This window comes from Spodoptera frugiperda, chromosome 28 (genome assembly GCF_023101765.2).
Source record: "Spodoptera frugiperda isolate SF20-4 chromosome 28, AGI-APGP_CSIRO_Sfru_2.0, whole genome shotgun sequence".
In the NCBI taxonomy this organism is placed as follows: domain Eukaryota; kingdom Metazoa; phylum Arthropoda; class Insecta; order Lepidoptera; family Noctuidae; genus Spodoptera; species Spodoptera frugiperda.
The window spans coordinates 1,048,977-1,931,233 of NC_064239.1; the positions used below are offsets into that span (position 1 = coordinate 1,048,977).

The 882,257-nt window shown below is 35.4% G+C and overlaps 21 protein-coding genes and 1 long non-coding RNA gene across 54 annotated transcripts; 9 read left to right on the forward strand and 13 right to left on the reverse strand.

Moving 5' to 3' along the window:
• Positions 1–3,604: 3,604 nt before the first annotated feature.
• On the reverse strand, positions 3,605–4,504 carry LOC126912643 (uncharacterized). The gene has a single exon (XM_050705695.1). It carries the CDS (start codon positions 4,502–4,504, stop codon positions 3,605–3,607), a length of 900 nt encoding a protein of 299 aa, XP_050561652.1.
• Positions 4,505–44,505: 40,001 nt separating this feature from the next.
• Positions 44,506–49,213, reverse strand: LOC118282039 (uncharacterized). The gene is made up of 2 exons (XM_050705696.1): positions 47,659–49,213; positions 44,506–44,513 (listed from the first exon to the last, which is right to left on the reverse strand). The coding sequence occupies exons 1-2, from the start codon at positions 49,211–49,213 to the stop codon at positions 44,506–44,508; spliced, it is 1,563 nt and encodes a 520-aa protein (XP_050561653.1).
• Positions 49,214–58,643: 9,430 nt separating this feature from the next.
• On the forward strand, positions 58,644–687,039 carry LOC118264903 (CUGBP Elav-like family member 3-B). Of its 21 annotated transcripts, XM_050705738.1 has the most exons (15): positions 119,487–120,024; positions 122,882–122,938; positions 164,061–164,143; positions 524,311–524,359; positions 545,426–545,551; positions 637,679–637,758; positions 666,642–666,800; positions 667,840–667,954; positions 668,108–668,284; positions 668,475–668,567; positions 669,416–669,493; positions 670,223–670,399; positions 670,511–670,677; positions 670,764–671,306; positions 681,046–687,039. In XM_050705738.1, the coding sequence occupies exons 1-13, from the start codon at positions 120,006–120,008 to the stop codon at positions 670,636–670,638; spliced, it is 1,341 nt and encodes a 446-aa protein (XP_050561695.1). In that variant the 5' UTR covers positions 119,487–120,005; the 3' UTR covers positions 670,639–670,677; positions 670,764–671,306; positions 681,046–687,039. The 21 variants fall into 21 exon arrangements, with proteins under 21 accessions (XP_050561696.1, XP_050561680.1, XP_050561676.1 ...); XM_050705739.1 differs by lacking the exons at positions 119,487–120,024; positions 122,882–122,938 and adding an exon at positions 58,644–58,728; XM_050705723.1 differs by lacking the exons at positions 119,487–120,024; positions 122,882–122,938 and adding an exon at positions 104,665–105,966 and having other exon boundaries at positions 670,764–676,349; positions 686,098–687,039.
• LOC126912655 (uncharacterized) lies at positions 308,906–309,525 on the reverse strand. The gene has a single exon (XM_050705743.1). The coding sequence runs from the start codon at positions 309,474–309,476 to the stop codon at positions 308,997–308,999; it is 480 nt and encodes a 159-aa protein (XP_050561700.1). The 5' UTR covers positions 309,477–309,525; the 3' UTR covers positions 308,906–308,996.
• Positions 325,211–333,125, reverse strand: LOC118264905 (parkin coregulated gene protein homolog). Its single transcript, XM_035577563.2, has 5 exons — positions 332,818–333,125; positions 332,171–332,325; positions 330,252–330,423; positions 329,018–329,167; positions 325,211–326,016 (listed from the first exon to the last, which is right to left on the reverse strand). The coding sequence occupies exons 1-5, from the start codon at positions 332,951–332,953 to the stop codon at positions 325,856–325,858; spliced, it is 774 nt and encodes a 257-aa protein (XP_035433456.1). The 5' UTR covers positions 332,954–333,125; the 3' UTR covers positions 325,211–325,855.
• Positions 513,358–514,061, forward strand: LOC126912656 (uncharacterized). The gene is made up of 2 exons (XR_007707321.1): positions 513,358–513,761; positions 513,862–514,061. It is a non-coding gene; the product is annotated as an uncharacterized LOC126912656 (long non-coding RNA).
• Positions 546,890–553,421, reverse strand: LOC126910588 (uncharacterized). Of its 2 annotated transcripts, none has more exons than XM_050705742.1 (2): positions 550,880–553,421; positions 546,890–547,181 (listed from the first exon to the last, which is right to left on the reverse strand). In XM_050705742.1, the coding sequence occupies exons 1-2, from the start codon at positions 552,270–552,272 to the stop codon at positions 547,141–547,143; spliced, it is 1,434 nt and encodes a 477-aa protein (XP_050561699.1). In that variant the 5' UTR covers positions 552,273–553,421; the 3' UTR covers positions 546,890–547,140. The 2 variants fall into 2 exon arrangements, with proteins under 2 accessions (XP_050561699.1, XP_050561698.1); XM_050705741.1 differs by having other exon boundaries at positions 546,890–547,494.
• A 1,814-nt stretch (positions 687,040–688,853) lies between the features above and the next one.
• Positions 688,854–697,094, reverse strand: LOC118265627 (poly(ADP-ribose) glycohydrolase). 2 transcript variants are annotated; one of them, XM_050705715.1, is made up of 12 exons: positions 696,912–697,094; positions 696,544–696,842; positions 694,931–695,092; positions 694,446–694,555; positions 694,025–694,168; positions 693,571–693,659; positions 693,011–693,173; positions 692,535–692,665; positions 691,523–691,710; positions 690,419–690,662; positions 689,598–689,734; positions 688,854–689,415 (listed from the first exon to the last, which is right to left on the reverse strand). In XM_050705715.1, the coding sequence occupies exons 1-12, from the start codon at positions 696,958–696,960 to the stop codon at positions 688,873–688,875; spliced, it is 2,259 nt and encodes a 752-aa protein (XP_050561672.1). In that variant the 5' UTR covers positions 696,961–697,094; the 3' UTR covers positions 688,854–688,872. The 2 variants fall into 2 exon arrangements, with proteins under 2 accessions (XP_050561672.1, XP_050561673.1); XM_050705716.1 differs by having other exon boundaries at positions 696,544–697,094.
• Positions 697,095–697,374: 280 nt separating this feature from the next.
• On the forward strand, positions 697,375–702,582 carry LOC118265628 (retinoblastoma-binding protein 5 homolog). 2 transcript variants are annotated; one of them, XM_035578640.2, is made up of 11 exons: positions 697,375–697,544; positions 697,644–697,669; positions 697,908–698,102; positions 698,452–698,658; positions 699,073–699,254; positions 699,485–699,604; positions 700,377–700,570; positions 700,999–701,174; positions 701,492–701,623; positions 701,914–702,034; positions 702,232–702,582. In XM_035578640.2, the coding sequence occupies exons 1-11, from the start codon at positions 697,526–697,528 to the stop codon at positions 702,306–702,308; spliced, it is 1,449 nt and encodes a 482-aa protein (XP_035434533.1). In that variant the 5' UTR covers positions 697,375–697,525; the 3' UTR covers positions 702,309–702,582. The 2 variants fall into 2 exon arrangements, with proteins under 2 accessions (XP_035434533.1, XP_035434534.1); XM_035578641.2 differs by having other exon boundaries at positions 697,376–697,544; positions 701,492–701,605.
• Positions 702,570–720,117, reverse strand: LOC118265625 (remodeling and spacing factor 1). 6 transcript variants are annotated; one of them, XM_035578637.2, is made up of 25 exons: positions 719,759–720,117; positions 719,503–719,690; positions 718,932–719,128; positions 718,523–718,649; positions 716,469–718,189; positions 716,309–716,382; positions 715,840–716,075; positions 715,081–715,249; positions 714,339–714,437; positions 713,676–713,839; positions 712,724–712,898; positions 712,096–712,226; positions 711,668–711,787; positions 711,299–711,417; positions 710,870–710,988; positions 710,041–710,155; positions 708,318–708,546; positions 707,710–707,962; positions 706,974–707,040; positions 706,572–706,693; positions 706,293–706,330; positions 705,798–706,178; positions 705,454–705,535; positions 704,745–704,844; positions 702,570–704,600 (listed from the first exon to the last, which is right to left on the reverse strand). In XM_035578637.2, the coding sequence occupies exons 1-25, from the start codon at positions 719,901–719,903 to the stop codon at positions 702,869–702,871; spliced, it is 6,903 nt and encodes a 2,300-aa protein (XP_035434530.2). In that variant the 5' UTR covers positions 719,904–720,117; the 3' UTR covers positions 702,570–702,868. The 6 variants fall into 6 exon arrangements, with proteins under 6 accessions (XP_035434530.2, XP_035434526.2, XP_035434528.2 ...); XM_035578633.2 differs by having other exon boundaries at positions 706,572–706,708; XM_035578635.2 differs by having other exon boundaries at positions 707,701–707,962.
• Positions 720,118–721,339: 1,222 nt separating this feature from the next.
• On the forward strand, positions 721,340–728,131 carry LOC118265013 (uncharacterized protein CG5902). The gene is made up of 4 exons (XM_035577697.2): positions 721,340–721,660; positions 722,222–722,307; positions 723,072–723,302; positions 723,663–728,131. The coding sequence occupies exons 1-4, from the start codon at positions 721,467–721,469 to the stop codon at positions 723,815–723,817; spliced, it is 666 nt and encodes a 221-aa protein (XP_035433590.1). The 5' UTR covers positions 721,340–721,466; the 3' UTR covers positions 723,818–728,131.
• A 103-nt stretch (positions 728,132–728,234) lies between these two features.
• Positions 728,235–730,086, reverse strand: LOC118265015 (uncharacterized). Its single transcript, XM_035577698.2, has 4 exons — positions 729,827–730,086; positions 729,408–729,579; positions 728,776–728,907; positions 728,235–728,531 (listed from the first exon to the last, which is right to left on the reverse strand). The coding sequence occupies exons 1-4, from the start codon at positions 729,937–729,939 to the stop codon at positions 728,301–728,303; spliced, it is 648 nt and encodes a 215-aa protein (XP_035433591.2). The 5' UTR covers positions 729,940–730,086; the 3' UTR covers positions 728,235–728,300.
• Positions 730,087–730,389: 303 nt separating this feature from the next.
• On the forward strand, positions 730,390–734,024 carry LOC118265012 (longitudinals lacking protein, isoforms H/M/V). Its single transcript, XM_035577696.2, has 7 exons — positions 730,390–730,587; positions 730,661–730,801; positions 730,944–731,075; positions 731,865–732,019; positions 732,436–732,572; positions 733,087–733,270; positions 733,868–734,024. The coding sequence occupies exons 1-7, from the start codon at positions 730,510–730,512 to the stop codon at positions 734,001–734,003; spliced, it is 963 nt and encodes a 320-aa protein (XP_035433589.2). The 5' UTR covers positions 730,390–730,509; the 3' UTR covers positions 734,004–734,024.
• A 1,272-nt stretch (positions 734,025–735,296) lies between these two features.
• On the forward strand, positions 735,297–739,375 carry LOC118265260 (UDP-glycosyltransferase UGT5). 2 transcript variants are annotated; one of them, XM_050705777.1, is made up of 5 exons: positions 735,297–735,627; positions 736,338–736,539; positions 737,002–737,224; positions 738,143–738,359; positions 738,987–739,375. In XM_050705777.1, exons 1-5 carry the CDS (start codon positions 735,599–735,601, stop codon positions 739,249–739,251), a joined length of 936 nt encoding a protein of 311 aa, XP_050561734.1. In that variant the 5' UTR covers positions 735,297–735,598; the 3' UTR covers positions 739,252–739,375. The 2 variants fall into 2 exon arrangements, with proteins under 2 accessions (XP_050561734.1, XP_050561733.1); XM_050705776.1 differs by lacking the exon at positions 735,297–735,627 and having other exon boundaries at positions 735,634–736,539.
• Positions 739,351–743,584, reverse strand: LOC118265262 (spermidine synthase). 2 transcript variants are annotated; one of them, XM_035578069.2, is made up of 4 exons: positions 743,428–743,584; positions 742,609–742,825; positions 742,348–742,473; positions 739,351–740,991 (listed from the first exon to the last, which is right to left on the reverse strand). In XM_035578069.2, exons 2-4 carry the CDS (start codon positions 742,810–742,812, stop codon positions 740,446–740,448), a joined length of 876 nt encoding a protein of 291 aa, XP_035433962.2. In that variant the 5' UTR covers positions 742,813–742,825; positions 743,428–743,584; the 3' UTR covers positions 739,351–740,445. The 2 variants fall into 2 exon arrangements, with proteins under 2 accessions (XP_035433962.2, XP_035433961.2); XM_035578068.2 differs by having other exon boundaries at positions 743,336–743,572.
• Positions 743,585–746,525: 2,941 nt separating this feature from the next.
• On the forward strand, positions 746,526–785,318 carry LOC118265307 (phospholipid-transporting ATPase IF). Its single transcript, XM_035578118.2, has 17 exons — positions 746,526–746,762; positions 754,465–754,663; positions 760,924–761,049; positions 764,522–764,743; positions 772,018–772,197; positions 772,768–773,073; positions 773,349–773,596; positions 775,421–775,840; positions 777,019–777,190; positions 777,599–777,789; positions 778,533–778,814; positions 779,192–779,328; positions 779,688–779,823; positions 780,467–780,612; positions 781,326–781,493; positions 782,115–782,270; positions 782,758–785,318. The coding sequence occupies exons 1-17, from the start codon at positions 746,667–746,669 to the stop codon at positions 782,948–782,950; spliced, it is 3,378 nt and encodes a 1,125-aa protein (XP_035434011.2). The 5' UTR covers positions 746,526–746,666; the 3' UTR covers positions 782,951–785,318.
• A 451-nt stretch (positions 785,319–785,769) lies between these two features.
• Positions 785,770–790,718, reverse strand: LOC118265306 (modifier of mdg4). Its single transcript, XM_050706190.1, has 7 exons — positions 790,503–790,718; positions 789,879–790,004; positions 789,308–789,469; positions 788,486–788,628; positions 787,581–787,750; positions 786,852–787,041; positions 785,770–785,953 (listed from the first exon to the last, which is right to left on the reverse strand). The coding sequence occupies exons 1-7, from the start codon at positions 790,581–790,583 to the stop codon at positions 785,788–785,790; spliced, it is 1,038 nt and encodes a 345-aa protein (XP_050562147.1). The 5' UTR covers positions 790,584–790,718; the 3' UTR covers positions 785,770–785,787.
• Positions 790,719–791,275: 557 nt separating this feature from the next.
• Positions 791,276–793,509, reverse strand: LOC118265221 (transcription initiation factor IIE subunit beta). The gene is made up of 6 exons (XM_035578020.2): positions 793,360–793,509; positions 792,892–793,005; positions 792,637–792,799; positions 792,089–792,198; positions 791,668–791,845; positions 791,276–791,551 (listed from the first exon to the last, which is right to left on the reverse strand). The coding sequence occupies exons 1-6, from the start codon at positions 793,419–793,421 to the stop codon at positions 791,291–791,293; spliced, it is 888 nt and encodes a 295-aa protein (XP_035433913.1). The 5' UTR covers positions 793,422–793,509; the 3' UTR covers positions 791,276–791,290.
• On the forward strand, positions 793,312–826,519 carry LOC118265219 (chitooligosaccharidolytic beta-N-acetylglucosaminidase). 3 transcript variants are annotated; one of them, XM_050706184.1, is made up of 16 exons: positions 793,312–793,459; positions 799,970–800,019; positions 802,161–802,291; positions 808,461–808,591; positions 809,542–809,647; positions 812,197–812,357; positions 817,934–818,042; positions 820,292–820,413; positions 821,347–821,481; positions 821,668–821,773; positions 822,289–822,464; positions 822,884–822,982; positions 823,505–823,625; positions 824,139–824,231; positions 824,989–825,136; positions 825,674–826,519. In XM_050706184.1, the coding sequence occupies exons 2-16, from the start codon at positions 799,976–799,978 to the stop codon at positions 825,750–825,752; spliced, it is 1,761 nt and encodes a 586-aa protein (XP_050562141.1). In that variant the 5' UTR covers positions 793,312–793,459; positions 799,970–799,975; the 3' UTR covers positions 825,753–826,519. The 3 variants fall into 3 exon arrangements, with proteins under 3 accessions (XP_050562141.1, XP_050562140.1, XP_050562142.1); XM_050706183.1 differs by lacking the exon at positions 793,312–793,459 and adding an exon at positions 794,125–794,240; XM_050706185.1 differs by lacking the exon at positions 793,312–793,459 and adding an exon at positions 794,159–794,236.
• A 728-nt stretch (positions 826,520–827,247) lies between these two features.
• LOC118265448 (chorion class B protein PC10-like) lies at positions 827,248–828,234 on the reverse strand. The gene is made up of 2 exons (XM_035578323.2): positions 827,804–828,234; positions 827,248–827,734 (listed from the first exon to the last, which is right to left on the reverse strand). Exons 1-2 carry the CDS (start codon positions 827,861–827,863, stop codon positions 827,291–827,293), a joined length of 504 nt encoding a protein of 167 aa, XP_035434216.2. The 5' UTR covers positions 827,864–828,234; the 3' UTR covers positions 827,248–827,290.
• Positions 828,235–828,378: 144 nt separating this feature from the next.
• On the forward strand, positions 828,379–830,833 carry LOC118265118 (transmembrane protein 50A). The gene is made up of 4 exons (XM_035577835.2): positions 828,379–828,608; positions 828,875–829,006; positions 829,842–829,977; positions 830,267–830,833. The coding sequence occupies exons 1-4, from the start codon at positions 828,513–828,515 to the stop codon at positions 830,374–830,376; spliced, it is 474 nt and encodes a 157-aa protein (XP_035433728.1). The 5' UTR covers positions 828,379–828,512; the 3' UTR covers positions 830,377–830,833.
• Positions 830,753–840,193, reverse strand: LOC118265117 (nidogen). The gene is made up of 7 exons (XM_035577834.2): positions 839,978–840,193; positions 836,094–836,587; positions 834,113–836,013; positions 833,038–834,033; positions 832,771–832,945; positions 832,139–832,423; positions 830,753–831,883 (listed from the first exon to the last, which is right to left on the reverse strand). Exons 1-7 carry the CDS (start codon positions 840,158–840,160, stop codon positions 831,655–831,657), a joined length of 4,263 nt encoding a protein of 1,420 aa, XP_035433727.2. The 5' UTR covers positions 840,161–840,193; the 3' UTR covers positions 830,753–831,654.
• Positions 840,194–882,257: the final 42,064 nt, after the last annotated feature.

Below are 882,257 nucleotides of genomic sequence, written 5' to 3' on the forward strand. Positions count from 1 at the left end.
TACTTAATATTACAATTCTGTTTTAATTTTAGTGAACATTCATTATTTTTGGGTTAAAAGTTAAGTATTTAGATAAATTTTACTTAGATAGAATAGCGAAAAATGTTGGCTACAAATCTACATTAAAATCAAAATGTGGGCTTATTATGGTGAATATTTAGGTATTATTTAAAATTACTGTACTTAGTGGTAAGTTAAATTAAACATAGGTAAGCCAAAGTTTAATGACACATTGACATTATTCACATTGTTGAGAGGAACTTTGAATGCTTTTTTCTTGGATACATCTCTTAAATTTTGCAAGTGACAAGACAAATAAGTCGATATCAGAGAAATTGTCGTTATAGCTTTTCATAATACGCCGTAAAGGAGCTCGCTTGCCCGCATTAGTCCTGCATGGCTTGAGAGCAAATAGGCTGTGAGCATAAGTATTACGAATACGTTGGGAATGACTCGGTATACGAATATAAATTTGATTTATAAGGTTAGTGCAATCTATTTGATTTCGACATATTTTATATAAGAATGATTGGTCAAGATACAATCTCCTTAATTTAAGAGTTGACAATGAGAACTTTTCCAGAAGGGTATGATACGAAGACCGTTTTCTAAAGATTATATAGTTAACATAACGAAGACATTTACGTTGTACTGATTCCAGTTGGTCACTGTATTTATCATAGAGTGGATTCCAGACACATGTGGCATATTCAAGTTGAGATCTAATTAGTGACTTGTATAGTAGCAAAAATGTCGAGGGCTTTTTGAACAAGTTGCAGGTCCGCTTTATAAAACCGTAAAGTTGATAGACCTTTAGTTGTGATGTGATCAACATGAGCATCAAAGTGCAATTTTGAGTCAAAGAGTACACCCAAGTCTTTAATTAAGGAAACCCTTTCTAAAGGGGTCTGACAAAGTGAATATGTAAAATGAACGACATTAATTTTTTTTGTGAAAGAGATAGATTTACATTTGGGGAGACTTAGTTGCAATTTATTTGCTACACAGTATGCCGAGAATCGATCCAGGTCCTCCTGCAATTTTACACAGTCATCAGTAGAACTTATTTTACGAAAAACTTTAAGGTCGTCGGCATACAACAGAAAATTGCAATTTTTAAAGCATGTATTTATGTCATTTACGAATAATACGAAAAGCAGTGGTCCCAAAATAGAGCCCTGCGGCACACCAGATGTCACGCTGACCACGTCAGAGGAAAACCCCTGTACTACAACCCTCTGACTTCTATTTCTAACGTACGATGCAAACCAGCGAAGCAGACTCCCACGAATACCGTTAAATTCGATTTTTTGCAAAAGCATAGTGTGGTCCACCTTGTCAAAAGCCTTGCAGAAGTCTGTATAAATTGAATCAACCTGCAATTGATTGTCCATATTTTCGAATAAAATATTTGAGTACAAGACTAAGTTGCTTACAGTGGACCGTCCAAGAACAAAACCATGCTGTTCTGGTATGATAATATTATGTAAGATAGGATAGATTGCGTTATGGACTAGCCGCTCCAAAACTTTTGACAAGGTGGGCAGCAACGATATTGGACGATAGTTAGTAACGTCGTTTTTGGTGCCACTTTTAAATACCGGCGTTATATGAGCAACTTTCCATGCCTGAGGAACAATGCCCTCTTTAAGGCTTCGGTTAAATAAATTAAGTAACGGCACACCTATTGACTCAGCAGAGTATTTCAAAAAGAAAGGAGGAATACCGTCGGGCCCGCAGCTTTTGGTTACATCTAGCGATTTGAGAGATTTAACTATCGTATCCCTAGAGAATGTCAGATCCGTTATAAGTACTTGGCTGTCTGACGGTGTAATTGAATCACTACTATTATTGGATGTAGGTTCATAAACAGAGCTAAAAAACTTTGAAAATAATTTGCAAACGTCCACCGGCCCGCTGCACTCCTCATTGTTATAAGACATAGTGTTTGGTATACCTGTGTTCCTTTTATGGCTTTTAATAAATGACCAAAATTGTTTTACATCTTTCTGTATATTGCTTTCAACAGCGTGCAGATACCTATTAAAACAATCAGCAGAAAGCAGCTTAAATCTCCTGCGATATAAAGAAAATTGCTCGTAATCCATACAATTTTTATATTTTTTCCACTTACACCAGGCCTTTTCTTTGTTTTTAAAAATGTGTATCAAGGGACGAGAGAACCAAATCGGATATTCGTTACATTTAACCGGCCGCATTGGTACATGAGATTTAATAATTTTGTAAATAGTTTCATAAAAACAATGAGTAGCAGAGTCTAAAGATGAATTATCTAAAACTGACAGCCAGTCAATTTCGTTTATCTCATTATTAATAGCAGTGTAGTTAGCCTCAATAAAACGATACCTCGGCGCCGAGCATCGAGCCATAGGTGCCTGATTTAATTCAAAGGAGATAATTGTCATAAAAGGCGGATGAAATACGTCCACAGGTATTATGGGAGTTGGTGCGGGCTCACATGCACAAACATCATTAGAAATTAATAAATCTAACGTGCGGTTTAACAGATTTTTTGTATTATTATATTGTTTACAATTTAATGTCGATAAAAAATTAAGAAGTAGGATTTCCAATGGGCTATTGTTATTGTGTATGCAGGGCATAAGAGCAGGTGAGTTATACGCAACCCATTCGATGTGTGGTAGGTTAAAATCTCCAAAAATATAAATATTACTTATAGTAATGCTAGACATTTCCTTTTCAAGCAAATAAAATAACGATTGGTAGGTACTTAGCGTTTGGTTTGGTGGAATGTATATGCCGCATACAGTATGGTACATATTCACAGTCTTAGAATAAAATTTTAAAAGAACGTAGTCTATATTATGAGGCATCGTGTGATAACAATCGTCCTGACAAAGCGTCGTCATTAGTTCGCAACGCGTTGCGTTTAGACCGCGGCGAACGGCTATCAAAACGCCCCCACCGTCAGACTTACCGCTCAACACACGGTTTCTATCACAACGATAAACAATATATCTTGAGTCAATGAATTCGGCATCGTCAATATCGGGTACTAACCAGGTCTCCGATAAAATAATGATATCGTGGGAGTCCGCCAGAATATTATTGTACAAAGTATTTAGTTTGGTTCTTAACCCTCGGCAGTTTTGATAATATATCGAGATTTTACTGGTCATTATTCTGAATAAAAATGTAAATAAATGTTACTGGTAGAAGAGAAAACAAGTGACTCACCGTCTGACATAATAATTTACCTAATCCGCAGCGACCACAATTGAGGTACATACCGATTTCTGATACTATACTATAATCAAAAGCACTACACAACATGTAATTCGTGTTGCCAATCACCTCAACATCACATTTATATGAATGTACAACGATTAATTTCAACTTTAAAGCGAATAAATAGTCATTAAAATATCTTATAACAAAAGTACACATGACGGTGGAAGTAAAAACGAAAATATAAGCATTCGCAAGCTCCGTCAACCCACAGAGTAATGCATGATCCAGAGGTCGCACGCTTATCATTTTACAAATAACACCAATTATAGCAAGTTTTACACTACATATGATATTTGTGGCAAAGTAAGAAATAATAAACAGTGCCAAGTATTTAATTTCCCGGTACTTGACGAGTAAGTTTCGAAATATCCTTTTCCGAGCGAATGGCGATGGCAGCGGCGTTGACATCGGCCCTGGCAAGTATAACTCCGTGTTTGATCCAGACAAACTTGTAACCAATTTCCTTGGCGATGTCTCTGACTTGACGAAATAACTTTTTATTCAGCAGTGTTAAGTGTTCATTCAAATATATTTTCTGTGAGGGACCTTGTATTTTTATTTGCTCAGATGTAATTCCTTTGTTGAGGCGTGCAGCTGAGATGAAGTTATCCCGAATAATTTGACTGGAAAGTTTTACTATAACGTTCTTCGGCCGTGAGTTATTTGGGTTGGACTGGGGTACACGGTGGATGGTGATCACATCACGGGGAGATATAGGTTGTTTTAGAACGGTAGCGATGTTTTCAATGATAGTCATTAAATTTTCTCCGCGTTTTTCAGGTAAGTTACTTATTTCAAGATTGCAGTTACGAGCTCTTTGTTCCATGGATTCCAGTTTCGCTTCCAGGTCGGCAATCCGTGGTTCATTTGATTGGATGTTTTGTTCTATAATCTGAACACGTTTGTTAATTGCCTTTGTACTTTCTTCGAGGGCATCATATTTATCGCTAATGTATTGAATAGATTTCTTCACACACTCGAATTCCCCAAGCAATGCCGAAAACTTGTCATCTTGTTTCCTAAACCAGGTCTCCAGGGTGGATAGTATACACTCTCGAAATAACTTAAACTCTTGACGGAATTCAGTCTCACAACCTTGTGACATTCCTTTCCGGAACGTGATGTAGGGTGGCGGCGATTCCTTGTCGATGAGCGATCCGTCCACGCTCATTTCTCCAGGTCTAGGAACCTCTTCAGAGTCATGATTGAAAGTGCTATTTATTGTAGTCATCTTTATAATTGCAACCTCTGACTCGCAGGCTACTCTGTGCAGATATTTTGTGTTATGCGGGTAGACGCACAATAGTTGCTCGGTGTTGTAGGAGCGCGAACGCAGAGTCACTGTGTGAGCGAGTCGAAATATAGCGTCTGTACTTGTCCCGCACTCGCACTAGTTAGTAAGGTCACAAGTCACATACAAATGTTCACACAAAAATAGTTCTTGTTTTCACTGAGAGAGATATAATAATTACGGAGCACTAATTACAAGAATTCTGTGTTAATCGAGTACACGTCTGCTCTGTACGACGGTCAGGAGACCAAAAAAAGATCCATCCATTTCCAAATAGATAACAGTTATCCCACAACCCTTTCTTAAAAGGCGCCGAGATTACACCGATAACTTCAACCTTGGTCTTGAAAATTAAAGACAGGGCCTAAGGGCATGTCCACAGCTCCACGTCACAACGTCATCAACGTGGAACGGTACGTTGACGTGACGTGAATTTACGTTGACGTCACGTAAAAATGAACGTTACGACGCAGAAATGTTACAGGTCGCTGTGTCTTGTAAAATTCTGGTACATTCTTCACTATCATGTCTTCTCAAGATATGGACCGCACATTGTTCACACAATACAATATTCTTCTTCTGCTATAGTTAAAAAGACATTGAAGCATTAACTTTACTGAGCGAGAGTATCGAGCTTTTTTTTTTGAAGGCGGAAAGTCATCTAATCACTTCTCCCGGTTTGGGCGAGGCGAGAGGGAGTGTCAGACTCTTACTGACTAAAAACCACACCGTTCCTTCTCCTGCTTTTCGAGCCGGAGCCGCGGTAAACCCGCTAGGTAGTCCGTAGCTCCGGATCAGAAGAGTATCGAGCTACATCGGCTTACGACGACGTGACGCGCCGTCTCACGGCGACGTTGCCGTACCGTGCACTAGAACGACGCGGCAACGTAACGTGCCGCGTTACCGCACCGTTCCACGTTGACGACGTCGTGACGTGGAGATGTGGACACGCCCTAACTCTAACTTATTATAAAAAGTTATATTCAAAAAAAGTTAAAGTAGCTGTTAAGATAATAATTTTTAATTAAGTCACTTTCCGTCCTGATTATAATATCGCAGGTGTTCAGAAAAAAGTTTTGATTTTTCTTCAAAAGTTTAATGGACGCGACCTCGTTCTTGAACTTCACAACTTTAATTAGGTACGTCGTTCCTAGAACTATGTGACGGGCGTTTTTTATCTGGTATCTTCGTTTTGCATCGATAATTTTGTTTAATAAAGTCAGTCAGTCGCAAGTGCGACTGCTGGGTAAGGAACCTCGGGTTCGATCCTAGGGTTTGATACCCAGTATACGGCAATAGGCTCACCCCTTATTACATGGGACTTATAACACAAATAGTGAAAAGTGGGTGTACTTTATACAGTGGCCGTAATGTGTGGCACCTCTGCCTACTCTTTCAGGGATAAAAGGCGTGACGATACCTGTGAATGGAAAACTACTAACCATGAGAATCTTACTCTAGTTTTAGTTTGAAACTAAATTATTAATGTAACACACAACTTAATACTTAATCTTCCCAAAAATTGTACCCAATACAGGAATTAAAACTGAAAGTCGGCTGGCGATTGCAACTACTCGAACAGTAGTCTAAATACTAAAGCAAGACTACGAAATGAAAGACTGGAAATAAAAGTCACGAAAGAACCAGCAACAGTTTGCACGTAACAATAATATTATAGAATTAACTACACAGGGGAGGAACGCAGGAATTTATCACAATAGTTCGCACATTATCCGCTGAAGCACTCAATTTCTTTGAAGGCTCCATTCCATCAGATTTGCATAAACGTTGGAGGCTTAAACAATTAACGGGTACTACATGTCGCTGACGTCACTCTCGCGTCATCGGCGCCACACGCACGCTCGTCTCCACAATAAAGAACCTTGGCGCCTGAACGCCAATACTATTAACGGTAACCACATATGTTGATCCCTAAACCTTCTCCTATTTTCTCCCGTGACACCTTGATTTGGTTCACGGCGGAAGGTGGGGGAGGTCTTCGTAGAGTGGTGAAGTAAAAATGTTTACGCCTCTGAGCGCATTCTCTTAGTGTGCTTGAGTACAATGATGCTTCACGTCAAGTGTGTGTCGTGTAGGTGAGAATGTATGGAGATTTGAATTAGAAATAGATTTTAGGGTTTATTAGGTTGCTTAGTGATGGAGTATTTTGTGAGCATATATAAAAGTACACTGCAATGTGTTACTTCAATACAGTACAATGTATGTCACACAGAATTTGAGTAAACTTGAGGTCCCTTGAGGCGTTCGGTTGTCTTCATGTCATGGTAGTTCTTTATTAATTTTTTTGCATTGCAATTTGCATTAGTTTTGAGGGGGGAATATCATCCAGTAACTTCTCCTCTCTTGGGCGAGTAGAGAGCGAGTATCAGCCCCTCACTGACTAAAAACCACCCCGTTCCTACTTCTGCTTTCGAGCCGGAACCCCGGTAAACTTACTAGGTAGTTCACAGCGTTGGGCTTATGTCATACTGCAACTGGTTACTCAATCTAGCATTACCGATTCATGGCCAACTGTTACTGTGGAAACATTTCTATCTCACAACAAGAACAAATTATTAACAAAAATATAATAAAACAATTGAAGGTCACTCCTCCCTACTTCTAAACCCATTAGCAAAATAAAAAAAAACAAAACTAATTTCCATTTGAACTCGAAAACGTTATTATTGTAAGTCTTCCAATATTATTCTGGGCTACCGTTGCCGTTGGTAAAAAGCAAATACATTTTAGCCGTTAGAAATACATATTATCGGACCGATCCGTGGCTCACTATTACAGTTTACATTCACTGATTTGGTGCAAGTTGTAAGAGTTGTATTTTTACGTATTGTAATTTTAAAGTTACGCTTTGCGTAGCTATGTGTTTCAATATATGTTTTGCAAAATCAGTTTTAGACATCGCACGGGTATTAGTGTCTCGTTTCGTTTTGTCAACAATAATGGACTAATACAATTATTTATTATGGTCCTTGTAAGATATAGAAATATATACCACAAGAAAATCCAATATTACACAACAAAAGTTATAAACATAAATAAAATAAAAATTGTTCTTGACCTTAATAATTTCTATAATTTTGTTGGACGTGAATCTACAATAATTAAGGGCCACGATGTGGATTGAAACCAATCGCGTAGTTCCCTTAAATAGTATGCTATAATTTAGCTAATTTCACTATACGCATAAGCATGAATATAACTGGTAAAAATATCTTTCGTAAAATACTCAAAATAATCAAAATCGCTTCCCATTCCCAACTTGGACCACACACCAGCATCTATCGCGGAGATTGTCCTGGGACGTATTCAATTTTGCACGGTGCCCTATCTGCAGCCTTTATTAGCTGACTTTGATGTTCCAGATTGCACGTTCCTACTTGTTTGAATAACCGTATGGAGATCGGTAATTAGGGAACTGTGATTGGATGGGTGCTTCGTTAGACTGCACGATATTGCGTATTAGTTTTTAAATGTTTTGAAATGGAATGTTATGGGGGTGTTTGGAATTATGTTTTGATTTTGGATATTAAAGAAACTAAGTTCTAGTTGGTCTGATGAGTGTCATGTTTTAGACTTAATTTTATGGTGTTTTATTTGGAAAATATAGTTTTGAATGATCTTGTGTTTAGTAATTGGTCTGAGAAAATGTCCTTTATAATATTGCGACTGATAGACTGGCTTTAGTTGTGACATTATAAATGTGTGAACTGTCATAAGTAATTTTTATCGGATCTCTCGCTCATACTTATGCCAGTTGTACAAGATAGTCACATTCTGTTGACGTGACAGTTCACACAGTTCGTTTGTAATGGCCTAAATATTGTAAGAAGTGTATTTACGAATATATATAATGCACTCCTTTTTACAGAAGTGTGTGTTTCTACAATAATGATAATTAATATTTGTCGATGACGAGTCAGTTAATACGGCCAGTTAATATATTTGATATTAATACCATTGTTTGTCGATCACGGTGGCACTGATTGTGTGTCAATAACGAAATTAAAAGTGTCAATCATATTGCTTGCAGGTTTAATGTACTGGAAAATTGATTGTTAATTGCTTTTCCATCAACTAGTGATACCATTGTTATAAACTAGAGATATGGGGAAACTATGGATAGAAAATGAAAACCTATTAGTAATTATACATAAGTAATCTTAGTACAATTAACTCATGTAATTGTTTGAAGAACTCGACTAGTTTCAAACCATGCTAGAGGCTCATGTTCATGAGCAGTATTCCACGACACGATGCGTCAACTGGTTTACTGGTTAGGTATTTTTCTTTTAAAACGAAAAATTAACGGATTTTTTGCGAATCCAAAAGTTTTTTTTTTTTAAGTTTCACAGGGTTTTTTAAAATAAAAAAGAATGCTAGTGGTTCCATTTCGAGAATAAGCGACCAGATATGTCACGTATAGAAGTTTCCAAAGAAATTGGGATCCCATTGGAAATCTGGATTCTATTGGACAAATGGATCCCGGAACAAAATGTTCGAGAATCTACCTATGTCCTTGCAATCTACGAAATGGCTATTAACAGGATTGATTTTTCGCTTCACCTGTTGTTTATAGTTTCAATTTTGCTGAGAGGCTGCTATGGTTCTTTTTTATGATACCAAGCCACGGTCCTACTAGAGAATGGGCAGAATGTGGCCACATGTGAAAAAATTGCCAAAGTGTCGCTTTTTATGGAGGGTGTTCATCTAGAGATGGGCTGTATATCTTCATAGGGTATCGGTGAAAAATGGGGTGAGAATATTTTTACAGTTTTTTTTATTTATGTGTTCTGTGTGTATGACGTTTGAAGCAGATCATGGAGCTTTTTATGGTTTATATAAGGTAAGTTACTGTTACGTAGGGAATACTAGATTTGCTATAAAGTAAATTTTACTAAATGTTCTCTTACGATCTTGCTAAATGTTCTCTTACGATGTAGAATTTTGAGATGAAAAAATACAATTATTTTCATACTAAATATCGTGAGATATGCTAGATATACTAAAAATAACGGTTTATTTACGTAGATATATTAAGAGAAGTTACTAGTTTCGAGTAACAGAGGGACTCTTCTTCAAGAGCAGTATGCGTAAACGTAACGACGTCACGCAGCCTTCAATTATTATTTATCCACACTATTTTTTAAATCTATCATTTATTCACGCTACAGCGCTATCAAAACTGCCGAATACTCAAAGTATTATTAATTGCAACTCTTTCATTAACTTAATTATTTTAATTTAATTTCTGAAAGGAGCCTTCTCCCGCACTTCCATCTAAATATTGAGAATATTGAATAATAAAAGACTTTGAAAAGTAAGTCTTGGTGAGGCGTTATGAATAATTCAAGCTAAATGACTGCTTGTGATTTGCAACCGAAAGGAAAGGAGTATTTATTTAAACTAATATATTATAATTTTCCAGACTTTGTTTGTTCACAATGCGGGTTTATTAATGTTTGTGGTTGGTGAATTTGGAAAGAGGCAAGTTTGTTTTTAAATACAATAGCTTAATACTGTTTTTTTTTGTCTACTATGGAGTTAAGGGTTACTCATATGATATTAATAATGACTGCACGATTGACGTGGTTTAGCAACTGCCTCTTTGTGATTCACAAATCGTTGTTTCGGGTCTGGGTGTCAGGTGCGTATGTGAACTTGTATGCTTGTAAACATACCCACAACACAGGAAATATTCCTAGTATGGGGCAAGGATGAAAAAGAATTACTTAATTACACATGTTTTATTTGCATCTCTGCCTACCCCTTCGGGGATTAAAGGCATGACGTTGCTTTTTTATTTTACTTATCTCTAGTTTGTTGCTAACGTGATTATGGGATACGGTTTATTTGGAATTCAGTGTTCTGTAATTCTTAGTAAGACGAAAATAAATATAGAAACATCGTTCCTGGAAAAGAGCCTCGACGTTTATTTGTATAAACGATCCTGTTGCCAGGTAGACCGATCATGTTGCCTCCATCGTAGGCCGCATCATCACTTACCATCAGGCGAGATAGCGGCCAAACGTTGACCCATCAAACGTAAAAAAGATACATTATATGACAGTATGTACATATATACATTAAATAACTTGCCACCAGATTTTTACACATTTTCATCCAGTATATATTTACATTTCGTCGCTACAAAATAAGCTTTTTCATAACTTTACTCGGATATCTATTTTTTACGATCCAATTTGTTTCAATATCCCGGCTTTAATATCAATTATTTATTTTGGCGATGAAAATCACAGCGCAAAATATTACGCGAGCCGTAGATCAAGTTTCAATCAGCGTCCGAACTTGTGTCGTATACATTTATTTATTCTGTGTCCAAACGTAATGTGACATGCTTGCTCACATTTTTATTTTATTTTTTGCTATAGTCAGCTATATGAGTTACATAATATTTTTATTTTTACGCTGTGTTGATATTTGCTGTGTTTTTTTGAACAGGATTTCTTGTGTAACGGCCGATTGACGGATTTTTCCGTTTACTTTAATATTGTTTTTCGTATTGACTTGTTTTATATTTACAATTCATGGAGGATGTTTCAGAATCTCTTGCTAGCCACTATCTATTGGATCCATTTAAACATTTAATGACATTTGGATGAACTATCTGCCATTTAAAATTGGATACTTAAATGAAACAGATCTTTAAAGTCGTAAAGACTTTTAACCGACTTAAAAGTGTATGAGGAGAAAGGAAAAGGAAGGTCACATAGGCCTGTATGTATGTATGTTTGTGCGTAATTGTCTCACGTTTGACTAAACTGATTTTAATGCAGTCTTCAGCACAGTAGTTCTCAGACTCAAAAGAACGTTTTAGAGATCTAGCTTAAACAAAATGAAGGCGGTAAAGAAAATAGAAGTTCCGTTTTTTCAAGAAAAGTATATTTACATAAAATTTACCTATATGTGTATATCTAGGTATGTATATCTTAACACCACAGTCTAATAAAACACCAAACAAACAACTAAAACACCTCACAGTCCAGCAAAGCACTGAAGCGTTCGTCATACAGCATGTAACGGCTAAATAGTGCCTTGTGCCGGGTAGTTGCTGTCGGATCTGTATAGATAATTCAAAGCATTGTCCGTCTGTTGCGTTGCGGTGTTATCACTGTTTCGGGCTGCCCGGGTTAACACCCGGTCTTTGGTCACGTCGTATTTGTTCGTGTGAATAGCTAAGGTCTTCAAAGGTTATTTGTGGTTTGTGGTGTGGAATTGTGGTTTTATTTTTGTGAGGTGTGGTCGCTTGATGGTCTTCCTCCACTTGTATTGGTTGCTATAATCTCTCCAAACCTGGTAGATGGGTAAGGGAGTTTAATTGTAAATAGAAGAAAAATGAAAATGTCGCATGGAGTCTCTGGATGCAGATCGCTTCGAACCGGGCTATTTGGAAATCATTGGGAAGGTCTACGTTCAGCAGTGGACGTCCTATGGCTGATATGATGATGTTGATGATCAGAATTTAATAAAAGGGTTTTATAGTCAGTTCTTATTATACCCGATGGAAAAGAAGAGGCGTCACCACAAGACGTCGCGTCAGACTGTCCACTATCTACCTATATGTAGTGGCTAACAGTTAAGTACAGCAAGTCGTACGCAACGTATCAGTGACTCATTTGGTATTGCGAGTGTCCATGGGCGGCGCTGATCGCTTACCATCAGGCGATCCATCTACTCGTTTGTTGCCTATTCCATAAAAAATGCCGTATAACCACAAATTAACCCCTTTCCCATAAAAATCTTAGTCTCAATAAACTTAGAGAACAGTTACAAAAGGTGATCATGTTATAAGCGCCGAGACTTAAAGGTCCCGGTCGTTTGAAAATGAGTCATCTAAATTCTGTAGAGGGACCAAGGTGTCAGGCTTCATACCTTCAATTTGAGAGCTCTTCTAAATTACAAAGGTCTTCTCATAAATTGTTCCAATATTCTACGACGCCAACGGCATGTTAAGCTTAAGTAGGATTTGTGTTACACAGATACGAATGTTTTAAGTTGTATACAACTTTATGATGATGTTGGTGATACGATTTATTTTTAATCGACTTTAAAAATGGAGGTGCTCGGTTTGACCTGTATGTACGTATGTTTGTTTGTGCACCATTATTTCGTGTTTGGCTGAACCGATTTTCAGCATAGTAATTTTCAGACTTAGGAGAAGGTTTTAGGTATATTACCTGACTTAAAAAAGCTGAAGTTAGCACTTTAATGTTTGAAGGCGGTTCCATTTTTGTTTTAAGTTTTATTTTTAATTTGATTAGATATTAATTAAAGGTTACATGTTAATCAGGAACTAGATATATAAAATCTAGGAAACGTATACATAGTTATTACAGTACGCAATTATCACTGTGATAATGCCAGGTGAACGGTTTCGTAATAGGGTCTTAGGTTCGATTTTATCATGATTTTTTATAATAATATGTTCACCAAATTATTGATCCAGGTTTAGGTACGAGGCATATTATGCATATGAATTTTGTAGTTTCCATGATAAATAAGTACTTCCATATTCGTTTTATCTAAATAAACATTAATTACACTTCGGTGTGACAAACAGCGATGTAGTCACGTAACATCGAACGCGTCGACGGATCGATGTGGAATGCCGAAGCGTGCGTATTTTTCATTAACGCCACTTGCCAATTAGATATACAGTCCGACTATTGTGATAGAATAATAATTGGACCAATGGCGCCACACATATTACAGCGGTAATGATTCTAATATTATTTTAGTCATGATCTAGTAGAGGTAGTATTCTGAACTTAATTACTTTTTATTTTTTGAACTTTGCTCCAGGGTTTTCTCCTGTATCGTGTGACCGTTTACTAACATACAATTCCACATACACATATATGACACTCAGACCTGAAACTACATTTTGTGGATTACACACTTATACGATTTCACTAAATAATAAATGATTTCCGTGACTCTTCATAAATTCTAAAATTTTTAGCTCAGCAGTTATGTTTACGTCCACTCAACCAACGAACCGAAAAGCGAAAAACTACTAACATTTTTAAAGAAAGCAGGAGTAAGACCGCTCAAATCTTCATCAAAATAATACACTCGGAGTATTTAAAAACATTTTACATTTTCCAACAAAATCTCAAGACTCAAGAATACGGAAAAATAGCAGCTTTTAATAAAGCGGCAAGAATAATCTTCTTCAGCTTAGACAGTCGAGACAAAGGGACAAAGAGTTTATTTTAAAACATGGAAATAATCAATGAGGAGACGAGGTATCTACGTGATATTTTTGAGATGAAATACCAAAAAGAAAAATGTATTTTTAGACGTGTCACGAGAGTTTATTTTTGATTGAGTGTAGGTAAGTATATTATTTTTAGATCTTTGTTTTAGTATAATTGCTCCTATTATTTTTGTAAATATGAGTAACAATTAAGGATCGCCTTATAAAGAATTTAATTGAATTTAAACGACTCTGACTAAAGTTAACTTTTAACACCAATTAGTAGGCTACGGAAAACAGATTTGCAACTTACTAAACGTCTTGTAGGTAATCATAATAATTTTCAAAACTTAAGAAGAATATTAGAAGTTACGCCTAAGATGACCATCCCAAATCAAACAAACTCTTCAGTTTCTCGTACACAAACTACAAAAGAATAAATAACACATAAACCAAAACAGACAGACGAAACGCTTACAAATTCACACAACAGCACTAGTCACTCATCTCAGTATAAAGAGGCAAGCAAGAAAACGTATACATTTACTTTGTACGAAATCTGCAACAAAATACTGAGCACACATTGCACATTGCGCATTGCACATTCCCTACAAATTGCTCAGGAACAATAAATGAAAGTTACACATTATTACGGCGAGCCTGTAATAAATATATCTAAAACAAAAGGTTCCGTATATTTCAAACTACTCGCTTTTACAACTGCATTCAATCATTTTGAGTCCAATTTCGTCTCGGTTGTTGTTGTAAGTTATAGGAGGTCGCGGTTTTTGTGGTTCGATGGTGCGGTGGCTTGTTGGTGCAGGGATGTAAATAGAAAATTCAGGTTGTGTTAATTTTCAGATCTTAATATCATAATATCTTACTAATATTATGAATGCTAATGTTTGTGGAGTTTGTGTGTTGCTGTGTGTTTGTTACTCAATTACGTCAAAATGGCTGAAGGAATCGGGATAAAATTTGGAACAGGGATAGATTATGGTCTGGAATAACACATATAACACTTCTATTTCACGGGGCCACGGGTGAAGCCGCTGGCAGAAGCTAGTTGTAAATAAAAATAGTGTCAGTGCTTTTTCATAATATTACCATCTCAGTGTAAATATTCTTTGTATTGATGACTTAAACTTTGAATATTTAATAACATTTTGATGGTTTTGTCATCAGTTAAAGTGGTCACGTGCTTACTAATCTACGGGCACGAAAAAAAATCATTTACACGAAAAAAAGATATTCTATACTCACGATAGAATAAACATGTTCATGCTGACATCAGGACTATGACAATCGCTGCCGCCTACACCTTGCACCCAAGCACTAGACGCAACCGTTCTCTCCCGGTCCCTATGGACTCCTATCGCTGAGAACCGGGCGAGGCTTAATCTAACGAATGTAACCCTAACACAAGTTACTACAAATGGAATTCGATTCAGGATTTAACTAAGAGCTTTTATATAAAATGATATTCGCTGTACGTTTGCCAGTAAACACTTTATTTCTTTGTTATTATATCGCGGTATGTATGTGGGTAATGAATTTTAGCTTAAACGGCTCGCGTAGTTTAAGCTTTTTGTTTTTGTGTGGGAAACTGTTGGAAATATAAGAATGATGTGTATATTCATATCTTTCAAGTATTTTCTGACAGTAAACATTGTGGAAGGAGCGAACAATTAAAGTAGAACCCTGATAATCAAGCTTGATGCCTTGCATATACATGAAGACGTTGTAGGTATAATTAAAGTAGTAGGATTTAGAACTATTACATCCATTGGCTACATAAGGTCTCTTTGTAATTGCTAAATAAGTAATAGTCTTTATTATTATAAAAAATAATAAATAATTATTATAATAATTATAAAAAATAATAAGGACTCTTTGTGCAGGAAGAGATTTATACTGGAATATGCAGTACGTATGTACCTACCTCTGATCTGTTTATATGTTCTCCTATATGTGCATTGTACAAAAATAAATAAATACATAGGTAATGTAACTGCTTATAACTAGTTACATTTCTAGTCAAGGAGAGGAACCTATAAGCAATTACCAGCTCAACCAACAAGGCTATCTGCCACCTCATATAGACATTATCACCACGATAGCTTATAGCCCGTGACGTAGCTGACGAGCGTCGTGTGAAGCCAATGAACAGACATAATGAGCCTAATTGTTGAGCTAAGATAATGAGCTACTGTCTCCTAATTAGTGCCGTAATTGAGTACGTGTTATGTACAGCTTTGTTGAAGGTGCTTGAGAGATACTTTATGTATACTGGATTCTTCTTATGTGTAGTTTCAATAATATGATTAAGTTTTATAAGACTTTGAGATGAAAGAATAGAGAAAGATATATTTCTGGTGTTGAGCGTGTTATCATTATTATCATACACTGCTTTTTTAAGGGAGAAATATCATTCTATGACATCTCCCGCTTTGGCCGAGGCCTGAGGGAGTGTCAGGCTCTTACTGACTTAAAACCAACCCGTTTCTACTTCTTCCCATCGAGCCGGATCTCTGATAAACCCCTGCTGGACATAATAGTATGATACTAAGCTCGATCTTTAGCCTTTCGCAATCGAAGGACTATAAAAACGCCACATGTTATAATTCTTGTTGTGCAATGTATGAGCGAGGTCACTAGAGGCCCCAACAACCCTTAAATTCCTAACCTCCCGGTGTTTTAGGTGTCCATAGGCGGCGGCGATTGCTTACCATCAGGTGACCCGTCTGTTCGTTTACCAGCTTCTACCATAAAAAAATTTTTGTGTGATTCATAAATATGGTATTTGTTCTGTATGTCTAGGTGTATGTAAAATTGTACGTGTCTTAACGCACTGGCGACACAGAAGGAAATATTTAAAACGCGTTATCTACTTAATTAAAAACCTAAATAATACATTCCATCCATCCAGAATCACATATACACTTAACATAATGGAAATTCGTTTCAGAAATAAAATCCAGAACTCCGTATATTCGTATTAATGAATAATTTGTGACTTCACCGCGGTAGGTGGAGCCACTGTCAGTGTTTGATTCGACGTTATCAGTCGTGACGAGGGTCGACCTGCTACTGTCAATGTATTGTATACCGATGGGGTAGGCAGAGATAGCTCGTTGGTAAATATTCGCCCGATGGTGTATTTTTAAATGTGCTTTTAACACATTGAGGTTTGGTTTTTGGTGTTTGAATAAATGTTATGTAGAGTTGTAAGTTGAGGAGATTTAAGTGTTTCTGACAAAACCATAAATATGATATCCGAAATCATGCTTGATTTTTTGGATTGTAACTAGTTCACTTATTTTTACAAGACAAATGCAAGGACGGAGTGTATTTATGTAAAAGAAAGTCAAATTAGGTCTGCTACTAATACGATGACCTTACATTCAATCGACGTTCAAGAAAAGAGCGAATTTATTTTTTTAAAAGCAAGCATCTGTGTCTTTTCTGGTGTTGCAGGCGTCCTTGGGCGGCTCTGATCGTTTACCATAAGTTGATACGTCTGCTTGTTTGCCTCTTATTCCATAAAAAAACAAACAAAATCAGTTAAAACATAATCGTGATTTTCATTATTAGAAATTCCTCCTAATCATCCTGAACCGTCGAATAGATCACTATCAAAGTGATACCTCAAACATTCACATAAAAGTATTGAAATAAAAATTCCAGGTAAACCTAGGTATTCCAAGCAACTGAGCTAACTTTCTATCAAACTTTGAACGCCAACTTTTATTCAGTAAAAGATCCCCAAAGAGGCTATTTACGCCTGTCTCCCATGGGGATAGACAGACTATGGAACGCCAATTGCTATGAATCTTACATACCTCTTTCGCTTCATCAACAGCCATCAGTCTTTTCATGCATGTTCGTCGGTTAAGGGTACTTTAAGTTGGCCATTATTTATCATTATTTAATATATCGCTCTTCTGGTTATTGATTCTGGATATTTGTTTCCATTCATGTCTGCTCAAAATCAAAATTTTCTTTGAAGGTTCAATCTGAAAATCAAAACCGAGGCTTCTTTGGCAGCAGTCACACTAGCGATCATTTGACCAAGAAAGCTGTCTACGAATCCCTGAATTAAAAAAGACGAAATGAAAACTGCTTTTTACTCTAACAAATTAAACTAAACTAATAATGGACGCGTATTTACAAACATCGCTTGATCCAGTTCAAAGTTGTATCCACAGACCGACATAACTCGGCTGTTGTATGCTATTGAAAATAATTTAATACTATTAAATTCTGAGCGTACTGCGTTCCAAAAACCGCAAGCCTTACCATTTGCTTGCGTGATATTGATATTTTGTATTTACGCGTCTTATTCTCTGAAGCGATGGAATCATGAAATGCTTGGTTTTTGAGTGTACGGTTTGTGAGCTATTTAAGTTTCGTTTAAATGAGAAATACAAATATTTTACGAAAAGAAAAATATGTTTAAACTATCTCAGTTTTTAATTTTTCTTGTTTCGAAAAGTTTGTGTTCCTTTTTTCAGTTATTTAGTTAGTACATATATTAACTGTAGGGCGAACTCGTCACTTAAACAGTAATTGCTCAACAAGCATTTTATAAACTTAATCATATTAAAATAATCATCATTACGAGTCATATCAACACACAATAAATCCCATCATCAACTCAAAAAGTCACAATTCCCTCGCTTTCATTAACATCTGTACTCTTAGTAAGTAGAGGAGCATCGCCAAGTCCAACTTAGAACAAGTTGACCTAAAGTTAGGTATTTGTAAGACGCAGAACTAGACTAGCCACCGCTAACCGAGCGCGTGATGCTAATTGTAGCATTGTTTTTGTCTAAACTTCTTGTCCTATTTGTATAGTTTACCATTAAGTAATTCGAGTTATATTGTAAAGGGTTTTTATATTTTCTGTTATTGTATAAGCCGGCAAACGAGCAGACGGGCCACCTGATGGTATGCAATCGCTGCCGCCCATGGACACCCGTAGCACCCAGTTAGGAATATAAGGGTTGTTGGGCAATCATGGATTGGGATGGGGGCAATTGGGCCTCTGGTAACTATACTCACACAACGAAACACAATGCAAGCTTTGTTTCTTGGTCTTGGTATTGTGAATATTCATGAAGCCTTTACTAGTTTTTCATTATCAGTATCAAATAATGAGAATTCATTTCTCTTTGTCTTTTATTCAACGAAAATATCTGAGACAAGTTCAAAACACTGAATGACACAAAGCAAATGATTCAAAACTTTAATTCCCATTCAAATTAAACTCCGAAGTCGTTTATCCATTGAGCTAATTTATCATAATGTGAAACTTATACAATTGTATTGTGCCCAGACTTAGTCCTTAAGCTTTGACGTCGACAATTCATTGTAATAAAGCGAAGGCGTTTCGTCTTTCTGCCGACGTAATCCGTACTTACCCATATTATATCTGAGAGTCGTTTGCTTTAGGTAAACATTAATAATTCAGCCGTGGTTGCGGGCCGCGACAAACACCACCCCTGCATATTCATAGGACGAGCGAAATATATTTTTTGTGCGCTTCCACAGTCGGCTAATTACAAAAGTCTTCACCGTTTTCCACTTTTTTCCGATTCCCATCTGCCTTTGATTGGGTATCGGGACAGGGGAATATGAATCGACGATTTAATTAAGGCTTGCCTTCTATTCAAAGTTTGTTATGAATGAGATCGTTAGCGACTGTTGAAACTCGCTTCAGATTGATTACAAAAGTTGACAAAGATTTTATTCATATATTCATTCGTTGGACGCTACTTATTGTTTCTATTCGTTCTTTTATATTCTCTCTAATAAGTTTGGAAGTGGCGGACGCTTGGGAACGGTCCCTAGGGGACGAATGATTAATTGAAATGAAACCAACGTTTTTACTTCTACCAAAGATGAATTAGAGAAATAAGGTGAAAGTAACAGATTACTTTACTGATTGTGCTTGATGACCATCCGACGGAGATCTTTTTGCTTTTAGTATTTTCTCGCTATTTCCGAACACCATTTCCTATCAACTCTGTGTTGTAGCTTCAGCTTTTGTGGTTTAACCATATGAATAAATAATGGTAACAATAAAATCGTCCATTATTTTGAAATTATTAACAAATTGATTACTTTTCACAATACATTGTTTTCTTTAATTAACACTACTTTACACTAGGATTTTCTACTATGCGGTGGGTGCGTTTACAAACATACAATTTCACATAGACCTTAGTAACGATACTTGAACACCTCATACTTCATCGACTATTGAACTAACATATACGTATATAGCTTCTAAGCCCTCGACAGTCCATAGTTCCTCTTGATAAAATAACTTGGTTAACAACACTTTCATACATAATTGGTTCGCGGAAGCACTTGTTTAGCGAACGAATCGATGGAAAGTTTTCTTTTGTCTGAACTTGTGGTGTACTTCAATGTTCTGCTAGTTGCACGCTCTCTGCTCAACGAGTGTTGCGCGTTCTATTTTATTTGTTAGTTACGTATTTGGTTTTGTTTAGTTTCATATTTTGTGCTGTGAGATTGGTGTTAATGTGATTACATAGATTATTATCTTAATATACAGAAAACCGACGTGAAACAACGCTTGCTTTGTGTTTCGTTGTGTGAGTGAGGTTATCGGAGGCCCAATTAACCTTCCCAATCCCTAATTCCCCAACAACTCTTAAAGTCCTAACCCCCAAAAGGCCGACAACACACTTGTAATGCCTCTGGTGTTTCGGGTATCCATGAGCTACGGCGATTGCTTACCATCAGGTTTCTAACATAAAAAAATAATGTTAAACATACCACTAGCAAAATACTGCAGAACATTGCTATGAAAATTATCATCACATTTTCACAAAAGAACCTAAAATTTTCAACAAAATATTACATTTTCACCCTCAAAAATTCATAGGATTCGTTCTGCTAGGGAAAATACAATGATTTCGAGTGAAATCCGCGCGGCTTGGGATGTGTTAAATTCCATAATAGAATTCCCAAGCGTGGAAATTTTAATTATGTCCGAAAATGCAAGTTATGTAAACGCCTAGTCAGCTGCCGCAAGTTGGCGAGTGCAGACGAGTGGCGACTGGATAATTGTACTAGTATGTATGTATGTATGTTTAGGCTTGTATCTATAACGCTTTGGTGTTGATTATTTGTGATGTTTTTTATGGAGTACAAACAAGCAGACGGGTCACTCGATGGTAAGCAATCAGTGCCACCCATGGACACCCGCAACACCAGAGGAGTCATAGTTGCGTTGCCGGCCTTTTCAAAAAGAGTATGCTCTTTTCTTAAAGGTTAGAAGGTCGTTTCGGTTAAAAAAAAGCGGCTGACGACAGCTCATAATAATGTTTTATTTTTCTTCTCTACAGTGTATCTTTCTATCAAATTGAAAATCCCTAACCCTAATTTGATGAAATTAATATTCAACACAATGAATGAAACTCTTACGTCTTATGTACAAGGACAAATGGACTCCATGTATGCCATTTTTATTGACATCATCGTGATCATAGCAGGCTGTGAGATACGTATACAGAAGTCCAATCGATCCAAACAATATTATGCCTGTTTTGCAGATCGAATCTCGAACTTCATAATCAACAGTCGACTGAACAAGTAAAAGAGAAACATACATTATGAAATTATGTTCAGAACTCAACGGTGTTATGCCAGAGCGTTGGCATGCCACTAATTGAATGAAATGGCACTAGGCACGCTGTTTGGCAATTAAAAACTGGCGTTCTGTCTCTGACGTGCAGTTTTTCGTAACGTGCACTTTTGTTAGAATGACAAATTATTGTTTTTATTTTTTTGTTTTTGGATTTGTGGTAGTTGGGAAAATGTATGGTATTATTAGAGAGAGAGGCAAAAAAATCTGATTCAAGTTATAATATGTGAATAGAAGAAATGAAATCTGTTTTCAATATTTTGCTTCAGCAATGTCCTCCGAAGCTAAGTTGATTAAAATATTTGTGGAATAAAAAAGTTATATCGTTCTATTTCTTTTAGTAAAAAATAGATAGTCAGACAAAAGAGTCTAGGCTCAAGGAAAAATTTGGGCCTTTATTTTGAAGGGGAAAGTTATCTAGTGTCTTCTCCCGTCTAGCGAGAGTGTCAGACTATTATTGACTAAAATCCACTCCGTTCTTACTCCTGCTTTGAGCCGGATCCTCGTAACTCCTTAGTTTTGTCCGCAGCTTCGGATCGGGCATCAGCCCTACCGGGAAAAAATTTTGGCTGTATTATTGGTCTACATATTGCTTGACATATTAATCTTATGAACAGGATGTACATAAAATTTGAATTCCCATATCATGTTCTATTTAGCAAAATCCTGTGGGCTTTGCATTTTCAATATGCCTAAAATTATTTTAATAAAATTAACATCAAAGTAAGCGGTCTTTCAATTTTGCCGAGTTAATTTACTCTTCCACCGTGAGCTTATACGGGACAGGGAATCAGTGTCACCTGTCGTCATTATCGCAGAATTACTACATTTAAGAATGAAAAATGAATTTCTTCGTCAAATTCCACTGATGTTATTTTGAACACGCTGTGTATTGTATTTTGGTTTTATTGTCTTAATTTGTTGTAAATGTGTGCGTAAAAAAGGCTTTTGAATAATTGCAATCTACTTTTAAGATTATTTTGTACTGAAATTGTATTATTCAGCTTTCAACTACTTTTTTTTTAAAGGAAGAAATTCATCCAATGACTTCTCCCGCCTTGGGTGAGGCGGGAGGTAGTGTCAGACTCTTACTGACTAAAAATCACCACGTTCCTTCTACTGCTTTGAGCTGAAGCCCGAGTAAGTTGTCGGCAGCTCCAGAGCTTTCAACTACTAAGAATTATACGTGTGTTTGGCATATGTTTGTTAGAAAAATGATTGTAATAAAACGTTTCTGGACTTTTTTTCATCTTTTTAATAATATTATGTCATTCTTTCCAAATTCCAGACACAACTTTTTACAAAACCTAACCCAAAAAAACACTTTCATACACAGACACTACCAGGTCATTAGTTAAGGAGCACGATGCACTAACTCTTACACGTATTATGTCACCTCCTAAACCTATTAGTTCACCCGTTTAAGATTGATTACGGTTAAGCTCTTGGTGCGTCGCTTTAAACCTCAAGTTGGTGGCTGAAATCGATTCGATCAATCAAAATTATATTACCAATAAATCTACCGGCGACTCACGGTTGCTGAACATGGCCGTTTATGCATCACGATGTTGCTGTGTCTGTAGTTTCTCTTGCTTGGTTGTTGAGGCTTATACTATGGTTTTTTGTTAAGGGTAGCTCTTCGAAAACTTTACTTGTTGAAATTAATAAATATGGTACTTATCCCATTTCAAGTTCAACGACAAGTGACCATGTCAGTTTAAAAATGTATATTGTGTATTTACTACCTAATATTATCTTTTGGCTGACTTCTTCTCCAATAGGTTGAGTATGGTACATTTTTATTATTTACAGTTTTTATTTCATAACTTTTAGGGTTATTATCTGTGTTGTCATTAATTTATAGCTTAACAGAATATATGTTATTGGAATAAAATATGATCAAAATATTGATTTATGAACAGTATTGTACTGGAGTCTCTTTCTCTCCTTAATAAATTTAAAATATATTGAAAAACATACTCTAAAATGAATGTTTTAGAGTTCTACATTCACACACTGAATAACTACTACACAACACAGAACCGACCTCGTATCGCTCTCGTCTCGCTACCACAAAACAGGAGCCAAACTTTTGCTATACACTGATTGCTTCATAATAATTTATAGTCGGTAATCTGCAACCCATCGAGCGTGGTATATTACTCACTCATAGCCGGTAGACTCGGTTACGGCTGATGTGTTCGATTCCCGTTTTAATTTGGATTAATATTTTTCATTTATATGTAGGTACGTAACGAAATTTTGCGACTTAAATACTACCGATCGGTTTGTTATGAGTTTTTTTAATTATTGCGGTGATTGGGTTTTTTAACCTGCAATAAGTGCTTGCTGCAAAAGTAATTTAATTCGGAAAAAAAAACATAAAATCTCTCTCGTTTAGAGAGAAAACTATTGAGCTGCCATGTGCTTACAACATAGTTCTTTAGATTCCATCGTATTCATTAATCTGGTTATTGAGTTAGTGATTGACTGCTGATAAAAACTATTTCAGCAAATCAAAAGTGTTAAAGACAAATAATTAAGTGTCACAGTATCTAATAAAGACTAAACTAACGTTTCGGCATTTCTTCTCAGAGTAGTCCAATAAGAAATGCCGGCCTCATCTAGTTATTTTAAAGATTGACGTATAAAAGAGTTGCATTGTAACCTACATGCAAAAATAAATATCATTTATCATTTAAACGATTTCTATTCACTTGCGTAAAATTCTCACATTCTCAAGAACAAACAAAAAAAAAAAAAAACTATAAAATGATAATAATGCATAAAATTGAAACGTATTAAGTTTCTTGGCTGGTTTTCAAACGTCACTCTGCTGGTGCTGGTGTCTCGGATCCATGCATTTATCCTCGGCTGACGACTCCGAAACTGTTTAAATTCAAATAAAGTTTCATTGTGAATTGTCACTGCTCACAATCGTGTTAAAATTCTCATTCTTACTTTTAATGTGTAAGACTAGGTATTATTTTGAAATGTTCCTAATTTTAAAGAAATATTTTATACTCAAATAAATAATTAAAATTATCTTTAAACGCGACCAACTTTCAACTATATTTTGCCCAATATTATTACATCAGGTATATTCCAAGTCTTAAACATAAATCTAAATTAATTATTATGTTATCGGCTTACTCACGTAACTGTTTGACGAGAAACGAAACTAGTTTCTAGTCATGCCAGGGGCTCATATTCATAAGCAGTGTGTTGCGGAATGCTGAATTTAGTATGTCTCACGAAAGTTATAATAAAACTAAACATCTAAATTGTATTACATTTTACAGTTAATACAAATTAAACCAGTAACTAAACTGCTATTTAATGACACGACTTTAAACGCAGTTAACAAAAAGCAGTTAGTTTCAGTTTAAATGCAGTTTCCATTCACAATACTGTCAGCATTTACAGCACAGGTTCACAAGTCACTACAAGAGTACTTGCAAATTGCAATACAAAAGTATAAAAACCAATTTACCCCTGTTTTACACTCGTGACAAAACATTTAAATCACTACTCGCTACCGAAAATACGGTTTAATGAAAAATGTTTTACACTCGATAATAACAAAACATTCATCGAAATACTTCGCGTGATGCCTGAACATATATAGACAGACAGACAAAAAAATTATAATTACAATGTAACACCCTGCTATTTATTTTTTCTATATTTTCAATGAACAGAATGTAATAATTAGTGAAATTGCTTGCGGACCGTACGGGTATACCGTCCGGATAATTAGTACAAACCTGTGAAGTACACGTTGCGCTGCGTCTAGGTAAGATTTCAAAAAAAAGAAACGTTGCCTAACATTAGGGATTTCTCCTGTGTCGTAGGTGTGTTTCCAAACATACAAATTCATATACACTTTTTTTTTTGAGGCGGGAAAATCATCCAATGAATTCTCCCGCTTTGGGCGAGGTGAGAGGGAGTGTCAGACTCTTACTGACTACTCCTACCTGTCGAGTCGGAGCCCCGGTAAGTCCGCTAGGTAGTTAGCAACTCCGGATCAGGCATCAGCCCTACTGGGCCCCATCTGTGGTGGTCTGATGGATCTATGAGGAGCGCACGGAACGCGACGCGCCGTACGCTATTTTTTTTATTTTTATTTTTGGGTCTTTCTGGTCGGGCGGTGAGCTACCCTTGCACACCGTCCGCAGACCCGCACTTACGGTGGCCAGAGATCGTCCCGCAATCCCTGACGCCCAGACCAGAAACCACAATTCGTAGATCACACAAAGAGTTACTCCGTGTGGGAATCGAAACCGCTACCCGTTGTACGGCAACCGGTTGCCCGGCCACCTCACTAACCGTGCAGTCAAATGGCACTTGAGTTGCGTTTTTCGTCAATTTTTTCTCCTTTTTTTACCCATCTCCACGTTACAATGTAAAATTCTAATTCACTCGTTAAGTCCGTACCTTTTCTGGCCACTTTTACAGAATATAAAGCAGGTTAAATGAATCTGTCTCTATATAGGTAGGTCGGAAATTATGGAAATGTACGCTTGCTTGTTAGTGAATATGGATGGTCGTCTGTATTTTATATTTTGTTCTATACTCTTATGTATTTTTCCATGGCTGTTGTTATTCTATGTTAATTTGTTTCGTAATGAATTAATGTTGTTCTTTGCTCGTAAATTATGTGGGCCACTACATCTGCATGTAAATAGAAAGTTTTATAATAATGTAAGTAGTTGCGTGTTTGTTGTGCTGTTATGAATTTTCTATGATTATGTTTATTAATTCTTTGTGATTTGATTTATTTCTTTTTAATTTTGTATCTTAGATTAAAGTTAACAGTTGATTACATTTTACTATCTTATCTTTATATTTTATATTATTTACCTGATTCTGACTGTATACCTGATATTGATCCATAAATTGTTGCTTCGGGTCTAAGTCACGTGCATGCTCGACTGGAGTGATACCACGGCCTCACAGAAAACCGACGTGAAACAACGCTTGCGTTGTTTCACGTCGTGTTTGAGGTGACCGGTGGCCCAATTACTCCCCTTACCAATCCCAAATTCTCTAGCAACCCTTAAATTTCCTAATCTTCAACAGGCCGGCAACGCACTTTTAACGCCTCTGGTGTTTCGGGTGTCCATGGGCGGTGGCGATTGCCTACCATCAGGTGAACCGTCTGCTCGTTTACCGGCTTATACCATAAAAGAGCAACTCTTTTACAACCACAATCTCAAAACAAACTTCATCACCAACAAAACAAAATAAGATCTATCTTCATAAGCTACGTGTTAAAATCAAACCATTTATAATCCGCACTACACAGAGTATTGTTATTTCCCTATATATAGCTAAGTAGGTATGTCGGTCTGTGCGTCGGCTCACATCGCCCTGTCACTCTTGTTAATTAAACGTGCTATCTGCTGGCATAAAGTCTATGGATGGGCTAGTGATGATATTCATTTTATTGGTTGTGTAAGAAAATTATCTGTATGGAAATAGATTTAGAGTCTATTTTACAATGTCTGATTAGGTTGAGTGACATAGTTTTTGTGAAAATTATGCGCCAGATATATTAACAGAAACTTAATGAGAGATTATGAACATAGTCTTAATTGAACATTATAGTTTTAGATCGCCAAAGAAGTTTTTACGAGAGTCATATGGTTTTGTTTGAGGGGAAAATCATCCAATGACTTCTGTCGCCTTGTGGGAGGGATTATCAGAATCTTACTGAATAACTCCTTACTCCTTACTGCTGCTTTTGGAGCCGGAGCTTCGGTAACCCGCTAGGCAGTCCGCAGCTCCGGGAGAGTCATGTGACTTAGAGTTCAAAATTAACGCCTCAAAATTCGATGTTGAATTGGTGTGTTCAGTCAATATACGAGCTTGGGTAACGCTACGTTCTTTTGTAGCTTTCAGACGGCTCCACCTAACGGCTAACCGATTGGACGTTTGACTAAAGTCTAGATCTCGACTGCACCGTCATCATCCATAGAATGATACACGATTCTTTATTTGTTGACATTTCAAAAGAACTTGTTTATGGTTTAGTTGAAATAAATGCTTTGACTTTGACTGAACTAATTTTCATAATTACAACAAGTAAATACTCAATATTCCAAGCCTCTTCCATTAAACCGAGCTCCCTGTTGTCGCGTTTACCGGTCCTACATGCGTACTTGCCCGGACAATACTCGTCTGTATTTATATGTACATATGTACAGTTTTTCCGTAATTGGTTTTCGATTTAAAGGCAAGGGGTGGCTATATAGGGCTTTATGCAGAATAATGTTTTTACAGGTGTATCCTGAGTTGAGTACAGTTTTAATTGAGTGTATGGTAATGTTATTTGTTATGTAGTTGCGTTTGGTATAATGTGTTAGAGGAGATTGGAGTGTAGGTTAAGAGTGATGTGAAAGTTATTCAAGGAGTAAAAGAATTTTGGAAATATTTGAATTCAATGTCTTTGTTTGTTTCATGATTGTGTTTGCATTTGGAGGTAGACACAGGGCTTGTAATGTAATTAATAAATAAGAATTTAAATAGCTATGAACAGGGCATACATGTAAAAAGGTATTAAAATAAACGTAAGCACTAGACGTTAGTAGCGGTAACTCCACAGACAGGCTAGAAAACCTTCTACGAGTATAAACTTACCTTTTCTAGCGGAAAAATCCGAGCGTACAATCACCATATTTCCCCCCAAACTAAAACTCCAACCCTTTATCCAAGCCAACACTTTTCCCATTCTAAAAAACTCGAGCCGCGCGAACTATTTCTTACAGTTTCAAAAACCAAAAAAGTTTTCGACTAAAATTTGTTACCATCCTTGCAACTCGAAGTCAAATGCTATTAAAACTTTTAATGACTTGAAGCATTCTTTTGGTGCTCTGTTCGAAGTGGTATTAATTAAAAAAGAGAGGCTGGATCAAGCACCAGTTGGTTTGAAGTTCGCCTTGCAGTGATCCACGGTTGCATCGCCCGTCGAACTTCGAAACGAGAACGTCTGCTTGCCAAAAACAAAGTTTCGTAGAAAAGTTTTGTATAAAAATGTTGTGTTTTAAATCGAGTGTTTTATTGACTGCTGTTTGGCTCTGCTTTGGTTTACCTGCGAGTTATGGTAATATTAAACTCGTCTGTTGTACGGTGAAAATAGGAAAGTAGTTTGGAAGCGATTTTAAAATAGTTGTAGTCTTTCTTTTTTTGGAAATAAATATACCTCTTCCTAATGGTTTATAGTTAGTAGGAAGATTTATTCTATATTTTATGATTTTACAGGTTACTTAATCCAGGTAAAATAGAGGTCAGAGGCTCACACTAAAAATAAAAAGACGTCGTCACACGACCGCACAAGACTGCAAGAAAATAAGACTGTAATCGCAATTTGATTCCACCATTACTGAGCTTGCTAGCGATTCTCCTGATTCACTGAACAAGAAAATTCCTAAGTCACGACAAAGCGTTCAAAGATAATTTAAAAACGAATCATATTCGAAAATGGAACGCTGCCAGCAATCTGTATGATCTGTGACGCACGGACGCGTTTACAAGCTCATCGCTGGCTCGACAAACTACGTGACCGTGTGTAGCTCCAGTTCTTACTTCACTCGTTCGCGAATGAATCAGGTTTCGTTCACTCATATTCAATGCATTGAATCCAGCCACTTACTATGCAGCTATTAAGTTGTGAAAAGATATTTTTTTTAGGTGTTTGATTTTTTCTGGGGCTTTTTGAAAGCATCGCATGGTGGTCATTCCAGCCTTGTTTTATTTAAGTAATGTATTTAATCAATGTTAAAATAACAATTATCCTAGGTATTCAATGCTCCAGCTGCAATTATGAACAGTTTCCTTAAGAGACTTCGAGAGTCTTTCAACATCATCATAAGCCGAGAGATGTTTAGTGTTGAACAAACGATTCCTTTAGACCTCGACATACACGCATAGAGACGGTCTTTACCTACATTTAATATAAAGGTTCAGGATAATAATTCCAAAATTGTATCTTTAAAAACATCTTTCTTGTAATTTATTTACTTAAAAGTCTTATACAGCATCAGAACAGCAATTTTCCATCCAATAGAAAAATCTCAAACATAACTCATTTCACTGCCGATGCATCATAATCTCATTTGATGCAACCTCCAGCAAGAAACACGACAAACTAGTAGCTATTGTATTAGCAGAGGCACGTTTTTCAAAAGGACATTGCATAAATAAAAACTACAGCGTGGACGTTCCACGGTAATTGAGTTTGGCTGTCCAATTCCGCGCTTCACCCGCCGACGTTGAATAGCCTCGGTACAAAAGCGGAGATAGTGACTGACATCTGAGAAAAGATCGCTTTAAAATGGGCTTCGAGAACAGCGATTAACTTTTGTTAGGATTGCTTTACATGTGAAGATTTTTGTTTAGTGCGTTATGGAGCGCAGTTGTGCTTTCGTGGTTAAGTGGAGTACCTATTACTTTGTTTAGCATTTTTTTACTGAGGCAATTTTCTATAAGTTGAAAATAAAATCAAAAATCGTCATAATCAGCTGGAAGATGTCCACTGCTGAAAAAAAAACAACTAAAACTTAGTATAATATACAAACATACGATATCTCAGTAATCATTATTATGTGTTTGAACTACAGATGTTACACATAGAAATGTATCATATCATTTGTTTAATGATTTCATATGGTTGTCCAATAATATTCCAGATTTAGAAGATGATGACGAAATGTATTAACTTAAGGGGTTTTATATTTTATAGCAGTTTGCTATTAAACTCTAATTTAATGGCCACAGTAGTGTAAAAGAAAACGCGACGGATTGGACGCGGCGAGTGGATTCTGTTTATTCTCTTAAGATGTAAAAAATTGCAAGCTCCATCGTAATCCACTTGCATTGTTAACAGGATTGAGGAATATTGCAACTTGTATTGAAACTGAGGAACGGTGTTTGTAAGAAATAGATTTTGGGATGTAAAATAAAGGTATTATACTTATATAGACTTAAAGAGTTCACAAAAAGTTGAAAAAGTGTGTGACTTTAAGAATAAGGAGAGAGAGAACCACTCAGAAACATTTAATGATTACTTAAACGATTCCTTAATAACGATTTTGTATCGAAAACATTTCCTAAAGGTTGGATTAAGTAACCATTAAAAGACTACTGAGACATGACATCTGAGTACTGCAGTAATAATAGCAGATTTTATTCTATGTATTTAAAAATATTTGTATAACCGAAAAATCTCAATCTTAACGATTTCTAATCACATTATTCACAGTCAATGGGCCCAGTAATTTATTAACACATGCACATAAATAATGACCCATATAATGTAGGCAAAAACAATGGCTTCACGAATTGAATCGAATTTGAAAAATAGGCCGCGCCAACGCTCCGTGGGAGGAGATTCGGTTCCACACATTGATCGAAGCGACTCGGGGTAATCGAATATGAATAATTTATATTTCCACAAAAGTCTTGAGACACGATTGAAAGAAAGGGGTTATTGTAATATTGGAACGTGACTTTTACAATATTTGCGAAGTGATTTCTTGCGGACTTGTGTTCGGTTGGGAGTGGTTCGAAATTTTATACTATCATTTGGGGTTACTATAAAATGTTTTGCTAGAGTATTTTTTCTTAAAAACAAATTTGCCCCGCATTAAGATTTTCTTCTGTGTCGTGTGTGCGTTTACAAACATATACACATAACATCCAAACCCGATACAGCAATTAATGGTTCACACAAACAGTTGCTCCGTGCGGGAATCTAACCCGCTACACGTTGCACGGCATCAAACATGCATTTAAGGTAATAGTCAAGGTGTATGGCATCGCGTACCTATTTTATGTTGTAAATGTGTAAGTATGCTCATTTTTGCTTGAATTATTGGGTTAATATATAGAAAGTCCCTTAAAATAGAGAAAGCAATACACAAGTCAAGGCAATCTTGTGTTATTTATTTAATGAATTAAACAGGCACAAATAATTTCTTTTTTTACTTTTAAAGACACAAAATTCTTCTGTAATTTCAAGTAATATATATTTTTGAAATAAAAATATCCGGGCTATGGTGAAGTTTAATAGAGTGCGCTACATAAGTTGTGTAGTGTGTGGCACAAAGGGGCATGTTGCCCGTCAGCGAGTTTCCGAGCTATAAGCGGGGACATACAACTACGGAGGATTGGGAACAAAAGATATGAAAAAAATAGTCCATTCTTTTGAATCTTTAATTATTATGTTATCGGCTTACTCGCTGCTACGTAGCAGCGCGGCAATCGCCACGTCGTGTGTCGCGAAATGCTGCTAATGAATATGAGCCTCTGGCATGGCTTGAAAGCTGCGGGCTACCTAGTGGACTTACCGTGTCTCCGGCTCAAAGAGCAGGAGAAGGATCGGGGTGGTTTTAATCAGTAAGAGTATGACACTCGCGTCGCCCAAAGCGGATGATTTTCCCCCTCCAAAAAAAGGATGGCTTGAAACTAGCCGAGTTTCTCGTTAGTTACGCGAGAAAGCCGATAACACAATAATTAATTTAGTATATCTCACGAAAGTTATAATAAAATTATAGGTACACTGTTGGAGACTAGCACAAATAAAAAACTACTCATTCTTAGCCCCCGTATGTCCAACAACACAAGACTTGTACCGCCGGCGGCGCCGCGCGCTACACTAAGCCCCGTTTAATAATGTGGACACTGGAGTCTCATAAGTCGGTAACTCTGCCATCTGATCTAGACAATCGTAATTAGTTGTCCGATTTATGTCATTGTTATGTTTCCTACATTTGCTGTAAGAAAAGGTACTGCTGTATTTTCTGCTGTTATATTTCTTCTAAACAAACATGGTTGTGCTGTTTATACCAACACAGCTAGGCGCTCTGTAATTGTCAATTAGAAATGAGCTCGATTGCGGTCCGTCATGTCATTGGTTGTAAGAATAATATCGACCAATGACGGGCGAGAATTGACAATTACAGAATAGTCTAACAGTATTGAATCTTAATCTTACATGATGGGTGATCTCGATCGTCGTTATAGTTTTCACACTTGATGCTGATTGTACCATTTTTAAAGGTGTGGTCTAAAACCAAAGGGTATGCAGCAGGTCTGCTAAGAGGACCAGGGTGGTTTTAGTGAGGTATCTTGAATGCATTTACATACATGCACAAGCACTCGGCTCATATAGCTCACGTGAGGCCTAACCTTAAAACATCACACAAATATAGCTATTTTCTATGCAGGAATACAATTAAACGACACAACACAAGACGAACAGTAACTATTCATGTAAAATTGATACGAAACTAATTGATAAAATTGATACGAAAATTATCTACCCTTAATTATAGTCAAAGCCTTAACATAACTTATCATTAACCATCCCACATAGAAGTCGTATCAGTACTATCAGGTACAAGAATCCCTTCAAACAAAATCTCGAACAACAAGACTCAAGTTTCTCAGTTCCCATCCATGTAAAGTGTAAAGTTAGTACAAATTCCGTAAAGCTACGTTGTCATTGTTAATTGGAGATGTATTCAAGTTGGAATAGTTTTGGACTTAGATACTTAGTAGTTAAGTTCGAATGTTGCTTAAAGAGTAATCAAAGAAGTTTGTAGTCGAGAGTTGCGCTGAATGTATAACAAATGGAAACCACTTTGAATAAGTTTGTACTTTAATTTGAGTTTTATTATGATCTAATGTGGGTTTTGTTTTGTTAGTTGTCTAGTCTTACGGTCATGTAGGAGGTTCGGATATTGTATGGGGCTTGGTTGGATCTGTGATTTGATTACTTTTATCACAAATACAAAAGTGAGTTTGTGTTATCCTTTTACATCTATAATGCTAAAAGAAATTTAAGTGTCGGAGAGCCATGCTTCGGCACGAATGGACCGGCTTGACCGGAGTGATATCACAAAAAACCGACGTGAAACAACGGTTGCGTTTTGTGAGTGAGGTTATCGGAGGCCCAATTACCCCTCTTTCCAATCTTCCCAAACCCCGATTCCCTAAAAATCCTTAAATACTTAACCCCCAAAAGAATAAAGTGTTGAACACAGTTGTAACGCCTCTCGTGTTTTGGGTGTCCATTGGCAGCGGCGATTGCTCACCATCAGATGATTGTTATAAATTAATTGGTGTGAAAAAAGATACAATCAAAATCTAACGACTCTTATAATTATCATCTAATCTATGAAACTTCAATACCAATACGGACAGGCCTGCTAAAGGGATCATATGAAACGGTTTCCAGTCTATCCCATCGTAGTGCGGGACACAGTCCAATAAAAAGTAATTAAAGTCACCGGCTGGCTTCAGGGAGATTTGTCTCTGCGTTTTACATGGACATGTGAAGGGAGGAAATATGTTGATATATTCTGGTATACTTTTAATTTCTGCATCGTTGGTCGAGTGATCGCAAGTGCGACTGCTGAGCAAGGAGTTTCGAGTTCCATTCCCGGGTCGGGCAAAGTATTACTAGACTTTATTCGGTTTTTTGAAAATTTCTCTTTAGTAGCACGGAGTCTGGAATGTCCGGTATATGGCAAGGGACTTATAACTTAAATGGTGAAATGTGTGTGCACATTGTTCAATGGCATTACGCGTGCAATAATGTGTGCAACTGCTGGAAATCCAATGATATTGACAATATTCTGACTTCGAAACTAACAAAAGTATATTTTTTTTAGATTTTAGACGAACAATTAAAGTTGCTTAAGTTGCCTTAGTGGAAGCCAATAACTAATTATATTTATAAAGCCCATCAGAGACGACGAGCCGAGACACGAGACACTAAAAAGGTTTTACTATCTGACCTCTGAGTAACCATCTAACCTCTGAGTGACAGCCAGTCAGGTCAGTTCTCAATGAATCCAATAACAAATCTAAATAAACAATAACGAATGGCCGTAGAAATACCGTATCTATCGGTTCTCGCTCGGTGCGGCGCCGGATTTGGCCGGACGGCGCGAAGTTGGTCAAATCTGCCGATGTTCCGGGAATACTATTCAACCGGATTGAATTCAGCCAAATTTATTCGGAAGTGGATGCTATGCCCATTCATTTTTATTTGCCGTTTTCTCTTTTATTTATTTTTTTTGGTTTAATTTCGTTTTCGCTTTTATTAATTGTTGTGGTTCGATTTTAGTGGGCGTTCGGGCTGTAGTGTTATTTTGTTTGTGGTTTTATTGAGAATTTAACTTGAAGTTTTGTTTAAAATAGGGCTTATAGGTCTGGTGTAGTGCCAATACGATCCTACGGGCGTAAAAAGATATAATATTTATATGTTGTGCCTCGTCACTTCTTGAATATCTAACAAACTGAATGTGATAGGTTTTTTTTTACTTACCCAGAAGTATACAAAACTAATAAAAATAGAATTTGCAACCAAACCAAACAAAACCAAAACGACTAATGTGGTTAAAAGTCCCGCTTAACACCGCTAAGTAAAAGAAATGCTGTAATTTCTGATATAGTACATTGTTGGAAGTTAATTACTACAATAAAGTATAACCGTTCTAACCTTGGCCTACTATTTGATCATTTTTATAGTTTACTTCATGACAATGAAGCCTTTTTCTATAAGACATTGACCTACACTAATATTTTCACCTGTGTCGTGGGTGCGTTTACAAACACACAAGTTCACATACACATGACACCCAGTCCCGAAACAACAATTTATGGATCACACAAAGAGTTGCTTCGTACGATATTTGTTCGTCACGTCTAGGAGGATGAATGATACCGCAGCGACCACAGATAATTAAGATAACCTGTCGTAATACGATTGTGGTTTGACCCACGATGTGTGAATACTAAGGAACGAAATTTCTAAGTAATAATATTTGTGACAAAATAATGCTATTTACCGTTAATGCTATTTAAAATGTTGTAAGTGAATATTTACATTATAATTACATAATTGATTTTTTTCCCGTTTTATTGTTACAGGTTCCAGCCAGCAAAAATTATCTACAATGACTGAGATGCAAATAAGGTAGGCAAAAATTTAATGTCTTAAAAAATGGTGTTCTCAAAATAAGCCTGTAAGCCTTCTGGTAGCTGATCTGTAGGTCTTCCGAAAATGAAATAAATAAATAATAACTCTTTTTGAGTTTCTTTTTTTATTTCTAAGAAGACTGTACACAACTGAACACGCCTAATGACCATACAGTGCAATTCTTCCTTGTATAGACCGAGATAGTAATTTGATTCTATCATTGGAGTTTATAGAGAAGTTCATATTTTAATTACTAAGTAACAACTGCTGCGACTTCCCAAACACATCTTATTCTACATTTTAGTTTATATTAGGTACCTCAATATGAAAACTCGGAGCGGTGTGCCTACCCAAAGTCAAGAACAATACTTCTTTGAGCACCTGCCAAACACAGGCGTCGCTCGCAAGCGGTGGACTCAAAACAAAAAAAGTCAAAAAAACTTCAGAAGCCGCAGGTCTGTGCATACTTTGGGAAATATTCTCGGGTTGGTTTTTTTTTTTTCGAAACCACCCAAAAAGTCGAGCAACTCATTAGCCGAATGAACGAAGGTTTCCGTTTTTCGTAACTTTGAGCAGGTTTCGGTTAGGGAAGTTACTTTTAGTTCTCGGTTTGTTTAGTTTCCAGAGTGATAATTAGACGAGTTGCGCTGTGAAATTTTCTTGTGGTATGTTATGAGTTATGAAGCTCGTTTTTTTGTTATTGTTATACATTTTGTGTATATTGTTGACTAGTTATGATCAAATCAAGTAGGTAAACTGTTTCACATAAAATTAAGTAACGTAAAACAATATTCATTCATTCAATGTTCTATTGTCTCTGCCTACCTCCATGGGAGATAGGCGTGAGGTTATGTATGTATGTAGTATTTAGGGATTTACAAAATGCAGAGTATTTTCTGGATCCACGTATGTCTTGAAACTGCGATTAGTCAGGGAGCGACGACCAGTACCATAACTTTTTTTATCAAATTGCGATTACTGACTCGTTTCCCATGCGTAGAGATTATGACAAACCATTAACAATCCTTTGCTCTGCGGTGGACGTATACTAACTGATGACTTCTTAATAATCGTATTCCCAAAGGTACGCTACAAAGCTCGATTCGCTATATTACACTAAAGACTTCATTCGAGAACAACTAGTAGCAAACGTCAGTTGTGCCCTTCGCGGAGTTCTCCCCCAAAAGACCACAAGTGTACCCCAAATATAGGCGCTCCTTTAAATTATTCATACACACAGTTACGTGGCCCGCGTACTAATGCCTTGGAAATTACAAACTTTTTCACTAAAACCTTTTGTTTCACAACGATTCCTATTATTGCTAAGTGGTTTTGTTTTATGATAAAACAGATTATTATATAACTTGTTACACCTCTGAGACTTGATTAATGGGCTCGCTTTATTAAATATTACATTGAACTGAAGGGGCTATAAATAAGGTTGTAATGCTTCTCTGAAATATGTTGGGAAACGATTTACTGGCGCTGTTACCATTATTGGTGATGGTTCGGTTTTGTTGGAACGGATAATTACAATAATGTTTTAATTGTTAAATTACATTATCAATTATTGATTTGATTTTCTTTTAAAATTTTAATGCAAGTAAGGCGAGCTAAGGTGGAATTGCACTACATGGCAAATAAATTTATTGTTACTACATTGTACATACGATATAATTTCTATATCTACCACTAAGAAACAATAGGCGGTCTACTTTGTAGGAACAAATGTTTGTATCTTACTTAGAACCAATGAAAAATATCAACGAAGTGGCAACGTTAAACCCGAAAATGGTTTGTGAAGGATGCATTCATTCGCCAAATGACTCAACTTGGGTGACGTTTCTTGGATATCTCATCACTCATTAGTAATATAAAGGTGAAAGTTTATTTGGATGTTTGTCTGTCAATCACACTGAAACTACTGAACGGATTTTGATGAAATTTAGTGTACAGACAGGGTATTAGCAGACTTAGGTGATAGGATTTTTAACACACGGGAATGCAAGTGAAGCCGCTGACAGAACCTAGTGCATAATAAAGTCTGCCCATATTTTTTTAGACATCAATGTTGTAACTACAAGATTAAAACCCACCCATACAGATTGTATCACCTGTTTATCTGAGAGAATAAAATTTTTACTCGCTCATATACTTAGTCTGTGGTTCGTTTTGCGGCGACACACTCGTAAAGTGCAGTTTTATGGCGCCCAGCAGTAAAGTTGAACCTTTGCGTTAAGTGCAACTTGCGTAGTTAACGACCGCACATATTTTGATACATAGTCCAGGTAAATTATGTACTTTGTGTACTAACATTTTGTTTAAGTAATAACTTTCATGGTATGGTCTTTTATTCTTTTAAGGGATAGGTTTTTTACTGGTTATGAGGCCCATGCACAGACAAATAGCTCTGCCCAAAATAACTCAAATAAGTTTTGAGTTGTTAAGGTTGATTCGATTTTAGGTGAATTCTCTTGTATGATTAACCTGATCTATGATAAATCTGATGTATGATAAATCTTAAAAACCTTAAAAACCTGATGTATGATAAATCTTAACTGATGATTAACCTGAATTACATTAATTTAAGAGTATAATGATTATGTTTATTAATAAAACTTCAAATTGAAGACTTGTTAATTTATAATCTAATTGACTTTAAGGTCGTTTAATCAGATTTTTACTTAATATCAACAAAATATTTATTAAAGAAAAAATATTTCTTAAATGAATATTTCTTTCACTCCAGTAACTATTGAATGCATTTTTATTTCCAAGACATAAAAAGAGTTGAAATAGATAAGAGTAAAATTTTGTCAAGTTTTCTGCAGTCACAACATGCCTGGTCGGGCCATTAAACTAGCGAGCCTCTCAGGAGAGCTTTATGCGCCGTTTATGTGGCCGCGGCGAGCTAGCCTCTTTTATTTACACTTAGCAACTGTCACAGTTGGTATACTTTTTGGCAGGAACCAGTTGGTGAGGCTCGTCAGCAAAATATGGCCGGCCAACAACTGCTTCAACACAAAATTTTGATTATATCATAACTTACTTAGATAACATAGGAAAGGTTTGTCGCCATATTATCAGCCTACTAGGAAGTTTTCGTCATTATATTTTGCTCCGTGTAAAAATAGATAGCGTATATTTTCGGTATTTCCGAACCGATACGACCTTCAAACCTTCAAGAAAAGAACGTATTTTTTTTAAAAGGCCTGCAATGCACCTGTTTCTCCTCTAGTGTTGCGGGTGTCCATGGGCGGCGCTAATAGTTTACCATCAACTGACCCATTTGCTAGTTAGCCTCTTATTTAATTAAAAAAATAATTCACCTAACAAAAAGTGACCCGACCTGGCTATATGCAATCCTGAATTTTAGCCAAATACTTAATTTAATTCGCATTGTCCATAGATACTACAATTCCCAGTCCATAAATCATGGAAGGAGATAGTAGCAACAAATTCTCCCATAAGAATTATTGGACTGCACTGGCTGATAAGAAAGTTTTATTTAGTCGATCGGTTTTCTAGAGGCATTATATTCAGGTGCACCTAGTGCATACTAAATCTTATGAATCAAATTGGGCTTCTGCCAAATCTGTCCAAATTACATCTCTGGAACGCCTCTAGGCAATGACAAACTTGGTCGCGGGTCTCGAACTTTCTAGAAGGGTTTGGCTTTATGTTTCATGAACGGATAATGCTGAAATGCAGGCTCTATAATAATCATTGAAAAGAGAATTTGGCAGGACTTGGGAACGGTTTAATTTAGTTTCTGTTGAAATGCTATCTGGGTTTTGTGTTTCATAGTTACGTCTTATGTACCTTAATGTATTGTGTTTTGTTAAATGTTTTTAATACCTGATTGTTTGTTTGGCTCAAGTAATGATCTTATTGTTTGTTTAGGTCAATGAAATTTTACCTTCCAGAAGATAGATCAATCAAAATTTTGGTACACACTCATAATCTTGATGACCATACAATTTATCGATTTTTTTCACAACTGCCTCCGTTATTTAGATATATATAGAGTACGTTTAAACAGTTTAATATATTATTTTTTATGTGTCAAGTGATCAAACAATCGGACACTCGTAAATCATAGGAGCGGTCAGTCAATTTGAAAAAAACATTTTCTCAAATATTAAGTCAAGTTTACGTACCATCATGAATTCCATAACAAGAAAGAGCTACTACTTAGACATATTGTGGGGAAGTACATAGTTACCTTTCCACATAACACTGTCACACAACCAAATCCCACTGACTTTACCTCCTTTGGGAAAACGCAAAGGGAAAGAACATACATGTGTCATGAAGATGCTGTACTCAACGTGCAGATCATGTAATAACGCGGTAACACTATAAAAGAAAGCTGCTTTTTACTCTCTCTTAGTGGTTGTCAAATGCTTTTTTTTCTTGACGTTTTTCTGTACTTACGTGGCAGTGTGATTTTTACGAGTTTCGGTGGTACCAATGGTTTTCGATGGTTTTTTTTTTTAGCGTTGATAAGTCTGCGTTTGGCCACCAACCCGCTTTCTGCCAGAACGGCGAAGCGAAGATGTGGCCGAATGTTTTATTATAACTTTCGTGAGACATACTAAATTAATTATTATGTTATCGGTTTACTCACGTAACTATTTGACGAGAAACTCGACTAGTTTCAAGCTATACTAGAGGCTCATATTCAGCATTCCGTGACATGCGATGCTTTTTATTATTAAGTATGAGTGTGCCATTTAAAGATTTTACAATTACACGATTGCGTGTCTCATTTAACTAGATTTTTACAATTATGAAAAGGACTTCATCTTCAGTAATTAATAATACCACAGGTAGATGAAACTGGCATGTATAAAAACTTGACAGACCATAGTATATGCACATATGTATAATACTATCAAGCCGTGTTATTTATTTTAAACTTTAGCAACTGTGTTAGTAAATTATGACACAAGTTTGAAGAAAAAGAAGCAGTGAATCAATTCCTATCAAATACTTACTAGACAAATTCAAGTGACTTCGTATCTAGAACCAATCGTACTTTTTCTATGGTGACAGAGACCAGAGTCATACGGCGACTTTACGAGCGCTGGCAGTGATAAGAATTGTTAATTTTATAGAGTAAGGGACGTGTGCATTACATTCAATGTCTGTCGCTCAACTCTGTCTTTAATGCACGAGAGATGGAGGGTGAATCTCTGAGTGATGTCAGCGGGATTGACTGGTAGTAAGTTTTAAGAGTTTTTGGTTGGTTATATGTGGTTTTAGGTTTATAGAGTTCATTCTTCTTTGAAAGTATGTTTTGAATTGATTAATTTATTTATTTCTATTATTAACACAAACCAAAGAGATATTAAATGCATTTATGAAAAACTTGAATGTATTTTGATTTAAGTACAGTTTTTTTTTGAATTTGCTGTTGTAGTGGGGTAAGATTATTGTGGTCTCCTTATGGTTGTTTTAAAACAGGAGGAAATCCTAGTGGGTCTACTACTTTGGGATTTCCTCTTGTGGGCATTATGGATCACATAAAGAGTTGCTCCACTACACGTTGTGTGCCACGTTGCCCAGTCATATAAACAACGGAGAAAAAAAATAGAAGTGGTAACGATCAATTAATATTAACGTTGAAAATAAGGTAATTGAAAACTAGATCTATTACACTTGCAAACTGGCAAATTACGTCTGAAATGAATTAGTAAGATGTTCCACAGCATGTAATGCCAGGAATCCTACACAGTGCCTTGTTGTGGCGTGCTGCCGTGCTCAACCAGAGGACGCACTCAACGGATTAAGTGTTCATCGTGTGCTCTTAATCGATCGTATGTCTCAGCTCGCGGCTTGACTGACAAATATGTCGTCGATATACCAAATTGGACATGTAGATTTATGTTGATGTGGAAACCTTACATATGCGGTGGTGCTTTTTCATTTGGTAGATGTAGAATTGTAAATATATGGATCCTAATGTTTATGCCAGATGATAAAGATAGCAATTTAACTCGCTCCAAAATGAAGAAACAATGTCATCCTATTCAGTACACTTATCGAAAGGCGAGAATCTTTTGAAAATTTATTTTATATTATGCAATTTTAAAGACCACCACCCGTATATGGTTGGTATTCCACTGTTTGCTTCGAATTCCCTTGTGCAAACCGCTAAAAAAAGGAACTCCTTGCCGGAGTCTGCTTTTTCTGGGTACAATTGGGTGTCTTCAAGTCCCGAGTGAACAGGTTACTCATAGGTAGGCGTGTTGTGTGTCCATCCAAAATCCAAAAAATCCATCACCGTGTTCTACTAAAACAAGAAAACTTACTTTATTTAAATAACCACTTTAAATAGACAAACTCCATTAATTTGAACGGTCCCAATAAAATCATCAGCAGCCAGTATTGATGTCACAGTGCACAAACATTGCGACCGGCGCAGAATACCGAGAACACCTCAAAACTTTCCGACGCTCCGCTTCGGCAATAATCGCTAGTTCCTAGGGTTGACAGAACTGACGTGTTATATTTTTAGACATTTTTTGAAATCTTGAGATTGATTTTCTGTAAGTGTGTGACTGAACTCTGCAATCAACTTACTGACTGTATTTTTTTTTTTTTTTTTTTTATATTGAATGGGCCGACGTTGACAGCGAGGCAAAAGGCGTTACGGTGACGATCCCTTTCCGATCCCATATGTGCTGAGACCTTTAGTCGACTAAGCTACAACTGGATTAGTAGGAAATGCATCTAATGTATAGCAGTAGACAGTCTTATAACTAATGAGCAATGAGACAGTATTATAACATTGTTAAATGTTGGTATAGACATGTACCTACCGGAGATGCAGACTACTTATAGGGGTTACCGGGGTTCCAGATCGAAAAGCAGGAGTAAGAACGTCACAAGTCATTGGATGATTTTCCCCCTCTCAATAAAAGAGGGATGTACGTCTTTACGTACATTCAGTGTGCTTTTTTAAGATCTTTTTTCTTTTTTTCGTAGTCAGATCCGGTTCGAAGTAAACTTGTATATGAGTCATATTTTTTATCTTCATTAGACTAATGTCACAATAATTTAACTGTGTAACCAACACTAACCTTGAAGTGATTTACGTTTTAAACAGAGTCAACCCTACAACGCTCTGGGACAAAACAATTGACACTACCTACAAAACTGTCGCTATTGGCGGCAAAAATTTATGACTTTTGTTCTTTCAATAGTTTCCCTGTTACCTACTGTTATACAGGGTGTTAGACTTCGTTATTTAAACTTACACCAAGTTTCCTGCATCGAATGATTGCAGGCTATTGGAAGCTAGACGTATGTGTTTTTTCGTGTATTTTTTTATTTTTTAAGAGTTTTGAGTTCGGCTTGTAGTTAGATTTGATTCATAATAACAATTACATAACATCGTTTATTAAATGATGATTTTGCTGTCACTGTTTATTGTTTATATTTAATTTAACATTTTATTTCTATTTTTTTACTTATCTTATCATTAGTTATGTTTAATTATAAATCAATTCTACAACATAATATTTACAACTAAACTACAATATAAAAGATAAATAAAAATAATTTACTATTTAATTAAACTAAAACATTTAAATTTCCCTTCATTGGAATACTCATTACAGGTAATGTGTGTATATCGAGATGTACGTTTTCTCCAATTAAAAAAGTTATAAAATCTTTAAGTGTAAATAAAAATCCTTGATTCCACACACACGTCTCTTCTATTGAGACCCCTCAAACGTACCTACTATAATATATTATTATATCACATTCAACACATAACCTCACTTATATTTCTCAATGTGTACCCAACGTAACTCACACCTTTTGTATTTCCCACCAAACGTAGAGACGTGACTTTAAATCCAAAGTTTAAAGAAAGCTATAACTGTAATGGTTGATAGTGATACTTTTGAGTAATCGCAGCCATGTTGCAGGTCCGTGTTCGATGTTATTGTGAGCAATTAATTGTATTGTGAGCTGTTAGCGTTTGGTATTGAAGTTTTATTGATTTTTCTATTGAGTTGGCTATTTATTTAATTTTTTACCAGGTTCTGTCAGCGGCTTCGCATGCATTCCCGTCGGATAAAAAGTATCTTATCACTAGTGTCAGCTGCTACCCTGTTTGTATAGCGAATTTCATGAATATCCGTTGAGTAGTTTCAGCGTGATTGATGGACAAACATCCAAATAAACAAATAAACAAGCTTTGAAACATTCTTGTGATAATTGTTGATGTTTAATGTTGCGTGTTGATTGAATATATTTCTTACCATTTTTATTTTTCTTTCGAGTGTCGTGAGAGTCAATTAAAAGATATGATACACTAGTATTTTCTGATACATTGTGAGCTAAAACTGTGTGTCAAGTGTGGAGATTATCTTAATCACTTATTCAAAGAAACAAGCGGCCTGTTATACTTACCTATGTTTTGTTTTTTTTTTTTTTACAAGCGGACTTTTCTCTAAGTTTAATAATTATGATGATCACCTCAATCATTGACAATCTCCAATAAAAAATATACAAAAAACAAGATAATTTAAAAGGAAGTTTCCACGCTAGTGCACAGTCCGATATACACCTGAAAATTTAATCACACGTCCGTACGTACGCGGCGTCCGTGCGCGGATCCCGGGCCCAAGCGACGTCGGAATCCGCGTCGACTTTTTTGAATACATGCGGATTTCCGCGTGAATTAAAATCTGCACCGCTTAAAATGTTGCAAGAATTCTTGTCGGTGAAACGCGGATATTCCAGTATTTTTTTTATTCATTCTTCGTTTTTTTTAGGGTTGACGATTTTATCAAAATATTTAGGGATTTTTGTGGGAAACTTGGATTTGATGTGAATGAAAGTTGTTTGGTTATGAAAGCTATGGTAGAGTAATGTCAAGTTACGAATTTCAATTTAATGTTTTGTTTTATGTGACTTAAACATTTTTTGAGTAAGTTTCTGAATTTTAAATTTGAGTATCAAATAATGATGTTCTTATCAGTCACTCTGAGAATCAGATTACAAACGACTCATCCTTATTTCCCTGTAATACATTTAAAACATGAAAAGAAAATACAAAGAAAAGTACCTAATTTTTTCTTCGGGAAAAAATATCCGACTAATGCTTGCATTGTGTAAACAACATTGCTCGAGGCGCTAACATCGCATGGAACTAATTAAAGACTCTTATTAAGATTTAATAGGGTATTCTTTGCGCCGTAAATAATGAGCAGAATGAGGCAATATTCTCTACGGAAGATAAATGTTTTATTTATATTTTATAGCTTAATTAGCATGGAAATATGGATGCTGGAATAATATTTCAATGTTTCTATTTTTCCTTCAATTCTCTTAAGGGAGAACAACCTTGAATTTCTGAAAAAGTGTTTGTTGTTTATTCTTTTGCGAAATCTACCACCTTTATCTTCAGAATTTATAACCTGTTAGTACTAAAAGTCATTGGGAGGCCCATGTTTAGCAGTGGACGTCTTGTGGCTGATATGATGATGAATAATACAAAAATATAGAAAACCAAACTAAAGGGTCTGTATGTGAGGCTGACAAATAAATTCCACCCAAAAAAATCACCATAAATCCCATGAATACTGAATCATGTACAAAAAAAAAAAACAAGTTACCGTACATAACTAAAAGCTACTATGTTTCCATTTGTTTGCAGCAGTCCATGTAAAAACTAGAATATTTTTAAAGCATGCATTTCAAAGGGTCGGATCGTGCGAGTAAATTCAAATTAACTTGACAAATAGCCTTTTGGTTTAACATAAAAAGCAGATCCACCGGACGGAGCGCTTCGTACAAAAGGCTAGAATATATACGAAAAATAGTGAAACAGTATATGCATGGGTATATTTGTAGAGAGCTTATTTACATGAATTTTAATACTGAGACATTGAGTTTAGGTGTAGTAAAAGAATGGAGCGTGGAATGGGAAACGATTTCTGAGTGTGGAGTTTAATAGTGGTTTAATTTGGGTTTGGGTTTAGTATATTATTATTTCACATATTTATTTAAAACACTCTAAAATTATATTTTTAAACATTACTTATAAAAATAAAAAACAAAATAACATTTAAAAATATAAAAATAGGAGCCAACCAGTAGCGGGAGCATGGTCCAAGCTACCGGTGGTTAGGGCTCCAAAGACAGAAACCTCCTCACAATACGTGCCGTTTCGAGGAGTACTGCCTTCTGCATCAGGCCCTTGATCCATCCGCCCAACCCCAGCCTTCTAAGGTGGTTGTCGAGGCTGTTGGGTATTAAACCGTTGGCTGACACGACTATTGGCACAACGATAGCCGAATCCACATTCCACATGTCGACAACCTCGTGAGCCAAGTCAAGATATTTTATTTGTTTATCTTTTTCAGCTTTCACGAGGTTCTCGTCATGAGGGATGGTGACATCGATTATCATCGTGCGGCGCGCTTGTCGGTCTATCACCACTATATCAGGTTTGTTGGCTACAATAGTCCTGTCAGTGATGATAGATCGATCCCAGTACAACGTGATATGGCCGTTTTCGAGAACTGGATCGGGCGCATACTTGTAGTATGGAACCTCAAACTCAACAAGTTGGTAGTGCAAAGCAAGTTGCTGGTGGATAATCTTGGCCACCTGATTATGTCTATGCAAATATTCACCATTAGCCAAACGACCACAACCAGAAATTATATGTCTTATGGATTCACCAGGACTATGACATGCCCGACATATGTCAATGGTCCCATCCTTAATAATATATTTCCGGTAGTTATTCGTAAGGATAACTTCGTCCATAATTGCACAGACAAATCCTTCAGTTTCTCCAAAGAGATTACTGAATCGTAGCCAAGATACGGACGCCAGAAAATCTACACTGGGTCCATGAAGGGCCCGGAAGAAGCGTCCATGGAGCTCCTTGCTATGCCATACCTCCTTGCGGTCATTGACGCTTAGTACCACAGGTTTGCGCCAGTTCTCTTTTGCTAAAGATAGTGGAGTGAATCCATTGTCCACTGCCGCTACTTCTCGATGCATACCCTCGTTTACTTTCAGGAAATTGTCTCTGAGGTTGCACACCTCACGGTTATGAAGGGTCTTAGCATTTAACAAGCCTCGACCCCCACACTTCCGCGGGATGTACAACCTCATGATCGATGAACGAGGGTGATGCATACGATTTGCAGTCAGCAGTGTTCGGACTCGCCTATCCAGAGTGTCAAGTTCAGTCTGAGTCCACTTGAGTATACCAAAAGAATACATTAGAACCGGCATGACCCAACCGTTATAGGCTCGCACCTTGTTTCCGCCTGATAATGAACTTTTCAGCACTTTATTCAGGCGGCCAAAGAAGCGTTCCCGTAACGATTGTTTCATGTCCAGTCCATTAATGCCTAATCCCTCTGACATACCCAGGTACTTGTAAGTATCATTTGCGGAGAGCGCTCTTAGTTTTGTGAAATCTGAGAGTTCTAGACCCTCAGATTCCACAATCCCTCCTCGCTTCACATGCATGACAGCACATTTATCTACTCCAAATTCCATTCTGATGGAACTACTAAATTTTTCAGTTATTTTCAGTAGTTCCATCAGTTGTTTGTTATTTGGAGCAAACAACTTGAGGTCATCCATGTAAAGCAAGTGGGATATGACTAGACCCCTTCTCCGCAAAGGATAGCCTAGCCCTGAAGCCTCTAATAAAGTACTGAGAGGATTCAAGGCCAAGCAGAACCATAGTGGGCTCAGACTGTCACCCTGGAATATTCCTCGCACTATCCTTACAGGTTCTTCACTCCCTTGGATTTGTCTACATCCCGGATAGCAAAGCACAGTACTCCATTGCCTCATACATGACTGCAAGAAGGCGCGTAGAGTTGCATCTATCTTATACAACTCCAGCACCCTCATGAGCCATGTATGTGGCACAGAGTCATATGCCTTTTTATAATCTATCCAGCATGTAGACAAATTCTTTCGGGACCGACGAACCTGTTGGCTTACAACCATATCAATGAGGAGTAGCTCCTTAGTTCCACGAGACCCCTTCCTACATCCATTTTGAGATACAGACATAATGGAATGTTTTTCAATATGTTTTGTTATTTTTGTTCTCAAAATAGATGTAAGAAGTTTATAGACCGTTGGTAAACATGTTATTGGTCTATAATTTTTGGGTTCAGTGGAACTACCTGATTTATGGAGCAGATGGGTAACGCCTGTTGTTAGAAATTGGGGCAACGATCCAGCTTCTAAAGCTGCCTGGAATTGCGATGCTAAGCGAGAGTGTGAACTGGTGAACCATTTGAGCCAGAAGTTGTGCAGCCCGTCTGGCCCCGGTGATTTCCAATTTGGGACCGAACAGGCTGCACTGCTCACATCAGAGGAGGTAATTATCACCTCCTCCATCTCTGGCACAGTTTCACACCTTCGCTCAACATCACAGATCCAGTCATCCTCTGTGTGGCTAACAGGCACCGACCAGATGTTGCGCCAAAATGTGTTAGTGGCTTCATCATCCGGTCGCCGCCCATCAGTCACATCTTGGTTGGATCGTTCCCAATTTCTATATACCCACCTCTGATCTCTTTGGAACATGCGATTCTGAGTATATCGCTCAACTCGTTTTTTGTACCGCCTGATACGATTTGCCCATGCGTAGACTTTCTGCTTCAGGAAGTCGATGCGCTCTGTAACACGTGACATGTATTCATGAGGACTGGTTTCAGTCCCCACAAATGCACGTCTTACAAAGCGCATCACTCTAGGACGAGTATTGCCCTCCCTGAAGCAGGATAGTTTGCCGATAAGCACCCTGGCCTCACTGATACGACGCTCAATCCTGCACTGCCAGGCTGGTACTGCTGGTTTTGGTCGGACTGCTGCGTCAAGATTCGAGAATCTGACGTTAGCCACTCGACAAGCTGCTACCGCCCCACAGTACAGGATCGAGTGTGTATCATAGAGGTTTTCGCTACTTTCAAAATATGTTTTAAGTAGCGAATCCAGAGCGCTTACCAGCGCTCTATTTTTTCCACACATGGGCAAACGTGGCAGTTTTGGTTTTAAAGGAGCAAATCTATACTCACGGATCGCATCCTCCAAAGCACTCCTCAGTCGTTCATTGCACTGAGTACTTACTTGTTCAACCCTGTCGTCCTCCACTCCAGCGGCAGGAGTGGTCGGTATCACATTTTGTGACGCTATAGGTGTTTGTGCCACCTCTTGTGGTGGGGCGGGGACGACACGGTTGCGCAGTGCTTCTGAGCGCAGCCGATCAAGTGCAGCCTCGTCCAATCTACGATTGCGTTCGATGACCCGCACCTGATCCGAGAGTCGTTGAGCCGAGACGTTGACGGATGGCTCGAGTACCTGAAACATCGACAGCATCCTTTCACGGTACGCAGTGAGGTTGGTTCCTCCCTCCGTAGCACCGTAGTACGCGCGCATGACGTTCTCATTTATTGTTTGAGACCATTTCATGCGCCGCGCACAACCACCGGTAGCGGGGACCCGTCCCGAGGTCTGTTGACCCCTGGCTCCCAAGCCCGTCGGTGGCCGGCCTCTCCTCGGCCGACGTGCAGGTGGTGGCGACGTCGGTGGGGAGAAATATTCGTCGCTCGAGCTCGACGTAACTACTGTCACCGGAAGTTCTTCGTGGTTGGGTTCCGGTGACGGCGAGGCGGAGCTGAGCGACGAGTCCGGGGATGGTGGGTGTGCGTAACATCGTCTTGCTCGTGTCAACATTTTTCACTTTTCACTAGTATAATATAATATAATTATCAAAACGATTTTTGGCTTCTCCTGTCAGTGTCATGGTGTACATTTTTATTTCTTCTTAAATTTTATATAATAGATTTTTATTGTAGAAGGTTTCTTATTGTAAAAGATTTCTTGATGATTTTGTTGATGATTTAATGTGAATATTGCTGTACAAATCGGCTTTAATAAAATATTATAAAAACAGTGTAAAATTTGTATGTTGACATTTTTAGTGTTGCAAGTTTCTTATTATTTCATTATTATGTTTTGTGTACGATTGTTTACTCATAAGTATTGGCCGCATAGAGATATCAGAGTACGAGTAAAATGGCACTACTAGCTACTATCTACTCTTCCTGCAAATGCCGTATGATCTGACTAGGTAACGACTTTGTTCTTTTTCTTTAACCTAGGAATTTCTCCTGTTTCGTAGGTGCGTTTACAAATATACGATTGACACACACATGAAGTCCAGCCTCGAAACAACAATTTGTGGATCACACGAAGAGTTGGTCCTTGTGGGAATCGAACCCGCTACACGTTGCGCGGTAGCCACCGCACCAACCGAACCTTTTAAACTGCTAGCTGAAACACATCTTCTATACATATAATAAAATCGTAGAAAAGTGCTGTCTGTACATTGAAAATAAAAATAAAAAAAATAGCAGGGGTTATTGTTATGTCGATGTCGAACCCAAAAATGTAATTAACTTTTTTTGTCTGTTTGTCTGTTTGTCTGTTTGTCTGTTTGTCTGTTTGTCTGTTCGTCTGTGCGCGCTAATCTCAGAAACGGCTGATCCGAGTTGGATGCGGTTTTCACGAATATATTGTGGGATGCTTAAATTTACATTTAGTGTTTGTTTCATGTCAATCGGTTCATAAATAAAAAAGTTATGTCAAATTAAAGAATCACGTCGAACATTCTATGCTTATACCATTAATCTCCGCAACTATTTGACGGATTTGGTTGAAATTTGGTACAGATATAGTTTAGAACCTTAGAAAGGACATAGATATATTTTTATTTCAAAAATCAATAAATAAAAATAAGAAATAAATTATTTATAAATAATTCTATGTCGATCGTTACACGACTTCGGTTCATGTTATTGTTTTAATTCATCGAAAAAAAGTAAATAAATAGTAAAAAGGTATGAAAAAAATAATATCAATATAATAAAACATTTAGTACAAAGAAAATGCCCGAACGGAGTATAAATAAATATTCCAAGTTGTCTTTATCCTCGATAGATGGCGTTGGGATCGAAATAGATCGCGCTATGGTTTCGTTACATTCATTTGGTTGGGTATCGGCCGAGCGCTTCGGTACTATCGTAGAAAAAGTGTATTATCAGTCGTATGATTATTTGTCTGTAGTGGTCCTGCTGTTTCGTATATTCTAAATTGGTTTCGTTGTATTTGTCAATTAATAAGTTTATTTGTTGGGTTTTCCTGGATTTTTGGTTAAACTATTTAACGTAGGTTTAGTTTGATATCGATTATTAGTAGTTACTGTAGTTAGTTTTTTTAATAAAATTGTAAGTCTAATTTATAAATTAATTAGATTAGATTTAAGTCGTTTCTTTTAAATTATTTAGTTTAAGCTTGGTTATTATAGCATAGAGGATAGGTTGTAATATAGTTTCTTTTTTAATTGTTATAAATTCGTAATTGGTAGCTTTCTTTAGTTTTAAGTTAGTTTAAGTCCGTTTTTAAACTATTTTTTCAATGCCCTAAGTGAGTATACATCTATTAAATTCAAACGCAGAGCTCATTATGTTGATTTTTGAAGAGTTCCCTGGAATATCTTCCACATCTCATTTTTGAAGAGATCCCGCGAGATCGGGAACTATGTGGTTAAAACCAAAAATTTGCCGGAAGTCACTATTCCACGCGAACGAAGTCGCGGGCAAAAGCTATACCTACTATGTGTGGATATCATAATATCAAACTTTACTTGAAGATATGCAGTAGGTTCTCTTCTTAATAAGATTTTGGTACAATGTTACAAACAAAAAGGATTAATACTGAAAACTACGTGAATGTAGGTTTCACGTTAAATTTAAAGTAGAACAAAAGAACAAATCCCCAAAAGCCAAAAATAACATTAAGCGGATTTCCTTCGGATGAAGATAAATGTTGTTTACAAAACAAACCATTTGTTATCATAAATTTTGATATCGTCTAAATAAATAACAAAAAAATATAAATTTAAAAAGTATATTTTAGTATAAAAATCTCTAATGCTAAGCGTTAAAGCTAACATTCATAACACGAGGTTTTTTTACGGTTTCAGAGGCGTAGTTGTAAGTTAGTAAACATTTCATTTTGTATTTTATATGTGATATAATTTATAATATTACATTTATTTTAACATATTTATACAAGTTTTTATAAAAATAAAAGAATAAAATAAATATCGTAACACCTTTTATCCCCGAAGGGGTAGGCAGAGGTGCACATTATCGCACGTAATGCCGCTATACAATGTATACCTACTTTTCACCATTTGCGATATAAGTCCCATGTAATAGGGGGGTGAGCCTATTGTCGTATACCGGACACATTTCCAGACTCCGTGCTACCACTGAAAGATTTTAGAAAAACTGAAAATATTCCAACAGTCCTTTTCCTGACACGGGTATCGAATCCGAGGCCCTTGCTCCGTAGTCACGCTTGCAACCACTCGACCAACTAGACTTTTAATTCAAATGATAAAACTGACTCAAGAATATACTTATTAACTTTAATTACTAACTGTACATAACGTCTTTTAAAACATAAATTCCCATATTAAATAAAATACAAAACCTGATTTGCATACCTGTACGACAATTCAATTCGCATATTCATGCTAAGTCGGTCTTGGCAACAAAATTTAAAAATATTGCTGCAACATACAGCCCGGTCTAACGTATGGACGAGTGAAGCTATCTTATATTAAAAGCATTCATCTGTTATTTGTATTCTGTGTACGTAATATATTATGATACAACAATGTACTCTTTTTTAGAGCGTACCTATGTAAGTTAGTAGGTTTTTTTGAGGGGAAAGTCATCCTGTGTGCTTCCCCGCCTAGTAAAGTTTTAATGTAAGGTTTTAATATAATGAAGGGTTTTAATGTCGAAGGTTAGATAAATGGTTTTGCAAGAACTACGCAGTACGCAGTTTCAGAGAGAAACATTTAAAACATTATTATGCAATGTCACGCCTTTTATCCCCTAAGGGGTAGGCAGAGGTGCAAATTACGGCACGTAATGTCGCTTTACAATGTAATTCCACTTTTCACCAATTGTGTTAAAAGTCTCATGTAATTGGGGGTGAGCTTATTGCCATATACTGGACACAATTCCAGACTACGTGTTACTACTGAGCAATTTTAGCAAAGCCCAGTAATTCTTTCCGACCCGGGAATCGAACCCGAGACCTATTGTTCGGCACGAGCAACTTGACACCACTCGACCAATGAGACAGATTTAAAACGTTACAATGATATACAGAAATGTAAACATTTTAAAATCATTTTTAATAACCAACGACTTGTATGCCAAACGTTTCGCTTTAAATTTAAGAACTGGCATAACCAAAGTAAAAAGCCACTGACAAAGCGGTTCAGAATGTTGCTGTGCAAAATCTCAACAAATCCTAGATTACGACGGGGCAATTTTAACACAAAAATACAAGTGCAATTTGAGCGGCCATAAAGCGAGGCCCGAGTTCAGAACGTCTTAATAGTTAGTTGGCAAGCTTTGTTATTCCCGACACCGGAATGTGAATCTCTGTGGAGTGTGCGGTTGTAATCTGGAACATACTGTCCTCTAATTGCGATCCTAATTGTACCGGTTTGTCCCCCTTCCTCCCTTCTTTATTCCCCCCTTGTTATGGTACACGTTGCCGTTGTGTGGCCTGTGTCCAGCCTGACCGCTCTTGTTTCGTATTGTGCGGGCCTACGGTTGCAGAATTTGATGCTTTGATTATAGTGAAAAGGGTCTTTGGTGTGCATTGTTGTGGACGCCTCATGTCGATGTTGTATTGTCATATGTAGAATGTGTTGTACGAACACAATAGGTATCATTTGTATTGGTAACAAAACCCCAGAATTACTCTTCAGCTTAAGCAACAAAATATTAAGAACAAAAAGTTTTACTTGCAACAAATCTCTCCGAACATTTGGCTGAACAACCTCAATAAAAAGATTACAGATGCAATCTGGTTTCAGAGAGAGCAAGCAAGCGGAACAACGGCTGTATCTGGTCCAGCATGTGCCATCTGTTGGCAGGCCTAGTGCAGCAAGCACGATACATTCCGCTAATGGCTAGATTACAAATCGCTACGCTCACTCAACCGCTGGCATGGACCGACGATTTAATACACTGTGTAAGCACAGACCGATTGCGGTGCCCCGAATTCTGGACGATGTAAGCTTGATGCTTGAGATGGTTTCTGAATTTCTAGTCTTTTAAAGTTTTGCTGGGTTTGGTGATTTGTTATCTTTGTCTCTTTCATTAGGATCGAAAACAAAGGCGAAAGGATGGGATCAGATTTGTTAATTAACCGTAGTAAGTTAATTGTTTGCATGAAACTTCAATTTGAAGTATACACAAGCATTCTTTAATCAAAACCTAGAGCAAGAAATATTTTTATTACTGCAATTTCTTACTTAAAAACTCTTAATTTACAAAATGTATATTTACAAAGTAATCGTTGTATTGTCAAGACATAGTGTTTTGGGTGTCCATAAGCGTTTACCATCAGGTGATCCGTCTGCTCGTTTACCGGTTTACCTATAATAAACAAAAAAAATTGTCAGGTAACGTTACGTTATAATTGGTATTAAATTATATTTCTGTACCGTCTTCATCAAAATTATGACGTCATAGCGATACTATTCCCTAGTAAAAGTTCAAAGTACTTAAACCTCTTTTATGACACAGATTCATGGTTTATTTATTTCGTCTTCGTCTCAATGTCTCGCCATGCAAATGTCTACGCTCAATCGACCTTTGAATACAAGGAGACACATAATAAAGTTGATATCGACAGTCTAATATTGTACATTACAATTGCATTATTTGTTGTTAAAAATATAATATTTATGTCAAAACTGCTGAGAGGATCGGGCTGAAATTTAGAACAGGGGTAGATTATGGTCCGGAATAACACATAGGCTACTTTTTATCCTACAGGAACGCAGGCAAAGCCGCGAGCAGAAACTAGTATTTAATAATATAAATATTATAACGGTGAAAATTTAATACTTTATGAAAAATAATACAGAGACAGAGAAAAATGTTTTTGGTACATGTATCTTATGTATGCATCTACATGCATATCAATATACATATCACTTTTACTACTAAAAAGTTGTTATATCAATATTACAAACAGGCTCTCTAATTTGATTTATTAGTCTAGAACTAGATATACGTAGTCTAGCAGACTTCATAACTTTAATTACACTGTAAAAAGAAGTAAACTCTTTTATATTTACGATGCAAGTTTTTATCTAAGGGACTTTGTTATAATATTAATTAACATGTTTTTGTAATAGACATTGCTTAGACGTTTTTATTATATAATAAAAACAAATAATGTTGATGAAGCGAAAGAGGTATGTAAAATTCATAGCCTTCAATTTTCTTTACTACCTTTATTTTTTTTAGTCAGATAATAACCCCAAAACCTGGAATATTATGCTGAAAACCGCCTTAAAATCGGTTCAGTCAAACGCGATATAATATCCAACCATACAGGTCAAACTGAAGAACCTCCTTTTTAAAAGTCGGTCAAAAAATGAGCCTCTCGTATCTCTACCAAGCTATACATTTCTCAAATACGCGTAGGTATACCAAACGTGCTAGCAATACCAATAAAATACCAACTTCACACAAAATATATCGCAGAAAAATCTAGAATAAAACAAAGCACTCATACGTTAGTGCTCATATACCATCGAGTAGGCAAACTCTTTGAAAGACCTTCAGCAGTCACTATGACAAATAGCAGCCTCCCATTTCATATGGCAATAGGTTCTTGAGAGCCAAGTAAAGGATGTCAATATAAATGCTATTTACCCACTGAAAGTACGCAGGAATCGAGTGAAATCAAATATTAGACCTTTCGATTGAATATCTGAGTGTTTGGTTTATACTTTCTCGCCTTTTTGGTGGACTACGGTGACTGGTGAGGCTTTCTGTCTATCTGTGTTTATTACTTGAATGTTGATAGTGAGTGTAGTGTTCATTTGGTTTTGCTTTAGATTTTTTTGTGGTTTTTATGAAGCGTGTTATTAACAGATTTATTTTGTTGAATATGGCAAACGAATAGACGAATCACCTGATGGGAGGGATAAGGGATTAGCGCTGCCAATGGATATTTGCACCACCAGAGCAGCCGCTAGGTGCGTTGTTGGTTTTAGGTAACGCTTTTTTCTTGAAGGTTAGAATCAAACACAGGGTAGACACCAGGCAAAGAGCTTCTTTATTTACATGAAAACTTATGATACCGTAACTAAATACTAAAAGTATTGGCCTTAAGTTAGAAAACATAAGTAAACTTAACACATGTTGCCACTATAAGGAAATTCAACGGAACAGGGGAACAGAAAGCAAGACAGGTGCGAGCTCTGACGTAAATAATGTATACGAAAAAATTGTGGGAAATAGTTAACTATGAGCCAGCAACAGTAGTCTACTAAATATTTGTTGTGGTTAAAAATAGTTTGAGTGGATTTGACCAAATTAATAAATCCAATATTATAGTTGAGACACTCTATGTTACAGAAACGTATAGTTTATAAAAAAATATGCATGGTTTCAGGGTAAAAATATCCCAACAACAATTTGTATGAGTTAAACAAACGACCACTAAAACTTTTAATGAGCGGAAACCTACTCCGTTATCTAATATCTGCAGACCGAAACCCATAACATGGCTTAACAGCATGTAAAAGAAGGCCCAAAACACTAAAATAAACAAAGAGATAAAAATTCCCCAAAGGATTTGCGGCAAGTGCCCTCAAAATCACAATTCAGCCCTTTGGCGATTACATGATATCGGCTTTTTTGCGTTACATTCGCGAAATTCAATAATACCGATGCTCGTAAAGGGGCGGGGGGCGGCAAAAAACCGGTATTTGGCTCACTAAACCGTTATTGTCAACCGCTGCAAATAACTGGGATGTTTTTTCTTGTTATTTCATTTTAAAAGGTCCGCGGTAAATGCGAGCTCTAATATTGGAATGCTTTCGAAACGATTTTTGGTTTTCAAAGGTATTTTATTGAGAGGACACGTACTTATGTATACGGTTGTTAAAAAAGTATAATGCTTTTTTACAACTGAGTATAACTTTCTTGAAAGTTCTAACGTGCGATGTATGCGTCTACGACATTTGCTACGATCGCGTAGCGGTGACATCATCTGCTACGTCGTAGCAATTTGTTGACGTAATGCGACGGGTGACTGCTATAATATACGATTATTAAGTGCTGTGTAGTATGAAGTATTATTCCTTTTGATTAAAAATATTAATTCTATTTAAGGTACTTTTTTATTAATTATTATGTTATCGGCTTACTCACGTACTGTTTTGACGAGGAACTCGACTCGTTATTTTATATTGGAAAATGTTCAGTTAAAAATCAGTAAAAGGTGAACAATTTAAAAGTCTGCAATGGTGCGTAAAGGGTCCGGTTAGCATGTCCTGCGAGTTACGCACGAGCTCTGTCGTGCTCAGTTGACTTTTACAATGCGTGAATATTTACAACGCAAAATATGTTGGAACCTAGCATTGAAATACTATTTGTGGGTATTCTTTTCAACTGAAAATAAATGTTGAATGTTATAGGAGATTTATGGGTCTCCAACAACACATCTCTGTGCTTAATCAAGCAATTATTATAATTGATCCTTAATTAGGCACTTTTGAAATGTCAAATTGAACTCTCCGTCAGTCTGTGTGTCAGTGCAGATAGATGCTCATTCCAAAGTGTAGCTTCGAATGGAGAAGAACGAGTAAGAAACTTCATCAAACCTTAGTCGAATCAACCAACCAACAGCAGTAAAAATTAAGAGTAGAGATGGTTCTTTAGACACAGATGCAGGTGCATTTATACAGAAGACATATTTAAAAATATTACTTTTAATCTTCTTACAAACACTGCTTCTTTACTGAAAAGTAGATATCAGCTTCTACACACTTACTTCAGCAAACAACCGATAACATTACCTTAAAGTCTCAATTGTCTCTCAGAACACAGTCGTACACCTAAAATTCAACTCTTAGATCCGAGTCAGGTACTCTGAGATTCAACTCTTGTTCCCATAGCGAAGTAATCGTGTTCCTGAAATTGAGTCTGCAAGTTTCAGCGTGACGCGTTATCGGATTTGTACGGCACGCGCCCGGAATCTGCGCGAGGGTCCCGCCTACTCGCAAATTGCACCGGGTTCTGAAAACGTTGCCTGCTTTTTGGTTTTCCTTTCTTTTGTTAATGGTGGGGTGAGGGGATTTGACGGGCATAGCCATGTGGTAGGCGATTTGAGGTAACGATGATTAGTTTTATGGGGCTTGGGAGGATGGAAGGCAATTTAATTTGAGAAATTGAGTTTGTTACTAAAATAGTGTTGTAATGGTTTATCGATAATAATACTAAAACGTACCAATTCTGTTGAATACTGGATCACAGTTTTGTATTAACGTTATGAACTATTATCTCAATTAAAATTAAATTATGTAGATTTCTTGTAATTGGTAAAAGGATCAGCGTTTTCCAGAAACAGCACCAAAAAAAGAAATTAACTCGTAAGAATTTAGCGAACAAATTCAAAGTTGCAATCAGTAACACTTACATCGCCTGCAATGCCTGACATTACCATAATTATTCTATATTAAAACAGTAATGTAATATTAAAACTCCGAAGACGTCGCCTGTTTAAAATAACAGATGGCAGCACATGTATTATTCATGGGTCGGTTTTAGTTGGACTCCGATAAGTTTGAAAGGCGTCGGCTAAAGTTGATGGTAGGTGGTGACATTTACATTTTAATTGAATGGATTCCAGATGAACGGATGAGAAATCTATAATGATCGCTTTTAAATTGAGGTCGTTTTATTTACTGGCGTTTGAATGACGTAGTTGAGATCTATAGGGTAGCGAGCAGGGTTGCATTCACATATTTGTGGCGCTAAAGCTTTAAGTTTTCTATGAGATTTCGAGTTGGATAATATCATGCTGGAATTATAAAATAAAAAGATTAGGACAACTTCAATTTGTAAAAGTAAAAAAAAAATTTGCATTAAAACTAATTCTGTGAAAATTATTTCATGGTTTTCTTTTACCCGAAAAATGTTCAGTATAGTGTGTCATTCGTCCTGTCAGATGCTGTAAAAAGTATTAATGTTTTTTTTCCAGAATGGAGCTGTTACAGCTTCTAGAGATGGAGGCGCTGGGCTCGTATGGGTTCGCGCCAGCCCTGTTCATGCTCGGCGAAGGTTACTCACGTAAGTATTGAATGCATGCCTATGTATCTATCTATCTCTATATTTATAAAACGTTTCCGTTACTGAGTGACTGATTGATTGACAACGTACAGCCGAAACAACTGGTCGGAGAGAGCTGAAATGTGGCATGTGTGTGCATTGGGAGGTGTGCGTATAAGAGGGGATTTCTGGAAATTCCTCGCCCGAAAAAAAAAATACAAAAGTGGGATAAATTTATAGTTTTTATCAAACTAAATGAAATTCGGTATACGTGTATTAGAAAACACGAAAAAGGTCGTTATTATCTCAAAAATCCGAAGAAAACCGGAAATATGCGGACAAAAACTCGAGAGACTCTCCATTTGGTTAACGACTGAATCAATTTGGGTGAAATTTGACACAAAGATAGTTTGAGATTTTATATACAGACTCTTTATAAAGACCCATTTTGAAACGTTTAGACGAGCACGGCGTATTCCATTCAATTTATAGCTGCAAAAACTTGACCTTGAAAATAAACCACTAGAGTTATTCACAACACTGTTTCATTAACTATCCCATTCCACATACACTTCACACAGATAAGTATCTTATCTTGTATCAAACTATTAACCTTCCTTTGAAATGGATCGTGAACCAATCCGTGCATATATGTTAGTAATACATGTTTACGTGCCGCCGGCGTTAGGCACCGTTCACACTATCGATTGGGCATGCAGATGCTTGACAGTTGCATAGCCACGTTAAATATGTGCTTGTCTATTCATAGCCTTTCTGTGTTGTAAGCAAAATTGAAGTTTTGTAAAAAATAATAATTGAGCATAATTTTGTGTTCCTACTGTGTAGTTTGCTGAATGGTTACAATGTTTTTGGTGCATTTAAAATTTAACGTAGGTAATTTTGTCTGTAAATAAAGTGAATTATTGTATAATGATATTAATTATTTCTTCGGTAAACGTATTGTAATTTCTGAGACACTAAACTTTTCATATCCACCTTTCTGTTTGTCATTGTCATACCAATGGAATTTCTTGGTCGTTCTTCTTCGTAAGAATTTACACTTTGGAACGAGCAAATAGCTTCACTAGATGACTGACCGAGCGACAGATATTTTTTAATATTATAATATTTGCTTTGACGTTCGAATGTGCCTTCATGGTCAATTTGAAATACACTAGAAGCTCCTTATTCGCGGGGTATGCGTTCCGTAAATATGCCGCGAATACAGAAACCGTGAATATGGAATGGTAATTTGTATGGGGTTATAGGGGATACGTTCCTAGATGACGAAATTAAGAAGCAAATAGTAGATAAAAAAATGTTTAATTGAACTTTCTGATCATACAGATTGCCTGATGATAATATTATTATCATCAGGTTTAGGTCACACTAGGTTTAGGCAGAAGTCACAATCTAGACGTAGCTGTAATAAGATCGATTTTATTTTTTTATCCTTCTACTGACGCGTTGACAAAGGATAGCGAATGTATTTTTTTAGGTTACGCACCGATATTTCGATTTGATCCGCGAATAAAGAAATTTTAGACCGCGATTATGGGAATTGGGTCGCAATTTTATGAATAGTGAAACCACGAATGAAGGAAGCGCGAATAAGGAGCTTCTACTGTATAGAATATTGTCTTTGAATTTGACTAGTAACTACTCTTCAGTAACTATCTACCATTTCAGTACTTTCACAGTACATAAGAAAGAGTATTCTAATCCCTACCGATGTACCATGTATGTAGGTATGTATCTGCAGACCCCATGCAGCGTCCAAACTCTTTTAAGCTCCGTCGGCCGCGGCTCTGTGAGTTAGTCAGTAAGCTTAAAAATCAATTCGAATTAAAAACTATCGGAAACTGTGTTCATTTTGTTTTTAATCTTTTCGTTGATTTTCAAACTAGTTTTTAGTATTATGAGATTACTTTGTATGTAGTTAGAAGAAGTTTAAAATAAGCTCTTTGTAATTGGAGTCCATTGAAAGGATCAACGATGCAACGAACTGATCATTTCTGCTCTTTCTAACAACTTTTATGTTAAATTCTTGCACAATATCCTCATTTTTTCCAACTATTTCTTCTATAAAATTCTTAAAAATGCCAAATGTAGTGTAGAATGGACGTCTGGCCCCACACAACACAACAACGAGTGAGACTAACAACTGCCGCCCACTAGGGCTCTCTGGGCACAGCTGGTGCCTCCGAGACGTCGTGAGCTCTTTGCACGGCGCTAAAAAGAGCATAAACCGGTATAGCCGATTGTGAAGGTTTGGGACAATGTGTAGAAGATAGCGATACGTGTTCAGGGAAGATTTTTGATGGTTATTTTCACTTTTGTTTCATTTAAGAAGTATTTCTGATGATAATGACGGCATTTTCCTAAAGAAAGGTGAATCGTTATTGGTATTGTTGAGAACCAGAAAGAGACCTTATCCTGCATCTTATCCCAAAGAAAAAGGATGCCAAATTTCATCACTAGTGCACCAGCACAAATAATATAATTTTAAGGACATAACACCCTCAACAAGCAACTAACCAGCAATTAAATTGTCATTGAAATTTGAACTTTAAATCGTATTTCATATGATATATATCATAACGTTAATAAAAAAAGGTGGTAAGTGCGCCGCCAGCAAGCTTGCAATCTTTTTGTGTTCCAAAACAAAAATCACCGTGCCGTAGGCGAACCGGAGCCTTGTTTGTTAGATGATTTTTTTACGGATTTCAATATTTTAATAGACTAACAAACACATTTAAATTTAATTTCAAGGTCAAACATTTAAAGTTGAAAATCGCTTCGCCTAACAATGCTCTCTCCCTTACACCGCCTCCTCAAGTCGAGGACAGTACTAAGTGCTCTCCAGACAACTAGTGTATTGCAGATAGTTGTTCAGATTTATGAGCCCCACTGCTCATAGTAACGTGCACAACTTAATTCACACGTGCCCTGATCTTGGACATTGATTCTGTTTCTGTATTACCCTCTATGAAGATGGTCTGTTCATGTTTTAGACTGGTCATGAATGTTTGAACTGGGAGTTTATTGTTATGTGTATTGAATAGTTATTTTTTGTTATTTTATAAACATAATATAACACATCTACAGTATCTAAATAGAATTGGAGTGTCTGTTTGGAATATTGAAATAACCGCCTTTTATTACATGCATGTGAATATACATACGATACTTAGGTACACGAAATTATAATATTTTTTTTAAATTTTTGTCCGTCTGTTTATTTTGGATAATCTCTGAAATGGCTGGTCTGATTTTGACGGGACTTTCATTGGTAGGTAGCTAATGTAACAAGGGGTAACTTAGGCTACTTTAATTCATAAAGTCCATAGTCCACGGGAGCGATTCTGCCGATATCAGATAGTAGTAATAAGATTACTATGTATGTAGTTTTAGTTGAAGTTGAAACAAAAATATTTTTTAAAATGTACTTGTTACTTTTTCAGTCTAGCGTATGACGAAGAAAACAGATTTTTAAAATAAAAAGATAACTGTTTACTAAATCTTGGTTTGGCTAAAACATAATCTTTACGATTCTAAACTACTTTCAAGTGCTAAAGCGTGCAAGAATATTAGAAATAGCACGTAACAAAATGAAAACACAACAATGTAACTTCAAAGACCATTGTCAAGTATTACTACGTACGAACAACTATTAAACACCACATTAGTATTCCAAGAAACAGTGTAACTTTGAAATCGACACGAGTTTTGCTATAATTTTGCTAGGTAATTGAACATGTGAGATTTACATGGGCGATGGTATCAAATGTTTGATTATAAGTCAATTGAACAGCACATGCCAGGAAGCTTCATCGGCCTTGTATTGTGGTAGATACGGTTATAAAGTTAGGCCAATATGAGCTATTGTTAATTTTGTTCATTTTGTAATCCTATTATAGATATTTGCTTAAAAAAATATTTGAGAGAAACGACTGGTATGCTGACAAGATAAAGCTAGTTATAATTTGCCACCGATAAATTTTCCTATTATGAGCCCAGATGTGTGTCGAAACTAGTCGAGCATCCTCGAATAGTTTCCGTGAGTACACCGTAAATATTTTTTTAAGTATTTTAATTTAATTTTTCCAGTAAATATTCAGTATTAACGTCAGTAAATTAACAATAACAGCCGCTGTACATGTAAATGGTGACAAGCTCGTCAGCTCGCACGAACGCAACAATAAGTCACTCAGACAACTTGTACTGAGTGCGACATTTATGTTTTTCTTAACACGCAATATTACTTCCTCGGGTTACTGGTCACGCGACTACTGAGGAACGTCTTGGGTTCTATTTCTGGATAGGGTAAGGAATTGTTGGGATTTTCCTTTAGATTTTGTGTAATGATAGTTCTTTATGGAATTGCACTGAGTTTTGATATCACACTATTTTGCTATAGTAATCTTTACTTTTTAATCCATTCACTTTTCGTAAATATTACTTCTAGTAAAAAAATCAAAACATTTCTTTATTCAGAATACCTCCTTGTCTATACCAGTTGTCTGACCTCAGTTGTGAAATTTCATAATACATTTCTCACATTGTTCAACACATCTCAAGCCCGTGTGTAACATCACAACCAATGTACAGCTACCCGTTGCTATTAGAGTTGCCACGCAACGCATGCAAGCCGACTGTTATGCAACTTATCATAGATCGAGACGATTCATACTTGGAAGCAAAGCTCGCTAAATTACCCTTTGATGGGTACAATTATTGCTTGAGAACACATAAATGTAGGTGATAAGGAATGTAGTTTCACGTGCAGAATGGAATTGCTTTTGTAAGGTATTCAATCTGTATTTGCACTAGTTTTCTGAACGCGGTTTTACCCCCATAGAATTTGAGTTTTGTTTTAGTGGGTCTCCTATAAAATTTGTTTCATTTTCTGGCATTTTACTCACTCTTGGTGACGAAGACAATTATTCAAATTAGTTAATCACGCGACATATTATTTAGAAATCATTCTCAATCATAGAAATCAATCATTCCAAAATAATGGTTTCTAATAATATACCAATTTAATATTCATGATATACGAAAGCTAAAAAATGTCAACAGCATTCTTTCTTTGCAAAAAAATGTAAAACCCATCCAGTAAACATTGAAGTAATTATACACTGCTACATTCAGGTATCCAAATAAAGAAATTCCTTAATACATGGTGAAATACTATAAATAATTATTAAATTAATACACAACAATCATGATTACTTAACATAATCATATTAATTCCCAAATTGACCACAATTACATCCTTTCCGAGTACAATTGACCATATAATTCCAAAACACCCTAATTAAAAGGTGCGTCATAAGCCGTAATACAATGCGTGGTAATTTTAATGTGAGAGATAAAAAAATCTCATTTAAAATTTTAAGCATGGACTTGGGATCCCATCAGAGGGCGGAAACGTGGGAAATTGTAAGTGAGGTCGCGTCTCGTTTCGCTCCCCCACTTCTGAGTCCCTGGAATAGGCTGTGGCCTTACACTGAGTGCCGAGGCCTCCTCTATAATGGGGGAACTTTTAAAGTGATATTATTTATTATGGGGTTTTTAGTAGGTTGGTGTATAATATTGGTATGATTTTGGATTGAAGTGTTTTGGTAGCTTTAGATAGTAAAGCAAGTAATGTTACTTTATGTGTTTATTGAAATAACCTAGACTATTTTCTTTTGGTGAAAAAATTAGACATAGTACACCGATAATAAGACTAAATGCCGCACTCAGAGACATTTAATTATTACTTAAACCATTCTTTAGTAACGATTTTGTATTGAAAACAGTTGCTATGGACTGGATTAAGTATCCATTAAGTGACTCTGAGTACGGCTGTAACTCAGCTCACCAGCTGATTCTGTAAACACGAACCAGTTAAACCTTCTTCTTCTACATGGAAGCAGTCATCCACAGTTAAGCTGGCTCTAACCTGTATGTAGATGTGCTCGTCCCCTCCCCTCCAATCCTCAGCCTAGACGCTGTAAAAGTAAATAAACGACGCGGAATTTATACGTTTTGTCGTAAAAGTCGGCCTGTCCCAGTGGACGCGGTGCGTTTAGTGGCCAGCTGCGATGAATACAATGTCCTTTATATTGCAGATCGTATGATTATCTATAGTTATATACAGATATTTAGTAGCAATTTAGTATGTTATGAGAATGAAGCCATCACTTTTTTTGATAAAATTTAGAAGTTATTATAAATGTTATAGGCTATTTTTGAGGAGGAAAATCATGCAATGACTTCTCCCGCCATGGGCAAGGCAAGATGGGTGTCAGACTCTTACTGTTTAAAAGCCACCCCATTCCTACTCCTACTTTTCGAGCCGGAGCCCCGGTAAACCCGACAGTTAGTCCGCAGCTCTGGGCTAGTTACAAGCTGAAACTTGATATTCTTTATACATATATGGTTGCCATATAAACTAGTAGATGGTTTTTTCTTTAGCACTTATTGCGTTAAATTTTTTATACCAATCTTTATCAAAACCACCAAATCGTACAAACAAAACAAAAAAAAGGCATCCAATAATCCGCGTTTTAACCAGAATACACATTTTGTTCCACTGCCCACTGGCTGCGACGTTTTATTGTTTCCCAGTTAAAAGTTAAGAGATTAGCAGGAACTCTATAACAGCCCGCGTAAAAATTCCGACCGACCGACCGAGCGCCCTCAGTTCAGCGTTCTCTTCACACCGAAGTACTTTTTGTATGGCCAAAATATGCAAAGTTGGGTTTTATTAATTTTTATTTATGATCTTTTGGATACACCTCTCTGGATTTTGTGTATTCGGGATACTGGGTAGAGGTGTATATATTTTTTACAATCGGTATGGTAGCAAAATATAGCTGGTAGACTTAAGAATATTTAAGTCTGTGATCAAGAAAAACAATTTGTCATTTCTGTCATAATCTGAGTTATCTAAGTAATGACTGTCTTGTAAATTATTCTACTTGATCATTGCCTAGTTTTATCTTAATACTAGATTCTAATGACATTTCTTGTTTTATTGTTACTTTGTACGGAGCCTTAAATACAATCCAATATCGGGCTTAACTCGGTTTTTTCCCCATGTTTCCATTTGAAGAGATACGCTCATTCGTTCGCGGCTCGCCCACCACTGCCCGCCGCTGCGCACTGCCCACTGCCAGGCGGTATTGCGTTTTGAATTTTATCGCTTTTGCCTTGCTAACCAGATTCTGTAATTTGCATTTTTTGCTTGTTGCGTAGCAGTAGCAAATAACATTTTTCATTTGTTTGTAATTATTATAGAGTTAAGTTGGGCTTTAAAAATTAAATGGGAATTTAAATTATCATTTCCTATCTAAAAGAAAAATGTTATGAAGAAATCGATTTTGGATAGTTTTTGTTATTCGTAATGTGTGCCTCTAATGCAAGTTGGCTGGTAGTGGTTGGATGCGTAGAGCTGAAGATCGAGCTCAGTGGCGTGCCATTGGAGAGGCCTATGTCTAGCAGTGGACGAGAACAGGCTGATGATGATGATGAATGTGTACTTATGCTTACCCCTTTCGGGGATATAATGCGCGACGTTGCTATTTTATTCAGTAGATGTATTTTTGATACTTAAGTAAAACCCACAGAGTATTACAATCACACAACTAAAGACCAAACAAAACCAAACCCACTTCAACCCAAAACAATCTAAAAGAAAGATTTCTAGGAACATGTAATAATAATAATTCCAATAAGTAATGAAACGTTCAAACAAAAGGTTCCTTCATGCAAAAATTTAATTTTCTCCGAATATTTCCATATTTCGTACATTCGTCGGCTGTGTGAACGTCTGAACGTGTTTTTATCGCGACGCTGAGAGCCGATGATAAAGGGCGGACCTATTCCCTTTACTTCAATCTTTACGACGTGATAAACTGATGGTAAGACGAAAAACGGATCGACATTATTGGAAGACATTGTCGTCTGTCTGTAGGTATTATTAAAAAGAAATTATGTAGGTGGAAAAGATTTTTAAACTGAAAATAGAGATTTTATTTCATGTTGGCTGTAAGTATTTTGAATGTAACATACATACATAAGCTCACACCTGTCTCTCATAGGGGCAGGCAAAGACATTAGAACGGCAATTGCTACGAATCTTACATACCTCTTTTGCTTCATCAACAGTCATCAGACTTTTCATGCATGCTAGTCGGTTAAGGGTACTTTTAATTTGGCCCTTCTTTAATATATCGCCAATATTAATATGTTTAATGTTACTGGCCACAAATTCATGTTTTGTATTCATTGTTCCGAGATTTTTTTCAACTAAAAACCTTTTTCACACTTATGTTGCTTTTTGTCTGAGGAAGGAAAATCATCCAATGACTTCTCTCGCCTTAGGTGAGGTGAGAGGGAGTGTCAGACTCGTACTGACTAAAAACCACCTCGTTCCTACTCCTGTTTTTGAACCGGAGCTCCGGTAAACCAGCTATGTAGTCCGCAACTCCCGATCACACTTATGTGGCTTAAGCATAAGTCTCAAAAGGGAACTCATTACTTTTTAGTCACAAATTATTGACAATTAAGTGCCGTAATGTGCACCTCTGCCTACCCTTCGAGGATAAAAGGCGTGACATTGCATATATATAATCATTGATAACAAGTGCGGTTTTATAATACCTTAACTGATTTGTGGCAAATTTACGGGGTAGGTATTTACGTAGGTTAAAATTAATATTAACTTAACTTAAAATAATTATGAAAGTATTGCAAATTCCTTTATTACGGTACATTCGCACTCACTTAGCGGTCATGTGCCATATAAACGTAGAATTTATGAGCAACGCAGTAACATTTAATTATCGATGTGGCGATAAGAACCCTGCTATATGTGAATTGATTGTGCTAAAGATTCTACATACACGCACATGGCACGTAGAGGTAGCATTATATAAATATTTCTAGTATTAAATTAAGACTGCCTCGTTGGTCGAGTGGTCGCAAATGTGCGACTGCCGAACAAGGGGTCTCGGGTTCGATTCCCCAGTCGGGAAAAGTATTGTTGGGCTTTTTTCGGATTTTCGAAAATTTCTCTGTAGTAGCACGGAGTCTGGAAATGTGACTACCTATTACATGGGACTTATAAAATAAAATTGTGAAAAGTGGGTGTACATTGTACAGTGGCATTACATGCCACAATGTGCGCCTCTGCCTACCCCTTCGGGGATTAAAGGCGTGACGATATGTATGTATGTATTAAATTATTATTTTTTCAATGAGGTGTTTCAATAAATCTTCTATGTAGGTATTCAGGGAACAGAGAGTAAAGTTCCCTAAGAAAATGAGGATCCTCCGACCAGCCGAGGTGATCATGCCAGGCGGGCTTTCTGCCCAACTGTTGTTCATTGGGATTTTCTATCCATGTTTATTCGCATGTAAACTTCACATGTGCGATGCAGGATATTTATGACGTCATCCATTGATTTACTCGTCGATAGTCTATGTGCGACTTCTGTCATCTGTCACATAGTTGAAGTATTTCAGATTTTGGCACTTTAACTGTGAATATTGGCAACGTTGTAAAAAAAGGACGACGAAAAAATATAACATCAAGCCTTTAATCCCCGAAAGGGTAGGCAGAAGCGCATATTATGCATATAATGCCAATGTACACCCACATTTCACAATGTAGGTTGTAAGTCCCATGTAATGGGTGGTGAGCCTATTGCCACAAACCGGGCACATTTCCAGACTCCGTGCTACCACTGAGAAATTCTTGAAAAACCGAAAAAGCTTCGCCCGCCCCGGGAATCGAACCCGACACACCTTGCCCGGCAGTCACACTTGCAGCCACTCGGCCGACAAGACAACTAATCCTAACATAACTTAACCCAACAAAATGTAACCAACGCATTCTATTTATCTTCATGCGAGCGGGAACAGCTTTAAAAATTAAAAAAAAAAAACAGCCATCCGTAATTGAATGCGTGAGGTTTACGAGACATTCGTGTGGGGTACAGCCTAGTATCATTTATCTGCTGGTGGACCGTGCAAAAATACAAAAAAAAAAACAATTTCTTTATTACATTTTCAATCTTACTGTTTTATTATAAAGTCGAAAATTGAAAATTACAGATTGGTGTAGGTTGACCTGCTGCTGGTCACTGTACATTCGCAAATTTTGTTCCTCTGGGCAATGTTGACTAACACACCCTGTATGCTCTGTAATGGCTAAATGGTTTATGTTTTGTCAGTAAGTGGTGACATTTCATAAAGGTATTTTTTTTTCTATACAAAGGATGTTTTTGTTATTTTAAAATTGTCACTGGCAGCTTAGTCGGCAGTTGTTTTTGCATATTTCATTAAAAACGTTTTTTTTTTTAATGGGAATTGTTTGAAATGTTATTGTCAATTCGAATAGATTTATTTTTGTACCATCTGCTTTGAGTTTAGTTATTGTGTGCAAATGTATGAAGTAATACATAGGTATCGTCATGCTCTTTATCCCCGCGGGGTATGCAGAGATGCACATTATGGCATGCAATGCCACTGTACCATGTAGAAACACTTTTCACAATTTATACCATACATGGTACACATTACGTGCCGTAATGTGCACCTCTGCCTACCCCTTTAGGGACAAAAAGCCCTGACGATACGATACTCTACAACTTTATATCAAAAACCTTAAAGTGTAAAGTTGGAGTCCCAAAAGGATATGTTAGTGGGGTATTAAAGATTCAAGGGAGGGTAGTGTGAGAGTTGGTAATAAAGGTCAACGTGCAAGTGACCCGGGATACACGTGGTTACTTCACAACATGAAAGGGCTTTGGAATATTGAGCCCAGATTAAAATAAATTTAGAAGATAAGAAGATTGTTATTCATATTTTAATGGAAATTGAAGAAGATTTAAATTATACGTAGCACAAGATTTGACAGTTAAAAATTAAATGCTTTTAGTTTAAAAAATATAACGGAACTTTTTAGAAGGACTAGTGTAGAACAATTTAATGATTTTTCACACATTTTCTTCGCATAAAAATGTAATATTATACTTAAAGGGAAAATTATAGAAATAGATTTAAAATTTAGCTATTTTTAACCGACTTTAAAACTTGTTTGTGTGTGTGATTATCTCGCGTTTGGCTGAACGGATTTTGATGTAATTTTCCAAACTTAGGAGTTTACTAAAAATGAAGGCAGTAGAGAAAACGGAAGGCGGTTCTCTTTTAAAAAAAGTTTTAATACTTGTTATGCAAACGTGTTGATAATTAGCATGGAACCTTATCACCCAATCATTTTACTGCTGTAAGACAATTTAGCCTCGAATATTCTTGCTCATCACATTTCAATAACCAGCCCCATATAATTCTGAGTGATATAATTCTGTCACGATGTTATTCGTCAAGATTTATCGTGTCCACTAAATTAGTTCGGCAATGGCCGCATGATGGATGGCTCGTGTTATGAATAGCTTCGCTGTAGGACATTCGATGACGTCAGCCAATGAGATAGAATGATTTGTCTGTTTGTACGTTGTTAATTTATTTTGATTATGTTATGCATGCATTCAATACCTAAGTTATTACTTAGTTTGACAAGGTAAAAGAAGATAACATGGTAGTAATTCATTTAATCATTTGTGTCCTTTTTTTAGAATTTTTTCTTCACTTTTTTTCTTTAGAAAATCTTAAAGTTGGTAATGCGAATAGGATGGTCTGTTTGCTAGTTTGCCTCCAAAACTGTCAAACATAAATAATAATCTTCACACTTTATCAACTTTAAATAGAAGTAAACACATTTGGTTCAAATTTCGACAACTACAAATATGAAATCACCATTAAATTCGTAGCACAAATTAACCGAGATTAATAATATTCTTATCTTCTAAATTTATTTTAATATCTCAATATGATCCCAATTTATTTCTTTGGTAGAATTAACACGGAATTATTTAATTGATTAAAGAGAACCGCAAAATCAATGTTAACAAATTGTACGCAGTATTGACCACAGAACATAAAATATTACCCAATGTTTACCACTCACAGTCGTGTAATAGTCGGTCAGCATGCCCTTGGGGAGACTCGCAATTTGCGACAGATGCTTCGAATTTTTAACACGCTTTTTAAACGGAAACAGAAAAATATATGAAGTGAAAATTGTTTTGTTTTTTTTTTCTGGCTATTACAATTTTGTGCTTAATAATGTCACTAATGGCATGTCAAAGTCAAAGTCAAATCATTTATTGCTATTATATAAATCAAACAAAATTATAATGCAGGAAGATGAAGCTGAAACAAAAATACAGATATTAAAACATCACAAGAAAATCAGGAGAAAATAAACACAGTACGTAGAAATGTTGGAATTAAAGCACAGAGAAAAAGATGTGAGGTTAATTAAGTGTGAGGAATGCATGAATGTGTATGAACATGTATTTTTGGGGGCGGTGTGAAAACGAGACGCGAGCGCTGTTGTACGCGCGCAAAGAATTTCGTGAGAAGAAAAATGTACACAATAAAGAGAGAAACATAAGCTTGAAACAAGTTGTGGAAACTGAGAAAAATTACGTCCTTGGTTGGTTAAATAGTTCCTATTTGACATGAGAGATAACCACGATGTTTCGATTATATCATCAAGTATAAAATACATTTTTTTCCTTTTTTCATAACGTTACCCCACACTAGAATTCTCTACACCTTTTTCGTGGGTGCGTGCATACAAGTTCACATACAGCCAGACCCGAAACAACAATTTGTGGATCACACAAAGAGTTACTCCGTGCGGGAATAAGAGTAGTCTCCGCTACACACTGCACGGCAGCCGGATGCTCAAGCCACCGAGCCAAAAGTGCAGTCAAAGCCAACGACTATATCTAGAAATTAGCGATTATTTTTGTGATAAATGAAAATCATGTTACTTCACAATACTGTAAACATAACTAAAGATAATTTAATTTAAATATACAAATTCTCCCAAAATACCCTCAAAAAGAAACTTCTCCTTCAAACCGCACCCAAGAAAATATACTCCAAAAGAAAATTAATTAAAATCAGTGTCGAATTTCTCATGAAGCATTCACGATTTGTAAGGGGTACCCAATGTTCAATTAGTGGGGTCCCTAGCCAACAGCCGCCATTTGTAAATGAGCCATTTTAGATGTTTGACATTTTGTCGTAAACTTGTAACAAAATGAGAACGGTTCTATTTCGGTTGTGGTTGATATAAATCATGATTTCATTGCTTGATTGAGTGCTACTCAACGTTATTGTTTTGGGTGAATTTCATCACTGAGTTTAATACTTGATGTGGATTGTATTTGTTTTGGAAAATGGTAGCGTGTGAGACTATTCTAAGAAATACAGTATAAGAATGATTTTCTGGAAATTTTGGATCCAAGGTGAGCGCCGGTACCTATACATATACTACTTAATTTTTAAGATATTAAAAACTCCTAAGCCTCATTTATTCATAGTATAGCCGCAATTATAAAATAACTATTCAAAACATATAACTGTTTATACATACTACATAAAAAATACCATAAATAAAAACATTACACTCCTATGGCCACTCATGTAAAAGGTAAGAACCTCTCCAGCCAAACTAACAAGTTCCGCACTCAACTGATCGCATCCAAGTGTTTCGACCATCGTCTCAAGATTGGCAGCCATGTCACTTTTTATATCGCACCACTCTCGAAGATGACGTGCAAAAAGCGGACGTGTGATCAGTATTTATGAGTTCTCTAGATAACACGCCATGACAGGGTGAAAGTGATAGATAACGATACATCGAGGTGGGAGAAGTTAATGGTGGAAAATGGAATGCTAATGGTTCAGTGGGTTTCGTAATTTGTGAAGAAAGTAGGTAAGAAAGTAAAGGAGTGTAGATGTGTGAGTATAAAAAAATGTGCCCTGTGATTATTTATGCAGATTTTCAAACACACCCGGACCTGCGGCCTACCTAGCGGGTTACTGGAGCTGCGGCTTGAAAAGCAGGTGCAGGAACGAGATAGTTTTTAGTCAGTAAGAGTTTGACTCTCCCTCTCGCCTCACCCAAGGCGGGATAAGTCATTGGATGTTTTATCAACCTAAAAAAAAAAATAAAAAAATCAAACAGATATTAAACATGAGGGTTTCTCGTATATAGATTTAGTCAGACTAACTACATATCATAGTAAATTCAACTCTTGTAAAGGTACGAAATAGGCAAAAAAAAAGAACCTAAAAATGTACACCTTTGCATCTTTCTTCGTCGCAAATTTTGCACAAAATAAACTTTCTAGAAGCTTCTCCCCAACAAAAGCAGCGCTGACCCCTTTGATTACTGAAATGACTACAACAAGTAGAACAACCTTTAATAAATTTAAATTCATAGAGTTATCAAGGCGGTATGCAAATGAGCCATATAAAAATGTTAATTACTCTGCCCTTAAGCTCGGCTTGCATACGCGAGCGGGTGATACCGCCTACAATTATAAACTGGAACAACCCGCGGCTTTGTGACTGGCTTTTGTAGTTTTTTCAAAAAAATATTTACAAAGGGTAATATTTTACTATATTTTCTGTGGGTACATCATTTTTAAACTACAAGTTTTGTGATGAAAGATTATTATAATTATTTTATCACATTAATGATGTAGGTACTATCCGCATCTCTACTTTAATGGAAGTGACCAAGCAGTACCGTAACAGTTTTGAGTGTCGATATTATAATTTTGGGGTGGAGTTTAGTTTCCAAAAGTTTCTTTTTTGTATTTGATTGAATGATTGTCAATTTCAGAACGTTGCAGTATCTCTTGTTATGACCAGTATCTGTTTGAGTAAATCTGTTATCGATAAATATGAAGATGAGCTTGCAATTGCATTACCTCTATAAACAAAAACCATCACAAAATTGAAATCAATATCAAAACAAAACATAGGTAACCTACATTCATTTATTCGCCATACAACGTAAAAGGTATTTAACAAAAGGGGAGGGAACATCCATATTATTATGTGTAACGTGATATACCGCTGTAATCTAGGAGGCAGGCTCGTAATTACGGCATTATCTTGGTGGGATCTTTGATCAAGGCTATGACGATCATGCTCAGCATTTGAAACAGGTGAGGGTGGATTAAGTTAATCAGAAGTGATGGCGAATTATTTCTGGGGTTATGAACGTTTTATTAAAGTTCTTGCGTTGATGGTTTGTTTACTTTAATTTAAACTGGTTGGGTTTTGGATTTTTTTGTTTGATATTATTAGTAAAGTATGTAACTATCATTTTCTAGTATTTAACTATCATTTTCCAGTATTTAATTATCATATTAACAATGTAATCTACCATTAATTTCTACTTTAGTGTTACTAGATTTAAAGCTCTCATTCAAACATAATGTGAATTATTTTTGGAATAAATAAATTGAAAATTATCAAGGCGTCAAAATAATTACGTCGAAGTACAAGAACTATATCCTACATATTATGTTCTACTAAGTCATACTACTTTGAATTTCAGTACAACAGTGCGACACTGCAAACTGAACTTATTTATTAATTAATTGCGAATTGATAATTTCTTCCAATTCTAAGTTGTAAAGTGCCCACAGCTAGTCAAAGCATGATATAAAATGACCACAAAAAACCAATACCAACTCTTTGAACTAGAAACAAATCAATAACAATTCGCTTTACGTTTTAAAATTGGCAACATACATACGTGGTTACATAGTATATATGTATGTATATGCCACGTCTAATCCAAACGGCCTCGGTGGATTTACATTCAATGAATATTTGTTCAAAACATTTTGGCGCTGCGCACTCCGCTATTGTCAACTTTCTACACCAAACTATCCTTTTGTTAAACAATATTGAACTTTATTGCCCGAGGAATAACGCCACTCTGTTTATTCAGTTCAGTCTATATGTATTAGATTTAGAGCTGGAGGGGCTCTTGTGTAACGGTTTTCTATATATCGGTGGATTTTTTATTTGATCAAATATTAGTATAAATTTTTCGTCTCTTATTTCTACTCGTAATAATATCAAACTGTAATTTGATCAATAAACAAATCTCTATTACAATTCTAATCAAAGTCATAAGGACAAATTCCAGATACACAGAATACACCCTTAAAATACTTAACTAAAGCAAGCTATTCGACTCTACGCGTGACCAGAAGGCTGGCTATTTCTTCGGTCAAAAGATAAGCATTGCCATACAACGTGGCAATATGGCCAGTCTTCTGGGAACGTTCCCCAGTGACAGCGATGCGGACGAGTACTTCGACGCCTAACCACACCTAACCACGCCTATTGCCTTTATTTTAGTTTTAAGTTAGTTTTTATTCCTTATTTTTTTGGTATTTTTAAGTTGTAAATAATGTGTTAGTTTAGATTAATAATTGTTACTGTTTTCTTTTTTGCTGTACCTATTTAAAATTATACTAAAGTAAGTAGTTTATTTTAAACTACAACTGCCTCATTGGTCAAGTGGTGCGACTACCGGACAAGGGGTATCGGGTTCGACTCTCGCTATTTTCGGTTTGTCAAAAATTTCTCAGTGAGAACACAGTGTCTAGAATTATGCTCAGTGAATGGCAATAGACTGACTACTTATTACATGGGACTTATAACACAAATGGTGAAATGTGAGTGTACATTGTATAGCGGCATTACATACCATAATGTGCACCTCTACCTACCTTCAGGGATAAAAATGCGTGACATTCTGTCAATAAACTACAAAAAACTCACTGTATAAACAACAAGTCACACACGCCAAACCTAATAACGTACACGAGCAGAATCAGCGAAAAAACAAATAGCTCTAAAGCTGTAACTTTGCAAAAAACTAGATGACAAGTACCGATATAAAAATATATGCCCTCTAAACAAAGGGCTATCTGACGAAATGAGGGGACTATAACTCTATACATTCAGGCGCTGTAATAAAGGCATCATAGCGGAATTACTTTTTTTACTCCACAGTAAAGTAAGAGGCAGTAAACGCGAGAAAGCCGTATACATAATGCTTGGAGATTAGAAAAATGTGTTCCTTGCAATGATGTTTTGTTTGCGAGCCTGTTTAGCAGACTTTGTTTAGACAAACACGTAATGTTGTGTGCTTTCGCGGCTTTTTAAGGCTTTGTTTGTTCAGGTAAATAAATGATATACGAAAAATTATGTTGGTATGTGATTTTTTTAAGGTTTTCAAGCGCATGAACTGGTTGTGTTGTAATTTCTATGGAAGACAAAGTTTTAATGAAATACTATTGAGAAGTTAATGAAAGAATCTTGAGAAGATAATGGAAATTTATACCCTAAAATTTCCCTTCCTATCATATAGTAGCGATACCCACATAGAATTAAGCACATAAATATATTGATAGAAATCGCATGTGTATAATTTTTTTAAGTCTGGTAATAAACCTAAAACCTTCTCCTAAATCTGAAAAATACTATGGTGAATACCGCATCAAAATCGGTTTAGACAAACGCGAGGTAATCGCGCACAAACATACATACATATAGGTCGACTTCTCTTTTTTGAAGTCATCTAAAAAAATCCATTCAATGGAATCGACCTGATAAAGGTTACAGGAGGACCCGAAAAGGCAATACTTAGCAGCGAATGGCTCCTGCTTGATGAAGATGATATTATTATTAGAACTCCTTTACCTATATACAGCTATAACTCAATTGAGTTTACCTCTAAATTGCACAACACCTGTTATATATTTCCAATACATAGGTACTTATTCAAATTCCATTTATCGCTTCGGATTGCCTGGCACTCCATTAATGTATGATGCGACTACCATTCTAGTTCCGGACATTTCTGGAGGCGTTAGCTGTTTATACTCACTGTCTTCGTATTTCATTATATTGTAGTATGATATGAGAATGTTACTGAATGTTTATTTAACGTTTTTTGGCAGTTGGCTGTAACAAACGATATGATGTTTGATGATAGATGATTTAGATATTTGTGAGGTATCAATGGATTTAATTTTTATATAGTAGTGTGTTAAGTAGTTTAAAAAAATCGTTTCTCACACTAGGGTTATCTCTTGGGTCGTGTAGTCGTGTGGTTTACAAATATACAATTTTATATACACATGACACCCAGACCCGAAACAACCATTTGTGAATAACACAAAAAGTTGCTCCATGCAGGAATTAAACTCGCTACACATTGCACGGTAGCCATTTGCCCAGCCACCACACCACAGGCGTCAAAGTTAAAGTATTAATGTATGTATAGGATACTTATCATAACATGTGCTTCTTAAGAGCTACAGTAAACATTTGCAGTTTTGAAAATGTATTCTGAGATTACATTCATAAAGTTAAGTAAAATGTATGAAAATAACGTTCATTTCATATATAGCTTTATATTTCTATGGAATGACAACAAAGAAGGGAATTATTTTGTATGAGCCCTTACGATAATAAAACGCACTTGCGACATCATTGTGACGAGATAACTCGCGGAACTAAAGTCGGCAGTATTTGTGATAGCTCTGTTATAGCTATATTTTAATTAAAGTTATGTAGGTATTAAGTTTATATTGTCTTCTCACTCGTATCTATCGACATAATATCTGCTTAAAATTACAATGACGGTTGAAAGGTTAATTGATCTAAGCGTAATTTTTTGCTACATTGAGTTATTACGTATATTCGGTAATATATGCTATATTGCTTAGATTATTTAGCTTTTCAACCGACGACATGTTTTTTAATTTCTTCTGAATTTCGTCGTTCTTTAGCAAATCATTATGCTTTAAGATTTATTTACTTCGATATCGTTTTTGAGGAAGTTTGATGGTACTTCGTTCTAGAATCTGAATTCAATATTTCAATATTCTGATATTTCGGCAATCAGCATGTTTTACCGAAACAAATTCTTTACATGACTCAATTTTACAACTTATGCTCACAATAACATTTGTTAGTTAGTTAAGAAATCATCTCTGCTTTGATCTCCCTTATTACAGTTTAAACGTTAATCAACTGTGAGAGTTTTTCAAAACATTTGGTTAGGGTTTGATTCCTGAGGGAGTTGCTCTGGTGATTGAGCTTTGAACAATTTTTGCTAGGTAACACCCCATATGAATTTGTAAATGTTATTTTGTATTGCCTTTTAAATGATATAAAAATACTATATTAGTTGGTATGATGACATTAAGATAAGTATTGATGAATTAACTTGCTATTAATTAATTTTAATTGAATTAGTTTCTTGAGAAGTGTATGAAATAGTATAGTGGTTGCTCTAGAGCTCTTTTTCTTACACTTTAATTGTGACTAGAGTTCCATCAAAACCTAAAAATAGAGTATAACGTATTTGGTTATAAACATAGGTACTAAGCACGGTAAGATTTTTTCCTACTTCTTTAGAGGTTTAAGGGCATTATGAATACGAAACTAGGTTAACTTAAACAAAAAAAAAAAGAAAGTTCAGAAGCAAAATACAACCCCATTCACAATTCACAAGAAACACAAACTAATGAAAACGAACGTAAACCTTAAGCCCTTGAACTAACAACAAAATAATTTCAAACTGTTTACCATATTCAAAGATGATTGTTTCATCTTTCGGAGCGATACGCTGTGCATTATCACAACACACAGCATCTCCCATCTCTTACAAACCTACCACGTTAGAGCGATCCCAAGCGAAGTTTCCTTACACCAGTTAGTAGGAACGTGTTTACTTTGTTCTCACAAACTAGTGGATTAATGGAAAACAAATATAGAAGGTTATATGATATTTTGCATGTACGCGGCAGACGAGGATTATTTTGAATTTCTTCCAAATGTTCTGTTAGCTTAGATAGGTTCGTGTGGATGAAATGCTTGGGGAATTCGTTCTGAATATCGTGATTCATGAAGTGTTGAGAAATGCAAGTTTATGATTTTGTTCTATATGCCAAGTGTATAAAATCTATACATATAATAAAATCGTAGAAAAGTGCTGTCTGTACATTGAAAATAAAAATAAAAAAAATAGCAGGGGTTATTGTTATGTCGATGTCGAACCCAAAAATGTAATTAACTTTTTTTTGTCTGTTTGTCTGTTTGTCTGTTTGTCTGTTTATCTGTTTGTCTGTTTGTCTGTTTGTCTGTGTGTCTATGCGCGCTAATCTCAGAAACGGCTGATCCAAGTTGGATGCGGTTTTCACGAATATATTGTGGTATGCTTCAATTTACATTTAGTGTTTGTTTCATGTCAATCGGTTCATAAATAAAAAAGTTATGTCAAATTAAAGAATCACGTCGAACACTATTCTATGCTTATACCATTAATCTCCGCAACTATTTGACGGATTTGGTTGAAATTTGGTACAGATATAGTTTAGAACCTTAGAAAGGACATAGGATAGTTACATTCATTTGGTTGAGTATCGGCCGAGCGCTTCGGTACTATCGTAAAAGAAGTGTATTATCAGTCGTATGATTATTTGTCTATAGTGGTCCTGCTGTTTCGTATACCTATTCTAAATAAATTGGTTTCGTTGTATTTGTCAATTAATAAGTTTATTTGTTGGGTTTTCCTGGTTTTCTGGTTAAATTATTTAACGTAGGTTTGGTTTGATATCGATTATTAGTAGTTACTGTAGTTAGTTTTTTTAATAAAATTGTAAGTCTAATTTATTAATTAATTAGATAGATTAGATTTAAGTCGTTTCTTTTAAATTATTTAGTTTAAGCTTGGTTATTATAGCATAGAGGATAGGTTGTAATATAATTTCTTTTTTAATTGTTATAAATTCGTAATTCGTAGCTTTCTTTAGTTTTAAGTTAGTTTTCATCTTAAGTTCGGAAAGATTATATTGATATTTCTTTAGTTTAAGTCCGTTTTTAAACTATTTTTTTCAATGCTCTAAGTGAGTATACATCTATTAAATTCAAACGCAGAGCTCATTATGTTGATTTTTGAAGAGTTCCCTGGAATATCTTCCACATCTCATTTTTGAAGAGATCCCGCAAGATCGGGAACTATGTGGTTAAAACCAAAAATTTGCCGGAAGTCACTATTCCACGCGAACGAAGTCGCGGGCAAAAGCTAGTATGTAATATACTTATACATACCAAATGCGATTTGTAATAAAGTGTAGAGATCAGAATTAAGTACAAGGCTTCGGGTTTGGTTCCTGAATAGGAAGAGTGTTATAGGGATTTGATTAATACAGTAGAGCCTCGATAATCCGTACTCAAGCTAATCCGAACGCCGCTGTAATCCGAACTGCCGCTGTCTTTAACTATAACTGAAAAGTGTGCCATACTGGATAGTTTGAAAGATGGAGTGTCTGGAACTTCTCTTTCCCTTAAGTATGGTGTTGGAAAATCGACAATTACTGATTTAAAGAAAAAAGAACAGAAGATACGGTCGTTTGTAGCTCAAACCGAGAAAGGCCCAGGTTTGAGAAAAACGCTTAAATTGCCAGAAAATCCCGTTCTCGAAGAAGCACTTTTCACTTATTAATAAGTAACTTGTGTAAAATGTGGTTTAAATGTGTATTACTTACTAAACCTCAATAAATATATTTATATCAAAATATAACTAAATTTTTTTCTATACTGTATTATTTATTTCTATAGTACATATTATAATCCGAACGCTCCGTGAGTCCGAACAGGGGTAATTTTTTGGTAGTTCGGATTATCGAGGCTCTACTGTATCTGTTGTTATACTAAAATATAGTTTGATTTTGACTCTAGCTTTAGGTTGTAATACAAAGTGATTGTACGGTAACTCCACTCTAATCAAACCCTTTGAAAAGTAACGTGAAATCAATGAACGCTACATAAATCATTTTCAATTAACACAAAAAACAACAACAGCAACATTTCTCACTCTCAAAATCCCATAACAGAACAAATAAAACAAAAAAGGCAAGCAAGCATATTTCAATTAACAACATAACTCTTCTAAGCCCCAACACGAAAAAAAAACAAAAGAGAAAACGATATAAAAACACATGCAATGGAATTAAACCCCGGATGAATTCGACCAATAACACGAACACAGACGTAGTAATAAAAGAGTCGTCCACATATGTTGCATGAAGTACGTTGCAGCTTTGTTTGTACTTATCTTCCCCATTCCAACTTGTTATGAGCAGAATTTCGTGTCTAAATCACAGCGAAATTCATCCAAACCCAGAGATACAGAGTGATCTTTGACATTAAATTCTTGGTCGGAATTCATGAGCTAGTATTTTGAATTAGGTTTCTCAAAGTTTTCCTTCCAAATTGGATTGCGACAACACAAAGTTGTGCTTGGATCCCGAGATTACAATATTCTTAGAAAATTACAAACGTGTTTGAAATGACAAGCCTGGTATCCGGTTCTAAATTGTTGAAATCTCGACGCGTTGTGGTTACAACGATCTACATGAACATGAACACTTATTTGAGAGACATTTCACAATAGTTTCAATATACTACTTTAAACATAAAATCATTTTACTTTTAACTTATTTGACTACTAAAGGATTTCGAAACCTTTAAGATTTGCATTTAGTTTTAAATTGACATAAAATAATTAAATTGATGAAAGAAAGAAAGAAGATGACATTTCTCTAACCAAAGTATTGGTTAAATCTCTTTAAATATCATTCTAGTAACAAATAGGTGAGAGCTAATAATAGGTATTACAGCTTAAGTGTACGTTGTACGTGCGGTCACTACACACCACTGCGACATGTGCTGGTGACTTTTTTACAACCTGCGTTTCAGCTTTACGCTACCTGATGTCTGAGTTTAATTAAATGTTAGAAATAAAGTACTCTGCAATAATACCAATTATCTGGTGACAGTTGTTTGACTGTAGGAAAAAGGTCGACAAAATAGGAAAAAGCAGAACCCATTTACCTTGTAAAAAATATTTCATCATGTCCCAAACATTTTCTATCTGTTGCCAAAACTCGTGGACATTAACAAATGGTTACCAGGCCTACGTACTCTATCAAACCCAATTTGTTCCATAAAAAGAATCAAGATAAATTGCGCCATCCAATTCCAGGTATGCTCCGAAATTCGGTTGACACCGTTTTCGCAATAACAAATATGGAGATGCAGGTTTCCGACAAAAGGAAGGGTAGTAAATAATTTGTTCGGGCGACATCTGGGCACTTCCCCTTCGTTGTAGCCCTCGGAACGGCGAGCGAATTGCAAAGCCGAGGAGACGGCAGAATAAAACGGTCACACCCACCATCCTATTGAGTTTTATGGGAGACACACTGCGGAGTTCTTCAAGGAACTATCCTAGGACCCATACTTGATGTAGACCCATTAAACATTCACCCGAAACTGGAGCCAAAAAGACTACAAATCTAATATTGTTAATGATCTCATGAAAGACTTAGCTCTTTACCTCCTAAGAAAAATGCTAAACATAACTTGACTAATTAGATGGATCAAACAGCAATTTAAAACTCATAGCTCATTTTTATTCTTATTTGCATTACGTGCATAGCATGACAATATTTTGCATCATCACGACGCGACGGTACTTAAAAACAATTAATCACTCTTCATCAATTCTCCAAAAAATACTAGACTGAAAAACTTTACAGATCTGTATCATTAATCTTTGTTACCGTGTGTCACCACCTACCTTCACCCCACCGGTCTGAAATGGTGAATATGGATATAAAAAAATCACCCGAGGCATTTTTACCGGATAACTCAGAAATGGATTTTTAAAGATACCTTTAAGGATTCCTCCTTTTGATGACGACAAACAAAGCTGGAATAATAATTTGGATCCCTTTTTGCGAAGCGTCAATTTTCGTCGTTAGTGTTATTGGGAAAAGGATATTTTCTTTTGTCGTACAAAAAGTTGGGTATGAAATTGTCGTTGCTTTGTTTTTGAAGTTTTGCAAAAGGGCCTGTTTGTTTTAGTGGAGACAATTTCGTTAATGTACTGTAGAGTTCCGGAAACGACTGTTGTGGAAATACAAAGAGAATAAAAAAAATTTTAACAAAAAAAAAACCGACTTCAAAAAATAAATATTCCAAAACAAATTAATATGCACTAAAAAGTAAAAGAAATAATTGCGTATTTTTCAACACCTTAATAGATCAACTAACTTTACTAACTCATCACACACATTATAATGTAAGTAGGTACAATTATTGTTATTTCTGGAGTCGGTGTCAGCCCACTAAGATAGGTTTGTTATTTACCTATTATCACAACAAAATATTACAGTTTTACACCAGTTGTAAGTAGGTACTTACTTAACCACCACTCCGCCCGTGCCGTGCCCGTGCCATGCTAGTTGTTGGTGGTTCCTAGGCTGACACCGACTCCAAAAATAACAATAATTGTACCTACTTACATTATAATGTGTGTGATGAGTTAGTAAAGTTAGTTGATCTATTAAGGTGTTGAAAAATACGCAATTATTTCTTTTACTTTTTAGTGCATATTAATTTGTTTTGGAATATTTATTTTTTGAAGTCGGTTTTTTTTTTGTTAAAATTGTTTTTATTTCTTGATTTTTAGTGAATAACTTATTTGAGTATGGGTCGACCTATTAAACGCGCTGCTCATATGAGACAGCGCCGTTTAAATGAATAATATTAATATCTATCCATATTGACGCATAATTACATTATTTTCAAATGTATATTAACCTGATACCCTTACTTATGATCTGCTGAGCCGACAGCTAACAGTAACCTGTTCATAAGCTACATACATAGTCAGTTGCCAAACACACTAACAGATTAGATACCCACATAGGTATACAGTCATGTAACTCAGACAGCACATCAAGCTACCCATCATTCTATACCAAATATGCTACTATCTGTCCTCAATTTTATGGCTACTGAGAAAGATAAGATGAATATTTCATTCTGCTCATTTTTAAGGAGTTCCCTGGATTATCTTCCACATTTATGGTCAGACTTTAAAAACAATCATATGGAACTACACTGCCATTGTACTCTTTCAAACACAAAAAGAATTTCTCAAATCGGACTATAACTGCCAGAGATATGCATTTGTCAAACACAAAACAGATTATGCCTACATACACATGTAAATCAGACAGCACATCAAGCTGTCCCTCATTCTATACCAGATATGCTACTATCTGTCCTGAATTTTATGGTTACTCAGAAAGATAAGCTAATATACATCACTTAAACTCAAACGCAGAGCACATTCTGTCCATTTTTGAGGAGTTCCCTGGATTATCTTCCACATTTATGGTCAGACTTTAAAAAAAATTATATGGGACCACACTGACATCGTACTCTTTCAAACACAAAAAGAATTTCTCAAATCGGTCTATAACTGCCGGAGATATCGATTAACATACATAAAAAAAAAAATACGGTCGAATTGAGAACCTCCTCCTTTTTTTGAAGTCGGTTAAAAAGTCGGATGGCCATTTCACACACAGTTGCAAACGAAGTTGTTATTGTAAACGTTTCATTTTTGGAAGTTATGATTATTGTAATAGTTGTTGATGTTATAATTAGTAGGTAATTATGGAATTCACTTTTTTAAGAGGCACAATCATTCAATGTCTTCTCCCGCCTTGGGTGAGGCGAGAGGGAGTGTGAAACTCTTACTGACTTAGAACCACCCCGATACTACTCCTACTCTTCGATCCGGACCCCTATAAACTGGTTTATTCTGTCTGGTTCTTAGAGGCGCACGCGCAGATATGGAATTCACTTAAAAATAATATTATATCAACTTGCAACTTGCAGCGATACTTATAATTTTGATGTGATCATTTGTTTGACGAGAAAAGTTGCTGTTTGTTACTTTAATAAATAATAGGCACTGGTACTATCGACCAATGTGAGTGAAGATAGGCTCGAAATACATATTTGATAGAAATATAAAAAAGCTAACTATTACCCAAACAACCTAGACAGCTCAAATAAAATATATTTTGCTTACCCAATAAGAACGTTGAAGAAACAACTCAATTATAATACCATGTTCAGATAAACATAGGCTCTACCTTTGGAGCGGAAAAAATGTAGTAATAAATCTTTTAGCTGTCAAGCAAGTACACTTAGCTGTAACAGAATAAATCAAGACTCGTCGGTTAGATTGCATCAATAGTAATGTTAGCAGAAAAGTTAATAATACATTCGGATTGGTACTTTTTGTTGTCTTAGGGCTAATATAGTAGACTAGAATTATTCGTATTGTGGATAATATTTGTATGTTTTTAACTAAATAGCTATAGATTGATATTTGAATATTTTTAAGCAAAGGTTTAGCCTTTGTTCAATAGTGGACGTCTTCCGGCTGATGATGATGATGATTGTCTTAGTCGTAGAGTTCATTGTAGTTCATCATATTTTTCTTAATAAGTTGGTGCTATATTGCAGGTGTTAAAGAGGGGAAAGGTAACGAAATATGAATAATGATTATATTAAAGTCCATAATACTCTTAATACCAAGAATCACATCTAAACTTGAAATCCGCAAAAAAGAAAATGAGGAACCATTAATAAAACTTATTCTGCAATTCGTACACGACGCTCACATGTTAGTTCGGGAAAGTTCGGCAACTCTCGGGCAGGCTCGGCTCGTAGGGATGCCATTAATCTATCTTTATTACCAACGTTTGATCACGATGAGTTCTCACAAAAGTGTTTATGTGAGCACAATGACTGCGCGGGTTTCACTACTTCATGTTCAGTGGACGATGCTTATAATCTAGGGTTTAATTTAATCCGGTATGGAAACTGTTATTTCAATATGTGGTAGTTAGCGTCTATCTTAATTAAGATACCTAATATCTAGTATATTGAAACGAATATTGCCTACTGATTTTATCATAGGGTAGATGCTAAACCTGCTGTGAAACTGCCTAGCGGGTTACCGGGGCTGCTTAAAGAGCAAGAGTAGGAATGGGGTGGTTTTTAGTTAGTAAGAGTCTGACACTCACTCTTGCCTCGATGTGCTTACGGGCGTGAAAAGAATTAAAAAAGGGGAGATGATAATATATATAACTTTAGTTTAACATTTTAAACATGTAAACGCGATTCTATGTGCATTTTACTGCTATGCTGCTACATAACATACAGCAAGTTTTATTTCAAATCAATATTTTCGACTTAATTTCTATAGCAGGACTAAAAATGTTATATTGGCTATAAAACATATACAAATCCATTGTTTGATTCACAGGCCTTGCGGCGTCAGTATCTCGTATTTATACAGCATCAATAGTTTTATGTTGTCCGCAATAAATTGTTCAAAATGGGTATTTATTTTAGATCTATTGACGGCTATTTGATGGTAACTACTGAATATTTTGCCCGTGTCAACATGGCTGCCGGATCGCGGTTTGTTTGATGTAAATATTTAATAGTTGCAGCTTTTTACTGTATAGAATAGTTCATTCCTATATTTTGAATGGGATTTTGGTATACAGCTATTATAGTTTGCATTTAGAAATGGGTTCAGCAAATATTGAATTTAATGTGCTGTTGATTACATATTTGAACTATAATGGATCGGTAGTTAATTGTTTTGTCAACGATCAACGAATATTGACATTATATATATCCAAATATGATATCATTAGTATTGAACATTGTATGAATAGTTTAAAATAGTAACAACAAATGTTCTGTATAAAAATAGTAAGTCAAATCTTGTCATTTCTTTTAGACTAATTTCATGACTGCCAATGAATGATTTGGCATTTAATAACAGTACACTTCTGGGGCGCCTTTAAAAATCTATTGAATTTTTGGTCTATTTCTATACTATTCTCTCAAAAAACAAATATATTCATGTTCAAACTACTAGCAGGATTGTTTGAAGTTGTGTCCAGGAATTGGTCCATCCTATAGGCCTCGGGCGAAACTCCTTTATCGAGGGACTGGCTATTTCTATACATACTCTGTTACACAGTTTTGTAACTGACGTGAATATTTCCATATTAATCGAGATTTTAATATAACTTTACGCTTCTTTATTCCCTTGGGATAGGCTGTGTTGATCCATATTTTGCTGTAGAACTATTTATACATAATTATGGATGTATGTTTTGTCATCTTTAATGCTGTTTATAGTGTATTTTAGATTTTCTCAGAACCACATTATATCTTATTACTAATATTGTTCCAATGTCTTTTGTCATTACTCAGGTAGCCCAGGTTTGTCGTTTTACTCAAGTAGCTGTTTAACCAGGTAATTCGACTTGTTTCAAGCCCATTCGGGACTCATAATCATACTCGTTGCTTAACCCACACATAAACAAACTATTAAACTTAAGAACATATACTAACATACTATAAGTAATTATTATTTAATTATTTAAAATAAGACTAGATCAACAAAATTCTTCAAAGATTAATAAATTCAAGCAAATTTTAACTTTACCATTATAACATTAGCATAGATATCTCTTTAACACAAGCAATAACCCGAAACATCCACAAGGAAACCGTTCATCGTTGAATATTGTATAACTGATGGTTTAATACCACTGCAGTTTATTGGCTTAGCATATTAGCTACAGTTGTGGAAGCATTTAATTAAATCTTAACTAGTTAGGGAACTTCAGGGCCCTAGGGAGGTAAGCAGAATTGTGCTCGAGTAGGTCGTCCGGTTATATGAAATGGTTGCTATCAAAATTGTGTGGGTATGGAAGTAGCTTCGTTTTTGGTAACTGAAATAAAGAATTGGGAAACATTTAAAAAGTTAAAAACTGAAGTGGCCCTTAATTTCCAATTTTTGTATTTATTACATATTTATTTATTTATTTATTTATTTATTTATTTGAATAGAACGGTACAAGCCAATAACACTATTCAACACCTTACAAAAATTTAAAAATATAAAATTCAGAAAATTAATATAAATATTAATTATTAAATATTCATTCATCCATCTCTTTCGCAAAACTTCAAACATTCCGACAAAAATAATCTTCTTTCACTTGAAAACACGTCACACTCTGGCTTTGAATCCAGGAATCGGTTTAAAAGTTTCATAGTGCGCGGTAACGGAGACTTAGCTCTACTGACTGTTCTGCAAGATGGTATAGCGAACAACTGGTGCTTTCTGTTGCGACAGTAATTGTCAGGAGCAAAAATTCTGAGCAACTCGTTATGTAGTTCAGGAGCGTCAATATGACCGTGAATAATCTTGTAAATTATTAAAATTTGTTGCATTTCCCGTCTAACTTTTAAAGAATTATACCCCAAACAACCAAGTAAAAATAGCGATGGGTATAAGTAGGGATAGTAATTATGTATACGTTTGTACATAAAGCGGAGAAATGCTTTTTGCACTTTTTCTAGGAGCAGCTCGTATGTGGATTCGTGAGGGTTCCATACAGCAGCGCTGGATTCTAGTTTGCTACGCACAAACGTGTTATATAATAATTTGATAACATGCTGGCTATGGAAGTCACGGGCGTTGCGGAGAACAAACCCCAGCCTACGGAAAGAATCCCGCGCCACTGCTACCATATGATCATGGAATGTTAACTTTTTATCGAATGTGACCCCAAGATCTTTAATGTTGAAGGCTCTTTCGATAATACTGTCGCCTAATTTATAATCGGTGTAAATAGGTCGTCGCATTCGACCAAAAGTCACTACCCTACACTTACTCAGATTGAATTCCATTTTATTGTCTCTACCCCACTCAAATATCGCGTTAACGTCATCTTGAAGGGCAACACAATCTGATTCAGTTCTAATTTCTGTGAATATTTTTAAGTCATCGGCGTACAAGAGACACTTGGAATGCTTAAGGACCAAGGGAAGATCATTGATCATAAGCAAGAACAATAGGGGCCCGAGGATTGATCCCTGACTAACTCCGGAGCGCGTATGGTACGGACTAGAATCATAGATCCCTAATCTCACGAATTGTTGACGATCACGGAGGTAGTCAGCAAAAAACCTCAGGAGTTTCGGGGAAAATCCCAAACGACTAAGTTTAGATAGTAAGATGTCGTTATTCACTCTATCGAATGCTTTCCTGTAATCGAAGTATAAGACATCTACTTGGCATCGATTATCTAGACTGGAAGATATGTAGTCTACAAGTGTGAGCAAGTTCGTGTCTACTGATCTCTTGGTTCTAAAACCGTGTTGTTCTGGACATAAATATGCCTCGACTTGTTTGTAAATTTGTTTGTGTAAAATGTTCTCGAAAATCTTTGCAGGGGTCGAGAGAATGGCAATTGGTCGGTATTCTTCAACATTTGATTTATTACTTGTTTTAGGAATTGGGGTGACTCTGGAAAGCTTCCATTGCTGAGGATATGTTCCATTTTGTAGGCATATATTGAAAATATGGCGAAGAGGGGCTCCTCTTCAATTAAATGTATGGAAGTCCTAGTGGCTACTAGGACTTCCATACATTTAATTATATATGGAGGGACATTATCAGGTCCAATAGAACTATTAATTTTTAATTTTTTAATACCTAGTTTGACATCATCAGAAGTTATATGTAGAATGTTAATAAGGGAGCTATTTTTGGAAAAGTCACCAGTATCAAGAGGATCTATGCTGAGCTGAGGCACCTGAGTTAGGAAAACGCTTGAAAAGAATTTAGCAAAAGCCTCTGCTGCGGCTACACCAGTGAAAGATTCACCTTTGAAAGTAACATTGTACATATGTTAACTGGATTTGGAAGTCTTTAGCTTATATTCAACACTGGATTGGACGTTGTAATGATAATAATTAAAATTGTAGAAGAATTAAAAATAAACCATAATAATTCAATATTTTAAAATTTACTATTAATATTTTAGTGTTGTTACACCTACTGTTGTCTCTCTGCATCACCCCAAGGTTGACTGGTAGAGAATGCCAAATTGGCATTAAGTCCACCTCTGTATGGAATGTACATAAAGTGTAAAATAAATAAAGTGTAAAGTGTAAATAAAATTCCATGAAAAATTGAGGTAAAGAATCATCCAATGGTTTCTCCCGCCCGGGTAAGGCGAGAGTATCAGACTACCAGCTTACAGACTAAAAACCACCCCATTCCTACTCCTGCTCTTCGAGCCGTAGCTCCGGTAACCCGCTAGGTCGTCCGTCTGAGGCACATGACTAGAATTATTTTCTTAATTACAATTTGTATAAAATTTTCCTGTTTACTCCTTCTATACAGGCTTCTGTATTTTAAAACTTGCTAAACACGTTTTCTGTGAAAAAAAGAACACCCTCATCGATGACCATGGACGTCCACGTGTTCCCTAAAACAATTAAAATAAGGAAGGAAAATACTGTTTGTTAATGTATGACTTGAAAATGTTTTTTTTTACTAATTTCATTTTATGTACGAGTACTCAATGGGCCACGTGTATATTTTTCTGGTCCCACGTGAGAGTTGTGTACATGTATATTGTACACGTTTCATATACATACCTACTTGTACACACCAAATGTCGCGCCTGTTTTCAATGGGGATAGGCAGAGACTATGGAATGCCAATTATTCCGATTTTGACTTACATGTTTCATGCTTCAATAACAGTCTTTTCATGACGGACATATATCGGCCGTATTGGCGATATATTAAAGAAAGGATAAATTAAAGTTTAATTTTTATCTAAGTTTTAATTAATTCACTAAGTTTAATTTTACCAATTTACCAACTACATAGTACGAACATACAGTCAAATCCTACTGTCTATACTATTCTAAGTTCGGTGTGATCTCGACCCAAATTCATAGTTCTGCGACGCTCACGATACGCCGATAACCGATCCCTTCCGACCATCACCCTTTATTGCCCACAGAGGATCGGCAGATATGCTTTGGATGGACGGTTAGTTTGGGATTTTTTAAAGATATAATTCTTATCTAAAATAGGTTTTTAGAGTATGACTTTGAATGTAGTACTATTTAAAGTTACACTCTGTTGTAGACTGTTTTTATACGAGTATTCGAGAGACTATAATGGAGAAGTTTGGATAAATATTTGTTCACCAGTCGCGGTCTTCAGCACTCATCAACAATGTAATAGTTATGTAGTATTTTGTTTTTTGTAAACTTCTCTTGCTTAGACTATAAAGTAGGTATTTTTAAATGTATCTTTATTTTTGTAATTTTGCTTAGTGGTTTTTCTCAATCGAAAAAATTTACCTCTATAATACAAGTAGTTCCATTAGTCTCTAAAGGGTGCTTTTCCACAAGAGATATGCTATGTAGCCATGCTACGAAGATGTAATAGCTAAGCTGTGAAGCTATGTGACCGTTTCCACCGATATTAAGCTATGTAGCTGTGCGAGTAAGATGTGCTATGAAGATGCGCCGCTGCAAAGTAGCTGTGCGAGGAAGATGCGCAGCTCGAGTATGCGATGTATTGATAATAGGGAAGCCATCCATAGCACGCACCTTTCCATATAAGTTACATCGCTTAGCTGACCGTTTCCACTAGTACTAAGCTGTGTGTACCAATGAATGTAATTGGTTGGAGCCAAATTGCATCCACAGCAACGTACCATAGCACATCTCTGGTAGAAAAGCACCTAAGCTAAACAAAAAGTCGAGGAAAATGACTTTCTTTACATAAACCTGTTCCTACAACATTTTATTCTCATTTTTAATCTTATCTCCTTCATTCCATTGTTCTGTTCAAGAAAAAATGAATCATTCACCTCCACAAGAATTCATTCGATTCCGTTCATCAGATAGCATCAAACGTCGTCTTCATTCATTTATATTTCATTCGATTCCTTCGGTCTTATTGTCACGTTGTAAATATTTTTATTTAATATACCAATATTGAAATGTGGTTGTGACTTCATTTCAATTACTTTGTACTTGAAGAGTTTTCTTGTGTTTGGCTTTCTTTGCACTATGTATTTTGTTTGTTCTATGTTTCTTTCTATTCATAGCTTCTCTTATAGTAAAGTTAATGATTTTATCAACAAAACATTTAGTTATTAGAAATTGTACACTTTTCAATCTATTCACAGTTATATCGTGAAAAATAAGAAACATCTTTGGTCAGACTCTTTAGCTATCGTCGCAGCGTAATACAGGGTTTATAAAATAAATCGTATGATTTCAATCGTTTTTAATTTATCCAGAAACAAAAGTTATACGTTTCCTAACTAAACAAAGTTTAAATGATTAGAAAGAAAAGAAGAAAGAAAATACATTTATTCGGCACAGTACAGACAAAATATTATTAAAAAGATAAATATTACAAAATGTTTAATAACAATAGAGAGCAACGTCACTCCTTTTATCCCCGAAGAGGTAGGCAGAGGTGCTCATTACGACACGTACTATACACCCACTTTTCACCATTTGTGTTATAAGTCCCATGTAATAGGGGGTGAGCCTATTGCCATAATATACTGGACACAATTCCAGACTCCATGCTACTACTGAGAAATTTTCGAAAAACCGAAAAAGGCCCAGTAATACTTTACCTGACCCGGAAAATAACAATATTTAAGTACAAAAACAGGTCTTGGAGCTATGCCGATTACTTTCTTACTCGTCGTTTACTACCAGCTGATATATCTTACACACCACATATACTCGCGATATAGTGCTGTATATAAAAGTGTGTGAAACGCGACACGTCTTTAAGATGACGAGCGGCGGTGCGGGTATAATGGAAATCAATAACGTTACCGAGTCCGAGCCCTTCTCTTACTACAGTTTTGGGGGATAAGGGATGCTGTGGAGTTGGTGTTCTTTTGTTAGGTAGTTTTATTTTTTTGTATGGTTATAACTTGATGTCATATTATTGTTTTTAGCTGTAGCAAATCAAAACTTAGAATTGAAACCTGTACAGTACAGTTATTTTACTAAAGACATTATTAAAGGTTTTTTATGATATGGGGGGAAAACGAGAAGACTAGTCTAAAGACGACGAGTCTAAAGGAGTCACAGGAGGGTTGCAGTCCTTTTAAAAAGGAATGCGGTCTTTTCTTGATGGTTTGAAGGTACTATATCGGTTTATACAACACAAACTTTTTCCATCAGCGTGTATTTAAATGAAAATGATGACTCAAAATTTTTAAATGTATTTGAATTGAAACATAATGCGAGTCCTACATTATGTGATATTAGTCACACAATATCAAAGCTGATAGTACTTACTTACAAAAGACAAAAGTAAATATAACATCTGCATATACCTATATCAACAAATAAATAATAAATATGATTTGATTTGTATTTTTAAAACCCATATCAACATTTCCAAACAATAAAATCGCAAATCGTCTCCACACCACTCCCGATCGCACATCACACATTCGTCTCCTTCGCGTTTAAATACGTCGGGGACGATTCGATAGCTCGGCCCCACGTGTTCAGACCCTTACTGTGCCCGGAGAGAAAGTAAAGGAAACATCCGAAACTATTCGGTCACCGATAGCTATCGCAGTGCTGTGGGGAAGCATAAGTGGACTTTGTATTTCTTTGTTGTTTGATCGTGTTTGGAGACCAGGGTAGTCAATATTGTAATTAGTCTCTTGTAGGTATTTTTTGTTTTATAGATTAAGCATTTTTTTTTAGTTGCTTAAGTGAATAGGTGATCAATATGAGAAATGTGATAGGTACAAGAGTGACGTCATGTGAATGAATATCAGGCGCGTGCTTGGGGGCAAATAAAGAGGTTAAGCTATTACTAAAGTCACGTACCCTCTAAAAGAATATCATATTTCTAACTCAAAAAATAAATACAAGAGACACGCAATAGCACTTTAGTGATCACCCAACCCAATGACGCACCTATCCAAAAAAAAACTAAAATATATCGATTATTTCTCTAATAGAGTCACCCCTAGTTTTATGCAATGGGCCCCACAGTTCAATGACCTTCAAAACGGATCAGGGGTGAGTTGTCCACGCGCCAAGATTCTGCTTAAACTGGTCCGAACTGGTTTGAGCCAGATTAAAAGTAGGGTCCCGATGACATAAAAAATGGCGGATTGAATGATACGCAATGGTTTCATTGTTATGTTCCGGCGTTGGTAAATTGCTTTATTATTGCAGATATGCAAATTAAAATGCATCAAAAAAGCATTATAAAGAATAATGTTTGTTACATGTTCGGACACCGACAGTGGTTGGTTGTTTGCGTGTCGGAGATATCATATTTCCTTAGAAGAAATGTTCATATTATTTTGAGATTTATTGCTTGGGGTCTAACTGTGATGTGTTTATGATGATAAAATATTTGTATGTACATGAATGTAGATAAATTGTTGAGATATTTTGAGAAGAAAATAAATAAATAAATACCTTTAGCCAAATTTTTTACAATAATACAATTTTGAGTAATTGGGGGAGGCCTATGTTCAGCAGTGGACGTCTTATGGCTGATATGACGATGATGAATAAATTTTTGTGTGATGCTCTTTTACTAATCCAAATTCAATTACCTGGTGCATTACCATCACGTACTTGAACACTCCACTCTTTCGCCACTCCAAGCCCATCATTCCTAAAACCATCAGTAAAAAAAATATTTTCTCAACTCACAAACCTTACCTTATAAGCATAAACCATCAATATCAATACGCCAATAATCAGAAAATTCCCCATTATGTTCTACTAAACCAATTTGATACCGTTCAGCGTTGTATGGTAAATGACTAGTCACCGGACAGTTGCACGCAAAATAGAAGTGACGAGGCAAAAATTCCATTGAAGTTACCATCTGGTTACACAATAGCAATAGAAAGTGAGGGGCGAACCAATGAAAGACGTAAGTGACGTAACTATTATATTGTGTCGAATTGTTAAAGGTAAAATTCGCTATGGACTTAAAGCAGGTCATTTGATAGTATTTTGGGGTTAAGGTTGATAGATTTGTTGTTGGTTTGTGTGACAAGTTTGTTTATAATTGTGGTGTGTAATTGGTCGAATCGTCTGTAGTAATCAAGTAAAACTATTGTTGCATAGTGGCAAGCAATATTGCATAAAACTTGAGACCTCTCTTTATACACAACAGGCACAATTCAATAGACAAAGGTAGAGTAGAGGTCTAAACTATTGCAGAAAAAAATTGAAATCTATTTTGCCCTTCTAAAAATATTAATGTGAAAGAATTATGAGCTAGCATCAATCTGGGTTTATTCACTCCTCATATCACGCATAGTAGCTGGTATGGGGGCCTCAACACACCCACAAAACCCAGGTTTGGTCAATTAAATACAGGTAGTTTTTCACTAGCTCTTAAGCTACAGGTTTAAAGCATTAAAACTTAATAAACCAATGACATTTAAATCGCAACCACACAGTACAACTTAACACACAAAATAACAAACTAACAGACGAACTTCCAATAAACACAACTACAGATATATTTGGCCAACACAGGACCAACATTGCGTGCTCCCCAAGCGGTCTGCCATTATAATTTTAGTGTAGATGGCCAACTTATTGGCCCCAAGACATTGGTCTGGACAGTCTTAGATGTTACTCGCTAGTAAAAGGATAAGCCTTGGGCGTAAACGGGGGACTGAGTGCTCTGTGTGGAATAGACTCCATTTCGGAGAAGTTATTGTTCTTGAATTTGATACTGGTGAGGTAGTAGATTCAAATAGTGTTATTTAAGCTGTGTAGAGAGTGGTATAAGCTGATATAGATAGTGCTATTTTGAATTGCCTCGGAATGATTCAATTTGATGTTAAATATTTTTAATGAGTATAGTACAAAATAATTAAAATTATCTCTGTGAGTCAACATTTTATAGAAGCTACTCCTAAAGTCTATTTTAGTATTTTTAATGTACTAAAATACTGGATGTGATTTGAGGTATTGTTATAATTTAAGATTGATAAAATAACAAAACCTGTTACAAATAAATGAACATATTCCTTAGCCCGTAAACACGACGAGCCTGAATCCCACTTAAAACCAAACCCACAATAAAACTTTATGTTGAGCATCAGAATCATTATCCTAACAAGAAAATGACCATCCACAAAAGTACTTGAAAACGTTCATTATTCGCAAACGGCCGACCTTATTCAGAACAAACTAAAAAGATAAATAAAAGGAATCCCTCAACGTTGCCCGAAAATGATGCCCAGATTTAACAAGGTCTATTCGCAACCCTAAGTTTTAGGGGTCCACGGGAGGCCCCTTGTTCCGAATAGTAAGCACGTAAGGGGACCTTCCACAGTTTGTGGCAACTTGTGCCGATATGTCCATTCACTCTTTGGGCACAAGCTTAGCCGGTCCGTTGGTCGTGCACAGCCTTTGTGTTTAATTATTCCTGACCAGCCTTGTTAGTTAGGCAATTTAATTATTTTTGGCGCAGTTGAGATTATGTTGACATTTATTTATGTGGGACACCAAAGTTTTGATTGGTTTTCGTTGATAGGAATGAAACTGTTGGATAGTTCGAAGCGGTTTGTGTAAAGTTAACGTTATTTTGACCAAAACTTACCAGTATTATATCGTCTCCTAATAATTTGAGTATTTAAAGTTATCATTGATAAAAATGTTCAGTTTTCACGCTCTGTATACCACGATAATTTTTACACACATACGATTTCCCTCTAAACAAACGCCCCCAAAGTCCTGCAGTTGACATTGTGTACTTCGTAAAGGGTGCGTGAAAATCTACCCTTGGCCACGTGCGTGCGGTTTTGACCAGTGCTGACATATCTCTGTTGTTGACACCTTCCGCCAACGTTGTTTTGACTCCAACCTGTATGTTTTTGTAGGTGTCATGTTGCCTAGTTTGTTTTGTTTGCGAGTAATTAAGGTGTGTCGAGGGCGAGTTTTGGGACGGCCTGCGAAACTGTAATTTATGCTGTTAGCAGTTTTCTTCTTTATTAAAACCTCGTGTTGGTGGTCTGAAGTTAGCTTTTTATAAAGAAGTCAAAGTCAAAGTCAAGTCAAAGCATTTATTTCAATTAATCCTAAATTAGGCACTTTTGAAACGTCAAATTGAATTGTCCGTCAGTCTGTCTGTCAGTGAAGCTAGGCGCTCGTTCCAAAGTGTTGCTTCGAATGGAGAAGAACGAGCAAGAAACTCCATCGTTACTCTTTTCAAAAAATGTTTTTTACAATATCTCTGATACATTATTTGATCATTTACCTATTGTATAAATATGTAGGAACAATGTAACGACAATACGACGTCAAAACTATGGGACAATAAAACCAATTTGTAAAGAATATAAATTAAAAAAGTGGGTTGTTTCAAACATAGTGCCCACATATGTACACTTACAATTTTGAAATAATGCTTCTATACAAATAAAAAATAATCTTTAATTTAATTTTTCAAATAAAACTACATTGGAATAAATTAGTACTTTAATTTAACGTGTAACTAGTGATCGTATTAGAGCATTGTCTAGTGTGAGCGAGTGTCCAGTGGAGCCGGACCAACATGCTGCCACACATTTTTATCTTCAATATAATCTGACAGTTTATAATATGCCTGTTTACACAGTTCACGCTTTATACAAGATTTAAATTTTTTCTCGTTCAGATTCAGTATGGTGGTTGGTAGTTTATTGTAACACTTAACACAAAATCCCATGAAGGATTTCTGCACTTTGGACAATCGGAATTGCGGTATAGCTAACTTATTTTTACCTCTCGTATTAAAATTGTGTCTGTCGCTTCTTTTTTCAAACAATTGTTGATTTTTTCTCACGTACATAATATTTTCGTAAATGAATTGAGAAGGCACTGTAAGAATGTTTATAGTTTTAAATAGTTCTCTCAAAGATTCGCGACGGGGCAAGTTATATATTGCTCGAATAGCTCGCTTTTGCAAAATAAAAATTGATTCTACATCCGCAGCTCGCCCCCACAGCAAAATGCCGTAAGACATTATGCTGTGAAAATAACTAAAATAAACAAGCCTTGCCGTACCTACGTCCGTAAGCTGCCTAATCTGTCTAACTGCATAAGCAGCTGAGCTTAGTCTCCCCGAAAGTGCTTTTATATGGGGCCCCCATTGTAATCTGTCATCTAATGTGATACCCAAAAATACAGTCTCCTTAACAAATTCTAACTTTTGTCCGTTCAAAGCAACATAACATTCGTTATTTTGTACGTTTGGCAAGCAAAATTTAATACATTTGGTTTTTTTCTCATTAAGCGCCAAGTTATTAATAGTAAACCACTCATAGACTCGAAGAATGGAGCTGTTCACGTCGTCAAAATTATTCGAACGTCGACCTATTTTAAAAATCAGTGATGTATCATCTGCAAACAGAACCATTTTTGGTTCATTTTCGAATATGAGTGGCAAATCGTTTATGTACACCAAAAAGAGGAAAGGACCCAATATTGAACCTTGAGGAACGCCCATTTTTATCTCAGACCCTTGTGAATTAACACCGTTAATATGAACTTTTAGCTGCCTATCTCCTAGATATGATTTCAATAGACGGAGCGCAGTGTTTCTAATCCCGTAATGATTTAATTTCAGCAAAAGTGTCTCGTGGTCAACGCAATCAAATGCTTTTGAGAGGTCACAAAAAACACCTATGGCATCCTGTGCTTCCTCCCAGGCACCAAATATTTCTTTCATTAAAGTAACACCGGCGTCAGTTGTACAACGACCTTTAGTGAAACCATACTGCTGATGGTGGAAGATGGAGTTTTTATTAAAATGATGAAGCATCTGAGACAGTATCAACTTTTCAAACACTTTGCTAAGGACCGGCAAAATAGATACAGGCCTATAATTATTAGGTTCTGTGGTTTCGCCGCTTTTAAATAGTGGGATAACCTTGCTATATTTCATAAGGTCAGGAAAAACACCGTCATCTATACTTTTATTAAAAATCATAGCCAGACAGGGCGCTATAGTTTGAATAATTGTTTTGCAGACTTTCACTGATAGTCTCCAAAGATCTTCAGTTGATTTTATTTTAATTTCTTTAAAGACCTTTACGATCTCTAGAGGATTCGTATATTGAAAAATAAAGTCATGTTGACATGATTTTACATTTTTTTTAAGCAAACTAGCTGAGAGTGTAGCTGAAGAATTTAAATCTCTAGTTATTTTAATAGGAATATTAGTAAAAAAATTTTCAAACTCCTGTGCTACATCACATTTTGAAGAAATTTGTCCAATTTCAGATCTTAATTTAATTTCTGAATTATGTATTTTTTTCCTACCAGTCTCGTTTGAAGTGATATAATAAATGAATTTGGATAATAGTTTTTCAATTTTAATGAAATCGTACGACAAATAGCTGTATCGTAAACTGTATCTTTAAGAATATTCAGAAACTTGACATTTCATCTGATCAATAAAGTATAACATTTAGAGGCTAATGCCTTTTATATATTCTACACTAGTGTGTGGCTTATACATTCTAGACAACATAGTGTGTAGAATATAAATATAACTAAGTCTGAAAACGTTAAAGGGTATTTTTATTAATAATGTCATGAAGTTTATAAAGGTGCTCACGTAGTTATATTAATAGCTAATAATTTCAAAAGTTATTAATACTTTTATTTTTCATTCAATTATCATACCTTAAAAGGCCGGCAACGCATTTGTAATTCATCTAGTATTGCGGGTGTTCATGGAGGACGCCGATTGCTTACCATCAGACGATCCATCTGCTCTGTTGCAGCCTTATATTATTAAAAGTATTTTTATGTCTGACCTTATTATTTTTCTAAATATTTCCTTTGTACAATATAAGCAAATGTTTTAAAACTTACATTAGAGTACAAAGAAGTGCATAAAGTTGCCGTTATCTAAGTCTTTGTTTGTTCGTAGTAAGAAGTCCGTGAGGCTCGATTATGTGCAGCGGAATTACTTCAAGTTCTTCTAAATTGCATGCACGGGAGCTGGTGTAGTGCTGGAAACTCCTATAGCTGATAAGTAGAAGAATATGTCATGTTTAGGGATTTATCGTCACTTTGAAAAATTTTAAGTCAAACCTGTCTGTTACTATCGGTTCTATCACAACTAAGTTTAGTAGTGCGAGAAAACACATCATTTCTAAATACATAAGGTACCAAGAAATGTGGGCGCACGATATTTAAAATCAATATATCTTTGAAAGTATTTGTTTCCGTAAGTTAATTAAAAATACGTGCCTAATGTTTTAAAATAATTTACAAGACGGACATTAAAATAAAAATTAGTCATTTACCCTATTGTCACCGATATCATAGCTTCTATAAAATCTCAATCATATATCAAATTATAAAATTAAACATATCAACAGATATTTTAATTTTATGTATAAAAAAAAAATCCCACCGAACCCATTCATCAACTCAAACAATTCAATTTGTTATAAAAAATGTCGACAATACTTCTGTCGCCATTAAAGTCATTATGTTAATAACAACACGTGTATCCTCCTCGAAATTCTACGTAATTGTGGTATTTTTACGAGTTTGTTCCGCACTATGTCACAACGACACCCCCCACCCCTCACCTCACCCCTTCCGTGCTACGCAACTATAAAGTTCTAGCCGATAATTGTACCCTCACCGTTGATTACTCCAACGCAACTCGTGATAAGGTATATGGACACTTATAACTATGTCTGTTAGGTTCAATATGTTTTGTAATGGTGTTGGAAGTATTTTGAAGGTTGTTGATGATGTTTTGGATGACTTCAGGTAGTCAGTTAATTATAGTTTTAGTGTTTTCAAATATCCTTTTATACCAAAAAGAATTGGGCGTTATCAGACCTTAAAAAAACTTAAATCTGTTATATGGCAATTGTTATAGGTATCCAATAAAACATAGAAATAAAATTTTATACTTGTTCGTAATGTTATTTTGTTCCTATAAATATATATTTGGATTTTGTACAGAACTGGGCACTCAGTTAGATCTCTATTCTATTTGCAGCGAAGTCCACCAAGTATAGGTTTTGTATTGAACTTGGCTTTCCTTTTTTACATTTATGTTTTTGGTGTGATACTATATTTCGCAATTACAATGTTACTATTAATAACCATTTTCCTCCACCATTTAAACAATTTTAACTTACAACCATTTGCATGTTGCAGCAGCAGCCCTAATTAGATCAGTTCCACGTTCCACGCCACTCACACACTCTGCACAAAAGCCTCATGTCAAAGTTGAACAAGATTCGAAGACAGTTCTAACCACTGTTAGCACATGCCCGCTCAAATATTCAATACAGAATGTTTAATAAGTAGGTCTTGGCCCCTTTGTTTAGCTACCAAAGTTGTAGGGCCAAAAATTTTCGTGGGTGCAGAATTTTGTTGAGATTGTCTTTCTGAAGTTTTGTGGATTTGATTTTTGGTTATTTTGTGAGAAGTTCTGGATCATATGTAGAAATTTTATTTTAATTTTAGCTAGTAATTATTGTAACTCCACTATCAAATAATATTTATATTGACTGAACCTTTCGACTAGGGGTTCCAGAGAGAGGTTTTAATTTTTTTAGGTTTATGGCTCTTTTCATCGTGCTTTTCACAATTTCTGATTATAAGTTTCAGTCATTTTTAATGCCGAATATTTTGTCCTATTTTCCAAACGAAGTATGTCAAATCATGTATAATTATGTCTCTTAAGCTAACACTAACTAAATCAGAAATCAAGAAATAGGCACTTAGTTTCCCACATCACGTGGGAATTATCTATTTACGGGTTTCAAGGTCTTCTAATACATTATTAATTGCCCCTTAGTGTCAAAGGTTGGAGTTACTTGGAAATGTACTTAATAGCAATATAAGCATGACTCTGCTATTTATAAACTTCACAAATTATTAATGCTTGATACCGTTTATGGGTGATCATTTATATCGAAGCTTATTAATATGAAAGGTCATGGACGAAGTGAGAGTTCCTATCATTGGAAAAAAAATCCGTTTTTGGGGTTTCGGGTAACCAAATGGCAGTGTGGTGGCTGATTCTTTTGAAATGGCCCTTGTTTTGTCAATCCAAAAAATTGCAACAACCTTCCCAAAAATATCTTCTTTAACCAGGTGCGGACTTAAGGATGGTCCAAAAAGATCAAAACATATTCTTACATTAACAGCATTATGGTGGAACCTTTACGCTGGAATAATCAGTTGACCGCATTTGCCAGCCCTGCCGCTTCAGTGACGAAGGTACTCTATATTAAGACTCGTTCCAAGGTTTATCGCGGCCATTTTTCGGTCACTAGATCTCCGTCACATACTAGCATAATCCGAAATACTGCTGGCTTTACTTGATCGAATTTTTGGGAGATTTCCACAAGCCTATGTGTGAATTTAGCTTTGCTGTTATCCCTTAGTAAGCTTTTTGTTTTCATATTATTTTCATCATCATCATCATCGTCTTTTAGACCATTAAACTGGTTGAATACAAATTCTTTCCTTTCTTCTTTTTCCTCTTTCACGAATCAAAACGATCATTAACTTTTCTAGTTGTTACTGTCCTTATAATTATAAATGATTAAATATTACGTATGTCTAAAATATTATATTACAATTTCCATTTTAATTTATAAATTTTAGTATAAATTCACGTAGGTCTCTAAAATATAACATTAGTAAAATCAAAATATTCTAACATTTGGGCGACTGTTTGTGGTTTAGAGAATTCGGTCGGCGCTCGCATGCGACTGACGGTTCGGGAGCACGAGACCGCACCAAACGGGCCCTAATTGATGCACGAGAGATGCAAACACCACTGACATTTATCTGTACATATATTTGTAGCTACTGTATTTTATTATATAACTAGCTTCTGACAGCGGATTCGCTCACGGTCCTGTGAGATGAAAAGTGTCCTATGTGTTATTCCAGAGTATAATCTACCCCTGTTCCAAATTTTATACCAATCCCTTCATTCGTATTGACGTGATTGAAAAACAAAAACAACCAACTCACAAATTCGTATTTATAATATTAGTAAGATTATGAAAAAGGTAGTTTAAGTAGAAAATGTTGAATATTCAGCTATCCTGCAACTCAAATTAATGGACAATATGGAATGGAAATAAATATAAAATCGGCTAAATACTATACTATTTGAAAGAGAGTCCTTAGAACGAAATTAAATGTGTTCCAACAGTAAATAACATTAATTTCACATCATAACTTTAGCTTTGTGTTTCAATTTTATCGAGAGAATCATTAATGTTTATCCTTGTCTTACCAAAAAGATAAATACAACCCAAATCACAATTAATTGACGTAATTTATTATTTTGAAAATATGATATTATTTTGTTTAATCCATTGCATTTGTTAAATCCTCTTATCCAAATAAATATTATTTTAATATTTACAATTTATACACAAACATCAATTTATTCATTGTATTTATTAATTAAAGCCAGCTTTTGTTTGTTCAATTTAGTATTTGTAAATATTTTATAAATAAATTCACTAAATAAATATGACAATGATTAAATAATAAAGTATATTTATTTTTGCAAGGTAAACACTTTTATACGTAAATCTCTTAAATAACTAGATGAGCCCGAATAATACAATGTATTAATATCATTAATGTATTAGATTATTTATAAGCATAAAGGATTAAAAAATATACGTATATTTCTAGAAGCCACTAATTTAATCCACATCATATTTTATCCCGGCTTTTATAAAAGAAATAAGTCAAAACAATGACTAAAAGTAGAATAAAATAAAAGAAAAAGTAATTTAAACCCTACTGAGTAATAAATATAAAACTTATCTTTGAATGGAGTATAAAAATGACAAAACAATACATCAGGTGTTGATCATCCCACGCTAAGGGTTGGCAACGTAAAATATTAAAATATTTTTTTTATAATTCATAACACCCTTTGTTTCATAAAGGTATAGTACCACACACCTATTTGAAATAGGTAAATAGAATATTATAAATATAGAACCTTGAAAAAACGTAACATTTAACGTATATAATATAGCGCTAACATTTAAAAGTATATTATGATAAAGCCGCTTTAAAGTTCATCTTATAATATACATACATACATACATATAATAAATCTACATGTGTGCGTGTACCACCCACCTTACGCCTCTCACCACACAGGTACAAGAACCCAATAAAAATAGAATTAAGCCGTTTTAATTAACTCCAGATATTACTTCATATTTCAGCTCAATGCTTCATAAATTAAAAATATTATAAGCCTCCAAACAACTCAAGGAGGGTTTCCTTTTTTTATGTATTTTTTTAAACAGCCATTACGAGTTGCGTGCAAAGATCATCGGAGGCTGGGCGCCGGGGCGGGGAAGGTGGGGTGGGGTTCATCCCCTTCGCTATTTTTGGGGCTTGAATTATAGCTCGACCAAACATTGAAGACCTTTTACCGAATTTGCCATTGCGTTTTACGACCTACTACTAAGCGTCCGTTGGTTAAATTATTCAGAGCCAAATGCTTTTTTTTCGTAACACTTGATGTGGGTATAAGCTGCGTTTATTAATAATGATGCATTGCTTTTTTTTCGTTACCGTTTACAGATTTTTGTTGTTGAAAATTTATTTTTTATCCCATTTTTATTTATTTTCAGATTTACGCATTGTATAAATCATTATAAAAATATTTTAAATACATATTATTTTAAATTAGTTACATTTTATTTCTATAGAAACACAGACTAAAATAAAAATGACAAATAACTAAATCCAAAATTATTAATGCAAACAAATCACAAGAAAAAAAACTGAACAGAAAAAAACGTACATCAGATAACACACAAATCGAAATATAATCGTGACCTAAATTACCCTAAAAAATAAAATACCAACATAAAAATTTTCCAACAAATTTTCTTAAATAAAACGCATTAAATCACGTCAAACTGCAGGAAATTACCAACGAAAATGCGTGAAATTTATCAAATAATTCGACAAGACAACTGTACACATCTCAACAACGTCAACGCAATAGCGAAACAAGAAATTTCAAATAATCAACCTATTCACACAAAGCGAATTTACTCGCGTATCTAAGGGTGAGCGAAAGGGAGGATTGTATCAAGACCGGAGACTCCCCCATGGCGTGCTATGAGGGGACCTCGGAGGGAATTTTAGGTTAGTGGACATGTAGGCATATAGACGGGAACACGGCAAATTTGTTGTCTCATTTAGTTCGTGTTTTGTGCTTTTCGTTTGTGCGTCAAGTCATGGTTAATCGTCGTCAAGTGCTAATTTAAGTTAGATAAGTATTTTAGTGATAAGTGTGTCGGTGGAAAAAAATGTACAATTTTTCTTGTTGACATTTTCGAGTGTACAGTGACAAATTTCGTGTGAACAATCAGAGGTAAACGGTGGGATAAAAAACAAAAATAATAAAAAATAAATATAAAAAATATTACGTGTGTCGGTCGGCGGTTTGTTTGTAAACAGAGCCCCGTGTGACGCGCTCTCGCTACGTAAACACTAACATTATACACTTTTCACGTGTGAAAAACTATAAAAACATTCCAGTTAAGTGAAAATATTTAGAAGTACAAAAATTAAGTGTTAGTTATTTTGTCGCTCAAAATTGATGTATAGATTTAGCGGTGTGCCAAATTTTTCTCGTTGTTAATTCTAGTCATTGATAAAAATAGTTTACTTAAATGTTTTAAAATAAGTGTGTAAAAAAGTGTAGTTTCAAAGTAATTCGATGTGCAATATATGTTATTATATCTAATTAAATAATATAAAAATAAAAATTAATAAAAATAATCCAAAAAATATCACTCATAAAAACAGAAATAAATTCGCGTCAGTGAGAAAAACGGGGGGACGAGTACTGCCTACTACTGTTACTATACCGATCGATAATATTACGCATTACGGGGCGACTGTGAGAAGAGACGGAACGCACACAGACGCAGCTCTAACGCACACTCACACAACTCAGCCCCACCTCCTAAACACTCGCCCTCCGCGAAAAACGAAAGTAAACACGAGTGAGCTTTAAAAAAACTTGCAAACCGAATTTATAGATTAAGGCAAACGAAGTACAAAGCACTGTGATTAAAAATTTGTGTTCATTAAAGTCTGTTAACTGTGATAAACATGATTGTGGGAGCGAATATGCGAAGTGTGAACCCAATGTTGTTGGGCTACAACATGCAAAACGTGAACATGGTCAGCGTTCCTCAAAGTAGGGAGTCGAGCATCGGCACGGCGCCGTCGACGCCGGTGCACAGCCACAGCTCCGACCCCAAGCGCTCGTCCCCGCTGACGCCGGCGGAGCGGACGGGCGCGCCGCCGGGCGCGGGAAAGGACGCCGTCAAACTGTTCATAGGCCAGATACCGCGACACCTCGAGGAGGACGACCTCAGACCCATGTTCGAGGAGTTCGGCAAGATTTACGAGCTCACAGTGCTTAAGGATAAGCACACGGGCATGCACAAAGGTCGGTAATGATTTATTGTCGATTAGAAATATGTTGCGCGGTAAGTGTTCGTAAATTTTATGCTCGTACCCCGGCAGCGATACGAGAAAATATTCTGAACATGATAACGCTTCGAACGTCAATTTCGGAGCGCATAAAGACGTTTTCATGTGTCTGATGGAGAGTAAACTTTGACAACGACTGTAGGTAATTGGCTCGAGCTTATCCAAGGTCATGTCATAATATTTATATTTTCGTAACGCAAATGTCACAGACAGAGACAGATTTTATTATCCAATGTCACAATGGAAAGCGTAGTAATTGAGGAAAACAGGGTTCATTTCGTGAGCATGACGTTGAAATTCAATTTTATTCGGCGTCGATGTAAAACTGGTTTTAATTTTATTTATGAGATCTTTTTCCTTTATTGTATTGGTATTCAACAACGTCGGGAGACCACAAATAACAAATTGTATTGGTTTCTCATTAATAAAAGCGTAGCGGTAAGTATATTTTACTGATCACGTCAACAATAAATACCAAAAATAATTATGTTTAATTGGGAGACGCGAATACTTATTACTCCATTTTCATTTTAACTTTTAAAGTCTTTCATTATAGTTAAACAGCAATACATTAAGCCCATCGATAGTTAAGAGAAAGTGAGGCATTGCAGTAGCCATGTATCTTTTCAAGTTGTAAAAGTCAGTTGGAGTGAACAGTTACTTATCGCAGTTCCCGGGATGTGTTCAAGCTGTGAGTCCCACTATCGGTCAGTGTGTACAACACTATTGTTTCTCACATGATGTATTGGTGTTGTGGTCTTTAGCTGCGGATACCGCTAAATGGAGCTTGAAAACTGATTTTTATTTGTTGTTGGAAAATTTTCTACGTTGTTTTAGATATTTTTGTATTGGAAAATGTTATTGATTCGTTATAATTATGATGAAGTGGTTTTGGACGATGTTGTCGAAGAAAGTCTAGATAAAAACAACAATCGTCCACATGTTTACGCGGAGTAATGTATCTGATTTTGTTAAAGATCATATATAGTGAATAAGTACTTGAACATTGCAAGATCTTTGGAGTCTTTATAACAGTAATTTCTGCTGCAAATAACACGCTGTATTTTGAATTTTAAAGCTAATAAAATAGATAACAATTTACTCCTAAAAGCACCTACGTTGAAACTTTAATCTCATTACTGTATGTAAGTGAAGCATCCCTTTACCTTTTACAATCGTCGTGGCAACCCCAAGATGTAGTGGGGTAACTAGGTGCCGCAGGGTAACTACGACCCCGGGGTAAAATGGGGTGATATTCACGTGCCTTGGGGTACAGGGCTAATATAAAAACGTTGAACAAGTAAGGGTTGGAGATAAAGCACTCGGATGGTATAAACAGTCTTATTAGATGCGGAGATCAAAACGTGGTTTGTAATTAAGTGGTTGCTTGGTGAAGGTATTGATCTTGGATTTTGTATGTACTTGATTTTAATTTAATAGGTTTAGCAATATTATACTGGTTTTGATAATAACACACAGAGATTAAAAAAAAAACCTGTTGATGTACGATAAACGACATCGCAGATCTTGCATTTGAGTTAATGCCTTATTAAAAGTATTAACAATTGATTGAAAATATTAAACAAAAGGTACTAGTCAAAATAACTAGCCTAACTAAAATCCCAGAACCTACAGCCCAAAAATCTGACATCACAGGCACACGAAACGAAAATACACGGGCAAACGAAAAACTACGAAAAATGAACAATCGTTTTCGAGCGAGGCAAAAAGCGTGCCAGAATCCAGAATCCCGTAGCTGTCTTAACAATCGTCCCAGGTTAACGAGTCAGTTGTCACGTGTGTGACGAATGTCACGTGTTTCAGTGACACAGTACAGCACCGTGATTCGGGTATTTTTTTTTTTTATAACCAGCCATTCGCCTCGTACCGGTATAATCTTTCTAGTGACGTGACACGACTTGTGTGATGTAGTTATTGTTTACTTTGATTTTTTTTGTTTTCGTTTTTGATATAATAATATTTAGAGTAAGTATATTTAAAAAGAGAATGAAATAGATGCCATAGGAAAATGTCGAGATATTGAGGGAATTTTAACTTAATTGTCATAAAAGATTTTTTCGTCTCAGTACATTGAGCACTTGAACCATCCTGTCATACAAGTACTTCAAGTTAATTAAACTGTCGCCACCAGACGATAGTCGCTTCGAACAAAATATTTTAAACCACATTTGAATTGAGAGATAACTCAAACATACTTTAGCGGGAAAGTGCTAGTAGAATGAGCGAGAAATCCGACTCAACTCGACGCTTAGGGGAAGCTGATAACCTCAATCCGTCTCTTTCACTCTCATACAAAACAAAAATTATTGCGGTGGAAAACGGTCGTAAAATAACAAAACACACCTACACACATACATCAATGTAACACAATCCAGAAAAATAGCTTCATCGTTTTTTCCTCGCGTGCCCGTTGCAACGCTTTTCAAGTTTCGGCTTCGTACATTTTTATTTGTACAGTCACACGCAAACGGTGTTATGACGCCAAGTGAAAAATTTGTCGCGGACACATTTTTGTTCGTTTTGGTGCAGTTTCGTGTTCCACCGTTGTTTGTGACTGTACCGTGCTATGGTTTTGACTACCCTCATTATTGCTGGTATTCGTGTAATCATTTCTAGTAGGTATGATGTTTCGGATCGTTGTAGCGTAAGGTTTGAGTAGAAAAATGTCTGATGGAATGTTTGCTTATGCATTTTACATGAGTTTCTCCTTTTGAACTTTTCAATCCTTAATGAAATCATGTAAAATGGGGGAAGTTCATCAAAATTCGTGTTCATTTTTTGTCAGTTATAAAATAAAAGTTCAAACGAAATGCTGTGCAAATTTCACCTCGTTTTCTAAGTTACTTTTTTTATACACAACAATTTTATCTCAATATTAATTACTGTTACACTAAAGTTGAACTTAATATCAAATTTCCCTTGACCTTTAGTACCTCAACATACAATTAGCAGTATTAAAATAACTCACAAAACGCAAATTATAATTACAAGTGACGCATTACTGAGGAGCCATCATTAATAATTTGGACACTGCAATTACAATAAGTGGGTATATAGCGTAGGGCTGCCACATAAAATTTAATAATGGTTCCGCACGAAAAGGACACTTATATTTATCAAGGATGACAGGAAAAAGGAGGCTTCCTTGAGTACAGAATTTTGTACTATAAATTCGCACCCCTTTGTTATGGTTGTATTAAATTGTCGTGGACCGAGCCCCGTGGGGTTTTGATTTAATGTGTTTTTAAATAGCTTTTGTATTATGTATTATGAGTTCATTAAGGTGGGGCATTGAAGGGTTGGTGCGGAAGTTTGCTTAGGACTCATTGGTTTATTGGTATGTTGTTAAATTTATGGCTGTTTTGAGCACCTGAAATGTTGCTGTTAAAATTGATTGGATTTTGTTGTGTTTACGTCTGATTGGTTCAAGCAAATATTGTTAATGAGATTTCTTGTTTAAGTATTGAGTGATTCATTATAGTTATTAAAATTTGGTAAATGTAACGAGAAACAGTATTTGTGATAATCTGTAATGAGTTTTTATTGTATAGGTAGATTTCTATGACTTATATTTTTACACAGTAGTTTCAAATATAATATTTTGAATGCCGAAAGGTAAAATGTATTGGGTCATATTGCTATTGCTGCATTATTACCAAATAAATGATTTCTTTCTTTCATTCATGATATCTTTATCTCAAATATTTTAGAAACTTCGATACTACACAATTAATTGGAAAATTAAACCCAAAATTCGAAATACTACTAACATTAAGTGGTTCATACATTTGGAAACCATTTAGATTGTTGAACAACGCACAAGTTATAACAGCTAGTTCCAAGTTGTTAACCATAAATGACATAAGAGTCTAAACTTGGCCCATAGTTATCGAATACAAACTATAGTTTAAGACACAGGTGCTTGGAAGATGCAGGGAAGCTTCACATAGGATTAAGCGGTTGGTTATAAAGAAGGGGTAGGGAGAAGTGTGGCTTAAATACGCATATAAGTCCTATGGTATGAAGTCGTTGATCATTAAGGAATATAGTTTGAACCTTTGCGTTTACTGCTCAGAATTTCGGAATAAAAAAACATATTATGTTTTATTTAACACAGAGATTATTAATCTTGAAGTGGACCTAGAGTTAACATTAAGATTTCAGTCTGATGAGTAGCAACGTAATGAAAATAAACGATGAAACCACCCCACTTAAATGGGATTTACGTGAGTATAATATTTTTTAATGCAAATCAATTTAAAAGAATTTCGTGTCACTACTAAACAAACATTTTAAAACTTATTTTGATTAACATGTATCTTTATTTCATTTTAATTAACATGCATGATTGACTACACGATTGGTGCAGAGGCTGGACGACGGGCTGTCGCGCAACGTATAGCGGGTTCTATTCCCACACTCTTTGTGTGACGAGTACTTAGCGTCACTGACGATCAGACTGCCAGACTATTATTTATTTCTTTATTTGTTGACATTGACCGTTTCATGGTGGATATCCCACCCATGCTTCAAGATTCCTTGTGCGAACGGCTAGGGAGTGGAACTCCTTGCCGGAGTCTGTGTTTCCTGATGGGTATAACCTGGGTGTCTTCAAAGCCCGAGTGATTAGGTTGCTTATGGGCAGACGTGCTCCATCGTAGGCCGCATCATCACTTACCATTAGGCGAGATAGTGGCCAAACGTCGGCTCATTTAACATTAAAAAATCAAAAGTACCTAATTTACCGGTTTTATTGGAATAAAAGATTTGATTACCTTAGACTGATCCACAAATTATTGTTTCGGGTTAGTATCATGTGTATGTGAACTTGTATGTTTGTTTGTTTTAAAAGTCTTTAAAGTTTATTTTGTTTAGCATGGCGATGTTATTTAGAACACCAACGTTACTTAGAAGAATATTTTCTAAGGCTTTGATGGAAACAAGCGAGTTCATTACGACTGTACGTTTCTTTCTAGAAAGTTCCTTTTGAACTGAAGTAACCTTTTGCTTAGAATAAATGTGACATTACAAGGTTGTCAAGTTGACTACTAAGTTATTCTAGTTGCTAAAACAGGTCACGGGTTCAATTCCCGAGTTGGATTAGTATTAGGTTTTTCATTGATGAATATCTAGTACTGTTTTAGTGTTCAAAGTGGTATTTGCTATTGATTCTTATTTTAATTGGGACTCAATTTAAGTACTGTCCAAAAGCGGCGTATTGGTATGAGTCGGAAAATAACAGATTATGATCATAAGGTATGAACTGCATGGTTGGCGCGGTGGTTGAGCAACCAGCTGTCATGCAACGTAGTGTGCCACTCTTTGTATGATCCACAGTGGTTTGGTGATGACACCAGACCATTTGTATGTATGTAAAAGAACCCACGATACAGAAAAAATCCTATAGTGGAGCAAAAAATAAAAGATGTGTTTGTGTATGGGGTTTAACATATATCTCATGTTGACATACCGAAGTCATTCCATAATCTCGGTCACAATCCCATCTTGGAAAAAATCTTAAAAAAACCAACACCATCACTAACGAATCTAATCACACTATGTCATAAGAGCCTTTATCCCGTTGACTTAGAGTGGATTTTCCAAAAATGTCATCGTTTCACTGAGTAGATAGAAGGTTGCAAATTGACGGGTACGTTAACGAACGAATAAGCCGGTTCAAAGAATAACCGCAGTGGGCTTAAAGAGAAGTAAAGGTAAAAAAAAACTGTTGCCGAGTTTTCTGCTCGATTGGACGAAAACCGTTGCTCACCCACTGTGTAACCGCTTTTGTAAAATAGGTTAAGTCATTATTTTATACTCTTACATTTTAAGGCTTCCAAGTTTTAAGACTACCTCGTCTTGTAAATTTTTTGTATGTTAAAAAACGATAATTTTATTAACTATTAAAAATAAATCAAACGTGGAGTTGATAATTAATTATAATTATAAATATTGACATAACATGTTTCTTTAAAAAAGTGAAAACATCTATAAATCTTATGAAAACTTATAATTCTCCACACTTCACTGAAGAATAGGGAAAACCAGTTGATAGCTAGTCAATCTATGAATATAAAGACCATTCGAAAACGACCAAAACTTAGCGTTAACCAAAATCTGGCTAGAATAAACTGCTAAAACTACGAAATATTAGAAAAACATACTCGTAAGTACATTTTATCCCACCAATTTCCCAAAACAAACAAATCACAACAATGCAGAATATTAAACCGTAACTTATGATTGAACACTGGCCTGTTACTATCAGGCGTAATTATGCAACTAGCGTGGAAGTAGGTTACTTGTATCGAGATCTAAGCCGGCATAGTTGGAAGCCACGCATAGCAATCATGGCTGAAATATTGCAACGCATAATTGGTGACGGGTTGACTTGCAATCATTATGGGAAGATATAGTGGTTGGTTGCTTATTTGCATTGTGTTGTGGACCAGTGGACTAGTTAGAATATAGGTTTTTGAAGTAGTTGTTCAGTTAGTTATACATAAGTATAGTGATATGTTAATGTTGTCCCATAGTTTTGACGTCGTATTGTCGTTACATTGTTCCTTCATATATATACAATAGGTAAATGATCAAATAATGTATCAGAGATATTGTTAAAAACATTTTATGAAAAGAGTAACGATGGAGTTTCTTGCTCGTTCTTCAACACCCATCACACAGTCCATTCGAAGCAACACTTTGGAACGAGCGCCTAGCTTCACTGACAGACAGACTGACGGACAATTCAATTTGACGTTTCAAAAGTGCCTAATTTAGGATTAATTGAAATAAATGCTTTGACTTTGACTTTGACTTTAACCGACTTCATAAAAAGGTTCTCGGTTTGATCTGTGTGTACGTAAATATGTGTGCATTTATCTCGTATTTAGCTGGACCGATTTTTATACGAGTTTCAGCATAGTATTTTACAGACTTTGTATAAGAATTAAGGTATATTATTCGACCTAAAAAATGGAGGTTTGAACTTTTAAAGGCAGTTCCCCTTTTTACTCCCCTTTTTACTAAAACAAAGGATTTTGTGAATGATTGATTAGTTTGATTACATATAATACATAAAACTTTAGGAAACAGAGAGTAAAGTTCAGTCATGTATCGCAACAAAACAAACATGATTTACTCTATTCGACAAACTAAATTAAAATAATGTTAGTATTCCATCTTCTTAACGAACATTATTCTTAATTTCATAAATTAATAAAGAAATCCTTGAGATAAGTCTCTTAATACACTTGCTAAGTCTGGCGTAAACATCTTAATAGTTATTTTTTGCCAAAAAATAATACAAAACGAGCTCGATCATGTCGTATGAATAAAAATTAATGTCACTACCAAATCTGGCTAATATCCAAAATACTGTAATGTCTTTGAATATACTTTACAGATATTCTTGAAACTTTTTAAATAAGAGTACTGAATTTCATAAACTTATACAGGTTGTATGCAAAAATAAAAATTTGGAAAAATACTATAAGATGTTCACCAATTTTACTTGAAAAGGTATTCAGTGTCAAAATCTTCAAACATATTACTGAAATATACAATTGTTGGAAATATAAGTATTGTCCAAATATTTTATACACAGATATTTAATAAAATAGAAACCACACTCTATATAAGTAGTGCTACGAATCGCCTATCACATTGTATAAGTAGTGCTACGAATCGCCTACGAGCCGTAGCAACTAGGATACTACGGTGCTACGTTGCTACGCTTTCATATCTACATATTTGTATAAAATGGGTCAATAGCCTAAGTATTTTTCAGGTTATTATTATTATACTCAATTTTTTAGTGTTCAAAGCTCTTTTAGAAATTTGAGTGCCTGGAACCATTTATACTCGTTTTTGCTACAGGTATAACGGGAGTTTCGTCGTCTATAGCAAAATATCAGCAAGCAATTTGTGAAAGTAGCGACGGAACCTTCAGTTTTACGTCTCATATTATGCGTTCGATATAAACGTCAATGAGTATATTCACAACTTTAAGAAATCGATCTATAACACATTTTTATTAATTGGAGAATGAGCAGACGAGTACTTCCAGTTTTTGACTTTATAAATTGTATCAATATGTTTACTGATTTTTAGATAGTAAAGAAGATTGACTAATGCCACAATATAAAAAAAACCCTAATTACTTTTAATTCAGATGAAAGTGGCCCCGGAGCTACGGGCTGCCTAGCGGGTTACCAGGGCTCCGGCTCGAAAAGAAAGTAGTAGGAACGGGGTAGTTTTTAGTCAGTAAGAGTCTGACGCTTCCTCTTTCCTAGCCCAATGCAGGAGAAGTCATTAGACGATTTTCTCCCCTTAAAAAAAAAACAAAAGTAATCTTAAGCATCCATTTCCAATAATCCTCAAAATAACATAAAAAATAAGCCCTCAAAATATGCAAATATTCATTTTAACTTCCTCCTTCTTTATAACAACGACGATGACAATCCCAAAACAAAACACCGCCATTTAATTACAATATAATATCCTCATCTAATCGGCAAATATTTAAACGGAACTGTGAATTTCTTCGTTAATCCACCGCTATTAAATAAACAGGTCTAACCTTCGCAAATACAATCGAGCCTCGGAATTGTTATGACGTCATTGTCAATGTACCCTCAAACAACGTAATCAGAATCAAGAGGTGTGCGTTGTACGTGTGATTACTACTGAATTTTGACAATGGCACTTAGAATTTGTATAGGTTTGGTGTGTGCTAGTTATTTTCCACTTTGTAAATTAGATTAGATTTTATAAATAATAATTTGGAATGATGAATGATCTTCAAGAACTTTGACTGTACGGTTGGCGCCGTAGCTGGGCAACTGGACGTCGTGCAACATGTAGCAGGTTCGATTGTCGCACCTAGCAACTGTTTGTAAGATCCACAAATTGTTGTTTCGGGTTTAGATGTCATGTGTATGTTTGTAAACAAACCCACGACACAGGAGAAAATCCTAGTGTGGGTAACCCCACACTAGAATTTTCTTTCTATAATAAACAAAAAAAAACTCTATAACGTTTATGTTACATAATCAATAACGAAATAAAACATTAGTTATGTCACCCGTAGCTATTTCAGATCGTGTCGCAAACGCAGACAATACATCATTAGCATTGTTAGTCTCAAAAAGAGGAGACTAAGATTTATTTCTTTTTTCGCAACACAATAATTCTAAAGCTACTATATACTGAACTATTTTACTAAGCAATCATGTAAATAAGACAATCGGTTATACATGTGTTTGTAATATGTATATCACATAATAATTTTACGTAACCCTACATGGTTATTGCTGATGTAATACATACATAACAGAGTACATTATCATCTAAAACATCTGTGTTCACAGAACAATGTACAAGTATAACAGATTCTGTCACACATCGTATAAACTAAAACAAAACAACATAAACAAACTCATACATAAACAAATTGTCAATCACAGCCTCTCCTTGACTTTCTGTATCTGAAACTCACGCACACACTTACACAAACGTAATTGACTTACACACACAAACTTGTAAAGTGTTCTTGCAAACACACGCACATTGGTGTATAAGGAAAACGTTTACCCACACACTCATAAGTCGTACTAGTTTATTTGTCAATGTGATCAGTGTTTTACGCACACTGAGATGGGAATCATGGTGGAGCTTTACTTTAGTGTTGTCTATCTATCGATTGGGTTTTGGTATTATTGAAAAATAATGGGAAAATGAATTGATAGGTATATCAGGATGTCGATGTTGGTTGGGTTATTGGAGTAGGCTAAATATACTACCACATAATCTACTATGGATTCGATTCTCAAAGGTAAAAGAATATTTGTGAAGTCCGCTGGTTTTCGTGGAAACGTACTTTATGGCAAAATAGTGCTGTACGAGAGGCAACATTTCTTTGAATAAACAACTTTTTTTGTATGAATCATAACGACCAGATTTTTAATTGATAGAATAAAATCTGAAACCGTGACCTAAATTTTCAAATTCCAATTCCAAAGACACATCGACAGTCACAGCCCTACTTCAGTATACTCACAAACACACACATGGACGTTTGTGTAAGTATGACTAGCCACACGTGAGAAGGTAATTAAGTAAGGCTGGTACCTGATTGACGGCCGCTTGATTGCGCTCGACCCGATCTGCGACCCGCTATGATCTTTGTTCACCCCTCTACTATTGCGTTTTAGGTAGTGTGTTGCTATGTACTAAGAAGCATAGATAAGGTCAATGTGATAATTTCAGATATAAGTCATGTAGACTTATTCAGGCGAATGTATAATTAGTAATGGTTCATTATATGAGGCTTTCCAGAATATAAGTGTTTAGATCAATTGTTACGCAATGTAACGTCACACCTTTTATCCCCGAAGGGGTAGGCAGACTACATTACGGCACGTAATGCCGCTATACAATGTACACCCACATTTCACCACTTGTGTTATAAGTCTCATGTAATAGGGGGTTAGCATATTGCTACAGGGCACAATTCCAAACTCCGTACTACTACTGAAAACTTTTCAAAAAACCGAAAAAAACCAGTAATACTTTGCCCGATCCGGGAACCAAACCCAAGACCTCTCGTTCGGCAGTTGCGACAAACAAATAAATTAAAATATTCCTTGACTTCTAAAATACCTAAAACCAAGCTGTATGTACAATGTATTAATTTAAATCATATGCTACATTTATTGATCTCTATTCATTATCTTCGCGAGATACATCATGAACACCTAAGCAAACAACAATTAAGACATATAATACTACATTAAAATTACATATACCGTAATATACTAGCGACCACATGAACTTGATTAACTCTATCTATTAAAAAAACCGTATCAAAATCCGTAGCGTAGTTTTAAAGATATATATAAACATACAAAGGGACATAGGGACAGAGAAAGCGACTTTGTTTTATACTATGTAGTGATAACACACACTATTTCAAAATAATGAGATTCAAAACGTTTCAGTATTAGTCTCCACAGAGTGCGAGCTTCCAACGCTTGCGTGGGTGTGTGTAAGACGAATGACTTGATTTCATTGTAATGCGGTTAACACTATTATCTTGTTCTGTTCTTCATTAAGCCTTGACGACTTAGAAACTGGGTTTTGACACTCGAATAGGAGGTTTATTTGAATTTAAGCTAGCTACGTTATAAATGTACATATATCGAGTCAGGACATATATAGGCACAGGTAATGTTTTCGGTTTCTATACTTTTATTGTATTGACCATTTTTTATCTCTTTTTAATGTCTACTATTTATATTTCACGTTATACTCAAACATGCCACGGTGACTCGAAGGTTTAAGATATTCGCTTCTCACGTATGAGAGTGCGCGTTCAAAACGTACCAATGCTAAGTACCAATATAACGTTTTCTGAGTTATATGTACAATCTAAGATTATTTAGGCACCACTGATAATGAGTAAAGGAAAACATATTGAGGAAACCTGGGTTTATAATTTCTAATTATAACTTTGAAATAGCCAGCATTCAGCAAGCGTGGTGATAAATGCTCAAACCTTCTCCATGTGAGGAGAGGCCTTTGGTTAGCAGTGGCAACTTATAGGCTGTTGATGCGTGTATAATCAAACCTAGAATAATGTATGTGAATTGAATCCACGCCCTATTTTAATAAGCTTGCTTTATTGCTTACCGTGCAGTCATTTAATAAAATATTATGTCGTTGTAAAGCTATTACAAGCTAAATATTTTTTAAGCTTGGATTTCAATGTAATAACAAATATCACAGTGTAGATAAAATACAAATTAAAAGTTAAAAATAACACAAACAATTGAAAGGCAATCCATCAATAATAATTTTATAGCAAAGAAAAAGTTCATTCAACTGTATCGTAGCAACGTGCTACGGCGTAGCGGCGTAGCGTTGTAGCAGCTGTAGACATTTTATTAACCGTTTTGTTAGACAGACAAGTACGTGTTAGATATTTCGTGTTTTATTGTTTTATCTTTAAAAGATGTGAATTGTTATTGATTTGTCTCGTTTATTGTTATTGAAAAGATTTCGTCTATTGAAACGAAATGCATTTTTATCTCTTTGTCTTATTATGTTCACTGCTCATTTTATTCAATCTTATTTAATGAAAGGATTGGTTTTATTTTTCTAGTAACCATAGAAGTTGATAGCGTTAAATATTAGATAAATAAAGTTACTCGTACGAATGTAAAAAAATCTACAAAGATTTCTTTAAACTGTATCCAATTACCTAAAAACACAAACCGTCTTCCAGCAATCTGAACTCAAAACAAAACTAAAAGAGTCGCCTGTGAAATACTATCAGGCTCTACATAGAGCGACTCTATCTACTATGTAGAGCTGTATCGGAGTGTTGTGTGCTTGCGTAGTTAATAATGCCCTTTGTAACGACTCTACGTGCGTGGCTCTATTGCGAAGGGTCAAGGTCTGAAAAGGATGTGTCTCGGCTCTTAACGAATTCTTTTTTCGTAAGAAAAGTAGGCCTTTTAAGAAATTGGTTTAGATGGAGGGTCATTGAAATGTTTCAGATTAAAGTAGAAATTGGGTTAATTCATTTTTTGTTTATTTACTTGCTAGCTTCTGTCGCCCGCGTTCCAGTGGGATAACTAGTCTAAATTCCTATCACCCAATACAGCGTATACTCTGTTTGTATACTAAATTTTATCAAAAACTGTTTTAATGAAATTTGGTATAATATAGACATTATATCAGCTATCTTGGGTGATAGAATACTTTTTATCTCACAGGAACGTGAGCGAAGCCGCTGACAGAAACTAGTATTCAATATAGATATCAAATTATTTGTATCCAGTCAAGAAGAAATATGATTACGTAATTTCAGGTTTCTAATCATTTCTAATATCCATTGAAGCCTATATTCACAAGTAGATGAAGGAGTCGGTCGACAATTCAATATGGGCCTTCGACTACATCGCTTGGATAGTTTCAATTATACTACTGTGAGGAGTCATTTGATTTTGATATAGAACTGTCATTATTATAATTGGCATATAAAACACTTTTGATTAAAAATTGTGTTTAAGTGTCTTAGAATATTTTTTCAACTAATAATGGAAAAGTTTTGTAACGTTAAAAATATAGGTAATGTCAAATTCATTACTTTTTTCATTTTTACATTTATGAGTCAAAATTTGTCAGTACAAGGCCTCTTGTCACAAGGTTACCTCTCATTCCGACAGTCACATAAACGCTAACTTAATTAAACTAATAAACATAACTTTCGGCTTCGTTCGCCGTCACTCCGTACATAACTCGAGTACTTTGACGAAACTTGCATATAACTAAGTTTGTAAGACGTACACTGTCTGTCATCTCGCACGTGTGCGGTGCGCATGCGCGTCAAGTGCGAGCCTGACTCGCGTGTGACGTCACGGCCGGCTCCGGCACCAGTCCAGAGCCAACAACGGCCGCGCCACACGCCCGCCGCTCCGGCCAAACGCGAAACCACGCGCGTAAACAACAATAATAACAAGCCAATATGAACGCACATTTATGATACTACCCACGACACGCTAAACCTCTTTCGTGTATTTAGTTACAAGTTTTGATGTATTCATTTCAACGTAAATATTATAAATAAATATAAATTTTAATATTATTAATAATAAAAATAAATTAAATTGTGTTTTGTGTGTTGACGTTCAGCGGCGGTTATTGCTGTGTTACAAAATCGATTATAAATCGTGTCTTTTTAGTGCCATTTTTAATTCTAAAAAGTGATATAATAGAAGTAGCGCTAACGATACTTATCGCCAGTACAAAGTTTAATATTTCATTGCCTTCACGCCTCTAAACATAGAATTTAAAAATCTCTTATAATAGCCAAGCTTTCGACTTAGACGCGCTAGTTAGATAAAGACATAGTCAAACGTTATACTATAGTCGATTTTATAAATAAATATATCAATCAAAATTACCTCGATGTCTCTAATCTGTGGAGGTAAGTTTCAGAGGCTGAAAGCTAGGAATTTTACACGTTAGCCAAAAGTATGTTCTGTGTAAGTGTCAATCATATGACGACATTGTCTGGCCTCTGAGTCATAACACGAGAAACAAACAAATTATCATTACACTGAGTTCGTTTACCTAAATCGTGGATATAAAAACATAATTGTCAAATAAAAATCCTCTTTATCTTTAAAAGGTTTAGAGTATCTTATTAAAAAATAACAATATAAAGTTAAAGCGACAGAATGGAAATGTGTTAAAAGGCTTAAAAGCTTTCTTGCGTTAGTAGGGACGTTTGGGAAATGTAAACGGAAAATATTAAAAATTAAGACTCTAGCGTGTTGAGATTTTAAACTTGGCGGTTGTTTCTTTCTGTGTTTACGTTCAGGGAAGTAAAGTATCAAGAGATGGAATTTAATGTAAAATGTAATCAATTAAAATTAAACGTTTAATGAAATAAAGTCTAAGAAAATCAAGACAAAAGATGATCTGTCCATCTTTTGAAAGTTATAAACCTTTAGTAACCACAAAGATAAGTTGAAGGGAAATAAATTTAATGTTATACCTCCCGCTAGCCCTCCGTCAGTTTAGCCTACCGACTCCAAAGTTAGTCTGAGATTTATTGCAGCACTAACTATATTTGACCTCAAAACTAATTATGGCCTCTAAATTTTGCCAGGAAACTGTTAATAAATTAAGTTTTAACAAAATGAAACTTGTGTTTTGTGAGAAAATAAGTTATAATGAATGCTTAATTAAGACTTATGAGAAGTGTTTTATTTTAATTTGTGGTACTATAGTGAAATGAATTTGTTGCGATATTTTTTTTGGAAAGTGAAATTAATGATGTATATTTATTGAGAAAACAAAATAGTGTTCGTTTGAAAATCTAGTTAGAGTCCCTGAATCATAAACAAATCGCTACAAACAATACTCCTAATAACACAGCGTTTTGTAAACATATCTCTCAACGAAACCGCTGTGCACTAATACAAATTTAATAACAAAACAAATGCCATTGCCAAAGTGAATGTTTTCCTCGTACACCTTCATAATAAGATTTCAATTAAGATAAAGTTATTTAAATGTAACGGATGCATCATACAATAATTTCTGCCGAGTTTCTTGGCAGATGCGACTGAACTGGCTCACAGTACCAAGTGTTATTATTTCAGCCAAACGATGAAAAATATTATAGAACTTTTATTTTGGTTTGTGGTTCAGAGTGGATGAAATGAAAAAGTGTGTTTTATCGGCTGACAGTGGTTCGTTGAACAGTGGTATAAATTGAGATTGATTGTGGACAAAAATATTTATGTGTTTGACTTGTCAGTGCATTGAGAATCGTGTTTTTAAAACGTGTAATGTTTTTGTGTTAACAGTAATTTTATTTGTAACGAAATATGTGATCAATATTTTGATGCATAGTTTAGTGTAGTATAATTTATTATTCCTTATACGAAGAATTTTGTCTAAAAAAAGGCCCCAAGGGGCCTTGATAAAATTGAAGAAATCTACCGTATTTGGATCGACAAAGCAATTTAGTTGGGACCCGTCTTTACGAAAACTTGTTTAAAGGGTCAAATAGATTACCGAATAAAGTTCCATCTCTCAGGTAGGCTTTTTAATACGAATAATGGATGAATTCGTCAATACTTTATTGGAATTTAATTTAATTTATTAGTGTCTGAATGGTGATTGTGTGAAAGTAAAAGTGAATTTAAAAATAGTGATAATATTGTGATAGTGATAGTCAATATCCTGGTCAAATATGAAAATATAGAAATATAAATTTTATAACACTACTAAACGTCAATAAAATATAATTTTCTATTCGATAAAACTATTTAATGTATAAAAATAAAAGTCCTTCAAAAACCCAGACAATGTCGCTATATGAAAAACGCCTAAAAAATTACAGTGAAGCTATCGTGTATGAAACATCAGTTTTACAGGTACAAGGTAATAAATACTGATATGATAATATCATGTTCATATTCAAAGCTCTCGTGAGATAAGAATCGAACATTTTGTCCAACGATAACACAATAAGTGGCTAACGTGTAAAAAATTCATAGCAAAAAGCTGATACTTCGTTTTTTAAACCGACTGCGGTGAAAGAATGCCTGTAATTTCAGGATTTTGTTCGGTAAATATTATGTTTTATTTTTTTTGTTTTGTATGAAAATAGTGAACATGCTTTTCGTGTGGTGAATGAAGTGTTATATTTATTTAGATATTGAAAAAAGAGATCAACACATTTCTCGTTTATGAACAAGAATATTTTTTTGTGTGATACATAGCGTTTTATTTGATTCAAATACAAAAATAAACTACATACTACCATCCTATAGTTCTATCAAAGTCATTATAAATATATTGAAGTATAGAATGTACCGTTATTCAAAGTTTTAAGTTTCTTACATTATTTCTTGAGAAGCACACAGATCTGCAGTCTCGTAGCCCGTAGCAATGTAGACACGTAACCTTGCTACGGCGTAGCGGTTAAGACTATGTATGCATATATTTTGAGTCATTTAGAACGCTGTATCTTTAGGACTAAAGTGCTTTTAAATTAGTTTCAAATACATGAATAATAATCAGAAAACTAGTTGTGATTCTATTGAAAATTATTCGTAGTATTGTTGATAACATTTTGTTACGTTTTATTTTAACTCGTGGACTCAGCAAACATTAAATGATATGTTCATAAAATGTAAAAATATATGATTTGCTACAACAACAGTTTAAAGCAAACAAACACAAAAACAGCATGGTTTCGCCGTAGTCGGTTTTTTCAGTGACAATAATGTTTTCAGTGTCAAAAACATAAAACAATTGTTTTTCAGAGCCGAGCGGACTGATGTCAGAGCCAATATTGAGCCTTTACAAATCCCCCTTATCAGGTATGATAGTGTTTCGTGTAGCTAAATATATTAAGGCGGTGATAAGATAAGTGCTGTGTTCGTAATTGTATATTTATTGTGTTTTTATTAAAAAATAATATTAACTACGCAGTTGCTGAAATTTTCTTCTTGTTATTAACTAATTTACCTTGATTTTTAATTAGTGACTCATTATATATAAATGTTATACACGACAAATTATTATATATTATCTCTTCTTTAGTTTCTAGAAAATGCTTACAATTTATACATAATAACGTATGAAAGATTGTCCATAATTTGACGATTTCAGAGCCACTATAAATACAAAATTCGATCCATAACTACTAACCTCATTTTTTATCATTAGAAAATACGAACTTAATATCACACCAATAACATTGAGACATAAAAGCCACACTTAGAATCTACATAATATATTAAAGTACACTTTCATTATAAGTAAATTTTACTCAAGATGTTTTACGTATAATTAAAATGTAGATTGTATAAATCTAATCGAGACAACGTTATACCGCACACATACAATGACACATTTCTAAGAATTCACAATTCAGTACAATTTTATGTTCCAAGGAATTAATAAAACTTTAGAACTGCTTTCAAAGAAATTTCGTTATTAAATAAAACTTTTAATATAGTACGATTCAAGGTTTTATATTAATCATTTCAACTTTTCCTTTTTTATTTGAATTAATATTTAAATTAGTTTTAGTTACACGGTTTATTCATTTAAAAATGCTACGTCTAGTTTAAAATCTAATGCTAATAAAGATTTCAATGTTATAAACACGTATAGATATTTAGCAATTTACTCTTAAAATAGTCCCATTTATTTATGACATAGGGAAACCATATTTGTCGTATATAAAATATTCAAATAGCTTCTTTCTTTACTGCTATAAATCATCCTTATCTAAACTATTAACTACAAAATATAGGAGAATATTCTTCCATCAATATGTAACTGTCAATCACACAATGTGCAATGCATGTATCATTTTATTGGCTTTATTTTGTATAAAGTAAACAGGGCGTCCGTCGGGCCGTGTGTCATCAATCAAAGGCCTTTCAATTTATTACAAAAATGCCTAAACTCGTTCCATGTGAATTTTTAAATTTCGACCTCGTAACCATTTTTTTTTATTTATGCTAGTTATTTGAGTGATTTTTGGTCTTTTGCGTCATTCAGCATCGATACACTGTTGATGTTACCCAGATTTACAATAACATTCCAATCCTCAAATCTTTAATCCCCAAAACGCCGATACATACATACATAACCTCACGCCTGTCCCCCATGGGGGTAGGCAGAGACAATGTAACGCCAATTGCTACGAATCTTACATACCTCTTTCGCTTCATCAACAGCCATCAGTCTTTTCATGACACACCACACTTATAATTCCTCTGGTATTGGTATTATTTACCAGCGGCGTCGTTTGCTTACCATCAGATGATCCATCTGCTCATTTGTCAGTCTATACCATAAAAATGTATTGATAAATCAACTACTACATAAAGAAGTAATATATGAAAGAAATACAGTTCTTGTAATTTTTCACTGCATTTAAGCACCAAAATCATTTTTACGTTCTCGCACCATATTAAATCCAATCTTAATCTCCGAAAAAGCACTTGACCATCTGTTCATAGTGCACTATAACATAACTATGTACATAGTAAAAATAATGACCACTCAACTTAAAATTTGGTCCCTTTTAGCCACCCCCTCCCTAGACTTTCTTTAGCATATTGAAGTCTACTTTCAGTCTAGCCAGATGCGGCACGAAGTTTGTTCTTGCACTAAGTAGTTTTTCGCGTAACCTACCAAGTAATTACTGCAGGATTGAATTCAAAATTTATTTCATTTGAATGTAGTGAAGGTTAAAGTTTGTTTAAGATTATTACGAATGGTTTTTAAGAGAATATTTAATATTGACAAATACTAATCTTGCTTGTTCCTTGATTTTTATCTACATAATGTAATGTTAGGTAATAGAATAGTAGTTCCTTATTTCTCCTTTTTTCTGTTTTTAAATCTCTAGAAACAGTCTAGCTACGATTTAATATCACCACTGTGACTATTGAGCTTAATTCATATTAATATTTTAATACATTGATTGACTCGTCATTATTTAATACAGCTTTTCCTACCTCAAAAAATCACTACCTTCATTCAAAACCATCAATTTTAAACGTGATGACGGAACAGGAGAACCTCGGTAATGATTGTGGCTGTGGGGCCAACCACCACAAATTGACTCCATTCATGGAGTATTGCAAATTTGATGACAGGTCCACACTATGTATTTATTGCTCTGTGGCGCCATCGAAAAATGTTTGATGTCGGCTTAATGATTGGGACGTTGTTTCTCTACAGTTTCGAACGGTGGTTTGGGTTTAAATTATTCATTATTATTATGGAAATTGTCGGACATTATAAAATTATTTTTTAATAATAATATTGTACGAGTAATAAGCAGAAATGTTTCCAAAAGTGAGATGGGTAACGCCAAGTATATAGCTATTATACTCGCATATCTAGAAAAATATCTGTGCGTTCATCAAAAATCTCATACACAATAGACCATTATAACAAGTACGTACATTTTATCAAAAAGGAAAATATCACCGGTAAATCCACACGTTAACAATCAGCTCTGTGAATTGCCATAATCAGTGGCACCTGTCACCTTCATATAAATTGTACGTTATATATCCGTGCCAAGTAACCTTATGAGTTGGAAGCCATTTGCGAAATGCGATGAATGTAAATCCGTTTAAAATGTAAAATTAACTGGTGTAATTACTGTCTGTTTGATTCATGTTTTGTTAGTTATTTCCAATTATAATATTTTTGTTGTTATACAGAAAAGTAAGAGTGTTAATTGAATAACCCTTAGAAGCATACCCAGTAAGATATCTAAAATTTGATGTATATAGATATCAGAAAGCAAAATAAATGAGTGTTAATACAACTACCCACAGTCATATTAATTCTTTCCGTCCTAGAAAAAATCTAATATAGACAAATGTCAAACAGAAAATATGATAACATGGAAAATATATTAAAACAACTATCTTGCGTGACCCTGCGGCGTCTATAAATTGCCTGCTTTCCAATCACATGGCAAGATTAGACGTCAAAGTCGTTTTACAAGAAGAACTTTTCTCAATATCCAGTTCTGTATATTATTCCGAGTCAATTGTAAGTCCCGAAGATGACATGACGAGGTCATTTCATACAGCCCACGCCTTAGGGTCACCCCTTAGATGACAGTCGATTACGAATATAATTTGATAAAAAACTGGGTTAGGACGTACGATTACGAAGGAATATCAAAAGAAGATGAAAAAAGTAATTTGTTTTTTGATACTGAATTATGTTTTCATGGAGCTTTTTGAGATGAGGTTAGAAAAAGGATGGTAGCTTCAATCGCTGGAGTGATTGTTGGGTTTAAGGTTTATATTATTTGGTCACTTATAATTTTCTAATTCTTAAATTAAGTTATCTTTCCTTATATTTAAGACAACTTTACTTTTCTTTATTTCAAAGTGGTAGGTACAGAGACACTCAAAGGCTTAAAATAACGAAGCTTATTAAAATCTTACAAAAAGCAAAGGCGACTACAGAAACAAGATTTCATCCAAAACCTTGCACACTATAAAATCGTAGACGTTCAGAAAACTTTAAACGGAAAACGAATATTGCTTCCAAGATAGATTAAATATTAGCACTCACAAGATCAAGCTATAAATAATAGAGGTTATCCGGAGCGAAAATTGGCAAATTTGAACATCGTAGATACACTAAAGTTTGGCCATTATCTACAGCTTACTATGAACCCGGGACTGTTATGACAAACGCTGCAGTTTCAGCTAATAGATCACAACTGTCGAATGATTTTAAATGTATTTATGTGATCAGGGAAAGTTTTGATATATTAAGTGCTTTTTGAAAGAGAAACTTGTGTAGTTAGTTTTAAGAGCTATTTTGTTTTACTTTTTTATGAACTGTCTCTGAAATAAAGTTTGGTATTTATTTAGTTGTAATCTTAGTTTTATGTCTGGTTTTTATTTTGAAAGTTATATACATGCATGAATAGAAGTTTGTGGTTTAATGTTCGCTTGTCATATTCTTAGTTTTATGTTACAAAGAGTGTCTATTTATATTGGTAGTATACTGATTGTTATCATACTAAACTTAAACATGGAAAATTTGACAGCGTGCAAGTACGAATAGGTAATTTTGTCAGTTAACACAAGAATAATAAGTCATACACAATAACAAATCCGAATCGTAACATAAAACATTACTTGTAATATTACGTAAACTTACCATTTATTCCGAAAAACCTTTTAAACCAACATCAAACTCGAACATAAGTCATAGGAGCAATAAAAACGAAAATGACTATCTTGTGGAAATCGGAGAAAATTATAAAATGGGATTCCATTTGTGCTTTAATTCAGATGAGAATAAAATCCTGTGACTTCCCGACCTGGGGGTGCGATAATTGAAAATTTTCTTCAGTCCCAGTCGTACGCAAAAAGTTACGAGATGGATGGAGATAAATGTTTTTCTGCGGTTGTTATTGCAAATTAGTAGGATTTTTGGGAAGCTAAAGGAATGTTCTCGATTGTGAACGGCAAAGATTTATGTTTAGGTAAGGCAGCTATTTTGATTTAAGGATTCTTGGCATCCGCACCTGAAATATTTAGTGGATTATTTATTGGTTTACTGTTTTTTAGTTTACACTGATATAGTTTAATTTTTTCTTTATTCAAATTCCTTGACGCAATCTTCAGTTACTGTGACACTTGGTGTAAGAAAACATACGTACATAACGTCACGCCTGTCTCCCATGGAGGTAAGCAGACTAAGAAACGCCAATTACTACGATTCTTACATACCTCTTTCGCTTTATCAACAGTCATCAGTCTTATAGACAATAATAATAATTTAAACCCTGCCTCATGTTCATATATTTACAAATGTTTGTTTTTTCAACATCAAGTTAGGCAGTGTAATGTTCAAAAAAGTACAAATGTTTTTGCAAAAACCCAACACATGTCATGTCCATTCTCCTATATTACAGAAAACGATCGTTTAATTTATATCTGGTATACCTGGAGCTATCCATTCCTTAACGGGCAGTCATTAAAATAACTCTACATTCGATCGGTAACCACAGACACGCTGTGTCTTATTTATTTTCCAACTGAGGGCAATTCGTGTTCTGTATTTATTGGCTGTCGTCGAACGTTCGCGTCGAGATTTATTGAAATACACGTTATAGGATCTTTGTTTATCGTTGAATCAGTGAGAACACTGAAGTCTTGGTTGGTGATTAGTCTATTGTTTGCGGTGTAGATTGGTAATAACTAGTATTGAAAAGAAATTATAGTCAAAAAGTTTTCCCACATCAAACCAAGGTTTCATTTAGTAGAATCTTTAAGTCCCGAGAGAACTGGATGCTCATAGGTAGGCGTGCTCCATCTTCAGCCACATCATCGCTTACCACCAAGCTAACTGGGGGCCAAACGCCATTAAAAAAAAAAACAAGAGAATCTACCATTTTTATTACAAAAATTGGAGATCTGACTTATATAGGAAATGTTCTAAATGTTCTCTAAACCTCTCATCTTTATTTAAAATTTTCAATCAAATATTCAAACACATCAGAATTAATCAAACATTAATGAATTGGCAACACAGAAACTCATCTGAAACAATATTCTAATGTAAATTCAAATTTGTTACCAGCCAGTTACTATTAATTGCATTTGAATTTAGAATTCGAACACACGTTCGTAATGACAGTTCGCTAGTTCATTAGCAAGTCATAACTGAACTATGGCTATGCAATAGAGCGCCATAATTTATTTCATAGATGACAAAAGAGTTTGGTAAAACCAACAAAATATGAAACACTTTTTGGACCTGTGAAGACAGTATTACTATTATTTTCTGTACAAAGTAGTTATTGCAAATTATTTCGCATACTATTAATGTGATTTTCAACAGAAAATGGTCACTAATAAACGTATAAGGTTCGGAACACAATGAGTTTTAAATTGCTGTGAAGGCTTTTCATATCTTTATTTAATTGTACACACTAATATATAATAATTGCACACACTATATTTACTGAAATATAATAGAATTTACTATACAATAAGTTAAAAAAAAACAGTGAAAAGTGAAACATTTTATAGAATCTCAAACATAAGAAAGTAATGAGTTTCCTATACTACGTAGAAATGATTAGAGATAATTCAGTAAAAATCCAGACACAATATATATCTATAACAACATGATACATTTCATAAAATCAACCATAACTCTTAAACAATAAAGTCTAAAAAGCCAAGGTCAGTTTGACGCCAACGTGCTGTTTTCTTCGAACTAGCTTGGCAATTTGTTTGCACTTGTGTTTGTAATTACCAAAGCAATTACGTCTTTTGTAAGAGCGGTGAGCTGCACTTTAATTATTGAATGACGCTGTTGAATGGCTCCGTTTTGTTGTGTGTGTACTCTCAAATTACTTGTGTTCATTTTAAGATGAATGTGTGTGTAGTGTTATTTAAGTTGACAATTGATTAAAGATAAATATAAATGGCGAACTGGCAAAATTATTATAATGAATTTTCAAGTGATGAATACAAATTGAATACAAAATGAAAACAAATGTGTATTTAGTTGACGATATTTTGATTTCATTGGTGTTTATTGTCAAATGATAAATGATATTTATTTTTAAAAATTGGTTACAAGATTTTACACGTCAATCTCTAAAACAACTGGATGATAGATTTGAAAATAATCAGTTCCAGGATTTAAGTTATAATTTTTCAGTTCAGTAAATACAAGACTATAAAATTATAATTCTCCCTGTGTTTTAATTGATTCTATAAGTATCTCCAGTCTGAACTTGCTAAGTGTGTGTTTTACGAAAATCTGCGAAAAACGTAACCTTACACAACCTAATATTACAACATATAACATTGTACTACAAATCGTTTGTTTATCAACTTAAAACATTAAACCCAACATTAGCTTAACAACAAACAAAACTACCAATATAAATAAAACAATTTCAAATCCGCCATTCCCGTTTATGGCAGTCCCCACAATAGTATCGAAATTGATTGTATTGACTCCAGTTTGATTGAAATGAAACGAAAACAATGTGCTCACTGATACTAGTGTGTTGTTATACCCAAATGAGAGTAGCCAGTCTAGCTGAATGTGCTTTAGTCAATACTAGAGGTAAATAAACAGATGGACTGGTGCAGTTTTTTGAGGTATTTGTCTGATTCTATGGAGCAAATGCACTGAGATGTCATAACTGGATTTCCATTTAATTTACGGTACGGGAAGCGTTATAAACCACGGCACTCTCTCTCGCCTCTCTTATTTCCAAATTGCAGTCCTATACTACAAAACGTTGTCAATTGTCCAAACTTTAATGTGTCATTTTCTGAGCACAACACATCAGCAGCCTGTAAGTTGCCATTGCTGACCAAAAATCTCACTCATACATTGTTACGTTATGTCAACGTTGTTTCACGTCGGTTTTCTGTGAGGGCATGGTTTCACTTTTATGTCGGCCTATTCGTGCCGGAGCATAGCTCTCTCACACTTAAATGACATATCTTCTTTTGATTTGCTTCATGTTTAATACTGTTTGGAACTCTATTCTATTCGTCATTGACTACATACACTAAGCCATAGCAACAATTTATTATTTATTACCCAAAATAGCATTAATTGAAACTATCCGCAGTACGATCTAATTATACCATCATTCCTTTACTTAAACACAAACTTTGTGCTCAACTTAATCAAAATGTCAAAGGGGACTAATTTGAGACATCGTGACCTTTGTGTCTAACCTACCCTGTCTGTACCTATTCCTAAACAAATGTAGGCTAGGTATGTACCGACACGCTTGAGCGAGACGATTGTGTAACAGACAATCGCTTTAAGGCAAGGCAAGGCGGGTTGCAAAGTTTATACGTGGGGATCCATGTGGGACGCCCCTGCTTACCTACTGAAAATAATGAGGGAGGTTGTGAAAGAATGTTCATTGTGTTGGATAGGTGAGGTGAATGTTATTGGTGGTAGGGTTATGAATTGTGTTGTAGTATAGTGTAAATTCGGGCGTGAAATCGTGTTTTGATTCATAAGTTTAGAAGATGAAATAGGTATACAATATTATTTCAATTTAGAAATATGTTACTGTTACTTCATTGATTATATTATTAACTAAAGAATGACGCCATTGTGGCTAGATTATGTTAAAAATATAAAAGCAACTATCATTCCTATTTCTTTTTCAAGTGAATAAAATACCAATATAATTATATTTTTAAAGTATTTTTCCAAACTTTATCTAACAGAAAAAAAACGTGATTTTATCCTATTTTTTTCATAAAAGCTATTAATTCAAAGCCTGTGACCCTTTCTGTGTACTTGTAGATGGTATCGCATCACGTCGCATATTACAGCAGGATCGTGCGCGAGCCTCGTATCTGTGGTACACTGACTGCTTAGAATACAGCTTTAAATAATAATGTAGAACATTTTACAATATTTTCTTTATTTATTTATGAATAAGCATAGATTTAACTCAGTTATAAAAGCTTGTCTTTATATGTCAACTGATAACTTAGAGATTAATTGATAGGATATTGTAGAACATTCATCATTATAATTGGCCTAGGCCGTTTCACTTCTAGACAATAAACACACACACACACTCACATTAAGGAACAATAATGATTTAAAATTTAATTATGTATAAATCAATGAATCTAAGTTTTCTCTTGGTGTTTTCAAGCTCAATGATGGTACCTTTTTACAGGTACATACATACTAATATTATAACTTAAATAAGTCCTTTAGAATTTTCCGGGTTTGGGACCCGCATTCTAAAGAAACGGGCACCTTGGAAAGCACTTGTAAAATAACCTTAGATAATAAATAACTCAATTTCTTAGTAATCATAATAATGTACAATTTAATATTAAGAGTGATCTCATTTAGATGTGAAGATATTTTATCATTGAGATTATCTTTCATGTGAAGCAGATGTTTCTCTTTGATTGAATAGCAACGAGAAAATTTCTTACGAACCTAAAATTATTTCTGTTCTCATATTAAATTTCCGTTCTATTAACTTTGAATAATAATTTATTATGTACTTCATGTTTCTTAAATAAAATCACTTGTGTTGTTGGAATTTGAACTTTATTTACTGTTTAAGTATAAAAATCAAAGAGAATCTATGTGTGGGATATAGTTCGGCACGAATGGTCCGGCTGGACTGATACCACGACCTCATAGAAAACCGACGTGAAGCAACGCTCGCGTTTTGTGAGTGAGGTTAGAGTAGGCTCAATTATCCCCGTTCCTAGTCTTTCCAATCTCGTATCCTCCAACAATATTCAAATTCCTAAGCCCCAAAAACTTGTAAAACCTCTGCTGTTTCGGGTGTCCATGGGTGGCGGCAATTGCTTACCGTCAGGGAATCCGTCTGCTCGTGCACTGGCTTATACGATAAAAAAAGAAAAACAGTTAAATGGAAATTGGTTTAGTGTTTTCATTTCTACTAACCCCTTGAAAATAACTCAACGTTACATAACGAAATCGAAATCATTTAACGTAAAAAAGTATTCAAGAGAAATGGTTCCAAAGCAAAAGGTCTAACAAAATACAAAACACAATGTAAAAAGTTTGTCGCGTAAAAACTCGCAAAGTTTGAAAGTACTTTTAGTTTTTACACCATTTTAAGGCACAGGGTTGGAAGAAGGTCTATAGCAATCGTAAATGTACCAAATGTAACTTTGGGATTGTTCACATTAACCTATACATAACCAGTTTATCATGGTCTTGCTTTGTATGATCTCTCCCTACATTCGACGGTCAGGTTATAGTGGTGATATAATTTGATGTGTAGTGAGTTCTCTTCTCTTCTATCAATAAATTTATGAGATTCAATAGAATAGTTTGTCGAGTAACATGTATGGACGGCAGAATGATAGATTATTTTATTGTACCTTTTGTGAAACTTTTTTATTCTAAATGTTTTGTCAACGAAAACTTGGAAGTTAAGATGTATCATTTTCTTTAAGAATTTATAATCTACTATGGGTCTTGTGTGGACAAAAACATCTGATATACTAGTCCAAATATTTTCATTATAATTTTGATTACAATGCTACTTAGGAAATGCCGGCCTCATCTAGTTATTTCAAAGACTGACGTGTAAAAGTGTTATCTTATAACCAACTTGCAAAAATAAATATCATTTATCGTAATCAATCGTTATTAATAATAGGAAAAACGAAAAAAGATGAAGTAAACCTGGCTTAACCCAGAACCTCATTAAAGTAAAATTAAAGATGTAATCACTCATTAATTGCTCTCCAATAAATTGCCGTGTAAAATGATGAACGTCACTGCGTAATCCCCTTAATAAAACCCCCATGATTCTGTGAAGGCAACTTAAATCATTTTTTTAATCGATTCGTAGAAATACTTATTATAGTAGTTAGTGCTTTTTATTTACATTTTTTATGGAATATGGTAAGCGATCGCTGCCGCCCATGGGTACCCGAAACATCAGAGGCATTACAAGTGCATTGCCGGTCTTTTCGGGTTTAGGAATTTATGGGTTGTTGGGAAATCGGGTATTGGGAAGATTGGGGTAAGGGTAATTGTTATATTAATGGAATTGTCACAGAACAACTACTTATCTCGAAATATAAGTAATAGAAAAAGACCATTAATTTATAACCTATCCATTAAAATAATAAATACCATCATAATTTTAGCCCAAACACAAACCTAGATTCCCAATAAATCTGCCAACAACAGAAAACGTACCATTCTCTTACCTCTTTCTCCATACCTTTCCGAAAAAAGGCGTAATTTTATATTTTCGTCTCCAATTTTCTGGTTGGCCTATAAAAATAATTGCCCCGTCTAACCGTTTGCTAATTGTCTGCTATTAATGACGTCACGACGTCGTGCCCCGTCACTTATCGGCGTCAAGTGGCTCAGGTATGCTCGTCTGGCGTCCACAATTAGGGACGTCGATGACTCTCAGACTTGGGGCTCAAGAGCGATTCAAATGTTAGGGCCTTATTTAGAGAGGGACCTTGGGAACAATGTGGGGTGATGTGTGGATGTGAGTTTCATTGTTACTTACTTTTTCTTTATCGTGTTGGGTACGTTCAGTCAGAATTGTGTTCGTATTTTTTCTTCTGTTGCATTTTTTGTAACGTAAAAACAATAAGAGAGTATGAGTTGTTTTTTTTATACTTTTTACAGACTTTACTACTATTCATTTTGTAATTTTTTACCTTCCGCATCAATAGGTTTTAAAACTGTATTGTAGATAATTTTGAAACATTAGACACGTATTTTTACAGAAACATATACCTCCGAAGATATATCAATTTGAAATATCGCGTGTTGTCAATTCTAGATACATTTTATACATAGAAATGACGTATTTATTCTCACTCCTAAACTTTTATTTGTTTTTATCTAAATATTGTTATCTTATATGACAAAATAAAAATATACATGTTTAAATTTTTTTCATTACCTAACTGACGAACTAAATAGATATTTAATTATCCCTATTACATCATGCTTCTTTACAACAAAAGGACATTATGATATAACTCATAGAATATAAACCTTATATGACAAAAAAGACGCTCGCTAAACACATACACGAAATGAACTCTGCTCACTGAATGCTAATGTAAAGGAACAAAGCGTTGTTTACTGTATATTATTAAGTTTGACTACACTATTAAAAGTTTGTCTGTACCGTGTTGCTTTTGAAGAGTTAATTTTGAATTTTCCATGTGAACGCATCACGCTGTCTTCTTTGTCAGATTAGACGCTGTGTGTAAAGGAATTTTGAATAATAATTCTGTTGGTAGTTATTAACCTTTGATAATAATTCTGTTGGTAGTTTTTTTGGAATACCAAAAATTTATAAAATTTGTATGAGGATAAATATAATAAATATGATACAACGTAATAGGTTACCGGGGCTCCATCTCAAAGCAGGAAAAGGAACGGGGTTGATTTTAGTCAGTAAAGTCTGACACACCCAAGGCAGGGCTTTCCTGCCTTGGGTGTGCCACCCAATGACTTTTCATTGGGTGGATTTCCCCTCCAAAGAAAAGGAAATAAAATAATCAGTATTAAAATAACTAAACTGTGTGTCAAAATAATAAATAGTAAACTGTGCTTCATGCCACTCTTTCCTTGAATAAAAATGGGATGACTAAAAAACTAAAAACAGTATCAAATTCAAAATCCACAACACTAAATACAATCACTAAAAGATTGATACAAAATTGTACCAAACCAGAAAATATGATCGATTTAAACTTAACCCAATACGTTCGTTTGGATTCAAGTCACAATGTTTAAATTTTGAAAGTGTACAATATGAGACAAGTCCAATCCACTTATCATCGTCTCAAAAGCTGTGTATTTGTTCTGGCGAGTGGATTAAGGATACATGTACTGGAAGAGACTACTCTAGCTGTGTTTGAAGTACATTGTAGATTGGATTTGTTTTACGTTAGATACAATTGTAAAATATTGGAGGTGTATTTTTTTGTGTTTAGAGCACAGTAGTATGTGTATGAGACGCTGTCTTTCTGTATTTGCGCTGATTTTTTATTGTGGTCTTTTGATGATTAGAATAATACTGAGTGACCCAGACAAACCCTACTCGTATAAATAAGATCATTTTAACCATAATCGAAAATAAACAAAAACCAAAAACCTTATCTAATTTTCAATACATAAAAAATAAGAATTCTCAGTCAACAAACAGTCGTACGGCATTGTGTCCCAAATCGCAGACCGACTGCTCATTTTCATAAATATTTAATAATGTGTAATGCTTCCATTTCTTCTCCCATCGGCGTTCCCTCGTGGAATTCCGAGATGCCTTAAATTCTGGCGACCCACTTGAGCTCGGTTCATTGCAGCATGACACCTGAACTTAGCCAAGAACGCCATCTTGGATTCCAGAGGCTTGCTATGATAACTGTTCCACTGAAGCGATGAGTTTTATTAAATTTTGTTGTGTCGCTCAAATATTTTAATTGTTTTGGTGTGGAATGTCGGTGGAAAGTTTTTATGTTTGAGATATTGCGTGATAAGGGAAAAGTTTGTGATAATTAAATTCGATGTATTGTGTAGGATAATGTGGTATGTGAACTTAAACATATTGTGTATAGATTCGTAACCACAAAGTTTCTGTCAATAGTCACATTGAGGTATTGTTTCTTTTTGTTTTTTACAACATTAAACAGGTGATTAAAATGATAGATTTTGTTGTCCTGGTCACATACATAGTCGACTTCGTGAAAGAATCTTGAAATTATTATATAAAGTAGAAGAGTTTGTTCGTTTGTTTGAACGTGCTAATCTCCGGAAGTAATGATCCGATTTGAAAAAATCTCTCTGTTTTGATTAGCCAATTTATTGATGCCTTTCTCGATATTTAAACTTTTATATGCACACAAAACATCACGCTACTATCAAAGGACCCAACCAGGGTGGATAAAAAAGGGCGGATCTATCTATCGTTTAATAAACACAACTATACAAATAAAAGACTTCATAAATAATCCCAATTACGCTATTTTTAAACATATAAACCGCAGCTAAACCACACTGTAACTACACAAGCGCCCTTGTATCTTGAACAGCACACATAGTTCAGTGTCTCCCACTTACGTCTCCCACCGACACGCAATCTACTTGCGAGCCATTTACGTTGTTCCAGCCGTCAAATTGACGCCGCTGAAGGCATGTGCTAGATCGAACGACGCGGGATACTCGGTTTATTGAAGAACTAAGTTTAATACGAGCTTAGGTTTTTATTAGATGCTATTTATTTTAAGATTTAAAATTTATTTTAACGTAGAAACTGTAAGTGAGTACTTATGTTGTATTTAGATGGACTCATTATACCGCAGTTTATCCCAAGTACAATGTCATCATGCTAAAATAACACCCTCTAGTCAAATCTTATCGAAAGCTGATGGACTTCATTATTACTTTTAAAATGTTTTTAGTATCTGTAGTGTCTTCTAAAAATGTTGCAGATATCCAAGGACGATGCTATAATCATTTGCTATCAAAAAATCAGTTGGCGTTTCTCTCAATAGCAATAAAAACTTTTACGATTACATTTTAATTTTATAAAATAGTGCTAAAACCAATTACTACAAAACTATATTTAAAATAAACAGTATTAAAATGGTGGTTTAGTGAAAATATGTTGCGGTTGAACACTATTTATAAAACACTGCATAATTACCTTGACAATGACCTGAATGTCCACTCAATTGTTGGTAAATAGACAATTATTTTTGTAAATTCTGTTGTTTATATTCATATACTCATTAAAATTTTATTTAAATACATGTAGACTATTTTCAATACGGATTTTTTATAAGGATAGATGCCCGACAAAAAAATATAAGACGTTTGAGACTTCTGGCTTTGATTTACTTCTGTATTTTTATTTGTTATCACTATTTTTATTCAAAATCATTTTGATAAAAATTCAACCGAAAACTCCACGTTCACTGGTTGAAGTCCACGTGGCCATTCATAAAAAGAGATCTCCAATATTCTTTCTCACACTATTTTCCTTCCTATTCCTTCTTAATCTTTTAACTTTATTCATTTACTCCAAATTGAATGCAACAATCGTTTACGCGAACAACAATAATATGTTTATAAAAAGACATGAACATTAGTTGGCACTGCGCGTAATAGTGTCATGCATTAGGGCTCGCGTCGGGGAGTAATAAAGGGGTAATCGTCCCCCCTCCCCGCCCCTGCAAAGGGGGGAATTACTTAGGGCGAGTTAAGTGGACCGAGCCAGGAGTTGCGGCGATTTTGTTGTACGTACTACTCTCGATTATGATGTTAGGAAGTCATGATACTCTGAACCCGGAAAGTAGGATAAAACTTTTAGATTGGTGGATTTTTTTGAGGGAGAATGTAATAGATATTGAAGATATGTTTGAAATATTTATGTCAGCAATTATTTTCATTGTGGTAGGTGTGAGATACTTAACTTTTAAAATAATATTTAACAAAATCAATGTCATGCATATCTAGAACAAACACTAATAGCACCTAATCTGACTCGGGAGTCGATCTCAATAATATTTAATGCTCTGAAGTTGCATAAAGATCTAAGAAACATTAGGACATAAATTTAAAATGATTTTAATCTTAGTAATTTATTATCATTATATTCCCTCCCATTCCATAAAGAATTTGTTACGCGAGTTCATTGAACTTAACAATAAAAAAATCTCGGCGAACCATTTTTCAATACACCAAAAACAGGTGTAAAATAATATAACTTCTAAATACCGTCTCAGTTCGCTTATGTCCGAAGGCCGCTCCCACCCGGGTGACGTTTAACTCCAAGCGGCGCTGGCCGCTATTTATTGTATCAGATGAAACGTATAATTTCTGATTCTTGTCGCCAACAATACACTTTTATTGTCGTATTTACTTTCTGTTCAAGGTCTTATAGGAAAAGGTAGTTTATTTTGCTTTGTCTCGTTTATTGAGTTTGAGTTCTGGGTAGGGTAAAGTGTTATTGCGTTTTTGGAAAATTCTCAGTTAGGTATAACAAGACTCGCTGTCTATTACTTGAGGACTTATAGTTAGCAATAATGGTGTTACTTTTGCTGCGTGTTTTTTTTTGTCTACCCGTTGGTGTACATAAGCGTGATTTTCAATATGCGTGTATGTTAAGCAAGAATTTATATACAGTTTCACCTGAGGCAATATAATTTAATCACCTTATAAAAAACGATGTATTATATTTAAAAAAAAAAATAATTTTACTCTTTATTATTTTGGAAAGCTTAGCCGTTAGTAGAATTTGTCAACCCAAAATTAAATTAGTTTTAGTTAATTTTGACAGAAAAAGTATGTGTTTGCAGTAGGTTTCTGACATTTGTACTTAGTTACTGTATATAACTAGTACTTCTCCCCAGTTTACCACTCCATGAAATAAAATACCAATTATTTCATAGAAACCCAAACCTCCTTACACACACCATGACTCACTAACAACACCCCAAAATGAACCTCCAAAATACAAAACAAAAAAACAATGATGACGTCACTTCTCATGATCTAACATCAACGAACATAATGTATTCGCAATGAACGCTGTCACAGTACATAGCCATATATTGTGGCCGGTTGGTATCGCGGGATGCGAATTTAATATCTGTCAGGCACAGAGTGTCCCCGCGAAAGGTCGACCACCCGCTACAGTACTAGCATTCGAACCGAGCCAACCGTGTAGATATAATTAGAATCGTGTATGTGTGTGTGTGTGTGTTTTGTAAGCGAGGCTGTGAAAGTATAGGGCAAGGGGTTGAAGATGAAAACGATGCGAGTTGAGTTTTTAATCAGAGGATTTTGTTTGTAATTGGGTTGTTGTTGCTTTTTTTTGAGGTTGTTTTGATTTTGTGTTTGGATGTTGATTAAATTAGTATTTATGAATGGTTGCATTTTGGTTTTAGTTTTTGATTTGTACTTGTGGTACTTAATAGGCAGTAAGAAAGTTATCGCAAGGGGTGACAACGGATAAAGGATGTAGCATTGATAGTCCTGGCACACGGTGTTTCAATGACGTCATCCGATTTAGAACCTTAAAATACTAAAATCAGCTGAATAAAACTGGACTATAGTCACTACACGTAAGATAAGTTTTACCTTGCACTACTTAGGTAGAAATAAGGTACTCTTTTTAATACCATACAGTTTTCTAAACGAGATCCTAAACTAATAGGCACAAATACAAGAGCATCTAACGCAATGACGTCACAGGGCGCATCGCAGGCCGCACGTACCAAGTCGTATCCCGGTGTTATGAGACATCTCATTTCACATGTTGTCTCCTATTGTGCCCCATGGGAGGACTCTTGTTTACTAAACGATTTTGTAAGCTCGTACTATTTTTATGGAACTGCTTTGAAGGTGAGGTGGAATTGGTTAGGGGGTAAAAGTGAGAGTATTGAATGTGTGAAGGTCAATTTGCTTGTCTGTTATGTTCTATTGTAGGTTATACGGTATTTTTGTCGTAGGTATGTAAAGAAAATAAAGTCGTAGACATCAAAAAGATTGAAACCACCACAGATGGAGTTCAGTAGGGCTGACTGGTTTACCGGAACTCCGGCTCTAAAAGCAGGAGTAGGAACGGGGTGGTTTGTAGTCAATGAGAATCTGATATTCCTCTCACCTCACCTAAGGCGGGAGAAGCCATTGGATGATTGCGCTTGATTGATTGAAAAAAAACTTTGCCAATTACATAATATCCTGCTTTCAAGAGCAAGCTCAAATCAATTTTATACATTACTTAACATCTTCAAACCCATCAATCGTCCTTAGTTATTCCCATCGAATATATCTAAAACCAAAATGAAATCCCAAAAACAGTTTCACCATATTACCTATTCACCCAAACCCAAAACATGGGACAAAGCAGGATTACATTTTGTATTGAAAAATGGCAAAATATTCCCTATTCCAATGCTATAGGTATTGTCATACAGCTGACAGTTGCATTTTATTTTAACACAGTTTTTTTTTTGTCAGTATTAGTTTTGTACCTCGCTACGATAGCGTCAGTTGTCATGTCCAATACGAACGGTTCATGCATTCGGTCTAGTGTTATTGGTGTTTATCGAATAGTTATATTCGATTTTTGAACCATTTGTTACCTATCGTGTTTGTGATTGGAATTCTGTCAAAGTCCACTAACTGTTATTAGTTGTACAATAGGAGTAATTGGACATATATTTTTTACTACATAGTGGCCTTTATAGGTGAGTTCAGGGACTGATTCAAAATAATGTTTTGATTTTGATTTGAAACACCCATCACCTATGGAGTTTTTGGCTCGTTCTTCTCCATAGGAATCTATACTTTGGAACGAGCAAACAACTTTACTAGAGGATTGACCGACGGACAGATAGACGCTTTGACGTTCAAAAGTGCCTTCCTGGTCTATTTGAACTAAATCATTTTGACTTAAACTTTTAAATTTATCAGGACGAGATCGGTTGACATATTGGACTTCTGCAATCCAAATAAAATGCAGCGTTTTAAATATTCTCGCAATTTCAAATGAACTAGTTTTCTTATTGGACGATATACATCTGATATAAATGCTATCAGGATGAAGCAAAATGAAATATAATAATGTTGAAAATAATTCCCCTAACATTTCCAAGCATTAAATATTAAAGTGAAGCTGTAAAGTTAAGTAAGATAAACATTAACCCATCACTATTCTGTTGTGGCTACTAACATCTCTTTGTGTGGTTTGTGGTCCAAACTCAACACGCCATAGTTGCGGGATCTCGCGCCTGCTCCCATTCAGTGAAGTAGGATTTAAAGCTAATTGTTATTGTATGATTACACCTTGGAAATGCTGTTTATATTAATGTATCATCATATTATTATTATTTTTGAGTGACTTCTGCCGCCTTTGGTAATGTATAATGAAGGCTACGTTGTTGCTGTTAAGGCTAAAAAAGTTCAAGGACATCATTTGCGGTACAAAAGATTTTGAATTGAAAAATTTTAGCTTGAATTGTAGCTTGATGCTTCTATGACAAATTTTAGTGACCGGTAAAAAGATCTTCAGCATAAGTTCAGTTGAAAATATATTACCGTCATTATTCGATGAATTGGCCCAATTACCCCATTTCCCATTCCCCGATTTCACTTGTAACGCATTTGGTGTTTCGTCTGTCTATGTGCGGCGGCGATTGCTTACTATCAGGTGATCCACCTACTTGTTTATCGACTAATACCAAAAAAAAAACTAAGATTTGCTAAAATTCATTATTCATTTACCAAAACATCCTTACCTTTTCCTTATTTTCTTCCTATAGATAAGTCTTGTAAGATAATAAAACCCAATCTTTCAAACAAAAGCAACTCATAAACAAAGCCCATAAATTGGGGATCACAATACACCCCTCTAATATTCCATGCCTCGCAAACATCTAACCTCATTAATGGTGTACAATATTTTAATTCGTCTCAGTAACTTGTATCGTAGATTTTCATACAAAGCGTTGGCGGTGCGTGTAGGGGAAGTGGGGAACTTTTCGATCCTGGGAACAACTTGGCGGATAAAGGAAACATTATGTAAATAGGCACCGAGGTTCATGATTAACTTCGGAGTACGTTAGGGATCTTATCTCTGAACGCCTTGGTACAGTCTTATACGCCTGTTAGGTGTACACTGTTTTTTTTTTGACGATACTCTGTTTTCCTTCTGGTTTTTGTTGATCGGCTTGAGGGTGGTGTTTATTTATTTATTTAATGGGTAACTAACAAAGCATACACCAAAATACAAGATAGGTTTTTACCATATTTTAGCATTATCGTGACACGCTGTCACGACATGCAAAAAAAAAACATTGTAACAAAATGTTTTCTTCTCTAAAAATAATTAATTGTTAAAATATCAAGTGAATAAGAATCAATTACAAAGTTACATAGTTGTTTTTTTGTGTTGTTAAAATATTTTTTTGGTTTGAAATTTTTGGTCTGTCATGGAATTTCTATTAATTTTCCTTTTATTACAACAGTAAAAGTCATACCTACCTATAAAAGTAAAAAAAAATACGTGATTTATTTAAATATAGGAACGAGAGTAGCTACAGTAAAATAAATATGTAGTCCACATTTTTGCCTGATATTCGATATTTTGTTTTTTACTTTTTTATCATAGAATATTTTTGTGAATATTATACTGAGTCCTGAAAGGATTTTTATTTATTAAAATAAAAATATATATAAAAAAGTAAAAATATCGTTTAAATGTAACGTGTGTATACTCTCACTGACTGTTATGTTCTAAAAAAATATCACAATGTTAATTTTTATACAGGCCTCTATCATTACGCTTAGTAAATGTGTTTTCATACCAAAACGTTCCCTTTTCGCCTCTTCCATATTCATCAATGTCTAAACATACAAAAATATACTATTAGAATTATGCCATTTACACTTACTGTACTTTATCAAAACAATATTGTCTTCTACTAAAATAAATCATCATACACGTCACGTCAACTACTAGTTAAGCTACAACCAGCTTGTATGTACTACGCAATGTACAGCATCCACTTTATATCGTCCGAATTAGTAGCCGACGGATTTACTACGCTTATCTAATTTGCATTCCATTAAGAGCTTTATTATTTTCTTAGTACTTTCGAACCTTAATTTGTTTTCAGTATTCAGTAAAATGTTTCACGTTTTTACATTAATGGACTCAGCTAATAGCATTTATTTTAATTGAATAGAAAAATGTGTAGATAATATTTTTGGCTGACTTCAGAAAAGGAGGAGTTGCTTTATTTTGTTTGAAAGATTATATTCTGTCCTTTTTGAAGTCTTTTTCATGCATTACTTTATTTTGAGGAGCTATGTGTGTGTGTGTTTGCTTTAGCTTTAGGCCTTCTATGAAAAACGAATGAACAACTTTCAATTGAAAACATACGAATATCCTACGACCAACTGTATTTCGAAGCAAACCCATCCAAACAAAAATATAGATATCCAAACACCGAAACTCAAACAAATCGTTTAAAAAAACCACCAAAAACATCCCTTATGTCGGTGTAAATAGAAACCACTAGCGGCCAGAAATACCACAGGGCAAACAAGACAGAGAAACAGAAACAAATTCAATTGGTTTTCAAAGGCACGCATCAAACGGGAGGCCGCGTAAAGAATTTCCAATCTAACCGGCTATGTAAGCCTATAGGCCTAGCATGTACTACCGAAAATATATTGTGGACGTGACAGAATTAGGAAGATGAACGTTCTGCGGTATTCCCTTTTTTCAATTACTCTCATGATTAGTGGTCTCTAATTGCATTCCGATGTCGTTTGTGAGAACGTTTTTGTGGACCTGGTATTATTCCTGTATTGAGGACTATCGCAAATTAACCGAAATGTAGTTAAAAGAAAATGTATCTTAAATAGATTTAGCTAAGAATCAGTGTGCATAACGAGGTAACTTTAATCGTCTACGACTTTGCTTCAATTTTGTAGCTTGAACTCAAAACAAAAAGAGCATCTCAGAACCCAAAAAATTAAATAAAACAGTTTATTTTTTCTTTAATTACTTACACTAACGATGTTATCACCAAACTACAAGCATAACTAAAAACCATTCAGCTTCCAAGTAGAAAAAATGCGTCGTTCATCGAAGTGGTTAGGTCAGCGAAAACGTGTGTAATAAACGTAGATCGAGCCTATAAGGGTGCCCGCAGATGAGCCGATAGCGATTTGGAAATATCCGCACAGTTGATCCACGAAGGAGCTGATGGCTTTAATGTTATGGAAGGAGATAAGTTTTTAGATGGCTGGACTTGCTTTGTTGTTGGATTATTGAGAATGGCTCGTTATTTAAAAGTGTTATGTTTAGTTGTGAGTAAGCTTTAGATACAGTAAATTGTCCAGATAAGGTATGAACGATTATTTGTTAAGCATAGGATACTGATTTTAAGATTCAGTTTCAGAAAAATGTGGTTGGATGTCGTTTAGTTCATGTTCATTTATTGAGACTGACAATAAAAGAGAACAAGGCTTAATTTGTCCCGTAGTCAAATAACTGGTATGATGTTATGTTACAAGCATACATATTTCCTACGATGTATAAAACTCAATTAAAAGATATCTCCGTCGCGTCAATTCGTTATAACGCACTAGTTCCCAGCAAAGCAATAAAAAATCGTCCACAAACTCGTGCACATTGGAATTGACTGTTCATTACAGCATAAAATACTGAATACACAATTCTGAATACATTTCAGTAAATCCATTTCGAAATATAAAACCTATTTGAATGCCTCGCACGATTCAAACGCTTTTCTAAACCGATACAAAAGTGCAACACGCGGCCGCCGTACACTTCCGTCTGAAGCACCCTTAACAATACTATTTCATTCCAACATACGTACCATGGCCGGTCTTCATTTCCCGTCCATTGTTTCATTTTTAAAACTGCCAGCCTCCGCACCAGCTGACCCGAATAGGTGAGCGTACATCGATGATTTTGCATAATTAAAACTGTCTAGTGTTCTTTTAATAGAGAACTTTAGCTGCCATGTATAGGAAACACTGCTTGCCACTCAGAATGTTATGAAATGTGGAGTAGCTTATTTTAAGTATGTATACGATCAGAATTTTTGAACGAATTCATCAAAGGTCTTGGTTTTTTAACATCCATCAGTTAGTATTACTAATACAAGTTTTTATAAACTTGACTCATCAGCGCATATAATTAAAAACGGCAAAGAAGTTCATGTGATTACAAGATCCAGGAAAACAGAAGAAGACTTGAGCGTATTTCCAAATGTTCCTAAGGCTTGAGCTACTTAAGCATAAGCGTTGGACTTAAGTGGGCCAGTAAGCAAGCTACTTAGTAGTCCATTGCCTGAGTGCACCATTAAATAAACCATTCCCTCCACTTGAGTTTTTAAGAATATCTGAGTATGTTTCTTGATCGCGGATTTTACTTTTTGCAACGAAAAAAGGATATGGATTTTAGAGGATTTTACTAAAAGTATCAGAAACTTAGCATATTATATATTACTGTAGTCTTAGAGGATGCAAGTATGATTTCTGATGTTTAAGCTAATAGAATATACAGAATACTTATTCTTATCCAATTGTAGCCCTAATAGCATTTAATGGCTTTAGCAATAACTGCCACCTAACAATACAATGCTGATACAATTTCCTTTAACCTTTTATGGAAGAAATATAGACGTGTCTTATGGATATTCGGTGACTCACTCAAGAACTGTGGGTTCTAAATTATTTTTGGTGTTCGTACAATTTTATTTGACAAACTATTTGTCGGAGTTGCGACCAGTAGTTGAGGCCGCGAGCGAAGCGTTAACTTTCGAAGATATTACTAGAAATTTCGCTTTGCGCACTGAATTCTGTTTCGTCGTTCAACTAAAAAGGCTCCACTGGCAAGTTTCTGTCAAGGAGAATAAAACTTACGCCAGATTTTGTCTCGCGTCTCCCCGCATGGGAAATCTGCTGACTTCCATTCAAAAACTATATTTTTCGTAGTGTTTCAATGAAGCCTGTATAGGTACTCATATTTTTGTATTGTAAGGCGGTGATTGCTTGTTTCCAGTTTGTTGGGTTTATATTTGCCGATTCATCATCAAGCGCTTTTGCCATTATGAGCAGGAAATGAAATGTTGATTGAAAATGGTGTGGGCAGAAAACATCGCGTTCTTTGCTGTAATTATTTAGACATGTTGAAGGTTTCTAGTTAAAAAATTGCGCATTTTATCAAAGCTTGCACGTGCTCAATTCATCTTTGAATTCTATGGAGTCAGTGGAAGTATTTAATCAATCGCCATTGATAATATAAATCGCACCAATGCGCTGTTTCCTCTTTAAACCCATACCGGCTGGAAATAAATTGGCGCTTACTATCCACGTCAGTACGTATACAATTTCCCATTAAAATTTCATATAAAAACAAAAATCTGCAACTCTGTAACGGAAACGGCCATTCATAAAACAGACTGACGGACCTTTTAATAATATTGTTATTTTATTTCACAGCCGCTTTTCCTTTTAAAATTATTAATGAGTGTACACCGTTGCTCATTTCTGCTCACGAGTAGACAAAGAGGACTTAAGTGCTTTATAATCTACTTAGGGTTTTCGTTTAATTCTTATTTAAAAGCGATTAGTTTCGGGTGATTCATTTGCCATAAGATACGCCTTAAGTAAAGCTATTCGAGTAAATAGGGTCATATTTAAAATTATTTTATTATCGCAAATTTTATGAAACTAATTTTCATAGACACTTGATTTTGATCAACTTTTATTTATTTTAGATAGATAGATAAAGAAATAAAGCAGTGCATTGTATGTCTGGGATCCATAACACAAGATGAGATGACAAGGGACTAATGACGTAATTGACTGACGTGGCATTCTCAGTGCTATAGTTTTTTAGGAGTTTGACCTAAAATCATAATATCGAGAAGCATTGTAAGCCTCAACAAAATTTTCACACTGCTCTAAAAAATCTGGCAATAGCAAACACCCAAAACTTTTGTTTAGAAAATACGGTTCGTGTCCTTTACATGGGCATCGACGTTGAAATATGAGTAGCCGGTTTCTTTCTTCGGCCTGCGCTAGAGCGAGACAGGAGACCCTCAAACTGTACCGTTTGTTATACGTTGTCGGCACCGGCCTCGGCTTTGTCGGCTTTGGGCCTCAAGATGATTAATGAAAGGAGGGAAATTTTAAATTTACACGGCCCTCGCTATTTTTCTGTTTTAATTACTCTCAATGGGTTGTGGACCTTCTTCAATCCGAAGGGTTTGGAGTTGATCATGTTGGAACAGCTGTTGTGGTTAGCGTGATTTATATTTTGGATATAAATATATTTTTTACAATTATTTTTTAATTAAGTTCAAAGAATATCGGACAGTCTGAAAATCAGAGAAATACTGTATTTTTGTAGTTGTTATTTTTCCAACAAGAAAATAAATTACCGACGGCGTATTTTACTGATGGATCTGTTGTCTGATAGACAGACAAATATTAATTACTCTGACATTAATTGAATAACATGTAGAAAATAATAAACCAAGCCAACTAACAAATGAAGCAGAAAATATAATATCAGAAACAAATAGCGTAAAATACTGTTTAAAATCAGCACCTTTTGGAATTGCAATCAAACGCTCGCAAACACGTTCTCATTAATAAATTCTACAAATTTGGCACACAAGGCAACCATTAAACTAGATTCGATAAAAATACAATTCTTAATTATTGCAGATTTCAATGGAAAGATATCACGTGACCGTTTACTATAACTTATTTTAATGACAATCCAATAGACGTTACTTTTGGTAATAAGGAAATTGAACTAAAACATTGAGGTAGAAATTGGAAAAGATTTTTCGTTGTAGAATTTTCTACTATTGTCTTTCCCATAGTAATTTCGTTTTATGAGCTCGTTAGTTTTTAGAGCTTTATTAAAATGATGTTTTAGATTATTGTTATAGATATTACTATAGGATTTTGTTACTTTTTCTTTTTTGCCATTTGAATATTAAAGTTAGATTTCTAATTGACCTAATCTTTTTATCGACTTTTACCAATAAAGGTCCAATCTTGATTACGTTCGTTAATGTTCAAACATTTCTAAACTCCACGCTATAATACTAAAAATGTTTAAACCGAAATCTTCAACGACACTGACAACACAACGATCAAATCTAGGACCTCGAACAATTAAAGTCGTAATTTCTAACACAACGAGGCAGTTACCAAAAGACAAGATTATAGAAGCAGTTTCACGGCCTATAATCGTAATAATAATTTCTCAAACAAAACCCTTTAAAGTTACAGCAAATGATAAGCGAAGTCTCGTCTCCCTCCGCCAAGAGACAACTTAAATCATTTGTTACTTCTTAATGTCCGTCCCAACAGCGACCTCATAAGTATCATTGTGATATTATCATCACGGAAACTTCCATTTCTCCTTTATTTTATTACTAATAGTCAATAAAAACGTTCACTGTATTCCTTCGCGCGGACATAGCAGTTTGACACTTTTATTAGAGCTATCGATATTAAAAGCCTTAGTGTTGAGAGGGAGATGGTGGAATATAAACCTTGTGGTGTAAGGGTAAGGTTTGGAGTTGGGTGTGTCGTGTTGATTGAAAGCAGGGTCAGTAATGAGCCGGTCAGCAGTTATTGATTCACGTGGCACCATTAGGCCGGCTGTACACAGTGCGAATTCAGCGCGACTGGAACTTAGTAGATAGTGATCATATATGTTACTCAACAGGGGGTGGTTTTATTGTCTGCCCACTTTTTGTTTTAACTGCCCTTTTGTGCTGACTCCGCTACCTCTGTTTTTTGTCGTTAAGTCTCCTGTGTTACAGGGGAACTTCAATTTGGTTTTTTGCTTGTGTCAAATGACTGGAGGAGATTGTTGTGACGTCTCTATTTCTTGAACTCTGATTGGGTATCGAATAGACTCTGATGGAAAAATTTTTAGAACCAAAATTAAATTATTTACTTTGTATTTTAATAGCTTAATATCACAGTCTATATAAGAACATTGTATTATTATGGTAGCCGTAAACTTTAAATAATAAGCGTTGAAAATTATGCAGTTTTTAACGAACGTTAATGAAGAACGCGAACACTTTATTGCATTTTAAATTACTAAGTTTCAGTCAAAGAGCAATTAACTTTGAATAAATAGTAATTTTAGTTTTAAATACTACATATTTTACTTCGAAAAAGTAACTAAGTGACCGCAAAAATGAAGGACTTAAGTACCTATGTCTTTTGTGAAACTCGTATGAAAATTTATATCACAAACCCAAAGCCTAATTAAATCGCGACCTTTTATGAATCCAATTAATTAATGTCTTATTTACGGCTGAAATCAAATTAGCAACACCAAACACCGTATTAAGGTATAATCGCACACATAAACTTGTACTTAAAAGTACAATTAAGGATAATATGATCCTCCATACTTAATCCGGCCAGTGCACATTATACCTATTTAACGGGATAGTCCGGATAACCGGGATACCCCGGGACTGTTATGAGTCCCGGACGTAATCCCTGTATAATTGTTGTCCGAGGAATGCCTCCGAAGTTGGCGGTCGTAATTGAGGGCATAAATATGCGGGATTCACACTTTTGAACCCGGGATTTTGGGGTTTCGATGATTTGAATTAAATTATAGATTAGATTGTCTGGGCATTAATCAGCCGGCCAACGGCTATTTGGAGAAAATACAGTTATATTACGCGGATTTTGTAACAAATAGAGCGTCACATATTTAATTTGCGATTCAAAAGAAATCTAACCTTTAGTTTCGACTACACTGTTGGCGCGGTGGCTGGGCAACCGGCTACTGCGCAACGTGAAGCGGTTTCGATTCCCACCCGAAGAAACTCTTTGTATCATCTGTAAACGCACCCACGACACAGGAGAAAATCCTAGTGCAACATTACAACGTAAAAAGAAAGAAACGTTTAAAAATCTATTCGACAAAAATGGCCATACTTATCAAACAGATTTTTTATTTATGTTATGTTTACAAGTCTATTTAAAATCTCATATTAATCTTTGAAACAATTATGTTTAAAACATCTTTATATCCTCACACACAACCTTCTACATCATTAGTGTTCGTGACAAAAACCGAACCAAACACAGATAAAAGACGTTGTAGGTTACAAAAAATCTATAATCTTTTTATCGGCCCCCAGTGTAATGATCCAGACTTAAGTATCCTTCGCATTCTAGGCTAATAATGGCTTTTATACTGAGCGAAGAACCAATGTTCATCAACGGATACAAGTACTGAGTAAATGGATTAACGTTACAACATTAGACCTAAATGGTTTCTAAAATAATAATGGCTACGGGCTAAGGGTGTTTTTCTATCAGAAATGTGCTAAGCTATGCTGTGGATGTGTTTGGCTTCCACCAATCATATTGAGAACATATAGCTTAGCACTTGTGGAAACGGACTTAGGTGATCTATGTTTTTTATATGGAGAGATGCGTGCTATGGATGTGTGCTACGGACGGCTTCTCTACTATCGATGCATCGCAAACTCGAGCTACGCATCACTCAGCTAAATAGCTTAGCATCAGTGGAAACGGCAACATAGTTTCACAGTTTAGCTATTACATTTTCGTACGATACTTAGCTACATATAATAGCATATCTCTGGTGAAAAGGCAACCTAATTCTTTGATAAATTATTATTAATAGTGTTCGTTATTTTTCTTTGTGAGTGTTACATTTTTGAAGGTTAACTGAATATGTTGTTTGGGGTTATTGTACTTAACGGTGGTAACTGTTCCTCATTCAACTTTCAAGTAATAATGACCTAATAGGAATTCAAATGAACGTAAACGTGTATAGTTTCAATTATAGTCAATTAAATTAATAGTGTCTCTTTCTTTAAGCCAGTAAAGCCATAAAGTTGCGAGTGTACATGGCTTTTGCCATCAGATGACCTATCTATGAAAAATCGATTGCTTACCATCATATGATCCGTCTGCTCGTTTACCGGCTTATACCATAAAAAAAGTAACTCACGTATAAAAATAGAGATTTTCTATTACAATATTGTTATATAAATCATCTAAAAATAGCAGTCTGTCGTCAGTTCCCATACAGCGTGGCACGCCATGATAATTGGAGTCGCTTACAAGACGGAGCGCTCTCGTTGACACATTTCATATCACATTAAGAAAAATACACGTAAATGTTTTGGCATTTTGTATCTTTAATTTTTTTACGAAGAAATGTTTTTTGAAGACTATATGGCTGACATGTTTGAATTTCAGTGTTAAATATTACAAGGTCTTTGAAATGATATAGTTTATGTTTTTGAAACATTCAGTAAAATTACTTAGAAAAAATATAGTAAATCAAACGGTTATTGTGTCATGGGTTAGGTTAAATAATGTATTGGAATTAGCTGTAAGATGTCATATTGTTTATAAATAAATAAAATAAAAATCATATGATAATTACTATTACATTAATATGTAAAAAAAGTAAAAATCTTTTTATAAAATTAAAGTTAACATTTTGGAGAACAATTTAATTTCGCAAAACAAAACTGGTGACATAACCAGAACAATCCAGATAAAACCACTTCCAATATGAGTTCAAATAATTCTAAATGACCCAACTTTATTTTCTAAAACGGTCCCGTCCCCAATTTGATATTAGAAAATGCATAACACATAAACAATAAGAAGTTGTACCGATAAGCAATACGATTAGCGATTAGAGTTGGCAAAATTTTGACAATGTGCGGGGTGCCAGTGTTAGCGTGTTTTAACGAGTGGATACTAGTCTTGTAAGGATTATGGATTATCATATTTATATCTGTTAGCGGTAAAGTGTGTAGTAGTGTAGAAGTAATTGACAAAAAATAATGCTTAAATTCGAATTAAATAAAATTGTTCTGATTTTGGAACATTTTGCTCCATCATCTAACAACAATTTTAATTATTTAAGAAACCATGTCTTATCTAGATATGCATATGTTTTAATTCAAAACAATTTCAAATCATTAATCTTGTTGTATATAGTATGCCCACACACATACGCCATCCATTCTCGCATGCCTTATCCCTTCATTCATAAATACAATTAATACATAACCTAAAAACAAGACAATATTAGGCCTAACGTCGTTCTAATAATAACCCCCGCTATAAATAGCACCAAACCTTTTGTTGCCCAAAGCTGATTGTATCACAGCTCGGCTGAACGTCGAATATTATCAGAACAAATTGGTACAGTCACGGCATATCATTTGTTATTTTTATTTATATTACCAATAATGTTTTGGAACGCCTGTGTACGATAAATCTATGGGTTCAAGGTCACGACCGTTATTTAACAGGTAAATGGCACTTGTTTTTGGGTTTGAAAGGTGTCAGCTGAGCTTCGTATTGAGGGCGATGTTATGTATGAGGTCTTTTGAATTTCACCTGGTTGTTTTTTTGTTATAGAAATAAATGTAATAAAAATTACATAATTTATACATTCTTGTAAGTTTGAATGAGTTTATGTAAAACAAAAACATACTGTAATTTGAGTCTTTCTCTGTGTGTGTATGTTTTTATGAATGTGCAGTATGTATGAATAGTAATTAAAAATGCTAGTGTTGTCGTCACTACTTACTTACGAAGAATACCAAAGATTCTAAAAATCTTAACTATCAATCATATTTGGACTTATTAGGGGTCGACCATTTATCTTTTTATCGTTTATAGAAAAAATAATAATATTCAAAGTACTCTGAAAATTGCATAAACACCATTACACCCGTCGTACTTATCCATAGACCGTTTGTTCAGAATTTCATTTGACAACATGACGTAGCAATACGTTACGCTGCGAACAACTTTTATTTTTAAAAAAGGGTTCAACTCTTGCATAGTAGAAAAAATCAACTGTTTATACTAATTGTAAGTAGCAGCATACGGCGGCTAAACAAAAATATCACGCACGCGATAACGCTCACGCACTTACATTACTTTCTTTCCTTTCTTTCATTTCATTCTTTCTTTTTCTTCCTTGCAACACTGCAAGTAGTCACTCTAGTGATCATATCGCCCAGTTATTGATTGCCACAGCAAAAAATTGTGCGTGTGTTGCCATTGTAAGAAATGTGTTTTAATAGTTGCTGCAGAATTATTTAAATATTTTATTATTCCACCCACTCGGAAATTACGTGAATAATTTTGATTTGAAACGTTATTTATTTTTAAGACTGTAGACTCTTAGATTTTTTTGTTGTACTCGCTACTGCTAAGTAATAGAAACCTTATTATAGTTTGAATACCGCCGTATGGGTTAACATAGGTACTTTCAGATTTATTCATTTTAAAATCCGTATGTAACACAGGCACACATTTTGATTGACGTATTCAGTCTAGGTAGCTATATTACTCAAGACAAAGTTAATATTTTTTCATTTTACTTACATGTCCTACCTACCCCTTTACAAGGAAAATATTTTATTGGACGATGATCGCCCTACCTTTTACATAATACTCGGTGCTATTTAGACTTTTTATTCAATACTTTTTGCTGGCCTGGTGCCAGAGTCTTGGTTATAAGCAAGAATACGATCAGTTCCGCCAACCCTGATATGCAATTTTATTCTTCCGTCATGCCGTTGAAAGAAATACTTAATATTAAGAATGTTGAAAGCTGTTTTGTCGCACAGTTTTAAAGAAGTCATAGAACGTTTGTTATTTTTACTTGTGCTGATAGGGCAGTGCTTGTAACTTTTTTAAAGTTTGTTTTTTTTTTCTATTTTTGTTTAGTTTGCAATTAAGCTTGACTTAAATACTAATAATTATGTCGTTTATGAGTATGGCTTTGTACGTATTAGTTTTGTTTCAAAATGTAATTTTGTGAAAAAGTTGAAGGAATTCGGTTTAAATCGTTTATTCGCGACGAGAACTACTTTTGATTAATTAATTATAAATTGTATTTTTTAGAACCATTACAAAACTTGTTTTAGGGTGCTACGCTACGTTACACAGCTTAGCTAGCTATCTTCGTAGCATAACTACATAGCACATCTCTGGTAGTAAATCACGCTTATTCGTCAAAGAAGTTGTAAGTATTGTAGTTACAACAGTTACTCTCACTTTAACCCAATTATATTATTACCCAGTACTAGGACGACATAAATATGACTATCTCTATAATAATCACAAACGTTACTTTGTATCGTAAATACAAAAGGCGTGTCCATTTTAGCGAACAATACTACCTACTGGGAAGTTGTTTCGTATCATGAAACGAATGTAAATTGTTGAGCGAACAAACTCTAGCCATTTGGCTAAGTAAGTTCTGAACTGCGATGAAGCCGTAAACTTGTGGGATTTCCACTTTATTAAATAATAAACAATGTAACTACATGCTATATGAAATTGTATTCAAATGAATTATTAACTATTTTGGTTAATAATTCTTGAGGATAGTGGATGGAATGAATGACTGGTAACTCAAGAATTAAGTCTCAATTTTGGACATACATATTATCTACCTAAGTATATTTCCATTTTCGAATATTTTATTTTCAAGAATTTATTGGATCCATAATGTACACAGGTGGTTGAAATACAAAATTAAGTGACAATTAACAACGCACACCACCCAATTAGGCACAGCAATATTATTATTTTCAATTTCAAATTAAGTTCAATATTATTTTCAAATTAAGTATCTGGTTATAAAACCAACCGTTACACGTGTGTTTAGTTATGTGATTATAAATTGTAATAAAAAAAATATAAAATCCTTTCATATTTTACTTTAGCGTACGTGAGCATAATTTGAGCACTTGTTCGACTGAAGTAGATTTCAAATCCAAATATCGACCTGAGAACATCAAAAATTCTGCAAGAACAAATTCACTCAGTCGTTTTATTTGCTCCAAGATATTCCACATTCGCGATATCTCTATCCAGCCAGCATTCAGTTTTAGCTCTAGGAAAATATGCAACTTCAAATTTTTAAGTCCAACTTTTTCCGCGTGAGGACGCTAGAAGAATACTAATTCCCGAGGCGGCCACCGGCGGATTAACCCGCACCCGAAACTGTACCGACTATAGTGTGAACGAGCTCCACTGTTTTGCGCTGTACGCTGTACGGATACCCGCTTTTTGTTTCGCATTTTTTGAGCTTCTTCTGGACTATTGTAGCACTCCTATTTTAAACATCCAGCTGTTTTATTGTACGAAAAATACAATACATATTTTGATCTTGGGGAATCTTTGTTCCTAAAATTGCAATTTAGCTGGCAGGAGGCAAGAATTTCACAAAAATAACTATTCGTTCATTTAGATTGTAACAAGATCAAAGACATTAAATTAGTGGAAACAAGGAAAACAAAAACGTTGATAGCCAAAACTTCAATCTGCGGGGAGGCGGACCAAAAAAATCCAAAACAAAGTCCCACTAAAACACCGGGCTCTGGACTCCACTGTATTATTACGTAATTAAACAAGAAAAACGTTGGCCACTGTAGTAAAAAAGCCAACAAATCTGCCACCGAAAGGAAACGCAAACAGCAAGGTAGCTATGTGCAAATTGCCAAGAAAGAATTTAGTTGGAAAAGACCAGGAAAAAGTTTAGGCCGTTGGACGATGCAGGGTAATAAACAAATGAACGTACGACCCGCGGCCGATCAACAAGATTGTGGATTATATTTTACTGGCTACGAATTTTGTTTTTACATTAAAAATGAGATTACAGGCTTACAATGTCGTGTCACGAACGTGTGTAGTTTCGAGGATATAAATTCTTTTGGTTTATTGAAGCGGTTTTCTGTCCTGCGATGTTTTGGAAGGCTGCATTTGCTTTTGATTGTATTGTCGACGAATTTATGAATGCCGATAAGGACAAATGCCAAGATTTTTGTAAATTATTAAAATACAAATTCGTTGAAATGCATTCGTGTTCTTGCTTTAAATTTCTAAATTCATTACAATAACTTTATTGTTTAGCTTCTTTTTCGTGCGCTGTGTAACAATTCTAAGTATTATAGGGCGTGACTTAGATATTACTTTTCACTTTGGATAGAGCTATTAATTATAAAAAAATAACTGGTCGAGTGGTCGCAAATACGACTGCGTTCGATTCCTGGATTGGGCAAAATATTTTGTGGCTTATAATACAAATGGTGAAAAGTGGGTTTACATTGTAAAGTGACATTACGATGTGCACCTCCACCTATCTCTCCGGAGATACGAGTAAAAGGCATGACGATACTGGTAAAACATTACACCATTAGATTAGTCAAGCACAAATTCGTCAATAGATTAAAATAAACCAGTCCACCAACCCGTTCACAAGCATGAACATAATAATAACATAATGATGTACAAAGTTCCAGTAGAATAACTAGAACAATATTATCCCCGAACAGTTTTTGCTGCTTCTCATTTGTCCGTAGTCCGGAGCCGGCAATAAATTTAGCGACGAATTCTCTATTAATTAACGTGCTAATGGCAAAGTGTCTTAATTCCGTGTCTTTGAAATTATTACTTGCAACTTTTGTTTTAATCTCCTCTAAAGATTCTAGTGCAGTTGCTTTATTGAATTTGTGTTTATATAACACCTATTTGCTTGTTAGTTAGAGCTAATTCTCTGTTAATGAATCTCTGTTTTAGTGTTAGGTACTAATGGATAAGTTATACTAGATAGTGTAGGTATTTTTTTTAAAATAATATGGCAAACTCCAATAGGTTCATTGAAAAGGCCAGTAGTACAAAAAAGTGTGGAAGAGTCATGCTTTGGCACGAAAGGGCCGCTTGACCGGAGTGATACCACGGCCTCACAGAAAACCGAGGTGCAATAGTACTTGCGTTTTGTGAGTGATCTTACCGGATGCCGTATTACCTACATTCCCAATCTTCCCAACAACCCTTTAATTTCTTACCCCTGAAAGGCCGGCTACGCACTTGGTGATACGAGTGTCCGTTGGCGGCATTGCCATCAGATCCGTCTGCTCGTTTACCGGCAGCTTATGCCATAAAATTGGACAATATACATAGCATAACAAGCAAAAGCTGAATTTAACCAGATTAGCTCTCTACTTTTCAAAATGCATATAGAGTATAAAATACACGTGCAGCACATACAAACATACACATCTACCAGTATATCTATATGTACATATTTACGAAGTCCCTCAAGACAGGAGCAACATTTTATATTTGGAATGAGAATCTATGGAGTATAAAGTGACAAACGAGGTTAAGGTTACAACGAGAATTTATGGAGTGTGAGAAAATGTTGCGAAATGAATTCTTAGATAATCTAGTTCCTTTTGTAAGTCTAGACTAAGTTTTACACTCTTTGGTAAAAGGTAATAGAAGCCTTTATAATATACTCCTAACCCCAAAAGGGGAGTTAAGAATTTAAGGGTTGTTGAGGTATTGGGAAGGGTGGTATTTGGACCTCCGATAACCTCAACTTACACAACAAAATACAACTCAACCGTTGTTTCACGTCGATTTCCTGTGAGGCCGTGGTGTCACTCCGGTCGAGTCAGCCTATTCGTGTCGAAGCATGGCTTTCCATACTTAGATTGATTCATGTTTAGATCAATGACGAGAAGGATTTTAAAACATAGAAAGCCTAAGTTTGACTTAAATAAATACAACATTTAAGAGTAGACTCCACATTCTAATTTACTAGAACACTACATCAACAAGACGTATGAACACAAGACATACTTTTCTCACAGTAACTTTAACAAACTTATCTATACATATTTCTTGGCGAGAGGCTAATTAAAACACGGTGATAATGCAATTTCGCCCGAGACACCCATCGGGCCTTTAGCTAAGGCGCGCCTCAAGGCTTCGCCTCGAAATAGATCGAATTACTTTCAAAAGAAAACTGTATTATGAACTTTTAATTTTGCTATTTTTTGCTGTCATCGCTTTTAATAGGAGAAATGTAAAGCCGTTTATGATTGCGCTTTTCATCTTTTAGTTTGGGGACGAAGTTGGGGCAATGTACTTTTATTTTTTGCCTTTCATAAAATCGGTTAGGGAAACCTTTTCATAGCTTTTTAATAAGCCTTTTTTTAATACTGGGTATTTGGTTATTTTGCAAGTTTCTTTTTGTAAGTTATTTTCTAGCTTAGTTTCCACTAAACTTTTTCTCAGACTGATACTATCTCAGAACAGAAAAAGAAACTATATCAGTTCTCAGTCTAACGAAAGCAAAATCTTCTGTCAGTAGGCAAAGACATTAGTTTAGAGACTCCATAATCGAAAAATACTTTTAAAGATAAAAAACTTTGAAAGCGTGAGTGAACCTCATAAAAAAGCCAATATCCCTAAAGTATACAATTGTTGACTGTAGTATAGACAATCTTATCGGCTTCCTGACCGATCATTTCAATGCAAATAGACCGGCAACCGGCCGGCACGCAACCGGCGTACTAGATGGAATACACTTTATATCTCTTCTGACATTCAACTGGAACTAATTTCACCCAACAATGTAAACTTGAAAGCGAACTTTCCCACTCCTTCACAAAAACCAACCTTATTCACTTCACCTTACAATCCGAAATAACTCTTAAATCGAATTCTTAAGCCACCTTTTTCAATGTCAGCGAAAAAGTGTTAGAACGTATTTTTTATTGAATATTTTTCATTGAGAAGTTGCAACGTTGCATCTTTTCACTTCGTCTATGGAGGAAGGAAACTTTTCTCAAGTGTAGAGACTTCGGTTTCACGGATTTTTTTCTCATTAACGATTTGAATTTCATAAGTTAGGGATATTCTCATTAGAATAAAGTTAAGATTCTTTTATTTTAGTGCCAATAATTATGAGGATTTCTACTCTTGTTTTGTTTTCTAGAGTTTTCATGAGGTGGTGCAATATTTAACTTTAAAGATTGATTATATCACATCACTCTTTGAATTCGAAGTTTAATGTAATTTAATGTTCTACCATGAGACTACATCTCCGCAATATTCAAAACTAGAGCCACAAAGAAAACTAATTAGAACAGTAGTTTACCTGTTCCACAAGGTTTATTTGAAAGAGGAAACTTTATATTTTAAGACTATGAAACTGCTTTCAACGTCTCTTGTTTTCGAAGTCAACTTACTGAAGTAGGTTAGTGACTTGTTTATTTTTTGAGTGAGACGATGGTTCTTAAAATCTCTGTACATCTACATTACGTTTAAAAATTTTAGTAAGTTCTTTAGGATCCTATAATAAGACTCGTACAATTTACACGTAGTAGTAATGTTTATATCTTAATTCAGTGTTTTAGATATCGCGAATTTATATCATAAGACTAGTTCACAAAAAATATTATTTATGTTAAGCGGTTTTAATGAACTATATTCTACCAATCGATGCCTTTTGTTGATATCCATAATAGGGGTAGTGAAAAAATAAATTATATTTCAATATAATTTATATATATCATCAAGGTTAAAGTCTGTCGTCAGAAAAGTGGTAAAATTTTGACCACAACTTTTGACCCAAAGTAACAAACGGGGCAACATAAATAAAATCGTTTGATAAAGAACCTTCCACAATCTTATCCCCATTTAAACACAACCAAACGCTAACCCACGATCCACACCCACCATGTTTCCGAACCCCACACAAAACTTTATCAGTATTACTTTAAAACGAAACCACTGAACTTACCACGGCCTTCCTTCAACGCCTCTAAAAATGGCCGCAACATTTTTTAAACACCGAAAACCGTACATTCAACCGCATAGGCAGGGTTGGGCGTTACAGTAGCAGATTACCGCGGCTTAGATAACGTTGGGTCGGAAATAAAAGCGGCTAACTACTAATTAGCGGGTTGTGGTAGGTTGCGGCCGGCGTCGATGCAAATTTGACCGGCCAGCGTAAATTAGCGCGGTGCACTAATCGCGTGCTTTTGTGCTTATTTGATACGCTACAATTGGTTTATACAAAATCGTGTTATCATAGATGTGCAGGTTGGTCGTGGATGAGCTTAGGTTATTATGGGTATTGGCCTAAGTTATGCTAAAATACCTACTTATTTACTTCAGACAGTTATCATATATTTTAATATTTTCTCGTACACCAAAACAAGTTTCATTACTGGCATCTGGTATGTCAAATAAAAAAATAACTGACATTATATACTGTTTAAAATTTATATATATATATTGCGAATGATCCATTAGCCACAAATACTTTTCTGTTCTCGGCAGTAATGCTAGCGAAAACTACAATTAAGAACTTGACAAGTTACCTACCAATAAAATAACTAAAACAAAACCATAATTATTGTCGAATATAATTATGCTTAGACTCCTGTTTTCATTATATACTTAGAAGGATAAAAAAATATATTCTCTTCAGTTTTAAAACAGAAACTACCAACAAAACACAAATACCAACACACCAAAATATTTTCAGTTTTAGATACCTGATACCCTAACCAAATCCACCTGATTGGCTGCCTCCATGACGTGTGTCACACAGTAGCTGTCAATGGCATGTCATCGCTAACAACCTGCAAATGCATCTCGAATTGCTGCGTGCATTGGGACTCATATTACATCGACTAAATGGGTAGAGTACGTTGTTAGGATAGGTTTAGATATGTAAAATTGTGCGGTTATTATTGGGATGATAATATCTCAGTATCTCAGTTACGTCATTAAAATTATTAGACAAGTATTTTTACTTTGTCGTGTAAGCAAACAAAGCTACGTCATTTCTAAGTATAAAACGTGCCTAAAAGTGGCGACATTTCAAATATATCGTCGAAAGTATATTTTTGCAATGTTGCTGCTTAAACCTCAAAGTATTAGTCTTTAATTCTTTTATATTGGTAGATAATGACTCACCGCCGAACGCAGTCATTTAATGGTTACTTAACCTAGCAATTCTTTTGAGAACAAAATCGTACCTAAGAAATAGTTTAGGAAACATTAAATTATCTGAGTAAGAAAGTTTATAATATGCTACAAAAACTAAAAAAAAAACTAACATTTTTTTTGTACCAAGGCAAGATAAAAAAATCGACAACAAATGTTTGATTCAAACTAAAGTTTCACGCAACAATCGAGAACAATTACACTGCACTTTGATCAATCACTGTACCAACAAACTCGAACAAGCACATCATGGAAAATTCACAGCACATAATACAAGCGCAAACAAAACACTCGCTTTAAACGAAGAACAATGGCAACAGGGCTTAGCACCCCGTAATCCCAAATCCATTGTAAATCAGTATTGGCAGACACTGTAAATCTCTGTTAACCCTTTAAAAGCATCGCAACATTACCATACGTCATAATAGAGTATTTCATCTGCTATGGTCCAGCAACACGAATAAATCGGCTGCCCAGCTTCCTGGCCGCCATCTTGGATTGCGCTAACGGGTTCATTTCCTGCGCCTATACATTTCCGGTCCATTCGATGTTGCCAAGTCATAATTTTTAAAGCTCCAACTTAGGCTTTCGTTTATTTTCGTAAAGAAATGTCCCGGGTACGGGTAGGGACGCTACTTTAATTATTGCGGGTATTAATTGTAGGGTTGAATTGTGTTTATTTGTTAATTTCGCGAGTTGAGGGTTATTTGAGTAAAGAAAGCGTGAAGTTGAGATTATTTGTGTAATGGAGCCGTTCGGGGTTCCTTATTAGGTGTTAATTTTGGGGCCACGGCCCGTTCAATTAAACGAATACTTATAGGATTAAATTGTTCGAGTTTAATTATGCTTGCTTGTTGTCTTTCCTCAAAGTATTTGTTGCTTAGAGAACCTTAAAATTAGTCTCTTCACGTAATCATCATCATCTTTAATCGAAATAAATAATATGCATACCCAAGTATTAAACAGTCTTCTAATAAAACAAATAAATCCAATTTCATTACAAAGTTCTCTAAACCTATACAATATACATTCGTTTATCGGACTTAAAACTCTATTCCTATAAACTTACTGCACATAGTCGTAGAACGTGCAGTCTGTCCTTTTAAGATGTGACGTAGACAAATGGCTGGGACACATTACATGACACTGCGATCTTCACCGCCCCAGAGCTGGGCAAAATTATTAAGTGACGCTTAGAATATCACAGTATTCTTTTGTTACCCACTTACATTGTTACCGGCTTTTAATTTAAGATGTTATACTTATGAGGACAGTTTAATGATGATTAATAATTATAATTATTTTTTGGTGTAAATTTGTTTTTATATCTATAAAAACATTGAAGTGTGGCAGAGCCATGCTTCGGCACGAATGGGCCGGCTCAACCGGAGTGATGCCATGGCCTCACTGGAAAATAGACGTGAAACAAAGCTTGCGTTGTGCTTCGTTGGTTACCGGAGGCCTAATTTCCCTTCTTCTCAATTTTCCTAACCCTCGATTTCATAACAACCCTTAAATTCCTAACCCCCCAAAAGACTGGCAAAGCACTTGTAACATTCTGGTGTTTTGGGTGTCCGTGGGCGGCGGCGATTGCTTACCATCACGTGATTCGTCTGCTGATTTACCGGCTTATACCAAAAAATACGTTAAGTGGTTCCGAAAAACTGATTGTAATTCAGTTAAAACGTATACTTTTAGTTGTGTTACTAAACTTAAAGATAGACAAGGATGATTTTCCACCATCAAAAAGAAAGACAAGCAAATAGTTTCTTTTAAACTCAGTTTCTATACTGACATCCAAACATAATTCCATCAATGGCCACCTCAACTAGTTCAGCACGTTGCACTTACGTCCATCGGACCGTCGATAACACAACTTCATTTCTATTCGATAGACACCGTCGCCTACAAATAAAGCTACGCTGAGTGTAATCCGAACACATATCAGCTGCCATTTTCGAAACGACAAACTGCAGCGGAATTTTAATTTTTTATTGTATTTGTTTGGTTATTTTTTTTTTGTAGTGGGATGGGGTGATGTTAAGTGTATTGATGTTTTTTTATTGGAAGTTATTTCGTTTTTGGGTTGAAAACTAATATTTTAGGTATAGCTAGCTATGGATTTGTCAATATATTTCTAATAGTATTAATTTTTAAATACTGTCAGGACAGTCCTGGGTGACAAACTGAGTGATACATTAAACAATGTGTGATACAATTAAATTTTATGCATTTAATATCCTGTGATATTAAGTGCGCAAATTCCTGTTTTTTTTTTATTAAAACTTTGCCTCAAGTTTGAATTTTCTCCTGTATCGTGGATGCTTTTACAAACATACAATTTTTTATACTCCTGAACTGTAATTTATTGAATTTTGGCTCTAACTAACTGACTTTTATTTTTTTTGACCATTGAAAGTCAGAAGAAACAGTTGTGATGGTCACAATCACATTGTACAAATGCTCAATACAATGATTACTTCCTCAGTAGTACACTTAATTCAATCGTCAAGCATCTCACTTGTCAACAGCAGTGATACCCAGGAGCAAGGATAATTAACTGTCAGTAAACTAAATTATTGCTAATTCAATGATGATATAAGGCTACATTATAATGTATAGTGTGCACCTCAGAGGTAATTGTTCTATTAGGTTCGATAATGGGTCTTATTGCAATGACTTAAGGACTTTTATACAAAGAAAAGTAAAATACTATTGTATTTCAATATTTAGGAATTATAATAGAAAAATGATATTTGTCCAACAAAACTAGGAATTTTCCTAGAAAAATTATATTTATCAAACACAACGTTACGCTATTTTAAACCCTATTGCATTAGACAAAGCTGCTGATTTACAATGTAGCAGCCACCGTTCACAAATTTTTAATTAAAAAAATAATTCTGTTAACATATTTACACTCTTATTACGTAAGTACATAGTAAAGTAGTATTTACAACAAAAATAAAAATATATATTATGCATAAAAATTAAAGTTCATTCTCTTTGTTACAGGGTGTGCATTTTTAACATACTTCAATCCTGAGAGCGCATCCAGCGCTCAAACGGCTCTCCATGAGAAACGGACACTACCAGGGGTAAGTGCTAGTGCAATTATTTTAAATATTTTAAATACCTCGTTTATATATTTTTAATCAAAATATTCTCATTTACTGTGTAAAGAATAATTTGTTTTAAAAAGTTTAAGTCATATTGTGTTCCAATATTTTTTTTAATGCTATGGATTTTGAGATATCCATAGCATGTATAAATATGTAGGTACTTAGTCGTCATTCTTATGACCAGAAGACCAAATAAATAAAAGAAAACTGAATAATTATTTTCGAGGCTAAAGGTAAACATAACCTAAACTCTAACTTAATAATATATTTGTTAAATCTATTTATGAAATTTTAATCTAAGTCACGTTTGAAGTAAAGTCCCAGTACATAATATAATTTATTACCTAAAAACAAAATTAATTTACACAAACGAAGGTTGAATACTGATTAGTGGTTTATTAAACATCTCGGCTTTAAATAAGTATAGCACGAAACAAATGCTTCTATTACTACATTCTAATTAAATATAATATAACCTTCATTTTCTATATTAGTAGTTATATACCTTAAGAATAGGTAATTAAGTCTAATTTTGTAAGTACTTTAAATTATAAACGAAATACTGATATGAAAATCAGCTGGGTTTTTTTAGTCATAACTCATAGTTCGAGGTTGAAATCTATAATTTAAAAATAAGTCAAGTTTTCCTTCCTAACGCTGTAACTCCAGAACGCACAAACCGATTTCCACGGTTTTGCATTCGTTAGAAAGGTCTTGGGTTCCGTAAGGTTTATAGCACAGAAAATTCCGCAAAAAATAATTGGTGGTGAAACGGATTCCGCCGAGTTTGCTAGTCATATATAAAAACATTATGTGGTCTGTAGATTTTTTTTTTCGTGTAAATAAACTTACACATTATGCAACACTTCACACGTTTTCCGAATAACCATAACCCTTTAATACATCCAATATTCCAAACACAACTGATAGATCGCCTATTTTCCTTAACCCTAAAATATGCGCGCTTATAAAAACGCGGTAAGTTGCACATGTGGCCTTCCCGACCCCGACCATCGAACGGTTTAATATCACACCTACCCTAACCATGGTGAAACCTTTATGATGTTATGCATGCACAATTTTGACAGGTTATCACGGTAATGGATTAAACGTATGAAAAATATACGCTGGTGTCGCTATTTCAAAAAAATAAAAAAGTGTGACTTGTAAAATATGGTAGCTAATCTATTAAAAAAACTGCAGTAAAATCATATTTTTTTTACATATTAATTTAAAAACTAAAGTTTCAAAATGGGACACTGTACCTTTAGTGTTAATCTAAACGACAGGCGTTCTGGTTGGTTGGTTTATTCGAGCCGGCCAATCAGAGCGCCGAACGTGCAGTCGTTTTGATTACTGTAAACGTAAAGCAAATACGTAGTGAGGGTGTTCCCTTAGTACGAATTCGCTTACTTATATTATACAACTGTATATCATTAGTGCTTACTTACTTTTTAAAAGAAAAATATTTTTTTTTCTATAATAACGATTCAACCTGTTGGCTGTTACTCTTCAGTATATCATTAGAAAAATAGATGGGTAAATATATTTTTTTTAATATATTTATATTATAATAATGATCCAACCTGTTGGCTGTTGGCTCTTTGATTATTAAAAGACAAGTACCAAACACGATTTTATAAAACACGTCCATTGAACTATGAAGATCTTGGTTCTTTTGTCGAAAATGCTAATTAACAGTAAATTCTATCGTACATTACCTATTGTGCTTAAACAACAATGTACTGACGCTTGCTACGTTGTGACGTCATATCGTAGCTGTTTTGATACGAACTGGGAACGCGTGAAGTGGCCCGTTTACAGATTTTACAGAGCTGTTTACAATAGAAGTGCTTTTTGTAGTATAGTTTTTTTAGTACGTGGAAAAAGTGAATGTTGTTGTACACAGAGTTTAAAGTAGAGTAGTAGTACATTAGCTGATAGCATACTTTAAGAGTGTTTTTCCAGATATGTGTTATGTAGCTGTGCTACGAGGATGTAATAGCTAAGCTGTAAAACTATGTGACCGATTTCAGTGATACTAAGTTATGTGAAGAAGATGTGCCCAGGTCGAGTAAGCAATGTATCGTAGTAGGGAAACCATTCATAGCACGCATCCACAGCACACATCTTTCCAAGTAAAAAATAGCTTAAATTAGTACGCGTCTACTTATGCTATGCTAGATGTACCAATGAATAAGATTAGTGGAAGCCAAACGCATCCACAGGAAAGTAGCATAATCCCTGGTCGAAAAGCAGTCGCCCTAAGGACTTATAGTATGTACCACGTATCATATACATATTGTAATGTTCTAACGAAAAAAATAAAACTAAAAGACAAGTCTTTTAAAATCTTCTCTCCTCTTGTTAATAACACTCCTTCAATTTAGGCAAACCATCTCAAATAAGTCGCTCATATATTTTATAAGAACGTAATTTGACGATTAGTACACGTCACGCCATTCATCCCGCTCGCTAACAATCCTCGCACAACGCGACGGAACGAGAACGTAACGTATTTTAATTTTTGATCTCATCCCTAATCTTTCCATAAAGTCATACTCCTGAGTTCTGAGCGTCCGCTCTGAATATAAATTGTGTCATTTTAGCGAAACCGTAATGGAAAAGCAGATTAAATAATTCAGGCGTAAGAAATTTTGAGCCCATAACAGCATTCATAAATAATGAGGTTAACACATTGGGCGCGTGCGGCCGTTTTCGCATTATGCCGCGTAGTGGAACCGTGTTGAGACGCCAGGCGACGCTCGCGAATTTCTCTAAAGAAAAAATATCCCATACATAGGCCAGTAAAGCCAACGTAATGGTGATTGCTATTGGTAATTTTAAAGGCAAACATGAATTTCAAACAAGCTAGCTCTATAAGGAAAAAATGTTTATAAAAATCATAACGAAAATTAGGAGCTCGACGAAATTCACTCAGCACAATATTAAGAGCAGTGCATACTAAATGCGAATTCGTGCATGCAAAGCGTGCTTATTGCGCGGTACAATTTTGGCACTCGTTTTACATGTGGTGTAATTACGCGGTTTCACACAATTGCATCTACATTACATTTTCTTTAGAGCGGGAAAGCTTCTAGAAAATTCGAAGCTATTTTTTGATGCTATATAATTTTTCAATGTCAAATTTTTGTACGTAGAACTCTTATTACTATTGTTGTACGATAGCAAAACTGGGCAGGAAAGAATTCAGTAGCTACAAAAAATAAATCCCAGGTACGCATAATAATGATTTATCATCAAAACTATGTACTAGCTCAAATATTCGTATCTTCGAAAGGACAGACAGACATAAATCTCATATTATTATACATCTTTTGTCGTGTAATATATTCCCTATACCCAAAAGTAGGTAGTATAAATCGTTGAGATAAAATTTTACCGCAACCAATGATTTATGGAGAAAATTTCAGGATGAACATTTTTTGTTTAACGTTTCCCTTCTGTTTATATTATGGCCGGTCGAACTTCGTACGGTATTCGCTTCGTACATTTTTATACTGTAAAAATAGTTTTATGGTACGATACATGAAGTATGGTTTTAATACGGTATGTTTTAATGTACATAATTGAGGCACATTTCAGGTTATGTACATGATTTACTTACATCAAAAACAAATAATAACTACCTTTTCTCTAGGGATAATCATCCGACGGCTTTCTCGCCTTAGGTTAGACGTGAGAAAGTGTCAGGTTCTTACTGACTAAAAATCACCTCTTTCCAATTGCTACTTTGAGCCGCTACCCTAAATATAAAAAAAATCCATCCACCTAAACTTTAAGCGTAGCAGACGCACTTATCCTTGACCGAACGAAGGAATCAATCGATCAAAAATAAGTAAAAAATCTGAAGCAAAAAATCTAGGTTAGCAGCATGACCTTAAAATGACTAATCCCGAAAATGGAATCGACCGCCGGCCCTAAAAGTAGACGCTACCATTCCTCTCTTCATTTATTTATATACTTACTTCGGTAACCCAAAATAGAATCACAATTTATAGTTATTAGTTCTCATTAGCTATATTGGGGACTGTCGACCCTAAATATATCATACCTACAAATAGTTTTGTTAATCTTTCACGTTTTAATGTTATGTTTTGTAATAAAAAGGGATTTAAGGTTGAAAGATATTATTAATATACTTTATCGTATAAAATGTGATAAGTACTATATACAGAAACTTTGCAGTGTGATCTTCGAGGTAGTTTTAATAATCTTTTTGTGGTAAATAGTAAAGTGTAGTATTAACATATTGTCTCCGGTCAGATATCTTCTTCAGTAAAATCTGAGATAGCTAAAATGTATACATTAATTTCGATATCCGATATATCGTTATTACTTTCATGTGTATATAGTATATCAAGCTCTCATAACCTAAAACGTACGGCTGGTTTACAAAGTCAATTACAATATATTATTCAACAATATTCCTTCACTGTCTCCAACAAAAATACTACATAATACATCTCTATTTGAAACCGCAAAAATCTATTTCACAAACATATACAGAAAATGGCGTATAATATTTTCATAGGTAAATTGAAGTCGGTAGCTTCGAGCTATCTCCAAGGGATAGAGAACATAGCAACGCATATATTATGCTATTTGCGTACATGGAGTTTGTAAAATCATACAAACACACACAAACGTGGATGGTTTGTTAATATTAGTATTTGTTTGGTCGAAATTTCTAGAAGGATTAGGATGTACGGAGTGGAATTTTCTGGGAATATACGTTGTTGATGTAGTTGGAGAGATTTGAAGGAATTGCTTGCTTTTTAGAGTGAGTGAGGAATACGGTGTAGCTGGTTCTAAATATTTAAATTAATGTGCACGATCAATCAGTGATCAATTATGTTTAATGACATATTCTAACATATAGAATACTGTAGAAGAAAGCGCTCTGTTTACTTTTGTTTTTATATCGAGATCGATATAACGCAGATGCCTTGAATCACTGTAAATACCTAATATCAATGTGAAAGTTTGTTTGTTTAGATGTTTGTTCGTCAGTCATGATGAAACTACTACATGGAATTTGATGAAAATTGGTATACAGACAGTGTAGGAGCTGACTTGTGAGATAGAATATTTTTATCGCACGGGAAGCCGCTGACAGAAGCTAGTTTTTTAATAATTATATTCGTTAGATTAGTCAATCAAAACATTCTTGGCCATTTTACAGTTTCTAATATTACTATAAGTGACAAGACGCTCTTTGGAAACAAAATAAGATATACACTTTTCGCTTAACACATTTTTATTTCCCTTTTTGCGAAAATAGGCGAAATATACCATTTTATTATACTCAGTAAGAGAGTATCAAGTTGTTGGAGAGCGGGCAACAAATCTAACCCATTCATTACTGTCATCATCAAACAATCTGTCCCGACTCATTAATAATGGGTTCTATTTCCGTCTCATAAAGCGTTTCTTTTATATTCTGACACTTCTTCATTAGACTTGAAGTCAAAGAAATGCCGTGAATCAAGATGTTGGTCAAGATATAGATCAAATAAATATACGCATATCAACAAATGAGGTTAATTTTAAACAACAAAATATTTCCAAATGAATTTAGTCTAGAGTAGTGCAGATAAAAACATAATTATAGGTACCTACACTGCTGAAAGAAGAAATTTCTACGTAACTTCTAGAAAAACTTTAAATGCATCGTCATATCATCACGCCTTTTAAGGGAATGCTTTGAAGGGGTATGTAGAGATGCACATTGCGGCATTGGATTCTACTTTTCACCATTTGTGTTATTAGTCCCATGTTATAGAGGATGAACCTATTGCCATATACCGGATACTACTGAGAAATTTTCGAAAAACCGAAAAAATTCTGCAGTAATTTGTCTTACCAACCATCACCTTACTCTTAATGTATCGATATTTTATTCACTATCACTTTAAAACAATAACCACTAACAAAGCAAAGTCTTATAAAAACATTACTAAACCCACTAGTTAAACTCTTTTTCACTGCAACTTTCAACTCTCGCTTTCCTTTACACAAAACAGCATAAACCCACAAACTGCCAACCCTGAATGCCGAGAAATAACGACACGACCTAACAATAAAATTTTCACTTATAAAGCCTTAATATTCGTGCTTATTTCAATCGTAAAGCGTTGAATAAAAAAGGCAACAATTTTCACGCCCGGTAAAGCCACGAGAATTACTAATGTTCAAAAATGTTGTTGAGTTCAATCCTTGTAATTGTTTGAAGTTTTGACTGATGGTTCTCACGCAATCGTGTGTTTGGCTGAGTTTTGTAGTGATCTGGTAGGCAATAGCTTATGTTTATTGACATTTACAGGATACTGTAATTGTCAATTTGAAGCAGTTGAAGTGAGCTTGATCGCGGTCTGCCATATTATTTGGTTGTGAGAATAATCTCGACCAATGAAGGGCTAGAATTCGAACTAGCTCACTTTGATTTGACAATTACAGATCTGATGTATGACCAAATTTTGTGAATGTGTTAACTGCAATTTCGTGATTTATTGAAAGAATTTAAACCTTACTAGCAAGATATTAGGATTGAGAATTGAAATACTTAATGTCGGCTACCAGATAAACAACAACAATAAATAATAGGAAGTAGGTACGTGTCATAACATTTTCTGAATAGTGGATGTTTTTCTGACATTGACATCTTTCTCATGTCACATTAAGGTGACATGTGTCATGTTTTCCGATAAGTTAGCATGACATCTATACCATAACATCCTACTAATATTATAAATGTGAAAGTTTGTATATTTGTTTGTTTCTTACTCCTTCACGTCCAAACGGCTAAAGGGATTGAGGTGAAACACCCATTGACCCATCAAATATATAAAATAATAAAGTCACATAGTCCCCTCTCTTAAGTTATTTAAAAACTAAAATTGATACAAATATACATATTTAAGATACATAGCTCAAACTAAGATAAAAAAATCTTAAGGAAATTACTCTCGAGACACACACAGAACTCAAGTTAAAAAGTCCAGTAATAAATTTCTATTACAACAAAGGAATAAGCAACATCCTTTAAACCCCACTTTAAGAATTGAATTCACTTGCTACGCACACTTGGCAGCGAATGGTCGTGAATTGAAAAATGTAAATGATAACTACAATGGCTTTATTTGACTATATTTCACTTAAACACTGGAATGTATCCAGTTATAGCAACAGGTCATGCGTGTGGACGGATTTAGGAATGTGTAAAGGTGGTACTTTTAGTAAATAGAAGAATTTATTCGAATACACACAGCCATATTGTAATAAGACGAATGAATGTGTCACCAATCTTATATGTGCCCAGCCACATACTTATGTGTGCTATTTAAATCTCTAAAACTTATTCTTAAATCTCTGTTAGTTCTACTGCAAAAAAATACATCTCCTACTCATAATAGAATGCGTTTACAGTATTTTCTAGTAATACCTACGCAATATCCATGAAACAATAATTTTAATGTCGTGTTTCGTCTAAAATTTTGATCATTTTCTTTCATCTTAGCTTTAAATACATAATTTTACAAACCATCTCTGAGAATTAATTCATTAGCACACTATTAAATTTGCTTTAAGACTTCCATCTCTTTAGGACATCCACTCATCTATTTGCATCGGATGTAGCAAATTATACAGTCATAATAAAATTAAATGATTACATCATATATTCACGGAACATTTCCTAAATGAGCGTAAACAGAAACAGTGGCCACGCGCCGACGGATGTCCTGAGTTTGGACATGTGTTATAAAATAGCATCCGAGCAGAAAAATGAAAGATCTTCTTCACACCATCTTAAAGTGAAAGTGTTAACATGATTCAATTTAAGGGTGTTAATATAAAGTATTTTATGGCATGCTTAAACACATGTTGTTACGTTTCATATAAAAAAGCTGTATAGTTATTTGTCAGTAAGCAAATAGATTCAATGAAAGAAATCAGACAATGTGTAGCAACGCTTATCTATTAAATTTTTTTTTAGATATCAATTAGTCAGGAATGTGCGTGGGTAAATTAATATAAACAGAGAGATTCTATCATGACAAAGAAGTGATTATTTCCAAATTAACTGAATATCTTATTTCTTGTCTTTCGTCTTTGATAAGTGATTTTAAGTCTTTTTTTTACCAATTCCATTTTAGATCTAATTTTGAACACCATCACCAATATTATCTAGAACCGAATTGATAGAAAAATAGAAAAAACTACACCATTTATTTTTCTCCATTACAAAACCACATCCTAAAGCCTAGTACACGCTCCTGATTTAATGTTGCGATTATAAAATCGCACATCCACATTTCCTAAGCCGGCGCGTGGTAGTACGATGCGTTGCCAGACCGCATACAGCGATCACAGTGCAATAAATTGCCGCGATGCGGTATGTAGCGTCGGCTTAGCGGGGCGTTTTATATTGCTAGTGTCTTGCTTGTTGCATAGGCGTTATTTCGGTTTAAAGAAAAATTTACAGATGGCATTAAGATTTGAGATAGATAGATTCGTGTTTGACATTCTCTTAAAAATCTTGATGTTACTTTTCTTGGATTTGGGTTAAGCTTTTGATGAAGATATCTGTGAGACTATGACCTTTAAGTTTGTTTTAGAATTTTTTTTACAGAGCAGTTCGATAGCAAATGCCGGCCTCATTTAGTTATTTAAGAGATTCACGTGTAAAGGTGAACATTGAAACCTATTTGTAAAAACAAATATCATTTGTCATCATCATTTGTGATCACGTATTTTTTGTATACCAAATAAATGGTACAGAATAAAAATAAAAAAGATTGAGATTAAAGTAAATTCAATGTAAGTTAACTAAGCTATCAAGTTTATGAGTATAATCAAAAACAAAGAAAAAATATTTACAATAATATCTATGTAAAATTATAATATAAGTACATACTGTCCTGATTAGTTTCAACCCACTTAATTTTCCTATTCTGTTCAGTCACAGTTTCAATTCTAAGGGTGGGTTTGACGACGACAACCCATCATCTACGGTCGTCGAAGTATTGTTTGTCGCCACAGGGTGCATAGTCATGCGACTGACGTTGATATGGAGAAGAATAAGATATTAGAATTATTTTGTCTTACAACTAAAATGGTTTCCTTTTGTTTAAGAGTAGTAATTTGAGGTATTATAATTATTTCCTGAATAATAATTTGATTTAATTTGAAACAAATCTTTTGTTTCCATTTCATAATATTGAAACTTTTGTTTTCTCTGACCTAATGATGACTAGTCACGATTGAGTATGACGTTTTAATAATGCCATGGCATTCAGATTGTATGTGCAATAAAGTTTTAAATAAATAAATAATATTTATACATTGTGCACCTTTATTTGTCTTACAAGTTAAATAGAAGTTTATAAATATTTAACTAGACCTAATAGTATCTGCCTAAAATATTATAATCGTATCTGTTATAAAAAACTAACAATAACGAAGTATTACAAACTGAAATAAAAGAAACCAATATCGAAAGCATACATTTTAAAACTGAAACGCTAAGAATTAAGATCCTATCTCATAATACGAACATTCAACGCGAACTGGGGCTATTTATTTATTTTTATTGCGTACGTACTGCGTTACCGACGTTTTCATAGTTCGTGTGTAAACGGTTTACAGAAAACAGGTAAAAACATGTAATAAATCCAGACAGGTAATTATAGATAAAGAGAAATATGTACCGTATGCCGTATAAACTGCACGGTGTAAGTAAGAAAATGCGACCGCTTTTTTTTTCGCATGGAAAGGCGATACTTGCTTTTCATAGCTCGTAGGAACTACGTATATGTAATGTCCTACTAAGATTTTGCCTTTCGGAAAATATTATGCACTTGTGTCCTTTTTTAATTAAAAAAATGTTTTATCATCTTTAAAGTATTGTTTGGAGATCGTCTAGTTTCTTTCCATTACCTGTCCCTGTACGTAAGCCAGGTCACCTTAAAGTCATATTTCAACTTAAACCAAATCTCAAACTATTTATTTTACAAAAATACGTTTCTATTTCCGCCTTCTTTACTTCTGCATAAATCGTACCACAAGCTTTCCATTCGTGGGTAAATTAAAAAATAAATAAAGCTATGAACATGGTAAGCGGGTTGCACTCAAATCCTAACAATGTGAATCGGAATAAAAATTTCCGTAGAAATTATAAAACAGACCAACATGTTTGAAGTAACTCATGAGTCGGGCACACGCTATAACTCGCTTCCTCTTCGAGTGGGAACTGCTCAAGCTATTCGAGTGTGACAAGGGATGAGTTTAGTGTGTCTTGTTGCTACTTAAATGCAATTTTTCCTATCGTTTTAACATTTTAATGTGACAGCTTACAAATGTAAAATCCGAGTAAATACAAATTAGAGTTGAATCGTTTTTTTAAATACAACATTTCTTAAAGCAGTTATTTATAGCCGGCTAATTTATTAGCTGGCACTGATGAGGAAACACAAAAATGTTTTATGACGCCAAACGTAAACATCACCAACTGTTCTAGCTATGCGTCGAAATGCTTCAAAAAACAACGATTCTGTTGATCAAAAACATAAATTCACATTCTAACTACAACTGGGTTATTTTTACTTACAATTCATGTTCCGATCGCACCGCATCTCGGAACAATACAGTCAAGTCATACGTGGTAACATCAGCTCTATAGATACACTACAACATCAAAGATTTGTGTTTAAAATTTGGTCTTAATTTAGCTTTACAGGCGTTTGTACGTCAGTTGAGTCGGCCAATGCGTCTTATATCGACGGAACGCACGAGGAACTAGCGCAGTTCCAACTATTGCCTTAGAAAAAGCCTTTAAAAATACAGTGAAAACTTGTGCAGTGGTTGTTCATTGAAAGTTTGGTTTGTCCCAAGTGGTTCAGTGCTAGTGCGAAGGAGACAATGGATTACGATTCGCTGATATATTCGCATATTGCGAATTACTACGATGAGTTGGTGAGTTTACAGGGTGACTGTAGATTTGTTTGAAATTAATCCAAACGGTAAAAATGTTGATAATAAAACTTCTATGAATGTATTGAAGGACCTATGTACCAAATCTACAAAAAACCTTTTAAAAATCAAGATCATAAAATGATAAGATATAAAAAGATTATAAATTGATTTTAAAATATAGTAAATTTCAAAACAAATCATAATATATTTCATACGAGAAATTTCCGGCAAAATACGTACTTGAAAACATTTCAGTACCGTACATTAACACCAAACTAAATCTGCGTTTTTGAAATATGATTCGGCAGATTCCGGAATTTTATGCAACACGTCACTCATTTGTCATTTCTCCTTGAATTAACGAATGAGGTTATTTCATACATCGACCTTTACATTCGCCAAGAATTCACAATTTCCATCTATTTTATTTACATACAAAATCACATTATATGTAACACAAATTGTGGTTTTAATTTCTCTATAAACAAAATCTATTACTCATAACATTCTTAGACCGATGTAACTAGAACTATTTTTGAATGAGTTATGATTGTTGATTTATTAAATGGAGGTTACAATGTCATATTGTACATGTAAAATTAATGCCAAAATGTATTATACAGTGTAGATAACAGGTGAATACTAATATGATGCCATTTAGATGAATGAGACATTGAAGAGAAGAGATATTATTACAGTCATTATAAAAAAGAAATAAGGGCTTATTTAGGATATTTCTAACTTTTAAAACTTTGGCTCCATTCAAAGTATGTCTCGTATGATCCCTTATCTTGTCCTTTATTTTTGAAGAGGTAAAATCTCCAATGACTTCTCCTGCATTGAGTAGGGCGATAGGGAATGTCAGACTCTTACTGACTAAAAACCACCATGTTTCTACTCCTGCTTTTCGAGCCGGAGCCCCGGTAAACCCGCTAGGTAGTCTGTACAGCTAGAGAGCTACAGACTTATGCCCAGTAGTGGTCTGATGAAAAGAAGATGTTTTAAACTAATGGACCAGACGGACATTAAAAAGAAATTTAAGATACTATTCCTGATAACTGAGTCTGTTTTTATCAGTTCTTGTGCATATATTCTACTCTTCATACTGTTTATAAAGCTTATTACGTTTTCGAGGCCAGGTATACACATCAGTGAATCTATGTGTATAAGACACTAACTTACATCGTTGCACATGGAAAATATCAAGTATCGAATGTTGCTTAGTAATTTTAGATATGTTGATGTTAGAATAGCCCAGTTTCCCGAACACTGCGCTAAATACATGTAGGTTAGCGATTAGAAGCAAAGAACCGTCTGCATGTTTATAATATCTTCAATCTTCTGTTACCCTGGTACATGTAAATTGATTTTGTTTAGCCATTTATTATGTGCGAAAGTAAACTTGAGCTACTTTTTCTTTACAAATTATTTAAATAACAATTAAAATTAGTTTTTGACTTTGTGTGTCTTATAATTTTATGGGTGGGTCCCGAATCAGAACGTGTTATTGCAGTTTATACTTTACAATGATTAAATAGAAAGTATTTTTAAATATGCCTGGGAAGCAAGTAACACAAAGTTTGTATTGTGAGAAATCAGAATCAACCTAGACGTTTTGTAAACGTTAAGCTGAAGCACTTTTATTATAATTATTTCTTCCTACCATATCAGTAAATACTTTTTTGAGGGGGGAGCGCGACTTGGGTGAGGCGAGAGAGAGTGTCAGACTCTTACTGACTAAAAACCTCCCCGTTCCTACTCCTGCTTTTCGAGTCGGAGCCGGTAACCCGCTAGGTATACCGCAGCTCCATCCTAGCCTACCGTAGTGTGAATAATCTGCTTCAGTATCATCATCACAATATCAGCCACAGAACATCTACTGCTGAACTCATAACTTCCAATAGCCTCTTCACTTATACCAAAACCCTTGACAGAATATCAAACATGATACTAAAATAGGTATCTGTGCAATCCTTGAGTCAAACACGGTACCAATGCACGTGTGTTCGATGGCTGCCAATACACTTAGTAGTTTTATCGTTTAGTTGTAGCTCGTTTTTATAACAAGCTTCAAAATATGAGTGTTGCTACGGTTGTGTCTGGCTTCTGTTGATGACGCATGATGTTCTATATCTTAGTGGTAGTGGTGTGGCCTTCGTGGTTTTGCATTTGGTGTTACGGTGCTTGAACATTTTAGGGTATGGTGGAAACTTTAGAAGATGTCTTAGTAGTTACTAAGCATTCCAATTTATTAGATGATTTTGAAGTAATATTCTGAATATGGATTGCTTGTTTGAAAAAACGTTGAATCGGATTTAATCTTGAAATTTGGGACTTTACGTTACAAGAATTTGTATTTTTTGTTAATTCCCTCTAATAGCTTGCGTGGTATTAACATAAAGATCTAGATCTATCAGATATCAAATGCATTGCGTATTTAATCCACCTACCCCTTTTGGAGAACTCGACGAACAAGCCACCTACAACCAATCTTCTTAAACAGTAACAAAGAAAACCAACACCCACAATAACAAACTAAAGCCTAAACTAATTTCTAAGCGCATTTTGTAAGCAACAAAGTTCTATTGTTTACACCGGCAGTGAGTCATTGTTTCGCTAGCTCCGCCTCTGGCTAGTCTCTAATTGTTATTGAACCCGATCACTAACTCACGGCAGACTAATTGTGCACTAATTATACCATTGTGAAAGGTTCCATAGGGAGTCGGTACTGTACGCTATGTTGGTAGAAACTTCTGTTGTTTAGGCTGTGGAAGAGAAAGTTGTATTATTTTTGGTGTATGATAGTTTTACTGTTGATAAAGATAGAGAAACAAAAAATACTGGAATTACACGTTTTGGATGCTAAAGATTAATTCAGATGGCCACGTATCTATTGCTAGGGTCTAGTAACATAATAGAAGTATGAATTGCATATGTAACAAAAGAGAGAGAGAGAGGGGGAAGGGAGTGAAAGAATATGCATATGTCTCAATTTGAAGAACAGACATACATTTCGTTATGTTAAACATGGCAGATGTTAGATAACACATAAATAAACGAACAAAAAAATAGAGGTACTAATTTCCACACAGAAATTTTATTTTAATTTCATCTTCAAACAGTAAAGCGACAAGGTTCCAAATCGATTAGTAAACTAAAGCGTAAAGTGAGCTATCATGGTAATGAGTGGTACTTTGTAACAGTCAGCGCGTCAACCGAAGGAAATGATATTATTAATGGTGCTAACATACGCGCCGCTAGATACGTACCTGTCAATGTGTGCCGCTGATCTCTGCTAATTGAGCTATTTTGGTAATGTTTAAAATGTTTAAAGTTAAAATAACTAATATTATAGATGAAATATATTTTAAAAGATTGTGTATGACACGCCTGTCTCCCATGGGGTTAGGCAGAGGCTATATACGCCATAAATATATTTTAATCAACGTACAATATTACTTTACCTATAGTAAAACCAAAATTATAATTTGTCAAAAGTGGGTGTTCCACTTTTCACCATTTGTGTTATAAATCCCAAGTTATATGTGGTGAGCCTATTGCCATATACTGGACACGATTTCAGACTCCGTGCTACCTCTGAGAAATTTTCAAATAGACTCAAAAATAAAATTAAAAATACCATGACCAAAAGACCATCTGAACGAAGATCTATTAACGTTATAGTTTTCAAGTGCATAACAATTTAACTACAAAATACAAACCACACCAAACCCAGTAACACGATACCAACACATACCCAGGAACTAAGACAGGTACCTATCTATTTTGAGAACCATAAATTCCAAAGGGTATATCAAAAGTTTAATGCAGTACGTATCATAAAAGCACTTACAATCGTGCGCTAGATTTGTGCTCGTACTCTTTCGTCGGTCAGCAACCGTAATGCTAAATATATTCCGTTTTAAACTTATTATTGTTAAGATGTTTACACATGATTGTGTAGTAGACGGCGCGTTTTGGTTAGAATGAAATGGTAGGTTAATATTTTTTTGTGTAGTGTTATGGTAGTGTTTTGTTTTATTGTGGCATTATCGTGAGACACAAAGACATACTAAAGTAAAACTATTGTGGGATCATCCTAAAGTGAGACATACAAAAGATTTTTAGTTAATAAAAGCTTTTATTTTTTACTTAATTTACATATAGGACATAGAGAGTTAAAAATTATCAATTTAAATTAATTTGACATTTCTTATAAAATAAACTAAATTACGTAAAAAATACATAAACAATATATAAATTGCAATCTCACATTTTTCCATAACAACCAATAATGAATAACGCTCTTCATTGACCAGTTCACAAACCCAAACAAATATTATCTCCATAGGTACAACATGTAAACATATTTCACCATCAAAAACATGGCAGCGGCCACTCAAAAAACTCCTAAAGCAGAAAGTGGCCTAATAAACATTGACGCAACCACCATTTACACTTTGAGTCGAACGTTCGTTATTCTTTAATTAGCGTTCATAACGTCGCGTACCGTCGGTGCAGTGTGAAAGGGCCTTACTCGTACAGCCGTAAACAATTGAAGCGGGCCACGTGGCGTATTTATTGTAACTTATAGGTCTTTTTATAGATTTATAGTTTTGATTCTGTGGTTTATATTTATAGGAAGTTGGGTGGAAGGAAGAAGGTATTGTTGATTGAAGATTTGGTTTTAGAGGAGCTTTGTGGCTGGTTCAGTTTCTTTATAGATGCTGTGATCTTTTGCAGTATAAATGGAAGTGATTTGAATTAAAACTACGATTGTTCTTATAGCAAAAAAAATGTTATATACGTAATAGTATTTCTATTAAAGGCAAAGAAGAAACATTCACTTCTTTAACTTGACTTTTTACCTATTATCAGAATTCTTCTTTGTTCAAATCAATAAATATTTTGTAAACATAAAACCGATAACAGAAATGAAAATTAAAATCATAAACCTTTTTAAAATTAATACCTACAACACTAATTAAATACACTGAAACTCATACCCAAACCACGGCCACCGCTCACAAACTAACAACCCACAGACATTATAAATATAATAATATTATATTAATTAAAAACAAACCGTTTTGTTTGCCCAATTATCGGCGGATATCGTTTTATCTTCACGCAAATCTGATTATCGCTGTATAAAGGTATACAGTAACAGCGCTCCAACCAAGCTATTAACTTGTCATTTAAATTTGAACGTTAAATCTTAAGTCTTACGGTATATTTTAGAATGTCAATACAAAAACGCTGTAAGCACGTGGTCATCGCGCTGACAACCCGCTGTTGACATTTCCAAAGCCCAGCTTTCCTCACGATAATTTGCTTCATAACTCATCACTCTTCAAAGGTATCAAAATAATCTCAGAAAATACATATAACTCGGAAAAGTTACATTGGTATCTATTATTCACAGGTTTCGAACTCGTACTCTCATACATGAGAAGCGGGTCTTAAACCTCCGGGCCACTAAGACAGACAACAGACGTTACTATACCTTAATACCATGACCTTAATGCTGAAAATGAAAAGGTAAATGTATATTATTGAAAGGAGGCTTGCAATCAGCCAGGTAATTGTGATAAAACAAGGCAGGTCACGGCGGATCATTAATAGTCTGGATAATTTTGTTAATAACTTAAAATAAAATAAAGCAATTCTGTAGAGTAAATGAGGATTCGAACCTGGTTAAACGTACTTAAGACTGATTGTGTTGCGTTTTATAATTACGTATTTTTAATATAATGAAATAAACATTAAACCCATGGATTTCATTTGATTGTGCTTAATTTATATATCGTTTACATCATTCAGATATATTATGCTTCGAGATTCAATTAAATACACATTGTAGTTATGAATAAATACTGTTTTTTAACAATCAATCCTAGGTACTTGACACTAGATATTTTATAAAAGCATACAGAAGAAGAAAGTAAAGCAAGGCAATTTATTATTGTTTTTTTTTTAATTTTACTGTCGTATACTAAATTTTTTTCCTGTATCCTGGGTGCGTTTACAAACCTACAAATTCACATACTCATGACAACCAGACCCGAAACAACAATTTGTGGATCACACAAAGAGCTGGTCCCACCCGCTATACTGCATCAACAGTGCAGACAGTAAATGTAGGAACTAAGAATGAGTAGTAGCCACAGTTATGAAGTACAAACGTAGATCAAACGAACAAATATAACAGTATTATACCAAACACTTCGACAAATCATGATTTGTTACTTCATCCAGTTAAAATTACACTACCTTGGACCGAAACCATTAATATGAATGTACATACCTATTCTGAACTGTACTGCTGACCTCGCTACTAGCTATAAGTGTGGAAACGTAACGTTTTTGGTAATGTACTAATGAAGTCTGATATTTACTTACTCATTAGTACCTCACATCAATAAGTCGAGTAAAAAAAAACTAAGCTAAATGTGATAAACACATGTAAATGTAGGTGAATCTCAAATTGACTAGTTGCCATCCTGACTTCTCTCATGAGCTCAAAGTCAAAATTAAATCATATAGATTTGATAGTTTTAGTTTTTTAATCTTTCTTATCCACTCTAACGTCCAGCCGCGCACGGCATCCGAACCGCGCGCGACTCGCAAGTTCGTCGTAACAAAAAACCTATATAGCTACTGAACCGTAATGCCTAGAATAAAGAAAAGAATACCAAAAAAAAGATTGAAGAATACTGATCAATCTTAACGATTTTTTAAAATCTTTAGTTAATCTTTAAAATACAATAAAACGGGTTAAACATGAAACACAGAAAAAAAAACAGAATTATTTCTACCTTTTTAGAATATACGGCACAACTATTGCATATTTTATCAATAAAACAACTTTTACAACAAACTAGACTCATTACCCTTTCTTTTGATGTATATATGATTATATTCGGTTAACTCTAAGTATTGTAATTAAATCGAAAGAAAACACTACTCGTAATTTTACACATCAAAAAACCTGAGGAACACATTGACATTATTATGGAATCTTCAATGAATTTAGTATATTTCTCTTTGAAAAATGTATTATTTTGCTTATTACGAAATGTATTTCGATATTTTATATACTACATATTGTAATGCAAAGTATGTAAAATATGTATAAACAAAACTAAAAGTGGCCAACACCAGACCGGCCATTTTTTTCGAAACAACAATCGTTTGAAGTTAAAATTAGACTAGATTTATCAGCTAAAACTGTGATATTTGTACATCATCGTAAAGCACAAATCTTCTAGTTTATTTTGATGTATAACACTTGCAAGATAAATTAAACAAAACTGTAGTATTTACGACATAATTGTTGGAACTCACAAAAACACTTCAAAAACGAGTCAACTAACTTTAAAAATTTATATTTTGTTTGTCAAAGCATATTACAACGCCATGTCTTATTTTCGTCGAACAATTTATTCAGCTGTATAGATAATCAGTCAAAACTCACCAAACAAGACCGTATTTTAAACTAGAGGGAGTTAAACAGAACTCGTCACTTTGGATACTATAGTATCCATGGACGCTAGAGTGGTTATACTTATAGTTTTTAGAAGTGGTCAGCAGTTATATCGCCATTAAAAATCATTTAATCCTCAAAACATTTTTAAGCAATGTAGAAAAGATTTTAAGTTTAGTTGTAATGTATGCATAGAATTAAAGTTACACATACAATACATTTATTTGTACTATCTATTTCTATGTCTAACAAAAAATTTCAAACAACGAATTCAGACATTCACCAATATTAACCATTCATCACACATCACATTGAACATTATTTCCTTCCATCAAAAATCTTGCAAAAATATACAAAAAAAAAAAAATCGATAAACCAACAAATCATAAAAGATGGCGTCCAATAGATATTAATGTGGCAACCATTGATAGGTTACAGGATCGTAAACCATTTATAAATACAACGAGAAATGGGTTACTGACGAACAACGACCTGAGAACTCCATTAGGCTCCATTTCCTTCACCAGACTTTTATGAGCAACGCTCGAAGATAAGCAGACACTGTATGATTTTATTGCTATGTGTATACGTAGAATTATAGACATTCTGTTGCTTATTTTTTGGCAATGGATAAGTTTTATTGCAACAAAGTTTTCTTGGTAGACTTACAAAAATATAATTAGTTGGTAATTGAAAAAAAATGATGTTGTTTTAAATGTATTGAAAAGTATTTGTCTTATTTAATTATCTAGTACACAAGAAATGAAAATTGTAAATTAGATGCAGTTGGTTTTAAATAAATAATATAATAAACTAATCAACTAATAAATGCACAGCAACTCGACTAGTTTCAAGCCATGCTAGAGGCTCATATTCATGAGCAGCATTCCGCGACACACGACGCGGCGATTGTCGCGCTGCTACTGTCATCAAACAGTTACGTGAGTAAGCCGATAACATAATAATTAATTTGGTATGTTTCACGAAAGTTATAATAAAATTATTATTAATTACTACTATTTTATTTGTCATCAATAAAGGAGATTTTTTACACAATCTCTCAGTAACTTAAATGACCGCAAATAAACCAAGTTACACTACTTTATGACGTCACAACATTGTAAACATTGCACCAGCAACGCATGTTCCGCTCGCGTCAGTAATACCAGCCGGATCGTCGGTATTACTCGGAAAGCCGACTGTCGATGGCCACTACTTCTATTTTAATCACGAAACATAGAGTAAGTCGTAAATAATCCCTCGGCAGAATCGAACGTGCACTGTTGTTAGTGTTAACGCTAAAAATAATTTAATGTGTGTGTGTGGCGTTAGATGCAAGAATGCTTCTGCCGCGAAATGTTTGGGGAAGTTTTTTTTTGGATTACGTTTTTTGTCTCATTTTGTAGAGATGGTAATAAATAATATAGGATAAGGTTTTGGTAATGATTTAGTATAGCGTTAGTCCATAAAAAAGTATATTATTGAAAATAAATTTCATTGTCAATTACTTAATGCGTATTATTTATTTGAAATTTTACTTTAATTTCGAAGAGGTAGGCAAACATTTTGAAGATTTTTATACGCGACTGTTTCATCATTGTCATGTAAGTGACCCGACGTTCTTAATTCAAAGCTATCTGATACATAGCGGCTATCTAGATATTGTGAAATAAGTCATTACTCGTACCCATTGTCATCAGTTATATTTAAAGTCTTATTTATGAGGTAACTCTATCAACAAACACTTGGTTCCATATTAAATCTATTTAATGATCACTTGATCAACACAGCACTTAAAACGTTATCAAAATATTCCAAAATATACTTCCATTACAACAAAAGTACAATTTCCTTCCTCCATACCAGTCCGGTCATCGACACAGAAACTATAATAATTCTCATTTAAAAATAGACCGTATTACAATTACCATAAATCCCTTGATAGTAAACAAGATAATATCCGCTTGGGTAGAAAAAAATACTTTTTCCCATTACTCGTAGGAAACAAACATTTTAATCTGAGACCGGTGTAAGATGAAACTAAATAATGTAGTTTGAAAAACACATGAAGATCAGATAAATAGGGCTTAAGTTAGAAGCGAAGAGGCGATAAAAGGGTATTTCATTTAGATATGAAGAAAGAAAAACAGTTTATTTGCATCAATTACAAAAATAATTAAACATAAATAATTGACCAAAAAATAAGAGTATACACGGCGCAAAATAATAAAAAAAATATCTTGGTAGTATTGTGGCGGTAGGCTCATGTTCTATTACATTTATTTATTTATTTTTATTTTCAGCCATGCTCGTCCCACTACAGGAGCAAAGGCCTCCCTACCCTCCTTCCATTCGTCTCTTTGTAGAGTTTTCTGTGGCCAACCTTCTCATACGCATGTAGTCCATCTCCTTCTATTACATGGGACTCATTATCTAAAATGTTCTATCTATTATGTCTCATATACCGACAGGCAGTTAAGAAAACATTTTCCCACTAATTTCATGAAAATTATAATGAGACAAAAAACACTTCCTGCCTTAAAACCTATGTAATATAGTAGGTACTAAACTTAACTTTTTAGCAATGAAAAATAATAGTTTATATTCAATTTGGTAAAAACGTTTTGATTTGTATCAAACATTGGATTCGGAAAAATAAAACCCACTCTTGTAGAGACAGACACAAAAAATCTTTCATAAAAAAAAACAATCGCTCGCACTACTCGTTAGCAGTTTTATCTATTGTTGTTAGTTAAAAAAAAAATGACTTTTTCAATCGAGAACCAACACGCGAGCCACTTGATAGCTCGAGTATTTTTCGGACACAAAATCGCTATCGCCTGCCAATTAAATTCCGCGTTCACTGTACCGTTCCTATCTCGAGGCTAGACCACGTACGTTTGTTTTCTTTTAATTAAGTCCAATTGAAAAACCTCCCGTACCTAGGAATAAAGTCGTAACTATAGGACTTTAAGTCTTTATTAGTAATGGTTCGTTTTAATTGCGGTACTTTGGCTAATTTGGTGTTTGATTCGTTAATTGAAGAGTGGTTGGTGAAAAGTTTTGGTTGTGATAATTAACCAATTATTTTATATTAAGTTGTTTGGCTATAACCGTAATATCTAATACTCATAGCGAGACATTTGCGTGTTTGGTGTCGAGTACTGGGTAAACAATACAAATCTTGTGCAGTTACTTTAATTTCATTTTATTTTATTTTACTTCATTTTATTTACTGTTTTAGTTTATTTTAAGGTATAAGTCCTTCTACGTAACTATAAAGTGAAATTCGTGGTGAAAAATTTAATAAATGCTTAAACATTATCGGTGTCTATCGACATTAATGAACAAAATTATTCATCATTATTGGCTCCGTTTATAAATTATTTTTGGCACAAAGTAACTCCAGTACTAGTTCGCCAGTAATTCAGTTATCAGTGCTAATGCACTCAGTGAGAGCATAACCACTGATCAAAGCGATGTAAACCACTGGTCTATCAGCTATTCTGATTTTCGATCAACATTCATCTATTTTGTTTCTTTAGTGCACATTCACTACAAGAATCGGGTTTTCGGCAAAAACCCCATCTTTGTTAGCCATATGTTTCATATTGTCTGAGCACATATGTTTAGATGTTGTAATTTATAAGGCTTGAAAGTTAATCTTCTGAATCATTAAGTGCAATTTAATACAGAATCTATACTAATATTATTTTGTTTGTTTGTTTGATTGTTTATTTGTTTGTTTGAACACGCTTATCTCTGGAACTACTGGTTCGATTTGAAAAGTTCTTTTTGTGTTGACTAGACCATTTATTATACCATTTGGAAGGCTTTAGGCTATAAAATATCACGCTATGACCAATAGGAGCCGAGCAGAGCGGGTGAAACCGCGCGAAAGTAGCTAGTACAAGATAAAATTTGAAGAAAAATAATATTAACGAAATAAAAAAAAATATATAGTTGCGATAAAAAGAAAATATTTCTCATAAAAACACATAATCAAATTTATACTACAACTTTACTAAAAAAAAACAACACGCAAAAAAATAAAACGAAAATTTAACGTAAACAGGCCGACTATCCATTAGTGCCCCACAAAGTTAGACGGCGTGAAGAAAGTAAATTCCCCCAGTGGCCAATCTATGTAGGCGTAGCCGGCGTAGGGTTGAGAGCAACATGGCCTTATGTGGACTATCTGCAGTCATTCCTATTTATTTGGGACCCTTAACCTTTAAGTTTTTGAGTGCAAACTTTGGGGCACGTAAGTGGGTAAGCTGGGATAGGGGTTTGATAACGTGATGGAACGTGTTTGTGTTATCATGACTTCCGCGTTGTATGTTGGGGGAGACGGGCTTTATGATTTTGTGTATTTTGTATTTTACATTGTTTATCAAAAATGTCCAAAAAAGTTTCCATGAGTTGTGTAGAATCTTTATAACAGTAATATAACCGTGTAGCGGGTTCGATTCCTACATGGGACAACACACTTTGTGTGATGTATCATGTCTTTATGAACTTGTAAGTTTGTAAACACACCCACAACACGTGTCAAAGTGTCGGGCTAAGTTAAAAATAATTATTTATAACATGTTCTATCCACGCTTATCACAAATCATCATTCGCTAAACCACGAAAATAATATACATACAATACATGCACGAGTCATGCACGCACCCTTGATTAAAATGCAAATGAAGCAGGTTGCTCTTTCCACACTGATTCCATTTTCCATCAGCTTCTCATTTCCTTATCGTCAGCCAGACTAACACCTTGCTTTCCTCGCTCGTCTCTGGTTCGATCCTCACTAAGTCTGCCAGCAAAGATGCCCACTATACCGTCTGGTCCTTATGTATACGTTGATATTGAGGTATCACTATAACCTTGCTATTTTCATGCTTGGGATGTGTGTAAAGCGATAGCGAGTGGTATTTTGTAAAGTCATCTCTTTATATTAAATATAAAGATATGACTTAAATATTTTATGAATTTGATAAAAAAAATGTTAAACTAGTCAATTGCTTTAGATCGTCTTTAGATTTGTATTAAGATTTATACTGGATACGGTAAGGTTTTAAAGGGTTTTGCTGGTATTTAAACATTCATTTTCCGTAGATGTTTGTGGTGTTGTTTTGGATTTTGCGGTTTCAATATTATTTTAACATATCTGTTGTTATGTTTAGTTTTTCATAGTGTTTACTTTAGTGAACTTCTTTCGAAGCATTAAACAATTTATTACATAATTTTAATGAGAACCTGTTAATGGCCTTGAATAATGACCATTTGAGTTTGACTCCAACACAAACAATGCCCTACATTCCTACATTAAACAACTTAATAGGCAAACCATTTTCCTTCCCGCTGGCGCTTATAACAAGCGACTTGATAATACGTTTACATGGCCCAGATCACGGTACATTGCCTCTCTAAGACTCGCCCCTTTGAGTTTAATTGCAATTTCGGTAGGCTCTACTCTGCTACAAAATAAAATGCCCAACCGAGACACGGCCGTTGAACACGTTTTTATTTGAAATTAATTAAATCAACGTCCCTTTAGTGTGAAAGAGAGTTATTATGAATATTTTTTTTAATGTGGTTTTGTTGTTAAAATTACAAGGTATGTTTGTTTGAGAATATGATATGCATTATGTTTCATAACGTCTGGACTTTGTTGAATGTTTAAATGAAACTATAGGTTACTATTTTATGTTTAAGATTCGAAAGAAACTAAAAATCTATTATGTAATTATCTCTGAAATTTTAGATGTTTAAGTTCACAAGTTTTCTATTCCAAAGATAGAGAGACCAGAGCAAAAAGATCCCACTAAAATAATCATAATAATAATCATAATCATGGAATAACAAACAACTGATGGAACTACTGAAAATAACTGAAAAATTTAGTAGTTCCATCAGAATGGAATTTGGAGTAGATAAATGTGCTGTCATGCATGTGAAGCGAGGAGGGATTGTGGAATCTGAGGGTCTAGAACTCTCAGATTTCACAAAACTAAGAGCGCTCTCCGCAAATGATACTTACAAGTACCTGGGTATGTCAGAGGGATTAGGCATTAATGGGCCGGACATGAAACAATCGTTACGGGAACGCTTCTTTGGCCGCCTGAATAAAGTGCTGAAAAGTTCATTATCAGGCGGAAACAAGGTGCGAGCACGGTTGGGTCATGCCGGTTCTGATGTATTCTTTTGGTATACTCAAGTGGACTCAGACTGAACTTGACACCCTGGATAGGCGAGTCCGAACACTGCTGACTGCAAATCGTATGCATCACCCTCGTTCATCGATCATGAGGTTGTATATCCCGCGGAAGTGTGGGGGTCGAGGCTTATTAAATGCTAAGACCCTTCATAACCGTGAGGTGTGCAACCTCAGGGAATATTTCCTGAAAGTAAACGAGGGTATGCATCGAGAAGTAGCAGCAATGGACAATGGATTCACTCCACTATCTTTAGCAAAAGAGAACTGGCGTAAACCTGTGGTACTGAGCGTCAATGACCGCAAGGAGGTATGGCATAGCAAGGAGCTCCACGGACGCTTCTTCCGGGCCCTTCATGGACCCAGTGTAGATTTTCTGGCGTCCGTATCTTGGCTACGATTCAGTAATCTCTTTGGAGAAACTGAAGGATTTGTCTTTGCAATTATGGACGAAGTTATCCTTACGAATAACTACCGGAAATATATTATTAAGGATGGGACCGTTGACATATGTCGGGCATGTCATAGTCCTGGTGAATCCATAAGACATATAATTTCTGGTTGTGGTCGTTTGGCTAATGGTGAATATTTGCATAGACATAATCAGGTAGCCAAGATTATCCACCAGCAACTTGCTTTGCACTACCAACTTGTTGAGTTTGAGGTTCCATACTACAAGTATGCGCCCGATCCAGTTCTCGAAAACGGCCATATCACGTTGTACTGGGATCGATCTATCATCACTGACAGGACTATTGTAGCCAATAAACCTGATATAGTGGTGATAGACCGACAAGCGCGCCGCACGATGATAATCGATATCACCATCCCTCATGACGAGAACCTCGTGAAAGCTGAAAAAGATAAACAAATAAAATATCTTGACTTGGCTCACGAGGTTGTCGACATGTGGAATGTGGATTCGGCTATCGTTGTGCCGATAGTCGTGTCGGCCAACGGATTAATACCCAACAGCCTCGACAACCACCTTAGGAGGCTGGGGTTAGGCGGATGGATCAAGGGCCTGATGCAGAAGGCAGTACTCCTCGAAACGGCACGTATTGTGAGGAGGTTTCTGTCTTTGGAGCCCTAACCACCGGTAGCTTGGACCATGCTCCCGCTACTGGTCGGCTCCTATTTTAAGTATATTTTAAAATGTTATGTTTTTTTTTTTTGTATTTTATAAGTAACTAGCTGTGCCCGCGACTTCGTCCGCGTGGAATAGTTATTTTAGGCATTATATTTATTTTTGCAAACAACTTTCTCAGCTTCATAAATTATAGCTGTTACCCACGGTTAATTTGTGCAATGAAAATTCGTGATAGCACTGGATTATGATTATAAGGAACACTCATTTCTATACTATATGTGTTTCCACTGTTATCCGGATACCTGCGCCTATAGGTTGGGTAACCGCCACCCCGGATTGTGTTTCAGAAATAAAATTCCTAGGGTACTTTATAGATGGGCTCGCTACATACGCGTTATAGCAGTGGTAAGTCCCCTCTTTGAAGAGTGGCTTAAGAGGCGTCACGGCGTCCTCACCTACCGCCTGACGCAGGTACTTACCGTACACGGAAGTTTCGGTTGGTACCTGTTTCGAATTCGGCGGGAGGAAACACCCGGGCGTTTCGTCTGGGTGTCGTCATTGCGAGGACCGCCCGGAAGATATGGTGGAGCATACAGTGGCGGTGTGCATTGCATGTGCTGAGCATCGCCATGTCCTTAGGGATGTGAATGGCGACGGTAACCTCTCACGTCCGGCTCTAGTTCAGGCCAAGGTGCGGAGCGAGGGGGAAAGGGACGCCGTCTCCCCCTTCTGCGAAGCAGTCATCCTAGCTAAGGAGGAGGCGGAGCGCGTGAGGGAACGATCCTCATCACGCCCCAGCCGTCGCAGAAGACACTCCGGGCGTCGAGGATCGCGTGACGATCCCCGGCCACCGTAAGCGCGGGTCTGCGGACGGCGAGTAAGAGTAGCTCGTCGCCCGATCAAAACCAGACCCGTGCGTACCGTGCGTCGCGTTCTGTGCGCGCCTCAAAGAGCCAGACTACTACAGATGGGACCCAATAGGGTTGATGCCCGATCCGGTGCTGCAGACAACGTAAAAGATTACCGGGGCCCCGGCTCAAATCAGAACGGGGTGATTTTTACACTCCTTCTCGCTTCACCCAAGGCAGGAGTAGCCAACGGATGATTTTCCCCCCTCAAAAAAAAGAAAGAGTACTTTCTAGAACAAATGTTTTATTTCATACATGGTGACGCAAGGTTATGATATCCTTAAGGACCATATTTTTATACCCTATCATATTTTTATGACAATAAATTGAAAAATTGGATTTTTTTGTTTGTCAAATGTTTCAGCCGATATTATTGCACTATACGTAGAATCTGGTTGTACTTTATTAGACAGCCACAATAAAATGTGGGCGTATGGTAAACCGCTTTTTTGCCATTCTACGCTCTAAACAAACGCTTTCGATGGTCAATGATCAAAAAATGTTTTACTTCGTTAGTAAGACTATAATTTTTTTGAGTATAGTTACACCAGGCTCCGCGTCGTTCGCAAACAATGCCTCTCCTCCCGGCAGCGTCGTGTTTCGCACATCATGCGGCGCGGGTGAATTTTATATCGGAGTTATTTTAAAATTGTAATATCTTCTAAGATGTTTATTAAAGTTTAGTGATGTCAAAGACAATTTTGTTCACAATTAAATACTCTTAATGAACAACACATTTATTTCGATAAAGATTAATATTTTTCGTTAATACAACTCTTAACAAATAATGCATTAATTTCGACCCATTTTGATTACCATAAAAACGATTCTAGTAAGTTAATCCTAAAAGATAGACATATACTGTCGCTGACTTTTTTAGATCATTTTAAGAGGAATAATTCTTTCATACATATAATTTTCGTATCTTGAACCATTTTCGCAGCGCACGCAACGGAAGCCCTCAAGAATTAATAATTTCTCCCGTTTTGTCCACATTTTCCTTTATTTCTTCGCTCCTAATAGTTATAGCGTGATGTTTTATAGCCTATAACCTTCCTCGATAAATGGACTATCCAACACAAAAAGAATTATTCAAATCGGACCAGTAGTTCCGGAGATTAGCGCGTTCAAACAAACAAACAAACAAACAAACAATCAAACAATCAAACAAACTCTTCAGCTTTATAATATTAGTATAGATGTTTAAAAATATAATTTTAGAGTGTTATAAATAAATAAATAATAAATCATAATCATTTATTCATTTAACAAAGTGCACACTAAAATACAAAATTATTTCTTAAAATCTAAACATATGTGCTGACATTATAATTGCCTGAACTAGGTTGAACCTGTGTCTCAGGCGGAAAAAGAGCTTATATGATAATTTGATAATATAAATTAACAATCTAATATACTAATAATTAAAGAACTAACATCCATTAAAATACATATTTTTGCTTATACCTAATACCTACATTATTTATTATTGTTTGCATCTGCAGTTTTATTTGCACACTGTAAGTAGGTTATCCGTGCGGTCATAAGACAGACTTTGCAGATAATTAAAAACACACAAAATATAAGATCTCTCTACAAAATCGTGGTCAAAGAAGCACATCCTAAGCAATAAAAGAGGGAACAATTCATCACGTGCCCTCATAATTACGTAACGACAATAATTCTCTAGCATTGAGGCAAATTATTAATATGATAGAGGAACGTTACCGCGTGACTTTGGAATGCGCTCCCATTCTTTACATTGGCATGCCAAGCCAGGCAATGGCGGCTTTATTAATATTGCCATATATTATGTATATAGTATTATAGGTTTGTGGAGAAATCCTTGGTATAATATTGTTGGGAGATAATTTATTTTTTTACAGCTGCAGAGAGGCTTTCTAAATTATACTCATTAATGTAACGTTTGGTTTTTGTTTCACAATAAATTTAAGTAGGTAGACAGTTTATGTTTGTTTATTTATTTGTAGTTATGTAAAATCATTTCATAAAAAGTCAAAACACGTTATATTTAACAGCTGGTTAACTAGTTGCCTAAATATTAGCATTTAGGTACCAAGACTGTATGATAACTTGAAGATATTTAAAGAACAACCGATGACTCACAGTATATTCCAATAAGTTTGATACTCACAGCTCATGCAAGATGAGTAAGCCGTTGGGTTTTCTGGAAAACTTCTTATAGCGCTCTGCTGATAGGTATAGATACTTATTTTAAGCGTCTTTGTCTACGGTTGAAGCAGATTTTAATTCTAATCTATAGGATACTTTACTTATTAACCAGCCTATGTCTCCTCATGATCATCATAATTGCTAATTACAAGTACAAGTCCTGTTGATTGAACTATATAGAGTATACACCACATAAAATGCATAAATCTGACACCATATAACATCATCATCATCAGCCTGTTCTCGTCCAATGCTGGACATAGGCCTCTCCAATGGCACGCCACTGAGCTCGATCTTCAGCTTTACACATCCAAATAACATTGGCGAGAAATCTTAATCAAAAATCCGATCACCCTAACAAGAAAGAATTTTCCACAAACCTCAATAATTTTCCAATCCTATAAACTTGTGTAATCATAGCAATAAAAACAAAATGGCTTTAGTACAACTTATCAACCAATATCTTTGGCTCATAACATAATATTCGATCATCTGACGTCGATACCCTTGTTTGTCTGTCCATCCGTCACAATTTTTATATATGTCTTAGCAATCGTCTTCGAGTACAGTTTGTTTGGGCGTTTATTTAATAAAAACGTCATGTTGGCAAATAACGCGTGGATATTGATTAGGGTTGCGAGCGATAGATCTTATTGTAGTACAAGGGATCGGATTGGAGCGGGTAATTGATAGGTTGGCTGTTAACTTGCTTTTATTTGTTGAAAATAAATAGTTTGGTTGAATTGCAATTTTTGAGTCTAACTAAAAACCCCAGTCTTACGAGTATACTGGACGTTTAGTTGCTGTAGGTACTTGCAATTACATTTAGTTTTATTGAGTTGTCTATTGACTGACTGTTCGTTCAAGGCAGTAGGGCTAAGTCTAAATGGATATGAATAAGTAAAAATGAACTCTAGTGAATGAAAACTTAGTTATTCAGTAGGTTCAAGGTATATTTTTATAGAATTCACCAGATTTATATAGATTACGGATTTTTTTACCATAAGCATATACGTTCTGTTGCTTCTTAAATAAGTTATTTCTTACTTAAGAACTTGTCTTACTTTTCGCTATTTTAACAAATTTTGTACCGTATCTAGTGAGTAGGGTGCGGGCACTGCCTGCCTATCTACAGCGTATATCGGACGCGTCGGCCAATGTAATTGATTGATTCGTCCAACGGGCAGCCCTCCGTGTTTTGTTTAGCACACTTGCTCAACACTAACCCTGGTTATTGGATTCTACTTTTTGTTTTTTAGCTGTTTTAAAGTCGTAATGTTTGAACGTGTTAATTGATTTAATGTTATTATTCGATTTTTATACTTACTTTTCAAATCTTATTTTTTCACTGTTGTGTTTATTGTGGATGAGAACTGTAAGACAATGTTACTACATACATACATACATAACCTCACACGTTGGAGGTAAGCAGAGAAGATGGAACGCCAAATGCTACGAATCTTACATACCTCTTTCGCTTTATCAACAGTCATCAGTCTTTTCATGCATGCTTGTCGGTTAAGGGTACTAAGATTAAGATAACAACCCAAAACAGCACAATCATTAACTGTTATCTCTTGTAAACGTTGGACGAATCATCTCACATATATATTGCTTACCTGAAACCTGTTTAAACGTCAAATAAAATAAAAATTGAAACAGAAATATAAAAACATGACAGAAATTCTAATACCATTACAAAAGGCGTTACAAGAATCGTGGAAATGTGAAATATTGTGAATTTTATTCAAGAAATATTCTAGAAACCTTTGAATAGGTATTATATTTTTGCTATTTCAGCTTAGCACGACCTGTGGTATATAGCAGCGATAGCTTTTAAAATTTTGTTCAACGCGATACCGTTGTCGCTGTCGAGGCAGCAAAGCTCAGCTCAGACGGATCTTGCTTATGTTAGGACGTAGTTCTTGATAGATTTTGTTGAAGTTTGTTGTGGTTTAGGATTACTATCTACCTGCGGCAGAGTAGATGGGGCTATGGCCTAATGACTTAGACTATCACCTATTATAGGTGATAGTCTAAATCATTATAAGGCTGTAGGTCATATAACAAATATTCGATGTGTGATTGATTATATTTTTTTAATTGATTTGAGTTGACGTTGTAATAATTATTCGTTACAAAAATAAGCATAGATAGATAAACACTTAATTTTTAATTATGATCACTTATCATTTCTTTTAATCATATTGTATCATATCATCATATTGTATACCTGTGTCTCAAATTAGAATCGAAATAAAAATCTCCCTAAAATCAGGCCTTTCCATTTCAAGAATTGTTCCCAGAAAACCCCTACATTGGCAGCTTACAAAATAAACCCATTATCCCTTTGCTCAAGTTCTTGTCCAGTTTATTTATTACGTCATACCTATGTGCGGACAGAAGACGAACGATATATACAAATCCATATTGTGCGTTAGGTACTTGTCGTGTACCTATACGAGTATAATATTATAAAAAAATGTTTATTCAATTCTAGAAAACTAAAAATGCCACCTAATGCTTAATATTAATTAGTTTACAATTTTAATATTCGTAGTTATGGTCTAAGCCGGTAAACGAGTAGACTTACGAGTACACCTAATGGTTAGCAATCGCCATCGCCAATAGACACTCAAAACACCAGAGGCGTTACAAGTGCATTGCCGGCCTTTGGGGGTTAGGAATTTAAGGGTTGTTGTGGAATCGGGGATTGGCAAGGGGGTAATTGGGCCTCCGATAATCTCACTCACTCAAAGTTGAGTTTATATTTAATGTTGGGCTAAATACTTGTACTGGAGACCACTAACTGAACTGACGAAAAAGTCTTTATACAAAATATACCTACAATATTTTGCAAATTAGTAAGCAAAACAGTTTTCGCAACGTGCACCATAATGCCCACTTAATCATACAAATATCTGGGTCATTACGCAGCACGGTACTAATATCTCTGGAACAGCTAATTATTCTAAATAGCACGCTAATTAAATACTACTTAGGGTTCATAATGAGAAGTCACGTGGTTGTTGCTCTCGATTTCATCTGTGGAACTCTGGCGTTACCTATAGGTTTGTGTATTCTTTCTGTGATACATTTTTGATTAAATAACTAATTTTATTTGGTTTAGGTATTGGTTTAAAATTATTAATAGAATTTAAATTAAAGTCGTGGTGGTCCGAAGGTTTAAGACCATTTATGCTTTCTTCTCATGCATGAGAGTGCGGGTTCGAAACCTACCAATGGCAAGTACCAATGTGACTTTTTCCGAGATATACGGACTTTCTAAGATTAACTGACTAAATGGCAAAAACTGACAAAACAATTTCTAATTATAAGTTTGATGTCTCCAACCCGCATTGAGCAGGCGTAGAGATTAATGCTCAAACCTTCTCCGTAGAAGAGGCCTTTGGTCAGTAGTGGCCACTTAATAGGCTGTTGATGTGATGTGAATAGAATTTACAATGAAGCCAACTAAACTTCAGGTTAAACTTAAACCCTTTAAACGAAAATACAACTAATAATGTCATGAAACGAGTTAACAATAAAATTCAATGTCGAAGCATTTATTTCAATAAGACCATTTAAAGGCACTTTTGTGAGTTAAAATACCGTGGCCTTGTAGGAATCGTTTTAACTCCAATTACACAATTTTCAAGCACCCATTTCGACATTCTTTTGCATTTTACGATCTTTTCTTTTCTGTCTAATGATGCTTCATAGATCTCGGGGTTGCAAACATGAGGTTTCGAGTTCATTTTTCAGGCAGGGGTTTTGAGATTGTAGCATTGTTTGACAATAGGCTCGTCCCCTATTACAATGGGACTAATAACGTGATTTGAAAAGAGGGTGTTCTTGGTTCACCTCTGTTTTAAAGGGGAAGGCTAAGAAGTTTTTATTTCGCCCTTCTATATTTTCATATTTTGTTTTGTTTTGTAGATATACTACATGGGAAAACCTCTTATGATTTAATTTAAATACATATTTTTTATCATATTGGGTGATAATATACGAAAAATGAGCGAGGCCCAGTAGGTAAGCCAAAAAGTGCATTATTTTCTTTCAGTTAATTTCAACACTCTTTACATTTGCTCTTCTGTAGTCAAGAAATATGAAGCTGATCCCACAGAATTTAATACTTAATTAATTTCATTATTTGTTTAGTTTAAAAATATATTGTTTTAATTTTTCTATTTCGTTGAAATATTTAGTTGTATTATGCTTCTGTGGACGGATATTACTTTAGTATAATTTTAAATCATATGAGCGATCTCCATACTGTATGTTCAAAATACATTGCTTTCTTACATGTACCATTGCATGTGGTCAATACTTTTAACTGAATTACTTTATCCATTATTTGTATGGCACTTCCATGAACAAACATTATCTAGTATATTCAAATTCTTTTCCTTCTTCTTTTATTTCCAAGATTTTCAGACTTAAACAGATTATGCGCATTAGTTATGCATGCAAACCTTTTTTGTTCATGATACCACGTTTTTACAGTGGAGCGTTTTACAACATAATTATGTATATCAGTGAAAAGGTTGCTTTTAGCTTCTTACAAGTAAATAAAACTCACTATTAAAATAGTTCTGTTGTAGGTAAAATCAAAGACAAAGTCAAAATTATTTATAAACTCAAAGAGTATAGATAACATTCAATCGTAAAAAAATAGAGTTTTCAGTTTAAATTTTCTCAGTAACAGAACGAATTTTTTTTTATCCATAAAATAATAACTAACCCTTTAACTAGAAACACACACGCAGACAGACATAACATTACATGACTTGAACAGCAAATTAGCTCTAATCATACTAACTGCACACATTCCGTCACATTATTCTTTATTTTATTTGTCTGGTCTTTAAAAGAGACCTCTGAGTTTCTTTCGTTATTTCTTATCAGAGTAATCCGATAGGAAATGCCGGCGTCATCTAGCTATTTTAAAGATAAACACAATAATAACTCCAAGTTTCGCATAAAGAACCACTTCAGACGTCCAATCGATTTCATACAAGCGTTAATACGAGTACATTCAAAAATCTGTAGCGGAATAAAAAGGTTGGCCTCTATTATGCGGACTACAATGGCCTCGACTGAAAAGTACCCCGGATGCCCGCTGCAACATTATAATAAAAGGTAACTGCGAATAGGTTTCCGGGATAAAATTTTATTGTGGACCATCGACAAAGGACCCTGCGAACAAAAGTCCGTTGAGATCCGGGATTCGGTGACGAAGATATCGCGTTGGAATATTATAATTATATACGTATAGTACGGCGTGGAAGTCTGTTTGTTAGCGGCTAGGGAATGCTAGACGGTATCGTGGACCAATCGTATTGGTTATTCTGTTTTAGAGTAGTTTGTTTTAGTAATAATCTTTATCGGATGTTAGTTATAAAACGTTGTGTTACTTTTATTGTGTCTGACAATTTTTAAAGAGTTGGTTAATGATTGTATTATATTTAAATTTGTTAATAAAACTAACAATGACGAAGATGACGTTAGCGTTAGTCTATAATTATTTATTTATATTTTATTACACATCAGAACATAAATAACACAACATAAATAAAAGTACAATGGTCTTATCGCACAAGGCAATCTCTTACAGACAACCTTTGGACGGAACTGAAATAGAATTCTGATAATTGATTCTATTCCAAGGTCTCTATTTTTAAAAATCAGATTGGACTTTAAAATTGTACTTAAAAGCACTTCACCTTCATAGGTAAAACATAAAAAAGCAAGGCTACCCTATTATTATCACATTAACGTGTTGTATAAAAACCCCTTTCTTTTTAATCGTTCCATATAAATTGAAGTTATGCACTTACGAAGATTACTTCATACTCGTAGCAATTTAAGGGGAAATAAAATATACGTGTAAATTCTCGTTGCGTGTCCGTATATGAAATGGTTTGTGTTGAAACATTTTAGTATTAAATATCATTTTAGTCGTACAATAATAGCGACAGCTAATAGAATTAGGCATTAAATTAGTGACATTGTTGGTTTTAGAGTTAGGAATGCTAATAATTTGACAAACGTACTAATATATGTATTAAATATTAATGTAACAATTAACGTACAATGGAATACCCACTTTACACCAATTGTGTTATAAGTCCTATAAGTGGTAGAGAGAGAAAATATTGCTATAAACGCGGTAGAAATTTAGATTCCGTACGAGAACGCAATAAAAAAACACAAACCGTAAAGAAAATCAATAATACCTTGTCCGATTCAGGAATCAAACGCCAGAACCTTTGTTGACCAACTTAGCAGTTATCATCTACAATTCAGTTTTAGTATGGAAGAGCCTTGCTTCGGCACGAATGGGCCGGCTCGACCAGTAAGATACCAGGGTCTCACAGAAAAGCGACATGAGACAACGCAGTTTGTTTATTTACCGCAAAAAATAAAGTATCAGTATCACAGAAAAACATAAAAAAAAGAAAATCCCCATCGTCATCGTACGAAATGCATCACTGACTTCAGCATAAACAACCTTCCTTAATACTTAGTATATATTTTAGAAAGCCCCATTAAATTATGGGTAACAGTACAGCGTTCGTGACTTATTAAAGTCAATTATGTCGGGTGTGTCAAGAGCAATCGTCACCTGTCACGTTAATCTAATGGCCGCCGGAACTGGTTGTAATGTTGTTTAAAATGTTCCAGGAATAGTTCGACTTCGAGAACGTTACGTGAGAATTGTTCGAGTAATTGGTAGTCGTGTGTTATGACAATACATGGTATTTTGCTGGATAAACATTTTTTTTTATTTCAAGGTCAAGTATGTTTGTTTCGGGAACTTTTAAATTATGCTCGGTATCAGTACAGTGGAGGACAGATCCGCCTGATCATAATACTTTAACTAACCGCTGTATTGCCTACATAATGATGATAGACAAATGACTATCGCTATATCAGTTTTACGACAAAATATCATTCGATTCTTATTTATTTGATCAAAATGCTCGTTCAGAATACGCTAAATGCGTATTCTCATTTTCCTATTCATTTTATTACTATTTGCCTTCATGGAGATAGGTAGAAATAAAACTGGTATTTATATTAATATTATAGAAAGTAGATTCTGGAATTAACGATAACTGCTTATCAACTTTTGTGGCTGTATGTCACGATACCTAACGATACTCAATTGGCCCATTCCCTGAAGGACAGGCACGCACGTATCCATTTTGATATTAGTGATCACACACCTAAATTATTAAGTCATAACCCGAGGGAATATTACGGTTAAAATATCGTTATATTTTACAAATTCCCGTGTTTTTAATTTTGTTAATTCTGTAATTGGGTGGGGCGTTGTAAACTTATGTTTTTTTTGTGCTATGGAAGTCAATGGAGTTACGAAACAATAGATTATTTTCAAAGTTTTATTTTAACGTTTAGTCCAATACTTTTAGGATATAAATCTAGCATTATTTATACATACATATATAACCTCACGTCTATCTCCCATTGAGATAGGCAGAGACAATAGAACGCCGATTGCTACGAATCTTACATACTTCTTTTGCTTCATCAACAGTCATCAGTCTTTTCATGCATGCTCGTCGGTTAAGGATACTTTTAATTTGGCCTTTATTGAATACATCGCTATTCGCCATTATTTTTACTGAAATCCAACTAAACCACAAACTCATATTTCAACAGCCAAGGTGCAAACATTAACTAATAAAATTTGTCGTCACATTTCAAACACGCGAGTACAATTTCACGAGAAAATATTTTCTGGAACATTCCACGATACATTTGTGCAATTTGCCTAAACAGTACATTAAGCCGTCTCCATTATTAACACAAGAAAGGGTACCAAACTTCCAATTTGCATGGCGAAGTTGTGACGAGCGAATTCTGTTAGTCACCATGACTAACGTTAGAGGGTTATGAACTGTCCATTATTTTACATGAAACCGAGTAAACTTTGTCCTTTGACAAAACAACAGGAATTTCTCGAGTTATGTCGACGCCTGATTGATAGACAATTTGCTGAACAAATTGTATTGACATGGTACATTGTACAAATATTTGGAATGACGTCGTTGGTTTTCGTTTATGTTTCTGAGATAGATAGTTCTAGTTTTTTCTGTGTTGTTAATCTTGGAGCGAATGTTTGGTTTTGGTGAACACGATTGCTCAAACCGAAACTCATCAGTTATGTATAGATCAATAATAGTATTGATTTTTTCTTTTTTGCGAGTTTGTAGATTGCTATTTATTATTTACATTAAAAGGTACCGAGTGACTTAGACAGGTTGGTATATGACTACAAACTTTAGCGAAAATACTGTATAAGTTTCTAATTCCAGACAGACACAAACATATAAAACCTTCGCACAGCAACACAAAATCGCGATCAACACAAACATATCACCGAACACTCGCAAACCTTGACACAAAACAAAACGGTGCAGACAAACGGAACTAATCTAAAACTGACCGAATCCAAAACACTTGGTCTCGCCTCCAACGTTACAATATATTGCCAAACAATTCAATACGAGCATAAAATATAAAACCCGAGGAGAGGCCAGATGCAAGATTCACAAAAGGATCCCAATACATTTGCGTGTGCATCGCTTATACCGCCGCCGTAATAGACTTGAACTGATGCCAAGAATGCACCAATTGATTATTGATATTGCTATGGTATTGGTTTTCGAGAAAATGAGCCTCAATCTTAACGAAGGGTGCGCTTCAGTTATTTCATATTATTCTTAAGCTTTGTACATTCTGTTTGTTGGTGAAGTAAACAAGACGTTTGTGATGTTTCCTAGCGAAGACAATTCGCTGGTTGTGTATTGTTTTTCTCTTGTATTTCGAGCTTTTGTTTTTCGATGAATGATGTGGATGTTTTGGGTAAATATGGCGTAATGTATAGGATTTATCTTGTAGTTGTAGTTTAATTAGTAGTCTCAAATTGTTTTGCTATTTTAGACTGGTGATCCTAAAATATGTGATCCAAATTCGTCAAGCAATAATACTGGAGCAAATCATGTTGCTCTGTTTGTCTTCAAAAAGTTCTACACAAATATTTTCTTTGTAAATTCAGCCACGAAATATCCCAAACGTATTTACCCAAAACCTAAATCCTCAACAATTTGTAACCCAAACTTACAATTACCATCTACTTCCATATTCAATTGTACCCTCCTTATTTCGTTAGTAGCATACAATTTGGCTAACCAAATTACACTGGTAGGCGATATCAATTACAGGATAGGTAATAGTCCAGGATAAACGTTGATCGCATGCGCAACGTATGTGTAGTTGGGTTTATGTAAATATACCGAAGCAGCGTTGGACGGAACCCTGCCAAGAGCTGGCATCTAGAATCAATTTGCAAATTACCTAGTAGGTTATCTACATAGAAAGCTGTATCCGTAAGTGGATATATAGATTGCTTGGCCGGACATGTATGTTTAGATGTTAGACCAAAATTCTGTATTGCCGATTAACTTGTTCGTGGTAACCTGAACTGAATGCCAAGTAGCTTTCACCTGATTGAAAGGTGTAGGATTGTTAGTTATTAAATTTCATTTTGTGAAATGTGTTTCCCGTCGTTTGTTGGAATGGTTTAAAAGTTTCGCTAGTAGAATGTTTGCATGTCTGATACTTAAGTATAACCTTTTAAAGCTGACAAAATTGACAATAATGAAATAGAAATTGTAAAGTGCATATTATGTTCGTCTCTGGTGCAATGAGACATAAAAGTCGCAAAGTGACAAAATAAAGATATAGGAATAGTTTAAGTGAGAGCGATCAAAGATGAGTAGCTATATTCATTTTCACAAGCGAGTTAACATAAATATGTAATTAGAAATAAAGTAAACGAGGTACTACTTCAGCCGATGCCGTACATGTTCAATATCCCAAGCAGGCCGCGCCTTGTTCGTTCGGCTGATTGATATTGGCTCGCTTATTTCGGTCTAATGTTTACGACCGCACCAAGGTTTGTACGGATCGCGTGAAGTGGGCCACAGTTTTATGGACGTGTTAAAACTTGCAGTGTCTCGTGCGCTTCGCTCTTTTTCTCCCTGTTACGTTACTTGTTAAATATTTTGACAGTTTATAGTATAGCATTGTTGAAAATGTTCCTGTAGTATTGTGTTCTTAGAAAATGTAGGTATTTAACAACTTAAGATTTTTTTATCAAACACAAAAAGAAAGAAAATACGTAATCTACAAGACACTTTGGAGGCGTTTACCCAGCAGTGTTAACTATTAATAAAAATAATGAATTACAATATATTTTGCTAAAAAGTGTTAATTAATACGAAATGTTTATAGGTTCTGTGAGCAGACTAGGAAAAAAATCACTCCTTCTACTTGTAAATTCTTTGCAAAGACTTTCACAAGCAAAATAAGACCTCTTATGAAGTCGTAACAAAAAATCGTAACGTATTCCACAAGGCAACATTTTAGGTCCTCCTCAAACTAAATATTAAGTCCAGTGCAAATGTCGTTAATTCTACATGTCCAAATAATATAAGCCGATGTTTCAAAGGGAAATATAAAAACACGTTCGCCGTCTACCCACGAACTTGGACGATACCATAAAATGAAATGTAAATATTATAACTGTGGGGATGAACGTAAAACTGCCATAAAATATTGTGGTGCTATCTTTATTGCATTAATAGAGGAATTATTGGCGTATATCTATTTATATGTTGGTTTCAGCATACATTTGAGTAATTTTACTTTACTAAGGTTTTATGTTTTGCGTGTTTGCAGACGTGTTTCGTTTTATTAATAGGATTATTTATTTTGATGATTCATTTTATTCCGTCTGGTGGTTTGTCTGGCTTGAATGTGATGTATAGCTGATGGTTTACCTCATCCGTCTCTCTAGGCATATCATTTGTATGCTTTCAACGATTTCCAAGGATATATTTGTTACTGTTCTGATAAACAAAACGTTTAAAAAAGCTGAGCTTACCACTTAACTCTTTAATCTAACTACAACTAACTCTACAAGCTGGTTCTGGCATACTTGTTGGATTCAAAGATCGTCCAATTGAACAATAGTTCATCATTACATTGCAATATGAATGTCTGACAAAAGATGCTCCGATCATCTGTAGCAATGCAAAATGAGGGTAACGGCGAGATTGAACCATTGCAGCGATTGAACGGGCTACGATTATGAGAGTGGAAAATGTACTGTTAAATGTAGAATAGTAAGATAGTCTATAGGATGTTTAAAATGTTTCTTTTATTTGAAATAAAACAAAAGTAGTGGAATTTTAATAATTAAGTTATGCACTAACAGCAGAACAAACTTCTAGAAGAATCTCACTCAAAGATAAAATTTTACTAGCAAAAGCTAGCAACAAAAGCAATAACGAATACAAAAGAATTTTAAGACTAACAAGTGTGGACTGCGAAGAAAAATGCACAAATATATAGCAACCGATACATTTATATCACAATGGATATAGAAGGAAAGCTGGGTAAAAAGCCATTTCCTATTTATCTCAGTGCCGCAACTGGGTAAGCAACAAATGTACTATAACTGAATCGACACATCCCTCGGGTGCAATTTACCGCCAAGGTCCCAGATGTTAGCGGACTAAAGCCAGAAGGACCGTCTCAGACCATCATTTTTTGTTCCAACTTATCTATCGCGGATTGTATACTTGAATATTCCTTGCATTTAGTTTTGTTTGTTGTGTTTGTGGACTGCTTATCTTGTTAGGAGATTCTTAGATATTTGGCTGTTTTGTTTATCTGAGGTAAATCGTTTTAGAGTATTTTTTCGTCTTCATATATGCATCAACGCATTGTCTAATTTGAAATCAAGCTATATTTGGTTGTCTCCTGCATCTTCATTTTAATGATTTAATTTAGGTCCAAAATTATTTCTGCGCTCAATATGTATTTTAATCCAAATTTGTGCATGTTTATGTTTGTGAAAATAACAAACACGCGTATCGTAAAAAATCATCATGACAGTTCGTTCGCGATTTGCATTTTTGAATATCCAGTGAGCGAAACCAATTCGATTGTAACAGGATCATATGAACAGCAGCACGTAATGGTTTAACGTCAACTAAATGAAATACAAATAAAATGTTAGAGACACATGAACAGACTCTGGTTTTAAATTGGTTGTGTTTTGTTATTTACATTTCAGTTGAATAGTTATTGTCACAAACAATGCTATGTAACTGTTAAATTTTTTATTGGAATACATAATAGTTTATTTATAAACTCTATAGCAGAATTGATTGCTTCAGATGTCATACACTAACCCAATATAAAATAGAATCTTAAACAATAATCTTGTTAACAAAACAGATCACAGTTCCTCGATAGCACTTACTGCATCCATAATTCATTCCATGCACAGAATAGAATCATTGGAAACAAAATTTCAATAAAAGATATTGCAAGCAAATAGAAATAAGATCTCAGTGAGAAGGAAGATCGAGAATCGGACAGTAGACATAGTAAAACAGGAAAAGTGTATTGTAAAGGCGCCGGCGAAACATTTGTATCTGCAGGTCGTTCGGATGTATAGAGTTACGGTGTCGAACCCCCAGAGTCTGTCTGCTCAGCACATGTTCCCTAGAATTGTATTGAAAACTTGTCGAACAGTTCCGTTTTCAATTATTAAAAAGAAATTCTAGTAAAGTCGAAATTCCGAAATAGATTTTTGATATTGGAGGCGAACGAATGCTCTTTAAAGTTCCACAGCTAATGATTCTAAGAATACACGTTAGTGGAACCTGCCAAATTGAGCAGACATTTATGGTTTTCTGGTTAAATTCTAGTATTTTAGCCATTAGGCTAACCTGATGGAATTATTTTACATTATGGGATCAGATCAGAAAGATCTGTTAAAGACTACTTAAAAATTAAACTAACATTCTCGCAATTAAGCAGACGGTCATAACCTTAAGAATTTACGCAGAATTTCAATTTAGAAACATCGAATACTTGCAGAAACGCTGCCATAACAAATACTCTCATTTCCATAAACACATCTGAAGTAATCGGCGAAACAAACGTTCACGATGATATTACAGAAGCAGAATATTTTAATGAATTGCCCTATTCTCCTTCGTTATTACTTTATTGGTATAATCTAAAACATTTTCTTGCTTAAAGAAAGCAGCCGATTGAGTCTTGCTCAAGTGACCGGTCCCCAAGTCCAATTTAGCTTTGCGGGTTCCCAATGGCGTGTTCTGTCCTTCTAGCGCCGCAAAGTGCAGTTTGAATGTACGTGTAAAGGCCTGGTGTGATATGGAGCGACAAATTGTTGCGGCTTTTATGTGGTGTCGATCAAATGGAAGTGCGAGGGCAGGTGATGAATATTGTCACACTTTATGTCGAGAAATGTCTCTGATATTTAGAAGACAAATACATATATTATTATTTTGTGCTGTATGTATGCAAGTGTCGTGTATTGGACAAATTTATTCGATTAGAAATAATAAAAGAGTTTCTTAACTTCATTGTACATATTTACTCTTGACAGTTCCATCAAGTATTTTCTCCTGATCAGATTGTTAACTTTGCAACCCTCTATGTTTTTAAACTGAGAATTTATTTAGCTCACGAAAGCGAATTGGCTTTTATTAAATTACACAGCTCCGTTTCTATCCCTTTTAGCTCTACGCATTTACTCGTAGCACTTTTACTTTTTCCTCGTTAAGCAAGTCGACCATTACTTACTGAGGCACGCTGACCGCTCACTACATAACCGTATCCCGACGGTAGAATCGACCACACCTCGTCTTTTTTCTGTCCATTTAAACGGATAGGCGCGGTGTCGCATCGACCGCGCCGGGGATTTGAATCACGAATTACAGATTAACTACTAAGTAAAATTGGCTCGGCTCTGTTTATGTTTCGGTAGCTACGTCTGTGTTTACACGTACTGGGAATTTCGTTTCATTTTTTGTTGCCCGCAGTTTTAACGTGTTAATAACTCGGACGAAATGGCGGACGTATTACCATGCTAATGTTTCACGGGTGAATAATGGACATTAATTAAGTGTCATTATGATGAATGCATTGTTTCGATTGCGATCTCTTGATGGATCGTAACGAATGACGCTTTATCAATTGCAATTATTAACAAATTGAAGTGAAATATTAATGAATTGATGTGTTTACTGTAAACAAATAATTTTATTTATCAAATCTAGTTGGTGTTCAGCTTATGCATTCGGTTTCTAACCGAATGTTGATGAAGGTATAAAGTTGTCAACTCATAACGCAGTTTACACAATACACATAAACGATCCCAACAACCATACTTAGGCACAATATATGAGGCGAAAGGATCATATCCCTGCATAAATTCTAATAGTTTACTGCGCCGCTCCCTACCGCTATCAATGTAACCCGATTCCCCAAGAAATAGGGATGCAACCCAAAATATTCCGTATAATTTCTCAAACTCGCATTGGATCTTGGGTTCTATCATACTTTTATCTCACATAAACAGGCTGGGTTCAAGTTGTGCCCTCAATTTATGCCAAGTGTCATTATAAATTCCAGCCGAACGGGTCTCGAGATGTACCGATTATAAAACGCTGAAACCTCTATTTTTAATTTTATCACAAGTGCCATTAGGTTGAATGTGCTATATTGCTGATCTCATAAATGTCTTGCAAGAGTGCATGAACTGTGATCAAAAGGTGACTAAAGTCATAAAGATATTGGATTTGGAGGTGACAAGGTACTGTTGTGACGGAATAAATGTGACAATAAAAATAGAGGAAAGTTGAAAAGCTTTGTACTAACCCTTATTTTCTTCTGATGAGATGATTTTATTGCTATTAATGTACTCGTATATGTCGTGGTGGCCAGGTGGTTGAAGACTCTCCTTATGCATGAGGTACCAACGTGACATTTTCCGTGTTATAATTATGTACTTTCTAAGATTATTTAGACACAATAACATCGTGAGGAAACCTAGGCTTATGATTTCTAATTATAAGTTTGAAATCGCCAACCCGCATTGGGCAAGCGGTGGTGATTAATGCTCAAACCTTCTCTTTGTGAGAAGAGCCTTTAGTCAGCAGTGGCCACTTATAGTCTGATGATGTTGATGAACGCGTATAATAGTTAATAGTAATGGTTCGTGTTTATTTAAAAAGACCACAAGCATTTCTTCACATTTCACAAACATTTCAGAATAGTCTAAAATATAGTACCCATTCTGCTATTGTCACGAAAATCGATTTCACCCAAGGCTAGCATCAAATTCTGTTTTGTTTCGTAGGTACTAATGTTCTGGCGTGAAAGAGCTTCCCAAAGACTTTATTGAGATTTACGATGTACCAAATTTATTTATACGAAATCGATGTGGCATCTGATTACCATTTTGTTATGTTGTTAGGCTACATTGTTTACTTTTGGAGGTATGTGATGGGGAATATTTAGTGTATTTCATTATCAGTAGCTACGGACCTTTATGAATTGAATTGTTTGCCGAGATGATGTAAAAAAGTCCTCTTCTAAGTTTGATTTGTTTAATAAAAATCATACGGAAGTGTATGTATGTGTAATTTAACATCGACGTCAATAAATTTAAAACGAACATTCTAGAAAAATTCCAAAAGGATGTAGATCAATAGCAGCATCCCGAATTTGTTTATATAACTTTTTATTTGAGCGCAAGACGGGCGTTGTAATTAATCAGCCGGACCGTTTGGTTTCAGTCCACGAGGTGCTTGTGTATTCTAATGTAATTTATTACTCGAATACCTACTTGTACTGAATTCTGAATTTGCTGGCGTAAACTGCTAAAGTTAGTATTTAGTACAGACTGGGTGCTATTCGATTCTAGTTTTGTTGTCTTGTGTTTTTTTGGAAGTTTGGGGTCAGATTGTGATTAAAACAAACTAAATGCGATATGGCGCAATTATCAACAATTAAGACAATAACTATTATCATGAATCAACATCGATACAAAACAATACTGTACACAAGACTAAACTGCAAACATAAGTGTCAAATATGTCCATGTAACATTACACACAGAGAATATTAAATGATCACACACTTCATAAGTTTCAAACATTTTTCAAACCAACAGTTTACAAGTAAAACATTTGACATAAAACTTTGCGAGCTCTTCAACCGTCCGAGACCTCTATTTTCGGAGGTAAGAAACTCCCACCTTACATTCTCACAAACTTTTCCCAATACCGCATCTATCAAATTCCCAAAAGTATCACCGAACCGCTTCAAGTTGCCAACTATAAAAAAAGTCACATGCAATTACTCTTTCCAACATAAAGTCGGACTCCACTTGTCAAACTCCGAAGCACATGGCTTAGTTCCTAATCGAAGTTTGCCTATCTAAAGAGACAGCGAAGTTCCCGAAGTATTCCTGCGCCTACTGAATTACTCGCAAACACGTGACTTCGGACATACTTCGGGATTCTTCGTCTTGGCTTTAAAATTTTCTGGCTTTATTTTGGTAAAGGGTGTACTTTTTGAATCTTTGAATCGTATTGTTTTGGAATAAAATGCATTTTTGTGAAGCTAGTAGCTAGTAGATTAGCATTATCAATTTAACCTAGTGTTATGCCAATTATGTATTAAGATTTAGAGTTATGGTCAAATAATTACCAATTAGTTACCCATCAATCATCATACACGTGCAATTTAGCAAATAATATTGTAGTAAAAAAAGAAAGCGACATAACATACTTATAATAACAAGTCTAAAGAAAGTCTAGACAAAATTAACTTCCAACACATCACTTGAGCGACAACCTACACCCAGCCTAATGCGTTCCACAACTACATCATGTTACCAAGTAGTGCTTTCTACTTTCTACATTTTTTTCACTCTAATACTGTTTTTGCTTTAAGTTTGAACGTACGAACCATTTGCTAGGGAACATTTTGTAAACCAACATTAGCTCTAAGTAAAGATCGTTAAAACTTTAAAGTAGCGAAGTCCATTAGCCGGCGCTGCCTTGTCGAGCTGTGACGCTGTATGGTCAACTTATGGTCATTCTTTGTGGCTAGTTTTATAGCTTTATGCAGGTTTGATAGTACTGTGAAATTACTCTTTGGTTGTATAAAAACTTTTTTATGTGGCCGTGTAAGAGCGTTCAGTCTGTATGTATTTTTTATGCCAGTTTACTACTATTAAAGTTTTCCATATTCGTATTTGATATCTAAAGGATCTGTATCTGACTATGTTGGTATAACAGATTATTTCAGCTAAAAAATAACTGTTTACTCAACTAATCGAATCAGAAAATTGTTCCAAGAAAACGTAAATCATCTTTTAGGGAGGTTTTTCTTTGCCCACAAATATATTTGAGCTTCAAGGAACCAAGCTACTCTATCATTTACGGAGCAATTATTGAAATCTGACATTACAATGTACAATGTAATCAATTCGAGTCACAGACGCAGCGTGCATAGTTGCATACTAATCGCTGTGTTATGAGTTTCTGAGTGGACACTGCCTTTATGAGCCACAAGGGAATTAATGGGATGCTCCAAATCTTAGACAGTAGCTTGTAATTACTAAATAATTAAGAATTAATTATTTTTAACATAATTATGTTACGTAAGTGGTCTGGAGTGGAACTGTGAGTATAGAAATGTTGCATCGTGGAAGATAGTTTTTAGTTAGTGGAGGTACATCTGTAAATTAGCTGGTGAATATTTTGACAAACCAAAAATCAAACGCAAGCAGAATGCCATTAGCCGAAAGCTAAGTCATTAGAATACGAAAACAATCTGATGAAGCAAAGAAGCATATTACTAACAGACATAGTAATACTAATTATATTTTTGTTCAATTTCAAAACCTCAATAATAACAAAATTTCCCCACAAAGTACATTAGACGGTTCTCTAAAAACTTTTCAGTACTACAAAGTAAAACTCAGTAAACAGTACGAGTAGGCTGCGTCTCTCGTAGCAACTTCTTTATTCAATTAAGGTTCTACAAAAATTACTGCGGGACACATAAATCAGGCGTAACTGCCTTCAGCATTATTTATTTATGTTAAATAGTCTTAAGTACATACGTACGCGGTATCAGGCACCCTTTATGAGAGAAGAACCCATTCTAAGAACAGAAGAGCCACGTTTGTGCCTCTTTAAAATATTTATCTCCATGTTTTGTTCGTTTAAAAGTTTTTCTTAAATTGCTTTATGGGTTAATTTTATTGTTTATTAGCTTCTAGTCTTGTAATTAAATTGTGGGCTTCATTTGATGTATGATATGTTTTTATTATTGTAGAAGTGTTTAAGTTTAAATTGAATATCAGTGTTAATTTATCTTCGTAACTCATAAATTGTTTAGTGTAGCAAATAAGTAATATAGTACCTAAAATAAAGTAGTGGCATTAGTTTCTTTCCGAAAATGAATTAAAGATGTATAATAAATGTGTCACGTTCCAAACAATTATCTTAAAGTACACACAAACATTAACTTTTCACAACACACACAGATTTATACAGCCCCTTCCCACAAATGTCTCTCAAAAATCTGAATCAAAAACACTGAACAACAAAAGCGAATTAAGTCCTTATAATTTATTCAAAGTAATGTTTATTTCAGTGGATCTGTATTGGAAATTGTGATTATCGTTGTTTATTTTGGCTACGAAAAAAGGTCAACATGACACAAAGGTCGAAGTTGTTCCACTGTATATTGTTTTTCTCATGTGGGTTCAGAAGACTGTTTGATATTATTCAACCCACGCAAATTGCCGACGGGACAATATTACGGAGCCTACGTCTATCTGTCTGTTTCAGTTAAATAAAATACAATTTATTATTTAGTTTGTTATTGTGCTGTTAGTGTAGTGGTCGAGGTAGTGTTCTGGGTAGAATAGTTCGATTGTTGTATAAGGAAAAGGGTTTAATTATGGTCAAAATGTTAGGTCGAACATGTTACAATAGGTAATTGGCATCAATTTAATATTCCGAAATGCTGATGATTTTTAAATAATAAACAACATATTTGTAATTAAATTCACATTACGTAATTATCTCACTGTTGTACAAAAGCCTCTTTATCTTTCATATTCGTTTATCATCTAGACAAGATACTTCCTAAACCCAGGTAACGCTAATCTACCAGCCTCCACACTAGAATACTAACAGCAAAATATTTCCTATCACCAATCTGCGCGGCCCATGCAGAATGTGTGCAAGTAAAATAGAACGTAAAGTCCAACTCTTACACTGAACAGTGGCGTGTGTTTGACAAGCAATTTCCTCTTCGTTTAATCACTACATAATATTATGAAACAATGTTTTTATCACGTCTATCTGTTACTAAGCTATTTGAAAACTATGAGTGTGATCCATATCTATGTGTAGTTTTGTCTAGTCGTTCCTATTTGTCTAATAATAGCCATTTATTTTTATGAGAAGTCGATTTAAGTAGTCATGATGATAAATTCATAGTTACAAAAATAGGCACCGACTACTTTAGCTGCCCGAGAAAAGCAAACGTATAATCTGTGTTTGTAAATTCATAATGACGGGAAAGCTTCATATAGGTAGTACTGGCCACTAAATCCCTCACGAACCAAGGATTTATGACATCTCTACACAAACGTTTGTTATGACACTAATACACTGGCCAACACGGGTATTCACTTTAAACAGACCAAGAACTGTCCCAACTACGCTCAGGGCAATGTACGGGGACGTGTTTATTGCAATGTTTGCCAGCTTATCACCAACGCAATGTTTGCTGTTGGAATATTTGCGAGCATCACCAACAACCAACCTCAAAATGCTTGGGCTCTGTTGTTGAATTTAGCCACATGCGGTTCTGAGCCTTGTATGGCATCTGCATTAAGTTGTGCTGCAGTAATATAGGCTTTAGTGTTTTGGCATTAGAGTTAGTTGGTAAATAATTGTTGTGTTATGCAAGAAGATATCACAAATGTGTGTTATGTTTGAAAATAAAATCATTGTTCTTAAGTACATTATCCAGAGTCTGTCCTAGTCAATTTAGTCGCACTTACATAACAATATGAGTGTGATACATTAATAATATTCGATTTGATTTTGAAAATGAGAGTATTATAATAGTCTTGCTCTGATCCATTATCAAAATTTCTGGCCTGGATATTTTTTCCTAAACTAAATAACGTCAATTACTATTAATAATGAATTACTTATTGAAAAAAGAAACAATATCCATTATTATCAATTTCCACACAATTTTATTTACTGAGACTAATAAGAAAAACAACGTTTTGCAACAACGTAAGATTCAACCCTCCTATGGACTATGGACGGGATAGCTGGTACTTAGCGAAGCCTTCAAGACTATGAATAATTTAGTGTTAGAAATAGGGCGCTTGGCTAACCACCGTGATAGACTGGTGAGAAATATGGACAACTAAATCAAGGGTTCACTTTCCTATTTGTTTCTATAATTTGGTTTGATGAAGTGTTTTGTCGATGGTCCTTTTTATAGCGAATATAATGTAGAATAATGCGGAATACGTGTTCGTTTTAGCTATTGGTAATTAAAGTACATGGTTATTTTGTTAGTCTGTATAGGAGCAAAAGCAAGTGGAACTTATATATTTTAATCCGAATATTACGTTGTCTGAATAGTCTGTATCTTTGAAAAAGTTTAATGTCTTCGTTTACTCTGTGTTTTTAACTTTGCCTCACACTAGGGCTTCCTCCTATGTCGTGGGTGCGTCTACAAACATACAAGTTCACATACTCATGACACCCAGATCCGAAACAACAATATGTGAATTACACTAAGAGTTGTTTCGTGCGGGAATCAAACCAGAAGCCGGTCACCCAGCCACCGTGCCAACCGTGCACTCAAAGTGCGTTGCTTTACTACACCTATAATTAAATCTATAAAACAATGGATATATCAAACCATACTGTGTCACGTCCGTTGTTTCAAGGATTCATTAATTGCATAATTTTAATTGCATGTTACGCGGCTATTAAAGAACAATAATTGGAGTGCATGCTGTCATTATAATGCACAGCGCGTGATTCCACAAATATTATATTTTTAATTGTAAAACGTTGTATTTAATTGTTTATTACGGTCATAAGGTAGCACGATTTAAATTTCAGCCGCCATCAACCAAATAAATGTTGATTTAAAACATAATTACTCTGAGTAATTTATGTGGATAGCAACATTCCTATTGTGAAGGTCTATAAATCAAAATGATCAATTCAGTTGAATGAATGGCACGTAATACGGATTAATCCTTTGTATTTTCACATTAAATATGTAGTAATATGTGGTTTTCGCAATAATTTTAACTTTATAGTCAAAAGTATTCTGGTTGTTATAATTTGGTGAGTTTATTTTAACTCGATGTTATTATTTTTATATAGTTTGCGTTGATTATTATTTCATGATATTGAAAAATGGAGAACATTATTAATAACGTTCTCCCATTGGTTTAGACCAAGAAGTTGAATTTGTGGTCAGTATTATTAAATCAAAGTCAAATCATTTATTCTAAATAAACCATAAAAAGGTATTTTTCAAATGTCACCAAATAAAGAAATAAATAAAAGTCTGTCAGATTGTCCGTCTGTGAAGCAATAGACTAAAATAAAAATATTTTACGAACTAGTAAAAAGTAATCTATGTCTAGTCTTGTATTACTAATTAACATAAATAACCGTATGTCTCAAGTAACAAACTTTGTCACGACTCACACAGCGATGGCGTATGAAATTTTCATTAGTTTGAGAAAAAAAACTTGTTTACAGATGTTTATTTATTCAGTACGCCCGAGAGGCTGTTTAAAGGCACCATTTTGATTTGCTTACGAAATTATTAATTCGGGTAAAAAAAGTTTTTCGGAAATTTAGTTTGGTAAGTTTGTCGCGTGTTGCGTCTGAAGGGTTAACTGACAAGCATAAAGAACTCTGTCGTCAAATTTTAGACTGAATATGTATAATTCATAGTTGTTTTAGATTGTTAACTGGATTTTTGAACAAATTAGGCATGAATTATGGTTTTAAAAAAGACTGTCGAGTATGAACTAAAATTATCATGATCATTCGTGGATAACACAAGGCATCTTGGTGGCTGGGCAACTGACTGCAGCGCAAATTGTAGCGGGCTCGATTCCCACTCGGAACAACTCTTTGTGTGATCCACAAATTGTTGTTTCGGGTCTGGGTGTTATGTGCATGTGAACTTGTATGTTTGTAAACGCACCCACGACACAGAAGAAAATCCAAGTGTGGGGCAATGTTTAAAAAAATACCAGTCAGTCATAATACGCTTACTGCTCAATAAAGGTTTCATTCAACGTCTCTCAGATCAGAACACGTACAAAGTATTCCATAATTAGATTGTACAAAAGATAATGAGCAAAGCCGCAGTTGTTGCTACGTACATTATGTAATTTATTCCACAAAGTAAAATACATAATTATTTTCCATTTACATTATTTACAAACCAATGTATAATTATTAGATATCCCGCTCCATTAAAATCTTTTCAAAAGAAAACGCCCCAAGGCAGATGTTAGTATCAAAGAGAAACAAAAGGGCGAGCGAAAAATGTTCCACTCTAATTTTTTCGGTTCATGAACATCACAAAAACATTAAGACGATACACAAAAAAGTACATCACTTGTAAAATTTAGATCAAAGGCAAATTTCATAGGAATACTTCAAGTAAATACATTATAATTGTTAAATTGTTTGGGGCGATTCTTTCGCGTACCTCAGACAGGCAAAGGAATTACGGATATATTTTTCTGAGACTCCTTTGTGTTATCATTTATAATTTAAGGCGTTTTTTGTTCTTCGGATTTTCCCTGAAATTCGTCTGACTGTAAAAGATATTAGGATATTATTGGATTAATATTTCAAGATTTGTATTGGGGAAAATGTGTACAAAAATATAAGAAAATTCGGTTTAGCATAACAAGCTTAGTTTATGATAGAATATTATACGAAATAAACATTTATTTATTCATTTTATTTATACGACTCACTGATAAAGCCGTCGATGAAGAGTTCTCGTGATTAACAACTTCAGTTTCTTATTTCTCATTTAAGAAAGTAAACTAGCGTTTCACTCTAGTTACTGCACTTTACACAGTTAAAAATACTTTCTACCTCTAAACTAAGGTCCCCAAAATCCTTCGGAACACTTCGGGGATTGACAAAGTACAGCCAAGTCCAGGGCCCCAGTCCCAAAAGTAAGAGCTATTGAGTGAATATAAATTCATAATGAAGTTGGGTGCGATCCCTTAGAAGTTTCAGTAGAGGGTTGCTACATAAGTACTCGTTTAACCATGTACGAGCGATAGCAGTAGGTACGTTCACGTAATTGTTACTAAGCGAGGAGATGGTGTTTCGATTGTTGTTTAATGGTTTTGTTTTGAGATAATGTAACTTTGTTGATGCCTCAAATGGAGATCAGAGGTTTGTTATGGGGAAAGTAACAGAAATGAGGGGAAAAGGGGTGTTCATTCACAAATCAACACCCCTTTCTCTTCTTCTCGTCCTTTTCCAACAGCCATAAGACGACCATTGCTGAACGTATATCCGTATATGACTCTCCGATTTCCAAATTGGCCTGTTAGGAACAACCTGTCCAGAACCAATTCAGCTCTTTGTGACCTTAATTACGTTATCAGTCTGCCTTTTATTTACAGAAGTTAGCCATCAACTACCTCTATGATCTTGTAGTCACAAATACGAACTATTTTATGAAGAATGGTTAAAATAGTTTACTTAATACACCACAAACTGTACTATGAGTGCAAATATCCACTTAAAAGCCAGACACAAAAAGAATCGCATGCAAGTCGCAGCGCGGTTTAAATCCAATGAGTTATAGGAGAGGCAGATGCTGCCTATAATTGTTTCCGTAAGCAAGATATAATGAATATTGCGTTTTTCGATCGCATATATCATTGAGACGTGTTTTATGTGGTTGCAGTTGTGTTGGACCAGTGAAGGAGTTCATGAGAAATGGTTAATGTTTTCGAAAATGATTCATAGAGACCGAATTGTTTACTTAAGCTGTCATAATTATATGTATTGTATTACTTATTCCTTAAAATAAGACGTAACATGTTCTGTACGTTTTGAATAATATACTATAATATACATAATGAATTCTAAAGAAACAAAAACTTGGCATTCGCCATTGGTGATCCAAAACCCAAAGGTTTGGTGAAAAATGCCTATGGCATTAAGCCGACCTTGAGTATACATTTATATGCTTGAAGAACTAAATAAATAAATACACAGTGACCATAAATACCAATTACAAAATTACTGAATTTACTATTAAAATTTCAAAATTTACATTTGCCCAGCTAAATGCTGAACGCTGAGCGATTTTTCCAAACGATACGACCAGGGATCCATTTATAAATGCGAATTGGAATTGTGAATAGACTCACACGTTGGTAATCGGGTGAACTGTTTGACGATGCAATTGTCATTTAAATGCAAAACGATGGGGTAACTTAGTTCCTATGCATCGTTCTGTTCGCTGTCGTTCAAAGTGTTGGGGTGCTAATCGATACTAAATTATAGTGGCAGTGTTGAGGATTTTGTAATAGAATTTCTATGTTTTGTTTGTGTCAGTCATGTTGTAAAGTCTGATTAAAGCTTTGAGCGCCTTTTCACTACTTTCATACAAATACCCGTAGTACATACATAAGATTATCACTTATGTGACAAATAGTTCATAAAAACGCCCTTCCCGATCCCCGATTTCCTAACAACTGTTAAAGGCCGGCAACGCACTTGTAATGTCACTGGTGTTTCGGATGTCCAAGGGCGACGGTGATTGCTTACCATCAGGTGATGAAATTAGGTTTTTAATTCATGTATCTGGTACATAACGGCTATACGAGTACAGCCATTGTACAGGCCCTTGGATTTATAAAAAAAGACAGGATAAGGTTTATTTTAAGGAGAGAATCGAGCCATCACTTTTTCAATATAAAGAAAAAATACCAAAAATATACAATGTGATAGGGTTCGGACTTCTAACCCGTTAAGGCTGAGTACTACATCTAATTTTATGGAGAAAAGTCGGGGGTCGAAGGGGTCGAATCCCCTCCCCCTTAAAATTATGGCTATTTTAATATTTTTCTTACTTTATGTGATTTCAAAGGCTGTATGCGTCGTAGATTTAAAAAAAAAAACGACAAACGGTAGCTAATAACCTTGGCTAACTAATTCGTTACTTTTTTCATATGTTTGATAATGTTTTGGTGAAAAAAAATAATTTCTGAATAATCTTTACCGAAAAAATCGCTATTTTTCAATATTTTCAATTGGGGTTTTAAACCCCCATATTACTTTTTTGTCAATAAAATTAGATGTAGTACTCAGCCTTAAAGGGTTAGAAGTCCCACACCTATCACATTGTATAGCCAGAAAGTATTTACGACATATCAAACGATATCAATAGTTATCCCATCGGCGCATTCTCGCAGTTTTCGTACGAATAAAAATTATTGGTACATTTATAACATACATCTGGCGTCCGCGCGAATGCCGTAAATACGAAATCGTTTACAGATTTAAAAATGGAAATACATTGTTTGAAATATAGACGCATTATTTTTGTAAAATGAATCTTTTTATTCACTCAATAAAAATGCAATTTGAATGACTGTGTACAATGAGTTGAATGGTAAATAAATTATGTGTTTACATTCGATTTATTTCGGTTAATTATTTGAATGTTTGTAAAATATACAATTTATTTTATATTTTTGGCCAGTTATATTTGGGCAGTAAATTAAATATTTGTTTTGTAAAAGGTAAACGTGGTTATTGAAACAGTTAGTATAATATTATAGTACAATATAACACAGATGATAAATCTACCACCAGCATTCCCAAACTCAGAAACTAACCAACACATCCATCACACCCAAAACCAACAAAATTAAATTAAAAACTTAATCCTAATTAAACCTGATCAAAGCTACCCGTACTACACCCGCCGCTACTTGTGCAACGGTCTTTTACACGTTATTTCTATTCAAGAAGTTCCAACTTCATTTTACCTCCGTTCAGCTTTCAAAGCTTCGTATCTCATTTATCTTGCAAATGTCTCAAGTTTGGACTTGTGTAGTGTATACTTGTGTAGTGTATACTTGTGTAGTGTATACTTGTGTAGTGTATACTTGTGTATACTTGTGTATACGAGTACTTGTGTACGGTAATCCTTCGTTAGTAGGGGTCAACAGCTTGATGTGATTACGTTGCATGCAGTGTAGGCTCGTGGGGGGGATTTTACAGCTCTTACTTAGTTTGTTCTGATGATGTGGGGATTAGATTGGATGTGGATTGCGATATTATGTGATGTTTGTGAGTGTTTGTTAGAGAAATGTTTTTAGATATCTTCTTTTTTGCTGTTCTAGTGTTCGTTTAATGCTTTCTCTTCATAATCACTTCTTAATGTTCCCAATCTTCGATTTCCAAACAACCCTTAAATTCCTAACCCCCAAAATCGCAACCGTACTTGTAACGACTCCGGTGTTCCGGGTGTACATGAGCGGCGGTGATTGCTATCCCATCAGGTGATCGGTCTGCTCGTTTACCGACTTATATCCATAAAAAAGAAAAACTAGAAGGTTATACGACTATTAAATTTAATAACAGTTTTAATTTAGATACTGATTAAAGTAAAAGGTTAGCGAAAATATTTAGATAATATTCTCAAATATCTTCAGACGCCCGTCATATTCTTCACAAAAGAAACAACTTTCCACAGCTTTGATCTTTGACAATGGACTCTGTTTAAAAAAAACAATTACCCTGACTGACTGACTGGACGTCAGTTTGTAAAATAATAAAAAAATAAAATAAAAACCCTACAACAGAGTATTCTACTCTCGTAAAAACGCGGTCATACTTTTAATGCGACCGCAGCGCCGTCTATATTACATTACATCAAGCAATTACTTGCAAAACAGTCTTCGGTATGTCGTAACCCGTTTGAGATGACCTCTTCTGAATATTTTACATTTTGCAATATAACGGGAGACGGCCTGCCAGCCAGTCTGCGACCTCGTATCATATTAATATGAGTTTACTGTGATGCACGATAGTTTAAGAGGCATTCTAAACTATAATGGCGATGATAGTTAAAGTTTACATCGTCCGTGGAATACTTAATGGAGTAGTATCGTGTTTTGGAATGTAATTATAGTATAGTAACGTAGTATGAGTATGTATAATTCGAACTGTCTTCATTATCATTGTCATGTAATCAACAGTAAATAATAACAAGATTATATGAAAGTGTATATTTAGTTTATATACCATGCTGTCCTACAACTGAATTCTAATAATAATATGAAATATTTAACCTTTTTTAAGTAGTGAGTCGTAGTGGCCCAGAGGCTTAAAACGCCCGCTTCCCATGCATGAGGGTGTGGATTCGAAACCTACCAACAGCAAATATTAATGTGACTAACGGTGAAGGAAAACATCGTGAGGAAACCTTGGCTTATAATTTCTAATTATAAGTTTGAATTCCCCAAATGATTTTCTTTTTATTCTCACATATGAGAGAAGCTGACAATGAAATTTTTTGTTTGACTTTTATCATAATCTTCTTTACCTACTAGCTCATTTACCTATTTAATAAATCGATTGACCTGACATCAGCAGTTAAACATAACAAACAGAAAATTAAAAACGTTTGACTAACCGACAAAATGCGGTCATGATCTCATTTTACTCTACTTACGTTCACTTGTTAAAAATAGAATTTATTTGCGTTAATTTCCATTGAACTGTGTATCGAGTTGCTGTACATTTAATAGTGTAAAGTTTTTAAACGTGAGGAAAAAAGTTTTACATTAACAATTGAAAAGTTAGAGACAGACGCTTTATATTGCTTTTAAAAATAATACTACATTAAATTGACATACTATTTTATCACAGTTTTGAATTAACTAGAATTTGAATTGTTATTATAATTAGAATCTTTTTTCCAATTACATACGTAAGTAAATTTTTATCAAGTTTTCATGCAACGCGTTTTGTATTGATTTCATACGCGTTAATTTTCAATTACAAAAACTAATATTATTAGATTACATCTTCAGCTATCAATCATATAAATAACTACAAAATATTCCAACAACAAGAAATTACGTAGAAACAACACAAAAACCGTGCAATACATGCACAAACAATTTCGACCATTCTGACGTCCGCCATCTTTATTATATTCATCGCTCTCATAATTGTCATTAAATACACATTCCCAGCCAATATAATACACTCAGACCGTTTTATTTGTAAATGTAATTACAGAGCGTTTCGCATTTAATACTGTATTAACAACCGATGTTCCTGTCAGTTTCAAGCAAATTAAAATTAAAGGAGTGTTTGGTTTCGATCCTGGTTCGGAGGTAAAGAATAATATTGCTTTTGTATCGTGTTTTAATATTATTTTGTTACTTTTTATTGTTCGATGAGGATTCAGTTTCGTTGGATATATTGGAGCGTTTATTATTTGGTTGCTTTTTTATTTGGCTTGTGTCGATTTGTTAGTTAAAATAAATTTATATTTATCTACTAACGAGCAATTAAATAAAGACCTACAAATGACTGCAGTGAGAGATGAAATAATTAACCAAACAAAGTCTTACAGTGACAAAATAAAAGAAAAACCCAAACATTCTGGCGCAAAATCTAATGATTGTTTGATTAACCACAGCCAACCTAATTGCAGTCGGAAAAATACATGTTTATCTTGATTGTGATATTATAATATTATTATTTTGACAAAAAGATTTTATATAAAAGTAAAGCTGCATTGGAAAAGTAAAATAATACCCACGGGAAGCTGAGGCGAAAAGCTAGTACTTATAGGTACAATATAAAATACTGAAATTAATAGCAAATTTTAACACAGCGAGCAAAAATTCAACGTTCTAACTAACAAACCAACTCCTTGACAATTCAAAAGTGCCAGCGAAAACTGCCATTGAAATAAATGCTTTGACTTCAAACGCAAAAAGTTCACAATCAAACAACAAACAATCCACTTAGGAAAACCGTTGAAAGAATTGTTCGTTAATTTACTTTTAAATACAAATTAGAAGAAAGAATTATAGAGGTTGTGGCGACACATTGACAAGTAACAAGTGACAGATGACAGAAGTCGCACATAGACTATCGACGAGCAAATCAACGGATGACGTCATAAAATCCTGCATCGCACATACAAGTTTACATGCGAATTAAGACGGATAGAAAATCCCAACGAACAACAGTTGGGCAGTAAGCCCGCCAGGCTGATCACCTCGCCTGGTCGGAGGATCCTCCTTTTCTTAGGGAACTTTAATCTCTGTTCCCTAAAGTGGTGACCCCGACGTGATTGAAAGCAACCTTCACGGAGCAGATCAGCACCGTCATCCTTATCGCCATCTCCCTCACCCATCACTTCTCCGCTGAGCGGTAATCAAGTCGCAGCCATCCAGCATCCTCGGCCTCATCAGGGACCACCATACGCTACATCGAAGATATGCAGCCTGGTTCTTCCCTACGGCCTCATCAGCGTCTAGGCACAGCACTCTCTGCACACGGTCTGAGGACTTCTTCCTCCCGTCAACACAGACGCCAGCCACTACGCACCTACCCTCGCAGCATCTATTCCCCGACTCACCGTGGGACACTGCGAGCTCACTACTCCGACTTACTAGAGTATCGCCCTGCACCGCTCACCCGACTCACTGGGCATTCACCGGTACAGTTCCGACTCACTGGAACTAGGGACCTTCTACACTGGCTCTGGCACCGCTCATCTCAAGCATCGACAGCCGTCTCAACAGGATCGACCTCCGGTCTTGGGGGAGTGATGTCGCGACACATTGACAAGTAACAAGTGACAGATGACAGAAGTCGCACATAGACTATCGACGAGCAAATCAACGGATAACGTCATAAAATCCTACAACGCACATACAAGTTTACATGCGAACAAACATGGATAGAAAATCCCAGCCAACAACATTTGGGCAGAAAGCCCGCCAGGCTGAACACCTCGCCTGGTCGGAGGATCCTCCTTTTCTTAGGGAACTTTAATCTCTGTTCCCTAAAAGGTTATATTCGTAATTTTGTGTCAAATTTTTAATGTAATTACTTAGTGTAGTTTGATGGTAAGTGCTACTTAATATGGTGTTCAGTCGACGCCTGACGCATTAAATATGATTTATTGTGTTTAAGGCTCAAAATGTGATAAACTTTCACGCGAGGTTTTTACTAAATGGCCTTTTGAATTCAATTACGGGACGATGAAAGAAGAAACTCGTGATAATTGTGGAATTATTACGTGGATTTTATACACAACAAAAATAACACATGTGTTCTTACATTAAGACTGTTAACAGGATAAACTCACAGTGTTATTCTTTTTGCTAATAACAACTTTGACTTGCTGTAACACTCTATATATATCTTTAAAGGTGAAAGACCTTTGATTAAAAAAATTGCCGGCTTCCTACGTTCTCAATTCGGCTGGTATGTTTTTACATCATAGTGTTCTTAGTTAATAACCTTAGTTGTAATATTTTTCAATTAAAATTCTATATTAGGTTGTCATTACTAGACGTTTAATTAAAAGTTAATTGCATAAATTACCTCATATATAGATAACATCACAGACATACCGAAATCCACAATTTTCCAACTCCATTGAAATAACATTGTATGCATATTTCCCTATCATTTCAACGCTGGAAACAATCGAACAGTTAAATTACTAGATACGCCCCAAACACGTTGTAAGCGCACCTCTAAAGCCTGTATTTCGGCCGATAAGTTTATCGCGTATCAAACTCTAACACCGCACTAAATCACAATTACACGGAATCTGAAAATTTTCGGCCATACTGAACATTATTCAGCGCGGCTAATGCGCTTTTACAAAGATCTAGTTGGGTACTGGAAGGAATTTAATTTTATGAGAAAACTACGTGTATAGGCATTAATAGTGACCAAAATGAATGATTTCGCCCTTAAAATAAAGTTAGAGCAAACTTAAGTTACATTAGTAAGACTAGTAGTTACAGGCATTAGGGTATTAAAGAAATATATATTATTAAGTACTTTAAGAATTGTTTGTTACATAGCGATCCGATATTTTTGCACTCATACATTATCGACAAAATTTTGTCGCTATGGAGTCATTACCAGGATAACGACAAAATTTAATGTAGTTAAATATTCATACGTATGACATTACAATTTACCTGTGAAACATTGCTTTCAACTCATAAAATTATTGAAAAACTGAATTACATCAATAAACTTTCATCAATCAAAATTGACAACGAAACAATGACAACAACTAAAAAAATAAACCCAACACAGTCACATCTAGTTGGCCAAACGCCACGCCATGTTTTTCATAGCTCACTGTGCATTAACTAATGCAATAGCATTCCTCAGACCGTAATTCGGCTCAATCAGTGGCCGCACGCAATTCTTTGCACGTTGTTAGCTTTCATTACGAATTTGTAGTGTTGCCATTGTTTAGCCGACTACCATTAGTGGTTATTTTGAGGTTATGGCGGTTGGAATTATGACTTAACACTTCTAGTGTTATTTTCTTTTAAGCATTTTTTGTCAGAACTTAGTAGCTTTCAAATGAATTAACAATAGGGAGTTGGAGATTTTGAGTTCGATGTTCTTGTTAGGTAAAGTATTTATATTACTTAGTATCATATACTCAATAAGATAATTCAATATTATTTGTCACGAGAAATAATATAGGTATATAGCTGATGTTACTGGGACTAAACTATAAAACAATAATACTATATACATATAAAACTTTTACTTTGATTGTAGCACGGCTACCAATATCAGTAATGATGAAACACAATTTTCATCAAAATTATTATGGCGCGATGGAAATATTAATTCTTTTAATAATTTCTGATTGACTCTCACTTTAAGTAGCAATTACGATAATTATCAGGAAAAATGGCGACGGCTCGAGTGAGTGCTATTGAAATTAACTATAATAAAATTTATTACTACTACCACAATTGTTTTTTTTTCATAACTTGCTAGTAAAATAGTCTGCCTCGTTGATCGTGTGGTCACAAGTGTGACTGGCGGGTAATGGGTCTCGGGTCAAGGAAGTATTGCTGGGAATGTTTCAATTTTTTCAGAAAATTCTCAATAGTTCTGATTGTCTCGTAGGCTTATTAATCGCATTATGGATATAGTAATGTTTCGAAATTTCCTCAGCAATTGTAATATAGAGGAATTGTGTACGGTATACGGTCATAAGCTTACCCACCATTACATTAAACACATAATAATATACCTGGGGAACACACCATATATTTGCAAATCTATCATCATCATTTATTCAGAGATTTAAAAGCGTGACGTTATATTATGTCGTATTAAAAAAAAACATTAAGTAAATTAAAAAACATCAACTTCACTACAATCACTTACTTAAAAACAACACAACTACACGTAATAGTGTCGCTTCCATAAATTACCGAGATGCAACAAAAAAAGGATCAGCACTCAGCTCAAAATTAAACACAGAGTCGTTGTGAGTTAGCACAGTGCCCAAAATATAGATGGCGTTGTTACACAGTGTTTGTAGTTGGAATACGTAGTGCCGAAATGGCCAAATGAAGCCATTACTGGGTCTGATATAAATCATCATAATACTGCCTCTGTGCCGGCACACCATTAACTGATTGATGATTGAGTGAGGTTTTAATTTGTGACTCTTTATTTTACAGGTAAGTGGCGCTTGTGTACCTACTGGGTATTGGACGTTAATGGCATGTTATGTAAGTGATTTTATTTGTATATGAGAAAGAGTATTTATATTGTTGTTTTAGTACGTATTATAAAACACATAAACTAAAGTATTTTATTCAATATGTAATAATACGCAACTATTATTTAAACCAACTATCGTTAAACAAAACCAAGCCTTGAATGCATTACTAAAACATTAATTAAATGATCAAAATCCTAACCAAACAATTTTCAACAAACAATGTATTATTAATTTCATTATAGCCTAACATTCTCTAATAATATTCGCACTAAAAGTTAGGCATTTGAAATACTAAGCGTATTATGCGACTAATCGCATACAATATAAATGACTCCAGTCGCTAGTACTCATAAATTAAATTTGAAACATCGATAATTTTAAACGCTAATGCGAAATACTAACATTACGTATTTAAGCTTAATAATACGAGCACTACGCAGGTATAATAATTCGTATCTCTGATAATACGCGGCGTATTATTAGAGATATTATTAGGAGTAGTTATAATGATAGGACTCTATGTAAATGAAACTGTGTAAGCAGTTTATTATAATACAGGGCTTTGATAATTAATTAATCATTAATATTTTGCTAATATATGGTTAAATAATAATTCTTAGATATTGCCTGACGCCTGGAAAAAAATCAACCCATAAATTAAAAATGCAGTATTTTTGTAGTCACGGAATTCTAGAAAAGAGGATTGCGAGATGTTTGGACTGTGAACCATAATTATATCACTTGTATTTTTGTAATAAAATTACAGAAAATTTAAAATCCGAAATAACATCATCATCATGAAGAGTCTTTCGGACATTTTAACTAAATGAAACTCGTCATAATTAAAAGTCAAGGAGCTCTCGCTTAAATTTTGGTGGAAATTATGCTCTGTTTTTACTACTTGTGTGTCTCTTGTACAGGTCACAGCATTTACAAGTTGTTCTTTACTATTTTAGCTTAGTTTGGGTATATTTTTATATACCTACTTGACTTCTCTGCGAAATTAAGTACTGTCGGAAAATTTTGTTTAAAGTCTGGTTTATTTTGATTCAAGATTTGGTCTTTTTTGAGGGGGTTAAATCATTTTATCAGTTCTCCCACCTTGGGTGAGGCAAAGAGCTGTGTGACAGACATAGATTTGGTTCTGTATTTTTGTGTTAAAAACTTCTCCTATACAAGTGGGCTTTGCTACAATCTCCACATTTGGCGGACGTACCAATAGGAGATAGTAATTTAAAAGATCCAGATTTATCAGAGAGCGCTGCTGTTCAGTCTTTGTCAAATGCATATACCGTAGTCCCGTAGTCTCATGATACCCACGAAAGGAACAGAGTTACTGACAAATGCATTGCTTTTCATCAACAAATGCCTTTAAAAACAAATTTTAAACCGACCTTTAACAGCGATAATTCGTTACAATATACACACACGATTTATCCACTGTATACAGTACGTTTGCACATAGCGTTGAAACAGTGGGCGTCGGGCAGTTTTCCTCATAAATAGATTATACAGTTGTCAGCACAGTTGTGAGCCGAAGCGAATCTATTAAGCGCGTTATTTCCGTTCGCGCAGTCCACTCGCGGATGTAGTCTACTGGATATGACATTGAATTGGATCGCGTGTGAAAATATTGCCTTGTTCTATTTTTAAGGGAGATTGATTTTTTTTTTCGCTGTTGTTGTTGCTTTTGCTTTTGTTTTTGTATGTGAAAGGATATAGAGTTGTGTTGGTAATCGATGTTTTTGTTGCGATTGATTTTTTTTTTTGCGTGGGTTGTCGTTTTTTGTAATGCTTGTTATTTATGAGATTTTTTTATATGACAACCACTTCTGATTTTTAAATAATTTCAATAGCCATTATATCGTTTTATTTATCACTTTATATTATTATAGTCCTATATATCTTTTTATCCAATCTCAACTGGATTGTTTTAGAATAACAGAAACTGCCATAAAATAATTAAGGAAATAAATACACTGTACTGTAGATTTTTATTAGTACTCTCTTTATTCATAAAACATTGTATACCAATATTATTGTGTTATTACATTAAAAGTAAACAATACAAATTGTTAAATAAACTTAAATCCTCAAATTCCAACACAGCCTCATCCAGCAACCGAACATCCTCGCAATTTTCGCCTACAATTCGAACGTAAAGCTTCCAAAGCAATCGATTTCCGGCCTATTCGACTTTAAACGGGGAATCAAACCCGATATCCGAACGGATTTAGTTGCGGACTCCATAGACGGTAATGAATAGAGTCGAGTGGCCCACTTCGATTCAGTTAACTTTATCCTTTATATATTAATCACTGAGATATCATCGCAGATGAGATCAGTAAGGATTTTTTTAGTAGATATGTAGTGGGTTCTGGTTGAGTTTTTACTAGGGTCAGTTACTATTCTAATGTAATTACATAATTGATTATTTAAATGGTATTTACGGCAGCCAGTAACCCACCGTGCCAACCGTGCAATCAATTATCACATAGCTGATCATTTGCATGGCGTGTAATATTATTCTTCGTATTGTATTTTAATTTTGCGTTCTGTAATATAAAATTAATAAGCAGCATTTATGTCGAATTCAAGGAAATGATTATTTCTTTTTCACTTTGGTTTTGCTCTGAACATAATTTTCCAAAGTTATCATCCGATAGGTACTGTTAATTTAATGAACAGTTCATATCACACCAAGCTCACTGTGTATCGTCAATATTTCAGTAGTTTATGAATGAATTCGTTATACTTAACTAAACACGTAAAGAGAATGCAAAGAATACCGATAAAGAACGCATCACACGTATAAAATGTTTAATAAAGACATATAAATACCCACCTATGTATGCACTCATATTGTCACTGTCAAACCAAAGATGGCGGATTTGTATATAAAGTTTTATGAGTGCGACTGGCCACTTTTATTGGCGGGCCCGGCCAGTCCTTATCTTCACCTGCCATACAATGGCCAATGCTTGTTATTATTAAACTTGATATAAATTGCTATGACTGTATGTATCATAAAACTATGACGAATGAATTGTAGTTGTAAATATTTATGTCCAAGATTTTATGGTGTTTGGTTTCATAAAAGAATAGGGAAGGTTTGGTGATATCTTTATAACTAAAACTGACTTAGATTTCACAACGTTCAAACCTTCAAGAAAATAACGTTTGCCTTTTTAAAAGGTCGGCAACGCTTGTGACTCCTCTGGTGTCGTAGCTGTCTATAGGCGGCGATGATCGCTTACCATCAGGTGACACGTCTACTCGTTTAAGTATCCTCTATCCCATAACAAAAAAACTATAAAACATAAAATACAAAATAACATCTGATGATGTAAGGTAATATCACTCACAAGTTATCCATATCTGAATATTATTTATAAATCACTTATTTTGTATATATATTGCAACAAAAATTAATCTTCTTAAAATTGATCGTATTTCACCCTTATCAGGACTAAGCTAGACAGAAAGCCTTCAAGAGTCAACACAGGCAAGATAAGGTTTCAATCTCAATTCTGGGATCAAAATACAATCGGCTATCTTCGGTTGGATCGATTGACTTTTATGGGCCTAAATCGGACTTCCTTTCAACATATCTATATATTGATCGTAATTATTATTATTAATCTCTTTATGATGGATCAAGAGTCACTCCAGCCTTTTCATTTGAGACACGCATCATCAAAACAACACATTTTAACTAGATATAACCCATTAACACTAGAAAGCAATACTACCAGCATAAATTAACACCTAACTAGAATCCCACTAATCGCTTTAGCATACACCTATAAAATAATACACACACACATACCTACATCGCAATGTACGTTCAATATTAATGTCAGTTCGCGAAGTTCACACATCATTAACTTGGAGTACTAAAGTTGTATGAAATTCATCGATTTTGCACTTCTCTGCAATTTATGTGCACTACAATGTAGATAGGTATCGTTATGAGTTATATTCTTCCTTTGTTTGTAAAGATCGCTTGTATGGGACTTGTCCCGATGAAAAATCGGTCCTTAGAGGCGAGATTTTTATTGGATGTCGAAGCTTATATTTTATTCTTAATGTCGTGGTGACTGGGTGTTGTATTGGAAAATAAAATATGTATCCGTGCGATACTTAGTTTGTTTGTATGGAAATGCATTTATTAGAGAAAAAATGTACCGTATTGAAACGGACTCAGTAAGCTAAGTTTTTATATGGAAAGATGCGTGCTATGGAATATAGAGTATGCTATGCCGTTGATGTATTGATAGTAGGGATGGCTTCCCTACTATCAATACATCGCATACGAATTGCGCATCTTACTCGCATAACTACATAGCTTAGTACAAGTGGAAATGGTTACATAGTTTTACATCTTAACTAATACATCTTCTGGTGGAAATAAAACTCTTAGTACCTTAAAAATAAGTCTAAACAAATGCCAGCCTAAGCCGCAGAACAACTTTTTCATCTCTCACCAAATTAATCTAGCTTAGCACAAGGAAGGAAGTCTTTTAAAAACCTTGTTTTAAATGGACAAATTCTCGCTTTAAGCGTTCAACTCCCACTTACAGTTAATGAAATTAAGACAAAACTAATTAGAGACTAATTAAATGCTCTCGAACTAACCGAAGAAAAAGTCGCGAGAGATTTTAACGCACAGTTACATTAATTGTTATGACTGTGAAAAAATGATGGTCATGATAGTGGTATAATCAAATGTGAAGAATAAAAAAATAGAATAAGAAGATTAAAAATAATTATGAAAAATACAACAAATATTTTTTTGAGAAAAGGGAACCACCACACACCCCCACAAACCACCTTTACTATTCATTACAGCCTCCATCTTTTTTTTAAGTCAGATAACATACTTTAAACCTTCTATAGTTTAAGGTCCTCCAAACAATAAAGCTAATTACTCACGATTAACTAAGGATCAGTTCTTCTAATAGTCTACTAAAATGATTCAATAATAAAAATGTCATAAAGTCCTAAATCACTACAAAGTAAAACGAAACTTATCTCCAAAAACCTAAAGATCCTTATCGCTTAAAGCCTAGCAAAATTACAACACTATGATCACCTTTGCTTTAAAATTTTAAACTTCATACACTTGCTATAACAGTAACGGTTTAAAAACTAGCATTAAACGAGTAAAATACACTCATTACGTATTATAACCTCCTTGCTTTTCTTAACTGCGATTTCAAAAGCTAACTTTAATACTTTTTGCAGATTAAGGTTAAGAGAATGAGTACTATGATCTGAAGTAATGGCTCAATATCAGGTTTTACAGGATTAACTAAAAAAACAAAAAGCGTAAATGTATTGAGACAAGCGTGTGCGACATCGCGCATTCCACACATGCTGCTCTCGATAAAGAGTCTCTCTGTGACTCGAAACTAGTAGAGCTTTCCTCAATGCTATTATTTATAGTTTTTTTAGTATGTCTTACGATAGTTAATAATATAAAAATATTACTTTTATAGGGTTACTATGTAGATAGAAAAAGATTTAGAATTTAGGTTTAGTTTTTCTATTAATCTATGATGTGAAGGTATCTTAGGCTTTTTCAGATATTCAATATTTATTTTTTCCTATAGAAATTGAATGGTTCCTGACTGTTATAAAAAAAAAAACTAAACGCGAATGTAATCCAAACATGAATCATTACCATGACTTATACCTGTGACTTATATACACAAAAATATAATTAGACACATTCAAAATTACCTCTAAACAGCGCATTAATAAGGTTTATATTCAAGATTCAGATCAACTCACTAATCAAAGCTCTAAATTGACAAGAAGGTACCTTTAGATGATCAAACAGCTAGTTTAATTTCGAGTTTAGGAAGCTAATCCCGGCTTATCAAAGACACTGGTTAAACCGCCTTCATTAGATAATTACGAGCTAACTGTTTAAGTATTAATCAAGGAGATCATAGCATTAATTGGATTATTAATTAGATTAGCTGGTGAGATATTTCTGTGCTATAGTATTGTGTGTAGATAGATATGTATGTATTTATAATTGGATAGAGATTCAAGAATTAAAGTGAATTATTTGCTTATTAATTAAAGAAGGGCCAAATTAAATGTGCACTTAACCGACTGATGATTGTTGATGAAGCGAAAGAGTTATGTAAGATTCGTTACAATTGGCGTTCCATGGTCTCTGCCTACCCTTATGAGACACATGCGTGAGGTTGTATATATTTTTTCTGTGATTCAATGATAGTGAAACCGCATTTAATGTAATAGTAATTAAAAGTATGTTATAGTACTGAATTAAATACAGATATTTTAAGAAACTAACTTAAAAAAATAAACGTTATCTAAATAAAAACGTCCAACTATTCCTCGTATTCATAAAGGCCCCCATTATCACACAACGCACCCGTACCCACATATTATATTTACCGCAAACCGCACAACTTCCCACCAACACACCTAACTACAACATCTCATTACGGAGTCAAAAACAAAACTGCACATTAAAATAAACTCTGCCACACACGCCACAAACTCTTAAATCCAACAAAATATTCGCAGATTTTTTTCAAAACATTATGATAAAAGGGACGTCCTGCACAGTGTGCAAAAACATCGCGCTGTGGACAAGTGTTCCTGTGGACGGCCACAGGAACACTTCTGCATAAAATACGAGGGAAAAACAATACAATATGACAGTTCAAAAAGTGGACTCATAAACAGGGAGTCGTTTTGAATGTGGTTTTGTGAAATTTAGTAATAAGGACTCGTAATAAACTGGGTTTATGGTAATGATGGAACCATAATTTTGAGCACAGTGTGACAGGATGTTGTTCACTGTGTAAAATTGTAATCGCATGCTCGCTAGTGTTTTAAAAAGTTTCATCAACAGTCTTTTGTTGGAAAATGTACCTTGGTTGCGTGTGATGTAGGTGTATTTTTTGTTGTCTCGTTCATGTGATGTTAAAGATATTTGAAAGTGGTTGTTAGACACAAAAATCTTGCATAAATATTGTAGTTATAAGGCTTGCATTTAAACGTGTCAACCGACTTTAAACTTAGTTCTTAATATAATAGACGTGTAAAAACTATACTTTAAAACATAACGATAAGATCTGTTTTACGACAACAGGCTACAAATATAATAGTTGTAACATTCCGGTATGTATGTAAACTCGATCATTACGTAGTTAGTTAATGTTACAATAAGAACTTACGGTCAGAAGTTTGGTCGTTACAGTTCGCTTAGAGGTATTGGAATTGTCATAACTTTGAATATTCCTTCGTAGTTATACATGTATACCACAGGCAATAAAGTAAAGAAACAGTTTAAATTTAGGTTAAAACAATACATATTGCAGCACTCAGAAACATTTAGTAATAGTTCTTAAACTTCTCATTAACGATTTTGTATCGAAAACAATTCCTAAGTACTGGTTTAAGTCATTGGTTGAACCCTTTAAAAAAGAACTGATGTAAGTATTAATTAAATGACTCTGAGTATGGGCAGATAGTGTCACAATCGCTGCTCAATTTTTCCAAACTCTTTTACCTATAATATAAAAGGAGAAACTTCGCAGATGGAAATTTCAAAATTTTGCTAAATTATCCAGTACAATATTATTATTCAGAATCTGTTTGGTAAACAAACGAGAATTCACATGAGATATGTCACAAAATGCAATCTTCAGGTACACAGTGCCATAAAATAACTAAACTGTCAATGCTGACTATATCAAAAAGCTGAGGTGTAGTAATCTCCTATACAAGGTTACTGGGAGATGATATAGAAGGCGTTTGTGCGCCCAGTGGAAACCACGAATGGGGCCACTAAACCGGCGAAGTGGTATGTACGGTCACTCAAACATATTTATCGACACAGGTGCTCGTTTATCAAACACAATGTTTCCCATTTAGAGAATAAAGTAAAGCCAAAAATAGGTAACTCGTTTCATGGTATTTTTCCTTTTTGACGCTGACGAAACTAGGATTTTATCCTGTGTCATGGGTACATTTACAAATATACAATTTTATATCCACATCACCAACCAACCATGAAGTCATGATTAATATTGATGATCACTTCATGATTACTTCTTAAATTGGTCATTAATTACACAAGTACAGTTACTAAACAACAGCAACTGCATTTTTGTCTTTTTTAAGAATTTTTATTGTACATTTAAAAATTAAGTCTTCTTTACCCGCTACCCTAAGAGCCCACACGTAGCAGAAATGACGTCGCCACAGAGTTGACTAACAAGACAGTAAAGCATAACCCGGCCTACACGAAGTGTTTGTCTCTATTTCACGGCAGAACACTGCACGGTGAGCAACTGAACATTCATTGCTTTGAGTTAGCATTTGTTTTTTTGTTTGATGGTTGATCAATTTGTTGATGATAGTTGTTAAGTTATTACTATAAATCAATTATTAACTAACTATTCCATTTTACTGAAGATGGTCAGGAGTGACAATTTCAATAAAAATAAAAATAAAATATATACAAATAAAAGTGTTATTATTAAATATATATTATACTAACTACACAATATTTACAACTAAACTAGAAGACTAAAAAAAAATATTTACTATTTAACAAAAATAAAAAAATTCGTCTGCATTGACGTCTTTTCCCATTGATAAAGGCTGACTAATTTTACAATGACGGCTGATACAAAACAATTAATAATGTTGAATTTTGCTAATATATTCTATGTTGCTTTCATTTTTGATAATCTGTTTCATATCTAAGTTACACATAATACGAAAAAATACTGACCAATCCAGCCTCAAGCATAAATATTTCACTTTTCACCATAAACATCCAAACTAAGCACCAAACCGCACAGAAAGCGTCCCACACACCATCCAAGTACACAACAGCATTGCAACATAACTACAAATCCATTCGCTACGTAATCTCGTGTCGTATCCGTCACGCGCGGGTCCCGGGCGCGTCACGTCACAAATGGCGGCCATGTCATTTGTCACGCGGCTATTGATTTGCAGTTACACGCTGATAGCTTGGATTGTTGGTACTTATAGCTGAATTTTGGAAGGGCTTGGTCCTTTATCTTAGGAATAAAATCTTGCAGAAGATGCGTGATTTCTCAAAAATTTTGGTGAAATAATTTCTAATTTCTTTACGAGAGGCGAGCCCATTTGTAGAATTACGTTTGGTACAAATCTTGAAAGAATTGTTATAACGCAACGCAACGTCATGCCTTTTATCCCCGAAGGGGCAGGTAGAGGTGCACATTACGGCACATAATACCGCTATACAATGTACACCCACTTTTCACCATTTGTATTATTAGTCCCATGTAATAGGGGATGAGCCTATTGCAATTGATTTCTATGCCATGAGAATTGTTGTAATTTCAAAGAATTTTGGAAACCAAGTAAAGTCTGCTAAGTCGAAGCAAGAATTTCGTGTCAAATAGTCGTTTAAAATCACTAGGTCATGGTAGGCCAAGACAAAGTGATAACGTATAGACAGATAGGGACTATTATAATATTCAATGTCTTTTAGTAGACACGATTGAATTTTAATCCATGACAGAAATATTTCTTATCTCATTTATTTTTGTAATACAAAAGAAAATCTTCGTATTTTTCACTTTTGACTTTCTGTCATTGCGGAGAAACAAATGACTGTGACTCTCCAGACTGTTAACAGCATAGCTCTATAGGTCCACTCTGATAAACACAATTTTATGACAAAACACAAACAATACAATGCAATATCTACATATTACCTACCAGCCCATCAATTCCACAAATTAATTTCGCACCAAACACTAGCAACAGTAATTGATAACTGGCATATTTATGGGCACTAGCGCATTCATCAAGCAGCTGTCAACTATACTCGTCACGTCGCCGTCACGGGCTCGTCACGGCCGCGTCACGTCCCCGTCAGAACCGGCCCACTCGCGTCCCCATTCGAGCTGCCATCGATTTCGCATTAGCCACCTTTTGCATTATCAGCGTGTCGTTTTTGTTTTCCAATGACGGCTTCAAGAGATTCAACTCTTTTTGGTGGAAACCGCGGAATGGGTATGTCTTTGTTTTTTGAGGATTTGTCTTAGTCAATTGTCGTGGTTTTTAACTTTGATTTCACAAATGATGTAACTTTGTCGTGTAGTTCTTCTACTACAGTAATAGCTTTTTCTAACTCGTCTATGCTAACTGAATATAATTTTACTGAAAATGATCGCCTACTTTATTTGCTTCATACATTCCTAAGTTTATCCAAAGTATGATTTTAATATCTACCCGTCAGAGGAGAATAAAACTTAAACAAGAAAACATTCTCTGACTAGACTATAACTAATTATTCAACTCCATCTAATTGCATGACAGATTACTTCAATCATTAAGTATTTAGCCGTACAACATAACATAGATAAATGGCACTAACCTGCACTAGTTAGTCGACGGTGGAGCAATTGATACCTCATCAGATTATCAATCGAGCATTATATAATTTCAATCAGACGGTCGGCTGCCGAGGTAATTGGCCGCGTTGTCACTTGCACATTACACGTGAGGTTTATTAGGGCTGCAGAGACTATGGTTAGCAAGATGTCTATGTCAGATTTACCTTATCTATATATTAATACGTGAAGCAAAAACTTTGTAACTGTTTTTACGAAAATTGCGCGGACGTTGGAGCATAAAATTTGGTACACTTATAGTTTATGTGTAGGAGAATTGCGGAACGTTAATATTTTTCAAAAATAATGCTTATAAAATACATTAAATCAATAAATAAAACATTACACACACTACAGACATTGCGATGATATTCTCACGTCTCATATGAAAAGAGGTTTCTAATTGAAGGAGGTTTGGTTATTCATGATGCGCCGGAATATATTAATTTGAATTTTAAAAAACTAATAGCTATTCGTTAACATACGTTCAAGGATAATTTGTAAATTACCCTTGAACGTATGTTAAGTGGTATTGTAAATTAAATCGTATATGGTCGAATTTCGACCACTAGGCGACCACTATATGTGGTAAATAGTCTATATAAATATTTAATTAAATATCTGACTTTAAAAATACGGTGGCTTATCTACTAAAAAGTAGGTAGTTACAACCCTCTAGAATTTTTAAAATATAATATATTTCTAAATCATATGTATTGATTCTACGAAAATAACTGTTCAAAATCAAATAGTAGGTACCACAAAAAGTTACATATAATATCAAAATATTTCATTGAGATTTTGCCCATGATCATTTTATTTCATTAGAAAAATATTCTCAAAGTATCATAAGACAAATAACGTTCTCAAATGCTACTCGTAGCTCGTGGGTAGTCCTCATCGTCGCTGCCTATCACAGACTAGCCTGCACATAGACATGCTTATGTATGCTAATGAAACAGTGCATAACCCTGAATATAGATTGCTGTTACTAAGACAGGATGCTAGTTAAGTGGCCACTAACATTTATAGGGTTTTCTTAGCAATTCCTTTGTTTATAGCCAAGAAATAAATTGGAAACGGCAGAAGGAATGAATATAGACAGGCCTGGATTAATTTTCATGTTAATTTGGACATAAAACTAAGAGAACGAGTTTCTGAATAGATTGGCTGATGTAGGACACCCTAATTAACTTAGTGATTGCTTACCTAATTGCTGTTTATTTGTTAAGACTTCGAAATTGTCAATTACAACATGGCGGCTGGGATCGTTAATGGTAATTAATTTGTTCTCTATTACATTTAAAGTTGGTATATCACTTAATATGGTTTCTTGTCAACCATTAGGAGAATAATTATTTATGATCGGAGAAGCATTCTAACTTATATTTATCTCCCTCTATTAAACTGAACGAAGTCTGACGTCTGGATTGTGTTTTGGTTTCTTAGCTCTCCCTCCCCTTACTAATCAGTAAGAACAAACAAGTTAGAAAAGCCCTAAATACTTATAAGAGGAAAACAGACACTTAACAAGAACTACGACGAAATTGAATATTAATCACATAACACAAATGCTGCTGTTAACATACATGACAGTAACACAAATTGTAGTGCAGCTGTCAGGCGCAGAATCAGCAGCGAGCAATATTTCACAGCAAGAGGCTACTTGAGTCCATGCACGCATTGAGTCGTTTGTCATGTCAGTATAGACGCCTTCGCTGAGCACTACCATCTACAGACTGGGTTCGTCTCACACCGGACTGTAAGCTACGTGACTGTTGTTATTTTGGCGTTAAAATAGAGACAGTTTCTTGGAATGTATCTAATCTTAGTCTGTGTAAATGTTACCAGAATTAATATGACAGAAAATAAAATTAAAAAAACCTATCATTGTGGTACAGTTGATGTAAAGACAAGTCTCATTCCCAAGGAAGAAAGAGCAATAACACTCAGAGTTAAGTACATATACATCTACGATAGCAGTTTAAACATTGAAAGCAGCATTAGAGGCAACAATTGTTAAAGAAATACAAAAAACTCGTATGATTAAATATAATGAACATCTTTAAAACAGAATAAATACTCCTCATCTACTCTAATTACTATTTAAAACAAAACCCTTAACGATGCACTTTAAATAATATCATGTAGTAACGTAACCCACGTGTCATGCTACCCAGTACCCGTGCTGCACGTGCCCTGCAAGATTTATGGCGTCTACCGCGACCGCGGCCGTCTCAAGTCGTGTAGGAGAAAGTTTCGTGAATATAGCCAGATGATGTTGTGTCTTGTTTTATATCGTGAAGAGTTCGTGTATTAATCTGTAACGAAGATTTTCTCAAAGTTATATGAAAAATATTAACAAAGGTATTCCGTATCATCAAAACTTAAGACGGGATATTTATCATGTTTATTTATAAAAAAATATTAACTCATAGACATAAACAAACAAAGTAAATATTCTGTCTCAATTTCTAATGATAGTGTTAGTGACCATGTTAGTTTAAAATCTTATAAAGGTACTACGATTCGCTTTGTGTTATTTTGTAATTGTCACACAAACTAATTACACTTCAGAACTATGCAAAGAGATCGTGAATTTCATAGGACGTAAAATGCTTTCAATCATCTTCAGTCTTCAAATTAATACTTGATTATTTTCTTTATTTTTATTCTAAGTATTGAATTGATATTTAGTTCATTCAAATTTTTATCATAACCGAAAATCACATATCTCTATCATCCTGTTAAACTTAGGCTAGGAATTTGATCAAGCAGCTCGAAGCGTAGTAGCACCATAACACATTATATCAAGCATAACCGGGCTCTCCATTACCTCGCCCCAAGGCATATCACATGGAGAACTGTGGTGTTACGAACTGGTGCGACATTCACCACACGTGAATGCACCAAATAGCAGGACAACACACACACACACATACATAGCAACTATGTATTGCTGTAATTCAAAATGTTGGGATATTTTGAGACATTTTGGGATGCCGAACGGCTGTTGTTTTATGAAGTAAAACATTTTTGTGGGTGTATTAAGAGCTAGGTTGTTAATATTGATAGATCATTCATCGATGAATACCCTTCTCTCTAATTGCCAAAGTATTTTTGATGGTACCAGACCACCATACCAGAGGCGTTACAAGTGCGTTGCCGGCCTTTTGAGGTTTACGAATTTAAAGGTTATTGGGGAATCGGTGATTGGGCCTATGGTAACCTCACTCACACAACGAAACACAAAGCAAGCATTGTTTCACATTGGTTTTCTGTGAGGCCGTGATATCACTCCGGTTGAGCCGGCCCATTCGTGCTGAACCATGACTCTCTCACACTTAAATTAAAAACAGCAATTAAAAATATCTGATAGACTAATTTAAAGTAAAGCCTCAATCACACCGCACAATTTATCCTCATCCTACCATTTTCTTCTCCCGATCACACTACACGCACGTAGATACAGGATGGTGTGACAGTCACCAGTCACTTATGCGGCGTACGGAGCGCCAGATTTATCGTCGTCTGCCGTGCATGCGGTGGACATGTCTCAACTTGAGACGACTGGATTTATGATGACATTTATTGGACGAATTAAAACTGTTAACCGGCAATTTGTCTGTTTGAAATTAAATTGACGGTAATTTAGCAACGGTAAGGCAATTTAGATTTAATTTATGTGTGAGTATGTTACATTTTTGTATATGAATAGTCGATGTTTGGTCATTATCTAGTCTGGTAGTAAGCGATGATGCGGTACAACGGTTATGTTATTTGAAATTGGATAGTCATAAGAGCCAATTTTAATTTTAAATATGTATAATTAGATTATCAATATGCACACAGAAATCCTAAAGTAGTTTATAGTCACATTTTGTCAACTAATCCTGATAGATGTCCTTCAACTTAAGATAAAACACGTGTACAATCTTAGCCGTTACCCTAGTAAAAGTTTATTTATGAATTTCAACACCTACACGAAAACCTTTCAAGATAAGTAGCCAAAACACACACTCCTACCTCATTGACAACCCTAGTTCCATTTAAACCTTGAAAAAAACTCAGGTAGATAAATACCACAAACCGCAAGCATTACCGAAACTACTTTATATAAACGGGCAAATCCCAAAGTAAATACACGAATCTTACATAAAATTTACACATTCAGCCGTAGAGGGTACTCATACTACTCATATAGCGTATATCTACACAAGCACCGAATACGAGTCTGCAGTTTGCAAGAAAATATCGTGGGAACTTTACCACATCCCTACAGGTGTTTGCAACGCGATTTTCTTTTTTTTTTCTCTCGCCACCAACCACATTTCTCAAAGCAACGCCATGTTTTGGCTTAATTTTTTCTCGAACTTTCTACAGCTTTCGGATGTTCGGAGTTTTAGTAATGATCTCGTTATAACGAGTGTTATTTGGTTGTGATTTCGGATTTTTTCGGTGGATTCACTTTTTATTCGCAGTGTATTTCAAATGTTTGCATTCTATTTTATCGGCTACCTGGCCATGGGATTGCTTTGTAAGATGATTCATTGATTTTCATTGCAATTAAAAATATTTTAATACGTGGAACAAGTTTTAATGCAACCTGAAAAGTTTGACTGAAATAAATTTTGCTAGTTTAACTAGCAATTAACCGAAATATAAACACATTTACCAATTGATATTTATGTAAAGGTATACATATATGTAAACTGTAAATACATCGATAGTAGAGAAGTTCATTGAAATGAAATTAACATTCACTTCATTGAACGCGATGGCTCTCAAAACGTTGAACAATATAATCATCATAATCAGCAGAATACAGTGGGAATACATTATCACAGAATAAACAGCGCTGGTCCATCACGCAAAATGTTTGCCAGCGAATTATTGAAGCGACTAGTGCTGTCTAACTAGTTACTAAAGTCGAGTTTAGTTTTGTTACTATTTCTTTTAATTGTTATTATTTATTGTTTATTTGTATGGAAGGTGATAAATCGAGCAATATAATATTTTTTTGAACAGTCGATGTTTGGCCATTATTACTCCTGGTGGTAAGCGATGATGTGGTCGACGATGAAGTACGTCTGCCTATAATCAACCTTTTCACTCGGGTCATGAAGAGACCCAGGTATACACATCAAAGAACACAGACTCCGGCACAAAAAATCTCTGTATTTAAACATGATGTATACTAGTTTCTATTTTTATACAGATGATTTGGTAACAAAACATTTTAGCAATAAATGGTTCTTTTAATGTAAGACATATTGATAACCTAATATTTTCTCCTAAAATTAAATAAATTGATAACAAGTTATACATAGTCTAAACTAAGCTGTAGTCTGGAAGCATAGTTACCAGTGGAACTTGATATAACAAGCATGTCGCTATTGAAGATATTGAGCTTAATTGCCAATAAAGTGAATAGGGGTCTTCAGGGGAGCGTGTACTGAGCACGACCACACTTGGACGTGCCATCCTTTGATGGATTACTTGCTAGGACCTTGTATACGTACTTAGAAATTGGGTAGTATTATAACATAATTTAATACCGTTGCTAATCGATTTTCAACCTTAATGTGTAGTGGTGTAGGACTTAAAGTTGAGCTTGAAAGGACTCCTGAAGAAAATTGAGAATTTTTCTCCTTATCCAACAAAGGAAAAGAATTCTCCAGAACCGTACAGTATTTTAAACAACAACTGCAACTTTTCCTCTTCTAAAATTTCGTTTCTAAAGTTTCTGTTTACTTCGCAATATTTCCTCTCCAATTTAGTAGCGTCCGAGTAACAGCACTACGCATGAAATTCGTGCGAAGCGGTGTGCAGCTGACAACCAACTGAATTATGTAGCGGGACCCGTCACTCGCAACTGTAATGATCGCTTTAAATACGTATTGTTTAATTCCAGGCTATATGTTGTGGAAACTGATATGACAGCCAATGGCCGGACCGTTGACGACGATATATGATTGACAGTGTTATTAAAAAAGTGAAATGTTACTGATAAACATGTCGTGATAGGGATGGACGTTGAAGCATGACATGGTGTTGTTCAAAAGAATAGTTATTTTATATAATATTGTGTTCTCATAAAGGATCCTACAAGAATAATAAAATAAACTAAAGAAGCCAGAAGTTATAGAGCTAAAGTAAAAAAGCCAGACGTTGGTAATCCCAAGCAATCTAAAGAGAAACAAAATAAAAAGGGTTACTGTGGCGTTCATAGACGCAGTGCACAAACACACCAATTAACTTTTTTCCTGGTTTTCTCAAACAAATTACCTGTCACTGCAGCCTCTATTGCAATCTTTAGACTCAATATGTGCCTCTAAAATGTATTCTTTTCCAACGTGGTTTTTGTTCGAGTCACTACGGTTGAGTTTTCTCGGGCTAATAATTTGCCATAATATGTTGCTATAAGACCATTTGAGAATAATTTCCTAGAATATACTATAGGAGGTAGAAATTGTATATTTTTAGTAGCCAAAACTTGAATAACAAGATATTTATTACATACAAATAAACTTCAAAAGATGTTTACGTTATCATAAACTACTAATAATCGCCTACAAAACAGCTTCTAAGAATAAATCGTATTCCAAAATGATTGAATCTCTCCATTGAAATTTTATTTCCATTCATTAGCAACGTTTCTCACAAACCATTCAGTATCCAATATAAAATGGTATCGACCTACTCCATTTAATTCCGATGCACCAAGATTTTAAAGCCATTGAAATTCATCCAACGTACCTTTACAGGATCTGTTGCAACGTCTGGCAAACACAAAGATACGTACGATCTTAATTCGAGTTAATCCGGGTAAGAAAGCGAGCGTCGCAAGGTGGACACACTATGTGGATGGACGTGTGTTGAATTTTAGCGCGATGGGGGCAGAAAGTAAGCGCTTTGAAGCGCTGCCTTTGTTAGGATAGGCTAGTGTGGTAAGCTGTCAGCTGGGTAAAGCTGTATGCTTTGCTCTGAGTTGAGAGTATAGTGACAATTTTGGGTCTAAACAATGACTACTGTTTAGCATCGGGTTTCGAAACGAAAATATAAATCTGAAATTTCTCTCACTTTGAGATAAATAAATAATAATGTGAATAACTTCACTGAGATTGTTGATCATATAGGTAATGTAATTCAAAGCAATTTCAATGGGAATTACTTGTACATATACATAATAGTGATAAATCTAAGTTGCTAAGAACAATATACCTATCATTTAAACGCGTTAACCGCCACGTCGATTACTGATGAATGACACTTAAAGGAAGATTTGCCTTCAACAGATTTTTCTCGGCGGTTAAATAATATTATCACATTGTGTAACATTAAGATTTACATAGTTCTTTACATGGATAAAATTAGATTTACTCTTAAAGTATCTATAAATTAACATTACAACAAAGTTTTCTATGACTTTCTTCAGCTGGTTTAATGGCCACAAATTTTGTCAAACTTAATTCGTTCTAGTCTAGTCGCCTGTGTCCTTAACGCGTTGTTTGGTAACTGGATTGTAGAATACTCGTGTTTCGACGAAACGTCTTCATTTCAGCTACAAATGTACTTTATGTGTCTTCTTGAGTAAATAAATGGTGGAGTTAAGAAGACAAAGTTTGGAAATTACTTGTGAATGAATATTTTAGTTCTATAATGTCTTTAAAATGGAACAAAAAGAATAGACTCTTATGTGACAAAGTTTAAAGGTAAGCGTTCACATGCCCGCATCGTACGCATTCCGTATAACGTCATCAGTACGCACCGCATGTAGGCATTGCTGATGATGCAGATTATACAAGACAAACTAAAATCCGTTGCGTGCGGTGCGTGCGATGCGTACGATGCGGGCCTGTGGACGCGTACCTTGAAGCAGAAAAATGTCTCATTCAAAATCTCAACAGATAATATTGTCGTCTTCTGAGGATTTGTTATTACGACGTAACTTTTATTCTTACTGTCATATTAAGGGCGAAAAAAATAAATTTCAATTTTGTTGAAAACACAATACAAAAACTTCATCCGATTTAAAAGTTACTTTCGGCTGTTTCGTTCTTTTGTTTTTACTTTACCTTTATTATTCCAACAAACAAAAAGATATGAAAGACAAACAGCGTTTCCAACAAAATTAAGAAACAAAAATATCCACTCTGGAATAAATTCGACTGTCAGTGTCACACGAAACTCCTAACTCCATTCAAATTAATCGTTTTAAGTACATTTTAAATCGACTTAGAAAAGTTGGATGGCACGACAAAAAACAATTTTAACTCTGAAGAAGAAAGGAAAAGGGGAGGTTTTTCGATACAAAAAGACAGCCCAAGAGAGCTGACGCTAAGTGAATAAGTGAATAGTTAAAGTCTCATAATATTTACATAAACCGAACATTAGCGGAGTGCTTCGAAACGAAGGCTGTAGCGAGTCTGATCTTTGGTACTCATCGAATTATAATGGTGGGATAACTTTGATATCACGTAAGAGTTTTTGTTAAAATCTTTTTTTAATGTTAGGCGTATTATATATAAAATGTACATGAGTATTCGTGCACTAATCTTAATACTTCTGAAATTAAGTTAAGAAATAGATTTTAAGATTACATAGAACTATATTATAATTTGATGGAACAGACCAGGACAGTAACAGGACTTAAAGTAGCAAAAGTATCATTACATATTTAGATAAAGACGACTTACTAATGGATGAAAATTAGTTCTAACAACAAACGAAATATAAATACTCCTACATTGATTCACTTCACAGACATAATATATCCAAAACTAACACATAACCAAAAAATCGCTAATCCCACATTTTAAGCCATCAAAACAACAGCGAAGCGAGCGTACGGATCGTGCTAAATGAACCAAAAAAAATAAAAAATACACAAGCCGCCTTGATCGAATACTCTCTTTGATGTAATACCACCCCCCTACATACCATGCCAGCATGACTGTGTGAATATGTAATGATGTTATAGAATTGCCAGCTAAATGCCGTGAAAATGGCTTTCATGAAATATCCCGCATTTTCTTTGTCGATTCGGAATGTTGCAGCGTATGTGTGGCTGATATGGTGCTCTTTGGTAGGGAGCCAGGCTTTTAATTCGGGGTTTTATTCGGTTAACATAATGGGGAAAATAATATTTAAATTGTGAGATGTTTGTGGCTAAATACAAACACACATAGGTATATGCACACTTGTATAATGTTACCCAGTGAATTTATAATAGAGATTACAATAAGCCGTCTATTCGATATAACACTAACCGGCATAACAGGTAAATATTTTATTTAACAACTGCCAAAGCTATTAAGAAGTTATTATTTATTTATATGGTTTAATCTTCAAGACGGGCCCCTTTACGATGGAATTATTACAGCAGATTACAGCCAAAACGTTTCAATTAATTTTAAAGATGGCTGATAGTCCCCACAGGAAATTTGCCAAGTTGCCAGTCATTATGAGGGGTACAAAATGCGTTGGAATTATTTATGGCGGAGTTCTGATACAGTTTCCAATGTTAGCGGGCACAGATGGTAGAATAGTGCCAAGGAATGCCGAATGGATTGAAGTGGGGACTCTGAACGTTTTATGTTTGGTACTTTTTTATTTATAATGTGAACAATACGTTTGGTTATCTATGTATGTATTTATAATAATATTCAAATTATTAATGTGTATTGTTCTGCTAAGTTTTTACACTAAACCTATCGGATAAATAAAACACCTTAATAAAAACAAGTAAAAAAGAAAGCTAAAAGCTCTTTGTACCGACAGTACCAACTAAGCTGTATCAACGGTCAAATTAATAGTTCAATAATTTAAAAATATCTCTGAACATGGAACAAAACACAAGACTTCAAAGCATGTAAATCTAAAGTAAAAATATTACTATACAAGCAAGGTCACTCTACTAGTGGCATGTAGTGCAGAAATACACGTCACTTGACAAATGGGTTCAACAAACCTACTGCATATCTTTGCGCTATAAAAATGTTCAGAATTCCAAATGTGTGAGTGTATGAATTTCTAGCAAAGTTCACAGAACTTATGTAAGGTACATTTCTAAGACACGTTTATTTCCAAACTGACGGCTTAAACCTTTGCTTGGAATTTTAGGAATTGATTGGGAGTTTATAGTTAATACTCGTATCAAAACTATTGGTGGAAAATTTTAGTTGATTCTCAGAATATTGAAGTCTGATATGTGTTTCATATCGATTGCCTAGTCTAGTGTTGGTTTACAATTATTTAACTGCTGTTTCAAAGAATTAGTGGGATTTTGACTACATGTTACCTTTGCTTTAGATAATAAATAGGTTTAGGTAATGGGCTTACATTAAGAACATTGTCAAATTTTATCACACTAATATTATAAATGGGACCGTTCGTTTTTTTCGATGTTTTTCTGTCAATGAAGCTGAATGGATTTTGATGAAAATTGATATATAAACAGGATATGAGCTGACTTGGTTGATAGAATACTATTATATTATCGGACAGAACCGCGGGCAAAATTGCTGGCAGAAACTAGTAAAACATACATGCTGTCTCATCAAATTAAATCACACAGTACATGCCTTATCAAACAATAAACATTTGCACCATGATTTCACAGACAAAATTCATTTTCCATGTATGTAATAAATCAACAGTATACAGCAGCTCCAACGTTGCGTGTGAAGGTTGCAATAATGCACGGGCAGTAACGCTCAGCACAAATTCCAACATGACCTATTTGCCTCAATTGACTTCTGCTTTTACAAGATAAACAGCTGTTTCTACTTCATATACCTCTTCTATTACTCCGCCAACGTAAAATAGCTGTAAATACCCCACTAAAAGAGTTCATTTTTAAATTTTTCATTTTGTTTTCGAGTTTCAATCTTCACACTCGTTATTCTTTACGGTTCTCGCTTTTAAACATGTGGGTTTAGTGGAATTTGAGCGTCGACTCTTCATATATCAAAGCTGGTACTTGTAGTATATCAAAATTGAATTGTGCTATTTGCCTACGAGATTAAGTTTACTGTTTAATTTGATTTAAGTAGGTATGTGCTATATACTTCATATCTTTGTTATAATTATATTTTAATGATTAATTGGACTTCAATATCAGAATAAGTATTGAGGTTTCCGAAATCATTATTTTAAGAAATAATTAAAAAAATAGGTACAATCAGTTGGCTCGGGTTCTATTAAGCCTGGTTAATATTCAAGTTGATATATTCAGAGATTAAAAGACAGCCATATATTTTTTAACACTGCATGGTTGGTGCGATTAGTGGGAACCGGCTGCTGCGCAACGTGTAGCGGGTTCGATTCCTGTTTGATCTACAAATTGTTATTTCAGGTCTGCTGTCATGTGTATGTGAAATTGAATGTTTGTGAACACACAGAATAAAACTCAGGATAATGCGGCAACGTACAAATTTTTATAAAAAAATGCGTTTTTAGATATAACTATTCTTTAAAGGTACAGTAGAAATATACTGTGAAGAAGAGACCGGTAAACCTCACAAAACTGACGCATATACTCGTAATAATATATTAAATGAAACTGTCTGCGATGCCGAGGACATAGAAGAGAGACACTTTAATATACTGAGTATTACACAAGTTGAAAGTTTTACAAAAGGCATTATTCGGCTGCGACGGTACATGCCGGTAGCCGCAGGGTACCGCCGACGTGTTCCAACTGATATATACGATGACACACTGTTACAATGCTAGACGAATTGTTATGAGTTTGACTTATTGCTTCGACTAGACTACGTCACATTTATAGATACCGAAATGATCGCTGTAATAATTCTGATGGAGTTATTGGTGATTGTGAAGGTTATACTCGTATACCCAAGTTTGTAACGGTTTCCAATGCTCTTGTAATAATATAAAGTCTTATAGATAAAGTTCTAAAGATAAGCTACATAATATTCTCAAAAGGATTTTTGGCACGGTTGAACAGCATTACGAAGGTCAATAAAAAATTCACCCAACATAAATATTCAGAGCAGTTTATCTCTCATCGGATATAAAGTTGGAACAATTGGAATCAGTCGACACAGTCGATAGCCAACAGTTTCTGAACACGACGACACACGACAATGTAACTCAGCCAAAGTCTCTCTCGTACATATTCAAAGTTTAATCCGAATCAGCTTTCCTCTTCTTGCGAGGGTTTAGCTCGGATGGTGTCGCTAAGTCGTATGATACAGTGTTGGTTGGAATGGCGAATATTATTGTTGTGGAGCTGCAACAACAAGATGCTTGATAGTTTCTGCGGAGAGGATCGTAAAGATGAATTTCTTTACTTTGTGAGTCGAGCAAAAGAACTTGTAACGACAGCAACGATTCTAACTATCATTACTTACTAAGACAGAATACCCAGAATCTTGACAGTACCCTTAGTACGAGTTTGCTTTACGTTAAACGAAAACGAAACAAGAGTTGGTTCGGCGCTCTGATTGGCGGACGTGAATGAACCAACCAATCAGAGCACCATACACGCTTTCGTTTCGTTTTCGTTCTACGTAAAGCAAAATCGTAATAAGATACAGTATGTTAAAGTATCTTTGAAGGCAAGATATTAATCCCTTTATGGAAATCATCACACCAATCTGCAGTTGATTCTAGCTAATATTCTAATAAAACAATAAAGCCACTGAGAAATCTTTTATTCAAACTAAAATACTAGAGAAATTTTAAGCCACACTGCTTTTATTAATCCGTGATTCCATCATCAGCTCAGCACAGATAAACTTGTACTAATTAACAAGCTTACTGTCACGTCACCACCTGCTCCAAGTTCTGAACTGCATCCCACTTTAGCACTACCCCGTATTGCACTTAGTGTCAGTTTTGTTTCAAATTGTTACTTAAAATAATTAGTAGTGTAGGTGCTCTCAGAATTATGTCGCGCTAATGTATATTTTCTCGCGTTTTGGAGTAATAGCGGTTATGGCACATTCGCGGGGAGCGTTTTAGTTTAAGTGCACAGAATGTAGGAATGGGCGGTTAGATTTTCGTGGAATTATTTATTGCTGTCATTTACTTCTTGAGTCGTGTTTAGTTTTGGTTAAAATAATGATTAAATCACATTATAACGTTAACATAAAATCCATGAATAGTTGTTTTTTAACGTCAAGACCTGTATTTCAATTAAACCCTAATTTGGCACTTTTGAAACGTGTAATTGAATTGTCCGTCAGTGAAGCTAGATGGTCGTTCCAAAATGTAGCTTCCAATGGAAAAGAACGGGCAAGAATCTTCATAGAACGAGCAAGAAACTCTATTTATAATATGGTGTTCACATTAACATCAATTCAAAAAGGCATTTTACATATAATAAAATTATTATCTACGTAATGAAACATAACCGCATCATAATAATGGGAAATAACATTATCCGACACCACAAATCCCGCCTTCCTTTTGTATCTTACAAATATTCATCCCATAATACTTTAATAAAGTCCACATTTAATAAGCGTAACCCAGTGATTTAATAATGTGGCGTTGTTCTTTAGTCAGCTATATATTTTTTATTAAATTAAACTTTTTATTATGAGTACCGTGTGTTACGGCTTGATGAAATTTGCATTCATTAGTGAAGTGCCCGGGCGACGGCCGTGGACAAAATGTCAACTTGGCATTTTTTTTTTTCTTTTGAAACCCTCATAATATTAATGTGCTAGGATTTTTCTCTTTGTAAATATAAAAGTTTTACATTAACTCATGTCGCAGTGATGTGAACTAAGATAAAGTTGGGTTTTCGTATTAATGGATTAGGTACTCTTCTTTCGTTTGTTTTTTCATGAAATAAGATTTTTATTAAGTTGTAGGTAGAGAAAGTTTAAGTATTACATTAACACAAGTTTTTATATTTAAATCTCTCGTCTTCAAAATAGTAACATTTTATTATACTTTGGACTTAAGCTTTGACACGAATTATCTAAACAATGAGTTCCAAAGCATAGTTTTACACCAAGGGTGAATTATTGACTGTAACACATATTAAATACCTATTACGCCCAATGAAAGAAAAAATATCAAACTTATTACAATTTAAACTTTAGTTTTTATTAAAACTTTTTTACAGCGCACAGCAAATATACGAGTAACAACTGAAGCGAGCACAAGAAAACTAATCCATAATTAATGCTAATCAAAAACTTTTACATTACAAAGTCAAAGCGTTATATACAAAGTTAATCCAAGTATATAATAAAACTCGATGCATTTCATCTAACCCCTTCCCCTTTGACCTCCCTCCCCCCCTTAATAATCAAGTTTGCGAGTTGTACGTCCAAGACGTCGCTTCCAACCAAGAATATTCAGGCAACATTGTCCCTTCTGAATATCTTACAGTCTTGCCTGAGTAAATTAACATACAATTTACGATGACTGAAAACTTTAAAAAGACAGTTTCGAACATTATTTTGTTGGAGGTAACGACCTCACGTAGGTTTAAGTGGTGATAATTTCGATCATGTCCACACTGTCAGTATTGAAACTACTGAGAAGAAGGTTATATGAGATCCTGTATTATTATAGTTTTTTTTATGGTATAAGCCGGTAAACGAGTGGACGGATCACCTGGTGGTAAGCAATCGCTGCTGCCCATGAGCAACCGAAACACTAGAGGCGTTACAATTGTGTTGTCGGTCTTTTAGGGGTTAGGAATTTAAGGGTTGTTGGGGAATCAGGGATCGGGAAGATTAAGAAGAGGGTTAATTGGCCGTGGAGGCCGTGGTATCGGCTCATTGGTGTCAAAGCAAGGCTCTGCCACACTTGAGTTTTAAATCGATCATAATTAAGTTATGCTGGACTTTTTTACAGTCTACGTAAAACGTTCTACGAAATACCAAGTACTATTTTGGTCCTTAGTTCCTAAAATACTTTAAAATTTAACACGTTATTGGTATAATAAACAATGAAATCGAGCTTTGTAGCGATTTGTAAAAAAAGACACGAACGTTTAAAATAATAACTTAATTGTCCTTTTAACCGCTAGAACAAAACATATAGTAATTGAAAAACAAAAAAAAATACAAAAGCAACAATGAACGAAACTATTTAAAAACACGCACCAATGGAAAAACCTAATCGAATAAGTCATGCTCGTGTATTTAGTAGAGTGCCATTTTTTATAGTTATTTTTTTATACATGTAGTAGAGTAGCATTTGTTATGTTTCCAGTAGGTACGTCAATACCAGTAAATGGTCGGCATTCGTTGCACCGCGCCAACTGAGGTCATTAGGAGCAATTAACCTGTGAACGACATCAACATATTTTTATTTTTTTACCTTTAACCACTTATTTAGAAATACCAACATATTTTTACTCGTAATTCTTTTTTCTTCTGTTAAATAATTCGAAGATATGCTTTTAATCTTGGTATTATATTTAGTAAAATACATCAATGTGTATAACACAAACTGTATACATTAAGGTACTTAAAGGCGACCTGGAGCTACGCGCCGTCCAGCAGGTTGCCGGGGCTACGGCTCGAAAAGCAATAGTAGGAACGGAGTGGCTTTTTGTCAGTTAGAGTTGGACACTCCTTCTCGCGTCGCCCAGGGCGGGAAAAGTCATTGGTGGATTTGACTCCCTCAAAAAAAAAAGGTACTAAGTAGTGTGTACTGTAAATCTCCATTGAATAGTGGTGAGAAATTATGATACTAATATCATATTCATAATCTTCATAAAAATACTTTTAAGTTCTTTAATATTATGAGAATTTTACCATAATTTCATCGTCCACACATCCCAGCATAAAGTTCCAAGTTTATCAAGTATTTGAAGTTCCCCTGAACATGACAGACCAGACGTATTCCCAACTCCTAGATTTGCCGCAGCCACCTAAATCAATTCAGTTAGAAAATATTCGCGAGTCAATCCTCATGTCTGCGAAATTTCGTCCGTCTTATAGATTCCATATCTATGCTAATGTCGCTAGATGTTAGTTTTTGTTATGATATGAATGAACTGTGTCAAAAAACTTCACGCATAATTCCTATGTATCTTTGTAGGGATATTTTTATATTTGTTTTTGATAATATTCCTTATCTCTAATTGCTGGTATGCTTTCTTTTCTGATATATTATTTACGATTCTATTTCTTGATATGAAAAGAAATAACTATTGACTAAAAATCTAGTCTGGACTAGTTATCCGTTTTTACTATATGTATACGAGTACCCAAAGATACGATACAAACCAATATAATAAGTTTTTTTTGTCTGTCTGCATGTTGGTACGGCTAAAATCTGAAATGGCTGGACTGATTTTGACGGGAAATTTATTGTCAGGTAGCTGATGTACTTAGGAATAACTTTTTTTCAGAAAAAAACCTTAGAAAAAAATGGTCATTATCCCAAATTTTGTCAAAAGTCATTATTCTACACAGACGAAGTCACGGGCAACAGCTAGTATAGAAATAAAACCACTCATCTACAGCAAGGACGAAACTAACTTTATATTTAAGAAGTAAATTTATAAGGGCACACAACTAAAGGACGAACGTATAAAAAACTAAGCTTATCTCAGCATTTCTTCGCGCAGTGTAAGTCCTTGTGTGAAACTTTAATGAAATTCTTCGTTGATAAGTAAAATGTGTCTGTTTTTGTTGTAAACTTGTTCAGAAAATATTTACTGTGCACATTGTACTGTAGTTTTATCTCGTGTGTCTTTAGTAGTCTCATGAGCTTGTGTTTGTTTAGCTAAGTTTTTTATGGAAATGTCAACAACACAACGCTAGTTATATTATTATGTTCACTGTCTGTAGTCAGAGGAAAGTCAACTTGAGTTTTTGAATCAATATAAAGATTATATATCAAAAAAAGTATTTAATTGTGGCGACATAATGGTGACAGATGACAGACTATCGATGAGCAAATCAATTGACGTCATAAAATCCTACATCGCACATGTGAAGTTTACATGCGAATAAACATGGATAGAAAATCCCAACCAACGACAGTTGGGCAGAAAGCCCATCAGGCATGATCACCTCGCCTAGTCGGAGGATCTTACTTTGCTTAGGAAACTTTACTCTCTGTTCCCTTAATAATTAAAAAATTCAAAATGTTCAAACATCAATAACAAACATCGATATCACTCCGATCCAATTCCTTTTACAGATTCGTACAAACAAATATTTAACCAACACGAAATATCGTATTTACTATACCTTCCTTCATTTTTAATTTCGATAACAGCGTTGGAACGGCAGACGCAGTGAAATGTAAAAAGTCGTGAATCTTTGTTCTCATTGTTTTTTGAACAGAAAACCATTTAAATAATGACTTTACGAATGGACTCGTACCTTGTAACATTACTTGCAAAGCGAATAATAATTTAAATTATTTAACTACACTACATTCACTTTGAGTATAATTATTCTGTATGTATCTTATGTTGTACTACGTATGAGTTTGTACGTAATACACCGTCATCAACATTCAGTCTTTGACTGCCAATAGAAAACTGTTGAAGACAAATCCTCCGCTAACGTCGGTCACCTGTGCCCACCACGGCGTTCAAAGTGTTAAACTACCGAAGGCCTATGCCAAAAAAAAAAAGAAATATACGTAGATTCAGATTCCTTGCATTGATTGTGAATTTTAGAGTGCTGATAATTATATTTAAAATATATTTTAAATCAGTCCAAAAAGCAGGATAGACCACCTCTTGCAAAATTTGAATTCAACGCATTCTATGTATAATTTCTTCGATTATTTTTCTCAATACAATACTCGTTGTTCAAAAGCGGCATTGTTGTTGGAGCATACAAAAAGAGTAATGCACAGTCATACGTCTCGATCGAAAATTTCATTTGTTGGCACGGGCACACTGGGGTGGAACGCTTTGTGTGTCGTATGATAAAGATATAGAGTTGACAGATGCGGTACTCTGCCTGTCGCGCCTTCTAGAACATTCTTTCGTGAGCTTTCAGAACAATACTGGTATAAAAATTTTGTCAAGGCTCTAAAAATGGAGCAAAATACAAAAATATTTGCCATGCAAGAAAATTTAAAAGCTGGATCAAACACTAGAATGTTCATAGGTGACATATGATAGATTAAGAAACCCATAGTTGTTAAAGCCCCAATCTGTTACTTACTTACACTATTATCTGTCCAGAAATTGAACCAATCAAACACGCAACATGTAGCACAGTTATTCAATCAGCATGTGGTTACATATTGAGCTCAGCAACGTTCTCAAAATCCACACATCCAGTACCACAAAATCCACGTGCCCGATTCATCACACATGTATTTGTACAAAATACTTTTTATCCGTCTTTGTAGTTTTATTAGCAACAGCTAAATTGATGGCCGGCTTCGTGTCCTGTGGACTGCGAGCATCGTCTACGTTGATCGATGACTCTCCACCAGACGTTTCAATTTAATCACCACTTAAATCAGAAACCCCTTGTTGTTGTATTTCATAGTGTTTTTGTTGCTGCTGTTTTGTGCTTTGTATTTTTTGCTAGTTTTAGGAATTGGTTGTTGAAACTATTTGTAGCTATTAAGGATTTTTTTACAAATACTATTCGTGCATACATTTATGTTGTAGTTGGTCATCTCTCTCTTATCATAGGTTTCGCTATAAAAGTGCACATGTCTGCCTTACCTATCATTCATCATCAAGGGTTCTTAATTTTACAATTTATCTTTACACAGGGCAAGATGAAACGAATAGAAAATAGTTATTCGTAGGTGTTATAGTACAAAGTAAATGCATAATTATAATCGAAAACAAACAAACACACACGTAGATAAGTAGAACTCCAGGGACACAAACAAAGACTTCCAATTTCAGGAATTGAATTACCCCATACATAGATAACATCTTTACTAACTAAATTGCTGTTGGAACGGTTCATAACAGCGGAGCTCTTACACATGATTTACTGTTCAACTTTATTAATTATAATCTGTTCCGCATTGTTAGTTCGTCCTGTGATATCTTTAATGGAATAGATAGCATAAGTGATTGTGTTCTAGGTAGCTTGAAGCTAGCTTTTCAAAGAACTCATACTGTCAAGCTAGTAGCTGAACTGTATGCGTTTTTCGTTAGAAATCTATTAGCATTATTTTCTAATTGGACAAACCAAACTGCACATCAATTGGTTATCCAGGCTCTATAACAACCTCATCATCTGTAACTGTTACTGAATCATTAAGAATAATATTATCAAGCATGGCTACATTTTTCTTTTCATTTAATAAGTAGCTCCTGCCACTCCTCATTATATTTTGTTAAAAATTAAATACACCTTTGGATTACAACTCACTTAATCATTCTAATTAAGATAAATATTGCATTAGCCCCAAAAATAGATACCAGGGTACCAAAAGTAAGCTGAGAGCAGAAAGGAGCTTAGCGAACGTCAACGCTACCGCCATACTTACCAAGGTTCGTTGACCTTTTAAAGTCACTTTCACCAACACAATTTCCAAGATACGTCGTCTCCTACAATTTATGACACCGTTGTAGACTCACTCACTTTTTATAACAATTCAGGGGTGAGGCAGCTTAGATTTTTTTTAATAATATATTCTATGGGGCTTCCGAAATTTTCGGTGAAATTTTAATTAAATGTGGTGCTGTGGATTTTTTTGGTTGATGTTTGGTGGTGGGTTTTTCGTCTCTTAGTTTTGGGTTATAGGAGACTTGCATTAATACAGTATGTTATTCATAGGTGTTTGCCATACAAGATTTTGTGTTGAAAATGAAATTTGTAAGTAAGTACACGCTTGATGTTTGTGTCAAGAGTACAACTTTTTGTAATTTTAATAAGACACGCGTCAAAACTTTAACAAAGTTTAAATTACTAAACTAAATAAACTCGTTACAGCTAACAGCTAATAAGATTCAAAATAACCTAAAAACAAAACCTCACCTGTTATAGTGAAGATGTTTTCAACAACAAAACAATTTGAAACTTTAAACAAACTCATGCATAATTTAATATTTACTGCACACTAAACCACCTCTCTACAAACAATGTTCGCCTAATAGACTGCAACAATCTTTGGAGGTTGCATGTTTCGGGGTAGTTTCAAGGGTAATAATAATAATATGGCTGGTTTTGGAAAAGAGGTAGTAATGGATTCAGTAATCGTCGTTAATGTCAAAGTTAAATGCATTTTTTATTAATCCTAAATTGGGCATTTTGAAACGTCAAATTGAATTGTCCGTCAGTGAAGCTTGTTGCTCGTTCTAAAAATATTAAGAACAATGTAATATCTTTTCTCCTGTTTATTCTATGAGTAGAGGTTTTCATAGGTCGCATTTGTTAAAAAAAATCTACCAGTAAACACAATATTGAAAAAAATAAAAAGCAATAAAATTGAAATGGATAAAATACGATATTTGTTCTAAATCTAGATAAAAATTTTCGTGGCACGAAAAAAAAAAATATTTAGCGTGAACCCTTACTGTACCCATACATAATATTGCTACACAAAATTAATTATCCTTTGTTTACAATTCACATCGGAGTCCCTAGTGCCACTCTACTTAATATCTACAGTCCGCACAGAACAATAGCACACACCTTACATTTCGAGCTCAGCACCACACCTACAACGTAATTCACTCACCAGTCCCTAGGGCGCGTAGTTTTAAGCTATTCCCAACCTGTACATTCAATTAAAAATTAGAGTACTTAAAACAAAGGGGCTTGGGGAAAGTGGAACGAGCTCACTCCACGTTTGAAACGCGTTTTAGTCGCGTTTTCTCAGCTTCTTGTGGTGCAGGAAAACAATTAAACCCTTCGCTTGTTCCAGGGAAAGTTTGTGGGGGTACTGCAGCATCCGTCTCCTTTGTATCTAGAGTGGGTGATCTGAGTGACAGGAGGCGGCGGTATTGATTATGTATTGAGGGATTATTATTGAATTTTGTGACGGATTTCAAATTTTTAAACAGATTTTGTTTCAACCTTAGCTTCTTCTAATCGTCTTTTAGTGTATGTTTCATTCTTCAAAGTCAAGGTCAAAGTCAAAATTATTTATTTCAAATATACCGGGAAGGTACTTTTGACGTCAAAGCAAATATTTCAATCTATACATATAATAAAATCGTAGAAAAGTGCTGTCTGTACATTGAAAATAAAAATAAAAAAAATAGCAGGGGTTATTGTTATGTCGATGTCGAACCCAAAAATGTAATTAACTTTTTTTTTGTCTGTTTGTCTGTTTGTCTGTTTGTCTGTTCGTCTGTGCGCGCTAATCTCAGAAACGGCTGATCCGAGTTGGATGCGGTTTTCACGAATATATTGTGGGATGCTTAAATTTACATTTAGTGTTTCTTTCATGTCAATCGGTTCATAAATAAAAAAGTTATGTCAAATTAAAGAATCACGTCGAACATTCTATGCTTATACCATTAATCTCCGCAACTATTTGACGGATTTGGTTGAAATTTGGTACAGATATAGTTTAGAACCTTAGAAAGGACATAGATATATTTTTATTTCAAAAATCAAAAAATAAAAATAAGAAATAAATTATTTATAAATAATTCTATGTCGATCGTTACACGACTTCGGTTCATGTTATTGTTTTAATTTATCGAAAAAAGTAAATAAATAGTAAAAAGGTATGAAAAAAATAATATCAATATAATAAAACATTTAGTACAAAGAAAATGCTCTAACGGAGTATAGATAATTCTATGTCGATCGTTACACGACTTCGGTTCATGTTATTGTTTTAATTCATCGAAAAAAGTAAATAAATAGTAAAAAGGTATGAAAAAAATAATATCAATATAATTAAACTTTTAGTACAAAGAAAATGCCCGAACGGAGTATAAATAAATAATCCAAGTTGTCTTTATCCTCGATAGATGGCGTTGGGATCGAAATAGATCGCGCTATGGTTTCGTTACATTCATTTGGTTGGGTATCGGCCGAGCGCTTCGGTACTATCATAGAAAAAGTGTATTATCAGTCGTATGATTATTTGTCTGTTCCTGCTGTTTCGTATATTCTAAATTGGTTTCGTTGTATTTGTCAATTAATAAGTTTATTTGTTGGGTTTTCCTGGTTTTTTGGTTAAACTATTTAACGTAGGTTTAGTTTGATATCGATTATTAGTAGTTACTGTAGTTAGTTTTTTTAATAAAATTGTAAGTCTAATTTTTTTTTTAATTAGATTAGATTTAAGTCGTTTCTTTTAAATTATTTAGTTTAAGCTTGGTTATTATAGCCTAGAGGATAGGTTGTAATATAGTTTATTTTTTAATTGTTATAAATTCGTAATTCGTAGCTTTCTTTAGTTTTAAGTTAGTTTAAGTCCGTTTTTAAACTATTTTTCAATGCCCTAAGTGAGTATACATCTATTAAATTCAAACGCAGAGCTCATTATGTTGATTTTTGAAGAGTTCCCTGGAATATCTTCCACATCTCATTTTTGAAGAGATCCCGCGAGATCGGGAACTATGTGGTTAAAACCAAAAATTTGCCGGAAGTCACTATTCCACGCGAACGAAGTCGTTTCAAAGTTCTTATAACCAATTTATGCTTTTACTTCAAATAAAGTACCTAAGCTTGTCTAACCCTTGTACACATACAGTATCTTCTTAGTTTTTATTTTTCAGCTCATTATTTTCATTATTTATAACACGAGCGAAGTATCAATTTGCTGAAGGTATTCGTTAGTGGAACCTAAAAAAGGAGCGTCGAAGTGTCTGTCTATGCTTGTAAAAATTCAGAGCTAGTGCCAATTTGTGGGGAGTACTTGGCACTTGATAAGTCTACATTATGCTCTGCCACGTCTTCTGAGGACCAAGAGTTTAGCTCTTTTTTTTTTTAATCCCCGTATTTATTTGATGGTTTTATTTCTTGACTTATGTATTTATTAAATTCAACTAGCTTTTGCCCGCGACTTCGTTCGCGTGGAATAGTGACTTCCGGCAAATTTTTGGTTTTAACCACATAGTTCCCGATCTCGCGGAATCTCTTCAAAAATGAGATGTAGAAGATATTCCAAGGAACTCTTCAAAAATCAACATAATGAGCTCTGCGAATTTAATAGATGTATACTTACTTAGGGCATTGAAAATTTTTTTTTTTTTTTTTTTTTTTTATATTGAATGGGCCGACGTTTGGCCGCTCAAAATAGTTTAAAAACGGACTTAAACTAAAGAAATATTATAATCTTTCCGAACTTAAGATGAAAACTAACTTAAAACTAAAGAAAGCTACGAATTACGAATTTATAACTATTAAAAAAGAAATTATATTACAACCTATCCTCTATGCTATAATAACCAAGCTTAAACTAAATAATTTAAAAGAAACGACTTAAATCTAATCTATCTAATTAATTAATAAATTAGACTTACAATTTTATTAAAAAAACTAACTACAGTAACTACTAATAATCGATATCGATATCAAACTAAACCTACGTTAAATAATTTAACCAGGAAAACCCAACAAATAAACTTATTAATTGACAAATACAACGAAACCAATTTATTTAGAATATACGAAACAGCAGGACCACTACAGACAAATAATCATACGACTGATAATACACTTTATCTACGATAGTACTATAAGTACGAAATTGAACAATGTCGGGCTGTATGTCCGGAATAAATTTATTTTTTATTTTTATTTTTTGATTTTTGAAATAAAAACTATCCTATGTCCTTTCTAAGGTTCTAAACTACATCTGTACCTAATTTCAACCAAATCCGTCAAATAGTGGTATAAGCATAGAATAGTGTTCGAGATTCTTTAATTTGACATAACTTTTTTATTTATGAACCGATTGACATGCTAAATGTAAATTTAAGCATCCCACAATATATTCGTGAAAACCATACTCGGATCAGCCGTTACTGAGATTGGACAAACAGACAAACAGACAAATAGACAAACAGACAAAAAAAAAGTTAATTATTTTTGGGTTCGACATTAAAATAACCCCTGCTATTTTTTTTATTTTTATTTTCACGATTTTATTATATGTATAGATGTATAGATGAACTATGCGGTGGAGGTTAACCTTTGAGGTTATTTGACATCTCATATGAACGTATTATTAGCAAAAGTTTATGGCAGAAATTGTGTAACATTTTTTTAAACATCTGTTTATTTTTTAAATCGTATACTTAATAACAATGCAGTCTCCCAAAACGTACTAATGTAATAAAAAGAAGGCAAGGCTAAACATCGAACACATTTCCAGAATTAAAAATTTACCTCTTCAGCAAAAAATCATAATATTAAAAGTATAGCAGCTATACTTTTAATATTATGATTTATTTATTGAAATACAATATTATTATTCGCTTCTGAATCAGGCCATGACAGAAACTAGAAACGCTCACGATGAACATTCGCTAAATACAGCTCTTCCCTCACCTCTCGAGTCAGTGTTGAGCGCTCATAAGTTGAGCGGACGCCCCACTGTTACATACGGATTTACGAATTGGAACCCTAATAGGAATTTAGTTTTAAAATAGGATTTGTTTCAGCAGAAATGTTGTATGGAAAGTTACATAAGTGTATGAAAATTTTGTAACGGGAACGTTACTTGTTAAAATTCAACAATGAAATGTGGGAAGTATTCACTTCGGCCGAATGGGCGGCAGTATATAGCCTTACAGAAAAACACGTGAAACAATGCTTGCGTTGTGAAGTGGTTACCGGACAATAGTAATTCTTCCCAAAATTCCCCATCAACCCTTAAATCGTCAAAATCGTCAACGTCGTCATATCTTTCTTTAAGAGACCATGTTAAAATTGCTCGATTGACCTCATCATTCTAATGAACTCATTTACGTTTACTCAAACAATCACAACCACGCCTTTGCAAAAACAGTCTCCATAATGCAAAAAGCAGTAAAATGAAAGCATTCATAAAACAATACACCCTTATTTTCATATAATATGACATGCAACAAAGGAAATAGGGTTATTACCTAGGAGTGCCCTATAATCAAGCTGTCACTACATGCTTAGCTCATGTCGTCGGCGTAACGACGTGATCTTTAAAGTTTAACACGCAAATATCACTAGCTAGCAAATTAGTGTGGGTTGTTGAGATTTATTTTTTAAATGTTTATGGATTGGGTAATTGTGTGATTAGTATTTTTGCGGTAGAAGTTAAAGAGTTTGCAGTATTGTCAGGGTTAGTGATAGCTATGTTTTGTAGTAAAGATGAGTGTTTATCTACTGAAAAATTACATTACATATAAAAATTACAAAATATCAATAAGTATGTGGTTAAAAAGCAATTAAGCCAATTGAAATATAAAAACAATATTCTCTAATGGGAAAAGACGTCCTGTCTATTTTTTTTTTTCTGCCACACAAAAAGTACTCAATAGAAAACCTTACGTCGTTATCCAAGGAGATTATACCTAAACATCCTCAGGCAATTTCCTGAAACAAGGCAAAATATAACAAAAAAAAAAATCATCATCTAACTCCGAAAAATTCTATTTTATTCCAGCTGGTTGCATAACCGCCCGTCACACCGTACTGTAACGACCACTCCGTTTTCAATTACATCGTAATTGTGGCTAAAGCTGTAATAACGGTACCCGGCAATTTAGTACGTCGAACGTAAATTGCATTTGTTTTTCCACTGTGTAATAGGCGGTTGGTCTGACAGTGGCATGTCGTACCATTTTGGGTAATTTTGACATGATACCTACATATGTGTTTTATTGGATTAGGTTGTGAGAGTTTTATTTATGACTTTCACTAAAACACCGCTATCTAATGTATTTTGATAAAATACTCCTCGAAATTGCCATATATATGTTCGTCTAAATTTATTTATTAAAAAAGCATCGATAATTATCTATTACCTAAAATTTCTAATATTATGTGAGCCAAATTTTGTCAATCAACTATGTTGAGTTAACCATTAAGAAGTTTTTTATAGTATGATTATTTCAAATCCAAATTCATTGATTTTTACATTGACCTTATAAGTATAGTCGTTGTTCCAGCCTATTTTCCGCCGAAAGGCATACAAAACAGTAATTCTATGATCAAATATAAATCATTGACAAACATCTCACATAAGAAAAAAATATTACGTATCTTGTAGGAGAAAATGGTAAAAGATAATCTTTTTCCTTGTAGCATACATAATATACATTTTCATAACTATATTTTCCTGACCTACCACAACACACAACCGCTTATACATATAACACAAACACAAACGTGCTCTTGAAAAGCTATAGCGTGACAAAAGGAAATAATATGTACTGAGCAATTTACAACGATTACAACGGACATTACAATTCTTTATTTATATAATTATGGTGGCAGAATGACACTCTATGATGGTTCCCTGCCATTATGGGTTGTACCATAATGGGTGGTTTATTTCTTGCAATCGCTTGGGTCATTATGTTGTGTTTATGTTTTTGTGTTATGTTGCTCTATTTAATTGTCTGTAATATTAGATTATATTAAAATTGTGTTAATTACAAAATGTTCGATCTTTTACTTTCTTACTGACTTCTGACTTTCTCAACTACTCAACTAGATTTGCAATTTTCTGTTTTCGGTGACTTTTAGAAGTCCAAACTATTGTTTCAAAAAATGGTCTTAACTCATGTCTTAATAGTTGATACTATAGATTTATATTCAACACAGATTATGCTTTAATACTACTACTAAACTTTTTATTTAATGTTGTAAGTTAAAACTACGTACCTAAACAATACTAAAGCAACACACTAACAAAATGTTCTTTATTTCAGGTAAGTAACTGCTGGCGTTATCCCAAGAGAAAGTTCAGTAAATTAAGCAGACTATCATAAACATTTTGTGTAAGTATCAATAAAAAAAAAAACTTTGCCGGCAACTTTCTCTGCGCCGTAAATTCGCTTCCACTAATATAATATTTGGTCGCGTTTCTCTTAAACAAAAATATTGTGGGCCTCGCAGTTCCCAAAGTTATATAGGTGGGGTCTATACCTCGGCGTGTATTTACTTAAAGTGGTCTACAAAATTATTTAAACTTAAAACCGAAGCAAACTTTGCGAGCGGCAATAACTCTGCCGTGTGTTTGGTTACTACTATTGGATCATCTCACTAGTTTGTCATTTTTATAAGTCACTATCAAAACTTAAAATTATAAGGCATGTACAGGTTATGAGTGTTATAATTGAAATTATAGGAATAAATGAGTGCCAGTGACACTCAAGCCAGTACTAGTCAACATTTACCTAATAAAAAAAAATCTTAATTAACAACTCTGTGAATAACAGATCAATTCAGAGATCGAAAAACAGTTACGTTTGCGTCCAAATGCTCGCTATCAAGATTTTTGGAATTACCAATCTAACAGTAACTATTTTTATACAATTTTAAATGTTATTCAGTATCTGAAGGTTTCTACAATTGTACCTTCGACACGCTACCCTATATGATTGAAATGCTACCCTCGTATTACATGTTAGGTTAGCTCGACAGGTTGTCAGGCGAACTGAACGTAAACGTCGTAACTCCTGTCATACGCTGTGATTGAAAACCATAAATATTTTTGTCTTACTTTTATTGTAAATCGGCAGTTTGACACAGATTTCCAACAAATGTGTTTTGTTATGACATAAAAGTACATTGAACGTTTAAGATTCATTATTGGGTATTTAAATAAATAGCACATTATTTTTTATATTAAAATTGCTTTAATGATTTGACCGTCTAGTAGTCATCAAGGAAAGTCATCATCTTTATTCATACATAGAAACATTTAATTTAGAGAAACATTTTAATATTTTTTTATAATTTATCTCTAAAGAATCTCACAGAATTCTCACTTACATTGCTACTTACAACTCATTCGAGTTCAAGTTCCATGGTAACACTAAAGTTGGAACTCACTTACTAATTCAAACTTAACGAAAAATCTTTTAATTTGGCCATGTTGCTACAGGACCCACATCTAAGCAACTCGCACAGAACAAACTTTCCTTTACGACTTACTCAGGCCTTCGGTTAAAATTCTGTGGGGACAATTTTATTAATTTTACCTGACACTTCTACTTTATGCCCCTTTTGAAACAGAGTGCCGTTAAATAAATAATAGGGTCCACAAAAATATATTTTCGGATTTATATTTAAATTTTTATGCGAAAAGGGTTGGAAGTCTAGATTAAAAGGGGAATAAAACAAGTCCTCTTTTTAAAGTACTCTGCATATTTTCTTTGCTTTTACCAAGATGGGAAACATGTACAAAGTTGTTTCAAAATGTACTTCAATGCTACAAAGATTGAAATTTTCTTTTTCGTACAAAAATGTTTTATTTAAGTTCGTAGTCCGTTATTACTAGTCTGCTACATTTTTGATGTTCCAAGAACAAGTTATAATATAAAAATTCTTAACAACATAAAGGTTTGCTAAAGTGCTGAAAGTAAATTATATAAAATTACAAAGTTAATTTAATTTTAAATTAGAACTTAGAGAAGGGTATCATTTATCTACATTTACATTTTTAATTTATATAAACTTCGCACCTGACATTTTTAAATAATACTCGTCTGTAATATTGAGACCTAAATTTTAATCAAGATGGCTGGATTTAAAAGCTGTTCCTCTAGACTTTTTGAGATAAGATTTTTTAAGATCCATCTAAAATTTAGGTCACCTCGAGCCTCACTATTTCTGAGACCATTTTTTACCATTTCAAAGTAATTACATGAAGAATTCATTACAATTTTCTCTCAGATAAGTAGTGGAAGTAATGATAGTCTACGACTAAAATTTTTTGTATCAAAATAAAGTACCTCAAAGCTAAAGTATTACATGAGCGGAATGTAATATTTTGCGGGATTCATTGAAATATTTTAGTCGTTTTATGAGTATATTTTTTATTGTTATCATTATTTTAAAAGGCTAGGTACCACAAGTTTAATAGCATAAAATTAATATGGAAATAACGACTCGTCTTCTTTATGATATAACTCAGTAAAAAGTTTTATTTTGATCAATTTGTCCTTCGCTATACACATTTCAATCTTCAATAAATCTTCAGATACAGGAACAATTATAAAATAATTACAGCGAGCCATACGGGAGCGTCGTCCATCACCGCTCCCGACCCGCCACGTAGCACGCCGTCCCGCGCGCGACCACCAATGTATTACCATCAAATTGATTTATAATTTTCATCATTTGCCCAGTCAGCTGTGCACCGCGGGAATTGATTTCCATTCAAATTTATGTTACGCATCCGTAAATAACTCATAACCGAATAAAAAGTACGCTTCATTGGACATTTTGTTGAGTTAATAAACAGAATTTACATTTTTATTATAATTATTGTCGAATGTTGGCGGTGCGGAAGGCTTTGTGATAATAATGCTCTCTCTCTATGTGGGTCGTCGGTATTCAGATACTGAAACGATTATTTGCTTTGTAAATGCAGGTAAATTTGAATGTGATAATGAAATTAGAATTTGAAGTAGATGAGATGGTGTGCAGAATGAGATTGAGTCAGTTTTAAAGAAGATAATGTAGCTGTGAAGATGATGAGTTTTTGCCAAAAAGAACAGTATAATAGAACATTTACTTTTATGCTGAAAAGACAAAGAAGGTTATTGTATGATCACTTAAGACAACAGACTTGTGTGTTTAGTAAACACAAAGTATTTTTCGTGGGATACATATTTAATTATAGACAGCCTCGTTAGTCGAGTAAGTGCGACTGCCAGGCAAGAGGTCTTGGGTTCGATTCCCGAGTCAGGCTAAGTATTGCTGGTAATTTTTCGGTTTTTTTTTTTAATTTCTCGATGAAAGCACGAAGTCTGAAATTGTGCCCAATATATTATGGCAATAGGTTCACCCCCATTACATGGTATTTACAGCATAAATGGTGAAAAGTGTGTGTAAATTGTCTGCTTGCCTATTCGGGGATAAAAGGCGTACGAGAGAGGTATTTAATTTAAAAACTTATTAAGTATTTGGACAAATTATTTCCCTAAGGTCTTGTACCTATTAAGGTGTATTAAAGTAAAGGTAAAAATTTCTTGGAACTGCGTCAGCGTCTACGTAGACAGATACGCATTTCTAGGAAATTTGCGGCGTTACTTTTACAAAGTCGAAGAGTGGGCGTTTTGTAGGCCACCCTTTTGTAACTTTTAGGCTTTGAAATACCAAATTTTAATTCAGGCTATTTCTTGATAAAATTAGACAAACTAATTCTTTTATATATTTTTTTCATGTTAGCCCACAGTTAGTTGCCCCACACTAGGATTTTCTCCTGTGTCGTGGGTGCATTTACAAACATACAATTTTACATGCACATGACTCTCAAACCTGAAACAATTATTTGTGGATCATACAAAAGAGTTGCTCCGTGTGGGTATCAGACCCGCTAAACGTCGCGTGACAGCCAGTTACCCAGCCACCGCGCCAACCACATGCTTAAATATATAAGCACATACCATTTTTTACATTCACAATAAAAAAAACTTATGATTACAATATTATTTTAATTAATTACACAGTTTAATCAACTATTCTTTCAAAACGCATCGTAAAAACTAAAATTCACACACATACATCGAGATCTTATAATGAAATCTTTCGCTTTATCATAATACTACCAAAGTCAGTAAAACTGTGTCTCCACACAGACGTGTATTCGCCTAGTAATGTCGCATTAACAAGTTTATTACTCTACTCCGCTCGTATGAGTGAATGCTACTTATTATTCACCTGAATTTTCATCTCACAGTCGTGAGCACAAGTGATAACAGGGGTTATAATATAATCTCGAGGAATTAAATTTTAGTCATTAAGTTGTTCTAATCGAGTCGATGCATAATCAAATGTATCTTTCATATTATAATGCTTTGTAAGTTTGCAGCTGGCATGTTTATTGTGTGTACTCAATGTATTCAATCAAGTTTTTTTTTAATTATTTGTTTTGAGATGATGCTAAATATGACCGAGTCATAAACCAAAACCAAAATATGTATTTGTATAAGTACTTAGTAGTACGCAAATAAATAATTTATTTAGCCTTTCATTTTTAGCAATCGTACCTATTTACCAGCATTCGACAATTCTGTCGTAATACTATAACTATGAGAATGCCTATAACTCAACAAGAAAATCAACTAAGCTAAGAAACTAAATTTTGCACTTGCCTGTACATTAATACTATTTTCTGTATGTAGTATGTATTATTTATGTGTATATATATCTTTATATATATATATATATATATATATATATGTATATATTTTTATGTATGTATCATATTATATTATATCACTATTATAAATATATGTTTATAGGACTAGTATGTATTATTGCGTATATGTTCGATATACATCGTATCATTTCTTATTTTAAATAATCTATCATGTTCCATGCACCCGCCTGTTATGTTCTCTGCACCACCCAAGGGTCAGACAGGTAGAAAATGCCAACGGCATTATGTCCACCCATGTACTTGTGCATAAAGCTTTAAATAAATAAATAAATAAATAATACCCACGTTTCCAGATTGAGCCGTTATTTCAACGCGTCGGTCATTATGTAAATTCAGGGTGGGAATTTTAAATTTTCCTTTTACACTTATTTGATTAGGGTGCACAAATTGTTTCATCCCTTGAGTTTACTTAGGCGAGTTCAGTACGCCGACGAAAATCCACTGCCAGTAGATTATTCGGGTTTTATAAGGGTACCAAGTTACCTTCAGGATTTCTACGGTCAATACGAATTTGTTTCTTTTTATGGCACCATAAAATTGATGGCTGCAAATATGCTATTTCTTATTTTCTTAAGAGTGTTTTTATTTGTGTTATTATACTCTGTATATTGATTTATGGGAATGTTTTATTTTTTCGTTAGTAAAGAGAAATGAATTATTTTGTCATACGCTTAGAAGTCTTACGAAAAATCTTCAATAGTCAATTTTGTACGTAAAGTTTAGTATGTTAACGTTTGATTTAGACAAATATAGTTAATATACGTTATGTGTAAGATCTTACATTTTATCTATTTTAAATATAAATTAAAAAACTTTAACAAAAAAAAATGTGTGAAGGAATTTTTAGTTGCTTTTATCCAGACATCGTATTAAACTAGCTGACTAACGCTTCCTAACAAGTTTCGTCGCTGGAAGCAAACTTAGAATTTCACAATCTTCGCTTGGTGTTCTCGTGTAGAAGATATGTTTATCATCACAGTTTAATAACCATTTTCTTTGAAAATTTTTGATTAAAACAGATTTCATACGCACTTTGCTTTTGAACAGAATATTTTTAGAAGTAAACGATTGTCATCTGAGTCTTCTTTGTTCATTACATTCTGCTATGAATAAGTTGAAATTCAGAAGATTACTACATATTTACTTACTAAATATTTTCACATACAACTACGCCTCATTGACTTATATTTTTTTGTGAAAGAATTAATTCGTTGTTATAAGAAAACTAAAACAATGTATTTCTTCAATCCTATATTTTTTCTGTATTCCACCTTTTAGTTCATAAGAACTGGAGTGAAAAATGAATCACCGACAATACCGTTTGGCAGAACGTTACATAATCTGAGCTAGTTCATATCAATCTACAAATTTAAACATTTATAGCCGAGCATAAAGGGAACTGATTGATATGAAACTGAAACCAATATATCCATCACGTTCCGTTATTTTTAGGCGATGAGAGATATGTTACTATGCAGCATGTGGAAGCTTATGCATAGTCAGATTTAACGACGAATTATTATGTAGAGTAGACTGTATTGGAGTAGGTATAAGGTTTATTTTAGAATAAACAGTGGTATGTTTTATTGTAAATGCATAGATAAAATTAGGAGCATTGACGCTAACTTAATATGTAGACGACTTCATTAACAATCAAGCTCTTTTATATCGACTGTCTCGCCATCCATGCTATTGGATATTGATCATATTAAATTCATGCATAGAATATCATAAGAGTCATAATCCCATCAAATATCGTTCAATTTATGTTCAGATAACAATAGAAATTCTCTCAATTCAAATCAAAAGCATCAATTAAACTGATAACTCAAGCGTTTAAATTCGTAATCAAAGTGAAGAAACGCAAATTACATCATAATATTTGAATTGGTGTAAAGTTCCACGAGATTTTATCGGGGCGTGAGAGGTCACCCCAACATAGAGGGAAGGTCAGGACTCTTGTAGAAGATGACCTTACGTAGACCTCTACAGAAAGACGTATAATTAAGATTATAGTTCAATAGAATTTTGACTGTACGGTTGGCGCAGTGGCTGGGTAACCGGCTGCCGCGCAACGTGTTGTTCGATTCCCGCACGGAGCAACTCTTTGTGTGATCCACAAATTGTTGTTTCGGGTCTGGATGTCATGTGTATGTGAACTTGTATGTTTATAAACGCAACCACGACACAGGGTTTTTTTTTTTTTTTAAAAGAAAAAAAAAGTAAGAGTGGTTGAGCAATTGCACAGTAATATCTACCCTAACATTTTGATCGAGTGGTCAAAAGTGTGACTGCCAAGCAAAGGCTTTTGACTTAAATTTTCTGGTTGGATGAAGGATTTTTATTCTCAACCAGACGCTATATAAAGCCAGCAGTTCACATAAATCATTGACAGAAATAGATGTTAATTTCCTTGACCATTAGCATAATCATTAGATTATTTAACTTTCCGTCATTCAAATGACACCATTACAATGACAGTTGTAATTTTTTCATCGTCAAAAATAATGGGTCGCAACTTAATTTAAATTCAACGACCAACTTTCTTCTCAAATGCTCTCTAAGGCTTCTAGGTGTCAAAAAACTTTTAAGTAGGTCTTCAAGAAAAGTGACATTTAAATAAAGCAACTGTCCATTACGATTTGAATAAAGGAGACGTCGTGAAACCTTGGAAAGAAGAAAAACTTATAATCCTCCAAAGTATTTTAAAAGGTTACTTGAAAATATGGATCAAGCTTTGTTATAGAACCTTTATATTTAGGGAACAGTGAGTTTCCTAAGAAAAAGAGGATCCTTCGACCAGGCTAGGTGATAGTGTCTGGCGGACTTTCTGCCTAACTATTGATTTATCCATGTTTACTCGAATGTAAACTTCGTATGTAAAAATATGTATGATGTAGGCTTTTATGACGTCATCCGCTGATTTGCTCGCCTATCATCTATGTGCAACTTCTATCAACAGTCACTTGTCATGTGTCGCCACATATATAACATATTTTTGTATCATAATTGACGAAATCGATCCATAACTAATAACATATGGGTGAGTGAAAATCTGAATTTTTATTCAAATTTCCACAACTCCAATTTTCTTCTCAATTGAAAGGAAATGAAATGTGGCTGCTGGATAATATATGACTTCTATTCATAACGCTACGAATGTGATATTCATGGAAGTATTAAAAATAAGAGAGATTTTATTCGTCTAAGGCCCATTTCGGAATCAAATTAAAATCTGCTCTTGTCTCCAAAATGGTATTTCCATATTTTATGCTGGGAATATTTTGGATCGTCTATTTTATTTTGCTTTTCACATGTATGAATTGACTTGGAATATGAATGAACATTTTTAATGATGTCAAAATAGAAGAAGATGGGTCATTCCACATAAAATCTGAAGATAAATAATCAGGTCCATTAGATAATGATTTTGATCGTTTCATTATTATTTGGTGGTTGTTACAAAACTGGCCAAGATTCCTTATAGTTATTATAATACATCGAGTTGCAAAAATATTCACGAAAAAAGGGCCTTGTTTAAACGGCATGTTTATTGTTTTCTTTTTCTATGTACACAATATATAAAACAAAATCTGTTCAATAAAACTGCAAGACCCACCTTATCTCAAAATCTCCACTCCACCTTCAGCAATAAACCATCCTAATACACTGTTTAAAGCATGTCACCGCGTCCAACCTCCCTGTATTTTAAACTCTAAAATAAACTTAGTTTAAAGTAACGAAGGCTTTAACAAAAGCTTAACGTCCGATATTAGGTGCTTGAAATCAATTACCTGCCCTCTGATTGGACAATTTGTCGTCGGCTAATCCCCTACAGGCGATCGATATTAACTAAATTATCTCGTCAGGTGATACTAGCAAACTGGTTAATCGCTTTTGAGAAATAGCTGGTTTGTATGGACTAGGCTAATTTTTTTTGCTGGTAGTGAATAATGAAGTTGAGTGTGGTAGTTAGTAATGTTGTTTACGTTTTGGGTTTGTTGTTGTTTTTTTTTTTGTATTTTTTGGCAATGATGCTGTAGGTTTAGTGCAACACATTATTATGTGTGTTAGTGCGGTTACCAACAAGGATAAAGTTCGATGACTGAAATTACTAAATAGATTGTCTTCTATTACTTGTAGTATAGAAATCTGCAGAGTATCTAATGGGATACTAGAGTGCTCGAAGAGAAGGAGAAGGAACGGGATGGATTTTAATCAGTATGAGTCTTACACTTCCTTCAGTTCACCCTAGGGAAGAAAAGTAATTGATGATTTAGTAGGTAGTATTATAAAGCCTTAAAACACCATTTTTTTAGAAAATATAGGGGTATTGAACTGGAATGCATACTAATGTCTTATTTAGCCAGCATTAGTGATTACGCCATTACTCTATTATGGTTCATTAACGTATTAATGGCTCACCAAGGTCTTTAGACAAGCTTTTAGTAAATCTAAACCTTACATAATGCTTTATAAGATTTAGTTTTATTTAATTTCTTTTTTTTTCGAATAAATCCCGTAAATGGAATAGGGAGACAACTAACTAGAAGTAATTTGATAACCAGACTGTCCTAATCGAATGAACTCAGTCTCAATTACCTACAAAATGAGCCAAGGTTATCTAGTGACCCAGTCGTTATTAGTTAGACTTACATCACAAGTAACCTAGCATTTTCTTTTTGAATCACATATTTGTGTTGGACAACTATAATCAAAGTTAGTACGTCTATAATTTAGTGCCTTACAGCTGATTATTGCTTACACAATAACCTTGATTGTGAGTCATGACATAATTGACCTTAAAAATGATAAAAATATACGAAAATATTTGTGTTTTATTTTTAGGTGATATTTTAAGTACTTGGTACTAGAAATAAAGGAGGATGCAAATTCTGGTCTCACCTTTCTATAGCTACGTGTGTTACATCATTGGATAGCTAATTTTGAGCTTAATAAAAGTTAGTATGGCGCCAAGTTTCAAATCTTAGTCCGTTCAGAGTTATTCTTTATTAAACATGGTACTTTTATCAGTAACCTGGTAATGCTATTTTTACGTCATAATTGCATTCATAGAAACAATGGTATCATCCTTTATTGATACCTTTTCAGTTCAAAGTTCGTATGGCTTTTGTATATTGACTTAATTGTTTTCAATAAACAATAATAATTTAGCAGTACCGGGATCAGGAAACGATTGATAAAGTAAAAGCATGCCAACAAAAATCTATCAAGAAAAATTTACTAGACCTCTTAAATAACAGCTCAATTTAGTCCAACAATAGGCATACTAAGTTGAGAAAACGTTGAGAACCTGCATTGCGTCTAAGGGCAACCCTCAAGGTCACTCGTCCCGCCCTCGCGAAGAAAGGTAATCCTTTACTAAGTACTCGTACACAAGACAGCTGTATTTTCACTCAAACTGCTCTTTTGGGAACAGTGTAGCGAAGGCCTTACAAATACTATTGGCAAGATAATGTAGATTCCGAAATCTATTCTTACACGAAGCAAGCCAAGGCTTTTGTCTAGGTAACAAATACGAAAGTCTTACCTGTAAACCTTTTGGGTGATTATAAACACGATAGCTGCGGCATGGATGACTCTACGATAGTCAGAAAGAGAACAGTACCCTTAGTATAAGTTTGCTTTACGTTGAACGAAAACAAAATGAGAACGCGTTCGGCGATCTGAATGGCCGGTGTGAAAAAATCAACCAATCAGAGCCCCGAACGCGCACCCGTTTCGTTTTCGTTCAACGTAAAGCAAAGTTGTACTAAGGGTACAGGAAGAAATAGGCTATCACAATTACAATCGATCAATCCTATGCTTAGCTGAAGTAAGACGTCGTTTTAAAGAATAGAAAAAAATATCTTCAACCTCATAATATTATACCTAACTCCAATCTCATACAGACCACATTAGATATGTTTGAGCTTCTTTACTTCTTTGTTGAATCGACTTAGATGTCCAAGACTGAGTGTAAATCCTAAACCTTAATCTTCAAAGGCAAAGTAAGTTCAACATGTTTCCATTCGTACCTTTTAACAGTTAATAGTCTCCACAGGTCAGTACGCAGTACTCTAATTGTAGTGTTCACACGTCAGTGCACTAAGTACGGATTAGTACCTCTTACTGTACCATATCGTCTATTGCCTATAGTTACATAGAAGATTATTGAACTAAATTATCTCAGATATCTGAACGAGGTGATTTTGAGCATTTTGATGCCCATGCATCAAAAAGGGAGATTGATTGAGGCTCTTTTTGCTATCAAAAATAATGCTGTTGTATAAATTTTTTTGGGATAGAATAGTATCTATTATTTTCTTGTTTTATAATTTCAGTTCTAATTATAACAATGTAACACAGTTTATTGCTTGCCTATTGACTATTGCTTTAACCAAAAAATACCACAATTTATTCGAACTTCCATATCTTGATATCGCTATCGCTACCCATGGCATAAACAACCCAAAAATGCCCCCGAAAACGCACCCATTCATTACACAGTCTATGCGACACTTACAAAGGGCGATGGCCAACAAAAGGTTTTAGAAAATTTGCCTCGCCGCGTTTTCCGATGTAAAAAGCTATACGGTATAACAAAAGTCATGAAGTTCTCTTTGACTCCTTTTTATTCGGTGGAAATAGGGAAAAAGTGTTCCGAACACCGTTCAGTTCAGTATTCGCTACCATTCCAGATATACTTGGAGTATATACTTTGTGCAAACGAGCGTTTGATAGGGGCCCGCGTGGATTTAAATGCTGTTTGCTAGATGTGTCTGTGTGAGACGTGTCAAGTGGGCTCGTGTTCGAGAGCATGACTATTGTTAGTGTCTGCTGCTAGTACGGAGAATAGAGAGAGAATGTTAGTATTTGGAAATAATGAACGGGATGTTTGCATTTTTAACAAACAGTAGATTTTGCTCATAAATATTAGAAATATATTACCTACTAAGTTTTTATCAGTAACTTAAACTTATATTTTCTGTGCTTAAAATGCAATGTCTATAACAGAGAATAATAATAATAGGTGTTAACAAAGTTCACAATGATACCATCGACTTTATAAAATGTTGTGTCCACATGACTCACTTCCATGCATTCAACATCATTGTCTACTCATACTATACCGTGTGGTATCGCTATCTGTGAACGGCGAGAGGGATTACCAAGCCAGGATTATATCTTTTATGATAAAATGGCGGCTAGGCGCGCCCTAATAACTCGTCTATAAGATTAATTAATCTTCTTCACCGTGTTTTCTTTTATCTAGGTGGGCAAATGTTTGCGTATATTGTAGGCATTGAATGTTTGAGTTGCTGATGAGATAGTCAAACCTACGTTTGCGAGTGTACATATAGATACAGGGAATTGAATAATTGATCAGGTTTTTGGATTCACTCTATCTAATCCACTGCGGATGATGATTAGCTTACAAATGTCTCCAACTTCACAGCATTTATATGTACTTTTTGCTCAAATATTTTTCTCAGCAAAATTACTCCCATAAAAAGAGATAAAAACAAGACAGCGAGACATCCAATTTAAACGGGTCTGGAGACACTTTTACCAAGCATGTATTAATATGTGCCTAGATATTTCTATCTCCTAGAGACAGCGTGAAGAATGTAGGTGCCACATGAATTGGAGAGGCACTCTATAAAATGCCTATCTTTCCGACCAATCAGAGTCCTCGGCAAGACGGATAGTGGTAATATTGGGTTAGTCGGCGACGTAAAGCCAGACCACCGTTATTTGCCATCATTTTGAATATTTTCTGCAGCATTCTAATGTTTGATTCTAGAAAAGAACTTGCTTTATACTCAATTCGATTTAGTTATAGGTACTAATTTTATAAAACAATTCTTCAGCTTAGTAGTGGGTTAAGCATTGCATTAAATCTTCATTAAATATTCATTATAGTACTTTTGTAATGATCATCGTGAGTTATATAAAATTAATTAAAAACACGGTTTACTCATTTGAACTAATGAGAAAAGCTCTATTAGTTTCGAGACACTATCCAGTAGAAAAGAATCTATTTACTGAAAATCTTACCTGATAAACACACAAAATGAATTCATCAAAACACAAATTAAACACCATCCTTACATTAAATTCTATTCAAAAAAATCTCTCTCTCAGAGCCCCGCAATCTGGCACGAGCGACCGTCGCGTCCCCAAATTTACATACATGCAGAAAACACGAAAAAAAAAACCGTCTTAGTGATCCTTTTCTAAAATTCCCCAGACACTCTTACACGGCGATGCAGCAGTCTAAAATAAAAAACATGGAGTAAAAAAATCATCCTATCTTATCCAGTGGCGGCAATTTACTCCAATTTTTCGCGCTAGAAATAAAATCTTTTAGCATTTAAACGCCAGAGGAAACGTTCTTCGAAAATGCGATGATAACTGCGTCATAGAGATGTCTGATGTCTGTCTGTGTTTAAATAAAAGGACTTTTACTGGATGTCTGGATATGGAATAAGGTTTTGTTTACTGTTTTAAGGTTTTATTTGAGAGTTTAGTTAGCTACAGTTCTATTTAAGTCTTTGACTGCTAATAGAAAACTGTTGAAGACAAATCCTCCGCTAACGTCGGTCATCGGTAACCCTTCGTGGCGTATATCCTTTTATTTATTATCCAATTTTCAACTTTACGTCCTTTAATTATCCAATGGTCAACTCTTTTTCAATGGCAAAGAATTTAATTGTTGATTGTTTGTCCTTTGAAAGATATTCGAATACTTTCTTTTCTCTTCACAATAAAAAAGTTGAAGACAAAATCTTAACTTTTTTTTCGAAGTCGGTAAATATTCAAGTTACAATAAATAAATAAACACTCATGTGTAAAGTCTACGTACATAGACTTTAAAATCTCAATTCGACACCCAGACGCGAGCAAATCCGCGCTTCGAGCGTGTATCAAGCGACACAGCAGCTGTATTCTGCGAAATCTTCCGTAAAATTGACGTTTCAGGACTCAAGTCTAGCTTCGTATATCTACGGCTTTTAATAGAAAATTTAAAAAATACATCCTGCTTTTATAAAAGGTGGCTGTAGGCGAGATTTTAGTTTTTGAATTTCGTTAAAACTGTTAATGGATTTTCGGTAGTCTTGTACTTTTTTGGTTTTGACGGATTTGGCGATCTAACAGGTTAGATTGTATTTTTTTAACTTATTTTCCGGTAGCGCTGTTTTGAAATTGAATAACAGATAAAGATGATACGAGACCATACCGTAACAAAATACGATAACATTAGTAGGTATATCGCATAGTTCATGGTTAAATAAACCATGGACGCTTAATTGTGGTTTATAGCAAATAATTTTCGCGTAACGTATAAAAAAATAATTAATTATAGCACAGAAATCCTCTTAATAAGCGCTTCAGTCGCTAATAGGATTTTTCGTCATTGATTGAATTGATACCGTTGTGATGGTCCAAGAAGAGAGAAATATAATCAAGTTTTAATTATTATGAAACATTTTTTTTTTTAACTTTACCCACTTTACTTTCCCACACTAGGATTTTCTTCTGTGTCGTGGGTGTGTTTACAAACATACAAGTTCAAATACCCATGACACCCAAACACGAAACAACAATTTTTGGACCACCTAAAGAGTTGCTGCGGGAATCGAACCCGCTACACGTTGCACGGCAACTAGTTGCCCAGCTGCCGCTTCAACCGTGCAGTTGAAACTCGGAATGATTGAAACATAGAAGAGTAAAAATAAGTATTAAAACCAGATGCAATAAAAATCTTTGGACGACAATGTCTCAAACGTCTACGTGGCACGTGGTTCAAAAACTAAACACATGAAATTCATAACAAATATTCTATTGTTTAATAAGTCTATATGAACAGAGGCTGCCGCCATTCCCTTCCATCTTAAACCACAGCCAAGACGAATCGTCGTGCCGTAGCAGTCCGAACGTTAGCAAATTACTCCGATCAATTTCTGAGCGCTGCCCCAGGGATTTGCAACCGTTGCAATCTTCGACTTGTCATTGTCACTCTGAGGTTCGCGGGATTGACATGGGATTCAGTGTCTGGTCTGCGGTCTTATACCCTTCCAGTTGAGTCATCTTTTCATTTAAGAGGAATGATGAGGATGTAGTAGTGGTTTGGGAGACTAATCCGCAAGTTTGAAGTAAGTTTTGTCTTTGACTTTGAAATGTTATAAAAAATTATGTATGTAGATACAGATTGAAGCCTGATACTAGACTTCTAATGACTTTATAGCGTAAACTCAGTGAAATGTCAAGAAGATCGTGTTCAGCATTTAGATATTCGACCAACAAAACCTGGAATTGATGTCCAACCACAATGAATTCACGCTGACTACACAATCAAATCTAAACCCACTTGAACCCTCACCAGCAATTCATATCCATCATTCTCGAAACAGCCAAGTTGCTCACAATAGCTCAGAATGCAACCCATAATGCAACAATAACTCCTTGGTGCTCACGTCGGCAGCCCGCGTTTCGCATGACAAAACCTTGTGGCATTCTAATAAATTTCTAAATCGACATAAGTCGTTTCGTATTCACCGTGGCGACGGGGATTCGCGAACACAATAAGATCATGTTACAAAGGACCGTGTTTTGCATATCTGCGGAGATCGTTCTTGGAGACGGTGTTTGTCGTACGACGATGTTTTGCGGAACGGTTTTTTTTAGCATTTTTGTCTTGTGTGGATGCAGTTCGTGCGGTTCTTGCCTTGTATTTTTTTGTCACTTATAACTCTTATAATTAATCAAATTTGTGTTATTGTTTTTAGTACGGTAGTAATTTAATTTCAATTATGTAATTTGAGTGGCAAAAGTAGTACCTTAACATTGTAATCTCGCAATGCAACGTAAGCATTGGTTTCCTCTTAATTCAGACTTTTGTTTTTATTTGCGGCATACTATTGTAAAAGAGACAACATTACAATTTTCTGTTCGACAGTTCCTAATCCACAAACTAGCTTTAACCTATTTATCTTCAAACGTGAATAAACACCAAAAAATAAAATCCCTCCTTCTCTATTTCCGCAACTAGGCAGCAAGAGATTCAAAGATGCTAATGTCGTTTGTTGAAGTCCCCACATGAGGGTTGTTTTAGAGGGCGAGGGACTCATAACGAGGGTTACCTACGCATGTAGGTGGGACCCACGCTGTGACGGCATCATTCCGCATCACCGCACCACCGTGTCATTATGATATCCTTAGTGACGCGGACTCTATATGACGTGGATGACGTATTTGTAGATGAGATGAAAATGACCTACGGCTTTTTGTGAGATGATTGGTTGTAGTATAACTCAGTATCACTGAGTTATACATAAATTATCTCAACTTGTGTTACATAGATTTAGATTTCAGCAACGATCGTCCCACTGTAGAACAAAGGCTTCGCTACCCTCCTTCCACTCCTCTCTGTTTTAAGTGCATATAACAAAGAAGTATATTTTGGTTAATTTCTTTTTAGAGTATGAGTTTAGAATTTAATTGCCCTTAAAATTTTCCGTGAACATTTTAGTTTCTTCTGGTTGAAATTTCTCTTAACCCGCGATCCAACAGCTAATACCCGAAAATTCGGACTAAAGTCTAATTTTACCCTAAAAAACCCATTCAACCCCTAATTCAACCCTGCACTCGCTACCACTGATTCCGTACCCCAAATATACCTAGTAAACGGTCTCACTACGAGACTGTACGCCGAAGTTGCTCCATAAAAGCTCTTTTGGCCCTCCACCTTGCCTTTGGCATTTTGTGTTGGTATATTTTTTTCTTTTTGAATTTTTTTACAGTCACTTACTTGCGAAATATGGTTAGTTTATTTAGTAATCATGTTATTACGCTTGGTTTATGTGCAATTGTTGTTTTTGTTACGATTTCATTTTGTGACTTTGTGCTTTGTAACAAGTTTTCCTGTACCAATGTTGTTTCAGTTACAGAATTTCACAGAATATTATTATGTAGTAATTTGTAAACTACCTCACTTATCGAGTAGATACAATTGCAAATGCCTAAGTCCTAGCTTCTATTCCCGAGACCAACAACGCGTCATCGGTTTTGTTTCTCTATTTCGAAAAAAAAATACATAATAGCTTGACCAATTTTAGCGTTAAAAATCAAAATGTATTTCACATTATAGTATTTTTTTATAAATATTTAGAGCAAAAGCTATTTCAAACAAATGTTAGAGCAGTAATACAAAAATAACTAAAACAAGGCTTGAAACCCTTTCAAACCAGTATTTTACGCGTCACGTTTTATAAACCATAAACTGCTCCGATTTGTAAGTAAATGTGATCGTAAAATGGAACATAAAACTATGTTTTGACGCGAAAATAAGCTATTTTGTTACCTAGTATTGCGTTATATGTATTGATTTGACTGATAATGATAGTTGAAGTGATGGTTTCAACGACCTTCGACAAATCAAATATTAATATTGTGTATTTCATTGAAATTGTGGTATAAATTTGTATGTTTTTATATTTAGCAGTCATTTGATTTTTAATTTTTTTACGAATAAGCCAGCGGTAAACTTTTTGACGAATCACTTGATGCTAAGCAATCGCCGCCACCCATGAACACCTGAAACACCAGAGGCGTTAGGCCTTTTGAGGGTTAGGGATTTAAGGGTTGTTGGGAAATGGGAAGATTGGGAAGGAGGAAATTGGGCCTCAAGTTTTATAATATTAAAATGTGATCACTTACAAGCAAAGAAATAGAGCTATTTAATCCCAGATTTGAGACAAGCAAAGAAATAGAGATATTAAATTGCAGACTTTATGAAGGCAGAGTTTAAGTCGGCCACTACATATGTAACAGGTTTTCAAGTAACGTTTTAAAGTCGCACTTGTGACTAACAAGACATTATAACAAATATTTCTTACAAGCCTTTTACAATAACCATTCTTTAAGACCCAACAGCATAATAACCAATAACCAACAATCAAAATGAACCAAAAGCAAACTTTGACCAATTACTAAGTAAACACAAATTACGCCACGCAAACTATTCAGAGTGCCTATTGTAGGTTTAAAGGAGGTGTTACCTGATTGAATAAAGAAAATTGCCGACTCAACCTTGCCACCTTCGACAATGGCTGACAAAAGAGGTATGGGAACGAACAAATGTTTGCCCCTGTGTCTAGCGTTTGGCATTTTCTGACTGGCTTCTGGCATTTCCCTACGATTTGTGCACGTACGGCTAGATTGATATTTTGGTTCGAGGTTACGTGGATAATGTAATGGGTTAGTCTAGGTGTCGTCAGTATGGGAAACCTTTAGATGAGAGACAGAAAATATTTTGTCTTGTTGTCTGATATGAATATGAATTAAGGAATTGTTTCGCTGATTCCGTCCAGTATGTTTAGCATCTGTAATATTTTAATTAGATGATTTATGTATACAGTTTGATTTTCTTATTAGATTATTGCTTTACTTTCCTGTAGCTCTAATGTACATTACTTTACATAAATTACGAGAGTTAATAAACATAAATTAATGCATTTTAATCCCAATCCCCAGTTCTAGATTCCCCAATAACCCTAAAATTCCTACAAAAGGCCGGCAACGCACTTGTAACGCCTCTGGTGTTGTCTATGGCGGCGGCGATTGCTTACCATCAAGTGATCCGTCTGCTCGATTACCGGCTTATACCATAAAAAACAATGTGAACATTATAACAGCATCAACGATAATTTTTTCACACACAACAAAAATAAATTATCACTCTTACAATTGGCGAATATTAACATAAAGAAAAAAAGAGGTACAAACTCACATAGAACTCGCATTTACAATTCTAAAACAAAAAGTAATAATGACAAGGTCGACGATAGCGAATTGGTTCACTGCCTCGGATCGCACCCTCAAGTGGGAGCATTCAAATACCCCGTTCACACAGAATTCGAGGCACAATGGCACCCCATATTGCGTGGATATTACCCCCAAGAATTTCTTATGGAAATTTCTACTGTAAAATATCTATTACGTATGATATATAGGTTATTAAGAAGGTTTTTAGGTTAAATTCTTTTATGAAATGAATATAAAGGACCGTTTCCTATTTCGCGTAAGCGTGGGATTATCAAGTTTTGGCATGACGAGGATTTTTAACGTTTTCTGTCGTTGAAAATGTAGGTTTTAATGAAATCTGTTACACGCTGATATTATAATAATATTGCGATTGCGTTCGGTGTCAAAAATTGTCCAAGAATTTGTAATTTTTTTGACCTTAAATCAACGGTTGAAGGGATAATTGATCTAAGCGATTTTTTTGCGATATTGAGTTACCTATATTCGGTATTTGGCATCAGCGATTCTTTTTCTATATAATGATGTGTGAAAAAAAAATGTCGGTTAGATCAATAATAATTAGCATTTCAACTTAGGGTCACTTACAGTCCTTTATGTATCAAGACCCAAACTATATATGGTGATCTAGTTACATCAGAATCTTACCTTTACCTAACATGCTCCATTAATTACCCACCTTCTAAATACCACCATTAAATCTCCAAAATGGCGATGTGTCAATATTATGAACTTTGTTTAAATAGGGTCGAGACAATGGTGTAAATGTCAAGTGTTAATTACCAATGCCTCGCCCTTTGTCTTGGATCGATTCACACTCAAAGGTGTTGGATGGTAACCAATGGTTTTGTTAATCTGAATACCTTGAATTATTTAACCTTGGGTAGAAAATTAATGGGTCTTTGGGTCTTAGTAGTATATTTTTATGATAAGATATTTGTATTGTCGTTACTATTTTTCAGCGATGATAATTAAGAGAAAAAATTTGCCTTTCAAAGTAGCCATCAATAGCAATAGTAGAGACTTTTTAATTCGTATTATAATGACCTGCACATGTCATGTAAGGTAACTATTTACTAGCTTTTTTTAAGGGGGAAAATCATCCAATTACTTCTCCCGCCTTGGGTGAGGTGAAACGGAGTGTCAGACTCTTACTGACTAAAAACCACCGCGTTCCAACTCCTGCTTTTTGAGTGGGAGCCCCGGTAAACCCGCTAGGTAGTCCGCAGCTAAGGTAATAAACTAATCAAAGCAAAATGACCACAGTCGCAAATCACCCCAGTATACTAATTACTTAACAATCAAACGGGCCGATAGGAAAAATTAAGCTGTGGACACATGAAAGAAACTAATCACCGAAACAACAGCACTAATGCCTCGGCGACCGCATGCGGACACGGATTTATGTCGACGAAACACGCTCGGAATTTGGGCGAAACGGACAGGGACGAAAAACGTCTCGCGATAAGTGCGGAACCCGACACTATTTTGCATAAGGTTTTTTGGCACTGTTTATGGGTTTGTGTCAGGGAGGATTGAATTTTATTATATACGACGTGTTTTTCGGAAGTCGCCGGTGAAATACGAATAGGTGTGATTTTCTACCGTTTCGAATGTTACACGATTGTGTGTTAACAGCCTTAAATTTTGTTATTTTAGAATTATTATATTACCCATATAAAATAATTCTTGCTTTTATTATTCTCCTTCCGACGTTGTGATTCGTACATGAAAGTATCTCCCAACTTAGATCAAAAGAAAATTTACAAAATTACATTGTCATAAGATTTTTTTTGGGTAAAATTTGCATTCAAACAATTCTTTTCTTGCTTCATCTTCAATAAAAACGTGTCCAAAATCTCTCCAACTGTTAATCTCCACAAAAGTGCATTCCTTTAAAACGGCTTCCAGAAAATCGTTTTTGCATTTGGCACCCAAAGTTTCAAAGTAATCTAGCGTAGACATCAATTCGGCGCCTTTATTCAAATATGTCTTAGGAGCCCTAATGTTTCCCAGAAACCGTTAGTGAACCCCCTTCATAGAATTCTTACTTTTACTTTTTGTCGAACGGTTACATTGTTTGCTCATGCAATCGGAGTACGTAATCAGAAATCCGATATTTCTGTACTTTGACCTATGCTGTGTTGGAGGTGAAAAGTGTCGTGGCGTGAAGTCAAAATGTCTGCACTGCGTTCTGTGACTTTTATTTGTCATAGTTATTTATTTGAGAAGTATGGAAATAGTCTTAAGCTTTTAATTTGTTTACAATAAAAAATAAAGCAGGATAGAGGATAAAATTAGAGGTATCTGCTTTGGTGATGGAGTTCTTTGCAATTGTCACATAGATTTTTATGGGATCTGGGGAAACTCGAAGACTAATTGACGTTCTTGATGGTACGTGATTAGTGCGCTTTTTTGATACTTCCAACACCGGAAAAGTTGCAAATATTTTCTGTATTTTTGTACAGAATGCTATTCGTTTAGCTATAAACATTGGACAAATAAAACACAGACTAGTATGTAAATCCGTAAAAATTAGCAAATCTGATACGATGTCTATGTTTTCGCAACAGTAGCAGCGCGGCACAACCTTTTAAAATTCAAATCTTTTATTTTCACAAAGGTAGCCGCGGTACGTGAAACTCGTACAAATTTACATTCAACACGACACGAAAATTCGAAACCCAATAACACAGAGGAAAATAAACAACACTAAAGTGTCGCAAAATAGTGTTGGACACCGTTCGCGGACTGTGAAATCGTAGCCGCCGCCGGGACCGCTCTCGGCAACCGTGTCGAGACACTGATAGTGTCTGACACCGCAGACGGGACACCTGCACAAATTGCAAGCAACCCCGTGGCACGTGCCTAGTGTAATTTATTCGGAAGTTTTGTATGTGTTTGTTTTCGGTAATGCATTTTGTGGGACATTAATTTTGTATCGCTGAAAGTTATTTGGCTGTTGTTACTTTGTAGCTTCTTAGATCTCACCAGAAACTTTAGGAATAGCACAAGATGAAAGTTGACAGTGACTTTCTACAGAGGTTTTGTTAGTGCAACTCTAGTATACAATGTTTTAATTATGACTGCATCTAACTACTAAGTATTTTATTAGCCAGTAGTAACACTTATTCTAAATTCTAAGCAGTACTAAAAAGGTCTCTACCTCTAGGATTATCTGTTACTGAACCCTAGACCATGAAGCTGACTATGATCCTCATAAATGAACACAGACCGAACCATGAAGCAAGCACAAAGAGGAGATGCCATAATATGATTGTGTTCTGTGACCAAACAAATGGGCCCAACCCAAATAATTTATATTATAAGTAAAAAGGTGTAGTATGGAACTACATGTTAAAAAATAAGGAGGAACGTGGTATGTAACGTCCCATCGTGGAAGCACGGGACGTTACATCCTTCCTCCTCCTCACTGTAAAGTGTCACGCATTGTGTTAAAGGAAAATCCAATTATGACATCTCCTCTTTGCATTTGCTTCATGGACCGAACTAAGAGAAAGAGAAATTATGTGAATTTGTAAACGCACCCACGATACAGGAGAAAATCCTAGAGTGGGGAAACGTTTTAACAGACAATCGGTACACTTAAGTTAATGTCATATTAAATGTTACTAATTAAAAATCAGTCACAGCTGGAATTCAGTTGTTAAAATTATAGTTTAAACGTATACATAATATCACTGTAACATACTCTCGAAGTGTACAATCTTTGTAAAGTTTAATTTTTTTATGTATAGGTATACATAATATCACTGTAACATACCCACAGGGTATATAATTTTTAAAGATATTCTCCCATAATTTATTAAGGAAGACAAAATAAATAGCATGCTCTAGAGAACAAGCTAACGAGTAATGTATTCAGATTTTGCTTTGTAATATTATCTACATCTCAAAAAGAAAACCTTAGGTAAGGAAACTCGTTAAGGCTTTTTGGAAGAAAAATAGCATTTGAGAATGTATCAAAGAGAGTGAAATAATGTCCCTCTTTTGAAATCTTAGTTGGTAATAAGATGTTATGTTTATTAAGTATATTTATTTTATTTACATAAATACAAAAAAGTAATGCATCTTCTAAAACAATTATATTAAGATTAGCTGCTAATAAAAATCACAAAAATTGGTTTGCTTCAAAATTTCGTAAGGTAAGTTGCACAAAAATAACATTTCAGTTTAAACTGTGATATGATTAAAATAACCAGTTTAAATAGTAAAATTATTAGAGTAAAACTATAAGTAGTGACACAAAATAATAATTTTGAAAATATTACAAACAACCCCTTTTAACTTTGTTCTTACGGCGCCATCTCTTCGAAAACGTCGTCTACGGGGATGAAACGAGTTCACTAAGCGTCCTGCGCCCGTAGTGACATCTACCAACGTTGCAGGAACTACGATACCCGCCCTAGTTGCGAACCGCCCAAGCTCGCTAGTGCGCTCCTTTGCCAAGAGATGGCGTTGAAGATTTTTGTGTCAACAAAGTCGGCATGATTTTTCTCTTTGCGTGAATAGTGATGTTGATGTTCTTATTTTTTAGAGGTATTTAATTTATTTGACATTCAAAAAGTATTAATAAAATTGGCAAGTATTTTTTATGGATTTATGAATAACTTAAAATTAACAATAATATAATATTAAAATACCTCATGGAATATAAATTATAATTTAGAATGATTTATTTATAATATTGTTTACTTACTTACTTCAGCTGATAACAGTTTAACTCCAGTACTTACGTCTGTAATAGTTCCTCGAAATAAGTTCTAGACTAGATGGCGTTACTATTCACTTTAAAGGAAAACGTAGACCTAACTACAGTACGATAAGGTAACTAATTAAATATTTGAATTTCATTACTTTGAATATTTTCCTGTTTACCTAAAGACCTATTTTGTGCCTGGTAGTTTATTTTAGACAGTTTTAATGCTATATTTGTATAGCAGGTATGTAAACAATTTTAGTTTAATAGCTGAAATATTTTAGTCAAAAATAATACTATTTACTATTAATTATATACAAGTAATTGATTAGATTCTTTCAATCACAACATTATATTACGTAAACAACCGTAAACAAACACTTTAATAAAATAACTAAACAAACAAATTATCAGACCCAAAAAATCTACAACATCAAAATAAAACATACCTCAGTAACTCAAGCAACTGTTTAATTTCAAAGCGAAACATGAAAGACGTTGCAAAAAGACGTTCCGTACCATCTTTTAAGTCGAACGGTTACAAAACGAAACGGGATCCTTCGGCGAAGATCCTCGATAAATAATGTCCAATAACCAGCGATAGCAATGTTTATTTGTTGTTCAACTCGTAATGAGGACTTTGAGATCGAAGGCTGTGGTACAAGGTATAAGATTCTTTAATTTTGTTTTTTCAATATCTTTTTGTTAGGTTGTAATAATTATTGTGTATCAAAGATTTTTTTTGTTTATTTTATATTGTGATAGTAATCTTACTTTGTTTTTCTTTAAAAAAAGTTGCCGCACACCAGGATTGACTTTTGTGTCGTGGGTGCGTTTACAAACACATCACACCCACACCCGGAACAACAATTTGTGTATCACACAAATAGTTGCTCCGTGCGGGAATCGAATCCGAGGCACGGTGTGCGGCAGCCAGTTGCCCAGCCACCGTGCCAACCGTGCATCAATTACATATGAGATCCTGGGTGGAAACCCCAGATGACGCCATACATGTTTGGGTTTTCTGATTTGGAAGTATCTTGACTTGTAGTTTCACACAACCGTTAAATGATAAATGATATTTATTTCTGTAAATAGATTATAAAATAACACTGTTATACGTCAATATTTCAATTAGCTAGATGAGGCCGGTGCATAAGTGTTAGGCAAGCTAAATAGCGTTTGATCTTTTATTCTCCACCGCATTCTCTTACAAACTCATTAAACCAATCAGCACTATCAATGAAATCAAATTACCTAGAACTATTACTAAATATAATAAATTACTACTACCAATTACTTAGCGTATATTCTGTACAATTTACCGTAAAAACATTCTCACAACAATAATAATAATAAAAAAAAACATATTTATTAACAAAAATAGAACACAATATTCCGCCATTTCACCCTCAAATAAGCTCCTTATCATTAAAAAGCAAGCATTTACCTTCGCGCCTTGTACCACATCCCCTTACTCCGACGGGTACCAAGGCAACAGGGATCACCAATGGCAACAACTCTCCCCCTTGTATCTATGGAAACTCCCCCCACTTCAAGTCTTTATGAACCTCAGGGCCGGATAACGAATAAATTTAATAACAGGCGGAAGGCAACTATGCTTTGAATTTGAGAGGAACTATTGAACTGTGAAACCTGGTATAGTTTGTTTTAATTGTAAAGTTGAAGCTTTCAATCACTTAGTGAATTTACTAGGTTAGTCTGGTTTCGTTATGAAATTGTGGGCAGCGATGCAGTAATTTAACAGCGTAGTTGCGAACTAATACTTTGGTTTTATGCTTACCTGGTAACTAGGATGTTTTACTTATGGATTCAAGGAAAAATAATCATGTTTGAATTTGATTTCGTGGTGACACAATATGAAACGGTTTGATTAAACCTGCGAGGAAAAACATACTTTAGGACGAGTTCTAGGTAGGCAGCTTGTCTTACGAAGCCTTTGTACTTCAAATTATCACTAACACACTTTTAGACAGATAACTGCTATAGTTACACCGTTGGTATCCTAATACTTCACAGCACACATGTTAAAGCACTGTCCTACATGTCACATTACCTGAGTCTGAGTGAAAATGACACTAGAACAGTACCGTAGTAGTTTGAGTTTAGTATGAGTGTGCTTTACGTTTAAAGTAATCGAAGCGAGAGTGCATGCGACGCTCTAATTGGTCGGCTTTAATAAACTAGCCAATAAGAGCGCCGTCGCGCTCTCATTTTGATTATGTTTTAATCCTAAAGCAAACTCATACTAAGAGTACTGTTCTAGTGTACGGCCCTAAGGGTATAGTACAAATACCAAGAAAAAATAAGTCTGGTTCTCAAACCAAGACAGGTTTCAAAGAACGCAGTACTGAAGTACTCAATCGTACAAATCGAGTAGTTTTATAGATAAACTTAAATTGAAGGGTACAGGCATTTACAACGCCCATTACAATCCCATTTGAGTAATCCTATGTAGTTTGGGGCGGGCTAATAAAATTGTAAATAAAACGAGGAACCCCTTGAGCAGCGAAACTTTTCATAATTGAGTTGTAAATATTATTTTGTCGTTATTACTTTACTGGTAGATTTTTGGTATTTATTTAATTTCTTAGGACCTTAAAGTAGAATAACTAGCGTTGCTGGCCTTTTGGGGGATAGGTATTTAAGGGTTGTTGGGAATCGGGGAATGGGAAAGGGGGTAATTAGGCCTCCAGGGTAAAGGGGGTAATTTTTTCAGCGAGATCCTGGCATGACTCCGGTCGAGCCATCCCATTCGTTCCGAAGCATGGCACGGCAACATATATAAGTGTGGGAGAGCCCACACTTATATATTATGTTGCACTTTAAAGGAAAATACCTTATTCAAAGTTTATAATCATACATTATTTAAAGCCTTAGTCCAGCAGTTTCTGTCTTTGTAAACATTTTACATGACTTCTATAGATAATACAAACACAATAATATAAATCGTTACAATAATGTCAAAACCAAAATCTATCTCCACTAATATCACATTATATACAGGAAGATTCGAATAAACCTGATCTATATCATGTTAAGGGCAAAATAAACCAAAAATTTGGTCGCATAAAATTCAAATAAAGCCAGTTTTACATGAATTACGCCAGGAAAGCATTCGTGTATGAAGTAAAGAATGATATTGTATGCATTTTGCATGAGAGAGGTATTATCGGATATGGCAAAGTATTTGAATATTCCGACCCGGGTCCTACTAGTGGTCTTCGATTTAAAGTCGATTTGTAATCTGAGATGTATTTTGGTGATAACTTTGACATCGATTATGTAAGCTTGATTATTTTGGTAATGTTACTGGAATACACCTGTGTATGTTTTAGATTACATTTTTTTACAAAATATGTGTTACTCGTATAACCACGGAGTACAGAACCTAGATTGTAACTACAATTAACTACAGTCACAAAAAGATCTGTTTTTTCTGTTCTGAATTTTCTTTTGTATCGTGGTTGCGTTTACAAACATACAATTTCACATACAAATAACGCCCAGATTCAAAACTAAAATTGTGGTTCACACAAAGAGTTGCTTCGTGCGGGAATCGAAACCACTTCCACCGGTTGCCCAGCTACCAGGCCAACCGTGCCGTCGAATTACGTAATTATATTTTTTTAAATATCTCTTTACGTGATATTAAGATATCCTTATATACCCAAATACAGTACATACAATCTTAACAGATTACTTCTTAAAAATAATATTCATAACTTCTTACAAATCTCACTCAATCAATTCTCGATTCACAAAATACGAGACGATGGTTATAACCCGACGACTCTATATAGAGTGCACATGATCCAGCTATATGTTAACCAATATGTCATCGCGAGGCCCCAGCCATGGGGACAAAAGCATTCTTCACCATTATGAAACCGGTAATATTCGGCGAAACTATTTTGCTATATTTTTGAACATGCAAAAACTACGGCAGCTACGGAGCGCTGTTATTGGTGTTGTTAGTATATGGATGGATATTTTGTTTTAATTTTGTATGAGCTTTGTTTTATATTTCTTTAAATAGTGTGAATTGTAAATCTATACAGTGTGATTAATTTAAACATTAATTAAGATAAGAGAAGAATTTGATGTCGATAATTAACAATGACGTACACGGCTGAACTTAGGCCTTTTTTGTGGGAGGAAAGTCCTCCAATGATTTCTCCCGCCTTGGGTGAGGCAAGAGGGAGTGTCAGACTCTTACTGACTAAAAGCCTCTCCGTTCCTATTCCTGTTTTGAGCCGGAGCCCCGGTAACCTGCTGAACATAGGCCTCTCCCAATGACTTCCATATGAGTTAGTTGTTTAGCAGTGGCCGTTTTATGGCAGATATAATGATGATGATGAATAATGATGTTATAAAGGAAATTCGAATCATTATCAGAGATATTCAATCACAATAAAATATTTCCAAAATATCTCGTCGAACCACCATGAACTCCTAAACAAGCAATCAGTTATCGACCGCTAAAGTATTATAAAACAAACTAAACCGAAATCTTAATTTATCTGAGACACTTAAAAGTTGGTGACGATCAGACGATCACCGCCTCACTGGAGGAAAGTTTGTCAATATTTGAAGGAGACGACGATTTAGCTATGATACTGGATAAGACAGGATTTTGTCATAGAAAAATATACTTAGATATTTATCTTTTTACTGGACTCTATTCGCAATTCTATCCAGTTAAACTAACCTGACTTCTGCGTACTCTCAGGTAGATAAATTGTACAGAAGTAACAAACATTTTACTTGTGGTAGTTCTGATGTGATTTATGAGATTTTCACTGCTCAATTGATTTCATAGTCACACGATGAAGCTCAAATGCTATGTAATTAAAGATGGTTTAAGTCTGTAAGTATTTGACACTTCCTTTTGCCTTGCTCAAGGCGGGAAAAGTCATAAAATCATGTGTGTCAAGTATGGAAAACCCAGATTTTGTAAAGGATGATAATTTTACCTCTGATTCTCCTCCTTCAAGAACTAACATTCATGATACCAAGCTATTGCTGTTCCTTGTCGCATCTAGTAAATACTTTCACAACTCTTTTCTATGTAATGTCACTTTCTGAAAATATCTCATTAAGATGAATATACCGTCCAAACCAAAGTTAGATTGGAGTACAGCTTTTATTACTGTATCCTTGATAGGCAATATTATACCCTATTTACAAAGGATAAAGTTTATTGCCGATTGGTTTTTCTTTAGTGCCCTAATTCATGGCTATTTGGATAGCGGAGGAAGGTGTTTTATGGAAGAATGATTTATTTTTGTTCTATTCAATTATTGTAACACCTAGAATACATTTTTGCTAATATTTACTTAAAATAATATGGTCAAGGAAATCTATTTTCTTATATGTCTCTCTACATAGTAGTATAGCACTATTAATCATATCTATGCTAAGTAATAGACATACATGAAGTCCAGAACAGACTACAAATTTATTAAAAAGAGAAACGATATCCAAATATTTTTTCTACGAAAACTTCGTTTAAATGTTATGCTATCACACTAATATTATGAATGTTAAAGTTTGTTTGTTAAGATTTAATTTATCCGTCAATCACACTAAAATTACGGAACGGATTTTGAATAAATTTGGTATACGGACTGCTGACAGCTGACTTGGCTGATGGGATACTTTTTATCCCACGGAAACACGGGCGAAACCGCTTGTAGAAGCTAGTACGGAAATACTTTATAATAATATAACATTTTTATTAAAATAAAATAATACAGAACCAAAAACTGACCAGTACAAAGTCACCACGTTATAACTTTGTGGAAATATCTCATTAAGCCGACTGTACCGTTCGCAGTGAACTTAGATTGGCGCAGGTTTGATTACTGCCAACTCTTGATAGGCAATTTCCTGCTCTTTGTACGTCGCTTCCTCTATCCTTCTGTGCGCATATTTCGAACAGAATTTAACATTTCGTTGTATGTTTTTGATGTCTCCACGCTTGTTTTGTACGAGTTTTGGTTTATGATAAAATTTTGCTTTGCCAAAGGATTTTGGATTGGGATTTTTGTCATTAAAATTGTGTTTGTATGAAAGGTATTAATTATCTTTTAACATTTGTACTATAATTTGATCATAATTATGTGGCATTCTGGAGTTTGTCTCTTCCCCATAATATGCAAACTACACATTTAAGCAACTGCTCATTCATAAAGAAACAATCTTTAAGTAACCGTACATTATGAGTCAAAACTTTCACTTATCACGCAACAAAATCGTGAACACCAAACAAGCCATTCTTTTAACACGCCAAGCATTTTACTATTTACTCATTTCACCTCCGTACGAGAACGAGAGCACCTAAAAATCTGTTCAAACAACAAAATAAATGAAGCAAAATCTGGTTTAACCGCTCCATTCTTATTATGGTACCCTGAAAAGGGGTAACCTAATCCGATGTGGTAAATGTAAAAACAGTGTAGACGGTTTTACCTTCAGTCCGGGTCTGAGTGTGATCATTTATAATGCCAAGATGACACTCTATTACCCCCCCCTTCTGGGTCCCCACCTGAAACCCCACAACGTTTGTCATTCATGTTGTTTTTTGAAGATATGCTGACTTTGAAATTAAGTTTTGAATTTTTGAGTCGGTTGATTAATGTTGCTATTTTTGTTTGGTTAAGGAAAAATGTGTGTGCCTTTGTTAGGGTACATGGAAAATTCTGGACGATAAGGGTGCTTTTCTAACAGAGATGTGCTATGCTACGTTGTGGTGGATGCGTTTGGCTTCCACCAATCATATTCATTGGTATACATAGCATAGCACTGGTGGAAACGGATTCAGCTAAGCTATGTTTTTTTTTTTTATGGAAAGATGCGTGCTATGGATGCGTGCTGCTAATTGGTTTCCCTACTATCGATACATGGAATACTCAAGCTGCGTATCTTTCACGCACAGCTACATAACGTAGTATCAGTGGAAACGATCACATATTTTAACAGCTATACCATCTTCGTAGCAAAGGCACGCCCTAATGATCCTTCAGATGATATAATTTTAAAAGATCTTGATTCAGTCTATCCATCTAAATGAAACTTACTTAACTTTAATGTAGTAACGAATTTCTAGAACCAAAACTGACCAAAAGGTTTTAAAGCCATTTTCTAAAAGCGATTGGACTTAAAGAAAATAGTACTGTAACGTAATTTATCACCAAAAAGGTTCCACAGCAAGTCTGCAGTATATTTTCTTTGGGCGATTTGTGTAACTCTCAGACATTGCATTTTTGCTATAATATCATTTGTTAAAGTCAAATGCGTCGTTTCACCCCATACTCAGTTCTATTTTATTGTAGAAAATGAAAATAATATCGGATCTTAAGTTACTTTTTCACATTTTGTTAGTTTTTATTGAATTGATTCATTTTGATTGTGATGTTTGGAGTTTTTGTTGAGATGTGTATTATGTTTCTTTTCTTTTGAGTGTTGCACGTATTTTATTTCTTTCTGTATCTTATTTGAATGGCTGCTGAACTTTTTGAGATATTACGTTATTGTCACAACCATTATAATACTCGCATACATCTATTTTGCTGTGTGTGTCATCATCATCATAATAGCTAAAAATAAATAGAATAAAATGCCTGTCTCGTTGGCCGAGTGGTCGCAAGTGCAACTGCCGGATAAGAGGTCCCAGGTTCGATTCCCGGATCGGTCAAAGCATTACTGGGCCTTTTTCGGGTTTTCGAGAACAATTCCAAAATTGTTCCCAGTATATGGCAATAGGCTCACCCTTATTACATGGGACTTATAACATAAATGGTGAAAAGTGGGTGTACATTGTATAGCGGCATTAAGTGCCGTAATGTGCACCTCTGCCTACCCCTTCGGGCATAAAAGGTATAACGTTGATGTTGAAAATATAATAAAATCTAGATTTTCCCTCTCCTCATTCCTTAATTTCTTCGCCTTTAGCAACAGTAACAGCTAATTACAACATAATTTCACCTTTGTCACTATCAGAAACACTAACACAATACAATCTCTGGAAATTTCTGAGAACCCAAGCCTTTTTGTGTAACGAAATATTAGGAACAATGCCATACCTTACAGGGGACGGGCACATAAATAGGCGTCTATTGACATGTTTGTACAAGATATTTAAGGAACAGCCCTTAAACAATGTAGGTAAGATTACTTGCAGAAGGTTAAGATGAGGTTATTGGTGATTTCTTTTCTGGTATAAGCCGGTAAACGAGCAGACGGATCCAGATGGTACCTGATGGTAAGCAATCTGTGTCGCCCATGGACACCCGAAACATCAGAGGAGTTACAAGTTCGTTGCCGGCCTTTTAAGGGTAAGAAATTTAGCAGTTGTTGGGGAATCAGGTATTGGGAAGATTGGGAAGGGGAATACCTTAAAAAATACGATTTTAAAAACCCTAAACAAAAAAAAACATTTTTATCGGGTAATATACATGAAACCTTCCTCTTAGTCTGGAAAATACTATGCTGAAAATGGCATCAAAATTGGTTCATCCAAACGCGATATAATCGTGCACAAATACACATACATACGTACAGATACAGATCAAACTGAGAACCTCTTTTTTTTTAAGTCGGTTAAAAACATGACTTCTGATATGATTCAAAGTCGCCTTTTTGTGAATTTTTTCCATTCATTGTTACAAGTATGTACGAGGTTAGGCGATTATATTGGGGTGCAGGTTGCCCCTTGACGAGTGAGTGGGCTCTAGTGGTACGTTACAGGAATTGTTTCATAAATATGAACCGATGATAAATGAATTATCGTGTAAAAACCTAGGATAGATATGTTTTAATAAGACGAATAAGTTTAATTAAGTATACAAGGTGACTTGTAATTCGACGTAATGCTCTCGGGAGGTGATAATACAATACATTTTCTTCAAAATTAGCCCTGAATTTCCTGGTCGGAAAGTGGAAAAAAATATAAAACTACTAGAAAAACTATTATTTACAAACTTCCTTGTTTTATCAGCTATCTAATATCAATTTCGCCGTCAAACTGTGTGTCTGTGTAACTTCTGTCACCTGTCATCTGTCATATATCGCCATATTTCCAAGAAAGTACTTACCCAAAAACCAGACATACATATTATGTATAAAATTATACAGCTTCTATCCTCTCAATGTCCTCTAGACATAACTCAATGTATACCCACCATAGAAACTAATAGCAATAGCAACAGTCTCCATCCACACGTAATATGATAAGAGGCATTAGAAGTGCTCATTAGCTCTGCTCAATAGATACAGGGTGATCTCAATTGTGATATCAATGTTTTTATTCTCTCCATAATGGACAACATCAATGGTCTATTTTTGTTGTCTGTATAAGGATAGAAAGGTATGGATAAACAGTCAAGATGACTGTTTATCCATAACAGTCAAGATGAGTTTTTATCAGGGGTGGTTTTGTATAACATATTGTTTTAGGAACTTTTTTTGAAATAATAATGATTTCTGAATAGATGATCTTTTAGATAGCTCTTGGTATTTTGCTAGGAACGTTCCATTCGGTTGCCTAATAAGGTAAGGAGGAAGCTAGGTGTAAAATACATACCTTTTAACCAGCACCTTTGAATGATCCACTCATTTTATGAAAGTTAAAGAAGTAGGTATGTAGAACATAGTTTGTGTGACGTAATTTTTTCGTACATTTAAGGTACAAAGTGTTCTGTATCCTTAATATGAGTTAGTTTTACGTTTAATGTAATCGAAACAAGAGCGCGTTCGGCTATCTGATTGGTGAGAGAGAATGAACCATTATTCTCTCTTGTTTCGATTATTTTATACGTAAATTAAACTCGTACTAAGAGTACTGAAATAGATTCCGTTTTAAGTAGTTCATTCTGTCCAAAGTTGTTATCAGTATGACAACTGAGATCATTATTCCGCATTTTTTCCACAATTACATATAATTATTCAGTAACCCCTCAAGCATATCATTGGCAACACATAACATAACATATACCGAAGGAAATATAAGACGTTGCTAATTACAACTCAAGTATTATTGCGGTTAGATACCGTTGATACCAGTCTCGTTAATTAGTACCTCTCTGGTTACCATCTCTTTGATACTATTACATGTTTCCATGTGTAGGTTAATAGGATGCACTCACACGAACGAACTTAATAACTTACACTCATATAATATTACGGCTCAATTTTCTCTGGCAACGTGATTATAAATTAGTGCTTGATGATGGTTTGTATTTAAACTGTTTAGTTCGTTGGTCCTTGCTTGTTTTCTGCAATGTGATTGGTTTATTAAGTTCACATGAAGTGCCTATAAGTGGGCCACTACTGAATGCCTCTTATCACACAGAGAAGGTTTAAGCATTAATCACCACGAATAAAAATGAAACTTATAATTTGAACTCACGTTTATTCACGATGTTATCCTTCACCATTTATCAGTGGTGTCTAAATAATCTTAAATGCCATGTATATTATCCATTTACCAATGATTAAAGTGCATCATCTAATAATTTATTGTTTTTTGTTACAGGTAAGTCATTCACTACATCATGTTGCTTCCAACCTGACTGGCGTAAGAATACAATGTGAAAATTTTACTATGGTAAATAAACATAATAATGTAACCATTACTAATAAACGAACAGTACCGTACTATCTTTAGCATATCTACCGTTTAAATCGAAATTCAAATAAAAATAAAAGAGCATCGCTTCAAACATGGCGTCCGCGTCCTCAGCGAGACGGAGACGCCAGAAACAATAGCAGCCTAATACCACCTCCAGCCTCGAAGTCCACAAACGCATAAATAACAACAACCTATTCATCAGCATTGAATCGGCATCGCACACCCCATGGGAATAATTAATGAGCCCTTGATATGATTAAGCCACCACAATGCCGTGTCATCAACGTCATCGCACCCACACATGTATAACACACGCATACACATATAAATGTCATTGTGTACACACGCTGGTGTCAGGTAATACGATTAGTGTGACGTAATATGACATGAATATGTCTTTGATTTATTCATGTCAAATATTTTGGTAATTAGCTGTTGACGTGGCGCGGTTTCATTATTAGATGCTGGTAATGAGCTTTGTATGAATATTAAGTTGTATGTCAAATGCTTTTTTTGCTCGTAATAATGATGAATTATTCTGTTTTCCTCTTGTTTTGTTAATAAAACTGATGATTGGAGACTAAATTATGAACCTACCGTTACATCATGATGATATAATTAAGACATCATTTGTGAGAAAGTTAACCTAAAACATTGATCTGTAAAGAAATGCAATTAACTAAAGCACTATAGAAAACTGATAACTAATTAGGTATCTAGTAGCAAGAATTCATCAAATGACTCCAAAATTAATAATTTGTGACCAAATTCTTCATCATCAACTGCCATTACAACAAGTATAATAACGGGAACTACTATAAACATAGTATCTTGTTTAAATAATAGTAAGATAACAGTAAATAACTTTAATTATGAGCCATTATAATCGACTGCACGGTTGGTGCGGGGGCTGGGCAACCGGCTGCCGTACAACGTGTAGTGTGTTCGAATCCAGCACGGAGCAACTCTTTGTGTGATGTGTATGTTTGTAAACACACTAAATCCAAAATCTCAGATTGTAAACGCAAAGCCCAGTACGGGGCAACGATAAAAAACTATACATATACTAATATACGTAATATATATATACTATACATATACTAATATACATATACGTAATTGACTTTTGCCAAAATAAATTTCACACTTTTCACATCAAACTAATAAATCTACCCAATTCTATACTCGCCTTACTACTTACCTATAGCCTTATTTCATGTATAGCCGCAGGGCGGGCTATAGACACAAATAGACATAATCGGAATTAGTGTGGCCGGCGAAGCGTGAAGTACAATATGAATGACCTTTGTCAATGGCGCTGACGCCTCGCTACCAAATCCCGAATTATTTAACCCAAAAGCTGTTTATATTCTACGACTGGGTAGCAGCAGAAATGAAAATGGAACTGTAATTCTGGAATCAGCTGTTACTCCTTGTTAAAGATTTGATTTAAAATTTACCCTTTTTTGATTTGATGAAAATGGGTCGATGAAGACGTAACTCATGATTGGTATGGCTAAAATTAAATAGACTATTAAATAATCAAACAGTTTTCTGTAGCTACTGATAAACTTACTAAGAGTATTAAAAACAACAATTATTCTAATGCACAATAACAGGTTTTGTAAAACGTAATTATCGTAATAGCATTTAAAAATTCCAACCCGCATTGAGCAAGCGTGGTGATTAATGCTCAAACCTTCACCGTGTGAGAAAAGGCCTTTGGCCAGCAGTAGCTACTTATAAGCTGTTGACGATGATGATTTAAAAATTCAATAAATAAAAAATAATAAAAAAACAAATAAATAATAAAAACAGTTACGAAATCGGTGTCGTCTCGTAGTCGTAGGCAGTAAAGTTCTCACTCAACCCAGGAGCGTACATCCGACTGTCTTTTGTCCGAACATTCGAGTCTATAGTTAATTAAAACGAATATTGTTAACGAAATATTGTGCCTAAACAATTTCAGATTCTGAAGTATTTTATAACGAAATTGTTGCTAATGTTGTTTAGGTAGATTGTTTTAGAACCACCGCGTTTAGGTACCTGGTAATTAGCGTCCAAATTATGATTCTCTTTATTTTTCAAACAAGAATGTATCTAAAGAATCATTATTGTTGTAACCTTTTCTTTTTATTTAATTTAGTTAATGGACCACTGATAATATTATATACCATTCTCTATTAGACGAACGATACAAAACTTAGAAATTTTTTTGTTTACTAATATTTTTCCCATAACTATCTTTGTCAACACTCAAATCCATCACAAGAAAAATTCCTAAAATGAAACAGCAACTCACAATTTAACGTTCTCTATATTCGGTAAATCACTCGACATACATTAATTCATATAATTATAATTCGACAATAAAGTTTAACACAGTAACATCTTAACTCCTCGACGTCTCAACAACAACAACCACCGTAGTCATCGCACCGGTAAGCCCGGCTCACCGTCCTCTCCCCACCACGTCACGTGACTAGAGAGGTCGGCGTGCGACGTCATGGTGTCGATAGCCGAGTAGACATACTAGTACACATTATTTTAGTTTAATAAACGTGTGAATAGATCAAATTACTATCCTTATTTTTATTAAAATTATAGAAATATCTTAAAAATCATGACATTCGGCCATCAGACATCGTGCCGACTCCTGGCGCACGTCTTACTAACAATTTTATTACAGTTCTTATACAAGTGCATCTTTTGCTGTGATTTTGGGATAATCGACTGTTTTATAATAAACCTATATTACACTTAGCATTACATCTAATGAACTCTTAAATCTACTTACTGTAATACAATAATATTGTAATAAACAAACGAATGGTAAAATTACGATTCGTAGCTTGCTTTTATTTTTACATTCAAACATAAAATCATGACATTCGCAAAATAAATCGCATAGTAAATGTTAATTAAGTATAATATGAGACACACAGTGAAAACCTAATCTATAGATACTCTACAGTAAATAATACATATTTGTTATGTTATTACGGAAATAGGTATAATAAAATACAAGGTATTGGTACCAAAAATAATATGTAGTTGGTAGACAGTTTAAATTGATTTAGACCCTGTATACATTCAGCCGCTGTTATAGTCATAACTATGCTCACTGGAGCTGCTATTGTCTGAATCATGAACCTCGACAGCTTTTACATGTATCCAGGGCCTTATCCTATCTGCCGCTATCACAGTCTTATAGGGCTTGCCCGTTCTTTTGAAGCCTGGGACATCGGCTATCCTATATCTATCGTTCCCTATAACCTCTACAATTTTATATGGACCTATGAACTTTGACAGAAGCTTTGTGCTCTTTCCATCATTAGCAAAATTGTTTCGCGAGATCTTTACTAAGGTACCTACTTCATACTTAGCAGCAGGGAGTCTATTTTTATCATATCTTAGTTTCATCTTTTCTTGCTCTCTCTGTATATTAGAACTAATGTCTTGTCTAAGGTCTTGTAAGTTAGGGGTCATGCATTGATTTTCGATATTGAGTTTATTTTCTAATTTGTCCCGCATTTTGAGCCCAAACAAAGCTTCTGTCGCCGTTTTTTGTGTTGAGGCATTCACGGTGTTGTTAATGCCCCATTGAATCGTCCCAAGACACTTGTCCCAGTCACGCTCATGACCAAAAGAATTTTGTGCCGCTAGTGCATTAAGAATAGTCTGGTTGAACCTTTCGGCTTGACCGTTGGCTCTGGGACAAGCGACCGCATTCAATACATGTTTAATTCCATGTCCCTCACAAAAGGTTTTAAAGGCTGTCGACGTGAAAGAAGTACCGCGATCAGAAATTATCCTAGCCGGAATACCGAAATCATAAAATATTTTTTCGAGAATTTTGGTTGTGGTTTTTGTTTTAAGGTCCTTTACTGACCTCACAAACACGTATTTCGTGAAGGCATCGACTACGGTCAAAATGTGAGTGTTGCCATCTTTGCTGCGAACGAACGGCCCGAGATGATCCATGTGGACCGTATGAAAAGGTATATTAACTTTTTCAATTGGGTATAAATGTCCAGACTTTTGTTTGGCCGCAGTATCTTTATTATATGCACACTCTAAGCAAGCGGCTACATATTTGTTTACATATTTTCTTAGTTTTGGGAACCAGTAAATACTTTTTATTCTTTCTAAAGTTTTAGAATAACCGTGATGTCCTATATCGTCATGATTAGCGCGACATACTTGCCACCTAGCACTTCGTGGCACAACTAACCGTAATTGGTCGTCAATTTTCCTATAAACAATGTGGTTTTTAACAACGTAATTTTTGCGAATATCTTGGCATTCTAGGTCATCTTCCGGTTTTAGAATTTGCAAAATACGCGAGATATCGGGGTCTGCTTTTTGTAAACTTAGGAACCAATTATCTTGCTCTATAGAATAGATATTGACGGATAAATGATCATCTGATTTCGCGGGTAGAGTAGTATTTCGGCTGAGGGCGTCCACATGCTGCATTTGTACCCCTGGCCGATACTCTATACTAAAATCAAATTCGCTTATTTGCAGCCACCACCTTGCTATTCGCGGAATTAAATCCCTCTTTGTTAAAGTCGTCCTAAGTGCAGCACAATCGGTAAAAATCTTAAAAGTTATGCCCAAAAGATAAACCCTAAACTTTTTTAAAGAACACACAACGGCCAGTGTCTCTAGCTCGTAGGAGTGCAGATGTCTCTCCTCTGGTGTTGTTTGGCGACTAAAATATGCCACTGGTTTTAAAACTCGCGAATCTTTCTGCCATTGCATCAATATGCCTCCTACGCCCAGAGAGCTGGCGTCCGTATGCAATTCGGTCTCTAATTTTGGATCGTAAAGAGCCAGAACGGGACGGCTAACGAGACGTTCCTTCAGAAGGGAAAATGCTTGGTTCTCGATTTCAGACCACTGCCATTTTGTCTCCTTCTTTAATAAAGAAGTCAACGGTCGAGCGATTTCCCCATAATCCTTAATAAATTTTCGAAAATAACCAGTTAAGCCGAGAAATTGTCGAACTTCGTGAATATTGCCAGGAGTGGGAAATCCCTTAACCGCTGATACTTTAGCCTCACCGGGTTGTATACCTTGCGGGGTAATCTCATATCCCAGGTAGCTGACTGTGGTATCGAAGAAACGGCACTTGGAGAGCTTTAAAGTTAATCCGTATTCTCTACAAAGCTTAAGCACTTCTTCTAGTCGCCGAAACATCTCATTCACATCCTTTGATGGTATCAGCACGTCATCCAAATAGGCCAAGGCATATTCGAATCGCCTGTTTCCGAGAATTTTGTTGATCATTCTCTGGAAGACGGCTGGAGCGTTAGCGAGTCCAAAGGGCATTCTCAAAAACTCGTAATGCCCATCAGGCGTGACAAATGCAGTGAGATGTCGGCTACCAGGAGCCATCGGGATTTGATAATACCCAGATGCAAGATCGAGGGTTGTAAAGTAAGCATTACCGCTAAGATTAGATATTTGATCTTCAATGAGGGGAAGAGGAAACCGGTCCTTGATTGTTTTATTATTTAAAGCCCTAAAATCAACGCATAGTCTTTGCTCACCGGTTTTCTTTTTGACCATTAAAATTGGACTAGCATAATCAGATGTTGACTCTCGAATGATTTTGTTTTGTAATAGTTCATCAACTGTTTCTCTGACTTTTTCGCGTTCGGAATGAGATAGGCGGTAGGGTCGGTAGACAATCGGTTTGTTATCAATGAGATCGATCTTCATCTCTACGTCAACCGCACATCCTATCTCTCCCAAATTGGTAGCAAAGCAATCTCGGTATTTCTGAAGCAACGAATAAAGTGCATCTGTTTGACTTATGTCAAGCCCTGGTCCAACTTTAATATCAGTTTTATCGAGGGGTTCTAACGTAGTGATATCCTCTACGATCCTATTGATTCGGAAAGTGTCTTGTTCAACAAAGGGAATTGCTCTGGCTATCAAAGTGTTACTTACAAAAGTTATAGTACTGTCAGACAAATTGCATACAATAACTTCACCCTTGCCACAAGAAATATGGTAAGCGCCCTGAAACAAACGGTATTCCTTCCGAGGTTCTGCCGCACTATAGCCCTCAATAAAAATATCCCCGGTAAAATCATGATCAACGTGTACAGGGACAGCACCGGTTTTCGAAACATCAGTGGTATTGGTAACGTAAAGTTTTAGTGTATTCTCGTGACTATCAAAAGGATTTTTATTAGGACTTAGGTAGAATGTCAGGCTGTTACTATCTTTTAAAACTGTAACGAATGACTGTTCTGTGAAATTTTGTCCAATAATTGTAGACGTTTGCATATGCACGTCATCAACCACTAATACTTCGATGGTCGATTCGATATCATCTACCTTCACGGAAGCGAATGCTTTATACAAAGGTACTACAGAAGACTGACCAAATCCTCTTACAATTGGAATATTGTCATAGTTTTCCGATAGTTTCAACTGTTTCGCGTCTGTTTTACGCAATAGAGTACATTCGCTCCCAAAATCAATATACGCCTCGAGAGAGTGACCATTGATTGTGATGGTTTTAAAGAACTTACTATTAGCGTCACTGGTCGTATTGATTTTGAGAGTGTTTTTTTCAGAATTTTCGTCGGTACTGTTTGGATTAGGATTGGTGGATGTTAAAGGGACTAATTTGCATTTGTCATTGTTGTGCCCTACCCGGTTACAACACTTGCATTTTATAATCGGTTTAGTACATTTAAAATAGGGATGGCCTTTAGTGCGGCAATTGTAACAAATTATAGAACTCGCATTTGAATTTTTAGTGTCCGTATTGGAATTTCCAAAGTTATTAGGCTTTTGAAATATGCGTTCACGTGGTTTATTATGGTTAATCATAGCCGGTTGTGATTTTTGAGAGGTAAGATAATTTAGTAAATCTTCGGGTTCCACACAATTAAGAGCTTGTGCCCCATTCCTAACGGATCGATCGCTAATGCCGTACACAATGCAGTCGACAGCCTTTTTACCAGTAATATCGCATCTATTTAACAAACCCAACTTATCATAAAAATATTCACGCAGGGGCTCGTCATTACGTGCCGTACGACTTAACATTTCTTCTAAAAGACGTCCGAAATTTTCCTCATTGGGAAATGACTTGCGTAATTTCAGCTGCCACTCGTCCCAAGTGTATTTGACTGTCTGCAAGGACTCAAACCATTTCTTTGCCAGTCCAACTAACTTTTGTAAAGAGTAGTGCATTGTTTGTCTATCCTCCCAACCGTATATAGAAGCGCACTCATTTACCTTTCGCAGCCAGCAATCGATAGTTTGAGTCCTATTAGACGGGTCGAATTCCGGAATAACATTATTAAAATTATTATTACTACCAAAAGAGTTCTTACTTGATTCTCCCTTCCATTTCGTCAGTAATTTCAGCACGTTCCTAGAGGTTAGTCTGCTTGATTCCTTACGCACTTTTCGCGGCGTCGGCTCATCACTGGATGAAGACTTGGAAGACGAACTCCTTCGCCTCCTTTGCCTTTTTGCCTTCTTCGGCCGCCGTCGTCGCTTTGGAGGCGTATCAGGCGGCGTGTGTCCATCATGATCAGACGACATCGCCTATAAATTCTGAAACGTTTTAACTTCATCTGAGACATAAACTGTTCATCATTTAGGTAACCATATACATAGAAATAAACTGGTAGTCGTAATAAAAGTATCTTATATTTACTGAAACAAAACAACATTCAATCGAAATAAAAAGTAGAACTCATAAAAATAAAATCATGCTTGGTATATCTCGTAACGATAGTATATCAGTTTTCTACCAGGGTATAAATTACTTGGTCTATCACTTTTCACACTTCCAGGCATAATTAAGATTGAGAGAATTCAGTAAGCATACATAACTCACTACTAATAGGCAAGAATGCGCCTACATGTGACTAGTGGGTAGCATACCTGCCACCAGCAAGATCGTACGTATGTGTGCACCGGTGAATAGATCATAGTTCACCCCATAACATAATCCGATGAACATACATAGTCCACCTCCTAACATGATCCGATGAACGTGCATAGTCCACCTCCTAACATGATCCGATGAACGTACATAGTCCACCCCCTAACATGATCCGATGAACGTACATAGTCCACCCCCTAACATGATCCGATGAACGTACATAGTCCACCCCCTAACATGATCCGATGAACGTACATAGTCCACCCCCTAACATGATCCGATGAACATACATAGTCCACCTCCCAACATGATCCGATGAACATACATAGTCCACCTCCTAACATAATCCGATGAACATACATAGTCCACCCCAATGACATTTAAAATTAACGTTTATTCTCCCAAAAACTCCTTCCAATCTAAAAATATCTCTGCTAAACTGTTAAAACAGTTGGCGGATGTAGCTCCCATACAATTAAATTATAAAATGTATGTAGGTACTAATACTCCCGAACTCGAACCGAAGGACCACACAGTTCGAGCGCATGTCGCCACTATTAAACAACATAGTAACAACATTATCCAAATGACTTGTCATTTGGATAATGCATTATATTATCTGATGCTCAAAATGACCATGACCTATTTCGCACGTAGGTACACCTATTGTTCTTTAGTTATGACTGTAATTAGGGTAGTCGAAAGCATAACACGTCAACATAGGGTAGTCGAAAACAATTTTATGATCTTTTCCGCAAAAACCACTACCCGACTTCTCGCATTTTCACGATTGGTGGAGAAATAATAAAACGAAACTGTATACCGGAAAATTATAATTCTCTAGTAGACAAAATCTAATCTTGAATATCTAATCGAGCTATGAGGATCAGCCACTAAATCTAATTTAAATTTATTTTTTTATTATACCTACTATACGGGAAAAAAAAAACAAACCTACTAAATATCAGACAACTTTACTCATATCACACCTATTTTCTAGTGAAAAATTACCATAAATTATGTACGGTCGAACATCCAACATACACACTTTCAACTAACGACTTGTTCAGAGAATAGATTCTCATAACCAAAAATGTTGTAGGTTATATCGAGATTATTTGTCCGCTGGCAGTATTAAATATGAATAGTTATAAATTAACGATATATTATGTAACAAACAAATTTTCTCGATACTTAAATGTTGAAATATTTGTTTAAACATACCTTTTAATCTGGTCTATCCCACTTCTGAAGTAAAATGAAACAGCAACTCACAATTTAACGTTCTCTATATTCGGTAAATCACTCGACATACATTAATTCATATAATTATAATTCGACAATAAAGTTTAACACAGTAACATCTTAACTCCTCGACGTCTCAACAACAACAACCACCGTAGTCATCGCACCGGTAAGCCCGGCTCACCGTCCTCTCCCCACCACGTCACGTGACTAGAGAGGTCGGCGTGCGACGTCATGGTGTCGATAGCCGAGTAGACATACTAGTACACATTATTTTAGTTTAATAAACGTGTGAATAGATCAAATTACTATCCTTATTTTTATTAAAATTATAGAAATATCTTAAAAATCATGACATTCCTCTATCTACATTTTCAAAAAGTATGACAGCAAATATGTGCCTATAAATTTCCAAGATACGTACATTTAGGAGCGTTTAATATCAGCGACTACGAGCTCCCGTGGGATGTCTAGTACCCAATAATCTTGATATTATTTGAAATATTTTACAATAACCTCCCCACTTGAGACGGAGCGATTGAATATTTCACAAATCAACTTACAAAGGAAATCGCGTGGAAATAAAATGTGTGTAGCTTGATTGAATTTGTGTGCACTGGATTGACAAATTGGTGGTTGATTTGATGTACAGTAATTGTGAACAAATAGGTCAGGATATTCTATCGTTTGAGGCTTTGTGGAGATATATAAAAAGCGTTAGAGCGTATATTGTGTGGGCTGTCTGCCATGTGTGTCGGATTACTGACTTTATTCTGTAAAGTGTTCTTTTAAACAAAGTACTTTTGTACTAGCAACTGTAATGTGTACTGCCTCGTTGGTCGAGTGGTCGCAAGCGCGACTGCCGAACAAGGGGTCTCGGGTTCGATTCCCGGGTCGGGCAAAGCATTACTGGGCTTTTTTCGGATTTTCGAAAATTTCTCGGTAGTAGCACGGAGTCTGGAATTGTCCAGGATATGGCAATAGGCTCACCCCCTATTACATGGGACTTTAACACAAAATGGTGAAAAGTGGGTGTACATTGTATAGCGGCATTACGTGCCGTAATGTGCACCTCTGCCTACCCCTTCGGGGATAAAAGGCGTGAAGTTGTGTGTGTGTGTGTGTACTTTTGTACTATAAGTAAATGGTGATTCAAAATTTAGGGTCCTTTTCCCGTCTGAAATGTGCTACGTTAATGTGGACGCGTTTGGCTTCCATTATATTATCATCATATTTTTTATATGGAAAGATGCGTGCTGTGTATTACAATGACAGCTAGAAGGAACCGTAGTGACTTTTGAACTACTGAAAAAACTAACATTAGGGACTTGACTATAATAGAATATACAAAACACTACTTGGGAGCAATCCGCGTATAGTTTTAATCAGATCAGATATGGCAGAACCCTAAAATAGCAAAGGAGTAATATCATAGAAGATAACAGAACCGATCTTACAACTGCCTACTCCAAGAGGTTTATTGATTGGTGCTCATCAAACAAGCATCACGAACTCCAAGAGATATGCTTGATGGAGCAGCCGATCAATACAGGTAGCAAGACCTCTGGAGATGTTCTCAGATAGCTACTATTGTCTCTGTTTATTGGATCGACAAACTACAGTATTACACCGGAGATGGTTTGCTGGTAGCCGATCTTGCGATGCATTTTGCTACTAGAATATTGGATGTTGGCTTTAGTTATGTTTGTTTATTATTGGACTAAATAATGTAGTAGAATTTTTAGTATATACTTATATTTAATACAGTGAGATAAATGGGTAATAGTGTGATCTAATATCTACTATGCTCAGTATTAGATTTCTCGCTAAATCAGCATAACTGCCGAAAGAAAGCTGTTGAAGGCAAGGTGTCCGACGTGGTGGTTGACGTGTTAAGATAGAAAGTATGCTGTATCCCTAGATAATAGTAAAATCCTTACCTTTTTAGAGTTTAATATACATGATGTCACATATAACGAAAGTTCATTAACCTCTCCTAGAAGCTGGACTTTCTCCAAGCTCACAGACACTACTAGCTCTAAATCTTGAAACTAATTGTGCATATTTGTAAAGTGGTTCCCATCTCTTACATTGCGAGTGCACTGAGGCGTGGTATTAAATAAGAAAAAAGCATCTGTTAGAACGTTGCAAGCGAAACTCAAGCTTCATAATAAAAACTGCAACCCCATAGCTTTTCCTGAACAAATGGCTTCCATGTGATCTCTCTGTGTGGTCTAAGTTATAAACTTATGAGGTACTTTTTAATTTTTTACTTTGTTTTTATTCTATTTTTCAATTCATTTGAGTATAGCCTCTTAAATTATTGTTGCATGATATTATATTAACGCAGTTTTAATCTATTTTGAATTTATTCAATTAAATTCAAAACTGATTCTAAGTTTAACTTTCATAATCACAGTGAAAGAAAGAATATCAAAGAAATTATAATCTTTAAATAGTTTTTAAGTAACAGTAATTTGTACTAAATTACTAATCAAATTGTACAAAATCTTCAGAACAGAATTCACCATTTATCAAAAGCGTAAACAAAAACCAAAATCGCTCCCGCTGCTCTCATAACTTGCACCAACCAGTCAACGTTTATGTAAAAGAATGTCGCGGTAGATTGCACTTCTTGTGTCATACTATCTAGGCAAAACGCCAAACCACGTTCCTTATGTGTCTTCATTTTGCTTCCAAGCAAGATAGTTTAATGTCATCCTCTTTTTATTAGTGTTTATATGTTTTGAACTAAATTTTGTTACAAACAAACAAATTTTTGGTTTAAAGTATAAATACAGAACGTGTGAAACATTGCCTATCTTTGAATCAAAGTCTTATTCGGTTAAATGTAATAGACATGATGTCAACATACAAAATATCAAGTGATAAATTAAAATAATATTAGTCAGATCGCAGTCAAATGCCTGTCTAGTGTAGATAAAAAAGAAATAAGTGATGTAAGAAGTAAAATAAAAAATATTCAATAGATTTGCATTAATTTAATTAAACTGAAGATTTATTTGATGTACACAGCATAAGAATACAAAACTGGTGAGATAACAACAAACATTTAAATTAATATCCTAAGAATCCTCCGTGGTTGTACCCTTGGCCGTAACCTTGCTGTCCAGCTCCGTAGTTGTTCTGTCCATAGAGGCTGTGTCCTCCTTGCCCAGCCTGCATGACTCCTCCAACATCATGGCCAGAAGATTGGTGGCTGTGGACTGCCTGGCTGTAGTCGCTCTCCTGGTGACCAATATCATGGCCCACGTTCACTGCACTGCCTCCGAAGCCGCTGTCGCCGTAACCATTGCTTCCACCAGCGTAGCCTGACTGGCCGTAACCACTGCCTGATCCGAAGCTTTGACCCACTCCGCCGAGACCCGAGCCTAGGCCGACTCCAAGGCCACCGCCTAGACCCCCTAGTCCAATACCGCCACCGAGTCCGCCAAGGCCGACGCCTCCCAAGCCGATTCCTCCAAGCCCAGCGCCTAGGTAAGGCTTGGCGGTGGCGACTGCCGCGAATGACAAAACTGCGATGACGAAGCACTTCATTTTTGATATCGGTAGTAGACTAGTGTATCACAAGATCACAACTGGTAACACAATGACCAAAACTACACTGCGTCAACATTATATACCTCAAGAAACAATCATTAATTATTAATTAATGACGTCTTAATGGCCTTACCTGACTACTATAGTACGTAATGCACTCGTCTTTAGGGAATCCCGTTAAAAAACGGTGTTTAGTAAATTCCTAATTCCTTCATAATAGGTGCGGTTACAAATATTGCCATTTTACTTAGAAATTCAAGTCGTTGACCTAATTAGGTGATAAACATATTTTTCCAATGTTTTAATTGTATAGTTCTTTCCAAAATGTCTGTTGATTGCGTTAAACGTGTGTTAGTTTTTATTTCTCAGTGTTTTGTTACGTGTATCTTTGTGTTTTAATATAAAAAAAAAATATTAAATATATTTTATTGCGAAGATATAAACATTCGTTCAACATAACGTCGTATCTATTTAAATGAATATATTGTTCTTTTTAAAAAAAACGTTGCCTCACACTAAGTATTTCTCCTATGTCGTACGTTTACAAACATACATTTTCACACACACAACAGCCAGTTCATAAATTGTGTCATAAATCTGATGTATAAAATGAATATTGTAATATACCCAGCAAAATCTTGATTCCATGGTATTAAAATCGCGAAATCCTTAAACATGTTTTGCTTAACCCGAGAATCCCAAAATCTTTTACTATATACGATAGTCTTAGTCATGACGTCACAATCTATTTCTTTATGATCCCATTTGTAAGCCTAAACATATTCCTGAAAAATATAGTCCTGAAAACCGCATCAAAATCGATTCAGCCAAACGCGAGATAATCGCGCTCAAACAAACATACAGACGAAACCAAGAACCTCCTTTTTAATTCGATTAAAAATAAAAATCTCAACAACACTAAGCAAACGGCACTCGTATCGCATAGCAGAGTGAAGTGATATCATATAAATGTTCAATACTCGTATAACTTGAGAACGTTTAGCTTGATAGATATTACTTGAGTTTTAATTTAGCTTCAACACGAGTTTGAAGGGTATCAGGCTCCCCTTACTTTGGAAATTAAACGTTGTTATGTTTGCTATGTGACTCTCTGACTGGATCCGTTTCGAATTAGTTTTTGTTCTTGTTAACTTAGTTTGTTTATTTGTTTGTTTGTTTTCATAGGAATATTGTTAATTTTTAGATATCTTGAAGTTATAGAGTCTGGTAATAATTATTGTAATTTATTTAAAGTTATACATTATTATGTAAAAATGTTGTCATAGATTCATGATCTCATATCATTTATTTATACCTCACATAAAATTGTTGTAAGTATAAAAACGGTTCATCTCTCTAAACATGGGAATACCGCAACTATACTCTCAACTCTATAAACTCTAAAAGAAAAAAAAAACAGATAGTACACCAAAGGAATCCCAGTATTTATTAAATATGAATCCGATAATGGGATCTTAAGGGGCAAAAGAGGTCTCATTATGAGCCAAGTGAAAATCTTTAGGGGGAGAACTGGGTTTAATAATTAATAATGGTAATTGCTTGGGGGATGTTATGTGGAAGAATAGACTCTGTGTAGTGAAGATAGGAGTCTAAATTATCTATCTATGTTTACGGGATATTTTTGCTGTTGAATGTTTTAAATACTGATACAGAATACTTGGTTGAGTGTTCAAACTAATTTAAAACGTAATGTTTTGATTTTAATCTCAATTTTGAATATCTATTTCTTGCAGTTTAAGTGAAGTTTATCCAATCTAGTTTAAAACATAATTATACTTCAAGTCCCTAAAGTACTTCAGATAAATTGTACCGATTTCAAATAGGCCTATACAGTTTGAACGCGCTGCAGATCAAACACATTCCAATCGCAACCAATAGCCATTCCTTTGCAAGCACAGAGTCTATAAACAATTTAATAAGGCGTTAGAAACTGTGCCATTCGCAGTATAAGAATGTAAGATAATACCAACCACTCGCAAGTAACCGCCCAGCCGACGGCAAGTGAAAATTTCCGCAATATCAACAAGTGCAGGACAAATATTATACCTACAGAAGTATCAAAGCATACACCTTATACATATACACCCATACATACACACATACTTCACACGAACACTCTCTCGCTGAAAATATCTCTGTGCGAGTTTGACACCGTTTCGGTTGACCAATAGCGCTGTAGCTATACATGTGTGAGTCTCGCGGTACTGCCGACAGAAGTAGGCCTTCTTTTCTTCCTATAACGTGGACTGTAGGCGTAAAGATGCAACGAGATGGCTGGCATGCTGCCACGCCACGCCTAGCACTCACCATTGGTTAATATAGTTAACCAATTGACAAGCACTTGGATGCTATTGGTGGATACATGCAGGTCACCTGTGCGGAATTAGGTCACTGGGTGGCGGGAGGTTTGAAAAATTATTTGCGATATTCCCTGAGCCAGCAGCAGTCGAACTATGTTTCATATGTTCTATTTGCATTTTGATTGGTTTAGTTGCTATTTTCATGATTTTTGTTACTTTGTGTTTGTATTGACTACAATGTTAGTTTTGCCACCTTTTTTGGAAATACTGACCAAAAGATTCATTTCGTTAATATCCACGATTCATAAATGATGAACGAAAATTATATAAACACAATGCCTTATACAGTCTTAAAGTTCTCAATCTCTTCTTTGTATATTCCCTAATCTCTCTACAAATTCATTTACTAAAACCAAACTACATATTCGAAACTCAAACTCTAACCAAAATCACTTTTCACTACATAACAGTTAGTTACTACTACATACTCATAAATTGCCAGTAACAAACTTTACCATAGGAAAGTAGATTATTTCCATCGCGTCAAACGCCACTCGCACAGCATCCGACGGCTGCTGACGGGTGCCGTCATACGCAATGTACTATGCACTAGGCTCAAACACTTTGTGCATTTTGTAAACGAATATTAACAAAGGATTTTGGTACATTTTTTATGATCAATAAATATAAAAACAGCAGCACTTTTATTACATGGTTGATATAGTAGCTGCTAAACTACGTGTCAAAGGGTTGACACATTGCTTGTTGTACCTTGTTGTACCTTTGACGTTACTGACTGCCCAGTGGGTACCGGGGCTCCAGCTCGAAAAGCAAGAGTAGGAACAGGGTGGTTTTTCGTCTATAAGAATCACTCACTTTCGCCTCGCCTCTTAAAAAACCTAAAAAACATTTGTTATGTGATCCACAATTTTTTGTTCCTAGTTTGTGTTATTTGTGTATGCGACATTGCGTACGTGTAAATGTAAACGCATAACACCTGGAGGAAAATTTTAATTTAATTTAATCCAATATCTTGTTTCACAGGAAAAAATAACACGGTAAAATTGCATCACAAAAACAGTTACGTTTAACGCAACGAAATGGAAACCTGTCAGTTAGTAATTAATTAACAAATGGATTAGATAAGCAAAAATGTCGTTATTTAATAATGTAATTATCTAATTACGACATATTTTTGCGTATTCCAGGCATTTGCGTAAAATTAAATAAGTAATTGAGATGGTAGTACCAAATAATGTAAAAGTGTTGCATACATAGTGTTAAATTAAATGCTAGTAAACATTATCTTATTATAATTATCGTTACGCCTTTTATTCCCTAAAGGAGTAGGCAGTGTGCACATTACAGCACGTAATGTCACTGTACATGTACACCCATTTTTCACTATTTGTGTTTTAAGTCCCATGTAATAGAGGGTGAGCTGATTCCCATACACTGGACACTATTCTAGGTTCTGTACTACTGAGAAATTAACAAAAAACCGAAAAAATTGCCCAATCCGGGAATCGAACACGCGATCCCTTGTCGCACTTATAACCAACGAGACAGTCGACAAGCCGTATAACACTAAACAAAAATAAAATGTACTATGTAGCAAGAAAGTGTCGATATCATCCCTATCCACTTCTACCCTTAAAAAAACACAGTGATACAACCCTAAGCACTGCAAGTTATTCAAGGTCACACCCCTTTCATCTCTATGAATCGATTTATGCATTGAAACCGTCACAGTATTGTATGAACGTTGAAAGCCCAGTAATCCTTGTCCTATGGACGGCCCGGTGACCCAATTCCTAGGTGACCTGCGCGCGATAGCAAACTGTTATCAGTTCAGTACTTTAGTACTTACTTTGATGTATACATGTAGCAGTTTACTGATATGAATTATTTGATTTTGTATCTTATTTTCAGGGGTTTAAAGTTCATTTTGGCGAAGATGGATTTTCTCAATAAATATGAGACTAGTCTAGGTACATGGTACAGTTAGTTTTCTAATGAATTGCGTCATTAGCGAGATAATCTGTATAAAGGTGGAATATTTTACTCAGGGGCACAAAGACCACTACTATACACATTTTGTGTCATTTTAATCGAAACTGACAGTTTCGATTAAAATGACACAAATCTTCGAATTTTTTATGGTATAAGCCGGTAAACGATCAGCCGGTTCACCTAATGAACTGCATTGCCAGCCTTTTGGGGTTAGGAATTTAAGGGTGGTTGGGGAATAGTGGAATAGGAAAATTGGGAAGAGGGGTTAATTGGACCTCCGGTAACCTCCCTCACGCATCGAAGCATAACGCAAGCGTTGTTTCACGTCGGTGTTCTATAAGACCGTGGTGTCACTCCGGTCGACGACCCATTCGTACCGAAGCATTACTCTTCCACACTTTAAAGATAACTTTAATCATTACAGATCGAGTTTAATACTTTCTGGCTTATCACAGAATTGGCTATTACTGTAACCACAAGAAGAGTAAAAGTGGTGACAATGCTGGACAGATGTATGTTAAAACTCCATTCTTAACCTAATACCTTTCCCAAAACAAACTAAACATCCTTACTAAACAGATTTCAAACTCAGAGACACGTATAATCTGAAGGCAAAGATGTGAATCTCTGATATGACAACCAAGTAGTTGTGTATAGAATTAGTCTCGTATCGATCGTCAACTAATTGGAATCTGGAACCAATTATCTTCATGTTGTACTGTCGGTAGCGTTAAAGATCTTGCAGTAGTGTGCATCGTCTTGTGTGACTGAATAGTCCTTGTCATGCATCGAAGCAGGTATTATACCAAATATAATGTCATCCTTATTATTTTATGCATAAGACAGCATTTAGAATAAGGTTTCCTTTAAAATGAGGGGGATTTGAGATTGCAAGTCATTATACAGTTCAGAAAATATTAAAAAATATTTAAGCGTGTTATAAAACATGTTATTAATTTTGAAATTAAAGAGCTTTCCCAGCTAAAAATGTTGTAAAAATACAATGTAAGGTTACTAGATTTACATTGTCTTAGAATGTTTTACAAGCAAAATGTAGGTCACATAACAAAATTAGAAATGGAAATAAGTTGTAGTTCTTAGAAATTATAAAGAAGAACCCACTATAAAGGCGTCGTATTCATATCTAATCTATGAAATGAAATGAAGTAGTTTTTTATTGTATTTTTTGTTATCATCAGCTGCCCATGGGCAGCTCTGATTGTATTCTATTGTTTTTATCATACCAATATATTACGCTCATTTATAATAAATGTGAAAGTTGTTAGGATTTTTGTTCGTCAATCACGTTGAAATTAATAAATTTAATGGATTTTGATGTTTGGTAAAAAGACAGGGTATGAATGATACTTTTTATCCCTGCTAACAAAAGCTATTTTACTCATAAAAAGAAGCAAGTTCTTAAATACCAACACCTTTTTTAATATCAACAAAGTATTCTAGGAAAACTCTTACTCTTATTAAATAGTTTCACACCTCTGTTAGTCTTCCTCATTTTATCAAAGTGTATACTACCTAACATGACGCGAAGAATTCTTAGAACTTATATAACGATGGTGCGTCGATGTGTACGGTAGAAGCACAGCGAACCGTTTAGACATAGTTAGTGTGTGCATTCATGTGGAAGTCGACGGCTTGTTATCAACCTTAGGTACTACACAATCTAGAATGGAAGTCGTCGAGAGTGGAGACTTCTTAAAATGGATTCTCTGATTTGCATTTTGGAATGTTTTGGGTTAGCACGATGTCCACGTCATTTAGAAACTATCATTGATAGGACAGATTTAATTTTCTCTACTGTACTACGTTTGGTCTTTAGTGACAATAATGATAATAATTTATTTCACCAAAAATAACTTACATAGCTTATTCTTATGGACCAGTTACAAATGTAATATACGTGTGTATACTGTGATAATCATAGAATCATACAGACACACCTGTGTATAGTAAAGGTATATGATGTTGCCTAACGAACAGAATAAATCACAAAATCCTCGTTAAAATAAAATAAACAGATATATAAGTTGATCTTTTAAAACGTTTCAAACAAACAAATTGACAAAACCATTAGTAATAGCTTGCAAATGGCAAACTGAGTACTTCCAAGGTTTTATTACATAGACCCAGTGAGCGAGCTCAAGACGCTCCTGAAAGAAAACAGTATTTCGATATCAGTAGCTAACGACGGTAAAATTTTCAGTTAACTGTAAACTCTGACCTTTCAGTTGTTTGCTGACATTTAGTAATTGTTCAGCGATTGAATTTATTCGACTGTGCACTTTATTTTGTTGTGAAACTTGATTTCTAGGGTTATAGGAAACTGATTAAAAGGTTTTATATTGTTTTATTTGATACGTTGTTTGTTTTATCGTTGTCGTGTTTATTCTTAGATATGTCCTTTTTTTTGAGGTGGTAAATCATCCAATGACTGCTTCCGCACTGGGCGAGGCGGGAGAGAATGTCAGACTCTTACTGACTCCATTTCTGCTCCTGATTTTCGAGTCAGAGCCCCGGTAAACCCGCTAGGTAGTTCTCAGCACCACATCAATTCTTAGGTACTGGATTTCCTTCATTGTGTTTTTGAGTCTTAGTATCCAAATCTCAGTTTCACAATCCACAAAATAACCAACATTACCCAAAAAGGTTCTTAATCAACAAACCGCCGACCACATTAGAAGCAACCCTTATTACTATTACAATACAGATGCAATTACTAGAGGATTACAATGACACGTGCACAAAGCTTGGAAACAATTAACTCGAGCCGAGAACCACACTAGGGTTACAGGGCCACCGATCATGTAGGTGACAGGAAATCAATAGCCGGCTTATAATGATGTGCAGTATTAATTAAACGAAGCAGGACTCACCTTGCGAACGAAAATTTTTAATTATGATTTTCATCATATTGAATGGGGAAATAAAGGCTATTGTTTGTTAGCGTGAAATTAAACTTTTTGTCGCGTTTAATAAAGTTTACTTTACTTTGTTACGCCATAGCGTGGGTGGTTATAAATTGTTTTTGTATTGTCGATTTTATTTTAGAGTTCTTTAGGTTGATTGTTACTTTTGACAAGCCTGGTATAATGGCGAGTCCTGATAAGTACAGGAGGCTCGTAGACCAGCAGTTAGTCGGTTTCGGGCTATTGTTGATGATGGTGAAATGCCATGAGGAGCACTGACAAATAGAGTCAGTGGAAGATTTACCTTGGATAGCTTTCTGTTAATAGCCAAGGTCTTAATTAAATTAGTTATTTTCACCAGGAGAAAAAAGTCCGTGTCGATGTCTCTTTCGCTATAAACTACGTATAGTCGTATAGAATTTACCTTCGTAATGCAGTCACTGTTCGCCGGTAATGTTATTCGTTTCATGTAATAGGAGCAGACTTATTGCATTAGAACTGCCTTAAAAGTGGGCTTCGTCGTACTACTGAATTGACAAAATATCGCTATAGGTATTAATGAATCGATGAAAAAAAATCTGGTCTCTTTTCTTTTATTTAAACTTACCTATAGGTATAATGCAAGTAGTGCATCGAACTGGAAGATACAATAGAATGACATAGAGAGACACAAAATATTAAAAAAAAATCTCATAAAAGCCAAAAACAACAATTAAACCTAAAATAAAATAAAAAAAAAAAACAAACAAACCATATAAATACACACTAATGAACACCTCAAAAGCAGCCATACATACTAACCAAAAAAAAAAAAAAACAAAAATTTTCTCTCAATAAAAAGCGTTTCTCATTTCCACCTTGTTTATTCCCATCTGAATGGGAATCCGTACACATGTCCTAGCTACGTTTCTGCGCCGCTGGGCCGAAGCTCAAGACAGAGAGAGGCCGACGTATGCCGACAGAGGACGACGGGCCGACGGGCCGAACCAATCCCCACTATTCATATCGAGTGGAAAACATTGCCATGACGTAATCCCACACCTGCTTAGTTTTTCTTTCTTGCTATAGTTGTTTATCTTTTTCTTTCTAATTTTGGTTTATGTTATTTTTTTTTAGTATATTGATTGATAATATGAATGGAAAATCTATTCGATGCCTCTTTGGTATAAATTGCATGTTACGTGTGGTCAACTAATCCTAAAACATTGATTTTCACTTAAGAGTTATTTCCATCTTATATGATGTATACGGTAATGTTCTACTTAAACTACTCCCTAAAATCAAACCTTAATTGTTTTCCCACCTTCTCCTCAAACACTAAAAGCAAACAACACAATTTTATAATCACGAAAACACCGTAAGCTCTAAAATCGCAATCACACCGTAGCGGTGCCACGAAATTCGTTTAATCTCGATCACCGTGGCGTAAAACTAAGCGGGGTGGCTTCGACCCCATCGTTCGTCCTCCCATAATCCACATTAAGAGCCACAAGCCGCAGTAATGCCCCTTTTGTCCTGTTTCTTTCTTATCTCGCTGCAAAATTTGTCTAGGCGATGCTGTAAAATAGTCTAAAAGTGACTGGCTTTTACACCGTAGCGTAATAACATGACTTTGAAACGATTTTATTTTCTTGAACAAATAAGTGCTTGACTTTTGGAAGTTATTTTAACAGCTAAATTAATTCTTGCAGTATGCTTAGGCCTGACTATGACTTCAGTTCTCAAATTAAAGAAACTTCGATCAAAACAACCTTCACACCTGCGCAGTCAATTATGAATCCTATCACAAATCGCACATAACATCAATTCCTTTACCACAACATAGTAACCTTCTACAACAACCATTCAATCTCTTTATTTTAGTGTACATCTTACAGTACATTGTAAGAGCAGCCATTTTAAGTGGCAGATACCCACGGGCTCTCTGACGATTTATTTGTGTCGAGCTGCAACGGGCCTTTATTGCTGTGCTTGTTAAAAACGTCTCACTGTTTTATATTTTATTTTTAACTAATGAGAATCTCGATATAAAAGGTTTTCGGATGGCTTTGTTTGGATAACGTTTGGTGTTGGGTTTTTCTTGTATTCTGGCAACATTGTAACCTCTTTTGTATTGTTTTTAGGTTATTTGAAGTAAGTTGGTGTTTTGGTTACTTAATTTTGACCGTATGATTTCATTTTGGTGTAGTACTGTTGTTCAGTAATTTATATCATTGTTAGCAATTAGCTTAGTTTATATTGTGGAAACATCATACACCTTAACAGCTCATGTTTCAACAACAAATAATCCTTAATAACTTTTATCAACACCGGCAAACGCACTTGTAATGCCTCTGGTGTTTCGGGTGTCCATCGGCGGCGGCGACTGCTTACCATCAAGTGATCTGTCAGCTCGTTTACAGGCTTATACCATAAAAAATATATCAAGATAAAATTGTGCATTCCCATTGCACTCCAATTAACAAACTGACTGTTTCGTTCTTTCTACAATAAAAAAAAAATAGAAAGCTTGTTACAAGTTCCGTACATACCTATAAAAATGTTACAAACACTTATAGATATGTATAAAACGAAGTGACCATATTCATTATAATTAGTTTGAGCACATAGTCAATATCAGTCATCATGGACATGTCAATTACAGACTGCAGATCACGTATAGATGTGATGATGCATTGATGTGTACATTAATGACGTATTTAGGGAATGTAAATCCCGCGAGATTGGGGCTCAAGCGAGATATCGTGTGTCGTTAGATTTTTGTAATTAATCATTCTTGAAAAAGTTGGAAAATACAATATAATTCTAAGATACGTTACACGGACAAAGTTTTTTTTATGAGACATTTTAAAGGCAAAAACTAGTTGTTATATATGAATTAAGTACTTTACAGCTTATACTTTGACGTTCCTACGTAATTATCACTAAAAATTAAAAAAAAACAACAACTCTAGTAAACCTCGCGAGATCGAGATTGCATTCCCTAGACATAACATATCTAAACAGAATTATAAATTCGGTTCAGTACATAATTTTCGGTCTTATTTACGTATATTTTGAGTTTATATTTGAATATCGAGACAGGCATTTGAAGAAGACTTTGCAGTAACCTAAAAAGAAACGAGATTAAAAACCTGAAAATGTTGTTTACATTGTTCTGGGTGCTTGGTAGAAAAACATCAGATTTGGTGTAAACATCTGAGGCTGGAATAGTCCTTGATTCTTATTATTGTACTATTAAACTTGTTATTGTTTTATTTGTTTACGTTTTCTAATCGAAATTAAATTCGTCAATTTGTTCCGAGTGAATACCTATTGTGATTTATGCGTATTTATATTTGAACATTTACTGGAGAACGGGAGTATCAAATGCCAGTTAATTTTTGATGGCGATGAAAAAAAGTCATAATCAACGCAAGCGTTGTTTCGCTCATGGCGGAATGGCAGCAACGACTGTCGCAACCGAGGGCTGGGCTCGCTGTCATCGCAGCGGTAAGTCCCCACTTTGCACTTTGAGGAGTGGCTAGAGAGGCGCCACGGCGTCCTCATCTACCGCCTGACGCAGGTGTTTACCGGACATGTCGGTAGGTTCCTGTTCCTTATTGGGCGGGAGGAAACGCCCGGGTGTCATCACTGCGAGGACCGCCCGGAGGACACAGTAGAACATCAGATTTGGTGTAAACATCTGAGGCTGGAATAGTCCTTGATTCTTATTATTGTACTACTAAACTTGCTATTGTTTTATTTGTTTACGTTTTCTAATCGACATTAAATTCGTCAATTCGTCCTGAGGGAATATTGTGATTTATGTGTTATGTCTGAGACTGACTGCCTCTTTGGTCGAGTGCTCGTAGCGGGTTTACCGCGGCTCCGGCTCGAAAAGCAGGAGAAGGAACGGGGTGGTTTTTAGTCAGTAAGGTTTAATTCCCGGGTCGGACAGTATTGTTGGACTTTTTTCGGCTTTTTGAAAATTTCTCAGTAGTAGCACAGAGTCTGGACAAATTAATTAGCAACAAAATTATAATTTTTTAGTCAAGATAATTATTTATACGGTTTGGTATTGTTACTAAATACTTCAAAATCTACAACAATAGATCATCAGCTCGACATCACAATTTATATTCCACCCACAACACAATACAAAATACAAAAAAGGAACACAAAATATTTCCCAATGTTTGTACTCTCGACAACACATCCAATTGAATGAAATGAAACGTTGAAATTCGAGTATCATAATTTGATTGCATACTATTGGGGTTGCGTCCCGACTGTTTTATTTTAGGAACTAATTCGTATTGGAATTTTTTGCTGTATTCCAGTTTTGGACGCGATAGCTAACAATCAAAGTCTACAATGCAATATTTTTTGTATGACCCGACGCTTTTTTACTTTTTTCGCTATTTCGGTTTGTTACATTTATTTTCGATTCGATTCTGCAATAATTTTCAATGAACCAGATATTTCGTTTGTTTTGGGATTTACTGTGATTATCGACAATTTGAGCTTTGTGTTGTTTTGTTGACTTTAATATTTTATTTGTAGAATACTTTGTTACAGTTTTATTAATTCAAACGATTGACACGTAATAATATCATATTCTATTATCAAACAACGTTCCATAATATAATCATTATACATAAAACATAAACCATTTCACAGCACACAGTTCTAACACAACAAAGCAAAAACGTCACAACTGCATTTAAGCTTTTCAAATTCAAACCGTAAGAACGTAAAAATACATTCATATTCATAACAATTCCTGTAGCAATCAGCGCAAGAAACCCGACAGTAAAAAGCACTAAGACGCTGCGATATAAGTCGCCTTCAGAAAAATCGTACCGATTAATATCAGGGAGAGACTGCAGCTTCATATTTTTCATCATTATGTTCTCATTAAACGGGACAACGTCAGGAAATAGGATAAAGGAAAAAAGGAAAGATAATTCTGTCTGCCTGTCTGGTTGTTAGTCAATCTGTTTTGTGTTGCAAAAGGTTTTCGATGATTTTGTTTTGATGTTTGTTGATTAGTGCAGTTTGAGAGTTATAATAAGAGTGAATATTTTTTTAAATAGTCGAGGTGGCCTCAAGGTTTAAGACCGCCTTCTCATGCACGAGGTGCAGGTTAGAAGCCTACCAACTGCAGATACCAAAGTGACTTTTTCCGAGTTATATGACGTTCTTTCTTGTATTAGCAGGTCAACAGTGGCCACTTGGCCACTTGGCTGTTGATCTTGATGTGTAGATTTACTAATGTGAAGTTCAAATAATATACTATTTGATTTCAATATGTTTTGATTAAAATGAGTTTAAACTACCTAGATACTTTTGATGAGACTTCGTACGAAAAAAAGAAGTTACGCAAAAAATTAACAATTGCGATTTTCATGTAAAATCTAAACACTAATCTTAGATATAATTACTTAAGCAGTAGACTTAGAAAGGCAGAAAAAAGAACAATGAATTACATAAAAAAGCTCATTTCCCTTAGAGTAATGAAACAGTGAAAACTAGTGAAATAGTTTCAGAGCACAGTCTTCACGAAAATTACCCCCTTGATTGCTGCCAAGATAAATTATTCGTGTCTGAAGACGCTTGGAACGAAGATCATGGTTATATCTGGATGAGACTGATTTGGAGTACTATAGTAGAGGTTCTAGGTTGGATGTAACTTGTAATATATTAAAAACATAGCACCTTCTATTTTTAATGTCGGTAAAACTTAACATAATAGTAGTAGCACGATAATCGTCGCGTGACGTGTCGCGGAATGCTGCTCGTGAATCCTGTCCTTGAGCTTCTAGCATGGCTTGAAACTAGTCGATTTCCTCGTCAAATATTTAGGTCAGTATGCCGATAACATAATAATTAACATTAAAAAACAATACTTTTTTCTTATAATAATGATCAATTTTGTTCACTCCGCCTTCTTTGTCTCTCCTTTACAAAAAGGTTGCTATAAATCTGGAGATTGCAGTTTATAAGGTTCAAGTTAGTCAAGAGACCAACTATAGAACTAATGAATTTTAAAACTGTTACATAGATTCTAGGTTTGTATTTAGTTAATAGGTATAGGTTCCTTTCAAAAAGGAACAAAACTATTCCAGATATTTTAGCAACGAAAATATTTATTGTAATTTAGAAGGAGTATTTCGATTTTAGAACGAACGAACGATTTGTAGAACGTAGATGTAGTAAGATTACCAGACTTATTAGTTGGAAAAATTAAAATAGAGCCACATCCAGAAACTGAACATCTTCGCACCTCAGTTATAAATGTTGAGGGGCTAAAAAGGTGTCGCGTTGAATCCAGACCGCGTCTGCAGTCAACTGATAAATATACCGTACGTAAGACGGACGATCCCACCTCGATTTATATTAATATACGTATTTTTATACTTATATAGGTACACTGCCAAAACTTGGGGCTTATTATTTTGATGTATTGAAGCGTTTTGTTTAAGTAAACTTGTGTGTTTTTGATGTGAATTTATTCTTTATACTGTGGAGATATAATTTTCTTTTTCCTAGATTCCAGGTAAATTAAACACAGCTTCTGAATACGTAGGTGTTCAGATCAAAAAAAAATAATTATATTATGTAATGCTCATTAATAGTAAACATGTTTTAGTGGAATTCACATTTACAACTACAAATAAATTAATAATGGAATGTACGTAATTACATCACATTAACGTTATAATTTAAGGTAATGATACTCATTACCATTTCTAAATTGAGCAATTTACCAGATTCCTTCAGTAAAGACCTACATCTGAACAAAAATGCATAACTTGGAGTTGAAATGCAAAACTTATACGTAAAGATATCATTTCACAATATTGTAAAAGCCTGAACGGTTCAAAGCAAAGGAATAAGGTAAAAGCACCGGTCCTCGTCGTATGCTACGAGTAGGGTAAGAGTGCCAATACGCGTCCTATGAGGCTTTGACGTCACGTATCTCATATAGCTTCACCCGACATTGTGAAGCGGCTGGTTACTTCCACTTGTATTTATTTTCAAACTTTATTAAAAAAGCGGATGAGATATTTTTAAGTTTGGTTTGGAATATTGTGGAGAAGAGTCTATAATGGCACTGGTATAAAGCTGAATACTTATTAGGCTCCTGCGTTAGATTGTGTAATATTAATTGGGTTTATCTATTTTGCACTGATTCGATATTGAAATAAAATTGTGATCCTTATTGAAGTCATTGCTTATCACAATGCTACTTATACTTAACATAACTGGCTGAAATAAAAGTCTTACTCAAATCGTATTACGCAGGTGCAACTTTGCCTACCCCTTCGGGCTAAAAGGCGTAACGTTGCATGTACAGCGTGTAACAAAATACACATATACATCAAGAAGCACTGAAGAATACAGGTTAAAAATAGAATCTCTACAAATAGTTTCAGCTTAAAATACGTTTTAAAAAAATTGGTACCCAATACTTGATGTCACATGTTTCTTGATTTTATAAATCATATAAACGTGTCACAACACTACAAGGGTCACTCGCTAATTACGAAACATTCCTTCTGCAAATCTGATCGCCTGGTATCTATCTACCTAATTGTATATATTTAATACCACCACTCTTACCAACAAAATCAAAGCATCATCAAATTCAAATCAAGGCACGAACATATACGTCTATATAGCATAGTCTATGCGAAACAGAAGCATGCATGCAAATTGCATGCATACATAGCATCCAGGATTCGGGTTCGCAGATTGTAAATTGCTTTGGCCAGCTGATCTAAATATTGACTGTGACCTCCCTAGAGGGTATAACTTCATCGATGTGTAATTATTGGTATCATATCGGGGTTGTATTGGCGTGTAACAGAATATTTTGGTGGGTTTTGATTACTTTGTTTTAGTTTTAGATTCAAGTTATGTTATTTTGTTTGTTGAATGAAGAGACTGTTATTATTGTTAGTGAAATAGTCGTGTGTTCAACTATTAAGTATGTGGTTTTTCGATTTCAAGTTTCTGCGGTAATACTATATGAGAGTTAAGATTTACACGGCCTATTTTGGGGTGGATTATGAAAAATGTGGACATGTGGATATCCATTAGCTCGATCTCTGCTTACTACACGCATAAACAATTCTGTGGTGTCAAGGTAAAAGGGGATAAGTCATAAATTTTGAAAAATGAGTTAATGGCACAGTTGGATAAAAAAAATTAATTAGTTTTAGGTAAAAAGGAGATAAGTCAATTTAAATTGACTTATCTCCTTTTTACCTAAAACTTAAATTGACTTATCTCCTCTTTACCGTAAAACTAATTCATTTTTTTATCCAACTGTGTCATTAACTCATTTTTCAAAATTTATGACTTATCCCCTTTTACCTTGACACCACAGAATTATTAATTGTATCAAGAGTAATACTTATAATTTAATTTGAATAAAACAAAGAAGGTAAACTGTCACTTAACAAAACGGAAATAAACAAAGAAATATCACTCCAAAAATTTATTACACCAAACTTAATATTATAACGTAATATAAACTTGAACAAAACCAACTGAGACTTACCAAGGCCGCAATAAACATAATTGCAAAAATTAACAATTCAATAGAATTTCACTAAACACAATAGTGAGTATTTAGAATAACACTTAATTCAATAGGCGTGGCCATTATTCTAAGTTCATAAACACACCGATACAATTGTATATTGTTTTATGTTCAAGCTAAAATATGGTGAACATTAATTGAATACGCGTGGTATTTGAATTTGGTCACGACACACCGCTCCTTTGTCTTTTAACCACACGTAAACAAGAACTTGACTACATAAGACAATACAACTTCTAAGTCAATAACACGCGTACAATCTACTCACAGACACATACAAAATTTGATACTATAAAAAATCTTAATACACTATCATAAAAAACTTCATAATATTCAAGTACCTGATTACCTTTAGCGTCTACATATAAAACGCTGCAAAAAAAATTGCGTTAAAAGTCATAATCGATTTAAATAAAGCTAATAATATTAAAATAATATCACTAGGTCATGATCAAAATTGGCGATAATAACAATAACTAATTTAAAAAATCACATTTGCTAATAAGTGCAATCTACGTTGTAAAATTAGTTAAGAACACTTGATTCATATGTCGGGATCATATACTTTATATTGATGAACGCATCAGGGCCTCCGTATCTCTCCAGCATTTGCAACGTACTCTCAATGAGATCTGCGACATTCTCTCCACGCGTCGTCGTGTGGTCGATGCCAGATCCAATGTTACCTTTGAACAATGAAAAAAGACATAAGAACAAAAACTATTAACCCAAGACAAAGTATAAAGAAAATTTAGGACTTTTTCACAACGTCTGGATAACCGCTATGTGTTACTTTGAATTAAGAACGTAATTTGTATGCACTATCTGTCACATAAGTTTATCGGGCACTTATATGAAGGTGGTGAAACAGGCGCTTTGTTTCTTACAGTTAGTGATTTAATTGCTCTCATATAGTCATAAGCACTGACCATTATTTTTAAAAACATAGGAGGCGTTACCTATTATCCTAAAAGACAAATAAAACACAAGAGTATTCGTACATGTCGTTATGACAAATGCAATACATATTTGAATTTTTGCTTAATATTCATTTATACCAATTAGTTTCGTTTATGTTACCATGCCTTACATCTCTACTATATTTCCACGTTACATAAAATGAACAACCCAATTGACCATCAACACCCAAACAACTGTTCTGAAAATGTCATATGAAAATCTATCAACAATTATGTCGGAAACATTGTTGCAAGCATTCTCCGTACTAAAGTGCCAATCTAGCTGGTGAATTACTTTCCATGTAACCATCTTGCAGGCGTCCATTCTGAGAGGAAACTGTGACGGTCTTTGTGATTCTCCTGTACCGTACACAAGGCCTTCGGATCGACATTTTGATTGACTTGCCACACAAACAGACGGTCTTATCCAAATTGATTACGTCGTATGCGTTTCTTGGTACACAAAGCTTTGGTGTTTGGTGAATATTGTGGGTGTATAAAGTAAATTTTGTAGGGTCAAGGACCTGGATAATTTAGCACCAAGAAGAATATGATGATGCACTTGTGTGGTTATGCTTACCGCCGTACCAAGAGACTTTTAATGATTGCTTAACCTCCTTAGCAATTGTTTTAGGAACAAAATCGTTACTAAGGAACCGTTTAAGTAATCATTAAATGTCTCTGAATACAGAAGTTAGCGTATAAGCAAAGTTCATTAGAGAATTCTTATAAAAGTAATCAAGAGAGAGTGTAGATGAAAATTAATTATTTTCTTTGTTCAAGACATTGTGATTTTGATTAAATACACAATCCGATTATTTTAAAACCAAGTTTAAAATAAAAAGCGGTTTCTCTATTAATTTAACGCATGCAAAGTCCGTGACAGTTCACTAGTTATAATTAAAATATCGGAAAAAAGTTCCGACACGCCAACTTTACCGCAAAATGTTGAATATATTTTTTGCCATTGCATTCAGTATTGAATTTGACGTGTTAAACTTGTTATAATAAAAATCGGGGACTACATTTTGGACGACCACTTTAAAAAAAAAACTATATGCACTCTCTCAATATATTTGAAAAAAAAACCGCAGTAATGTTTTACTGATTTGACGCAAGTTAGATGTTATGTATGTATTTTATTTTTATTTTAGTGCTACTGTTAGTTATGTTGTAACTTTGAAATACATAGACCAGTCCAGTAACATATTGGGAGTATCTATATCAAAGCTAATATTTATTCAAATAGGATGCAATACAAACGCATTTGATTAAACATTGACATAGGTAGACCTCGATCAATTTGGTCCGACGTAATTTCTCACAGCCCAGTTCATGGTGAATATTAAATGCATAATATTATTATTAAAGTTCACTTGATTATTACAGATTGAACAGAGAAAGGTGATAATGTAAATTGAACTTCTTTCCGTGGCACATAAAGTCCTCAATTCATTTAACAGAAAGCCTCTATTACTAGTAGTAAACTTACGGAATCTATTTCTTACACAGCTCAATTTCCACAAGTGCAACGTAAGGTTCAATACAAAAATGTTTACAGAGATCAAGAGAGAGAGAGAGAGAGAGAGATATTCTAATATAACACATCAGGTGAGTAAAAAAGAAGCGTCAAAAATCTCCTTTTCCACGCATCCAATTTCAAAACCTAATTACGTCACTACGCCCGATTTGCGTCGATGACGTCATCAATCATTTTCACCTCATAATTGACACGTGGAGGGCCGAGAAGATATTGTTTTCAACCTAATAGACTTGTCGGAGCATCCGGGGGTAGATTAATTACATGTGGCTGTGAAATTTGGGCGTTCGGGCGTTCGGTGGCGTCGGGCCCTCACGCCCGCGGTGTCGCGCGTCGCATTGTTGCCGAGTACGTCTCGAGTTTTTGTTGTCACACTTGAGATTTTGATATTTTAGCCGTTGTTACTGTTTTGTGGTGTCGGAAAGGCGTTTGTTTGGCTTTTTCAGTTGTTGCTGTTTGTGGTTCTGATGGAAATAGGGGTTCTATTATATACAGACCGATCCAGGCAGATCTCTGTGACTAATTTAGGGTCAGATGACTTATTATTCTGTTTTAAATTCTGGTTTAGCACACACATTTCTAAATCAAACCAGTTAAAGTCCCAAAATCATCTCCACAGCTTCAAATTCGACAAACAGCAAGACAGTACATTTGGTTGAAAGAAAACAATTACGCTTCGACAAAAAACAAGCGGGAAGCGTGTTAAGCTAGCCCCATTAACTTCGGTCACTAGATAGTTGCGGCGCGCGTTTTTGCGTTCTACGTCCCACCTGAAGCTAATGTTTTGTAAATTGTTCGCCATTACCGTAGTCGCCCGTATTTTATATAATATATGAGGTTTATTAAGAATCAAATTGGTGCTTTTCTACTGTACATACCTACTTCAAACAGTACCTATATTTATGTTTAAAATCTTTATTTTTTGTGAGATAAAGCCTTTTTGAATCGTTATGTTAGCAAAAATATCCTGTCATTTTGATTTCCATTCTTGAATATACTCAAAATTGTCATGAGCATGTTGTAGCACCTAGCATTTAGCTACGTATAAGCTGTCACTCCCAATATCACAATACAAAGGTTTATATAATGCATAAACAATGTCACTACTATCACATTTTCATAGGAGATCATTAAAGAAGGAACAGCAAACATAACTTCAAAAATAATGGCGTCAGTCTGTCTACTCACGGTTTCTGTCCTTGAACAGGTTCAATGTCGGCAGTATCTGCCGGTAATAGGGTACGAGAGCCTCTCCCACCTTCTCACAGCCAGACACCAGCATTTGAATGCACCTGAGTGCGTGACAGATTACCGAGGGTCGCTTCGTCGCTAGCGCATCTGCAAACAAACAAATGTATAACTAAAAGGCAGGATAAGTAGGTGCAGATTGCAATAAGGTAATGTTTGTTGGTGTGTGAAGAAAGAAATTAAAAGATGTAACAGTTTAGTGAGACCATATTTAAGGCCACACTACTGTAAACTTATATAAGATAAATAAATAAAAAGATGTGAAAGACACTGTTTTTTTTTATTTGACTAATTATGACCATTGAGTTAATTTACGAGATTAATTAAATTTACTTTATAAAAGCTATTTACTATTACAGGTTGAAACGTCACCTCTATCATAACTCATACTTTCCATACAAAATATTATTAAATTAAAATGAACATAAAATAAATTTTAATATCTTTACCTCACAAAGTCTCTTCAAAGAACATCAAACCCTTTAGAGTGAGTGAACCTGATCAAGCAAGCCTTATAAGGCACATATTAAGAATTAATGCAGACTAGAAAATGCAGTATGAAAAATGCGATGTCGTGGAAAAGGAGCCTCGTAGACGCACTGGAAATTACTCTCAGAGTACCCCACTCTGAGGCGATGAAAATGCTTATAAGTTATTATCTGGGTAGATTATATTTCCTAGGCTGAACTAGGAAGGCTATTGTGGTATAGAGCAGCTTAGTTCTACTTACATGTCATGTATTGTAACGTTTAGAAAATTTTGTATTGTGTGCATTATGGCAATATAATGGTCAGTTTAAAAAACTAATAATATGCAATGTAACATTAATATAAAGAACGGAGAACACTTGGGTAAAACAAAATCAATTATCAGTAATCACAAAAGACAATAAACGAATAACTGTAGTATTGTATTGTAACACTTCAATTACAACTTTTATACAATAAATTAAGCTCTAAAATCTTCAACGTATTAACCAATCACATAGTTCTTTTTTATTGTGACAAGCCGGCCTCAACCTTCCAAAACCGCTGCAACTCCTGTAAGCCAGGATCTACAGTAGACGGCACGTCACAGGGACATGAATGAGTGTCTTGGATCCAGCAACGAAGTAAATCAAAAGATATAAAGAAGTCAGAGGAGAATAAAAATTACATAGAAATAACAAACTTACTTTTAATTGGTATGATAAGTTGTGGTACCACGGGCAGGACCTTGTAGGATCCCTTGGTGATCAGGTCGTTGATTCCTCTCTCCACGATGAAGGTGTATGGGTATGAAGCCTCGGCGAGACCGTCGAAGAACATTGGCAGGTAATGGTGGAAGTCCAGCTTTTCTATCGGCACCTGTAAAAAAATATTACAAATATCAGTTTTAATTTTTGTTAGTTATATATTGGACTGCACGGTTGACGCGGTGGCTGGGCAACTGGCTGCCGTGCAACGTGTCGCGGGTTCGATTCCCGCACGGAAGAACTTTGTGTGATCCACAGATTGTTGTTCACGGGTCTGGGCGTGATGTGTATGTGAACTTGTATGTTTGTAAACGCACCCACGACACAGGAGAAAATCCTAATGTGGGGCAAAGTTTTTTTTAAAAAAAAAAAAAAAACATACATACATAACCTCACGCCTGTCTCCCATGGGGGAGGCAGAGACAATGGAATGGCAATTGCTACGAATCTCACATACCTCTTTTGCTTCATCAACAGTCATCAGTCTTTTCATGCATGCTCGTCGGTTAAGGGTGATGAACTATTACTGACGAATTATATTTTATTGCTTAGATACAGTACATCATTTCATTATAATAATTTCTTACCTCAAAATTTTCATAATTTTTGGTAATATGATGAATTCCTAATTTTTTTCGTTATCATCTCAGCGATAAGATATAACTATATTTTTTATTAAATAAAAAAAAATCTAAGATTTTCTGAGACGAATTTTAAATTATACGAAACTAAGCTCCTAGGAGAATCTAACACTTAATTTTATTACTTCCAAGGGGTTACCTATAAATGGATATTCCAGGCTACTTCCCACATAGCTGAATACATTTTCATCGAATAAATTTAAGACTTACTCATTCGTTCATATAAATAGAATCTAAAATTGATTAAGTTCACATTCCTTAAAATAGAAAATAACCCGTTTTAAAGATAGTAGTATGTTACTAAGAATAAGGGCTTAAGCATTTCTCAGTAAGCGTGTTACAAAATTACAGTTGATTTTTTTAGTTAAAGACTACCGAGTAGAAAGAACAGATATTTTATACAAAGTGGGCATTTAATGAGAAAATATGGTTACATTTTCAAATTAAGTTCTGTTTGTAAGTAAAATAAAGTTGGTTTTTGTACTGGTGTATGAATATACCTATTAATGTAATAAAAATAATTTCCTACATGAATGATGTCAACTTACAAACAGGTTTATACCACACACACACATACACAGGTTGATGACGCAACCACCTACGCGCAATTACGATAAGTACCGGAACACTCAGGTATCTTTTCGTTGATTGGCATATTTAGGCTACCTAATTACACTTCCAGTATAAAAAATACTAAGTTAATGGCATGTAATAAAATAAACTATCCATATTTCAACAACAGTTCTCTACGTCGTAGCGGCTACGAAATTTCGTAGCGATTTAAAAATCTGGCTACGAATTCGTAGCACATGTTGAACTTATGAATGGAATTCTTACGTTTGTTCATAACAATGTTCCTTTAGTAAAATAAAAAACAACAACGTCACGCCTTTTATCCCCGAAGGGGTAGGCAGAAGTGCACATTACGGCACGCAATACCGCTATACAATGTACACCCACATTTCACCGTTTGTGTTATAAGTCCCATATAATAGGGGGTGAGCCTATTGCCATACATTGGGCATAATTATTCCAGACTCCGTGCTACTACTGATAAATTTTCGATAAACCAAAAAAAGCCTAATAATATTTGGCCCGAGACCCCTTGTCTGGCAGTTGCACTTCCGACCACTCGAGGCAGTAAAATAAAAAAAAATATTTAATAACATAGTAATGTAAGTAAGGTATGTACAAATAAATATGAAGAAGTCTAATTACCTTCCATGACAACCGCTTGCCAAAGTTTGTAAACTCGATACAGACTGGAAATTCCCCCCGTTGGTAACACTTCCTGAACAAAGTAGGTCGTGGTGGCAAAGGATCGAACACACCACATTTTGGTGGAGGAAGAACCTTGGTGTTCTTCTGCATGGCTGAAGAAGAAGAGACAGAAGAATATCAATAAAATGTTAATCAGATTTTAGTCTTCAATGAGAGTGAATAATTAATCCCCACTTTTATCTATTTCAGTTTGTCAAATATCGGTAAAGAAAATTATGTGTTATTTATATCACCTTAAAGACTAAAATAAGATATTTCTCCACAAAATTATTATAAGATGGTACCCGTAAAGCGATAAATTATTAACAGTCAACAATATGTTGCTAGCCAATTAAAATAAACGCCATAGTAACCTACTGCCCTAAATAGATTCCTTACACGCCTGAGAACAAATTCTATTAGCATTTTATTCAATTTTAAACTGAAGGGATGGCAGATTAGGGTAGGTGATTGATTGGCAAGCTGTTGCTCTTGTAGCTACAGAATTTTATTTTTATTGTGATGCTTTGAACGGCCTTGGCTAAGATTTTCTTTAGAATTTTTTGAAAATTGTGGTAGTAGGTAAGAAGTGATATGTATGTTACCTTGTATAGTAAATGCAGGTACAACCCTGGGTGTCTTCGTCTTGTATCCATAAGGATAGTTTGGGCTCGGCTTCTTCAAAGTATGTCGGAAATCCTTCCCGCAAAGTTCAGGGGCGCACGGTGGTAACAACACCATTTTCACTCACTCTCAAGTAAAAAATATATCAAAAAAACATGCTACGTACTCCCGATCAGTAAATAATCTTATAATATCGATCTAAAATGTTGACACAAGTAATAAAATAACTAAGTAAATTTGTTCTGACGGGGGCCCGAATCTGATTGTTTATTTTGCAACATGATCGTTGCTAAGCAACCGGGCACCTATCGATTGGTCGACAGTAGCGCCGCCAGCGGGTATTGCGAGAGTTGTGTGTGTACACAGGGAGCTTTATTGCGTACGTGCCCGCCGACCCTGTTTAATTTGTTGACATAAATAGTGAGGGCACTCGGGCAATATGATGGTGTTTTTAAAAATAAGGTGGAGATATTAATCGATGTTACTGCCCGGTCGGTCAATATTGGCACTATTTTGAGGGCGTGTAACTAGGATTTGTTTGTTGTCCTATATATTTAAAGACTTTAGCAAATAGAGCGCGTGCTCTTTTAATGTAATGGCTACAATTTCTAGTAGTACTTTATAAATTAAGATTTAAACGTATTTGTCTCTAGAGGACATTAACCCTAATCTTTATTAATTAAAAATCGACTGTCATCTTATTCAAATAAAGTATAAAATAGTACTTAATACGAATTGACAATCGTATGTGCTGCCAACGTTAGGCTGGGTCCACGCCACAGAATTATATTAGCGATGGAGAATTTTATTACATTTTAATATGAAGTATTTCCACAATATCTCTATTGGAGGAAAAATCTTTTGAATTTTGATCAGTACTCTCTTTTATGCGGGCTACGAGAAAAAAATGCTCTTTGATTTTTTTTTTATTTTCGTTCGGAGAAACTTAAAGGGATTCTCAGTAAATCGAGCGATTGATCTAATAAGTTGGTCGACATAAACTGTAGATAAACATAGTTCTTATTATTTTTCTTACCATGTTCTATTTTTAACCGACTTCAAAAAAAAAAAAATTTACGCATTGAACACGATTAGTTCTCGTTTGAAGTTGGTTTTAGAATTTTATTAAAGCCTTTGCGCTGTGTTTCTGTCTCTATTTAAGATCTTTATATTAGAACATAACATGACATAATATCTCAAACTTACCATATTTTCAAATCCTACTTAAAGTTACTTACAGTTAAATATAATCGTAGATAATGAAACACACAAGCTGCGGTCTAGTACTTAAAAATAAAAACACAAATAAACTAAAATTATTAATATACCGTATTTTAAAGCCTACATATAATCACCGTCTCCAAGACAACAGTAAAACCGTATACCGCCATTAAAATATATTATGATCTTTTAAATCGGCCGCCTGCAGCTCACATCAAAATCGTTATTTTTAGTGTCGTATGTTCACCGGCTCCGAACAGAGATTTCGCGGCAAATTGAATGTCGGGCGTCGCAAGCGTTCGATATTTAAAATTTAATATTGCATCAGCTGCCGGGAGCATTATGAAAATTTTTATACCATAGAGTTTACAATGAACCTCCGTGGTTGAAGTTTTGACGGAGTTTGAAATAGGTTTGTAGTCCTGTTGATAATTTTAAGGGAAGTGAAAAAAAATTAATATATATAGTAATTTTTCGAATTTCCATTTTAAAATTATTAATTTTGGAGGAAAGAAACTCTAAATTTGTAAAACATTCCTTCATTAACTAAAAATCACGGTTTATTCCCGTATTATTAATAGAGAAAAAAAAGCGCAGCCAACTGACGCGTTTGACTGACGATTGACTGCTCATGATGCAGAGTCCCTCTATGACTCGGAATCTAGTAGAGCTTTTCTCCATTAATAATACGATTTCAGTTAATTTAATATGTTAACGATAATTATTATTAAAAAAACATTGCCTAATTCATTAATTATTTTCTTTTATACACGATCTAATCTAAATAAACATAAGCTCCAATTAAAATACCGATTACAGAGCTTCGTTACTTCAACAGAAAAAAACTTAAAGACAGTCTTTACCCATGAAATCCCGGTTCGAGTCCCGTGGGACCCAAACGTTTAGAGTAAAATTAGTCAGAGTGCTAGACTCTTTAGTCCATTCTCTTAATTATGAATTAACTGAGTGCTTTCCTACCAACTACTAAGTACTTTGGAAACTGACTTCGGATCGGTATTAAAAGTTATCAAATTATTTTGTCTTTATCTTTATATATTTAAAGGTATTGATTTTTATATTATGTAGTTTCTAATTTCCTATTTTCATTATCAAAAAAATTAAATAAGTGTAGTAATTTGGTAAGTATAAGTAAGATTACTGTCTTAATAATTTTATAAATGTGAAAATTATGTGTATGTTTGTTACTCAATCACTTCAATATGGTTGAAGGGTACAGGAAGATTATTTTTTAAAATCTTAAACGTTACACTAGGATGTTCTCGTGTCGTGGGGTCGTGGCTGCGTTTACAATTATATAGGTTCACATACCCAGACCCGAAACAATAAAAAACAGAAATACAAAGAGTTACTCCGTGCGGGAATCGAACCCGCTATACGTTGCGGTGCTAGTTACAATATAGCCTTACATGCAATCTCACAACCAATCAAAGACCACCTAAGTAAGATTAAATTAGTTTATCTATAGTTACAAAAAGTGTAGTTAATTTGATAATTATTTTCATTGCAACTATGTAGCCTTTGTGTTACAGACTAACAAAGTAATACCGGTTTGTAAGAGAAAATGTTAACCGCAGTAAACTCTGTTGAAATGTGTAAGTAGAAGAAACGTCAGCAACATTTTATAAAGCGAGCTTAACTTAAATACAAATTAAATATGAATTTTTATATTGTATAAGTGCGTAAATGAGCAAACAAATCACCTGATGGTAAGCAATCGCCGCTATCCATGGTCACCCGAAACACCAGAGGCGTTACAAGTGCCGTTGTAAAGAATTGAAGGGTTGTTGGGAAATAGGTTAGGCAAGCGTGGTGATTAACACTTAAACTTTCGGCGTGTGGGTAGATAGCCATTGAAGTACTTATAGGCTGTAGGTTGATGAGTACTGAGTTAATAGTCGTTAGATTAACATACTGTTTATTAACTGCACAATTATTAATATAAGATAATGGTACATTAGCATACTTATAAATTCTAGTATATCCGCATCAATTACTTATTCGCGTTCACGACACTTTTCGCAAGTAATTCACTAGCAAAGGCTCATAAAAAAAAAACTAAAAAATATACTCCAACAAAATCGCCGCGTCATCGCATCAGCATTATTACTTTTCCTCTACAAAACACAATAATAACCGCACCAGTCGATTCGGTACCGGCCAAAAAGGTGAATAAAATCGGAGCCGACGGCTTTCGGCTTTACCGGCGATTTTTTCGTTTCACACCGCGAATCGTGCTGGGTAGGCAGAATCTGGCAATTTTAAAAACGATTCACAGAGAGGTCAATTTATTTTTGTTAACATTATTGGAACGGGGCGAGATTTTATTTGGTTCGCCGTAGTGAGTTGTTGGGATGTACGAAATTGTAGTTTGTGTTTTGAGTACGAAAAAGTTTAACTATGTCTGTATGCCTACATGATTATAGAAGAAAGTCTTTATATTCAGTCGAGATACTATTGACTAAAACATAATATTACTGTTATTTATTTAGTATCCTATATATCGTAATTGGATTTTTTGTTGTAATTCCAAAGAATCAGTACCATAAGTCACCATAATGAAGGTCTATTTTACCTTTTACGGCATATTTCTCTATTTTTAGCTCAGTAAGTCTATTTATACACATAATTTCATGATTCATTATACTCACGTCATATAGAATATCAAGTTCTATGAGTAGCATCACATCAAATGAAGGCATTTCAAGTATTAATTACCTGGATTGTAACTTGAAAGCTGATTACATTAAGGCTGATGTCTACATTCAGGTATTTCATAGCTCCAATTTAGAATTAATTTGGATCTATTACTGTCTAGTTGTAATCAAAATTCCTGCCGTAGTTTGTTATTTAATAGGGTTTGTGTGAAACGTTGTGGACTGAGTTTGATGTTTGGAACTGTGATTACTGGTCATGATTTACAAGTTCTAGTGAAAAACATTAACTTATTTTTGATCATCATAAACTGACAGGATGATAAATGCATCCTAAATACACAAACCATGGTTTTTATTTAAAAGGAACATTAAAAATCCCCTTAAAAGTCCACCCCTATAAAATCACTGACATCCCTTACCCATAAAAGCCGCAAAACCCGTTAATACACACGCGTATAAATAACAAAGTTTAAGTACATAAAATAGGTATATCGTCTGGCTAGATTTACGACGGGCTAAGTACTAGCCTTGGTCTCACGTTCATACCATAAAACAGTTCAAGTTGAAAGATGCGGGAATGGAATGGGGGGCAATACGTCTCCTTCTCTGAATAGTTGAGACATCGGTGGTTTAGATTTTTAGTGCACGTCGTTTCGGTTAATTTTAGGATGCTATTGCAGTTAAGTGCATGCTATGCGGGTCGAGATAAAGATCTAGATTTGGTCGTCTTCTTTATGGGTGGCGATGAACTTAGGTATTTTGAGCGGATAATTGAATGCTGGATTGGAGGAGTGTAATTGCTGCTTCTTGAACTGAAAGGAAGTCGTATTCTTGAGAGTAAAAGAATTGGTACGTCTTTTTTTAAGGGGAGTAAATTATCCAATACTTCTCCCGCCTTCGATGAGGCGAGAAGGAATGTCAGACTCTTACTGACTAAAAACCACTACGTACGTTCAAAGCAAATTCTTCCCTCGTTATCAAATCAATTTATTTACTGCCATACTCAGAGTCATTTAGTGGTTACTTAACCCAGTCCTTAGCAATTGTTTTTGGAACAAAATCGTTACTAAGGAATACATTAAGTAATCATGTCATCAATGTCTCTGAGTGCGGCAATTAACTAGATAGAATAACTTTACCATATTCTGTATGAAATACCTAATTGCTGCACTTTCCTCAATCAAAGATCAATTTTGTTGACAAGCTATATTCAACTCAAATACCACATACTGAGCTCATCAATTTGAATGCCATTGATTTGTTTATAAGGAAGGTTGAGTCAATCAGATCTGTCCAGGGGTCCCTAGTATGATCTAATGAGACCTTTGTACGTGGTTACCATAACAAGTGACGTTTCAAAGCGCACTAACGATGCTCAAAGATCCATAAAATAGATGAAGTAAATATGTATAATGCTATTTGCAAATATGATAAGCTTATAATTATTTTGCTGCATGTTTTCAGATTTTCAGTATATTTTCTAACGTTACCCCACACTATGATTTTCATCTGTGTTGTGGGTGCGTTTACAAACATAAAATGTCACATGAAACTCAGACTCGAAATAAACAACTTGTGCGCGAATCCGCTACACGTTGCACGACAGCCAGTTGCCTCGCCACCGCGTCAAATATAAGGTTATAAGACATCCCGTAACGAGATGTTTTTCTTCTAAATATCTATCTAAATTATCTATCACTTACCATCAGGTGAGATAGCGGCCAAACGTCGACCCATTAAATAAAAAATAAGAAAAATCTTTATGAGTATTTTAGTTTCAACGTATCCAATAGAAATCGTATGTCACAAAACCAAATCCAATACAAGACGATACACAAGCGTAGTGTAGATCAAATTTAATCACAAATGTATATCATCAGAATGTGTGCCAAACAGAATCGGTGTTACCAAGAATAACAATATATTCTACTTCTAGTAACAAAGTAACACATATTCTATCTATCGGTAGAATGTTCTACAATATAGGTACCAATAGGTAATTGAATTTCTAGGATAACTTTTGTTGGTATATTGTAAAGTGAATGTTTCTGCGAATTGTGTGAGATGGCCGCAATGGTGAAAATAGTGTGTGTGTCTGTTACAGTAGGTGATGTTTTCGTATCCTACCTACTGTCTAATCTTCTGCCGATTGATTAAGGCCGATATTTTACTCTTTAAGTGTTTAAATTCGATTGGTTTCAAGCTAATCTAGGGGCTCATTGCAAACCAACAGAGTAGGCTACGCGACTGGGTGAACTGTACCTTTAGTACGAGTTTGCTTTACGTTTAAAGAAAGTGCGTTTGACGGTTTAATTGGCCAGCTCGAATAAACTAACCAATCAAGGCTCGAATACAGCAAACTCTTATAAACTTGTCAAACAATGACATGGGGAAATTACATAATTTAATTAAATATTTTATGATATTATTAAAAACTGATAGCAACATTTAATAATTTAATTGTCAATGACCCAGATGCAGCATTAATTGATTCTTTCGGCTTGCGTGACAGCCTGCCAATGCACTTAACGAAGCGTCGAGAAGTAATTAACTTTTAATCAGTATTAATTCACATGTGGTCTCGGTTATCGGAAGAGGTTGGTCAATTATTGAATCGCTTTTAATGCAGACATTTTAATGAAAATGCTTTATTATGTTCAAAATGTATTTTTAGGTCATGGTGGTTATATTTCATAAAATAATTTTGATGAAGGTAATTCATTACCTACCTTCATGGAAAAGCCTTCCCTATAGGCTTTTTGTTAAACTCTTTCTCTGAAAAATTAAATAAATACGTAAGTTACTAACGTCCTTGTCTCTTTTATACGCCTAAACCACTAATCCATTTGTTGAAGATGAAGAATACAATAACATCACACACTTCGATTCATTTAGATTCAACACTGCAACACAATAGTTTAATCTCAAGATGATTTTAGTAGACTTCAAAACAAGACATTAAGAGTGTTTGACATTAATTCCATTTTGGCTGCCCAATTGTATAAATTATACCTTTAAAAAATCTTTTCCTCGTCTTCTTACATATAATTATACCTATATCTAAAGTAAACATAGAGGGATCTTCCCTGGACCAATTCGTTCGCGTGGCGGGCATCCGTCTCGGCCAATTACAATTACAGGGATATGCAAACTGCTCACAATCACGCCGAAAGTAATTTAAAATGTAGACGAAGATTGTTTTTACTAGATCTGGCCCTTTTATGCTGTGCTTTAGATACTGAAAAAAACAAATAGTTAGGCTAAAATTAGTAGGTTTTCATATACATATATATTTTTAAATTGATGTTAACAGTGGTCCATGTTTTCCTTCAGAAGTTTATAGACCTTTTTTTTCATTCAATAACTTTGCCCGCCTTGGGTGAGGCGAGAGAGAATATCAGCCTCTTACTGACTAAAAACCATTACGTTCCTAAGCCGGAGCCCTTGTACCCTGTAAGGTAGGCCCCAGCTTTGTGTCAGTGAAATTTTCAGCCTGGACCCTAAAATTATAGTTGGTAGCTTAGTAGCTTGATTAGCTTACGTCTTTTCTAACTGACAAACAAAAAATCATTTAGTTAGAAAATTGTACTACCGTGCCTATATTTTAACAAAATTAATTTATAAATAAAATATCGCTTTACCTATACGTTATTTCATTACATATAATGAGTAAGCAGAATGTGTTATCATAAACCTGACAAGTCATTGTGGTAAGTGAAGTCTTGCCTTATATTACAGCGATAATCATTTTGACCTACATTGCCGAAAACATCAATATTTTTTAAACATATTACTTGCAATAAAATCTTCGGTGGGGTGAGAGTTCCTTATGATGCGTAAAATTAGACAGCTTTATAAAAAATATATATCCTGTAACAATTGGTAACATTTTGATAAAGACCTACTTCATTGCAACTTTTACCTACTGCAATCTGCAACGCACCTACCCAAGCGTTTGTGGAAAACTGTCCTATGTCGTGATCGTCCATATTCTATTACATATTTCACGGGTTGCTGTAAAATAATGAGAACATGTTTTCATCCGCCAAATAAATAAAATTCTCAAGTAACAACTGAATGTTTTTTTACTGATTATAAACAAATTTGGTACTTCCAGTACCTAAGATATCCAGAATCCTAGACAGCGGTACCTTGAGCTCCCCGAGGGCGGTGCTAATAAGCTTGTAACAAATGACTCGACTGTTACAAAATACTCAGTGTGTGCTACCAACTGTTATAATTATAATTATAACAATCCTTGCTACACGAATAATTATTGTTTGTCTGTCTGCCTTATTAGAATACTCTTGTTAGGTCGAGCTCTCTGTTGTTTGGTTAAACAATATTGTATTTGCTTTGGGTTTAAATTTTTTGGTGGATATTATTTTGGAGTTTCAATGTTTATTTTTGTAATGGTTTGAAATGGTTATAGCTTTTAGATATATTCTACTTTTAAAACAACATTATATTTCTCGTTTTAATCCATGAAAGGGAATACCGTAACCAAGCCTAGCGCACGTAGATATAAAAAATATAAGTTACAAAATTATTAGGCGTATCTCTTGTCCAGTATTAAAAAATATATCAATAATGAAACATTACTTTTCTTCTGTTTATTTTTAACACATTATTACTTATTGTCGAAAATGTTATTTCTTTTTTCCTTGTCACATTAATAAACCTCGTATCCGCCATTTACATCGACATTTTCAAGACAAATTAAATAAAAGTAAATTCAATTTTGATCAGAAAACCTTTTACGACTCATTTTTAAATCACAAGGTAAAATAAATAAACAAGAGACTTGGAAAAAAATAACAAAGTATTTTTCTTAAAAAACAATTAAGTAGACTTATTTACTTATCAGTGTTTTTTCTTTATTTTCAGGTAAGTACTGAGGGATCGAAGCGAAATGGACTTTGTCAACAATGGTTGGGTTCGTTTTTAAAAGTAGTATAAGAAGACATAATATGTACAAAATTTTGAATAATAACAGCAAAATTTTATGTATTATACATATACCTGTATTCTTCAGTGCTTCTTGATGTATATTGCTCGAATAGCTCGTTTTTGCAAAATAAAAATTGATTCTACATCCGCGGCTCGACCCCACAGCAAAATACCGTAGGACATTATGCTGTGATAGTAACTAAAATAAACAAGCCTTGCTGTATTTACGTCCGTTAGCTGCCTAATTTGTCTAACTGGAAGGTATGCTACGCACTTGTGACACTTTAAATGGGGCAGGACAAAGAGATCACGTGGTGATCACTTACCATCAAGCTAGCTTTGTTGCTACTAATACTAGAAAAGTTGGAGCTCCTTTCACCTTTAACCTTTTTTAAAACGTTGTCCTACACTAGGATCCCAGATTCGTGCTCATACTGAGAAATTTTCGAAAAACCTGTGAATCGAACCCGGCTTGTCGTAACCAAGTCGTAAACCAAGGAATATCTTAACCAAGAACTTTCTTGAAACAAAACAATCCAATATTCACTGCAAATAATAATCAATTATTATGACACCCGTAAATGTTTGACGAGGAACTCGACTAGTTTCAAGCCATGCTAGAGGCTCATATATAAACTAGTCGAGTTCCTCGTCAAACATTTACGTGAGTAAGCCGATAACATAATAATTAATTTTGTATGTCTCACGAAAGTTACAATAAAATAATAATCAATTCTTTAAAATAATTATACACAAAAAAAATATCAAGAGTGACGGCGTCGTTTGTTGAAACGACACAATTACTTCGGACTCCGGGGCAACGGATACGCTACGACGATTCGTTGTATTACCCATTCTGCGTATTCCGTAAAGTGCGGGAATCGAACCCGCTGCACGTTGCGCGGCAGCCGGTTGCCCAGCCACCGCGCCAACCGTGCAGTCATAAAATGTATACTCTAGAATAATTTCAATTTATAAGCGTAAATCTCAGTAGGTACAAAAGGGAAAAGTGCTTAAACAAAATCCCTTCAAACCCCGGAAACTAGTCAAAAACTTTAATTAATCAACACCATGTAGATTAATATTTAGGGTTCCGCATCCAAGGTTATTCAGACGTCAGCATTAATAGGGAAGCAACGGGAGTTGCTATGACGTACGGAATCCACAAATCCGCCATGATGGATTGTAGTAAATGTGTTTTCTGTGCATTTCGGCAACTATATCCTGGCTGCACTACCGCTAGCTTCTGTTAGCAAATCTATTGAAATACATCGAAATGTAAGAGGCAGAGTGTCGACGTTCCATATGTGTAGTAGAGAGAAACCTTAGTGCCTTACGCTTTACTTGATTCGTATGTTTAAAACTTGGAGAAAGAATATGGAAACTAATACTAATGATATACGAATAAAGTTAGATAATAGGCAATGACGAGTTACTCGACATGCTTTTCACTCAGTTTTGTTTAATAATACTAAGGTGATCAAAATCCTTGATAATAGAATTTAGTTAAGGATCAAACAGTACCTTCTTCTTCTTCATCTGGAAAAAAATTTTAGCTACATCATCTTTCTGTCAAACTAACGTGTCCACTAAAACAATTGGAAAATATCCGATTCATGTACGAGTAACAGAAAGGTGTTGAAATAGTTTTAAAGAAATTCTTGCATTCGCGTCACTTTATTACCACCACAGTCGTGAAGATGATTCTTAAACCGTTTGCAATAACAAAGCTCTGATATTTCCACTCAATACTGCCATGGAACGCATAAAAAGCGCCTAACGGCAATAGATGGGTTTCACTGCATCCATTAAACAGATGAAAGTATGAACTCAGGGATTATCCACTTAATGCAACTGGGGCTTATGTCGTGGTGTATGGGATGAGAGGTAGCGGGCTTATGGTGTGTATGTGGCGAGTGACGGAATGCTGACTATAACATATGAATTGGCATAATAAAGTTTGATCTTAAAACTTTTTTTAGTCATGGGAATATAATTTTCTTGTTTAGAATAAAGTGACTTAGATTTTCGTTGACATCTCTCGTCTTGGGTGAGGTGAGAAAGAGTGTCAGACTCTTACTGACTAAAAACCACCCTGTTCCTACTCCAACTCTTTCATACAAAGCCCCGGTTACCGTTGTAATTGTAATAATAACGTTTTAGTCAAATACGAATGACACGTCGAATGTCAGAAACGTCTAGAGTAAGACATAAAATTGACCACGACATCAGCCGGTTGAAATGAAATGATGAAATTAAATGAAATGATATTTATTACTGTAAGTAGGTAGTATAAAATAACATTTTTACACGCCAATATTTCAAATAGCTTGATGAGGCAATATAACTCCTCCCAACCAATCCATATAGTCATAACTTTACTTACGTCTTGATAACCGACTAGTTTATGATATGATAAACAATACAATGTAACTCACCATCTCTCACACCAACGAAGACATCCCCAAATCCATTCCCGCTACTAAGTTGCCTATATCTCCAACATACTTAACCTAACACTATTCGAAAACTTCACAAATTTCGTCTAAAGAATTCAGCCATTCAAATTCTTTAACACGTCCAAACGCTATCTTGTTATAACTTGGACAGCATACGTGAAAGTTTAGCCGTATGTTCTCTTGAGCTGTAAAAGTGACTCCGTAATTTATCGGCAATGAAGAAAGTTCCTCTGTGAGGTTCCTGCTGCAATCTTACGTGGACAGGATCCTGGAGGTTACTGCTTTAATGACACCGCCTTAAAAACAACTTGGATCAAGTTATACTTAAGATTTTTTGTTCAGAGTCCTGTGGGATTTCGTTTGTTTATTTTTCGTTTAGTGTTGCGTGTTGAAGGACATCAAGGAGAATGTGTCTCTAAGGGATGAGCTGGATGGTTGTATGGCTGCAGGTCACGTAGACTCTGTTGTATTTTGTTTTTCTATAATATTATTATAGTGGTGTTTTATTTATTGGGAATATTTTATTATTATTTCACATAGTATTTAACTTTAGAGATATTCAATGTTATAATCACTTAAATGCTGGACACAATAAAGGTTGCAGGATGTAGGTTGTTATCAAAATTTCTTATCTATTTTTTAAATTTAATATGGGCAAATTACCTGATGGTACATCGATTAGCGCCACCATGGACACCCGCAACACCAGAGGAGTCACTAGAAGCCCATGTTTAGCCATGGGCCTATTTCGACTGAATTAAATGTAAATAAAATGTTGTAATGATTGATATTAATCATCTCCAATTTGTACAAATCTGACGACAGCTTTTTTATCTGCTATATGTATTATGTAGATTGATAGGAACTTAAGAAGTTGTGTTATAAAACCCGGAACAAAACGAGCAATGTACATCAAACTGCTATTATTAACGTCTTAATGAATAGTAAAACATTTGATGTACCTAGTTTATGAGGTAATCAGTGTTTATTTACTTGTATTATCTATATTTCAGTAGTAGTTTACGTAAATTAAATTGTATAACTGGGTAGCTATTTTAAATTATTATGGAGGATAAAATTTCGGACGCACTTTTTATCTAAAATAATTATATAAAATATTAAAGATTTTTTTATGCTTGATCATTACTAAATAAATAATACAAGAAATCCTGTATCGTTAATAATCAAATATCTTTTCCGTTAGATCATAGTACAAATAAAACAGGAAAATCAAAAAGCAACTTTAAAACCCCACCATAAAAATCATTTTCAATTGTTCCCAAAGATATGCTATACCTACATGATTATTACGGTTATGTCTCTCACTACAAACATGTTTATACCACAAAAGACATTAAAATTTCATTTTATAATCCATTGCGTGTTTCCCGCAATATCACTTAAACAATAAAAGATTCAAGCGCGTTATGGAATTCGAGGCATGCTAATGTGTTTTTGTATCATCTCTAACTATACGTGCATTTTGGAGGAGGAGCAAGACTGTCTGTTTATATATGGGATTGAAATGAATATAGCTAAGCGATTAGTGTTATTAGTTTTAGTTTCTAAATGGTTTATTTAGCTTGCCCGTTTGTTTGTTTGGGCGAAATTTAGTAATTGTATATTTCTTCCTGACCACAGATCGTTTAGATTTCTAGTACAACCAATAGTGTGTAAGAATTATTATTCTTGATGACAATACACATTAAAACCTAGGATGCCCAATAACCTCCTTCCTAATCCCCGATTCCCCAACAATCCTTAAATAGACACATGTAAACTGCAAAATAATCACTAAGCAAAACACATTAAAGATCATTTGCAGAAAAACAAGAAATAATAAAACAGATTTAAACAATAACCGCACATCTCCCTCAAAAGCTAAGCAATGGTTTATATTTTCCCAAATTCATTGTCTTTGTAACTTACCATCGCCTTGGATACAAGACACTGAATTTAATTAAAAGAAAAAAAAAAACGCTGCCAACCACTGTTGTTTGCCAAAGTAAGGATTATCGTGTTTAATTAAATGCTATCACGGTGCTATCAGATTTAGACAAACGATAATTAATTGTTTCTTCCTTTACGGGGTGATTTTTTAAATCTGTTTTGAAGGATAAACAAAAAAATATACGTAGAATTACTTTTTTATTTTTCGTGTGTAAATATTTAAATTTGGTTTTACATAATTATCTAACGGTGATGGTGGAAAATTCAAAAGATAAATGATTTACGTATCACTTCAAACATTCTCTACTAGTTTCAAATCACTACCGGGACTGACAAATTATAAACAGCGATCACGCTGTCGCACAACCAATTTATTTAGTTTTTTTTTATATTCAGCATGAAAAATCTTAAGTATTCGTTATATTTATATTGTTTTTATCAACTAGTATTAATATATAAGATATAGAGTACTGCATAAAAAAACTTAAACAACAAAATCCCATTTTTATCAGACAAAAAAAGACTAGTATTTCACCTCCCAATCCCAATCATTACGAACTCTTACAAAGTTGAACGCACTAAAGGCTCTTTCTCAAAGTGAACAAAACTTTATGGCGTGATGCTCTTAGCGGAGCGGGCAGTAAGCTGTACCCGTAGCTTTCATTGTGACATTGACCCGACTTCAAACGCTAAAACACGGTAAAAAGGTAGTTGCCTCGTATGCTCCAGGATTATACTACGTAATGGAAATGCTTTCGTTAAGTGAAAGTTATAAAGGTGCTCAAGAAACCACTTCTTTTGATGATCAGGTGTAGCGAGGAGAGAATAAGAAATATACTGAGTTTATTAAATTGTATAACTTATGACTAAATAATTTTATTGTCTCCTTTTGGAAATGGAAGGCTAAGTAAAGATAATTGAACCGAATCATATTTCAAAAAATATTAAATTGTATGCCAGGTGCCGAAGCCGTACATCGATAAAGCCTTAAAATGCCGCCAACAGGCGAACACAATTACGAACATTACGCGTCAATCACAAGCAAAAGTTTCCTTCAAAAACCTCCGCGGGAGTTTCGCGCAATCACAAACATTGAAAGAGGCGTCGTCATAGCAACGGACGGTTCTATGCGCAGTCGCGTCCACAGCAAACTCCGCCCCTACGACAGCCTGTTGCTTGCCGTATCTGCCGGACGCCAGTTACCTTTCAGCATTCATGGACCCACATCCAAAACAATATCAATCCGGTAAACACTAAAATCACCGTCAATAAAGCTTAAAGTTCTATGACAAAAATATGGTTTAAAAATTAATCGAGTCAATTTTGAATGTGCTATTACTAATTGAACTTTAAAACTTGTACGTGAAGTTTACCACGCTGTCCCGTTTCTACTCACGTGCCTGCGTGCCTGCGTCTCGCTCGCGCGTTCATGAAGGCCTGCGAAATCAGGTATCTAAATGACATTATGTTGAAATGAAAATCCCGACGAAATAGGGAATGCGTAACGAGATTTGTTAAATGTTGTCTGTCCCTGTACATTTGTATTTTTTCCTTCTAAATATTGCAGAGGATTTCGCTCTGATCGGATTCAAGTTCGGCTAAAACGAAAATGTTGTTTACGTTGGTAATTGTGTTTATTTTCGTCGTATAATGATACTGACTGGGTTATTTTCTAAAAAATATTTTGTAGAAAATAATATTATTTTTGTTTTATAACCGCTTCAAATAACTCGCAAACGAATGTCCTTATACATAGACTATCATTATTATCGCTTCACCCATTTTCAAACTATTTCATATACTTTCATAATCCTTCACATGTGCGTCTAATGTGTACTATTTCATAACAAACGTAGAAGAAACGTGTCTCGCTAGAAAGTTTAGTTCTGAAAATTGCTACGGTGTGGCGCTAGTAGGCCGCTTCGTTTACGCAGAGTTGGAACTATCAAAACACTGCGAACTAAAAATCTATGAGTAGGCCAAAATGGTTTTAGTATCATTGTAAAATAATATAAAATACTAATATAAATTGACTTATTTAGTAATAAATTGTTGTTTAATGGAATACATGTGATAAACTTAGGAATCCATTAAAATTGGGTATTGAATTCGTCGGATCCAAATTGCCTATTGGGTGCGTTGATGAGATTATTCTCTTTTAACAAATCGGAGACATGTTAAATTGTACATGTAATAAATCCTTACGTAACTAACTACGTCATGAATAGTTATCGTGTTGTGATTACTTAAATCTAGGTGTAATTACATGAGCCAAAGTATGACATTCATAATTTCATAATAACGACTGGTTTTTGAATATTTGTCAATGTTCCACAATACTTGTTCTATTATTTTCACGTTCCGCTTTTTTTTCATCCTCATCTATTACTCAAGTTCCACACAAACCACAATTACCATTAATTGTAACTATTACGTTGTAATTACTGTACTAAATTGAGTAATTATTAGTTTTAAATAAAATGTACTCATTAGGCTAAACGATACACTTCAAATTAGAAAAACTACTTAATTATTTGACCTATATTATAGTACACGCAAATCAGCATGTTCTATGCATGGTATATTGCTAATATGTTACATTTCAAAGCTAATTATTACATAATTATATTATTATTCAAAACGAAGAAATAATTATTTTTACACAAACACAATTAAAATTACTAAAGCTAATGGTAGAACCGAATATATTTATCACGATCCTTACTCTTTCTGCGGGTATATTAAGTGCGAACTGGGGAGTTATAAATACATATTTAAAAGAGACCGGAAAGCTGCATTCTATGAGATATCTGCTCTCTAATCAACCTGTGCGGCGTGGAGGTTAAGACAAACATTTTTTGTTGAGAACGTTTATAGTTCATTGAGTCATGGGATTTTTTTAACGGTGGAAAATCGTCCAATTCTTCTCCCGTCTAAGGTGAGGCAAGAGGGAGTGTCAGACTTTTACTGGTTTAAAACCACCCTGTTCCTACTCTTTCAGTCGGCGACCCGGTAAACCCGCTAGGTAGTCCGCAGCTCCAGTGTCATGGGCTGTTAGTAATATTAAATCACACGCAAAATGCATTGCTCCTGTTATTTCGCAGATATTTGATATTATATTATCAATCAAACATTGAGAACCCAGATACAATTATAATGTTTAGATAAACACAACCATTATCGATCGACAATTTCATTAAAGTAAAACCAACCAAATTGGCTATTGTTGTTTCATTTACACACAACAGCGCAACGCCTCAAGGCGATCAGGCAACACCTAATAAGAACAATATAAGCTCCTTACAATATGAGACAGAGAAAATTACGCCATTCGTCTGCCTTGTACATGCAAATTAGAATGTTCGCGGACACATATAAATCGCCTCGTTCACTGCCTTGGAACTTCAAAGTACTGTTACATCTATTATAATCCCTTTGTAATTTACTTGCCAAATAATTGAAAATTATTTGCGTTTATTTTGATTGTTTGCTTTTTGTTGGGTTGTTGTTATGAGCTGTGTTACGCTTTGTATCTTTAGCTGTCTTCTTTTTGATGTTAATCAGGTTAATCAATGATAGTTTTCTTTCCGAATATTGATATATTAATATGGGTCAAGTATTGATCTTAATAAAAGAAGTTTAGTTGCCAATAATAATTGCAACGTATAATTATTACTATGATAAAGAAATAAAATCACACTATTATTAATATAGAAATTCAAGGGCATAAAGTCTACATGAAAATACGTACTGTAAACTTTACACCTCACTTATAAAGATAAAAGATAAGCGAACATAATATTTCCATGCTGACAATAATGAAGTGAAAATCAGTATCTTTGGTAAAAGAAAGTTCTGGCAACACGCCAGCAACAGTCTAAGATGACAAAGAAGATACACGAGAAATGTTGGGTAATTCAATATATCACCGACAAAGAGCTTCACTACTACAGAATTTGATTACATCCCAACAAAATTAATACTAAGGCCGCATTAGACAACCCTAACTTTTATGACAAATCGTGTTCTGATTAATCCAAAATACTTATAAGAAGGCTGTAATCCGAATAGACACGGATTGTTCCGAAAGCCTGTCCAAACAATGTCAAACAAGTTCGTCGAAGTGTTTCAATCAAACGATCCACAGTTTCTGACAATTAATTAAAATCTGAATGGGACTGTAGCAAAGTACAATACAAATTGTATCGATTTACCAAAACTTGTTGAGGTAGACATTAATATAATACGAATTTTGTTCAGCGTATTATGTTCCTACGTTGTTATTGTTGGTAGCCGTCTTTGTTATTGTTTCAGTCGTAAGAACTATGGAGGACTGAGTTCGTGTAATTCTTACATAGTTTGTTAGTATTACATAGTTCATTCGTGAAAATATTTGTTAGTTCATAACTGTACCATTAATTTTGGCCTATAAAAAACGCCCAAGCGATTTATTACTATTCTAAACCTTACCGGCAACTATACAATAGTATCGCTTCGTTCCTTTGACACTTTCAAGACCTCTAAAACTTAACCAAACTTGACTACATTATTCCCAGCCTTCCCTCATGTAATCCTAGACCCTACTTGTCGAAACTCTTCAGCAGTTCAGAGGCAGCATTGGTGCAGCCATGTAATCTGGCAAGTTTAATTCGAGTGCGAGTGTGAATAAAAGCAGGTCCCATCCTCACACTGTGGAATGGCAAAAGTTAGCTTGTTTATTCTCACTTTAGAGGTACTACGGCACGCAAATGTTAGGTGTGAAATACCGGCTGACTTATTGCTTTAAAGCGGTGCCGAGAATGGGATGTTATTGTGTACTTCTGAAACTTTTTTAAACGTATTGTGAGCTCTAGTATATTGTTCGTTGCGTCGGTATCAAAAAGTTTTTATTTATAAGCGGCATTGGAATTTTTAGATGAGAGCAATGCAATAAACGGTGTGCGTCAGCGTAATGCTTTGAAAATAATTCACAAATTCCAACATTTTTAATGTTTGCAAATTACTATGTCTGGGAATTTAGTTTCTCTTAATTGGCAATTTGAAAGTAGCTCTCAGCAATCAATAAATCACTTTGTACGAAATGAAATCAACTCTGGAAAGGAATTTATATTAACAACATTTGCATGGAAACTATTTAAACTCCTCGAACATCTTGTTCGCATCGAAACCGTTCCTTAATGGTTTCCAAACCGAAATTTGATTTGTGAGACTACTGACTTACCGAAGGCTTTCGCAAGGAAATCAATTTGGCCCACAACTATGTCACGATCGCAACACGGTTGCAGATTCTGCAATCAAACTAATGAGATGAGTTCTGGCCTAATCCCTGTTACAGCCTTATTGACGGACCCGGGACCCGAAACTTGCACAATCTCGAGACCCCTTTACTAGAACGTAGCTTCAAAATAGTTGTGTACCTATTTCATTATGGTCATAGTAACATGGTTAGGAATACGTTTAGCCTTTATATCATTAGTAGTACGTATAAAAGTATGGCTCGTTAAAAAGTGGTTTTAATTGTAATCATCCTAATCATTTTACTATGTGTGTTTAAACATTTACATCATTTAACTTAGTCTGCAATTCATTAATAACTTCATTGATGTCTCATGAAACGGAATTTAGTCCTAATATGCAATTATTAATGTAATTAGTAGTCAGTTATCCATGCTCCCTACATTAGTATAATCCCCTGTGGAATTGCATTGAGCAATGAAAGATTACCTTAATTAAGTTTGCTTTTAAGCTTAGTCGATTGATTGGGGGATAAATTAACAAGTTTTGATGTTAACAAGCCCGTGTTAACAATTTAGAATAAATTTAGTTTGATTTAGATTTGATTAAAGTGTAATTTAAAATATTAAGCAACTGTTTGTCAAGCACATACTATTTTGGCAAAAAAGTCTCTAGTCTTGAGGGATTAAGTCCGATTTCGTTCACAACGGTACGGATGTACCAAGTTTAAACTTCATTTCCTAGGAAAGGATATTAAGGATTAAAAGTTTTCTAGCCCTAATCCATTGAGACAGCCGGTTTGCTGGGTGCGGAGTTGGACGAACCAAATCTAGGGATCTAAGAAACCGAGGAATTTTGGTTTTATTGTTCTAGACAGACATCAGATTTTATGACGATGATGTCTTCATCTAAACATCTATCAAACATTTAAAAAGAGAGAGACTTAAATTTTCTCGAAACGTACATACAAAACCAGTTAAAAGGTAATTTGTAAAATTAATCTTACTCCGTGTTACAAATAATTCATAATTACAGCTCAACACTTACCTAAAGTGTCACTTTAACAACAATTAAAGATCCGTCAGTCAAAACATTAATATATTTAAACAGAACGAAATTAAAAAGGAACACCCGTCACAGGTAACCGATTACGCAACAACAAAAGGCAAAATTAATTCCGAGCAAACGAGATAAATTCAAGTTTTATTTTAAAACAAAACTCTCGAACAATTTTGGGAATTGGCGGCGCGATTAAGATTCATTATGCCTGTAAAGTTTTATCTTGAGCGCCGAGAACCAGCTTGAGAACTTGTTCAAGAGCAATAAAGCATTTTGGCAGATTTTGAAGTGGTTGGGAGATTAAATGTGCATTACGCGTCGACTGCGACAGATGTAGGAGAAACGTTCGGGCGCCCGCCAGGAGTCGGCCTGGGACCAACCAACCAATCTACGCCGTTTTGTTCAAAAGATTTCTAGTGTTGTCGCCGTCAGCCTCTATTGAAACATTTGACGGTTATTGAGTTTTTCCGCCAAATACACTTTTATAAATGTTGAGGAAATGTAAGGAATTGCGATGTGGACAAGTGAGAGATATTACTCGCATGATGAAATCTTTACGAACAAAATTTGTTGGTAGTTTTATATTTACTCTACCATATTTTCCTGTTGTAGTCCATCAGTGAGGTAGCATGTAATATAAAACCTACTGCGCTAACTTTCATAGGTTTCAGCGAAAGGAAAATATTAAATTTTCAACCAAAAATCGCTGAATTATGAAATAAAACCCGAAGGAAGCCTGTCCAAAAAATGTAATCGAAACCAGTCGAAAAGCGTAACGCGGTTCGCGAGAAACTCAACGTGAATTTTTAATCAACGTAACAGATCTGAGTTTTAACGGGCATTTAATTATATCGAGAGTGTTTGTGTTACTAGCAGCAGACCGTGACTTTACCTACGTTGCTTGCTGCTTTTAGTTTTGGGTAGTTTACACTTCAACAATATTTGGAAGCAGCTTAGCGGATGAGTTTGAAACTCGATGTTGTTAAAGTTTGGCAAAAAACAGCACCTACTACATTGTTGGTTATTTTGAATTTTAAACATGTATTTAGTGGATGTTAAAGCATCGATATTTTCAAAACTCTTTGGAGTTCCAGATTTGAAGTAAAACATATAGTTGAGTTCAAAATAATTCATAAAACATGATAAACATTGCTCATCAAAGACATCAGCTCCCTGAAAATATTTAAAATGACATTCTAACAAAACCAATAACATTATAAAGCCGCTCAAATACTCTAAAAATCCATGTTTCATAAAAGTAATGTTATAATTAATAATGCAACAACACATAAAAAGTGCAAAGAAAATAATGAAAATATCCGTTACAGAACCTGGCCGTGTTGTGTGGAACAATGAGATGGACTGACAGTTTTTCCGTATGCTGCGGTAGTTTCACAGAAACTGACAAAAACACGCTCCCAGCGTAATGGATACCGATGTGCTTTTAATTATTCCATTTATCGGTATATTCAATGTAAAATGAATGGTAACATTCTTGTCTTTTTTAATGTAGGGATTCATGTAAAATGTTGAATACGTTTTGAATTTTATCCCGTATAAATAGAATTGTTTTTTGTTAATCATCATCGATAATAATAATCAAATCAGGTTCTATCAGTGAACAATAAACTTTGATACTTAGTTCTTAGATCACATTATAATAATATAATATAATAAATCTTTATTCGCCGAAATATGGTACAAAAAAGGTGGTAACAGTTAATTATGTAGCTAAACACATTTCGCCTTCAGTAGGCATGCGAAAACTTAGGAACTTAGGAACTTAAATAACCCTATTATTACATATAAAATTATATTCTATACTTAAAAAATTCTTCTAGGGTATAGAAGCACTTTTCAATAAGCCAGTCTTTTAATTTTCCTTTAAATTTCGTGGTAGGTAGCTCTCTTATTTCTCTAGGAATATTATTATATATATTAATTATCATCATTGAACTATTTTTCTTATGTAAAGTACTTCTACATCTTTCCATCCTTAATTTTGTAGGATCCCTCTGTTTAAATTTACAATTCTCACTAACCTTTGGATATAATTGAGGATAGTTTCGTACAAACATACCTATCTCAGCAATGTATAAGGATACCACAGTCATAACACGTAACTTTTTGAAAAGTGGTCTGCACGATTCTATTGGACTAACACCGCATATAGCCCTAATACATTTTTTTTGTACAATGAAAACTTTATTTATATCTGTAGAATTACCCCAGAGAACCAGACCATACCTCAAAACAGATTGCACATAGCCATAATATGCCGTAAGGGCTGTGTGTGTGTCAGCACTTTGTCTAAGTTTCTTTAATGCATATACAAATCTATTTAGTTTTTTTACATGTAGTGTCTATTTGCATCTTCCAATTACAATTTTCGTCCAACATTAAACCTAAAAATTTTACACTCTTTTGTTTTGATATTTCCTCACCATTGTATACGATGTTAATCTTTTGTGGCACTTGCTTATAATTACTAAATTGTATAAAATTAGTTTTTGACAGGTTTATTTGTAAATCGTTAACGTTTAGCCAATCAATTATTGTGTGTAAAGTACTGTGAACTATTTCGGTTTGCCCTTCCTTACTATCTTCCGGTATTATAATTGAAATGTCGTCTGCAAACAGAACGCATTTATAGTGAGTAACATTAGGAACATCATTTATATACAAAAGAAACAGGAGAGGCCCTAGAATACTGCCTTGGGGAACTCCTGCTTTATTTACTTTAAATTGAGATCTATAAGTGGTTGACACAAATTTATTGTTAATATTTGTCACTTCTACTGCTTCCTGTTATTTAAGCATTGTTGCAACATCCTCCCCAATATTGTCAATACACATCGAATATTCGCGAAACACATCAAGGAAGTCTTTACTCACCGCAACATAAATCCAAGACAACCTTTATTGATGGCAGCGTAACCTATTCACGCAGTGGGACCATAAATCTAGTACAAAAAAATAAATATCCGTACACATGACAAATGCACCGGTTTCGTCCCTTTTTCATTTACACGATGTAGGTACACATCGGAATAGAAAACTAAATAAAGTTACTCCAATACCCCTCTGGAGTCCACGTCAGTTTTAGACAAATAAGGAAGGAAGGAACATTTTCCGTTCCGAGAGACGCGCGGAACTAGAGGCTAGGGAAAAAATGGGCGAATGTTTTCTTCGTAATGGAGTGGTTCTGTAGATTTCGATGTTTTCTCTTGGTTTTTCGAATTAAATTCGGTTAATGGTTTTGTGAGTGTGAATGGGTGTTTAGTGGGATTTGTCGATAGATTTTCTTACATGAAATTGCATAAAGGGAACTTTAGACTGTTATTTAGGAATCAATAACAAGATGTGAAATTAAAAATACGATTATTAATCGATTTAGTAAGAAGCTTAATATAGAAAAGTGATTAAGTAACTAATTATTTAGTCAGTGTTGGTCATATTTTGTGCGACAAGGGTTTAAAAATTAAAGCATTCTTACACAACAAAAAAGCGTTTCATGAAATCAAAACAGAACTCTAGAAACGAGACGTCACAGCCACTGAAGAGGTTTTATTATTAAGTTAGACCGGTCAAGGGGAGCGTACTCCAGACGGCTGGATGTAGTGCATTGCAGCCTTCTTGCGCTACGTATAAACCTGTAGTATAGTGAGACGAGCATTGTACGCCGCTCAAAGCGAAGCGCCCTTTACTCGGGATAATAACGTTATGTAAGCTGAAATTTTCGTAAAGAACAGTTGCAAAAATCGCGGTACTCTTGTTAGGTAACTGCGAAATTTGCTTCCGTACGAATTTTGGCAAAAAAAAATATCATTTTGAATATCTTACGGACTATTTCAATGGTAATTTGAAAGAAGTTTTTTTTTTGAAAACACTCGACCAAGTTAGTTATGGAGGACGTCAAGAGAAAGTTTCTCAAGACAAAATGTAGGCAATCTGAATAAAATTTGCTGGTCATTTGGCTTCAAAAGTCCTATGCTAAATGCTAGAATTTGTTAGTATAACTTTAGACTTGTTGAAAGATAATGTAACTGTCCAAGACAACAAAATCAGACTTTTCACTTCACAAGTTTTAATACCATCTTCCTTATTCTATAGCATAACAAAAACAGCACAAGCATAAACAAACGAACCACAAATATATCAGGGTGGCGAAGTTATTTTCGTCCAAAACACGAGGCTTGTAACGCAGCAATCAATGTCACAATGACCATCTGAAATCTGATTAATTCGTCTAACGAAGTCTATTATTTATTGTAAGCATTCATTAAATTCGACACGGGCCGCTGACAGTGACGGTGGGCGAGAATCCGTTTTAGTTTGGTCAGTCGATACCCCACCGTGTCTATCTACAGAATACTGATAGTCATTAATGCCGTCGATGATTTTGTCATGTACATTATTTTGTTGTATGCGTCCAGTGGGGATGTTTTGATGTTTTGTAATTATACCCTATTGTTTCTCTATCATTTTGGTTAGTGGACGTGACGTGTTATTATTACGCTCTTTCGTCAATTGGTTTAGGTACTGTATTTGTGGTTTGTGATTGTGAACGGGATGTTGGAAGGTTTTGGTTTCGGAGAAGAGTTTAAAAAAGAAATGAAATCTTATTGATATTATAAATGTGAAAATTTGATTGTTTGGATGTTAGTCCACGAGATCACGCTGGAACTACAAAAACCGATTGTGCCGAAATTTGGTATACAAACAGGCAAGATAAGCTAACTTGGATGATAGGATACATTTACTATCAAGGAAACTCTGGCGAAACCACTGACAGAAGTTAAATATTTTACAACAAATAAGATTTATGTGTAAGATAACAGATATAATGTGGTCTTAATAGATCATGTTTTTAATCTTTATGTTTTTAACAAACTATATGTTAAGATTATATTAAGATAATCTTAGGCTTAACACCGAATACAGGAAACTGAATTATGCCGTAAGAGTTTCTTTGTTACACCAGTAATTTCATCGTATATTTAATTTATACTCTCACTAAATTAATATAAAAATGATTTCCTATTTGCTGACGTAATGTTTCTTTCTTTTTAATTTTTTAGCCATTATATTAATAAATGTTCCGTCACGACTATTTCTCTCCAATAATTGTGTTCCATAATTAAGTTTTTTGTCCCCACTCTAATAATAAACACATTACAAAAAATGTTTCGCTACAAAATTAACTCGCTTTCTTCGTTTTGTTTTCTTTTGGTTGTATAAACAAATTTTAATTAACTTGAATCTGTATACAGGCTGTTTTGAAACCAGAAGCTTGTTTGTAATCCAAGAAATGGTACCTGTTTACGTTTGATTACTGTGTAACTGTAGGATTTCAACAAAAACAATGTTGTTTATTGAATTCCTTCTAATTTACTTCTCTTACGTATTGGAAAGTAAACAAAAGGTGCTTTGTTACCTTGACATTGTGATAAAAAGTTGGAACAAAAATATACTATTGATATTTATTTATTTATACGATGTAAATGGCAGACTTTTAATAATTCTGTTTCAATAATTATAAATATTGCAGGCCAAGCCGAGACTTCAAAAGCGCCCTTTTAATAAAGTGCACACGTGCTTATGGTTTGAAGCCCACGCATATGTAATTATGTTTCATTATCCATTCTTGACTTTAATCGTCGTAACGCCTTTTATACCCAGAGGGGTAGGCAGAGGTGCACATTACGTCACGTAATGCCACTGTACAATGTACAATTTCTTGACTTCATATGATGACAATTTCACCTCACGCGTAATTTTCATCTTATCAAACTTATTGGAGGGTTTAATCACTCAGTGATTATGTCACCCTCATAGGACCCATTTATTGTACTTGTACTTGTATATTTTTAGTCTAAAGCAACAACTGTTCTTAAATAATAATAACAATAAACACATTATCTCCTTGTCCGTCAGTAGAGGCTCTCTGTTTGAGATGTGTAAAGTGTCTCTTAACGCCGAACTCACTCTCGCTAAGTTGTTATTTCTCCTTCATGAAATTATCGTAACGTCCTTTCTTTTCCACGTCCATTTTGTTGCGACCTTGTACCAGGAAAATAACGTGTTTAGACAAGTCTAGCGTTGTTAGTTTTATGTCATTTCAAAGTTATAATGGTTTAGTAGTATTTGGAGTTGGGATCAAAGAAATCTCTTAATAAATTGTAAGAAAAATCTATAAATAGTGGATGGTTGTCGTAGACAGATTCCCCAACAACCCTTAAATTCTTATTCCCTAAAAAACCGGCAACGCACTTGTGACGCCTCTGGTGTTTCGGATGTCCAAAGACGGCGGCGATTGCTTACCATCACACCTGATGATATCATCCGTCTGCTCGTTTACCGACTTATACCATAAAAAAATATAAAGAAATCTAACAAAATAAAACACCAGGTTATATATTTTACTTTACCATAGCTTCTTTAGAAAATATTATCTTGTCTTTAGAAACGGTTGTCAAACAAACCTTAATCCAAGCACCTTCTTCTTGAAAGATACCTGTATCACAGAAGATTATAGTCTATCCATTCATCCACTGACTGTATTTGAACAACTACATAGAAAAGTGTTCCATATTACGCTATTACAAGTCTCTAGATTACGTCTCTATTCAATTAAATGGAAATAAATTCGTTTCTTCTATTTTTTATTTTGTATTAGTAAATAGATTTGTTTCATCCTTTTGCTTCTTCAGTGATTTGTTAATGTATATTCTGTTTACGTGTTCATTTATTTATTTATTCAGAAGTGTGGGATAAGCCATGCATAGTTGTTGTGATGCGTCAGAACGAGTGGGCCGGCTCGACCAAAGTGATACCACTGCCCCACAGAAAACCGACGTGAAACAACGCTTGCTTTGTATTTCTTTGTGTGAATGTGGGGGCCCAATTACCCCATTCTCAATCTTCCCTATCCCCGATTCCACACATCCCTTTAATTCCTAACCCCTAAAAGTGCGGCCTTTTAGTGCGTTGTGTGCTCCGTCTGCTCGTATACTTATACCATAAAAAACTTAAAGAAATCTCCAACATTACTAACAAAATAAAACACCAGGATATATATTTTACTTTACCATAGCTTCTTTAGAAAATATTATCTTGTCTTTAGAAACGGTTGTCAAACAAACCTTAATCCAAGCACCTTCTTCTTGAAAGGTACCTTTCACAGAAGATTATAATCTATCCATTCATCCACTGACTGTATTTGAACAACTACATAGAAAAGTGCTCCATTTTACGCTATTACAAGTCTCTAGATTACGTCTCTATTCAATAAAATGGAAATAAATTCGTTTCTTTTATTTTTTATTTTATTTTATTTTAGTAAATAGATTTTGTTTTATCCTTTTGCTTCTTCGGTGATTTGTTTTTGTAAATTCTGATTTTGTGTTTATTTTTTTTATTTATTCATAATTTTATAATAATAAATTCGTAATTCAGTTTAAGTCCGTTTTTAAACTATATAGGTTACCTTGATCGCATATGTACGGTACTTATGATAACCTTCCTTAATTCCATGTCTGAATGTGGTGTAACTAGTGTGTCAAATAAATTTACACCAAATTATCTACATGTTCTATAGCAATCTTAATAAAATTATAACTAAAAGTAGGTACAACAATGAGATCACTCATAATACAACTAAGTGAGCTTCGAATAGAAAAGAACAAAAGCAAGAAACTCCTTTCGTTAATCTTTTAAAAATACATATTATGTTTACAATCTGCCAGTTATATTATCCGATCCAAGATTGTACATAATTATATGCGAAGACAATGCAGATACACTATGAGACACTAAATCAAAACACAACATAAATTTAAAACAAGCCATAACATTAACAAAAAAAAATACAGCAATTACAAAATAAACACAACAACATTCCATTACATCACACCGACACTTCCACGTCTAGATAATAATATAAAAGTACGCGCGACATAATTGTGTTACAACAAGTTGTGAGTTCTGCTCACCGCACGGAACGCCGTAAGTCACGGGCCAACACCTGCTACAGTCAGAACCAATTACACTAACATTGCTTTACTAACGTCTGAGACACATGGACGTGGCGGTCGGACAGCAGAGAAAATAATGTTTTAAATAAAATACTAAGTAACTGAAATTAACTATAATATGTATAACTTTATATTATCCATGTAAATATTTATCCATGTAGATATGGGTATATTGATTTTCTATGATGATAAAAGATGCTCATAAAATGTTATTTTCTAAATAAAAGGTAATTATAGATTATAAAATCCTCAGTAATCCGTTTTATGACTGAACAATTATGTTATACGGTATAAGAATAAGGCCATTGCCACGTGATTTTTTTGAAATAGATCCATTGTATGTTAAGCCCTTTGATATTTATGATCAGTGTTCGGTAATGTCAAAAACAAATCAAAAACAACTAAAAACTAAACATTCACTGAACATAACAAGACAGTACCAAAACATTAAACCCTATTTCACTAAATCAATGACGAATCTATAAAAAAACATTACCCTCCATTTTCACACAATCAAATAAAAGGCTCGCTGACTCAACCACCAGTATGCCCCTTAATCCGGCGCACGTAAATCATCGTACCAACTTAAAACATACAAATAACAAGTTTGATACAGCAGCGCTCGCAGTCTGCGCCCCAAGTTAGCACTAATTTGCATACATTATCATCTCAGGTGTTTCGACTGATACCAGTGCCAACGCGACTTCCACTGATGTACTAAATAGTGTTACTTGGGAGGGGAAAGTTAAAGCAAAGTTGGATTATTTTGGTTTAGTGATTTGTGATGTGTAGGCTTCTTAAAGATTTTGTGATTTTGGTTTTTTATAGTTTATACAAATGATTTCAATTAAATTTTTATGAATAGGTTTGTGTGTTGAATATAGTTTGTTGCACTATAGGGTTTTCATTCACAATCGGAGGTGTAAAAATATAGTAATAATAATTATGGTAATTTTAATTATCTTCTCTAATACAACCAACATGGCAGTTACTGTACAGTTAATAGGGCTGACTGTTATGTTTACATAATTAAAACTCCGCTCTCAATATCAAAAACATCTTACTTATTTCGTAATCCAAACATGTCGTACATTGTTATAAACAACCAAGGTCAATCTCATTACATTAGCAACCTTGCTCTCGAAAACTGATCGCAACCTCTTTTCATAAACCAAATTACAGTGGAAGGGTTGGCTCGAATATTCGAAATCAAACAATTATTTTACGTAAATTGCATTCCCTTTGCGCTAACAATTCTAAATTAAAGCCAAAGATACACTGGCGGGGGTTGAAACGGCGGGGCGAGACGAGGGCGCAATTTCCGCGGATCTCCAGATCAATTAATTAGGACGCCCCCTAAATTGAACTGGCCATTTTTAAATTAAGGATGCGGTGCTGGTTGTACCTTTGTGGGAAGGCAGGAAGCTTACAATTCCTATAGATCTATCTTGCTTCTTTGTGTGCTGGAGAATTCAAAAGAAATTTGTCTTATAGTGGCTGAGGTAGAGTAGAATATTAAATTGAATATAAAAATTGGAGATGTAATATGACAAATTGAAATGATAGTTTCAATACAAACAGCGACCCAAACCAACCCCAATAAATCAGCAATAATCTCCCTAAACTACTCAAAGACATTAATCAAAAAATCAATATCGTACCGTGATTTCACCAATACATCAAAACAAAAACCGCAGGTATTAAGTATCCCACTTGTTCTAAGTATCCGCTAAGAACAGTGTGATATATAGCGGGCAGTGATCAAGTGGGTCCGCCTGACCTGTAATATGTTACCGGTTGAAACCGATGAACTACCCAATACAGACTGTAATAGTGTTGAAATAAAATTTAATTTTGGATACCGTTACAACACGACACAGAACGACTAACAAGAAAATATATATATAATTAGATACGAAAGATATTTTAGTTTTTTTATAGTAACTTTGTATTAATTTCCCACAAACGACGGTTAAAAATTGCTGAACCAGAAAGATGGGGTGACTCATTTATCGACCCGACACAAAAACAATATTGTTTAATGTAATAAAGGGAAAATTTTAGTTGTTTTTTTTTTATAAACCTAGTTATATCTGATGATTTTTATATGGGCAAATTAGAAATGTCTTGTCCCACAAACATTAAAGCATTCACATGGTTGTGCTATTAGACAGACCTCTCCGGTAGCGATACATTCGGTTGTACCGGATTAACTGACATGTGTATGAAATGTAGCCGGGTGTAGTAGCGAGTTACTGAAATATGTATTTCTCTTGACATCTGTAAACAAGGCTTATGTCCAGGTCAGTAACTGGCTTTAGAGTTGGAGATTTGAATTTTAAACGTGTGAAAATAACTGAAGTTACATTTTAGAACATAGAATGAATTTTTTTAACGAGTGCATATAAAAAGAATGTAGCATACGAAACAAAAGATAAAACTAGCTTCCCTCATCATTTTAAAATGTTATTTTGAATACATTTTTCTGAGTGAAACGCTGATGCCGCTCATGAAACAACGCAAACTACGTATGATGTATACAGTGCTACCTTATACAGTGGTAGTACGGGCACGTGTATATGTCCTGTTGATTTTTCATCTAACAAACAAACAAGTTTACGTTGCACGTCGCCCGACAGACGCTGTAAGATGGATAGGGGACAAAATATAAACAGATTTGCTGAATACATTATGAATATTTTATTTATTTGGAATATTTTAATATAGAAAAATGTCGTGATCATACAATACATGTCTTACTTTAAATCGTTGTTTAGTGGTTTTAAATTAACATTGAATATTTTTGTAGAAGAACAAATACAAATAATTTTCAGTAAACTACGTTTAAAAAACCGACTTCAACCTTTTCTTATAGAAATCGGTTAATATCGTAAAACTTGCTTGTAAGTGTAAACACTTTTCTAAAAACTGCATCAAAACTTGTTTGGCCAATCGTGAGATAATTACGCACAAACATATGTACATACAGGTCAAACAGAGACTTCTTATTACTACTTCTTCTTTTTTGAAGTCGGTTAAAAACTAATTAATTTTAAAGCTTTGTCGTAGGTGTACCACAAGGATGCATTATGGGTCCATTAAAACAGTTTGTCTTTCAAGTAAACATGTCTCATAATTCTGTTTGGCTTTTATGCGAATTTAATCGTGAAGATACTTAACGTGTATGGTGTACAGCGACTTGGGAACCACTTGGCCCGTGTTTCTACCTCATTCTAACTTGTAATTTGTTGCGAAACGCAATTATAACGGGGCGCTCGGCGGCTAATAGCCGACCGGAATTTTGCGACTCATAGACCGAGTCTTAAATGTTGAGCCTTAAATAAAATATGGAGCGTTCAGTATTCGCATTTATAAAAGGGAAAGTCGAAAATTGGTTTTAGAGATCATTCATAAAAATAGATTGAGATAATAAGTAATAAATTAGAGCAAGTTATGATTAAACTACATCGAACCGGAATATACACATAAAAAAGTTGGTAACGATAAATTTTGATTACATTGGTATTTCGGACAAAGAATGCATATCTTCAATTTACCGAACAACTAACATGAAATATTAGAAATGGTATTAAACAACTTAAAAGTATCTATTTCCCCAAAAGCCACAACCATAAAGACAAACGGAGCAAAGACGGACATAAATTAGATTAAATCACTTCACACACCATTAGCAAAACCTTTCTTTGTTTCCGTGTTCAGACCAAATTGATCCTTACTTCCTTATAAGTATGGTGAAAACTGAACCATATTAGCCTGGAGTTTTCTACGAGGTATCTAGTTACCTTTGTATGGGGATCATGGTAAAGTTAATATAGTAAACAATTAATCAGCTATGATGGAGGTGTGATACATCAACAAAATGAATGGTCGGGATACTAAACAGAATAATGGGATAATGAAATTATTACTGATTCGTTTAAATTGATACAACAACAACAGAAGGTGATGTGAAAGTATATTATCTGTATAGATATAGATTCTTATCATAAAAGCAGTTCTTATATTTACACTTTGTTTACTTTTGTCCTTAGCATTACTACTACATAGCGTTTAAAACAATACCATTGCTTACGACGAATTAAAGTCATTTACCTGCCAATTAAAGTCATAAACTACTTTTACTGCAAGTATACTTTGTTACAAAATCAATATAACTGTAAAATTATGTACTACAAAAAATATATAGCATATTTTTCAACAAAAACCATTCAATTTGAACAACAATCAGATCAACACGAAACATTACGTTGCAGCAGTCATAATCTTTAAATTTTATATCCAATTCTTGTTCAACATCTGCGCCCGAAATGAAGACATTTGCCGTTAAACCAATGTACATTGCGCACGTTAAATGTGCCGTAACACAGTCTATTGTTTGTTCTTTTACCTATGCGACCTTGGTAGGGGGCCCCTAATTAAAATCAGGGACAGTGTTTGCTCTGAAGGGATAAGGGAATGACGCTTGACGGGTACTGTTTATTGAATAGGAGGCTGATAAGTTGCAATTGGATTTGTTTTTGGTTAATTTTGTATGGGTATATTTTATTTTGTAAGGTGATCTGGCTATCGCTTTTTTTCTTTTTGAAAACATGTTACTTACTATGCTTAGTATGCTTACTCATTAAGACTTGAATAGAAATACCATAGTAGTAAAATCGTTTCCAGTCTTTTTTTTAGCGTAGATAAGTCTGATATTTGTTTACTTGTTTTATAGCACAATCGAACCATTTGAAATAGTTAACAAACAGTGCGAAAATGACAGCGGATGAAACAAACCAGTTAAAAATGTTTGTAATTGCTATCAACGCTATATGCTGTGATGGTCACAAATTTAAATAAATTTTCCCAATACAGCAGTTACCACTACACCACTGAACCTGCTATGGTATACACCACACGATTCACAATTTCAATTCTGCCCACACGCAACAACAAATCAATGACGACAACCACAAGAACCAGCCGTTTGATGGCGCGTCAACCACTTGCCATTTCCGTGACAACCGCACGCAATCCTTCGTCAACCACAAGCTTACGGTCAACCGCAACTGTTTTATCCCGTAATTTGTCCTTAATGATGTTCTGGTTACGACGGATACCGCTGTATTATTGAATGTAGGAACCTATATGGAAATATCCTGTCTGAGATTCGAGGCCGAGATTGGATGGCGATAATGTATGGAATTGGTTTACCTACACCGATGTACATGTAACATCGGTATACAACATCCGTTGGTCGTGTATGAATATTTTTATCGTTATCGTTACTTATTCATTGTTTCAACCACTTCTTGGTGTCTAGAAATATTATTATTGATAGTTTTAAATCATTTGATGTATACTTACTCCAACAAACCACCTACAATTTATGAATAGCGAAAGGTCGTTGTACATGATTTTGTAATGCGAATGATGCGTGTCCGTACGTACATATTTTATGTCATGATCGCCCTCAAATTTGACATTTTCAAAACCCCCCATCTGTTCTGGTGACAATAAATCAGGCCGGTGGCTAACTGAGACATTATTAAAAACCGTCGCAGCTCGCTGACCTGTCCGATGTGACCTATCAATATCGAGCATCTACCGTAGCGTCATATTTCGCACGCGTTACAATGTACGTGCAAGTTATGAGAGATGGAAGGTTGCGGACACTAAATTTGGAACGACAATCTGTTTAAAAATTAAAAAGCATTAGTTTTATGACCTTGAAGTGAATTTACATTAAGATTACCGTATTATATTTGATCGCCAAAACTTTTCACCGCAGTGCTGGAGGAAGTGTTCAGAAAGATGACATGGGATAATAAAGGAATCAACATAAATGGTACTTTTCTGAATCACCTAAGGTTTGCGGATGATATTATTCTATTAACAGATAGAAACACTCCAAATCATGCTTCAAGACCTATCCCAAGAAAGCAAGAAAGTAGGCCTCACCATGAACAAGGCAAAGACGAAAATAATGACAACCCGATCACATAGGCAAATTACAGTAGAAGGCGAAGAAATAGAATCCGTTGACTCCTATGTATATCTTGGACACCTAATCGCATTCGGCAATCAAATGGACCTTGAAATAGAAAGACGAATTACCAACTCATGGAAAAGATATTGGTCTCTTAAAGAAGTAATGAAAAGTAAACAATATAGCACAGCAATAAAAAGAAAACTGTATCAAACTTGCATATTACCAGTACTAACATACGGCTGTCAGACCTGGGCTAACACGCGGCAACAACAACAAAAGTTAATAACTTGCCAGAGAGCAATGGAGAGGAGTATCCTGGGCCTCACAAAAAGAGATAGAAAGAGAGCGGTAGACATTAGAAACATAACAAAAATAGAAGATCGTAAATAAAACAAAAAAACTCAAATGGAGATGGACCGGCCACTTTATGAGAGAAAACAGAAACAAATGGACAAAAGACATAACAGAATGGACACCGAGATTTCAAACAAAAAGAAAGAAAGGACGACAAAGAATACGATGGTCAGACGATATAAGAAAGGTTGCAGGTCCGTTATGGCAAAGAATGGCTTGCATCAGGGAAGAGTGGAAAAAGCTGGAGGAGGCCTTTGTGTCACAGGACACAAAAAAATATAAAAACGTAGTCTCTTTATAACTGTATAGTGAAAAAATGGCAATCGAGGCTAATAAATAAATAAATAAATAAAAATTATATTTGATAAAGTACTAAACTAATGACGAAATAATTTAGTGTAAACAAACTAAATTAATTGAACCACATTAATGTTATTAGTGGTCCACATACGAAGTCACGACTCGCAACCAACTAAAGACCAGAACATCGCAATCACTCCAATTTCAAACTCAAACTTAATTCGGAAGCCGAGGACATCCGAAGGCTTCCGAACCTTGCACCACACACCAACTTCACAGGACACGTTCTGATGCGATACATCAGCGTACTATTGGCACGGTCGCACCCTCCCCCCCAATCTCCTCCCATTTGCATGTAAATTGAATAACGACGACGTAGCACAGCTTTGGTCGGCGAGAAACGAACGCTTCGCAGTTTGTCCTTTCAAGATGTCACATGTAACGGCCGGGGATAAAATGTTGGTCAGAATGCGAGTGGAACTCTTATTCATTGGCGTTTTGACCTGTATAATTATACAAGAGTATAAGACAATAATAAATCAAAAGAACGATCTGGTTATATTGTTCATTTATTATTTTCTCATGTTTTTATTGTCAAACCAGTATCAATAAAAAAAAAAAAATTATTTTATTTTCTAAATCATAAAACACTGAACTTTTCATTTTAATTAGCATATTTTAGTTCATATTATTAAAATGTTTATGTTATAATGGATGATATAATATTAATAGAATTGTGTTTAAATTAAAAGTAAAATCTATTTACATGAAAATATTAATTTTAATAAACTTGTTTTGAAAATTCTGAATAATAATTTTACTTTACTAAATAGAAATCTAAGTGGATGATATCCTTTAGATTTATAATGATTTATGAAAGGTTGAACAAATCTAACAGCAGGCATTTTGTGGGAAACCAAAAAGCTGTCATCCCCTCGTTAAAAAGTAGCAGAATTTCTTTATTTCTTTACATTTTTTCGTAAAAAGATATATTTATCAAATTCATCAAGTCAAGTATGAAATATTTTTTTCGTTTAATTCTACATATTGTTTCATATTCTTGTTATACTCTAATGCAATGCAATTATGGTATAAAATATACATTAGTGTGAAAATAAAATGCTGTTTAATGATAACTCAGTCATATTACTTGCCTTAATGGATTTAAAATATCTATTTTCATAAAACGTTAGTATTTTGTGATTGCGTACTTTGGCAACCTAATTTTATTTAAAATTTATATTACGTTCATAAAAATAAGCTTTATATGGGTAACTATACTTTTTTTATTCACACATACCAATACTACGGCGCGTAGTAGCCAAGCATTAATGTGCTACGCCGTAGCATGCTGTAGTAATAGTGCTACGCCGTAGTAATGCGCCGTAGTTATCTGGTGTTGCAGCAGCTGTGCTACGTTTGAATCGTTATTTGAAAACATTATTTATGTAATAATCACAAACATGCAAAATATATTAAATACTTTAGAATTTTATACATTCCTTTATAGTAGAAAATGCAATATACAGCTTAAAAATACAAACAAGTAACTTCATAAACCTTAAGGTACATTGAACGTATTTTGTAGCCAACATTATTATGTTTTCGTACCTCTACGAGGGAACACAATACGTGTGAAAATATGAAATAATCGTATTACAAGTTGGGACGTCTGTGGCACTATTACAGCACTTGGGCGCGTTAAGAGCATTACGGGCTCTCTAAATAATGTATTGTGATGGTGTAAACTGTGACCGTATGTTGTGTTTCTTGAAAATATTAGTGAAGTTTTTTGGTAGGTGGGTACCGAAATAGTTTTTTTCTGTTATGTACGTTGTTAAAAATGATAAAAGCTTGAATAATAAATGATTGCCACATTCTTGTAGTATTAAAAACATTTTGTTTTATACTAAAGGTGTTTAGGTTTATTTTGCGTTGGCCCACACTAGATTTTTTTTCCTATGTCTTTTACAAATATATAAGCCTACATACATATCACACCCACCCCCGAAACAAAAATTTGTGGATCATACGAAGGTGCTTCGTGTGGGAATCGAACCAGCTACATGTTATGCGGTAACCGATTGCCCAGCCCCACACCAATATGTTAGATCACATACGTGTAATGTTTACTCACATCATACGAAATAATAAATGTTGTTGTTTTATGTGCATTGCAGTAATTTACCTAAAACGTGACTTTAAATAAATAGTTTTTACTTTCATACATTTCATCTGTGTTGTTTTTAAACAAAACTTATAATGAATATTTTTTCTTTCAGGTAAGTCAGCATTACGTGCCATATCCAATGGCAGCTATAGAATTATGTATGTAAGTGTTTTATGTAGTAGTTTTAGGATAAGTCAAATCTATTGCTAAACACTGTGATTTTAAGATAAAAAAAATGTTAACTAGTCTTTATATAACTAACCCTACGACTAAATACCGTATCCATTGATCATAGCTAAGATAACCAAGCATGACAATGTTTCTCCTTGTTACCTACAGTAATATAAACACAAAATCTAGGACAAAATAAGCACACACTAAACTTTGTCACAATTATCACATTGTTAAAAAAACATCATTAAAAACCTCGCATAAGTTCTTTTTTCATCCCACATTACATGCAGACTAAAACGAAAAATTTTCATTTGCAAAAATGTTCACCACAATTTTTCTTTAACAAAACTTATGCTAGCTCTAAACGTACATTGAATTTAACAAAAACGCGACCGTTGCCAGCGTAACGAGTGTAAATCTCATCCTTTAATTTAATGAGCTCTAAAACACAGGCTTAGGAGAAAACAAAAGGGTGCTGAACGTCCCGCCCTGTCTTCATTAGCGAATCTTTCTTACAAGCGCCTTCAGATCCCGGTTAGCTTTTGAAAAGATACTCGCATATGTTGCGAATTTCGCGTAATTTTGTTCAACAAAGCCTTCAGGTCATGTCGAGTTCTGTAAAAGCTTCAGTATTCAGTACGACTGAATGTATCGAACTTGGAGTGGTTTGAAGTGTCCTATCTGCTTTGATATTTGTAGCCTTTGTGAATTTATTTTATGTTCGAATTGTTTGTACCTATGTAGGTATATGCTTTGTACATTTTTATGTTTATCAGCATGAAGGTTATTACATTTAGTAGTAGCTTCACATCACATCAAAAGCCTATGAAAGTGGCCACTGATAATTAAAGACCTCTTCACACACAGAGAAACACACAAATAAACTGTTTATTTGTGAAATACATATCCGAAACTATTTATAGATCACACAAAGAGCTCCTCCGTACGGGAAACGAATCCGCCACACGTTGCGCTGCAGCCACATACTCTGCTACCACATAGACCGTGCAGTCAAAACTTTAGATACTGGTAGATAAGTATATAAATTATTGCAGTAAAAACATCAATGTCAATGTAGACAACAGAAAATAGTATAACAGATAACAATAAAGTCTTCAGTTGTCTTTTAAACAGCACAACAATTTAACACAAAATCACAAAAACATTTCCCTACAAGCCGTCACAAAGCAATCCTCTCGGAGACTACAGTCTACAGTTCCCACGTACAGAAATTGCCGTTTAATGCCGGATCAGTGCCGGATTTAAGGTGCATCTATATAAACCTTGCCTGATTTATTCCTGACGTATGCACTTGCAATAGAGATGCAAGCAACCCGTCGTGATTGTGAGACATTGAATGCATTGAGCGTATTTTGTTTCGCGTTTTATGTCAAACATGGTAAAACAGTTGCTGGATTATTGAGGTGATTGTCAGAAATAATAATATTAAATTATAATTATTTGTATGTTTGATCTATAAGTATTGCGTATTTGTAAATGAATGTAACACTACAAGAAATCAATATATTTTATGTTCCAATAATTAAATAAATAAATTTGTATGAAACTTACATACATGCATTTTATCATCTAAGACATTCTGCCATAAGTCACTTTTATAGAAACTAGGGTTTTCAAATGAACTCTAGAAATAATGATTATAAAAAGATAAAAACATTATAGGAATTGCATAAAACTGTTCCTCATATCACAAAATTGAATCATCCTCAATTTTCAATACAACTCTTCAAAAATCGACATCATCGACTCCCCAAAATCTCGAGCATCCCTAAGCAAGCAGATTTGCTCGTCGGCCATGCTTTGAACAGATTTAATGAAGTTGTTTGCTTGTCTTGTTCTGGGAATATGCAAATTGTTTACACTATGTCAGTGTTGCAATGTGTTCCGGATCATTTGGTAAGCGGTTCCAAACAAGGATTAGGAATTTCGGGAACTTGATGTGACATTTACGTTTGCTGGGAATGGTGGTTGATTTTATGTTGTTGCTATAAATGGAGTTAAGTTGGTGGGAAGGTCCTTACTTGTAAATAGGAGATATTAATGAGGGATTTTATATGAAAAACATCGTGAGGAAACCTGAAATTATAATTTCTAATCTAAACTAATAAATAAAATTGGAGTGTCTTTTTGTAATATTGAAATAACCGCTTTTTACTACACGCATATGATACAAACACTCGTGTCTTGAGTGTTTGTATCATATGCGTGTATATTTAACGATGTTTGTCTGTCTGTCTGTTTGTACCGACTAACCTTTGAAATAGTTCAAAAAATATTTTGTTAAAAAAAGCCTAAATTTTGACAGAATTCATTATTCTACTATACGAACAAACTCACAAGCAACAGCCAGTCCAATATAAAATTGTTAATCTTATGACCAACTTCATTACAATACGATGACAAAAAAATAATACATTTTCCTTCTAATATAAAGGTGTAACTTGAAAGTAATTCCATTAACAATAGTAATTCATTTACAAGTAATGACTGTATTCAGTGATGGCCCTTTAATGATAGTCCGAAGTAAATGTGCTTATAATTATAACTTCCGCAAAATGTTCCCAGGTCAATTATTTAAACCCCTTTTGGTCTTTTCATGTAATATTAATTTTTATAAAGGACATGAAACATGGCATGTATATGATGAGAATAAAACAAAAACTATTGATTTTTTCTAAATCACTGATTATTTGTTTTTATTCGTAACTTTATATCAAAAGGTCTGTAAGTAATAAAATTCAAATCCCAAATTCATACCATTAAATAATCATATGTATTAGAAAAGAGTCTTTCTGATGATTTTATTTCCAATTTTATGATACCTGAACATAGTTTGAAAACCCTCCAATTACGGCACAGTTTTAGACTCCACTTAAGGTGAAGCACTAACAAATATTTGCGGTAATGCACATAGTGACAGGTTGTTAGTTCGACACACGCGACCATCGTTATATCACCTCCCCTTAATTGACTTCTACAAGTAGTGGTCAATGATAAACATGGCTGAATCTACTCGTAGACTAATTAATAGAAGACATGCTAAGTATTAGAAATAGAGGTGTAGGTTATATTGCATTATTTTTAAAGTTTAATATAAAAACAAAACCAGGTTGCAAACTTCAACAATGACTTTTTCTTCGTTTTTTTCGTAGTAAGAGAAAAAATAATAGAACAAAATTAAATTTTCCCATGAAAAGTAAACCTTAGAATAATTTCAGTAAGTTGCAGCATGATAAAATTTAAAGCCCACAAAATCATGAAGCAATTACACGAACGACCTAATAACTTATATGACCCGTAAGTAAAACCTCTACTAACGACAGACCCACCTCATTTCATCAAAGCGTCAACAATAAAAAAAAAACAACAAACTAATCACTTTACTAAGTATTACGTAGCAACACACCTAAAAGCCATTTCTTTATAAACCCACACACCCACAAAATAACACCTGATCACGATCGCCATTTAGAACCAACGACGTTCATGACAAGAGAATAAAATGCAGCTAACAAATTAAGTCCATTAGTTGGCTAACGAACCACGTGTATTCATTAGGAGGAGGTTAGACTAATTCATCACACACGACACTTCAATAAAATTAACTATGATGAATGGAAAAATTGTCGTTGACTTCCATCAATCATGAGAGCTGATGACGTGTGTAGTTCGGGTTTTATAATTAGCGGACGACGCGTTGTGACGGGAACTTCATTATTAGAAGACACTCTAATTGGCTGGTGGTGTTTGTTTTGGTTACGTTTACCTGGGGACTGATATTTCTAAAATTAGGATTTGTACACCAAGGTCAATTCTATAGATAATGCGGAGGATCTATATCGTTTATATGTACAACGTACATATGAACATGAACATAATTATTGAGCTTTCTTTTTTAAATAGTTGTTGCCTTGTCAATTATATCAATCAATCATATCGTCACGCCTTTCATCCCCGAAGGGGAAGGCAGAGGTGCACATTATGGCATCCAACGCCACTGTACATACAATGTACACCCAATTTTCATAATTTATGTGGTAAGTCCCATGTAGGTGACGAGCCTACTGCCACATACCGGGCACATTTCTATACTTCGTGCTACTACTGATAAATTTTCGAAAACCCGAAAAAAGCCCAACAATACCAATTTGCCCAACAGTCGCATTTACAATCATTCGGCCAACGTGGCAGTCTTACTTACAGTCTTACAATACCAAATTATGTTTTATTGTTATAGGCGCTTTGTATCATCTGTTACTCGTTTCAAAGTTAACATGCACATGACTTCAACTTAATATCATCAGGTCATAACGCCTCTTCGTCTCAAGCTGACGTCTGCCACTAATAGCATTGTTATTGTGATAAGCATTAGGTTTTTAATCATTCCCCTTGACATCGTGATAATTTGGGACCTTTTCATCGTCTCCTACTGGGCGTGGTCTCGACACATCAATATCCATTATTCCTGGATGAGCCTCAGAATATTTGTGTAAATGAAGCCTTTAAGGTGTATTGTTGATTGGAGCTGTGGCTTGTATTGTATGGGAAGGCTGTAAATGCTTTCATGTGTTGGCAGTCGTTGACATCTTAAGAATTTGTTTGATTTATACATTAAGCTATACACATACACACATCGTTACGCCATTTTATCCCCGAAGGGGTAGGCAGATGTGCATATTACGGCACGTAATGCCACTGTTCAATGTGCAGCCACTTTTCACTATTTGTGCTGTAAGTCCCATGTAATAGGGTGTGAGACTATTGCCATATAGTGGGCATAATTCCAGACTCTGTGCTACTACTGAGAAATCGAACCCGAGACCCGTTGTCCGGTAGTCGTAGTTGCGACCACTCGACCGATGAGGCAGTTATGTAGTATTTCCTTTTGATCATACTCTATTCGCTTGTAAAAGAATACTTTTAAAACGTGAAATATGCACAATGTAACTGAAAGTTATAAAATCAAACAATACAGAGTCTCTAATTAAAATAAAATCCGTTTCTCAATACTGCATCAAATATTTGCCAAAAAAAGCAAAAGAATTTTATGCACAAACAATGGCTTGGTAACTCTCGAACGACAAACTGAATTCAGACACAAAACTCTCGCATTTAAAAAAATATCATAAAAGAGAATTTCATACTGGACACGCGCTCCTATAATTGAAGTAGACTGTGCATACAAGGAATATGTAAAGTTTTATTTCAGGTTCCCTTTGAAAGTGAACTTATTTGTGTGGAATGTCCACTCGGTACATTTGCACAAACGCTTCTGCATGCCCGCCGGGCGAAGCGTATTAGTGAAGCCTTCGATAACTTCTCGCTGCATATTCTGAGATTAATTTAGACTTGTTGTTTATACTTTAAGGTAATCGTACATTTGTAGTATCCCAACTTAAAGTTTATTAATGTTGTGAATATAATAAGCTAATGCATGTGACTTTTTGCTTTCGGAAATTTTGCTCTTTTAGCATAATATATACTGAGCTTCAATTGTAAATATTTTAGATTCCTGGAATGTGATACAACCAGCAACTTGCTTTACCGTCCTTCCTCCTTCTTTGACAACCCTTGCTGCACAAATAATGTGAATAAATAACCGCAACATCTCGATAAATAACGTGCCCTGGTCCGTGGAGCAGCTCATATTGACTTTAGCAGCGCTAGGGAGACCTGTGCTGGTAGCGTGCGACACTAAAATACGAGTCGTCTATACCACCGCCTTTGCAACTGCTAATTATGCAATGCGTTCGCCCCACTGATTTCCCACAGGAATGGTGTCCTGCACTGTTTTAATCATATACTCGGAATGGGAAGAGATTGCATCTGAACAAATAACTGGCGTGTTCCGGTTTGAACTGGATCGCTGTGTAATTTACTGTTACGTTTGTTGTTTGTGTTTGAACTCTCCCCCCCCCTCCCAGCGCGCCATCCCCACCAGTTTGTTTTTCGGTATGTATTTAAAGTTGATTCCGTGGACTTCATTTCACTTTTGCAACGTTGTTTGTACTTGGTCGAACCTGTCTGATAGCATCTTCATTGTTAAATGCTCGGTTTTAATCTTTCTGGTCTTAAAAATACCTTACCAAAACAAAACGTAACATCTAAATGGCAATAGTAAGATATGTATATATCAAGACAAGTTTGTCAAAGAGCAAGCTGTAAGAATGAAAAACTTTGTCGAATTATGCTAAAATCGTCTTCATCAAAGTTTTGCGACACAGGTGCTTGCCAAGCATCGAGTCAATATACCTATTGATGGCCACCAGAGATTTAAAACAACTGGAAACGTAAAACATGTTAACGTTCTTAACTTACTTTTATGGCCTTTTCCTTAAAGGAACTAAGGGTAGAAATGACTCTGAGGGACTTGATGTTTCTAGGCCTCGTTTGATTTTCAATATTATTGTTTGCATATTATTACAGGTAATCATAACAATATAGTATTAATGAGATTAATTAAACATGTCGCGTCAGGCCCAGAAGGAGATGGCGGGATGAACTCGATGCCTATATAAAGGATTGGCCACAGAAAGCTCTACAAAGAGACGAGTGGAAGGAGGGTAGGGAGGCCTTTGCCCTGCAGTGGGACGACCATGGCTGAAAATAATAATAAGTAAACACAAAAAATACTAACAAACAAATGTCGTATCGTACAAAATTACTTGGAAAGCAGAGTAAACTTTCATCAATTTAACAGCAAATAAATAAACATCTTGAATATAATTTTGTCAAAAATAAACGCCGAGTCCAAGCGAACTTAATGGATTCTCAAAACAAAACAGATCTCTATTTTCAAGATAAAATGGGTCCCAGATTAACGGAATAATAAATCAGACAGCACTATGACAATCATTCTGTGGAGATACGACGGGGCCTCGGGAGGGCAAAGTCTAGCAAATAGTAACTTTATATAGTTAGGTGAATGGTCCGTGATTTATAATGAGGCCTTGTAATCCTCTCGTGAAAGGGAGCGGGATATGAACTCAGGCCAGCACTAGTTAGGCTTTGGTTTTAGGAGATAGTTTCAATTAAGAGGCCATTTGTTAGATAGTTTTAAATTTTATATAATGTTACGTGACTATTTTATTATTATAACTAGCTTTTGCCCGCGACTTCGTTCGCGTGGAATAGTGACTTCCGGCAAATTTTTGGTTTTAACCACATAGTTCCCGATCTCGCGGGATCTCTTCAAAAATGAGATGTGGAAGATATTCCAGGGAACTCTTCAAAAATCAACATAATGAGCTCTGCGTTTGAATTTAATAGATGTATACTCACTTAGGGCATTGAAAAAATAGTTTAAAAACGGACTTAAACTAACTTAAAACTAAAGAAAGCTACGAATTACGAATTTATAACAATTAAAAAAGAAACTATATTACAACCTATCCTCTATGCTATAATAACCAAGCTTAAACTAAATAATTTAAAAGAAAGGACTTAAATCTAATCTAATTAATTTATAAATTAGACTTACAATTTTATTAAAAAAACTAACTACAGTAACTACTAATAATCGATATCAAACTAAACCTACGTTAAATAGTTTAACCAAAAAACCAGGAAAACCCAACAAATAAACTTATTAATTGACAAATACAACGAAACCAATTTAGAATATACGAAACAGCAGGACCACTACAGACAAATAATCATACGACTGATAATACACTTTTTCTACGATAGTACCGAAGCGCTCGGCCGATACCCAACCAAATGAATGTAACGAAACCATAGCGCGATCTATTTCGATCCCAACGCCATCTATCGAGGATAAAGACAACTTGGATTATTTATTTATACTCCGTTCGGGCATTTTCTTTGTACTAAAAGTTTAATTATAGATATTATTTTTTTCATACCTTTTTACTATTTATTTACTTTTTTTCGATGAATTAAAACAATAACATGAACCGAAGTCGTGTAACGATCGACATAGAATTATCTATACTCCGTTAGAGCATTTTCTTTGTACTAAATGTTTTATTATATTGATATTATTTTTTTCATACCTTTTTACTATTTATTTACTTTTTTTCGATGAATTAAAACAATAACATGAACCGAAGTCGTGTAACGATCGACATAGAATTATTTATAAATAATTTATTTCTTATTTTTATTTTTTGATTTTTGAAATAAAAATATATCTATGTCCTTTCTAAGGTTCTAAACTATATCTGTACTAAATTTCAACCAAATCCGTCAAATAGTTGCGGAGATTAATGGTATAAGCATAGATTGTTCGACGTGATTCTTTAATTTGACAATTTTTTTTATTTATGAACCGATTGACATGAAACAAACACTAAATGTAAATTTAAGCATCCCACAATAATAAATCGTGAAAACCGCATCCAACTCGGATCAGCCGATTCTGAGATTAGCGCGCACAGACGAACAGACAAACAGACAAACAGACAAACAGAAAAACAGACAAAAAAAAAGTTAATTACATTTTTGGGTTCGACATCGACATAACAATAACCCCTGCTATTTTTTTTATTTTTATTTTCAATGTACAGACAGCACTTTTCTACGATTTTATTATATGTATAGATTCTGTATAAATCTTACTTAACAACCAATCAAAATATTATGCTAATTCACCATTACATTAATGACAAAATGAAAAACTAGGACAAAATACAAATTATACAACGTAAACAATAAACAAAAAGTGTCTGTTCCTGCAACTTTAGATCCCAGTCTCACCTTAAGGTACTCACGTGCCCTCCAAAATACTTTATAATATTTTTTCATCAACTTTTCGAAATAGATAAACTTGGCAACGGAGTTTGTATGTTTGTCTTGACAAGTGAAACTAATCTTGTCACAAGTATGGAGTTTCAACGTTGTTTTATCTGATTTTATGTGACACATAATATTATTAAAATGTGCCTACTTTTTCGCAATCTTCGAACAAAAGGATTTGATAAATATGATTTACGTATGTTTCTTTGTTTTTTGTTTCTTTCGTAAAGATATTTTGTTTCGTATGTGTATTTCGATAACGATGTACGAGTTGGGAATTGGGACCACAATCACTGGAATAAAAACATTATGCACACATCAAATTCGTGATCACTTTTATGTACCAAATATGAATCCTATATTTTGGTACAGATCATGTAACTTATTTTTTGAAAAGATACTCTTTAGGTATATAATGGGTTGGCGTTAAACCACTATCTCTCTTAGAGGTAGCCGATGATGCGGCCTACGCCTTAAAGGCACCTAAGTTTGTACCTCACAGGAAACACAGACAATAGTTCTCAAGCTCAGACACAGAAAAACGGTATATTTTTGATAAATCTAATCGTATTAAGTAAAAAGTAAAAGTAAGCAATTATAATGTGTTAAATTATAAATGTACACCTATTACTTAAAGTCGCACAAAGAATGCCATTCACCCTTTTTGGCTGAAAGACTTCGATGTGCATCGCAGTTCATATTGTGGATTAAAAGCCATACCATAACATACTGTATGTGTATCACTCACACAGTAACCAACAACTAACCTAACCTTTACTATGCACAAAACACATCACGTACCGCCGAGTTATTATCAGCGTAGCTAATAAATAAGCAAATAAAGTGACGATCGTTAATATTCATGACAGTATTACCGGGCGACGTGTTCATCATAACACTGCGACTGATTTCCACGGGATTTGCGATTATTTTCTCTATTTATTTTCGTGATTTTGAATAGAGGAGCTTTTTAATCATGTTGGTGGTTTTGTTTTTGTATTTTGCCCTTGTATTAATTACTCAAAAATGAAATCAGTAAAAATGTTTACTTGAAAGACACGATTGGTGTTGGATAGAGGCGGCAATAATACTTATCTTAAACTTACCTTGTCTATAATTCATTTGGGTCAATTTCCAAAACGGGGGCGTATTAGTATGATCGCTCTGGCACTTTTCAGATATAGATATTTATTGGTAATTATAACTGTATCTTATTGAAAATAATGATATTCAAATAGTATTTTTTCCTATCATTATATAGCGATCACACGAATATGCCCGTTTTGGAAATTTACCCATTAACAAATTCATCGCAAGGAAATACTGCAATGATTTAACTAGACGCTGTTACATAATCAGCTTCAAAACAAAAAAAAAATGTTCAGTAATTATTCTTGTTTTATAAAAGCAACAAAAATGTACTGAGACTCCGTGTAATTTCGCTTATCCATCATCGTTACTGTATCCCGGTGATGTCTTAACTAGGTTAGAGAAACAATTTTGTGTAGGACTTGTTACGTCTCAGATTTTGATGATGGAGTTGATTTTAAGAGGAGCCGAAATTATATTTTCTAATTTGGAAATTTAAATTTTAAAATTATGAACGTATATATAAATTTTAGGGAAACATTTGACGTACCGTATAAGCAATGTTTATTAGTATTTATATTTTGATAGACATTTAATTTTAATAGCGCTTAGTTACACGAACATTTTTGTTTCTACTTTGGTCAGGGCAGGAGTTCTAATGCTTTGCATTCACCCGCTTTTAGTGACGAATACTTGTCTTACATAGTTAGTAACCCTGGTCTCTTGCATAGTGGTTTTGTGCTCCATGTATTTCTTTTTTAATATTGTTTATGCTATTTTGAATTGGAAAGTTTTAAAATAGGGCATTGACATAGAAGGGACATAAATTTTAAAAAAGAAAATAAAGGACATTATATGGCACAGATAGGCCATAAAAATAGGATGCCCGCATCGCTTTCAGTTGCAGAGTTGATGAATGGTATAGGGATGCATTTAGGCAGCTACTCGAAATCCCAACGTAAAACTTATTCTCAGTTTTTAAACTACCCGGTCTCTCAGATACACAGCTCACCAATGGCGGATTAAGAACAACAACAGAAAAATTAAAGAAAAAGCAAACCCAAAAACTGCACAGTCACAATCTCACGAAGCATGCTTAAAGATGACACGGCGTAAAACTGAAGCAAAGTTAAACAATATGCAAATTCAAAAATCGTTTACAACAAAAGTGCATTGTAAGAGATAGCAGTAAGCTGTCTTAGTTCACGTACACACATTAAGCACTATGTTAAATCTAGTAAAGTAGTCTAGTACCAAACCAAGTGAGAAAGTTTATTCAAGTTTATTCGCAAATTGACTTCACGTATTCGCTTTAGGTGCAGTTTCTTTCATCCGAGCTCAGCTTTTGTTGTGGGTGGAGTTGCAAGCGGTCGCGGGGTAAACTTGCAGACTTGGTACTAGATGGCAAGGTCAGGTTTGCTGTAATGTTAAGTGCTGTTAGATTGTGTTGTTTGTTACATGATTTGTTGGCATTAGCAAAAATATTTTTAGATTACTATTTCAAGATAATAATTTTCTAAATAGGTATGTATTTTTTAGAAGGCCAGCAACAATTAGTTTGTCTGTCGGCTCGTTTGGCTCCTATTCCATAAAAAAACATAATTTGGTGAGTAAAGTATAGTATTTATCAGAAGTTAAATGTATTTTAATTAAATTGACATCATTACTGCATACTAATCTTTATCTAAACTAAATATATAAAGATAAAGATAAAGAGTTTGTTTGTTTGAAAGCGCTAATCCCCAGAACTAATAGTTCAATTGTGTATGTATATAGGTTGTAAAAGATCACGCTGCGATTAATAGGAGCCGAGCAGAGCAGGTAAAACCGCGCGGCAGTAGCTAGTCTATGAAATAAAGATAAACTATTAGAATCATACACGATCTTATGACTTTTATACTTTCAAAGATTTAATTTGTGAATTTTTCACTTACTTTTACTCGCCGCCTCTCATATCTGAAATCAAAGCATTAGGTTGTATTAAGAAATACGAAAACTAAGCAGAATGCCATTCTAAAGAGTTCTTCTGCATCACAACTTTGTTTTGCATGAGTTTACCCGTTAGCCGGTAAAATCTTTTCGCGACTTGAATGCATTAAAGTATTTAACTTGTTTGTACTTTCTGTCTATCGAATGTATAGATAACAATGTATACTCAATGTAAACATATTTTGCATAAATTCGGTATATTTAAGATAATATTATACAAGTATTGCCTTAAAGTTTTATTAATAACTAAAAATGTACATTAATGGAGAAAAGCTCTACTAATTTCGAGTCACAGAGAGACTCTTCATCATAAACAGCGTGCGCTGACGCGGAGCCTACTAGGCTTACAATGAGCATACGTGATTTAGTATGTCTCACGATAGTTATTATAAAAAAACCGGTTTAGTATCTTTTCAATTAAAATGTTTTGTTTTTTTATACATTGTATTATTCTTATTTCTATGTTTCATCTACGTTGCAAATATTATGTTTCCGACCAATAAACATTAATCTTACTACAGCAATTGGAATCAAATGAAAAACAAATCCATTTATAACAAAAACGACGAAATAATAACAAAACACAAAAGTGACAAAGTACGGAACCATTGTACAAAACGCTCTGCAATTGGCCAGTAAATGTCTTATTAAGCTACTCGATTTCCCTTAACTTGCTCTAACAACTAGCGTAGACGATAAAAATGTTTTATGCTTTCCTCTCATTTGCATAACTTTTAGCAGCTGTTAAAATGTATTAGTACATTCAGAATTAGTCGATCCGTTTGATTGTAAAAATTTAACAACATTTTTATCGTGATTCTTGTAGGAAAACAAGAAGATTAAGTGATTATACGTAATGAGTGATTACGCTCTTTATTTTAGGTTTAAGGTAAAGGTATAATGAATGATTTTAAGGAACAATCATTTGGAAAAACAAGTCTGTGCATATTTATCAAATTAAGCTTCCTTGTGCAAATTACTAGGGAGTGAAATTCTTCCCCATAACCTGGGTGTCTTCAATACCCGAGTGAATAGGTTGCTCATGGGCAGACGTGTTCCATTGAAAGCCGCATCAACACTTACCATCAGGCGAAATTGCGGCCGAACGTCGACTCATCAAATGTAATAAAAATAATGTGTATCTGTTTTTGGTATAACAACAATTACGATGTTAATTTTAGTAGCAAAAACAAATTAAATACACATTCGTAAGAACAGCGTCTAATCACCACTTCCCAGGCCTCCGTTCTTAACTTGAATCCTTTTTAATCTCAAAAGATTTGTCGCAATACAAGTTTTAATACATAATTATGATAAAACAAGAACATCCAACTGACAATTAACGTCCGCGGCGTTCTCTCAACAAATAACATTGTGCGGGAAAGCGAAACTCTACTCTCTCACGCACGACACATAAATTTGTTACAACTGATTACCAAGTTTGTTGGGACTTGTCATCGCAACTCTTCCACCTTGGTTGGGGAGCGAATTTTTTCATTGTTAACGTTATATCTGGCGAGGTTTGGCATCGGAGTTCATGAGCGCCCCGCACGCCGCGCCCACTACGTGATCCGAATACAACTTCTCATATTCATTGCTTTAAAGCAACACCGAGGTGCGAGAGGGACGTTCCTATACGACAGACACGACACCACCTTTCGGCAAGATTTCGTGACCTCTCAGCGGCTTCAGTCCGCAGAAATATGGACGGTAATAACATAAATCCCTTTGGCATATAAAACACTAAACGCCCCCTGAAGTGTCCCCATGGTTTTTACGACGCGAATTCTCGAACGCTGTAAAATATTCGAGCGTTTATGAAAATAACTGGAATTTTAAAATTAATTATGATTGTAATAATGGGGCGTTTTATTAATATACTGTCTCTTTCACTCGATGAAGATGTTTTTTTCTCATATAAGCCAAGATACTTACAATATGGGTTCGTATGATTTGCTTAATCTTTCAATATATCTGGTAAGAATAAACATGTTATTAAAACAACCAACACCAACGAATAATCCAAGTTTCGTGCAACAGCACCAAAATGAAATTACAACCCGCTTCACTTGAATAAAGCTCAGTAAAACAGGAACTTGTTCCGCAACATGTTCTTCAAACACATTACTCGTTGATTCTCAATGATCGTCGGAACACGTATGACGGATGACGAGTGACGTGCTCTCATTGGTATGCGCCGTGAACTCGCCACCTAATCATAAATAGGGTACAGTCGTGCCCTTTGAAGCTATGCTCACTTTTGGGCTATGTTTCGTCTAGTGCATTGTGGCTTTGTAATAGTGTGTTCTGTAATTGAATTATTTGTTTTTAAATGTTTAATTGGTTGTCTTAGTTTTGTTCTTTGATTGGAATAGCAGAAGATGAAGAAAATGACTTACTATAAAAATGCTTATTTTTTTCATCGATCACTGGTTGGTCGCAGCACCTGTAATGACCAATAAGTCCACATCAACGTCAATAGTTTTAAGTTCTGATAAGCATATATAAAAACGATGGGGTTGACGTATCCATATGGATAAAACCCCCTAAAAACAATCAATAAAAAAGATAAGCATAAATTGCAATAATAAAATAACCATAATTTTTAATCTAACGTTAAAAAATGCACAAACAACAAAGCCTGAACTAATACCAAACACAAACAATCCACACACGAGTAAAGACGTGCAAAATCTCAGCAATAAAATCGTAACATGCCGAGCGATGCTTCTAAACTCTTTATATGTCTCAGAAAATGGCGGTTTTTGTCTCAAAAACGGGTCACATTCCGGTTCATGTTCTATAAACGCTCAGCTGATGGTACATAAAGTTTCGGTCCGGTGCCAGCGACACATAAAATCTGAATAAGTAAATGATAGGGGATAGTGGATACTTGATTGATTCACGTGAGCTTGCCCCAAGATAGGAGATTGAGGCGGATGGTATGCGAGTGTTAGGAGAACAATATTTGCTTGTTTTAGCTAGCATTAAAATATTAAAAAGTATTTAGTAGCATTTTTGGTTGTTACCACATCACATCATATTAAGATAATATGGTGTCTGTATATGTGTATTAAGATAAGAGTATTGTTGATAGTTTACACATTTTCTCAACAGATCAAGCAGAGTGAATACGGACATGCTTTTCAATTATCGCTTAAGACATAATACCATCTGAGATAAAACAAATGATTAAATGGAACTATTTTATTTCATTCAGTTAGTGTAATTTAATAAAATAAAAGTAATTTTTAACATAATTTAAACGTAATTATTTGATCAGTCGCACGTTGTTTCTTATATTCAAAACGCTACATACATTGACTTATACCACGACCATCCCGATAGTATTGTTTATGTGACGGACGAGTTACGACGTTTACGATCTGCGGAATGGTGTATTTGCAATTTATAAGGAATTCCCTGCAGACGAGTTTGCGTCTTCTGCGCTTAACTTACAGCATAATTTGCAACGAACTATCTGTATTCGGTAATTTAAGATTGATTGATAAATGTTGACGAATTCATTAGCATAAAAGTTTTAGTGGAAGGTATTCCGGCTTTGATGTGGGAGATAAAGGATTTTAAAATCTCTAGTAATTGTTTACATGAAATAAATCTACAGAAAACAATAATAAAGCCATTATTTTTCTTCTATGAAATTAATTCAAATTCTATAACAAATCTGGTTACATTTTTCCTAAGATAATAATTTAACAGTAGTTGTAACGAGTAGGCTGCACGACGTAACCGCGTCTGCGCACGCTACTCATGATGAAAAAGGACTTTTCTATACTCTACTCTGCTTTCTGTGACTCGTAACTAGTAAATATTTCTCCATTAATTTACGTGAGTAAACCGTGATTTTTAATTAATTTAGTATGATTCACGATAGTTATTATAAAAATATGTCTACACTCAAACGCTCATTATTATTTAATAACACCAACAAAGCTAAAATCACAAATTAAAATGACAAACACAAAATCTAATTAGTAGTCGGCAACAAAAAAGTCGTTCAATCTACATCTAATACGCACATAACAAAATTTATCTTCCCCAAAAAGGTAGACGTTCGAAGATGGCTCATTAAACCACTCCTGGCCAATCGTAAAACCTTTACAAAATTTTCATTACGCTTGTACAAGGCAAATAATGATCGGACCCACCTTCAAATGGCATTATCTTAGTCTTGGAAAGCATAATCTTACTCCTTGAATGCATAAAGAACTATAAACGTTAGATATCATCTAATTGAAGCTCGTCTAATGAACGTAGGGATGTACGGAGTTATCGATGTTGTAGGTAGATGTTTGACTATTTTACTCGTTTAACATGTTGGAAAAGGGTAGAGACAAAGTTATAAGGTGATACCAAACTTGAATTAAAGTTTCAATTAATAAAAATATGAGATGTTTTATTACACCCTTTACTTATATTTTATTTTGTGTAATTTCACTTTGTAACTGCTCGAATCAATAATATCAACCAATTCCTACTTCTTCAATCAAAAACATTTATCTTTGTAATAGCATTAATTGAAATCATTGCAACTTCATCAGTCAGTGATTTCACTGACTGATGAAGTTCGTATATATAAATTCACGTTGGCAATCGTAATTAAAAATATTTGTCCTCAATTATTAATTTTTCATCGACAAATTGAACATAAAGATATCGACACGTTTCAAACATATCTTAGCGAAGCGTCGCACATTAAAGTGTAAAAACGTTCGATGAGTTCTTTTCAATGTCAAATATTTTTAACAACAAATGTAAGGATTTAAAATAGAAGGCTAAGCCTGTCTTACAGACTGACACCTTAAATTTTATAATGATACGAGTTTAATTTGATTTTTATTAAAAAGAAAATCTGAAAGTCGCTAATACCACCTCACTATTTACGTACGTAACAGCAAAAACGTCAAAAGCTTCTTTACAAAATCACTGTAAATTACAAAACTAATCTGATTCCTAATCAATATCTTCTCTTTTTTTCAGCATAAAATCTGGTCAAAAATAAATAAAAAAACAGCATATATTATCATAAAATTCAAATAAAATTGTTCATACAAAAACCTGGTCACTGGTATGACGTGAATTGTTCGGAAATAGCGAGGGAGTCTTAGGAATTTCATATCGCAAACAAATTTCTGTCGTCATAATGAATTCCTGAGAGAAGAGACGGCTATTGGACTGGCCCAGAGATGTTTTAAATATTTTCTGTTTTTAGGAGTTACGTGCGTTGTTGTACTTTTTAAATAACTTTGCTTTTGTTCAAATATTTGTTGGGTATCTGGTAGACATTGTTGATGTTATAGAGGAAAGGTCAGCTTGGATTTTACTGTTGAGGTGTCCTTTGTTTGTTTATTAGGATACAAAAGAATTATCCGATCATCTAGTTATAGTTTACTTCATAAATTTGTCAGGTTCAAATGATGACTCATCATCCAAAATCATAATATAACATCGTTTTCAATAATTAAATCCTAATCCACAAACAAGACAAAATCAAATAAAATAACGATAAACTTATATGAATAACATTGATACGCACCCAAACGGCCATAACTTCACCAACATTAATGAAAAAACTTCCCCGAAAACCCAAATCCAGAAATAGTTAACCAAAATTGAATTTAATACAGTCAAGGATCCTAGTTAAATATTAAATACGAGCCATATTTACAAGGAGGACGGTCTACTTTAATACATGAACGACCACCCTCGTCCGAATCAATGGGACTAGCCCTACAGAACGCCGATGGGGTAAATAAAGGCAGTTTCCTGTGACAAATATTAAAGCCTTCCACTTCCACTGCGCTAAGGGTTATACGTTTATTTTCCAAAATAATAGAGGGTTTGTTTTCGTTTTTTCTGGATTATATTTTGTTTGTTTATGCAACGAAGTTTTTTGGTTAGGACTTGAGTGTTTTTCGAGTAATGGTCATTATGTTTGCGTGTTTATTTATTTTGTTTGGAAATCTGATGTTTATCGGTGTTTAAGTTTATTTTTGTATGTCTTGTTGTTCTTAATGGGCTTTTGTATGACTCTGTACTGAGAAGATCTTAGATTAAATCTGTTACCGAGTGTCGTTGGTTTTGAAATTAGACCAGACTATTAATAGAAGTCCATGCATTTCTTTTACTAGAACTACGTTTGTTTTTGGAAACAATTTAAAAAATCTGAACTTTAATCTTCGATTCATAAAGAAGGGCTGGTAGTTTTAAATACAAACATTCGAATATCGTACTTTCTACTTTTTAAAGTCGGTAAAAACTATACAAAGCTACCTAATTCAATTAACGGTACATATATCCGTGATCACATTACCCCCTGTTTGCACAGAATGTCTCTACGTGAGTGCAAATACACGTTTTCTATGTAACTTTAAATATTTGCTGTCGCGTGCCACTATTCAAATAAATACGTTAGTCTCTCTTTGAGGTGCATTTCCTTCTGTTACCTTATATTCTACCGTTTGCTTGGTTTCCTTTACTTGATTTTTATTACTGGCAAATTTGATTTTCAATCTTTTAAGATGCTTGCCTTAAAGTAGTTTGCGTTCAACGATGTGGATTTTTCGTCTAAGAACTCTTTGAAAAATGTTAATGTTTCACTGGGTTTGTGTAGCGTAGGTAATTTATTTGTGCAATGCAGTTTGCGACATCTATTTGACGATATTTATTTATTTGAAGAATATTTTTGCAGACGCAATACATGTTGATTTGTTTTTACTGTACCTTGAAAAAAAAACCAGAATTCGATATTAGTACTAACCTACAAAATTGTAAAAGCCATTGTTTCCAAAACACCGCGATAAGCACTCATTGAACCACGTTTTACTAACAAAAACCTTAAATTGAAAAACAATATTTACACCTCAATCGAAAAGATTATCCGACAACCACATAAATCTTCTACCGCCTATACCGCAAAACAATTACTCAGTCACAATTCTGATGATTTGTGAACGGTGTGGGGTAAAAAAATGAAAATCTTCTCACAGCGAAGTACTGGCGATACAAATTGTAACACCTGACAAAAGTGCCATGATTTATTAGTACCGCCAGAATCGGCAGTCCGGATAAAACCACCGCATTTCACCGCCGACGAGATCTGAACTCGTTCGATTCGGTAACAAAGCATTGTTGAACTATATTGCCATTAGCTTCAATTGTTTCGGCGGCTCGCGAATAGTTGGATTTGATAGTTTTTTGTGGATTTCATATATAATTGAGTTTTGTAGAGCCATACTGACAGATCTCTATAGTACGGAGAAGCAATTAGTGTCTTTTTCATCTTCCCATGGATATTAAAACTATATATCCTATATATTTCTTTTCTCTAAACAGAGGTAATGCTAGAAACATCAAAACGATTTTTCAATTTTATACACAACAAGATAGAATTGATATCTATCTACTCGAACATGTGACAAGATTTGCAACGGCGACGTGACGTTACAATTCTTGGGGAAATTCTTTAACCGAATCGAAACACCCGCCGATTCCAACAATGCCGTTCGCGATCAAATAGTCAAACAAAATTTATGTTCCCTCCCGACGGGGATTAAAATATTAAAACTGCTGAGGTGTTTTCCCAACAATTTTTATTTATGGCTCGAACAATTGCACGGCTTTTACATTAAAAAAGCCAAAAAGATGATTTGTTATTCGGAAAATGTAGTGGAAATATTGTGGTGTAAGCTGACATCGTGTATGAAGAGGCGAGATTAATTAATGCTGCTCTGATAGTTGCCGCAGTAATGGCATAGCTATAGTTTAAATCATTTTAATGTTCATGAAGAGAATCAAGATTTAAAAATTTACAACTAGCTTCAAATATTTGAGTCGTTTCATACTCAGACTGTTAACAAACAGCTTGCAAATTAAATTTTATGATGATTCTCTGTTTTAGATTTAAACATACAAAATAGTGTAAACAAACAAAATCCAAGGTAAATACGTAGTTAGCAATTTTAACAGGTACTTCAAAGTATGTATTTAAATGTGGTAGAAAAACACATTTATTTTGGAAAATAGACCCGAGGCCTGGGAGGTCTCGTTTTCATCTAAACTTGTTATTTATTTTGTCGGATAGTTGATGTTTATTTAATAGGAAAAGTTGTTGGTCAACGAAGCCCCGTGCAGGTCGGAATATACGGCTTATTACTATTTGAATTTGAAAATCCATCAGCTTCTGCGGTCCTATTGTTGATCTACGTGATATGAGTATTAATTGCTTTTATTTTATTGAAATTTTGGTAATATCCGGCTTTGGGGCGAAAAGTATTTGGTCTTTTAAATATAACTGAGCTCAATTGTAATAAAATTATGTTTTAAATATTTTAATGAGAAGTATAATAATTTTGTGAATGAATCCATTATTTTTGTGGATGACAAACATTAACGTGTGTGATACGTGCGAAGTGTTTTCACTTAGTTAAATTAAATAATTTTGTTGCCTCATTAGTACAGTTACGTTTGTTAACACGCAACATAATATGTCACTGTGGCAATAGAATTCTATTTTTATAATCTTCTACTCTAAGAGTTGAGACGATATTAATAATATTCACAATGGTGTTGCTTCTTTTAGCATCATATTCATTGAATGTTACAATTTAAGACAAATCAGAAAACTTGATGTTCCTAAACAAATATACCTAATAAAATATCATTTATATAGTGCTTGTTTACGCTAACCAAGGCACACCAGGCACGGGTGCGAGATCGGTCGCGAAATATCAAGCATATGACACTATATTCCGCTACTTACATCGCACCTGCGTTTTCTGCGTAAACTGCGTTTGTTCCCGACCGCGACCGCGCCTCCAAGTCAACATGAACCAGTTCTTATTTTGGTTATATCCAAAAACCCATGTCTAAAATATTTTTTGATAAACCCCTCAGTTACAAGCAAAGACAGCGACAATGATACCCCATGAAGAGATAATCAAATTGCCATCAAATCCTTTACAATATAATCCGCAAATCGTCGCCCCACGCGTCAACATGTCACGGCGACGTGACGACAACACGCCTTAACATGTTTGTCAAACGTAAACAATTTTACCAACGAAGTGGAACATTATCTTCGCGACAATTTTCAAGATAGACAATATTGGTAGTAAAGTGTTGATAAAAATAGGAATTCACAAAAAGATAGTGTATATTTACAAAAACAGGTAATAACTATCAATCACTATACAAGAAAGTAGCTCTCAATTTTCATTGCTTTGTAATCTCCTTTGATTTAAGAAAAGGATCATTGCGCTATACATATTGTGTAGCGGCATTAGGTGCCGTAATGTACACCTCTGCCTACCGCTTCGGGGATAAAAGGAGTGACGTTGTGTGAGTCTGTGTGTGTGTGTGGTGTCTATCTATGTTCGTGCATATTACAAAACATAATTAATTTTATTTATTTCCATTGTCTTAACAAATGAAGAAATGACAAACAAATACCATACATACCCTCAGCCAATTAAACCCATTACGTTTCCATGCATTCAAGCCAAAACCACATAATTATTGTCATCTCTTTTTACCCCACACAATGACGTCACAGTACTCATTAAAACCATTTCTAACCAATTCTTCAAACATTGTCTAATTTCTTAACAAAATACGTTATGTTTAAATTGAATGAGTGTTTTTGAGTTTGAATTACCTGTATGCGGTTTGTGGGCACCGCTTTGTTTTGCTTGTCGCGTTGGTTGTGCCGTTAAGACCGGGAGTTTCTGTCAACGGCGTGTAAGGGTTGGGCCTTGGAAATAGCGGACTGTTCTAATAATGAATGTTTATTTTAATGATATTAATTATTTCCTCTTAAGCTTCATAATATTGCATTGATTGCAATATTGTTAAGAAAAAAGCTGACAAAGCAAATCACTTTCCCGTTCTGATTCTAATATAATGGATAGGGTTGTTTATCATTCTCTACAACCCATGGTTGTAAAACTCCAACTATGTCAATGAGATCTGAATCAGTTTACTAAAATCATCAATGCGTAGGCTCACTAAACATTCGCAGTACTCTCTCAAACTAAATACCAGCCTGTCACATCCATACAGGGGATAACCCACACAAATATACCTGTACCTAGTACACAACCTAGACCCACTTACCACAAGTACTAATAAGCAGACTAGTCTCTCGCCACTTCACCCCCGCCCTAGGTAACACCAACCGTTGGCGGTGTTGTGAATTAATTTTCAACTTTGACGCGAAATAAATCACGTGGCTCGCATCTTGATAAGTTGTGCCGTAGCCATTTTAAATCGATTCCACGTTTTTATTAAGATTATTATTTCTTTTTCGGCGTAATTGAATTTTTTATGTGTTTTTGTTTGTGACCATGTGAAGGTAATTAGATGTTGTTTTTTGTATATTTATTTTAAGTTGTATTGCATAATTATGTTGCTTAGTAATGAAGTAATTGCTTTGAGTAAATTTACGAACTGTAGTTCGATTTTGCTTGAAATACTATTAGTTATTACCGATTTAGTAACAGATATGTAAAATGACTGACATTTACAACAACAAACATAGACTCGACCACAAAACTCCTCCGTTTTTCCAAGTTCCTAGTGTTCATAATAAAAGCTAATAACAAAGATATAGAAACTACCACAGAGTGGGCTATAGACCACAATAACTGACAATATTGCAATGATACACTACCGATAACTTCTGTTTATGGAGAGGTAATCGAAATATATCTAGAAGAACTGGGCAATGTGGCCGGTGCCGGTGTATTTTGCGCTAGTGAGGTGAAATATTGTTAGGGCTCGGATGGAAGGAAAATGTGAATTATTTTGAATGGTATGAGTGAAATAGAAGATGCTAAATATTGTGGTAGTGTTAATTGATATGATGAATGACATCTACTATTAAAAAAAAATAGAGTAATTCTTATCTTAATTTATGACTGTTCTTATTCTACTTTTTAGTGTTGACTTCTGTTATAGGGTTTTGTTTTCGTTTTGTTGCAAAATCTTACTATTACGTCAACAATTTTTATAAAAAATATACCTACCAGAAAACACCATAGCTCCATCCATAATCAGCTTACCGACATGTAAATATCCCAGAGACCGCCGTGCATTATATTCGCAACATCGCTACAGCAAAGCATGGCGTATTTATGAAACCCCTCTGTTTTTCTTTAAGTGCAAAACTTTTTACGCCGGAACGTTGTATTGTTTCGCATTTTGGAAACTCGAGGACCTGAACATTTATTTTTATTGATATCCTTCTGGATTTTAGAACTGTTAAAGGTTAATGTTACATCGAGTGCTTCGAGTTATGTTGAAGGATTATTGTTATCGTTCACTGTTGTTTTTATGCTTCTTTTTGATACTTTTTGGGACTGTGTTTGGCTTTGAAGGTTGAATGCAGGTGTGTTGTTTGATTCGCTAAGTATCTTCTTAATATTCAAGCTGGGGTTACAAAATAGGATGTATCGTTAGCTGAGGACGTGGTTTTGGAATTTTTTTTTAGCTTGTTTTCATATATATGTATGAAAATCATTAATTGTTCGTTAGTCTCGCTAATACTCGAAAACGGCTGGACTGATTTGGCAAATTTTGGTCTTGAATTATTTGTGGTAGTCCAAGGAAGGTGAAAAACGAAAATGTTTAAGGCGGTACGTAGTTTTCCGGGTCAGCTAGTTACATATAATTATAGCTTAGTTGGAGCTTACAATTATTATTCTTGGTATTTTATTCAGCTATTCAAAACGTCTCATCATAAACGTAAAGAAAGCATCTTTGAGAAAAAACAAAAGCCTACCTATCACTACTCAACACACGAAAACATTTAACACAAAAAGGGACACCTAACGCATTGCCGCGTAAAAATCTAATACACTTAAAGCCGGCAGTCCATTTTAATATGTGTCACAGTGGCGTTCCCAGCCGGCTCCTGCCTTTGGCCCTCCAAGCTCCGCGTTGGTATCGCCCGCTCAATTGTTATTCAATACCACTTCATGAAATATGTATTTATTGTGTGCTCACAGGAGATCTGTAAATTCATATGCTATTTGGAATTACACCGTTCGGTGTGTAACTGTGCTTTAGGCTTACACAACTGGCGGAGTGGTATTAAAAATTGTTGAGTTTTTTATTTGATTGCATGGAACAGAGTGTGTTTGCAATGTAAGTGTTCGGATTTATTGGCAATGTATATGTTTTATGGATGGATTGGGATTTGTTTGGATTTTGCAAATATTGGATAATGTGTAGGTACTCGTATTAATATTTATTGTGCTTTAGAAATGGGATAATAAATCGCAGTTTTAAATTAAATCACTAGATTCGATTTCTAGATTCTTTGTGAATATAGGTATAGTCGTATAAAACACATACGAGAAAAAGTCATTCCTCCCAAGTTTTAATTTGCATCGTTCAATAAATTTGACTTGCAAAACTCTATCAAAGCTCCGATAAAACAAAGTTATGCTGGAAAAATATCCATTACTGTCCAACAGACTATCTGAATTAAATTTTACTGTGAAATTCTTGGACTAGTTTAGTCGACTTTGAGAACTAAACTATGTTGAACAAGCTAGACTTTATTAGTCTGTAGATCATAATAATCGACTAGCTGTATATTAGTCCTAATTGAAAAAGTAATTTAGCTTTATACTTAGTGTCTCAATCCTAAGACTTAGATAGTTTTAGAATTTTTATAATCTGGGTGTAAACCAAGAAACGCTTCTTTTTCTTCTTCTTGCTCCTATAATCAATTCTCTAACTTTAAATCATCAAGTCAATTTATAACCAAACAATAAAAATAATGTTATTAATAGAAAATAAATTTTAATATCTCAATGAAAATTGAAATATATTCCTTCAACAACCCGTAGCTCATTACGGTCGAGTATTGTTTGCATCTAGTATAATTGCTTATGATTTATTACGTACTCACCACTTTCAATATATCACCCACCGGTGCTGCGATCTTAATACTGGAACACCCTCTATGTCCTGCGGTGGTGGTCCAAGAATATTTTGATACCTATACTTTTACATTAATAGATTATCTTTAATTTTATTGACTCATTAGTCCAATGGTTGCAAGTGCCAATGCAGATTAAGGAGTAAAGTGTTATTGGGTCAATTGTGTATGGTGTATAGCAATACGGTAATAACATAACTGTAATGGGTATTATAATTATATTCTGCATCGTCACGCCTTTTATCATCACTGAAGAGGTAGGTGCACATTACGACTATACAACATATACCACTTGTATTATACGTCACATGTAATAGGGGTGAGCCTATTGCCATATACTGGGCACAATTCCTTACTCCGTACTACTACTGAGAAATTGTGTATTCTCTTATACTAATTGTAATTTTTTTCTTATTACAGGTAAGTTCGACTTTCGAAGACCTTTATCAAATCTCAACTCAATGCGTAAGTAAAAAAAAAACTAATAAAAAAATTCAATAATTACGTCACACGCTCCAGTCCGTCTCTCACACCGTAGCGTAAGGCTTCAAGCAAATGCTTATTTATGTTCGAGTCACAATGAACTTGTCCCGTTCTCAATTCGTTTCGCAGCATTAGTACATGCCATTGTCCCATACAATAGTCGGTGCATTTACTCTTGAGATTTAAATAGGCTTCGGCTGATGGCATCGTTAATGCGATCGAGTTGTTTACGTGCACCAACCTCTTGACTTGCTCCGGTGCCGTTTTCCACGGAGGTTTGTTTTGATTGACGCTCTGTGGAGTCTGGCTAAGAAAATGTGGTTATTGATTTTTTGTGAAAAATATTTTTTAGTCTAGCTTATGTTTGTGCATCGAACAGTTATGATATTTTTTTTAAATACGTTGCCGTAAACTAGGATTCTATTCTGATCGTGGGTGCGTTAACAAACATAAAAAACATGATACCCACCCGAATTTGTGGATGACATAAAGAGTTGCTCCGTGCGGAAACGGAACCTGCTACAAGTTCCGCGCAGCCGGTTCACCAGCCACCGCACCAACTGTGCCGTCAAAATTACATATTAGCTTTTTTAAACTTAACAAACTCATTCTAAGTTAAGATGAAAAACATAAAATAATTTCCATCGTATCATTTTACATGAAACCTGGAAATCTGGACTCCCTATGGACGCGAGGTAAAGAGGGTGGATGCGAGTTGACAGACGGTCATCGTAACCCCGAAGGCCAAACGTGTAACTTTTAGAAATGCTCGTCCCAAGTCCCATCAGACGCTAAAGAAATTTAACTAAGTTTTTTTATTTTCAAGTTATACCAATTCAAGCGAACAAACTCTCTTGATTGATATTGATAGTGCAAAATAATTTTGTCAAAGTTCTAAACTGCAGAAGGCATACAAATTCTCTTTTTTGAGAAACAAATGCCTCTCAATGTAAACATTGTACGTAATAATTTATTAACCGAACATGTTACTGCTGCAAGTCACGCAGGCAATATCGAAACCACTCTACTATATAAAAATAATAACAGAGACTACATCAAATTACATTATACTTCTAATGCAGGTACCAATAAATTCTATTACATACACATCAGCATGCAATATGTTACTTGTCTTCGGCAAATTGCCACTAAGGCGCCAATTATACCGTACACCGAGCGTCCTACGCTCGACTAAACACCGAGTTATGTTGGGTAATTCGAGAAGTCTCCTTTCATCGAGTGCATTGCGCGGAACATCGGCCCGCAATAGTCCCCCTGCACTTCCATTAACCGTGAAAATGGTCCACGTCACACTGTCGCGTAATGTTACCGATTTTAGCTATCGATTCACGTGGAACATTAGCTTTATTGTTATGTTATGTTAGAGTGTACCGATTATTTTATATGACCTGGTCATGATAAAGATGATTTATCTTTTTACGGCGTTATGATGAGCTTCGTATGAGATTACAAAAATGAGGCCGTGTTCTGACATAAAATTTAGTGAGGTAGATAAACTTAATTGAGTAATCAGATTGCAGTTTTCAGAGAAAATTTAAATTATTAATTTAAATTCCAGTTACTCGCTTGGTAGTTTGTAAAAGTTTACTTGGAATTCATAAAATTAACAACAGTAAATATTGATATTCATAAAATTAACAACAATTTTGAAATCTGTGAAGCTCCAACAGATATTTTCAAGTCAAAACGTAATAGCACTTGTAAACAGATGAGGAAAAACACCCGACAACTAAATTGCTTTTAAAACTACTCCCCCAATTTATAAGACTACTTGATTACACTACAGTGTAACAGCGTCCTCCATTAAGTGGAGAAGACACAATTCGCGGGGAGCATCGCACGAACAAAGACCAACCCCAGGTGCCACCAATAGCCGATCTAATTAAACGTGGAAAAGAACCAGAGCGTTGTTTAAGTGAATTAAAACGGTTTTCATTGCGTTCGGCACGGTGTTAGTTAGGATTTACGTTTTTAGAAATGGAGCATTGGATAATGAAAGTGGTGAAACTGGTCGGGTGGCGTTAGAGTGTGGTGAACCAAATGCCCATAGGTATTTGTTCGAGATAACATAATTACTGGTTTTCAATCGGAATGACAGGCAATTTTCTGTGTTGAGTTCCGTGTTGTACCTAGTTATAATCAGCAAAACGAGCTGTAGTTTTTTTTATAAAAGCGATACTTCAATACTTTTATAAAGGCTGTCTTTTGCCTCTATTAAAAAGTCATAACGTTTTTAGAGTAAGCTCTCCAACCTTGACATTTTTCCCTTTTTAGGAACATAATAATTAATTAACATGCTTATTAATAGACGCTCCTCACAAGCCCTCTTTAATTGTGATAAAACATTGTTTTAAGTGTTCATGACTTTCTTCAAGGTCTCTTTCTCTCTTTTCCCAAGAACTGTTCGCTATATCTTCATATGAACTAGAGAAACATTATTTGCTTATTTCTATAACAAACTTTTATCACACAACAATTTACTCCCACAATTTTTCAAACTATTATTATAAAGCATAGAAATAATCGCATTGTTAATACATGAACGCTGGCAACTAATGACTTGTGGGTGATCATGAATATTGATGCCATGACGTGTTTATGTACGAAATTGATAGGAAAACAATATTATAGGTGAACGGCTCTGTATAATGTAACAGAGGGTTTATATTTGCAAAATATAACGGTTACATCATTATTATTACGAGTTTTGGCAGCTCGTGGGTGTTTTACTAAAAATAGGTTACTAAAATATAAGTTTTTGTAATTACAATGACAGTGGAATAGAATTTTAAGAGGTAGGCTTAAAAATTAATGGAGGTTTCACCTTTATAATAGTATTTTTGATCATGATACAGTTTTAATAAGTAAACTAAGTAGTCAGATAACAAAGAGTGACCTCTTTGTTATCTGACTATCTAATTCTTTTGAAGTACAATTAAATCCTAATTGACATCAAAAATACCAAAATATGTTTCTCTGTTTGCCTAGCGTCACGTTCACGCCACAACAACTATTTTTGCGTAACTAAGGCATTTGAAGAATAATATACTACTTTTCCATTATGATCCATAAAACAATATAAAACTGTCTAAAAATCCCCACCAATTAACTTATTAGTATTCTCAGTTACATCAGCAGTACATTATTACACAGATTTGTAAAATAATAAACCGTAGGTTACCTTGAGATTAACTTTATAATATATACGCTTACGCTTTTGTTTACTTTGGTAGTCCTTTTGCTGTGCTAGTAGGGACAGTGAAGCCGGAGGCTAGTCGTTTGGTGTATGCGGCGCCAGTGTGGCGAAATGTACTAAAGTACGAAGGTTTCATATTAGTTTATTCTTAATTTTAATTGGAAAATGAATTGTGTCTAGCTTAAGACTGTTTTAAAAGCCTATTTCCTAGAGTTAAAATTTGGCTTTGTTAGTCTTTAGAAGGACAAGCTTCTGAGTTTTCCAAAAAAATTGAATAATGTGAAAAAGATGACATTTTGGAAAAAAATGCTTTTAATCAAAATTATATTCACTACTACCTTCAGACTACACTACTATCTTCAGAACCACTGTCCATTTGCGACCGACCTAATCAAGTCTAAAACATTGAATGTATCAAATTATCATATTAATACGCACATCAAAATTCTCTTATAACTCGCACCAAACAGCAAAGACCGTCCAGACACGCGACCTCCCACTAATTAGGGAATACGAAGACTCCACCCTTATGTAGCCACTGGCGATGTCCGAACGGATTTTTAATTTGATGCAGAATATCATGCACGCTCCACGCCACTTCTTTCTCCACATTTTTTATCAAAGACTATACGGCATATTTTCTCAAACGAATATCATGTTTTTATTTAATAAATGGAATGAAACTTTAAGCAATGTTTTCTTTAAACGGATTTGTTTATGTTTTGGAATGAATCGTAATGTTATCTGATTTACATTTAGCTTTGACTTATGAAATTGTTGTTAGATTAGTTTATATATTACCCCTATTATGATACAACCTCTAAGCACTGTAATTTAATTATGAACTCTTCACATATTTGCTTTAAAATCCGCTCGGACAATAACCACTACTGATCCCTTTGATCTGCATGTCACAAAACAGTAGCAAACCGATAAATCCCCCGTTTTGGACAATTGGGAAACAATTCTCGTCAATCCACTCACAGGAACTTGAAATCTGCTTTGGTTAGTACTTGACTATAAGCGTGACATCGGTGTGGCACATCAAAGACTGATGTCCATCATAGCAATTGTGTTACCAGTCAGCAAACAGCCAAAATGTTAATCAAGTCCAATCAAACAGAGGCACGCGCTTATTACGTCAAGTGTACCGGCTAAAACTGTAATGGCAATGGAAGATAAATGGACAATGCTATGCTTTGTCACATTAGCGAATATTGAAATGAAATTGCTGATGCAATTACGGTGAGTTAGGGATTGAAACAGTCGTCGTTTGATGGTGTTACTGTTACCATTTTTGATGGTTTGAATGGTTTAGTGAGCACCTAGTTTGACGGCAGACTGACACTATTATTTATTTCTTTATTCGTTGATATTCAAAAAGTACCTATGTGTGGTTTTATTGGAATAAATTATTTGACTTTGTTATATGTTACGGAGATGTAGATATTTTTATTGAGTCACTAGCTTCTGCCCGCGACTCCGTCCGCGCGGATGTCGGTCTTCGCGTGGAAGTTTTATTTCTCCATTTTGAGTAACTGTGAAAATGACATCTTATAAATATCTATTGGACCCAAATACGGCAAGGCCCATAATAATTAAGGAGATCCCTCTATTGAGCTACTGCTGTTGAGCAGAATAAAACTGAAAAATAAAGATTTTTTTCTACGTATTTTTCCAGGATAAAAAGTAACCTATTTTATGTCCAGGATAATAAGTTAATTATACCAAGTTTCATCGAAATCAAACCGTTAGTTTTCACGTGATGCCTGAACATATAAAGACAGACAGACAAAAAAATAATAATCACATATTTGGGTTTGGTATCGACCCAGTAGCACCCTGCTATTTATTTTTTCTATATTTTCAATGAACAGAATTGACCCTTCTACAGATTTATTACAGCCCGCGACTTCGTTCGTGTGGAATAGTGACTTCCGGCAAATTTTTGGTTTTAACCACATAGTTCCCGATTTCGCGGGATCTCTTCAAAAATGAGATGTGGAAAATATTCTAGAGAACTCCTCAAAAATCAACATAATGAGCTCTGCGTTTGAATTTAATAGATGTATACTCACTTCGGGCATTGAAAAAATAGTTTAAAAACGGACTTAAACTAAAGAAATATTATAATCTTTCCGAACTTAAGATGAAAACTAACTTAAAACTAAAGAATTAAAGAAAGCTACGAATTACGAATTTATAACAATTAAAAAAGAAATTATATTACAACCTATCCTCAATGCTATAATACCAAGCCAAACCAAGCTTAAACTAAATAATTTAAAAGAAACGACTTAAATCTAATTAATTTATAAATTATAGACTTACAATTTTATTAAACAAACTAACTACAGTAACTACTAATAATCGATATCAAACTAAACCTACGTTAAATAATTTAACCAGGAAAACCCAACAAATAAACTTTTTAATAGACAAATACAACGAAACCAATTTAGAATATACGAAACAGCAGGGCCACTGCAGACAAATAATCATACGACTTATAGTACACTATTTCCACAACAGTACCGAAGCGCTCGGCCGATACCCAACAAATACTAATAATAAAAACGATAGAAAACAAATAAAAACTATCCTATGTCCTTTCTAAGGTTCTAAACTATATCTGTACCAAATTTCAACCAAATCCGTCAAATAGTTGCGGAGATTAATGGTATAAGCATAGAATGTTCGACGTGATTCTTTAATTTGACATAACTTTTTTATTTATGAACCGATTGACATGAAACAAACACTAAATGTAAATTTAAACATCCCACAATATATTCGTGAAAACCGCATCCAACTCGGATCAGCCGTTTCTGAGATTAGCGCGCACAGACGAACAGACAAACAGACAAACAGACAAACAGACAAAAAAAAGTTAATTACATTTTTGGGTTCGACATCGACATAACAATAACCCCTGCTATTTTTTTTATTTTTATTTTCAATGTACAGACAGCACTTTTCTACGATTTTATTATATGTATAGATATAGATTAATTAGTATTCAAGTGATAATATTATATTTTAGTTTTAATTACATTTTGAATCCCGAACATAATCTACCACAAATTTTAATAGTCTTTAAAATAGCCCATTACTACGACACAACATAACATTCTATAAAATATCCAGCTTTTACCCAAAAAAAAAAACGTTACCGCGTTAATGTGACGAGATTTCGTTCGGCAGCTTTCCAATGGACAGGATTAAGATTACCCGGATTCATTATTCAGATTAAGTGTGGCGAAATGTTGACAAATTGAATTTGATTCGCTCACGTCAAAGACTCGGGCTCGTAATTGGCTTAGTGTTCGATGAGGTTTAAGTAAATAGTGGTTTCAACGCAAGGATTCCCAAGTCTACTATGTACGAGTATCGTGCAGTATTTGGAAAAGGAATTGATTATTTTTTGCTGTTTGTGTGTTTGTTGTTTGTTCTAGAAGCGTTTTCGAATTGTTAATGAATTGTGGTGTTTGTGTTAGTTAAGTGTATAAAACGATAGCGATGTATTTCAATTTTATTTTTCTCTTCTATTACTACTGGTATTTTTTAAAACATAGTTTTGTAAGTACATAAACTTAAAGCCTGTTTCACAAGTCGTAGCTAAATTTTAATTAATAACATATTATGAATGAACTATCTGTCACATAGGTTTATTGGGTACTCTTACGAAGGTGGTGAAACAGGCGCTTAGCACACTAAATTGTTTCGTATTTTAATCTTAATACTGTTAACTCAATTCACACATACACACCACTGTCTTTACGCAAGCTGTCAATTCAATGAGACACTCTTCCATACTATTTGAGTGAACAAATCGATAAAAACAGAATGTATCCTTACTGTCCACTGACCTGTTCGAAGATAATAAAAAAGTTGAATGATACTATGCCCGTCCTATCGGAAAATAGAAGTGGATCTTTAGTTCTTCGAGTCGCCAGTAACAATGTCGTCGTACAGTCGCGGACGGATGCGATATGTTCCGTATAAAAATTTATATTATTGCTCAACTCGTTCCCTGGACGGTGACGTGTGATTTTGCGAGGAAATCCCCTCTATTGTAATAGCTTTTCGATATGTTCAACGTTGCATTTAATAGTTTTGTAAATAAATATTTATTGGTTCTGTTCTGGACGTTGAACTTCATTATTTTAGGTTAGGTTAGGTTAGTTTTTTAGCTATTTGCAGTGGGTGATGACAGTATTTTGTTTTTAAACTAGATTAGACCTTTAGACGGGATATTGCACCGTTGTTACGGCACTGAGAAACTCATAGACATAAATAAACATGATAAATATGCCGTCTAAGTTCTTATGTTAGTATTCTGTTGTATACTAATTTTGTAAACTGTAATTGGTGGTGTAAGTGGGAAATACTCACTAACTACCAGTTATTGAACGATTAGTAAATGTACTACAAACACTCTTACAACTACCTTCTTGAAATAGACATTTTATTATCTACCAAATGAATTTATATATATTACGACAAATTGAGTCCGTGACAGTACTCTGAAGGGTCCGCGATGCCCGAGCGAAGTAAATCTGAAGTCGGCCGAATTCCCGCGAGTCTTCTTTCGAGTTTCGACAAACGGCACGGTGTCCTAGCCAGCCATAACTATAGATGTTCTCTTACTAGTGCATTAACAATGCAGACATAAACTGAATTAGATATCTGGGTTGTTAACGTGATCCTTATTTAAATAAATAAATAGTAGGGTTAACTAATAAGTAATCTTGGTGTTGAAAAGAATGTCAAGATTAAACGCCGGTTTCACCACGCACCGTCATATAAGTGCCCGATAAACATATGTAACAAATAGTGCATACAAATTACGTTTTTAGCTCAATGTTATCTGATACATCTGATACATAGCGGCCATCCAGACATTGTGAAACAAGTCCTAAATATATCAAGTTAAAGATAAATAAAACGGATGAGGAATAGTTTTATTGTAACTACTAACTGACGTTTCAGGTATTCCCGAACAAAGTAGATATATCATGAATTTTCCGAGAAATCAAACTAAACTGCACCTAATGATCACATTACGCAAAACCACTACGTATTATGCACCCCCACATAACCGGATCCCCTTTAAAAATCAATCCCACTAACGCCTTACACTATCGAGGCGTCCTTTAAAACCGCTCTTTATTTATTTATAGCGGTTGCACTGAGCGGTCGGCTTTACCCACCCGCGCAGAGGATTATGTGTTTTATCCCGAATCTCTTACTGATGTCGCTGTGTAATTGTGGATTACTCTCGCTCATGTTTCCATTTGTCCTGCATTTCTTAAGACATTTTTTTTTCATCGTTTCTTTGATTCGATTCTGTATTTGGGGTTGTTTTTGCCGAATCTGCTATCAATGGGTTATGTGATCTTTTTGGATTATTTTCTTTAAGGTATATTTGATTGTGATTGGTGAAGTGTAGTGTGAATAGAACTCTTCTCTTATTTTGATGTTTTTATTAATAGTGTGAAAGGATTTCACTGAGACTTACTCTCTATCTCGAGGGAAAAATCCCAATACCCTCAAGGATTGAAAACGAAACATTTGCGACAAGTTTCCAATAAAATTCAAAAGAAAATCTCAACTTAATTACGCACAATTCGCTCAAACATTTTAACAATATTAAAACCAAACACATCGCACTTGCAACACTAATCTAAACAACACCAATCGATGAATACAATTACCCAAATACCTCATTAAACATCATCAAAGCAACATACAACTAATTTTAGATACAAATCCCGCATCCTTGCGCTAAAATAATTTCAATCCACGGGGCAAATATTTAAAGAGGCTCCGTAATGTGTGCCGTGTCGAAGTTACTTAGACACCACAGGACCTGTAAGTAACTTACTACACTATAAAGGGAATTATTAACTGGCGTGTCTGCTAGTTGGAAAACCGCTCGGGTTTAACCCTTCCAGGTGTATAGGGAGGTTGAAAGTCGAAATTTTAATTGGTAAATAGGAAACTTTGTCGAGTTAAGCCATGTTAGTATTGAAACGGTTTGGTTTCAATGGATGATGTTATGAATGTGTGTCCGTAGTTTTGAGTAAAGAAATGTTTGGAGTTTCATTTGATATTGCGGTTCGGTTGTTTGTTTTCTTCTTGGTAAAGGTGGTATAATTATAACATGGTATTTATTATATTTAGAGATTTGGTTGATATGTTGGAGTCAGCGCAACAAAAAGATATGTAGACGTAGTCGTAAGACGTAGTAACTTTGTTTAATGATTTGTTACTTAGCATATTAGTTTCACAACACTTTAAATAAAATTAAGTCAAGGTCAATGAATCTAACTGATAGACGAACCCCAACAAGACGAGATTTTAAAAACATGATTTTGTTGTTGTTGTAGATAATATGAATACAACACCATTTATAATTATCAATACTCTGTACAATCAAAAAGCTATTATAATAGCATCAGTAATCAATTCATACGCTTATAATTTGAGCATGTAACTGATCGGCTCAGAGACACTTGAATCCGAAGTAATATAAAGCAATAATATTATCCTCCGTCCACACAGGCAAGTTAATAAATGTGACATCGTTAGTTATGAGTGAAATTGATTAATTCCGCCAGGGAGTCGCATTGAGATGACTCGACAGGAATATGTACAGTATGTCAATGAATTTTTTCTCAGTATACGTTTTTAAACTCATAGTCAAATCGTTTAATCCAATTAAACCATAAATAAATAGTACTCTGTCAGTCTGTCCATAAGTGAAGCTAGGTGCTCGCTAATGTAAACGTTGACTACTGAGCATTTTAATGTTTTATGCTAAGTTTTCGCAACGAGTTTTGAAACTATTACAAAAATATGTGCTACCTATCAGGCCTATTTTATAATTGAATATGCAAACAATACTTTTTAAGTAACACAGCTTTCAACAAATGTAATTAACTAGACAAAAGAAATAACTTTTAATAAAAAGACAAATGTAAGAAACATTTCGTTCATTCATCACGCCTAAGAAGTACCAAGTCGTCCAGATAAACGAAGTATTGCTACAGTTTTCAGTTCACTTACTGTCCATCTGTACGTATCGTGGAGTGAGTGGGAGACAGGGGGACGCCACCCCCCGCTCGCACGCGACATTGGTCAAAGTCGAATAATGCTACGACTGGAACTTTTTGATAGGTCCGCCGGCAAATGCAGTCAGACATCGGTCAGATTATTGTACCTCTCATTCGGGAGGGCACAACTGAATAGTCAAAGGGCCCCTTTGATACAACCCAGCTTTGTCGTCAAATATATAAATCTAATTACATATATCACGTAATTATATTAATGTGGGAAATGGGTCGCGTTTCGATCATGTTGAATACATTTTTGGTAATACATATACAATAGGATTATCATCTCATGAATGATTGAACAAATCGTAAAGCAGGTTGTTTTGTTCACATACATTTTGTCATTGTTGACTCAGCTACTATGGCTGTATGAAAGGTTCAGTAACGGTACCGTAACTTTACTTTGGATTAAAAGTGCTGTAACAAAGTTGGGTACGAAATAAAAGAACATCCCTAAAGTAAAGATTGGGACCAAGAAACGTGTAAGATTTAAACAAAGTCGAACACCGTTTTAAAGGTCGGTTTGTTCTAACAAACCTGAACTACCCTCAAAGTGGGTTTTAGCGGAAATGAATAGGAGCGTATTGTCAAGCACGAACACTCGACTTCGCCTATCGCTGACAAAGCATTATTTGCTGTTTTTCACAAATAGTTGGAAAAGCCTTCCTTGCGAAGCTGAACACAACTAACTGAGGTAGACGCCGTCTTAACGAGAACGAGGTGTACGAAGTTTTCAAGATATGTGGAAGTTTGGCAGCTAATGTGAATGAATGAATTACGTGCAAAAGTTGAGCATTGCATAGGAATTTCATAAAACAGTAGTAGAAGAATGTGTTTTGAGTGTTTTTTTTTTTACTATTTACGTTTTTTATCGTTTTCGGTTCTTTTTTATTCCAATTTTGTTTATAAACACTTTATAGTAAAAAATACTGCACCCAGAAAAACATTGTGAGAGTTTACTATGCAAAAAATTTGGCTGGAAACGAGAAGGTTAAACTACCTTTTATTTCATAAAAAAAACTCCCATTTTCCGTTACTTGCTTCTGAAATTGAAAAGACGAGCTTCACAGAAAGTACCGAACAACTTGGGACTTTGAAGGTTCGCCTTGTGTAAATAAGAGCGGAAGCCTTAGGAGGCCCGAGGAGGTTGGAGGAGGCAAGAGGGGGCGGAGCAGTCGCGAGCAGAAAGCCCGACGAATAAAGCCTTCAAAAACTATTTAAAGAGGCTTCGGAGGCAATTGGCACGGGACTCCTCTAGTACCTATGAGATCACATAGAAAATAATTCGCGGAATTTTCTTATAGCAAACAAGAACCAATATTTTAAGTGGATGCATCTGTTGAGAGCATTTTCAGGAAGCAATAAGGGAGAGTGGACCATTTTGAATGGCTCGCTAGGAGTGTATTCGGTAATTTGCTCGCGAACTATGCGGTCGAGGTGTGTATAGAATATTCGGACCGAGTTGTGATGTGCATTCGTTCTTTGGTCTAGTGGAGAATGATGTAAAGTAATTTCTCTGTAGTCAATATTTATATTCACTTCGATTGACTAATTAGTTGAGAGTGAGTGTGGGACAGTGTAGGTCATTAATGCATTTCTTTGCATATGTTTTTTATATAAACAAGGTCTTTTACTAAATCTTTCCAAATACCGTAAAAAACTCCCTCTGTATTACATAACTGATGGAGTGTGAATAAACAACCCCTCCTAATATAATGTAATGTTTACTGACATTTACCAAACCTATCCCCACAACGTTATCTATCAAAGTTCACAGTTCAATTATCTCAACTATCAAGCAAGAGGGTTAATCGTCATATTGAAAATAATAACTCCATCAGCGGTGGATGCAATATTCAGCGCGGAGCGTAAACCAGCGGAACTTCCTGTTTGTAGCGAAGTACGGAAATTCAATTATCCGACGATAAAAGTGCGGGGCGGACGGTAGTGATGCCAAGTTCCCGGAGTGCCCCGGGCCATCCCGGGTTTTAGATACAAATATTAATACTGCCTTTTTTTTCGTTCGCGATTTATTTGGCCGATTTCGTAATCTGTTTATGATTGGATGATTATTGGTTAGCGGTTTAATTGTGGTGTTAGAGTGATGTTTTTAGTGTTGATTTTGCGAACATAAAAGATTGATAGATCATAAGAAATAAAAGGTGTGTACGTATTACCTTTGTAAAATACTTATCTCTTATATTAATATGTTGACTTTTAATGTTTTGTGCACACATGCAAATTAACAATTCCAGTAACAGTTTCAAAGACTTTCAAAAATTCCTTTTCAACTCTAGTCCAAGAATCATCACCAGAAATATAATTCAGTCCAAGTAAATCCCCAGCATATGCCCTTGCCAACACTAGTCGAGTGGAGGGCGGACAAGAGGCGGACTGTCCGCGCCCGGCGACGTGCCTCGTGAACTTGAAATTTCACGATTTTACTCCCATCACAGATATTATTTCAACTTTCTTGGAACAAAATTATTTTATCCATGCACTGTTTATGATTAGTTTTTGTAAGTTTGTGAATGTTATTACAGAAGTGTAAGCTGTTGTTGCTTTTGAATATAGTTTTAAATTTCATTGCTGGTATAGCGATACGAGCAACGATAGAAGATACGATTTTGGGTGTAAACTCGAAACGTACAATTAAAATTACAAATTAAGTTTTAACTGGTGTGTGGAATAATCTCTCAAACTCCTGGTACTATTATCTACTACTCTATCTTTCAACAAATTATTATTTTGGTGTGTAATTGTAAAGTAGCTACTAAATTAAATCACTTTAATGCATCCATAGTGTACCTACGTACAGTGTGGTCTACAATTTTAATACAGTAATATGTCCTAAAGTAATACTAATACTACAAAAGTAATATTAAATCCACCAGAAAATAGCCATGACATTCAAATAAAAAGTCCTAAATATAACCACCAACATATCACACGTGTATTACGTCTGCAATATAAAATTGTATGTCATGATAAAACTCGATATGAAAACTTTCATAAGCCGGAGCGATACTCTATATACTGTATAACATACATTGCTTTTACAAAAAGCGACGTATCGCGCACTGTAGTAAATAATAAGGCGATGGAAAGCGTGTATATAAAAATTTTAGGGTTCGATAACGGAGTGATAATGGAACTTTTATTGCTTGAATTATTCCGGATTACTCCTGATACGTTCTACATGGAAATTGGGAGTCATTATGCTTATGAGTTTGCATGTATGAATGAATATTTCAAATGCTTTTTGTTTTACATATTTTGTATTAACGTAACGTTGCCTTACTTTCTCGGTTCCAAATGTGTGGCACGTTAGATTATATTTTTTTGAAATTAGAAGTTGTTTTACTTTTTTAAATTAATGTTTAATCATGAGGCAATTTACATTTAGCTTTTAATTTGTTCATAACATAAATTATATTTTAAAAAATTAGTAACGATAACTAATATATTGTGTAATTGATAATGTTTAATATGGTAATACGAAATAATAATATATGAGAAGGATTCTTATATGAACAACTTAAGTCAAAGAATATCTTAAAATCCAACCACTAGCCAAAACCGCAGACTTTGCTTGAACAAAAGCACCTATCAATGAATTTATGTACCGTTAAAGAAGTTATTCGTTTGTTGATCTAAAGACGACATAAAAACACGAATCTATCAGCTGTCGACATCGTAAAAGTCATTCATAGAAAACGGACGACCTATTTTGATGGTTCCTCTCATATGATGTGTGTGATACCATCGTGTTCCTTATTCGGATTATTAGTACTTTCAGCAGACTTATCGACGTGTTTTTTGGATATTTATATTCATTGGCTGTTTAACCATTTTTTGGGACTTAGCACTTACAAATTTAACGCAGAAATAGAACATGAAACGTGCAAAATATTCTATGCAAAGCAACTATAAATTCCACGCGACATGTAAATAAGTACTTAGTAACACAAATGCGCGAATCCGCCGTCCACAGGGTGGACTTCCCAAAAATTTTCCAGCTTCCACAGTAATTGAATATAAAAACCGTTGGACGCTACAAAACGAACTTTGACACTTGCCGAGTTTGTTTTTATTTTGGTCGTCCGGCACGTAAGGTCGATAAATTTCATGGTGCTTATGTGGACGTCAGAGGCATTACTCTTGGACCCTCGAGACTCCTCGACCAAATTGGCCGGTCACGCCTCCTAGGTGGTGCTTCCGAGCCACTCTCGATGGCTTACTTTTTGTTTTTATCGCTTGACAAATGCTTGTTGTGGTTATGGTTTATTACGTGAGTTTTGAGTAATGATTATGAGTTTCAAGGGACTGTAGATTTAATAGGTGAGATTTGCTATCTAGTAGATGGACGCGGATAAATAACTTTTTGTGTGTATTTTTGTTGGAGCGTTGAGAGTGTGATTAGATGGGGTGTCTAAAAATAGACAGTGGAGTTTCGCTGAATTATTATTTTTCGACAAATGTGTTTCATACACATTTGTCGAATAAATGTGACGTAGAAATAGTGTGCAATAAATGTGTTATAATTTAGAATTCAAAGTAACTAACATTTAAATCAACTTCAACAGATAGCTACTAAATAATGAACACACAAAATGAAAAATAAATACCAAACGTGGCCACTGACAATATTAAAGTCCCAACTTTGAACAGTCAGAAATGTTTCAGTCCCCAACGTTTCACATAAAGAGCTAAAACATTCCGCCATCAGTGTAAATTCGTTTAAATCTCGACTAACAAGATGAAGTTTGCTCGCTCAGCACTCATCGCTTAAGCTAAGCCAGTTTCGAGCAGGTATGAGTTCATCACCCAACAAGCTTTTGACTCGCGAAACTATTTGTTAAGTACTTCTCCCGATTGTCAGGTCTCAGAATGTCGCCTATTACGATCCGCCTGAGAGGCAATTTCGAAAGGCCAATTTCGTAAAACATTGAAGTTATGTCGAATAAAGTTTTAATAGGAATGTAGCGGTTGTATACCTTTTTGATATTTCGAAAACAGAAAGCTGTTAGAGAAGATTTGAGCGCCATTTTCTGCTAACTGGAAATATATTTTTGATCTCAATGGAATACCTATAACCTGAATACATTTGGCAACTTATTATTTTTATACATTTCATCGTTTGAAAACAATCAAAAACAACTTATTCATTCATTCAGTTGGAACACGAATTTAATAATCTTGATTTAATTACACAAAGCTTTGTATAATGCAGCTGCCACTTCACTGTTACGTTTAATTATAAAATCAAAGCAAAAATCCCTCTCATAAAAAATGAATTTATTACATTGTTTGTTCATTTTAATCTGCTCATTACTCCTCAACCAATTAACCGCTTTATGCTCACTCATCCTTCAACATTTAATTACAAAAGCCTTCAAGTATCAGACTGACAGCGCTGTACACTGACTGAACTCGAGGCGACGGGAGCTCATGCATTACGAATACGTCATTCCTCTGTACAATTTTACGACAGACTTTTATTGAGTTCAGGGGAAACGACAGGTGAGTTATGGTATTCCGTTTTAGATGGCTATGGATATTTATTGTGTTATATGTGCTGGAAAATTATTACCAGGAAATAGATTTTCTTGAGCTCTATGTATCGTCGTAATTATACCTCTATTTACCGTCTTATCTCTGCCTAGCTTGAATATACGAGTCTTTGTCCTTAAAAAAAAAAAACTAAAAAGGGCTTAAAATACAAGACACTGTATATTATGTTCAAAACAGCCAATCATTTTACAAAACATGAAAATAGTAACTGACAATTTCAGACTCGAATAACCCAATAATACTCGGCAATCGCGCTACCATTAAATCAAAGAGACTTTCATAAAAAAATAAAATGCTATTTATTTCCAAAATAAAAAATTAAAATCATCATAAAAGTTAATTATTATTATGTCTCTTTTTATCCCGAGATGAATAAAAGAAATCTTGAATCCGTTCTAATTTCACGAATTCACAAAACAGATTGATTCCTTTGACGTTTCCAATCAAATGGTAAAAAATGGCCTAATTCTAGCGAGCGACGAAAATAAGTCATCGGTAGGTTTTCGGAAAATAAAGGTAGTAAATGAAATAAAGTTATAAGCAGAGGATGAAAATAAAAGGCTGGGAGATATAAGAGAAATAGGAATTAAAATAAAAGGAACTGTTGGGCTGGGGTTTGTGAATAACGAGGGCTTCAGAAACTGATGCTGAACATAGATGAAAACCAAAATCAAACTACACGACAAAATAATTAAAAATAATGGATAAAGTGTTCTACCTCTATTATAACGTAGATTTGCGATTAGTTTAAGTCTTTGACTGCCAATAGAAAACTGTTGAAGGCAAATCCTCCGCTAACGTCGGTCAACGGTGACCACCACGGCGTTCAATGTGTTAAACCAGAACTATTTAAGTAAAATTATTGATTTTGCTTTAAATAACATTTTTGGATTGAAATTCTAAACTATAGCATACATGTAGAACTACGTCTAAGAACTAGATAAACAAAAAATGGCAACATTAAAACACCTTTTTTGGATTACCGAACATTCCAAAATAGTTGCTTACACATCAGCTTCACCGCTCGATGCAAATCTAAAAACTTAAAGTCTAGACTCTATTTATATTGGCTTATTAGTGTTTCAGGATTTCTGCTATTCCTTGTTTACATAAATAATCTCCCCAATTATATCAATGAGTCATGCGTATTATTCGCCGATGATATCTCTATTTTAACATCATGTGATAACAATATAAATTTAAATCAAAAACTTACTTCTATACTAGACACTACTACACACTGGATGAACGAACACAACCTAGAAATTAACTTCAATAAGACAAAAATAATAACCTTCCACCCTCGACAAAAAATACCTATAACAATAAATTTCGATTACAATGGATCAAAATTAGAAGCAGTAAATAAATTCACCCTTTTAGGCCTTGACATAGATTCACACGTAGATTGGAAATCGCACATTCAAAAAATAAGAACAAAATTGTCTAAGTTTTCTTACGCCCTCCGTGAAATCAAGAAGGCAACAGACCTAAAAACGGCTATAGTAACGTATTACGCATACGCATTTGCGTGGCTCAAATATGGAGTTATTTTGTGGGGAAATAGTACCGACGCACCTACACTATTCACTCTGCAGAAGAAAATTATTAGAATATTAATGAATATCAAGGAAACAGACTCATGTAAACCCCATTTTATAGACCTCAGAATATTAACCCTGCCTTGCCTCTACATACTCGAAATTTGTAAATTTGTACGTAACTATCCCCAATTCTATTCCAAAAGAGGAGATATTCAAAATAAAATTACACTCAGACATGAAAACAGACTAAACATACCCACTTCACGATTGAAAATGCACTCTTCTGGTACACATGTTATGTCCATTAAAATATACAACAAGCTTCCGGAAGACATAAAAAATATTGACAAAAATAATATATTTACTAATAAATTGAAACAATTGCTAATAACTAAAAGCTATTACACTATTGACGAGTACTTAAACGACAAATTTCAATAACAAAAAATCTTTGACATAAAACAATAGGTGACATTTTCATTTTATATTTAATCTTTAATTAGTTACTTGTTTTTATATCGTAAAATACTATTAAAATGATTAGGTACACTATTGTATTGTATGTATTAATTTTAGCCTATACCTATATATTATATTTATAATTTTAATTTACTATTAATTTAAAGAAGCGCCTTCATCCTCTCTCCTAATAAAATGTAATTAAATAAATTGTAATAATCCACTTTGCTGTGCCCGACAGGGTCCATAATTGATTCTATGTTTAACATACCAACTGTTTTTATGTACACATTATGGCATGCAATAAAGTATTGAGTATTGAGTATTGAGGAATTCAGTGGATCGCTAAGTTAGTTGCGGGTCAAATTATGAATCTCAATATTACAAAGGGGGAGGTCCCAAGCCCCAGGCACGGCGCCCAATCGAATATTTATGAGAGAAATTCACAGCTGATAAAACTTGAGTACGACCATGCTTTGCCACCGTAATAAGCGGATATTTTATTTGTTGTGCGCTTCTATTTATTTTTTTAGGTCTTCCAATGTAATTGGTTGAAAATTTTCGAAGTGAGTTTATTTAAAAACGAAATCGTTTTAGGTGTTATGTATACCGGTAATAATGTTCATTACTATGATATTGTTTGAGGAATAATTTAGTTGGAACAAAAAACCGCTCGTGCATATTAAATTTAAGGTCATGTAGACTGTCATTTGAAAATGTAGACAGCTACATTTAAATAAATTAGCACTTAAATGTCACTTTGTTTAAGTTTAATTTTAATTGTGTTATCCACATTAGCCATTACCAAACGACCTCATAGTGGTTTTATACTTGTCACACTAACTGTAGATACTGCAATATTGAGAGAAAAAGGTACTGTATCGTTCTCATTGATCCAAAAGTCTACCTTAAACTCCAAATCGCATGCAGGTCCTTAAGCCAATTTCTCTCCACCTCTCGTCCACCGAATAGGTTCGTAAGGTTTCAGTGGTTTAGAAACCGGCTCGTTCACCGTTGCAATAATCATTTATAGAGGCCGCGTTACCGGCAAACGTGACGCGGTTCTATATACCCGCTTTGAGAGACCTGACTTTTGTCGAAACCTCTTTCAGCCGACCGTTTACTGCCAAAACGGTTTAGTATTTCAATAGCTGTCTTTGTTTATGATCTTTTTTTGTATTCCATTTGGTCTCTGCGCTATGGGTTTTTTATTAAAGTCTTTGATTTGGTTGGGTGGTATAGATTTTTTTGTTTTGTTTTATTTCGACTTAGATTATATTGGTCATATATTGACTAAATCAAAGTTGACGAATATACAAGAAAACGAATTAAAATTCAAAGTATTATCGCTATCTATACCCACATTATTTTACTAAAAAGGATCAAATAAAAGTCTGTTAAACAAAAAAATATATTACTATGATGACTTAAACCAAATAATTCAGTCTACTAAAAAACACATAACAATAAAACACTCAAATCCACACAATCTTCCGAGTCCCAAACAATTCAACACTTTTAGCACCTACACTCAAAACTTACACACCCTTAAAATTAACCCTCAAAATCCCGTCACTACATAATTTTCAACCCTTTCTAACCGCAAATAATCCATAAAAAATGTAATCCAACACAACACTTCACGAGTTGTAAATACAACAAATGGGAAATTACAAGTCGAGTGTTCCTTATTAGCAGGGTTTCATGTCCGGAGTGCGTGGGGGTGTGAGGGGGTAGGGGGTAGGGGGATGAGGGAGGGGGGGTCTAATCGGGTTAGTACGTACGCGTGTTTACATCGTCGCACATACAACGCTTGACTTGCATTTCAGTTCAGATGTAAAGGTGTTGAGAGATAATTACTCACACATTCGCTGGTTCGATTGTACGAATGCTCGTATCGTCCTTTGTAAATTAGATTGCGATTGGTTAATTAGGTCGTCTCTGTTGATCTGGAAGGACGGGATATTGGATCGGTTCGTCTAATAGCTGTTATGTGTGTCAAGGAATTTTGGAATTGTAACAGGAATTAATTTTGGCTCTCTTTTGTCTAGGTTTTTGTTTTGTATTACATACCTTGAACTCTCTCAAATATCCATAAGATATAATAATTATGTAAAATTCAACAAATTAACAATATACTTTTTTAAAAAGAATACGTTACCAGCATCACAATTTGCTTCATAGATTGATTCACTACAAAGTTCGAAGATATATACAAACATGATATTCAGTAAACAATGTTATCAATCTCCACATTATATAACACTGAAACCAAATACAAACATAATACCGACTTCCCTTCAAACTGTACAAACTTGAAAAGCAACAGACACTATTGTTATAATCTCCTGATCAGCAGTTACTAATTAAGCGCAGTCTATCAAAAGCCAGAAACTATATACATTGCTCGCTACACATAGCAAACACTGTCCTCTAAGTGTAAAGTACCCTATGTAAACAGGCATGTAAAGCGTAATAGTTTCCGCTTCCCTGTTGAAACTTTGCGGAGAGGAAATTCGATCAAGCTGTGATTAAAGTGAGAGATTTTGTTGGTATAGTTTTTGTTCTTCCTAGAGTATAGTGTAAGGAATTTTATGCTAGAACATGCTGAATTTTAATTTAGTAAAAGTATAAGTTTTATTTTATAGTGTTATCTATTATCTAATAATTGCGTATTGCGAGTTGATAGATTTTTTCTTGTATAAGCCGTTAAACGAGCAGACGTATCACCTGATGTTAGGAGTTTAAGGTTTATTGAGAAATCGGGGATTGGGAAGATTGGGAAGGCAGGCAATTGGGCCTCCGGTTACCTCACTCATACAACGAAATACAAAGCAAGCGTTGTTTCACGACGGTTTTAAGTGAGGCCGTGGTGTCACTCCGGTAGCTTTCACATAGCTACAAGTTCTTGGACTTCATATTTCAGCTATACGCTTAGTAATTCCATAACATGTATCGGGTAAATTATTATTAGATACTTCTATTTTAAAATTCTAAACAATATCACGAAGTATGAATTTGACTCGCTGTTTTGTAACGTAAAAAAATTTAACTAGGTGCTCTAAAAACTAATCTGCGTACCGGGATGCTATACGATAGAATTAACTACATCTAAATAAGTTTTTAAACTGACATGGTCACTAACACTAGAATTGGATAAACAGTTTCAGTTTATCCGTGATCATGGCGCTTGCAACAGTGCCGAAATATCGGAAACTCATAGAAATTGAAAAACATGGTAAATATCCCGTTTCTAAACTATATCTATATACTATAGGTACCTATAACTATGTGAATTTAGTTAACAAGCAACATATAATGAATTAGGTCCTTTGAATATCATTAGCTAAATAGGTTGGTCTTAATGGTTAGTCGAGTGTCTCCCAGTTTAGTTTCGAATATAATTCTAACTTCTGACTCCCAGAGGTTTAAACTGAACCAAATGAACGGATACCATATATTAATGTTATCGTACAACAGATGAATTAAATTATGCAGTAACAGTTTAGAATTATTGCTAATTTATTTGTGGTCCATTGGGTATGCAGACAAATTATAGGTGTACCTAATATTGTAAGAAAATTATGGTTAAATGTAATTTTTTACAAGTCTTACCTGTTTTTTCTTACCACCTTTATGAATGATAGATATGATGGTGATACGTATTTGTTTTCTTATACCAATGTTCGTATATAACCGCAGTGTTATCGATTGCTTACTATTTATAGGCGTCATCAACAAAATTTTCCCATACAAACGTTATTTGATAATATTTTCTCTCATAATATTTCCAATCAATATCTACTTCAAATGTACTTTTTCCTTTATCCTCTTATTACCAGTTATTTCCTGGCTTTGCGATGTGTTTCGATTTTACTTTTTTGTAACGGTACCAGAGAAACAGGTAAATTGTGTCAAAAATGTTCAATACACGGCCATCCGTTTCGAATCTTTGTTTTTTTCGATGTGTTGCTTCATTTTGTACTGTCTCTTCCACTGGATGGTATATTGTTTTTTTTTGGACTTTCCAAGCTGTAATAAGACTTTTTCGTGATGTAGTAATTCTCGTACTTCGTATTTTGTATTCAACTTTTGTGTTCACGTAACAACGGTGTTCAATATTGGTGTATTATTCGGTGATAATGATTCTAATATTCGTAAAATGTTTCCAGTTTTTTATTAAAAATTTGGACAACATACGAAAGTCTTCTGGCATATTTGCCTTCCCTTAGGGAAGAAAGATTTTATTAAGAACATTCTAAACTAGTACACACGTAGGTTTGAGGAATCGTCTTCATTCGAATTCGTACTAATCAATACAACTTAACATTCCCAAATGAAAGTAGGCCATCATCCCACAGTTTCATAACATCTATATGACAGTACTTATTTATAAATATAACCGCTGTTTCCACACACGACAGGAGCTCCCGTGTATCGAGTTGGCGCAAGTTCGCAAAATTCCTACCGCGTGAAGCATGTCGCACCTAACTTAATTAAATTCTATTATACTGCGAGCGAAGATAAATAACTCCCGCCCGTTAGACGCCCCTGTACAACTTGGAGAGTTGAAATTTAGAAAGAATGAAGTAATTTCTTTTGTGGAAGGGCGTAGTTCAAATGAACGAGATGTAATTGTTGGTGCCCGTCTCTGAGATGTGGAATGTTGATAATGTTTACGGTTAAATAGTTTTTCTTTAACATGTAACTATTCTGATAAGCTCAGATTGAATCAGATTAGTCTGATATTGATTTTGTTTTAATTTAATGTTATTATTGTCAAAAAGTAGCAAACTCATAATTTACAGTATGTTCATTAAAATTGAATGTTTTAAATGACCCAACATATTTCCGTGTGTCCCACAAAATAAACTTTGTAAACATGAATAACAAAATATATAAAAAAAAACTATTTTCTAATACCAACCATCCCAACACAAAAACAAAAAACACACATGCAAGAATATTCTCATAAAAATAACCGCAAAACTGTTACGAACGAGCGCTTTTAAATAGTGTAAAGTGAGTTACGTATGCACGTAGACCAGGCTTGCCGTGTCCCGCAGTTAAATGCAATTATCTGTATTACAGCGGAATGACGGCTGTCTTCTCCTGCCAGCTACTACCTCCGACTGAATAAGGACGTAGTTTTGAGGCTAATTTTAGTTATCAGGTTAACTAGGAATGTTTTGATAAAGATCTCATCGGATTTGGTGATGATATTTGGGTTGTAGATGAAGTTTTGTTTAAATATGAAATGGGTTTTGGTAATAAAAATTGATGTTTGCTAAAGTCTAACGTTTTTATCGATTTGGAAGAAGCTTTAAATAAGAAGACGAAGATAACTTTAAAACACAATCGGCTAATATTTGAAAATAAGATCCGAATAAGCATGAGATGCAGCAAAGTTTACCCCGAAAATCACAAAAGAAAATCGCTTCTACCACCTTCATTACTGGGGAATCTAGATCGAAAAGTTTTGGAACAGAACCTCATTCCTGCACCTATACCTTCTCATGCAATTGTCCATTTGCCCTCGCAAATAAAAGAAACTCTTTCAAACTCACAAGATTTTATCTGTCCAAGACTCAATATTACTGTCTGGAAGTCAGTGTTAAATGTTTGTGACGGGGGAGGATATAAAAGGCATAAAGGGTTCTGGTGCCTCCTCACAATATCCGTTGCTGCAACTAAACTATTCTCTTTAAACGTTTTGTTCTTAGATTGGATACGAACACGTGATCTTATAAATTTGTCCTCGGTTGTATCGAAACGTTTTACTTACTTGCAATTCTGTCTTTGGTATCCGACAATGTAAAATAAAATGAAAACTAATTTACGAATTTAGAATTAACGAATTTGGTCTTGGAAATATAATATTGTATTTATTTTCGAATAGTGAAATGTAATATGGTTTATAAGATACACTTTAGAAATATGTTTTCAATTGTGTCTAAGAAATCGGGGCACAACATTACAGAAAACGGAAGAATAAAAGACGTGTTGAATCTCGAGAGCTTATATCCAATATTGAAGAGAAAAAGTCCGATAAAGTACGTAAAGGTAATCCAATCCGTTTGGGCGGCATTCGAACTCAGATAGAGTGGATTAAGAACAGTTGTTAGTTCAGAACCCCTTACAACCCTCGCGAGCTCCTTGATTGAATCAACTAAATCCATAATCTTATCCACCAACGTAACTGGAGTCAGAAATATGAAATTTTACAGATCTCAACAAAAATTGAGATCAAAAATGCTTTTATCGTTCGAGTATTTGAATTCGTTGCGGGCTTATCGTACTTGAACGAATATTCTTAAAGGTATCCCGTGAAACCGGTCCTGATCGTGGACTAAGCATACTGACCCAAAGTCCGAGGATGTTTATGCGAATTTTCTGCTGACGCAACATTTTTGTGCGTTCAACTGTAGGTGAAATATTTTGCTCTCTATGCGAAGGTTGGATGGCTTAATAAATTCATGAATTATGATAGAATGGAACCAATGACTGGTAAAGGACGGTCCATGTCACTAAATATTTAGCAGCGGGCTTTACAGGCTAGACGCATAGTAAGCGTCTGCATGTAAACTTAGAATATACATTATTACGGAGTCGAAGCGGTATTTACAGGTACATTTAGAACTTTATTCATACAGGAGTAGGATTAGGAGTTAGAAAACGAGCAACAATGTTTAGTTATTAAGTTTTTCATTTTAATAACATTATTATGTATGTTCAAAATAGGTATTGCTGATGTTAGAAGTATATTATATAATAGTTCTATATGCAAACCACGTTCCCAATATCGCAAGCAAATTACATTGTAAACTTTTCACCGTAACTTGGAACATTTTTGTTGTAAACATTGTATGTTACGTGTAAGCAGGGTCGTGTCAGCTTGTTTTTGGCAGGTCCAAATGAGTAATAGTAAACTGGAGACCCATTCGTAAAACTTCCCTTTGTTTTGTATTGAAAATTTGTTATTGAATGAAGGTGTTAGGGCAACAGAAAAGTATTTCTGTGTAGAATGACAGCTTGATGGATTGACCCTGATTAAGTTATTTATAAGAAAGTTCCGAAGAGAAAGGCGGCGAAAATAAATATGGCAGAAATTTGCATTCACCAAGTTGTAACAGGTAATTGTGCGAATGTTAAAGGAACAGCGTTTGTCTTACAAGTTTTGAAAATTTGTGAAAAGTTGGATGTTGGAGCGTCTGCGTAATGCCTTGGGAACGAGATATTTTTTTTCGTCTAACATGATAAAGTTTTTGAACAAAGATTTTGTTCGGATGCTTTAGAGGAAAGTATAATAGATTTAGATGGAACAGTAATGCTATTACAGTAACTGCACTAAGTTAAATTGTTAAAGTATTTTGTGGCTAAACTTTTTCTCTCTATTAATGATTTACGTATTGTTTTGTTACAGGTAAGTTACCATCATACTGAATATAGTAAGTATTACACAAATATCGATCTCCACGCTAGAATTGAAATATATCTGTCCAACAAATACAAGTTTCAACAAAAGAATATTTTCTAAACACATCAAAACGAATTGACTTCAAGTAATTCACTTCAACGTCACTCACACACATGCACGAACAAAATTCTTTTCAAAATTAAAAACCGTATATACAACAAAGGAGTGACAAGCATTCGAAATGGACCTTCGCAAGCACTCTTTATCAACAGACAAAGAAGTCTGCTCTTGCAATTGATGGTTCTACCATTCACAAGCGCGATTGTAGAAACAAAACATTGTGCAGATGTTCGTGAGCCTTCTGCAGAAAATATCCTACAACACTCGATATTAATTCACTCTGTGGCATCTATACTGTTATTGGTTTTTATCGTTTTGTTCGCAGCGGCTTTGTTTGCTTGCTCATTAATTTATTTTCATAAGAACGTAAGAGGATTAATGTTATAGTAGAATAAATTCATTCAAATAATATTATGCCTGTAGTAGTTGTTAATATTTTCTTAGAAATCTATCGTGCAGTTTTTTATCGAGGAAAAAGGGAAGCTTTAAAATATATTCAGAGTAATGAACATAATGTTCAAATAGATTTAAATCCTTATCTTGTTGAAGATGATAAAATGTTCACTATATTTGTTTGAAATGAACTTCACGCAAATTACTTCATCGAAATACATCTTTGACGATAACTCTAAATTTAATAAAGGAGACGCAGAAATCTGTCCTTTGACACGAAAATTTATCAAAGGTCTGGTTCGTAGTGGGTCAAATAACAGTACGCGACTAATCATGATTTAAACGTTCTCTCATTAAACACGGTACGAATGATTGCTTTTAAATTTCTATCAAATTTTCGTTGTAATTATACCGGTAATTACCTTCTGATTATAAGTTTTGATGTCAACTCAGGTGAAAAACGAATTAAGGCCCGTAATAAGGTAGGAAATTGCCTTCCCATCTATTCCAAGTCCGTTCATGTGATACCTCTCCCGGGAATCAGCATGAGTTTTGTGTACGTAAAAGTTATAATGAGTAATATTTTTATCAAAGGAAAGTTTTATGATATCGACGATCGCTATTTCGCCAACTAGCCTATCGAACAGGTGATGATTAAAAATGTTTGCATTTACTTTGATGTTACCCACTTTGATTTGGTTTATAATGAGATTACTTTTTCGTCGTTCAGAATATTTTTTGAAATTTTTCCTATAAGTCTTGGACGATTTAGCGAGAATTGCTTTTTCTAGCCACTTTTCCAGTCTAGATAAAAAGGTTTTCTTTATTGATTCCGAGAGTAAACGGAGTGATATGAACAAAGTGTCTTCCCACACAAGTTATAGAAGAAAGCTGATCCAGTATAACTTAGATAAAATAAAAACGTTTTTGTGTACCTGAGACACTGACGAATTTTAGTGAAACCTTCTTGTGAGATATTTCTCAGATGAATAGCGTAAGAGGCGACTAAGAACTTTGTGTTACAAAACTAATCTTCTTTTGGCATTTATCTGAATAACTGAGCTTTGAAGAAAACAAATGTAGGCATACTACTTTCTATTCAAATGGGCTTAAAATATGAAAGAGAATTTAGAAACTAATTCGATATACTAATAGTAAAGAAACCTGATTTCAAGACTGTCTCATACTCAAACAAAGCACACAATCCTCACAAACACAATTAAGAACAAAGCAATAAGAAATCCAACAATATCGAGATGTGTTTCAAGAATCTTGTCTCAGCATGCACTGCTCGGACATTCCCATACGTCTTCCCCAATTCAATAGTGACAGGAACAGGTGTCAGCCGTGTAGGTACCCAGCCAGCCGTAACAAGACACCTCCATACAAACGATTTGTATATTCCCGAATCGAAATGTTCAGGGAATGTTCACCGTTTTATTTTTATTGTTTTCTGTGCCTTTAGTGGACTGCAGGGAAGTTTTATTGTCCGAGTTTTCTTTAAGTTCAGACTTCAAAGAAAGTCATAGGTATAGGATCGTAGGTTGGAATTTTATGTCATGTCATTGTGATCAGTTTACTTGATTCTTGTTGTTTAAAGTTGGGTTATATCTTGGTTAGGGTTTATTTGATAACTGGAATAGCTTAGGTATATAATTTCATTTTGACTAAGATCCATAATATAATATTTTGGCCAACTACCTAATCTATGGATATCATTACAAAATCAAATCAAGCATTTATTTCATTCAAGATTTCATTGAAATAGTCAGTCTGTCAGAGAAGCTATTGTCGTTTGATTATATATTTTTATTTTGTTTATTTTCATGTAGATACTTTTGTAATTACACAGCCTCCTATCAATGGCAAGTTTCATGTAAAAATTCTTATTACCAAAATCTTTCTACGAGTATATTATAACAAAAATCAGAACCATTCCATCAAAATCTAGTACAAACTTCAAAAACCTCGGGTCCCGAAAAATAAAAATCGTTTTACAATTAAAATAGCGATTACGGAGTAAAGCGAAACCCGTTGGACATTCGTGTCAAATGCACGGCGCCGCTCAATTAAAAACATAATTGAGTATTTGGGTGCTACGAGGGTTGGAAGCTGAGTTGTAAGGTGAAATGACACTTGTATTCTTGAAGTTTAATTATAAACGAGCGATTGGGAGCTATGGGGGTTGCTAGATTTCGCTCCAAAGCCGCTATTGCTAGGATCAATTTCGAAAGTCAGATCAGTTTAGTAGAAAGCAAATGTGAAAATTTTACGACTTATTTGGGAATTGATCTTATAATTCGACTACCTTTATCGGTGCGAATTAGCCTGTGCCATTTTCCATACTCGTCATGCCTTTTATCCCTGAAGGGGTAGGCACAGCAGCACATTACTGCACGTAATGACATTGTACTATGTTCAGACACTTTTCACCATTTGTGTTATAAGTCTCATGTAATCTGTCCGGAGTGTGTGTTTCCTATAAGCTGGGGCTTGGGGCTCCGGTAACCTCACTCACACAACGCAAGCGTTGTTTCACGTCGGTTTTCGGTGAGGCCGTGGTATGAGTTATGCCACAGGTTACTAAGCTTATAGATTTCAACTTACCCGTCCAATTTCACCTATTTAGTGAACAGAATAATAATAATTAGATAACGAACTATAGGCATTAAGAACAACTGTATAATGGCGATAGTCCATTGGCAAGTGAGACGTACTTCAACGTAATTATTGTAACTTTAATTATAGCTACTTGTTTTATTGTTGTTGCTTGCTTTTATTACCTATTAATCTGTTTTACGACTTCTAAAAAGAAGGTCTTCAATTTTTGTAGCTTTATTAAGTAGGTATTGCTGTTACTTCTGTGATTGGAAATTATTTTGTAGATAGTAGCTTTTGGTATAGTTTGTGTTACTGCGTGCTACTGAATGTAGAAAATGTATAGGTCGTCTTCTATATCAACAACGGGCGTAAGTCTACTGCAGGACTATGGTCTTTATTTTCTGGTCTGAAAAGTTAGGGGCATTAAGGGTTGATCACAATGTATGTAGTAAATACTTAGTAGCTATACAAAATTTAGTAACACTAGATCATTTTGAGACAACAGTCTAGGTACAATTAGATCCAATAAAAAAACTGAATTTGAACTGACAAGTGGTGTCAGGTTCGATTCCCAGTGAGCATTGAGTTTGAAACTGTGCCTAGTATAACTATGGCAATAAACTAACCCTCTAATACATGGCACTTACAACATAATTGGTGAAAAGTGGATGTACATTGTGCAGAGGCATTACAGGCCGTAAAGTGCATCTCAGCATGCCCTTATCCCCATCTCCTTTTATAAAAGGAGAGACGATGCTATGGAACCAGCGTTTAAAACTTTACAAAAACAAAAACCCAATAAAATTTAATTTCATAATCACGCCAGCCAAACCAATAGTTGTTTGTGTTCAAATATATACATTATACAGTCTGTATAATTTACCTACAAGCAGTTTCTATTAAACTCAGCGGAGGCGCGTAAACGTTGAACATAAACCTGTACAAATAATCTTTGATATCACTAACAGAACTGTTTTTGCTTACTTTGCCCAAAGTTTCGTACTCTTCATTATTAAATCTTGCATAAATATTATCTCAGTGTTCTGTGTGTATCTTCTATGAGTTTTGTTGAATTTTGATGAAATCTCAAATCCTCATAAAACACTTTTGGGTGAACATTTTAGTGTGTTTAAATTGTTTGACTGGAGTAAGATTTTAGTTTAACAGTTTTTTAATTTTATTTTATGATTTTACTGTTCGAGTTTAATGAAGATTTTTGTTTAGTTTGTTTTACTTTTGATGTGATCTTTTTAGTAATGTTAATATAATAGTAATTTATGTTTATTGAAATTAGTTGGATAGTTACTGAATATGATCCGTAATATTAGGTACTTTTTATTTCTGGACTTATATAACATAAAATATTCTAGTTATTTTTCTGACTTTTCATGTATAAGCTACTTCTACCTCTAGAATAAAATAAAGTACCAATTTGGAATCAAGTTCATCTCTAACAAATAAATTAATGTAATCTCAACAAAAAAGAAAAACAAAAGCCAATGAACTCCCTAAACATCTTAGCTACAACACAAAACGCTTAATTTTAATATACAACCAACTGTACACTGTACCGAGTCAAACAGTAACAGCCAGTAAATATCAGATACAAACGCATTGCAAGTGAGTTTCTATGCAAATTTCATTTGGCCGTAATCCACTCAGTGAGATTGGTCTTGATTGATAGGCGCAAATTGGAAATAGGTTGTTCCCGAACACCCGCGGGCGACGGCGCAAACGACGCGCGGCAAAAAGCCGCATCGACAGCGTTATTGAGTTACGCAATGGACTGATATCATTTTTGTCTAATTGATTCATATTCGATTTTTATGTGAAATTAAATATTATAGTTAGTTTTACATAACTACTGATCTATAAAAGAAGGAATATGATCTTCAAAATGAATCAACAAGACACAAACGACAACACGTGTCGTGATCATTGATCTGCTAATTCTATGAACTGAAAGAGTTTTATAAGTAAAGAAGCAAGTACCAATGATAGGATTGTATCTATTTTAATTTAATAAATGTACTGGAACAAAAATGAAGTGCAGTAGTATACATGGGAATGAAAGTAACAAAAAAATATTATAAAATAAATTTTATTATTATTTTTTATTCACCGAAAAACACGTGAATCTGACACTCTACCGGTCAAGCCGGAACAAACAACGCATTGCCCGAGGCGACAACATGACAAACAAAATATCCCACCCTGAATAATACAAAATGCTACTGAATGTATACAAAATGCTACTGGGTGTATACAAAATGCTACTGGTTGTACACAAAATGCTACAGGATGTGTACAAAAAGCCTGTGCGTTAACATCGTTATTAGAGAAATTTTTAATTAAGCCACGTAAATTGCGTTTCAATGTACACATCATTTCCTATGTTATTAATTTTAATAACGAACGCTGTGCACGCGTTTACGTATAATTATATGGAAAACGAACTTAGAAGTTGATGTAAAATAAGTGTTTTGTGTATGAAAAGTATTTAGTACTTGAGAAACAACACATCTAGTGAAATAGTCTACATCTAAAATCCTTTGAAATGTAACGTTTCATAATCTTGTGGTTCATAATCTTTTACATTCTGTATTTTTATTGACTAACATTAAAAAGGGACATTCATAGAAAAAAACACATTTGTTGATAAAAATAGATTGATACCTGATACGATAAGAAAATATCAAATTAAGCACACTTTTATTTCCGTATTTAGCCCATTACACAAAAAAACACAAGTTTATAATTCTTTAAAATTATTACAACCAATAAACCCACCCATAAAGGCACTCCAAATCAACCGGTATCGGAATAAATAATTATTATACACTTTTTCAGATATTACTCCTGACAACCGTACTACAAACTAAAGTAAACTTTAATCTTTTAATGGTAGGGTTTATTTTTGTTTGTTAGTGTATCCACTATCCGTGTCCATACATCGTAGGGTTGGCATTAAGCCTTCAACACGAATTCGTTATTAGTTATAACACCGTTTTTTATAGCTTTAATTGAAGTTGACACCGTTTTGTGTTTTTATAGTTCACTTTATTTGTTTTTCCCACCGTGGAAATTAAAATATAACAGTTATTTTGTTGAACACGATTTTCGCGTTTTTATTTCCATGTTTAGTTTTCGTTGACATGTTTGTTATGTTTCACAAACAGTTGGGCGCGTGATTTTTACTAATGTGGGTGATATTTTCGGTTCAATGAAAGCGTTGTGCAGGATTTATTAGCATTTTCGTAGGGTTGATGCTTATGAATATATTATATGATCAATGTGTCAAGAAAAATGAATGTAATTTACTGGAGGATGCCTATACCCATTATAGGGTTCCTATCAACAAAAATACTGAAGATTCATTATATGTAGTTTCTATTATAACTCAATCATAGGTTTTGGAAATAAATCCAGGCTTTAAAAAAACATATATCAATGTGTAGCATAATTTTGAATTAGAATTATGACTACCGATAAGACAATACTTTAGTTACATCGAATGGTGTCAAAAACCAATCCTCTAATGTACGTCGACATAAGCAAACAAAATTACAAAACCAGTCTCCAGATTAAAAACTATGTAAACAAATTACGTCTAAACATTTCAGTGAATACTATCGGAACTTCGGTAGACGCAAGTTTAGTATGGGCCTTAGAGAACGCTTATTAGAAATTTCCGAGACAAGTAGGTATTCGATTAGTTAAATGCTTCAAGTTCAAAGGTTTCCGAGATAGCTTCCCGTAGTGTACAGCCAACGAATTTCGACACACAGTATTACTTTGTCGCTTGTTTCAGAGCCTAAGTTAGGGATTACAGCGAGCTTGTCTCTTATGTATTTGCTTCACAAAAATGGCACTTAAACGCTAGTCGATATAGTGACAAAACTAAATGTATTAATTAATGTAAGTAATTCGACAGATTAGGTCGTAACTTATGTTAAGCATTGTATTAAATTTTCTCTTCAATGTAATTCCATGAACAGATTAATAATTAATTACATCAAACCCCTATTAATTATGATCAAACCAAAACACATAAGTTACTTATTTGCAACCACAAATTGGTCTTCCAAACCGCCTCAGACCATGATTTAAACACATCCCTAAATCCTAAGACGATTGTGCAAGTGCATCTTAAGGTCAATGGGTACGTCGACTTCCCTCCGTCCTCCCACCTCTTCCCTCCCTGTCCAAACACTTCAAGCTTTGTTTTCGACCATAACAGTAACGATTAACGACTGCACCCAGGATTAGAGAGACATTTTTAAAAGGAAACTATTTTATGGAACTAGTATTACACGAAGGAGCTGCTGTGATGTTCGTTGAGATCATTGGAAGGAATTGAAATTTTTATTTGGTTATTGTTGTGTTTGTAACTTGTTTCGGTCATACTGGTACTTATATTATTATAATAGTTTCTAGAACTGATAATCATGAGGTTTCTTAAGGTTGGATTAATGGTTTTGAGTTGATGAAACAATGAGAAAATAAATCAGCTTCTAATACAAAGACATGGAAACCAAAATGAAGCTAAAATTCTGGATTAAATTAAACTGTAATCTCATAAATATTGATATTACAAATCTGAAAAATGTTTGTTATGATTTTGATGATATTTGGTATACAGACAGGTGAGCAGACTTGGGTGATAGGATACTTTTTATCCCACGGGAACGTAGTCGAAGCTGCAGGCTGAAGCCAGTAAATAAATAAATAAGTCTAAATGAACATAATAAAACACAAAACAAATAGTGTTTTTGCCTTTATTAGTGAAAATCTCGATAGATTAACATTAATCTCAATTGACAAGGAAGCGATTAAGTTGTTTGTAAAAATAAACGGTCAAGCTGACGTCATCCGTCTTAGGTCAGAGGATGGGGATCTTTGTCAATAGATAATTTAGCTTCATTACATATAATTATTTTATTATTTTAGAAAGTATATAAAAAGGTAGAAGTTTAGTGTACTTAGTGTTTTAAAAATTGTAAAATAGTTATGAATATACTACAAGTAATGACATTAAAGAGCCTTCAAATATTTCTCGCATTTTTTAAATATTTTTTAACAAAAGTCTGAGAGCACAGTTTTTAACATGATAATACATTTTGTGACTATGCCTTACGACATCAATTTACGTACAAATACCTAATTTCCATTATGACGAGACCTATTCTTCTTACGTTCCAAAAAACCCGAAAAATAAAAGAAACACATTAAAATGTACCGAAACTAACCCATGACCGTACATCTTGCAAGATAAATAGCACATCCCGAGCCCGGTAACAAATGTATCGCAAAACCAATTCACACAAGCAAATTGTATTGAAGGTGGAAACAAAAAAAAAAGAAATTCACACCTCAGTGCGGAATATAACATTGTGTCTGTTATATTTAATTTTCCAAGAGATTGGAAGAGGTTTCATGGCTTAAACATTAATTATTTTAAATTCTATTAATTGTGTAATAACATAATATTATAAACAAAATCGAAAGTCATTTAGCAAAAAAACTGGCGTAAGACGAAGCTTGCGTTGTGATTTGCCATACAAGTTATAGGAAAAGAAAATTAAACATATAATAATACAATGGATTTTAGTCAATTTTTTAATAGTTCAGTGTATTCCACCTTTAACAGGCATGCAAATGTTTGTTTATTACATTACATAAAACAACATTAACTAATGTCAATGTTATATTTCTCTTGTACTTGCAATTCCACTGGTGTTCTGATATCCATATAAAATTCACTCTACATCATAAATTAAAAACTCATAACACACATTTCAGCCAAAGATCAAACCACAGCATGAACTAATAACCCCACAGTTTCATCGTTAGATATTTAAATAGACGTAAGGGTTAAATCACACACAATTTAACAGTACAAAAGTAACTTTAACATTTGCTTACGTTATTACTAAGCCCTGGGTTAATTGAACAGGGTGGAAAATTATACAAAGTTGAACGTTAATATAATGCTAACCGACGTTTTGTAAGAGAAGCGTCCCCTACTCGTGGTTAGTCAATATTAATAGAGGATCCATCAATTATCAATGTTTATTGATGCTTAAAATCGCGGTCTCTATCGATAAGGACTGTTCTACAACAGATTAACAACGTTATTTAACGAAACTATTGCGTCGGTGTTATTTTGAAACATGTTTACTTGATGTAGTTTCGAGGTTTCGCTTGTAGCCAATTTTTGGTATAATATCTTATTTTTTTGTGTTTTACTTAGCTCGTTCTTGTAAAATACTACCATTATCCATTTCCCAAACCAAATATATTAATTAATTGTTTTTTAATATCAAAATCAACTCCAGTTCAATGCGGCCAGTAGGACTGATGCTTGATCCGGAGTTGCGGACTACCGAAGTAGGAACGGGGTGGTTTTTAGCCAGTATAAGTCTGATACTGCCTCTCGCCTCTCCAATGTGGGAGGAGGCAATGGATGAATTGGCCCCAATAAAATAAAATTAAGTTAATAATGTAGTTCAATTATACAAAAAAAAAATGAATCACTTTGTTTTTTTCCATCCACAGATTACTGTACCTTCTAATAATATTATTTTGGATTGAAGCTACAAACAAGTCTAATATTTATCCGTGTAATATTCGGTTCTAAGTATACGATATTGCATACATGATAGGGTTGTTCGCTCGCTCTTTAGACGGTAAAATTAAATAACATGTTCCCCACAGGTCTATATTAAAAGATCATACTCCTTATTTAAGCTGCAGCACTAAATTGAGACGTATTTTAAGGTAGCTTAAGTTTGAAATAGAATGTAGCTAACAATAAGATATTAGACAAGGTTTGATATCACAAACTAAAGCCCTTTTCAGTCTTTAAATAAAAAAGATCTGGTTGGAAATTTGTTACGGGGAAGAAGTATAATATAGATCTATAAATTCCATGTTAACAGTTATTTTATCATTAAATCATACAAATTCTATTACAGCACTATAATGAGGCTATTACGATATCAAATCCTATTAAAATAGAGATACGGAAGTCTTATGCGAAATCTCAAGACGTTAATAACGGTCACCCATCGAGAGATTAACCTCGGTAAGCACAGCTTAAACTTAAGCGACTGTGACTGAGTCACAAGTTGTTCTCAATCAACATAAACCTATAATCTCAATATCCAAGAGGTTTCTAACCAATTAACGTCACAGTACATCCAGCGATGATAGCTAAGTTAAAGCCCATTAGTATGTTTATAAAGGACATGTAACATAGCAAAGAGGTTTATCCAAAATCATATTAGTTAGAACAACGTACGTACGAGATGTATGTTTTGATTTTAAGACTCAATTACACTGATGTAATAAATGTAATGAAAGCGAATCATGGACTTTTTGATGTTGAAATGTTTTTTTTTTCTTTTGTCGTTATTTTAGCTAAAGATCATTCCTTTTTTACTTTGCCCTTTCGTTTAACTAAGTTTGCGTTGATTTTAAGTATAGGTGTATCAAAATCCAAGAATCATTTTGTCTTTTGTTTAAATTGGCAGTCTGAACTTTTGGATTTCGTAACCTTTTCTTAAGTGCGCATTGAATTTTAGTTAAACTGAATTTTATAAGATTTTACGAGGTGAATTATTATAATGACTCGTCATTGATCTTATAAGGTTCTCCTAATCATTATGATTTTTCCCCTTAAAAAGCATTTTTTTTGTCTGTATTGCCATAGATTTTTTTATTGTTAAACATAGTATCAACACTAGCCTGCCAGAGTTGTGCAAATATTAGGTAGATTTACCGTTTGTATCTACTTATAGAGCTCTCATAATCTTAAAAATATACTGTAGTATAACATTCAACATCAATAGACTAGACTAAATACCCCAAAAACTAGAAACAAAATACTAATCGTCCGTCAACCGAATAGCAATCCATTTCAATCAAACACACTGGATCGTAAAACTCATTCGAATTACGAACCTTTGATGTCACTAGAAGCATGAATATACAACGCGAAAATACGAAAATACCTATAGATTAGGAGATATTGGTCCAAAATCCACCATCGTAGGTACGTACATAGTATTGTTTACGTTTACCTAGGGCACGTTCAAATGTAAACATTTAATATCGGTTGCAAGCGGGGACGGCCGACCTATCGACGCAATGGGCCCTCTGTCAACACTTTGATGTAACGTGTCGCTTTTAACATATAGATAAATTTATTTATAACTGGCCTTTGGGATTTGTATCGTGGTGGATGATTGCTTGAATTTTGATGATAGTTACTAACATTTTTGTTAAATGATTCAAATCCAGCCATTAAATATTATTTATATACGCCATTTTTATCACACGTTTCTACATCCCTGGGTATTTTTGTAATAATTAAAACAATTTTGGTGAAAAACACGTGATTTTGAATATGTAGATGGCGCTGCAATCGAAAATAGTCGACAATTACCCTGAAAGTAACCTCTAACAATTTACATAAAAAAAAAACAATTCAAACATCACTCAAAGACCCAGGATTAACCTATAGTGTAAAATGCCAGACTTTTGGATAAAAAAGGTATAATAAATCATAAAATAATATAGCTCTGGAGACAACTACAAAGTTAAACACTTTCACCTGGGCGGCGCGGCGGTTGTTTTTAGGACGTGCCGCGAATTCTTACAGACCGTATGATTAATAGCCCGACTGACAAGGGACGCCCTTTAACTTACATTAAACATTATATTTTATACCTCGGTTAATAGTTTTAGATGCTATCAGTAGATTAAGTTCCTTTAACAAAAAGAGGTTTAAAATTCTTTTTTCGGGTTCTCTTTTTGTTGCTTTCGAGCCAGTAAATATCCAGTGGAACCTTTTTGTGTTTCACTTTTTTTGGTCGATTTTGATAGACTTGGGTTAATATACATACTTATATAAAAATAGTATTTAATCAGCAGCATGCATTACTGAAAGAAAACATTGGTTAATGGAAATGAAATTTTATAAAAACTTCAGAGAGTTTAATTTAAATACGCATCCAATAAAAAGTTCTCCAAATAAATAACGGAACCTGAAGATATTAACACTGGAAAAACATTGGAAAAACGCCCATATCGCTCTCAAACACCAATATAGCATATTCTTTTGAGTGCAAAACTTGGGCAAACGTTTGCGTTAGGATTGGAACGTTTCAGGCGGTCTGAAATCCGTTCGTTTCATGCGAGATCACGCGCCGTTGCGTATCGCCCGCGGGTGTGATCTTTGTAGGGTTGCTACACTCACAGATTAATTTGTTTGAGATTTTTTCCTGTGTGTTCTGGTTTTAGTAAGGTAAATGTGGAAATATGTTATGTAGTTACAATTACTTATAAAATTTAAACATTGTAAATGTTAATTTTTAGTATATTTAACTCACTCAAAAACAAAACATCTGAGTTGAAAATTAAATCGTAAGTCACATTTTTTTAAGAATTAGAACATAACTTGTAGTTGTTCTAGATTAGAGAGACGCCTATTTACGTCTACAAGTCACTATTTTTGAAGTTTTTGACAACCCTATACCTCGAACAGTATTTTATGGGGCACACATTTTTACGTTAACAGTTTTTTGTTAGATGTTCGGTTTTGATACTCCCTTCTATTTTTTAAAACTACCAGCTTGTTAAAATTTGAAAGGAAAAAAACATTTTCAATCCTTTACTCTTTTTTTCACTCTGTAAAATAAAGGTACAATGTATTACAAAAGATTGTTCGCTGATCCTTTTTAAAATGTCATGTTGTGTCCGAGACCCTTTTGAAAGGGATTAAAACTAATTTATTGAATTTTAAAAGTGATACCAAGAACTAAAATGTACAATGAATATCGAGACATTTTGATATGTTGATTTTTATATCACAGAGTTTTCATTATTATTCAATAAACCATCGAATTGTTAAACAATCAACCGATTCCTCAATAAAACACCAATTACAACCAATTTTGAACTAATAAATAGCTACTACTACTCCAAAACGACATTCCACACAGTTATAGACCCCGAATCCGTGCCCCAATAAAACACTTACTTAGCAACAAAATAATGAACACCCCCAATGTAACCCCGACACCGGCGCACTCTCCCGACTTTATACCACCACTGAAATCTGTAATTATCAACTATGTAATAACTACTATGTGGTTCAAAACTTCAAAACTTCACCTTGGTATTACTTCTAGTTTAAATTTGTAGTTATTCGTCACTCTTAGTGTTATATTAGAATGTTGCCTACAAACTGAATAAACTTTAATTTGGTTAGCCGAAAACTTGCGAGTAATTTTGACGAGGAAGTTGCAAGTGAAATAGTTTTACTTTTGTATTCAGGGTTAAGAGTTTGTCACGCTGTGTGCTATGAAGACTTCAAAGGATATCGTTTATTAATATACAGTTAATATGTATCTCTATAACTTGATGACAGACGAACCTTTTAAGAAATAGAACTATAGTGATATTGCAAAATAGAACGTTTCTTATGCGTGAGGACGCGTTCGAAGCCTACCAATGTGACTTTTTCTGAGTTGGATGTGCATTCTGAAAGTAAACATTGTGAGGAAACAAGGCCGTATAATTTCTAATTACAAGTTTGAAATCACCAACCCGCATTGAGCAAGCGTGGTGATTAATGCCTTCTCCATGCGAGAAGACGCTTTTTTTTCAGCACTGCCCACTATGGGCTGTTGATGTGTGATTGCAAAATAGGACCATAGACAAATGAAATCCAAAAGTCCACAGTCAATGAAGACATTCCTGTAAATCTGTAAGCAATAATAAATAGCCTCATTCTTCGATATACAAGTACCTGGCCAAATCAGAAATGGTACACCCAACAATATGCGTGATTTACAAAAGCTCCAACAGCGTTGACCACAAACATGTATGAAGTACACAGGCATGCGACCACCGTCATTCCGGCCAACACTCGCTGCCATTCACACCGGAACATTTCGTTTGTCACCTCACGTGCCATTCCGACCGAAAACTTTTAACTCCCAAAGTTTGATTAAACATAACTACATGGCACACCCTTTATAGCCTTTCACATCATGATTTTGTACATAGAGTTTTACAACCATTTTTTATTTTAGTGTTACGGCCCCAAATATTATCCCTACAATGTGAGTTTCGCATTGAAATCCCATATCCAGTATTACCCAGTGACCCCTATAATGGCCCCGCTTACGATGTCGTAAAAAGGTGATCGACTCGCTATTTTTTCAATATTTTCGGCTTACTGGCTTACTGTAAGCAATAAAGTTTGAGAAATTAATTATAAATTTTGATTTATTTTGTTAGGGCTGTCCTGGGTTATTAAGTTTAGGGGGATGACAACTTTTTGGGGAGATGATGTCAAATCTACGTCGAATTTTGATGGATTTTGTGATATACAAAATTAGTTCATCTTTTGGAAAAATACTAAAAATATAGTCATAATTTCAGCAATCTTAGTTAAGTATTTTAAGAAGCCAAGTCCTTATGGCATTACAAGCGATATTTAACTTAAACATTCAAAAATCTTGCTAAAATCGGCCCTTGAGCGCCATCAGCCAAAAATAAATCACTTATCAACAATTTCTACTCTTACCAATCGAAATCGATTTATCGCCCACTTAAGAAGAAGTGTACTTTATTTCAGAATCAGTGGAAATCCATCAGGAGATGATGGAAACAAAATGCTTCGGGAATATCTTGAGAGAACGTTCTCATTACACGTTTAGTGTTTGTCGAAACATTTCAATCTGGCGAGGTTTGTCTTAGACAGCAGTGTGCTTTGTTGTGGCCTCGCAGTGGGCGGGGAACGGGAAAATAAGTTATTTTGTGATTGCAGAAGTTTCGTTTAGTAATACTTATTTGAATAAATGGTTTTTCTATAACATTTCAACTGGTAGTTGTGAAAACTAACCATAAAAAGTCATATATGCTAAGCCAAACCGCTATATCACTACATAGTATAAAACATCGCTTTCTCTGTCCCTATGTCCCTTTGTATACTTATCTTACTTTGTATCTTTAAAACCACGTAACGGATAGTGATGATAATAGATAGAAAGATTTAAGAGGAATGTTTATATGTATAATACATACACAATATATCACAATTGCATCCATGCGAAGTTGGTGCGGGTCGCTAGTAGTTTTTAACTTCTCCTTCAAGCTTGCCTATAATTACTGTAGCAGAAATCTTCATCAATATACTAAAACTGTTCAAAACTTAAAACAAACCTAAACAAACTCACCCCTTTCACATAAGCATCATATCGCCACACTATCAACAATAAAAACAGCGATACGGATCGTTATCGCCATTCTTATGGCCATAATACCAGAGCGCTGTTTATTTACTTAATATTTTCACGAAGGGGCTCACTCCGTCCTCACATGGTAGATAATAAATAATGCGTCGTTTATACGTCTTGGCCACTTCCAGTATAAGATTTAGTATGTATGTGTGTTATGTAGGATTGTATTGTGGTGGAATTATTTAGGACCGTTAAGGGGTTTGCGTTAACTGAATAGTGATGTGCAGGTATGAAGGTAGCTGTTGGGAAGGATGAGGATTGAGGATATCTTTGCTTGATTGTGTCTGGTGGGTTTGTGTTTTTCTTTTAGGAGTAAGTCATCCAATGACTTCTCCTGTCTTATGCGAGGCGAGAGTGAGAATCTTATTGACTAAAAACCACCCCGTTCCTTCTCCTGCCTTTCGAGCCAGAGCCCCGGTAAACCCAACTCGGTAGTCCGTTTGTGATAAAGCGGTGATTAAACATTTTCAGCCAAGGGAAGGAACTTCTTAATTAGAATTAGAAATTAGAAAGTTTGTGTCCAATAAATAGAAAGATCTATTTATTGGACACTTCTATTTATTGACAATTTACTAACAATTGAATAAAATAATCACTCAAAATAATAATTATAAGTAATCTTTTTTCACAACTATTTTAATAATAAAGCTTACGTTACATTACATTTGAGTTCAATTTAATTTAATATAAGTGAGAATATTTTCCACAAGAAAAAATCATTATCTTCTAATCTAGCCTTACCCCATAAAACTTGCCATAGACCTTGCTGGAACCCCACACAACCCCATTCCACGGTCAAAAGCAAATAAAACGATAACGTTGTAAAGATTTATCTGCGAAATTTCTCACGGGTACGAATACTGTTGTAATTTGATTATAAATTCATTAACTCGCCGCCCGGCTCTGGGGAATAATTTAGTGCAATTCACACGGCCCAACACCTCCGCGGTACGGTCTTTTTAACCGACTTTTAGAAAGGTGGGCTTGAATTATTGTTCGTCTTTTTGTGCTGTTAGAAATATTGTACGGTTCTTGTGTTGAAATTGTAGCTGCAGCATATTCTTCTTACGAAATTCTTCTTGAATAGGTGATTTGTTTTATCTTGTTGAAGACTATTATAGATTAATGCACGTGATTTAAGTATTTATAATAAAAGCTATCAATGAAAAATTTAAAACTGATTTTCTGAGCAGTATTTTTATTTTGTGTTCTGTAAATGAAATGTAATTAGTTTTTCTGTGTATAAATGAAAAATGGAATAGTGAATAGATAGGAATAACATGCTGTTGTTTGTTCAGTAACGTAACTGAAAAGATTTCAATTTGAAAAAATAAATACATAATATTATATGGTTTTAACCTACAAACATGTATTAATATTTTCCTACCAGGAAATACTACATCAGAATTGAATCGCAATTTATCATTTTAATAAAAAATATTCCGCAATTAAAACTGCTACTCCCATACGAGTAGAAGCGATGAAGCAAAAAAAAAATGAAAAGCAAATAAACTTTCAATAACGAAGAGTTAAATTAAAAATCATCAGAAATCAATACACGAACGGGATTCGCACAACAGTTTTCAAAGGAAACTGACACTCAATCAAAACTACGCTCAATCACATCCCACATGTTTGCTCAATGCGATGAACATTGAACAGACAGACATACCCAGGAATTTTCACCGACCTCGTCTCGCTATATCGACGTTCACCGCTCGCCGCAACGCAATCATCAAATATTTGCATTCCGTTGAAAAAGTAATATGATTATTAATTTACTGTCGATTCATCGGTACGCCAGTTCGATTCAGCGGCCGCTCCATCCCAGATATTCACTGTATGCAAAACCTGTGAATTTAGTTTGTGATTTTGAATGAAAAATATTTCGAATAATGTTTAGTTTTGTTTCTTTCGTTTTTTGCAGTGTTTTGGTGTTTGGAATATTCTCTATACGGTACTTTATTGCAATTTTTGTATTAGTTTGAGGTTCATAGATTGGTTCTGACCGTATTGTCATCTGTTTCTTGACATTTATATTTGAAATTGTGTGTGAAATTTTGGTTCAGATTATTTTTTGCTTTCATTCGGAATCATTTTATATTGAAAAGTAATCTACAAATCTTTCAATGAAAATCACATATTTCTCCCTTCTATTTTGTCTTGCACTAAGGCTCAGCAAATACAGTAACCAAAATGGCACTATTCGCAATAGCTTCCCCGACAGAACAAACGAACAAACGAACAGACAAGCCTCAGAAACCGACACAGACCAACATATACTCTTGTCTCTCAGTTTGATTACCGTAAGACCACCGAGTGCTCCAACTTTCTAAGCATTTCATGTGCTACTGTAGCCATGCGTTTGACAAATTTAAATAAATTATTACAATATTTTGCTTGGCTCTATTCATTAATTGTTCTTCAATAATTCGTTATGTATATTAATTTTAATTATCATTTACCTAATCTGAATATTATTATACTTTTTTATAATAACTATTGTGAGACATACTACATACGCTGCTCATGATGAAGAGTCCCTCTGTAACTTGAAACTAGTAGAGCTTTTCTCCATTAATTTACCTGAGTAAACCATGATTTTTAGTTAATTTATTATACTGCTCAGGTTGGACTAGGCTACTTCTACTTAATTTTATTGGACAAGTAAATGTAATGAAAAGCGTTGATTTTGTTAAGTTTTGACTAAAGATAGAATAGAAATACAACTTAGAGACAATAATTTATTACATTTTATACACCTTTTATACATAAGTCTTCACAAAACGATTTCAAATTAGCCGCCATTTATTTCCAATTGTCATTTTCTTCCTATTTTTCAGTAAGACTATATCACATTCTATAAATAGATGTTTTTCTGTGTTGCGCGCCAATTTTCCTGTTTTTCCCAATTTCGTTATAGGAGAAAACCAATTATATTACTTTCTATTAAGGTTCTCTTTTGAAAAACTGTGCTTATTAAAGACTGGTCCTGTGGTTTGTAGGAGATGTGCTTACCCCATAGCTAGGCAAACATTTGCACAAGTTACTGCAAGTGCACTTCGCTCCACGTCCCATGGAATCAACTGCCCCCAACTATTATGTGATGGTTAGACTCCGATCCTAAGTACAATTCAATTATTAGCTTTCAACTTCTAAGTGCTGAGAATTTTCTAGAAATATAAATTATACTATATTTGAGACTTTTGACCAAATGACATACAAATTTTTTAGTAATCAACAATCAGCCTAATGTAATGTACGTTTGACGATGTGTCGTCCACAATGTTATGAATCTAATACTGTGTCTTAATTTAAACGTCATAATAATTCTGACCTAAAATATTAAAAAAATAACAAACAAAATGGCAAAACACCTAATTTTTAAACAAAATAAAATTGCCAATCACCTTACAAATAGATTTTCACGAAAAAATAACTCTCAATACTAGTAGGTACAAGTCGAAAGTATCCACAGCAATATTATTTCCATTAAAAGAAAAAAAGTAGTGCATCCAGTACTTATATTTATTGCCAGTCGTAAAAGTCGGTTGAGCAGAAAGAAATTCTATGGACTCGCTTGGAGGTTAGTACCTAATAAAATCTTAGATTATTGACGTGAGGATGGAGGATGTATAGTCCTCCCATCCTAGACGAAGCCTGTTCCTGTGAGTGCAGTTAAAACCTCTTCTATCACATTCCTCAAAAACGTGTGTTAAAGTTGAATTTAATTATAAACTAGCTAGTCCGGCAAATTGCGTATTGTTTCCAACATTTTTTCTCACCTTTTAAACCTTCCTTGGACCTTCACAAATAATTCAAGAACAAAATTAGCCAAATCGGTTCAGCAGTTTTCGAGTTTTAGCGAGACTTACTATGTCTTCTTTTTATTATTGATACTGCTTATTTTCAAATATTTAATGGTACAATTTTCCAACTAAATTATTAAAAAAAATTGGAATCATGTTTCAGCACAACTATAAAGTGATTACTAAACACTGCTATAAATATAATATCTTACAATGTCCTCAAAGTCACACACATGAAAATAAAATCAAACAAAACAATATCATCCCCCATACTCGAACCCGCAAATCATTGAAAATACAATAAATAATACATGAATATCAAAAATGTTGCTATCTACAGACGATCACTACAATCCGACAGTTTATCTGACTATTAAAATATATTTCAACCGTTTTGTATCTCGATAAGTTGCGCTCGAAAAATATTCTACAATCCTACATATCGACAATCACTTATGGTGATTGGTGGGCCAAGTTTTTAGTCACTGGCGGATTATAAATAATGGGTAATATGTATAATAAGGAAGTGTTATCATTTTTTTCCTACCATATAATTACATTTTTGTAGAAGTGACAATGACGCTAGAGAGTGAGAAACATAGCCATATACGAATAACTAGTTACACCTACTTGACTACACCGGCTCTACTCGGCTTCTTTTAGTTGTAGCGTGATGTTTATAGCCCATAACCTTTCTCAATAACTGAACTACCAAACGCAACCCTTTCGCCTTCAAAATAAGAAAAAAAAATATCATTTACAAACAAAAATATTTATTATGTAAGAGTAGTTTCCTATTTACTATCTTGTTTCACAAAACTCACCCTCTAAAATCAACCCCAATATCAAAACTATAATTTGCAACATACATACATAATTACACTAGTCTCATATGACATAATTTCACAGAACTAATCATAATAATTACATGCAGCTTCCACCAAGTGATTAGTTATTTGAAAACTGTTGGCTTAATTAGGGGAATTAACGGGTTTAACCACTAAATCCGGGATTAACCTAGTACTTAGGCCACAGCATCGTGACATATTATCGAGAGCCCTGAAGCTGTATTCAAATCGAATTACAACATCGATACGTTTTATGAATCGCGTGTAATGATATTGGTATTTTATTTTTGGATGTTCTTTTTGTATATGGGTCATTGATCTTCGTTTGAACACTAGGTATTATTTAGAAACTCAAAGATTTCGTTAAAATTCTAATATCACTTGTTAATCAGTCGACGTCGACGGCGATGTTGTTTCATGTTGTTGCGCCTGGTGGGCCGGCTGACCACCGCCCGGCTCACCGCCGAATCGCTGTCGGCGAGCAGTAAGCACGTGGCACGCACGCTTGAAGTGCGCAGGCACCTCAACTACAACTTAACCATATTAAATCGTCGGCCTTTTTGTATGAACGTTACGAAATTAATCACACGACCGATGATTTAAAGCTCAAAATTAAATGACATGTTAATTGGTAGGTAGCTCTTCTACCACTACAACAGAACTATTGCTAACTTTAAACACCTATTACTACTCCATACATCAAACCATAACACAGTGTTCAATACACATATCATTATACACAATAAAGCCTTTTGGAATGCAGCCAGAATCAGCAACATCAGTATAAATACAAACAAACATTGATCACATACGTACGAAATAAATTCCCGACTCTCCCACTAAAAATTATTTGAATTTCTATCATAATTGGACTTAATTGAAATGAGCTTTCATAATTCGATATTAAATTTTGTAACGATAATGTATTTATTTAAAGAATGCCGCTGTAATATGGAAGGATTTTGAAATTGATGGTTGAACCAACATTTATAGGGTTTAATCAAATTAGTTAGTGATACTTTATTTAGTGGTTTGGGTAAATTATGAAATATGCCTATATATCTTTTTATACTAATTGGTTTTATTTTTGATTAAATTTACTAATTGGCTTTTAACCCTGTTCCTGATCGATCTGATATTTGTTTCATACTCTAATTCTTGATAGCAATTTAATATAGGCCCATTAAACTGTTCAACATAAATATGTTATATGTATAAATATGTGTTAAAGCATTATTTAAAGTGAGCCCGTAACTAAATAAATACTTACTACTATCTTACGCCTCAGAAATAATCAACATAGTAATTATTTTTAACTATTAATAAAACAACTCGAAAAAAACCTATCAACCAATAAAATCTTCAGTAATTGAAGTAATCCAAACAAAAATAAACATAAATAATACAGGAATGATATTACTCACAGTCTTGCTTTTAGTTTTGATGCCAACATATCTCGTACGTATTCGTTAAAGTATGTAAAACTCAACATAACACCCACTAAATATGACAAACAGCGTAGTAAAATTTTATTCGTACGAGTGTCAATAAAAAATATTATTGTATGTGTGTGTGCAAGATCTGAGTATTCCCGTGTTTGTTCCTGTGACCTGGTTCAAATCTTCCAATCTATATGAACGTAAATTATGAAAACAGGGAGTTGGAAGTTCTATACTTGTATGTAGCCCCGGTGATATTCTTAAATTGAAGTTTTAATTTGGAACAACATAAAGTTACGCTCCTTTTATTCTTTGAAGTTGGTAGCAAAAGTTGTAGTTATATCTAGTTTTCGTATGTACTTGATTCAGAATTACATTATTGTATTTTTAAAAGATAATTCAAAACACTACTACATAATATTTACAACTAAACTAGAAAACTTAAAAACTAAAAACTTGGAAACTTAAAATTATTTTCTATTCGTCGTTTAGACGTCAATGAGAAAATGCCCAGAAGGTAGAATTTTTATGGCAATGCTTATCCTCTGACCGAGGAACAGACCAGCCCTCTGTATACTTTAAAACCCTCAATAATACTTTGACCCAGCAATAACGTTTTAAACCTGATTACATTCTATGGAAAATCAGAAACAATTTAAGAAAAATTAGTATATGTCCCTGCTATCAAAATATACTATCATACTAAGACATTTCTCTACAGTTTTGTACGAAAACTTCCTCAATAAATGCACTATGACTAATTTCATTGCAGAAATTGAATACATATAGTAGAGAATGTATGAGAGAGAGCGTATCTATTCAAATCAGTAGATGCTCAGTAGTATTGCGTTATAAATAACAATGTTTGGTAGATATGATGTACAGTTTATGAGGATCTTAAGTGCACTATTGTCGATTTCGTCTCACCCGTTCGTTTTATGGCAGGGGTCATAAAAATGCATCGAACGATTCTACGAATTGTATTCTGTTTGAAATGCTGTCTCAAATTCTTCGCTTTGTGAGTGACCAATATAATTTTTGATAATAATTGAAGTTATATAAAGAAAAATAAAACTGAAACAGGCATCATACAATGTTACTAATCTAACTAACGTAGAGCGTCAAGATACTATTAAGCGTCTATCTAAATATCTTTGACGTCTTGATTGAAATGAGAAAGGACATAAAACCAAAACCTTTACATGTAGTCAATTAGCGCTGTCTGATATACAAATGTGAAACAATGTTGCGTAGATGAACACGGTGGCACACAGCGGTGAATACGGAATGTAGATTCCAGAAATTCAAATATGAATCCCAATGCAGCGTGCAACAGTAATATAATTTATCTGCACTGAGCTCCCAACAAATCAATTCCAGCCGAAAATTCAGGATCAGCAGACAAATAGATCATTGCAAAGCAAAGCTCACGTACGTAAATACCTTTCAATCAACGTATCAAGCGCACAAGCGAGAACATCGCACGAACAAAATTTAATTCAGCGAGCATGCACGCGATATCCGAACGGCACATAAATACCAATGTGACTGAATAAACTAAGCTTTTCCAACATCAAAGTTTAGAGGCACCGTGCTTCTATTCCCAACCATATGAAGACACCGTGTTGAAGAAGTTAGTAGTAAATTTGTGAGTTGGTGCAGTTGGAAAGCGAGCTAAGATAGTAGTGTTGCCGGTCGCTCGTCACTGGGAAGTAAGAAAAGTGAGGGCGGCACACTCGCCCGCATACAAATAGTTTACAAATGGCATGTTGTCGGTGCGGTGTCGCCGCGGCGTGGCTGCGACGCTGCGACTCTCCAGCGCAAGTTACAAACGATATAGCTTTAGATTATCCCTCAATAAACTTTCATTGTGGAATATTGTGAGAATTCTTTTGTTTTTTTAGTTCATGGTTGATTTCATTAAGAAGTGATATCGCTTAATAAATATGCTATGAATTAAAACTTGTGAGCCTAATTTGTTTTTTACATTGCTATTGTTAACAATATCATTATTTTGATACAATTTTTCAATACGTTTGTATTCTTCTTTATCAGTTTCAACTGCAATAGTGTTGCACATTACAAAATCGCTCTAATCTTGTCCCATACACCTCGTAGGACATTACACGCGACGGAGTTAGTCGCGTTTAGTCGGGATAACTCAGAGAATTTTTAAATTATCAACACTAAGTAGGTAATGTATGGGTGTATTGAACCAAACTAGTGAATGTGTCTTGTGACGCATAGTTCGTACATAAAGACTGCTAAGCTGATGTTATGGTGGTTGAATCGGGACTTTGGAAGATTTCGTTTGAAATATTAATCTCCTTAAATGCCTCCTCTCGGTCGATAAATATCTTCAGACAGACTTCAGAAAAAGTAGTGGTTTTTTACCTAAGAGTAAACTTACAGATAAACCTAAAGAAAGTATAAAACAAAAGGACATATTTATACACAAAATAAGACACACAAATAAACAAAATCATTTGAACCGAGTTCAAAGCTACATAATAGTGAATAGAGGTAAAGAAATGGCAGAAATAAAAAAAGGTTTTAATCCTGTTTAGCGGAGTCTGTGAGGCGTCTGCAAAGCCAGAAGTCAGGTGCGATGTAAAAGAAAACTCATTACTTCTTATTCACCGTCTACGTTGGGTAGTGCTTGTATTGATACGATATCTTTCTCGATAGTCGATGAGATATTGCCAAAGTTTTCCATTATAAAATTCCATATTTTACACTACATTGATACTGAGTTTTTAACATTGTTCATGACTAAAAATTATGTCAAATATAACTATTACATGAATAAGAAAGTTCGGGATGATTTTGGTGGACTGATTACCTTTACCTCGGGTTTGATTCCCGACGGTAAGTAAAAAGCCCATTAAGTAAAGTATTAATAGGCTTTTTTTATGGAATAGGAGGCAAACGAGCAAGCGAGTCACCTGATGGTAAGAATTTTTCCCAAAATTTCTCAATAGTAGAACGAATTCTAGAATTGTGCCCAGTATATGTCAATAGGCACATCCCCTGTTACATGGGACTTATAACACAAATGGTGAAAAGTGGATGTACAATTATACATTATACAGTGGTATTACGTGCCGTAATGTGCACCTCTGCCTACCCTGCGTGACGTTGCATAAAGGTTTATATGTATAAAAGTCGTAATTAAAATAAACTATTATTTTTCTAATTATTCCTTCTACATCAAAAAATAGTACAAGCTAATTTATCCATCAGTCATATTTCCTAACTTCTCTCAAAAAAATTCTATCGACACCACCACATCACCAAGCAAGGGGTTGCAGCAATAAATTTTAAAAGTAACACATCAGTATGCCAGCTTCGTTTCGTCGTCTACACATTGAATGGGACAAAGCAAGATGTATTGTAGTTACATATGAGCAGCACATTACGATGCCACGATGCCTGGCTACCGGCAAAAATCGATCGTTAATGGCCATCTATGTTATTCGTTTCAATTTTTAGAATAGCTCTTTTTTTCTAACTATAGTAAATATACTTTTATATCCAAAATCTGACATCACTGATCTAGAATTTTTCTAGAATTGAAACTAAAAACGGGATATTTACCATGTTTTTCATTATTTATGAGTTTCCGATATTTCAGCACTGTTGCAAGCGCCATGATCACGGATAAACTGATGAGTTTATCATGGCGCTTGCAACAGTTTAAGTTTCAACTCTAGTGTTAGTGACCATGTCAGTTTAAAAACTTATATCTAGAATTTTTCGTTCCTAATTAATATTTGGCAGTGAAAATTAGATCACTCTTTTTCGACCATCCATAAAATAGGCGAAAAATGGTTTAGAAAGTTCAAATACTAAAAGGGAAGAAAGACAAATGTAAATGTTGATTCTGTTTCTACAAAAAGAATCCTAAATTCGGACGTTACTTGGTTCTACAGATGGGTAACGTATTAATAATTTTCTTTCATAGGCCTTGTCTAAGTAGAATAAATTTTATATTGTTACATTAAGGTCTATTTCTAATTATTTTTCAGATCCCTGTGTCCAACAGAAGACCTATCATAAAATTTGAACATTTCCTACAAAAGTGTATCTAAGCCAAATGCCAAATCTTAAACAGAGTTTTTTCAAACTTTACCCCACATTAGGATTTTCTCCTGTATCGTGGATACAAACACAAATTCATGTACACATCCATGACACACAGACCCGAAATAACAATTTAGAGATCACACAAATAATTGTTTCTTCCGAGAATCGAACCCACTATACGTAACGCGGCAGTCGGTTACCCAACCACCGCACCGATCATGCAGTTTTACAAAGTTTTTCCTAACCAAAATAACAGCTCAATATAATAATAACAAAATTACCTTAAACTCCTTCTTAACCTGATAATAGACGCCACAGCTAATTAAGTATATTCCAGGTTTAAGATTTCCCCCCAATTGCCATTCAGACCTAATAACAGAGCTAATTACTGTAATTACGTTTGTGCCGTACTTGGTCTCACGCACCGACTCGTATTACACACCAATGATTACTAATAATGATAATTGGATATGATTAGGCATTAAATCAATAAACATATATGAACATACTTATCATACTCATGTTACACATGATCTAGGTGAATATGATATTTTATTGTCATAATTAATGTGTTTTGTGTAAGATAAGATGAAGTTTAAAAATGATGTGATAGGTAGAAATGTGCGTAAATAATTATTTGGTATCCTGTTTCTACGTGCTAAATTTAATAACTATTATTTTGCGCATACTCATTGTCCCAGGAACAAGTGAATTTGCTCAATGATTTGAAGACTGTCACTGCAATAACTACCCTAAACGGTGAAGACATGTATGCAGATTTACGACTGTCTAAAAAAAATAGATGAAAATCCATTAACACGTTAAACGCCATGAGAGACACCAGGTGACCGACGTTAGCGAAGGATTTGCCTTCAACAGTCTACAGTTGGCCGTCAAAGACTTAATGAGTAACTCGAGTGTTGATCCATGGACATCTGTATATACTACCCAACCAAAAACGCATTCAACAAAATCCAAACTCAATACAGTCGTTACGTACTGGATTTATAACGAAGCCTAGTTACAAAACACCTATCAGTAACTTCGCAAAAAAAAGGAATCTTTATTAACAAGAACCGAAGCAAACCCATTTGTTTCACACGATACTCGCAACTTTTCACGTTGACAAGAAACTGACGTACTCCATCTTCTATTCATTTTCAACGTGGAAACTTTTGAAATGTAAGAAAATATATCCAAATTAGATTTATACGCGAGCCTAATACGCGCAGTGGAGTGTTCAGGTGATTTGGGAGTGCGGCCTACAGATTGAATTTACTTACGGCCCTTGAGAGATGGATACGGGTGTGGAACTTAAAATTCCTGGAAATGCTTTAAAATATTTTTTTTATTCGAATACTTTTGTTGTTGAAGAAAAAAAACTAATTCTGTCAAACTTTCAGATTGGCTTTTAAATTTAAGTTAAGGTTAAATGGTAAATAAAAAAAAGCAGGAAAAGTAATCTCTGTTTTTATCAACGCATACACGTAATAACATATAAGTATGTGGTTATCGTTACATTTTTGTAATAGCCAAATTAAATCATATTTCTAACAACAACCTCGCTGACAAAAACATACTCCCTAATAAAATTATATTAACAACATATTACAAAATCGCAATTTCCCGTCATTGTCAAAATTTCTAAAGCCAGTAGGTATATCCAGGCCAAATTTTGGCAACAGAATCTTCGCGAGTACGCACCCTACGCCCCCAGGGGCGCTTTTCCCCCCATTACTTCTATAACATCACTTTATGATACTCGACTGTACTTTTTTTATTATTCATGATAATACGCCTTACATTAGCGTGTTTTTGTTCCCAGCGTCTACTGTCGCACACTTTTTTCGTCTTTACGAAGCCTTTTCTGTCGTTTTCATTATTTATTTGTTGCATCCGTAATATTTTTTGTCATCAAAACAAAACATTCGGTGTGAAAATGGGAACGCTTGCAATTGTTATTATGATTCAACTTCATTTTTGGAACTATAAATATAGTCACATAAAAAAATCCATGAAAATCCACAAACATTTATTTTACACAGTTTAAATATATGTAAAACCTTTCATCGCGGCCTCTCCAGTCTAAGCTGTGACCCTATTCGGCTTGTCTTTTGACCCTTGCTCAACATTATACAAATCCTTCTTACATCCACTCTCTGTATTTATTTGTGTGTCTTGACCTACAATTTTATACAGTATCTTAAGGATATCTTAGTATATGTACATAAATTTAGTACAAGCTCCCGCTTCGAGAGATGCGACTGAACTAGAGTTAGGGAACTGAATTTTGAGTTAATTTTAGGATTTTGTGAGTTGGTTTGGGGAAAAATTTGGTATTTTATTCTGGTTTGTAGTTTTAGACTATATATGTGTTCATTGACTTACTAATAAACCACCAAATAGTTAGGAAAGGGTTATAAATATGATTAAACATAACAAAACCTACATGAATGTATTTCTTCACACTCTTCCAACTTTTATGCTAGTACTAGTACAACTTACTCTAAATCCTAATTACCTACAACACTAATAAACTTAAATCATAATTATGAAACAACTGTTCAACTTGAAAGCAGCAAGTTACGCACGACATCAGGCCCCACACTACCCGAGAAAGTCTACACAATAATTACGTAATCCTACTGACATGTAATTAAACGTTGCAGGCGCTAACTACATCAATTACCACGTGGATGACTGCTTCATTATTACAAACTACGAAACTGTACGCATAGGACATGACGACTTGTAATTAATTGCCAATTACGTTTGACCTTTAAGCAATGCGCGAATTACAATGTTACTCCCCAAAAGTCTTGAAAAACTTGGTTACTAGGTCACATAGTTTGTCAACTCTAAGTAGAAGCGTAGTTTGAAATGTCTCTTTGACTTTATATTATGAGAAGATGGTTGAATAATAATTTTGGTCGAACTATAATTTGTATTTTTTTCATACAACATAGAAATAGCACTCTTACATGATTTTAAGTGGATTCTTTAATTATACGAGTAACTAGACAAAATACTAGAAATGAACTCAAAATAATTTAAACTTCTTTATCTCTCTACAGACCCGTAGTAAAACTTTTTAACAACACAAGACATTAATAATCACCTAATCCTCATACCTACATCAATTAAGACTATCATAAAACACTTCGCTACTAATACCAATGTAAACATACCCATACATTGTGTACAATGTACATAGACCCCTCAATACTGTAGATTGTAATTATTGGGCCTTAATTGATTTGCTTTGTATGTGGATTACCAATTAATTAGCGTGTAATGTTAGACAAGGGCATCCAGCAGCCGTGTGGCACGTAGCCATGTGTAGCCTTGTGTGTGTGGAGAAAAATGTTCGTGATGACATTAAAGACTTTGGTGATGCTAAATTTTAAAGTGATGCTTTAGTATTTTTTGTCGATGAAAATGTTTTTAGGGTTTGTTTTGAATACGACATTGATAGTAAATACTTGATTGAATAATGATTTATGTTGCTTATAGTGTTTTAACAAAAACTATTATCATTCTGTCAATAAGTTCTGTGAAGGATCCGACTTGATCTGACTGAGAACAATTACCTCAAACTTCGTTTTCGTTTCCAAAATACCCTAATCATAACTAAAGGAAAATCAGATATCAACATCCTAAACAATTCACGACCACCTTTCACTTACAATCCCTAAATAATAATCTGATATTCCAAACTCATAATTCAGGAAACCGAGCCTGATCCGAGGGTACTCTAAACAACGTTTTGAGAACCAATCACTTTACTATCTGAATTATATATCAGGATGTCTTCGGTGGCCAGTATTCCGTCAGCTAATTGTAACTCCGTGAATGCAAATCCAATTTCTGAACTGGCGAGGTGCAAGACACCTCGGGCGGGTGGTTAATTTAGACAACCCTACCGGATCCAATCAACCGTTGGATCTTCGTTGGAATTGTAACAACATTGTTTTAGGGTTGCCTGCTTATAAAAACCAGGGTTTAGTGGAAGAAAAATTGGGTCATAGGGTCATACGAAATTATTTGAGATTTTTGCACGCTTATATTCGATTTTGCAGTGATTTTGATGAGAGATTGGAGTTGTATTGTTTTAATTAGGCGGTATACATATTGATTTAATGGAATGCTTATTAGTAGCTGCTGCACGTATTTATCACAATAACACGTAATGATGTGCTCATGAACAATAGCTAGGTATCAGGTAAGAGAACATAATAGTGCAATATTCAAAAGCCTGCTCATGGACGCACCCACATAAACACAAAAGGGTTAAAATCAAAGGGACGTGTCCCATAGAATAGCCGCACACCAGCTTTACAAAATACTCGATATCAATATTTCCGAATATGATGTGTACATCAAAAATATCATTGTCTAAGCCATCCATTGTTTTACAAATACAATGTACGCGTTATATCGAATTCCGAGCAACATTTTTGTATCAAAGTATTGTCCATGGGTTCACAATATTTCACTATAGGTCGAAATATTATAGATTATTATATCGGATTCGATTCTACATAAAGGTAACAAATTCCATTGGAAACGCACCTCGAAATTGGTTTCGAAAATAATCCGGCACTCGTCATTGTTCAGGACGCGGACGCTAACATAAAAGCATGGGTTTCATTCATTGATACACATTGGTACAGAGTTTAATTTATGCTTTCATATGAGTTCAACTGTAAGGCGATTTCGGAAAGCGTGACGCGTTCCCCAACGACACACAATGTACAAAATATATCGTATTACGTTCTTAAGGTATTGAGACACAGTGTTTTTGCATGACAATTGTACCGCATGAAAAGAAGTTGAACTTTTGTATTGGATCTTTTACATATTGTTACGATATTTTCTTGTAAACCGAGCAGTCTTTTAAATTGTTCCGATCCTGAATTAACATAATCTTATCTATGAAAGTATATGTGGAATAGCTTTGAACGAAAACTTATACAATAGTTTATTGAAAGAATTTCATTGAAATCGCCCTCGACAAAAGTCTTTTAAAAATATACGGTTGTAAGAAACCTTACTATTGTAAATTAATAGTAAAACGTCATATAATCGTCTTGGAATAAAAGTGATTCGGTACCAATAGTCATAGAATATAAAAAGTAAGTCCATCTACATTACTAAAGTAAAGAATCTAAATCTCATTAGAAAGTTACATCAAAAGAGGTTTTCTCACTTTCCAAAAGCGCTACCTTTACAAGCTACAGTCTCAGTGCTGCAGTAAGTTGAAGTTAATTTTAGGATCTCATACAACTATTCAGAGTTTGGCCCAGTTCGCGTCTCCCATCACGACTTGTTTCGTAAACTCAAAGTATGTTTTTAATACGTTCCTCTGTATTCATGCAAACAACTGAAATGGAAATGTGAATAGAATTATTTTGTGTTAGGTATTAAAAACTTGGTGAACATAAGCGGTCACAGTTCGTTGGGTTTCCTCACAATGTGTCGATGTTTGTTATTGAGTAGCACATTGTTCGAACGTGAGAAACGGACAGCGTGTCCAGTTTGTCTTGTTTTAAGTCTTTTTCATTTATTCGCATGTTTTGTTATGGGAATTATTACTTTGTTCTCATAAACATAAGCGTACTCCGCAATAGGGAATCAGTCTACCGTAAGTTCACGCTTGAAGACATCTGGACCACGTTCAATTACTTAATGAAGATTTACAATGTTTTTCTCTGTTAAAACAAGCAATACAAAGAAGCAGGTGGGTGTACGATGTACAGAAATGTATAGATACGTGGGTGGACAATCACGTAAAAGAAACACCAGGTCTCAAACGAGCCTAAAATAGCCGCAACATATTGTGACAGTCCTGTCTGATTGTTACGAATGTAATATATTATTGTTTTGGATTATTGTATACAAAATATTGTTGTTATTTGCGAAAACAATTGTCGAGTCTCTATTGACGGATTCATCTTACATTAGAATGTTCTAGGAATACTTTTCTGCCGTTTTTGTTGACGGTACTACGACATTCATTCACTGATACGAACAGGAAAAAAATTTCGATTTTAACCACAAAACAAATCCACTTTCTCAACATTGTACATCTAAGTCGACAACTGCATCAACAATCAAGCTCCGTCTCCCTTTAGATTTATATCTAAGAAAATCTCAGCATGTTCCTTTCCAATGAATGGAAGGCAAGACTTGGAAGCCACTAATCCAACGAGGCGTCAACATGATTAGATTGAGAGTAATTTTATAGCAAATTCGCGCTCGGAGAACCACGGCGGGGCGGAGACGGCATCGACATGAATTTTACATGAATCTATCCGTGTGACAAGCTTCGTCATTCATTTTCTGGAGACGGTAAATGTTGTTTGCCAGCCGATTGTTTAGACGACAAACATATTTCTGCCACTATTCGATGGGGTAGTGCGCACGTGTTTCTAGTTTACATATGGTGGTGGTGATCTTATCTTTCACTTTTTGTTAGACAGTAAAATATGGCAATGAAACATCACCTTTTAATAGTTTTGAATGATTAAGACTTTAGAGTTTGTGAATTTAATCAATTTGATTCTCACATGAGTGTATAACTGATATCATGATAATTATCTTTCATAATGTAGCAGGCAATACAATAAGTATGCAACCACACAGAACTCATACTATTATCACAACAAACTCCAACGAGACATTAAAATACTCCAATAACAACTGTAATGACATTATAACTACTTTTGAATATCTTCGCAAAATGAAGAGTCGGAATTCTCTTACTTAAGTATCAACAAAAAAATAATATCGGTATCTTCCTTACACCAGTGTACCTTATGCATTCCATTTCACACGATCTTTTTAGTTTTTCCTGCAACTCGATTTCTTTGTTACAGATGATTTATGCTGATACTTAAGCATTTTTCAGTATTCAACATTACTCATTCTTTCTTTGGAGCTCATTCAAATTCTCGCTCAGTTTTTATAAAGGAACTACTGTATATAAAAATTGCAGTCGCATGGATACCAAACAAAAGGTGTATCTACCGAGCTACTTACACAGATATATTTTCTCGTTTGAATCGTTACAATAGGAAACTGATTTCACACAGACAATTATAATAAAGCTAAGAACTTTGGCGAAAGCAATTCCTTTTGTGGTTTAAACACTCCATTTTTCTATTTCATTTAATTCCAAAGTTAGCCATAGTTCTTTACAAAGGCGTCAAACATTTTGCAGTAACAAAAAGTTTGTTCGCTAATTAAAAATTAACGAGCCGAATCAAATTACTCTCACCATTTTATCAAATAACTGTCTACAGATATTTTTTAAAGTCCACGTTCCGGATAAATTCTTAATAAACTTTATAGGGAACATTCGCATTCTGAGCAAAATATTAAAATTTAAAAAGAGAAAACCTACTCGACTCATTTATATTTTATTTTGTCTAGAAAAAGGAGTGGAATCAAAAAGCGGAGCAAATTCTTTAATTTTCTTAGGAAATTCCTTTTTGGAGGAAGTTGGAATTATTCGTTAATAAAGTCTCGGTACTAGGCTTTGGGGGTGAGAATTCCTTTGATGCGAATGAAATATTGCCAACTAGGTGGCGGGGACCAATCCTCGCGAGCATGACGGGCAAAATCCGAGCCTACAAATAAAATGAATTTGCCCCGAAGCAACAGTAGAAAATTGGAAATGTCATTTTCGCCCTTTTTTTAATGTTTGCGGTGGCATGGCGAGGCACCCGACGCGATAGGATTACCGCGGGCACGGCTCGCCCCTAGCGATGCGAGCATACCGATTTTTACCTGCCATACTCGTTTGACACAAATCGATTGTCGGAAATAAAGTAGCAATTGGTAATTTTTGAGAAATACTCATGTACAAGTTTTTCAGCAATTTCAATTTATTTATCTATGGTTTTACTATGTAGGGCATTTTTATTTTGTAACTCATTTATATTATTAACATAAGAACTGGTTAAAAAGAAAGATACAAAGTCTTATTTTACATATTCCTGTATGTAAACCAAACAAACAAAATTTACGTCGCTCCGTTTCATATCAGTCAATGTAAAAGCAAACGCAATGCTTTCCCAGTACACACACATATACAAATATAAATTTCACGAAACGACGTTCACAAAGCAAATCCAATTCAATATTTCACCGGAACAAAATTATTATTCTTTATTACTCTCATCAAAGTGTACCGTTCCATCACGCGGTTTTGCGGGAGACAGAAAGAGAGAGAAGGAGAGAATATTCCTTGCAATGCAAAGAGGAAGTGCATCGCAACGGAAACGAGACGGGAGCGGTGGAAGCGGCAATTTGCGGAGTCTCCGGGCAATGTTGTGACTCGCCGGTGATGTATGGGAACAACTTCGCTCATTGAAATACCTTTGCACTGGATGTTAATTTATTTCATGTAATAAGGCAAACACCGCCTTAAAAAGCCCCACTAGGCATACCTTTTAAATTGCTCCTTAAAATTGGTAGGTCTAAAAACGTTTTCTCTTTGTAAGTACATTTCGTTGTTTCGAGTCCCTGAGAGCGAAGAGTTTTCATTCTGAATAACGTCTGCGTTTACTTTTGATTGCTGAAGGGTCTGGACTACTGAATAGCTGCTAGACTCACAATTTAGTACTGTTAGTATTTACTTAATCCAATTATTTGTTAGCTATTAATTTTGTTTGGTCCAGACTAACTTCGAAATAATCACACCAGTATTTATCTAGGTTTTAGCAGAATTAACATTTAGTACAACTTCTTGTCATAGACTTTAGTATACAGCTACATCCAGGGCCTAACGTTAAATCTAAATTACTTTAATTTTATTATAACTTTCTTGAGACATACTAAATTAATTATAATGTTATCGGCTTACTCACGTAACTGTTTGACGAGGAACTCGACTAGTTTCAAACTATGCTAGAGGCTCATATTCATGAGCAGTATTTCGCGACACACGACGCGGCTATTGTCGCGCCGCAAAAAGCTGCTAACTTCCTTTATTCTTTTAATAGTTACAATATTAACTTCATTAGTATATATGTATAAGCTTAATAAAGTCTCGAAAATTAATGTACCCGAAACTAACCCCATTTTTCTTTGTTTCAGGTATGTCACCAGCTCCAGTCACCATTAATTCTCCAATATCTTCATCCGTAATCTCGGAATACGTTAAAACCCCTAGTCACCATGAAAATCGCTTTAAGAGTCCTTCTCGCTTTCCCTAAAAATTTGTCCACTCATACAAGAGTGAAGTGAACGAAATTGATCGTGGCAAGATAACTGAGCGGTTTGGCCACGAAAACACGCCTAACCGTCGTTCGTATCAAAGCAACAGGTCCTTACTTTAGAAAAATATTTTTATCCGCCTGTAATGTATCACTTCGAGTCAGGGCGTGAGACCTATTTTAGTGAAGGTAATTTGTGGCTAAATCTCGATATCGATTGGCAGAAATATCGAGACATTCGCATTAATTATTGTTAATGAGGAAATTAATACAACAAAAGTCTAAAATGTTCCAAGAAGTGTTGTATCAAAAATCTAATTTAAGGTCTTACTTTTTTAAGCTAACCAAATATAATAAAGCACCAGAGTATCAATAAACCCAAATTATTTAACAGAAATATTACAAAAATTGAACATACCTTAACTCAAAGCAAACAACAATAAAAACAAGGAGATTTATAACAAATTCTGCGGCCATTCATCATATTTTTCCGAATCCAGAAATTCTCGGCAACGAAATCGCCTTCAAAGCTAGTTACAAATATTCCCGTTATTTATGTCTCACGTTTGGTCGTGATATAAGGATTTTATTGGCCTCCCCCTATCTGTTACCTCTCGTTTTAATTGAATCGTTAAGTTTGATTGGTCGGTTCAAGCGAGCCCCTGATTTGCAAGCGATTTTTGGGCTCCTTTTAAGAATGCGAATTTTGCAATTAGGGAAATTCATTGATGGGTCTTACTTTAATTTATTGGGAGAAGGTGAGTCTTTTTTTATCAGAGGGGATACCTTACACGCTTTTTGTAGAAAAAATGCTTAGTAAAGAAAAACTGAAATAAAGAACTACCGTACAAAGCAATTTTCTTCTAAAGAACATAAGACAAAAATATAATAGACTTGAAGAAAACCTATCCTACTATCATAGAGATATTTTCTAAATAAGAACCGAGATAAGTGAGCCTCCCCAAACAACACGCCCAACTATAATATTTATCTGATATCTTTATCGATAAAATCACAACACTAAGGCGAAGGGCACTATTACGAATGAGATTTCTACTACACATCTTATTCGTGAATGTTGCGAGTCATTCTATTATTATATTTGAACAAAGAGAACAAACCATGTGCATGTGTGGGTGACTCTTGCCATATGCCACAGATTTGGCTTACGTCACGCCAATATATTGGACCTGAATGGGGGAAGTATGTTCTTATTATGATTGTGATTTTTTTTAGTATGTGTGAAGTAGGTTTTGTGGGGGTTAAGATGACTTGACTTTGTAACGTTAGATGTTGAGTTTAGTGTGTGTAGTTTTAAGGTTGGATTTTGTATTTTTGACTTATTGAGCCTTATGTCTTTAGCGATATTATTCTACAAATAAAGCCGTTTTTACATAGTTTTATTTTTAAAATTTGTTAGTAACAAATTACCTCGGCTTCTTGAACGAACTTCGAACATCATCCATACCCAAACAAAATTTTATCACCACTTATAATCATTCTGAAGCCATACACATGCCAATAAACATATTCCACTTCACTTACAAGAAAATAGCTTGTAACTAGTTCTCCAATCATCGAGAAACTCAACAAGCATCAGTAATTACCTGAAGCAGCTCATATTAAATGTCACAGTCTCATATACTCGACAACAAGCCACTTCACCTACCCAAATTACAATTACACACTCAAGAACGTAATCAAGCCATAAATATTACACGCAGATCAAGTTATCAATTAATTAATCACTATTACGATGAAATATAATTACGTTTTCATAATTTTCCATGAGCGTTCGTGTCGGAGTCGCGTCCAAAGTTATTAAGGCTTGGCGCTTAGGACTCGTTGTATCGTGTGAGCCAATCTACACGCTTCATTGGAATTAATAGTAACGTACTTGTCTGGTACTTATTGTTAATTTTGTTTAGTACTAAAAGGGACAGATGATTTTATTTTATTTTATTCAGGAAATAAAGAAAAGAGAGTGATTAATGCCTCATATTTTCAAATGAAATATGGTAATATATGGGGTACTTCAAGAAGGAAGTAAGTAGGTTTCTGAAGAGTCAGTAAAACGCATGTAAAGCCCTAAGTGATGCAAGCGTTCATAGCCAATAGGTCCTTTTCTAACTATTTTTTAAGGCTTCAAAATAATGTTACATTACGGTACCGGTAAACTATGGCAACTTTACCAGACCCTTGGCAACTTTACCATACTATAGGTATTCGGTATAAACTCATTTATCTAAAAATCTACCCACTAGAATTCTGTTTTGTAATAGTAGTATTTTTTAGACTTTAAAAGGAAATATTTACTATATTTTGCGTAGACGTAAGACTGCTATTATGCCAGTAATGGCCGTTACAGTGTAGTGCGTGAAAATGTGCTAAAAGTTAGTAGTTCCTAAATTGTGCTCACAGAGCCTAAATTATTTGTCACAGGTGAGTGAAATTTTGATCTTGTATGTATAATATAGTTGGGATTACTGTTGTAATGTCAGCAATTGCTTTTTCTTTAATTTATTGATAAATAATCGCTTCGGTAATGTTGACACAGGTTAGGTAAAGTTGCCACGGCCTGCTTTGTGGCAACTTTACCTACAGTTAGGGTTGGCAATAAATGTTTTTTTCCTTGTTTGTGTGTATGTAACCATTTTCGAATACCTAAATTTCCCAGCATAATAGTGAATATCCTGGATGATAAGTTATAATGTATTTAATAATACCTTTTGTTTTAGAGCCAAAATGGCTCACATGAAACAAAACCGCAGAAAACTCGGAGCTAGACAATATAAAAAGTATACGAAAGTAATGTTAAAATTAGCTATGGAGATAGTGAAGTCAAAAAATTAAAAAGTCAAAAGATTAAACATTATTTTGTAGCCTTTTTTTACAATTTTAAACATAAATACTTAAAATTTTAGAACTTAATTTAGTTTAAAAGGGAACAATATTTTTGTCAGATATTTATGCTTTTTTTACTTTAGGTTTAAGGTTTATTATTTTTTTTTAAATATACATATCATAAAAAAGTTTCTCATTTTTTGACAACCCCGAGCGTAACAAATTATTTGTATGTAAATTACGATGAAACCCGTGGCAACTATACCTACTGTCTGTGTAGCCGTTATCTTTATAGATTTCCTCATATTGTTTGCATTATAATACGAAGAGGTCCTAGATGAAGCCCTCTGTACCTCAACAACTCTTTAATATGCAATACACGATGAATACGGCGCGTAGGTAAAGTTGCCAAAAATTTGGTATTTTTACCCATGTTGTTTTTTCTTTACTACGGCTAAAGTAAGCGTTTGTATATAATGACGATTACAGTAAAGTGAGCCAGATAGACTACAATTCTAAATATATAGTTTTGGTTTCTATGCGTCTTATGGTTAAAAATATATTTCGATTTTTGTTCCAAAATATGGTAAAGTTGCCATGTTTTACGGTATACGATTTATAAAACTGTCATTAACTTTTGAAACAATTGAAGATATATTTCAAATTCTCTACTCCTCTATTCACCATGAAATTACAATTAGTTTTCCCCTGACATAATTTTGAATAGGAACGTTTTGTTTCAGATGGTAAGCAGTGAATAATATGCAGAGTAGCAGACTTAGGCTGACAGTAAGGCTAAATAGAACGACTACTTTTACTAGCACTGCTTTTTAGTTACAGGTTTTCACAAGCAAGCAGGTCAATGTACTCTGCCAAAATGTTATTTTTTTTAATAAAAATTACCACCTTTCTATATATATCAGTAGAAATTAAAAATGAACGCAATTTTAATTCTAGTATTGCTAATGTAGTGTAGTGACAGATTATCCGTGTAACATAGGCTTCCCATTATATTTTTTTGTAATATTTAAAACACTCTTTTGTTAATTTAAATACACTACACACAACTCATATTGACATACAAAACAATGCATATCAAGCCATTACAAAAATCACTTAAAACACATACATACGATTCAATAATCCAAATACCCTTGTAATACACTAATTGAATTGAAATCACCCTTTTTGTACTCGTAGGATAGAAAAATTAGTCTTTTTCTTTTTAATTCTCTCCGCGTTGATGGTTCGGCCATACGAAGTAAATTGCTTTTTTCATTCGTGAATTGTAACCCTTTTAATTTGATTGACACTTTGCTTTGCCACGGGAGTTCGGTACGTTTTGCTATTTTTAATCCCCATGTTGTCCGTATCAATATCTAAATTGGTATTGCTCGAAGCTCTATTTGTATTTGTAACGTAGAATTTGATAGGACACGAATTAAGGTAATGGAATATGATGTATGGTAGTGGTTTATTTGGTTCCAGTTTTAATTAATAAACGTGTTTTTTTCTTACAAAGAATAAAAAATTGCGAACTATAAACTAAATAAATCTTTGGCAAATTTTTCAAAAACCATTTCTGGACCTCATTCCTCTGGAGCCGGTAAAGCCGCTTGGTCCTAGCCTAGCGGTTTACCAGGGCTCCGGCTCGAAAAGCAGACGTAGGAACAGAGTGGTTTTTAGTCAGTAAGAGTCTGACACTCCCTCTTGCCTCGTTCAAGGCGGGAAAAGTCATTGGATGATTTTCCCTCCTTAAAAAAACCTCAATTCTCAAGTAATATCTTCTCTGAAAGTCACTTTGACAACGAGTCACATTTCAATTAGCATTCCCTGTCACTCAAAAAAAACATGATCCTCAAGAATTCACCTTATCACCAACTCATAAGTCAATTGAAAGACAAGCCAAATAACACAATACTTATTAAACTCCTAGATCCCCTTGTGATCTGAGCTTTCAAAATTATTAAAGCCTCATTTTACACAAAAAGAAATGGACTCCAACATTGAGTGAGTGTAAAATTACTCAATCCGAGGGCTGGGCTCAGATTAAAAGTGAAAACGGAAACGAAACGCAAACAGTGAAATACCATTAAGTCATTGGACGCCAGACGGCGTTAACTTTTAATTTTACCAGAATAATACTGTCAAGTTTAAATCTTTGGATTTCCAAGAGAACGGTCGGCTTTGTAGAAAGAATTTTGATTTAAAGAGAAAAGAGTTGATTAAAAAATGTTTAACTAGACTTATTTAGACGAGTTTAAAACGTTTTTATGGTTTTCACGAGGTAACGATTGTGAAAGTTACTTGTGATTTTTTTTGGAACTTTTTTACCATTGTGGGATAATTTGACGCATAATTAATATGAGGATATGGATGTTTCTATCTTCTTAAAATAGGTCGGTTAAATACTTGCAACTTCTGTTGTGACATAATTATGATAATTCTGATACCTCCGGATATGTTCATAAAAACAACTTACCTTTAATAGTAAAAAAATACTGCACTTATTTTTAATCTCAATTTGATATTTACGCAATTTGTAAAACTTCCCTGAGTTAATAATATAATTACCTACCCGCTACACCTCCATAAAAATATTTCCAGTAAAGTTTCTCAAGTATAAAATCCTTCTTCATTTACCTTAATATTATCATTACCCGATCACCATTAATACCATTAAAATCTAGCGCGACATCAGAATCTAATTAAAAAAATCCCCCGCACGAGAGCCGATTGAATTTGTGGCGCCCGATTACATTAACAAGTAGTAAAGAACATTTCCGGACGGAACCGGTCTGGAGCGGTCTTAACCGGTTTAAAGCGGACGAAGCTGGCTCGCGTCGGTTCTATAGTTTGTTGTAATAGCGTTGTGTTGGAGTGGACTTAATCGCGTTCCGTGGTTTCAGAAACGTGGCGCCGAAACGTGGACCAGAGATCCGATGGTATTTGTGTTTATGATGTATTTGCAATTGTCTGCTGTAGTGGTGAATAAATGTCAATATTATTTACCAACTAGGAATCGTTTTGAATTTCCATGGCTATTTACAAAATCTATTTTGTATGGGCAATCATCAACTCTAACTGCCGTACTCAGAGTCATTTAATGGTTACATAACCCTGTTCTTAGCAATTGTTTTCTATACAAAATCGTCACCAAGGAATAGTTTAAGTAATCATTAAATGTCGCTGAGTGCGGCAGTTAGTGAGTTAACAAAAGTGCTATATTCAAAGAATCGCAAAACATCAAATAATAAATAGAATACATACAATCAATTGAATTTATCCGTAACATTACTACCATACATGACTAAAATTAATAACAACCAAATTAACAGAAATTAACTTTAAAATATTTCAAAGCATTTCATGGAAACCCGACATTTAATCCGAAATCAATTATTGGTTATATCAGAATTTAATAAACGTTTCGGTATGCAAGCACCCGTTTTACACAAACAATTCGATAGTCGTACATTCTCACTTAATTGTGCATTACACTCGATTGTAAATAAAATACAATTCATCATTATTGCAATGGGTAATATTGGTAGTTGACTACCGAGCGAGGAGACTCAGATGATTCCTGAGTAAAGCAAATTAGTTTTTTTTTTTACTTAACTTAATGGCGCTTGCCCACCATCTCGCCTGGTGGTCAGCGATAATGTGGCCGACGATAGAGCATGCCTACCTAAGAGTAACCTGTCCACTCGGGGCTTGATGATAGTCAAGTTATATTTTCTAGGAAACACTGACTTCGACAAGAAATTCCATTCATCATAAATTGGTATTTATTGGAATATTCGCAACAGTAATTTTTGTGTAATGTCTTTTGTGAGACATAATTATGACATAATTTTTTACGACGTACTCATGTAACTATTTGACAAGATAACTCAACTAGTTCCAAGTAACGCTCGGAACTCATGAACAGTATTGAGCGTTTAACGATTCAACAAAGTTCCAGCCAGCTAAGTAGAGTCTTTTTGATCTTAGTAGTAATACATTAAATACGTGCTTACTTCTGCCTACCCCCTCTAAATGTGAATACGACGAGCTCAATACAGACGTCACATGTGATACACATATTTAGGTGTCTGTTAACAGGGCATGTAGTAATGAAGGCCAATCTAGTTAGTGGGCACACCACCCGGAACAATTGCATCTTCGCACCGAGCGATACGCCGGATAATACTACACAGCACACAGCACATCAAGCTATTCTTTTCCCCCCCAATCGACTTTCAGCTTTATGACAAAGGCATAAAATCGAATATTGATTGAAGAATACTTGCAGTTTGGGGTTGTTTGATGTGCGTGTGCTTGTTCAGTTCATGTGCACTGCAGTGTAACACCGACTTAACATTCAAAATGTATTCGATATTTTTTTTTTTCATGTATAAAGAGACGAGATTAATTTTAATGAGGTCTGCATTGCGCTCTTTTATAATACCTACCTATTTAATATGGATTATTTCTCATACAAGGGGATTAATGTATAACGTACATTTTCGAAATAATTGTACATTTAAAACGTTATTCGATGATATAAATCGTGTTTTACTTTTACAATCGTATGTTTAATCGTCAATTTATTTAAACAAGGCTGATTTAAAAGCGCTATAGTATTTACGGGTCTTTGGTTTAAATCATTTTGTACAGAGATATTTATTAAAAACCAGAGCTTTTTGTTACAATTTGTAGCTGTGATAGAAGTATAAAGTTATTTTCTCATGGAAATGTATTCCCATTATAAATACGCGGAATTTTAATTATACAAATGCATTTCTAAGTGTGAGTAAGTCATGCTTCGGCAACCCCCGATTCCCGAACAACCATTAAATTCCTAACCCCCAAAAGGCCGATAACGCACTTGTAACGCCTCTGGTGTTTCAAGTGTCCATGGGTGGCAGCGATTGCTTACCATTATGTGATCCGTCTGCTCGTTTACCGGCTTATTCCATAAAAAAAATACACTCAATTTGAAATAGTAACGTCACCTAACCCTTGAACCGCAGCAGAACAAAATTCCCAATAAATATCTAAACGGGCACATTTTGAACAGTAAACAAGACAGTATTGCATACGATATTGTGTACTTAAAAATCCGGATCCCAGTTTTATTTACATCGAGCTGTACCTCAGTACATGTGATTTAACACAATATATCCGACTGGTCCCGTGCGGAATCAATTTTGTTCGCTCACTCAACCATTTTAACTTTATCGGGTTACCGTTCTGCTAGGTCTTAAGTTTTGAAGAATGCATTATGTATATTGGGTATTATATTGTCGTACTTAGAGTTATTTAATGGTTAGTTAATCGAATCATTGGCAATTGTTTCCGGAATAAAATCGTCACTAATGAATAGTTTAAGTATAATTATTAAATGGCTCTGAGTATATTTTAATAAAATTCTTTTGTATATGATTACTATCAAACATGATAAAAAAGAATTTTCTAATCATAAAACTACAAAATCTTTTAAGGGTAAATAATTCACTTGTATATAACTGAAAGGTAAAATAACGTCAAATTACAATAAAAAATCTACAAAATAAGAAAAAGTTCATCAGTGAAAGGTTTATCTGGACACAGGTACTCAAAAAATAAAACTAAAATCCCAAAAATATATTCCCGCACATCGCTCCCGAATACAACTGGGCCAGGTCAAAACAATTTTGTCTGGACGTAGTAAGATCGCCCATGATTTCATTATAAGGCCCGCTAAGCAAATTTTCAGAGAAGACTGAAATTCGTAAATTCTCGAGCATAAATCCTCACCAGAGTTTGACTTTAGTGGATTAAAGACACATATTTCGGTGTTGGGTGACGTCACTGTTCATAATCCGATTGGTTACGTTGGCCAAAATATTCCATATTCAAACTATGTTTTTGGGTCATACGTTGTTCGAGGTTTTTTAAAGTTGATTTTTGAGTTTTAAGTTCAGGAACTGCGGACTACCTAGCGGGTTTACCGGGGCTCCGGCTCGAAAAGCAGGAGTAGGAACGGGGTGGTTTTTAGTCAGTAAGAGTCTGACACTCCCTCTCGCCTCACCCAAGGCGGGAGAAGTCATTGGATGATTTTACCCCATTTAAAAAAAAGTTTTGAGTTCAGTCTAAATAAAATAGCTATTAACCAGAGAACCACTCAGAGTTTAAATAACACATGTAGGTTCACCTATACAGAAGCTCTTACATGCCATAACAAAAATTACATCGTCACACGACAAAAACAATAAACCTACCTCAAAAAAATGTAATATACCTCTAACATTAGCGACATAATAATAAAACCGTTCTTTCTGTGCAACACAGTCTGATTCCCGCTTCCTTTATTAGCAGACATCCGTAGCTTTACAGTGACGACCTTTTTATTTCCGGCTATCCGTCCCCAGGCAACGTTTTTGCTATATTTTTTAAACACACCTCGCGCGCCGTAAAATAATTTTCCACGTAAACATTTTAGGGTTAATAAAAATGCGGTTCGTTCGGAACGATGACGTAATTACGTGCTGTACCGATTGAATGGGGTTTTGAAAAGTTTTTAGTGGCGATGTTATTAGCTATTTGGTCAACACTTTGTATCGTATTTCTATGCACGTGTAGAAACAAAGTATCTTTAACAACTTTGGATTCAAACTACAAAACATTTTTAGCACATAGAAGTCATTATCTTTACTAATCAACGCATAATTACAAACACCAATCTCAACCTAATTACAGTCTACTTAAAACCTATTATCCAGCAATGCAAACACATCTTAATCCGATATAACATCATAATCACACACCACAAAACCCCTTTCCGAGCGAGCTTCGAGTATTACACCATACATATAAATATATGTAGCTATGTATGTATATGACCAAACTGCAAAGGGTGCCAGCGGGTACCAACATAAGGATATTGAGTTATAAGGACCTTAGGAAGTGATACCATTGTGCCCGTGTAGTCCCCAATTAATGTTCCGAAAAGTATGTCATGGAAGGTGATGTGAATGTAACAGATTGCTAATGATTTTATTAAAAAGTCGTTCTTTACATTTTAGTTACTAATGAACCATTTACTATGGCATTAGCAAAACATATTTGAAATGGTTATTGGTTTATATTATTTTACGATATTATTTTCTACTCAGAATAATAAAGGAAAAAAACGTTTTTAAAGAACATTCGACAATTTTCAACATCCTTTGCATTACAAAATATTATTATCATATAAAAACAAACAGGCATACAAAATAAACTTCAGATCTGATCCGAAAGAAGATCCGAGTTCGTTTAACTGCGTACACTGCACAAGTTGTTAAAGCCTACTTTGACAACGGATTATCTAATGGTACTTCAAAGTACCTGAAGTAACTTTTCAGTACTTACATACGATTGCAGTTTGAGACGTTCCACTTCTGAATACGTTTTACAGTGATTTCAAACTGCCTGCTTTGAAACAATTTTGAGTTGCTAGTCTAAGTGAAGTTTCTCTTTTGTAAGAATAACTTGGAGAAACTTATATGCATGTTACATACAATATTCCTATTTAGGTAAAGTTGTAGATAGTTTCTCTCATCATGTCTAACGGCGAAAAAAAAAGTAGAGTGTGTTTAAAAAAAGACAGATCAATATCTGAGGATTCTGTTGCTCTCTCTGTCTATCGATCTATACCAATCATCGTTATAATCAAAACTAGACTGAATTGATACGAATAAATCGTCAAAATATCATATTATACTAACTTGACTGGTGCAATACAGGCTAAAATATATTGCAAAATTTTATTTACATTACATACATAAATTAACACACCCACTAATACAAAGACTCAAAAATACGACAAAAAAGTTCTAAGACCATTGACCAGCTAATAATTTATTGCAATCACCGCACCGCACTGATTTCCGCCCATCTCTATAAAAAGAGCATTGCCCCTAAATTATTATCATTTCCATTGAGGAAGTGCTGACTGTATACCTCACGAAGTACTCCATCCCAGCCAGTAGAAAATAGGCCCATAATTCTAAAATCTTGCGGCGTTTCATTGCCTTCATAAAAGTCTTCACGTAAAATGCGTAGGTACTGTAATACTAACGCCTATTCCCCGCGAAGTGACTATGAGTAGTGATGTCCAGTTGTACAAATTATTTTTTTATCGATTCGATAAAATTAATGTATTGTGATTTTTTTATGACTACTTTTTTGTGGAAATATGGAAATGTTCTAGTGTTCGAAATAAATATAAACGTTTTTGTAAAGTCATATTTTTTACTTCCACTCATAATATTTAAAAGAACATAACAATTTGTAACCGGTTGAGGTTTATACGGTACAAAGCTAACTTTTTCTTTGTCCTACATATATTTTTATGATGGATGTGGAATGAAAATAAAAATTGCGGTTAAAGAGCTCATAAAATATATTCACAAACTCTAACTTTAGTGTCATTCGTTCTTTTGCTAAATTAAACTTTTTCTGGTTGTGTAGGCAAAGGATTTTTCTCTGTGCTCTCTCTTTGATATGATATTTTTATGATGCTTAATGAAAATAAATAGAAATCTGGCGACTTCAATACTATGTATTTTGTCTAAATATGATTATAGTACTTTCTTCTAATAACTATTCTTTTTAAAGATTTCGATGTTTTTTAATTACCTGTATAATCTGCATGAATATTTAGTTATTTAATGATTCTTCATATTTAATATTGGTTCCTCACCATTTGAGGTTTTTCGTTTTAAGTAGTGCATTAGGAATCTATCGACCCATGAATCGATATAGATAACAAATCGATACAATAGCATCTCTATCTCAAAATCAATTTCACAACGAGTTATTGGCCGTAATTGTACGTATTCAAAAGGAACGTAAAGTTTTGTCGAACGCCTGTGATTGCTACATAAAAGGTTTTAGTGAAACCATAAAGGTAACGTTTCTTTGGCTGAAAAATTTCCAAACGTTTGTACCTGTACCTATAACAAGTATAAGAGGTAACTGTTTATATGGTACTGGATTGCAAAGCGTTTAGTTTTAAAATTAATAATACAAAGATTGAGTGGAGAGTTTTTGAAAATTGGATTATTTTTACACAATCAAACCTGGATATGAAATACAATCCATCTTTAAAATAGTATTTTTATTTAATTGAAAACAATAAACTTAGTAATGGTTAACGCATTGAATGCTGATAATATAGCTTATTAGTTTAGGATAATCACGGGATAAATAGTTGCCTTTATGTTTTTACAGTCCATAATTTACTCCTGTTTCCAAATTATATCTCGATTCCTGCACTTGTTTTGACGTAAAGGAGTAACAAACAAACAAACATTAGTAGTATATGGTATATCTTGCATTTAAATCTTCCTTTTAAAACAGTGTTTTATACTAACCTATCGGTCCGCTAAAGTTTCTGCTTAACGTAAAGATTTTCAGGTTTCCCATAACTGGAACAGGTTACTTGCAAAGAGTAGGTTTTGAGGCTTCCTCTTACTTTGATGTCCGAACTAAGTTTTCTGGTATATTGGTTCAACGTGGTATACAATTTTGTTGATTATAGGTCAGGATCAAAGTTGTTGTGTCAAAGGGTTATATTATAAGTAGGTTTTTATACTACCAATGAGCTGACACGTATTAATTTTTTATGGGATATATTTCACCGGGACACTAAATTGCTTTCTCCAACCATCTCTTAACAAAGAGTTACTTAAAGTGAGAGAGCATATTCACTTACTCCTTATCTATATACTTAAGTCTCACTTATATATTGGGAAAATAAAATTGTCGTTAAGTGTCCACTTATCTTAGTTTAGACGTTCCTTAAAATTTAAGAGTGGTAGGTAAAATAGTCATTTAATTTCTTTAAATGTAAAACATACAAATGGAAACACACCACACCCAAACACAACCCGCAACACACAATCAAATCGCTATATAGAAATCTTGTACCACAAACTAAGATCCGGGATACCCGAATAAGGTCGGCAGTTGAATCCACTCCGGCTGGATTACCATAATTGATATTAATGTACTGGGGAAGGTTTAATTAAACGGACAAAGTAAGATGTGAGCACTCGTAAATTCTGCTGAGCACTACTTGAAGCGTTTCGCACGTCCCTAAATGGCTTTTATTTAAGTTTATATTGCGTTACCAGGCTTTAAGGCCGTTGCGGTTAAAGAATACGATTGATTTGCTTGCAATTAGCTGTGCAAATGTCTGTGGGGACATTGACTATGTTTTTCTTTTCGCAGACAAAAAAGGAACGTCTATTGTACAGGAGAATATAAGGAGTTTTGAATTATATTTCATGACTGGTGCAGTGATGAATATTACGGTAGATTGACGGCAAAGATTGTAAATAAATGAGGCATGTAACAAAACTTATTGTTATCTTGATCTCACTAAACAACAAATTGGCGTCGAAGATCATATTATCGTTAGTCTTCATGAAAATTCATTACAAACTAGTAGTGGTCTTAGATCATACTACTAAAGAATTACTAAATAATATTTTAACGTATTTCCACCACCGACAGAGAGTAAAGGCATGGATACACCAACTGTATAAAAAAGTAATACTGTAATGTAGATAAATAGGAGTGTAGTATGAATTCACTATATTCTTTGTATCTGAAGCCCAAGGTAAAGAATTACTCAAGACCCACGTTATATTTCTGCCCTTAAATCTAATTTATGAAGACATAAGATTTTTTCTTCTCGCCCCCATCCCACAGTCCCACACTACGAGGTCCACATTTAGTTAATTCCTTGAAACAAAAATCGGTATCCCACTTTTTGCTTTTTAAGAGGACTTGATTTGTACATTTACGTATAATAAATAGAAATCCATACATTAATATTTGTCCCAAAAAATCCGTTTGTAAAATCAATGGAGAAAAACTTAACAAGAAAAATCAACCTATCAAACAAAACATTGAAATTTAAAACACACACACCAATAAAAAAAAGCCTCCATACAATAAAAAAATAACCATAATTTAACCAAACGAAAAAAAATCGAGAAATTGAATAAAACTTATAAACAACACTGGTACGTTGAACGGCAAACTAAAGGGATTCGACTGAGTTTTTCCGATGGCCACGTATCGAGCGCGCGTCACGTCCGCTGGCAACAATTAAATCTTTCTGTTTCCATGTGAAGCACGAATCCTACATGGCGGCCATGATAAAATTCCATGCGGTTACACCTACCGTTTGAGGCGGAATAATGAAGTGGTGAAGTTTTTTTTTGCATTGTTTTTTTTTTTGAATGATTTGTTTGTTTTTTGTGCTAGTGACTTTTCGGGAATTTTGTAAATGGATGTTTGAAGCGCGATGAATTATAGACGTTATTGAATGATTTCTTTTTAAATTATCATTGTGTTTAAAAACGTCTAGTGCTATACAAATAATTATTTCAAAGATTTTATGCTTTGATTTTATAATTCGTTTAACAAGTCATATAAAATACCTTCACTAATTCAAAGCAATTATTTACTTTTCATTACAACACAACAAATATTTCACATCGTGTAAAACAATTTTATTTTGAACATTTTATTTTGTACACACGGTTTCACATAAAGCTATACATAACCAGTTTATAATGGCGTCGCTTTGGATGATCTTTCTATACATTCAGCGGTCAGTCGATTTTGGTTTGTATAGTTCGGCATGTACTACACAGAGCAAAGGTCATGTCCTCATATAATTGCACTAATGTGCCACCAGGGGGCGCTGGCTAAACGAAGCATTGCATAGAGATGCGACACATGTTTAATTGTTTATACTGCCATATTTCAGTGTAAACTCGAATTAACAACTTTATTGTGTACACGGATTAATTTTAATGAATATAAAATAAATATTTGAATTTGTTAATATTTTTGGTTAAAATTATATGTGCAAAATATTAACTAACCGCTTTATATTTACTTTGTTACAGTGATAGTGATAAGTAGTATGTTTCTCTTGAAATGTACATGTTTATAACAAAGGATTGTAGGTAAATAGTACTCCACTTTTGTAATAATTGCATACTATACAGCAGTTATGCATTTCAAGTATTTATGTATTCATTGCCTAGTCATATCTATGATGTATAAAAAACTATATTGTGAAATGATTAGACCATTAGTAAGCTAATTAGTTTTGTTGTTATATATTTTTATGATTTAACAGCACTGGGCGATGTTGTTTCTGAGTTACAAAGTCCTTTAAGTAATAAAAAACATAGTGAAATACAAATTCAATATACTTATATGTCATAAACTATTATAACACAAATAATGAAGTTTCCGGTATTTTGAGTCAGTTCATACCAATATAATAAGATTAATCCCACAAAAATACAGTCAACAAAAATACCAACGGTTTCTTCTACGTTTGTCTTTATTACACCACCCAAAACTATAAACTAGAAGTAGGGTATATAAGTCTATATGAAAAAGTACGTCGAAAGGTGAATTGGTTAACCCTACAAATGCCGCGGGCGGTTATTTGCGTCAAATAAAAATGAAGTTGATATGCGATGCCATATAAATTGCGACAGACAAAAAAAGTTTTATTTTCTACTCTTTTTTGGGACGAAATGTACACACGGGGCGTAAAAACGTATCATTTACTTATCAAAGATATTGAAAAATGTTAATCTTTATAGAAATGATATTAAATATGCTTGCATATAAATAATAGCTATAAATAATTAACTGCACGGTTGGCGCGGATGGCTGGACAACTACCTGCCGTGCAACGTGTAGTGGGATCCATTCGACCGCACGAAGCAAGTTCAGTTGTTGTTTTAGGTCTTGATGTCATGTGCATGTAAAATTGTATGTTTGTAAACACACCCACGACACAGGACAAAATCCAAGCTAACATTTTTTGTTTTCCAAAGCGTATTTAAAACTCTGAAACGAGTTATCGCTCAAAAAAAGTGTAAACAAAAAGGCGCATAAAAAGTCGTTTTGCAATACAAACTTTGAAGTACTATCAAGAAAAAAATTAAAACAAGTTTTCTCCTAATTAAGTTAGCTGCAAAATGTTTCGCAAACTCGTGCTCGCAACAATGATACAAGTTTCAAAGTGCCGCTTCTTGATTTTCTAGCTTGTTGGTTTTCGTTGGAAAAAGTTTTATTACAAAACATTAATTACATTTTAAATAAACATTGTATTTCATTTTTTATTTTTCTTGATGTATTTGATCGGTAAGCTTGTTAGTTATTAACCTATTTGTAAACGATTTTTTTTTGTGTTGCTGAGCAATTATGTTAGTAATGTTGTGGGCAACAATATTTCGTGGCAGTCGCATGTATGACACACAACAGAATTAAAAGAAAACAAATATCAAGCATAGTTTGAATACGGTCATATTATCTGTTTTTAAGGCAAAGTAAAAATTAAATTGAATTCACATTAATTACATTTCTGAAAACAACTAATATCTTATAACACAAATCTAAGAGCAACATTAAATGAAAATTATCTTTCAACAATTAAATTTCAAACTCAAAAGACTAATGTCAATCTTTCAGTAACATTCTAACGGGAGCTGAGTATAATTGGTATAATAACCCAGGCGACAGTGATATGCAATCCGCCGCAGGACAGAGCCGTGCAAACGACCTCCCGACTGAGGGCTAATGGCCCTCTGAGGGAACCAGTCAACAGTGAAAATGATTCTTGTCGCTGATGTTTTGATGTTCATGCTGATGGGGTGTGATGACTTGCGGATCAATAGCTCGTGATGCATGTGATTTTTTTAGAGCTATGTTTTAAGTGATGAGGATATATTGCTTGTTAGTGGAGTGGTTTTAATTATGATTTTTGTAATGTTATTTTTGGTATGCTGGTATTTTTGGTATCACTGATTCGCATGATACATCACCCTATCGTGTGCTTACTTACTATTTTGTAAGAAGATAGCGAACAATGAATTAAAAATTTTTCTGTCTACTTTACAAATATTCATATTGAAATATAATAATTTAGTGTAACATAAATTGAAATTATAAATCAAAATTATAATATCACTTAGCGTAACTTAAAATTCTGATTTACATTTTGAATACCTCAACAATCCCTAACATAACACAGTATGCAGCAAGCATAGTCCTTACGTACACTGTAACACAATCAGTATCGGCTGGAAGGCAACTAGTTTTTCCTCTCTTATTCCTATAAAAGCGGTGGGCGAGGAAGCACTTATATATTACGTTTCCTGGGCCATTTGAAATATGTCTCCATTGATAACCTACAAGTTTTATTTTTCAATTGCGTCATTAAGTTTCATATAGATAGTGGTGTCCCATTAACATTCACAATATATATGCATTAACATAATTTTACAACAAATAAGCCTTTTATAATTAATTAATTAGATACACCGTTTCGCCCTTTAATTATTAGGTGCTTATTGTAGCCAATAATAAAGATATACTTACATATTATGTGGAAATAAAGATATCGAGAATAGACAAGTTACATACAACGATGTATTGGCATAAAACGCATAGTAATAACTTACGTCTATAGAAGACTTATATCGTCTACCGGTCGGGTCGACCGCAATGATCGGGCCAGTTCCTGGATAATTCAGTGGCCTGTCTACCCTTCCATCCCTTGTAAAAAACCAGCTTTTCAATTTGTTCCGCCGGAAGAAAACATTCAGATGTCCGTTACCCAAGATGTATTTTTTATTCCTGCGTTTACGGAACTCTTCAAATGTCTTATGATTTTCTTCGTAGCCATGGCTACGCCGAAGCATGCTACGCCGTAGCGTTGAAAAATATTGCTTGATTAAAAACGTCAGGCATCGTTTTTAATTTTGTTGAAAGTTACTTCTTTACCTTATTTTTTAAACCATTCATTTTTTTTATTAATAATCAATATGATATATTAAATTTTATATCAAATACAAATTGTTGATACTTATCACATAAATAAAACTTACCTACCACCAAATATAAAACCATAATTTTATTCTAAAACACAAAAATGATACGAGTATCTTTGAAAATAAATATCTTGTATCGTTTGCCGACAACATGTGACATAATAAAACGGGTTTACCTTTAAAATATACGGTGAAGAGCGTTTCATTTCAGATGCAGTCGATATCCAATCCAGGGCGGAAACTAGCTCGCAGATTTCTTTGACATACAGGAAATCATCTTTTCAAGCACAAGGAGATACAGTTTGTTTTTGATTTGTTATAATTTTACTTTCCTCTACTGTTTTTGTAATTTCATCGAAGTTCTTTGAAATGGATTGGTTAGGTAATTGCTATTTTTTGTTTGACTCAAAGAGATCGCGATTGGATTTAAGATTACCAATGAAATATTGCTTTAATATTTGAATTTGCATCTGTCATTTCTTATTTTTTTTACTTTTTGATAATGTCAGAATGATGGACATTAGTTTGAAACTTTATAAGATCGTTTATTTTTATTAAAAACATAATTGGTACTTTCATATAAATCTATTGCTACGTATTGGAACACAGACTGTACTAAGAAATAAGATATTATATTTTATTCATTCGTAACCCTATTTGAGCTACAACCTACACCTGGCCAACAAAAGAAACAATGCAGAGAACGCACGCAATAATAGCAATTACAATAAGTCTCACGTAACAGATTGATTGTCAAAAGTTGTTCTCGTGATACGAACGAGTTATAAGAGACGAGTGGTAGAATAAAATCATGCGAACGTTCCTTGGGGCCGCAGGGACCGCTTACTGGCCTAGCCAGGGTTAATGCATAAGTAATGGTGGCGTGCGGGCTTAGGCCTCGAGTACATTAGGACAGTACGGGACATGTAGAAAGGTTCGAGTGCAGTACTCTAAATATTCACAGGATAAAACGTTGAATTTAGATGAGTGGCTATTTAAAAAAGAACGTAATTTCTTTTTACATTAACTCGTTTGTAAGTAGGTCTTATCCCATTTTTGTTAAAAGAGTTAAAATGATATAAGTGGTTTTACTAAAATCAGTGCTCTTAAAATACTGTTAAATCAACTTTTTGAAATCAGATTATGGACTAAAAAAGCTTTTTGCTTTATAAATTTCCAATTTCCCTATTATACTGAGAGGAAATTCCTCTTCCTGCACCTATTATTTTTCTTCTAATTGAGTTCGTTACGGCAACCAAGGAAGTAAAACTTTGCCTGCGATAGCTCGAGCCTCATGCCATGGTACTTCGTGTGTACTACCCGAGTTGGTTTTAGTAAAACAAATAATGGATCTAATATCTGCTGAATGATCACTTGCCAGACAGTTTAATTCTGATTTTTTTTTAATTCATATTTTTCATCGAATTATTATTTTAATCTCGTTAGTAAATTTAATTAACTATTTAATTTTGAACATGAGCAAAGTCAAAAGCAGTTTGATCCAGTTTTGAACGATCTTCTCAAAAAGGAGGTGGTTCTCAATTCGGCCGATATGTTTTTTTTTTGTTGACTTGTATAAGTCCCTATTCTTAAAAAAACAAATTTCAATACCTTACACTCCAAACTCAAGCAGTGTGATCCACACCTATATCTTTTAATGCAAACTAAACCTTAAGACTAACCTTTTAAGAAAAATTTCCTTTAGCTGAAGTCTCGTTTCGACCATAAATGCTTTCTTCGTGTGGTTCAATTACATTATGATAGATCGGCCAGTCTCTTACGGAATAGTCTAGTTTTTTCTGCAAGTTTTGTAATTATGTTCGTTTGTGGACGCGTCGGTTATGGATAAAGTTTGTGATTGGGTTTTTATATTCGATGGAAAAAAATAATAATAGATATTTCGCTTCGGTAAGATGTTCGGATAATATCAAGGAAAATGTCTGGTCTAGTATATTTGGACTTTGGCAGGTTTCCGTTTTATGTGCCAAAAAAAATAACTGGCGATATAAAAACTTTGATGTTGATCACAGCTATGAGTAGAGTCAAAAACAACATGTCATTGTTATGTTACCGAATTAAACATTTTACCCAGTAAAAAGTAAATTCTACATTTATGGTCATTACGATTCTTCTTACTTAAACAATTTAAACTGAATTAAGCTACTGCTAGTCATGATATTAGTCCACACGTTGATACCTAAGAATTATTTCCAAGGCGTATGTAATATGATTATTACCTTTCTACAGATCCAGGACACACTCCATTAAAATCACCAACCTACTCTCTACTCCAGTAACGCAAAAACAAACTACAAACGTGTGACGAAACTGGGATTAGTTTCAACTTTTAAACACTATAAAGTTTAGCGTCAACTGTTAGAATTTTACATCAATCTGTGTACGAACTCACATCACGCGCAGGAATGTGACACACCATTATAAATCTCATTGAAGATACTGAACCATCCATCACTGAAAGGAAATGAATCCGGGAACGAATGCCGGGTACTGTCGCGTGCCAGACGATATTATTGGGAATGTGTAAAAATGTTTTGAGTAAATTGTAAAGGATTTTTTTGGAGGTTAAGGTCGGTGTGGATTAATTGTGTTTTTGATTGATAATTGGAACATTGACTCTGCTTTTATAATTGCAACTAAGTGTATAAACACATTGTTAATAATTGCAATATCATGACTTACTGTTTGAGCTGCTCACAACTCACTTTCAACAGAAAAATGTAGAACACATTCTACATACAATCACCTTGCCTTTACTTCAAATTAGTAAGTCACCAGTCATTTGGTACAAAATACAAACAAACCCCAAACTAATTGGGTAAGTTTTTCAAAACGATAAAAGGCATTTTAATAAACAAATCAGTTTAAAATATAGATAAATAATTTCAATTTCAAAAAATTCTCAAGAAATATGTCCTATCTTCATACACCTCTTTAACCATATTCCTAGGTAGATGCCCCCAATACGTCACTGACGTCATCCTTGCAGGCTACACGTGGTTCTGAACAATGACATCAACCTACATACAACGTACGTCGTACAGTCTATCCGAAAGTACTTTCCTTTATTATTTTACCGGCTATCAAATCAATACGTGAACACAATAAGTACGTCGGCTATGTTTATACAATACAGGTAACTGTTTCACATTTTTATCGCAAGATGGCCGGTGGGTAAGTCAAAACATTAATTTTCTTAATGGAGTAAGGTTCTCTGTGAGCTTGGCGACAGAAAACGAATGTCGGCGGAAAGTCACGAGGTGTCTTCGTGCGTAAACACTGACTGTTGCTGTTGCTCTACTGTTCTAGGGTTATCAACTACTGCTAATTTCTTATTACTTGGAGGAACTTTATTTGTATTGTTTATTGTATTCATTTATGTTTTTTTACTATAGGAAAGAAAGAAGGAAAAAAAATTTATTCGCCACTGGACACGATGCACCAAAAATACATACATAGAAAAATAATAGTTGTTACAGTACAAAAATGAAATAAAATATAAATTATCAAAACACAAACTACAGTAATAATACAGTTACAGTACAGGAGTAGCTTCTCAAAATGGAGGTTATGAATATTTTATTTTATTTTTTACACGATAAGGTACAATATGCGTAACACACCTTCGATATAGCCTTATTCTTCTATTAATAAACAAAACACTTATTCCCTTAATCTGCTACCATTAGTGGAGTTGAAAATGATAGTGATTTCTTAAGACTATTTTTAGCCGACAGCCCTACTTTTCCTCTCCCCCTCTACCCCTCCGAAGCCAAGCTCTTAATTAATTAAAATGCAGACCGCGGACTATAGTGAGTTTAATTCATCTCTCGGTGTACTTACGATTGCCACTTTTGATTTGTATTTACAGAAAGACAGATTAGATATTTTTTCATCACGTTTTTTAATGTGATGAGCCAAAGGAATATTCCCTTTGCTTGCTTTTATTTCCAACCATCTAGTCTTTCTCAGCGTCGTTTCTTTACTTCGTTTTGTATTTTGCATTTCTCCTGTTCAGTTCCTTTAAAGATTATGGCTTCGTATTAATTAATTGGAATCATAATATTCAAAGAATCTTTATTACATTTTGAAATGAAAAAGACGTTAACGAGTAAGTAATTAGAAAATGATTTGCATAGACATTATTGTATTTGAGAGAGACTAAAGAAGGTATTGTTATTACTAGTTACAACTAGACAAAAACTATTCATGCTCTGGAACTGAGTACAAATCATTATATATTTAAAAGGTTAAAATATATACTTTTTTACACATAACTTTAAAAAAGCATTTCTTCAAAGTCTGAAAAATACTGTGCTGAAAATTGCATCAAAATCGGCTCAGCAAAACGCAAGATAATCGCGCAAAACATACACACATACAGATTAAGCTGATAACCTTCTATTTTTAAGTCGGATAAAATATTAATAGAATATAATGGTAAATCCATTACATTTAATTTTCATCATAAGTATGATAGCAAAACCTCGCATCTTTACATCCATCCTCATTCCTTTCTGCACGCTATGTTGAAAATATCTTAAATATTTAAACCTTAAACTAAAAACACTTCAAGTCACCACCCTCTTAGGAGCTACAAAGGCAACAAGAAACACACAAACACATTTATAATTCCATCTCAAAGCTCAAAGAAATAACGTCGCCGAGATCCGTGGCGTAAACACTAAACGCTCTGAAATCAGTACATAATGAACCACGTATCCGAGTTGTTACACTATGTCGTGTTACACAGAAGGTTCACAGTTCAACTCAACTACAAATATGTATGTAAGTAGTGAAGAGTTTTAGGACAAATATACAAAGGAAATACCACATGCAATTACATATATTTGTGGGGTGATAAAGTCTATTTGTAATGGCACAAAAATATTACTATAATTAAAGACTATTTGTTCTCTCGTCGATATAATGTTGTGATTTATTTTTAGATCAAGTACTAACTTCTGCCAGCAGCTTAACAATCCTCTATTACTCAAGTCAACTCATATCCTGTGTGTATACCCAATTTCATCAAAACCCGTCCAGTAGTTTCAGAGTAATTGACTGACAAACATAAAAAAATACAAACTTTCACATATCAGTGTCATTACATTACTATTTCAATACATTTTAATGAGCATAAAGAATAGCACAGCTTAATAACGTATAGATATATCAGCATGCTTTAAAAAAGAGAATTTTATTTATACCTATAACAATAATCCGATCTAAAAGACTTCGTATGATGTGGAAAAGATCTTCTGAACATTTATTTTGTGATTTGCATCAGAAATGCGCACTAAGTCGAAGGCTCTTGCTTCTGCGCAAATTGTATCCTCTATGCTTCTCGTTCCCGCGGCGTTTGTCAAAAGAATGAGTCTTTTTACCTGTGACTTGGATTTAAGAGCGGTCTGGAAGTGAATTACAATCTTGACTTAGAGAAGTTGGTAGGATATTGGAAAGTCTCTTTAAATAAATTGTGTTTAGTTTGTATTTAGGAGGTCAAATACTAAGTAATCTTCTAACCTATTATGAAAACATTGATACAAAATAAATAATGATGTATTGATTTTATCAATAGCTATTAAACATTTTTTTCTTCATCACACATAATTATTTATTTATCTTCATCAATTTCATATTCATCTTTTATCACTATCGTATCTAGTTTTCTTAATTCAGTGTCATCTTACACGCCACAATGCTGAAACCGGAAGGCGACATACTTAAACGAAACGCCTACGAAGTTGTCAGTAATAGCAAGGAAACAGAGCCGTGAAACTTTTTTACACAGGATCTGGGATTCAAGTGGCAACGGCATTCGGATAACAATGCATGTGGAATGTGTTGTTGGCGTTTTGTAGATGCGCTTATGGTATTTCCTAGATCATTATTAACTTACTAAAAAGTGGTTTCTGCTTATGTCCATAGGACAAAAGCGTGAGGTTAAAAAGTTGTATTACTTGTGTATGTACAGTCATTAAAAAGGAGCTAGTTCTTTGAGGTTTCAAATAGTTTAGTTCTAAAAGTTCTTTTGACTTCGTAAAATCTCTTGCATTATGCAGTGCTTAGTGTCTCATTATATCCTTCCATATCAACGAAATTCACCAGCATAACCTAAAATTATTTTCCTTAAAGAATCTAAATCTACAGCCATTACCAGACTTAACAATGCAGAACATATCTTAACCTTTTCACATAAGACTCAAACTTCACACTCTCATAATTGGGACGCAAAGCGTGCTCTTTGTAAAAATGACGTGGAACTTCTCCAATGTTAGACAGAACAAAGTGTGGGTAGCACATGACCAGTGACAGATATTGTAAGACCGAGAGATAGGAGTGCAAAATAAGGCTAAGGTTGCACTATAGTTATTACCCGAGTGCGGTTAACCTTAGCCGCCCTAACCGCGCACCATTAGATTATAAAGCTATAAAACTACTAACTATTAAAGTTTCAATCTTAAATCCTACCACTAGAGTTTTTAGAGAATACATATTTAAGGCGTCATTTTGTAAAAATTAAAAAGGGAATAAACGCTAAGTGCGGCTGCTTGTCTGTGTTTTCTTTTGTCACAAACTCACGCGGTTAAAAACCGCCGCGGTTTATCCGCAGTGCAGCCAGGTTCTAAGATCGAGAGGTGCGAGTGCAAAATAAAGCTTGTGGTGTAATGTCGTAAATGCAAGTCGGTAGAAACGGGCCAACCATTTCCCTTAGTTTGTTTGCTGTGGCACCGGAGTCTGTTAACGATAGAGGGTTTAGTGCGAACAGCGGGTGAAGGAAGTGTCTTTGGTTGAGTTTTAATGGCGTTGTAGTTGTTAAGGAAAGAAGTCAGGAATGTGTGGAAGTTAAGGAATAGAAGCAGGAAGAGTTAGGTGTTTTAATTTTTATATGTGTTTGATATCTATAGACACCTTGGCAGAATTAAAAATGGGTCCATGAAATGAAATTGTAGGTGTATGCAAATGTTAAGCTCTACATAGACAAATTTTGGTTTCCAATCTCGTTAAATAAATAACATATTCTGTATACAAAAAATAAATAACATTGAATAAAAACGAATTCCAAAACTCTATTACAAAGTGAATACAGAATATTTTTTTCTATGACGCATTTCATTCAAACAAAATAAATTTAATATTTTATTTTTGTATTTTATTCAAAATTTCAATCACACTCGTGCACATTATAAGTAGAAAATGTGTTTTGTCTCTTCATTCAGAATAGAAGAGAACAATTCTAACATGACTCAATTCATTGATTTTCTTCTTTCAAGGTCATCTTATCCAAAACTTTATAGGAGAATCAAGTTGAAGTTAAATACGCTATAGCCACTTTACCCGCTCCGCTCATCACACAGGTTTCACGCACTTATGCACGCTCGCCGCCGGAGAGAGCGAAGATTTGTAACAGCAAATGCGTTTAATAGATAAAAAGGCTCGCTTTATTCCACCCCTATATTTTATTCAAACCGCTACGAGTGCCATGAGAAACGCTCCCTAATGATTTTTTTGAAGGTACCTTAAAACGATACGCTTAGGATCCGAATTACTTTCTAAATGTTTCCTTCTTTGTTTGGGAAATGTGTTTCGGGGTAAGCTCCTGTGCATTATGTGCTCCTGGTGCAGAAATGTGGTAATGGGGGTTATTAAATCAATTTTTGTCTCTAAAACAAATCTTGGGACTTTTTGAGCATATTAAATTTATCTAAATAGAATTTTAAAACACGTCTGAGTGTCATTTGGATTAAATAAAACATCTAGAGTTCAAAGATATAATTTAATACTCAGTAAAAATTTCAATAGGTCTAAAAGCAAGTCCTACATTTGCTCTACAGTACAATGAAGGACAAACTGTTGAGGGCTATTAGACTGTCCATTACGTACTTGGACACTAGGCCCCCATTACATAGCCTGGCCAAGCCCGTGAGCCAATAAAGCAAATCCGGCTAGAGTTAACAATGTGATGCCAGAACCCAGATTTGCTTTCAGATCAGAGAGGGTGTCTAATTGGATACCTTTAAATAGATAAATGAATTCCAGGACCTAGGACTGTGTGGTGAGAAGTTGATACGTTTTCCATGTTGATGGTAAATTGATTAACAGTAATGCATTATTTTGATTGAAGCTTTAGTGGATATGTAGCGACCAGATTGGCTATATAATAAAGAAAGGCCAAATTTAAAGCGCCTTTAAGCGACGAAAATGCATGAAAAAGCTGATGAATGGTGATAAGTGGCGTTCCATTGTCTCTGCCTGTCCTCATGAGAGACAGGCGTGAGGATTGTCTCTGTGTGTATGTATGGTATAGTGGACAATAGTCATATTTATTTATGTCCAAATCATCATGATCATGACTACACCTGAATGTATACAACTGAGCATAACTACAAATACATTTTCTAAAAGTTATATCAAATGTTCCAAAGAGTTTCAAAGCAAATTAGTTCCTAGAAACACCCATCCTTCTACATAATCATAAGAGAAAAGTGCTAGCAATTCAAATAAAGTCTAAAGAAAACAGCAACCTAGCCTTTTAGCTCTGGGAACCCGTCTAAATAGGAATAATTCGCAACTTGTAGTGCTTGAAACAATTTACAACTCGGTGCCAACACCCTGCATGTAATATTCTGTGGTGCAAAGCTTTCCCCTGATTAGGTATTTGTTTTGCACTATTTTCCTGTTGCCTGCGTTCCCCTTGTTTGTGGGTGTAAACTGTACTGAGGTGTCTTAAATTTGATTAAATTGTAAGTCTGTACCTTGGTTTTCAGTTACTTAGCTTACAGAAGAGAATTTCATTTCTATTTCTGTGTTTGCGATTTTAACATTTCTGTTAGACTGGTTTTGTTATATCATTACATTTTGGTTATGATAAAGTTTAGAGTAAAAATACCTTTGAATATTAAAACAATTACGAGTTTCATCTTGTATAATTCTATCAAAAAACAATAAATATGCATAAGAAGATTGTAAGTACGCAACAAAAACAGACAGTGTTTACATCTCTACTTAACTAAAGGATCCTAAAGTATATCCCTCAATAGATACAGCGCATTTCGATTACATCGCAGCTCATTTTAAAACAATATCTTCCAAGCAACAAAAGCGCTTCAGGCAGCTATTCAGCGGGTCCTAATAAATTAGCTTCCGCTGTGAAGTTCTTTACGGGGTCGCTTGAAGCGATGTGCGGGTATAAAGGCCGCTATGCCTGTGAGGCTCGATCTTAATTACGTCACGTAGCGAGGATTTAGCCAACTTTCAACTAAGCTCAGCCTATATGGGGAGGGCGCAAACATCACGCGCCCGTTTCTTTCAAAGATATGCGTTAAGCCCCCCTCAACAACTGCGCTTAATCCCAAGACGCTTGTTTGACGCTCGATATATTAAAAGTTGAAGTTTTATAGTCATTTGATGGGAGTAATGTTTGGATTCTGATCGAGACGAGGGCGAGGTAGTACGGACACGTGAAGGTTACTCTAAGGTCGCACGACAGAGCTAGGTACGTGGGTGTCCATCAAACTATATTCAAAGTGAATGAGGTGGAATTATAAAAGAGCAGCATACATTTTTAATGTGGCTGACATTTTCTATCATATGCCAGGAATAAAGCAATACATTACGTACGGCGTAATAAATTAATTTAAGTGAGTAATGGATTAAGGGTTTAATTAATTGGTTTATTAGTAATCATATTTATACTCGGAGTGGTCATTACTTAAAAATATTGTATGCTAAGTTATTTTTTTAATGATGATGTCATATTTCAAAGAATTGACGTCTTCTTTTGGTCGTATTAATTTACTTTAAACATTGAATTTATTTACCAAGCACTTCATATTTGTTCTTTATTCTTTTCCTTATTATTTTTCACCCAATATCTATATCTATTATTTAGAATTTTAGTATATTCAACACTTCAGAACCAGCCTATCCTCAATATGTCCTTCACTAACTAAAGTCCAGTAATTGTAGCCGATAGAACAGCATGTATAACATGCCAGGTACATTATTTGGTGTGCGCTCCCCCCCCCTACCCGTCCTCAACCTCTCCCCCCTCGCTGCCCTCGTCAACGCTTTGTTATTTGTCGTCACATTGTTAGCAAGTTGTTCGCCGATGACAAGGTGACACCTTTTTATTTCCAATTTCATTTGTGTTACTCGTTATACTAACGAAAACAATAAATTGATGGACGGCTGCTTAGGCCCTTGTGTAGTTTGGTTTGTGGTTGTTAATTGTGTGTTTAGTAATGTTACATAACAACGTAACTAAACATCTGACTACTCGATTTCGTTGTAGAAGTAATAGTAGGTATATACAAATAGTTGCCTGATATATTTATGGCGATCAATCTTGGATAGGAAAAAAACGGAAAAAGTTAATAAAATAAACATAACAAAATAGACAAAAAAATCTGTTTACTAGCGTACATTAATGAAGAATAGCTCTACTGGTTTCGAGTCACAGAGGAACTCTTCATTAATGAGCAGTGCGCAACCGTATAAGATAGCATGTATTATATATAAAACTTGATAATGTAAATATCTGTATAAAATCTACTAAGTCTACCTCTATAAAAATGTAACGACACTTAAATTACACATCTTAAATCCTCAAAAACAATTCCTCTAACAACTGCATAAAACTTAAAAATCCTTTAAACCATCCAATTCGACATTATTCCACGACATTAAGGAATAGAACGTCCAATCTCGTCCAAGGGTTTCATTCGTCCATTACAAGATACGGGCATGTCATTTGTAGCTCCCAGAGGGCGCCACTGCCCAACAGTTAATCTCCGTTAACTTTAAATTGACGATAACATTCCCTTGTGTAAACATCATTGGTAATTACTGATGTGATTTGGTAATAAACCTTTGGAAGTGGTTCAGTTTCTATTTGTGGAATGAATATTCCTTTGATGATAGTTTATGATATAAATGTAATAGTTTGTGTGAGAGTTTGATACGTTTGTGTGTGTAAGTCACTGAATCGAGAATTGTATAATTTGGAGATTTTAAGGTTATATTTCATTTCAGTTTTAGCCTATTCTAGGTTTTGCTAGTAATGATTTGTAATCAGATTTTCAAATAAGTTCTAAAACGTATTTACTCTCCACAAATTACTGTTATCGATACTTCGTATACTCGAGCTGCGCATCTTCCTCGCACAGCTACATAGCTTAGAATCAGTGGAACGATCACGTAGTTTCACAGCGTAACTATTACAATTTCGTAGCATAGCAATATAGCACATCTCTGGTGAAAAACACCCTTTTAGTCTTAAGGAAACCATTCTCCTTGGATTTTCTTTCACCCGTTCAACCTAAATTACAGATGCACGAGTACACAGTATTTACATGGCAATCTGGCGAACTCGAATACTGATTTTATTGTAAATAAAATGCCACTTAAAATGTAATAAAAGGCACGGTTTAATGAAGTGCCTACCGCGCAGTACCGAGTACCAAACCCATTAACATTTAATAATTGTTTCCCATTTTGTATAACTTGAGAACAAAATGATTTCATTAACAGCCCCCCGATCTGTTTGAGGAATGCCTGCCGTTATTTCTTTAGTGCACGCTCCGTAGTTTGTTCGGTCAATTTTAATTTAATGTTGCTACGGGAATTGATTTATTTGGCTTTGTTCGAAGCTGCCTTATAGCGTGGGATGGACTTAAGATAAAAGTACTCGTTAATGTGCTATTTTGTTACTATTTGTGTATGAATTGAAGAAAGATTTCATTCAAGAAACTTCATTTCTTTATCTACATCATAAACTGCGCGTTTAAATCTGACCTTCAAGTACTGAAAAACGACTCAATCAGTGCTGTAAGCAATACACAATATTTTCGAAATAAAGCACAAAATCCCGACCAAAATGGAAAGCCACCTGCACCAGGCATGTCATCGAAACCTAATAAAAGCATCAATCAATTAATCAACTCCATCAGGTTTTCATTAAAAATCCGAGCACTATCCGTGCACCGCGACCACTCAACAACAATATCGATCACGAATGTCTGAAAAACACGCTGGAAATTTTCACATGCCTACACACGCTTTTAAAGAACGGAAGATAGTATAAAATTGGCGCGTAATCTAGTTACTTTGTCGCTGTAATGTCAAATTGTGAATCAGTCTACGTCAAAGAGGCCCGCTATGGACACACAAATCCAATTTGCCTGTTTCGACTTTCACAAGCTAAATGCTTGTGCCAATTAAGCGATGCGTAAAGTGCGTTCGGTGCCCTTTTCAACCCTTTTTTGATCAGCAATATCGTGGCTCCATGTGGTCGGGGGACAACTATTTGGGTCCACTGAACAGGATGAAAGTGGACCCGGAATGCCGACTTCGGAGCTTAATTACGTGCCACAGGTTTGTGTAATATCCGTTTGATATCAGATGGACGTGTCAATGTTTGAGAGCTCCACATAAGATTGTAAAAAAAAATATTTGAAATTTCATGTTTTTGAAATTGAACGGCCCCAGAGACGTGACTTAAAAATCCGGTCATTCAATAATATTTTCAATCGTAACTTACTAGGTTTCTATGGTCCATTCACACACACTAGCTGCATATTACTTGCTCACGAACACTAGCTCACATCTATCGAGCGCACGTCCTAGAAATAATGAGCTCTAATTACTATTTCCTGCAACACCACTACACTGTCTATAGATTGACCTACATCGACTACATCCCAGTTATTATGCCAGTGAAATTGAGCATTAGTTTCAAACGTATCTGTAGACTGAGTTTTATTCAAATATTGAATTGAATAAACTAACGTTCTACTATCGGTAATGTTGATTGACTCGGTTAAGTTCAACAAAGGGGATCGTCCAATTAAATCTGTCGGTGCTGAAACGATCCGGATGCTGCCGTTTGATTGGCTAATTGTAGGAGATAACTTTGTTTTCAAAAAGTTAGATTCTAAACTATGCTAGTGTAGTGGAATTGGTTTAAGATCGTATAACCGAGTAGTAGAGAGTATAACTTCAATTGTTTCTGAAGAACTTTGTGGGTAAGGAATTCTTGGAATCTTCAGTATCTATAAATTTCCGAATAATTCGAATGATTAGGATCAAAATACAAAACATTTAAATACCATATCAGTTTTCAGTTAATCAAACAAAATCATAAAACTAAACCATCTAAACAATCCAAATCCAATTCATTTGGGAATCATCAGCCCACCTTTTTGGCGTCACGTAATGACTTTCATTAACTAGTGCGTGTTCCGCGTGAGTGAGCCCGAGCACATTGTGGGTTGGTGCAGGCTCGCAGTCACTCTCGTTGTTCGTCACCATCAGTTTACACTGCACCGTGTTGTTCAACGGTGCGGACCACGCCACTGTTCAATTAAAGAACGGAGTTCACGGCTCTTTTAGCAGTGCGATTTTAATTTACATTTACCCGATCGTTGTTTACTTTGTTTTAATGTCACCTTTGACGCAGCCCTAGTGGAAACACTGTGACTTTATTAACAAAATGTTTTCTTTTTTTGTTTCAGGTATGCATCGTTTGTGTGTGCAGCGTGATTATAGTTAGTTATAGGGTGAGGTGACAGGTTTGGTAAACATACTCGAAAGACTAACAGATGTTTGATGTTCAGATTGACATCAGATTGAAATTATGTATCTTAAGTTGTTAAGCATTTCCTAAACATTGACATGAAAACGATAAATCTGTTCCTATAGTCTCTAATTAGATACATATAACTTGACAAAACTTAAAATGACCTAAAACGACACTAGCGCCACCACAAAACATCCACACTAGACAAATCACGAAGCGAATGGTGGAAAACGATACTAAATCATTAGGGAAGTCCCTTCATAAAGAGAGAAACAATTATTGCTTGTTAAGAGGCTCTCGTTCTAAGGGAAATAATAAAGAAATTGTTCCCCTCACTATCGCGAGCGTCTCGATCGCTTTATTACTGCAATATAAAAGCGATTGTTTTTCCCAAGGTATTAAAATTGAATGTTCGGGAGTTTGAGCTGTATTCAAAGGGTGTTGGAGGAAAATGACCTTGTTCTTTTAATGTGTTTTAGTAGTTGATTATTTTATCGTAGTTTTGAAATAGAATACAGAATGGTGTAACTCATTCGTGTCATAATTTTTGTGGGAACTAGATTTGAAACCTATCTTTTACCGCGTATTGTTTTAAATCTAAATAATATTAAATATTAAATAATCGAACGATATTAACAACAACTATCATTTACCTTTTATTCTATCTAACTACAAATATCAACCTATTATTTATACAAAACCTGTCCTCTTTGACATGACTGCTACTTAATTATTTCTAGCAATAATTAAACTTCTAAGCTAAGATGTAACAATATTTATGTTAATCTCAATACTATCAACAATGAAGACCCTTTGTGTACCGGTAGCCATTATCTACCCTTCAATCATACTGAATATCGTTTTAAATATTAAGTTTTATTAATCTTAGGGTAAAATTTATTGTCAACAAATAATCGAGTGTTTGTTCCCGACAATGTCATTAAAGCTCGGTAAAGGTTCTTTATGCAAATGACGTTTATGATTAAAAATAAGTTTCGAGATTAACTAGTGCTGGGAAAGGTTGCAAAAGGCAAGCTCGGCCTAATAATTTCCTATTTGGTTTGTGGGTTGAAATTTGAGATGGAGCGAGAGCGATTTGGTATTGTTTGTGGCCTTAATTATGAATTGACAAATGTAGTTGAATTGAGAGAATCGAGTTGACTCTTTTTGAATATTTATTTCTAGAGTGTAAAGACGATTACTTGTATTAAATATGTGTAGAATACCTTTTAATGGTATTTTTAAATGCTAAAAACAACCACACCTCTATTTTCCATGATCTAAGAGATCTCCATATCATGAGAATATACAATTTCATACTACACGCCACATATGAAAATGTAACCCAGCTTCAAGCAAAAATAAAGTTAGTTTAAATCGAATATCGACTCCTGGTCACTAACAACTTACTTTCGAACAGCGAACAAAAAAAAAACAGTTCACAACCAATTTCAATTTGGGAACTTTTAACAACTCGCTAGCCATTATAACTTGCACCAGCGCACTTGGCAGGATGGTGTTTTGACAGCGGACCCTAATCCGAGCCGCTCCGCAGGGCGGCACAGTGCGCATGACGTTTTTCAATTATAACCATTCACTATGTAACACTTTTGTGACTACCTTTACCTACAATCCCGACTAAATCCGAGTTTTCACGAATTTTCACGAATTATTTGTTCCACTGAAATACTGGGAGTTGTGCAATTTTTAATGCTGTTCTCTTACTTTTAACTTTTTTGTTCCATGTTGTTCCAATTTGTCGATGGAAAGGAACGGATCGCATTCGAATGGAAACTACCGGGAAATGTTTATGACGTTGTTAGTAAACGTGCATCTGAAGTAAAGAAAGTACCGATATGTCATTTGAGATTTTTGTACCAATTTTCTTTTATTATATTCTTTATCTAAACTAATATATTAAGCTGAAGGGTGTCTTTGTTTGTTTAAACGCGCTAATCTCCGTAACTAAGGGTCCGAATAGAATTTATTGTTCACATAATTATTTTTTCAAATACCAAACCCGAGAAGTGCGGATCGGCATAAAGTCTCTATTTTTATAGGTCACGGGTATACTTTTTTTTCAAAATATTGAACTCTTCTTTTACATTTCATAATTATACATTTGAATTACTTAAACAATTACTTTCGTGACTAGTGTATGTAACTCTAACAAGGCAATTTTGCTTTGAACATAGCATTTATTGGCAGAACTATCAACTCGTAAGTGACGTGACCTATCACGTAAGACTGCTCTGATTCTGACATAGTCTAGGCAATATCAACTTTCCATGACGGAAAAATTAAACTAAAATTTTGTCAGTATGAACTATCAATCGTTTTTTGTTTTAGTTCTCACAAGAAACTATTATAGACTTAATTTCCGGAGCTGCGGACTACCTAGCGGGTTTATTGGAGCTCCAGCTCGAAAAGCAGGAATAGGAACGGAATGGTTTTTAGTCAGAAAAAGTCTGACACTCCCTCTCACCTCGCTCAATGCGGGGGAAGTCTTTTGGATGATTTTCGCACCTTTGACAATAAATACTACAGATTAAATCAGGTGTTGATTTCTAGACTAAGTTTATACCTAAATAAGCCTTAATTTTAATATTTTATAGATATTCCTTTAGTCTTTTCTTCCTTTTTTACTTAATATAGATAAACTAGATTTTTATTATAAGGTTTCAGAATTCTAGTACATTTTACAAGTAATACGCAATGAGTAGTTCCTGTAATACGTCTAGTTTCAGTAGTATAATATTACCCAGAGAACCCCGTTCAGTTAACAGACAGTTCAGGGAAAAATAACTCATGCTGATAGCACAGCTAGTTTTCAAAATTCCAGGAATTAAAAAATATTACAATAAAAAGCACTGAAAATCTGCATCGCTTGAAATATTGACCTGAAATTTAATTTTACATATTTAGCTGCATTTATGTGGCAGAAGGCTTGTTTATACATGAAAATTATATATTTTATATAAAAAAAACTGATAAATATAATATCTAAAACTTAAATAATCCTAAGTAAGTTTAACATTACATACGTATGCCAAAAATAATAAACCAAATCTCGAATTACCTTCATTGAATTCAAAATCAATCATATTAACACACCAATAAAACGAAGAGACACAAACAAAAATAAACCTTACCACCTAAGCTATACAGATGGTTGTCATCGAACGTTCCCGAGCCTTCATAGAGATATGTATACGATATTATTATAAGTAGGTATACATACATACTTGGTAGAGAGGATCCGAACTCTCAGTACACTTTGGATCAATTTACAAAGTTTTACTTCGATCTTTACTTTTGTAGGGCGTGTGTACACTGGAGACGTTTGTTCCGAATCACGGAATCTGTATTAATAAAATTTTATAATGTTTAATGTTGATTTTGGAACGTTCAATGTTATGATATTGGGCGAGCCTTTTTTTTATTTTGAAACAAAAATTTGATTAGTCATTTTTTTGTAAAATACAGATTGTGTTTATTCACAGCATATGTGAAAGTAAGTAACTATATGAACAATATTATTAGACATTTTATCCTAGTTTGATTCCACTAACGTTCAAACTGTCTATCTATGTATCACAAAATTGAGAGAAAGATATTATTGTAAACAGTATTTAAGTTTAAACGAATGTATTTATATCTCAGAATTATTTAAAGCTTACTTAAATCAGTTTCCTAATGAGCTACGAATTGGAAGCACGTAATCAATTCTGAATCACTCTGACCTATTCAATTCTAGGCGACGTGACAATGCACTTAGCCAGTGGGCTAATTCAGACAGACGTCTAGACAAAATTACACTCTGCCTACTGGGACTAAATTTATAAACTGAATTAATACTAGAACTAATTTATTTTCTTAGTGAAAGATTTCATTGTGATAAACTTGTTGGAACAAATTCAATTGAATAGCTTTCAGTTTAAATGTTTTGTATTAGCATAGAGAATTTACTGTAAAGTGATATTATCATTTCAATTTTGTTTCAAGTTACTTGGGATTTTTTTACATGTATGAATCAATCAGTCGGGATGACTGATTGTCATGTGGATGTTAGGGATATTTTTTTTTGATGCCGTAAGCCAGTTTACATAATTATTCCGATAATGTGAAACCGAAGTTATTTTAGTTTTTAATTATATTTTTATCATATAATTATTTTCTTTAATAAAATTTCTCTCATGTCACGCTGTCACGCTGTCCACTAGTGTAGCCACAGCCTTATACTCAAACGTTGAGCCTGTACGGAACTTAACCATCCACTTTATTAGCAAACTTGGCTATGAGTACAGTCTTTCAGTAATTAGACTGGATTATTTTCGGCCGACTGCGCCTCTAACTTGTTTACAAGTCATGAGAATATTATCCCAAACATTTTTATTATGCATTTGATATTTACAAATCCGAGACTCGAGAAGACTTTGTAACTCTTTACTGATGAAAATATCGTAACTATTTATTTCCATAGATGTGTTAAATTTCTTTTTTCTTACTCTATCACGCTCTCCAGAATAAAATACTGTCTCACAAATACATTTCTCATAATCACCATACCAGTTGAAGCTGTTACACCAGTTTACCAAATATCAACAAGAGATTATGATAATTTATTTACCATAAAATAAATTATGTCTCCGCACCTCCGAGGTGACAGCGTGACAATGGTTACAATAGGCCGACGCCAGATAGGTCTATGTCATCCCTTTTTTAAGGGCTTTGTGATACAAGCGATGATTAATGTTGGAAAACTGAGTAGAAAATATCAACAGTAAACGGTGGATTATACAGGAGTGCTATTAATTCTTTACGAGTTTATTAGTATTGTTTCTTGTTTGTTAGGCCTTTCGTTTTGTTTTATTATTCTTATAACAAAAATTGTATTGTTATAGCAATAATGTGTGGATTTCGTTACTCTAAAGAACTGTGTCACTTACCACCATACTCAAGTTCGTTTAATGATTACCTAATCGATTCCTTAGTAACGATTTTGTTCCGAAAACAGTTGTTAAATACTTGGTTAAGTAATCATTAGATGTCTCTGAGTACGGCGGTTAGAACTTAAGTAAACACAAGTAGCTTTAGTATTTAGAACATTCAATATTAGAACAGATAGGGTAAACAATTCCATGCAGTTTGTATGTCAGGTACGTTCTATTTGTGCAACGGCGTAATATTATATGAATTTAGATCAAACACACTGAACCAACGTTGTGTACCTAGAAATCTAAAATTCCATCAATAATCCCTGAAACGGAATACTCAAACAACGTCAAAATAATTTCATCCAGTAATCAACTTATTTATATTCAGACGACATTAAATTATACATGAATCAAATCGGAATACATAAAAGTGTGAAAATGTCGCATCGTGAACGTGTATTGTGCGATATTTCACGGCATGGAGAGACGTGTCGCGTGCACGCCTCGCGCGAGTGTGCACGAGGGCTTAGCAAACACGTCGCCGCGCGATACAGCATCGAGTGTTTCTCGATACGTGTGCACCTACCCTAATACATGACAGGCAAACACCGAATTTCACAGATGAAAGGTGATAGCACATTTTTGGAAGTTTTCTTTTTCATTTTAATCAATACTTTATCATGTAGTATAACAATAACTTCTGAATGTAACAGCAACGAACTAGTAAAAGAATAAAAACGTGACAGCACATCTCATTACGTTTGGAAACACATATAAACGTAATGACCCATTTTCTTAAACTATCCATTCGGTTTTACAACATACGAATAAAATGCAAGTGATATTGTATTACATGTTTTCTAGTTTAACTGTCACGCTGTTCAGAGAATGCATTAAAACAGAAATTTTACTTTATTTATAAAAATTGGTAGTTTAAGGTGCCTCCTAGCGTGAATATCGATGCTTTATAAATATACGGGTCTGTCCCAGTCACAACATGGTGATTTAATCAGCTTTTGACCCTCCACCTCTATACTGAATGTGATTTCAGACCGACATTGACTATAAATCCGTTAACCCGTAAAGGATTACAGACGAATTATTGCACCAAATGAGTAAAACTGTTTATCCAAAGAGGTAGTGAGTGCACATCAAAGTGGATTCGAGAGGGTCGGGAGTAGATTTGTCACATTATATTAGTGCCTGAGGACGCAAACAGCCCTCCAGTATCAGTTATCACAAATAAATTGGCTTTGGCCACCGGTCAGTGCTACCAGAGTGAAACTAATTAATCAGTACAGTCACTGACAAATGTACTTATTCTATAGATGGGTTTGAAATTATTCTTGATCGAATGAGTCATGTTATTTAAAAGTTTTGTCTTTGTAGTGTTGATGATGCAAATTGGTATTATCAGCTGTTCTTGTTATGTAAAGACCCTCGGTTTTAATTTCCGGGTCGGGCAAATTATTACTGGACTTTTTTCGGTTTTTCGTAAATTTTCTCAGTAGTAGCACTGAGCCTAAAATTATGCCTAGTATATGGAAATGGGCACACCCCCGATTACATGGAACTTTTAACAAGTGCAGGTTGTTGCCCTGTAAAATTATATTATTGTCAACTATACATAAATAGTTCCCACTGAAGCTCACCTCAAATAATTATTAAAAGTTTATAATAAGTATAAAAAACACACCCAAGATCACTAAATACACTTTAAAATATTTTTCTTAAAACCAAAATTGCGACGTAACAGCCGTGTCTATTGTGTGCTTAGGTATTGAATTTGTTGAATATTTCGGCTCGTTCCGACCAACTTCGCTGGCTCCTAACTCCGCACGAAGTTTTATTAGGATACTTGTAAAATTTCCGCCTATTTTATTGGAAGTGCTTTCGCCTGATTAAATAAGATGAATTTATTGACTTAGACACGGCCGAAAGTGCCCAAGAATTCTGATGTCTGTGAGCATAAGTAAGTTTTTCGTGTTTTTCAGTTGATTCTGCGAGTTGTTTTTGGGGAATTTTAATTAAATTGTTTTAATTTTGTGTTCCTTGGTGTTGTTAATGAGTTATAATTTACTTTGAATAAAGTATTCGGTACTTTATTGTAGCTGCTTTGTTTGGGTCGGTACTTATGTATTGTATTCTTTTTGTCTTATGATAAAATATATCTTATGAGAATATATTGACGAATTGAAATATGTGTTAGATAAAATTCCACATGCAACTTTCCAGACTATCTGATCTGTAAAAGTTTCCACTATTATAATATGTCAAAACAAATTACCACAGACCACTACACCATCAAGACTAAACTCGTACTAAACACATAAACACTACTTAATAATGACGTTTAGTAAATATTAAGCACACATGCACCGCGTCCCTGGAACTTATACAACTAAGTTCTAAGAAGATTTACATGACGCTCGGATCGTTCGAGTGCCCCTCTAACAGATCCCTTCCTCGTAGATCTAAACTGGGAGGAGGATCTCAGAATTCTTACTTCGGACAAGGCTTTTTGTGTAGTAAAGAAAATAAATTCATAAGTGAATAGTGGTAAGGTTGATTTTTAGATTGAATGGGTTGATCTTATAAACATAATATTGGAATTATTTATCTGCTTAATGAATTGACATTGTAACTAGTTATTTTGAGGGAAAAAATCATCCAAAGACTTCTCCCGCTTTAGATGAGGCAAGAGGGAGTGTCAGACTCTTACTCCTACTGTCTAAAAACCATCCCGTTCCTTCTCCTGTTTAAAGGCGGAACCCCGGTAACCTGTTACGTTGACCGTAGCTCCGGACATTGTAACTACTTAACATTAAATCTATGCTTTTAAGAAAATTATAGGTATAGTAAGGTTCCCGTATCAACTAAGAATCGATTGGTACAGAATTTGAAGCAACAGTTTCCATCTTTTCACCCCCTAATTAACTTCACCATCCATCTAATGTCTCTAAATATCAGTTATAACTAACGATTGTAAGCGAGACTTCTGTTATTTTTTATTTTCTGTCTAAGCTCCGGTATAACGGACTATTATGCGCAATACCCAACACCGGCCATTTTGATATTCCATTCAATTGTACCGATGCAAATGGTGAAATATTTTGAGATAACCGTGCATTGTGCCGAGGAATAATGTACTATGGTATTTTAGTATCATTTAGTGTTGCAGCTGTTGCAGTTTCAATATTATAAATGGTCTTGCTAATGGGAAACAATATACTAAGAGGTACCTAAGCAGTGTTTTGTCTTCTTTGCAATTATCATATAATTAGTTATTCTATTACTCGGTAATGACATCTTACTAATTTAATGATTATGTTATCGGTTTTCTCACGTGAGTTCTTGACGAGGAACTGGACTAGTTTCAAGTTATTCTAGAGGCTCATGTTCATGAGTAGCATTCCGCGAAACACGACGTGGCGATTGTCGCGCTGCTACTGGCTACTCAAGTTTTGCGCCCGTCGTTAGTATAGTTAATCGTTACTATGTATGTAAAGACTCATAATTATTATAATTTCAATAGTTAAAACTCATATAATAATATTTTAACGTAAAATTCAAAGTAGGTACTTAAACAGTTCAATAAACACGTTCCATAAGAACAAATAACAATTTCGAAACCAAAAAAAATATGACAAGAGGCCGATTTACAAAATTTATTCATTAAAAAGTTGTGCCAAAGGAGATGAAAAAAAAACTTTCTAATTGTACGAATGAGGTACTAATTATTCAAACAATTACGTTAGCAAGTTACGTTGGGCAAGTTAACATTTTTTTCGGCTTCATTTGCCAACGGCCCCAAGAAAACTCTTAATCACGGAACTTAGATAACAAATGCCTTTCAACTTAGGTCAAAACAGTTTTTTTGTTGCTTTGATGAAAAGTAACGAATTGTGTATTTAAAATTCTGCCGAGTTATTCGCTTTTTTATTTTATAAGCAACTTATTTGCATTCTGGTTTATAATTAAGAGGGGAACGAGTGCCAAGGGCGAACGGAAAGTGGTCGAGTTACTCAACTACTGTGGGTTGTGTTAGTTTTAGAGCCATCATTTTGTAATTTTGATTAAAATTTTTGCTTTAGAACTTTATTTTTCAAAGCAAACTGAGAAGAGCTTCTTAAATTCGTAATCTGGTAAGCTGAAATAGGCTACATGTTGAATAAGATGTTCGATGAAAACATACGATGTTTTTTGCTTATGTTGGTATGTACATTAATTACAGGACACATAGTCCTGTATTCTTAAGAAAATGATGCCTAAAAATTTCTTCGTCCGTGCCATAATGACTCCATTTACCTAAGCTTAGAAATATAAAGAATCGATTATTACAAAACTGAATGGCTACCAATATTATCACCTTAAAACCCAGCTAATGAAAAACAACCCACAAAATAGTTGGTAGTAGTAAATAATTTCGAAGCTACTTCCTATTTTCCGAGCATAATTTCCATAGATCGAGTGGAGAAATTCATACTCGTGTTGGAAGCGAGCGTATGAAATAATGAAATTAATGTCTTAATCTTTGAAATTTATTCATTGCAACCGCGGTTGCGCTGCGCTGTGTAATGCACCGTGCTTCGCTTTTTACTTGTAGGCAATTTGCCTTAAGATATGTTGCGGTTTTGTTTAAAGTTTGCTGTGTAAGGAGAATTAGTTTTCATTATGTTGTTTTTCTTGTGTGTGAAGCAAATTTTAGACGTATTTTTTAGATTATTTTAATAATGAAATGGGTTTACGAACTTATTCACGTTTGTAAAAGTAAGTGTTATGTTTTTCGTCTTACTCACGTAATTATTTGACAAGGACCTCGATTAGTTTTAAGCCATGCTAGAGGCTTTGTAAAAGTAAGTCAATAAAATATGTAAGAGTTCCTGCTAATGACATGAATTTTGGTCTTTATTGAAATATAATTATTTTTGACAACACCGACTTTGGATGATAATATTTATAATCAAAAATCCTCTTATTTTATACACACACGACAAAGAATTTTCCGCACAACACCACTTCAAAAACCAAACCAGCGTAGACCAACAACCAATTTTTACCGTTTGTCATGGCACGTCGCAGCAATAAGAAACCTTGGCATAAATAGCAAGGAGCAGCTACGTCCAGTAAGTAATGAGGGAGCACGGTAAACATATAGAGTAACCGGGGTGCGGCGTTAATTGATTGCCTGCCGCGCCCGCCACACAATGCGACCATAGTTTTCGAAGCATTGCCTTTAGCTTGGAGCTTGATGCTTGAAGTCTCTCAAGAAATTGATGATTTATGTGTGTGGAGGTTTTCTTTTTTTGTTTGATGGAACTAGTTTTTTAAGGAGACAGTAATATTAAAGTGTGGCATTGGGTGATGTCATTTTGAAGTAGTGCGATTGGTAAAATTAATTTATTTTCGAAGTCTTGTCATCTCGCGTGTTAAAGACTGATCACGTTATGACAGGCATATGTTTTTATCAAATTTTTTTTTTTGCTATGCCATAAGATCACGAGAAAACTTCTATGATATCCCAATACATTTTCAAAGAATCATGTAAAATACATTTTAAAACTAAAAGGATTTCTCCATAAATCAATAAAGCATAATTTTTGGGATCAATCCCATAAGACTAACAGGTTCGATGCTCGATGCACTCAGAACCATTAGCAAGAGTAACGCTGGCTTAAAGTTTTGAACCATCACTTACATGCAAGATTGTAATCCCCAGTCCAATGCTGGAATTTATCAAAGATTAATGGAATGGATGAAGTTTGCATTTTGTAAGCAAATTATCCATTTATTCATGACTTTGTGTGCTTTTTAAACTGTTTTGTGACATGTTCATAATACGAACATTGAATAGAGCAATAATTAGTTTAGATATAGATTTCAGCCATGATCGTCCCACTGCAGGGCTAAGGCATCCCTACCTTCCTTCCACTCCTTTCACGCTTTTTGAAATCGACATCTATTATAAGGATTGGTCGCAAAAAGGTTTAAAGCTTTAATTAAATTAGAATACAGTTCATTACAACGCTCAAACACTAAACAATACTAAATCACAAATGACCAAACAAAACGACCAGTAAGCAAAAACAAACAAAGAACTAAAAATAGCTCATAATCTCACAACATAGAAAGATTAATCGCAACACAATCACTGATCAGGACCATAGATGACGTATCATAATATTGATCCCGCGCAACGTTGAAGAATTTCACGCAACGTCGCTTTCGCTGCGAGCTGCGTAGAAACTTAAGCACGGGTCTAGTTTAGAACTAATCCGCATCGGCTCCCTGCAGTCACGTTGGGGAAACAGTGCTGCACGGCCTTAAGCTCAGGCCACGGGATAGGCGATAAACTGTGGACTGCCCTAATAGGAGTGTTGGCCTTGTTGTGTTGGAAATTATTGTGGTGTAAAGAGATTTTGTGTGGGGAAAAACTTGGTTGCAATGTTGTTGTGTAATATGTATTATGTATTTTATAAGAATTAATGAAATTATTAAACCTGGAATCATATTTGACATTAAAGGATTTCGGTTTAATAGTAAAGGCAGTTTGGTCTCAAGAAAGTAACCAGCCTACAGAATGCTACAGCTGTAACTACAGCTCTATATAATTTCTTATTTAAAATCATCTGACAAATGATGTTGACTTTATTACCAAGGTGTATTACTGAAAAATAGTATGAGGTCTTTTAGTACTTTTGTAGATTGGTTCAATTAACATTTTTTTAGTTATTTTGAGATGTATTGTATTTGTGTTTGTGTTTGTTCAATGTGTACTGTGTGTGCTTAATATTTTATAGCCTTACCATTAATTTTTCTAGTTTATTATTGACACTTTTAATTTTATTTATCGACTCCAGTGTTCTTTGTTTTATTATTTTAGTGTAATTGGTGTATACCATGTTAGCCAATAAATAAATAACATAACTCTACTCGTCGGTCATTGCCAATCTCATCTGCCTTACATTAGGTACGAGAATCCTTCAAAGTCTCGTCCAAAAACGCTCCTGTCTCCGAGACCATAAATCCTAAGGCCCCCACTACTACATTAGGAGTTTACGGTTCACCGTACGTTACGTCACGTGTAGGCTCGGCTAAGTGAATCAGATTATATCCCATTGGTCTATCGAATTAGCATAATTTACTAATTGATAGTAGGTTTGTACTTGATTGGATACTAACGTCTGTTTGATTAATTAAAATTTGGTTTGTTTGATGATTATTGGGCCTGAAGGTGGTCTAAGTTCAGTAATGCGATAAGGTTATATATATTACTCGGAGTTTTTGTCTGAATTGATGTGCGTTTCTAGACAATGGACATAATTCTATTCAAATTGAAGGTGATAGACAAAACAATGTTTCAATCAAATGTTTTTCAAAAAGTCCAATTAATTATTAATTATTTATATCACGATGGAACTAGCGGAATATTTTATTAAACGTTTTGAAACAAATTAAGAATAAAAAAGTACAACAAACTAGTATTTAATTTCTTAATGTAATCATGCTTATCCGTCAGTTATACTTAAAACAAAAAAAAACATTTTTTTTCTAGAATTTTATTAAATAACGTAAAGAGAAATAAAATTGATAATCACAATGAAACGTAGGACAACAAGAACTCAGTTTGTCAACTACAAAAGTAATATTTAACATGAAGTCGAAAGTCATAAATAAATAGCATTTCTGTTGATATTTGGAAAGCGACAGAGAGCCAATATTTCGCATGTCAGTCACCATGGCCCATGTTTACAGTTGCGAACTATATTTTTTGTCTACGCCGATATTAGTTCGAAGCTCCGTTAGTGAGTTTTCAAAGCAAAATGAACAAAATATTTTTGAGTCAGTTGTAAGGATAACAAAAAACGTAATTCAGTTTATGTCGCATAGTACCTATACTAATATGTTCTACAAGTCGAGTACCAAATAAATGTGCTTAACTATATTTTTTTGAGATACTAGCAGAAATAGTGTTCGCGGCGAACAGTAATTTTATTATTATATCAAAATGAACGTTATCGACCGTAATGATTTTTTATACAAATATCATAATTTAGCTCACACCTGGCGTAATTTAGCACACGCCTGGCGTAATTTTGCACACACCTGGCGTAATGTAAAAACAATTGACAGAATTTTACCACTGCACTTTTTTGCTCAGAAATAACAGCGTTGTTACCTATATTTCGTCAGAAAAATAACTGAAATAACTTTAGCAACCGCAAACAACGGTTTATTGGGGTTTCGTTTTTACATCGATGAGTTTATGTTTTCAGATGTAAATGAAAACGTATACTGGGAAGCTGGTGGAATGCATCGAATGCTACCGAATATTTTCGAGTCCACATACGCTTTCATACAAATTCATAGTTCTGCGTATCATCGCTTTTTGGAGTACCTATGGAATGTTTGTGGTTTCGGCTATAGTTGCTTTTTCATTGTTTTATTTTAAGCTTATTTGATTAATATCAGTTAACAATGATATGATTCGCAATAAAGTTTGCTATTTATTTGTCTTTTTTTCATCTTATACTTAATCCAAAAATTATAAAAAGATGAGAAGGCATACAAAAAATATTTTGCTAAAAAAAACAACAGTGTCAAAACACCAATGAAATGGACACACAAAAACTAAAAACCATCAAATCCGTTATCTTACAATCCCTATGAAGCTAAAAGCAATTTTTAAGCAAATCCCTACCACACACGTTCTGTTTTTAAAAAACAAAACCATATACAAGTACGAGGTACTAGAATATTCTTTACGGACTGGCCACATGGCCGGCTTTTGTGACAAAATATCTTTTTAAATTTACTTTTTTTTCGTTCTTCATTTGAAAAGCCGGTAATGTGTTGTGCTACTAATGATTGTGGCGAAAAGAAATGTTTTTTATCTATTTTTAGTTCGGTTTTCGGTTCACTCTTGTGGATTACGTTTGGTTCAGTATCGAGTTTGTTTGTTTGTTGAATGGAATGGATTTATTAACAGTTTTGTTTTTTTATGTACGTATATTTTTTACTAGCACAATTTTATGTATAAGGTATGCATGTTATCGATTAATATTAGAATCTACATTTTAATTAATCTTCTGGTAGGTTTATTTTCAAACATGAACATGTTATACTATACATGCTTTTAATTCAAGAAAACTTTTCAATAATTTTAATTAGACTTAAATGCAAAATATTCAAATTGTAGAAATCTTCATAACCAACAATGAAATGTATGAACTATTAAACTAAATTCCTACTGATATACCTACTAGACTCATAGCCTACTTCCGTGTTTCGCAATATCAGCCTACCCTATCAGTTATACAACTTTATATATTCTTGTTTACTTCTATACTTAAACAAAACAATGAGCAAGTTCGGGGCGTTCGTTGAACTTGCCTTCAGCATCGTGACCTTTCAAACTTCGCTCTATCTTGATAGCGAGATGTTACAACTTTGATAATATTGATGAACCAACATCTAAATATTTGGTACACTTCAAATCCATCTAGATTTTTACTTGGGAATGACATTTAAATACCTCATGTTTTTCGCAACCTACTTACTACTTACACTACATTTTTAGGGACAAGTTACATTCACAATATTACACTAAATTCTAACCAAGCAGGACTAGGAACAGGGTGGTTTTTAGTTAGTAAGACACTGCCCTCTCGCCTCGCCAAAGGCGGGAGAAGACATTGTCACTGACTGTGGATGGTCGTGGTGATAAAACGAGAATGCAGGCTCCATATAAAAAAGAAATAATATATCCTTCAGCCGTTTCAGAACCGCACAATCAAAAATAAATAATCTGTAACTAAACGCACTCCTACTCTGAATAGAAAAGCAAGCAAATAAACTAACGCTCGTCCGTATATTATATAGACGCATGACGTATGTCTCATCCCGACAATAATCCTTTTATAGTTCCATACATCCTAAGGCAACGCATAAACCTTGAAAAAATCTCCGAAATTCACATAATAATAATGGACTTTATTACCTAGGCACTATAGTCTTTTTTCGGGTACTGAGTCTAAACGAATTGCTCGTATCTTCCCATTTTATAGACATTCTGCTTGTCTTGTGTTTTAGAAGAAAGGTTAATTGAATTCAAGTTTTATTGTGCCTCTAACTGACTATAAAAAAAAAACTTTACGTGGACTCAGTGGAAGGGACTTGATTAAAACAAATGAATTACTATTCATTCTTGCTGAACTTCTTAGCTTTGACTGTTAGAAATAAATTATTGTTGTGACTTTGCTGTCTCTTCGACTTTTGATTCAGCTCACTGTTGGATATGTTCGTTTTTTTTTAGTTGTTCGATATTTAAAACTACGGACGAGATTCGTAGATGCGGAGGTGGCCATTACATAATACCACATACCAATGCTACACGTTAATATTAATACGAAACATGAATATAATAAAATAAAGATAAAACTAAAGTATATGCTAACTCCTTACATTCAGATTTTTCATGTTGATAGATAACTTTTTTAAACAAAGTCGCGGGATAATGAACCGTTACTTTAAAAACATACATAATCGTATATACAAACGTAACAATAAAAGTTCATGATTAAGAAACAACTACAAAAACATTAGCACAAACAATCGCATTTCCTTAATCAACCTTCGTATCTAATCTCCGAACAAAATGCAAGGACACTATAAACTTGTAACTTTGTATCGACGAAATAGAAATAGTACGTGTAGCGATTTAATTTTTGTTATTGCCCAAAATGCTTCCAATTTCCAAAGTGTAATTTCTGAGAGGTCAATACTGAAATCGACAGCAGACGTCGAGGAGTTTAAGTAAGTGGTAAAGAGTAGTTTGTAAGTGACAGGCTTTGAGCGTTTTGTATCAGATTCAAAATATTTATTTACAACAAACAACATAGGTATGTACAGAATGGTGTTACAAAATAATTACATACTGGTTGCTGTTTTGTCTTGAGGCGTACAAATATTTTTGAAAATAAAATATCAATGTTGAAAATTTTATAGAAAATACTTTGAGGCTTTTTTTTGCGTGTAGCAACTCCTTTATTCTTGAAGTAGTGTTACGTTAATGGTAGAGACTCATTTACCCTTTTTTGGTAACGGGAAACCTTCAAAAAGCTGTTCACAATTCTTACCTTATGGTTGGTTGGTTCTAATTTAAATAATACTATACCCATTGCCATAATCAGTAAGCCAAACTGCTAACATTTCCTGAAAAATATAAACACCTTATAATACTTCTTTCCAAAAGTACCTTTTTTAACAATCTCTACAGATATTCATATAAACATGTGTAATTTAAGTCGCTTCTGCCCAAAACTTAGACCACAGGCTTAATTGGTTTCATTTTCGAGTGAACAGGTCCGGTCCGGCGTGACACGGCGGACTTCCGACTTCTAACACGGCAAGCACCATCAATGCCAATTATGGACCTTATTCCCTTGTTATAAAGATTATATGGATGTAAGTTAATGATTCTGACCGATATGAATGACCTTGTATGGGTTGTGTTTGATTTTTTCATCGCTTTGTTTTTTGTTACGGTGATTAAAGATTTGATTGTTAGTCAATTGAGTTATTATTCATGAACTTCCAAGTCTCACCAGAGAAAGAAAAGTCTAAGGTTCGAATATGGATTCTGCAAAGAACAAAAATGTGTGAAAACATACGATTGGCTTTGGTTTTTGATTTAATAAAAAAATAAAAGTTTCAACCATTCTTCTTCATTCAATCTAATACATCATTACCTTTGACACAAAGTAATCCAGTTAAAATATTACCCAAAGAAAGTAATCAAGATTACCTTCGCATTAAGTCTTCAATTCTTCACACGAAACAAACTAATCCAAACCTAGCTACTCAAGTAATAAAGTTCATAATTATATAATTCTCAAGTTTCATCAGAATGCATTGAAGTAAAACAATGTTTTGACTTGTGATCTCAAAGGACTTCAAATGTAGCTAATCATTAAAAAGTGTAGCCATTCATTTGAAACAAAGCCTTGTAGCCATCAATATTAATCATAGTTTTATTTGACAAGATGTCTAATGAATTTTATTTAGTAGAAATTGGGCTTGGCTTTAAGAAATATTTGTTTGACTTACGAACTGAGAAGGACACCTTGAAAAGTTTTGTTGTCTGATAAGGTAGGTCTGCCCAGTGCCAATACTAAGCTTAGATTACTGTAGTAACTAATATCACGTTTTTATTATTCAATATCCTTAAGTGTGTGAGAGCCATGCTTTTTCACAAATGAGCGTGATACCACGACCTCACAGAAAACCTACGTGAAACAATAGTGATGTTACCGGAGGCCCAATTCCTCCTCCCCGATTTTCCCAATACCCGATTCCCTAACAACCCTTAAAATCCTAACCCCCAAAAGGCCGGTAACGCAGTTGTATCGCCCCTAGCTTTTCGGGCGTCCATCGGCGGCGGTGTTTCCTTACCATCAGGTGATCCGTCGGCTCGTTTACTGGCTTATACCATAAAAAAAGCTTTGATTACTGTATAAACCAATATCACTACAAGGATACAGCAACATCTATAATTTTTATGTCGTGGTCATGTTAAATCAATCAGCCAATACAGTTTACTCACACTCACACAATTATCGACAACGTTGCTCTACTAATTTCAAACCACGACAAGGGCTCATATTCATAGCCCCACGGTAGTTGCGCATGACGATTGCTGTTTAAAAAGAAATAACATATTACAACAAATAACATTATTTGATAATTATCAATGTATTTTGATAATTATGAATATAAAGTCTATTTATCTACTCAAACTATTAGAAAACAAGGCAAGACAATGTCAAGGTCACCTAAATGCGCTTGAATATAGCTCACAGTAAAGGCCAGTGTATCATAATACCTTATCTTTATAGCTGTCAATCAACGTATTGTGAGTCAAAGAAATAACTTCTGGACTCGAATAGATATTAAAATATTTATGTAAACATGTCTAGGTACACATATATTATTACGATGTGTATCCAAAATAGACACTTTATTGATATTTGACTTTATGAATATTTAATTAAATTTTCATTCATTGTTTTACTAACCGGAGCTGCGGACTACATAGCGGGTTTACTGGGGTTTCGGCTCGAAAAGCAGGAGTAGGAACGGAGTGGTTTATAGTCAGTATGAGTCTGACACTCCCTCTCGCCTTACTCAAGGCGGGAACAGTCATTGGATGACCTTCCCACCTCAAAAAAAAGCAAAAGAAAGGCAATATACTTATCAGTATGCTACCATACTATATGTCGTTACCAAAACAAAACATGTCCATTGTCCATAATACCTTTGTTATGATTGAATTTACAAGCTTCATGGTTTGGTAATTATTATCCAGATTTATTACATTTAATGTATTATGGACATATTTTGTCTAGTTCTTCTTCAGTAGTAGTTCTAGTTTCTCGCGACAATTATTCAGCTAATCTTATAGATACTATAAAGAAGGTTCCTTAATTACTTATCTATAGAAGAAATATCCCTTTTTTCTCAAATTTTAGCGTAGAAAAACGTTTGAAAAGTCCAAACGTCCAGTGCTGTAAGACGTCGTACATTTCTCGGTAGTACTATTGAGCTAATTTTCTTTGGCTTCCCTTCACTGACTGCATTTTAAAGGTCTTCTGGCACCTTCCACATTTTTCCTTTAAAATTTCTAAGGAACCAATGGTATTTTTTATTCGTCTTTTTAATGCAATTGGAATTAAGGATGAGACGATTTTCAGAAAGAGTATGATTTAAATATATAGAATTGTTTAATGTTGGTTAGTTATTGATTAAAAAACTGCAACTTGGAAACTTAATTGCAATTGATTGCTGTTTCGTTTATTATAGGTTATGCCCCGAATAGCATAACACGAAAGCATTTTAGTATCTTTACAATTCCATTTTTTTATCACTGATCTCATTAAACAAATAAAATCTTTGCACAACTTAGTTTCCAAATACTTGTATCATTAACTCAACATTTCCTCAACTCTACATACAGACACACACACACACAAAGTTGTTCAAACATTCATCAATTCTCAGTACAGTTTACAACAAATTCCAAACTAAATCGTTTGCCGTCTTACACTCACTAAACGCTATTAACCACGTACAGGTAAAATTACATAAATCGCATTGACGCGTTACCATGGCAACCTCTCAGGAGCCCGGTAAACCGAAATTAATCCGTCCGTATGAGCGTAGAGGCGAACTTAATTAGCATCTCTGGTTGTGACTATAGTAGCGAGCGCGATGATTAGACGCGATAGATGTGGGCTCCTGATTATAAGTGTCTTATCTGACGAAATAATGAACTAGGCTGTTTGGGCCTGCGGTGAAGTGTACTGATTGTTTTGGTTTAAACTGTAGTTCAGTTGTTGGTCTTGGGTACGTACTTGATCAGTTTGCAATAGTTTTGTTTGCTCACATCTGATGATTGGGAGTTGCGTAACAGTTCGAAGGATTTCGATCGTAGAATTAAATTGATGTTTCTCTAGACTGTGTACTGATGTAAATAGTGTACTATGTTAGAAATCAGATTGCAACTTTTATACACTGTTTAAAACTATTTAATTAATCCCGTTACAGATCTCATTAACTATTTTAACTCAAAGGCAAATAATTTAATCGATTACACACTCATTAAAAAGTGTAAATTATTTCGTAATCAAACTCAAAGACTTAATTTTAAAACGCTACAGTGCGTTTAGGAATAGTGCATAGCTATACACACACACGATACAAAAAAAAGATCTATCTACAACAGTTCTCTTAATAAGATCCTAGTCCTTACACCAGTTTATACCATTTTCACCTGAGCATTAAAGCGCCCTCTATCACATAGCCTGCAGCCATCCCAAATCTTAACGAGATATTAGAGAAATCAATAGCACTTTCCAGAACCTTCCATACACTACATCGGCTAATTCCAAACGCGGTCCAATGATTGGTATAAGCGCTCTTTACGAACTATCTTCTGCTATGGGTTTTGATCTGCAAAACTCACTTCTAATCCAATTAGCAGAGGTATTATTGTGGTGTGAATGAGGAGTCGGAGCGGGCTTAACGAATGTGAATCAAGAGATTTAGATATTCACTTTAGTTGTCAAAAGGTAAACTAGGATTTTGGTGTTTTGACTCCTCTGCACGGTTTGGGAGTTTTAATGAGGTTCGTGGAGACAGTTTTGAGGTAGCGTGAAACTATTTAGAAATGCTGAAAAATAGCATTAATGTTTTGATGTGGATGGTCTATTTTTGCTTAAATGCGTGTTTCAAATAAATACCTAATTCGTTTCTTGAACTCGAAATAAAGTCGTCTATCTACTACTACTTTCTTTGAGTGAGAACATAACCTTGTAGATAGCGTAGTTCATTTATTCATGAATTCCCACAAAATTCCACAAATAAATAACTCACACATAGGCTTGCACCAAAACAAAACAACATATAAGTACAAGAGACACAAACAAAGAAAAAGGTTCATAAAGTGAATGCGTTATAAAAGTGTCGTGGCCCCATTTTGAGCCACCAAAATATAGTGAGACTAAAATAAAAAATACATCTTTCCCAGCTCTTACCGACGGGCATAAAATGTAACTTTTATAATAAAAAACTACTCTCCTAAGTAGGTACATAGTTAAATTTTTACGGTCTGATCGTTCAATGAAATTTAAGTGAAAGGAAAAATTGTGTAACAAAGTTAATTGACACTTTTTGGAAAATAATAAATTGTTTGTTTTCAAGGTCTCTTCCAAAGGTGGCGTGAAATTTTCTAGCTTGCTCGTTATAATGATGAAGGCATTTTATCGTCTCGAGAAATAGATTTAGACTTGGTCTTTACTAAAAGACAAAGGTACAAGGCGGTTTAGAGTAAAAAGTATAGCTATGTATATATAGTTAGTTTTAACCTGGTTGGTATTATTTACTGCCAAAAAGCAACGGTTTTTCTCGTGCTATGACTAAAGCTTAATGAAGAAAATTTTTCCGTATGGGATTGACTTCAAGGTTCATTGAAGCCTAGAAGTTCACTACTTAAAAATCACAAGACTGTACGGTTGGTGCGGTGGCTGGTGCGCACCGTGTAATGGGTTCGATTTCCGCACGGAGCAACTCTTTGTGTAATGCATAAATTGTTGTTTCTGGTTTGGGTTTCGGGTGGGACAGGAGAAAAAACCTAGACTCTCTACCTGTCTCATGTTTCTTTTAAGTACCTATATATTTACTATTCCAAGTTTATAGACAGACGTTGCGTGCTAAACACATAACACTAATATTTACCAACACTACAAGAGATTTGTAACTAAAAATACGAATTTACGAGTAACACTCGGTTTCGTCACTAAAATACTACATCGCGGCCCATTTCGTCAATTAAATAGTTTTAATGAAATCACGAAAGTTGTGCGGCGTATAAAGGCGAGCACACACTCGGTTCGGGACTTACTTTCGTGAACATATTAATTTATCTTTATTTTAATATAACGCTCATTCAGCATGTGTGCACAATGCTGAAATTGCTTCCCAGTTATAAAATATGGCGACGCAGTGTCTTGTCTTCAGTTTGCTTCAGTTCGGCGATGACTAAGTTTTATTTATTGTTTACAGAGTAGGTGTTTTAAATTGTGTTGTAATAAGAGTTTGTGTTTGAAGATTGAGTAAGAAGTCTGTGTATTTGTTTTGTGTGTTTACATTTTATAATGTATCTGGTGGAAGGTGAATAATACATGGGTATTAACATTAGTTGCTAACAAGTAATTAATCTTAAAATGGAGATAAAGTTCCTTATCCTATTATTTGGTAACTTTACCAATCATTAACTGCCGCACCCAGAGACATTTAAAGATTATTTAAACTATTACGACTTTGTATCGAAAACTAAGCTGAGGAATGGGTTAAGTAACCATTAAATGACCCTGAATACGGCAGTAAGTCACTTAATTTTTAGATCATTATCATCGATATTCTTTTAATAAATTACTCATTATTTCCTTAGGAATGATTCAGTAAATCACTCATTATTAGCCTCGGAAAGGAATAGCCTATAAAACTTTATAAAAATACCTCAATAGCCTTAGCAGAGAAAGTTTCCACTTCAGTGAAAATCCTTCGTAAACTGAATGAAATTAAAACGGATTCAATCTCATTAGCTCTCAGCTTATTTAGTAGCTAGAAAACTACGCCATTCATCATCCTATTTTAGTTACAAGAAGGATGTCGTTTTATAATGAAAAGATTGAAAAATTCCAGTTTTGGTATTACAAATCAGAATATTAGTATTGATATTGGTAGTTATTACTTATATAATTAAATACACTGGTTCTGTTTCAATGTATTAATAGAATGTAGTTATGGATTAGCATTTATAATTGAGTTATTGGGGCCCGGGGTCCGAATACAGGCTTATTTCTTTCCACTTACGTAAAACTAACTAATTTCTTAAAAACAAACATCCTCGCTCCAATACCCACCTACATTGATAAGAACATTGAAACCTAACAGTATAGATATATACTTTCAAATTTAAAAAGTAACTCGCTTGGAACAGGTAGATACATTAAACATTTTAACGGTCCACCGTAAAGCAATAAAGAATGGAACAATGGCCCAGAGACCAACTATAAAATATAATTACCAGAATGCTTGCCAACAGAAAAATCGTGTCAACACTGGAATTCTATTGTGTACTCTATTTTTATACTGTATAGAGTTTTTAATTGAAAATAACACGGATTTTAAAAACGTGTGTTAAAATTGTTACAGATAAAAATCTCGTTGAAATATGTAGAAGTTTGTGAGAATGTATTCGTATGAATATATGTTTGTAAAAATACTAAACAGATCTGAATAAGATTTGATATAGATACATTACAGATATAACTGATTAAGCTACTTTTCTTTACTCTATTTTGGACGGAAAAATCATCCAATGATTCTCTTGCCCTGGGTGAGGCGTTAGAGTGTCAGACTCTAAAGGATTAAAAACCACCTCGATCCTACTCCTGCTTTGAGCCGGAGCCTCAATAAACCTTTAAGTAGGTTGTCCGCAGCTCTTGTCAGAAAGCTACTTTTACCCTGAATTCGCGAGAGAGAAATTTGCTAAGAGAAGTTAATAATAATAATTTACAACGCACAAAATAAATGTTGGCCGATTATTTTGATTTCAAGGTCATGAAGTTCCAGATTTCATCCTTGGGTAAAGCTTACTAGCTCACTAAAAGAAATAGAAAATCACTTCAAGGAACTCGAAGAGAATTAGATTAAAACACTTATAATTGAGACTCTTATTAATTAACTTTGAAGCTTAAACATAATAGGCAATATGTCTAGAATTAGCTTAAATTCCAACTAATTCAGTCCAATTAGTAATTATTTAACACGTAGTTGAAGTCGGTACATGATTAACTTGAAGATTTTAACATTGTGATAATACGGTAATGATTCAATTATTGCTGTTAACAACATTACGGTCGTGTGTTTAATAATAGTTGGTCACGTGATTGTTATTCGTAGCACATTATAATGTAGTTACTTTATTCGAATAAAGTATAGAAATATTATCAGATTTTTTTTTATCAAACGTGTATTTTCTTCAAAGGTTGCACTTTTCAAAAAAAAAACTCGATTAAAATGATGATGGTATTTAAATATGTAGCCATATCGACTGCATTTTTTTCGACTGGAAACAAAAACAATGTGATATTTTGCATGACTGAAAAATCCTGGCTTACAATGCAGTGTGGGAGATTGTGGCGCGCTTGTCCCTAAAATGGCTGAAAAATCTAACCCAAAATTTGACTTCAGTCAGGCTTCAAAAACAGGAAAGAATATCAAATTACACCTTAGATCAACTCTTCCTAACATACTAAACACAACACACCTACTCACAAAAACCTTGACAAAATTAAATCTAACAAGCATGAAGCACCAACAACTTTTCAAAGAAAAAGCACGTCGCGATCTGATTGGCCCACATCAAGGCCCTAACTTGACAGAACGAAGATAAGCGAAAAAATATCTCTAAGTACATAGGCACCTACCGTCGATCATCACAGCTTGTTAAAAGTTGGCCTAGTCTGTCAGAAAAAGTTTTAATGGCCAGCAGATAGGCAAACACGATCAAAGAAATGTTCAAATGTTTATTTGTAAATATAAAGGTGTGCCAGTTTACGTAACGAAGTTTATTTAGAAAAAAAAAAGATGTTAGAAATGTTACCTCTGAATATTTCCTCTGGAACTTATGTATTTAGTGTTGGTGATTTGTGAATTATATATCTTTTATTGATGATACCTAAGGCCTTGGCATTTTGAAAAGCCAAAGCTAAGTGCACAAAGGCATTATACTACTTAACTCTTAATGAAGCGAGACTGTGGTTTATTTATTAGATTTTACCTTTAAAGTAACAAATCATTATCATTAATATTCCAGAACAAAATAAAATCAACTTCAAATAAAAACGAATCCCAAAACAACAATAAAATATAAGACACATAGCTCACAATTGGATAACTCCAATGTTCCAGCCATCTTGAAATAGGTTCCTCCTTAGCTCCATTTATTTATTCCCTAATCAACTTCCTACAATCTCCTTACAACAATCCCCTATGTTCCTAATTCACAAACGTCACTCTCAAGGACCTAAGGGTCAATTAAATGTACCTTAAATTAGATCCGACTGAGTTACGTTTTCCGTTTTTTTCCTTACCGATATTAAAAGGGAGTTTTCTGTATATAAATCCCGTCTCTGAGTAATGTCAGCCATTACTCTAGCAGGCCTTCTTTCTTTACGTGGGGATGCGTTTTATTAAAATTTATAAACATAATTCTGTAGTGTCGGTCGGTTATCGCGTGCGGCTTTGGGTTAAGGAAAACTGGTTGTAATGTGCGATGTGTAATGATAAGCTTGAGTAGTGACAGGTTGGTTGAATTGATACTTCTTTAAGCAGTTTAATTGGTCTTTAATTTGATGTAGCATTTTTGTAAAAGGTTATTCCAGTTAAGCTTTTTGATTTAAGTGCGATCCGAGGTTTGGTTTTCGTTTAAGTACCTAAATAATGTATACTGATAAAAAATATGAATGTCCTAATTTGCGTTTGATGCGATTCCTTAATAATAAAGTTAACATTAGTTTCCTTTCAAAACGAAAATCTTTGGTACAACCAAAACAGTAATCAATTAAAAAACCATGTCACAACCCAAAATCCAAAAACCCTTCCCCGAACACCAAAAACAAATTGATATACGGTCCAAACCCCACATAAGAGCTAATCATTCACAATTGTAACCCTTTACAGACAAATAGAATGTACCATCTTCGTAGATATCAGGCATTCTGGTCTGAGTGACCAACATCTGCGGCCACCTGTTAGACGCTGCCAGCATCGCAATGAGCTGTGTATCTGCATTCGGAATGATATACGATCTGAAGACATGTTGCAAGACATGCTCTGTCGTTGGGACGCGTGCCGCGATTATTTTAGTGGCGCGGTTTTAACTGTTTTCAGTTTTTGTTGGTTTGATCTATTGGGGGTTTGTTTGAGTGGGTGTTATGATCTAGATTATTAATTTAAAGATTTGATTTTGGAATAGATAGTTGTAAGGTTAAAAAAAAAAGATAATAATAGTTTATTTTTTGGAAGAAAATCATCCAGTATCTGGTCGCCTCGAGCGAAGCAAGGAGTTTCAGACTGTTACTGACTAAAAACCACGCTGTTCCTACTCTTGCTTTTCGCGCCGGTAAATCCGCTAGGTAGTTTGCAGCTCCGGATCGGATCGGAGCGGCTCCATCTGTGGAGGTCTGATAGCTCTTCAAAGCACCAATATAATTTTAAATTAATACTATAAACAAATCAGACGTAGGTATATATTTTTGTCTTAAAAACTTTAATGACTGAAAACTCACCCTTCTCAGTTTCTTGAAAATCGTGACTTAAACATTAAAGTTGCTTTTACTTTAAAACAAAATATTACAACCTATCTTTGCATATATTATTCTCGTCACTACTGTTCTAAAGAGGAACACAGTAACCTATTTCCGCGGTCGTTCCCACTCGTAAGGTCATAACTGACACTCTTTATGACTATGTTTTCTTTGTACATCATCGCTAAATGCACGTACTGAGTTCTTATTGTGTCGCTGTTTTGGTATTTTTTTTTTTTGTAATTTATACAGTGTGATTATAATTAAAGTTATACAGGTGAAAATAAGTTGTTTAAGTAATTTTGGGTTAATGAGGCTATTCAAAATGTGTTTCGTTGTCATAAGTAAAGAAAAAAGAAAGATACATAGTTTAACACACTAAAGGCTGTGTTGTGCACACTAAAGTTTATACGTGACTAAAAAACAAAACAACTAAATAAACACATAAATAATAAACAGTTTTCCAAGTTTCCATGTACCATAATATAGAGCGTAAAATAATACATGCATTTTTTCTTTTCATAAAGAAAAACTAAAGCTTTTTAAAAATGTTCGACAAGAAAATATTTAATGCAACTACTCGTATTTACCTATTGTAAAACAGAAACTCCATGTAACGCGAGTATTCTGAAAATTTTACTTGTCTGCTTGTGGAGGTAAATTCTGATAAAATACCTATTGTAAAGGAAGCATTGCAGGAACTCGCAACAAAGTAAAAAACTATCTTATTGATACGATTCCTATAAAACGGAGTTTCAGTTTCAATGCAATAAATTCATAGAAATTTGTTTCATTGTGTTGTATCTACTACACACAATTTCATATGATAATTCTCTCCACAAAAACTAACCCGTTAATTTCAGAGAAACCTCCAGCATTACACAAAATAAAGCCTCCGGTGAGAACCCCGTTATCCCCGTATATATTAATATTGGCAAACGACAACTTGACAACCTTCCAAAAAATATATGTACTCGTGTGTATATCGTATCGTTTGTTTTTCTACCCAACCTGAAAACCTACGTTACAAGAAGGTAGGACAGGGGTAGAATCATATAAATAAAATTCCTAAAGAATGAATCAAGTTTACTTCTTATTATATTTCTTCAGGAAGTCTATAAATAACAAGGAGATAAAAACAAAAGGTCCAGCAGACTGACAACGTAAATAATGCGTTATCAGTACACACGGAAGTCTGAAGGGCCGGACACGCGCGCTCGAACCTCCGATACGGACGAAGACACGATGATTTATTTAAAGCAACGCGGAGATCTCTTATCTGCCACCTAGCGTTATCTTATTGCGTGTTTCCTAAATAATTAATGCAATATAGGGCATCGATTGTGAGGTGACGGGCGGGCGCGGGGCGGGGACAGGAGCGCGGGGGTGCGCGCGGCGCACGCACGCGATTGGCTGTCAAGCCTGCGTGAGTGCGTACCTCCCCGCGTGCGTATGCCTTCGCCCGCCCGTGTTCAGTCTTCTTGTGAACTCCGTGCGAGACAGACGTGCCGCGCCGCGTTACAAGTGACGTACGAAAGCCGCGACCGCGCGTCCATCCGCTCCCTCCCATCAGTAACATCTACCAAGTTTAATTTTCAACTGGTACTAATTCATCTGTCCATATGGTTCATCTCGTAGATATTTTTCGTTCAGCGAAAGTTGAATACCCGCCGCCTGTTATTGTGAGTAAACATCTAATTTGCATTATGATAACATTTTTACAAAGTGTATTTTTTTGTTGATTTTGTTTGTTTTTATTTATTTGTTTTTTATTTTTTGCAGATTTAAGTTTTCCGGTGTTATTTCCAGTTTGGAAGTTATGTTTAAAACTTTTTTACGTGTGGTTCCGACGCGAGTCATGTGTTTATTGTTTGTTTTGTTTAACTTATGTTGACGACGATGATTTATTTTTGTAAACTAACAAATAAACATCGGAACTACTAACCCTTATTTAGTGTTGAATAAAATATAACTTATGAGAAGCTTTTGGTTATTTTTTTTATTTTCTGAAGTCTTGAGTGAAAAGTTTTTTTTTTAAATCCAAAACACAAAAATAAAGTACTAATTCTAGCCCTCTTAACCATAATAATATTTTTTTAGACATTAAAACAGACTTACATTTAAAATACACCTATTACAAAATTATAATCAATAAAAAATTACACATTATTTTTAAATAGGTAATTTTCAAAATCAATAAACTTGTGCAAGTTTAAGTTAAAACAATTGTTCGTATCTTATCAGTCCTTTCATCTTTATTACTTGAAAGATCGAAGTGATAACGTTTAAGGCGCTGTCATTACGATCCTGATAGGCTACTTTACTTTTATTACAAAAATATTCAAATTTAGAACTTCATCTAAAAAGAAGTTTAAAATGCAATTTAATGTAATTATAATTTTTGTTTTAAACGTGGAATACAAATATAATTTAAAAATGGAGTGAAATTAATTTAATTAAAGTTTTAATTTAATAATTGAGTGTTAAAATGGTCATTTTTATAAAATATCAAATTAAATAATTTGTGTATAAATAGAATAAATTATTTTCGACAAAAAAACAGCAACAAAAATAATCGAAAAATTATGCAACCACGCATAACATTAAAATATATTTACATCACTTTTCAAACCAAATAAATAAACTTCATTTCAGTTCAATATAAATAAAAGGTGTTGTACAATTAGTCGAAAGTAATAATTTAAAAAATAACAGATAATTAAAATGTGACGTGTCTGTTAATTATAGTGTAAAAAGGCTCTACGTTTCCGCACCTTGATAAATATTTTATCAATCTAAATACCTCTTATTAATTTAATAAGCGAGGAAGGAAAGCCCTTCCATTTTCTATCGATAAAATTAATTAGGTCTAAGGAAATATTTGTTCTATTATTTTTAAAACTGTTACTTATACACTTATTTTTTTAAATAGACATAAAAAGTGTTCTTTTTTTAAATAAAACTAGATTTTTAAGCCATCAAAAGTATGTATTTTTTAAATGAAGTCTATAAAATAGTGCTAAACTAAAATCCAAGCTGCCAGTTACAAATTCAGTGGCCGTAAAAAGTGTTACAATGTAAACCTAATTCGAAAAAAAAGTTCCATATTTTTCTCTCAGCTATGATTTTTTTCTTTTTTAATTTAATCAGAGTGCTATACAACTTTCGCTCTTTGAAATAAGAGACGTGATTCGCAGGCATGTGTTGTAAACAGGGGTAAATTAATGCAATTTGAGTGTCCTTGCAGTCCGCCATTTTAATATTCAGTTCATGTGTGCAGTGGTAAGGCTCTATTAGGCAGAGTTTGTGACCACCATGCCCTTAATTTTGTATTGTGAAACAAATGTAGCAGAACGTGGTGCTTTGAGGAAAATGCTTCAAATGTGACTTTTATATGAATGTATGTGTGAATTATATACATTTTCGGGTTGTGAGGTTTTGAATAGATTGTGATTTGTTTGTGTATTGAGTGCGAGTGTTGCGTGTGTTAGTTTTTTCGTGTTGAGGTTTTGTCAGCCTTACCGTGGTGTGCTAATTTAGGGAGATTATGAGCTGCACTAGTAGTAATGTGAAAGTAGCTTAGAAGCGTATCGTGTTCTTGGTATAAAATTCAAGGTGTTCATTTTAACGGAAAGTGTAATCAAGTGATTTAAACATTATCAAAACGAAAATGTCTTAAAAAAGTAAAAGAAACTTTTGGAATGAAGTTAAAATACAAATCAAGATAAACGTAGACATGATTATATGGAGACATTATTATCAAACACATATAAAAGAACAAATTCTCTAGAGCCACCGAAAAATCTTTAAAAAACACATTTTACACCGACAAAAATAACAAGAAACTTCAAACCCAACAAAGAAGAGTGATACAAAACAAAAACACAGGCGCACATACTTGCGGGCCATAACTCCACTTAGCCCAACTTGACTCCATATATCCTCATCCCACGTTACGGCCGACACAACGCGTTATGGAATCCAAACTGCGCGATATCACATAAGCAGAACGTAAAAACTTTTATCAAAGGCCCACGGACTAGCCCAAAAAGTTGCGTAAATATACTACCTATAGAATTATAGTTATAGCTTTTCTATGCCCCATTACCTCTCTCGGTTGTGTTGGGCAAACCGTATTTTTTACTTCTTGCACAAGTTTCGGGTTAAATGTTGGAGTTTTTCGTGGTGATTGAAAATTTAATTATTATAACGTTTATTTCGGACCAAAGAATCCATAGAATGTTAGTAATATAGAAAATCTTATTATCTAGTATTAGTAAATAATCATCACACATCACATCAACAGCCTATAAGTGACCACTGCTGACCAAAGGCCTCTTCTCACACAGAGAAGGTTTGAGCATTAATCACCAGGCTAGCTCAATGCGGGTTGGCGATTTCAAACTTATAATTAGAAATTATAAGCCCAGGTTTCCTCACGATGTTTTCCTTGACCATAGTACCCATCACCCGTTTTATAAATTGTTTTAAATATGAGAGCTGTAACTCTAACCTAGCGTTCTCAAGGTACAGTTGGGACTGACAATTAATTCGTATTATTAATTTCTATCCTTTTTTTAAGTTTTATTTAATGTGATAATGTAACATTAAATAATTAGTAATAATAAATATCGTCACGTCTTTTATGCTCGAAGGGGTAGGTACGTATGTACTTATAAAGGTAAATAAAAGATAATTGAAACTACTTAATTTAAAATATACTTATAATATTATAATAACAATAGATGTCTATTACCGATTTTCAATAACCGCTCCTAAATTTTAAAGAACCCTTAATCAAAGATAGGTGACATTTAAAAACATTTTGGGTTTTCTCAGCCTATAAATAAGGGGTACGTTACGTCTCGCGACGTAACTTTTAGTAAAAATGGTTTTTGATGGTAGGTGAAGACTGCTATTGCTATTTACCTAGAGCTTGAGTTGTATAATTTTGACTCTATAAAGATAAGTTATTAATGATAGACTGTACTAAGTTTCAAAAAGTTGTTTTATTGGTTTATGACTTGAATTATTGTGACAAGTAAAACTAAGAAAATTAAGTGAGAGTTACCTACATATTATATTTTAAATACTCTTGTAAAGACAATACATCTATGGTGATGTAAAATTATAACAGCCAATTTTGAAAGCTTACTTAATAAGTAATAATCTCACCATAAACATTATAACCTAACAATCTGACATAGATTTATGTAAGTACTAGACAGAATTGATTCAGAAACACTAGATTTGGACTCTATTGTCGCGGGCGTAATAAAAGAGGCAACTGTAGACTATCCACAGATACCTACTATTATTCTCTAAATATAACCCTTTGTCCGCCACAGCGGTCACTAAGGTCAATTTTAATCAGCAAAAGTACACGAGCATTAATACAGAGGTTTTTGATTTCACAATCATAAGCCAAAAACATTAAAATACTGAAATGGGAATGCCCCTCGCCCTAAAAGGTGCCTTTGGCTTCTAAAACAAAGTAGGTAAAATACCTCTCGACCCAAGCCAGATATTTTATTAAATTACCTACTTAACAAATTCTGTTTAAGTTCTTGGATTGGATAACTGAATGTTAATTTACGATCGGTTTTACTGTACCACCGCAAAAGCTAATAATACCCTTCTGAAAATTTCTCACAGCATCTACGAGTTTGATAATTTAATATTATGCGCTCCAAATGTTTGAGTTTTGTTACCCTCGAAATTATGTACACGAGCTCCGAATCCATTGTGATAGAAAAAGAAATAACACTCTAATGTAAGACTGTTTTTTTACATTTTAATTAGATAATACTACTAGGTTCATTATTTATTCACATATACTGCCATCTGCCATTACTGTCATAGTTTTTAAGTAATCAGAAGTCAATAATAAATTGTCGGAAAACATTATTCCGCACTTTAACTAACTAGGCATCATTAATAAAACACGACTTTTCTTTTACTGTCATTTAATGGCGCATCCATTAGATGGTCGAAAATAATCTCTCGATTCATTTGCGTTTGTTGGTGTCCCGTTGCTAGGCAACGAGGTGTCATCATGACAATATGTCAGTGGACATTGACAGGTGGGCACGTGACCATGGAATTTATTCAAGTCGCCGCTCGTTGACAATGAAATGTTTTCCCGAGACCGATTCCGTGGCGCACAGTTCCATTTGAAGAAATTTCAACTTGTATTTTTTGTGCGAGTCGATTTTCGTTGATAAATTATTATTGAAACGTCCGCGTCGGGTCGCCGATGTTTGTTTTAATTTAATCATTTTTCGGGGCGTGAAGTGTTTATTTAGTTTCTGATTTATTGCCGTTGCAATGAATGTTTGTTTGCCTTGAATCGTTCGATTTAACCTCACCGGTCTATTTAGCATCTATAATGTTTAACCTCGTTTATTGAGTAATCGCCAATGCGGTTGCTGAGCAAATGACTTGAGTTTGATTTTTAATCACTGCTATTCTACTTCTATTTAAACAGCAAAGTATTTTTACTTTTATTTTGCCTTTAATTGTGCTTAAACAATAATACATTAATACATTAAATAGGGACGTGCACTTCAGCCTATTCTTTCTAAGACTTCAAAATACCTACCACACATAATAAACAAGCCCAACCTATTACAACTCCTACAAAACATTACAAAACTAACCGAATATAAGCTAAAAGCGTCAAATTATCGCCCTATTGTACTAGAAGCAAATTATTCGTGGGCAGATAGGCATCAAGTCGTACCTAATTGTGCTTCGCGTGTGACGTCCTGTATGCATAGTGTGGACACGCTATAGTAGACAAATAGTACGGTTTTAGATGAAGTTCAACCTTCGTTATGGATGGCTGAATGGTTGTATTGGATACTATTAATGGATAGTGGACATTCCATACCTTTTTTGTAATAAATGTTTATAGTAAGTATTAGGGAAGGTTACATGTTGTTTAATGTTAAAGAACTTTTGAAAGAAGAAGATATATAGCTGCCGATAGATGGTCTATTTTGATGATGCAGATTTAAAGGATTTTCGGGAACAGAGAGCAAAGTTCCCTAGTGATCGTGCCTAGCGGTCTTTCTACAAAACAATTTTTCGTTAGGATTTTCTTTCCTGATTAATTCACATGTGCCATGTAGGAATTATGACGTTTTCCGTTGAATTGTTCGTCGGTTTGCGACATCTGTAATTTTTTATATGTCGCACCAGTATCATCAATGATAATTACAGTTTCCTCTGTATCATTAGAAAACTTAATAATCATTCTCTTGTTTATAGTGAACTATGCCTAACTTTCAAATACGTTCCCAAAAACCTAATAACTAATCAACAAACATACAAACGAGCATTACATTCAAACACACTAAACAAAATAATAGACCCATCATTTATTTCTACAAACAAAAACAAAAGAAACTTTACTTACACACACACACGAACACACATAACATGCCTGTCTCCTCATTTACCTACAGTACAGTTGACATAACACTATGGACATCACCGCGTCATTCCAATCAGTTCGATCTAATGATGGCCGCACTTTAAGCTCCGATAAACTCTGAAGTCTATTACTTCTTCCATTGTGTTGGATAATACAGATGTTATCCATGGAGTTATTACTGTAAAAGATACAATTTTGACATTAACTATAATATGCCAAATGTGCCACAACCTCCCAAAACCGCTGCAGCTCCTATTAGCCAGGATCTACAGTAGATAAAACCATGAAAACACCGGAACACTGAAGTCCGACGTGTCCGACATAGGTTACTGAAATTTGTCGTTAATCAACAAACATACAAACGAGCATTACATTCAAACACACTAAACAAAATAATAGACCCATCATTTATTTCTACAAACAAAAACAAAAGAAACTTTACTTACTTACACACATGCCTGTCTCCTCATTTACCTACAGTTGACATAACACAGTCAATGGACATCACCGCGTCATTCCAATCAGTTCGATCTAATGATGGCAGCACTTTAAGCCCCGATAAACTCTGAAGGCTATTACTTCTTCCATTGTGTTGGATAATACAGATGTTATCAATCGAGTTATTACTGTAAAAGATACAATTTTGACATTAACTATAATATGCCAAATGTGCCACAACCTCCCAAAACCGCTGCAACTCCTATAAGCTAGAATCTACAGTAGATACAACCATGAAAACACCGGAACACTAAAATCCAACGCGCAGATTACTGAAATTGGCCGTTAATCAACAAACATACAACCGAGCATTAGATTCAAACACACTAAATAAAATAATAGACCCATCATTTACTTCTACAAACAAAAACAAAAGAAACTCTACTTACTTACACACACACACATAACATGCCTGTCTCCTCATTTACCTACAGTTGACATAACACAGTCAATGGACATCACCGCGTCATTCCAATCAGTTCGATCTAATGATGGCAGCACTTTAAGCTCCGATAAACTCTGAAGGCTATTACTTCTTCCATTGTGTTGGATAATACAGATGTTATCCATGGAGTTATTACTGTAGAGCACCCTAAATTATAGTGGCTGATGGACGGACAGACAATGGACATCGTAAACTTTGGAGGTGTTTACATTTGTGTTTGTTTTTCGTTTTGGGGTATTTTGTTTGTGTTTGGTGTCGGCTTGTAGTGTGGTCGTTGGTTTTACCAAGCAGGTTGCTTGTGGGTGGCAAATTGGTGATTAAAAACCTACTTAATGATATTCAACTTACCGCCGTACTCAGAGTCAAGTAATGGTAATTTAACTAAATCCTTAGCAATTGTTTTTTAAACAAAATCGTTACTAAATAATAGATTAAGTAGGTAATCATTAAATAGTGATTACGGTAGTTAGACATCATTTAATAGGATACCTAAACATTTTTCATATTGAAATGGTTTTATTAGCCTTTCCGATTTTAAATTGATGACGTAGTTATTAAATGACCTACATTTATGAAATCAACTTACAAAATCCCAGTCTAACCTACATTTAGGCACTGGACTCTGAAAAAAACAAACAAAAAGGTCTTATATCACGTTTATACCTAAAGTTATAGAGGCGTTGAACACAAGGCTCCGCCCACTGCATAGCGCATATAATTTTGTCTCTTTCACACAACGTTCTACTTGCTAATTCACAGTATAAACGTCCTCTTCAATATACTTAACGGTCATTAGAATAGTTTTACATATAATACATTTGAAATTTAAAATCTTTTTGAGCACTCCACTTGAGTAATAGGTTTTCTCTGACGCGTGTTTCAGTGGCTACTTTGTGGTACTTTAGACCTACTTGTAGGCACTTTGTAGTGGTGTAAAGAACGTGTATCTGTCTGTATATGACGTACATATACTACATTGTATTAGTAATTGAAGACAGGACGATACACTCCTTCATACTGAAACTATGAATGTAGGTCACAATATAACGATGTAAAAATTATCCATATTTGTACGGTTCTCAGTGTGCTAACTGTAATTTTGCTAAATAGGTGTATAGACTATGTTATATTTGAATTAGGTGTACCAATGAGTTTTGTAATCAATAAAAATACTTAAAGGCTAGATAGGTACGTATATGGCACAACGTAACGTGATAGAAAGTATATAACAACTCTAAAGGCTGTTTCACCACCTTCATATAAGTGCCGGATAAACTTATGTAACAGATAGTGCATACAAATAACGTTCTTAATTCAAAGTTATCTGATACATAGCAGCTATCCAGACATTGTGAAACAAGTCCTTAGATAGCCGCTAGCAAAGTCTCTAACTAACACCTAAATTAAGAAAAATACTAAAAATAATCACTCAATGAAAAACCTCCCATTCAGCAAAAAGTCGCTTCATTGACAAAACCGTCAGCCGATCAACAAGGAAACTCCAAAAAATCCCTATTAAGAGAATATAATTAATCTCTTTAGACAGAAAACGGAGTCACAAAGCGAGGAGTAATGCGTATTATGTCAAGTGAGTCTCTACTCGCCTTATAGATTCGGAACACGATCCCCCAAGTGTTATAAATGTAAGTGGTCGTAAAAAACTGTTCACAGGATCGCGGGAATGTAAATAAATGGCGAGAAATGTGCTGGAAACAGGGGCCGCGTATTGTTCCGTAATTAATAGATAGATGATTTGTATTTGTTTAAATATGTTTTGTGTTGTTTCTTATTGATGCGTGGGGGAGTTTAATCGATTTTTTAAATCTTCAGTCTCTTTTTTGAGCGGGGGGAAATCATTCATTGACTTCTCCCGCCTTGGGCGAGCCGAGAGGGAGTGTTAGACTCTTACTGACTAAAAACCACCCCATTCCTATTCCTGCTTTTTGAGCTGGAGCCCTAGTAACCCGCTAGGCAGTCCGCAGTTCCGGGTGTCTTCAGTATCTACGCGTAGATTTTTTAACTTACCTGACGCACCGTATATAATGTTTTAGCCTAGGTAGTATAATATATGAAATTTAGTTAAAGGTTCACCGTCTTATAATAGGTGAACGACGATGCTTACTTTAAGAGCAGAAGATTTCTCTCTGAACTTGATAAAAAACTGCTTAAATGATGGAAAGGCAGATAAGAAGGAAAAATTAGCAGATTAGTTGTATTGCCTATTTCTTTATGAGGTAGTATTTTTATAATTCAATGACCCTATGCATTGGCATATACCTATCGATTCAATGATTAGATACTAATCAGAATTTAATTTCTTCCTATGTTACTGGCATTAAGTGGATTCCCACTAAATATCAGTACTTTTTCGTAAATCCACCTAAACCCGTTCCATATAGCAATCCCATTAATTTAAATCAAAGACATCAATCTCTATTCACATTTAATTGACATATTGACAGTATTAATGACATTTAATGACTTGCTGTAACAATAAGACAGTGTGATGACTTCATTGTCTATTTGGAGACAATATGGGTAAAGTAATGCATTTACTATAGAATATAAGTTGCTTTTAAACTGTTTTATGTCCAGTCTTTCTTGAATAATAATATTTTGTTAATGTGTATGACATTATGTATGTCATAATAATTATGACATATATCTGACATAATGATTATGACATATGACTCTAAAAGCTTTCCATTGTGAATGAAAAGTTAACAACTGTATTGTTTATAGCATACACAATAACGCAGCGCTTTTGAAGATAAACTAAAGACACCTATGAAGAATCATAAACTAAACAAAAATGCCAAAGTTATCAAATCAACATCAATTATATAATTAAAAAATATCTCAAAAAACATAAATCATCATCAGCCTATTAGTGGCCACTGATAACCAAAGCTCTCTTCTTGCCAAGAGAAGGTTTGAACATGAATCACCACGTTTGATCAATGCGGGTTGGCGATTTCAAACTTATAATTATTATAAGCCCAGATAGCCTCACGGTGTTTTTCTTCCCCGTTTGCCAGTGGTGTCTAAATAATCTTAGAAAGTACATAATATAACTTAAAAAAAGCTACTAACCAAACAAACTATAATTATCTTCATTAACAAACTAAAAGAAGGATTAAAAGCGAAAGAAGACAAAAACGCAACAAAACTCCCTTGTACATTTAATCCGATGCAATTAAGAGTAGGCTGACTAAAGCCAGCATTCACTAGCTAGCTAATTATGCGAGCCCGTCAACACTGTCGTTTATTTTAGAATACATTAACGCAAAATTAACATTTATTGGAATAAAACACAATGGTGAAGCGGTAATGGTGATGGAATTATCACTAACTACGACCATTGTGGACCGTTTCTAATGCTGTGTGCTCAGCTGATGATTTAATAGTGAATTTTGGCTTGTATTTACAATATTTATTTTTAACTAGAGATGTGCATTCGGTGGCAGCACCTATGTAGTCTAGACTGTCTAGACTAATAAATGAAACTAGAAAGCCTTTTACTATACGCATATGTATATGCATACGATACATATACCAAAAGAACATATTTTTACAATGTTGTCGGTCTGTCTAGATAAATAACACTTAAAACCAAAATAACACTTATAAGTGCGTATAAGATACATACGAGTAAAATGATATAATTAACATAGATATAAGTGATGTGACTGAATATGAATTTTACCAAACTTTAAACCTCACCTACTATATTATTCAGACCCTGTAATTGGATATTCATTTTAATCAAATAATAAGTATTAATGTAATATAACTCGGTGTGTATCTTACAGACGTAATGTACTAATTTACTTTTATTTCTTTCTTTCAGATGAACCGGGCAATACAGGTGAAACCGGCGGACAGCGAAAATAGAGGAGGTAATTTTCCAACACATTCCCATCCCGAATCTCTCAATTGAAACTAATTTCTAATGTTATAATTATAAAGTGTATATTTCAGTGTCTTATTATCACGAATAATAATTATTATACACTATGTACAGCGAGATTTATAAAAAATAAACTCCACTATACTCGTTCCAAAGCAATTTTAACCTTATTTCAAATTATGTTAGTTTCATTTTGAATTCGTCGCTTGCATTTTTTCTTTTAATAGTTGAACTTAATTTTTGTATGTAGAAATATTGTAAAATGGAAAATAGTTACGTAGGTATGAAGTCACATGGCGACATTGCTTATAGGCTCAATTAGCAAGGTTATTAAAATAACAATTTAGATTTAAGTTTGCTAAACTTTCACGTCGGTCTAGTGGTCCGAAGTCCGACTGCGTGGGAAAGAGATGTCAGGTTGTTTTCGATTTTTGGAGGACACGGAGTCTGGAAATGTGTCTGGTATATGGGGCAATAGGCTTACCTCCTATTACATGGTACTTAAAACATAAATTGTGACAAGTGGGTGTTCATAGTACGTACGTAGTACGTAGTATATAGACGGCTTAACGCTACAGTTCGAATCAAAGTCAAAACATTTTCAAACATTTTAAGGGATAACTAATGAGTCATATGTCATATCTATGCTAGTAAAAAGTGACTAATACTACCTCTCATCCATCCATTAGAGAAAAATATAACTTAAAAACCCCCAAAAAAAAATATTTATCAAATAAAAACATCAATGTAAATATTATTCACTCCAAACTTGTAACGAACACTTTAAACTAAAAGACAGTATACGTTACGATACGATACGATCCGTATCCGATCCGGCGACGCGACGGGATCCGTTTCAAACGATTAACTTTATGAAATACGAACTAATAATTTATGAAGTAAAGCTTTTGTTCGAGACTTGCCCATTATCGACTCCAGTAATCCGGCTACCGTTTTTAAATGGCGTGTTGTTTGTCTTTTAATGAAGACCGGTCCGTTATTATCTGTTATGAAAACAGTGTTTAATGTTATTATATTTTGGCACTCTTTTTGTTTCTTGATAGGGTTAATTTTCGGTACAATGTCTAATATATGGAAGGCTGCCAAATGCGGTAAACAGGTGCTGGTTAAAACCAGTTTATTTTCAAAAATAAATAAGGAATTAAATGTTTATTTTATGTAATAATAGTTTAATGTAACGTAAACAAAAATGATTAAATATATGAAAACCAAAAAAAAACGTTTTTCGGGAGCGTTCTGTTTACACCCTGTATGTACCTATAGTTTTGTATTCTTTATATATTACTTTTCGGTAATGAAATCCAATCGGTTTTTACCGAGATACTACTTGTACTGTCTTTATCATGATTTCGTCAAATGAAGTCAAAACCGTTTCGTCATGTTCTTTTCCTGTTTTTAAAAACCCTAAATAAAAATAAAATATCACTTTATAAGTAAAGAGCGACTTTATTGTGTTTATTATAGCGGCTATTATTCTGTAAACAACCTAAATGGTTCCTAGCTCTACCCAGACAATAGAATGTAATCAAAATCAATTTGGGAATATTCGTATATTCGAAATTCAAATCACTTAACATTTCAAGGGGCCTTATTATGTCATGAAATTATTATTTGGCACGTCAAGTCAAAATGAATGACGTAACATTTATGACGGCCGGTCGTCGAGTTTAAAAATGTATGGATGTAATGCTCTCACCTTTTTCGGGCACAATTAGGGCACAAATTGACGGCTCCTTTACGAAATGCGCCGAATTACGAATTTTTCCTTTTTCGGGATTTTTCACGGCGAAGTTATTGGGGCATTAGTCGGACATATTTATATTTTTGTTTTTCGACGTAAAGTAGAGGAAGCACTCAAGTATTTTGTAGACTTGTACATCTTCTTTAGTCAAATATAATACGGTTATGAGGTTTTTACCAAGAATAATCACTATAAATACCACATCTTCATCTTTATATAACCTGTCAAACGCCACACTATATACATCACAACACAAACACATAACACACAAACCAAAACAATCACAAACCACATAATTTCAGAATTACAACTCCAGTAATTCAATTCAGTGGTCTAAATGACCCGAAGAGGTTGGGCGAGGTTAATAATTCACAGTTGGTAGCCATCGTCAAATATACCATAATCCCTCAGGAAATTATTGAAACTTAAACATGGAATGAGTTAGAGAGGGGTCGAGTGATTCGAACTTGAATGTAATCGATGTATACGGAGATAGTGATGTGTTTCGAATATCCGAATAACCGAATTCCCGAATTTCCGAAACTGTTGTGTGTTTATAATTATGTGCTAACTGCTTCTGTTGGGACTAATTACTTGTTAATGGTTGTGTGACAGAAATCAAGGGTTAGGAATGTTGACGAGTTAATTAGAAAGTGTTTGATTAAATGCTCTTGCTGCGTACAAGTTACTTTTGATGTGGAGTGGTTTGGTTTAAAATTATGTGTGGTTGTAAATTGTGTTTTGAGAGGTAAATGTCAATATAATATCATAGTATGTATAACTTTATTTTTGTTTATTTGTAAACTAGGGTAGTGGTTTTAATTATTTTAATATTCAGTACCAACAGTGAAACGAAATCGTTAAAATGAGCATTCTAATTCTAAAACCGAACACTATGGGTACAAATAAATATACACTAAAACACCTGCCCCAATGAATTAAAAAAAAACATAATATTGTTCCACAATCCAAGATATTATGTCTCATAACACATAGTACATAAGATCTATATTAAATTCAAAAAGAATAGGTTACTGCTGACTCATTACTGCTGTAGTAGACACCCAAATAATAGTAGAATACTCAGACTTAAGAGGACAGTACTATAGGTCATCGCTATTTGTTAGTAGAAAACAGATGTGTCTAATTTTATGAGTTCGGGATCTCATGATGTAACTTCATTTTGAGAAATGTTTGCTTCAGGTAACGTTCAGGATTCACTCACGTTTATAATGTTAATTTATGTTTCGAATATTTTGATTTAGTAATGTTTTGGAGGTAATTTTTAACATTATCAATAGGTTTTATTTGATCTTGTAATAAAATTAATATTTTGTAATTCAGAGATGTAATCTCACCTTTAAATCAATGAGTTCTTTTACTACTGATTAATAATTCCTTACAGTAATTCGTTCATTGACTCGATTACCTATAAACGAACATAGCGTTTACCTAATTAGCTTGATAGTCTACTCTAGAGTCTAATACAACTAACAAGCCTTAGGCTGTCTACTACACTGGAGCGGAGCGTGGTAGCACAAAATCTCTGTTGTTCTTTAGTGGACTGATTTTGTGCAATGATATTGGTTTAGCAGCAGCCTTGCTCCATCACCAAACTACCAACTTTCTAGTCACTGCACCCACATGAACCTACATAAAGAACTAATAAATTAACAACCTAACAAATTTAATACGACTAAATGACATAATCCACTAAAGTAGGAGTAGAAACAATTACATAAACACCACGTAACATTTTCCGATTCATATCAACGAAATTTAATTTACCTAACAACGTTTTAACATGAGCTGTACGGGAATTGCTAACAAATGTAACTAATTGATGTCGCCACTCATTAGAATTATGTCGTTAATATGAAGCACGCGACGCAAGGCTTGTACACAAATGTTGTGGCCGAATTTTCGTGTGTGTTGTGAATTTTGTTTTTGGTGAAATGTGGTGGTGTTCTTTGAAATGGTGGTTAGCAAATGTGCTAAAATTCTTAGAAATTTTCTTTTATTTCTAGCATAATGTAGGTAATTATTATAATAATTTATCATACCCTCAATATTATAAATAGTAAAGTTTGTTGTTTTGTTCTGATGTTTGTCCGCCAATTACGCTGAAACTACTGAACGGATTTTGATGAAATTTGGTATATAGACAGAGTATGAACTGATTTTGGGTGTTAGGATACTTTTTATCAAACGGATGACGCATGCGGGAGAAGCTATGCAGAAACCAAGCAATGTGTATACTTAAATACACTATTTGTTTCTGAAGGAATCTATTGAATTTGTTTTTATTTCTTTAATACTAATACTTCATAAAAGCATAAAGATTTATGTTTTGAAAATTCTTTGAACAAAATCTTCAAAACTTCACTATCAGGTTGCAAAGTCGTAGAAATTGCAAACTTCTCCGACTTTCTGGGAAAATCATCTTTTCTATTCAACGTTTCGTTTTACACTCCAAAAACTCTCTCATATTCATTTAACATCACACAAAGCAAAACATGATTAATTTGAGACTCAGATCTTTGTAACACCGACAGACCGACACTCGCATTTGCAAACAAGCCGAAATATATTTCAAATGAATGCACCATGAGAGAGCTAGATGGAACTATACAGAAATTTTGTGCTAGAAAGGGACAGATGTTCATGGACACGCTATAGAATCTGTGGTTTCCATTTGGAAGACTGGTGCGGTTGAGGAGGCCTTAAAATTAAGGTCAGCGCCGATTGGAGGACTTTAATCGTGCGTTTTTTATTACGATATTTCCTCGACCTATAAAATCTCTTGATTCTTCCTTGTTTTAATACTCAGTGATATTGGACTTGTACGAGTATTATTCGTTATTGAGCATTTTTTCCTGTCTTATGTTTTAATTAAATTACATTACTTCTTAATCTATGACAGTGTATTTTTTTGGAATTTATTCCAATACTATTTTAAATTGTCGTCTGGTAAACGTTGTATACTGCTGTGTCGTAAGTAACAAAGCTAAGCAAAACTGTAAAACAAGCGACAATGTTTTATTTCTTTCAAAGTATGAGTAAGCACAACGTCGAAATTATGTAAAAATCCATTCGAAACACTGACCTACCCTCCCAAAACATGTAAGAAACTGGTTCAACGAGACTCTTATGCAAAGTCGGAAAATCAATGTCGACTAGACGTTTAGTCGTAAAATCGCAGCTATTACGTCAGTGTGGTCGTGACCTAACCATGCTGGCGCCAGAGCCGTATTCAACTGAGCGTGCCTATTAAATGCTGCAAGCAATTAACATCTGGTGCACGTACGTGCCCTCGCCATTATTGCCCCGTTAAATAGTTATTTAAATTCAACTCTGTACAGTCTTAATGATAATAGTTTGTGCCGGATTGGCGCCAAGTGATTTTGTATATCCGAAGGAAGCGGTCGCAGATTTTTCTTGTTTAAAATTCTGGCCGGATTCAGGATATTGGATTATTTTTATTACCTAATTCGTTGTGGAGCGTATTTTATGTAACTTGGGGGTGTTCTTGGCTTTGTATAATTTTGTTCGGAGGAAATTTTAAACATTTTGTTGTATACTTGTGATTTAATATTGGAGCGGTCTCATGATTGGTTGACCGTTCAGCCTGTGATTTTCACACACTCACGAAACATTGAATCGGAGCTATTTAAGCGCGGGTCGTACGAAGGTTTCCGTTTTTTGAAGTCCCCATTAAAAATGTAACACGTAATCAATCAAACTTCACTTTGAACTGAGCCACCGAAGTGGGCACACAAAATTGTGTGTTGTGATCAATCATTTTGTGAATGATTTGATTTAATTCCACTTCGGGAATATTTGTAAGGTTAGATGGGTTTTCATCGAAATTTATTTTTTATTTTGTAAACTTACCGCTATTTTTTGTGTTGATGAATTCACGAAAAAAATTTCGTTGATTTTAATCAAATCATCATAAATTGAGCATATAATTATTTATTCCTATTATACGTGCCAAAAATAGTAGTAAACAACACTTACCAAAATAACAGTCCACCCACATACCTACTTATTACAAAACAATTACCAAAAACATACCAGGAAGACAGTCCACTAGCACACACATGTCAAAGACGTAATAATGAAATATTAAACACGGCAATCATTAACGTCGATAATATTCCCCACTAAAACGACGTTACTTCACCCCCCACTTTATAAAAACTTACCCGAGGAAGTGCTCTTGAATAAAATATGAAGTGCGCTCATAACAAACTGTGTTATAATGACAACTATTTGTCTGTTCGCGTGTCCGTTGTCGTTAAATGCCACTTTATGAATCTCAGCATCATTACTGAGGCGCGTTTTAAGTAAAAAATTTATAGCCCCCTTAAAGTCTTATAATGTAAATGATAGCGAAGGTGGGAAAGACTTGAATTATGCTTCAGTTTTTATTACCTCCCTTTAGTTTATGAAGCCTTATGGTAATCTATGAAATTGATATGTATGAGTATTGCGTCGTTTTTTCCTAAGGTCTAGATAAAAACTCAGGTGTCGGAGATCTATCTTCGCTAATGTCTTTTTGCCTTTGAGGGTCATACATCTTGTGTCTACATTTTCTAAGTGACGTTTATTTCTAATAAAATGTGTGTTTTTGTTCTTCTTCTACCGTTTTTTCTGTAACATTATCGATAGTGTAATAATGTATATTTTTCATGAATAGGGATGATGATGATGATGGTTTAAAAGTTAAAAATCTATTTAGTCCGTCAGTTAGGCAATGAAAAAATATTAGACACGTATTTAAAACAATACTTAGATAACTCGAACCAATCGTAAACAAAACATTATTCCCTATTTTTATCATCTTCAACATAAACTAATTCATTACCTGCATTATTTTCCACCTCAGCTAAGCCTATATTCTCACCTCATTCATATTTTAAAGGAGTTTCATAAATAACCCCATGATAGATAGTGATGTTCATGGCGTGTTTTATTATCTGCGGCCCGTGTTGAATGTCAGCCGGAGTGACTGTCGCCATGACGTAGATAAATCGACTTCACACCGTCGGAAGTAATGAGATTCCACCGGTTTTAATACCGATTGGTTTTCCTTGTGATTTCATTAATATACCTTCTTGCACCTGTGGGAAACATTATGTTGTTGTGGTACTCTATTTTTGCTTTGTGTATTTTGTTTTGTTTGTTGATAGTGTTTTATTTAGATCCACACGTATTATACATACGTAGATCATTAATTGACCTCTGAGTTATTTTCGGCATTTCTTCTTAGACTAGTCCGATAGGAAATGCGCCGACCTCATCTAGTTATTTAAGAGATTGACGTGTAAAAGAGTTACGTTGTAACCTATTTGCAAAATAAATATCATTTACCATTTAAGATACTTATTAAAATATACATATATTTAATAAATATCATTTATCATTTAAGATACTTATTAAGATATACATATTATATTGACAAGACTGTGAATAGCTACGGTTTTGAATTACGCTTTTAAAATATACCTGAAATATTTAAATTCAAATTAGAAGTCTCTACGTTCTTGTGACTTGGACCTATGATAATCCTGATCATGCTATTTTCTAATTAGCTATTGTTGTCTGGACGCTTATAGGCAACTGTAGTGTAGGTATAGTGGGCAAATTTACAATATTTCAATATTGCATTACTCTTGAAAAGAAAATTAAAATCAGATTTCAAATCAGGAGACTGAAATGTACGAAGTAAACTTCACCAAGATACACAAGTTACCAAACTCAGTATCATCGTATCGGATCTCTATAAAACAAAACAAGCGAATGAGCATCCCGAAATCTTACATCACCGCACTTTTAAACACAAATAAATCCGCAACGACAAAAATAAGAGAGCAAAGATAGATTATACTCTAATGCGAAACTTCCGCACTCCATCTACAAACTATAAATTCGCCATACGACTCGGCGAATTTTTCTTGTACCGCCCAAGTTCCAGTCGTAAATATTTTAAAGTAACTTCCGAAGGAAAAGTGACACCAAATGTTGACGCTTTTGCGGCAAACTTTAGAGGTGGCCATCGACAAAATAACCCTGTCGAAACTGAGAGACTGCCGAACTTGAAATATAAAAGTTTGCAACAGAAACTTTCCGAATGTGTTGTTTGTTTTCAAATGCATCTCGAGACTGCCTCAGGGGACGGCCGAGGACCGCTACCCTTTTATCATGCTTTCAGATTGCAAATACAGCCTATCAGATATCCATGGAGTATTTGACTGTTTGAGACAGTTCGGTCTCAATACGATGTACTACAAAAATATCCCGAAATTACATCTCCGCTCCACTAAGTTCAACCTATATTTACATTGACTGGAGTTAGACTGTATTATACTTATACGTCTTATAGCCTTTGGTAGGACAAATTGATTGACCCGGAAAAATATATAGCCTTCGTGTCCAAAATCCTTTGGGTCCCATATTCCGCATATTATATCCCAATTATAATTTTGTCCGGGAGGGGCCAGCCTGCCAACCCGACCGCTTGTTATCCACTCATAAATAGCTTAGCAAGGAAAGGTTCCGTACCAATTCAATTTGGTAGGGTTCTTAATGCTTTTTAGTTCAACGTTTTTGGGACGTAAACCTGAAACTTTTATTAGAGTGGTCCGTGTGCGTGTGTCACCGCTGCATTATGTATAAACGATAGGTAATCACGTTAGTTTAATTAAAGGGTTGCCCCATCCTTGTTAAATGGATTTACGTGAGCGTTATTAAATTTATCCAACATAAATTCATTTTCTTTCGTTCCAGTTCCATCAAAATATATTCATCAGTTTGTAATTCAGTTTAAACCAATAATTATCCATGCTAAGCTCTCAAACGCGATGAAGGTTCTGAAGAAATCATCAATACCACAGCGGGACCATTCCCAATAATATATTCCCGAGGCCTTCGCCGTAGTTTCCTCAATTATTTTCCTCGTACAGAAAAAAGGAAAAGTGAAAGACATAGCATCGAATGGGTGTAGACATGAGCACCCAGATACGTTGAATTATTTATTCGAGGAGCCAGCACGTGCCTCTGGACTTATGAATGTACACATTTTAGCACTTATGACCTGTTAATAAATTATAAGTGGGAATCTCCCTCTGATGGTAACGTCTCACGGAACGTGGGAGCTGTCGGCACTAGTGATGCGGCCTTGCGAATGTTTTACTTACATTTCACGTTGGAGCTATTTTTTGACGAAGGTGTTTTCACGTTCCTTTGTCAGTCAGGGCAGCTTTTATTTTACTTTTACATAGAGAGTAATTTAAAGCAATTAAGGAAGCAATTAAAAGTAATTGAAAACGCTATATGGAAAATCAAATTATTAATAAATCGTATGCATGAACATTTATTAAAGAACCAAGTTATTACGTAGAAATATTTCGGCGGTACATCAAATAAATTATTAAGCAAAATTTAATATTTCCACTCCAATAGACACGCTTTAATATTTCGGACAACAATTTTCGCCCAATTAGTGTTAATTTTCATAACTTCATTTGTTACTTTATTAACAACAGACCACTCCGCATAGTTTAATAACAATTAAAGTCTGTTAGTGGAATGAAAAATCGTTTTATATCGAGTTGGAGTTTTATTCGATTATTCGAGTTTTCGGTTATTAGTTCTCGGGTGGCTGAGCGTACAAGGAGCGCGGGTCTGGCTCTAATTCTTGAGTTATTCGTGCAACTCACGGCATGGTGCTTAAGAGAAGCAGTTTTTGCAAGTCTCCATCATTGTTTGCTACGTTTTTCTATGTGGCTGTGGATTTCCTTAGAAATTGGTTTTAGCTAGTGTTTTGCAATTTTGTTTTGGAGTCAAGTAAGGCATTGTTGAGTTAAGGAACTCTTTTACCTATTTTAGTTTACAATTTTGACTTTTGCTCTTTTCAATTTTGTTGAAAGTGGTTTAGATACTTTGTTATTTTATGCTGAGATTGAGTAAAGTGCTATTTAGGATTTGATGACTAAGTCATAATAATAATAATGAGCACTAAGCGGGACTTATAATGACTAGGAGATATTTCAATTACCTAGATCATTTTAATTATATAACTAATGTAATGCCACGTTTCATCATAATGACATTTTCATATACGTCTCCCAATCTGTGTAGGCATTCCATAGCTTCAGCTAATTTAAATAACCGTATACTAAAAGATGAATTACTAAGAATATTTCCTTCCTAAGCTATTCTCATTTTATCGCCCTCTTCAGCGCACCCATCACGCATCAATCTCAGCTTTTACATGCATAATAATCTATCCGAAGTGATTGCTTGTTCACAACATTGTGACGTCCACACCCATTACAAACGGAATTTATTGATGCTATTAACATTAAAATAATAATTCTCTACTTTATAGACTATAAAATCATTTTAATATCAGCTCGTTTGATAAATAATTCAATTTACGAAGGAATTTTAGGTTGCGCGGGAATTTCTGCAATATTGTTGGTATTTATCATGTGCCATTAAAATTTTGGTACCTACCGATTTTATTGGAATTCTTTTCGATAACAAAATAAAACAACTTTATTGTGTACGTGTTAGGGTCGTTTTTGGTGGATGTTGTTATCTAAAGAATACTTAGTATGTACAATACTTGACGAAGCCTGCTTTAGTCCTGCAAACATTCTTAATTTTTTCTCCTAGCTTTTCCCAAGATAAAATTAATAACTACGACCATCCTTCTATAAAACACTATGTAACATAATTGTATATTTGTATATCATACTTTTCCAAAAACTATCGACCTTAATTGTCACTAGTTAACGTGTCTTCCATTTTCAAAACTTAAAATCGGAATTCGAAAAAAAAAATAAAGTCATTCCTTTCAACCAAAAAGGTCAGTAGTGTAACGTGGTACAATTACACCATTACCTGACCCCTTGTCTTGTTGTCAGTCAAAGTTTTATCACTAATTCAAACGAGGATCGATATGAAACACTTCTTAATAATGGATCGTCTTGTATGACCTTTATCAAAGTTGGACGTAAGTGGACGGAATGTGAACTATAAATAACAATGTAACTTCCTTGCAATGAAAGTTTTAAATAATAAGTTTGAGTGTAGGTTGTGGCCGTGGTACGATGTGGTTGTGAAAGATTTAGTTGTGTGATGTTACTTTCTATGTCTATGTAGAAGTTTACTATGCTAAAACGTGCAGATAGTCGTTAGAGTGGCTCTCAAATAATTGGTTCGGATTTCGATCCTTGTTATCTTCTTTTGTCAGTAACAACACCGATTTTGGCGTTGATCACGGGGAAAATCATCCAATGACTTTTTCTGCCTTGGACGGGGCGAGAGGAGTGTCAGACTCTTACTGGCTAAAAACCACACCGTTCCTACTCCTGCTTTTTGAGCCGGAGCCCCGGTAAGCATGCTAGGTCCGCAGTTCCGGAATACGGTCGTCTCTAGAAGACAAAAGTGTCTCGTCCCTAAAATAGTGTGGGTTCATCCAAAAACCTAAACCAAATCAACGTGAAAAACCCCACAAAAATCCAAACCCAATCAACACATGTGTCCCGCGGCTAAAACCTAATCCCGGTACAAATGAACTACCCACAGTCACAAATGAAGTAATTATAAAGCGAAGAACACAAGATACGAGATCGTATCGCACCGTTAAACAATCAATGGTCGCATTAAGCTGAGTTCGAACGGTACGGTTCGAACTTCCCAGTAGGTTGGTACTTTGGTACAAACTCACTATCATTATCGTCGGTTGCTTGCGACACTACGAATGAGTTTGTCTCAAGGTCTTTTATAATAAAATTGATTATTATTTATATTTATTCTTCAGTGTACGCTTAAAAAAACAATTAATTTAAAATAATATTTAATACCTGTCTTTTTGCGTGTGGAAAATTATCCAATAATTTCTCCCGCCTTGGGCGATGCGAGAGAGAGTATCAGACTCTTACTGACTACAAACTACCCCGTTCTTACACCTGCTTTTCGAACTGGAGCCGCGGTAACCCGGTAGGCAGTCTGCAGCTCCGGAATTAATACCTGCCTGAAACTATTATCATGGCTTTGAAAGCAGAAAAAAAGCATTAGGATTGTTAACCTAGACATCTTTCGAACCATTCGTACCGATTTTCTACGACATTTGTATCTAGAAATAAATTCAAATCTGTATACCTTAATTAACAACTTCCATTTGAATCGTGTCTATTAGGGTTGTATCAAAACAAACTATAAATTAAGCGTTCACCAGCAGACAGCGGAACATTGACGAACGGCCTTACAAATAGGACCGGCGCCCATCACGTGGTGCGAACCACGTTTTGGTACAACTATAGTTGGAAACTCAGATTCAAGGAGTAGATGTTTCCTTGAATAATGAAACAAATAGCTTGATCTTATACATACACGTAAAGTAATTTTTGTAGATATTTTATCTTTAATCAATAAAGCCAACATAAATCAAAGCATTGCTCATCCATTTCACGGAAATCGAGACGTCCTCGACACATGAGATCACTTAAGCATTAAAAATTCCACTTTCACTCAAGTTCTTCCAAAGGGACTCCAAAGTAACATACTAAAGGATTTCCCGAAACCTTCAGTTTAATGACAAAACGGAACTTTGTCTAAGTATATCCCACGCTGGCCACGCCCTCTGGCTTTGGCCGACATTCTTGTTAACTTTCAAGTTTCGGCCCGATAGTTTGGGCACATCTTGAAGTAATGAGTCAGTGGTTCAGCCTTTTATTATACGAATGAAGGATGAACGTTACGTCTGTCCATCCTTGGGACAAATTCAGTGTCTTACCTACTTGCTAATAGTTGTTCAAAGGGAACTCGATTCATTGAAGTGAAAGAGACCAGTGATTCAGAACGTTTTGCCCAAAAATGGGTTGCCTCAAAGAGATGGATTTTTGGAGTGATACCTACTGCGTCGTTACTTAACAAATATATTCTATTTGTATGTTTATTGTCATGATATCTTATTCAACTTTATTACATCTGGTCATATAAACAACTATCCAAGACTTCCTAATTTACAGTTAGTTCTTTTGAAGTAAAGGTACCAAAAACATTTATAGTATAAATAACCCTCATCCTGATAAATACTATCGATGCAATTTATTAACATGGCCGTCAAATGTCGGAAACAGACGTACGGTGGTTAAGTTTAATAGTCATAATTGGTGGTGTCCGGTTTCCGCCGGTTTCCACTGGTTTGATCTGGTCGAGCCAAATTGAGCCAATGCAATTAATTTCACGCGAAATGGTATGCTTTTGCCGTAGGTTTAGTATGAGCTCGGTTGATGTAAAAATGTGGTTGGCAATTATAATTTAGAAATTATCGATTCAGTTTGTTGGTGATGTTGTAGATATGTATGTGAGTTTTCATGTAAAACTGTTATGTGATTTTGTGTCGTAACTGCGGTGACTATAACTAACTAACTAATGCGGTAACCTAGCGGTTTTATCGGGGTTTCGGCTCGAAAAGCAGGAGTAGGAACGGGGTGGTTTTTAGTCAGTAAGAGTCTGATACTCCCTTTTGCCTCGCTCAAGGCGAGAGAAGTCATTTAATGATTTTTCCCTATTAAAAAAGGGTCTAAAGCTTATACTTTATTAGCTATTAGGATTAGGACCTATCATATAGAATGTTCATAAGTTTATACGCATGCTAATCTTGTGTTACTAATCCAAACAATGAGTCATCAATAATTGTACATCTGAGAATAAAATCCTTTAGCCTCATTTCTCTCAAATAACCTAACAACACAATCACACCAAAATAACAAACAAAAACACTACAATTTCTTACACATACCTATACATACATAACCAAAACACGAGTCTATAAATATGAAACTTCACGCGCCCTACGTCGACTGGAACCTCTAATGAGCCACCTTTTTGTAGTTATTACAAAGCGATTTTCGTCACCCGCTTATCAGATTAGCTCGAGCCACTTTAAAACGGTGCTTAACTTCAGTTTTGGATGGGCTTGTGGTAATGCGGTTCGTGATATGGGTGTGGTTTAGTAATAATTTAGTTTTTGCTCTCCTTAGAGATTGTTTAGATAGTGTTTTATATAATAATAATTTTGGAAATTAGTGTAGTTTGGTATTAAATAAAATATATTAATTATTATGTTATCGGCTTACACACGTAACTGTTTGACTAGGAACTCGACTAGTTTCAAGCGAAATGCTGCTCATGATCATGTTTCCTTCCAAGTTCAGCTAATTGTTATAGTAATATAATATGTTTTTTTAGTAATTACTCTTCAGTGTTTAGCATAGTGATACACATATTTTATACAACTATCAGTCTCTTCGTACATAGCCTGTGTCTGGCAAGTTTAAACCACTCTAAAAATATATTTAATGTCGCCTAGACGCCTGCATAACCCAGATTGCAAGTGTAGCATTTTAGCACGTCATTACTGCACTCCAGTGGCGACCTCTAGTAGTAAACAAGCTATAACTTCCACATAAACTGAATACAATCAAACTTGGTAGATTCGTCACGGTAAAGTTTCGTGCCAAGTTATAAGATCAAGACGATTTTATTGTATGTTTGATTATTGAAAACGATGAGACGTGTTTATTGGAAAACTGTGCAGGTGAAACTTATTTAAAACACACATTTCAGAAAGATGGTTTAAGATTACGTATGCCTAATCCAGTGACTGGTGAAAAATTCAATTTTGACGTTTTTAAAGATTAGTTGAAACTAAATGCTGTGACTTTGAGACTAGATATTAGTTTATTTATGTAAAAATATTCTTATATATTGCAAGCAACCAAATTCTAAAACGTTATCGTCTTACGTTGGGTTCCTAAACGTCACTACCAGCCACAGTCTCGATAAATGCACCTACATAGAAGTCCTCTACAATCTAACTCGCTCCACAGAGCTCCGTCTTTGTCGGGAAGACACCTGCGCGACCTCCAATTATCAATGTAATTGGCTATTCAAGTTGGCTCGATGGGGCAGGCACAGCATGCCTAATTAATGAAATCAACTGAACATTGAAATTTTCGCTTCAACGGTTTTAAGCTGCCTACTGCCAATTTAGAAAGGAATTTATGTGAAACTGAAAGTAAAGGGCCTCTCTTAATTGCTGTTTTACACGGAGCCTCGGCCATAGAGACAGATAATTATGACTGTACAATGATTGTAGTCCACCCAATAGGTTTTGGTCATAAAAAATATTTTATGACGCGTAAAAATTCGATGATCGTAAAAATTGGAGTGGTTTCCATCACCTGGAAGTTTTTAGTTGCTTTACCCCATATTTACGACCCTTATTCTTTATTTGGTTGTTTTTAGGCGAACTGCGTGATGCATTCGATGTGTGACATCAATCTTCAATAATCCTCTTGAACGACCATATTATACTAATAGAAGACCAGGTAAATGGCAGTAAAACAGGGTGAATAAAAAAAAAAGTATCCCTGATCTCAGAGATTAATATAAAACCCGAATTCAACACACAAAATGAACGTAAAACCTCACCATTCAACTAATAAATTTTATAATCCCCTCACACCAAACACCACCTCTAATTCTCGATTCAGAACAGCCAGAAAATCCCCTCCTCATTTTATGCAAGCACCGATCAATTTCCATTTCTCCAAAAATAAAACAGGAACGGCTACCAATCAAGTTGCTAATGTTGCATGAAACCTATCAATAATATGGCTGCCCCTCATAAATCTACGTTGGAACGGAAACGTTATCCCTTGCAAGCAAACAATATGTTGTTATGATTGATTGGGGACGCGGCATTACGCGAAAAGGTGCGAGTTTTTATGTAAGCCCCGTGTAGTTACCGAATTAGATCTGAGAGGGAGGCGTGAGCTTTTATTGGGGATTATTCAAAATCATAAATGCAGCTATAATTCAGAAACTTATGACATATATACTATATATTTCTGTTTCTAAAACAACTAGTAAAACGTACTCTTTATTTCGTGTAATGCCATGTTTATTGTTCTCTGGATACTTTACTCTTTACCTGACCCAGGTATGAACTCCCAAGATTTCAAACGCAGTATTCTTACCAACATTACGCATATGCCAGTTAATTTATAACGGTATTAAGGACCTCTCCTAAATTGCAGCTTTAAGGCTTAATTAAGAGCATTTCTGGATATGGGTACGGCTCGGCATTGGGCTACTAACGTGGAGTTTGTTACAGGACACACACATAGAGTGTGTTGTTTAAGTAGCTTACCTAATGTAACTCAAGATTTTCGTCCAGTGATAAGGTAATGCTGTAGTTGTTTGTATGTTGTTAGAAATGCTATGTAGAAGGCTTACCTTGTAGGATTGTCATGGGTTCTGATTCCCGCGTTTGACAAGGCTTTCTAGGGCTTTTTTCGGTTGTTCAAAAATGTTCAGTAATTGTACAAACTCTGGGATGGATATGGGACTCATAATTGTTAAATTATGTTATGAGTTAAATTAGCACCCTATTTGTCACCACTTTAGGACTAAACTTCCATAGGAGACGTATGTCCAGCAGTAGTTGTCTACCAGCTGTTGTTGATGATGTTACACTGAAAAATGTACACCTCTGCCACACTTTAGGAGGTTTAAATACGCTAAGTACATATCTTCGCTGAAACTACAGTACCAGGCTAACAGAAACACTCTAGAGTCTAGAGCTTACAAAAACTCATAGATTTCCAGATTTCACCATCTAATTAGCAAGAATGCAAGTAGCACCAATTCAGGTGATTAAAATGAAAGGTTGAGCATTATTATTGAATGTACAGATACTTGAATTGTTTCATAGTGAAGTGGTATTATTTTGGAACGTACTTGAAAACGATGCGCACCAATTAGCTAGCGTTTTGGGTATTACATGGGATTTGTGTTGCCGTATTTTGGTTTAAAATGTGTAGTGTTTTACGGTTTTGTGCTTTGTTATTTTGACTAGAAAGATGAATTTTGATGAGCATTTGATTTTACGTATGTTATTTTTTCTTTCATCTTCATAAACAGTCTGTAATAGAGCACTGCTGGACTTATTTGCCTTGTTTTGAAAAAGAGAAGATTGCCTTAATCTTCACAATTGACACATGAGAAAATCCTTGCGTGGGGCTGAAAAAAATGATGTTGCAGATAAATAGTCTCAGATTTATTAGAGAACCACGTTACCCGGTCGATGTGATGTCTCTTAATTGGCTCATATTAAGTTATATTATAAATTACATCAAGTTATTAAGAAGAATAGTAAGGGAAATGTATTCCACTCTGCCTTTACTGTACAACTAGCACTTTTTCTTTACAGCTACCTAAACCAAAAATTTTTGTCTAAAATAACAAAATAAACATTCCTTCTGAACACGAAAATATTCACGAATCCTAAGGGTTCGGATATTTAACATACTTTTGACCTGTGCTTAAGAATCTCCGCAAACTTAATCCTTAGAGACATATGAATATGTTTCCGAATTAATTCGAGGATTATGTTCAAGAGATTTATGTCTTTCGAGGGTCATTCCTAGTCGCTTATACCTTTGTACTTACCTAAAGATATGTACACATATTTAAAGAGTTCTCTTCTCAATTTGTTCGTATTATGATTCTTGGAAACAGATTAAGAGAAGCTTAAAAGGAATATTTTGTTGTTAACATTTTTTTCAAGTAAGGTTTATGTAATTACAAAACTGATATATTAAATTTTATGTTAAATTTCTACAATAGATGGGATTGATGAGCTAGATGGTTAGCTATGTATCATCTCTTATAACCAGTATCTAAAGCAAAATATCAATGGTATTAACATAATCCATTAGTAGTTGACTTTAACACTGATATTATTAGTAATTTTATATAAAAAAAAAAACTCTAAACCAAAAAATCTCATAAACCAAAAACCTCATCTCACAGCTTATCAAGCAAATCTTTTTCCTGTACTGAGTACACACGAGTAAATCTAGTGCGTATGTTCCCAGCCTTATTATCAAGTACGGTGTGAAATTATCTCAATTTACGTGGTCATTAGCAGAGTCGCACGGGAGAGATATCCGGTTGGCCGCTTATAAATCTGAATTTAATGACCGTTCCCCACCGAGGTACTAATATTCCGAAATGCCGAAATTCCGAAAACCCGAGCTATGTTCGTGGGGACAGTACGTTCCTAGTACGTGGTCCTGTGCATTGTTTGGCAAACTTTGTGCCCTTTAGTTTTGTACCTGTTTGTACGACTAAAGATGGCTAATTGTTGTTTTGTTATTGTTGCAACCGACACGACGTGGGGCGGAAATACTGGAATGTTTCGATGTTTTGTTAATGAAGTGTGCTGTGTATTGTTGTATCTGAATTTAGTGTATTATTATTGTATGTGTTTGGTTTGGAAATAGTTCTGTGTGAGGAATTCTGTACTGTAGTTGAAGTGGTAGTAGAAGTAAAACTGAGAATTGAATGCGATGTTTAACATAAAACAGATTATGCTTAAACAAAACTTATTCAATGACATTTATTCTGAAATACAGACCTGCCAGGCAGTCAGACCAACAACGCAATAAATTAATTCTATTTGTAAATTTCATGAACGTGTGAATTACTGAAACAATTTAGAACCTTGTTTTCTTAATTCTCGAATAAATGGGATTCTGGTGGAATTAAAATTCGCTGTTTTTTCAATGCACACCTCGGTTTTAGATTGTATCCTATTATTTTTATTCCTTTAATTTTGGTATGACTTAGTAACATTCTTGGAAAAATATGAGAGAGAACATACAACATTCTTAGGGAATTATGTTCTTTACTATCCTTTACATATACATAATATTAATTTAACTGTATAAAGTTAAGAAAGTGGTACTAAGTATAGTTTAAGCCTATAAGCAGTGCCGCCATGATGACAAAAAACATAAATATTATTTTAATTTACTTACATATTTTATTTCTGTACATGCAAAATATTTATTTCCACATTACCTATTTACTTTTCTTTGCATATTCTGCAGCAACAATTGCCAATGTCAGTTGACAGAGAGTGGGCTGTCGTGACGAACAATTGTATTGTGGAGCGGTGGAGTAAGCGTGTGTAGCATGTTCTTGTGTTACAGGGGGTGCTCGGAGACGGCGCGCCTAGGCGGACTCAGGTAGCGTTTGTTGTGCGTGCCCTAGGCTGTACTGTTGTCACTGTCTGTCAAATAGCGCGCGCAGTGAGCGAATGTCCACGTCTAACCTTGCCGAGTACTTGCCTTGTTTACTACACTGATATTAGTCTATTATTGTATTATTTGTTTCGTTTAGTTACGCTATTTATATCAGATAATATCGCTCCTCGCCAAGGCAAGCTCGACCGCTAACGCCAAAGGTTACACGTGGAACGCAAACACTCACTCTGCACCATTAGTTATCGTCGTGCTGTAAAAACTATTTTTATTTTTTCTGTTTTCGTATTCATTTCGATGCGTAATTAGTGTGGATTTATGTTGATTATGTCATTAATTTGTTTTTTATTAAAAAGTTCTATTATATTGAACGTCGATTTCTGTAAAGAGCCAACTCTCGCCCAAAATTGATGCCGCTCTTTGATCTAAACAAGAAGAAACCAATTGGGTGTCGCGAACTTTATGCTCACACAGAAGTCTTGAAGTAACAAAGCCCCAGAGGGTTCCGTAGCCCCTAATCGATGTGTGACCCCTAATAATCTACGGGACCCTCGTCGATTCACCATTGCAACGTTTTAGTGTAATGTGCTAATTTTTGTGTTGACCTGAATTTGAATTTTGTTCGTTGTATTTCATTAACTAAAACTGTGTGTTATGTGTTATCATAGAGCTGTTGTTGTTCCATCACATGTGATACGATATGGTGATGATGTTGATGACGTCACATGTGTAATGGTGATGAAGGTGATGGGAGCGGGCGCGTGTAGTGGCGGCGCCGCGGCGGCTCACTCATCACCCCGAGATAGGGCGCTGATTTGGAAACGAATTGTTAAAATCTTGACTATGTGCATCCAGAAATTAATATCACATCAGGACACTGAATTGTATTAAATCACAAGTGATGTGTGACGAGTAAAGTTTAGCTACAAATGACGCCACAAAATGTTGCCATTGAATATCAATGTGTTTTTTCTTTGAGTTTTTACCTGTGTCCTACATTTTGTTCAATTTTGTTATATGCATTATGTATGTATGTGTGTCATTCATGGTCGATGTCCGTCCATCTTCTTTGACTTAAGTCTAAGAGTAAAAAATAAATATATGTCTGAGACAACAAAACACAATACAAAAGTCTAGTGTAAATCTATGGAACCATCGATATCATCAATTTAGTTTTTATCTCTGTATCAATTTCTCGATGCACCACAAAATTTTAAACTCTTTCTAGGCTGTCTCTTCCTTGACTTAACATTGACAACAGTAGCAACTTAGTGCGCGCGCACACAGCGCTACAACCAGCTACGTAAATGCGCATACATTTGTGAAGTCTCAAAATATTGATAAACCACCAAAATGCTTCATTTTAAAATTATGTGCTGACTTTCACAGCAAAGTATGCGTATTTACGTCTCATACTCATTGATTTTAAATGCATTATTATCAAACTGAAAAACAACTTATTGCTTGATCTGTACAAAACCAAGTTTGAATCGCATTTAATAAGCTGTTTTTCCACACAAAATTAATAGGTACCGTGGTGCTTGCGGGCAACTGTCGCGCGACAGCGGTGCCACTAAGTGTGGCGTTGTGTACGCGCGCCATTATCCGAATGTAACGCGCTTCAGCGCCCTGTCGATGAGGCCGTCTGCACTCGCCCGGTCGCTACTTGAACCTGGTCCTTTGGCACCGAAGTCCAGTTTAAGCCCGCCGCTCCACGCACCACCGCTAGGCTTACTGTGGTGTGCCTCTTTGTTTGACTGCGTCCTGTTGCTAGTTACATCTTTGACAAACACGAAGTTCTTAAGTCCAATCGGAATTAACTGTTTGAGTTTGAGCGTCGAGAATTGTAGCAGCGTAGGCCCGTCGTAGCTTGGCGTAGGCGCGTAGCACTGCGTAGACGTGCGTAGCAAGATGTTTGAATCATTCGATTGTGGTTATTTTTTCAGCTGTGTCGTGAGAATAACAGTGTTGTGTTGTATTTATTATGTAATCGGAGTAATATTAATTGTTAAATGTTCTTGTTTCTAGCAAAAATAATTGATGACGTCAAACTTAAATAGGTTCAAATGTAACTTGAATATTGAGTATGGTACACTAGCAACGGAACGCCATTTAGTCGTACTATGTGTGGAGTGTAACCGAGTGTTTCTCGTCACAGATCGGAAGCTGTTCGTGGGCATGCTGAGCAAACAGCAGACAGAGGAGGATGTCCGTCAACTGTTCACACCGTTCGGCACAATAGAAGAGTGTTCGATACTACGGGGGCCGGACGGTGCGAGTAAAGGTCAGTCAGTAAACCTGCTATAGTAGATGCAGTTCTATTTTAAGAATATTTAGGTACATATTTACTTAAAGAGATTGAACTTGGTATAAAAATAACTAAAACAAATACAGACCGAGGTTCGAGCCAAAAATATCTTACGACTATTAAGTCTACCTTCTTTTACCAGGCCGATACGCACTCACTATCATCATAACAAATGCGGGTACTCAATGAATTATTTACGTGCTGGCCCTCCCCCCTTTACCCTCCCAAGATACAGTGACCCCCCCATATAAATAGCCCCATGGAACTGCTAAGTCGGAGACTAGGGAAACTTTGCTTGTCCTTGTTAGTGGTCGATCTTTTTGATGAATTACTTTTACCTTTTTTTTGTTTGTCTCATTTATTATTTGATTCGGATTGAATTAAATAGTGTGTTGTTGTGTTGTACGTAGTAAACCGTAATTGGAAGAACTTTACATGTGTTTACATAATACTTGTGTAGGGTGTCTTTATTTACAAATCAATGATAAGAATTTTCGCAATGTGTATATTTTTTTCGTTCGTCGCTATTCAGTTTTTCTAAGAATTGCTTGTAACTTTTTGAATCTCGGTTATTTGCATATAATGTAAACACTTCAAAATCTAATTCCCACAAATCAACAAACCCAAAAGCAATATAGTCGAAATAATTTATCGTGTACATTGAAATCCGTAGTACTCGCGCCGCCTACGCCCGTTATACGTCATATTGGGCGACGCGACAGACCGGCTCGATGTAACTCCGATTTAATTTCGTCCCGACCAACAAAATTGCCGGATTTTAATTGAGTTCCAACAGTAAACTCCGGTACGAGGCGGCGGTTTGTTAGTCACCTAAACAGCGCTCTCTTTATATACACATTAAGGCTTTTTACTCCCGAAGAACGTTATTATTGAACGATAAAGTTATTAAGTGCGGAGTACAGATGTACGGAATAGCGCTGCAAATTGTTAATTCGAGTTAATAACGAACGCCTCAGCCGAGCGATAAAGTAATTTTTTACGAGCATCGTCCGAACATTATCGTTAATGTTTTGCCGTTATAAATTAAGTGGTGTTTCGACCTCAATCTTGGGAGATTACTGAGTTTAGGAGTAATGGAATAGTCGACAATCGACAGGTCTTCATTTTTAAGTACCTATAATGTCTTCAGTCAGTGAGCGCTGTAGGGTGCCTAATGAGCGTGATTTTTGCGGAATCTATAGATTCTGTAGTATATTTACAGGTGATGTCTTTAAAGTTTCAAATCTGTTACCTTTATACCTGTTGGTTGTGCCGTGGCTGGTTCAACGAAGAAGGCAGTAAAACTCGAGTGGACTGTATTTATAACTGTATTACGAATAAAAAGGGCTGTAGCAAAGGTATTACCGGTACAAAGGTGTCGCGTCTACGGAACGAAATAATAAGAAAAGGGGTTTAGGATGCGCGAGCGCGGATGATCGTCTGGTGAGTTAACAGCTGACTGGCGGGTGGCGGGCGCGCGGTGAGCCGGGCGGGCGGCCGTCGCCCCTTTCCCCGCTCCTCTCGTTCACTCCCGCCAGCGCGCGGCGATGTTGAAGACGGTGGTCTCAACATACTCCCCCCGTTGAAGGATCTTCAACTGTAGTGACTGGAAGAGGGCAGATGGTATTAAAAGCTCGCCGAATGACACCCTTACGTGTGCGGATGTCGGCGACTCTAGTGATTCCATCCCTGCCAGGTAGGACGTGGACGATTCGACCTAGTAACCACAGCAGAGGAGGTGACCCCTTATCCTTGACTACGACAAGTGTCCCTTCCTTAAGTTCCCCGGAAGAACGGCGCCACTTGGTTTTCTCTTGAAGCCACAAAATGTATTCGTGGGAAAACCGGTGCCAAAAGTGCTGCTTCAGGTATTCAATGCGACGGAACCGCTGCAAATTGGTGATGTTCTCGTTCTGGATCTGTGGATGTGGCAACATAATGAGTGATCGTCCAATGAGGAAGTGGGCCGGAGTAAGAGGGACGAGGTCTGTTGGATCGTTGGACAAGGGAGTTAAGGGTCTCGAGTTTAGGATGGCTTCAACTTGTATCAGGCATGTGGCCATCTCTTCGAAGGTTAAATTTGTTAAACCCAAGATACGTCTAAGGTGATGCTTGGTGGATTTGACTGCCGATTCCCACAACCCACCTATATGCGGTGTGTATGCAGGTATAAAGGAAAAGTTGATACCTGGGTCGATATCATTGAAATCTAGGTTTTGCGATAGAAGATTAGCCAGTTCATTGAATGCGCCAACGAATGTAGTGCCATTATCTGAAAAAACGTTACGAGGTTTCCCCCTGCGAGCAATAAACCGATTCATAGCAGCCAAGAAAGCGTCTTTCGTGAGGTCAGACACCAGCTCGAGGTGAACAGCTCTCGTTGCTAAACACACAAACACACATATAAAACACTTAATGAGTCTGCAGCCCCTACCCTTGCGATCAGCTATCATGATAGGGCCAGCATAGTCCACCCCTGTATCTAAGAAAGGGAACTCTAAATGCACACGCTGCTCTGGAAGGTTACCCATGATAGGTTGAACAGTCATAGCCTTGATCCTACAGCATTTTACACATTGCTGTGAAACCTTTTGGCTAGGTTTCTACCGCCTATAGGATAGTATCGGTGGCGAATCGTGGCCAGTAGAAGTTGCGGTCCAGCATGCAAAAGGCGCAGGTGATACATGTTAAATATTAAAATGCAAATTATATGTGAACTTGATAAAAGAATTGGATGTTTTACGTTAAAATCATAGAATGAATTAGCCAATCGCCCCCCTACTCGAATCAAACCATTTGATTTATCTAGGAATGGAGACAATGACAATAATTTATTTTTAGAAGGTAGTTGTTTATCGGAAATTAATAACTTGTATTCCTCAGGAAAGGAATCCTGTTGACTATGTCTAAGTAAGAAATGTAATGACATAGTCAACTCAGTGTTAGAAAGTGAGCCACACCTTGTAGAGTTTTTTCTACATTTATTTATGAAGCGCATGAGATATGCAATCACACGCTGTAGTTTAATAAAGCTAGAATACTGTTTACATAGTAAAGTAAACCAGTTGTCAACAGTAACCGTAGTATCAACATGATGAGATAATACTGTCTCTACTAGGTACGACTTATCCCCTGAATTTGACTCAGGAAATGAAGGCCATGAAGAAGATTCTTTGTGTAGAAACTGAGGACCTGACCACCACAAAGAAGAAGACACCAATTTGTCAGCTCTAAGTCCGCGCGAAGCTAGGTCTGCGGGGTTTTCAAGTGAAGGTACATACCGCCAAGTACTACCACCAACATAATCTTGAATCTCGGAAACGCGATGACGAACAAAGGCTTTAAGTTGAATTGGTGATGTAGATAACCAACCCAGGACAATGGTTGAGTCACACCAAAATACTGCTTCATCAATATGCAAGGTCAGCGATTGACGAACCTTGAGATACAGCCGTGTGCCAAGTAATGCAGCGCATAGTTCGAGCCTAGGTATAGTCGTCGGCTTAATAGGAGCAACTCTACTCTTTGCAGTGAGAAGATGCACGCTGACCTCTCCATTCCTCGTTTGACTGCGCACATATACACAGGCACCATATGCCTTCTCAGATGCGTCAGTGAAAATATGAAGCTGAACAGAAGACGGTGACTCACATGAAATCCATCGGGGTATGTCAATGTTATTGAGAAGAGGGAGAGTGGTTTGAAACGCACTCCAAATAGTATAAATATCTTTAGGTATAGGTTCATCCCAAGAGCATTTAGAAAGCCAAAGCTGTTGTATAATTATTTTGGCCTCTACAATGCAAGGAACCACTAAGCCAATTGGATCAAAGATTTGGGCAATGACCGATAGGACTTGACGCTTTGTAGTTCTTTCAGTGGAAGACAAATTTATTGAAAAGGTGAATGTGTCAGTCGAACATCTCCAGTTAAGTCCCAACGTTTTGGACATATGACTATCGTCACTGAGGTTAACTAAATCTGAGCCAGTGGGATCATTGCAAAGAGCCTGCAACACTTCTCTTGAGTTGGACTGCCACTTGCGAAGGTTGTATTTTGCAGATTGCAAAATGTCCACGACTTGACGACACTTCTCTATCGTTTCTGGAACAGAAGAACCACCTGACAAATAGTCATCCACATAAAAGTCATGCGCTATGGTATAAACTATTGCTGGGTCAGAGCTCTCCTTAGACAATTCAATTAAACATCTAGTTGCCAAGAATGGCGCCGATGCAGTACCATACGTGACTGTATTCAGAGTGTAAGCTGTCAATATATGATCTGGTTCCGCTCGCCACAAAATTTGTTGTAACGGTCTATGCACTTCACTAACCATAGTCTGTCGGTACATCTTTTCGATGTCTGCACTGACGACGACTTTATGCTGACGAAATCGAAGCAGGATCGACAGGAGATCATCTTGCAAAGTTGGACCGACCATTTGGATAGCGTTGAGTGACTTGCCCGACGTGGTGACAGCCGAAGCATCAAATACTACTCGCAGTTTCGTAGTTGAGCTTGACTCTTTCAAAACGCCGTGATGAGGTAAAAAATGAGGCGGGCTACAGTTAGGTGTTTGATTATTGCTTACAGACATGTGACCCAATTGTATGTACTCATTCATAAAATCAACGTACAGTTTTTTGAAGTGAGGATCTCTGGCTAAACGTCTTTCAAGTGAAAGAAATCTACGCTTAGCCATTGCATATGAGTCACCTAAAACGTGAGGAGATTCTTTGAGAGGGATGTTTACCACAAACCGACCATCAGGGTTGCGACCAGTGGTATCTACGAAAAGTTGCTCGCAAGCTCGTTCCTCTGAAGTAAACTTATGCTTTGTATCTACCGAATCCAACTCCCAAAAGCGTGATAAGTCTGACTGAAGGTTGTCAATATGCATACACACCTGAGAAGTGGAATTCGATTGAATTAAAGCGCCAGAAATAAGCCAGCCTAACTTTGATTCGAACAAAGAAGGCTTATCTTTACCTAATGTGACCCGATTCGCGCCTATGATCTTCCAAAATACCTCCGCGCCGACTAAGATGTCGATCGAAGACGGAATGTAGTATTGAGGGTCGGCAAGACGAATGGTAGAAGGTATGTGCATGTTGCTCGTATCAACAAATGTGTTCGGTATGTACGATGATACTTTTGGCAAGACAAAACACTCGATATTGATTTTATAATCACTATTGAGTGACCTTAAAGCAATCGAACAACCTTGCGAGCAACTAGAAGATTGATAATTTATACCTACCACCTTAGACTTGGCATTGTAGATAGAAATTTGAAGCTTACGGACTAAGTCGCTGGACACGAAGTTGGCCGTGCTCCCGTTGTCCAGCAAGACTCGAGCAGTGTGACAGTTGCCCTTTGTGTCCGTCACCTGCACGAGCGCTGTGGAAAGTAGAATTATGCGAGATGAAGCAGAATGATTAGCTGACAAGACGACATTTTGAGTGTTTGAGAGTTCACTATCATTATGAACGTGCAGCAATGTATTGTGCTTTTTATTGCAATATTTGCAATGTCCTAACTTGCACTTATTAGCATCATGGCCTGGTCGCAGACAGTTGAGACATACATTAAAACCATGAACCCTTTTGTTACGAACCTCCACTGGAAGTGATTTGAATGTCTCACAAGTGAATACATGATGATCCTGTTTACACATTGGACACAATAAAGGCTTATATTTAGGTTTATCAGTAGTGGCCAGAAAACTTTTATTAGATTTATTGTTGTCGCTGTGACCCTCGCCTCTTGTTTTGATGGACTTCGACTCCTCAAGTGTTTCTAATAAATCTGATCTGTTGCTGAGGAAGTTAATAAAAATATTTAATGTTGGAGGTTCAGTCAGAGAGTTTCTATGCTCCTCCCACTCACGATTTGTCACCTGATCTAATTTACTAGCCATAATATAAATTATAAGCGTATCCCAGTGTTGAACTGGTTGCCCAAGTGTAGATAAGGCTCTAAGATTTTTGTTCGTTGTATCAATAATAAGGCGTAACGACTTACTTGACTCTTTAGAGATAGGGTTTACATTAAAGAGAGCTTGCACGTGATTATTGACAAGTAATCTCTTATTGTCATACCTGTCACAAAGTAACCTCCAGGCAGCATCGTAGTTCTCCGCACTGAAATCTAAATTGTCTACGACAAGAGAAGCACTATCTTTTAAAGAAGCGCGAAGATAATGTAATTTATTGATTTTACTTATGTTATTATTGCTATGGATTATTGAAGTGAATGTGTCCCTAAACTCTAGCCAATCATGATAGCTGCCCGAAAACTTAGGTAGATCAATTTTTGGTAGACGTATAGAGTTATGTGTATGTGTGTGACTAGCACAAGATCCCACCTCGGACGACGACTCTCCTGCCTGCTTACTGCGGGTGGCGCTGATCAGCTGCCGGGCGGTAGCCACCAAGCTGTAATATTGCTTCTCAAACTCCTCCCGCTCCGCATATTGCTCGCTGGGATCGTCCGCGAGTGTCTCCAAGTCACACTGTAATGCATCGTATTTTTCGTATAAATTTTCAAATATGTTAAGACGGTATTCAACCTCAACTGTTTGCGTATCGCTAAGTTGCTTACAGGATTGAGATAGATTTAAAAAGGATGCAAATTGTGTAAGCTTAGCTTTAACTGAAGCTCGCTTCTTAATTAAGCTTTTAGCATCTGTCATTATGCAAAGATAATAAAATTATAAGAAAAGCAAAAGAAAAATACAAAAATATTTTTTACAAAAATATGTAGGGTAAGATAAAAAGTTATAAGCAAGTTTATTAAGCTGCAGTTCGCCTAAAATCAATTTAGAAGCAATTTCTATTTATGTGATAGGTTGCTAGGAATATCTCAGCAGGCGTTTAGCTGTGTGAAGTTTGCAAAAATATGCTTATAATTTAAGTTGCTGGAAAAAAAAAACAATTAAATGAAATGAAATATGATAATGGAAATGACTGCCTAAGCTACTTATGAATGTATGAAGAGATGAACAGCACTAAATACAAGATGAATGACTAATCTATTGAGAATGACTTGCAGTTTTCGAATGACTTGCAATATTATAGAAATGAATAAATTTAAAATGAAGTTAATGAAATGATGGTTAGACAAGGTGATGAAGCGTATGGGATGATTATGGTGTTGAATGGATATGCAATGATAAATGAAGGAATAATTTGGAACGATCTCACGATTTTTGTTGCAAACCACTGATGATGATTGTGACGTGGAGTTTTTCAAGTATCCTCAAGACACGACGACAATTTATAGTTGTATGCTTGATATCGATGAAGATCTTCCTGTCCCGCAGTCCTGAGAGTTCTTCTCCTGGATCAGTCTTCGAATCTGGGCACCAATCAACAAGGACGGTACTTTGTTCCCGTGTGATTGGAGACGTCCCTAACGACGAAAGCTTCAAGAAATCCAAGCAAGCAGATAATCTCAGGTGAAGACGACTTGAACCCACTGTACAGCTCCTTTGTTCTTCGATCTTGTTTCTTCGTAAGACGGTAGAAGGACCATATGTTGGGGTGCCGTGGCTGGTTCAACGAAGAAGGCAGTAAAACTCGAGTGGACTGTATTTATAACTGTATTACGAATAAAAAGGGCTGTAGCAAAGGTATTACTGGTACAAAGGTGTCGCATCTACGGAACGAAATAATAAGAAAAGGGGTTTAGGATGCGCGAGCGCGGATGATCGTCTGGTGAGTTAACAGCTGACTGGCGGGTGGCGGGCGCGCGGTGAGCCGGGCGGGCGGCCGTCGCCCCTTTCCCCGCTCCTCTCGTTCACTCCCGCCAGCGCGCGGCGATGTTGAAGACGGTGGTCTCAACAATACCCTAAGCGTGGAACTTATGCAGCAATTCTTATTCTATAATTTTATTTTAACTTTTAACTTTAATGAGACATGCAAAATTAATTATTATGCTATCGGCTTACCCACGTAACTGTTTGACGAGAATCTCGACGACTGGTACCAGTATCAGTGCGTCGTGTGGCATGACGGAATACTCATGAATATGAGCCTCTAGCATGGCTTGAAACTAGTCGAGTTCCTCGTCAAACAGTTTGAGTAATCCGATAACATAAAAATAAATTCTTATTTTACACAAAATGTCAACTTAACTATTGTAAGAAATACGGAACCAATTATTCAAGTCCTGTCATTCTATTATCTTTTCATTCTTTCCAAAATACCCTTATTATGATATTCGTGATGTGACCACATAAAGGCCCCGCGCACATTCGCGCAGCTCTAATGCTATTCTCTTAATGAATCAAGATACCATTACGTGGCGTTAGGTGATAAAAGTATTATTTATTACACCTCTCTATCTTCCTTTTTTCCTGTCTCTTTCTCTCTTAATTTAATGTTAGTCGTGTATTTTAATGCCGGTTTATCATTGCAAGGATAATGATAATTAAACTTTACCTATTTATTGTTTTATAGGAGTTTCGAATCTGTTTTAAAATACAGCAGTAATTAATAGTGACACATTTCTTGTAAGAATAACTATTCATAGCTTGTCGCAAATTTGTTCAAACCATGTTATATAATATAAATACATATTATATTTATTGTTCCTCAACTTCACAACTAACAAAACAGTAGAAAAATCATTAAACAACTTCATTTAGAGACTCATCCAATTGTAGGCTTTACACACACGGATACTAAACCCTCGACAAATCCCTTCAAGCGAATTGAATCCTTACACACATATATACAAGTACCTATTTGCTATCACTAGGCGCGAGACATCTTTTGACCTCGTATTTTGAGAGTCAAACCTAATTAACACGAAATATCAACAACAAAGCGAAAATGTTTTCTAACATTACAAACAAGTACCTATATAAATGTATTTTGAATTTATTCTATGTATTTTGTTTTTTGCTAATTATGTAACGGTAGGTAACTTTTTATACAAACTGTTTGTGTTGTGTAGTATAACCGTTTTGTGTTATTTTATTTTATTTATATGAAAAGTAGTCTAACACTGACTTTTGTTGGTGATAATGTTTATACTAAATTATATTCCCATTTACATTTTAGTTTGGTTTATATACATATATTGTCTACAGATTTGTCGAATGCTAAGTATATTGCATGTAACAAACCTTCAGTTAATTATTATGTCATCGGCTTACTCACTTAACTGTTTGACGAGGAACTCGACTAGTTTCAAGCCATGCTAGAGACTCATATTCATGAGCAGCATACCGCGACAATCACTGATGTCAGCTGAATAAGCCGATAGCATAATATTTAATTTAGTATGTCTTACGAAAATTATAATCAAATTATAGCATATCTTCAGTAGTGAACCTTTTATATCTATCAAACATAAAAGTGAATATGACATAGGCCATCAATAGACGATACGTATTAAATACATTAACGAAAAAAAAACTATTAAAATCATATACACCTATTGTAAGTCACATAACATACAACACACAACGTCAACAACCTACTTGATCTCAAGACAACACTAATAATTATGTCGCTTTACAAATCCCCCTATATATAAGTATGTATAAATAGATACACAATTATATACACAAGTTGTCTGCAAAGACTAAGGGTCCACATCCTCAGCTAATTATCAGACTTAATTACTTTCCTTCGTTTTTGTATACAGTAATTAAGAGCCAGTCTCGCTCATGTACCCACGAAGTTACACGACATTACGCTGAAAAAAATTTGGAAATAAAGTGTCTTTCTTAACAAGGGCTGTTTAAAAATGGGTCTACGTATATGTACTGTTTTGTTGGTCATTAATATTTAGTATAGAGAATAAATTAGGCATGTAGATATCTTGAATAACTGTAGTAAGTTTTAACTACCTACATCAACAACGTCACACCTTTTATTCCTGAAGGGGTAGGCAGAGATGCACATTACGCCACATAATGCCGCTAAAAAATGTCCATCACCGACATCAGTTTTGGAAAAACTGAATTTTGATTTCGGAGTAGAGAATCTCGGATTTTTTCTTATAGTTCTCAAATCGTCCCTATTTAACTTTAAAACAATTCAATGACCTCAATAAAAATAATGTCAAACAAATTAAAGATTCAGCGGAAAGCAACAAAATTTCAAATTAAGGCCACTCTAAGTACGAAACAGGCTCATCCGTATCAAAGAAAACAAAAACTTAATATTAACTGCGGCAACTTTTTAACTCTCATTCCTCATTCAACACACCAAAGAAACAATCTGTGCCTAATAACGGCGCCGCTCTCTGTACCTCGTTTATGAAATTTCCCCTCCCTTAAGTGACATAAAGCGTTTGCGCAACAAGAACTAAAAAATATATATATTTTGCATACAAAAACACAATTTGACTGCCTCGTTGGTCGAGTGATTGCAAGTGCAACTGCCCAACAAGGGGTCTCGGGTTTTATTCCCGGGTCGGGCAAAAGTATTACTGGGGTGTTTTCAGTTTTTCGAAAATTTCTCAGTAGTAGCACGGAGTCTGGAATTGTGTATAGTATATGGCAATAGGCTCACCCCTATTACATGGGACTTATAACACTAATGGTGAAAAGTGGGTGTACATTGTATAGCGGCATTACGTGTCGTAATGAGCACCTCTGCCTACCCCTTCGGGGATAAAAGGCGTGACATTGCTTTTTTAAAAACACAATTTTCGCGTTCGTTTTCTAAATGTATAGAGTTTAGGTGTAGCTACAAAATCTACAAACGGTCAATAAATGTCGTTTTAATTTGCAATTGGTGGCGTTATCTCCTCCGCTCACGTGAGTGCTGTGTCGAGGGCCATATTACGTATCCTATCATCGATAGCCGATGTCGAATAACGTTAGCGACCGCTTACGATCCCGTATTGGGACGCCAGAGAATTTTTAGTGGCCAATTTTATGGAAGTTTTCAAGATCGCTGTGTTAAATTTTTGTTGCGGTAAGCGGTTTTCGTGTGCTATAATCCTTTAAGAGTTCTTATTGATTAAATTTTCGAAGCTAGTGTTTTGTTGAAGGTTGGTGATAAACATAACCATTTTCGGTATTATGTTGCATCGTTATCATTTTCTGTTTAAGTAAATACCCTTAATAGAACCACTTTTTAAAAACCAAAGTATATGTTGCAACCAAAATTATCGATAACTTAGAAATTGTTCGAAAAGCGACAAACTACTGACAATAATGCCATCGGAATAACATCCGAAATCATTCACAATTTCCCACTTTATTCCAATAGTCACCGCAGACTAGAATCGGATATTCGTCATAAGTTGCGACGATCTCGTTACTCTCCAGTTTAGCGTTGTACGTAATAAGGTCGTGGGGTCACGGGAAGACCCGTCGTAAACCGACGAACCGAGGTTTTACTGTCCCGGTAATGACATAGCCGTAAAATATCACCAATTTACTCTACACTTAGATACACCGGAGGTACAGCGGGATTTTTATTTTCAACGTTAAAGTGAGCATAAATGTGTTGTGTGAAAGTGCTCGGATTTATTTGGCAGTTTTGTTACAATTTTTTTTTTCTTTTGAGATTTTGTTGTGGTACATTCGGTCAAGTCCTTTGGAGGTATGAATACTACAACCAAGAAATAAATTTCGTACCGTTGCTGAAATTAGATACATTATAATTGGCTTTTGATTATGATGGATTCATCATCATCGTCATCATCATATCAGCCAAAGGACGCAAATCCAATGCAGAACTACTGTTCACAGTAGAATGTGAGTACACAGGCTTCATCCAGGGACGTCTACTGCTGAACATAGGCCTCCCCCAATGACTTCCAGATAGGCTGGTTAGAAGCGACCTGCATCCAGCGGCTCCCTGCGACCTTGTGATGAATTCGAAACATATAAAATAATAAAAGCAAAAATAAATATTTTTTATTATAGTTACTACATAGTTTGAAAACTGTCATCAGTCAAACAACGTCAGCACTAAACTTCTAAAGTAAAAATATTTAGTTTTACATATTGTAAAATTCGCAGCATAAAGGGTCTATTACATTTCATTTCAGTAAGAATATACTATGAACAACATATGAGCTGTCCGAGCGAAGAATATGAAATGAGAAATAGCGAGCAGTCACTAGTTATTTTTAACATCATTCTCTAAACTGCGCTTATGAATAACTTGCATGTTTTCATGTAACATTGTGTAATATTGTAACTTGTATAGAACGTACATAAAATGCTTAAATAATAGTTTACTAGATGGGTACTACAATGTTTATATAGGGATGGAGTTTCAAATGCACTGCATCACATAGATGCTAATCAGCTTATGTAATCATTGTAACGGAGTGATAACATTATCACCATTAATAATATCAGCATTAACAGACGCATTATTATAATTTGCGTTTTAAGTCAAATTCAAATCATTTATTCCAATTAAACCATAAATAGGTACTTTGAAATGTCAACAAATAAAGAAATAAATAATGGTCTGGTCAGTCTGTATATCTATAGTGAAGCTAGGCGCCTAGAAAAACCACAAGGTTATAGTAACTATATGTAACACCACGACCAGACCACCAACAAATAAAAAATAACAACAACTACATCGCAAACAAGAAAGCACCAAAAACATTACAAAATCAGATTCGATTTTATCACCAGACGAATATCGAAACAAAATGCCACTATTCAAATGTAGAACAGTCGAACTCGCTTCTTAATATTGCCAGGCTTATAGAGGTCGGTGGAACATTATAGGAATTTGCGCCTGTACTGTAAAAACATAATAAAAGGACTCTAGGAAAAAGCAGGACTATTCTCGTCATTGCAAACGACCACATTACGATGTTATTTGAGTCAGAATAACCCTGCGACTACCAAGTACTGCCCTGAGATCAATACGCATGTATTAGGAGAACATTCTCGAAGGTAGTGAGCATATTTTTCTATGTTCTTTTCGAGGGAATTGCTAGTATATCTTTATACGTTGTCTGGTGTATGTAAATAGATGGTATTTGTATTGTGAATTTACGTGATAATGACATAATAAGCTATTATAATTTGGTCAATTTACTCTTCTTTTTTCTCTTCTTTCCTAATGTGGGGACATTAGGAATTTCTCCTGTGTCGTGAGTGCACATGTACATAACACCCAGACACGAAACAACAATTTGTAGATCACACAAAGAGTTGCTCCGTGCGAGAATCGAACCCGCTACACGTTGCACGGCAGCCGGTTGCCCAGTCACCGCGGGAACCGTGCAGTCAAATTTATGTACAGACCTTTTAAAGTCTGGAAGTTTGTCTAAGGTTTAGTGTTAGGTTTAGTGCATAGGACTCACTTTGGGGATAAAAGGTGTGATTCAATGATAACATTATTAAGACCCTCGACCATGACCCGTATACCTAAACCAAATCCCTTCCTATCCAACAACCCCTTTATATATCGATCAATCTCTTCAACAAAAACAAACTTAACTACTTATAAAAACATTTGCAATTTAAGCCGCTTGGGGCTTTACCAGTTACTTTGTAAGATTTTATTATCAAAGAGAAGTAATCCTTCTTTGCGATCGAACCGAATTCGATATTGACAAGAAACAGCATAATCTGGTAGGCAGCGTTTGTTAGTGAAAAAGGAATGTTTGGAACTATGTAATATTTATTTTAATATTTTGATCCAACTACTAGGATTAATGAGTGTCTGCGTAACTGATTTACTGCAACTGTGCTATTTAAAATACTCATCTTACGTAAAAGCCATTTTTTATATCTTTTGTTTGTTTATATCTTTAGTAATTGAAATTTCTCCCCTTTCTTGACGACAGATCATTCTGATTATTTATTGGTACACACTTTTATTTTTGATGACCATACACATTAAAATCGTTTAACATAAAAACATATTAGAAATGTCCTTCCAGAACGTAAGTTAATACTAAGAAATTATTTCATGCGTCGTTAATGTTACCTACTTGTAAGGCTAAAAACTGTTTTCAAAAAATATATGAAAATTGTATAAATATTATGTTAATAATATTTTTTCATTTTGTCACATTACCTTCATAAAGAAACTCAAAGCGTATTATAAAATAATTGCATAATTTCTAATTTACAAACGAGTTACTTGGAGAAAACTGGTAACTTTCGAGTTTTTCTTGAATTTGAAAGCTATTGACGATAACTGCAAAAGTTACCTTATCTTTTGTTCGTTACTTCCCCTGAGAAAGTCTAACGGATCAACTTCTTTGAATTTACGTTTGAAAGAATTCAAATCTTTTAATAAATTCCGATCCTTTTGTTGTGAAAAATTGTCATTACGTTTTAAATTGTAGACTTGAAGCCGCTAACAAGCTTGGCTAACTTATTTATTTTGTTGGGGAAATTAGTTCTCGAGGTGCAGCAGTTCTTTTCTTGGCTTGAATATCAGTACTGAGTCTATTTTGAAAACTTATAGGTGGCATATCTTTCTGTTTCCCTAACAATTTTCTTATAATTTTTTCGGGAATAACCGTGTAATGTTACGCTTGAAAAATAATATTTCGAATACATATTAAACATCTTTTAGCCTGTTATTATCGTACTGGCCAACTGGCTGGTGTAATATCCAGTATCAAACATGTACGATTGTAAACTCAATCACGACAGATTGGCGTTCCATTGTTTCTGCCGTTATCGTCCACTGATATTTACAGGCGTCTAGGTTATGTCCATGTATCAAACATACGATTTAAAAGCCATGAGAACAAAACCCAATCTAGATTTGCGAGTTTTCATGAAGTTACCAATCCCGACCTTACACACTGAAACACCAAAAAAATTAATAAATCAACGGCATACAGAATTATGCTTGAAAAAAATCTAAAAAGGTCCTGCATCCCTAATGCCTATACGCTATAAAATATGCGTAGGAGTAGTGTACGCCGTTAGTAAAGGCAGAGCTATTTTTTATCGAGCCGAAGAGGCCTCCGCTTAGTGCAAAACACTGTAGTGTCGCACCAAACTCATCTAGTTCACATCCAAAATGAAATATGAGCGTTTCAAAATATTCCGCGTGGAAAATATTATGGAGTATGTCGCTTGGATGTAGTTTGCTATTTTTTCAAGACTTTTTCTACGTAACTACGTGAAAATGTGTGAAAATATATAAATATACCATTTTTAACATAATATTATTATGTCTTTTTCTTCTCTTCTAATAATATCTTCTGATTTGTTTCGTTGCGGGATCCAAGACAGTCATCTATGTCCCTGGGACGCGCCGGACTTCAGTGTTCTGGTGTTTTCATGGTTGTATCTACTGTAGACCCTGGCTTACAGGAGTTGCAGCAGCTTGTGAGCTTGTGGCGGGCTTGTCCTATAAATAAATATTATTATATTTTTTCAAAATACTAAAGTGACTTTCAATGTTGTGTGGATATCCATTTCAAACCAAGACAATTTATTTGACTTATTTGTGACAATTGCAAAGTTAAATTACTCCTAGTTATAAATCACAAAATTGCCATACTATAAAAATATACGTAAATTTAAAAAAGCATTATGCAAATGTAAAATACAAAAAAAAAATCTTATAATACAATTGGAATCTCATTGCGCAGGGATAAGTTTTGGTGACGTCACGCCTAGGTATTTATAACCCCCACCTTATCTTCTAGTTTACGAGTCCATATTTCAGGGCAGCCCTACCACGCAGTGATTTCGACAGCCCTACTATAAAATGACGGCTTAAGTGTTGCGAATGCGGCCTCCGACTTAGTTTTTATTAGGCTGTAACGTCGGGAAATTTACGTGAAAGAAAATTGAAGTTAATTAGCTGTTGGAATTAAAATAATTATATTAAGTATTACTATTATTTCAACATTAAATGAGAAAATAAAAAATAAAGTCTAACTAAAAATTATATCATATGATTAAAAAGCCACTACATTGGGCCTTTTTCCTGTATATACCTATTTATAGCACTGCGTATGTATTGTATACATACCATAACATACATACACTCATATATAGGTATACTGCAACTACACGAAAAACAAAAACATCTCTCAGAACTATATTTAGCTTAGTCAAAGACCGAAAAACCCATTATCTTATATCTCTTCCTTATGACGTAATCAGATCCACATGTGTGACGTCATATCTTGCAAATGTGCTGACCACTACACATCCATCGCCCATGGGACTTATAATAAAGCATTTCGTACAAATATTTCCTATTACTTGTGGGATAAGGATAAGTAGTGTATTTGGTATATTACCGTGACGAAATCTCATAAAATTATTTTTATTACCGATAAACTGTAGATCCCTTTGATTGAACAACCTATTCTTTTAAAGCTTTAATCGGATTCAATTTTTTCTACATCATCAAACACTTAGAAACTATGTTATACTAGCTTCTACCCGCGGCTTCCCTCGCGTTCCCGTGGGATAAAAAGTCCTATCACCTAAGTCATTTCTTACTCCGTCTGTACACCAAATTTTATTAAAATCTGTCTAACAAACAAACTTTCATAGTATTAGTGTGTATCCCTTTCACAATATTAACGACAATTATTGACTCGATTCAAGTGACATTGAAACGTTTTATATTGTGGATAAATATAACTATGTATTTCCCTCTCCTTTAGTTTAATAATTGTAACAACGGACGAAACAAATCAATTCTCCTCACTCGTAAACATTCACTGACAGTTTAATCATAAATATTTACTACCAATATCCAGCATCTATAAAAGACTATAAGTTTCCTATCAAAAGTTCACGCGTAAAATCTTTACTCGCTCTCTGACGAATAAGGAACAAAGTTTTACATGAATTTTGTAAAGGAGGTTTGGGTTTAAAACTAGACTAGTTTAAGGAGGTATAAACCCTAGAACCACATATGTATGTTGACCACATTATTAACTTATTATCTTTAAACGGTATTTTTATAATTATCTATGAGTACGAGTCTAAATATATAAAAGAACGGCCAAATTAAAAGTACCCTTAACTAACGAGCATGCATGAAAAGACTGATGACTGTTGATAAAACGAAGAGGCATGTGGGATTCGTAGCAATTGGCGTTCTATTTTCTCTGAATACCCCCATTGGAGACAGGCGTGAAGTTATGTATATGAATATAATGGAAGCTAAAGGAGGATCTATGGTTATCGTAAGCATGAAGGCTAAAACTATACCTGACTTTTCCCTAGCGTAGTTTACAAAGTGTTTTGATATCATATTTTTAAACCAATTTTCTCTTCTGATGATATGTCAATCGTGTAATGTTCCATTGTTTTTACCAACTCGAAGTGAAACAGGACAGGTGACACAATAATTATGTATGAATAAAGGTATAATATCTTCCCATCTCAATTTCTTCACAAACTCAAAGAGTCCCTTCATCATCAGTTACCAAGCGAGGGCCCCAGCGCCAGCATGTTATTTCGCTGCGGTTGATCTGCGGTCGGCCGCCGCAACGCAAACGTCACGCGGCGTGACGAGCACGTGTTGCGGCCACGTCACGTGACAGCGACGGAATTGCGTCCTGCAACTAATGAGCGCTTTGACGTCTTTCTGCGGGCAGACCTTCGTTATGAGAAATGGGTCATGGTTTCTGTTAATATAATATAATTTTCTGGTGAAAATTTTCTGTGTTGTGTTTTGTTTATGAAATTGTGTGTTGGTTGCTTGGGGCTTGGGGGCGTGTGTTGGTGTATGTAAATGTTGGTAATTTCTGTGTTTTTTTTCCTTTTGTACGCCGACTTTAATTCAAGTAGTATGGATAATTATCTATTAATGAGGCTATAAAGTGTACGTATCAGAAAGTTACCAATCCTAAATACAATCTATTGCATTGAAGATCTTAATTAAATCCTAAACATTTACACAACCAACCTAATACCCGTAAATTGATCCTATTCCATAAAATATTTTTCTCCATCCTTAATCAAAAAGCCAGCTTTTACTGACATGTGCCTAAAAATATCACATGCCATCGATCTTCATACGCATCTAATTTTAGACTAATTCTACCGTTCCAAGGTAAATCTTACTTTCCATTAACTTTGGAAAAACGGCGACAATTTTATTGAGTGGATATCAATCAAATAGTGTTTTTTTTTTCTATTTAGTAAATAAAAATGTATATTTTATAATTTACTTCATTCATATTCCATTTTGGTAATTTATCTAATACAATACTAAAACCTCTGTATAAACCACTGTTTGTAATATTATACATCAGCCCTAAGGCAAGAACATAATTTACGGAGAAAGAGATTTGTTTCAGGTAATTTAATAAGCTTTATTTAATACTAGTTGTTACTCATGACTTCATCTGCATGGCCAAACAAAAAAATTTGTTGTTTTAAAATTAGTTGGCAGGCCACAACTGTACGCTTCTCGCTCAACTTTCTGCCTCGCACAGCAAAACTGTGGAATGAGCTATCGTCGGCGGTATTTCCGAACCGATACGACCTTCAAGAAAAGAGCATACTCCTTTTTAAAAGGCCGGCAACGCACCAGTGACTCCTCTGGTGTTGCGGGTGTCCATGGGCGGCGCTAATCGCTTACCATCAGGTTTCTCGTTTGCTCGTTTGCCACCTATTCCATAAAAAACCTATTGCTATGAGGTCTTTTACAGAAATCTGTTCAAAAAAAGTTAAAGAGGCTCTTTAACAAAAATGAGTCTCAAAAAAAGCGCTGGTACTTCAAGGGAACAACCCTAGAGTCTATGATAAATGACTTAATTAGGCACTTAATAGAAAAAGCCTCTGTATAATTGGAACAATAGGGCAAAGCGAATGAACCGGACAATGATACCGACTGCCACTAATTGCAACGTTCAAATTAAGCTTAGTTTTCACAATTAATTATACAAGTCTTTGACTGTATAAAAATGAATTGTTTCGAAAGTAAGCTTTAAAGATGTATTAAAAAGGTTTTCTTTTGAATGCTGTTGGTTTTGAGCTCATTATGTTAATACTAAACTTTACGTTTATTGGTCACTATAAAAAAAAATAGGTTTAAATCTAATTAATTTTGTATCAATATAAAAAATATTAGTATGTATGTTTTAATAATAGTTCTGGTTTACGAATTCATCTTAGCTTAATAATTGTCATCGTATTTTATAGTAGAACACATCATACCCACTGCGAAATTTACTTAAAGAACTCGTATCGTCACGCTTTTTTAGCCCAAAGAGGTAGGCAGAGGTGCACATTAAGACACGTAATACCACTGTACAATATATACCCACTTTTCACCATTTGTGTTATAAATCCCATGTAATAGATAGTTAAAGTAAACTAACACAATAAATTGAGTCTTAACGTAAAGAAATAAGACCTCAACACATGTAAATTAAGTTGTTCGACAACTAATTAGTAAAGGTAGCACTTAGTTGATAAGCGAAAGCGATTTACCATATTTACAAAGAACCAGTTAGTAGGACAGCTCTTTATACCTCTTTCAGCCCATCGTCTAACAAATCTATCTAATATTTTGTTTGTTAGAAAACTCAGCACACTTTTTATCCACAGAATGTATTGAAAGTAACCGAGAGTTTGTTTACATTTGTGTATCTCCACAACAAAAGTTAACTACATCCCTACATTTACAAACAACAGTCTCAAACGTTTTCCTTATCTTACCTCCGATCATAAACTGCAACGCCTTTGTTCTCAAAGGAACACACTTGATATTCATCCTCAATCAACATCCAATTGCCTCCCCGATGTCTCGAGTACACTCGGAGATAATTATACACTTCATTTAAAAAGAAACGCCAACAATGAACGCGTCAAAAGAAATGATTCACATTAATCGTACCCTCTTTAAAACACAAAACAACGCGACTGCCGGTCCTTAAGCCTCTTTCACGCGAAAAACGTCTGCCGATTAATTCACGTCAGCGCGTGTTCGGCGTAAACGGCCGAATAGCCCCGAACACGCCCGAATGCGCCACGTCACGGTGACGCGAATAAACGTCACGCTAAGCCAAGTCACCGCCTATTTGAATTGATGGACGCAAAATACCGATATATTGGTGTTATTGAATTATTATTATTTATTGATGATGTTTACATAATTTTACTGTCGTACCGTTGCGCTGGGAATAAGTCAATCTTATTTGCTTTTATGTAGAGTTTATTTTTGGATGTAAGATGAGTTTTATTAGCCTGTTGCATTGGGGTTGGCTAAAAATGTATAGGTTTAAATAAATGTAAGTTACATTTTGCATTACTGTTATATTTTAAGCTCATGAACGTAACAGCGAAGTTGTAATAACTTCATCGTGAGTAGAGGCGTAGAATGAGACACCCTTGTGACGTCACAGAGCGTCGTGACGTGAGCCATGTATAGTAATTATTTCAGCCAAGGATGCTCGCCTTTAAATTTAATGAGAGCTCTTATTAAACAAGGGTATATTTTTAGCTAAATGTGTGCTTGTGTGGCGTTTGTTAGAGTAAAATTAAGCTGCATTGCTTTAACAAGACGATTTAAATAATCGGTTAGGGGAAAGAGGTTTCTGTAAAAGAGAGGGAGAAACGTAATACGTGGGTTAGGTACTACTAACTTATTTATAAACATTTTCACGATAAAGGTGAGAAGATTTAACACTTGACGGAAAAGGTTTAAAGTGATTTTTGGATTGGTTTTAACCGACTAGTCTGGTTTATCTATTCAAACTACATTACGTATTTTACATAATATACAAAACTACTGAACACTCACACACGTGAAAATATAACTTCAATAACCATTAAACTTCGTTATTACAAATCATTTCATCATCAGATCGAATCTGAACACCCCACCATTATCTTTTTCCACAACAAACAAGAACTAACTGCTCAATAACTGACGATATTGAGTACAGTAACAATTTTGAACTGAATTCAAAACTTCGTCGACTAACTTAACTCATCGCCTGCCGACACTATTGAAAATCTTATAACTAATAAACTCCAAACTAGTGCTCTATCAGCGTCACTATCATTATCAATGTTGGCACCAACTATTTAGCTGGTTTGTACAATATTTCTGTATGTACGTAGAAAGCCTATTGCGTATAAACTCATTATGTACGTTATTTTTATCATTTTTATTGTATAATTCTACTTAATTCAAATATCACTGTTTCCTTTTTCGTTTTTTGTTTGATACCTAAACGATTCCTAGAAGTTGTCATAAGAAACAATTCATAAAATCACCTAAAAACTGCTCAATGAAGTCCATTCAGAAAACGAAATAATATTACACAGAAAATCTGCTTCGATATTAATAAAATGGAACAGTACATTCATTAACAAAATTGCTCTTCACAAATTCAAGTACAGTTGAACACAAATGGTATTACTCGTAATAATCGTGTGTAGTTGTGAGCGTTTAAAAACGTCGCGTCGCGTCGCGTCGCCGTCAACGATCCGTCACGGCGGGCGGCGCGCCTCATACACTTGATCACCTCTCAGTTTACCGCCTTATTACGCACCTAAGTAGGGTTGGTACTGAGCACTAAAATATTTACAACTAACATTCAATTTATCTAGAATAAGTGGTCGTAGAATAAACCACTTCATTAATGGAGCAAAACCTATATTTGCAAATAGCAGATTAATATTTTTTAGTATAGGTAATATTTATTATAAAAATCAGGATTTTAGGAATTATCTCTTAATTACTCCCTAAAGACTCAAGGCCTTAATAAATTATTTAGATTTTAACTTTCTCCAACAAGACCTTTTTTATTTTATTAACTTAGTCGCTTAATCACAATGGCATTTTCACTGGCAAGTCACTCATTGGTAAGTCACCTACAAAACATTTTTATTCTTCTAAAGAGACTGAGAAATATATGTAAAGTGTCAACCCTATAGCAGTGCTCATTAAGCGACGACAAGACGAAATCATGACGTGTCGTGCGCGAACAATTTGCGAGTCCTGTCCCGCTTAATTATTGAAAGGCATTTAGTGTTTTACTAGCAGACTAATGTCGTGGTAATAGGTACAAAGTTAAGCATTAGAGCTGTTTTAAGATTGGTCAAATACTGGGAAAATTTGTGTGTGGTGTAGTTTATTTAGTTTTATTAAAAGCATCACTAATTTATTTAGTCTGGTAAAATAGAAATGAGACTTCTTTTTATTAAGATATTTTTAGGTGAAAATAGTTGTGTTTTACGAATGGAATTTTGTTTGTCGACGAAAATGACGGTTTGGACGCGGAGCTCAGTAGGCTCTGGGGTGTCGACGCGTCTGCACACGCTGCTCATGATGAAAAGTCTCTCTATAACTCGAAACTAATAGAGCTCTTGGTTAATTTAGTATGTCTCACAATAGTTATTACAAAAATACCTCTAAGTTTTGGCTTTCATAAAAATATTGTACCGTAACATTGAACAGTAAAATCCAATCGTTAAAATAGCTCCGATTTCATACATCAAATGATGATTTTGATGAAAACTCGATACGCATATTTTTTACGATATTTGTACGGATACGAGTAATCATTTTGCTATATTTCATACGAGAAATATCCATTGGAAAATAAAATTGGGATATCTATTAAAATCTGTTCATAACGTCATGTTGATACAGCCCGTAGCTAAAGATACATAATATCATGTTCCCTATAAACTAAATATTGGATTCGTTGGCCAAATACGATATGAATTCCGATCCTTATTAAAATCCTTTTATTTTACATCTGGTCAAATATTACAATATTGCTTTTCTATGTCTATTTGGTTCTATATTTATGTATCACTTACCTAATGAATCAACCAAAATTAAAAGTAATAAGGGAGATCTCATTATTTGTTGTTTTTGGATTTTTTATCCTAATTAATAAGCCTCTATGACCTCTCATACTCAAAGGAAACTCGGTGAAAATTACATTATACAGTAACATATAACGCATTAAAATTTATACATATTTATGACAGAAAAACTGCGAAATCCCAGAAGAACTTTTGAAGATAATTTGCTACTGTGAAACTCTAAAAATCTCCAAAATATCAATAAAGATTAAGATTTCCCTCAAAAAACTAAATACAGTTTCTAAGACGAGGAATATTGAAAGAACAAGCCCAGTGTACCGTAGTGGAAATTAATTAAGTCTAGCTGTGTGGAATAAAGAAAAAATCGGAAGTACGGGATTGGAGCGAAGAATTTTAATAAAGCAGGGTCACGTAAACATTGATGGTTGGGGGCCTTCGTGACGAAATGGGACTGCGGGTCCCCACTAGCGATGGACCTTATTATCTCTTAGATCACTTTACGTAATTAAACTTTGCTGTATAAGGTCTTAGTTGGACCTGGTACATTGTAACATGCATGTAGAATAGAGTCTCTGTAGTGATCATGTTTTTGTGGCTAAATTTTTTGGTATTAAGTTTTAAGGTATTATTTTATGGAAACACTTATTGATGTTCATACGATTTTGGTGGTTTCTTTTAGAGTTGGTATTTTATGAACGATAAAGTATTTTTTTTAATCTGACATGGTCACTAACTCTATTATTAGAACTTATAACTTATAACGGATCACAGTTAATCCGTGATCATGGCGCTTGCAACATCTTAAATAGTGACCTGGAACGTTTTGGACTGACACTAATGTACCATCTATTTCATAATAATCTTCCTTAAAATCTTTGCAGCCTCCTTGTGTAGATAAAGAAGTAAAATGCTGTATTTATTTAATGTTTTATAATTAATTTTGTTGCATTTAACGTGCATGTCAACGTCTAAAGCAGACCGTCTTTGAGAAAATAGTTGTTTTATGAGAACATCGGATAAAGGTGAACTTACTTCAGAAATAGTTTGCTTTGAACCATGTTCTTGCCAGTCAACGTAGCTGTTTGTATTCTTAATAAAATAATTTTAATATGTTTGTTCTTTTTCTGGTTATTCACTTAATTATGATTAATGCTAATTTTTTTCAGTGCTATAACAAAAAATTCCACGATTACATAGTTGTTACACGTTATATTCCAAAAATTATACTGAAACAAAATTACACCCGCCAAAATTACGCAAACCAAACTAAAGACAATACCCGTGTCGGTAAACAACCATCAATAAACAACAATAACCACGCACAGCCTCCTGAAAGCACCTCCACTCCCCAACATCCATAACTCCGTTCCTGCAACCTCGTATAAAAACATCCACGCATTCATGAGCAATATTTCTTTCAAGTAAAACACTTATCAATAATTAATTCTGGTCGAAGAATGCAACGAGTAGGACGATATTAATAGGGTTGGCCATTATTAACCCCGCGGGCTATGTTATTGTTTCCCATGGCCACTATATATGGCCAGTGGTTAACTACAGCCTCTATAACCTTTTTGTGTGGCACAGCCCTATTGTCGGGAACGCGTGCGGCCCTTTGATAAACTTGCTATGTTGTGTTTTACGCACATGCATGGGTGATATTTATTTACTTATTTTTGTTTATTTACTGTTGGTTGTTTTTTATAAAGTATGTGAATTGAATATGGAATATTGAATGTTTTTCTTTTGAACTTGTATGTTTTGTTAGTAAATAGATACTATTTTTTTAATTCTCTGACTCCCGCTGTTGCCAGTAAATATATGACTGTCGTATATAATTTTGGATCCTCAAGATGCTGGCTCTATTACTTTATGTTAAAAAAAAGCTTTCTTACTAAAGATTATATTAAAAAAAACAACATTATTCAATACAAAAGTGGTAATATATATATTAAGAGGCACCTTTGCACATAAGTAAAAAAAGTTCATTGATAAATAAAATCTTTCAATCAAATAAAATAAAATATAAAACGTCCCCATCACTCCATCATCCGTATTTCGATGTAATTGAGATATGGAGCGCTGATTAATAGAATACAGGCTCTGTCAGTAGTGATGTGACGGCCGGCCGATGCGACCGATGCGACCGATGCGACACGTCACACCTATGATACAAATTAATATAAGTAGTGATGCGACAAGCAATGTCAGATATGAAATACGGTAGAGTTTATACTTTAAGTGAATATAATACGTTTTATACTAACAAAGAACATAGTACGAAAAAAATATGATTAAAGAGATAAATGGTTAGCTTATAATCGACGTTTAAATTTCTACTCACATATTTCTGCGTTTTGTTTTTGTTCACGGTATCACAGGCTCCCGAGAATGTTTTAACGGAGACCGTACAAGAAACATGAAACTAGCTCAAAGAGACCCGTCGAAAGACTTACATAGCCCATCGAAATAGGGTATCATCATGCACTACACTTAATCTATAAAAAAGACTTGATCTTTCATATATAAATTTTTAACAAGATATCAACCACCAACGTTTCACATTTATTCACATAGTAAAGTTTAAGTTTTCATACAAACTATAACGACATTATTCTGAAGATAAATAATGATCCGTAACGTAGAGTACTTAAGAGTGACGCATCTCACATTCTCGATGTGTCATCGTCGCTGCATCATTGCTGTATGACGCATCCCACCCTGTGTTATACTCGTATATGGTGATGTTTTGAATTTGGTGAAAATGAATTATGGTTAGTAAAATTATGAGTCATTGAGAAAGTTAGTTTATGAAAATTTATAAAACAGGCAATGCCAAAAATCTTAATATCTAATATTCATTGAGAATGGTTTTCAAAAAAAACTTGTAAAGTACTACATTTTAGATCAAGTTATACAATAACCAATAAATCCCAATCAAATTCCACCCAAAGTTTTTCAAAGATAACCTCAAAACACAAACTTAATACAACAAAAAAGTATCTACAAAAAGACAAAAAAAGTTGACTTGTCTTGATAATTTGAATCTCGACATAACCTCGAACCTCGACAATATCTCGTCACAGAACATTTAAAAGCAACAAGGCTTCCTTAATTATCATATTGTTGTATAAAATAGTCGTTAAAAGTCAAAAAGTCGATAACATTCAAGTTGGGCCATTGTAAAAACAAGCGCCTTCAGAAAGTAAATAAAGTCGGCAGCTACATGAGTCTTGTGCCTCGTTTACATCGTTATAATATAGACAGGGAATTTATTAAATAATTATTGCTAACTAAAAAAACTATAACATTATTTAGTTCCAAAATACAGCTCTACCACTACTGTGTACTCTTTAAATAGTGGTGCAAAAGGAATTTTGTTTATATGTGAATTTTCATCTCCTATCGTAAAAAAGGAAGATCATTAAAATAAGAAAAATCCATCACCAAATTGTACCTAGATTTTAATTTCAACATTATAAACACATTATTTTGTGATCTATGCACTCGCTCACTTGATCACACATTCATCCCAAACAAAATTCGTAGCTAGAACGCAGCATAATATTTTATGACGACAAAAAATCTTCAGTTAGGTCACGTTGGTTCACTAATTCGCTCCCGGGGGTGCATTTGAAATCATGCCCGGAATTCACTATATACGACCAGTCATTTCACTAAATGAGAACCTCTTTACATTGTATTTAAGTGAATTATCATCTTTGATGAGATTCATATTTTGATATTTATACACATTTTAGTACTTTCCACAAAAATACAATTTTGAGTGTGACACTATTGCTATTCAGCGAGAATAATTTATTGATATAGATGTGGATAGTATGTAAACAATAATTATCGTAAATTATAACTTAAAAATAACTTAAACGCTAATAAAGAAAAAAGAAAAATGTGTTTTAATAACTCGATCTTTAAATAGACCCTTAATATATCCCGCCTAAACATTTTCCCGAATCAGGGCCACAACATATACGTACAAAGTACGAACAAACAACCGGCACACAAAGCTGCTTATCTGCTTATCCCCTGATCCTTACAGGATAAGTTATTGTGAATGTAGTTTACTGACAGTTGAAGATCGCTTTAGTTACCTTTGTACTACTTTGATTCTCGTTTGAACATTTTTTCCTTTGATTATTAAATGTTGTAACATCTCTTGAGCCCGTATACAATAATAAATATGCTTATAAGTACCTCGTCCCAAAGCTTAGCAAAACATTCACCGAAATATATTAAATTACATACATACTTATCCTTCTCTCGAAATAATCATCGAGCTTAACTCAGAACATCAAAATAAAAATTAACTTCGCATTACTGTATAAAACACGACAAAACGCTAAAAATAAACCTTCCACAACACGACACATACGCAAAACAACCGCCAAACAATCGAACTGACAATAATTGAAAGTTAACAATAATAGCGCGTCGTAAACACATGTCAGTTTAATACATAATACGCAATGAACACCCCAATACAAGCAGGCCGCTGAAATTTTACATCCATTACATATCGCATCATTATTTTTAACGGCACGTCTGATTTACGTAAACGACACGCTGCGTGTAATACGCGGGCACGGGCGCCCAAATAAAAACAAAATGAAAAGAGTAGAGACATCGTGACGTTTATAAACAAAACTCAGTTTTAAATGATGGTCCGGTGCGTCGCATCACGCATGGCGGCGCGGGCGAGCGCGCGGAACGTTTTAATGTTCCCGAGCTCGCCGAGCCAGCCCGCTCATGCCCCGGTAAGCGTCTATGCGCGACGCCTAACTCCTTTCAAACGGCTCACGAATAGCCCGCTTTATACAAAGTCGTCCTCGCGAATTCCAGTCCTCTTTTGTTACGGATTGCCGCAGAAAACCACTCGGACGTTTTTGCTTTCTAATTTGTGTAGTATAAAACTGTCACGCGAGGACAGCGAGAACGGTTATTAGTGTCGGCGCTAATAAGAAGTAACAGCGCTCCCTTTATCGCCGGCTTTAATTCTTACGAATGCAAGGAATTTTCGGGGCTGACGCGACGCCCAAAATTAAAGATACGCGATTTCAACCGGTGCGATGACAGGGAGGAGTGATAATTATGAAAAGTAGGGGAGGGCCCTCGCCCAACGCTCGCGGTCAAAAATGAGTTTGCCAGTAAAAAAATATTTTAATATAATATGGTGCTGCCGTGCTAAACGCTATCGGGATTGATAATCGCCGCCGAGCCTCTTTGAGCGCCTTAATGAAGTGTTCCGTAGAGAGAGATTATTATATTTTTATTAAAAGAGCCTGTGAGTTGATGAGAAAATTTATATTGTACTATCTCTTCGAAAAGAGCCTTCACTTTCCTAGGGAAGTGTTCTCGAAAAAGAGAAACAATTAAGGGCCGTTACGCGAACAAAGCGAGTAACAACAATAAAAACGTTGGGAACTCAATCTTGTCCGACCGTTGCCGGAGTTAAACGACCGATGCCGATTCCCGAACATCCGTTACAAAATTTCAATACGAGTCATTAACATAAAAAGGAAACAATAACCGTTTAAAATTTCGATTCGGTATTGCCTTTTTTTTATTGGTGAAAAATCGCAATTTGCAGGAGTAGAACGTACGAAATTTAAATTTGAATTTCCGCCGGCGGTCGGCGGCGCTCGGCTCGGACCCCCGTAATTAGAGGCTAATGAGAGCAACTGTACGTCTTTCTGTCCCGCTGTGACGCTCATTTTTCTGAGCATATTTTGTACCGTTTCGCTTTTATTACGTGACGACTGCTCGTCATAATGTTCGCGAGTTTTTATACTTGTGTAGCTATAAAAAAACTCATTAACTTTTTGATCGTAACCATGAGGGAATGTACTAATATTTGTTTTTCTGCTACATATTACGATGTTATGTACAAACTTCTTCTTTGACTGAGGAGTACTTCATAATTTACTGGTGTGTTGACCTGAATATTTTTTCCATTACTGGGTTCTAACGATTGAGTGTAATAGTCACTTTGAACTTTGATTATTACCGCCCTCTTCAAAGACTGCCAATAAATAGTAAACAGTTCTTGGATCTACTTTCTGCGAGCTCGTTGTGTTTGATCAGGTGAATTTATATAGGTACCCGACCGCCCTACATTCTTTACACTTTCTCAATTGCTTTTTTCCCTTGTCAATTTTCAGTATGTGTAGTGTGTCTACACACAACTCTGAAGGTAATATGATTTTATCTAGTTTGTCTTCGAGAATTTTAATAAGAGCCCACGCAGTACGTTTGCGTGGTGTAAATGATTTAGTGAAACACGGTCGGTAATCTTGGAGACACGCAGTTTCCAAGGCGACGAAACACATTAACTAGTATTGCTACACAGCTAGCGCGGATACCTCGCGGGAATTTTTGACTAATTACACCTCTCGGCGTCTCCCGCTCCTGTGATCGTTCACTCGTTCATCCGTTCACTCAGAGGCGCTCTCCCCCAGTTTTTCGTCGACAAGAAACTTTTGCCAATTAAGAGGCTGGCACAGCGGCGCAACTTCTCAGGGACTTTTGTTCGTCAACTAATTGTGACGTGTATATAAGACAAATTTTGGCTGCCTACACATTATCTCTTGCGTTTGTAACGTATTTCTTATTAGGACTTTGAGTGAGGGGAAGTGTAAGAATTCAAAGAACCCAGTTTAAGAAGTATCGTTGTGAGTCACCATCACGCGGATATTGTATCGCTGGCTATGTACTACGGCCGCACTTATATAAAAACTTGGAGCATCTACCTTTTATCTCCTTGGCTATAAACTCCGCTCTTATATTCAATCACTTTTTTCAATAAACCAGGCCAGACTTATCGCGGGCCTGACTTTTTATCTTATAGTTTTACAAGTAAGCCTCGAGGCGCAAGCTAGACGGACGATAAGTGATTCTTAAAAGCAAAGAATTTCATTTCTCCACGAAAACTCTTAGGTACATCGTTATTTTTTACCTAGAGTTAGTTATTTCAATAGAAAATTCTACAATGTGACGTGACCTTACAACGGCTAAGTACCTACTTAAGTTTCGACCTCCGGGCTCCGAAGAAAACAAATTAAACGTTGTTATATTTTATAACAACATTTCAGTCGAGGGAGAATTTTCAGTATTATCATTATTTTTATTAAAAATGTTGACTACGCTTCACGATCGCTCTGCTTAGCCTCTTGTAGTTTGTTTAACAATGAGTCTGGAATTGTCAGTCAGTGTATGGATTGTGTTTACTTTTGTGACTTTTGACCTCTCCGAATTTGGTCTAAAAATATTTAAGACTAGGTCATGTATAATATCCTTTAGTTTGATATACATACACCGTAATATAGAAGAAATCAATTTAAAATTATGCGGTATACTGAAAAAGAAGTCAGTATAGATAAAGGTCTTAAATTTAATTACAGAGCGCCGTGCCATGCCTAGAACCGTACAAACTTGTTGCCAAGATGCCTATCTTGCTCCCAATTACCGTTAATAAAACCTATAATTAAATATGTTTCTCAAATCAATATAAGTAAACGATCACACACAGCAATGACAATAAACAATTTATTTACAAAAAAAAACTAAAATAGAAATTGCGTTAATTAGCAAAGTTTAGACAGCTGTCATAAATCACTGAGTAATGAAACAGCATCACAAGAACACTGAAATTCAATTAATGTAATTTTAACTTTCACTCCGAAGGGATTCCGTTCGTCTTCGTTGTTGAGTTGAAACAAGTTGACATGTTACTTCCTGCTGTATTTAGGCCACAATATGTTGCCTGAACATGTTCGTGAATCAACAAACAGGTATAAACTAAAGACGTATAATTATTCTATGAAATGTTGCTTTTAATTTTGCCCACATGCTAAGACGATAAACACATAAAACAATGTCAGAAATGCCACTACATATTGTTTTTTTAAATTGAATGGGATATTATAATCATGGAATTGTCAGCATGTATTGAGTAACCGGGGCGATTAATGTTCAAACCTTCTTCGTGTGAGAAGAAGCCTTTGGTCAGCAGTGGTCTGTTGATAATTATAATCATAGAATCAAACTTAACTTCTACATACATGTCACTCAACATATAACATCAAATATAAACAATGGCGACAATCATAAGTTTACATAGATGCATATGTACTGTATCAATCTGGACACCGAACCAATATCCAACGCATCACATATCAAAAGTCACCGCCACCCACAAACTAATTTACGAATCATCTCCTGTAACACCGCAGAAATTATGTTGTGATCCATTTACAGTAAAAACCACAAACCAGCATCAACCATACACAATCAGCAATAACAATCATTACCAGCGTTTGTAAATTGCAGATAAATTTTCACGGTGATGTGGTACACCCTGTATTTAACTGGCGTAATAGTAAAATGCCAAACATAAAACATTGCCTATTTTAAAGGGTTTCTGCCTAAGTGCTCATTAAAAGGCAGAAATAAAACGGGCGATATTAAGCCGTATCGGTTCAATGACACGACAATACACGAAGTGCTTCCACTAATGATGTAGGATACGTGTATAATGATTACACGGATGTCACCGAATACTGGAAGCGGTTCTTTGAAGCGTACTATAATGAAGTGAGCGTAATTATTCCGAATATAATTTCGGTGGCGCTTTTGTTGTCATTTCTTGCAGTTTTTGTTGGTGTTGTTGCTAGTGGATCCGATGTGTGGTATTGAAGATAATGCACTCGTGTGCATTGTCAATGATGGTTTACCTAAAAAATCTATACAAACGAATATATTAGTGATAAAAAATCTTTTAATTCAACATTTCACTAATTCATTAGATACTTTACTTAAGTCTTATCTTTTAGTCCGTAAAACGAAATCTACGTGTCCTTGTAAACGAAATCTATTCGAACCCCTACTATAGTAGCAACGATGAAAACTAAATTAAAACTACTCAACCAAAAGACTTTATTACAACCATTCGCACTTAACACAAAACTTCCCCGCAACCACAGAGACGTCCATAAAAAATCCATCAATCTCACGTGACATATCGGACAATGCAAAACTGGAAACCGACCACAGAACATCAATTTTGTCCAATTTCCGCGTGTCGTTCCATCCAGATGCACTACATCCATTGTACTGGACGTGGCCACCGCTAATCCATTAGCAATACGACTTTTACACAATACCCGTTGATGCCGAGCGAAACCCGAAAATGTGCTTTGTTAGCGCATCGGTAATATCAACTGTAGTTTAGACCTATTGTGGAGGAATACCGGCTAATCTGATTAGTGACATGAAGTCAGCTGGACTTATTGACAGAGGGAAATGAAGGCTTTCAAGTCATTTTCGGGAATTGAAATTTCATTTCTGGATTGGTTTTGTTTTGTCGTGGTGTAGCTCAAGTGAATGGTCATAGTAGGTTGATACAAAACTCTATACATCGTCGTTTGTTTATCTAACTAGTGTGTTCATGAAAAATAATACTAAAACCTTTCTTATATTGTCTTTTTCAATTAAAAATCTGTCATTCATAGAGCCTTAAATTTTTCCTTCTTATTTCTATCGTAAGACTGCCACTAATATAATAAATTACTAAAACATTTTCCCTGAAATCATTAGTATGGCTAAATAGCAATATTCTATACAGGCAATTTTGGCGTCTACGTTTAATTTTGCCACAATATGACGGTAGGCCTTCAAACCCGGGCTAATTAAATTTTTAGATAAAACGCTTTTTGTGGTAACGAAATTAATCTAAGTTTCATCAGTTAAGATTTAAGTTTCTGCCATCAATTTGTATTACTTATACTTGATTCTTACTCACAAATTAATATTCATTTGAATTTATAATTTAACACTTTACAGTGCTACCGAAATTAATTAAAAATTACAATACCTGTTCTAATTATAAATTAAGATATTATTTATAGTTATAAACGTTATAAATAAGTCATTGAGAAACAATTATCTAAAAAAAAGACAATCCAACTAAGTTTTGTTGAGCTGCAGACTGTCCAGCGGGCTACCAGGACTCCGGCTCGAAAAACAGGAGTAGGAACGGGGTTATTTTTAGTCAGTAAGAGTCTGATTTTCTCCCCTAAAAAAGCGAGCTTTTCTACACAAAGTCACAGCTAGTTTCACTAAAACAAAATTCGCTGAAACAAGACCCTGTACATTCTTCTAATGTTTTTAAACAAATACGTGAGCATCATTTGAGCACGTGCAATGTGTATTGTGCAAGTATAAACAAGTCGTACGTATTAGACGTCGCTATCGAGTTCCTTGCACCTCATTATCGAGTGCATATCGAGAGAACTTAGCTTACCGTACTCGATTACTGTTGGGTGCTGAGATGTACTAAGATTGTGTTTTGTTTTAAGACGGATTGATTTTTGTTTTTGTTTGGAAAAGTGTGTGTTTTGTTTGTGTTGGTATTGAATTTATGAGTGATCTTTGCTCGTTTCAAAACTTACTGTCGCACTCAGAAACATTTAATGATTACTTAAATTATTCCTTAGTAACGATTTTGTTCCGAAAACAATTGCTAAGACTGGTTGAAGTTAGTGAGACGGAAAAGTTTTGTTTACTAAGTGATGTTTTTAAATCAGTCCAAATTAAGCTAAGATTCAAAATTTCAATCTGAACGTTCACCATCAAATAACAACAAGAATAAAGACAAGAAAAATAAAATCGTAAGACGTTTTACAGTCAAACAGCAATGCAACCAGGTCGAGTCAAGACGGAGAGAGAAAAAATATAGCGAGAGGCAAAAAGTTCATATACTTCCAAGACACAGTAATCAGAGCAAAATATAGTCGGTCTCACGTACGAATCAGCGCGGGGGAACGCGAAATAAAGTTTTGATGTAAAAAGTTCTTTTTATTTGCCGTGTTGAGAACAAACTTGGGGGGTGTACTGTATGTGTGCTATATGTATGAAACTGTAATGATTTCTTTAACATAATTTTCGTAGATTTCGTGAAACGCTCTCTCTCTAAATTTTAAATGCTGACTTTGTATGTTTGTTTTGCACGTTGTCGCTTTTGTGGGGATTTTATTTAGGTTTTATATTTATGTCTAGGTTTACGTTTTTACTTAAACACCTGGCTAAAGCAAGCAAGAATAAAAAGGTTTGAAATAAATCTCTTAATTAAAGTTACATCGGTACTTTCTTTAATTAATGTTTTATACCAAATAAATATCAGATATTTAATAAGCTTAAACAAACATTCATATAACACAAAAGTATATAAAACACGTACCCACAACCGTCTCTCTTACCGAATGCAAATGAGCGAACCAAAATTTTTATTAAAATAAAAAATCTCGTTTTTGCCCATAAATTATAATTTTACGTCGCCGTCGAATATCGGAACCCTCATTCGGCCATAAAACATCGATACGCTAATAGAATCTCCCGGTATTTAGGACCCGTCCGCACTGAAACTTTTACCGGCGGGACGGCACGGGGTTACCTCGCGCTCGACGCCGCGCGCTGAATACAAACGAGCGAATCTTAGCCCTCAATCTGCCGAATGCATGTGAGTAGCGATAAACGCCTCACGTGAACATTGATTTTTTAAATAAAATTTTAAAGATCTTCTTTTTGGATTGTTTATTGAAATGTCCGATTTGTAATTTTGTTTTTTATAAATGTTGCAGAATTATACCTGTATTGACAACTATAGGAATATGCTTTTACCATAATATGAAAGTCTATAACTAAACATGAGTTCATTACTGTGCACATAACCATATGCATAAACGATTTAAGAAAAAATACTACCCAAAAAGTACTACCTTCTCAAGCCACTGTTATATTTGAAAATTATTTACAACAAACTCCATGAAACATACTCTCTTGAAAAAAACAATTACTAATCTCATCAACTCAATACAGTGAACCTCTAAACAAAGAGTACTTGTATAAAAGCATTGTTCTTTAAAAGAGGGACGTTAGAGGGAGTCGTGAGAGGAATCCTACACATCGACGACACATGTCAGCCTCTCGATCGGATCCCGATCTCTGCGAAGACTTAATAAAATGACACTCTTAAAACTTTAGTGGAAATAAGTTAGAGGCGGACAGCGATTTGAAATTGATTAATTGGAGGTTGTGTTTTATTGATGAGATTTTGTTTTGTTGATACCAATCGTGAGGTTTCAGTTTCGTTCTGTGTAGAATACGAAGAGTTTATTTATTATTTTTTTTAATGGAAATTCTTTAGCACAGAATCCTTAGTAGTCAGTAATGTTGACAATGTATATCAAACTATTATAATTGGAATTATTTTAGTATTTAAATTCAAAAATGCATAACGGACATCGCACATATTATCACATACATACATTCATTATACAGCCCACCCTTGTACGGTACACTAAGTTGAAAAAAGTCAAGATTTTTCAAAACAGTGAAGTTCTCAATTAACCGCAATTCTACCCGCTGTCGTTCATAATATGTTCCACAAATGAACCGTTAACATGTGCCACCGAGTCTGTCTTGTGATCCCCCAGATCTTTGTTACCCGAACATCCGCAGAGTATAATGCTACTTTTTTTCAACTTTATTGAGAATTCATCGGAATTCCGTGTTAACTCTTTTATGTGTTTTTGTTTATTCTCTTATCGCTTTTTCATTGTTTTCTTTATCTCCATTCTCGGTACACCAAACAAAAATGTAAGTAATTCTATTGAAAATCGACAATATTATACTAAATTCTTGCCATACTTTTCAGGGTGAAAAAAGGTCTACACTGACCAAGTCATAGTTAGCTTGACACAGGTATTTTACCACCCACACTGAGCATTTATACTTAAAAATACAACAACAAAGCCAATTAGTTCAATTATTTCTCAACTAAACCCTCATGTAGGTAGCGGTCTACGACGTAGATGCATCGTAGCACTTTCGTAGCGTGCTACGAAATTACGTAGACCCATGTCTAGCAGTAAATAAATTTCTAATGTGCTCGTTGGCTGTGCATTATTGAAGATAAACTGAGGAGTTTAACATCATGTAAGCTTATATTGAGCTTATTATGTGCTGAAGTTAATTCTGTACCTCATTACGTTAAGCACGCTACGTACATTATAAATTACTCATAGACATTTTTGTCTCAATACGACCTTGCATAAAAAGATTGGTGAATGATGATCAAACAAAAGAGGTGTACCAGAACCGTTTAATTTGTCTTTTTCTACTTCAATGGAATACAGACGTCACGATGTATGTGTGTATATTTTTGTTTTAAAAATCCGAATCAACACATTTTAGAGTAATCAGTTCAAACCATCATTGAGCTCGAAAACCAAATTAAATCATTAATTTGGCTATCAGATGTAAGCTCTCAAATGAAATTCGTACATAATAGCATCGCCTAATTCCGTGCAGCACGCAATATAATTTCAATAAAACGTTTTGAAACTAATCATCATCGAATGCGGATGGCGACGCGTCGTGTTCAGAACGCATTCAAATTAGAGTGAACTAAATGTACTTTGTATGAACGTTATGTGAGGTAAAGGACTTTTTGGACCAACTCAGCAACGGTGTAGTTTTGAATCAGTATTGTCAATTTTAATTGGGATACGGAATCGCTTTTGAAATACGGGTCTTTACTCGTATTTTGATTTCACTGGAAATGTACTATTTAATAAACGGAGTTCGCTTTGCAAACTGTTCTGTGAATTTTGTATTTTATGTTATATTATGTTTATGTAATTATTTAGTGCTATGTTCTATATAAAGTGTGTTTTAGCAAAATGACGTGTAGATATTTACTTTAAATATGTAATGTAATTTGTATCTATCAAACAATTTTCATTCCATTATTGAATATGATCACCTAATATTTTTATGGTATTCTAGGTATGTTGCTAGTTATCTACTGGTAACATCACGCCTCATTTTAACAAAAATTTTATAATTAGGCGCGTATACTATAAAAATGCAAATCATTTATTAAATATTAGTCACTACTTTAATCAACTTCGAAGCTTATTCAATCTCTTACTCAGTCGTTTAATGGTTACTTAACCCAATCCTTAGCAATTGTTTTTGAAACAAAATCGTTACTAAGGAATAGTTAAAATAATCATTAAATATCTCCGAGTACGGCAGTTAAACATATTCATAAAAAATAAACACAACAAACCCTAAAACTGCATACAGAAACCAGAATAAACACCTCGTCTGTTCACCACGCATAGTTTAAAACATGTTATGTGAAGAAAACGGCAGTCGTGTTGGTGTTTAAACAAGTTTCTCTTGCGATGACGGCTATAACATATTTCAAACAATTTCAAAGTGTAATGTGCGAAAAATAAGGTGCTCATATCGTCCGTGCCGGGCTTAGCCGACCCCCGGCGGGCGCAGAGTTAAAGATTCTAGATGAGGATTGATACTGAGATTCTGTTTACATTTGCTTACTTAGTACTGAAATGAGATCTTTGTTGAACTGTGTTTTGTTTGTGTTGTACAGAATTGTTTTTGTTTGAAAGAGTTTAGATAAATACAGGGTGTCCGGTGGCAGAATTAGGATTTTAAAATTAAATAATAAAAAAACGGCAGAATATTTTTTTTTATTTCAATGACTATAACAAAGAAGGGAATTGCGGATTTTATTTGTTAATTTTTTTTTGTCTAAATGTTGACCATCACGTCGGACACACTCTTGGAATCTGGCTTCAGTATTCCGCGCCACTCGCTGGAGAAGGGCCGTCGGGATGTCATTAACCTCGCGAACGATATTTTCTTTTAATGCTGAGATGGTCGGTGGGGCGGTTTCATAAACTTTATTTTTGAGGTACCCCCACAGAAAAAAGTCCATGGGGGTAAGATCCGGCGACCTGGGTGGCCAGGGGATGTCAGCAAAACGACTTATTAATTTGTTAGGGAACAAATCACGAAGAAGCGCTATGGTCTCTCTAGCAGTGTGAGGCGTGGCGCCATCTTGATGGAACCATGTCTGTGAACTGTAGGCAGGATGTTCTCTTAATTTTGGCAGAAAAAAATCGGTAAGCATTCGCCGATAAGAAACGGCAGTCACAGTAATGAATTGTCCTTGACGATTTTCAAAAAAATAGGGACCAATTATTCCTCTGCTTGACCATGCACACCAAACCGTCACTTTGGGACTGTGAAGTGGCTGTTGATGTTTCAATCGTGGGTTCTATCCTATAGGTGACCAAAAATGACAGTTCCGTTTATTTACACTTCCATTTAAATGAAAATGGGCTTCATTACTTCAAAAGATTGTGTTCACCGTACGAAATCGCTGCAACATTGTTTTGCAGAAACTTTTGCGCAAATTGTAATCATTAGGCTTAAGCGCTAGCACAATTTGAATTTTAAAGGGGTGAAGTTTAAGGTCCTTTTTCAATATTTCGTGCACAATCGCTTTTGGGAGCCCTAGAGCAGCCGCTCTCTTACGCACGGACTGTCGCGGGTTATCACGAAAACTGTTTGCGACAAGTGCTGTTGTCATCAGTCCTCAACCTTTGACTGGGTCCCGGCCGCGGATTATTTGCTGCTGAACTGGTTGCTCTGAACCTCCGCACCTACAATCGAATCAAATCTTCGCTTGATGCATCACGTAACCGTCGGATATTGTACCGCGAACAAAATCTTCGACGAGCAATAGCACAGGAATCGTTTGCTTTAAAACAAGCTTCGATTGCGAACGCACGTTGTTCTCCCGTCCACTGCGACATCATGGCTAAGGAATCCGCACGAATGACGAATCGAACGAGACCACCCCGTCCGCCCCTCCGCTAACGGTTCGAAAATAGTTTGAAATTTAAATCCTAATTCTGCCACCGGACACCCTGTATTTGTTGCATTTACGTTTGAATTCGTGAATAAAACGAGTTTCCTTTTAAACTAAGTAAGATATTTACATAAATGTAACTCGTGCATACCTTACATGTAACCTATGAATATATTTCACGGAATATAATTCAAGGAACGCTGTTCATCCTTCCATACAGAATTTGAGAATAAAACTCGGCCACCGTATCTAGGTAATCTGCATCTGTGTCCATCTGAGCTCCCCTCGCTGTGAGAGCTAGATACAGGCTGATCCGTTTTGTTTCCTCAATGTACACTCCCCCCTCCCACTCCCTGCACAAACGCCCCCGTATCGAGTTCATAGAAAACTTTGGAAAAATATCCTTTATTTATATACGATATTATATCGCAAACTTTACCCGGAACTTTTGACTAGGTTTTAATTTTTAATACTTTGGAATCGAGTTTCGATTTCTTGTGATTTTTGCGAACGAAGATTTGGAATTTTCGATTTTAGTATAGTGCAGTGAACGAGGAAAGAAAAGGAAAATTCGGTTCGAAAAGTTTTTGCGCGTAACATTTTCTTGTTGATAAATGAATAATGCAGCTTCTGCTTTTCAATTATATTAAGGTCAACTCTGAATTTTTTCATTACATATACCTTGGGCGATACTCCATTGCTATTTAGTTTCTTGGAAGATTGGAAGATTTTTGGTCTCCTATTATAACGATAACAATCCCAACTAATAGCAATCACTCTTCCAATCTCAAAATCTACGTGCCAAAAGACTGAAACACTACAAAACAGGAGCACTTTTAAAATAAATCTAAACACCTCAAGCGCACTACCAGTTAAAGCAACGCTACTTTATAATCGTGCATTCCAAGAACTAATTTAGTTATAACCGAGATCTCGCAGGCTTTCTCGAAGCGACGGAGTGAGGCCACAAAGCGTCGCGATTTGCCTCAAACAAACTCATTACCGTTCTCACGTAATTATAATAGTATGCTCGTTTGGCCTTTTTGAGATTTGTTAGCTTGTTTAAGGAGAAGGCTTTGAGCTGTTCGCTTTATGTTTGTATATAAGTTGTGTTTTTATATATTTTGTCATTTTATGTTATATATATATATATATGTATAGGTAAGCTGTATATTTATCTTTCTGTTAAATTTGTATAAGTATCTATCAATTCACCTTTAAACAAATAAATGAATAATTAATCATCCTCTTTCAAAAGGGATCTATGTTTAATAGACTTTTTGGAACAAGATGGCAAAAACTGATAGGTAAATATATAGTTAAATTTTAACCTTAATGTTCACCATCAGCAAAAAAGCAATATTTTAGGAAAATTCACAAAAACTAGACTCAAACATTATAAGCAAAAAATCAAAAGGAAAGCAATCCCTCCGCTCAAAACACAACCTCCATCATACTTCAAAAGGCCTAAAATCAATCGATTCCCAAGCCGCACCACACCTGTATTCATAAAAATAATATCACCCTCCTACACCTATATGCTGCCCTGGTACTTGGCTTGTCAAACACCTAATTCGTATGACACATCACCCGGGGGTTTCGGCGAGATTTTACGATCCCCACAAATTGAACTTGTTCCCGGTATGACTGATTAATATTTGAGCCTAGGGACCAGGGTGGCATGGTGGCAAGAAGATTTGTTTAAAACTGTATTTTATTGTTAGTTGAACCGTTTCATTTGATGCATCTTTAAGTAATGTTTGAGTTTTCATAATTGAATGTGTGTTTTACTGCCACACTCAAAGACATTTAATTAACTGTTTCTTAGTAACGATTTTGTATTGAAAACAATTGCTAAGGACTGGGTTAAATAACCATTAAATTACTCTGAGTGCGGTGGTTAATATTTTTCAACCGCTTTAATTACTTTCTTTAATAAACTGTACACTGTCTTAAATAAATCATGCTTTACGTAAAATCATGGTTTATGCTTTACTACGTAAAAGAAAAAGCCAGTAGCTACTTTTAACCAAAATATTTAAAGCAAAACAAAATGCAAAATACTTTAACACAAAAATCATAAAACAGAATAACCAAAATATCCTTAGAATAACCCTTCCCTTTCGCAGGAACAAAACAAAAACATAAACTAAAAACCTAACCCTTTCCCGGCCTTTCAAACTTCCAACCCCCACTAATATATTTTACGTGTAAAACTGTTGTATCAAAAGTGTTGCCAGTTCATTTAATTCCGAGTAATGTCCTGCCATGTTTATAGGTCCCGTATTAACTTGTGATAAGTAACCGGCAAAAGTTTTGGACCTCTCCTGATATTTATTGGTATCGGTAGACATATACTTTCCCTGCTTATTTACTGAACGTAGGCTTTTATTGTTACAGTTGTAAGGGAATTTCTGTAATATATGTTTTTAATTTTACAATTACGTGGGTGGGTTTTTGTGTTTTTGTTATTATTAACCTTTTCCGGGATAAGGAAGGTCGAAGAATTTATTTCAATTTGAATTTGATACTCACGGTAATTAAGCAGAAGGCCATGTATTTATATATCACGCTAAAAATGCTTTCTAACAAAATAAACTATACAATATCTGATAAAAAAGTGTGTATCTACTATACTCTACCTCAAAATAAACACAAGCTTACAAAAATCTCCATGTACTTATAATTGGTTCAAAGAAAATACAAACAAACAACGTTACTCCCTAAGAATATCACGATTACGTTATTAAACCACGCATCCATAGCGAAAGTTCAAAGCGTGGAAATCTCACGGCGCGAACACGTTTCTTGAGTCACATCTAAATAAACTAGTCGGTAACATTATTCGCTCTAACGATGTGGAAGATAAATTTCAGGATCCCTTTACAGTTTACGATGTGTAACGTGAAAGAGTGAGTGTGTGGTTGGCGCACCTCACCTTAGGATATATGAGTAGGTTGGTGTTCCCACGTTGAGAGTGAGCGCCGCCGCCGCCGACGCAACACCCCAAGCAATGCTTGGATGGAGCAGTTTTTTATCACTCTCTCGTGAATTAGATGAGTGTTACATTGAGTGGGTTAAGACTTGTGTAGTTGTTGAATTTGATTTTGGTTGTAATTATTATAGGAAACTACATGTAAAAAAGTTTTTAAGTTGCTTACAGAACTCTTTATACCCCCTTTGTATTTGTTACATTGAGTTGGTTTAGACTTGTGATGTTGTTGAATTTGATTTAGGTAGTAATTATAATAGAGAACTACATGCAATAGAGATTTTTACTTACTATCCTAGCTATTTCTGACTCTGCATTTAAAAGTTTTATAAAATGTCAAGTATCTTCCTGATTAATATAGTCGTTTGTATTTCTCAACGTATTCCTAAATCTACACTTCCAATACCAAGTTGATCTCCATAATTACAAAATCATAACCCCACTCCACGACTCACTCATCAGATCTAATCCAGGTCGTTTCCTCCACTGGATGAACATCATAACTAAACCTATGCATAGAGTAAACCTCAGGGACAAACAACATCCACGTAATATAATAACTCCACTGAATATTGACGAATGAGCCTCAATTCCTTTTCTTTTTTGACAAAAAATACTCTTGCTACTAGAAATATGATATTCAGTCACGATTTCTGTTTCATCTCTGTTGAAATGTGAGTACGGTAACAAAATTGAATACGTTTTACGTAAGTCTGGTTTTGTTAATTAGTTTAATATTGTATTGTTTGTTGTAAATGTAATACGATGTTCTGTATAACATTTTGTTTTTGTTAATGAGTGATAATTTGTAATTGAAGAGTCGAGCCAACTAGGTGATGGTATTGTAGAACTGTTAGTTAGTGCTTAAAATACTGACAATGAGTTTCGAAGATTAAATAATTTAACTTGTCGTACTATTAAAGAAATTAGTGTTACGTGCTGTGCTATTCTGTCCATTCTGATGCTTTTCGGGTCTGGGGGCTTACTCTATCACATTGCGACCGATCGACATTGATATTATAAAAATTTCATAGGTACTCTTGAGTTCTTAAGGTGCAACGGTGGCGCTCATTGCATCCGTATTGAATGAACTAAATGATATTTAGTTTGGCTCTTTATTCCGTACTCTGAATGCTAGATATGATATGCCAAATAGTTATACATGTTATTTTCTTTATTTCCCCCCAAACTTACCTACCAAAACCCATGACCTCTTATTAACATTGGTAATTAATAATGGATGAAGATATTATAAAATACCCACCCTATTCATAGCTACCATAATATATGATATACATAAATGTATACACATAAAAAATGACTAAAAACTTTCATACAATTTTATGTCTACACAAAACTTTTATGAGTCAGTTAACTAGTAATGGCTTCACGTAAACTCATGTCCACTAATTATTGTCACTTGTACACACACACACACACATCAAGCTATACAAAACCAGTATAAACTGACCGTCAAAATGTACAGAAAGATCATACAAAGCTAGACCATGATAAACTGGTTATGTATAGTTCGATGTGTTATGTATACATTCGCGTGTATAACAACATGGATTGTTGATATTAATTTATTCTCTAAACAAGTTGGAAATTAATTGTCTAGTCTTTTTTACGAAACTATCATCTAAGTCGTTACAGGTAATTGAAAGTTGATAATTCTGATCGTAATTTTAATTGAATTCAACATAGAAAAGGTCTTCATTTCGGTTGTTATATTTTTGTGGCAGTCCACTGCTGGACTATGAAGCTACATAAGCACGTTAGCTATACCCCAAGCTTAGCGCCTAGATTGGACTATCAATGCTTAAAAAGTGCTAAGTTAATTGTAGTGAGCTGCTGTTTGGTCTTTGTCATGTCACATGTATCGAATCTTACTACAGTCGCCGGATGAGTAGGGATGAGTGGCAAAGAGATAGAAGAATTTCTCTGCCGTCGCTAGACGGCTTACACATAATACTAAAAAACTTCATAACAATATTCTCAAAGAACACAGTCCCGTCTTTCGCCGAAGCCCTAATCAGTTAGCCTGACACTGACGACTATTCCTAGGACACATTTACGAGTCACTTAACGCCTAATGGTTGGACATAAAAACCGATGTCCACTAATTATCTGATGACGTCACACGGCAGGTCCACACGCCACCAACGGACATACTTTAATTAGTTTCTACTATATGGCTTTAGGGTTAACGATAATAGAAATACATTTGGAATTTTTACTGCTTGTCTGTTGTGGCACGATATGTGCATGGTGTTATGTTTTATTTTTTTATCTATATGACATAAATTAACTACACAATCGATACACTGCCATAGAACCTTGTCAGCTACGCAACTCGCTATTTTAGTAACAATTTTCTATGTATGTCAATATAGTTTTAAATGTGTCATAAAGCATCAAATAAACAAATAAACATGACCTCCACACCACCTTCAATAAAAATAAACAATTTACTACTCACTGCCATTAGTTTAATAAAACACAAAATACGTTTCACATAATTACATTTAGGTACGTTTGTCATTAAGTAATGATATGTTCCCAAACACGTAACACGTAAGTAATTACTCGAAATAAACTAAACACTACACTATTTACATACAACAAGTATATAAACACAAAATTGCACTTACTTAGCAATAAAATTAAAACCACCAGTGGACTTATAAATACATCATTAAACTGAGTGACAACCCTATTTCAAAAGCACGTTGGACTTAACATGGACATGCCACGCGAACAAAAAGTTAATTAAAATAAATATTCAAGTGGTTTCTAATGTAATACATGTGATACGGCCCGCTAGGGTTGTCTGTCCCGTTAGTATTAAAACGGCAATTATTGTAATTGCTGGCAATGCACGCGCATTTTGTGGGTAAGCACGCTGCACGTTATTGCGCGATTTCTATTATACCTACACGTATTTTGTCGTTGAAATGTTATGTCTGTGCATTTTCGCTGGTTAGGCCATTCAAACATGTTGCAGAAATATTTATCACTACTTTTCATTTATTAATACAAAAAACCATATGAATAACAAGTCTGAAACCTCAAAGTAATGTTAGAGAAGTATTTTCTAAGGAAATAAAGAGTTTAACTCACTCGTAATAAGACTCATAGTCAATTGTGCGTAAAATTGCCATAGATATAATCTCTTGGGCAATTGATTGGTCGTAAGGATTATACTGCTACTTATTTACTTTAGTATTATTTGGTATTATAATAATAGCACCGAAATAGAGTAAAATAATAAGTAGTTAGACCAATTCGTAATGAATTTTATGCTAAGTTTTAGTAACTAACTAATTTCTTTATCTTATAAAGTCACTTATGGTCAACGCTTACAGTAAGGCCAGTTTTATATTAGTATTAAATTATTATCTTGTATTATATATTTTATAACGTCTTATGTCAAATTAGATGCACGCGTGCGGTCCATGGGCTTACACCACGCTTACAGCCTTTTTGTATTGCTTCCAAAGCAACAAACGCCGTGCCGTGTCCATGCCGTTACTGTGTTCGATAAACTTTACACTCCTCCTTTTTTCTAAAAATATCTATCGTTGAACCCAACCAACAACCAAACACACACCCAGACGGACAACACACAAAATAACAAATTACTTCAATTGGACATCGAACTCAAGACTACCCCAGACGAGCAAACAGTCAATAAGTGGTCCTTTTTAATTAAAACTAGGCTGAATATACAAAGCCGACACGGGCGAGGTTTATTTCAGCCGCGGCTAGGGTTGGACCGGACAAACACAATTTAATGAGTATTGGAAACGATCACCCTTCGCTGTGTTTCCCTCATAATATAGGTGGAATAGTTTTTTTTGGCTTTTCGAAATATATCATCTAGTGTGGTTTCTTGGGTAAGCATTTGCATGGAATTGCACTATAAATTAATGTATTTGTTGATAAAAATGTTGGTTGATTGACACATTAATTATGTTATTATTTATATCATAGGTACCTATTAGCTACTCCTCGAATCATGATCTCCATTAATTAAACATCATGTACATGTAGCTATCACATACCACATCTCTCCAAAACAAAGTTCAACATCAAACAGACTGACCCAAAAACAAAATTCGTTAAAACAAGCTACAGACAAACAATAATCATCAATAGACAAACTAAACGAAGCTATTCGAACGAACGCTCCGCCGTACTTACTTAATTTTGTGCAGCGAAGGGAAAATAAAAAGTAATTATAAGTTGGTCATCTCCAAAGATATTATCTTCGTTCCCTCGGGCGACGCTCCTCAAATATTTGCCCTTATATTAATTTTTATTTTGGTAGCTTCATCTGAATTGAGAAGTGCCACAGTTATAATGGAGTGACAAGGACGGCAGTATATAATAGAATTGATACCATCCTTTCTCTTCCCGCGGGTATTATAAGAGTTGACTAAGGGATTACTCGTTTGACAGTGACCGTACAGCAGTGCTCTCTGATAAACCTGATCCTTTTAAACCTGTCGGCCAAGTGTGGAGATTATGACAACTCTTCAGAGTAGAAAAGGCCTACAGTCCACCAATGTGACATCGTTTTCATTCGCAACTGAAGCAACTAGGGTAATTGCCTCTATAGAATTTATGAGAGCTTTTCATATTATTAACATTAGGTTTATTAAATACTTGACTTATTTTTATTACCGTATCATTATACCGTATAGTATGATGACTAGCTTTTTGATTAACTTGCTAAGATAATGTTCACCGATAGTTCTAAACATGTAGATTGTAGGTGGTAGATTTTTCCTTCTTCGATTTATATTTATACCAATAAAAGACTTGGAATATTCAGTAACAAACTTGCAACAATAATTTTTATTAAAATAACTAAAACATAAATAAACCCATTTGACAACAATTGCATTCGTATCAAAGCAACAAGTTATGTGGAGGCAAAGCGAAATAAATTATGATGATCACCAATTTATATTCATTACGTTATGTTTTGTATGTCGAGTAAATATAGTAAATGATACGACATCAAGTGTTATGCTTATGGATATTGCGAGACAAACTTTGTCTACGAGGGGAATCAAGTATTAGATTATATATTTTTTATCTTGTATGCTTTTGTAGTAAAAATATTTGGTCCTAAGGAGATTAGTTTATATTTAAAAAATGGTCTTTTACGTCGCCTCATTATTCATAACCATTTTTCTCACAGAACAGGCAATAAATTCGTAAAAACAACACCCATTCCAATCCCTGTTTGACATGACACGTTAATTAAAAAACATGTTAAATCTAATATCATTTACACCCTTCAATACAAAAACAACAACGAACACCCGCAAAACAATCGAAACTGGAAAATAATAAATCCCAGTTACCAAAGATTCATTAAAACAGTCCAATTAAGCGATATTTACATTTACGCTTAACGCGTTTGATGAAACTCTTTTGGAACAACAGGCGTAAACATTGGAGCGGTTCCGAATCATTGGGGCCAAGTGTTTGTGTGGCCAGCCGACCGGACGAGCTGCACTCTACTTTGTACCGGCTCCAGTACTGGATGTGACCTTGTTGCTTGTTTTGCTTGATGATGAACGGAAATTAGAGATACGGTGTTGTTGCTGCTGATTTTTGATGACTTTTTGTATGAAGAATAGGTAGTTATCTACACAGTTTGCAGGGTGGTCCTTTGATTCGGAACTTTTAGCAATGCGTGCAGATTTTTGAAGATCGAAAAGAGACTTGAATGCAAAGGTATAAGACAAAACCATAGTATAATTGAATCTAAATTAATTCTCTTGTCACCACTAACACCTTGCGGACCAAAGGACCAGAAAGGACATCCGCATCCATCATCCCAACGCATCCAGCATACTAACTTCCATCCATTCGTGATCGCGAATTAAAGCGCTGTTTTTGTACAGTCGCCGGATAAGTTAATGAATAGCGAACGTACGTGTTCGTCGGACGGGCAATATTTGCCCAACACGCCCTGTTTGCCCGACCCCAATAATTTAAGGAGTATATTTTGTCGTTCAATTCGCGCTGGACATCGATACGTCTGTTTGTCTACGTTATTGCGTGATTAAATGCGTTATTGTTGTTTTTTCGACGGATTCTCTGGACGTCGGTTTGTTGTCGTGTAACAATTTGTAATGATACGCGCCGGTAAGCGGTATGACAAATTTGGCTATTTATTTTTGTTTATCGTGCTAACATTTAACGACAAATAGTACGTTTTTATATTTGTGTATATTTTGATTTCGATACCACTTAATACTCATAATTGCTATTTCATATACGCTTATAATTGTGTGTGTAATTTTACAAATGACTTATGATTAATGTAATTACATACGAGTTTATGTATAAGAATGCCTATATCAAAAGTGCTTTATAGGTCCTTTTCTCAAAAGAAAAGTCCTGAAATTCTTGTTTTGTAGGTTCTCAAAAAGTAGGTTTTGATTAGGCAATGCTTACCTTAGGCCCGCATTCCAAACTTTCATTTGATGTTAAAGAATTGGTTCGATGATTTGTCCCTTTTTCTGAGAAACTGAAAATATTATAGAACTCCCTTTTTATTTCATTGTGCTGAAACTTAAATTTAATTTCGTTGTTTTATTTGTAAAGCAACAGTTCAGAGTTTCAATTTAAAAACTGCTACACTGTTAACATCGCTTCAAGACAGCATTGAAATTAAAGTCAAAGACTTTCATAAAATAGACCTTGAAATAGAATTTCGCTTTGTTATTTACGAACTGTAAATTGAAACTAGTATTAACAGTTGAAGTAAAATAGAAAAGCGACTTCGTATTTATTGTACGACGAAGGAACAAGGAGTGAGAAGTTAAAGTCACCTTATAAATCCCTTCACAGCAGAAGATAAATAAACTCTGATAAGACGACGCTAAAGTTCAAATTTCAATAAAGATCAATATCTATTTTAAGTTCAAGGTCAATATTATTGAAATTTAAACCCAATAGTTGTTGAATTAGGGTATATTGCTATTTGTCATAAAAAAACAGCCTTGGTAGTCGAGACCGGACCCAACTCGAGTTTGAGGATCAAATATCAATCTGCGGGTTCGATCCCCCATGCGGATATGATTGGGGGATACATTTCGCTCGCCTCACTGAATACTGAACGATGAGAAAAACTTATAACATGTCCTCGAGATGGTACCGTGAAATTGTAGATTTTTTGAGAACGTACTGACAGTATTACATGCTGAAATTGAATAAAATGTAAAATTCTTTTTGAGCTTCAGTAAAATTTTGAATAAACTTTTATTGGAAAATGTAGTATTACAAAAGTCTTGTATTAAAGTGGAATTAAAGATATATCCTATCCACAAGAGACAAATTAAAGATAAAAACAGAATCATAACTATAGCCAAAGCCTCCTTTGGTATTAATCTAGCATCTACCAGATGCTTCTACCGAACTCAGTATCAATAGCCCCAATCACACTAGCAAACATTACATATTGTACTCAACAATTGCGCTTACGCCCACAAGTCCTTTAACCACATTAATGTCTTAACCTAAAAAGATAACATTAAGCCAAATTACGTTCATTAATAGCCAATCCCGTACTTATAAAGACATAAACATTGTAAGTTATACAGGCCGTTACTTCAATCGACTATAATAACTTAAGCAGGAGATAATCACGACTGTACATAAACAGACCCTGTTTTTCTTGCACACCCTGTTTTCCTTACATTCTCTAAACACATAGAATTCTCAGTAAAGTAATGAGGTCTCTGAATCCTGATGTTTTTGTTCGTAAAACATTCGAGATAACGTCTTTGAAACACATTACTTTGTTTAAATTTGCATACTTTGTTGATGTTTGCTACGTTTTATATTTATGGCGATATAATATGGTCCTTTTATTAAATGGTCCTTTGTGACAAATGTATTATGGCTAAAGTTTTTATAAACATTATTAATAATATTGGCAGCATTGTTCTTCTATGATTGATTCTTCGTACCAAACTGATTCGTCTTTTGTTATTCGTTCGGAACGTCTGGCTTTTAGCTAGATGCTTCATATTCACATCTATAAAATACACATATGAGATCTCAGCACTCACCCAAATTAATTAGCTAAAACTATTTCTCTTCTAGAGCAACATTTCATTGCAGTAACAAATAAACATTAGAAGCCCGCAAAAGTAAAAACCATGTACTTACTTACTCCAATGAACTAGTGAACGTACAGTACTGAACTCATACCAACTTTATCCAAGTAACACGATCAATCTTACTTTCGCTTAAGCAATAGATTTTATTTCTGGTTCGCGAAAATTCACCCCTACCATTATTACCCTGGTACAACCTTAGTCGATTTATTGTTAAACTAGTTATATCGCACAAATCCGCCCGACTTTGTAAAGATTTTTCTAGAAGCTGTCGATATCTCGCGCTCACCTTGCAACTTCTTTGTTACGATTAAGATTTTTACAACTCTTAAACTTAGTTTTGTACTGTAAAAGTTGTAGAGATAAGACCCCAGTGTATCTTTATTGTGAAACAACTTTTTATTTATGTCTAGACCATTGACCTTATGTACAATAAAACGTTTTTATATTAACTCCAATACGTTTATTCTTTGTCTGTTTATGTTGAAAATAAATCGGATTTCAAATCACTGGCCATCTTGGCATCTTACAAGACAGTTCATTATAAAGTATTTGAAAAGATAACGTTAAAAGTTAGGGTTTAATCTTGTATTTTTTACTTGAGAAAATGTTATTTATTTTCTTACAATCTTAACTCTTTTCAAGAATCACACATTGATACAAACCGTCACTTCTGTGTACCATTGATCTAGACAGAGACATTGGAACATCAAATGAAAAGGTGCTGGCATACCTCATTCGTTTCATCTTCAAGCCTAAACAACAAACCGAAGAATTTTTTGAAGTGACACAGAAAAGGAAATAATAAACAACATAACAGACAAACAGCGTCCCATAAAACTGATAACTTGAACTCCGCAATCTAGTTGGGAGCCACAACAGACGTAACCGTACATATTTGATCCAAGGCCCCACTCCGGGCCCATTCACACCTGCATTCTCCACGTAAAATATTGAACAGAGGGTCCCAGAGGTCGGCTCTCCCGCCGCGATGCAAATTGGCTCAGGGGGCCTCCATGCACTCCAGATTATGTGACGAACGAATAGAGTATTGTGTTTTATGAGACATTCTGGAGAATAGAGGTTTGTTGCAAATTCTTAGCTTAGAAAAGAAAGGCTTTTTGTTATAGTGTTCTGGGAAATGAAGGAGGGATTTTAAAGTGAAATACATTTTACAATGATGGAAACTTAATAAACCCACGAACATTATTGAATCATGGCTTAACTAATATTGAAAATAAAGATAACAATAATATTAAGTGATGAACCACTCTAGTAAAAATCTAACCACATTAATTTAGTAGTTTTTGTAACTGCAAACCATTATACCGCCAACAACAAAATTCCTATCCCAAATACTTCCACTCAACCATGTCAACCAAAAACATTACAAAAAAGTCCAAATCCATTTTGAAATGTTCGCATTGGCTACCCGAGTCCGAGGTCCACTCATTCATGCACGTCCCGTACATCTTGTCAGATGAAAGTCTTCAATGCGTTATCGAAATCTATTTATAGGGTTGTGTCGCATCGCGTCGGTTCTCATAATGTGTTCGGGGTACAACGAAACCTTTTCACGCTTGGCTTGAGACCCAACAAGCTCGGATAAAAGGGGCGCGGGGAGGGATTAAATATAGTCGCGAAACTCAGGTGATGGGCCCGAGTACGGACCTGTAGTGATGACAATACGCTTAGTGGAATACACTTTTGATGTCAAAGAGATTGGTCAGATATGGGTGTGGTGACATAATATGGAATAAATATGTAGGCTGTACGTGATAAAAAAAATTGCAGTGAATTTTTATGCTTACTTCAATACCATTTATGTTCTTGTTGTTCTGTTTCTCTTGCAATGTTAACAAACAACTTTCTTTATCTTTGTACCAGATTTCATCAAAATCAGTTCAGCAGTTTAGATACAAACGCTTAACACACAAACAAGCAAACTTTCCCTACCTAGCTAGGATTAACATAAACTTTTCTAGAACTTACTTCACTTTCCATAATGAGAGAAGTTTACGCCATAGTAATTAATACAACAATAACATTGCGGTTTCTACCGTCTTGCGTTACTCGGTCGGCAGCCATTACCGTCCTTTGACACTCGATGCGACACGTAATTACACGTGACATATTTGTTACCTGCAGTAATGACGTCACACTTACAGGGGTTTCAATTTTGTGGTCCTTCGAGACGTGGTCCTAAATTTTGTGGTCCTTCGAGTTAAGCTGTCAGTAGAAGATTGGCCAATGGAAGGCTGCATTTATTTTAATTTTCACTAGAATATTTAGACAAAATTTAAATACAAAATGGTCAGGTTAGAAACTTCATATCACACACCGTTCTGAATTATAAATCCTGATATCGTTTCATAGATCAAATATTTCAACCCAAAAACTCAGAAAAGTTCTAATTATAAAGATTTCCAGGCTAATGTTAATGGTTTAAATAAAACAACAACAAATCCCACAAAAAACAATTGAACCAAAAATAGACACACAGCAAAAACACCAACAGCAGTAGATCAACAGCGTTCATGAAAAGGGTAACAAATGGGTGCGACGTTTTACCAGTAGGCCAATGTCTTGTGTTACACTGTGGTCGACGAGTCATTAACGTCCTTTGATATTGGAGCCTTACGCTGCGTAGCGACATTATTCGCGCGATATTTTGAATTAACCGAGTCTAATGAGGTCGGATATAATGACAGCTTGAACTTAGTGTTTTACTCGTTTTGTGGTTCACACCGGTGGAGAGTTTGTCTTGTTATTATTTTTATGTTGTTTTGTTGTGGTGGTTAGATATATTTGTGCAACTTTTTTTAATGTGATGTCTCTTTTTTCCTTAAAGAAAACTGAGACTGTTTTACCAATGGTTACTTCTCTTCTAAATTTTGATTTTAATCCAAATAAATAATTTTATTATAATCACAATATCATTATTCTTACTCAAAAGTTACATTTTTGTCTCCAAAAATAAATCTGAGCCTTTCTGAGTCTAATGTAATACCTAAAACTGGCCAAAATTAAGGTAATCTTAACATACATCATCACCAAAATGAAACCTAAAATCCCCATGAACCGCGTTCACGCGCTGCAGCCGTAACAAAAAGACTCTAACCCCAGTATATTACACTGCCGAACATAAAGTATCATGTTCAATTTGCAAACATCAAAGTGTCGTTTAAAAACACAGGCGAGTAGACAGCAATAAACTGCGCGACAGTATTCGCGGGGCGCGCAATGAATTCTAACTATTTGTGTTCGCACGCAACGCGTCGCGTCGCGTTTGTCGCGTCGTGTCGTGTCGCACGTCGCGCGCTGCTCTATACACACTCGATACACGCAAGCTCGCCAATGCCATGTGGAGGACAGTGACGTCTGAGTTACATGGCTACTGTATCAGCTTTCGATTGTACAAAATTTATTCTATTGGTCTGTATGATTCAGTTTACAAATATCATATTGTTGCAAAATAAAGTTTATAGTAAACTACAATAGCTAAAATTCTATATCTGAACGCTTACCATGTACAGCGAGGGATAAAAAGACTCATATTGTCTGCAATATGACGAACATTCTTTTCATAACAATTTGTAAAAGGACCAATGCACAAATCGTCAGAAGTCGTAGAGAGCACGGCCGTATAAAGTGGTACCCTCCATCCAATAACTTGCACGCTGCGACCTACATTTCTTTCACACGAGTATAGAACATGCACAACATAGAAATGTTATATTGCTCTGTAACTTTGAAACGGACAAACACTTTTATCTGTGCGTACAATACCTTTTAACGTTTGACCGTAGCTCAGTGGGCCGGCCTGCGCTCGGTGGCCGCGCCGCGCCGTCCAATAGCCACGCATTGTATCACCGCGTTGTTTTATTCCTCGCCGAATAAAAACCAGTGACCGTAAACCGAAGAGGCCGTGATATGGAGGTTACAGTCACCTCGTAAATTTTGTCGTACCGCGACACACTCCTTCACACTCGCGCTGATGTCACATTTTCAGACCAGCGGAGCGCGAAATAAGTACATTTTTGCCCACACGACGTAATATAAAAAAATATAATGACATATTTTAAAAGTAAATCCTGGATGTGCGGTATTGACAGATGATGGAGAAAACTTCCCTCCGCGGCACGCACTCGTTCCTTAGGAAATGAATTTTTTGTCAATATAGTCGAGGAACGACGCTCGAGATTTGTTGGACAAATATTTTTATCCGTAAACGTTTCTGGAAATGTTTGATATGTCGCGCATACACGTGCTTTCCTCTCGGAAAATTTGTGACAGGATATTGATGTACCCGCGAGCATCAAACATTTCATAAGTACGTTTTGATAGAAATGACAAGTTATGTAATGTAATGAATTAGTAGAATAACGAAATGTAAGCTTCTCTTTTTGACAACATTGTCTAATGTTTACCCAAGCATGGCTACAACACAAGGTGGCAAGTTTTTGAACCTTCGCCTTATGAATTTCTCGTCCCATTTATTTGTGACATGATAGTCTTTGACTTCATTTTTTCCACTTTCATAATTCAGTAAACACACATTTGCCATTTTACACACCGTTCGCCTTCGAGTAAAATAAATAATAGTGCGGCTCGAATACTGCTTTGAAGCGCTGTTAAACAACTTTTCAAACAACATAACATCAATTACAGAACACCAATAACAAAACCCGCTTAAACAATAGGCAAAAATGACATTATTTACTTTCCGACCAATCTACTGCCGACTGTCATATAAATTGGACAGAATTCCTTCACAGAACAGTTTTAATGAGACCTTTACGGGCGCTGAGACTTTGATGCGATAACTTTTTTCGATATTTTTCGTCTCCCCATAGAAAAATACGTACTATCCTTTTCTTATGTGTATACTTCTCTATCGTGGCGTTCCTTTCACTCGCAGTAACTGCAAACGAAGACCGCTCGAGGCATCTGCAATCAATGGAGCGTACAAATTGAAATAAGATAGCAAGATGTACCATAGCTCATAATAAGGGCTTCGCTTGATACTGCCTTTCATCCTAAAAGATTTTCTCTGTATGTAAAACTCGCTCCCGTTAGATGCTTACACAACTTACGAAAGTCATTTCTTTCCGTCATATGGGGATGATTGCGTCGCAAAGTGAGTTAAAAGACGTTTACTAAGCGCAAGAGGTTACACCGTCAAAAGAAAACTTTAAAAATATACCTACTTATCTGTAAATACTTTACGAAAGTGATTGCGTATAACTTAAAGTCTTTGAGTCATCAAGATCTTTGTGCTACAATATATCTTTTCCCTAAAGTAAACAAATTGTCAAGTAACTATTGTAATTCTATATTTACAGAAACTAATGTTCCTTTCATTTTTTACAGGTATGTACAACTTGGTCCATAGTAAAAACATAAAGAGGTCAAGGTGAGTCCCTCATTTCCCATCGATTACCCGCCTGATCCCCTAGTTATCAGGCCAGTAATTAAAAATGTAAAAGCAACAAGTCCCAGTACGAATGATTCTGCCGTCAGACATTCAGTAAATTGACACGAACGGAAACAATTTGCCTGCAAGAACATTGAAGCCGTATTGGTTTGGCGCAAACTTCAAGTGGCAAGCGATAATTAGATAGTTGTCACGACTTGCTACTGTACTTGTGTGGGCTAATTATATTGAATTGGCTGGTTTTGCATTAGTTAAATTTACTCAATGTTATATGTAGGTAGATAAATCGCAGGTAAATGATGCTATTTTGATTTATTTTTACTGTTTTGTCAAGGTATGTTTTAGAAGCATCTTTTATCTTGCGCTACTATTCACATACGAAAATGTTATACCTATTCAACTTACGTTTATAATTAAATTTAATTGATATATTGTAAATTGCACATCATAAAAACTTCTTAAACGTAATACAAACTGCAATCAATATTATCATTATTACGTACGAGATCATTTAAAAATACTATACAATTTTAATTACAATCCCAAAAACGCTACCGCTCATGCACTACACCGCGGCGCACGAAGTTAGCGCTACCGCGGGAGACAAGTAAGTTTCTCGGGGGTTTAATTAGCCTTTAACTTAATGGTGATTGTGTCCTCAAAGCGCATCGGCGTGCACGGACTTGTACATGCAATGCACGGACTTACTTGCGGACCACGGACTTGCAATGGACCCGTGCGTCGGTCCGTTGAACTAACTTGTGCTTGAGTCACGGTCAACTTGCTTTGGCGATGTTTGATCTTGTAATGTCACGTTGGTTTGTTTATTTTTCGAGGTTTCTTTTCTTTGTAAGACCTGTTTTGTTTTGTTGTTCTTGTGTTGTGTTGTGTTTGGTGCAGTGTAATTAGGAAAAGGATTAAATTGGTATCTACGTTCATGTACATGTATTAATGTTAGACTACACAGAATTGAATGCACTGTTGGTGCGGTGGCTGGGCAACCGGCAACAACGCAACGTATAGTGGGTCCGATTTCGCACGGAGCAACCCTTTGTGAGATTCACAAATTGTTGTTTCGGGTGTGGATGTCATGTATAAGTATGTGAACTTGTATGTTTGTATATGCACCCACGACACAAGAGAAAATCCTAGTGTGGGGCAACGCTTAAAAAAAAACTAATAAACAAAATAGACTGATTGGACTAGTATTTTTTCATCAAACCTGACTGAGTGTTAAACAAAATCATAAAAACTCAATATTTATATTCAATCCTTTTACAACCGCACGTTTTATTAATTAACTAGAACTATTTCAATTGCAAACCACTATTGGTCCACTTGGAAATTAATACAATGTTTAATTTATCGCTCGACCTGTTCTCGCTATGAATACATCACTAACTAAAAACTTTGGCATAATGAATACAAATAGCGTATGAACATAATACGAAGGTGATATTTACATTTTATAATGTAAACAATATGCGTGAATTTGTACGGGGTGTGACTAAATGCGTTGGCGATAATATAAACGTACTTTTGTTTCAATTAGGATCGCTAGTCATACCTAATTACTTTAGAATAGCTTTACTAGAGGACTAACCGATAGACAGACATTTCGTTTCTTTTTTAATATTGTAATATTTGCATTGACGTTTAAAATTGTCTTCTCGGTCTATTTGAAATATAATTTTGACTTTGACTTTTACTTTGACTACTAATTAATTACATAATGTACCTAAGTAAATTACTTAGTGCACTTATCTAACAAACTTAGGAACTTTATTTACCCTGTAAGTTAGTGTAATAGGTCGAAAAGTCAAAAAGTAGATTATAAATAGCACGTAGGTACAGCAATTAGTATCATTATACGAAAAATTTTGACAGTTAACAAGCTAACTTACAAAACCACTTTCACATTTGCATTAAGATATATTTTTCTTTTACGTAGCAGTAATGATAATGCGCTTAGCGAAGTAAATTACTTAAAAATTAATCACCCACGAATGAATTACACTCCGTATAAAATATGAATGTAAACGAGCGATCATGTCGAAAAATACCAAACTATAATCATTTGCAAATACGAACCGAACGATGCTCATCGAAACGTAAAATGATTGTAATGTTCAATATAAATATTTCGTAAATGCTTCACAAACAAATGATTTCAATTAACTACGGCAGATACGAAATATTCGCGGGTTTTAAATATTGCTACGATTTTACTTACTTATTAAAATTTTCGCTTGATAGTTATTGGACCAGTAGGTAGTAACGTATGTTATGTTTAAAAGTAATATTTTGTTTAGCAATCTCTATAATAGGCTCACCCCCTATTACATGGGAGTGGGTGTACATTGTATAGCGGTATTACGTGGCGTAATGTGCACCTCTGCCTGCCCCTTCGGAGATAAAAGTCGCGACTTTGCTATTGCTACCATCTTTACACTTCTCACCTGTGTAGCAAGAGGACTTAGGCCTACTCAGGGGCTACACATAGAAAGATACTGGTCAGCAGAATTCTCTAACAATCTAGAACCTTTTAATATATCTAAATAAGTCCCCATTGATCCAAAACTATTTTGAAAAGCCTGAAAGTCTAAAAAATACTCTCTATGAAATTCTTTCAGTTAGCAATTTCAACAGAAAAACTAAATAAAAAACGTTTTATGAAATGTAGTCCCGGCAAAATTAAAAATATTTTTCAGTTCGCACTATGAAAATGAAAACGTTTACGAACATAAGACAGCATTGAGTTTCAAACGAAACAATTGAAAAATAAAATTTTATTTTCATATGAAAAGAAAAAAAACTAAAATATGTGTATTTAAACTATTTATTTAATATTGAAAATGTCAGTAGAATGCGTTTCTTTTTCAAAGTTTTTCAACAAATTCTTCTTTCTTATTACATTTTAAGAATTTGGCAATACGTGGTACCTACACAATAATATAAAGTTTGATTCAAATTGAATTTGTCAAACAAATAACTCGTTTACTTTATAGTATTTTCTAAGTAAAAAGTTATATAAACGAAATGGTGCATAAATAAGTGTAATGGAATTTTCTTCGCATGTGTGTGTACGTACAAACTTTTTTAATAAAATCACGTTGTATTTTGAACTATTATTTCTTTCTCTATATCTTACTACATAGACTTTAGCTATAGTAGTATTTGATGAATAAAAACAATGTAAAGTCTAGTTTAAATGATATCAAACTATTGTTCAAACAGGTCAAGTTGGTCCCTCGTTGGGCGCCAATTAGCATCCTTGCGTAAACTCACACCACCGTACACTAATATTATATCACTACACCCACAGCATAACTTTTCGAGAAATAGAAAAACGGTATCCATTATACATAAAATATGTCACCTACATTATAGAATTAAATACTAATGATGATGAAGCTTCAAAAGTAATTTAATTAATTATCAACCCCTTTATCTCCTCTTCCAAATGTTCTCTTTAAGGCCATACAAATAATCCTTCTTTTAAAGTACGTACTAAAGACTCGAAATCGCACACTTCAAACTAATCACAGCAACTTGAGCCTTTATTAGAATCTCGGCCACGTATGTTTCTGATGTGTTCTGACACAAATGGATACGTTGTGATGTCACAATTACTACGTCCTATTGCGAACGATGACCGTCTGCCTCGTATAGCGCATAAACACCACTCGGGTGACTTAAGAAGAATATTATACTCCCTAGACGTATAACAGCATCGTGTGAGTGTCAGTTAAATGTTAAAATGGCTTTAATTTATTTATTCTTTAGTGCAAACAAAAGGACCAGTTTTTTTTCTTTTGGGATCAAAAGACCAAAGTTGTATTTCTGCAATTTCAGTTATTAAAAATAGTATGTGTTATGCTGATTGTTATTTAATATCAATAGACGATAAAATATATAGTTATTTGCTATACAATACTTGGTATATGTAATAGCCCATTAATTTGTCTTAAGAGATTTCCCTAATCGTCCTTGAAAATAATCTCCATCTCCACAATAGTATGTGGAGGCAACAAGGCACTGCACATCCGACATTCCGGGACAATCGCGCAACCAAATTGCTCCCATAATCCTCCATGTTGGTGACCGGCTCCTTTACGGCTCTTTGGCCAGATTACATTCCGCCAGCGTTATATCCACCATATGAAACTTTTTATCGCTACATTAACTTCTATTTTAGGTCGTACGTGCCTGTTATTAAAGTTCTAATTCGGGCACCCTGCTGTGTTTGGCCCTAATTATGGGGTTGGACGTGTCATATTAAGACGTTTATTTCTATGGCCTGGGTGTTAAGTAGACGGAAAGACGCCACATGTGGTCTTTATGTATTTGATAGTGTGATAGTCAGTTTGCATTACCCTGTGATCATCTTTCATTAGCGTTGTGGTAGACTTCCGTGGTCTTATGATTTTTATATTTATCTTTTAGTAATTAAATACAAGTCGTATTTTTAATACAAAGCTTAACATTAGAGTGGTCTGTATTTATGATTGTATTATTATGTCTAAATACTTGATCAAACTTCTTTTTAAGCCACAAAATGAATTAGTTCAACTAATAGGTTATAATTCAACGTAAATATACAAAAGTTTTGTAGAAGTTCTCATTTATAATGTTCTAATTTACACATAATATTTTCCCACAAGATGAGACTCGTAGGCTCAACCTACACTTTACTTGAAATGTAGAACTAAGACAAACTAAGACTAGGTTTTGTAAATTTAAATTAGACACAACTATATCCTAAGGCTGTCAGTTCTACACAAGTAAAACAAACTTAATATGTATACGTTTCAGAGGCATATAGAAACTGAATTAATCAACGCTCATCGTAAACCTTTACTTTGTTGAACGTCAATTTGCTAAAAGAGCACAAAATAAGTATGCAATATGAGAGTCCATATAAAGTGTAAAAAGACTTATTTAGATCCAAATCATTTCCAATGTTAAAAACAATATTACAGGTAAAGAAATGGTGATCCCACCAAACGTTCCTCTTCACCTAAATGTACAAAAGTGTAAAAAAGAAAGTAAGAAACGTTTGGCCGAAATGATGAACTCAAGAAACAACAATGTCTATATAGGTATAGCAAGTTCCTTCCCCTTCCGGTTAGGAAAATGAGGTTCAAACAAAATAATAAAGGTTTATTTAACCACGGAACAAAGTTTAACCGAAAACGTATAAACGGGAGACTGGGAGGCAAATAAAGAATCCGTTTTATATTTGACGGGAAGCGCCGGAGTGCTGGGTACAGTAATTTGTCTACTCTCCAAAACATAATATTTCATCAGGTTTTTTTTGTTTATTCATTTGTTTCGCTAGCGGCTCGACTCGCAATCACGCTTCGATAGAAATTTGGTTAGAGGAATGTGCTCCCGACGAATATGTCTCTGTGGCTCGTATCATAAAAATGTCAAGTTGTCGCATTTTTTTCTTTTACGGTTGTAGATATGGGTTTTTGAGTTCCCTTTGACACGTCGAGAGGTTGGTTTTCGATGGTTCGAGTGTGTAGTTTTTGTGACGAAATATGAAACCAGACTTTTCTTTTCGTGTATTTTTTCTGGAATGCCTTCGCGAACTGCTAGTTTTATGGCATTCTTGTTATCTTTATATCCCATATAATAATAATAAAATAACTGCATTAGTTAGTTCATTCAGAAAAAAAGAAACTTAGTCCAAAAAATCAATAACTAAAAACCAACAAACAAGGCGATACGCCACCTGATTTACTCGCACTGGTCACGTACCAATTGACTGGCTACTTAAGACGTTTATGCAAATGTTTCTTATCAGCACTGTCGCCCACGGAACTGCCCACAAACAACTCAGCAGTGGTCACCAGCCGTGACATTTTGATCACGTGATATCACTACTGCGATTTAAATATCAATCGTGATAACGCAAATACCCTGAAATAGAAGTGCTGTTGTAATTTGCTAGAATTTATATGGAAATGTTTGCAATTTTTCCAAAATGTCTTTTACATTAATTTCTTCAAGTGAAATTCCTGATTAAACTCTTGATCCTTAAAATGTTTTTTAGCCTTATATACTATATATTACTAAAGCCATAACTCATACAAAGTTTCTCAGTATTTTTTCTTTGAACTGCTTTTCTTCCGCCACAGTAAGAAGTCAAATTAACTATTTTCTTTTTATTCGATCATTAAACTCGTTTCCTTCCCCAAGTTTCTCAAGGAAGCAACAAAAAATGATCACCGGCCATTCCAATAATTATAAAGGGCTGTAACATTATCTGAATATCGTATCGTCCATAAAGATACAATCTCCTACAACTTTGGTCCTTCGGTACAGAACAGTTAGACACAATTTACGAACTTAACTAACTTCGCAAAATATGAACACTCTTCATTACAAAGCCTACCTATAAAACCTAATGGTAACTACGTATATAAAAATATATTAAAAATCAAGTTTTTCACGTTAAGAGAAAGTTTTCGAAAACAATGAGGGTAGTTTGAGGTAAGGTCAGGAGTGCTGAAAGGTTTGTTAAAACTTTTATGAACTTCAAGAAAGTTGTTTGCTTACGTAATTTTGTGTTTTCTGTATTAATTATGGTTTTCATGAGTTTAAAGTAAATTTTATCGATCTGTAGGCGTGGGAAAATTACAATCGCGTAATTTAAGTTAAAAATTGAAATGGATTTAACTGAACACCCACGAAAATGTTTACCATAACTTAGACAGACTTACACCAAAATAAACCACAAAATATTCAGCACCCGAAACTTTGCAACACCCCACACGTACCCACACATGGACCACAAATATTTTTGTAAACATCACTCAGTGGTACCAATAACCCAGTTTACAAGTCTGCCTTGTTATCTGAAACAATCGTATGTCCTGAGGCGTCCGCAATCACGGCCAACACTGAACCCTTACATTTAGATCATCGCTCGAGATAACGACTGTTTTGTACCACCAAGGCGAGAAAAGGGGGTGAGGGCGCGAGGCGCGGGGCACAAGGGACCGACTCACAACTTCATTACCATAGCCAGTCAGAGTCAGCAACTGAAGCTAGCTGAGTAGGCAACCCACCTTTTATTTGGAGATTTAACTCACTTAACATTCTGTCGAAAACGAATTTTGTACGTCCCTCTCGCTCTTAAAGCGCTTACTCTATAAGCGAAGCGTTTTGAACCTTATTCCCAACTCTACAGTATTGAATTCAGATTTTCTAACGCTTCCATTAAGCTTTGAGTGAATAAAACGTACTCTGTGTCGTCTCAGGTATCTAATTTATGTATTAGTAAAGTTTCAATAAAAGGTTTTCGTTGCATCCATGCACATTCGTATTTGTTGATCTTTAAAACAAGTTATTTTTACACTCCAATGCCCAAAAACTGGCCTAAAATTATTTCGTCCTATAAACATAACCATTTAACAAATTACATCTAACACAGACTTATTACAGCTAAGTATAAAAAATGGCAGAATTACGCTACAGAGCCCCATAAGCATAAAAAATTACAATACCATGTAATAGTCATCAAGGAACACCTACAGTACAAAACGGTCGTAAAATTCAAACGGTCGCGTTGTGCAGTGTACAAACGCCCTTATAATGAGCGATGCCATCTCTCGTGTAATTTCCTCATACATTCATCATGTGCGCTGTATAATTTGATCGAAAACAGGTCCGTGCCGTGTCCGCCATTTTAGTTCGTGTAATGAGCACAGATGACACTCATGATATCTATGATCTATCATTTCTTAATGATGATAACTATTTAAATAAAAGTTTGTACGAATATTTTGTATTTAATTACATTATTCAATGTAAAACATTCCAGAATCCATACCTTAAGCACCGTTCTGCGCACATTATTATAATTTACAATCTATTAAATTCCTTTTCACACGAATCATGACTATAAAATTTTAATGACCAGCAGCCAACCTTTACGGCCGAATTTACCAGACAAAGTGATTACAGAAAGGTTTGTAAACAAATTTTATGTACCGGAGGACCAATATCTCTATCGGTGTCGAGTTATTTTTGCCTTTTATGTCTTTATATGACTCCGAACAATGGTGCTCGGTAATTTCGCGCAGTGCCCGGAATGAGGGTGATGTCGTAAACGACGCGAATCGCGTTCACTTGTAAGTAAACACAACATTTATATTTTAAGTTTACTGTCGGTTGAAGCTCGCCTGTCTCTTTTAGCAAGTAATTCTGTCATTCATTGCGTTGCTTTTCCTGTTTTGTATAAAGCCATTCCGACTTAGCTATTTACTTTTTCCTGCGATGAAATGTATTGCAAATATTACGTTTTTTGGAAATCTGATGAGTATTTTGTTTGAATTCAAACATGATTTGGAATTGGAAACAGAAAATGGTTTACGAATGTAATAGAAATCTATAAAACAGTTATTTCCATAGACCTTATACAAACACTCTCGTATTACGATAAACTGTACTGTATGTTAAAACGCACATAATATAATAATAAATTCCAAGATAAATGTCTGTTTGTTTACATCCCAAGAAAACTGGCATAAACTTGCACTAATTCATTGAAACGTTTCCGTCGAAAACAAACACACGCTTACGGGAGCAGTGTCATACGCAAACGCGTAACCCATTATTTCGTGCGTATTGTCTCTCGCCCGCGTACCCAGCGTACCGCGTACCGAAAGACTACGCCGAGATACGCCAGGTGACATAATAAACATAACGCGAAAGCGTGCGTTTTATCGTCTAGTTTATAATAAGCCGGTCTTATTACGTAAGTGAAATGTGAGAATGTCCTTGGGGATAGTAAATAGGACCTAGTTACCTATGATAATGTGAATTTCAGTTTCTGTCTGGTTTTTAAACTATGGATTGTCTAGACAGTTAGTGTGCCCCTTAGAAACCAGTAATATGTAAACTTTACTGTTGAATTTAACTAAAAAGGACTTTTTTATTTTTAATAGAATTTTGACACAAAAATTGTCATTATTATAAAAAAACGAGATTCAAAGACCGTTTCGACAAAAGAAATAACTGCAATCCATTCACTGATATCAACAAACAGTATTCAAACATCTTCTCCAACGTATTTTATGTCAAAATCTTCATTATTCTATTCAAAGAGATAACCAGTTACAACTTCAATTATAATGGCTCATGAAAAAATTACGACACTCGCATTCATATAGAATGGAATATTGCCCTGCATTAAGTACTTTTAACACAATGTACTACAATGAACCGAAACTGTCTGTTACGACGTTCCTCTAATAGGGCAAGTTAGATATTACTTGTGTTGTAATAAAAAATTACGACCACAGACGTATTCAAAACGACATTTTATTTGCACGCCGTTATTACAGTACATGTAAGGGCCTGTACAAATGAAACACTTTTTAACCGTCTTTAAAAAAGGAGGTTCTCAGTTTGACCTGTATGTAAGTATGTTTGTGTGCAATCATCTCTCGTTTGACAGAACTGATTTTCATGCAGTCTTCAGCATAGTATTTTTCAGACTTATGATACTTCCAGCCATCTCGCTGACATTGTCACTCCAGTTAGCTAGAGGGCACTCTACTTTGCCTAGGCATTCAGTCTCCATTCCAGAATACGTCTCGTCCCACTGGTCATCTATTTTTTAACAACTGTGACACAACACGATTGGCCCCTGTTAATATTTCTGAAAATAATTTGTAAAGAATCTATTCTGACAAGAAATATGTGTGATGCAGTTGGATCAAAGACGAAGAGGGAGGGAGAGTCACAATAAAAAAACTTTGACTTTGAATTTGACTTTGAGTTGATATTTGACCTTAGCAGTTTAGATCGCTACTCGTATTACAGTACATGACAAGGGACTTAGGTCCCTCGTCTACGCCGACCCTTATACTACATTTTGTATTCTTTAAATTCTATGTACATTCTGGCAGCTTGTTTGCTTCAACATTTAATTCAATCTCATTGGTTGGCGAATTTTAATATATTTTTACGATTTCATTTTCTAAATTAAATTATTTCGATTCATATTAAGAATATTTTTCGTGAAACTTAAAAACTTGAAAAAGGTATTACTTTTATTTTAAAAACATAGAGATAAAAGATTTTAAAGGCATACACTTACAAGCCTTTTAATGTCTGATAAGGACCCAGACAGAGATATTAACCAAACAACGACAAGACACACATATTAAACAAAACCCTTTCATTTTCAGCCATATTTTGGGTCCCGTGTAATAGAAAGCGAACCATTACTATTTAGTATAGACCACGCATTATTATAAACTCAGTGCTATTTCCAGGACTTATGAAAATCTTAAAATGACTTAACATTGAACCTGAGACCTCTTCCTCAACAACTGCAACCACACCACCAAAGACATTTTAATGCCTTTAAAAAATAATACTTCTAAGCCATATAATCAGGGAGATTTCATACCCTCTTAACATTTACACATACCATCCTAATTACAAGTTATCCTAACAGCTTTGGAAGTCATAAGAAATGTGAGTACACAAGGCACGTTAAGCGAGGATATCTGATTATAATGTAATCCTTAATAACACGTTAGAGGTAAATAGCTCGCGATAACAGCGCACACGGCGGTACCAAGCTTGTACTAACATCACGTACCTCATAATGCTCTGGAGTTCGTGGGACATACGGGCTGTAAGAATTGGTTGTGGATGGAAATTGAATTTAAGATGCAGTATATAAGTAAATATTAGTGTATTTTTATTTTGTCAGAGTTTTATGTGGGATTTTGTAAATTATGAGAATCTAAATTGTGTCAATATTTTGTCCTCATATTATTAAAAAAATAATTACAATTTTATTGATTGCATATCTATGAAAAAAAACACACTGGCCGAATTGAGAACCTCCTCCATTTTGTAAAATCGGTTAATAAACTATGTTTACTTTTACAAACAAAGATCTTGGTGCCACACATCCACCTATTAACAACAATAAATATTACTAGTAATAAATATTCAAAGTTTATAACACAGAAGATAGGATAGGATTTCATAATTTAAATAAACATTATCAGATATTACTTAAAAGCAAACCCTCCTAACTGCAAAGTGCGGCTCAAAGGACCTAACATTGCCAGCTAATGGTCCTTCAGAACGGTATGTAGGACCAACACCGCTAAGCTAAACTGGGTAACTTTAGCCACCATAAAACAGTTTCAAGTGTCAGATAAAGATACATACTGGTTATACGTGAATTTATAAAGGCAGAAGGCCACGTGGCGCCTTCATGAAGCGAACCCACACCTAACATTGTACTTAGTTTGTCTTTGAATTAGTTTCAGCCTCCGTCACTGGTAGGGTTTAGGGAATCGCTTGGAGATATTTTAATGAAGGCCATGTAGGTAAGATTTAAAAAAAGGTTTAATGAACCCTCTTAGCGCACCCATGCCCACGTTGAGAATGTCCTTCAAGGTTAACAACCTCTTTGGAACCCAAAAAAGGTTACATGAATATTCAGTTACCATTCCTCGCGGTTACACGTGTAAAAACATCATTGTTTATCATAAAAGCTAAGAGCAAACGCACAGTAAAACACGACGCGCCAAATAAAATCACATTTATATTATTTCAAAAAGTATAAACCGCACATTCTAAATAACCCTCTAAAATTCAATGCGGCGTGCGGAACCTGAAAAGGGGAATAATTCGAAAGTGATTGCGTCGCGGCCAAAAATCATAGGAATAAATTATCTTTATTCGGTTTATGCGAAAGTCACCGCATTCTGTGGAGCTGTGGTGTTGGCGGCCCGCCAAACAGTGAAAGTTTAGAAGACATTGGCCTACCAAATTTGTTTGTACACGAACGTAGCAAGGGGGCTCGAGCCAAGATTCCGTAGCTGAAGAAATCGAAAGTAGAATCTATTGTAAACATTCAAAATTTTTATGGCACGGGATTGGACGGGAGCCAGAACTTGTCATATTTTTTGTCAAAGAAAACTGTCAAAGATATCAGAGATATCTGATATGTTTTCTCCAACTTTTCACATAAGTTATATTCCTAATTTATTATCCACTGACTCCATAATCAAATTATTATAATGTTAAGATGCGCTGCTGAACATAATTTAAACAACAAACAGGCTCATCAAGCAGGAGAACAATCCCATATCATATTCGAGGCACAACCATTTTTCCCCGCCGCATCAGAGGGTTCATTTAACCCGAATTACATAGATCAACTAAGTAGGGCAGTGCCACAATAGCTTAATATACTGATGCCCCAGGGAGAGTGTGGAATGAGACATTTATAGAACTAAACTGACACCCATGAATTTACCGACAATGTAGGCGGAGGCGCGGCTCTAAACAGAAGTTACGGTGTTAAGTAACAGCCGCCTTATACCTCCGCATTATAGGGTTATACACGCCTTTCTGCGACGCTTTATGTTGGTCATAAAGTCGCTTGTCTGTTCGCATATGCCCACCTTAGCAATGAGATATTGGTCTATAAAAACGTTTTTATTTTTGCCGCGTAATTATAAAGGACAGTTTGTGTGGGCTTGGTTTCGTGGTGCGGCTTCCATAATTATTTGTGAATGGGATCGATTTGTCATGATCAATGTGTAGAAGTACCTTTTTTAAGGAGTGACAATCATTCAATGACTTCTCCTGCTTTGGGCGAAGCGAGAGGGAGTGTCAGACTCTTACTGACTAAAAACCACCTCGTTCCTACTCCTGCTTTTCGAACCGTAGCGTCGGTAAACCCGCTAGATAGTCCGCAGCTCCGGAAAAAGTAGTACACCTAAACGTATCTTGTAATTATATACTTTAGTGTATTTATTCTCAACTATCACTAATTTCGTAGTATCCACGTTTAAATAAAGGTCGGGTAGGATTAGATTTACTTCTGACCTTTCGTCGTAGCTATTTCAGTAATATTAAGTTAATATTCTCTAAATACTTGTCGATTTGCGTGTTTTAATAGTTGGACCGTGATCGAGTGTAGGTGTTTTAGACAAATTAATTCGATTGTTGAACCCACGCTTAAAACACCAGAAACGAATAGGAATTGTAAATTGATCTTGGAATACAATATGCTGCTATTTTGGGAAGACAATACAGATAATGGTAGCAATAGTACAAGATCACCTCTATTACGTAGGACTAATTAATATTACTTGTTAAAACTGCATAAAAGGAAGGAAGAATGGACTGATTTGTTCATGAAGTAAAAGAGCTATTCCAGAATCGTGTACAATTGCGTTCCATTACGTCTCAATGTGAGATATAATGGTTCCCTACTTAAAAAATATTTTTTGAAACCCAGTTTATGATAAATTATAAATAAAAGTGCGACTCGCCCTTGCGAGTATTACTGGGCTTTATTTCAGAAGTAGTACGAAGTCTGGAATTGTACCTATGTATATGGCAATAGTCACCCCTATTACATGGGACTTATAACACAAATGGTAAAAACTGGGTGTGAATTGTACAATGGCATTTTGTGTCATAATGTCCACCTCTGCCTAAAAAAGAGTGACATATAGTTAAACATCCAAACACACGTTCATATAATTATAATCAAACTTCTAGAAAACATTAATCACTTTAAGTTACACTTATTTTTTAATTCCAACTCCACTCTTGAAGCAAGCATTCGTCCACGATTAAGTTGAAAGTACACTCAGCTTGAAGTGTAAAGTTAATTACTTGCGTTTCCGTCGTTCCTTCTGGCGACCAAAACAAACAGTTGGATCTGAGAGGTCCAATGTAAATGGCGACCGGCCGGTGGGACTTGAGAGGGCTACAGACACTCCTTGGTAATGTGTACCTCCCTATGACGTGTACACTGACCGACTTTGACAGGCCTTCGTGTGTTTAGGAGGTTGCGTAAGATCGGCTTCTCTAGACGTATGCCTGTGGTTCTCTGTGTATGTTTGGTTTAGAACTGTGGAAGGGAGGTAAATACGTAATAAAGATTTCGTTTCATATTGGTTCGTTAAAACTGTTTGATTAATTGGGTCTTTCATGTGATGACATCTTGATCAAGAAATGGTTCTGGTCCTTCGGTCCAAAAAAAACTTGAAATAAGATACTGCATACGAAACTGAAATCACATTTATGATTCAAATATCTGCAAAAATCTACATATATCCCTAAACATCTGTTGTACTTGTAATATCCCAATTGTACAATATTTTCGTAACAGATTGGTTGCGCGTCCAGATTACGTTATCCCGATTCCGGCAATATTATCGTAACACTCCCGACAATACCCTCCGATTTCTTGTCACAACAAACGTCAAATAATTCGAGTATCGCTGCGCGCAACACGCGTTTTTGTCACAAGAAAATAAAATTTTCTGTAGCACCGCAAACACATTACACCGTCGAAATGTGTGTATTGGTGCGCCAGAGATTGTGTACCTATTTATTTTTCGTCCGAGTCCCCCCCCGCTCCAGGCTTCAGGACTTGAGACCCCCTCCGCTCCCCTCACGTGACACTCGCATTATTTGCGCGGCCCCCGGCTGTTTGCGCACGTGTGTGAGGGCGCCAAAACATACTACTATATTTATGTGGTCACAGGCTACAATCCAAATTATTTATGCTTTTTATATATGGAAATCTCGGCCTTTGTCCCGCCCGTAGTCGCTCGTATTTTTACCCCTAAATTGCTTTTATTCGACGACTGACTTAATAATATTTCTGTAATTAAAATCTCGTCCCGAACGTTTTCAACGCGGCGGGGGTGTTATGAGCAATTTATGTGATTTTTTTTGCCAAATGAGTATTTTTAAAAGCGGCAATTAATCGCCTTGATATTGCGGCAGGTCGCCATGTATTTCGGACTTCCGTAGATTAATTTTGGGGTAAAAACGTCGTTTATTTGTCAAGTTGTGAATGTTATCCGGAGTCGTAAACATTGTCACACAAACAAAGCGTAGGCGGTGACAAAACGAATAACACAAACGTTTGTTCATTTGAATTTATACAAATATAGATAGAGGAAGGCATTTTAAACATTGTGACTTTTTTGGGAGATTGGTACCTTTTATTCTTATTTCATTAACCTAAAAGATTTCCTATACACAACTACTTACATGAGCCACAAAATATTAATTACATAGGAGTGCGATCGATGGAAGTGGGCAGTGGAATATACCCGGGAGCTCTCACGTCTCATTGATAGCGGATTATCCTCTAAGATTAGACCACCGCTTGCGACCTCAAACTATTCCGTATGAGGCTCCTTTATTATACGCATACGTATAAGGAGTTAGAAGGCTTTTGATTGGTTCCGTAAGATAGCATTTTGTGAGAAGGATTATTGTTGAGACTTCTTTTTTAATTTGGGTAATGGTTCAGAAATGGTTTGTGTGTTATTTATTACGATTTTAGTTTATTACTGAACATTGTGTAACGTCGCATTAGAAATATTAATAATAAGAAAAGTAATTAACATTATGAATAGTCGCCTAATTTCTAAATTAAAATATGTATTTAATAACAACGACGACGAAAAAAGAAATATTTTAAGAAAAACAAAATTACATAATTTGCTTTTGACACGACCTCAAACCTCGCCAACGTTAAACATCAAAAAGCCGTGACACGTGTCAAAACAGAAAAAAAAGCATTCAATTTACTGCCCTACTTACGATTTAAAAAATCGAATCCCCATTAACCACCACTCACAAGCTTACCAAACCAAAAGAAATTAAAGAGGAAAAAAATCATGAAACACAAACAAAAGAGGGTAAAAACCCTCATCCGTAATATCCTTAACTGGCGTTTGAACGCGGGGCGTTTCAACCGCACTCAATACTCTTTTGAAAAGGTCTTTACAAGTCCACGGAAACGCGCTCCGGGCCTAAACACGGACAAACACGACTTCTTATAATTGAGAGGACCATCAAAAGCTAAACGAAGGAAGCTACCCAAGCGGCGCCTGCAGACGTCATAGAAAACAGAGTAATTTTTAATTAGGTCACTTTGATTAATGGAAACGTTAACAATTAACAAGAATCCTTTTAACATCTAATTGTATTATTAATGTGAAAAATATGACATAATAAATATTAAAGCTGTATAATCTATGCATCTTTAGGAGTACACCATTTTTCTCGTTCACAACACAAACGTGACTTATCTTGGCGATATCCAGCGCTGCAAGTGTTAAAGCACTTAACCTGAATAGATTTAGCAATATTAGTGATTCAATGTGACCTCTTACTGCGATAGAGAATATAATCTTCCTGTAAAAGTCCCGCAAATCTCACATAACTGCAAACTCATCTTACAAATCTTTTACAACTGCTCTAAGATGGATAAAGTCTCAATCGGGAACTCAATCACTTTATCAATTCTTTCTCTCCATTTAATGTTTCCTGACCGAAATTCGATCACAGCGCCCGATCTAAAGACTTGCCAACTACGCAGAACATATACCACGTCTTAAATCCATGCACACTTGTTTTCATACACTTATTCTCATCCTAACTAACATGAGTTCTTAAACAATAGTGTTGATATTTTTACAATAATTTGTCCAATATGAGATCTTACGTACATTTCACTAAACTCGTATCACTCTTCTGAATAAAAAAGTTACACTTAATTGACTTCTTATTCGAAATAGAAACACAAAAATTTTAAGTTTAAAAAGTTACAAATAAAGCCCTTGGTTGCCTAAAACATGACTGCCAAAAATAAATTCTTATCTTCAGTAATAAAACGTGATTCTAATTTTCACAGTACTGAGTTAATCGAGGGAAATACTTCACAGTGTACTTGGCTTAAAAGAAACATTCTTTCGGTTGTAAAAGTTGAGCGGAGGCGCGGGCCTTGCAATAGTCAGCCCGGAACTGACTGAGAAACTCTTTGAATGACCTGTTACCACAATAGACCGTACTTTTCCTTAAAAGTATCTTGCGAAAGTTGTCTTTAGCATTTGGTCGTGTTTAAAATTACTGCTTAAGATGAAGTGGTTTACTAGAATAGGAATTAAGAAATTATATATTGAAATATGCAAATTATTGCGCTTTCTTTGATCATTATAATTATTATCAGCCATGAGACGTCCACATAGGCCTCCCCTTAGGCTATTTTATTTTAAAACTAGTGTTTTGTAGCGGTTTCGCGTTCCCGTGGGATAAAATGTATCCTATCACCCAAGTCAGCTCATACCCTGTATGTATACCAAACAAACAAACTTTCAGATCTCTATATATATATATATTTATATATTTTACAATTGTTTTTCGTTAGTTTAGCTAAATCTGCTGGACTGATTTGACAGATTTTGGTCTTGAATTATTTGTGCAGGCCAGGGAAGGTTTAAAAGGTGAGAAAAAAATGTTGGAGGCAGTACGAAGTTCACCGGGCCAGCTAGTAACAGAATAAAACAAAATTGTGAAATACAAACCATTGACACAAAGGAGTACAAACAAACAGACAAACTTTATATTTTATTTCTTAGAAAACTTTAATAGAGTAGGGAACTTCACACTTCGGTCTAAAGAGGTCAGGCAGTAAGGGAACTTAATACTTCAGATATAGACTTACATTAATATTTTATACCATTCCTTTTTAACTATCCTATGAACAAAATATATCGTCGTGATTATTAAGTATGGAAGAGCCATGCTTCGGCAGGAATGGGCCGGATTGATCTGAGTGATACCACGGCCTCACAGAAAACCAGACGTGAAACCACGCTTGCATTATGTTTTGTTGTGTGAGTGAGGTTAGTGGGGGTCCAATTACCCCCTTCCTAAACCTTGATTCCCCAACAACCTTTAAATTACTAACCCCCAAAAGACTGATTCAAATGTTTCAGTTTTATAAAAATGAACATCTGCCCGATCTCTATGAATATAATTGAATAGTGTGGTCTTTTAATCACGCACATGGTACAAGAAGAGAAAGAAATAGCATATTATTCCACTGTATAAAGTACATAAGATCGTTTTTCCTATAACTATGGTGGAAGCCAGGCATTCTGCCAAGCTCCCGAACAATGTTTCCGTCGCCACTCAGCTAATGGAGAAATATTGTACCTAATTGCCATTCTAAAACTGTAGTAAGATCGGATTAAAGTGCCTGTTAGTGGGTGTAAAATTATTTGAAACAGAACTTGGATAGAGCTGTTATTACCTACCAGTTAGTTGCTTTTAAAGTTACTTGTTGTGAATATAAGTTAAAAATAATAGTTTTTTTTTCTGAAATACGCAGTATATTAATGCAGTAGTTGTTAAAATATAATATGGAACTATACATAAAAATCAATTGCTATTCGTTAGTGTCGCTAAAACTCGAGAACAGTTGAACCGATTTGTGTAATTTGGCCTTGAATTATTTGTGGAAGTCCAGGGAGGTATAGGTGGAAAAAAATGGCTGAGGCGTTACGAAATTTTCCGGGTCAGCTAGACTGATATAAAAATTAATTTATTATAGGACTTTTCAGTTAGTCAAGATTACCAAATAAAGCAGCAGCAAGATGTTTAAAGATACACTACTTAATGATGAATGACTAACTTATATTTATCCCATTCAGGGATTGCATTAAAAACCTTTACCTGGCTACCGACCAGGCAGGAAATATAGACAAAGAAACTAACCACCCATTATAACGAGAGTAGTAAGACAAGCTGTCCAGTCCATTCTCTGCCCCATTGTACCTACACCGCGCTGGAACAATATCACCTCGGTAGGAAAGTGTCACGATCGAACACCGCCACATTAGCGCTCAGCGGCAATTTTTAATAACGCGATTTGCCCTAATGGACACTCTTAATGGCCAAATGAATATTTAAAAGTGAATGCCATCAAATTTAAATGTTATAAAATTAATTCAACGGATATCCTTCGTACATTTATTGGTTTTCACGATAACCCAATCGTTAAGGTGATATTATCTGTGATTATTAATAATATTCGTCGGTTACATTTATTCTTGGTATGGTGTATATTTTTTAAATGAATCTAATTTATAGACACTGAATTTGTCACTTTACTTGATTGTAACTGTAATTAAATTAAAATATGGTAATAGTGTAATTTTTTGAATTGTCGTGAGACATACTAAATTAACTAAAAGACACGGTTTAATCGCGTACATGAATGTTTTTGTTATAAGGTGTTTTTTATTTATTAAAACGTTTGTAAGGACCTACAGTTTTGGTAAGATGAAAATCTAACAAACGAATTAGCCCTGAAAGCGTAGTAAACAACGAAACAGAGATCTCTCACATTCATAGTATACGTAGACACGTACACAAATAATAATTTCCATCAACTTCAGAAGTAGCGGTACACGAGTATATTACTAGGGATACCTACACGTTGTTTAGCAAGTAATTACCACGACAAGCAGAACAAGCCTACTACGTTGTTATAATTCACTTAAATCCATAGTACACACAGCCTTGATTGTGTTAGCAGCGCTGACGGAGGAACTACCTTCAACTAAATTGTTATCGGAAACAAGTTTGTACCGCACTCCAGTAGGAAACTAAAGAAAACTATACTCGGCATATCTGGTGGGCATTCGCTGGCCACTCATTAATAGTAAAAAGCAACCGCAGCCCGCCGCGGCCGCCCGAGTCGACAGCGAATGAAATGGGTAATAAAAGTAATAAAGTGTATTGTTTGCCAGTAGATCGATAGCCAAAGACCCATTTAATTAATGACCAATCTCCCGAGACTCACCGGCACTTACACTAATTAATTAAAGTCTGCTGCAAACGGAGTAATAAAGTGAAGTCTCATGTTTGCTTTCATTGTTTTAAAAGAAAGGCTTTTTCCTTCGCACAGATCTTCGCTTCGTGTCAATGTTATTAGGCGCACGGATGAAATTTCCCTATATATTGACGCTTGACGCAATCAAGGAGATTCGATTGAAGACAAGATTGAGCTGCCGCTCGGGAGATTAGATGGAGCACCTATCACTTAACGCCGGCCGATCACCTGGCCGGATCCCCGAAAATGGCGGCGTTTAAAAACTGGAATCCACTTTGTGATCCGAATGCGATGAGTCGTATCGATTGTGTTTACTCGACTGACTCGATTACTCGGATCGATTTGCTTATAGCACTCGATTTAATAGCATAATCATGTTTGGAATATTATTACGCGTTGTTTATTATTCGTATTTTAGTTGGGAAGTTTTCGAATCTCATTATTAGGCAAGTTGTGCTGCGATGGCGGAGTTTGTTTTTCTTCATAATTGAAATTGATTAATAGGTCAGTAAAATAAACAAGCTATTCAGAGTGTAGGGAACTTTGTTACTTCAACTTTACTATGGGCTTAGTACATGAATTACTTTGCAGCTCTTTGTCTCATAAGATTTGTTGTGCACGAAGGAGTTTATGATCATCATAATTATATTTGGAAGATACTTACAGTTTGTCACATCTAAGATTTATATACTGTTTGTATAATATATAGAAAATATCGTTTCATTTTATACATTTAGTATTGACCAACTGTACCAATTGTCATAGGTACATACTCAGCATTATATCACAAGAATTTATTACACAAGAACCAACATATTCGTACATGTTTTAAAAAAACACACACAGAAAACAGTGAATACATAAAATAGTAACATTTGAGTTCAATGAAAGGCAATATTTTGTGCCACCTTTGATGTTGGCTTATTTAAACAGAGGGGTCTCTTTGCCTTTATTGCGGCACTCCAAATGTTTTTCCTTTCGATATATTATGTAAAAAATATTACTCCTCATATATTTCTTTGTAAAAACAAGTCGTTTAATAATAAATGAGTTTTAGCATCAAGTGTACTTCAATGGTTTCTTGGCGTTTTCTGTTAATGAAGCCCGTGGAAGGTTTCCTCTCAAACTAGACCCCAATTAATGTTTTGAAGAAAATTTCTCTTAGATTTGTTTGGGGTTGCTTGTAGAATATTTCTAACTAGGATTTTTAATATTTGGTCTATTTGATAAACCGAACTAAATTGATGAAATGTGAAAACTACCCAAAAACTTAGTTTTAGATTTATATTAATCATCGTTATTGATAGTAATTTAATTATGGTTTCAACTTTCAAAATAACTACCTACGCTTATTATTACTCCTGCTTCCAGCTAATCTTTATCTAAGCACATCAACAAAACTAGAGTATCTATTTGTAATATTAAAATAACTGCTTTTTACAACATATGATGCACACATTAAAATAACATTTTTTAATTTTTGTCAGTCTGTTATTTTGTTCTGGCTATTCTCTAAAATGGCTGTACCGATTTTGACGTGACTTTTATCGGCAAACAGCTGAATTACTAAGAAAGAACTTCAACAAGTTTATTAGTCACAAAGTCCGCAATCCACAGGAGAAAAACCACAGGCATCATCTAGTGTATACTTTATAATTTCTCTTAGCTTCACATTAAAATAAACATAATTATAAAAACTAAAAGGAAAACGCAAATAAATTTTCTTTTATTATATAACATATCTAAAAGTAATCTAGTCAGAAATAATAGCTTCATGCACAATATCCATTACGTAGTTATTATTATAATGTGCTGAGCGCCGTAGTAAAGTGCAAGCAATATTTCCGTGTAATTTAAAATGGCCGTCTTATCTTTAAACACGTATCGCTTTCTACATACATAGAAGATTTATAGCCTTTGGAACAGTAAAAGTAAAGTAAACTAATTATTGTATGTTGGTTCTGTTAATTGTGATATTTTAACAAGTCAAGGTTTGTTTTTATGATTTCTAAAACTAAGGACAGAATAGCACTTTCAGGCTTTTGATCGAAATAATTATTAGGTCACTAGCTTCTGCCTACAGCTTCACCCGCTTTCCCGTAGGATAAAGAAAGCCTGTGTTATTCTAGACCTTTATCTATCCCTGTTTGACAGATATTTCACTTTTCGATTTCAAAAATCTATTAAAACTTTATGTTCTTCAATCATCCTCATAACCACTCTCCAAGGCAAGTTTGGACAGCTCACGTATTTAATGACCTCTAAAATAAACCCTAAACATCGACATTCTTACAAAATTCCAAATACATTGCTTGCTACACTCACATTTCAAAAACCCCACCTCCAATAATACTAGTAATGTACAACAAACAATACTATTATTGCCGACAGATTTAAACCAGGCCGTGTATACATGATCGCGGAACGGTCATTATTTTTACGGTCGGCGATTCATCGAGCTGCAGGGCGGTGTGTGCACAGCCTTATACGGCCTCCATAGATTAATCTTAGGGATGCTATAAAAGTGGTTGATGGGAGAAAGCGTATGGTCTCTTTTGGTCGTGATTTGATTTATAATAGTACGGTTCCCGACTTAGAACTTGTGAATAAAGGAAATATTAACTAAATATGTTGAAACAATTACTTAATTATAGTTTTCTGTAAGCTTTGAACAGGTGATTACAGTAAAATGTTGAATTATTCTTACATAGAATAAGACATTTTTGTTCCTTGTCCAATTGTGACGTGTCTGTACACATTTTCTCGTTTTATACAAATATCTCACCAATAAAAATCAGTCATAATTTTTTAACATTGTCCCACATTGCGATATTCTCCTGTGTCGTGGATGTGTTTACGAATGTACAAGTTCACATACACATGACACAGAAACAACAATTTGTGGATCACACAAAGAGTTGATCCGTGCGGGAATCGTCACCGCGCCAACCGTGTTAATAATTTTCAAAACTGTGCATTCTAATGTAAAATGATCTAAATTTTCAAAAGTGACTGCTGTTGTACACAAAATCATAGTCCATTTTTATAGAAAAACACACACATTTTCGTTCATTATTTTAAACGTATACGTTCTAAGAAACAAATAGAAATGTAAATATTTAATGACATGTTACATTAGTGCATTCATATACGTACGTACATAAACATATGACGGGCTTGCAATTTACCATACGTTTATATACTGGTAAAGGAAACGTTGTTTGTTCTCGGAAAACTGAAGTAAATTATGTTTACTTAGATAAATATAGTGTATTAAAAGTTTAATGGCAAGGTTGCTTTAAGTTATAACTTAGCAAAACTGTTCGGTTGCCTTTTTACATCTGATAAAAACAATGAATAATTGTTCTGCAATGTGAGGAATTCCTATTAGCAGTAGCTTCTCTATCGCATTAGGTTTAACCTGTAACGATAGATGCAAGTATTTGATTTCAATATTGATATAGTATTTGATATTGAATTTAGACGCAGTTATGACAAAAAAATTCAAAAGCTTACCTCTATAATGAAAAACATTACAAAATTCTTTTTTTAGATCTTATTAATGTAGATACTGGATGAGTTTTTAAAATACTAATAAATGAGATACTACCTATTAACCTTTATAACCACGAATTAATTTTCTCAAAAATGTATAATTATTATGCATTGCAATCTACCATTAAAAAAATGTCCTACAAATAAAAATTAAAGAAAACATTTGACAATAACAGTCCCATATTACAAGGCAATATTATTATTTGACCCTTTTATTGTTAATTTGCATATTATTGAAGCAATTTAATAACCGTACTGAGCCCGCTGGGCCGGATTACGGTGATTTCAAGATGGACGCTCCACAGTCGTATATTTTGAAGTAATAGATTCTGAACGATAGAAATGTTTCGATGTATTAATAAATTATTTAATTTGATCATCATGGATTTTTTTTCATATTGGGGCACGTAATGCCGCTATACAATGTACAGTGTACACCCACTTTTCACCATTTGTGTTATAAGCCCCATGGGGTGAGCCTATTGCCATATACCTACTGGGCATAATTCCAGACTCTGTGCTACCACTGAGAAATTATCGGAAAACCGAATAAAAACCATTAGTACTTTGCCCGACCCGGGAATCAAACCCTAGCAGTCGCACTTGCGACCACTCGACCAACGAGGCAGTCTGTACTTCCAAAAGACAAATCCATTTATAAAATAGTTAGCAACAGTAGCTACCGGTAATAGAAACCAAGGCGGTCCCTCTTCCTAACGATACAGCGGCTCACGTTTAGCTGTCATTCGATTAGACAAGTTTCAATAGTACAGACTCCTTAGAGATATGTCCTTGCCCAGCGAATGGTAATGGGTGGCCCATAATATGGGTGGTATATTATGGTAGTATTTAAATTATATTCATAGGTATATAGGTTGGTTTTTTATCTTTGATATCAGTCATACGCAAATTTGACGATTGAGTTTTATGTTTTTCGTTTTACCTAGAACTCCCAGTAATCGCACGGTGTTTGAAATTGAGCTCAATGTATATTAATAGGCTCAATTTTGATTTTTCAGTTATAGCTCGGAGTCTGGGTCAATGAATTGTTTGAATAATAATCGATCACAAACACATTGCATACGAAAGGAAATAAAAAAATAACAAACACACTGAAAAGAAGAATAAGATGTTGTTATGCCGTAATCATTACCTTATCGTCACGCCTTTTATCCTCGAAGGGGTAAGCAGAGGAAATTGAAAAACGCAATAAAACTTTATTATTTTCAGTTATAAATAATTCAGGAATTTTATTATCTAGATTTGCCTAATATGCAGCGTTATATTCGATCCCTATAATAATATTATAATTTTATACTAATAACATTGGCTAGCAAAAAGTAGGTGGTATACCTAACTCTATATAAAATGTCTGAAGTTTAAAATATATATAAAGTTCGTGCCGATAGTAATTTAGGATAGGCCTTTGGAGGGTTTTGCATTGTTTTAATTTTGTTATCAAAATTTAAGCGAACCGATTGTAAATGGTGAGAGTATAAAAAATAGTAGTATTGCGTGCGATGCGAACCACTGGGCGGTTGTGGTCTAAGTGGGTAAATAAAGGGGTAGTGGTTATATAGAATAAAGTTCAAAATAGAAAAACAGAGATGGATAGATGTCTATAGTTAAGTTATAGTATCCATGTCTGTGGAGTAAATAACATTAACTATTCTTAAAGTAAACAACATTAACCATCCATACAAAAACAAACAAATAATATAAATTTTTAAACTAAAGTACTGTTCATCCGTGATCGTGCCGCTTGCAACAGTGCCAAAATATCGGAAACTCACAAAAACTAACAGACCAATAGTTGCAAAAGATGTGGCCATGATTAAAAGTTTAACAAAACCTACTGTATCTGTACTGAATCTATATTCTTATTTGTATACCAAATAGCTTGGCTGATTCCGCTCTCCGTCCAACACTTGACCACCAGCTGACTATTTATCGCGAGCTATTAAGAGCTGACTACTATCACTGACTCCTCGTTACCCTATCTAAATGATGCTTCACATCGCAATGAAACTTTCAATCTATTTCCCTGCGTAATGCCTAATTAATTACCAAGTCTACACGACACCACTAGCAAAGAAAACTATTTGACTAAATACGGCTGACTACTTAGTCAATACGTTTGACTAAATGTTGACTAAATACTTCTGGTCCCACGTTTTTACAGTTTGGAAATGTTTTGCTATATATTTTAGCTTGGTAAAAGTTTGTGGCAACTCTCGTAGTTGTATTAGCTAAATACGGTGCAGTTTGTAACGGAAAGTAACCTACTTCTCTTAGTTAGGTCTTGCGAGTAGTGCCCGAAAAATTTGCAGCTGATATTTTTTGCTTTTCATTCGACTTCGGTCAGTGAAGTTGATTTTATTTAGTGTTTTTTTTTGCTTGAGTTAAAAGTACAGTTTTGTATGTACAATTTACGAAATGTTTAGTGTTATTATGTTAACTCATAAATTATTCTGCATAAAATAAAACTGGTCCGTTTGACTGACTATGATTTAGCACCAACTAACTTATACTTAAACAAGAACATACTCAATCGAACAACTGCATCCTCACACTTCACTAGCACACACTCGTAGCCATCAAACCCCAATTCTCAAACTTTTTCCCCCATCAATAATCAATAACAGGCCACTGTGGCCACAATAGGCGTTAATAAGGGTCTATACTGACCTCCTTCGTGGCTAAGTTCACACTAAGAAGGGCTGGTAGCGAAGATAGGACGCGGGCAAGTCTCGGTTAATTGTCCGGAATAGATACCGGCCCTGTCGCCGGATTGAGCCACGGTTTATATCGATTTTCTTGTATCTTTGTTGGTTTTTTCTATGCTAATCTTAGACTGCGAACGTAAGTTAGTTGGAGAGATTTATTATTGTACAGTGCGGTGTGAGTAACTTCAACTAAATATTGGGCTTTGCTAAGTTTATGTTTAAATACAAAGTTTGTATAACAGAAATACTACGAAAATAACTTCTATTAAAAACAGATCTTGAACCAGTCTTTTGACAATTTCGTAAACTCTCATTGAATCGCACACCCACACACAACGTGTAAAAACTTTCGAACAAAATTTTATGAAACTAAAATAGTCTTGTGGCCATCGAATTATCCGAAGATATAAAAAGAAAAAGGCATTCGACAGACTAGTCAGGAGGCACACGTAGCAGTGTTCAACGTTTGCACACAAAGCCACATCCGATATCGATAAAACCCCACTCGTATTATCATAAAAACACTCAATATTAAAAAGCAAACGATTCGCTATAACTCTGTCCATCGGTACGCACCATTCACACGAAATTCGTATTCAGTAGGCGCGCCGTAAGTCGGCGCTATATCTTTTCACTGCCTCCATAAGGGCTGGTGTACGCCAGTGTGCTTGCAAAGTAGTTATAAACTGCTACTAAAGGCAGCACGGGCCGCTCGACGCGAAGACACTTAAAGTATACGTGTGGCGCGGCCTTTATCTTTTTATGCCTCGTTTAATATTGCGGCTCGACGCGATTAAGGTTATTGGATCGATTTTCGGGGCGTTTCTTGTTTGTTTATTTCGTATTAAGTGCTTTTATACCTTTTACGATTTCTAACGTACTTATTTTTCTTTGACGCTTCATTGGTCTTGAAATTAAACGTTCAACCTATAAACTGCATTTTTTAATTAAACATTTTATAATTTTATTTCAAATTTTTTCTTAATTAATTATGATATTTAATTAAAGAAGGTTTATTTAATTATTTAAAGTAAAAGACATGTAATTTTTAAGTTTTATTTATTTAATTAAAAAGCTAATAAACTATTTGCAATGAATGCGTATCTTAAACTAATTAAAGTATTTAGTACTTGAGTGAACAGTTTGAAATTCTAAATTAATTATTTAGAGAATACTTACATGTACTTGATAAGAACTAATTATTAAGAGCTCGTGAGAGCGTCCTCATCAATGAACAATTTAGTCAAATATGTAGTCTAATATTTCAAACTTTATTATCACATTCAGTTTAAATTTTAAATTATATTTTAAACACAAATTCTGTCACAAATTCCGTCTGTATTCTGTAATGATGTATGTTTGTAACTGGATATTAATATTAATGCTATATACGGGTTATACATTCAATATTAAAGTACTCAAAAATCGTGATGCGTAATTAGTTAAATTGAATTAGTCACTTTAAAACAGATGACATAACCTCACTGAGACATAGTAATGAGGAACGCTGTCATTAAAAAAAATGTTACTCAATACTAAATTACAAAACCAACACCCAGAGAATGAAACCTACATTTCATTTTACACAAAACACCATCATCCTTGACTTCTCAACGAAAACAAACACATAACAGTACCGTACATAGTAAGACCGCGGACAAAAGAACACAAAGTATAGAAAAACTTCAAAGTTTTAACTAACAAACATTGCAACAAGGTAAACTTTATTTTTTCCTCACAGATTACCATACAAATAAAGTTGGATTAGGGTTGGCTACTGATCAAGTCATTAAAGTTGATAGTGGCGCCACGCTGCGGGCGATCGCGTGCAACTTATCACCACTGACGCCTCTATCTTACATCGTACGGTAAAAACCTGAAGACTACCGATCCGTATCTCAGTTTAATGAAATTAAAATTGTTTTAAAGTGAACGCTGTTTGTATTAAACGTAATAAAATACATGTCTAATTGTATATATCGTTCATGACAACTGAGCGATGAGCAAGAGGTCTCAGGTTCAATTCCCTGGTCGTAAAAAACATTAATGCAGATTTCACAATTTCCAAAAAGCATAGTACCCACCTTTATATCTCTAAAGAAGTATTTCCCCATCGTTATCACCTTTTATCGGTTATTTTATGAGCCCCATGTTATAGACAAGGAGCCTATTGCCATATACCGGGCACGATTCCAAACTCCATGCTATTTACGGAGAAATTTTCAACCAAACCTACATATAGATAAGTTTATAGTACAGCCTAAAATTACGTCGATCAAAACTCGAGTAGATAGTACAACGGCTCAATTTCTAATCATTCCAAACTAATGTAATTGGATAGTAACTCAATACATCAAAGTTAATGTAATTACTAACTTTAAGTTATGAAGCGTTACATAATTTTGTTATACAGTTCAATGTAATCGATAAACTAAATAACTTATACTAGGACTTCATAATTTTATGCTCTAAAAGGAACATGATTTTAATCGTGCTACAAAACATTTCTATCATTTAATGTTAATATTAAAAAAATCTAAGATTAACCGCCGTACAAACTAGTCATCTAATGGTTACTTAACCTAGTCTTTAACACTATTCTTACTATACTTAAAAAGGAATAGTTTACGAAATTATGAAACGTCTGTAAGTGCGGCAGTAAGAGTTTAGCACTTAATTACTGCCTTATAAAATCAAATGACAGTAACTAGAGAATTATGCCATTGAGAAAATGTTCAAAATCGAGCAACCTAATATTACTTACCCGACCTAGAGGCCCAAGAGATAATATTCTATAATTTATTAATACATAAAGAAAGTAAAATATAATATTTTGTCCTACAAAATTGTTACGACATTCACCAAATGTAATTTGCATTGTTTTGAAACAATTCAAACGCAGCGGCGCATCTGAAATTAATATTTGAAAGTTCCTAATTGGCTTTAATGGAAATGTAACGGGCCGCGGACTTTGTGGCCTTACTGCATAATGTTTATTATATTGTCGGGCCTATTGGCATGGTAATAAAAAATATTTTAACATTACAATTTTATGGTAAAAATATAGAACAAAAATAAAGTACTCAATACTTTATTAATAATATTTACAAAGCATGGAAATCATAAAATGTTTCTGTTAAAAATTATTTAACATTTATCACAACATACATTTGTTTAAAAACAACACATTACCGCTGTTACAGCCGTTTAAAAAAAGATGTTCATCACACGTAAACAAGACACCTCTAGAATAAAAACATCTACAAAACCCTAACATGCAATTATCGACATCGATAACTGAACCCACACGCGTATCACCGCCACGTTATTCTTCATCGGTTTACAGACTTTATAGCCGGCCCAATCGTGCGTAAACCGCTTCGTTTTAACACGCAAACTCACCCGATGAATGTTTGAAACGACTTCAACAAGCCATTGTTGCAGACTTTGCAGGGCCCGTTGTTCTAATGTAACTTGATTGTAAAACAAAAGGCGCCACGCTAAAGTCCCCTAATAAACTTTGGCAGAGCGACCGTCTTTTGTCGTGAAAGAAGCCGATTCGTATTCACTTTAAAAACGGTTTGGAAAACTGTTCAGTGAGCGCAGCACTAGTCAATGGGACGTGTGGTAGGTTCTGTTCAATATATTTTTTTAATAAAATATTTCTGGTATATGATATATATATTCCAAATGCGTCAATTACAATTCAGTACTTTTTATCTACTAAATAAAACAAAATATATCCTAGTAGAGTATACACGCCACAACTGCAATAATAGCTATACTTAGAACGGACAAGAAAGGAGAACAAAGTAAGGTTAACCCTTAGGCTGCAGACGGCCGCAGCAAATCCCGCGGGAGCAGATTTTAATTAACTATCGCCTTACGTCTTACAGGTGTAACGGGCGAAAGAAATAACCCTCTCCGCGCTCCCTGAAACACGAGACCCATTTTGAGGTACTAAAAGACGGCTAATTGAAAAGCTAATATTCACGGTATAACATTAATTATCCTCTGGAGGGTTGCTGCGTAATCTCCAACGAGAAATCCTTATTATTTTAAGTGATACGCCGGCGCGGGGCCATGTTAAATATTAAACGAAACTGCGCGATGCCTTTTAATAATAAGTGTAGTTTAGCCTGTCATGGGTTTTGGGAATAAAATGCTTGCGCCTCCTGTGTTCACGTATCGGGAGCCTCTTGTTGCATAGTAAATGGGATGTTAATCAGAAATGTGGAAGTTTATTAATATCTATTGCTGATTATAGAGAAGAGAATGTTGCTGCTTGGCTTTAAGTTCGTGTTTTGATGTTATAAATTATTATTTGAGTTACTTATGATATAAATAGGCTTATAATATAGGCGTTTTATTCAAAACATTTCAGTTGTATTCAGACACTATATTTCACTCGACCTACATTATTGTTAATTCTAAGCACGACATTTGTAAACCCACGACTGGAGTAAATCCTAGTGTGTGGCAATGTTTGTTTTTTTAATATAACGATAATACAATGTGATGTGTTTGTAAATGCACCCACGCCTCACGAGATAATCCTAATGTGGGGCTACGCTGCTTTTGAGGGTAAAAAATAAACATTTTCCTTTTTGTTTAGCATTTAGGTCATATTAAACGTTATGTCTATGTAGGTTAGTTCATATGAAACTTATATTTCATGTAGCACTGTACGCAGTTAGACAAAACCAATTGAATTATAAAATCTCGAATTGTTGAATCCCAGAACAGTACCAATATTAATTTATTGCCCAAAATAATTTAAGCCACTAATCAAACGATCCGAAAAACATGTCCCGACAACAATAAACATTATGTTTTTCACATAAAATATCAAAAATTTCAACGATATTTCAAAGGCAAGGGAACAAATTGTAGCGATAAGAACGTCACAGAAGTTAGGGTGTGTTTCACTGGAGTTGTTATCAGTTGGGGGCACTCCGGGCACTGAGGGCGAGGTCAACAGAGCACATCGCGAGATCCACTAAATCGAATGAAAAATTGTACCGACTTCAATGAACCGATGTTTTGAAGTAAACGTTCGCTGAATCGGCGGCCGTTGGGCCACGAATTGGAAAATGTCTGCGACCCCCAACGTAAGGTATTTCTCGAAACATCAGGCCCCTGGGACGCACAAAAAATTCAAGAACCCCTTTTTACGTGGAACCGCCTACTTCCAATATCCGTGTAATATTTTAGTCAAGGTGGAATTCTCGTATGCGAATAGTAACATAGCCATAATATGTTAAGGACATGTACAAGTTATGCAGACTTTGATTAGCACGTCTATTATGTCCAATTGTTGTTACGACACAGATTTACAGAGAAGACATTAATCAGAATTAATGCTACCTATGCTATGGCTAATACCTTGACAAAACATCAAAGTCAAAGGCAAAAATATTTATTTCAAATAGACCGGGCAGGCACTTTTGAATGTCAAAGCAAATATTACAATATAAAAAAAGCAAAATGTCTGTCTGTCGGTCAGTCAAACCACCTTGAATATGACCAGTGATTATACAAAACACACAATTATATACACACTATTAATTTACGCGACATATAGGAACAATACATAAATTATTATCTACCAGAAACAAAATATAGCCAAGTCACTGCTCAATCAAAGACCAACTTTTAAACAAAAACCAGTCATACTTTACTCACAACCATATCACATTATAACCATCACAGATATCACTCCAGTTAATGCAGTTATAATAGATCTCACACTGTTTACCTATCCCCCCCTCCCCCCACTACCCAATGTGCAGACCCGTTGAACTTCATACGACCAACTTTAAAATGAAAGATTCGCTGCGCCCCGTGTAATATTGAATTCTCAAACCGCGTATACTTACTATGCTGCTGGTCTGGATGTAGTTACGAGTATATGTGATTCATATTATGGAAAAAGGTGTTAAAATTATTACTTAGAAAAGTCCAGCAATTCTTTGCTCGACCCGGGTACCAAACCCTTTGATCCAGCAGTCACACTTGGGAACATATTGCCAATGAGGCAGTCAAAAAAAATATACAGTGAAAAACCTATAGAAACGACATTTTTAAATCTTTCCATTTACATCTATCTAACTTATAATTTGGGCTCACTAAACTTATAGGTAACTAACAATAACCACTAATATACTAAGAACGACTTACAAATGATGTTAAAGCAGTAATAAAATAAAATAAAACCTCTTTCATTCCACCGTTAATAGGCTGTAAGTATTACTTCCAATGCCAAAGAGAACTGTAAAAAAACATGCTGTATAACGTTCATATGTCAAAATTACTCCAATCGATTTCAAACCTTAATCATTTCCCGCTAAAGTTGAAAATTCGGTAAAAAAGATATTTGACAGATTGGGATATCCTGAGCATGTGGCGTTTCGCGCCCTTTCTTATGATGACGTCATAAAAGTAGGGTTGTCACTAGTTCTATTCAGTTTCTCGCCTTGGTGTGAATATGAAGTCATTAATGGATATATGGAAATGGGTCATTCTTGACTGGGCTAACAATAAGTCACTTAGTGGGACATTCTCAGTGGCTAACACCTTTCCATAGGTAGGCTGACATTTATTCGTATGATTGAATAAACTAGTATATTAATTGTGGAAGGGGAATTAAATACTGACATGTGTTATCTTATACTTATAACGATTCTTTCCATTCGGTTTATCTTTCTAGAATCGGATTATTCTAATAATCACAAAAGTAATAATACGTTAACTCATTCAAAAGTAGCGGTTATTTGTCCATCATACTTGGTTTTGTAAAAAACATCTGAACAGCTAAAACATTGGCAGATATTTCCAGTGGATGAAAGAAACTAACTACCGAATGGAATGCCTCCACAAAGGCATATTACTCTCCACGATTATTAAAAAATTAAAAGAAAACGAAAAAACTCACCATCTCTCAGCATACTAAAAATACAAACAGCTATTTAGTCATACAGGCAATCTTTTAACAATATCATCCAAAATCTGAACTCAAAAAACTATACGAAAACCTAACACAACTTCCATACATTCTAAATTACAATCTAATGAACCGAACCGAACGAACTAGTACTCATACTACTACCTTTTCCCGATAGATACATAATTTCTAATACACAACACAATATTATGTACTTTCCCAACAAACTCATACCTGTGTCGAGCATTGATTATGAACTTTGGTACCTAGGTACACTAACTATGCCTAGGTTTAAACCTAGGTCTAGAAACTTTGCTATCTTCGCATATTTCACGTGATATTCCAATTGGTTCGAATTTATTATGGAAAGATATCGGCGTTAGAAGTTTTCGTATTTCGTTTTGTGTGATGTTTTTTATGTGTGTGTGGTAGTGGAAGTTAGTTACTGTATTTAAACTATAAAAAGCACTGGAATATTGGTTAAGGTTAGAATAGTAATTGGCAAATTCATCCTAAGCAAGTGCATGGTTGTGTAAGGTAAAATTAAGATAAATGAATAAATTCATGAAAAGAGTAAACAAATAAGAAACATGTTATCTGCTGCAAACATCGTATTAGAAAGAACAATGCCCTAAAAATTGGGAAGCGAAGAAAAACAAACACAAAAGCACAAACAATCAAAAGGTCATAAGGACAATTCATTGGACATTTCTTGCTTCCTACATCAGACTCCGTATATAAAGAACGCGATCCTCCCAGCATGAGGTGCATTCAAATGTAGGAAATGGCCCACTGTGGTGCTAGAACCGATGAGCTAGCTCCGCTAATTTATAGCTATGTTTACACCCAAGTTTCTCAAGTTTCCCGCAGACACACATTTACCCAACTTATCCTTTGATAAATACAACGTAAACTAAAGTATTAATTCTACTTTTATGTATGTTTAACAAGACTTTTCGACAAGCCTCGATAAGGTGCACTTGTACAAAGGAGATACACTTGGAGCGACATTATTTTCATATCATAATAAAAGTAGCTTGACAAACAACGCACAAGAGACTCCTCGCACAAAGATGTTCTTTTGAAGAGCCCACATGTCGACGTGTGCGACGCACCTGTTTACTTTAACATGACGTCTGTCAAACATATAAAAGGTGCCTCTTCACGACGCACACAAAAAATGCTGTCGTCAAAGAACCTTTGACAAATTATCCTGTTAAGTTGACGAGTAAATATTCCGCCAGAGGACGCTCCCACTCTTATTGAGACGCTAGATTCGCTACTCTTTGAATTGTCAATTCGATAAGAAATAAAGACGTATCGCGGAATCAAGTGGCGAGCGCACTGCCACATTTAACATTATCGTCAGTTTTTAAGTGTCGCCGTATCCGACGTCGAGTGCCAAAGTTTTTAGCGTGTAATGCTTCCGATACATAAAACCATCCAATAATATTTGTGTTCGACGGCGACACGAAAACATTTTGCTCTGAGGCGCCCCCTATCGGTCGGCCATAAAGGCCTTTCGCGCGATAAAAACTGATCTGTGAGTTTGTCCGCCAACAACAGGAAAACAGATCTTTGGCGAGTGGCCAAGTTACCTGGTGGCTCCGGTGCAAAGGTGCCGCCGCGCGTCGCGCCACGCACTCCCCCTGCGTGCTATCTCCACACAGTCGAGTCTGCACTCGCGATAAAGGGTTAACAAATTGCATCCAACTTCCAAGCACACGTCGCCGAATGTGGAAGCAGTAAATAGTTCCATGTTTGCCGGCGAAGTTTTGACTTCTTTCTCACTCGCCAACTGACGTTCTCATAATGGCTTTTCCGGAGGTAGGAACGAGCGTTTTCATTGTAACGCTCTGGCGTGCGGCCGCCCGCGGCGCCGCCTCGCCGCCACGCCGCGCGGTCCGACTGCGTCACTCCTCAATTTGCTCCACCAATTGTCGCCATTTAAATTGTGTTCCTCGTACAATCCACGTTATTATTCTTTTATGCGAGCCCGCGCCTCGATCGCGACGTACAAAATTGTTTTTTTCTCTCGTCTATATCGGCGCTTATTTCGCGTTGTCTCTATTTTTGCAGGAGGCGGGGATGTAAACATGGTGCGGGGCTTAAAAGTGCGTCCTAATTTATTTGAGGCGCCTTTTCGGAAAACGTTTCAGCTATGGTCTTTTATCCAGTTGAACAAAGGATAATACGAATAAAAGCCAGTCGAGCATAATCGTACTTTCGTCGAGAGCTCCACGAAAGATAAAATAGTCACCACAATTTTCCCGGTAGAGTTTTTACCTTTCAGTGGCGCGGTTTTTTTGCGAGATTCAAAGCTGATTCAATAAGAAGTTACGAGCATACTTAGCGAGTATAACACTCGTGTGTACACTTACGTATATGTACCGCGGGAGGAGGAATGTATAATATTCGTAGTGATGTAACAAAAGGGGCGAGTTTGTTGATTGTTTATATTCGATTATCGCAAAACCAGTGGACCAATTTCGACGGCGCTTTTGTGAGCTCGCTTCTTAAAACATCTCAGATGATAATAACGGAGCTATCTGCATAATCAATATGAAACTGAACGAGATGAAGTCTTACCTACCAGTTTCTTTGAATAAACAATTTGTTTATTCGTCGGCGGCGACAGTTGGCTATTTGCGACGTTCAAGTTGAAATCGGTCAAGTTTATAATGCGTATTATAATGATTTATTCGGGATATTAGTGTGGGAGAGCGGCACCTGCCACTCTCAATATATCTAAAAGATCAACCCGTAACCGCGTAACTGATTTAGTTGCAGAGCCAAGTTGGCGGGTTCGGGTGGTAGTAAACTCATAAAGGGCTCCATCAGTCGTCATTAAGCGGACATGACGCTGATAGGCTCCGACGAGTCCCCGCGACCCGACCGCCTCGGGCCCTGCCCGTGATCGATGTACGACACATCGATACCTACTTCAGATGAAACTAAAATCCGTAACTTTATTTACATGCTCTAACGCGCCAGATTTAACAACAAACTTTTATTCTTACACAATTATTTGTTAAAAGTTGTGGTATAAAAGTTAGTTTTATATAAAACTGTCAAATATGAAATTTAGAAATTGAAAAACTTTATTTTTCGAAGGCAAAAGAAACCGATATTTTTAGACTCGTGATTATAATCGTATCAATAAAATATTCAAGTACAGCGTACTCAAAACCTAAAATCTGACCTATCAAATCGATAGCGAGCATCGAGAAAAATATTCGCATCGTATCACACAATCGTTATTTGATTACACACCTTCGCGATCACCGCTTGGATCCCCCGGTCCCTCGTACCTGCGGGGAGCAAGATTGATACGACCACGGCCGCAGCCTCTGACGGGTTGTTATTGAAAAATTGAGCGATAATCCCGCAGCGACCAGCCCCTGTTTAAGATTTCCTTTTTTCCAACATATTTTTAATAATTTCTCTGCCATAATTCCAGTAAGCTTTATTTTTAATAAGTGATTGGATCAATGTGGTGCTCCTGGATTTTGGTCCTTTTGGTGTGAGATTATGAGTTTAGCGGCTCAAAGGTTAACGTAAATAATAATTGTTTTTTGACGCAATGTTTTCTTGTTTTTTGTTTATTATATTTTTGGTTGTACAAAACAGAAATAATGATAGATCAAAGAATACTGATATAAAAATAAAATTTGTGGTTACTCGAAAATGTCTATTTTTATCATTATACATTGACGGCTACATTAGCAAAATAGGGATGATGACAGGGTATGAAAATTAAAAATCTAATTAGTCCGTCAGTTAGGTAATAAAAAAATATTAGACACGTATTTTTTTATTTTGTCATATAAGATAACAATACTTAGATAAAACGAATCAAAGTTTAGGAGTGGGAGCTAACTACGTCACTATAGAGTATAAAACGTACTCTAAAGTGACGTCACGCGATATTTAAAATGGATATATCTTCGAAAGTATTTGTTTCCGTAAGAAAATAAAAAATACGTGTCTAATATTTTTAAATAATCTACAAGACGGACATTAAAATAAAAATTAGTCATCTACCCTATTGTCGGCGTATCCTTCATATAACGGTCGATGTATTGTTCCAGGGTGCGCGTTCGTAAAGTTCAGCTCGCACCAGGAGGCGCAGGCAGCCATCACGAGCCTGCACGGAAGTCAAACTATGCCGGTAAGCACGCAACCACATTATCAGACACCAAGCTATGAGCGATCGCGGTGGAACTTGTGGCTCTTTTTTATTTGGTCCGAAATTTCGGTTGCAGCGGATATACATTTTAACTGTATGTTTTACTTATTTTGAATTCGTCTAAAATGCCTTTTGGTTGTACTTGCTTTTTTATGATAGACGACAAAATTAATATAACTACTTATTATATACGGTACACTTGTAGATCTACAAAAAAGAACTAAGAAGATATTCAAATTTCCATGATCCCAATTATTCCAAATAAACTAAAATAAAAAAAATATACGTCTCATGAGCGGTATCCCATATGCCTATACATATATAGTTTAGTTACCTACAGATAATTCAGGATTACAAAAATATTTCAACCTTGATTCACCTTAATAATCTTGAAGCAACCTTCAATAAATACATATCCTTATCTACTTAGGTACGAGGCTTGTTTCCGCCCTTATCTCCGAGGCGAACTATTTACAAACATTTGAACGGAAATAACTTATTCGTTTTCAATAAACTAGTCTCCGAAGCTCCTTCAGATTTCTGCGTCACACTTTTATTTAACTTCCCTCATTTTTCCGCTCTCCGTCGTTCCAACAAATTGGTAGGAACCAACATATTTTGTTCATTTACCACTTTAACCTTCCAGTCTTGTTATGGTTTTAGAAACTCTACAAGTTTTGAAAAAAATTGTGTATTTGATTTTAAAATATAGTAGTTGAAAATACTTAAAAAAAATTGAAATACTCTCGTCTATTTGCAAAACCATGATCTTGACAAGTCAACACTCTCGTTAGTACGAGTTTGTTTTTCGTTGAACTTAGTTGATCGAAACGAAACAGCGTATCGACACTCTGATTGGTCATTCAATGAATTAACCAATCAGAGCGCCGTGCGCCGTCTCATTTCGATCGCGTTCAACGTAGAACAAACTCATACTAAGCCCCCTGAGTCGGTCAAATTTTATGAAAAATTATCATCATCAACTAAAATGTCAAATTATTTGTAGGTTTTAAATCCCAGTTAGAAACATAATACTGTTTTTTTATTGCTTAAAAAAATATTTTTTCTACTACCAAAATATCTTCTAAAAAAATAACAATAGCTCAACATTTCTCACACAAAATAACCTGTCAACGACTAAACTAGTTAATTTTCCAAAAAAAAAATAACATTCTCATTCTCATTCCCGCCACCGCTTGTATTTAGGGCACATCACATGTCGACAAAGCATTGAGTTATTCGCCTACGTATGTACGCTGATAGAATAGTTAGTGAACTAGTAAACAGAATGAACCCTGACTTCACGCAACCCTGATACTTGATACACCGACTATAAAGATGGCGCTGATTTCGCGTTGATGAGACGGGCTGTGTACACTGTAAGCCATACTACATAATATTATAAATGCGTTTGTGAGTTTATGTATGTTTGTTACTTAATCACGGCAGGCAGGATTGCGATGAAATTTAGAACAAGGGTAGATTGTGGTCTGAAATAACAGATACTTTTATCCCTTAGTACGTCCCATAAAAATAATCTCGTTATCTGCTACTCTCAATGGCCGATCTTAAATAATACTAATTAATTACCATTTCGTCTTAAGTACGAAAAAAACAGGCTTTATAAAAAAATAATTAGGTATAACAATCATTTAAACTATTTAAGATCGAATTATGACATTAGTTCTATAGAGTTTCTGTCAATTGGAAATCGATCCCAAGATTTTAGATTAAAATACCGTGGCAATTTAATTTAACCTTGCAAAAGCTATGTATGTATTTATAACATCTTTACTGTAGAAACTGTTTTAAAAAAACGACATCAAACTATGCAGTTATTCAGTCATGTGTTAAGCAAGACAATAAAAACGTTTGACATGTCAAAAAATTTAAACCATTTCAAAAATCTATATTTAGTACGGAGAAAGGAATCCGACCTTTTGATACCTCCACATGATCGTAAAAGATGTCTCCGAGATGAAATTGATTTAGTCTGCCAAAGGTCGTACATTCACTGTGTGGTACGTGGGTCAACTTGAACATAATGATATTGGAACTTATGTAATCCTGGATTTTCTATTCCAATGTCAGGCTACGACGTCAAAACTTTCCTTACAACATATTTGAGAGAAAGTTTTGGACGTTCAGTAATAAGTGTTTGTCAAATTTAAAATTTGGAGGCTATAAATGTTACTTTTTATTTAGAATCAAAGTTTTAATTGTTGTAGCTTTACCTAAATTATCAACAACAATATCCTCTATAACATTGTAAAAAACAATACAAAACAGAATAATTAACACGAAGCTAACAAAATGTATACAAATTTGCAAATAGGTTTCCAACTTTCGGAAAAAAGTAGTAAAATCGAGTGTCCGATCCAGCAGTTTAACTTTTTAATTAGTGGCTGTCCGACGTCCGGCGAGCCCACACCGCGCCAGAATAAAACATCGATACTCATTAATTCGAATAATCGATTCCTTTTTGCTAATCTCTTGAATAATCTTTGAGTTAATGTCCTTAATTGATGCTCTTGGCTTTCTACTAATTTCTTTTTACAGATACATACTAAATTAGATTGTTATGTACGTTTGTGATAGAGTAACAGTATTATTCACACGTAAATACAACAATATTGAATACAATACACAACAATATGGAAAGCCCATAAATTCCACAACCATACAGCTCATAATTCTACCACACATGTTTCGGGAAATTGTAATTAGGAACCATACAACTTAACCCCGCTTACCCTCGACAGGAATCCACTTATATTAATTGTTACGAAAGGTAACTTGGGGTAAAAGCGTCCCACTAAATGAAAGAAGCCGTCCGCTTATTACACGGGTATAAAGTACCAACCATTATGATATTAAATCTCGTTTCGACTTCACTCTGACCGCTGAATAGCAATAAATTTAATTGGTACACTGATCACAAAATAAATCGACAGTGTATAATAACATATCAATTTTCAATCAATTCGTAATCAGTCACAATTCGGTTTTGCGAATGAATGTATTTTGTAACATTGAAACTGAACGTTTTTGATTAATATCAATCTGATATTTATTAATTACTCCACTTTATATGGGACTGTCATCTGCTCAATACGCGTTATTGACGTTAATATTGATACTACACGAGAGCAACAATGTCATGAGTTCATAACCCCGAACATAATCAGGTCTCTTTAATTATGGACTCACATAAAGAGACATAAAGCTGAATATAGTAAAAATGGTGTCCTGTAATCAAGTGCAAACTAGCATTGGACCGTTGACAAGCCGAACACAGTCAGTTCGAGTGAGGTTTTGTTGGAGTCAGAATAGAAATTCGGCGGGCACTCGGCGAGCCCGATAATTCCTTTTGCCGAGCGACGACACAAAAGCCCGCTCACTCCCGCCCCCCGGATTTGCTCTCAACTCCTCCTAATGACGTTTTTGTCTGGCCCTCTCTACCTCTAGTCTTGTATTCTGTACAAATATTGATTGACTTGTATGGCGTTTCGTTTGAAAACGTATTTCGTTGTACAAATTTCTAAGCCCCATTTTTAGTTATTCTATTTAGTTTTCCAATTTTGTCCCCTGTATTATTTGACCGTGGCGAAGTGTTTGACTGCTTTACTTTCAAATTGTGTTAGAAAAGTAATTTGTTCAATAACTTTGTTTTAGTTTACAATGGTTTAAGTTGCGAAGTTAATAGAAAATGACGGGGCAGACTGTAAGTAAATTACGAGAAGTTTGTGTGCGTGAATTTATGCAAGTTGCAAAGTAAGCTAGTATTTTTCGATAAATATGCAGTTTAGTCAAAATTAAGTCTTGTTTGTGTAGTGTTAAGGTAGATTATTCTACTTCATTGGTGTGTTCTACAGTCGGACTAATCCGGATAAATAAAATACCCCTTTACCTGAACTTGTTCATCCCTTTCAAGTAAAAAAATCATTCAAATCTGTCTGTGGGTTCAGATAATCTTGTCCAAGGTCGTGTGCATTATACCTTTTATCTCTTTGGTCGCAACCTCATTTGTGATACAGGAGTATACTACTTTGACCTTATTTGTTTCGTACAGAGATGGTAGAAGATAATTTTGATGTTTAGGAACGAACAGAATAAACTTAGGTTTTTGGTAAGGGTCGCTCATGTTTTATTAATGCATTTTGTTTTAGTCAAATCTTCTAGATGTATAACTTACTTACTAACTACATTGAACTTCCCATGTAAATTTCAATAAATTCGTTTATTTTCACGCACCAAAAAAACATGCAAAAATGTAACCTCAACAAACAAAACTCAGTTGAAACACCAGTCGGCACCTTGTCCTCAACATAAACAATTCCAAGTTTGGAGGTCAGTTTACAATGTTGTTTTTTTTTTTTAATAATTGGTCTACTGAGTGCACGGTCTTATTAGGGGAAAAATTTCAAGTGCTTCGGGCATACAATATGGTACTTGGACTTTAGTACCTTATTATACCAGTACATGTATAATGTTGTGATATTCTTTCCTTTGAGTTCTTGGGGAGCTTCGCCATTGTTGTGCTTTGATATTAGATTTACCTGTGCACTGTACGGGCTTTGCATACGACACAATATGTCATTTTGCTTTATAGGAAATTGAAAGAAGAAAAAGATGGAAAGTGTGTCATTTATATTATATATTGCCTGTTGTGTCTTTATAAAGTGCATCATCATGGTACAAAATAATTGTTTTTTTAATAATGACATACTCAAATCTCTTTTCGGTATCATGTAACAGACACTCTCGCTCATAAGTGTTGTCTTCGCTTTTTGAAGACATAACTGGCTATTGTCTCGTCTATCAATATCTTTCATTTTTTTTATATTGGGTATTTGATTTGACCAACAAAGCCATTTCCATTATACAAATGCTTGGATATTTATTATTCTTTAATTGTTTATATACTGAGGTGCATACTCCATAGATGACAACCAAATTCTTTCAATTGAAACCTGGAAATTTTAGAACATAATCTTAATATGCTACAGTTTTTCTTCATCAGATATATAATTGTGACTGTCTACCTGGTACTCATACAAACATTTACATATAAGACAAGTTGTAATGGCATCATACTGTTGGTCCACTGCCGTAATATAGTAGGTACATAGTGTGACATATTAGTACAACATAACATGTGTATGTATGTTTATATGTACTGAACTACCGTCGTAAACAATGGAATGTTATAAACAGGGAAGTATTTGTTAAATATGTACTAGTGTTTGCTAGTGTGTAGCTTCTGGTGCCACAAAGAAATTACATAATTTGTCAGGAGTTACAAGAACATTTAAATGTAGACTGTCACTATTACCTAATGCATTAAACATAGTATATGGTTTTTTTAAATATTTACAACTGATCGTAACTTCTAATCTAATTAATAAATAATATTATACATTTATCGAAACGTCTTCTATTCAAGTGTTACACAAGCACATCAAAAATTAAATTACATTAAAACGATTAAACCAAAAAATAAGAAACTTAATTAAACCGTAAAACAAAAGTGCTTAATATCTAAAGTAAGTGCTGAGCCCGAAATTAATGTAGTCACCTTCTTCAATCTGTAATAAAAAAATGTGCCATTAATTTCTTCACGAACTTAAATTTTTAAGACATCATTCTACTAGCAATGTAAAAAAGTTTTCGTCAATTTGTCTTTCAACGTAAGAAAATTAATCTTCTAAACTAAAATAGCGTTTAACTCGACCGCTAGATAAGTGGGTACACTAAATTTTTCTTGGCAAAATAGCAAAAGGGACATTAGACGCGGTCGCTCCGAACTTGGGGCGTGTGATAAGCGCCAGTTAGAGGGCGCTGCGAACTATTTACCCAGCTTATGAGCGAAGCGGGCGCAAAATTAAGAGATTTTCCCGCTCCAGTACAAACAGTGTGGATCGACCCTTATTAAAAGCGGCCATTTTAAAATGAAGACGCGACGATGACGTGGTATTTGTTTAGGCATCGAACGTTACTATATTAAAAGTGAGTGCGCGCATTATTAATATGTGAGTAAACAGAATCTCAATTGCCTTTTTACATACAGCGTGTTTGGGTTTTGTTTTGGTTCTATAAAACGCTGAGGCCTCGATGGTAACTGATTGTGAGTGCAAGTTGACCCAAGATAATTCTCGGGTTGGGCATAGTATAATCACATCAAAATATCAACAGTCTGTAAGTGGAAAAACTCGGAAAATGTCACATTGGTACTTGCCGTTGGTAGGTTTCGAACCCGCACCCTCATGCATGAGAAGCGAGCGTCTTAAATCTCTGGGCCATCACGACATTTAGTATAATCAGTATAATCAGATGTTACAAAACAACAAAGATAAACATGAGGCATCAGGCCCAATACCTAAATACCTAAACACTAGCTCCACAGAACGTAACTCTATTAAAACGTATACAGTACTCTAGACCTAACCGCGTTGTATGACGAAATAATTTGACAATACCACGTCATTCAATTAAGTGACGAGTCTGTTGTTGTAACGTGTTTGTCGCGCTTAATCTATGTCACACCTTCGTCCCCGGGTGAACGTGTAAACATGCGGTCATTATTGTTTTATAGACATATCTCCGAGTTAATTACTGAATGTTAGGTATTGTACTCAGCGTCGCGTCTGTGTTGCTTAGTCTGTGGTGTCAATGTTATTGTTTAGGTATTTGTCAGTTTCGTGGGTTCTGGATGTGATTTAATTTGATAGGAATAGTTAGATTTAAAGAAACAGATATCGTACATGGTACATATGATATTGTACATGAAAAAACAAATGAGAAATCGTTTTAGGATGCGACCTTGGGTTAGTTATAAAAAAGAATATTTATGTTAACTATAAACATTTATTACAATTCATTTATCACATTTCATTGTACCGTACTTATATTCTAAATACAATATGTTCTGATTCATTATATTATTATTTAATTTCACAAATAATGTGTTTATATTTTAATATATGTTTTCAGTTGCACAATTTCATCTTGTTAACCCTTATTACAAACACGTATTATATTACAAACAAAATAGACCACCAGACAGGCACGCCTTAATTATTTTAAAATATGTAATATTAATTATGTTCGCATGAAATATGCTGAAATACACACGAAGTATGATACCCAATCGTCCTTGTTTGTATGTAAACATGATATTTTAACCAAAGAGTTGAAAAAAAATTAATGAAAGCCACATTTTTCACGATAGAAATACTATATTTTTGGAGAAACCACATAAATGGCCGCTTGTATCTGGTTTCCAGTGATGATTAACGCTGAAAACATACGGTGGAGTTTATAAACAGTATACAGGGTGACTGGTAATTAGTGAAGGATATTTAAATACGTGATTAAACTCATGATTACAAACAACTTTCCCAAAGAAACTTTTTTTGTATACGTTTTATCACATAGTGAGATACATTTTATTATTGTACGTCCACATTTTAGTATTTTACTAGGAAATTTATAAACTTACGGTGTTTTTACTTTCCAGTGACATTCTCTTATACAAAGATAAACAATAATCACGTCTCATCTCTATTTTTTTCCCAACACTCGACAAAGAAAGTGGACTCAACTATCACGCGTAAGTTTCCAAATAAAACGTGATTCAGACGTCCTAAAGTCACTTTTATATCTCAAACCCTCCTTTCATAAATACCCAAACATGTTACAGCGTTAACGAGATTCTTTTATATTGTTAATTGTGGCTCTCCACTAAAGCGCCTAATATTTATATGGCTTTGTGATTACAATGGCCGAGATTACACCCTCTTCGCTTAAAAGCGGGCTATTAATATAGAATATTGCTGGAATTACTAACCTCTAACATATTGTTTGTATTTTTTATTTATATGGAATTTTGATACGATTTTTATTTTTTTTTACATTCAACAATGGTAATATTACATGCTTCAAATATTACATTTACTTCACAAAATTACAGACGGCATCAAGCTTAAAAATTAAGTCATAACTCATCACAGAATGTATTAGAGACAAATGCTACGCTCGCTACACTGTCTACGCGGGCTGCTACGTAACGCTACGAAATGCTACGAAGTGCTACGAAGTTACTTCACTTTCGTAGCACAGTAATTACACTTTAGCTATCTGTCTCGCGGCTGACTAATATTACTTTAGCTTTAGGACTTATAATTCTGAGCTCTTTAACGTTGGATTTATTCAATTATTTTAATTAGATTTTTAATATCGACAGCGTTTTGCATAAGTGGTGAGTTTTTATTGAGTCGACGCTTATTGGCTTTGTTATTAAATGTGTAATGAAAAATTGATTACGAAAAAAAGTTAAAATTTTAATAATCTAACTTAATTATAAATCGGTTTCAGCCTTATTAAACTTAGATCTGAGATCATTTTCTTTACTCTAAATACTGAAAAATTCATAACTTTTTGTTATACGTTATATAAATAAACCGCAAAAGGATAATTTTAGTTTAGACCTAAATCTTCATAACGTTTGGCTTCATAAAGTAAGCCTAGTATATTTTTTAAATTACAATAAATAACTATAATAAATTCCTTTGATCTCCAGCCCCTTGCAAATACAAATAAAATAGCTTGACAGCAAATAAAAATAAACCATATTTACTTTAAATTAAGTTTGAACATTGCTTTTAAAGTTGTATTTCATGAATAATAATTTGTGTCTTAATAAATATTACGTGTATACAGACAAGTTGTATATAAATAAAGGCTACAAAAATTAAACTAAAAGTCCATATACATACGGTACGTATTATGTTGTTCACTGCACCTACATAATAATTAAAATACACTTTTATCTCAATGTTTATCCACATTTTTGACAAATATAGAACAGTATTTATGCATCTATGTACGTTTATATGTCTGTATCACTGGCCATACGTGTAACGGTACAGTCAGATAGGCCCGGTGCAGATTATTGCGCTCGGTGTAACGCCTACACTTTATTGCCATACGCACCTACCGTGCGCCGCCGTGTGCCGCCGTATTTATTCCCCGGGACACGTTGCAAACGAATATCTTTTTATTTTTGCTGCCTCGCTCTTTTTTTGTTTGGATTTGTCTTTTTGTTTTTATTTGTTTAAGATAAATATTGTTGATTGTGTATTAATATTTTTGACGTGGAAGTAAGATACTTTATTTATTTAAAGTAAGTTTTCGTCCCAATATACCTTTTGATAAAATACCAATATCACAAGACTCAAGGATAATAATTTGATCGACATGTGACTTTTAATATACGTATTGAAGTAGCCGTACTACATTTATAGGTAACCTAGAATCCCTAACGAAAGTATTGTGAGGCGTGGGTAGCGGGAACATCGCAGTCCGTGATGCTCTGAATTATCATCTGTATACGCGGCGCGAAGCCCTCCTCGAACGAACCCTTATTGAAAACATTTACATATGTATGTACGTATCACCGGGACGTACGTGCTTCGCCCTCACATATTGTAAACGAGAACGCTCCAATATTATCAAAGTTAGCGATGAAATCGACGATTTACTACGCAGCTTAAGGTAATGATAGAATATTTTCGATCGACTCTCTCAAATATTCGAGAACGCTTTATCGAGACTATGGAATCATCGTAATGGGTCCCCGATGGTTCGGAAGCGGGCTGTCGGGAACAGATTGACTGTCGTGTAAGCTGTTCGCTTCGATCCGGTTTGTGTTTCAACTTGTTACGAGTATGAGACGCGATAATAACATGAAATTGACGCTCTCGACTTCGTGAGCGTTTGAATTTGATGGCAATTTCGTTTTTATTTTATCTTCGTTTTGTCAGCATTCTCTGTGAGGTGTAATACCTTATTGGTGAATAGCAGACGAAAATAAAAAGCGAGCTACATTTAGATATTGCACGACAGTAAATTGAATTTGTGAGTAATATTGTGAGCTGTATACATACATTTGAATCTCTATAAATCTTGAGGCTGTAGCCACACACTAGCCCCCTCCCCAGAACCGCTCCAAGTTATCGCCCACGCGCCTCTTTTCATGAGAACAACAGCTGATTCACTGTTTTTCTTAGTACCCGCAGATCGATATGGAAATACAGTATAACTTTATTAACATAGAGTAACAAAGGCTAATTATCCGGGGGCTCACGCATACCATTACGTGCCGACCTCTCTGCCTACCCCAGAACGCTGTGTTGGTAATTAAGCGAATACATAAATGCATAGTTTATTGAGCGTGCGAGAAGTTCGCGTTGTGAGGTTATTTGAATGTGTAGATTTGATGGAGTTTTTGGTTCAAGTCAAGATTGGTATTATTTATTCATTGGGGTGAACAAATACTCGGGTTATATGTAACTTGACATTATTTTACCGACTGCTCATACAAACGCGGGGAGGCGCTGTCAAGATGAGTTATTGCTGTGGTTTTTGGAGCTTTGATTCTTGTAATATGTCAATGTTATGATGTAACTGTGTTTATTAAAAGACTAGGGGATATATTTGTAGAGACATCGGGTTTTAAAAGATGGAATGTAAAATTACAAAGCACATAATATGTATTCTTGGTTTTCAATTGAAATACATGCCACAGTCCGGTACATAAATAAATCAAATATGTCACTTAATTCTCGAAGGGGCAGGCAAAAGTACAGATACATACGTTATATACCCTTAGTAATTGTGTTCAACAAGAAATAATTCGTCCCTACAACAGCAGACGCCATTCGTCATATCTCCCTACGTACCGCAGTCCAATCATCAAACGAAAACGCCTCCACACCTAAATCACACACGAGGCCAAAGAAACAAATTTCGCCAGTCATTTCAGGTTAGCTGGCTATCCGGCCGCAGACACCGGACCGGCACGGCCTGTCCGCCGTGACGAAGCCTTGATTAGAGTTCCGGCTCTCCGGCACGGACCGGCACGACGGCACGCTTCCACAGCGAAATATCATCACTTGCAAAATAAAGGGAAAAGACAACTTTGTTTCAGTATGGTAATATTGAACGAAAATAGCGCTCGCGTTCAAAAATCGAACGCGTAAGCTACGGTGCATATTTTGAATAGTGCTTTGAGACTAAATTAGGCTGATGGTGTTTTGTTTTTGAAACCTTTTTCGAAGTCAAAGTCAGTCACATATTTGAATGCAATATATATTCTAATTGATGGTCCTAACTAGGATCGATCTGAATGAATAATAATGATCAATTTAACTTTAGACGGAGCTTAAACTATCTACTCGTCCTTGTAGTTATTAATGTTGATAACACCATCTGCATCTCAAACTATCAAAAATATAACTTAAGAATATTGAAAAAAGTACAAGTAAATGTTGTACAAAGCTTTATCAAAATCACTAAAAAAAGAACTACAAAAGCACGTCGAACACAAAAATGTAGGACAAGAGCTCTTTCAATAAAATCCCCCGAACTACTCAACGCCACTTCCATAAAGGTCCCCGAAACTTGCTAACAGCACTTTCGCGGAACGTTTGTCTAAAAATCCGAAAAATACAAAAAATCCTTTTTGGGCTAAAATTCGTAAAAATACTAATGGTATTCCGGGCGAGGAGGCCGTTAATAAATTCAATGGAAGTGCATGGCGGTGGAGGGTTGAAGGGCATTTCTCAGGCGGAGGCCGTATGCAGATGTCTGTTTGTCCAGTCATTACAGCCGGGATGTTTGCGAAGCCGGCCCGGCCGCGGCCCAACTTACTTGCGAATAACTGCGCGGAAATTAAAGCAGTCCGCTTGTGTACTTTCCATTTTAAATAGAAGTTATTTGATTACTTAATTAATGCATCTCCGTCCTACATTTTTCATTTCCTACTACCGAATTGTGTCAATAGTCGAATCAATTTCAATAATAACACATTTTAAAAGCATATAGCAATTTGATGCTAATGCCAATCCCTATATCACATTTACGATGCTACGCTATTATATATCAAGACAAATATAAGATATTAAGACAGTAATAAGCTAAACTAACCCCTAATCAGTTGTGACGGCTATCACGAAGGCAGAGCAAAAAATAACAAAAAGAAGTCATAAGGAAAAATATTCCCATAATTTGCACCATAAGGGCGCATTTCGTATGCACCCAAGATCCACATTTTTGCATTTGTAATTGGGATCATTGTGTAATTATTCAGTCGTTAGTGCGCCAATCTATGCCGTAGACGCCAACCGACATTAAAATGCGAATTATTTTGTATAATAATCGTTTCTCAGTAGATTTTTGTAATTTCTAACGATGTGTTATATATTCTACGTCAAAGAAATATCGTGTAAATAAAATTTTATTTGCTAAACGTCACTCTCAAGTTTGACGGCTCATTAAATTATTTTTATATGCGTCTACAGTTTTTGGGTACGATAAGTAAAAAATTCGTTCTATATTTCTTATATGACAACTTTATGAATACTTCTAAGTAAAAGTGGTAAAATACTGGCCAGTCAGAATCGATATTTAAAATTTTAAAAATAGAATTGTCTTCGTTGTAGCTAAGAATAGATATTGTGTGCGTGGGAGTTCATGGACATGAAGGTCGTTGTCCGTTTAATATAAAACCTCTCTGTGTATTCTTAGCTGTCTTTAAAAATAATGTTTTAAAATAGGTACTACGAAGTCAGTTTTATTTTTAGTAATATACTCGTAACTTTGACGTAATAATGTAATAGCTTGCAGTATGTACTTAAAGTTTTACTTAAGTACAAATCTTGCTTTTATTTAAAAATTGATTAAGTGAAACCTATCAATACAATATGAAGCACGCATCTCTGAGAACAAAATCAAGAACTGGAACGAAGTATTACCTTATTTATACGATAACTAACAGACATAATGTAATATTATACTAGCCTTTATGTAATGAACCATCTTAATCTCTACTAACCCAAATATATGTGAGCCGGTACTAAACATAGTACGCACTGCCTCTAATGAACTAGACGTCGTTATCCGTCAACTCAGATTTATTTTGCAGCTCAATAAAACACAGTGTATTTGCGAATCATCAACCAGTTTTATATCCTTACCGTTTGTTTGTTTCCACTCCGGGACCTATCTGATTTAATCAAGGTACTAGGTAAGATACGGCATATCGTGTTGGCAACGCGCCAACCAACACGTTAAGACGACTACAAAAATATATGGTAAGAGATCTGTGCGTGTGTGCGCCCTCTACACGTACGTGCACATCTATAATTCCTCAGTTGTTCCCTCGACCGTATCTTATACAAGTTGGTGATTCCAGATCCCTATCTCCTTGTTTATAATGGTCTAGACTCTGCAGATTAGTAAGTTAAGGATCTTTTCAATCTCGCAAATTTCTCCCAACACTGTTATTGGCACAACTTTCCTTTCTAATATCAAAGTATGCTCACAAGATAACATCATTATGAAACAATGGAAACTGAGATTCGTTCTAAATTCATTTTCAAATGTATGCAGAACATTATTCAGTTCCTTTGCTTTTTAAAAACTTGGAGAGATTTATAAATATTTACTTTTCATTTAGGTATAACAGCAGCCCTCGGATTGTGGAGAATCTTTTTGAATGTCTTCTAAAACAACAACTCGTTTGAGGCGGCTAGATGGTGTTGATCTCCGTTAAAAAGATCCCAATTTTTGTATAGTCTAAGTACAGATGAAATCCAAAAATCCGTTTAACCAAATTGATAAATAAATCAAGGTAAACCGCGACACTTAGTTAGAAATACAGCCTCAGTAATGTTGGGGATTCCTAGAAAATACATAGAACAAGCGGCGCGCTCGCCACGCCCGCCGGTAAGCGCATAAACGTTAGCGCATTCAACCAGTTTTGTATGCAAGTTTCATGCAAAGGCGCGCACTTGAATAACTTAGGTCTGTTTGCATAAAAACTCGAATCTCCGAAATGCCCGTTTAGTCTACATTCGGCTGGGGCCTGTAATTTGCATAGAATAACAAGAGAAAGCTTGCGGTGCTCCGAATAAAGAGCACTTCGGCACGAAATCTCAGCCCGTGATATTTGGACCCAATCATCGAGAGCCAACTCTAGTGTCCCGATAATCTAGCTAACTTTGCAATGACATTACCTTTATAAGCACTGCTTTTTTAACTTTTGGAGAATTTAAATAACGAAATTAGTTGCCTTTGTACTTTCGCGTTTGCTTTTAAAACTTCTGTTGTTGCAGGACTTCTCTTTGTTTTTGACTATCGCAGCTCTCGTAGATACTCGCTGCATTGTTTTCACTCTACAAAAGGGAAGGAAAATACAATTGCAACATTTACTGAACTAAATGTTTAGTAATCTCATAAGCAAATACTAAATGAAAGTTGTATTACACTACACGTGGAACTCGACGATGTAACACTCGAATAAGGAAAACAATTTATTTCAAAACAAACTTCCCAACTAGACGAACAGGGAGAAAAGTCGCTGAAAAATACTTCGACAAACTATAAAAACAACAAGATTAGTTTTATTTATTAGCGAGTTCGTGTAACATAAATGAAAACATCATTTCCAGTGTTCGCGCACTGTACGCTTGTGAAAATTACGGCTCCACGTCTGTACACAAGTTTGCGAGACCGCACGAAAAGTATGATTAAAAAACTTGTAGCGAACTCAGTGACCGTAATAAGAATACGAGCGAACAGGTACGTACGACCGGGGCGAATATCCAGACTCCCGATTGATTGATTGATACATTATTATTGCCGTAAAAACAAGTGAATGTGTTCGGGCGTCTACTTGTCGGCATATTTTTCCATATGTACTCATGATACATGAGTCTATGGAAGCGGGCATATATTATCATCAAGAGATTTCACCAAATACAGGGAAGGGTAACTCGTAGTTACATGTATATTTGCTACGGCATGCGGCGGGGTTCCCTAAACACAACTGGACGCTATAACGCCACATAATTCCGGCTCCGTCACAGACGGTTTAAATGTTTTAAACAAAAAAAGGGAACGTTAATACGTACAATTAAAGGGCGTATATAAATCACTTGTGAATGAAAGACTTCAGGATTTATGATGTCCAGTCATTTTCTGCGTCCGCTCTTAATGCGACGCCGCTTCCTGCGACCGTTCGGCGCGCGCCAGTCAACATTACGTGGCCTACCCTTTGTTACAACAGAGACGTTTTTAACGCGTCCCTACATTTGAAAAGGAGAAAACAATACGTATAACGGGCTCCACCGACACGGATGAAAAAAAAAACTGGAACACTTTGAGCGGAAAAAGCGTTGTTTTATAAATAAACAGCGCGTCGCTATCAGTAGTCGACACTCGAGCGACTTGACGCGAGATTTAATAAAAACGGAGCGCTCCTCTGTTGCCCAGTATAAAAGTACCCTTATCACGTAGTATGGGAGCGTTCAAGGGTGAATTATGTTAGGTTGTACGCGAAAAGATGAAAATTAATGAGCTAAAAGTGAGTTTTGCGATGCGACGCCCTCGGCGAAACTTAAGCGGTTAATGCTGTTTGATTCTTTTGAGTTTTTGTAGCAAAGTGCAGCGCGCTGCGCCGCGGAATTAATGGGCGGCGGGTCGTTTGTCGCCCTCCAGATAATTTCAGTGCTAAATGAGTGCTATTTAAACTGCGACGTTGTTTCCAATTGGAGGTGGGTGTGCCCAATGCTGTATAAAATGAATTGTTCCATAGCCGGTATATGCCGATTGATTGCTCAATAAAATTTGACGGTGATCAGTCTCATAACCAATGACGTGATAAGTTGTGGCTTACTTAATTTCAAGTAACCGACGAACCGCTTTATTATTACTTGAAACACGCGGTAGCTGTACAAACCATAAAGCTACGAACAACGAGTTCGTAACACAAACTAAGAACAAACATTACATTTAGATTCACATTGAAACAACGCAAAGTCTTTCGTTTAGCACAAATTGATAACTTTATGTGCACTCAGTGGGCGCAGGCCTAATAAATATAAAATTCCAAATCCATTAAGACAAAGTTTTGATATTAAGAGCGTACCTTAATTTTGTTGATGGAAAACTTGACTCGGGCCTAAACGCCTTATGAAAAAGTTTTTTAAAATCTCGTCTAGCAAGTTGTAGAGGCTAATGAAGAAGGAACTCAATTTCGTTGGGTTCCGTCTCAGGTAAAATGTTCTTAGAAAAGTGTGGGCGCTGTGTATTGATTGGCCGAATGAATCCAATTTGTGGCGCAGACAAAAGATACGGCTCCTAAATGTAGCCGACGTTCGATGTGACGTTCTAGTAATAGTTTTAAAGCAGACTCTCTTTGTTATTTTACCTTATTTTGTTCTAAGTAGACGAGTAAGTTATTTTTACTTGTTTCATCAATATTTACTATAGTTACATCTTGATATATTACATTTGAAATTACTTTTGATTAACGTCCGTTCGCTGATTGTCTCATTTGTGTAGTAGGATAGTGTAACTGAGACTCATTACAGGGTTCGAATCCATAGTCTACCAAAATATTGGTAGATATTAAATCATTGTATTTGTGAACAGCAGCACAAAAATTATATTTTGGCTGGTGTATGGCCATAGACTCACCTCCTTGCCATCTTGCTTAATATAAACATACGTGGTAAATAGCGTGTAGGTATGTTTCAAACTTATATATTCTCACTCACTCACTCTCACTCACTTAGCCCAAATCTGCTCCCCCAAAAACCATAGAAACAAAACTAAGAACCCATCACGCTTTCCACAAAACCGATTCTATCAAAATCGAGTCAAATAGGGGTCAGTGTGTAAGCAAGGCTCACAATGGACTTCATTGTCCACACCCGAGGGACGAGGGGTCATTGATAGCCATCACTAGTGGTGTCGGAGTGACCCCATGGTTGTTCGCATTCATCATACGATTCTAAGATTATATCTCTAAGACTGGTTAGCTGGAAATGTCTTGAATTATCAGTGCTATGTGATTATCTGTCTTAAAGGATTGGTAATAGGTTTTCATTTTGATTGTTGTTTGCACCTCATGTATTGCTTAACCCGTAGTATGCTGAACTGCAATGTGTTTTATATACCCAGGGGTTAAGGTTAGTTGATCAGGCAACGAAAACGAGGATTTGGTCTTATAAAAGGTTTATTTACTTCCTTCACAATTAAACTGATACATAGTAAGTGTACCGTGTAAATCTTTAAAACTACCATCTTCAGCCCGCCGACTAAGGGTTAAGATCATGAAACAAATACAAAGAGGAGATGTCATAATGGGATTTCCCTTAAACATAATGCCTGACACTTTAGCGAGCGCGGGATCTTACAAACCACAGCATACCTCTATTTTCCAAGACAAGTTTTCGATACTTCCACGAGTGTTACCCAAATATTGTGCCTTATTTATTTACTGATAATAAAGTGTCAAGTAAATGGCTATTCGTCTTATATTTAGTAACATGTCCGACACATGTGCGCCTCAGAATTATATTCCATCCCATAGGATATTGTGTGATGTAAAAGGAAGATGGATTGTTCAAACCTATTTGGTTGATACGGTCTATTATATTTTTGTCACCTACATAAGTACTACTATATTCTTCCCTGTCGTTTACATATAACTGAGTAGACAAAAACGATGATACTTAAAATACTATCATAATACTAATTTTATTAATAATAAATAAGTCAATATTCTTGTATTACAATAATTATTGTCGTAACACATATAGAATTCATGAGGTTATATAGTTACGTGCATTTTATGGCTTATAATCATGAGCACCATGCACTATACGCGGCAATGATCTTTAAATTGATAAGTAAAAGCTACTAAAACTCTGCATAACCTTGCAATGTGCAACTATGCAACAAACAAAGTCTCTACATTAAAACAGACATTCAATCACACAATCTTCCTTACCTAAACCTAATCGATAAGATTCATTCGATTGTGTCTCGATAGAACATCGATAAATATCACATCACTAGTCGCCATGACTTCACGGTTCGTAGCGGCCCACTCTAATATTACCGGTATTTTCTGTTCGAGTACGCATCAACAATATTATCCGTAATGTAATTTGTGTGTACGGCTGAGACGTGGCGTGTGCCTGTGGACGAACGATGCGTGCACAACTGATCAGTGATAGATTTCTTTGTTTTGTTTTTGTACTGTTTCAGTTATAATGGTCGTTTTTTGTGATAGGAATCTTTTATTTATGTATTTATTTAAGGTGTACCAACAATGTTTGTATAAAGTGTATTGAGCACAGTAATTACATATAAATCAGTTTTTGGCCTAAACTAACTAAGCACCTCTTTAGGTAACGTAATGTAACATAACACATGACATCTATACATATAAATAAAATTGGTGTGTTGGTTTCTAATATTGAAATAATCACTTTTTACTACATGCATGCATACTATATTCATTCTTTGCGTGCGCGCTACATACATCAACGAACGTTTTTTATAATTTTAATCTGCCTATTTGTTTGTTCTGGCTAATCTTTGAATATGCTGAACCAATAATAACAGGACTTTTATTAGAAGGTAGCTGATATATTTACTAACAAATAACTTAGGCTATTTTATTCTTATAAAAAATATATATTTTAGAAACATTTCAATAATTCAAATTCTATCAAAAGTAATTACATATTCTACAAGGACAATGTCGCGGGCAACAGTTAGTTACAACATAATAATACATGCCAATACCACCTCACATCACCTATCACTTTCAATGCTCGTCAGCGAATGAGTAGTGATTGTAGTGACCATAGACAAAGGAACGACTGATACGATACGATATTTGATATCTGAATGATATATACGAGCCTTCGAGGGACTGATTGTGTTGTTTGCCTGTTTCCCAATCACATGATGTATGGACAAGATAAATAACAAAACGTTGTTTTTACAAATCCTTTGATAGGCTCAACGGATGTCGGTTTGTTTCTAGGTTTTCGATGATGTATTTTTGATAGAAATTCTACTTTATGTAGAAGGATATAAGAATGATGTTCTGACGTGTAAATAAAATATTTAATTAGCTTAGAAGTAGCCTTTAATTGCACCGGAATAATTATTGTAACCGCAAGTTGAAGTAAAATACTTGAGAGTAATATGTTGTTCTAGGCATGTGCATTACAAACCTATGGTTGTAAGAAATTAAAAAATAAAACAAAATATAAATAAATACACCATAAAAGGTTATTTTTAAAATTAATTACACAAAATCTTTACTAATATTTAATCCAACGAAACTCGGCCAATATCATAAAAATAAGTTGATTCAAGTAAAATATTGCCAGCTTCTTCGAGCGGGGTTGCCAGAGTTTTTTCTTAATTAATAAATAAAAGTTGAAACCTAAATTTACGGAGCTTGTTAAACCTCGCTATCATTTATCATGGCGGGAGGTGTTTTAGTATGGATTAGCCGCAAGAAGTTTGCGAGAGCGGTCACCTGGTACTCGAACAACTCGTATTTATTGCCTTAATATTAGGGGGTCAATATTATGTTGCAATTTGAAACTTTAGTAGCTTAAATATAAGATTTATAGTTGAAAATACAATTGCACTTTTATCACAAAGCGAGCACACTTAAAACTTGATACAAAACTCCACTAAACTCAAATTAGCGAAAAATATTCCACGCTCTAATTAACACTATAAATTACTGAAACTTTACCGTAATAGAGCTGGGATTACCGGGTATTACCGCCAACCTATTGTCCTGTCCCAACACTGCGTCCTGTCGCGGATTAATTCGGCTTATTACATGGTCTTGTGGAAAAAAAAAGATAAAATAAGGCCTGCTCTAATCCCGGGCGGAGCGGGGTGCGGGACTGCAATATCGACAGGCTACACAAATTAAACGAGCCTGTAGTCTGTAGACAGCCTTATATCTATTCTTTTTCCTTTCCTCCGTTCGTTTATTATTAAAATATTGTAATGAGTGACAGTCTTTGATTAATGGGCTTAATTTTAGATTGAGTCATTGGGACAGGACCCTGAGTAATCAATATCGTTTGTTAGTCACTTTTGTGACAGGTGAATGGGCTTCGGTTTTAAACTCGGAATTTGTATAAAAGTATATTGAATAGCATAGCACTTAAATTTAACGAATAGAAGTAGCTATGTCGAAGATGATTAAAATGCTCTAAAACAGGTCATCTTACAACTATTATTTCCGCAGTTTCATACTCAAGAACCATGTTACTACCATGGATATTCCTGCAAGAGATTCCGAATAACATAATGTAAGAGAACCCGTCACACATACAGACTCACTTTCTCATATATAATAGGGATGTGCTCGTATTAACGGACCCTTACTGTTCCCTACCCCGGGGAATCCACTCGGTCGCCAATGTAATCAGCGTCCCTTTCCCAAAATCTCGATGAGTACAAAATTTCAAACTTTCTACATTACGATTTATTCTACTTGTGTGTTCCGTTTGGGTAATCGTGTTAACATTAGTCTGCCTGAATATATTCTGTTTGCTTCAGTACCTACCAGTGTGTATTGTTTCCACTAATGGAAATTAAGTTTTCAAAATCAACAAGACCTCTATATTGCCCCTCCCTCCTAATATAATTGGATTTTAAATCATTCATAAAATGGTTTTACCTCAAAAGTATATTTTAACGTCAAAATAATAAATACTCACTTCCAAGAAATCGCACATTTTTCAAAATAAAAAGAAAATATTTGCAAGAGCAATAAAGATATCCGTCCGACTCCATTAATAGAAAGCAAAATAATACCCAAACGGACTCAATTCCGAACGTAAATAATAAATACAAGGTATTCATTCCCGTTCAACGGTTCGGTCTTAACAACAAGATTTTCTCGACGACGACATTTGATCTAATATTCAATAATGAAAATACGGCATTGAGAGGGCAGAAGCCAATTGTTGAGCCAAACAAGGCCACTTCACCTGCCTCTCGGAGCCAAGAACTGAACGGAAGAAACAGAAAACTGCTTTTACAATAATTGGCCGATGAATAATACAAGAGCCAGTTATTGCACGGCCCAAACTCGAAAATAAGCGGCCAATCGACGTAAACCTTATGTATTGTGTGCCAACAACTTGTACATGAGTAAGCTTATTACGTCATCAATATGAGATGACTCGAGATGACGGAGAGGTGAATCCATTTTAAACGTACTCTTGTTACATAAAATATGGAAAAATGATATTAACGTATCACGAGGCCCTCATAACATACCTCTTTAGATAAAAGTGTTTTATAAAATCATATTACCTTAATACAAGTTGTTTGAAGTATGCAAATACATTTTAAACGGAACAGTACATAAATAAGGGGCGTTATTATATGTTAAAACTGCGTAAACAAGTCGTTACTCTTGGAGCAATTCTGCCTAATAACTCCGCTGAAACACCGGGGAAAGTGTTCATAAACTAGGCAACACCACAATATTAAATCATTAACAATAATTCGCGAACTATCGCGATAACAAACAGCTTTATTAAACAACACGTAACGTTAGCTGCGCATAAAACGGGCGAGACATCCCAACATCTGTTACAAGTTCATTGGAGGTAAATCCTCGGTCGTACGGAGCGTCGTACTTAAGTAATTCAGACTCCTTTATTGCCCGAGTAAACTTTAAAAGATTCCAATTAAGTTGGAGGCGTATAGAGCAGGGCTTTCAGTCCATTCCATCCTCTTAGCGAACAAAGCGAGGCGCGGTGCGTCCGACACCGGTCGCGTTTGTATGAAGGAATTACAGCCAGCCATCTATGGCCAGGGTCTAATAAAACGAGGGTAAAGCCACGTTTATACTGAGCACGGTTTATAGTCGCAAGAAAGGTTTTAGTGGCGGCCGTTTGTGGAAGGATTACTCGTTAATTTTGAGTGGTTGAGATCATTTTTGTTGGGCCCTACACTCGTTAGGGTTTCGGATAGTTTTGCTTTATAAGTGGTTTTTAAGTTCTGATTTCCTACGCTACACCTACATGTAGACTAATTATAATCTGCGTAGTATTCGTGAAATCGCGAGTATTCAAATTATTTCCGTATCGCTAGTACATGTTTGATTCGTAACATTACAGTTCGTCGACTCACGGAATCATAATTAATTATATAGTTGGATCCACTATCAATACACAAACCCGACTTGGTTTGAACAAAACGTTTATCTAACTAAGACAACTTGAGTATATTAATTATTCATTAATTATGGTTTCGCAACAATTCCGTTCTGTAATAGAACATCTATGTAAAAACGCCTTAAGGTCCGGACGACCTTTTAGCATTCGCACCCTTTGTCGAGGCTTTAAACCGGTTCGAACTAGTTTAATCTCGCCATCGCTCCAATCACACCTAGCTATTTGTGTTTCAATTAAGCCAGACCGAATTCTCTGGTTTTGAGATGATTAATACAAGTAATAAATATAGATACCTACGTAACGTTCATCTGCCCAGAACCCGGTTATAAATGATCCGATATTATGCTGTTCTAGTGGACGAACCGTAGTTTTAAATTAACTTAACCCTATTTCGTTGAAATTTGCGTTTGTTCACGATTGTATAACTCGGTTCGAGTTTGAATAACTTTTAGTTAATTAAATTGACTGAGAAAGATTAAAAATTGGGTTCGACCGTCGTCGGGGAAGTATCCTTAAATTCATGAAACTCTTTTCACTTTTCTTTTCTCATAACTTTTCGGTTTTACAATAATAATAATAATTAAGGTTTATTGAATTTAATTATGATAAACAGTTAATTAGCTTAAAACAGCCCCTTAAGTATATAAATATATAAGCCAGACATTCAAGTCTAACTTAAGTTTTGTTACTTTTTTAGTAAATAATGGAGCATATTAAGCACCTAGCATGCGCTATGAATAAAAATGAATGAATAATATAATAATACTACCTAACAAAAATAAATATACATTATTCAATTACGTCGCCAGTTTATTTCAACAGTAGATTAGTAGAGATATAATGTTCAGTGCAATTGTGTACGTGCGGTATCAGAGAGGCAATCTATCTGGCATATCATACGAGACCGCTGCCCGCTCCGCCACGAGACACAGACAGACACTGTGACTGTCTATTTGGTAATAGTGTTCAAATGGTACAAGTGCATCAATTAATAAATAAGGTTTATGTTTCCTTAACAGTTACTTTATGCTTTAAGACTTCATGAAATTAACCATTTATTTATTATCTTAAAATGTTATTATTGTTATTTTGATTTCGATTTTAGATTTGCTTCTTACACCTACGAGAAAGCATAGATGATGATGATAATGTCATGCCTAATACATAATGTACATTATTATTTAAACATTCACACACAAACGTTATTCTTTCTTCCGAGAATATTTATCACTCTCGTTTATGTATTTCTAGCCAGCTCTTAACCTTAGTATGGGATAGTTAGACTACCTAATATAGCCTATCTTTATCCTAACCCTAAAAGCCTGATACTATCTAGTCCTTTTCCTAGAACCCCAGTACCAATTGCATATTAATCTGTTCTAGTAGTATAAGTTAGTATTCCGACATTAGGCTAAAGAGCACAGTGCATAGTGTAGTCAGTAGGAAAGCGGTGTGTATTGTGTGCGCCGCAGCCGCTTCCGTCCTCCACGACACGCCCCCTTCCGGTGCAGGACCGAACTCACTGACTGTTAATTTCCACTAATTACTGCATATATAATGTGACGTATTTTGGACAACAGAAGGTTATATGACACAGTAATTAAAAAAACCGACTTAACTATGATAATATATCAGCAAACGCAGCGGTAAGCCAACTGGAACTTACGTCGTGGCGTAAGTTGTAGCAATTGAGTACTTACGATTTTAAGGAATCTATCTTTATATCCTAATTTATTATAAGGAATTTGCTACTTATCTAAACCGAGAATCATTGGATTCTCAGTTTCGATGAGTTTGTCAGAGAACTTGTCAATACAAAGGAGACGTAATGTTTTGTAAGTTTCTTTGAAATTGAAAGAGTTTATTTAAAAAAGAAAACATTATGTACGACAACGAAATCAAAGTCAAAGTCAAAGCATTTATTTCAATTAATCCTAAATTAGGCACTTTTGAAACGTCAAATTGAATTGTCCGTCAGTCTGTCTGTCAGTGAAGCTAGGCGCTCGTTCCAACCGTTCCCGTTCTTCTCCATTCGAAGTGTTGCTTCGAATGGAGAAGAACGAGCAAGAAACTCCATCGTTACTCTTTTCAAAAAAATTTTTTTTTCTCTCTACGCAATCTCTACCAAAACCAAACATAAATTCAAATAACTAATCCTTATTTCCTTCATCCATAACAAATTCATAAACCACCAAACTAATAACTTAAAAAGCGAACACCAGCAACAAATAATAATCATTACTCCACTACAACGTCACTTGTACAATGTTATTACATATTTCCGTTCACAAACTCCGTCCCTGTCTCCACATTAAGTGTCAGTTGGGCAGGAAGCCCTCTGTCTCTGGCGCGGTTATTTACTGTTGATCTCGATCTGTCGACGGACATCTACGCGTATGTACTGCTGTTTATTTAGGTGCTCCTGTGGTGTACTGGGTTTATATCAAGCGGAGATATGTGTTGAGAATATGACGTGTGGGAAAATAAGGTGGTTTGCTGTTGTGTGTGATGTGTAATTTGTTGTCTTTGTTATCTTTGAATAGGGATGATGATGGGGTATGAAAATTAAAAAAATATTTAGTATGTCAGTTAGGAAATGAAAATATATTAGACACAATTTTAGCTCCTTCCTGACCACAGATCAATCTGATATTTGGTATACACTCTCAATCTTGATGATCATACGATTATAATCTTTTTATAACTACCGTTGACAGAACACATAGAGCTCAATAAGACCATTTAACATAAACGGTCATACATAAAGTATTTTTGATGTATTACCTGTTAAGTTACATTGTTTACTTTGTTATTTAAACAGATTTATATCGAGTAATAATAACTCCATTTTTAATATGATAACTTAAGCACCACTCTGTATGTATTTGTAAAAGTTTCAGAAAATTCAAGAAGCTATTTTATAAGTAAAACAACAGACTGCCGTACAAAGGTCGCAAGGAGCCATTCAGTAGTGGACGTCTTGTGGCTGACCCTTCTTAGATCGCACACAAATATATCTTGCGCGGCTGATTAGTCTAATTGCCACTATCTGTCGCTATTAGTAGTAATGAGATTATTTGGGAGAAAAAATACTTTATAGCGCAGAAATGCTGGATTTCAGCAAGCTCTCTTATATTTTAAGGAACACCTAAGTTATGATTAGGTTATACATAATGACATATTGATTTTAAACAACCTTTAAATGACACCTAACAGTACAAGTAAAGGATCAGTTTAAGTGCTCCCTCACGTTAAATAACTCTTAGATAAGAGGTCGTTTAGGAGTCGTTGGTGAAAACGGGCAAAGATCCCTATTTCATTAGGGCACCGTAATCATAAAGGTTGCACAATTAACATAATGTAAAAAAAGTTATCTTGACAGGTAATAACATTTCCTTTTTTAAAAAAAAAGACCTAGACTCATAAAATTTGAATACACATAAAACTTGAACACTAAAACCTGAATTTTGAACTCATCCGGTCCAACCTATCATCGTAACCTAGAATGTCGGTTGGATCACTATTTTTACTTCTAGCTCGACTTAAGTACTAAATCGTAGGAGGTGTGTTGTTTACACTGGCCCCTGACATGTTTATTGTCACAATATTTACACACTAGTGACTAGTATATTGTCTGTTGTACCTACATTTTATTGCCGAACCTATTGATTTTATAGCAATTCCAATGTTTAGACTTACTTTTATTAGCAAGGAAATTCTTTTGAACTCTTTATTACTTTCTTTTCAATTTGTTTTATGTATATTTAATGATATTAGAAGGAAATTACAATAAACAAATTCGAGAATACAATTTCGTAGCTATTGTGCTACGACGATGCTACGCCGTAGCACTACTACGCGCTACGCGGTAATAGTTCATTTGGGCTTTAAACAAACACATTGTTTTAGATAACAATGAAATGATTTATATCGAAACTTATTATGATAACATAACACACGCTAATTAATACATAACACATTATAATAATGTGTTCATAAATTTATTAACACACGATAATTTTATAGCAGCACGTTTTCCAACAACTATAAATACAGTGTACAATAAACATATAAATTATACAAGCGAGAGTGAACTTACACAAGAGCAATTAAGAGTTTAATAATGTCCCGTTAATTGCAGAGAAGACGTAACGAATGTGCCCCATGTCCCCCCTTACGGGGCCGCGACGCGATTACCTAATAAAATAAGTAATAAAACTTAGCTTGGAAGAAAACGACGAAAGGAGGTTATTCTTGACTTTCTATCTTATGTTTAGTTTATTTACATTATACTGGTTGGTGAATCATTTTTAATGAGAATATTGATGGGTTTATTTTGTGTATTATATTTGGGGCCTCTTTCACAATGTCTGGATGTGGGTCTGAGGGTCATGTTTATGTGGAATTGTTTATTTGTAAACGCACCTACGACATAGAAGAAAATATTAGTTTGAGATAACGTATAGTTTAAAAAAATATTTGTGTTTGAGAACGTTATCGGTTTGTGATTATATTTAAATGTTAAGTTTTTCTTTTCATTCTTTATGTAACATTTTGTCATTTACCGAGTTCGACAACGCTATCCGTTTGAAAGGAACTTCAAACATTAAGATTAAATTTTCATTAAATTTTTTGGTTTTTAATTTTTATAATACCACTCAGTAACAAGGGTGATCATTAACTATCTTACATATTTAATATAATTTATACTTAATAACCAACGAAAATATCTCAAATTAATTAATTAATCAATCACAAAACCAATGGAAACCATTTAACCTCCCAATAACAAGTAATCTCCAATCAAGTGAGCTTTTAAATCTATTAATAGAAATCAATTATCAGTATTAAGCCGACTACTTCAAAGTACGCTTTCAGTGAAGCCACATCTAAGGGAACGGGTAACTTGACCTGGATCGCTTAGAATTATACTGCGAGGATCGAGCAAAGATTTCTGTTTAAATTCCAGATTGTGCAGGGAATATTATAGTCGTGTGACTCGGTATAATATATTATATAGTTCTATGTTGTAGTATGTTATGTTCGTTATGCTATTTTATAACTATAATAATGCCTTAATTTTTTTATCATATATTTTGGTTTTCGTTGTTTAATACTAAGGTGACTCGAAGTTGACTAAGTCACTAATAATTTGTATCTATTTTTTAATAATTTAAAAATTTGATAGATCTTCAACCAAAAAATTAAACATTAAAATATACGGTATACGTTACGAAAACAAATAAGGAACTACTATTTATAATGCGCGTACGCATTATGGGATTAATATTTTCTAGACAGACCGAGATTGTCATGAATACTAGTCACAGTTAGTACGGATTAAAAATGCAAAGTATATATAATACCGTCAGTGTATATATACTGTAGTAGTAATACACCGTACTCTCACATTGCGAGAATAATGTCGGCGCATTTGTTAGCGTCACCTTCGACGCCCACGTGACACGCGACGCCATGCCGCCGCCATTTGTCGCCTCAACCCGCGCACCGATTTATATCATCCTGTACATGTATACATACTCACGCAACGTAACATTAAACCTGTTTACTATCATACTCACTAATACTGTTACACTAAGCGAATAAACTTTAAAGCACTTTACAACGAAACTTTTTCAAATATTTATTCATAACATAAACATTAATCAACCGTTACCTAAAGCAAATTTCGGAGAGCCTTAATACTACCATTAATCTTTTACGTTAATAATAATTTAATGACTTAACCAACTCCATTAAATTACAAACTTGCTTACTCGTAAACGTCGCGCGCTGTTTAGTTAACTAATTGCTAAAGTATCTTATCTTACTTTTATATAGCAACAATCATTTTAATATATTGCCGCTTTCATAAATACTTACATTTTTATTGAGGATCAAAAACAAAATGGACCGAACGCTTTTAAGCGGAACCGCAACGTTTGCATAAACCGGAAATCGAAAATATCAAACAATGGAATCGTCGAAACAAATACGTACCGTCACGGAATAATTCAATAGTGAAATGTTATGCGCGGCCACGCTCGCGCTCAACTGTGAAATACTTTTAGCAAACACGCGCCGACAATTAACGCGTACTTACCATCGCGCGCCCGCCGCCGGGCCGCCGCCGGGCCGGTGCCGCAGGCCGCGGCCGGCTGCGGAGATAGTGGCCGAGCTCGGAAGGAAGCCAGTTTTCCGCAAGAGAGGCTCCTGCCCGACCAACTTCGCGGAACGTCTCGGCCGATGCATTTTTGGATGTGAGCCCAAATAACTTGTTGCAACTATGGGGAGGAAACCTGTTGCGCGCTCGTGCCGGGCCTACCCGCGCCCACCCATTTTTGCCTGTACTCCGACTGCAAATACATAATGAATGCGAACGCTGAACGTTTCGCTGTCGGTATTGTGCCGACCGTTTTGTTGTACCCTAGTTTGTGGGATTGCCGTTGTTATAGTCCGGGGAGCACTTTACGCGTCTGCTATTGCAGTTTTAATATTCACGAGGGCTTTGTTGCTGCATTTTTAAAGAGGTCAACGTCGTATCTGCGCTCCAGCGGCGGCGGGATTAATTTTCCTCTCTATTAGGGGTAGAATCAAAAGCACAAAGTGCACAACTTTTGCTATTTACTGTTACAAATTGTTCACTCGACGACAGTATAAAAGTACAATCAGAATTGCCTTGACTCCGATGGTAAAAGTACATTAATAGGTAAAAGTATGACGTTTTGTTTACACGACAGAGTCCAAAATGTGAAAAGTTTCGTTACATTGTTACAGGGTGCGTCATCGAGCCTCGTGGTAAAGTTTGCAGATACAGAAAAGGAGCGACAATTGCGGCGCATGCAGCAGATGGCTGGTAATATGAGTCTGCTCAACCCCTTCGTGTTCAATCAGTTCGGAGCCTACAGTACCTACGCACAAGTCATCACGGAACAGGTAAGAACAGAAAACATACCTCCTTTACACATACTCGAGAACAAATTCAATTCGAAGTACTCATAAGTCTTCATCAAACACAACAGAAGTTATCTTTAACCTTTCCTTGTCTGGATAATATTTAAATCTCTTAGTGAGACCAATAAATATTTTTTACTCAAAAATTAGTAAGAATTTTCAAAAATATATATTATCGCCTCAACTACAGTTCGTAAATCAAAACTTTTAATACCTGCATTGTCGGCCTGATGAAAATTGATAAGCGTACAACATGCAATATTGCAACCTCGGTGGTAGCAAACTTTTTGCAACTAACTTCATAAATACCTCACGTTATGTGTCTAGACCCTTTCAGAGATAGCTTTAATATGTTCTAAATGGAAGAAAAACTTTTGCGTTCTCTTCGAAAGTTTTACTATGAAAATCTGTTTTCGAAAACAGACTTTATCTACATACAAACAAGAATAACTGGTATTATATTAGTCTCCTGAATTATTATAGAGACCACTCTTAAATACGTAGGCGTGGATTACGTATAAAATACCGTTACATTATTCACTCAAGCGAATCATCCAGATTTCTGAAACACTTCCCACTTCATTGTAAGATTTATGTGAGATTAAGTTCGACACAATAATATAATGTAATTATGTAGTTCACGATTATGTACTGAATACGACAATAATCGCTCGGCGTAGTACTACATGCTACGCCGTAGACAATACGCTACGAAGCTCCATACATACTACACGGCTCACATTAACTTGATCCTATTTAATCTCAATAGCGTTGTAGCGCTTCAAGAAGACGTATACATTTAGTATTCAGTAATTGATATATAGAGCTACATGTTTCGCACCTATACAAGATCTACAGTATGAAGGGAATTAATTGTGATTCAATGATATGGAAGTAAAATTACAAAAGGTTTCCCAAATTTCATGGTTGCTACGACATCTCGTAGCATTTCGTAGCACCGGCTACGACGGTAAAATTTGTCATTTTTTATGATTATGATGTATGATTTTGAACATTACAGCAACAAGCGGCGTTGATGGTCGCTGCGACGGCACAGGGCTACATCAGTCCGATGACAGCACTGGCCTCGCACGCTCTCAACGGCATGTCGAACACTGTGGTACCACCTTCCTCGGGTAAATATTGTTCTTTACCCTACAAATATACGTCTTTTCCTACTTGATATCATAAAGTCTAATGAAAGACTTTATGATATCATACTATTGTGTGATTCTTCCTACTTCCTTAATCTACGAATATACTAATTGTTACTTATGGTTCAATTTCAGATAACTTCTCTGGGCTAGCGATAGGCACAGGTGGCGGGCAGCCGCTGAATGGAGCTCTGCCATCATTGCCCTCTCCAACGATGCCTGGCTTCAACATGGCCGCTCAGACTGCTAACGGACAGCCCCCACCGCAAGATGCCGTCTACACCAACGGCATACATCAGACCTTCACTGGACGTAAGTATTTTTTACTATGGCAGCCAATATTGGTGCCATTTTTACAGTGGTCCTAATATTGTACCTTGTGGAACTCCTATGTTTGTTCGACTTTCATATGTATTACCTCTAATATATAACTCATTTTCATTTAGAAAACCCCATGTATTAAAACTGTAGCTTTATAACACGTTTATGTTGTATTTTCCAGCTGTTCCAGTAACTGCACAAGGCCTGCCCAACGGTGAGGCAGCAGCGCTGCAACACGCGGCTTACCCGGGCATGCAGCCCTTCCCCGGAGTCGGTGAGTGGCATCGCCCCATACCCTACACACGAACTGCTTTAGTTACCTGCTTCAGACTTGACCAATAGACCATTTCAGACTAAATGTTATTACTTATCCGAAAATGATTTTTTTGATATATTTTACTGGTGAATCAAATTAACTTGTGAAATTGGAATATTCGTTGTAATTTTTGGAACCGGATACCTTTTGGTTCCATTTTAACTATTGGTCAAGTCAAATTTCATGTTAGCCACGTTGCTGCTAAAAGAAATTTGAGTTTTAATCACCATACGTACTTTTAAAGACCAAAGTGCTATCACATTTCTTGAAATCGATTTCTTTTAGCAACAAACAAAGCAAATATATCACAACCTTTGTATAGAATGAGTATTCAGTAATTACTATAAGTCTGTGTATTTTGAATGAATGGTATATATTGTAATTGCCGATGCAAGGGAAACGGGTGTTTTGTATATTGTTTATATATTTATCTACTGATTGATTGATCTGCTACCAAATATTCATTTTACATTAAGACAGTTTAACTTATTTTTAGCAGATCGATCGACTACTAGTACATTGTTGTGTCCACCCATAAAGGATACTGTGCGCTGTTCAAATCACGCTACTCGATATTATGATTAGTACTCAATAGTAGTTTGTGTTCAATGTTATATGTCTATTATTTTATCCACCAAAATTGAAACAAAAATTGTAAGAATTGGCAAAGAAAAAGAAAACGTAATTGTATATCAATGGATATGATTTTAGCTTGATTATTGTTACATAATAATGTTGTTACATGCATGTATATGTACGCAACTATAGGTGTTCATTGTGAAAATGTGCAAATTAATGTTCTACAGCTTATCCAGCGGTATATGGGCAGTTTCCGCAGCCCATCCCGCCACCGATGTCAACGATTGCGCCTGCGCAAAGAGAAGGTAAGTGGAGCTCCAAGGACGACGCCACGGAACTAACCCCGTCCTTCAGCAGACGATTTCATCCACTTCCATTAACCAGCTCTCTATGTTTACGGAGATCATCGAAAATCAATAAACTCAAAATATAATTATATTACTGGAGTTTTATTGATTTTGTTATATGTACTTCTGTTTGTTATTCAGCCATAAATACAATAAGTTCAATAATGAAGCTTGATGCAACAACATTATCTATTTATTCGTCCATTGACATTTTGGCTGGATAGCATTTGGTGTTGTCTTCAGTTTATGTGTTTATGTCATAGTTGATGTTCTTCCAAGTATACAGTGACACACTGATGGCTTACGATCAGCCTCTCCCGCACATTCACTAGTTTCTGCTGTACCGTACCTCACGTCTGTCGCTGTACACTACATGTCATGTGCATCTTTGTGTCTGTCGTATCGCTGTTCTATGGATATGTGTCTTTATAACATGTAACGTATTAACTTTATTTATTCTCTAACTTCAGATTTTTGTTTAATAATTATAACTTGACTTTTATCGTTCACAGTAAGTTCGTCAGTTGCGTCGTCTTAACCTCCATTAATCATTTCTTTCATACTAATGTCTTGAGTTGAACTAAAGAGTATAACATCACCTTAAATTACTTCATTTAGTACAATCCTCCCGTTTAACAAAACCCTTTCGTGATTGTGTTCAGAGGCAGATTTGTGAGTTCTTTAAAGATTTTCTTATGTTCCCAGGCTGCTCCATCTCGGGCCCCGAGGGCTGCAACCTCTTCATCTACCACCTGCCGCAGGAGTTTGGAGACGCCGAATTGATGCAGATGTTTCTGCCCTTTGGCAACGTCATCAGCAGCAAAGTATTCATCGACCGCGCCACCAACCAGAGCAAGTGTTTCGGTTCGTTGTACTTTTACAACTACATTTCTTAATATAAACATAACTTCCTAAATTAATTACAAATCTTCACACTTGACTAAAAGTACTAAATGAACTGGATATTTATTCCAGGCTTCGTATCGTTCGACAACCCGGCGTCGGCGCAGGCGGCGATCCAGGCGATGAACGGCTTTCAGATCGGCATGAAGCGGCTGAAGGTCCAACTTAAGCGACCCAAGGATGCCAATCGGCCTTACTAACCCAAGACGCCGTCCCTGCGCGCTCATCGCGTGCCCATGGTATGTAGACAACCCTGTATAATGCTGATGTGGTACAACAGTGGCCTATGAAAGTTCAGTAAGTAATGAGAGTGACGTTGTTGCAGGTGGCGGCCGGAGCGCACGGCACGCCCGAGGCGCGCCAGTTCGCGTGTTATCAACAATTCTATGGAATTTACTACACATTTATTGTATAGCAAATATCATTACCTACATACTTACCTAAAGAATTATGCAAGCCCACTCGGCGAGTATACTAAATTAGTTAAAAGTAATTTATTAAATCAGCGCGTAGGAATGCTTCATTCTTATCATTATCGATTAATCATTAAATTACTCTATTATATTATTATATATACAATTTATTAACTTTGATTAAATTATTATTATTATTATAAAATGACACGTTATAAAAATTTTGTCATTCGTAATCATACTTCTACTTCTAAGTACTTAACGTTTAACTGAAACTTTTAACATAAATTTATTATACTAGTTATTTGCTTGAACTAAGCCAAACTGAATTTATTAAGTAAGTTGAAAATGTAAGAAAAAAAGTGTATTTTAATGATTGTATATTGCAAGGAAACGCAGCGCCGCGGGCGATAGCGCGCGTGTGCCTGGCAGGCAGCCGATATACGACAGAGCAGGTGGGCCGGCTCGGCCAGGCCGGCCGTCCGGTGCGTTCGGCCGGGCCGGCCTGCCTGTCCCTGTGCGGCCCGTCCGGCCTTCTCTGGCTCGGCCCGGCCCTGTCCGGCACGTCGCCCGCCGCGCGCGCGCAGACACTGTTGTCTCCCCCCGCCGAACTGATCACACTAATATAAGTGCTCGCATAGATCACTATTGGAGTATTTATAATGTCCTATATTTTGTTAAATTTTAATGTGTGTGTGTATGTGTGTAAGCTATGTGGCTGGCTCGTACCACACGACATTCTCTCACGGCGTTACTCGAGATGACAATGTACTGTACCCTGCGATTACCACGACACCACAGTGTGCGGCGAATGTACAGTTATACTATATACCTTGTAACTACGACTATGTATAATATTGAGTAGCACGTTGTAATGACGCGTCTGTCTGTCCATGGTACGGCCAGCAACCTCACAAACCTACATGTTAGTGAACGATGTTGTTGACAAAATTAAATGTTTGTATTAACGCTGTGTACAAATCAAAGTGCACTTCATGATTCAATACTTAGGCCTTCGTTTCAAAAGATCGTGTTATTATGTGTTGTAAATTCCAATATGGGCTGTGATATAAAAAATATAATATCAACATAATGGACTGTACAGGCCGTTCGTCTCTGTATTGCATATGTGTGTACCGCTCCCGAGCCGACCGCTCGCCGCGCCCCTCCTGCCAAACCCGAGATCTTGCCAACTCTCACGTTCCGCTCTCTTCCTACTCTACCCTGTTATTGTTATCTAAACTTAACTTCCCTGCAGTATAATGATTGATACCCTTCCAAGCTAAACGATCATGATAGGGACACTTTCAGAGATTTACTCTAAAGAAAAATCACTATTTATTTTTGTACATACTAAATGGAAATTCCTGAAAATGTCCCTGTGTAACATGACATTAGCTTACAAATGTTATGTTATTTTGTTATCAGAACAAATGTGTCTGACTGTAAAAGATCTGTAGATAGTTAATTAGACAATACCGAGCAGAGAGGGCGCGGGGCGCGCGCGCGGCACACTCGCGAGGTCGCGATGTCAATTCTCTCGGAGCGCGCTTCCCCTAATTTGTTTAAAGCATTCGTGTGTGAGTGTCTATACATTATACATATATAAAAACTATTCGTGTTAAGGTGTTGAATACAATAACTGTGACTTAATGCGTCCCGGGAGTCAACAGTGAGTGGTGCGCGAACTAACAGAATACAAAACTAGTGTAATTTCTACTGAAGAAATAGATTCATAATCAAGAAAAGTACCAATATAAATATATAATAATACGAGATACCTTAGATATATTGTGTGCGCGCGGGCGAGTCGCACAGCGTGGCACGCGCGGCGCGGCCGGCGGGGCCCGCGGCCTGGCCGTGGGGCCGTCACAGGGACCCAGGCCGGGCGGCGGGGGCCCACGCGCAGGGCCCGGCCCGGGCCACAGGACCCACATGCAGTGGCCTGGTTCGGGTCGCCCTCCGCCACGCCGCCCGCTCTAGTCAAATATTACACTCACCACAAGACATAGAATTTTATATTTACACAAATAATTATATTATATTGATATAGTATTCTAGTTTTAGGCGATACTATGATTTACAAGTAAGCAGTGTGTTTAAACGATATTCGAAAAAAAAACATAAAAGTAAATCGTTTTAAGTGTTCTCTAGTTCTTTTCTCTAAAGTCTTATCTCACCGTTGTGCAATACGTTGTTACGCTTTTTATAATTGTTTTAGCCTCGTATTTATTTGATTAAGTATTTATTTGATGGATGTTTCTTACGTTACCGTTGTAGATAATTCGTCGACGTGGTCTCGTTTCGTAAACCGACTGCGAGCCGGCCTCAGTATGGTTAGGCAGTGTGTGTCCACCCTGGCCCTCGTGGCGGGCAGTGACGCCGCGGACGGCCACTGGTCGCCACTGGTCGCGCTCGGGTCGCAAGTGTTGAGTGCAACGCCGACGGCGGCAACGCCGCGCCGCGACCGACTTAGGTTACAGATACACAAATGGATGCCAAACCCGAACACGTATACTTAGTATATCGACTATCGATAATATCACCTCGTGGGTAATGTAGGCGTAATGCGCCCGGGCACCGCCCGGGACGATTAATAATATTGTGTACTTATATCTTTATACTGATTAAAATTAAAATTCCCTAAAAATATATTGCGGAGACGCGAACATTTGTAATAGATTAATGAGTCCTTTCAGAATGTATAAAACAATCGCCATAAAAGTGATTCTAGGATACAGGGTATGCTTTGCAATTATTTAAATGTATCTAAATAATTTCACGTAGGCAGATATTGCCGACTGTCTGCCGTAGAGTCCGACTCGCACACGTGCCCGGCGGCAGCGCGCCGCATCACTCTCGGGTCCACTAGTCTGTCGCTACTTTTTATACTGTCTCGTACTGTAGCGTAACCGCCCTCATCCTCATCTCACGCTGTCCATTCTACTGCTCGACTACTGACGCGCTTCGCTCGCTTCGTTTCCGACAGCCGACAGGCGACATCTTCACCCCAGTTAGTGCCACTGCGTTACTGAAGTATCCTCACTCACTTGTCACGTGTCACTCCGCGGCAGCGCGACGTCACGCGACGCCACTCGCGACACATCAACAACATTCTTAGTATTACGAAATCGAATTTCTAAAAACTATTAACTCCTGACATTTTATAATATATTTATATATATCGTTCGCATACTCCAATACGTGGTAGCGCACGCGTACACGTGAACATAATCGATGCACTCAAGGACGTTTGAATCGTTGGTAAGCGGTATGCGAATCGAAGGCGGGTCGTATTAAGGCGATATAGTTAGTTAGAGGTCGGGCGCGGGCGGCAGGGCGGGCGTGACGTCATTCGCGCGATATACAACGCGCCCGCCGCGCCCCGCTCGATTTTACTTAGTACATAAGGTGAATGCCAATATTTTAATCAGAAAAAAAACAAACCTTAGAATCGGGAATTATTAATCATATTATATCTATTTATATAATAAAAATATGGAGAGAGCGCATAGTGCTTTTATGAATAGTAGGTTCTAGTATTGAAACAAAACGATCTAGTCATATCTCCTTTCTGTTATTTATTTTTTCTATCGCTTAGCATAGTTTAGCTTCAAGCACACGTTCGTACTTACTTTATTATATCGTACTTGTCTTATTTGTGTACTAGCGTGTACCTGTTACTGTTGCGTTCCTCGGCTGTACTGGCTGTACTGGCTGTACTAGCTGTACTCTCTAGTACTAGCATCTACTACTAGACACTCGTTGTTATCTTAACTTCCTAACTTACTGCATTAGATCGACATATTTTCACATAAACCTACTATATTATATGAGATGAGAATATACTACTAATTTAATTTTTGATAAGTTATCCAGAATACTGTTACTGCAGCAGCCCTACCTTTAGATTAGTTAAGGTTAATTGAGATAATTTATCGGTATAGAATGGTAGAGCACGAGTTATGAATGGTATAACCGTTTGGTTAAGTTAGAGGTTTAAAGTTACCTTAGGGCAAGTTATTGGAGTATGATTTAGGTAGAGAAGATTACTCTCATAGTTCAGCTAAAGATTGTAAGCGGCGCGGAGAGTGCGCGCGTGAGGCGTCGCGGGCACTCGGCGCGCCGCAATATCGCGCCGTCCGTAACATCTCAAATAATATATTGTTACCGATATCAGTTCCCTAGTTTGCTTCACCTACCCTACTGGATTCTTACTAGTTATCGACTCTGGACAGACGTCACAGGTTATTTTTAAATTGTAAAGTCGACCGCGGCCACTGGAGCTCCGTCCCGCACACACCGACCGACTTCAAAGTACTTTATAGATATTGACAAGGATTTATCCTAGCGTAGAGATATAATACGAACTGCCAAGTAACAGAACTTATTGTAGATGTAGTGTACGCTTACTGCAGGTAGGTAGGTACGGTGTGTCGGCCGGGGCCCGGCCGCGGGGGCTGCGTGTGTACCTATGTTCCACAGTAATTCGATTTGTACATACATATGACGTCATATCTTTAGGAGCTTACTAGCCTTTTGCCCCGGGACCGCCCGGGCGGGTGACAGGGTGTCGCTGTGTTAATGCTAAGTGGAATTCATAATCATTAACCGTTTTTTAGAATGGTTACACGCCATACTTGATAAAATGTAAGGGTAAAATTATACGGGCGACTGGACTGAAGCCGATACTGAACTGTACATTAGAACAGCCCACTTACAACACGAATTTGAAGATAGCTTGTAACTACATTCTATGCAGATGAAGCTCGTGTTCACATTTTGAAGGTTCTCAGTCGCCTGATAAACCCGAGGTGTATAAAATGGTGAACCAATTAAATACTCGTAAACTATGTCCCTTACATTGTTCTGGATAACTTATATTGGAATAGTTTAAGAGTGAGCGAGGACGGTATGTGTTCAGGCTTGTTCGGGACCTGACACTTGTAATCGATTAAGATTCTGTAAAAGATTGGTCTTTATATATAATCGATCATCGACCACACTCGATGCCACCCACCAATGTATTATAACTGTAAAATAGTATATGAAGAATAAATTATATACCCTTTAAATTAATATAACTATAACATTGTGTAAATAAAAGACCATCTAATACTTATGTATAAACTAAGGTAGTGTTTCAGTCGTTTCAAACAAAATATAATATATGAGAATGCCTTCAGAGTTGGTGTTTATATTTCCCCGAATAATCCTGAATATCTCCGTGTTTCTGTTTGCGTATGTATAGCTTACGAAGGGACACCACACGGTGCCTGTGATATACGCTTGTAATGATCGTCCATACAACCTACCTATGTACTTACGACACTTTATGTTGCTCTCCTACACTCGTAAAGCGTTACCAAATATGTACAATGTTGATGCCATAACTATATCATTTTATTAAACTAACTCGAATTAATTTTATTATTATTAGTGTTAAGACAACTATCGATATCGGTACACGAGTTTTTTAAACGAGTAACATTTTTAAAGTTTGTGAGCTGGGAACAAACCATCTCTCTAACTAGGATTTATTCATCAAATTGTTATACTAAAATAGAGAAAGATTAAGAGTCGAGCGCATGTACCGATATCGATAAGAGTTTCAGGCTACCTATCGATAGATAAGTTAGTTATCGACAACACCGGATGTTCGCGATATTGAACGTTGTACAGAGGCTGCCTCCAAGCAGTTATGTTTCGTCGCTAACACTCAGCCCCAAGTTGTTGTACTAAACAATTTAGTTAAATAAATACACTAGAGAAATTATTGTTTAATGGGATCGTTGACCAGTCTGCCCAGTTGAAGACACACTGAAATAAATACGTTCAATCTTTAAATAAAGTTTTTAAGAGACTTGTTAAAGTCGCCTACTATTTAACTTTTATAGAGTATTCGATTATGGCATTGGAGTTATTGTTTCGTTCCTGAGACTGGGCCGACTGCACCACATGTGTAATACGTACGCGGAGCCTTGTTCCCACACTGACCTCCCGTACCTATTAGCTAGCCATTGAAATGTTTATTCTCATATATTGTTATAGTTCGCCAAAGATTTGTAAAGAATAAATAAATAAAGAGTGTTATTATCACTTTTGAAACGTCGCTAGTTAATCGTTCATTTTTAATTTTTATATTTATGAACTTTTATTATTATTAGTGTAGTATAAACAGACAGATTATTAGCAAATTGTGGGATATGTTCAATGTTCATAGATACGAGTTAATTATGAAACTAATACAATAATGATTCGCCTACTTTGCATGTTTTAATTTAGTTATTGAACTTTTAAACCTATTATCGAGTTATTAATATGTATATTGCTGAAATATTTTAAAAACTAAATTACTATTCAATTATTTATTATTATACACTTATTACGTTTAGTATGCTAGAAATATGATGAAGGATAATAAATAATTTTAATTATATTACGGTGTGTGTTTCATTTATTATGATAATAACGATAATACATATAAGTAATTGTGTTCCTAAAATGTACATATTATCATCAGGTTACAAAACATTTAGAAACTACAACATATGTATATTGTGACAATAAGGTAAAGTATACAAAGATATACATCAAAATAATAATAAATTAACAATAAGTTAGGTAATTCATTGGTCAACAGCCGAAGCAAACGTCATATAGCATTTCGTAGCACCGGCTACGACGGTAAAATTTGTCATTTTTTATGATTATGATGTATGATTTGGAATATTACAGCAACAAGCAGCGTTGATGGTCGCTGCGACGGCACAAGGCTACATCAGTCCGATGACAGCACTGGCCTCGCACGCTCTCAACGGCATGTCGAACACTGTGGTACCACCTTCCTCGGGTAAATATTGTTCTTTACCCTACAAATATACGTCTTTTCTACTTGATATCATAAAGTCTAATGAAAGACTTTATGATATCATACTATTGTTGTGATTCTTCCAACTTCCTTAATCTACGAATATACTAATTCATACTTATGGTTCAATTTCAGATAACTTCTCTGGGCTAGCGATAGGCACGGGTGGCGGGCAGCCACTGAATGGAGCTCTGCCATCATTGCCCTCTCCAACGATGCCTGGCTTCAACATGGCCGCTCAGACTGCTAACGGACAGCCCCCACCGCAAGATGCCGTCTACACCAACGGCATACATCAGACCTTCACTGGACGTAAGTATTTTTGACTATAGCAGCCAATTTACAGCGGGCCTAATATTGAACCTTGTGGAACTCCCATGTTTGTTCGACTTTCATTTGTATTGCCCCTGATATAGAATTGATTTTCATTTACAAAGACCCATGTATTAAAGTCATAGCTTGATTACACGCTTATGTTGTATTTTCCAGCTGTTCCAGTAACTGCACAAGGCCTGCCCAATGGTGAGGCAGCAGCACTGCAACACGCGGCCTACCCGGGCATGCAGCCCTTCCCCGGAGTCGGTGAGTGGGACCGCCCCATACCCTACACACGAACTGCTTTAGTTACCTGCTTCAGACTTGACCAATAGACCATTTCAGACTAAATGTTATTAATTACTTACTAAAATTTATCACGATAATGATTTCTGGATATATTTTGCTGGTGAATCAAAGTAACTTGTGAAATTGGATTATCCGTAGTAGTTTTTAGAACCGATACCATTTGGTTAACTATTGGTCAAGTTAAACTTAATGTTAGCCACGTTGCTGCTAAAAGAAATTTGAGTTTTAAGCATCATACTTAAAGACGAAAGTGCTATCACATTTCTTGAAATCGATTTCTTTTAGCAACAAACAAAGCAAATATTTCACAACCTTTGTATAGAATGAGTATTCAGTAATTACTATAAGTCTGTGTATTTTGAATGAATGGTATATATTGTAATTGCCGATGCAAGGGAAACGGGTGTTTTGTATATTGTTTATATATTTATCTACTGATTGATTGATCTGCTACCAAATATTATTTTACATTAAAACAAACTTACAAGCCTTTTAGCAGATCGATCGACTACTAGTACATTGTTGTGTCCACCCATAAAGGATACTGTGCGCTGTTCAAATCACGCTACTCAATATTATGATTAGTACTCAATAGTAGTTTGTGTTCAATGTTATATGTCTATTATTTTATCCACCAAAATTGAAACAAAAAATGTAAGAATTGGCAAAGAAAAAGAAAACCTAATTGTATATCAATGGATATGATTTTAGCTTGATTATTGTTCTATAATAATGTTGTTACATGCATGTATATGTACGCAACTATAGGTGTTCATTGTGAAAATGTGCAAATTAATGTTCTACAGCTTATCCAGCGGTATATGGGCAGTTTCCGCAGCCCATCCCGCCACCGATGTCAACGATTGCGCCTGCGCAAAGAGAAGGTAAGTGGAGCTCCAAGGACGACGCCACGGAACTAACCCCGTCCTTCAGCAGACGATTTCATCCACTTCCATTAACCAGCTCTCTATGTTTACGGAGATCATCGAAAATCAATAAACTCAAAATATTTAATATTACTGGAGTTTTATTGATTTTGTTATATGTACTTCTGTTTGTTATTCAGCCATAAATACAATAAGTTCAATAATAAAGGATGATGCAACAACATCATCTATTTATTTGTCCATGGACATTTTGGCTGGATAGCATTTGGTGTTGTCTTCAGTTTATGTGTTTATGTCATAGTTGATGTTCTTCCAAGTATACAGTGACACACTGATGGCTTACGATCAGCCTCTCCCGCACATTCACTAGTTTCTGCTGTACCGTACCTCACGTCTGTCGCTGTACACTACATGTCATGTGCATCTTTGTGTCTGTCGTATCGCTGTTCTATGGATATGTGTCTTTATAACATGTAACGTATTAACTTTATTTATTCTCTAACTTCAGATTTTTGTTTAATAATTATAACTTGACTTTTATCGTTCACAGTAAGTTCGTCAGTTGCGTCGTCTTAACCTCCATTAATCATTTCTTTCATACTAATGTCTTGAGTTGAACTAAAGAGTATAACATCACCTTAAATTACTTCATTTAGTACAATCCTCCCGTTTAACAAAACCCTTTCGTGATTGTGTTCAGAGGCAGATTTGTGAGTTCTTTAAAGATTTTCTTATGTTCCCAGGCTGCTCCATCTCGGGCCCCGAGGGCTGCAACCTCTTCATCTACCACCTGCCGCAGGAGTTTGGGGACGCCGAATTGATGCAGATGTTTCTGCCCTTTGGCAACGTCATCAGCAGCAAAGTATTCATCGACCGCGCCACCAACCAGAGCAAGTGTTTCGGTTCGTTGTACTTTTACAACTACATTTCTTAATATAAACATAACTTCCTAAATTAATTACAAATCTTCGCACTGGACTTAAAGTACTAAATGAACTGGATATTTATTCCAGGCTTCGTATCGTTCGACAACCCGGCGTCGGCGCAGGCGGCGATCCAGGCGATGAACGGCTTTCAGATCGGCATGAAGCGGCTGAAGGTCCAACTTAAGCGACCCAAGGATGCCAATCGGCCTTACTAACCCAAGACGCCGTCCCTGCGCGCTCATCGCGTGCCCATGGTACGTAGACAACCCTATATACATGCTGACATGGTACAACAGTGGTCTATGATAGTTCAGTAAGTAATGAGAGTGACGTTGTTGCAGGTGGCGGCCGGAGCGCACGGCACGCCCGAGGCGCGCCAGTTCGCGTGTTATCAACAATTCTATGGAATTTACTACACATTTATTGTATAGCAAATATCATTACCTACATACTTACCTAAAGAATTATGCAAGCCCACTCGGCGAGTATACTAAATTAGTTAAAAGTAATTTATTAAATCAGCGCGTAGGAATGCTTCATTCTTATCATTATCGATTAATCATTAAATTACTCTATTATATTATTATATATACAATTTATTAACTTTGATTAAATTATTATTATTATTATAAAATGACACGTTATAAAAATTTTGTCATTCGTAATCATACTTCTACTTCTAAGTACTTAACGTTTAACTGAAACTTTTAACATAAATTTATTATACTAGTTATTTGCTTGAACTAAGCCAAACTGAATTTATTAAGTAAGTTGAAAATGTAAGAAAAAAAGTGTATTTTAATGATTGTATATTGCAAGGAAACGCAGCGCCGCGGGCGATAGCGCGCGTGTGCCTGGCAGGCAGCCGATATACGACAGAGAGCAGGTGGGCCGGCTCGGCCAGGCCGGCCGTCCGGTGCGTTCGGCCGGGCCGGCCTGCCTGTCCCTGTGCGGCCCGTCCGGCCTTCTCCGGCTCGGCCCGGCCCTGTCCGGCACGTCGCCCGCCGCGCGCGCGCAGACACTGTTGTCTCCCCCCGCCGAACTGATCACACTAATATAAGTGCTCGCATAGATCACTATTGGAGTATTTATAATGTCCTATATTTTGTTAAATTTTAATGTGTGTGTGTATGTGTGTAAGCTATGTGGCTGGCTCGTACCACACGACATTCTCTCACGGCGTTACTCGAGATGACAATGTACTGTACCTGCGATTACCACGACACCACAGTGTGCGGCGAATGTACAGTTATACTATATACCTTGTAACTACGACTATGTATAATATTGAGTAGCACGTTGTAATGACGCGTCTGTCTGTCCATGGTACGGCCAGCAACCTCACAAACCTACATGTTAGTGAACGATGTTGTTGACAAAATTAAATGTTTGTATTAACGCTGTGTACAAATCAAAGTGCACTTCATGATTCAATACTTAGGCCTTCGTTTCAAAAGATCGTGTTATTATGTGTTGTAAATTCCAATATGGGCTGTGATATAAAAAATATAATATCAACATAATGGACTGTACAGGCCGTTCGTCTCTGTATTGCATATGTGTGTACCGCTCCCGAGCCGACCGCTCGCCGCGCCCCTCCTGCCAAACCCGAGATCTTGCCAACTCTCACGTTCCGCTCTCTTCCTACTCTACCCTGTTATTGTTATCTAAACTTAACTTCCCTGCAGTATAATGATTGATACCCTTCCAAGCTAAACGATCATGATAGGGACACTTTCAGAGATTTACTCTAAAGAAAAATCACTATTTATTTTTGTACATACTAAATGGAAATTCCTGAAAATGTCCCTGTGTAACATGACATTAGCTTACAAATGTTATGTTATTTTGTTATCAGAACAAATGTGTCTGACTGTAAAAGATCTGTAGATAGTTAATTAGACAATACCGAGCAGAGAGGGCGCGGGGCGCGCGCGCGGCACACTCGCGAGGTCGCGATGTCAATTCTCTCGGAGCGCGCTTCCCCTAATTTGTTTAAAGCATTCGTGTGTGAGTGTCTATACATTATACATATATAAAAACTATTCGTGTTAAGGTGTTGAATACAATAACTGTGACTTAATGCGTCCCGGGAGTCAACAGTGAGTGGTGCGCGAACTAACAGAATACAAAACTAGTGTAATTTCTACTGAAGAAATAGATTCATAATCAAGAAAAGTACCAATATAAATATATAATAATACGAGATACCTTAGATATATTGTGTGCGCGCGGGCGAGTCGCACAGCGTGGCACGCGCGGCGCGGCCGGCGGGGCCCGCGGCCTGGCCGTGGGGCCGTCACAGGGACCCAGGCCGGGCGGCGGGGGCCCACGCGCAGGGCCCGGCCCGGGCCACAGGACCCACATGCAGTGGCCTGGTTCGGGTCGCCCTCCGCCACGCCGCCCGCTCTAGTCAAATATTACACTCACCACAAGACATAGAATTTTATATTTACACAAATAATTATATTATATTGATATAGTATTCTAGTTTTAGGCGATACTATGATTTACAAGTAAGCAGTGTGTTTAAACGATATTCGAAAAAAAAACATAAAAGTAAATCGTTTTAAGTGTTCTCTAGTTCTTTTCTCTAAAGTCTTATCTCACCGTTGTGCAATACGTTGTTACGCTTTTTATAATTGTTTTAGCCTCGTATTTATTTGATTAAGTATTTATTTGATGGATGTTTCTTACGTTACCGTTGTAGATAATTCGTCGACGTGGTCTCGTTTCGTAAACCGACTGCGAGCCGGCCTCAGTATGGTTAGGCAGTGTGTGTCCACCCTGGCCCTCGTGGCGGGCAGTGACGCCGCGGACGGCCACTGGTCGCCACTGGTCGCGCTCGGGTCGCAAGTGTTGAGTGCAACGCCGACGGCGGCAACGCCGCGCCGCGACCGACTTAGGTTACAGATACACAAATGGATGCCAAACCCGAACACGTATACTTAGTATATCGACTATCGATAATATCACCTCGTGGGTAATGTAGGCGTAATGCGCCCGGGCACCGCCCGGGACGATTAATAATATTGTGTACTTATATCTTTATACTGATTAAAATTAAAATTCCCTAAAAATATATTGCGGAGACGCGAACATTTGTAATAGATTAATGAGTCCTTTCAGAATGTATAAAACAATCGCCATAAAAGTGATTCTAGGATACAGGGTATGCTTTGCAATTATTTAAATGTATCTAAATAATTTCACGTAGGCAGATATTGCCGACTGTCTGCCGTAGAGTCCGACTCGCACACGTGCCCGGCGGCAGCGCGCCGCATCACTCTCGGGTCCACTAGTCTGTCGCTACTTTTTATACTGTCTCGTACTGTAGCGTAACCGCCCTCATCCTCATCTCACGCTGTCCATTCTACTGCTCGACTACTGACGCGCTTCGCTCGCTTCGTTTCCGACAGCCGACAGGCGACATCTTCACCCCAGTTAGTGCCACTGCGTTACTGAAGTATCCTCACTCACTTGTCACGTGTCACTCCGCGGCAGCGCGACGTCACGCGACGCCACTCGCGACACATCAACAACATTCTTAGTATTACGAAATCGAATTTCTAAAAACTATTAACTCCTGACATTTTATAATATATTTATATATATCGTTCGCATACTCCAATACGTGGTAGCGCACGCGTACACGTGAACATAATCGATGCACTCAAGGACGTTTGAATCGTTGGTAAGCGGTATGCGAATCGAAGGCGGGTCGTATTAAGGCGATATAGTTAGTTAGAGGTCGGGCGCGGGCGGCAGGGCGGGCGTGACGTCATTCGCGCGATATACAACGCGCCCGCCGCGCCCCGCTCGATGTTACTTAGTACATAAGGTGAATGCCAATATTTTAATCAGAAAAAAAACAAACCTTAGAATTGGGAATTATTAATCATATTATATCTATTTATATAATAAAAATATGGAGAGAGCGCATAGTGCTTTTATGAATAGTAGGTTCTAGTATTGAAACAAAACGATCTAGTCATATCTCCTTTCTGTTATTTATTTTTTCTATCGCTTAGCATAGTTTAGCTTCAAGCACACGTTCGTACTTACTTTATTATATCGTACTTGTCTTATTTGTGTACTAGCGTGTACCTGTTACTGTTGCGTTCCTCGGCTGTACTAGCTGTACTGGCTGTACTGGCTGTACTAGCTGTACTCTCTAGTACTAGCATCTACTACTAGACACTCGTTGTTATCTTAACTTCCTAACTTACTGCATTAGATCGACATATTTTCACATAAACCTACTATATTATATGAGATGAGAATATACTACTAATTTAATTTTTGATAAGTTATCCAGAATACTGTTACTGCAGCAGCCCTACCTTTAGATTAGTTAAGGTTAATTGAGATAATTTATCGGTATAGAATGGTAGAGCACGAGTTATGAATGGTATAACCGTTTGGTTAAGTTAGAGGTTTAAAGTTACCTTAGGGCAAGTTATTGGAGTATGATTTAGGTAGAGAAGATTACTCTCATAGTTCAGCTAAAGATTGTAAGCGGCGCGGGGAGTGCGCGCGTGAGGCGTCGCGGGCACTCGGCGCGCCGCAATATCGCGCCGTCCGTAACATCTCAAATAATATATTGTTACCGATATCAGTTCCCTAGTTTGCTTCACCTACCCTACTGGATTCTTACTAGTTATCGACTCTGGACAGACGTCACAGGTTATTTTTAAATTGTAAAGTCGACCGCGGCCACTGGAGCTCCGTCCCGCACACACCGACCGACTTCAAAGTACTTTATAGATATTGACAAGGATTTATCCTAGCGTAGAGATATAATACGAACTGCCAAGTAACAGAACTTATTGTAGATGTAGTGTACGCTTACTGCAGGTAGGTAGGTACGGTGTGTCGGCCGGGGCCCGGCCGCGGGGGCTGCGTGTGTACCTATGTTCCACAGTAATTCGATTTGTACATACATATGACGTCATATCTTTAGGAGCTTACTAGCCTTTTGCCCCGGGACCGCCCGGGCGGGTGACAGGGTGTCGCTGTGTTAATGCTAAGTGGAATTCATAATCATTAACCGTTTTTTAGAATGGTTACACGCCATACTTGATAAAATGTAAGGGTAAAATTATACGGGCGACTGGACTGAAGCCGATACTGAACTGTACATTAGAACAGCCCACTTACAACACGAATTTGAAGATAGCTTGTAACTACATTCTATGCAGATGAAGCTCGTGTTCACATTTTGAAGGTTCTCAGTCGCCTGATAAACCCGAGGTGTATAAAATGATGAACCAATTAAATACTCGTAAACTATGTCCCTTACATTGTTCTGGATAACTTATATTGGAATAGTTTAAGAGTGAGCGAGGACGGTATGTGTTCAGGCTTGTTCGGGACCTGACACTTGTAATCGATTAAGATTCTGTAAAAGATTGGTCTTTATATATAATCGATCATCGACCACACTCGATGCCACCCACCAATGTATTATAACTGTAAAATAGTATATGAAGAATAAATTATATACCCTTTAAATTAATATAACTATAACATTGTGTAAATAAAAGACCATCTAATACTTATGTATAAACTAAGGTAGTGTTTCAGTCGTTTCAAACAAAATATAATATATGAGAATGCCTTCAGAGTTGGTGTTTATATTTCCCCGAATAATCCTGAATATCTCCGTGTTTCTGTTTGCATATGTATAGCTTACGAAGGGACACCACACGGTGCCTGTGATATACGCTTGTAATGATCGTCCATACAACCTACCTATGTACTTACGACACTTTATGTTGCTCTCCTACACTCGTAAAGCGTTACCAAATATGTACAATGTTGATGCCATAACTATATCATTTTATTAAACTAACTCGAATTAATTTTATTATTATTAGTGTTAAGACAACTATCGATATCGGTACACGAGTTTTTTAAACGAGTAACATTTTTAAAGTTTGTGAGCTGGGAACAAACCATCTCTCTAACTAGGATTTATTCATCAAATTGTTATACTAAAATAGAGAAAAATTAAGAGTTGAGCGCGTGTACCGATATCGATAGAGTTTCAGGCTACCTATCGATAGATAAGTTAGTTATCGACAACACCGGATGTTCGCGATATTGAACGTTGTACAGAGGCTGCCTCCAAGCAGTTATGTTTCGTCGCTAACACTCAGCCCCAAGTTGTTGTACTAAACAATTTAGTTAAATAAATACACTAGAGAAATTATTGTTTAATGGGATCGTTGACCAGTCTGCCCAGTTGAAGACACACTGAAATAAATACGTTCAATCTTTAAATAAAGTTTTTAAGAGACTTGTTAAAGTCGCCTACTATTTAACTTTTATAGAGTATTCGATTATGGCATTGGAGTTATTGTTTCGTTCCTGAGACTGGGCCGACTGCACCACATGTGTAATACGTACGCGGAGCCTTGTTCCCACACTGACCTCCCGTACTTATTAGCTAGCCATTGAAATGTTTATTCTCATATATTGTTATAGTTCGCCAAAGATTTGTAAAGAATAAATAAATAAAGAGTGTTATTATCACTTTTGAAACGTCGCTAGTTAATCGTTCATTTTTAATTTTTATATTTATGAACTTTTATTATTATTAGTGTAGTATAAACAGACAGATTATTAGCAAATTGTGGGATATGTTCAATGTTCATAGATACGAGTTAATTATGAAACTAATACAATAATGATTCGCCTACTTTGCATGTTTTAATTTAGTTATTGAACTTTTAAACCTATTATCGAGTTATTAATATGTATATTGCTGAAATATTTTAAAAACTAAATTACTATTCAATTATTTATTATTATACACTTATTACGTTTAGTATGCTAGAAATATGATGAAGGATAATAAATAATTTTAATTATATTACGGTGTGTGTTTCATTTATTATGATAATAACGATCATACATATAATCAATTATGTTCCTAAATTGTACAGATTATAATCAGGGTACAAAAAGGGATATTTATAAACTAAAATACATGTAAATTGTGGCAATAAGGTAAAGTATACAAAGATATAAGTATACATCAAAATAATAATAAATAAACAATAAGTTAGGTAATTCATTGGTCAACAGCCGAAGTAAGCGGAATAGCCTACAAGCTACAAGCTGCGAATTGATTACGAGCTATTAAATAATAGAGAAAAAACGAGACACAGCTATATTTATATAGTAGCATCTCTTTTACACATAAACGTATTGTGTACATTACATTGGTCATTGATAGCTACCTTGTTAGGTCCCTAATAAGTACCTAATATAATTAATATAACTAGGTGACAAATAGCACAAGCTAATTAATTTCATTCCCACTTTTATCCCATTGATAACGTAACCAGAAACTAAAGAAAATAACAGCTGAACCATAGCTATGAGGGTACTAATTGTATATCTAGTGGACGCAATGTAAGAGGCCAGCTTTAAGGCTGTCTTTCCACCAGAGATCTGCTAAGCTACGTTGCTGTACAATGATGATTACACCATCAATAGTAATTACTTTTTTACACGAATGGCAAACCTCACATTGTTTATGCTCGTTACGTTTGGATGCTATAGCGGGTTTCATAAAATATTTACGTAAGCATAGGGGGAAGGGGTAAGAGCTTTTCTTACTTTTGCTGACAGGGGGTGTAAATATTTGTAATAATTCTGCTTACGTAATATTTGCACGGCGCCAGAAGGCTTATTTAAAAAAATGGAACAAAATGAAAGAGTGATTATTTTCTGATACAATATTGTATTAGAATCCAAATTGCGGTGGTATCAAAAGATAGATAAATAAATAATTATTTACACACCATTTTTAAAAAAGAAATCAAACATTTAAGCATATGTTGTACAACGGGTGACCCTGTCATGGATATTATCTATTAGAGAAAAAAATACAATACATACCTATAAGGTGTGCTAAAATTATCTGCCACGGCTTTAAACGAAGGTTGTTAAATGAAGGTTGTGTTTGAAGATTACAATAGTGAAGAAATTTCGTAAGACCAGTTAATTCAATTTGGGAACATAAAGCATTAAATAAACATTGACTCTACTCTGCACAAATATTCACGATGCGCCACGATGCGACGAAGCAACAGAGACAGTGACAGAGATAGCTCTTTTATAACAACCTATACGTAGATACTTTTGCATGAAAAAAAAAAGCTCATAATCAATAATTTATATTTACTATTGTAATCTTCAAAAACAACATTACCTCGTATTAAAGCCGTGAAAACATACAATGGGTTATATGAATTACCACAACTGGTATAATCTTGTAGACGAATGGGTCGGGACTTTAAAAATTAAATAAACACGTACCCTTGTCTCGTCGCACAGTTGAGTAACAATAGTTACAACATCCATGTAGAGTAGGGATTTTCCATTAAGATTTTCTAATAAGTTTTTACTCACAGTATAATTTAGACTAACTAACAATTTTTATAGTAAGTTTGTTCTTACGCTTTCACGATTAATTAAAAACGTGCTATTTTGGTATTTTTTAGTACATACCAGATACTAACATTATGCTTAGGAACCCTGAATTTTAATTTATAAACTAGTTAAGTATAATGTGACCTATATAAAAACATTTTTGCTACATATATACAACATTTTATTTGCATTTTTCTAGCAATAACACCCTTCGAGACGAAACAAAAATTTCATAAATTAAAAACCTCATTCACAAACTGCCTTATTTTTATTTATTCCTTGTACTAAAATAATCTGTTATTTTTTTCTTAGGCGTGCCTTTTTTGCGTTCCGGTGTCGATTCGCTTTCGGTATTCATTGCTGGCTTTGTATCGGTTCGTAATGAGAACCTTTTGTTGGAAGCAGGCGATGTATGCTGTTCATGTTTGTCATCTTGATCCATGATAGTAACCGCGTCTAGTAAAGACATTTTTTTAGTGTCAGCTGTAGGTGGGGACTTCGATGATTCTTTTTGTTCAACTAGTTGGGCGACTTCTTGGTCGATTTGTTGCGTGATTTGTTGTTCTATCTGTTGCTCTGTTAAATGTTTAGTTGACTGGATAGGTGTTACTTGTTTATTAGTATTTGTTTCTGCTTTTCGGGTGATTTTTGGTGTCTCTTTTTTGGTGTCAGTTTTGTTAGCTATTCGTTCGGATTGTATTGTAACTTCTAGTAAACTTTCGTCCATTTCATCTTGAGAGAATAAGTCAGGAGAATTGTCTGTTGATCCGTCTTCTATTACTACTGGCCCTGCTGTCGATTCGGTGATGCTCTGAAATGTAATAATAGAAAACATTAATGGTTCCTAGTTCAGTATGGCAATGTTCACGCAAATATCAACTCTAAATGAAATTAAGTAGAATTCAGAACACATAAATGTTGGTCACAAATCGTTAAAGGAAAGTGAACTTTTTTTGTAAATAGCAATAAAGTTCAAATTTGAACATTACTTACAATGTCCATCATGTTATCGCTGGAGTTCTGTGATGATTCTTTGTTCTCCTTTAACACTTTCTCCAAATATGTGTAGAACCGTGTCAGTAGTACATTGTTCTCTTGTGCAAACCTCACTATGTACCTGTATAGTTGACCTGGAACACAAAAGTAAGATTGGTTATTTCACTGAAACCGAAAACGAATATTTAAAGACTAATCTAATGACGATGATGGGCTTTCGAGCAACTAGAAGCGGTAGCTAAGGTTCATTGACCAATAAAATAATTGCTAATATCACATTATCAAACAGTCAAACTATGCTATGCTGATTGGACTCATATGACCTAACTAACGCCATTTTATGAGCGCAAAAGCGAAAACCCTCATTAGATCTATTTACTTCTTGAATTTCTAGAAGTACTAAGCTTCCACAGGCCCGCATCATACACATCGCACGCATTCCGTATGACGTCATCAGTATGCATCGCATGTAGGTATTGCTGATGATACGGTCCGTACGATGCGAATCTGTGGAAGCAGTTGTATGAGTTTCTATACAAGACAAACTAAAATCCATTGCGTGCAATGCGTACGATGCGAGCCTGTGGACGCATACCTTTAACCACCATATAAGAAACCAAAGAGCAAATAGCTTCACTAGAGGACTGACCGACAGACAGACGTTATTAATATTATTATATTTGCTTTGACGTTCAAAAGTGCCTTCCTGGTTTATTTGAAATAAATGATTTTGACTTTGACTTTGACTTTGAAACCAAAAAGCTACCACCAAAAACCGAAACAAACAAAACAATCATAATTAACCCCAAACCACTCACCAACAGTAACATTATGCCGTGCCAACAAGTTATACATGTTAGCGATATCATCCCTGAGCTGTGTGTCTCCGAAGGTGTAGTAGGCCATAGGCCTTCGGGCCTGACTGCAGGCCATGAGTTGTATCAGGCTCTTCAGGTGCGGCGTGCCCCCGAAGGCCCCGCAGCCCCAGTTGCCGGTGGCCACGCCCGGGTACTGCAGCCGGTCCGAGCTCACGTCCGTGTCGAATGATACGCCCACCCACGCCTGCGAACAAAAGAGGGTTAGGTTGTAAGGCTAAGGGCCTGTCTTAAACTGGCATAGTCACAACACTATCATTAGGACTTGAGACGGGATATTTACCATGTTTTTTTTTTTATGTCGATGAGTTTCCGATATTTCGGCACTGGTGCAAGCGCCATGATCACGGATGAACTGAAACTCATCGACATAACTAAACACGGTAAATATCCCGTCTCAAGTTCTAATAATAGGCTAAAGGCCTGTTTCACAATGTTTGGATAGCCGCTATGTCCCAGGATAGCAATTTGTATGAACTATCTGTCACATTAGTTTATCTGGTACTTATATGAAGATGGTGAACCAGCGCTAAAATACTGGTTCTATGTTCATATAAAGGAATTACAAAACTTCTTCTGGAGAATGAAAGAAAAACACACATCAAGACGATTTCAAAAGGATACATTTTTGGTTTTTATTCTGAGCCCGATTGTTTAACACGTTAACTGCCAAGTAGGTCTACGTTAGTGGATGATTTGTATTCAACAGTTTTCTGATGGCAGTTAAAGGATAAATAACAAAATTGAACTTCATTGTTTAATAACAAGTTAAGGATTGGTCAACAGACGGTTATTGATTCGATCTCTAAATGAGTATCGTGGCAAATCTTTTATAGTGCATACTATTTAGAAGTTTATATCTTTCTTCACTCTTTGCTGCAACGTGACACCTTTTATCCCCGAAGGGTTAGGCAGAGGTGCACATTATGGCACGTAATGCCGCTATATAATGTACACTCACTTTTCATCATATGTGGCATAAGTCCCATGTAATAGGGGGTGAGCCTTCATCATTTCTCCTAGTATAAACTAGGTTCAAACTGTCACCTTATTAAGTTCCCTGGTGATGGCTTCCCTGCGGAACTCCTGCGCCAGCCCGCTGTATGGCACGGCGTCGATGGCCAGCACGGCGGTGCGGCGGCGCGCGGACGAGTCCCGCGGCGTCCCGTCGCGGTGCTCGCCCGCGAACTGGAAGCTGTGCCCGTAGCCCACGTACTTACTGTAGCGCTCCGCACCTACACCGTTATCAGTATCATTATATTTTTAACTAGCTACTTCCGCGAGGTTTCACCCGCTCTGCTTGGCTCCTTTTGGTTATAGCGTTATGTTTTATAATCTATAGCCTTCCTCGATAAATTCACTATCTAAACAAAAATAATTTTCTAATCTGCCCCGTAGTTTAAGAGATTAGCGTGTTCAAACAAACAAACAATCAAACAAACAAACTCTTCAGCTTTATAATATTAGTATAGATACCATAATCATCAGATTCTCTCGCCAGGGCGAAGCGAAAAGGAGTGTGAGACTCTTAATGACTAAGAACCACCACGTTCCTACTCCTGCTTTTCGTGCCGGAGCCCCGGTAAACTCGCTAGTAGTCCGCAGCTCCGGGGATATTTTGTGTGTCATGGATGAGTTTACGAATATAAAAATATCACATATCACTTTACACATAACACCCACAACAGCAATGTGTGGATCACACAAACATTTGTTCAAAGCAAGAATCAAAATCACAAAACATTGGAAATCGAAACCGTAACACGTTGCGTGCTAGTTGGTTGTCCAACCACTGCGTCAATCAGCATAACCAACACACGGTTATAAGTTTTAAACCGACATGATCACTAGTAATGACACTAGAACTTAAAACAGGATATTTAGCATCTTTATTAGTTTTTGTGAGTTTCCGATATTGTTTGTTTTATTTGAGTTTGTTGTTAAAAGCGTGATCAGATAAATTGATAAATATCCCGTTTTAAATTCTAATGATATAACCTTATTTGTAATCTTTTATCAATAAACTGGGGTGATCTTGGACTGAATAGTTAATACATACCAATAATCATAAGAGCTTCATTGGGCCTCATAACTTCAGTGAACAGCATGGATATCATCAGCTCCGGACATATCACGAACCGAATCTCTTCCTGTACACAACCATGACCCAACACGCCACCGCCTAGGAACCTAGGGAAGAGTACAATTAGGTAAAATGGATTCTAGGCATAAGAAAATAAAGAGCATATTTAAATAGCTGTTATGTAAAATTAGTTATACTTAGACTTTTCATATTAAAAATGGATTTGAACCAATTAATAGACCAAAATCATGAAAATACCTGTAGGAACTACCAAAAGATTGGTGCAAACCATTCTTTTTGGAGGCAAAAATCAAGCATTTGACGATTTTAAGTACACACTTAGCCGATGTGTTAAACATTGCCTTTTTATAGTATGTTTGACACTTATTTATTTTAAGCGCAACGAATGTAATCAAAGCAAGCAGCATAAAAAGAAATAAAAAAATTTTTACTTGTTAGCAAAATCGATCTGTATCAACGAGTCAGCATCTTCAATAGTGCTGACCGGTTCCACGTGTAGGGGTATGGACCCTATGGGCCTGGTGGAGCCGGCCCAGGCCGGGCAGTCGCGCGGCGGCACCGAGCGACGGCTGAACGTCAGCGTGCCGACCGGGACTGTACTGCACACACGGAGAGCTTAGTGGGACATACTACGCCAGGGTTTTGTATGGAGAGTGAGTTTTTACGTAGTGGTTGGTTTTAAGGGTATTCTATGAAACGCTTGCGTTGTCTTTCGTTGTGTGAGTAGGGTTACTGGTAGGCCTATTCCGTTCCTTAAATTTTCTCAAACCCCGATTCCCCAATAACCCTTGTTACGCCTCTGGTGATTCGTGTGTTCTGATGGCAGGCAGTGATTGCTTACCATCAGGTGATTCGTCAGCTACTTAACTGGTTTAAACCATAAAAAAATACTAAATTTTATAGTGGTTAATAGAATAATTGGATAGTTTATGGTTTTCTATGTCTTTTGCCAAAATATATTTATTATGTTAGATATTGAACAGAATGTCACCTTTAGTCACAACTCTTCTGAAGTAATGGCAGATACATTTCAGTTTCTCCAAGTTAGCATCTGAGTTAGTAGACTCATAGAGACCAGACCTGAAAGAAGAAAGTAGATTTTGATATAACTTGTTATAGCATTCACATGGTACCAACTACAGTATTATTTAATTTTGGGTAAAAAGATTAACAACATATTGTATGAGTTAAAAAGAACATTTTAAATCAATTAGACAGCACGGTTTGACGCGGTGGCTGGGCAACCAGCAGCCGCGCAACATGCAGCGAGTTCGATTCGCACACGGAACAACTCTTTGTGTGATTCACAAATTGTTGTTGCGGGTCTAGGTGTGTGAACAATGTATGTTTGTAAACAAACCCACGATACAGGAGAAATATCGTAGTGTAAGGCAATGTTGTTTAAAGAAACAAAAAAAAAGCTAAATAAAATATTGAAGTCTTACGAGTTGAAATTAATGAAAGGATATGAAGCATATTCAGAAGTCTTCTTAGTGGCGTTCCTTCTTGGAAATGTGCAGAAGAATGCGTTGGCAAGGAGACTCGCTATCTGTTGCTGGGAGAGAGACACTGAGAAGTTCTTGTGTTGCCTAGAAAAACAACAAAAAGGTACATAAGTATTATAAAACCACCCCTTAAAAAAATAAGAAATAAACATGTCAATATAAAGAATTTATGATTAAGTCAGAAAGATTTTGAACTCTACACATATATAAAAAATAAGTTTGAAAATCGATTGTATCTACAAATGCATGACTCTGCAACTAAATTTTGTTATCAAGTGGTCAAAATTAATAGTAAACTGACATCAGATAGTAAGTCAAATCATCCAATTTTCAGATATTGTTAAACTGATAAAATATTTACTTGAGTAAAGGTATTGGTGCTTGCACCAACTTCGGTAGATCCAATGCAAGTTTTATAATCTCTGGTAGGGTAACATCAAAGAAGTACCGAGTTTCCTCCTCTTCTAGATACTGTAAATGGAAAAAACAGTAATTAATGTACAACTTACATACACTTGTTTACAAAATTTTAATAATTATGTATAATTACAACCATGCCTTTTATCCCAGTAATACTTTGCCTGACCGGGAATCGAACCCGAGACCCCTTGACCGGCAGTCTAGACTGGCTGTCGCACTTGCGACCACTCGACTAACGCACCTAATTATATTAATGCATGAAGAGCAGGAATATTTGGAGTATTTTTTAATAGTTATAGTTGCACATACATAGGAAGCAATCTTTTAAAGAAAACCAATTTTATTTAGCACTTAAATAAAAAGTATGTACAAATGTAAACAAAAACATGATAATATATTGAGTAAAGAAACACTTTATAAACATACCTCATTAAAAAGTTTATGCAGTCCCTTGAACTTCCATGTATTCCGGAAGTTAGTATTGTAGCTGAGTATAGCACTGCCTAACTCATGGCTATTCCTTATTGGTTTTGAGAGAGCATTCTCTATCATCTCCCAGCGCTTCTTGAGATGGCTCACACCATTATTCTGAAATAAAAATGTATTATGCTAGCAAATTTTTTTCATTAAAGAAACAAATAAAATGTTCACTGCTTTTCTACCAGAGATGTGTTGTGCTATGTTCCTGTGGATGCATTTGGCTTCCACCAATCATAAGCTATGTTTTTTATAGCCAGCCATCCATAGCACATATCTTTCCAGAACTTCTATCTTTCCAGATATGTGCTATGGATGGCTTCCCTACTATCTATACATAAAATACTCAAGGTGCACATCTTCCTTGCACAGCTACATAGCTTAATATTGGTGGAAACAGTCACATAGTTTTGCAGCTTAGCTATAACATCTTCATAGCATAGCTACATAGTAGGGCTTCCAATCTCGATATTCCGAGATCTCGGTATTGCGGGATCCCGCGTCCTTTTCCACTCCCGCGTGATGCGGGATTACGGGTGCGGGATCCGCGAGATTTGCGGGACTGAAAAAAGCATGCATGCGACCTCTCGCGAGAGCGTAATGCGCGCGTAATGTACTTTGCCCGTCACCATCTCGAGTCTCGAGCTAATACACTTGAGTCCATTATAAAAAAAGAAATGACTCGCTATGAATCTGGGGGGTCAATGGGAAAATATCTTACATTTACATAAAAAGGAATACCGCCGACTAGTGTGGAAGCCGAGAGGGCATTTTCTGCTTTCTGCATGACAGTTTAGATATGTTGTGTTTCCTTCGCAAAAATGTTCAATTTAGCTCTAGCTGAGAAACTAAATAAATAAACCAACTTTTATTTTCAGTCGAAATTTGTTTTTTTAGTTGATATTTTATTTTTTGGTGTATTTTATGAAGAAGATAGAACTCATGTTTTTGCTGTATTTGTGAAGAATAAACGGTGTAATTTGATTGATCTCATACTTATAATAATATTTAAATAAATGCGGAGTTAGTTGATTAATTCATTGTTTTATTTGCCTTATTTATATATGAATATTTTCAATATGCGGGATCCCGCAAATACCGAGATCCCGCGGGATTTAAAATTTGTAGTCCCGCAAATACCGAGATTGAATTCAGGCTGCGGGATTGGAAGCTTTTACTACATAGCACATCTCTGGTGGAAAAGCATCCTTATAATTCAAAAATCTATTTGAAAACCAAAGTGATTAACTAGTAACTATGGAGATAAGTAAAATCTTTAAAACAAAATAATTATCCAATAAGATGATAAATAAATATCACAAGTTCATTTTGTAACATTCCACATTATCATACTTTGAATTATCAAATGGTCTTATCTAGTAATTGACCTACACATAACAATACAAGTTCAAGGAGAAAGAAAGAAAACAAAACCGATGTGTGTTTTATAATAAAGCAAACTATAGTCAGTAAGCACACTTAGGGGTCGAGAAGCAGCTATGTGGACAGCTAAGGAGATAGCATTGTCTCTTTTCTTGTATGAATACTGCTGTACAACTTACATCCACGACAGGGTAAAGACTCTGATCAGAACAGGGCATCCGGACATGTTCAGAGTCCCATTTGTCCTGTCCTATCTGCGGCTTCGGTGGCCTGTCTGCCGCCAAACACCCACTACTCGGCACATGGTACAACACAGCGTGATTGTACGACGGTGAAACGAGCCGGAACTCTGGCGCTCCCCACGGAGATTGGGACCCATACAACTCAGTCAAAGGCACACCTCTCCAGTTATTATCACTACCACTATCCATATCCATATTCATTGTACTTAAATACTGCCAATTTTTGATACTCTTGGCTGTAAATAACAAATGTTTACTACGTTGCAAACCGATGCAATCGATGTTTTATTGCTTTGAAAACGCACTTATTAGCGTTGCGTAGATTTTCAGTGCTGGCTTTGAGGTAAACCTCATTGAGTTTTCTTGTTAATGTTATTACTTTAACAATATTAACTTTTCCCGCTCAGCAACATGAATGAAATTGGATTATAAATCCTATGAATCCATGAACACACATCCCATGTCATACCATCGGTAATGTCAATGTCAAAAGTCAAAAGTACGTCAATAAAAGTCAACGTCTTCATAACGTGTGATTGCCATTTTGCCACTGATTTGAATAATATAAAAATACTGTGAGATTTCTACTATTGATAGTACTACTGTAGTTATATTTAGTATCGATAGTTATTATACATTATGTCGAATATTCTGACCTTCTCAAGGTAATGAATAGCTGTGCTGCTAAATTATGTACCGAAACCAAAAAAAAGTACTCGAATGAAAACGAAACGTATCTACCGCATTTTACTGTCGATGTCAAACAAATCAAATGTCAATTTTAGCGTTGTGTACTCGAATTTTCTGTTGCAGTCTTCGTAATTATTTGTAACTTTATTACAGTATCCATTAGCATTATACGTGATCTATTTTAACGCTAAACAAACTTATTTACTAATAAATATATACATATATAAATATGAATTTGGAATTACTCGGTAAGTGTTTTTTTTTAAATACCGTGCACTTTGGTGCTGGTTGCATTGTTATGTTATTGTTTACATTACAATTTAGAACATTTTTTGTTTTTTTTTCAGAATCGTTTGGACAGAACTATCCTGAGGTACGTTTACATTCATTCTAGTTTTATTACACAAGTTTTTTATACGAATACCTGTTGTTTACTTGCATCGAAAAATGTACTTTAAATATAGTTTACGCCGGCGGTATTCCGTATTCCGACTCTATTCTAATATTACCACGCGTCTTTTAAAACATTTCCAAAAAAACTTGGTCTTGAAAGTTTTTTTTTGCAACTGTTTCCTAAACAAAATGACAAATTGATTTGTTTTTTTTTTCAGGAATTTGATGGTACCCTAGACTCAATATCATTGGCAGCAACATGTGCATTCAATAGAAGAGGCACTTTATTAGCTGTGGGTTGCAATGATGGCAGGATATTTATATGGGACTTCTTGACAAGGGGCATAGCTAAATCAATATCAGCTCATGTTTATCCTGTTTGCAGTCTTAGTTGGTCGAGGAACTGTAAAAAGGTAATGTATTTTTATTGTAGACTTACTTTACTGTTGACAAACTAATGGGTTACCCCGGTCCAGCTCTAAGTAGGAGTAGGAACAGGGAGGTTTTTAGTCAGTAAGAGTTTGATACTCTCATTTACCCAAAGCAGGAAAAGTATCTGGACAAATTTACCCCTTCAAATAAATTTATCACTATTTTCTTAACACAGTCTCTCACAGAATCTACTCTTATATTCAATTCACATAGCAAAATAATCTCTTTACTTATTCCACTCATAAGAACACTATTTTGTAAAGTATAGATATGTGGGTAACCTAAAATAAACATTAAAGTCACAATATTATGGTATATTTTTGTCCACAGCTCCTTTCAGCCTCAACAGACCATAATGTATGTATATGGGATGTTTTGTCCGGAGAATGTGAACAACGGTACAGATTCCCAACACCTATATTACGAGTTCAATTTGATCCGAGGAATGACAAGAGATTCTTAGTGTGTCCGATGAGGCACGCAGCACTGCTGGTTGATACGGACGGGGAACACAAAATATTACCTATAGATGACGATGTAAGTTGTTCAACTTTTATTTATAACACTAGCTATTTCCGCGCGAATTCACCCGCTCTGCTTGGCTTCTATTTATTACAGCATGATGTTTTTAATTTATTTAAACTAATTAAAGTGAGATATACTAATAAAATACTAATTAAATTTGTAAATATTTGATACTTTTTTGATTTCACATTTAATAAAAAGATAATAACCTAAAAATAACCCTCCTTCTGGCGCAGTCGGGTAATAATGGTTGACTCACGTAAACATACTGAGAAAAGCTCTACTCATCCCACCCATCATTATAAGCAGCAGACACAGCGACGTCGCGCAATCCACTGAGTAGGCTACGCCGAGTCTGCCAATCTAGTCGCCTCACGACAGTTATTATAAAAATATCAATTGTTAATACAATTATTTTTTTTACAGGGTGACATAAATGTAATAGCCTCTTTCGACAGAAGAGGTGACCATGTGTACACAGGCAATGCAAAAGGGAAGATATTAATTTTAGACCCTCAGTCTTTAGCTATAAAGGCTAGCTTTAAGATCACAGTCGGAACATCAAGCACCACTAGCATCAAAAGTATAGAATTCGCAAGAAGAGGAGAGTAAGTATCAAATATTTTTTATGGTCTACTTACTTTGATTGGCTGCAAAACCGCAGATTTGATACTGTACAAATATTTGTGTGATCTACAGACAGTTTTTTAAACAGAAGACTTGTTCAGTGGGTGTAATACATTTTCGTTTGTTGTAAACTAACTTTATTTGTTGTTCTGCTTGTTATATAAGTGTTGAGTAGCAATAAATAACTAAATACATAATTTTACAATTTCAGCTGCTTCCTGGTAAACACATCGGACCGTGTCATTCGAGTATACGACACAAACACAGTACTTAAGTGCGGCGTCAATGGCGAGCCAGAGCCTATACAGAAACTACAGGATCTTGTCAATAAGTAAGAATCATCATTATTTTCATTGTCAGTAGACAATGAATGACTAAAAGATGTCTGTTTGTGGTGTGTGTATGACAAACACAGGTCTGGCACCTAAAACAAAAAAAAACATGAATACAAAATTTCATTTTATTTTAAGTCTTTAACTGCCAATAGAAAACTGTTGAAGGCAAATCCTCCGCTAACGTCGGTCACCTGGTGTCCCCCATGGCGTTTAACGTGTTAAGGAAGATGCTATATTTAAGTACATTGTGACTAAGTTTTTGGAAATAAACTATTTAACTATTTATTTATTTCAATAATACACGCACCTTTAAATTTTCACTTATACAAAAAAAGGCAATTTAAAAACTAAAAAACCCGACTGCGTTTCTTTATTTATAATTTGAAAATAAAAAAAGCCTAAAACGAGAAAGCCAACGTAAAATTGAAGCAGTCGGGATTCGGGTCCGTGCGGGAAATGCTCCGTGCGGGCGTTTCTCAGTGCGGGAATTGCGCCGTGCGGGAATTACTCCGTGCGGGAATAGTACCGTGCAGGAATGCCTCCGTGCGGGAATTGCGCCGTGCGGGAATTGCTCCGTGCGGGAATTACGCCGTGCGGGAATTTCTCCGTGCGGGAATTGCTCCGTGCGGGAATTGCGCCGTGCGGGAATTACTCCGTGCGGGAATTGCTCCGTGCGGGAATAGTATACCTCATGACACCATGTAGACTTTTGTTGAGAAAAATAAATAACTAAGTATGTATGTATTCATTTTATGTCTATTCCACTAGAACAACATGGAAGAAATGCTGTTTCTCTGGCGACGGAGAGTACATCTGCGCCGGATCAGCTCGGCAACACGCCCTCTACATTTGGGAGAAATCCATCGGTAATCTTGTCAAGATCCTACACGGGACTAAAGGAGAACTACTGCTCGATGTCGTGTGGCATCCTATTAGACCGATCATTGCTAGTATTAGCGCTGGTAAGTGTTTGCTTCATTGTTTATGTATAATGTAGACACTGAAAGAGATACTTGAATAGAGTGCATGTTTTCCATTAATTGGAACTAGATGCTCCATTTAAAATGGCTAGCAGATCAACTTACTCTAATCTGTCATCATAAGTCATCTATTACACTGTTTACCAGTTATTTTGTTGTATAATAACGATCTTGAGACATAATATTTGTAACGTAAAGTATTCGAGGATGCTCGACTAATTTCGATCAACATCGGGGCTTATACTCGGAGCCGCATGCACGTTCACCTATTGATCAATGAAAAAAGAAACGGGATATTATAAATTGCATATCAAATAAAATAATCGTCTATCAATACATACTCATCATTTAAGAAACAGCACTATAGCAAGCTAAAAGAAAATAATCATGCAACTATTAAAATCCTACAGGTGTAGTATCAATATGGGCACAGAACCAAGTGGAGAACTGGTCAGCCTTTGCGCCGGACTTCAAGGAACTGGACGAGAATGTGGAGTATGAGGAACGGGAGAGCGAGTTCGATGTAGAAGACGAAGACCGCTCGGTGGACCAGGCTGGGGAGAGCCATGATGATGAGGAAGTCGAGGTATGGATAAGTGTAAAGTTTTTCGTAGTTTTTGTTTCAGAAAATGACTGTATTGTCGAAAAAAATATGCGTTTTTGCTTCTCTTTACAAAGACTTGCAACAATGACACGCTTATTACCCAACGGGTATAAAGCGATATAAAATTATATAGCATAACCCTGCTATAAAAGAACCAAAAACAGTCGAACATAGTGTAATCTAATTTTATTTATCGAAGCAGTTTATGCCTTTTCCTTATTTTTCAATTTTCTCTTTCAGTATGAAAATGCTAAATCACAAATAATAATTTAATATAACCAATCTTCTATATAAAACAGGTGGATGTAACTACTTGCGAGCCTGTAGCGGCTTTCTGCAGTTCAGACGAAGACGGAGAGGACGAACAAATGCTGTCCTTCCTACCCATTGCACCTGAAATAGAAGACCCAGAGGTAGGTGAAGCGATAGAAGTAAGTTATCTGAAACATTCCTACAATTTTCGAAAACCTATTAACACTAGAATATTGTTTATATTGAAAATTAAATTTGAAATCCAATATTCTTGTCACGATCAATCCAGCTATGAGGAAATCTTCTATGTAAATGTTCAAAATTCATTATCATAAGAATAAAGAATAAAAATAAAAATCATCATCAAAATACTAGAGTATGGGCCTCCTCGACATAAGAGGACTTTTCTTCTGTCAGACCCCGACGGGTAATAGAGTATAACATTCAAATAAATATATTTGTATTGCAGGATGGATGGGCAGCCACACAGGAGACTGTGACACCGACAGAAACCCCTGAGAAACTGGAGCCGGCTGCTAAAAGGCCGAAAAGCAAAACATACGATATTTCGCTCAAGATAGCGCCACCTGGTGAGTGTTGTATACGTCATCCTTCTTCCATTCTCTAAACATTATCACTGATTTTAGATTTCAATACTATTTGTGTTTTAGATTTTTTACTTGCATATGTTTGAAACTCAATGTATTTTAAATCTTAATTCGTTTATAACAAAAATCTAGCTTTATTTATAACAATAGTAATACGATATAATTTGTTTTGTTTTCAGAACAACCTTTATCATTTAGTGGCAAAAACAAGACAGCGGCGGGAAGTAAAAAAGTTGCCGGCAGACCTCGAAAATAAAGTATTATAATATAGTTTGGATACAATTATTTGTATGTATTAAATAATAACACCAATGCAATGTATTGAAGTGCTATTATAACTTCTATTTTGTTAGGGATGCATCCAATATCGACCTAAAATAAATTTATTCATATTGTTACACACTTTGTAGTGCGCAAATGCGCATCGATATCGATGCATCCCTAAAATAATATTATGGACATAAGAATTGAAATATGAAATGATGAAAATTATTATTGTACAAATAAAACACGTTACTTGTAGGAGAAAACATTTATTTTTTCAAAAAAAATGTCGTCGATCTCTTTAATAAAATTCGTATTCAGAGTATACTGTAAGTACCTATCGGTCGTATATAAATAAATCTCACTTAAACATAACCAAAATAATAATACATTCGCCTATTCGAGACCAAAAAGACTCAAAATATATAATATTTACTTCCTATCGCTAAACTAAATCTCCTACGCTAACACATAATATCGTACAGGGCGAGCCGCCGCGCGCGGCGCATAAATATATAATTATCTATCGCTCGGTGTCATATGTACAGTCCGTCACGCGTCCATGTCGTCCTCGTGCTGGCTGGAGAAGTAGCTCACCAGCCCGCCGAACACCGAGCCCCCCTCCGCGCCCTCCCCCTCCGGCCGCGGGGGGCCCACGCCGGCCTCCGTCTTCACCGTGACCAGCGGCGCCGCGCCCAGCTCGTCGCGCGCGCCGGGCGACGTCCGCGCTACTTCACTGAACTGCGGCGCGAAGGGGGCGCCCACCGGGCTGCCGCGCCCCGCCGCCACCGCCACGTACGGCGGACGTAACATCGGCCGCAGGTGCGCGGCTAGGAAACCCGGCCCGGGGGGCACTGGCCCATGGGGAGGGCCGTGCGCTGGCGGACCATGTGCAGGGGGGCCGTGCGGAGGCAGCCCGTGTGTAGGGGGCCCGTGGGCTGGCGGACCATGAGGAGGTGGCCCGTGCGTAGGAAGCCCCTGCACTGGCGACCCATGAGGAGGGGGTCCGTGTGCTGGGGGTCCATGCGCAGGCGGCCCGTGCGCTGGCGGCCCGTGCACTGGAGGCCCGTGCGGAGGGGGGCCATGTGCTGGCAGGCCATGCGCGGGGGGTCCGTGCGGTGGCTGCCCCAGTGTAGGGGGCCCGTGTGGAGGCGGCCCGTGCGTGGGTGGGCCATGTGCAGGGGGTCCGTGGGCAGGTGATTCTAAAGAGTGTGGCCTCTCTAGTGAATGAGGCCTCTCCAGAGATTGCGGTCTCTCTAAAGACGCAGGACTCCGAGGTCGTGCTTCAGTTGCATAAGGGTTGTGTAGCGGAGGAGGCCCGCGAGGTCCAGGTGGCCCCGGACGGTCAGCTGGCCCAGGGCCTGGTGCATACGGACCGTAAGGCCCATACTGCGGCGCGTACGGCCCGAGCGGGTACCTCGGTCGCCGGTCTTTGTTCTCTGTATGTTTTATTTTGGGATGTCTGGGTGGCTCGTCACGTGGCGGGGTGGGTTCCCGCGCGGGTGATCCAGCAGGGGAATTGTATTCTGGTTCAGTTTTAACTTCTGCCTTAATTCGCACAGGCGGCTCATGTTCTGCTGGTGGCGTAGACCGCGGGGGAGCTGACGGTGATGCTGAAGGTGGTTCGCGACCTTGTAGTGCCCCGGCGAGGGGACCCACTAAACCTGGAGCCATACCGCGGAGTATAGCGAGTGGTCCGCCGGGGCCTGCCAGGCCAGAGTTTGGTGGTCCGTGTGGGCTTGAAGTAGGAGGCATCGCCCCGGGTGGGCCGGGTGCGTGCGGTCGATGTAAGCCGAGCGGCCCGTGGCCGGGGTGCGGGGGCCCGTGGGGAGGGAGCCCGTGGCCTGGGGGAGTGGGGCCATGGCCGGGGGGAGGCCCGTGCCCGGGTGAGGGTCCGTGACCAGGAGACGGACCGTGACCAAGAGGTGGGCCGTGACCAGGAGGAGGAAGGCCATGGCCGGGTGGTGGCCCGTGACCAGGGGGAGGGCCGTGGCCAGGAGGAGGGCCATGACCAGGAGGGGACGGGCCGTGGCCTGAAGGTCCGTGCGTGCTGGTGGGCGGTCCGTGCCCGGGTGGCATGGCGCCGTGTCCGGGCGGTCCCCCATGCATGTGGTGGGGTCGCGCGGCGCCGGGGTCGGTGTAGGGGCGCGGGTATGCGCCGTGGGGTCCATGCTGCGGCGGGCGGTAGTAGTGTCGCGCGCCCAGCGCGGGGTGCAGCGGGTACATGGACACGGGCTGCCCGCGCCCGCCGTACGACGCGCCGCCGCCGTACATCATCGGACCCCTGCGGGACGACAACACATTACAACAACAATAATACGACGGTTTACCTAAGACTAGATTTCCATCGAGATTATTACGAAGGTTCCTTAAGTCTACTCCGACATACCAAATCTCATTTAAACTTTTAAACACTTGATATGCTCACCTGTATTGCTGGTTGATCATATGCGGCATCCGCGTGATGATGCTCGGCTCCTCCGTGATCGGCTTGAACGGCTGCGGCGACCCGGCTACTGAAAGCGTACCTGGATATTATAACATTGGTTTTAAGAAGAAACAATAAAAGCTCAATATTAGTAAGGAAAGGTTTCATATAAACAGACGGATCCCCCTAAGATAAGGTGAGAAATATATGTCTTAGATAATTTTGATGTAGTCAATAGAATCCACCCCGAACTTCCATCCCCCTTTAAAACAAGCCACTAAACAATGCAGTAAGATATAGTAGTGTGTGAATCTATATATTAATACGTGATGCAAAAACATTGGACCGCTATTTACGAAAATTGCGCGGACGTAGGAGCATAAAATTTGGTACACTTATAGTTTATGTGTAGAAGAAGTGCATAACGCTAATATTTTTCAAAAATAATGCTTATAAAGTACATTAAATCAATAAATAAAACATTCTCACACATGCATAGTATCTGATCGTATTTGACAAAACGTCAAAATCGATAGACATTGCGATGATATTGACGTCTCATATGAATAGAGTTTTATAAAAGAGTTTGTTTGAGTTTGAGTTAAATAAAAAATATCCTTGAACGTATGTTAAGTGGTATTGTAAATTAAATCGTATATGGTTGAATTTCAACCACTAGGCGACCACTAGTACTAATAAGTCCCCGTACCTTCCCTGAGCGCGGCGCCATGGTCGGGGCGCGCCAGTTGTCGCTCGTCGCCCGTCAGTACTCCGCGGAGCTCCGCACGGACCTGTAGCACAATACATACCGTTATACAAAAACTAATGTTACATATCATTTAAAAAAAATTGGGATTTGATACAATAAAAACAGATTTTTCTATTTAGGGTCTTTTAAGGTTTGCGCAATATAAACAACCGTTGAAATTTTGTATACGCGTTCATCGCCATAAACACTGTTTAATTCAAATGATATAAAAGCTTGACGTGAGATTAGATTCTTTTGAGAGAAATCTACTGAAAATGACCTCAATATAAAAATGACATAATTACCTGTAGCCTCGGTGTGGTAGGAAACCGTGGTTGTTCATGGAAATCGTTAGGCATGTGCGGTGAGGGTCCAAAGCCATGCGGCCTTGGGCCAGACCCACCTGGTCCACCAGGTCCGATGGGTCCACCAGGTCCGATTGGAACACCGGGGCCACCAGGACCACCGTACGACATAGGAGGACCAACAGGGAACTCCATTTTCTCCTTCTTAATTCTCTTGTTCTCTTGCATGGCTAGTCGCGCGAGTCTCTTCTCCTCCCGTTCTTTAGCCTTCATTTCTTTCATCTTCTCTTTTTCTTCTTTCTTTTGTAATCTTTCCACTTTCTTCGCTTCACGCTCGGCTCGTTTCGCTTCGCGTTCTTGTCGCTTTTTCTCCCTTTCCACCTGTAAAATGATATATGGTCACTAATCTTGTAGACTTCCAATTTTTTATGTAGTGCAAATACAAGGGTGCCTTGTGTTTGTGTTTATAAAACGGCTTAGTTGATCCAAACTTACTTGATTAGGTTTCATTGGTGAGCCGTCCGTTCTGAGATCTGTATAAACATAAATTGAAACTTGTCAAGCTAAAATTATATACTTTTACACCAATACTATCACTGTATGTTATATGTTTGTTCGTGTTTTTGGTTTTCTCCTGTATTATGAAGAGGTTACTAAACCAAAATTTTACTGGAGTATTTGATACTTAGAAAATAGCTATTGACATTGTGTAATAAAGATTTTAGTATTAGAAAAATATTAAATGACTTTGTAGCATGTGAAGAGCATTGGTACCTTTAATTTTGACTCCGATAAGTTTAGCGAGTGCGTCGTCACTGGCGGGTGCATCCCCCGCCGCCGGCGTGCTGGGCCCCGAGCTCGGGCCCCCGCCGCGGCCCCGGCCTCCACGCGGGCCCCTGCCGTAAACATCACTTGAATATAATTAGCATTGGAAGTATAACTAAACAGAATGAAAATGTATCTAAAGGTATCAAATGGTGAATTTGTTAAAGATTTAAAAATCTTGCAACGGTGAAATGTTTCATAAATTCTATAAATTAGACAACTACGTTTTAAAGCTTCTGAGTATATCACGAATAGACAAAAAGAGAATTTGTTTTATAACTAGTATAATCTTACTCGACCGAGATTAGTAGTGATATTGGAATGATAATGATGATGAAAGTGATAGTTTACCTGCTACCGCGACCGCCTCGACTGCCTCGACCGCGGGCGGGACGCGCGCTTAGGGCTGCTTGGGCATCTGTGGGAAACAATACTCTGCTTACTAGTCATTCATTATACCTTCCATTATTATTTCCATTTAATTTACAAATGAAATAAGAAAGGAAGCACGATATCTTTAGTTCGATATAGATGCTATTGGTCCCATCTAGGTGCTATCCTGGTCTATTTGAAATAAAGATTTTTTTCCTTTTTTTTTTTGATGCAATAGAAGCAAGACAATGTGTCTTGCTAGGATCGGCGCTTATTCCTCGAGGTAGACTCATTTAGTAGATTCAAACTTTCGATAATTCGAACCTCTCAATAATTCGAAGTCATCACGAGGTCTCTAGAAAATCTCTTTATATTTCAAACTAAATACATTTTTATACAGTAGGTAAGAACCTAATTCGAAAAAATTAAATCATTGCTACGTAACAAAACGACTCGTTAATTCCAATATTTGGCGTCATATGTCCAAAATTCGAGTAAAAAACCCAAAGTTTGAGACAAATTCAAATTTCGGACCAATTGATATTTCGACCATTCGGTAATTCGAAATATTTTAAGAGTCCCTCGAATTTCGAATCGAATGTCGACTGGGCATACATTGGGCCCTTACCATCACAATCATTCATACACCTAGTTCAACAAACACATAAAAGAGTATTTTATACAAAATATCTCAAGTAATACTGACACAACTTACTGAGATGCGCTTGTAACTCCTCAGTCTTAGCCTTGGTGACATCTTCAGGTAACTTCTCAAGCGGTACCACAGCGGTCTTCTTGATCAAGTCACTGAGAGCCTTCCTCTTCTCCTCGCTAGACTGGTCTATTTCTTCCTCTTCTGCCTTCTTGCGTTTAGCCCGTTCATCATCAGAGTCCGTTGTTGCGTCCGTGTCGATTTTGTACTCGTCTGAGCTGTCCGGCATGTGTTTGCCGCTTGATTTGTGCATTTCCTGTGAAAGAAGATGAGAGTGATCTTTATATGTACATGAAAATTAATAGGATTGGGTCCAAACCCGTTATCCACACGACGTTGTTAGGAGAAAATTATGTTTAAAGAAAATTTTAACGAATTTTCATTTTAAATGTAAAGACAGGCGGTCTCGTTATTGTAACTACAGTCACTGAAGACAGTTTCTTTAATTTCTGAAAAAATATAAAGCAAGTATTCTTCAGTCAACTTAGTGGTATACTTTATTTATAAAACAAACTGAACTAAAATATTATAAATTTTTGCATAGAATTTTATTAATCCCTCTGAAACCATCAAATAACAATGGTAGTTAGTAGTAAGATTGTAGTACTTACATCCTCAGACTCTGTATTGGGCATCTCAGTATAATTAATCTTCTTCTGCCTCGTTCTGTGCTTGGGGGACCAATCGTTGACCCCGTCATCCCCACTAAGACCCCCGTACGTGACCCGGGCACGGATCACGTTACCTTCCGCATCGTACTGCGTCAAACCACTGCGCTTACGTCTCTTCTTTGATTTATCGCGCCGCTTCGCCTTCGGAGGTCGGGATTTTGATTTTGACCTGTGAAAAACAAATTGTTTGCATATAATATGTCCTTCACATGTGAAAAAATATATTTAACTACTACTTTACCATGAGACAAAAAACACTATCATGACTATAATATTAAAAATTGCTGCTATATTGCAAATGCATGGGTAAAGGATAATACAATTTTTGTCATAATCTAAAGGGATTACGCCAAAACCGACTGTAGCGACACCTACATCTACGTTTCTGCTGAAAATCTATTGCACTGATTCATTTATAAAACTTAAGTTACTAGAAAAGATCATTCCGTCTCTTATTATTTTAAGGAATACAGTACCCTTAATACAAGTGTGCTTACTTTGTTTAACCACTCTAACGTCCAGCCGCGCACGGCATCCGAACCGCGCGCGACTCGCAAGTTCGTCGTAACAAAAAACCTATATAGCTACTGAACCGTAATGCCTAGAATAAAGAAAAGAATACCAAAAAAAAGATTGAAGAATACTGATCAATCTTAACGATTTTTTTAAATCTTTAGTTAATCTTTAAAATACAATAAAACGGGTTAAACATGAAACACAGAAAAAAAAACAGAATTATTTCTACCTTTTTAGAATATACGGCACAACTATTGCATATTTTATCAATAAAATATTTTTACAACAAACTAGACTCATTACCCTTTCTTTTGATGTATATATGATTATATTCGGTTAACTCTAAGTATTGTAATTAAATCGAAAGAAAACACTACTCGTAATTTTACACATCAAAAAACCTGAGGAACACATTGACATTATTATGGAATCTTCAATGAATTTAGTATATTTCTCTTTGAAAAATGTATTATTTTGCTTATTACGAAATGTATTTCGATATTTTATATACTATTGTAATGCAAAGTATGTAAAATATGTATAAACAAAACTAAAAGTGGCCAACACCAGACCGGCCATTTTTTTGAAACAACAATCGTTTGAAGTTAAAATTAGACTAGATTTATCAGCTAAAACTGTGATATTTGTACATCATCGTAAAGCACAAATCTTCTAGTTTATTTTGATGTATAACACTTGCAAGATAAATTAACTCACAAAAACACTTCACAACACGGGCGTAAAACGAGTCAACTAACTTTAAAAATTTATATTTTGTTTGTCAAAGCATATTACAACGCCATGTCTTATTTTTTCGTCGAACAATTTATTCAGCTGTATAGATAATCAGTCAAAACTCACCAAACAAGACCGTATTTTAAACTAGAGGGAGTTAAACAGAACTCGTCACTTTGGATACTATAGTATCCATGGACGTTAGAGTGGTTAAAGTAATCGAAACGAGAGCGCGTTCGACGCTCTGATTGGCTGGCTCGAATAAACCAACCAATCAGAGCGCCGAACGCGATCTCGTTTCGATTACTTCAAACGTAAAGCAAACTCGTACTAAGGGTACTGATATGAATCCCATGTTAACAATGTAGTGCTCGCAACAGGCCCTTCGAGTTATGTAATAAAGTTGACTTACTTAGATTTGGATGACCATTCCTTGGCGCCGGCTGATTCACTGGAACTGTCGTCGAACTGGCCTTTCTTCTTCTTCTTCACTTCTGGCGAAGATTCCGTCAGTTTCGTACGTTCGCCTAAACGAAATTATAAGTATAATATCTATATATTAATACGTGATGCAAAAACTTTGGACCGCTTTTTACGAAAATTGCGCGGACGTAGGAGCATAAAATTTGGTACACTTATAGTTTACGTGTAGGAGAAGTACAGAACGCTAATATTTTTTAAAAATAATGCTTATAAAGTACATTAAATCAATAAATAAAACATTACACACACATGCATAGTATCTGATCGTATTTGACAAAACGTCAAAATCAATAGACATTGCGATGATATTCTGACGTCTCATATGAATAGAGTTTTATAAAAGAGTTTGTTTGAGTTTGAGTTAAATAAAAATTATCCTTGAACGTATGTTAAGTGGTATTGTAAATTAAATCGTAAATGGTCGAATTTCGACCACTAGGCGACCACTAGTTAGTTATAAATAAACGAATATTTTTTTTGGTACAATACCTACTTATGACTTATACTTACGATAATTTATGTTACCATCGAACTTTATATATTCATGGATTACTGCATCAGATCATAATATGAGCATATGAGCTCCAAACAATGACATTTACGGGGCTCATTTAGCCATACACTAGGCATAATGTCAGACTCAGTGCTATTACTTATTTAAATATTTTTCCGGTTTGAGAATCGCACGATAAACCCCTCGTAGCTTTTGCAAGACATGTTCAAACCAATAATAATGTGAAATAGCACAAATATTTTACCTTTCTTATCAGATCTGCATGTCCGTCGGATAGGCAGCGAGTCCGAGGACCTGGAATCACTGGAGCTGCCTCGGTCGTTCGACGACGATATGTCCTCGGAAGACGACATACTTAAACCACTGCAGAAATACATTTTGCCGGTTAATACGAACGAATCACGGTTTACTCACGAAAAATCTGGGAAAAAAGTTGCTAGTTTCGAGTAACAGCGGGACTTTTAATCATGAGCAGCGTGTGCGGACGCGACGATGTCTAAGCTCAAAGACTTACCATCATTCATCATGATGAAATCCCTGGTTTGCTCCAGATATTAATGTTAATAGGAAACTGTGATTTTTAGTTTTTTTTTCTAGTTACTTGCCTCAAATAGTTATTATAAAATAGAACTAATGTATAAACTTTTTCTTCGTAAATATAGCGAACACATACCCAGTATCTTTGAAGTCTTCATCGGTTTCGTCATCGTCCTCCGAAGGTACCTCCAAGGAGTTCAGCTTCCTCGGCTTCCGACGTTGTTTCTTCTTTGTTTTTCTCTCAATCGGTTTGCCCTAAAATAAACAATATTATTAACTCTGGGTGATATTATTATTAAAGAATGCAAGTCGTTCTACGTGGAGGACTAAGGGGGAGGCCTTTGTTCAGCAGAAGACGTCTCTCGGCGGAAGGAGGAGAGTTATAAATTAAATTTAGTAGGGGTCAATGCGCATCGTTTTTCCTGCGGGTCGCGGGACGCGGTGCATTTTCACCCGAGACGGAGAGACCACCCCATAATTTAATCTGAAAGAGTCATATAATCACCTGTTCCAAAGCCTCTCGCTCAGCCTTCATCTTCTCTTCTTCAGCTGCCTCAATTATGGTTGATATGTCCTTGCCTCGACCCTGGTTACCCGCGCTTGTTGTAGCTTCTACGTATTCCTCCTACAAATAGATTAAACATTAATGAAAAACTATTTTTTTATGTCGTTGTTAATAGAGTACCTTGTTCAGACAAATGATTTCTATTTAGATTTTGTACACTTGTTAAATACATACAATTAATATTTTTGAGGAAGACATTTTAACATCCAACATATATTCCGGACCCGTCACTTACCCAACGACATGTAAAAACATTACGTCACTAAAATTCACATTTTACTTTCACTCACAGACTTTTCCGTTCGATAGTCAGTATAGTTGCGTTCCACCAGTTTGTAGAAGGAGTAGCTAGTCTATGGCGGCCGTACCTTGATGGCGGAGCTGATGAGCCGGTCGTACTCCTGGCTGCGGTAGCTGACGGGCAGCTGGCGGCGCGCGCGCAGCCGGTACACGGCGCCCGACGACGACGTCGACGACCAATCGCTGCTGCCGCTGCCGTCTGCCGGACGGACGGACGGGATTATAAGAATATATAAATTGAACCAATAGGAAATTAGGACTTTTAATTTATAATGTAATGGTGGCCTGGAGGTTTAAGACGTCCGTCTCCCATGCATGCGGATTCGAAACCTACCAATAGCAAGTATCAATGTGACGCTTTCTAAAATTATTTAGACACCACTGACAAACAGTTAACGAAAACATTCCAGGCACTAAGCAAGCTTGGTGATTAATGCTCAAACCTTCTCCATGTGAGAAGAGACCTTTGGTCAGCAGAGGCCACTTATAGACTCCTGATGTGATGTAATGTGAATTTATCATAAATTCTAGTAGATTCAAATAAAGGTAATCATAAGAAATGTGAATTATGGGTGGTTATTGTTGGCGAGATAGCGGCCAAATGTCGGCCCATTTAACATAAAAAAATGAAGTCGACACGGCAGTAACACTAGCAGTTTCAATAACAACAAGTTTATAAATCAAGTAACATCTCACCACTAGATTTATCATCATCATCCTCTTCTTTCTGAGCTTCCTTCTCATCTTCTGACTCCTTCTCACTCTTGGGCTCCGGTTCCTCAAGCTTCTTCCGTTCCCTCTCCGCTTCCACTGTCACCACCAGCTCGTCATACTTCACCAGTTCTGCTTCTAACGATGCTATTAACATGTCCTGAAAGGATTTTTAATGTTATTTTTCGTAAAAATGCAGAGTTACAAAACGATATGAACAGGGGATGTTTTAGTTATGTAGGAATATTAACCGATTCGTTGCGACGCCCATTTTGGTGCACTTTTATGCGTGGCGACGAACAAATATTTCGTGACACGACAGTCGTGTCAAGCGCCATATCAGTTGATGACACGCCTATTGTGCCATCAGCCATGTACAGAATAAAATGTTCTTTTTTCTTTTTTTCAAGAAGCACCTCGAGAAATTTCGATTTGAGCGAGATAAAAGACATTTAATGACACGACACGCGTGTCATACGCCATATGTAAAAAAATTGGATGGCACGCCTGTCGTGCCATCCGCAACGAATCGGTTAAGTCTTGTTTTCACAAGGCAATGTTTGACTCGCAACATGTAGTGTAGAACATTTTTTTAAAACCTGACAGCCCGCAATTTTTGATTAGCAACGTGATTTCGTCTGCAATATTGCTGTTTGTGGATCACACAAAGAATTGCTCCGTGCGGGAATCGAACCCGCTACACGTTGCACGGCAGCCAGTTGCCCAGCCACCGCGCTAACCGTGCAGTCAAGCTGTGCAACGTTGCTGAACGTGCGAGCGATATGTACTACGCGTTAAATGCTACCTCGTGGGTACATAACTTTATATAATGTTGATAAATACCAGACGCCTTGATATGACCCCAATTTTTATCAACCCAAACTTTAAAGACACTTTAAAATCAACATAATTAAGAACTATTTTCAAAGCCACTCACATGGTTACAGGGCGGACAGAACCAGTCCCCCTCGGGCACGACGAACAGTACGGGCTTGAGGCAGCTGGCGTGGTACCCGGCGTCGCATCTGTCACACAGCAGGATCCACTCCGGTTGCTCGCCACTGCCGCAACGCTTGCAGAAACCGTCTGCGTCTTCTTTACCTAGGGCACAGACGTGTTTGTTTAGGTGTTTCTTAAAAGTAAATTTAAAACTGTAACGTAATTATGTGTTACAATTTTTTATTGGAATTGCAAATTATATTCAGGCTTCTTGTTTTATCCACAACGAAGTTATAGGCGGTCGAAATTGACATAAATGGCTTCGAGAAAAGGATGGTACTGTAACCTTGCCGCTTTGCCGATTTTGCCCTGCTCCCAGATAAAACTAACGGATTATCGTAGCTTCGTTTTCCTGGTTTTGTCAATTTTTATTACACAAAAGCCTCGTCTCGACAGTAAATAACAAACAACAAAATATATAACTTTTTAAACAGTTATATGCAGTCATTCGAGAATGATGAGCACATAATGTATCCCAGTTTTTAAAATTATATAGACACAAAATGATAAGAGAAAAATCATCCGATCCAGAGTAATACCGGGACGAACACGATCCTCAATCTTAATGTTTATTTTCAAAGTTATATCTTCAAATACTTACTTTCTTGCAAAGTACGAGCTCGTTTGAGAGGACCGACAGGTTCTCCGCTCTCCAAGTCAGATTCCGGTGAAAATTCATGGTCCGATTTGTTGAAAACAACTGTAGAAAGAAATACATTGTATTAGACATCGGTTGAATACGTGCTGCGGTGCTAATGCGATTAATCGCCGTATTAAGGTTAGTATGGATGCTAATCTAATCATATTATTAGGTACTTAAAGTAGATCACTGAGTGATGTGTTTATTTTAGCTTTTACCTATTATTTTGGATTGAGTGAGTTTGAAGCAGATTTTTCATAGTTAGTAGCGAAAATAAAACTGCCTTCTCCACAGAAGCGAATATGACAATGCAACTGTATCAAATTGTTTGTATCTTCTTACAAATTGCAGATTTACATACAAAACTCTCATTTTTAACTTAAAGTTAACCGAACTGGAGTTCATTCATAGTTAACTTCAAAAGAATTTACAGATCCATTCATCATCTTTCGGCAAAAGTAAAGTGTAAGCGCAGCGACCCTTTGTAGTACTGAGTCGTGATCTAAAATCGTTGTTTTGTACATACTGTGACCTCAAGGAATAACTGTTCCAAGGCTGAATGTGTATGAAATTTCTGTTTATAATGTTAGTACCGCGTAAGACTCTTCAATCGAGGGTGATTATTAGTTCTCTATCGGTATTCTACTTGTTAGTGTCGCGTAAGATTCTTCAGTCCACAGTTCTCTATCCTTATGCTACTTACGTTCAGGCTCCTCATGCAGCTCGAACAATGGTTCATCGGAGTCGGAGTCAGGCTCGGGTCCGGTGGAGTGGTCGGAGCGCCACTGCGACTTGCGCCGCCGCCGCTCCCCGTCAGAGCTGCTCGCTCCACTGGCACGCCACTCCTCCTCGCCTTCCTCTTCTTCTTTGTTCTATTTCAGATAAAAAAAAATCACCACATAAGACATTTTAACTAAAAAAAATCAATAGTAAATTTATTACTTCCTCATCATAAACAATTCTACCATTCATCACAGTCATAATATACCTCCTTTATATTTATAGATTGGGCCTCCGTTTCAGAAAGTACGAAGCAACATTAATAACTGAATTGTTAAACACTGGGTTCACTGTTTATGTTAGTATTAAGATTAAAAGAACATATTCTTTAAAGGAACAAGCCCGTTTTCGCAACTACTGCAACTCCTGTATGCCTTAATATACAGTAGAGAACATGTAACCAAAAAGGCATCGAAAAAATGAAGTCCTGTGCGAATTTCACGGTTATGATAAGAGTTATTCTAGTCTGGCGTGGTCTATTGCCATTCAAAGTCTGGAAGAGTAACAATGTTGCTCTGAAGGGGAACTGAGAATTAAGAATATCACCCAAACGAATATCGTACTGAATTCCTATAAGAATAAAATAAGTCTGTCCGTCCATCCCTTTTTCTTCTATTCTACTTTTTATAAATGACTAACGAGGTAAACAATCATAACAAAACACAACCAAGCTCACTCTTACCTTTTTCTTATGTATCTTCTTGAGTTCCCTCAGCGCGACTTCCTCCATATGCCGTCGGTCGGCTTCCTCCTTGATCTTCATCTGTGCGATCCGCCGCGACTGTCGTATCGGCGCCACGTCAGAATCGTCCGACCCACGACCTCTACCACTCTTGCCTTTGTCATTGCTTGACTTACCCTTGTCAGACTTCCCCTTTGCTTTCTTTTTAACTAATTTCTTTGTCGTTTTCTTGCCAGCTAAAATGGATTATTGAAGATCAAACAAAAGATGAAGAAAGAAAAAGATTTATGGAGAAAGAGAATGTTATATGCTAATAAAAGAATATAATTGCAGTTTAAATCAAATGAAATATTGATCATAAATCATCAGTTAGATAATATAGAAAGCAAATTGTTGTCATAAATTCCACTCAATATTCGCTTGACACTTACACTTATAAAAGATATTAGTATAAAGAAAATCTTAATACCTATACTATAGAGAGTCTCTTCCTCAGATTCGTCACTTGAATGTTTCTCTAGAAGTTTGGCTTCCACTTTTTTTCTGTAAATAAAAATATATTTTTACAATCACAAATGAACAGTCAACTGCTGGTTTATGTACTACATAAGTATATTAAAAGTTGTTACCTGGTAGAAGTGATGATTTTCTTAGGTTTAATTTTAAGACGTTTCCCACTTGTGATGGGTTCATCATCTTCACTTTCGCTTTGAGATTCGGATTTATTCTTATCATCGCTCATCGTAGCATCTAATAGAGACCTTTTCAAAGATTTACACTCCTTCTTACCATTGTCATTAGTTTCTTTGTCACTGTTCTTATCTACATCTTCATCAACCTTTTTGACTATCTTTTTTCTTTTAAATTTACCTTTGTGTGCCTTTATTTTCTTCCGTTGCGCTATAGCATTGCTTTCAACGTTATTCAAACTGTCTTTATTAGTTTCACTGTTCTCTACATTATCGGCTGCTTCATTGGAATGTGTGTTTACGTCACTCTCTGGTGTGGTTTCTAACCTTAACTTCTTGGGAGGTAAAGGGTCTTCTACTTTTAACTCTTTGTCAGGACTCTTCTCATGTTCATTCTCTGTGTTCACAGTATCGTCTTGGTCCACGGAGGACACGCTACTCTTTCTCTTCTCAATAATACTTGTTTTACTATCATGACAATTATCAGTCTCTGAGTTAACTACTTCTGTACTTTTGTTTAAGTTTAAATTCCTTGCTACATTGCTTTTCTTCTTAACTTTACCCCTCCCCTTCTTAGCATTATTCTTCTTAGGACTTTCACTATCTGTGGTACTTTTATCATTACTAGCTTCTCTTTTTAATTCATTTTCTGTATTCTTATTAGAATTAGCGTTACCATCCGTTTGATCTAGGTCGCGGACGCAATGTTTTTTAGAATCAGTATTTAACACCTCTGTGCTATCGTCATTGGATTGATTTTTTAAAGTTCTTTTCGTCACAGAAGGTACACTTTTTAATTTAACATTTTTAACTAAATTATTTTTATTGCTTGAATTTGAAAGTTCGTGAGGATGCTCACCATTAAGACACTCTTCATTGCCATTTTCTTCAGTGGAATTTTCTTCGGGACTATGAGCTTGTTCTATGGTTTCGGGGTTACCAGTATCATTGTCATATCCCCAGCCTTCTCCATAAAAAAACATTACGGGTTCCGAAATTTCTTCACCAATTATATAGGAACTATCGCAATCCGCGCCATTTCCCTCGCCAGTGACCAGCATTACTGGTTCTTCAATAGCTTCACCTACTTCATCTTCATTCAGTTTTTCACTTTCTACTTCTTTGCTTTCTTCAGCTGGTGTTATATCTTCACTTGGTGTTGGTTCTTCAGTCGGCTTTTCTTCTGTTGATTCTTCTTTATTACTTTCTACTGCCTTTGGAGACTCTGGTTTCTCAGGACTTTTTGCTGGTTGCTGGTTTTCATGTTCCACTTCTGCTTCTGCTTTTTCTTCCTCTGCATTTAAAGGTTCAGGTGCAGCATCAGGTTTAGGTTCAGGTTCAGGAACTGCTTCTGGTTCTTGTTCCTCTATTGTTTTTGTATCTGGCTCAACAACCTGTTCTTTACTCTCAGTAACTTCTTCTGCCTCTGTTTCTTCATCTATAGGATCTTCTTTCTCTTCTGTATTACTGGGAGGCTCCTCTTGTTTAGTTTCCACCATGTCCTGTACAGGATGTTCTTCAGCATGCTGTTCTTCCGCATTCTGTTCTTCAACTTTCTGTTCATCAGTTTTCTGTTCATCAGCTTCATGTTCAGATTCTGATTCAGGACTTAGGAACTCTTCTTCGTTTTCTCCTTCACCATCACCTTCTGATTTGTTTGTCTGTAACAGTTAAGGATTAGTTAAATCCTAACTACAAGACACAATAACAATTGTGGACTAGATACATACATTAGCTTCTACTAAAATTAATGTGCTTGAGTATAGTTTAAATCACAATTCAAGCATGGATAAAATAATGTATGTGCTATAACTGCATAAAGTATCATTAACAATCTAACAAGTTTCCTATTAGAGTTTAAAAAAACTAACTTGATTAATCAAACCTGATTGAACCATGAACTTAATAATTTTCAGACTTATAACCAACATATTGAAGCACTTTTCTTTTTGTACCCTTATAACATTTTCATATCAACACAAAGAATGGGTTACCTCCAACTGTGGTGGAATCTCTGCACTACTGGAGTCTTCATTGACATTAGTGGTAGTAGCAAACAGTGGAGTCACATCCTCACCACTTTTCAATTGTGATATTACTTTCACCAACTCTTCCCGAGTTCTAAAAACAAAACAATCAAAATTATTGCAAAAAATATTCAAATACAAATAAATATTAAAAATAATTCTAATTAGAATATTATACAAAACTTTAAATAAATTCAGTAGCAAACAAAAAGTATTTTTAGCATCTTTCGATTTTGATTTAAATATTTTAATACACATTTCATTCATGAATTCAAAGCATTTAAAATGCAAATAAGAGTAATGTATCTTAATCAACTTGATTGTATGTAAAGCAGTATTTTATGGTTTTTTTCTGTGACTTAAGTATTTAACATACCTAGCTACTAGTTGCCATGTCTCCTCATCCTGATCCTCTTTATACAAACAGAGATTTGCCTCATGGTCCACCTGCAGCCAATATACACAACCATTCTTATCTCTGCCAATCGGATCCAACCTCAATTCCTTACATGATATTGCATTGACAGCATTCTTGAACTTTGGATGGCAAGTAAATTGGTACTCTAGTAACAACTGTTGAAAAAAAAGAGAAACAAAAAAAAATAAAGGAATGTAAATAGATCAAAATAATTGACACAGAAACAAAAAAAGTTGGCTGTCAGCCATAAAGTTTTATGATAAAAATCGTAAATATAAAAAGGATTCCTACTGGAATCTATTTCACATTTGGATATTGGTATACTTATTAGAACAAAAATTTGTGGCACAAGATGATATGCAGTTAAAAGTAAACACATTTAGAATTCATAGACATATGACCATTACAAGCAAGTACCCTACACAGACAACACATACATAGGTATGAATCATTTGTGAAAGTGTTATATGCTAGCATTAAAAAGATTAGATGCACATCATCTTAGCAAAAACTGAGTAGGCGTAATTACCTTTAATACTTTCAATTTGACCTGAGTGCTAGCTTTCTTGTAAGAAAACCTCTCGATCTCCCAGGCTTCCTGATGATGACCTTGTTGATGGCAAAACTTTATCATAAACCTCTCCCATCTGTTGCTAGCCACCGTTTTGTGAGCACGGCGCAGAAGTCTCAAGTGTAACTCCTTCAATGGATCCAACACTAACAACAAAAAACTTATAAGATGTTTGTTTATGAATTGGAATGACGAATCTACCAAGATAACTCACCTTCTTGTGTATTCTCTATGAGTTCTTGTAATTTAGATATCGTAGGAACCTCTAAGCCGTACAGTTTGCCAAATGTTTTCAAAAATGAGTAAATAACAGCGAAATTAGGATCATTCGCACACGAAATTTCACCATCGGACGCCATCGTCGGAACTTAACAAGCTTTTTCACTAAACATCACTAATGGTTCTAAATACAGATATATGATTATTTCACTTATACCTAAAGGGAAGTTGTAAAACATGTACATGATTCACGAAAATATGTTCATTTTATGTGCACTCAAAGCTTCTCTTCTTATTTTCTATGATAGTAAAATAAAACTCGATGACAGCCATCGCTCCATAGACTATTCAATTATTTTTTTAAGTAAACATATAAATAGTGACAGTCAATGTTTGAGTCAAAGACAAATTTAAAATGTAAAATTCTATTTCAATTAGAATTAGAATTCTACATTCTTTATATTTTTATTGTGCTGCAAAGCTGCAAATAGTTAAAATACATAATCTTAGGCCATTTAATCACTTGACTGGGACATGTTACATCGTTACATCGGACTATCTTATAATCAAACTAATAATACTGGTCAGGAGCAGGGGCCATAATATTCCGTAGTTACTATATCTACAAGTTCATTAGTTCCTCTGCGAGTTAGCTTCGGCTCCTCGTACGTACGCCTTCCAAAGGCCCGAGATCCTGTGGCCCCGTGAAAAGAAAAGCTAATAATAATAAAAGTGGTCATGCATGCATTCATGCATAGCCAATGTACGACCGTATTATCCCTGAGGAAAACTAGGCGAGTGCCTAGGACACAAGGTTACAGAATGACGCTGCGAAACGCGCAACTGCCCATAGTGTAGCGGCAGCCTGGAAAATTTGGGGCACTTATGAGATGCTTGTCTAGCGCGATCTCTAGGGTCAATTCGTCTCTTCATGTATGATTTTGTGTTATATTTTTAAATTAAAATGCATCGGTGCCTTGGTTTTACCTATTCTTTCCAAGGATTAAGGTGTAAAGTTATGCTAATTTTTAAACAGTATTGTTAGGGTTACCACGTATTATATGACGTATTTGAAAATTTATAAACAAATGTGTTCATTTTATCCTATTCACAAATGCACACTCGCTCTCTAGCATTGCGTTGTATAACCAGTCTGCATTCTATAAAGAACAAGTCACATCATGAGTGTGAATCGTGAATCCGTTGCAATAATTTCTATGGTCGCATAATGTTGCTATGGCTGTTTTGGCAGTAAATAAAATTATTTACTTATATCGAAGAAAGTCGTGTTACTTAGACTATTCATAACTCAAGAGTTCTAAATCGATTTGGCTGTAAATAAGTGGGGGTAACTTTTTTGTCCGAGGATTTCCTAAAAATCCTACAGAAACGGAGAAAACGGTATTGAGCGTACGAAGTCGCGGGCAAAAGCTATTGATATTATGTGTCTTCTTGTTTTTTTATGAATTATTGTTGGTCATAATATTATAATAAAATCAACGCGGACTTCGTATAGAACACTGCGACTATCGACATCACTACTGCTGTCAAACCAGATTTCCACAGGCTCATTGATGTTTTTTAACCTGTGGTTACAAAACCCCATTGAGTGAAACGAGTGTTTGGTTTCGTTTACTTTTGAGATTTTGTGTGACTGCTTTGTTTCGTAGTGTTAGAATAATTAACTTACAATATTTGCCAAGATGTCTTCAGTTTGTTGTGGAACAAAAAAACAGAAACTAAACAACTCGTATAGCAACAGTATAGATCGACCTTTGAATGGTTACCAGGAGTCAGTGGCTATTCCTGATATGTGTTACTTTTGTTTCGATGTTTTGTATTGTCAGCTGCATAGTATGGACCCTCCTCAGACGCCAAACTTTACTAATGATGCCTAGTAAGTGGTTCACTCTCGTAAGTACAAGTATAGCCTATCAATTTCGACATCAAGTTAATAATATGTGTGCTTATCCTGTTGGACTGCTTTGTTGGACTACCTCTACATCTTTTGTTTCAAATGAGGTCACTCTGGTGACTTAAACCCTTTACGTTTTCGTAGGAAACTTTTCAGTAAGCTACTTATAGATACACATTTCCACTTTCACTCAATTTACATAATGTGTGAATGTAAACATAAATAATTTATATTGGCTCATATGTGACACCCACACAAAGGCAGTTTTGTTTTTTATTCGCGGTCAATACACCTCCTCCACTCCCATCACCTTCCGAAAATGTGCATACTATTTTATTCTTTATGTGAAAGTGTATAAAGTTTATATTGGCTTACCCTGTTTATGCACAGTTTTGCTATTGTGTTGTTGTGTTAACTGCTATTACAAATGTCTTATGTGCAACAAAGCTAGACTTTACCTAATGTGCTAAAATTTGTTAAAATTGAATGATTCAGCTTTATTCATTGTTTTATGAAATTGAAATATTTTGTAATTTTTCACAGTCCTTTGTTTGTGACTTGGAAGATTGGCAAGGAGCACCGTCTCCGAGGATGCATTGGGACATTCAATGCGATGCATTTACATTCAGGTATGAGGTTTGAACAATACTTTCATACAATATACTTATTTATAATACTTATAATCATGTGTGCATTCTTGAAGGGTAGCCGTGTGACCTTCTGTCAGTCTGCCCTTGCTTGCTTATTAGTGAGTTAATGCTGTAACAACAACAATATAACCACACAATACAATACTCCATATTATGAAATGTTATAACACTCAATATCAATGCTATGATACCTGTATCAATACAGCCATTATTTTGCAATTATGAGATAAACATTATCTTAGCTCTTTCATAAGAACATTAAATAATAAAGTACTTAAGAAGACTCCGCCAGATAATCCTTTGTTTTGAAGAAATATTTCTCAATTGGATACAAAACATTCACTTAAAACAAAGAAAATGTTGACATTTTTTCATCTGGAAAGTTAACCACTGTCTTTGCAATATAAAACAAACTTTTGTGTTTAACTCCATGAAGCAAATTTATACAAATTAATTAGAAGAATGTAATAACATCTTAGTGTTTGCAAAAATGCAAACATTTTCGTCATCATCAATACAAAGCCCATGACGGTAGACTTAGTGCAAATCTCAGGTTTTGCAGGAGATTGCAGTCTAAATGTATCACAACAGCAACAAATGCTGTTGTCTGATCTCTGTTTAATGTGCAGTCCCTTAATTTGCCCTTTACGACACACGCGCAAATGTGTTCTACTCAGCCATCACCTCACGGCGAATAGCTTGCACATTTCATCAAAACTAATCTCCGGTTTCCATGATCGCAGGTCTTCGCGAATACGCAATAACGAGTGCTTTGAAAGACTCGCGGTTCGCTCCAATCACTCGTGAAGAGGTGCCGCGGCTGACCGTGTCGGTTTCCATACTGCAGCACTTTGAGGAAGCCGAGCATTACCTGGATTGGAAGCTCGGCAAGCATGGCATCCGCATTGAGTTCATCAGTGAACGCGGCACCAAGCGCACCGCTACCTATTTACCTCAAGTTGCTACTGAACAAGGTTTGTATTGTATTTGTCTAAAGGTGATCAATAAAATGCTGTCTTGGATGTTTTGTATTTTCATTTAATTCATCTTATCTAAAATGCTACTTATGTGCGTTTATTTCTTCTCAATAGAATAGCAGTAGCTACATTGTTTTATTTACATGTCATTAAGATATCAATTTTGTATAGGGTTCCTTAATTTTCCACTCATTTATTCCCATTATATTTATTTTATGATATTAATGTTGTGACGATTAATATACTTTTCAATTAGGAGTCAATTTATACAGGCGATAATTCGAAGCGCATCGAAATCGAAGTAAAAGTTAAAGATTTCGTTTTATTAGTATTTATGTAACTTGTCGGGTTTTACAGGTTGGGACCAAATCCAAACTATAGACTCTCTGCTGAGAAAGGGTGGCTACAAGGCCGCCATCACAGGCGAGCTGAGACGGAGCATCAAGCTGACTCGCTACCAGTCCGAGGAGATCTCCGCCACCTACAACGAATACATCAGCCAGCGCTGCTAGCAGACGGTAAACGTGCCCACCCGCACCCAACTTCATAACAATCCAAGACTTGTGTACCACAGTAAACCTTATGCACATAGCAATAAGAGATACCAACGGCGTGGGGTCGGGCAGAGTGGTTACAAATATTGTGCTAGAAATAACGTAGCTTGTAAGTGTATGTCTAGTGTCCAGAATCAGTTTGCGAGGAGGCATTGTGAAGTGAGCGCTCGTTCGACTCGAAATGTCACCGGTCAGAATTCTGCTCAAAGTGCATTGACGAGCCAGCCCAGACGATCCTGTCTGATTCAAATTATTTAACGTAAGATACAACACTGCCAACGACATTCCTCTGCGGATAACATCTTAAGTGCCATCTCAATAACTGTTATGCTTATGATTAGTAGTTATATTGACATTGCAGGATTCATAATAGTGTTACACATTTGTATACTTCATTACTCGCAACTAGTTTTGAGCTAATTTAAAATTAAGAGTGTTTATCATCGGCAATACACTTTGAACGAAATTTTGAAGGACATATTTAGTTATTACATTGTTATATGAATATGTTACTGTGAGTCTAATAATTAAAAACATTGGTTAGTGATTTATGTGTAATTTGACTCATGGTTGGCTAGTTAAGGGTTGCCCATGCTTCCATTATTGATGATCTTGTATTACTGATTGAATCTACGCATTCTGTGGCATGGTTACAATTTCATATTGAAACGAAAGTCAAGATACATTGTTATAATTATGTATAACAAGCTTTTGAGAAGATAAATGTTGCATAACTTTTTCTATGTACTTTTTATTTTGTTTGGGGATTCTTAATTTATTACTTTTCTAATCTTTTCTAGCTTCACTAGTTCAATATCTTTATACCATACATGTTAACGAGTAAAATAATATATTTTTATATTACTTAGTTGCAAATCTGGCTTGTAATTGTAATAATACCGTCTGTCCAAGGCTATTTTCTCGCATGACTGGCTTTCATTAGCCTTACTCTACTTTTAAACTACGAATGAACCGTAATAACCACATAGATAAGGTGGTTTGAGGCTTGAGGCCTATCTATGTTGTGAGGACTTTGAAATTATTGACTTTACCTATAATAATATTTATCAATTATTCTAGTCTGTTTATTTGGGGAAATAACGTCGTCAATATAAGAATATTGCAGTCTTACTGCGTCTACGTTTTATTTAGAAGAAAAATGTGAAATTGTAACTCCTATCATGAATTGCAACCCGGATCTCAACGTAATATCATTACGACATATTTTTTATAAACAAAGTACTTACTTACATGAATCTGCTAATTTTGGGTAAGCACCCTTCGATTATCATGTAAGGAATATAAATTAGATCGAAACAGTATAATGTTGTCGAAAAAAAAATATCAAAAATATTTTAATGAAAAATTCTAAAAAAAAAAAAACATATAAGAATTAAAGTGAACAAAAAAAGTAAATAAATAAAATTACTTTAAGAATTCATTTGTTTTAGAATGTAAGTGTGTCTTACTTTTTAATATTTTGAACTCGGAATATTGTTATGTGGTTCTCAGTGGTCGGATCGGCGGTTGATTTGTTGAGGGGGCATGGGAGATGGGATGGTTCGTTATCTTGGTATTCCTATACTTAATCACAGAACAGATGGATAAATAATATCTGTCTTGAAATTTACTAGAACAACTTTGCCTTTAAATCTGCTTTAACTTCATTTTCCTAACTGTCATATTCAAATACTTATTCAGCTATCCTACAAATCCAACATCATGAAAATCTGTCCAGCCGTTTCAGAGATACAAGTGTTATGACATAAATTATTATGTAGATTAATACCAGGATAACGAAACCATTCAGATTGTTGGAAATGTGTAATGATGATAATAAATAATAAATTGTTTGAATTACAAAGAGAGTTGTTTTGACATCAAGTTTATACGAAGAAGTATGGCGTCTTAGACAGTAGAGTGTACAAGGGAAGTTGTATCGGTCGTGTAGGTACGATCAGCCAAGCTATTTAGTATACAAGTAAGAAAATAAAGATTAATTCAGTGCAGAGACAGACTGACAGACTATTGGTTACCTACTGAGCCGACTAATGGTCACATAAGATTGGCTTCGTTGAGTTCAATAATAGCTACTGTTTCGGTACGGAATCAATCTTTATTATAATAACTTGCATACTAAATAACTTGGTTGACTTGTACATAATCTTATGTATTATGTTTGCGATTTCAAAGGGTCATGTGTCATTGAAGAAGTTAGAATTGTACATTAAAGTTAGACAGTTGTGTTGATAATCAGGAGACATTATTTTAATATTACCCATTAATATCAGCCTATTATATTCAAAATATATAATACTTTAGTATGGTCACGATACCATACTGTAAGATGATACAAATCAAAGATCTCAAATGTATAACTCTACAGAGAGGCTGAAATTGGATCCTGTGTAAGCTGTATAGATCACATATTCACACCCAATAATATACAAGACTAATAAAAGTCTATAAAGATCCTTGTGTTTAACACCACTTTATGTGTATAAATTAATAAAAGGTGTATGACTTCTTTTTACTTACTCGTCTATAAATCAATGAACAAATAATAGCAGGATTTTGTACTGCGGTGCGTCACCGTCCGTCCTTTACTTCGACGCCCACTTATACACATTTATAATTCAGTACTAACTGAAATGTGCAGTTCTATATTATTCATAAGCCTATTATAGCTATTGAATATTGTTCTATCGATCACGATGAGATTGAGAAAAGATTCTGTAGCTAAAATATGTTTTATGAATAAGTAAATAAAGTCTACATTCAATTGACACATCATTTGAAATCCAACAATAAATTGTTATCCTTTATAGTGAACAGCTAGAAATTAATATTATATAGTAGTTCATCGACTCGTAAAATATTTAGATTTTGAAAATGAACGGCCCTAACTATGTAGTGCTAATTCGTTTGAGCACTAACTTGATCTAGATTTATCAGCTTTTGAGCTTCGTGTTTAAAATTAACGCTATCCCTTTCTCGCGCTGTGTTTTAGAAAGAGATAGTATACTTGTTCTAGATTAGTTAGTGAGCAAGGATTAGCACGAATGACAAACTAAGCACATACAAAGTGGCTATGTGGATTGAAGTACACAAATTGAAGGAACTTGTCGTGTAAACGTCTAAAAACGTTTGAACGTTACTCAATTTTAAGTCGCTCTCAAAACTACATAGTTCTGTCCCTATCAACTCTTTATAAAATGACAGAGATAACACGATATTTAAGTACAACTTAAAATTGAGTAGCCTTTCAGTATTCGGGCGTATATTACCGACATATACAAAAGTGTAACGACTAGTCTCAGTGGATTTGGCTGGACTAGAGATCTCTGCCTTATCCTGCAAGAAACAAAAGGCGTAATGTTATGTATAGCCTTGTTTGCTTCCTAAAAATAATGCAATCTATACATATTTTCACATAGCTAAATAATTGTATGTGCTTAAACAAACTATAATGTACTTGCAGCAATATGAGTGACTTTAAATGATAAAGATCATATTATTATTATATCATATAAAATATTATAAATAAGGCAGATATATAGATAGTTATTGTTTTATGTTTAAAATTAACAAAATTATGTGTTAATGACTTTTAGCCTCCTTCAGACAACACATTTGATTCAGTTACCTACTTACGGTAATTTCCTTTTAAAGATTTTTGCTTTTTTATAGTTGCAGAGAAATTTTCGTTCTGTGTAATCGAACCTCTGTTGTTTTTTTATTACTATCCTTAATACAGAGTCATGAAGTATGGCTATATAATTAACTTTTACTTTGAATAAGTTCTTTTTTCTTTGAAGATTTATCACATGTTCACAGTTTGAAAGTGTTAATTTTGCTATAATCTGAAGTTAGCCAAAAGTCTAGTTATCAGTTAAATTCTAGCCACAATAAGTAGTTTCGCTAACAGTGTAGAATTAAGGTAAGATACAGTTTTGTACAGAATTTGCGCCATTCGGAACAGACGTACTTGTACGTGAGTGAGTGAAACAGATACTTACAAGTATAGCTGTCTCACTCACTCCGTAGATTGTCCTAAAAAGTAAGAAGCATATCTATGGTTAATAGAGATATTTTTGAATACAAGTCTTGTGTAGATTCCCTGAGTTTCGAGTGGTTAGTTACTTGTGTATCAACAGTTCTGCATGTGTTCATATCTAGAAATTGTACTGGCAACAGTTGTGTGCATAGTTTGTTGTCCGTTTTTTTGTATTTCTTAAATATGATTAACTAATATAGGATACTTTGATGATATTTATGATTTTTACTAAGATAATCATCCTTTGTTCATTTCTAGTGCAGCAGTTTTGGAGTAATACACAGACATCAAAAATTTCGACAATAAATGAATGTCACATTATTAACACAACATTTTTAATAATAAAATATCTATTTACAAAACATCTACATTTACATTCAACATTCATTTGTTTTTGTTCTCTATTTTTGCTTCTATCTCCATAATCTTTGATCTTATAGTTAAGTTGTTGGTCATTTCGTAGTATGTGAAAACAGATGAGGCGATAGTTTGTATCACTATCATGTATGTCAGTTGGTGATTAAATGGTCTTGTGAGTTTCCTCAAAAAATTGAACATTACTTTCGGACCCTCTTTGAGTTCAGGCACTCTTGAGGTCGAGTATCTGTTTGCGAACTGAAACAAATAATTTATCTGTTATTCTCATGAATGATATGATCAGTTATAGTATTTACATTTTTTTTGTAGGTACACTTTTTAAAAATGTTTTGGGTCTTTGACCAAAGTATACAACAGTAAAACATACAACAGTATACTATTGACTATCTATCAATCTATTCATGAAAAATAAAAGGATTTTTTTAGTGATATTGTCATACTTTGTCCAATTTATACAATAATACTTTAATGAAAATCTTACCATCAATGCTGACAATGGTGCGAGTACCATAGGATACGCAGTACCAAGTCCGCACTGTATTGCAGCTGATCTGAACTCGTAACACAATGGACATGCCTGACTCTTCATCAGAAGCAAGTCTGTTGAAATAAACTGAAATTTAAATATATCACTTGAATTTTGTGTGATGTTATGTAAAATCTGAAGCATTTACAGCATCATTTAATATATATTATTGGTTGGCATATTATATGAGACATAATAAATAGAAAGCACATTGTGTCTCACAGTAGATCTGCATTCTGGCATTTAATTTACCATCATCATCATCTCTCTCAGCTACATCTGCTGAACATAGGACTACCCATTGAATTCCAGATCGGCCAGTTGGATAAACATTAATTTTTTTAATAAAATTAATTTGATATTGTTTTATGCAAGAAAAATATAAGAACTATGATCATCTTACATGGAATTATTTTATGGAATAGACAAGGCTTAAATATTCAGAATTTTCATTACGCCTCTATTACACAAGAGTAGACCTCCAAAAATGTAGATAGACTGGCCATATATTGAGAAGAGCCAATTTATATCTCTCACCAAGTTGCAATGGCTTAATAAATAAATAATTACAGTCAAGTCATACTCACTTGTCTGTGAAAAAGGGCTGTTAGAGTGGCAGGCATGGCAGTGATAGGAACAATAGATGCAAAGTATCCGTATGGTCCCAATTTTAGTTTGTTTCTGTAGTATCTGTTTATCAACACGCCACAAGCAGCATTGATTCCACCCAGGACCATCGGAGCATACTTTAAAGCCCAACTGGAATTTTAATTTAAAATTAATATTTTGCTTTAGTTATTTCAAAAGTTAACAAAGTATAATATCTAGGGTTATTGTAGTTTATATTTTGAATTTTAAAGAAGTGACAAGTAAACATTTCCAAAAGTTAAAATATAAAAAAACCGAGATTTACTCTACGATTTTGTGGAAATTAAAACTGGTAAATCTTTGAATCTGGTGTTCTAGTACATTTCAGACGGATTTTCTGTTATAAATTATAACTTACGTATCCGAAATCGACTCCCAATCGGAAACTATATTCCAGACGTATTCTGTTGCTTCCATTTCGTCTAAAGTTACAGCATCCTCGGGGATGTCTTTAGATTTCATTAACGCCATTGTTGATGTTTACTCTGATTTGCCTATAACAATAATATTATAATATTTACGAGATAACCTAAAGATTTTCACAGTTTAAATTGCATTTTTTTATATCTTTATATCTTTGCTGTCAAAGACAGCTGCTACCAATGTTGCCAACAGAAAATAAAAAGGAATGAACTGGGTTTGGATAGTGATGTACGAGTTTGATTTACCTTGGATTTACCCATAAAAGCTACTAGCTTTTATTTTCAAACTTGGGAGAAGTAAATCTTCAAATTCTTTGCATAATTTAATTGAAGCTTTTGTTTAAACTACAAAGTGAAAACAGAACACTTGATAATTGTACCCTGATTGACAGTAACGAACCCTTATTTACCCCACGGTTTAACTACAGTTAAGTACTACACTACCACCTGTTCATTTCGTTCGGTCTTTAATTATGTTTTGTTTGACGTTTGACAATGACAAACGACAATCAGTGAATGAATGAGATGTCCATGAATGAGCGTCGGTGTACTCGTTGTAATCCAAATCGTATCCAAAACAGCCTGCAATAATAAATAAATCAAGTTAATTCCTACGGTAATGGCTCAGTCACAATTTTCTTTAATGTGGGATGCCCACAAGAAGAATATATGTCACGGTTTAAGCAGTTTGCAGCAGGTTCGTAATTGTTGTCATAAAACAAACTATGTGTATTATTGGTGTGTTGTTCAACAAACTAGTGATTTTTCAGAATGGTGAATTTGTGGACATGACCCTCGCTGCAGATGGTCATCTGGTGAAGGTGCACCAAGTGATTATTGCATTGGCCAGCCCTTATATTAAGGAATTGATATCTACGGCGCAATGCCCGCATCCCGTGATATTTCTCAATGTAAGCCCTAATCTATGTTCATTAATAACTAATTTACAGTATTGAATTACTATTATTCGCTATTATTGATCAAGTCACAAGACATAATCGTAATATAATGATTAATAAGTTAATAAAACAGTTTCATGGTCTTTTTTTCCAGAAAATATCATATCAAACTCTGTGTTCGTTGTTAGAGTATGTCTACACTGGTGAGGTGCTGGTGTCTATAGAGAATCTAAATGAACTACTGGAAGCTGGGAAGGAACTGCACATACAAGGTCTTGAAGATATGGTATGACACTTGCACACTATTAAATTTTTACACTGCATATGCACTAGCCCATAGTTTGCTAGCTTTATAGTTTTTAAATTAGTTTAAAAAGCTTCTTTGAGTGTGACTATAGATTCTAGAATTAGCAAGAGGTATCTATACTCATTTAGGTTTTGTTTACAAACATTAACATGTTAACTGCCACATAGGTCACCGGTGACCTACGTTAGTGGAGGATTTGCCTTTAACAGTTTTCTGATGGCAGTTAAAGGCTTAATATAATGTAATATTGACAAGAGAGAATGCCTGCAGCATTATCTCCGCCTTTGTACTATTATTATATATTAAGTTTAAATAAATACTATACCATCAATTACTGAAGTATAGATTCATTATAATACTTGATATAAGTAGTTATATATTAAAGTATAAAATGTCGCGTATCATAAATAAAAATATTTGTAAAATTAATGTCTTATATGTAATGTAGGAATTAGGCCGTATTTTCTATTTTGTATACAACACATGTTTGCATGTCTCGTCACCAGACTATTACGTTATTATTAGGTATTCTTTATGTAATTCTTTAAACACAACTAAATTCTATGTTCGACGGTTCATTATCTAGATTTCGCTGTGTCACTCGGGTAGATATTTTTTGATGTTGCCTTAAAAAAAATCTAGGGAACTGCTGGAAGCAGGTTACTTCCGACCGGCTTATCTGGAAGTCATTGGGGGAGGCCAATGTTCAGCAGTAAACATCCTGTGGCTGATAAGATGATGATGAACTAAATTCTTATTGTTTTGCAGAAATTAAGTGACACGGGTACAACACAACAAGCACCGGAGACACCGCAAAATGATAACGAGGACTGCAATATGGAAAGCCTTGACGAAGAAATAAGTTACTTTGAAATAACAAAGGATACTGAGGATGGAACAAAGTACATGACTAATATTATTGTGTAAGTATCATTCTGTATCAATTCTCGAAAGATTAACAACTTAAGTACTGTATCAATTCTCGAAAGATTAACAACTTAAGTACACATAAATGTGTGTAAGAGTCATGCTTTAATACCACTGCCCCACTGAAAACCGACTTGAAACAATGCTTGTGTTGTGTTTCGTCCTGTGAGTGAGGTTACCGGAACCCTAATTAACTCCCTCCCCAATTTCCCCAATTCACGAATCCCCAACAATCCTCAAATTCTTAAAAGGCGGACAACGCTCTTGTAATCTTAACGTCAACATTTTATAGGATAGCGTATGAGCAGTGGCGCTTCCATTTTTCAAAATCATAATTTGATCAGTTGTGTTTCAATCGGCAGAATTGTTAACATATTTGTTGGAACAATGACATTTTAAAATTTGATTACAGTGAAAGCGAAAACGGCACGAGAATATTGGACACGACAGCTGCAGAGGAGAATTATGACGAAGAACAAGATGACGAAGACTCCATGTCGAATGATAAGACCATCACTGAAACTAAACACAGTGTTTCCACAAGCCCTAGTAAGTAGATACATTTATGTTTTATTTCTACTAATTTATGTAGTATCCTTAATAGTTCTGAGGTCTTAGTACGAGTTTGCTTTACGTTTAACGAGATCGGGTTCAGCGCTCTGATTGGCAGGCTCCAATGAACCAACCAATCAGAACGCCGAACGCGGTCTCGTATGTATTTGAGATTTCTTGAAAATATAGACCGGTGCATATTAATGCATGCCTCTGACAGACTGGTGGTCGCAAGTGTGACTGCCGAACATGGGAATTCGGGTTTGACTCACGTACTGGGGAAAGTATACTGTATACTTAATTTTTCGAATATTGCTCAGTAAAATATTATCTTTTCCGAATGATATAAAATGCCAATTGTTAACTCAACCTACGTTCCATTTTCAAGTTCACATATATATAATTCAATACGGTGGGTATGCCCGAACGTTGTTCGAGGTATAGCAGCTCAAATCATAGATTAGGTACCTAATAATTTAAAAATTCAAAGTAAAATCTTTTTCTCTTACAGATTTAAGTGTAATGCAGTTCACAGTATCGAATCAAGGCTCGTTACAAATGATCCTGAACCGCTACATGTACTACTTGAAGTATACGAATAGGAACAACATGCGACAGTGGCGCTGTGTGGACTACCTTAGCAATATCAAGTGTCCGGCCCATGTATTTACCAAAGACGATATTGTTGTACAGAGGTGAGTTATTCTTGTATTATAACTAATGATTACTGGCTTTAAAACTTGGAATGTGTTCATATATTTATTGTGGTCACCGGTGACTGATGTTAGAGGAGGATTTACCTTCAACAGTTTTCTATTGGTAGTCAAAGACTTAATGTTAATATACATAAGGATATAATATACATAAGGATATATTTACGTAAGAACTCGATGCCTATAAAAAGGATTGGCCACAGAAAGCTCTACCGAGAGACGAGTGGTAGGAGGGTAGGTAGGCCTTTGCCCTGCAGTGGGATGACCATGGTTGAAAAATAAAAAATAAAATAAAATATTTTTTGAATGTCGAAACCCCTTAATACGCCTACTAACATTATAAATGCGAAAGTTTGTGAGTATGTATGGATGTTTGTTACTCTTTCAAAACGGTTGAACGGATCGGAATGAAATTTGGAACGGGGGTAAATTATGGTCTGGAATAACAAATAGGCTACTTTTTTTATCCTATGAAAGCACTGACAGACGCTAGTTATCAATATTTGACCCGATCTAGACCGGAGAGTGACAAAGCAGACTCCTTATTAATATACTTTGTTTCTTTACTCCTTATTTCAGGATATCAGCGCACGTACACCCGTTCCACGACAAAAGAATATTGAAGAAAGTAAAAGCTGGCGCAGTGTTCTCAGCGATACACGAAGCGGAACAACAACAGATATATAAAAGAAATGATACTAATATAAGCGATTGAATAAAATATTTTATTTTTTTATCTTGTGTGTTTATATTCTAATGTTGTACCTATTACACAAGTTTTTATTATCAAAAGTCCGTGATAGTCCACAGCTAATCTTATGTACCTCTTCTACATCACGTACCAGGCGTAGCCAAAAAGGCTATTTAGTCTCGGGATGTGGTTCAAGAAAGTCGACCCTTTTATTAAATGTGTGAAAAAAATAGTAATAAACAGATTCATAGGTAATCATAGAGACCTTTGCCAAACGGAGATGTACTATGCTAACTCAGACAAATAATGCTCTGTAATGTCCAGGTACGCATTTTTCGGGGGGGGGGGTTGCCATATACCGGAATAGGTGTGAACATAGGTTCATATGGCTATAGACAGAGCCATATATCAGGAATAAGGGTGACTCTCAAGTTATACATGTCTGACAAAACTAGTCAGTGAATTCCGTGGCGAGATAGTGTTGCTACGACTACGTAGCAATGCACTCGTTGCAGTGCGTACGTTGCTACCAATTCTGCTGATGATGCATCACATGTCGCTGCAGCTGACCGATACCTACGGTTCAGGTTACACGCGTGAGCACTCATTGACCCCAACGTATGCTTACGCTAACATTGTTGCTATAAACCTGCTGAATCGGAAGATAAGTAGAAAATGGGGGAATGTACAATCGGGAATAGGTAGGCGGTATACGGCCTAGTCAGTATCGAGAATATTCAGAATAGGGTCAAATCTATAGCCATAGCCCTATAGATTTGGATAGCTATCTATAGCCTGTGAGATTTCAACTATCACGCTAACGAAACCGTGGACAAAGCGCTAGTAGGTAAATATCTAAATGCGAATAATTTTATTGAAACGGTAGGTACCTACTACCTAGGTATATATTATACTTAGGAAATTACCTACCAAGTAATTAAAAACTGAAAATTATTTAATTGTATAATATGTGAGTGTAGGTACCAGGGGCGTAGCTAGCGCCGTATCTGCCGTATCAATTATACGGGGCCCCCAGGTTACAGGGGGCCCCCAAAGTACGTGAGCAAAAAATAAAACCTTCCCAATTTTTTATTTCATATCACAAAAGTCCAATTAATCAGTACCTTTCTTTTTCGCGTAAAGCATGCGTTCAAAAGTTGGCAGCAACTTTAGGAAAGTTAACGTCTATAAAATAATAAGGACCTCCAAACATGGATTCGCTGATTCGATTATCCCCCCCCCCCCAAAGAAAAATGGGCCCCCAAACATTTTTTATACGGGGCCCCGCCAAGGCACGCTACGCCACTGGTAGGTACTTGTACAATGTATCATTATGATCATTAGCTAATAACACTGTATACCTACACACAGGCAACTAGGCACGTCACACACATTAAATTAAACGTGTACAAGATCAAGGTAAACAGTGAAGTACAAGGTTGAAACTGTTTATGACTGAAATCAAGCTGTTTTTCAATGTCCAGGCTTCCTTAACTAATGCGACTCACCTACAGATAGACATCCTTCATTGCAATCATGTGGTCATTGGCTTGTATGATGCACATTTACCTAGCTGTATTTTTATCTATCGTCACAGTTGGCCAGCCAATAATAGATGAATGAAGATGTGCAAATTGCCCATAAATAGGTAAGTGTCCGTATGTGCTACTGCAGTTGCTCGCTGGCTATCTTCCGGCACAGACGTGTGCGAAAATATCTCAAGATGCTACTCCCGATCGTGTTTATTATGATTATCGCGAGTGCTTGTGAAGGGTATAAAATTTTGGCACTGCTTCCTTACCCAGGGAAGAGTCATTTTATGGTGTTTGAGCCAATTTTGGATGAACTAGCCAGACGAGGACATCATGTCACTGTAGTTTCCTTCTTCCCGTCAGCGTCACCCCATGCAAACCGACGCGACGTCAGTTTGGTAGGACTAGCACCATTAAACGTAGAGGTAATAAACCTCCAAGATTATGACAATCCCACATTTTTATCAAGAAAATTCTCATTACAATTTACTTTAGTCTCCGATCTTATGGCTTTTAATTTACAACTTTGCCAAACGGTTCTATATTCGGATATTTTCGAGGAGTTTGTAAAAGCTGAAGGTGCATACGATGTGGTGATAAGTGAACATTTTCATACTGATTGCATGATGGGCATCGTGCACAACTATGCGGCGCCTTCAGTGGCTCTGATGTCCTGTGCCTTAACACCGTGGGCATTCTCGAGGTTTGGGGCTGACGACAATCCGGCTGTCTTCCCCTCCATGTTGCTACCACTCGTTGATGAAATGTCATTCCTTGAGAAACTTGAAAACGCTTTTAATGTAAACTTATATAAATATTGGCATAGCTATGTAACTAGGAACGAACAGAAACTCGTGGAGACGAGGTTTGGTCGCAAGCTGCCCCCGCTGCATGAAATAGCGAAGAATGCAAGTGTTGTGCTTGTAAACACTCATCACACGCTGAATGGAGTGAAGGTGTTACCACCGTCAGTGGTTGAAGTCGGAGGCATACATCTGCACAACAAAACAGTGAAGCCTCTACCCGAGGTAAACAAACGTTGCATCTTCTAGGTAATACGCTATTTAGGTATATTTTAGAAGATACTTTGTCTTGCACACACTATCTAGTTATTTCTTAAAGCATTAAAATTCAATGTCTATAGAGTAATGTAAAATGCCTATTTGTCTTCTGTACCTATGTGACTTTGTACAAAACACCCAATTTGTCACGTCTTCATTCTTGACTAAAATCTTCATTAAAATAATCACGTAGTTTCTCTGACCTTCTCAGGTGAGGATATACACTTACAAATATTACTCTTTATTACCTACCATAAAATATTCCATAAATATTAGCATATTTCTATAGACAGCAGGTTCTCTACATATGTGGTGAAATATAGCTTGCGCCTCGCTCTTTATTTGTTGTTTGGCCAATAAGTCACAACGAATTTCTTACCTAGGTATTTTATGAATTTCCCCAATTAACAAAGATTTTATGTTACCCAGAATATCGAGCGGTGGGTGTCAGAATCAAGACATGGGGTAATTCTCTTCAGTTTTGGATCACTAATACGTGGTTCATCCTTACCGCCAAAAAGGTTGGAAGCCATATTGAAAGTTTTCGCGCGCTTACCGCAACGAGTCCTATGGAAGTGGGAAACGGAAGATATGAAAGGGTTGCCAGATAACGTTCTCGTGTTAAAATGGCTGCCACAATATGATTTGCTTAGTAAGTTATTAACTATGCTCATGTATTTAAATAATTATGAAGGAACGTATGTATGGATTAATTATGTAGCACAAGTACAAATGAAAAAAATACTTAACTGTAGAAACTAATAATCATTTATAGCTTCTACCTAGATACAATGCCTAATTAAATAAGAAGAATAATAACCGGAGCAATTCATATAGAGCATAGCGTTTACCTACAACAATAATCGTTTGTTAAAGAGGAAGTTATGTGGAACCATTGACTGCCTACCTAGGTACCTACCTACATATCTAATCATATCAGCGCCGTTATGCTCAACATGCATAAGTACTTAATTCTTTATGTACGGTGATTTTCATAATTCATTCATCCAATGAATCAATGAAATGACTCAGAGTTGAGCAAATGAGACGGTTAAATAGCTAGGTGGTCTTACTTTGCTTACTTAAATAGCAGGAGTTTAATTTTTTTTTGGACGGAAAACATCCATTTCCTTCCACGACGGACCACCTTATACTATTCCTGCTTTAAGTCGGCCGGAACCCCGGTAGGCCCCCGTTTAGGTTGTCCGCAGCTCCGGACACAGGGAGTCCCTGAAAGAGTGTTTCTAATAGAACAGACTTCCTCGTGTCCCTATCTATCTTTTACGAAGGTCTGTGATAGTTTTAACGGTTCAAAAGTGGTGCATTAACTAGACTACCTAGGTATCTTGTTAGTCGAGTGGTTGCAAGTGTGACTGTCGAGCTAGTTCTCATAGCCTTAAAACAATACAATGCATAGGTCTTTCAGTTGTTGTCCCCTTATCAATCAGCTGATGTCATAAATACCTATATTTAACTCTGTGTTTCGACAGTCCTACCAAGCGCAAACCGTTCTTCTTCAGGAAAACATTTCTTTAGTATTTCCTACCAATATTATTTTCTCAATTTCCAGATCACCCGAACTGTGTGGCCTTCATAACTCACGGTGGCCTCCTGAGTTTGACAGAGATCGTTGCAGCTGGGGTACCGGCGCTGGTAATACCAATATTGGGTGATCAGCCTGGAAACGCTGCATTTGCTAAACGAGCTGGAATCGCAGAAATGTTGGAGTTCCATGAAATTGATGAGGAGACTCTTTACAATGCCCTCGTAAAGGTTTTAACGCCAGAGTAAGTACAGTACAATATAGGTATTTTAAGGTGTTCGAGACTACCTACTGCTATCGGATTTAAAAAACTGATTACCGTAATTTATATGTACCTACTTACCCGCAAAAGTAGTTTTATTACCTGGGTCACTTGGGTAAGAACCGATTTCTATTTCGCATCTTTCCTCGAAGAGATATTGGTGATAGTATTAAAATTATCAGGCACTAGTTTCCATATCAGTAGGTAGGGTACCTATTCTTGGTAACTTACTTATCTTGAATATCCGAATTGAAATTGTTAAATCCTTCCTTTTATGCACTTTTAAGGAGTGGCTATAGCGATTACCAAAATCTTTAAATTCACTGAATATTATGTTTATTCTACGGTTTAACAAAAAAATACATAACATCATGCTATTTAAATTCGTCAAAGGGTAGGTAGAGATGCCTGTCACATCAACTTTTCGACACTAACTACTCCTTGGAGCCGCATGCAATTGGTATAGAGAACTTTCGTATACCTATCGAACATCTTTCTATAATAAATACTAGATAGGTAATTTGCCTGACCCGGAAATCAAACTCAACTTACAAACTCAATGAGCTTATTAAGTTAAAAAAATATTAAAAATATACTTTAATGTTACAGAATGAGAGCTCAAGCCAAAGCGTTCAGCCAACGTTGGTGGGAGCGTCCCTCACCGCCCATGGAGACCGCTATACACTACATAGAAAACACAGCTAAATATGGACATCTTAACATGTCCTCACCTGCCCGACTTATGCACAAATCAGAAGTTTTATTCTTCATGTCTATTGAGTATTTAGTTTTAATTACTTTAATTTTATTCATTGGATTATTAGCTAAATGTTGCTTCGGTCCCCAAAAGACTGAGAAACTTAAACAGAGTTGATGTCACCACCGTTACATTATCTAAATAATCTATTTAAATATTAAGTATTATTGTTATCTATTTGTAAAAAAGGCAAGAGTTGGGAATAAAACAAATAAATTAATAAAAAAATACATTTATTGTCCCTGATTTATTTTAACATTTATAAAAATATACAAAAACATTGTACAAAAATATTTATGACGATTCCTTTATTTTATTTATCTTTATCACATAATTACCTAGATGAGCAAGTTGATGCAGTGTAAAATGAGTTTGGAACACTCAGATGGAATGTTTGACAATAAATACTTAGATTATCTATTTAACTAAATAAAATAATAAATATGAAGGGATACCTAGTTTTACGATTGGATGCGAACAACTTCCCTTCCCTAATCCCAAAACATACACGCAAAATTTTCTATTTGTACGTAACTTTTGTTTATTGAAATTACGGACATTTAAAAAAAAATGGAACTCGATATAAGACTTTGGATAATGTATTCGTCCACGGCGACTTTTTTAGCGATGCTGTCAAGTCCGATACTAGTCGAGTTCGGAATATGACACCATTTATTTATTTAATCATGGAATAATTTCAAATCTAACGACAAGGCACAAAGGTCATTAAGAATAGATTGTCTTATAAATAACGTTCTTCATTATTATTTAATAAGTAAATAGTAATTTAGTTATTGATAAGGAATGTATGTTATGAATGGACCCAAAGACCGATAATGACTGCTGTAACTTCGACCAGAGAGTATTATATTATAATTAAATAATCTATATTCGTTATATAATAACACTTATATACTACTTAATATAATACATACATGTGCATGCCGCACATAATGCATTAACAGTATTAATAAAATTATATTTTATAAGGCCACTCTGGTATACAGATTATGCGTTAAATATTTTAGTAAATAGATTTTTAGTTTATTTAATGGAAGACTGCCATATGACTTAAAGTCTGGGACATAAATGCGAATTTTACTCTCTAAGTAACAATTTCATAATATCATTTGTTAATAAACTATAAAATAATGAATTTTGAATAAACAACAGTACATTAAAACATAGTTACAAATAACACCCGAAGATTAAAAATCTAATAAATATGATAAAATTCATTAATAGATTCGATACGTCTCACCTACCGGTAAGACGCTAATATACTAAAATAAATGCACATTTAAGTACAGGTTACCCACTAACTTTTCTTAAGTGTTGTTTCACAAAGGTTGGTAGTACAAAGGCAGCTTTATGGATGTCAGTGCTGTAGTACCTTAGCTTCATCTCTTTTTCATCTTCCTCAGTAAAAACATGTACAGGTTTATCAAAAACGACGTCCTTGTCTAAAGAGCCAATTACGAAACCAATTTGTCCTGACGGGTATGTGGGGACTGAAGCATAAGCGTAAGCGGCTTTAGCAAATTGATTCTTGCATATTTGTAGAATGTTGGAGACAAGGTCTAGATCGTTCCAGACGGTTCCAGCCTGGGAGCAAATAATTCCGTTTGGTTTCAGCGCATTTTTCAAGAGAATGAAATAGTTCTCTCTGAATAGATTAACGGCTGGGCCTACGGGGTCGCTGCTGTCCGTGATTATAACGTCGAATTCGTGTTTATGATTGGCCATAAATTCGAAACCGTCGCAGACATGAAGTTTTAACTTTGGACTGTCGAAACCCACCGCCATAAATGGTAGGTATTTTTTTGAGACTTCGATGACTTTCTCGTCGATTTCCACCTGGAATTGTAATATTATGTTTTTAATAATCAGCACTCTACGTACGGTTTTGTTAAGTAAGCAAAGTTTTAAAGAGGAAGTAACTGTGGGTACCCTTTTTTCGCAGGGGGAAAATATCTAATTCTTCTTCCGCCTTGGGCGAAGCGAGAGGGAGTGTCAGACTTTTGCTGGCTAAAAACCACCCCGTTCCTAGTGACAGACTGGGGTATTGACAGACTGTCTTAGCTAATGTTCAGTTATTCCTGCTTTTCGAGCCGGAGTCCCGGTAAACCCGCTAGGTAGTCCGCAGCTCCGGATAACTGTTGGAGGCCTACTTTCAGCAATAGACCGGAGGTCTTGTGGCTGATATGATTATGACGACTGACGAAGATGATGCACTTATAATATAATCAGCATTTTCAATACGCTAAATGTGCGTGTCGGTCGGCGAAAGTATGATATTTTAGCTTGAAACAGCATTATATTATTTTTCAATTATTAAGCATTATTTCATTAAATTCTATAGACGTAAGCATAAGTGCAGTATAGGTAACAATAATAAGTGTAAACTTGAAACAGTTCTGCATTGTGCAGGTTGATTAATCTTTTCATAAACATGTGTATATGCCTCAATAAGGTAAAAAAACAATATTATCCGTTTAGTAATAATTATGAACGAGAAGTTACCCTTCCTGTTGGGTCAAGATAAGTCTTATCAGCGTAAAGTAATTACGTAGTTTGGTCCCCCCTGATAAAAGGTTACAATGTGGTACATTATCATTAATAGTGGGGTATTGACAGACCGTCTTAGCTAATGTTCAGTTATCTTAACTAATGTTTAGTTATCTTTAACGACGCTATTTCGTTACCAAAGATGATAACTTTGGAAGAATTTCTATAATCTGTATTGTATTGGATTTTAATTGATATAAAGAATAGATTTGTTATTAGGTTTAGATCAGGGTATCCTGGGGCAGCAAACAATCTATGGGGTTACTGGGACTGTGGCTCAAAGCAGGAGTAAAAATGGGGTGGTTATTAGTTAGTAATAGTCTGATACTCTCTCTCGCGTCACCCAGGCCGGGAGAAGTCATAGGATGATTTTACACCCTTAAAAGAAATATTAGATCCTTAAATCAAGGTTTGCAAGTGAATTTTTATTCGGCCTTGACTGTTAAGTGAAGTACTAACCAATAATTCTGTATTTTACTATTCATATTGGTAATGGTTTAGTTTTCTAAAAGTAGGTTCTCAGTTTGGTACCTTAATTTAAATAGGACACAGTCCAGACAACTTTTAACCTTTCAAAATTAGCAAAACTTTAAGAAAAGGCATATGATACATTAATATCTCTTACAATTAAAAATAAAGACACACCTGAACAATTTCTTTAACTTTGGGGTGTTTGGCAACTTCTCTGGCAACTCCACCATCACCTCCACCCACAATCAACACTTTCTCCGGATTCTTGTGAAGACACAGAGGTAGAAATGATATCATCTCCTGTAAAATAAATTGTACTATAAGTGTGATATATAATTTTAAATCTATTATGTTACCTGGTATAAATAAGCTTCAATAAATTATTTTAAAGATCTAGTTTTTTTTTTGGTATACCTATACCATAGAGTTACTTACTTGATAAGCAAACTCATCCTTCTCAGTGCATTGTATAATGCCATCTAATACCAACACTTTTCCAAATTTAGTAGTATCAAACACATTTATTTTTTGGTAGGCAGATGGCTCTGAATATAATACTTCTTTAACTTCAATGGAGAAAGTGCCACCAGGCCACATCTCACAATCTTCAGTGAACCAGTTCTTTTTTAGAGTATCCATGTTTAGTTGGAATCTGAAACAAAATTAAAAAAAATGATTAAAAAAATTATCACTGCAATTTTTTTATGGATTCTACATTTGAGTATTTTTTATTCAGCACAAGACAAGACCACTTACTATATTCACTATCAGTAATACATTAATATCTTACAGAAATAAACATATAATTAATTATTTATACTATCTAGTTTTAATGACTAATAAAATCATGAAGTTAAACATGAAACATAAAAAATATTTTCTGAATATTCGATTTTATTAATGTTTAAATAATTAAATACCAATTTGACAAGCGCATTAATTTTCTATGCATAATAAAAACCAGTAATTTATGTTCGACGTAACTAACTACGTAGCTATTATTATGGCAGAACATTTTAGCGAGAAAGAATAAAAAAATACCCGACTAATAAGACAGCGAAAACCTACAAGTAAATTAAAAAATAATCTGTTTTTTTTTTATAATTTGTGTAGATGGTACATCTTGGTATATTATACAATTTCGCTTTGAGTTTCTACTTACAGAGATAATTTATTATTATCCTTTAATAATTATATTGCGCTGGCGCACCACACGAATCTCTCAGGTTATCACTGCGACTGAATAGAACTAACCGTGACTAAGTCCAAGGCAGCACCAAATGGTTTGTTTAATATTCTTTATCACTTTACTGATAAGATTTGGTTACAATTCATAATTTGATAAAATAAAACATAAAACAACAAAATCTCTACGTGCTGGATGAACGTAAAGAGAGGAATGTCAATTGTCAAAACTGACAATGGCAGTTATAAAATTGACATTTAGTTGGTCATGCTTATTCTATTGGTTGACTGGTCCGAATGTAATTATTTTATTAGCGTTGGATAGTAATTTTATCAAGAAATGCTGTAAAATATCCCGAAGACCATCGACATGTTTTTTTCCGTCAGATTTAGATGTGATAAAAAATATTTCTACGCTAGCAATACTTATTTGAGGCTGTCACTGTTAAACGTCAATGTCAGTGTCAGTCAGTTACACCGATTTGTTTTGATTGTAAAGTTTACTGAAATTAATTATTTATTCAAAAAGTACGTGATATTTATTTATGAAACGAATATTACCTGAATGTAATCCTGATAGAAGCTTTGTCCCACAGTCGTAATTATCGAAATGTCATCGTTAAGTTAAGAAAAAATAAGAATACATAACAGCCTCTGAAACTTCAGAGATTTTAACCGAAATTAATCCTCAACATCAGTTTCAGCCAGCTTATTTTCCTTCATATATATCCTGCACTCATATAACAGTTTATATTGTCGAAAGAAATTACGTATTGATGTAATAAACCATGAGTATCACAACGATCACGTTTGACGAGTTTCTCGCCTCTGCTAAGGAGTTTGTGGAAAAATCTGAGAAATTAGGCGATGGATGGACATTGAAGGAGGATAAAACAGATAATCTTAAGACTTACCTAAGAAAAGACACATTTGTTCAATGTGAGGATGGAAGTATGAACCATTTATTGAAAGTGGAATATGTGATATTTTATAACTTGAGTTATGGAGTGCCTTCGTTTAGTTTTAACGCCTGGACCTCTTCTGGTACATTGGTTACTTTGGATGATATTAGAAAAATGTCCTTTATACAGTAAGTATCTATTACCAAATACAATTTTTGTATAGTAACTTATCTTACATACAATTTTTTTTATATTTATTTAGAAATTAATTTAGAAGTTTACATATAATAACCTTACCAGCTTTAGTAATCAGAATTTTGTAGAAAAATACTGTAAACATAGGTACCTTTTTTCTCTTTCATATACATACCTAAAGAATCACATAAATTTAACAAAACTTTTTAAATCTTTTCCAGGATCAATGAAAAGGACTTCTACTCTGTAATAACACAACAAGAGCACCCTATATTCCAAAGGCCCTACTTCATAATGCACCCTTGCCACACAGAAACATTACTGGCCGCTTTTAAAAATAAATCTAAGAATATTATTGTAACCTTCTTGGGGCTTATAACTCCTTTGATTAGGCTTAATTTGCCTTTGGAGTATGGGTTATAGAGAATATTTTATTGTTTAATAGAAAATTAACTTGTTGACTACATGAAAGCCAGTATATGAGATACAATAAAAATATGTAAATCTATGTTCCGGTGATGTCATGATTGTTTGAGTGTTGGCCATATTTGAAAAGTTTTATAGATTAAGGTAAGATCTTCATCAATCTATTTGTTTTTTTTAAATTCTTTATAGTTGGTGTATTAATTTTTTTGTCAAACACATTTCTTGAGTTGCCATAATAACTATGCATGTTTGCAGGTGAAATAAGTTTAATTTTTTAATCAAGAATAAAAATAAGGGAACACACAATGAATAGCAGTCAGTTATAGGTAAGTTTTTATTAAATAAATTCTGTTTAAAAACAATACAAAATTGGTTTTATTGAATAGGGACCTTATGTGCTTCACATAAGCTATATTATAAAAAAAAAATCATAGAATACCAGCAATAAATATCAAACTACACCAACATGTTATAGACTTGGAACTTGTAATATATTCTTTCTATTATAAATAAATGTACTGAAAACTCTATACAATTCTAACTTTGGAAAAATCTTCAGGTTCAAGATTTTGATTGGTGCTTTTGAATGTTGCACTGTGGCTGATCTTCTCAACATGAGAGGTATGCAATCATTTGTTACTTCAAGCACCTTTCGTCTGTTCTGATTGTACGATTGTTACAACCTCTGCCACACTCAGTATTTGAGTGTTATTTCATATTAGACATTGTTTTCCATACATAATCGTTACTAAAGAAATAACACTCATTAAATGGTTGGAGGTCGCAAGGTTATTAAAAAGTTTCCTGAAATTTTCGAATATAAATGAATGTCTAACGTAAATGTAGCTGCTAGATAGCAGTGACTCTCTGGCTAACGTAGTGTTGTGCAAAAGTAGCATGTTTTTGACTAGGCGCCGTAACCGAAACCGATTGTCACTGGAGGTTGAAATCTCTTCCTCATCCGCAAATCACCCTAATCGCCAAATCTCCAAATGCATATAAAAGGCCGGGTGCTCTCCTTTGGTGTTGCATGTGCTGATTGCTTACCACCCTTATCATCAGGCCGTATCTGCTCGATTATTTACCCCCATGCCATAATAAGAATTATTCCGTTATTCATAGCAATCTTATAATAAAAGAAACAATAACTGGCGGGATTTGTAGTACGAATTATAAGTTCCTAGGTACCTACCTAGGAACTTATAGAAACCTAGGAGTATGTATCTATTTACCTAACTAGATACATACATCTAGTTACCTAACTAGATACATACTCCTAGGTTTCTGCTTAGCCTTTCGGGGAATACCTAATTAACATTATTACATAATTTACATACTTAATTAACTTTTAAACAAAACCACGACATGTGCGTCTAACACTGAATGATTCTGTTAATACCTTTTCTAATTAACTCCTCCACTTAAATCCCAAATCAGTCTCATTTCTCATGAATGACATGATACGACCATGTTGTTTACCTAACAAAGTTTCATTCTAAATATTTCGAAACGGCCGATAACATGGCCGACGAAAACTAAACTGTAACAGCGAAGGTCTAGGGCCCACGTCACATCGACATGTCGTCAAACTTTTATTGATATCGTATTGAAAGATTAGATAGCTTTCGCTATCAACTGAGCGGTGTATTCATTGTTATATTTGTGTTTCACTCGAGCGGTCATGAATGTGTTGTACATAAATACTTAAATAACACAACCTCCTTCTTTTTTTAAGTCGGTTAATAAATGAATGTTTGTTGCTAAAATGTGATACATGTGTTGAAAATGAGACAGTGTGTGGGATATATTTTCAATTTGATTCATAGAGTGTATTTGTATTTATTATCGTGGGTGGCTTATTTTGTGTCCTTTTTTTACAATGTGAGTACATTTTTTAATGTTTTACTGTTTTAGACTTATAGGTGGTGAAAAGTGGATATTACATTTAGTATATCATGTGCTCCTCTGCTTAACGCTTATTGAAGGCGTGATGTTATGTTATTAAATCTCATTAAAATTATATAAAATCTGGTCGTGATTACATGTTTAAAAACATATTATATTTTATGTGTTGTGTTGAAAATACTTAAGTCCGTTTTGTTAAGTTGTCGATAGAATCTACCCGGATAATATTAGAGTAGGATTAATTTTAAGGGAGTTACGCTATTTGATTTTTTTTTTATTAACAATGTATCGGGATTTACAAGTCAAATCAAACTTCTTTTGATAGGCACAGATTTTACGTTTCCTTGCTGTTGCAACGTCACGCCTTTTATCCCCAAAGGGGTAGGCAGAGGCACCTGCACATTACGGCATGTAAGTAATGCCACTGTACAATGTACACCCACTTTTCACTATTTGTGTTATAAGTTCCATGGAATAGGGGGTGAACCTATTGCCATTATTGAACACAATTCCAGGCTCCGTGCTACTCGACCAACGAGGCAGTCGTTGATCGAGTGCTCCTTTTCTTTGCTCTTTCGTAAATACATAACTGGCGCTTTTTTTTATGGTATGACCACCACCAGCACTACACGCGTTACAAGGTTGCTTGGAAGTTAAGAATTTAAGGGTTATTAGTTATTGAGAAATCGGGGATGGGGAAGATTCAAATCAGAAGGTTTAACGTTCGTTTCCTTAGAAGCTAGTCTCTGTTAAATATAGCTCATGTACTTGTAAAACAAAATATAAATACAAAAAAAAAAAAAATGTAAGTACGTATCTTATCTCACACAGTCGGAACGTTGCTTTATTGCAGTAATTACGTTACTGACTTATTGTTATGTCCCTATTGATAAACATTCGAGTAAAGTCATTCATATTACTTTTTATGTACATTTTTAATATTATGCAATTATGTAATTTAATATGTCACATCACATCAATAGCCTATATGTGGCTGCTGCTGACCAATGGCCTCTTCTTGCATGGAGATGGTTTGTGCATTGATCATCACGCTCAATGCGGGTTGGCGATTTCAAACTTATACACTTATACGTAATTAGCAATTATAAGCTCAGGCTCACAGTTTCTCAGTGGTGTCTAAGTAATCTGACAGTATATAGGTATAATTCAGAAAAGTGACATTGTACTTGCCTTTACGCTCGCTCGTATGTAGTTACGCTTGCCTAGTTGCCTCTCGTGCACGAAGGTTCTCTTCCTGTTTTACATTGATAATGCTCCAAGGTACTTTCATTTGACACGTATTGTTGATATTTACCTTAATAAATAATAAATCAAATAATAGGTACTACGTAACTCATATCATATCTGACATCATATCATTATTGATCTTGGGAGTTCCCTCCAATTCTCAATAAACAGGTAATGCTTAGTAACAGCGTGTGATAACCTGACCATAATACCTATATGTAGCTGTATAGGTAATATGTGTGTAGGTATGTGCAAAAGTTTCGATAAAAATAATACAAGAATGTTTTGAAGCCACAGCGTACACACTCGAACACATTTAGGTAGCTTTTTTATTATCTTAGTAAGAAGAAGAAAAAAAGCACTAATGACTTGAAAAAGGTTTCATGGAGAGCCAGTAAATGCTGATCTCTTCCAGTTCCAAAGTTCCTTCCAAGCGATCGATCTGGAACTTACTGGGGGAGGCCTATGTTTAGTAGTAGTGATGTCTTGTGGCCAGTTGTGGCGGATATGATTAAGATGAAACATGCTCTTTCAAATCTCCGTGCTAAGCATGATTATAACGACCCGGAGCTGCGGACTGCTTAGCGGGTTACCGGGGCTCTGGCTCGAAAAGCAGGAGTAGGAACGAACGGGGTGGTTTTTAGTAAGGGTCTGATACTCCCTCTCGTCTTGTCCAAGGCGAAAAAAAAAGATTTCTTACATTATTTGATTAAGGAAAAAGTCGATAGGTAAATGTTTATTGGCCTCTGTAGATAATATAATTAATCGATACTGAGACCCCTTGCAGTCTAGGTACCTATAATAGTTTTACCTATACACGTTTTTATCGTGTAATAATTATTAATTACTTACCTACTACAATAATTATTAATCCATATCTAACAATGACTTGCTCGTCATTTTGTTATTCATAAAAATTCACATTGACTGTACGGTTGGCGCGCTGACTAAAACTTAATCGCGCCACTCTTACTGACTAAAAACTAAAAATCACCCCGTTTCTACTCCTAATTGTTCAAAAAAATGTTGTAAATGTTCTTACCCGGAGCCCGGAGCCCGGAACCCCGGTAAACCCGCTAGGTATCATTAAAACCACTAAGAAGTGAAAATCTTTGTCGGATTATGTGTTTGTCGCGAGGGGAATGACCATAACCCGGGTGTCTTTAAGACCCGGCCGAATATGTTGATTACGTATGTCAACAATAAGTACTTAGGTACTTTTAAACTACATATTATGCAGTTTTCCATTAAGTCAATGAAGACTTCTTTGTTTGCATTTTTAATCATATTACATAATGCTGCTTAATGTAGCAAAATAAATGCCAATTCAAATTGGACCTTGATACAGTACATTATTGCAGAGTCCATGAATTTACATATTTATCTGTGTATTGCTACTTATTTTAAAAGAAAAACATCTTAATACTAACTACCTACTTTATAACTTAGTCTCAAATATTTTGTCTTTATTCTGTACCTAGAATATGGAGGATTAGGGCATCTTATCATATTATTATCGTACTTAGGTATAGGTAACTAAGTCCAGTGACAATGTGTCATCGTTTAGCTATCAGCCGCCTAACAACCTGTCCGTTCAAGGGTAGGTTCCCAGAAATTGCAATCAATACGTCAACTAGTCATATAAAATATACGAAGTAGGAAAAACTGCATAGGTAATATCATATACAGGTTAGGAAGTTTGTGAAGTTTAAGAGGCCTAATACCTAGGTGTTTTTCTTGGTTTTATCTAATGTTAGCTTAGTTTATTGTAGAGATTAGAATTTTTGTAGTCTTTAAAAATGCATACATACATACATATCATCACGCCTTTAATCCTCGAAGGGATAGGCAGAGATGCACATTATGGCATGTAATGCCACTGTACAATATACACCCACTTTTCACAATTTATGTTGTAAGTTCCAAATAAGAGTGAAAGTAAAAAAAGGTTGCAATATGTAGTACAATCTCTAATCATAATTTCAAATCGATTTGCTTTAAAAATAAATTGTTTTCATGAGCTAGTGAGTGTTTGATTTCTTACCCAATTTTAGACGTTCAACTCTGTAATTTTGCACGTTAACCCAGCCATAGCTACTTTACTAAATATTAAAACTCATGCTTAACCATCGCAATAATTGACATCGATTTATTAGAGCTGCACCTATACTTAAATAGCAAAATATCGAATGATTAGCGAGCAAATTGATCATAGAGTATAATTGAATATAGCAAATTCATATGACGTCAAGATCTAATTTTCCACGTTCAACCAGTATAAATGCTCATGATGAAATAGCGAAATTGCTATGCAGATATGTCTAGGCATTTATTGATCCCTCCCTAGTATGGGGCCAAAACAGTTTGTCCGTTTGTAGCAATATTCTGACTAAACTGCTGACTCGATTATAATGAAATTTGAAAAAAGGATGGTTTGAAATATATAAGAGAGCGCATAGTTGTAATTTGCTAGATTTTTTTAAATAAAAGAGTTGTAAATAAATAATGTGTTAAACGAATGAATAACCTTAAACGAGAGCGCGTTCGGCGCTCTGATTGGTTGCTTTATTCGAGTCGGCCAATCAAAACACCGAGCACGCTGTAGTTGCGATTACTTTAAACAAAAGCAAACTTATACTAAGGGTTACTATACTGTTACCGTAAAGGATGGTACGTACCTAGTGTTCATCAAGGGTAGTGGCCAGTAAGCAAATATTGTTACAGTAGTAATTTACAAATAATTACATGCATCGAAGGTATTTAATGGCATTGATTGTACATCAGATTGCTAACATTGATTGCCGTAAAGTCACTAATATTTCATAGGTACTTTATTCGCTTACTGACTTATATACGCTTTAGTTTAAGAATATTTTTCATTTCAATTTGGGTGATAATTAGTGTGGTTTCCCAGAATAGTTGATCGAACTTTAATTGTTCCGACTAAACTACGTAATGTGAAGTCGTCTATGTAATTAAAACGATTATCAGTTCAAATTGACGTATTTAAGTATGTTGGAATTATATTGTATGGATTTTTGAGAGCGGTATGACTTATTTTTCTTCGGTCTATTGACCTAACGAAATCCAATACTTATTGGTTTCGGAGCTGCGGACTACCTAGCGGGTTTACCGGGGCTTCGGCTTGAAAAGTAGGAGTAGGAACGGGGTGGTTTTTAGTCAGTAAGAGTTAAGAGTCTGACACTCCCTCTCGCTTCGCCCAAGGCGAGAGAAGCTATTGGACAATCTTCCCCACTTAAAAAAAAATGGTTTGACAATTAAATATGAACAAGAATCCTTCGTAATGGGCTAGATAATTAATTAATATTTCTAAGCGAACATGCTTAAGAGGTTAAAGTATCGACGGGTAAGCTTTAGCCAATGGTGAGGGAAGCGCTAATTTGCTGTCAGATGCTAGACTTCTCACGATTAGCTGCAGCAGTTGGTAGCGGCCGGTCCTGACATTGGATGCCCGTCCAATGGCACGTTAACACTGGCCAGTATGTTGCGCCCACCTAGAGCCGGCCATTAAAAAGTTTCTTTCGTTGTTACTCGACTAAAATTCGATGAGCCAATGAAGGTAATTTAGTGTTCTTTTTTTTAATGTTGTTTCTTTTTTTTTTGTAGATGCGAGATATATTTTTTTTTAGTTTTATGCACAGTTGAGCACTTTTAAATGTTTGCTGTACGTTACCGCCGGAATAATTAAACGTAATAGGAATAATTATTTAAAAATTTTATTACAAAATTCTAATTTGTTCTACTCTTATAAAGCTTCTTGACTGACAAGAGCAAAATAATTAAATCTAAAATTCTAACATATTTATTCAATGTGGTGGCGCACAGAGCCTAACAAAGCTATTGAATACCTAATCATGAAACATATAAATTAAATAGAACACGTCTTGTATAATTAAATAGTTTCAATTTTCAAATAAGCTTGATAGAGCCTTCTATTAATTAAGTAGGTACATTAAATTTGTCACACATTTCTTTTTTTGGCATGCCAGCATTACTTTGTATAATACCTCATTTATGGGTTGACCTCAAAATATTAAACAAAACTGAATGGACATTTTCCGTCGCGAATAATTTATTTTTTTCGTTTTTTTGCACCTTCATGGGCTCAGAGAAATGCAAAGCGAAAGTTTATCAAATAAGATTTAGATTAATCAATATTAAAATATTCCTATAATAATATTCGGTAGAAGCTAGATTTATCCAGTATATCTACTTACTATATCAGGTTTATTCGTGTTACCAATAAAGTACTTACCCAATTTTGAACTTGGCTTTTTACACTGCTATCGAACACTTGAGTTATCTTAATGCTATTGATGTGATAACAACGTTTTGACTGCTCAGTAGCCTTAATACTTATATTGTTTAAAACATTTTGCACCGACTTGCAGTTGTAGTATACCTAACATAATATTTATGGCTTTAATTGCACCAAATTGTGTAGTTATAATTACCCAATATTTCCTTAATTATTACAAGTGTTAGGTGCTTTTTTACTCTTGACACGGAGCTGAGGACAACGTAGCGGGTTACTAGGGCTTCGGCTCGAGTCACTCTCTCTCGTAGTCCAAAGCGTGACAAATCATTGGATGATTTTCCTAAAAAAAACTACACTACTATCTCTTATCGAGTAAGATAAATTCTACAGTGTAGGGAAATTGTAAAATGTATAAACAATCCTTTTGGTTTGTTGATTAGGACTAACGGAAAACCATGAGAAAAATTAGAAGAAAGAAGTTTAATCGGATGGGATTTAGAAGTGTGAATTTAGATGGAATCAGAGGAAGAGGGATGAAAGGATGACATAAAGAAATCGAGAGTGTCTTATAAAATGATGTCTATCTAGTTAGAAAGACGAATGGGAAAATAAGTCTTGTTTCGTTTCCTCCAATTATTTTAAACTAGCTCCTGCCATCCATGCCTGGGATTAGCCTGGGCCTAGATTTTAGACTGGCTTTATCTACACCTATAAATACATATGTAAAGTGGTAGATATCTTTCTACTTCTCTATAATCTTGCTACTGAAGAGATAGTCTAAGCATCAAAGATTACTTAACTAATTCCTATACAAACAACATACCAAAATTATAGACACAGAGCTCACATATGATTGTATCGATTATTCTGTCGTAGAAAAAAGTAGGGACCTTGGATTCACACTTCATTTCGCGTAATGTCCCACGGTGGTGATGGCATTATGCATATTTAAACATGGGGAAGGTGTTTTTTTTTCTTTGACAACTTAAGCAAGGTACCACGATGTCAGCTTCGAGAAATGTAAAGGGAAAATGATAATAGTTGTGAAGTTACTCGGCTAGTTGGCTATTTGTTGTTCTAGAGACACGTAGGAGTCAGGAGTTACATTTGTGGTTGAATATTTAGATGTTTCATTGATGTCATAATATCGTCTTTCGAAATTAGTTCTTACGATAGACAAATCTATACAAAAAGTTCAATGAAAGTAAGTTTTGTGCTTCAAAAAATACTTTAGTTTCTTTTCTATGATATAAGCCGGTACACGACCCGACGGATCACCAAATGGTAAGCAATCGCTGCCGCCCATGGACACCCGAAACACCAGAAGAAATGCGTTGCCGGCCTTTTGGGGGTTAGGAATTTAAGGGTTGTTGGAGAATCGGGGATTTTGAAGATTGGGGAGGGGTAATTGGGCCTTCGGTAACCTCACTCACACAACGAAACACAACGCAAGCGTTGTTTCACGTCGGTTTTCTGTGAGTCCGTGGTATCACTTCGGTCGAGCCGGCCCATTCGTGCCGAAGCATAGCTCTCCCACACTTGAATTTGTGATTGTATTTGCTTAGTTATCTTTAGGTAGACAACTTTTTAAATTAATTATTTAATATATGGCCATAAGTTTTCAAAGTTGTTATACAGAATGTGTTCAATGTCAATGTCCTTTGCTCACCTCGTGTGATTTCTAACGTCTTTGTATTTTCAAGTCAGATTTAAATTCAAGTCATGCTTATTTTGTTATTAATTATTTTTAAATCTAACTGCTGTACTCAGAGATATTTAATAATTTCTTAAACTAATCCTTAATAACGATTTTGTTACGAAAAAAATGGCTAAGGGATGGGTTAAGTAACGATTGAATGGCTCTGAGTATGACCGACATCTAATAAAGTCCTATTTAAAACGCACCTTTGTAGATTTACATATTCATAAATTTGCTGTGTAATCGCAATCAGTGTTACAAAACTTGTATACAGAATAAGGTTTTCCTATAGCATTTCATCATCCTTATCGAATTGATATTCGTTCACTCTACTGCCAGGCTTTTGTATGTCCATTACGTCATTTAACTCTAGTTTAATTCCTCTCTATCCAAATCTAACCATTGGCTCTATCAATACTAAAGAAACTAATTCCATATATTTATTTGGCCAGGGCAACAAAGTATCAGCGACGGCGCAGACGCGACAGATCGACGTCGGCTCCCCCGTCGAAGGCGAGAAGAAGAAACACAACAAAATCAAGACGTCCAAGTACACGCTCCTCTGGTTCCTGCCAAAGAATCTATCGGAACAGTTTCGGAGAGTGGTCAACTTCTACTTCTTGATAGTCACCATCATCTCTATTGTTATTGGTGAGTGCTTATAGAACTTAGATATTTATAAGACAAACTAGCAAAAGCAGGACATCTTAGATTGATTATTATGTTTTTCGGCTTACGAGGAAATCGACTAGTTTCAAGCCATGCTAGAGGCTCATATTCATGAGCAGCATGCCGCGGCGATAGTCGCGCTGCTACTTACCAAGCATTTTAAATACCAGAGATTAAAATGTAACTCATACGTTGTCACATTTGTCATCTATTGTTTCTGCATACTATAGAATTGAGGCACGAATATATGATTGTTAAACAAAGTTAGGGTTAGGGACTATACAGAGTCTCATTTTGAAAGACCTCCTCATTGTAATAGGTTACAAAATTGTTCCTAATGCATTCTATTTCTACCATATATGACATTCATAAGTGCTTACTCAAAGAGTCATCAGACAGATGGGGTCCAGTAGGGCTAATGTCTTTATCGGTTACCGGGGCTCCGCCTAGAAAAGCAGTAGTAGGAACGAGGTGGTTTTTAGTCGGTAAGATCTTGACACTCCGCCTCACCCATCGTCATCTCACCCGTCGAGGATTGTCCCCCTGAAAAATGGCTTTCATAAAGTAATAGAAAATTAGCAGTACCTAACAATGTTTAACAACTTTGCAATTTTCCTACAAACAACAACATTGTTAGCCATATTAAAAAATGCAGCAATATTTTTCTATTCAAACAGTTGACATTTCTCCACAGCAATTTATTCGCCCATAAAATAAAGGGCTTCTCGTCTAAATTAGATGTTACGGTTCAGGGTAGTGTTCTCTGAATATTTTATATTATAGGTCGAGGAAAAAACGTGGGATTATTTACACCTTTCCTCCTTATCTTGTTATGAAATGATATTATTTAAATTATAGTGTTTTGAAAGGTCTCAGTCTAATAAGGCTAGAGTGTATATATTCTACGGGGTTTTATTCTTTGCTGTTGGCATTATAGCTAAAAACTTTTATTTTTGCTTAAATACTCTTAAAGTGAACTAGTTAATCACGCCAATTATGTTATCGTCTAAGGCAATTATTACGGGTATGGGGTGTAGATACTTCATGTTCCTTTAATTTGAAATTAAGCGATATTTATTTCTATAAATAGGCTTCAAAATAATATTTATTATGTGATTACTTTAAAAGTAAGCTAGACGACGTCGGCTTTTTTACAAACAAATTCAGGAGTACAATTTTATTAATAATTCAAACTTTTGAGTCCCTGATCTCGTGATCCGATTTATTGGAATTACAATACTATATCCTCCAAATACCAAACATTGTTTCTTCTCTTCAAGCCACAGGGTAACTACAAAACTCCATTACATTACAATTACCAATCAGTCCTATCCGATTTGGTAGCCAGCTCTTTAATGCGATAATCATGTGTTGTACTGTTATTATTTTATTACGTTCTGATGTTAAAATAACAAGGTTTATCAGATAATAATTAATCAATATCGGCCCATGTTAATTTACTCATATCAAAATTAGATTAGCTCTGTAGGAAATACCCGATTTTAAAAACGTGCCTTCTTAGATCTAGTGCAGTGATTCGTGGACCACCAGTGGTCCGCAAAATACAAAATAATCAAAAAGTATTCTAAAAGAGTATTTTCTTTTATTTCACGGACCATATTTTGTCACAAGACAACATTACAACAGACAATCTGTCCAATAATCTGTAGGGTTGAAGCTGGAATCAAACTCATTTCAAAGGAGACAAATGAAAGGAGCAGCTGAAGTTAATAATTCAAGTCACTATTCTTATGAGAACGAACCATACGACTCTTAATAAAATCTTAGTGTGGAACCACATGAAAAAAGTAATAGTAACAGTGGTCCCTAACCTAATAGGGATGATAAAAAGTAGTCTTTGACAGAGAAAAAGTTGTGAGTGAGCACTCTCTAGAACAGTGGTATCTAGTGAGTACTTCCACACCAAACCATTGTCTTGTCTCTCTCTTTAGTTGAATTTTTTGATTACGTAAAACCAAGGTTATTCTCTATTACATAGAACTCATAATATAACTGTTGAAATAGTGATGATATTTGTAATACGTGGCCCCCTCTCTCTAATCCCCTTTAGTTATCTTAAATGTATGTTATGTTACCTTAAAGACTACTAAAACTATCGCTAACATATCTTTGCACTGAAACACCCATAAAAGCTTTTCCATGTAGTAGTTAGTGGGTAATCGATATTCGCAATGCCTATTAAGCTCAGCGATTCGCGAACAAAGACAGAATCTATAATTTGCGTAATAAACTAATGAAAAGGAATTTTTCTTCGGTCTATCATTACAAATGATTCGTGATCGCTTCGTAGATTTATTTGCATGGTCATTGCGGTATGAGAAACAACGTGGATATGTGCATAAATAAAATAAATGACAAATTACTCAATGCGTACGTTATTAAAGTGTCTTCACCATAAGGCGGTTTTATTGGCTTAAACAGCTAGTAGCATTTTGGCCTGACCGCAAAATTTTTTAACTCAACTGACTGCACTCTAGACTCAAGTAACTCTCTCCTGGTGATAATTACAGCTATATTAAGAATATTTTTATCGTCCTTAATGGATTGTAGAGAGGAGATGGTATCCGGAGCTGCGGACTACCTAGTGGGTTTACCGGGGCAGTAAGAGTCCGACACTTCCTCTTGCCTTCGCCCAAGGCGGAAGAAGTCATTGGATAATTTTCTCTGTCATTTGAATTGTACCCGGCTAGTTAGGGCCTGTACTTCTCATTGAAAGAACTTACGTCATCTTTCCAAACTTAGGATTAAGTTCAGGATATCCGCACAAAGAATACAATCAGAAATGATATCTTTATAGCCGCTATCGGCGAGCATCCTACTCAACTTAATCCCACCCAAAACATAAATGTGAAAGGCTGCCAAGTTCGATAATATTGGAATGCTTCGCCTATAAAAGAAGTGAGATCTAAATAAGTACCAAGTTCCATACACAGACCTCAGTTAAAAATGATATAACAAGTTGGCAAGTTTTCACACACTTTGTTATAAACCTACATTAACGCAATGAGTCAAGTATATAATTTTCTATTAAAACTTGCCAAGTTATATCATTTTTAACTGAGGTCTGTGTATGGAACTTGGTACTTATTTAGATCTCACTTCTTTTATAGGCGAAGCATTCCAATATTATCGAACTTGGCAGCCTTTCACATTTATGTTTTGGGTGGGATTTCATTTATTTTTGTAAGGTTTATTTTCTTTTTTTCTTATTTTACTTTACTTTGACTAAATACAAACCTTCGTAACGAATTTTAGGTCGGTACGACCATTGGAAGATATAGATAATTTTTTTGTTTTAGTTCCTTAGGGGTATGAATTTACACCTTCATTATTTTTAAAACCGACTCACACTTGGCCATTTTCAGATTTTTTCCTTTACCTTGACCTAAAGACCTACCTCCATGCCAAATTTCAAGTCAATACGACCATTGGAAGTGGTCTAGGTTTTTGATGAGTGAGTGAGTCAGTCAGTGAGTGTATAGTAAAAATAGCGATTTTCTGACGTCAATATCTCAAGACCTACATTAGGTACATTAATGAAATTTTGTATTTTAGATAAGTAAGTAGATCTCGACAGATACTAGAAATTTCATATGCGTAGATAAAATAGATTTTGAGTTATAGGTGGGTCAAACTTGGCCCGAAATGGTTCGTGTAATATAACCCACGGCCGGTGTGTCGGTTTTTTTGCTCGAACTTGGCGGACACACTGCCGTGTGTCTAGATAAAGTATGCAGATGATTGACTTATCTCCATTATGCTGATTACCTACTTTAGCAAATAATGTTACATGTGCAGAAAAATGGTGTCAATCTTGATTGTGGCCTTTTGTGTTTGTTTTTGATTTTGCGTGCTATTGTTTGCATTGCAGGATATGTGTTTCTTTTGGTTTTAATCTTTTTACAAACTGGCGAATTCAAAGCAATCTCAGCATAGAAAATCTGGACTAATAAATACAATTGGAGTGTCTGTTTGTAGTATTGAAATAACCGAATATACGATAGCTACACCAAAATCATAATTTTGAATTTTTTGTCTTTCTGCATGTTTGTTTGTTCTGGCTAATCTCTTAAATGGCTGACCCGGTTTTAAAGTGACTTTTACTTTTACTGTCAGATAGCTGATGTACTAAGGAGTTACTTAGGCTACTTTTATTTGGCACAAAGTCCGTAATTCCACGTGAGCGAAGCCGCATTCATCAGCTAGTCCTCTATGTAAGTCTAGAAAAATCTAAGCCCCCACTTTCTACCAATCACACGTGCTAAAACAGGAAAATGTTGCCAAAAATGATATGATAACACGGAATTGAAAGAATTCTTTATTTTACCTATCTATGTACGTAAACCGAGACAAAACTATTTTGTACGTAATGTAACGTATCTACTAATCAATAGATAATAACAATAGATAAAGCCCCATGTGCTAAGTACCATGTACATTGTACACAAGTATTTAGATTTACAATATTTGGCCTTATCTTTATACGATACGTGTAGGGTTGCCTGATGACTGGGATTGTCCCGGAATCTTGTGTGCTGTCCCGTAATGAAAAAATACATTTTTTTTTTCACAAAAATACAATAATATGGCTCTAGCAGCCAAACGTTGTAACATGCACGCAAGTCGCGCTGCGTGTGTTGAGGGGCGGGAAGGGTGAGTTCTAGGTACCTACTTAATTCCTACATGTACAGTTTAGTCTCGGATGGGACACCATAATTATCTTAGATTCCGTTCGTGGCCATAGAAAAGACAAGGGAATGATCAATCTGAATCTAGCAACCCTTTTTTTTTTTGATGGAGGAAAATCATCCAATGACTTCTCCCGCCTTGGTCGAGGCGAGAGGGAGTGTGGGACTCTTATTATTAAAACCACCCCGGTGGCCTTCTCCTCAACACCTGTAAGCCGGCAGCCCCGGTAAACCCGCTAGGTAGTCCGCAGCTCCGGATCTAGCAACCCTAGGTACTAGATAGTGTGATATATTTTTGCTGTTAATGTAAGATATTATGGTAGCTACAACTATGGTAAGAGCTTATTGTGATTGACTGTTGCTTCAAATGATTATCTCGTGTTTATCGCTTTCATTGGTTTCTGCACATGTCGTGATAACGCTACTGATTGCTGTGATGGATTGGTTGCCAGGGCCATTGGTTAAATAAGTATTGGTACTATTGAGTTGGTAGAACATCTTCGTTTGAATAGTGTTGTGGCAAAAAATATGAAGATATCTGATGACCTTAGTTGTCTTTGCTAGTAGAATAGAATGAAATGGAATGGGTTAGAAAAACTTCTTTATTGTACATAATATAACACACAAAAGATAAACATTTAAAAATTGATAATACAATGGGCGGTCTTACCACTAAGCGATCTCTTACTAAACCTTTGGATGGTTGTTAAACCTTTGGATGGATAAGCAGTAAAGGGGAACTTTGAGAAGGGTAGTCAGCGGTGTACTGTGTACTTCGTACTGAGTATACTTCTTTACAACAAGCATTGAGGCAAACAATGAATGATCATCATAAAAAGAAATAAAGGCAGTTACACCTTTAGGTGTTTACCTATACTTTATTGCGTATATTTGCATTTGTAGTGCAGTGCGATCACACGCAATGACCAATCATACTTGTAAACGTTATCTCAATAGGAAATGTACATCAATTGACCACTTATAGGTATAGTTTGTAATATCTCTTCATGTTATCGTCTAAGTACATTACTATTATTAGCTAAAATGTTAATTGTTAGATATTACACGTAATTATAGGTACCCTTGTTTCATTATTTATTAGTAGTCCGACCTGAAAGTTGTTTAATGATGAGTAATATGTAATTTCCAATTTAGAGTTGCCGTAAGTAATTATCTTGTGAAGGGTTGGTTGAATAAATTAATTGTTGGAATAACCCTCAGAGACAGCACTTAATAGGTAACAATTGGTCTTGGTTAGTGGTTGTCCAGTGGTTGGACTTTGATCCCGATTTACAAAGGTTTTTTTATGATTAGTAGCAAAGCATTCTGCTCCCATTTCTACAATTTCCTGTTCATGACTATGAACCCCTGTCGTGGTTTGAAACTAGTCGGGTTATCTCGTAACAGTGTCGAGATAAAAAATAAATCTGTTCTTAATCCTAACCGGTTAGCTTTTACAGTAAAAGGGTAAATATTACACCTGTTTTTTTTTGTCCCATCGTTATTAATTATTAATTTTTTTTTCTTTCACAGACAGTCCAGTGTCTCCGTTCACGAGTATTCTTCCCCTAAGCTTCGTGGTGCTGGTAACAGCTGTGAAGCAAGGCTACGAAGATTGGCTAAGGCACAAGGCTGATAACAAGGTCAACAATCAGATAGGTGAGATATACTGATAACCACCCAAAACACTTTTTAATCTAGCTATTACTGCATTTTAGACTTTAGGTTACTAAGTTAAGGTTGGTTTGCGTTTCAGCATGGTGCGTGTTCTATAGATTTGTTTGGGATTGTGAAATGTTTTAGTACCGTTTATGTTTTTATTCATATTGCGACAATGGCCTTTTATGATGAAGGAGAAAAACCCTTAAAAGGCGCATATTTTTTGAGGAGAAAGACTAGGGAGCATGAGAATCGTATGTCACTAAAACCACCCCGATCCGGTATTTAAGGGGGCACCGAATCCTATAGACTCTAGAATCTAGATAGACCAGCTCCGAATCCCCGAAACCCACGTAGAAAATGCCTATGTTACTCCAAAAATTACGACATAAACTACAAAATATGCAATCCCTATCAAAAGACCTTGAATATAACACCGCTACGTTTATCTTGTCATGATTTGACTATTCAATCAGTGGAACACTTCAGCAGTTTCTGTTAACTGACTAGGTAGGGCTTTGTCGATAAGGCATTTATTAGTTACTCCATAGTCATGGTCGTAAATGATTCATGCATTATGAGTTTCTATTGTATTATGAAACTGTAGCTAATTTTAGCACGTAGGTATGTAAAGTTTAACGACCCTTTCCGGACTTAGAATATTTGTGATAGTGAAAGTTAAAACATTTAGTTAAAATACTCTGTAGAACAATTAAAATAGAAAGCACAGTAATATAGATTGTTATAATTAAACTAAACTTGTAATGTTAGATTACAGTTCTAAAGTGTAATGCTTATCCCAAAGCGTAAAGCTTTTTGCAAAGCATAGTTTAGATCTTACTTAAACTGAAATACAATATACTAACTGCTTGTCAAACTATCATCATATCAGCCACAGAATGTCCAGTGCTGAATATAGGCCTCCTCCAATGATTTCCAGAGATAGGCCGGTTGGAAACGACCTACATCCAGCGGCTTCTTACTAGCTCCCTGCGACCTGATGAAGCTCCCAATTTACTGCACGGTTGGTGCGGTGGCTAGGCAACTGGCTGCCGCGCAACGTGTAGCGGGTTCGATTCCCGCACGGAGCAACTCTTTGTGTGATCTACAAATTGTTGTTTCGGGTCTGGGTGTCATGTGTATATGAACTTGTATGTTTGTAAACGCACCCACGACACAGGAGAAAATAGTGTGGGGCAATGTTTTTATTAAAAAATAAAACAAAAAAAAATATATAAAAAATAAATAAATAATCATTGCTAGCCCAGCAGATTAGCAAGTTGAAATGGCACTAGGCAAGCCACATAGCGCGGATAACCGATGGCCGCTGGGACAGAAAGGTTCTCGAGTGGAGGCCGCGTACCGGCAAGCGCAGCGTAGGACGTCCACCCACAAGGTGGACAGACGACCTTCAAACTATAATACACCCTAAACTTACACCCTTAGGTACTCATTTACTGTTTCTAAACTAGTTTGTATATAAATGAGAATCACTTTGACGGTGACATAGTCTAACAATAATTTCGCTTGCCACGCGCAAGTACATAGGAACTTAGTTATCTTATCAGTCGCCCAATCCGGTTTGGTGCACTTAATGATGTGTCATTCCATGAAAGCAATCTTCTAATAAATCAGTGATAGTTTACAAGTTCCGCGTTGTTTGTTAATGAAATATTTGATTATACGGCTGTTGTAAAAAACTATATGGCTAATGCTCGTATTTACCAAACCTTCCCTAAATTTTAAGGGACGTCTAAGCTAAAATAGGTGTAAATAAAATAGATGTAAAATAGGTGTAGGTATCTAACCAAAATAACTTATAACGTTTTTTTTTGTTTTAACTAACTTGTAAGTGACTCCAACAGTACAAGTTAGGATTAGTTTAGGTGTTACTTCATGTTAAGTAACTTTTAGTTATTTTTTTTTTTTTTTACATTTAATGGGTCGACGTTTGACCGCTATCTCACCTGATGGTAAGTGATGATGCGGCCTACGGTGGAGCACGTCTGCCCATAAGCAACCTATTCACTCGGGCCTCGAAGAAAATGTATTGGTTTTGGTTGGTGAAAAAGCCATAAGTGAATTAATTTATTAGTATTATTTTTTATGTTATAAACGAACAGACGGAACGTGGTCAGCAATCGCGGCCGCCCATTGACACCCGAAACACTAAAGGCATTAAAGAGTGTTGTCGGCCTTTTGGGGTTTAGGAATTTAAGAGCTGATTGTTGGAATCGGGTATTGGGAAGATTGGGGTCTGAGTTCTGCATTTCCTCTGTAAAGCACGAAACTTAGCTGGATATCCCCAAAATCCGTAATCATAATACAAAAATTCGCTTTGCCATTTACGGATCTCTTTCATACAGAGTATCAGCCGTATTATCTCATGGCTCATTTTGTATAGATATGAAGATATATCTGAACTTATCTGTGAGTTCATTGATACCGATATTGGATTCGTACAAAGGTTCCCAAATGAGATATGCTTTATCAAAATCCTTTTTATAACCAAACGTATTGATAAGTTGATTATTCGGTAGTGTACGGGGATTGAGATTCTCCCAATCTTATGAATTTACTTCGTTTAAGACCTAATCTTTCTTATAGAATTGGATACAGGACAAATTGAAAAATTGGATATCACAAGGTTTTCAGTAAAGATATTTGTAGTTTGAACGTAGCATTTAATTAGCGATTCGGGCGCGGTTTTACTACCTGCTCTGCTCGGCTCCTATTGATCGCAGCGTGATGTTTTAAAGCCTATTAAACATAAACCTTCCTCGATAAAAGGACTATCCAACACCAACATATCTTATCAAATTGAACCAGTAGTTCCAGAGATTAGTGAGTCAAGTAAAATAATAAATTCATTTTTATTCCCTTTAATGTTCTTTAATATGGCGCCACTGTCGATTTTGGCTCACTAGACTCATAGTGGTTACATGCAGCCTTATAAAAATAATTTGTAGACATGTACAAATATCCTTACATATCTAAATATTAGCAAAATGAAAGTGATATGTAAAGTTTATCAGTTTAATTAATATGAATTCTTATCTAATCAAATATACCTATACTATTATCTATACAAATTGGCGAGGGCTATTTCCTAATCCACGTGATGTCACGGAAGAATTCGAAGTATAAGGTTCTTTTTTGGTAAAGTTTTTTATACGAATTCAAACGACGTATTAGAAGGTAATTGACAACTAAGGGTCAAAAAGAGTTAATATAATAGTATGAAGACGTCTACTGTTGACCTTAGGTCTCCCTCAATGACTTTCTGAAATGTATACGGCAGAAGTACTAGCTTACATAAGAACTTGAGAATCCAGAGATTTCGCCGACAAACATCCAAACATTCACATTTAGAATATAACTTTTTGTTACAGTCCAATTTGCTCGTCTTTTGTTTTTAATATAAGAAATTCATTAATCATTTAAACGAATTTTGCCATTGATTGTCCTACAGTCGAAATAGTCCACAAAGGCGTGATCAATGAAGTTCGGAACTCCTCAATCGCGCCTGGCACTCTTGTCCGAGTGCGGAGAGGGAAGGAGGTACCAGCGGACTTGGTGCTCCTCTGCTCTGCCGGGGACAAGGGAAAATGTTACGTCACTACGGCCAATTTAGATGGAGAGACCAATTTGAAGACTTTAAGAGTACCACCGCCTTTAGTCGGCTTTACTCCAGGTATATTTTTGTATGGTGTTTGGTGTGTCATCTGTGTGTGTTGGTCATATCTCATGAAGCTGTGTGTTTGTTAATATGTTGAACAGTTTTTGTTCTAATTGTTTGTATTACTATATGTAAGTACTGAAGTTTCTGATAGAATGGTTAATATGAGAATCTTATCTGGATATAGTATTGTTAGAAAATGAACTAAAGTAATATTATTGAAAATATTAATGAAAAATTTTCACAGATTTACTAATCAATCATTTTCACTTACAAATAATGTGATCAATTGATTATCCCTTCAGTAATCTCAATTTCGGTAAATGTACCTTAACACCATTCGAATAAAGTCTGATATTATTTAGCATTTGAATGTAAATGTGTATTATTTGTCGTCATTTTGTTATAAATGCGTGTTATGTAGTTCACTGTGGTAATAAACGTATTTGTGATGTCCTAAGTGCTTTTATTTCTCTCACTTTTTCATTCGGATAGATGGCGTTGGCCGTCATGTTTACATCGGCTCCGTGTATAAAAAATATTAAAAATAGAAAAGTTATTAAATTTGCCGTAATTTTATGTTCAATATATTTAATTAGACTCAGTGCACCAGTGAAAGTGAAGACAACAATAATCCTAAACTCTTTCGTGGTTAAACAATAGTTAAAAATAGTTGAAAGTGATCAACGTAAAAAATAATATAAAAACACAAAATAAACATTTAAACCTAGTGTTACAACATATAGTTTCACGAATCTCATTGAAACCAATGTAAAGTGCAACACATTAAGTGAAGAAAATATGTGTATACAAGTGCAAAACTAAAAACTGAAAAGTGTAAACAACTTTTTAAAAAAAGGCGCGTACCCTTAACGGTGTAATTTTCAAAAAAAGAGAAAACCTCAAATAAGAACCTAAACTCTGTCAATAGACTATAACACACGGTAGCAGTTTTTGTGTTGGGACAGTCTGCCGAGTGAAGCGTCGTGAGATCGATCCCGACTCGCTGCAATTATTTTTGTGCATTTTGTATTATTATTTTTTTTCTACTTTTCCTTTTTTTGGTAAAACGAGATGGAGGATAACGTAACAATACGGAAAAACAAGATCTTAACAAATAAGTCGTTGGACGATTTGTCATTTCTGTCGTCTGACTCGAACACATTACGAAAAAGTCTCCCCGACCTCTCGACCGTAGTATGTCAGGAAACACTTGATCTCCATGCGACTATACAAGATCTACGGGAGAAACTTGAAAGCGCTCATAAAGAGATAGAAAATTTATTACAAGAAAAAAGCTGTTTACAAGCCAGAGTTGAGGAGCAGGAATCTAAGATTTCACAATTAACAAAAATATGCTCTACAACCAGCACACCTATACAAACTCCATTACGCCAAAAAAAGAAACGTAAGACAATTAATGTGGACCACGAGTATGAAATAAGTGCCATTGCATGTAACAGTACTCAAGACGAGTGTAATCAAAATCATTTGTTACAAAAGACGACAATAGATGGCGACACCACCGCAGTGTACAAGGACTCCGAGAAAGAAGTTGATAACGGAAACACATTAAGCCCAAAAACGTCAAGAGATGGCGCTAGTAGTACAGACAAAAATGAAAATGTTCGTAAGATATACGTGTTTGGAGGTAAGCAATGTACTGGATTAGGAGAAAAACTTGCCCGTACGAGAATAAATACAAAATACGAAGAGTATAAAGTATCATCGATAGTTAAACCATGGGCTCAATCATCTGAAATACTAAAAGGTTATCAGAACGTAGAAGATTCAGCGGAAAATTATTTGATTCTTAGCATTGGGGAGAGTGATTCGAATCCCACTAAGATAACACTTGATATAGCAGCATTGTTAAGTAAATTTAAACATATTAATATTATAATACTACAGATAATTTACAACCCTTTCTTAAACGAATGGAAACTAAATAATTTACTAAAAAATATTTGTAATAACGATAGTAAATGTTCTTTTCTATCTTTGTCCAACTTAACTAGAAACAAAAATAAGTTCTTGTATGATACCTGTAAAAAAATTAATTATCTAATTGATAGCAAAGATTATGAGAATAAATTCCTTCTAAAAACTTGCAGCCGTCAGCAAGCAAACTATGTTATAGAAGCCGGACCTAAAAAAGGTACAATTCCTTTTTACTTTCAAACAATTAGTAAACCTAAGAACATTAGCGTAGATCATTTTCCTAAAAATTGTATAGAGTCAACCCAAACATATAATGTAGAACATGGTAATTATAACAATTTATTTCGCTAGTAATCAAGTTATATCACGAAATTCGGCAACTTTACTGCATCAAAACATAGCAGGTCTACTAAACAAAAGAGAGTTAATTGAGGTATGTTTAAATGAATATTGTAACAAAGATCGTAGTATAGATATCTTGTGTTTTTCGGAAACGTTCATAAAGTCTGGTGATGAGGTAAATTTAACATTTAAGAAATACAATTTAGCTGCTTGTTTTTCGAGGCAAGAAACCAAACGAGGTGGTGTATGTATCTTGACGCATAAATCACTGGACTTTAAGAACATAAATTACTTGAAAGACCTTTGTTGTGAAAAAATATTTGAGTGTTGTGGAATAGAGATTCCAGCTTTTCAATGCATAGTCATATGTTTGTATAGAATACCAAAGTCAAGTGCAATAATTTTTTTGAAAAGTTAGAGTCGTTACTATATAAGCTACAGTTAAAACATCATAAGAAAATAATTATAACTGGCGATTTAAATATTGACACACTAAAAGACAATAAAGACTCATCAAAACTCATTGATTTGATGTCTAATTACGGGTATCAGATACACATTAACAATCCAACACGACTCAATGCATGTATCGATCACATCATAAGTAATATTGATAAAGCAGTAGGTACTACTCATGAACTTTTTCTATCTGATCATAATACTTGTCAGATGCTTAAGTTTCCAATACAAGAGCAGAAACCTAATTTAGATTTTTGGTACTGTATGGTTAGAGATTACTCATATGAAAATATAACAAAGTTTAAAGAAGCAATTGGGTCGCTATCATGGAGTGATGTATATTGTGATACTGATGCCAATAGAGCTTTCAATACTTTCCATGATTTATTTACTTTATTCTATAATTTGTGTTTTCCTTTAAAAAAATTAAAAATAATTGCTAATGTAACCTCACCCAAATGGATCACTAAAGGTATCAGAATATCATCTAAAAAAAAGAGAGAACTTAAAAGAAAATGTCATCAAAAAAATAACAATCATGCAAAAGAAATGTATACAAAATACTGTAAAATATTCAAAAAATCTATGACCTTATCTCAGAAACTCACAAATTATAAGTATATATCTAAAGCAAAAAATAAAAATAAGGCTACTTGGAATATTGTAAAAAATAAAGTAGACTCCCTTAATTATAAAAAACAAATAGAAAAAATTGCTACTGATACTAATAATATAATTACTAACCCTACTGAAATTGCAAACACATTTAATGATTTTTTTATATCCGTATCAAAGGCACATAAGCGCCCGGAAAAAATCCCGGCACACTTAGACAATACAAATTCAATAATAAAAAATAATCACAGCTTCTTTCTAAGACCGTGTACTGATGATGAAGTCTTACGAATAATAAATTCACTGAATAATAAAAGGTCTGTAGGTTATGACGAAATCAGCACAAACATCATAAAAGCTTCAGCTATAATAATATCGCCAGTGCTAGCTTATCTAATCAACATTTCTTTTTCAAATGGTGTCTTCCCTGAAAAGCTTCGCGTATCAATAGTTAAACCCCTTTTCAAGAAGGGCTGTCAGTTAGACGTAAACAACTACAGACCTGTCACCTTAATCCCGATACTGTCAAAAATTTATGAAAAAGTCATGCACCATAGACTAAATTTTTTTCTTAATAAGTACAGAGTAATAAATGAGGAGCAAAACGGTTTCCAGAAAGGAAAATCAACTACGTTAGCAGCATACTCATTAGTTAAATCTGTTACAGAGAGTATAGATAATAAACGTCCGGTCACAGTAGTCTTTTTAGATATGAGCAAAGCTTTCGATTTAGTTAACCATGAGAAATTGCTTGCAAAATGTGAATATTATGGAATTAGAGGTCCAGCTATAAATTGGCTCCGAAGCTACTTAGATAACAGGAAGCAGTGCGTAGAAGTGACAAATATTAACAATAAATTTGTGTCAACCACTTATAGATCTCAATTTAAAGTAAATAAAGCAGGAGTTCCCCAAGGCAGTATTCTAGGGCCTCTCCTGTTTCTTTTGTATATAAATGATGTTCCTAATGTTACTCACTATAAATGCGTTCTGTTTGCAGACGACATTTCAATTATAATACCGGAAGATAGTAAGGAAGGGCAAACCGAAATAGTTCACAGTACTTTACACACAATAATTGATTGGCTAAACGTTAACGATTTACAAATAAACCTGTCAAAAACTAATTTTATACAATTTAGTAATTATAAGCAAGTGCCACAAAAGATTAACATCGTATACAATGGTGAGGAAATATCAAAACAAAAGAGTGTAAAATTTTTAGGTTTAATGTTGGACGAAAATTGTAATTGGAAGATGCAAATAGACACTACATGTAAAAAACTAAATAGATTTGTATATGCATTAAAGAAACTTAGACAAAGTGCTGACACACACACAGCCCTTACGGCATATTATGGCTATGTGCAATCTGTTTTGAGGTATGGTCTGGTTCTCTGGGGTAATTCTACAGATATAAATAAAGTTTTCATTGTACAAAAAAAATGTATTAGGGCTATATGCGGTGTTAGTCCAATAGAATCGTGCAGACCACTTTTCAAAAAGTTACGTGTTATGACTGTGGTATCCTTATACATTGCTGAGATAGGTATGTTTGTACGAAACTATCCTCAATTATATCCTAAGGTTAGTGAGAATTGTAAATTTAAACAGAGGGATCCTACAAAATTAAGAATGGAAAGATGTAGAAGTACTTTACATAAGAAAAATAGTTCAATGATGATAATTAATATATATAATAATATTCCTAGAGAAATAAGAGAGCTACCTACCACGAAATTTAAAGGAAAATTAAAAGACTGGCTTATTGAAAAGTGCTTCTATACCCTAGAAGAATTTTTTAAGTATAGAATATAATTTTATATGTAATAATAGGGTTATTTAAGTTCCTAAGTTTTCGCATGCCTACTGAAGGCGAAATGTGTTTAGCTACATAATTACCTGTTACCACCTTTTTTGTACCATATTTCGGCGAATAAAGATTTATTATTATTATTATGTTTGTTCTTTACATAATCACGGGACCACAGGGTCCCGGACCTTTGGAAGGCGTACGAGGGGCCGAAGCCAACTCGCAGAGGCCCGTTGAACAATTTTAATCTAAATGTAATGGGACATCAGCCGGCGATTATCCCTGTATGCACTATGGAAGTACACCAAAGGACAATCCCCGGTTGATGCAGGACTATTGTGAGATATGGTAAAAGGAAATGATAGGGATATGGGTGTGGGTGGCTGTGGAATAGTTAACCGGTTAACTATGGGGACTATGGCCCCTGCCCCTGACCAATATTGAAAAATACGGATAAACAGGCAGGGGGTGACTCGCAAACTCAATAGTGGGCCCCCGGAAACGGCCGCTAGCATGTAGCGACAAGGGAAGCAACATCCGTTGAGCTGCTTGAGGAAGGGGAGGCATCCCACGGCTATCAGAGCAATCCCGGAAGTACGGTCAAGACCCCTACCAGCATCTTACTGGGATACGTCCTTCCCCCAAGTGGAGCTGAAGGCAACTCCACTCTTGCGAATCTCCACTCAAACCAGCCGATTAAGGCAAGAGTGAGGTAGGAGAGGCCACTCCGGATAGTCACGAGTACCAACCGGAGTTAAAAAGTAGGGCCTCTCCCGGGAGTCAGGTCCGTGGGGTCGCCACTGCCCAACAGCTCGCCACAAGCTGCCTTGCGGACTTATTATTATTATTTGTATGTTCTTTACATAATCTCGGGACCACAGGGTCCCGGACCTTTGGAAGGCGTACGAGGAGCCGAAGCCAACTCGCAGAGGCCCGTTGAACAATTTTAATCTAAATGTAATGGGACATCAGCCGGCGATTATCCCTGTATGCACTATGGAAGTACACCAAAGGACAATCCCCGGCTGATGCAGGACTATTGTGAGATATGGTAAAAGGAAATGATAGGGATATGGGTGTGGGTGGCTGTGGAATAGTTAACCGGTTAACTATGGGGACTATGGCCCCTGCCCCTGACCAATATTGAAAAATACGGATAAACAGGCAGGGGGTGACTCGCAAACTCAATAGTGGGCCCCCTGAAACGGCCGCTAGCATGTAGCGACAAGGGAAGCAACATCCGTTGAGCTGCTTGAGGAAGGGAGGGCATCCCACGGCTATCAGAGCAATCCCGGAAGTACGGTCAAGACCCCTACCAGCATCTTACTGGGATACGTCCTTCCCCCAAGTGGAGCTGAAGGCAACTCCACTCTTGCGAATCTCCACTCAAACCAGCCGATTAAGGCAAGAGTGAGGTAGGAGAGGCCACTCCGGATAGTCACGAGTACTAACCGGAGTTAAAAAGTAGGGCCTCTCCCGGGAGTCAGGTCCGTGGGGTCGCCACTGCCCAACAGCTCGCCACAAGCTGCCTTGCGGACTTATTATTATTATTATTATTCGTCATCCTGACACGTTCTCTTAGTTGGCGTTTAGAGTAATTATAAAGATTACGCATCATAACCTAAGTAAATAGTCTTAATACGTTGTCTGAACAATATTTTAATCTGTTCGGAATTTTAATATGATGCATTAATATTGAAAACAATTGTAGAATGGACTTTGGTTGAATGCTTACTTTGGGGTCTTAGAACTCGCTATTATGGTTACCGATGGGCCCATTATTTCTTATAGGTTAGTAACAAATTCTAAGTTCAAGTCGTGAGCGAAGAAAACTACCATTGAAAATTTTTAAATTAGTACTGGTCTATAATTACAACATAAATAACATAATTTTAAAATAAATTACACAGGCCTGACATAATTTTTGTACCTTCTTTATCGTAGATAGAAATAGTCTTGAAACCTTCTCGAGGCATAAAGGTGCGATTCACTAAAACAAATTTCTTCTTACTTAATTTTTTATTTAATGCATAAACAAAACAAAATTCACAAGTAACAAATACCTACAATACATCATAATTTCATACTATATTTTAGTCCTATACTCCTTCTTCCTTAGATATCCTCCCTCACGGTATGAAAATCGAGGTCCCCAACCCAGTCGCAGATCTGTACACGTTCTACGGTCGCCTGGAGATCCCTTACCAGGACAGTCTGGTACTGACTCCGGATCACCTCATGCTGAGAGGATCCAGGGTTAAGAATACTGAATGGGCTATTGGCTGTGCTGTTTATACGGGTGAGTTGCATTTTATTTGTGTTTTAAGTAGGTACGGGATACAATTCGTTGAGTAAGTATTTCTTTTTTATATGTGCACTCATTGCGAAATCATAATGGTTCGGTTCTCACACAAATTCAATCTTTGTGTGATCCAGATGTTGCTATTCCTGGTCTATAGGATAAAATAACGAACCACACAGTTTTCTTGTTTTTAGTCTTGAGATTTTTCATGGTATTAGCTGGTAAACGAACAGACAGGTCACCTGATGGTAAGCAATCGACGCCGCCCATGGACCCTTAAACGCCTGAGACCTTAGACACAAGTGCGTTGCCAGCCTTCTAGGGGTTAGGAGTTTGAGGATAGTTGGGAATTCAGTAATTGGGAAGATTAGGGTAATTGGATCTCCGATAACCTCACCCACTTTACGAATCACAAGCGTTATTTCACGTCGGTGTTCTGTGAAGCCGTGGTATCACTCCGGTTCAGCGATTTAGACAGTGTATTGAAACTTATCATATAGAATTAATCGAAGCAGAGAAATTACTTGAAACTTTTAGCTTCTAGCAAGCCTTCTATTTCTTTTCCAGGTGAAGAAACGAAACTAGCACTTAACTCAAAATACACAGGGAACAAATTCTCTTCAAGCGAGTTGGCGATCAACAAGTCTCTGCTATGGTTCATAGGGCTGCTAATCGCTGAAATAGTTGTATCTTTGGTCGCAAAATTATGGATAGAGCGACGGAACCGAGAGAGAGACCTGTACTTAGGACCTGGGAACCCAATACCGGCTCCATTTGGCAGTATCCTACAAGATCTGTTTTCTTTCTTACTGCTGTATTATTATATTATACCAATGTCTTTATATGTCACCATTGAGCTGTATAAGTTTATTGGTAAGTTTGATTTTTACTATTTTGTTTGTGATGATGTCTTTGCAGGTCTATTCGAATTGGTTTTGATTAATGGGTCGGGTAAATTTATTTTTGGGTATGTACGATTTTATAATCGATCGTCAATTTTGGCAATATGCTATTTTGTTTTGATAATTGATTGAAATAATTACTTAATGCTCTTATCATTTGACTTTCGCCTTTACATCTGTGTGAAACAAAGAACATGCCTGAAAATTAGTCAAAATAAATAAATACCAATAACACTTCTTTTCCAGGATCACTATTCATAGCTTGGGACGAGGATCTTCGTTGTGAAGAAACAGGAAGACCAGCGGCAGCCAACACATCAGATTTGAACGAAGAGTTGGGCCAAGTAGAAGTCCTTTTCTCGGACAAAACAGGGACTCTGACCAAAAACCTGATGGTGTTCAAGTCATGCTCCATTAAAGGACTCATGTATGAAGAGAGGGATTCTAAACTGTATGATGTGGAACGATTTGATGAACCCGTCGATGTGTTTCAGGTCAGTTTTGAACTATAAGTCTTGTGGTGTAAGGTTCTTTTTTGGTTGTTATTGTAAAATATGGCTAGTAAATAAGTAGTAAGTGGCTGTTCTATAGAACGAAATCCTACGATGCGGAGTGCTAGTATTGATATCATTTAGTTCTCTAGGTAAAGACTATGATATAATATGATATAGTAATAGCCGTTCTGGCAGAAAGCAGGTTGGTGGCCAAACGCAGAATTATCAATGCTAAAAGAAATCCAACAATTCTTTGTTAGGCTGATGCAATATCCTAATATGTAGCAACATAAGGGGAGGTAAAGCGAAAAAGAAGTAGCTGTGTACCTGTTCTACTTTTTTGCATGCTATTTCTAAACAAAACATTGGTCTTGTACAGGGACCACTCGCTCGTCAGATTTATTCTGTAGCGCTACTCGAACAATGTATCAATCTGATAAAAAAGTTCATTTATCATAGGTATTATATTTGTTTATGCAAAACTTTATCAGTTTCCGCGAATTACAATCTTCCTTATTCGCTTTAATAGCTATCTATTCTACACTTGAAATCTATCGAGCCATCTCGATTTATTTATCTGTTCTGATACCCATAGTGCGAATTTGCTTTTCATTTAAAGTATATAAGTAATCGAAACGAGACCGCGTTCGGCGCTCTGATTGGCCGGCTCGAATAAACCAACCAATCAGAGCACCGCTCTCGTTTACTGATACCTACATGTTGAGTTAAAGCAGGGTTTATCTATGAAATTCGTGATAGTTCTGCATATTCATTGTACTACCTATTAATGAGATTTTTTAAAGATTAGAATTGTCTGTGCTGGGAATCCGGATTGAGATTAGATAGCTACTATTGAAAACCTAGGGATGTGCCGTAACAGGCGTTGCCTCCGGTTGCGGTCTATTTAGAGGATCCGGTGCCGCTTTACCCAAGTTGATAGTGAGAACCAGGCAGTTTTGTAATATACGAATCCCTTATTCCCTAATCTTTACCTTCATAAGCTAGGTTAGCTAGCCTTTTGAAGGTTCTCCGTCAATTTGTTCCAACGGCCTCACGGATCACCTGATGGTAAGCGATCAGTACCCCACATGGACACATGCAACATCAGAAGAGCCACAGGTGCATTGGCCTTTTAAAAAGGAATGTATGAGCTCCTTTCTTGAAGCTTTGAAGGGCGTATCGGTTCGGAAATACCGCGGACGACAGCTCATTTCATAGTTTTGCTATGTGAGGCATAGAATTTGATATTACTGTAAAAATAATAAAAAATATATTGTCAAGTATCACTTGGTAATTTGGTATAGGTACTATACACTACTTATCATGTGATACAATATTATATATGTCTACATGCATGTACACTATCTGGGATGATCTAGAAACAATAAATAGGTATCTGGCTGTCTTGTCTTGTCACCATTTAATATTTACTTCGTAATAGATAAGTACATATTATATTAATCTCCTTATGATCGAGCTGATAAATTGATTATTTACCTACCTTGCAACTTTGTGAATGCCAATTTTTATATTGATACACACCTAACCAATACAAAATATGTATAATGTTGTTTGTCCACATTCGTTGATAGATTTCAGTACCTAAGTAGATTAGATAGCTCTACAGAAAAATATAATTACCTTTAAAAGCGAATTTTGTGAGGTTTGGTCAGATAATAAGATCCACCCTGTATAGCATGACACTTATTGCATATCCCGTATTTATAATACTTAAGGCGGGTCTGTCGGTAAGATAATAAGAAAAGAAGACTAGGTAATCTGCTATCCTTATTGTAATAAAACACGAATCCCTTTCTATTTCAGACAGACATCAAATTCTTCTTCAAAATCCTCGCTCTCTGTCACTCCGTACAAGTATCGAACGAAGACATGAAGAAACTCAGCGCCCGCCTCTCAGTCACAGGCAACATGCAGCTAATGAACTTCTTTAAAAGAAAAAAGATTAAAACTAACAACACCAACGGGTCAGTCGTCGACAATGTGACTTGGAACTCTATTATCAATGAGAATGGGAACAAAATTGATTATCAAGCAAGTAGCCCTGATGAGAAGGCGTTGGTTGAAGTAGCTGAGCGGTTTGATATAACTTTTCTTGGTGAAGAAGGAAATGATTTAGTTCTAAAGGTTGGGGAGCATACTGAAATGTATGAGCGACTTCAGATAATTGAGTTTACTTCAGAAAGGAAGAGGATGTCTGTTATACTTCGGGATAGAGATGGGAAGGTATGTATGTGTGGTACACTAAGATCCTAGGTCCGCCAAATTTTATTCATTTTAACATTTTTTTTTGTTTCATTGTCCATTTTCATCTGCGGTAAGTCACCAATTCTTAGTAGGTGTGTTGTGTGCCTTGTGTTGACTTTAGTGGAGCATTGGAAGACTCCAAATATATATTACCATCTGACATTCAGTAGCTGAATGTCAAAGCGCTTTAGGCGTTTGGTGTAACTGATTGTGGTTCAATTTTGATAGGTCATTCTGCGTCACTGCGTCGTTTTTGGTATGGTCATTTTTACACGAGCATAAATGAAATCGGAGGCCCTATTTCTCTCATTGTAAAAAGGCTGGCAACGCACTCTCTACACTTATAACTCTTCTGGTGTTGTGGATATATGGCGTGGCGTTAATTGCTTACCATTAGATAATACATCAACGCGTTGCCGCGCTCTAAGCCTTCTTTGGTATTGAATACAAAACAAACACTATTCAATGGCTAATGGGACATAATATTTGTTCATATGAAGACATGTTACGTACGTCAAGCGAACCTTAGATAGATACTATGATTGACTGATATCTTATTATCTATGTTTTGTGGTCTTAAGATATTTCTGGATGGCTGCCTAATCTACTAATCCTTTTTGATAAAGTTTGCGGAAGCCACAGCTGTAGTGATAGGTGTATTACATTATTTATCAGCTGTTTTTTTAATTTTGCAAATAAATAAACTCAAACTCACAAACTTTTGTATTTATAATATTAGTAAGACTGCCTAGTGGGTTACCGAAGATCTCGACTCGAAAGAGAAGTAAGAACGGGATGGTTTTTAGTCAGTAATTGTCTGATCTGACACTTCTTCTCGTCACCCAAGGCAGGTGAAAGTCTTGGAAAAAAACGAATTGACGCGATCCTAGTATCGTAGTGTAGAACTTTTAGGACTCTCCAAGTAGATATTTCAAGAAGTAGTGAGAATTGAAAGATCGATTTTAAACTTTAGTACAAAAATATAAGGTTGTAATTCTAATAAATAAATTCATGAATTAGTGATCCCGCGCTCCAGCAAGGGCTGCTGATCCTGTAATAGAAACTTCCCACAAGCAAATTATATATGGTCTCTTAAAGAATGCGAGGTTGAGTACAAAAACTAGTCTTATTACTTAAGCATATGTTCCATTTTCCAGATTTGGTTGTACTGCAAAGGAGCAGAGAGTTCCGTGTTCCCTCTGTGCACGAACTACAGCTGTGTGCAGGAGACTGACCGGGACATCAACATATTTGCCAACAAGGGTCTCAGGACGCTCGCTATCGCGTACCGAGAGGTGCCTGAGGAGGAGTATGAGAAGGTTGCTGAAGGTAAGAAGTTATTTAACTAACAAAAAAGGCTTAAAATATCGAAGGTTGAGCTGTTTTGGAAAGGATAATCCTTACTGTAGATGTAGAAAATTCGTTCTATATACTTACATATATTTTAGAGAACCTTTGTGTGTAGAAAAGAATAGTAATGTAGATACTGCTTACATTCAATTTTCAGTTAAAAGTCTAATTTAATTAGGCTTTTTCGCTAACTCCAATTAGGCTTTCTCCCGCCTTGGGCGAGATGAGACAGTGTCAGACTTTTACTCACTAAAAACCACCGCATTCCTACACCTGCTTTTTCTAGCCGCAGCTCCGGTAACCCACTAGGCAGACCGATTATGAGTTGTATGCATCTGTTTACGTGGACAAACATAAATATATTACAATTAAATATACTTTTTCCAGCAATAAAACGGCTAGACGGTAAGAGCGCGGAAGCACTGCAACAGGTGACGCAACAGTACCGCACGCTGGAGAGAAACCTCACGTTGCTCGGCGCTACCGGCGTCGAGGACTGTCTGCAGGACAACGTCGCTGACACACTGGCCTCGTTGCGAGCTGCCGGAGTCAAGACTTGGGTGCTCACTGGAGATAAGGTACTGTGATCCTATTTTTATACTAGCGAACGTTTGCAATGGTGATATTAGTATACATGTAATCTATTATACATTTAAACTTCCTCTGGTAGTACTTATCTATTCACTGGAGATAAGGTAACTGTAACCTATTTTTATAAATACTAGGCTTCGCTGGGTGCCATGGTGATATATTATGCATGTATTACAAATATAAAACCTTCCTCTTGATCACTCTATCTATTACGCAACAATCGCATCAAAATCCGTTGCGTAGTTTTAAAGATTTGAATACAAAGGGACAGAGACATGCGACTTTGTTTTATACTATGTAGTGAAGACGGTGCTGACGCAAAATATTGCTTTGATATCCTTTTTTTAAAGTGTCTTTGCTTAAAATATTTTATACAAACGCATAACTACTTACACCAAAATATATTAAAACACAAAGATACCTAACCAAACCTAATTTAATTGGTGTGTTTTAATGGAAGTGATCACTACAGCCTCATAGAAAACCAGAGAAGTTATAATTACATTGCCAACCTTTTTTATAGTTTGAAGGAGAGGTCTCTAGTACCCAACAAGGCCGTGGAATTACTCCATTTGCCAATATTGTGGTGTTATCATTAGTAATCATAACGCAAAATAGTCACTTACTTAGCCAAAACAATACTAATAATATAGTGCAAACAGTTACTCTAATATAAATATAGTAACTCTAAAATATAAATATAGTTAAACAAAAACCTCCCCAATTACAGGTAGAAACAGCAATCAACGTAGCCCAATCATGCGCGCATATATCAGAAAACGACAGAAGAATGTTTATGATCGGTATAGAGGACAGCACGACGTTACAAGCTCACATAGGGGAGTGTTCCCGGATCATTAACGAACCGAGTTACAGGGACCTGACTTTAGTTGTAGATGGCACTAGTATGACGCAAGTACTGGACACTGCATATGCGCCGGCGTTTGTCAATATTGCTATAAAATGTCATGCTGTTTTATGCTGTCGGTTGTCGCCTATACAGAAGGCTAAGGTATGTTGTTTTTATACTGTTTTTAGATTTTTATTATGTTTATTTTGAGGCCAATGTAAAAGGGGATGAGCCCCCGACATGGCTTGAAATCGGTCAAATTACCTTGACAAACGGTTAAGTAAGAAAGTCATTTTTTACTAACTGACTTCAAAAGAAAGGAGGTTCTCAATTTGACCTGTATGTATCTCGCATTTGGCTGAACCGATTTTCTGCATAGTATTTTTTAGACTTAGGAGAAGGTTTTAGGGATATTACCTGACTTAAAAAAAATGGAGAAATTAAAATAACTTTTCACAGAGCCCATTTATATTTTCTTGACAACATTTTATATGGAAAATGTTCTTGATAGTATTCTAATTTCTTCTTATCATCCCCAGATAGTAAAATTAATAAAGGAGAGTGACGAACGACCTATCACTGCGGCCATAGGAGACGGAGCCAACGATATATCTATGATACAGGAGGCACACGTCGGCTTTGGGATCCTAGGGAGGGAGGGGCATCAGGCCGGGAGGTAAAGTTTGAAAATGTATTTTATTGCCATGTCTTACGGTTTAGTTTTCAATAGATAAGTAGTTGTTTCTTTCAATTTAAATTTTATTTTTAAAAGTTTCTATTTTATATTAGTTTAGTTGTTGGATTTTAATTGCGATTTGTGAAATGTTTTTATGTAATTCTCTCTCCCAACTAGCGGCCGAAATTAATAATCGATTTCAATTCAAAATCTTTGCATAAGATTGATTTTTGTCATTAGTTTTTTGGAGCATCTGTCAAAAACTGAAATCGATACCGAGATTTCGGCTGTACCTTACCACTGATCAATCTCAGTAAATACAAGCTTGTATGTCATTTATTTATTTTCTTTTCCAATAGATCTGCGGACTTCGCGATCACGAAATTCTCAATGATCAAGAAGATTCTACTAGTCATGGGACACTGGTACAACCAGCGGCTGGCGACGCTCATACAATACTTCTTCTACAAGAATCTAGTCCTCGGGAACATTATGGTAAGGAAACAGTATTTGTTGGTTAGAAAAGGAGATAATTATAGAACTTTTACGAAGTATTTTTGTAATAAAATATTCTAAGTCTCTCAGGATATTCTGTACCCTTAGTACGAGTTTGCTTTACGTTTAAAGTAATCGAAACGAGAACGCGTTCGGTGATCTGATTGGTTGCTTTATTCGAGCCGGCGAACTAGAGCGCCGAACGCGCTTACGCAACGTTAAACAAACTCGTACTAAGGGTACTTTTCTCTTTCTCCTGGTCTTTTCTGACTAGATCCGCAGTCAGTAGGCACCTAAAACGGTTACCGTAAATAAGCAAGTGTGAGCATACATTCTTGATTTATCTGGTGTTTCGAATTCTTTATTGCCGTTACGACTATCCAATCTTACTAGAACTGTGTACATATTCACAGAAATGATAATACGAGTAAGTAACGATTATATAATAATAGTAATAAAGCCTTTATTTCCGAACATTTCGACACAAGTTAAAATAGTTCAAGTTACAAAATGTCTCTCAGTTCAGTGTGCCTTACGGGAAAGACCTCCAACTCTTTCCACAGTTTCCTATCAGCCGCAACTCTTATCCAAAGGGGACTTAAATACATAATAACGATTAACTAACATTTTCTCCTATCAACAGTTCCTATTCCAAATCCACACGGTGTTCTCGACGCAATCTATCTTCGACTCAATGTACCTGACGTTCTACAACCTCGTGTTTACCTCCGTGCCAGTGCTACTGCTGTCTGTCACTGAACAGGCCTGGTCTTCAGATGTGCTCTATAAGTAAGCGATTTTTTACATTTTTTTTGTTCTTATGAATTTTTAGGGACTTTTATACACTTTTGCACAGCGTATGTCAGTCCCATCGTACCCTAATACAGTGTAGTTATACATCAAACCAACGGAATCAATTGATCAAGGCCATGAAGCTGAACAACTTAATTAATGTTTTTTTACAATAGCAGTTAAAAGCAAAGTCACGCCTTTTATCCCCGAAGGGGTAAGCAGAGGTGCACATTATAGCACATTATGCCGCTATACGATGTACATCCACATTTCACCATTTATGTTATAAGTCCCATGTAATAGGGGGTGAGCTTATTGCCATAATTATACTGGCCACCATTCCAGACTCCGCGCTACGATTGAGAAATTTCAGAAAATCCGATTACAATAGTAGTTGTATGTAGTTTTTGTCGAGCAACTAAATTGATTCAGTTATTTTGGATACATGAGGGGACAAAATGTCCTGTCCTAGGACTTATCCCTTAGTGTATCCTTGGCTTTAAGTTCACGTAGCAAACTATTGCGTTTGTAACTCGGAGTCTCTATGATTGAAATGATCTAACAGATAACGATAAATTATGAATGTATTCCTTTATAGTAATAAACGTATACTATGCTCAAACAGAATTTTAGAAGAAACATTATCGACTTTACGATCCAGAAACTACAGTTCAAAATAACAAATCTTCTAACAGTAATCTTCTTTCCAGCAACCCTTCCTTATACAGCGGTATAAAGAAGAACAAGTTGATGTCGTGGCCGTACTTCGTGTCGTGGTGCATCGCCGCCACGTACCACTCGCTCGTCATATACTGGTTCAGTTATTTCGCCTTCAAGTATTCTGTCATCAATCTTGATGGAAAGCCTATTGATTTGTGGTTAGTATTCATGTGGTTTTTATTAATTTTATTATGTATTTTCACATGGGAAAGCTTTAGGCCCGACCAACTGGAGTGATACCACCGGCCATACAGAAAACAGGCGTGAACTAACGCTTGTGTTATGTTTCATTGTTTCCTTTGTATTGTAACTTTTTTCTCATGAATGTCCTAAGAGCTGACTAAAGGACTAACTATTTGGCAGAGACTGGGAGGTAAGTCTGATTTCTAGCCCGTCTACCAAATGTGGAGATTATGGCTTACTCTATTTATGTAGAGGAGACACATAGTCCATTGATGCGGTCCATCAAAAACGGTTAATGATGTGACATTTTTTTTTGGATAGGGGAAAGTCATCCAATGACTTTCCCCTATCCAAAAATAACGCACTTTGCCTTACCCAAGGTGGGAGACCACCTTGGGTAAGGCAAGAGGGAGTGTCAGACTCTTACTGAGTAAAAACCACTGCGTTGCTGTTACGTTCTCCGCAGTTTCGGATCGGGCATCAGCCTTACTGGACCCCATCTCTGATGGTCTGGCTCTTTGAATGATACACAAATAATACATTAACATCCCGTTTACCTACATAACATCATGTCTACATAACAAATATAATTGCAGGTGTTTCGGCGCAGTGACGTTCCACCTGCTGACAGTGATAGTGAACCTGAAGCTGTGGCTCCACGCGCGCTACCACACGCTACTGTTTGTGTTGTCCGTCGTGCTATCCATAGTCGTCTATATACTGTTCAATACTGCGTATTCTTTTATTTATCTGTAAGTATAATATACATGTATTTTATTAATTTATAGATAGGCATGATCTTACTCTAATCAGCATCTATGAAAATGGTTTAGTTGCGGAAACATCATTGGGATACTAACTTCTACCTAACAATTCGTGTTGTTTAAAAGATTTTGAGGGGAGGCATTTCTTTGGCAATGGACGTCTCTCGGCTGATGATGATGAAAAGATTTTGAAATCGAAAATTCCATTAATTCAGTTAGGTATAAAACCCATTCAGTTGAATGCCAGTGTAACATGCATAAGGAATCTTCCTTACTTACTAAAGTTACCATCCACCAGGTATGGTATAAAAAAATCTTATGTAAAGGTTGGCGCAGTCTTACAGGTTCAATACCTGTTTATGTGATCCACATTTTTTATGTGATAGGTGGTAAACAAGCTACCAGATCACCTGATAGTAGGTAAGCGATCAACGCCGCCCAAGGACAAATTCAACAAAACTTTTTTATGTTCCAGGCAAATCGACGGCGATGTCCTTGGCACGTATATAAGGTTACTTCAGTCTCCTGGCTTCATGTTCCTCAACCTAGTTGTGGTGATAGCCTGTCTACTGCCGGACTTTGTCGTCAGGATCCTCTCCGAGCGACTCGTTAGGATGAAGATCTTACAACAACCCACCGAACCTGATGTTTTTATTACTAGTCTATGATATAATCAGGAATAAATTTGCCGCTGTAAGAATAGCAGTAAGGAGGGAGTTAATTGTTATGTTATCGGCTTACTCACGTAACTGTTTGACGAGGAACTCGACTAGTTTCCAGCCATGCTAGAGACTCATATTCATGAGCAACATTCAGACTGAGTAAGCCGATTACATAATAATTAAATTAGTATGTCTCACGAAAGTTATACTAATAAAAAATGGAGGAAGTTTTCCACCAGGCCGCTACTGTAGCGAAAGCTTTACCAATATAGTCTTTGGACATAAAATTTTTGACAGCTATAGTGTTTAGATATGATCTAAAGCTACATATGCGCCATCTGGCGAAAAAAAAAACGAATTACTAAGTTAATGCATTACCATGGGAAAATAAACTTTATATCAAATGTCGTAGAGGCAATAATCATGACTATACAGAATGATTTTATTAGTAAGATCTAAAGCTATATAAGCGCCGCTGGTGAAAAAACAGTTGATGCAATACCATGGGAAAATAAACTTTATTTCAAATGTCGTAGACGCAATAATTTATTAGTAAAAGTTTGACATAACTCACAAATATTATAATGAAATGAGTATGAAAATGAAATAATACGTAAATAGAGTAAGAATAAGGTAAGTTTTTGAGAAACGTATGTGATATATACAGGGTGTAGGTTAGACAAACTACAAGTTATATGAAACGATTTTATTGTGCTATTGTATCTAATATTTGGTGCAATAACAAAATAAGCCAAAGTTAACTAAATAACTAGCTACGGTGCTGATCGTAGCGGAAAATGAATGAAACTATTTTTGTAGTCAATTTTTGAACAGTAAAAATACACCCTAAATTATAGACAAATTGGATAATTGTAAATAGATACTATAAGGTCAATTGTTTAAAGTTTAATTAAAGTGAGATAATTTATTAATTATATTTGTTAGTGTGCAGAATGAGTACCTATTTTAAACTCAATTAAGTTATATGATTTTGTTGAGTAAGTAAATTAACTAAAAATAACGATTTACTCACGTAAATACATTGAGAAAAGCTCTACTCGTTTCGAGTCACAGAAGGACTCTTCCTCATGAGCAGCGTCTGCGGACGTCACGCAGCCTATACTGATATACATTACTGACCTACTAGCATACTGGTCAGTAGTAGAACTCAGTGGATAAACCGTTATTTTTAGTTAATTTTGTTAGTTAACGATAGTTATTATAAAACATTTACCGCCGTACTCAGAGTCATTTCAGTCAGTCAGTCCTTAGCAATTGTTTTCGATACAAAATCGTTACTAAGGAAATGTTTAAGTAATCATTAAATGACTCTGAGTACATTATAACTAACTTTTGGCCTGTAAACTAGGCTAAAAATTATGTATATTTTGGATATAGTATTAACTGTGTTTTACTAGTCCAAATGTCATATTTCGGGTAATAAATGAATGTGATAAACCATTTAGATTTAATAGTTTAATTAATGATGATTTGTGAGAAAGTTGAGTGCACAATGATTTCTTGATGAGTCCCTCTCGGTTATTAATTTAATTTTCATCGCACTAATACATATTATAAAGTTTGTTTGTATGTTTGTCCGTCAATCACGCTGAAACTACTGAACGGATTTTAATGAAATTGGATATTTTTTATACAAGGGAAAACAGGTGAAGCCGCTGGCAGAAACTAGTATAAAGTATAGCTGAAAATGTCTTGTTCCGTGTCTACTCTCTAAGACAGTCCAGATTTTTGTGATAATTATAATAGTTCCAACGCATATTTAATTATATCATTACTCAGTGGTCTTATAATGTGTGATGAATCAATGATATGTAATGATATCATTGATTGCTTTGACGGATACGTTCAAAAATCGTTCCATGACTTACCCATGTACAGAATTTAGGTAAGTAGGCACCTAATTATGTAAGTATATAAAAAAACTCACAGAAACTCACAGAAACTATATAAAAAAACCGAACAGAGTACCTTCTCCATTTTTTGAAGTCGGGAAAAATAAGAAGTTGGTAAAAAAATATAATTATTTTACTAATGTGAGTAGGTAAACTATGTGCATTTCAAAAATGAATTGTAGAATAAATTATTATTACAGATATTTTTAGAATATTAATAAATCTTGTTTATTAGGTTTATTTAAAGTTTAAGTACAACATTCTTCTGTACAAATAAATAATTTATTGCGAAAAATAGTGCGTTTAGTAGTCAGAAGCACATTTTTCTTTAATGACAAATGAATTACCTATTTAGTTTATGTAGGATAGTGTAAGATTTACCTCGCATAAGTGATGTACATATTGTGTGTTAGATAAATTATTATTATTAACATAAAACATTAAAATAGATTTTTTATAAATTGTGTTTTATTGAATAAATCGATGCCCCACACTACGATTTTCTCCTGTGTCGTGGGTGCGTTTACAAACATACAAGTTCACATGCACATGACACCCAGACCCGAAATAACGATTTGTTTTACACAAAGAGTTGTTCCGTGCGGAATTTGAAACCGCTACACGTTGTACGGCAGTCTGTTGCCCAGCCACCACGCCAACCGTGCAGTCATTTTGTGTATTGATTGTGATTTTGTACCGTGTTTCTACCACCCCAACTCTTGCTACGGGTTTTGTAAAAGCCGACTTACGGACTACTAAGCGTAGACTACGGCAAATCTTCGGGGCTGTATGTAGAAGAAATGCATAGTGCAGCAGGAGACACTCACGGACTTGGGATATTAGGATAGGATAGACTTTCTTACTATTCTCTTGTCAGTTTCTTGACTAGCATTTGGCAATTAAAACAGGCAGTAAACTTATAAACATTTATTATTGAGGCTCTTTATCAGTTATTACAGAACCAAGCGTCTTTAATTCTCTCTTCTTTACTGCAGTTGATTGGGTCTCAGCCTCTTTAAACTGCGCGAACATAATACCGCTACTGAACTTTTTTAGTATCTTCCTGTCCTCGAACGGGTGATTATGAGTGAATGTTCTGAAATGTATAGAAATACGATTTGATTACTTGGGTAAATAGTTAAGACGTATTATTGCGATATTCCACTGAAACTCGAAAGACTAGCAGTAGTATTGTGTAAAAAGTCGCAAATAGTGATCCCAAACTTCAAACTCAAACTCAAACTCAAAATATTTATTTGCACGTTAAGGTAGGTATTACAGGTCTTAGTTTAAATGTTAAGTACATCTTAACTGCCTTTTTCAGGCGTTGCAAATTTGAGGGCTAACTTATCCTAGATTACATTTCCTTAACCTAGGACTTAATACAAACTTAAAAGTAGTGTTAATTTCTTATGTGTATATATTGTAGTATATTATGTAGTAAGTATGTATATATAGTAGTATGTATATCTGATATGTAGTGAGTATATGTATATATATATATATATATATATAATAGTAGTATGTAAATCTTATAATATGTTATGTTTAACTTAACGTATATGTTATGTATCGTAATATGTTATGTTAACTTTCGCCGGTCTTCAAGACTGATGATTGGATTCAACAGTAATTAATGATATATTGCGGTTGATAAAAATAAATAATCGTCTGCTTTATTACAGCAATAATAAAATTGAAAATCTGTCATATTAATTTCCTTTACTTATTGTTTACTTTTTTTATATCTACTTTTTTTTGTCTATAGCAATGGAAATCCTCATCGATTTCCCACGTCGTGGGGACGACGTGGTCTCTTACTCGTTAAAATCCTTTCGGAATCAGGGTTACTCTCACGGGATCACCACACCTTACGCCCGCATATATGCCTTTCTCACTGTATTTACATATACCTATTAAATTATGACTCTTTTATTTTCTATATTAAGTATTAAGTCCCTTAAATTTAAAAACTTAAGACTAAGTTCTCTTACCTGTCTACAACAGTATTGTTGTCTAGAGTACTGATGTTGGCTGGACAATTGCTATGGGACGAATATTGCACACAGCGCCAGAATCGCCGGCCATTCGTCTTGCTAATGTACCGCAGGTTGTAAATGTACCGGTTGTATATAGCCTGCAGTCCGCCCTGGTTTGATACTGAGTATTGTACTTCTTTACTCACTGTAATGTAAATAAAGTGATGAGTGTTTCGGATCATAAATTTAAGTGTGGGAGAGCCAAGCTTCGGCACGAATGAGCCGGCTCGACCGGAGTGATACTACTGTCTCATAGAAAAACGACGTGAAACAACGCTTGCGTTGTGTGATTGAGGTTACCGGAGGCCCAATTACCCCTTCTCAATCTCCGATTCCCCAACAACTCTAAAATTACTAACCTGGGCTACCTGGTAGGTCTTATTTGGTAGGTCTAACCTGGTAACCCCCAAAGGCTGGCAATGCACTTGTAACGCCTCTGGTGATTCGGGTGTCCATGAGCGGCGGCGATTGCTTACCATCAGGTGATACGTCTGCTCGTTTACCGGCGTGTTCCATAAAAATAGTAAATATGTATTACGATTGTTGTAAGTTTTGTTAATTATTTCAAGACGTAAGTGAGTTACTCTTTTTCAATTAACTTTAGAACGTAGATTACTCTTTTTCAATCACCTTTAGGAAATAAACAACCTTATGTACAATCAAATAAGAATAAAAATCACTTACACAACACATTCTTTGTTGCTTCAGGCGTAATAGGTAGTGGTGTATCATCTTTTTTAGACTTTTTGCTTTTCTTTGGTGTACTGACATCTGTCGCCATTATGTCTGTAGTGGACTCATTCTCGGTTTCCATTGTTTCATCGTGGTTATTGTCGCTTTCACTGAGGTATATTCTGTGAGAGGTATACAGTAAGTTGGTTGAGAGGTCTCTAAATAGGTTTTCATTCAAAATTCCTTTTGAATAAAAGAAAAAAATATTTTATTTCCCCCCTTCCCAATCCTCCCAATCCCCGATTCCCGAACAACAACCCTTAAATTCTTAACTCCCAAAAAGCCAGCAATGCACTTGTAACGCCTCTGGTGTGTCCATGGGCGGTGGCAATTGCTTACCATCAGGTAATACGTCTGCTCGATTACCTGCGTGTTTCATAAAAAAATCTCAGTAATATTTAGGTTATAACTTATCAAATGATGAAAAGTGGGTATTAAATTATGTTTAGCAATTTGGGCAGAGCCGTATTATCCCTGAAGCAAACTAGGCAAGTGCTTAGGGTGCTGTGAGACGCGCGTCCAATTACCTAAATAGTGCCAACGGCAGCAGCGTCAAAAAATTATAGCTTATGATGGAGCTTGCCTTTTTTTGGGGGGGAAACTATCCAATGACCCGCCTTGGTCGAGGTGAGAGGGGGTGTCAGACTCTTACTGACTAAAAACCAGCCCGTTCCTACTACTGCTTTAAGAGCCGGGGCCCCGGTAAACACACTAGGTAGTCCGAAGCTCCGGATCAGTCATCAGCCCTACTGGGCCCCATCTGTAGTGACTCTTTGAATGTGGAGCTTGCCTAGGTTGCACTCTAGGTTTAATCCAGCTCTGCCCATGAAGATGTTAAATCATAGTGGACTTCATACTTGCATATAGGTTCTGGTGGTGGTGTTAGGTTCTGTTCCTTTGTTTCTCTCTTTATTTTAAAAGCTTTCAATTTTTCTGATAAACTTGGATTAGTGGGGCTACTCACAAGTGGTCTACTCTCTTCTTCAGGGTTTTTCTCATCCTTGAAAGTATAATATATAAAGATCAGTATTTAATTCATAGATTTTAGGGAAGTACCTACAATAAGGTTTTCATGATAAAATTGATGTTATGCTGTTATATGCTTTAAGCATCTTTTTTTTTACAAAAACATTGTCCCATACTATGATATTCTCCTGTATTACACATTACACCCAGACCCGAAAAAAAACCACACAAAGTTGCTCCGTGCAGGAATCGAACCCACAACACATTGCACAGGAGCTAGATGCCCCGTCACTGTACCATCTGTGCAGTCATTGCACCCATTGATTTCATTTTAACTAAAATTGATACAGTAGAGCTCCAATTATCCGAACTCCGACTATCCGAATCGCCGATTATCCGGATCACAAAAATTTACCAAAAAAAGTCTAAGTGCGCTATTATTCTCCCCCGCGAAGCCAGTGTTTGCGCGTCAAGTCTTGACTTGACTTGTCTTAACTTGCCGTTGTGCCTACACTGACTTCACCCCGCAATTTAATTCAATAAAAAATTGTGCAGCTTTTATTCTCTTCAATGGCATTTTTTTTTTAAATCCATTATCCGAATATTTGATGAATTAATTACCGGGACCCATTCGGATAATTGGAGTTCTACTGTATGGTTTTATGGATATTGCTATTTGAAGTAATGTAATATGTATAACAAATATAGCTCACCATTTCCCTTAGTCCTCTAATATGTAATGCTTTACCAGCACTGAGTAGATCAGCCAGTTTATCTCGAGGTACTTGTACTTCCCCCGTGTAGACATACTCTAATATAGCACATAGTGTAGTGTATGATATATTCTGAAAGTTAATATTATTAATAAGTTTTAGCTAAATTTTGTACATACATATACGTTACGGTAAATCTGATTAATTGAAAAATAATAATTTAACAAAATTATGGTAATAATAACCACACATTTTGGTAAAAGTGAATAATCGTCGAACCAGATTACTTTTAGTAGTGATTATTAATAATTACATATTGAAAGTAATAAAATAAATATAAACCCTATGTTTTTTGACCAATATTTCTTATAATATTAAACACCGTCTTACGATTATATTAATTAGAGATCACATAAACAAGGTTACTTGTACATTTTAAACCGAAAGAACAACAAATTCACATATTCTGCGCGTAAGTGCGGGAATGCGGACGGCGAGTAGGGGTAATCGCTGACCTGAACCAGACCCGTGCGTGCGACGCGTCAGTTCTGCGCGTGCCTCAAAGAATAACAGGATGTGGGCATGGGGCTGTTGATATAAGATCCTTGAGGTACGGGCTCACTAGCGACACAACCATCTGATGGACCTTCACGTAGTGGCCGTCTGCAGCCAGTGTCATGTCCACATACTCCCCACGCTGTAACATACGAATAGAAACCTTGTCTTAAAAAGATAAGGTCACCTTTTGTTTACATACAAGTTCTTGTAAAAATTCAAACTTTTAACATTTTGAACGCATACACACACACACATAAATGATCACCTACAAAGTATAATTTTAAGATCTCAATAATTATAATTATTTAAGCATTTTTAAACTAAGATAAACTATAATAATATAAAATTTTATAATTATTAAGCCTGAATTTTATATCTTTAAAATTGCTGTGCCCAAACTGGGTCCATAATTGTTACTTTTACCTTTAAGAACATCTATGTACATACATTGTGGAAAGCAAATAAATGAATATGAATATGAACGCCGTGGTGGTCACCGGTGACCGACGTTAGCGGAGGATTTGCCTTCAACAGTTTTCTATTGGGAGTCAAAGACTTAATCAACCTTAAATCATTAATTCTCATTATTTTCATTTAATAACAGGAAGTATAAAAGTAAACATAAATAATTTTGTACCTGCTGCAGTACGCTTAGTCCACTACAAATACTTTTCTGATGGGAGTCCCAGGACAAGGACAACCGTTCCGTTTGTGACATGTTTACACTATTCAGATAATTAATTGTTAATATTATACACACTAATAAAACTGAGTGTGAAACCAAATAAAGCTACTTTAGTACTTTCGTTTGCATTTGCATTGTTTTGACACACAAAGTATGACATTTGTTTGACAAGTATAGGGCTGGGTGGGGACATTCGATTAAAATATCTTTATTCTCGATGCCGTATCGTGCATCGATAAAAAAGGAACCAAATATTGACAAGAACAAGAACAATACTAAATTGTGAATTGTACTATATTCATTATTAGAGGAATTTATACGAAATTGTTTAGTCATAACTGCAACCTCATTTATCAAAAAGCCAGTAGGTAATATGAAACAAATGGGTAAACTACATCGATTATCGATACTGTTTTAGAGGAACTTATAAAATTTTTCACATCCCAATAGAGTCCGTTTAGAAACTAAAAATCCGAGAATGTGGAATGAAATTCAATTTATTTATTTTGCCTTTCGAAGTTTTGTGAAAAAGTAAAAAGGAAAGAAAGTTTTGGTTCGGTTAGTACTTATACGTGGATTACAATGTCATTTTTTCTACATATGAAATAGGCCTGCGCATGCTACTAGCTGGTGTTAGTGGGCTGAATTTAATAAATTTCTTGATTTTAACAACTTAGTCCCTTATCCTAAATACAATAATTAGGTATGTAAAAACAAGGCAGATAGATGGTATAATAATTTTATTTAATAGAAACTCCTTTTTGTGTCAAAGTATTATCTTCATAAGTTTCCAGAACATCAGCCAAATGTTCGTTGTCTCTTGGTTTCTTGTACTGCCTCCGTTTTTGTGCAGTTTTCTTTCGTTTTGGCACCACTGGCTTTCTAGGACCATGATCTTGCATAGATTTGATGCCTTGTTTTTCTAAATACTCTTCAATCTTCGCGTCATCCATTGCATCTACTGCAGTTGCGCGCCATAACTTAACAAATTCTTCATCAACCTGGAATTACAAAAATAATCATTAAAATATCTAAACAGTATTTTTATAAATGTTAAAAGATCCACATAATTTAAAATCAAACTTGAAGTATATTAATGTGTGATCATTAAACTCACATCAAGTGTTGCAGTTTTGTCATTATAAAACAATATTTTCTTCTTATCAGTAGGTCGAGTTATGTACAAAATTTCTTGAGCTAAACTTTTTAATGCCCTCTCACAATGAGGCAAGGACTCTTGTACATCTTCCAACAGTATACCACCAAGTCCTTTGAGATCATGTTGCTTTAGTAACCTGTTTGGAAAAAAAAATACATTAAAATATGTTTTTATTATAACTTTCGTGAGACATACTAAATAAATTATTATGTTATCGGCTTACTCACAAAACTGTTTGACGAGGAACTTGACTAGTTTCAAGCCATGCTAGAGGTTCATATTAAAGAGCAGCATTCAGCCATAAGCTGATAACATAATAATTCATTAAAATATGAAATAATAAATTACTTAAACAATTTCGAATAGAAGAAAATCTCACTTTAGTAATGATTTCTTGTCCTTAATCTTATAGACAGGCTTAAATATATATTTTCCATCAGGCGAGCATTCTATTTTGGGATTATTTTGCAAAGCTTCTGTTTGTAGCCACTGAAAAAAAAAGAACAACATAAGTAAACCTTGCAAGTACAACACAGTACAACTAGATATATAATTTCCAATCAATGAGAAACTATTTGTGTAACTATTGAGTAATTGCAGTAATTATTAGTCCATAACATAGCTATTTTAAATAACTCTTCAACAGATTATAATAATGTTAATTCTATAGATGCACAAGTGAGTGGAGCCCACTCAATATCAACAGATGTCACAATATGCCCAGAAGCATAGTGGGACAAACTTGAATATCAATAGATGTTGCAACAGACCCATAAGGATAGTGTGACGAATTTGATACTTACAATAAGGATTGGTTGCAAAAAGTTCTGCAAAGAGCAGAGTGGAAAGACAGTAAGGAGGCCTTTGCCCTGCAGTGGGACACATCACAGCTAAAAATAAAATAAAGATGTACGCTAACTAACACACCTGTTTCACTTTACTCCCAACATCCAGTTGGTTTGTTTCATCAAGTACTTCGTCAAGAGTTAAAGGATGATCATCTCCCTCCTGATGGCGTGCTCTCATGTGTCTGACGATACGAGCCAGGACACCAAACCTATATGCTGATGTCCCTGACATAGTTTTGTAGCTAAAAGTAATAAATAAAGGTCACAAATGTTACAGAAAGAATTTAGTATATAAAGTAATAAGTTTTTTTAAGTGTATACTTATATTACTCACTTTGTAGCATCAAGCTTCGGCCCAGAGCTGACCGAGCTCGTTGATGATGATGATTTTGATTTCTTCTTGCTGTCATCTTTGATAGAAGAGTCATCTCGTTTTTTCTTTTCTATACTGTAAAAAGAAGAATCCTTATTAAAAAAAATACTAATACTTAGGATAGAATTAATAAATAAAAATTAATCAAATGTAAACAAATAAGTTTGTATATGATGTAAAGTAAATAATAAATGTTGTAAATATACATATCGCTTGATGTAACTTTCGTCTCTGATTGTTAAACTAGTCATAAAATAAGGCAAGCAATCATTCTGAAAAGTTTTTTTTTAAGTGCTATCGTAATATAAATTGGTAATTGGTTTTGTTGAAGTCGTGTGTGGGAGCGAGAGACAGTACATGTTCGACGTGACGACGTGATGCGGGCAGTGTCCGCGAGATGATGGTTACAACCACAAGCATGTTACGTACCTCGGTGTAGCGAGTGCTTTCTTTTTAAACGCTTCACGTTCCCGAAGCAGTGCAGGATCCATTTTTACACACACCAACTTTATATGATATCAGTTAAAGCGTGAGTATGTTATTTCTCATATTTGTTACAATATTTTGGTGTGCTATTTTTCACTTTCCAAACTCCGTAAACTAATTTGACAAAAGTCAAGCGTCAAGCGATGGCATGCAATCAAAAGTCAAAACAAATTTGACAACTGCGAGTAACTGTCAAATTAGATGATAGTGACTTTTTAATACGGAAACAAGGTATTTTTGCTACAACTTTCATAATAATATAGTTTTGAGTCCTTGGAATCCTGGATGGTCGAGTAGTCGAAAGTAAGTATCTGGAGTTCGATCCCAGACGGAGAAAAGTATAATTGATTTTCCTCGTAATATAATAAATTCTCAGTAATGGACAATAGAACGAAGTCTGTCAATACCACTAGAACTGGGTAATCCAGAGGGTGAATGTGCATTTCTAACGACCAGCCGACAACAAAATTAAATGGTATTATGTTTATGTTTGACTACTCTGCATATTATTGTTTAATATTGCTTTAACTTGTAACAGCAAATGGTGAAATAAAAGTATTTTGTGAAAAGTTTTTGATATTTTCGGTGCTGATAAAAATCTTTTACTGCAACAAATTGAAGAAAATCTTTATATTATTAACAAGGCAGGTAATAAGCGTACTAAATTTATGCGCTGTACAAGCTATAACTACAATATTAGGTATATAGCGGTGTAAACAAGTTTTGCGTTAACATTACTTTGTTTGGCGCGAAATCGCGTCGACGACCAGTCGACCACTGTTCCAGCTATCGCGGTGCAGTGTGGACGTAATCTTTACGTGTAGGTGCGTATACATATTGTTCTTAGTATTTACGATATTTTATTGACCAAGTTAATTTTATTGAATAGAAATAAAACTAAAACGATTCCGTTCTACAGATTTTGCTTAAAATGTTTTCCTTTAAAAGCTATTTTTATATCTGACGCATAGGTACCGGTCTTTGAATGTTCAATAAGTAAATTCGGATATAAATCAATATTTAATTAAAAATGCTTTTAACTAAAAAAAAGGAAAAAAATCTATCTTAATTTTCTTAAGTTTAAGGTCATCTTCAAGGTATTAAACTTTATTCTAATGATGGTCACGTCGATATTTGCTAAAAAACATAAATAATTAATGACTAGACGTAGGTATTGACTTTGGTCTAGACTGGAGACTAATAAAAGAAAATAAAAAAAGTTATTAACAGGTTTCTAGTCTCTCTTGATGTGTTTAAAATTTAAAAAGGTGATTTGTTTTTCTGTAAAAAAATGTATTATGATATACATTCCAGTGAAAGACACCTATGGTTAGATTATGTACTAGTACGATTAATTCGAACTAGGCAGTATGGACAAGCAAAAAACATGACTTGGTCTTATTATCTACATAAGTATCTCAAGATTTCTGTCTTGTTATTAAATCAAGTCACGCAGCGCCGAAGGCAAGGCTCGAAATACTTTTCTAACAGTAACTGTTTTAATCAATAAATAATATCAATTTTAATGATCTTTACTCATAAGTATTTCATAGAATGTCTGCCTGTATTGATACCGTGCGATTTATTTCTGTGCCTACAAATATTTTTTGTTACTGCACATGTCTGTATTAGACGCCCTAGATTTCCGTTACTTTTACTTTTACTCACGACAATATAAGGTCGTAAGTATTTGTCTTCGTAAGTTTTAATACATAGTCAAACCACGATTTCTGAGAACAGAAACTTATTTATTTATTTTATGCCATCTTTATGCTAAGGTCAATAGAGTAGATGACTAATTGTTATTTTAATGTCCGTCTGGTAGATTTATTTAGAACATTAGATACATATTAAACATATTTTTATTTCCTTAAGGAAACAGATACATTCGAATATACAAATTGTCGTAGCGATTTAAAATGTCGTGACATTTTCGGATTTGGATAAAACGTGTTTTATACGTAGAAATGATGTATTTGCTCTCACTCCTAAATTATGATTCGTTTTATATAAGTATTGTTATCCTATACGACAAAATAAGAAAGTACGTATCTAATGTGTGGGAGCATTTACAACATAGATTTAAAATATTTTTCATATTTTTGTTGTTGGTTCTCATACATGGAACATAGTTGATCATGGTGCCTGGATATTTTTTTTAAGACTTTAATAGGGCTCAACAATACATTTATTTAATTTTGTTATCTACTACTTATTTTTTAATATTATTCTTATTAAAAGTTGCACATTTGCTCGAGGGAAAGACCCAAGAAAAACCCCGAGTTATATTTAAGGTGTATGTAAAATCCGAAACTAGTGAGTTTGGGGCTAACCAAGAATGGAATTCTTAAGAAACTGACATACTTATAGTCAAACCTGGTTAAAATTGAATATCCTACCCGACCAAGTTGAGAAAGGGCCAAGTAGTACCTAAGGTTATTGGGTTTTTACAAATCTTTGTTCCGGGTGTGATGAGTGGGTAAAAATGTGTGTTTCCAAATGCATCCACGGCATTTAAGATTAATATAATTCTAGAATGCGGTGTAAGAAAAAAAAACGTCTGACATACAACAGTCTCTATATTTGCTGTTCCTATTGTAAAATTATTAATGCTTTTGTCAATGCTCAAATAGGTAAATAATTTTAATCAATTTAATTTTAAAGAATCCATCAATGGCCGGTTTTAATAATGGATTATTATGTGGATCGAGATCCATTTTTATAATTAGTACACATGTACATTCCTACGGAGTTTCTGTCGATAATCGATACTAATTTAAAGATTTAAAATTTTGAGATCAGTTAATTTATTTTTTAGTCCGTATTTTTTTTTGTTTTCTTACGGAAACAGATACTTTCGATGATATATTGATTTCAAATGTCGCGTAACGTCACTCCTAGCTACGTTTTATACGTAGAAATGACATACCTATTGGCTCCCTCCTAAGTTTGATTCGTTTTATCAAAGTATTTATATGTCTTATAATATGACAAAATAGGAAGAAATACGTACTTATCTAATATTTTTCGTTACGTAACTGACTAAATCGTTTTATAATTTTCATACCCCGTCATCAACCCTATTATTTAATGTCGTCCGTAAAACATCGGTCTTGTATTGATATTATAGGTATTTACTAATAGCAGTTCAATCAGATTTGAAAATCGATTAAATAGGTACTTCGGTTTTTAATTACGTACTGCTTCAAATTATTAATGAATTTACATCCAACTGTTATCAGCAAACGAAATGATTATGTACCTGGTACCTACTTACACTAAGTAAGGGGGAAATGCAGCTCGTGTAGATGTAGATAATATATTAAGGATGTACTAGCTACTGAAGCGCTGCACAGTGTTTTAGAAACCCCGATTTTGTCTCATGCCCTTTTTATTGTTAAAATCGTTAGTATATATCATTCTAAGCATTACAGCGAAAATCCGGCATCGATACGACTTTTAGTTTTGCCAAAAAAATATCGAAAGTTTCTCTATATCCGGGTCCGAAAAATCACAAAAATGTAAATATAAAATAAAATATACAATTATTAAAAAAAATAAAAATAAAGTTAAGTTGGCACTCAAAACAAGAAACATTCTGTCCATTTTTGGAATATGTAATGTTAATAGATTATGAAATAATCATTGTTTTATTGTATTTCTTTTATATTTTTTATTTCAAGTTTAACGCCATATTAGATTGAGATATTTATATAGTATACTCTTCATACGTTAATCTATCAACATAAAAAAATCACAATCTAATTCCGCGTTATTCAAAAGTTATTCGATTTTTTTTATTTTGGTTAGGGTTGTCACCTCCGAATATCCGGATTTATATTTCTTTTTATCGGCGGTTAAGACGCATGTCAGAAAAAGTATTATGGTTCTTCGCTTACATTCGAAACAACTAAATTTTCGTCATCTTCATAGTATGGAGTATTGTCTACACTGACATTCACAGGTTTCAGTAAACTAATCGCTAATGCCGGCAGTGGATCTTCTTACTTAACTACAACATTTTCAAGATATAACCAGTCGTCTCCGGGAAAAACGTACATAAACATGCATAAAAAAATCGCGATGAATTGAGAACCTCCTCCTTTTTTGAAGTCGGTTAAAAAACACAGCCATCCTCTGACAAAAAACCCAAAAATACGTTTAATACTATAATGTTTATTAAAGTATGCTTTTTTAGGTTTTATAGACCGTGCCTGTATTTGTTAGTTTTTTAAACTTAAAAATACTGGCACATAACATATTGTTTTTTTTTATTGGGTTACTATGTTGACATGGCGTCAATAAATTAAAAGCAAATCAATTAATAGAAGGCAAATGTTATGCGGAACGCGAATGGGAATGCGAATTAAATAATAACTAGTGGTCGCCTAGTGGCCGAAATTCGACCATATATGATTTAATTTACAATACCACTTAACGTACGTTGAAGGATATTTTTTATTTAACTCAAACTCTTTTATAAAACTCTTTTCATATGAGACGTGAGAATATCATCGCAATGTCTATCGATTTTGACGTTTTGTCAAATACGATCAAATACTATGCATGTGTGTGTAATGTTTTATTTATTGATTTAATGTACTTTATAAGCATTATTTTTGAAAAATATTAGCGTTTTGCACTTCTCCTACACATAAACTATAAGTGTACCAAATTTTATGCTCCTACGTCCGCGCAATTATCGTAAAAAGTGGTCCAAAGTTTTTGCATCACGTATTAATATATAGATTTTATTTGTGATTTAGTTTTGTGACAACCCTAAGTCTAAAAAGTCCGGATATTATCAGGATATAACAAAAACTCTTAATAACTTTTGAATAACGCGGAATTAGATTGTGATTTTTTTTATGTTGATAGATTAACGTATGAAGAGTATACTATATAAATATCTCAATCTAATATGGCGTTAAACTTGAAATAAAAAATATAAAAGAAATACAATAAAACAATGATTATTTCATAATCTATTAACATTACATATTCCAAAAATGGACAGAATGTTTCTTGTTTTGAATGCCAACTTAACTTTATTTTAATTTTTTTTAATAATTGTATATTTTATTTTATAATTACATTTTTGTGATTTTTCGGACCCGAATATAGGGAGACTTTCGATATTTTTTTTGGCAAAACTAAAAGTCGTATCGATGCTGGATTTTCGCTGTAATGCTTAGAATGATATATACTAACGATTTTAACAATAAAAAGGGCATGAGACAAAATCGGGGTTTCTAAAACACTGTGCGCTGTTTCACCCGCTCTGCTTGGCTCCTATTTATTGTAGCGTGATGTATATATAGCCTGCCTCGATAAATAGACTATCCAAGTGTTCATGGGCGGCGGCGATTGCTTACCATTAGGAGATCTCAATCTGCTCGTTGACTGGTTAATTCCATAAAAAAACACAAATATTTTTTCAAATCGAACCAGACGTTCCAGTGATTAGCGCGTTCAAACAAACAAACTCTTCAGCTTAAATGTAGATGTTCATCCGACAGTACCTATGTACATAATTATTAATTAACTACCTATGTACCTAATCTATAATATAAAAATAAGTCAGGTTTTCTTTCCTGACGCTATAACTCCAGAACGCACGAATCGATTTCTACGGTTATGTATTCGTTGGGAAGGTAGAGTCTGGCACTCCCTCTCCCCTCGCCCAAGACGAGAGAAGTCATTGGATGATTGTCCCCCCTCAAAAAAAGGGCTTCGTGAAAGAAAAGCAGGAAAACAGGGAAAATCATTGGTGGCGAAACGGAGTTCGCCGGGTTTGCTAGTACCTATTATATGTATGTACTCATAGAACACAGAATTCGGTACATGTCAATTTGTCACCACCTTTTTTATTATCTATGGTCATATAATTATGGTATTTGTAATTTTTTTTATTGCTTAGTTACGCGAAGTACTAGCTATTTACATATTTACCGTTGGTTGGTATATTAAATCAATTACCTGCCTATATTGAACATTTACACAGATAAGCCAACTATGACTTAATTAATTTGATACATAATATTGTTGTGATGCATGAGGTCATTACTGAAAATTTTATTTAAAATAATTATCCTTAGTCCATACCAGCGTTCTTTGTTCCCATTATGAAAAGGACGTTTGTCGAGCAATTGTGTATCCTGTGTGTGGATCAGATGTGTCGAACTGGAATCGAACCCACAGCGATACCTTGCGCAGCAGAAGCACAGCGAAGTCATTTGTATTTGACTTATTTTGACAATGTAATAAAAATTGTTAGAAGAACATTTATGTAGTGTTTGGTTCCTCAAGGGTATCCGGGAGAAAAATAAAGTGTATAATATGCCTATGTTGCTATTATCTCGTCAAACATAATAATTAATTTAGTATGTCTCACGAAAGTTACAATAAAATTAAAGGTATTGTTTTTTTTATCACAATAGTGTGATCTCAATTGATTATAAGTAGTTTCTTCAACTCTAAAAGATAAATCGATAACTTATCACTTATCATCATAGAGATAGCATTTTAATGTTTGTGTTTTCTTTATTTACAGATTAAAATGTGGCTCCAAAGGTGTGTGGTTGCCATTCTGTTGACAATATGGTGAGTACAGAAATATTTGTTTTAATTTAAATCTTCAATACCTTTTGTTAGTGTGTTTGTTAAATACTTGTCAGAAATAAGAATAGGTAACACTATCGGCGCTCTGATTGGTTGTTTTATTCGAGCCGGCCAATCAGAGCGCCGAACGCGCTCTCGCTTCGATTATTTTAAACGTAAAGCAAACTCATACTAACCGGCGTACTCATTTAATCATTACTTAAACTATTTCTTAGCGATGATTTTGTATAGAAAACAATTGCTAAGGACTGGATTAAGTAATCATTAAATGTCTCTGAGTGCGGCAGTAAGCGTACTGACTTCAGTAATGTGTTGTGCGTACTTTCCCAGGGTATAAAAGTCCCATAAATATTGCTGGACGGGCGAGGATGTCCTGGTAGCGGTTAACTGTTTTTTATTATTTAGCCTAGGGTCTGATGTGACGGGATGTAGCGAAAGTGATAGGAGACTTGTTATTTTTTGTAGGGTTATTCATGTGTGTTATGTTTAGTAACTACTGAAATAGGGATGTTGACGGGGCATGAAAATTAAAAATCTTATAAGTCCGTCAGTTAGGTCATGATATCATGTCAATCTGCGAAGTTTTTTCGTTCATTCGTTCGAATTAGAGTAGGCCCCAGGAACATCTGTCTGTACTTATTTTCGGTGTAGTATCAGCTCGCCCCCTGGATCTTGCCCCTTCCGATTAAAATGTTCCACTCGCCCCGTTTTTATTAATTTGGAGTTGTGGTTCGCCCCTTACGAAAACCTTTACGGGGCGAGTGAAAAATTTAACAATTAAATAATTATTTTGATGCATCGACTCGCCCCTTGCGGCATTCCCTTTGAAATTTAACTAAAAAGGTATAACTATTCAGAAAAATGTACAGTAAACAAAACTAGTAAGTAATTTAACCACTTGTGATAGTTTTATTACCTGGCTTACCTACTGTAACAAAAGGGACCTTTTATGGGTGTAGTATCAGCTCGCCCCCTGGATCTTGCCCCTTCCGATTAAAATGTTCCACTCGCCCCGTTTTTATTACACATGCAGTTTTATTTCAATTTTCACTATTAAATCCCAAGGCATTATTGAAGTTTTAAGAAAAAAATATTCATTTAAATATTTTATAAACTTAGAGTGCTGACAGTACTTTTAACTAACCAACAATCGGGGGCGAGTTGGAGTATCTAATAATTTAAGGGGCGAGTTGATGCACTTAGGCAATCGGGGGCGAGATCCAAGGGGCGAGCTGAGCCTACACCTTATTTTCTGTATAATCTATAATACGTTAATTATACCTACTGCCTTTCAACTTTTGAAGGGTTAGTCAAAACGGCTCTTTAACTCTTTTTCTGAATTCCATGATTCTGTTGCCATAAATCGGGCTCATTTTGTGCTGTTACTAAAAATCACGGTTTACTCACGTAAATTAATAGAGGGACTCTTCATCATGAGCAGCTTGCGCAGACGCGGCAACGTCGGGCCGCGCGTAGAGTGTTTCTCCATTAATTTACACGAGTAAACCGTGATTTTTTTGTTTATTTTGTGCTATTTACCTGCCATGTCCATAATATATCCCGACACCCCTAGCTTGGTAGTTGCGCAACTGACCAACGAAACAGACAATCTATTATACATAAAATAAATCTGTAGAAGGGTCAATTCTGTACATTGATAATATTGAAAAAATAAATAGGTAGCAGGGAGTATTACTGGATCGATACCAAACCCAAATGTGTGATTAAATTTTTTTTGTCTGTCTGTCTATCTGTATGTTCAGGCATCACGTGAAAACTAACGGTCCGATTTCGATGAAACTTGGTATAAATATACCTTATTATCCTGGGCATAATATAGGATACTTTTTATCCTGGAAAAAAACCTAGAAAAAAATCTTAATTTTTCATTTTTATACCAGAACGCGAGCTCAACAGCAGTAGAGGGATTTCCGTAATTATCATGGGCCTAGCCGTATTTGAGTCCAATAGATATTTATAAGATATCATTGTCAGAGTTACTCAAAATGGAGAAATCCACGCAAAGACCGACATCCGCGTGGACGGAGTCGCGGGCGAAAGCTAGTATAATAATATAGTCAGTATTATTTCTATAGGTATTATCTTTATGTTCTTTATTATAGTGTGTCTGCCGAAGAGCTGACTTGGCGATGGGTGTGCGAGAAAAATAATTGTGTCAAGACCCGCAATACCCCTCAGAATGAGGACCCCGTCCTCAGCATGGAAGCTTGCAAGATGTTCTGTGGGGAATTCGGTAAGTGAGCAAGATCATCTTTACTTCTTCAGCTCATCCTTTACTACATGGGACTGAACATATAAAAGCAACCTTATTGCCAGGGTCCTAGGTCCCAAACCATCTTACCCTGGCAATTACTTATAAAAAAACTGGATGGATCATGTCACTAACACCAGAAATCGATGTTAATTCAAAGATTTTGGATTGAGAGCTATTATTACTTCCAATTTTATCAAACATCCAGAAATTTACATAAGAACAATCATTTCTGGATCACACAAAGAGTTGTACCGAATGTTCCGTATGAGCAACGAAACTACGACATATCTGGTAACGTAGTAGGTTCAGCAAACAGTTACGGACTGTCTACTTATTATGAGTTTTTATATCACAGTGATACGCGGATTGAAGTTTATATTTTGGTCTGTAATATTCCAATAATACGAATTCGAACGAAACGAAACTCAATGATGTAATACAATCGTGGATTTTTATGACAAACACTAAATGTTTGCATTTTTTCTTACTTGTACCTGTGTGTGTGGTTCATCTGTACTACAAATACGCATTACATGTACCTACTTAAGTAATAGTGAATTTATGATAATATTCGATTTTCAATAATTTAAAACTAAACTCTAATATCTACTTGCTATAACTATTCGCATTACACACTTCACATAAACGAACATAATCTAATGTTTTGTTTATCGATAATATGTGGAACAATGTTACAGTATGTTTAGATCAAGAAATAGTAAAAAATATATAAAAACAATAAATCACTAGTTAGTTACGTATTGCAAAGATAGCATGCAGTATTGCAGTTAAAAAACTAAAAGAAAAAAAGAATTCTTGTTTATTACTCTCGGCACAAAATGTCTAATGTCAATTACAATTTAAAATTCGAACACGATATTTTTTTTCTATGACTTGTTTCATTTCTAGTTCAATGCTCTATGCTCGCAATCGATTTTATAATCGTTAAGATACATTGAATCGATTAACGACACGCAATGTTATTTTGATATGTCAGGCCGGGACAATATACGGAACAGGTTTTCGTAAATATCAGGTAGATGTTTGTCATTTGTGTTAGTCATTGTAGCATTGTATTAGGTAGGGGAAACGAGTTGCTTGCATATAAAGATCCTGTTGAACATTAAATGGGCGTATTGTAAAAAATATTAAGCTTAAAATAAAAACCTGACTTGAGTATATGCGAGTTCATTGTCCTGTATGCAAAGACAAACTTATGGTAGACTCTCAACTACATACATACAGACATACTACATAACACAGCTATATGTATAGTGTAGACTGAAGACGATGATGGACTTACCTAGTGTTAAAAGGATGTAAAAGGATCAAATTGACTTTGATTTCAAAGGCGGTGTTTCTCATTATTGTTTGTTTCTTATTTAACACCGACCTACGATATAAAGTTATTTTAAATTAAGTTATTTTGACCATTTAAGTGTTCTTTTTAACCGGTTTTCTTCAGTGAAGTCGGGTTTTTTTTTGTAAAAAGTTTGTTTTTTATTTTAGTTTTTGACTGTCAATAGAAAACTGTTGAAGGCAAATCCTCCGCTAACGTCGTCGATCACAGGTGACCATCACAGCGTTTAATGTGTGAAAAATGCAATGTTTCAATAATACCTAACTTTCAGAAAAAAATTAGCTGGTGATAAAAAAAATCAGGCTGTATTTAAAAACAAAGACTGAAACATATGGATATGTTTATTTATCTGTGTATAAGTTAATGTAACGCCAAAAAGAAACCATTGAAATGAAAAGCAAAGAAAACGCGGCCGGTTATCAACCTCAGATCAATAACAAAAATGGAGGCCGCTGTCAATGATTATCATGATAACGAGAAAAGGATAATATACTTACTTTGTTTTCACGATAAAACTACCGAGTGGCTGTTGTTGATACACGGTACATGACAGCCTCTTATGTTATCTGCCCTCGATTAAAGTGTCCTCGATGCACGAAATTATGCATTCCTGTCTAACTTTTGTCACTTTCATTCAATTTGATACTTTTCAAATTCTCAGATTGGGAAAATATGTTCCTTAATCTAAATCTAGGCATCAAGCATCAACCTATAGTAAGAATATATAGGTACTTTAGTCTTGTTTACTTGTTTGTGAGTTTGTGCGTGTATCTGCTAGGTAGTTAGGTCGCTAGGTAGTCCGCAGTCCGGATCAGAGAATGCGCGTCTAGATTGCTTATTAGGACATAAGCTGTATACAACGTGTAACAAAAAGGGGGTATACATATCAAGTGCACGGTTTCTAGATAACATAACAAACGATACGGGAAGGGATTTTTAAACTCATGTTTTCATGGTACCAAGTTATGAATTTTTCCAATCGCGTAATACTAGCGAGTCAAAATTAGGTAGACAGGTACTAGGCGATAAGATTGACAGAAGAAATGTTTCGTAATACTAGCGAGTGACCCCTGTAGTGTTGTGACACGTTTGTATGATTTGAAATCAAGAACTATGCGATACCAAGTTTTGGTACTAATTTTTTTTAAACGTATTTTAAGCTGAAACTTTGTGTAGAGATTCTATTCAACCTGTATACATCAGGGCTTCTTGATGTATATGGGTATTTTGTTACACGTTGTATAGGATACTAATTATATTACGCTTGATATGGTAGCATTGAATCCACTCTAATTTAAAATTATGAGTAGGTAAGTCCTTTATTACATTTTAAGGAAAATGGTTAACAAAACAATCTACATTCAGAAATAAGTAGGTATATTAAAAGGAAAATGTGTATGAAGTTGTCATCACGCTAAATAAATGAAGCACGCAAGGGTAACCGGGCTGCATAATATACATAGGTACTGAGTAATTACGTTGTCGCCAGGTGATTGCACTCTTCGTTAATCATCGATCGCTTGTCAAGTAGTTATGTCATTAGAATAATTATTTTCCTTAGGCTAGTTGAGTTGTGTACGACTGTGCATAGTGATGTCCAGCTTGTGGCGAGTTTTTTTTTTTTAAAAACTATGCCACAAATATTTTTCATGTGTCTTTTACAAACATACAAGTTCACATGCACATGACACACAGACCCGAAATCACATAAAGAATTGCTCCGTGTGGGAATCGAACCCGCTACACGTTGTACGGCAGCCAGTTGTATTTCAAGGATTATTCTGTGACTGTGAATGACTTCAGCCCGTAAAAAGATTTTTTTTATAGTCGGTTGGTACTGTATTTAATTATGTAATATACAGACTTGAAACGTAAGGACATTCTTGGTAGACAAAGAAAGTCGGTTACAAACCAATCTTGATGAGCTCTCACATGGAAATATAGGTATACAAACTCTTCATATTATTCTAGTCCTTTTGCCTGAAAAGAGACGAACAAGTTGTATACCTTGACTGGAACTATTCTCCCTTCTTCATGGACCACGTCAAAGGGAGGCAAACCGAAGTGTATTTTTCTCTCTTTGATGCAGTATAATATAAATCACTTCTACACAGAAATAAAGGGGGAAAATTGTATGTATGTACACTGATAGCAATTTATGGGCACTGTAGTGCATTGACCTATTCAGTACCGACATAACTAAGCCACCATAAAGTTTCACGCTTTCTAAATTGTATGCGTACAGTACTAATATGTAACATGTAGACAAACCTATTGGACCTAGACTATAACATAATGCACGAACTGATCGCCTATCAACTCCATAATGACCCGTTTCCCTCATTGTACCAGTTCTGCAACTATGAGATAAGCTCATATAAAATATATGATTGTATTTTAGTAGGTAGGTGATGTTATTCATTCAGTTTTGTTGTACTTACTCTAATGTACTTATACTTAATGTAATAAGGTTATAGCTGCTCTTTTAATACATGAGCAATGAGCACGAATCACTGTAGTTTTTGGAAAACCGACCAACCAGTTTTGATGCATAATGTAGTTAATCATTATGCGCAAGCCGCGTTGAAGGTTTTGTAAAATTATCAGTAGTAGGTAGAACTTAATCTAGAATAATCTAGGTAAGGCTCATCCTATCTATACATATATTATGGGCAAGTTCCAAGGATGCTAGGTTACAGAGAGGCGCCACGAGACGCGAGTATTCAACTGCCCATAAAGTGGCGACGGTGCCAAAAAATTAGGGCCGCTTATAAGGTGCTTGCCTAGGGCGCTCTCTAGGTTTAGGTAATCCGCCTTTGGACTTATATTTGTTATCTTAGAACATAACTGGCGAAAAGTTGGCATTTTAAGATGTGCAGCGTACCTACGCCTTTACCCACTGTGCGAATAAAAAGTGTAATGCCATGCAATAATATTTAATCAAATATGAAGGAATTAGGTAAGACATTGCATAGCTATACTACAGTCGAGTTGGTTTGACAAAAATAAAAGCTAACATCTTTTCGAATATCTCAATATTCGAATATTTAATTTAGCTATCGATGATCTCAACCTTTATTTCATTCTTCAATCTTGTTTTTCGAGGTTATTGTAACAAACTGACATTTAATTTCGACAGGACATAGTAATTTGTAAAATGGACTATCTATCAATGGAAATTAGAGTCGTTTTCGATAAAGTGTGAACTTATCTACAACTAGCTTTTGCTCGCTTTTCTGGCAGCATTCGGGTCCGTATTCGTATACGGGGCCAAGGGAAACCGGTACGCACATGCACCCGCACTCGCACCCGCACCGGCATCCGCACCCGCACACACACCCACACCCGCACTCGCACCCTCACACGCACACACACCCACAACGCATCCAAGCGGGTATTATATGTTGTACAGCCCAGACCGACAAATAAACAATTTTTTAATCACTTTGGGTTCAGTATCTACTTACCTAGTAACAACCCCTAATATTTATTTTTTAAATGTTTTCAATGTACAGAAATAACATCTCTACAGTTTCATTATATTTATAGAAGACTAGCTTTTGCCCGCGGCTTCGCTCGCGTAGAATTTGGTCTATTACTTAGTGTGAAAGACAAAGTTTATCTACATTAAATACTTAATCCGAAAAATGTATTCATTTTGATAAGAATTTGATAATTATATACTAAATGTGCATTGTAAAATAGTACCAAATTTAATTAGATTTATGGTTCACAATTTTGTTTGTACTGGCTTGCACATAAAAGATAGATATATGCTGTCGCGGACTTTTATTTAGATCTACTTAAGACAAACAATCCTGCGGTACATCTTCCTTTTGTAACTCCATGAGTACGCCAAGATAGCTCTCAGATGGAAGATTTTTTCTGACTTAATTGGCACGTATCGTTATATTATGACCAAAACTACATAAAATCATTATAAATTGTAGCCTATGTGTTATTCTGATGTATAAACTATATTGTGGTAAAGTTTCATTCAAATCCATTCAGTAGTTTTTACGTGAAAGAGTAACAAACATCCATACATCCATACAAACTTTCGCCTTTATAATAGTAGTAGGATTTATCATAATCACTTTTTTAACATAAATAAATGGTATCCTTATAATATGGAAATTAATTAACAGTTGAACTTGCCGAAATGTCATTTCTGCAAATAATATGCGATACAACTTTTTTGTGAATAATTTTTAATTGTAAAAACTTGTTTCTTTCTGCTAGACATTTTGTATGGAAGTTTTACCTTATAGATTATAATTAATAGCTTTGTTTTTATTGGATTTTAAAACATAATAAAATGTTTTACTGTTACAACTGGTTCCCAGTCAAATTTAGTCCTGTATTTTGTAGTTCCAAAATCAATCACAAATTCTTCACGTATCGTCACGCCTTTTATCCCCAAAGGGGTAGACAGAGGTGCACATTACGGCGTGTAATAATACTGTGCAAGGTACAATCACTTCATCACTTGTGTTATAAATCCCATGTAATAGGGTAGAGGGTGAGCCTATTGCCATAAACTGGGCATAATTCCAGACTCCGCGGTACTACTGTAAAATTTTCTAAAAACCGAAGAAATCACAGTAACTCATTTCGCGATCCGGGAATCGGACCAGAGATCCCCTTGTCTGGCAGTCGCACTTGCGACCACTCGACCAATGTAGTATTGCATTGCCCTGCAATTTTTGAGGGAGCTTTACAAATTTATTAAGGCAGTTATATTCCAATGAAAAGTCGTTCTTCTATCTAATTTGTGTTTATTTGCAGGTTTACTATGGCCACGGCCGACTGGACACGTAGATCTGGGCAACTTCTTGACCAAGATCAACATTAATAAGGTGGAGCTGAATGTGGTCAATGGAGGACGATCATCCGATTACATGAAGAATGCTGGATACGTAAGTTTCTTTTACCCTACTTGATTAAAGAGGTGAAGTTACTTATATAATGGGAATATTTATGTGTAGAATTGTTTTAATGGTATTATTCTAGTTGGGAAGGACGATGCGATAACAGCTTCCGTCATCTGTTTGATAGCCCTATAAATCTCTCATAGCTGCGCACTGCCTAGCGGGTTACCGGAGCTCCGGCTCAAAAAGTAGGAGTAGGAGCGCGGTGGTTTTTAGTCAGTAACAGTTTCACACTTTCCTCTCGCCTTGCCCTTCGCGGGAGGAGTCATCAGATGCCTTCCCCCCTTAAAAAAAGTTCCGTTTAATTATAACTGTCTATACCTATTAATGTGCTTTCTATTTTAATTATTCTACGGTGTATTTTAACTAAATGTTTTAACTTTCACTAAGACAGTTATTTCGAGTCTATATTAATTAATCTTAGAACTTTACATAAGTGCTAAGATTTATTAATATCTTAAAAAAAGCTTTATATGAAAAAAAACTGCTTTTGATTAATTAATATTTTGATGAAATTCTGCTAAATAAATTGAATGTAATTAAAAAGGAGGTGTGTAAGTATAATAATGTTGTGTTTGGTTCTCAATTGAATAAACACTGATCTGAATTGAAAACTGAGTATTGGACTAATTGATCTGAATCTACATCTGATACAATATATTTTTATAATGACTATCGTGAGACATACTAAATTAACTAAAAATCACAGTTTACTCAAGTAAATTAATGTAGAAAAGCTCAAAATAGTTTCGGTAGCGTGCGCAGACGCCCCGACAAAACGTCGCGCAGCCTACTGTTTTTTATTTATAGCTTTTGTCCATTAATTTCCGTGAGTAAACCGTGATTTTTAGTTAATTTGATACAATATGATGAGAAAAAGGCTAACCAGCATTAGTTAACAAATTTTAAAGTAATTTTGGTAATGTTTCTTCCAACAGAGATTCAAGGATTTGTTGGCAAAGGCGATACCTAGGGGTGTAACCCCGAAACCAACGGGGAAACCGGTGTCAGTATTAATTGACAATGAAAACCCTAATATCAAAGGTAAGCTGATTAACTTTTATCAATGACTTGTCTTATTTGATTTCGATTTTGTCTAAAGTACCTGTACAACTATTTTTATTATACTAGTGGTCGCCTAGTGGTCGAAATTCGACCATATACGATTTAATTTACAATACCACTTAACATACGTTCAAGGATAATTTTTATTTAACGAATTGCTATTCGTTTTGTAAAATTCAAATTAATATATTCCGACGCATCTTGAATAACCAAACCTCCTTCAATGAGAAACCTCTTTTCATATGAGACGTGAGAATATCATCGCAATGTTTGTCAATTTTGACGTTTTGTCAAATACGATACTATGCATGGTAGTGTGTGTAATGTTTTATTTATTGATTTAATGTACTTTATAAGCATTATTTTTGAAAAATATTAGCGTTCTGCACTTCTCCTACACATAAACTATAAGTGTACCAAATTTTATGCTCCTACGTCCGCGTAATTTTCGTAAAAATGGGTCGAAAGTTTTTGCATCACGTATTAATATATAGATTATATGATGTCCTAGTGACAGAGCCAGGATACAATACAAGCATGGAGTCAGGGTACAATTCTAATATTTTTTTATCTAAAAGAGTTATAAAAGTTCGTCAATCAAATCAATTAACTCGTCTAATAGCCCTGAAATTATACCTATATACTTTACGATACACGATATTTATATTTCCACCTAAAAAAAACTGTTTTTTTTACGATAGACGAAATTTTATATTTTAGTTTCAATTTTTAAATCGTAAATAGGTACTTTACAAATAAAGAAATAAATAATGGTCTGTCATTCTGTCCGTCAGTGAAAGCTACACGGAGCTACACTTTGGAACAAGTATCTAGCTTCACTGACAGATAAACTGACGGACAATTTAATTTGACGTTTCAAAAGTGCCTTATTTAGGATTCATTGAAATAAAAACTTTGACTCTAACTGTCCACAACGTCATGTTCATCAATTTTGCCATAATACTTGGAAATATTGACTTTGAACACATCAAAGTTAAAATGTTTAACCTTAGAAGTACTCCTCTAGGTTTAAACAAACTCGTTACAAGTTTTGTTGACTTTCTAAAGGAAACCGCGCCTCGCACGACGAGCGACTCTTGCGAAACGGTAACACGGTGGTTAAGTCCTATGCACTTTTCTATTTCAACTTCATAAGCCAATATTATAAGGCTGAAGTTTGTTCGTTTGTTTTAACGCGCATATCTCCGACACGACTATTATACACGATTACTACGCTGATAGTCCATTTGTCGAGAAAAGCTATTGGGCATATGGCATATAGCATCACGCTACGACTTATAAGAATCAGGTAGCCGGCGAGTCTGTGTGGGAGTAGCTAGTGCAGATAATAAAAAAAATACAATACAAGAAGTAGACGTCATCAATTATTAATTAGAACTCATGACAATATTCCTTCCGAAAACTGGCTAGGATAAACTCTTTAATCAGGCCCCTAGTCAAATGAAAAGTCGGTAATTCTACTCTGTTGTACTACAACATACTGGATTAAATTATATTCCATGTTATTAGTTAGAAATTGTATAATACATTTATTTTATAGTTTCGATCTCACGTACATTATAGTGTAGAGACAGTAGTCGTTAAGTAGCTAGGTAGTATGCATAATGCATTCTAAAGAGATGTTTGAAGGGTACACAGAAAACTGACTTCTTTAGGGAAAAATACGTGTAAATGGCGTTGTGTGTGCAATATAGGCACCTACCACTTCATTGTCATGCGATTTATATGAACAGATTTGTATCTAAATGAATTCTATCTAAGTAATTTACATTTAGACATGACGTAGGCATAGTTAATTCAATGTAAGGTCAACATCCTTTGGAGTGAGATAATGTTTATGTTATCGATGGTAGACACAAGAACCGGTGTTCGATCCAGCGCCAGATGATGTATAAAAATAAAAAATCTAGCGTGGGTTCGTGATTAACATGACAATTATTGTGAAGACAATGCTCCCAACGGGCTTAAGGCTGCGGTTCCACTGACGCGGAGCGGGGCGGAGAGGGCTTAGCGGTGCACGAATTGACCAATCACTATGCTCCAAATCTCCGCTCCGCTTCAATGGAAAAGATTTCGAGCATAGTGATTGGTCAATTCGTGCACCGCTAAGCTCCTCTCCAGTCCGCGTCAGTGGAACCGCAGCCTAAATGGTGTTTTGGTAACTGAAATCTTAGCCGGCTATAGTAACAATGTCTGTTAAGTAATTCATGCGTAAAGTAAAATCTTTTTTAGCGTTTGTGCTATGGTTAGCAACTTATTGTTTTTAAATTCATGGCTATTGTAATGGGTACTTATTAGGATTAAAAAAAATACTTCTTACATAGAAGATAACTTTTATGAACATGAATCATGCTTTCCTCATTGGTAGAGTGTTTCGAGAAGTATTTTTTTTGGTTAGGTTGACAGAATCTCCATATTTGAAGATATCAAGCGAAAGTAGACTCAATATCGCTCATCCATTATTTAAATTTAGAATTTTAGACCTTAACTATTAATGTTTTGTGCAGAATTTTCGTTGGACATGGACGAGAGTTACTCCCTTCGTATCGAAGTAACTTCAGATAGTATCAACGCTACCATCAAGGGAGGCACGTTCTTCGGAGTAAGACACGGACTTGAGACCCTTTCTCAACTCGTTGTCTACGATGACATTAGGAATCAGATGCTGGTAAGTTTATTTATTTATTACTAGCAAACCCAGCGAACTTCGTTTCGCCACCTGCTCTGCTCTGTTTTTTTTTTTTAATTTTCTTTGCTATAAACATCACGGAACCCGTTACCTTTCCATCGAATGCAAAACCGTGGAAATCGGTTCGTGCGATCTGGAGTTATAGCGTCAGGAAGGAAAACCCGACTTATTTTTATATAATAGACTAGCAAACCCAGCGAACTCCGTTTCGCCACCAATGATTTTCCATGTTTTTCTGCTTTTCTCTTGAAAGTTTTTCTAGATTTTCTTTGCTATAAACCTCACGGAGCCTGAGACCTTTCAAACGAATGCAAAAGCGTGGAAATCGGTTCGTGCGTTCTTTAGTTATAGCGTCAGGAAGGAAAACCCGACTTAATTTTATATAATAGATTAATTTATTTCATTTCCACACAGGTAACATTATTATAGACTAAGCCCCACAAAACCGTTGTAATGGTTTGACTGTGGGGTCGCTGAATCTCTAAGTTATCTCTGTTTGTTATGCCGACTTGTCCTATTTAATGTATGTTAGTAAAATTTCATTGCATTAACCTCTTGTCTGTCGGTATATAAGACACAATAGAAAACACATTGTGTCTCGCGTAGATCCGCGTTCGGCATACCACGGGTTAAAAAACGATACTTGGTTTCGAAACAACAAGTAGATATAGACCTTAACTGCTACTCCAAAACGTCGAAACTGCGTTAGGGACTATGTAGATTTTCTGTCGCTAAAATCGACATAAATAGGTATGTTATTCTATGAAATATCTAAACACTGCTTATCAAAAGATGAAAAAGAGTGTTTATAGGTAAGTATATAATATGGGCAAGTTGTACCCTTAGTACAAGATTGCTTTATGTTGAACGACAACGAAACAGGAGCGCATTCGGTGCTCTGATTGGTCGGCGCGAATTAACCAACCAATCAAAGCGCCGGACGCGTTCTCGTTAAACGCAAAGCAAACTCGTACTAAGGCTACTGTAGTTCGGGGTGGAGGACTAAGGGGGAGGCCTTTGTCTAGCAGTAGACGTCTTCCAGGGCCCTTATTCTGCTATTACAATTGTGTCAGAATGGTCGATCATTGAGCAGTGCAAGAGGGACGGAGCTATGTAGGTTGTATAGCTCCGTCCCTCTTGTACTAGCAGAGTAAGGCCCAGCTGATGATGATAAGGTTATTATAGGTAATTAGTTTTCTTTTAAGGTGCGAATTTTATTGTATTAATTATTATGTTATTGGAGTTTAATCACAAAATAGGTGCGTCATCAAGTTGTGTTTGCACCTCATTAATTAGGTAACAGCTGTTAATACGTGTAGTTCACTGAGTAATGGCATTCTATTTGTAGTTTCTGGAATATTCGGTGCTTATAAATTTTGCGACGGTCAATGATCAATAGTCTTGCCGTCTTGCGGTTAGACTACTTGACTTCAGCTAAAGACTTGCCTGACTTATTGTTTTTTAATGTCTTTCCTACTTCTTCAGTCAATATTATTTTGTAATCTAAGAGATTTTGTGCGTGTCGAGGCGCATCTGACTGAATTTGTTTTCGCGATTTACTTTTTGGAGAAGGAAAACGAGGAGACTAACAACCGAGTACTGAAATGCTATTCAAATTAAAGTTATAGGTACTTAAATGTCGTGCTATCTCTGTCATTTACAAAGAATTTGTAGGGACAGAACTATATTTGAGAGCGTCTTAAAATTTAGTGACGTTTGAGTATTTGACCATAAGACCTAATGGAAACTAGTGATCTACAGATTATGGCTTACAGGAAAAAGTATTAAAAAACCTTCAAGGAGTATTCTTTGAAGAGTTCATTGACCTCTTTCTCATCCCTGCAGACGTTTTCATTCCTTATACAGAATCCTTAGTCCTTTTAAGGCACAACTTAACCTCAGCTGGGTACAAGTTTATATTTAAACCAACCGGTTTGGACCCGAGAGTTAGTTGTCACTCCTCTGAGTTGTCACATTAGCATATACGATTCAGGATCAAGAATCAAGGTAGATGATGGTATTTGCTTATATTATATTATATTAAATGGCCATTATATGGTCAGTAACCCTCTATATCTTTTGGAATAGGTTCCAAACCGCTTTTTTATGTGAAAAAAATATATTTGAAGTTGCAAAACTGCTTTTTTTATTTTGTTGTGTTGCAAGTTTTATTTCGGGGTCCTTATTTTGATGTGGAATTTAGCATTAGGTAGATATTTCTTTTTGAGATTTTTTTAATAGCATCATAATTTTTGGAGATTATAGCTTTTGTGACCGTTCTTTTTCTTCTCCTCTAATAACATCTTCTGATTTGTTTCGTTGCGGGATCCAAGACAGTCATTCATTTCCCTGGGATGCGCCGGACTTCAGTGTTCCGGTGTTTTCATGGTTGTATCTACTGTAGATCCTGGCTTACAGGAGTTGCAGCGGTATGGGAGGCAGTGGCGGGCTTGTACCAAAAAAAATGTGACCATATGAGGTTCTTTTTTCGTAACTAAAATAAGATCTATAAAAATGTAACTAATATTCCTATAACAAAAGAAAAGATTGGGCAATGACTTTACTCTTGTAAAAGGTTGTATCTACTGTAGATCCTGGCTTACAGGAGTTGCAGCGGTATGGGAGGTGGTGGCGGGCTTGTCCCAAAAAAAAAGTTTTGTGACCGTATGAGGTTCTTTTTTCGTACCCTGGGTCTAAAATAAGATCTATAAAAATGTAACTAATATTCCTATAACAAAAGAAAAGATTGGGCAATGACTTTACTGTTATTGTAAAAGGTTTTTGCAATAGTTTTTTAGTCTTTATTTAAGTAGAGAATGTCAAGGTTTGTTTATAAGGCCAAAGGTATCAGTTATACTAGGTATTTAACACTTTAATTGTTCTAATAACATAATCTGGTCTTAGTAGGGATTTTGAAGCCGTATACTGGTGCTATTCAGGTCATCACCTGTTTGCTTGCACTTAACGATAAGTGAGTACTAAGTAAATGCGTGGTATTTAAAAGTTGTTTTTGTATTCTCTTGAAATACTAAACATACGACAAATATTGTAAATGGTTGTTCGATGTAGTTAGAAGAGATTCGGGTTCCATCTCCAAGTGAGAGCAAGTAGGTATTGCGTTTTTCAAAATTCTCAGTATGGAGCGTGAGCTTAGTAAGGCGGCCTTTGGATTGTATTTCGTGTATTGACATAAACAGTAAATTAAATTATTTAAAAGCCATTTTAACGAGATTAGTAGTTATTACAGTAATTTAAGTCTTTGACTGCCAATAGAAAACTGATAAAGGCAAATCTTCCGCTAACGTCGATATTTTTCAAAACCAAATCAAAATAAGTTGACACTGATATGTATAAGTACTTAGTTTAAATAAATCATTTAGTCAGAGTAACAAAGTAACAATTATTTTAAACTCAATGTTAGTCATTCAAACAGTAAGTCGCAGGCGCAAGTGAAAGTCTTAAACTGACTGAATTTAATTTACAAAAGTATATCGACGCACAACACTTTCGATCTCGGTCCAATGGTTCTCAAATATTGCAATTATTTAGACACGCAAATTACTTTACATAGTTTAATATTGCAAAATTTACTGTAAGGTAAATGTACAATTATTATAAGGTAAATAATTATTATGAATTATTTTAGTCACCTGTCTGTTATCTACTCAAAGGTACCTATTTGTTCTAATTAACAGTGCTAACCATGAAAACATGTAAATGCCTTGCTTTTATTATAATACGTATGAAACTTAACTATGGTCTTTGGTATTTTTTACATAGCTAATGGTTTTCTATACATATAAATAAATTAGTAAAATATTTAAGTACATCATTATTAGATACTAGCTACTTCCGCGCGGTTTCACCCGCTCTGCTTAGTTCCTATTGGTCATAGCGTGATGTTTTATAGCCTATAGCCTTCCTCGATAAATGCATATGCAATGCGTATTCAACACAAAAATAATTATTTAAATTCCGCAGTACTAGTAGTTCCGGAAATTAGCGCGTTCAAACAAACAAACTCTTCAGCTTTATAATATTAGTATAGATAGTATATATTATTTAGTAGAAGGCCTGTTCATCTTGTTTATACCTGATTTAGGTGTTCATCTTGTTATAAATTATACCTGGTTCAGGTTTTCCTTATTTTTACGGTCATACGTTAATTTTATATCTACACCCAGTCCATAAATATTTGTTTATACTTAATGTGTTATAGGTATCGAAATAAGTGGCAAGATTAACGAACCCATGACTTTCGACACACGGTGTAGATCGATTGTAGATTTATTTTCCGTCTACTATCATTAAAATTTGGTAAATCGATAGTTCATAAGACCCAAAATAACATGACTGGTAGAAAATGTGTATAAGTAATGACGTCAGTCCAATGTAGCTATATCAAACTACTCTATAATAGGACTGCCTCGTTGGCCGAGTGGTTGCAAGTTCGACTGCTGGGCAAGGGGTCTCGGGTTCGATTCTCGGGTCGGGCGAAGTATTACTGGGCTTTTTTCGGTTTTTCGAAAATTTCTCAGTGGTAGCACGGAGTCTGGAAATGTGCCCGGTATATGGCAATAGGCTCACCACCTATTACATGGGACTTACAACATAAATTGTGAAAAGTGGGTGTACACAGTGGCATTACGTGCCATAATGTGCACCTCTGCCTACCCCTTCGGGGATTAAAGGCGTGACGATATGTATGTGTATGTCTATAATAGGTAGGTAAACATATTTACACGTTTTCAATTTTGTCAGATAGTTGTAAAGCCGATAGTGATCTGTTCTATAAAGGGGCATTTCTTTAATTATCTGGCCTTCAGGCTATCTTTTTCGTTTTCGGAGACTGTCGGTGACTGATACTGATGTCGGTGACTGATGACTCACTTTATTTATATAATTATACGGCGATTTCGTCCGCGAAAAATTAAAAAAAATAGGGTTATACTACCCCCTAACATTTAGGGGGATGAAAAATAGATGTTGGCCGATTCTCATAGATACCGGATAAGCACAAAAAAATTCATCAAAATCGGTCAAGCCGTTTCGGAGGAGTATGGCAACGAAAACTGTGACAAGAGAATTTTATATATTAGATATACAGCGTGTAACAAAATACCCATATACATCAAGAAGCACTGAAGAATACAGGTTGAATAGAATCTCTACACAAAGTTTTAGATTAAAATACGGTTAAAAAAATGTTACCAAATACTTGGTGTCGCATGGTTCTTGATTTTATAAATCATACAAACGTGTCACAACACTACAGGGATCACTCGCTAATTACGAAACATTTCTTTTGTAAATCTGATCGCCTAGTACCTATCTACATAATATTAATTCGCATCAAAAAAATAAATATATTGGAAAAAATCATAACTTCGTTCCATAAAAACATGAGTTTAAAAAACCCTTCCCGTATCATTTGTTATGTTATCTACAAGCCGTGCACTTGATATGTATACCCCCTTTTTGTTACACCGTGTATATATATATAAATAAAGTAAGTCAAGAATCTTCGAATATACAAATGCATGTTTTCCTTCCAGATTGTTCGCGATGTGTCCATCAGTGACAAGCCTGTGTACCCCTACCGAGGCATACTCCTTGACACGGCTCGCAACTTCTACACGATCGACGCCATCAAGGCCACCATCGGTAAATATGTCACTTTCCTGCATTAAACTTTGCCTTAAGGTAAATTAAGTAAATATACCATGAAACAAACACAAAGAGGAGATGTCATAACTGAGTTTCCTTTTCTTTTAAGCCGTGGTACTTTACGGGGAGCGCGGGACGTTACAAATCACACCCCTCTCTATTTTACAACATGCAGTCCCATACTACAAACATGTTGCCAATTGTCCACATTTTAATGTGCCAATTTCTGAGCGCTTTTATTCTATTTACACCTTTTTACTTATAATATGGACAGAGTCCTTTTCTTTTGTCACAGTGCACAATCACGTAAGTTGTCGTACCTGTAGTTCAAGTACTTGCTTCATGATATTTCACGAAGTCAGTACAAAGAATAGACTATAATGAAGATAGAAATATGAATGAAGACTATGACGAATTTTCCAATACCCTTAATAATTTGCATGCAAAGATCTTGAAGGTCGTGCTGAGCGTGCTCTTAGATAGGCCTATACCTTATAGATGTAGACAGAAATATTCTGCTGATAATTTTGCAGAGACGTTTAACTATTTACCTATAACATTTCGGGAAGCACTTGCATTTATTTTATTTATTTATTTAAAAAACTTTATGCACAAATACATTGGTGGACATAATGCCGTTGAGATTTTCTGCCTGTCTGACCCTTGCGTGGTGCAGAGAACATAACATTTCTCTTATTTATTAATTTTTTTAATTAAGTGACCTGCAACCTTTTACTTGTCAGTTTCATCACGTAATAGGTAATGTGACGAGTGAAAGTATTACCATAAGGTTTTCACTAGTGAACAAATTGATTTGTCAGTTGAAGGTTTCGTGTCAATGACAGAACTAAGGGCCGTGTGAAGATTGGTTTAATGGGTTATACAATATTGAAGCCATTTAATTCGTCTTTTTGCTACGCTTTCGCTGTATTTGCATATAAACCTAGTGTAGGTAGTGTAGGTACATTTTTATTAAATATCTATACGATACGAAAGAGATTTTCAAATGTTTATACAAAAATAATTATGATAGTCATACAAAATTCTAGTTTGTCTTAAGAAAAATAATCTCCTCATGAACTTGTCTTCATCGACCTCTATAAACAAGTTCTAAAAACTCATACAAAAGATATATTTGTATGTTTTGTTATAATATTTAAATAGCTTGATTGCACCTACTTATTTTGATCGTTAGCATGCAAATTGAGGATGCATGGTCATAATTTGTTGGAACTTATGGCTCTTCGGTCCTTTTAAATCCTTTTAATATTTATTTATATCAATATACGATTTAAAAAACATTTTAAGGGTACAATAACCCGATCAAAGAATCTGAGAGTCCTAATTGCTGTTTTGAATTCAACACCTAACAATGTATAAATTACTAGTTTCTGTCAGCGGTTTCCCCCGCTTTCCTGTGCGATGAAAAGTAGCCTATGTATAATTCTAGTCCATAATATACCGCTGTTTCAAATTTTATCCCGATTTTTTCAGCCGTTTTGATGTGATTGAATAACAGACATATACGTTTGTAAAATTAATAAGATTTTCTGCATAAAAGTTTGACAAACGCTGTTCAGCCGGCCTCACTACTTATGATGGCCTACTTCAATAAGTATCTGCATAGTAAATAATAATAGTAAGAGCGCCGTTTACTATGGACTTGATACCGTACCTACAATATCAAAATATATTTGTCACAGGGTGTCTGGTAATTAGTGAACGATATTTAAACACGTGATTGTACTCATGATTACAAACAACTTTCCCAAAGAAACGTTTTTTGTATACTCATTAGTTTTATTTTTATCACAATAACAAAACAACAATATATTACCAGTCACCCTATACCTACTTTATCTAGCGCATAGGCCAGAGAAGAACTTAATATACGTGTAGGTACATCGAAATATTGACTGCCTCGTTGGCCGAGTGGTTGCAACTGCGACTGCCAGGCAAGGGGTCTCGGGTTCGATTCCCGGGTCGGGCGAAGTATTACTGGGATTTTTTCGGTTTTTCGAAAATTTCTCAGTGGTAGCACGGAGTCTGGAAATGTGCCCGGTATATGGCTATAGGCTCACCACCTATTACATGGGACTCACAACATAAATTGTGAAAAGTGGGTGTACACAGTGGCATTACGTGTCATAATGTGCACCTCTGCCTACCCCTTCGGGGATTAAAGGCGTGACGATATGTATGTACATCGAAATACATGAATTCATTTGAATAACTATGTTCACTAGATGCAATGGCTGCTGTGAAGCTGAACACCTTCCATTGGCACATCACTGACAGTCAGAGCTTCCCCTTCGAGATGAGCAAGAGGCCTGAACTGACCAGGTTGGGAGCCTACTCTCCATTTAAAGTAAGTTGTTTTTTTTTAATTACCAGCGAAAAGTATTATGAGAAGACTTATTTTTTTTATGAAACAAGCCGGTAATCGGTAAACCTAATGGTAAGCAATCGCCGCCGCCCATGGACACTTGAAACACCAGAGGCGTTACAAGTGCGTTGCCGGCTTTTTGGGAGTTAGGAATTTAAGGGTTGTTGTTCGGGAATCGGGGATGGGGAAGATTGGGAAGGGGGGAATTGGGCCTCCTAAATATAAATAACGTTAAGTAAATAGATTAATTGACTATCTCGAAACGTGCGTGCTATTTTAAGTTTCCTGGATAATTATTAACCAGAAGAAATTATTCTAGGAAATGTGTGTGTGTGTGGCTTGCTACTTCAATTGTTTTAAAAGTTACTAGCAAACCCGGCGAACTCCGTTTCGCCTCCAATGATTTACCCTATTTTTCTGCTGTTCCCTTGAATTTTTTCCTGAATTTTCTTTGCTATAAACATCACGGAGCCCGAGACCTTTCCAACGAATGCAAAATCGTGGAAATCGGTTCGTGCGTTCTGGAGTTATAGCATCAGGAAGGAAAACCCGACTTATTTTTATATTATAGATAAGGTTCTAAAACAGGTTCATTATTTATTGTACCTATTGCAATTTTATTTGACGTCGACTGTACTTTAATTGTTGGATCAGAATCTGTTTGTACAATTGTGTCATGGATTTCCCCGCGAGCTACAGCATAAGGTCCTTTCAAAAGGCGTCAATTTCCTACATTCACGATACCTCTGTTATAAATAACACACATGACGTCACGCCCTTTTATCCCCCAAGGGGTAGGCAGAGCCAAAAAGCACAGTAATACTTTGCTCGACGTGGGAATTGAACCCGGGGCTCCTTGTCCGGCCGCAGTCTATTTGTTCATATATTTCATCCTATATGAAATACCTTTTGCAGGTGTACACGAAGAATGACATAGCTGAAGTTGTGGAGTACGCTTTAGTGCGCGGTGTGCGCGTGTTGCCAGAGTTCGATGCGCCTGCGCACGTTGGCGAGGGCTGGGAGGATACTGGCCTTACTGTCTGTTTCAAGGTAAACCATAATTATTTGCACATATAAAAAGGTTTTGTAGTTCTGTCACTATCAATTCTTTATAAAATGACAGAGATAGCACGATATTTAAGTACAACTTAAAATTGAGTCGCGTTTGAGTATTCGGGCGTAGGCCTTCAAATAGGCCTTATTGGTGTAAAAAATGTTCGGTCTTTACGTTTCCAGGCTTCACCATGGAGACACTACTGCGTGGAACCTCCTTGTGGACAGCTGAACCCAACTCGCGAGGAGTTATATGAATATCTCGAAGACATCTACTCAGAAATGGCTGGTAAGTTAAAAGCTAATCAGGATTACGTAGGAGAGGCATAGTTTGCCGCGAAGGAGCTGGGGCCTTAGTCTGCTGCGAGAGGGACGGAGCTATACAACTTACATAGCTCCGTCCCTCTCGCACTGCTCAGTGATCGACCATTCTGACACAATTGTAATAGCAGACTAAGGCCCCTGGTGTTATACCGCGCCCTCATAGGATACTAGTGTGTAACAAAGCTTGCGATGGGTTTCAACGTGGGTGCTAGGTTACAAGAGGACCACAACCTCCAAAGCAATAAGTATCTCTAGTATGGCTGGTTGGCTGCGGTGCTTACCACCAGGTGATCTAGCTGCTTATTTGCCACCATATCGTATAAAAAATGCATGGCACTCTACATATGTACATATAAGTATTATTCTGTGGTCCACACATCTCTATCTTTACTTATCGGAACAAGTACGTAAGTTTCTCGTTTTACAGTACCGTACATATTTCTATTAATTTGTCCTTTCAAAGACCGTATCCACTTCCAGAATCGTTCCAGCCTGATATATTCCACATGGGAGGTGATGAGGTCAGTTTCAAGTGCTGGAACTCTTCAGAAGAAATCCAGAACTTCATGATTCAGAATAGATGGAATCTGGATTCCGCCGGCTTCTTGAAACTTTGGAACCTTTTCCAGACGAAGGCAGAAAACAGGGCCTACAAGGTAAAATCTAGTTTTGTACTAGCAGGTCAATTATGCAACGTCACGCCTTGTACCCCGAAGGGGTAGGCAGAGGTGCATACAGCACGTAATGCCGCTACACAATGTACACCCACTTTTCACCATTTGTGTTATAAGTCCCATCTAATAGGAGGTGGGCTTATTGCCATATACTGGATAAGATTCCAGACTCCTTGCTAGTATTGAGAAATTTTCGAAAAACCGAAAAAAATCCAGTAATTCTTTGCCGGATCCGGGAATCGACATAGTGATAATATTAATAATATTCCACACTAGTGCCACTGGTAATATTAGTAATCAAATGATATAATGATTACCATTTAGTACCTATACCCACTATTGAAAATAGTTACCAATTATTATTTTTCCGGCTATCTGATATTTTTGGTGTTTGATTCCAGGCATTTAATAAGAAACTACCTTTAATCCTGTGGACCAGTACATTAACAGACTACAATACTGTCGACAAGTATTTAGACAAAGATAAATACATTATTCAGGTTTGTTGAATTAATCACATTGCTTTGGTTAAACGTTACTTGAGGTATAACATGGAGGAGTAAGGGGGAGACCTTTGTTCAACAGTGGACGTCTTCAGGCTGATGATGATGATGAGGAATAACAATGGAATAAAGACAATGAAAATCTTCAATTTTTCGTGCCGATACACTTCGAAGATATGTTTTTTTTATGGGAGAGTTTTTTATAAAAGAGCATTTGAGTCATCTGATGGTAAGCAATTGCGACACCAGATGTCGAAGTGCGTAGCCGGCCTTTGGAGGAGGTCGGAAAAGAGGAGGAACTGATCTCAGGTAACCTCACGCACAGGATGGAACGTCACACATGTTTGTGAGTTGTCTTCAATGTCTATAACATTTTTTTTAATACCTTATCGACGATTTTTTGCGACCGACAAGCATCCTCCCAAGCTAAAGCGTGGGTATACAGAAAAGGGTATTTTAACTTCGACTGATGACGTCGTGAAGTATTCTAGTGGTTAGTTGATGTCCTCATGGTTTCAGGTGTGGACAACTGGAACGGACCCTCAAGTTGAAGGACTTCTGAAGAAGGGCTACCGACTCATTATGTCCAACTACGACGCTCTGTACTTTGATTGCGGATTCGGATCCTGGGTTGGCAAAGGTAATTACCCTTATATATTATGTTTATCAATAGCCAAAACGGCTAAAGGGATCGGGATGAAATTATATATCGAAAATAATATTCTTTAAACACAACAATGCATAAGAAAGAATAGGTAGTGTTGTGCGTGTTCTTGTGTGTAAAGAGATAATTAAAAGTTGTAACTTCAATAAAATAAATGCCTTTAATTCAGGTTCCACAATACTTCGTTATGTCTAACTACGTACTAGGTATATGTCGAGGCAGGGCGGTGTATTGTAAGCGACTGGCGACGCTCCCGAGCCACGCGCTCGGGTCCACCTATTTCATCATCAAATGCAACTCAGCAAATCGCGGTTGCCAAGCCGCTACAGTAGTTTAGATCTATATCTACATGGGCATTTCATCGGTCTAACGCGGCAATTCAATTATGACTCTTCTGGTGTTGCAGACGTCCAGTGCTAGCGGGATGCTTACCATCATGTGATGAGCTTTATCTCTAAAAATAATGAATATATTACCATTCTACCACAGGTAACAACTGGTGTTCCCCATACATCGGTTGGCATAAAGTGTACGAAAATAGTCCCGCTGCAATCGCTGGACACCACAAGGATTTGATTCTTGGTAAGTGCAGCTAATATTATTCTAGTCTGTCTTATTTTATCTTTTAAAGAGAAGCACGGAGTATGAACGCATGGAGAAATAATGTACCTAGGAACCAACGCGTTCATGGTTTAGTTAACTATTATGTATTATTATTATGTGTGCGATAGGCTATGGCCTAAACCCGGGAATATCGCTGCGATACTGTTATTGAGAATTTTCGAAACCTAAGAATGCTTTGCCTATTCGATACTATAGGTGCTTGCAACCACACGACGAATGTGACAATTTGTTTTTTTCTTCTATTTTTTTTTTGCTAATCTTTACTTAAAGGTATAATATAATATTATACCTAATACAAAAACTCAAGAATTTGTTTGTTCGAACACACTAACCTCAAGAGCTATTGGTTCGAATCGAAAAAATCTTTTTGGTTCGGAGTCCATTTATGGCAGTGTAGAACATGGCGCTAGTATCGATGTACAATGTACATGTCCTTACGCAAGCATTTATTCCGAGTGTAAAACATGGCGCTACTATCGATATAAAGCATTTATTCCGAGTGTAAAACATGGCGCTATTATCGATACAAAGCATTTATTCGGAGTGTAAAACATGGCGCTACTATCGATATAAAGCATTTATTCCGAGTGTAAAACATGGCGCTATTATCGATACAAAGCATTTATTCGGAGTGTAAAACATGGCGCTACTATCGATATAAAGCATTTATTCCGAGTGTAAAACATGGCGCTAGTATCGATGTACATGTCCTTAGGCGGCGAGGCGGCGCTGTGGTCGGAGCAGTCGGACTCGGCGACGCTGGACGGACGGCTGTGGCCGCGCGCCGCCGCGCTGGCCGAGCGACTCTGGGCCGAGCCGCAGACAGACTGGAAGGCCGCCGAGACACGCATGCTGCACATACGGTCAGTACTACCCACTTCTACTTACACTATCGTTTTTGTATGCAATACGATGCCAAAGTAATCTATATACTATAACGACCCGCCCCAGCTTCGCATGGGTGCAATGGTGATATATTATACCTGTATTATACATAAAAACCTTCCTCATGAGTTACTCTATCTATTAAAAAAAACCGCATCAAAATCCGTTGCGTAGTTTTAAAGATTTAAGCGTTCATAGGGACATACAACATGACAGAAAAAGCGACTTTGTTTTATACTATGTAGTGATAAGATACTATATAAGAAACCTTCAAAAGGCGCCTAGCAGAGGGGAGAAGACGAGAAGAAGAAGGAGTGTGGGATTTTAACCTCACTAAAACCAGTGGCCACCTTCAGCACCGAGAAGGGGCACCGAGACCTCTAACTAGACCTGCTTCGGAGCCCCTAATACCATCTACGCCTAGGCTCTTCTGTCACAGGGCTTCTACATTAAATTGAGAAACATAACTAATTTAAGCATTTTTTTTTTAATATAAACATTATTCTTTTCAACAGAGAACGGTTAGTTCGCATGGGTGTCCAGGCTGACTCCTTGGAACCGGAATGGTGCTATCAGAACGAGGATCAGTGCTAAGCGTGACATAATAATACACTTCATTGTGACTTGTGATACCGTATGGACTGTCACAATCCAATTTATCTAGTACTTGGCATAATAAGAGCTGCGGTCACGTACAGATACGCAACAATTTCATTAGACAACTTTTGGTAATAATAATTGTCAATTATAAATATTTGAGTGCCTCGCTTTTCTTGCGGTCAACGGTGCTCGGTGTATGGCAATTGGCACCTACCCTTTTACACGGAGACTTACATAGCGGTTTTTCACATTTAGAATGTGCACTACTGCTCAGTCCTAGGGTGTATAGGGCAAGACAATAAGTGCAAATATGAAATTAAAAACTTAAAGTGATGTTTTCCATCACTCATTGTATTTCTAGAAAGAAATTAATCATGTTAGCATTCCATTGATAACATACTCTGTGTCATTACACGTTGCCTTATGAAAGTTAAGTAATAAGTGAGTACAATTGGCTTAAAAGTCAAGCAACATTAATAAAATTGTCTCAAAGGGACACTAAATGAGTTTTCTCTTGTATCATGTTGCCAAATAAGGAATTGTCTGGTGAAACGCGGCTTATCTCTGTCATCGGTACGACGAGGTAACTTGAATCACTGTGATCGACTCATTTACACATACTTAGGTTAACGTAACGTCTCGTAATATTTTAAAACGAACGTGTTTTATATCAGTAACAATAATTACGATTATAATAATTTTAAGTATAATATGTAATAACTTTACAATATTTTTATTTGTAATAAAACATTTTAAATGTGTGTTGTGTTTTTTTTTTTGGTGGAATGTGTGCGCGTAACCTGTGACTAGATTTTTTTTAAACGTGGGCAGTACTCTAGGATGTTCTCCTGTGTCGTAGGTGCATTTACAAACATACAATTTCACATTCATATGACGCCCAGGCCCGAAACAACAATTTGTGGATCACACAGAGTTGCTCTGTGCGGAAATCGAACCCGCTACACGTTGCACGGCAGGCGGTTGCCAAGCCACTGCGCCAACCGTGGAGTCAAAAGGTGAGATAGATACGTAAGTGTAAAGTTACCTACATGGATAGGAGCCAATGTGAAATCTAATTCTAGTCTAGAAGGTTCGATAGTGAAGATGATATCTCGTTTCGGAAACGCTATCTACTGGATTTTTTAATTCTGGTTTCTGGAAATATTTACCTACATAGGTAAAGCACCTATAGATAGATCGGTGTAGAGTTAGGCCTGCTCACCCTGTCTACTATTTTGTGGAAACCACTGTTTATTTATGATATAAGCCGGTTAACGAGCAGACGGATCATCCGATGCCCGATGGTAAGCAATGGACATCCGAAACATCAGAATCGTCAAAAGTGCGTTGCCGGCCTTGTTGTTGGGGAATCGGGATTGGGCACCCGTTCCTATGCTTAAAATTAATTATTTGTCGTATGTGGCTACTAATTATCTATCAAACTAATATAAAACGGATACTAATATAATATAAAACGAAACAACAAGAACATGATCGCATTTATTTATTTACAACCATCTAAATTGGTATTATCAATAACTTGCCTCCAGTCTACCGAAACCAAGCATACCAGGGTATCCTCCTGGTAACCCTACACCGTTCGGTATCACTCCAGGCACTTGATTAGGAGCACTTTCTACAAAACCAATATTGCTAGCTCCACTACTATAGTTCACTGCACCAATACCACTTGTCGGTACCACGCCTTCTAAACCAACTGTCCCTTGGAAAGGGAGTCTCCCTGTCACTAGAACAACACCATCAATAAGCAGATTGTCGGAGAATATCGACACTCCTGCTGGTCCAATAGCTGCGTAGGGGGCTGAAGTGTCTATGATCAGGTTTCCACCAATAACACGGCCATAGATCGGTGCGACTGGAGCCACACTTGCCATGTTCCAGCCTTCAACAATTGGCATGTTTCCACACACCGGTTCACGAAGATATGCAGGAGGTACGCACGCACTGAAGACCGACTGTGGAAATAAATAAACAATCAAATACAAGATCGATCAATAAAAAAGTTTTATGGATAAAATCTTTACCTCAAAGAATATGGTCTGAATGCAGACAAAAAATATTACTTTCAGCGACATCGCCCCCATTTTATGGAACCAAAATTTAAAATAATAATGTTTAACGAGTTACGTGAGTTTGTGTTTTATAGTTTGTGAGCTTATCAGTCAGTGTAACATCTCTTGCATAATTTTATTTTTGTAATTAAGTAGGCATTTACTTTTAGTAAGTAGACATTGCATGATTAGAAATTGCAAAACAATGTGATGATTAATAATAAAACTTAATAGACTAATAATTTAGTAGACTTGATTATAAAAATAGAATCTAGTTCAAGCTAGGTGCATGTGCATTGTGCACGGTAGTGCTGACTTCGAGTAATGCACTTGTTTGAGTTATGCGAGATATTTGCTAAGTTTTCAAATTAATTATAAGTAAATTAAATTAAAACGATGACGAGTTCAGATATAAAAATGTGTCGTATCTTGTTAAAATGCTTCAACAAAAGATTTCTTATGTTTCGTATAAGACCAAAATGATGAAATCAATGAAATCAGTGTCAAAATGTCGTAACATGCGAGTAATGGAACGTTTTCTAAGCTGTCAAGTGTGTCAAAGTGTCAATGGTCGCCAGCTAGTTGTCAGTCAGTTTTATTTACCATCTTTCAATACGATTTGTTTTTCACAATAAAAATTAGCAATATCTCTCATTAATTCTTATTTAAATAAGTTAAAAACATGAGTTGTTTCGAGAATATGACTATGCCTAGTTGTGTGTGGTTCGAAGGCGGAGAGAAGCGCAATATTGTGGCATCTATAATATCAGGACTTTTGGTTTGTATTTGATGAATCATGCTATATTTCTATTCATTCAAGTTAGAAGGACACATAAATAGCAAATATTGATGATTTTAGTCCATTTTAAGGCTTTATTTAGCATGATTAGTTGATAATCTTAAACAATGTTTATTATCTGTTGTGAAACTTCGACAAGATCAGCAATATTTGCATTCAGCAATACTTTACATTCACATTGAATATTAAACAATAGTAATGTTTATTTGTACAATACTTATGGTTAATTATTTGCTTTTCTCTAGTTCTTTACAGGATGGTGGTTTATCATAGATGCTGCGACAGTGTACCCTGGAAACCTGCCCAATGCATCTCATGTGTGTGGTGTGATGGCTACCCTATCACTCATCATGATCAACTCCGTGTCAAATGCACAGGTCAGTGACACCTTATAAGATATACAATAAACTTTTGATTGGTGGACTCAGGTCTAACAAAGGGAAAGTAGGTAAAGTAACATGTGTTCTATGTCAAGGGATTTAGAACCAATTTTATTTAATTCAATGCTTATTCGACAAATAAATTGTTCGAGTGTATGGATGTGAGATTGTTATTCCCAAAGGACTTATAGTATAATTGGTGAAATGTGTTTGTTTTATTTACCTTACACCTAAGTGTATGTCGACCTACTTCCATAGGAATCAAAGACAATATATGTCATATCATGTTGAGTATTTAAATAAAATAATTATAATATGTTATAGACTTCTTGAATAGGTAATTGTTATCAAATTTTTAAATAAAGGACTCTGTTCAATGTTATCTAAGTCTGAATTGTATCACAAGTCTGTGTTGTGTTGAGTCTGCTGATGATAAACTTTTTATCTTTGTGAATCCCCAGTCTAATTTAGCATGCTTTTGAGTAATAGAGCTAATACATAAATTAGTTTAAGATTGCTAATAAATGACTTTTTTGTGATAAGACTGCCCATTGTACTATCAATTTTGAATGTTTGTCTTTTGTATTTTTATCGTGTACAATAAATAGTTTTCTGATCTAATCTAATAGAAAACTTAACATTTTAAAATAGAAACAATTTGTTTTGATTACCTACAATATTATTAAGTCTTTGACTGCCAATAGAAAACTGTTGAAGGCAAATCCTCCGCTATCGTTGGTCACCGGTGTGACCACCACGGCATTCAATGTGTTAATTTTCAATTTTAATTTTTTTTTGTTTGCTTGTACTAATATAAACGATGTATTTCCAGGTGCGTGGTGAGACATACACAGGGGGTTGCATGGGGCCCCGCGGTGCCCGTCTCTGGCTCTTCCTTGGCTTTGTCGTCGGGTTCGCCTCCCTCATTGCTGCTTGCTGGATACTGTTTGCGAACTATGTTAATGCTGGTATGTTTATGTTAACCATGATAGATCTATTTCTTTTGTGTTTGTATGTTGTTTCGTTAATATTATTTATTTAATATGCAGAAAGGCACAACTTGACTTGACAAACAGATTGAATTTCCATAATTTCTGTTACAATTTCTGTCAATTTCGTCTACATAGTTCCATAAGCAGAAAGCGACTGGTTTTAGTGTTAATTACTATTTCTGCCTATACTGACTGATACATCTTAAGAATTTTGATAGTTGAAGTCTATTCAATTCTCATAAAGGTGATTTTGTTTTGTTTCCAGGAAGCACCAAGTCAGCATGGCCCGGTGTGAGCTTGTTCATGCAGAATGCCTTCATCTTTGCCGGTTCGCTTGTATTTAAGTTCGGTCGCACTGAAGACTTGTGGGGGTAAACCAGTAATCTCGTACCTTTTCCATGATTCCCATGTCTAGTTACGATTGTGTTAATTATTTTCACTATTTTGCTATAAATACGTTACATATGACATTGTCACAAACATACTTTTACAATTTCTTATGAAGTGCTTACTCTATTTAACTTTGCTTCCAACGCTTATACATTGAGATTAGCTGAAACCATTCTCATAATTGTAACTAGACATGCACATCAAAGGATTTATATTATCTAGAATAAATTATAACTACTTTAAAATCATAGGTAAAGTTTTTAGTGTATTTTACATAATTATTATTACTCTCGTATAAGATAAAGTTGATTCCATTAATTATTTTTTATTACACTAGTGTGGAATGAGACCAATAAACATGTTTGTATAAATAAATAACTTTATTGATTTGGCATTAATAAATTACATTGATTGAAGTACATTAAAGATCTTATTAAGAGTATTTATATTTATTATTTTATTCTAACACTTTGGTTATAGTAGGAACAAAATAAAGTGGGTATGTTGTTTATAATGTAAGTATTATTTCCTTATCCCTGTCGTAGAAAATATTATTTTTCAAAATGACTATTTATTTATAATTTGAAGGTTAAAATTAGGCGGGAGGTATGTTTAGTAGTTAGACAAACGTAGTTAGTTATTGTTAGTATACTCGGTAACTATTTAACTAGTGCCTTATAATAGTTTACTTTGAAATTATGAAACCGTTATCAGTTCTTATAATATTGCATTTAATACACGTTTGACTTAGATTCTCAGTATGTTTCATAATTTCCTAGTAGAGTAGGTTTTGAAAGTGTTAAACTGAAATGTAACTATTAATAATAATATTTTTCTTTGGTCTGTGATTGTACCGATAAATAGTGGTTTCTTACTTAAACATTTTAAAACAGAATACAAAAGTTCATAGAGTTGATATGACCTGATTTGGTAGTTAAGTGACATCAAGTATTTTTTCACATTTTTAAACGTTTCTCAATGACATTTTAGGGACTCCACTCAAACATACTCAATTTAAATGATAGGGTATATAGAAGATAATTTATTTTGTTGTTAACTTTTCAGCCATTAGTTAACAAAGCATGTCGCAAACATCGTGCGGTGCCCTTTTCCATAATGTTTTTTGTATGTTACGATTACTGAGCATAGTTTTGAATAAATGCAATACCGGTTTGTTTAACTAACTTTACCGTAAAACCGATTTAATCAATAAATCTGTAATTTAGTTTGTTTAGTTTTATCTTAAATGTCGACTTATTCTATTTAACGCCTGCTAAGAACTTTGTCTGCGTCGGCACATGTTCTGCCGTTGTTGCCGTCTGGCAGACAGAGCTGGTCTGGCCCGCAGCCTCCGTTTCTATAGTAACAGATACTCTGGGATGGTGGACACGAGTCTGGGGCTACAGCCACTCCGTACAGCCTCCTCGATGCGGTTGCTATGGGGACATCGCTTCGTGTCTGCGTTTCCAAGTCGTAAGACTCGATTCTTAATCTGGAATGTTTAAAATAATGGTTTATTAGATTGATAGACATTATTTTTAAAATCTATGTTTGTGTTCTATATCTTGTTACCAATCATTAAGTAACTAGGTATAGGTATACACAGGTAAGTACTTTATATGAAAACCTTTTATATTTTTTTTTTTATTAATAGGTATCATTGATTTGCACCCTAGGTTTAATCACATATTATTATTATTTAGTTTGTTACTTTTAATCTAAGGGTAACTTTATCACGTTTACTTACGTTTTCCAATCAGTCCAGTAGAACTTGTTGCCATGGATGGCAAGGCCGAAGGGATATGAACAGTTGGTGGCAATGGTTTCTCTCTCCTGGTTGTCAATGGTGACGCACTCTATGCTAGCCCGTCCAGCATCAGCGTAACATAGCCTGTCCCTCGCCCAGTCGATAGCCAAAGAGTTTGGTAATGCTACGTCGGTTTTATCCAAGAAGACCCCTCGTTGTGAACCGTCCATGCTCGCCCATTCAATCTTAGGGTTTGTGCGCTTCCAGTCGGACCAAAAGATCTTTCTGTGAATGTAAGAAATGAGATTCGATAAGCTTCTGAATATGGTTCAAGTTATTTAATATACTATTTTGGTCGCTCGCACAAATGATTTAAGCGTACAATCATTACCTTCAAATAGACAAAGTATCGATTATATTGTGATGTAAAGAACCTAAAGGTGCTCCCACACAGCAGTTATATAACGTTAGAGACAACCTGTTATAACTTAACATTGGTGTTTAAACAAATTATAACAGTGGTTGTAGAGTATGTTACACGCTATTATAAATGTTACACAATGTTGTATAACGTTATATAACTGCTGTGTGGGAGTAAGGATTTTATTTAGAAGTGAATAGTTGTTTCTTACCCTCTTCCTGGATGTACAGCGATGCCTCTAGGGTTTGAAATCCTGTCTACAGCGAACAATACTTTTCTCGCTTTCGTGTCCAAGTTTGCTACTTCGATCGTCAACTTCCTAGAGTCAGTCCAGAATATGTTTCTCGATGACCAGTCTACTGCAATGCCTTCGGGTGACTTGACACCTATAAAGAGGTTATTTCGTGTGAGATGTTGGTATACAAAGTATTAAATTTTAAGTACCTAGAATTTGTAGAAGAATAGCTATTAAACTTACCTTCTGTCAAGAACAGTCCATAGTCGCTGCCGTCATAAGCAGCAGTTTTAATGGCGTAACTAACAACGTCTCCCCAATATATTCTGCCAACTCCACAATCAACATCGATTCCTACAGCAATCTGCGAAATGCCACTGTTGAATGGCGTCGCGAAATCTCTTCCAGTAACTTTGAACGGTACTCTGTAGATGGAAGCTCCGTCGCTAGCCACCAAGAAGTTTCCAGCCTGCCTCGGGTTCAACTGGCAGTGGCTGCCGTTTCCATTGTATCCAGCATTACACTCACAGACGTATGCATCGTGCCTCTTCATACAAGACGCGTGTAAGTCGCACAGGTTCGGGTTGTTCCTGCATGTGGCTTCAGGGATACAAGTGTATCCGTCACCATTGAACCCGTCTCTACAAATGCACTGATATGTATTATCCATTGGCGTGCATATTGCGTTCACGTTGCAGTCGTTGGTGACGTCACACGTGTGCCCCTCCGGCACACACTGAGAAATACCATCGCCAGAGTATCCGTCGTCACAATGACAGTAGTTTAGGTCTAATTCGTTATCATAAAGACAGGAGGCGTGCTCGGCGCACCATGCCCCATTGCAGAGCTGTGCATCAGGAATGCATGCGTCGTTCTGGTCTTTCATGTAACCGTTGAGACATTGGCAGATGTATTCGTTGCTCTTGGGGTCGAGTCGACATTCTGCGTTGTATTCACAGTCAGAATTGTTCTTACAACTAAAGTTCGGTCGGCAGGAGTAGCCATCGCCATGATACCCGAGGTCACACACGCAGATGTAATCGTCGCCACGGGTGGTGATGCAGCGGGCGTTGGGTCCACAAGCACAGTTCGGTCCAGTTTTTTCGATACATTCGAATGCGTCGCCTTCGTAACCTTCTGGACAGACGCAATGTTTTCCTTCCCAGTCGCTTGAAGCGTCCGGAGATAAGTAGGAGCAAACGGCGTTTGGTGGACAGTCAGAATCATCCTCACATCTAACTGAAATTAAAATATTCTTGTTAGTTAAACATTTTAAACAAATATTTATAAGAATTATACTAGAGAGAATTTGCCTTACTCAATGGGTCGTTGTCCGGGACTGGATACTCAACTCCAGTATACGAATGGTTGTTATTTTGAGGAGGTTGTTCAGAGCTCTGTTCTGCTCCTTGTTGATAGTTGGTTTGTGTAGGATAAGGATAGTTGTCAACAGGTTGATATTGATTTGGTGGAGGTGATGGATAGTTTTCGTCCAAAGTTTGCTGATAGTTGTGTTCAGGCGGTTGATATTGGTTATTTTCTGTCGACGTTGGATAGCGTGGTTCTGTTGAAGTTTGATAACCGTCTGTTGGCGGCTGGTAGTAAGGGTCAGTAGGCTCCTGGTAGTTATTATCTGAACTCTGGTAATAGTTCACGATTCTACACAGTTGATTGTTATAGGTATCCCTGTATTCTGTGTAGCCTTCAGGGCACGTGCAACTGAATAAGTCACAGTTTGGCAAGACAACAGTATTGTTGTAGTCAGACTCATTGTTTTCATCAGTCGGTGGTGTACGAGTCATGTCATCTTCACGAGCATCTTGTTGACAATTGTATCCATCACCAGAGTAACCTGCATTGCATCTACATATGTAGTTATTGTCAATGAATATACACGAAGCGTAAGGTGAACAGTTGCCACAAGTGTTCTGATAGTTTGGCTGGCAGTACTGTCCGTTTCCATTGTACCCAGGATTACATTCGCATATTGGTTCACCACCAGGGTTCTCTATGCATCGGGCATTACTATCACACTTCTTGTCTTGGCAAGTGGGCAACCGATTGCATTGTAGGCCGTTTCCAATAAATCCTTGGCGGCATCTACACTGGAAGCCACCGTCGTAGTTGTTGCAGTCAGCGTTGCTATCACAGTTGTGTGTACCAATGCCACACTCGTCGATATCAACACACTTGTTGTCATAAGTGCTTGTAAAACCAGAATCGCAGATGCAAGCAAAGGAGTTTCCTTGAACTACACAGGAACTGTGAGGTCCACAAGTGTTTCGACCTTGAATGCAAGGGTCTTCTTCACCAAGGGGAAATATCTTATTACTCAATCCGTACCGGACTATGTTTTCCCTGGGTTCGTACCCTAAGTAATTTTTATTGATTTTCAATGTTGACGGCGTATTATCTTCAACTGAAGCGGGTGCAAATCGACACGAATTAAATGAGAAGGTTTGGGATACTTTCTGTACGTATTTTTCTCCTGTAACCTTGTTTGTAAACGTTCTACTAGATTCGGATCGGATGAGTCCTGGTTCTACGAGACTATATTGTTCATCGTAGTCGGTAATGTCTAGTTTGGTTCCTGGTACAATTGCTGGCAACGAACCTCTGACATCAATTTCCAAAGTGATTTGATCGAACACGTCATGTCCGAGATACTCTTGATGGACCGTAACTCTGTCGCCAGTAGCTGGGAACCATATGTCTGCAGTGTGGTTAAACAAGGAACCTGTGAGTTGGTAACCGTTTTTGGCGGACCCCGAAGGCTTGGCAAAGAGCCAACCGACGACACCCCCTAGTACATGTAGTAATTGCAAGCTGCTTCCGATTTCGCTTGGTATGAGGGACAGGGCTGTGTATGCTCTGCCGTCGGCTACGACCACATATGACTGTATGTCTACGTCATTGAGGTTGACATTGTTTATAATGCCGTTAATTTTGCCATGTACTCTAAGCGGCACATCATCTTTAATGCATGATTTTCCATTTCCGTAGTATCCATCATTGCACTGGCAACAGATTCCTGCTTGATAGTCTACACATCTTGCATTGATGTGACATACGCTGGGTCCGCTCTGTGCGCAGGTTTTTGTTTCCTCCTCGATTTCCACCTCGTTTTGGTTGTATTGATCGGGGACAGCGATGTTACTTTCGGGTGCAATATTTCCGATACGGAAAACATATCGGCCGGGCTCGTGAACATTTGACCAACTAGAAAAAAAAATACGTTTAAAAGTTTGTTCATTAAGAAACAGTATTTTTATCTAAGTTTTAAAAATAAATATACTTACGCAACAATGTTCCTTATTTGATGACTGCCTGATCCACGAAGAATGTATAGACGACCATCCTCCGACACGAATCCAGCTTGAGCCTTGGCATCTGGCAAGGTTAGTACTTGGGTATCTTTCTGGATCCACTGAATGTCTCGCTCAGGATACAAGAATTCGACGAAACTTTCGGTGCCGTTGTTTATTATGGCTGCTTGGAAACGGTTTCGCTTGTCACTTGATTGTCCGTTGGACGAGTAGGTGACGTCTTCCCACGTAGTGATGAACACGCTGGTTGGTTTGAAGTCTTGGTAATCGTGGAAGTTGTTCTGTACGCTCTCCTCAGCTTTGGAGAGCACGTGCGGTTCATCGGTTTCTCTATAGTAGACGGCGCCCACCTGTGTCGTGTCGATGTTCGAGTAAAACACCGCGATTGACGGGTACGGCAGCGGAAACTCAATGTTGAGGAACGATGAGATGTCCGCTCTGAAGGTCAGCACTCCATAGTTATTTACCTGCGAATAGGTACAAAGGTTACCTTATTGGTCTGTGCTATAGAAACGTATGTCGGCCGGACTATTTTCTATAACTTTAATACTTCTTTTCATCATTGTAATACATAGTGTGGGTTTATCTAATGCGATTAGGCATATAATATAAACACGGCTGTGACCCGGTGGGCGATAATGCGGTATCACGTACATATTTAGGTAAATTCTACGAAAAGGTCTCGACTCTTGCTTAACTTGTTACGATAACTGTCGATTCTTATAAAATTATAACGAAAGGACAGTTATGTAAAATGAACGACACTTTTTTACAAGGAAAAGGGTTATTGTTCTTTAAAATAAATTAAAGGATATTTCATTCATAAAGGTTTGATGGTCAAAATAGTATTTAAATAGTATTTATTTGAAAATTATTAAACGCTCCCTCTACGTTCACAGCAATAAAATATTTTTATAAGTTTTGTTTTTTTTAAAGATTACGTGTGGATAGGTATTGGGATTAAATAAATAAAAGTGTCGTTCAATGACCGCCGCTATCGTCAGACACCCACGTGCGCTTCCGTCCGCTCGGGTCGTCCCAACTTGCAATGTGCAAACAATGCATCGATACACATTATCTCGCTGATAATTTTTTGCAAACATTTTTTGGAACTACATTTTTCATTTTTATATTGTGCATAAATTGGTGGTCATTTATGTGTATGAGAATGAATAAAAGCCATGGCAACAGATGAATGTTGAGAGATCCGGAATAAAGGAATTCATCCAGATAAGCATTATCTTAGACATGAACGAAGATTTAAGTATAGTGAGATAGGTAATAGACGACTGATAGGATAGAATAGAATGGAGAAAGAGAGGTGTTCCGGCCCTAGGTAACTTTATACAGGACAGGTAAAAAGATGCTAAAGATTCGTAGTTATTATTGAACATCCTAGCTAATGTATTTAGTATTCCACCATGTCTCTATCATCCATTAAAAAAACTCCACAATGACTGAAAAACTCACACGTAATTATTTGACGAGGAACTCATTTCGCGACGGTTATAGCGTGCTCATGAATAAGGGTCTTTAGCATGGTTTGAAATTAGTCGAGTTCCTCGTCAAATAATTACGTGAGTAAGTTGAAGAACATAATAATTAATTTAGTATGTCTCACGAAAGTTACAATAATATAAACAGTCTGAAAACTTTTCGTTTTTTAACATAATTTCGTAACCAATCGCCATGGTACCACTACCACACAACGAAATTACGCAAATCAAATCAAATAATATGTACATAATGTAACGTGACATTTTGAACTGTTGCTATTAATTCAATAGGCAAGTGAACAATAAAAGTAATTGACACAATATTACTTTGTACCAAGTACCTAATTGTCATTGATTTTGGTACGTTTTGGTACGTGTTGCTTAAGGTCGTTGTTCTAATTTAGATGTTTCGTGTGAACATGGTGCTTCATATTCAACTAATTCTTACTTATAATATTATCAGCATAGCGAAGACTTACTTTCTTCGTAAGAATTGATAACAATTAGCGCGCTACTGTGAATGGTTTCTGAGGATGCTTTCCACTAGAGATGTGCTATGCTACGTTGCTGTGGATGCGATTTGCTTCTACCAATCATATTCACCGCTACACACAGCTTAGTACTGGTGGAAACGGACTCAGCTAACCTATGTTTTTTTAGTATATGGAATTGCCTACTATCGATACATCGCATACTCGAGCTGCGCATCTTCCTCGTTTCATAGTGTTACAGCTCTGCTTAGATCTTTGTAGCAAAGCTACATAGCACGCTTCAGGCAGAAAAGCATATTGCATCTTAACACATTTAAGTTACTAATATCACTATTAAATATTAATAACCTGTGCTATACAGTAATCTGCTGCAATCTGCAATGCATTTCGATGTGTGTGTAGGTTTAAATCCGTAAGTTTTTTCGTAATTATTTTTGACAGTTCACTTTTTAACCAATCAAGTATAATTTGTACAAGACATATTATATTTCCGAAGGGAACCCTCAATTGTATCACTTAAACATCGTATATCATAAAAAATTGTAACATATTTGTCCTTCGCGATTAAGAGGTTGTCAGCACCACCATCAAGTCACTAGCATCGCGTGAATACACCAATTGAGATTAGAGTGTTTGTAATTAAGACTCAGACGAATGGTGCTAGAGATGGTCCAGCTAATTTAAGTGTATACTTAAATTCTAGACAATTAATCAATTCTATGTAGCTATGCTACGAAGATGTAATATCTAATCAGTGAAACTTTGTGGCCGTTTCCACTGATACTAAACTATGTAGCGGTGCGAGTAAGATGTGCTATGAAGATGCGCCGCCGCGAAGTGGAAGATGCGTAGCTCTAGTATGCGATGTATCGATAGTAGGGAAGCTATCCATAGCACGCATCTTTCCATGTATGAACATGTCTTAGTTGAATCCGTTTCCACCAGTGCTAAGCTATGTGTACCAATGAAAATGATTGGTGGATACCAAACGCATCCACAGCAACGTAGCATAGCACATCTCTGGTAGAAAAGCACCCTAAAACTGAGTCGGTTACAGAGTGTCTGAAATTGTTAATTGTTGGAAAAGATGTAAGTTTTGTAGAAAAAAGAAATCGACACAATTAATCGCCGGTTTACCATATTGAAATATAAACTAAACTTATACTAAGAAATACAATAGCAGAGTAGCTTAAGTAGGTATTTTTATACTGGAAATAATCTAACGTACTTTATAATATAGTAAGTACAGGTACTTCGAGATATTTAATGATTACTAAAACTATCCTTTAGCAACGATTTTGTTCCGAAAACAATTGCTAAGGACTGGGTTAAATAACCATTAAATGACTCTGAGTACGACGGTAAAAGATTAAGTCTCCTTAAGTACTTGATCTTATATATTTTAGGAACATAACTAAAATCTCTAAATTATAATGTGATTAAGTTACTATGCAGTTATCAGTGCTCAATGGTCACTGAAACTAGTGAATACGAACTGAAGCGAAAAGAAGCCCTAGTCGGTTAATGCCATTTAATAAACGAGGAAACTGGTCAAGCGTGCATCAGTTCTATGGAATTAGGTCGGGAGTATGCAACGAGCCATTAGATCAATTATTTTGAATGCACATAACACTAAATAAGCACCAAAATGTTTCTTTTTTACAATTAAAGATAAGTGTTGTAGTCAATTAGATGTATGGTGCATGAAGCATACATATAAATTAAAACACTTTCTTTGTAACATATTTTAAAAGTATGTAAAAACTTAAACACGTCCCTTAGGATACTCACTGACCCAAGATTATTGCAATTCTATAAACTAACAGACGCTATAAATATGTTCACAATAACTGAAAACTAAACTACTCACGTATATGGTATCGTAACTTTCTCCGTAGAGCTTAATGGGAACTTTGAGAGGTACTTCGGGGGCGGGAACATCGCTCCCGCGCGGCAGGTTCTGGTCCAACCCCAGCCCGTGGGGGTAGAACTGGTCGCGCGTTACAGCGCACGCGCACGCGACTAGCGCAAGAACTCCCGCGCACGTCCACATCTCTCCACGCTTCACACAACACTGGAATCACTGGAATGCCCCGTTAATGGAACACACATTTTGTCGCATCTATACGGCTATACGGAAATAAACCTAAGCTTTGTTTCGTAAGGTGCAGGGAATCTGGCGCTCAATGGATTTTTGGGTCGATGGAAATATATTTGTTTGTTAATAGCTGCTCCTGATTATGTCATTTAGTAATGACCCCCTTTGTAGATATTGTGGATTTTGAAGATAAGCTAATTTTGTTGGTGTTTCTTAATGTTTCATTAGAAATGGGAAAGATGGTACATTCTCTATTACTAATTGTTACTAACGATATGTTTCGATACTGTGTTTTATCGATAAATTTGAATTTAACGGTTAGTTGAGAAACTTTGGCACAGTCAACTGTCTCAGTACTAAGACTGTCGGGCATGACAAAGTATCTTTATCATTCTCAAGTTTTAAGCTCAATTTCATTAAAGGCAGCCTTTCTTCCATCCTATTACTGAGCTCAAAACAATAGAGAATGACAAGAAATGCCTATAAATTAGATATTAATTAACTATCCACACAGCCAGGAATGTTATCTTCGACGGAGTTAGAAGCGTCTGTTTGTTTGTCCTCATTAATGCGCATTATCTCGTAAACCGTGCGATTACTACTCCATTCACTTTGGTACTGCTAATATTAACTAACGATGTTTTGAGAAACATAATATTGGTTTGATGGACGATGATAAAAGTCATGAAGTTAGCCATTCTTATTTTTGGGCCTATCTATTTTACAAGCCATCTTTTAAGAAGACATGTGTCCTTTTATAGGACATATCAAACGAGTATATGAGTAAGAATAAAATATATTACAATAATAGAATCTAACATTTGATTCCTTCGCCTAGCAGTAACAAACGCATCTATGAAGCTGTCGGACTAAGTATTATGAAGATTTTCGAGTTCGAAGATTGTTATTGAAAATCTAAAACCGATTAATACTTTAATCGATATAAGGTTCAGCGCCAAACTTCACACCGGCGATCCCAACTATGGATTAATTGATTAAAGGCACAGAATGAATAAGTATTGTAGGTACATGTTTATTTCTCTATCTAAAATCAGGTAGGTAATCCCATTAGTCGTTCATCATCACCAGCTCATTTCAAAATATCATCAGCTAGCTTCTGCTTGCCTACTACTTGGTACCTACGCATACAGTATTTCGCGTTCCCGTGGGTATTTAGGGAAATGGACTCTTAGTGCTTCCCTACACTCCTTGAGGAACATACATGCCAAATTTTAGCTTCCTAAGTCAAGTAGTTTGGCTGCACGTTGTCTGTCTGTGTCAGTCAGTCAGTAGCAGAAAAGTTTTATATATACAGATATATTTTCGGCTAAAATAAAATACCACAATACGATTTGTCCTAAAAACTAGTCTTTTAATAATTTCAAAGAGTATTTGTGGTGACATTTTAATGTTTGTTTTTCTTAGAACGTCGTAATATTGGCACGAGTGCACCGGGATTGCCGAAACATCAGAAACTCTATTATTGTTGTCATAATGCGTTCTTGCTAGACTCGATTTATTTTGAACTGGGTCAATGAAGTCGGATTAAACTCTCAGAAAGTGTGCGGAGATTTTAAAGATGTCCCAGGTGTTCAAAGTATATCAATCTCTTCATTGGATCTGTAAAAGATTTCCTTTTATCCTTACAATGAGATCCTAATAAGGCTTATTTGTAGTGAAATGGCATTAGACAGATACGAATTTTAAGTAAGGGCTTACCGAATCGATTTCAAAAGACTTATTCGAATTGTAATTGTGACTCAATACTGTCCATTTTCGTCAACAAAGCGTTCAATACACCCCATTATCTGTGAGCATTGACCCAACTTTAGATAATTCGCAAACCAAAATATCCGACGCGAATTTAATTCACAATTCCCAGGTCGCTGACCCCGCGGCAGAATGCACGAAACTCCTGGCAACTTGCCGCTGATGCTAAGATAAACTGGGTTATAATTAAGTTCCTTGCTAAAAGATAGAAACACTTTACGTACTTCGCGACCAATTGAATACAAAATGTAAGATTGTCGGTGCGTAGATGTCGCTGTCGTCGTTTTTTCTCGCGCATCGTAACATCGTAAATAACATTTATGTGTCGTACGTATTATTTTAAGATTGCATTCAGGGAGCTATTCTCGTTTTGTGAAGTGCAGGGAACTCTCAAAAGCACTATCACTGGTGTGTTTCGAATTTCTATGTTTAGAGTTGGGTGAACTTTGATTTGAGCGGATTTTGTGGTGTTTAGTGGTTCTCATTGTTTGGAAGATATTTTAGCATTGAAGTGGAAGTGGAAGATAGTGCAGGTCTCTTAAAAATAATTTAATCATAGTGGACGAAACAGACAGATGAGGTGGCTAGCTGTACCTCTGTATATGCATAAGTTTATTAAATTGAAAACTACTTGAGATATTCCAATTCATTAATGTCAAGATCTGTTATCTTAAATTGTTATTTCAGAATACAGAACATTGAGATTTTACTCTAAAAGCCTAGATAAATCAAATCAACGTTGCTTTTTTCAAGCAAAATGAAATTACCGTTCATAATACCCGTTGCGAAGTTTAATTTCATCTAAAAATCTATTACGTGCCACTATAAGTCGAGTGTCTAATAAACTATTAACAGAAATATATTGTTCGCTGCAGACGAGGTAAAAACTAAACCGCTTATTGCCGAGTAAATGATGAAAAATGTTCACTTCCGAGCCGGAAACCACTACTACGTGTAATTCATAGGAGATTCTCTTTGTTTCCCTTCTTTTATTTTTTGTCAGTCTAGTTTTATGGCTTGTTTTATTGTTTTCGTACTACGTAATTTATTGAATTAATTTCTTCAAAATATTTAAAAGATTAGTCTACACTATCAGCGTGATCTCAATTAGAAAAAAATATTATTTAGTATCTGAAGTATTTTGGTATATTATTATTATTCCGTCAATTTATCCAAAAGACACTGGCTAGAATACCAAACCAAGAACCAGTATATTTCGTAGAAGTCCCAGAAGAACCCCAGAAGTTTAAGAAACAATAAACTCTAAACAAATAGTAGTGGTGTTTGCGAAGAAATTAATGCCGCCATGACTCGGCTCAGCGTCCGGCCGGACGAGATCTAAATCTGACGGAGCGGCCGAGTCTCGGTGCTTGGACGGTCTGAACTCCGGACGAGGCGGACACTGCCTTGCGCTAAGAGAAAACCTTTTAAAAGATACCTAGACTTATACGTGTTTATAGCTTTGTTATTTACAGGCGTCTACGAATAAAAATAAAAGAAGACCCATAAATATTAAGCTAAAACAGAAATTAGTACTCATTTATTGTTTCCGCAATGACTGGTCCATGTTGTAGATGTAAGGTTTTATTAGTTGTGGCACATATTAAAGAGGAACTTACGGTAGAGTTCAACTGTAGGCAGAATACAACCCTTTCGCTTTAAATTCGTCAATTTAATGATGTTGATATCCTCCAAAGTTGGTCCCAACAGACTCGTTTGTGAGTTAACCACGGCGCCGGTCCTTAGAACCACTATTATCTTCAAAGTATCCACAATTTTCCTCAGACTAAACGTAATGACTCAACTGCCGGCGGCGGCTCCCGAAAATTATCTCAATTCTCAAAGACTGCATTTTTCTTAAAAACAAAGACCGCTCGAAAATGTATTTATCGCTTTTTGTCGAGATTAATTGAATGGTGGAGGGTTGCGGGTAGTTTCGGCTCGGCGTCTCAGCGGATCCGGTCGCCGAATGATTTCCCGCTTCCGTACCGTTTCCGTCCCGTGGCCGTGGACGTGGTATTGCTAACGATACGCTTTGTGCAACCCACCTTTGTGGTGGCCCCCTTATTTATGGTGTCTATAAGAAAATGATAAAGCTACTGCTGCTTTTTTCATTAATGACACTTTTTTAACTTTGTGTGTTTGTGAAGGGATGCAAGTGTGAGTGGTTTTATTTGAATTTTCAGAGATTTATATTACTTTATTGTTTTTGAACCATGCCCCATAATAGGTTTCTAATTATCTTTGTAATTTAGGAGTAATTTAAAGGTTGAAATATTTTAGTTTGAATGCACAATATTCCGAAATCCTTCTGTTTGAACATAGCTCTACTTTTGAACTCTGTTTTGTTACACTTTTTAACTCATAGTCATTGTCTTGGACTAATTCAGGGTTTAACTGCACAAGTGCCGGTCGTAAGGCAACATTTTAAGAAAGTCTAGACGCTGGGAAATGCAGACGGAGTAATAAATAGTACTGAGTGACCGAATACCTAGGACAGGGCTGTCACGGTAAGAGAAACAAGCTACTGCGCTAATGCTCCTTATTTTAGGGATGCACCAAGTTGGAAGTTGGTTTGGAACTGTGAGCTTAGAGAACTGTCGTTTCTCATGGAGTAGGCAACTAGTAGCAATGTTTGGGATAAAGTTATCCGAGTTTGTTGTTATTTTATGAAGTTCACCTTTTGTCCTGGAAGTGTTATGCATTTTTATCAGTTATAAATCTCATCTAATTGATGACGAATTGATTGCCATAAATTGCCAACATAATTTAGTAACAATTACTCTAATTTCAAGACAAAAGACTCCAGAGAGAAGAGTCAAAGAGAAAGGACAACATTGCCTTTTGATATAAGTGATCAATTGTATTACGGTGTGCACACACTTGGATACAATGAACCCCTACTAAGGTCAATAACGTACCTCCTATTCTTCATCCCCGGAAAATGTACAAAACAATAAGGAAAAGTCAGCGATAATGAAGAGTTCCAGGGGTGTCCGCAAATAATCTACTTTGCGAGGCACGTGACCGCGTCTCGGCGTTCACTTAATTAATATAAACTCTCGGGACAGCCCTGCGTTACCGGTAAATTATTACACACATGTACACGTTTGTCGCTGTGTTGCTCAGTGTATAGTGTGTACGGTAAGATATAGTGGGCTGAACAGATTACGAGATGCCTAGCTGAGGGAATCTTCTGGAATGTTCTGCGGTTTACTGGAATAGACTGCCGCAGTCGTTGTTAAACTACAAATGGTTTTAGACCATTTTGATCCATAATCACCTAAAATAATCTAACAAAAATGTCTTTGCTCTGCTTACATATAATGAAATCTCCAGTTTTTGGCATGCGGTCATCAAATGTCCGGTGGTTTATACATATACTTACTACTCGTGTATGTACACATTAATCGCACACTCATTCATATGTATGACAGTTTTGAAGTTGCTAACCTACTGTTTTGGATGACACATTACAAAATTACACACAGTTTATGTACTTAATTTATTGAATAGCTTGTTTACTTATGTTTTCATCAACCAAAATCAGAATGTACTTACTCATCCACTATTAAACATAGACCTTTCCAATAGCATACCACTGAATGACTGAACTCGATAATCAGTGCCCTTTCAGCGCTCTGATTGGTTGGTTTATTCGAGCCCGCCAATCAGAGCGCCGGTCGCGCTCTCGTTTCGATTACTTTGAACGTAAAGTAAACTCGTACTAGCTGCTCATCCACCCTTCATAAGCCAGCTTGTGGATATCATCACAGCAACTTTAAATGTAGGTACAGTGGAAATAAGTAAAAAAAACCAATAATCATAATACAATGACTTTTGTAGCATTTAAATTATTTCTCACACTTAGTAGGTACCAACTTTATTTAATTCATTTGGGAATAAGAGGGATTTCTGGGAAATATAAGCCTTTATCGTTCGAAAATTTCTGCTCTTCAATTTTCTTAGAAATACAGCCCAAGAGGTAGCTGTCGAGGAGTTGTCGCTAAATAATTAACGTCTTGTTTGTACGGTACGTGCCAATGTTTCAGTGTAATGTTTTGACAAGAGGAAGAGAGAGATGATTGTACAATACATAAGATCGTATTTTAGAAGTCTACTCTATGAAATAATACGCTGACTTGGATTAAGAAATTGTCGTCCTTTCCCAAAAAAATTACGCTAAGGAAAATATCAGAGTAGTAAATATCTACTCCATCAATTATTCAAAACGGAACAATTACGAGTATTCACACATCACACGAAGTCATAACAAGGAGAAAAGAGCCCAAGAAACGAAAGTTGGCGACGATTCTGCCAACAAAATACACGTCTCGACATCAAAATACATGGGATATGTACTGAAAACTTGTGTGCCAGTTGTTTCACAAGATGCTCTAATCAACGGGCTACATTCAGCCACAGACCTGACACGTTACGTAAGTCATAAAACAGGAATCGCATTAGCAAAGGGTTGGACGAGACAGGCCGTTTGACGCGAACGCTTGCGGTATCGCGGTGTACGGGATAAAGAGCAAGAGACTAGCGAACTTGATGGATTGAGTTGAGAGATAAGCTAAGTTACGTTGCTGTAGATTTGTTTAGCTTCCACCAATCGTATTCATTGGTACACATAGCTTAGCACTGGTGGAAACGAACTCAGCTAAGCTATGTTTTATATGGAAAGATGCATGCTATAGATGCATGCTATGGATGTGTGCTTTGGGGGCATAGCCATGGGGAATCTGACCAATAAGTATTTATTCTTCACGGAAAGAGTCGTGTACAGGGACATACAGTAGAGAGAAACAGACAAGAGGAAAGAAGTTTACGCTGACATGCATGGACAGGAAGTTTACAATGATTGTGAATGTAAGATGAGTATCGTTCGTTGTGGTGTGGTTGTGGTAGTAGGAAAGGAAGCCTGTAATCAGTGATGGACATAGTCTGGCTAATGTTCTGCATATAATAACTCATGTTTTGTTTTTTCACCTCATCTGAGACCCCCTTCAGTAGGGACCACATCCCGTTTCCTCTTACAACTTGCGTAGAACCCTAAGTGGCCGGTCGTAAACAGTTTACGACAGCGTGCCAGCGTTGGAGATTAAAATCATGCATTTATTTTATTCGTCATTATTCCGCAACGCCCCGCCTCTGTATACAACGCTAGCTCTTAAAAAATTTGGAACAATCTCGTCACTACACCATTTTTATGTTCCACTCCTATTAAAAGATAAATGTTTAATTACTTTTTTAACATTAGCTTTATTCATTTGGGTTGTTATTCTAATTGTGTGGATCGTATGATGATTATTGGGTTGTCTTTGGGCTTGTTGTGCAATAGGTACATTAATACTTTTTTGATTGGCATTACCTATATCAGGTTCATTAACATTCGAATTCGAAGTTTCAAAAAAATAAGAAAGGGTTTTTGTGATTCTTTCTTCTGATACGGCCTTACGTAGAATATGCAGATACAGGTGCATAGCAAATACGGTATTTTATGCACATATACGTATTTACCTCAGTTTGCAAGTTATTGACATGATCCAGTATAGATCCATTTTTAACGTTACAGGCGTAGATAGAAGTTATTTTCACTTCACCCGGCTTGAATCATACACTAAATATTTATAAGTACCTAATATTACTATAATAGTACGAGTAGTAGCAAATATTCAAATAAATCGTTTTGGCCTCTACTTTAGTGAATATTTAGTCAAGTTCAATTACCTACTCGATTGTTTTCTTTTAATTATGCCTAACGAAGTTTGTGATTACCTACTATTTCTAGTTCCATGTTTATTCATACTTAGGAAGTAATGATAGCTACTGTAGTAACATTATAACTAAAAAGTATTGAATCATCGTCATCGTTCAGAAGATGTCCACGACTGAAAAACGCCATCGCAGCTTCGGTAGGCTTCAGAGCTGTGGCCTGCCTAGCGATTTACTGGGGTTTCGGTACAAAAAGCAAGAGTAGAATGAGTAGTTTTTGTCAGTAAGAGTCTGAAACTCTCTCGCTGGCCCAAGGCGGGAGAAGTTATTAGATGATTTTCCCTCCTAAATAAAGCGTCTGCAGGCTTCACGTTAAATAGACGGTCAACATCGTCAGAGTCGTACACATTTTTATTAAAAATATCTATGTAAGAAAGAAAACAATCACCATTTCCAAATAATTTGAACACTCATTCACACCTGATTTCCACCAAGATAGCAATTTTCCTCAAACACCCATAATAATCAGAAATATAAGCTTCGTAAAAGCAATACTAAAATTTTATTCCACCCAATAGTCTTGAACTGAATGTAAGTAGGTATCGCAGTTTTGGAGCGAACAAATTACCGATAAGGAGTAAGGTCGGGTGTCGAACCCGCGGAATAGTTGCGATACCATTACAATAATACACAAGGTCAGAGTGTTATGATCACTGAGATAGTGTGAACTTGGTAGTTTGTTATTTTGGTCATAGTGATGTTGTTTCGGTACGTCTTTCGATCTTGAGTTGGGGGTAATAGATAGATGACTGATTTATTTCATTAGTCATGTGGTTATAAACGTGATAGCCGTGTACGAGGCCTCGGTTTTGATCTTCAGGTCTCCGTGTTGGGTAAAGTGCTTTAATAATGTGTGATATTATGATATTATCCCAAAATTCATAGGTTGTAGTTTGATATTTAACCATAGATGGTGGTTATAGTCACCAAGTGTAATTGGTATTAATATTCTTTTCAGTTAAATACATAAAGGTAGTTTTTCACTAGCTCTTAAACTGTTATAGTCGACTGGAAGTCTCTCTTTCTATCACAAACAACAAACATCCCTCAGAAACAAACGCCTACTTGTAACATAAATCAAAACATTCCACTCACAACTACACACATATACACTGAAGTCGCAACTCGCAACTAAGGTCCCAACATAATACATCTTAACCCTGTTTACGCTACAGTAATGATGATGAACTCCGCACTAAAACACTGGCGCAACATATTAACGATACCATGACACAATAGTTTCTTAAATCACACATAAACTTGCTGAATGTGGCCGAGAATGTGGCTAGATAATAATTTAGGGGAACGTTTGATGGACCCTGTAATCTGTGCAGTGTCGGCGTGCCTACGGGATCGTAAAACGGTTTTATAGTCTCCTCCGGCACGGTACGGTGACGGAGCCGGTATGTTAGACCAGATTTTTGGCGCGATGAAATGTTATGGGCGGTTCTTAGGTTAGGGGTAGTACGGAGATTTAGTTTGAGATATGCTTTGGGGTAGATTTTAATTAGGAACAGGTTTTATGCTCTGTTCTCATGAAGGTTAGTTTGGAAATGTTATGAGCCCTAGAATATGAAATATAAGATACTTCTATTTAGCTGTGCTTGTTCCAACGACGCAGTCATAACCATAACACTAGTTCAAAGTAACTTTGCTTGCAAATTCGCTGAACATTTTTCTAAAGACTAAGATACTACTGGTTACAGAGAGATTTCCGCGTCAAAGTTAAAAAAAATAGTCAACAGAAATGTGCTTTTATACAAGGTAGGAAAAGTATGAGGTTCTTGGAAGGAAAGTAGTTGAAAAATACTTAAATCATTACTTTCTCGGAATGTTAAAGCTTTGAAATCAGTTGCGTCTTACTGAAGGAATAACTCAGGTTTTCTTGAAAAACAGTTCTTTTTAATAAAAATGTAACATCATAGTTTTTATTTCTTGGAGAGTTATTCACTGGTATATTTCACAATTTCCAGGTATTTTGATATGATATTAAATAGATATAATGATGCACAGAGAGGAGTGGAAGGAGGGTAAGGAGGACTTTGCCCTGCAGTGATCACGGTTAAAAGTAAATAAATAATAATTAATAGAGTAATAACTGATGTTGGGGCGTCCAAGATTGGCGCTAATCGCTTTTAACAAGACGAACCGCTTGCTAAAGATCATCTTGACTACAAGTCTTAAATCGAATCAAATCCTCCACTCTAAATGATCGAATCTAAAAAAAAACACCAAAAGCAAACAGAAGTCGGTCATTCCAAATGATTTCATTAACAATTTTAATTTACGTACAGCGAAACACTGACAGCTATTTCAATTATGGCGATAATTAAAATCGTTTCGTGTATTAATTACATCGAACAGTAGAAAGGAAGAATTTGATTTAGTTCATGTTTGAAATGGCAGAATGGGAAAACAGATGAGAATACTTTGTTCGCAAATATACGGCTGAAAGCGTTCTGGGTCAGGTGAAGTTTTTGTTTTCAGTCTCGATTTGTCGGGAGGTTTTTTTCGGAGTTCTGCAAGTGTTATTGACGAACCGTCGACTTTAAGTTTCTGTAATATTTTGCAAGTTGTGCTGAGTGCAAGCAATTTTGATTTAACTCACTAGTTTTTTTATGGAATACGGGGCAAACAAGCAGACGGATCACCTGATCATAAGCGATCAGCGCCGCCCATGGACACCTGCAACACCAGAGGAGTCACAGGTGCGTTGCGATCTAACCAAGATCGATATTTTGACAAAATGGAAAATGATACAAATGAGTTAATTTTTAAACTTTATTATATGAAAAGGAGACCTTTTGGTTAATTTTGATTATCAAATGAAAGTGTATAGATTGTGTTTTTTTTCCTTAAATCGATAATCAATCAATGGGTCTTAAAAATTAATAGATGGTCGACACAAAGTTATTCTACCATCAAGAATTGATATAGTGATGACAATAATAACATACCTCTATCTTGTACACCTTACAACTTTAAATTAAAAAAGATATCACCTCGTACGGGACCCTAGCAGTCACGTGCCCTATACTTGGCAGGTTTTTGTTTATATTTGTTTAGGACTAAAGTTCATCAGGGCGGTGGGCGTTTCCCGGGCAAATATTGCCTGCCCGATATAATACAGTGGAGTGAAGTGCTTGTGAATTAAATTGGCAACGTGTACACTCAACCAACTTATTTAGTATGCAGGTAAAAAGATAAAGATTGATTTACTAACCAATGGTCGGATACTGAGGCGACCAATGATTACAAGAGCTAATTGCCGACCAACGATTATAGTTTTATTAAAATCGTATAAATTTGTATATGTACTAAATTAATCTTAATATTTCTTGCCCGTACACTAAATAACTTGTCTGCCTGTACATTTTGGGATGAGGGATACATATTTAATAGTGTCAGCTGAGCATTCTCACGGGTGAAGAGATTAGTAGTAAACTTGTGTATAATCACTTTGTTAGAATCTAAGTGCTCTTGTGTTGTAGTAGAGCTGTGTAGAGCTTGTAGCAAGATTGGGTGTTGTCTGTTATATCTTTCGTCAATAATAATGTTGTTTTTTAACTGTTAGCTTTTTTTTGTTATTTTCGCAAGAAAAGCATTAGTTTTACTTTTTTATGGTATAAGCCGGTAAACGAGCAGACGAATCACCGGATGGTAAGCAATCGCCGCTGCCCATGGACACCCGAAACACCACAGACGTTACAAGTGCGTTGCCGGCCTTTTAGGGGTTAGGAATTTAACAATTGTTGGGAAATTTGGGATTGGGAAGGGGTAATAGGGAGTCAGGTAACCTCACTCATACAACGAAACAAAACGCAAGCGTTGTTTCACGTCGGTTTTCTGTGAGGCCGTGGTATCACTCCGGTCAAACCGAATTTTCTCTAAATCGTTTGTCTTATTTTGATTTGTAAACAATATTAGCTACCTAAGTACCTATTAGAGTTGTCTTATATTAGATATTACACCTAACATACTAAGTAAAGGCTGGTTTCTCTCATTGAATAAAAGGACGATATGTTACAATCATAATGAGATGTAGATATTTTATGATCAATACTGTATTGAATACTAGTAAGGAATCACTATAACATCAAATCAATGGCCTATAAACAGATCTGATCCTTAATAAACTAGAAAATCCTTAACTAAACTCCCTAACGATACAGCAGAGCTTCATAAAATGCAATCACCAGCAGGTATTAAAGGTAATAAGCAGAGATCCAGGCTTAAGATCCGATCCGGGGAAGAAATACTAATGAGAGCTAAGGTCTTAACTTATACTTACGACCCTTCATTTCCATTCTCCAAATGTTCAAGACGCGGATTAAAATTCTAAGACGCAGTTAATTGAAAAGGTTTGTAGTCTCGTTAAGTTTTATTAGCGGTCAGTGTACGTCTGCCGAGGGACTAGTATCGCAGTCGTAATGATAATGTCGATGACCCCTGCTTCTGCTTCTGCTACTGAATGCCTCAACGGTTTGTTTTCATGTTTCGGATATCAATTCTGCTGTTCTGTTTTTGAATTTTCTTTCGTGGAATGTTTTGTTCTGTATTTAAAAGTGTTTTGTTTTTTATTTTATTTTGTTTTTTTTATGGTAGCGCGGTTTTTATTGTTTTTACAAAGGGTTCGGGTCTATATGAGGATAATTAGATATAGGAGAAAAGTTGTAAACTGCCGAATATAGGTATTGCCTTTTGGAATTCTAAGGGCCTGTTTCACAATGTCTGGATAGCCGCTATGTCCTAGATAAATTTAAATTAAGAACGTAATTTGTATAAACTATCTGTCACATAAGTTTATCGGGTACTTATATGAAGGTGGTGAAGTCTAGAAATATGTAAAATAAACCCCACTACAATGAGACGGAACATTTGAAACCGCTGTAACACTAGTCAAAAGCAAAATTATCTTCCCTCAGTAAGTATACGTCCTTAGTACATAAGATGCCTCCCATCAAACTAAAGGCCCTCAACTGTTCGTTGAAGACGTAGTGCGTGTGACGTCAAGAGGTCCTCGTAACTCCTCTCGTGAAGCACTCTCCTGTAGGTCGTATGTAACTTATTAAATATGGAAGACGATGATGTGACGACTTGAGAAACATGTCAGCTGGGTTCAGGGAAAGTGGGTTTGTGTTAAAGTTTAGAGGATTGGTTGTTATGTATACCTTCGTACATAGGTAAGTGCACTTATGTGCTTACAGTATGGATTTAATATCGCGCTTTTTAATCCTCGAAGGAGTAGGCTGAGGTTCACATAATGATGTATAAACACTCAGTTGAGTTATGAGTCTTATTTAGATGAGATTATGACTACTATTGAAAACGTGATCCTTTCTTAGATTGTATTTGCGAACAGGCGACTAAAGTATTTGGGGGGGGGGATCCATCCCATGACTTCACCCGCCTTGGACGAGGCCAGAGGGATTATCAGACTCTCACTGACTAAAAACAACCATTTTCACAGTCCTACTATTCGAGCCGGAGCCCCGGTAATCCGTTAGGCAGTCCGCAGCTCCGAAAAGAAGTTGTAGTACCTACAAATAAATCACATATTTATAAACGAAAAACACTTCATAACTTTCATTTCATTACATTCCCATACCATACAAACATTACCTTTCAGTTCAACATATAAAATGTATTTAATTTAACAAAAAACCTCTTTGGTACTCCGTCCGAAGTATTTCCAATAAGATGGCGACCGCAATATTTGCACCGAGTCTAATTAATTAATAACTCTTTCAACGTAATTAACTGGCGTAATTAGTGGTCTCTCTCGATACAATCTTCCCTTTACTCATTCCTTCAATACATAGCAGTTATGTAACTTGTATTATTTACTTATGTGGAGCCTTTGAGATGGGACCTTTGATGTTTTGTGTGTTTACAGCATAGTAAATATAAATACTTTGTGTTATTAAAAGCTGATATACCTCCTGCTGAAACTTATTTATTTTCTTTTTACCAAGATATAATAATTATGATAATAAATAGCTTTTGCAAGCGGCTTTGCCCGCGTTTCCGTGGAATAAAAAGTATCCTATGTGTTATTCCAGACCTTAATCTACCCCTGTTCCAAATTTCATCCCGATCCCTTCAGCGGTTTTGACGTGATTGAGGTACTTACAAACACTCACAAATATACACAAACAAACACAAATTTTCACTTTCATTTCACATGTATGTATAAGGGACTCAGTAAAATAACGAGTGTTTGGTTTTAACCAGATCAATATTGTGATTACCACAATTTGAGTACGATCTTTGAATTGCACAAAATATTAATTAATTTGTTTTCGATTCTTTTTGCATGCCTGCATGCAGCCTGAAGTGGTAACTTCACTTGCACCATATTCTTCTTACTATGATTAGACTTCAAAAATTATCCTAATTTGGACATAATATACAGGCCAATTTTTACGTACCCCTTCGGATAACCAGTTAATGCATGCCCAATCAACCTCCCCACGGGTAATTAACATCTGATCTTCCACTGGTTGTGACGAAGGCCTGACGTGGGTCACGTGGGTTAGCAGTGGAGGTCCACTTATTAACTAGCCTTATCTTATTTTGCATTTTCGGTAACACCGCGTCACTAATTTTGAAACAGATCCCCCGGGATCATTTTGGGATTAAAACGCTGGTGCTACTGGATTGAAAATGTGTGTCAATAGGGAAAGGGTTAGTATTAAGATCATGAGGTTTCGAAACTTCTTTTTGAGTCGGTTTTGCAACGTAAACAACTAGGGAAATATAATAGGTATATAGGTAGTATAGTGTAAGTACGTATCCTAGCTATTCTATCGAGGAACCACACATGACGTGCTATTGTCATGCAAAGCAAATATTAATTTATGCAGCGCGAGTGCCTGCTCAGTGTACAGACGGCAGGCGCTTCCCACAACAGCTTGCCAAGATATTTATATAAGGAGCAGCTACTGCAGCACGCGCCCGGAAAGTACAATTACGCACAGTCAGCCCTCAGCCAAATAGTACGCAAATAGTTAGAGCTTATCTTTTCAATTTACGTATGAAAGGTGAACGCGAGACGTCGCTCCGGGCGAATGGAAATTAACCCAGCCTCATGAGATAGCTCAAATCCTCAATCTCCCATCCCTTTCTCACCTCATTATAAAAGGGAAAATAGAAAGGGATAGCATTAATAAAATTCCTTGCGACTGGAAAATGGAAGGATTCGAGAGTAATTGGAAATACCTTCGCATTGAGTGGCGCGCCCGAGGTTTCTCGATACAGATCGCAGTGTGTATTTAACTTGCCTTTTGTATGAATTTAATCAGATTCCCTCAGCTCTGTATTGTACGGTTAATTGGAATTTGGTATTGAAAAATTTCAAGTTTGAATATTATACAAATTATTGTTACTCTTACAATGTGATGGCAATTCATAAGTTAAATATTCTTGGGAAGTCGGCCGAGGAAATTGGTCCGCATTGAGTTTCTTCGGCATACAGTATGATCGCGCACCGCCGGCGTTTTATTATTGAAAGAGAAACCAGCTGTACCAAGTTATTTCATTTTTAAAGAATGCCTGAGGAAGTTCTGGCGTACCTATTGAATGCGAAGAAGTATCTAAATAATAAAAATGTAATATAAGCACAAAGTGGTATCAAAAGCTACGTTTATTTTTATTTGTACAGAGATATTAATTTATATGATTGTATATCCTCTCATGTTTCGTCTGTGTTTATTTAGACATTACCAATCGATCACTTAAGATAGCACAACATAGTGCTTGTACTTACAGGCGTAAATGGCCAACTGCTGACCAAAGGTAAAGTTCGGGCATTAATCACCAGGCTTGCTCAATGTAGATTGGCGATTTCAAACTCCTTCACCAGGTTTCCTCATAATGTTCTTCTGCACCGTTTTGTACTTGCATCTATGTGTACAGCTGATATGGTATGTAAGTCGCACTATGAGTACTTGGTAACCTACATTGTGGGAGCTCCATAGGGACCACTAACCCGATAAGCCTCCACGATACATACGACTTACAAACTACTACAGGATGTATGTATATTCTATATTTTTGGAGGTAGATTTTAATTTTTTAATTTTATTCGTATTTACTTACATTAGCCAATACCTACTTTTCATTGCTGATTTTCTGTTGCGTAAGCACAATTCTATAGGGACTAGGGTCCAGTTTTACGTGGTGGCCTAAAGATTGGGAGTAACTTTTATTCTTTGTTCAGCAGTGGACGTTTTCGGCTGATGATGATGCGTAGAGTAGAATTAGGACCTTGATGGTATCTATTTGAGCTTTGTCTTGCCATTTGTGTGCGATTTATGTATCTTAAAGAAAGCGAATACAATTGGAAATCATTCTAGTGAAGGTATTTTAGTGACGGCCTACTTAAAGTCATAACATACGCGTTTTACTTCCAACGTTATTTTTGTACATTTACCTACGACATCCTGTACACATGACAAGTTTGAAATACAGTTTGTTCACAAAAAAGAAATGTTGCCTCTTGAAATATTCACTTGGTAAAAACGTAAGGGAAACGAAAAGGCTTAGTGAGATTGTGGCGACTTCCACTACGAGAGTACGATGTGCCTACTTACCTACATAGTTTTTATTTTATGTCTATTTTTCCTGTCTCCTTGGTTAAGTTGGTTGTTATGTTGTGCTGGTGAGCACGAACTCTTAGGTTAGACTTTCGCAGTAAAAACGGCATTTAAACCATATTCTTAAAAGCCAATTTTCCTAGTCAATATTCAAACCTATGGTCTGATATAATCGGTATTTCATTATCCCAGCTCAATAAAAGTTAATTATGAAAGGCATAAATAAAGCGCAAAACACAATCAATAGCAACACCATGAGAAAGAATTAATAGTCTGGTTGCGATTACAACCGCTGCAATATGTGCTCCGATACGGCAAATGTCAAACAAAGTGTATAATTTTAAGACAATCTACAATCCTACATAAATAGCCAGATCTACCTATATTAATTATATCCGGAGCTCAGGACTGCAGGTTACCGGGGCTCCGGTATGAAAAACAGGAGTAGAAACGGGGTGATATTTAGCCAGTAAGAGTCTGACACTTCGTCCCTTCTCGCCCAAGACAGGAGATGTCATTGGATGATTTTCTCATTGAATGGCCCTTAAAAAAATCATATTATGATACTTATCTTATAAGGAAGGAAAAGAAAACAATTCTCCCAAAACTATAGCAATAGTTCCCCTACCATAAGTTCATAGAACATCAAAACAAATAAGAGTCACGTCACAGTACTTCGTTAATTAATATGGTCATAAGCTCCGTCCCCATGGGACCTTTAGCCGAAGGAGGTTGAATAGCTGCCGTGTAATAATTATCAATGTGCCCTCGGGTACTGTCTACCCTATGTAGGATAGTAGGGGTCCTATAGGCCGGGATTTCGGGTTGTGAGTATCAAATATTCGGGAGAAAAGTAGTTTAAAATACCAATTTTTATTAGAGGCTTTTATAAGAAATGTGGCAGGCTTAGATATGTTTTACTCTGTACTCTTAAAACCATAGAATGTAAAATTCCAAGAAGATTCGTTGAGTACATAAAGCGCGAGTAGTTAAAATTCCTTTTGTAACCATTTTTTTTAAAGAGGGAAAATCATCCAATGACATCTCGCGCCTTGGACGAGGCGAGATAAGTCAGACTCTTACTGACTAAAAACCACCCCGTTCCTACTTCTGGTTTTCGAGCTGGAGCTCCGGTAACCCGCTAGGCAGTCCGCAGCTCCGGCCCGTTGTAACCCTTAAATTCGCATTTATAAGTATTAGTTGGTATTTTTCATAATCTTTATATATTTTTCTCAAAAACTTAAACTATAACATTATGCAATTTTTGACCACCAATAGGCACCATACATCTCGGTCATAACCATAACAGTATACGCGATACATCCATCCAAAAAACATATACCATAGCAATAATAATTCGGACCCCTTCCCTCACTCGGCTCTCCTACTAAAAAGGTATTCTATTTGCATTTTACAACTTTGCCGGACTTTAGAGTTTGCGATTTAATTTGGTGCGAATAAAGGTGGACCGTTATATCGGCCATTCTGGGTATTACACCGGGGATACAGCGCATTATCACGTGTTTGTATGACTGTGGTGTTGTAAGTGCAATTTGTGCAGTAAGTAATTAATATACTGGTAGTGTTTAGTTAGGTTAAGTAGTAGTTTTTTTGGTTAATTGTTGTGCTTGTCTATTGTTTTTGCCGAGGGTGGGTGATTAAGAATTGTAATTTCTACATTTTCTTTACCTACTATCACTTTATTGAACCTGATAGACGCAAGGTGGTATGAACGTTTATCCATTCAAGAGCAATAGCAGTATGAACATGAACTGTATGCTGTAAGTAGCAGTAAAGAATTGAATAAGTAGCAATAAAGATTAAAAGATTGAGAGTCAAAAGAAAGATTTAGGCACGTTAGGAAAAAAATCTCTCTCTTGATTAATATTTATTAGTAGCTATAAAGGTATAGTGTTTTTAAAAGGTACATACCTTATAAAAACTTCCTAAAACATAAAACCACAAATAAAGAAACATCTTACAAAACATAGATGTTTACGTAAAACAAAATTTCTTAACATCATAACATTTAATATCTAAAGGGCAATAAATAAATACAATTTCGCGGGCGCCCGGTGCCGAGGTGAAATTTCATTACTTACCCATTTTTAAGAGAGGGTAAGTACGTTGACCCAAATTTTATCTTTTTTCAAAATAAACATGTCTTCCCTCCGTCATATTATGTTGCCGGCACTTTGTTGTGTTGTTGGTGGAATTTCCTTAATTTTCTAAGTATTATTTAGAGTAGAGTATATTAAAATGTTTATCGTTTTGATAAAGAGGCAATCAATATTTGTGTAAGATAAATGTTATGGATTGTATTGTAGAGTAAATGGTTGCATTGTTTGGTAAATGTGTTGTTTCTTTTTAGACTTCTTGTATGGGTAGGTATTTAGTATTTACTATACCTAGGAACCTTAGTAGGTAGTTAGGTGCTGTACCTAGGAACCTTAGTAGGTAGTTAGGTGCTGTACCTAGGAACCTAGAAAACCTACCTACCTATTGTTACGTAGGTACTGAAGGGCTCAAATATTAACTGAAGTATTTTGAGAAATTGTCTACTTCCAGTTTTTCATAGTAGTTATCTATCAGTTGCTGTATTGAAACCGTCGAATCAACGCAAAGCACGACATATTGCTTCTCATTTTTTAGCTAAGTCTAAACACCATATCAAGCCTTTAGTCCCACAAAACTTTCTAATAACGAAACGTGATTCGAAATAGTTCACGATAGTGCGTCCCTTAGCACGTACTAGAATTTATATTCCATCCCCAAAGTTCACATTTTCTTGCTATCCTAGTAATAGCCACTTGAAATGTGATCATGATTTCTGCAATAAATTAAATATGATCCCTTGAAAACTAAATTATAATGTATTTTGAGCCTTATGTTCAAGGTCGTAGGGTCACGCACAAATCGCAAATCCTACTTGAAGATCTCAAGTTGTAACTATTTTATTGGCGGGTTTAGGGTATAAGCGTATAGCGATTTTGGTATTTTGGAAAGAATGGCACCGCCGATACGTCACTGTAAAGTTAAAGTAAATTAAAGCGTTATAAGTTTAATTGGAGATCAAATATTATTAAACTAACCTAAGTTATTATGCTACGATTCGTCCACATACTGACTAAACATGGACAGATGAACACATCGTTACAGTTGCTTTTGAGTATAAACTGCATTGTTTTCCAAAGTTACTGATTGTAGAGATTTAAAACGGTTTCAACATTTTATGCTAAGAGATTTTGAAATGTTAGTAGACATTACGAATATCGGTCGCCTCACGAAACATTAACCTCCAAAATCACCAGCAGAACAAAAATGTCGAAGAGTTAGTAACTTGACCCACCCGCCTATAGGCTACACCACCCGCTAAGGGTCAAACCGTACACGTCATTAAGTTGGTCACCCGAAGCGGCAGCCGCATGAATGCGGTATCAAACTGTTTTATTGCCCACCATGATTTAATGAAATCTTTAATATCGGAGATAAGGCCCGGAATGTCCCTCGTAAATTGCCCCAGCCATATTCCTCGCAGAAATAATAAGCCGACTTTTCTTTATGTTTTCCTTCAAGTATTTATGCTTATTGTTAAGGATTTTAATTTAGGTCGTTTCACGGGTTCGTTTTTGCATTTTTATGCTGATTTTTTTTTTGTTAGAGGGATTTGCAAGTTAAGTGTTTTAGTTGAGGTGTTTGTTTCAATTGTGATAAGCAGATTTTCATCTTCATACTTATTTAGTTCTGACCGAAAAGTACTGAAGGGTTACATACTATTAAATGTAAGCATGTGTTTCCTACCTCAGATGAGACCCAGTAAGGCTGATGCTGATCGGGAGCTGCGGACTACCTGGTGTTTAGGGCATCTCCAAGGGCGGCGCTGAACGCTTACTATCTAGTAGTATGCTTGTTTGCCAACTGCAAACAAGCAGAAGATTGATGTTGATGTTCCATAAGGAAATAGTAACTGTTCGACACTTTTAGATCTTGAAATCAACAGAACAATTTTATTACGCCACTATTTCCATTGTTACAACCTACTATTGTAATTCAAATAAATATTCTTTTATAAAACATCTTCTAACAAAACGAAATAAAAAGCTTTAGTCAAAAAAATATCCATTTAGAATGTCCGTGCTCCTTGAACCGAGGATGGCAGAATGGCGGGGCTATTTTAGCCGTGAGCCCTAAAATAAAACCGTGTCTTTTAAGGCAAGGCGACGGGACAAGGCTTGAGGGCTTGCAGCTGCTGAATCACACAGACAGAACCAGAAACTAAAGTGTACATAACATGTCTTTAAAGTCGTATGAGTTACGCACAAGTTACATTATAATTCGAGAACTGTTGTCTTATTCTTAGTTTCTTATCTATCTGAAAAAAAATTAATTGTTAGAACATAAAGAAATCTTTAGTTTCATTTTTGTGCATACTCAGCAAGTATGGTAAAGCACGTGTAACTCCTTAGTTATAGCGATCCGACTGCTTGTTGATATCACGAAAAAAAAAAACATCAGACAATATACTTAAGGAAATTTTTTTATTTAAAAAAAATCTTTGAATATTTAGTCACTGTAGTTGGTTACCCAAAAAAACTGTTACATCTAGATCTACAAATCTAAAGAATGAATTCAGGTTTTATCCAAGCTAATATTAACTTTTAAGGCTAGGGTTGGCAATGCATTATGTAAAATGAAACGCACTAAACACATCGCGACAAAAGAAAGAATATTTCGCGAAACAACAATAGCTATCCACCAAACAGAACGTTGCAACACATGCATTTATATTACAAAAATAAACAACAAAATGTTTTTAGGAAACACGTCACGTTTCTCAAAACGCATCATGTGACGGTTAAAGCTAAGTAGACATGTATAAAACGTAAACGATTTCAACTATCCCGCGTATAGCCACTTTGGGTTCGTAATGGTAGCCGAAATCCGATCCTATTGGGGGCCGATTGTACCACACGTGACATTGCTGTGAACACCGCGATACATGCTAGGGTTGACGCGCGCATGGCCAATGTTCCAACGTTCCAATGTCAAAACTGTCAAAGTTTGTGACATTGGTCGGGCCGGCTCTAGTAATTGATGTCCTATAGTTTGAAGGTATTGGGTGTGCGTGATTAATGAGCTGTGAGGTTCGTTGTACCGTGTGCTGTATGTTACATATGCGTTATGGAATGGTTTACATAGATTTTTGGAAAAGTGATGACTTTTATACATCAAATATCAAAATTTCATTTCTTTGATTGCGCCTGGTTTATTGGCAATAGGCTCCATATTGTAGACTACTGCTATTCTTTTAGAGATTATAAAACTAGATATTAAGAAAGTTATTTACGCTACAGTTTCCAAAAAATAAAAATATTTTTATAGGAAGCAAAAGCACTTCACTATTTACCCAATAAACAAAATCAAAACACATTAATTTAATGAGTTCGATGAACAGCAAATAAACACGACGCAGACAGTCACAATCAGCCAGACGGCAACACGCGAGACATCTCGGATTCTCGATACATTCCGAATACTCGATACATTTGATAAAGTTGCCAACCCTACGCTGTAGCATGTCGCAGTCATTTATAGAAATCCATTTATTACGTAAACGACCTAACTCGGTTCAGCGCACGCGCTCAAGATTTAGAGCCTGTGTTACTCTTACCCTATTTTGTAGAAGACCGAAGTGAAATCCTAAAAATGCCTTCTATTCTGTTCTTGAATAAAATATTTGAGATCAGAGCAATTGGTATTGTTTTAGGAGTCGTTATTAAGGCCGATAAACTTCTTTCGTTTCCAATCGATTTGCGATGGATTTAGGTTATGCTGAGATATTTTCTTCGGAGTAAAAATGTTTTGTGTCAAAGTCGTTTTAGTAATTTACGTTTGTACGTTTGTGAACCTGAAACTCCAGTTTATATAAAACACAGCGTCAGCAAGTAGATATAATGAACTCAAGTAGATACTACTTGTTTTGTACATACTCTCTGGGAAATAACAGTACTATGTAGCAGTTTTAACTAGCAGTACTACCATCACTTTTGGCTCATTTCCTCAAAGAACCATCAGACCAACACAGATGGGGCCCAGTAGGGCTGATGCCTGATCTGGAGTTGCGGACTACCTAGCGGGTTTACCTGGGCAAGAGTAGTCTTGCTTTTCGAGCCGGGATGGTTTTTAGTCAGTAAGAGTCTGACACTCCCTCTCGTATCGTGTCTCAAGATTTTGGATGACATTCCACCCTTAAAAAATATCCACAGAAATATTAGAGTATCTTTGTGTACATCCACAACACCACAATTTAAGAACCACCCATCAATACATCAACCCCACTATCCATTCCACTTACACTCCTATTTATAACTTGTTCGGTGACAGTTCGCGATACGTGTGAGCCACCGCCGCTCCGTTCACATTACCACGTTTATCCTGACCTAAGTGCATTATGTGGTTGAGGAAATCTCCTGCCGAAGCACTTGTCTATGGAACGGGTGGCGACACGCCGATTCTGATTTTCAAATGACGATTCTGTTGCGGGATGGGTCTGATCTCGTTTTGGATGTCTTTAGTCGAAGAGGTTTGTTTAATCGGCGATGACATGAAGGTGATCTCTTAATGGAACGACTACTAATTGGTAGGCTGATCAGGCTCAGTAGTTCCTTTGTATCCAATTGGACATAAAACATACACATAACGTTACGTTTTTAATCTCTAAAGGCGTAGGAAGTGTAATAGAAGAGTAATAGTGAGTGAACATATTGACAACGCTAAAATAATTTGAGCATTAATTTGTAGTAATCCACAACAATAGGTTTAATTGCATAACTGCATACACAAGTGAGCATAATATTAATCGAGTCATACTCATTACAGACGGCAACATCCACGTTTTATCAATATCCAATCGATGCGTATTTCCAGAATAGGGCTCCAAGATAGGGCCGCGCCACACACCCTACTATTTACATAATAAAACAAGTAGTTGGTGTGAATAGAAAAACTTCAACCAGAATAGAACTTAGGTGCAACTACTGAACGCTACTTAAGAACTTGACAATACAATTCGAGATTTTCGGAAATCCTTTGAAAGTTTCGCTTTGAAATCCTTTTATTCTAAGTACTTGAAGATGGGTTGAGTGGTTGTGTTATTTTCTTCTCCTGCTAATATTTTTTAAACGATATTTTATTTAAATAATGGATCTGTACATCTAATTCTAGCTGTATTATAAAGTGAGGTGCTGTTATGTTTTCGTGATTAAAGATTTCTTCTTTTGAAAGATTCTGGTTTATGTCAACAATGTTTTTAAAAAAAATCGTAACAAAAAAAAACGAAATAGAATGTCAGTTATTTAAAACAGGGAAATTGAATACACAGGAAACATCTGCAAAAAAGCATTGTATATAGCATTTTATACGCATACACAGTAAGGGTCACCCTTTTTTACCCATTTAACACAAATCCTTTTAAAAATCTCTTCGAACAAGCTGTGTCGAGTCGGGGAGGGCATTTGATTTAGATAACGGGCCCTCACACTAAAGATTGAGCCCTCTGAGGCCCTCTAAGGCCCTCTGAAAGTTGCAGTCTGCTAGCTCTTGTATACAAATGAAATGTTTAAAAAGATTTTCATTTGAAGAAAGGTCGGTAGATATAATCTGTTGAATGTGATGTTTTGTGGGTAAAGAGTTTTATATTTTTGTTGGGCGCGTTTTAAAGTTTGTTGTCTGTTGAGCGATACTTAGATTGTTGTTTTTATTTCTGGTAGAGGCAATGGATTAGCTCTTTCGGAATTATAAAGCTTGTGAACAGACTATGAACCTTATATTAAACGTTTAGTATTATGTAATTCAGGTTCACTCCTAAGGTCCACGTTTTAAACCTAATTGGTGGAATTTCAAGGCAATGTTTCTATTTATTTGATCCGGAGCTGTGGACTACCTAGCGGGTTTACCGGGACTCCAGATCAAAAAGTAGGAGTAGGAACGGGGTGGTTTTTAGTCAGTAAAAGTCTGACACTTCCTTTCGCCTCGCCCTCATCTGATGATATTGCAACCTCCAAGGCGCTAGAAGCTTCTATTGGTACTAATATCCTAGACTTTTAGTTCTGTAGTAACGATCCACTTGAAAGGGTTACAAGAGTTTTGAAGAGTAGCAAATATCTTCAAATGTAACAATATCACCGGAATATATAATCTGCCAAATATCTAGTAACACCAGATTATCTTCCTAAGAAAATGGCTACAGTTTTTCACCCATCAAACCTAACTCATTCACAACCAACAAGCAACAACAATAACATTTCCAAAAAAAAAGAAACAAATTCTTTCTCAAAACTGAAAATAAAAAGGGTTTCCATCACTCAGTGGTTAGGTAGACACAGCATCATCAAGTTATACAAAACCAGTTTATCATGGTCTTGCTTTGTATCACACATCCGAACACTTGACGGTCAATTTATACTGGTTTTGTATAGTTTGATATGTAGTTGTGTGTAGTGGTTCGCGCGAATTCCGTCACTGGGTGCGGTCAGAAGCGACGGCTCTTTGAATAAATACATAAGGCTCCATTAAAACGTCAGTCTAGCTGAGTAGCTCTCCTCTGGACCCCGCTTTGTTGACTCACACATTCAACTTCTTTTCACTTATATTTTATACGACGATAAGGAATCTTTCAGAATGTTCTAGAATGGGTTATACTTAATGGTTGCGTTATTGCCGGTGGGACATTTTTATTTTTTCTTTCTGACAAATAATGGTATCATTATCAAAGTCCAAGTCAAAATTACATATTTATTTCAAATAGATCAGGAAGGCACTTTGGAACGTCAGAGCAAATATAATAATATAAAAAATGTCCTCTAGTAAAGCTATTTGTTCGTTCCAAAGTGTACATTCCTATGGAGAAGAACGAGTAAGAAACTCCATAACTCCATTTTCTTTCTATGCTGGTGCCTCTTAAATAATACACCATTGTGCCCAAACTGCAATACTTAGCATTCATATAATGTATAATGTAAAAAAATTATAAATTGTGTCACTGCGATAATATCGCATATACTATATACAATAATATTATATTAATATTGTATTATAGTTGTATACTATATATAATGTAATTGATTTATTTGCAAAAGAGAAATAGCTCTTTAGAGCCCTTTAGAGTTATTTCTCTTTTAGCTGGGGATTCCATAATACAATACTTACATAATATTTAATGATGGTTATTACAAGTAAAACTTCTAAGAACTAGTTTTTAATTTGCTACCTGGAATATTTACTCAAAGTTTTACTAACTGCGGTGCTAAAGCTTTTTCTTCGTATTTTAATAATTTATCGATACTTCGGTGGCTGGTGGCCGATGGCTGATGAGTTTTCTTTGAAAACTGATCAAAACTACTAGTTTAGTTAAAAAAAAAACAAATTTTAGACCGGGTATGATGAAAAGTGTTCTCATTGGTCGAGTTGGTTGGTTGAAATTACTTGACTTATCGGTTTCACAGGCTCTGGGTAGCCACATTCTACCAAATTGAACATAAAAAGTTATTTGTATAAACTATCTGCTAGTTTAATTTATCGGACGGGTCTTGTCTTGTTAGTGATTATAAGTCAAACGAATTTTAACTTGCAATCACGAATTTTTGGCGATATGGCGAGACTTTTTGGCGATTTTAATTTTCACAATGTTTAGTATCTGTGGTAGGGTCACTTTATTACGGGTGAGTTTACAAACATACAATCAGATACACATATCACCCTGACCTGAAAGCACAATTTATGAATTACACAAAGTGTTGTTCCGTGCGGGAATCGAATCAACCACACGTTGCACGGCGGCGGCCAGTTATGTTAGATGATTGTTAATAACGTAAGAAGAAGATATTGAATTCCCAGAAAATTATCTAATACCTTATCGTAAAATCCTAGTGGATTTACTTTTGCAAAATAACCATCCTTATCTAACGTTTTATAAGAAACCGGAACCTTTAAGAATTTTCCAACCAGACTATAAAGTTTGACTGAGCATCTTATGAAATACCCGGACGTAGCTGCTTTTAATAATATTTATTAAAAACTTATTACAATTTTACGACGCAGTCTAGAAAGACTAGATTTAATCAAGCTAAGTTGCAACCTAGCTTCACGTTTGAATAAAAAACTTTTTTTTTTAATATACAGGAGTTTTTCTCTGATGAAAACATCTGAGGACGCTGCAAGAGATTAATCAAATAAGATCAAAGGACTTGGTGTACACACGTTCAGACGTGTTTGATTAAAAACAATATTTGATTAAAGAAAATGTTTATCATTATTAAATGTTTCTCATGCATGAAGGTGCGAGTTCGCTACCTACCAACGGCAAGTACTAATGTGACTTTTTCCAAGTTGTATGTACTTTCTAAGATTATTTAGACACCACTGACGAATGGTGAAGGAAAACATCGTGAGGAATTCTGGGCTTATAATTTTTAATTATAAGTTTGAAATCGCCAACCTGCATTGAGCAATGGGGTGATTAATGCTTAAACCTTCTCCATGTAGAAGAAGGCTAGTAGTGGCCTAGTAGGTGGCCACTACTGTTAATGTTAAATGTGAAGTTATTTTTTTACCTAGATAATTTTCCCATTTCACATTAAGTGAAAATGTATGAATTTTTCTAACACTTTCGTATTTGTTTGAAAGTTATTACTAATTTGTGAGTATATTGGGGTTATAAACAAAATTATAAAATAACTTAGAACAACACATCATATAGATTTTTCCATTTAAGTAGGCAGTCGCTGCATTGAGTGGACGGGCACGGTAATTAGCGATAAGCCCGGTAATTAGGCAGGAGGCCAAACGGCGAGTTTTTCACAATTGAATCAATGAGTCTGCTCTGAACAATGCATCCGCTGTGCTTGTACTAGTAAATGTTGTTTTTTTTTTTGTAAATTGAGTAGTTTTAGGACTTCTTACCTTTGTTTTTTGTTTGATTTAGTCGTAATTTTCTTTAGAGATTATTTTAATAAATAAATACCTAATCATGTCTTCGATTGCTAATCATTAAATATTGACAAATTTCAGGTCGAGATGAGACAAATTTTCTAGTATAAACTGAGTGTTAGAGAAAATAAATGATAAATCATGCAATGGTAGAATAAGGTATATCTCGACACCGTAAAATCAATTCACGAAATTAACGAACTATCGCAATCCACCGTCCTCAGCACATCTACATACCATTCTAACCCTCTCGCCGCCTACCTGTGAATGCTTTAAACACGTTTAGCTAACCCTCGATTTTTCGTCGGTGACGCGACACGTAACTGTTGGACCGTCCACTAACAAATCTAATTTTCACGTCCATTGACACGTCCAACTTTTTGATAGAGCATTTTTGAGCACAGACTTCCCGTGCAGCCTTCCGTGCTCTGATACACTTGGCGTTTTTCATATAAGCACGAGTGCCATGGCGACGCCTGGCTTGATTACCGACCGACGATTTTGTAAATTCTTTTGCCAGATTTTTCGTTGAAATATTTTTTAAACGCGCTGACGCTGACGTTCGGTTAGTTCGGGTTTTGGACGGATTTGCCAGCTTTTGTTTTAATTAAATTCTGCTTCGATGTCGATAGTTTTAAGTCTTTGTAATGGAATTTTAGATCTTCCATCGGATATTTTGTGATTACGTTTTTGCTCGATATTAGCAGCCAACAAATGTTTATAAAAATGCGAGCCTACGCAAAAACCAAAGAGTTTCTGAAACATTTATTATTGAAGCGAGACGGTCCGACCCAATGGCGCGTCAACCCACCAACTGCCACGCACAATTTTGTACACACAGAATTACTAACTAGGGACTTAGGGACAATACCGGCGGGCGAGATGAAAAATTAATTAGGCCGCCTTATCAATCCGGCCTCCGCTCGTATGGAAAGCTGGTTTATTCAATACTCCTATTTTGTAACTTGCTTATAAATTCACAAGCAGATTTCATGTTACGTAGGACAGATATCATTAGAATTGTTATAAATTTGTGATGACTGCCAAGGATGGATTTGTCATTTCAACGCCGACGTTGTCCTTACTCACAAGGGTATTAGTTGGTTACTACAAATTATGAGGCTATGAAGCAAGTATTTGGGAGTTCTAAAATTGGTATACGTACTGAAGTGAAAAAGGGAAATGTAGATTTTTAAAAGATACGTCATGTGATCGTAAGTTACTAACGAACGTAAATTAAGTAGTAGTAGTAGTTAAATGTTGTGGTGGCCCGGAGGTTTAAGATGCCCGCTTCTCATGCATGAGAGTGCGAGTTCGAAACCTACCAACGGTAAGTACCAATGTGACTTTTTCCGAATTATATGTACTTTCTAAGATTATTTAGACATCACTGACAAACGGTGAAGGAAAACATCGTAAGGAAACCTGGGCTTATAATTTCTAATCATAAGTTTGAAATCGCCAACCCGCATAGGGCAAACGTGGTGATTAATGCTTAAACCTTCTCCATGTGAGAAGAGGCTTTGGTCAGCAGTGGCCACTTATAGGCTGATGATGATGAGTAGTAGTTGTATAGCTTTTGTATATGCATGTAGAAAGCTACAGCTATGTATACAAAAATATCTTCACCAATCCGTCTATGTGATAACTATGAGAACCTAAACCGTATACTTCATGCATGTACGTTAATATCGTGTCACACTGTCAGTTCGCATTCAATGCATGTGTCGTGCGCTATGACGTCACGTCGCGTTCAATGACGTGTGCAATGCATTGCAAGCACCCTGTAGGTGCGTCAATAAGTGGAAGCAAGTTTTGTGAGAGCTAGTGAACTGTGATGAAATTGTTAGCTGATGGTAATAATGGGAGTTGGCGTATGGATTGTTGTTTTTGGTAGTTTTCAAGGTTCTAACTTAAATTTTAGACTGTTTACCATGATTTCTAAAATATATATGCTAGTATTAAAAAATGTAACATCTAGTTTCCTTCAGTTGTGTTATGAGTCCAATGAATCGTATGTCGTCGTTGTTAGGCTCTACTATAGCTTAATAGGAAGTTATTAAAAAACATGGCTTTTCAGGGTTTGAAGAACTATTTAATGCTCAGTTTGCGGCCAACAACAACAAACAGCATTACCAAAAAAAAAACAAACCTCAATAAATCCCAATAAATATTTACACCACAACAAAAAAAAAAGCCGGAGCTAACAACCCACTTCTTTCAGATAAAGCTTGCATCAAAAACAATGGAGTAACAGTGAGTGGTGTGCGAAGGGACTAATTGACCGTCGGACGGACGCAGCCGCCCGGGCCGCTCGCGACGTCTAGCGCGGACGTACGGCGCGTGCATTATTCACTACCAGTCAATCGATACGGCACTACTCGCCCCGCGGCGTACAAAGGGTTGAATGTCACTCGTTGCGTGCTTTTTCATGTTGTGACTGCATCTAGTAATTGGTACTAATGTTTTAGTGCGTTACTGATGCTGTTGGATTTTGTGTTTTTTTTTTTTTTTAGTTGTCTTTGTTTTGGGTAGTGCCTAATATAAAAATAGTGTTGTAGGTCTACTAAATAATAATAGATTTTTGTTATCTAGACTGCTGACGGTTTCGTTGGTTGAGTAGTTAACAATGTGACTGCTGATATTCAGGTTCGATTTCACACAAAAAGCCAGAGATGCAATGTTTTCACCTGATGGGAAGAAGTCGCTGCCGCCCATGGACACCCGAAACACTAGGGGCGTTATTAGTGCGTTGCTTTTTGCTGTTGGGTATTGGGCCTCCGGTAAACTCACGCATACAACGCAAGCGTTGTTTCACGTCGGTTTTTTGTGAGGTCGTGGTATCAATCCGGTCGAGCCGGCCCTTTCGTGCCGAAGCATGGCTCTCCCACACACATTTTAGGCCTTCACTAGTAAAAATATAGATTAACTTCAGTTACTGCATACGCAAACTACATAGTATGCTATGAAATCGATTTTATATAGCGTTGCATTAACACAGAGCCGCGCTAAGTGTTGTTAATTGACATTCGGATAACTGTCGCGCCGTTCTGAACAGGATTATTCTGGTTGCAGTGATGCTTTATAGGAAGAGTTACATGTAACATTGTATTATGTAGAACTCATTTCAATAGAAGTGTTTATATTATAAATCTTCAAGTTTTGTAAAGTCCTCGGCGAGTTATGCAGTGGTGCACAGAATACAATGCCTGAAGAAAATGCCAATGTATACCAGTTAGTTCTATTTGGTAAGGGGTGAACTGCGAGTTATACATTCAGTGCTATATTTTTTTTTAAATAGCAAATATATACAACAATGTTTTGCCCGACCTAGAAATCAAATATTCACTATTTCGAGAAATCGTGGGTCAACCACGCCGTATTTATAATGAGATATTTACTACAACATACGAGTGTTTTCTCAAAAACCAAGAAAGGTCTTGTCGACACAAGACATAATTATGACAGATGACAGAAGTCACACATAGACGATTGACGAACAAATCAACGGATGACGTCACAAATCCTACATCGCACATATGTTTACATGCGAAAAACCATGGATAGAAAATCCCAACAAATAACAGTTGGACAGAAAGCCCGCCAAGCACGATCACCTCACCTGGTTGAAGGATCCTTCTTTTCTTAGGGAACTTTACTTACTGTTCCCTAAAGTATTTTCAAAGAATCTCTATTGTCTTATCTACATATTATTATACCGATTCGAATTTGAAATAACTTGCAACTATACATACAATTCGATTTAGAACAAAACTGAGTTCAATTCTACCCACGGTTGGTATGGAATAAGGATGGGTTATAATGCTTTCTATTATTACACCGGGAATGCTGCAGATCAATAAAGATGCGCTCGCTATATTTATCATACGTTCGAAAGATACAAATAGACGCTATATGTTCCGTTATTTTTAGTTTTTATTATGAAATTGTTACTTTTTTCCGTTGAAATAGTAGCTCTTCGTTGTTTACGATGTGAATAGAGAATAATTTGTAAATGGATGCATCGAGTTTCATTTATTTGTTTATTTGGTGATGTTTTGTAATTTGTGCAAATGGTGTCTCGTTGGTAATGGACTGTTTCTAGTAATGTGCGTACATAGATTTAATATTTTTTGTTATATATGTTGTATATGCTTTTAGTGTCAAACTTTATTAGTGAATGATGAATTAAAGTTTGTTTGATTATCGGGAAAATTAGGTCGGGGTTGGGTTTGTTTATTCACAATTTTATTGTATATAAATCCTTCAATACTAAGTATGTGATGATGATTGATTGTGAGGAAAGTGTTAAAGAAATGTTTTAGTTTTATAACGTTGCCCCACGCTAGGATTTTCTCCTGTGTTGTGATTGTGTTAACAAACATACAAGTTCACATGCACATCACATCTAGAGCCGACATAACAATTTGTAGATCACATAAAGAGTTGCTGCGTGCGGGAAATGAAACCGCTACACATTGCAAGGCAGCCAGTTGCCTAGCCACCGCGGCAAATGTAGAAATCTACTTCATTATTTCTTTTTGAAATATTTCGTTATCATAATGTAGGTACTGATTGCTGACAGAACCGTTTATTTTTCCCCAAATTAATAAATACTGTACCGGACATAGCTTAGGTTTGTGTCAACATAAAAAGCCAATGAAAACAGTTTATCCGCGCAATGTTTTAGGCAACTTTTGTCCGCCATATTCTATGTGTCAATAAAAATATTCAAAGCAAAGCTGACAAACAAACAAACATGGCTACATGTGAATGTTTGGAATAGTTATGTATATTTCACACAGGATTCTGACACATATCGGTACTGTACATAAATGTATTAAACATTTATTAATGGGATAAGTAAGCAAAAAGACTGATAGAAAGCAACAGCGCCTTCCATGGACACCAGAAACATCGTATCATCACGCCTTTTATCCCAGAAGGGGTAGGCCAAAGTGCACATTACGGCACGTAAGGCCACTGTACAATGTACACCCACTTTATACCATTTATATAATAAGTCCCATGTAATAGAGGGTGAGCTTATTGCCATATACTGGGCACAATTCCAGACTCCGTGTTACTACTGAGAAATTTTAGATAAACCGAAAAAATCCCCAACAATACTTTGCCCGACTCGGCAATCGAACCAGGAACCTCTTGTCCGGTACACACACTTGCAACCGCTCGACCATCGAGGCAGTCAACATCCGCAACATCAGAGAAGTAGAAGAAGATGCGTGTTATTTTATGGACAGTGTCAATGGTAAGGTGATAGCACCTTACCATTTACACTGCCCATATAGAGTCTCAGGTAAACTCACTCATATGGTGTCGTACAAAGAATATACATGTAAATAAATACCACACCAAAAAGGTCACTATACCATTAAAATTCTTACTAAACGAAACTAAAAATCGCTTACACTTTCTTATACGACCCATAACATCAGCATTGCGACCCCAGCTTCAAAGATTATGATTTACTTCTAACCTGCCATCATAACTTGACCCTCCACTATTGACCATATCTTCGTACAATTGAGTTCAGTATTTTGATGCGAGTAAAGGTCCATGTAATCTGGTTGTGTACCAAATCCAGGTACGGTGCCATTTGGCTAAGGTTCAACCGGTACAGAAGGGTTGGATTGTAGGTACAACATGCAAATGTTGTTGTGTGGTACAAGGTATAAGTTGAATACGTTTGTGGACAGTAACGATGACAGGCGTCTCGATAGCTAAAAGTGATTCAACAGTACGCCTGTCGACGGATCAGGTTTTACTTGCATAAAAACAGTACGTATAATCTATTATAAGCAACAGATACTTAGCCTTCTTCTTACTAGTTTTCATTATTTCTGATGGGATAGTACTCATTGTAACTACGGAGAAAAGGTCTCTGGGTTGATATCCGATGAATTTATCGACTTCGAATTCCACGGTTTTTTTATATATTTAAAGTAAAAAATATTTATGTCTATTTTTTTATGGAATAAGGGGCAAACGAGCAGATGGGTCACCTGATGGTAAGTGGTCGCGCGCCGCCCATGGACATCCGCAACACAGATGCGTTGCGGGCCTTTTAAAAAGGGATACGCAATTTTCCTGAAGGTCGTTTCGGTTCGAATATACCGGCGACGACAGCTCATTCCTAAAATACGTTAAAATTACATCTCTTATCATACTCCTCTATCATTTCCTACCTTGGGCCATCGTCCCAGGATCCCAGCGGTGGGACGCTCTCTGAGGCACTTTATGACCTCTACCGTTTCGTCACTCGCCTGTTGTTCTAACTGTAATGATGTTTATAATTACTAAGCATTGCACAGGGTGTTGTTATGAATATAAATTGTAGCCGACGCACCGCCTGATGGCATATGAAAGTATTAATAAAAATTAATCAGATACATTATGACTGTTTCAGTTTTGTTCCAAGTTGGACTTCTGAGTCGGTTTGGTCATTTGTTTTCATAATGTTTTATGATATGTGATGTTCTCTTGAAAGGGTACTCACCCTTAGATAGTCTTGTGCTTAGGATAATGCATATTATTTTATGGTTCTAGATCAAGGTATTTTAATTTTTATCAAGACCAAAACCAGCAACAGAAATAAGAAATAAATACGAAAACTAAATGTAAACCTAATATTCAATTACGTGCAAACTTGGCGATGCAATAAATAGTCACTTAGATTAGGTTCCGATACCGGATCGGATCGTAACTCGATATTTTTTCCGACTTAGTGTCCACTAACGGTTTCGACTAAGCAAGTCATCGCGATATCCCTTCTGAATGGGGGATAATAGAGTTGGCCAGATGATTTGTCGGATCGATCCCTATTTTAGGAAATTGGATTTGTAGATCGGAGGCGATAAGACGCCGGGGGTGGTTCGGCTCGGGAAATAAACGGTAAAAGTTTAGAGGGCCCTGTTATCACTGATTTGCGTATATCGATTTTGCCCCGTTTCCTCGCGACGTGGATTTATCTTTTTTTCTCTTTTGCCTCGAAGCTGAAAGGATTATTCAGAGAAAAATATTAAACGAGTCATTTGAAACGGTAATGCGCTGATAAATTGGTTTTCGTAATAGGGAAAATAAAATAAGTGTACGTGAGTCGGGGCGGGGTACTTGGCCCGTGAAATGTTTGATTTCTGTGTTTTGTATACAAACAAGTGTGATGAATATTATAAAAAATTAAATCTCTTCAGATAATATTATCATTTACTAATACAATTCTGAAAAGAACTATTTATATATTAATCGTTTGTTAATACAATTTTGAATAGAACCGAACTCATAATAATTTTAAAAAGACTACTTTAAATAGTCTATTTTAAAGTATTCTAAAGATTTTCAAAAACTTCTCTACATAACTTACCTTTTTAAAACCAAAGAAGCTCTCAAAGACTACTTCCAATCTGACACACCGTAACAGCAAATCCCATACGAGCTGGTGCAACCCAGTGCTTATCTTACTAATACGTTTAAAGCTAATGCAGTATACAATGAAGTGCTCGAGTACAGTCGTGGTCCTTATCTAAACGAGTATGGTTCGATTATTGCTTGTTGCGAGTGGAGAGGCAATGGTCGTGTAAATACTGGGGATGTGAGGTAAGATGGTGGAATTTCTGTTTCTAGAAAGTTCTGTAGGTAAGACGGTGAGAGAGGTTAGGCACTTCGATAGTACCTTTAAAAATAAGTAGATCTATAAAGTACTGTAAGTATATACAGGGCGACTCATAATGGTGATGAAACAACTATTCCTCTCGGGCTTTAGAAGAAATGAGTAATGCAACTAATACGTCGAATCACAAGTCACGCTGTATATTAGACTGCAGGATCCTAAATGAGGCAAGTTGATGTTTTAGAATCTATGCAGATTTTAGTATAAACTTAAATTAGACTGATGTGATTCATTCAGATTCAGTTTAGTGTCATTCAAAACCAGTGTCAGGTTTTGCGTTAGCTTCACAAAATTTCTTTAGTTTTTACTGAAGAATTTTTGAACTCAGACTACAGAAACATCTATGTCAATTTATTATTATTCTATAGAGCATTCGAAAGCACCGTTTCCACGCTTGGATTTACCACAAAACCTTCCTTTTAATCAGGTAATTTCAATACATTTAAACCACGTTTTACAACCGCCCCTGGTTTATTTCGAACCACAGCATAGGAAGCACGTAAATCGAATCGCGACTAAGGATCATGCACTTCTAAACTTTCCGCCTTCTTAATTTTATGGGGTAGGGTAAGACAAAGCAAGGGAAACTATTAAAATAATGGACATTGATTCGCTTTCCCGTCACGTCTCGAGGCCAATTTTAAATGGAATCCGAAGGTGACCCTCGAATATAAGTAGATGTGTTATGGAACTTGGAGCAGATGGTACTTGGATTTTGGTTAAGGGTTGTTTTCCGTGTGTACCGTTTTTGTTATGTTGTTTTTGTTTTGTGAGGAAGAGGCCAAACGATATTGAATTAAAGGTTCTTTAACGTTATTTCTATTTGGTGACTTTGATCAGTGTAATCTTGTCTTGTGTTCTGTGGTTGTTATAATGTCGTCTTGTAAAAGTAGAACTGTGAATTTTTTAATGGTATAAGCCGGTAAATGAGCAGACGGATTATCTGATGGTAAGCAATCACCGCTACCCATGGACACCCGAAATACCAGGGGCGTTACAAGTGAGTTGCCTGGCTTTTGGGGTTAGGAATTTAAGGGTTGTTGGGGAATCGGGGACTGGGAAGGAAGAAGTTGGGCCTCCGGTAACCTCACTTACACAACGCAAGCGGTGTTTAACGTCATCGCGTCACGTTAGTTTACATATCTAACTGCCAGATTTCGCTATGATTAGGAGCAATAATGGCAAGCCTCATCAATAGGTAATTAGATCGTTCTAAAACTACGCTCATCATTACCATCAGCCCGTTTTCATTCACAGCTGGACACAGGCATTAATTATAACAAATCAGAACAGAATGTGAATAAAATATGTAAACCCATCCACTTAATTTCGCCGTCCACCGAAACATTTCCAACCATTGTTTCATCCATTATAACATTACTTAAACGTTAATTTCTCTAATTAATTACGAGACCCTGTAAAGTTGTAAGCGTAAAAAACCTACTAGGTAGGTACGTTGGCCTATGTAGGCAGTAGGCAACTCCTTAGGGGGGTATAAAGTTGACTTTTGTTTCGTTTTAATTATACGCCAGCGGCCACTGGGGTGGGCCGAGTTAAAAAGTTAATTAGCTTTAATTTTAACAGCGGGGGCGCCACTTGCATTTTTGGGCCAAATGAATTTTGAGTTCGCGAGATAAATGCACGGAGTTTTGGTATTGAGGGTGTGAATTCATTTTGATTGTGTTATTTTAATTGTTTTTGTAATACTTGGTGCAATAATGTTGGTTGTTTAAAAGTTATATCAGTAATATTGTTTTTTCTGTATTTCCATTCAAATTTATGTAGGCACCTATAATAAATATGATCTTTATTTCTTTTTGTTTTTATTAAATAAGATAAAATATACTTATTTGCCACCTAATGTTTGATATGATTCTGCTTGCAAATCTGCTGGACATAGTTTTAGAATAAACTATTGAATATGTTTTGTTGTAGGTAAATTTCGAAATAGGTGCAGCTCATTGCTTAATGCCACTAAGATCAGTTTTATTATAGGTAATTAAAAAAATACTTAGAGCTTTCCAATTTTTGCCTGCCCTCATCAAAACTTTAATCGTTAGATATCCCTAATTTAATTACAATTCGCTATTTATAAACATTTTTATATTTCAACAATTTGAATGTTTTCCCCTTTTTTACGTCACCAAGAGAAGAAATTCAATTAATATGCAAAGCGTATTGAAATAAATTATATTTTTTCCTTATCTCCTTAGGTACAGCAGGGCTTACGGTACTCAAACATAAAAATCCGCCATCTTGAAAAAGATTTGTTTTTGTCTTTACTTTTTTTAAATGCACAGATGTCTACAAGTTGGGTTGAGTCCAACCTTTTTGGTATGCAAGAGTTTTTAAGGCCGTATTTAGTTTGTACTGGCAGTATTAGACAGACACATAAATTGGAAATTACTCTTAATGCCGCACTCAGAGACATTTAATGATTACTTAAACTATTCCTTAGTAACGAATTTGTATCGAAAACAATTACTAAGGACTGGGTTAAGTAACAATTAAATGACTCTGAGTATGGCGGTTAATTTTATTTTTTGGAGTTTTAACTAAGGTGTGCTTAGTTCATCATAAAAACAATAGATTATCTTACTAAAAAAATAATTTTTTTAAATTGCTCCTAGAGAGTAGATAATAAATTAATAGCGAAAAGCGAAAATTCTTCATTACCATACAAAAGCTCTCTCTGACTAACATTTAGATATTTTTACGTCTCTAATAGTTAAATGAAAGGTTTTTACGTCCATTTCTCCGACTGACTCATCATCGAACAGATTGTGCTTACGTAGAACTTTAAAATGTACCCACAAGAAGGCCTGTTCGAGCCTCAAAAGACTCCCTACGCCTATATATCGTGGAGGGTAACTTTTTAACTGAATTTACGTGTACACGGCGAGATTGTGAAGGTTTTATTCTTCTGAATGTTGAGTACGTTCAGGAAACAGTTTGCGTTTGTCTTCTTATATGGGGCAAGTTGGGAGCGGTTGCGGTTTTGTGGAATTGAAGCCTTGTGTTTGTTAGATTGGTCGTTTTAAATTTTGATGGTGTGTGTTTTGTGCTACGGGTGGCTAGAAGAGAGAGGGTTTCTGCCCGCCACTTTACCTGCGTTCACGTGGGATAAAAAGTATGCTTTCAGCCAAGTCAGCTCATACTCTGTCTGTATACCAAACTTCATCGAAATCCGTTCCAGTAGTTTTAGCGTGATTGTCGGACAAAAACTTTCTCATTTATAATATTACAGTGTTGTGTAGTATGAAGTAGACATATAGGTATCATAATTGTAATCGAGGGTTACGAATTTTTCGTTGCAAGTTGCCTAAAAGCTGAATATTTTATTACTTTAATCACTATTTATAATTCTTATAGTGAAAATTGGAATTGTAATTGCAGTATTATTTGTTTAATAAAGTGAGAAAAGCTCTTTAAATTCGTTATGTTATTTCAACAGATTTTGGTAGGTAGAGTGTTGCAACTGCATCCTAACGAATTCATTCTCTGTTCGGGAACATGAATCTTAAGAAACGCTAGCCGTTTACGTCTTGCACCAAGTTCAGGGGGAAGGCACCAGATGTCGTACGGGTGACAATAAATTTTATCGCCGCTCTGTGCGTATTCTCAGCACTACAAAACCGTAAGCTCGGATTTGAAACATAAACGCAACGGCATATATTATTTAAATTGCAAACTGACACTTTTTATAGAGACGCGAGTATGTATGGTGGAATAAAAATAATGCGTAGTTTATGTTCTGCAGATACATCGCTCATACATAAGCGGTTTCGTTTTGCATTTAATCTACACTTGGAGTAAAGAAACGGGAGCTAGCGTTGTGTCTTTTAAATTTCTTTTAAATATTTTCTGATACGAGTATTTTATTAATTGGTAACGTTATGTGTGCCTTATTTTGTGAATTGTATTTAATTTTTTTTTAAATTATAGACGGTGCTAAAATATGAAAAAAATTACGCGCTAGGCTTCGTTTATTTGCTCCCAAGTGTACCTATATGGTTTGTGATGGTTATGTACTTGTACGTAATACATAAGTGATGAACTTTTTCAATGTTTATTTTTCTGAAATTGGTTTTTTAGTCTCTCGACTCAGTCTGCAAACACAATGATAGTGTTGTTCCATTGTTTCACGTTTCACAGTTTTCTGTGAGGCCATGGTATCACTCAGATTAAGTTAGTCCATATTTTGTGCTGAAGCACGGCTGCACATGGCTCTTTCACACAAAAACCCTATAGCAAACATAGCACAACAAGGGATTATTTAATACTCACACCCAAATAAAAATACACTCTTTCCTCCATACTCCAAACCGTAACAAATTATAACTTCCAAAGCATTTTCACTACAGTTTATTTCATCGTTCGTATACTTAAAAGACGTGTCGCGTTGCGCGAAAAATATTCGCACAACATTGTACAACGCATAATGGCGCACTGATAGAAGCAGATGTCGTTTAAATTCGCATAAATTCTTATAAACACTTCCTCAAACCGAGTTCTCTCCTGATTTAAGAGCTTTATCTTTTTTCTTTGACTTATGCATTCAAGTGTCTTGGTATGTTTCGTGAATGTTGAGGATCTTGGCCCGGTTGCGAGCGAGCACAGAAATGTTGAGATTTCTGTTTCTGAAATTCTTGGTAGTATGAAATTGGGTTGTTGTTGTGATGTGATAATTATATACTTATTTACATTCGTGTATTAAATCTCAGTTGAGGTAGGTTTACTCTCCAAGTAACTAGCAGTTCACTTGTAACTCATCTGGCGTTGCGGGTGTCCATCGGTGGCTCTGATCACTTACCACCAAGTGAACCAAATCTTCCGAGTGAAGTGGAAACTATCGTTTTTTTTTGTTCTTCTCCTCTTCTCCTCTAATAATATCTTCTGATTTATTTCATTGCGAGATCCAAGACAGTCATTTATGTCCCTGAAACGCGTCGGACTTCAGTATTCCGACGTTTTTATGATTGTATCTACCGTAGATTCTGATTTACAGGAGTTGCAGCGGTTTTGGAAGGTTGTGGCGGGCTAGTCCCATTAAAAAATTACAATGCCCTATATATATATTCTATAGAAATCTTTCATTATATGATGTTAAAAAAGTAAGTGTTGCCACTCTATCAGGCTGAATAATAACCCACATTATAATACGCCCACGTTCGTTCACATTCTCATAACAATTTTTCTAGAATTTCCTTGAAGACAATAACGGCTTAATAAAATAAGAATGATGACGGTAACATCTGTGTAATAAGAACTTCTTTACAGCTATTTTATAATGCAGTTATATTACATCGTAAATGTCTAGCGAATATGGAGCCTCTCTATCATTTGAGATGATGAAAAATTCGGGTCTGATTTTAGTAGAAACCGTTTATATGAAGCGTGTAAATAGAATAAAATGTGTAAATATCTTAATGCTAGTTTAAGTGACAACCGTATGGAATTACCAGGTTCGAGTTAGATGATAGAGTGTCTTGCCATACGATTTTACATTTCGGAACTAAGTTGCACCTTGCACAAAAGTGCCGTCGTAAATGTGGTCTAATTCATATAAATGCTTTGACTTTAGAATAATTACAACATCCAGTAAAATATTGACCGATTACATTATCAGATTCTGAACAAAACTGCTCTTAAATAACTAAAAATAATACTGGAAACTAAGTATTCAATTCAATAACCCTTAAATTTACCCGCTTGGGACAGAATGGGTGTAATGTTTCGGTACATTCTTGGCATTTTTCCCAACTAGGTAGGGGTCGCCCGAATCTAAACTGCATTCTGCTGAGTGTATCTAACATTATATTGGGCTGTAAATGAAAATCCTTTAAGAGCATTTAATGGTTAGGTATTCTAGTTTCTGCCATTCCACATATCCGGCATAAAACGAAACCTAAGTTTAATTTAGATCGGTTTAATAATCCTTCCATCAGGAAAACATCGTGAGAAAACCCGGGCTTATAATTTCTGATTATAAGTTGGTATCATTAATAGGCTGTTGATGCTGATGAAAGCATATTCAACTTTCCCAATAACTAGAAACTATCCAATGGTATCCAACCTACAAGAAACTACATTCATAAAACAATGTCTTCGATCGAAAACCGCCTCTACGAATAACAGCAAAATACAAGCAGAACGAAATAAAAATTCAAACGCTCATGCAATCTAGCAATGCATTCTCTAACAGTGCAGTCCATACTTTATATCGGTGTGTGTTTGGGCTTATTTACGTGGTGGCTGGGACATATTTTACGTGCCACCAATCGATATGTCCTGGTTCAGACACGGGTAATGGCCCGAAATGTTCCTACGCTACCCAACGCAGTTGATCCCTCTCAAAGGCCAGATTAGATTGAGCTTCGATCTGAGATCGCAAACGTAGGTGAAGTTTCAAATTACCTGAATTGATTTTGCTTGAAAGAAGCTCCATGAGTTGAGTAATTACCTATGTCTATTTTAAACGAAAGCGTTCGTCTTAGTATTAATCAAAGCTAAAAGGCTTCCTTGTTCTACATTTCGTAATTAATATTTTATAAGAGATATTTATTTACAGCGTTTTCCTGATGTAATATCCCGTAAAGCCTATTTACAGGAACAAAATACTCTCACAATTTCTTAAAGGTTACCTGTTGACTTTGATATACTTCAGGAAGATTATTACTTTGTGAGAACGTATGAAAGCAACCGTCAAGAAAGCGTGGTGCGTGAAAAATTGAAACGCCTACTCGAATAATTATAGCAAAGTCGCAGGAACGCGTCACAGTAGGAGCAAGTACTGTGAAGGCAATTTGTTCGGATCAAGGGTCTCATGGTAAATTAGCCGAGAGCGTGTCCTCGTCGATAAGAATTACCTGAGATTTGTGTCATGTTTCTTCATTTGTACATTACCATTGTAATACCAATGTGTAGTACTTAATATTGATGTCCCAAGTCTGAGAGTACCGAGGTAAAAGTTGATTGCCGATTAAACCTATATCAGTAATGACTTTAGTATTACTTACAAGAGTGTTTAGTACTTCTGTACTATTTATTTCTTCGAGGTAACACAGGTAAACGAGGTATATCAATGTATGGGTGACTATTAACTAACACAGTAATTAATGACTATACTAATACAGCCTGAATGCTTACGTCCATATAAAGCATAAGTTCGCGAAAACTACCATTTAAATATAATTCCGTTTATCGTATAGGTTTATACCATTACTAGTATAGA

Coding starts and splice junctions, on each gene's coding strand:
- LOC126912643 (XM_050705695.1), bottom strand. CDS start 4,504: ATGACTACAATAAATAGCACTTTCAATCATGACTCTGAAGAGGTTCCT.
- LOC118282039 (XM_050705696.1), bottom strand. CDS start 49,213: ATGTTGACACGAGCAAGACGATGTTACGCACACCCACCATCCCCGGAC.
- LOC118264903 (XM_050705723.1), top strand. CDS start 105,624: ATGATTGTGGGAGCGAATATGCGAAGTGTGAACCCAATGTTGTTGGGC. Junction 105,967..164,060: donor GCACACGGGCATGCACAAAG/GTCGGTAATGAT, acceptor TCTTTGTTACAG/GGTGTGCATTTTTAACATAC. Junction 545,552..637,678: donor GCCGGACGGTGCGAGTAAAG/GTCAGTCAGTAA, acceptor GTATTGTTCCAG/GGTGCGCGTTCGTAAAGTTC.
- LOC126912655 (XM_050705743.1), bottom strand. CDS start 309,476: ATGAAGTGCTTCGTCATCGCAGTTTTGTCATTCGCGGCAGTCGCCACC.
- LOC118264905 (XM_035577563.2), bottom strand. CDS start 332,953: ATGGTGTTGTTACCACCGTGCGCCCCTGAACTTTGCGGGAAGGATTTC. Junction 329,168..330,251: donor ACTTATCATACCAATTAAAA/GTAAGTTTGTTA, acceptor GTTTGTTTGCAG/ATGCGCTAGCGACGAAGCGA. Junction 326,017..329,017: donor CCTGTTCAAGGACAGAAACC/GTGAGTAGACAG, acceptor CATTGTTCAAAG/GTAACATTGGATCTGGCATC.
- LOC126910588 (XM_050705741.1), bottom strand. CDS start 552,272: ATGACAGATGCTAAAAGCTTAATTAAGAAGCGAGCTTCAGTTAAAGCT. Junction 547,495..550,879: donor CGTGTCCAGCGACTTAGTCC/GTAAGCTTCAAA, acceptor CCACATCCACAG/ATCCAGAACGAGAACATCAC.
- LOC118265627 (XM_050705715.1), bottom strand. CDS start 696,960: ATGAGGTTTACCTCAAAGCCAGCACTGAAAATCTACGCAACGCTAATA. Junction 696,843..696,911: donor AATCTACGCAACGCTAATAA/GTGCGTTTTCAA, acceptor TGTTATTTACAG/CCAAGAGTATCAAAAATTGG. Junction 693,660..694,024: donor CCTTTCATTAATTTCAACTC/GTAAGACTTCAA, acceptor TTCTTCTTTCAG/GTCTGGTCTCTATGAGTCTA.
- LOC118265628 (XM_035578640.2), top strand. Junction 697,670..697,907: donor TTGGACAGAACTATCCTGAG/GTACGTTTACAT, acceptor TTTTTTTTTCAG/GAATTTGATGGTACCCTAGA. Junction 700,571..700,998: donor CATTGCTAGTATTAGCGCTG/GTAAGTGTTTGC, acceptor AAAATCCTACAG/GTGTAGTATCAATATGGGCA.
- LOC118265625 (XM_035578632.2), bottom strand. CDS start 719,903: ATGGCGTCCGATGGTGAAATTTCGTGTGCGAATGATCCTAATTTCGCT. Junction 712,227..712,723: donor TGATGATGATAAATCTAGTG/GTGAGATGTTAC, acceptor TCCGTCCGGCAG/ACGGCAGCGGCAGCAGCGAT. Junction 707,041..707,700: donor AGCGCATCTCAGTAAGTTGT/GTCAGTATTACT, acceptor TGTTTCCCACAG/ATGCCCAAGCAGCCCTAAGC.
- LOC118265013 (XM_035577697.2), top strand. CDS start 721,467: ATGTCTTCAGTTTGTTGTGGAACAAAAAAACAGAAACTAAACAACTCG. Junction 722,308..723,071: donor TGCGATGCATTTACATTCAG/GTATGAGGTTTG, acceptor CCATGATCGCAG/GTCTTCGCGAATACGCAATA. Junction 723,303..723,662: donor TCAAGTTGCTACTGAACAAG/GTTTGTATTGTA, acceptor CGGGTTTTACAG/GTTGGGACCAAATCCAAACT.
- LOC118265015 (XM_035577698.2), bottom strand. CDS start 729,939: ATGGCGTTAATGAAATCTAAAGACATCCCCGAGGATGCTGTAACTTTA. Junction 729,580..729,826: donor TGGGAGTCGATTTCGGATAC/GTAAGTTATAAT, acceptor TTAAAATTCCAG/TTGGGCTTTAAAGTATGCTC. Junction 728,908..729,407: donor CAGCCCTTTTTCACAGACAA/GTGAGTATGACT, acceptor TTTAAATTTCAG/TTTATTTCAACAGACTTGCT.
- LOC118265012 (XM_035577696.2), top strand. CDS start 730,510: ATGGCTCAGTCACAATTTTCTTTAATGTGGGATGCCCACAAGAAGAAT. Junction 730,802..730,943: donor ATCCCGTGATATTTCTCAAT/GTAAGCCCTAAT, acceptor CTTTTTTTCCAG/AAAATATCATATCAAACTCT. Junction 732,573..733,086: donor CAGTGTTTCCACAAGCCCTA/GTAAGTAGATAC, acceptor TTTCTCTTACAG/ATTTAAGTGTAATGCAGTTC.
- LOC118265260 (XM_050705776.1), top strand. CDS start 735,640: ATGTGCTACTGCAGTTGCTCGCTGGCTATCTTCCGGCACAGACGTGTG. Junction 736,540..737,001: donor CAGTGAAGCCTCTACCCGAG/GTAAACAAACGT, acceptor TATGTTACCCAG/AATATCGAGCGGTGGGTGTC. Junction 737,225..738,142: donor GCCACAATATGATTTGCTTA/GTAAGTTATTAA, acceptor CTCAATTTCCAG/ATCACCCGAACTGTGTGGCC.
- LOC118265262 (XM_035578069.2), bottom strand. CDS start 742,812: ATGGATACTCTAAAAAAGAACTGGTTCACTGAAGATTGTGAGATGTGG. Junction 742,474..742,608: donor AGGATGAGTTTGCTTATCAA/GTAAGTAACTCT, acceptor TTTATTTTACAG/GAGATGATATCATTTCTACC. Junction 740,992..742,347: donor AAGTTAAAGAAATTGTTCAG/GTGTGTCTTTAT, acceptor TTACAATTCCAG/GTGGAAATCGACGAGAAAGT.
- LOC118265307 (XM_035578118.2), top strand. CDS start 746,667: ATGAGACAGTGTGTGGGATATATTTTCAATTTGATTCATAGAGTGTAT. Junction 761,050..764,521: donor CAAGGTCAACAATCAGATAG/GTGAGATATACT, acceptor ATTGTCCTACAG/TCGAAATAGTCCACAAAGGC. Junction 779,329..779,687: donor GAGGGGCATCAGGCCGGGAG/GTAAAGTTTGAA, acceptor CTTTTCCAATAG/ATCTGCGGACTTCGCGATCA.
- LOC118265306 (XM_050706190.1), bottom strand. CDS start 790,583: ATGTCACAAACGGAACGGTTGTCCTTGTCCTGGGACTCCCATCAGAAA. Junction 790,005..790,502: donor GACTAAGCGTACTGCAGCAG/GTACAAAATTAT, acceptor CGTATGTTACAG/CGTGGGGAGTATGTGGACAT. Junction 785,954..786,851: donor AACAATACTGTTGTAGACAG/GTAAGAGAACTT, acceptor TATACATTTCAG/AACATTCACTCATAATCACC.
- LOC118265221 (XM_035578020.2), bottom strand. CDS start 793,421: ATGGATCCTGCACTGCTTCGGGAACGTGAAGCGTTTAAAAAGAAAGCA. Junction 792,199..792,636: donor TTGGGAGTAAAGTGAAACAG/GTGTGTTAGTTA, acceptor TTTTTTTTTCAG/TGGCTACAAACAGAAGCTTT. Junction 791,552..791,667: donor ACAAAACTGCAACACTTGAT/GTGAGTTTAATG, acceptor TTGTAATTCCAG/GTTGATGAAGAATTTGTTAA.
- LOC118265219 (XM_050706184.1), top strand. CDS start 799,976: ATGTGGCTCCAAAGGTGTGTGGTTGCCATTCTGTTGACAATATG. Junction 802,292..808,460: donor GATGTTCTGTGGGGAATTCG/GTAAGTGAGCAA, acceptor GTTTATTTGCAG/GTTTACTATGGCCACGGCCG. Junction 812,358..817,933: donor ACATTAGGAATCAGATGCTG/GTAAGTTTATTT, acceptor TTTTCCTTCCAG/ATTGTTCGCGATGTGTCCAT.
- LOC118265448 (XM_035578323.2), bottom strand. CDS start 827,863: ATGGGGGCGATGTCGCTGAAAGTAATATTTTTTGTCTGCATTCAGACC. Junction 827,735..827,803: donor TTCAGACCATATTCTTTGAG/GTAAAGATTTTA, acceptor TTATTTCCACAG/TCGGTCTTCAGTGCGTGCGT.
- LOC118265118 (XM_035577835.2), top strand. CDS start 828,513: ATGAGTTGTTTCGAGAATATGACTATGCCTAGTTGTGTGTGGTTCGAA. Junction 828,609..828,874: donor CTATAATATCAGGACTTTTG/GTTTGTATTTGA, acceptor GCTTTTCTCTAG/TTCTTTACAGGATGGTGGTT. Junction 829,978..830,266: donor TGCGAACTATGTTAATGCTG/GTATGTTTATGT, acceptor TTTTGTTTCCAG/GAAGCACCAAGTCAGCATGG.
- LOC118265117 (XM_035577834.2), bottom strand. CDS start 840,160: ATGTGGACGTGCGCGGGAGTTCTTGCGCTAGTCGCGTGCGCGTGCGCT. Junction 834,034..834,112: donor CCCGGACAACGACCCATTGA/GTAAGGCAAATT, acceptor TTTTAATTTCAG/TTAGATGTGAGGATGATTCT. Junction 832,946..833,037: donor TGGACTGTTCTTGACAGAAG/GTAAGTTTAATA, acceptor ACCTCTTTATAG/GTGTCAAGTCACCCGAAGGC.